Source organism: Bombus huntii, chromosome 7 (assembly GCF_024542735.1).
Source record: "Bombus huntii isolate Logan2020A chromosome 7, iyBomHunt1.1, whole genome shotgun sequence".
Lineage (NCBI taxonomy): Eukaryota > Metazoa > Arthropoda > Insecta > Hymenoptera > Apidae > Bombus > Bombus huntii.
In genome coordinates this window covers 15307732-16331234 of record NC_066244.1, presented here as the reverse complement: position 1 = coordinate 16331234, position 1023503 = coordinate 15307732, and the positions used below count along the sequence as shown (strand labels likewise).

The 1023503-nt window shown below is 36.2% G+C and overlaps 22 protein-coding genes, 8 long non-coding RNA genes and 13 other non-coding genes across 65 annotated transcripts; 22 read left to right on the top strand and 21 right to left on the bottom strand.

Moving 5' to 3' along the window:
• Window positions 1-17235: 17235 nt before the first annotated feature.
• On the bottom strand, window positions 17236-19605 carry LOC126867272 (uncharacterized). The gene is made up of 3 exons (XM_050621540.1): window positions 17724-19605; window positions 17391-17584; window positions 17236-17301 (listed from the first exon to the last, which is right to left on the bottom strand). Exons 1-3 carry the CDS (start codon window positions 18418-18420, stop codon window positions 17236-17238), a joined length of 957 nt encoding a protein of 318 aa, XP_050477497.1. The 5' UTR covers window positions 18421-19605.
• A 10028-nt stretch (window positions 19606-29633) lies between these two features.
• Trnae-cuc (transfer RNA glutamic acid (anticodon CUC)) lies at window positions 29634-29705 on the top strand. The gene has a single exon. It is a non-coding gene; the product is annotated as a tRNA-Glu (tRNA).
• Window positions 29706-37430: 7725 nt separating this feature from the next.
• Window positions 37431-39776, bottom strand: LOC126867956 (uncharacterized). The gene is made up of 3 exons (XR_007690490.1): window positions 39184-39776; window positions 37610-38383; window positions 37431-37507 (listed from the first exon to the last, which is right to left on the bottom strand). It is a non-coding gene; the product is annotated as an uncharacterized LOC126867956 (long non-coding RNA).
• LOC126867873 (uncharacterized) lies at window positions 38260-128561 on the top strand. 3 transcript variants are annotated; one of them, XM_050622908.1, is made up of 10 exons: window positions 38260-38490; window positions 92968-93060; window positions 111129-111263; window positions 114584-114748; window positions 120026-120160; window positions 121011-121280; window positions 121592-121966; window positions 122535-122957; window positions 123277-123568; window positions 123825-128561. In XM_050622908.1, the coding sequence occupies exons 1-10, from the start codon at window positions 38260-38262 to the stop codon at window positions 127592-127594; spliced, it is 5889 nt and encodes a 1962-aa protein (XP_050478865.1). In that variant the 3' UTR covers window positions 127595-128561. The 3 variants fall into 3 exon arrangements, with proteins under 3 accessions (XP_050478865.1, XP_050478863.1, XP_050478866.1); XM_050622906.1 differs by having other exon boundaries at window positions 123268-123568; XM_050622909.1 differs by lacking the exons at window positions 38260-38490; window positions 92968-93060 and adding an exon at window positions 101570-105184 and having other exon boundaries at window positions 123268-123568.
• Window positions 128562-128703: 142 nt separating this feature from the next.
• On the bottom strand, window positions 128704-136739 carry LOC126867271 (membrane metallo-endopeptidase-like 1). The gene is made up of 18 exons (XM_050621539.1): window positions 136682-136739; window positions 136028-136182; window positions 135204-135365; window positions 134982-135065; window positions 134281-134486; window positions 133772-133948; window positions 133542-133652; window positions 132688-132829; window positions 132426-132534; window positions 131873-131963; window positions 131607-131783; window positions 131417-131514; window positions 131278-131336; window positions 131120-131171; window positions 130907-130971; window positions 130676-130821; window positions 130278-130439; window positions 128704-129240 (listed from the first exon to the last, which is right to left on the bottom strand). Exons 1-18 carry the CDS (start codon window positions 136699-136701, stop codon window positions 129064-129066), a joined length of 2193 nt encoding a protein of 730 aa, XP_050477496.1. The 5' UTR covers window positions 136702-136739; the 3' UTR covers window positions 128704-129063.
• Window positions 136740-138559: 1820 nt separating this feature from the next.
• Window positions 138560-829787, top strand: LOC126867884 (mannosyl-oligosaccharide 1,2-alpha-mannosidase IA). Of its 5 annotated transcripts, XM_050622933.1 has the most exons (10): window positions 611459-613019; window positions 694016-694156; window positions 694804-695230; window positions 718100-718315; window positions 809370-809549; window positions 813408-813621; window positions 818690-818914; window positions 819016-819221; window positions 820082-820276; window positions 822550-829787. In XM_050622933.1, exons 3-10 carry the CDS (start codon window positions 694874-694876, stop codon window positions 822670-822672), a joined length of 1716 nt encoding a protein of 571 aa, XP_050478890.1. In that variant the 5' UTR covers window positions 611459-613019; window positions 694016-694156; window positions 694804-694873; the 3' UTR covers window positions 822673-829787. The 5 variants fall into 5 exon arrangements, with proteins under 5 accessions (XP_050478888.1, XP_050478890.1, XP_050478892.1 ...); XM_050622931.1 differs by lacking the exons at window positions 611459-613019; window positions 694016-694156; window positions 694804-695230 and adding exons at window positions 138560-139058; window positions 146601-146822 and having other exon boundaries at window positions 822550-823912; XM_050622935.1 differs by lacking the exon at window positions 694016-694156.
• Trnag-gcc (transfer RNA glycine (anticodon GCC)) lies at window positions 204034-204104 on the bottom strand. The gene has a single exon. It is a non-coding gene; the product is annotated as a tRNA-Gly (tRNA).
• Window positions 325764-325978, top strand: LOC126868142 (small nucleolar RNA U3). Its single transcript, XR_007690539.1, has one exon. It is a non-coding gene; the product is annotated as a small nucleolar RNA U3 (small nucleolar RNA).
• Window positions 325779-330483, top strand: LOC126867959 (uncharacterized). The gene is made up of 2 exons (XR_007690493.1): window positions 325779-326359; window positions 326445-330483. It is a non-coding gene; the product is annotated as an uncharacterized LOC126867959 (long non-coding RNA).
• Window positions 330261-330475, top strand: LOC126868141 (small nucleolar RNA U3). Its single transcript, XR_007690538.1, has one exon. It is a non-coding gene; the product is annotated as a small nucleolar RNA U3 (small nucleolar RNA).
• On the bottom strand, window positions 330814-330895 carry Trnas-aga (transfer RNA serine (anticodon AGA)). Its single transcript has one exon. It is a non-coding gene; the product is annotated as a tRNA-Ser (tRNA).
• Trnai-aau (transfer RNA isoleucine (anticodon AAU)) lies at window positions 362374-362447 on the top strand. Its single transcript has one exon. It is a non-coding gene; the product is annotated as a tRNA-Ile (tRNA).
• On the bottom strand, window positions 362899-362971 carry Trnar-acg (transfer RNA arginine (anticodon ACG)). The gene has a single exon. It is a non-coding gene; the product is annotated as a tRNA-Arg (tRNA).
• On the top strand, window positions 389001-389072 carry Trnad-guc (transfer RNA aspartic acid (anticodon GUC)). Its single transcript has one exon. It is a non-coding gene; the product is annotated as a tRNA-Asp (tRNA).
• Trnai-aau (transfer RNA isoleucine (anticodon AAU)) lies at window positions 397064-397137 on the top strand. The gene has a single exon. It is a non-coding gene; the product is annotated as a tRNA-Ile (tRNA).
• On the bottom strand, window positions 397871-397942 carry Trnae-uuc (transfer RNA glutamic acid (anticodon UUC)). The gene has a single exon. It is a non-coding gene; the product is annotated as a tRNA-Glu (tRNA).
• On the top strand, window positions 405689-410364 carry LOC126867894 (facilitated trehalose transporter Tret1-like). The gene has a single exon (XM_050622971.1). The coding sequence runs from the start codon at window positions 406030-406032 to the stop codon at window positions 407491-407493; it is 1464 nt and encodes a 487-aa protein (XP_050478928.1). The 5' UTR covers window positions 405689-406029; the 3' UTR covers window positions 407494-410364.
• LOC126867962 (uncharacterized) lies at window positions 608884-611309 on the bottom strand. The gene is made up of 3 exons (XR_007690496.1): window positions 609523-611309; window positions 609270-609410; window positions 608884-609173 (listed from the first exon to the last, which is right to left on the bottom strand). It is a non-coding gene; the product is annotated as an uncharacterized LOC126867962 (long non-coding RNA).
• On the bottom strand, window positions 705130-733733 carry LOC126867958 (uncharacterized). The gene is made up of 6 exons (XR_007690492.1): window positions 732778-733733; window positions 710159-710282; window positions 709951-710096; window positions 706391-708104; window positions 706023-706328; window positions 705130-705951 (listed from the first exon to the last, which is right to left on the bottom strand). It is a non-coding gene; the product is annotated as an uncharacterized LOC126867958 (long non-coding RNA).
• On the bottom strand, window positions 739980-741433 carry LOC126867961 (uncharacterized). The gene is made up of 3 exons (XR_007690495.1): window positions 741285-741433; window positions 741007-741207; window positions 739980-740946 (listed from the first exon to the last, which is right to left on the bottom strand). It is a non-coding gene; the product is annotated as an uncharacterized LOC126867961 (long non-coding RNA).
• On the bottom strand, window positions 741655-745361 carry LOC126867960 (uncharacterized). The gene is made up of 3 exons (XR_007690494.1): window positions 744578-745361; window positions 743399-743567; window positions 741655-743324 (listed from the first exon to the last, which is right to left on the bottom strand). It is a non-coding gene; the product is annotated as an uncharacterized LOC126867960 (long non-coding RNA).
• On the top strand, window positions 758227-762565 carry LOC126867924 (uncharacterized). Its single transcript, XM_050623017.1, has 4 exons — window positions 758227-758968; window positions 759965-760084; window positions 760208-760328; window positions 760406-762565. The coding sequence occupies exons 1-4, from the start codon at window positions 758825-758827 to the stop codon at window positions 760660-760662; spliced, it is 642 nt and encodes a 213-aa protein (XP_050478974.1). The 5' UTR covers window positions 758227-758824; the 3' UTR covers window positions 760663-762565.
• Window positions 774683-775997, top strand: LOC126867929 (putative odorant receptor 69a). Of its 2 annotated transcripts, XM_050623027.1 has the most exons (3): window positions 774683-775322; window positions 775406-775538; window positions 775612-775997. In XM_050623027.1, the coding sequence occupies exons 1-3, from the start codon at window positions 775138-775140 to the stop codon at window positions 775660-775662; spliced, it is 369 nt and encodes a 122-aa protein (XP_050478984.1). In that variant the 5' UTR covers window positions 774683-775137; the 3' UTR covers window positions 775663-775997. The 2 variants fall into 2 exon arrangements, with proteins under 2 accessions (XP_050478984.1, XP_050478983.1); XM_050623026.1 differs by having other exon boundaries at window positions 775406-775997.
• Window positions 829788-831718: 1931 nt separating the features above from the next.
• LOC126867881 (xaa-Pro aminopeptidase 1-like) lies at window positions 831719-878026 on the top strand. Of its 5 annotated transcripts, none has more exons than XM_050622926.1 (13): window positions 831720-831923; window positions 833312-833490; window positions 870576-870799; window positions 871311-871490; window positions 873236-873353; window positions 873743-874121; window positions 874449-874569; window positions 875525-875888; window positions 876112-876345; window positions 876850-877016; window positions 877084-877173; window positions 877252-877483; window positions 877560-878026. In XM_050622926.1, exons 2-13 carry the CDS (start codon window positions 833445-833447, stop codon window positions 877580-877582), a joined length of 2178 nt encoding a protein of 725 aa, XP_050478883.1. In that variant the 5' UTR covers window positions 831720-831923; window positions 833312-833444; the 3' UTR covers window positions 877583-878026. The 5 variants fall into 5 exon arrangements, with proteins under 5 accessions (XP_050478884.1, XP_050478883.1, XP_050478882.1 ...); XM_050622925.1 differs by having other exon boundaries at window positions 831720-832196; XM_050622924.1 differs by having other exon boundaries at window positions 831720-832196; window positions 833257-833490.
• On the top strand, window positions 846931-847003 carry Trnaa-agc (transfer RNA alanine (anticodon AGC)). The gene has a single exon. It is a non-coding gene; the product is annotated as a tRNA-Ala (tRNA).
• LOC126867890 (esterase FE4-like) lies at window positions 863857-871422 on the bottom strand. 2 transcript variants are annotated; one of them, XM_050622963.1, is made up of 11 exons: window positions 871282-871422; window positions 869284-869528; window positions 867157-867431; window positions 866466-866754; window positions 866163-866348; window positions 865805-866004; window positions 865340-865508; window positions 864761-864927; window positions 864547-864691; window positions 864241-864373; window positions 863857-864161 (listed from the first exon to the last, which is right to left on the bottom strand). In XM_050622963.1, exons 3-11 carry the CDS (start codon window positions 867346-867348, stop codon window positions 863999-864001), a joined length of 1644 nt encoding a protein of 547 aa, XP_050478920.1. In that variant the 5' UTR covers window positions 867349-867431; window positions 869284-869528; window positions 871282-871422; the 3' UTR covers window positions 863857-863998. The 2 variants fall into 2 exon arrangements, with proteins under 2 accessions (XP_050478920.1, XP_050478921.1); XM_050622964.1 differs by lacking the exons at window positions 869284-869528; window positions 871282-871422 and having other exon boundaries at window positions 867157-867455.
• Window positions 870253-870325, top strand: Trnaa-agc (transfer RNA alanine (anticodon AGC)). The gene has a single exon. It is a non-coding gene; the product is annotated as a tRNA-Ala (tRNA).
• LOC126868135 (small nucleolar RNA U3) lies at window positions 871760-871975 on the top strand. The gene has a single exon (XR_007690534.1). It is a non-coding gene; the product is annotated as a small nucleolar RNA U3 (small nucleolar RNA).
• Window positions 874008-875398, bottom strand: LOC126867954 (uncharacterized). The gene is made up of 3 exons (XR_007690488.1): window positions 874813-875398; window positions 874484-874567; window positions 874008-874154 (listed from the first exon to the last, which is right to left on the bottom strand). It is a non-coding gene; the product is annotated as an uncharacterized LOC126867954 (long non-coding RNA).
• Window positions 878027-878152: 126 nt separating the features above from the next.
• On the bottom strand, window positions 878153-880608 carry LOC126867928 (protein NDUFAF4 homolog). Of its 4 annotated transcripts, none has more exons than XM_050623024.1 (5): window positions 880462-880608; window positions 879489-879635; window positions 879041-879132; window positions 878749-878956; window positions 878153-878638 (listed from the first exon to the last, which is right to left on the bottom strand). In XM_050623024.1, the coding sequence occupies exons 2-5, from the start codon at window positions 879631-879633 to the stop codon at window positions 878556-878558; spliced, it is 528 nt and encodes a 175-aa protein (XP_050478981.1). In that variant the 5' UTR covers window positions 879634-879635; window positions 880462-880608; the 3' UTR covers window positions 878153-878555. The 4 variants fall into 4 exon arrangements, with proteins under 4 accessions (XP_050478981.1, XP_050478982.1, XP_050478979.1 ...); XM_050623025.1 differs by lacking the exon at window positions 880462-880608 and adding an exon at window positions 879986-880126; XM_050623022.1 differs by lacking the exon at window positions 880462-880608 and adding an exon at window positions 879756-879966.
• LOC126867878 (double-strand-break repair protein rad21 homolog) lies at window positions 880319-884958 on the top strand. 2 transcript variants are annotated; one of them, XM_050622917.1, is made up of 13 exons: window positions 880319-880462; window positions 880934-881101; window positions 881388-881617; window positions 881721-881904; window positions 881971-882130; window positions 882204-882396; window positions 882486-882709; window positions 882780-883000; window positions 883086-883265; window positions 883360-883728; window positions 883806-883937; window positions 884022-884177; window positions 884265-884958. In XM_050622917.1, the coding sequence occupies exons 2-13, from the start codon at window positions 880958-880960 to the stop codon at window positions 884388-884390; spliced, it is 2319 nt and encodes a 772-aa protein (XP_050478874.1). In that variant the 5' UTR covers window positions 880319-880462; window positions 880934-880957; the 3' UTR covers window positions 884391-884958. The 2 variants fall into 2 exon arrangements, with proteins under 2 accessions (XP_050478874.1, XP_050478873.1); XM_050622916.1 differs by lacking the exon at window positions 880319-880462 and adding an exon at window positions 880655-880803.
• A 1290-nt stretch (window positions 884959-886248) lies between these two features.
• LOC126867889 (T-complex protein 1 subunit alpha) lies at window positions 886249-889502 on the bottom strand. The gene is made up of 10 exons (XM_050622962.1): window positions 889294-889502; window positions 888924-889009; window positions 888700-888828; window positions 888513-888610; window positions 888299-888409; window positions 887784-888189; window positions 887500-887702; window positions 886955-887147; window positions 886721-886884; window positions 886249-886633 (listed from the first exon to the last, which is right to left on the bottom strand). The coding sequence occupies exons 1-10, from the start codon at window positions 889364-889366 to the stop codon at window positions 886423-886425; spliced, it is 1674 nt and encodes a 557-aa protein (XP_050478919.1). The 5' UTR covers window positions 889367-889502; the 3' UTR covers window positions 886249-886422.
• Window positions 889503-889567: 65 nt separating this feature from the next.
• On the top strand, window positions 889568-890923 carry LOC126867930 (39S ribosomal protein L27, mitochondrial). 5 transcript variants are annotated; one of them, XM_050623030.1, is made up of 4 exons: window positions 889568-889713; window positions 890208-890288; window positions 890409-890572; window positions 890655-890923. In XM_050623030.1, the coding sequence occupies exons 2-4, from the start codon at window positions 890210-890212 to the stop codon at window positions 890856-890858; spliced, it is 447 nt and encodes a 148-aa protein (XP_050478987.1). In that variant the 5' UTR covers window positions 889568-889713; window positions 890208-890209; the 3' UTR covers window positions 890859-890923. The 5 variants fall into 5 exon arrangements, with proteins under 5 accessions (XP_050478987.1, XP_050478989.1, XP_050478988.1 ...); XM_050623032.1 differs by lacking the exon at window positions 889568-889713 and adding an exon at window positions 889768-889944; XM_050623031.1 differs by lacking the exon at window positions 889568-889713 and adding an exon at window positions 889768-889948.
• LOC126867905 (tRNA-splicing endonuclease subunit Sen34) lies at window positions 890788-892704 on the bottom strand. The gene is made up of 6 exons (XM_050622984.1): window positions 892509-892704; window positions 892205-892426; window positions 891829-892100; window positions 891534-891744; window positions 891257-891418; window positions 890788-891180 (listed from the first exon to the last, which is right to left on the bottom strand). The coding sequence occupies exons 2-6, from the start codon at window positions 892254-892256 to the stop codon at window positions 890987-890989; spliced, it is 891 nt and encodes a 296-aa protein (XP_050478941.1). The 5' UTR covers window positions 892257-892426; window positions 892509-892704; the 3' UTR covers window positions 890788-890986.
• A 101-nt stretch (window positions 892705-892805) lies between these two features.
• LOC126867926 (ras-related C3 botulinum toxin substrate 1) lies at window positions 892806-898443 on the top strand. Its single transcript, XM_050623020.1, has 4 exons — window positions 892806-892973; window positions 893906-894026; window positions 894520-894856; window positions 894952-898443. Exons 2-4 carry the CDS (start codon window positions 893911-893913, stop codon window positions 895084-895086), a joined length of 588 nt encoding a protein of 195 aa, XP_050478977.1. The 5' UTR covers window positions 892806-892973; window positions 893906-893910; the 3' UTR covers window positions 895087-898443.
• LOC126867951 (uncharacterized) lies at window positions 894610-899659 on the bottom strand. The gene is made up of 3 exons (XR_007690484.1): window positions 899512-899659; window positions 894990-895080; window positions 894610-894755 (listed from the first exon to the last, which is right to left on the bottom strand). It is a non-coding gene; the product is annotated as an uncharacterized LOC126867951 (long non-coding RNA).
• Window positions 899125-900574, top strand: LOC126867925 (mitochondrial transcription rescue factor 1). Its single transcript, XM_050623018.1, has 4 exons — window positions 899125-899577; window positions 899690-899862; window positions 900071-900143; window positions 900233-900574. The coding sequence occupies exons 1-4, from the start codon at window positions 899383-899385 to the stop codon at window positions 900422-900424; spliced, it is 633 nt and encodes a 210-aa protein (XP_050478975.1). The 5' UTR covers window positions 899125-899382; the 3' UTR covers window positions 900425-900574.
• LOC126867872 (kinetochore-associated protein 1) lies at window positions 900571-909667 on the bottom strand. 2 transcript variants are annotated; one of them, XM_050622904.1, is made up of 33 exons: window positions 909515-909667; window positions 908993-909234; window positions 908799-908903; window positions 908599-908728; window positions 908352-908503; window positions 908055-908251; window positions 907508-907977; window positions 907246-907428; window positions 906758-907179; window positions 906520-906688; window positions 906362-906457; window positions 906074-906265; window positions 905857-905987; window positions 905681-905786; window positions 905351-905591; window positions 905118-905262; window positions 904891-905042; window positions 904584-904823; window positions 904457-904503; window positions 904095-904390; window positions 903874-904031; window positions 903552-903752; window positions 903369-903484; window positions 903091-903200; window positions 902903-903024; window positions 902518-902787; window positions 902340-902431; window positions 901874-902235; window positions 901611-901796; window positions 901292-901523; window positions 900916-901218; window positions 900753-900836; window positions 900571-900668 (listed from the first exon to the last, which is right to left on the bottom strand). In XM_050622904.1, the coding sequence occupies exons 1-33, from the start codon at window positions 909665-909667 to the stop codon at window positions 900630-900632; spliced, it is 6144 nt and encodes a 2047-aa protein (XP_050478861.1). In that variant the 3' UTR covers window positions 900571-900629. The 2 variants fall into 2 exon arrangements, with proteins under 2 accessions (XP_050478861.1, XP_050478862.1); XM_050622905.1 differs by lacking the exons at window positions 900571-900668; window positions 900753-900836; window positions 900916-901218; window positions 901292-901523; window positions 901611-901796 and having other exon boundaries at window positions 902093-902235; window positions 902327-902431.
• A 113-nt stretch (window positions 909668-909780) lies between these two features.
• LOC126867900 (pre-mRNA-splicing factor 18) lies at window positions 909781-911453 on the top strand. The gene is made up of 4 exons (XM_050622979.1): window positions 909781-910035; window positions 910115-910396; window positions 910483-910911; window positions 910983-911453. Exons 1-4 carry the CDS (start codon window positions 909973-909975, stop codon window positions 911217-911219), a joined length of 1011 nt encoding a protein of 336 aa, XP_050478936.1. The 5' UTR covers window positions 909781-909972; the 3' UTR covers window positions 911220-911453.
• On the bottom strand, window positions 911418-913415 carry LOC126867915 (uncharacterized). 2 transcript variants are annotated; one of them, XM_050623001.1, is made up of 7 exons: window positions 913239-913415; window positions 912673-912733; window positions 912332-912585; window positions 912172-912253; window positions 911953-912089; window positions 911666-911877; window positions 911418-911599 (listed from the first exon to the last, which is right to left on the bottom strand). In XM_050623001.1, the coding sequence occupies exons 2-7, from the start codon at window positions 912707-912709 to the stop codon at window positions 911521-911523; spliced, it is 801 nt and encodes a 266-aa protein (XP_050478958.1). In that variant the 5' UTR covers window positions 912710-912733; window positions 913239-913415; the 3' UTR covers window positions 911418-911520. The 2 variants fall into 2 exon arrangements, with proteins under 2 accessions (XP_050478958.1, XP_050478957.1); XM_050623000.1 differs by lacking the exon at window positions 913239-913415 and having other exon boundaries at window positions 912673-913210.
• Window positions 913416-913432: 17 nt separating this feature from the next.
• Window positions 913433-917468, top strand: LOC126867898 (ADP-ribosylation factor-like protein 13B). Its single transcript, XM_050622976.1, has 8 exons — window positions 913433-913660; window positions 913732-913802; window positions 913966-914099; window positions 914225-914340; window positions 914506-914682; window positions 914757-914931; window positions 915018-915051; window positions 915118-917468. The coding sequence occupies exons 1-8, from the start codon at window positions 913602-913604 to the stop codon at window positions 915417-915419; spliced, it is 1068 nt and encodes a 355-aa protein (XP_050478933.1). The 5' UTR covers window positions 913433-913601; the 3' UTR covers window positions 915420-917468.
• On the bottom strand, window positions 917379-920589 carry LOC126867904 (caspase-1-like). The gene is made up of 4 exons (XM_050622983.1): window positions 919800-920589; window positions 919202-919464; window positions 918756-919061; window positions 917379-918485 (listed from the first exon to the last, which is right to left on the bottom strand). Exons 1-4 carry the CDS (start codon window positions 919877-919879, stop codon window positions 918235-918237), a joined length of 900 nt encoding a protein of 299 aa, XP_050478940.1. The 5' UTR covers window positions 919880-920589; the 3' UTR covers window positions 917379-918234.
• Window positions 920590-924984: 4395 nt separating this feature from the next.
• LOC126867237 (zinc finger MIZ domain-containing protein 1) lies at window positions 924985-928852 on the bottom strand. The gene is made up of 10 exons (XM_050621477.1): window positions 928848-928852; window positions 928494-928776; window positions 928013-928336; window positions 927044-927683; window positions 926604-926950; window positions 926331-926516; window positions 926110-926252; window positions 925527-926019; window positions 925208-925441; window positions 924985-925122 (listed from the first exon to the last, which is right to left on the bottom strand). The coding sequence occupies exons 1-10, from the start codon at window positions 928850-928852 to the stop codon at window positions 924985-924987; spliced, it is 2793 nt and encodes a 930-aa protein (XP_050477434.1).
• Window positions 928853-1023503: the final 94651 nt, after the last annotated feature.

Below are 1023503 nucleotides of genomic sequence, written 5' to 3'. Positions count from 1 at the left end.
CGATTCAATGGAATGTCATTCATTCGCGCTTATGTATCACGTTGGAGCTAGAGCAGATTGTCACAAATAAAATATCAACAACGATGTGATTTAATGGGATGCGACTATCATTTCATCGGTATTTCCATATTTCCACTATTTAAACACAAAAATGTCAGTCATGTGATTTCTAATATTTATTAATCGTTCCCATTCTAAACATTTCTTACGTTTTCACAATGAAGTTTTTTGAAACAAAAACTTTCGTTTCGAAAAGAGGAAAGTTACAAATATTTTTCTTCTCTCTTCCATTTTTCATCAATATAAGAAATAATTTTCGTGTTGTCAATATGGTCATAAATCATTATGTCAGTCTTCATCATTATAAATCAGTCTGTAGTGATAATATTTTATTCATTTTTTATCAATTTTTTATTCATAACGGTTTTCCCCAAAATAATTCGTAACCTTTTATCTGTATTCGTCCATTAAAATTGGTTCTATTGTTGTATTATTCACTTTTCGAACATCGTACTGGTAAATACGTAAATGCAATGCATCCATTGTCTGATCATGGGTCATCCGTCCATGTACCACAATCTCGTGGTCAACTCCTTCGTTATGTCGATACCTTTTTTGTGGTTAGGTATTGATGCTCCCCAGACCTTCTTTCCTTGAATCACGAAGCGAAGATCGAGCTTGCCAATTCTCGAGGCGTGTTGAAAATGGCAATTGCTCGCTACAAGTTAAATTCATGAGCACACGTAATGAGCAGCTTATACTTTCGTTGGCATTTGGCATTAGGAATATCTATGTGTAACATGAAATTATATTACTCTTATCATCATACTATTTATATATAAGAACGCCAAGGGGATTATTACTATATGTGAAAACCTTGAAAGCAAGTGGAAGGAAAATTTTAAAACGGTTAACGCAACTGCGATTCGTGATACGAATAAAATACAAGATCACAGTCGGGTTCTGACGCAAACAAGAAATTTAATGACAGTTCAATTAGCTAAGAACAGATCACTGATCTAATTTGCATATCTAATGCAATGTATCAGAAATCGTAACTAATTATGTAGATTCGTTCCTTTCATCAATTCACGCCACTGTACAATGTAAATTTTCATCAGCCGATATGAACGTGATTTGGCTTGTAACAAATACACACGAAACTTACTTCTCGGGGACGTTTAACGATAACAGCTGATATATTTACAGCCTCCTGGTTAGGTTCGTTCGAACACGGGTAGTAAGCGCGAAATGTGAACGCACGTAGAACGATAGCATGAGCGCAGGATGTGCTTGTATTTACAAATCACGGTGTGCGGCACGCACGCACTGCCGTTCGTAAACTCGCGTATCCTGGATCGTTGGTCTTTTTGCAATTTGTTTAATGATCCTCGCATAACTCTGGCAGAAAACGACCGCTAACGAATGCAAAATTTCCTCGCTATTAGGAGAGAAAAATTATTCGTATCCTTGGAAGACGTGGCAACTAACATTTTCGTAGTTTCTCACTATCTAATGCTATTCTTTATGCAAGTCGGTAATTGTTAAATTGTTATATTTAGCGCTCTGCGCTGGACATATTGGTAGACATACTGTTACAGTTATGAGAATTGTCTGGAAGTATGCGTAAAATTTAAGTATGTACGGAGGTAGCTAGAATTCGATGATGTAAATTGACTGGAAAGATTGCAAGTAAAATTTTGTGTTGACTTAACGCTAATTTTTGCTATCAATTTGTAATTACTCAAGTTCGCGATATCTTCATTAAAAGTACGAACATTCAAAACCGTAAAAGAAGATTAAATTTTTAATTCATACAACATCCAGTCAAATATTTCGCCAATGCAGAAAACCAATGTGGAAATCCAAAATCTTACTATAGTATCGAAGGCGCGTGTACCTAAGCGTTTCCTTGTTTGCTCGTCCGGCCAAGAGAATTTGCATAATCACGCGTATAGCACCACAATGCTGCGGAAGGGAAAGGGAGGCATGCAATGACCTTGTGGAGGCTTATGTGTGCGATAGGATCCTCAGTAGAGGCGTTAAACGAAGGTAACGATAGGGAATTGGAAAACGAACGTCTGATAAAATGTTATTCGCTTGTACATACATATGTACGTTCATTTTACCTAGAATGTGACCCACCGGAAATTTGCAGTTAGTTGCATTCCTTGCAGGGTCGACTAACCTAGGGATAACTCTATTCGTTCGTTAGATCGTTAATTGCTCCCCTTTCCAAATGAAAATGTAATTTTCACTCTGCCGCCGATTGGCTTCGATTCGAAGACTAATTGGATTTTAATTATGAATGTTTTAGTCGATGTAGGAGGGCGATTAAGATAAATGTGATATTAACGATTTGTCTATTCTTATTAGATCGAAAGATTATTAGACATTTATTTGAGTATTTTCCATTTTTTTCTGTGATTTTCCAATCATAGATTTTTGATGTCACGCGAACGTTTACACATATTACATTTTTCATTACGGGGGAAGAATAGGATTAACAAATTTACGAAGTTTGTAATTATATCTCGTGTTCTCTGATGTCAGAGGAACTGACTTTCATTTTTTGGAACAAAAATATAACTTGATTGAAAGGCGGACAGGAATTTAATTATAGAATCCAGTTTTCCCCCCTGTTTGGAAAGCAGCACGTCAAAGTAGAACATCTGTATCTGGTTGAATAACACCTTGTCAATCAGATGATAAAATGTTACAATGTAAAAATTAAATTCCAAAATCTGACAAAAAGGCCAGTTCTTCTAAAAATCTTCTGTTTCCTCAACTGCGTGTAGAGCGTCATCATAATTATAGTACCACTCGTATTTGTCCAAACAATACCTCACTTACATTATGAAAGCTCGGTAAGAATTCCTTAGTACAGATACGATTTCTTATAGATTCTTTGCTATATGACTCATTCTTGGGAAATGAATGATGTTTTTATTGTATCATTGATTGCAATTATTCGTATCTTAGATCTAAATTATTCAAGTCAAGCAAGACTGCGATATGATTCTTTATTAGAACAATGAACTATTTGTATTATATCACTGGTTGCAATCGCACGTATCTTACGTTTGAATTCATCCAACGTTCATCGACTTCTGAATTGCAAAAATACCAAATTTGAGTTGAATCATTATATATATATACGAGTTTCTCAAAATCTAAATTAATTAATTCCACCTTCTAATTTAATCCCCCAAATACATGATTAACGATCGATTTTCAAAAAACCGGTTACTCCTGCGACTTTATTTGTTATAAAGAGATGATATAAACAATAGCAAGTTCTAAAATAAATTTAACGAACAATATTTCTACATTTATAAGTCGTAACATATGAAAGTTCCGATTTTTAACGATCCTATACTTCATCGAGATCTAAAAAAAAAAGAACAAATGTTTCGTGCGTAAAATTAAAAAAATTAAATTAAAAAAATCAAATCAATTTAAAAATAGATGATAAAATGATCTACAAAAATAAAGATATATATACTGAAGAAAATAAATGGTTTAGAAAATTAAAACTCACACGTAATATATCCATAAAAGATTTCTATAAATATTCGAATGTTTTTACGAGCCACTGTACAAAACGCTAAGAATCCTTGAACAATTCTACCGAACGAATTTCCATTTTTTTGAGGTTTGAATGCAAAATAGTCGCACGGTTTGTTATCAGTAGGTTTCGAGTACGGCACAACGCGTTTTGCCACACGATAACAGGCGCGCGTATACCTGAGCGCCGCGAACAGCCAATGAAAGAGTTGGTTCAGCGTCGACCATCTTGCGCGGCTCTGCTTTCGAGTTCGGAGTCGCGTGGCGGCGACGTTCGGCTTGCAGTGTACGCCGACTGCCGAGCCGTGACTGACTCTGTGCCTCGTGGCCCTCGTGACTTTCCATTGTGACCGCAGGTCCGTGTCTTTTCTCTTATCGCTGAAAAATTAACGCGACCATTCCACGGGGACCAACCAGTCGATCGTTTTTTATGTGACTCGACTTTGCGACTGTCAACAGTCGATCGTCAATTCCGTAACAACGCGTGTGTTTACCTTCTGCTTCTCTTCGTCCCTTTTTTTTCAAGAACAGACCGCGTGACTGTCATTCGTTGTCGGATGACAAGACGAACGTGTTTTTTTTACATACACACGACTTCCTTATTAGAAGAATTTAGCTGAACCGTCTTTTTCAAGGCTGAGTTTACTAAATTGTGGATAATAGTCGTGTGTCGCGTGTTAATATCTAATTCGCGTTGTGATTGTATACAGACTACGTTTGACGTTAATAAACACTGAGGTGTGTGTTGGAAGAGGAGATTTGAAAGAATTTTGCTGGATTCAAGCTGCATTGTGTGTAAAGGTATTTTGTATTGTCTAATTTGACTCATTTTAGATAATTGATATAGATAGACCATACATTAATTAATTAATTAATTACACGTTACTAAAACTGTCTTTTTACTTACTTGTAGCAGTAAATATGTATTTTTGCAGCATATTAAACATTTCGAAGGTGTCACCTATTACGATATTAAACTTTTGATTGTTTACGAAGTTTTATAGATTTCTCGTGTATTTTTAGGAGATATCTTCGAATTATACAAATTGCCCCATCTCCAGCTATCTTAGTGACATTAAAATCAATCAACCAGATTGAGCTAGCTTCTTTTTTATGTCATTCCTACGTATAGTTTATGAAACCTTTTATGATTAAAATATTCTATACATTTTCATGTGACGTATATAATAAAATAAATTAACACGTAGAATATGTAATCTAAAACATGTAAAAATATTAAAATTTCAAATCAGTGGACAATAATAATGATATTACACATTATGCAAATTTATTTCATCAAAATAAGGAAAAATGATAATCAACATCTTAACTTTTTTTTAAATAATACGACGTTTCGAATAATGATATATTTCATATAATATATCATATAATATACGATAGAATATTAAATCACCGTATAACCTGTTAAAAAGTTCCACAAGAACTTATCATCAAATTACGTACAATTTCTTGTCATTGATTGAGATCTGAATAACATTCGAGGGATTACATCACAAACAGTTTGTAAATTGCGCGAGTATTCCTCGTTGACAAACGGCCTTCGTTACGGTACGTGGCACTGACATCTTTGCAGTAAAGAAAGCGTGTCGTACAAGCGACGCGTAATTGCGTCTAGTATTTGGTGCAGCGGGACGATCTTATTCGATTTAACCTTGCACTTTCGCCAAGGTACCTTCGTGTCGTTCGTTTATTGCGCCTCTTGTTCAGCGGCAATTGACATCTCACTTTTTACGACTTTCGAAGTGATAGTAGTCTTGACATTACGCTATCAGCATCATTTGTTTGTCGGATAGGTCACTGAACCTTGCAGCACTACATCTAGTACTATCAACTTTTTTATTCGCTTTGCTTTTGCTGTTATGTAAAAATTAGCCGTTGATTTATGGATAAGATGATTATTATTTGATATTGATCGTTTTCATTGATTACGAAAGATTGTGAGAAAAGACGTTATAAAGGAGATTTGAAGAAACTTGGGTAAAATTAAACTTTAATACGCGCACACACAGTCCCCTCTTTTTTGAAACAATGGACAACATATTGTAATTGTATTGGAAGCAACGAGATGATAGTGTACACTATAATATATATACATTCAGATTTGTAAAAGAAAGGAAATACGTAATTCAGTAGAATTATATTTTTAATAGGATTATATATTTCAATAAATCTTTTAGTTTTAGTAAATGGCAGGAAAAATTATACAAGCGATAGCTTCTTTGAAAGTTATTTCGAAAGAGTTAAGAGAAGAATCTGTAAAATCTGCTTTCAAACATTAAAACGTGTTATAATTAAGGCTTGAAAATTTATGATAAAATCATTTAATTGATCACGAATTTTATAGGTATTGTCTTCTGTTATATACGTATTGTTTATTATTTAATCTTTTGAGAATAGTTGTATGTAATTATGTCATATGACTGTTTCATCGTTCTAGATTGAGATATCGTAAATTTACAACTGAATTATTCCAAAGTATGTACATATCATTTTGTCGATTCATGTGTCGATACACGCGCGTGCAATTAATCTTTGACGAAGTTAGTCAAATACAAATACATACTGGTAACGAATTTATATATCTAGTGAAGAGAATACCATTGGTCCACGCGCTGCAATTAACAGGCTGATTAACTTCGTTTGTCATTGTTCAATTTGTTCATTACCCGCATACAGTCTTTATCGATTTAATGACAATTCGATGTTCGAGCGCCCTTCTAGAGAATAATTATTAAATTACTGTTGAGCAATGTATGGAAAGCTTTGTATTTGTTAGAAACTCAACCCCAACTTCATTTTTTCTTTGGAATTCTATTGATACGATAATAAGGAATCAACTTAATACAACATAAATAATGTTAAACCTAATGTAAATAGTAATGAAATAATCCCAAGTATATTTGCAAATTTTTTTTATCGTAAACAAAGAACGTGGAAGTAAATTTATTTAAGATATTGTATCTCGAACGTATGATTAAGCCACGCTTAATAAATACTCGTGTCAATTATGCGAAGTAGAAGGAGAATGCTTCCGAAAAAGAAGGAGATTAACGTTAATCATCTCTCTGGGCGCGAGTGTTTTTCAATTTTTCCACTCCATTGTTAAACGACGAATTTCGTCAGCTACGAGATCCGAAAGACCCACACGTTATTGTCTCTTTGCGAGAACAATGAACCATTTGCCATGTTCGACACTGCATTTTTTCTGTTGCACGTGCATACAAAACGCGAAAGGGAAAAACGTCCTCTATCTGCATACGATGCATCTGTTTATACATTCCCTGATGCACACGTTTATATGTGTATGAATCATATCGATAATAATGCAGGTAACTTATCTTAAAGCAAACGAAAATCGGCAATATGCAAACTTTTAAATTACAAAAAGCGTACTCCAAGCGAGATTTTTCTATCAAATAAGAAAAATGTAAATGTCATATCGTAGATTACATTCCATTGACAGTAACGTTAAATAATATTTATTAGGTACAAAGGAATAGAAATTCGAAAGGAAGTACGTATTCGAAATTCTCGGTACTTATAGAGCGCATTCTTGAAAGAAATAAAAATGATATTTCTCTGAGATACAGATTTGCAGCCGTTTAACATATGAAGAAAGTTTTTCAATTTATGAAACGGAAATTAATCGAAATATTGTTTGTTTAATACAAAATGATAAAATACATCATGGGAAAAATTTCGGCGAAAAATATATTTCAATATTTGCGCTCGTTTCAAGCTTTACACTCGTATTTCATGTATCCACTCATTCTTTATCTGTTAGTAAAAAGCCGAATATGATCCGAAATCAAGATTAAACTTTGAAATTTCCGACAAGAAATGCTTTCAATACATTAATATAATGATATAAATACTTCGATATAAAAATTCTCGGTTTTATATATACTATAGAAGATAAAATAATTTCTTTAATCGTTATTCTATCTCAATATTCGATAAAACAATCAGAGATTACAAGAACACAGTAAGTTGCATTCTTCATTTTTTATAGCGATGCAGTTTTAAACTTCAGTACGTCACTTGGATTTTTATTTGGTTTTAGGACTACAATTAAAATTAGGAAAATTACAAGTAGCATTAATACAGAAATGATTAATATTAACGAACGTAGCTTCAAAAAGTGATAGATAATACACAATATTCATTAAAAAAATATGATAAAATTGACACTTTTCAAAGTTACATATATCAACGTTACATATATGCAACGTTACTTATGAAACGTTCCATGATATAACACAATAAATTGATCTGTCCTGTTGAATGCTCCTTAAGATACAAGACACGAAAAAACTTTCTCAACGCCCTATACCTTTAACCTATTTACAGCCATCATTTTTCATCGCAGTTCTTTTTCGTCCTCTTCGTCCTCCCACGTAGCAGTTCGGAATATCCCGTTGCTTCATTCCGTGTTGTTTCACTCGAAATTTGTCCGTGATGTATTAATCATTTTAATACTCGTTTCTCGCGTATCATTTTCACCACCATTACCCTTTATTTGCTCCTTGCTCTGGTTTCAATTCCGACGCTGCGACGACCATGTTTTCTCGTTTAGCTACCAACAGTCCTAGCTTCTTCCTTTTACTCACGATGTTCACGTTTTTTTTCTTTTTGCGTGACCCTCGTGCAAACTCTACTATCAATATTTATGCGCCCTCCGCATTGTTGCCCTTTTAATAACAGCGACCATAGTTTTGTCTTGCTCATTACCTCGTCGCATTTTTTCTTATTAGTCTGTCTCTGACCTCTGCCTCCTCTTTATCTTCGCCGTTTTGACTGTACAACCTTTGTTCGCTATTTTCACGACTTTGCTTCTTGCCCTTTTGCTCTGTACCCACGCGACCCATATTTTACATCGTGCTCATTTTTTTTGGCAACCCCCAATTTGTATGCCGTGGTCGTTCTCTATATTTACGACTATATCGCGGGAGTTGGTGGCAAAATTAACATTTGCGTTTTACAAGACCGAAGTTACGACTCAGTATCAATAAATTATTTTGCGTTATAGTAATAATAAATGGACTTCTAGTAGTAAAAATAGTAAAAGTTACAATCGGCTGATTATCCTATTTCATGTAAAATTGTACAGTAATAAAAAGGTCTATAACCTGCAGTTTATAATCTCTTAATTTACTAATTTACTAAACTTGTTATTGCGCAAGAGGGTCTGGTATAATAAGGTTACAGTTTTCTGTAATCTGCTTAGGACATATTAGTTGGCAGATTTTTTATCGAATTCATCGTTTGTTATTTAATTGCTCATCTTAATACTAAGGTTATACCTCACGATATAAAAATGGAAATAATACTTCAACTTCCGTTCAAATCAATTATAAATGAACCGAAGTAGTAAACGTACGTTACGTTTCTCCAAGTGTATGAATAACTTAAATGTTGGTTATTTCTCCTTATTAGAGATAGAGCGTACATTTTATTGCGGACATTCCTTCTTGACTAGCGTTTGATTATTAAATAGCATGGCGAACAGCTGGTTTGCAATTTCCTTGAGAACGTTTTGATTCAGATTACGATAAGTTTGTATTCTCTTCTGGGAGAAGTTGAATACTCTGTGTGATAGCACGCGTACTAAGATGTAGATTAAACGACTTGTACGTATAATTCCTTTCTTTGTAGTCCTACCAGAGTATATGTATTTATCGCAGGTATATGTATGTTATCGTGATTATCTTAAATTCAATATTATGTGAGTATTTCAATATCGTAGGTTATTTTGATTTAAAATTGTATTTCTCATTTATTTCAAGTTGGATCACGGGTAAAATGACCATTGGTGTACCAATACAGACGCGCAATCAAATTATTGCAACATTGGCGCCGTGAAATGTGAAAAAGATTACGTGGCTTGTTGGAAGTTTGCACATGGTTAGAAATAGTCATACTTAAATGCTTTGAACGCAGATTTATTTCTGCACTTTTGCATACGGTATAATTATCGCGAGATTTATCTTCCATAAAAAAGCTAGTATAGCTGGTATTATAAACCTCCAGTCTGCCAAACCTGTTCTTTTATCCATTATTATTATTGATCTTCTCAATAACGAAGATATTAATCCCTGTCAAGTATCCATTGATAACGAATACGCTCTTTGTAGGTCGAATTTCTTATCATTGACCCTCTATAACTGGATTTTTTACTCGACAAAAATAGATCACTGCTAATTATCATTTTCGATTTTGATAAGAGGAATTGGAATTAATAGTTGTAACAAACGGGTTGTACAGGCAATAATATAATAATATAAATAAAAGATATATTACTCTGATAAAATATTACGATAACAAGTACATAAAATAATTCCTTGAAAAATACACTGTTCAATTCCAGAGAAGGTCGATTGTATGCCTTATGATGCTATAATACTGTTTATTAAAATTACCAATATTAATTTTAAAATTTATTTCAGAATTTAATATTATCGATGCTACGTACATTGTAATAAACAGTCTTGTGGAAGTAAGTCAGTTCTCTGAGAATTGAACATTAATGCGAGCAATGAAATCGCGAAATTTATAGAAAGTGAGGTTGATCATTTCGGCTTCTGGGAAATTCACACAACTTTCATACCTTATATACGTGGCGCTGTAAAGCGTTAAAGTTACAATCAAGAGTTCCCGGAATTAACATTTCACTAAGGAAAGTCCAGGATATTTGAAATATGAACCACGTACTTATGGCCTTCAACCTTTAGCTTTCTATAAGCCTACGCAATAAACTCGACCAAATAAAATCCCCAACGACGTATAAATCACGAGCACAGTCGAATACACGGTGGTACGGCTTATGGGGCACACAAAGAGGGTTACGCGTAGCGTCCACGGCGCACCGTCGTGTTTAAATAGTCGAGGTAACTAGGCCCGTCCGTTCTACTTTCCAAACAGGGCTCTGACTCAACGACGAGATTGTTTTGGGCAAAGAATCCGCGCAGGGTCTCCACCGACGTTCACCCCGACTTTGTCGAGACGCCTGTGCTCCCTCGTTGCGAGACGCCCACCCACGCATCGCGGCATCGCCTCCGGCTGCCGTTGCATATAGGGTGTCGTGAAAGTGCATCGATCGTCGCACCGAGAGCTTTGTGGAAGACACGACCTCTGGAACCCTTCACGTGGGATAGGTCTGGAGTGATTTTAATACGCGATATTATTCAACCGCCTTCGAGCGACCGAGCAGAATACTCCTCGATCTCATTCACCAACCCTATTTTCTATGTACGCGCCGATGGAAGGGTGACTAGTTTTTAATTGAAGTACCGCGTAAAAGCCGGTTATTTCGTAAAAAATTAACTTGCGTGCTGGTGCTTGTCGTGAATGGATTTTTTAGTTGTTCGCCCATTGCTGGAGAAATCAGTAACTTTTAATTGTTTCGCGTTATAGAGTGATTGAATATGGATACTAATGATATTAATATCTTGTTTATTAATTTTGATATTCTTTATTGATTTTGCCAATTGACCTAGGAGTCGATTTATTACTTAAAAGTGTTCGTTGTGTTGAGTAAATTAGAAAATTTGATTATCTAGTGATCAATTTCCTTCTATTTGAGTTTATTGCTACGTTCTTACCGGAAAGAACGCATTTGCTATGAACAAGTGAACAAGTCCTTTTTTATTTCATAACATGTAGTGAGACAATTAATAAGCTACAAATTTTTTAAGCTACAAACGGAAAGCTGCTATTCTTTATAAATGTATACATAAATAAACCGGAATATAGTTCATTTTAAAGCTTCAACAATCAGCAATATGGATATTCAAGATAGAGATAGTGGCAAATGACAAACTTCATTCGGTCATATGATCAGCTTGATTCATCTGGTTTTACATAAAAGCAACCGTACACGATTAAGAAGTTGCAAGAAGACTAATTCACCTTTTTGTGCTGATTTCCACCGACGATAATCCGATTCGTCCAAACTTCTTCACGATAGAGCTTAGCATAGCGCGACCATTTCACGATTTAACTCAGAACATTCTCGTATTCCACGATCTCCTCGTCGCTTCGCGAGACAACCGCGATTTACGATCCTTCGTGCTTCGAACAGGAATTAACGTTTCAATCAGAAACATTACTTTTTTAGGAAACACGTTTCCCGGGTACTGAAACGCTCGTTTTGAGATCCGACAATCGATGTCTTCTGTTTTACATAGCGAAATATGAACCTTGAATGTGGTAAAAGAGATAATCGAACCCATAGGCGTTAACTTTTCATTTTCCGCTATGTAATTACGAATCGTAGATTGAAATTGCAGATATGAAAGGTGTTTTACATTTATGAACGAAATCTCTTCATCGTTTATATCGGCGATGAATTTATACTCATTTTTACGATAATCGAAAGTTAGATGTGTGGGAAAGAATTGGAAAACATCATTTCACGTCGAAACATATCCACGGGCTAATTATTTATTATTATTTTGCGCCGTATGATTAAATCGAATGAACCTTTTTTTTATCAAGTTTATCGATGAAAATGTTGTTACAGTTTCTTTCTTTTTTTAATGTAATCTATATAATCTATGTGAATGTACTCATTTAGAAAGTTTGTATATATGTAATGTTTATCGGTTTTTCAAGAGACGATAGGTACTTGCACTTGACAAAATATTTTCTCACGATCTGCATACATCAAGGCATGCTTGTTTAACTGCGCCAGCATGCAAACAAAGGGTGGGTTAAATTACGGCACGAAGGTGTGCACAGTGGATTTGTGTCCCTCATATTTGATACAAGCTGTAATCTTTGCTAAAAGAGTCTTCCGATATAGGTAAATCAAATTATGTTCTTAATATCAGGATATCAGAATCGAATTTTTCTTTTCAAGTCATTATATAATACACGATGTTTTCACTTTATAAAAATTGTTAACTCTGTATTCGAGTTAAAAGAAACGGATATAAGGAGAAGAAATCAGTGGCGTATATATAATAAAAGTTTCCACGTCGACGAAATGCTTTCGTCTGTCGGAAATGAAACGTGGGATGGAAAAATAAGTTTGAATTCCGATCACGGAGATTGCGGAGCGTTTGAATTTTGTATCGTGTAACTTTTCAACTTTCTCGCGGTGTAAAAAGTTCGACAAAGATGCGTGTGTTTCGATCCCCTCGAGGCTCTCTCCTTGCGATTGTAATCGACGTGGTGGCGATGCTTTTTCCGTCGAAGGCCATGAATGAAGTTTCTATCCGTATGCGTTTCACCGACTTGACCATCTCATTCACACGTTAACGCGATGCGTTTAACTCACCGCGCTGTCGTATCGATATACCATTTGTTTCATGATACCGCATCGCCGCGTCGTAAGTATGCAACGTACGCGTCATTACTTCTTTCGTATGGTGTTCCTCGAGGTCGGACGCCTATGTGATATCGCTTTGTTCCATATAGCAACTTCAGTAAAAATTCTTCAAGATAATTTCAATTTTTTTTTATAGAATAATATCGATGTTATAAAGTTATTTTTACAGCGAAATAGTTTCTTTAAAGAAGTATTCGTAAAATAGTACTGATACGATCTTATCGAGAGAAAATGAATGCGACCGTGTACCACTTTTAGCGTAATTATGATTAGCTGAAAAATAGAATTATTAGAAATATTAATAGAATTATTTTTTACGTTAGAAGTTCCTAAATTTTTTATTTCAAGATTATATATTTTTTTTTAAATGGAATCTTGCAAAAAGATTGATAATATTTTCTTAAAAATTAAATTGTACGATTATTAGCAACAGAAATTGTCACGTTAAATAAATAACACTTATTTTCTACACAATGAACATTCGATATGTCTACTTTTTCAAAATATTTTGGCAGAGCCAAATTTAAAATTTCGAACGCTGCCAGTAAATAGGAAGAGCCACAGGGGAAAGTTAAATACTGACCTATATTACAAAGTGTAACTTTCTTTAGGTCGAGTATCTCACGTTATGGAGAACTCTTTTCCTAGCCTTCTCTTATTATGCGCTTTGTAGGATCTTCACAAATATATCAACTGTGAGATCGTACAGTACTCGGTGAAATTAGCTACTAATGTAACTCCTTAAGAACGATCTTTCTCTCGTCACCGGTGTATAGATATGCATTTTTTTCCCTCTTGCATAAAAATGAAGTTTGGAACAATGGAATTTAGATAGAACTTATTATTGAGAATATAACTTATCGTTATTGAGATATAAATTTCGAAGCTTCACCACGTTGTTCTTTCGAGACACGTTTATCGTTGAACATTGAAGGGACAAACAGCTAGCTTCGTTCGTCGTTATTTTTTCATCGCACGCGGCATTCCGTCCATTGTAAACACTCGTCTGTGTTCTGTTCCTTTTCTTTGACTAGTGGAATTTTTACCAATGAAGCGAGGAGTTGGAATGACGAGCTCCATACGACTAACCTTGCAAATTAATTTCGTATGAAGGCAGAGTATCGAATATCAAAAAATAACATCGAGTACATTTTCAGATCTCTGAGTTTACGTATTCATCTTTTTTAAAGTTTTCTAAAAATACTATCAAATATTTCACGTAACTTTTATCTTTGAATATACTTAACATAGTTGTGCCACTTGAAGTAATATTAATTTCAAAAAATTTTCAAATTTGTTAAATTCTATGTTTCTTATCTCGAGTTACCGTAGTAAACATCTACGTATCCACGTTTTGTTTCTTCTCTCTGATTTAATAGGATGTTTTCCAATGAAATATTTTAAAATGATAAACCCAAAGCGATTAGTTTTACAAATTAATCTTCTTCAAAATTTCCATATTTCCATAAGATAATATTAAATATTTGCCTTGAATATTATCCGTGGACCAAAAATCATAGTACCCAATATAAAATTAATTTAAAGAACATATTTTCAAAATATTGAAATATTTTATTCCAACCTAATCTCAAAATTAGGCACATTAATTCTTTATTAAACTACATTTTCATTGCCAGTAAGAGAGACTTATAATCAACGCCAAACGATCAATATCGATCAGCAAGGGGCGTTAAGTTGACCGAAAAACCGTGCCGGAAGTGCCGTCTGGTAGGATGGTTTTCCGCTCCACTGATTTCCTGTTTCTTCGAGGTCTTCTTTTTCTTCGGTACCGACGACACGTACGCTGCATCTCCATTCGTAGGTATGTAGTTTCTTTCGCGTTCGATAATCGTGTATTTGCTACACACATAACTACACACGTACACACGTGTAACACCGACTGTGCTTGTCTCGATATAGCTGCAGAATCACTAAAGCTTGGAATAGGAAACGCGATGTGAGAGGAATTTCTAATTATCGGGGGACTGTGAGAAGGTGAATCCTGTGGCTACGAAATCGGATTTATCCTTGATTTGACAAACGATGTCCTATTTTCTCAAACACTTACCGCGTTCCGCTTAATTGAATTTAACTATAGTAAGTTGCATCTGGTTATGTTGCAAGAATGTCTGCTGTGTTCTCCACGAGTTGTTGCGTGGTATGAGCGACAAACGAGAAAAAGCTTAAGATTTTCACAAAACGTGCAGTTTTTCACCAAAGATAAAATGGTTGCTTTTGCATTTTGTGATATAGGATCATCCTTCTTGATGTAAGTTAAATTTTATTACTGTTGATTAGATTAATAAAAATTGTTCAATTTTTTCAACGATGCATTTTTATATCGTAATACTTCCTAATTAATATTTTGTATAATTTGTATAATTTGTTCCAAGTGCGGTTTTATTTTGCAATTAAAGTTCGTTTCCCGATAGTAATGTTATAGTGTATCACATACGTAATAGATAAGTTACTTGAAATTTTCATATTGGAAATTAGAAATAATTATTCGTTTAATGCCAGCATTCGGTACAATGCATATCAAACGATGTCTCGTTAAAATCTTTTTATACAATCATCTTTTTTATTCCTGTAGTATGTTAAAAGATACATGAATTATAAAAGCTCTGTTTCAAAGAGGACATTTTATTATGGGCGTAAGTCTTGTCTATATGGAAATATCTTCATGATTTCAAGGCGATCTTTGTATTTATAAATGGAACTATACATTTTGCTTTAGTTAAGCGTTTAGCTTATTTCAAGCAAATTTACTGACTTGCGATACGTATACATGTACACAGGAAAGTGGTACACTTTCATGAAACAATATCCAAAACACCTTGGTGTAAATAAAATTTCACTTGCTTGATTCTTCTTGAAATACCTTTCTTTTAATAAAAGACATACGATTTCAAGTGACTCATTTTGTACACTAAAAGTTCACAAATTTACAAGGAATGACGCAGAATGTTCGATACAGCGTACAATGTGATACACATTCAACCGTCTGCTCGTGTTCATTTAAACGAACAGAACGTGTAAGTTTGGACGTGTCGCTATCGTAACTGGCTAACAATCGAAACGTTCGAAACGATTGCGCGCGACCAACAGATTATGGTTGGTACTCGCGGGTCTTTTTCTCGACAATCTGGCAGATACAAAGCGCATGTAGTTGTTCGAGCCGAACACGTAAGTGCAACTCTCCATCGACTTATGCACTCGACGCACCCAAAGGGAAGCGAATTTGCATACAGAGAGCGCAATGAATTCACGACTTTGCGACTGCGACACAAAAGCTTCTCTTGTTCTGTCGAAGAACGTGAGCGCAAATTTCGTCTACCCTTGCTTGCTCCTTTGCGTAGTAGGTAGAAAATGTTCTTAGAATCGATGGTTGTCTTGTCAATTACTTCAACTTGTTAATCGGATCTTCCTTTAGGAATCAGGAACTTCCACATATAAATACGAAGTGAAAAATCATTAAAGACACATTAATTTCAACTATATGAGCTTTAGCCCTTGCCAATGAAGGTTACAGATGAAAAATATGCAATCGAAAAAGTTTAGGATCCTTAAATGTTGAAATAGATTTATAATTTTCTCGAATTCTATTTGAATAAATGAGATTTAATAGGAGAAAAGTAATGATTCCATAATTGTATTATTCGTTCCGTTAGGATTTCGTTTTTCATGTTTGCTGAAATCTTCAATTTCACTTGTAAGCTTGCTTGAGGGAATTAATCGTTAAAAGAATTGTTTTCTTTTATTTGTTTTGAATCATCATTATCTTCAAATTTCTTAAGTGTCACTACGAGTTTTTCTTTGCTCTCTAAGACGTTTTAAGATGCTATAAGATCCTTACTCTTTTTTAATTTGGTCATGATGCATGTTTTTGCTAGGTGTAAGTTAATATTCAAGAGTTTGGAAGTACTCTTGTTCTCACTGTGTTATGAGTATCAATCTCGTGGCGTATGTTTTAAGTCCAACTTTGTACACAAAGCACGTCTTTCATGTTTGAGAGCAGCACTTTGAGCTTTTGAGTAATTCACGCAGGAATGACGCACTGTGTGTACTATAAATAAATTTTTTGATGCTAGTGTTACTTAGCTCGGGTGAAAATATCAAACACGACGTTTCTATATTAATCTTCGCTCCGACAAATAGATCGTTACGCTCTCCTATTTACGAATCTATTATTCGAATTAAGAGAGAATATATACGTACAGTATGGTAAAAGATATAAGTTCATGTATTGAAATTTATTTAACTTTATCAAATTAAATACCATGATATAATAATAATAATGATAACCTTCCTGTTAGTTAAGCAACAACTTCATGAATAGTTTCTCTGGACGATTTGTGCCATCGACTTTTTCGGATCGCCTGCTATTAAAAATATTTAGATTGTTAAATATTCCAAATTTTTATCTAGATGTTTAATAAATTATAATTCTAAACATGTTAACGAAACAAACCTCAAAGATTTCGTGAAATTCATTCGATAATACAATGTAGATTAGTGAGAAAATAGTGGGGTACGTCTTGGCCATGAAATAGAGTCCCTCTCTCTTGTCGTCTGTGCAGCATGATGCCTTAGGCAGTAAGAAATTGATCGCTCTAGCCAGTCGATATGGCGTTCGTATCAACAGGAAAGCGACTCCGATAACCACTGAAAAGATTTGTTTTTACTTTTAAATATGTGAAAAAAATTAATTTACGATTAATTAGACACTGAAATTTCAATCTTTCGTCTCTCACAATTTTTACATTGACTTATAGAATTATAACCTGACACCCAATTTACTGACCTAACATAATATAATGCTTTAGCTTCTTCATTCTCCACCATCCCTCGATTTTTCTCAATATATACAATTCGTAAATAATTAGAGAGCCTAAAGCAATTGATACGATCAACGGCATAGTGATAAACATGAACGTGAAACACACGTAAATATCCGCCATATCCTCTTCAAAAAAGTCATATATATGGAGCCCAATAGCAAGTGAAATAATGCACGAACACCAAATCAACACAATACCTTTAATAGCATTTTTTTTCTTTAATACCACGTGTCCAAAATAGACGTGATCTTGAAAGATACTAATATACAACATGAATACCAAAACCGAAAATGTGATAATAGAAACATCAAAGCTGATCATTAGCACGTAATCCATGTTTAATTTCATGTTTATGTCGAAGAACCATTTAAGTACCTCTTCCAGTGGTTCGATTAATATCACCATGTTTGAACATGCAAAGCTTATGATGTAAAAATTCGGAGACGTTCTCGTGGACGATTTAGAAACGATCACTAGTATAATTAAAACATTCAGACTGGTTCCCAGAATTAATAATATCAGATTTATCAGTCGTGCGTCAGATAGCGGGATACTTAGAGTGATGACATTGATTTTCGTGGGGCTTCCCCTTGGTGACTTCGTGGTCATAACAGGAATTACTTCCACGTTTAGAAAATGCGACAAATTTGGTGTTTCCATTTATTCTGTCATTCGACGTTTGTACGTGAAACTTGCTTGAAACTGAAGGCTTAACTTGACTTTGTTAAAATTTGATCAACGTCATTACGTGCCTGTTAAGAAATGGCGGGATTTTTCGAGTTTCATCACTCGCGAGTTGTTCGAACACGATGTTTGGAGGATGAAATCAACGGATATGCGTCTATTCACGAGTCGAGTTAACACTGAAGAACAGGAAGAACAGTAGATAGAGGTCTCGTTTTTAATATTTTTCACGTCCACTCCCACTTGGGAATTTACTATTCAGAGACAACATGGGAGAGCTGCTGTGGATTGACCATGAGGTTGGTTGACACGCGATATTCTCATTTTATTAAGTGCTCCTTGTTTCTGAGGTGAAATTAAATGTGGTATTATTACCGTTTAGTGTCCACTGTGAATTGTGATATAGTTTATTCTATAGCTTTTGATATATTTAAATTTTCACACTGACTTCCAGAAATCTGATATATTCAGTTTTCTTATATCGACTTGTATCACGCGAAGATTCGTGGCCAGAAATTGCCATATAGTCGCAATTTATTCAGTTATCCTGGTAACATTATATATATTTCTTGAATATTCTTCGAATTACTCGTATTACATGAAGATTCGTATAACGTGGTCGAAAATTAGAGTCAGCGATGATCCTCGTATAACACAGTTCTTCAGTTGCATGGTTTTTAGAAAGCTCCTTCTTCTTCTTATTTTTCAGCTTCACTTTCAATACATAAGAGTAGGTATTATTCCTTTGCTGTTGACTTGCGTGCTGAATGGTATACAATCTGAGAGCTAGAATTTTATGCTCTTTTAAAAGCCATTAAGTTGCTAGCGTATAGTGCTCGTGTAACAGGATCTTAATAAAACGCTACGTGTTTTACTATTATTCAAAATGGAAATTTACAAAAAATCGAATTCGTCTGTTTAACTTCCACCTGATTCGTATCACGGTATATATCGTCGCGATATTGATCGAAGTGTGGTTTTTGAAAAGTCTAGCGCTCATCGCATGCTACGAATTAAAATCGAGTAATTTCTAGAAAATGAAATTAATTCGTTTAATTTTAAAATGTTCATTTCTCGGTATGTTTCGTTAAAATATCGATCGGTGTATCATCGAGTCGGCTTTGTCCATTGCGTTCTAGCGTTCATCGCGCAGAATATACCGCGGCGGAACCCTTGACCCTGACACCGCGACTGGAGGAGATTCGTTCTCCTGCCAGTAACGACTCGACAACCAGTGACGAAAATAGTTCTGCACGAGTAAATCATGTCTCGTCCGACACATTTATCCGTTGAGAGAAAGAGAATCGTACAGCCGAACAGAACGGGACAGAGAAAATATAGCCTCGCATTCGACTGCATATTGCAATAAGAGATGTCTTTAGAAGAGAAGAGAGCCGATGCTGTCTCTCATTGTTGGCAAATGGCCATGTGTGTAATATCGGTGAATATTTGGCCCTGATGGATTTGTCGTCGAATTTGTACACGAAGAACATTCGCGACGATCTTTCCTTCGAAAGTGGGACGATTTGACTGTTTCACCTATTGTATGTTAACAATGGATGCATTTTCGCGAGGAAAGGAGAGTTCGCGGGATGCTCAGGCTCTTCTTGAATCGCGACTCGTGAAAGGATACGTCGAATTCAAGGTCGGAAGATACGTGAGAGAAAGGAGTTAGGTAAATGCTAATCTTTTCTTGCGTTACGTTTATAACCAGGTGTAAATTATAGGATATCGTTAGGAATGTTTATTTTCTGATATAAAAATTATAGTAGCTACAGTGTAAGGAGAAATACCTCATTGCCTTTTTTTTTATCAAGTAAGTACCCCGCACTTTGCGAATTACTTTTTTTGTAGACGTACTTAGGGTACGTTTTATGTTATACTCTGAAGTATAATATATAGCATTTAAACCTTTCCTACTTCGATCATCGAGTGCTTATTACATCTTCTCGTGTAGTTTTGCTGTATTTTTGTCAGCCTTTTCTGTCAATAATTAAGTATGATAGAAGTAAAGAATTTTTTCCTCAAATTTCCCATAAATGCGTAAGTATCCACGATGTAGTAACAACTTCGTGACTCGTTACAACTTCGTATTTACTTCAAAGGAGATCGTTTTAACCTCACTTCGTCTTTTCGAAATCAAACACCAATCATTTCGTCGTCGATTTTTGGAAGACCCTTCTCACCTTTCCGCTTCACGCCAGAAAACGCTCGAACCTTCCCTCGATAGTCGGCGATTACAGAATCTTTCATGGTCGTTTCGTAAATTACGAATTTCGTGTTGGCGTTCTTGTGTTCACGATGCCTGGCCTCTCGCGCGTTTCGCACTTTCATCCTTGGACCAGGTGTGTGGTTCAGTTTTGTGGGTTCCTCCATGTTTTTTTTTCTCCTTGCTTTCGTCTGGTTGGATCGGGTTAGGGGCCAAATAAGTGCAGTGGCAGGGCCAGGGCCAGGGCCACAACCGGTTCGTTGGTTGGCCATCATTACGACGTAACTCAAGCGACCTCGCGGAGCCTTCGGACAGCACGATAATCAGGAGGCTGTGTATTATCATCACGAACGTCAGCATTCTTTCGTACTATCATCGTCAGGTTTATAAAAGCGTAGTACGTTACGGTCAGCGTTGAATTTAGACTGAATTTTGTTGTCTGTGTGTGTTTGTACAGTCAAAACTGGGCGTCGCCTTTGTATTAGCATTCGATGCATGTTTTTCTGTTGATTGTAGATAATAAACAACGGTGAGCATGCAAATAGGGAAAGTCCTTATTTTAAATTCACATTAACTTAGTTGCACGAAACAAAAATTTGAAAGTATATCTCTACTCAGAGTGCTTCAAAATGTAAAAAATGTAACGTGTTTCATAATAGAATTAAATGAATTTATATGTACGTGTTTCCCTATTTATAAGTACAACATTATACGTTTATCAATATCATGTAGGTTTTTAAATAAAATGTAGCGTTTCTTTTCTCGAGAAGGATGTTCTAAAGATTGGTCCAATTTGTTGGATCTTATTTTTACTTTTTATTTTTTCACTGTTTCGTGTAGGAAGGAAAGTAGTATAAGAAGACAGAAAATTGTATGGTACTGCGGAAGAATAACCTGGTATTTAGAAACTAGCTCTATTCTTTTTTTGTGAATGATCAACTGGAAGATACAGGCTAGCTTGGTCTACGTTCTCGAACAATAGAATGAAATGTATATTACCTAATAATGACACTTAGGGTAACATTAATCGAACTAAAATACGTTAATGTATTCTCCAGTTAATTAAAAGATGCAATACTTGGCTTAATTAAATATTATGTCAGAAGAACGTAGAATGAGGTTGAAAATAACTAAATAACCAAATCCACGCGAACGTATTAAAAATCAGTGTTCGTTGTTGTTTTTACAAGTTTCGTAATTTATAGAATGAGAATATAAGCTCATTTTCACTAAGTAGGTTTAATCGTAGCTTGATTGCGGTCTTTACTCAAACATCACGCATGCTCGAAGCTACTTATTCCACCTGTTTGACCTGTTTCGTGCAAAGTTAATCTACGCGATGCTGAATTATTGCGTGCACGATGACATACCGAATGCAATATCACTTAGTACTTTTCATGTCAATCATTTAGTTGTCACGCATTTGCTTGTCTTTTGGTGTATCAATATCTAATTTTAACTAATTCGCTTCCAAAACGACGAAAAGCGAATTTGGAAATTTAATATGTCAATTATGATAATATAATAACACATATGAACCTAAGAATATCAATTACCGTTAAGACACGTTAACGGAATGAATCAATCATCTGATTCGCTCTATTTTATATAAGATAAATTAAGATATTGAATTGAAAGTTCAAAACTTTTTCCACTAAAAATAAAAATTCTTAGCAAAGAAATTTAAGGATGAAAATTTGCATGTGCATCATTGTCAGTATGTACATAAACAAAGTATCCCAAAATTACATCCTAATTCGACCCAAATACAGAAAAACGTCCGAATTATCGTTATGGCCCAACGATGCTAGAGTTGAAGATTGAAATAAATAAAAAATCTCAATCTCTTTTATCAAACATATTTATCAAATGTATAATAATATTATATCAAATGTACAATACATATTTCTCTGTATATACTCTACACATTTTGCCTAAAATTTTAATTTCCCTACAACCTAGAGCGTTGAAATTTCCTAAAAACACCGCAGAATGCTAAGAACCGCCATAAGACGATCCAGTATCACAAAGTATCAACATTGTCTCGCGAATGAAATTGTTTATCCGCGCTAGAGGAATGCGAGGCGTGCGTTGGTCGTGAGCACAAAACGTTTCTATGCATTCGATATCACAAAAGAAAGATCGATCGCGAGTGGACCGCGTCACCGCAACTTCATGCTGGTGCGACCACTTTACCGCCGCTTGGTCCTCTTGTCAGAAGAGCTCGTAATATTTTACGCGTGACCGGTTCGGCGAGTTTTTCCCGAAGATCGCAATCGCGATGCGCAACTGGCCAACATTCGATACTCGGAGCACAGGTGCATCGTCAAAAAATTCGCGCGAGCGCACCCCCTTGAAAACGCGCGTAATCCCGCGAGACACGATATGTCCCACAAGAAAAGATAGAGCTTATGCCATCTCTGGCTGTGTCCTACAGACACCTCTTTGCTATTCTCTTTTAGCCCACTGTTTGTGTATTGGGATACGTATTTGCGTTAGATTTATTATCCCTTGAGAAATCGAAGGGGTTGAAGCTTAATAATAGCGATGTAGAATACTTCTTATCGTTTTACAGGTATTTTTTTGTATTAGATAATTATGTTGTGATGTAGAGATGAAGAATAACGAGGCAATTAATAGAAGAAATGATTAATTATCGTTGCTACATAATTTTAGCAACAATTGTGACAAATATGATAATTTAGTGGTTGAAGCTTTTTCGTTTGATGCAAAAGAACTTATCTTGAAGGTTATAGTAGGAAAATAAATTTATAGAGATTTATATTATTAATATTTGTATTATTTTTATGCGTAAAGTAATTTACTAGTAGGTAAACAAATGTACGTATTGATTATTTTAAAGTAAAGAGCTTTAAGTGCATAAAAGTAAAAGCGAAAGTATCTGCAAAATGAAATTTATGTGTATAGATTAGCATTATTATATAGGATTATTGTGAAGACACCTTATGTAATAGAATTATTTAGTTTAATAATCTAGCAATTCTGAAACCGCAAGAACCACAAGGAAGCGACTATAGATATTGTCTGCTATTTTTCTCGGAACGTCAATTATTACCTGAGCTGAGATTAGCAAGTTTCGTAGACAGAAAAACGTTACTTCTAATAAAAGAACATCTGTAGATAAAATTATAGTAATCGACGCTTTCGAACGTAAACTCGTACAGAAGCGTCACAAAGGCTAAAAGATTAGAGCTGGAACCTGCTAATTCATGGTCGTATAGAAAGGAAAATCTCATGATTGATGCTTCTATATAGCTTACGTTACTTAATTAAATACGTAAAAATAAAAAAGTATTTCGTCCCTCCATTTAGTTTTTCAATTGTAATGTATTTATTTTAAAATAAAAATGTAGACATTATAAGGTAATTTATCCCATATTTATTATAATAAAAATTTAGTAACGAACACCGTGTTAGCAGAAATAAGGTAAAAATCAATAACAATCATTGAGTCTATATTTGTTACGGATGATTTACGTTTCTTCGCTGGAAGATCAAACTCTTTCAGTTTTATCGGAATGAAAACATTTTTTAATCTTACCCTTTAATGGAACCATCGATACGGCCCTGGAACGTGATGAATGCTCGAAAACTTTTTAGCTTACAAACCACTCAATGTGTTATCGGCGGGGAAAGTTTCGGAGGCGTGCTCATATAAGTGGAAAATCCTTAAATCCCCGAGGCGAAAAATGGCTCCACCAAACCTGGAATTACCACGTCGATCACCTTTCCTGAACGAAGGGTTAAAATCTTACTTGATGCATTGAAATTCTTCTCGGCGAATGTACAATAATGTACACACTATAATCGAGTATCTCCGATACGAAACGAAAGCTTTCGGATAGAAATGTTGCCTTCCGTTAATGTTTCAACAAAAGACTGTTTCATTAATTGGCGTTCTGATAATCGTGGTTTTACAGCAAAAGATTGTTATCTATTATTTATTTAATTGGTATTTATCATTTTCTTTTCTTATATTTTATTAAATAAAAATATATGTATTCTGATTATTGCGATCCTTCTGTCGAACAGATACATTCATAATGATTTATTTCACTGATTTTCATTCTCTCCATTTCATCGGAGGAACGCCGCGAATTTTAAGCTCCTTACCTCCGATTTTCACACTTCGCTATCTTCTTTCTCTGCTTCTGTCATCTCCATTTTATATTCATTCGTTGCGAAGCATTCGACCGATCTCACTCCGAATTACTTACACATCTTAATCGTGTTTTCATGCCACTGGTTGACAATGTACCGAAAGCGAGGTTCGATATTAAGTTTCTCATGGTTTCTCTTTACGTAAGGAGAAAATAACATTTTCCTAAGTTTATTCTCGTTTATATTCCCTTTTATGGGCTCATATTTCGTTATCCAAATCAAGCTTTGCTTTTCTTCTCTTATTCGTTCATTACTTAATTCATTAATTGACGAAAGCTGCATGGAATTATATAGATTTGAAACTAATCAGGAAAGTCCATATTTAATATTTTAATTCATAATAATTTAATTAATTAGACTGCAGATTTAAACAGGCAATTAATAAGGAAGAAATTGGTTTCTAAAGAAAAATATTCGCGAAATGTTTAATCTACTGTATATTAAAGATGCTTTACACAAAAGATTCTCTAATATGATGGATATACGTGAATTCAGTGCAAGTTAGAATCTAATTAGTTTTACTTCCCATCATCGTTCTCAAATAATTATTAATTCTAAAATAAAATCAACTAACCATCTTATAAAATGATAAACAATAATCTTCTTCAAATATATTAAACATCTTCAATTAAGATTCAGGATAAATTTTTAATACTCGTTATTAAGGAAGGAAACGGTCTCTCACAGAACTTCTTTCGGCTACATTTTTCTTACAATTTTACCCTTTCATCTTTTCATATTCCGGTCGCTTTTTCGTCCTATTCTTTAATTCAAGGCAGAATACACCTCGAAAAAGCATAGAAAATACTCTTCTTCAAACATATTTTAACAATTTTAATTAGAACTCAAACTAAACTTTTAACGCTCAATACCAAGATAAAAAATAACCTCCCACAGAATCTCTTTCAACTACGCTTGCATAAAAATTTCATTTTTTCATCTTCTTACCTTCCAAACGTATCCAAGAAATCTCGCTTTTACCCTGATAACGAATGGAAGCTTTTTCTACCTTTTTCTCAATTCAAACCAAGCTGTATCAACCATCTTAAGAAATGATAGATAATAAATTTTCTCCAATATATTACTACAATCTCGGTATTCAATTAATGCTCGATGAATGAAAACTGGGACAACTTTCTGAGTCAATTACCCACCAACTTCTATAGAAGGCATTATACTTTTCATGAGTATTTTATATATCTTTTAATATTATGCGCATTTTTCGCAGAATTGCACTTTCAAATTTCTTACAATATAAATGTATAAAAATCCACACTAGAGTTACTGTTAGAATTGTTCTTTTATCTTCGGTCTTGAGAGTAAATAGCGTTTATCTACGGCTTTTCGTTTTATCGTAACAGAATAAAACATTCAACGCTTAACTCTCTCGTGTCTACAATTACCTGGCCTTCGCTGCAGGAACGATTAAGATTCCAAATAAATTTTTAACACTCAGCATCAAAAAAGAGAATGACCTTCCACAGAGCATGCATTCCAACTCTCTTAAAATTTCGCTTTTTCATTCTCGAACCGCGTCCAAGAATCCTCGCTCTTACGCTGACGGCCAGCAGGCGCTAAATTTTTTTTCCATTTCGTCAACGATTCTCCTCTCAGTGAGGAGCATTGCCAACTTTCTTCTTGCGTCTCCGTGTAATTGTTTACGCTCGTGTCGAGCGGCTGCGGTTTGCGATATCGCGAAAGAAGAAATACCATCTACGGCCGCGCAACTCCGCATTGCGGCGAAACGCGATGATGCTGACGCGTATAAATTCGTCAGTGCCCGTGTTTGCCATATCTTCGACCAGGAAATACTATTTTTCATTTCATTCCTCGTCGTGTTCGTGATAACGATCCGCGCGCGCGGCACGTGTTTTAATTATGCTCGAAAATTTCGTGTACGCGAACCACGCGTAAAATTGGAACTCTGCATATGGCGATGAACAAGCTTCGTGTTGATATAACCTGGTATTATTCATTGGTAGGGTCGATCGAGCAAAAGGTCTTTTAGTGCGACGTTGAATAAATGAGGTTGATGGAGGACCGTGGCTTTGGAAGTGTCGCTGTTGGTAATGGACTTGCAACGACTGATAATTGTGAAAGTGATATGATAGTCGATGAGTCATGTAGATGTGGCTGATGGCTTTGGGAGGTAGAAATTATGCAACTTTCAGTTAGGAACACTTTTACGAGTATTCATTTAAAAGTCACGCTAAATCGAAAATGATGTGGTAATTGATGATTAAATTTGCATCGGTGAATTTGAAAATATGCGATAAATTATCAAGTAGGTGTTGTGTATTGTTCATAGGAAAAAGTTCGATTTCTATATAAATGCAACAATTTGGACTTTTTTATTTTTCGTTATTAACATTATATCATTTAGGTAAAATAATTTGCAGGGCATTAACACAAAGATAAATTAATTCTGTCCTCAAGTAGAGCACTCATTATCTTTTCACTGATTGAATCGGTACCTTAAGTTATTGTAATTTGCATATTAAACGAAATATACAGGAGCATCCTTTGAAACCAAGTAGCATAAATGACTTTCGTCTAAGGATGGCTGTTTTAACAACTGTAGGTAGTAGATAGTTCGAAGAACAGTAAACGTAGCTATTAATGAACTTTATGACTACGTTGTCAGGGGTTATACCAGTAGCAAGTATGTACTATGGCCCGTTTATATAGCAAAGTAATTTTATTTTCATGGCTGTAGCAGCGTGAGATTCTAGTATCATTATACTGATAGTAGCAATTTGTAATAACTCTGCATTATTACGTAGGAACATGTAAATAACATTACTCGCCTAATGTCCATCGAAATATTGATTTACTTAAGTAGCATGGACTAACATAGATTTAACTAGAATTTAGTATGCATATACAATAAAAATTACATGGTGTATTATGGGATATACGTTTCTTAAAATTGTTAGTAATTATATTTGAGTTTAATATGATATTAAACTTGAGTAATGTAATACTTTCGCAATGTTTTGATAATACTGTAACAGATAAATTATATTACAAAAGTATTTTTTCATGTACCTGTATAGCGAAGCAAAGCACATTTCTACGAAATTTATGTTTAATATTCTCTAAACATTCACAATTTCGGCAATTCAAGATATATAAATTTTTACGTAAAAAAATTTTATGAATTCCAAATAGGTGATTTCTTAATAGTCCTTAGTTTCTATTATATCGTCGTTTTTATTGCAAAAAGCGATGAATTTTACACGCGAGATAAATCAGTTTTTCATTGACAGGACCAATGATTAGCAGAAGCTAGCAATTTCTCAGTTTTCTTTTGAACGAGTTACGGCGTCGCGACGCCTCCCGCGGTCTATTCTTCGCGGGCGTCAACTTGTGCGTTGAAACGGAAATAACCTCGCGATAGCAGTCCGCGTTTACGCCATAACGTACGATCTCCCCTTCTGTCGTTTCCGTTTTTCGCTCGGTCCCCTCTGATTTCTTCCTTTCTTTTCCTCCTTTCGGCCATCGCGACGTCGTCTTCAGGCGGATTTTGCGAGAAAATACGATAATCGTTCCCGGTACCGTATACAGACTCCGGAAGCGGCCTCGGCGCTTCTTTTTAAACTACTTGATTTTCTATGAGAATCTTAGAGTCGCCAAAAATGGAATGGTGTTAAACGCTGTTGGCAGTATAGCTTTTTTAGCTTCAGGTAATTGTAATTCTTCCGTGTTTTGGTTTAGCTTTTTCGTTGAGAAAAGTTGTGTTATTTTATTGTATCTTTTGGAATCTTGAAATTATAGAAAGAAAAGAAAATGTCAGACAATCTTCGCGGATATTGAAAATAGAATAAATCTAAAACATAGGTATGCATGAAACAATAAAATTTGAAATAATTGTCAATATGATAATTACTATACTGAATACTGCGTGTTCTGTATACGGGGAATAAAAATTTAGAAAAGACAGTTGGAAGTATTACAAAAGTTCACCACGATGAAATGTCAATTCTTGCTCGAGAAAGATAAATATTTCTCGACATTGGATGTGTATGTTTTGCGTTCAGTCTGATTGCAGAACTTACCCATTATACCGTTAGAGTCGCTGTGAGTCCCGTAGAAATCTTGAAAAAGCGGCTAACGCAAGCGAAGGAACGAAAAGAAACTCGGCTGTCGTGTAGATGGCGGTCGTCTATAAATACGGTTGCGTACATTGTCATTCAGAACGAGGAAGGCTCGTTATGTCGGTACGCATAACACGTACAAGATAGTTTTGGAAGGAAAATAATGCGCCGGAGGTGGTAGGAAGGCTTAAACTTTTCGAATTTCCGAGGTTCTCAAACAAGGAATTGAAAATTTTTGTCCAACATAAATCACAGACTGGTGTTGTAATAATAAAAAAAAGAGGTTGCTATAGTATTTAATAAAAGAGAAGTTAAAGCAGTGCAATTGTATATTAAAGCAGATCGGGTGTTCCAATAGCTAATAATACGTACAACAATCCCGATCGAACTAATTATGTTTTATTGTTTTTTGAGGGATTTTAAGATACATCTGATGTTATGGTAAACGTAATATATGATAATAACGATAATATAATATGTAATTATTAATGTATGAAAAATGTTAAAAATAATTCATCTTCGTTACACGAAAAATCATTTCATTCCACATTTAGGATTATTACCTTCATGAAAAAATGTTATTTCATAATATTAATATTAATAATAATAATATTGTTAAGTATACTTATAATAAATATTTATTTAACACATTAATTTTCTTTCTGGTATTTAAGGAAATCGAATAAGAGTAGTTCTCGTCCTCCGGTATGGTCTAGTGGCTAGGATACCTGGCTCTCACCCAGGAGGCTCGGGTTCGATTCCCGGTACCGGAATTTAATTTTTTTTGTTTAGTTTTTACGCATAGATACATCTTGCGATATAATATATCACTGAGATAACATTCATACAGGTCTAATTTTTGCGATAAAATCAGGTGTCAGTATTAAACGTTAGTTGTTCCTGTATCAAATTCAGTATCATTTCAATAAAATAAGATTCCGTATGGCTTTTGCCATTTCTGAAGAACAAACTGTTTGAAGGTTTTCCTTGAATTTGCAAAATCTGTTGCATAGTGGATGGAAATGATTTTAAGCGTATTGATATGCACGCCACGATGCCTCGCTATGATAACGCAATCTGAAATTAAATCTGAGACTCACAATGGTTAGTTTGGGAGCGGAAAATTGGTGAATGTGAATTTCAAGGCTCCGTGTCGCTCCGATACTGTTCACGCTTGATTAGTGAAAACGTGAAAAGCTTCTGAAGGAGTCTTGGTTAAGAGGTGTTGTGTAATACCATTTAATCGAATCTGAAGAAGACGGGAGTGCTCTATCTATAGTTCTCATCTGTGTATTGTAGTTCTTGGCTGCTTATGACTTGTTGTCTCAATAACGTTCCTGTTTCTTTCTACACTGCATCTGTTTACTGATCCTGTCTTAATTAAGCACGGAGTTTTTACTAATTTTGTACACAAAGTACATAAATCATATGTAATTATAACTATAGATAAATACCGTTTATATCAAAGAGATTCAAATATGTGAATTTTTATTCCTAGAGAGTTTCAATTTCATCTTTCGATATATACAAAATAAGATTTATATTTTTATGTATCAATATAATCAAACGGAAAATGATACACGCTAATAACTTCCAACTGAAATTGCATTTCCAATATACGTAGCTTAATGCTTATACTACTTGTATGAATCCATATTTTCAACCAGAAAATACATCACACTAATAGGTACTATCATATTTTTTTCTAATTTTTCCACTCAATTTCATCTCACACACAGTTTTACCTACATCTTTTCGTTCTCGTATAATTGCAAAATCTCTTCAGCTTACTCAATCAGTTTGCAACCTCAGAATTATACAAATTCATACCATAATCCCGCCAATCTCCACCCTCCACTTCGATGCAAAACGTTCAACCACTCGTTATCGCTGGAACTGGATTCTTCATCAGCAACGATAAGCACGAACAACGAATAAAAGAGCCGGTAGGCTGGTGTATGAACGCGTAATCGCTTGATTGACCTGAATCTCTCTCGTGTGAATCCAGTCCGATTTCCTGCGATTCAACTTCTTTCTCTCTCCCTCTGTTGAAGAAACGACCCTCTAAAACCTTGGCTATACTGAAACGTAACGCGTATCGAGTTGCCTACGTTAGCGTTGGTCCCCTTGACAAGCGAAAAATATCGTGGTCGCATTGTTACCGAACCCTGAAAGCGACCACGAAGACAGCGACGCCAGCTTTAGCACTCGAGCACGTACTCGCTCCAACCACTTTTCTTGGCCCCTCGAAATTAACGCCGACCACTCAGCCGGTACCATTTAGCGTGTCGGGCTATGCCAGTCCGGCCATACTCTTTCTGCGTCCTACACCTTCCTTCCTGCGCCACCGATAGGTATATCATCTTTTCTCAATACAATCGTTTTCTTCTCTCTGTAATTTTCCTTTCGACGCGTGAAAAAATGTGCCTTTCCGTTCTTGTTGCAAGTGAATGATGGAAAGTTTCCATGGAAAGGTCCAAGTTTCTTCTTATTTAACTTTGCATTACTTGTGATCCTTCATTTTTTATAAGGTCTTTGATATACCTTTTCTTCTTCTTTAATTCTCCTTTTTACACAAGGAAGAATGTTTATATACATGTGCGTATATTTAGCTTTGAATTATTCGTAGCCTTTTCTTTGTTACATCGTATTCACTATCATTGTTTTACTTTCCCTTTAATCTCTTTTTCTATATATGGCAAACGTATTTTTTGCTGCTCGTTCGTGGAATTTCGGAATAATTGTGTAATCTCTCGTTTGTATCACTTTTGAAATGTACCTAACACGATGATCGAAGGAGATGACTTGAGAGATAAAATTCTTTTTAGAGATGTTTATCTTGATGATTGCGGGTTCTAGAAGTCGTTAGTTAGATGGTTATCTCTTTTTCAAGGGTAGATTAACTTTATGATTAGCGTTTGCAGTAATGGATATTCTTATTACAAATTGGCTTAACAATATTTTTTGCGAGCAGTTGAAGTGCTTTAACTTAGTTCAGCGGGATATATCGTAATAGGATTTCATGTAAAAAGAGCAACCTTTACTTCTTACTTTTAATTTAAGACTCCTGTTCTTTGTTGCTGACATCAAGCATACGGTTGTTGAAAAAACTGGAAATTTTTTATTGAGTTAATAAGAATGTCTGCATCTGTGACGTACATATATCGTGGAAGTTTATTTGACGATGGTTTTAGTCGGAAAGATGGTAACCAACGCGTAGCCTGTTGAAGTTTATTTCCGAGTCTCCGAGAGAAAGAGAACGGCGGCAAGACGTTTTACTGGTATGGAAGAAGCCTATTTTTGATGATCGTCGAAGATGACGAGGCGTTCTACGACGTAGAGTTCGGGAAGATATTTCTGTGCTGTTTTTGGAGTTATAATGGAATCAGCGAAAAGGTCACAATGTTGGCCGACTTTTCAAGAAAATAAATATTCACGATATCATTTTCGATTCTTTGCAATTTTCGACGAATTCTTATAGCAAGAAAGAACGCGTTATTTTACAAAAGCTACAAAATCCTAATGCTACAACCTTGTTCTATCTGTTATATATCTAAATGTATTGCGCAAAATGTTCCATTTTTCCAATCTAATTCTGTCGATATAAATAAGAGAATAAAATGTTATATAAATATAAATATTTGTTACAAAATTGCAACAAAAGGAAATAGAAATTCTTCGATCTGAAATACCGCCCGGGTTCTGTGTCGTATCTCAAATTCAATTTAAATAATACAGCTTATCCTAAACCTAGATAAATGTTGAATCTGTTGATGTATGGTGTTTGGTAACTAATAATAACTATAAGCGAAATAGATATATATATTAATATATATGAAATATAAATATATTATGAAAGGAATTCGTTTGAAAAAAGAAACTGCTGGTATGATTATTATAAATAAGTCGATGTACTATATAAAATTGTCTCAACCTCAATAAAAGTCAACATTGATCTTTCCAAAAACACAGAAGTAAAAAATCTGAAATCTGTCATTTTGACAGGTCTGATAGTTGTAGTCGAGCAATCTCATTGATTTTGACTGATATAACTGTATTCATACTCATCCAATAAACTACGGTTATTTCCACTATCTCTAAATTTACGTTTCCTACATCGAATATACATCTTCCAATAACAACGTGATCGTAGCGCAATGTTAACGGTATCAAACGCCAGTATCTACGATTATAATCTACTTTTAATCGACTTCACGCTCATGCATGCAACCTAAATTACTTTGCTCATATATATATATCTTCAATTATCCACAACTTTACATTTCCATAATTATATTTTAATCTTTAAACACGGCTAAACAAATAGAACCTGAGGCAGAAATTTGTTTCATCTACTGAATCTTGTAACAACTATCCTACCTTGGATAATTTATACATTTTTATCTTATTTTGGATATTTTATCTATTTCTATTCCATTTTGCATATTTTATTTATTTTCGCGCATCGCGTACACATTGTGAATTTTCGCGTATTATAAAAATCCGTAGTAAAATCCCCTAAATACATAAAAATCCGCAATCTGCTCGCGTTTTTTCTCCCATAGAAGTAAAAGACTATTTGCGTGTATCCTTACCCTACAATGAAGCATTTTTCTTATCATATTCTACGTATCATATTCATTTTCATAGCGTGAAGTTGTTTCTGAATGCTATAATAGATACGATGTCGTGTAACTATTTCTAACAGCCAGTATACATGCTCGCAATACTTCGGCGATGAAATTTTAACGATCTGTATTGGCAACGCTTATGAAACAAAGCTACTGATATAGCGAGAGGGAAGCAAACAACGTTCCGATCGGATTGCAATCATTTTCAAGAACCCTGTTTCAATTACACACCTCGGGAAAGTACATGGTTTACATCCTGCATCCTGTTTCTTACGAAGCAAATGAGCAGAGACGGTTCTCTGTCTCTCTCTCTCTCTTCCTCTTCGTATTTCAAATTCATATAGGATAACGGTGCCGAGACAAGCGTAAGCTAATATTGTTCGTTCGTGGACAAAAAGGGGACGTGATAGAGAGTGCGAAGCAAAGAAATTACCGGAGCCGATACGTGTGTTACGTGTTTACCGTTACCATGATCCCGTGTGACTCGCGTAAATCCTCACGCAAAAGTGGTATCCCGCTTTTTCTTCGCAATTCGTACGGAATTTTTATACGTTTCGTGAAACTTTAGTTTACTTTATGATATTTCGAGGAGAAACTGTTGTCGAGTTAAATACGCAGTTGTCATTGTCGTGGTTGTTTCTAGAAATCGAGATTTGCGGTGAAACCTAGACTCTGGTGAAAGGATTCTAAGGAAATTATTCCTAACCAGTATGCGGTGATTGATTTGTTTTAGAATAGGATGTTAATATTGCCAGATAGATTAGGGATTTCTTGCTTGAACGTTCGTTAATTGCATGTAGGTAATTTATTGTGAGATAATCTGTAATCAATGTACTGATGATAGATTATCGCTTGATAACAGTAAAAATATTAAATAACTATAGATGATATAATATTGAAAAAATATTGTTACGACGCTATAATAATTTTGAAATTTTATAGAAATAGAAATCAAGAAATTATGAAATATTGACATTTTCTCTTAGATAATTTTTTCATTTTTATCGTTTAAAATTTTGAAATTTTTTACATTTAAATTTTTCAGACTTTAAATATTTGAAATTTTCAACATATCAAGTTCTAAATATTTGAAACTACTATTTCCAGAAAGTTAAACAATTTTTTACATTTGGAACTTAAAAGCTTCTAGGTTATCAAATTTTAATACCTTGAAATTTGAAAATTTTTTGAAATTTTGTAACGAAGGATCTAGAAGGATTTGTATGGTATCTAGAAGCCATCAGACAGTAAACAACCAAGTAAAGTTTTATTAAAGCTTGCTACTCCTTCAACTAATTATTTTATGAAACTCCAAGGCTTGCTTTCTTCACGAATGAAGTCATAGTATAAAAGATACCTCAAATTATGCTTACTTACTTACAATCAATTAGAAACGTATTCTTGCTATGCCGTTTACCTTGAAGATCCCGGGTAAAGGCCGTGTTTTACTCGGCATAACGTTAAGGAATGAGGAGAGTGGCTGATGAATATCGATACGATATTCATTAATTCGTTGAACACGATTTCTTGGTATTGTTACTGTCGCTTGATACGCGTCGTATTACGCTACTGTTCGCCCCACGATCACGTTCCCTCACGTGTAATACACTAAATGCATATGAAACGTATGAAACTGAAGTCGTATGAATTGTGGTGTTGACATTGATACTGTTATTACGTTTCTTTCAATGCAATGCAAGAAAACCGTTGTTCTAGTAGCAAGCAATTAACGATGACAATAACGATGATTCGAGTATAGCAGTTGTATCACAGAGACTAAACTGAAAGGTACATGAAAAGATGCATAAGGCAAGGCACAGAACAAATTTTTACGAAAAATGATTCGATTAATCGAATCGAGTGTTGCAAGTCTAGAAACTTTTTAATAAAAATTATGAATTTATTACTTTGACCATACTAAAAAATATAAATTTCTCTTTTTGCAAACATTTTTGTTAGATTTTAATTATTCATATCGAATGTTAAAAGGAAGAATACCAAAGTGTATTTAATTTCTTCTAGATAATTGTAGATCCATTTATTTATTTATTTATAATTATTGTTACAACATGAACGTTGTGATGAATTTGATGTTTATTCGTTATTGGGCTGTAAGATGAAATGGCACGTTCATTTAATGTGAGCTTACATGCTAACTGTCGAATAATATTATGCACGTTGAATTTAGTCTCGGCACTATTCGCACATTTTTCTGCAATTTGCCTTAATCCGTCTAAGAAAATTGGTCATAAAGCATGACCATTGTCGTCCTCTTTATTGTTTCCGCAAAATTTGTTCCACGATTATGTAGCGAGACTTCCGTATGATCATGGTTTTATGAGCCTCTCATTTTCTACTCTGCAATTTACCTACATTCTGCCGGGAGGTATAAAAAATATTTTCTCCACTGAAGAGACGCGTTGCCATGAAATGTACCTAGAACTTCCTGAAATTCGGAAGGGAATCTTCCATATCTTATTTCCGCCAATGTTATTCTATCCCATTTAAATTAATACGAACCGTTACACGGTTTACAAAATACGTATGATAAATCAAATTTATGAAAATAGCAGACTGTAGAATATTATAAAAATACCACGAGTTTTCGAAAAATTTTATTCAAAGAAATTAACTTATTTCTTTTAAAGAAGTTACTACTATGATTCTTTAATTGAAAATTTGAAATAGTAAATCATATAAGTGCCATAAAAGTAAGAAACAATTTTTTCAGTGCAAAAGAATGTAAATTCTATAAATACGAATTCTAAGGACAGAGTAAAACAATTATAGATGGTAGAATAGTTTACTATATTAACATGTCGGAGAAGGAAAGACAGCGGGATTTCCCGTCTGGAATGTTGGGACAAATCCCAATACACTAGTCCAGACTTTTACTATAGCCGCCCTTAAGTAATAAAAATAAGAAATAGTCTTAATGTTCCAATCTGACTTTATGACGATGGGTTTGGGCTCGAAGTGACATGGCAGGTCACCGGACGTAGCCTCGGTCACGGGAGGGACATATACCTGACAGAGGTATGAAATGATTATATGGCTCTCCTTAAAACAAAGATTAACCCGAGAAGCGGGGACAGGAGTATATAAGGGCAGACTCTTTTGGATTGACGGAGTTAGAGTGAGAGTTAGAGCTAGTCAGTTAGTTAGTGAGTCGTTGGACGAATTGCCGATTGAGTTATCGGGAAGTTACCCGAATCGAGTAGCACGTTGATACGAGTTCTCCCGTGGACCGTGGATTCGTTACCGAACCTGAATTCGTTGTCACCATCATCTCGACCATCCTATTACCATTCCTCATAGCCTCTTGTAGCGTCCGCATTCGTACCGATAAATATCGGCTACATTCGCGACGGTAAAATAAGACGGTAAAGGTTCATCGAACGCCCCAAACTGCCAACCTGCCTCCGACAAACATTTACAGAATAATTTGCTACAATTAATTAAATATTTTACTAGAATAATTTGTTTTAGCTTTTAACTGTAATTGCAAATGCTAACTATAATTCAGTTGGAAAAATTTAAAGTATAATGCACAAATAAATAAATTTAACTGATTCGATGCACGTTTCACCATTTATTCTTCCTTCAAATTTCTAAAGCTATTAAACGCTGGAATTCCATAGTGTTTAAGTGATAAGTAATATAAATGGTAAAATTAACAGAAACGTGTTGAAAACATTTTATCCTTTACATTGCTTGCCATTTCCACTTCTCAATTTTAATATATATGTCGGAGATGAAAGGACACCGGAGCCTTCCCTCTGGAACTTCGGGAAAATGCGTAAAATTGTAATTAAAGTTTACAGTCGTAATTAAACAATTTGCTGTCATCCTGCCCAATTGTACTTGTTTGCGATAATAAACTTGGGCTTAAGGCGACCATCAGTCGCCGAACGTAGCTGCGGTCAACGGGACGGGCGCTTCGCCTAACAAAGGTGTGGAATTATGGTATGACCCTCATTAAAAGAAATACCAATAGAGGTACTTGACAGTAAAACATTCCAACGGTTCCTTCGGACAATGAATACCTGATGTTGAGGCACGTACACAGCACAAGTCCAGTTAGCCCGAGGACCCGCTATAAAACCTGGGTTTTTCCGGCAATCAAGATTTTCCAAACGGACAGACAGTCTTTGTCCCAAACTGACCAATTGACAGCGACGTCAATTTCCCTTACTTTCGGAACGAAGGCTATACCCGACGGATCCGATGATCTCGTGTCCTTGGACACACCCCATCATAGTTTTCCTCTGTGGCATCATTGGGACGAAAATTCATTCTTTCTTGAGATCCCACCGACGAAGGGAGCAGCGCCTGACAATCAGTGAGTTTGAGTTAGAGCAAGTATATCTTTCATCCCGTTGACCGTGGATTCGTCATCGAACCTAAGACCAACGTCACTAACATCGCAAGTGCCCAACCACCACTGTTGATTGTCGAATCAGTGGTGTCCATACTCGTAGCATCAGGCCGTATCTTCGTTATCACACAACGATGGCCAACTCCAAGGGAGGTCCATCAAACGCCCACAACCCTGTTCCTGACTCCTTCTCCGACATATATATTAAATACGTAGCGTCGTAAATATTAAATAACGCTAAAATGTATTTGATAGGAATCGAGTAATGAAATATCAATTTCCCTTTCATGCAGATGACACTGACGTAGCTGATCGAAGATGGCTTCCATCATGGGGTTACAGCAGCCAGCTGCATCCCAAGATACCGTGGATTATACTGGGTATTTGCAATCAACGCAGTGCCATCAAGTCCATGGAAGTCAGACAAATGGACAGATCCAATCTACACAGAAATCACCGTCCAATGATCATAATACCAGTTTTACCAGCACGAAAGGATTGCTCAATGGACCTGGCCAAAACAACTGTTTTCTCAACAGCGCTGTTCAGGTAAAATGAATCTCTTTTACGGAATGGAAGAATGATTGCTTTGAATGTTTCATAGTCTCGGAATATGATTCTTTAACAATTTTTAGAGTTGTTGTGAGACACATTCTTACGATATTTCTTTTGTACTTGGCTATGTAAAACATAGGAAACCAAGTGTTAAAGCGGTGAAAATATATTTGTTTCTGAGTAATTCTTAAATGCATAGATAAAATTATACAACGAAAAATATTATACAATTTCTACGATTATATCAAAGATATTACGTATAATATAATTATGGAGTTAGTGTAAAAAGACAATCAACGAAAAGATGATGAATTTGGACAATGATTCAACCAGTATTTAATTTGAAACAGTTCTATACTTTGACAAGATAAAATTTTGCATTTACAAATTACACATTTCCGTTGCCCTCGTAAAACACGTATTCAAAAAAATAAAAAAGAAAAAAGAAAGAAAAAGATCCTCGAATAATGTAAACTACGACAAAAGATCAACATCCTGCTTCAGAAATTACCCACATCACTGTCGTCTGTCACGCATCATCGATCAAACTGAATTTTCCTAGTTTCGACGTGATCAATACAAATTGAATTTCGCGCGCCTCGATCGCGACTCGCGCGAAGGTGGTTGCAGGGTTCAAGAATGGAAATAATTCTCGGCTGCGCGATGGAAAGGAGTCTTCTCACGTACCGTTAGAATTTGTGATGTCGATCAAAACTGTTTTTCCCAGCTTTTGTACAGACCACGACTGTGTTCGATCGTGGCGGCAATCGTAATATCCGCAGGAAGCAATTACACACGGCCTGTCTCGATTAGAACAATCGATCGGAACCGCGGTTGGACTAAACGCTCGATGACCGGGACAAAGGAGGACCCGATCAAGCTTTAGCTTCTCGTTTCAACGGGATTACGTAACGTTAATCGCGCGAAACGCGTTCGATTCAGAAACCGGGCTAGCGCTCTCTAGTAATTCGAGTAGTGGCTCGATTCGACGTGTACGCGTGTCTAAAGTGCGAAAATACGATCGCATTTTGTTTGTCCTACGGTCGAAATTGTTTTCTTTTGCGTACCATTGGGAACCGTGATTTGATAGTCGAAATGTTACGAGTTTGAAAATTGATACGCTTGATACGTAAAATTGATTGAGAAGATAAATTCACTGGAGTTAAAGAATCTTATTATTACTTTCTCTTTTGGAGGAAAAGTATTAATTAAATATTTTGATATCATATAGGCAACATTAATTTTCATTTACAGTTAAGATTATTGATCTGCAATATGCTACGCAAATAAATATTCTACTCATGGATAATTAAAGAAATAATTCAAGAAATAATATCATGGATAAGTAAAGAAATGTTAAATATAAATAGGTATTATAATAATGTCTCTTTTATCTGAATAAAAATCAATGTTAATTATATCAAAAGCATCTGCACTTTTGCATGTTTGTATAGGCATTATTGGATATTTGGATTCATATTTCTATTAATTTCAATTTTTTACTGCAAATTGGCAAATATAGATTTGAAGTTCATGTAAAAGGGAACGTTAAATATTTTATATAACTTTGTAAAAGGTTATCTTACTTTTATAACAAATTTCGACCATTTAATCAAGAGTAATTTAGCAAGCGTCAGACGAAAGGAATTTTTTTCGTGGCAGAGCTTTCAACTTCGTTATCCATCGAATCCCCGATATTTCTACCAAAGTTTGTTTTTCATTTTTCCCCGAAATCTGTTTACGTTTCAATATCGCTTGTGCACTTCTCGAGCTGCATTCCTCGGCGAAGGCCGCTATGCGCCTTCCCGCATGCAACCAGATAACCGAGCGTGCATTTCAGCATTTTCGAAACATTCCCTTTTATCCGTTAGCAGTTTGATCAGAAATTTAGAAGCGATGCAGATAAGCCCAAAACAAAACATTTACCGTAAAGGAAAAAGAATAGTGCACCGAAAACTATAGATGAATACGTTTGTGATACCCAAGATCGATATGAAAAGCAAACCTTATCATCCACACAAAAGTCAGTAGATATAAATTGAGAAAGAGTTGAGCTTTTTGAAAAAAAGCTTGTAGTAAAAGTGTACTGTAGCTCATGAAAAGATTCGAGCACTTCTTGAAACCTTTCATGAACATATTACGTGCATTATAAAATATTATAAAATATCTTAGAATAGAAGCTATAAAATATTTAGTATCAGTCGACCTTAGTCAAATCATGAAACCTAATTCATTTTCTAAATAAAAATTACGAAGTTCTTTAAGATTATAATTATCAATTAAACGACAGTTAATATTGAAAAACTAGAACCAGAACTTTCATGTCACGTAATTTGCCAAATTCACTGTTTTGTCTCTGTCCTTTTTTTAGAAATCTCAATTTAAAATATGTACATGCATATATCCAAAGTAATACGTTACTGGAATCCATTTGTCAACCACGATTTAGGAAGCTCGCAAATCTCAAACGAACGCAGCAACATAGAGCAGGTATAATCCACGCCAATATCGTATCTCTATCCTTCAGTCTCTAAATCTCTTTGAAACGCGAATTCGTGAGTTTTTCTGAAACAGCTTGACAGCGAGACGCTTATGAGCTAGTACATTCATAGTTTATAGCCACGAGTAGCCACCAAATCTTGAAGACGTGCTATCTTCGAAAGCCTTCCAGTCAGACGTAAATATTCATGCCTAATAAGCGACAGGACACGTGGAGAATCTTCTCCTCAACCTCTTTCATCGCCTCGTTCGACGCTCGTTTTCTTTTTCCCTTTCGACTCCTTTCCTATCGTTTCGCGTATCTTTTTTTCGCTTTGTACCGGTTCCTATTTAATATCCAAAAATACATCCTGCTGTTTTCTCGCTCACGATTACGTTGCTGAAAGGTCAGAATCTTGTTTGCTTCTGGTTAACGCTGTAACTCTTTTTCGAAGGCTCTTGAACCGATTGTTATCTCGTGACAAAGAGAACCCTGACCGTACAACAGACACTGTGTGTGAATAAGATTCCTTGAGTGTTGAAAGTATTTTATGTGCTTTCGTCGCTTGGATGTTTGGCAATTATAGTGATTGGAGTGCACTACTTGCGTAAGAATGTTATTGGAAACTGGTTGACTTTCTAGATTTTTATGAGTTCGTTTCCTGTCACAATGACTATTGTCTGAGAATTCTAGAATTTCTTAGGTTAATTAAATGCCATTAATTGGAATGTCAATGTATGTTATAGGTTTTCGATATAAAATAATTTTTGATGTTCATAAAGAGCATTAAATGTGTAACATACATGCAACTTCGAGTTGAAGCTTTCGTGTCATAAATTGCATAAGTGCATAACATACACCAAGCAGTAAAGTCAACGATTATAACCAAGCAATACAACTCACGTTTCCAATAACTCCATTCTCCAACTAAAACTATCTCAAAAAAAAAAAAAAAAAAAAAAAGAAACGAAACCTCAAAATGCAATCGTATAACACGCGTCAATTAAACGGTGTACGAGATGATGTTCATCGTTGTCAGGAAATAGGAGACTCGAATGCAGCGATTGTGTCGCATTGCAACGACGCTACTTTGGTCTCTCCCTGGTGACGTTCGCTTTTCATTCGTGACACGAGACAAAGGAGTTACCACACCCTGGCTGCGTGCACGTTTTACGCTTAAAACACTTGTATCACGTGTCACGTAAATCGAGGTATTGGATACGCGTACCTCATGCCGAACGAACTATCGATAGCTAATAGTACGATCATTTTATTAGATTAGAACCGTCGTTTTCTTCGTAACGTATTCGTGTGTATTTCTCTAGCGTTGATTCTTATGCCTTGAAAACTAATCTGTTTCGTAGCCAGCCACGTTCGCCTGTTCCCGTTGATCGATGGGTTACTCGGTACATAATTTGAATGTGCTGGATTCACAGCACCGTGTAAATCCTATGTAAATTATCATTTAGCTGATGTAACTACTTAACTAGTTTGCTTGTATTCCATAGTTAATCTTGCTGCGGGATAAGTTGGAAAGTTCGTTCTTTTTAGCGCGTTTTTATAATTTGTAATTAGATTTATGTCAAATATATGGTAAGCTACATTGGGATGTTGCAGAGAGTATCAATGGTCTATGCTTTTTACATTTTTAGATTATATGTGTGTATAAGTTGGGAAATATTTGTTGTTTTATATAATTTATTGTAGCAGTAATTTCTGCTGCTTTTTAAAAATTAAATTGTTTGGTTTTCCTACGGAATCTTTTTACGATACAATAGACTGTACAAGTTCTTTGCTGAATTGTTTAAGTGAAAGTTACTGCGTGTCTTGTAACATAGAAACATTAGAAGAAAAAATTTGATTTTTTAAGTAATTCTTTAAGGAATGTTACTACTTGTTATTTGTTTATTCTTGATTGCATTAGGATTTAGAGTAATTTCTATGTAATATACAACATATAATAACATACGTATACATGTGTACACAAATATATATCTACATAAACAACATTTTAACTTAAACCAGCTTATTCATTACTATATCCTAATATTTAGATTCTTATTCACATTTACTCTTTCTCTCTTTTCTTTTTTTGCCCATAGTTACGCATATTTCCATTTCGCGGGTTTCCACTTTCCATTCCACCAAACCAGCCGCCCCTCATCTGGGTTCAATTTAATTTCGACCTTAATTTGGTTTCAGTTTGCTTGAATTATGGCTGTCTGCATATTCGATGGTTTTTCGCGTCATTAAATCATTACGAGACTAATGGTTTTCGTTAATTCACACAAACATAAAAAGTTGTATTTATCTGAACCTTTCTGCAATTTTTATACTGTAATATTTATACTAAAATTCTTGAGCAACGATATATAATTAACTAAAAGCAATTTAAACGTTTTAAACAGTCCATAAATTTGGTAAGCCCTTAAAAGATTCTTCTAAGAAAACGATACTCTATCTAATTGTTTCAAGTAGCATACCATTCAATCGGTTCCGGCACGTCCTTCTATTTTCAAGTTTTCATTGTAATTTTACAGCAATGACTTTTCTCGTTCGATTGTTTCTTATATTATTAATGTTTTGCAATTTCGCTCACCAGTGAACGATGAAATTAAACAATCGCGGTATTTGTAGGGGCAGCGTTCGATAAATGGTAATTTTTATCGGTGCGATTTAATCGTCCCATAAATTAGCAACGTGGATTAATGAAACTCAGGAGTGTATCGCTGGAGGGTTCGTTCGTCGAAACTGTTTCATTAGCCGGCCGGAGCTAACGAACGAATTAATGATATAAAACTCGTTTTCGGCCCGCTATAATGGCACCTTGGGACTAACGGTCCATCGACCACTTTCGTCGCCGATCCTGATAAATGGTTAAACGTTCTCGTTATCATTCTACCCTACCAGGACCGCATAAATTATATTTTAGGTAATATCTCGTCGATATATACCTTTTTATGTTCTGTTTATGTGTCTTCTTCCTGTTCTTTACCATAAAAATGGTATCGAAGGGAAACGCTCGAGATTTCAGAGAAAATGTGTTTCTGAACGAGAACCTAATGTATTATAAAATGAGCAGAATTAGTTTGTCCATGTTGAGAGAGAGAGAGAGAGAGAGGAAGAGAGAAAGAGAGAAACAGAGAGAGAGAGAGAGAGAACGAAGTGATAATGAGATTTTGAACAAAAAATATCTCTTTATTTGATAGTGAGATTTTGGAATATTTTGAAAAAAAATGTTGAGCGAAATAGAGATAGTTGTAATAATTAAAATAATGTAGTGATTTAATGGGAATTATGTTGTAATAGAAATAGCATGCATTGCAATGTTTTAAGCAAATTGTATCGGATATTACACAAAACCTTTAATATTTCCTTCACAACGGATAGTTCCTATTCTTTTAAAATTCCATTAACGAAAAAGTAGCTGCAAAATATAACAAATAATTGTCAGGTAATTACTACATTAATAATGTAAAAATATGATAATCATTTAAATCATATTGTTTCATAATCTAAAAGAATCATTATAAATTCGTTCAATAGATTCTAAATAATGCTTGCGTATTGAATACAACAATTAAATATGAAAATATCAATTAATTCAAATGAAGACTGCCGTATTAAACATTATTCAATTTATCACGTATTTATCAATTTTTAGTCTCATTAATTTTACGATTTATTTTGCTAGAACCTGCACGGTACTCGTTGTACACCGTTAATTTATTGATAAATCCAATTAAAGCAAAGTAAGTCGGATAAGGAGCTGGAATTGCGACCCAGTTTTTTGGATAATTGGAAACGATTGGGTAAAGGTAGTTAAGTGTCTCTTTTTAACTGTTTTTCCTCTCATTCCTATCCTGTTAGGTTTTTCATTAATTGGAGACACTTTTCACTGGGCGATTGGTTCGTCGCGGAGGGACTGTGTCTATACAGTTAACGAAGAATTTGAAGCGACTCAAACGAATGGAAATTAAAAGGCTGAAAATAATTAAAGCCGTTCCCATTACTTCACTGTGATTGCTAGAAAAAAATTCTGATCGATTAAATTTTGAAACAAGCTACAACCTTTCTGAATAATAAAAAATTGTCCAAATCTATATATGTTCCTTTTTAAATACCATAACGATCGATAGACGTTGTCTGGTCTCTACGACTACATGAAAGTCAATGACACTTCAAATCAGAACCATTAGATCAATCATCTTACTCATCTGTCTCGGCAACAGACGCGTCCATTTCGTTCTTTATATGAAACAGTCTTAAGATATTAATATGACAGTCTAAAATATGTTTAGTGATGGTATGCATGTATGCATGTATGTATTTAGGATAATATATTATCATAATTGAAGAGAACTTATATTTCTAGTCGCGTGGCGGGGGAGGGAGGGGTCATTAAGATCATGTCTTTGACATTCAAAACCATTTGAAGGTTAGAATTGGTCATCGAGGTTGTGTAATTAAAGGTTAAAGCCATATAGAAGCTATGTGGGGCCATTGAGGTCGTGTCATTTGAAAGAAGGTTCAAGATGCTTTAAAAGAGACGAAAGAACGAAGAATCAGGGTCATTTGAAAGGCACGGAAAATTATCGAGGGTGTATTATTGCTGATTATTCATCGAGCCATTCGATAGAATTAGACTGTCACAAGTACAAATAATTAGAATACCGTAATATAAATAAAATCAAGTTTGAACGATATTTAATTCTGAATTCTTATAGCTACAAAGTAGATGTCCATGCTTGTGAGAATGGTATGTTTAAAATTTATTTAATATAAAAAATCCTATATTCTTAAACTTGACACTAATATAATCTGTATCCCCTTTTACCTGCAAAATTAGCCCACTTCGTCGTAGATCTCATTATCTATTCTACTAATGCATCTTCATCATATCTCATCACACTATGTCAACGTTGTTAGAAACGTAACTGAACTCGAAGATAGACAAAGAACCAGGGAACAAATGTAGCAACGTTTTTAGCCCAGCGAAAATAAGGAACATATTGTATTTTGTATTGTTCCATCGCCAGTTAAAACGCTATCTGGTGACTTGTATCGGTTAATGGAGCTAGGTTTTGCGCTATCTAAAGACACACAACGGCGATGTCCGCGTATTTGCCGCTTGTGACGAGATAACGTTTCGTCGAAACGAGGCTGAGAGCAAACGTGGTGGTATCCAAGACGAAGATTAGGTAACGCGTTACTTTACCTTAATCTCCGTTCGTGTGCTTGCCGTCGTTTTTTAAAGTTACTCGAGAACTAAAAAAGAGCTGGCCAGTCGCACGAGACATGCTTTCTTAGCCGTGAGAAGCTTGTAATTTGCACCGTGTAATTTTACAGTCAACGAAAGGCAAAAGTGATTAAAGAAGGGAAACGCGGATATTCAGCATGTTTAATGGTGTCGAAAGAGTGGATTGGATTTTTTATTACTCTTGAAAATCTCCAGGGTAGTCGAAATGACCAGGCAACTCACCCATAACTGGTCTAATGTTATTCCTGAAATTTTACAAGTCACAAGTTGCAAATTATCGAATAAGTTCTCTCGCATAATAGCAAGAGGTTTTATTAGGAAATTTTGTAAACTACAAGTCAGATGATTACTCTGTTTGTAATAAAGTAGTAAAATTGTGAAAGAGAAACATGTAAACTATAGCATGTTAATTCATTAATGCCACTGGTCGATAAATTGTCGCGTAATTAGGTAGATGCTATGATTTAATTGCTGACGAAACATAAGATCTGAATGAGATTCAAAATTTAGATCTCCTAATGTTTATGATTTGTGTGAAATAATGTATTCTTGCTGCAGGCAGTTGAATATGAATAAAGGGGTTTGCGTTTTATGCGCATGGTATATCACTATGATGTTTCACTAATCAGATGGAATAAGAAAAATGCGGAAGTTAAGAGGAATGATTTATTTCACCTCTAAGCAACATTTTGCCGTATCGGCAGAATATTCTTTCTGCTATTTCTGCTACGCAATACTTCAAAACGTAATAAAAAAAGCTACTCCATTAAAGCTCTGAGAAAATATGAATGAAAAAATGACTAACAAAGTATATCATTGCAGAAGTTCTTAAGATAATTCGTTAATAGACGATAAAATTCCAAGAATCGCGCAGTGAAACATACACTGTACAAAGCGCATTATGCTTCTTAGTGTTACTAAATTCTTCATTCCCACTTTAATTTCAATTCTCATCCTCTTCTCTGTCTTCTCGTTAACATCCACTTTCATTAGCATGCACGCTTAATTCCACCCTATTCATAAACTACCTTGAAAAATAAAAATTTGACAAATACATACTTAGAAAACCGTGCACACTCGACCTTACCGTATTCGTTAATTACCTTGAAGAATAAAAATTGAACACAATAGCGCCTTCGACAGCGTACACCGTGTAAAACAAACAAAACGGTCTTTTCTTTCCATACACCGCACAAAATACCTCGCTGTTCTCGCCAAGCTAACGCCAGGTAAAAAAAAAAAAACACGAAAAAAGAAAGTGTCTCGACTGGTTAGAAGGACCGAGGTGGTGACATCGGTATATTCATGGTTCTTCAACTCGCGTCACGTCGATCCTTAGGGTTCAAGGTTCCCTCGTGTCGGCACACCACGGAGGATTCCCTTTCATTCTCATCCTGGCGTAAAAAGTCGACTGCAGTAGCGATTTTCCTATCGATATCCCCACCACCTTTCAGAAATCTAGCATAGTGTGCTGATGAGGGGGATGGGAGGGCGTTGTCGAGCTAGTTTGTGGCACAGTCTGCTCGTAATTAGCGCCACGAGATGAATCAGTTTCCTATTATAATTAGCCGCAAGCCGGAAAGAACGAAGTGGGTAGCTACAACACCCCTTTACACCTGCTCACAGGCTCGTCTTCTGGGTGTTATTGACACTGTCGCTCCCATCGTGCCGCCGTACAATGTACTTTTCCCTTTCCCCCCAGTCGACACCTCGGTAGTTCGAATTAAATGGGCATTTCTCAATTGCGCCTCGTGTTTTGTTCAACTTACGACGACACTGATTTTACTCTCGTTCTTTTTTTTTCGTGCCACGAAATGAGGATGGAGCGCAGTGGAGATCAGGCTGCGGATTTTTCTGCATCTTTATATTTTTATGAATGTCATTAAGGCAATGAAAACCTAAATAGAAATTTGTTTCATCGTGTTCGCGCCTTCGATTAACAAATAATTAGAGAATTTATTCATTTTTTCGAATTGATTCTTCCTTCATAGAATATTCGATGGAATTATTATATTCGCATAATGTATGGAACTATAATATTCATTGTCGTAAATTTTCGACGTTAGCTATCATATATTACGTGAATCGCTAATTCATATTTCGACGTATTGATTTACGGTAGCTTCCTCATATCTTTTTTTGTAAATTATGTAGAAAATCAACAAATTTATTTATTTTCAAACTAGTTCGCGAGTGCAAACGATTGTGTGCTGCTGAATACGGATTGACTATGTTGGGCAAAGTTTCAGATTAAAGTGTACGAAACAGGAAAGAATCGTTTTGCTTCCGTAAACGAGCATGCTCGCGTTTAAATGAAGCTCTTGTGTCTCGTTAGTGAAGCAATCGTCTCTATCGCACGGCTCACAATGCGCTTTTCTTCTGTCTGTCACGACTGCTTCGTCGGCTGAATCGTAGTTTTGTGTAGCTGCGCGTTTTTAAGCAGAGAAATTGACGCGATCGTCACGAGACGAAGAGCGACACTGTAGATTTCCTTTGTTGCAGCTGTTGCTTGAATGCAACGAGTTCGAGAGCGAAGAACTCTAAGTTTGATAAGACGTAGAAATTCATTACAAGTTATATATAAATTTAGACAGTTTCGGTTAAAATTAATTATATTATTTTTTCCATCTCTGTAATTTGAATTTTATGCGATAAAGAACTACATATTTTAATAATAATAACGTTAATTTACGTATAAGTCAAATAATATAAATTTTTCCGATTTATACACAAAGATTTACATAATATTGAATTCTAATTAATATTGGACTTGTAACTAGTGAAGTAACTAAATGAAGTAATGGGAACGTACCAGCAGTTTAGTTTCAATTATTTTGCAAAAAGATTGCACAAAGTAAGAAGATATTAACAATCGAATAGAAAAGTAATATCACTCTATAAATGGAACAGTTGTGAAAAAAAGTGGTCTGATATGTTCGTATTATATATTTAACGTGAAAGTTATTAAGATATGTTGTAGATCTCTTATGATTTCATGTATAACATAAAAAAGATTTCCATACAAATTGTATTAGCATGAAATTTTAGCGTTAAATCGTGAGTCACTCGTCCGAAACGGAGAACTGGTTGGCCTATTTCCGTTTGGTTACAAATCCCACGCAATCTCGTAATTTCAATTAGTCCTACGCTTCGGTTTCCTGTTCGAATTATCACGGTGGACACATTGCAACCGCGTTTGCCTCAAATCATTAACGCAATTCCTCTGTTATATCCTTACATCAAAACCCCATCAATATATTACATTACACAACAAAAGCACAAAAATTACGATCAGGGTGGCCAGCAAATACCAGAAATAATTTTGCAAGCCACACGTTCCTCGTGATCAAGAAAACGTTGTTTCTCGAAAATATTCGAAACAAAAGACGACCTGGCTATCCATCTGGTGGCACGTGGCCGATCTGCACCTGACCCAATCTTCCTTCAGGATTTAGTCGTGCGATTGGTGAAACATTGGTGTAAGCAGTAATAACGACGCGTGCCTTTTCTGAAACATCTGCCTAGTTAGATGCACATGCACATGTTCGTTCTGCAGCGAGATTCGCTCGGAGACGATCTGTTGGCATTTTGGATGGTCCCCGGTGCCATTCGTGCACTCCCACTACGCCCACCCGATCATTGTTACGCAAACGAGATCAATTTCGTATTCATTGTGAAGTCTGTTAATCATTGTCTATATGACGGGGTCCTTTGTTATTTTTTCTCATCTCTGATTTATGTTTCAAAGTACCGTGATACGATTAATCATTGTTAATTAAAGACTAGGGCAATTTTTTCTTGTTTTCTCCTTTATTTGATATGTGCTGTCTTCGTTAATCCTTATTTGTTGCTGGTTGTATTATATATCTTTATTTGGTAAGTATTAAACATTGAAAATTTTCATCTTTAGTAGTATGTCAACTTTAATATGAAAATTAATGAAATATTTCGACGTAGTCTGGGTCAGGTTTAATTCGTATATTTAATCAAAAGTTACCGATATTGAAGTTGAAATTAAATTTGTACTTCCATTATGAAAAGGCATAGGCACAGTGATCTTCCCAATGAGAATATAAATTAAAAACCACATCACAGTATTCTATTACACATGATCAAAATGGTCATAAACAATAAAATTACCTGCAATGTATTTTATCTGCAATTAAAGTACACGTTGTCAAAAATCAGCAAATATCCAGATATTTTTAAAGTATATAAGATAGCGTACAAACTATATAAAAATCACGACATCTGTAAATCGCTGTAAAATAGTCCTTCGTTTCGGATTTCGAGAAAAATCCGCCCGCAGAACCTTCTGATAGACCTTCTGATAAACACTTAAATTATTCTAAGAAGTGAGCTACGTATTTCGTAAACGATTTAGGAAAATCTGATTGCACGTGACTCGATGTACGAAACGAACCCTTTTGTGACAACGAATCAGTGAATGTCGGGGTCTGAAAGGTCCCGTTGATGTCGCAAATCGCTGGCCCATGAATCCGGGTCTCGTTTCGGGGGACAATAGGCGAAGAAGTTGCGTTTCTGTCGACCCGTGGCTGCCGACCTCGAGGAAAAAACGCGTGCATCGTTAATGGCGGATGGAACCTGCCGTACGCGATTCGGCCTCTCAGGGCAGCAGGTGTCTGGGAAGGGAATTACTTCTCTGACTCATCGCCAGGTGATGTCTACCGCGGCGCGAGGAAGGAACCGGAAGCTCCTGCACAGAAGGCGAACCGTTCCTTCTAGACGTTATGGGGACTGAAAGTAGTGCTTTCCTCGTTATCCATGCTTTAGATCTCGAGACAACCATTGGAACAGTCGTTATCTTTTTATAATCGAATTAATTTGGATACTGTATCGCATTGATTAATTAGCTTCTAGATTGTGTGGTTTCTATTTTGTATTCATCCATTTGTTACATTATGTATTTTTCTTTTGTAGATTCTGTGGTCTAATTTTAAGGCTGAAACTAAACGGTGCTCCAATTGATTAATACATAATTTTTCGTAAAAATTTTATAAATGCAAGGGTTTGGGTGACTTTTTATGTATATTTTACACATCAGCCTCCTTTTCCGAAATTTTTGTGTAATTCTATAGATTTCGGTCAGTTTTACATGTAATAAAATATATGGGTTTGGAGACTTTAATTATTACTATGAAATTTCTATACGTAGAATTCCAATCGTATATCGTACATTGTCCAAAGGAAGACAATTGCAGCTAATAAATCAAACTTAATTATTCTGTAATTTTCCTATTTTTCTTTCTTTCCTTCTTAGAATTTTGATTCGATTGTTGATTTATTTGACCGAGTCACTCGATATCAGATATTTTATAAATTGCTTTATATTTTTTCATGATCTCTAAAACTGATTTTTTTATTTCTCTGTAATTCAATTAAATCCAATGATACGTTAAACGCTCTAAAAATCAAACGGAAGTATCGAAAATTATATACGAAATTTCCCTATTATATCTGTCGTTCCGCAACAGCTCGCAAACACATGTAGATTACGTTACGTCTATCGTCAGCAGCGAAAATTATAAATTTTCTGGCAGCGTACATTTTGTACGTTCGATACGTACGAACAATAGAACTCGAGAGGCTCGATTGCACAACGGTAGCCCACTCGAGTGTTAGGAGGGGAACAAGGAGAGAAATAAGAAGAAGAAGCAGAAGAGGAGGCGGAAGAGCTGAAAGAGGAATATACAAGTGGTGGAAAGGGGGCTAAGACGGTGTGCTCTGGCAAAAGGGAGAAGAATAACCGTGACTTCGTCTACGAACCGCGTGTGGGAAAACTCCGCGATGCGAGACTGAGAAACGCGTGCGTTCGATCGTGAATTCGCACGTGCGTGAGTGCGTGTTCGTCGATGTGATCCCGTATACTATACACTGTACACCCACGCGAGTCGCATGCGTATCGTTGTTCGCCTCTCTTCGTTTTCCTATGCGACCCCGACAACCAGTCGCCGGTGAACGTGCCACTTGATTGATTTTTCTAATCAGTCGAATGAGTCGTGTTACGATTTTTAATTCAATCGAGGTTTACAGCTATGAACGTTTTGTTGGGCTTTTCTCATATGTATTGTATATTTATACGTACTATACGTGTATATATATTTATATTTTTTTTAAGGATAAGACTTTTAGAGATTAAGATTTTCGTAGTTGATTCTGAAATCTCTTAAATATGTATTTGTTAACCTTTGGGAGAAATATTTTATTGCTTTTAGTGACTTAGAAGATTGTTTAAATATATAGAAATCCTTGGTTATATTCTTTATTTTATTTTTTAATTGCAGAATTGCGAACGAACGGATCCGCAACGAATTCGTTGTTTATACGTTCTTTGTACGTTAGTGTTCGCAGTTATCAAACCTTGTGGATTTGCGTAGCAGCGAGCTCTTTGTCTTCGGGTTATTTAAATTACAAATTGCGAATGAGATAAAGAATGTTCTTTTAAACTGATAGAAAGGCTACCGCTATTAATTTCAACTATCTAAAACTGGTTGGTCACCATGTCATCATGTCATGTAAATCATAATACATATCTTTGTTAAATGATGTCATTACTGACACTAAATTGAATTCGATCATTGTTCTCCCATAACTAATAGTTTTCTGGGATAATACTGGGAATATAGATTGCAATTTCATGATTATGAAATATATACATAAATGTTATATCTTTTATTTAAAAGTTTTCGTTAGATTAGTTGGTACAATGGTAAAATGTATTGTTTACAGTACAACTTTATATTAAAAAAAACTCATGACATATTTCCTTTAACTCTTTGTAAATCTGTAAATGACATTGATTTTATAGAAGCTGTTACATATATACGTTGAATCATACATTGTAGCAATTAAACTGACCTTTAATCTCTCACTTATAAGTACAAAAGTATACTTCAATTCTTATTATCGCTTACGCTTTGTCAACGCTTCTACTGCAGTTTCCTCGACAGTAATTCCTTAACACGGATACGATTACCGTACCGACAAATTTCACTTCTTCACGGCGTATCAGCTAATCTTCTCACGGACGAGGTCCATTCACGCCAAGCCTCTATCTAACGTACTGTAAGCAACCCATAGAAAATTCCAAGTTCACGCATCATGTACCAGTATTATCTTTTCATAGTCGTCTCGCTGACAGAGACTTGGTTCAGCAACTCGATATTCCACCCTCGCTCCTTCGCTGCGTTTCTCGTAGCTCTAAATTTTCTAGGTCGCAACTCACGCAACGCTTGCCGCGTTAATTCGACTGTCTTTTCACAAAATCCCTCTTCCTATCTTCTTGCTTCAGCGAATTTTCTTGCGCGGATCAGCCAGTGAAATCTAACGCTCTCGACGCTTCGACGACTCCCAGAGAATCTTTCCTGCGAGTCTTCGCACCTTCCTCCATTTCTTAGCGGACCAGAACTGTCTCACTGATCTCAGGTTGTGAGAATGTCGTCGATGATCTTGTATATCGTGTACGTAATACGCGCGTCTAATCCTCGTATATCATTGATATCTACGGTGACCGATTTTTCGACAGCAGCTTTCGAGAACTAATAAAATATGGTTTGGACATGTTTAGCGGCATACAGTTGTTTTGAATGTTTGAAGAATACGATATAATTAGGGAAATGCATGAATAGATAGGTAAATAAATAGTATAATACAAGCTTGTAGTATTATATTTCTTTTGTTTTACGATTCTGTAGAGGTATAGAGAGTATCTTTTTAAAATTTATTTGGTTGTTTAAATGGCTAAATTGTTCATCAAACTCTCGACATCTGTAATTATATAGTATTATTGAATTCTATTCTTTATTCGATTTTATCGACAATAACGTTAATCAAAGTATCCTTCATCAAGTTCAATAATTCTAGTATTAAATTATCGATACTAAAGCTCGTTCAACTTCCATTTTCACTTTAACGTGCAACAAGACTCTTCCTCCACAACGCTCCATTATCTCCTCTATTATATTTTTTTCGCTATGATGTACGAGGTAGTTACAATTTATTATACTTAATTAATAAGTACTTCCTTATAGGTGGTTTGTGTTGCCTTTCGTACTTTTAGAACAGCATTACGTAATCTAGACGGATGACTAACGATTGATTCATTACTGTGCCTGTGCTCTTCTTCTGGTAATTAGAAAAAGTTAGAAACACAAGAAACTTGAAAGAGTTGACGATGATAGAGCTGCTTTTAATAGCAAGGGGAAAATAACCTGGCATATTCTAATTGATTTTGGGTGTCGAAAGCGTGACAGAAGAGGAATTTCTTAACTTTACTGTCCAATCTTGAAAACGAAATGTTTTAATCAGATTTATTTATTATTTTTGTTATTTATCAGAGTTCCATAAAAGAACGATTACTAACAGCGTTTTGCTTATATTTACAATAAGCAGTTAGCGTCATCCCACGTCATCCAGCAGATAGCTAAAGGCTGGTTGCGGGATTTAATTCGCTGCTTGAAATAATTGGAGGATTATTTACTTGAGTTGGCCGAGTTAACAAGCCGTGTAAACGAAGTGGCATAGTATTTTATTTGTTTGCAAAGAGTCGACTGGAAATTGGATTTAATCTATCAAATCTTTATTTATTGGTACACTAATATTAAGCGGAAATTAAAATAAATTGATACGAATGCTATTGATTTGTTTGTCGATTTCACTTTAATCGATAGTACTTGTTTGAATTTTATTAAATCGCCAATCTAAGATCCATTAGAGCAATTCTATCAGAGGAACATAATCGAAATTGTTTATCTGCCAATTAAATATTAAAAGATTATGATATTAGAGGCAAAGTACAGTACAGTATATATAAATATAGGAAACGGTCTGAGAATATATGAAATATACAAACGTAAGGAAATATGTTTCATTATAACGAAAGATTATGAGAAAGTATAATAAAGAACACTAAACCTTATTTCCTGTAAGAGCGGTTTGATACTTTTTGCTTTAAAATATTCACATGTGCGTGAATATTCCATACATTTCATTTCTGCTTCTCATTATATACACATGTTCTATCCATTCTCAACTATATTCGATCAAGTTGTATATACATGTAATTCCTCCTGACAAATGATATATTGCTTACCTATACAAAAAGGCAGTAACTGCAAGAAAGGGTGAAACGAATTTCTTTGTGCCTATAAATACTTAATTGTGAGATTTTACCTCTTGATTCAATGGACAAAGGCAGTACGGTATAATATTTTTTTTTAAGTCAATAATGTACTCTTATTGCCTGTACATGGCAGAACATAGTGTGTTGAAGGAATTGTAAAAGTTTATATTAATTCTTCACGAATTGGTTATTTAATAAATACTATCTTTCGATTAGAAATTAATTTGTTTCTTTTTTTACAAAACCGCCTATCGAAATGTATCTCTACCGTTGATAATCAATTCAAAATAATTTTCTTCGCAAGCTGGAAGAAATTCGCGCCTAAAATCAGCCAGAAAAATTATATCTGTTAGACGATATTTAATACAAAACGATGTTTCTCGCAAACTGAAATAGCTCACTCGTTAAAGCGTTAAACAGCCTATATTTCTTTCGCTATCAAATAAATTCAAACCGAGCAACTCAATCTAATCCCGTATTTACGACTACACATCTACGTACGTTCTCCTAAATGATTCATGCAAAGTACTCAACAAACATATAAATCATCACGTCGATCGTGTAGATCAGACTTCGTCATCACGTGCAATACCAAGCGAAGGGTGTAGCGGAACGAATCGAAAGGTTAATGCGCTCGAAACCCGTTTCGTTCGGCCTAGTTCCAAAAGTATGTAAGTAACAAACGTTTGTCGAGTCCATTGTGCGACGGTCTCCGATCGCTTTGGCCTAACAAGAACTCACGATGAAACGTGTCGAGGTCAGAGCGCACGTTTCTAACGAGGTTCTGCTCCGTTTCGTTTTAATCGATAATTCAGTTTGTATCTCTTGAACAAACTCATTCCCGTGGATGTTATACCTGTATATAAGTACAATGCACGCTGACTGCTACCAATGATGTCATCGTATCCGCGTAATCCCACGCCCACGCCTACCCGATTACCAGAAGCTGTTAGCGAGCCCTTGCCATTCTATGAAGAGACCTGGTTGTACGTGGTCGAATCGAGTCACGTTTTACGAGGATTGCATCTCGACCTGGCGAAACTGGATCGCCCCACTTTGTTCGGAGAGCTGAATCTTGGAAAACGTGCGCCGAGTTGCTCGTTTCGAAGTTGCAATCACCCCTAATGTTCGCGAAACGTTCTTGTTCTTAACACATTTTGTACCCGGTGATTTAACGAAACATAAAAGTGAAGAACCGCGAGCCTCTGCAATTAAGAGTAGAACTGCCGACGATTGAGGTGTAAATTATCTCGCAGCGAAATGGAAACGAAAAGATATGAAAACGATGCAAGGTATTTCCTTACTGATAATTAGACTCGGATAATCGGTTTACATAGTTATATTTCAAGTACTGTATTCCTGTTTTGTTTGATTGAGTTTTGAAGTAATTGCTCTGATAAGTCTTCCGTAAAATAAAGTTAATTAAGGTAGAAACATTTTTTTTTTTTGATAATATGTCAGCGAAGGGTAAGGAATAAATTGATATCAATCAGAAATGTTTTAGTGTCTTCTTTTTAATTTAATTCAATTCTTTGTTTTACTGAAAATTACAAAGATATCCTTCTAAATCTGCATAGAGATCAATAAATTTTAATTACCTTCATTTGACGAATTAACTATGATATTCTTTCTGTTCTCAAAAAATATAATATGCTGCCAAAACTACGTGCTAATTAAAATGTACTACTTGCTGGTTCACAAATGTCTAAAAAGAGGCTTATCTTAATCTTTTATTGCATTGAGACCAAAATAAAGAAAAGATTGTTCGGCTGAACGCAATGGAACAACTTTCAGAGATTTCGTGAATCTCATTTCAAGAAATGACGTTCTGTAATCATTCTATTTAAGACGTTTATGCCACAGGTTTTTTTCTTCTCTTCTTCTGGTCAACTTCCGCAACAAAGTAATTAGCGTGCAAGAGACGAAAAGTAGATTTCTAACAACGAGAGCTAACGTTTACGCGGTATTTTCATCCGCGTCCGTGTACACTGTGGGTGCGGTCGCGTGTTCGAGCGTAGAGTCGTAGAAAGAAGAAAAAGAAAAATGGCGCAACCAGTAGTTAGTTGCTGCTTGATAGGCGTAGCACGGTTCCCTTGCGGTTCTTCTTGTTTCACGGTTATTCGATGCATTCCTTTAGGATTCGAAAGCAATATTCTTGCTCTACACTCGCAGATGCACGCATCCTGATGTTGCTCGCCTCGTTGTTTTTCAACGAACGTTATTTCACCTATCTCATCCTCAAGCGCAAGTCTCTCTGATTTGTGAAACTCTGACTTATCGATCATCGACTTGTTTCTTCCTTCGATTCGCTCCTAGTACACTTCCGCTAATACGATTATAACTTTCGAATTCGATTAAATTGGCCGTAGCTTAGAAGAGATGGTGCGCGGAAATAGTGGAATTTCTTGTTCGTTCTAAAGGATGTGTGTTGAGAGTAGAATGTACTATACTTGTTAAATCGAGTCGGAGAATTTATTCAGTGGATCGAACTTTATTTATGAATCTTTAAATGCTCGTATATATGCATGTAGAAATAAAATGTAGAATAAAAATATGTCTTTGCTATTTTGGCTTTTAGAAATCAAACTTGATTAATACTCAGCTGGATCCTGCTGGGATTTCCATAAAATTATCTTAACTCGTAGTTTACTATACCAGCAAAGAAATATCCATTTGATAAAAAAAATTAAAGCTATAGTTTCCACAATTAAGACGCCATCGATTTAATGTTACCACTACGAATGAAGTTTGCAAAAGACCACGTACATCTCAGAAACTCACGAAATTATCCCTCGAAATTGTATACACAAAACCGACCACATTACGAAATCACTTTGGAAAGTTGCATGGAAAAGATCAATCACAAGCAGAAAGTCACTCTCTGAGATTACAGAAACAAAATGAAGTACAATCACAAAATCACAATCTCGAATATTGCACAGTCAGAATCTCATCCCTCGATCTCTCATCATCTTCTACGAGAACATCAAACGTAACATATACATGATACCTACATCGTCCTATATATAAGATCGACTTGGCAATTTCTTTCCACGAAACGAACGCGTTACCATTTCCGTGGAGCAGACTCGCGTACAAATCTTCGCAGTTGCTCTTCGAGGTAGGCCAGATTCGTAACGATGACTGTGGCAGGAAGACTCTGAAAAACGTTTCCTATACACGAAGAAAAAACGACCAGTGAGACGATGAGGCGTTCCAACTAAAGGGATCCTACGAAGAAACGGCTGGACAGTGCGCATTACCTGCGTGGTTTACGAGCATAGATGCTCTGTGAGACGGTACTAAAAAATCGGCATCCATCGACCAGAAATTACAAACGAGGGATCGCTGGCACGAGCTAAGAGCTTTAGAAGAACGCTCGAAACCGTTGTCATTAGTGGCAGCTTGTTCCCCGGCCGGGAAACATCGAAGAGACATCAGTAATTCCTCTGACACGGAGAATCCTGTTTTTCCTCGCGCGACCGTATCATTGCCGATCTTCCGCAAAGCTTTTGTGTAGTCGTCACTGACAGTTTCGCGTGTCGGTGTCTTTTACCAGGAAATGAGCAACAAAATATACATTTCGCTGTCGTAGTATTGTTACTACCGGGTGAAGCATAAAATTTGGAGCAACGAAATGAAAATGAAAGAGTACGAAAAAATATATAACAAGCGGAAGAACAAGTTTTTACTTTATAAATACACTTTACAGCAAGTCGTTCGGTCTTCTTAAGGAAGAACGCAACGTTGGAAACTTGTAAAATTTCTATGAAAAGTTATGGACCGGTCATTTTCAATTAATTTTAGTAGTTCGAGTGTTAAGTGAAAGATCGTTTGAAATTTGGTTTGATTGGATTAAAACGGAGAGTTTTGTATGAATAATAGTGGTTGGATGCTTTTAAACTACTTTACCGTGAAATTGGGATATATATTGGAATATATAGCGATTGTTTTTCGTATTGACTTCGCGTAAATTTAAATACATAAATGAAAATTATCGCGGTAAACTTTAAACTTCTGTTATATGCTACTTTTAAATTACTCTTTCACTTTGCGTTCCAACAATATCTACTCACGCTCTCGCTCAAAAGTTTTAATACACCTTTCGCTCTTAATACAACTTTGATATTTGATATGGATTATAAATCTTAAATAGCATGAATTTTCCAGCGGAGTTGTTAATGTATCTTCTTTATCATATAGAGCATCGAGCTGAACGATCTCTTCCTAAGAGATACATACATGTATATTAAGAAACGATTTTATAAGAGATTATTTCAGGATGCTTTTTCAAATACAATAACTATTTCGAGATTTTTAAGCGGAGATACGATCCCAATTAAATGCTTTTTAACCTCGAATTAACAAAATTTACCGTAATAACATAGAAAATATTCGAACGAGCCGTAATCCTAATCTCTAACAACAATTTTACCCTGACTCTCTCACGCCGGTAATAAACCCGGACGACACCAATGGACTTCCTCAGATTTTCAAAATTACTTCTCAAAACCTACAGTCAGTGTGAGAACACGCTGTGTTCTGACTCGCGCTACTTCACCACCAAGTTTCTCGAAATCATTAAAACTCTTTTTCCTCATTTTCGTTCGCATTGTAATTCCCCTCTGTCTCCGGTAACTACGGCCGCTTTGTATTGAAAGCTGAAGAGACCTTGCGTCGCGGACGTGTCTCATTATCGCGAGATAAAGAAAATAAAAGCGCGAACGGAAGGTCGAAATCTTCTCGACGCTAGCGAACGATCGCTTTTGCACGTGGGCGTGCAAACGCACAATCCACGCGTATACGAGGCGAACACACGCACAGTTTCGTGGGAATCGCCGGGGCTGAGAGAATCCTTTAGCGGCTGAATTAACGGCTCGACGAGTAATGATTGTTGTAATTTTGTTGCTCTCACGGCTCGCGCGACGTATTTCGCCGTCAGAGACGATTTGGTAAGCTAATGTGCCGCGATTTCGATCTTAGCGTCGTTAACTGCATAGTTGCATCGCGGTTTTGTCCACGACTTTGCGCAAACAGAAAGCAGGATGAAAGTTATTCTTCGGTTTGTAGGATTTTGTGCCGTCGAACGACGAGCGACGAGACGTTGGCTCAAAGCGTTGCGATTTCGTATCGACGATGCGTATCGCGTAATTGGGACAATATTTGGTCGAAGAAAGGTAACTCGATTAAATTCGAAGGTATAAGAGTTTTAGAAATAAATGATAAAAATCCAGTCTAGTTGTTGTGCTAGTTTAATTTAATTAAAATTATCTTCGTGAGAAGGATATCGTTAAATCTTGAAACTTTCTATAAAATACGGGAAATCTCTCGTACCGTGTTATTATGTTTATTACCTGCAGTTTTTATATCAATGTTCTTCTGTTTAATCACGAGTTATTAAAATCAGGAAATCAATAATCCAAATTGATAAGTCAAATTTAACCATATTTTTCTCGTATGATCTTCAAACATAAATGAATCAAGTCACGCACTCGCAAATAGAAACTCGCAACAACGTCGACACGTCAAACGATGAGTTTTATTTCTAAGCATTGCTATCGAACCTTTCTGCGAATTCGTCTGAAACTGAGCGTGAAATAATTTTAACTCGTCGATTATCGCGCTTATTCTCTTGGTTCGCTCATTGCGGCGATACTTGTTCCCAGTTACACGCTGGATTCTCGCCGTGGAATGAACGGTTTCGTTTGTCTGGATGAATCGTCTGGATGAAGATGCGTCATCGCGTGTGGTCGTCCGATAAAACGTGCTGTCATACAGAGGAGATAATCGAACTTCTCCTTTTCTTGAGTTTCGATACGATGATAGACAAGATGAGTTTTGTGGCGAGAAAATTGCACGATTTTTAAATGGTCTTCCTTTTATGCAAAGGATGTTGGTATCGATCGACACTGGACAATGTTTCTGTCGAATCGAAATTAAACAAGTACGCGCTAAGACACATTTGTAAAATAAAAGGTAAACACAGTATTAAGTAGCTTCTTTCTTTCCTTTTTTGTAAGTTAGATTTTTTAGTTAGATTAGACTCGTTACACTTTGTTCTTTTAGTTCAGAAATAAAAAGAAAGAGATTTAGATCCGTCGGTATAACCAGAATGCTCGAGTGTGTTATCAATATTTCACTTCGTCAGCTTCGTTTTAATTTTATAAATCATACACTTTTCATTAGAAATTGAATCTATATGCATCATAAAGCGAACACTAAACAATGCAATCAACACGTTTTCATTTTGCCCCTAGTTGCATTCAGTAAGAGCTAGAAATGAAATTATTGTAACACATAATCTCGTCATAAAGCAGGTCCCAAAACGACGTACAAGAAACACATAAAATGTAACTAATTTTCACGCATTACATCATTAGCCCTGTGATCGTTAGCAGCAGAATATTTTTAAAAAGTTCCAAAGAATTTCCCAATAAACTAAAATTGTATCGTAAAGCTACGTGCATCTTCAATTACGCCTTGCAAGAAATCTTATTACTCTATGGATTATAATTCAAGAGCCATTCGAGCAAACATACCTAATCGCCACACTCATCCCACATATACGCCTCCGTACAGTTTGCAACATTCAACAAACGATGTTTCCAATTAGCGAGCCAGAGGTACGCAACAAGAGGACCTGTTTAAGCCCATCAAAGTGAAATTAAATCGCAATTAAACGGCGAAACAGCATCGACATGTTCCTAATTATTATTCGATACGAATCGATTAATACAAAACATGGAAAGTTCATTTCTAGTCCTGAGTTTGACGACCGGATCTCTCTTTCTCTCTTTCTCTCTTTGTTGTTTCTCATACACTGTTATGTTCACGTGTGGAAACACGCGATTATAAATTAATCGAGCCCAGAAATAACGAGCCCTGCCACCGACATGGTAGCTGCGTCACGTGGGAGTCGGCGCGTCGTCTCGAAGAAGTCTGGCGCCTCTAGGTCGATCTTCGATCACGACTCTCGTACAACGCGTTCATTAAACTCACAACTTAATCCGCTTAATTTGTCTCGATTGTAACCTCGTTTAACCCTTTCAGTCTGATAAAATACTCTGGTATGGCGAATATCGAATGTTTTTACGTAGACTGAGTATTTTTTTCATTTTTACGCGTGTGATTACACATACGTTTGTTATGTACCAGATCATCATCCTGTTCTGATTAAGAGTTTGAGTTTTTAGTAATATAATTTTGATATTAGATGTATGTGTACGTAATGATTCTTAGTATGCAGAGAGTATATCCATAGGCGATTGTGAGCTATATATGGGTTTAGAGCTGTAAAAGGGTTATTAGGTTGAGATAGAAATCTTCCTGTCTGGTAGAATACTATGGTAAATACTGTGGTAAAGACTGAATATTTTTATATAGATGAAATAATTCAATTAAATTTTTATATGGATTAAAAAATATTTTGTAAGTTTCAATGCTTACGATTATATCTCCAACTATGTTTCCATTCTGATGTTGCGCTCAATGACGAGAAGATATTCAGTAATACAATTTTGGCATTGGTTGCGTATGTGGATTGTTAGCCTACAGGAAGTATATCTATAGTTGTTTGTATGGTGTAAAAGAACTATTGAATTGACATGGAAACATATGTAACTTTCAACTGGTATCGTTCCTACTGAGTGAGATGATTAACGATAGCCTGATCTAGGTTGATCAATTTTGGAATAATCGACTTTTATCCGCTAAAGTATTGGTAATATTTGAAATTTTACTTTCAGTAAGTTTCTTCATTTTTGTACCTGGTTACGTGATTGATATTCAGTTTTTCACAAAAGCAATGAACTTAGTTCCATATGCATATATGTTACGTACACAGAATTACATAGAATTCATATTATCGCAACATGCATTCTAATTATAAACTGACGAGATAATAAAGTTTTGTTGGCGAAAACCTTAATAATATAGATTTTTATTTTCTTAAATACTTGATTAGCACATATAAATATAAAGGTCGACATTCGTTGAAATGATAAATTCTATTTTCTCGTTAAAATAACATAATTGGTTATACATACTTACTGTTGGAATCATATTACGGTAATGTAAATTGCAGTTTTCTCGTAAGTGGAGCATCTAGACAATTAAATGGTAAGTAAGCAAAGGGAAAAAGAAAGGTTAACCAAAGTATAGTTCTTCAGATTATGTTAATTAGTTGCATCGTGTATACGAAGCGCCAGATCCCACGTTGTTCAACAACCCTGTTCGTAGTAAATAAGCGTGCTAGAACTCTTTACACGCTAGACGAAGAACCAATGTTATCTGCTTTAATGATAACATAATGGATGAAAAAATAAACCTTATTTTTAGCTTTGCACGCGAATAGATTCATTTTTAGATAAGTGAAAATGAAAGTCTTGATATACGGTTTAACAAGGCTCGAATAAAAGAAGGTACATCAATTAGGAAATTTACGTTAATTTAGTAGAATAGAATGTTCGTGTGTGTAAAAAAATCTCTTTCATTTCATTTATGGCTCTACATTAAACGCGTATTTATAATACTTTACCTGTACAGATTTATTTTTATACATCTGTAATATGGTATATTTGTGAAAGAACAGAATCAGTACTGTAGACAATAATCTCCACTAGGTGTTTCGTTACTTCTATTTTTATAAAATGCCCAGAAAACAGAACGTTAAGTAAGTTTCACAAATTATCAAACAGTCCGTGCAATAATTGCATTTTCGAATATTACGATACTACCTGAAATTACAACAATTTTTACAAATACAGATACAGATGTCGCTCAAAAGTTAAAATGATAAATTAACAATAAACCAGAAATATTGTAATTCATCTACTAAATATTAATAAAATGTTCAAGAGGTGGAACAAAATGAAGCAAAGGTTATTATTCGTCGGATTAAGGCGAATAAGCGAAAGGAGAATCGAGCGGGAACTTGGGAGGAGGTTGAGGGGAGGGGGCAACGATATCACGAAGACACACGTGAACTTACTGGTCCCACGTGGTTCAACGAGCGTGACCACGTGGCGAGCAATAGTATAGTAAAGTGGCCGCAAGATAGAAACGATGTCGGCTGAATGGGACCGCGAAGTCACAGGACGGAAGGCGAAGGAGGGTATAGGTTAAACCGGAAGCCGTCACCGGAACAACTTCTATGTACTACGTAGATTCACATGGTCGACGTTCACCGGGCTGGAGGTCACGGCAATTTCCTCGTGTCAGTGCAGGTGCTCGCATCAGATAAAAAAACGTTTTCGCACCGACATTGTAATGTTCTTGGTGTTTCTGAACTTTGAACTTTTTGCTTGGATATCGGTCATGTGGAAATTTAGAATAATATTGAGAAAATGGAAGAATATAATCAACAATTCCTCCTTGAATTTTGTCATTCAGTTTGTACTGTGATGATTGGACTGTGGATATTTGTACATTTATGGGAAAATCAGGGAAATACAAAAATGTATATTTATTAATATTAATAAATAGTAATATTTTGGTCGCATTATATTGTGGAATATTCAGATTAAATCGAAGTACAAATGTCATGTTAAAGGACAACAGTTAAGTGGCGCAATTTCTAAAGTATGTAATCGTTATTTTTGCGGATGACATATTTCAAAAGATCTCCTATGAAGGAACTAAGTTTAAGAAACGTCGGTCTCGTTTTATATTTACTTATTAAGAAATATTTTTCTTTGTCATGCGCTTCGTGCATCCTTCGCTTTCAATGGACAGGCCGACACTTAAGTGACATTAAAGCGTTTAAAAAGACCTTGAACGCGTTCTTCGAAGACGAGTAGTATGCGACCAATTGAACGTTATGCTTTAAGAGTGATAGTTTTTATTTCCTTCGGCTTTATCTAAGGTAGACATAAAGGATTTCCGATCCTACCTATATAGTGTTGTCGATTTTTACGCCTTCGTCCTTTCCGGTGATCGAGCGTGCACCACCCCGTGAGAACACACCCCTTTAGGAATCGAAGATTTCGCAAGTAATGGCCCATGAAAAGTATACTACGCGTATATCTATCGGAAACGCCATGAATTAATTCAGGTGTGTTTCGTCGAGCGTTGAAAGGTTACGGAGATGTAAAGGTCTTCCCTTTGAAGCGTGACACTCTTTGAACTATAATTTGCTAAAGGTTTCTAAATGCTTGTAATACGATAGTTTATTTTCTTTTCGTGTCGAAAGATTCTCGACGAGATTCTGAATTATAGGTTTGGGAAATATTATTCTGATTTCAATTAAAAATTTAATTTATATTTAATTTCAATCATAAAAATTTTGGGGGGATTTAAATAAATTTTTAAAAAGTTTGTTTTGCTTGTTATCCTAGATAAAACTGTAAGAAATATATTACTTTCAATTAATATTGTAACAAATTTTATGCACAATAATTATGCAAAACATATTTGTATTAAAATTTTACTCGAAATACTGCCAATGGTGTTATCAAGCAAAGTCTACTTGTACGAATTATTATTTCACATAAAATTATTCTATAAAATGTTCGAGAATGGTATGAATGAATAAAATAGGTTAAGTGAAATCATTTAAAAGAATCTTGCGGAAGAATGTGAGTTAAACATTCGATAGAGTTGCGACAGGTGTTCAACGAGTAGTTTTGTAATAGTTGCTAGAGGGTACATTCGATTCAATCGCGTGGAGAGATTTCACTCATTCATATACTTTTAAATCCAGTGAACGATTTTAAATGAAATAAATTAAGCTACTTCTTACTTCTAGATCGCTGGGTGAAAAACAAAGGAAACATAAATTAGAGTGTGTCGATCGGTATCGATCTCTGCCACTACGCTATTAGCCAAACCTCGTTAGAATTCTAATTGTAAAATGTCTAGAACTAAAACAATTTCAAGATAATTATCTTTAGGGTAATTAAATGCTACGACAGAAATTTGTAATTTTACTTTGATAATTTCAAACAATTCGTTTGATTCAAAACAAATAATTAATAAATTTATTGTGTGATTTGGGTCTAAGAGGGATACATTTTGATGATATCGATACGTCATACGATACCGATTCGAACGGTAACAGGAAACCTCGGACTAAAATTCTCAAAGTTACACACTGAAAATTAAAAATCATGGAATTGAAAAGAAACGCTATAATTATAACTTAATTATTTCTATAGTAACTATACATGTATAGGACATATGAGATTTACCATATATAACTAAATTTTGTATGAAAACTATTTATTAGCATACAACATACATAGATATAACAAATAATACAGGTACATTAATATGTAGATACGTAGGACAATAAATAATAAAAATCCAGGTCAATAATACTCGTATTCAGAACGTAAAATATCGCAAACTACAAATTTTTTATTTCAAACCATGTAACTTATTGTTGAAACGAATTGAACAAATCGCGAAACGTCTTAGCATCTTAATCAACGAGAAAGCGCTAATATTTGTATCTAAATTCACGATTGCATCGATCGTAAAGGCGCCTGTAGCAATGCAAACCGCATACGCTTGCGGGCCGCGGTAAATTTTTCAGGCGTCTTTCCTTTCACCGCCGTTGAATAAACGATAACACTATTCCGTAGTACTATTACATTCATAAAGAGAAATGTCAGTAGCAGACTCTCTCGATAAAAGCTCCTCTTAAATTTGCTCGAACAACATACGAACGTTCAACTCATGTCGAACAAAGTCAGAGACACTAAATGCCCGTTAGAGAACAGAAGTAACATAGCTTCTGTTGGAATAAATAATGCATGAGCTTCATAATTCGTACTTTTCTCACTATCAGTCACGTTACGTTACGAACCGCCTTGCAATTACTGTTTCCTTCCATTATTGTTCAGTGGAAGGAAAGAATCGAATCTCCGATCGAAAAGCTGTGATGACAGTCGAGAGATCCATCGGTGAAGATATTCTTCTATTGTAGCTTTCAAGATGTTCGACGCGATCTAGCCGCGATAGAATAATAAACAGAGAATGCCGATGCTGATTTACGCCTACGCACGCACGTATCCACACCCCGCACGCGTAAACAATACCTGACGATCATAAATCATCCTGATAAATGAGCGATTGTATTTTTCAGTGGCCACTTAATATTCCTTTGTTTATGTACCCACACTCTGTAGTAACCCTAAGTAAGTTCAATTACAACGAACCTTTGGTCTATTCATGGATAAAATGAAATTTAAAAGGGTTTAGTTCAGTTTGTTATTGAGAGTTCATTATTGGAATAGTCGGGTTAATAAATTAGGGAAAAATTATTACGGTGGATAACATGGGTCACAGCTATAATTCAGAGGTAGAAATGATTATACAGTAAACGAAAGATAGCATCGATGAAAGATCATTATAACGTATTATACGTTTCTGTACCAAGATCATAGTTGACGTAACTACCAAAATTCTGAAAAATGTGTGTATAATGTCATCGAGAATTTGGACGAAAAATATGATTAAATATGAACTACTTTAATTCGCTGTATCTTTTAATAAAACTTCGGATGTCGCGGAGAGAGAAGATGAATCCGAAACATAAAATCTGAACTTCATCCTTTCCTATGTTTAAAATATACAGATCCTCGTATTAACGATAATAACATCATCTAATTTACAAAGAACTAAGTACCGTAAAACAACTACAGCTTCTAATACCAAATACAATGAAGAATATCTTACATCACTGTACCACGTGAAAGCAATAATAGGATCACAGTCTTTACCATCTTCCATAAACGACGAGGAGTCAAGTTACGAATAAATCAAGATATATCCAGTCAAGGTTTCAGACCAGTCACTTAACTCGAACATGATAGGAACAGTTTAGTCTTTCGAAAGCGATCGCGAGTTTGCCGGGGCTACCGGGAACACGTACGTGTCAGCTGTGAGTAGTACTACGATCACGTAAACCGTGATCCAAGATGGCACCGGCGGTCGGGTCAATATCCTGGCTAGTTGGAGAACGGCGCCGTCGATCCTGCGCCAAGTCTCGGGGAAACACCGCGGGAAGGCGCCACTGAAAGCCTTTTTAATGGGAACTGGTTTCAGCCACGACCATGGACCGCACGCGTGCGTTTCGCTTGACCTCGGCTTCAACCGTCGTCGAAAGAACAAAGGGCCACGCTGCTACTGGTTTCCACGGTTCACGGGAACTACTTGGTTTTGTTTAACATTTGAGACCCTTTAGAAACAGCTACGAGTTGATAAAATAGGTGTTTTCCGACAGACATAAAAAGCTGACGAATAGAATGGGAAGTGGGGGTGATTGAGTCAGCTGATTGAACAGACATAAGACACGTACTACTGTCTATAAGTATCTAGTTATTTGGATCGAGGGAAAAGTTATAGGATTGGTCGATGGAATGGAAGCAGTAGGAACGAAGTCAAAGTCTTTTGCTTAGCGAGATTGTAACAGTAAACGGAAAATGTATCTGTGGAGTGATTTGGAGAATGTTAAATATCCTTGGCGAAGTGTACAATTTTGCAACGACAAAATAATAAGTCGAAATCGAGGGAAAATCCTTGTAACGGTTCTTACAGTGAGTTTTAACAGATATTTATTTAAGATGAAACTCAAGGAACACGCAGATCTGTTTGCAAGGAACTTAGAAAATCCCTTTAACTTTAATTTTGCATACTGAATTAAAATTGCCTAAAAGATACTAAATAGTCAAGGAACACGCGAACAAACACGGTCGGCGAACTTTATAGCTCGTATGATTTTCACGATTGGTTGCTTCTGAGGAAACCTATCTTTCTGAAGAAACCACGCTTCCGTACCGCGTAGCTTGCGTGTATTTACGGTTGGTTTTACTATATAGCATAACAATTCAGTGTTTCTTGCTACGCCTTAGGGATCGTTGGCATTCGAGAATATAGGTTCCGGGAAGAGGGATGTTTGCAAGGAGATTTGATTCTCGTGGCGAGGTTTCAATATGGCCGGTACCTCGTCGCTTCCCGCCATAATCCGCGGCATTGAAATCTCCGGACTTACCTTTCGAGAAATCGCGGCATCTACGAGCCAATGGAAACATTTCCCGCGTTGACTGTGTTCGCCCTTGAACGCTGCATTTAAATTCCTTTTTACTCTTATCTTGTGCAAGAACGTCCAACGGCGAGCAAATACCAATCGAGTTGTCGCGTAGGTGTGTGATCATTCTGACTTATCTTAGTTACTGACGTTATAGAACGCTTTGTCAAGCGATAGAGGCTTTATTATTTTTATTATTATATATTTACTATGTAATTTTTCTCAAATCCATTTACTATTTTTCGGATACTGTGAAAGAATAAGAGTATAGTAACCGAGGATATTATGGCGCAAGTCGAAGAAAGAAGGTCTTTGAAAAATAGTAGTTGCGGTACGATAAGATTTCTGTCGCGGAGGTTAGTGGCGCGTTGAGTCTAAGTGGTATTCTTAGCGGAGACAAAGGTTTCTTGATATGGATGACAAAGAGTCGCTTTTGTTGTCTGTAGAAACATCTCTCGACGTAATCCTGTTTCGAGGAATTACTCGCTCCGTTTCAAAGGATGCGAAGGAGGATAACCTCCCACATGTAGCTTCCGACCTACGCAAATTGCGAGTATCGATAGCCTGGATGCTCTGTACCGTGTAGAAATTGCTTTTCGCGTATCATAACTTGTGAATATAAATTCAAACATACGCGAATAACTTTCTCGAGGATTTTCATTTATAGAGTTCCAATTAGCAAACAAACTTGACTTTATTTAATATTTTATTATACGACGACGTACGATGCAAATAGAACAGTAAATTTATAATAAAATAGTTAGGAACTAAAAGCAGTGAAAAGCTTTCAATTTATATCTCCTATCTTAATAGTTACGGTCTGCAGTGTACATAGCGTATCTACTTTCTACCAAAAGTAGTATCCTTCTCTGAGTTACGCTCTACGTTTCTATGTGGCACATCTATCAATCGCTGGCTCCGCTCATATCAACATCGGCCGCGTCATAAACATGGAAGCACGCGGTCCGATTCGGCTCGTATGCAGCACACTTTTACTCCAGTTTGTATCGTGGAACCGGTTTTCTCTCTCGTAACAGGCCACGCTAGCCTCCTTTAGCAGCAGATACACACCGTTCCTCTTCTGGTAAGCAGCGTGGTGGTCACCGTGCTCCTTGGAGAACCGGTTTCAAGTCTCGGTCTTCCTTCAACGAATTCCCTCTCTTCGTCACCGTCTCCCCGATTTTTCTCAAGTTCCATGGCCTCCTGCGAGCTACGAAAACAACGCGCCAACGGGTTTCCCTGGCTCCAATCACGGACAAACTCCTTTTGACTGTCTTCCAAACGCGTCATACTTACGTTTACTCTCTTCGCGAAGGATTCCCCTAGTCCTCTATTTTCTTTTCCATGGTACACGACGGGTAGATGCAATTAAGCCCTGTCGGAAGATTGATCGAGGGAGTTAGGGTTATGATCGTTGGCAGTTGATGGTGGAAGATGATGGTGAAGATGGTGCTATTGGTTTATGAACGTTGATGACTCTGAAAGTTTGCAGTTAGGTAGACTGTGCATTTTGGAAGCGCTTTGATGTTTATATTGGATCTTTAATTTATTAGGTCGTTTATTTTTTGAGAATGTAGTTGTTTTTTTTCTGTAGGAATAGAGGGAATTCAAGGGATTAGTAACATATATTTTCTTGTTTCGTAGCAATTTAATAATATACGTATGTATAATTTTCCTTTATTTTTAATAATAATTAAGTGCGAACGTATATAAATTGTAGAACTTATATTTTCCAATTAATTAACCTTATACATAAGTGCAGCTATGAAATGCTGACATGTTTCCCTGACATCCTTTCTTTCTTTCCTTCCGGAAGCTCACTGCTTAAGAAATGCGTCCTTAGAGATTGATAATTAATAAAATATACGAATGTGGTGTTTGTATAAACCTGTTTCTTGATCAACGTTCTGATTTATTATATCTAGATGGAATCTAGCAACGATGGAATCTAGTCTAACGTATACTGAATATATCTCTTTAATCAGCATATATTTATCATTCCAGTGCTTTGCAGAGCTGCTCAGGAGTAAACAATTGATCTCGTTTCTCGTTTGAGGTATTCATAGAAAGTTGCGCAATGTAACACGAAGGATAAACTGTTCTTAAAAATAAAATTCTGGTACCTTGCTTATATAAGTTATCTCGTGTCTAAATAACAGCAATATATTTCTAATATTTTATTACATACGAGCAACATAATTTTTCTTCAAAAAAAAAAAAATATATATATATATATATTCACGCATATATTTCTTCTCCAAATCTACGATCAAATCTCGAACATTCGAAACAAGCTGTTCATCTAAAAATCAAATCTATTCATAAGCTTTCTCGTTGTCTTTAGTTCCGCTTTCCAGAATAATATATGCACTCTCCATTATTTCACTTTTTTACGCTTTGAAGACTCCTGCGACTTCTTGAATCCCAGTTCTATCATCGAACCATCGCTTCTTCGAGTTTCTTGCACTTCGATGGCTCTCGAGAGCAACCATTTCCTTCAGTGCTCATAGATCATCGGCTCCATCGTGCATGACGTTACCCGCGATACTCTGAATCCCATCTCTTCTGATCTGGACACACGTTCACCGGGCATTCATTGCAAGCTGTCGGCAGGATTGCAAAATAGCTTTTCATTTGCGCAAGTTCCGCTGCTCTGCACGACTATGCTCGCTCGGTCGGAACCGTTTCTTGCGTTTATGAATCGATTGTTGCATGCTGGACGAGTGTACGAACACGCTGCTCCTGATGGGTTGTTGCATACTTTGTTACGTAGCATTTGTTTCTTGTCGTTTCTTCTTTCCACTAAAACTTTAACCGTACGAAGTTTCTTCATAACATCGTGTGGTTAGTTAAAGTATTTTCCACATGATTCAATGCACTTTTTCAACAAGTAACTAGATTCTAGAGTGCCAAGAATGATCTTTTTTACAGTTTTTCGACTTAAGGTTTCTTTTAACCTCCAATTAGAGACCACCCACGTGTACGACGAGTCTGAATTTTTGTTTTATCGTTGCAATCCAGTAGAAAATGTTTGTACCGATTTCAATTGTAGGAAGATTTTACCAAATAATTATATTAGGTTAATATTTATATAACGCAGAAATTTGTAATAAATAAAATTATCAAATAGATAATCTGTGGTAGATACGAAAATACCGTTTATAATTTAACCCAGAAACAATTTATCTCAGAATGTATTGCAAATACCGTTTAAAGGGTTCTTAGATTTTTTTATGAATCATCCAATGATGACTCTTCAGAAAACAGTTATTCTTCTTCAGGTTTTAAATATCTGGGACAGCGATGAATATATGTACGTCATCATGGACGCCCATTTTTATACGTTTATGGTCTTTTTAATTCGTTACATACTTTCATAGTTTTCTAAACGTAAGCTTGCACTAGTGTGTTTAATAAATGACAATATAATATTGAAAAAGTAAAGGTTAAAAGATACTCTTCTGGAAATATATAATTAAAGTAAATATAAAGATTTTTAAGGAATAAAATTGGTTACCAACAAATTTAATCGAAAGAACACAATTATTTTAATAAACTCTATTATGATCAACCTTAACAATCAATTTCCATAATTAACTTTGACAAGTATAGAATCGATTATAATACAATTTATGCACATTGTCTCTATAAATGTATTTTACACATGAAAATTAAATTTGGAATTTAAATGAAGCTTCATCAACAGCACAACTCATGTTTGTCACAGCCGAGCCATAATTTACGTCATTAATGTGACTGTATATTATAGCGCAAAGGGGGTAACTAACGCTTATTTACTCGATGGTAGAGAACGGGGGCTCGTTCCATGATATTTCAACATCTACCATAGTAATCTTGGCGCGTACGTGCGCGAGTTGACGCTTTTCGTGAACCAGCAGCCGCAACATCGTTCGGGGGAAACCTGTTTCTGCTTCTGCCTCCTTCTCTTTTCTCCATCATCGTTTTTCTTCCTTTTGCTGGAACGAGCGGCGCACGTGCGACCAGCACCTCGATCAACCGAGAGTTAGAAGCCTCCGATAGAGGGACAAGAAAGCGAAAGACGAGGCGCGGGATGCTGTGACTGATTTCTGTTCGAGATCGAAAGCATTCGAGTCCTCTGTTCGAACCTGTTTTGACGCTTAGGGTAAGGAAGAGATGTTAGAATGTGGAAATTTGAAAGGTTTTCTGGGAAGATTCCACTCTTGAAAGATTGGCTTGAATTATGTTAATGAAAATGAACATAACGGTTTTGGTGAACTTTTCACAGAAATTTCGTTTGATTAGGTAAATTGATAGATGCCGATGTAACCTAAAGTTGAAGCGTATCTTCCAGAAATTTCAATGGACGAGAAATAACTCAAAATCAATAAAAATCGACTCATCTTCCGAAGTATGTTACAAATTCATAGTCAACTGTTACTTGTAGTAATAGACTTATTATTGTAAGAGTATTTTAAAGAATTATTTCATTGATAATACAAATACTAATGCTATTGACGACGCTAATTCTATGAAATCACTTTGTCATCCATTGAAGGTCGTTCAATAGCCAGGAGGAATGCCGCGATATTTTCAATCGCGTTCGCAGTACCAGACGAATGCATCCGCGAAATAATTAATGAACGTTCTCCGTCGGAAGAAGAACGTCGTGGTCTCGTGATATGGTAGCCAGTTTCAAATAAAACGATGCTTCGGTTTGCTCTATTTATAACGAATCTTATCCCCTCGAAAGGCGATCATTTATCTCCACGCGCTGTTTCTGCGTCGTATTTCGCCTGGTTCCTTTTGCTTTTTGCGATCGGTGAGAGGCGCACGTGCGAATCGCGCCAGAATAAACGACGAATCGCGTTAGGATGAACGAAGAATCGTGAAAACATCGCGAAAAGAGCAGAGATCGCTGTTTGTGCTGTGTGTTCGGTGAAAGGTCTGCTCATGATTGCGCAACCGTAACGGTAATCATATAAATTAACGAGCAACGAGAAACGTTGGATTTTGAGAAAAATAAGAAGAATTTTACGTGGTTTTCCTCCTTCTCTTTTAAGAAATGTTTCAGAAGATTCAGAAGTCCTTTGAATGTCTACAGTGATTTATTGTATTTGTTACCATCAAAATATAGCTACTGCAGTTCAGCTACTGTGTGTCTTTTCCATCGCAGACTTCTTTGATTTAATCGATTAAATTGACAAACATTTTGCTTGTTTTCTAAATCTCCGAGTTAAAACGGATATGAACAAAAATACGATAATTGCGCTAATGTTTATCGTTTAGAGTCAAACAACTGAGTTTTAGGTAATTAAGAAAACGCATAAAATTTCTTTTCCTTTATTTAAGAAATTTTCAGAAGATTTTGTGGAAAGATTTATTTAATGTTTAGAGTACCTTAGAAACGATACTGTAAGTTCTATCTTAGATTAACGAATATTAAATATTTAATGATAGCTGCTTCAAAAGAAAATATGAAACAAAATCCATCTTCTCCTAGTTAGGAGATATCTAGGAAGTTTAAAAAATCGGCTTAATACGTAGATAAATTTAGATACGAAACTGAAGGTTGTATGTTAGACTAATGAACGTCAAAGTTGATGGTAGATAATTCAGAGAACAATATGGAGAAAAGCTTATCGTTGATGGTTTTCCTCTTTCTGCTTGGCAAATGTTTCCAGAAATCTCAGACGTTGGTTTAATGGGTAGAGAGGTTTGCAGATGATTATATGTTACATTGCTGAATGCTACGTCTGACAGGTATGGTGCCATAGTATTTACGTTTATAAAGCTAGCATAGTGGATTGTAACGCCGGAGAGCTTTCTTCGAGGAAGATGAATGTTGTTAAAAAATGTTTGATTAAGTTATACGTACAATATGAATGCCAGTTATTCTAATAATTTATGAATATTTATGTACATTGTATTTTGTTGTTGGCATTTCTAACTTATATTTTCAAGAGCAGTTAATTATCGTAAAATAAATTTAAGAAACATGTACCGTTAATAAAAATAGAGCAGAAATATTGCTAAAATAGATCGAGAGAAACGAAAAAACAATTAGGTGCCGTAAAATTATAACACACTAAACGTCTCATGAAAATCAGCATTTTCTATTTTCAACGTCGTCTCTAACACTTAATTAACATTTTAATTTAACATTTTAATCAACAGAATCCACGGTTACTAACATCATAATTCAAGAATCATATGCATCACTAATACTGATAAATCATGTCTGCCGTCGCGTCGTATTCAACGCAACGTGCACGCAGATCGTGAACATCTCTATATACATATGTATATTCAACGATAGAATACTTCGAAAGGTCAGTCGAGTCGTTTATATCGCTATTAGAAGTCAATGAATTAATCTACTATAGTACTGTCCACGATAATGTTCAAACGTTCGATTTAAAGTTATCTGTATTTCTGGAGGACACTATGGCTGCTCAGAGTTGGTAAAATTTTATTGAAAGCAATTCAGGTGCAGGTGCACGCAGATCCAGCGATTGCACTTCTCTCTCCACGGTGGCCAGGCTGATATCAATGCACTCGGTTTACCGCTTCTTCCTGTTCGCCAGCGAACAGCACGTGCGCACGTCCAAGAAGTCGAAATGTCAGTGGCCTGCGTCGCCGCACCTCTAATCTATCGAATCGTCGATTAAATCTTTTGATCAAACGATTGGTTCATCTTAACGCTTTGGCCTTATACATTCAATTTTTTCTTTGCTCGAAGGACACATAAAATGATATAAAAAGAATTTCGATCGAGAGAAGGAGAATTCGCACAGCGAGGTTTTATATTTCTTGATTCGAATTTTAACGATGCGAGTGAAGAAGCTATTAGATTACAAATGAAAACTAGAAACTGAATATAACTTAACAATTGAACTATCTATGCAGATATGAATTTATAGTTAGTCTAAAAAGTATTTGTACAGCATCTAATTTCAACAAAAACGTTCTAGAACTTCCTTTATTATACAAAGTTTTGACAAATAACGAATTTATAGATATTCTTGGAAGTCTGTAGAGTAATTTTTATTAGAACAAAGTCAGTGAAGAAATCTAAATTTATTACGATTAGAAAATTAAATAGACCAATGAGGTTAACTATATTATTATCAGTTCTTATCATTTATCTGAACACGTCGACTGGGCTAACCCCTCTGAATTGATTATCATAATTCAACAAACCTGAGCTAACAGGTACATACTTCGAACACGCGACCAGGCTCATTGATGCGGCAACTTTGATTAACGCAGCGGTGTAGTTTGTCTTCGTTACGATGCCAGCAGATACGCGATTCGTTGCCGGACTCGAGGTCAATCAGCCGCGTTGCAGGTGTTCTCGGGTCATCGAGTCGGGAATAAATGTCAACGTAGGAGCAGAAGCGCTACGCATTCCCGGTGTTCGTCGTCGAATCACGGTGAAAGGAATGAGTTTCGCATGCAACGTGTCCAACCAAATACGCTATCCCTTCGTCTTGTACGTCTTTGTAACCTCTTAGGTATCGTTACGTGATTGTAGAGATTAGATCGAACAAGAAGTTAGGTTCCTGTGTATGCTGAGTCGATAAGAAAGTTCATGGCGAAATTTAAGAAGGAGGAAAGAAAATATATTTTTATAAAATTGGAAATATAATAATTATTAAAGTAGCGAAGTATTTTCTAGAAGAATTCTTCATACTACTTAGCAGTAAATTCGTTTTTGAAAAATATACAGTTTTCATGATCGAGAGAATGTTATAAAAGGTAGAATTGATGATAGTGTAACTGAGTTATATCCAAATCAAACTGAAAGAGCTCATCAGTCAAGAATTGAAAAAAGAACAAATTTTTTTACAACTTAAAAACGTCTTATACTTCACGAAAGTTTAGTTTCATAATATCAGCAGCTCTTTGAAAGATTCCTGAATAAAAGTCGCTTTTAGAGATGCTATACGAGGATCCAGAGAACGATGCTTTTCATAGAACTCGAACATTAACCAGACAACCGAGAGGTCTAGCTTCCAGTACATCTCCAGTTCTCATCGAACGTCTGAAAGCAACTGGATCTCCACTCTGCTACATGGATATCGTTTCAAATGTAAATGTTGGTCGCATAAGATGAAATCGAGATGACCACTACCGTGTCACGTAAAATTAAGGCTTAGGTTTTAAAGACAAGAAGGTTGAGCCGTAGCACAACTTTATATTTCTTTTCTATCAAACTTTATTAAATAACACAACTTTATAAGCACAGTTTAGACGACTGATCTGAGAGATGTTGACTGATGAGAGTTTGTAATTTCAGTCCCGAGGTGTTCTCGTATTATTACGGAGGAAAGCTCGGTGTGGGTGTGCCCTTTGAACTAACAACGCGGATTCGTTATTCACACTTTTCGTTAGGAAAAGTGAGCTCGTTGGTGACATTGTTCATGACGAAAACCAACTTTCCCCTTAGGTAAATACCCGCTTTTCCCCCGTAATTTGTAGGGACGTATAATATATCTAAGGACTGTTCCAAGGACCATCCATAAACCAATTACACTTACAGGATTAATGAACTAAAAGTTAAAATTTTTTTTTTAATTTTTTTAAATTTTGGGTTCTTGAGGTTCTTAAGAGTACGCGGTGAGGACCTCCACATATCTGGCCCCAGATGTGGATTAACGTCACAACCGAGAAGTCACAGATCGTAGATACGAACGGAAGATAGTCTCGGCCGAGATACCTGAACGTTAGAATGATTCGTCTGGGACGTGCTTTGAAACGCTCTAGGTAGATTATACGACCCTTGCACCTATGCACCGGCTTGAAAAACTTTTACCGGTCTCCCTTTGTACCTCAACGGTGAACCTGTGCTCCCCTTATTCAATGCATTGGCACTGCTGAACCTGACGAAGCTTCTATGGCACCTGCGTTTCGTCGATCTCACAGGTTGTAGAAAATTTCGTTTCTCCAATTTTTATATAAAATAAAATATTCCTGATCGATTTTTATAAAGAGTCTGCCTTTCGTGACAATCTGTTAGCTACATCTTTAATTTTTATCGTAAATTTATTTAAAATAAAATTGAAATTGGAATTATTATAATTTTTAGAAAATTCTAGTTTACATTTTTCAAAGGTAGAATCTACTTCCTAGATCAGAACATATTTTTTTTTGTTATTATTTAATTTGTACTTTACCATTTGTCCAGGTGGACATTCGGTAAATTTTTCTAGCTTCAGTTTCAGTTATACACCTAATTATTGAAATGAAATTGAAATACAAATCACTGTAGGAATATTCTTAAAGATATTCATTCGTTTGACAGAACGAGAGGTATACTTTTTATTTTAATTTAATTATTGAAACGAAGTTGAAATAGAAATATTCGCTTCCAAGTGTTGTCTGATTGGTAGATCAGTCAGGAAATTTCTGAGAGCTAGAATTGCAATTCGTAACGAATTCTTCGTTATAGCTTATGCTATATTATATAGAATGCCTCTCGAAAGTATCAGCAAACAAGTTTGCAACTGCTGCAGAGTGTGTAGTGATTGAATAGGCCAGTTTGTTTAGAAGACTGATGTTATTCTTGTGAAAGTTTACTTGCGTTGAGTTTAGTTTGTTATTCTAAGAGTGTGCTAGAGTAATTCAGCGACATGAGTAACCTTTGGATTCTCTAAAAGTAAAATCCATCTCTTGTAACACTATCTAACCTGTATCTGTGATTCTTTATTGCAAATTTAATCATTGAAACGAGGTTGAAACGAGAATCACTAGAAGGGATGATCTAGTGTACAATTTAATAATACGAGCAGCTCTTCCATTTTTAAAAAATAGATTCTACGTTCCATAGGACATATATTAAATTTAAAAGTAGCTTTCTAGTGAATTAGGGCATATTTCGTTTTTCATACCACCCATCTTTTTTATGTTACAAGAACACACGAATGTTTCGTAAAAAATTCATGAAATTGCTATCACAGACAATATAGTATCAATTCGCGTGCTATCGTTACGTGGAAAATGAAATGCGAAAGTTGCGAAAGGGACGAAACTTCAATCGAAGGACACGCATTTACCACCTGCATTGTATCGAAGGGTGTTGCATGGCGACAGATGCGCAAGTGAAACCCTGCAAGGGGTGCACATATCGAGAGCCAGTTGAATTGCCGCCTGGAACGTGCGTGCCACGCATTTAGCTATAATATCGATGAAAAAGAAAAAAAAAAAAGAAAAAAGAGCGAGCGGCTGCGTTTCGTACAAAACAGACACCAACTGGCGAGGAACTCGGTGACAAGGTATTTGGTTGCTTGAATGGTATTTTTCAGAGTGAAGAATTTTGAACAGATTTCGATCTCTTTTAGAGGTCTTCAATGACTTCTTCTACCATATTTGATTAAATATATTTTTTCCCCGGTTATTGTTATTGGCAAAACGTGCTGTTGTGTCATCTATTCAAGAACAATCTAATGAGAGAAAATGAAAAAATTGAATGAAAATTAATAAACTATTTTAAAAAGAAATTTTATAAATTTCTGTATTATTTTATATATAAATTTCAAAGTGGCTTCTGAATATCATTAAATATTTATGAAAAAACATTTTGATAATTATTCGATAATTATTTATCAAATCTATAGTTTACACAAAGCTTAAATATCAGTTTACACAAAGTTAAAATATACAATAGAGTGAGAGTGTAGCGTAAAATGCAACATTTTATATCACACATTATTCTGATGTACGTACACTAAGACATACATTGTCAATGAGCGAATTAAATATAAAAATGTAATATCATCAAAAGTTCATTTACAATTCAATGTCGTGACACTTGGAATACTAATCGTGTCAGCTGATACATATGACATGACATTTCCTTCATCAAATTTCGAAGCTTGTTAGTTTCATCAACACACCCCTGCACGTCGATTCTTTCACGCATCGGATATCGTAATATCGTTCGCGTTAGAAAGTACTGTTATACCTTCTTACTATTGCGTATCGCGTTTTAATATTACCATTGTGTACCAAGAGCTAATGAATAAACGATCGTCGTACGCGCTGTTAGCAATGCGATACAACCGCAATATGCGTTTCAAATCGTACTGATTCGAAATTGAATAGTACACCATGGATAGCCGAGGTCAATTGATATCGGACTTGTTCCTTTGTGATTAACTCCTGACATTTTATAAAATCGTATCGTGTATCTGTATTTGTTAGAACGAGAGAACAAATTCAAGGGATTTGATTTATTGCTAAATTTATTGACGACCAGTCAAGGATTGGAATTAATAAGTAGAAAATTATTTTCAGCAGACTGACAACTAATTCTCGTATATATCTCAAGATCTTTGAAAAATATCTATACTACAGTTATAATTTTGTTAATTGAAGAAACTCTATGCTATTCTCAACTTCAAAGAATAAAAATTCTTTCATTGTTCGAATTTTGTATTTACCAAATGTCCAGCTGAACAAATTGTAAAGTACAAATTAAATAATAAAAGAAAAAAAAACTGTTCAATTTTAAAGCGATGAAATAGTTTGTATTATTGAGTTCTGAAGAACTATCTTTCCATATATTGCTCTTTTTTATCTGATTGTATAATACATTTCTGCAATTCAATTTAAATTCTGAAATTATAATTTTATAGCTTTATACCTCATAAAGCACACATTGCATCGTACTCTACTCAAATTTATTCTTTACAGATTAGGGTGCGTTAAGGTTCTATAATTACACAACAAATCACATAACACACCAAAGTATGCGGTAACACAGAAGAATGTATACAATAGTTGCAAACACAATTAAGATTAACATTAAGTGGCATAGGTGTGTAAATACTTTGGGATGTATTTGCAAAGAATCTGGGGGAGTGTCGATAAGTAGGATAGTGGGTTGCGCGTAAAGTTCGTAAGCACGCGGTTCTCGATGACATTCTCAAACAGACATTACAATCGGTCCATCATCCATGCTTCGAACTATTCGCGCGTCTCGAACAAAGACTATTGCTGTTGCACATACCGCCCACGTTGCTTTCCCGTGGAAAATATTACACGCTCGATGAAGCCACGTGTTCGTATTATAATGCGATAAACTGTGATTTCAGGCAACCTAAAATCTTGAATTTTATTATAATCTTTTAGATTTGGACATTTGGTAAAATTGACGTAGATCTAAATAAGATCTTTGTTTATCTAAATTTATATAATACACTTCAAATCATAAAACTTTTTTTGAAGATAAATGATTTTTTGCTATCCAATTTCAATCGATAAAAGCTTTTCTGTATTATTCAAACTTGATAAAATAAAATACCTTGTATTATTGAATTTTTTTTATCATTATTTAATTTGTGCTTTACAATTTGTTCAGCTGGACATTTGGTAAATTTTATTGAATCTTGACAAAATCTAAAGGTTTCCTACTATTTAATTTACAAGTATGAAAAGTTTAATTCTTAAAATAAAAATTAAATGAATGAAAATACAAATTTTGTCAAAGGACTCCAGTTTGTATCTGACAGAGGTATGGAATAATTATATAGCTCTCCTTAAAAACTAAGATTGACCCGAGAGGTGGGAAGAAGAATATGTAAGGGCAGTTCCACTTGGACTGCAAGTTAGTTCATTCAGATAAGTTTTACTTGTACGTTGAGTCATGCGTGTATCACATCGCATTTGTCATCCCTTGACCGTGGATTCGTTATCGAACCTGAATTCGTCGTCATCAACATCTCGACCATCCGATCGCCGCTATTACTTGTAGCCTCTTGTAATAACCACATTTGTATCAATAAATATCAGCTATAACTGCAATGGTAAATTCGAGTGAAGGTTCATCAAACGCCCAAAATTCCAACCTTAACCCGACATATATATTCTTTTATATATTCTCTTTGGAGAAACTTCTTTTGTACATCGCCCGTAAAACTCGGAACTTTAGTGACGAAAAGCAGAACACACGTTATCCTATGGAAATAAAAAAAACATCCAGAAGTTCGTCCAATACTTAAGACAATTGTCCGTTGGATATCGTTATGATGCTGGAAGACCAGCGTTGGAGGTCTGTAAAATATCCGAGTAAGGAGAGGAGAGGCTGACACGACCGTGAGACCGGCAGTCTCTTTGTTATCGTTCTTCCTTTTACTCTCCCGAAAAGAAAGTCTTTCATTGTTGTTGGATCCGACAAGTGGTGTCTGGAAATTCTCAAACCCAGCGCCAGATCTGTGAAAAGCCGGCGTCCTACGTACTTAGGAATATCGTCTTCTAATTGAAAAGACCACCCTCCGGTTAGATCACTGGAAATATACTGCCGCAGTTGTGGTTGCATTTTGGTGCGTTTTAAATGTGCACTTTCGAATTTAAAAATAGAATTGTTGAAGAAGTTTAGGAAAGTTGGAATTACAACATTGAAATTACGTTTCTACTTTGTTATCTCGAGAAATTTTATCCCATTATATATGTATTATAATATTAGACAAAAATTTGAATGGGAAGTAGAATTTTTAAAGAGATTTGAGAACTGTTAGAAAAATTTACCAAATGTGCAGCTAGATAAATTGTAAAGTATAAATTAAATAATAATAAAAAAAGAAAGAAATTGGAGAACTTTCATGCGAAGGTATTAGAACTCCATTTTTATTCTAGTACCCTATAAATATTGTATTAATATTTTAATATTAATTGTGGTGGGAGGAATTTGGATTTGAAATCAAATTTCTAAAGAGGAATTTTATACAGAAGTATTTGAATTTTATTTCTATTCCACTATCACGTGAGTATTATCTACAATAATATTTATTCGAAAGGGGAAAACTTCTAAAGAACGGGATTTAGGCATGAAAGTATTAGAATTTCATTTATACTCGATTGTTTATCTTTATACTCTATTTTTATCTAGATAGTACGTGTTTTACTACTTTCCTGTTCACGTAAAGATATTTAGAAACGAGGTTTCCCGTAAAGGATCCGTTCACTTCGCCAAGTACGAAACGGTGCCTCTACCAATTATCTCCAATTTCATACGTTACTTCGTACACTAGTTTATAACATTGTGGACCATTAAATTAAATTAGAGCAATTACTGGAAATTTTTCAGGGCATTTATTCGATATTATTCTTGTAGTTTTCACGTGGTTATTGTTGTTAAAACCTTTATCAAACGTTTTGCAATAACTACTTAATGCAATGCATTTTTTATAGATATCAATATACATTACGTGTGATTTATCATATAATAAAGGTAACATGCTAATTCATTAAATCGAAGATACATATAATTTGCATTAAAAAAACAAAATTTGCCAATCTGTTTAGAATAAAAAATTCCTTTAAACTTTTTACATATGGTATCATAAATTCCTATATGATTCCCAAATTTGTACAGAATATCACAGAATTTCGTAAATTATTCTTGACAAATATTTTTCCATTTCACTTCAACTTTCTATTCTGATTGTCGTAATTCTTAGATTCCATATTTAAATAATTATAATGCTTCGTAATAAATTACGAAACAAAATTGCTGTCCGTCTTTTTCGATCCATATAAATTCTTCGCAGACTCTAAACTTAGCTTTATTTTGTTGGAGACTAAATACGCGCAGAAACGATCCTGAATCTGAAGCTCGGCGCCATGCAAATCTAAAGACCGGTTGCGAGGGCGTCAGCTAAATCTGTTTTGTATTTCCAGTTTGAAACGAAAGGACGCTTGAAAGCAACTCAACTCCATTCTCTATTCTCTGAACCACTAACCACCTTATTCGAATTAAGATCTTAAATTTTTCCAAACACTTTATGGATCGTGAATCACGCGAATGACAACAACGTCTTCAGTCCTCTACTTTTAAAAATATCAATTTTTTCTTCTATTGAACACGTGCCAGCGTTTCACGCGCCGAAGGGTTTACGATTATGGACAAATGGAATGAGCTCTGTTGCAAGAATCAGTAACGCAATGATTCTTAGCCTTCCTTACGTTCTATGAGTATTCAGAAAAATTTGCTGCCGTTTATCGATTCGCCACATGAATTTACATACGGCCTGTAGAGAGAATAATGCGAGTCCTTTGGATAGTCATGTGTTACGAACAAATGGAACAAATTTGTGTCTTTTGGACATTATGAACGGTGTTTTGGAAATGATACCTTTTTATGGATACTGTGGTAATGGGTTAAAATTACAGTGTTTTACTGTGGTAAGGAAAGCGCTCTCTATAAAACAGATGTTAATTTGCCTCGTTCTTGACATGGAAACTTTTTATAGAAAACTTACATAAAAACAATATAATTCGAATTGATCAAATTCGTTGAAAAATAATAAAAATTAATTTCTAAATAAATGGGGATGAAAATATTCAAGTTACATAATCGTACACTTGTAATAAAAAAGGACAAAAGAAAATTCTTTTGAAGCTCCTCTTCAAGGGAAATTGTTTAAAATTCGAGTTACGTACGCCTACACTTAAACATAATAACAGAGTTAAACTACTGAAATCATCGTGAAAACAAAACTTCAATTTCTGACTAATATCATCTATAGAAAACCATGTACCAAATCCCAAGAAATTTAATTTCATTGATGGTTAAAACATTTCGCCGAAGAACACACTTTCTGATTAATATTAATGTAGTAACATGTACGCAAATAGTACGCCCATTCACCGACGTAACGAACACAGAAAAATCTCGTATACACGATTAATAAAGTTGGTTCACGATTCACACGCCCACAAAGGAACAAGTCCCTGGTGCAAATTGCCGCGGGACGCTAAACGTAGAAATTGAAGGTAGATACGAATCGACATAGCCCTCGAGGGAAAAAAAAGGAAGGGAACGAACGAAGGAGAAAGAGTTCCCAAAATTACTCATTCTTTCCCGAATCAAGTTGCGTAACAATCTCGTAGCATCGTAGCGTAACGTAAAACGTTGTCAGTGTCGTGATGGGCTCACTCTTCTTCCCTTCCCCTTTACCCCTTTATCACCCCTTCCTTCATCTTTTGTGTCACTATACGACTATACGTTCATCGGCGTCTCCCTGTTCCCCACCACATTGTGAGTCTTTTCTGTGGCCCTGTTCGCCACTTCCCCTTTCCGTCCGTTCGAAAACCCGATTCTCCCTACCCAACCGCCCTTTTCTCCCTCTCTTTTTCACGTTACAACTGACCCCGGCCCTCTCACCCACGCTGCAGTCCTCGTAGTAAAAATGATGGCTGTGTGTAGACTGTAGTAAACAACAGGGGCGCACCCTCCTATATTTTTGCTAAGATTCTTCCTAGGGCCTTTATTTAGGTTGATGTTTTATTTTTTATGGTTTTTTAGGTTGAAAGAATTAGTCTGTCTAAAGTATTAGAATATCTACAGTTTAAATGAAATTTAATATTTTGTAGAAATTATTAACTTTCAATTGCACCCATATTTTTATTATACGTATTAATAGCGTGTGATGTTTTTGGCATATAAAAAACGAGCAAGGATCATCAATGGCGGGCTTTAAGTATATCATACAGCTAGAAGTAATTTATCGTTCTCTAATTGCCAGTTCTCAAACTTATCCATACGCTGGAAACCTAATTCTTTACGTTTAAAAGCAAGCACAGGGATATCAAAGGACATTGCATATCCGACTTTTATGCGAAGACAAATATCAATAAATGTTACATTGTAAAAGACACAATATTTGTCTCCACCAAAATTATCAATTAAAATCACCAACGACACGCCTTTATTTTGATAATTCCCTGAACAAACGTCCAAACCTATTCAAACGTTCCAAGATCAATCTCCCACCCTCAAGAATGAAACGATTCCATAACACGCTAAAAACATCCAATACACGTTTATCTTTATCTCAGTAATTCCCTAAACAAATCTCCAAACCCATTCAAACATTCTCAAACCAATCTTCCGCCCTAAAAAAGAAACGATTATACAACGTGCTAAATAATGCTAAAACATACCGTAAAATGCTCAATGTACACCCAATATGTAAACTGGGACTCTCAAACAGAACTCAAGGAGCCTGCGTCCCTGGAGTCTCCAACTCCATCCAGAAACTTCTTATACTATAGCGTACTACGATCTTACTATACCTCGTACGACAGTGACTGTAGCTTCGTAGCACGAACGCAGGTCCGTAGTGGTGATCACCAGGTTTGGCGCGTTTCCCAACCTGTCCGCAGGAGTCCCATGGGCGCTGCTGTCGGCGCGGTGCGGTCCCAGCCCTATCCGGGCATTGTTGCACCGACGCCCGGCTAAGAGAGTACTTGTTGCTTCACGCGCGACCCTTGTGTATCGTCCTGTGCTCTCGTGTTGTTCATCAAAGAAGCAAAAAACAAAAAGAACGGCTAAATCATGTACAGTGCTAGCGTCCTTAATCCATTGAAAATCGATCGTGGATGATCTCGAGGAGTTGTTATCGGTGGATAGTGAAAGAGACGTCTCGCAACGCCCAGAGAAGGATCATTCGTATTGGCACCGTGCCGAGAAAGGACGAGGATGAAGCAAGAGCAGAGACCAAGGAGGCAAGCCCTTTTCCAGATCGCTAAGGTTTGATCCTTTTTCACGTTACTTCATAAAATATCGCATTAGATCGTTTGTTCGCTAACTTGCTTGCCTTGATTCCCGAAAAATGTTACTAGACTGCGCATGTTTATGCAGATTGGTACCTTTATAAAAACAGCTAGGGAAATATAACGCTCGTAGACGTTTGGTTCACCCGCTATATACCATAACAAATACTATACTTGCTCTCTTTTAATCGAGAAGATGCGTATTTTTGGTAATATAGTAAATATATCAATCGTAAATATTCACGGTCTAAATATTACAAAATCCAGAAGTCGTACCAAGTAATGCGATAACTGTGACGAAGAGAATAAAGCACAGAGAAAAACTGAGTTCGAGGACGCTGCCTAAAGTATATTTATTATACAGTACGTTTGCGTCTTTCTGTGAATTATCAAAATCAAGATATGTAGAACCTGCGGCACACCTAGACAACGTATTCGTTACTAATGGCGATTTATAGCTATCTATGTAACTACGTTATCGTTAATTTTGCAATCATAGACCGTAGATCGTGTAGACATATCTGAGTGGTTAAGATCAACTTTTCTCGGATGCAGTTCGATACGCTGGAATAACGCATATACCGTTACATGTATCTCGATCCCGAGGCTGTGTACCTGTTGATTCGATGTCTGGTCGCGCTCGTTTAAATCACGCCGTGTATACGGGGCTTGCTTGTATTCCGTCCCGGAGGATTTGTTGTCTAGATGCGTTTTGTAGTGTAGCGGCTTTAAGGTTTCAGGAATTTCACGTGAGGGATGGAACTAGAGGGTCAGGTTGTGGTTGTGGTCAGCGGTCTGACCGTGATGGATTTTTAGAGGAGTGGAAATGTAAGATGAAACGGCAGGTAAAATTCGGGGTATAATATATTCAAACTTTCAAGTATCGCCGAGATGTTTGTTGTATTTTGGGATTTATTTTTGTCCGTAAAATGTTCGAGTATTGACATTATTTTACCATCGATATATTCAATGTTTAAGCTGGAAGTATCTAAAGTTACAAAATCAACAATAAAATTTCATATTTGATAATAAATCGTTGAATCGCCGTTAATACACATAAAAATGATATTGTCTTTTAGAAATTTCTATTTATGGATGCGTGAAACTTTCTTTACAAAGTTTCTCTTACGCTTAATTCCTATGGCCGAACTTTTCATGACAAAAATTATGTAGGTTCTAATTTGTAATCTACTAATAAACAAACGATCTATACACGTGTTATCGAAGTATTCAACATGGGTCTTAATTGGCTATCAAAATATCCCAATTTTGCAATAGCAGCTTATTCAAATCAGCCGAATACCTTAAACAATGCAAGAATTCCGAATAGTTTCACCGTGTCCCAACTTCTCGCGATCCAAACGAGGCGTTGTCACGTGTGAACAACTCTCGAAATGGAGAAAACTCGAGTTGACACACATTTAATGGAGCCCGGTAGCGGCGGTTGTTTCGAAATGAGCGATTAAAACTTCGAAGTGGCCAATATTCGTGCGGTTTGTCGATAATAGCATAAGCGGTGGGCAACAGCAGCGGTTCATGGAATCGCAAGAAACTTGAAACTATGCGGCGACTCGCGATCGATTTTCCTCTCGTTTTCCTGTCACTCCTCTCGTCGTCTGTGAATGAACGCGTTTCTGGAGCAATGCGATCAAACGCGTTTCCGCGCCGCTACAGCTTTTCTATTTAGATACTTTAGCGATTAGTCCATCGCGTGTATGGGGTCGATCGCGTATGGAAATCGCGTGAAATTGTCGGTTACGCATGCAAATCAGATACGCCGGTGGGAAACGAGGCACTTTCGTGATGAAATCAATGACTTATATACAATACGCTCACCGCCGCTATGTGAAGTTAAAGACTTTTTTGTAGGATTCTGAAGAAGTGAAGGGAATCGGGTGAGAAGAGTAATATTATGACGATTAATTAAATGTAAACAGCGACTCGAAAATGAAGCAATTTTACAAACATTGTGGGTCGCTTATGATTCGCATGGCATCACGTGGATTGACTTATGACCAATAATAATTGATACAAAGATGAAATCGCTGTTGCATTGTTATATCGCATCAATGTATTGTTAGAAAAATTTTCCGCTAGTAGATCACGCTTTAATATTAATTCAGAAGTATTTATCATCTTTTTTCAAAAGAACGATTGCAAGATAATTTTGTTTCGTTTAATACGATTCTTTTATCTAGACGTTAAGAACAATAAGCAGTAATTAAAAGCTTGATTAAAACATTTAATTCATCTAAGAAAAGAAAACAAACAATTTTGTATTTATTTTGCGATTTTTAACAGTGTTGCTGATATTTAATATTATGTTGTTACTAATAATCCATTATATTGGCTAATACGATTATGAAGAGTTAGTAAAGAAAATGATTGATAACGATAGAAAGGTAGACAAGCTTTCTTATAAAGAGATAAAATCAAAGATTGAATTTGCACAAGAGTGTCTTTTTAATTTATGAGGAATGCAAGTTTCCAGTTACTTGTATCTTTATTTTAGATTAATCTGTATGCAATGAAATTCTATTTTACGGTATATATTGAATTATAGCATAACTTGAAAAAAGAAAATTTAACAAGTTTGCAAGTCTGTAGAGGAATACATGTTTCTCTCCTCAAGACCGGTGCGTTTCATGAAGCAGTCCTGAACGAATGCTTCGGAGTCATGCAACAATAATTAGGTATTTAGCACAGTTTGCAATTGTAAAGAGTTAATGTAATTTCTATGAGACTTCCTTTTGCCGGAACGAGTTAATAAAAAGAAACGCGTGATTCAATTAAGAACAACTTGAAAAAATTTGGGAAAGTATAAAGATATAAATAGAAGTTTCATTGATCAGTTGAAAGGCATAAATGGAAAATTTGGAAAATTGTAAAAGTGGACAATTTTGAGATAAAGGTTTTATGACGCTTTTACGCTACGTTAAAAGATACCGCATCAGATTTCATTAAGTAAGAGGATATTGATTGATGACTTTCGCAATGAATTATCCATTTTCTTGTAACAGAACGACCAGTCATCTCTACAAACAGAATGAGTAACTGTTACCGTAACGTTTCCTCACTAATTGCTTCACACATTGATTAGTTGTCAATTAATATGTATCGAGGTGAGACCAGTAAATATTACCGTTGTTTTATAAACAACGGACCTATAGTTATTTCATTTTTCAACGATTTATCTCTACAAATTCTAAATAATTTTCTTTTTGTATTCTTGGGTAAAAAAGAAAATTAAACATAAGAGGACGTATATGTATAATCTTATAAAACTGATATAATGGCAATGTCACAAAAGTTTCACAGAACTATTCTATTTGCTTAAATAGCTTTTGCTATATAATTTTTATCTAAATATTAATTTTACGGATAAATTGCTATTCGTATTTTACATCGTCGAAATACTCGTCTTCCTTTGACAGGGGAAAAAATGAAGAGACGCATTGAAGAGGGAAACGATTTATAACAACCAAATCGTGCACTTGTCTCTCGAGCACTGTATTTTGACTTGACCTGGAAGTCATGTTAATACGCTCCTACCCGAGGAAGGACCCTGATTCACCTGTTGGGTCTCACGAGTCTTTCAAAACACGTCCATTCAATGAAAACACTTTCCCGCATATACGTGCACACCACTTCTGGATCTTCCTTTTATGATAACGCTGGAGAAAAAAGAGAACGCCATGGATCTCGTAATACGGAACATGAATGAGGCGGGTTCAATGGATTTCTTAGGTTATACAGATCCTTTGAGAATATAATATCAGCCATTACTCTTATATATTGTATTCATTATTTATCCATATTATATTTAATCTGTGACTTTATAAAATATTTATTTGAAATATATTTGTTAGAATTATTTATTTATGAATACATTGCGGATATTAATGTATTTCTGACAAATTTAAAGGTATATAATATCCAGATATAATGAAATATTCCAAATAGAATGTTATATCAATATAGAATAGAATATTCAAAGTAGAATCGCTATAATATTTAAAATGAGTAATGAAATAAACATTGTTATATTATCTAGCTTAAATATTATTAATTTAGAATATTTTCCAAAAATATCGTACGTTGAAACGCAAGATACACGGAATAAACCAATATTTGATGTTCTCAATTTGCCACATTATCTCTGACACACTCATAAAAATTTCTGCAGTAAAACGAACAAGATCAGATTAAAGAGTTTAAAATCTCAGAATCTGAATTAACTTTTTCTCTTCATTTCAAGGAATCAAGGATGTTACTAAAACTTGTTCTTAAGTAAATATTTTTAAAGAATTATGCAAGCACACTTTCAATCATTTCTACATTTTGCTTAACATTTGTCCTCGACTCAACCAGAGCATCGAGACGTTTGAGGAAAAAATTAATTGGAATTTACAACGCGCCGATTCTCCGTGTTTAATTGAATTAGCACAGTTTCGTAAATGAACTTCGAATCGAATTAACTTCCAATAAATTCGGAGGGAACGCGACTCACAAAAGTAGGTAGCTAGCCGCGTTCCAGTCCCATGTTTCTTCCTCCACGCAAAAATACATTACAGCTAATTAAATCGGATCCATGATATCGCGATAAACGCGCTTTATTGCGATCTCGAATTCTGCAATTAACTTAATTGCATGAAAGGCAATTTCTTTCGTCGTGTTTTTCGCTCGTCCAACAAATTATCATTTGAAGCTATTAGCCGAAAATATCGCGTTATTAGGCCATCACAATGTTTCCTCGTTTTTGTTATATTTCACTTTAACGTTGCACAAAATCCCGCTTAATAATTTTGAAACATCTTTTATTTTTATCATATAAATAGTATAAATAGAAATGTATTTTATTTAATTAATTAATGTTGAAAGAATATTATAACTAAAGTGAACTAGATTTTTTTGTACATTTACGATTTTACACAGAGAATTATTACTAGAAGTTCGATTTTGATTTTAATAATTTTAATTTTAACAGTTACACGATACAGTCAAGTGATATATTAATTTCGTCATTTTATTGCTTGATAATTTACCAAACGTAAGGTGTATGATTTTGAGGAGCATACCGGATATTTTAGCCTCCCAGACCGGAAAGGCGAAAATAATGTTCCGCTATGCTGCAGGACATGGCCGCGGAAATTGTGATTTACTTTCCCTCAGAATAATAATGTGCTCACGATACTGTGGACTACTATCGTGCGTGGTCAGAGTCGCATATCACACAGCATGCTGTTGTATTTACATATTACTTCCTCATATTGCATGGACATCCACACCATTGTATTTTTCATTTGTTCGATATGTCCGGATCCCAGAAATTTATTATTAGTTACTAAATCGCGATAAAAAGGAGTTGCAAAGATGTACAAAAACTGCGTATGAGATATGATATGAACACAATTCTGTACAAAAATGTATAATATTATAATCGTAGGAAAAATTTCTATTATACACGACCTTCGTTTTTTCAACACTGATTAAAGATTATTAGATCTGAACTGTTTTAATTTGATGTATATGAAACATAAAGAATACCTCTTTTGTTTGAAATTAGCAGATACAAAATGTTAATTATCATCAAATCGGTGATGACTTGCAATTTGAATTTTTTAAACAGAGGTACTAAATGACTAAAATTAAATTAAGTACGCATATAATACAACTAATAAATAAATATAGAAAGTATGACAGAAAATAAAATAATTCAATTCCAATATGGTTGCAATAAAACAGAAATACTATAAATTGAATCATAGAACGGTATTCCTATTGAACTATAAAAAGGTTATTGCAGAACGTACGGAACTATAAAACTTCCGTTGTTTACAATGCTCCAGGAGAAAATCCACGAAAATATACTTTACAGCTATAAAATATCTAGTTTTCAGAGCGAAAACCTCGCTATGGTATTTTCTCAGAGCTTTACGATATTTTGTCAGCGTGTACGAGTTATCGCCGTGGCGCGGGCTCAATTTTATACGCCTTTAAAAATTCATTTTCTCTTGTTTCAGGTGTTATGGCACCTCGATATCTTCCGGCGCAGTTTCAGGGAGCTTTCCGGGCACGCCTGCATGCGGGAATCCTGCATCTTTTGCGCCCTCAAGGTAAGCCAGATGGATCTTTTCCCAACATTAAAACGAGAAAAAGAGCGGGAATCTCATTAAGAACCGAGATCGTAGGACATGGCTAAATGCGTTCCTTGTGAAAGAACCTGGATAGTAGGCTGTCTCTCGTCACCGGATATTATTTACTAAAGCCCGTGATGAAACGAACAAATTGTCCGTGAAAAAAAGTATTTTTCTGAACGTTCCTTATTTACCTTGCATCTATTCCAATGGAACAAAATTACGTTGGCCTATTTGTAGAATTGGTAGCAAGAATGCGTCGAATTGAATTTATATTGTTAGTGCCTTAAGTTGTTATCTTGCATCGATAACTATATTTTGTATATTAATGTGAAAGTTAATTGCAAGTCGTAGAAATTCTTGCGTTTAATGTTTTGTGTTAATGAATGCTTTCTTCGAAGATAGATTTATGAGATTGATAATTATGTTTTGAGTCGTAGATTGGAACGATCGTGATTATATCTTGTAATAGGCGATCGAGTAGTTTTGAATGTCATACAAGATTTTATGTCTCTGGTGCTCGTTTATAATTTTGTAATAATTTTTTGTCTGAAGTAGGAGCTAAAATATTTCTATATATCGCAAGGAGAAATTACTAATTATTATTGCTAATCTTAAGTAGAGATATAGAAAATGGGGAGTAGGAAGGGCTCGATAAAGAAGCAAGTATTATACTTGCATAAGTGCTACATTCAAAAACGTTTTCAAAAACGAATGTACACATGGTATCTTGTGATAATAATGATATCTAGGTTTTTAATGTTTGAAAGCATACATAGGTCTCTTTTATAAGTTTCACATTTGCTTTAATCTTTCCTAAAGATTAATTATCTTTAGCTTATCTCTCTAATTATCTCAAATTGAAGATTTTATTTACGTATATCCTTTGAACCGAATTAAAACATGAATGGTCTAAACATAGACACAAATATTAATCTTCCTTATAAAGCTACATTCTCAGGAGCAAGATTTCAATTTTGACTCATCCAAACTAAACTCTTCTATTCAATTAAATATTAATTGATCTTTTCAAAATCCTCAAAATGACACACAATCCACAGATCAATCTAACAAAGACGATGATAATCCTAGGCAGATCTCGGTTTCATTAAAAACTGCCTTGACATCTTTACGTATCGATGAGCTTCGATGGTTCGCCAACAAAAGCGGACAGCCTTGAGTGGTTTTCGCGTGCAACGGCGTGTCAGAGACTGTGTCGCATCGAGTGATGTCGCTCGTGCGATTCCCTGGCTCCCACGACGATAATGAAAGCGCCGAGAGGGAGGAAACGGGACGCTCGAGATAAAAGTGCATACTGCATAGCCTCCGAAGCTCTCTCGAGAGCTTCAGACGAATAAGGATTGCCTTACGGTTGCCGTGTACCGTGTCCACTTCATGTTACAGCACCTATCTCCCGTAGGTAATCTAATCTTAAAGAAAAGGAGTACCTCTCTCGGTTTTATTGCCGCAGAATGAAGGTTGATGTTTACGTCGTACACATTGTGGCATTTGTCATAAAACACGAAACATCTTGGAAATAATTGTAGCATTTCTTAGAAAAGCTTTTAGAGACGTTTTAAGGAAAATTTTGAGATTGTTCGTTGTACCAAAAAAATTCGTTAAAAGAGATTAAAAAGATTGCAAACAAGATCTTAATCTTTAGTGAATGGAGAGGAGGACGACTAATAACGTTGTTGCATTTTTTAATAATTGATTATCGATTTCGTCGAGATTTTTTTTTTAGGACCGTAGTGTCGCTTGTTATTCTAGTTTTGTCAGAGAGAATTCAATGATATTGGCCGATGACACGATGCAAATTGAAAAAAAATATGATAGCTGATTCGAGATTGATTTTCAAAGGTTTCTACAGCGAAAACTTGCAGAAATGGGAAAGGTATTACTAACGATACGTAGGCATTGAATTTTGACGACGATCATCACAATGTGGGAAAATATAATACTTTATAAGTAAAGTGCTGTGACATTAGCCTTTCTTGATCGTACTCTCTATTTTTGGATAACAATAATCTCTTACTATACGTACGTATATTCACTGTTTCAACACGAATGAGTTGCGGTTCTCTAGGTTTTGTAGTCTCTCATTGGGCTCACCGATGAAACCTGTTTGTTCATTAGTACGAAGGTGAAACTGGTAGACTGAAACTGGTTCTTTTAAAGAGTAATTGTTAGTTCTACTAGGAAATTGTAAGAAAGATTTAAAGTTGTTGAGCAGTTCCTGCATCATTGTGACGACAATGAATAAAACTTTATTCTTCTCGCATGCCAAAAGAACATACTGCCCTGAAAGGATTAAACTTCCAACAAACTGTATCAAACCGCCTCTATAAATCGCAAATAAATCGTCAAAATCTTCACGTGATCGAAAGATATTTGCACATGTCCCGTGCAATTGAACTTCGACAGAGGCAGCGATCGTAACGGGCTCTCAGACCTTTCTCCTGCGAGAAACACGTTCTCAGGTGTTCCGTGATTGGTCGAAAGAGCGGAAAGTGCCCCTCCACGTCATTACAGGTTCATTGTAGTAAACGTACAGCGAGTAACACTTCTTGGAAACCCTCGTCCTATGCATGAAACGAAACGTCGCGTCCGATGTTAGGACGTGAAAACCAAAGCGTTGGATCCTCCCAAGTGTTCTCACGGGGTTAATTAGCAATCTCGTGAGTTAATTGCCGGCAGCCAGAGGGTACCGTGTTTCGAAGCAAGTTCGCGAGAACATGTAGGCTATCCTCGGCTTGGCAGCGCTGTATAGTTTCGTGTGTCTCTTTGTTGCCATATTCTTTTTCTTTTGTTCCGTGTGATTTTGAATCCAGTAACATGTTGAAGCTAGGTTTGATATATTATATCGTTTCTTGGTCCTTTTTTGGGAGTCTTTAAACGATGGGTTAGAAGATTAGAAAGCGATCGTTAGGCAACAGAAATAGCGAATTGGACAGTTAATGATTGGGTTCTGAAGATAGGACTAATATTAGAGAGAGTTTAAGGTGAAGGTTAGGACTAATGGAACTTTCGTGCAAAAATTTTCGTTTTTACCATTTACTCTGCTTATATCCCGTTGGTGTTGTTTATAATTTGATAACTGTTTCTCTTATTGATTCTACTGATAAAAAGTGGAAAGGGATAGAGGGCTACTGTAAATACTATAAATAAATTTATAAATATTTGTAATGTTTTGTATATGCGTTACTCGCATATGATTTATATAGAGGAAGACACCTACTGCATGCTCTAAAAGTTAGGGTGAAATCAGCAACAAGATGCTTCTTTTAAATCATAAGTCTCCAAGGTGTATCGAAGGTTTTAATTTAGAGTATTGATAGTGTGGCACACGAGCTACCCACAATTTCTAGGTTAAAAAATTAAAAAGGAAGTCATGCAGTCCTGTCACGTTATGGTACACAAGCATCAAATATAAAAGTTTCTTCTGAGAAGAGGAAGTATCCCTGCATACCAGAGAAGGGGTACGTGTACCATCCAAGAATTCGACCTGACATAGCTTACGATGATTCACCAGAAACGTATTCGAAGGGTCGAAACTTCTTCAGGGTTAATACGAACCGAGACGACCCTTTACTCAGCATTTGCGTTACTTCTTTGACTTTACGACTCCGAGACCTCACATACTTACATCTCACCCCTCCAAGGCATAAACATTATTACTGTAACAAACGATTATTTAACGATATTAGACCACAGCTTGCCTTCAAGCTATGAGGTACTTATTCAAAACAATCTCATATTCTAACGAAATTGAGTGCACGTGTAAAATATTATTTCATTTTATTTGTTTCTCTATTCCTAAACTTTAATCTCAGACTAACACAAATTTCCTAATTCACGAAGAATAAAATATGACTAAAAAATAGGAAAAAATAATAATTTAGAAGATTTCAGTATAATTATCATTTTCATTTGCAATTTAATCTCAAAAAAATATCGTACCCTTTAAATAAAAAGTTCAACCTAACGTCGGTGTTATATCACTGTCTAAAATTTTTCCAACTATCCACACAGATATTTCCATTAAACGTCAATTTTCTTCTGAAACTTATCACGGTACATAATGCTTAAGCGCATACCATTTTTATCAAACAAGTGGAATCACATTCGATATCAACCTAAATACATAGATCGCATTATGCTAATGAATTTATTTATTATGCCAGCACGAGCGATCCGTTATCGATGCTATCTGGGAGAAAAACGATTAAGGGCTATGGCAGTTACTGTCATCAAGGACAAGGATAATGGCCAGTCATTTCAGCCATTGGGAACTATTATCAAAGACGGTCATTCTTAGAGTCGATTAGATGAACAGTTATATTCTGCTAGACCCTTGTACGTAACACTAGAGTCCATGGAATTTGCTCTCATTTTGTCCAGCCTGGGGAGTACGATTTGTGGCCGTGCGGCGTTGCGGCCGCACTGGTTACTAACACCGTGTAACTTTATTTCCGGACGTCTCGAATGATTGAACTTGTACCTTCTGACTCTGCAGAAAATCCTCCCCACTTGGTTCTTCAGCTTCGGGTGCCGTTGCACAATCGAAGTAATTTTATTTGAAAAATTCTATGAGTTACGAGTTATCAGTATCAATAGATTCTTTTGCACGGAAAATGAATTTCTAACTTCTGCGAAGTCACTAATATTAGTAAATATTAACTTATCGTAGAGAACCTTAGATCATTAAGAGCCTTAGTCGTTGCAGTACATTACTTTTGTTTTTATCGCTGGTCAGATGATATTACAGTGGCACAGTTTTCATGGTACATGATCAAGTATTACTGAGATTTTTGTCGCTATTAACGGACGCTTTTGAACAGGTGTTTTCTATCTCAAGGAAGCACATAAATTCTTCCTGTTTTCGGTGGCTAATGGTTTTTTGATGTTCTGCGAGTAAAAGGTGGGTCAGTTTTTAGAAAGTTCATGGTCGAAGATCGTGGTCTAGCATCACACAATTGTCAAAATCGTGGCTTCCATGTGTAAATCTTGTCCTTTTGCAGGCATATACCGGTATTCGTCCTATTAGCTTTGTAATTTCGTCATGGTTCGAATAATACATTAATAATGATTAAATAAGCTTGATTTTGAGTACGTGAATATAATTATACATCACGATATTAATAGTATCATGTTAGTAATTATACGTAATAAATTTCGCAAATTTAAAACAACATACCAATTTCCTGACTGTATATTACTGATAATAACCATGATAATATATCTGCGAATAACACGGAGGAGAAAATTTCATAACTTGCTCCATTTCATAATAAACTGGTAAATCTATTTATCAAGAAGCAAGTATTAGTCACTCATAAAGTTAGGGAACCACTTATGATTCAAAGAAAAATCAAACGGTATAAATGAATTTCCTTTTTTGGTATTTTCTTTTTTGCGCTAACCTGATAATTAATTTCCGCTATTAAGGCGCACGTTGTACTCGTAGGTGTCGTATCATTTTCCGCAAACAAGTTCGCTCGTTCCAATATTTTAAACTCGTATCTTACAATGAAAGTCTCCTTATCCAGCTCCATTCACTTCTCGTTATTATTTAATAACCACGAAACGTGGGCAGCCACGCTCGTACGCGTAACTCAAGTAGTCGCTTGAGACGCGTAGGTTTCGTAGTATGTATTTCCTTCTTCCTAAACAAAATAGCATATTAAACGAAGTCTCCGCACGAAACGCTTGTTGTATGAATATTTAAACAGAAACGATGCTTCCTACGCTTCGAATCTCGACGATCGTCGCCGGAAACCACGCTCGCTTTTATCGGCTTCTCGAGAATTTCTTCACGATGATTTCGTGGATTGTTGTTATTTATTGTTTTCGTGGATTATTATTATTATTATATGTACGAAATTCGTTGTTCCAGACGTTAATAACAACGTTAGGTCTTTAATCTTGCCCTGATCTTCGAGTTTTCACGTTCCAATTTTGTTCTTGCCTCAGCGAATAAAAAAGGCTTTCAATATTTTGAAAAATGCTCAATGCAAGCGGTTTGAACGTCTGAATATTTAAAAATTTGAATACTCGGATATTTTTTAATCGAAGTACACGAAAATTAAAATATTTGGAGATTCGGAAGTTTGTACAAGTTTGATAACTTGTAATTTGGATACTTGGAAATTTGAATATTCAGAAATCCGAGTATTTGAAGACAGTGGAAATTTAAATATTGGGAAAGTTGAAACTTTGTAGATATCGATATTTGAAAATTCAACATGTTAAGAATTTCAAAGTTTGAAAATTGAAGAATTCAGAGATCTGAAGATTTCAAAATTCGAAGATTTATAAATCATTGAATGAACGATCAATGACAGAATAATGCTACCACCACGAGAGGACGCGATTCGGTCAGGTATATTCAAGCGTAGCTGCGACCACCTTTTCCGTCCGCTATACTTTTTCGTGTCGAGGCTCTCGTAGGCCCCGTTCCTTTGTGTGTTGGTGACACAGGGCCCAATCGTATCTTGTACATCGGGGCCTGGATACGTAGAACTGGCTTTTGTTCCAGTACTCGTAGTACGGGTCTCTCGTATTCTCGTACGATTCACGTACACCTTCAAGACCACACGGAACCGTTCCTCGTGACTGGAGTAGTTCTACGAGAGGAGCGGTGGACCGCAGGCAGGGGCGTACGGAGTAATTTCAACGCGTGGTCGTGTAGAAGCTGGAGCACAGAGCTTGCTCTCTCATGCAAATAAACTGCCTGACCCAACGGGGCGAGTCGTCTCCTTTTTTGCACGTCTGTGTCGTTATCTAGAACTAAATGTCATATTACATTTGCATAAATGTTGCAAGCAAACTGTTCAGATTTTCTTAAACATATAGTAATTTTAGATTATGAACGTATGAACATTTGATAGGTCGATATTCTGCCCTGTTCAGAGAGTTACAAAGTTTTTGCGTTAATAATATTAGAGTTTGTTATTTGGACATAGAAATGGGGGAATAGGAATAAAACTTAAAGGAACGTAACGATGATAATTCTCAACGTGATGGCCTCTTTTTCTTTGGTTAGGATTACGGGCTATTAAGTCTTTTTTTTTTGTACTTCCAGTATGTCGAAGTGGATAATGGTAATGTAGTTTAAAAATTCTTGGAAGAACAGGTACTCTTTGATAGTATAGTTCATGTTGGTCAGAATAGTTGTTTTAGAGATTTATAAAGGGGATTACTTAATTGTCCAAGAGCTGGATTTATTTGTTCTTTGCACGTGTAGGTTACGTGTGGTAGATAAGGAATTGTGTCAGCGTGTTTTATGTGCTTTGATAACAACGCCTCGGTGATTAGAACTTTCTCCGATGATGTAATTCTTCAGGTTTAGCTTAAGTTACCTAAATCGTACGCGTTTGCCAAGAATCACTTCGCTGCTACATTTCCTTGGTGAATAATTAGATTGCTTTTCATTTTTGTAAAATTTATACTCAGTATATTTTCTATTTAGTATACCAGTTAGACAAAGCGTATTTGCTTGAATTTTTGATAATTAGCTTGATTCTGTCTGTGTTTTAGAGCTCATCCTTTAATCTAACCTTCGCGGCAACACCTGTTCCCAACCCCCTTTTTAAACATATGTCCTGGCCCTAGAATATTCTTCGATAAGAATCATCGTTGTACAGACACAGGTTACTACAAAATTTTATTACGAATTCACTCTCCCTTTATCAACTTTTTTCTTTGACAAAACAATTTTGCTATCTGCTTTTCGCATTTTGAAAACTTCGATTAAGTGAAATGCCAATAAAACACAGTGAGAGATAATAATTCTTTGCTTATTCAACGCAAATTTAAACAAACCCAAACTTAAATAATCCCCGAATTCAACACCAACTTATCTATTCAAAATTCTATCAAACTCTCTAAAATCCTTCTTTCATCCAATTAAAAATCTTCCGATCTTTAAACCAATTCAGAAACTAAATAATTCAAAACGGATACGTGAAAACTATTGTCAATAGTTCCTCGATCCGGAAGTCTGCCAAAATCTTTAAAATATTTCACATAGCAAACAAAAAAGAGCAAAAGTGCTTTTAATAAAAATTATCCAGTCATCGAACCACCTTTTACAGAATTTTTTAATAATCAAACTATCACTCGAACAATTCCACCAAATTTTCCAAAATCTCTTGCCGAAATAATAATTACGAAAGGAATCGTTCAAACAAGAATTGTCGAATCATCGAACCATCTCTCGAAAGGAGCACAAATCTGAAGAAATGAGGCCACTGAAGAGCCTCAGGAATACAGTCCTGGTTGGGCCGGCGGTCGGCCAGGTTGGTGAACGTAGGACAGCTAACCAGGTGACGTCATTGGCTTCTCGGATCTATGTAGGGCCCGTGTCGTCGGTAGGGGAAAGAAGAGGGGCCAGCGTGGCGAGAAACAAGAGGAAGAAAGACGAAACGAAGGGTGGGAGTTGTTCTCCGGCACAGTGTGAGCCGTTGCTTTCAGGTACGAGCGCACGGCGCCGCGTGCAGGTAGTCTCGTGTTCGTCCTCCACGTTTCTCGACGCGATCGAACCTTTCCGCCCGATTCAACACGATTTCTCGGTCTTTAACGTCAACCCTCGCGATATCCAAATGTATATTCCATATTCCATATATATTCCATATACTCCATATACTGAAAACATTGAATAGAAGAGTGTTGAAGCGTCAAACGGTGGTATTGTGCTTTCTTCGTATCGCGGGCTGTTTCGGCTACTTTCTTCAATGAAGTATAAAGACGAAGTTTCAACGCGTGAAAGACTGGCGAATCTAAGAATCTAAAAATCCATTGCATGGAAGAGCGTTGTTGCGTGGAATGTTGATACCGTGCGTTCATCCTATCGCGAGGTTGCTTCGGATACTCCTCGATGAAGGATAAAAACGAAGTTTCAACGTGCAAAAGACTATTGAATTTAAAGAAACGTCTTCGGAGAAGTTGATGTTATTGTATGGATCTTTGTAATGGCAGAGTGGATGTTTTGTGGAAGTTGGCGAAGGAACAAGTTACCGTTGATCGTGGTTTCATAGTGTTTACGTGAGCTGAGTCGGCTGCATTTTAACGGAGGCAGCGATTTTTCTGTGGTTTGACGAAGGAAACGCTGGAGATCTCTTGAATAAGTAGCTTGATCGCTGCCAAGTGCGTCTTAGATTGTTTAGAGCGAGGCTGATGCGTCGCAGCTAAGAGACAGTAGGATTGAAACGTTAACCGTGTAAACTGGCTTTTTAAAATCTCTCCTGGACTTTGTACGTCAATTTATGAATCTTTTATAAAGATTGTAAAGCGAAATTGACGTGGACGAGGCGTTCAATGAATAATCTACCACTTCTCTAATTTCTATTAAAGAGAATTTGTATCTGAAAAAAAGATGTAGATTGCCCTTTGTGTTTAAAGAAGATCGACAGACAAATATCTAATACGTTAATAATTATTCTCAAGAATTTGTGAATCTGAGATTATTAATCGATTTATAGACGTTTACTATCGTTCCTAAGTTTCATCAAGGGGCATTTACATTTGAAGGGAACATAAACAGTTGGATACTTAATACAGGTTTTTCTTATGAATCTATGAATTCTCGAGTGTCGATCGAGACGTGCCAGCGAGAATTTTAAAGAAACCATGTCGGGGAAGGAACGGAGCACGTGGCACGCTGAAGTGGAACGAACGAATCGGGGGAGAGACGCAACGAGTCGTTAACGCCCGGAAGAGAGGTTTCCTACCGAGTCAGGTAGAATATTCTAAAACGCTTCCTCGTTATTACGAATACAATACTCGATGATTTTCTGTATTCAATTAGAAAAAAATGCAAAATTATTAAACATCGTATTATCGTGAGCGGAGAAACAGTTTTATCAAAGAGAATCTACCACGCTCCCTCGAAGAATATTTATCTTGGAAGAAAAGTTCCCAAGCTAAAGGGGAAAGAAGCTATGCGGGATTTATTCAGAGTGTGAAAGACCACTAAGCTTCGTAGATCGAAGCGGTGACTTCACTTGCCAAACGAGTTTATGTTTTTAATCGAGTCTACGACTCGTCTGGCAACGGGTTCTCCCTCGGTACATCCGGCATGCAATTGCTGGATACGAATCCTCCTTGGGTATTCGCGGAGGATCATCTACCGGGCTCCCTTTCACGACGTGGCCACCTATTTCCCGTCTGTAAACGCGTTTCTTTCTTGCCTTTCCTTCCGTAAAAAAGCACCAGCCTCGTGCCATTCAGCGACTACGGATGTTCTCGTCAATATCGTATCCGATAATTTAAATATCGCTTGATACATTGGCCCACACATAGCAGAAGGTTAAATCGTTCCAAATTTTGCAGCAAGAACATTGATTTATAGGATGATACTAAATTGAGAGCTACTAGCGAGGAGTAGCGTCGAGAATAGCCGAGAAGTGGAAGTTTTGATTAAGTTTTCCCGAAATTATTCTTAATTTATGGAACGATGCTAAAGTAAGAAATATCAGGGAAAGTAAAATAGTACTCGAAATATCTGAAAAAGGTAGAGAATTAATAATTGAATTACTCGAAACGTCGCAGTAAGTCATTTTTAATTGAGAGACGCTGAAGAAGCTAAAATAGTATTAAAAGTATCTGAAGAATAAAAAATATAATTAAGTTGTATCAAATCGATTTTAATTTAAATATATCAATTTATAAAATAGGAAATACTAAAAAGATTAAGATAGTGTCCACCATAAGTGGAAATCTTGATGAAATTGAGCGAAAAATTGCAGTAAGTCGATACTAAACTAAAGATTACTAAAGAAGATTACTAAAGTGATATCAAGAATATTTAAAAAGTGTGAGTTTTAATGAAACTTGGATTTTATTTTCAACATGAAACTTTTATATATATCTTGTGTTGCTGTAAACTATAATAACATTAGAAGAGAGGTAGAAAGTCAATAGGAAGAATTACAAGGTGTTATTGGAATCGAGAGGAAAAAAGGGATCGACGAGGGACACAAAAGGAAGAGAAGGTCCTGCGTGGCAAGTGCAACGAGCGGATTAAGCGGACTAACGAATCGCGTGTGTAGACACTGCAAACAGAACTATCTCTCCGCGAGAGGATCAGAGAGAGGAACTCGGCAGAGTGAGAATTTGTATTTGCTCGTGACCAGTCGTAGAGGCATGACACTCGGCCCGAACGTCGCTCTTATCTCGATTTTCAAACGCAATTTCGCGCTGGGTGTGTTTCCACCGTTACGTGATTCCGTGTGCTTTGCGAACTCTAGAAGAATTTCGTTGACTGTGCGTTGAGTTTCAGCAAAAATTTTTACCAGAGACAATCGTATAGGTTTTGTTGGCAGAAAAACAACTTTTTTAATTTCGATATACCTTGAAGATTCATTATTTACACGACACATACGATAATTAGAGAGAATTATTTTCTGAATTTTATTCTTAGAAATGATTTTTGTCAGAATTACTGTGAGAAATGTAGTTGCTTATTCTGAACGTTGTACAAGAAGATAATAATTGAAAAGCAATTTAAAAAACTGTATGAATGGAATAAAAATGAGAAGTGACTAAATGAGAAAAACAAATTACTATTAAATGTTTGAACGAATAGCAATTTAAAGAACGTATAATATATTCGACTAAAGAATGCGTGAACATTCTAAAGAAGTGACTAAAGAAAATAGACTTAGTAAATTTTTAAAAAGGTGATTTTAAAATGAAACGACGAAGATCACGTTTCGTTTTGCGGATTGATCATCACAGAAGAAAGTATAATTAATCTCAAAGGATTTCTGGAAGAATATCGAAACGAGGATGCTCTTTGAGCATCGTTTAGTAAAAGATGAGACGAGTAGACTCGAAACGATTTTGAGAGGTGACGTTTTAAGATGAAACGGAGACACTTGTAGTCAGTTTCTGCGGTCGAGAGATATTGCGGAAGAAAATGTTGAAGTGGATAAAAGTTCGCCAGGACGCGTCGGCGACGCCGACGTCGCTCGATCACGAAAAGAAAGACGAGGTAGTGGCAAAGGTCGAAGTTGAAGAAGCGGCGAAAGAAGAGGAGGAAGACAGTGGAATGGAAAGGGAGGATACGCCATCCAACATCGAGTTGAACGATCTACGAAAAGTATGCTAAATCGTATAATTAACGCAACATTTCCTTGAAAGATCCCGTACATTATTTTGTCACCACTTCTTGGAAAAAACTAAAATTGGCTTCAACTTTTATCCTGTTGATAGCTGCAGATCAAAATATGCAAATTTATAAACTTCTTTGTTAAGATAAAGCATACAAATTTTTGATTTTCTCACAATTCTCTTGCGTTTCCTTATGATCGTTATTTTCTTAATGCATCGTCGATTTGTCAGAAGGATGACACAACTAGGAGATGTAAATTTCTGAAGAATTCGATTTGAAATAGAAAGTTGGAAATAGAAAAAGATTAATAACTCAGTCATCTAGTCATGAAAAAATTCTCTTTGTTTTAAATTATCACTCTTTCATCGCACCAACGACACAGATACATATTCTGGAAATGTTGTCACGTAACTTAGGTCTGGATCTGTCAATATTTTTTGTACCTTCTTAAAGAAAGTTAATGGACACGTCTTTTTTTCTTTAAAATGCATTAAGACTGGCAAGATAAGAATTAGTGGTTCTGTGCACGGAAGCATTCGAAGCAATACACATGGCTCCTCTTTAAAATGTCGTTAGCGTTCGATTTCTTGTGCTCCTAGCACTTGAACAGATTTCCCATACCATTCACAATTCTGTCTTCTTTCGTCAAGATTCGATGTAGAGATTGGGCAATGTCTAACTGAAATATTTAAAATGGGATAATCAGTAAACCTCAACTCGTAAGAATTTTTAACTCAAAAGGGAGCATTTATTTATTTTTACTTTTAATACAATAATTCTCTAAACGCAGTATTAAATACGAATGCCATCTTTTCATAAAATTAAACGAGCAACTTCTTCATCGATAATTTCTTTCAAATCGGACTCAAAATAACTTTCAACATTCTTCCACTCGTATTCTTATGAACTTCAATTGAAACAACTTTCAAGTGTCAAAAAGCACATCAAATGAAACTAGTGTGCCATTTTCCTGTAAATCAAGCTCGCATTGGATCTCTATTAATTATACTCATCAATAGTTGCTTTGAAATTGCATCAGAAAGAATTTTCAATATTCTTTCATTCCCATAGCTATAAATCACAATTAAACCAACTTTCAAGTGTCAAAAAGCACTCCGAACGAAATTAGTCCATTGATTTCCTATAAGTCAATCTCTAACAACTCGTTTTCACCAGACTATGCGATCAATCACAATTAAAACAATTTTCAGATATCGAGAAATACAGGGAATGAAATTAGTCCATCTATTTGCTATAAATCAAATTTACGTGATAAATCTTAGAACAGTGTCGCTTTCATTGATCGATTTCACTGACGCGGCAAAGTAGTTTCAGCGAGCGGGCTAGTTTTTTTTCGACGTACCAGACTAACAGGTAACCTGCTTCCAACAGGTACGATACCTTTGTCGATGCACGTGGTGGACGTCCAGACAGACTATCGTCGTCTTTATGTCGACCAAAGTAAGCAGAGTCGTACCGTATCTGTCACTTCCATTACCGCCGTCTTCCTCTCGCGGCACTCGATACTCATTGAACGACTTTCATTGAAAAATTTCACCAGGCATTTGCGGTTCTTTGGGTTTGACGATAGCGCGTGCATCGAGTTTCCTTGGGGCGAGTAGGAGTGACAGTTAAAGGACAAGGTTTGCTTTCTCCTGATTAATAACTAGTTTTGTGCCGGATCTTGGATAGTTAATATCTTGAACCGCAATAGTAGATTTCATTGGAACTCGATTTTCTATAAGATTTCTATGATGATGATTGGGTTTCTATCATGTATTGAAAGTATGTTAAAGATTCCTTATTTCTACATTTGTAACCATTTTTGGTTGATGTAGTTGTAATAATTCATACTAATGGATGTTAGTCGTTGTAACAATTATTCGACCTTTAGTAGATAGTGGGAAGAACAGGGGAGGAAATTCTGGGAAATAAAATGTTGATTACGTTCTTGTTTCTATTATCAACTAGGTGCAATAGAATTGGAATGAAATAACTACATAAATATAAGTAACAGAATCATTGGTTTGCTGGTATGTAGTGGACCGATTCAAAGATTTGGAAAATTAAAGTAAAATTTATTAGATAAAAAGCCTAATGTATATATCAAATTGTTTCTTTTGAAATAAAAGAAAGATATAAAGATTGAATTCTGCTATTTTTATGAATCAAGCTTACAAAATATTTTTACAAAATCTATAGTTGCATTTTCTTAATTTTCATTTCAATTAATACAACACATCAAGATCGTAACACTTTTTATCCAATTTATAAATATATTTATCTTCGTACTTCGTAATGAGAAGTCTTTACGATTCATGCTATTACATATCAGATATCGTTTTCCATCCGAAACCAAATGATCGATCGGCCGATCGATCACAAACATCCCTCACAAAGAATCTTACGCTACGCAGCTATTACACGGTTGCGTAGCGCTGTTTGCTTTTTTGTTTTTTGCCTTTCGTTAACATTTTTCTCGTCGTTGCGTCTGGAAGTGCTGCACGCGTTGAGCAAGCAGCCCGAAGCGGTGCGTACTGCCAACTTTCTACGTATGACCACCAATCGGTCGAGGATTAGTTACGAAACTAACTCGTTTGCCATAGTCTCGCGCGAAATCGCCATTTATTCGCGGTATTTTTGCACAATCTTTCAGAGAACACATCTTTGGATACGCAACACATACACGACAAAAAAGGCGATTAACATATTCAGCGCTAAAACATTTTTCGTAACGTACTTACTGACGCGTCTAGAGAAAAAGCTTCGTTTACTAATATGAGAATCTGTTTACCGCGTATTTATAAAATTTATATCACATGTGGCATAGAAATGACTTGTGTATCGGAATCTGGAAATTTCTGTTGCTACGTTTTAAGATAATGAAAAAAGTGGCAAGATATGGTGTACTATGCCATAATGTTACGTTAAATAAGAAACTACCCGAATTTACTAAAATTCGAATATTCAACGTTTCGAAATTTTTGTTTCCACGATATTTCTCGAAACACGAGCTAACGCACAATGCAACATTGCACTCACAATTTAACACGATCATTTACAATTTACAACATTTTTAAGAAATGTCATTTCTTTATCAAGATTAATAAATAAGCGGTATTAAGTCTGAAAGTCATGAAGAAACGATAACAAGTAAATACATAATAAATTTCTAGCGAATTTAAATGTTCAGAAATTTATAGAATGCATGTAACATGCAAAAGTAGATGAGATATCCAAAGTAAAATATCTAGAAATCTAAACGAGTCTTCATTTAGTTCGTATAAGTTTCTTTAGCTGCATTCATGAAAATACGAATTTGCATAAACGTTCTTAGTCCATAAACAACTATGTACTCCTACTTATACTCTATTTGGCTTGCACGCGTTCAATCGTATATACCCAAGCATAGTGTGGAAAAGAGTTCGCCAAAATTGGCAATTGATGACTCTCTATGACCGAAGACGTTCGCAGCGAACGTTTCGAAATTCGGTTCTAGCTCGTTCCTTCATTCATGTCGAGGTGATATGCTGATTAGGGTAAAGAAACGGATCGCTCGTACGATCGTTTAAAAGTACGAGGATTTCGTTCAGGTTGCCGATCTGATTTACATACACGGGATTTGCATACGTTTACGTAACGGGAAATTGAGAGTGCGTGGGCGTTATGAGTTTCCTTTTACATTCGCCATTCGGGACTTGATGCACAGTGGAACAACTTGGTGCTGTACTTTCGTCAATTCTGCGTTTGCTCATGATACTTGTGACGTATTTTGCTGGTGAAACAGTAACGTTGCGTTGAACGTAATATAGTATTTGACAGTACAAAGTGGTGGCGTGAATTAATATTTGTACAATGTATTTGTATTGTGTTTTCTGCGTGGCAATAGAATTATTCTCGTGAGGTAAAGTATTTGTATAATATGTCATATATTCTCTGTGATAATAGAATTATTTTTTTTAAGGCAGAGTGTAAAATTGATTAGAATTTGCCTATAGAACTGTATAGAACTGTATAGACTTTGTTATTTTTCTCGCAGCATTTTTAAACTTCCTGTCCTGTTGCAAGGGCATATTTCAATATTATTCAAGATATTTAAGAAAGTAAATTAAGATTTGTATTGAAGCATCTTTCTAATTAGGATTCACAACCGTATATATTTTGATATACGGACATTTGAAAAACAACATTGATCGATTGCGTGTCATTAGAATATTTTAGAACATGTTGTTTGGGTAATTAATCGACATAGTCTGTTTGAATAATTGAATACAGTCAATTGACGCATACGAATGTTCCGTGAAGTTGTATGAAAATTAAGGTACAGGGAAGAAAGAAAGGCGAGGAGAACCTGTCGCCAAAACGAAGCTACTTTAGTATGGAAATTTGTGGTCCGAATTCATGAATAATAATAAATGACTTGAAAAAAATGAGTCTTTTATATGGCTACCAAAAAGCGGAAAATTTATTTCTTTGACGGGGCCTACTTTACCCACGAACAGTTTATCTCTTTCCTTAAAAAATTATTTTGAACTCGAACGATTAAGTATTATTTTTAACTCTCGTTTGTAAAAGATAAATCGCATTGGATAACAAACGGATGTTAAAATGTTAATTTTATGCACATAATAATTTTATACAGATTTCAATTTTTTATCATAATCAGTCTAGCAATTCAGACCCTAAAGTATCAATTTGCATAAAATTTATGTACTGTTCGCACAGTCGCGATATCAATTTTATAAATAACGTTGCACAACGTTGCCTATACTTTTATGACATTTGTGCCGTAATTGTTATCCGATGCTGCAGGGCAAAAGTTTCATACGATATTGCACAATATTTCTTCATGCCTTCTGGCCAGTGCATCTTCTGCATCGGTAACGCGATACGTGTGTCCTACAAACAGAGATATTTACACAGTCTTCGCGACACATGCCAGGCTCTTTGCTACTGTTCATGTCCTATTCTGTCCACGAAGCGACTGGTCTCTTGTCTCGAACGTTCTTATTCATCAGAATGTTCCATCGTTTAACGCCATGTCACCAGAGAATTGAATACTCGAGTTAATGGTAGTGAAACTCTTCGTCATATAATATGTGAAATACTTACAGTCTAAAGGAGAACGTCTCTTGGTTTAATTTAAAGAAATTATGTAGTGTAACACTTTAGTCAAGCGATCACGTTACTCATCATCTAGGCTCTCTTTGGTAATTTTTTATTTCACTTGTAGGTCTTTTCCAATACCCATATGCAACAATTTATTAGTAACATACAAGTAATTACATCATAGACTTGCTCGGATGTGCACATTCGTCTCAATTAAGCTTTTCAATTATCGTATCATCACATCAACAAGCATTCGCCAAGCGAACAAAATTTAATTACATTTAACAATAACATCACAATGAACAATAAAATACACAAACAGATGCATTATATAAACGATGATACAAATGGCACATTTATTAGCCATACAAAAACTCCTAAATCATCAAACTCTTCATTGAACATCAAAATCATCTTAGCTCCGATCCTCTAATGGCTCCGACCCATTCACTAACGTTTCCTCCACGCATCGCGCTAATCCTCCAAAGCAGTGAAACGTCTGTTACCTTGAGCCACTTCGACAATCAACCACAAAAACTCTATGGGAGTACGACTAGCCATAAAACAATTCTTTTCAACGACACAATAGCAACGTATGTATACTAATATCTCGTTAGTTCGTGCCGCGTAATATCCTAGCGAAAGGCTAAGGCGATATGATCCAAACAGACATTGGAGAGACGCCATTAATCACTGAACGCGTTAAACAATTTCTCGAGCGTGTTTCTCGAAGACAAAAGCGGCCGCCCTCACCCTCTCCTTCTCGAACCCCTATTTTCCGATCGGTTGGCATTAAATTCGTTCGTCATCTTGTCTGTTACAGGACCTTTTCTCGCAGCTGCAGTTTTCGCAAGAGAGCGCGCTGCCGCCCGACACGCTGCGCCGCGCTCTGGCCGAGAGCTTTCTCGACCAGCAAAGGTTCCAGCTCGGATTCATGGACGACGCTGCGGAATGTTTCGTAAGTGGCGATTACCTAGTTCCCTTTGGCCTGTTACGCGCGCGATCAGCCAAGCTATGAGCCGAGTTGAGAGTTTGAATCTAAGCGAAACGAGTTTGCAATTTACTTGTACACGGGCGCTTTGCGATCTTAATCCTTTGGAGATGAGAATCCTTTCGGTACGAAGATCAAAAGGGAAGAGCATAAGCATATATTTCGTAGTTTTGATACGGAAGCAACTTTCAAATTCAGTATCTTGTTAAATAATAATAAAAATGTTACTAAAATTGTCATTGTTATTCGTAGCTTTTTGAGGTGAATTTCATGTAGTAGAGGGATGAGGGTAGTTGAAATCTGTGAGGTAAATCATGGAAAGAATTAGAAAACGAAAAAAGGTGGGTGGATTTGGAGGGATTTTATTTCAGGGTGGATGTAGAAGGAAAGTTAAGGGATGAAGGGATGAAACGAAAGATAAAAGTAGCTGTGATTACGTTGCACTTTCGAAGTTTTAAAATCTGGAATCGTTGGAAAGGCGTTTTTAAATCTTCTGCGTCTTAATTTTTGTAATACGATTATGGAGATTTTGGAAGATTATGAATTTCGAATAGGGTTATTGGCGATAAACAGACAGCGGATATTTACATACCTGTAGGACATTTAAAAATGTAGAAACATATAGAATGTGCACATACTATTTAAAGAATCAAATCCTTCTTTAGATTCTACTTCTTTAACAAAAAATTTGAAAGAAAATGCAAGAAAGTCTAAGTTCGCATAAACATGCGCAGCCCAGTTATAAACGTTCCAGTACCAATGATCATAACCAAAGTCTCGATACTTCTTACAAATCTTACAGCAACCTTTCACGTTGTTTTTGTCCATTCATAAGAACGATTAGCCATTACTAGCGACTATAACGATGGCAGTCGCATTAATCTTTCCGTTTCGACATTCATGCCGGTGTGTCGCGGTTTCCTTCGATTTTCCAAGTGGTTTACGATCCTGAATATTCCATCCTGCAAACCAGTTTTCCCTCTCTGTTTCTCCTCCGTCTGCGTAGTCTGCGTACTATACGCAGTGACCAACTATCGCGGATTGCCGTAACGTGTTCGTAGGTGAGCCTAAGCAAATACACACTCGGTAGTGTTCACTTTCTCGTTTACACCGGAGTCACGTTTAGCCGGCTGCCGTTTGTACGCGTGCGTATGTCGACACGCAGTTGGAGCTGGATAAAATGAATGTAACGTCGCGAATGCAGTCCTCGGGTATAATAGATGTAAAGACTCGGCGAGCATGCTACTTAGCTATCTGGAGCGTTCTAGACTTCCAAGTACCCATGCTGATTGGATTATATTTCGCGGTCAGCGGTAATTAAGCGATTCGATCGTGACATTGACGATTTAGAGTCCCTGGCCTTCGAATATTCGCACGATAAATTTTGAATATTTCAATACTTCCGTTTCTTCAAATTTCACTAAATTATCGGGTCTTTCGTGATAAAGAACAGAATCCCTTAAGCTGAATTAATTGAAAAAGGACTAGTAGACATATCGATAGGTGTGCTAGAATTTTTTACATCTTTTTGAAAGACTAGAAAAATAAATAAAATTATACTTGCATAGAAATGAACCAATTTACTTATGCAGAGTTTAAAGGATGCTATAGAAGAGTTTGCGGAGAACGAGTTTAGGTACACTTAGGTAGTTCTATCTATCTAGCAAAGTTATTTTGTTGCAGTCATTTGAACACGAACAGTTGATCTACTATTAAAAGAATAAATAACTAAAACGATGGTTATCTGCCTATTGCGAGAACGAAACCAAAGCCGTTAACATATGCATGAGGGAATTAATGTCAATAGAAAAGTACCACAAGTACACTTTTTCCTACAAACGTGACGAATATAAAAAAGAGATATATAACATCCATATTCATTTAGAGGATCTTGTTGGTACTGTTAGTACTGATAACATGCAAGTTCTTTCATTATATCAATCGATAAAGTATATGTTTCGAAGTGGAAATACACAAAAATGATAAAAATTGCACATTTTTATATGACATTTTTTTAACTTTTCACACTAAACTAAATAAAATACAAAGATCGATCTTAGTCGATGTATATCATTATATGAAAGGGATGTGCATTCCTAACCTACTTGTAGATCTGCAAATGGTAATTATGCTAAACAACTATCGACTAAAAGCTACAAGCTTTTTAAATAAATTGTGTCATATGACGAATGAAAAGGTGTAAATTTTAGTTACGTCAAAATGTATGCACTTGTTGCTTGTTCGCAATTCACAACATTAATACTCACTAGCTAATTTTCTTCTACCAAAGGATTAAGATTGCCTTTTTGTGTAATAGAAAGCGAGTTGTAAATTCTGGTGTTAAAAAAAATTATTATTTACAGTCTCGATACGAGCGGTGTATAAGAAATGTTGCAAAATGGAGTCTGAGGGCTGATTTAGAACCGCATGAATTTTAACCATACTGATCATCCCATTACTTATATCTCTGGCTATGTCTTTAAATTTCCAATACGGAGCGCTTACGTTTCAAGACCTGCTGCCGTTTGACATTTGCCTAAATTTACGACTGGCTTTATACCTCTTCCAGCAACAGTACCTCGAAGAATGACGTAGAGAAGAATATGATAATATACGACGTTCTGGGCTTGCGCGGTTGCTTTTTATGATTTCGACTCACTGCTTTTTAGGTTTCATTTGGTTGGAGTTTTGATATATTGATTTTCCTCTCGAATAATATATTTAGCTTTCATTTGTTAATAGTCACGCATACAATATCATTAATTCGGGTGTTATTTTACGCTATTTATCTGCGATAAACAGAACCGAAATATAAATCATTTATCTGTCGAAAATTTGATCTCTATTTCTACAAATAAATTTATTTATTTTTAAAAAGATATTCACAAAGTTTTGTTCTGTTTTTTTTTTCTTTTTTTTTTGGGAAATATGAACGCTAACTATTTATTCAACCAATCAAGTTGGAACATTCACAGAAAATAGAGTGGGTGTTTATTCTAAGAGATTCACTTTATTCATTGTTCTAAGAGATTCGCAAGAAGCTACTGACAACAAATTGATTTTACATAAAAACCCAGTTTTTTATACAGAAAAAATTACAATTTTTTACAGAACGATTAAAAATGCGCGATAAATCAAGCAAGTATAGAAATGCACATCCTGCTAGTTACGCTTTGAAATTACAATAATCGATGGCTGATTACCAAGGACTCTTCTATTTCTAGCGGTGTATCATCGAGGATACGCTAATAACGGGAGACATATTTACGGGGAACGTGTTGTTTCAGGAAAACATTCTTCTGCGTATACATCTTCACATAGCCAGCGGAGAGGCGGAAGACATGTGCAGCGCGAGACACTGCGTGCCACATCAGAAGTTCGCCATGACGTTGGTCGAGCAAAGCGTTTGCGGAGCTTGCGGCGCAACCTCGGAGCCTCTGCCTTTTACACAGGTCAGTTTAATCGCTGACACTTTCCTCAAAGGGAATCGATGTTTCCAGTGAACCGCCCACTGAACAAATAACGACCGAAGCTTTAGTTGCAATTAATCAACTTTCAAGGGACTTTTAGTTAAACTGAGATTTACATAATTGGATAGAGTTGGAGGTAGAAGAAAACTTCAACAGAGAAGCGATTTTGGTAGATGAATTTAGAGTTAAATGCTTTTTCAACGTTAAAATGTTTTAATTTCTAATATGTATCTGGATATTAATTATATAAAGTATATATACAGAATTAAAATCATATACTGAAAATAAATTGATTGTGATCATGCTTGTGTGAGAACAAAAGTCAACATTTTTAGTAATTGCATAAGAAAGAAAAAATTTGTTATTCGTTGTTATCTTGAGGAGCTTGATAGTTCTAATCTTAAGTAATTATAAACTAGAATTACGAATATATATGGAAAGGTATAAGATAGAAATAACATTGACAGTTTTTATGTTTAATGAGCAAGATATTTAAAATCAAGTATCCTCAATAGTTAAGATCTATTTTTCTACAGGCCAGGTAATGAAGATCGCTTTTCTACAATTGTAATCTTATCTTCACGTTTTACAAAAACAGGAGAGAAACCTACAAAAAAAGGTTGAATTGTCGTAAACATACGTAACACAAACAACAATAGTACTACAACAGTAGTGTCTTCACAACATCCTAATTATATTTCCAAGTCATTCTTATCATAATTCGCAAGATCACCGACAACAATTTTCTCCATCATCACTTCCCTTCGATCATTAGATCATTATCATCGACCACTCGTCTCTAAAATTCTCTCTCCGCATTTAAAACCACGACATTCATGACAAGCACTCATATACATACGTAACGCAGAATCTGTCGATAGCGTGTAGTTCGCGGAAAACGTGTTTCTTGCGAAACGTTCCATTACGTTTCAAGGATAATCCAGAGAACAGTTTCCTCTTTCGCTTCAACCGTCCGATCCATCTGACCGTACGATATTTTCTTACCATTCAACGTTACTTTTCTCACGTAGCCCACGCAGGTGGACCCATAGAAAGGACCTAGAGAAAAAATATACTCAGGTAGAATTTTTCAAATTGAGGGCTTGGGACAGGTTAGGGTTGGTTCGTAAATAGAGGAAGGAAAATTTAAAGGTAAATAGATGGAGATGAGAAGTTTTTTGAGGATCAGGTTGAGAATTTGGAATTTTAGACGTGGAGTGGGATTTTTAATTATTCAGGTTCTAGTTTCTTAATTTTTGTAGTAAGAATTGGAATTACTATGATTACTAGACTACGGATATTTCTAGAATTTTGTAATATTCAGTAATTTTAATCATTATTTTTTTTAATAGTAATTTTATAATGTTTTAATAATTCTATTATATTTCTATTGTATTACAAACTCAAGTAAAATAACGGAACGTAAATAGAAGTTTGTTTCACCTTGTAGATATTATAATTAACCTTCTATTTTGGATATATTTTATATTTTTCCATGTTATACGCATTCTGTAGAGTTTTAAACTTTTCAATTTTCCAAAAAATACGTAAATGCCCTCAGCGATGGTTTAGAATTCGAATAAGTTTATTGGTGATATTGGCTTATTGATAATAGAATTCCATACAGTCCGTACTTATTGTGTTTCTGTGAAAACGAGGCAATCGATGAGTTTGAGGGTGGTTCAGGTATTTTAGGCTGATAAACGGGGGAAGCAAGCGGAAGTTGGCCTCTTTGGCTAGGTTTAAGAGATTTAAGCGACTTAGCTAAGAAACCTTAGCGCATCGAGAAACTGAACGAACGATCGAGTCGCGCCGTGTAAACGGATTAGCCGATCGGAATTTGGCGGCTCATTGGTCACGAACGATGAACAGGAACGGAAAGGGATGGATTTTAGAGGTGGATTAGAGTATAATGTTTCGCCCAGTAAACTTGCAATATGATTGGAAGGGTATAAGAACACTTGGAGTTGGTAATGTTCTGTTCAATAAGTCGAAGGGATTGTAATTGATGTGAAATGAGGATTTGTCGTAGATTGGAATTAATTACTAATTGTTGGAACTACTACTTTATATGAGAAAGGGTTAATAAGGGAATTAATGCTTAATTTCATATAAATAATTATATTTATAATCTGCGGTACCAAAAATTAGGGAACGAAGAAAAAAGGTTTTTATAGAGAGTTTCGTAATAATTTTTTCTCCTATTTGAAGAATTTTATAAATAAAGAGTTAAATCTTCATAATATTTTACAAGAGAAACAAGGATTATTTAAAATTCACAAACTTGAATAAAAACCATTGAAAACTGTAATAATTCCTTCCATTTTATTCAAATTTCCTACTATTTATGATCTTTGATATTATATGTTTATTCAAAGTCAGTTGTCTGTTGCACGAGCACAGCTGCTACGCTATCGAAACAAATTTAACCAACGTAACATTACGCGAACAGCTTGATCAGCATGCGCAAAACGATAATTTTTATTACAAGAGAAGAACCGCAAGATTACAAGGAACCTATTAGCAGATACCGCTGTATGATTTCTTGTTTCAATCTTATTATAACCTTTTTTTTTTAAATATTAAGAATTTTTTTGTTTGGTTAAACTAGAGGAAAACTGTGGCATAAAAGTTCGAAGACAGTGTTAATTAATGAGAAAAATGAATTGCGGAGAAGAATGTCGAACAACAAAGAGAAGGGGAAAAATTTTTGCCCTAAGTTTCACGGTTTTGCCAGATTTAATCACCGTGAACGTATGCCCGTGCAACTGTTATTGCGTTTCTCATAAACTGCCCCCTTGTTCGACGAGGTTGATTATTTCCGCCTCGACGAGGAAAGTGAAACTCTCGATTATTCCTCTCTCCGTTCTTGTCACTCGCATTCTACGCTGGGCTATTTGCAACCTTTGCTTCACTCGAAAACGTGTTCGAGTTAAACGCTTCCGCTTATTTATGGAATAAGAAATATAGTTGGTAAATTGTTTCCATTATGCGACAGGTGTATAGGACAGGTTAGATAAGGAAATAATCTCCATAGATTGATTGAAATAAGATTTTCTGTTGCATAATGCATGCAGCATATTTTTTCTTTCAATATATTTCTCTTAAAGGCCTAAAAGCTGATCTTAATTAATACGGGGAAGACTTTCTTCTTAAAATTTATTGTTCTGTATACAAAATGTACAATAATACAATTGGTAAATTACGAATAACTTTACTTCGAATATTCTATATGTTTTTAAACGTTATATGCATTTCGTACCGTTAAATTTCCCATAAACATATAAAAATTCCCGATATAATGATAATTCATAAGAAATTATTATTTTATTAATTTCTAGTTTAAACGACTTCATTGATTATGAATGTATTAAATGAATTAACACAGAACAGTAGAAGAAGCGGACACAAAAAGTTCTTTATCGTGGGAGTGAATATATATCTCACGGTGTATGGAAGAGTTAATTAAATTTCTAGTTAGCAACATGGAATTAGTTGTGGCAAAGTTTCGATAAGAAGGGAAGACCGAGAGCGCGGTCCTGAACAAATGCAATAACGAAAGTCGTATTTCGTTCACGGTACTTCGTAATTACTCCGTTTCTATGATAAAATTATATAATTTTCTGGGAACTTCACACTTCGTTGTGCTTTCATCGTACGCCGCCTGTTTTCCCTTTCATTAAACCAACCCGGGTGATTAAATTCTTTAATCTGTTTCCTTTCACGAGCTATAGAGCTTTTCGCTTTATGAAAATCATGTTCTTAACTCACTAAATACACTTCCTGCAATAACACTCATACTCTTATTTCGCACTTGATTACGAAATTTTCAAGACTTTAGTTTACGATTTCATACACGATATATTCCATATATTTACATTCATCAAAGTGTTGCAAATGTGACAAATTTGAAACGTAGTAAAATTAATCTCAAAAGCATTTTTTCAATAATTTTTTTAATAAAAACAACAATAAGAAATTGTTGAATGACTGCCCCAATTTATTTCCTACTAAATATATATTAATAAATATTTGTGTACGTTAACTAAATTCTACTTACTGTTAGCCAAATACCATTAACCGCGTACGTTATTTATGATAGAATTTTCCTCTGGCATTGCAAACGAAAATCATATCCAAACCATACTAAATCGAGCTACAGGAGATAAAATCCGAAACTCATTGAAAGATTGAAATTTGCGTAATATATCAGGACAAATCGAATTAACGTGTTTCTTAATCTTGTGTTCAGAATAACATGAAAAGTGGACGTTTCTTAATGCAGGGTAGGAACAAAAGCATGATCAGAGCGCATTGTGAGCATAATCGAGCACAAGCCACGAACAGTTCACGTGGGTGGAGTTGGTTCTCCCTTCGTATCGGCTGTTGTCGGCTGTAATTGTAAAAACGCAAAACTCATTGCAATCTGGTATCGGTCATGGCCGATCGCTTTTACCAGCTGGCTACTATTCAGACTCGATGGAACGTTGTATAACATAGGAGAGAGCATGTATACGAAACTTTTACTTTGTTAGAGAATAATGGATACAAGAGTGGCATAGATCAGAAATTGCTATTAGATATTCTGTACAATATTCGACAAAATAATGAAAAATTTCATTTGTTGTATAATCATCAGAATAGAGAATTTATGAAGAATTTTAATGTACAGAAATAGGCAAAATGTACGTGATACGTGATACATCTAAAGTATCTATCTAAACCAAAGTAATTTCTATATGATGAAAGAAATCTCTGGTTAGGTCTTTTTTTGGTTGTGTTCATAAAAATACAAGTTTGCATAAATGCATATTAATGCAGATTAATAATCATACGTCAATCAAGTTTAATTCAAATTTTGGTTTCTATAATCAATATTATCCATCAAAGGTTATCATGGCATGAATCAAAAACAAAATTGATATTCGTGTATTTATGCCATCACGAAAATTGTTACAGAAGTGTATCTATTTAAATAAAGGTTTATTCGTAAAACACATTGATTAATAAATCATCAATTCAATAGTCATTAGAACTAACTGTAGGATTTAATATTTGATCCATTAGCGCAAACTTTCACATTGATCATGTTGAATATTCTTATTTCAATATTAACAAAATGCAACATCTAATTTCAGTTACTAATACTCGACATTTAAATCCGATAATACTAATGTTTACTTTTTTCCCTTTCATTTAATTCCAACAAATCATTCGTCTTCCTAATACACACAATCATGAATCGAAATTTGTTTCCAGATGGTTCATTACGTGTCAGCGTCGGCACTGACGTCGCAAGCTCGACAGACACCTCCGAATTCGCGAAACAGTCCGGATCTCTTCGGTCAGCTCTTGCGAAAAGCCGGAGGCATGGGCGACATCAGGGACTGTCCGGTGAGTAATTTCGATTTTCACTTAAAAGTCGACTTTCTTCCTATATCCGCGTTTTTACAATTTTATGAATCATTTTCTCTCGAACGATTCACAAGTTTGCACCTTAAAACAGTTCCGGTGACTCGCGTTTGATTCATCCGTCTGACGAGATCAGGTACACTCTCCTTTGGCCTTTCTTGGAAATAATATGCCGCGGACTTTCTCTTTGAAGTGGAACGATAACTATCGTTCGAGCGCCGTGGGCTATTTGGTCGGTCGTATGGAGAAGCTGCGGATTCAGATGGAATCCGATGCTACCGAGAAACTCTGTCATTTACAGGGATTTTTACGACAAAGCAATTAACAAATACTATGGGTCATGGTTAATAATTATAGGACGAACGATTTAAAAATTAGATCAATTAATTGTTCACTTTTATAATTGCTGTTGAGTAATAGTTACTGCAGTTCTTCTGCTTTGTGGTGGATTAAGATATCGTTAAATAATATTATAATTAATATTATGACACACTGCCTGTTTTGATATTTATGTATTTATTAATCAAATCAACTACCGCGTTGGAGCACTCATAAATTAATTATCAAGTTATTTATTAGCGAATTTTGTATTTATTAACTAACCGTATCGATCTAGAATTTGATAGTTATTCCTTTTAAAACTTTAATATTGACCAAACAAAATGTAGAATTTCAATCAAAAAGAGTTTCATTTTGAAAACTATAAAAGCGCGTAAATTACTTTCAACCAGGATATTGTAATAATATGTCATTTTAATTTTTTACCATCCAATGACAAATGAGGATTGTAATTACAAACAGAATTATGAAACATTTTATTTTCTATTTGTAGAGCTCCTGCGGTGCGAAAATCCAAATCTGTCGGACCCTGATGAACCGACCGGAAATCGTTTCCGTCGGAGTTGTATGGGATAGCGAACGGCCGTCGTTGGAGCATATCATGGACGTTTTCGCAACCGTGGGAACGTCCCTCAGATTGAGCGATGTTTTCCACAGTGTAGTGGACTCTCGATGGGGTGCCTCGACCGTGCACAATCTCGTTGGAGTCGTCACATATTACGGGAAACACTACTCCACCTTCTTTTTTCACACTAAACTGAAGGTTAATAATAGTATAGATTGCACGATACACTCTCTTCATTATGCAAATGGATCAACTTAATTCTCGTTTACGGAGGAACTAATTTTTGATGCCGTACATATAAAGTGATTTTGCAATTTAAATAGAGCATAATTATCAGAATTAACGTGTGCTTTTTAACGAAACATGAAACGATTAGTATTAGTAGCGTTGATATTGATACATATGAAATGTGTATATAATGTTAATTTTCGAACGAAGGTACAGATAAGTAATGTCATTTCTTAGCGATTTCTTCGATCAATAACAAAAACTTGGTCATTTTGCCTCAGGTATGGATTTACTTTGACGACGCAACCGTCAAAGAAATTGGACCACGGTGGGAACAGGTGGTAGAAAAGTGCAGAAGAGGCAGATATCAGCCGTTGCTTTTGCTGTACGCAACTCCTGGAGGAACTCCGGTGAATACAGAGAATGCCCCGAAAACCGTGACGCCTTTTCCGAACGGAAATGGACTGAAGACACCCCCGAAGAATAATGTTCGACGATCGATCACGCCCAGCCCGGAAAAACCATCGATCAACAGTACCGCCAGACGTGCCATCACACCAAATCCTGATAGTCCTCCTCACCCTTACACGCAACGCAGGATTTATAGTGATTATCAGAATCTGACAGACATTCAGAACAACATCTTTGGAAATCAGGTAACTTTTCTACTTTGATATACGATATCGATCGCTATATTATTAATTATCCTTAATTAGAGATGGATAGTCTATTTATTAAATTACAGTGTTGTAGAAAAATGGTGTAATATATTTATCTTATTCAATAATTTTGACCAACGGAAAGATTTTGATAAAGCCTCCTTTTTTTTAGAATTGGAAGTATATAGATATTTAAATGTTGGAATATTTGGAATATTTTTATTGCATTATGATACTCGAATGACGGTCTAAAGTCGAATGATCTACAGTCAAAGACTAAATGTTGGATCGAGATTATTTAATGAATCATTTGCATGTTAAATGATTGGGATGAAGGAGTTGAGAAGAATCCTTAATTTGAGAACACTACAAATACAAATAAATTTTATAATAGAATCTGTATGCTTCCAGATATTAAAAGGAACGATTGTATGAACTCGTACAAATAAGATATTCTTACTTTTGCAATAAAATTTTGACTCTATTCCAAAATATATTAAAACGTAAAAGATATTAATTGTATTTTCGCGATATAAAAAGAATATATTTCTATTTTCTGTTGAAGGGTGTTGATACCGTCGATGGAGAGGCGGAATCCAAGTATATCAGTCGACGTGCCGTGGAAAACGTGATGCAACAGCAGAAGAAACAGCAAATGCAGCTGACACGTAGTCTAAGCGCAGGATCGACACCACAGGATGCTATCAGTATTCCTGACCACTTGAACGTACCACGGAGGCGAGATTCTGGAAACTGGTCTGGTGACCGGAACAGCGCTTCCTCGAGTTCCTCCACCACGATGGATAATCCGTATTTGTACATCGTCAATAAAATGCAGAGGAACTCGGGTGTGCCAAAAAGCCCGACCAGCAAATCTGGAGAACTCTCAAGTAGTAGCAGTGGCCATTACGATGCTGGATACGACTCGTATTCTTTGTCGTCCACGGATAGCCTTCCGCTCCAACAAGGGCTGAAGCATAACCTGCAGGTGCGTGTTACTCTCAACAATATTGAAATAATATTAGTAGCAAATGCTATCTTCACTTTTGATTTAGTTTTTCATAAGAAATCTGTTCTTTCACATTGTATAATACTCTTTCTAAGATTACTCTGTACACTGTGGTAAAAGATTGCTAGGATATTTTTATTTAATAACTCGACTCGTAGAATTTTTTCACGTTTTCCTTTGTTTTCGAATTCCTATCTTTTTATTCTATCAAATTTATCTGATATTTTTCCAATACCGTAATATTATTAACGAAAGGGAACGTAGAGTTAAATCGATTTACTTAACATAGCTTGCCCAGATTCCGGAAGGCTACCAAGCTTCTTCAGGCGACGACTGCGAGCGCCTCTGCAAAGAAACTGATGCACTCTTGGACAAATCTCGAGCTGCTGAGGACGCGGGCGACCTCAGCACCGCGGTCGCTTTGTGCAGTGCAGCCAGCAGCAAAGCTAGAGCCGCCATGGATGCACCGTACAACAATCCTCACACTATCAGAACAGCAAGGATGAAGCACAATACTTGCGTGATGAGGACCAGGAGTCTCCACAGAAGAATGTTGCAGGAGCAAGCAACAGCGAATGGAGAAAAGGAAGGTGAGTCGTTTTATTTTGTGCATTTAGTTTTATTTCTGTTAAATATTTATAAGAACTAAACGGCAGACTGAATGAAAACTGATTTATCATCATTAACTTTTAAGAGAAAAATTCAAAGAAAAGTTTCTCGGCAGTGTAAGAAAGACCATTGATCCTAGGCTAGGATTAAAAAAATGATAGGATATTATATTTTATACAAAATCATCTAGAGAATTTATAAATCAATTTATAACATGGATAAATATATATGTTTCAGAAGGAGCACCAGAAGGCAGACATTCACGAGAGAACAGCAAATCTGGCCAACACTCTCGACAGAGTTCCAGGGACAAAGGAAATCATTCTCGACAAAACAGCCGAGAACTCCTAGTAAATCCTCCCTCTACAACTACCGACAAACCTGCCACAAAGAGCATCGAGATCTACGCCACGTTACCAAAAAAGAAGACCTTACGCAGCAAGGCAACAGCCGTGAATGTGATCGAGGATGAGGAGTACATGTTGTACGATCGACCAATGCAAAGGACAGGATTATTCAGTCGTACCAAACGTTGTGACGATGATAAGAAAGACAAGAAGCGAGCTCGAAGTGAAGAAAGAAACAAGAACGTCTCTAAAGACTTCTCCATTGCTCCCTCCCGTTCTTCTCCCTCGCCGAAAGGAGCTAAAGTGGAAAAATCTAAAGAAAATGACACGATTGCCAATAATGTACGAAATTCTCAACCGAATAACGCCAATGGTGAACAAAAACAAGGCAAAAAGCAACACAAAATTAGAAGAAAATTATTGATGGGTGGGTTGATCAAGAGGAAGAATAGGAGCATGCCAGATTTACGAGAAGGCCAGGATGGACAAGCAAATGCCAGCGTGGAGGGTACCTCCAACACTTTACCGAAGCAGTCAGTGGACGATTCAAGCGTTGGTTTAAAGGGCAACGAGGTGTGCCAATCTCTAAGCGGCTATTTATCAGAAGGACACCTAGAGTTTACTGGAAATAGTAATGGTAGCCCAGGCAGTACTAGTAATCCAAATTTGGAGAGAAGTCGTCTAATGAGGAAGAGCTTCCACGGCAGCGCCGGCAAAGTGTTACACGTAGCGAAGGTTCCTCCGCCTCCTCCGCTCAGGACCACTTCTCAACTTAGCAAGTCTAAGTGTTCGGGCGAAGTGCACAACGAGCAGCAATCTGAAAAATCGGTCTATCCAACATCAGAAAGTCAATGTACTTCTAATCCACCTCAAGATCAGAATGGAACATATTGGAATCATGTAAACGCGACAAATTCAGCTGGTGGAGCTAATAGAACGTCTAATTACGCCGATTACTCGTCCGAGTCTCATTCTCTTCCATTCTTACCCTCTTATAGTATAGAACAAAATAGCGCGAATGTACCAACGTCCTGTCCGTCGAATTATAACAGCAAACCTAGAATTCAGGATGACGTGGTACAGTATGCTAATGGAATCTTGTATGAACCCACGTTTGTGGTTACCAGAGCGGATGTGCACAATGAACAGAGTCCTGTAAAACAGCAAAATCAAGTGGATTCTCTGCCTCCATATCCTGAAAGTGGAAATGTTTCTCATTCGAGACAACCCAGCGAAGACTTTCCCCCTCCGCCATATCCTTCTATTCATTCTGTATCTCATTCGAGACAAGCTAGCGAGGACTTTCCACCACCGCCACCTCCTATTGATGAAAGCTCTAACCATGTTCATGATCAACAACAGTATCAGGAACAGTATCAACATCAGTATCAGCAACAACAATATCAGCAGTATCAACAACACCAGCACCAGCAACAGATCGTACATATGCAGCAGCGTCAACAGCAGCTGGATAATCAGCATATTAGTAGCTTATTGTCCCAGTTGCAGATGAAAAGGGATCAAATTTTAGCCTGTGAAGCTTCAAGAGAGGAAAAGAGATCCGAAGAACAGGAGGAAGAAGAGAAATCGTCTGGAGAGACTTGGTTACGTGAATTGCAGGCAAAACAGGCAGAGAGGAGGATGAAGAAGCAGGGTCCTCTTGAACAAGATATTCCAAAAGTTAGATCGTCTGCTCCAACAATTTCAGGACCAACGATCGCCAGGAGAACGAGCGATTTGATGATGAATAGTCTTGGCCAAAGTTACGATCAGTCCAGTCGGGATGTGCCCGATTGTCCAAGGGTCGTTTCTTCTGTTAAAGACATGGCTGCTAGATTCGAGCAAATTAAGTTGCAACCAGTGCCTAAAACAGAACCAGACCAGAAAATTCTAATGAAGCAAAATGTGAACTGTGTTTCTCCTTCTCCACTATTAGATGCTCCTCAGGATGTACAAGTGGAAGAATCGAGGCCAATGAAGCTATCTACAGAAAATCTGGCGAACTTTACTAAAACTGACAATTCCTCGAGTCAGTCGATCATGAATTCGAGCTTCGAATCTAGTTCCAGTCAGAACAGTTTTATTTCCACTACAGCCCCGAATAATCCCATGCAAATACAGCAGAGCGGATTAAATCAAGCAATCATGTCGATGTCTCTTACGCTGCCACACGAAAACGGCTTGCCTATTGATTATCCAGAGGATGATATCAGCGAAGTTGCTATGCAGAATACCATACAGAATACGACGATTCTACCAAGTGAGGACGATATCGCGCCGAGGAAAGTGAAACGACGAATAGGAAAAAAGAAGAGCGTATCGTTCTGTGACCAAGTCGTTCTCGTTGCAACTGCAGAGGACGACGAGAAAGATTCTTATATACCTAATCCGATTCTGGAAAGGGTTCTTCGATCAGCGATGAACAAGCCAGAAACTGCTCAAGTCCTTCGAGAGATTAGAAGTCTTCAGGAAGCGGAGATGAATAGAGAGAATTGCACTGCCACCAAATTCCAACAGCAGACGCTGCCATTGAAAAGCGAAGCGGACAGTGTTCCTGCAACTCCGTATCAAGATCAGTTGAGAAGCGTGAACCCTATACCTATACCAGACACGATTAAACCTACTTTTGGAAGGCAAAATTCAAACGAGTCGGTGGGATCATTGTCAGACAAGAAATTATGTAGTTCTTATGGTAATGAAGGGCAGGATGTTGTCAGGGATACCTACTCAGGACTTCCCAATGTATCCAAACCACCTACATCGTATTCTCCGCAACTCCAGCAACAGATAAGATACTCTCAGAATGGATACATGCCATATTTGCAGTCTCAGTCAACGTATCCCCAAGCACAGACGTCTCATCCAAGAAACCAAGGCATTCCTCTGTCTCAAACCCAGAAACCAGCCAGTCCTTACCCCACTCAAATTCAGTATGTACAGAACAACGTGCAGCAACAAAAAGGAATGTCCCAAAAGAGCAGCTATCAGACTTATTACCAGTTAGAACAACAACATAATCAGATGAACAAGCAGATGTCTCAGCAACAGCAACCTAACATAAACCAGAGGATTACGAATCACAATGCAAGTCCCATAACTGTTCAGCATTCGCAGCAGCAATTTGTATATCCACCAACTCAATCTCCAAGCCCTTATCAGAACCAATACAGCCACAGTTCCTATCAAGGCTATCCCTACCAATCTGTTCCTCAGCAGAATAGAATAAACCAACCTCTTCCACAGTATCAACCACCACCCAATCCTCCAACTTCCTATCAACAACAACAGAGCATGCAGAATTATCAACAAAGACACGATAATTATCAGAGAGCACCGCAGAAGGCCGATCAACAAAATATTTTGGCACCAAATCAAACGTATCCTAATGCATTGCAAAATGGCCAGATTCAGTCGAATATGAAGTATCCCACGTACCAGCATCCCCCTGTGTCTAAACAGAGCAAACAAATGCATTTTGTACCTACGTCAAAGGGTAACCCAACAGTGACACAATCTACGTCTCCGTTACAAAAGCCTACGGTTGGTGGCACTGCAAGAACCGCACCGTGTCATCTCTGCCGGAAGAAACAGGTGTCTGAACCTGCTATTTACTGTTCAGACTGCGACTTTTACATGTCTCGTTTCCGGCCAAAAAATTGAGGTCTCTATCATACATGTTAATAGACAACATATTAATGAATCGACGAGTCGATTTGGTAGCATGTTCTTTCTAGGAGATGTATAGACGAACTACAATTAACGCGTAGGATAGTACTGTCTAAGCTAAACTTCTTTTTTGGTATGTTAATGATATAATAGGGGTGAAACGCGCCCTTCCATTTTTGTACAAAGTTAAGTTAGTCGTAGACTTGATGTAATGGAAGACCTTCATCGTGCAGCTACTAACTAGATGTATTCATGTACCACTGACCGTGTACTTAGCGACGTTTGTAATTTATAGTGAATCATATATGTAGAAGGAGACATGGTCTCATATATGTATCAGTCGTGTTCTTATGTAACATCATTTCGTGGTTTGTACGTTAGGCTAACGTAGCAGATATGTTTCTCAAATCTTGTATCATTTGTATTCCTCGTGATTCTGTTGTACATAGATTATTTCTATGTAGTCTTTAAGTTTCTTGTAAAAAATGTCGATGTAACTCTCTTAGGGTTAGCTTTACGAGGAAGCGTTTCTGTTTTTCACGCATACGCATGTATGAAAACGCTGCGATTGTATTTTCGTTCGGGAGACAGTTTGTCAGAATTGTGATACTAGCCATGCTACATAGAGTCTTATCGTTAAACATTTAGGAACCGTATCACGACGAAACGATACGGATAGTCGCACAAAATCGTGAGAAATAGAGGAAGCGTGGAGGGAACATGATCTCTGATGAAAGCGTGAAGTTTATATTTTATGTTGATAGGTGTTGATGTTATATATAATTATTGTGTACTTAACGGTTACGTTGTATTGTAACGGTTGTCTATGTGTACTAGATCGATGTACAAATCCACACACCCCCTTCCCTCGATTTTATACGTTTTGTATAAGTATTTTGTTTTAAAAATACTTGATTTCCTCCCGAATGACATTGAATAAAGCGCTGTCGAAATATTTCAACACGTGTTTCACAATCGGATTCATTTGACACCTGAATAGCCAGTATTACTAGAAAAATGTGACGATGGAACAGAAAAGGATATTTTAAATATTTATTTATGAAAATGGGAAAAATTTTAAAAGGAAAAATCTGCAAAGTTGAAAAAATAAACGAAGATGAGCAATTTTTTGCATTTGATATATTTTCATGTCAACTTTCAGCAATCATTTTTCACTAATATTATCAGCAACGATAACCATTTAGATCTAGTGAAGACTTTCTGGATATTCTAGATTTTTAAAAATATCTACAAAATTTTTGTTATTCTTCAAAGTCTCTAGAAAATTCCACTGATAGGAGAAGATTTTTAAAATCTTTTTGCGTTAAAACAACATTCACTTTATTGCTTATAAATAGTAAAATAATGAAAAGGATACCTTTACTTTGTATTGCAAACCAACGTTAAAAAATAACATGTCATTTGAATCCATACTTTGTACAAATTCTACAAGTGCTTCACAATTAGTCCCACAAGTTGCACTTGTGTTGTCGATTCATGGAACTGTTTTGTGGGCAATTGAAGACTTCGGAGAACGCGGCCATATTCGACAGGGCTCCTACGACGCGATATTTGGCAGGACTGTGTTTGTCGAATTCTATATGTTCGTCATATCCTGACTTCGTCGTGGAACACCAGTACTGTAAAGTGAAATTGTGTTAATTAGTCGCCAAACATTTATGTGGTATTTCTTGAGAGACAAAATTAAAATTCAACAATAGAGAGACGACAAAACATTGTTTTATGATATTTGGCTAAAACTTTGTTTTTAACCGACTGTTGACACTTAAAATATTCTTATGAAACAGTAAAAATTTTCATACTCGATACTTCAACGAATCTGATTCCTGATTCTATTCTCTAACTCTCATCTCTCTTTTCCATCTTCCCACTCACTATCCTATCTTTCTCTTTTTGTCTCTCTCTCCTTCCTCCATCTCTCTCTCTCTTCATCTCTCTCCTTTTCCCATCTTTTCCTCTCTTCCTCCCTCTCCTTATTCCACCTTTCCCTGTCCTCTTCTTGTTCCTTTTCCCATCTTTCTCTCTCCTCTTCCCTATCCCCCCTCAACTCCTCTACTAGCTTTACTATCACCTCCAACCGTCTCTTTATTTTCTCCGTCCTCTCGGCCCATGCTTCTTTGCCTCTCTCTATCTCTACTGCATCCTTCTCTGTCACGCTGTACCTTTCCAACGTGTTTCTGCGTTCCTCCTCCTCTCCCGTCTTGTCCGTTATCCTCGGCCTGCTTCTTGTCGCCATTTGTCTTCTTCTTATCCAATTACCTTTTATACTTTCGTCCACCTAACCTCTTCTTTCCTAACTTTCTGTTCCACACTTTCTCCTGTCTTCTTTGTCACTTTTTTATACTTTTTATACCCTCTCTTCGTGCTTTCACACTTTTCTTTCCTTTCTTCTTTCCCCTTTATCTTCCTTTTCCTTTTTTCCCCTCCAATTTTCACTTTTTCACCGGAATCCAAACCGGAAGTCCGAATCTGACTTAATTACTGTAGTAAATTTTCCATATTGGAAATTAGGTAATTTTTTATTCCAACAGACCAAAGCCTGTTTCTTTCGCCAACAATTTCCAATATGTATATTTTTAATAATTAAAAATCCTACAGGTGTCAATATTCGACGAATTTAATGGACGTATTATGTATAATATATACAGTAACTCACATTTGCCAAAGATAAGAAGAAAAGTTTGTCGTTGGAAATATTTTCAAAGCCTGGTAATTTGCTCTGAATTTTCTCCTTCTCTACTTTCTTATACGCCGAGTACGCAATTCGCACACCAATTGAATCCGCTATGTCTTCATTGTTGGTGTTAGTTCCATTTAACTAAATCCAATTATACTTTATTAGTATATAGTTTCTTTTACTCAAACGAGAATAAAAAGCAATCAGAATATTGCATGTATTTTACAGACTGTCATAGGAACAATAAAAATCTTCAAAGTAATTGCGTAATTTGCGTAGTTACGCAGTGTATGAGGTAAGTAATTTTCCACCAAACAATTCAGATTATTTTAGTTAATCAAAAGCTTTCAAAACTATGTGTTGACGAAAGAATTTACCTTAATGTCCTCCTTAGTATCATTTGAGATATGCAGGATATAGTTAGAATATTGATCGACAAAGCACTTCGCTCTTTTGTCGTATTCTTTTGACGCGTTATGAGATTTCCATGGAATTTTCTCGCCGTCTTTATCAAACTCTATTCCTAATTAAAATAATATGTAGTAGATATAGTTGTGAATATAATAATGCAATTAATTTAGATAATTTTAGATAATTTTAATTTCTACCTGTTCTATCGAAACTATGGCCTAATTCATGTCCAAATATAAATCCGCGACCATAATTGACAGCGCTGATAATTCATACATTTATTAATAAATTAATTTAAACAGAATTTAACTTAGTTATATAAATCGATATATAATTAATATGATTTAAATGTAATTAAATTTAAATACATTACCGCGATAAATTTAAATTACAAATAATGTGGAGCTTACTCTGGTAAATGTGGAGTGAAATAAGGATCTTGCAGTTGAGTCGCTAATAGAACTAAAAAATTAATATTCAACAAGAAAATTCTAATTTCTCTTCGGTAAAGCTTAGTTCGTTAGTAAAAGGATATGAAAAATAGATATTTTATTTTTATAACACTCACAAATTGTATTGGTTTCTGGATTATAATATGCATTATATGACGTAGGATAATCCACCCAACTGAAAAATGATACAATCAAGAGTAAATACAAAATTATAAGCATTTTCCAAATAATTAAAACTCTATGGAAAAAACTCACTGGCTTTTCTTAACAACCTGCCTTAGTATTCCCACATTTTGTGATTTCTTTTTTAATACGTTTAAGATATTTTGAAAGTAATCCGAACCAATGGAAAGCTGAGAACAATTTATAGAATAATTACATGTGTGTTATGTGTGCGCAAATAGTTTGCGTTTTCCTACAACTTTAAATATTTTCAAAGAGATACCCCATCGTAATATCGAGTAACTGCATCATCGTTCTTGTACCACTCTGGATATCCAATTTCTATCCCATAATCATTTGTCTTTTGCAACATGTCCAATTTTATAGAACTTGGGAGCCAATGTGTTTGTTCTAGGTGGTTTCTTAATTCTTCCTTCATGTTTTTAACCATTTTCGTTACCTTCGAAAAATATAGTAAAATAACAATAATTTCTAGGTCTGTGGTATTCGTTATTTTTGTGTTACTCAGAGATGTAAATCAGATTTTACCTCATGAATAACGTCGTCTGGCATATATCTTTTAACGAACATGTAGGAAATTGCGGTCTTCATTTCCAAATCGTTCAAACAAGTTTTCCATCTGAAAATTGACGAAATACAATATCTTTCAATCGCTAGAATCTATTCAAGTTTTTACATAAACATTTCATATATTTGCACAGCAGAATTATTAGAATATCGATTAATAAAAAGTTTGGGGCTGCTACTTTGTAAGGAAGATTAAAAAACAAAATTAGAAACTGAAAAAGATGATTAATATCATTAAATGAAGTTTTTATCTTTAATATATAATTATTTTATTTTCATTGAAGTTCCTGTTCAAATAATATTTCTCAAATAATAATTTATTTACGAAATGATACAAAATAAATAATTTGGAAACGATACATGATAAGTGAAAAATCCGATTATTATCAATTCGGATAATTATACCATCGTTAAATTCAAATTATCAGAATTCTAAAAAGTTCGAAAACACTTCAATATTCGTTTATCCACATGATATAACATCATAGAAAAGTAAAACGACTAAAGAATATACCGAGGGGTAGTGTCGGTAAAGTTGTCTGATGTGGCAAGCCTTATGTTCCTCATCTCTTGCGTGGTATATAACATGAATTTTTTCACCATATTCCATTGAACGTAGTTTACTATAAACAAAGGAAATGATAAACGTAAAAAGTGACATTTCGAGAGATCACGTGTCCAAAGGAAATCTTAAGTTATCAAGTAATTGCAGTGTGATTATAAAAACGAACAACATTTTAAATTACCACGTATTGGTATAAAGTTTCTGTAGTTACCTATCGTACGTTGAGATGTGTTTCCAAGTAAGGTGGCCAGTTGGTGCAGGAATTTGGGATTGTACACTAAAATGGGTTCAGATGAGTTTACGTGAATGTTCGCTTCATTGCATATATGTTGTATTATTTCCAAAAAGTCTATCTGCAAATATTTTATACCAGATTGTTATCCGATATCATTTATTGCGGATTTTAATTGCGATTATCAATTATCAATGTTTGTAGCTGAATACAATTACAACTGAAGAATGGTTATTGATATGCGGGAAACGAGTAGTATAGTTGAAATTAACCCTTAACGCTCCGACTTTTAATTGTGAATATCAACCGGTAACTCTAACTTATTCTCATCATACTTCGACTTGCAAGTTTTTAAGTATCAGATTTTAAAGAGTAAAGCGCCGCACATCGGTGGTGCTTGAGAGGCACACTTGGAATAGAGCGCCGCACATCGGTGATGCTTGGGAGGTACACTTGGAGTAAAGCGCCGCACATCGGTGGTGTTTGAGAGGTACACTTGGAGCGTTAAGGGTTAAAACAAAATAATAGTTACGTTATCTAAAGAAGTATGTCAGTGCAACATTGATGATTTAGAAAATGACACTTGACTTTAACACTAAATAGAGCAGAAAGGATTAGGAGGTGACGGCTTTAGAAACCTATTGTTTTTACTTACATAGGATAATAACTTATATAAAAATTACTTAATACAAAAGACTTAAAAAGAATTTCGTATTATTGTTGAAATGTTTTCGGAAATTCTCATTTTGTAATTCGAAAGCCTGTTTAATTTCAATTACTTTTCGTTATAAATTTAACTTAAATGATATCACAAAAAAAAATAACAATTTTACCTTCGTCGAAGATGCAGTAATATTAAAATTATTATAATACTTTTGCAATTCTTCGATCGTCATTCTTTTGTTATTATTGAAATACTCGCTGTCTAGCTGTTTAACTGTAATCTATAAAAACAGAATAGGTATATTCTTTGTTATTATTATTATTATACCTTATTCTTCTTGTACTTATTTCAAACTATAAAATTATTTATATAGCTCCTCCAAGTGAAAAAGATAATTACTTCTGTAAGTAGAAGTTCAAAGTGAACCATTTCTACTACATCGGAAGTTAATTGATTTTCATCTAGAGTGTAACCACTTTGTCTTGCAGAAGTGTTAGCTATGTATGTTATATCAGCCATGTATGCTTCGATAGGATCCCTCCTTTTGGAGGGAGGATTATCGATAACTGGATCTATCTGCAATACAAAGTTTCTTGGTAAATATTAATTCCAAGTATTCTTATGAATTTTGATTTGGAAAGTTTTATAAATAATTTTCGTTTATAATAGTTCTTTAATTATGATGATTTCTTCAGACATTAATTAAATCTTATCTAAAAAAGAAAAAGATATTTAATATTTAAAAGAAAACTTTAATATACGATTGAAACGCAAAATATCACATATCAACGAGTCTTTCGTATTTTCTTCAAGCTTAAGAGACTTTCTACAACTGGAAAAATGCTATTGCTTCGAAAATGATCTAAAGAATGTGCTATAAAATGCAAGTAATTATATTCATATCTTGCCCTCAATATGTAGCGTTTTCTATTATTCGGATCAATGTCATATCCAACAGAATAGAAAGCTTCGCATTCCATTGATGATATATATTCCTTATCAATTTTTTGCCACGGCATTTCATCCCATTCGTTTATTGGCATCGCCATTGGCCATCCTCCAGTACGATTCAGGATCCCTTGAATTGGCTCAAAGCCTCTTTTCTCAACTGCATCTACCAGGATATTTTCAGAAAAACTTTCCTTATATTTTGAAGGCGGAAGCTACTATTTTCACTTATTTACTTTTACTTTGCTATTATATGCAATACGATACCATAATGTTCATAATTATTCAAATTTGTAGTTCAATGAATTAGTTATTCCTTGTGTTAAAGCAATTATATTTCCCGGAGGGAATGCTAAAAAATCCTTCAGAATTCTGCTATCGTAAAAAATCCAAGCATTAGAAAAACGATTATTTATTCGAAGTTTATTTATTGATTGTTAATTAGAATTTTTTTACGCATCTTTGTTTCTTTGCAATTTTTATACCTTGAAGATATTCGAATTTTCCGAATATTTTAACTATTTCGTCGAATTTATTTATGACGAAGCAAATTTTGAAATCAACAAGGATACTATTTGTATAAATACGTTATGAATTCTTTCGAATAATTATGCACATGCTAAGGAAAATTTTCAAACGAACAGCACTGCAATTTTCCTACCTACGTTCATGCAGGAACGATATAATTCTTTAACCATTCTAACAGGCGGGATATCGGTAGAACTGATGTGTTCCTCAAGGAGTTCTTCAAAGAGAAAATTTAAAAATATATGAATATGCGCATTATGAAACAAAGCAGTAGATTGAAACAATAGCGAAGCAATCATATTTTCTCCATCTGCTTTTTCTAACATTAAAATAAGTCGAGAAAATATTTTCTTGCCTTTGATTCGTTTTTTGGATTTGTCGAAGACAATGTTATTGTCAGACCACGTGTCCCTGCCCTCTGGTACAGGATTGTTCTTGCCCCATGAGCCGCAAGCGTACTGGTAGAAGTTTTCGCAAGGATTCACGGTAGTATCTATGTTTTGCTGAATTCGCTTCGCTGTGTAATAAAAACGTAGGAAAAATAGAAACACGAACCGGAATATCGTTATCTTAAGTAGCAATCAATAAGCAAAATATAAATAAAATTTCACTATTCTCCATTATTATTCGTGTTCGAGTTTTTATTAATTACTTAATGACATTTGATTCCCAAACGTTGCAACTGTAAATTTATCACAGAATTTTATGAAATCAATAAGACGATTTTAATTAGGAGAACTTTCATTAAATTGAAAACAAAGAAAAAATGTATTTTAAATATTAGTTTTATGGAAGTGCAATAATTTAAAAGAAGAAATCGAACGAATTAACCAAAGGAATTACTCGGTCAAATTAAAGAAACAGTCAAGAAAGAAATGACCGTCAAAACACATTAACTTCCTTTAGCTATACGCCAACATACAGATGTCGTAAATAACAGAGAATTACAAGAAACCTTTGGAAAACGTGATATAAGATGATTTTTCACTCTTATAACGCCTTGCGCGTTCCTCGAGAGTATCTGCAGATTTAAAGATTTCTCGTTTTCTCTTTTCCTTGCGTTATCGTTCGATAACGTATCGACAGTAGAGAACACAGCTTGTTCACTTACATAATGTAACTCATTTATAAGAAAATTACAATTTATATAAATGTTATGTCTCGAAAGCACGAACGTACCGATCTCGTGGCAGTGCGCGGTCTCACAAATTTGTGGCTTTTGACTTTCATCCGGATCTGCTTTCGTGTCATTCATCGTATTCGCCGTTCTTCGGGTCCGAATGAACGACGACGAAGGAAGCAGTGGTATCGCAGTAACGACTGCCAAGTGACATCTGCAACAGATAAACAAGATAAACAATTTATAAACAATTCAGTATTAAATGATTGAAAAAGGATGCCGTGACAGAGTCTAGAAAAATATGTTTTGATGCGATTGATGATTACTGTCTGTTGCATGATCCGCTGATATTACTTTGCGATGCACTCCTATAATATTACAGTTCATTGTAGTAAAATATATAAATTATAGTATCAACAATTACAATTATCATAATTATAATATTATAGCTTCAAATTAGGTAGTTCCGACTGATGTTTCATTTCGATGAAACATAGTGATGGTACCTACGACTGATACTTGCTTTTTAAATGCAGACATTTCCGAACTATATTTCTATCGTTTGACCGACAAATAAACGAAGATGATTTATTTAGCTCGTACATAGCCACATAATTTTTTTTTTTGTAATTGTTGTTTAAAACGCGATTTGATTTGTAATTTCGTTAGGATGATAAATGAATTGTTCGTTTATTGCGCGCTTGCTTACTTACATTAGCCACAGGAGCTGCATGGTTTTCAAGAGTCCAAAACTCGCTAAAGCACTTTCTAAACTCCTAAACTCCTCTAAAGCTAAACTCCTTTTGAATTCGCAGACACCAATCACTATGCTAATTTATGAATTACGTTTCAGGAAATAAGACAGACAGCTATCGTTAGATATGTGAGAAATAACTTATTTCATGATTGTCACGGATTGATAATCGGATAATAAATAGGAATGATTCAACCGAATCAAATAGTTGTACATAAAATTTTAATTTATTGGATTATCATCGCCTCGTGCGATGAATCGTTCTGTTTCATATATGTTTAAGTACCTATTAATTATGACAGAGGGCTCCTTTATCATTTGTCACAATTTAGGATTTTTTTCTAAGATGAATCCTTATAACTCTAGAGTCACCTTATTTAAAACAGGGATTCTTTCCATTTCGTTTCAAAAATAGAGTAACTAGCTCATATAGTGCAAAGGCATAATTGAGTTAAAAATTGTTTGCATTTATTGGATTTCCACATTATTGTAAAATTCGCATAATTAAAGGTATGTAAAGATATTAAATGGAAAATTAGAAATCCCGAACTAAATATATTTTATTAAAAGTAAGCTTAATATTCCAGAATTATAACGTAATTAAAAGATATGTATATATTTCATGACACGAGTAAGCGTTAAAGTATTTGTTTATAATTGCAGTTACAAAAATTTATTGTACTTCTTTATGATTTGTTACTGGTCATACGTTATTCAGTAACAATTCAAAATAAAAGGTTACATTTAGTGTATGCTGGATCGGCTAAAAACTTTTTGCCAACCTATTCTACTTTCAAGTTTTAGTAGAATAAGGATATACTGCGGAAGCTGGCCTTTTCTTTCTATTTTACATAGAATAGAAAAACTTACATGTTTACGTTGTTGAAACAGACTGTCCCTGACATTATATCAATGACTTGTTTCTTATTCGCGATTTGCATATAATACAGAAGAAATGATATGTGCACTAGATTTTTCTTCTTAAACTTTTCCTCTGCTCAAATTTCAATTAATTGCCATACTATTTACATATTATTACCATATTTGATACACCAATGTATGTGCTACATTATTTTCAAGCATATAATTTGGAAAATGGGCTATTTTAAAAACGATTATTAGTATGAAATATTGATTAAAACATCTACTTATATACACGTGATCACTATCTTTTTATAATACGTAATTGAAATATTTTTAACTTTTAAAGACACGTAAATGCCAAAGGCACGAAGTGGAATTGAGCCATAGGATCATATATTTTATTTACAATAATTTCTCATCAACAATGCTGGCATTGTTGGCGGTAGTTAAATATGTAGGATGCACTACGCATGTAAAATCATATGCTCATATTGTTATATCTTTTTCCATATCAAAGTATGAGAAATTATAAGAAAATATCATTGAAGAATAGTGTCAATCATCAATCTTCGCATAATTTTTATTACTTTATTATCTGACTATTATTAATCTAAATTGGTGTTGAGATATATAATAATTGCATATAAAAAGTAGTCAAACGAAAGTTAAATATTATATAAAAGATGCAAAGTAAATTACGAAAAATATTAAACAATTAATTAATTATTATCTTTATTACAAGCCTCTTATCGTCATTTGTTATACTCAAAATTATCATCGAAAGGAAACACGCATTTTATCGACCGTGGAAGCGTGCGCGAAACCGTGTCGGTATTGTGCCGACCAATTGGGGCATCGATTTCACGTGGCTCGCGGCACGTAGTTGGCACATGTGTCGCGCCAGCTGATTGGCGCTTGGTCCTTGACGAAGTGTCAAGTTTGGCGAGCAGGTGGTGCTCGCGTGCCACCGCATTCGTAATGGCGTGCGACGGCTAGGAAAAGGGCAACAACGCGCACGAGTGTTCGAGTTTTCGTCTGTTGTAAAAACGGGAAGTGCGTTGGTGCGTGCGTGACGTGACAGTATCGTGAAAATGACAACGGCGTCGAGCATCCTGCCGTCGTATCAGCGGTTCGTGAATGGTGTGCCGGTGCCCTTGTTCTCGAGACGGTCGTTCCGCCCGCGTGAAAAGTATGTGATCTTGTTGGTGTTTTTGACGTTCGGTGTCGTGTGTTTCGGTACGTTCTTCTTTCTGCCGGATTTCCGTGCGGGCACCGGCGGCGTCGCAGTGAACAGTGTTTACCGTGTGTACCAACACATGCAAAAAGCGGGACCGGAGCTGCTAATACCGGCGCCACCTCGTCTGCAAGGGGGCCTCAAGGGGTCTATGGGTCATCCGAATGCTGTGCCACCTGGACACGAGGGCATCGATCATCAGGATGTACATCTTCTCGAGGACAAGCAAAAGCTGCAGGTCCGCGCGTGTGTCCATGCCTCGACGTTTCTTTCGCTTCTTTCGATTCTCGATTCCATTCGACTTTCGATTACCTAGCCTATTTGAAACCTAGCCGCGCTCTCTGTCTCTCGTCTGTCATCGTGTTCGCCTTGGTTATAATCGAGTGATACCTTCCTTGACATTAACTCGACGACTTTTATTGCTACGCTGTTCTTGTTTCTTAATTTTATTCCATGTGCTCCGTTCTTTCAGCTGTTACACGCTTTCCCGATTCGTTTGTTTACATGCTGCTATGACGTATCGCGGGTACACGTGAGCACGCGTAACAGAGCAAAAGTTCGCACGGTGCATGATTTCCGATATTTTCCATCGATTCACAGCTTCGTCTTTCTCCGTTATTTATTCGACCTGGTTCCCGTAATAACGGTAACTGTTAACGTGTTTTCGATCTCGAGGTATATACTCATTAACCATCATGATGCTAGGCATCGTCCATTTTACTCGATGATCGATACGTCGATACTTCGAGAATCGCAATTATTATGGAGTTTGGAGCTCCGTTTCGTTAAAGTTCCGCGTGTCGCGTTTGTGATTTCCTTTTTTGGTTCCTTTTGCGCTGTAATCTGTATCGTAACATGTGAAACGCGTGAAACGTCTTGCGTGGCCGGATATTTATATACAGTGGAATATTGAAGTCCGAATCGATGGACTCGATCGTATTCTATCGCCCGGGATTTCTTAACCCTGCAGCGGTCTTTGAATTTTTATATCTCAGCCTTGTTCTTTGCATTACCAAACAAACAAGATTTGTAATGTTATAAAAAGACGTTTAACATAAAATCAAATCGAGAAGTCATGAATGTTAATAAGATTTTTTCATACTATGTTCAAACTGAAGATATTTTCTAATGTTAGAAAAGTAATAAATTTATTCAAAATGGCCGCAAGAACGAAACAGGGCTAAGCCGAGAAACGTATGTCGCTGTTTTATGTACACTATGGTTCATAAATCATGGAACGCTTATTACGAGGTAGGCATTGTAGGCATGTTACAATTGCAAAATACAGTTGATATCTATTATCTAAAATTAAATAGAATATTACAAGGGAAATTAAATTATATTATTACAGTATAGTTTGAGTGTATGTGTGCATCGTGTGTACTAAACGGCGAGCAAATTACGCGCATTGTGAAACACGGCTGTGTGAAACGCATTGGCCGGGATTGAATTATCTAATTTTTCGTCGAGCTGCGGGTCGGTACCGCGGTCGCGAGAACGAGTTTTATCAACGTTAATAGACTCTCGCCCTAAAATTTCTGAGCACAATTTCCGACGCATCGGCGCGACCCTCGTTGAGACACTTCGCTTCTATCGCCGCGTACATATGTAACATGACGCGTAACAAAATGGTAATGTTTGTGTCGTTTATTTTTAATCCTGTTACGATCCTCCATTTCTTTGTTTCTTAATCTCATCTTCGTTTTTATTGATTAAAGGGTCTGTATCGAGTTAACAAAGCGTAAAGTTAAAACGAGATATCACGTTTATGGATAACGATTCTTTCTTATTTTCCTCAAGCTTAAGAAATTTTCTAACAGAAGCGAAAAAGAGAAAAAAGAAGGGAATACGGTTAACCTCATTTAAAACATACATGAAGATATAAGCTGTTTATTGATTATCGTACTTAAGGGCCGAATGTTGCTTCTAGTTTATTACTTTAAAACATCGCGATATACGTGTATAAAGTAACTTTAAAGTATGATGACATTAAAGCGATAGAGTAGCGTGTAAGTCAATTAATTTTAAATGTAGGAGGATAAATTGTTTTCTATTAAGAGAGTGATAATTGAATTATAATTATTAGTCTTGATACAAGAAACTACAGAATATCTATTTATTTATATCGAATGACGTAAAATGACTTCTGTTTCACATTTCTTTCGCAACTCGTTTAAGATAGGAGAAACAGGTCTCTTATTAATATTAAACTGATATTAAAGTTATAGTTATTGATTTTAATATGTAGCGAAATAAAATTACAGATCATAGAAAATTAGAGAGAAGTTGAATTATATGATATACAGGATAATACAGGAACAAAGTAACATTGTCGATTCAATTGATTGAAATTATAGAAAATCGAAAGTAGAGTAACGATACAAACAACAAAAATATTCTTTAATTTACTTCTTTTTTCTTTTTTCTGCCTTCAACTAATATTTAACACGGTGCATTTTTTAAGAAAAATTGTAACATAAATAGACATGATACATTTTTTAAGCAAAATTATAGTTTAAATAGATACGATATATTATTTCAGCATAGTTGTAGCTTAAACACGGTATAATAACTTGATATTGATATAAACTATGCTTACAACAAACTTTTGTCACAGTTTACGATACCCATGTGTACCTTTAACATTTCAAGAGCGTCCCACGGTGTTTATTTACTCGTTGGGAGTGTTACAAATCTACATGGCATATGTAGAATGTTGAAGAACGCGGTGAAAGCGATATTAAAAAAAGAAAAAACATCAAAATCGGTGCGAGAGAAACCGAAAGACATATCTCGTTTTATCGGCTAATTAAAGTTGACGAGCGTTAGATTGCAGCTTGATTTACGAGCCGATCGCGAATCGGTGCCCGTTTTTGCATTTGCCTGAAACGCCAACGCCCCTTGTTACCGTGAAATAATAGAATTTATCGGGGATTCGCGTTCAATCGCGTCGCGGACATACGTTCGACGAATGTTTAACGTTGCGAAACGCGTTGCTCCGTGTAAACTTTGTTTGCACCGTTCTCGATAACCGTTGCCAGATTTTCATTGTAAATTTTCCCTCGCGAACGAAATTTTACAGACGTGACCGTTCGTGAACGTCAAGTTTTCAAACGTAATAATTTTTTGTGAAAATTTATTCTATAAAATATATCTTTATCGTTTTCAGGTTATTATATTGCTAGAATTATTATAAAATTATAGCCGTATTATTGCTCTTGTGTGATTACCTTTTACTACAACTAGATCGTGGACTTTTATGCATTTATGGGAAATTTATGTGAGAAAAAATACACATAAATACATGCAATACGCGAAAATATATAAATGTCTAGAATAGTGGATTTGTTAGAATTTCTACTAGCTGAGAAAAATTGATTCAGATGTTATTTCCTTAATTGCATCGATAAGAGTATGAATTTTGCATAAATATCCATCTATTTATAAAATGTGCAATTGCGTAGAGAAGTAAAATAAAAAGCCAAAGTTCAGTATCTTAAGGATAAATAACATCTGCTAAACAGGAAGGAGGAAAAATGTTCTTATAGAAATGAAGTAAGAAATTAGTATTTTTAGAGCTATAACACAATTCAGTATATAATAAATATCAATGTATGTTTAATTTTTATATGATGAACCATAAATTAAAAATAATAATTTCTTATGCGATATATGATATTAATAATATGGTTAAATTTTTTTCTTAAAATTTCTCTTAGTCGTTGAAAATTTCATGTTATGTTAAATAGTTATACAGGATGTAATATCAACACGAGTCGCAGGATATTTGACCAACGGTCGTTCATGAGTTGGACTTATTGAAATTGAAGCGCGATTCTGATGATAATTTCATCGTAGAACTAGAGTAATTCGACTGTAATTCAGCAGTCGCTCGCCAGTTTAACAGGTTTAATAGTCACACGTGCTCAATATATTATATTCAAATTCAACCTCTTGCCTTATAGCGTTCTTTAACATTGGACCGATGATCGAGCAATAGGTAGCGTTAAAATTGATTCGTCAGAAATGTATGTGTTTATTCTGGAAAGTTTGTTTGTCGCTTTCAATTCGATCGATCTGATGATTGCAAAAATACGGGATTTTAAACCGAACACCTGTGTGTTATGTTATCGACGTGTACTTTTCAATCAGACAATTCCCTGCTACTGTTACAGATGTAAGGTTCACATCGATTCGCTATCTACATGCGATCTTTCCAATTAATACGCGTCGTTTATGAAGTCTAATTTGCATAATGAAGCCTTGCTGTGTGTTTTTACCTGTGCAATAATTGGCTACGATATAGTAAGGTTACGGTTACGATACAGCGTAGTAACTGAATTCAATGTAGGTCAGTTGGTAAGAACGAAAAGACCTATAACTGGTCTTTAAGATTTGTTTAGTAAAGATGTAATCTGATTAGGTAGTCAGATATAAAATTCAAAACTTTTCTAACATTATATTAGATATTATTATCAAATGACAAACGTTTTATTGCAATGTTAAGTTACCACTATTAGATGAAGAACGTTCTTTAATTACCACGGATTGTGGAGCATTAAGAAAGTATCCTTTCAACTATTTAGAAAATTAGGATGTCTATCATTTTTTAAATGTAATATTGAAATAGATATTTTTTATTTTATAAATACGACAATAGAGCTAGGCGGTTGTATTTAATTACAGTGTATATATTGAAAATATATTGAAAATTATAGTGTTCGCCATTTCTTGAAAGTAATTGCTTACATAAAGATGAAATATGATTAAGATTTGCGAAATTCAATAAAATTAATAAATAGAATCTATATGGGTAAAGCCAGGTACAAAATTGGACAAATTCGATGAACTTAAATAATTTGATAAGAAATAAGAAATGTTTTTTTATCGCTTCGGAAAATAACTTTCTTCTAGTTTCATAAAATGAAATTATTTAGGGTTTTTTTGTATTTTCCATATTTGTCAGATAAGTTACACTGCGTTTCAAGGATTTGTTGATTTGCATGCCAACTTTTTACGTAACTTTCCAGATAACGAACAAGTTTAACGCAGTGAATATACTTGACGTTTCGATATGTTCATGTAAGAATCTCGTATCTCGAAACATTGTGCAAATTTAATTTAATGGAGGAAAATTATCGCCGTAGTGTAATTTTTCTCTAAATGATGATAGTAGATAAAGAGTGTTTGTTCGCTAGTCGATAAAATCCGTTGTATTGATTCGATATTATCGAGCGAGTAACCGAGGCCTGATAAAATAACTGTCACATAACTATGATATATAACAGAAGAAATTCGGTAAAATAATACTTAAATAAGGAAGTAGTAGAAATTGGCGAGTAAGGTAGAAATGATAAATAAGCTAGATATTTATTGTTATTTAAAATACAGAGTAGAAATATTGACTTCGCCTGACGTAAAGTTACAATGCTTGTACATAACGTAAATTATTTCGCAGATACGCGAGAATTTAAAAGGAACAGTAACTATTAATCAAAGTAATGAATGTGGTTAAGCTATACGTATAATTAATGGAAATATGGAATTACGATAGGGAATTTTACTTAACGTAAGTTACAAGCATGCACGTGTGTTAGTTCTGTTTGTGATATTTTTGTTAATAGACTGTTACGAGTACCTACATAGTGCATAGTAGAGGAAAAGTTGTGTTTTTGGCATTTGATAAAAACACACTTTTCTGGATTTGTAAACAGTATGGTATCTTAGATAAGGTAAATCTTCATTCGTAATCGTTTCACGTGCTCGTACGAATAACGTTCCAGGTATAACTATATTTACAGGCAGAATTCATATTTAATATACTAGAATTTTACAGATTTTACGCTACGTAAAAGAATTTCACGGTGTAATATAGAATGTATTCGATGTTATTTTTATGGTGGATAGGATCGTAATCTTTGATAAAGAAAGTGATGGAACGAATGCAAGAGGGTCAAATTAACATCAATTAATCAGAAGATGAGCAATCTATAAATCATTCGAAGTTGTAACAATTCTTTAAAATTACATCTACTTTTCAAACAGAAACTAAGATAATTTTTCATCAGTTTAAACACCACGACAAATTGAATTAAAACCATTTTTCACGTCAAACGGTGCAATACAGTTAGCGTTGGAAGCGTTTAATCGGAACGCAACGGAAACGAAACAAAGTGACGCGTTATACATTGCAACGTTTCACCTTTCGTTTTGTTATAACGACGACTAGACGTTCGAGACTGTCGAGAGCAACGTTATCCGAGAGAAGCGAAGCGAAAGAAGCGTGTTCGAGCCGAGATTGCGTTCGGATGGCGGTATTCGAATAAATGCGCGGTCCAAGATCTCTCGAGCTGTCTGGGGAAATTTGATTTTCATTCGTGCGGTCTGGAAAAATTTGATTTTCATTCGAGCGGTTTGGGAAAATTTGATTTTCATTGGAGCGGCGCGTATCACGGCTCTTCGCGTCCTTAAGATGAAAATTTTGTATAAACCACAAGTGAACGTCGCTCGAAACCGGGAAAATGAGTAATCTGACCGAGCGCACGTTGATAAACTGTATTGTAAACGACTGGGAAAATAAATGGAATCGTTTGTTGAATAAATGGGAACGTTTCATGATTCAAAGAGACTGTGTCGCATGTTACTGACCTCTTCTCCAACTCAAGCATCCCGTACCTTGAATAATTGACATCGATGTTCCATTTCGTGAAAATTTTCTAATATTTCTTCCAGTCATTGTATCGTTGTTTCGAAAATTTGCCTTACTTTTTTACTCTTGATCAGATATCCACTCTTTTCTTCTTACGAGTTAATGCTGAATATATTTAATTATTTATGAAAATTGAACGAATTTCTCGGAACTTTGCTTTTTCATCTCTTTACACGCTTGATCAGATACCTATTTCTTTTACGTTTCGAGTTAATGTTCAATATGTTTACACTACGCTTGTGTTTGATACCTTTGGAGTTTAGAGAATCAGCCGTTCAAATAGCTTTGTAACTGAACAATTCGTTATTTAAGATATGCATGGTATCTTATTATAATTTTGTCATACAATTATTTCCCTAAATACAAGTACTCCCAAAAAATATAAGGATGAGATTTCTCTGAATATATAAAACGAATATCTTTTTCGGAACAGAATAAATTTCACTGAAAATATTTTTTCGAATATTCGGAAAATAGACATCTGGATACATTATGATAGAACGCTCTCTACATAAAAGAAGATTCACGTTAATAGAGAAACTCAGGCTAATACCAATTTTACAATTTGTTTCATTAGTTTTTGTAGCTTGAAATAAAAGAATGGAATGTCTGCTTGAACAGTATTTTTGATTAATATTCTTTCAAGAACAATCAATTGTACGCGAGATCCATTAAGATAAACATCATTTACTTGCATAAATAAGAAATGCAATCTCAAATTATTCCAAACATTGAACCGAAGTACATCTTTTTCACTCAATTTTCTCCTCTATCGCTCTATTCATCATTCCCTGTTTTGTATTCGTTCCGCCCTGTTGGTCGTTTCAAATTCATAAATTAGAAAATCAGACATTCAGTTTCTTCCTTAAATACGCTCGAAAACAATCGAATCTCATATCGAGAAGACAAGCTCCTTCGATCGGTGAATTCTATAAAGAGACTAGCTCAACGAGAGATCATCGGTTTTCTATCGATTCTCGATTTTTGTCCTCGAAATTCACGCATTCGATCAATTAAAAAACCGTCGTTCGAAAAATCTCGAGTCGCAATTCGATCTGGCCGGATTTTTAGGCGAAAATCGACGAGGAGTATCAGCAACAGAAGACGCTGGAGAAACCGGAAGTGAATGGTGATTCGCGTGTGCGTGCGAGTAGTTCATCGTCTTTAGTGCTTCACCGGAAGGATGACGTTCTGGAAACCGTGCCGCCTGCGTCTGCGAGTAAACTTCCTTTGACGGTCGGTGGAGAAGACAAAGACCCCATCGCCAGGGAACGAAGGAACAAGGTGAAAGAGGTGAGTATTTTTTTTCATTTAATAACAAGGCATTGGCTCGTTCCATAATAGGCTGCGGACATTTATGCTATACTTTTACAAACATAATTAAAAATGTAATGTAGGCTCAGAAATTTGTGCCACCTGTTAAATATTGTAACGAGTACTATATTTTTAGTGTTTTATATATCTTCACATATTGTGTGTATTTTGTGCATTTCTGCATCTTCAAATTTTCTATAAGTGCATAAAAATGCGCAATTCTTCGATGAATAATCTGTTAAATTTTTCTGGTATATGAGGTAATAATATTAATACTTCTGGTATTAAATATATATATGTCAACGCGACCGATTTAAATATATTTCGTATTATTTGTTTTTTTTTTTTTTAGTAATTTCGTATTATTTAGTTATCTACATATTTCTGCAAAATGTGCAGTAATTTCGATATTGATAAAAAGTGAAACCAATCTGAAAATGTGTGTAGAAATTGCAAGATATCTATTGGAAACATATGTACATATAACATGTGTGTAATATGAATAGCCATCTTAAACGTATAATGAGCGCTAAATATGGTTCAACTGATTATTAAGACTTATTAATATAATGTATATCTAATTGTTTAATTATTTTATGATCTTTACAAAATACGTACTTGCACTAAATATCTTGTAGCTCTTAGGTATATTTTCAGATATGTTCTGAATATTATCAATGTAATCATGATAGTTGCGTCTCATAACAGTGCTAATTAAATGTCAAAATGTTCCGTGTAACACACATAATGTACTCATGAAAGATGATTGCAAGTGTTCGAGTATATTTGTCACTGGCGTTGGAAAATCGGTAAATAAAATTAGCACACCGCATCGTGTGCCAGGCGTTAAGCGGTACGCGAATATGTTGGAAAATAGACTTCGACGTGTTTTCAATGCGACATAAATTTTCAAGGAAACAGAAAAACAGAAACGGACAATGTAACTCGTTTCGCGTTGTAATTTGCATGAATTCGTCGGTTGTTTTTGTTTTCGTGGGAAATTGTATGGTGGAATCGAGATTGATCCATCAGCCATGCAATTCGCATAATTCTCCGGTGTACACCGAAACGAGCGTTTAACGGGCCGAAGTTATTTTTTTCTCTGACTGAATTCAGAGTATTGCAAGCGAATTCAATTGTTCTTTTTTATTAGGTCGTCCTGGAAAACGTAGTGCGTTTTCAAAGTCTACTTTTCGAACCGAAGCAAATAATGAAACGTACAAACAATCGGAAGATACATCATGCTATTGAATGTGGAAACATATTGTATTTTGAATGATGTATTAATTACAGAATTTTAAGTATTTTATCTTAACTGGAAGTTACCAGTGGCTGTTTTAATACGAGTTTCTTTTAATTTTACACGTGTTAACATTTGAGGGATTATTTATCACTATGAGCATTTTTCATTACTTTCGTAGTATCGTAAAATGTTATCCATAAAACCAAAAGACTAACGTAGTTAGCGTGTCCTATTCAAAATTTCATATTCTAATTCTTGATATACAACTTATTTAAACATAGGAGTATGTAATAATATACTATTACTTTCTCTAGAATAGTGTAATAATCATTCTATAAATTGTTATCCGCGATATTAAAAGGATTTTCGTTGCTTTCAATACAACGATCGTTCGTGTGTATTTTCAATCGACGAAAAACGAACGTTTCGATTGGTTTGTTTTTGGTCCACGTAACGGGTTTTAAATTGCTGCTCCATCGAACGAATCCTCTTTATAATAAACGACATTTCGTCGATTCAAACCCCGATCCGCTTTAAGCGGTAAATTTTTCACGACGATTTTCGTCTCTGCAAAGCATCAGGTCTGTTCATCGATCGCGTATTCATCGAATTTCCGGTAGGACGCTCATTTTCATGCTTTATGAATGGCTTGCTGCGCTATTATCTATTTATCGCTCTATTAAACGCTTCGTGCCATTCCAGTGTAAATAAACGCTTTGGGTTTCATCGTCGATTTTTAACGTCATCGTATCGCAGAAATATCATGGATCATTGATTTCGCAGATTTGTGCATCGCCACCGGCTCGTTAACCTGTTTTTTTTCACGAATATTTTTCTTTCTTTTATTCCCTTTTTCCCCCTCTCTTTTTGATTGTACGAGCTACACATTTCTACTCACTTTCTAAAATTGATGACGCGTTCCCAATTGATCCGATTCAATAGGAGGCTCTCATTCGATACCTCAAGCGAGATCGTACTTTGTGCTTTAAAACTATGGGATGAATCTATTTCCTTTGAAAGTTGACTTTTATGTGTAACGCGAGCCATTTGGAAAATTTGTATTTTCTGTGTAAAGCGATATTTGAGATGTTTGTAACGTATGAAGATTTAAAGACAATTCGAGGAACTATTTATATATGATTCTATGTTTATTAGATATTAAAGCGAGATGTTTAAGTACATAACTAGGTATATCTTCATCGATTCTCAATTTAAACCGAAATTGGCGTGCTACGAATCTGATTATATGATTTATATACATATCATATCTTTGAAGATGTTTCAGTAATAAAGTAATGGCAAATTATCATTATTTTATAATTCGTTATGAACACAAACTGTAATTATTTTTTCATTACCATACAAAATCTTTCTTATCTCATTTATCGCTTGAAAATCAATCAGTGATGATTGAAGTGATGAATCATGAAGATAAAGCTAAGAGCTTCGCGATAAAATAATTCCATAAGTAGTTGTAACTTCTTATCTTGCATATTTTTTTTGAGATAGCAATCTTACCGTGTTGTAGTACATATTTGATTTATTCTACTTACTCTAGATATATACTTGTAGGCAAGTTAAAGATAAATTTTAGTTATTTAATTATATGTACTTAACTCTCTTTGGTAATTTCATATTCATCATATCGCCATACACTCTGGTATAATTTATTAAATTGCTACGCTTTATTAAATTTGGTGCTCTACAATTTTTTTCAATTACTAATATTCGTTATTCTTTCCTTTAATTATATTCCCCATATTTCATTTCACTTACATTTTATACGTAATATTATATTTAACCGACTAACTTATGAATTTATGTATACGTATAGAAATACGATGAATTTAAAGCTCATACAGATCATTCTAAGACTTTACTTTCTCTCGAATAATTCGTTATACCGTAGAAAGGGATATTTTTTGTTAGTTAGTCGCGCACAGGCTCGTTTCAATGATTTCATGCACACAATGCCGGCGTTTTCTCGCCTGGTAATTAAATTCAATCGGTTCTACACATATTCGCTAATGCAAGGCCGCAGTTGCATCTAGCTTTGTTCCTTTTATCTTTCATTACGGCTGCTTGTTCATCGCTCAATGAACTGTCGTACACGTGGAAATATGCGAACGTTGTCGCATCAATGGATCTGCAATCGTCTTGGAATTCTCTAGCCATACCCATAATTGTTGACAGAATATTTTGCCAGCAGAGAATTCGAACTGAATTCTTAATTTTGCGATGGATTAATTTTTTAATTTTTTAAATACAAATTCGTAACATTTTAAAATGTAAACTTAAATTAAAATAAAGTAAATTAACCTCCCATAATTTGTCGCATATAATATAATATAAGTATTATATCTAATTAAAGACAATTAAAGACAAATTTAAATCTAATAAATTAATTAAATTGGAATTCAATACCTTGACAAAAAATCACACATTACAAAAATTGTTCTTTTCATTAATTTAGATTATGGGTTCTTTTCAAAAAATATATAAAGTACAATCTTTTAACTGGACAAATAACATTCAAATAAAAAAATTAAAAAATCGGACTTGGATCTTCCTTCTGTGATCCTCAATTATTACTATGTATTTATTAATTATTCCGGAAACTGTTTTATGGTAGGAACTTTGATAGAAAGCTTCTTAGGATTTTAAAGAAAGCAATAAGCTGTATAAAAAGTTCTGTTAATTCGATTTCTTTTTCCTTAATAATATAAGAAAATCGTTTTTCGCGAGTTACTTTCGCTGATTTTCCGAGTGGATTACATTTTTATAGTTACAGCCAGCTTTTCTAAGAAACGTGGAAGTTGCAGTTTCGAGTTCGTGCTCTTGCGGAAGGATTAAAATTTTGAACCGGAGGCCACGGTCTACGGTTTATTTAGTCGAGAAACTTTCAGTGGATTTCTTCTAACGTTTTCTCATTCAGGAAACTTTTACGTGAGCAGCATGCAATATTTCGGAAGCAAGAAATCCAGGTGACGCGCGAAAGATAAATTACACGTTTAACGATAGAAAGTCGAAAGTTTTTTGTCCCTTTAAAAATGAGTAAAATATCTCATACTCTTGGACTCTGAACGTTGAACGAGTAAAATGAAGAAATATCATATGGCATTTCACTTTCACTGAATTGAAGTCGGAAATAACGATTGAAAGCGGAACGAAAAATTTGAGAGCAGAAAATAGAATAATTTGTATCGTCGTCTTCTTGTATGGATTCTTTTCATAAAGAAATTAACCTTCGTATTACAATTTTTTATATTAATGTTTGTAGTTTTTCAAATAAAACATTATTTCAAGTAGTACTTTGAAAGTATCCTGAAAAGAATGAAATTTCTATATTTCTTTCTTACTAATTTCAAGTTCAAGAATAGTTACAGTTTCTTCTATCCTATGACGATCTCCTCAGATTAATGCGCGATATTGTTGCATTTGAGATCGATTATACCAGCATAGTTGCGTCTGATAAATAACGTCCAATGTCCCACCATTTCTCTATTACGATTCATTAAATTTGATCGAATGATAAACTCACCACAGTGGTGATTTTCCAAAGGTATTATTCATCGTCCAGTAAGTACCTACACTCTCTATTCCAGAGTTCAATCTCGCGCGAAGTTTGACTTACTCATCTAGTAACTAAGAGCTGAGGTCAACCCGCGCCCTCGTTAAATGCTCTATTATGTAGATATATAACCAAAACCTACGTTCTTGGTACTTAGTTAGTGTCAGTGGCAGTTACTTCATGTCACAAATTCGTCTAGTCGATTAAGCGCCTATTCGAACTCTGTTGTACTTCCTGTAACAGTAAGAAACTATCTTTGGAATATGCATGTAGAATATATAGAAGATCTTACAGGAAGATGAAGTTCGGTGGTCTAACTGAATGAATGCTTAATGAACATTTACTTTTACATAGGACAGAGTAATCAAACTGCTGAAATACGTTTCGAATTCTTTTCTTCTCCTTTTTATTTGGATAACATCGTTTTTATCATGATACTTATGAAAACGGCTGCTGTTACAGTCCAACTGAAAATTGATCATCTGCAAAAATATCGTTAATGTGCTTGTCTGTAAGAGTGAATGATAACAGACTTTTATCTCTCGATAAGGCTTTTCAAAAATATATTTTTCTAAATCTAACATTTGTTAAATTCTCTACTTTATGTAATTGGAAGAAGAAGAGAGAAACTTTAACCGTTTGACGACAGTTCACTTGTTGCAAACACCTGACGATTAACTTCTGTCACTTGCCAACCCTTCTAAACTCATCTTACCATGTGTTAGGTCGGAGTGTCAAAATTCATTTTAAAAGGATGCTATCGTATCACGTTTTTGTCGATAGACGAACTGAAAAGATTTTAACAGTAGTAGGTTAAAAATGTATGGAGACCTGTAAAGTTGAAAATGTGGAAAAACGAGCGGTTGTGTAAAGCTGCAACAGTCCACCAGGAGGGAATTCCAGTTTCAATTCCGGCTGCAACGACAGCGGAATTCTCTCTTCGTAGAGACATATCCGGTTTTCGAAGCAGATGAGTCGGCGCTCGGTGTAGTTTAATCGGTTACACGTAAACCGCGGCATCGAATCTATCGGCGCGTCAATTCCGATTCCCATTCCGGTGAACCGTTTCCGCTTGTTGGAATTAAACGCGGCCCTGTGAAAAGTTTATGACGCTAATCATGTTCGTGTCCTAATCGGCCCGGTGGTGGCGATTGAAACGCGCGTTTCGTTGCGTTTTACGCGTTGAATCGCTGTCCGATCGATAGAGACCGGTTTGCTAGCTGTTAGCGAATTATTGTCAGGAGTAATTGGAAATAAGAGATCGACCAATCTCATCCTCTTGAAAAAGAAGGATACCAAAGCCTTCGATGTACTAGGAAATCGTTCTTTTCTTAAAGGATAATGACTGATGCTTCCCTCTCCATCTTTGGTATTAAATTTACTGCTGAAGATTGAAGTCTGTTAAAAAATATTAGAAATATTAAATTATGAGTTAGTCTTCGAGTAGCGTCGTTACATCGCGTGACTTTAACAACCAAAGTCGAATTAAAAGTAAAAGGTTATAATAAATGTTATAATAAATTACATAGAATTATAAGTTACGATATAAATTACGAATAATAGCAGTTGCTAATTAACATTACGAAAGAAATATCGATCCTTTAATTATTTTTATTCTTAAATTCCTTTTTGTTCCGATCCTTCATTATAACGATATCTTTAATTTGGAGTCTTTCGTAATTATCCATCCATGATCAATTAAAACACGAAGACTAAAGAACTTTATCAACTGAGAAACCTAAAATAGCATCTGTTAAGCTCCATATATGATAAATTATTCCCTCTTCACGTAAGAATCTATTTATGCTTCAGATTTAAGTTCCGTTGAATACGTGGAACATTTCCAATGCCATATACCGCAAAACATCGTTCCAGACATTCCGCGATTCAATCGCATTTACATTCTGTTTGTTGTCTTGAATATTCAATATACTTATTTCAGTGTGACAATAGGAAGTGGAAATTCTGATGATTTAATCAGGTTTCGCTCGATTCCCTTTAAAGAATGAACGATTTATCCGCGGAGAATCCAATAAGGATGTTCGATTTTCGAGCGAAAAGCTTAAAAAATACGCTCAGTAAACAGGACGTTCACGTATTTGCGATCCATTTGGCCGTGCAGCTTGTTAAATTCGCACGTATTTTCCGCTGCTGGATCGTTAATTCGCCGTTAATGTTTTTATTGGGAGGAAGGTGTATCGACAACGCGTACGCCACTCGCTTGAATATACATATATTCGTAACGTACCATCGAACGAATCAATTTGCCTTTTCACCTTGCCCCGAGGAGATGTGTATTTTCAGTTGGAAACAAAACCGTAAAAAAAAAACACCACCGAATCGTTTCGACGCTGATCTTTTTAAATTGGTTTGTGTATTTTTCGAACGCAACCTCGATTTATATGCTCGTTGAACGCGTCTCTCGTTTCTATGTGCTCGGTTTCTGATACTCTTTAATGGAGGCTCATTAATGATATCCGTATGTATTTTCAAATAAATACTTTCCGATGTTCATTTTTTACCATAGGTTATTTGATATGTATCCTGAACAAAGTAATGTTTTCAGAGAAAGGAAGAATAGATCTTTAAATATTCGCAGCAATTATGCAAGTATGTAACATTAATATCTGATTGCACAAAGATTTCAGCTGATAATGATCTTATGGTAACGCCACTTTGAAATGTTAATACAATGCAATGTACGAGAGATTAAGATCAATCACAAACGAAAGTTCAAGCACGATGTTCTATAAAGAACACCGTTAGGTGTGGCGCCATGCAACGTGAAACGTCGGACAAGTTTCTAACTCGGGAAAACCGATTCACTATCCTTTCGGAATTAGATCCCGACACGTAGTTCTCTCTTTCGATGCAATGTAGATAAAAATTGGCAACTTCGATCGATCATATGTTATTCAACAATACCTCTGTTAACAACGTTTCGTAGGAACGTCGAGTTGCAGGCAGTTGGGTTGGGTTTCGATTTTTAGAATGTCAAATGAAGTAATGTATATATATTTTTTTTCATTAATTTTTGCCTGTCGGCTACAAAATGAGATTGATTTACATAGCTTTCTCATTCTCACTCTCATTCAACCTCAGGTCGAATGAAATAATACTGTATTTAATAACTGATACAAAAATACATTCTTATTCTCTTTCTCTAAAAGAGAACTCTGTCGATCAATCTGAACTCTGAACTTTAACTGTCTAATCTGAGCCACAATTGTCGCAACTTATCCTTTATAGATCTCGACTGTAATAGTTACAACTTCACATAATGTACGAAGTTGTCGGAATATTCCCCTTGGCTACAGTTAAGCGTTGCAAATGTAAACACGGAATATTCTCTATCGGCTGCGTATAAAGTGTTAATAATTTCCATGTTTCATCGAATCTCGATTATCTCCGCCGGTGATTGAATCGTGCGCAGTTGGAAGAGTCGCGTGCTCGTACGGGTTGAAACGGAGACTGAATAACTCGAAACAAACGGCTAGAGGGTACTCGTGATGCGTGACACGTAAATTCGATTCGACATCGGAGCGAGCTCGCGGCACGTATGCCTGACCTAGCCGTGGAACACGGCGGAACCGTTAACCGCACGGTGCCGTGAACTTTTGCCGCGAGTAACGTGAGCGCAATCTAATTCCGAGCGAGGAGAGCCCCGTTCACCGGTTGCACGCGGTTTCGTGCACGCACCGGCAAGCGGTGCACGACCTACAACCTATTTTGGAATATTTCGCCCGTTGAATATACCGCAATTTCCCTCTGCGTATGGTGTGTATTGATATCCTTTCGTTGTAACGACACACAATACCGCCGCGTAGCCAAATGCGACAATCACGTTATCATCCACGTTGCGTCTCGTTCTAAACGAGCCAGTATGCTCTCCTGATCGTTGTTCGCATATTTCGCCACTCTTACTTTTTTTTTTGTAGTGTTTTAATTGCGCGTTTCTTGAAATTCGAAGCGCAACTTAGATCGTCTTAGATGAAGAGGGAGAATTTTCTGGGATTTCGGAAGGCGTAGAGAAAATGGGAACGTTGAAATGGGAATTTGGAAATTAAACGCACGAAAATCGGGCAGAAGATTTTCCTTGAAACTGTCGGAACGATTAGGATCTTCGGAAGATGACTATAAACATGTTTAAAGAAATATTTGTAAGAAACGTTTATGAGATTTTGTTGCGAGTTAGATCGTCACGGTGTCCATAACCGTGTTGTATATCTGTCACGATTTTAGATTAAATACAAGCTGCCGGGTTATGTGATTAATTACCAGTCGCTAACTTTGAATTGAATTAGTATCCGAGTTGTCAAAATGAATTTTCTTTACGGTTGCCTGAACGAGAGTTTTGGTGGAAGTTTTCGTAATTGCGAATGGTTGAGCGAAATGGTTGAGCATGTCTGCTCCAATTAGAGTATAATAGATGGAAATGGTAGGGATGATGTAATTGGGCAACTGTTATTGCTGAAGCTTCGCTGTAAACTTGGGTGAATTGTTTGATTGCCGTGCAGGGAAGGTGATGGAGATGATGACTCAAGTAATGGTTTGGAAGACCGATTGTATTTCTGATTAGCCGGTTGTTTTGTCGATTGTAACGTATTATTTCAATATAAATTCAATAACATCAAAATTAATTCATTTAAAAACAGCATAGACATTATGTTAGTCATAAAGTTAAATTGCAAACTCGATTTAATTAAGCTTTCATTTCAGTTATGTGTTCCGAAGGTAACTTCACATATTATCGTGCTACGTGTTCACATACATTTCTATTCATCGCGTGCCGAACTTGGTCTTAAGTGTGCGTGACAAAATGCAGAATCGTTTCTAGGTTACGTGCTATTTCGTACAAGGTAACATACAACTACTAAAAAGAATCTATTTAATTCGTTCTTTAATTTAATTTGATTAGTCTTATGAATCTTGCGTAAGCCTACTCAAACTATTATACAGAATTTCTTAAATACCTGATTTAAGTTAATTATTAACAGATATATAGAATAATGTATTCTGAATTAGTTTGCAAAGGACTATAAATAAAAGAACAATTTCGAATCTATTTTATTTTTATTTTGATTATAAGTAATAGATTATTTTCAGTAGAATATTATCTCGGTCGCTCTTAAAAAAAAAATCCATTTCGATATGATCAGGGAGTTAACCATTCAAAGAAATCGCCAATACCATTCCTCTGTCTTTCTTCTGTGTCGTTTATCCATCATTTCTGCCTATTCAATCCCTGCTACTTAGAAAGGCGTGAATTGTGATGGTCGGCAATTGATTTCCATCTCACCGCGCTCGCTCGTTCTTCACGGTCTGCCTTCGGGATTTCACGGATCTGTTAACGACACGCGTCAATACACGAACGCGTAATCGTTCCACGTCACGCGACCAATCGCCTAAGCGGCAACCGTCGTGAAATCTCTGCAAACCTCGTTTGACGATGCGTTTTAGTCAAAGTGAGAGTGAAAAAGAAGGTCCGATGTAATCTGTAAAACTACTTGTGAACTGTAAAACTTTCCTGTGATTATACAATGCTGAATCGCGATTTCGGTTTGATTATTACCTCGTAATCAAGCCCTTTTGCCACTTCATTCGCGTGCAACAGTGTCTTATAATGCAGCACAGTCACGACACATCGGGGCGTCATAGATCAACCACTCGTTTCCACTTTCACTTTGGAAACTCGTAACGGGGTAGTTTGATTTTTGTACGGCCCTGAACGCGTCTTGATCACGCTAACCTGTTTGGCGAAATAACCACTGCTCTGATACTGTCAGTATGCGTTTACTTTATTGTTAGTCGTTAGTTTACTTTAGAGCAATGATGGTATTTGTCTCTCGTGGTTTTTGGCGTATGGTAAATAGATATAATTTTTGATATGCTTAAGATGGAAGCTTCACGATGTTGTAATGGATAAATAATGTTTGGTAATTTCGAAAATTTAATCAGATTTTTATCTACGATAGTTAGTGGGTGAAACGATTAAAGCTGTATGTATTCTCTTTCATAGGTGTTAGGACATTTCCTGGTTTCACATGGAGCGTGACAATTAATTTAAAGTACTAACGAAACGATTCATCGATTACAATTTGATATAATATTCGTGGAGGGTTGCAATGCAATATACGGTGGCAGATAAAAGAAAGTTTAACATTGAGGCTATGAATTTTAGTAGATTTTTATTACGTTGATGACAGTCATCTATGTTGTGGTACTTATTATAGCTATTCATTGTTCTTATTAGATATAAATCCATTTTGTAAACTTATGGTGTCTTTTTATATTTCTCGTATTATAAATTTTAGCTAATATTTGTTCAGACAATGCAACTAGTAAGAATTATAATAATACCGTAAGTTATAATAATTATATGTTGTGATATGTTCTTTAAAAATCTGCAACATAGCAAATATCTTTGCTAATTGACAAGCATGTAAGTAATGTCTTATGTGTAATTAGAAAAATTCCGTTCGACGGGTTACAAGATAGCTATCAAGTGGTATTTGAGATTCAAGTACGAAACGATGGCTGTGTTGTAACAATCATACAAGTATTTATGTAATTCTTCATGTTCGTACGCGTTTACAACGTAAAGACACTATAACGTACACGTGTGTTCCCGATGCTACGATGCTTGAAGTATAAACCGGTTAAGATTTATTTGGCAGTGTGACAGAAAAACGAGCATCCATTGCCAGCGGAACTCGTCGACCGCGTTTCGAGAAAGCTAAAACCCTATACTTTATCGACTCTTAAGTGATTACATGCGGTCAGATTTATACTTTTAAAAATTTTTCATATTTTGTAATGTGCCTTTCGGGGTAGGTAAAAACCTGATTGAAATTTTATACACCCTACTTATGATCCATTAACACTTCGTACAAAATATCAATCTTTTACATTAACGTTACATAACATTACAATTTTACGTGACCGAATTATTGTGAGATATAAAATACATTTTCCATTGAATTTTCTAGTATTAACGAATTTATAAAATTCAACTGTTATTAATAGAACGAACCTTTTCGCTTTTTTAGTCATAATTATATTAATCCTCTCACGAATGATTGCACCTTCACTTTTCTTTACGAAATAATCCAATAAATTGTTTTTAGTATTACTAATTGCTAAAAAGACAATTTATCAATCAAAATCAATGCCTAAAAACCTCAATCAATGCCTAACAATCCTTAATAACATCCTTATAGAAACAATCAAACAATCAAATCAATTTCCCTATTCCAATAGAGAAATATAAATCAGTTGAAAATCAATCATAAATTTTTTTCAAATCACACTCATACGCCACAGCCACAACTCAGCCCACAAACGGGTTAGGCGTTATAAATTTTCCAGCAACGTCGCTATAAAACCCAGGTCAATTTTTATTAGATCCTGCGCGAGACGAATCTCGAGCGGATTCGCAAGAATTTATCGCGGATGATATCGCGTCGATGGAAGGGCATAAAAGCGATTTTAATGCTTGCTACGATGGTTTCTTCTTCCGCGCGTGCACCGATATACACGTGGTCGTGACTACAATATAACAGCAGTGAAGCCCACGTAGACATACGCGTTCTCCGATATCGACTCGCTCGACGAGCATCGCGTATCATCTGTACGTGTACGGAACACGAGATGGAGACGTTTTATTGGACGTTATCCTGGGTCGTTTGTAATCATTTCGCAGGATCTGCCGTGCGCCGCGTGGACTTGAAAAATGGAAGTCCAAGTAGCATGGTATCGAGGAAAAGAGAAAGCATGGAAAGGTCTGTGAGGTGTGAGAGACCAGCAAGCGAGATATATTCAGATTTTTCTGCTCCCAGTGAATTCTTTCGTGTTGTCTGTTCTGTTGTCTATTTTTTGTGTGCTTTCCGCCCTATTCGATCGTTCGCCTTTTCATGGTGGAACAGACAGCTGTGATTAGGAAGGAATAACAATTTGTGATTTGGTGATTGTATTAGTTGTACTTTATGCCGTATCGATTAAATTAAAAGTAAATATCATTTTTTGTAGAAATTTGAAGTATGTTTTGATGGGATATAGGGAATTAATTATTATACATATTGATATTAATATAGGGAATAAAGGAAGGAGTCAAAGAATCCGGACTTTATTATGAATAATATCTGCTCACATATTATGTGTTTATATCAGCAGTGTGCTCTAAGCATTTTCAATCGCGTCATGAATTTACATTGTATAGATTCGTTTTACAAATTTGTATTAGTAAATATACTGACTGCGTAAACGTGTGCTATTCGATATCTAATCACGAGAGTCTCTAATCACTAGTTCCTCAAAGCAACTCTAGTGCAAACACACGACCCATCAAGTTATCACGAAGAACGTAATTTAACCTAAGTAGCAATTCCTAAATAAGCTAAATCTTCAGTCTCAATCAGAAATATAAGAACTCCTATTTAATTACAACAAATGTCTATAAATATCTTGTGAAAATCGCCAATGAATTCTATTAGATTTTACATATTCTTCAAACATATATTCAACGAACAATTTATTAAATATCTTCCTAGGATATGAAATAACAATTATCCTTCATAATAAATTATTAATTAAATTCTTAATTGATCTTGCTAGATATTATATGAATATTATCATAATTCTCAAATCTCAGTATATGACACAAAGTGTCTCAGTAATCTTCAATTACGTCAAACCTTATAATCATGACTTATTCAACTAATTACAACTTATAAAATTGAATTAAAATTCGTATTATATTTCTATTTCACTGTAACAATTAAGAGTTGGATTTAATAATCGCCCCCATGCTCCCGAAAAGAGGTGCAAGAATGATGGATTGGAAAAAAGGAGTTTATTCTCTGGTATTGCTCGTTCATATTGTCTCCAGCAGTAAAGTAACGTAGCGTGAATAAATCCGTAAACAAAAGTGGATTATGACTGTTTCGCACGAGCATTGCGCGCTCTTTTCATCGCGGCCGGCATGCATAACTTCTTCGATTAAGCTCGGTTGCTCGAAGTACATCGAACGAATTTGAATATCGAGCGTTTCGAGTTATTACGTCCACCAGAGGCTAGTTCGTTTCTTTTTTTAGCGCCATCATTGACAGATAGATATTTCGCGTTCCTGCACGTTTTCGGGTACGTACAGTTGCTTACGAAAGTATCCGAACATTTGCAGACATCCTTTACGAATATATCGCGTGTACTACACGAAACATTTTGAAATTTCATTAACTCTATTATGAAATCCGACCATCGTGATTATATTAGTAAAGTTTGAAATCAATTCGAACATATGTACGCGAAAGTTACAAAATATCCAATGCGAGGATTGTACTGATAAAGTTTGAAACAAACCTGAAAATGTATGGTAGAAGCTTACCGGATATATAATGCAAATGTATATTTCACAGACATCATAAAAGTATTTGAAGTCAAATATTCATTATATATTACATATTATCGATGGAGTTCAATATTTAATGTTATCTTTAATACTTGTTGCGTCACTTCTCTTGTACGTAGTTGCCTATTCATACCGTATTCTAATTTTTTATTGAACATACACCTTGCAATAAATATCTTGTAACTTTCGCATACACTTCCAGATTGGTTTCAGATTTTACCAATATAATATTACCTATCGTGATAGTTGTGTTTCGTTATAATACTAATGAAATTTCATAACGTTTGATGATAAAAGTTTGCTATGAGAAATATTCATATACTTTCGCGCGCCACTGTACACAGTGCACTCTTTCCACCATCCCTTAACCCGTTGATTTTTACGCTTTTTAATATTCCGCTTTCGTTCAATCGTTGCCGTTTCGTCGATGCTGTCGGCGACGTACAAACAATCGAAGGAAAGTAAACAGGTGACATGGGACGGATAGAGCGAAAAATTTCGCGTCGCATCGCCGGAATTTCGTATTAACGAGGCGTGGCCGCGTTTTAATAACTCACGCGATTATTTGCATCGAAGCGTCTGCGATTCGAACGAAATTTCCCTTCAATGTTACAACGAAACTCGTTCGCTTTCGACCGCGTTAATTATCGACTGATTGCCAGACGTTTTCTCCGTCGGCATCGGTTCTTGTCGACCTCGCTTAAAATTCCGTAAACGTCGGTGTTTTCTTGTTTTACTCGGTTCGTTGGCGATGTTTGACAACGTTCGCAGGCTTTTTAATATTTATTGTATCGTTGTTTCTTTCGTCGTGTATTTTCATGGTATAATATGGTAAAATATGGTGTACTTAAAATTTTAAATGATCGGAGAGCCGTGGTAGAGATTGTAAATTATGTAAAGGAAAGTATGTGAGTTTTGGTAGAATATGCTTGTGAGGGTGAATAAATGCGTTACAATCAGTTTACAGAATTTTATCGGATTTTATAAAGCGTTTTCTTATTTTAGTAAAAACTACAGACCTTGTGTTGCCTCAGTAAATATTAAAAGTCTCTTTTCCATGTAGAAATTATCTTTTGTCTGATATATTTTGTCAAAAAACATATTTTATCCAAAGCAAACTGATGATCTTTTAAATGATTTTTGCATTAAAGTTCATTTAATGATCCTTTCATGAATGCATCACTGTTAAAATATTCCTGAAATGTTTCTACTTTTTATCCAAATTAAATTTTTTTCACGAGAGATTAATTTGGACTTTGTTGAGATATTGTTGAACTAAATATTTCTATAGAATTTCCGATCGAAAGAATCGATCGATCGAACATTTTCATTCGTACTTGTTTCTTTTTTAAATAAAGAGAAACATTTCTCAAACACACTTATTACCTAATAGCGACCAGGATACGTGTTCTCATTTTTTGGCCTAAATTTGCGGTAACAAGCTTTATGATTACCATACGAACACATTGTGAATTTTAAAACGAACCTTATCTTGCGTATTGATAATTGCACAATAACGAACAACAGACGTAACGTCGCTAATGAACGTGGAATTGTACGTGGAAAAAATTCACTAACAACGGCGGAATAATCAAGCGACGTTATGGACAGGCTACAAGTTTCCGATAAAAGAATGGATATCGCTGACTATAATTCTCACGTTGAATACGTCACGATTCTCGATTCATTCCCATGGTTGTCACGTTCGTACGAAATGTCAGTAATGATCGATATTAAATAACGTGGAGAGTTAGGGTGAACAAAGGAAAGGCGAGGCAGGTCAGAGGCACGTGCCTGTTAAATGCAAATATTCTCCGGACAGCTTTCGATGCGTTACGTCCCTTGTTATTATCCTCTGAGTTTTCGTAGGTGCTTGTTTAGTTGCAATATGCCTGAATTAATTTAAAAAGAAACTGTAATAAACGTAATTATGGTAGTTGCTTGTAGTATTCTATTGGATTTTAGTTCCATTATAATTGTATAAGTGGATAGTAAGTGTCGTGATGTAGAATTATTTAACGAATAATGTGGCTTATATCGTCTTATCAATCATCCGTTATACGCTAAAATAACGTGCATAATATTCTGATTCATGCTAGTTTGAATTAGTTTGCACATTGGCTATACAATCGTGTATGCAAAACATAGTCACTTATAGGTATTAAAATTATGACAAAAATGAAATGACAGGGAAAAGAAGATTATTTATATCTAAAATAACCAACCTAACTAACCATGTGTGTAATATATTAGAAGATATCATTTAGCATTTCAACTCTTTGACTCGAGAAAGCTAGAGAAACAAGCGATCGAGCGCAAACAAGTCGCAAACATCGTCGTTCGTAAGTGGCAATCTTTCAGTCTTCCTCCTGACTATCAGTTAATAGGCAGCCTTTCAGTTCGTCTTTTTCTTACTCGCTACGGCTCGTCGTCTGGCCGAGGAATTTCGCATTTTTCGGCTTCCCTGAAGTAGCCAGTTTAGAATCTTCTTTCACCGCGCTAGGTAGGTATTCCGCAGCTAGAATATTGTTGTACGGAGAAAGCCCTCATTTTTCACGGAAGCCCGACTCGACGGTATGATGTTTATCTCTGGGCAGATTTGCGGTTAAGAACATTACATCGAAGATTACCTTTGCACCGAGATCGCTATGCTGCGAACGTTGTCGAGCGAAAGCATCAGAAATTGTTTGCCGTGGAATTAGAATGGCCTCTTCCTTTTTCTGTTGATGGAGATACTTTGATGTCTAGCAGAGTAATAGAAATGAGATGAAGGGGAAGCATATTCCTTTTCAAAAGTATGAGGACACTTATCATTTCACGTGAGAAAAACGTGATAGCGAAAGAAAGGAAGTAGGTTTTGGTATAAAGTTAGAATTAAAGCAACAATTTGTTATATAAGACCACGAAATTTTATACGAAAACTAATGGTGTAGTAGCTAATTTTGTAACAATTAATGTTTCTGAAGTATTTAGAAAGGTGGCCAAGACATTTACATATTTAATTTCTAAAAAACAATGGATGTTCTTCTGTCAAATTTTTAATAAACATAAAAATAAAAGAAATTAATAAGTTTGAGAGACTTCAAATTGCTTACTTCTATGTTTATTTTATTTTACTTGACAAGGATCGTATCCAGTGTGAATACGTGCGTTCATAGATTGCCCACTGGAATTGGTATGATTTGCAGCTGTTCAGCTCTGCACACGCTCAAGTCACTTTACAACGATTACTCGGATCGCTAGAATTATGCACAGATTAACTGTCGTTAAATCATATTACGAGGCGCAATTAGACCGGACCACAACACGATCTGAATCCATTTCGTGTGGCCACCGTGAAAATAACTGGCCGAATCCGCAGAGTCCATTCAGCTCGTGTATTATTATCCTGCTGTCGGCTATGAATATGTTGGCAACCGAAATCTCAACCGCACAATTATGCCTATGTCATTCATTTATTTCCTTCGGCTAGCGGATCGACCCGCGAACTAAAATGGAATGCTATGGTATTTGCACTTGCGTACATTTTCAAAGCTTTAATCGAATATTTCTTCCATTAATCATGATTGTCAGCAACGCATTTTATATTTGAACGCGATAATAAACGTCTAACATGTTTACGGTTTTTTTGTTGGCCTCTGGAACTAAGAAAAGAGATATACATGTAAAAGTCTAGGAATGATTCAGCAAAACCTATTGAAATTGAAACGAATGGAACGAAATGTAAGGACTGAAAATGAAATCTGAATCTTCCGAATTTAAAATAAATATTTAGAACTAGATATATACGAAACATATTTTGAATACCTCGATTTGAAGCATTCAAACGTACATCCTGTTATCTTACAACCTGATAGTTTGATTAATTCTATAATTACTTAATAATAGTTTTGAAAAGATTGAAATGTTAATTAACCATATGCATGTATTATGTAGCACGTTCGATTAGAACTTCTACTTAATCCAAACAAGAAATATCTAAAAGAAAGCTTCATATACACCAGTAGATTGTAGACAGATAATTCAAAGACCCAAAAGACCTTCAGTCAAGAGCCTCTATTCAGCCTATTCAGAAACCCAAAATAGTGTCACGAATTATCTTCGTATTTACCCTTAATTAGCAGCGTAATCACCTCTCGGCCGTGTCACGTCCTCTTAATTTTCTCTTACTTGACACCAGCACGTTTAAAGAGAGCAGAGCCAGCATCAAATGCAACGAAAATTAGATTCAAGTGCCAATACAAAAGCAGCAAATGCAGATGTCGAAACATTTCCATTAGACTCGCATAGACTGGTCGAAGAAAATCATAAACGAAACGGAGCTATATATTGGCTTGATTATTTATGTCTTATTTGAAGAACACAAAATACGCCTGTCTGAATGTTTTGATAGAAGATATGTATTTATAGAGAAAGGAAATAACTTACTGCTCCATTAGATAGATTTTATCACATTTATTTAACAAAACGTGAACGAACCGATGATTCAACTCATGACTCATCCTATATGGAAGGATTTTTTTCTATCAGAGATTTTCTTGCAACCGAATCGACGCTTCGTTCCTCTTTTTTTTTCTTTTTTTTCTTTTTTCGTTCAACCGCTAAGCACGACAACATTTTGCGTGTGACCTAATTCTGGTCGAGGAGCCGGAAGTTTCATGCAACACTTTCGCTTTCGGAGGCGAACATTCCGTTAGGTTGGCTCGGATTACCGCCTCCGCAACGTGGAATGATCGATCCACGAAGATGGCGCTCGTTGTCGATACCACGTACCGTACATTCGTACTTTCGCTCTCGCACCGTTGATTCCATACCTAGAATATCGTATCGTAAGAGCCTTCAGGATGCGACCTTTCTCGCCTCCAGTTCTTACCGACTGTTGGTGGCGAACCGCGAAGGACGCGTCTTCCATTGCTGATGGTATTTACTTATTTCCTGTGTGACGCTGCATCTTCGAAAGATGGCATGTCTGGCGAACGAATTCGTTATCTTGCCTAGGAATATTTAGTTGATGGGATAACGAGTTTATCAGTTGCAATTCATCATTGAATTTTAAGAAATTACCAGGAAAGTCTAAGAGGTTAGTAGGATACGCTAATGTCTGTAGCGAATGAGATACGTGATATATCTCGGATAGAAATAAATGAATTACAATAAATGAATTATTACAAAATTCAGTCGTATTCGAGTAAGTCATATTCGAAATAAATTTCATATGTTAGGGGGCGTACTTAGCACATTTAAGATAGACGTAAATGAATGTTATAGTTACAAAACGAAACATGTGATATTAGAATTAAAGTATGTTTTTTGAAGATTTTAGTATAAATCTATATTTTAATGTAGTTTACATTTGAAATTAGTAAATCTGTCGTGATTTATAGATGGAAGTGTAAATCTTTCTTCAGCCATTCCAACGATGATCTGTTCAAATTAACGAAGACAGGTAAATTCTGGCGAATGAATTTAAAGCTCCCTTCGGTGAGAATAATTAAAAAGGATGAAGTACGTTTGTTATTTATTAGGAAATTTTACAAGGCTATTCAATAGGTTGTTTCAACAACGATGAGCGAACCAACCACTTCCGGGTCACGTTATGTTAAACGTAACTTAGTAATGGCAGCAGTGGTGTGTGTGGAGTGGGTTAAACACGATGGAAGTCTGCACTTTGGGGTATAACTGATGTCTAAGGGAGTTTGTAGCGTGTAAATTTGTGTCTAGGAGAGCTGAGTGGATAAGGTTGATGAATAATGAGGTTTTACATGATTAACGGATTATTTCCTGAATATGTTTAGAGATGTACTTACCTGGCAAATGAAACCTTCCTTATGGAAGATACTCATAAATGTGAATTATTATTCTAATTGTTCTGGTATGAATATGGAAAGGTAGTAGGACATATAGAATATTAATTGGGTACTAAAGTCAGTTTGCTGTAAGATATTATTATATTACGAACTATGACACAATTAAATGATAAGATTGATCGATAAATCAAAATAATCATGTTCCGACTGTCGAAATAAAGAAATTAATTGAAATACGGACGTCTGTAATCTCAGCCAGGGTCGTATGGAAAAAATGTTTAATTTAGGAGCAACAGTATATTAAAGTGAAAATTTATATTTATATTACAGTTTCTCTTTGTCGTTTTTCAGTTTATTGAAATAGCAATTAATATTCGTAGTTTTTTCTGCTTTTAAATGAAATATCGCTAGTTATAAATCACCAGCTTTGTTTATTGTGCGAAATTCTAGAATGAAAATGAAGAATATAATAACTACGAATTTATGATTCATAATTCGTACCATGTTTTTTGAAATATTGTGAAGTTGTGATGATAGGAGAGAAAGAGACCGAAAAGGAAAGACATTATTTCGATCAGATATTCTGATTTAACCTCTACAATGTTAATTGCGCCAGAACCAGAACCATAAATCTTCCAAGTCTTGAGGGCAACTATTCATAAGAAATACATAGATCGTTGCAGAAAAACTAGCCATTAAAACTATCAATTTCAGATTTGGTTAAATATCCTAATTAAATAAACCAGTGCCATAAACTTACTCGACTCTCGAAAGTTACATAAGAAATACGCACCATCGTTATACAAAAAGTGAAATAGTGCAAGCTCTTAAATCTTACGACGACTCAGCCACAGCCACGCGGGAAAGCCCATTTCCATCGAGTAGTTCGAAAACAGATTCCGTGCAATTTATGCGTCCAACATTTTGAATCTTACGAGAGTTTCGATCTCTGGACACAGCGTCCGCCGTGCATCCGTTATTCTACGGTTGTCCATTCCATGGGGACGCCGGATATTCCAAAGATGGCACCGGGACACCGAGACTACGGACTCTATAGCGACTTGATGGCACGCGAGCTTCCCTCTTTGACTGGAATATTAATATCCTGCCGCTGTAAGCGGTCTAAGGGGACACATAAAGCGAGAGCCGTGGGACAACTCGGGAAAACTGAAGCCATGCTGTTCTCTCTCCATGTCCGCTAGTATTGCCATGGCTTGTTAGAAATTCGTCGAGACATTTTATGAGGCTGCTTGTAATTTAACGGCAATTAATTCTGTATTAACCGCAACAGAGGAAATTCGAGACGGTGTACAGGACGGTTGAAATGATATTTTTTGGTTCCTTGATGGCTTGACTGGATGACAAATTCTATACCACGGGAGTTATCAATGATTTACGATAGCGAACGTAATATAACTCTTATAGAAGTAGATGAAAAATGAAAGTTTCATCGAAGAGATGTACGTTTAAAGATCACGAATTAAAAGATGGAAAGATGAAAGAGGCATTCTTTTATTTTATTTGTTAAATGTCGCAGAGTCTGATATTATAGAGTTCTAGCTTAGATATCCTTTGCATTTATTAACAAAACTTTTTCTATTACGTAATTTATCTGGTACTTAATTTTCGTCTATTTATTTCTGCAAAAAATAAGGAAAAAGAGCAATTAATAAAAGAAATCCAGAGAAGTAAGAAAATAAGAAGCAAGAAGCACAGAGATACTCGTGCAATATTATAGTCTGTGAATCAAACGACTTGACAGATTTATGAACATTCGAACACTCTGAATCTGATTCAGATTCATATGATACAGTGATGTAACTGAAAGACCACAGTGACTTTTGAAAAATACGAATTCAATATCTTCAGTTCATAGAACCGAACAATAGAAAAGATAACAATATTGAAGAATAAAGTAACAATTTCGTCTATAGAGATAACGATCTCTATAGTGTGATCAAATCGCTTGATCGTGGATTTAAATGTCAGACAGCTGCTTCGTTTCGTATTTACCAGAGCCTTGAAGAGTATCTCGCGTTAACAGGTCAGTAGTTTTTTTCACGAACACGTTGAAAAACAACGAAGTTATTTTTAATGAACAGCAACAGGATAAAATCGATGGCTGGATGCGAGGTGAAAATGTTTGAACGAGAAAAACGAAGGTGTTAATAATGAGGCTTGTAATTTATCATGCTGTCAGCATGAAATTCTTCTTTTCGTTCTCCCACCTTCCTTTTTTGTTTTTTTTCGGGTTGCTTCGTCGTTACGTTATTTTTTAAACGAAGCTGTCTGATAAATACAGATTGTTCAAATTAATGTTTCAAACAATTTCCACATCGGTCACGAAAGTCTCGGCCATGGAGCCAAGGCCTTCATTACATTCAGCTTCTCACAGACTTAAGGTCGATAGAATTGTGGAAACATGTTTTAATTTGCATTTTATACTGATGTCGAAACAGCCGAACAACCTAGGACGAGTTAAGAGCTGCGGCGGACTGATTTCCTGTGATTACGTCTCTCCGCCCACGATTAATTCGTAGGATTAACATTTCCATTATCCTCCTTTCCGATGTAATGTTTTAAGCGATTTAACAGATGATAATATATTAAGCTTTTAGCGAACTTTTTTATCTTGTTGCAAAATGCTTTCGTAGTACGTGAAATGTTTTAATAAGTGTAACTTATTTTAAAATGACAATTTTTATCTCGGTGTAAGCATATTATTTTATTTCTCTATGAAATTAATATAAAAAAAGGTGAAGCTATCGCTTTAATTAAACTTGATCGATAGCCAGACAAGATTTAATTGATTCTTGAAAGGCGCGAGAAAAGGGAACTCGTTACCACGAACAAGTGATTCGTCATGTTCTGAATTAGATTCCCGCTGCTCGCGATATCAGCGTGCGTAATACCTAAATCATTCGAAATAGGTGTTAATTACGTAAGCGGATAAATTTATACCGAGATTGGAATCTGATCACCGAAAACAGTGTTCTCGTTCGACACGGATATCGCAGATTAATTATTGCATTAATAATTTCTAATGGTAATAACCAGTCATGGTGTTTCTGCATCCTCGAAATTCTCATAATCCACTATGGTATGAAAACGGATGACTAGATAATATACCTTAGATATCCAAGTATACGTTAATTAACTTTAAACTTTTCAAATCTTCCTCATATTGTTGAATTTCCTGGTAAATCTAAATTATTGCTTTTGTGTCATCAATTTACTTGTAGGAATAAATACGCTACAAACGAGTATTCTTATCGGGTAAAGAAAAGGAAGAAAAAATAGTTCTCTTACGTATCGACAGCGGAGACAGTTTGCCATTGTAAATTATGAAGAGAGAAACACCATTAAACGGACCTAATCACGGGCTATCGAGTTTGGAACTGCAAGGGGCAAATCTAATGGGCAGTACAGAAGCAGGGCAACTGGTCCAGACCAAGTGGCGGATTTGCTGCAGTACTTCGGAGCTCGATAACCCGTGATTAAGTGGCTATTCGTAATGATACTTTATGAGCTATCGCCTCGAACCGATTCCATTTTCCACGCGAGTTAACGAACTACCGATCCAACCAATTTTAGCTTGCACGCGCGACACTCGATCTCGCGTTTCTCGCGTTCGTTCCTCTAACTTTAATCGGATCCGGGACGCTAGTCGACTGCACGTTAAAAATAGGAAATTGTACCGTTCACTTCGTGTTCTGCTCTTCGTGTTTTCTTCCACTCTTATACAGGTTTATTTCGACTATTAGGTATGTTTCGTTGTATGTTATTATTTCCTATTTTTATATTTCTATATTTTTAGACATTAACGTCTTTTAGTTGATATTCCTAAATATGAAAATATTGAGGATTTTGTCGATGAGATACTTCTACGTTCTTAGAAACCCGGCTGCAGAATATAATTCAGTAAAAAATTTGAAGAATTGTTATATTCTCTACATAAATTAATGCAAGAGTTGGACTAACGTAATGAATGAGTTGGTATAGAAAAACAATTTCAGAATATGATCTAATAAAAAGTTTCGAAAACTGTCTCTATAATATCTCTTACAATTGTACTTCAAGGATGATTCCTAATTTCTATATTCAATACTTCAGAATTGGATTAAAGAGATAAGAAATGGTACTTGTTACTAAAAATCTGGCCCACGTCTAATGAATCCATTTCGTGTTGACAACACACCCTTTTGACTCTTTGACAACATCGATATAGTCCATTTCGATTCTCCCATGCCAGAACCTTCCACGTTCATGAGAAATTCACGAAATCCTATGAAAATTGCAAACCTACGAAATCTGGTCTGGATCAACGTATCTCAAGAGGCAGCGCTTATGAATAAACGTCTCGTGGTACGACTGGCCACGATATACTTGATTTACTCGCTCTAGATGTGGAGACGGTATGGCGAAAGGTGGTAGAGAAGGGCAGAAGATATGCACGAGAAGTGACCAACGTTAGCCTGACGTCGAGGTTAGGTTCCTGACCGAGTTTATAGAGCAATGTCCATAACCGAGCTATACAAATATAGCGTCTAGCTTGAAGCATTCAGGAAAGCGATCGGTCGATGCTAGAAGCGCGACGAAGAACGACCAGTGCAAGCATTATAACTATTCAATGGGCAACCAACAGTGCTATGACCACGGCGATCGAGATCGAGTGGGCGGCTTAGCATTTTCTATATGGAAACTGCTCCTCGCAGCTAGATTTTTTATCCTTCCTTTGGAGTACAATGAGATTTTGTAAGCAAAGTTGACGTATAAAGTATAAAGTGGATGTCTTGAGTGAAGGGTAGTTTCGCAATTTTCGATGTAAATAGGAAATGAGTCGTAGAAAGTTACGAGATATTTCATGGTAGGAGTATATAAAGTTATTGGATTTAGAATCTTCGTCCTTCGGGATGTTCGATTCAAGTTGCGAAGTATTTTCTGGAAAATTGCTGTGATTATTTGCTGTGTTGTCGTATTAAATAAAAATAAATAGTTATTTGATTATTTTAAAAGGATAAGTCAGGGATAATCAAAAAGGGTTGGGAAATATCGTTGTAGATTAATAAAGAGACATTTTTCGAGAGAACTAACTCCGCACAGATTCAGAATTATTAGGAACCTAGCAACTTCCTCTATAACTTTCATTTCTTATTTCTATTCCAAGATCCACGTTACCGTACCAGAAGCAAATACCATGTTTCTTCTTCCAATGCACTGATTTAGAACTATTGAAATAATTAACAAGAAATTCCCAACAATTTAAATTTTATACTTTTATTTCAACATCTCCACTATCGCAACAGAAACGAGCGATACGTGTATGTACATCTACGATTGTGTACGATACACTGATTCAGAATTATAAAGGAACATACTGAACGCAACAACACACTGGTTCTTACAAAAATTTCTATTCCACGCTTCTATCTCAAAATCCCCACTACCGTAACACGTTTCAAAGATCCTAAGAACAGCTCGAAATCCGCAGATCCGGAAAATCTTTACACGAGCGAGCGACGAGAGCCTCGAAAATCCACGTCGAAATCACAGAGTGTCCGTGTTCTGTAATTCGAATTCTTCCTTTTCTTCGATTTCGAAGAAGCGGTACGATGCAATTCAGAGGAAACCGGGACTAGAACGAACTAAAGAAAAGCGTGGCTAGCGTGATGGGTAGAAAGAGAAGGAAGAGGAGGAACTGGAATGGGAGCAAAAATCAAAGCACTGGTTCGAATGGGAAAAAGCGGAGGATTCGGAGGAGAAAGGGCGGAATTTGAGGTCTCTCGAATCAGCAGAGGTCTGGCTTGATGCTGCGTAAGGGTAGAGGGGCGGCCATTATTGGATTACGGCGGCTCTGGCACGTTTCGCCGCGTAATCCTGCAGTAGCGTAAGGGTTACCGTGTTATAGGGCTACACTGACTGCCCTTTGGCTTTTCATTCACCCTACGGACACGTCGCTTCGTAGTTGGATACCTTCGTACCCTCATATACACCAGACATCTGTAGCTTAGAACGCGTTTACGAATTTTGGTTGGTTATCCCTTCCGGCGGAATATCGTGCCTGTCGACGCCCTTTGAACTCCTATTCACGCCGAATATTTAGGGACAGTCTCGACGTGCCGACCATAAGCGCGTTTAAATGGCTCTGGTCAACCGTGGGAAATTAACTTAACGAGTATTCTGGCCTCGTGAAATAATTGGGAATAAATGAAGCAACAAATGAAGCAAATGGGAGAATTTTGGAGACGAGGGATTTTGGAAGATGAATTTTGTGGTGTTCTGATAAATGTAACGTTTTATAGAAATTCGTTTAAGAGGTTATTAAATTTTAAGAATATAGATATGTCAGACTGAAACTTCTTTCATTGTTGGTTTTACATTATGGAACTTGAGTTACTTTATTCTACAGGTATTTATGAAACCGTATCTTTTTAGTAGAGAAACGGGGAAAGTGTATCAAATAGTATCTTTTTGATAGAGTAACAAAGAGTTGATTAATTCATGAATTTTTAAGTTATCGTGCTTCCTCTAACATTTTAATTATCTAGAAATGTTTTAACAATTAAATGATTATCAAGAACAAAAAGACTCGCTGCGGCCTGCGATCGAAAGTTCTTTAGGAATTTCGATCGGGAACGGTAAATTATCGAAACATTAATTAACCCAAAATTTCGATCACCCTTGCAAGAAAGATTTAAAACTTGAAATGGTTATGAAAAAGATTTTTGCATTTTTATTTTTTTCCATTTGGTAATACTCGCAAAACTTTGCAAAATTCCCTTCATGCAAAAGCGAAGATATTCGATTGCCTAAATATCGTATGCCGTTATTAAACAAGATAATCAAGGTTCCACTACACCACCGTTCAATTCCACTCTGCATGCAGAATATCATAGCATATATTTTTTACTCTGAATCTTTACTAACCTTTTTTATCTTTCGTCATCATCCAAACGCATTGCGAATCTGTCCATACGCTCGGCTAGAACCGTATATCATGTAGCATCGCGTAAAGTTTATCCATGCTTGCAAAATAATCGAACGCTAGAAACAGATGTCCGTCTACCCTGTCAGGATCCGGGGAAGCCGCGTTCGGCTGACGGTTTTTCGAAGCGCGGCCGTGTTCGTACATCAGAACCTGCTCGAAACGTCGTGTATTCGGTGAGGCAGAAGAACACCGGGGGGAACCATGTCCAAGCCGTTCTTCAATGTCCGATTGGTACGTCGTACGGGGTGGCGAAACGGGCTGCGATCGAAGGCTGTTCGGGAATACAAGAAATTACAAGATGCCTATCCGATGGTGGAAGGCTAATGGTACCGACTGAAAGGCCAATAAGAGTGGACTAAGTGCTGCCCTGAATCACGGGCCGAGTGATGTACAGACAGTCGGTGCCTGTGACGAGGTAACCCGAGCATTCCTGCACGTACTTCGCTTGTCTCTTTCACCGAAATCACCGGTCCACTCGATCGAACCCCTTTCGAATAAATGTCCGCGGGACCGCTCGACCGGATCCAGGGCTAAGAATCTCCCGGACATCTGCTGACTGGGCCCACTATTTTTCTTGATTGCTCAATCTTCAATGCTATGCATCATCGAGCTGTTAAGAGGTTCAGTCATATTTGTGGACAGCTTTATTGTCGTGTTTGATATTGATAGGTTGTGGAAATTGGGAAATAAGTTTTGACTTTGGAGCGTTACGTGGACGTGTAGTCGATGTTAAGCTGTTATTTAGGCGATCAGACGTTTTAATAACGTTTATGGGAAATTTTATGGTACTATTTGATATTAAACGGAGTATTAGAGTCCTGTAAATAATTTTGGGTTCAAAGTGTTTTTTGATTTATATTCTGCTGTATACAATTGGACTGTTGAGAGATTTTCATGATATTTATTCTCACAGATTAAATTCTCCAGTTTTATTGTTGTATCTGATTTCTACAGATTGTAAAATTCTATGAGTAGGATGTAGAAAATTGTGAATAATTTTTGTCACGTGTACATTTACTTCATTCATGTATAGTTATTATTTTCCCCCAATTTCTTAAGATAATCGTTTCATTCTTTCCACTATTTCTACTCTCTCAATTTCCTTGGGCAAATAAAACAGAAAAGATTTATCCCACGGTATGCGCAATAATGCTTCTTCCCACTTTTCACGAAGAAGCATCTTCGATTCCCCATCTTTCCATCAATTCAAGTACAGGGTGTGACGATCGTCTATTTATCAGATAGAAAAGGATCGACGATTTTTACCGCGATCAATGCTGATACCGGTCGCGGTTTCTGTCGAAGGATTTCACACGGAAGTCCCCGGAGCCTGACGAATGCGTTTTACATCTCCTCGCGCGATTACCTCGCGCACACTGCGATCCGAAGTCGGTGGACGCGCGAGGGGCGCGCTTGCAAACGTCAACGTGACAAATGGCGGCCAAAAGCGGACGAGCAAGACTGCGACGTGACCCCTGGTAACCTCGCCATCAAGCATCCGAGAGACTCCTCGAGGAATGTCGTGACGCCTTCTGCGTCGCTTGTTTCTCCTTCCTCGACGTTTCTCGCCTATCGCAAAAAATTATTTCGCTGCTGGGGAAAATCCGGCCACCGACGATCCCGTGTCTAGCAAACGTATCGTGCATTTCTGTTTGTGGCGTAAGTGTGCGAGAATGTGGGTGGAATGTAGAGGGAGAAAGTTAACTAAAGAAAGTTAAGTGGGAGTTGGAGCACACGTAGATGTATCTTTTTCTTTCTGAAATAGGTTGACACATATCGTGTTTTGAACACGCGAATGAATATTCACGTTTCTGTGAATATTTTTTGTACGAATTTGAGATATGTGTCATGAATATATACGAAATGTCTGAAGCAAAGTACTCGTGCAATTATAATATTTAGTAGGTGAAAAAAATTCTCATGTAGATTCTCATGTAGATTTTTTTACTAATGTTCGTAAAAATATGAATTTGTATATAACATTCCTCTGTTGTTCAACTTCTCACTCTTCTATCGTTCATTATTCACATCACTGAAAAATCTCAGATACCAGCCATGGAAAAGTCGTATAAATTGTCCGTTATCAAATTTTCTCATTTTGCCATTAATTATCCAAATTATTCGGAAGGATACCTTGAGAAACATAGTAACAGTGGTACATCTTCGAAGGAAGATTTCCAAGCGATTAGCATGGCAAGAGATTCGTCGAACAATTGTCTTAATTTACCTAAACTCGTCGGCTGAATCGGGCGTTTTCTTCACGCCGATTACCGGACGAAATCTCCGACGATAACGCGAGGCATCCGTCGATTCCGTGGAAATGCAATTACGCGACTGGCTGAAGCTCGTCTTCCGTCGAAAGAAATCTGACACGGCCGAATTTCTCCGGAGACGGCCGGAGAAATTACTTCACTTGGTAGGATTGCATGCTCGTGATATAAGCGAGCGGAAGCACTTTTGCACTGTACGAACCGCGGGTTTCCTTCTTCGTGGAACTTTCTTAAAATCTCGTTCCGCCACCTCCGCTATCGCGCCACGAATTTTCCGCAACATTTTTCAAACTTACGTCATCTGAGGTAGCTGGGATTTTCTGTTAGTTGTTTTAATTAATCAGGTTGATAGGTGAAAGAAGTTCGCCGAGTTCATTCAGAGGTTATGGGGGATTTCAGGTATTAGAGGACTAAATGGGATTGGGTTTTATTGCTGCGATATAGGCAGTCATTATGATCAGTTCCTTACATTGAAAAATAAAGAGTAACAATGATGTTATATGATGTCATATATTATTTCTAAGAAATGTTTCTTTATATTTACGATTATGTATTTATGTCATCTTAACGTAAAATAACTCCGTATGTTAAGACTGACTCATTCTGCGTGGCTATTTTTACAATTTCTTTTCATGTTATTTTGTTTTCTGCTCTTCTTATCTTTATATGTAACCTACAAAATGCTTTAATGTTAAGCTCTTGTTAATGTGTACCCTCTTCTTGGGTAAAACTTTTTAATTGTCGCATTAATTCAAAAAGAAAATCCATGAGAAAATTCGTGAAAATATTTCGGGCAGATAAAATACAACATTAGAATTAATAATTATCTCTTCATGCTTGGTGTTTACATTTCATCATTTAAACCAAAGATTTAGATAGAATCACGAATTTTCCCATTATTTCTGCAAAGATTTTTCAAGCAATGCTCTAATAGCAGGTTAGGTATCGCGTAATGGATTGGCCGAGGTTCGCTGCAGCTTGTTTTTGGTCCTGTTTGCTTAGACTAAATTTTAACCCATCAACTAGTCGGCTATCATATCTACGAAATACGAGAACTCGCTTTACTTACCTGAGGCGGTCTCGGAGGCAAACATCATGTGCTTCTGTATTATCGCATGCAATTCTGCTCGGGCTTTAATTAAACTAGACAGTAGTTTAAATGACGATTCGCCGAATCGTTTGCAAAGAGGTTAATCCACACACGTAATTAGAGAGTGGAAAAAGAAGATATTCCGTGATATTATTACATTTCCTGTTAAAGGAGCAAAAAGAATGTTTACCGTTTCGTGGAAAGAACGAATGCTCTTGGTTTATTTCATAATTATCTATTTGCGTCAAATGGTTAAATTTTACGGGTAAAACGTGTTGCACGTGAACAGAGATAACGCAAGTCACGAACATGAAGTTACACTAGAGCTTTCTTCGAAATAGAGCGTGCTATAGAAAGAGAGATAAATAATTTTATAGTTATTATGCTGTTATATTGCTGCACTGTTGTATTGTTTGTTTGATAGTTTACACTTTAAACTTCATTTTAACAATGTGCTTCGCTTCTAGGACGACTACAATGCTTTTATAGCGCTCTATAGAAGTTAGTACATATTCCTATTCATTTTATATTCGTCTCTAGATAAAACAGAGTGAAGTAATCCACGTTCTACAGTTTAAATAGATACACAAAGTTCTTTTATTTGTAGGTACATTAGCTCCTAATTCAATCTAGATTAGTTTATTAATTCAATTTATTAATACTATAGATATTTCAGCATAGTTTGAATCACATTTCCAATGTTGTTAAGACATTCGATTTGACTATTATAATAGGTTACTATTGTTAAGGCATTAATTAGTGTTCAACAAATCTGATAGCTATTTTATAACACGTTTAAGAATTATTTACTTTCTTTTTCAATTTATACATATATACTAAGAATTATTATATCTATCATATAATATGTTTTTCTTATCATTGGCTATACTTTCAGAATTATAAGAATTCAGAATTTAAATATATCATTCTTATACCTCAACGATATAGAAAGAACAATATACACTACATAAATATCGTATCCACTACCCCCCAAAATTGCTACTACACTAAAATTATATATATACATAATCTCCACAAAGAAACGAAAAAGAGATCCAAACCACAAACGTACTCATAGCACTCTTACCGATATTGACAAGTACCATAAAAGACAATCCATACTTGAGGCTCAACCCCTTCAGTGTGCATCGAGCTCAAATGGTTTGTTTAATCCTTGCGAGAGGAAAAAAGGGTCGAGGGACAAGTATCGTTTAAAAATGTCCTTTGGCGCTAAGGGGAACCGCGCGGTTCATCGCGGGGCGACGTCGAAAAAGACGGACGCTTCGAGCTCGTGACGCGGACCAGCGAAGATAAACTACGGGGAGGCATTGTTTGCATCGTAGCCGAGCAAAAGTTTTTTCTTTTGCCGCGGTGAACCCTCTTTCCTTTCCCTTTTGGCCCCAGAGGTTCGTCCGCGCGAGAGATATTTCCCGGCTGGTCGTCGCTTCTGTCGCAGCTCGCTTGCAAGAATTATTATGCTGTCCCGATGTTATTACCGGTTACTTGTATTCCTTCTTGCCCCAACCGGATAAAAAAAGGAAACGCGACGCTCAGCGTTCTGGTTTTTCCCAGCCGTGCGCAGCGAACTGCGAGTTTTTCCTCTGATTTACGGTTTCTTCAGGACCCGAGAGCGGTATTACGGGAAACGGTATTGTTCCCATCCTGTGTTGTTTGCAAATCCTATTTACTATTCGTAGAAGCACAACTAATTTGCTTGAGAAATTATGACTGCTTGGTGTATTGGTTAAATAATTAGAATTTTCCAAAAGGAAAAATATTTCTTCAGTCTCTACTTATGATTTTTTCTGTCACAAAGATCTATGTATTTGCATAGGTATTCTCAAATTATGCTTGTCCTTCTAATATTTGATCTTTAACATATTTCTTATTTTAATAAAAGAATGGTACAGACGACGTTGTCGTCTTAATGCAATTCATGGGAAAAGACACGTATACGTGTTCGAACAAATGTTCTAGAATGCATCGTTTACTTCCACAATATTTTCTGCAACTATCTTGTATTGTAAGTTATTTCGTGTTATGTTATAATTGCGCGTGTCAATTGGCTGAACTACAAGTTCTACCACTTGGCGAATAATTCAAATGAAACCGCCTCAATTCCAATGCAGATCGATCAGCCTACAACTCCCTTCGAATTCCGATTACTCTAACTACTATGTGAGCGAAAAGTGGAGGGTCAAAGGTCACGGGTCGTCCAATATTCGGGACCGACAGGATAGGAGAATGCAAGGGACGAGCACATGTCGGGAGCACAGGCCGTCAGAGACATGGAACTAGGTGAGAGGACTTCTGGGATTAAGCCATTTTTCCGGTACGTGACTCCGTGGCCGGATCGGGAAAGAAGTTTCGAGGAGAAGGTAGTTTCCGCGGGACGTTCAACGTATTTCCCCGACGATGTCCTCGCCTCCTTACACGATTACAATAAATTTCCTCGACGACGTTATTTCCGCCTTAATAACGCGACTCTCCTCGGCCGAGTTCTACATAAATTTTAATGAGAACTCGCCCGGATTCGCCGTGTAGCTAGCGCAACGCGATTTACCGTTAAATTCTTAACCGTGTCTCGCGAACGATAAGAGGATCAGAATAATTTTACAAACTATACTCTTGGTGTAAAACCGTGGGTGTAATAGAATATTGGTGTCTTCGAGAATTTAAAGGGTGTCTGCCCAAACTGCTAGATTTTTCACAATCGTGTCTTGTAAAGGAAGAAAAAAATAATTTTTCAGAGCAAGGTATTTTTGGTGCAAACGCAACGCAATATGATCTGCAATTAGAATATTGATAATTTTCTATATTTGAAAAGTATTTTCAAACTGTCGGATAAAATGATATAGAGTTGGTGCTTACTTCAAAACAGTACCTCGCGAATGGTGATGGGATTGGAACAATCGTAGAAAATAAAATCACTGTAAAAATTACTGTAATATAGTGTGTAATATTGGTAATTTTAAACAACGTTTTCGAATAATTAAATGGAATGCGTTGTCTTCAACAAACACGAGCCAACTAAATTTTGGTGCAGATTCCAATCACGTTTTCCCTTAACACTCAATAAAAAGAATTTTCTCGAGAGTCCATAATCGCTGCTCCAGATAGTTATGATCTTCCCGGCGGATTAATTGTACTATTCTATCGTACGTGCTTGAAAAATCTTCCCCTCCTTTTTGAGCGATAAAAGACTAGTGCTGCTCTTAACACAAAAATTCTATAAAAGGAGAGATAAAATCATTCCTTTTCCTTACTTTAAGTGTAAAAATGCTAGTATTGTTTTTATATCAAACGACGATTATAAAAAATATTCCTAAAAACATAGAGCAAGTACGGGAGAAGTGACACACAGTTAAAGAAATGAATATAGTATCGAAATTTTATCAATTTTTCCAGGGGTTGGTATTTTTAATAAAATATCGGTTTGTAGTAACGTTATGCGTATTTTACTTTCTTTATGGTAATTATATTTAACGAAATGGTGATTGTATTTACCTAGAGTAACGATAATTTGAAAAATCTGAAGGAAATCAAAACCGTAAGCAGAATTATAAAACCTTTGTCCACAAGATGCATAGGAGCAATTGCGCATTCACTAGATTGATGACTTTTCTGATTACATTCAACGTAAGGCTCAACCAGTCACAATATCTGCCACTTGAAAGGCGACGAATCTTCCTGTATCGCACATATCACGGGAGCAGCAATCGAAATACCAAATTCTGATTTATTACCAAGTGAACCTTCGACCATAATAACAGAAAATAGGTATATTCAATGAGACCGAACTAATCAGCCCTTATTCGCCTCCGGTATACATAATACTAGACTACTTGCACGCATTCAAACTGCATATCTCTAGCACACAAAGAACTTGGTAATAAAAAATCGTCAAACACAAAGGAAATCAGTTTTCAAACATGTCTAACTAAATTACGTTACGAAGTTCCATTCGGTGGGTCTCAAAGAAATCGTGCATTCATCCCGCAGCGCAGTCAGGTAGCAAAAGTTGAAAATAAAAATAAAAATATGCCGCATTACGTGGAATTACAAAGTACAGGCACGAAGTTCCATAGGAGCACAGTATACACGAAGGAGCCACCCGTTTCTGTACCCGAGTCGTAACCTGGTCCGGAATCGCGTCCACCACTTTATTAGGGAGCATGAAAGACGTTTTCCCATGCACATGGCACGAAATCAGCAGTCAAAGGCCGCGCAGCACGTCATTACGTTTGTGTACCAGGTAAACGAAAGAAGAGTTCAAGAGGTCGGAATAGTCCGGTGGAACTCGTTAATCCGGCCGGTGCAAGGCACCCAGAAGTGCTCGGAAGTGCGACGAAGTGGCACTGCACGCGTCTCGACGCATTCAACTTAGAATCGTCGCCATTCTAAAAGGACGTCCATTAGTAACTAACGATATACATACATGCACGCGTGAGTTCATTCTCCTCATCTGTACAGACAGCTCCGTCGTTTCTTTTTCAACTGGCAGGTCGAAAAGGAATCGTGGAAAGGACGAGAGACGGTCTCTTCGACGTGTATCCACTTTTTGTTTTTATCCCAGCGGCTTTTTTCTGCGTGGAAACAACACCTGTTCGACGCTGGCTCGCCGCGCGAGAGAAACCTGTCCGATCGGTGCATTCAAGGGAAGTGTAGAGATTCTGACGACGATGCGGTAGGTAACGCGGTTTCCGGAGATAATGGAGGAATTCCCTGTTCGGTTAGTCGCGTATTTATCGTTCGATGCAGGTAGTTTCAAGTCCTTTTTTCGTGAAATAAATGGATTTTGGGCACGTAATTGCGTTATGTATAGCAAGCTGTGGTGACTGGACGGCGGACATTTATGCATTTCTCTGAAAATGTATACTTTGTAAGGAAAATTTGATTATCTCGTGACTGAGTTCAAAATATATTGAGACTTAACGACAAAGACTGTATCTTCTTCTAGAACTATTCGATTCTCTAGAATTCTAAATAACGAAGAGATATTTATTTCCTAATTCTTCTTCTACTAATTAAACGATTAAACCTATTCTACTTTGGCGTGTATCTCCGAAATTTGATTGCTTCTGGCGAGAAAATTTGATCATCTTATAACGATCGAATACAAATCTAGAACGTAGATAATCGTCATTTCTCTCAGAATTGTCAAATTCTTCAGAATTTTATACGATTATGAATTATCTATTTTCTAATTGTTTTTGTTAAAACAATTATATTCCATCCTGGTATGTGTCTCTGAAACTCTACAAACTTTGCAAGAAATTATATCGATCATCTCGTGATTGATTCAAAATATATCGACAAATGTCTCTTCTTTTTAGGACTGTTCGATTCTTCAAAATTCTAATTGATTAAGAAATACTCCTTTTTTGATTCTGCTTCTCGAAGGATTATACCTATCCTGTCGTAAGTATACCAATCTCTGGCTTGACGTTTATTTCACGCCGCAGCGTAGCACCGGTTGCCGCATCGCAAGGAGGTAATGACGAGGTGCGGAGAAGTAGGCTATTGTCTAGATCGCGCGGGACATATATCAACGTCGCGAAACAAGGGCCCGAGTACTCGTTAACAATGGCGGAATGTCGCATTAATATTCGGGACGCCGCGCTCTTCTGTCTTTAACGCGTTGGATATGTCGACTGAGAATCGCTCGCGATAACTCTTTTTCATCGTGCCGCTGTGTTTCGTTAACCATTAATTCCCTGTGTTATCTGTTGCGCAGGCTGGACAGATGTTTGATAGGTGTACGTTGTTCAACAAGTAAATTCTCATTAGAATTGTTAATATCCCCTCTGCGCTTATGAAAGATCGTTTCTCTCTTGTATCTCCTGTACGAATACATCCTCTAATTTCTATCTTCGGTTTTCACCGAATAAAGTAGGGTATTCTCTCTGTGAACAGGAAGAAGGATACTGTAGGTGGATACGACATAGCATGGTCGCACGCTTCCGAATGTCAAATCATGTACATAATGTAATAAATGAGCCTACCAAAAGCAAAATTGATCAACTCCACTTTGTACCAATTTCTCTATTTTATTATATTGGTACGCGATTAATATGCAATTCTCGAAAAATAAATCACTTATTTTCATACACTGATTTATTACGAGAAGATTACATAAGTGGTATGTAAATTAACACTAATGTACGAATAATTTTGCAATCCAAGATTCAAATTACTTCTACAAGATACATACTGTGTGACGCGTCAATGAGGATGACGTCGTCACGGATGTCGTCAATAACTGATGACATATGTTCCATTGATAATATTATATTTAGCTTTGTCATTTCTTTTCATCGAGAGGAACGATTTGGAAATTATGCTTAGAAGATTAAAGCCAATTTACGACCGCGCTATATCGTTTCCATTTAGCATTCCTAATTCCATGCCTCACCAAACCATCCCTTTAAAAACCGAACGGTATCACTGTTAATATAGGTCAACCGTTTTGAATGATCTTCCTGTCGATGACAATGGTTCACAGTCATAATTCGATGGCAATTGAAACATACCCAGATCTCTATCTTCCCTCTTCAAGCACCTCGATTGCAATCCCACTTTCGTTTCTGAAGAATTGAAACCGTTAATAAGCAGTCTGGTGTACAGGTTCGATAAAGAAAGAAAGAAGCAAACAAAAATACGCGAGATCGTTATTGGTGGCTTCGAAAGTGTGACGAGGGAGGATGGAAGCGGGTCAGTGGCAGGATGATCGCTAGAAAAGGATATAGAGACCGGCTAAAAAGAGAACTCGAGGACAATGAGGGACGCCACATTAATATTCGTGGCATGCGGCGCCAGGCCTCTCTCGTTCTCACTTTCCTCTTCTCTCTGGCTGCTTCTCCGCGGCTTGTCTTCTGCCTGAGGCGATTCGTGCGCTAGATTGCAATCGCAACAGCTTCGTTAATTACTAGATCCTTCTTCCTTCCCCATTGGTAAGGGGGAATCGCCCGCCATAGCCCATCCAACCACCGAGAGCAGTTTACACACGCGGATCGTTTTCCTGGGATTCACTCGTGACAACCAGAGACTTCCTGCGGATCTTGTCTGTGACCACGATGACCGCGCGGTGTCGTCGTGGTCCGCTCGTTCTCTCACCCTTGACACGGTGCCTCCCTTTCACGGGATTCCAACAAAGCCGGAGAACAGATCCTTCGGTCGGCCTTTGTGTACCGCGATCCCTTGGTTGGATACGAGGACGCTTACTCGTGCCTAGTCCGTTTTTCTCTTTGCACATGGATAATGTTCTTCGCTGGGTGTATTAACATTTCGACGCCGCCTTTGGATTACCGGCGACACGAACAGAATAGGTTCAACGATTTGATCTATTTTACGAGGAAATATCGATTTGTTATTTTAGCGGTATTGGATTTGCTGATATTTTCTGTGCAAATTGCTATTTTTGTTAATTCATTTGTGGTTGATGCGAGGCTTGCTAGGATTTCGTGAGGAATTTTATGTATATTAAATGTAATTAATATATGAATAAGTGAAGAGTGTGTGGAATTTTAAACAAAATCTTCTTTATTCAAGACGTAACAATTTAATTTTTCAGAAAGCTTCACGATACAGGAACACTGAAATTACTGATCAGTTGTATAGAAGGAACTTCGTAGTAGAAAGGATTGCGATATAATTCAATAATACTTTATAATACAATCCATTTCAAACCAAAGCCAGGATAAAATAAAATTAATTTATACCATGTATGATCCTGCTTACAATCATTCCATGTATCTACCAAGAATCAATCGTAAAAAGGAGCTAATAATAATTCACTCAGAAACAACGAAAGATCACGACCGATGACGGTAGATCATTGATCATAGCTATCCCTACGAGCATCGCTGTCAGACTATCCGCCTCTGTATCATACCAACAATGACTCGAAGTCAAAGTACAAGCACGAAGAATTTCAATTATCTGTTTCACATTAAAGCCCTATCTTTGCTAAAAGATTTTTAAGGAAAAAATATTTTGTGGAGACAGCTGAGAAAGTTTTTGAATAAAAAGCCCATTGGACAAAATATTTTTTCGGAAAACTTTGCAATTTATATTTAACTATTCAACTCGTAATAGCGCGGCGATTTCCCCCGAATGGAACATTGCTCTCATTTTTTCTGCACTATTTTTCCTACTATTGCTAGGCGTCAAGTATGAAGTGTCTCTTATCGTCTCTCTCCTCCTCTGATCTTCTCGGGACCGACATCGCAAACGATGGAAACGTTTCTTTCGTTTTTTCGCGATTTCTGTTTATCGCTGCCGCTGAAACGACGCGACGGTACCGAATAGTGTTTCCGGTGAATTTAATTCAGAAGATAGCAAGGTCTGATGCAGACGCAAATAGAGAAAGAGAAAAGGAAGTGGATATAAGCGGCAAATACATTGTTCCTTCGTCCTAAAACATTCTTTGATCCAATGGTTTGAATGTGCTGGCTAAGCACGCAATATATTCTGCTTATGCGTGTGTTGGAAATCACCTTACCAGTGACTGACGAGTAATTTCGAAAGAATCTTTCTGTGAAGGTAGGAAAATACGTTATTTTCTTTAATATTAAGAAATAATGTTTGATTAGGTTTCAACTATACTGAGTGTAAACAGGATCGTACCAGCAGTTATGACAATCGTTTCGTTACCACTTTGATACTGCAAGGTGAAAGTTTCATGCAGATCAAGGTTTTACGAAAGGAATTATTCAAGAAGGAAATAAAAATCCTTCAGTAAATTCCTGTATTTGGATTTTATATTATCACATCATCGAATAAATTACATAAGATGTTTCTGTTATTGTAGAAAATAATCTGTTTTCATTTTTCAGTTCAATTTGCATTCGACAAAATTAAAAGTAGATAATTATGGTATAAGATAAGCATCAATCGCACAAGTGCTTTTGCATTGAATTGGCAAAAGTTGAGAAACTGAAGTTAACCACTTTGGTTTGTGAATGGTTCTTATTGAATAACATTTCCATCTTGCACAAGAAACGATCCATTTAAAAAATTACTCTGCTTTTTCCTCAAGTCGAACAGATATATGCAACCCTTCGAAAAATAGCAGTTGGCCAAAGAAGATCGACATTCGCGCAAAGCCCCATTATAGCGAAACATTTTCATTTTTATCTATTGGACCGCTCAGCGAACGTATCCGATTATGTTTTCCAGTGAGACGTCGAATCTATTTTCGAGAATCGGTCCGTAATTCGTCCGATTGTATTGTCGGCTAGGAAATTTATGCTTATCCATCGAGCTCTCACGGTGACGGTAATATCGTCTCTCGAATGGGCTATTGCTCTTACTTTTATTCTCTCCGTGAGCGTATCAGGATGCAGCAAGTAAGATCGTCTGCCGCGTGCTATATCGTACAAGCTATAAAAAAGAGAAGGAAGACGAGTACTGTTCCTTATCGTGGTTGGGGGTATCACCGCGATTCTTGCAATTCGCGAGCACGGAGAAACGAGTTTCGTCGAGTTTCCACGTTTCGTTTCGCGGCGATCCCTGTTTATCGGTCTTGGCAAGATTGAACGACGCGAGCATTCAGCCATTCGGCAACTTCGATAGATTCGATTCGACAGATAGGAGGGTCTAACCTGCCACCAGGGGAATGAAAATTGCCCCCGGAAACCATTTCCATATGGTGATTTCCAACGAGTAGGTTTATGGGAGAAGAATGCTTCTGTTTTGCGTGGGAGAATGGATAATGCGAGTTTAATGCCCGAGTAATTGCTTCCAATTGCCAGGTCGTAGGTTTTCAATGATTGATTGGTTGTTTGATTCGTTATGTCATTGTTTCGTATATCAGTGGGAGACTTTTAGAATTTTCAGATTTCCCATTTAGATTTCGATCGAAGTTATTTAAAAGATAACTGAAAACTGAAAGAGTTTTACGGTCTTACAACGTGCACCAAAGATATTAAGAAGAACCAACGGTTTCCTTTAGAAAGTAATTCTGTTCTACGTACGAAAATAAAGCTGCAAAATCGAAACCTTATATCTAAAGAATCTCCCCCTATTATAACTTTCACAATTAAAAACTATTGGTATTCAAAGATGCAAATAAACGTACTAAACAATTTCATCACTTCCCTAAATTTTTGCAAATCCACGATCGACAAAGTATACGTAAAGATCTAAACAAATCTATTAAAGAATTTCACCACAAATTTCCCAGTCTCCCAGATCCACCCTGTTCACCCCCTGTGAACCCCCTTCCATCCATAACCACCTTAACCACACACAAAAACCTTAGTAGCCCATGGTTCAGCGTTCGGTTGACGCTGTTAAAATTCCACTAACAAAGTCCGCTTGTGCTTGGCCGCTTGTCCCCCGATCTCTATCCCGTCTTTCGACCCGCGTCTTCTTATACGTGCTTATTTCTCTTACCCCCTTTGTTCCGGTCGCGCGCGTTTTTCCAGCGGTCGCATGCCGGCCTAGCTGTCCAAAACGCATATCATCGCGATCCTTTCGGGATGATCCTTTTTAAGATTCCTATTGGACCGTCTGCCGGAGAGCCAGGATAATAAATGTCTTTCTCTGTCTTGTCTGACCCGAACCGTGTACCGCCAAGCTCTGCCAGTTTCCAAGCATCTACGACCACGTGGACAGATAATTGAACATACATCAAGGGGAAAAGAGGCTCGACGACACGGCGAAAAAGGATAACCTCGAAAACCGAGCGAAGAAGGACAGACAAAACACGAAGACTGTGACTGGAAAGAGAGGGAAGAATAATCCGACCGGGGGGTAATTTGAGACCTAAGCGGTGGCACGACGATATAAATTCAGTAAACACCGTCATTAGGACCAATCCGAAATACCGGGCGTCTATTAAACCTGGAACTTCAGATAATTACCTGTACTGGACTCTCGATGTCTGTCCACCTTCCTGTCGCTTTTACGAACGCTTCTCTGCTGCATTGTTGCGCTTCTTGCTATCCTTTTGGCCCCCTCTCGCAACGATTCTGGATCCCTGGCTATTCCAGGTTCGACGGTCGTTCGACTCTTTGTAGCTCGAAATTGTTTCTGTCTTAACGTTCCGTTCTTCTTGGTTCGCGCCGTGTCGAGGGACTTGTTCGATCGTCTTTTTGATGTTCGGCTGCTGCGTTGGCGGGATAAGATCAGTCAGCAGGATTCTTTGCGATAGTTTACACGGCTGGGATAGGAGACACGGTGTAAGGTGAGGGTAATGGGGTGTGGTGCGCGCATGTAAGGCGCGTTGTTCGACCACCTTTTAAAAGTACGGTTTGATGGTGGTCGAGATGTGATAGATTACACGAGTAACGAAGAGTGGAATTAATCTTCGGTGTTAGTGGTGTTAATCGTGATAAGATCGAGATAAGTAAGACGTAGATACTGTTTTTGGAGTATTAGAATATTTTTTCTTATAATCGTTGATCCTTTAATCTTTAATCGTGTTTTTTTATCGTAACTTTCATTCTAGATCCTTGAAAAATATTTAAATAAAATATGGTCAAATATAACTATATCTTTTATAATTATTCAGTGAAATGGTCAATGAAAATGATCCTAGAAAACACGAGATTCAAATTGTTTATATTATTTTCCTGTTTCTACTACTTATCTCGATTGTATAGAATGTATAAAACGATCGTTATTTAAACAGTGATTGTCTCCAAAAATGCAACAACATGAATCAACTTGAAACCAAAGATAAATTACTAGCACGTAAAACTTTCTTTTTGCGATGGCTATCCCTCGAACACACACTACAACCAAGTTCCAAGTAGATGAGTTTCTATTATTTCTCGGCCAGTACATAATCCTTTCGAAACAACTTGATTCAAGGATTACCCATTTACCATGCGTTCTATAATTTGTACCAAAATTCACCTCATAATTCTCTGTGATTAATCCCTTTATTCATCCCGAAACTAGATCCAACTAACGCCACCCTGCGGTAATCGCGAAACGCTACGCATCCACTCAATTGGCTCTCTGCTTACAACGAATTAAAATATTCTCAGTCAATCTAATTAAAGAAATTGAAACACTGGTCAACCGCAATTGCTCAAATTCGTTCCAATAAATTCACCTGCTTTCTTTGAATGGGCTAATGGTCATCTCATCACAGAAATAAATGAAACTGTTCAGAAACTTACAAATTCTGAGTTATGGTGGTGCATATTATGGTTCATACACACTGTTAGTTACGAAGTTATAATTCTTTTCGTAATACTTGGTATATAAAACAATTTTTCTGTCGAAATTTTACTTGTTTAATTACATTTTCAGACATATGAGATTGCACAAAAATTTGTAATACAATAAATGCTATAAAAATTATTTTCATATACCTCGCCTTATCAATCGTCAGTTAAAAAAAGTGTAAGCAATTAAACAGAGTATTTGATAGAAATACCTGTGTATACGAGTTTGTGTAACATGTCGTACCTGGATGCGATTAGCAGATGGTGCAGAGTTCGCGAAAACGACTCCGGTGGAATTTGCTCGCAACTGTATACGAACACCAGGGATCAGAAGATCAGAGGAAGAGAAAGAGGAACGGGGGTGAATAAGAAACGCCAAACTATGTTTTTAGCCGGGCGTTACATTTGTCGGATACCAAAGACTGGGGATTCGTAGCCGTGCTGCCTCGACGAGAGAATGTTTGAGGAATGTCGCGAACTTCTATAATGTGGCGTTGGACTCTCGGTTGTTTCGAACTGTCCTTATGTTGCACCGCTTCATGGTGTATACGCCTCGGTCCATACCATTGAGACACTTGGGTATGAAAAAATAAAAGAAAATAAACGTAGAAATGTTTAAGCATGTCGTAGGACCATTTTAGCTTTGGAAAGGTTTTGTCACATTGTGACACGTTGCTGGAGATATAAATTAAACAAGAGTATTTTATTATTAAAAGAAAATTTATTGATAGAAATTATGATTTGTATATTCAACCGAACGTTAGACTTTATCATAGTTCAGTATGAAAAAATGAAAGAAAATGAACATAGACATTTTTAAGCGAGTCGTTGGACTATTCTGGCTGTGGAAAGGTTTTGCCACATTGTGACACGTTGCTTGAGACATAAATTAAACAAGAGTATTTTATTATTAAAAGAAAATTTATTGATAGAAATTGTGATTTCTAAATTCAACCGGACGTTAGATTTTATCATTATATTATGACTTTTTTTTCTAAACATAGTCTTTTTTGTTACCTTTAATACGCAATATGTGAATTAACAGAATTTTCTGAATTCAACCGTAATTACAAATATCGTAATTACAAACACAGAATTTAATAAAATATTGAGATGTAAAACGGTTATCTAAATTGTATCTTAAAGCAATAAGGAATGATAGATGTCATTTATGTACTAGCTTTTGTCGCATTAGCATGTTATGATTGGGAGTCGACGACAATAAAGTGGAAATAATTACGCGCACGATACTCGATTTCCAAGTAATAAATGGTTACGAAGTTCGAGGAAACGCAGGATCATTCCCCTGCGGCGAAACTGTCGTAAGAAAAATCCTGGACTCGCGTTTACCGATTCGGGACGCTTATGTCGTATGCGTGCGGAAATTGTCGGAATATACTAATCAACGACAAATACTGATCCAAGTGCTTGATAGTACGTTTCGACGTTATTTCGAGGAATAACCTATGATATTAAGTCTTTCAAGCAAAAAATACCAGAAAATTCTTATATTAGAAACGTAAATGAAAGGTACGTTGATGCGTTTTTTAATAAAATTCCAATTTATTTATGGATATACATAATATAAATTTAGTTATAAAAATCATTTCTATTCTTAAATTCTGGTAAAACTGTATAGAATTTCTTTCGTGTAAATCTATTCCGAGGAAAATTTCATGCATCGAATTTATAAATGTAATAGAACGTGTCCCATGAAAAGATGCAAATATACAATTTAATTTCCGATTCAATGGATAAAATTACTTAAATAACCTCAGCCGAGACAGGTGTACGAAGTTTGATTTGAGATAGCAGGTGTAAATTGAAGCGAGTTTATGTATAATTTCGAAGAACCTATGTATTATTACTTCGTTTCTACAACTTCATTTCGTTGAATGTCAATATTTAAAATCACTGGAAACACCACGAATATTCATTACTAGAATTAAATACGAGCAAGCTATTGTATGCACATTTAAACATAACTCTTTCATATTCTCTTCAAAATATTCTCTCCAGAAACACGAAGTACATATTATGGTATTATAATCCAAAATTTAATTTTCATTTTATTTAATTATAATTTGATCTTTAAAAAGTAGCTGTTTGATAAAAATCACAATCACAGTAACTAAAATTGATTACAAATTATACTCTTCTGAATCAAAAAGTACTACTCTAATATTTATATTAGCGTTCTATTTAATTTTTAAATTCAATTGTTTAATCGAAACCATTCAGTCGCGATGTACTTGTGTTTCCATTTATATTAATCAAACTATCAGTCAATCAATCAAGCCAAACCTGTGCTTATATATCTTTCACTGAAAATAGATTATTGGGTGTATCAACGATGCTATAATACGTGAATAATATCTGACTTTCCAAAGCTTGTGGTAACAACATTCTCATAAACAATGAATTATCATTTGATCAAAGGCGTTTCGATGAAATTATTAATAGCAATCGAAGCGAATGGAATTAGCCGCAAGCTTCCCAGACAGACAATCGAATTACATAAGTATATCTTGATTCTCGTATAATTTGTCGCGCTATATGCACGTGTATAATGTGTAATCTGACGAAAATCGGTCTCTCTAATTGGAGAAAATTCAACGTGACTCGAGATTCGATCATTAAAAGCTTTTACGCTTGTAATTGCAAGAAGCACAAGCGTGGAGAAAGTTCTTGAGGCCACCGAAATTCATTTCCTTATCTTATCTCGGAGAAAATTGCACGCAAATGGACGGACTGATACGAGAGCCTTAATTAAAGCGATGCACTGACCTCGAGTTCGCCACGTTCATTTCGCGAAATAGGAAATACCGATCCGAAATCTAAATTCACGAGGATCGACCGCAAGAATTATATTCATAGAGAATTATTAGGAAATAAACATTGGAAGATCGAAGATACCGAAATCGAAATTTGAGCGCTCGAATTGAAAAATTGTAAACATTGAGCATTTGAAATTTTAGAGATTCGGAAAATAAGAAATTCGAATCTATGTAAGTTTAAAACTTCAACAAGTCGAAATCGTAAAAATTGATTGAAAAATATTTAGAGAATCTTAGAGAGTTATTAAAGTACGATTAAAGAATGTTATTTGAGAAATTATTTAAAAATATTGAAATCGAAGTTTTCATGTAGCTGTTAAATATATACTATTTGTGTCTTGTAAATAAAAGTTGTACCATGTGGAAAATTCCAGCCCAAAAGAAAGATTAAGTTGATACAGATTAAAGAACTTTGAAAGGATTAAAAAGGCGTGAGGAAGATTGAATGGGATTTATAAGACGAGTTATAAAAATTAAACCTGCTTGAAATTAAAGATGGAGGCTTCTAGGGCTTAAAAAATGGTGAAAAGTATTATAGGTAGATAAAGAAGATTAAAAGGCGCTGAGAAATATTGTTGGAGCAGTTTGAAGGTGATTCGAGAGGAACGGTAAAGATCAAAGAAGATGGATAGTCAAAAAATAGTGAGAAATATTGAAGAAAAACGTGCAGGATTGGAAAATATTGAAGCAGATAGAAGAAAGATTGTGAGAAAGATTTTGAAACGTTAAAAGGAACTGATGGGAGGTAAAAGAGAAATTAAAAGATGCTGGGGAAGATTGAGATATACTTTGAAAGAAGTTCAAAAGAGCTGAAAGAATCTAAAGAATTAGAAGAGCGTTAAAGAAAATCAAAGGTTTAAAAGAATTTCAAGAGGATTAAAGTGCATCCAAATCTATTGAATAGTAATCGAAACGGATAAAAAGATCAAAAAGAAATTAATAATATGTCTTATAAACTATTAATTAATGTTTCGCATCTTGCAGAATAAGAAACATAATCCTTCCTTATGGTTTTTAAATTTCAAGATTTTGAAGATTTACAAACTTAGAACTTTAAAAATGTTCAAACTTGAAGGTTTCGGAATTTTGCAAATATTTGAAACTTTTAATTCGAGATTATAATTTCTGAAAGCTTTGGGACCGAAAAAATGTCGTAAAATCTTTTACGACTTGAAATACGAATTAGAAGATCTCCGCCAATTTGATTTAAACTTTATTTTTGAAGCGTCTTTAAACATATCGGGTCTTGTTGAGTCCGTGTGACACAATTAGATGATTCTTGGAGCAGAGACAGTACTGTCACGAACACTCACAATCGATTTAATTAACCTCCTGACTCACGTATGGAAATTCTGAACCGCTTATCCTCGATTTGCTTCAATTAAAGCCAGCCAATACACGCGTTCACGGCAACTTATGATCAGCTGTTGCTGTAGTGAATAAAGAAATTCGCGGTAAGTAGCAAGCCTATCACGAGTCAGTGTCACGTGGGAAATCTTAGGATCGGTATCAGTCGATGTCTCCAGCGAGCAGTCTAATTTTACGCATCGCTGGCCGACTTGACCGCGAATGGAAAGGCCAAAACGAATTACAGACGGCGCATACGAGATATCTTAGCCCATGTTCGATGCTTTCGTTGCAATGTCACGGCCAGTTCACTTTTCTTTTTCCTTCGCTCACGCCTCGCTGATTTCTTCGGCATTTGCATAGGAAGAAGGAGCAGACGCAAGCTGGCTCTCGCAGAGGATCGAAAAATGAAGTTTCGACACCTTATCGTTGCAGATTTTACCAACTTTCTTCTGCTCTGCGCGATTGTATACATCTTCTTACGTCTTCTTTGCGTGTGAAAGATTCGTAGAAATACACCGCAGTACTGTGCTAAGGTCCGGCCGTTCTAAACTAATCCATGAACATCTAATAACAAAACAACCACCTCCTTATTGCCAATCTTATGGATCACCTATTATCGTACAGCATATTTTACTGAATTGTTACAAATTTTCATGTGAAAAAAATGTCGACATGAAGTCTGAATGATTCAGCATTCGTAATACATTGGAGTTTTTTAAACGGACAAATCTAGTCGGTTCCATGTAAGTAACTAAGTATTATTCAGGTTGGTAAACATGTAATCAAAAATTGATATTTTTGGTCGCTAATGATTTTATTGTTAATGGGACTATCTTAAAATAAATTCATAAATAAGTAAATTAACTCCGAAAAATTCTTAAGCTACTTGTTAAACAAAGATGTTTTAGGAACAAGAAGAATTATTGGTAATTTGTCGAAAAGGTGCTAATTAATTTAACCTGTTTTAATATTTTGCACAACTTTCTTCTTCTACTCTCGACAACAAAAGTTCGTAGTATAATCATAATAGGTTTAGAAATTACAATAATAAATTTGATTATTTATAGCAATGTTTTACAAAACTTTTACTCTCGTGTGGTAATTTTATAACGAATATTTGAGTATTTACATCATATGCATGTGACAAGCGGGACGTGAGTTATAACGTGCACGACACACGTATGACAGTGAATGCTGTTTACATTTAAACATTTTAAGCTACGTGTTTTAATGTTATTTAATATCAAATTTGACAAACTGAAAATGAAATTTTCATATATATAAAATTACGCTAAATTGTAGCGTTTTTCTAAATCTTTTTCTTTTTAATATAAATATTTTTATTTCTGTAGATCGTTTAAAAATTGAGAGCTTTCTTCCTATTGGAAATCGAAAATTCACATGTTAAACCATAATATCTATATTAAAGCCATGTTAGAATAATTTTAATGCGTAAAATCGAAACATCAAGTATCTACGGTTAACGCATTCGGGATTATAATTTTTCTATAAGGAAATATGCGGTAATTGAAGCAGTTTGTTCTTGCCTGTGCAACGTTATTACGTAAGCGGATTTAAAGTTCGAAGTTTATTACTCGCCTCCATTGGATGCGTAGACGAATAATGATACTGGCTGGAATATCGTTGCATAATCTGCATGCAATTCGTGAGCGGAAACTTAGTATTATCCCCCGAGCACGGCGTTTCATTGCTGTGATGGTGGGCAAATTTCTTCGTAGATGGTAAATATCAGATATTGAATCAACCATTTTACACGCTTCTTTTTGTACTCGCGAATATATTTATTAAACAAATATATTTAATAAATATTTAATATTTAACGAATCGAACAGATTTATCAAACAATCGATTCCATTTCGGTTCCGTTAAATTTATTAAAATTTATTGTAATTTAAATATTTGATCTATTTATTTATTTTAATGTTTGAACTTCTCCGTTTAATTTTTTGAAAAGATGAATTTCATAAGAAAAATGAATTTATTTTCTTGCGACATATGAGAAATTAACGACTGTAGTTTATGTAACAAAAATCTTGCTTGCTTTTTTGCATTTTATATTTAATCACGAGCAGCCGCATTTTCCTTGTTGCCGTATTTGTCGAATTCCAATCGGTCGATCCTTGTTCAAATAAGGTGAACAGGTTTGTCGGATCAATCGGTCAGAGCAGTTTCCTCGCTTTCACGACGAATTCTCTTGATCTAATTAAGTTTTCTTTTTTAAGTTAGTGTTAATTAACGAGATAATTACGCTCTACTCGTTGGTCTGTGTAGGTTTCATTCTCATTTCTTAAGGAGACTTCCGCGATTACTCGCTGGAAACTTCTCGATCGGAATAGCTTTTGATCTCGTGTCATCTTTCTTCTCTTACCTATTTTCTCGTTTGTAATTAGTAGTCCTCAATAATTTGAATTTCGCTTTAATTTAAAATATCTCTATTATGCTTCGCAATCCTATTATTAATTTCTCTACGATTTTCAATAACAATTTCCTAAATTCCCATTTTTCTGCCTTGCCTGTCCAAACATAATGCATCGACGAAACCTGCAGCAACCACTTCCTCATTCTCCAACAATTTTTCCATGAAAATTGAAATGTTTCTAAAAGCATAGCATAGACAGAATTTTTGGTTACTGATGACGTTTAAAACCGAAGAAGCTAGTCTTAAATTTGAGACAGTCTCGCGACAATTCCTTCATTTATCGCTTCCTCGTTCTCCGACAATGTTGCCATAAAGTCTGAAAAGTACGTAAAAGCATGGACAAATTTCTATATGCCGACGATGACTGAAACGAATGTGTAGGCTTGAGTTTGGTACAGTTTCGTGGGACAGGTCCCTGAGGAACATTTCCGGTAAACGACGAAACGGGAAAGTGTGTCTTTCGCTTACTGGATGAAAACAAATAAAGGAAAACTCATCATCCGGCTCGACTGAACGACGCCGATAAAACGAATCGACCGAGATAAAGGACGCCTCGCGTCTTCCTTTTTTCCAAGGATTTCTTCAGTGAATGTAGCGCACGATCACTCGAAACGTCGTCGTTCGATCCTCTTCCCCTCGACTGCTCGTTTTTGCGGTCTCCTCCTGGATTTCGTCCTCAGGAAATTATAGTGCTTGCACATCCAGCCGTTTCTCCGAATTTCACCAATTTCTTTGCCTTCTTTTCTTTTTACCTTCTTTTCCTCTCTTTCTGTTTCTCTGTGCTCGTGATACTTGGCCTTTCGTTGCAATTAGCGACGCAGTTTTACTTGGAATTCGTTATTGCAAAATGATGATTGCTTTTGAAACTTGTGACACGCACACATTTAGTTGGCTCGAAACGTAGTATACGTACATATTTATACGTGTGTAGCTATGTGCTTCAAGCCTCAGACTAAAGGAAATTTTCAAACCACGTCCACGCAAAGATATTAAAAGATAAATGCATCCTGGGATATATTATACGGAGAAGTGTTGGAAGGCGATGGGAAACGTATGAAATTTTATTGTAAATTTACTGGGTTTCACGTGTAATTTAATATAATAATATAATTCGCAGGGAAGAGTTATTAGCAAGATAAGTAATAGAAATAGAAATTGTGCAGATTCGCAGGATAATTACATTGTACGAAGTAGGAACTCTGCAATTTTACACGCGTGTAATTTTAATTATTTAAAATTGAACTGCATTTGAAAATCGGTAAGTTAAAAGTTCCGAAAATATTTGGAAATTGTAAAATTTGTGAGTTCGTGAAGTGTTGAAAGTTTGAACGCTTGAGAGTTTGCGAGTTTGAAAGCTTAAAAATGTTTAATATTTAAAATCGACAGATATGAAGATTCGAAAAGGTAATTCTAAATATTTCAAAGTGAAAAAAATCTGAAAATTTGGAAGATTGGACATTTAAAAGTGTTGAAATATAAAAATGTGAACGTTTGAAAATTTGCACAGAGTAAATAAATTTTGTGCATTTGAAAATTAGTTTGCAGTTTTTTTAAATTCTCCATCTTAAAATCCAGACATAAAACTCTGGAACATCTAACGTGACGAAAGTTTCACCGTACTATTATAAACTTAGAAATACGTAACACGATACCAAAAAATTTTCCATTTTCTCATGTGAACACTTACTTTCTGTACGTTCTCATGTGTCGCGAGTTCTTTCTCGCGCAGAGCTTTGCCCTTTCTTCCGACATTTTCATCGTGACTGAAGGTTTTCAGGGGCCTTAAAAGCGACTGTAGAACGCAAGGGGGTGGCACTCGGGTCATGGGTTGTCTCGAGTGGTGCTTCGTACAACGTAAAGTACGTTCCTTGTGCATGAAAATACCGGGCCAAGTACTGTTGCTTGTTTCCCTCCAGAATTGGCTAATAGAAAAAGAAGAAGACCCTCGAGAAAGTACTTATAAAAATATCTTCCAACCTTTATCACCCATCCTCTCATTCCCGATAAAGAAGAACGTACACGCTCCCGTTCACAAGTATTAAGACATCTACTTGTATCGTAAGGAAACACGATTATTAATCGAAATTGTCAGAGAAATAATTGATCAGTCCGAATTTTGTATCCATGTAAAATTAAAATTTGGAATGTTCCACAAAGACATGCGAAAGCTAAACTAATGAAAAATTATGTGTTCACTCTTACAATTTACAGTCTAAACATTGTGGAAAAACTTTACCAATGTAATTGTGATAATAAATCTCGTCATAGTGTTAATGAAATTTCGAAATATTTCACACGCGTAATATATTCATAAAAGGTTTCTATAAATGATCGAATATTTTCGTAAGCAACTGTGCATAAAATGATATAATTTTATCGTACATAATCGATGAGAGTTCCCTTATAATATTAAATATATGGCATTTCCAGAGAAAGTAATAATTCTTTTAGGTGTATTTTATTTTTCCATAAGTGTCGTGATACTTTTGAACCGGCGCGTAGGGAACAGAAAAGTGATGTGAAACGAATGAAAAATATCGTTGAAAACGAACGCGACATAGTCTCGTATTTCTCTGTCAACAAGTCATGAAACATCGACATCAACTAGAAATGCGGCCGCTGTTTGCAAATGATACGATGATAAAGATGCAAATGCGTATGCGAGCCGGTATACAGGCTTTATGCAAAGTAACGCGCTCTGTTGCATCTCTTGTGGCTGCATCCCGTGACCGGCTCATAAACTAACACATTTCGGTTTCCTTTGATCTGCGTGCACAGGTCACTCGTTGTTCCCTGGCTTTTGTAAACGCCGATATACCGACGGGATCGCCCTAGGATAATTGAATTTTGTAATTACAGATGAATTTAATTACCATCAAAATTAATTACTTAATATAATCCTTTACGCCTAGAGAAATCAAAGACGCGGTCTGTCTTTTGTATTTTCGTTGCTTTGCGGTTTCGCCGTGATTATGACTTGTAAAATAGATCCCATAGTGTAAGCATATGTGTTAAGCAAGTCGAATTTGATCAATATGCATTTCGTTTATATTTTGTTCAGGCAGTATCGGGATCACATCGGTATTTTTTAGATTTTATATTATGTCTGGATAAATTGCCTTATGCCAGAGTATCTAATATTAGACGAAGACAGATCTTGAAATTTTACTAGTTATTAATTTTTTTTTGTTTTCTACTTTCTCTTGGTATCTTCGATAAGATCTTATCTAATTATACGGATCATTAAATAAGAATCTTATACGTTATATGTATAAACCTCAGTATCTTACTAAGATAATTTGCATCTAGAGCGATACAAAAAATTAGCGATCAGAAAATTTTGTTACACAAACGATCTTTTCTTGCCATTGTACGAGCGCGATTATCACGCGGAAGTAATGATTCGAAGAAAGAAAGATTGGTGGATCTCGCCGTCTATTGTTCGCCGCGAACGTTGTCATCAGCACGAACGTTGTGACAATAAAGATGCAAATGTGCATATGACACAGGCTGACGCCGCTGTAAAATATAATCCTGCGATTAGCGCCAGCTGAAACTGAAGTGGTTTCCTCGCCATAGACGATTCGTCCTCTCGAAACTCGTTTACGGTTTGTTTGCTCTGACCTCGTCTTTGTCAATGCATTTCGAACACAGACGTAAAAGATAGTGACATAGTTACGAGGGGTCGAGATACAACATGGAAATGACAAAACTTCGCTTTCAGTTATCTTGATACGCTGGTAACATCGATACATTCGAAAATAGTAACCTCTTTTCTTTCGATAAATTTTTGACGAAGAAATTCTAAACTCGCTTTTCCTTAAACGAATTACTACAAGTTCCGTTGAGCATTGACAAGTTATCCTCCAAAGTATTACAAAACCTAATTGATCTACGTATTTCTCAATCTCCAATACTGCTACATTGGTCTTTGGCAACACTCGGCTCAAGGAACAGTTTATACGTTCGACCACAATGATTTACGTGGCTCTCTGGATGCTGTTGGAAAGTAGGCCGATGATATCCAAGCCTGAAGAGTCGCAACTCACCAAGTGGATTACGGAATTACCGGTTTCGTGAGTGGTTGCTTCGAGTGGACGTTACGATTCTTCCATACCCGGTACACGTTGCATTGTTACCTTTTCTGAAATAGACGCGTCCTCAAGATATCGTGCTCTCATAAGATTTCCTGCGTCAAGGAAGTTTTCTTCTGATTTTTCATAAAAATTGGCTTATCTGAAGCTTTCTTTCTCGATAACGAGCAAATTGTATTTTTCACGTCGTTACGATTGTTTTTGCGATGAATTGTGTATTTAATGTTGAATGAAATTAGTGGAAACAGGAAGACGACTATTCTATTTACTAAATTCGCTTTTAATCTCAATCATCATGCTATTAAAATCTGGATCTATAAATTTATATGCCTAGATTTATAAATTTATATTTGAATTATTAGAAACAGAGTTTGGAGACTTTTACTTTGAAAACAAGTAAAGAACTATGCTCTGCAAATTGTGAACTGCGAACAAAGTAAAACTAAAGTGGAACTACTTTCGTATTCAAGTGAAAACTAAAGATACACGTATTTCTAATTTACGAAATATTGTATATTTCAACGTAAAGCTAAAAATGCTGACAGATAAATGATCGTGTATCATTATATGCTCATTGAAACAAGGTCTGGATTGCTCATAATTAGACTGATAGCAAAAACAAAGGAAACGAAACCAGATTTTCTTGTTTCGTTTCGATTCAGTGAGCATTGCCGAAGGATCTGCTAATTGAATTGGCCTTTAAAACAGTTAGTGGTTATCTATATATATATCTGTTTTATACTCAATTCTCACGCTGCAAATATTTACCATATTTCAATATTGAATATACGACTTCAAATTAAAGTTAGAAATATTTCCATTTCTCAATAACCGTACCAATGGAAACTATACTTTACTGATAATATAGTTAGTCGGTTGAACTACGTAGAAGTCAAATTTCATCAATGTTCATCGTTTTGTTTCTTTGAGAAATTAAAAACCGATCATATGTTCTTGTACTAAAATTAAAAAATTTTTTAAAATCGTGATAATTAACTTTGTCCTCGAATTAATTAATTCTTCATGAATATTTTTGTTACGGACAAAAAGGTCTTCTCATATTTCACACAAAACTATGTTAATGGAACTTCGATTTCCGAGAGTATCAAATATTACGAAAATTATGGATTTACCAATAATCTACTTTCGACAAAACTGTTTCGCTCTTTAACCGCACCTGCATGTTTCATAATCAATTTCGTTCAAGTATTTATTATACTCCGATAAGCAGTACTCGAGCAGCTGAAGTATCCGTTTTAAGAGAATTACGAGATGTAGGGCATCGACCATCCAGGCCAGTAAAAAGATCGATTTAATCACGGAAGACTGTTTTTGCCTGCACAGAATGAATCTTATCGAGCGTTTCGCATTCTCATTATCGCGTAATCGTCGAGTTAACCGTTCCGTCTCCGCGAATTTAACATCAGAAAGGAACTTCATGCGACTTTTTCGCAACGAACAATCACTTATTCATAAGGCAAACCTTGTTACACGGTGATCCGCGACTTACAAAGCCAGTCGTACGCTTACTATTCATCTTAGAATGTTATTAAACGGGTGAGAACTTACGCAATATCCTTCCAAGTCTCTTTTGGCAATTGATCGAACATGTAAAAAGATCTACGTTGCTATGGATGTACGAAAATCGTAATCTGAAATGTCGAATATAAAACGGTATATCAAGTGGTACAGATTAAAAGAGATTAAAATAGTTGGCAAAAATTATGTCTCTTTTGAGAATGGGTTAGTTAGGAGATAGTGGATGTTTGTGCAATGTATGATTTCGTATGCGTATCGTATCGAAAATATGTTTTAAATAAGATAAATGATATGAAGGAAGCAAATTACATGACGAATACGTACCAATGTAATTACTCGAAGCTATCTAAACATTATACTCGTTCTAATGTCTAAAATTACAGTAATACTAATATCTCGGATATTCCTTATCTTAAATTTCTTATAAACTCACTCGTTTTCTTATAAACGACACTCTGTATCCTGTTTATTGCGTTTATCTGTATACAGATTATCCTACTTAGCATCACTATATTATATAGAAGTTAGTAGGAAAGAAATTATTGTCAGATATGGTGTCAACTGTAATGAAAAAAAAACATAGCAAACTTCCGTATTCCAAAAGAAACTCTTTAAACCTAGAATTGTCGATCATTAATCTGATAATTAAAAATTTGTCCTAAGAGTCTGAAATTCCCAAATCTCCATATTTTTAATACATCACAAATACACATAATTTCTCACTTTACAATCGTCAGCGACAAAAGTAACCTGACGTCTGACGACACGTGTCGCGAGATTAAAAGGCGCGGCTAGAGGGTGAAAGCTTGAAAAAACACTTGCGAGTAAAGCATTGGATCGGGGTTCGTCGCGTTGTTCGCGTGCGTTCGACCGGTTCCACGGTTGATTACGCCGTGGCAAATCGTGTCACGCTAAAACGCCGCCTTATGGCCGATCTGGCCGTTTCCTCTTCGCGGTATGCGTACAATAAAGCGCGAACCACGCTGATCCTCGTCACGCGCAAATGTGCAAATATTTGTCGCGGTCTCGTTCGTGCAATTGCGTTTCCATTGACGATCGCTTGGCGAACGTTTCACAGAGTTGGAAAGTGCCGTAATGTTTTGGCCCGTTGAACAAATAGGTCGAAGTTTAGGTCTCTGAATACATGGTTGAACATTGGTGACTACTATTTGACAAAGTTTAGGCATGTTGGTTTAAGGATTGGTGGATAGTGGCTTGTGATATTTAGTGCAACCGATATCATGGATGTGGTGTAGTTGTGGAAACTTGTTTGTAATTTAGGATTCTGATGCATATTCGTTAATTTTTGGTGTGACGAAGATTATTTGTAGTTTCGTAATTTTTAAGCTGGAAGATCGTTTGAGGGACTCGGTAGAAAAATAGTACATGTGTGCTTTTTCCAGAAACGAGTTAATTGCAGGAAACGTAACAAGATTCGTATCTAGATATAGAACTCTCTTGTAAATTCCGAGATTTTTATAAATACATTTTTATAAATATATTTTGATTAATAAATATATGAAACTGTTAGGATTTATATGCGTTATTATAATGAATTGAATTAGTTATACAGTAGAAAAGCTCCTTCATTTATGAGATATTAAAGAAACGAATTTACAAATAAACAATGAATATAAACAGAAATTAAAAAATTTTCATACCTTAAGTGTGTTATATTAATTTTGATGTAATATTCTGGCTGTACAAAAATGAATGCGATCGAACGTGAATTTTCTTTGATTTTGTGGAAGACGTCTGTGATAAGAAATTTCGAGTTTCTCGGGTTGCAACAATTTTTTTGTCCGGACGTTTTTGGTGAAATTTTTAAAGTCACATAGAATCGAGCATGCAATGTATAAAACATATTCGAATCCGTAGCATATGTTCTGCGGTATTACCGTAGGAGCGTATCGAACGTGGGATTTTCCTCTGGTTTTCGCCAGATGTGGCTACCTTACTGTCGGGCATTCATAAATTTATCATTCTCTTTCTATCTTTTCCCCCGGAGATTTTTGTTTTATTATAATGCCGGCTACTTACTATTCCATACCATTTCGTTGAAATGTACAATCTGTCCATATTCATTTTTCATTGATCAATCATCTGTTAAGCCACCAATTTCATAGAATAATTTGTGTAATACAAAAATTGTGTTGAACTATGAAAATGTGGGTAAAATATTATAGCAATTACCATTGATTTATATATTTAAGGAATGAAAGAAGGTATTGGAAACAGTAAAAAGTAATGCTTTTGCTACAATTCTATTATATTTCACTCGGAAAATCGTTTTCATTAGATACGAAAAATTAGTTGAAATAGGTTAAGTATTAGGGTTGTTTTAATGAGAAAAATGCAAAAATAATTCCATATTGCATCGGCCGGGAATCGAACCCGGGCCGCCCGCGTGGCAGGCGAGCATTCTACCACTAAACCACCGATGCTTGTGAAGGGTTCTTTTTAATAAAACTTTATTACGGAAGTTTGTATAGACTATGAGATATAACCTATATTTTGTACAATTAAAATGTACAGATATAAAAGAGTATTCAAAATAACAAGAACAAATTTGAACACTGTTAACAATAACTGATTCTGGTCAAATCAGTAGATGTATTTCTCATTACACCCCTATCTTCTTGTCACCAGTTACAAAAGTGACATGTACATAAAAACGATACAAAATATGACAAATTAATCCAAAAATCTTTTTCTCGAGTAACCTTAAGATACATTTATTCTAGCGCGTAATTTTATAATTAATTAATCAAACAATCAATATTCATTCATACAAACACTATTCTTCACACAATGCTCAACAAATATGTCGAAGAAAAAAAAAACACCAAACTTATTCGTTGTAAAACTTCATCGACGACAAGTGTTTTACAATTTTAATTGCAAGTTATTTTCAAAATTACATTTTCGCCTTCCAGGGTTAAAGACTGTTTTCACCCTCCGTTTAGAACTACTGAACAGAAGGAATATCAGATAATAATAGATATTAGGTTGTCCGCAAAGTTTCTTTCGTTTTATAAGAAATAATAGACGCACAATATATTTTGTTTTATATTAGTTTATCGAATTATGCACGAACATAATAATAGAAATAAAACGAAATGGATCATACCTAATTCAATAAAATAATATAAAACAGAAATTGTTGTTCATCTATTATCACCTTATGAAACGAAAGGAACTTTTCGGACAACCTAATACATATTTGACAAATATCTCTTCAAAAATTACTTTCCGTACAAATCACATGAAAATGGACGTGTTCAGGTTCGGAAGGTTTCCTTGTTATTCACAGTATCGCTAGAGAGCTTCTCTCATCCCCTACTTATTACAAGAATCGTGTGACACAAAGCATGCGGTTGAAACGAGAGTGGTAGCTGTCGCATAATTGCTTCTGGTTGCAAGCCGCGAGTCGGAGGCGGCTCGATGGAAGAAGAGCTTTAAGGGAGGATGAGAAGGTGAACAGAGGCTGGTACGAGAGCTACTCGCTTTGCTCTGGTCTAGAGCCTAGTCGAACTTGAAATCCTCTCTGCCGTAAACGCTGGTTATCTCTAATCTCGCATCAGCTAGCCGAGATTCTCGCGATACGAATCGCGGAAGTTATCGGGTCACATGGCGGGGCTGTTATATCCAGCATGATAATCGTGACAGTTCTCGATTGTTCTATGTCCAATCTGGCATTTGACATTAAATAGAAGCCGTTAATTAAAACGTCCTTTTCTGGTGAACAAGCTTTTTCGAAACTTGATTGTCAATTTGATCGTGGACAATTTTGCTTGTTGATTTTGGGTCAACTGATCGCAGACAACTGTCGCCTGGAAATTAATTGTAAGGTTAAAGGGTTAGAGTTTTATAATTGCGATAATTAACACGCGAAAGATGGTATCGTATGATGGGCGATAGGACTAGGGTTGCTTATACCTTAGGGTTCAAATTAATTTGACTTTGAATTGTAAATGATGTATAATGGTTGGTAATTAGTAGATATATAGGTATTAATGAGGTAATTATGAGAGGTAATTGTATAAATATGATAAACGAGGTGTGCTTAACCTCGTTCTATAATGACAAGCAACAGATGTGGTCTATAATTCGGAGATTATACAGCAAAATGTAGGGTGAATCGTTTCTTCAGTCTTGTTCCTTTAAATTAAGAACTATTAAATATAAGTTATATATTTCAGGATTTCAATATTCTTTCATCTGACACGATGTTACGATAATAAACACCTAATGCTCACTGATGTACTTTTAAAGAAGAAACCATAACGCAAATTATTGTAACATAGAAAACGTAAAGATTCAAAATAAAAAATTTTGACGGCTAACGCTTAAGAAGCTTATCGCATTGAATATTTCTATCTCTCCATCTTCTTTAAGTAGCTACACAGAATGTCTATTAGTTAATACATTAATCTGTAGACTTTTATTAAGCAAATTAGGCTTACTATCAGCGGCACCTAGCTTTTAAAGGCATCCTACTAAAATCAAAGATAAATCATCACACCTAAACCTAGAAAGCGAGTTCCGATCGATGACACAAATCCACTCTCATTTAAAATTCCAACAGAATCACCGAACCTTACCGACTGAGAACCTTCACCCAACAAGGAAAGACCTTACACGTCACAAACATGGACGGCCTAAAATCTCTACCCGTATAATTCTTACTTCTTCAAATCCAACCTTCGAGTCGACTTCTAATTCCCCGTTTAAGATCTCTAATTCCACGAGAGATGACGATCGATCGGATTTACCGGTCTCGATTCTTTCGGAACGAGACTGGCAGATGGAGGGATCGCTTTCTAAATCTTCGAATAGAGAAGGCTTACACGGTCAACATCACGATACAGTGTTCGGAGCTCGACGCGATTCCGTGTCCGCGTCGAATGCTGGCGAGACGACGGTGGAAGAGGAGATCTGGACAAAAGAAAAAATCACTCGGCCTTAATACGCGGGAGAATGGCCGTATAAACCGTCGATCCAGCAGTTCTGCTAACTTCCCCGTCAATCAGCGTAAGCCTCTTTTCGGAGCTTAAGACGATGACGATGGCGGATCCAGCCGAGGGAAAAGAAACAGCAGGTAGAAGCCCGTAAATGTTTTCGAGGATAATTTGGGCGGCGCGCGAGGAACGCCTCTCGAACGTGCTCGTGGTTCCGGGTGGTCCATTGCTCGAATGAAAGGGATTTTTTGTCACTGCTGTTAGTTGATCAAATTTTTCGAATTTAGTCTAATCATAATTTGGTACGAAAAGATGGGAAGGTTTACGTTTTCAGGTAATAGTAAATTGGTTATATTACAATGGTATTACAAAGTGCCGTTTTTATGAAGTTCGAATTTCGCGGGTTAATACAGTTTATTAAATTTGTCCAATTATCAAGTGCAATGAGAAGAATGAAGTTTGTTATAAATTATACGTATCAGGCGTAAAGAAGATTTGTCTCGTTATTGACTACATATGAATAGTCGCGTGCTTTTCTTATGTGAATGTAATTATTAAATCCTTCGGAAGACCGAATCTTTTCACTCGCGAGAAAAATTGTATCTTATCATCGATAAATAAGACACTACGTACGGATAGAAAATTGACAGATTTATCAGAACGATCAACGTTATCTACGTTCTTATACAATTTTACAATTTCTTATAAATTCTTTAAGTTACCAATTTATCTTCTAAAGTGGCTAACAGCGAGGAAGCCCGGCAGATTAGGTCCCGATTCGATACCTCGATCGAGCCATTACGCCTTTCGTTCGACAAAAATCCATCTCGACAAAAAACTTCCCAATCAGCCACCCGTCGCGATGAAAGCTCGTCAAGCTGACGTCTGAAAGAGAAGTGCGCACTTTTTGAGCGTAAAAACACGCGTCACTTTGTCTTGCTCCACTTTCCTCGATTATCTCCTTTGAGTAATTAGTCCGCGATATCTTGACGAGGGGTCGACGAACACCGCTATTAATTTCTCTTCAACGTTTCTATTCTCTCTGTAATAATTATCTACAAGATATTACGCGCAACAAAGTGCTCTTCTTGAAGCTTTTGTTCAGGTTCGACATTTGGAACAATCTCGATAGATTTTCACCTGTGAATCGACAATCTTCACGTTGCAATATGCCGTTTATAGAAAGCTTCGTTCTGCTATAATTTGTCACAGGTGGCTTGCCCCAGCGTTCAGCTTCCGGAAAATCTCGAGTCTGCCGTGGAGATCCGTTCCAGCCACTGGCTTCTTCGTTTTATTCTCCTCCTTCCTCTCTCCTTCTCTTTCTCTCTCTTTGTCTACTACCATCTTGATGACTGTCTCTGTTCCCGTTTGGAAGACAAATGCGAGCGAACGGACGACGTCTAACGCTCGTCCTGAAATTTCATTTCGGTTTTTAACGATTATCCTTATCCCTCCACCGGGAGTTTCAGTATCCGTAATCTTGCCCTCGGCCTCTGTAATTAAATCCTTCCGCTTTATTCCACCGGATTGCGACGGGATGTGTGTTTAAATATTTTTTGCTGCGTTCACGAGTTAGTTACTTGTTGAATGGTGATTTAATTACTGAGGAGAATATAAAGTTTATGGTCGATTTAAAGTGATAAGCATTGTTGTATGGAGGTTTATATGCGGACGAGAATTTTTCTGCTTATATTTTTACATATTTTTGTGTTTAGATATATTAACACATTTTGTGCCAAATATGTTATTTTTCTACCTGCTCCTTTATTTTGGCTTAACTTCAGGTCGAATCTTTGTAGCTGACAAACCTTTTATTTGTAACATATAATATGTTTCATTAATTATTATTATATTATAATACGAAGGCGACGGACTTTTATGAAAATTCGTGCTTTTATGAACAGAAATGAAAGAATTTAACCCAAATAGAGATTCGTTTCAGTTAGCTACTAAAAATTATAATGAAAACTTTGTATTGCAGGTTTTATGATGTATTTTATTTGCACTTTTAAACTTTGCACGAATACATAGAAATCCGCAGACTAATTATACGTTGATACGTTGAAAAATAAAATGTGCGATATTATACGGTAAAAGTGAAAGTCCGTAGAAAGTCATAAATTTGCTGCACGCGCAAACGCACAAACGTTTGTTCCAGAAAAATGTAAATAAAGTTGAAAAAGATTGTTTAAAACTAAAATAGCAGTCGATATCAAGATAAAGAAGACATATCTTTAGATTGATAACACAAAATTTGTTAACATTTTTATATTTTTATTTTATATATGGAAAAAAATGCGGTTCGTTAACTGTTTTAAGCTTGCCTTTTTCATCGACATCGATCATTTTAACTTATGTGTTTTATTATACAACGCAATAATATTTGGAATAAGCATATTTGAAATATTCATGTATTACACTGTTTTATACATTCGTAGCTCCAAATTTTAATACGCAACAGGTAGATTGCGAATTACGAATAAAAAATTGACGATAACGAAGATGAACACGGGTGTGTCGATTAATAAATGTTGAATCACATTAAACAGAATTTGCAATAAATTATTTGCGAATATAAAGTTGTCCGTAACTAAACGACATTCGGCTAAATGATATGAACATCTGCTGCTTTATTTAATATATATATTTGAATTTCGCACCGGCATATATTTTTCCATCTTTCACACATACAACGTAGTAAAAATTAATGAACTGAATCCAATTACTGACAGATGCGCAGATTTCATAGTTCTCACGAATTTCCTCGCTTTTCATGCAACTTTCGTAAATTTCATAATCTCTATTTTATAACGAAACGAAATTTACAGAAATCTAAAATTTCCAGTGTTTTAAACAACTTTCACAAACTATATAGACATCGTAAATGAATCCTGGAAATTGAATACTATAGCCATTCATATGAAATTCTGAAAAATCCTTTTTTTAATTATTCTCTTTTTGTTCGAATTTAACAGTATTATTCTATACTATACCATTTCCATAAAATATTTTTTGAATTGCAAAAAAGATATTTTTTCAATTATTAATGATAAAAACAGTTTTTTTATCGTAAAGAAGATAGAATGTACCATAATTCGAACAAGTTTTACCGAAAATAAATACATTTATCGTTTAGTTGGTTAATTATTTGTTAAATGTACGACATTATAGGTGTATACCTATGAAATATCAATTCCGAAAATCTAACCATAATAGATTCTTTAGAAACTCCCCTCCAAAGATGTTTGAATCATGTTTAAAAATGTTGTTTATCATTCGATATTGCGTACGAACTGAGATAAATTATACGCTGAAATCGAATAAGAAAATTGCATAAATGAACAAAGATGCGAGGGTGCTGAGTGTTTCGAACTTAGAACAAATTTTCTCGTAACATGTCGCGTAATAGAAAAAAGAAAAAGAAGAATTGGCAAGATATTACGCAAAGGTTAAAAGAAACATACAAAAGATGAAAATCAAGAAACCCCCCTAATTATAACAATTCGACTCTAGACAGGCCCATTAACATTGGAGCCAATTTCGAACGCGTAATATCGATTCTCTGAATTCAGGGTGGCCAAGTTAAGTTCAGGTGGTCGCGAATTAACGGCCGACGAGAATAATAACAGCTTGGATCGAAGATCGCCGCTAATTGCAAGGAAAACGACGGCTCACAGAGTTTACGTTTCATCTGTCCGCCGAAAGTGTTTGTCTTCCGTCGCGGAGCATCTTCGTAAGAGCAGGAAGACGAGCGAACTTCTACCGAGCTCGCCTAGGAAAGTTGCTAATTAGGAAAACGATTTTCCTCCGATCTCGCACAAAATGAGTTGGATCGTGCCTTCGTATGTTAGAGAACAGACTGGCTGTTTGATAAAATTATTACTTTTTGGGAGGAATCGGTGAGTGGAAGTATGATATAATTACATGATGTTGGAAATTTTCCTTAAAATTGTTTAAGATGTTAGAGGCGGCAGCAAAGAAAGCCACGACCAGAAGAAATCGGGCACGTAATGTTACAATAAATACGATATGTTACGTCGCGTGATATAAACCGTGCGACGTCTTTCGTTATTTGGCCGCTAAGAGTCCGCTGGCCGTTATTCAGACCCTCGATAAACCTAAGAACCCACCATGAACTTAGACTTTTTAACTTAAGTAGTTTTAGGTGCGCCTATTCATCTTTAATTTGCAAATCCTTAATTCCGTAAATGTTTTCGGTTTATGTATGGTCCATAGAAAAGTCCTTAGGTTTATTGTGTGCCCTTTGAAATTACGGAAAAAGCTGATAGTTATATAACGGGAAAAGATGGACATTTACCTTGTTTCGACCATTCGCGGAGAGACGCGATCGCGAGAAAGCACATCAACGGGAGTCGTAAATTCCCGTTACGATTAGATAATCGACGCCACGAACTGATCGATCCCTTGATTTAATTACACTGATGCGTATGTACAAGTTAAGTAAGTGATTGGTTTAAGTATAGAAACCCGGTGATGACATGTTGACTATTCTAACGATGAAGAATAAGTGAAATACTGTGACGATGCTGTGTCGGAGGAAAGTTAATCGTGGGTGGATCTAATCTACAAGAAAGAGTTGATTTGTCAAGGGCAAGGTTTCATTGGGAGAGTGAGGGAAAGACCTCGCTGTCAATTGGTTAATTTTCTAGGTTGGTTGGTGAGGAAGAGTGCTAACCGTCCCCGAGAGAGAGAGTTGCTAGTGGGAAGCATCATACGTGAGAAAACTAACTTTCCCGTAGTAACAATAAGCTTTAGAAACGATTCAGATGTTTGTTCGATCTGAAGGACCTTAGCTTGCAAATTCTTGAGATTTATGATGGATCCTTGAGACTGTTGAGGGTACACAGTAAGGATGAGCGTACATCTGGTTCCCATCTTGCCCGCGGTGTGTTGCCTGGTCTAGGTAGAGTGTTGCCCGACGTAACATACCTAATGGAAAGTACGCTTTTCACAATGTAAACTGATCCTCTGCGCAAAAAACCTCGGGTCAAAAAATGTTCTTATCTTTAATCAGTCTCGCTTGAACTTCGCCGATATGTGGCCGTATTAGCCAAACATTGAAAATTCGCTCGCATTAATCGCTTGCAATTAAAATTGATCAACAAATAGCTTATTAATATGAAACCTCTCCAAAATGTCCAAAACCTCTCACACGCTTCTACACAAAGGCCATCTTGTACACAACTACACTTCACAATGTCAAGATCAGAAAAACCAGAAGCACACACACTATCAGATTTATCCAACAGATAGATATATCTTCGTAACAACAGTGGTACAGAAGAAACACGTTAAGCGGTCCAACAGTGGTCATAGATTTTTATTAACGCTGGTATCTGTTGCCCGTGCCAAGCAAGAAGACGGGAAATGATTCTTGAACGGGATAATCTATTTTGTGGCAGACATATCGTGGATTTTCGCGATCCCTGTCGCGGCCGATAAAGCCGCTTCCCAAACCACCACCACTGGCTGACCGATAACACGACATCGGATCGACGTTTAAGCGCGAGGTCACGAGGACGAAGCAAGATAAGGTGGAATGGCTGAACACGTAAATGGCGCTAGTGCTGGTCGAAATGGATAAAAGGGTTCGATCAGGCCAGCATTTCAACTCGTATGCCGGATTATCCTCGAGGTTTCGCCGGATTACGGACGAGTCTCTCTCTTCGAGGGATCATCCGGTGGTCAGGCGGCTCTCTTCTACGTGAATCCATCCGTAGAGTGCTACCGACTTATCCACATATCGTCAATGGCTCGTTATTTTCTAGATTCTTGGGGAGGTAGGGTTTTTTCTTTCTCTCGATAGACTTCTTTGGAGAGAATGGCAGTTTTTTGGGCAAAAAGAGTGCTTTGAAGTGTTTTCTTGTTTCTTCTTGCCTTTCTTCTTTGTGTTGCAGGTGAGATGAGTATCGATTGGATGCAGTAAGATATTACCAATTTTATAGTATTTTATTTTAGAATTTTCTTATGAACTGTTCGAAAATCACGTCGGGCAACTTCATTTCTTAGAAAGCAAAAATAGGCGATGTTGATAAATACGATGATAGAAACACTGTTGTATCCCTTTACTTCAGAATGTACTGAAAAATTGTGTGTGACACTTACGATAAATAAACTTACTGCGTCATTGGCCTTTTTAGTGTACAAAATGAATCGGTTTCTTGAAAAACAAATGACTTCCTTGCTTATGGAATTGATAAGTATAAACCCAGAATGGTGTATGTTATTTTAGCCAAGTTTTTAATTAATCAGTTTTAAATTTCAGCCGAATGATATAATTTAACTGAAAACAATCGTAGTATTATTTTAAATTGAATTGTAAAAAAGGTTGAAAGAATACGAATGTTTTCGTGATTCGCTACATTTTCTTGTTTATGTTCTATTGTAACGTGTAAAAGAATTTGGGAGTAATTCTCGGTAAATAAAAGCAATTTCGACAATATATGGTGTTCATTAAGTATGTAATTTCTTCTAGAACATTTTTTAATAGTAGAAGAGCACCATTATCATTTTTAGGATCATTATCCAAACTTAAAATTATTGCGTTTGCATTCGAACCGTACTAAAATAAAGATTATGTTGTTAGCTAAGTACATCGGAAAATAGATTCTATAATACCATTAATTCGTCAAATAATTCGCAATCAATCAGTGAATTGCAAAAATAATTAATTTCAAGTGATCTTCAATTAGTTGTGTAGCGGCACATGAATGAACGGAAGATTCGAATCGGAAGAGACTCATATTGTCGTGCCTTGGAGTCCCAACATTGGTTTGGTTTGCTAGATTCAAAGGTAAATAAACTCCGGGCAAAATATTATCGCCGATATTTGTAATCGTCAACCCGAGTTACATTTGAACTTTCTGTAATAACACTGATTGATATATGTAAATAGATGAACGTGCTCTCTAGGATAGTCGAATAGCGAGCGTATAGTTGAACAGTAGCATTGAGCGTACGACGATTACAACCGGAATGCACTATCTTTGTACTTGTACTTAAGATGATTTTAATATAATCGACTATTATAATTTTATCACTCGTTTCTTTAATAAACCAATCAACACGTTTAATATACGCCTTAGTCGCTTAATACTAAAACGTATCTAAACTTTCAACAAATTAGCAAGCAATTTGGTTCAATTTACACGGTTTGAAGAAGCACATAACAGTTAGATACTATTACGTTATTTGTTAAACTCTTTAAGATTCCTTAAGTGGTTCGAACGAAGCTGTCTTCCAACATTCGATTGTGAAATTGGCCAATGCTAATCGATCGATATTATCGTAACTACATAACTTCTATGCTACTACACCGTACTACATCTTCTTTATTCAATTGTAACGCATTACCTACTTGTATTTCACACTTAGACTTTTCTGTGCCTAAGTTGTTAGAACTGAGATTTGGAAATGGAATAACAATCTCGATAACTCTAGATTATTCTCTCTTCCAAAATGATATTGAAAATGATATGATAATGACAGACAAATTTAAAAATATTTCTACTCGCTATTTTGAGATAAAGCTATGCAGTGGATATAGTGAATAAAAGTTTTGCCTGACTGTAGAAGATTAAGCCTTACATTTTTCGAAATTTTGTTGGCATACAGTTGAACGATATTTATAGAAGATAGAAATCTTAAATGAACAAAGAAAGTTAGAATTTTGAGGTGTAAGTGTTGTCGGTGATAATTGTAGCTTCTGGCTGTAGACCAGCGGCGAGAATTGTACTGCTGCTTTTTCTTCTGATTTAGATGCGTGGAAGAAAAATCGGTCGCCAGGATTTGAGAACCGGGGTCCCGAACGTTTGTAAGCTAAGGCGCTAACCACTGCGCTGCCGTTGTTCTGTATTAGTTAGTGTCGAGTGGTGGTACTTGTGCTGTCGAGTACCGCCACAATTTGAATTTTTCCAAATTTAATCAACTCACAGTCACCTGGAATTTACTGATTATTAATTATAAATACGTTTATCGTAAAAAAATATTGATCGTTAGCTCGTACGATGATCTACATCGCAATAATAGTGACAAATTCATAAAAGTTCTTTCTATACCTAACATGATTCTATACTTTTCTAATTTCCTCGGCTTTCTTCTTGAAGGCACGTGAAAACATTAGAGCCATCGATCTTCGAAGAATCCGGGTTTCTTTAATGTATTTCATACACGTCGAATGTGTATCCAAAGTTCTAGACTTTGGTGGTTTGGCGAAGAGTGAACGATGGTTTCGCTCCATTTTCAACACGTCTAGCCTCGGTATCGTATCCCCAGTCTCACTGGAAAGTAAAACCGAGCGGCGGACGTCGACACTGTCAATGGCCTTTCAGTTTTTACTGCAACTCCTTCCTCCGCCAGGTTACATCGGGAAATTTTTCATAGATCGTAGATATCACTTTCATCCATTTTAATGAGGCAGACAGTAAGGGACTGTAATGAATATAAATCGATGTCTAATCCGCGTGCAACAAGGTAAACGTGAACTTACTTTACTTTGAGAACGTTTTATACATTCCTGTGCATTGTGAGAATATTCCAGAGGATCGAATAAATCTGTACGTGTAATTATTTTTTGTCGTGATTAGTTAACTTTTGTAATCCTCCTTTCATAATCATTTATGCTACAGGTGCCGAGAATCTTCTACGTTTTCCATTCTTGTCTCTTGAGGTTAACTGAAGTGCCGATATATTGACTTTGATTAAAATTATTGCCACTCTTACGGTGCATCATTGTCTTTTAAATATAGTTTTTTATCTAATGCAGAAATGTAGGTAAAAATATGTAGAAATTCAAAAGAAGTATTGCATAATTTTATTTTGAAGCAGCTATCATCCAAATTGCAAATTTCTTGATTATATATCAGTACCGATATCCTACTAATTTTGTTATTAAATTGAAATTAATGTTACAATACAAGCCACATTATTATCGATAATAATTTTCTTTATTTCATTAGATCTTTTACTGTGAAGTGCTGTAAAATGAAGAAATCCTAAGTTTATTTATTTTCAAGTTACTAAGTTCCATGTAAAACCTACCAATAGGTGTCAAATTCCTAACATGTAGCGTACCAAAATAGAAAATTTCTTACTACCGTACAAACTTCAAATTATTTCTTTACCTTTCATCTTAACAGTATCCGTTGAGATCTCAAAAATTATCCAATTACTTCAAAATATTTCTACATCGTTACTCTTGCTGAGAATCCTACAAATACCCATTACTTGCACAGATATCTCTAAAAACAGCTATACACAGTCGTCAATCTTCAAAACAAAGCAGCACATCACCACGTAACAACGGAACACGAGAGAAAATCATAGAAGTAACTGAGAAACAGCAGAGAAAGCAAAGTTTTTCAGTGCTCGTTCTTCGGTCTCACGATCTCCCATCTCGTTACACGAGAAACGAGCAACACGGAATCGTGATTGCGAAAAGTCAGCTCGTTTCGAGCGTCGAGTGGACATCTCGAAGAGATTTGCAAGCAAACGGGAAGAGAACCAGTCCCGTCAGACAGCTCCGGAATTTAATATAGCCTCGTTAGATCGAAGCGTGGCACTCGCGATGAAAGAAATCGGATCAGGCCGACCGAGTCAAAGTGACAACGTCTCTGTGTACGCGCTCTCGCTGGGATTAATCTTCTCGAATCGAGCAATCCCTCCAAGTGGTTCCCGCGGGAACGTCTGCAACGATTCGCGAGACTATAACACCGTAATGCGTTTAAGCACTTTTTCTCGTCGCTGGTTGTTGTCGTACTATGAATGCGGCGAGGCAGAGGAAAAGTGACGGTGAAGTTACTTGGTTCGATAAGTTTGAACGTCGATGAATCGGTTTCAACGAAATCGCTTAAAAGGATGCTATGTGCACGATGATATGTGCACGAGAGCTTTCTGTGAGAAAATCGAGAAACTTCGTTAGTATATTTGGATTGTTATTCCAAATAGAAAATATTGTACACGTACACTATTGGTTGGTTCGCTTTTGATTTTGAGTTATAAAAATGTATTGACATAAGGTACAAACAATCAGACTCGTTCAAGCTACTTTTGCTGAATTTTGTTCTACGTATTGTTCTAAATGACTACAACGTTTCATTAACTGCATTCGCCAAATATCGATGAATTATTCCTAATGCTAACAGTAGTTTCATTGATATTTATCGTCGACTATTCGCTCAACCAGACTCCCCATTTACGTATCTTTAATTTATATATAAAGAAAAAATTATATATAAAGAAATAGACAGACTTAATTAATTCGCTAGATGTCTGTGTATTTTGGCCCATACTTTAACAACTCAGTTAAATTGATCTGATGTTTACATAACATTGGGTAAATATAAAAGATCATTTATATTAATATATTCAGTTATATGTTTCACGTGTTATTTTAAGCACATAGATATTTATGTATATGTATACATTAAGCTACGTACATAACCAAATTCAGTGATACAACCAGTTCTGACATCGGAAAAGAATTTCAAATCTTCAAGATACTTTCTCGGTGCGACAGCGAGTGGAGTTATCGGCGGATTCGCGACAGTTCACTGTCGAATTTGCTGTGAAAATAAGAGTCGTTCGATGTACAATGTTTCTTAAAACACTAGTAACGTGTCTCTCACAATGCTGAAGGGATCGACCCCGTGAGAAATACGAAAAGTCTCAGAACATGTGGAAATTGGACGATATTGATTTCCCTCGAGGTACGTGTGTAAAAAGTGGACAAAGAGTGGAACGAAGCGACAGGAATATTTTATGATATCAGTCAACTTCCCTCCTGAATGAATATCAAGAAAGGAGAGAGGAAGGAGAAAGAAAGAAGTAAGAAAGGCCACGCAGTTTATGGAACAGAAAAGCATTTTCTCGAATATTAAATGCGTTTAAAACTCGTCACGATAGAACTACTGCCGCATTTCACACCAATTTCACAACGTTTTAATAGATTTAACACATTCGAACGTGCAAGTGAAATTTCAATATGTTTTATATAGCACGAACAATATATGCATTGCAATTATTGAATTCAAATAATTAATATTTTTTAACAATGTACGCTCCGCAATATTTTCTCAATAGGAGTAGCGCTCTATAGTATAATAATCAAGGTTTTGATTGATACATGGTTTATTGAAAAATAGCAATTCGATGAAGCACAACTAACGTCGAGTTCAATAACTGTAAGAGTACGAATATTTCCGTGATTCGTACATAAAAGTATAATATATAATAACTAATACAAATGTTGTTAAGCCTTATACCGTTCCAATTAATCTATTAGATACATCTTTCTATAAACGTTTTTAAAGAACAACTTACTAACAAAAAGATGTAAATGTTGTCATAACGTAAATCGATTTCTAAAAAAAAAAAAAAAAAACTAAGCTGCGGTTATTCTGACTCTCAAAGTACAAAATTATTCACCAACAGATCTGCATTTAACTAATAAAACCTGCAGATAGATTTTATGATTCAAAAATTACTAGGAAAAGCACGAATCTCGTAAAGCAACCGTGTATCCGAAGTGGAGAAAACATTGGAGGAATGCAAATACCGAGGAAGTCAGCCATGAATAAAGATGTTCGGCGCACGGAAGTTCTCGGAATCGCGTGGAAGATCTGGCAACCGGTGATTTCGGCGTCGCGACGTCCGCCGACGTGCAGCGTCCGTGTCGGGGCCACGTCGATCCCGCGGCCGTGACTCACGTTAATGCACGGTTTCACGGGGTTTTTCCTTTTAATAGTCGCACCATGGCTCGCCGCGGGCGGTCTCGCACGCGATTTGCATCGAGGATGTCCGTTTCACGTGCCACGTGGCTGTTTCACCACGCGACTAACGCTGTTACCACCGTGGGACCTACTGCGGAGCAGAAATGACGGCTGTTTCGCTAGGGCAACTATGTGCCTGGTAAAATATTCGTCGATGTAATTGGAAATGAAGCTGTGGACAAGTGACGGATCGTTTTCGAGGGATTTTGTAATTTCGAATCGAGAGCTGTTGTCACGTTTCGTGCAGAGATCGATGCTTTACTTTGCGATATTTTTGCTGCAGGAACTTTTACTATAATTTCTCTGAAAGATTAAAAGGAGGAAGGTATCAAGATTTTTCAAAAATGTGATTTCAAGACATAGATTTTTTTAAATACAAGAAAGTACATAAAAATATATGTATGTTGTATCATATCGAAGAAGGTAAATGGAATCGGTTAGGGTTAGATGATGTACATACACATATCGGAGATTTATTTTACGTTTAAGTTAGATTCTTTTATGTAGAATCTAAATTTTCTTGGCTTATGAGAAGGTTAAGCAGATTATGATTTAGTTCGAGAAGGAGGAACAGGAATTAATAATTGCTATGAAAATAATATTGTTTGATCTATGTGCGACGGTGGAATGGCAAACGAACGGCAAGATAATATTTATATACATTGGGATGTAAATTTGAAGTTACGCAGAGTTATGTGTGTAGACAGTGTATGGAGTTTTATCTAATAAAATCCCTGAACAAGGGAACATAGAGATAAGAGAAACAAGCTGCGCGATGGAAAGATGAAAACAATAGCACATTTCGTATCATACACATAATAATTTCCATTCGTGTAACTGCAATAACGTTCACTAACCAAAAATCGTAAAGACGCAACGAATTTTCAGATTGCCTGTAGCAAGCAACTAAATAAAGTACGATATTAATAACGAATTTTAACATCTCATCAAACATCTCACAAAAATATTTATTTTCAATAATTTTTGTCAATAAAGAAAACTTCGGAAGAAGCTTTATGGACTTATCATCGGTTGTAAAAGGCTTGTATCTGAGAACCGAATAAATTGTCCTCTTTCAAATTACATTATATTAAACTGCATCATTTAACCGCTAAATGACATAAAAACAAAGAAAAAAATTAATAAAGTTATACTTATCGTATTTCTCCCCTATAATATTCATATAATCATAGACTTATTCATCGAAGGTCAAAGCGACTCTTGAAAGTCGAAGCTAGTGGAGTTTGACGCTCGCACGGAACGAAGCTCTCCACGCAGTGTTAATTTCCGCTTCTGCTGGCTCGACTAAAACCGTGAGCTCGTTTAACAGTTCATTAGCCACGCCGTTCCTCGAACGGCAAATTATGCAAAAGGCAAAGCAACTCGGCTCCTCTTTCCCTTATCCTTGAACGACGATGGTCACGTTCCAAGCCGCCTAGACTCCCGGTATCTTCTTCATGATCTTCGACGATCGCGTCGCGGAGTCCCAAAGGCGGAAGTCGGAGCGCTACTGCACTGTTGAAAATCTCTTCACGTGTCTCGAATAGTTCGACACTTTTCCAAAACGCTGTAATTTCGTCGTACACTCTTGGGAACGATCATCGTCCATAATTTGTATTGTACTTTGATTTCGTCGAATTTAAACGCATTAGGCTTGAGTTTGACGTTTTTCGATTTGAGAATTATACGTATGTACGTCAATTCGTTTTCTAAAAGGAGTTTGGAGAATTTGAAAGTAACAAAGAACGATGGTTTTAGAAAAAGATAGTTTTATCGATAAAGGTATGAATTCAGAACTCCTTTTTCAAAATTGAAATGATAAAATTGAAATATCGAAACATATAATGGCAGAAGAGCTACTCCACTTGATAAAGTTAACCTCTTCTTCTGTATGAAATACAAAACGTTCTACAATGTTGTATTAAGTATTTATAATTATTAAAAACAGGACTTCTTGCAAAACTAGGATTTAGAACTACCTATGAATTTACACTTTAATATCCTTTCCGTCAGTTCTTGAGTAGACTGCTTCCTTTCTGCATGATATAATCCAAATTTAAGATATGATCATACATAAACATTGAAACACATTATAATTATAAAAGAGCTAGTTCGTTTCTTGTGAATTTGTTACGAGTTATCCTCTCCTTCTACATTGAATACAAAATGTTTCGCAACGTTGCCATAAGATATTCCAAATTATCGGAAACGAAACTTCTTACAAACTGCAATTCGGAACTATTTGTAATTCGTTTCTGACAAAGAACAACTAATTGACTAATCAAAATCACAGATGCAAAATGCGCGAAAATTAATATAACCTAAATCATCGGCACGGAATTCAAGAACAGCAATGAACTCGCGACAAAATTTCTAAAATAGATCAATCGTTGGCTGAAAACGTTCGTAGAATGACAAATAACCGAAACTGAGCGTCGTTCCTTTTGAGATTCGCCGTGCGAAATTGCGTTTATGCGGAAGGTGGCGTAGGATGTGGACGACTCGCGGTGCATGATGCATCGTTCTTCGTGATTTAAGTTGTTCCGCCGTATGCACTTGCACCGTGCCGTATTTATTATTGTCTCTCCAGAGGCGGACATGTTTATTATGATTGCCCGCCCGACATACGGCCCGCGCTCCTTTGAGCTTTTAATTTAAGCACTGCCGGTAGTAACGCTGACTCGTTAATGGGATACGATTCTTGCCCATGAGATTTAAACGTCTTCGATAAGTGCACAGTAACTGTACCCTTGGTAATGGACGTCGTACATATATCCTTGTGACCAAATGGAAAATCCACCGGAAGATACAGTGGAATTGATTTTCAGTACGCCTGCAGACTTCAAGATTTTGAAATTAGAAGAGACGAAGGAATTGTTGGAGAGTAAGAAGTTTTGCGATGCTAAAATGGAATAAGATTAATCTTAACCTTCTCGCTATAAGACTTCCAGTGTTGAAGGTATTTTTGAATATGCAAATCGAATTTTCTTTAAGAAGAAATAATTCACTACGAGTTTCTCTTTCGAAAGCAAAGCGTGTTAAGAACAAATTTTATCGTACATTTTCGTCTTATTATCATACGTAGAGCAATCTATTGATTATTATATGTATATAGAATAACTTGTGTTCAGTCCGGAATTATCCATGTTCAAATAATACAAGCACATTTAAGAAATTTTCAAACTTCATTTTCTCGGAAACGAAGCCCCGGACAAACAAATTTTATTCTACATTTTTAACCCAATTTTTTCCACGTAGAATAACTCCCTAACCGGTTCATTACGTTATGTGGTATAGTTATAGTTTTTATTTAAAACTGCAAATTACAATATTTGGGTTTAGAAACAGAACATAAACGATAATATGAGTTTGTTTTTCGCAAACTGTAGTATATTACATCTGTCATACAAAGCATATTGAAGAACGAAGTAAGACTATCAGAGAAAAAAAACACTATCCATTCGTAGGAGAAACTTTTCATGTTGTTATGATCAAGGTCCCCAATACATTATACTTAGTACCCTAATGTCTTGTTATTTCTAGAGAATCTAAAAGATTCTTTAATTAATTAATTATAGGTGAAAAAGATTCGAAGTGCTTGATACGGGAAAGGTTGATATATAAGTAAGTTTCAAGTAAACTCGTTTGGTTACTTGGAACAGTTAGGGGTGTTAGGGTACTGACAGTAATAGGTGCAATATTTTCTCGTAACGAAAACAGAAAAACGATGGAATTAGTGCTTAACTGCCTTCAAATTGACGTCTGCAATTCTTGTTGGTTTTACGAGCTGGTTCTGAACGTAGAATTAGCACTGGAACGTGACTGTCGATCGTAATTTGCGAAGTATGATTTCGAACGGACTATTGTATTTAGCGAACAATTTAATTAAGTCGGTCTTCCACTGCTGAAGTAAATTAACGTGAAATTTGAAGTCACAGATTGATAACAGAAATTATAGAGACACGAAGAATGAACGTTTGAACGTGAGCATTGATCGTAATTTGCGAAGAACGATTTCAAATATATTATCGTAATGAGGAATTTTACTACATCGATTTTTGTGTATTTCTGGAGTAAATTAGCGTGAAATTTGAAATCATAATTTAATAGCGGAAGTCGTAAAAATGGAGGATTAATGTTTGAACGTGGGTGGTGATCGTAATTTATGAAGAAAGATTTTTATCACATCATTGTGTTTAGTAAATTAGCATGAAATATGAAGTCATAGATAAATGACTGAAATTATACGAATACTAATGGCTGACAGATAATTTAGTGCATTTTCTTGTATTTTCCAAACATATTTTACAAGAGTGTAGGTACTCGTGGATGATTTAACAATGTGCGAACCAAATATCATTTGGTTCAACCATTATCTGCAATTGTAATATATAACATAGACATAATTTTCTAACAACCTTTTAATCATTGCGTGAAAGTCCAAATCAAAATTTGTTATTAAGGTATCTGAAAACATCACCAAAATGTTAATATTTTACCGTAACAGGTAGCAATTGATCCGCTTCAAACGAAAGTAAAATTAGGCAATCGAGTCAGCTTGCTACAAAAGACGTATGAAATTAACCATACTTCCAAATGATGTAATATAAAATTAAGAAATCCAAACAGGACCATATTTCAAGAAACCTTTTAAAAGGTGCAATCACAACGAAGAAAAACCAATCAATGACTACATTTCCCGATAAAATTAAATATCAACTATAAAAGAAACGTAAAACTTACCAACTTTGCTACATAAATTCCACCACTTAATATCGTCCAACAAAGTGAAACGGTACACCATGTTAATGACACTAACAAGACAAACGACGAGCAATCTCTGACGTTCCATTGGCCAAAAGTAAGTAACGTTCCTTCATGCAACCCCGACCTACGAAAGTTGGCTAATTTTCGTCGCTCTGACGTAACAAGATCTAGCGCAATTTCCTCGCTAACCACCTGCGGAAAATTTGATACGCGATACCATAATGAACCCGGTATTCTGCTCGCGGAAATTAATGTTTACGCCGCGACTTAGCGGCTGCAGCCCTCTGTACGGTGTTGGTCTGGCGTGAAGGAAGGTGCAGAAACTACGCAAGTAAAGCCTCGTGCTTTATACGCGAACTGCCTCGAAAATTCCGCGCACGATTTGTTGCGAGGCTAAGAAGCCTCGATCCCATCCCTTACACGTCCTTGTCCCAGCTGCAACCCGCTACCAAGTTACGTTGATATGCAGAGTACGAACGCCAATAAACTTACGTCAACCGTAAGTTGTCACCGTTGCTCACTGTGGACACGTTACGTGGATAACGAGCGATGAACACAGTTGGACGTAGTTGTTTGATCGTGTTTAGGATCATTGATAGGTTACCAGGCCTGATGGTGAATGCAAGCGGATGTTACTAAATGGTGAAATTGATTTAGGAATTGCGATTTCCTAGTAGAAATTGGGATTCATGTGATAGTTGATTAACAATGGATTGTTTAATTTGTAAATTACAGTTTGTGATTCTTTGCTCATCAGCCGTAAAACTACAACAGAATGTTTTTCTTATTAAGAATAAACGGAAAAGTATATCTGGAAAAGTATTACCATCTTAACTAAAACCTAATCTCAACAACTCGGTCATTCAACACCATAACAGTTTTTGTAACAACCTTAGAAAGGAACTCTCACTTAAAGGCAAGAAGAACTCGCAATCATTGTATCAATTATCCACAAAGCATTTCTCGAACGTTCTAAACAACGGGAGGTCACATTCCATCCGTTCTCCAATCGAATAGAAATGCCGGCAAGACATCTCAGTCATCAATTGTCGGTGTCATTGAAAATACGCAAGAGATCAGCCGCGAGCATCAAACGACTTTCTAATTCGTTTTGGATTCACCTCGGCGAGAATAGCCGGAAGCTAAACGTTTTAGTAATGGGCTAATTAATTAGCATAACGCTGCATTAGGAAGAAGCAAGTGACCGGTACGCGATTCTCGTGTCGCACGTCACGAGGCTCGTCATCCCGTCACGGAATGCCATTCGTTAAGGCAACCACGCTGGTCACGTTCGACTTGGATGGTGCATCGATCATGAAACGTGAAAATAGCCGGCTGTCATGAACGGGACGCTGTCATTATCGGTGACCCCTCGTTGATCCCGCGACTGTCAACGATGTTTTCCGTCCGCGTTCCGTTGCAAGCTGAACGAAAGCCGCTTTTGATCCTTCTTGCTGAGTCTTTACACATTCTTTACGATTCATTTATAACGCAACGCCACGCTGTTTTTCTTAGCTTTATTTTTGGTTTTTATATCCATTTTGTGCGTGAATGCGTTGATGAGTTGGTTGTTTGATCGGATGGTTTTGATGATGGATAGCCGTTTCGGTGACATAAAACATAGTAGGGGTTTTAGTGGTGTCAGAAGCAGAGAATGTCCATACACATTAACATTCTTTAAATTTGAAATAACCAGAGATTTATGTCGATAAGTCACTAAGTATTACAATAAGTATTTTATAATAAATATTCAAGAAGAACATTCGAAGTTAGAATTTTGAACGAAACATCTGAAACTTGGTAAACGGATGAAAATTATATATAGGGATGAGGTAGGAAATTGAGCGTCGTAGTTGTAAATGAAATACGTACTGTTGGTATTTTCGTAGTCTTGTCGTTACCGTTGTTCGTGCCAGTTCAAGTGCTATCAGTGTTGTCCTTATCATGATTCAAGTTTGTTACTAAGTTCGTGGTTTATTGACTTGTCCTTGTGTTATGAAAATGCACATTCGTACTCCGCTCCTCTCGTGTATTTCGGTAGTAGAATTTGCTAAGTAAACACGTATATCTCTTGTGTTCATTCTTATATTTTGATTTCATTGAATGACAACAATATCGAAACATAAGTGTAATACAATAGTTTGCCAACAAACTAAACCACTATTTGTCGCAATTCAGTTCCAATTTCTTTCTTTCTCCTTTCTTTCGTGCATTCAGTTTCTTTTTTCTATTTTTCTTTTTTTCTTTTTTTTGAAAATGAAGGACAACGCCAAACTCCTTAAATTTTTCCTCCACTTTCAATCGCGTCGAAAAATTGTTGGGACGCTGGGATACGAGAGCAAAGACGGGAATTTTAATTTCGCCATGGTAGCTGGGGAAATTCGAGGGAACCGTTGATTCAGGCAATGTCCTCGTAACGGAGGTGAGAGCCGCGAAAATTAAGGCTCTCGGCCGAGTATATCTTGTCGAGCGTGCTGCTCGCTACCACTGCACGAACGCAGAGCGAACTGTAACTTGTTTACTTAATGCAAGTGCCCATTCACTTTCCAAGTGTCCTCCAGCACGCTGCACTTTCGCGAACGCATACGGAACGGTAGTTTGGCGTCCTGGTGCAGTCGGAAGCTCCTTTCCGTTTGTTGGAAAGTATCTGCAGCTCCCTCCGCAGTGACTCGTTACAGACGATCGTCTACTCTAGTGATCGCGTGAAAATTATCCAGCGTTCCCATGCTTATCCGTTTCTTTCTAACGAGTACTTTTTAGGTTTGCTTAATCATTCTTCTTCCTTTTTTCTTCTCTTTCTTTTTCTGTTTTACATTGCACCAACATCGTGATAATTAGCGACATTTAATCGTTCATTCTAAATATTTCATATTCAGACTAGAGATTGCGATATTTGTAGCCGAAGACTATAGCAGAAGAACATGATAAATAGCTTGTGAATTGTGAAAATTGTTGGATGCAAAAATACACAGAATGCACGTAAAAATGCGAAAGTATATAAAATAGAATACTCGGCGTAATATTTATTTTGACCTTCATTTTAGAACAGATTAAATGGATACAGTAGATAATGTTAAAGTATAATTGAGTCACGTAATAAATTTCCGTTATTATTACTGGCGATTGCAATTTAATAGGACAAGTGCCAGTTGATCACTAAATAGAATCTATTGTCTCACTTGAAATAATAATTATAATTCGACGTTGCTACACGTGTCATAATATTGATAATTCTCATTTTAGTACAGAATCGTTATTTTAATATCTTAATAGCAACTGTTTCTCAGTGATAGAAGAGAACATGTTTTTTTCGAATACTTGAAGTTCTTCATCTAGAGATTTGAAAAATGATTGAATATTGGATACGGATAAGATTCATTCGCGAGAAGAGAATCCTGCGGCGATCATGTGGTGAAAATCTGCTTAAATTTTATTATGGTCGTAGTTCGTATGATTCTGTCGTTTCTCGAAGCAAGCAGTTACGTAGAGGTTATCGCAGATTGCACGCACTTGCGACGAGATTTTATTGCGTCCAATCTCCATTCGGCGTTATTATTCTCAAAATATAGTCCATCGATACGAGCAAGCTTCCACGCTTCTAGTTTCCACGTATTTCGCGTTCATTGGTTTCCCAAGATATGAAAATCGAGAAACGAACCATGGAAAAAATAAAATATTTAATTGTTCCACGGTTTCTTTCTACTGTTTGCATTAATTTTCCTTAATGATTAACTGGTACACCTTATTTCGTCTTGTATCTCCGAACACGTGAGATTAATATTTTCCGCAATTTGTGAAATTAATTTCTTTAAATTATTTCTTTAAATTATTACGGGTAAGAGGATAATTAATAAATTCATTTGTCTTTTCAATTTTTAAGTTTCATCTAGCGGTGAAAGATAGTTCTATATATTCTACAGATTTACAAATTCTACGATTTCTACGTATGACAGTTTAGATTTGAGATTGTCGAAACACTTTACTCTATATAAATACATTATAAAGTGTAAAACTAAACTGCACATTTATTCATAGTTCTCGTTATTCATATCTGGGGTAAAACACTTCTTTATTTAAATTATAATAGGGATTATAAAATAAAAATAAGAATATTCCTTGAAATATTCTTTAATGATTTGTATATTCTGAATTGTATTATTCTTAGTTCTGATTCTCTTTATTCCACGTAGATACTTCAAGACTACTCACATATACTCATAAAAGCTAAAATATTTTTTACAACTATTAAATAATAAACTTATGCGATCATAAATAGAATTCCAAAGAAGTACTACAAAGCACAGTTTACTGATAAATTTCTTGTAACCCTAACTCTCCCGGAATTACTTGTACAAAGCTCAACTCAGTCGACTTAAATGGATTATTAACTTGCCAGCGAGCAACTATCTCGTGTTCATGAATTTATCACCAGTCGAATTTAACCCCGATGTCGAGGCATTGACGTGTAACGTTATGTATTAATACAGTTAGCTTGGATTTTAGAAAGCTCGGACGCTAATTACGTATAAGCGGGGTCGTTGTTTTCGTATAATTAAAACTTGTGCCCTGACGAAGAATACTAATCCGTTGGTTATAACCATACGCACACTGTCTGCCGTCGCTTTTGTTGCTCGTAACGCGTAATTAGCAGGTTAAATCATAGCCAGCGGATTATTGGACTTCATTCCGCAATTTCCATGAGAAATTTTCATCGGTCCGATGTTGAAAAGCGAATCAATTAAGGAAAACGCGAATATCTTTCTGTCGTGAATGTCGAATCCGGAGTAATTAGTTGATGAGAGAAAACATACATATGTGTATTATATATATATAAACACATTTTTCAATACGAAAATATCGCAGACATCGAGCCAAAATTTAAAAATCTTGTTGTTTATGTATATATTGAAAAAATAGTATTAATTTTTGTAGCGTGTAAATACCGAAGAGGAGGAACAACTTTTATCTGGCAAATATTGGAAGAAAAACGAAGTCAAAAACGTATTTTATTTCATTGCTTGTTTAGTTTGTACATATTGTATCTTGGTTTATTTATACGGAAAACGCATCATTTTGCCGTTGGGTTGTGGAAAGATAAATATCAATATTGATATTTGGTATTGATTTCTATTATATTTTTAAATAATCGAATCGCTATACAGCCAAATTGATCAATTCTACTTTCTACTCACTTGTTTAAGTGCATTGCTAATATTCAATTTCTTAAGGAACGATTGACATCTCTACGAATTTACTTGTTGCAAGAACACACTATAAAACTAAACTTACATATTTCTACCATTCTATAAATCAAAAAGGATTTTTCAATTCCGTCTTGTTTGGAATATCCACATCATTAATCGACGAACAGTTTGACGCTAATTACACACAACTCATGTTGCGACATAATAGCACAAATACATAAAGATTCTTACGAAAAGGAAACGCGTATCTTTTACGATTCCCGCGGTAATACGACGCTGAGAATGATAAATCATGGCATGGTCAAACCGGTTCACAACACTAACAAATTTCGTTCTACTCGGTGTGCTGTTTGTAACTGAGAACGTTGCTTTCCAACTATTTGTATCGTTTATCCATCAACTGTTTTATTGAAACTTTATTAATCGAGTGGTACACATGTTGAAAGATAAGTGAATAGTGAACGCGGAAATTGAAGATAATTCGTGTATGGTTTTGTCAAAACAGAATTTTTTCCTGATCCGTTATGCAAGCTACGATGAGTTGGCAAACTTGCTTATTAATGGATGTCATACTCTACAACAGCATTGCTTCCGGTTTGTCTTGTAGATACGAGTTCGATCGTGATTGAAACGATTTTAACGTTATTTCTCGATAATATATCTATTGCAGGAAGTTGTTAGGTAATTCGAAGGGCATTTTTATTTAGTTTATAGTTTGTCCATCAGAGAAAGTAGAAAGTGATTTATTAGTAATTTTCTATTGAAAAATGTAATCAAATAATACAATTTAAAATTTACATCAAACGTTAGAATTCTATTACATAGGATATATAAGTTACGATTATAAGTTAGGAACTTTAAGTATATATTTTGCTTACCACAATAAATCTGCGATTACAATTTGTCTTATTTGTGTTTGCATTATATATTATTTAATAGATACAGTACAATTTTCTAATTTTAGCAATTGTTGACAAATATGTAACTAGCTCAAGCTCCGTCTTCATTTTAGGTTCATTTATATCTTAGCAAATTAAAAACTATTGAAGAAATTACTTCAAGAAAAACTCTACATCTTTACTTTTGTATATCCGTGACCTGGAGACCGTTGTTACGCAGAGAATAGAATTTAGTGAAAAAAAAATTCGAAATAAGGAGAGGTCCATATAATTGTGCCCTTGAATATAAATTATGTTTTGGGTTACAAGATCTAAAAACAAAAGAGCTATAAGTACATTTCTATCGCTGTTTCTTGCAGCCTTTAGCTACAGCTACAAGGTTAGCTTTTTGGTAATGTTCTTCGCTATAAATATATGAACCTGCTCCCTATCATAGCTTCTTCTATTCTATTGTAACTTATACTTATACATTTATTTATTTCAATATATTTTTCTATTACAAATTCATCCACTCGTTCTTCTATCAGTCAACCTCAAGAAAAATCAACAGACTATCTACAATATTCCAAAAATTGTTATCAATTACAAAATTTCAACAATCTGTCGCTAATTACGACATACATGATTAGCATTCAAATACCTGTTTCTCGATTATGAAACTCTAAAAACACACAACAACTAATTGTACGTATGACTATAAAAAGATGAAAAATGGCAACATATGAGATTATAACTATCGTAAAACGATTTCACGAAATAGTCAATAGGCGTCGAAGCAATCGTCGTTTCTCCAGGGGCGCGTATCGTTTTCAAGATAATTGAAACGTGTCTCCGCGGTATTATTTATTGGCCGTTATAAATCGAATTTACCTACCACTGTGTGCACGTTCTATCGAGATCCGATTTATTGCACTCGTAAAAACCCTTCCATCCGTTACCACTTTGTGCCCCGATTTCTCGCAGGATATCTCGTCGCGTGAAACGTTCTCTGAACACTGATTCCCTGGCAGTCTTCCCTCGTTTCCTTCCGATGTGGTTTCACGCCATGCTTCACGATTGTTCGTCCGTGAATACGTTTTTGCTCACCGAAAAAGAGAAAGGAATTTGCGGACTGGATGCTTTAACTCCGAATTCCGAATGAGCTTGCTTTCGAAGGTTCCTGCGCATGGAGAAAAACATAGCGAGTTTAGGAATGTGTGGGTTTCTTTATGGGATTTATTGCTACAGGAGGACTCGAATTTTTTGAACTTCTTTCAGGTAAAAGTAAAAATGTTTAAACTGTAATGTTTGGTTAACAGTGTAATAATAACGAAAAATTAATGATTGAAGATTTCAGCGGGACGTTGTTTTTAATTGTAACGTAATGTTTCAGTTTTGGCGTTCAGAAAGCGGAAAAATTCCTCATATTTTATACAGGTTTTTGCTTTCATATCTGTATAAATTTAAGAAACTCGTTTAACGAAAGGAAAGTGTAATTGTCAAAAATAGTAAGATATCTGTTATTTCTTAATTTTTCAGAATTGTTGTAAAAATGCTTGTCTCTGATATATCTTTCACTTTTTTGATCTCTGCAACGACCCTCAAGAACATAAACGACTAATTTCGTTCTACTAAAAGTTTGCTGCAAAATTCCCTAAGAATTTATCATCAGACACTCACGTACATACGGTACTTTCGCCTTAGGAAACATAAATTAACCAATAACACGCTACTGCCAGTAAAAACATAACACATCGTAATCGTAACTCACAAAACCATAGGTACAATGTATCAAATCGCAGCTACATACATATTCCAGAATAGCACTCCAGAGAATATGCCAGAATAGCAATTTCACAAATATATATAAACCTTATCGATTAAATTCGAAAATCTCTGCTTAAAAATTGACAGAAATGATGATGAATGAGAAAAAGGAATCAGAAGTACTCGCCCATAATTTTCCGATAAAACCCTTTCGTTCATACGGTAATGACAATTTTCGTGATCTTGTTTCGCTCATCCCATCGATAAATCGAGAAGTTCTACAAACGACTTGCCTGTTACAGCAGTTTTTGACTGGCTGGTGAAACACGATGAAGCAACAAAGCGTTTGGCGCGTGATGCTTGCAGTGCTCAACTTTCGCGGAATAAATAATCCGCGAACTGAAGCGTTATCTTCGAGCGGAAGCCGAAAGTTTCTCAACAAGTTGGTTGAGATTAGTCTTGAAACGAGATTGTTACGCGGCTTGGCATTTGACATCGTACCGTTGGACAATGCGGTGTTTGAACGAGGATTCGGAACAAAAATCAAAATTCACTGACCACGTTCACTGGTCACTTTCGCACGTTCGCGAACCACGTTCGATACGTTCGCACGCTTACAGGCCATGTTCTCACCGTTCGTATCGTCTCGTGGAAACATGCACTTCCATTTGATATAACCACTGTTTGCTGTCGTTTCCATTGCTTACGTGGACAAGCAACGAAATAATATACTAGATAATATTTAATAAGAAGCGATGGCGTAATTAAGTATTCAGGTGGTGTAAGAATCTACGCTCAATATTATAAATACATTCGCTCGACGATGTTTCGCTACCGATTGTTCATACATGCAAAGTACAATTTATTTTAAACGATCGTTAGCCTACGTTAAAATTACGCAATTCGTTCTCCACGTATTCGAAATAGCTGGATACTTAGAATTTAATAGAATTCAAAAATTAGGGTAAATCCGTTATAATCTTTTCATTTATAATAAAATATAATTTCTAAAAGAATTTTATTCGGTGTGGTGGGAGCGAGTGTTTGGCAGGCTGGAATAATCGTTTCAGTATTTTTTAAAATAATTCGTACATTTGAAAATTATACAGTCAGACTACGTGGTATCTTTAATCTTTCTCGAATACATTCGTGTTTCAAGCAACAAAACAAATTGCAAATTATATCTAGGAAAAAAAGATAAAGAAGATCATTCGAGCGTGAAAATGCTAGCTCCTAACTTCATCTCGAATAAAATTCTTTTGTACACCCTCACCAAATTTCCAATTTCGTGTATTCCCATTGTCATTACCTATTCCTTGTCATAACCATCGAGGTCCAATTATCATAACGCGAAATCGCATTCACATTTCTGGCAGACGACGCATGCATTCGCGTTCTCGCGGCACAATAGCCGCGTGTATCGGCCCCCAGAAAGCATTTTCACGCGGAATTGAGCGGCAACGAGCGCGACATCTCTTCGGTACTTTTCTTCTTTTCCGACTCGACCTTCTCTCACCCCCTTTTCCTGCATTTTTCCGCACGATTCTCGTCTTCGCGCCCGGCCGCTGCTCGTTTCTCTTGGATACATAGAGGCACGTCTGAATTGTCGTAGATTTTCTATGGGCGCCGTGTGGACCAACCGGGAAAATTCGCCCGGGAAAACCTGTTTATATTCACGGCCATGTGGGAACTGCAAAGGGAGGAAAAATCGTGAAAGTTTATCTCGTTTGTAGCCACTGCAATGACTACCCTGTCGCGGTTGTTCCCCTTGAACCACTTTCTTCGTTTTTTTCTATCTTCCTTCACACATTACCCTTTTTTTTCTTATCGAGCACATTTTCATATTCCCTGTTTTCGTAACACTTCTAATTTTTCCCTTTTTCTCTTTTAAGGATATACGCGCATAGGTAGTATTAGGAATTAATTCGATTTTGTCTCAATTTATGTCGTTTTTGGTTTTCTAATTTTATGGGCTGTCTTGGTGGTATTAAATTGATATATACGAAATGAAGTGTGAATTCAATAGACTAATATCACCTATTAAATCTTGTCTCATTGTCGATTATATCAACTGGGCGTTTATGTGAATTTAACTTTGGGAAAAATGGCATGAAAGTGAAAAACATAAATGTAGCAAATGTAGCAAGTCGAAAACATTCTCTATGTTTCTCTACATGAATTATTTTATGAGAAACTATAACAATTCTATTGTAAGACCTTTTAAATTCCAAGACAAATATTTCCTATAAATCCGAAACAACGAAGCTAATTAGTCACTGAAAAACTACATTTAAATCGTTTGAAGAATACTTCTACTAAATATATGATATCTCGAAGACACTACACGTGGTATTTTGATAAAACTATTATGTGCGAATTATTCTTACAATCGTTCGTAATATCTAATATCCGTCTAATATTTGTTCTTAAAATTTCGTTCATCTATTGTTAGTTCCTCTTTCGACAAAATAAAATACGTGTTTTTCGTTCTTTTTAATCGTTCTGATTTTCCAGCCGTCCACTTTTAATCGTTTTTTGACTATTCTTTTATAACGGGTCGTTTTTTGCTGCTAGTCGATATATGTATACGTATGTTTTATTCCCTGGCTTTATTTTCGCGCCCCTAATTCACCGGCCAACAGTCTTCCCGTAGTTTTCTTTTTCCTTCGAACACAATGAACCGACCTGCAGCACGCTTAAATTGCACGATTCTAACCACGCGGATTCCCCATCCGGAAATTCGCTCACGTTTGGTCGACTCGCTGCATACTATGGCGAGTTTCCGGTCTTCCTCCTCTGGTCTAAGTTTTCCCGTGGATTGGCGTGTAGTGTCTGTTCTGCGACACTCTAATTCTCCGCGAACTGTTCTCTTCTTGCTGAGCTCTTGGAAATTTCGTACTCGACTCACTAGTTTGCAGCAATCTTGCGGGGAAAACTGATCATCGAATTTTATTGCGGAAAATTGTGTATCAAATACAGATCGACATCGAGAATTGAAAATAAACGTATGTCAAAGGCGAAACTTTCTTTGCACTAAAGATCTAAAATTTCCAAAATTGCAATGCTACAAAAATAGTAAAATTCTTTAAAGTAAAGTAAAAATCCTCTGATATGTCTAGTGAAATTGTCACATGAAAATGTATAAAATTTCGTACTTGGTTATGCAATATTTGCAATAGATGTGCCAATAATTTAGTAGTCAGTATGAATTTCAATTGCAATATATGATTGGAAGAACTGCAAAATGTTCATTGAAATTATGTGATATTAATGTGCAATTTATAATATTTATAATAACAGAAAAATTAATGATATAACGTATATAAAATTTAATTAATTCGATTTTGTTATTTTTGTTCCAGGTAAGTGTTAAAGGAGTTTCAATTCGAATTACACGTGATACGAAGTATTTCATGTTCGTGATAACAAGATTAAACAATTATGGTGAGTAGTAATATATGAATTAAAAGACTTGTTCAATGAGCATCGGTTGCTTATAGTAACTTGCCGTACATTTTAATTAATTTTAATCGTCCTCTATAAAAGTCAAAAACGATCTACAAAGAATAGATTTCCATAACAATTTAGAGAAATTGTTTATTTATTACATTTTTAAAATTGTTTAAAGTATTACATTTTTTAATATAGCTTTAAATTCGCATAATAAAACACAGCAAATATAATATTTTTCAAACCTGTAATACAACAACGAATTCAAATTGCTTCATCTCTCCGTCCTAACAAAAAGATTAGGTTTAACATTAAAACGTTATAACCAGATTAAAACTTGCACGAGAAGCTGTTCGATTTGATAACCAATTTTCGGTCGGTTAAATTGAATCAATCTCGTCCTTTTAATTAATCAAACGCTCGGTCTTTTTGCTTGTCTGGTCGCTTTCAGCGTGTTCGGTTCGTATTAGCGTTTTCGTCGAATCGATGGCTTAATTAAGAATTTCGTTGGATGAATACCGTAATTAAAAAACGTGACAATCTATCGAGTCATCGTCGACTATTTTTCAAAAGGGCGTTTCGATAGCCATCGACCGGTGGTAAAGGCGCATAACGGGCCGCGAATGATTCTTTAAAAATAGGTATAACGCTTTGATAATCATGATCGTCATATCATCAAACGTATCGATGTGACTGTAATGAACCGCTGCTTAATGAAGCCATCGTTCAACCATTCTGTATGTCGATGGAACGTCTCTTAACGCGTTTGCAGTCGAAGATCATTAATTTGTATGATTTGATCATGATTTATAAGGCTAGGCGATACCTCTTCTATCGTTGGTAACTCGAATCACTTGATTTTCATCTTTTTACAACTGACAACTGAAAAAGTTTCTCTGATTAGGAAAAAATTCAATTAGAGAAAAATTGTACGAGTTACGTAGATTCGTAATTGATAAACTTTCTGAGATTCTAAGAATATTTGAAATACTTCATAATGGCGTTGTTGAGACGTAGAATAAGTTTTTAGTATTTATTCCTCTAAATTATTTTAATATTCGTTATTGATATTCATAGACTTATTGTCAGTTTATTTTCTGGTGGCACACGGTTTAATGGTGTTGAAAACTTCTTAACACTTTGATGTCTCTTTCAATATTATCAATGTGTTATAAGATAAGATCAGAATAATAAACGATTGAAAATAAATTGAAATAAGATGAAAGTAACTTATCGAATATAAAATTTAGAATAATATTCTTCATCTTATCGTGAAATGCAATTGCAACCGGGATAAAGTAAAGAAAGCAGAGGTGGAATATTCTATATAAATCTGCGATTCCTTCAGTCGTAATGTCTGCAAATAATTTACATTTACCCGTTTTGCTTAAAAGCAACGCCATGTTGTGAAGCTTAAAATTATTAGATCTGAAAATTTAATGCTACGAGAGCAGAAGAAAGAATTTCTCTGTTATATTACAATAACTGTATAAATTTAGTACTATGATAAGTTTTATCTATTTGTTATAGTATTCAATAATTTCTGATTTTTTTTAACATTATTCCACAAATATATTGTTCAATTAGTATTTATTAAATTAACTCTTTAGTATGAGAAATATCTTTTGAAAAATATTATACATTACAGTAAAAATATACTAAAATAGTATAATATTAGGGAAGGATATACAGAAGATAAATTTTTAAATTATCCGTCGTTAAAACAGTAAATTCATAGATTAATTAAAATATAACCACCTGATGATAACGCGTAACTTTTTAACAGCTGTGATTCAATTTTGTTTTACGAGCGGCAAGAAAAATATTTCCTGTCATATTATACGGGTTAACGAGTAATAAAATTATCACATTGTATACATAATGTATAATAACATTATCGCACGTGTGAAATTTATTTTAATGAATTGTAATCTACTAATTTGCATCTTCAAATTTCTCATAAATGCATAAATGACCATAGTCCAATTATTATTAGATTATAACCATCCAGAAACGTAAGAATGAAGGTACACATTTCTGAAGTAAGTTTACAGAGTAAAATACTAAATGATAGTAGAAGACACTTTATAATACTTTGTCAAAGAATCCGTTACTTCATCGCCATTGGCCGTCTAATGGAGTGGAGAGTTCGTTAATTGAGGATCGTCTCGGCCAATATAAATGTCTCGTTGGGCATTTAATGAGCGAGTCTCGTACGTGTTGGAAAATAGGGAAACATAAATACACGGATGAGAGCGGTGAATTAATCTTGGTCATCCCTCGTCGCCGCAATTTTAAATGCCTGCGTTAATTAAGAGCCGTGCGTGCTAACACGTGACTCCTTCAGCATTTAACGCGTCGTTTTGCCACGCGAGTAACACGCAGACCGTTTCATTTTATCCTCCTCGAAGTGTTCGTGTATCTCGTATTTTTTCACAGCACTGTACATTTGACAGGATAATGAATGCACATCTGCAACACTGTTGCATACTTTTGCATTAAAGTAAAAGGTAAAGAAGAACTTGATTTGGTAATTGAGAATTCACGATCTTGAATTACGAAGTCCTATCTCTTTTAATCACACAGATATCTAACTCGTGTTTTCTAAGGAAAAAATTTTTATTCGCCGTACCGCAGTAGCTATGGATATAGCAAACAGTTTTGCGAAATATCGATTAAACATTTCTCCTGAAGGGAAGTAGAGGTCGTTGAGAACGTAGAAACTGAACGTCCTAAAATCTGAATATTCGGTGGGACCATATTTGGTATATGCTAATTTATTTGCTAGCTATTCATACTGTACGCTAAGTTTTTATTCCATATACTGTTTCACCACACTGCTGATAAAATTTCAAAATGTTTTATGCAACACATACCTTCATTCATCGCTCCTTTCATTCACTCAGTAATTTTTTCTCGCATAATAACGCGTTATAGGGGATAACACGCTCATTATACACATAATTCTCAATTTATCCGCAACTTTTCGTACAGCTGACCCAAACTCATCCTCGCTCTCCTAACGCGTTAAATCCAAACTATTTCCATAGTAACTTTCGACACTTACTGCTAGAATAGCATAGCAATTACGGGCGAGTCCAATTAATTAAAGCTGAATGCAACAACGGGCTACGGGTACGCGTGCTCCGACGACGCCTCGATCGCATAGTTTCGCAATTATTTCCATGAGCAAAAACGCTTGGCACGCTGGTGTGATCAGCGTCGAGTTAATTAACGGGTAGTAGACGAGCAGAGGGTGAAAACGAAAGTTAAACAGTGTCCGAAATCGAATCTGCTGGAACGGTTGGTATAATCGAGGCAAACGGGCCGAATAATTCGAAGGGTGGAAGGGTAGCGGCAATTAATTCGTTATGGCACGCTCGTTAACGGGATTCTTGGGTCCCCTTTTGTCTCACTTTTCCGTCTCTCGAGGCAAAGCCGGTTTTCGCGGGACGCGTTATTAATCACAGGCCGTAGGATTAGGCGGTAGGAATTAATCCGAATATTAATCAAACATCCTTTTCGGGTCTCTACCCCTTCGTCTTCGTGATAAATTGCGGATTCGTCGTGTTACTCGCGCCTTGTTTAACCACGCAACCTGACGGTTGGCCTGTCACGATTCGTTAGCATTATTTAGATAAATGAGATCCCTTTTGACGGATTTGTTTTGCATGGAACTGCACATTCGGGAATTGAACTGCCAAATTTGGCACGTAATTCGCGTATTTAAATTTAGTACGCATCTAACTTTTACGTTGATCTTGGCTTCTGAGAGTGCGCTGTTGTTTTTTGGAAATCGAGCTTGCAATTGACGAGCGGCATGTATTAAGTTGGCAACTAAGTGATTGCTGATTTTGTCAATACCACCTAGTAACAAAATCCGCATTCACTTATTTGCCAACCCTATAATAGCCGCGTTAGACCGAGGGTTCTGCAGATTTTAGAATCACAGAGTTGAGAGTATTTCTGTTGTGATGAATTTCTATATATATATATATATATATATATATATATATATATATATATATATACATATATATATATATATATATATATATATATATATATATATATATATATATATATACATATATATATATATATATATATATATATATATATATATATATATATATATATATGTCGGAGATGAAAGGACACCAGAGCCTCCCCTTTGGAACTTTAGAAAAAAACCTTAAAATTATAATCTAGATTCTTTAGTCAATCCGATTGCATTTGTTCAATATTTGTAATAGTGAGCTTGGGCTCGAGGCGACAACCAGTCGCCGAACGTAGCCGCGGTCACGGGATAAACGCTTTGTCTAACAAAGGTATGGAGTAATTCTATAGCTCTCCTTAAAAGAAATATTTGTAGCGGCACGCGACAGTAAACATTCCAAGACGGGGTTTCTGTCCCGTGGCTCGCCACACGCAGATCCTATTCTTCGGGTATGATGGTTACTAGATGCCGACGCGTCTTCACAGTACATGATCAGCTAGCCCAAGGGTCGTTATAAATATTAAAATTTAGTTATCTAAAGTCTCTCAAACAGACAAACAGTCTTTGTCCCAACTACGGGAAGATAGGGGAGATCTATTTTTCAACGAACGACGCTTCCCGCTAGCAACCTTCCCTCAAGGACGGCTAGTATCCTTTTCTAGCCACCAACATGGAAATTGACCAATTAACAGCAACGTCAATTTCCCTCATTTTCCGAACGAAGGCATCTCTCCACGAATCCGTTGATCTCGTGTCCTTAAACACACCCCATCATAGTTTTCCTGTACAGCATCATACGGAAAGTCATTATCTCGTGAGGTCTCATTAGCGAGTTACATAGCGTCTTTACGATCGATGAATATCTTACGTTTTAACAAAGAGCTAGTTAGTAATACTTGTATCGTAGACAAGTAAATCGAGTCCAACTTAGACTTTGGAAGAAAGTACATTTGTTATCCCGTTGACCGCGGATTCGTTTTCGACCCTAAGACCATTGTCATTAGTGTCTAATCACCGCGGTTACTTGTCAATTCTAGAATATCCACACTTGTACTAATAATCATATTTGCACTAGTCAATGTCTTCTCTATTGCATAACAACAATGTGTAATCCAAATGAAGATTCGTTTCACGCCCCTAACCCCAATCATAATGTGAACCCGACATATATATATTGCTTGTTATCATTGTGGATTACAGCATACGCACAGTTTGCTTTATCACACATAGGATTATCTATATTTTGTTTAATAATCTATCTAATTTATCTATAGATATCTATTCTATCGTATCTATAGATTATCTATAAATATCTATCTATTTTAATAAAATTATATATCTTCCACGTACCCGCGTATTTCTACAAAAATTAGCAGCACAGATTTTAAATTGTTAAATCTCTCGAAATATATTCCACGATCTTGTAGGAAACTTTCAAAATCGCAACCTCCACAAGATCGATTATAGAGTTTAGGCAATAAACAACGTGTGTGCATTAAAAAAAACGCACATTCTGTACGCTTGCGCATCTTTACATTACCTATAAATATTCGTTTTTATATAACAATTATATCGTTATTACAATAATTTATAACGATTCATAAAGAGCCGCAAACTAATCCTAGTATCAAGGTTTACTATTTAAACAAATATTTTTCATTTCCTTATTAATTTAAGTACGCGGAAGTTTTCTATTTCTATGCAACAACCTCGTGCTACAATAGAACATCAATCAGATTCGTTTAATTTCCCCGCATTTCTTGTTACAATCGTATAGCAAGCACATAACCCGGTGATATTAATAATTAATAAGTCTCGGGCAATTTCAACGACGCATAATGTTTGCATAATGCCGCACCGCGATCAGTGATATCGCTGCAGCAGCGTCGCGGGTACGAAGATAGATAGTGGATGGCAGCCGCGATTGGAAGTGACGTCGTTTAGGACGATTCCGGACCCGGGTCACGCACTCCGGGCTCGCTGCTAGTACCAGCAATATCGTACATCTCGGCCAACGGTCAGCAAGAGTGATATTTATGTGGAGCCAGTCGCGGTAAATATGAAAAGGATGAAACAGGCCACCGCTAAATTTACAACTACCGCGTCACCTCGGAAGTCTCGTTTAATTTTGTCCCATTTACGGAAATTCTTTCGCGCAGCCGTTTAAAGAAAAATGCCACTCATTTCAGTAATTCATTTCTTCAGCTGAAAAGATTATTTTAGACCAAGTATAATGGTCGTTTCATGTCTTTTATTTCCAAGAATTTTTAATAGAAATTTTTATCAAATAAATTTGACGATTGATACAGTATTGGTGCTAAGGATAGACGAAGAGATTATTTTAGAAATTAAACTGAAAGTGTATAATGAAAATATTTTACTGGATATACTGGATATTCATAAAAAATGGAATTCGGTGGATCAGTTTGATTTCTGAGAGGATCGAATGTCAGACATAGTATTGGAAGACAATTTATCCTTCGGATATAAAAACAAATATCGGATTTTTCTGGTTTAAAAATTTTATAGAAATTCTTCCATTTGATCAAGTCACCGATAATTTTCGAATTAAACGGTTCTTGAGAAGCAGCGACAGATTTGAAGTAACATCGATCGTCGCTATATTCATTCAGAAGGACAAAAGCTTTTCATTTGATAAATGAGATATCTAAGACTTTTGTTATAATGATCAAGATCTGAGAATAGATTGATGAGAACTGTACGAAACTCTTAGCAACAAACAATGAAGACAGGATTGCAGTTTAATGGAATATAAGGACCCGCTGTTAGATACGCGGGTCAAGAGTAAGATGAATAATGTCAAGCATCGTTGTCGCTATTATCTCATTTGTCATCCACGTCGCTCGTGACAGTAGGTACACGGAAATATCACGATGGCAGGTGCCGTTATCTGATGCCAGCCCGGATCGATAAAGCGATCTTAAGTAGGTTACGTTTATCAAGGGTGGCTCCGTGTGCGAACAAAAATATCGCTTAGAAAAGAAAACGTACCAAACGTATTCCGAACGAAACAGTTAAACCATTGAATGAGGACGAGAGTCGACACTTTCGTCTGTCTACCATACGAAAAGAAAGATTAAAAGTACCAATATTTCCAACAGGTAGATTAATAAATTCCTACTTTACAACGTCCATGTACGTTTCATTCTTTTACACCATAATAACAAACTCACACATTCAACTTCGGCAAACTATCTGAAAAAATTACCCTCAGAAACCCGTACCATTGCAATCAGAAATTTGAATCATAAAATCAGCACCTCGCCACGAAACAACATAGCAATTGAACGATCGAGAAACGACTTCGTCCTGGTGATTTAAATCGATCTCCATCGCACCCACGCGATCCAACTATCTAGAGGAAAGATAATGCGTGGGATGATGTATAATCCTCTGGATCCTTCTTCATACGGAAATGCATCTTTTAATTCGCTTTCCGGGCGAACAATGCCGCGAGTCAGCATGCAAATAACGAAATGGGACTAAGGGAGGATGAAGTCGTTTAGTGGAAGGGGTGGAATCTGTATGGTTGAGCCACGGTGCAGTGCTCTCCGGCGAGATGCTGCAGGATACAGTACAGTGCGACGAAGGGATAACGGGAATCCGCGATAGGATACGCTTCAATTATCCTCGTTCCTTTCTTCCCTGCCCAGGCTAGAGGCGAAATAACAATGCGTCGTAAGATAAACACGCGATAAGCGAGTAGCGTCGCGAACGAAATGAAACTACACCGGCACTGTATAAAGACTGACTACTTCTTCTTCCGCCAGTTCTGCCACTCTCATATACCGTTTCTACGATCTCTGGTCCGCGAAAATCGAACTAGTCGAGCCAAGCGTGTCGAGAAATTTGATAGAAGCTCCGGCTTACTTTGAAGAATAAAGGTGATCTCAAAACCAACCTAATTTCGAGAATTCGTCGATTTTGAGATATCTATAAGAATTCAATTTAAAACGAGCCATGAAATTAACGAAAAGATTTAAATTAACCCGAAACATATAAAGCAATATGACATTTTTAACCCTTTTGAGGCGAGTGTTTCTTTTTTGGAATGTTATAAACACGGATTATGATGCATTCAGAAAATACAGATTCTTTTACCGTGTAAATATTTCGAAGAATCCTCTATTTGTACAATATTATATAATAATTATATAATAAAATATATCCAATCCAAAATATAGCCAATCTCCAGACGCTAACAATAAAAGCAACTTCCTATCGTAAACAAATTTACGACACAATCTGTAAACCTACTTTCCACCCTCTATATCTTTCATTTTTTAGCCGTTCTTTCGTCGTCACTCAAATTTCCCTCTCATTGTTATATCGTGCATTTTTTTCTTTCCTCTATCTTCTTCCATGGCCCCGTTTCTTCCATCGATAGTGTGTTTTTCCCAGTTTGCACTGGTTCTCGCTCTGTCTTGCAGCCATGCGTTCTATTTTTCGTCTTCTTCATCTATCTTCGTTAATGTTTGTCCGCTTTATTTCTCCCCGGTCGTTCCTCGTGACGCGGCCCCTCGTTTTTCTTCCTTCTCGCCCAATCCTCCTTCCCTGCACTTCCTTTGCCAGTTACTTTTTCGTAATTTCCTATTGCTGATACAGAGTTTCCTGACACAGGAATTTCATCTGCGCGCCTTGTCTCCTCTCGATAAACTATGTTTATTCGTTGGTATTCTCTTTTTGACTGGCAATGATCTTTCTCTCTCCCCCTGTCTTTTCTTTAACTATATTCCTCAATTCATATTTAATTTATCTATATACAAAATAACTATATCTCTCTACATTATCGTCATTTTTATGTCGAATTTGAACGAGAATCGTACTGTATCTCTTAAATCTAAGATTAATTATTAAACCGTGAAAACGATTCTTCCAATTCCACCGATACTTACATCAATTAATAAACAAAAATATAGAGATTAATCTCTATTTAGATTCCACTTCTTTGATTATAGAATAAAAACATAATAGCATAAAAAATTGCAAAAATGTACCACGTCTTTGTATTAAACTGTTAAGTATAACACAAAACAGTACTTGACCGTTGCAATCCATTTAACCCGTTGCAATCCTCGTTCATATCGTTCGTTGCTCCGGCAATGTTCGTTTAATATCCATCGAATCGGCCGGCAGGTCGATTCCTCGAGGCGTTTGCGGTTCGATAGGTCGTGCAAACTGGACGTGTGCCAGATTCCTAACTGCAAGACAGGCAACGTATCTCTTACATGGTTGAGGCTGTGAGATATTTAAACAACGATAGAAAATTTGGACGAACGATCGACAGAAACGATCCCGTCGAGACAATTGGCAAATGGGCATCGTCCGACGCGAACTCACGAATCCCGAAGCGGGAGACGTTGGTGAGAAAAATGGGCCAATTAGTCTCCGCCGGTCTCGAGGAGCAACTGGATGTTGACGAATCGGACGTTGTGGCAACTTGCATTGTGCACCAAGTGACCGATAGCCTTCCGTTCGATACGTGCGTCTGTAGGGGATTTTCTGAGGCTAAAATGCATACCAAATTGATGTACCTTGGTAAAGAGGTACAGTTGGTCTATTGATTTGGCTGGAGCAATAAATTGTGAATAGAAATAGGAGAAATGATTCGATAAATATATGGGTGATAGCAACGTAAAATATGAAGTTTAGGTAAAAGGAATTCTTTGAGTTGAAGGTTTCGAGTTGGTATAATTTTACAGCAGTCAAAATAAATATCAAATATGATTTTATGAGCTCGAAGTGTATATTAGGTTGATATATGTAGGTATATCACGTACGGTGATTGACTTGCTGCAAACACAGAATGGGCTAACAATACACTTAACGTAGGTATCTAGCTTACGATTAATTAAGGCTGAAACCCACGCATCGCACGATGTCCAACGGTGTCCAATGATGTCCAACTGTGTACAACCGTGTCCCACGGCGTCCCAAGGTGTCCCACGGTGCAGTCCAGTCTAGATCATCCAAAATTCTCTTAGAGGCTTTTGGTGATCCAAACTGGACTGTTGCGTAGTTCTTGGCTTGGTATCGTTTTCCAAAGATTAATCAGTTGATTAATCAGTTGATTAATCTTTGGAAAACGATACCAATTACCAGGTCTCACCACGAGGAGGTGACTACGCGCGAGACCCGCCCATGAGTTATTTAACATTATGCATTGGTCTCGACATTCAACCTATTGGCAAGAATGTCGAGTTCTGACTCTACTTGATCATGGGCCTGCGTAAAGAGATAGTTATTTCGTAGCCTAACCGCGAAACACCTGTCTCCTACGCAGCAGTTACACGAATCTTTACAAACGTAGAGCAAAGCGTACGTAACGCAACATCCATCTCCCACACAACGATTACATCGATCAGTACAACTATCATACAATAATTCGCATCCCTACTGGCATCATTCGGTATCAAACACATATTTATCTAACTTGGAATTAAAAAAAGGAAATGTAGCTACTGACACTGTATATACCATTTCGTGTCTTGCAGAAGGGACATACGAGTCGCTGTACTAAACTGCTTAATGTTCTACTTTTACGACACTATGAGATATTGAAGATACTGAAAAGTTATAAACTCTAACGTGATCTCAATAAGTTTCCCTTAAAAATGGGAAAACAAGAAGATGCCCGATGAATCAGATGATAAAGGAAAAAATCGCGACGCGCCCGAAACGAACGAGATCGCGATCTCTCGAAAGAACTAACAAACCTACGCGACGTACTCCCGTACACGAGATAACCCCGAGGTTCAGCGGAAAGCCCAAGAATTGACCGTAACTCGATTCCTGTTTCGCCGTTCGAAACTTACACGAGTCGCGGTCGATGCCGCCGACCGATGATGCCAGTGATCCACGGGTAATTCAGCCGTGGATCCAGCACATAGGCCAGCAACTTAACACACTCCAACTGAACAAGTGAAACCCGGGGATGGACCGCTGAACAGGATTACAAAGGCAAGAGGCCTCAACTGAACAGTGGGGTCCACTCACGGGGAGGGACCGCTGAACAGGATTACGAAGGCATTGACCTCAACTGAACAGTGGGATCCACTCCCGCGGGCCCGAACAGAATTACGGAGGACGTGAAATTGCAGGTCCCTGACCGAGTACCGAAGTACCAATCGGACAGGACTGCAGATCCACGACTGAATTCCCAACAGATTCGCAAGCATCACCGGCGCGACGACAACTCCCGCGATCCGATGCGAACGTCGAGCAGTCGTCGAGCAGTCACCAAGACAGAGGTGTCCTTGGGGCGACTTACGAATCTCAAAAGTTGTCTAGTGCACGTTGACCCGCACGCATCCCAAATACGCGCGAGCGAGTACGCCACGCGACAGTTTGAAAGAACTGAGTGATCGCGAGCCGATAAATCGCGAGTACAATAAGTACTGTGTGGTAAGCGAGTGGAGGGAGACGAGATTTTTCTTTTTTTCGTTCTAAGGTGGATAAATGTCGTTGTACAGAATGAGCTCACAATGCACTTAACATAGGTATCTACCTTACGATTAATTAAGACTAAAACGAACGCATCCCGCGATGTCCCGCGATGTCCCACGATGGCCAACGGTGTCCAACGGTGTTCAAAGATGTCCCACGTTGTCCAACGGTGTCCCACGGTGTCCAACGGTGTCCCACGTTGTCCAACGGCGTCCAACGGCGTCCAACGGCGTCCAACGGCGTCCAACGGCGTCCAACGGCGTCCAACGGCGTCCAACGGCGTCCAACGGCGTCCAACGGCGTCCAACGGTGTCCAACGGCGTCCAACGGTGTCCCACGGTGTCCAACGGTGTCCAACGATGTCCAACGATGTCCAACGTTGTCCCACGGCGTCCAACGTTGCAGTCCAGTGTAGGACATCCAAAATTCTTTTCGCGGCATTTGATGACCCACACTTGACCGACGATGTCCCACGTTGCAGTCCAGCATAGATCATCCAAAATTCTCTTAGAGGCTTTTGGTGATCCATACTGGACCATCGACGTCCCACGGTGTCCAACGATGTACAACGATGTCCCACGTTGTCCAACGGTGTCCCGCGGTGTCCAACGGTGTCCAACGGCGTCCAACGGTGTCCAACGATGTCCCACGTTGTCCAACGGTGTCCCACGTTGTCCAACGGTGTCCCATGTTGTCCAACGGCGTCCAACGGTGTCCAACGGTGTCCCACGGTGTCCAACGATGTCCCACGTTGTCCAACGATGTCCCACGTTGTCCAACGACGTCCCACGGTGTCCAACGGCGTCCCACGTTGCAGACCAGTTTAGATTATCCAAAATTCTCTTCGTGGCTTTTCGTAATCCAAACTGGACTATTAGCGTAGTTCTTAGCTTGGTATCGAATTATTGTGCAATGTTTGTACTTATCGATGTTGTGGTTTTCCAAAAGTTAATCTGCGAAAACGATTACATCGATCAGTACAGACATTGTACAATAATTCGCATCCGTACTGGCAACATTCGGTATCAAAGATACATTTGTCTAACTTGGAACGAAAGAATGGAAATGAAACTATTGACACTGCATATACAATTTAGAGTCTTGCGAAAGAGACATACGACTCGTTGTACTAAACTTATGAAAATATCGAAAAGTTATATACTCCAACGTTACCGCAATATGTTTCTTTTAAAAATGGGGAAACGGAAAGAAGCCTGAACAATCAGACAATGGAAGAGAAATCATTTGGGTATCTAGCATACATATTTAATATGGTATGAAATGTTCATATATGTAATTGAAATGTACTTTCTGCAAATTGATAAATTTGAAACAAACTCATTTACTTGATGTGGTATATGAAAGAAACAGGTATCTTTAAAACGAGAACATTTTATACATGAAAAATAAACTACTAATAATGGTTAATTATAGATCAAATTACTATTGATTAAATTTTAGCAAATATAGAGATTCATTTGTATCTTTTTAATCGAAACTAGGGTTACGTTGAAAACAAGAATTTTAAGTAATTGAATTCAATCTGAATTAAAGATTCAATATGAAATTCGAATATTTATAAAAGTCTACATTACTGTTAAAAGATTGAAAATATCGCGGTCGAAAAAATGTTAAAAGTTATGGTTCTAAGAACGAACAATCACCAGCACTAATTCCAATTGCAATGAATTAAATTTTAAAAAATATTTTATGCCTTCATAGCAACGTTAAGATATTTCATTATAATACTTTGTTGCGCATGAAATCGCTCATAGTTCCATATATGTAAATATATATATAATATACATTCGTAATAATGTTCTGTATTTTAGCAGTTATGGTAACGTTAACGCTGACAAAGAAATATGTCTTATAGCAGTATTTTCAGTAATAAACGTGGTAATAAGGGGCGCTGAAAAGGAAACAAAGCAGTAGCCAGAAGGGCTACTAAAATTCAGTCCACTCTATATAAACCCGATCAACACGCCGAGAGTGGAACTGAATATTCTTGTTTCGCAACACTAATTTACTACAAATATTTATGAAGCAGAAAATTTTCAAAATCAAACGCGATGAGTGCTTCGTTATATCTGCAATATCAATTAATCTACCATTAAAAAAAAAAAATAAAGCCTGAAAATTCCCGGTATTTGATACGCAACACTAATAAGTATAAATCTACGCACTCGTATTTAAGCAATACGCAACACTAATAGCGAGAGATCGAAGTGCAACCATTTAAGAGGTTGCCGATGAACGATCACACTTGTACAGCTCTTGCAGCTGTACGTGTGATCCAGGAACAGTGTCCGACAATCGCAGTCGGAGGGTTGGGGCAGTTTGTGGACGCAACTCTACTTAACAAAACGCGATCATTTATTATCGCAACGCTAAAGGGAAAAATAAGCAGAACTCGCGATGGAACATTATCGCAACGCTAACTCTTATAGTGAATTTAATAAAAATTACTATTTACTATATAAAAAAGCTACTTTAAATATTCTGGTATTGCTACTTGCAATACTATAAAATTAATTGAAAACTAACACTTTTATAATCCAATTTTAAACAATAGAAAACAGGAAAAATTCTAAAAATTGCAAAAGACAATCGCGATATCGTAATTCGCAACTCTAAAGCAAACGCGATTATCATTTTATCGCAACTCTAATTCAAACCGTAATCATTTTCTCGCCACACTAATGGAAAGCCGCGATGTTATTTCGCAACTCTAATACAACCCGTAATTAATTTGTCGCAACACTAATAAGAAAAATCGCAAGTGGAGGGCTGACATATCGCAGTGCAACCATGTAGGAGGTTGCCGATGAATGATCACACTTGTACAGCTTTTGCAGCTGTACCTGTGATCCAGGAACAGTGTCCGACAATTGCAGTCGGAGGGTTTGGGCAGTTTGTGAACGCAACTCTACTTAACAAGACGCGATCATTTATTATCGCAACGCTAACAGGAAAAATTAGCAAAACTCGCGATGGAACATTATCGCAACGCTAACTCTTATAGTGAATTTAATAAAAATTACTATTTACTATATAAAAAAGCTACTTTAAATATTCTGGTATTGCTACTTGCAATACTATAAAATTAATTGAAAACTAACACTTTTATAATCTAATTTTAAACAATAGAAAACAGGAAAAATTCTAAGAATTGCAAAATACAATCGCGATATCGTAATTCGCAGCTCTAAAACAAACGCGATTATCATTTTATCGCAACTCTAATTCAAACCGTAATCATTTTCTCGCCACACTAATGGAAAGCCGCGATGTTATTTCGCAACTCTAATACAACCCGTAATTCATTTGTCGCAACACTGATAAGAAAAATCGCGATTTGCCCAATGGGACGATGGACCGATATATACATCGGCCAAAAAAGCAAACTGCTACTACTACTACTACTACTACGAATACTAAAATCGAGCATAGTGACAAAGTAGTAACAATAATGACTTCCCATGCTCTAGATGACCCAGAGGATGGGGAGCCATTAGTAGTTGCCCTCTTGAGTGGCAGTTTGCCGGGCCTCTTCGGCTTATAGCCCCTTCTTTCTTCGGGCGCAATGCCCGCTGAAACTTAAATCTAAGCTCGAGACTTCTAAATCGCAAACAAAAAAAAAACTTATAAAGGTAAAATAAAAATATAAACCGCGGAAGCTGATTGAAGTGCACATGGACTGACCAACGATCACAGCAGTGATCGTTGCCCACTCGCATGTGCGTGCTCGAGCAATATACGTTCGTTTCGAGCCCACTCGCGACCGCAACCGCGAAATTCGAAAAATCGAAAAGCAAAACCAGAGACGAGAGCATGCTCTACTCGTGCCAGTTTCACCTTCGATTTTTCAAATAATTTTCCAGAAACAGGTTGGTCCCGACCAGAGACTGTGCCAACCTGCCCGGCCCTACCTACTTATAATTAACAGACATACCAAGTATACTATCTATCCTACCTAGCGCTATATTTAAAAATGGCAAAACAGGCACACCAACACATTCGCTCCACGGTTCTCACACAAACGCTCGGGCGCAAAGGTCCTACACTAGAGAGGACGTCCCGGGACGCCTCCGACACCCGAGCTTAACACACATCATGCACACTCTAAGGTACGTACCGTTTTCCTGAAATCGACTGACGAAGGCTAGTGACCATTGCGTAAAACGTGATAAAACACGTCTGAGGAAATGATATCGTTAAAATAAATGTAAGTAAACTTGGAATTATAATTGTAATTTACGGCAATATTAAAAGCGTGGTTACACTTAATCGCGTGGACGGTATTACCACAAATTGTGATTCTATCGAGATGTAAATTGAATCGATATATGTCCCGACATTTTTAATATTTGAAGTTTTAACGAATGAGAAAAAGCGACGCAGTTCCACGGCCTAACAACACACACACATAACGTGGAAAATACGTCGTGCACGGTACACTAACACATCGTCAGTCGCTGACAAATTATTACATTACTTAATTCTAGATCATCGTGCCCAGTGTCTTTCTCCCATTCAAGTAGCACCTGGGCACGTGAATGAGATCCTGACAATGGGCACGGAAAGGGTTAAACCTGAAAATCCTGATCTAAAAGAAATGATTAGTTCGTGTAATTTTTATTTAACGGACTAACGTTCTTTGATTTTATATTTTACTACTTCGTATTTGATTAAATCTACTTTATTAATTTAATAGTAACTAAGTAACTGTACTTTATTAATTTAATAAATCAGAACAAAACTTTAATATTGCAAAAAAGGTAGCGTTAATTGAAAAAGACTGAGACTCGATCAAATGGAATAATTGACTCTAAATATATTACTAAGAAAGAAATATTCTCAGGCGATCTCTTTATCAAAGCACATACTCGAAAGTGCAGAAGAAGTGTTCAAAATTATTGCTTTGATTCAAAAATCTGCCTGTCACGAAGTGTCTTCTTGCACGTAAAATTTCACACATTCTTGTACGGGAAAAAATGAATTTTGACTCATATTTTAAATTCTAACCGAAATGAAATAAACGAACGTGACTTGATATTGTCACGATTAATTCATTGCTTAAAATCAAGTATGTTTATGTTAAACAGGTATATTCGTGTACATATTTGCCATTTGCAAATATTTATACGGAATGTTAACATGCATATTTATAAATAACACGAATATATTCTCAAGTGTATATATTTAAACTAATTATTATAATCGCGCTGTGCAAGAAGACCTATCCTAAACTAATAAATTTAAAAAAAGAATGTTACTACTCACGGGTATAAAAATACCCGCGGTCACTATGCTCACAACAAAATTCTACGTAATACAACCGGTCACCCGTGCCGATTCGGACCTTTCATCCTACGACATGATTGAGTGACCGGAGGAACAAAAATGCATGCGACTCACCGTTCGATGCGGAGAAACAGAAGACGTTACCCTGGATGCTGCGGTATCCCAGCGAATATCATCAGGAAGACTAAGATCAGGCAGGAACCGTGTAAGGTCCAGTGGTGGAAATGGAGTTTGCGAAAAATCTATTACAAAACAAAACACGATGAGTGATAGCTGACTATTAGAAAAGTTGGAGATAGTGAAAAATGAAAGTTTATTAACTTTAGTAACTTTAGTAATGATAAAGATTGAAATTCTACAAAACTTTGATAAGAGTAAAAACTTAAACTCTAATATGATAGTTTAAAATCTAAAAATTAAGAATCTAATGATTTCTAAAATATGTTAGTCATTTGTTTCATAATTCGGTATTAAGACTTTAATACATATTCCATTTCAATGAAAGAATAACCTCAGAAAATGCTAACCTCGTAAATTTTCAATCGAATTGCGTTTCTTAATTTGATAGTGATCAAAGAAAAATATACAGAATAGACATAATTGAAGTACGATATGCAAAGTTACTTACATTTTTGGTTTTTGAGCCACCATTGGAGCATTCCCAAAGAAGACAAAGAAGTTGAAGCTGTGATACGTCTATAACAAGACATAAAATATCATTGATATCGTTAATACATTATAACAAACATGGAACTTTAGCAATAATAAAGACTAAACTCTAATAAGTATGTAAATTGAAACTCTAATATAAAAGTTTGAGAATAAAACATTCAGTGATCTTTGATACGTATCAGACAGTTTTATTGTACTTTAATGTTAAGACTTTAAGACTTTATTTCAATTAAAAAGGATATTTACAACTTTCTAAATTATCAATCATTTTTATTTTATAATTAACAATATTTCAAACAAAATGTAATAAATAGAACAAATTGAAATACAATATATAAAGTTACTTACAATCTTGACCTCCTGGAGAGGCTTTATCCTCTTGAGGGAGGCACTGACTCTAATACCGAAAACGAATATTCAAAAAAATAAATATATAAAAAAAAATTAAAAGACTACGTTACCGCGACCGCTTAAATTATGATCGGCGAACAAGAACTCTAATATCGCGTACAAATTTAATTGATAAAATTTTATTACTTTCGCGTGTAATTATTCGATCGAAATGAATAAAAAATATCGTGATTTTAAAATATTGAAAAGAAATTATTGCGTGGCAAACACTGACTCTACAACCGCATTGCGCGCGGTCACAAATATTCACTGAAAATGAAGTTGTTTAAGGGCGGGAGGGGGGGGGGGTGGAAAAGAAAGGAAACGTCCTTTCGACAATTTTCTTTTTTTTTCCTATCGAACGTTTATTTAGAAAATACTGCTATTTTTTACGCTTAAAAATTATTATTAAGAAATTGGAACAAGTTTGAAAAATATTATTTAGTTGAAAATTGTGAGATATTTCTCGATAGCAAACAAGTGCTCATGAATACCGTGAATGCAATGCAATCGTTTGCAAGAATTATATTGTTCGCAATTAGAATATATATTGTGAATTTTCGTTATTAGAATACGAAATATACATTCCAATAATACACTACAGTCGCGTGTTTTAAATAATAGAAAATATTTGTAAGAATTCAAAAGTTCGCCACTAAATATATTTAAAGAATACTGTGCAAACGCGCGCGAAACATTGTTTCGAGGTACTTGAATCTACCTGTTACTAATTTGCAAGTTTATGACGTTATAACTCAATTTGAAACAATAAAATAATTCGTTAAAAATTGGTTTGAAATAAGAGAATGATTTCATACATCGGGATCTTTCAGAAGAATCAATGGACTCACGCGACGCACTCCTGTGCACAAAATAACCGCAAGATTCAGTGGAAAAAAAGAATAGATTTTTATATCTCGTTCCAAGTCAGATAAGTATCATTGTACAGAATGGGCTCAGAATCTATTTGACATAGCCAAGACATATCCCACGGTGTCCGACGGTGTCCCACGGTGTCCCACGGGGTCCAACGGTGTCACACGATGTCTAACGGCGTCCAACGGTGTCCAACGGCGTCCAGCGGTGTCCAACGGTGTCCAACGATGTCCCACGTTGTCCAACGGTGTCCCACATTGTCCAACGGCGTCCAACGGCGTCCAACGGCGTCCAACGTTGTCCAACGATGTCCCACGTTGTCCAACGGTGTCCCACGGTGTCCAACGGTGTCCAACGGTGTCCCACGATGTTCCACGGTGTCCCACGGTGTCCCACGGTGTCCCACGGTGTCCCACGGTGTCCAACGGTGTCCAACGGTGTCCAACGGTGTCCAACGGTGTCCAACGGTGTCCAACGGTGTCCAACGGTGTCCAACGGTGTCCAACGGTGTCCAACGGTGTCCAACGGTGTCCAACGGTGTCCAACGGTGTCCAACGGTGTCCCACGGTGCAGTCCAGTCTAGATCAACCAAAATTCTTTTCACGGCTTTTGGTGACCTAAACTGGACTGGTGCGTAGTTCTTAGCTTGGCATCGTTTTCCAAAGATTAATCAACTGATTAATTTTTGGAAAAGGACGCCAATTACCAGGTCTCACCACGAGGAGGTGACTACGCACGAGACCCGCCCATGGGTTATGTAACACTACACATCGATCTCGACATTCAACCTGTTGGCAGAATGTCGAGTTTTGTCTCTACTTAACCATGGGCCTGCGTATGGAAATAGTTGTTTCGTAGCCTAACTGCGAAACACATATCTCCAACGCAGCGCTTACATGAATCTTTACAAACGTAGAACAAAGCCTACGTAACGCAACATCCATCTCCCACACAACGATTACATCGATCAGTACAAATATCGTACAATAATTCGCATCCCTACTGGCATCATTCGGTATCAAACACACATTTATCTAACTTGGAATGAAAGGAAGAAAATGTAGCTACTGACACTGTATATACCATTTCGTGTCTCGCAGAAGGGACATACGAGTCGCTGTACTAAACTAGTTATCGTTCTATTTTTGCGACACTGTAAGATATTGAAGATACTGAAAATTTATAAACTCTAACGTGATCTCAATAAGTATCCCTTAAAAATGGGTAAACAAGAAAATGCCCGATGAATCAGATGATAAAGGAAAAAATCGCGGCGCGCCCGAAACGAACGAGATCGCGATCTCTCGAAAGAACTAACAAACCTACACGACGTACCCCCGTACACGAGATAACCCCGAGGTTCAGCGGAAAGCCCAAGAATTGACCGTAACTCGATTCCTGTTTCGCCGTTCGAAACTTACACGAGTCGCGGTCGATGGCGCCGACCGATGATGCTAGTGATCCACGGGTAATTCAGCCGTGGATCCAGCACATAGGCCAGCAACTTAACACACTCCAACTGAACATGTGGAACCCGGGGATGGACCGCTGAACAGGATTACGAAGGCAAGAGGCCTCAACTGAACAGTGGGGTCCACTCACGGGGAGGGACCGCTGAACAGGATTACGAAGGCATTGACCTCAACTGAACAGTGGGGTCCACTCCCGCGGGCCCGAACAGAATTACGGAGGACGTGAAATTGCAGGTCCCTGACCGAGTACCAAAGTACCAATCGGACAGGACTGCACATCCACGACTGAATCCCCAACAGATTCGCCAGCATCGCCGGCGCGACGACAACTCCCGCGATACGATGCGAACGTCGAGCAGTCGTCGAGCAGTCACCAGGACAGAGGTGTCCTTGGGGCGACTTACGAATCCAAAGAGTTGTCCAGTGCACGTTGACCCGCACGTACGCGGAATACGCGCGAGCGAGTACGTCACGCTACGGTTTGAAAGAACTGAGTGATCGCGAACCGATAAATCGCGAGTACAATAAGTACTGTGTGGTAAGCGAGTGAAGGGAGACGAGATTTTTCTTTTTTTCGTTCTAAGGTGGATAAATGTCGTTGTACAGAATGAGCTCACAATGCACTTAACATAGGTATCTACCTTACGATTAATTAAGACTAAAACGTACGCATCCCACGATGTCCAACGGTGTCCCACGGTGTCCCACGATGTCCCACGGCGTCCCACGTTGTCCAACGGTGTCCAACGTTGTCCAACGTTGTCCAACGTTGTCCAACGGCGTCCAACGGTGTCCAACGGTGTCCAACGGCGTCCAACGGTGTCCAACGTTGTCCAACGGTGTCCAACGTTGTCCAACGACGTCCAACGACGTCCAACGACGTCCAACGACGTCCAACGATGTCCAACGATGTCCAACGATGTCCAACGACGTCCAACGGTGTCCAACGCTGCCCAACGATGTCCCACGTTGCAGTCCAGTCTAGATCATCCAAAATTCTGTTGTAGGCTTTTGGAGACCCAAACTGGACCGACGGTATCCCACGGTGTCCCACGGTGCAGTCCAGTCTAGATCATCCAAAATTCTGTTGGAGGCTTTTGGGGACCCAAACTGGACCGACGGTATCCCACGGTGTCCCACGTTGCAGTCCAGTCTAGATCATCCAAAATTCTGTTGGAGGCTTTTGGAGACCCAAACTGGACCGACGGTTTCCCACGGTGTCCCACGTTGCAGTCCAGTCTAGATCATCCAAAATTCTGTTGGAGGCTTTTGGAGACCCAAACTGGACCAACGGTATCCCACGGTGTCCCACGGTGCAGTCCAGTCTAGATCATCCAAAATTCTGTTGGAGGCTTTTGGAGACCCAAACTGGACCGATGGTATCCCACGGTGTCCCACGTTGCAGTCCAGTCTAGATCATCCAAAATTCTGTTGGAGGCTTTTGGAGATCCAAACTGGACCGACGGTTTCCCACGGTGTCCCACGTTGCAGTCCAGTCTAGATCATCCAAAATTCTGTTGGAGGCTTTTGGAGACCCAAACTGGACCGACGGTTTCCCACGGTGTCCCACGTTGCAGTCCAGTCTAGATCATCCAAAATTCTGTTGGAGGCTTTTGGAGACCCAAACTGGACCGATGGTATCCCACGGTGTCCCACGTTGCAGTCCAGTCTAGATCATCCAAAATTCTGTTGGAGGCTTTTGGAGACCCAAACTGGACCGACGGTTTCCCACGGTGTCCCACGTTGCAGTCCAGTCTAGATCATCCAAAATTCTGTTGGAGGCTTTTGGAGACCCAAACTGGACCGATGGTATCCCACGGCTTCCAACGGTGTCCAACGGCGTCCCACTGTGTCCAACGGCGTCCCACGGTGTCCAACGGCGTCCCACGTTGCAGACCAGTTTAGATTATCCAAAATTCTCTTCGTGGCTTTTCGTAATCCAAACTGGACTATTAGCGTAGTTCTTAGCTTGGTATCGAATTATTGTGCAATGTTTGTACTTATCGATGTTGTGGTTTTCCAAAAGTTAATCTGCGAAAACGATTACATCGATCAGTACAGACATTGTACAATAATTCGCATCCGTACTGGCAACATTCGGTATCAAAGATACATTTGTCTAACTTGGAACGAAAGAATGGAAATGAAACTATTGACACTGCATATACAATTTAGAGTTTTGCAGAAGAGACATACGACTCATTGTACTAAACTTATGAAAATATCGAAAAGTTATATACTCCAACGTTACCGCAATATGCTTCTTTTCAAAATGGGGAAACGGGAAGAAGCCTGAACAATCAGACAGTGGATGAAAAATCATTTGGGTATCTAGCATACATATTTAATATGGTATGAAATGTTCATATATGTAATTGAAATCTACTTTCTGCTAATTGATAAATTTGAAGCAAACTCGTTTACTTCGTGTGGTATATGAAAGAAACAGGTATTTTTAAAACGAGAACATTTTATACATGAAAAATAAACTACTAATAATGGTTAATTATAGATCAAATTACTATTGATTAAATTTTAGCAAATATAGAGAATCATTTGTATCTTTTTAATCGAAACTAGGGTTACGTTGAAAACAAGAATTTTAAGTAATTGAATTCAATCTGAATTAAAAATTCACTATGAAATTCGAATATTTATAAAATTCTACATTACTGTTAAAAGATTGAAGATATCGCGGTCGATTGCAATGAATTAAATTTTAAAAAATATTTGAAGCCTTCATAGCAACTTTAAGATATTTCATTATAATACTTTGTTACGCATGAAATCGCTCACAGTTTCAAATATGTAAATCTATATATAATATACATTCGTAATAATGTTCTGTATTTTAGCAGTTATGGTAACGTTAACGCTGACAAAGAAATATGTCTTATAGCAGTATTTTCAGTAATAAACGTGGTAATAAGGGGCGCTGAAAAGGAAACAAAGCAGTAGCCAGAAGGGCTACTAAAATTCAGTCCACTCTATATAAACCCGATCAACACGCCGAGAGTGGAACTGAATATTCTTGTTTCGCAACACTAATTTACTACAAATATTTATGAAGCAGAAAATTTTCAAAATCAAACGCGATGAGTGCTTCGTTATATCTGCAATATCAATTAATCTACCATTAAAAAAAAAAAATAAAGCCTGAAAATTCCCGGTATTTGATACGCAACACTAATAAGTATAAATCTACGCACTCGTATTTAAGCAATACGCAACACTAATAGCGAGAGATCGAAGTGCAACCATTTAAGAGGTTGCCGATGAACGATCACACTTGTACAGCTCTTGCAGCTGTACGTGTGATCCAGGAACAGTGTCCGACAATCGCAGTCGGAGGGTTGGGGCAGTTTGTGGACGCAACTCTACTTAACAAAACGCGATCATTTATTATCGCAACGCTAAAGGGAAAAATAAGCAGAACTCGCGATGGAACATTATCGCAACGCTAACTCTTATAGTGAATTTAATAAAAATTACTATTTACTATATAAAAAAGCTACTTTAAATATTCTGGTATTGCTACTTGCAATACTATAAAATTAATTGAAAACTAACACTTTTATAATCCAATTTTAAACAATAGAAAACAAGATAAATTCTGATACGTATAGTTCTATAAGAAATTATAAAAATTCATAATAAAATTTGCAAAAGAAAATCGCGATGTCGTAATTCGCAACTCTAAAGCAAACGCGGTTATCATTTTATCGCAACTCCAATTCAAACCGTAATCATTTTCTCGTCACATTAATAAAAAGCCGCGATGTCATCTCGCAACTCTAATACAACCCGTAATTAATTTATCGCAACACTAATAAGAAAAATCGCGAGCGGGGGGCTGACATATCGCAGTGCAACCATTTAGGAGGTTGCCGATGAACGATCACACTTGTACAACTCTTGCAGCTGTATCGTGTGATCCAGGAACAGTGTCCGACCAATGCAGTCGGGGGGTTTGGGCATTTTGTAAACGCAACTCTACTTAACAAAACGCGATCATTCATTATCGCAACGCTAATTCTTATAGTGAATTCAAATACAAATTGCTATTTACTATATGAAAAAGCTACTTTAAATATTCTGATATTGCTACTTGTAATACTATAAAATTAATTGAAAACTAAAATTTTTATAATCTAATTTTTAACAATAGAAAACAGAATAAATTCTGATACGTATAATTCTATAAGAAATTCTAAAAATTTATAATAAAAATTGCAAAAGACAATCAGGATATCGTAATTCGCAACTCGGAAGCAAACGCGATTATCATTTTATCGCAACTCTAATTCAAACCGTAATCATTTTCTCGCCACACTAATGAAAAGCCGCGATGTTATTTCGCAACTCTAATACAACCCGTAATTAATTTGTCGCAACACTAATAAGAAAAATCGCGATTTGCCCAATGGGACGGTGGACCGATATATACATCGGCCAAAAAGCAAACTACTACTACTACTACTACTACTACTACAAATACTAAAATCGAGCATAGTGACAAAGTAGTAACAATAATGACTTCCCATGCTCTGGATGACCCAGAGGATGGGCAGCCATTAGTAGTTGCCCTCTTGAGTGGCAGTTTGCCGGGCCTCTTCGGCTTATAGCCTCTTCTTTCTTCGGGCGCAATGCCCGCTGAAACTTAAATCTAAGCTCGAGACTTCTAAATCGCAAACAAAAAAAAAAACTTACCAAGGTAAAATAAAAATATAAACCGCGGAAGCTGATTGGAGTGCATATGGACTGACCAACGATCACAGCAGTAATCGTTGCTCACTCGCATGTGCGTGCTCGAGCAATAAACGTTCGTTTCGACCCATTCGCGACCGCGACCGCGAAATTCGAAAAATCGAAAGGCAAAACCAGAGACGAGTGCATGCTCTACTCGTGCCAGTTTCACCGTCGATTTTTCAAATTAGATTTCCAGAAACAGGTTGGTCACACGAAAGCGCGCCTACCCGACCAAAGACTGTGCCAACCTGTCCGGCCCTACCTACTTATAATTAACAGACATACCAGAAAGTATACTACCTATCCTACCTAGCGCTATATTTAAAAATGGCAAAACAGACACACCAACACACTCGCTCCACTGTTCTCACACAAACGCTCGGGCGCAAAGGTCCTACACTAGAGAGGACGTCCCGGGACGCCTCCGACACCCGAGCTTAACACACACCATGCACACTCTAAGGTACGTACCGTTTTCCTGAAATCGACTGACGAAGGCTAGTGACCATTGCGTAAAACGTGATAAAACACGTCTGAGAAAATGATATCGTTAAAATAAATGTAAGTAAACTTGGAATTATAATTGTAATTTACGTCAATATTTAAAGCGTGGTTACACTTAATCGCGTGGGCGATATTATCACAAATTGTGATTGTATCGAGACGTAAATTGAATCGATATATGTTTCGACATTTTTAATATTTGATGTTTTAACGAATGAAAAAAAGCGACGCAGTTCCACGGCCTAACAACACACACACATAACGTGGAAAATACGTCGTGCACGGTACACTAACACATCGTCAGTCGCTGACAAATTATTACATTACTTAATTCTAGATCATCGTGCCCAGTGTCTTTCTCCCATTCAAGTAGCACCTGGGCACGTGAATGAGATCCTGACAATGGGCACGGAAAGGGTTAAACCTGAAAATCCTGATCTAAAAGAAATGATTAGTTCGTGTAATTTTTATTTAACGGACTAACGTTCTTTGATTTTATATTTTACTACTTCGTATTTGATTAAATCTACTTTATTAATTTAATAGTAACTAAGTAACTGTACTTTATTAATTTAATAAATCAGAACAAAACTTTAATATTGCAAAAAAGGTAGCGTTAATTGAAAAAGACTGAGACTCGATCAAATGGAATAATTGACTCTAAATATATTACTAAGAAAGAAATATTCTCAGGCGATCTCTTTATCAAAGCACATACTCGAAAGTGCAGAAGAAGTGTTCAAAATTATTGCTTTGATTCAAAAATCTGCCTGTCACGAAGTGTCTTCTTGCACGTAAAATTTCACACATTCTTGTACGGGAAAAAATGAATTTTGACTCATATTTTAAATTCTAACCGAAATGAAATAAACGAACGTGACTTGATATTGTCACGATTAATTCATTGCTTAAAATCAAGTATGTTTATGTTAAACAGATATATTCGTGTACATATTTGCCATTTGCAAATATTTATACGGAATGTTAACATGCATATTTATAAATAACACGAATATATTCTCAAGTGTATGTATTTAAACTAATTATTATAATCGCGCTGTACAAGAAGACCTATCCTAAACTAATAAATTTAAAAAAAGAATGTTACTACTCACGGGTATAAAAATACCCGCGGTCACTATGCTCGCAACAAAATTCTACGTAATACAACCAGTCACCCGTGCCGATTCGGACCTTTCATCCTACGACATGATTGAGTGACCGGAGGAACAAAAATGCATGCGACTCACCGTTCGATGCGGAGAAACAGAGGACGTTACCCTGGATGCTGCGGTATCCCAGCGAATATCATCAGGAAGACTAACATCAGGCAGGAACCGTGTAAAGTCCAGTGGTGGAAATGGTGGTTGTTTAAGGGTGGGGGGGGGGCGGGGGGGGGGGGAAGAAGCGAAACTTCGTTTCGACAATTTTCTTCTTTTTCCTATCGAACGTTTATTTAGAAAATACTGCTATTTTTTTACGCTTAAAAATTATTATTAAGAAATTGGAACAAGTTTGAAAAATATTATTTAGTTGAAAATTGTGAGATATTTTTCAATGAGCAAATGCTCATGAATAACGTGAATGCGATGCAATCGTTTGCAAGAATAATATTGTTCGCAATTAGAATATATACTGTGAATTTTCGTTATTAGAATACGAAATATACATTCCAATAATACACCACAGTCGCGTGTTTTAAATAATAGAAAATATTTGTAAGAATTCAAAAGTTCGCCACTAAATATATTTAAAGAATACTGTGCAAACGCGCGCGAAACCTTGTATTTGAATCTACCTGTTACTAATTTGCAAGTTTATGACGTTATAACTCAATTTGAAACAATAAGATAATTCGTTAAAAATTGGTTTGAAATAAGAGAATGATTTCATACATCGGGATCTTTCAGAAGAATCAATGGACTCACGCGACGCACTCCTGTGCACAAAATAACCGCAAGATTCAGTGGAAAAAAAGGATAGATTTTTATATTTCGTTCCAAGTCAGATAAGTATCATTGTACAGAATGGGCTCAGAATGGATTCGACATAGCCAAGACATATCCCACGGTGCCCCACGGTGTCCCACGGTGTCCCACGGTGTCCCACGGTGTCCCACGGTGTCCCACGGTGTCCCACGGTGTCCCACGATGTCCCACGATGTCCCACGGCGTCCAACGTTGCAGTCCAGTGTAAATCATCCAAAATTCTTTTCGCGGAATTTGGTGACCCACACTGGACCGACGATGTCCCACGTTGCAGTCCAGTGTAGATCATCCAAAATTCTTTTCGCGGCATTTGGTGACCCACACTGGACCGACGATGTCCCACGTTGCAGTCCAGTGTAGATCATCCAAAATTCTTTTCGCGGCATTTGGTGACCCACACTGGACCGACGATGTCCCACGTTGCAGTCCAGTATAGATCATCCAAAATTCTTTTCGCGGCATTTGGTGACCCACACTGGACCGACGACGTCCCACGGTGTCCAACGATGTCCCACGGTGCAGTCCAGTCTAGATCATCCAAAATTCTCTTAGAGGCTTTTGGTGATCCAAACTGGACTGTTGCGTAGTTCTTAGCTTGGCATCGTTTTCCAAAGACTAATCAACTGATTAATTTTTGGAAAAGGATGCCAATTACCAGGTCTCACCACGAGGAGGTGACTACGCACGAGACCCGCCCATGGGTTATGTAACACTACACATCGATCTCGACATTCAACCTGTTGGCAGAATGTTGAGTTTTGACTCTACTTGCCATGGGCCTGCGTAAAGAAATAGTTGTTTCGTAGCCTAACTGCGAAACACATATCTCCAACGCAGCGCTTACATGAATCTTTACAAACGTAAAACAAAGCTTACACAACGCAATATCTATCTCCCAGGCAACACAACATTCATCTCCCATACAACGATTACATCGATCAGTACAATAATTCGCAACCCTACTGGCCGCATTCGGTATCAAAGACACATTTGTCTAACTTGGAACGAAAGAAACAATATGAGGCTACTACGGAAAAGGAGCCCCAACAATCAGACGGTGAAAGAAAAACCGCGGCGCGCCCGAAACGAACGAAATCACGATCTCTCGAAAGAACTAACAAACCTACATGACGTACCCCCGTGCACCGGATAACCCTAAGGTTCAGCGGAAAGCCCAAGCATTGACCTTCGCTCGATTCCTGTCACGTCGTCTGGATCTTATCACGGTCGATGGCACCAACCGATGATACTAGCGATCCAGCAAATAGGCCTGCGATTTAACACACTCCAACTGAACAAATGAAGGCCCGGGGAGGGACCGCTGAACAGGATTACGAAGGCAAGAGGCCTCAACTGAACAGTGGGGTCCACTCACGGGGAGGGACCGCTGAACAGGATTACGAAGGCATTGACCTCAACTGAACAGTGGGGTCCACTCCCGCGGGCCCGAACAGAATTACGGAGGACGTGAAATGCAGGTCTCTGCCCGAGTACCGAAGTACCAATCGGACAGTATTGAGAATCGCAGGTATCACCAGTGCGATGACAACTCCCGTGATTCGAGGCAAACGACGAGCAGTCGTCGAGTAGTCATCAAGACAGAGGTGTGCTTGGGGCGACTTACGAATCCAAAGAGTTGCCCAGTGCACGTTGACCCGCACGCACCCGGAATACGCGCGAGCGAGTACGTCACGCTACGGTTTGAAAGAACTGAGCGACCGTGAACCGATAAATCGTGGGAACAATTTTTCCAATGTGGTAAGCGAGGGTATCACGAGAGACGAGATTTTTATTTTTCGTTCCAAGATAGATAGGTATCTTTGTACAGAATGTGCTTACAATGCACATAACATAGGTATCTATCTTAAGATTAATTAAGGCTAAAACGCTCGCATCCCACGGTGTCCCGCGATGTCCCACGGTGTCCCGCGATGTCCCACGATGTCCCACGGCGCCCCCGCGGGGGGGTCTTAGTCCGGTCTAGATCACCAAAACTATTTTGGATGATCAAGACCAGACTATATTGAAGTAGTTTTTAGCTTGATATCGTTTCTCAAATAATAATACTAATATTCAAAATAGTACTTGGTGTATTATTATTTGGGAAACGATACCAATTACCGGGACCCACCACGAGGAGGTAACTACGCTCGGGTCCCATTTACATAAACAGTTTTTAAGCATTGGAAGCAGAGATGTAAAAGTATTTTATAATAAAGCGACATTGTAGCGGCGATATTGTTTTGCCCGGAGTGTATTTGTTCTTACATTACTTGTAATCTAACGGTCTTGATACTCCGAGGCAAAACAACAACATGATTTGAAATGTCCTTTGACTCATGTGCAGCTACAGATAAGATGTGGTTGTCTTTGGTTAAATTGCACTTGCTTCCTTGATTCCATAAATATGGGGTTGTTTCCTTGGTTTTGAGCAGACATGTAAAATTACATTTTAAAATTACACTCTGTGTTAGCACTGCTTTTATACGAAACAATGAAATGAGAAATTAAATACTGTATTGAAAATTAAAAAATAATGCTATATAGAAATAAAATAGCACTTAAGGGACTTGAAAGGTTTCGTTAATAAAAGAAAACAAAGTAAATCATTAATTCACTCACTACGAATTGATGGTATTGATTTAAATCAATGAATGTAGAGTTGCTTCCGATTAACGATACAACTGTTATAAATTAAGAGCATAATTACTTTGAATTAATGGGATGTATTAATGTATAAAATAACAGTTTAAAAGTTACAAATTAATGGCTTAAATGTTATAAATTAATAGTTTAAATGTTAGAAATTAATGGCTTAAATGTTAGAAATTAATAGTTTAAATGTTAGAAATTAATGGCCTAAATGTATAAAATAACAGTTTAAAAGTTACAAATTAATGGTTTAAATGCTATAAATTAATAGTTTAAATGTTAGAAATTAATGGCTTAAATGTTAGAAATTAATAGTTTAAATGTTAGAAATTAATGGCCTAAATGTATAAAATAACAGATTAAAAGTTACAAATTAATGGCTTAAATGCTATAAATTAATAGTTTAAATGTTAGAAATTAATGGCTTATATGTTGTAAATTAATAGTTTAAATGTTAGAAATTAATAGCATAAATGTATAAAATAACAGTTTAAATGTTGTAAATTAATGGCTTAGATGTTGTAAATTAATAGCTTAAATGTTATAAATTAATAGCATAAATGTTATAAATTAATAGTTTAGACGTTATAAATTAATTCCTCCAATGTTATAAATTAATTGCTTAAATGTTATAAATTTATAGCTTAAGTGTTATAAATTAATGGTTTAGACGTTACTAAATTACTAGTTGCAATGTTGTTATTTAATTTTTTTTTATTTACCTTATATTCAAATTCTTCTTCGATGTTCACTCTCCGGAATTTCGGGCACAAAAGAGCTCGCGCGCGACTTCCGTGTTCCTTATATACCTTGACAAGGTGGCGAGATGTTAATCAAACGGTAACGATCTTTTGACATAGTAAAGGACGGTTTTTCCATTACGACAAAATCAAATTGAACAATTTCTTAATTTTATCGTAAATTGGCAACTTCAACGATTTAATACGATGTCCATTTTTATCATTTTAATAGTTTCTGCAAACTAAGACTAAATTCACACTTCTTTAATACTAGTTTTCGACTATCGATTAGTTTGAACAAAAAGTAGGAAAAAGCCTAACAGCAGTCGTTAACGTTACTGTGAAATTAGTTAAGGTATTAAATAATCAGACAGATAACATTCATATCAATTATTATATTATATTATCGATATTCGTTCATTTATTCGTGCTAATTAAAAAATAAAATGTTCTTTTTTCTTGAATATCACCTACATTACTGTTTGCGATATTTAAAATTCTTATTTAATGCTTATTTAAAAGAAGAATTAGATTAGATTGAATTAATGAATTAATGAATTAGTGATAATGATGTAACACGTTAGCAGACGTAAGCTTGTATGATAATTTATGTACATAACTGTATGCAATAAATGCAGAATTTCTCCTATAAATTTAGAGATTTTCTTAAAATCGTAAATTGTGTGTCGATGTAATTAAATATAAAAGCGTGTGTAGCTGTTTAATCGGTATTATAAAATTTTATTTTTTCTAGAAAGTACATAGATATATAACGTGTACTTTTAACGACGCTTTGTGACAGTTGCACGCGAAAAGAGGTTCGCGTATAATGGGATGGGTGTATGATCTGTTTTTTCCGAAAGGGATACGTACGAATCGGCGTTATAAAAATGTTGGAACGATTGACGTCCCGTAGATTTCGCTTAATATAAATGCAAAACATCCGAGGGCTGAAAGAGTTGCGTGATCACGAATTCTGATCGGTTTTTATCTCGGCACTCGAAGCGAAATCGATGAACGAAATCGCACGTATCCGAATAAAAAAATGGTTTCGATAATAGTTTACGAGTGAAAGGTATAAAAATCGATACAGATTAAAAGCATTAAAACGAGAAATTTCGTTTTAATTATGGAGAGAGAATTCTCTGACAGCGGTGGGCCGTGAAATTTTTGTATACATATAAATAATCGTAGATTCTGTTTCTGAAAAATAAATCAAACTGTTTCATTATCAATTTAAATTCTTCTTCCTATTTATTGACATATAATGTAATTTTTATCGATCTTTCTATTTTAACGCAAACTCTTCGTACAAAATGCGAGAGAATTTCTAACGTTAATTGATCATTCGTTTCAAACACATATTTCTTCTTATATAAAACACGTATTAAAGTGTACTCGATTTGTTGCATTCTCAAAACAAATGTTATATCTGAGCAGCTTGAAAAACATTTACACATTCATTTTCTAAACTAAAAGCAAAATACTAGTCCGATATAAAATAAATATTTCTTTCACATGATTTTCAACTAATACTATATTACATCTATGTTTAATTCTCAAACTTGTATTTTCCTGACGAAACGAGGATATCTCTCGTCTACCAAAAATTACCATGTTCAGCTATCGCAATATCCACGATCGAGCTGGAAACCATTGCGGAACGATCGATTCTCGAACGAACGAGAGAACGAGAGAGAACGAACAAAATTTTATCACAACGTAACTCAAACATCATTCGATCACAATGTGGATTTAACACGAGCGTATGAGGAAAAGGAAGACTAAACTCGTGATTAAGATTCTCCGTGCAATTTGTATAGACGCACCTCGACGCTTCTATCTGATCTTTATGGGCGCGATAGCGCGATAACAAGTGCGTATAGCACGTTAATCTCGCGACTGAATGGACGACGCGACCGAATACAGATGTTATCCTCGTGTGTACGAAGCTTACGGACTAGAGAGAATGACGACCAGAACCGATCAGCCAGGGATCCTTGCTCCGAACAATAATCCATTCGGCTTTAAGCTTCACCATCTTGTTATAAATGAGTTTCTTTGAACCGAAAAGTGAGTAAAATTTGAGGTGATTTATGGTCTGAGATTTATTACGTTAGAAATACGAAATTGTATTTGTAAAAGTTTTAGAGAAGACTTTTCAAAAAGAATTTTTCAGAAGATTTAAATTTTGAACTTAGGATATCGACGTGCTTTATTTCGTTTCAATTATTTTATCATTAATGAGATATTAGTTACATGAAATACAGAGACATAGAAGAGTAGAGTTTGCAAAATTAGATCTTTTAAGAGAAGTTTTCAAATGTTATTTAAAAATTACTGCTTAAAGTTATTTGAAAGATAATTTATTTGAAATTAAATGATTTGATTATTTGTTATTCGTTGGTATGTTTATTCGATATTTGATTTTGACAGAATAATGGAGATTTACCAGTATGCAGATGCAAATGTTCCTTGCTAATATCGTTGAACAGTCATTACGATTGTTACTACGTCTTTTTTTCTCAGTTTTAGAAAGAAAATTACATCAATTAAAATACATTATCGTAGCTTGCAGAAAATAGCTTGTTTGCTAAAAATTACTAAGATCAATCTACCAAACGCAATGATATACCACTTCAGAGATTCCTGGGACTTTAATCAATAATGCCGTAGCTGAGAAACTGGCAATTACCAAAATCCTCGAGAAAGTATTAAATTATCGTTAGCAATAATACACCTTAACTCCACAATAGCCCCCTTCGACATTCGTCTTCGCTCAAACACCCTTTCGACGAACCACCGACAAACTTCCCCTTTTTCGAATCGCAAGAACCGTCATGAATGTTTCAACGACTTCATCTTACTCGAAAAAACATCTTCTCTGAATTGAGAGCGGTGTAAATCAAGGATCAACGATCGTCGAAAGAAAAGATCGGTGACGAAAAAACGAAGAAAAAATCGGTAGGAAGCAGCCGATATGGAGACAGGTCGGTACGAAGACAGTTCGAAGATGGAATAATGCGAAGGAACGAGTCGGTGCACGATTCAAATTAGCCGGAACTAACGAGCAGATGGAATGCGCACCCGCGGAGCGAAAGAACAAAGAGGAAGGAAGAGAAGGAAGACGTGGGAAAGAGACGAGAAGTTGTATCATTTTGGTCTGGTCGTATTTGAAGGACGATCGAGAGGCTGGTTCGGCGACTACCGTCGTTATTCTTTAATTAGGCCGGGCTACATGCCGCCGAATCGAAGGTTTAACGATCAGATCCATCGATCAGCGGATCCGTTTTAACGTCATTAGTGTCACGACGGAGTGACGCGACCACGAAAACGAACAACACGTCTAGACGAAGAGAAGATAATCGATTTAACGGCTATCACAACATCGGCCTAAGGATGGACCTACGTTGCGCTGCTCTGATTAAGAAGTTGCTGGAAGAAGCGGTTGCCGGTTGAATCTCAATTTCGAAGCGGTTCATTGTTTTTCGACACTGTGCAGGTCTGAATCATTTCGAACGTGATTCGATACTTAACGTTCTTGAAGAAGTCTTCGTGGATCTTGAATCCTTCGTGTTGATACACGAAGGTCTGGATGGGATTGATTCTATACGCGTTTCACTTTCACGGCGTCAAATTAAGTAATATTTGAAATTTAATATACTTGAACTTAAATAATTGCTATAATAACAAGAACGGCGGTGTGCCAATACTTTCTATAGCCACTCTACGTTGAACACTAAACGCAAATATTTAAACAGTATCTATGTTTCAACGATATCCACTGAATTATGATTTACATATGGAATTAAACAGTCCCAGAAACAAGGGTTAAACAGAACAATTAAACAACTGAACCTCGCGTAACCACAAAAATGCTTTATAAAACTCCAACTTCCAAATGAAATACACACCTTAGCGTTCCTGGAAGCATACGCTACGAAAGCCCATGGCTCGGTAGGAAGCGAAGACTTTTCCAGCGTCTAGTCTAGTCCGATGGTTAGCCGTCGGCGAGAGACGGGGCCCCGGCGTTCGACAGGAATTCGACGCAAAGGAATTCAGTCGGATCGAATCGAGCGTCTAGGCCCTTTCCGAATGGAGACACTCTCGGCTCGGCTCGGCGTCGGCGGATGGGCTCAGACAAGCATCCATTCGAAGGCATCCCATACCATCAGCGTCCCGGCCAAGCCATTTCCCATTCCTCGAGAACCGTGCTGTACATTTCCCAGACGTGCCCCTAGCCGGCAGTCAAATGCCAATACGGCACTTATCCTTGAACCAAGCCCACCCTTACCTTCCGTTTCACCCATCCCTCACACGACGTAGGTACACTCCTTGGCTTGCCATCATCCCTATCGTTTCTCTCTCTTTCCCTCTACCCTTCTTTCTCTTTCTTTCTCTTTGTCTCTCTTCATACGCCATCGACAGCTTTTAAACCATTACCGGAGGAATGACGCATCGTGGATCGCCCCGTAGAATTCTCCCGCGTGTGTTCGTCGTGTGTCTTCGGGAGTACTTCGACAGTATTTATGGAGATGAATGCGCCGCGATGGGAGCGGAATCGTGCAGCTTCCGGTCGCTGTCGAGGCGGTATCCGAAGCCGATCGATGGCGATTTATACGGCCTGCAGGAATTAACCTGTTAACAGGGACGGGCTTCAATAAGAAATTTGTGTAATCAGAGGGTCAGAGGGTGATGAAGATAAATTAAGTTTCGAGGGGTTGATTTCTGGGTGTTGTACATATTTTGGTGAAAGTATCGATAGATTAGAGGTGTTGGTGGAATTCTCTGTGTGTATTCCGGCGGAAATTTGTTTCTTTATTCAATTTTTAATTAAATTCCATCATACGGTTGATTTGTTTTTATTCAATTTCTAATCGAATCTCTTTTCAGAATTTTTTGCTTCGTTCAATTTTTTTATAAAATTCGTGTCACATATCTTTTTATACCATCGCAGTACAATTCGTTTCCAACTGAACTGAAATGACAGGAAAATTATTAACCTTCGAGAAATTGACAATTTCGAGCGAGAAGTTAATTTACTTTCTTCGAATAACAGGATAAGGATGGTTAACGATTGTTCTTGGGGAGAGAGACGTGTAGTTAGGTTAAATGGTCGATAAAGCGTTGAAACAGTTTTCCCTGCAGTGTTTTGTGGTATTTAGTCGGTGGTTGAGGCGAGTTTCTTGAGGTCTGCTTCCGAGTATCGCTGGTGGTTGATGCGGTTCTTAGGGCGCGAGCCTTTATCTACGGTGTGTGATGTTAAAATCGATATAAGAATTCTAGAATTAGATACTTTGCGAGCATCAATTACAATGTAACTACAATGGATAGAAACGTTATTCCTTTTACGGTTGGTAATATATTTCCTGATTTAAAACTGGGACACGCGTTTCTTGGTTGGAGACTTTTAACAAACGAATATATGCGAAAATATGTGGAATATTATTAAAATTGCCCAGCGGTGAATCTGAAAACTATCAGGAATATACAGTGAAATGTAAATGGCGTATTACGATAAGAGGAGGAGAGGCAGTTCCGTTCGCGAGTGGATAGAATGAAATATTTTTAAAACGAATAGATTCAACTTTGTGAAAGATTCATTGATTCTTGCATAAAAACGAAATCGTAAAACTACGGAATTCCGCGTGCCGATCGAACGATATGCACGCGAATATTTCAATCTGGACGTTGTGAGAAACAATCCTGCGCAATACGTTAAGACGTAACAGGATAATTTTCTCGGATTGTTTTCGTAGTTCCTCCTTCGCGATTTCCTCAAGCCGTTCTTTTAAAATGATAATTCCTTGTAGCTGTTGGAACTTTTGCAGATTGAAACTTTCTCTTTGGTTTCAAAGGAATAATACTAATTTTAGGTACGTTATAGTTTTCTAATTACAGTAATTTCACGAACAAGCATATGTCATGTGCGCTACATTACGGATATTAATACATGGCAAATAAACATTTTCACAATGATCGTATACTCATTGTTAAATAATAAATTAGAAACCCCGGCAAAGTACTCTAATATTAATTTTACTAATGACTCATAAAAGATTCAATTCCTACGTGAACATACATTAGTCACTAAGTATATCGACCATGAAGTTACATACTATAATTTCATACAATAATTAATTAGGGTAAATTAGGTTGTTATATTTGGAAGAATATTATAACATTTTGTTCAGGTTTGCGATATTTGAAATCCAAAATATCTGCTATACATTTGCTATTTAATATTGGAATACTTTATCAACTGTTTCGGTATTTAACAACTTTTTTCCAAATAATGAATTTTTGGGAAATTTGACTATGCAAAAATGCACATAATATTCAGTTATGAATAAAATATCCAAAATATTGTACAGTGTAGAGTTTCCGATTGGTAAAACAGTTTTATATACATTAACAACTTTCATTTTTTTAATTACATTAATAGAAACTATGAGAAAAGTTCTCTTTCATCACATTATCGTAATTCATGTAAATACATCGAAATTTTATACTAAAAGGACGAAAGTTTCGAAGCGATGGCGCACCTAAATAACTTACTTAATCCATTTGTAAAGGACAGTAGTAGAAAGTAATATATCGCATATGTTTCCTATCAATGGAAGAAAATTCACCAATATTGATCAAAATGGACATATTGGAGCCGTACATGTTCGACGTGTGCTCAATGACTAACGAAACTAAAGCAAAGAGAAGGAAAAGAATACGAGCGGTTGACGCGATTAATTAGCATAAAAGCGGGCTGGAAGATCGCAGAACTCGTCACTTGGTGGTCAAATGGAATGGGGGACGTGAGCTGACCAGCGGTCAGCCAAGCATTGGTTAATGTTTTCAACGTGTGTTAAGGGTGATTGAAAAGAGGGTGTTCCCGTAACATTGTTCCACCGCAACCTAACATTTCTAGGGTGCGGTCAAAGGCAACAAAGCAACGCCCATGCTGGAACCGGTTTCACTTGGTCTGAAGGATATTAATTTCCTCGTCGATAAATCAATCGACCGGTGTGTCGTTCTCGTTAGGTTGTAAATTGTACGTATACGTAGCAGAGTACGCGCAAAAATAATGGCATGGTAATTGGAACTGCGCACTGGTCATTTTAATTTCGACCGTTCGTTAGCCGAAACCCATTCGTTGCGCCTCTCATTACGTTTCTCTACATTTTTCTCTTTCTAACGCGTACTCTTTTTTTTCTTTCATCGTAGGTATTACCGGGTTTAAAGTGATTATTTTTTATTGAGAATTCGAACAGTGCTTTTCAGTGAATAGTCTTAGTCGATCCTTGATATTACTGTTTTTACGGAAGGAAATTAAGCGTTACAAACGTATAATTTATTGCAATTGTATGCAAATAAGACTTCAAAATTTCTTGTTCAAAGAACAGAATTCGATCGTAACAAAAATAGATTCAAATAATTACTCGTCTAATAATCTATTCGCGTACCCACTTACTAAAAAATTACATATCTAACACGCTGTAAGTGTAAAACACCTATCGCGCAGGAATATGAACATTTGCTCCTTCGATCCACGGAGATTTCCATTCGATTTTATACGATTCCTCGGAAACACCAGTAATTTTGCGATAAATTACTCGCGTCCAATTAAGAGGAATAAAACTGCTATTCGGATAAAAAAGGAGCGAACACACACACACACACATATAACGGTGGACGATCCGCTAAAGACGAAGGGTCTTTAAAACTTTCGTCGAAGTTGCCGGATACCGCGTAAATGTTTCACTGCTTTAGACGTTTCCGAGCAGGAAGTAGGTGTTGAAGATTTAGTTTCCAGCGGCGTGGACGAGAGGAAAAGGATTTTTAAGTACTCCGCCCATCGACGGAAACCCGCAGGAAAGTGGAAATCGACCGTGGGGGATCAGACAATTTCCTTTCCCGTCGAAGTAACCCCCACTCTTGGTTTCTTCATCCCTCTCTTTTTAACCGACGAAACTTGCGAGTTTACTTTAAGAACCGGCCCCGGCTTTCGTACTTAAGCACGATACCGACTCAAGAAGTTGACAGAGAACTGTTTTCCTCTTATTTTGTATCGGGAACGAGCGATCCGATGAATCTGCAATTTTATAAGCTTCTCGGTGTCTTCCTGTTGTTGCTGCACGACCTGGCAATTATTGCGGCATGGTGTCTAACGTGTAGGTTTTTAGATAAAATTGTTGAGTATTTTCGTGAAGTGTGATTGTAATTTAGAATTGCTGAGTATATTCGGAGGGGAACCGTATGATACGTTATATGTACTTTCGCTAATAATAGAGTTGATCTCGATCAAATTGTAATGTGGAATATAATGTGTAGTTTTAACTTAAGATTCTTGGTTATTTTTACGGTTATCTGGGAGAAATTTCATAGTGTCGAGGAAATTAAAATGAAATATTTTACGTTATAGTTTTTACATTCAATTATGGTGTGAAGTATGTAGATTTGAGTGTCTAGCAGGAAATCTTAGATAATACGGAACAAATGAATCATGTTATTCGATGATTATCTATATAAATATTCTTTTCTTAATGTAATGGGATAACAAAAACTTCATATAAATTCTTCGAAAGAAAAATGAAGATAAATTTCTTCATTTCACAGAATCCATTAATTAGTAAATTCTTGTTTCTTCTGTAGAAGTCATCGCTACACCTGGATAGGAAAGAATTTTTCAGTATTAAAAATAACGTAGCTGCTGCTGCATTTGTGCGCCATATATGCATTTAACAGAATATGGTTGGGCAAATATACCATTGCATTCTGCTTCTGATTACACCAAGGACAGAAGCAAGGATAATATGCAAGGAAAGAGGTTTTTAATAAAGCCGGATCTTATACGAGTATTCTTTGCAAGATAAGCTCCTTTTACTATAAACAAAAATATGGTATTATACTAGTAATTTGTTTACCTTTGTTGCCTTTGAAGTTACTGCTTCAATCAGATTCAAAGAACACTGAAATAATTTTAAATTTATACACTTCGCTATACATTTTAATTTTGTAATGCAAGTGTCACTAATTATTTATCTTTTGCGCTCATTTATCTTTTATCTCGTTCAAAGATAAAAAACTTAAGAATTAAGATATATAGACATATTTCTAGGAAGAATCAAGAAAAAGTTGATCAACCGATCGATTCGTTCATTCTGTCTCTTGCAGAAGGAACTTTATCGACGTGCTTGTTATTTTCCGATTCGATGGAGAACGCTGTTTAGTCGAACAATTTTATTGCCGCTGAATTAAATTCCTTCTCAGTTAGATCTGAGAATTCCAGGCGAGAATACAACGTCTGCCGCAAAGGAATTTCCGTATTACTCATCATCCTCGTGCATGTCGAACGTTCTTTTTAGAGACGGGCCTTGTCACATTTTTCGACGCGTATGTAAAATTCAATTAAATCCTATTTGATAACATCTCTGTTCTAAAATATAACTCTTGTTATAATATCTGGCGCGGGTGAAACAAATTTCTGCTTACAATTAGTTTCACTTCTTTTAAATTTAATATAAATTTGCATAAAAATGTACATTGTAATCACGAATAAATTAATCTTTTAGATAAAAATCTAGTAATCTGAAATTAATCCAATTTAAAAACCGATCGTAAAGAATATTGATCGACAGATACAAAAAAGATTCCAAAAGATTCGGCGAAAGTTTCAAAGCTTAAAAGCGTAAATGTAAAGTATAAAATATCGTTTCGTCGCATTTTGAACATTAGACTTCACTGAAGCTCTTCTGTCAGTAACACCAAGAACAGAAATAATAACTGTATAATTCGCGGCAATTAATCATCGAGTGAAAAAGAAACGATCCACGATAATAATGGACGATTAACCCGAAGCATCGTAACAATCAGCGATACTTGCTAACAGAACCGGTAAAACTAACAATTCCGTGAAGAATAATCCTGCGTGGTTCGTGGTTTACAATTATCTCCAGGATCCCGATGCAGGATAATAACCGGCGATAAATTCGCGACACGTTCGACGTGAGTGAAACATAATCGTGGCACTTGCGAAGAAAACGAGTCCGTGTGTCGTCCATCCTGCTAATCACGATCGCGCTTTTTCATCGTTGCAAGGGTATCAATTTCCAACGCGCAGCTATTATTTCCTAGAAATCAGTCGCAGCTTCCGTCCTTGGACTCTCTTAATTGCCGCGCCATTGTCCTTTTTGCTTTAGCTTTTGTTATTGCCATTTTTCCTGCAATTGCTCGGACGGACAATGGCCTCGGTGAAAACGGTCGAATGCCAGGCTTCGGTCGTTTCGATGAGATCTCGATCCAGTGATCCAGCGATTGCACGTTTCTCTCCGGCTGCTCGACTTTCCCGTCTCTCCTTTCTCTATCTGCCTTTCTCTTTCGCTCTTTCATTTGGTCATAGGAAATCCTGCACACGTATCATTCGCGTATCCAGCCGGAATAATCGAACAAACGATTTCGTTCGGGCGCGATCAGCAGAAGGTCCGCGATGCGAAACATGATTTCCAGATCGGGCAACAGTTTGTCGTTCTTCTCGGTTTGGATCGAGCGCTAGTCTCTGGTCAGTGGACAGTTGGAATCTGGACCGTGGATTTTACGGAGATTTTGTTTTAATCTTGATTCGCAAGGAATTGGGCAGAGTACATGGGATTATTGAAAAATTGATATAGGGATGATGGTAGGGATTTTTGATGGTATTTATGATTATTGTTAGGCAGAGACTGCGTTGGCAATTTAGTGATTTTATTTGAGAGACGATAAGGATGGATTATTTAGGTCAGGTTTGCATTAAGTTAAGCAACTTGCCTTCCAATCCGGAGAAATTTGATTGCAAGCGACTTTTGGTATATGGTGATATAGTATTAGGTTGTCCGAAAAGTTTCTTTCGTTTCGTAAGGTGATAATAGATGGACAACAAATACTATTTTCGTGCATAATTCAATAAACTAATATAAAACAAAAAACATTGTGCATCTATTATTTTTTTATACAACGAAAGAAACTTTTCGGACAACCTAATATGATGGGGTAATATCCGAGTTAAAATTAAATAATATAAAGGAAATATAAAATATATAAAGGGTAAAAGAGAAAAGATTTCAGGTGGTATTATTGGTACTAATTAGATGTGTATCTATACGTCATTTTGGAAATATTTCACGATTACGTGTGAGAAATCTGAATAATTGTACTAACTGCTTTTTTCTCTCTCCATACTGGCCGTTAAACTCATCAATTCTTAAGAATATAGTAATAGTAATTTTACGTATAATATTAATTGACAAATGATCGCACGAACGAAGCTGAAAACCAGTAACAAACCGGGAAATTTTGTTTGCAAAGGCGTGTCAAAGTCCTGGCTATAGTAGCATGATTCATAAACATCTATAAAACAGCGTGTGATAAATCAGCCGCGGTCGCTGCTATACCTTATCAGTCACACCGTATTCAAAGTGGCTCATTCTGAGCCGGTGCTTTCAACCAGCCAGTTGCATGGTTTCACAGCGGTATTCACTAGAGCAAACAACAGGCATTGGCCACTTGGCTACGAATAAAAACGACAATACGAGATATTTGCTGTTGAAAATCCATGAATCGTTTTTCTTAGGCGATTCAAGTAAATATTATTCAGTTTGATAAATTTTTTCTGAATAACAAAAAATTGATACGATCTTCCATTTTGAAAAATCTAGAATGCCTCATTTTTCTCCGTGAAAATTTCCTTGGAAAATAGATTGCACGTTAGAAAATTAGCCACCTTGTAGCGTTCAATTAGAGTAAAACCGGAGCCAATATCCTCGTTAATATCTGAGGAAACAACTTTTGATATTTTATTTAGGCCACCCAGTATAAAATATATATGTATATATGTATGTAGTTTTAGTGTTAAGTATGACCTAGTTAAGATAGAATGTCGAATATTGATTGAACCGTACAGATTTAACAGTTACGTAGTAATACACGGTAGGCCATTGATGTTGATTAATGACGTGGAAAGTGAATTAATGGAATTAATAAGAGGGATGATGGAACGCAGTAGGATTAATGAGAAGATTGATCGATAAAGTTGCGCTAGTTCTTTCCGTTTCAATGTACCATATGTACGAAGTTGTTGCTAGAATATATCATACGAAAAATAACTTAAATAACGTTTTTATTTACCACCTAATGATAAAATATAACAATACGAAACCATATTACGAAGACTTGCATATGATGACGTACAAGAACTGAAGACTGACAAATGTGTCCCATATTTACGATTGATTTGTAAGAATTTGTTAGAAAAAACGTATGCGAGTCAGGTAATTAATTTAATCTTCATACGTTTGCATAGTAGAACTGAAAATGGAGGTCTCCCAATTCCCTGTGTACATAAATTTAGTTAATTGTAATGAATTGTATCGATTATTACAATGTTTCTGTGTATTCGTATCGTGCTAGTATGTACACAGTGGAATTAACTTGATGAAGGTAATGAAAATATCGACCGAATTAACTCGTCGAGCTCAAATAAAGCGATCTCCAGAATGTATGCCTCCGTTCGTTTCCACAAATCAGGTTAATTCTAATCCGATTGATCGCTTCATCAGTTTTGAAAAATATAATACAGTTTGTCAAAAAGTTAAAAAAAGAGCGAGAAGAGTGTTATATACATCTATATAGTCTGTTCAGTGAGTAGAATAAGTTAATTTAGTATTTTTGTATTGTTTCGATCATTTGGCCCTACCTGTACCTACCGTACGATCTAATGCGACCAACAACAGAAAAACAAGCTTAAAATCTTCGAAACGGCTAAAACGCTTTGATTTATTCTATTGATTCGAAATGATACTCGAAGTGCACCATGGTAATTAAAGGTATCTGATGGAAACCATCCTGTGTCATAAGAAATGATATAAAGTTTTTCAAAGGGCAATGTAACATTGGCACGAATCAGATGAGACGATAAGCTCATAATTCACACAAAATGATCAGTAACTGCGTAAATCTCTTCGCTTCCATAAAATCTCCACCGAAAAGACAATAATCATTTCTTTGTCCTTATCTTCGAAGAAAGAAAAAGAGGAAGGAAAGGAAAAATAAAAAAGGGAGAAAAAAAAGAACAATTTAACCGTCGCGATTATTTCGAACTTCTCGGTCTCCGTTGAAAATCTCGAATTCGCTGGATACGCGGTCGGTTCTCGGCGATACGTGGCGGGTCAATTTTTCACAGAGCACGTCGCGCTTAGTCGCGTATGAGTTTCCGCGCGGCTTGGCCATCGGTCATCCTGGTCCCGCGAGATGCATTTAAGTGTACACGCAAACGCACGTGCGTCCATGGCTAGGTTCGCGGCGCATTGTCTTACCTCCATGGGCTGACCCTTGCGAGGTCATAGATCACGAGCTTCCTGGTGTAGTCTCCGATATAAATCATCGAGCACCGCTCGGCCTTAGCGAATTTATCGTTCACGTCCGAGCCACTTAATTTATCAGCCAAGAAGATACCGTACGCAACGGAACGAGAACTCCTCTCTGGGATACTTTCGGTTTTCGTTACGATCACTCTGCAAACGGTTGTTAAAGTAATCGTTAATTGTAAACCGAATTTATGACGCGGATGTGACCTCCCTGATATTTTTAGTTCTAAATTTTTATATGCATTTTTACCGTATCTCGTGCTGGTTAATTTAAGATTAACGGAGAATGTAGAATTTCCTACTGTACGTCAATGGCAATTGAACGATTGGTACTTTCAATTCTGCCTAATTTGTTAAATATTTCAATATGACAACAGTCGTGCGTTACAGGCTGAAAGATTTAAATTATTGCGTTTATCTTTATTATGTTATTATTATTACATATTAGTTACGTCGTAATGTGTGCCAATGGTATGGCAGCAGAGTGTATAGGATTCGTTATTTTTAAGTAAGACGAAATCTCGCAAGATACGCCACCCACGGACAGCATCGATGTACAAGTGCTTGCAGCTACGTTTCTCTCAGGTAACCGACCTCCGAGAAAGAAGCTTTCGTTTCGTGCTTCCTATTTTTCGTCCGCGGTACTATATTGACTATACATGTTCGTGTATCGACGTTTTTTGATATATGGACACGGTTCTGCGAGGTTGGGTGAAGTAGTTTAGAGGAGTCTTTGAGTGATGTATGCTCGGTGGAACATACAAGCTGTTATGAGCTGATTTCTCGGGTTCCATTGTGGAACATGGGAAAATTCCTTCGTATTCGCTTGTTATTTTCCAACTCTTTTTCTACAATTCTTTTTCTTAACTAGATAGATTTATATAGATTGATTTAATTATTAGAATACTTAGGGATAACGGTGATTATTTCGTCATTAAAATATCGCATAATGTATATGCAACATATATATAGGGTGTATTATTTTAGAGAAAACGAAGCCTCTTTTGAAACAGATTCCAAACTTAAATATTTAGAAAATGTTGAAGATTATACTTGTCAGTTCCTGTTCTAGAATACGTAATTGTTACAGCATAATATACAGTTCAATTATAAATCTCTAATTTATAATTCATTATATAGTTTGAGATTCGCTTAATCACAATTGCTATAACAAAACAACATGACACATTACACATTCGACAGTATTTGCTTAATCCATCCTTCCTATCAATTACTAAGTGTTTTTAATACAAGACTCAAACCTCAATTTAAGATATAAAAGTCATATCTTTTTTCTATCCCCACAAATACAATTCCACTTTGACAACCTACTACAAACGACCTAGCATCAAAAACGCGAAAGAACTCGATCAATCCGTCGTTTTCTCGGCTCTTCTCGCATCGTATTCTAATAGCAGGCTACGAAAAAGAGAATCGAGGGAGGAAAAACAGGAGGCGAAGAGGCTCTACGTCTGTCCCGGAGGTAGCCAGGAAAATTACGAATATCCATCTTCTTCCGGACGTTTCTACGAAACGAGAACTCGTGCGCCACGGCCTTGGCTCGGATGGTGAAAGATGGCATTAGGTGAAAACGCGGCTGACCATCAATCTCGAGTTGTAAAATATCTATGAGCTGGATTCGACGGACGTCCCTTCGAACCTTGTACACGGCGAATTTCATTCAGTTGTGCGTCGAATGATCCCGAATCGCCAGCCAAAGGGAGGGGAACGCGAGATTTAACGTTCTAAACCTACGGTTGAATCCTTCGAGAACTGGGAAGAATGGCTGGCGAATGATATATGGTAACGCGGACGGTGAATAATTTTGTGTGGCATCAGTTTATTTGAAAAATGGACACACCGAGTAATCTCTGTAACTTTTGCCACGTTCTATGGTGTTTAGCGAAAGACGGTGTCTATCAGTTTTTTTTTGCTTACCACGGATTTTGAACTTTCCTTATTTTCGGATCGGAGCAGAAATTTTTGTTACTTGTGATATACGCACTAGTTTTCACAGTTGGGTTTGTTGGTATGAAAGCGAGTCAAATTTCATTCGATCAATTAATGTCCACTGTTATTACATGAAATTTCATTCGAACGTTTTGCAAACTTTTCGCGAAATTCTTCCGAGGCGTCGCAAACAAATTACGAAATATGTAACAGTGGTTATCCTTCATAGGAAAGAAAAAATGTGCCATCAACGCTCCCGATGATCCTCGTATCTCATTTCTTATCGATTCGATCATCGGATCCATCGACAAGAGTAATCGCCTAATTGCTCCTGAGCAACGTAATCAGGGGATTCCTTCGAAAGAAGAGGAGGCTTCGTTTTACTTCATAGGCAGCGTTTGCTCGTCGTGTGAGATTTGATATCCCATCAATTTTGCAAATTGTTAGAGTCCCTGGTTAATCACATCGTCAATAGTGACAAAGAGAAAGATATACCTAAGAGGAACAGAGATAGAGAATATTCGTGACGACGGTCGCTCTTCTTGTTCAACGAATCGTGACTCGCGTTCCGTTTAATTACAAATTACGCCCGTAATGAGCAATTAAGTAGCAGCTGCCAGTGGGCTAATTAACTAAGCGTTACACATAATTGAATGACCGATATGACTCGCCCTCCGCTTTGACATTTGCATACCAAATTATTCTACGATCATACCGCGGATACACGTTAGCAAATCACTCGCGAAAATGACCCAACAATAAGTACATGCCAATTCATAAATATTAAAACACTGAGAGATAAACAAAGAAAGATTTGACAAATTATTAAGAAATCATTGAACTTCATTTGGTAACGTAAATTGTAAGTATATAACTCATACGTTCGGCATTGTATTGCAACAAAAACCAATTACACGAAGATTACAGGGGAAGGACATGATAAATCACATCTTCGTATGAGAGCAATTTTAAAATCCAATCCGCCTTGTCAGCCAATCATATATTACCAAACCTGTCTGTTTTTATTAAATTTGGTTCTGGCGTTTTCTTTGGTATCCAACTAAAGACGATATTTGTTCGAACATTTTATTATTTGACAAAAATTCACGATGAAGGCGCTATGAACTTTTCGAATAATCCGGTTTACATAAATCACATCACCTAAATATCTGTCTTATCTATCGTTGTATGAAAAAACTTTTCAGGACAAAGTTACACTGTTTCAAGGGGCGCGACGGCGAAAAGAATTCTTTCTGAAGTTTAACTTTTTCTTTTTTTTTTTTTTTTTAAGAGATTTCAAGTTATGGTGCTTTCAAGAAATGGCTTTCACAACGTTTCATCTGTTTTGAATAACTATCTACTATCTTGAATAAATATTTACGAATTAAAAAATCAAAAATTTGCAGAAATATATAATTGCAGCCGATTAATCGTTTCTCTAGCAATCTAGATCAACTATCACGTTCTGCACGAGACTAAGTTAACAAGTAGCCGAATATTATTTTACCAACCGAATGTGTATCTGATCGAGCTCTTTTTTCTTCTTCTCAACGTTTCCAACGCTGATGGAACGTCTTTCAGCCGCCAGATATATAAATGAAACTCGTTCTTGCACCGATCTTGTCGGATTGCTCGCGGAGATACTCTCCGGTTCCTCTCTTTCGTCGTCGTCCATTTGCAAATGAATTTCTTGCTGGGTGAACGTCGACGACAGACGGATACGCGCCGGCAATGGAAGTTGTTGATCTGATTTAAGAAGTGGCAAAAGTATCCTCGAGCGAGGATGAAATTTTTACGAGCTGTTGAATCGGTGTGCTTTAAATATTATACCTATCTGTTGGCTGTCGGAATTATTAAGTCGATTACATCTCAATTCATTTTTCAAGACGAACGTAGTAATTATATTTTTGTGCCGCTGTTTATTGTAAATCGTTTATTCTAATCTTCTAGAGGACGAAGATAGGGTTAAATAGGACCAAAGCTGTGCAGAATCTCGGAATATTATTTTCACAAGTATTACTGTACAATCATCTTCCTGGAAAGAAATTGACATTTGAAAGGAGCAATTCTTTTATGAAGAAACACCATGTTAAATTACAAAATACTAAATAGAAATTCAGCAAAGTTGAATCCGATGATAAATATCTTTCAATTAAAAATGATCAAGCATTAAAAGCACAGTTGTAGGAGTAAAATTTTAACAAGGGCTCTATTGAATAGAATTAAAAAACATTGATACTACAACACCGATCATCAGATGATTTCGGTGTTGAATAAAATTAGAAAATGTTAGTACATAGCATGATGGCACTGTGATATAATTTTTATTTCATACCAAAGTATCCCATTCGCCACATAACTATAACAATCTCGCAGTAAAATAATCAAATCTGTGCCAACCATGCGGAGTTAACGAAAATAACAATATAACACAGAGAGATCGCCCATACCGTGCAAATACTATCCTGTCTGAAACAGAAACACGTTCGTAAAAGCAGGTATCGAGATTACAGTCGCTTCCTCAGTTGTGAAACCACAGGCGTCCTTACACTTTACCGAAGCATATCGCGTCTCCGCCAGGTTTCAGATTTCCGGAAATTCCCTTTATCCTCAGATGCCAAGGATGGAGTTCCTTCTGTTCTTGACCAACGATATCACGAGAATCTGGTCGCGTCAATTAGTTAATGGCGTGAGGACGCTTAAGCGAGCCGAGCAAAAATTAGAAAACGCGATGCGAGCATCGCATCGTGTCGATCCATTAAGCATATTGCGTCCTTTCCGTGTTGCGAGAGTCCTGAAAAAAAGTAGAGCACAAAGAGTACAGAAGTCGTTGGACGAAAGAAACACCTTGGTAGGATATTGAATCGCGGCAAGAAATACTTCAATTGAAAATGCTTTGTCCGACCACTTCATCGATAGCTTTATATATATGTTTTCTACGTTCTATTTTGCAAGCTTCATTTTAGATGATATTTTGGATAGAAAATTATATAGCATTGTATTATTAATAAAGTTGTGGATAGTAATTATTAGACTGCGAATTTTTCTGCAATTTCATGTTTTGATAAAGAAAAGTAAAGAAATGGAACTCGTCGAAGATAGAGAGAAATCAATTTATCAATTTGAATAAAGAAGCCACGAAATTATCCAAATGGTAGAAGTCCACGATTATTTCAAGAAGCAGCACTGGCTGACTTACGTTCGCTCTTGGAGCTATTTTGATTCTCCACGGCGCGGCCAACCGCTCGAAAGCCACTCTTCGCTCGATTGCGAGCGCTCACGGTTCGAGAGGATTTTAATTAAATGCCCGGGCTGCCTCCTCAAAGATCCCATTAGGCTGAATTCGTCGTCATTCACGCGCGTCGAGCGTTGCTCGCGAATTCTACCATCGAAACATTTGTTTCGTCAGAAGAAACAGAGTTGATATATATTTAATCGAATTTCTTCGTGAATGCTCAATTAAGCCTTATTAATTTCGCCAAAAGTATTATTTAGAGAGCAGTTTTAATTATAAATAAAACATGCTTTCTTTAATCTTCATTTTCTTATAGTTCTTACGTCACTAGACAGTGAAGGAAAAATAAATTTTAATGACGCAGGCACTCAGGAAAGTTTTTGTACGTCGTATGAAAAAAAGCTTTATTTTTTTGTTATTCCAAACTATGGATTATATCAATATTTTGTGAGCATCTTATCTTGATTTTAAAGCAGCTCTGCACTCATCTTGTTTGCTTAGAATACACTAATGTTATTTTATTTTATCTAATTAAATTTTTAAAATAAAATAAAAATTGTAAACAAAAGTTTATGTAAATAAAAGTAGCTTTATTATGAGATGTACGAATAAAAATACGTTTGGCGGACGACTGTATTTCTCTCACGTGGATTAAATTCCAATTTTATGGGAAACAGGTGAACGTAGGATGATTCAATATCACAGCGTACAAATTAATCAAGACATCTCGAAATTAATTAATTCTTGGTCTAACGTTGATTTTCGAGCGTTCGTAACCTATTTATTTCATTGAATTACTCGTTTCTCTTTTCCTCTCGTTTTCCTTATAACCTGATTTACAAGTTTCGGTTCGATTTACCCGAATAAATGGCATTTTACATTAACGAATTTTCGGCTCGAATTTTCCTTCTGTGTTCTACCGTGGATGCTTAAATTTTTAACTCTCGAGAGAAGTTTTAATTCCCCCTCTCCTTCCTCCTCCAGTCTGAATCGAGCGTGAACGACTCAAATATGGTCGAAATAATTAGAATTTGAAATTTGAAGGAAAGAATAGAAATTAAAAATGAGAATTAAATAGAAATAAATTGTATTTTTGTCCCAGTTGACTGTGTATTGTTTAAAAATTCGAGGAAGTTGTACCGACCTGTTCCAAATTTTTATCATATGCGACAAAAGCGGACTGGCTTATTCGTTTGTTGGTATAATTTTATTTCATTGAAATAATCAAAAAGGTTCATAACATTCCCTCACAAAAAATATCCAAAGTATATACTAAGTTTAAAATATACATTTGTATTTTGATAAAATTTTATCGAATAGATGTACTATATTTTCATGGAAACATTCGGAATCTGTGAATGGGATTGTCCTTCAACGAGAAATTTCTTTGTATCTCGACTTACCAACATTACCTTCTTTCAATTCTTTATTAAACTATTTCAAAGAGGTCGAAACAAATTTCATTCCTATTCAGCTTTCATTTCTTAACAAAACTCTATATAAAATATAGAAGTGTATAATTATCAGACTGCGTACGTTTCTATGCTTCCACATTTCTACGAACGTGACTAAAGAAACGAAACCTAAATGGACCTACATTTGCTTTATTTGCTAAATATTGTACAACAGAATATTTTACTTGCGATATTTCACGCACTTTTATGTGCGCATGTCGTACAGTTTCACACTTTTAAATTTCTCATAAATGGATAAACATCCATAATCTGTTGATTATCATTAATTCCAAACACAAAAGCGCACATAAATTATTTTCTGACTGTTTTTTTTTTTTTTTTGTCACTTTTAACACATTATTAAAAAGTTAATAACCGCCTACGGTCTCGATAAAAAGCTTTTCAAACAAATCTTTTACACAAATCTGCATCATGTATAATAAAATCATCATTAATATGTAAACCAAGCGCAACATCACCGATAAGTTACAATGATGTACGTACTATGCAGCAACGTTTAACGAGGAAATTATAAAGTTAGGGGTGATTTATACTTTCTTAGCAACAGATTATCGGGCGACGAGCTAGGCTCATTAATCGCCTCGCGTTACATCCTAAATAATCCTTCTCGTATGTTGTTACATGACGCTTGAACGCCGCAGCCAGTGCTAATTTGCATCGCGTCAGAATTACACTCGACGGTACTTGAGTTGCAACATAATGCGTGCAATGCATCGCGATGAACGCTGGGAGCGCGCGATTTTCATCTTGCCGAAGGTGAACTCTCAACGTCGCGTCGTCGCGTCGCTACGCGCACTTTGACCTGGTCGCGTTTATGCTAACTAGAACGATGCCAGCTCGAAGCAAGCGTGAATAAGGTGCGAGTAAATTGGATTCTGAGTTTGAAGTGGAAATATTGGAAAATAAGTAAGTTGACGGGAAGCCTGAGCAGTGTGATTATTTATATTGTAGTGATCGTCTGTATTGATTGTTTATTCAAATTTTCATTGATTACTTATATTATTTATTTTAACATTATATGATCGTTTATTGCTGTTTGCTTAAAAATAAAAATACATATTGGGGGCTAGAAACTCAAGATAGTACTACAAAGTAGTTGACTATTTATGTTAATTGTATATTAATATTTATTGCATTATATTAATTACACTGAATAATAATTGGACTGAGAAATATGTAAATTAATTACTGATAACTTCTTTTTTAATTGTCAAGTACCCTTTGTTCAATCCTTCATTTGTTTAATAATGGGGGTATAGCTCGTAAAATAGTTAATTGATAGAAGAGATGTATTTGGTACAGAAAACTGACAGATTGTTAGTTGGATAATTAATTACATACAGGTATAAATTGTATGATTTTTTTCAAAAAAATTAGAGATAACTAGAGTTTTGTAAAGAATGTACTTCATCGACTATAACAATAAAATCTTTCTAAACAGCTTTCTGAAATCACAATTTCCTTGACTTTTTTCTAGAATAAAAATAGTTACCCTAAAAGAAAAGTAAATAATTTTCTCGTGGAAAGACTAACTATATAACTGATTATAAAATATTGCACTTTTATTGCAGGCTAATATATAATATGATATATATAATATGACAACTTTTCTTCATTAGTTGAGGACACGGCGAAATGACACGAAACGCGACGTATCGCTTGGTTTCAAGCCAAAAATACTTAACTGGTGAAGCCGCATACAAAATTCATGTCCTATTCCGTGTCAGGTACTTTTGATATATTATTAGCTTACTCGTTAAGGTATCAGCCGATACATTCGATGAATAACAAATATGCTGCTATTAACAAGTGTGCGATATTGAACATGCGAAACTGGGCCATCGGAAGGATGCATCCCCTCCGAAGGGTCGAATATTCTAAAAAATACATGCAACCTTATTGCTATAAAAGCTGCTTAATGGCTTAAAGGATATCAGCAAATGACTATACATACATCGAAAGTATTCACACAGAAAATAAGATAACAAGAAAAAAACGTGAAATAAATAATTAACTGTATTAGGGGTTTCAAATTTAAAATATTTATAAATTTATCAAATGTGTAATTATATTAAGGATTCTTTCACTTAAGATTTCCTATAAACATAATAGTGTGTAAACATAGATTTGTTAAATCGCGATAGTCAAATAAATGTAACTCGGCAAAATCTAAAATTCTGTGATGTAACTTTAAAACGATCTTCTATTACCTGTTTTTCTTTCTTTTAATTCCATTACAAATATGAAGAAATATATACAATACAAAATACAAAATAATGTATAGTATTAATATCGAAACGCTAATTATATATATAAAAAATTTGTATATATATATATATATATATATATATATATATATATATATATATATATATATATATATATTTATATAAATCATACATCAAAAATCATTAAATCAAATAGTCGTTATATAGAGATCGTAAACATCCGAATAACTTCCGTTTTATTTAGGATTGGCCTCAGCAGTTGCAACGATGTTAAACGGACGAGCAAAACGTGCAAGTGAAATACGAGCGTCTGACCAATTATCGAGCTATACTACTGGCGTTTAGTCGAGCATATCGAATGCTGCGGAACAACTTTAATGTGTGAATCAAGGCGTACCGTGGGTCTATAAAATTACTAAATTAACAAATAACATTTCGCTCTACGTTGTAGAATTCGGTTGTTCATTATAATTTTCGCGTGTGATACCGCAGTGTAATATATTTTATATGTGATTCCCATGGGAAGCTAACCGTGCATTGTACCTTTACAGAGAATATTAACGGCGGTCATTAAGTTGTTCGTATGTGATAATAATTTTACAACGATATGTACCACGAAGCTGCAAAATCTCCGCGTTATATAATGGATTTTTTGCATATTTAATTACAAGGTCTCAGCAGTATCGTTGATTATAACTTGACTCTTACAATCGACCGAGATAACAGCGGTACGCTTTTATATTGAAACCTTTTGAGACCCAGAATTTTATTACGAAAAACAACTACTCGTAGATTTATTTATATAGTACCTTCTCTTTATCTTTTGTCCCTTTGTCGGAAATAACACAAGAAATATTTTTCACATAAGTTTAGATAATATTCCAGAGATACAGCTTTTTTACAATAAAAATAGTAAAAATAACAGTTTTATAATACAATTAGTTAAATTAATTGTCTTATATTCAAACAAAATTAAAAAATGTATCCTTCTTTTATAGCAAAAGTAACAATTTTACAGTACAGTTAATCCTCCGCTACAACTCTAAAATTAACTATCTTATATTTTAAAGAAATGTTACGTAATAATTTTATAAAAATGAAGATCTCACGTTTCGAACGAGCTTCTGACTACTATAGTACTTGCGACATTCTCCTCGCCCTCGATTACACCGACTTCCTTAAACACACGGAAGAACACCGGAATTCCCAGTTGTAGATACGAGTGTCCGAGTGCGAAATCTTCGGAGCACCGGCTCGGAACTCTAGTAACAGCCGGCGACGCCGTTTAACGTCGTATTTATGGGCACGACCGTGCCGTACCTCTGCGCTTATTCACGCTCCGTAAAATCACACGGTTCGTTGTATGGTTGCTTCTTCGTTTGCACGCTTCTTGGTCCCAGGGATAACTATTGTACTGGAAGCAGTGGAGAGAGATCGATCGAAGAAATTAACGATCGTACTAACGATTCTCGAATATTTTCTAGCATCGTTGTTCCACGAGGACTAAAGTAGCCTGGAAGTGAAACCGGAGGCTGCATGATCGGGCAAATTATTGATCAGGCATTTCAGGAAGTCGATTCTCAGTCTTCCGGAATCGCGTTCTACTGAAGTGGTAATCGAATTTCTTCGAAATCCGTCGAGTTCATCCTTTCATCTTTCAGAGGATTGCATTGTTATGAAAGTGGCTGATGGTTTGCAGGCTTCAAACTAACTTAAGTTGGTTGTTGAGGATTTCCTATGGAGTTTCGTGGATTAATTTAACAATTCTTCTTTTTTTTTTTTCATTCATTCAAAGTTGCATTCACCTGTGAGGATTATTGGCGACTACTATATTATACAGTTGCGTTACATGAGCTGGTGAATTTGCATAAAATAATTGTTCGTTGTTTATAGCAATATACTGCATCTATTCTACGTTGATCTTGGTTTGTTCTTGTTGGTTCAAACGATGATTGGTTCAAACAACTAAAATATCGTATAATTAAATTAAAGAACATTACAGCTTTAACTTGTAATATATTTTACAATCTGTTCCAATCATACTGTAACGCGTGATAGGTCGATATTAGAATTCTGAAATGAATTTCTAGTAAAGAGTAACATAGCAGATTTCGAGTAGGAGAGTAATATATGATCTTTCAAATGCATGGAAATTAAGTTTCTCTCATTTATCCTCTGCTTTTAATCGACCGCGTGATTTATTGCATATTTTTTAGCGCAAAATTTATTTGAAAAATAAGTTACACAGATAAAGCCACAGATGCTCTTGTAGTTTATGGCGGGGGATTTAAAATTGTTCGATGTAAAAATTCCTCTTCGTTACTAAAGAAAGCTCTTTTATGATCCCTGATGCTTCTTTATCCCCGTGAATATTTAAACTTGTAATATTTCTCCTCAAAGCTGTTTCACGTGCTCTGCTCGCGTCCTAAAATTTCTCCTTACGTGTAGAAAATGTTCACCTGCGTTTTAACGGGTAACACCAAACTCCTTCCGTCGATCCAGCAATAAAGAATTTAATACCTTTTACAACAACTCCAATTAGCCAATCTATTTATTTAGAACTTTGTCAAAGTTTTAAGCTGTTGACAGCGTTATTACGGAAAGTTGATACTTCGCCAAGAGCATCGAACAAACTTTCTGTAATCAGAATACCTAATCAACGATCCACCAGAACTGCTTTATCACTTTCAATTATCATTCCATGGAAATTCTCATTTATTCATTTCTATCTTAAAGAGGGAAAACATCGTAACTCTGTGTAAAGTAGAAATATCTTTAAGAATTTTTGTCAAACAAGCAACGTATTTGCGCGTATTAAGAAAATTTATTGTTTATTATTAGACAGTGGATCTTTACGCGAACACATATTCTTATAGATACAGATACAGATAAGAATTTCACGTTGAACGTGGAAGGATGTTTTATTCGTCTAAACGTAACAATTCCGATACTTGTGTAATTTTACGTTTCTGTATATTGTACGTTTTTGCATATTCGCCTAAATACATAGATATCCGCGATTTATTTGTTATAATTAATACGTACAGTGAATATAACTAGGAAAAATCTTTATATCATATTCAAGTTGATTTAACTTTTAATTATTATTATTCGAAATGAAAACGACTAAACTATTCCATGTTTATATATTACTGCACATATCGTACCTAAGAGTGCAGGAAAATAATTTAAGTCAAATTTATCCATTCATTTCTGATACAAACTCGATATTCTCTCGTTGGCGGTGATTACGCCATACATTCAATATGAAGCAAGAAGATATTTAGATAAAAGACACCTGCGTTTAAAATAGCAAAATTCCAACTTTTGCGAAAGAATTAGATCATTTCGCTGGCGAAGAAAATAGGAAGAAATCTTTAACAACAGAATCTCCACGTAGTAGCGAAGAGACTAATTTTCTCACGGTAATTGAACCACGTAATTTCTTCAGCACCAACGACAGGATACTTTTAAACGAGAGAATTGACGTGCACGGACGTTAAAACGCAAAGCTACCCTTCGTTTCTTATCTTAACGAGGGAACTGTGAAAGTTGAAGAAAAAAGAAGGGGGGAACGAGAAGCGTTCGGTTTAACGAGCAAAGAGACGCGTTAGAGATTATCGTGAGAAGAAACGTTCGATCCATTATCGGGTTGGGATCCGTTCGGGAATTTCCTCGACGAGATCTTCCTTCTGGGGCACTTTTAATTAACGTCAGACCCGTTTGGCACTCGATTCGACACTTATTTTTCTAGATACACCAAGCGTTCCCTTCTCCCTCCCGCGCTTTCCCTCTCTTTTTTTTTTCTCTCTCTCTCTCCTTTTCGTTATTCGATTCGCGCTGCAATCGTCGTAGATTGAATTTTACCGGCGCGAAACGTCAGTAATTACGCTCTTTAACTTCGTTCACTCGTTTAATATCCACCTGGCGGATTCCCACGTGCTCTCGGAATTTTATCTCGTTGAAATTGTTCCTTTTGCTTGTCGTTGGATGGAGAACATTTTTCTCAGTTTTGTTTACTACGTTGAACAAAATTGCACCGAGTGACCTGCAATAAGAGACGAAACATGTTCTAATTGAAATTTCATAGAAATTATATTTTACGTAGAATCTCTTTACTTTGCATGATCAGAGGGCTATGTCGTGTATAATTCATTGTCTGTCCCGTAATCATTAGAAAAGACTTTTAATTAATTCGGTTTCTAATTAAATCTTATCATCTTAAACACGTAAATGATAATCGATTCGGAAGAAAACCGTAATCTTCTGAAGATCGTCTAATTTTATTCACAGTGAAGTAATGTATATAGAGATTGAATATCGAATAACAAGATGAAAATGAAATTAGAAAAATTGTCATTAGAAAAAGCTAATACAGGTAGAAAATTACGTTAGACCATTGAAAATATCGTAGGTGGATTTAAATCCTAACGATCTATGGAATATTTCACGCAAATATAGAATATTCCAGATTTAACGAACCAATGAAAATGCATTTTTATTTCGAATAGAAGGAGTCGTCGATGTTTGGTCAGCGAGAAACAACGTAACTACAGTGGACGGTAGATCGATTTTTTCGAATTTCCAAACGTCAACACACCCTCAAATGCAAAACAGTTTCATCGTTATTCCCTTTGCTTTGTGCCGATAATCGATGGATGGAAATTCTCGTATTAGAAGAAAATAAAAGAGCGGAAGTAAAATGGAATGAATTAAAGTGCAATATCATGGCGTTTTTTGAAGGAATTACATCGTTATAGCGTTCGCACCAATTATTAATTTCAAAACCGTCCTACTTCTACCTCGTCCACTATTGTTTAAAACGTTTCTCGTCTATGCTCGCGAAATAGTACTTGCAACCCAGTTTTCTGTGACCCGATTCTCAGTTAATAGGACCGGTGCACGAGTGCGAAATAATTCTCTTTTGAAACGGTACTCTATTAACGAGCTTCCAATCAGTTTTTCAATTTCTTCAAATCGGACGTTCAACGTTTCCATGCGAAAAGGGAAAAAGAAAAAGCGAAAACTGAAAGCACGGTTATAGTCGGCCGAAGAAAGAAGTCGTTCGATTCTGAATTTGTTTTTAATTCTCGAATGGAGAACGTTGCTTTGTCATTGCGTTTTATGGAAATTTTTTATTCTGATATTGGTAGCTTTATTCGTTTAGGGAAATAAATATGTATTTCTAACATATTCGTGTAACGTATCGATCATTTTAATCAAGAACGTTAAACTTTTATCGAAAATATTCACAATATTAATAATATTCGAAATATTGAAACTTCCATTGAAAATAATCTTATAGGTCATTAAATGTTCTTAAAACAATGAGCATATAAATATAGAAATTTATTGGATATTAAAGATGTAAATATTAGATACTTTCAAGTATGAGAAAAAGATCAAATGAATTTCATAAATAGCGAATAAAATAATATAAGTTTCTCATTAAAAATATACCATAAGTCATTCATTACTAACCATACAATATCGTAATATACCTCACAAAAAAATCTACCGCTGTATTAATATTCGATACCAATAATTTTACGTAAACAAGCCAATATCAAGCAATACAATATTAATAAAAAAAGCTTATAAAATACAATTATTATACGAAGAACTAAATATACATTTTTACTTTCAACTCTCATTTTTTTAAAGTTTCCGAAATAATTATTAATAAATCCAAGCAAACTTTCTCGAATTATCCTGATACCACTAGCTTCTTAACGCGAGAATCGGAAATTCAACTAAGCTACGCGGTTCATTTCACGTTAAACGAATGCAACGCTTTCTGAAAACGTTGAGCGGTCTGTGCAAACCCGGGAGAGGTTATAAGAAAGCCGCGTAACTCGGTTACAAAAGCTTTCTGGCGAACAATCCCCGGTGTCCGGGATCGACCCTTCGACCATTCGCCCAGAGCCCTTTTCTTTGCCGCGATAATACGAAAACTCGATTTCCCGATAAATTGTTATCCTCCTTTCTAATTTTATTCTCGGGGCTTAATTAATTTCCTGACGATCCTTTTTTTCCGGCGGGAAACGCGTTATCTGGCGCATAATCGATAGCTTAATCGCCAGTAATAGTTCTCGGTATTAACCAGCCGCGGGGGTAACCACCCCCGAGGCTCGAATAAAGTCGTTTATCCTGAACGATCGAGTCCGTTCGCCGGTTGATGCATTCTCATTCGACACTTTCCCCATTCAATTTTTCTCCTCTTCTACCTTTTTGTCTGAAAAGTTACAATCTCCACGGATTTTTTCACCTGTTGGTTCCTGCAAACGATTACTTTCTTTCTTTCTTTCGATATTGTTTGCATAATATTAGTGGCTTGCTTTCGATGCTGTAGTTAGTTTACCTGAAATTCTAATTTTTTGTATACAAAGAGAAATTTTGCGGTAATAGAAATTTTGTTTCCGTTCTATGGTATGGAATATTGGATCTTTTAAAAATGCTTTCGTATGAACGATTGGTAAAATTTCGATATCAGTTACTCTGTAAATGTAAGATTTATGGGCTCCTTATTGTCAGACGTGAAATCAATCGATTCCACTCTTAGTAAATTTCTCAAAAACAAATGACTCGCTCTCGTCAATTCATTTCTCGCAAGATGATGCATAAATAAATGTAGTATCGTGGAAAAGGGCCTAAGAAACATCAAGTTAACCATGAACAATGTCGCGAGAGGCGAGGCGCCGTCGGGTCCATCAATGTGTCTTCGGTCTTTCAATTGTATAGTTTTGTAGAAAAGGCCTACGTGACCCTGGCAACGAGCGTCTGCGGGACACGTGCGTGGTGGACCTAGGAAAAAACAAAGGGATGCTAGAACGGTCAGAATGCGAGTTGAGAAGCGACAGTGTCGGTGGAGAAGTCGGAGAGTATGAATCGGGAAGTTGAGAGCCGAGTATGATAATAAGACGTACAACGATATTGTAATCAGTTTTTTGTATTGAGTATTGCTTGTTAAACTAAAAACTTAACTCCGAATAAGACATCATTACTTGTCCTTACTCTAAGACCCATTTAAGTTACCACATATATTTTTGAGGGCTTGTCAGTGCTAATTTCACTCGCTGAATTTCTCTAGCGAGTCCTCTAGGTCTTTGAGCGTTAACACTGTGCGCTTAAGGCTCGTTTTGCCTTGGTCGTCTTATCACTGGAATTACCCGTACTCCGCCATCTTGATTATTGAGATCGCGATTTCCTGAACCGTTGACGTCTAAGAACGGTTCTTCTCCTCCATCACGCCCGATCTCTCTCATCGTTATCGTCGTCTTCTCGCGCACCGTGTTCCCGCTCTAGATCCCGGCTGAGCCCCCATTTGCAGTATCGGAATACTTAGGCTGTAGATGTCGCTGCTGGGTACGGCCGCTTTACTTCTCATTTTTGTATCGTGGAAGAAAAATCGGAGTCCCGTCGCCGGGATTCGAAACCCGGGTTCCGAACGTTCGTAACCTAAGGCACTAACCACTGCGCTGCCGTCGTCCGACACTAATTAGTGTCGAGTGGTGGTATTTGCTATCGAGTGCCGCCACAGGCCTTTTTTCCACGATACTACATAAATAATTGTAAATATCGAAGAAAATTTGTAAATGTTCATGGTATATGTACTACCTCGTCAATTGTTTCTGATCTGCTTTAAATTTTATATGATCAATCAGTGTGACATCTAAAAACGAAGAAGCCAAAAATTTTTGCTTTCTTCAAAAATTTGGCGACTAACAATGGATATAGAAAGATGAAATATCATGCTAATAAAATATAATACAGCGATGAGAAACAGATATACAATTATAAAAATATAGACGTATACATATACGCGTAACTTCCAGGTCTCATGACTTTATTTAGAAAGGATTAAATATTTGAAGAAATATTAATACTGCTACTCTAAAGCAAATAAATTAATATCATTGTTCAAAACTTTGTTCGAAAATTAGATACTTGAAGATAATAAATCTCCGATAATTCTATGAGTATATTCTCTGTGGAAAAAGCATTTCCAAAGTACAGATGTGATTCAACATTTCTTTGTTACACTGACCACAAGGACGACCATCTTTTTCACGTCGGATCCCATAGGGGGAAAGGTGCAAAAATTAGGATCAACATGGACCGCCGTGGGATCTCTTTTATCATTGTCGGAGTTACCGAAGAAAAATAGTTTCCGTAAAAGTGTCTTGTTCGAAAAAGGGACGATCCCAGATAACGAGCAATGCTATATGTAATTTTCATTTAGTTGAACTCGTGTCTAAAAGGTCTGAAAACGAATATTCTTCTTTTAAAAGAAAAATATATATTTCTTCAGTTTGAAATTTATAGAAAAAATTCTTCCTGCGGATACGATGCCGAAGACGCGCAAACGGGAAAGTTTCATATCCAGAATTCGATAGAAGAATTTGGAATTTTCGTTTCCTCCAAAAATAAAATTTTCAGAGAGAAATGTTCGAGGGTTCTGTCTTAGAAAAACTGAATTGAAATTCGACATATCTATTTTCGTTGATACTATTGCGATTGTCGTAAATCGAATAAGGAAAAAAACTGTTATTTAGAGAGCATTCTCTTTCTAGAGAATTATTCGTGTCAAGAAAAAATTTGATTCTTATATTAACACTGACATTTTGATAAAACTAGTTCGGAATTTAACGTATTATCTTCCAGGAAATCATCGGAAAAATTGTGTTTCTATGACAAATAAGCGATAAAAAGACAATTTCTTCCAAGAATAAATTCAATCCTGAAAGTATTAATAATTGCTATCCAATATTTCACAAGTTTTGAAACTCCTCAATTCCCAATAAGAGAACCAAAAATTAAGAAGCCTTTTTTAACCACATTAAAGTTCTAACCAAATCAATCACAACCGCCACATTTTCAATTCCCCAAAATTCACCTTCTCCCATATTTCCAGCCCTCCCCTAGATCTCCCCAAGTTTCATCCCTTTCGTGGCTTCGATAAAAATAAAGCGCCATAACCCGTGACATAACCGGAATTCCGTCAAAACGTTAACCTCGACCAGTTCCTCGAGATCGTGATTTGTATTCCATCAGCGTGGTTGCAGCGGAAGTTTTCGTGGCCGTGAGAAGCGACCATAGAGCCTGGTGGGAGGAAATCGGGGAAAAATCGAGCTATCCTCGTGTGAAATCGAACGAATGGGACACGAAAGTGGAAAAATCGAGGATTTCAGAAGAAGCAGACGGAGAAGAAGAAAAAGAAGACGGAGAAAGGGTGTTAGGGATGGCGTGAAATTTATTGAAACGCATTAAAGTTTGTTGCTTTTATGGTCCGGCGTGGGCCACGTACACGGCTGCAGGTCAAAGAAGCTCGTTGATTTATGCGAGTTGGAAAACTTTATTAACTTTCTGTCAAGAAACGTGTTGCCCGGACAAAGTATAGCGTCGGAGGAGACGAAGAGAGAGACGAGAGGAGTTGAAGGAAACGACTGGAACTAGAAACGTTGCGCTCAAACGACGAGGAGGATCGAAGGGGATGAAAGGAAGGGTAGTTTGCGGTGAGACTGCCGTGGTACGAGCTTTCAAGGGTTAGACTCGTAATTACTTATGGGCCTTCCTTTTTTATCATGTGCTCTCGGATATTAACTGCACGAGTTTGGATAGGTTTGGATAGGTTTTGCGTGGACTTCTTATTCCACTGGGTTTCGATGTATTTTAGGGGTGGAGAGTGCGGTGTTTTTAAGTTCGTGACAAATGGAGTAACCGGAGCCATTTAATTCGTTTTCGGAATCGGACTTTATTTTGGAAACTTGCTGTTTAGATTTGATTCCAAATTCATTTCAGTATATTTCCTATCGTGGTTGTTTGGCTGTTTTGTAGATCTTGGACGGATGGAGTGCGTAGTTGTTGAGTAGTATTGGTGGATCGCATTTCATTTTCGGTATTTGGTGCTTAAATTTGATTTGAAATTCATTTCAGTATATTTTCTGGAATCTGGACAAATGGGGTAGCTGTTGAATTGGGATTGACGAAGACACTTCGTTTGATTTTAAAGTTATTTCATTTCGGATATTTAATGTACAAACATTTGAAATGGTACATATACAGGATGTTCCATTCTTGGGGGCTAAAAATTATCTGTAAACTTTATGGCCATAAATAAGAAGTAAAAATGTATAGTAACTAAGACTACAAGGTTTTTTTTGATTTTTGAGTTCCTCCTCAATAGTGAATCATCGATCCTTCGTATTGATTCGTTTTTTATATACTTTTTCTCCATGCTTTCTCACAAATTCGTATTTTCGTTGTGACATACGGATTTATATAATGCAATATTTTTATTTATATTCGTAAAATGTTATATTGACAAACTTTGGTCGAAAAAATTGGAATACGCTATATATTAATCAAATTGTTATTGACAAATTGATAATGGAAACGAACGTTGGATGAAATATGGTTACTAAAATCCCATTTATTTACTTCGAGAACGTTTTAGTTTAATATTTGACGTAATAGAGAGACGGAAGCTTTCACTGAAATATGTATTAACGTAATAAACAGTTCACATGGAAACTTCATTTCCAGTTCACTTATCGAGTTAATGATTTTACGGTCTGGACTTTAAAAATCCGTCACATGTTCCGCGTTGTCCAAATACATACACAGTCACACATAATTTAAATTGAAATTTTGACTTTAATCTACCGTTTAAATTTAGAATTTTTATCTAATCTGTAACTTTTAATTTTGTCAACGAGCAGTCACAAGCGCTTTGTATTATCGCAAAAACCTTCTTCGATGCAAACAACAATTCTTTTATAGTCGTAAAATGTAATAGGAAGTTGCGAAAATTAAATCAACTTCACTATGATTTCTATTGGAATTATCTTTCAAAATTATGCCTCTCAGTTACAAACTCGATAAATTCGATTTCTCGTTGATTTTCAAACTTTCTAAATTAATAAAATTTTATTCGCATTTTCATTTATCTCAAACAAACTGCGATAATCATTCCTTTTGGTTCGCCATTACGCCTGAGCCTTGACAATCCTAAAAAACTGGACAACTTTTTTCGCACACCGCTCAAACGGATCTGTGGAAGGAAATCCGATGTAAAAGAGAAAGAATGTTCGAAATAAACGATGCTTCGTGACTAAACTTCACTTCTCGATTCTCTATTTTAAAAATTAGTATAAAATTACTCCTGCTTTTTGATTCTGTTAATTAAAAAATTATTGTAATATACGATAAGTATTACTGGAAAATTGTATTTATCGCGATGATAGAAACATATGGTATCGGGCAAGGAATTAAAAGTAAATATAAAATATTACTTATAATTGCATAAAAAACCTAGTATATGAAAATAGGGATTATAAAAATTATCTACAAGTTATATTCTATTCTGCCTATTATTTTTTAAATGGCTGATTTAACAATCTTTTATCATCATCCCACTGCTTTAGAATTTTTCAGTAGCTGTTTAAATGAGCATTAACTATAATAACCCGTAACGCCGTGTCGGATGCAAAATGTTGTTTTTACCATTTACATTTACATCTAACCATTTACATTTAATAATCTTCAGTCGGAAGATTTGGAACTAGAAATTCAGATTGAACTTTGTAATGTAAATTTCAAAGTTGTGAAATAAGTAAACAAACACATTTGTTTTTTAAGTAACGCTAGAATTTAATATTCATTTTTGAATTGACAATCTTGAAACTTGAAACTACACATAATAGTGCTCGATAGACTGCGGCGTTGAACTTGCGGTTCGTAAGTGCAGCGAAAAAGAATACCACAGCGAAGGTTAATTCAAACCGCATGAAAATGATGACTATGCCGCGGCAAATGCGATCTCGAAGAAAGGCAACCGAAATTTTCGTTTTGTGGTAACCCGAATGAAATTAACGCTGTTGGCCAACCAGAAAGTTGGTCGATTACTTCGAGCGAAATCCGTCATCTAAAAAATCATTTAAAAACGATTCTAACTTACTCTGTTTATGTAATTATTATTCTTTTATATCCAGTATATATCATTCCTAAGAGACATCATTTTCATTTTTTAAATTTTATCTCCGAAATTAAAATTGCAATTAAAATTAAATTAGCATTGTTTCGTCTTAAAATTTAACCTATTTTGATTGAACCGTATTTATTATCAAGCACTTTTCTTAAAATATGAAAAGGTTGAACTTGCAAAATCGTTTTTTTCTCTATTGCATCAACGGAAAAGAAAAATTAACCCGCAGTATGAAACACGAATAATGATCATTAAAAATTTTAACAAGCAGCTTTGCAAAGGTCGAAGATAATTAATTTACATAAGGTTTTTTCCTCAACATTTATCGTTGATTTAACGTAATTTAAAACAGTTTTACGCTCCTTTTACGTTTGTCTTCCCGTATGCGAGTTCACAGGATTCGTTAATCAAACTAATTGCGTCGTTTTTATTCTTTCAGGTGAGTCTGTCAGTGAAGTTCAAAGTTATCCGCGCACTGCGATGGCCCGGCTATAAATCGTTTAAAAATTGCAATGGACAATCGACGTAATCAATTAGAGACAAAAACTGTGCGTGCGAGAGATATCGCTACATAAACGAAACGTAAAAGTAAGTCGTTATTAACAGATTTCATATTTTTGCGTTTTTACACATCTCGAAGCTATCTATTTTTCTTAATTAAGAGAAGGAAATGAACTTTTTATCCAAATAACGTGTATGTGAGGTAAAATGTGTATTCAGATAACGGGAAAGTTAATTTAGTTTTATTTAAGTTAAAGTAAAAATGAGGAGAGCCAAGAAATTTACTGTATGTACATAATTGTAAACAATTCTTTGAATGGAATTTAATTCCAATTAATTTAAAATAAGTAGACAAAATGTAAAACGACGAATGTTCTTCTTTTATGAAATTAATTGAGAATTAACTGAGAAAGAAAACAGATAGAGAAATATACAGAATACACATAATTACAGAAAATTTCTTAAACTTAATTTTAAACGTAAATTTCTAAAATAAGAAAAGAGACAAACTTTGATATCAAGTTCCTCAATGTAAAATTACATTTATCATCGACCGTCCTAGCACTAAAACTGCTCAAGCACGCAAAATATCTATATCTCTTTCTCACATTTCTCAATTAGTATCATAAATTAATCAAACATTCGATAAAAATTACACGCGTAATTAAACTCGTTCAAAAGCTTCGAATAGAACGAAACGTTTCAAACACGTTTCCGAATGACATCCGCCGTTGCCTCGCTTTATTTTCCACGTCGCTGTTTTTCTGCTAAAAAAAAAATAATAATAAATAAATAAAAGCAACCACTCGAGCCATCCAAATGAGACGAATAAATAAGAAATGATGGGAGAAAAGTGGGCGAACTAGGAGCGTTAGAAATTTTCGCAAATTCTCGCAACATCATCGCGGCGAAAAAGCCGCTCATCAGGATACGTTTGTGCATGGACCTTCCGCGTCTTCTGATTTCTATTTGCCGAGCTGAAGTGTACTGCGCGCTCGAACTTCGACTAGAGAAAACAAGAAACAGGGATGACGAGGGATGAAACGGGAGACAGAGAGGAGAACAAGGATAAGAAAAATCGTGCTTGCCGGCGCGTTCAACGTGTTTCCCTCAATTGCTATTTCGATTTACTGGGCGTGAATGCTTCAGATACGATATTGCCGCTGCAGAGCCGGCACGTAACCCCTCTGTACGTTTCACCGTGGAAACGTCTGTGCTCGGCAAACATAATATTTAACTTAAGGACATTTGCTGCAGACGCCTGTGTACATAGAGAGCCCTTGATCCGGGGGTAAATAAGAAGTCGGCGTAGCGCGATGCAGAACCGTGACTCGAAGAAAAATTTACTGTGACAGCGGCTCACTTCATTTACCGGTTTATGAAGTATTTGTAACCGGGGCTGCGGAATCCTGATGTAGATATTGGATACTCCGGTGTTCCTGGGATTGCGGGGATCGTGTGCTTGATGATGGGGTGGAAGAGATTTAGGTATTTTGCGAGGGTGTATCGTATTATTTGCTACAAATTCTGGCTGTTGATAATTTGTGGTTTATGTGCGTTTCATTTCATTTAATATACGGGCAATAATCTATTTGTACAAAGGATAGATACGTGCAATTATATGTACACGGAGTCGTAAAGTATGAAGCGAAAGAAAAGAATGTATTTTATTTGTAATGGTGTAACGGAAGGGGTGAGAAAGAAGGAAAGTGGTGAATAAATGAAAGAAATGGAAGAGAAAGTGGTTTTGTGGAAGCTTTTTCTTCCAGTTTTTTCTGTGGTGAGAATATTACAGTTGCATGACTTTTGTAATTTTCATGTTCTAGAATCTTGGTTTTATTCAAGAAGTAAGATAGATATGTATATCGCCTAGGGTATAGCTATTTTATTCAATAATAAAGCTAAATATAAAATTCATATAGGTAGAAAAATCAAGCAATGAAATGCTATTGATTTTAGCGTGTACTTGATCCATATCGATGTACTCCTTACGGTTATGCGTCGCGATGTCTGCGAAAACTGATAATCTTCTCTCACTAACTAAATCTGAATACGACAGATTATAGATCGAACCGATTGTGCGTAATTATGTCGACGATAATTAACGACCGCTATATTTAATTATAATTCCCATCGTTCCAACAGTGCTGATATCTTATTTTATTCCGAGCCTATAGTGCCGCACGTGACACCAAGAGATACAAGAAAATTAATGCGTAAGCGAGCTGAAAATGCGATGCAGGAATAGAAAAAAAGACGCTACATGGAGGGTCCTTGTGTCCCTATCTAATAACCCTTGCATATTTCTACAGTAAATCCAAAGTGTAACTCGTATCAACAAGCGGCGTCATTATGCATGCCTGATTAGACAAAGACAGAAGGGGTCTTTATACAGCGTTTCTTTTTTTTCTTTTTTTTTTTTTATTTTCATATCGCATCCACTTAGGCGGTAACGTATGACTCGTGTAATCTATCTTTGTATTTGTACGTAACAGAGAGGTGTGCGTAGCTGCCAGACCGTGGGATACAAAACATTACACGTTAGATTTATCTTATACGTCGTCTGTGCTTCTACCAATATTCGTTTCTTAACAGGCTCTTCCCTATGCAAAACGCTACAAATAAAAAAAAATTTTCCTGCTTCAGAATTGTGTCAAGAGCAAAGATAAGTACACATTGTTTCTGGCTGTCATTCTCTTCAAAAAAAAAAAAAAAGAAAAAAGAAAGAAAGCGCGAGAAAAAACAAGAAACGAAGCGAAGGGAAGAAAAAGAACGAGGCACCGGCAACCAGCCAACGAATGAAAGAAAGAAAAAAAGAAAAAGAAAGGTTCGAGACGCGCTTGTTTCGCGAACGTATGTATTATACGGTGTTAATGACGATGAGTGAAGCCGTCTTCGAACTCGAAATCCGGCGTTGTTTGCTCAATCCTCGTACTCGTCGTGCCTCGACTTCCAACCGCTTCTATAAACACGGCCGGTTCTTTCGCGTTGCGAACATCATCGACTTCTTCGTCGACATCCCGAGGAGAGTCGACTTAATGCTGACTTTCTGCGCACAGCTCCAGCGGAACTGTTTCGAGAGAGCTCACGACCATTGTTAAAGCATTGGCGATGCATTTTCAAGAGTCGAACATGCTTGGAATAATACCACGCGTGGAGATTTGTGATTGTCAGGATTGTTCGATTCTTCCGTAAACGCTGCCAATTATTTTCGGGATTATGTCAATGAATCCTTAACCCTGAAAAACTGATGCAGGCAAACGAATCTCGGTTATGACAATTTTAGTGGAAATACGAGATTCTGGACTTTGCTATTCTCTTCATTTCTAGTCTTTTGGATATCTCCAAATTTTGATGGAGAAGATTATGGGAAAAGATAAGAAGAAAATTTTATTAGAAGTCTTTGCCAAAGATAGTTGAATTAATATAATTTAGAGATTGTATTCCGCGTTTTCTTATTTTTACCTCTTTAACCCGAAGTTTTCCCGATACTCGCGGAAACCGCACCGTTTTAAAAGTCAAAAGCGATGTTTTAATATTTGATGTATGTATTTGGTTTGAAGTCATGAGATGGAAAAGTAAATCAAAGCGAGTTCCTTTGAGAAACTGATGTACATATGTGGTTTATAGATGATGTCGTTTCGTGGTACGTAAAGTTGGAGCTCCTTGCCCGGCAATATGAAACACTTCCCTTTCGAGAAGAAAATGAATTCTGCGAAATTGCTATTTCTCCTTTTACGCTTATACAAGATAGAAATTTAAGCAGGAACATGAATCAAAAATGAAATGTGCCGAAGGAAGCTCCTTTAATACACACGTATAAAAATCGTTAATCTATCACAATAATTTCAATCTCACTGGAAGATCTTTGAATAATTTTATATGAAAATAAAGATTTTAGCTTGACTATATTAAGCTGATTGACTATATCGTTATATTAAGTTTCTATAATAATTTGTTGCGTCATTTAAGATTCAAGAGGAATGAAACTTTTCGACTCTATAATATAAAGTGTTCCAGATATAAATAATTCTCGTATTCTGGAGAAAGAAAAACGCATCAGACAACGGCTGAACGATCTGATGGCTCGATACGTGGATATCTACAAAAAAAATTCCAATTCCCGCTTATCGATAAATGAACAAAACCACAAGCGTGCAGTCGAGTCTCGATCTCGATTTAAATCACCTTTGGTACGCGTAAAATGTAGATTTTATATATTATATAGTAAAATGTAGATTAACCGTATCGATTGCAAGGAGCGTATCCAGTGATAAATCACAAGAAATAAAGTTCTTTAGATTTTTAGTATTCCCTTCGTTATTTACGGTTTGTAAAGGGTAAAGTAAAAGATAAATTCGATTGAAATGAATAAAAGAATTCAGTGTATGAATAAGTTAAAATGAAGAATTGCGACGAGATTATTGCGTAATGATCTAAATAAAATAAACGGTGTTGTTTAGAGCGTACGTAGTTTGCAATTAAATTATATAAGATACACAATTAATGAAGCTCTTGTGCACGTATTTAGAAAGTAGTTTCTTCTGCACTCTGAAATATAACGTTATAATATCTATAACATCATATCTAGTGTCTAGAATCAACAAATTCCCATTTATACATTAGAATTAAAAATTTAAAACACAACGACTTTCAATTTTAGAGCCAGTTTTATTCGTGAAACATACTTGCCAATATCTTCGCATTTTTCTTAAATGTGTCATCTTCATTTGACACTCAGAAACGTGTTCAAACTACAAACGCAAATGTTATCTTCTCGAACATTCCATTGATGTTGATACGTAGCCTACAAAACAATTCACATCAAAAGAATCTCAAAAAACGACTCATCAATTCTCTAAATCAAAGCACGTCATACCCTTGCAAAAAAGAGCTTGCAATCGTTGTTACAGCAGAATAAAGTATCGTGAAAGAACCCATCAAACTTCCATCAACCTGCCAACGAAAACCAACAATCGTCAACTCAGAAAACAAGTTGGAAACCTGCCTCGTAAAACCAACACGCTCTATCTTCGCAACAACGTTTCCCTTTCCGAACGTTTCGTTTCTATGTTCAGAAAAACGCGGCGAGAAAACATAGTCGCTGTGTAAAAAGCGACTCAATCTTCCGCTTCGCGATAAGCAAACGAACACTCGCTGAGAAACACCGCGTCAAAGTCGCGGGTCGCGTTTAAAAACAGGCTTCCGCTCGGTTTCGCGTGGTTCGCCATGGATAAACATCGATCAGAGCCGCGAGACTCGCGGAGTTGCGCGCATATCTACCGCGAAGGATCCACAAAAGGACGAACAGAGCTTCTGAACGCGTAAACGGGTGAGTCGGCAAGTTCGTCGAGGATCGACGCGTGTTTATCTTGCCAGTGGTCGTCAGAGCTGTTTGCATTCGCTCCGCACCTTCTGCCTCGCTGAAATAATTTCGTCGAAGTGAATCTTGAGTGTGTTCTCGGTTCTCACAAACGAGTAATGTTTCTCGGCGCTCTGTGCTGACTTTCGATTTCATATGGCTTGGTTGTAGGTGTGGCTGTCTTTTATTTGTTGATGATTCATAGGGATTGGTACTTACAATGAGAATGATCGTTGCTGAATGATTTTATTATGCAGATTATAGAAAGATTTTCTATTGGTGGTATGTCGAGATTCCTGGATGTCCTGTGTACAATAAGAGACAATTCGCACAACTGTTTCGAAAGTTTTTCAGGAAAAGAAGAAAATTATTTGGAAGCTTACAAAAAAATTATTTGCTACATACATAATGTTGGCAGGGGAAGCTGAATCTGGGCTAGTGGAATCCAAATATAATTATGCAGACAAATTTTGTAGCATTTCAGAAAATGAAAGTCAGATCTACAGCGAACGCGTTAACTCAAATATTCACAAGCTTCAGATTGCACTCCTAAGAGTCCCAAATTATCGATCATCTAATCAAATATCAACAGAACGATTCCAAGGAAGATTGTCAGCGATTTTCTACTAAATGATGGATGAATGTAATCAAAGTGTAAAGTAACGAGCGAGACATAACGATATTGAGTTGAAAATCGTGGCTCGATGAAAGGAACGGTGAAAACGGTTTGCAAAGTAGCAGAGCATAAAGGGCTGCTAAAGGAGCATAATTGTTTCCATTGTGTAGAAGAAATGAGAAGGCAGGAAAGGACCATGAACGTGTCCTGGCATCCGGTTTGAACCGCTAGTGCGTACCGACTCGTTTATTTCTCAATGGTGTTAACTCGTGCTATCGTTGACACCAGTCGAGCCCTTTGTCTGTGCACGTTTGATATTGCTTGTGAAACACGAGTCTCGCTTTCTTCCAGCAGAACGATGGGTTGTACCATAATGGTGCGTTTCGATGTATTATTTCCTTGTTGCTAAATCACAAACGATGCCTCGTTTGTTCTACAGCTTCCTAAGCTATGGAAACGTTCTTGGAATTCTATTCTTCTTACGAATTGAATTGTACCCTACGCCTGTTTATTGCTGTTAGAGATTCGCGGAATCACTGCTTCATCCAGAAAAGCAGAATTTCTATGCTATTTGTATTATATCGTGGAACATAGTAAAATTATTTTAGATATCTTTTCTCCAGATATTGTCTTTAGAAATGTTGTATCGTTTAATTTATCTCTAAAAAGAAATTTATTTTTTGTATGTAATATATTTTTCGCTAGTTATTTTATTTATCATATCTTATTCAATTTATTTCAAATTAGTCCTATCACTTTAAATAATCTTCTCGTTCGTTCAATACCTGTTTCATAATCAGTAGACATAAATTTCAAATACGCGCAGCACGAACATATAAATGCACAAAGTATGTTTCACATATATTTGACGCGTGACAGGACACATGAATGCGAAAGATTATTCTACGCGTGAAAGTAACTCGAAGACCTAGGATTACATCTTTTTTAAATTGAAACCTCGTTTCTCGAAAGATCGAGTTAACGAATAGTATGTTGACACATTAGATTGAATGCGATTATCTAAATATTTTCAGGTTAAATTTGTGTTTTAAATGCAGATTTTGGTTAACATTTTCAACATTCCTGGTACAATTTCTCATTCATTTATCATTATATCCTGTGTTTGCTTGTGAAACTACAGAGAATGATTGAGATATATTATGCTGCATAGATAGATATAAATTACACCTACCGTACGAAACAAAATGATCGAAAGTTAGTTTCAATAATTTATTTTCTTTATAATCTGTATTCGTCTAAACATTGCGATGCATCATTTCATTTTTAATGACATTTTAACGAAAGAAAAAAGCGAAGTAAAAATATTAATATTTCTATTAATAAATCGCTCTAAATGAACATTTTGGAAGAAGGTGTTACTAAATATATTAGTATCACATGACAGCTTATAATCTTCAAAAAAATTTGAGCGAACAATCGAGGTGTGAAGAAAATATCCGTGACCACAAGTTGCAGTAATTTCATCCGTTACCGCAAGAGATCATTCCATGCGATCTAACTCTTCCTTTATTCCACCGCAAATTATACTAATCTTGCCTAGAGTTGTAAGAGATACAACGGTGATCGTTGCTGCATCACGTAGTCAACCGTGTCTATTCATCCTGTCATTAGGAATTACTAACTTCAGGGCAGTATTAAACTAAAAAGAATACGAGCAACGTGATCGAATCAAGTTTGTTTCCCAGAAATCGAGTAATATTCCTACAGATATAAAATGACAAAAAACATAAAGCGATATCGTATAATTCATATACATCATAAGTGCGACAAAATCTAGAAACGCAAAAGTATGAAAGTAGAATGTCAAAAATAAAAAAAACTAGTGCAAAGGACTTTAAGAGAATAATCTCACTAAATTAAGAGATATGAGAGGTAGGTAGGTCGTGGATAGTGCTACTGCTGGTGTATGAGATTTTGCCTGATGGGTTGCCTTCTTCTCAGTTAGGAATTGTGAAAAACAGGATCTATGAGTGCCGGGTTTCGAACCTGAGTCTTGAACGTTCGTAACCAATTACGCTAACCACTGCGCTTTCTTTTTATTTGTTTATTTAGCCCAAGATACAGTTTTAGATACATATTCACAATAAACGGTGAATTTTTGTAATGATATGTTAGGCAAAGGTACCGATACGCGGCGGTACGACGTAGCCATGCTGTATTATGTGTGGGCGCTTTACAGTTTTCGTGTATAATACAATTTTTGGGTTTAAGCCGCTGGAGAGCGGAGCTTTTTTATGAATTTTTTTTATTTTTTTCTGTCCTGAAAACTTGGTCGCAAAACAGGACGCTTCGGTAGTCTGCTTTTTGGGTGCTGTATAACTTTGGGGAGGGGCAGGATGAGGGAGAGGGGGCCGGGGGAGGTGGTCGGGAGAGGGGGTCGGGGGAGGGGGTCGGGGAAGGTGGTCGGGAGAGGGGGTCGGGGGAGGGGGTTGGGGAGGGGTCGGGGAGGGGTCGGGGAGGGGGAGGGGGTGGGGGGATGTCAAATAGGTTTATTTACAAATATTTACAATATTTACAGTTTACATCTGTGTTATGCGGTGTCAGTATTGTCGGTTTAATGTTCTCTCTTGTTTTATTATGGATTCTGTATCCACTAATTCTAACCACTGCTCTGCCGTCGTTCGGCTGAGCACAGGATCTTTGTGTAGCAAGCCACGGGACAGAAACTGTTGGAAAGTTTTTGATGTCGAGTGCCGCTACAGATATTATTACAAATTAACGTAGAAAAGAATTCCAACGATAATAGGGAACATCATAAGAAAAAAATCATCCCAAAAGGAAAAATACCTCGAAATACAAGAAGAGGCTTTCCCGAAGTAAAAATTAACCAAAATGTAAAGAGGAGTTTTTCAAAAGGTAAAAACATCCTTAAATGCAAAAAAAAAAGCTTTCAAAAAGTAAAGAAACGCAGCTTCGGATTAACTTTGAAAAGCTCCTATCTGCTCAATTTTTTGTTACTCGATTCATTCAACTATCTATAATACATACATAAACTTTCGTCTGCTGATCGATTTAACAACCTCGCCATATCACGAAGTCAACTACAGAATGCTATATCTCAATCCAATCCACCTTTCACCAGACGCCTACGAAAATTCCGGAACTATCTTTGAATAACATCGTCAAACCAGATCGCAACACTCATAAAATATATTTATCCAGGTATTTGATTAAATCGGTAGCGACATGAATAACCAGTCATAACCATGTCATATCGTAGATCCTCGTAGATAATCCGTATTAACGACAAAGAAAAACGGTGGCCCGTAAGTCATAGGAAAAGTGGACACTTTACAGGTAATTGAAAGCTATTAGGGATACGTTTATACCCCGTATTATCACCCATGGCACGCCAGTGTTATGGTATACGAACGTAACACGGGGAGAACCGGTTCTCGGAATATATTATGGCAGCGCCGTTTACCGTATTGATTGTAAATCTCATCGAGACACCCTGAACTAGCGTTGGGACTGATACAGCATCGATACGTATCGATGCCAACTTATGGATTCCGATTCTATGTCGTATTAAGGACGTAGATATTAGATCAGGTTTTCTGAAGTTTGAATTTGATGGGTCAATATCATCCGTCATCGTCGATCGTCGATCGTATTGGTCGTATTGAATGTTAAGAAGAGAATGGTTTTATAATAAGAACATTGAAATTTTGTTATTGACCATGACTGAAATACTCCTGCAATTTTTTTATACAAACTTACACTTTTGAAAGGAATCACACGGAAGTTATAGGAAGTATGAACTTAAGATAACATTTGGAGCTAATTAATGACATTTTCTAGTTCGTCTGGTCAATTTTTTAATGCCCCAATTACCTTAAAGGAAACTGTAAATAGAGAAACAGTAACAGCTCTGTTACTGTCAAGAATTTTTTGAATTCTAGGATTCGTAAGAGCTACAAAGTCTACAAACACGTTATACGAATTGGACCATTCTTTTATTTAGAATATGCAAAATGAAGCCTTCATGATGTGAGGCATTAAAGTCCACAGAAAAAAACATTGAATTCAGTTTTTTTCATACATTACACGATTTCATAAATATTCTCAGTAAAATAATACGGAAACTGAAAGGTGATCTCCATATCTATGAAACGCGTATTTGACAGAGTAGAAAACAATTTCGTTAGTAGCATCACTCGAACTATTTCTATAAAGCTGCAATATTTTCTTAACCTCTCAGTTACTGAACATTGTTAGCTTTGTTATCAAATTGTTTGAGTAGTTTCAATAGATATGGTATCAGTCCCATCGCTACCCAAGGCTCTCTCTGGCTGTATTGTCCACTCTACATCTGATGAGTTAATTCCGCTCTGGTAACGGTATTAAACGGTCCCAAGGTACGACAGGTTGCGCACAGAGGGTTTGTTAAAATTCATAGAACGTCTCTGATCTCAGCGACCGATTAGCTCGTAAAGTACACCAGGTGTTGATGACCGTGGCCCTCGTGGCCCGACGTGATTAAGATGAAATATCCAAGGATAGTTGGCGAAACTGCGCCAGGTGAAACGACGAACCGCTAATTGCTCTTTGACCAGCATGGATCGGACGAAGCCGTGGAGACTGTTGTTACTGGTAGTTTATCCGGCTGGGTTGGGTAAGGTTAGCTTCTGGAATCGAGGCCGGATTATTAGGAGAGGCTCGTGGATTAACGTCGAACGGTCGAGATCGCTTGATCCTGCAACTTGCCAGAGATTAGACTAAATGGGTATCGTTTCGGTACAGATTAAGTTTGTTGGCTTGTGGTTAACTTGATGTAAGGCAGTGATTGAGCGGGTGAGAGTGAATCGTTAGGGTGATCGATGGATTGTTGTAAGTTTAGAAGTTTCGAATCGCTGATTGTTGAAGAGATTCCTCTTGTGTATTCCTCTTGAGACTAGATATGTTCGATATATTTGACCGATATTGGATAGTTCGGATAAAAGAGATGTTACAGAGATATAAAATGAATGAATTATATCATCGAAGACTTAATTTAGATTCTTGTAATCCTTCAGATATTAAATTGACAAATTTATATGTGACAATTGTATTAACTTATCAATTAGACCGGCTCTTAAACCAAAACCTTCCTAAACGACGACATTAACGTTGATAGATGCCAATTAATTTCGATGGATTTTAATCTGGATTTTAATAGAAATATTAACCTCTAGCAAGAGCTATGCAATTTTCAAAATCGTTCATAATTATTTTTTCTCATAAATTAGTTGAATATAATTGCACATAAATCTACAGCCAGTCAATTGTACACGTAACTTTCTTTTTTAATCTTCTAACCATTTTTATCTCTTTCCTTTCTTTCATAATGTGACTATCGGTAGTTCCAATTAAATAATTATTTGTCGTAATAATAATTATAATATCTTTTTAACATCGTATAATATCTTTTTGTCGTAACTATCTTCTTATTGTAACAAGGCATTAAAAGACAAAGGATCCCAAATATCGTGAAAAAGGATGATTAATTAACTCACTTTTCTTATTTAACGAGTTAGCAAATACATATGAAATGAAAGAAAACTTCTGTGTACTTTTCATCCACTTCATGGAGTTTCATCTCCAATTAACTATTCGAAGTACACCCCGGTGGCATCCATAATTAGCAGAAGTTTCTTCTGCAGCTGGAAAATCCTCGTAGTTACGGAGGATCGTCGCACAAGTAAATAGAGATCGACGAAGCCTGGACGGCACAGCTGAATCCGGGATTCGCGATCTGGGTGGCGGAGACGACGTATTCCCGAGTATCCCGATGTTTAGACTGCTTAAGTCACTTGGACTCTGACATATTTATTCATGTGGGTGCTGTGTGGATACTGGTATGTAAATACGAGTTACACGAAGCCACGACGCCAGCCACCTGAGCCGGTCACGCGTCAGACCATTAGCGTTCTTCCCCGGTGAAATCAGAAAGCGGTATGGTGCCACCGCAATTGCACCCCTCGCTGTCTAACTCTGTCGTTTTTCCTAAAGCATCCGTGTCGTTGCGTTATTACGATGTGTCTTATCTAATTTTCGTAAGATCGAAATTTTCGCTGTGAAAGTGAAACGACGCTTAAAATCGTTACTATTGTCGACTGAAATATTTCAAAGAAATATTTCAAAAAAATCGATACTTAATTTAAAATATACAATCATACACTATTTATTTTTCAAATAAAAGAGTCAAATAAAAGCTCTATGGAAAATAACTCAATACTTTAGCATAAAACTTTCATCCACCCCTAATGAATTATTCTATTATTAATAAAGTATACCGCAAATAAAAAGCCATCTCGAGTTTATTCAGAATACCCCGATATATGGCCATGAAACTTCCATCTACCTCTAATCGATTATTCTATTATTGATAAAGCGTATAACCATCCATGAGAAATACTCCGATATTTTACTGGAAAACATCTCATCCAGCTCAATCTGCCTTTACTACGTTAATTCCCTCTCAAAGACAAAAGAAATAGAACAAATCACGCTTCTAATGTTTCTTCTAAATTTCGAAACAGTGCCCGAAAATCATGTACCATGACGGTTAATCTACCCATCTACCATTTCAAGAGAATAAAACGTAATACTGAACGCGTTTAACTGGCGTGGAAAGAATGGAAAATTTTGGTCGTTTTGCAACATCGTTGGATTTCGAGCGGCAGCGTCTGGAGCGTGACGTGCGAGCGCATTAATTTATGGAGTGTCGTTAAAGCGTGAAAACGTTGGTTCATTAACGATGGAATAATGTGTCGGGATAACGTATGGCCAGGCATATCTCTCGGGCCGGGGCGGAGGCTCTTCTTAAAATATGAATTGGTAATGCAGCTGATGAATTAAAAAATCCGGCCGAATGCAGCTTTAATGGTGAAATATATATCACGGGGCGATTATTGCGAGAGCTGCGGTACCGCGGAGGAAGATTAATTCCTTCCGGCGTACGTGCAGATTGATTTTTCGAAGAGAGAGAAAAGGAAAAAGGAGAAAAAAGAAAAAGAAGCGTTCATCATCGCGCGTGCACATCGACTGCTACCTTTAACGAGAATGATAAACGATGTAATTAATGCTGGCGGTCGATGAGTTGCACCGTACGGTGCTAATGTCCCGGCAAAGAAATGTTTCCCCGCCGTTTCAACCAGTATTTTACGTCTCAATATTTTATTGCAGCCTCCAGCGGCTTGATCGCAACAGAATTATGGAGCCAAATTAAAATTGGACGAATGTACTGCTCTGGGTTCGGTTAAATGCCTCGTAAAATGTGAAACAGGGGAAAATGTTATGTTACGGGATGTCAATGGGGATGGATTATGTTGTTTGATCTTTACGATGATCTTAAAATCACGGTTCTTAAAGTCACGGTCATGGCCATGAAAGATCATGGTAATGGTTTTTGTACCTTTATCTTGTCCTTGTTTCAACAAACGAAGAGACTTTTAACGTTTTGAGAAAATCTCATGACATAAAATATAAACAAGAAACTATGTATATCAGTTATAATCCTTTCATATCTCACATTTAAGAAATTCCATAAGGATAGAAAAATACAATTGGGCTAGGAATAACTCAAAAGACACGGTAAGGCTAAATAAGACACTCGTGTCACGTGTAATTACATCTATTTGTTGTTTCTCATGCCATCGAGTAATTCCTATAATCTAGTGCCCATTTCGTTACCTCGCTAAGTCCTAGCACATATGAGCAAGAGCGTGGCTTCAATACGTAAGAAAAACTGCAGTTCGTTACTCGAGTAATTCCATTTACCCAGAGAAACATCAGACGCGTCCTTATAATCATCATCGCCGTGTATGCAATGAATTACCTTCTTCCTTTCGCGAGGAACGAAAAACAGAAAGAATCCTCGGAGTGAAATTCGCGTGTAACTCACGAGGGAATACTCGGCTCAATCAGAACCGCGCAGTCTCTGTAAATTTGTATTTCTAAATTGAACTGGCTCTGGGTAAATAATACCGAAAACTTTTCTCGATGAACAAAGTAGCTCCGTGGAAAGCTGGGTCGAAACAGAGAGAGAGGGGGGTGGAGAGAAAGACAGGAAGAAGCCAGAAGTATGAAACGAAGAAGGAAAGGAAAAGAAGCAGGGGGGGGGGGCGGAAAGTAGCCAAGAAGCTCCTTTGAAGTTCGTACATAACGTTGAAATTTCTGTTAAAGAACTTCCCCTTGACGCAGCCCCGAGTTTTTTTCAACTTGAACTTGTCCGATCGTATTTTCCGCTGTATATTTCCGGTGGCGTTGCCCCGGGCCGTTTGATATAACCGGCTCTCGATTTATTGGAAATGAGACTTAACTCGTTCCCGTGGCCGGATACCCGAGCTACTACCGGAGCTAAAATATTAATCTTTCTGCCCTCACTCCAAGCGCGAAAAGGAAACGAGCTCTGAAAGCGTCTCTCGCGAAACGTCGAGAAATGTGAATGGAAACCGACCAGATGGGAAACCTGTTTCTCTAATTCATTCGGCTTCTGTTCCCACCGATGATAAATTGGATCTTAGATGACGGCGAAACGAAATTAAAGTTAACGACAGATGGCTGCTGGGCTCTGTTTCGACCTGGTTCTTCTGTAATTTCATTAAATGTCCACAGACTGTAACGAGTCCCGCTGTAGAATTCGATTGAATAATTATCAACTATGCCTGGGAATTTTTGGCCTCCCCAATTGATTTTCCCTGCATTTTAAATGAATTAGTCTTAACTAAGCTGATATCTGGTTAACATAGAAGAAAAGATTGGTTGGTTTTATTTTCCAACTTCGAATGTTGGTGGTTTTCGAGATATTTGTTTAAGTCATGTGCGTAAATTGCATTTTTAACGAGGAGTTGGCTTAAACTATCTTCTTTTTTTTTTGTTATTTATCATATATACGACGAATCGTATGGACCATAAAGCAATGCGAAACGTATAACACGATGCGTTTTTATTAATTACATCTTCAGTATTATGATCCTGGCAATAATCTATTCCTTTTGAAAGAAAAACCACAACCTCCGGAAATTTCACTGCAAAATCATGTTAGAATCGTTATTCAATCCTATCGTAAAAATTCCCACAGTACAATCTGAAACGTTGCCTAACCTAAACACCACTCTATCTGCAACTGCAAAAAAGTAATAGACATAGAAAAAATGAAACAACTTCCTAGTGCCATTCTGAACATGTACTGATCGCAAAGATCCTGGACAACTTATAAGCGTAACGATGGAAGTATTAAAACAGCCGCGTGGGCTCCGACGAAACTTATCAACGACGTTGAAAAATACGTCGATTACGGACCTAATTACGCGAATCCAGCGGGTACACGTCGAGTAGACGCGATAACGACTCGAGCCTGGCATTGCGGCTTGCGAGTTCCGCTTTGTTGACAACGATGAATCCCTGCTAGGAAATAATATTATCGCCGTGTTGCCGAGCGATCGCGAAGCCTTCAGGTGACAAAGAGCAACGAGCGCTATCTAACGATGACCCTTTCACTTGGCCGGAGTTAAGATCGTTCTTAAAAGGACCCGTCGTTGTCGTCGTTTTACCTTTCTTCTTCCTCTTCTTCTTCTTACCTCTTTTCTCCTGAAGGCAACGCGCGATATCGTACATAGCCGCGCGAGATAACCGAGTGGAGAACGTGGATGCCTTAAGGGGTTGTGCACGCCTTAAAAGTGTTCCTGGAAAAAGTTACAGGATTATCGTCGTCACGGGAATGAAAATAGACCTAGGTGAACTACTCCGCGGAAGCTTACCAACCTCTCTGTATACATGTAGTTGGAGTTGCTGTAGCCTGCGGGGATATTCGTTCTGAGGGGGTAATTTCGGTGATTCGATTTGGGAATTTGGAAGAGATGCTTCGGTGGTGATTTTAGAGGGTTAAGGAAACTTGGATAGGACTTGCGATGACGTGTATTGGTTTGGATACTTCAGCGTCTTTCGACGAAGAGTATTATCTTCTAAGTTTTTAAGGGTTTGAATCTAGGATGATTATATTGGAACTTTAATAAGATCAACCTGTAATATTGCATATTATTATGTGAGTGGAAATATTAAACTAATAATTGAATAGCAAAGGAATGGTTTCGAAATTAATTTATTGGATAAAATTTATAATTGACCAAGTTCTTTTGAGAAAATTCCTTTTACGAGTGAAATCAACAAAAACGTACTTTATTTATCGTGTCTCTTTTTTTCTATGTTCGCCGTCTGTAAATAGCGTTAAAAAATTCTAGTGTACCTTGCTGCTGCAATTAATTCCTCGGAGAGAAAATTAATACCACCTAATTTTAATATCTCGAACACTTAGATGTAGAGTTTTTCGATTTTCTCGCAAAGACCCTTTAGCACACGCTCTCATTGCGTCCATTTTAATCTGTTCAAGTCCAATTTCAATTAGCCCTTTGAACAGTCGGGTCTCTGTAACACAAGAGGAATTGGCTTTGTGCTTCCCTGGGTACTTTTGATGTTTTGCAAAGAAAACATCATGACTCCACTCTCTCTGTAGCACCTACTTTTGATTCTTCCAAGAAAGAAGGCTTCTCTTTCTCTTTGTACGCGTCGCTACTTGTCTTCCTACATCGCAGAATGGCTTACGAATCTGTAACGTGCACGAGTAAAGTTATTGCAAACAAACGAAATTTTTTTCTAAGAATTTTCCTTGGGAACAAAGCCTGAAATTGAGGGTTTCAAGCAATAAGAAGACGAAATCGAAACAGGTAACTTTTTTAGTTTGATTTTTATGTTGCTTTCTTTACGAACCTGAATTTTTACTTCTACCGCATTCCTCTCGTTTTTAATACCAGTTTCGTTGTTTATTTAACACTCATCCGGCTTTTTAAACTTTAATTTTCTGAATTTGCAAACGAGTTTCTTACTTGTACCGTGCATGTTATATCTCAGAGGAAAAGTTCTAGTTGTCTTTGGATGCTACCTGCTCAATTTGTGTCATAACATCGCTGTCATTGTAACCGTATCCTTGTCAAAATGGAACTGGCGTTTCTCCTCTGAATGCCCCTAGCTCGTCGTAAAACATTCAGTATGTTAAAGAAGTCCTCTGCAAGGTCGAATAGATATAAAACATGGCATAGTATACTTTTTATATTTTTAAACTGTAAAATATATTTATGATTTTTCGGTATTTACTTCGTTTCAGAAAAAAGTCGCGAATTAATTAATTTACCATATGACGTAATATGTGTCATTCGTAATATACAAATCCTACAACGATCCCCCTAACAATTCTATATGAGAATATTTTGAAAGTTCCCAAATATTCGTAGTTGCTCTCGCATAAGAAATAAAAATTGTAGTGTGTGATGTCCTTCCCCTGTGAGCTTCAACTAATTTCAAATCAATAAGAACCTCTAAATCCACCTCCTTCTTTCGAAACCACCTATATATACCCATTCTTGTCCAGCTACAAGTTTGCAACCGCGCGGAGACATCAGTGGAACTCGAAACAAATGCAAATCAAGCAAAAGGAAATCCAGCAGCAACAGCAGCGGCAGCAGCAGCCAGCTCGTAGACTGGAGAACGGACAGCCACGTTTAGTTCTCGAAAGTATCGACGAAGTCGAGTCCACGTGAAAGGAAGTAGCTTGAACAGCGTCGTGTGTGCACGTCCCCCTAGCGTAGCCTTACCATAATGGAGCCACGTTTTCTCTGTGGCGCTGGGAATTATTTACTCACGCTGGGAATGCGGAGGAGGGCGACGTTGTAAGAACAGCTCGAGGTCTCACCTACCGACGTAGTTGTAATCTGCATCGAGATTCACCGCAAAAGAAAGGGAAAGAGAGACAGAAACACTCCTGCAGCGGCCAACATCTTCTCCTCACCCTCTTTTTCTTTCTCTTTTCTTCCCTTGAGATATCGTTACGCAGATAAAACCGCATTGCTGAAAGGCTGGCAAGCTAATCGACCGCTCGCGCCGCTTCCTCGAAATCTTTGGGGCGCACGCGGAATACCGATTCTGCTGATCGAACAGCGCGCTCTCTATAAACCAAACGACGAGCTTCCCTAACGGGTGTCAAGATATTGATAGCAGGCAAATATAGGCGAATTATTCTCTTTCCTTCTTTTTTTACCTCGTCCGTATGATTGCAATATCGCCTTGCGGGGATTTTCTTAAAATAACCGATGGATTGCATTGGATGCAATGTTAAACGATAAAGAGAATCGTATGAAATGAACTTTGTAGACAAAAACGCGTCGCAAGTTCGTCAGTAAAAAATTTATTCGAGGAGCGTTCCATCGTTTGACGAGGGTAGGCGAAGTCTGGTTTCGACATCGAGCCTGAAGGTTCTCCGCGAGAGTGGCGTTCAAGAAATCTTCCTTAGAGTCCGCTGCAAAATGACACGCACAACGCTGGAGTCATCGGGTCTGCGCACATGGTCTATTGTAGTACCAACTACAAACGATAAATAGGTCTGAGTCTGCCAAAGTTGGATCTGTCCAAGATTCTCTAAGCATCTAGCTTGTCACGCTTTCAATTTTTTAGGAGATAATCGTGCGATGAGTTGCACTTTTACGCCAACGTTTCGTGAATGTTCCAGCTCGCTTCACTTGGATGAAAGTTTCAGGTATACAAACGTGCATTAATCATCGTGAAAGCTGAAAATCTAAAAATGGTCTAACTCGTTGGTTGCGAAGCTTCCGGTATAACGCAGTAATGTTTCATATTTTGCTAGCCACTGTACTGTAACTGCATTCCCACCCTCGATATCTTCGAATCAACATAAAAAACACCCTCGCCAGAAGTTTTCTCACTTGGCGCTCCCCCACGAGACACGCATTCTCCTTACAAAACCGAAACCGGCACGGTCCACATGCAGAGAGAGGGATCCAGGTTTCACATAATGCTATCAGAAGCCGGCCATCCGGCTCTGCGTGTGCAAGAAGACAACCGAGAGGCAGAGGCGCGCCAGAAGGCCGGTCTGCTTGATGAACGTGGCCGTTTATATCTACCGGCTTGGAACCACCGAACGAGCAGCCGGCCGACGCCGAATTCCGCCGCTTTCCAATAATTTTATTTTTGCTTTTAATGCGCCGTCCGCGATGGGATCGTACAACGGCTGCCTGCCGGCCAAGTCGATGGCGCTTCTTGATACTAGATAAAACCATGGAACGACCGGTCGCCCGCTTTCGGGCCCTTCTCTTCACCCGACCGTTTCACTCTTCTTCCTTCTCCCGACGTTTGCCCTTTCGCTCTCTTCAACAGATGTGTACAACAGCTTCTCGTTCTCCGTCTCTCTTCTTTTGTCGAGCTGGTCGAACGCGCGTAACCGCGAGTCCGTGCGCGCAAAAGATGGCATCGGCAAGCGAAGAACTCCAACGAGATTGCCTTTTCGACGGCGCTGCCACGAAGCCTACCGAAAGCATCCAAAGCCGATCTGCGGATATTTATTGCTGCGCCCCTCAGCCATCGCGCCGCCGTTTTCCTTTTTCGAGTTGCCTACCTCCCCCGGTTCGCCGCTCAAGTGATTGATCTGAATTCTTCGCCGGATGTTTCGAGATCGCGTCTTTTAAGTAGAGTTGCTGTTTTTTTTTCCTTTTTCTATTTGAGGTTGATCAAAGTTTTCGACGATTACGTTGCAAGTAGAAATTAGAATAATTGTGGATATCAAGTACTTCGTTATCAGTCTTTGGACAGCGGATCTGGATTATCAATTATCAATTAATAATTACATATTTCAGATTTGCTTCTTACTATCCTAACCTCGCTATTTTATTGGTAAAAAGCACACACGAAAGGTACAAAAGCTCAATCGAATGGTAAAACGAAATAGTTGAAAACTGTACATTTTAATAATAATATCTAACGAGATATAAAGGATTAATATAAATGATGATCGTGTACCTTTAAAAAAGAATATATGTTAGAATATGTGAGAATTGTGCGTATGATACGTATCTGAGGCAGCTTCCATTTGCCATTCATTGAGTCGTGTTCCATTACATTCTATTGCATTCGCATTACGCTTTTACAGTTTTAACGTACCTAATTCTAAACGCTGTTTCATTTCCCTGTCGAAATTTCCTACCTTTCCGTCGTTTCAAAAATACCACAATGAAAATTCGTACACTCTGCAAACCAATGCAACGTATCCCTTCCAGTAACCAATTTCCCATTCATAAGCAGTACTTATATCAAAATCCATACATAGATCTGTACGAAACTGGTTGTGTTCGGAAGCTGGACAGAAATCTGTAGAACGGGTGTTAAGGGATTGGTACGAACGGTTCCTCATGAATAACAAATGTGCTCGTTGGTTATTTCTCACGGCGGTAGGAGCGTTTCCACGAACGCGCGAGATCGTTGGAAAGCAGAAATGAGGCGAGGGAGACGGGGGCGTAAAGAGAGAGTATCGAGAGGGCGGTAAATAATATCCACGCGTGTATACAGGCGTCAAGCGATAAATCACCGGCCGGCGTGACAGGAAATTGAACTTTCGCGAATACTTATGCCCTCGTGATTATTCATGTCGATAGCGTTCTACTAAGTGAAAACGAGCTAGAGGGAGTTTGAGAGGCAGTGAGGGGATCCGTGTCATATTTTAGTTCTCGGTAATAAATAACGAGCCGATGTTTTCCCCATATTCGGCCAGGCGAACATCGACGGAGAGACGACCCATGAAAGATGCTTTCGTATCGTGTCCCGATTCTTTTGTGTCTGTTCGTCTCAAGGGCGAGCAATGAGAACGAGTTTGTCATAGAGTCGTAGTGCTTCAAGTATTACTTGGTAATATTTGCATATTATTTATCGAATCAGTGTCTTGTAAAAATTGAAATAATATAATCATTTTATCAAATAATGTTACGTATTTGTCAAATGGTCTTTTCGAGTCTTTTCGTGCGAAGAGGGAGGGAGGAAAATGAATTTGTCTTCTAGTCAAATTGGTATAGTCTCTCAAAGATTTACTTGATAATGTTATGAATCTGTCTGATAAGAATTGACGTAATTTGATCATTTGGTCGATGTACATGAAACAATTATTATATGATGCTATAGATATTTATAAAATGTTTATAGATCTTTCGAGACGACTGTATCTACCTATTTCATCAGATATACAAAGTTCACGCAAATCGTACAAAATCTTGGTCCGCTTTATTTAAATAAAGATGTTCAATTTTATAAAGCGTACATAAACTTTCGCGCATAACTGTGTATACCTTCTTACGTTATACTCTACTTCGTCAGATATAACGTTTACGTAAACCATAAAAGACCTCGAGCAACTTCTTTTATGTAACTAAAACGTTCATTTTCCTCGGAAAGTTGTTCCCATCTTCTAGAACATAAACGAGGAAGATCTTCATGATTTCAAGAATATAATCGAAAAACAAGAAGAAGGAAAGAAAAATGGAAAAATAAAGATCTGACGATGAAGATCTTTAGGAATTCTTTGCCCGAAGTTGCCGTCTGATGACCGCCGGTTTCTCAAAAATAATGAAACCCTGGAGAAGGCGCCCCCATTACTCTGGCCAGGCTACTTCGTAACGCGATCAGCTTTGGTCGCGGGCCAAGTCACGATGACGACGACGACTCGCATCTGCGGCTCTAGACCAGCTGAATTTATGTGCGGACTGCTTCCAACCCTTCTGATACGCGGAGGCAGAGCACGTGGACAACGATAGTTGTAAACCACCTCCTCAGAAACTTACCAAGGGGAACGCAGACTTTGTTGACTTAATTACACCGTGTGGAAACTTTGCGTGCACAGTGATATTCCTCCGTGACGAGCTTTTCTTTCTGGATGTGCTATACTTGTTACATATTTTGTTTTCTTGTGACTGCGGATTTTTATATATTTATGGGGGAAAAGTGAAAAAATACAGAATGCACGTAACACGCAAAAATATATAAAATACATAAGTGAATAAATGAAATAAACAAAAAAAAAATAAAAATAAATAAGGAAATATATATCATTACGATGTTATCAGCATCAGTTAAAATATGTAATAGGTAAAACAAATTTCTGCTTGCATTCTATTCCTTCATTTGTCTTTATAAAATTATGAATTTGTATAAATATTCTGTATACTTATGACGCTTCGATGTTCTAATTCTACTAGTCCTTTTAAGATTTTGTTGTATGATTTTCAGTTTCACTGTTTTCTTCACGTTTCTGTGAATAGTACTACTTACAAAATATTTTACTTTCCTATAGTTATCGTATTTTTAAGGGTTAGATATACATATTTCGTGAATTTTTATGCAAATTTCTGTTGCGTAGTTTTATTTCGTTGTTTTGGGGTAAATTTATCCTTTTTACGTGTTATGGATATTGAAACTGAGGCGAGGTGTTTCGATTTGATTGTGATATAAAATTTTATAGACGTTGATTATGAAATAAGGAAAATAGGATGGATCGAAAAATAAGAAACCTGAGAGGGAAGTTGTGTGGAATTTATCAATTCTTTCTTACTATCACAAATGTACTGTGTATCGAAAACCGCGGATTATTATATTACAATGATAACAGGAACAATAGTCAGTAAAGATTACAACAATAAATAAACAATTACAATCAAATATTAATTTTTATAAATTATATCGAAATTTAATGGAGTATGAATATTAGTCTACAAAATATATGTAGATTAATGAATTACAAGCAATATCAAACAATTCGCAAGCCGTCTAATTTTTTGAGACCACGCAAAATATAGTTATAGAAGAAATCGAAATAGATTTTAAGTCTCGCATTTTATATTTATCGCAGAAGCTAAGAACGCTCAGAATACGAATGGCAATCTCTGCAATTCTAGTAAGTCTCGCAAATCTAGCAAGAAAGTGCTAAAAATCCTAAGTCAGATAAAAACAACACTAAATTATACGATCAGTAAATCTGTACATAATTATATTCAAGGAAATGACTAACGATAAGTACCAGCAAGACTTTCAAAACAAGACTTTTGACATGTAAGTCAATTTTAACGAACTGTTATAACATCGTGCAAGTCTGAGAAAGTGGCATTCGTCAATCGTTGAGCGTCGTGAAGACGTTTCAATTAAGTCTAGAACGCGTCAAGCATTGTTTGAAGATGTTGCAGGTTGTGCGTGCGTATCGCGAGAGGCGAAGGATTAAATCCAAATCTAGCGAGCTGCTATCCAGAGCGGAATGACTGTAAAACCGTGTTGTCAAGTACGATCCGTGCGGGAACTCTGCTTGTTATCGCAGTCTTATTACATCTTAAGCTGGTTGTCACTCCAGAACGATACGGCTGCTGGCTTCCAGTTTCCACCGTGGAGCTATTGTATAGCTTGTTACAAGCGACGTGTAACGCGCCTTGTATTCTTACCAAGTTTCCTAATGCACCTTGGATTTATTACCCTGCAGATCCGGAGACCTTAGAATCGTAAAGGAAGCTTAAGATCCGTGAGAGTTTTGCAGCATTTAGACCAACGTTATCTGTAACATACGCGTAATCTTTCAAATGTGTTTCTCCGTATGGCGATTTACTTGCAATTCTGTTTTGTTGTTCAACAAAAAATAGATAATGTACCTTTAAAATAATAGATAATACTCTTTTAAATTTAATTTGTTAAGTGATTTTTAGTAGAAATTTAAATGATTGCGAAATTAATAATTGATCGATAAATAAAGAAATTGATAAGAAAGATGCAAGAAGATCTCCTAAGAGATTAGAAATACGGTAGATACGTAGGTTCATTTAGATTACACTTTTTGTAGCTAGTTGTTACATTTATTCTTGAAGTACTGTCCAATAACACTTCTTGTTTAAAATAATCTTTCTAATATCTCAGAAAACCGATTTTTATGTTTGACTTCCTTTTCTCCCCTAACCCCTAAACGATCCTATACCGTGGTGATTTGTAACACATGTCACCTACACACAACGTGTGCCATTGACATATACGTCAGTATATACATATATCTTATACATGTATTCCATATTGCGTTTGAAATAATATATTCTATACGAATCTTCAAAATAATTGCGAACTAGGAAATCCTATAAGCATATGTCACCATGAAGAAAATATCTACAAATTTTTTTCAATATGACAGTCATATAAAAATAATTCTTAGAAATATTAATGCACATGATCATGTCGCTCACTGAATCCAACGTGACTGTGCACATTTCTCTCTTCTGACTTAAAAGTCTCAATTGCAAAAACAGAAAACTCCATAATCCAGAAATTACATATTCCCCAACCCAATTATATACTCAAAAATTACCAAACCACATCGATGCGCACAGTGAACAAGGACATCGATCTTCCATTACCTCCAATAAAGTGTTCAAGTCTCCAATTTCAGAGAATTTGTTTCAATCCAATTCACAAACCTGCACGTGTCACGTTGCAATTGCTCGACGTTAAATTTCGCCGTATTTGGATATGAACACCCAAATATCTCTTTTTTCTTTATTTGTATTTTCACAAAAATAAATAAAAATAAATGAATTCTTGGGACCGAGTTACACTGTTTCTCAACGTTTCAAATATTGCGTCTTGTACGGCGTTAGTCTTAGGATTGAAAGGGTGAAAAACGCGAGGACGCGCGAGGGCTAAGATGAAGAAAACAGGGTTGGAGGAGAAGAAGGCAGGCGTGGTGCATAATTTGGTGGAAGGAGAAAAAAATGGGGGCCCCTGGACGGTTTTTCGAGGGCGTATTAACCCTATCGATATGATGATGCTGCGGTTGCCTCGGTAGGTACTGTAATTACGGTAATGTTATGCGCGCTAATTGGAGGATTTTGCGAGAGAGCCCGATAAAAACGAGATTACCGTGCAAGCTGCGCGCATGCGTACGCGCATCACTCGCGCTCTTCGTTCTTGTATCGTTCGAGTATATCGGCGGAAGAAATTGGCTATCGGTTCACTTCTCGGCCCCGGGCCCATTATCTTTGCGCAAAAAGTTAGTAAATCATGCGCGATACAATCTTGCGGGATCGTGGCTCCGGCGAAGCCGCGCGTCGTTTCAGCCCTGGTAATGAAACAACGTCAATAGGATAATGCTTCGTGCCGTGGTTTTTTAATTAATCCGAATGAACGAAAATCGGCTCGCCAAGGGTCGGTTACCAGGGGCGAAGCCGTTTGCGTGCCCCGCGCTCGTTAGCGATACGAGTAATTGCGCCCCAGACAAAATCTTCGTGTCCCGCCATGGTGCTCAGGCCAATTTTGTTGTTCGAATCAATTAAATGTTCCGAACTGTTTGTTAGAAGCAACGTATAGTCTTTGTTTATTCTGGATTCTTCTGTTTCTTCGTGGTTTTTCTATTTTTGTTTCCATTTTGACGATTTGAAAACAAGGCGAATCCTTTTCTTTCTTTTTAAAAATTCCCTCAATCCAGTAAGTATCGCTAGTAACTTTATTAAACTAACTGACATTAATCTATATATACGTCAAATTAAATGAAACATTTTAAAAGATCTCAGGAATTTAAAGACGTTTGAATATGATTTTATACTTTTCTTCATCTTTTAATTGTACTTACAGTAGCTACAGAAATAGAAATATGGTACGCAATTGTATTTATTATACTATACACGTACACACTAATTAATTTGATCTAAGTACATATATTACATTTAACATCATCTACTAGTGCTTTAATAGGACTATCGTTCGACACTAGTTCAAGATCCTCCTCATAGGTGGCCAAGCAGTTAAACGAGTTCCCGCAGTAGAAAAAGTACACAGGCCATTAGAAATAGGCATCGTCGTTGCTGTGAAGTTCAGAATCATACTTTTCAGGATCATTTTTGTAGTAAATGATCAATGAACATCAGCTAATTGATGAATCGATTCAGCCATGATGACGAGTCATGGCACCCTTTCCTGAGCGTGAGGAAGACTCGAGAAGTTGACTTTGTCTCACTTTCTCAGTCATCGATGATCGTTCACCCCATGCACTTAGTACATGGGGGATGGAAAGGGTGCTTTCTGAGTGGTTTTGTTATCAAAATATTAAACTTAAATTACTTTATAAAAGGGAGTAGGAAGTTCAAGTAAAATAGATTGAAAATAAATTAATTATAAATTTTAAAAGACTTGAAAAGTTATCTTTGATCCGGATTGAAAATTCACAACTTATCAGTTCGACAGGAAAACATATGGTAATTTAGCCTTCTTCTCTATTGAAATTATAAACAACAAAGGGATAATCTATGATATTATTTATAACAAATAATAGGTTTTGAAACGTTAATATTGGGAAGTGAGAACGAATGAATTAGTAAAATTGGCTGGCACAAGTGAAAAGTTGTATAATTTAAAAATAAGATTCTACGGGAGCTATCGTGGAAACGATGATTGGTTAATTTTAAAATGATCGTAAGTAATTATTCGAGCGAAATAAATGAAGAGAGTGCAGGGTACCGTTGAAAATTTTAAAAATAAAACACCAGTTCTCTGGTAGGCAGAAAGTTCTTTAATTAATGCTGGGACACTTCTCGCCGTGGAAGCAGCGAACTTCCGCTAGCCAAACTTTCCAGCATCCTTCCAATTAGTTGCAAAGTAGAGAAAACATGTAAACCGTTCGGATGAGGATATCACTTGCATCAAAGAAGAAGGAAAAATAATGATCTTCAAATATTTTCCTCGGAAAAATCTATTATAAATTTATGAATATACAATAAATAATAATAATGAATATTAATTTTACAATATAATAATAAAATAATTATACAATTTTATTTCCTATTCAAATTTTATAAGGTAGAAATCATGCAATTTTCATTTTTGTTATTTTATCGAATAAACTTTGTTTCAATAGTTGATTGCAATCCAGTCTTATAGACGTTAAGCTGAAAAGCTAACAATAAAAATACGAAAAGAAGGGATGGATAAAGGATTGAAGAGAAAAATAAAATGGTAGAAAAGAATCGAAAGAAGGCAAATAGAAACAAGACTGTTCGAATATAGTAACGTTGAACTGGAAAGAAGCACAAAAATCAGAAACCTGTAATAAGATGGAGAAACAAACGCAAGTAAAGATTCGACAAACATTGCCGTTAGCAACGCTTGATAAAACAACGCCGAAAAACAAATGAGTAAAACGGATGTAAAATAAATAAAGAAGAAACTGTGACAGTTTCAGTGAATAAATCTCAAAGAAAAGTAAAAGGTCTGAACAAAAAGGAATAGAACAGAAGATATGTTTTATATTAAGGACAAGTAATTAATCGTTATTTTTAGATTTATGATAGGAAAAAAGATCAGAACCGGAGGAACAATTTTTCCACCTTTCAATTAATTGCTTATTTTATTCAATCTTTTTTTTCTAATTACACGCTGAATTTTTGTACTTCTTGAATTTGATTTGCTAGAATATCTTTTTCCGATTTGAAAACAATTTTATAACAAATTGCAATTGACGTCAATTTATAAGTTATTTCTATTAAAAAATATATTTTCTAAGACATCTAGCTTGTAAAATTTTGCGCTAAAAAATGCACAGTAATTTATTTTAACAAGTCTTCTGATTTTCGTTTCTGTGACTGATCTAGCTTTTCAAATAATAATCAGGACAACAAATATAACCAAAATGACAATTAATTATTATGTCATATCACAAATTGGATCGATTTAACTGGTCCGGAATAAAGGACATAACGTCTATGAATATAATTGGCTGCGACCACCAATTGATTAACGACACGTCTATTTGTTTAATAGATATTGCGGTTATCTCTGCGAATATTATTGAACTCGAATGTAACGAGACAACAACGATGAAACTTGAATGATTAATTAACACGTGATCAACTTTTTGACACGTTTCAATATTGGATGCCATTTAGTGAAATGTATTTTACTGTAAAGTAATTAAAATATACGTTTCATGTCTGGATATCAATGAAATATTTCAATTTATTAAGATCTGAAATTGTACACATACCTACAGTATGTACATGTGTATGGCTCCACTTTTTATTTAGAAAATATTTAAAATCAAATTACAAACATACTTAAAATTTAATGTCAAATACATCACAAATATGGTTTAATTATAAATGTACTTCAAATTAAATTACAAATTACTACACTATAGTTATTACATCAATTTTCAAAATCAAATAGCTGCACTTTTAACATTTTGCCAATTTCTCAATTACCACTCCAATTATTGCTATATAAAAATCTACTCTCCAATCAAATAGGTTCCAAGAAAATCCGCATCAGTCTTCCAAACAGAAACACTACCCTGCATTTTCATCCCCTTTTATAAAATCTCAGAAAAGTCCCCAAATTGCTGAACCACCTACGAAATAATGAAAATCCAGCCTCACCAAACAAACAGCCGAAACACTGCAAAACAAACGACAAATAGAAGGTGCGAAACGAGTTGCAGAGTAACAAAAAGCAGTCGAAAAAGAGGGCAAAAAGATAGAAAGCCGAAAGGCAATGGGAACAAGGGGTGCGTACACAATGGTGGAAAGTGGATGCTTGTAAGTGTAATGTATGTTCGCATTGTTTACCGGCGTCTTGGCACGTCGCTGTGGGCCATTGCACGCGGCCAAACAAGCGGCACACGTGTCCACCCACTGGTGCGTGCGGGTTACTCAGCGACGCCCACGCGTCCACCCGCGTCCACTCGCGTTTCGACGCCGAACAGCGAAAACACCAGCGACGAAACCGTTCGCTGAACCACTGGCACTGTCGTTCGACTAATTCGCCGTTGTGTCATGCAAATGCCACTGACGAAAGAACCGGGCCACCGTGACCGGATCGCTCGAGCATTGTTATCATTGCCGTCATGGATAGACGAGTAAATTGAACGTTGGTGCTCCGTGTATCGAGCAAATTCGGCAGGGTTATTCGAAAAAGATAATACGAATAGTATTAATAGCAGAACACGAGAAATCTCTATAATCTTAATACAGTAATGTATAAGTAACTAGAATTTGAATTATATCGTGACAATAAGATACCTACGGGTATACGTAATATGCAATTGTGTGGTAATATTAATTGAAAGTGACACTAACGTTGACAAAAGTGTTGACGTGTTTTTGATAATTGCAAGGAAAAAAGAACTGATAAGTGAAAATTGAATTAGGTGTTATCTGTGGGTAGGAGCTGCCTTAGACTGGAAATATGGTCGAAAAAATGAGAAAAAAGAGAAATTAGTATCAGAACTATAGAATCTGGAATAATTAATTGATTCATATTTTATTATATACTAATGTCGTAGTAGTAAATAATTGTGGTATATTCAAGAATTACTATACGCGTGTATATTCATAACTATTTAAAAAAGATGATGTAGGGCAGAGAAGTAATTATCAAATAATAGAACGGCTTCTATAGAATAGTTCTTGAGCCAACAAGAAAAAGAATATCTTCAAAGAAATTTCTTTGGCGGATTTCTTTTCTTTTTTACTCTAAAGTACAACACTCTAAAAGTTGCGTTTCCAGGACGCAATAAAATCTAAATCCGAACGAGAATTCGTTATACGCAGTTCAATGAAATTCTCCGTCCGAAGTTTCAACAAATTCCATCGTGTCAGAGTATCTGATGAATTGTTTATTCCAATTTCGTTCGACGCGTGGAATACAACGGAAAGTAGCCGGGTACGATCGTTGAACTTTCGTTGTTTTGAGAGCACGTTACGCGGATGATGGAAACAGGAACTTTCTGTAGAAATTTTTTTTTCCGTCTAGGCAACTGTCAGCGACAAGAGCTGCAACTGTTAATTAATTGTTGAATCGTAGCTAGTGGCCGGTCCTAGTAGCTAGTGGCAGATTCAATCCTTTAATTAAAATGCAATCACGTCGACTCCTGCAACTTTGCCACGATGTTTTCATCCCTATGTCTGCAGTTACGGGTTAAGAGTTACCATGCGTTTTGAGATCAACGTATACTGAAAGAAAAAAAGCTAACAACGGGAGCGATATAATCTTCTATATCATCTTCTATGATTTCTGAAAGTAGGAAAGATAGCTATTCATTTTTCAGCCCAATGACCTTAGTACTTTTTTTGTAGAGAACTAAAAAATGTACTGAATGGTGTGGAAAAAATGTATGGTTCCATTTAAGAAACGCTATTCAATTACCTTGTATATTATCTGTGATTTTACTACAATATCTTTCTATAGTTACATAACGCATAAAATCATTCGACACTAGTTCAAGATCCTCCTCATAGGTGGCCAAGCAGTTAAACGAGTTCCCGCAGTAGAAAAAGTACACAGGCCATTAGAAATAGGCATCGTCGTCGCTGTGAAGTTTAGAATCATACTTTTCAGGATCATTTTTGTAGTAAATGATCAATGAACATCAGCTAATTGATGAATCGATTCAGCCATGATGACGAGTCATGGCACCCTTTCCTGAGCGTGAGGAAGACTCGAGAAGTTGACTTTGTCTCACTTTCTCAGTCATCGATGATCGTTCACCCCATGCACTTAGTACATGGGGGATGGAAAGGGTGCTTTCTGAGTGGTTGTTTATATGTAATCATCAAATTATAAATGTTCCTGTAAATAAGAAATATTTAATGTCAAAAATTGGGTTTAGAAACAATGTAGTTAGTTTGTATGTAAACAAATTAAAAGTTTTGCATCTATTTTATAACCGTATGCAATTTGTGAGACCAGAATTATAACACTATTGCATTTTATGTAAGTCCTATGTAGATATCTATCAAATCGTATATGCACGGCATAAGCCAAGGAATGTGTACGTACAGTAATGTTGACACATAATGAATGAAGAGTTATATATTGATACAAAAAATTTTTAAACATGAGAAGAATGATAAAAAATAAATTTCAACATTTTTCGCAGTCGGTAGGACTCGAACCTACGCTCCCAGAGGGAATCTGATTTCTAGTCAGACGCCTTAACCACTCGGCCACGACTGCTGCTTGGGTTACTTTTTCTTGTGAATGAACGTGGATTGCAATATTGTATTTGTAAAAAATAATCAAATGTTAATACAATTTTTAAAAAATAATTTAATTTTTTATAAATTAATCTCTCACGTGTCGTCAATCAACATTGCGTTAGTAAAAAAATGTAGTTTATCCACGCAATTAAAATCTACTTGCAGTGTGTCGTTCTCTTGAAAAAGAACTAAAAACGTGAACTTGTCGCTATTAATATAATAGCACAATTAGAAATTGTACAAAAATCAACCTCACGGTTACAACAATCGACTAACTAAAAACTTGCTCATAATTATTGAAATCGACTCACCGTCAATTACACACAAATTAAAAAGCTTAATTACAACAAACAACAGAATCACGCGCCGAGTTCCCGGTTTAACAACAGATCTAATCTGTGTTACAAAGCTGGGCAATTCCAATCAATTTCCGGGTGCACGCGATCCTGGGAGCGGTAATACCCTGAAATACAAGCAATAAAGAAGTCAAAGCAACTGATTAACAAGCTCATGGGGTCACACAGGGGGACTGGTGTTTTATCAACGTGAAATCGGTCAAACACAGCAGCCGTGACAATGCTATCGTTTCGATCGAACTTACACGCGAATAAAATACAAAGCCGGACAAAATTGGACGAATCAGTCTGGACATCGATGGTTAAAAACAGCGTAGTGAATCATCGCGTAATCACCAGCAGGGGATGATTGGCTGATTAACGAAAGTAGCGTCGATGATGCAGTGTGTTTCAACGCCGCGATCGTATAAATTTACCTCTTAACTTGCTAATACAATCGGGCACAAAAATAAGTCCACTGGTAGTGGAAAATAGGAAAATCAATGAAGTTTCATTAAATACGCCTTACTCACACAAAAATGTAAGTATTAATTTCAATTATTTATTACATAATTTTTACGTACTACAAGGATATATCTTTTACTGGATGGAGACAAAAACATACATAAGTGAGAATTATTAGTTTTGCAGAGAAGCACTTATAGTATTTAAAGCGCAACTATATCGTATTGTATCATATTTTGACATACAGTGGTGTGCAAGAATTTCCCGCCACGACTAGCGTTTAATCTTACATCCGAAAAGCGATATTTAAAAAATGTTGAGTAATATTAGATATGAGATATACTTAAAATTCTTTGAAATATTCCATTACAAACATAAAGTGAAACATCTAACTAGCCGCAAAATTTTGCACGCCAATGTATACTATTAGAATCTCAGTTAAAAAGACGGGAAAGAATTGAAGTTGACTTGTACTATTAGAACTGTTGGCAAACGACAGGAATATATTAGCATACACTTATCCACTTATGCAGTTTCATTTAAAATTTGACTTGTACTCTTTTGCCCTCTAACTAAAGATTACAATAAATAAAACTGAAGTATATAACGTTAGTACTAATTCGATCAAACTTCGTGGATACCTACATACTTCCACTGCTTGTCCACTTATTTTTGCCCTCGACTGTATCCTCTTCTGCTCGCGCGATTAATGGCAGCGGTATTTGCACGGTAACCGCGCGTCGTTAGTTTCGTCCAGACGAGGCTAAAGGCTTTATTTAATAGCAAACAGGAAACGCGTACTGAGCACGTTGTAAACCCGCGGGCTCACGTGTCATCAGGGGGGAAGGGATGGTATAAATGTTCGACAATCTCGTATCGTAGATGAAATCGGTCCATGTTGTGGATTATATTTGAAACAGAGGATTTTTGAATGCTGAATCGTTGCACTGGAATTTGGAAACGGAGGTGATGGATCGCTGGAAACATGGGGTAGTTTCGTGTTTGTGCGCGATTTTATTAGTGAAATAATCCCAGAGGAATGTAAATCACGTGTTTTAATCGTATGGAGGTTGCGATTGAGCTGATATGTATTTGAGGAATCTTCTACAAAATATTCCTGAATAAACACGTTGTAAAACTTACAAATAAAAAGTAATCGAAAGCTTTATAACAAAAAGGGCTACGAGTCTAAGGTAAATATGTATGATAGTATGTATGGCATTTTATGTCAGGTATATCTTTTAGTTAGAAATTTTTATTTTGCAAATATAGAAACAACGAAATTTCCAGAAAAAGCCATCGTAGTTATCGATACAAACGTATTTATAGTAGGTATTAAGAAATTAGAATTAAAATTTTCCACGTGATTTATACAATTCACCATTTTATCTTGTAAGCCCTTTGTCTAACGTTGTGTTGCCTTAAACAATAGGAAAATCGTTCTTATAAAATTAGCTTAATAATATCAGTAAACTGGCAAGTTACAAGTTTCATCTTTTCCCAAATTCCTTTCACTATACGTATAATATAATTTTGAGTTATTCTTACACCTGGAATCGCACCATAATTATATCACCAATTATACGGCACCCTGTATACTTATTCCGTCGAAACAATTCGCACCTTCGATTAAAATAAGAAACTTTCCCGTTCTCCTTAGAAGATTTCTTATCGTTTTTCATACCTCGTTACATTCACTTTTGTCTTTTTCCTTTTATCATCTAGCGGAAATAGGACCTCGAAACCGTCTTAAATATTCTCGAAGCTGCTTCACCTTTTTCCATTCTTGCTCAATGTCGTAACTCTCTTTCCTGTCGAGGTTGGGATATTCAATCGCCGCGACACAGATAGAGCTTCGGCTCGGTTGAAAATACGATGTCATCGGATTAGCTTCTTCTCGAAGACACGTATACGAATCGACGACGAATCGAGAAACGATTCAGACTCATCGAGGCGTTAAGCTGATAGCTTGAAGCTTGGTCGCAGCAGCACGCAAATGAGAGACATTCTACGGAAGACATTCGCGAGGCTGAACCAGAGATTTGCTCGTGATGATGTGGGATAATACGAGCGCGTTACGGTACGATGTCGTTTGCGTTATTCATCCGTTAACACGGAGGTGAGAGATATTTTGGGATATTTTTCATATTTTGCGTAGAATCGTGGAATATTTATTTCGATTATAAATTGAATATATCGATTAAATTTTTTATTGTCGTTAATTGATTCTCCAAACGATGACCGTTTTTTTAACAAGATTGTCATACCATGTTCCATCATATCAGATACATACGTGCATTGTTTGAAATTAAATTTCAAAATTCATTACATATCATTCGAAACACTTATGGCTCATATTTATTCATATTGCAATGCGATCAGTTTATGCAGAATGCTAATCGGTACATCTGTTTGAAGTGTTGATACAATTCGCATACTATTCGTCGAAATTTGCATTAGCTATCGGAGAACTTCAAAATATTCTCCTTAGCTGTTTTTATTTACCAGCCGTGTATTTTGCTTGCCGCAATTCCCTCGCAAAATTCACCCCTTCATTTCCTCTCCTCTTACTGTATCTCTTTATTGCCTACCACCTTATTCGTTGCCCTGTCTGTTACATTTTCCCTATTTTATTTCCTCCAGTACCTTCACCTTCACACACACAGACTTCCTCCTTATTATACAAGGTGTCACAAAATATGTGGATGATATTTTCAGAGTACATCCTGAACATTCGACGCCGCTTATTTTTCAAATTATAAACCATTTTAATATACACCAAAGAATATACTAATATGAGTAAGTATCAGTCAGCGAACTCTTCTTTCTATTTCGTTCGCAGCTCACAGAAAACTTGTACGTACACATTATATGTGTTATGTAAAACGTTTTGAAATTTCATTTACTACGATGAGTAGAATGCGAATTTTTATGCATTTGGAAAATTGATGGTTCCAAAATACATGGATTACACATAATACGAACAAATACGTAAAATATCGAAACTATAGTAATACTCGTCATAATTCTTAGCGAGTAAAACAATCCTTTTAAACAAATTGCATTTTTTAAATTATATTGATGTAAAAGATTCCTACAAACGATCGAATACTTTCGCGAGTCCATGTATTTTGCATCGCCCTGTAGAGAAGCACACGTACATACACAAACCCCGTCCCTCTTTCTCTTTCTTATTCTCACACACACTGTTTCTTTATTTCATCTTCAACGGACTCCCCGTTCCTTATCTCGTGAGAGACTGCTTCCACTTCTCTATTTCGTTCCGGAACCAGTTTCAACCCTATTTCTCCATCTTTCTCTCTCTGAAAGTAGCTTCGTTCTCACCTACGGCCCCGTTGTCTCTATTTTGTGGCTGTTCCTCGCGCGTAACTGCGACCCTGACGGTTATAAACGATTCCGGCGTTCCGTGGGGTTGCAATGGATTTAAGTCACGTTCGTCCCAGCTTAATCCGGGCACATTCTTTCTACCGGTCCTTCCACGAATTCCTGGATTCGCAGCCGACGACACGAACGTAATTAAGACGTAACGCGTGGCTTTAAGACCCGGTACACTCATCCGTTTCTCAGACGTGTTGAGACTGTACGGAATTTGCTATATCAGCTGCAACGAAGAATATAGAAATCTGAAGCCAAATTTATTCGACGAATAAAGAAATTCGCCCGATTGAAGGTCCCTCATTCTAAGTGCAATAGCAAATATTTCAGTATCTAATCTAAAATTCGACAATATGAATTAACTGATTAACAACGCAAACGACATACTAAATCATTAACGCGTTGACTACCATGCGAATTTGATATTTTCTCCCCTACTGTCGCAATAGATGGTAAAATATAACACGTCATAACATTTAACTTCTTCAAAATATTGTATCGTACATTTTCTACTAATATCGACGACAAATTTTTGGTGCATGAAATTCGACTTATTTTTATCGTTCTAAGAAACGTAGTAACGTGGGTCACCGATGACCATCTCAACGTGTTAAGCAACACATTCCATAACTGCCAACAAGTGACATATCCATTTCAAATGTGCACCATCCTACCAAATTCTTAACACAGGTACAAACTCCACAAAGCACTCAAAATTTCAAAGTCAAATGCATCCAGCAAAGATAGACGCTCGTACTCTTGAAAATGCATTTTGTTTCAAATCGATAACTCGGTCGGTTTCGGAGGCAGAGGGATGCAAAGTGTTTGGCGCTGAACGCAGAGAATTCTGAATGGCGGCTGAAATTCCGGGAATGGAATGACCTACTTCTTTTGCTGGAAATGCGTACGCGTGGCTAGTAGCAATAGTGGAAAAAAAAGCGTCCAGTCAAACGCGCTACTGACCAGCGCACGCGAGTCTCGCCTGGGGTAGGTCAGTGGCTAGTGCGAGAGAGAGGACCGATACTGTGCGAGAAAGAAAGAGAGAGTAGAGTAAAGAGAATTACGATCCGGATTGAACGATATTTCCGCAACGGGAAGTCGTGTCGGAATAAGAAAGCAAACACCATATTAAAGAGAACAATCTCCCTCGTTTAATAGGGTACGTGGAATTGCTTTTAATATTCTACGTTTACGGTATATGAAGGTTTAATTATTAGATTTTTTCTTTTCATCCTTTATTTGTTGTGGGAGATATAACGATTGAATTTTGTTATTAGAATGAGTGTGAAAGGGTATGCTGTGTATCGTAATTTATAATACAATAATTTAATGTGACCTAACACTATAATTTGTACATGATATTTGAATGAGTTGAAGCGTAGTTCGTTGTAATTAATGACAATGATTTAGAGAGAAGATTGTAATTGGGCTACTGGAATAGCAGAATGTAGGAGTTCGATATTATTATATGAATTGATTTGTAGAAATGAAATATTTTTTTTATTATCTAATTTGTACTTTACAATTTGTCCAGCTGGATATTTGGTAAATTTTTCTAACTTAAGTGAAATATTTAAGCACTTATCAAACGAATTTGTTATACGATTATAATTAAAGGGTTTGCACCAATAAGGAGACCACTTAAATATCTATATTATATGACATTTATTATAACTGAAAGAAAAATATAAATTTCATATTCAAATGTGTTACCATTTATAACTAGGAACGTTAGATTTAACTCGAGACGAAGTTTTCAGTCGATTGTTCTAGACTTACTCAAATTACTGAAAACCGGAGCTGCCTGCTTCTATTGCAACAATTTCCTTCATTTTCTGAAACATTCTTCCAAGAATGAAAAAATAAAAACCAGCCTAAAGAAATCTACATTTACGTACCTTCCTAACTGTACACACAAAAATCCGTTGTCTCTAATTAAATCCAGCCTCTACAAAAACCGCCGAAAGAAGAATAGAAAATGGTGGATAAAATTGAAATTCTCTTGTGAGAACCGGTCGGATTTGTCCGCGAACGTCGAGCGTTTTCGCCGGACACGGACGTGAACAGAAAATTCGTTCCGGCCGGTAACAATTTCGGATAAGGGTGGGCCATAGTCCGGAATTACGTACAAATGGATAGCGTTATCCACTCGCGGCACACCAATAAATCGTTTTATCCAGGACCGCGTTGTGCCGGCGTTTATTTAAGTTCAGCCGGCGGGGCCATTTTTCTGAAACTATTCCGAGCGGGGCCATTACAGAGCCGGAGGAGAGAACCGTTTCACAACCGTTTCGGCTATCGTCATTGCGATACGATGCAACTTTTGTCCCATGGGAAACCCTCCCTACTCTCTTAAATACAACCTAGTTAACCTGTTTCCTGTGGATCCTTGCCTCGTTTGTTTCACACCCTTCTCGTTCTATTCACCCATTTCTGCAATTTTCATTAGTTGCGAAATGGTGCAGGCTACACACTTCAGTTTTTCGGTAGGTTTATGTTTACGAGGATAAATTTGGGAATCTTCGTCTTTCTTGGCAAGATTTAAGCTTCAATATTTATTTTAAAATTCAAAATATATTTGTGATAGGAAATAGAATGTGCTTTTGATATAAAGATGGTAATATTGTTTTGTAATAGATACGGAATCGAGTTTTTTGCATTAAACATTGCATTAAAAAATAAGTTTGCGTTCTATTTGTTTTTTAACCGTTCATTTACAAAGAAAATAAATAGGTTGAATTACGTTCATCTTGAAACCAGTCGATTTCTATCCAGAACATTTCTCACTACGACTATTATCGACGTGTGTGTGTGCACTGATCTCGAATATTTAAATTTTATTTTTCCTTTGCTTCGTGTTTCTCTTTCTCGGAATTCTAGACTTCTGATTAGTCGAAAAAATATTGAAAATATTTTAATCGTCCTTTTTTTTACACCAACCGAACACTATTTTATACCAATCCACTAAAAGCACGTTCTAGAAATTCAACCAAACTCACGTCGCGTCGATAATATTTGCATTCATCAATTCTAAAAAAAAAAAAGCAAAGAGAAGCTAAAAAACGAAAATTGCGAAAATATAAATTGTTCTACATTTAATAAAAACCATCTGACAAAAATAAAAAAACCGCTATCTCTCTTTTTTTTCCTTCCTCTTTTTCAATATTGGACAAAGAGCTTTCCTATCCTAAATTTCTATTTCGCCGAATGAATTTTCGTGAGGTGGGAAAAGTGTTACGTTAAAAGGTAATTGCTTCTCGATCAAATCGCATTACACCATGGTGTTGCCTTCTTGTAATGCAATTATGGAAATTTCAATTAAATAATGTAACGCTGCCGGATACATATTAATTGGCAAAGCCAAGGGAACGGATGTACAACGGATATTTCTAGAAACAAAGGTACTTCTTTCTTTTTTATCGTGTTTAAATATTCTATTAAAGTAGCAAGAATCGTTTCAATTCAGCGGGAAAACCAGCCGGTACCTTTCTACCTTTTTCTTCTTTATTTTGTTCCTCGGTGAAACTGGTTAATCCACGAACCGAATAAAATCGTTCTTTCGTTCCTCTTTCCGGTCACCTGATTTTGTATTTATATTTGCCGTAAGGAGCGTATCGTCGAATAACCCTCTATGATTTAATGTGACCATGCCATGGGCGAACAAAATAACGGCGGGTCTGAATACGAAAATAGTCAGCGTAAAATCGAGCATTATCTTTGGCGAGGGGAACGAGACCAGCAGTTCTGAATAATTTGTATAAACGTTTACGGGTATTTATAGAATTCCTTTTGAAAGGGACTTTCTTTAGAATCTTGTAGAAATGGACGTGTAATTTCATTCGTTGTTGCTGTATTTTGTTCGTTGTTATATTTGTTCCTTTTGTGAACTTGCGCGTGCGTGTATCGAGCTTTCTCTACCGTCTTAATTTCAATCTAGAATTTTTAATTATTTCCTGTTTCTGAAAACGTACATATTTGAAAAATACAGATTCAAATATTAAGAGGATAGAAATTCTGTTTATATCGTTTGAAATATATTTTATCCGTTATTATCGATCTTCGTTAGAATATAAAGATACATATTTTTATTTAAATAACAAAACCTAGTTTATTAACAAATTATGATTTCCACTAGTAATTAATACTTGCTTAATCAAGTAAGATATAAATTCTTAGCTTTTCGAATTATTTTAGTCTTTATTGCTTTTTATTAAATATCTTAATACACGACATTTCTAATCTTAGATCTAGTTCAAGTTTAGAAATATAAATTATATTGTATCATGCAAAAACTACCTACAGATATAATCGTAAATTAATTATAGAAACCTAATTGGGGAAGTACGAGAGCGTTCTGCAAAGTTCGAATTGCCACAAAAAAGTTATTGTTATCATTGAACGTAACTTTCACCTCAAACGCGCAAGTTCTCCAATCGATCGCAATAATCAGGAGCAACAAGTGCCGGCATCAATCGACTTTCCAAAGCACAATTACAAATACCATTAATGGCTCTCTCGCTCGAAAGTCCTTTATCCTGCAAGAAGAAACATAAACTCGAACAATTTATACCTTCCCGCGATGGAACGGGAATTTCCTTTATCGATTTCATTCAGTCAATTAGCTCAATGAAATCCTTTCAGGAAATAACAGTGTCGAACGTTATTAGAATTGGCCGATTGCTTCCTCCTTCTCGTTTCTGAAACAACTTCATAATATAATCTCGAACTTCTGCTTGAATTCTCTATTGGGTATTTGGTAGTCATTAAAATATTAATATGATACCGTTCTTTTTTTACAGCATTAGTATGATTTCTTTTTAATTAAATTGTGATAAAATCATGAATAATTTAATTTGAAAAGATCGTAATTAATTTCATTTCGTTTCAACTCCATAAATATCAAAATTACTCAAAATATTATTAATTACGGATCTGTAATAATAGCAACTGAAAAATATTTTTCTAGTAGTTCTAATTATAAATATTTAAGTCGATAATTTATTATATAGCGCTGTTTGAGGAAAAAATTCTAATTATACGAACTATATTTATGCTTGTTTATTAATGTTTAACAGAAACATCGAATACAAAAAGTAATACGAAGAAAAATTCCAATAATAATTAAATCAGAATATCAACATTTTTGCAAATTCTATTTTTACTTTATACGTATAATAAATTAAGAAAGTGCAAGCGTGGATAATTTTTTTTTCCAGTACCGAAGTTTTTCATTTTCCAAAAACCAAGATTTGTCGTAAATCCTGGAAAATTCTGTTAGCCGTTATTCATATCAATAACAATACTTGACGTTAAATATTCCAATAAATATATCAGAATAAAAAAATTGATCAAGCACCTATTTCGAATTTTCCATTCGCTGCTATGGAACAGAAATAAAATACGGCCTATAAAAATATGATTAATATTCTTCTGAACGTCACACACACCGATCGCTTATTTAACAAATTTTTCACTCTTCGGCCTCGCCTCTTCGTACTACTATCGCCATTAGAATATACAGGGTGGTTGGTAACTGGTGGTACAAGCGGAAAGGGGGATTCTACGCGAAAAAAGAAGTCGAAAATATAGAATAAAAATTTTTCGTTCGAGGCTTTGTTTTCGAGAAAATCGACTTTGAATTTTTGCTCAGTACGCGTGCACTTTATCACGTCTCGTTATAATGGATCTCACTATAGATCGTTGTCTCGATGGAAAAATTTAAAAAAAAAATTTAAAAAAAAATTTGTATTCTATATTTTCGACTTCTTTTTTCGCGTAGAATCGCCCCCTTTCCGCTTGTACCACCAGTTACCAGCCACCCTGTATAAAAGATTTTATACACTCCTTCGCACTGTGCTTTGCATATATACATATTTACCTATCTAAATTTTCAATGAATACCTAAACATGCCTAATTTACCTATAAAGATTTTCCAACTAATACGTCTATCCAAAACACGATGACTCGTGAAGATCAAAAAAGATCTACCGACTATCCACATCGATCTTTATACCCTAAAACGGAAGCTTCCGCGAGAGAAACGCATCTAGTTCGTAAAAATGATTCCCGCAAACACACGTAGTAACTTGTCCGATTCCGTGGTTGCTAGGAGGCCGTAAACTCGAGCGTAAACACCTGTACGAAGTAGCTTAGCCATTTCTCAAAGCGCAAAAGGCGTCGTCTTCGAAGGACGAAGAGGAACGTCTCCGGTGTAGGTTCGTCGAGGATGTCGCACGAGCGCGTACAGTGCAACCCTCTGGTCTCCGATGACACCAATGTAACGATCGTTATTGCTACTTTATTGGTCGTAAATCGTTGTCGCGGCCTGCACATCCTGACCATAGAAGGATACGAGCGTATGTTTTAACGGGCGTCGCAATGGGCCAATGTCTTTGTCTCTCTCTTTCTTTCTTTATGTTTCGAAACGAAAGGAAACGAAACGAGTTTCACTCCTTCGACCACCAAACGAGACGAAAGAATTCTAACCGCTTCTTCTTTTTCTTGAAGTTGAAGTACGAAACTCTTGACGCTTACTGTTACCTTCTAATTGGTCCTCGGTAGGAATGCAAGTGCGACGTGCGTGCGTAAGTTCGCAGAACCGAGCTCTTGTCTGTTTGACAGCGGAGGATCGGGTTGAATGGAAATAGCTTGGACTAATGCGAGAAGGTTGCTCGTGAGAGGGTATTGTTGGCGGAGATGCTTTTTGGTTGGGTTAGGTTTGCACCGGAGCTTTGCATTTTTACATTTTTATTTTTAGAAGTTTACGTCGCTTGATTTTTATCACTTTCCTATCGTCTCGTGAGTTCATTTCATATAATAAGCATTTCCTTTTCGGTCCTTGCAACACGAGTAAACAGTAACTTCGTCGTCATTAGAATTTGAAAAATATTCGTTTGTACCATTTTTACAAATGTCTGTTTCAACGTTAAATTTCTTATTATCCTCTCGAGCATTTAAAGCATGAATAAAAAAACAACCTTATAAATAAGGATATTTTTAGGATATGAAACATTCGATAATGTTACTTAATAAATTAATTGTTATTTTCCCTTTACGTTACAGGTGAGTGAAGCACTTTGATTGGAATATAAAATTCATTACCGAAATCATCGATTCGTAAGTTATATTACATTATGAAATTTTACTCTAACAGCAAATTATCGTACAATATCTTATTTAGTTACCAAAAGATTCGCATAGCGAACATTGCACACTGAGAACTCTCGAATGACGCGGTAATTAGCCGCGCTATTCAAAACTCTGTTATACGAGACTTCGGATTCGTACATATGCGATTATTGTGTTTCGCGTTATTGTTTACAGAATCTGAAACGGTGTAATTGAAGAACCATGTTATACTGTACTGTCTATAATAGAAGTACATATCGTGTTATTCGAGAGCAATCAGGTTATTTACCAATTCATGTTTAACGATAAAGTACACAAACGCCAGTATATTCACATGTCTTGTCCTTTTGGTTCAGATCATCGGTTTGTTACAAAAATGATACAACTAAGAGAATTGCATTCTTCAAGGAATCATCGCAGTTTCCTCTTGCAAATAATTTATCTATTAAAAGATTATTTAAATGGAACGAATGATGTCTAATCTTCTTTAATAGTAACTGATGTTTAGATATGATCGATATTCGTATAATCTTCTTTATTTGATTATTTATATAGATATTTTATAGTATATTTTTATAGATATCTGAGAAGTAACGATTTCTTAGATATATCGTTGTTCTAACAAAGTACCAATATTATTCTTTTTTAATTTTTTATTATTATATTTATTTTACTGTGTTTGGAACAAAACTGAGATATTGACGTAATCATAAGAAAATATAAAAGTACGAATCGCCGACGAATAGTCCAAAGTTTCGTCAACTTCCCGATTTCCTGGCCGGGTTGCCAATCCAAGTAGCCTGGTTGTATCCCTCGCTCGAACTTCGAATAAATATCCAACCTGGGGAAAAGTCTCGCGGCGAAAACTTGCGGCGATCTCGTGCTCGTTTTTCCCCCAGACCGCGAGAGCCTCGTCCCGGAGAAGTCGAACTCGGAGCTCCCCTCGTTCGCTTTTATTAAAATCAAACCAGAGACCCACCGCTGAGCCAGCGAAACTTTTATACTTCCCGTGAAATTGTCACCGTAATCAAAACACCGACTTCTCGTTTCCTCCTGTTTTCCAACGTTGATTTCTTTTTTCCTGTGTTTTACTCTTTAACATCCGGTCGAGACGGTGAAATTGTTTTTCCTTGAAATGCTTTTGTCGTGTAAGAATTGATTTTTCTGGTTTCTCGATTGATTTTAGTTTTCGAACGATTGGAAAGGTTTTCAAATCTCCTTCCTTACGTTTGCAATTGCATTCGTGGTATTCGCAATAGACGTAAGAGAGAATTGAACGGAGAATCACAAGAACTCGGCGATTCTTCTATTTTTTGCCAAATCTAAGAAAATTCATTAAATCAAGCTTGCATCGGCGTCTTCTCCAATCTCTTTATCAGAATGAAAGTTTCCTGACATCTTAATCAATACGATTTCCAAAAATTAGTTCTTAGATTCTAGAAAAAATGCATGAAATGTTCCATGAAAATTCGAAAGATACCTTTGATCCAATAACTCTTCCACATCCGTAAAAGAAATATCTCGCAACGCATAAAAAGGAGATTTAAAAATATTAATACAACAGAATCATAAGATATTTTATATGTTACAACATAATAAACAACATAATAAACATATATCTCAGTATTTTATCTCGATACATAATTAAATACAAATTTCAACGCAACATCGTATCTCCAAAAACACATGCATTTCCAACAAACTGCAGTTCCATCAACACCTCTTAATTCATACCAGATGGAAGCTCGAAAACAATTTGTCATATACGCAGCTTACTTTGTAATATCCTCGAAGGTTTTCCAGTTGTAGTTACATGAACGCTCGAATATCATTTCTGCTTTTGATTGTTTGTCGTGGGAATTTATTAATACAATCCGTCCTATTCGTTCCCATTAAATAATTACGTTGTAACGTTGAACAGATACGTCCGGCTTTGTGTGCATAGTCGGTGAAAGAAATACAACGAGGACCTAAAATCGATCAGGAACTAAAGCTGATACATTTCGTGGATTGGAAAAAGCAGGAAACATTTTAATTATATTTTGAATTAAAAGCTTCATTCAAGACTATACAATATATATATTTTCTTTTCTTCTACATTGTATGAAATAATTGTTGCTAAATTTCAACGATCGATACATGGCATCTTATTTTGTATAATTCAATGGTACGCGTCATGTTTCGTAATCATTGTCACATGTCGCAGCCACTTCAATGATACTCAGAGGACACATATCCAACCTGACTTTCTTTCTAGGTTACAGTCACTTCTGTACTCCAATAATGTGCAGCTGTTTACCTATACAAGAAGTGCTTGGAACAGCTATATTCAGTCTAAATGCAAACCTATCATAGTCTTCTTCGTGTTATGGAATTTTATAATATTTCAAATATCCTATATATCTGTTTAACATTATATGCGATCGATTTACTATATACAATCGATTATATATACAGCCATACCTGGATAAAAGCAATACCTGGTCCTATTTTTATTAGTATTATTCTTCTTGCTAACAAATCTGATTAACGCAATAACACGCTTATACATTGAAAAATAATTGCTTGCGTTTCTTAAAAATCTAATATTTTTTCGAGTAGCGTGACTTTCGTAGTAAAAGTGTCACAGCTTATCTCCACCATCCCTTTCTGCACCCTTTCCATATTATTCACCACCGACACCATCTTCATTCAACCGTAATCGTACAATCAGCAGAAGATTCGTCGTGGCCGGTGGCGCTTTAACGCGCATAAAAATCGCGGCATGGAAAGCGGAGGTTAATTTGATGTTATCTAACGGTCGGTGAGGAAACGAAGAAACGAAACAAGGCGAATGGACTGGGACGAGCCCGGCCAGCCATATAAATTACGTTCAGGACGTCGCCCGATGTAAATGCAATACAAATTGGACCGGGCCACTTATTATTATTCATTGGAGACATTTGTTAGCTTATCTGACGGTTCTTCGGCTCTCTCCTTCGTTTCTCGTTCCGCTCGACTTTTTCCATGTGCTCCAGTCTCTTTCTCTTTTCCTCTTCTCCTTCTTTTATCTCTGCTCTTCGCGAGCACTCGATCGCTCGCGCTCTTTCTTCAGATTCGATCGTCGTGCCTTGAAACGCGAGTTTGTTGTTGATTATTACCTGTTAAATGCCACCGCCGAAACGGTCCGGGACGCATTTAAATCGCGTTCATTTACAATCCGTGGCGACGCATGCAGAGAAGCGACTTTGTAAGCCGGCTGTCGCGCTCGATCAGAGTTATCTTTATTGTTCCTGGAAGGGATCGGCGAACGAGAGGAATATAAATTTATTCCAGACTCTGGTCCTGATTCGCTGCTGCCCAGTCGAGTTTTGCCCATTTTCTGCGCAGTTTTCACGCTTTCGGTCGATAATTAGAGGAATTGGTCTATTCGTTCTATTTTTGTGTGTGGACCATCTAGGAGAACTTTTACTTGCTCACAGAATTTACAATTTTTTATACGCTGTAAATTGGATAAAAATTCTATCTCGTCCAATCCTGCGATTTTTATCGTCGAATATTATATTTTGATTTATCGTGGATAAAATACGATAAGTATGATTATTTATGCTGCGAGGTGTAATATAAATTCAATGGAAACAGGATGTCTTTGTAATTTCTTTCTTTTCAGTATTTTTCTTTAAATTTAGAATTAATCCCTATTTAACAAGTGTGTCCCGTGTTAATGGAAAAAGGCTAGTTACTTTTTTGGATAATCGTTTCCAATGAAGGTTAATTGTAATTACACCTTCAATTTTACTTCGTCAGGACAAAATTCATGTTAGTATATTATATAAAATATTTTAACGTGAACCAAATCGACAAATTTCCAATCTAATTTATGCAGCCAATGTGAATTCAAATTCACGAAGAACTCCTAAAGCCAACTTTCAGGTACTAAATAATGCCTAAATAAAAGGCCAGAAAATATAGAGTAATTTCAGTCGCTAAATGAACGCTACCGGTTGGAGGTTCGCGAAATCAGAATAAACGTTGCGACGTCTGTTACAGAAAGAATGGAAACGGGTCACGGTTACCGGTATTTAAGTTTCGAAAGCGTGGCTGGGAAATAATGGTTATTCAAACTGGCCGCGACAAAAGACAGTATTATAGTTACTCGCATTTGAAATTCAAAGACGCAGGACTTTAAGGGGTGGTACGAAACACAAAGCCGCGATTCTTCTTCGGCGATTCTTCTTTTAACGAGATAAGTGTCGCGTCACGACCGACCAGGACGAAGAAAAATAGAACGAAATGAGAGATGAATCTTGGTAAATTTTAAACGTCAGAAAATTCTCTCATTAACCGATGAAGATGCCGCTCTATTACCACAGTTATACAAAGTGATTCACGGATGCGTATCAACAGATCGCAGAGTAATTCTACGTTGCCGCTTTAAAATTGAAACGTCATACGAACAGATCTGCTACGTAGTTTAGTTTTCGATGTATGGGTGATTAAAATGAATGTTTAAAATCTTTGTTCGGTAACGATACCAACTGATATGAGTCAGGCAGAACTTTAGCCGGTAAGTGTCAGCGAGTATCTTCTTCTCGCGAGTTTGTAAATGTTCCAGAAGAAGAAAATTTCTACCGTAAATTTACTGTAAGAAAATACTGTAAATTTCATAAAAGATGTAATCTGGAAGTCGTTCAAAGCCGAAAGGCACGGACTAAGATTAATAAAAAAAAAAAAAAATACTGTAAATTTCGGATAAGGTGAAAATACGGAGTATCGAGATACGTTATGAATCGTCCTGTATAGCGTTTGAAGGCTGCTTTAATCTGAGAAACTAGGCAGGGACATTGTGGTTGCATTGCGACCGACGAACCGTCGCTTTGTGCGGCGCGAATCGACTCGAATAGCGTGGCGCGCGGTCGAGGTCATTAAATGAAGTTAATTACGTCTGTATAATCCGCGAACAACTCTGGATTCTCTGTTCCGCGCAGTGAAAGCGCCACGCGACAATACCGATTACAGAACAAATTGCTTCGCTATGCGAGGCAACGTCTTAATTGTGACTCTGCGTAAGTACCTAGGTCGTTTGTGAATGAAACTGCAGGGATCGGTGAATTAACCGGTCCAATCAGTGACATTATTTGCAAGATGAATTCATTCTTAAGTGCTAGAAACTCGACTAACGACGCTTCAAGTTGGTTTGAACGGAGTGGATCTTGTGCAAGATTGAGAAATGTTTGTCTGCAAATCAGTTTACAATTTCTGATAATCCATTATTTCTATCAATCCTTTCAGAATGAAGTTTCTTAATAGACATCGTCAATTTCATGGAATGTTTCACTTCAGATTGGTACATATTTAACGTCGTTTCTTAGAAATTTCAGTTTGACGAATTAACGTTGTACATTCATTTAAATAAATGCTTGTCAAAGATTTTTATTTTCACGCAATGAAACTGTAGATATTACTTTTTCTCCATACATCCTGCATATGCAAAACGATATCATGAATACTATAAATATTTCTATATTAAAAATGTGTCATATGTCAGGTGTGCGCTGAGAGTAATGCATTGCTAGCAATATAAAATACCTGAACAACGATAAAATAAAGAGACGTATTACTATTTATAAAATATCAAAGTCTTCTTCTTCGTTTCGCGATCATCTTCATAAATGACGAACTTTTGCTCAAGGTTTGCCGGTGATGTAACCGGATTTAAAATTTCTTTTCTGCAATTTGCAGAGTTCTGATTATTTCTCTTCGAAAGATATTCGGTATCCTTCCTTCGTTCGAGTGCAAAAATTTCATCGACTTATTACTACGACAAACTAGTTGCATAATGGAAACATTCAGCTCAACGCAATTACGTTGTAAAAATTAAATTTAATTAAATTACAAACAGTTTGTTGATTCGCGAATCTTTGTGGAGCATCGGCTTGTTCGACGAGTCTCGTATTATCCACTTACTCGTGCACAGCGACGTACAACGTTGCCTCTAACATTTTCGAGATGATATCGCGGAACAAGTTCGTCGAGAGTCGAAGAAAATAATTTCACTGAAAGAAGGAGGTAAAGGCGAGGCAAGATCTGCACGCTCCTTTGATGCTGGCGAGCAGGAAGCGGGTGGAAAGCAGCTTTGCTAAGTCGAGAAGGATAATTAAAGGCGCAATTTACCAGCATAATTACAGAGTTAAATCTAAATTATAGAGGTAACGGGCATCGACTGGAATCGTTTAATTGGTAACAATCCGGTTTTCCTTGAGACATGATTCGAGCGTTCCTTCGACTATATTGTCCACGCTCCGGCAATTTTCTTGGACAACGTCTTCGTGGAACCATTGCTACTTATTCTTACTTTGCTAACATTTTACAGCGACAATCCTAATTATACGAGTAGCCAATTATACGCCATATTCTCTGTCGCGTGTATTCTTTATTTTTATCATAGTAATTTATGGTATATAGGAAATTGAGTTAGTCGTTGTATCTACCTGTTTAGAATTTATTACCCTGTTTATGCAATCAATTTAGAAAGTTGTTTTCTCTCTTTAAAGAGAACTAAATCTTCGTGTTTCGTAATCATCCGTTTCATGTGAAAATCATTGGAGAAAGATACAATTTTGTTCACATTTTTCCGGTTTTACAGAGAAACAATCATAAAATTCAATATGTCGTCGATCAATTTTATACTATCAAATTCTCTTCTTATTTGATTTTGTCGATCTAATTATTTCGATTTATCGATGCGTTGTCAATGCCTTTGTTACACGCTGGCCATTGTTGTAATTAATTAATTGCAGGCGAAAGCAAAACGTGGTTCCTTCGTCCACATCTGTTTCATACGAAGCTACACACACGTAAACCCGAGAAAACCGCGGAACAGTTCGTGGAAGGAAGTAGCAGCAGTATGCGTTTTGCGTACGGATGCTCTCGGCCAGAAGCAATTCCCATGCATGGTCGAACTGAATAATTTCCGGTGGTCCATTGGCCCGAATCTTTGCTCGTGCATGCAAACGAGAGAACAAGCAATATTATATCTCTTCTAACGTTATATCGTTGTGTGAAATTCTGAACTATATTTATTCATCAAATGTGAGTTTTGGTATTTTGATAATTGCATAATACCCTTTTAAGATGAAATAAATTTAAGGTATAGGCCAAGAATATCACTCTAGAATAAGTGACAGGTGTTTGAATGTAATGATATTCACACTGATATTACGGTTGAATGTACTGAGATATGACACTTTTTGCACTAGGGTCAGAGAATTCGAGAAAAAATGTGAAATAAAAATTCAAGGTTATAGGGGAAGATATGTGTTACATTTCCTGACTTTTACGATGTTTTAATTTAAATAAATTTAGACTTAGAACTTCAAGAATGAAAAACTTCCCGATCCTTGGCAATCTTTTAATATTAAAACCTATAGGACTGATGATAATACTGAAGATTTTTTTTAAGGGCAAGTCTAAGTGCATATTTATTAATTTTATACTGAAATGTTGCACAGATTAAACTAGATTGCAATGAATCTTTAACAAAGATCTTTAATACAGAATTTTGATAGATCTTTGATATAGCGAAGTTATGAATTTTGAACGATCTGTCTTACTTATATTTTATAATATCATGTTAAGTAAAACACAGAGACATATCGGTTAGATTAATTTTAATGCAGTGATGGAATTATTTTATTGCCACTAGTATTATCGTTAGCACCGATGTGTAGAGTAATAAAATTTCATGATAAGTTAGATCACTTTATGACCTGTATTATTTGGATTCCTGTTTAGGAAAGCTGTAAGATCCATTTCGTATACTCTGGCTAAATATATCTAGGAATTGTCTTTAATCAGGAAAAATGCTTTGGTTGAAATGATGTTACGTAAACTCGCATGAAATGTTGCAGAATATTGTATTAACCGTGTAAAATATTAAACGTCGTTCCAGTTTTAAAAATTAAAAATTCGGACTCTTAATGAAGAAAAATAGAAAAATAGAAAGGCAACGAGCAAAACTGAAACACAAAATGAATACAAAATGAAACAGGAAATGAAAATAACAAGGAATATTCTCAGATCTCTGATATGGAAATTTCGAACAACCCAACTTAGTGTTAAAGAGTTTTTGAGTGATGAAATCTATTAGCGTCTACAAAATTTTTGTGAAATCGGAAAATCGAAGGTCTTGTGCTTTCCACGAGAGCAATGCTTATAGGCAGAATGGCATAGTTACTATAGTTGAGCTGACATTTATAAAAATTTCATAAATTCGCGATTGCTATTCTTAAATCAGTCAACGTTGGTATTGAGTCGATTACGTTGATTCACTTAGTAGTAGAAATAAGTCACAAAACTATGTTTTTAAATTAATTATACAAACCATTTTTCTCGTGACTTATTTTTCCAAAATTTTATCTGAAATCTCAAAAATTTACAAATGTAGAAAGCACGATAAATACTTGTCTTCAAATTGTTAAATAACTCCAAAACTATTATTTATTAGATACAATTTGTTACAGAAACATCTAGTAAATTATTGGCGATATGAATTTTGCACTTTGGACATTGTTAGATGATTATGAATAAATAATTATTTCAGAAGGAATTAGAACAACTCCACTACTTTGTAGAATTGTTAAATTCTAGAATTCTATTCTTATAAATTTGGGAATGAAATTGATCAGTTACTAAAAGAGTGTGTTAAATCGTGTGAAAGGACATTGAACCAAATAATAAAGTCATCTAATATATACTAAATTCAAATAGTTGGCTAATTTGGCTCTATTTAAAAGAAAATTATTTACGAATAAAAAAGTAAAAATCTGTTTCCTACAAGAGACCATCTTCGAATCTTCTAATAATCAATCCTTCGATAATCAATCCTTCTTTTAATACTAATATTCCAATAATGAAGATCTCACTAATCACCGACCATAAATTTTTCTCAAGAATTTTACAAACATCCGGACGCAGCAACGAATTTGTTACTTGAGTTGTGATAAAGAAACAAAGAGATATACAAGCGAAAAAATTTCATATCCATTTTTACTTCAGAACTGGGAAAATTAGGCTCTTCCTTACTTTATATTTTGCCAGTTCCATTCCCATTTTCCAGTTTCCACGGAAAAGTGTCGACCTATCGAACGATCGAAAGAGATCGTAGTGGTCGTGAGAGTGCATACCTTAATCGCATTATCCCGTCTAATGGTAGGCTCGTTCTAAAGAGAGAAAATCCACCACCCCTTTTCCACCCCTTGATGTTATCTAAAGAGAAGCGTTCGCTAATTAAAGTAACCCGAATGTGCAGCGCTTGCGCCTTGCTTGCATAATACGCGGCTCGTGTACAAATTCCAGCCATTCGAAGAAATATCGCAGTCGGATAATTGGGATATTTAATGAGTCTCGTCCTGAGTCGAGTCTCGGCTATTAGATAATTGATAAAGTATCGTGGATTACGATTGGTTGCAGTATCGTAGACGATACAGGTTTTAACGATGAGTGGTTTATTAACCATTCATCTCACGTTGTGGTTTCCTTTGGTAATTGGATGCTTAGAAATATAATTGGAAACTAATTTTAATGGTAGTTTAATAGCTCTAATGATTATATTTAGTAATTTTAATAATACAAGAGTGTTTAGGTACTAATGAGAAACTTCGAGATTAAAAGACAATTTTAGCGATTGTTAAGTAGTTTTAATAGATAATTGTTTTTCGTAATTTTAATAGTGCTTAATAATTACTAGGGTAATTAGAGATTTATGAGAAGATTAAAGATTGGAAAATAATTTTTGGTATTTATTTGGTAGTTTGAATAATAATATTTAGAAACTTTAATAGTCCGATATGTCTATGGGTTTATGGAAAATAAATCTCTATTTGACTCCTATTTCTCTAATTCATGTTCATAAAAATATGATTTTACATAGAGATTCGTAGCCTAGTTGATACACGTGTGACAAAATTTTAGTTTTATATAGAATTCATAATCTTCTGAATTGAAATTATTCATAGAAGCTTTCAGGATTCATTGGAAGGAATTTATTTAACGTTGTCTTCTCTCTCTCTTTTAATTAATTATCAGCTTAACCCGAATTTCTTACTGAAATGATGTGATATTTATATCTCGTGAAAGATATGTAAGAGTTGTACGAGAATTTCTATTAATATAATTTCTTCAAAATTCAAATAGATTCAGAAAATTTACAAATGATTTTGAAATTTACAATTTCACAAAACGATTTTCAGAAAAATTATTCTCTAACTATTTCTTAAATTACATTCGTGGAAACACATATTTACGTAAATATCCGCCGTCTACCGATAACTTCATCAATGAAATTACATCGTTCTATTCAAAGACGGTTGTTTACATCTTTCGAAGAACTGATATCTCCGAACTAAACGTATAACATGCAATCACATAGTATTACGTGCTATCACAGAGTCTAATCAAATTACACGATCGTATATTACATTACGGCATCCAGGTTACGCGTCCAATTCCCATATCAAACGCAACATCGTAATCAACCGATATTCCGGTAAAAGAGGTAACGCGCAGGATCGAGCGTATCGCTATACCGACAGTTAAGCATCGCGTCGGTGCATTAAAAGAATTCTAAATTGAAAGCAACCGGTCGTTAAGGGGCCGTAAGACCCCTAAGTGCGTCGTTTGAAATCCAGATTTCCAACTCTGCAACTATACGCTCGAGATAGATTGCTAATCCTCCTATCCTCATCTTTTTTTCTCCCTCTCTCTCTGTACGGTTCTTTGGAGAAAAGAAGAGTCCATTGAAGAACAAGAAACACCGATCGACTGAAAGGCCTCTCTTTCCTGTTCTCGCCGACCCTGTCGGGCATTCTTTGCTCCTTAAGGGCGCGCGGAACGTAGAAATGGCAGAGTGGAAACGGGAAATTGTCGGCACTCGATCCCCCTCGGACGTAAACGAAGACGTAGTGAGGCGTGCAATGATCAAGTATATCTGGGAAAAGATTAACGACTGGTCGGGGCCACGTAAATCGAGAGAAGAGAGGATCGACGGCACAAGAGAGCAAGGAGGGCCAATTACGGCCGTCTCCTCGATCCGTCTCGCCTCGATTTCGACTCGATTCCCCGATTTAATCGAAGTTCGACGGGCCACGGACGCCAACTTGGCCGCAACTCGCGCGCAGAAAATGTCTAGAAAGTTGCTCCGCCCCGGCCCACCACGTCGAGAGCGCATCCCTCTGCGAATTTGAATGCGAGAAGGGATGAAGGCTATGATGTTTGCTCGAAGAAGTTCGCGTATCGGTGATTTGCAATTAAAAGTTTCGATCTCTTACTATTTTCTTTGACTTTGTATGTACAACGTGTCTCAAAAATTCTGCTAGGACTTGGTTTATGTTAACTTGTCAGGGGGCAAATAGTTTGTGTTATTAATCTACCGATTATCGGTACCACCTAATATCGGTAATTTTTCATTCGAGGCATAAGAGTTCGTGATTAGATAAATGAAATATAGACGTTTAATCGGGTATTAAGCAACATTTCTTCCAACGAGTAAACGAGAACGAAATGAAGAGTATGTAACAAACATAATTGCGTTGGAGAAAATTCTGTTTGAAAATATGCTGCGATATACGTGAACCTAAACTATAAATTAGCGACATGGTATCCTACACACAAAAATAAGAAAGTACGTAGTGTCAAAAGTGTAGAATCAATTGGCTTCCGAGGAAATAGAGTTTTTAACGCAATTTTTCTTCTTGCTTTAATTGATCATTTACTGTCGCATCAACCACTCTTGTAAGCTATCAGTGACTCTGTTGAAATTGTAAGTTAAGTTCTTATTTTTGATTTTTGATAAATTATTTTGAGTCACAAAATCTGCCTCGATTTATTTGTGGCACCATTTTTAGGACACGCTCTATATATGATTTAGCTCAGGTTTGGTAGCCAATGTGTTTGAGTTTTAGGAAGGATCGAGATAGATTGAGATTGATGTCCTTGTAGAGATCGATGGTTGGATCTTGAAGAAAGAGTACACGAGTTTCGAGAACTTGACGATGGACTCTATTTGTCATTGTTAGTCTGTCTTGCCACAGTTTGGATATAGAAAATGGATGTACTAGATTAGACTACGATATCGAGGATTTTTATAAGATTTGGTCCCTAGAAAGTTTTAGTAAAAAAATATAAAACCATCGTACAAGTGCAAAATAATACAAGTTTCATAGTAGCTTTACTGAAGTTATGGGATTATTTATTCCATCAAACTTCATCCAAGACGAAGCCAGGTCAATTTAAGTTCGGTAACTAACGATTCCCTGATAAATTTAATTTCAACCATTTGTCACGAATATCGTCAGAATATCAATCTAATCGACAAGTAAAAATGTACAGAGTTCACAGAATACTTGAACTCTATTAATTTTCTTTGTCTCTCAGATAATGCTACCATATTCTTTGAATATTGATCAGAAGAAAGTGGATCATCAATGGTTTATCAAAAATTTATAATAGATATATAAGATAAACATAAATATAAAATAACACATTGGTTTCTCCGTTGATCTTTCCATTCATTTACATACGATCACTCTATTCCAAAATGTTGCGCATTTCTATAAATATCTATAGCATTGGCATCTACGAAAATTTCAATTTATTACGTTAGAAATTTCTGTATTTATTTCCTTTCAATTTAGTTAATGTACTAATTCTCGTTCAATTTCTTTCTCCTCCCAATGTTCGTACAAGTAAAAATTCAGTTCTGTTATACATATAAAGGAGACAAAATCCATTTTCCTCGATGCTTCTTTAATCATTATATCAAAAAATCTAAAACGTCTTACACTTATATGTATCAATCTTCCCATTCTCATAAAAGTAAAGAAATATTTTTTATCTTCCATCTCCATAAATTTTTCTACCCAAGAGAAAAAGCTCCTTCATTCCACTCCCTTCGTTGTTTCCTTTTTTCCTCTCATTTTCCGTTTCTATTAAATAGAACGTCTTTATCGAAAATCCACTTAACCCTGATCCTGCGCTCCGTACAGCATCTAACCGGATTTCGCATTCGCGAAGAGTACATATACGGCGCGAAACGAAGGGAGGAAGGTCTTCGACGTTAACGAGATTGTAATATAACGAATTTGCTTATCGAGTTGCATCGGGCAACCAAGTCTGGTAGTTGCATAAGGATGTCGTTCTCCGGTTGTTTGGACGCGTGTTCCGATATTGTTCCAAAACGGTCTGAAGGAGTTTCAACTGTTCCATTATCGCAAACACGTAATCCCGTAAAGGTAGGAGCCATTCTCGTCCACGGAACGATGTCGACTGCAGTAAGGAACTTTGGATTCAGGGCTGGCTGCTATCAGCCCATGAAAACGAAGTAGTTTCTAAACGATTCTGAAGGCACGGTCGCGCTTTCCTCTTTAGTTATACTAATTTTACGATATACCAAGTGCTTGACCTGCCGCGTTCCCTGTTTATCCTGCGCAGTTTTATACTGGCAGCCGACGTTTCCAGAGAATTTACAAAGTTACCGGTTGGGCAGAGTCGGTACAAAATGCTAGAAAATTCAGTTTGCTAGTGGCATAAAGGTTTCTTTTCTTTTAGAGGACAATTGGATGGATTTTTGATGGTTTAGAATGATTTGAAATTAGAGTGTAATTGAAGTAACAAAATTTCAATGCTATACATAGTTTAAATTAGAATCTCTAAAAATCGTGATGGTTTCGCTTGTATAATATGTAATATATAATACATAACAGATGAGGAAGATAAGTACGTATTGAAACACCAGTGAAAAGTCAAAAGGCCAAAGATCACATCGCAGGTTCACTCATAATTTGACGACTTCCAACGCGTAAAAGACAGCCATCTTCCTACCATCCTTAATTAACCAGCAACTTCCTCAACTTAGCCTCTAACACATTTCCTACATCTATATTCCAACATTAAGTCTCTTAATAGCGTATAAAGCATCTTCCATAAAAATCATCCACCAATAAAACCACCACATTAAATTAAACGCACTTACCAACGAGCTTTCTTAATTTTATCAAAGAAGAGATATTCATTACGAAGAACTCCTCGCCATTACGTTCTCTGTTGATTCCCTAAAGAACTTCAATTCTCTCTCTCTCTCTTTCTTTCTCTCTGATTCGCTTCTTCCTTCTTGGACCACGAAAAATTCTTCGTCACGAAGGAACTCGATAGAACTCGAAGGAGAAGAGGGAATCGAAGGAGTGGAGAAAGGAACGATCTCGTGGAAGCAGGCTCGTCGCGAAAGGCACTTAGTGGCTTCGCCTGATATTAGCATATAAACTAGAAAATGTTTTATCGCGCCTCCGCGAGACAGAGCCTCTCGGGGACGAACGCGGCGTTTCGCCGCGCAGCGAAATATTTATTGGCCCTTAACGGTCATTAGGGAAGTCCGAAAACAAATGGACACACTCGACTCTGCCGCGAATGCCGCGATCCCCTTTGATACCAGCCAAACGTCCCGTTCTTTCTCCTCGTTACAACGCCATGGATACGTTCTACAGGTGCGCTCGAAGCTTTCGTGTTACTCTTCTCTGATTCTTTTTCTTCATTCGCTCCCTTGCTTTCGTTTTTTGTTCTTTTCTTACCTCTTCTTCTCTTTTCCCTTGTCATCGAAACAGTCGTTACGGTGAAATGTGTTGGGATTTTTATGGAGTATCGTCTTGTGGGTTTTTAGCGATGAGAAGGTGGGAAGAGGTGATAAAAGAAATTGGAATGGTACTTAGGGAGCTTCTTGAGTTATCGTATACCCCTTTTGCAGTTGATTAATCATATAATACGATGTTTGTGGTTTACGTATCTTTATGCCGGGATTGGTTATAATGTGACGATTCTGTATCTCTTTGATTTATATATCTTGTTTTTAGGGAAAAATGTTTTATCTAAAATTTATAATAATCGTAATGTAATCACGTAACCATAGGTTACTGAATATCTGTTTACTATGATTTTCTGCATATGAAAATATCTATCGTTGTTTTACGTTCTTTTTAGTGGAAGATTTTTAAAAGTAGAGTGATTAATTTAAAAGTACATGTATCTTTTTACTATGAAAAAATTTTGGAAAATGGCAAGTCCTTGCTTTATACTTTTTATAAGAACAAAAGATTCCTTTTCATCGATTTATAATTTGTTACAATTATACGTCACATGTGATCATTCTTTTCGCGAGACGCCAATTACTTTTAAAGCAACCTTTAAAGAAATCGATTAAATAAAATACGTTTAATTTAATGGAATAATATAAAATGTTGTATAAATCTAAAATATGCATCTACCTGTATCTTATCAAACTGATTAATTATTCCTTCTCTGATCTTTCCTTTTTTCTTTGCAGTGCTGCTGTCAAACGCAGATCGCTTTTTATATTCTCCACATCTTTCTCACACTCATCGACAGAACGAATCATACAGAGAAGCGAAACGAATATTCGAACGAACATAATTGTACTTTGAGCTTGTAGGAAAAAAATATAAGGGACAGGAAGGGAGAAGGAAACGTATCGTTTGATTTTTATTTTTTCTCATTCGTAACGTTCTTTATGATTCTTTACGAACGCGTATGTAGCAGGGACAAGCTGTCGCTCGAGCTCGATGAAGATTGAAAACGATACGGCCATGTAATTGGATTTTCTTTTTTGCCTTCTCAGATTGGTTAATGTTCGTCTTTTTCATCGAGCTCAGCGTCGCTTCGAATCGAAGCGAGAAATATGATCGATCGATGTCGAATATTTCAGACTGTTTCGCGTGGAACGTCGAAGGAATCGCGATTGAAGTTTTTGCTATTGCTGTAGAATCCATGTACACGTGTTCTGAGTGATTGAATGAAAATAGCCAATGCATCAAACTTTTATTTTCATGGACGTACGAATTATTTCGTTCTCTTTCCAATTTGAATGTTTTATTGTTATTATTGGCTAGCTATTGGATACTAGCTGCCGGATATTTCGTTATTAATATTGAGTAAACACTGAATATTTTATCATTAGTACTAGACAGATCTTACATATTTTATTATTAATACAGAATATATATCGAATATTTTAATATTGAATTTTTTTTATAAATAGTTTTGCGATATATTCAAAATATATGTATGTATTATCACGTACTAATTAGATAGCTCGTGAGAAACCACGTTTTTGGATTATAATTTTCATATTAACTCTTTCAAAATTTCTTCCTTTGTAGCTCATGAGAAGAATAGATTTTCATTTATCGCGAATAAGAAAAACATGTTTCCTCCAATGGTTTTATAAAAAAGACATAACGCACTAAAATGAGACACCGGTTTTATCTAAAACAAATATATTTATCCTTTAGTTATTTCGTAACTTATTAAACTGCAATGTTATGTTCCTGTTACATGATTCGACTGATAAACGGTTTATTTAATCAAACGCTAATTAAAATTTCGTTGCAGCAAGTGAAATTCCATTGCATACATCGCAGTCAACTAAACTGCTGTACACGACGTAAAATTATAGAACAAAACAAGACTGTTGGGATCGTAATTCACGAAGAAGCACCGCGTCGTGCAAAGAAGCAACGTAAAAAAAATTGGTTCTTTTGTGAGAAACGCGTATATATCTGTTCGCATAAATCTGTCGCTTAAGTGGTGTCTCTTATTTCAGTGTACGTCGCGTTGGCACCGGCAACGTGCTCGTGTCACGGATACGCAAATAAACTTTAAACACAGCCAAGAGGAGAAATTATTTCGCGGATGCCTTTCCCATACGATGTTTAATCCGCATATCGTCATTGACGATAATTAAAGATTTGTATCTCCGTCCAGTTCCTTCCTCCTTCTCTCTGTTTTTCTGGATTAAAACGCAAATTCGGTACATTGTCACATGGGCAAAAGCTAATCTTCTTTCGAGTAATTAAATTACGCGGAATTAAATTTCATAGGAGTACGCTTGAAGATTGTAACATTTCTCTGCCAGGAATGAGACGTCGCTATTGAAGGTGAAATATGGAGGTATAATAATTTTATTTTATTCGTACATTCGAGATCTGTAGTTACGTTTCGAGTTTTCAAGTATTCAAATATCCATAAAGTGTCTAAAGACAAAAAAATGTTTAAAATTAAGAAACTATACGTACAAATTTTAGCGACTTCCGTATTAAAGTTTTAACATATTATTAACAGTTATCTTTTATACTTCTTGTATTACTAACTTCCTCTTGCCCGCCAGTGAAAATGTGTTGTAAAGAAAGGATTCAGTGATTAGCACGTATCTCACGCCATAATTTCAATTTAAAAAATGGTAGAAATTGCAATTAATACAATAACAAATGATCAGGAATAATTTCTTTTGAAATACTTCGTGAGGAGATAATTACCAGAAAAGATTGCTCGATTATTTTACGATTGTGTTTGTCTTTATGGCAATGAAATTGCAAAATACAGAGTATATACGGGAGACACAATTAGATAATGCTTATGCAGAGTCCACACGTGCACTTCTGCCTCTCAAGAGATTAATAACTTCGTTCTAATATTTATCAGCACCGTCGTGCATTCATATCAACGAAATATAATTAATTACTCTGAGTAATTGTTATTCACCGGTTGTTGTTGCGCCGACGAATCGGTGCACGTGTCGTCATTAATTTGCCGACGATATTTTTCACGATGAAATGTTTTCGTTACGTGCCGATAAATTATGTTTAATGACGAACATCGTAGACAATGGATCGCGAAGTAATGCTAATTAAATTATAAAAATAATATTAGTTACATTTAAGAAGTAATCGTCAAGAATAATATTACAAATCAAGTCTATTCGTTTAATGAACGGAGCATGTAATATACGCGTTCGATGAGAGATAGAAAAATAGAAGCATATTATCGTCAAGTTCTCGAACTTATCAATATTTGTTCGTAATGTAGAATATTAATCTTAGAAACCAGATTAAAACACAGATAATCTGACCTTAAAAATAAAATTTAATATTGGTTTTTCTGTATCATTTTTAAATTGAAGTTATAAATTTAAATTGAAGTTATAATAATTTATTCATTGAAATTGTTCGTTCTTCTACGATGCCCACCGATATCCATACAAAATTTCAACCTGAAGAAAATTTTATTTAACGAATTTCGTCAAGATTGAAAGTTAATGTGGTCGATAAATGATACCCATATCGTATAATACAAAAAAAATTTTATTAAAAGAGTTTTACTCACCGATATATTACAGTACTATGTATACTTGACATCTTGTCTGACTTTCTCGTCCAAGCTACACTATAAAGAAGGGTTAAATCTCGTCTCTGTATGATTGAATGATTCTAGAAAAGTTTGTTTCGAGCGTGACCTGCGGAGCCGCGTGCGTTCTGTTTCAGTCCGGTCGCTGGCGTGTCGCCAGGCATCTCGCAGCGTATTTTCAGGATCGTAACATAAAGCTGAAGATTTATAGCGGCGATGCGACCCGCTCAGCCGAATGTATGTTTTTCGACGTCCGCAAGAACGCCTTCGGAACCTTGCGAGCCACCGAGTCAGAGATCAGCCGTAAAACTTTGATCTACAGTTTGCACCTACCTTGACCTTGTCACGTTCATGTCATTTGTTTCGCCAAAAAAGACTCGCGCGTGAATGAACTTTGTCTTAAAAATCGATACCAAAGGTTGTGATGACCCTCCCACGCTCGACGTCACTTCAACTGTAGAGCAGTAACTCGGTTGAACTTTGATAATCAGAACGCTAATTAACGTATTGATCGATTATCGAAACGTTTATTAATGGAAAATTTAAAAATAATCTCTTGTAGAAAGAGAAGAGAAACAAGAATAGAAATTGAAAGAAATCCTTGTTTGCATTTTCATTAACAATGTTAGCGGGTTTCTTTCGCTGAAAACAAAGTTATTCGATTACCTGAACAAAAATGTTCGTATCATAAATATAAGATCATCCTGTGTTATGATTCATTTAGCTAATCAATATCTACAAGATTTACAAATTTTTTAACGGAGGAATTTACATTTTTATTTGTATTTAATATCTAAAGATATTCTTCGTATTCCAGTTCCAAACCTGAGAATTTTCAATCCTGACGATTCTTAATGAAAATTAAGAGAACGGAAAACATATAAAAATTGTTCTGACGAGGAAGCACTGAAAATTTCGTCTGCATAAAAAATACTGATCAGTTCGTCTAATTATGTGCCTCTGTCAGATATCTTTTTCGATTTTACCAATGTACGTCGACCATTTGAAAAATAGTATACGATTCTTGTGTTCTGCAAAACAGCGCTTTCAATTTTGAGATTATATAACCTTATCTGTAATTATAGATCGAAATAGATGATATGGTTCAAGCTGTAATTGAAAATTTGAATTGAAATTATACGAGAAATTGAGTTAGATAGCGATATCTAATCTCAAATCTTACTCTGACGATGCTCCATTTCGAGTGTCTATTCGCGTTCAACTTTGATAGGGACCATTTATTTTTAGACGATCAAATATTGTAGCAATGTTATACTGTTAAACTGAAAGATATACGAAACTTAATTACAAAATGCTGTTAATCGAAGTATAGATATTGGAATTTTAATTGCTCGTTATTGTAACCCATAGGAAGTTGGTCAACGTATATACTATTTACTATATACGTATATATGTATGTTGGAAATTTCTCCAGGTAACTTTTTCACGTTCAAAATTTTAGGGTAAGTGTTGTACCCTTCCTCACTGTCCACTTGCCAAAAAAACTCGCTTCATAGTAAACTCTAGCTAACTGAGCAGTCATAATCGATGCCTCATAACTAGGCGATTTCTAGTCACAGGTTATCGACTTTTCAGACATTCACTTGTGTAACCTACCGAAATATTTATTGAGTCCTCCATTCCACCATAAATTATGGTAAGGCTAAATAACGGCGGGCTACCTGCTATTATATCGTCTTGAAAATGCATCGCCGCTGACACATATACTATGTAGAACCGATGCGTGTTATTTTTAATGATATAAACTTAGATATGGGTCATATGGAAATACAAACATTCATAAATATTTGTCAAAATATTGCTTCATCATAACCTCTTTTTGTATTAAATATAGATATTGATGTTATGTGCTATTTAAAACTGAATTGAACCCACAATTTCAACGGCCCATTAGCTCAGTTGGTTAGAGCGTCGTGCTAATAACGCGAAGGTCGTGGGTTCGATCCCCCCATGGGCCAATTTTTTTTTTCAATATCTGGCAATTTTTATACATTTAGAAAAGAAATTTCATTACTTTTCTTAAAAAAACCATTCATTTGTTGCTATTTTTGCCGTAAAAATTCAATAGAAAATTTTATGGTAGCAGTTCCGAGTATTCTTGCCCACAGAAACTACAAATAGACACTAACCTGATTTCTTCTTAGTTAAAACAGAAATCTTACCTCGTTCACTCAAATTCACGAAAATTGACACATATATCTAAAATCATTATACTTGTTCAAAATTGATACACTAAATTTATCGAAAATTGATACGATCTTCGCACGTGACAAATTCAATTTCAACGTTCAATTTACTTTCAACAAAGTTAGACGTTGAAATTTCGCAAAACTAACGTCGGAATGTTATAAAAAATTTAAAGCAACTATTCTTGGTCAAAAGAAACATTAAAAAAACTAAAAAAGAAGTCGATCCTGCCAGGATTCGAACCTGGAATCTTCTGATCCGTAGTCAGACGCGTTATCCGTTGCGCCACAGGACCGCGCGGTTTTCGAATTTACAATTTCTAGTTCGCTGATTCCTGGCGAATGCTTTAGGCTAAGTACTTACGAAACGTTCCTTTCTAACATTTAACCTCGCTGGCATCAGGAAATATACGACCCGATAAATTATCAGCGTAATAAGAGAAACTATTTCCGCTTTGAAGATTTAATAGCAATTGTTAAGAGCTTTATGATCAAAGAACACGACATTTTCTATGGATGTTTCGTAAATTGCGTTTTAAATATATACTGTTATAGCGTCTCTTTTACCACGTAATAATTAACTTCTAGCGACATCATCATCACACAGTTGAAGTTAAACCATAGAATGGTGTACATGTACGAACGAAACTCTGCTTCACTCTTATAATTTCGTTGTTTGCTAATGTTTTCTTTCAACAAAAAAATATCATATTACTTGAATTTATTCTTACATAAACAATGTATATAAACAATCTTATATAAACAATGAAACTCGAACTTACTGTTGGCTTTAATCGCACCTAGGAATATGCTCCGCTGTATGACATTCACCTATGAATATATATATTGAATTGGCAACTAAGTGATTGCGGATTTTATCATTAGGTGGTATTGACAAAATCCGCAATCACTTAGTTGTCAACCCAATATTTACTTCTACATTCATCTTCGCTTTCACACCCAACTGCGCCAAATTCGTAAATTCTATAATAATGACGTTCGTCCGTGCTGATGATTGCACAAGGAATGCAAAGATATTTTAGGCGTCGTAGTCGCGAACCATTGAGGTCACTAGTCCATGAAGGTAGAGGAGTTAATTTATGGCACCCCCAAGTGTCTCCGCTTTCTCTTCCTAGAACTCAAAGTAACAAATATAATCATGATAGTCTCATAAAAGTGCTAATGAAATTGCAAATTTAGCATGACAATATAACAGTATAACACGCACGATACGTATATTTATAAAGGTGTTCGAATACTTTCGTGAGCCTGTGTATATTATCCCGAATCACGTGTATATTTCTATTGTCACAATATTTATCGGAACTACATGCATCATAACAGTATAAAAACCATGGCAACTTTTTCGAAGGATACTCGTTATCGATAAACTCCCTGCGGGTTCTCCACTTGGTTTCCCGTCTCGTTTTGCTTCCTTCTCGTGCGGCTCGAACGAGAATGTCGTGCATTTATCGTAGGCGTGGATTAATGATTATTAGTGTCGTTAACGGGACACGGTGCTTTGATACAGCGTGCACGCAGGAATAAAGTGGGTGAATGAGATATATATGTAGGTGGCTTTAGACAGAGATTGAGTGTACAGAGAGAGGTGGTAGAGATTTGTAGATCGTGGAATAGAATTCGATCCTTGGGATAACATCGCAGGAATTGTAACGATAGTTGTCATTAATTGCTGCGTGTTATTTAATTGTTGATTTATTGGAGTGTTTAATTATCGATTATTGGAAGCGATTGAGTTTGATTTGCGTGCGCGATGCAGAGAATAGCCGTGACGTGTTGATGGGATTGCGGGGATGATTGAATCACGCGAGGTAGAAAAGCCAACGCAGCTGAGCAAATTTATTTTGTAATAATTCGTAGCGATGTTTAAGCTTCTATTCTTACGAAATGTTTTCTTCTCTTTGTACATATTTTCCGAATATATAGATAATGCAAAGAGGTCGAAAGTGGTAGCTTTGGAATCGATACTAATAAGCTATCGACGTTTGAAATATGCTTCAAAGTTGTATTTAAAAAATCAGAATACAGATGTGTAAAATATTACATATTGCAAGGAGAAAGGCAAGCTTTTATATATTTCTATATTTTCAAAAAATTCATTCAAACTTCCAAGAATACACTGTCGTAAATCGGAAATATTTCTGTGAAAAATCAGGGACTCGTCATTCTGACCGATTCTGACCAACGACAAACGTATATTTTCCAGCAAAATTACTTATTAATCCCCTTCAGAAACCACCAGAAAAGATATGTTTCTATAATTAACGATTATGAAAATTATACGAATCCTTAATTATTATAAAGCTTAAAAATTTGAAAAGAAAATTGGATAATACAGTATATTTCCCCTCGTGGCAACATAGTTCAAGGGAGACTTCATAAAGCTCGTAACCTCTCGAAACGAGTAATTGGGTATTTACGAGTCTCGCAATTCCCAGAGCTCCTCCCCCGGCGCGAATATTACTCTTACGCCGTACCTGTATAAAAGCTGTTGTCGTTGAAACGAACTCTCGCACCAACCACGTTCCAAACATTTCCGCTTTTCGGGCCAGCTTTCCAGGTCTTTCCTTGCCAATGGATGATCGTGATCGGGCAGCGTGGAATATTTTAAGGTTCATTAAAGACGCAATAATGAAGAAGTCTCGAGCCGGTTCTCAAATAACTTCCGGCTGGCTCTGCCATAAGAGAGAACATTTGAACGAAACTTCGACCCCCGTTTTCCGCCCCCCTTATTTCTTCCTCTCTCCTCTTTTGCTTCCTTCCTTCTTTACTTCCTTCCTTGCTTGCTTGCTTCCTTCCTTCCTTCCTTCCTTCCTTCCTTCCTTCCTTCCTTCCTTTCTTCCTTCCTTCCTTTCTTCCTTCCTTCCGGCCTCGTTGTACTTTCCACCCGTTTTTCGCCTACTCGAAACTTCGTCCGACGAAGGCTTTGGGGCTGAAATTAAACCCGAACTTCGAGGAAAAAATTCACCAGCCTGTTCGCCAAGTGGCCGTTCTCCTTTTAGGGAGATGAAAACGATGGAGGGTTCCTTCTTTCGAATCAAATAACTTTCTGGATCTTTGCTGGAGAGGAAAGAAGTTGCGGGCAGTCGTTTTTGAATTTTGAATATGATATCTTTTGGTTTTGGTAGCCTGTCGACTTTATGTTCTGTCGTGAAAGTGAATTTGCGAAAATTGGTGTTAAAGGTAACGGTTAGACGAATGTTTATTTAAATTCATGTTTTTGGGGGTGTTTTATATCGTAATGAGTATTTTATTTTTTGTATATTTTCTATATATATTATAATATTGTATATACTATGTATCTACGTAGAGATTTTTGCACATCAAATTTTCACCAAATTTACTGGAATAATATATTCATTTCGTAAGACTTTGAATTCTAAAGTGGAATATTTATTTCGAAAGCTAGCAAATTCCAAAGTAGGACAGCTCTATTTTAAGAGTAGAATAGTGTAGTGTTTCGCGAAATACGAGTCAGTAATCTACGAACGCGTAATACTTGCACAAACACCATACAATTGTTATGCAGTTACTTCAAGTCATGGAACCTTTGGGAGCGAGTTGTGAATTGTTGATGAAAATAGAGAAAGCTTAGTTATCTTACTTCTTAAATATTACATATTTGAGCTAACTCTGACGATGCTGACCGAGTGTAATACCGGAGGAAATGTCGGTTTATTCCGACACAATGCATTTCGTATTTAGTAATCTCAGAGAGCATGAAACTTTTTCGGTACCTTGCGTTTTGACTTGATTTTTGGAACTGTTTTATAATAGTTTTAGTTCCCGTAAGATATTATAACGAAAATTCACTATAAAATGAAGAATCTCCGTATAAGTATGCATAATGCACATGCAAATTATTCATTTTGCTCTGCGAGCCTCGACAGATCAAAATGTACTATACCGTAACGTTTGACTCTTGTGAAAGTACTATATCGCATTTGCGCCCTTTTTCTCTGACAATGCTATCTAAATCATTCTCATCGTTGAAAATTTTTTATTCCATCAAATGTATCTCATTATAATCGTTGTAAAAGGTTCAGAAAAACGTGGATAACTGATTGTCACCATGACAATTAACGCGTTAAAAACATCCTTATTTAGCGAAGCTATCCTCCATCCTAATACCCTAAATCTATCAATTCGAGTACATCCACGCTTCTAAAACTAAATTAGTCCAAAAATAGAAAATCAGCTCGGTTCGACTACCTCAGGTGGATCCAATTAGGGAGCGGAAAAAGGTAGTATGGCGCGACAGGTTCACAGTAGAAATCAAGCGTAGTGGAGGGTGGCGTATCGATTTCGATGCACGCGCGTTCCTTCAGCCCGTAACGCCATTAAACTTTTACGATTTAAGTTTCCGCGGACGTCGAAGCTCAGAGAAGCCTTTCTGCCAGCATCCAGATACAGACGCACACGTATACGTATAGAAAGGTTGGAGACGACGATACGTTGATACCAGGTCGAGTAAAAACAAGCCTCGTCGTGTCCCTTCGTGGCTGAGGAGACGCGGTGAACGATGAAGCCCACGGCTGGTCACGTGTTGGACGTTATTCGTGTCGTGGATCTTAAAACTGGCGACTGTTGCGGAGAGGCTCGCGAAAGAACGGGAAACTCGTGACGGCGGAGGGCACATCGAGATTCCAGATCGATGAACCGACCCTTGTTAACCTCTACACGACCAACAGCTTCCTACCTCGGTTTCAGAATGTTTTCATTTGTTTTCACGTGTATTCCTTACTTCGCGAATGGGTTACAGGTTTATGATGCTGATGGTTGCATCTTGGGACGATCAGGCCAGTGACTATGAAATTATGAAAGTTTTGCAGTTGTAAGATAGCACAGTAAATTTTTGCTAAATGGTAAAACAAGAATATTGTAAGTAGAAATATTAATAAGTAGGCACAGTGAGATTCTCTGTATTTAAGCGCAATTTTAATTGCGCACGATCAAGTGAGTTTTCATCCACTTTTAAATCCATTTATTTAAACGTGAATTCCCATTACCGTGTTTCCACGCGTATTCCTCGCTTTACGAGTGGATTGGAGGCTTTTCATGTTGACGATGGAATTTTTGGACGATTAGACAGATGCGTAGGAAATTCTAGAAATCTTATTTATGATGGGGCTGTAAAACAGTAGAATAAAATATTAATAAACTTTATAGAGAAATAGTAACATTGTAAGTTAGTAAAAATATTAATAAATACAGTAGAATTGAATTTATGCACATGAATTCCTGTTACATGGGTGAAAATTCATAAGAAGTTGGAAATATAATACTGACGTGTTGCTTGCGTATGTATGTCCCTATATATATTTTTAGTAAAAAGCGATTACGTGTAGAGATTATGTAGCTATAGTTCATGAAATAGAGATGTGTAATGATTATTTATTTGTATGATTGATGTAGCATAAAGGTCATTGACTATTTCATTTTTTAACTACTACTTTTTTTATTTCTTCGATAATATTCCAAAGAATGGGTGTATTACAAAAAAATAAAACGAATAAAGGTAAATGAATCATATTCGACGAATGAGATGAGTATTGCAGCATTCAGACGAGAATCGTCGAAGTTTGGATCGTGCGCTCGACTTGACCATTGTTTGCGGTGATTCTTGGCGCCTCTCGGGTCTCTTTCATAATTTACCATAGCAGAAGGAGACACAAAATCGTAGTTGCGCTTGTACCTGGCTTGTACGGTTCACAGTTTACGGTGGCAGCCGGTCGTGAAACGTTTGTACGCTCGGGGACACCCATGAGCAGGATCCTTAGACGATTTCATGTTCATCTCCATGTAAATTATCTTTTTTTTTTTTTTCAAAATTCGAAAACTAATCGAAACGATGTATGAATCATAGTACAATATAATGGAAATACAGACGAAGCAAATTTTATATATAGAATAAAGGAAACGATAGATACGTTTATTGAAAATTCAAAGATGCAAAAATATACAGAATGCACATAATATGCAAAAATATGTAAAATATTCGAAGTAATATTCTTTATAATATTTTTGTTTTCTTATTTGAGAAACTTCAACGAATGTTTATACATACACGTGCGAGTAGATAAGTATGCAGAAAATAAGTATAACAATTTCTCATCCAAGTTCCAGTTCTTCAATTACATTCGTAGAAATGTGAATTGTCGTAAATATCCGCGGTTTATTCGTTCCAATGCTAGTGAAATTTGAACAGTGAGCACGATATTGTGTTCATAAAAAGTGTCTATAGCAAATGTTTGAAATGATTTCGCGAGTCACTGTACATATATACTCTCTTTGAACTTCAAGTATGCATCATCGTCATAAACGTTCCAAGCTCTGTGCCTGGTTTAAACAAATAAATTCCTTACTCCATCTTGCCGCATCTTCGCTTCTCAATTTCCCCTGCGGCTTCTCTCGTAACGCGCCGCAACGAGATTTTCTTTTCCAAGACCCGCTATTATTGCTCGGTTTAACGTCAATATTTACCAGCTTTCAGGATCCCTATTTCCCTATGTCCCACGCCGGCCGAGTTTTCCTCCTGATCCTCTATAGTTCGCGATGAAAGAGCTATTCCGCTCCGTTCCGCGTGATTCGCTGTTTTCCGCGTTGAACGCGCGTTACAACCGTACTTACGCCTCATGTAAATGATACTCTCGCATCCGTTAAACGCTGGCGGCACTTTTGCCGCAGGAATTTGTTCCAACCTCCGCTTCAACGTTTCGAATGGCCCGTGGAATATCGATTAGAGGTCACGTATCGATCTCTCGATCTCCTGATACTGTCATTCGTGGAGTCGAGATTACCGTGCATTTCCGAATCTTTCAGGCGCTTATTGTAGATGTGGATGGATAGAATTGTCATAGTCACTGATTTATAAATTACCGTGAAAGTTTCAGCTATAGGTGTTTCCTTAGTTTCATTTTTAACGATTTATAGAATTTTCATACATTTTTAAACGTATCTGACTATTTCAAAAAAACGAGAATACTTAATTACGATTACTTTCCTATAGATGAGTACGAAGGTCTTCGGTGTAGTTTTTATCAATTTTTTATCTTCGTTGACTCGTAGGATTTTTATATATCTTTAAACGCTATATTTGAGTATTTTACTAAATACGTGGACGATTACAATTATTATAATTAACTTCTTGCAAATGAGAGCGAAGGCTTTGAGCATTTTTCTCTGCATTGCGACACTTTTAGAGTGTCCGGGAATTTTAAATTTTATGCTCCTTTATAAAAATTGTAGAAAACGTGTTTCGTCGTTCTTTGAATGTTTAACATTTAACGAATGTTCGAATTTAACAAACGTAATATCTTGTTAGGAAGTTGAGGAATCCCATCGAGAAGCGAAAAATCGATTCCATGGCTGATCATTGGAAACCATAAAGATATTCTCGGTTGAACTTTCGTTTGGAGGGCTTCCGGCAAACACACATTAAGTTACACCTCAGGGCTTTCAGGTGGTCTTCGAAAAGTGCAGCTGGAGCATCGTTTTTGTTTGCGCGACAGCTTCGCGTTCATTCTTTAGGATTTCTTCAGTGCTTCGTTCTAGGTTTAACTTGACAAATTTTGTATTTAAATCTCAAATTATGCATTAATACGTTTTAGGATTGTAATATGAATTTTATTATTCTAATTCTATGGTAAATTTTACGGCCTGAAACTAACAATGACAGAAGAATAAAAATTAATAGAAAATGGATTAAAAAGTTGTAGAGATTCGTGGAATTTGCGAATAGGCATAGAATATTCTTATAACCAAGCTATGGTAATATTTATTCCTGTAAATATGCTTTCATTGCTTCATCCATTTATTTAGTTACTCTGTCCAGCTGCAGAATTAAAAATTATTCATAATAATAAAATGAAATACGATCCAATGCTATGAACACACAGCTATATTTAGCAAATTTCTTTCTATCTACTAATCATTACACCATTGTATTTTATAATAAATACATCGTCTTCTCAACATAAACCAATCTCCTTGTAACGATAATAAGGAAAAAAAATAATAACACAGAGTATAAAATATAGAATACTAATGTAAATAAATGATAATAAATAATAATATAGAACAGAACATACAGAATATAAGCAACATCACGTATCAAATAAAATCCTGTTACATAAAACATAAGATCCTTGTGAGCAGTACAACAATCAACTGCAAACTTCTTGTTAGCGCTTTCGTTTTTAGTTTTAAGGAAACGTGGAAATTATAGGCTGCGAAATTGTTAATCTCTCGATCTCAAACTACCTCTGCCATATCCTGGCTATCCAGTCCTCATCCGAAGACCAAAGCTCGAATACTCGAGATATCAAAGACACGTCGAAATATCCGCTGTCCATCGCGAAGGTCGATCGTCCGATTTTACAGCTCGTAAAAGGGCAGCGTGTCCGTCGCGACGAAGCATCCCACCTCCGTGAAAGACGTTTGAAAGCTCGGTTTGTTCGTCGTTGGAAAAATTCTAGCGACCACGAAGATCCTGCAGCGAGGTTCGAATAAATCCACGAAGGAGGTCCGTTCGCTGGTTTACCGCGGCCGAGAATTTATGAAGTCGATCCTTTAGGCGTGTGCCTCCCGTCTGGGAATTTGTCAGAGACGATCGAACTAGAGGGAGCTGAGACGAAATAAAAAAAAATGAAAATAAAAAGCAAGGGAAAAAGGAAGTGAAGAGAAGGAACGAAACGGAGAAGGGAGAAGACATTGTACAGTACCGCTCAAAAATATATGGCCACTCACTTATTTTTGGCAGAATATAAATTTGTCTTAAATTACAACTAAAATAAAATAGGATGAATGAGAAATAAAAAGTCTGCTTGGTTATAGTTGTTGTAAAATATCACGACACGATAAAATTTCTTTTTACAAGCTAATATGCAATAGAAAGGTTGACATTTATAACGGTCAAGCATTATGCAGCAGATCTTTTCTTATTCAAAGAGTTCGTTATAGCTCGTCTGGTTGTTGGACTATAGGCAAGATAGAGAAAGGTTTTCCAAACTATAACATTCAATACCTCGATGGATGCTGTATCACGGTTCCACTGCAATAATCGCGTGACAATTATTGAAATATTCGTCGTTGGCTATCGTACTTGGCAGCGATAACAACATGAGTGTAAAAATACAATGCAAACAATATTTTTTATCCCAACATCATAAAACGTTTCTTTCGTGATTTAATTACAAGTTTTACAAGTCATCATTGTTGTACCCGAACAACTACGTACGATACATCTTCTAATTCCACAAGAAGATACTAACGGAAGTATTGCTTTTAATCGTTGGTCTTCCATCGATTCCATATATCCTTAGTAACAATCAGCTGTCGCTAATAAAAATCTACTAAAATGTCCGCATACTTATGAGCGATGGTGTATGCAAAAGGAAAAGAAAAAATAGGGAAAGGGGCAAAGGAGAGTGAGAAAGATGGGTTATCGAGGATGGAAGGATTCAGCGTGCGTTTATAAATATCGCCATTGTACGGGCGCCAAGTGCTGTATTTTTCATTCCTTATTTGTTGTCGCAAGTCTGTGGCTTCGGTCCCGGTTATACGCACTGGCCACGATCGTACATTTTCGAGCGTGCAATTTGCGACCGGTTGGCTTCCACCGAGAAAGCCGATGGCACCCACCGATGGAACCGGCCCGCTTGACCTCTGAAACGATCCCACGACACGAGGAACATCTCGTTTCGAGGCCGTGGATGCACGCGTTCGGTGTCGCGTGAAACGAATCGACGAGGCGAGAGCTACCCGAATGGTAGTAACCAGAATCCCTTGTATGAATTAGATACCTCAAATCGGTATTGTTTTCGCATTAAATTTTCCCTCGTCGTATTATTATTAAGTGTATTATGAATTTTAGTTAGTTTAGTTTTCCTTGTCTTGGCTAATATTAGTTGTCTCTGAATTTTAATCTGCACGCGATATCATCGATTGTAGGTGATTAACGATAGGTAATGGATAACTTTTTTATACAAATTTAGTAAAATCTATTCACGATACTTTACGTTACTTCGTTTTATCGTTGTATTTATATCTTGGTTCGTATTTTATATTTTATGTGATGAAGAAGAAATAAACCGTACACGTTGTTTTGTTATTTATGAACAATAAAAACGTGTTAAAAGTACGCTGTATTTTGAATACCCTAGGGGAAGCTTTGGCACAAAATTGAAAGAAAAAGTCACATATATCGACAACAATTCTAAAAGACATTTAAACTACTGATTTCGATTGGACTGATAAAAATAAAAAATTGTGTGGAACGTAGATATAAGGTTGTCCGAAAAGTTTCTTTCGTTTTATAAGGAAATAATAGACGCACAATGTTTTACATTAGTTTATTGAATTATGTACGAATATAATAGTAGAAATATAACGAAATGGATTATACCTAATTCAATAAAATAATATAAAACAGAAATTGTTGTTCATCTATTATCACCTTATGAAACGAAAGAAACTTTTCGGACAACCTACTACTTACGAGTAGAAGTATGCATCGAGTTATTGGATCTTCTTGTTATATCGTGTTCAACATTCAACAATTATTTTAATTAATTTAATTACTATCGTTTACATATTTACTACTATATGAAACTCTCTGAAAACGATACTTCTTCGTCATATTAAAAATAGCTAAAAAGTAAACAAAATTCGTACTAGTAAATTGCGGAGATTGTCATATATCTATCGATCAATTTGACCGAAAGCAACGATCGATACACATCCAGGAGGCAGTGCAGTATCGTTTCGTAAAATCGACAACGTCTGCAGTGTTCATCATGTCGCTAACATCGCGTCCGCCGCATTAAAACAAATTTGGCGGAACTCACGCGTTCTCCGCGCCGTCAATAATAATGGGCACACGCGACCAATAAATATCGAAGGGACCGCGGTGACCGCCGATAAATCACTTTATTTCAAAACCAGGGAAAATGAAGCGGTCGCGAACAAATGTTCCGCCGGGAGTGTTATCTCCGCGACGAAATAGCGTGTAAACGGGAACGAATTAATTCACCTAGTGAATTTCAGCAAAATGTTCGACAAGTCGTATCGACGCTTCGGCGCTGTAGTTTTTCACGATAATTCGCGATCAAGGCGAAAAGCGATTTTTAAGTCGCGATTTTCTGCCAATTTGTTTAAACTGATGCAAGTGATTGGATTGATTAAGATTTGATTGGTACACTTCGTTGATTGAAACATCAACGAAAAGATAGTTTTTTTTATTTTTGTTCGTTTCATCTCTCTATCACGTGGTGCAGCAGATTTTTTAAAGTAGAAGAATTTTTACTGAACGACACATAGATTATTGATGAACTGTATCATTTACACGATGCTGGATACATGCAACGAACTCAAAATATTAGAAATAACGAATAATCACTTGGATCCGGAGATTGAGAAGCAATAATCGTCATAGATAAATCGCTTGGCAATGATGCAATGATGGTAAAAAAAATGAAATACGATAGTATGGTGAAAAAGAAAATTTGTTTAATATGTATGAGCGTATGTGTAATTTCCAAGTCGTATTACAATATAAAGAATTGACTAGAATTGTGTGTCTTTCTAATTCCTCCGTAATAAAGCGTTTGAAATATACAATATAAACATACAATAATATGTTGTTTAATGGTCATCCTTAGCCATTGAAGATCAGCAATGGAAAATCAAGCAAGAATTCAGTTCCTTTCTAGTTCTGACTTACAATTAATCATTTAGTCGTACCATTTCCAATTACTTACACGTATACTGTTGGTTCCTAACATGTCTCTGGTTAAAATCAAATCTCACACACAATTGAGCCATTGAATTTCCATCAAATTCGATTTGGTTCCTATCTTACCGAAGCAGTTTAAAGGAATACCGGTACGTGGTCTGCCTTTGGGTCTTCGATTTGCATTGGTATACGCGCTCAGCGGCGATCGTGTCGCGCTAATGTAAACTGGATTCAATGGTCCTGGCAGATCAGCTGCACAGGTAAAAACGATTGTGCACTCTGCACGCGGCCATTTTAATTCTGTCGCGCGACACAGAGAACCGACATTAGCCACGGCGTCGCGCAGCTTGTGTCCCGCGGATTCGCCCGAACGCTATAAATAATAACGCAGACCTTTATTGGCGACAATATTTCACTTGTGATCGGCCACGGTGGCTGGAAAGCACGGATCGGTCATTAGACGTTCTCTCGGCCGGACATCATGGGGAAACATAGAATTACTTCAAAGAACTTGGATAAATATTGGCGAATACCGTTGTACATCCTTCTTAAATTATGGTTTCTGTTAAAAATGTAGGTGCGTGTTCTTTGATAGCGATTGAATATAAAAAAAGTATATGGGAGAGACGTGATACGTCTTGTCTTTCGTCTTTTACCGAAAAAAATAATTTCGAAGTTTAAAATATTGTCGATCAATACCATTTAATCGCTCTCTGTTCGATCTCGGGATTAAATTGGGAGTAATTAATATTTCAGATATGTCGATTGTCATAAGAACAGTCTTGATTGTTTGTGGATTTATTGCGTATTTTTGAAAGATTCGTAGCTTTAAATTTAGAAATTTTCAACTGTTTCTATTTTTCACATCGAAGTATTCCCTTGCAGCTACGAATTAGTATCAAAAATTGGAAATCTATGGGCGATAACTTATCATCTTGTTTCCTTGTGGTTTTATATAATACCAAGAGAGGTGAACATCTACAAATAATTTAGCATTTTACAAACATTCATCAGGATGTTAATTATTATCTTCTGAGTAACAGACATCGGATTAAAAAATTCTTGAATTTTTCGTAGTATATGTTCTAAATGTACAAGATGAAATATAAAATTAAAAATTTTATTTCCTTTGAATATTCTTTGGGATTCTCTAGCTTTGAACATCAGCTCCGTCGTTCGCGTTCTCACTTTTCGACTCTACAAAAAGCTCTCGTGCTCATATTTCGCGGTCAGCGAGGGTCGCGATGAACACGGAGCCATCCCGATGATTCACGGTCATGACTCACTTTGCCGCCACAGGACTGGTAGGAGTTCGCATAAACGGGAAGGTGCTCGGAACCAAAAGTAGCAAAAGAAAATAAAAGAGAACGTAAAAAACTCTATCGCACAGATTTCATTTGAAAGAAAAATCTGACGTGAATTTTTGACGCATTATCCGACAATCCCGAGATGAAAAATTTCGAATTGCAATAAAGAAAAACCGAAAGAAAAATGTAGTCAGAGAGTGAAAGTGTGCAATGAAGTTCAAAGATTAAAGTCAGAAGTATTTCACTTTTTTACACGTTCATTTGAAGAATAATTCTTTCATAATTTCATTCGAACAACTATAACGCATAGAAAAAATAACAAGTATAGCAAGTTAATGACTGAACTTCAGCGTAACGTTTAATTAACATGACAGAAATCGTAAAATGAAATATCGTGCTGCCACTTCGTATTGTTGCGAACAGAATTTTAACTACTACAACTAGAAGTCTGACTTTAATTACGTATTCTATATATTAAAATATAATCGTTAAAGAGGAAGGAAGAGAAAGAACAAACGATAAAATACTCGAAGAAATAAAGGAAGGAGACGCGTCCGAGGTATTTATCGATTCATGAAACGTGCAGGAATGAAATTTAAATTTCTATTCGAAATGAATCGTGACTGGTGTTTGTCAACCGTTTAATTACTGCAGAATCCATGAATAAAGCTCCATTGATTCCAACGTGAATTTCATAGCTGCACGGTCTCGCACATAATTATTGTTTCCATAATTATTCGGTACGATTTGCAAATTATTCGGATAATCATATGGTTTGTCGTTAATTCACGTATTTTTTTCTTCGTACCCGAAACGTTAGCTGGCTATTTTACGAACACGTATTTCGAGATAATAATTCAAAGGATTCACTGTGCTCCGCGAAAATCTTCTGCAAAGCTCCTTGATTAATTTCGAGAGTAATTTCGTTAAAATGTAATGAACACCAATCGCGTGAAATGTTAAGCGAATAAATTCTTTAATCGGTAGATATTTATCGTCGTGAAAGCAATTTGCACTGGAAACGAGCGTCAAACCGAAAATAATTTATCAATCGATGAAATTGTCGTTGTTTAATTCGTGCGGTCTTAATACTTCCATGATGCTCTCTAATCTTCCATTTTGGAAATCTATTTAAAGTTTAGGAAGAATTCATGAAATTTAAAATGGATTGGTGGTTTTCTACAGATTATCCTTTTTTTAGAAACGATATTAATGGCCAGAAGTTTCTCTCACAATAATTCATTAACTGATAACGTTAGCGAATTCACAAGATGTAAGTTGTGCGTTATTTAAATTTCACTTTCGCAATCTGATAATTGTGCAACTTTATGTTAAATGGAATAATCGAACGACTTGAAATTTGTATAACATGGTTGTAAATCTTCATTTGCTTTATAAATACTAAACTAAACCTTACTTTTAGACAGGTATTTGTTAATACCAATAACTTACGATTTGTAACTTGTAAAATTTCATTAATAATACCAATTCAATCGTGCAAGGGATCCTTAATTATCATAAGTAGATTATGCATTTGTATGTATTAATAAATACGCATTTAATATGCACATAATACCCTAAAATATATGAAATATCCAAAGTGTAGTATTTGTTACATTATTCAATAGGTAAAACAAAAATTTCCGCCTAGGTCTCATCTTTTACATTATATTCATAAATATATGAATTTGAATAGGAATAAGAACATCGCCACTTTAATCCTAACACTCCACTGTAAAGACAGAAGATTTTAAAGGTGACTTAATAACAGACATACGATATCAAGTCGAATACAATTTCTAAATTCATCATCTTAAATTACAACCACGTCAAAATTTCCTTCAATATCGGTATACATGAGTTTCTGTGCCACAAGGATCCATAAGATGATAGGTCTATTCTGTGCCTCGTGGTTAAAACATCGACGAGGAGATAAATTTACATATATTTCTACGCGGTCGGTATGCGAGGAACCGAAATGGCGGACGAGCCAGGACGAAGATGCGAGAACGCGGTACGTGGAGGCACGCGAGGCGAAATTCACGCGTGTCGTAAATCATCGTCGGTCGATTCCGCTGCGTACGCAGTGTCGTCGACGTAACATCCGTTTCTCGACGTTCGTTTCCACCGATAAAACGTACGCCCACGCCAATGCGGTTCGTTTATGCTGGCATAAAATTCGCCCGGGAACGACAGCTGTCTCGTCGTCTGACTGCGTGATGAAACGAGATTTGTCTTGGAGACCCAGGCGAAACTGGCTGGGAGTGGATGCGTGAGCCAACCATTCGAACAACCACAGATGTATAACATTCTCTGTGTCCACTTTGTAGATCATTATTATTTTCTTTCTTTTTCCCTATGTTTTTTTAGCTTCGATTAAATTGGATCGAAGGCTAGTTGCATGGAAACGTTGAAGCAGATGAAGAATTATCGGAACCTTGGAGGAAAATGAATTTCGCGATTATTTTATGTAGCGAGACAGGTTTGCTTCTTGGTACGTGTGTAGTCTTTTTGCAGTTCGATAATGTATCTTGAGACGAGTAGTTTCGAAACTGTACAAGAAAACGTTTCGAGGTTTTAGCAAACGAGATTTTAATTATAATTAGATATGTTGTTACGTGGAAGAATGTGTACTGTAAGGGAATGAGATAAGGGAAAAATGTATTTTCTAGAGAAATATGTAACAAATTTTTATTTCTGTAGGGGATATCAGCCGGTCGTGACATATCTTATAAATGTTGGAACTTCAGGACCAGTTATGAAAATTTGTTGTATAGTAAGCCTTAGTTACTATCCCTTCTCTAAGTCTTATTCTCATTATTTTTTAAATATTTCACCCAAAATTGTAATTCTATTTTAACTGGTCGATGTGTCTTTCTTGTGTCTGTAAATAACAATTACATTTTCTTCATTAATTAATTCTACTCGTTACGATATTAAATAAGTATCATAAATTAAAAAATACCTTCCTGAGATTATGTTAACTTATCGATGACTTTGAGAAATGTTCAATATCCATAGCCCTGAAACAGAGCAGCCAAGAGTTGAATAGTCATCGCCAGGTTCTTCATTCGACGATCAGAATCATAAATCCTGTCAAGCACTAGATGTTCGCTTCTCAAACAAACACTCTAATCCTCTCTAACCTGATCCTATAAATTTCTCTTTTAAACTGCCAATTTATTTCTTCGATGACACATGAACGCGTTCCACTATTTTAAACAAAATTTAGACAAATCCAAACAAATCAATTTCTGAAACCGATCTCGAGTAAACACGATCGTAACCGCGCGTTTCTTTCCAAATCTCCTGTTAAAATCGCATAAAGTCACAGCGGCGGAATTTATGATCGTGCATCGAGTAACTCGCTGGTAAACCAATTCAGCGATATCTCGGCGTAAACCTGCGGTAATACCATAGCTTCCCCATCTTTTGCGGCGCGGAAGATAGTCGGAATTAACGATTTCCAAGCAAGGGAAGAGGTAAATATCGGGCAGAAGGGAAAGAATTCCGCGGTCCCGGGATAAATTACTGTCTCAGCAATAACGTTGGCATCGGTTTAGCGATGGGTAATGGTGAGTTACGCGTCGTTTATGTCCCGTAAAGCTTCGTAGAAACGCACGGCGGCATTTGTCGCGTCGCGATGCCGGCATGTGGCGGCCCGTTTCATTTGCCGCCGATAAAACTACCCTTAGCCTCGCTAGAGTATTATCGTGATCATCGTTTCCAGTAATTTACGGCGGTTTTACACCGCGTCTATGCTCGAGCAAAAAGAGAAAGTTTTTGCCGACACGGGAACGTTTTCGCGGTGCGATTCGACCAATTCAGGTGGAACGCTCGATTAATTTGTTCGTTCTCCTTCGTTGATTTCGGGATCGAAGTGAATCACAATACTCTGGTTTTGCGTGATGTTTGTGGATCGTTGTGTAAATTTAGAAAAATTTGTTCGATTTTTTTGTTATTTTTATTCTGTAATGTTGTGAGAAGAAAATTTTCTTAAATCTTTTTATTTTCAGTTAATAGATATTTAATTTGGTTATTAAGTTTGACTAATTTGGATTTTGAAATCGAAGTAAACGAGAATGAATTTTTGGACGATGTTTGGAGATCGCTGATTCTTTTTATTTTACATTAATGGACACGTACAGAGCATCTACTGGTCTCATACACATCGGTTAATTGACCTAGGTTATTGTCAAGGAAACCATTAGTTGATAAGAATCTTGTACTTTAGAAACATGGGAAAATTTGTTGAAACTATTAGCAAGAATTTTGGTACCATCATATAAATTAAAATTAATTATAAAATATAATGTAATAAATTGGTCCTTGGAATTTCCCAAGCTATGTAAATCCTCTTAAATCAATTCGAGGTAACTTAAATAGGAAAATGCAAACAGGCGACCCAAAGTCTGATATGAACATCAAAATTGATTAAAATATAGACAAGAAGAAGGATTCATTTTACTATCTCAAAGTAATAAGATTATTATTATAATATTGAATTAATATACCTTTAGAATCAAGGAGAAAAATTTCAAATGAAATAATTTTCAAAAGTTTCGATAATTTTCTAATGACTTCTGAAATTTTCAAGTTTGCCTCATCTGTCTATAATGTAGGACCACTATGGTGGGAATGTAGGTGAAACGCGAAGTCATAAATGTTCCTATATACAGATGTTGAATTTCGTACTGTGGAATTGCTACTACAGTTAGTGTAACTTCCTGGTCCCAAATCGAGACAGGTCTGCATAAATTGGGATACATGAAGTTGTCATCCTCTCGAACAGAATATTACACGCCGTAAAACTGTACCAAGATGTACTTCGTTTTTGGAATTAAATTTTAAAACGTTGATTATTCTCGAAGCGCTTCAAACTGTAAGAAGAAAATGAATCGTAAGACAGAAGTTTAGTAATGTAGTTTAGTATGAATTTATAAAAAAAGAGCTTAAGGATGAAGCGATATACAGAATGTACAAATTACAGTGTTTAATAAGTTAAAGAAATCTGCATTTAACTTTTATTTCTTTCCAAGAATATGAATTTGCATAAACATCCGCGATCTATTCGCAACAATGCAGTCACTGCAATGTTTTTCGTTCAAATAAAAAACAAAAGATTCAAGATACGTTTCATTAGGCGCTCGGTGAATCTTTTTTACCATATATGCTTTAATAAATTAGCATCAACGTCGAGATTATTAATTATCGTAAGGTTACATAGCTACAATTAGTCGGGATCGAAGTCAAGATCTAAGGAAGCCGAAGTCAACATAAAGCTTATCAAAATTTACGCCTCTGTCAACCAATTACCATCCAAGAATCATGCGACAGTCAGCCGAACAAGTCGCCCCTTGTTACTGTCAGCCCATAAATTGCACCGAACGAATTGCACTGGTCGCTGTAGCTGCGAACCATTGCGAGTTAATTTCCCATTCGAGCTAGCAGAACGCGATCTCAAGCGAAACGAAGTCTCTTCTCTTCGAGGCGAATGTGCGATCGATCGATGTTAATGTAGAATATAAGCATTTCTAATTTTTACAACCGATCGTTATCAATTATTAATCAGATACCACGTTGAGCTATTAAAACATCGAAGATAAAATATCTACAATGCTTTACTAATTTGAAAAAGGTCGTAAGTTTTACGAACATTCCATTAATCCTATCATATTATGAAATCGAACGAAAATTTACAATATAGATAATGATTTTCCTAGTTATTCATCTCGACCCATCAGTTTTAGCCATCGGTAAACTATAAACCATTGGTCTACAAAATGTATCTATCAAGACCAAAGATATCGCTAACGATGTTTCACAACTACTATTATCTGTAGCTGGAAAACAGAAATGATCGATATCCTGCCATATCTGATAACATCTCTAACCAAGGCTTTAAATTCCAATTTCTCTTTCAACCTACCTAATCTACCGATACTTATCGCAATTTATCATGAATGTCGGGTAATAAAAATTTCATCACGGTCTGGTTCATCGAGAACACAACGTTGCATTAATGCGACATCTTGTTTGTAATTTCTTATAGTGAATTCACATTATTAGTTCTTAGTCGTTCTAGCTGTTTTCTCTTCAATTTATAGAATTTCTTTCTCTGCCTCTGATTTATGATCAGCTTCTGTAATATACGTATGTATCTATTATTCTGATAGATGTTACAACAATTTGTCAACTGCCGTCTCAGACAAATTGCAGAGAAGTAAAATAGAAAATGAGAAAAAGAGAAAAGAAAACCTTGATAAAACAACTTACTTCATTTATGGTTGTTCAATAATGTCGCGTTTACGCAATTTTTACACATTGCGTATTACAGTGTTTGGTCCCTTAGTGATTTAATCGATTGCTTCGTTGACAAAGGATTTGATATTAAGCATTTTCTATTTTCCACTACAAGTATCTTAAAATCAAACAGTTGGATGAGGAATTTTACGTCGATCGAATCCAGCAATGTTATCAAAGCCACGTGAAACCTCATCTTCGCATTTCGGGTTTCATTCGACGAAATGATCGCATTGCTGAATCTGATACCATGACATCCACACGTAATCATCCGCCGATAGTTTCAGTCTGGCAAACTTATCAGCTGTCAGTGGGCTTGACTTTGTAACGCGACTGGATTTATTGCGTATGCTCATGTAGCTTTTAAACGCCTCCATCGCGATAAGCTGGAAACTATCTTTTCATCATATCTAGACGAATATACATATTTCTATGACTTTTATATTCTTTTTTTGTCATGGATTTCCGTTTTGATAAGGTTAAAATTTCGTCTTGCTGATTTCTACTGAAATTTCTAAAACAACTATTAATTGTCATATGACATTATTTCAAATTCATATTCATATTTCTAAAATATAATTATAATTAAATACTATTAAATATACTTACGACTAGCATATACATAGGTAGTCTTAAAATGAGGAAGATAAAAATGCTACGTTAATTTTAGTACACAATAAAGGTACGACAGTTGAGAAAGTATTAAAAAGTATTAATTTTTATCGTACGTTTGGAATCAAAGCAATTGAGTCGTAAACTTTTCAATTGACAAGACCGTGGATGAAGTTTTATAGCATCAGCGCCATTGTACCGTATATCGTCCCGTATTTACCTTAACGAACTAATAAACATGTCGTTGGCAATTTTTAACGACCGCTGTATTAAGTTAGGCCGGGCCTGATGAAGAACAGAAGCGCGGAATTGGCTTTCTATGCCGGCAGTATCAAAACTGGCGACAGCTGTTAATGATTCCGCCACCAATGACCCGTTTGCTTCGTCTTTCGCATTCGAGAAACTGCCGGCATTATAACGCCGGTTTATATTCGCCCTGGATTTAACGAACAGCTCCGGTGTTCACTTAGTAGACTATTACTGCCGTAAAATAACGCGGGATATGAACGTAACGCGTGAAATACGCTGTGAATCACGGTTTATAAACATCGTTGCGCGCACGTGGTTTCAATGAAATTACATCGCCGTGTCGAAAACTGTATATATCCGAATGATGCTGAGAAGTAAGTACTTACTACTAGAAGTATGTACTTACATTCTGCGAGACGCGAATACGCTTAATTTAGAATGTGGCGGAATTAATTAATTTTTATACTTGGTAGTATTTCCTCTAACATAACGGTGCACCAATGTTTGAATATGTCTGTCAATAGAAATATTGATTTCAGATTCATTATTCAGAGTCATGTGAGAAATAAAACAAATATCAAACGGCTCCCTGAATAGAATACGAAACAGAGATACATATTTGAAATACGTTTGAATGATGTAGCGCTCTGACACTATCTACATAACACTTGGTGAAGCGCGCGATAAATTATGTCTCCCTTTTCGAAGCTGGATGAAAACATATCCGTTTAATCTTGTATTTCAGCTCTTTTTGTCGATGGTGTAAAAAATGTAACAATAAAATTGAACAGAAAAAAATTTCGAAGATAATTTCCATGTAAAAATGTCGACGATACGATGAAAGAAGTATAGATGAAAAAGAAGAATCTTTTCAATGTGTTATATACGTTCCTTGTTGTAGTGGTGGAAGCCTTAACCTACGTTTACCCGGGACTCGTTTTCCAGTTTTTCTGCAGAGAAACAAATGGCTGTATAGAAAGAGGAAGCTCTGCTCATAGTAGACAAAAAATAGACATCTGCGAACCAAGCGAAGAAGATAGAATAGAAACTTCATTGACAAAACTATGCGGAAGCTATTTTGCTTTTTCTTCTATGCAAGACGTTAAGTAGTCCCTGGGAATTTGTTAGTAAAGTTGCTTCTTGTTTGCTAAAAATGATTAAATTAAGAGCTCTCTTGTATTATTAGTTACAAATATAAATAGTAACAAAGATGAATTAATTTCAACTTCAATTTTGCCTTGGTTCTGTTCACATCTTCGCATTCGTATCTTCCTTCTTTATGATATTATTAAAAATAGCTTGAAATATACAAAAGACGCTAAAACTACATTGAATACTACATCCGAATATTCAAAAGGTATCTACATTTTGACAATACCTATTCACATGTAAAACCATATGAAACATAAAGGACCAAAATACTTCCAGATAAGCAAAATCAACAAATGTAAAACATCAGACAAAACCGAGAAGAGAATTCTTTTACACCAATTAGCAGGTTAATGCAATGCCCTCGAAACAGAAAGTCGTCGTTTTCGCCCTCGACGGCCAGTGGAACGCAACGGTTCCTTCGAACGGCGGAGAAACGGCGCGTCGTATAAATTCGCAGCGGCGAAACCGAGGAAGAAGGATGGGTCACGGTCCTCCGTTGGCGGAATGGCCGTCCAAACGGATATTTATCTCCGGCGTAATTTATACGCGTCATTTTCGGATTCGTCGTCCCGAATTCGATGCGTCCGCTTTGAGATTTAAGCGTGCCGCGCGCGCGGGCCCGCGCAGCCCCCGTATACAACTCAAAAGCTGAATTTATTGACTGGCGGGGCCGATAAATTGTTTCGTGGGTCCGTGGCGGGGCGCTGTGGCAGACGTTATTGAGCCATTAAATCGTGATTACCCGCGTGTTATTGAGTGCGGTGACACGAGGACGAGACGTTCTTTCTTTCTTCCACTGACCGTTCCCCCTCTTCGTCGCTTCGGCTTCTGCCGGTTGCATCCCCACTTTTTTTTCTTCGCTCCTCTCCTGTCTTCCTTTTTTTCCCCTGATCTTTTTCGTTTCGTTTTTTCACTCGCTTCAGGAACCCGTTTCACATACCGAGACTTTGTTTCTTTTCGTTTATTGCCTCTGTCCCGATGATAGATTTGCGAGTCGCCGTTCGATGCGATCGGGGGGGGGGGGGGGGTGAATGCTCGATCCCCCAGAGATAAGATCTCCGTTTAATTGAAACGAAGTTTAACGAAGGAAGTGTTTCGAGGATTCTCCAGGGGTTGTTGTGGACGGATAATTGGAAAAGTTTCTCTTGCTTGCAAATTTTCGATAGTCAATATAGCTACTTTTACATCTTGGATCTCTTGAAAAATTCTAAATTTTAGAAAAATGTGTTACAACGATGAAGTATCGCTCTCGTGGTTTCGTTAATTTGTTGTATAAATGTTTGTGAAATCTTTTAAATCTATCTTTCTCTGGTGACGCTATCAACCTTCTCAGTTACGTGATACGTATTAAAGCTGTGGAATTTTGAAATTCATTAATAGAAACTTGAATCTCTTGATTAGGTTGATATTACGTATAATTTTATAATATTATAGTATAAGAATATAATAGCATAAGAATACGAAGGTTTGACCTTTTCAGAGGCAAATGCATCAAAACCTGGAACTTTCAGTAGTATTTTCTTAAAATATACAAAAATTTGCGGAAATGAAAGTTAGGTTAGTACACGACAAGCATAATGCTGTAATACGATAGTGAAAGAAACGTAGAGAATTAAAGAAAAAAATTTGATGAAAGATTATATAGAAAGATACGAATTTCAAAACCTCTCAAAGATACGTGAAATTGTACTGGATCTGGATTATAATTCAGCTATTCCAGCCATTATTTTTCTATTTCTTAGAATTTTTTTTTTTCAATAAGAAGTATGTAAGTAGGGAAAATGTGAGTTAATACATGACAAATATTATTAATATTACATTTTTCATACTTTGAATTCGAGATTTGATAAAAATAAATATTTAATAGATTTCAATATTCCTCGGAGATATGTTAAACAACATTACGTACCTAAATTATACGTATTTCAGCGATTGCGTGCTTCCTTTAATTTCAGCTTTTATTAATTTGTCGATTAAACGAATGTACTAATAAAAGGGTCATTACAGAAATGTGATCTGCAGCTCGAACAAAAGCAGTTTGACCGAACGATTTACGCGATATGACGTTGAATCTGTTACTGCAATTTTATGACCTGTAACGAGCGAAACGCATCAATCTGAAAGGCTGATTCCAGCAACGAGGGTAATTACCGCTTGAATATTGTAGCAATTTCGGTGCCCCGGGAATAACAGTAAAGCATTGCACGTAATAATTAAACATAATTTAATAGCACGAAAGGACATTAACTTTTGTCAAACTTCCTCGTTAAGTATACGCTCGTTTACGTTAAAAAAATATTCTGTTTAAAGAAAGATTATGACTGGATCAGATAAACTTCAAAGATGATTATGAATTTAATGTTATATCATTGGAATTATCCTTGTTATCGCAACATTGAAATAGGGTTAGGAATATAATATTATTCTTCCGCTTCGTATCAGTCTAAATAATGTGACAAAGCGTAAAATTGATTGCCAGTCGTTCGTAACTACTTTAACTCGTATTAATCACCGGTTTAATGTCCTATTTTAATGCAAATCGTCTGCATTATCAATCAATCACGGTCCGAACAGCTATCATTTATTTTCTTATTGTCTCTAATTCTTCGAATATTATGTACCATGTTTGTTTCTGTATTGTTTGTACCGTGTAGTTACTAATGTATATATTTTGCACTTAAATATACTTTATACTTTAACAATATAAATCACTGTCACGTAATTTATAGCGAATAACAAACGTAGTGCTATTAATAACGTAATTGAATCCTTGTTCATTTCGTATCGTATCAGTCATTATCAACCGCATTGATTCCAACTGATCAATTCCTTAATATGCAGTGAGATTATGAAACGATGAATTGACGACGTGACTGCTTTCGACGTTCAAACGTCTAAACAAATTAAATGATCAAAGCCTCGAACTTTTATTTTACTTGGATGAATAAATTTATACAGTTTCTACGCGTTATTTCGCTGCTTTCTCTCTCTCTCTCTCTCTCTTTCTCTCTCTCTCTCTCAACAAACGGAATCGTGCTAAAAGAAACTCTTTCATACACGTACTTATAAATTACATTGCAGAGCTGAATTAAAGAGTACATGGTGGTTCTAAGTGCACTACAAGACGTTGATAATCAAAGAGGAAAGAAGAAAAAAGTAAAAAAGGGAAACAAAGGAACAATGGTAGGGCTCAATGAAGAATTTGCAGCGGCGTGCGTGCCGACAATAGCTGAGGGCTATAATTGCAGTCTAAATATGCATGCTGGATGCGGCTATCGGGGTTGACTGTTCCATATTCAGCGATTAAGTGTGATGTACGAGTTTTGAGTGTCGCGGCATATCAAACAGGCGTAATCGTACATGTAGTAATCCCTCGCCAGCTGTCTCCCTTCCATTCGACGATTCTACCCCTCCGCATGATAAATTCCCGCGCAATTAACTAAACTGTGCACGACGCCGATGGAACGCACGTATCGTGAATGCTAAATGAATGACGACGCGACTTTTGTCGACCTCGATCAGAGTGCCGTTTTATATCACGCATTGGCTCGTCTGTCTCACAGAAACGATCGATGCGTTTCGATTCGTGGAAATTAAGCTTCTTCCATAATAGAGCACAATCCACCGTTTTACAGTGAAATCTCTACGATACTAGAAATAGCAGTTCAAAAATGTGTAGTTAATTGTAGGTTACAATTAGAAACATGTCTATTCGCATGCTATTGATAGATACGTGTTACAGGAATCTGTTAAATAAGAATAAAAAAAAAAGAATAATAGAATAAAAATAAAAAAATAACGTAATAATTGTGTTTCTTTGAAGAAAATACAGAAATGAGAAAAATATAATAAACGCAAAGCTTCGAGCTTTTGGAACGGTCATTCAATTTTGTTATGGGACTATACAATGGGACTCGGGAAGAGAAAGATACCTGAGGGTGCCATAAATTAGTCAGTAATGCGTCGTAAGTCAAGCAGATTGACTATTCTGCAACCTTAACGCAGAAATAACGTATTCTTTCGTAGAGCCGTCGACGCGGATGATCGTTTAAAAATATTTTCTTTTTATTATTTAATTTGTATTTTACAACTTATCTAGCTGGACATTTGGTAAATTTGTCTAACTTAATTGCTAAATAACATGTGGATGGCTACTTCCAGCGGGATACCATCTTCGAGTTTGATTAATTTAAAAATATATAGATGTATTTCATATACGAACATTTAGTAGTATTTTAAGTACGTATAAAAATCTCTGGTTCTATTATATCTAAGTGGTTTATCTGTATCTAGATAGTTTTGTTTATACTTATACAAGTTTGCAGATGCAGTCGATCTGTCCAGTGATGGATCAGGTAGACGGTTTGGTCATCGCGTGACAGGCTTTGAACATCTGGTTTCTGCATCTTCTCACTCGGCAATTTCATTAGACGTTTTCGCTTGTATGGCAGTCCTTCCTTTTACCTTCCCTTACGTTCTCCTTTTGAGAACCATAGGTCGATGCGAGGAAAAAAATTGAGTAAAATCTTCCTGACAATGGTAGCAATGACGTAACTTGTTACTAATATTTGTTGCATATTTTTAATGTATTTGCATTATTAATATTAGAGGAACTGTTTCTGAAATTGTTTATATTATAATAGAAATGTTTAGTTGTTAGAGCGATTGAATTTAAGAAGAGTTTTTAATATACAATAAAATAGTAAATAGATATAACAAATGAAAATCATCCATTTTGATACGATTGTAAAGCGAATGAATTGTTTATTACAAAAATGGTGAAAAATATTGGAATTACGAACTCAAATAGCTCTAAATAGCGTGTCGTGAAATAAAAATGTTACAACATCGGATACTCACCAATATAGAATTAGTACACAATCGGATAATTACATATGTGTATAGATAAATTGATAACCGGTAAAGTAGGCGAGTTTGTCATTGAAATCCTCGTTAGTACAGTGGTCAGTATCCCCGCCTGTCACGCGGGAGACCGGGGTTCGATTCCCCGACGGGGAGAGAGAGAAATATTTTTATTTTTAACAATGATGATGTAATTATATCTTATGCATAATACAAATATGTAAATATTCATAAAATAGTAAATTTTTGATAACAGAAGAAAAAAAAGTAAAACTTCTGAAAAAAAAAGATTCTTCAGAATCATCAAAAGTTCTTCCGTTATATTCACCTTGAATTTCACCCGACTGACCGACGTCGTTTAATCAGCTGAAGACAAATGGACGAAACACACAGCGTAATAACAAACTATGCATATAATAATCTCTGTAAAACTTCCTCAATAACAAAATTAAGATCAATGTTCCTCGGCATTGCCTCGTTGCAAACCACGTTCTTCATCACATCGCGTCATCCACCAAACAAAATACGCATAAAACACAATCATCCGCCCAGTTTTATACTTCGTAGTATAAAATTCCAAACGAAATCGCGAGAAGTCACCATGAAACGACAGCTCCTCACGAAACCTTCGTTAATTCTCTCGTAATATCCACGTGTAGTATAACTCAGTAAATTACTATAATCATCGATATTATGTATCTGCTTACGCGAGAGAAAGAGACTATTATGTGCCTCGTAGATAATAACGAGCGTCTCGTTGTCTCGGATCGATGCGTGGTATCGGTAAAACCCTTGTATCAATGTGAATGAGAAAGCCACGGTTTTCAAGAGGAAGAACGTAATTAGCTGGATGTAATTGCACCCATAAGGATCCCTCCTGGAGTTTCGAAGTCGCAGCGAGACATCATTTCTCCTTTAAGTTCCCCCCCCCCCCCCCGCCTCTCTCGCTCTTCCTTCCTTTCCACCCCAGTGAAACCGACTTCGGGGTCTTGATCGTGTTTACCCGTAATAAGCCTTAATCGGGGCTAGATTTAGTGGCGCGCGGCCTTTTTTGAATTACACCCTCGTTGCACGCAACGATCGAGGGCCGCGTATGTATACGCCCCTTTGGAGTGGAGCCGCGAGACCGAGGGACACCTCGTGAATCCGCCTTAATTTCGGCCGCCTCCGGCGATCATTTCGCTCAATAAATCTCGTTTACGGAGAGAGTCTTGTTGGCCACGTTGGACGAACAACGCGGTCGCAATTTGCGGTATTGTCGGCTAACTGGCCGGACAGAATTGGCTTTTTCGAGAGGCTCGACGCGGACCCGGAACAGACCGCCGATCGTTGATCGCGTAGGATCGTGAGGGTAAGAGGTTTAGTTTGTTTTCGGTTGGATTATGCGATAGCGTTTTCCGCGATTGAGGATCTCTGCGTGATTTTGCACGTGTAACAATTTACTGAATCATATGTGCGTGATATTCTTAGACAAACGTATTTTCTCACGTTATATGAATAAACTTACAGAGTTACGTTTATATATCTCAGCCTAATCTTCATACCGTTCTACATTTCCAAGAATTCGAGAAAGATTCCGATAGATTTATCAACGTCTCTAGTACAAGTATAATATTAGATTATTCGTTTGTTTCATCTTTTGGAACGATGCAGCAAAAATAAAAACTCTTCTTAGGCAAACTTTCGAATAAAATTCCACGTCTGTTATCAAATATAAAATATGAGCAATCGATTCGTGATAAACGTTATAAGTCAAAATAGGTATATTTGACTTGCAAATAACGAAACACTTATTACTGTAACGTTTTCATTACTCGCGACAAACTTTAACCAATGCAATTGTAAGCACTAATCTTACAAATTAGAAGTCTTATCGTAACCATTTCAAAGAATGCAATTTAACAAACAATCCGTATCGTCCTGTTCCACATACCATTCCACTGGCTTAATAGTTAGTTTCAGAAATAGTATTGCGAACAAAGTTGGAGTTGTTCCGCTTCATGGAACGTGGTCACTTAATAGTTAGTGGCCGTTTTGTTGAAAGGTTATCATAGTGACCCAGTTGGCTTATCAACGAACGAACGAACCATATTTAAAGATAAGAATCCGTATTTAAAACTCGATGCCCGTAAATAGAAAAAACTATGATACGTGAAATTAATGCAATGCACACTGTGCATTGTGATCGTTGTTCGATCTTGATCTTATTAGTCGATGTTATGTATCATCAGATTGTACATAAGCAATAGAAATGTAAACTATAATTAGCCCAAAAGATCGATAGAGGAGATTGTAAAAATCGTTTGTAGATCAGAACCTAATCACTTGAAAATTAACTCGCTCATTCCTTATACGATTCTACTAGTATGTCTGCTGCTACGCTAGACGCTAGAATTTGGGCGAAGGTACGTATAATTTTAATTTCCAATTAAAATATCTCTTTCTTTCTTTAAAGGGCAATTTAAAAAAAGCGGTTCAGGCTATCTTGTAATTTTGATTGTTCTGTGTCAAGAAGATATTGTATTACATTGCTATATAGTTCTTTCCTCCTACAAACTGCTGTATTCGATGTCCTTTACTTTTTTAATGAAATCCATTCGTAATGGCAGAGTAAGGAAACTACTAACAAAGATTTCATAAACAGACTTTTATTCACGTCGGATCACCTAATATCAAGTTTCAGGAAAACTGCACGTTATATGCATTTTTTCATCTTTATCTCAAATTTTCATTCGAATGCCGCATTGCGTGTCGCGACCAAAATCACGTTAAGTTTCTCCTTCGTAGTAATTAGTTGTAATTAAAACTTATTGATAAGAATTTTAAAACTTAATTAAATCTTCTTCCAACTAACACACCTATTCGACCAATATTATCATAATGGAATGGTTAAAAACGTCGAAAACACGCCCATCTCCTCTATCATCCTATCATGTTATTTCTTCCCTAAACTGACAATTTTATCGCTTCGATACCGATTACTTGCGATCGCAAGCAAGTAATTAACCGGTGCGCGGATCGTTGAAAAATTGGTGGCGCGTAATACCCTATCGCGCAAAAACGAAATAAAACGTGACGTGCCGCGTAAATATTCCCTGTTATAACAATCCACGAACGACAACGCCCGAAAAATCTCTTTTCCCTTCCCTGTTAATATTTACCTTATAGGCGGAGCCTGTAATCTTCGAGCGAAGATACATTTTGTGATCAATCTTGCGGGAAGGGTGAATTGATTTCGACGAAGAACAAAACTTGGTTCGTTACACCTGTTGTACAGGGTGACGCTTTCGCTAGTTAAACACAGATCACCGTTGTCAATTTCGTACAAATTTATTGTGATCGATGATTCCTTGTATCTTTTGTGAAATTTTAAACGCCCCAAAAACGAAACACATGTTCGTCGTATTATGCGTAATGAAGAAACAAAAACACGTCTCAAGATTGTGGACAATGTGTAATGAGCAATAAATGTAAGAGTTGGTCAAACTCATGTTAAAATCAAATACACAAATGTATCATATTTTTCTCTGGTAATCTTTATATAGAAGATAGGAGGAGAAACGAGGACTATTCATTTTCTTTTGATTTTGTAATATATTTTGTCTCTGAGAATTGCAATAGCAAAACTACCAAATCACAGTGATTCTAATGTTCAAAATGTCTCTGTAAAAAACAGGAAATCTACTCTGCACTGCAACAGAACACGGATGAAGATAATTAACATTCTATCAATCGTTTTATTTTAAGGTGTATAATTAAGATATAATTTGTGAATAATATAAAGTTAAATTCTTTAAGTGTTGTTCCTTTTTTAATGAATCAAAGTATTGAAATTTAATTTTCTCGATAAAGCTATCTTGTGGCGTTTCGTTGCTTTTCTCCCTTTACTCTTCATATAACGACGCGATATTATCGCCTTGCATCGCTGACGTTGCCTACATGTTAACTAATATACAGGATCACCCTGTATATAGCAGAGTGAATGAAGACTCGGTTGAGTGACGCGCGTCCAGCTTAATGACAGTGGCAACTTTGTCCACGACGATGGAATCTGTCCATTCGAGCACAAGACCTTCGCGCCGCGTCGCCATTATTTCTTGCAGCTTCTTCCGCCCCTTTTACTCCCTTATCGTGGTCGTTTCGCCACTCCTATTACGGCGAACCAGTGTTATTGCCTTCTTATTAAGGGAATAATTGCGATGTTTTACGATCGCGTTCCCGATCAATTATCCAAAGAAACGGAGCAAAACGAACGGGACCGCGGATGGTGAGAGTTGTTAACGAGCCTGGCTGATCGTCGCGCGAAACAAGGGTCAGAGAATGTCCCAGGTAATTTCCTCCTCGTGGTAGCGCAATTTTTGATTACCACTTTTTGGTTACCGAACAGGATTAACAGGATGTTTGTATTGAGATTGATAGGCTCCTTGCATGCTTTCTTCCGGCGTTTATGATACTCGCGATTGGTAGTTGGTAGGATTTAGGATTTCTTTAGGTTTGTTTTTCGATAGTCAGTTGTGGAATCGATCGACAAGAGAAGAGGTATGAGACGCATCAAAGATGTAATTTGGATGGATACGCGATGTTCTTCAGTTGTTTGGGATAGATATAAAATTTTATGTATCGGTACGTGGGAATTAAACGTTAGCTTTTTTTTTTATTGAATTAGGGAACTGCACACATGTGCTGGACAGTAACTTTTTAAGGGGCATTTTCTTGTTGCAAATATCGATCCTTAATGGATTGAATGAAATATTTGGTATTTCGGTTAACACACATATATTTTATGATTTTTAAGTGTTTATATTAAATGTTCATTAGCTTGCAGATTCTGTAATACAGTAGACATAGATACGTGGATTTAAAAATTAAGTTGTTAATGGGAAAGAATAAATTAATTTGAGAAAGCAGCTTACATTTTATATGTTACGTATACTATAATATTCTGAACGAACTTTTGGTATATTAAAACTCCATATGGTAATTAAAAATTAATAGCATTAATAAATTCTGTTGCGTTATACGTAATAAAAAATGTGAAAAAACCCTCTCTAGTTTCCCCATCTCTTTGCAACCTGCAATTTGTCAATTCGCTAATATTTATTTTTATCTATTATTTATTATACTTATACCCTATAATACTATACTATCCTCGCCTATCGGCTTAGGTTGGACTTCCAGTTTTACATTTTTCTCTTATTATCCATTCACCAATATTATCAGCTAGCAAATTATTGTGCAAGACAGTCCATTTGCCTTATCCTGTATAATACATTTTTACAGGTCGGACACTCTCCCATTTCCAACGATCCATGCATTCCACGAAGCGCTGTCGGAACAGCTATCAGAAACATTCTTTAATTATTTGACGTATTCGGAAAGAATCGCTTCTTTGACAAAAAAGAAACGGGGATAAGAACCATTAGCGAAAGTTGTGTTCGCGAGCGAAAAATTTGTCTCACGGTCGCGGTGATAATTCTCGGTCGTGCACGCGTCTAGAGTTAAGTGGACGAGAGGGGCGCGGCCAGGGAAAAGGTGAAGTGTTGCCACCCAAGTAGAAACTTCCTTCGTTGATTGTTCCGCGGCTCTCTACTGTAGTAGAGGTATACCGTAGCGGAGGTTGCACGACGTTGCTCCCATGGCTCTTCTCTTGACCGTTCCCCGTTTGGCCAGGCCATATGCGAATCGGAATGGCCCGTGAAAGAAAGAGAGGAACGGTCGTTAATTATCCCATTCCTGGTTGCGAGTTCGCCAAGTCTGTTGTTCGTTTCCTGTGACAATGGCCAAAGAACCTTGAACGAACAGCCACTGGGGATGTACAACAAACAGAATCGACGGGATCAGGAATACGTCTAGAAGCTTACGTTTCGTGGAATGCATGTGTGATGATGTTTATTATAGAAGTGAATCAGGCAGACAGTTTCATGTTCGGTGGATCGATGTTGAATTCAATCTTCGATATTGGTTTTTCTCAGAGTTTTCCGAGGGACCCAATATAGATGCTATTATTTCAATAGATATATGCGATAAACACTATGGTTATTATAGAAGTTTCGGTATCGTAGAATTATAAAAGTATTGCCTTTGTATATTAAATATCGATCGACAATCGTTATTATGATTAATATATTTGTTTCTTTGTTCCAGGTGAGCGAAATGCAATTATGGTTTCATTTCTCGTAGCTCCTGCTATCGTAAGTAAGTTACAAGAAATCTATTACCGTAGAAGAGTGCACATATGCGTATTTTTAATTTTCTAAAGTTACTTAAAAGTCATAGATAACTACTTAGAGTAATATTTGAAATATATCTGATAAAACGACCTATAAACTCCGATATTACACGAAAAAAAAAAAAAAAGAAAACTAAGCTCTCCAAGGTTCTCCACAAACGTCGTCTACACCTCTCGCGTAAACTACCTTTCATCCTCGATTAATTACGTACCACATAGTCGTCGAGAGACAAAAAAGAAATGATTAGACCCGAGACCTTCCTGTTCGATAAAACGCAGTTAGTAATTGGCCGAACGATCTTCTTCCGTTCTTGAACGCGCGTTTCCTCCTCGTTGAACGACAGCGACCTTTAAACCCCATACGTATCGCCTGGCGGTGGTCTCACGTAAGAGTTCTTCAAGGGATTGGCCAGCAGATTGCCTGCCGGTCTCCAACCACGCCGGAAAGAAAAGTTCGCTGACGTCGTATAAGGTCGTGCAAGGCACCTGCAACAGCTTAATAGTTTATGGCAGACCCGTGGACTCACTCGTCGACGATATTTTCCACGGGGGGTAGCGGTGAAACGACAGTTGGCCGTGGGGTAAGGCGCGATAAAGGGGAGTTTCCAACGTTCGAGTTCGTTAAAAGTACGAAATAAAAAGGAAGTCGTCGCGATAGCAAGAAAACAGGGCAATTATTCGAGGTGAAGTCTAGGACATTTTTATTAAAGTTTCTTATCAGACGTCGCGTGATGTAGGTATAATGCCACGCTCGAAGCGCTTCTCTCTGAGAGTTCCAAAGCCATTTTCTCGCGTTTCCGGCGTGCGCGCGTGGAAGCTACCTTGCGTTCGGATCGTTTCAGATGTTTGTCATGCTTTATAAGGATACTTGGAGATTTAAGAGCGTTTCCAAAGTTTTTTACACCTCTCCGTTGTGTTTTCGGACGAGGCTTGGCCGTTATTGCACTTGAGAAGCTTGAGCGTTCGAGGTAATTTTTATGATGTTGAAGGTTATGGAGCTTCATGTAGCATTCTTATATTCGTTTAAACGTTGTTTGTTAGTTTATTTCTTTAGAGTTATTAAGCTTGTTAAATATTTTTACGCGTATCACTGTAAGAATAAAGTACAATACTTTCGAGAGTCATAAGTGACTCTGTCCGTATCAGACCGCATGTTTTCGAAGACGTCTGGAAAGGCTGCGTCATGCTGAAGTATTCTCTGTACTATATACAAAAGCATAGGATAAGAGGCAAAGAAGGTCGGAGGACCTGCCACGAGACACTTGCATTTTCGTAGCAGACTTATTCTTTTCTGTGACGGCGAGCAGGCCATATCGTATTGTAGTCAGACATTAAATGACCGTCTTGAAATAGCATTACAAAGCGTACTTTTGACTGTATATAAGGAAACGTGGATTTTTACAAACTGTAGATTTTTTTACACTACCGTTCTCATTTTCTTGTTATTTCATATTTTTCTGTTTCGACGCAATTTTTCGTTGAAAAATTTATAAGTGAAATTAATGCGATATATGTTGTATAATGGTATCCCGCTGAAAGTAGCCATCCACATGTTATTTAGCAATAAAGCTAGACAAATTTACCGAATGTCCAGCTGGACAAATTGTAGAGTACAAATTAAATAATAAAAAAAATATCTATATATGTTGTATACTTCTATTATTTATCACAATTCTTTGAATATTGATTAATTAGAGAAAATTGAAGATAGGAATTATATTTCGAGAGATATTGTATTCTATGATTTACTATACTTGAATTTTTGATACACTATTGGATGTCTATGTTCTATATATTAAAGAAATAAAATATGTTTATTATAAATCTTTAATTATTCATATTAAATCAATAATAAGTAAAAACTATAAATATAGATATCTGCGTTGAATTTTCATTTTAAAGTAGTACCAGACGTGAAGGCCCATTAGCTCAGTTGGTTAGAGCGTCGTGCTAATAACGCGAAGGTCGCGGGTTCGATCCCCCCATGGGCCAAAATTTTTTATTTTTTTTTTTTCATTTTCATTTAATAGAAAAGAAAAATTACTCGTTATAATTTCACTCCCGAACATCGATACTATTTTTATCCTTTTATTTTTCGATTTATTTCGTGCGCAGAGACGAGAAGTTTCCCGGTGGTAACGTTATACGAAAACTTGGCGGTGAATACGTGCTCGTTCACAAGGAGGTGCGAAGTAAGAAAGGAATTTGAGTTTTAGTCGAGTGCAAAGAAACTTCGGGAACGACGTTCGTGTGTCTAATTGAGTAACTTTTCCCCGATCGACATGGCTTGTTTCGAGAGAACTGAAATAGAAGTATTTTCTTGCAATCCTGTAAAGAGGAAGACATCGTTTTCGTAATAGGGAAAAGTTTTTTCGTCTAGCCAGACTTAACGTCCCGCTTATTTACTCGATGAATTTAGGTGTCTGAAGTTCCACTATTACTTGGTCTACCTGAAACTCATTTTGATACAGCTTTAATTAAAAATAAATTTAATTAAAAGTAAGTATAATATGTTGCCTGAACAATATTAATTTTGAGTTTGTAATAATTAGATATTTTAAAGAAAAAGGGAAATAGAACGAGAGAACGAAATGGAATTCTGGAATTTTCATTATATTTTTTATCAAATAATTTTATTTGAGTAAAAAATAAGTGTAAAATGAGGAGTAATATCAATTATAAAGTTTTCATATATGAAAAGAAAAGAAAAAAAATCAAAAGAAATTTCCGGTACCGGGAATCGAACCCGAGCCTCCTGGGTGAAAGCCAGGTATCCTAGCCACTAGACCATACCGGATCAGATGTGAAGTGTGTTTCATGTTATGGTTTTCTACTGATAGTAAGCATACAAACTTCGCTCTTTTATTAACCTTTCAATATAATTTTACTACTCCAAATTATAAAATCCTATTAAATTTACTGAAACTATAAATATCTAACTAAAAATACTATCAAAACGGTCGACTCTCTGTGGTCGGCATATTTTTCTGCTGACACTAGCAACTAACTAGTAGGAACATTATTAATAAATATTCATCACTGCCATAGAGAAGTCACTGCCAATGGAAGACAAACTTGAAATATCGGCGCTGTTGCTACATCCAACTTTGAAGAAAAATTTTAAATGTCATCACAATGGCGACATTCCATCTCACAGGGTTAATTTAAAAAAGAAAAATCGTAGAGAAACAGTTTCATCCACTTTGTTTCCACGGCTATTATACACCTAGAATTTTTGTAACGCGCGTTTTTGTATCTGCCCGTAGCATGCCATAAATCCGGGACAGCGATTTAAACGTGGCTGCCGCTGTCGTCGGATTTAAAAACAGTTTACGTCCCCGTAGCGTCGTATCGGTTGGCGACAGCCCGCTATTGGTCGATTGTTTCTGGCAACAAATAATTGATTTATTTTGTTTTTTTATTCCATTCGTAGTCCTCTGCCCCCCTTTTTTTGTTTTGTTACCATCGGAAACATCGATGGCGCGGCGTATCGACATCGCGAGGAAAGGTCCATCGTTCGAGCGGAAAGGACGCCGGACGTACGTCGGAACGAGCGATACGCGGTGGAACAATTATCGGATATCCACGGTTGACAAATTACACGGTCAACCGGCTACTAGTTTTAATGAAGCTCTATCGAGCAGCCTGCTCGCGTGTCTATCGGGAAATGAAAAACGAAGTGTTCCACGTGCGAAAGGATACCTGTTCTTTCGATCGATAGCCTATTCTGTTTTTACTATTAACCTTTCAAAATTGATATTAACATTGTACGACGATATTTATTCTCTGATCGTAGTCCGCGATAAAATAATTGTTGCAGACCCTGCAAATATTTACGTTGTAAATTATACAAATTTAATTTTCGATACATACATACGTTTTGTACATTAATTTCTGCCACGTAGATACGATGATGTTAATATGAAATTTGTTTTGCATATAAAAACAGAAATATCATGAAAAAGCAACGCGTCAAATTAATAGCACACTATTTTAAATAATGAAAATTTGTTGATATTCGTCGAGAGGAATTGATAGTTAATAATTCGTAGAGCCGCCAGAATTTCGTATAATTGAAACGGTTCGCTTTGGAATTGATTTAAGAAGGCTTTCAATTTTCTTTTTTGTTTTTCGTTTCCAATGTAATAAAATGTATTCTTTCAATTGATTTCTGCTATTGAACTGTCTGTGTTTAGCATAAACAGCTTTAGCAAGATTCCTCAACAATTTTCCATTATATTTATATGAGGGGAACGTGCTGGCCATTTCAAAAGTGTAATATTACTCTTAAAATATGTTTCCATTACTTTTGCAGCATGGACCGCCGCGTTATCCCGTTGAAATATAAATTGTTCCCCAGAGATTCGTGTTGCATATGTTTCAATTTGTTCTTAAATAATTCCGGATATTTTTGATATGCAGTTTACGCCTATAAATATATTATGATAAATAATATTGATATTTATCAAATTATGAGAAATATATTTTCGATAAATTTTATATTAGCTCAAGCTTTTTGTGTCCTTTCGCAAATCCTGATAATAACAGTACTGCCTATCAGGGCTGTCCAAATTAAATTTTTTTCCTCGATAAACGATACTTTTCTCTATTTCTTTTTCCAATGAGTATGCTCCTCAGCAAACTGCAATCTTGTGTTTTTATGTGCCTTTGTTAGAGGAGGTTTTCTTTCCAGTTTCTTCCACTGCAGATGCTTACACTGTTTCAGGACACGTCGGACATTTCTGATATTCGTTTTTATCCCAGCTGCTTCAGCAATCTGTCTTGCAGCCATCGATGAGTTCGATGCTGCTCTTAGGATAGTACTTTTCGCGAGCACTTAAAACTTTGGATCTTCCACCATGTAATTTCGAAGTAAATTAGCAATAACTCGTGGATTAGCTATATTTAAAACAGAATAGTTTTCTTTTTGTAATGTTGATATTATTTGTATTTCCCCGTCTGTTAGCTGTTTTCCACAGTGGCTGCTTACGCGCAATATAAATAGTCTTTTGCCTTCTCCATTTTATCCTGATCTTTCATGAAGAAAGATCAACGTTTCAGCTACGTACATTTCGTTCATATTCAATAACTTCACATTCCTCAACCAAAGCGCATCTTCCATAACCTTCTATCTTAAATCACCGTCTCGTTCGTCGCATAGATCATTCGAAAGTGGTTCACGTGAACAGATCAGATCTATTCCTCGGCGAATTTATCGCCTTGGCCGATGTATTTCCCGGGTATTACGTCATTAAAGACGCATATTCGTATTCTCGTAGCGGTGAGCGTCTGGCAGCGTCGTTTCATCGCGTACGCCTGTGAGAAAATGTTTTTCTCATAGCCAGCAGCCGATTTTATGGAAGCTGCTGGTGTGCACGACACTTCGCCCTGTCTTTCGTAGAACGATCATTTTTCCATCGACTCGTACGGGCCGTGTGTTCGCAATAGTTTCACGATATTATTGTGAAAGGAATTCGTGTTATGAATTCAGGGGAAAGCTAATGTATTCTCAACCCCTCTTGTACGATTCAATTATTTAATGTTATTAGTTAATTTAAAAACTACAAGTTATTAGTATTAACCTTACGAGTGTTTACTAAAAATAATGAAATACATATGTATTCAAAGAGTTCACATACTGCGAACTTGTGAAAAAGAACTTTATGATCTAACTTTTATCCTGTCAAATCATTAATGTTAATTGGTTAATTATTGTGTAAGAAAGACTTTATTTCGTTTTTTCTTCAATTTTATTATCCTTTCCTATGTTTTCAGACTTCAGTTTTTATGTCTGGAAAGTCGAAGATTACGCTGTGCGCTCATTTAATTTATGTGATCACGTTACTTGTACGCGTTATATCCACACGACGTGCACACACGTTTCTTCGAGTCGTTATTTAACTATTCATCCATATGTCACGGTATTGTGTAATATGCATGTAATGAGTCGTAAAAAATAATTCGTGTTTTCGATCTAGTAAGCTCAAGTATAAATTAACGATGCTAGTAACTAGCATGAATTGTGTTTACATACCCGTGCTCCGTGTGCTGCGATAATGTGTACAGCTTTTTTACTTGCTAATTAAATAAAATCATATCTTTTCTTTTAACAGTATATATACAAGGTGCGATGTTAAGCGGTGCAATTGCAAACCCAAAACTTCAGAAATTTTAATGTATCATACCAGTACTCCAAGTCAAATAATCATTTAATCTATTTGAATACCAGAAAAGATTTAGTTGAAGTAGTACAGCTAGCTTACTTTTATATTTAAATATCATGCCAAAATTCGAATAAAGATACATTGTTTTATGATATCTTCTTTGCTTAATCGAAGATAAATTGGACGGAAATTTCCTTAACATTGTGGAAGCTTGCAAATTTCTATCAGAAATGCATATTTCTCAACGCATCCTCGCTCCCTTCGTACGTGCAAGCTTCATGCAGTTTATTCCGAAGACCTCTATCGATCATCATGTCCCATACGTCAATTTTACACGCTCCTGTCTTCCACCTACGCTTTCTCATGCTACCTTCCTCTGTCTCCACGAGGATAGAACCTTACTATGGCAAAAAGCACCCGTCACAATCTTCGGGGAGCACGGGTTTCCAAAGTGGAAAGCTTTTTGTTACGCTAGGTGTACGGGCTGATTATATTGAACAATTAGTCTTCGAAACTGCCATTTATTCAGGAAAAAGATTTTACGTCGTAGTAAATAAAAAGATGGAATTCTGATCATCTGTTTTGCTCAACACGATCGGTGTACTACATTGGATTTTATTATCTCTATTATAGTTGATATTTTTATATCTATATCCTTATGCTATATTCTACATTATTTTATATTTTACTTTAGTCAAGTACGAATCGTCCTTGCAAGATCTTCTTGTGAATAAAACGTGGTTGTTATAATGGATAAAAAATTCTTCTTCTAAATGTTCTATTAATCTCAATCTAAAAGAAGCTTGTAAATTCTAATTCAAACAGTAGAATTTCTCAATTTTTTGGAAATTCACTCTTTAAGAATCTACTAGATGTTTCACTAAAGGAAAAATGACTTTCAAACTAACTTCCATTTTCTCGAATAATTCTCCACGATCAACTTCATATCACTTGCACCTCTTCCATGTGGGAACTTCATCAAATTCATCAAACTGTATTATACCTCTCTCCTCATCAAGCACGCACATACACACGCTCTATTACAACTTCATTTAATTGATTCCTCTTCTCTTATTCAACATGAAAATCCCACCTAACTAAACGTTTCGCCATTCACCAACACCTTCACACGTCAAACTGCCTCAAAATAATTCGCTTCAAAATCGGCCTCTACAATATGCATTCACTTCGCTACTTTGCTCGTAATTTGCTCATCGTGAAACTTTCCCCATCGTGTTTCAAAATCGTCTCCTTTATCTTGGTAGCTGGAAGCCCGAGAGCAAACGCATCCCACGCGAGTTGTTTTTTCTCGGTCTCGGCCGCATCAATCTTCCTCTTACCGCCGTGAGATTTCCGCCAGCGAAAGCTCGTTCTCGCCTCGCTTTCATAAAATTTAATAAATTCGTACGTTTGACCTCTGATTCGTCGAGCGATCGCTAAACGGCGAAATTTTATTACTTTCATTTCGAGATTTTACTGTAGCGAAGGAACAGCGAGTGTTCGTTCGCTTGGTCTAAACGAATCATTACGATTTCTACGAGAATCTCGGAAAGCCCCTCGCTCGCTCGCTCGCTCGCGATTAAATCTCTCTCCATATTGCACTCATCTCGCAACGAGTAGAGCTAATAAAGCGGCGTATCGCTTTAGATCACGCTCGCGAGTTACGGGATACCGTTATTAGCGGTCTAACGAGACTTAGGCCATATCGACGCTTCCACCTCGAGAATACCAGCACAGTGGTTGATTAAATTACTCGAAGCTCGCAAGCTGTGTTTACGCCAAGTATTGTTTCATTTGGAAAATTCAGAGGATCGAAAGAGGTGATGTTGCCGGTAGTGCTGCAGGCTTCAGATTTACGAAGAGTTTAAGAGTGGATGCTGGATCGTGGGATTTTCATTGACTATGCAGTGTTTCGCTCATTCACAGTCGCTTTTAAATCACTTTTAATAGTATAAATATACAGACTCATGAAACAACGTAGAAAATTATTATGTATATGTTATGTATACCGTGTTTGTAAAAAAAACTATTTGACCGCACCTTGGTTTTCCAATGAAGCATTTTTTTTTTTGTCAGATTCTACGTTTCATTTTCATATAGCTATATACGTTTCTACACAAATACGTTTTATAGCCTGCGTATATTGCGGGTGTTCTATAAAATTTTATGTATTCGTTTCATTTATCTCAAAGATATTTAAATATCGGTGTCACGTCTTTCTTTGTTTTTATCTCTGTAATAAAGATCTTTGTAAAAATAATGACTCGGTCAACACCTGAAACATCACTTAAATACCCATATCCAAAAAATTTAATAACACCCATACGTGAAAGCGATGAAGCTTTCCGCGGGCGTACGAGCCACGACAAAGACGCGAGGCGGTGATCTTCACAGAAGCACAGAAGAAAAATATCACGCAGCTGGGAGTAATTAAAGGAGACGTTCTCTCTTGAACAAGCGAGATGCCTGCACGTTGTCGTCGAGCGAGACGCGAGCTCCGGCGACAAAGTTTATTATTCCGCATCAGTCGAATGCGTGGCGTGTCGCAGGAACGTCGCCGTGGAACGAGGGAAAGAAACTAGTTTCCCGGTCGTGCTTACTTTATCCGGCCAGCTCTTTTCGAGCACCACGAAATGCTCCTCTCGTACGCGAGAGAAACGGAGAGAACGACACTCTCCTCGTAATATTCCGTACTCGTGCGCTCTTATAAAGGCACACACTGTTAAAAAGACCCTCTCTTTGCCGCTGGGGCGAGGAGGGCCTCACATGGTAACGAGACTTTCGAGGGTCTTCCGCATTAAAAGGCGCGTTTCTTCGTGGCAGACGAAGAAAACACAGAATAGAGAGAGATGCAGAGGAGAGAAAAAAAGGAGCACGCAGTTGCACGGCATATTTGCCGTGCATCAAAGACCTGGAATGCCCCGTAATGGAATTGAGAGGAGTCGGGGTTGGGCTTCTTCCTGTTTACCAAGCTGATTTCTTGATTTTTATTGGCCCCACGATTGCAGGCGAGGGAATTTTAAACAGCCTCGGAACCTCGAGAACGACGTCCAGCGTATAAGATTCAAATTGATGAAGAGCTGTCGGCTTTCCTTTTCTTAGCCCTTTCGAATCTTAATTACTGTTTAATTGATTAAACGAAGGACTTAATTACGCAGAGTTTTATTAAATTTGTCTGTTTGACTTCAGTCTTTTCTTTTTTTTTTGTCTTTTTTCTTCTTGACAATTTTAGCTTGTTGCTAGAAGAAGAAATTAACCGGTGCAGCCGGAGAAATCTTTTTTAACGTACCTTTTATCATTTTATTAAGAGGGCGTGAAATTGTACGTTTTTATTTTTGTATTACGTCTATATTTATGATAATAACGACATACTTTATTGAATAATTGAACTTCATTTTTCCACGTTCCAATAATAATTATCTTTAATCGTTGGACTTTATAGTTTTTAAAGTTTAAAGAATCACATAACCATGACTAATCGCCAAAGGCCTGAAGGTATCTAAGGTCTTGCGATCGAGTCCAATATTCTGGACTCGATCTAATTCCACTGTAGGCTTGACGAGTACTTCGAACTCATTAATTTCCGTGCTTGTAATAGTGCATTATAAAAAAAGGAATCAGTAATATAGTGTCGTTTGAATCATTGTAATATCTTTTGTAATAATTTCTGTTTGAATCTGAATTTGGCATTTGAAGTCTTTTAATATTTCTATGTAGATACTTGAAATTTCCCGTAGCCATGATATTTTATTACTTTTGATTGTTTGAAGTTTTGAAAAGTTTTGAAAATTCTGAAAAGTCTTGGAAGTACATATAACTTTATCTGGCAACCCAATAATTTTATATTAATAATTATATTCTTTTATCTATACATATTCATTATCTTGAATAGCTCTAGTTTAATCAACAACTTGGTCCTTCAATTTTTTTTTTATTATTTAATTTGTATTTTACAATTTGTCCAGCTGAACAATTGGTAAATTACTTTAAATTGAAAGGAATCAAAACGACAATGTCATTATGCAATATTTAGGGACATTGAGCAATCGTGGTAAATATCCTTCTTACTGTCTTTCCTATAATTCGATTCAATAATTCGTAATTCTGTATGTGAATTTTACCTTTTTTTTCGGCGGTAGAGTTCAATCGCACGATGAAATATAAATTTTCTTTTGGTACGCATTTCTACAGTCTTGTCTTTGCTCGTGGCCGACAAATAACGCAGTGAATCACAACATAGAAGCAGAGAATGAATTGCATAATTCTGGTGCAAATGACTGTTCGTCAACGCTCGGATTATTTCCATATTCAACTACGTATGATTGGTCATGTACACTGCTCTACGTGGTAGGAGGGATAGAATAAATCTAGAAAGAGAATTTTGAAAGAGAATTGTCGCGTTCTTTCCATCAGTCATATCTCTTCTACACACGGTACATGTGCAACAGTTTTAATTTATATTCTCCGGCATTTAAAAAATTTAGTAAAGAATCTAGTGAAAGTGAAAACGTGAATTTTATATGCTGCATGATCAAATAAAAATACCGAAACCATTCTTTAAAACATTAAAAACACAAAAGCTGTTTGTTAAAATATTGCAAAAAACAAAAACACTTATCCATTTTCGTTCAAAATTCGGATTACTTAAGATGTCGGCTATTCTGATTGACAATCAAAACTGAATTTCAAAGTGTATGTCAACATCGCCTAATTCCAATAAATGAGAGCACATCGATCAATAAAGATGGAAACAATCAGAAAATCGGACGAATCTCAATGGATATTTAGCACTAGGCAGCTCTTAGCGACGCTAAGCCCGCTACTAGCAGCGTTCCTGATCGGTTTAACAAATGGTTTCCACACCATTCTTTTGACACAGCTTATTCCTACATCCACAACAGACACGAACAACCACGAGATCTGGATAACCAGCAACGATGATTGGTATCAATCGCCGTTTTCTGGCGCCATGTTTGCTATCATAGGCTGTTACTTGTCAATAATCGCCATGGAAAAGCTAGGCAGGAAGAAATCCATGATGGTAATTTTTCAAATATCTTTAATCGGATGGATCGTCATTGGGTTTGCAAGGAATATTCTGTACATCAAGATTGGAACAGCAATTTGCAGCTTAGGTGTTGGTCTCTTTAGTCCCCTAATACCGGTTTACATCGGTGAAATAACAGATCCTTCGTTAAGAAGCTTGTTCTTAAGTATGATAAACACGATGATGACATCTGGTGTTCTAATGGCCGTGACTTTTGGCTCTTTTCTTCACTGGAGAATCGTCAACTACATCTGTGAGGCATATTTATTGATATGTTGGTCGGCCTGTGTTATATCTCAAGAAAGTCCAATCTGGTTGATGAACAGAGATCGAAAGAAAGAGGCGCTGTATCATTGGGTCCATCTTCGAGGATGGAAATCAGAAGGAGAATATCGTGCCATGGAAACAGCTGTAAGAAGAAATGTCGAGCAAAGTAAATTCGTCGGATCTACGATCATTTCCAGATTGAAGTACGATCTGTGTTCAAAAGACTTCCTATGGCCTCTGTCCGTGTCGTGTATGTTGTTCTTCGTGTATTACTTCTCCGGATACAAATTAGTGAAATACCATATGCTTGATATTATCTCAACGACTGTTCAGTCTCGCAGCCTCGTTGCTGAAATAATTATAACGTCGATGATCTTTGTTACGGATATCGTTGCTTGTTTTTTTGTATGGAAGTGCAACAGGAGAACGTTGGCCATAATTTCTGCAATGGGCACAATCTCTTCTCTATTTGTATTGATTCTTTACGTGTACCTTAATCTTGAAGTATCCTGGCTGATTATTACTTGTTGCTTGTGCTACTATGTATTTTTTGGAATCGGTCTGATACATTTGCCATGGATATACTGCGGAGAATTGTTCCCCAGTAAATTAAGGAGCTCCGGCAGCAGTATCGTGTTTGGATTTTCGTATATTTGCACCGTAGTGGACACGATACTAGCGCCAGAATCGATCATACCGCTGGAAATGCAGGAGCTTTGTATAATTTATTTTACCTTGATGGTGGCCGGGAGTAGCTTCTTGATCTGGAAACTACCGGAAACAAAGGATAAGACTTTGTTGGAGATTGAAAGGATGTTTGACAACGAATCGGGCGACAACAATGTGAATGTGAATGTTATGATGATCTGAACAAACAAACATCCTTTGTTCTTGTGATCGTGTATGTTTGCGTTTTGTATTTATATTTTGCGAAATTGAATCGCTTGGTAAACTATAATGATCGTTGTAGGGCAAGAGTTAGCCTCTTCGAGCGAAATGCAAAATGAAACATTCGATAATTGCACAAAAATCGGCACGCGAGTTTTGCAATGATGCCGATGTAGCTTTAACTGAGAAATCAAAATTTGTTATTTTTCATTTATAATCAATGAAACCTTTGCCAATATGTTTCTTACATTTTTCTGAGTAAAATCACACGAAACGCGATATAATCCGCAGCATATTTGCTTACGCAATGAACGATAATAAAATACTTATCAATAAGTAAATATAATTCAAATTATATCGCGTTTGATCTCATTTTAATCAGAAAGACCTCAAAAATACGTCAGTAAAAGTTTAATTTAGAAAAAGTCAGAAGTAAAAAAGTTTCACTTTCGAATTGGTTCCTAAATACATTGTCTCAGCGATATCTGACGTTGGATCATGTTACATTACTCGGCGGTCTCTGCGGACCATCGAGCTTCGTGGTGCATCAGAAGAACCTCTCCTATGTGGTGCTTTTTTTTTATTATAGACTGTTTTCTATATTGATTTTTATATGGTCAAGCGATAAGATTTTGCGAGAGTTATTCAGGTTGACAAATAAACTCTGAATGTTTATACAATTACGGTAAGCGTAAAGATATGAGAATGTGTAAAGATAAGCATAAATGCTTAATAATCGAGTGAAGTGTGACAGAACATAAATATGGCACGTGTTTATTATATACATGTTGATATTTTCCTTATAATCGACGCTATCTGACGCATTTGATCACTTGAGTATACACATTTACATGTATATGTGTATTCGAATGATTGCATCAGCGGTAATACTAAAACAGTGTCGGGTAAACATTATTTTTTGCTGTCAATATCTTGAATAAGATGTTAATTATGAAAGAATATTAATTGGAATAATTGAATTTGTTGAACTTGTTGAATTTGTGTAATAGATACGACTAAAGTAACGTCATTGATAAAATTACATCACATCATAACTATATACATCGCTAGACTCTAATGCTAAGTCTTTTAGTATTTAATTCCTAATTGATGTAGAATCATCAAGAATTATAATACAAATCGCAAGGATAAAATATTTAAGAGGAAAAATAATCCTCTACCCATACACTTTGAAAAATGAAACGTTAATAGTTGCAATTCTATTTTCAATTAACTGAATTACATTTTGGGAAGTTTTTTGAGAAAGGAATTAAACTCAACTTTAATATTGTTATAAAATTTTCTATAATCGATTTTTCTTACAAATTAACTCTACTGCAGTCGACTAATTTTTCTATAATAAAATCACTGTTGTTCAGAAAATTATGCACATTAACGTGATGTTGCTTTCTTTATTCGTAATGTAATGAATTTTTTTAACGACAAAGGAATATGGCAAAAAATATAACAACGTCAACCTTGATTTCTTTTATTTAGAAGATTTTATCGAGAAGATATCCTTTATTTAGTATTCTTTTTCGCTACAAAAATTGTTAATAATTTCTCTAAATGTAGTTAAGAACTCGTAATATATTTAGAGGCCGTCCGAGAGTAATAAAGGTCAGATTAAAAATTTCGTCGATTTTCTCATTTGTAGTTTTATTAGAACGCAACGTTCTATTCTTTACTCTGTTTCCCTTGGTTTTCAGCAACCTCAAATACACGCGCTATTAGAGGCACGCGAACTGGTCATTATCATCGAAACTTTATTTGCTTCTCGACAAGGAATCCTCACTAGATTTTTATCTTTTTTTCTTAATGAAGCTTCTCTTTGTTCCGTCCTTGTTCTTGACAAAGCTTCTTTAAAAATAGATTGCTTCTTTTTATACAGAATATTTATAATCGTGTTATTTCACTTAATGTTTTTTGCATGAAAGGATTATCTCATTTTATTATGTAAAAGAAGTTTCAACGAGGTCAAGATTTTAATAATTAGATAAAATGTAATAGTGACAAACAGCAAAATAAATATCAATATTATGAATCAATGTAATAATTAATAATTAAAGTAAGATAATTTGTACGCGAAATGGATCGCAAAATGTCTAAGCCTAACTTTCTTACCATTCTTAACTTACAAATAATTTGAAAGAATTTTATTATCCTTATTAATATTTAATAATCCTATTATATTACACAATCATTTGTTAGATCCAATAAAATTGGAAATTTTCTTTAATGAAAATAAAAATTTGAAGCAAAAGGAGAAATTTTACTTGATTCGTCGATAAGTTTGCCTAGTTTGCCTACGAAGGATTAATTATTTATATATTTTGTAATTAATGCTGGACTCACATTTAACAAGAAAATTACGAATTTAATTAGTAATAGAGGATATCAAAAATTGTTCGCTGAAAATTTTAATTGTATCCTATTACGGTGGCAAAAAATTTATCGCTATCAGTTATGTAACTTATAACGATAAAGACAATTAGAGTTTAATTTCCTCACACGGAACGTGTCCGAAATGAGCATAATCTTCATGAATGCATAATATCTCGATATACACCATTCCTCGATATACTCATTCCTATAATGAGATTCTTTTTGTTTCTGTCTGTTCTGTCTTTGTATTACGGTGAAAAAAATATTCTTTAAAATTCGTAGACTCCTGATTTTCAGATGAAACATAGATATTGTAATAGCCTAAGTTTGTATGGGAGAAAAATACATTGTTTTTTAACGTTCGTAAAAATATTTTACGTAAAGGGTGCGTTGTTGAATGTGTACTGTATATCTGTTTTATGTATAATATTACTTTTTACACAAAAAAAAATAAATAAATAAATAAATGGAGAACTTAAAGGAAGGTAGCACACCATCAAAGACCAAGCTTTATTTATTATTTGTTTCATTGTATCTTAACACTGTAAGGAGCTTTTTTACCCACTGCTTTTTAAACTTCCAACGTTGCATTATTCACGAAGTCTGCAAAAAAAAGTACGATTAAAGTAGAAATACATTTAACCTCAGATCGTATATGTTATGTAATTATGTTATATAATTTAAACGTTATGTACTTAATGTGTAATCTAGGAACAAGCTTTTGCACTCCCAGAGGTTTCGGCTTTCCATATCAACTATCTAACTAATCAGTTGCTAATCTGTATTATCAGTGGAAGAGAAACTGTTGATTCTTAACTCTATCAGTTTAATTAGTGTTCTGGTTACAAGAAAAAAAAGAAAAGAAAAAAATGAAGAAGTAGAAGTTAAGCGAACAAGAATTCAATATTTACCTGTTGAACGCATTTATTCCTTAAAAATGCATCATTTCTAGAATTATGCGGTTTTCCATTAAAGATAAATAATCTTTCCATAATAATGTTTATTCTAACACTTTTTTGTTTTCTCAGTTGTGCAGCGGCATAAAAACTCAACTGCTGCGTCAACGCCATCATCTACAGTTAGATAATTAAAATGCAATGTATGCGTCAGCACCAGTGAATATTTTAAGTGAAAAATAAATTTTATATTACCAATGATCGTATTACTTGCACAAGTTTATTTCTTAACAGGTTTGTGAGGGGAATAATAAAAACATTTTCGGATTTCAAAATGGCTAAACCAGGATCTATTTGTACCAAAAATTGTAAAACTCTATCGTTGATTTCAATCGACGATAATTATTACACGTTATAATTGTTGGTGCGACTGAAGTTTTAAATATCTTTTCTCAGAATTTGATATAATTATTAAGAACGCTGAATATATTTCTAGAATAGGAAAAAATCAATTTGATGCTCAAGAGCTTATTGTTACGTGAACAAGGCCAACTATATAGTACGGTCGAAAGTGATATTCTGTAACCATGAAGTATTTCCGTCAAAAATAATTTTCGACTGATCATCCTTCTTTCCCTTGTTTCGATGATAATAAAGAGGGATTTAGGAGCTCGCTGAGGGATCCATCCCTGCGTGGTGCTGGCAGCCACGATTTAGAGGCAAATTTGTCGGCGAAATGAAAATGTAACCTCATAACTCTGCCTCCTGTGTGCATCGCGTTATGCATAATCCAACCGCATCCACCGGTTTTTATATACTTCATAAACATTCCCCCGGATTTTCCTGTCGTCTCTCGATGTCATCATCCCACCGCCTCTTTTAAACAGGGAACGACGACGTCTTGCTGGATGCTATCTGTCCATGGTAAAATCGCGTCTGTTTGCATTACGCGTATGTTGGAAATGTCCAATTTTAAGTAGAAGTAACATTCAATGTAAACGTTCATATTGTTGTGTTACTGTGTAGTATAATTTCGATATTCTTTATACTTTTTGATATAATTTTTCTGATTGTCTACGATCCGTTGCCACAATTTTCTTCATTATTGCTCTATATCTTTTCTGTGAATATTATCTGTATGTTGTAAGAATTTTATTTATCGTTGGCGATGATTTATTGTATACGATGATATTGGATGCCACGTTATGCCTTAAACAAGTAGTAACAATCAAACTATAATGCTTTTGTAATATTAAATTTGCCAGATTGCCCATTCTCTCATTTATCTTTGAGAAAGAAAAGAGACGAAAAACGAAATCTCTGAGGAAAAATTCCAATTGGATAATTTACATGCAGAACGTACATAGCAATTTCGAAATGTGCGTTAGATCGCGGGATAAATCGCGTAGCTACCGTTTGCCGTATATTCCGTATGCGTTTAACATGTTTAAATTTTCAAAGTAGCAACGGAATATTCAAACGCACGTTCCGAAAGAAATTTTAATCTCCGCTGGACACCGAGGCTCGCCCCGAACGTAGTCTGCCCAATTTTATCACGTTACATTCGGCCGTTGTACGCGGAGAGCGACGCGAGCAACGCAAACATTTTCCAAAATTCATTTCATCGCGTGGAATTATCGTCGCGAAACCGGACTCCGCACCGCGAGAACAGCAAGTAAATTTGCTCGTTGTAAAATCGAGCCACCAGCTCCTCTCTTTCTCTAACCCTTTTCGTCACGGTAAATGTTTCATAAAGCGCGGAATTTGAAATCGACTAGTTTTATACGTGGTATGAAACAAATCATTGGCAAAGGAAAAGATGGAAAGAAGAATACAGAAATAAAATGTTGAATGAAAGTATCGATATATATGTATTTACATTAATCTATAATAAATGGCAGTTTCTTGCTTAAATGAAACATTTCAATGTTCAATAACTTTCATCGAGTTTTTCTATCATATGCGAGATATGGAAGATATAGAATTTCTTTTTTTTCTATAATATAAACATTTTCTTTCGCTTCGTTTTTAATTTCTATCTTTAGGTGTACATCCTACGAAGCGCCGCTCTTTTTTCTCATATTCTTCCTCTTTTCTTTTTTGGTCCCTTCTTCTTCACTGTCGTAAGTTAATCTTTGGCACGCGTAAAAGATATTTTAACTAAACATTCTTTAAGCTAGGTAATTTTCGATTCGAGTATTTTCATATCTTTCTATAGAGAGTAAAACAAGAATCCTATCTTATCTTTATCTTATCTCGAAGGAATCTTACGTTCAATATATACGTTGAACGTATACGAAGCGTAATTCCGCTTAAGGAAACGTGATCTTAAAATCTTCAAAACGCCATTGCTTCTGAAGCGAACACGTTCACACGTCGTCCGGAAGCATTTGAATTCCGTCTAATGAATTTTTTCGAAGCTTCGCTACTCGGTTGAGTTACATGGGTCGCCTTATATTTCAATATTCTGATCGTTACCATACACACTCTAGAACATGTATTATTCATCGAAAAGAAAAAAAGGAGAGGATTATGCGCGTTCGGCGTGGCTGCGTTGTCCATTAGGAAATTTATACGAACCAGAGGGTGGAAACGTTGATTAAATCTGGCTTTCCCCGGCCCGGGGAAGACCAAAGTCTCTCTGACGGAATTGAAGAAACGATCCTTCGTTTCATTGCGGACGATCGCGACGAAATCAAGAGGAGAGAAAAAAAAAAAGAAAAAAAAAGAAAAGAAGAGATAGGGACTCGAAGTAAAAAAAAGAAGGGGATTTTATCTGGATTCACACAGGTCTTGCCAATGGAAAAAGATGTAATAGAATGGTAACAGTTCACACCCGAAAGGAAGGAATAAAGCCAAGGACCAGACTTACCTTCGAAACACAGGCAACGTTATCCCGCATCGAGATAAGACCTTCCTCCGCTGGATTGAATTAAATCTTCCTTCGTGCCAGCTCCTTAATTTAATCTCCCCCTCCCCCATGGTTTTATATAATTGACGCTATTCGTGGCCGGTGAAATTTTTAGATTGCTTCATCGAGCTCTTTCGCACGGTTAGTCCCTTCTTGCCTGTCTCGCTTTTTGTATCTCTGCCTTCGGCTATGCTCGAATATTGACACAATTAGATCTATACTCCGTATCTGAGCGGGGATTTTTTTACTCGTTTTACCACGGATTGCGTTTGTCCGTGGTTTCGCCGTTTGAGTACCTCGTTCTGCTACGGTTACGGGTGTGAACGAATTTTTCGAAGCGTACGTTTTCGGAAAAAGGGAACAAAGCGAGAGGCGAAAGTTTTGTACGATTGGAATGTGCAAACGAAAAGGACAATGTTTTCCACGTTGTTGGATATATTTAAGTATATGTAACTGTATGTGCGTTATGGGAAACTTATTCAAAACACGTACGTTTGAAGTTGTAGGTCTACAGCATTGAAATTATAATTGGTATTTATCAAATGCTCTCGTGGTGAACGTAAAATAGGAAAAATTGAATTTTTGGTAATTATACGGATGCGCGATTTTTTCCCAATTTTGTCTACTTGACTGTAGTCTTTCTTCGCAGAACGAGGGAACAATCTTTTAATTAAATAGGTAAAGTTACACAAACATATACAAACACAACACGAGTATCATACCTTTGTTCATTTTTCCGAGATAAGTCGAAATTTAAAGATTTGACATTCTTTTACTAACACAAGATGAACGTTAATTTTCGATCGATTCGGTGATAAAATAAATCTTAAAAGGAAAAGACTGGTGTTAAATAGTAGAAGTTGTAAAAACCTCTCACTAAACGGCGTAATTAGGAAATTTGCTAGAAAATTGCTACATCATCAACTGGTAGCAGACTACTTAACCGGAAAGTAAACTGAATGGTGGGAACTTCGAACGCCTCGAAGTGTTTTAAATTGTATAGGATGGTGGCAGCGTGGGGTTAGGCTAGTCTCGCGGAAAAACGTAGTTTAAGTTTACGAAAACCAGCGGAACGTTATTTCGAAACTCGATGCGAGTGTCGGGACGATGGCCCGGAGGAGCGCAGAAATTGCAAATTATTGCGGCTTCTAACGCCTCCAGGGTGCTGCTACGCGGTGAAAAATCGAAGAGAAGTGGGGTAAGGGGGAGGGGGGAAGAAGGCTACGGTGGCTGGTATGAGGGGAAGACACAAAGCCCAGGAAATCCGACTGATTTTATCACCTTTCCGGGAGCTTAAACGGAGTTGATGCAGGAAACGACATTTTCGTTAGCGCGCAAAATAGAATTGATCTCGTCACCGAACAGAAACCTAGAAACCCGGCTACATTTCTCTGTTACGTGTTTGCCATTCTTTTATTCTCTTCATAAGTTTGCCGCGTAGAAAACTACGTCTCGCGAAACGAAATTTTCTTCTTTTCAACTACCGGTAAATGGAACAAGACGTTTAACCGTACGAGATATTTAGAAGTTAGCAGATTTTATTTATGGAAAAATCAATATTTACCGGAAAAACGAGTAATCAATCGTAACAAATGCTATTATAAGCAAGAAATATGAACTGTTTATTTTCGTTGAATTTCTGACTTTGATGTCACTCGAACGACCAAACTAAATTCAATTAAATGTAGCAATGAAACTTTAATCGTGAGTATTTCAAAGAGTGTCGTATCTGGCTTTATAATGGAGCGTTTTTTAAAACCGTGATTAGTGTCCTTTTTATTTATATTTTATATTGAGTTTAATTATGTAATTGACTTGTACTAGTGATTATTAATCAGCATTTGTTAATCTCATTATCAATAGCGTTAATAATTGTTTCGATAAATATTTAATTTGATACATAACATAATGTAATTTTCAGAAATAAGTTTACCGTATCTTTGAATCGTTATTACGTACAGATACGATATACCGACCTATTAATCGTTCCCTAGATATAATCCGGGTCAATTATCACCTTTTGTACGAGACCAGCAGGTGTTCTAATACTCACATACGAACGATGTACGTGTATACGTGCCGACATTATGGTTTAACGAAGCACCGTAGCGTGCGTAAAATTAGACGGAACAATTCCAGCGAGCCGACCGGTCGTCACGCGCTTAACGAAACTTTAAATCCCCGGCGCGAAAAGGAAACCTAGAAAATGCGAGCTTTATTGGCTGAAATCACGCGAGCAGAAGAACAACGACCAAAACGTGAACTGGGCCCTTCGAAGATCGATCGTAAAATCACTGCGGTGAATTTCGCAGAACTGGAAACGACGTTCGCCGACCGATTGCCGGAAATATCGTAAAAGCCATTCCTCGCAAAAAGGAATATCAGCCAGAAACCTGCCGACCGTCATTTCGCCTTTCATTTTCACCGTGAAATACGAACAAACGTGTACACACCTTTTCATAAATATTACGTCACTTGCAAATTATTTATTACATATAGAATTATTTACGTCAAAATAGTTTTTTTATATTCTTGAACAATCTTAAGTTAAGAATATTAGAGTTATCGATGGCTCTACATTCGAGTAAATTAGTTGAAGTGTTCGTAGAATTGCGTAAATATTAAGAAACGAATAAGTCTTGACATTATTCACCTTAAGCGGATGTAACTCAATTTTATTAAAAATCAACTTCGACTAGGACGTCTACTAAATGTTTGCGTAAATTTCTTAATCAATCGCAAATATCAAATGTAAAACTATACACTATACCGAACATTCTTACTATTCTAAAACTTCCATACTCTCTATCTTTAATTTTCCACATTTTTCCATTCTTTCAAATCGCATCTGATATCTCCCTCCCCCCTCCCCATCCCCCGCCATAAAACGAATCACGGGAAAACCTTTTAAACTCAACCCTTAAAACCATCCGTATTTCTTAAATGCCAACCTCCTAAAACCTACAACCGACTCATCCAACCACGAACCTACAACTTCATCAACAACTGTCCACGAAATCCACCTCTAAACAATACCATTTTGAACGCTTGGTGCACGAGGTCGAAAACGTTTCCGTGAAAAGGTAGTAAAATGTACGTGGCGTTATCACGTTCGATAAATCAAAGGGTTCGCGAATCGGTTGGAAAGCACGGAAATTTATCACCGATATATCCGAGACTTGCGAGAGAAATGCGTAAACCGGTTGATCGGCGAGGCTTTTCGTCTCCAACCCTCGCCAACCCTCTGCCGGAATCCCAAGTATAAACCTTGCAACGTGTTACGTACGTTTGCACGCCTTAAGACGTTTTCTCGCGATGTTTTACGAGCGGTCGTGTGTCATTGCTACTGTCGCCCGAGCCTTTTCCACATCGTGCCGATCCCAACGTGCACGCCCAACTATGTCTGGGCTTTGCGACCGTCTCTCTCTCTCTCTCTCTCTCTCTCTCTTTGTGTCTACGGCTCGATTCACGGCTTACCGAAAGGGTTATGGATCAGTACTATGGATCAGTGCTATGGATCAGATACTTATACGTGGCTCCGTCGTGATATCGATCGCTTTAATCCGGCGCTTTGCTCAGAAATTTACACGCCAACTTTTCTGGTCTCATTCGGTAAGGGGATGACGAGATATGTCGCTACATAGATAGGGCGATATCACTTGGTTCTCGGTATTTCTCGAAATTAAAGGTTGAAGTTGGAATGTTTGATGTTGGTTCTCTTATGGTTTTTTTTTATTTGTTTTTGGAGAGTGTGGAGCTTGTTTCGGAGATGGAAGAAGAAGATTAATTGGTAAAATATGACAAATTAAGGATTTTTTCTGGGAAAAGACCCATAGGACAAGAATCGAATAGATTACGTTGGAAGTTCTAGTCACAGCTTTTTCTTATATTAGTTGTATTTGAATTGATAATTGTAATGGTTCTTAAAGAGTAGAATGTGGATTTTACTTTAATTGTATGTGAAGTAGAGGGAGAGAGGAGATTAATTAGTTAAATATGGTAAATTAATAAGTGAGAACCTTTTCTAAAAAATTAGAGAAAATGATGGAGTATATTGTAGCATCGAAGAAGTTCTTTGCTTTCCAATTTTGTAATATCAGCTACGTTTGAATTGATAATTTTTATGACTCTTAATGTGGAGAGTGTGGTTTTTATTGTGTGTATTATGCTCTAGAGCTTCTTGATACGTTCAAATTTGGTGGCAAAAATGAAACGGCAGAAACGATGGAAGTTTCGACGAGTTCAAAGGGAGGGCTTTCTCCTGGCTCGTTTCTCAATTAGAGAAAATAAAATGGCAGAGACTGAAAGCGTTTTCCTGTCACGTGTACTCGACTGCGAAATTCGCCAAGTGAGCAGTCTCAGTTTGCCGTTCAGCTTGTTTGTTTTTATCTTGACGAACCTGATTGCGAAGAAACTACCACGGATATGGCGTTTCTTCGTTCTGTTTCATCCCTCGTTTTTTCGACACTGTAATTGTTACCACGTTCGATAGAGTTTCATTATTATTTCGTCGCCGGAATTTTTTTCGCTGTCAAAATTAATTCGTTTTATAGTTGAGTAATACACGATGCAGAACCATTATTTTTTAATATATAATTTTATTACGTGATTGTGCAATTAAATTCAACACGTCGTCAAATAAGCACGATCATTTAATATTTTAATCAATTTTAATAAATTCTGTAATTACGGTGGAACACTATCCGGTAGAGAATAATTGCAAGTTAATGTCTCTCGATAAAAAGCTAAATATGTAGAGAACATGACTCGTTTAAAGCATCGACCAGCGAAACAAAATTACTTTAACGCGCTCTGCGTTCATTGGAAATAAACATTATACTCGACCTAAGCTTCTTGTTGGTTAAAGCGAAGCGTTTTATTGGCCGGTATCAATGAAAGTTTTTTAAAAGTTTCTCCGTGGAAAAGAGAAACTTTCCGGCCCTGCTGTAACGTCGACGGTTCGTTGCGCGAATCTTTTAACGGGAAATTGATTACAGGCAAAGCATTTTTAATTCAACAGGATGAAAAGATGCGCAGAACTTCTCCACAGGGAAACGAGACTTTGCTGAGAAATATTTTAGCATCGGGAGCGAAAAGGTTTTCAGTTTACAAACTGATGTATTTGATATTTTCGCAATTCATATTTAATACTAAAGTTTTTATTTATACATTGATATTTCGAAACACCAACGAATAACAAAAAATACAGATATTTCAATTTGCTAAAATCTTTGAAAGAACGTTGCTCCAAGCAAATAAAAATTACTTCCTTAAGCACGCGTAGCAATAACTCTCGAAACTTAGTAGCTAATTCGGAGACAAGGTATAACAATAGCCGCTTCAAGGATCGAGAGAGCAGAGCGTTGTTGACGTTTTGCTTAAAAACTGGCATGGCACGCGCAGATAGCGTGGCTACGTGTAAGGACACAGTTTTATCAACGATAAAAATGTATTACAGAATCTTATATGCAGGACCAAACTCTTGTCGAGAGAGATAAAGCCGAGCACGATGCCTCGTGGTACGTGCCTGATCTGTATGCCAAGAAGAATAACAACCGTCTCTTCTCCTTTTCTTTGTACCAGCCCCTTCTTCCCACCATTTTCTACCGCGTTTCGTGGTAGCTTCCAATTTGGATAAAGCAGCGGTAATTTTCACGTGGAACGGTCTAAGTGTTTCCTTTCGTTGCTTCGTCGTCGAATCTTCTTCAGGCTATGCTGAAGTCTTCGGATTAATCGAGTTACTCCGATTTAAGTGACTCGAGAGAACAAGTCTTTTTAAACGCATTGATTAGTGGACTATAAACGTTTACACAAATTTGTATTTTTGTAAATTTCATTGCGGATATTTATTTCATCCACTAAATATCGTATCAAATATTATACTGCGCATATTTTGCTTAATTGTTTATTTTAATTGCTTTATTTTAAGCTAATTTGCTTAAGTATTGCATGCAGCAGTGAGAGAATATTTTGAGTCAAGTAAATGACATACGGTAAATTGACTAATTTGAAAGGCCCCGTACGGTGGATAAACAAATTCTTATGCAGTGTTAGGGTAATTTTTAAAGATTAAAAATATGAACCAAGGTTTTGTTTAATAATAATTGTTACGATAAAACGATAGCTTCTTTCGGAAGATCACGAGTTAAATTATCGCGAATTTTGACTCGAAAGGGTGGCACAGGGTTGTGGTTGGATGACGGGAGTAAGAAATGTAAATTTAACCAAACCGATGATCGAAGTTCACGCGAAGTTGCGCTTCGAAACGCGGTGAAATTGTAAATTGACGTGGCGAAGTTTGGAATGGTTCATTTGGGAAAGGGGAATACGAGGTGAAGGGATGAGAGAAGGCAATGAAGCGGTGTCGGATCGATTGATTGGGCCGAAGCTCTTGTGTCTTGGCATGCAAATGCGATCCTTCAGCGTTTTGTCCGATATTAATTCCTTCATTTTGAAATTATTTAACAGCTACAAACATCTGTCATCAAGTTTTCCTCGCCATTATAGGGCAAATTTATAGAAATATTCTGACATTTAGAAACGTTTACAAATTGAACGAATCTCGTCTGCAATTCTTATAATCAACCTCTAATGAGAATGTATTTTATAATTCCAAGTACGTAGTCGTTTAACTACAATGGGAACGAGTCGAAATGTCGAAATTAAAATAGCAATTAACTCGTCTCTCACAAGCGAAATTCTTGCAGAAAAAAGATTTGATTATTCCACTTTTGCATTATAAAGCTCCATGAACATTTTCATAATACCAATAGAAATAAACCTTACTTTTATGAACCTTACAACATAACATAAATACAGTACGATACAAATATATTTTTTATCGAAAAGAAAAAAAAATCGTATTAAATACCAGAAACGATGCACAAGCTCCATATTTATCTCACCTAGAAAATCTCTTTTTATTCCTATCTTTATAAGACTACAATAACAATACGATTTAATCTTCGCAAATGGAAAGCAAATGGAAATGGAAGAAAAAGATTTTTCTATCGAGGAATTACTGCCCAGAATTGTTTTAAATTTTAATAAATTTCCTTGTATGGACTACTTTCCCCCTCCGTGCAACAAAAAACAAGAATGTATAACAACTGTCCTATCAAAATCGTATTTCATGCTTGCCGTTCTCATTTCGACCACGATCAATCACCGAAAATCATTGGCCACGGTGTGAAACAGGTGTATTCGTAAATGGGAAATGCGCGCTGAAGGTAGAAAAGATACCTCGATCCCTCGAAGATATCCCCAGGTGCAATTCGAAGGTCGATTACCCAAGGATTACTGCAATTGCCAGGGAACCGCACTCCTATACTTCCGGGGGGCATTGATATTCAACTAGGAGCACGCCACGGTAATTTCCCGTGGTCTGAGAGTATCATATCCCCTCCAGTGATGTTTCGCCAGCCCTTCTTAAACGCGGTTCGGTTCGACCAGCCGCCAAACTTACGACTCAGCAGTCGATTACTTTGAAGCAACGTGTTGCCATGCGGCTCCCCCAAGTTCTTCCTGCTACGGCTTCGAACCAGCGAGAAGAACTGCGTGAACGTGTGTACAAAATCGTTGAGTAATTGAAGGGGCCAAAGATAGTTCATCGAAGCGATCATTTGCAATTTCGGACACTTTCTTATCATCTTTCGTGTCTTTTTATCTTTTTGGATATTTTGTAGAACTGAATCCTTGGCCGGATTAACGTTACACGCTATGCATTTACATATATTATACTTATTTTATTATTCAAATATGTTATAGTTATTTAGAATCGAAGCACCATGACGAAAATGAATAAGTACATGTGTATATGTAATCGTATGTAATCGCGCGTTTGATCGAATAAACGTAAACGTTAACATTAGCAGAGGTGACGGGGGCCAAAGGAAGTTCATCTCATTTGAAATTCCGAACACTTGCAGACGATCCTTCTTGATGAACAAGTAGATAGACAATAGACAAAGTGACTAACGGCATTCTAAATTCGTGAGAAATAGAATTTTATGCGAGAGAATCACTCGGAAATTAAGAGAATAGAATATCCTATTGGAAAATATCATCGATTATGTTTCATGTTCGTGACGAACATTAATAATCTCCTGAACCGTCTGTTAACGTTGTAAGGTTGTAGAATCCACATTTCGGATCAAGTTACTTACTTTCGTAACTTTCGTATTTTGTATGCTAAAGTTTCACGTGCTACCAGTTGTAAAGTCCATCGATTATAATTAATATCTATCGTACAAAAGGTGGAATTCAAATTCAAATAAAATATCCTAAAAGTAAATCTATCTATCACAAATTTACCACAAACTGATTCTCATCGTCTATGACTCAACGTTATCAACTCGTGTTCAAACATCCAGCACCCCCAACCTTACACCCCAAATTTAATCCACTCCAATACATTCACACACTCTCCACCAATATCATTCGTTCCATCATCAATCAACCACCATAGGGAATCCACTCGAACCCTCCATTACTTCCGCTTTCGATTAACTCGAATCGTCGTTCCAAGGAAGACTCAGTTCGTGATTAAAGCATTCCCCGATTCATCGAATTCCTCGATACTTTCGTGGAATACGAACGCGCCGCGTGGAAAAACGGGCTGAAAATCCGCGAACGAGGCGAGCTCGAGTTGCGTTCGAGGTAGACAGTGATTTCGAGGCACGGGACGCTCGTTAATTCGGAATTCGACGCGGGTTCGCGACGGATCTCGAATCTCGGAGACGGCGCGAGCCGAGAATTAAACCAAGCGCTCGATTCGAATCTCTCCTCTACCTTCGAGATCGTAGCTCGATAACTCTCATGCCTGGTCCGAGCTGGCGGAAGAAGCACGTGGCTGGCTTCGCGTTATAAGGAGGCCTCCTTCTTCGCGTATACATGGAAAGTTGCGCTTGCACGCGGGACGCATTCGTACGAGGAATTGCAGGACGAATCCTCATTTGGTAGTCGGTCGGCGTGCAAGACCGCCGGAGCCTGGTGCAACGGTATCTACGTGAGTCCGACGCGAGCAACTCGTTCCGCTTAATTCTCATCGCGAACGCCCACAACATCGTCGTCCTGATGAACTTTCCGCGGACTAATCAGTCGCGATTTCGAACAGACTTTTTCGCTGGGAATAAGAACAGGATAAATGGTAGAGCATGGGAGAATTGTTGCCTGAAGAACATGGAATTAATTGGCTGGTAAATCGAGGAAAGTAGGTAGCGATAGGGAGTGTAAACGCGATGAACTTTTCTTCGGCGAATCAGTCTCGAGTTCGAAGATTTTTTTGAAGTAAGAATGGTAAGAACAGGATAAATGCGAGCACATGAGAGAATTGTTGCTTGGGGGATCTGGGATTAATTGGCTGGAAAATTGTGGAACGTAGCTGGTAGTCACATGTGTTTCAGGTGTACAATATTTATTGATGCGTGTTTTACATCAGGTTGTTGTAAACTTGACGAACCTTTCGCGAACAAGCCGGTCGCAATTTCAATTAGAAATTTCTTGGCCGAGAATGGTGGAAACAGAGTAAAACAGGAAAAGCGTGAGGGGATCGGACCACCTCGGATTAATTGGCCGAGGAATTGTGTAAGGCCGCTAGTGGTTAGATATGTATTTAGTTAATAGCGTGGGTTTTGTTAGGGCGAAATTTGTGTAATTTACATAGGTTGTTAGAATTTGTTAAGCGGTAGTCAATCTTAATTGGATTTTGGAGTTGGTATGAGAGTTTTTAGTATGAAGTATACGTGTATTATAAATGATCTATAAAATGATAAAAATACTTGTTGAAAAACAAATTTTACATTTGATAGTTATATTTACAAGGACGAAGGTCAATCCAATCGAAATTGCCCAGTCGTCGTAAATAATGTGCCCTACAGTAACCAAAAATTAATTTCAACATATTGCTTAAACCATTCCACTTACAAACGCGAAGTCGATGTCTCGTCTAAAACGAATCGACAAAAACGATCCGGCTGGATGGAACAATAAAATTAGCAATTGTAATGGAGCATGTAATTCAGCAGGGAAGAGAACATCTCCTATCGCGTAATTAGCAATTCGTGTAGATCGATTGGAAGCTTGTATCGAGCGTGGGTACAAGGCTCGATCGAGAAAGAAAAGAATCGAACCTGATGCAACTCGTCTCGCTTCTGTTTTCAATGACGCCAGCTCACTGATAAAAGATGCGGCTCGTGAACCCGGCAGTCCATTTCCGGCGAGAGCTTCGTTTCCACGCGTGTAAGTACAAGAAACAGAGACCAATTAATGCGTCATAGGCAGCTGCATTCGGACTGCGGACTTCTCTCCATGTCGATTCGATTCTTTAAGATTGCCCCGAAAGAAGAAAGGAATTCAGGTGTCTCCCCAGGAATTCAAATTCCTGCGCTGAGAAGTTCACCAGAAATCGTGAAAGGAATTTTCTGCTCGTGGAAACACGCACCGGAATGGAGAACGAAGACGATCTTTACTCTGTTTCGTTTTTTCTTGCAGAAGATATTCATGATATTTAGAAATTTTAACACGTGCGCTATTTATGGTACCGCACATGTTCACTGTGGCTTTCACAGCTCCGGGCATCGAAGTGCAATTTCCAAATGTTAAGAAAAAAGAGGAATTCCCAAGTTCTTGCTATATTTACTTAAATTCTTTCAATACTAAAATTCTTTCTACGTGCTAAATTTTGCCAACATTTTTCGTCTTGAAATAAAATTATACGATTCGAAAGATTAGAATTACTTTCTATTTTCTAGAATATAAAAATTCGAATAGACGTCAGCTAGAGTTCCTTTTAGTGGAAAACTTATTGAGTTAAGTGTTGATATCTGAAACATTCATTCTGAATTAATAACCAAAGCAGTGCAAAATTCAATAGCAGTAAACTTATAAAAATATACATTAAAAAAAAGTTTACGATTCCAACTCTAACTAATCCTCAAAACCTCAACAACAAAACAAATCATCATTTCATCCACCAACTAAAATTTCAGCATCATCCCTCGAACTCGTAAACCTTTGCCTCTCAATTCTTTCAAGTTTCATCCTAAATGACAAAGTCACGCAAGAGAATACGATTAAAAGAAGATTCCCTCGTGTGCAATACAACGCGGAGATAAAACGGAAGGATTCGAAGCGTTCGTTGAAAGGTCGTGTTGATTCGAAGAAACGAAAACTGTAGAGTACGATGGGCACGCGCGTCTGTCGCGACGCTGGCTCATCCGTTTGTATGTGAAAGCGAATTTACAAGGCGGCTTTGTCGCACGGCAGATAATCCAGCTATTGTCGACCGACTGATGTCCGCTATTCGACCAGTCGGTCGAATTGACTTCATTGTCGTTGCCCCCCCCCCCTCTTTGTAGTCGTGGGATGATTTTAAACGGGTTATAGCGTTGGTGACGCGAACAGAATGCACAGGATCAGCGAAATGCCTCTCGATTCCACCTTCTGTTTGTCTCTTCGATGCCTTCGAATGAAGTATTAGTTTCAACGAATTTATCCACATTCATGATACTTTTCCTCCGATACGTTGTCGTTTTGGAGTTTGAGTATAATGGAAGAATTAATTGAACGATGGACTAAGTAGTGTTTGGTGAATTAAGGAGAATAGCGTTGACCATGAGATTAAGAGACCATGAGAGATTGAGAATAAGTAAAATTGAGGAATTTGCTTAGTTTGTTTTTAGTTAATTGATAAGAAGATGACAATGATGTTAATGAAGGTGTTAGTAAATTAAATTTAACGTGTTCAAAAGATATATTGATGATCGCGAATGGAGATGTAGAATACGTAATGATAGCGCAGACGTTACTTTCTAAGATTTACTTTCGAGACGATTATTTGTATCATCTTCGCGCGATAAAGAAGTTTATGGAAAATATAAAATATGTAGGTATTTATTGAACACTAATAATGAAATCGAGAAATTTGCAAGAAATAAAGTTGATCGGTTTAACTTCTAAGTTCGATACAGATGTGAGAGTATTTACATAGTAAATATGGTCTTATCACTACGCTGTCACACATTTAGTTTGACACGGAAACTTGAAAATGAGATTTCTAAAAGTAATTTCCTGTACATATCAGAAATTGAGCTGCGATGTTATATCCTCTATATATCATATTTGTGAACTCAATTTGATCATAAAATACCTATTTTCGTGTGATAAAGTATTAGCCAAATATGAATAATCTACACATACATTTGCTTATAATGAAAATTATACATTTTCTTTATACATTTCTATATATATATATGTCGGGTTTACATTAGAATTAGGGTTAGGGGCGTGAAACGAATCTTCGTTTGGATTACACGTTGTCGTTATGCAATAGAGAAAACATTGACTAGTGCAAATACGATTATCATAGAACCGGACAAGTAACCGTGGTAATTAGATACTCGAGAAACTAATGACAATGATCCTAGGTTCAATAACGAATCCGCGGTCGACGGGATGATAGATGAACGTGCTCACAAAATCTAAGTCGGACGCGTAATATTCACTGGTCGCAAAGGGTTACTCTTTTCGTCGATGAGATCGCGAGAGAGAATGAATTTCCCGTCCCGATGATGCCACAGAGGAAAACTATAATGGGGTGTGTCTAAGGACACGAGATCATCGGATTCGTCGAGAAAAGCCTTCGTTTAGAAAGTAAGGGAAATTGGCGTTGCTGCTAATTGGTCAATCTCCATATCGGTGGTTAGAAAAAGATGTTAGCCGCCCTCGAGGGAAAATTGCTAGTGGGAGACGCCGCTCGTTGAAAAATAGGTCTCCCCTATTTTCCCGTAGTTGGGACAAAGACTGTTTGTCTGTTTGAACGACTTTAGTTAGCTAAATCTTAAGATTTATAACAGGCCCGCGGGCTAGCTGAACATGTACTGCGGAGACGCATCGACATCTGGCAATCATCTTACTCGAAGAATAGGGTCTGCGTGTGGCGAGCCACGGGACAGAAACCGTTGGAATGTTTACTGTCGCGTGTCGCCACGAATATTTCTTTTAAGGAGAGCTATAGAATTACTCCATACCTTTGTTAGGCAAAGCGTTCATCCCGTGACCGCGGCTACGTTCGGCGACTAGCTGTCGCCTCGAGCCCAAGCTCACTATCACAACTCTTGAACAATTACAATCGGATTGAATAACTACAATTGTTTAATTACAGCTATAGTAAACTCTAGGTTACAATGTTGCGGGATTATCCAAAATTCCAAAGGTTCCGGTGTTCTTTCATCTCCGACATATATATATATATCATTTTATAATAGCACATTCAAAAGAAATTATTGGAACGTTATATGCAATTTGTATTCTACTTTAGAATTAGAACCAACATTTTTACACAATTATAGTTTGCTTTCCTTTCTTGTAGTCGTTGATCCATAGTCACTGTGTGTCCACGTTATAAATCAAGATATTAAGTTATCCAAAGTAAAGATCAACGTTACTTTGGATCAACGTTACAAATCGAATCAGTTTCTATGTTTAAATCTTTCATTAAACGATTATATGACGAACGAACTAGAACCAGAAGATTAAATGAAAATCCAAGCCGACAAGTTGCAAATCCTGAAATCGTATCAAAAAAGATTTACGTGAAAATATTTGATACCCGAACCGTCTCAGATATCAAGTATCGATGATTCAACGTTGAATCGCCCGGAGCACGTGCGAATAGTTTATCAAATTGATTGACGATCTAGTAATGTCAGTAATCCGCGACACGCCGTTACGGAGATCGGTGATCGCTAGCATCGAAATCACCCGATTGTTTATGGTACTGCTGTATCCAGCAGACTTACGAGCCATTGAAAGAAGGAGCAATTTATAATTTTACACCTACGTGTCAGCGTTGCAACATTTAATCGGATGTTCAACTTCCTACACTTAAACGGTCCTCCGGTATTATATCACTCGACAAAGGATACATTCTTGATGATAGGTTTCGCCGTTAAAGGAATTTAACACGTTCGTGAGCCACGTGGGTATCGTATTATCCGCAATGAATTTTTCAGTCGAATCATTGATTATTTCTAGCGTATGTAAAATGAATGCACCACGGGTGATTTAAATCGAAGAGTCTATGCAACAATGTTAGGTAATTTACGCAAGAATGTTAGGCGTAATTGGCGAATAAAAATATATATCGAAGATATTTGGCGATATTAAAGTATACAACTAAGATTCGATAAGATTAGAATAGAAGATGTTTGAGAATATTTGCACATAGAAGTTTAGAAAGGAAAATTGTGCAATCATATGGTGGAAGGAATCTGTGTCTTTATTTATTGTTAAATGAAAATTGACTGATTGCAAAAAAATAATCTTGAATGTTTAATGTAATATTATTTCATTGCTTTTAAACTCATTACTCTTTTAGATATATTAGAAATATTTCAACCAAAAGACAACCATAATCACGAGACTGATAACTATAATTTAATTATTTAATTATTATTATTATTATTATTATTATTATTATTATTATTATTATTATTATTATTATTATTATTATTATTATTATTATTATTATTATTATTATTATTTAATTTAATACACTTTCTCTGTGATACGATTATAAATAGTACTCATTAGCAACTATGTAATTTGATAAATATATTCTGTTGAAGGAAAATGAAAGGTGATAGTGTATTTTTCTTCTTTACCGGAGAAAGGCAAAAATTGACAATGATCGTTCTTATTACGAACTTTTTCATTCTTCGCATGTCAATCATCAATTATAAATAAATAATTTTATCAAAGTGTTGCAAGTTTCACAATATAATATTCGCGACAGTATCCACGGTAATTTGCACATAATAAATTTGCCGGTACCAGAGCAATATGCGAGCAGAGAAAAGACGAGAGAATAGCTATAAAGTGTCATAAATTGTTACTTCACGCACGTTATTATTTCCACGGGTACATACTTTTACACTGTAAAAATGGCTTATCGCGGAAGTTTAAAAGAACGTTACGAATGTCGTAAATCACATTGCAAATAGCCGCGCTATATTTATACGGTCGTTCATATTTTCTGGTTTATTTCGCAAAAATATCTACTGATCTGAAAATTATCGGTGCACGGTATCTCATTTTCGAAGATGCACATTGCAGATACCGGATGTTTATGAAACTTCTCGTCTGATTTTTCTAGATAAGCTTAATCCGAGACTTCCACGATGGGGATGATGGGTTTTTGCCTTTAGTTTACTACGGATAATAAATATTTTACAGCCATTAAACGCTTCCTTTGGGTTAACCAAGCGGAAAAAATGTCCAATTTTATTCACGATGATACAACCTTGAATCTTCTCTGCCGTTAAAAATTTATGTTTGCTTAAGCATAAACGCGATGAAGTAGAGTAACAATTATTTAGGTCAGAAAGATATTTTAGTCACGAAAAGTCTTTTGTCTTGTAATTCGCCGAATTATCGACAATTTTTAAGCAATATGCATTCGAAAATAGGTTGCTTAACTCGTGGTGAATGATGTGATAAATAGCGAAGTATATTATTTACTTATTAACGGCTTCATAGCCATAGTCTTTCTACTAGTTTCCGCTCGTCAAAAACAAAATTTCTTCAACCAACATTAGTAGGCTCAGTTGTAATTATCGTAATTCAGTAGCGTTTGTGTATTACTTTATTTCCGCAATGTTATTTTATTATCTGTTTTATGAGTTGCTATATGAAACCTTCCGGCTGACACAAATAAGGTTACCATAAGTTAGCGGTTAGTCAAATAATTTTCTCGTTTTTGATATACTTTCTTGCCGGACCTGAAGTACTCCACGTTTTCTTATACTTTCATTGCTATATTAAAGACTAATAGTATTTCGTAATACGATAACAAGTTTGATTAATCCGTGCAAAGTTCAGGACTGAGTTTTAAGACGTTGAAACTTAGATGACTCCAGAAATATATCACTATAATTTATTATCGTAATAAGAAACGATGTTTTAATGTAATGGAATATTTCATTAGAAAGGTAACGAGCAAGAAGGATATTCGATATTTTTTTTTCTTTTTTAATAAATAGTGCGAAACAGTTACGTTCGCCATGTTATTCGCGAACATATTGATTCACTATGGCCATGAATTTACGGAGACATTCGGTTATTCCTTCGTATATTTGGACGCAGTCCAGATCGTTAATTTTCCATTAGTGCCTTTTCACTGATAAGTGTACCACCATTGTGCGAGTTAATGTAAATGTACTAACAGTGTATAATGATGCATGGCTTTTCTGGAACGAACGTCCTCGTTGTTACAGTATTTACGAGCGATATAAATGCTCTGGCCAGGGCAATTTTATGCTCGTTTGATTACTTAATGATATTTAATAGAGACTGGAGAGGATGTACTATTTATCTTGAGTCTTTTTGTTTTAGCAGACCTTAATTAACCCTTTGCTTTATTAATACTTCTCCGGTAATTACTTAACTGTATTATATTCTTTAAATAATTTTTAATCCAATTGTATTTTTCTCTTTGTTAAAGAAGCCTTTCAAGTTTGAAATTATTATTTACGTGTTATTGTTCTATGAAACTGTATAAACAATTTTATACCTCAAGAGAATTCTATGCTCACATGGGAGCAAAAATTATATTCATAAGGTTTTCGCTTTATCGCTATGAAGTAAGATAATATCAAATATCAGTCAAGGCTTCATAAAAATAAAAAGAAAGGACTATTACGTGCAGGCTGTGCCCAATGCGATTCAAAAGCAAAAGTATATCATCCCTTACGTATAAGCTTCTCTCTATCGTACACAGTACTAGAAAATTTCGATACATTCAAAGTCTATCGTCGTCGTTTGAACGTTGTACGTGAAACTCATACTCCAGCTAAATACCATCGTAATAATCATCTCAGTTACCTCAGAATACTACAGCCGACAATTTTCAGACATACGAGATTCCAAAAAAAAAAAAAGAAAGAAAGGAAAGATAGAAAACTATCACGGCAGTGCAGGCTGCACCGATCCAATTCAAAGGCAAAAGGATTTCAACCCTTGCGTATAAGCCTCTCAATATCGTTGCGTATCGAAATTTTTCCGCGTAATCGGATTGACCAGCCACGAAAAGAGGGTGGGATATACAGGCCTTTTCGTCTGTGGCCCTCTCGCTGCTCTAGTGGGATCCCATTCAATCGCCCCCCCCCCCCCCCCCCCCGTGGAATTCAAGCCCCGTGCAATCTGAAATGCGATCGAACGTCGGAAGCTTAATATCTGAAACCCATCCCCTTGGCTCGTTTTGCTTCGCCATGTGCGTATAAAAGAGCATCCCCCGCGAAAAATGGATACGATGCTCGAGAGTAGGAAGAAGGGTAGGATGAAGAATGAAGGCGGACAGGGGTGAAAGGTAGGGGTGAAAAGGTTTTCGCACAGACGGGGGACCGAGTGATGGCTACTCGATTCTCTTTGTGCCTTGAACTTCAGAAGTAATTCAATGTAAAGACCTTCGAGTCACTTCAATCGCTGTAGCAAATGAAAAATGGCAGAAATTTGATGGAGTTTGCCAGGGATTTTGCGAAAAGCAATAACTATTAAAGGTTATCGATACTTATCGATCGTGCTTACGCACGAACACACACACACTAACGATAGAGTTCATTCGTTATGGAAACTTTACTTTGATTTGAACATTCAGCGCTTGAAACAATTGTTCTTCCAGAAAATAGATAAATGCGAATACATCGATCTATGTATATGGACTTCAGATGTTGACACTGTTTTTCTAATTGCTTATTATTAAAGATAAGAGTTTGAACTCTGTTGATTCGAATCTTCCATTTAAAGATTACTATTTATTTAATTTAATGGGATAATTAATAAGACTATTTTAGTAATTATTTTCTGCTTTCATATTTTAGTAGCAAGTTGAACAGCTTGTTTTTAAACGTAGATTGCTCGAAAATTCTATCCGAGCGAATTTCCTGAAGTCTTTTAATTTCCTTTTATCAGAATTTGAATTTCGCGCCCTGATTAGAATTCCCCTGGCACGTGCACGAATCTTCGCGCTATTACAGCGAGTTTGCGGTATGGGGTGCATTGTCGTGGCGCTATTTGCTCGGGGAAAAGTTTGAGACACAAAGGGCTTGCGGCTAACTGAGGTGTTTTGCGCGAATTCGAAAGTAGGGCAACGCGGTTAGCTAGGTGACCACTGACGGAAATTGGACCGGCTGTTCCACGTTTCCGGGATTGTTTTCGTCAAAGGGGATTGCGTTCTGGTAGTAAGTGTTGTGTTTTAAACGTTGATGGAAATCTCAACTTTAGTCGTGACCGTAATACCAACAAAATGTTAGATATATATTTTTAATGTTTATACAAAAATAAGCTTTAATATGAATTTGAATTGAAAGAAAAAAAAAGTGAAATATAATATTTTGCATATTTTCAAGAATAAACTTTATAATCTCAGCGTAATTTAAACATGGAATATTAGTAGATTTTTCATATTTTATTGTATTTTCACGCTTTTCGATTTTTTTTTAAATGCATAAAACATCCGCATTTTATAAACTGTACTCAGAATGATCACAAACCAAAGAGAACAGATGATATCATGCGATTATTGAGTTACCATGTTTGTATCTCGTGCCAGTGAGCAAAAATAAGCTGAAAGATTATTACGGATATTATATAGCTCTATATACATATTCGTCGGAAATTGAATATCGCCGGTGTGTCTTCCGGCTGCTTTTGCCTCGAAAATCCCTCCGAAAAATGATAGGATACGAATAAATACGAAGGAGGGGAATAACGTGGGCGGAGAAAAGAGAAAAGAGAGTTTGCGAGCACGTGAGCAATTTCTGAAATTGCTCGGCCTCTCGGGACTGAATATTTCTGTTTCGACAGTTTCTTCCGTATGCCGGGAAAAGTTGCTCGACTTGCAACCCACGAAGAAACGTTGATCCCTTCAAGAAGAAGAAAAAAGAAAAAAAAAAGAATATATGATACCGTAAATTGCGGATTTACCTAGGCAAACGCGGTGTGAACGAAACATACCGCGGGATTACCGAGATTTCGAACATCGTTGCACAGCTTACATCTTTTAATTCTACACAGTTAACGAGAATTTAACAACGAAAAATTGATGATTCTTTAAAATTGATTTTTTTGTAGTCGTACTAAAACTATGACAGATTACTAGGGATTGGATAGAAATCGTAGATAGAATTTTACAACTTCTGAGAAAGGTTGGTTTGGATTACCGTTTGATTAAAATTCTTAAAATTATTTTTTTTAGAGGCGAAATTCTATCAAAGTATGATTTATTTAACAGATAGGTAAATTTCTTTTATTCTCTGTTTAATTTTGAAATTTAATTTTGTTCTAAAGCTTTGAGTTTCTCAAGAACAAGAATACTTTTGACATTTCCATCGAAGCAATGAAGCAATGAACGTAGTAAATGAAAGTACATCATCATCATAGCGACCAGTTTTATTAAAATTCCCAAACCTTCTTGGAATTTCAGTACGTATTACTGAATACTTTTACGCTGCTTTCAATCTTTCAATTATTCTAATATCGTAGCAAAAAATATTTCCAACTAGCTATTCGTTGAAAGTCTAGATCAATTCCACTTCATAAAATCTAATAAAATCTAGTAAAATCTAAATTCCTTTCACTCACTTCACGAATCTGACGCGTAGCGAAATCAAGAAATTGAAAGAAATAAAAATATCCAAGTTGCATTCCTAGAAAATGAGTCATTTCGCGACAATATTACATCTTGTAATACTCAAATAACGGTAGATGTTCGACTAATAGAGGAATAATAGTCGCGAAGACAGCCCGGATGGACAACATTTTCTCGATTGCGCGTTGCGTAACGAAACCCTTGCGTCCCAGCAGGGATTATTGTAGAAGTGGACTTCTCTTTGAAGGACAACGGGATGCGGTAGTTTCAGCGCCACTTTGCCGGAACAGGAATTTCAATCTACCATGAAGTTTCTGTACCAGTTAGAATTTTCACTGCGTCAAAGGACACATCGTGTACTTTCTCTGGACCTGGCGACAGCCTTTCACACAAATTTCCCTTGCTCTGCTCGTGCATTTGGTTGTACGTTTCGCAGAAACCTGGTGCAGATTTATTCGCGAATCGTGAACGTGACATTCCCTTTTTAGGGAAAGAAAAAGGCGATAGCCATTCTGACTCTAATTGCGATTTCGGTTGTGAGCTTCACTGGAATACTGCCGCGACCAGCTTTCGCTTATTTTAATCCGTAGGTTTTCTACTATTTCTACTATTTATTGATCTATATGTCGCAGGTAAAATTTATTCGAAAAGAAAGAAATAATCTTAATTCATCACGGTACACTTGTTCCTAATCGCTAACGTTAACATCGATGATGATTATACAATTCAGTTTGTATATTTTCAATCGAATGCGATTGAGTTTTGCATGAACGAATCAATTTGAACGAACGAACGCAATCAAGAAATGTTAATTTATGCAGAAATTTGCTTCATCCATCAAATTTAATGTTACCTATTGGTAACAAATACTATTTGCATTCCATGCACTCCTGCACCTTTCAACTTTCCACGAATGCATGAAAGTTTGCGATCTACAAATAATCACCCATAACAATAATTAATAATAAAGTTATAATATTAAAAACATAGTTGCAATAAATGCAACACCACCTACACAGAACAAAAGAAAAAATCCTATCCAGTACATCGCGTGCTATTACTTTCGTCGTTCCACTTTCCTTCTTTGCTCGACTTCGCCACTTTCTTTTCAGACTAACTTTCAGAAAACCCCTCTATTTCCCCTCTCGTGTCTAAAAATCGCGTTTCGTAGAAAGTAGAATCAACGGTTGTCCGGCGCCCAGTAACGTAACACGCGAGGAAGACCGCAGCAGAACGGAACGTTCGCTAACGAATTCGTTGGAAACAGCCACCTTGGCCAACAGATAAGACAGCGGCCTGTAGCGGTTGTTCGAGCAAAGTCTGTTGAACAGCGAACGCCGCCTCCCTTTTCCTCGACGAAGAGAACGATCCCTGCCCGAAGCGGTCAGCAGGTGCAATTAGATGCTGCAATGAGATAACGATTAATAGCCGCCGCGATGTCATGTAATTATAGTGATCGCGTGGAGCGGCAGTCATAATCACGCGCGGTTCGACGAAAGCCCCTGGAACTTTGGAAGTATGGCCGGGCCACGCGAAAACGCGTATACTTTTGCTAATGTCAGTCATTAGCGGGCTTTTTGCCCGGATTTACTTTGCCATATTTGCGTAGCCAGATTGATCGCGACGGTATCACGTTGCACGTGAAATTGTTTTAGATGCACGAGTTCCCGGTTCATCGATGCCATTTCGCGAGTATTCTCTTTCATACTTTCGCGTGCACCACGGCGATCTCGAAAGTTTATGTTTTCGAGCCTCGAGGAAGTTCGTCGGGGATTGGTCGCGCTGGGAAATATTTAAAGATTGTTTGATGTAGATACTGGTTATCGTTGAGGGATTCGGTTTTATGGCAATCATAAGGGATTGGATTTTATGGAGATCATAAGGGATTCGTTCTTTTTGTTTTCGGGATAAATCGCGGTGATGATGATGGGAATTTTGTACCGGTTGGCTTGATCGTTGATCTTTGTTGTGGATTTTCTGATTCATTATTGCTATTACAGTCACATTTGTTATTTGAGTCGACATATTTCACTCTGTATTTATCCGTTCATTCGATACTATCATCATGCGTGTAAAGTTTGTAACGATATTTTAAGAGTAATTGTTAATTAAGCAATTACGTCGTTCAGCCAAGAACTTCGTTATCACGCTCCTCTTGCACAATTATTTACTCATTGTAATAAATGTCTTGTAACTTCTGCGTATATTTCAATTAATATACACTATAAATAATACTTAGTAGTCTTAAACATACGGTTATCGTAGCTTATTAATATAATATAGAATAATTGACTGTTCGAACGCTTTGATGGTCTTTGTGAAATGTATATGCCTGCAATAAGCGTCCTGTAACTTATCGTATACATTTGCAGGTCCGTTTGAAATTTTACCAATATAATCGCAGTAATCGCGTCTCGTTACAGCGCTAATGAAATTTTAAATACTTTGTATAATATTAGATTGTCCGAAATGTTTCTTTCGTTTTATAAGGAAATAATAGAAGCACAATGTTTTTTGTTTTATATTAGTTTATTGAATTATGCATGGACATAATAATAGAAATAGAACGAAATGGATCATACCTAATTCAATAATATAATTTAATATAAAACAAAAATTGTTCTTCATCTATTATCACCTTATGAAACGAAAGAAACTTTTCGGACAACCTAATATATACAAAAATATATACACAAAAAGCTTCCATGAATGTGCGAATACTTTTGTCGGCCATTCTATTTGGATCTAATTAATTAACGCAAATATGATAATAAGTACGACATAGTGCGCAAATGCTATCTATAGCTATTGTACTTGTATTATTCGAAAGTAATTCCACTGCAAGTAATAACAAGCGTTACAATCGGTATTCCGAACGTACGACATTAGAGAGTAGGAGAAACGCCATTGAATAAGCAGCTAGCCGGTTATTCGGGCCACGTGAAGTACGAAATTGAAATTTCATTTAATTAATGTAATGCGTTTAAAGCACGAACACACACGCGGACGTGAGTGGTCTCGAAGTGAAGCGAACCACGCACGGTGTGTTTATTTGATTTGTGTTACCAGTGGATTTCAATCAATCGACTTTGCATACTCCACGATCGAAACGCTCGTTGCCTGATAGTTTCTTTATCGTTAAAGGACAGTTGCCGATACGTTACGAAAGGCTCTGTTCGCAAGTTTAATTAATTTCCTATAATTTCCAATAAAATATCTTTTGTTTCGTTTCATGCGTGATTTTTGCGAATTCTTAGATAATAATATTAAATCAGAGAAATTTACAATACATTTTAAAGCGAAATATATCAATTTCTACTTTGATTTTAGTAAGACAACTCGATCATTTCATCATTCGTGATGCTTTGAAAATATCTGCGTAATGATATTAAACGAAGGAAACTTACTATCTTTGGAATGAAATATCGATCATTTTGCATATAATTTTGGATACTCTAAAGGATAATGGTGATATTAAAGAATTTTTTTTCTTTTTTGTTTTCCTGCGAAATGTTAAATTATACGTTATAACGTTGCCATTTGGAAATTGTACAAAGTAATTGTTATTATTATATTCGCCGGTAATAATTTACATTCGTCGATAAAATTCCCTAGATTCATTACTAATTGGATGCTTTAATTCAGATTTATTATAATTAATGTAATATATCGAATATCTCGACTTTATTAAATGAATAAGAAATACTTCTCCACCTGTTCTATCGGGCGGAGGGACAACGATTATAAAACAAAATGACAATCGCATTTCCACATTCCATTACATTCATTTATTCTGACGATTAATATGTCTATTTAAAATAGGGAATTTTTATAAATAGAATTCCAAGAAATTTGAAGAAAAAGAAGCACTTAATGCGCACAAAGCGGATTGGAGAATCGAAACGTCGATTTCGTTGGTGCAGTTCTTCCCATCTCAGAAAACGAACGCTTACCTTCTTCATTTCTCTTTCCGCCATTTATATTTCAATTCTTCCAGGCATTTCACCGTGGCGTCCTTTTATTTATTGTTCGTACGAAATTCGTTTGAAGGCTGTGGAGCTCTCTGACGGCTGGCGCGCTTTCCATTTCGCCTTTGCCTCCGTCCGCGTTATTGAATTCGGCGCAACGCGTTTCAGGAAAATTTCGTCCGCCATGGAAGCACCATAAGAGCGTGTCGTTCATTCCCGTTCGGTTTTGTTCTTCGTTATTAAACATTCCTGAACTGTTCACGTTCCGCAGATCGCGTCTAACGCGTATTCCTAAACCGACGTCACTAATTTACGGGAAATTAATTAGCAATAATTCAGTTATTATCTGGAATTCATCGAATCCAGAGCGTTGACTTGCAGGCGAATTTTCTGTCTTGTCTATAATGTCGTTGCGCTTTAGTTTATTAAATAGCTCGATTCACTGTTATGAGTGCATAATAATACTACAAAATTTTATTGAGATTATTTGATTAATAAGAAAACGCTTCTTTTAGTAGAAATTTTTTTTTAAGTTTAAAACCATAAATGGACGTTGGAACCTTAATGTATCTTAACGTTTGTACAACTATGTGGCGGAAAGATTGGATTTTGTTTATTAATTTATGTTTGTTTAAAATATTTAGACGATCTGTTACTTGGCGTTTATTGTTAATTTCCTACTTTATGTAGCAAAAGGTTACGAATAGTATGTGATAATTAATTATCTAGTCAGATGAAATATTATAATGCTTGTGATGTTTATTAGAATCTGCTCATTAAAAACGATTTAAGAAAGTAATTCTCTATAAATAGAAAATTTACAAAATTGTTCCGGGTATTTGCGTTAATGTCATATTGGCAATATTCTTCCAGATTCTTTTTTAATATTTTCACATGTATATCTCACAATGTTTCGAAATTGAAGTTACTTTCTACTGTTCAAACTTGCAAACTCGAAGCGAGTGTTTCACAGTTTTTATCCCGTTGCACCGTGAGCGTAAACGTTTGTGCGATTACCGGCTAACTCGTCGCGGAAATTTTCATGAAAGATTCTGGTTTCATAACATTTTTTGCACCGACCTATCGTGAAAATAGAAAGCTTCCAAACAATGTTTTCGTTTGTTCATGTGTTATGCACCGGGTAAAATTGCAACGATTCAAAGTTTTGTATAATAAAATCAAGAGAATTTTAGTAGAAGAAATAGAGAACAGTAACGTAAATCTTTGACGAATTGTTGAAATTCCTTCTCACAGCCACAATGTTCAAAAATAGAATTGGATACCGTAAATTGATTGAAAACGTTTGCAAATGAAATATTACATTAATGAATTGTATGGAAACCTCGAATAAAGGCCTGAAATACGTTAAATGCTCTTTTCATCCCAATTTGAGGTTCCCATTCGATTAATCAAATTACCACGTCGTATTAACACTAAAACCATCGACTACTAAAATATAAAATTTATATCGAAGAAATTAAAGTGCAAGGCATAGAACAAAGTTTCTAATGCGACAAGAAACATAAACTGTTCATATATTTACGTTCGTATATTTTACGAGAACTCATTAAAATCTTTAAAAATGCACATCTGTAAAATTTCTATAAAAAATGATCCAAAATTTATCGTTTCGATCACTCTGATAGTTCAAATGCTAGTTAGAATAACCAAACTATCCGGCGATCCAACGCTAAGATCGGCAAGTTCCATATTTCCCTCTTCTAACGCAGAATTATTGCACACGTGGAACGGTGTTGGAAGACGCGAGAAGACGAAGAAGAAACTTTTAAATTGAAACAAATAACCGTGTCCAGGGGTTTCCTGACCGAGGTACCGGATACGGCTCGAGTTTGCCTATGAATTATGACGTGAGCACGCCGACGACGTCGACAGCGGCAGTGTGAGCGTGACGACTGTATCCTGGCCGCGTTTTCTGCGCCGCTTCGAGAACAATGAGCTGGGAAAAGAGTAATGAAACACCCTCGTCCAGCCCTTCCGGGGTTAAAGCAGTATTATCTTTTTCGTGAAAGTGCAGGAAGCAGTCTTCGCGGTTGGCTATTCTTTCCGGTGACGACCTAGAATCTTTTATTTTTCTTTCTTTCTTCTCTTTTTATTCCATCTCTCTGTCGCCTTCTTTTTTCTCCCGCCACTTTCCTGGATTTATCATGAGAAAGGAAGGAGTCGAAGAATTATGGAATCTTCGGCTCGAAGAGAAAACCAACTCCCTGGCGCATCGGTGACTTTCGTACGAGTTAAAGGATTACAAGAATGGATATCCTGAATCGAGGTTATGACGCATTCTCAAGGAATAACTGCTTTTGTGTTTTAGTGGCTGGGAATTTCGTTCATGCACCTGCTGTGGTGAACTAATAATTAGCTGAAGTGGACTTTGGAAACTGACTTGTAGAGGGATTTTGATTACGTATATAGCATGTAACGTATGACACGTTCGAGCGATAAATGTCCGCATTATGAAAGAGAAAATGGGGATGGATGCATAAAAGAAAGATTTGCGGATAAACACTGAGAGAAACTGTTACATCCTATGTAATAATTTATATTTGTAGAATATGTGGTGGTATGGTGATAGGTGCGTAAGGAACTACTCTTGGTGTTCTTAACGAACAATAGTTTATTTAGAACTAATCAACAATCAGAGTTAACAATTAACAATTAACAATTACACTTAACAGACAACGGGTAACAACTAACAAATAACGATAGTCACCGAGAGATCATTCGACGCGTTGCTATACAAAAAGTACCGAGGAGTTACACATTTAATGGCGTAAGACAGACTGCTTGCCCTTTTGTTTCGGATCGCGCAGATTCTTCCCTTCGTAGCCCATCGATATCCCCCACTAGCGTGCATTCATTAGATGTGCCGCCAGTGCTGGCACGTGTATGCTCTTCCGAGAATTCGGCGAAAAGAGTGTGAAGATATCGATGGTACATTGGGCACGTCGGTGTTGCGCTTTGGCGGCGTCGCGCTTTGCATCCGGAGCCGTTGAAAAGTTCCGTGGCCCGTGCCGCCACAAATATATTTCTCAAAATTGATCTCGCATATGATGACAGAGTTATTGGATTATTATTTCATTATCTTGCTTCCTATGGGAACTCTGAATTATTTGTCACTCCTAAAGGATAATTCTTAATCCTTTACATTCGCACGCAACGGAACGAATCGATGAGAAAGTTTAGAAGTTAGCACGCGGCGAATCTCGCGCGAAGTCCGGTCGAAACCGGCGTAGTGCGAAAATAGTCGTGATCTCGCAGAAGGTAACGGATCGGTGAGACTTAGTAGGTCGCGGAGAGTTGCATCGATGCGAAAGACGATCCGAAACTCGCATTTAACGGCGAGATTTAGCTGCTTTGTGCCCCGGAGCTTGCTTACAGCTGACCCAGAAATCTCGAACAATGCAATTTCAGAGGTGTAAGGAAACGCGGATTAATAAAACAACTGGGTTAAACCGGCGGCAGTGTTGGCGGACTCGGAATCGAGAAGCTTCACGAGACCAGCATAATTTTCCTTCCTCTCTGTAACGCTTTTCCTCTCATTAAACTGCCTTCTTACTGTCAAACTTGTCATATTGTTTTCTTAAGTGATTTGAGAGAGCCGGAAGGAACAGTGAATTTAAGTTTGGCTATTTAACTTCTGAAGTATTCTTTACATTCTAACTACGTCCCGAAGCATACAATATTTGAATTAGTATTAGCATTATTCTGATTTACGTTTAATTAAAATACGAGCGCCTTGCTGGAGGATTTTTTTTTTTTAGTAGCCAATTAAAATGATTATAAGCTACTGTGTAACTTGAAAATTACGTATCCATCTGTCTGTATATGTCTAAAACGTTGTTTGCTACTTCAATTTATACATTAATTTATCATTTTTATTATTTTATCATCAAGCGATTCATTCATAAAAAACATAACTTTCTCTACTCTTATATTAAAGTGGAACACTGTAATCGAATACTAATATTTTCTTTTTCACGTACGCAAATGGAAGTTCAGTTAGTATTATGCAATTTATTAAACTCGAGACTCGCCTTTTACTTCTTCTATTAAAATGAAAACGTGTAATTTCGTACGCGGAGAAAAATCTAATTATAAAATGTTAAAGATCATATGACCGATTAAACTCAAATTTAGATTCGTCACTTTTATCTTTTAGCATTGATCAATTATAAAAAAAAACTGTGTTGCTGCACAGAATATATTTTTTGGAATGAGTTCGAGTTTCTTGCCCAGCAAACGTTATCTCCAGCAGTTTCTCACATTTTCCAACGAATGCAAAGTACGATTTAAATATGAATTGCAACATGCGCACCGGTTTTGTTTCGTCATCTATGGCACGCTGGTGTATGCATGACCCCACGAGGCGTGTTACAGAGAAAAGCGGGGACAAATGATGTGAAACGTATTCGGAAAAATTGCATCCTAAGTCGATCAATATTCATTCGCATCGGGGTCTCTCCCATTTCTCGTAACAGCCTGGGGAGCAAGATTTTCATTCAAGGAACGCGTTCCACTCTAACCCATCTTGCTGTGTGCATCTTTTCGAATAAATCGCATGCAGATGAGAAGTCGACAATAACCGTGACGTACAAAGAAACTCGTGTATTCACGATGTCATTGTGCAGCATCGAAACGTGTCGTTGAAAATGCGAAAAAATTCGTCGGACATTGTTTCCTTTTTGTACTTCTTTTTTCAAGTTACGATATATAGCTCGATTCTATGTCAACTTGACTTAATTTTACATATTTAGAGAATTTTTGTGAGAATAGATATTGGATGTAAGTCAAGGGTCATCGAGTTCGAACGATTGTTCGCTAGCGTCTATTACGTTATTTAATTTTGCGTGCGGATGAAATGAATTTTTACAGAGATGTGCTTCATTTATTTCGTAAAACTTACTTCGTAATTCTAACTCGGCGCAATCAAAATAGAATAAATCTTTATAGTTACTTTTTGATTCATGAAATAAATTGTGTAATCAGAGTTATCTTTATTTCTAGTATAGTCTGCATATATTAGGTTGTCTGAAAAGTGTCCTTTTACAGACACGTCTTTTACAACGATGCATCTTTATACACACATGAAACCTAATCCGTCGAACGTTGTGATCTTTATCTTAATAGAACAAAATGGATCATACGTTATTCGACAAAATAATATAAAACGAAAAATGTTGTGTATCCATTATTTTCTTATAAAACGAAAGAAACTTTTCGGATGACCTAATATTATTGAATTCTGTAACAAAACAATAATCTATATGAAAATATTTCTTTACTTTGGATTTTACATCACGTATGCTGTATGTTTATAAAATGAACAACATAACAATGATCGTTAATATTATATAGTTGATAATATATATATTTAGAATAGGATGTCTAAATTTCTTGTCTTTCATAAATGTTTACAGCAGCAGCAATTCTATGAATATTTACATGAACGTCAAATAATTTCCATTACGTTTGACAAGTTGCTTTCCTCTAAGGGTAAATATCCAATGTCCAGTATGCACGGAGAAAATTGCCGTTATTTAACATTCATTGTTCATCCGATTTTCATTACCCATATGTTATATTACCAACAAATCTCTATACAAAATCTATTCCTACTACAATGCTACATTCTATATTATCAAACTTTCTATATGCTCTCTACGTGGTTTATTAAAAAATATGTTTCTCAAAATTTCATTGCCTTTAGTTTATGTCTCGTAACCGACTCAATATTGGACAAATGCCTTGAAAAGGAAAAACAATATTTGAGTTCAAGCAGTTTATTTCCTATCTAACCCACCTTCTTTTTCAACAAATCATCAAACTAAATTATCATACTTCCCTTAAAAACAGCTCTAATCTATATCTCAACCGCCCCATTACCCATAGTCACCCCATCACACATCCTAACTTCCCTTCCACCTTCAAGACACTCAAAATTTCGACCCCTACACCATCCTACGACCCTCGACGGAAACAACGAGTCGAATAACCAAGCTCCGCTGCTCCACCCCATCGGAAAAGTAGCGTCTTGAACGTAGTTACGCCAAATTCAAAGAAAAGTAGACATCAAATCGATCTATCGGCAATAACCTACGGCACCTTATCTCGCGTGTTCTACGCTAAAACGTTTCCCCTTGTTCGAGGTTTGAAAAAGAGATCGCAATATCTCTCTGGTTTCGGTCTCTCGGAATTCTTCGAGGCTCGGGGAATAAGGAAGAAACGTCTGTCTGTCTGTCGGACGGAAGATTTGCCTCTTCAGAATAGGACGCGGTGGAATTCGACGATTCGAGAAACGCGAAGCAGAGGAGGAGAAACGGTCGAATGTAAATCTCGCGGAACAACGCAGGATTCTCTGCTTTATCCCGATCGGGAGTACGGAGGATATCCGGTTTTCGTGGGTCGGCCGATGCTAGGGAACGGCGTAATAAAGTTTGATCGTTGTCTCGTTGCTTTATTGGAATTCGTTTCCACGGCTGGCCACTGTGTCGCCGCCACCGACGTCCGTATGAGCCGCCGCGTCGCGACGCACTTCCGGGGAATTTTTAATTTCGCCGTGGAATGGAATCCATCGACCAGGGCCTCCGCTTTTCCCTTAGGGCAACCTTCGACCAGACGACCTCGGATGGTTCGTCCAATGAACGTGGTTTTCAAGGCTTTCGATTTCTTCGTGTCTTTTCTAGCCAGAAAAGGCGGTCCAGTTCGGTTTGGCAGAATGGAGTGGATAAAAATACTGTGTCGGAATTTCTGGTAATTTGAAATGAAATTAAGAATGGTCATGAATGATTCAGTTGAAGGTTATATATTACGATAATTATTATTTAGAAATATGATGTTTGGTGATCATTATGATTATCAGTTACGTGGATAAAATAAAAGAAAGAAATAGAATTTATTATTTATTTCTTTTTCTGCATATGTATGCATTAACTATATCGCAAGTATATTTATAAGTAGGCACATTTATCACGTGTACAAATCGAAAATTAGCAACGAGACAAAATGAAAAAGGGATTTCTGTGATTTTTCTTTTAGACAAAAATCGCCGGAGAATTTACTCCTAAAGGAGGGCTGTATTAAGGCAAATTTCCTTCAGAATATGCAATAGGGAGTGGACAGTGCGGAAGCAATCGAGAATTCTATGAATAATAATGCTCCTAGTTGTTTAGTGAAGAACGAAGTAAGTCTCCATTTTATGCGATGACGATTAAGAAAAAAAAAAGAAAAAATAGAAAGGAAGAAAGACAAAAATTAAAAGGCAGAAAAGACCGAAGTTTCCATGAACGATATCCATTTCTTGTCTGAAGTATGCATACTGCTTGCAAACGGTATCCAATTAAGCTTCGTGTTTCTTTTTCTGGCAACGTAATTGTTGCAAGTGCTCGAGAAAAATTAACAACTCCCAACGATCCTTACTTTTACAGTAGATGTAACGATTATACCGGGTGTATGGCGTAAAATAAGATTTTACTTGAAGAAAGTATCAGTTTCAAAGATATCGATCGTCTTATATTTTATAAGAATTTATTGTAAGATATTCTTAAAATTCTTATAAAACTTTCCGCTTTTATTTAAGAAATGAATTATATATACTGAAAAAACTTAACGACACTAAACATTTTATTTACTTATGCACGAATTCGAAATACATTATTCTTTTTTAACTACGATAGTTCATTTTATCATAATTATTTCAATGTGGTGGGATGTCGTGATAGGTGCGGAAGGAATACTCAGATGTATTCAGCAATAAATATTTATTAACAGTCATATTCGATGAGTACAATTGGCGCAAGACTCGCGGTTATTAAATTCGGTTCGCGGTTACAAGTTCAAGCTTGGGTAGATATGAGCTACGAGCGCGGACGATGATTGCGCGAGATGTCGAAGGCTTAGATTGATAATTGACTCGGACCATGCAATTGTAACGACCGTTGCGTGTCGACTCTGTGTAATAGACTGACTTTCCGTCACGATGATGCTGCGAAGGAAAACTGTGATGGGGTGTGTCTAAGGATGCGAGATCATCGGATTCGTTGAGAAAAGCTTTGGTTCGGAAAGTGAGGGAAATGTACGACAATGTTTATTGGCTAATTCGTGTTGGTCGTTGGAAAAGGATGCTAGCTGCCCTTGAGAGGAAGTTGCTAGCGGGAAGCGTCGTACGTGAGAGAAAGCAGATTTCTCGTGTGTTCCCGTAGTAGGTGGTAGACTTAGAGACTGATAAACAAAGACTGTTTGTCTCTTTGGAAGACCTTAAGCTAAAATAAATCCTAAGATTTATAGCGGGTCCTTAGGCTAGCTGAAAATATTCGGTACGAATGTATCGATATCTGGCAATCATCTCGTCCGCAGGAATAGGGTCTTTGTGTCGTGCGTCACAGGTCAGAAACTGTTGGAAAGTTTACTGTCCAGTGCCGTCACAGTACCCCCTTACCAATGATAACGTTTTTTTGTATATTTTTGTCATCGATAGATCTTACGTGCTACTTATTTAAGACCTGCCTGAAAATAATCAGGAAAACAAACTCTCCTGCTTCGCGTTGCTGTGCCCGCTCGGCGTTTTGCGTAGTTGAGGTTTTAAACGGTATAAACATGTCGTGGGTTCCTGCGCTAGTTTCTAATTGTTGTTGTTCAATGTCGTCGGATACAGTAAAAGCGGGTTTCAACCGATCTACGGAGACTATTACATTTTTATTATTTATTTTAATGGTAATGTCCGTATAACCTGGTAAGGTCCGTCGTAGGGTGGTTGTAAAGGGCCTCCGCTTGCGTCATGACGTATAAATACGTATGGTGATGTTTCGAGTTCGCGGAACACGAAGGTTTTCTTCTCGCCGTGTCGCGTAATCGGGTGAGGACTGATTTTCTCTATTCGCTCCTTTAAACGGTTCGCGAATTCCGAGTTGGCCTGTTGCTTCGTTGGTACGAAGAATTCTGTCGGCAATCGTATGCCAGTACCGTAAACCATTTCGACTACCGTTGCGTTCAGGTCCTCCTTGATAGCGGTTCTTATGCCTAATAAAACAATTGGTAGGACTTCTACCCAGTTGCTCGTATTGTGACATTTTATTGCTGCTTTTAATTGTCGATGTAGGCGCTCTACCATTCCGTTGGACGCGGGGTGATAGGCTGTTGTGCGTAAATGCTTAATGCCGAGCAACCGGCATAGTTCATTGAATAGGTTTGATTCGGACTGGCGTCCTTGATCAGTCGTTATTTTTGAAGGTACGCCGAAACGAGCTATCCATGTAGAGAGGAGGGCCGAGGCAACGGTTGTCGCTATATTGTGAAGTTTCTGCCTTCTAAGGCGTGTCGAAAATGTTTGACTGCGGTGCATATTGCGAGTAGTTGGCGATCGTACGCGCTATATTTTTGCTGAGCGGGGGTCAAAGATTTCGTTGCGAACCCTAGCGGTTGTAATTGGTTATTCGCGCGTTGTTGTAATACTGCCCCTATTGCGTAGTCGGACGCGTCTACCGTGAGGTTGATCGGCGCACCTGGTATCGGATGCGCCAGCATCGTGGCGTCCACGAGAGCACGTTGCGATTCGCGAAAGCTGTTTTCCGACTGTTCCGACCATTCGATGGGCGCGTTGCCCTTTTTCGCGCCTTTTAACAGGTCGCTGAGTGGCTTAAGTGTTTTTGCGGCTCCCGGTATGAAACGTCGGTAGAAGTTTATCATACCGAGGTACCTACGTAGTTGCTTGGCGTTCGCGGGCTTCGACAATTTTACAATCGCTTCGACATGTTCGGGCGGCGGCTTAATTCCGTCGGGGTTTACCGAGTATCCGAGGAATGTGATTTCGTGCACGCCGAATTCGCATTTCGTGGGGTTTATCACAACGCCGTAATTATTGAGACGGTTGAGCAAGATTTTCAGATTTTCGCGATGTTGGTTTTCGTCGTCCGAGGCTATGAGAAAATCATCGATGTACGCGTAGACGATATCGAGCCCACGTATGATTTCGTCGACGAACCGCTGACATGTTTGCGTGGCGTTCCGAAGTCCAAACATCATATTTGTTGCTTCGAGAAGTCCGGTAGGCGTTGTTATCGCGGTTTTTTCAATGTCCTCGGACGCAATCGGAATTTGGTGGTAAGCGCGGACTAGATCGATTTTTGAAAAGATTCGCTTACCATGCAGATGTTGCGCGAAGTCTTCCATATGTGGCGGTGAGTACCTGTCGGGTACGGTGCGGGCGTTCAACGCACGGTAGTCGCCACATGGTCGCAGGTTTCCGTCCTTTTTCGGCACTACGTGCAGGGGTGATGCCCACGGGCTTTTGGATGGTCGCATCACGCCTTGCTCGATCATGTGTTCAAATTCCGCCTTTACCTGTTTAAGTCGATCAGGTGCGAGACGGCGTGGTTTGTTGTAGACTGATGGACCGGGTGTGGTTTTGATGTGGTGTACCACACCGTGTCGAATCCTCTCTCTTCCGAAAATCGGTGGGCGGGTGAGGTCCGGGAATTCTGCCAAGAGTTGGTGGTATGGTTATTCGCCGATGATGGTCTTAACGGACACTTCGTCTATCGTGGCGGTGTATCCTCTTGATGACATTTGGGTTGTCGTGTCGATGAGCCTTTTGTTTCGCGGGTCCACGAGCAACCCGTAGTGACTTAAACAATCCATGCCGATGATGGGCGTTTTGACGTCGGCTACTGTAAAGTCCCACTTGAATGCTCTGCGTAGGGACAGGTTTAGGTTGATCGCGCTGGTGCCGTATGTTGTGATTCCGGTGCCGTTGGCCGCGAACAGCTCGTACTCGCTTCTGTTCACGGGTCCGTGTAACTTGTTGCGCGGGTATACCCAAATATCGGCGCCGGTGTCGATAAGATAGGAGATTCGCGAGTTCTTGTCCGTTACGAATATGCGGCGGGATACTAAACCGTCGTCGTTTGCCGCTTTTACGGACGGCTGGTGCCCTTTCCCGAATTCCAAGAGCAAGGGAATGCGCACTTCCTCGCGCGTTCTCGGTACTGTGTGTGGTAGTAACATAGTCCGTCTTGCCGCGGCGGATCACGGGAGGGCGAACGGCGGCGGAATTGTGCACGCGAACGCGATTGTGATCGTGGTCGACGATGTTCATCCATTCTTAGCTCGGCTATTAGCGCTTGAATCTGGTTTAGTCGGGACTGTATTCGCGTTAACCACTCGTTCAACGCGTCGAGGGCGGCCGCAACGACCTGCTCTTGTTCCAGGGTATCTTCGAAGATGATATCGGCGATTTGGATGCGGATTTCCGGGTCTATGCCCTGTAGGGAGTCTAGGACACTCTGCACGCGCGACGGAAGTCGACCTTCCCAGACGGTGAGGATGACATCGTCTGCTAACGAGTTGGTGGCTAGGTTTCTTAGGTGCCGATAGAATTGGGATGGCGTTCTATCGCCCATTTGTTCCTTCTCGATTACTTGTTGGAGTCTCTTGGCGTCCAACTCTCCCAATCTTTTGATGAGCTCCTTTTTGACGAACTCGTAACGCCCGGTCGCCGGTGGGGCTTTCAATACGTCTCGGATTAATCTCACGTGCGATTTGTCGAGATGTGCAACAGCGGCGAGGTATTTTTCCTTATCGCCCGTGATCCGGGCAGCTTCAAACTGCACTTCCAGCACCGCGAACCACAAGTCAACATCGTCAGGCCAGAACGGTGGCACGCGGAGGAATGCATTTATCAAGTTTACGTTGTTCCCGCCGATCGTCGTACATTCGGAATTGGCGGTATTAGTCATTTCGGACTGTCTCAAATTCGCGGTGTTTAACGTCTCACGAGCACTATCACGGTCACCTCTTTCACTGAAAATCACCTCAGGGCCACCAATTTGAGGTGGGATGTCGTGATAGGTGCGGAAGGAATACTCAGATGTATTCAGCAATAAATATTTCTTAACAGTAATATTCGATGAGTACACTTGGCGCAAGACTCGCGGTTATTAAATTCGGTTCGCGGTTACAAGTTCAAGCTCGAGTAGATATTCGATATGCGCTACGAGTGCGGATGATAATTGCGCGAGATGTCGAAGGCTTAGATTGATACTTGACTCGGACCATGCAATTGTAACGACCGTTGCGTGTCGACTCTGTGTAATAGACTGACTTTCCGTCACGATGATGCTGCGAAGGAAAACTGTGATGGGGTGTGTCTAAGGATGCGAGATCATCGGATTCGTTGAGAAAAGCTTTGGTTCGGAAAGTGAGGGAAATGTACGTCAATGTTTATTGGCTAATTCGTGTTGGTCGTTGGAAAAGGATGCTAGCTGCCCTTGAGACGAAGTTGCTAGCGGGAAGCGTCGTACGTGAGAGAAAGCAGATTTCTCGTGTGTTCCCGTAGTAGGTGGTAGACTTAGAGACTGATAAACAAAGACTGTTTGTCTCTTTGGAGGACCTTAGCTAAAATAAATCCTAAGATTTATAGCGGGTTCTTAGGCTAGCTGAAAATATTCCGTAGGAATGTATCGACATCTGGCAATCATCTTGTCCGCCGGAATAGGGTCTTTGTGTCGTGCGCCACGGGACAAAAACTGTTGGAAAGTTTACTGTCGAGTGCCGCCACACCAACGATTTCAAAAGTTGATGAACATTGTTTCGATAGTTTAAATGTTTCTAATCAATTATACATATATTAAAACAGTATCCCTTATTCCAATAAAAAATCGTATTTATTTAACATTATCGGGGAATTCTTACTTAGCTCTCATAACGTGAATCAAATATACTATAAAAAATGTATGTGTCGGAGATGAAAGAACATCGGGATTTCTCGTCTGGAATGTTGGGAAAAACCCCAATACCCTAGTCCAGACTTTTACTATAGCTAAGTAAACTTAAGTAACTATCTATAATCTATAGTTAACTTAAGTAATAAAAATAAGAAATAGTTTTAATGTTCCAATCTGGCTTTATGACGATGGGTTCGGGCTCGAAGTGACATAGAGGGTCACTGGACGTGGCCACGGTCACGGGAGGAACGTGTACCTGACACAGGTATGGAGTGATTATATGGCTCTCCTTAAAAACAAAGATTGACCCGAGAAGTAGGGACAGGAATATATAAGGGCAGTTTCATTTGGATTACGAGTTAGTTAGTTAGTTAGTTAGTCGTTGGGTGAATTGCTGATTGAGCTATCGAGAAAGTTATCCGAATCGTGTACTACGTTGGCACTCGTCATCTCGTGGACCGTGGATTCGTTATCGAACCTGAATTCGTTGTCACCATCATCTCGACCATCTTATCGCCGCTATTACTCATAGCCTCTTGTAGTGTCCAATAAACATTAGCTACATCCGCGATGGTAAAGCAAGTAAAGGTTCATCGCACGCCCCCCCCCCCCCAAAAAATTCAAACCTGACTCCGACATATGGAATATTTGCGAGTGATAATTTCTCCAATAACCTTTATCCTTCAAATCAAAAAATTAAGACACCTTTCGAGTGTCTCTCGCAATCGTTATGATTCAAACTAACTCTTATCATTCCCCTGAAAAAGAAAGAAAAATAAAGAAAAAATCCCGATAATTCGGGCGATGCAAAAACGAGACTATTGGCGTTATCAGAAAGTAAAAAGAAAGAGACCATAGGAATCGAAATGAGAGCTACAGAAGGGGATGATATAAGTAGTCCGAACGAAACGAAGTTGAAGAATATTCAAACACCACGACGTCGAGAGAAACGATATAACTCGAAACTAGAAGACGGACTTCCTGCTAGACGTGATCGTTCTCTCGACGAAGTCGTATTTTTCACCCTCTACTGCGAACACTTACCCGCGTATGATCGTGCAACGCGAGAAACGACGATTTCGAACGAAGCATCTTGCGAAGGAAATTTCGTTCGCGAAAATTTCGTTAGAAATATATTTTCCATCGAAGACGAACTAGCAGCGCCGTCTTATACAGTTTGAAAAAGTCTTTCGTTCTTTCTTTTTTCTTTCTTTCTGCAACACGACGAGGAAGATTAATAAAAGCTGCAATTTAATGACTTCGAAACAGCGATGAGCAAATAGGATACAGAGTTTAATTAATTAAAATATTATATTCGAAGGATATATTTCAGAGAATATTTATGAAGTAAAGTTTTTAAATTTAAATGTATATTCTTATGAAGATTAAAAATATAATTCAAGACCGATATTCGTATAAGAAGGAAAGCACAGAAATTATAAATAACTCGCTTTAGAAGAAAAGAAGCTTTTTATTAAAGATTAATAGAAACACGTAATATTTTATTCAAGACATATCTTCTTGAAGCTTCCCTTTTCTGAGAAAAACCAGTCTTCAGGAATTCTATTATTTTTACTACCCAAACTCCGCCGAATGGAAAATTATAATTCGTTTCATTAAAAAAAGAACTTTCTTTGAAACATCGTAGCTACTAATAAATCCTACGAAATTTTAACGAATAAAATTTTCTGTTATCGCTCTGCATATAAAATATCATTTCCGAAATAAAATTCTCATCGTACGTAATTTTTTTAACTACGTCATATATTTAAATTTTCAACCTGATTCTATGCACTGTTCTCAACAATTGATCAATTAATTTTCCAAATCATTTTAGAAAATTCATGAAATATATAAAATTTCAAATTTGTAAAAGTTACCGATCAATTCTACCATAAAAATAATAGTAAAATAGTATGAGGGATACAAGTCCTTTTTCGAGTGGCTTCAACGCTGGACTATCGTACTTCTGGAAGAGAAGGATTTGCTGGTACAAAAGGGACTCTGGAAACCGCGTGAAGCGGATATAACCCGAGTAAATATTTGTGGATAGCGAAGGCAGCACGCTGTTTATCCCTCAGCTCGAGGTTTGGCGCGAATACCGACTTGTTTGAGAATTAGGGCGACGACATGGAACACATCTAGCAATTGTGACGTGGAAACTATTCTAACGTGTACAGACAATTATAAGGCATATTGTGATTGGCATAAAGAATATGGAAATCAATTGAGTCACTCTATAGAATATTTTAACGTAAAATATAACGTATGATGCAGAACGCGATAAATTAATAATTATCAGAACAATAGTAGTTTTATATATATTTCTGTAGTTAATAAAAATATCGATATAGAAACTAGAGTAATTTATAGAAAAATAAATGAACTTTTACATCGATCTAACACATAGTGGCTATAGAAAAACATTTGCACATAGTCTGATTTTCTATTGAAACATCTTTTTATCATTAATTGGTATATAGGTGCTATAATAAATACAACGTACAAATATTTGTACCTGATTTTTCCAAATTTTATCACGAATGACACATTCGTTCATTCCCAATAAATATTCCCATCACAGACGTATGCTTTTACTTCTTGTTACGTATAGTCTCTGTATGCAATGTATTATAAAAATAGAAACAAATGTCATAGCTGCGAATAGCATTTCAACTTAGTGGGATAGAAAGAGAAGACCCTCAACTTTTGTTGAAACTCTACCTAAATAACGATTTAAATTCAAGTTTTTACGTTCACGCGAGAAACATCGGCGAATAGCAAAAGTAGATTGAGACATCGTGGTGGCAGTTTTGTCCGACGTGGAATCGATTAAGTCGATCGCATTGGCACGCTCCTCTTTTAGGCCTGATTCCACTGGCGCTGTTTTTGTCGATCGCGGAGGTCAGCGTTCGCCATAAAGGACGACATCGTTCGCTCGCTTCCCATTGTCCTGCGGCAGCATTTACATCGCGCTCGGAAATCGATTCGTGTCCAAAGTCACGATGTCGATTCTACAGGGCTGTCCACCTACAGAATTCCAGATTTGAAAGTAAAAACTGTTAGATCGTTTCCTGGGTTACGAGTACATGTCTAGTAAATATTCGTGCGTAGACTTTACGAAATACGATTGGGACGGAAAATGTGCTTCGTTCAAGGCGAATTGCAATTATTTAATCGAAGGAATTTTTTGAGACATTAACGTTACATCGTCATTGCGATTATTTGGTTAGAGAAACGCTTTAACGTAGAAATTATTTCAGTACTTTCAATTACATACGAGTCGAGCTTCCAAGTCACTGATTATCCTCATAAATTAGAAGAAACAGAAAAATGACTATAGCTTTATGTTCGTATGTGTCTTTTGATATATATGACTACGTAAACAACGTAAATAACTCAGAGTATGGCTCAGTTTCGAAAAAGGAAAGAGAGGCATTTGATTTACCATTGTCTCAAATTCACCAATTTATATGTAGCTTAGATTACTGCGACTATCAACTTCTAATTTGTAATCCTTAAATTACGAGCTTACGTCAATTTCAAACTTATACAACTAACAATCTGATTATCTTCAAACTTTACCTACAAGTCAATCCATAATTTACATCTCCTAAACGAGCACGGAAACGTGAATATAAAAAGACGAAAAAAAAAAAAGAAAAAAATAGAAGAAGAAGAATTTACTCTTTTTTGCAACACACCGTTTCGCTAAGCGCCTCGTAACAACCCCGAAGCGCGCTAACTTCCACGAACTTTAGCGTCTTTCTTTTCGACTCAATTAAAGCCGCAAACCCTGGCTCTCGTCAGTAACAATATTTTTAAAGCACAGCAGTGCAGGTGACTGGGGAAAAAGACAAGCAGGGGAAAAACGAAGAGGAGACCGCTCGTTATCAGAATTTTTATTGTCTGAACGTTGAAACGCGAGGTGCTCGAGCCTGGACCAGCCTGTACTCGAAGCTGCCACGACCGGCACCTTTTTCTTGCTTCCTCCATCGAGAACGTCCTCGAGGCTATGGGGTGCCAGGTAGAAGATTCGGCCTCGAGCAAAGGGAAAGGGAGTCCAAGAGATTCTTTTCCCGCGATATCGTCCGGGCTACGACCCTGCCGCCTATTTGTTATTGTAATCTGCATCACTATGGATGAGACACGGATAATGGGATCCCAGGATTTACCAGGCAGCCGGAACTTCTGGAAGAGAAGAAGAAGAAGAAGAAGAAGAGGAAAGAGCGAGAGGCGAAGAGAGAAATAGGAGAGTGTGCGAGAGAGGCAGATAAGAAGAAAAGAACGCGAGGTCGGCTCTCGCTCTTTCTCTCCGCGTTTCGTAATCGACACGTGAGAAGATCTCCCGTAAATCAGACTCCGAGGTGGAAACGTTAAAGAGCATGAAAATCGTCCTACGTGTAATTCCTCGCACTCGTAAGTGATAACTTATTGGTCATTCGCTCGGGAACGAATCTCTCCCCTCGGGTTTATACGTTATAAATTGGGCTCCATTTTTCTCTTTTTTCGGGACTACTTTGTGTATTCTGGTCGGGGATTAAGAGTTACATTGATATAAAAGGATCCGAGTTTTTTTTTTTTTTTTTTTTTTGAATGTTTGTTTTGGAAGCTTTTGTGATGTCGGAAGGAAAGATTAATTTCAATTCTTTGGATTTTATCGGTGGCGTTATCGAATCGCTAATAACATTGTTTCTTATACTGTTTTCGCCGATAGCTATATAACATCTTTCTCTCTGAAACAAAATTCTTGATTTTAAGAAGTTTTACTATCAAAATGTGTTGGAGTTGCTGGTTGGTCGTGTCGTAGAACTTCGTGATACGCTAATGGAACGTTTCCGCTACCCACGTTGCATAATTAATTTCTCCAACTATTCTTGAGAAGTTCCGATTTTGAGAGTAAAAAGAAATTCTTTGATAATCTTCTCCAACTAAAAAATCTCTGATATAAGAACGTACACTCACAACTCACACCTACTTCAATCACTCCGGACTAAAGGGTATCTGATATAAAAAAACGTACACCCACAACTCACATTCACTCCAGTCACTCCGAAAATCTCCTAAGACATAATGCAAACATTTTTCATGCAAATACAAATAAATCTCCTGTACTTAGGTATATCCTATTAATATTCCTGTGTCACGATGTTAAACCATTCACCCGTGTCTCCAAGACGAGTCACGTAAAACAACGTAACCCATAAAAATCCACTCGATCGTTTCGTAGAGGCATCTGTTTCCATAATCTCAGGAGCCAGTTCAGTTTCCTCCTATCCATCGAAGGAACTATATCGTCGGCGTCGTTAAAGAGACGTTTATTCGCATATTCGATCAATGGTTAAATTACAGTTTGAACTTGGGATCGCGGATTTCTCGGAAGCCGCCCTAATGGTGGCCGGGATGGAGGAGCATAAACTAGTTTGCTAAGAGGCCACCTCCATGCACAGCGGTCGAGCATCTTCTAGCAAACGGCGAAACTGCGCCTCTATTTCATTTCAATGGAGCCTCTGTTATCATAAATCGTGATTTACCGACGTCAGCTATAGATTGGCCTCGGCGCACACGTGCCAGTGAATCGCCCCCTAGAAGCCTCTCCTTCGTCCTCTCTGCTCACCGAAACGTTCTGTCGAGCTTGCGGATTTCAATTGAGAACGATCTTCTCCGAGTTATATTACGGCTTTTTATTTTTGAACACATATGCGTCCCTCGCAATTTATTTTCAACTTCTCCTTTCCTGTTTCTCATTCTAGTTTGATGTTTTTTTTTTATATAAACCCATAAGTAGGATATTTGGTTGGTATTTTTTGTTGTAATTAAATTCTAGAAAAAGTTATTTTAGTTGTTTGCTATTTTATTGTTTTCTATTTTCAGTCGTTAACGCGATCCAATCTGGCGGAAGTTCGCTTTGTGAAATTTGAATGTTCAAATAAATATTGGGAAGGTTAGGGAATTTTTCAATTTACACATTTGAGAGGTTTCAATGACGAAATAAATGTTGGAAATTAAAGGGGATTTTTTTAGTTCACAGGAATTCACGTTCGAGGAATTTAGGTTTGTTGAATCGCAGGGTATTATTTCATTGGAATCTTTATTAGAGAAGATTTTATGTAAAAAAATCGAATAAATTAGTTCTATTCAATTTTTATTGCTACATTGTCTGGCGGATTTATCGAACCTTGCTGAATTCAAGGTTTTTGGTTCGTCGTCTGTTTGGGATTTTAAAGTCGAAACGAAGGGAAACCACGGGGTGTAGTAGTTCCCCAAATTCTTCTGGTTTCGTACGGTTGTGAGCGTCATCGATGCGAGGAAATAAAATAATAAAATTAGTCACATAATTTATCCGTGGGACGTTAATACTTCCTGCACTCTTGATACCGATAAAAAGTCGCACACAACGCTAACATAAATGTCGTCTCGTAAAATGTCCAGTATCCCGCGTTCTTTGCCTCATAAAGCGAAGGACGCGACGGTTTGGTGTACTGATCAGAGGCACAAGGTCGAAGAGATAACATTTTTATGCATCAGAATTTTAGGAGTTGAGCACGGAACGCGATGAAAATTCGTGTAAAGGAATGGTTTCGATATTTCCAAGATCTTTATCCATGTAATGATAGTTTTCTAATCAGGACTTTAGGGCGTTTCCTTAAATAATCTAGGATTTGATTAATCTAGAATGTTGAGAAATCTCTCTTTCCATACGAAACTTTGATTCTCATGTATTTCTAAACAAGATTACCTAATGGTGTTGCTTTATTAAAATCGAGGATTATAATGGCGAAGTGCTAGCAGCACCAAAGGATTGTTTCGAAACAATTTTGAAATATTAACATTTATGTAATCAATCTTTCTAACGCGATATATCATTTAGAAAGTTAATGATCGAGTAAGGAAATATCGTAATTTAATCGTTTTAATTTTCTTCGTCTAATTTAATGCGATTTTAATGCGATCTTCCTGTCATATTTTTCCACTTACTCGCGTTTTGTATTCTCTTCTCCTCAAGTTTCTTAACTATGAAAAACGAATGAAAAAGTCGTGATGGCGAATGTTTCTACCTTGTTTTCTTAAAGTTGAACAGTTACTTTGTACAACCATATAAAGACGATACGAAGCTCATCTATTGAACATTTTGAACAAAAGAATTTTGAACATTTTAAACTCGCATGGGGATATTTATGTCGAAGATAAAAAGAGGAACTTAAAAATTCGCGAATCGTCTGTTATTAAAAGAAAAGAATAATAAGAAAGCGAATGCGGCTTATTCGAACGATACCTAAATCTAAATGGTGTTTCCAGTTCAGAGCTATTCGATATTCGATATTTATGGGTTGGTGTTTCGAGGCTCGATTCGAGTTGAGGCGAAGAATCTCAGACGATAGCGGATCTCTACGAATGTTGCTTCGACGGACGTTTCTAAGGAAATCGATTCGAACGCCGAACGCTTTCTGCTTAAGCTGACGTAAATCTTTCTTTGATATATTATTCGGTATATGAAACATCAGCAAATTGAAGTACATATTTTTTTTTCTCTAGTTGTCAATTGTAACATTATTCGCAAGATTATCAATGCATAAATGAAAAATCTCTTAGAAAACTTCCCACGGACGAAGGCAAATGAAACGATGTTGGCGATTTACTATTGAAATTACTATTACAGTAACGATTTACTATGTACTTTTGCAATTCTTTTTTCGTGCCTTTCTGTATAATACTATTCATACGCACATTTGAAACTTCGTAGTCCCTTCGTACGTCGTAGGTACTTTCGTATACGAGCAATATTTTTTGCCCCAATTTATTATGTCCAATGTCATATATAATTCTTACTTATTTCATTAGTATTTTACTTCTGTCATAACGAAGCAAGACGAATTTAAACGAACGTCTGGGAATTACACTCGTGTAATTTCATAGAGGCGGAAGAGAACGACGTGCACGTTGAAATTCGCATAAATTAGCATCGCGACAGGTCACGTGCCATCAGTATCCGTTATCCGTGGCGTACAGGTGGTGCCGAAATACGTCATAATTTAACCTCTAATCGGATAGCTGAGTGCGCCATAAGTAGTCCTGAGTGGTTTCCAAATGGCTTTCGATCTCTCTCGACATACTTTATCTGGAATCAACGTGAAGTGCCTCGCCTCGATTAGCCTAGAATCTTTCCAATCGTTCGTTCCGATTCAACCATACTTTCAAAAGCATATTTTTCACATCTGACATTGCAGAAGTATATTTATCAATTAGTAACACTTCGAATTTTTATTTTTTATTTTTTTTTTTTTAGTAAAACTTTGATAAAGTTTATTAATTACTAAGGTGTTAAATACGAATATAATGTATAATGTTCTCTTGGCTGATCTTAAATGTAGTTTGTGCGAAATGTTTCTTATACACTGTGTGTTGGATAGGTACTTAATAATTTTGCCAAATGTTTCAAATTGTTCTCTTCGAATCGAGTAATTATCGTCTACGTATCGAATAATAATTTGTGTGACCATAAATTTGTCACTTGAGCTGTTTGTAAATTAAAAAAAAAAAAAAACAGGAAAGAAAGACAATAATGTAAAATAATATTATCTTTATCTTACGTCGTATTCCTGTAATAAATGAACTGGTAGAAATAAGTATCTCGTTTTCGTTTTCATTTCGATAATGGAAAAGTTAATAATAAATGGAGTTATTCAGTTTGAATTTGAAAAGTAGAAAGATCAGTCGAGGGTCATTTACGATTATTCATGAGGATCGCAATTACAAGATTTACATTTCTGCATGTGTTCACTCGCTCGACCGCCAGTTTCTGTAAAACTGTTATTTTTATTTGTTCTCCTCTTGTACATTTTATTCAAATTTTCCTTCGAGAAATTCAGATCCTTCCAGCGTTAAGCAGATTTATAACGACCATTACGTTTTCGCAAATAATCGGACCGACGGAAGAAAAAAGGTATTATAAAGGCAAAATGCAATGGTACTCCATTAACGGCGAGAACGACTGCTTAGCCACCAGTCAAAGAAGTTTAATCTTTCGAGCAACAACATAAGTGATCTACGAGGAAGGCGTTCAAGCGTTAATGATTCTGCATTCTCGACAGGGCGGGGTGCTAAATGACGCACGAAAGAACACAGAAACCTTCCATTTAACCACCCTCGTCGTAATTTCGTTTCGAATAGTTTGAACAACAGCGAGAGCGAAACGCGCTGCTAATTTGTTTATGCCAACGCTGCAATCATCAGTATTCTTTGATTGCGATTCGTATAATTTATAAATGGATAACAGCTCTGAAGTAACTGGAAGAGTCTTAAATAATTGTTCAGGCTTAAGATATAATCTTGTATAGTACCCATAATGTATTCTAATTATAGCACAGCGTTTTAAGTAAAGGGTGATAATGCAAGTATATGAATTTTATGCGAGACAAATAATCTGATTTATTGTACTTCCTTTATAATTTATTATTATTCTTTTGTTAATTTTACATCGTTCCAAATTATTCATTTTGTTCTATTCAACGTCATATTTTCGCTCATAATAGTACAGCACAGATGGTTACAAGAAAGATAAACTGATTTATTATTCTAATTTATTTATTATTCTTCTTTTATTATTTCTTGCGTTTCTCCATTTTAAACACATTTTTCTTTATTCGAAATCTTCTCAAGCTCATGATTTTACTCCATCATCCATCTTCCTATTCAAAGACTTGTACACTACCCAATTTCATAGATGACCCATACGCTAGTTGACGAATTTGTGAACATATTTAACGTCTATGTTATTCGTTTTATACGAAACATTTTGAAATTTCATTAGCACCGTAATGATACTTAACTATCCTGATTGGATCGGTCGAAATAATTGTGAAAATATCTATAGGAAATACGGGAGAATTTATTAAATATATATTATATTAAACGACGATCGATCATCGACTATATTAATAAACCTCAGTAGGAATATACGTTTGTAATAAATATCCTGTAATTTCTATGTATTATACATTTTCAATTGGTTTCAAATTTAATCAGTATCATCATGTTTCACAGATTTCATTGCAGTGCTAATGAAATTTCAGAATGTATGATATAGCATACTCGATATATATATACCAAACTTTTCTATGATACGTATTTAAACACTTCTGTGTGTCACTGTGGATGGACATCAGGTGGAGAACCAAGAGGTAAGTACGTTTCAGCATGGCTAACAGAATTACGAGGTTAGTCCCGCGGGACACGCGAATTCGATTCCCGTGGCGCAGTCCTTCGTGTTTATCGGCTGACCAGATTCCTGACGTGACAGCGGTACTTTAACATCGTTTCTCCTAGTGTACCGTACGTGGAATCGCATACGTTTTGACACGAGCACGCACAGGACTCGATAATCCGGCGTGGACGTCACGCGCGATTCCTCGCGAATAGGATCGAGTCCGCGACCACTTGAGAAACCCGTATACGACTCTCTCTCTCTCTCTCTCTCTCTTACTCGCTTGACCACCATGAAAAATCCGCTAATGGAATCGTTAAGCTTCAAAGAGAGTTCCTTGTCGCGTACTTGACCACGAATGATAGGATTAAGTTCAATCTTATAAGTCCGAATTAAATTAGTTATGGAACACTTGTAGAAACCTTTTATGGATGTATTAGCTTTTACAGAAAATTTGTAAGGTTTCGGACAATCAATATTTAATTCTATATTTGGTTTAGATGGAAGTTTATTATATTATGTTATATTATATTTATTATAGGTCTTCGCCAAACAATAAATAATTCGGACAAATATTACACCTCCTAGTTTTAGTTGGATTTTAAATACAGTAATGAAGGAGAAATATTCAAAATTGTAGATAAAAGCATTTCATAGTTGAAAGAAACGATGTTAGTATCGGACAACTGTTGGAACATTCTATTTCATTGCATTAATAGTACAACATAGTAGAATAGTGTTATTCGTCTATCATTTATCTTGCACAAAACGTTTTTAATATCACAGAATTAAATATCTTGCAAGCCTGCGAATAAAATTTGGAAATATTTACTAGTAAATGCAACAGAATCTTTCTAGAAAGTAATCACGAAATTGCAATTTATGACTAATAAATTGTACACGATAAAAATTTACTAAGCTTATCGTGAAATGTTTTATAAAATTGTAAGGTTGATCAAATTTATCGATGCACAGTATAAAATGAAATTGATCTCATTGAAACGTGTTAACTACGGACTTTTATAAAAATTTTACACAGAACTTGAGTCCATTGCGCGATCGCTTTGGAGTTGTTCGCGACGTTCGACGTTGATAAAAAACACTGGAAATTCATCTCAACGTTTGATTCCCCTTCACTGGATTTCATTTTTCAAGGAGTTTTATTATAACTATGCACTTTGTATTAGAAAAGAGTTATTTCTGCTTTGAGCTTATCGTTCGTGCGAAAAAGGCTTTCGTTTGAAAGAACTTGGTCGTGGGTGTATAAAGGATATTAAATGGGCTTGGTAATTAAAATTTCAATTAACTGAGAAGAAAGATTCCTGTTTAGTCGCAAGAAAATCGGTTCCGAGGATTTCATGAACAGGCTCTTTAATGGCCGCGTAGTAAGTTGATTAATTAAAGTTTTCGAGTGAAACGGAAATTTTCGGTTGTTGAATACTATGTATAGAAATATATATCAGTATAATTGTTCTTAAAGTTGTAAGTTATTATAAAAACGTTATTTGAATTGATATCAATTTATGTTTAATTAATAACTTAGCATGTTCGAAATGTTCCATTAAAACATTAAAGTTTCATAGTATTCCGTACTTATCTTCGATGAAGATATATAAATAAATTCCGAAATGGATCGATGAGATGGACAAATAATTAAATAAATAAATGTTTCGTTTCTTTTGCCATCGGTGTAGTCTTTCTTGTTGATGTGAAATTATCTTGGAAAAGGGAAAGTCGGGCTGCTCTTATTATCGAAGGAATCCCGGTCCAATGGCGCCGGTCTCACGTGTACATAAAAATCCTCAAACTTAATTTCGCACGTACACAGCCCGAACTGGTTAATCCCATGGCATAGCGCCCATGGGAAATTAAAGTGGATGATTGATACAGACAAAAAGAGGAATTAAGACGCGACCACGCGCGGCTTTGCGTTGGTAACTATCCTGCCTCGAGAAGTTACTCTTTTCTTTCTCTTTAATCTTTCTCATATCGACTGACTGCCGTTCTCTTTAACCGAAATCAAAGGACAAAGATTTCTTCTCCGTTTGTCGAGTAATTCCTCTTTAAATTCTTTGTGAAGGACGTTTTCAAAAAGGATGGATTTAATTTGATGGTCTTTTAGAACGTGTAATTTAACAAGTTTGAAATCAAGAAAATTGCTTTTGACAAATCTTTTTCACGTTGTATTTGTTCTATCATTTGCTGAAAATATTTTCCGGAGAATATCCTGAAAGATTTTTAGATACAGCGATGTTAAGAACCGTAATCATTTTCTTCTCAGAAAATCCCGAAACATCTTACCGTCTCTTGGCAACAATAATTCCAGCAGATATTGACAAATATATTTCTGCTTCTTTCTATATCCACATTTTAAAAGAAGAATCTGTAGCATCCGAACCTTCGAACAAATTTCACATACGTATGTACATACATGTACATACTTAATACCACGAAGGCCTGGGATTTTTACGAATGCATCGCATTCAGACGAGAAAAGTAAAACGCTGTAATTAAGGGAAGATTTTCACGCAACAAAAACGATCAGTTGCTAATAACTCGTCGCTATAAATAGTCCCGGAATTTCTATGAGTCTGGCTGTCCCACCCACTTTTGTTAGCTGGCTTTTCACACGGACGACCCTCCATCCTCTTTCGTGTCTCTTTCTCAACCTTTCTTAAACTCTTCCTTCTTTTGCTTCTTTCTTTTTCTACTCTCCTCCTTGGTCGTCTATTCTTCTGGTGATAGAAGGGCGACTGGGTTACGGAAAGAGGATCCGGACGTAGCTAAGTACGAGACTCTTCGCGTATAATGCGAAGGACACTTATGCGACGGGGAAGAATTCTCCCTTCGTTTCACGTTTGTATCTGCATGATCGGATGCATCGTTCATAGATCGATGGACCAAAAATAATAAATCTTGTTATCATTTGAGACTTTTGTGCAACACCGTCGATATACTTGGGAACATTATCAAGTATTAGGTTGTTCGAAAGGTTTCTTTCGTTTTATGAGGAAATAATAGACGTACAACGTTTTTTGTTTTATACTATTTTGTCGAATTACGTACGATCCATTTTGTTCTGTTGAGATAAACATCGCGACATTTCACAGACTTGGTTTCACGTTTGTATGAAGGTGCACTGTTGTAAAAAACACACTTGCGAAAGAAAGATACTTTTCGGACAACCTAATATATCATCGAATATAGCTGGACATAATGTTGTTGAATGTATCATTGAACATAGCTGGATTTAATATCGTTAAACATATAACTGAAACAACAGCGACCAATTTAAAAATTTACTGATAATAAAGGTGCTTCTTCGTCGAATAACGAGATGAGAATGGAAATTCTGGAACGGGACGTCCGTGACGTGGAAAAGTACGATATAATCGCGAGCTGGTTCCCGGAAAACAACGTAGCTAGTAATTCAGCGCGTGTTTTACCGTGTTTATACTGTGTTCCACTGGAAAATTGTTCCCGGCGGGTGCATCGCGAACGACGCCACGCCGAGAGAAAAGAATACGGCGTGGGAAATCATGCGAATATTTTATGGCACATAAAAGCGTTGAACAGTTACAGCCTACTTGTCCTACACCTCGGTGTCGTAAAGCAGCTATTAAAAGAATCATGGCCTATGAACGGCTGCGTCTCAACGGGGATATATTTTTTCGTGGAAGCGAACCTTTAAGAAACCTTATCATCTCGCCTCGCGTATTTTGCTTTCTTACTTTTGTTCTCTCGCTTGTAAAATTAATCATACCGAGAAATTTTAAACCGTTGAAGCGGATGACAAGTGTTAAATTATCGGAACCATTGCGTGTCTCATTATTGTCGAAATCACTGTGTGTCTCTTATTGGCAGTTTATGAATTTCTCTTTCCTCGGCGAAGTAATTAAAGAATGTATATTAACGTTAGAATTATCAAATCGGTGAAAACGACTGGTAGTAGAGTTTTTGTTTCGGCAATCGTTACAGTTATGTAAGTATTTTTAGTAGAGTTAATATTCACTTTTATTACGACAACGAAAAATAGAAGAATCCTCGATTCCAAGAAAACAATGTATCATTTTAAATTAGAAACAATATGATGTCTATGATAGTAAAGTGAAATTACACATGTGTATCTGACAGCAGCCATCAGAGTGTTAAATATTAAAAGTAAAAATTGTTCTCATTCTATCCAGCTAATATTACATTTTATTATGAGGAATAAATATTAAAAAATGTAGCTTTGAATATTATAAAAATATCCTTCATTATCGTTGCTTGAAAACATTAAAAATATAAATAAGTACATGAAAATCCGCGGTCTAATTATCAGAAATAGATTTCCGTCCGATCCTCTATAGATTTAGTAGCGCATTAAGCTTCGTGTTATTAGCAAATTAACCAATGAGAAATAAAAGAAGCAAAAGATAAATAAATAACGCAAGGCTTTTACTCCAATTATCCCCCGTTCCTTGGCCCCTTGGTATCGTTTAAACGATCGAATTTCATGAATTTCTGTTTTAGCATCCTCGTAAATTCCACCACATAAATAATTTCCCAACGCTGGCTGTTTTCATAATTAATGACTCACCCTGTACAGCTTGATCAATAGTTCGAGGATTCATAATTTCGGGCTTATTAACGCGCGACCCTTTATTATCGAGGTGAAATGTATGCATGGCGCGCGCCTGTTTCCCCAAAGCGACGAAAAAAGAAAAGCACTGTTGAAAACCAGCCCACTTCCAACTCCGACACACCTCCAATTGGCCGATAATAGAGAATTGTGGATCACGATACATTATCGAGCACCAAATGTTACCAGTTAATTTGTTCTGAGCACGTGGCATAATTTACACCGTAATATCTTGCATCATTTTTTACCAAAATTCCGACAAATTGTTCGTTTTGTTGCCGTGTGCGCGTTTCATACGATATCAGAAATTTTTTTACATTACGGCGAATCTGAAATATACAAAATATGATTGATATTGATAATATTTATTTACGAGATATTTTTACAAAATTTTGTACTAATATTCTTCTTGAGAAGATAATTGCAAGGTAATTTTATAATACACCGCTTCAAACAATTAGAAGGTCGTCCTTTATGTTAGTCCAATTTTCATACCCATTTCTTGGTCTGTTAATTTTTTTAATAATTTTCTTCAAATTAATTTTTAATCACTATTTGATAGGAATAACATGTCAATCTGTCAAACCTATAGAACCTTTTGACCTTTGTTTCTTCGGTTAATGCGATAGTACATTTGCAGAAACGATTGTTTAATCGTTTTCAACGACATAGTTTGCAATTTTTCCAAAACTTTTTACATTACCCAATATTTTTGAAATAGATAGTTTTTGAAATAGATAGCCATTTTTCAAAACGTATGTATCTAGCAGCAATACAAAAGTTTAATTGAAACATTCAATTTAGAGGAATTCGGGTGTATGTGGGTTAATTGGAGTGGAAGTTTCTACATATTGGATTTTCCACTAACTATAGACACGACTGATAATAAACGATAAATGAACTAAAATTGTAACTATGTACACGTTGATCGATTTTATAGTAACAGTACGTAAACTGTGCCAAAGTTCACAAGTTGATGACATATTAACGAGTAGAAATAAGTCTTTACTACCTTGTTACGGAATCTTCAGACTATGCATTTAAACTATCCATCGGAAGCCTTAGCAGCGACGTTTCACAGGTATACTCATTTTTAGATATCGCGACTCAAATAGACTGTCATTTTCCTATAAATTAAAAAAAAAAGCTTTCCTTATTCTCTGCATAAATTTTCGTCAAATTAATCTTCTTCCAACAACGAGCACAAAGAATCGTTTGAAAAGATAGTAGCCATATCTAATCGTCAATCAATCTAATTTTGTCGATACAAATTTTGACAAGGGCATCTTAAACAAAGACCATCGTCCTTTTTCTTCTAATATAACTAGTATCGTTACAGATTTTTTATCCATAAGAAAATAAACAAGAATTTTATCTGAATATTTTTTAACGATAATATATCTCTAAAGAGTATAATCTCGCGAAATAGCAAAAAGCCATTCGCTGGATTAATCGCCTGCCGATAAAACAACCCTTGATGTTCATCCCTTACGTGACCGACCCTCGTTCGGTCCTGCATCACGGGACAAGCAATCTCATTTTACAAAAAGCACATTGGACACGAGTTAAATTTGCATCGCCACTGTGAAAGCCACGTGAAACGGAATCGAGGCCAGAAACGCGGCTTTTTTTTCTAACGAGGGAACGGGATGGTGAAGATTCTCGAGACGTCGATTAAATTCCGTAGAAGGAACGTTCTTTCCATGGTACGGAGGGTACATATATACCGGAATCATTTTATCATTTTATACGGGCTGGTAGAAGTGCCTGGTTGAAGGGTGGAGGAACTCGGCGGCGGCTGCGGGGGATGAAAGGACCAAGGAAGAGGGTCGATGAAAAAGGAGAGTGCCGCGTAAAATGTTCGAGGATATAAAACTCTTTCGGTGTTGGAAGTTATACCCATTAAAGATTAATAAACCATCAAGGTGGAAAAGAGCCAAGATGGTGGCCGTTTCCGGCAGTCAGGCGAGAAAGAAGTAGTTCGTAGGAATTAAGAAAGAGGACTTTCGAGCCTTTACTTCGAATGCCTCTTACGCTGGTTACTCCTTTCTTACATTTTCTTTTACAAGTTTCTATTTTTGTGATTCGAAATAAGGTGAGAAATATGTCTGCTGTAGTGTTTCGTTATATGTATAATATAATGAAAATTAATATAATAAATTTATAAAGATTAAATTAATACTTAAGTGAATTCTACACATGAAAATAATAAAAAAAGGTTCACATAAACGTATGCTCTATTTGAGCATGTTTTTCAGGTATAGCGAGTTCCTTCTTTAAAACATTGTATCCGTATACGTTCGCATTTCAATGATCTGACACTTACAATCAGTGCTCTAATGACATACGTGAAATACTAAGACAAAGCGTTTACGGAATTAGAGTAGATACAGAAGATAACGTTGGATAATGAGTTTTGCTTAGAAATAGGTAGATGAAATTAGTTTAACTACTTCCATCTTTCGATAGAATTATTCCAACATAAAACTCGCTATAACTGGAAAACAAATAAAGCGTATATTTCTATAAAGCTTTCTGGTTATTTTCGTGCGAATAATCCACCGCGAATAATCCAAGGTGGTTCTTCGATGCCATGGGATATCATCCTGTATTTAAAATATTAGATCTGAGATTTTTTAAAGAAGTATTAAAATGTATTGAAAAATACGAAGGATGGGAGAAAATATTTTAGCTAAAAATTGAAGGATATTAAGGAATCGTTTGACGTTTATTTGGCGATCGTATTTAAAGTTACTTATGACGGCATAATTTACTTCACTTTACTTTTCATACGCACCGTATATTATATACATAAATGAATATGTAGCAAGGTTACCGAGGTATGATTAATTTTCGTCATATGTAAAATGGAATCGTTTATAGATCGCATTTGTATATTAAGTTGTTTCACGCCATTAAACGGCACAATAATTCATCGTGCCGTATTGAAATTACACTCGTTATGAAAATTTTCTACCATTCAACAACCCCAATGGATTAATTCTCGATTAAATTTTCAATTCTATCTCGAAATCCTGTTCCCTAAAGCGGAAAATATTAATTGGCTAACGAAAACACAGCAATTAACTTGTTAATTCTTTAATCGCGCTAAATACAACGTAAATTCGATTGTTGCGTGTTTGCACGTCAGTTCGAATCGGACCGTGTTAAAAAGATAGGATTTGTCTGTTAATGGCTACTAATATATCAATTTATATCTTGAATGGGAGAGACTGAATTATGGGAAATTGAGGGAGAATATACACGGTGAATAAAGAGAACAGATAAAGAGAGGAAAGTGTAAGTTGGCTCGCCGCCAGATATCCTGAATTACTTACTCTTCTCACTTCTTTCTCCTCTTGCTTTCGGAGCCTTTGTGTCGACGACTTCGATCAGAATAATGAACAGCTTCAAATTCCCTTTTGAAAGATGTAAAAGATTATAAAATATCTATCATAGAGTTTCTTACTACGTAATGACTGACTTTTTTCTCAAGTACTTCGTTCATTTATGTGTATAATCTTTTTATACACCGTATTCTTTTATCCACGAGATTATTTTATCTTATTTTATTGATTACATTGTGCTTCAAATAATTCAAGGGAATGGGGTCAGTCGAATTTCTACGTCCCCTCTTCGACGTCCACTATAAATCTGTTGATACGTTTCTTTTTTAACGATTATTATTAAAGTGAATCTCTATTGTCGTATCATAGAAATAAAATGCCAATCTATCAAGTCTGTGATATTTCCTCGCTTCTGTTCACGTGGTTAATGCAATAGGACCGTTCATATTACTATAATACTATATATACTATTATTACTAGAATACTATAATTCTTCCAGCAGTGCGCTTGTGTATTACATTCTGTGTAAAATATTTATCTTTTTGTATTTCAGTCATAATTTCTCATTTCTCATTTTTGCGTTACATAGATCTGTTTCACCTATACAACATTTATTTAACGATACAACAGATTTATATAGAAATTTAGCGTAAATTTCATGACAGGATATTATATTTTCTTGTTTGATATCATGCAGTTGTTCTAAACTAGAACCACGCAGAACTATGTAATCATCAGAAAACACGTAATGTGTAAAGATATTACGTTTACTATGTAAAAAATCTATATTTTACAAGCTACCTGGCATTTATTATCTTCGCTGTTAATTATATTTATTTCCCTATATCTCGTTACATTTTTCTCGTTATTAATAAAACATCTCGCACTTCGATATAAAAATTCGTTATTGAAAATACGAAGCCCTGCATAAAAAAGGAAGCCACAGAATCCGGCCGGTAACGACAACTTCGATTGTTTTATAGCAACAGCCTTCTGCGTGGACAATGAGTTCACGCTTGCTTCGAGGATTTATTGATAATCGCGTGAATGAAACGAGAAACGAGGATCGCGAATAACAATTTCTCGATGCCTGGCACGCGCGACGGGATATGGGCGTTGAAATTATGATGGGAAAAAGGCCGTGATGGGATTTATTTCGTATCCACTTTTATCAGGCAAATTGGATTCGGAAAACGCGCCGCGCATACGTCACGCGATTCGCGATAACGCGATTTTCGATTTGTTTGCGCACACCTGCGACGATGCACACCTCTCCGCCACGGTTCGAACGGTGTTAATGACTTTATTCGACGATACAATGGCCGTGGAATGCCGCAATTTTCAATCGTTCCCACCTAATGAACCTCCGCGACCAACAATCTCGATAAAATTTATCGCACGAAATCTGTTACGTACTATGGAGGCTGAAACTTTAGTGCGAGGGGAACCTTCCCGATGAAAATTGACGAGGATAGTAACGAGAAAATGAGAAACGGAATTATCAGTTGGTTTGCGATGTTCGTCGTGAAATTTTGCAGGAAAATTTACCGTTTAATTTAATAGTAATATCTGTACGCACTCTTGTTTCTGATTTCTTTTCAATTGTTGTCGGCTGCTTTCATGAACTTGGCTTTTGAAAAACTTTTACTCATTTAATTATAACATAATTTCTCTCCATAACGATATTCATTCTTTCGATTCCGTATTTCATGAACATCTTCAAATATTCACGAAAACTAATAATACTCATTCATTGACAAAATACTCCGACCATATAAATTCCTGCTTAATTAAACCATCCACTATGTAGATTCCATGCAAAACACACTGCTCAAGTGTTTATGTAATTACCTATTAAAATCCAGAATGTTATATACATACATATGTCGAAGATGAAAGGAAAACCGGAGCCTTCCCTTTGCAATTTTGAGGAAGCCTTCTAATGCTTTAGCCTAGATTTTATCATAACTGTAATTAAGCAATTGTTATTTGTAATTGTTTGATATTTGTGAAAGCGAAAGTGGGTTCGAGGTGACAACTGGTCGCCGAACGTAGCCACGGTCATGGGATAAACGTTTTGCCTGACGAAGGTGTGGATCGGCTGTATTGTTCTCCCTAGAAATCACATAGAATTGTACTTTAGAGATGTCGATATAATGGGACACACGTTGTATTAGGAATCAATCTCCAGACAGAAACTGCCTAGTAAAGGCGTTTGGATCTTTCTCGATGTTTCCAAAGAGTATACAACAAACTTTTGACAAAAATTGCCTAGCAACAACGATTGGAACCTTCTCGATGTCTTCAGCGAGCATATAACAAACAAATGCAGTCGTATAGCGAAAAAGATTTTCATCAGATATTCATTCGTGTGATCGCCTTGGAAAGTGATACATCGAGCAATTTACCGAGTGTCTCAACAATCGTATTTTTGTGTTTAAAATTATTCTACGCATAGTAAAGAGTTATCCCGTTGACCGTGGATTCGTTTGAACCCCGGAACATTGTTAATAGCGTAAATTAAATTCATTAATCGTAAAACCTATCAATCGTTAATCTCATTATTCGTTAAATTCATTATTCGTGAGACATATTATTTGTTCCCCTTATTATTCGTTAAACTTATTATTAAACTTATCGTTTGTTAATCTTATCATTTATTAAACTCATTATTCATAATATTTTGTAAAATCTTGTTTATTCGCGTAAATATATTCTCTGTTTCGTAAAACAATGGCTAATTCAAACGAAGAATCACTACGCGCCTTAAATCCTAATGATAACCCGACACATATAAATCCATTAACAGTAACCATTGATTTCTTGAAGTTTTATGTTCCGCATACTACGTGATATTTATATTCACAGGAGCTTGTACGAGCCGCTGTACGTAATGAAACAAGTAAATTAAGAGGACAGTGGCCGGCTTTCGAGCCGAATTAGAGGATTAACGGGGCAGCGCGGCGAGCTTCATTTAGAATTTCGATTTCGAATCACCGCGTCTGGAAACCGGTGAGCCAGTGTCATTAGCAATCGTAAAGTACGTGACTGGAACGAGAAAAATTGCCCGTGAAATTCGAGCTTCGCGTGACGACGTTAAGATCTTCGTTCCCAGATCCGTGAAGAGAGGGAACGACTATCAGACGATGAATAAAGGAATGCGCGAGTTCCAAGGTGATGTTGTTTTAAATCGTCTTCTCGTGCCCAGGTAACGATCGACAAATACGGGAATCTCGAAGAAACACGCGTTTCCAAAATGGTAAAAAGTTCGTAGAATCGTAGCCACATGCTTCTTTGTCATTTTTGTAGTTCTAAGAAATATCGTGACGAGTGCGATGTGTACTAACGTATAAAATAAATGGAAATTGGTGGCGAGATTCGGTCAAGATATGACGTCTAACGCGCGATAAAGTACCCTTAATGGACAGCAATCTTAAAAAGAAAAGTATGAAGTAAATATAACGTAGCTGCATAAAACGATATGATAGAAAATAACGTAAGAATCGAGGAACTTTATTCGGGGGTAAATTTGATCAAAAAATGAAATCGAATATGGAAGAACGTGTCTTCAATCGTAATACCTCCTAACCTTTTAATTAATTTCGTAGACTGATACATTATAAAATAAATAGGACGTATATGTATAAAAAGTAATACCGTTTTTTAATTTGGACCTAATCAAAAGTATAAAATGTAATATGTCGGAAAGTACTGTCGATCACCACATTGGGAACTAAGATATATAAAATAGAAAATAGTTTTTATCCAAATACAAATTTGGTAAAATACTAGACACCTGAATGTTTTAAACTAACTTGTCGTTGGTATAAAATGAATATACGAAATAGATGTAATTTGTAATAACAGAATCTGAGAGAAATATTCATTGGAATAGAAATTTATTTGAATCATCAGAATTATTTGCATCGAACAGTGATTAATATTTCAATTGCATAACGATCGCTGATACGTTAACCGAAAATTAAATCTATCCCGTTTTAGCGGTCGTATTTTATTAAAAATAATATAACTGAAAAATTCTAAGCACGTATTCTTGTAATTCTTCCTCTTCCCCTTCGTTGTCGCAAACAGCTACGAAGGTCGAGAAGAAAGCGGACGACCGCGGCTCCACAGGGGCCAACAAATAACTTTGTCAGGGAATCGCAGTCTCCGACGAGAAATATTTCGCGGATTACCGTGGCGTTCGGCCGAAAGCGGAATTTATACAGGAACTTTGGGCAAAAGTGTCGTTCCATGAGGTAACTTTAAGTGGCCTCCTTTGCCCTTTCTCTTAACCTGCGTGTATCACGAAACGTCACAAGACGGAGGTCGAGGAAAACTTCTAAAAGAGAAGAGAAGAGCTTCACGAGAAGAAGGTTTGAAATGGAGAAAATATTCGATGCAGACTCGGAATCGGTAAAGGCAGTAGGAAAGGTTTTGAGGCTACGATGAAACATTTTATCTATTTATCACTTTAGGCACTATAGTATTTTACTATTTTTTTTTCGCCATAATCTAGCACGAACCAATCTGGTTATAACGATAAACTTATTATTCCCCTAAAAAATCGTAATCGATTTGGATATTTAGAATTTCTATTTATTATTCAATAACTTTTTTATTTTATTAATTCTAAGAATGGTTGTCGTAACAAAAATGAAATTAGTGATTCTCCGATCTTATAGATTGCCATAGTTCTTACGGTCTACTGATCTGACAACGTCAAGACAGCTATGCCCTGATAAAAGCGGAAATCCAGGAAAGAAAGGAAGCTTCTCGTCGGAGAGTTCGAAAAACCGTACGGAAGCTGGACTGTAATTAAAACAGAAATGAAATTATACTCGGTGCCGCGTCTCGGCGTTAATTAATTCGAAGGGGAGACGAGGAAGACGGCAGTTGGCGAACCCGAGAGATAAAAGAGCGGCAATAATATCAGCCAAGAACTGTTGGCCCGGTTAAGTGTGTCGTATTTCACGTTTCACGGCCTGCCATGGATACCCGCGGTTTCGAAATTTTACCACCGACACGCTGGATCTGACTCGAAACGATCGAGTTCGAGAACGTATTTACTTTTGTGAGACCATTGCGTGACGATAAATCGAATGTGGGTCAGAAAGAGTTCTATAAGAATGAAGAACCGAGAAATTTAAGTATTACGTTGGTGCATATGAAATAAAAATTTAATCGCACGTAGTTTCCTTCAAACATCGTATAATTAATTAAAGCAATTCCTTTAAAACATCGTATATTTAGTCAAAGTAATTTCCGTTTGATTTAATACGATCTCAACATCCAATCTACATAATTTATAAAAAATTTCTTCGTTTCTGAAACAATTGACGATTAATAAGCAAGCTTCTCAGAAATAACGTTTTATATTCACAAACTTAATGATATTCTGAAAATTATTTCGCCAAAAGAACGTCAATAATCAAAATATCCTGCGTCCTATAAAATGTCAAATATATAATCCCCAATAATAAAATAGAACCTCTAATTATCTTCACTTAACTTTCCACCCGTGCTTATTGTCAATCTTCATTAAACGATAAAATTTCCTCCGACAAATCATCCCAATAATAAAATCCTACATCGACGCAGAGCAAATATAAACTACGAGTTGTCTTCCGATCTAGAAGAGAAATCAGCGTTGAACGTCGAATAAACAAGATTCTCGTCGTTTCTTGGTAACGTTGAAAAGCATCGTCGACGAGAGAGAAAGTGCATATCTGCTCAGGGCGAACAACTAACACAGAGGTGATCGTTCAAAGGCAACATTTTAAAGCGAATCAGCGTCGAAAGATGTTCGACACTCGACGAGCAACGTTTTCGCTCGGTCGGTCGTTCGTTATCATTATCAGACCGATTCGCTAATTGATTTATATGGTTTAACCACGGAAAGGGATGAAACGACCGCAGGATTCACAGTTGAGCGACTTTATCGTTTATTTATCGTGGTGCATCCGACCAGATCGGAAATATCCGTCGATATTGGAATTCAAAACGGAACGAAGACAAGCTTTGGTATTCATTATAACGAAGGAAATCGAGAGAGCAGGGTGCTGATTAACTTCGCGACCGATAATTGTTGATTGGATTCTGTGTTCACGATGCATCAATCAGTCAGTTCGTTTTCGCCCAACTGCAGTTTCCGGCGTTAACGTTACGTATGTTTCCTATCGTAGGATTGATAACACCGTTTTCTTTCCATTTTTCCCGTTTTGTCGACAGTTGTTGTCGAGAGCTTGTGTCAGGTTCTTTTTCTATTAAGTTGAAACGAAGAAACCTCATGAATGGATTATATGACTTTACATTGGCTTTTGCGTATAAAGTTTCTGCATCGATACTATTTGTAGAGGTATGTGAGGTTTTACACGCCAATGGTAAGAAGTTTAAATTTGTAAATTTCGTCTTTTAATAAAATCAGTTCGTAAAGTAAAGATCTCGTGTTCAGTGATGGGTACACTTTGTGTTCCTATGTCTGTGCATTTTGTTACTGTTGCGAGGAATTATTCTGATGTTTGTTGTTGATATTATATATTAACGTGTGTATAATCGAAAATTGTGTAAGTAGAATGAAGCGTATAATAGATTGTTTAATACTCGATTGATATTGCTGATCCATAGATGACCGTAACGTTTGAATTGAATTTAAATTAGATTATTTAAGTTTAGGGTATTTCATTCCGACTTTTATTATATACTTAAGAAGAAGATGCGAAATACAATCTACGATCTTGCAAAGATGTAGCCGTTGATGATTAAAGCGTGAAATATAAAAGCGAACGTTATTATAGTTCTTAAGGGAATATTTTTTAACACAGGGTTGGTATCGCATGTGAAGTGGCCGACGTCGACTTTAATGATCGTCGATCCCTTGAAGTACCCCTCACAGAAAGGATTTTCGCTGGTCGTTTCAGGTTAACCCGTGCAGAATCGTTCTGGCCGGTTACGTCGATTCCAACGGTTCCGTTAATGGCTCGGTTGCTTTGGCTCCGTTTTCATTGCCGCGATAATGAACCTTCGACGATTTCGCTGAACGCTACTCCCATTGCCAACATTTTATTTCAATTACGGAAACTTTTGTTCCGAGCGTGAGCCGGAAACTCGAACAAGGAGTTAATGAGGCGAAAACAACGTGGACTGTGAAGATTAATTAATTGTTTTGTCACTTATCCGAGAATTGTTAATTAATTATTAATTTATCATACGTAAAACGTTGACATACCCATATTTATATATATACGTAACACGTAGTACGTTTGTATTTGTGAACGTCTGTCTTAATTTTTACGGTTTTCCGTTTTACTTGAAGCTAATTAATTTGGTTGTGTTGAATTTTTATTAGAAATATACGAATTGTATTATATATATTTGTATTGTATATATGTTTATTTTATTTCACTATATATATATACACGTAAAATTTACATTGCAAGATACATAGATCTCTTTTTTACGTACGGATTCACTTATATCTTTGAAATTGATGATTAAATAAATAAAGAAAAATACAGCCAGGCTTGACTATGCTTTTTGCGTCATCAGGTTGAAAATCGCGTTTTTCGTGGTCACTGCCTCCCACGGAGACGACGTTTTCGATCAGGGCTCGGAGTAGATCTATCGATAACGATGCTGAAAAATGATCGTACGTGCGGTCGCGAATGCCACGCGTGTCTCCGGAGGATTTCACGATGAGCGATGACGAGCGATGCTCGTCGATAAACGTCCAGCTAGCGTTCGATAAAACTGACATAGTAGAGATGTTTATGGTGCAGGACAATCAATTGTATCTTTGAACGATCGCGGTTTCTACCGCTTTGAACACGTCACTGAATGTCGGGACCAGACTCCGAGTAAATCATGTTTTTCCTCTCTGTGTATCTTTTCTAATGGAAGCGGACAGAATGAGTTCGTCTGTATTTTATGAGTCTTTGATCAACTTAAGTAATCCACTAAGGGCAAACGTTACATTATCGCAAAATTTCATTTACAATTTTTTTTTTTTTACAATCTATTACGTTATCGAATTTTGTTTTCTAACACTGCGACTACGAAAGAAGATTCCTAACGTTCGTTTAATATTTTTTCTTCGCTATTTTCTCCATCTAGATTTTACAATTTTATGAAATTTAAAGAAATTTATGTGTTTTTAATTTTATGACAAACCTTTTCATTACTTCCTCTGCGATGAGTTAATCTTGGACATTTTTATTTGGTGTTAAAATTGTGAAACGTACATTCTTTATGGATTTATTTTAGCTACATTATAATTAAAACATATTTCACACACATACATATGAAATCATAAAGTAGCACCGAGGTGAAAGAAATTTTACCAAAGAACCGAGCTTCGAACAGAAAGACTCTTGTAACAATTAAACTGAAACGACAAAAAAAAAAAAAAAAAAGAAAAGAAAGAGAAATTTCCTTCATAAAATGGTTAAATTCAAATCCCTTGCAATTGTATCTTTTTTATCTTACTTCATTTAGTATTTGGCCGAGGAAAAAATTTCCAACGTGACCTCTTTCTCCTAAATATTTTGTTCTGGCTCTGGACCAACATTACCTGCTTCTTCCAGTTCATCGAATTTTATTTTCGTCCCGCTCCGCGGATTTATGCAGCGCGAGTTTCGCCACTATGGACGACCTGATAAAGGCGATCGTTTAGGTCAGTAGAATCTTTTAGGTAGTCCTTTTCGCTGAGAGAATATTCGACAGGATATCCAAGTGGAGGCAAAGCCGCGTTTACTACTGATCGAAGCCTCCATAAAGAATACTTTCTGCCCCGGTAAATCTTATTTCGCGCTCTTATTCAATGAAACTCCGCGGAGAACTGCGATCGTCTATTTTCCTGATAAACATCTTCCCGTTTCGCCGCCAAGTTCCGTTCACATTTCACAGCGACCTACTATGCTTCCCCTGGCCTGTTCGATTCAATTCGATTTCAGCCCCTTTAAACGGGGAACCTGTTCCCCTAACCCATAGAAAAGGCGTAGCGATTGTGGTTTCCGTGAACCACACTGGTGGAATGGTTAATGGAGACTATATTGTAGCTGTTTGTCTTTCAATACGGTTAGATCGTGAGAATATGTTAAATTTTCAAATTACAGAGTGTTACATTTATAAAGATGATTTAGAAAGCTTGTTTCAGTGTAAATTTATTGGAAGGTTGTAAATAGTAACGTTGAAAAGCAAGAAGATTCGATTTGAAACGAAATTGTTTGACCTAAATTTTATATTTAATCATACGTTGCATTTATTAATTAATTGAACTGGCTAATTTTTTATAACCGAGTTACAGTTTCCCTTCTCTTTTTACACTGTAGAAAGAATCGAGTGAATCTCCTCCTATCCAAAGTACGAATAAGATACTATCTGATATTCGTAATAAAAGAGCGATAAAGCGAAAAAGTAATAAAAAGTTGCTACTTTCAGTCAGGTTCAGAAAATAAATGCGAAAATTCATTTTATCTACTTTAACTTTAGTTTCGATTTACAAGTACATTTTTGTACTTGTATTTCACACATCGTTCACTGTTTCGCATCTTCTCACAACACTAGAAAAATCATCATTACTCAGGAAATCAGAATTCAACGATTTAATACAATTTCATTGTTCAAAACTTAGAATGAAAGAAAATTTTCGTTTAAAAAATAATTCGAGGGATTAAAGAACTGACCGGAGATTTTTCAAAAGCGTTCAATAAACCGTCTAACGATAAATAACACGGGAGAAGTAAAATGACAAGCTGGAGGATCGAGAAGAGTACACGTATGATCCAGCGATTCCCGCAGCCAGGACGAAATCGCCAGACGAATGGGCCAGTAGTCGGTTTTGGTATGTAACGTGGACGCGATCAAATTTCCCCTCGTCCCTGCTGGAAAGAGGAAGTGCACGGAGGTGGCCGGCATCATTTCCGGTGCGCCAGCGTTTAGTTTCCGCCGCATCCGGCGGCTATCTGTATCACTGTATCATCGTGCTGCACAACTGAGCTTTCGATGCGCCGCTGCGTCCACCGCTGTGATGTTTCATCGATGATTCGAATCAACGCGTATTGCTGGCCCTTGTACATGCTACGCGTTTAAAGGGTGGAATAATGGCAAACGTGTTTTTTTACCTGCAATGTGATTTTTACAAAAATACGAAGATTTATTTTTATAGAAATACTGGTCCACGAAAATATTGAAATACCTGTAAACTTTTATGAATATATTATGGGTTATGTATTGGGGTTAGGTTGGGGGAAACATTCTGAAATTTCATTAATATTGTTACGAGATTCGACTATCACGATTATATTTAACGAACGATTTATATCACGAAATTACAAGATATTCAATGCAAATATATATCACGCAGAAATAACAAAAATATTTAAACAATTCATCGTGTTAATAAGCCTCGATATTCGATGAGGCCTTTCCCAAAATTTACATAGGTACATGTAAATGATCAAAATGATCAACAAAAATGAACAAAAATGATCGTAAAATGTCTTTTCCGCTGGTCAAGTTTCATCATGCCGATAAAAATGTGGCTGCGTAATCGGGAGTTCGCTTCATCTTCACCACCACCTTAAGAGATTCTTAACAATCCTAACGTAACCCTCAAAGAGCAGTTTCCACCTCCTATTTCCTCATCGCAAACCTTTAGCCGAGGTTATTGAGATATAGGGAAATAACGGAGTATGGCTCATCGGAACTAATTATGAGAAGCTGCGCCAGAGTTACTTTTCGCGTTCTTTTAGGCAAGTCTGTAGCCAAGTACGCCTCAGCAGTATCTACCGGCTGAAATTAGCCGACTAAGCGAAAAAAGACAAGCAATTTCTTGAACGGTGGGTGCCCGCGAAGAGGTCGAGTACGCTTCTTCTATTTTTCCTCTTCCTCTTCCTCTTTCTTCCTTCCTACTTTGGCCGGTTACTTTTTTTCGGAAGGGGAGGGGCTCGGGGTCTCGGAGAGCCGCGTTGCCCCTGGAAAATAAACTGGCCACTTTTATCGATCGACGGTCCCGGCGTCGTTTCGTGCTGGCTATTAAACGCCCCGTCTGCGCTGAACTTCTCTCTCCCCCTCCCCTCGGTTCCATCCCTCCGCTCCATTAAGCTCGAATAATCAGCCCTCTCTTCGCAGGCGAGCTCATCACGACGAGTGGAGGCACGTCCTCCTCGGCCTCATATCCGCGAAACAGGATTTCGAGAGCTCATTATCCGTGATTCAGCGCGTGAGGAGGATACGCGCGATCACACTGGCCCGTGGAATTGCGAGTTTCGCGGCTGAGTGTCGCTTCCAATTGTCCATGTTTGTTCTTTTCTTTCCTATTTTTTGCTGTGAGACTCGAACGTGGAAAGTGGCGAGCGATTTGCTTATCGACGTTCGAACATGGGGAGGATTCGAATGGAAATATGGGACTTCATGGAAAGCAGGTGTAGGATTAATCCTGCAATGACAATGGAAATGATAGTAATGAATAGAGTGCGATTTTTAGAAAATTTGACGCAGGAATATATATGTCGGAGATATTTAGAAATATATGTGACTTGTAAATGTCGGAATTTTATTATATTAAATCGTTCATTATTAGTATTCATCAATTGCACAGCTTCATCTTCAATCACAAGAGGAAAGCCAAATAACAGTAAATTCTAAAGCAAATTAAACAAAATAACCTTTGAAAAATCACTTTAATTTACTCAAAATTAATTAATTAATTAACTCAAAATTAATGAAAAAAAAATCCACACATGTAAACCTCACGCTCCGAAAACAAACCTGCCCCCAGGTCACCATCAACAATACAACGATTCTTAGCAAGGACACAGTCAGATACCTGGGCATGACCCTGGACAGGAGACTAACCTGGAAAAACCACATCACAGACAAAACGAAGCAACTAAAGAACAAACTCGAAAAATTCTATTGGCTCACTGGCCGACGATCCAAACTAAACATACAGAATAAAATTACCCTCTACAAGACCGTAATGAAACCTGTCTGGACCTACGGAATCCAACTATGGGGAACAGCAAGTAATTCCAACATTGAAATACTTCAACGCTTCCAATCGAAAGATCCATTATAAATGCACCTTGGTATGTTACCCACGAAACAATACACCGTGACCTCAAGATACCCACAGTCAAAGAGGAAATAGCAAAATATAGCGACAGATATAGCAAAAGAGTCAACAAACACCGAAACCCCCTAATCACTGGACTGCTTGATACGTTGGACCAGATCCGCAGGCTGAAGAGACACTACCCGCTAAACCTAAACGCTAGATTCAATTAATTATCTAAATTAAGTAATTTGTACTTATTTATAATACTTACTTATAAATTATACTTATCTATAATAAGTATTAACTTATTATAAATAATTAGCCATGTCAATGCGCCACGCCAGAAAAAATTATTGAAAATTCTCAATGCGAGAATTGATTGTAAATTTTAATAAATAAATTAAAAAAAAAACTTTAATTTCCAATTCATAGAGTTGATCGGTCTATTTCTTAAATAATCGTATACCAAATTCGATATAGATAAATTCCATATTTTTAGAACCGAACAAACCACCATGAGAAATTAGAGCAAGACCAGCCACCATCTCCCATCCTACATCATGTTCCAAACGATGTTCCATCGCATTTGTCCTAATTGATTTCCCTCGGCAAGAAACACAATGGTCTCTGGAGGAAAGTGTTTCCTCAGAAAATACGTTTCGACACGATTCAAACGACGTATACGTTCGATGACGTAAGTGGAGTGAGCACGAGAGATACAAAGGCTGAAAGGCTACGAAGGAGAGACGAAAGCCTCTACAAAGGACACAGGGAATGGTCCTTAGGGACCTCGTGTCCTTTCTCGCGATGCTTTCCAATGGATCAAGAAGGAAGAAGAGAAGAGATAGAGAGCCTTCTCGTAGCAAAATTAAGAAAAAGCTGGCCTTCTCGGCTTGTTGGCCGGCTACGTATCCGGGTCGTGCGCCCGGAAAGATCGCAGATGTCGCATAATGAAGCCGTTACACGAAGGACAGACCGAGGTCTGCACACGGGCCAGGCCAACTCCGTCCCCGGTGGTGCATAGAAATGAGTATCCTCGTTTCCCTCCGATAAAAGGTGAGGAAAAAGGGAAATAAGAACGACGACGGGACTCTTGGTTCCCTCCTTCCCTGATTCTTCTTTGCCAGCTCCGCGCGTATCGGGATCCATGAAAGTCAAAGTCCGGAAGCTATCTCGAGTTGGGATACCCTGGCTCGGTGATCCTCACAGAGAAATTATGCGGCCAGGATCGATACCTCTCGTTTCTCTAAGATCTTTCGAGGTTTTCGATATTGGTTAACGGTTTCTATCGTCTTCCTGAATTGACATGTTAGGTTTAGTCCTTCTTCGTTTTATTCCTTGAAAATTATTCGATTTAAGAAATTGAAACTATACAGCTAGATGAGATGCGTTTGTCTAAGTGTTTGAGATTTCCGATCTGAGATAATCAGGATATTGAACCCCAATCTATTTACGCACGAGTTTCTTTATTCATTATTTTGCTTTATCGATAAAAAATATTTGCATTATTTCTGTTATCAAATATATGTAGATAGCTTATGAAACTGGATCTTGTTTACGATATACGATAATATCTGACGAAAGTAATGAACAGAAACAATAATATATCTTAGAATGAACGACTGCTACCAACATTAATTTAATTAGTTTTAAATAAATGTTTAATGTATACTAATCTTCCATACTATACAAAATTTGTTTATACCTGCAGCTTCTATCGTACAACTCTGTGTATTGGTTAATGAGAAGTATGAATCGAATTTTATAATTGATAAAGTAAATGATTGATGTATATATATCTCTGTTTCTTTCGTTACAGGTAAGAGTTATGCCAATTATCGTCCAGGGTTATGAGAAGTATCATATTACGAGTGAGTAAAAACTTTGTTAAATATTTTACATTTTTAGATTTATTTAACAAAATTATAGACACGTTGGTATACGAGAAAAATTAAAAGAAAAAAATTAAAAGAATATTGAAATGACACAATTTGTATTCCTCGTACGAATAGTAAAACGATGTAAATTTAAGGGCTTGCCTGTTTGCACTGGTACTTAACGAGTTCGTGTCAATGAATTTTCTCGCGCAGGTCTCTTCTTGGTATCGGATAGGAATCGTCGGCGATCCTTTGAGTCACCCGCATTAGAATGCTGACAATTAATTAGCGTTCGACGCGATAATGCAGTGTGATTGTACCTCTAACTGAATTAAGACGGAATTCCAAGATTTCTCGACAAACGAAGCCATTAATTCAATCTTCTGGATAATTTTACGATCTCTTTACCGTTTCTTTGATTTCTTAGCTGTCGTATATCGTCTTAGATGGTAAATGTGACGTTTGCATTAAAATCTACACACAGGAATATCGCAAGTTTCTATCTACAAACATGCCTAAAGTATTTTATTGATAAAAGTAATTAGATCGCGGATCTTAATGTTGATATGTTACGAAACATGTTAATGCATTCATTGGAACTTCCTTCCAGGATTAAATATTTTCCGGATTATTAAAAAATTCTTTTTTTTATTAGCTATTGATAATTGAGGCATATTGTTTCTGATTATTTTATAAAAAAGACATTATACACTGCCAATTTTACCGAGAACAAATACATTTATCGTTTAGTTAATTAATAATTGAAGAACTTGTCATAATATTTAAAAGATAAAATACATCTCTAGTTTGATTCCATATTTTTAACGATGACAAATGTACACAGAATATCCAGAGTAGAGATATCATTATTATATTTATAGAATAAAACACTTCTGTATCTAAAATTTAATTTTTTAAATATTTGCAATCTAGAAATGAACGAGAGATATAGGCGAATAATAGTTTTATTAAAGAGTATCGATAAAAATAGTAACTTATAAAATATGTACGAGATAATTAGATTTGCTTTCAATGCAATACGACGCAACAATTGATAAATTCTCGTTTCCTTTTGATTTATCGAATTGGCCATTAATTACACAATATACTAAGTAAGAAAATTGGTTTATTGAATAAATTCAATAATAATGTTGACATTATTCATAATACACACCTCATTATCGCACTGTTAAATTTATTCGACAAATGAAGTATTAATCCGATAAACCTAAACTGCATTAACATATAATATAATACAATTTAGTTTATCTAATTTATCTATATGTTATGTTAACTATACGTTATAGCAAATCCATTATTATTTTTTCTTCCAATTTTACTAGGATTTTGTTAAATTTTTCATAATTTTTTAATAAACGCATGGAGTACAGATGAAATTTATATGAAATATTGCTAAAATTTATACGAAGACCTGTGGGACACTAAATGGATTTATACGAATAGGAAATACATTAACTTGTGCAGCAATAATCGTATAATTATAATTTCATATATTTTATCGAATTCCGATGGTCCCGCAATTACCATTTTAATAATCCTGTGTAAATTAAATCGTAATTACTCCGTGAATATCGCTAATTATCAAGGGATTAAAATTCTATTTATATTCTGTGTTCGATATACAAAAGTATTTTTGCACCAGGAAATTGAAATGCATCATTAGGTTTCCTATCACCTTTATGGCTTTGGTCATACAGTTACCTTCAAATATTCGATACTTGGAATCCTAATAAATATAAATTATGTTATTATGTATCGCAGTAAATTATAATTATACCGATTGACCGGAAATATGAATTTCCCGATGGTATATTTACTACTATCTAGACGTTTGAAACCAAACTTTTTTTTATACTTCATATCGATTGATTATTGTATAAATGAAATTCAAAATCTTGATCATTACCCTAATTGACATATATTAAGAAGATTCCGACACTACATCTTCCTAACGACCAAAAATCAATAATTTCAAGATTGAAAAGTGTATAGTATAATACGCGGATAGTATAATACACAAGAACGCGTAATATAGTAGTTGAAGATTAATTTTTCCTCCGGCAACAAAATTATCTCAAAAACAGAAGGAGAAAGAAAATGGAAAACCAAGAAGCAATACCAAAATCAATCTGAATATTTAAACGGATCACAGATGGCGATGATTGCAGAAATTAAGCAATAATATTGACTGCTACTGCTATTAAACCTGTCTAAAGTCTCAAAATGAAAAAATCAAGGATCCTTAAAAACCAAGAACCAATATCAAAATCAATTTGAAGGCTTAAACAGTTCACGGATCGCGACGATTGCCCGAATAAGGTTCGCTGAGAGGACGTAACTTTGGGAGGTCTGGTTGCGCGAGAACCGGCCTCGTCCTTGGCCAAATCGTCGTCGAGGTCATCCGTACTCTCTGATCCTCTCCTCCTTCCTCGTTTTCTGCCGACTCTCTCTCCTGGTATCCATCGGCGTTTCGGACAAACCGGGCTTCTTTTCGTGGACCCAGCAGGCGACTCGGCTCGAACGAGAGGCGAACGAGCATCGACGATACATCACGCGACGGCCACAAATCCCATCCGGCCCACTAAACGGACCGAACCACGAGAGCAGCGGGATAACAACCGATCTTTGACCAACGACGCAGATACGATGGAGAGAGAGAGAGAGAGAGAGAGAGAGAGAAGATGACACAGTGAGTTCTCTACTCCTGGTATCGGCTTTTGAACACCCAGAGAGACCGCGAGCCACTGTATCAAAAGGACCGTGAAAACGTCACCGCAGGACTAACTGATATTTATGAGTCACTCTTACGCGACAAGCTCTCTTGGACCATCGTCAATCGGTTTTAGCCTCAAATTTGACTTTTACGTTGGTTTCGATGTGTAGGCTTTCGAAGGATCTTTGATTGATTAGGAGTTGGAATGGGAGTATGGAATTTGTAAGTGAATGTTTTGAGATATGGTAGGGTACGAGGGCATAGAAGATAGTTTGGAATACTAGTTGGGACCATCCTTGTAACTGTAACTATGATAAATTCCCCTGCTGCTAGTCTTATTAGGTAGTAGAGACTCTTCATTACAGACTTTTCTAAGGACAGCAAACTCTAAGCTGATATTTTTCTTCAGTTTGATGGCACGCATAGCGAAGTATTTTATTTGGATTAAAGTTTTCTAATTCTAGGATATTTAAACTATACTTTAGCTTAGAATCTGATGGAAACAGTACGCGTTTTCAGGCAAATATTTTGAAATCCAGCGTAGTTCACCCACCTTTCCGGCGGATCCCTGGCTTAACTTGCCACTCATCCTCACCGACCACGATCCACTTCGAAATGGGTCCGTTTAAGAGCCATGCTCTACACAGTCAGCCGCATACTACGATCAGTTGGAACGTTCACGATCGTCGACCCGAGTCTTCCACGAAGGTTCGAAGCGAGTGGCCGAAAGAAAAACCGAGACGGGGATAAAAGAGAACGGGCCAACGGGGGTTCCCTCTTAGGACGCGTCGGTCGCAAATCAGAAATACGGCGCACGTCCGTGCCGGGGCCCGTTTGGTAGATATCGGGCCGGCATCTGCTCTCGAGTCCTCGTTCGGGACGTTGCTCGTGATCCTCGTGGCCGCGGTAAAAATGCCCCGGTTCTGCTGTCCCGCGCCGTGACTCCTTTCTTCCAACGATGACAGAGAGAAAGATAGAGAAAGAGAGAGAGAGAGGGAGTGAGAAAAAAGAAAGAGACATCTAAAGAAGACGAAGATGACACCATCTTTATGAGAACGAAATCAAGGAGGATGGAAGGCAAGATGGGAACCACGTTGCGAACTAAAGCCAACGTTGTGTATATGTGGTCGCTTTTGTAACGTTTAGACCCTCGCTGCTGCAGAGAAAGACGAAGAGCGTCCCGTTCTTCCTCCAGGGACTACAAATAGCTTGTCAGTTGGATCATAATAGAGACCAGGGATCGCGAGATAATCTCACGCTGTGGAGTATCTAGCCTCGTGTTGTGTTCCTGCCATGTCGGGGACCCGCTTTGCCGTTGGAAACGGAATATCGAAGGATTTGCGTGAGACGCCTTTGCTCTTGGTGCTTCGAACCAGGTAATGATGAGATGTACATAGTTAACGCTGTTCGATGCTGGGAACTGTTTCGAAACTGATTATGGCTGGGTTTACCTTTCAAAATCACGAAACGCGGCTCTTCAATCTGGTTAATAAAAATGCTATGAAAAGTGTCGTCTTTAAGGAGTCGTCACACCTAGATTAAAGAATAGCGTCAAAATTATCAAAAGCTCGCTAGAAGTATCGTATGAAATCGATAAACGATCAAAGAAAAAAATTCATAGATGTACGATCGCTTGATCGAAATCTCGAGCCACGACCTCGCTAGGGAGTTTCTGTGGCGAATGTCGAACTTCGTCGGGACTACTGTTCGCTGGGGAAAGATCGAATCACGGCAACAAAGCCGAAACCCTATTAAACGGCCACCACAGTTTAAATCACATTACGATCGAGAAGTACGAGCGGAGCTCGCGACCGATCTACTGACGGCTGTTGTTACGTACATGTACACGAACGTGGAGTCGTGACTCGACCATAAGTCGAGTTGCACGCCATTTTCCGAATGGCGAAACGACAAATTCTTGCTAGACACGTTGCGAGTTGCCACAGTACTAAAGAAGCGAATTTTCAACGAAATAAATGTTGCTTGAAGATGCTATAAAATGAAATTGAATTGTATAAACGTGGACCTGAATGAAATCGTCGATTGAACATTAAACTATCAAAGCGATAGACATCAAATTTTCTTTTCTACAATTCCTGAGAACGTGCACATGCAATGGATTGTGTCTATATGATATTATGCATAAATAAACCTAAATTTCTGAATCGTAGAAAACAACATAGAAATATAAGGAAGAGAATTTTACGGTGAAAGAACTGTGAAAGCAACAAAGGTGTACGAACTTTCACACTAGTTATATTACAAAGGTTATTTTATTATTGCCGCTAAAAACTTGATTTCAATTAAAAATCATCGATATTTCTCCTTCTATAATTTATCAACTTCCATGATTTCTTCATCAAACCAATTAAGCACTAAAAACCCAATATCCAAAACTCACGTTAATCGTTAACTCTCACATGGTTATTAAATAACCAGGAATTACCTGTCGAAAAACGAATCACGTTATTAATTAATATTCCACTAATGATGGCCGAAATACATCATTACATCGGAATATTGGTTAGTAACGTGTATGAAATCCAGAGATGGTTCTCTCGGGGCTGGAGAACGGAAGGCATACCGTACAAAGTGCAGCGACCAAGCTAATGACGACCGAGTCCCGACGATCGTACGAGATAATCTTTCGTGGGATAATCTTACAGTGGGTCTTACCAGAGTCCGGTCGATCGTTGCCGCAGCGAGGCAAAACGAAGCAGAGGTTATGAGGCCTCTGACGCTGCAGGAAGTCTAGACCTGATTGCCGTCGTGACCGATCGGCAGGGCCCACCAACTTCCTGCTTCGGCGGCTCGAATTCTTTACGAGCCTTCTCTTCTTCAGCATTGTGTCATCCTTTTTCTATTCTCACAGTTGAATTTAAGAGTTTGTCGCTCGGAATTCAAGAAAACAGTTGTTACAAAGTTATAGTAGGCACGCGATTGCATTTATCATAGGATTTACATACTAATTAATTAGATCCAAGTATATCAAGTCTGTATGACTGCAAGGATTTGATACTTTATTTGTACTTGATCCAATTGAAACATGAAGATAAAATGTAGGATCCTATGAAGATATGCTTTATTGGAAAATAAAACTATGTAAGTGGTCAAATCATAGTTGAATTGTTCGGCAATTTTCAGAATCTGTTTTCATAACAAATTTGTGGAGGTGCATAATTTCTTATTCTCACATGGTTTCGGAAGCTTTACTTCGATTCATTACGCTGTTTCTAGGATCCAAGAATCTGGAATTGTCGTGAAATCGAAATAAATTTTTTTTTTTATTTAGTTGTTTACATTCACAATTTGTCCGATTTGGACATTTGGTAGAATTAAAATAAATTTGAACTTGAACCGAGGTAATTTGATTAATTTGAAGAATGCTGTAAAGAGAGAAAATGAAGCAAATAGAGCAAACTAAATATATTAAGCTGCCCTATTCTATTTTGAATCATTTTGCTTCATATTAATTAAATATAATTAATTACGGTCATTGCTAATTCGATAATTAGCATAGTGAGGTTAAAACGTGACAGTTTCTCCATAGTTCTTCCTATTTAATATATGGATGCACTATTTCAAAATTCCGATCTTTCAATTTAACTTCGATATCGCAGACAGTCAGATCTAATCGAGCTTCAGCGATACGAAGTACGGTCCCCGAAACAATTCCATCTCCTCGAGGCTAAACGTCGCCGACGGAAATAAAATACGTTTTTAGAGAATCAGTTTAGTCCTTTTGCTCCTGATTGACCCGTAGTGACCCGTTGTCTACGATTTATTGAAAGGAACGTCTCCCAAGCATTGGAAAGGAGATTGCAATAACTTTCGCATTATCACACAGGTCTGGCAACGATCCCATTGCAAGAAAAGTAAGCTAAGTCGTTCGAAATAAAATCGAATACCTTCGAGTTTCCAATCTTTTTAGAATCTCCTTCCCACCCCAGCTCTTCCTTCTCGAGGATACTTTGATTTCGATCGTTAGACAATTAAAATAAAATTCGAGGAAATTTCTGTGATGATCGTATACGAGTTATTGGAACTCTTTAACGAAGGGGATGATTAGGGGATGATTGCGGAGGCTTAAGGAACAGTCTGATTTAACCGACGAGGAAAATAAGTGTAATTGGTAGTCGGCTCGAAAGAGATTGCAGTTTTTGCACCTCTTGATTCTTCAACTCGTTACGAGCCATTTATTCGTCGTTAGTATGATTGGCTACGAATGAAAACTTACCGGATTTAGTACACCCGACTATGTCCAATTTTCCCACGTATCTCGGACAAGCTTTACGCGTCTAAGAGATCTTTTTGCAGTCCAGCAGAATTAAATTTATGGAGGATCATTGCAAAGAATTAATTCCCTTTATGAGCTTCAAGATCTTCTCGATTGAATTATAAAATATTTTCCAATTTATAGAAGATAAACTTTCAATTTAATATTGGAATGAGGGATCATACGTATTAAATAACAATCTTTCTAACCTATTTCAATTAAAAATCATTGTTTCAATTTTAAAAGGTTTAAAAATTAACCCAGGCGTGTATTATGCTATGTCATCTTTTCAGAGAAATAACTGTAAAATAATTTCCGTATTTATTTTACAATTTTTATATTGTTCACATTTAACGTTGAAACAATAAATTACTAATGAACAGTAGCACAATAACTTATTTAATATATTCAATATAAATTCTAACTAAAAAAACAAGATTATTTAAAAAGGGCATCAGGCAAAATTCAAAATTATTCAGCTTAAATATCGATGCATAATCAAATTCATTTTCCCTTTTGTCATATTGTATCGTATCTAACGTGTCTCTAAACTCGGAAACCTAAGCCTCGATTTCAAAGTGGGACGTTTCTCTCGTTACGATAAATCGCAATTTATCGCCAGTGGCGGTCGTTCTCGAAAGAATACTTCCTCTTCTTTCGCGGTCCCAAAAGACACGCCGATACTCGTCGCTAATATCTTTCCTGGGTAATGACGTCACAAAGCGGCGAATCCGAAATTCGATTATCATATCTGGCTCGTGCATCGACTCGCGGCCTTCGTAGGGGTGTGCTCCTCCGCGGCGACGTATCGCCCGGGAATCTAAATCGAAAGTGGCCTCGTGGCACGCCCCCGCGACAAATGTCTGACGAAGATCGGGAGTGTGAGCCGCCTAATTTATGGCCAGGAATTTTTCTTCCTCAGTAGGCGGGGCTGTCGTTCAAATTGCTCGCCATTTGTCTTTCCAACCGTCAAAATTTCTATGTTCAACCTTCGTTCGAATCATCCGGTAATCGATTTCGTGTCAGAATATACATCTCGATATATGTCTCGATATACATCTTCGTTTAAGTATTTTGAAATTTGTTATCATCTGGTTGTTTATATGGGAGAGATCGATCGTTGCGAAATTCGATACTTTTCGTTTTAATTTCGATATTTCTTAGGATTTTTATTCAATGTCATTTTCCAATGTTACATTTGTTTTGGAAATTTGAAATTTTAGAAAAATATAGGTCAAGTGGATCCATTCGATATAGCTATTTTTTTAACGATGCTGCTAGTTTGGACAATTGTAGAAAATATACAAAATATAGAATGTGACAGAAACGTAACGAACTGGAAAATTCGTAAGAAGAATTGATTTCTTATAAGCGTCTTCGTTAATTCTTAGCATTTCTAGGAAAATAAATTTGCAGGTTTAATAGCAATAACGTCTTCAGAAATATCTTCGTGTCTCTTTAGAAATATATCTAATCGTTTTTTGTATATCGAAGTATGTATCAAGAATCATCTTGTTACATTTCATCATATTTCAAAGAATTGAGCTTCAAATATTTTATGTGGAGTCGTAACGCTTATGCCAAGATTGTAGACTAATAGCAATTATATTTTAACAAATTTTTTTAAATCGTCTTAATAACACATTTATCAAAATTCTTGCATCAGATTCTGCATTACAACCGCAGCTCTTCTGATCTGAACATAGAGATCTTCGCTCTAAATTTCACAACATCTATAAGAAATAAACTTCCAAATATTTCCTACGCATTAATAATAGTCGTGGTATCAAGATCATATCATGACGTGATCTAAGGATTTTGATAAAAATGTTAATAAAGCGGACCGTAAAGATTTGTCTACGTGTAGCTGGTGACAGGCGATCGTAAAGGTTCGTTTACACTATCTAGCAGTGTATGGAATATTCATTCCATTCGTACTGAGACAAAATGAAACGTATCGCTGGCGCATGCTTCAAGTTCTCGGACTTCGACTCTGTCGTCGGATAATCGTGATCTATTCGTTCGCGTTTCCCAGCCGACCCACAAACGTTATATTCCTATATACGCGTGTCGGTATTTACATAAATCATGGCGGCGTGGCGCTGCAGTTTTCCAGCGAGCGGCTGGAAATACGCGTTGATCCCTTTTACGGTAAGTGCGGCTATATTTCCTCGGCGAAACGTCACTGGGGTTAAACATATAGAAGGAATATTTCCAACCTATCACGAAAATGCTTAACCCAGAACTTTTCCCTTCCTCTTCTTTCTACACATATGTCAATATTTTTCAAATATTTGCAAGTTTCCAAGTCGATTATTCGCTTTTTTTTATTAGCGAGATGGATTGGTGTCTACACTGCTAAATATCGAGTTAAATTGAGACTTATCAACAATTTTTTGTAAATATTGGTAGAAAAAAGTTTTTTATTTTGTACATGTTTTATTAGATTCCAAATTTTGTGTTTTGCGTCTTGAAAAAGCTTTCGTCGTGTTCATGGTCAAGGATTAAGAAAATGGGAATATCAACACAAAGGGTGAATATTATGAAATTGTTTGCGACTTCATAATTTTAATTATGATTATATCATCAGCAACAAGATTCTTTTTGTATTAATTGTACTTTCTATGCTAAAAATTCTTATAAAATAAATTATTATTCGTTTCTCTATTATATGATTCATTTTATATCCATATAAATAACATCGCCAAGATATTTGGGTATTTCTGACAATCTTTTACGTATATATAATACATCCGTAAAGATTTCCTACAGTAAGTGACAACATATGCACTTTTGTGATTTGTTATGTTCGAAAGAACCAAATCAATCGAAGACGACCTCCTCCATTATCCATAAAAACCGTTTTCCGAATCTAAACAAGCACTAGAAGGTGAGTTTTCAACGGAAGGCAACCTGTTTAATTTGAAAAATTCGCTATTGGACAAAGCTGGGCAAAGAAATTCGCGTCTTTCATCGATTTCGCCAAGTTGAATGATTCGCCTGGTTTCATCTGGACAGGACAATCGGGTTTCCCATTCCCCCCCCCCTTTTCTGCTCTCTTTCTCTACGTTGATCACGCTGTCTCCACGCGCGCAGCTTAATTACGAGCGGACAGAAAAATCCGAGTCTCAACTGAAACGCGTGTTTTGTATCGTTTTTTTTTTCCCTCGATCGTTCGATCGAACGTTATCGTGTAAGAGAGGGCTCCGCCTCGAATTGGTCGGAGCGTGGCAAAAAAGCGGACGAAACGAGGACGCATTTGTCCGGATAAAATCTGGCTCATTAATTCACCCTTCGCCTTCTTTTTTCTGTTCCATTTGGATCGGCAAAAATTCGTTGACACAATTTCGTCGAAGAACGAGTCTCACGGCGCGTGCTCCCTTTCAATTGCTCGTTCAAGGTTTATCAGCCGAGTCCGGCGGTTCGGTTGAAACGATTAAAGCGCGAGACGAAGCTTTGATACTCACAGTGATCCAGGATACTGAGCGAAGGGGTGAGTTTCAATCGTACCAGATTTTTAATTAACAAGAGGGATCTTTGTACGCCGCTTCTGCCCAGATCTTTTTCACTCAAACAGAACTAATCCCTCGGTAGAACGCGGAAAAGTTCCTTTTCACCGCCTGCGCTTTTTGAAGAAATAAATTTCTTGCGATTGAAGGCTTGGCTCGTAGAAATTGAACGCTGGGAATCGAGAAAACAAGGTAATCGAATTATTCGCCGTTTAACCAGGGAATCTTTCGCGGTGACTAAGTGCGCGTTTGACGATTTCAGTGTCTGGTGTTTTGTAGTACCTGTCAGTTAACTGTTTAACCTCCTATGTTAAATCCTTGTTAATTATCCTAATTAATCCTGTGTTAATCGTCGAGTATTTATTATATCATTCCAAGTGCAAAAAATACCGAACAATCGTCTTCCTCAATCGTACGAAAAAGAACTACCACATTTTCCTCCCTTTCATATCACACCTCTTGAATAAAGTAACCTACCTTTCAGCCATTTCACACCAGCATGTAACATCTGTAATACCTGGTCTGTGCCTGAGTAACCCCGTGTCGGTTCACAGAGTCGAGTGCAATCGGCGGTTGAATTCAACCAGAATTTCCGTCGCCGATAAAAGAAGAAAAAGAAGAAGAAGAGCATCCCTCCATTCGAAGGAAGAAGAAGAGTCGAAGTTCGCGAGTACCCACGTCGTCGAGCAAAAGTCTGACGCTCCTGCTGAGTGACTGACAACGTGTTCCCCCTCGTGTTCTTTCTTTCGTTGTTTCTTCCTTCTCTTCTTTCGCGACAGCCAGCTCCCTTCCATCTGGTTGAATCGTACGAGGTAAAAGGGCCCCTGGCTGCCTCGGTTCTCCCCTCTCACGAATCACGGAATCGCGACTCCGCCGTTTTTACCGTGTTGCTGGCTGTCTTCATCCGTTCGTCCTGCTCAATATGCTGGTGGACTCGCTTATTTAGGGTCGGCCATAAAGGAACAATGATGTCGTACTTTGTCAACGACCGTAGGGTTTGCTTAATTGAGTCGAATCTCGGAAGGCGTGCGAGCTTTTTTGTCAGACCTGGCGCTTCATTCTCCATCCCCTTTCCACCCTCTTGCTCCAACGTTTGCTCGGGATCGAGAGGATGGGTTAGGTTCGTGTGCCCTTTGGAGTACGGTCTTCTGCGAACGAGACACGGTTAGGACTTCTTCTTCTGTTTTTTTTTCTCTTCTCTCTGTTTTTGGTAGAGGATGCGATCAGGAAGGTGTTGGATGGAGAGTTGTCTTTTTATTTTTTTTTTTTTTTTTTTTAAGTGGCGATTGGAGAGGTTTTGTGGGTAGTACTCGGAACCCTGTTACACGTGTATCGATCCGTTTGAGGTTCAAGTTGTTGCACCATCTGACGGAGCTCTTCTAACTGTTGTGAGTAATTTGTGATAAATATGAGCTTGTATATATAGGTATATATATACATAAGTAATTATTTGCGTGGGCTGGTGATTTTGTAATGTTGAATGGAAATGAAGGTAGGAGTTTCTTTACGGAGGAAGTTGGAAATGTTTATGGATTTAGTGTGTCAAGTTGCAAAGTAATATGTTTAAAAGTTTTGTAAATATTGGCTATATTTTATCGATGATTCATTCAAAATTTAATACTTTCTCCAAATTAAAACTGCATATATTTGCTTCTACAAGCGCATAAAAATGCATTGGCAATTTTCTAAGTATCACTGTCATTTATCAATTTCAATATGTCGCGAATTCAAATTTCAGGAACCGTGAATTTAAGGATCAGAAGTAAATTTCTACCGACAAATTGAACCGAGCAAAGAACTCTTATAGGAGAAAAGCGAAAAGCGTTCGTTCCGCCTACCCTTTCATTGCCTGATGTTTTCTGCCGTAAAAACCTTTTAAACCGAACTCGAGATAATTGACGTAACCCAACTTGAAGTACGTTCGATCGACTAACGAATCAATCAATTTCCTCTTCGCTGTCGGCGATCCCAGGAAAATGTTTTCCCTTGCTCGGGAATCGATCACGAATCAAACGAATACGCACTCTTCGTTGTTTCCAGTTTGCTTTCTCGAGTTCTCACGATTTATTTCCGGTCGTATCGTGTCGAAACTTATTCCTTCGTGTAACATGATCGGACAATTACGTTCAGAGAATTTTTACAGCGATGCGGCGCGTATAACGCGATAGTTCGAGTAGTTCGGAAACGAAATTGAATTTGTTACTTGGCTGCTTCGATTTCGAAGTCAAGAGCTACTCCTTCCAGCACAGAAAGAAAAAATAAGTTCACAAAACTTTCGATTCTTGCTTTTGCACTTGTTCGCGATAACGACACTTAGTTAGTTATTAAATACATTATATTTTTCTGTGTAGCGACTGTAAAAAATTCATTCGTTCTTTCTTACAATTTAGATGCAGTTGCCAAATTAGATGATCTACATGAATACATTTATTAAGGGATATTTTTCGATGTTATTTTATTTTTTCTTAGTTTATAGATTAAACGTCTGTAAACTCGAGAACACTTCTATTGTAAATGAACAGACGAAGAATGAAATGTCCGAACTGATTTTACCTTCTAAATTGAGAATTATAAAAGAAGTTTCGACGTTAGTAATACATTAATTTCACATCCGTAGGGAGAGCAGATTTAATCGAGCAGGATGTTCCTCAACATCTTGAATTTTGAATGAACAGGATACGCTGAAATATTTATTGTGCATTATTTAAGGAGTTTCATCTAGAATCTTGAGGAAATTGAAAATTTCAGAACGTAAGTAAATAAGAAACATTTGATGCCCAAGCTGAGTCTTTATTTCATTGCAGTAGAATTGAAAATTTTAAATTTACCCTTCGAAAATTGAAGTACAAAATTATACATTAATATCAAGTTATTGATACTAATTGTTAATAATTAGAATTTTCAAGGATTCCAAAACTTTTGGATTTCTTCTAAGAAGCTTCAAAATTATCATTATATTATAATATTCCAAAATATTTCCTCTTCAGAATTGAGAAACTTGGACAAGCATATAAAAATTCATAATTTTATGAGTAAAATTAAACAAATGGAAGATTTAGACAGAGATTTCCTTCGCCCATTGCAAGTTACAACGATTATTATACTTTGATTATTTTATGTACTTTTGCCTTCTTGCTGCTTCAAATTTCCCGTAATTGCATAAAAATCCATTTACTAATTAACAACACAGGCACCCTGCCCCATTCGATTCAATTAACGTCTTCGATAATCCTGAACCAAAACCTAACTTCGTTTCTAACGCACAACTCGGAGAAATCTATCAGTTTTCCTGACTGCTCGTTCGAAAACAACGAACGGACAGTGATCAAAGGATACTCAAGAAAGCCAGGAACAGCATAGGAGCTACGAGAAAATTGCGAAAGTGGTTCGGACGTCGAACAATTACGAATCAATCGGTTCGCCGGCGAAATCCAACTCCGCACGAATTCCCGACAGGATGAACAATCAAATCGGAACGAGTGTGCACCATATTCCTCGAATCGAATGGAGAAACGTGAATCAACAGCGTGTTCCATTTACCAACCCCTTTCCAACCCTCTTCAACCGTCCCCCGGTCGATCGATCTGCTCCTTTTTTTTCCAAGAGTGCAAGAGCGCGCACGTCCGTTTCTCGCTACGAATCGGATCCGAAGAGGGCAACGCGACGTGAAGGTGTCGATGTTACACGTTCCTTAGGATCCAATTCGATCCTGACCAATTTATGGCGACTCGTACATTTCGTCGTCGTAATTGTTTCGATCCTGAACAGAAATATTGAAAGTTTCCTCTAGACGAAATATTGAAAGGCTAAAAGATCTTGTGGATCAATGTGGAGACATTCTTGTGATTATAGATACAGCGAATAGGAGTCAAGACATAACATCGTAAATTAACAATAATCGTAAATTAAGTCGTTAAGAAGTATCTAATTTGTTGACAGACTCGTTAATAGAGAAATGGAACCTACATAATGATTTGCTTCGTCTACATCACATTTTTAGGTTTCCAAATTTCCAAGCTTTCGAGTCTTCAGACTTCCGAATCTTTGAAATTTTTAAAATTGTAAATGTTAATATTGTTAATATTTCTTACATATTTTAGCCTTTAACGATTTGAAATATTGCACATACTGCATTCTGTTTTCAAGCTACATAAGAACAAGAGAATATTTAAATACTGAGGATGAAATAACTTGAAAATGTCTTACTTTATCGTTATACACAGTTGTAAGTAAAAATGACAATTTTGTGTAGCTCGTTAATAAAAAAGAAAAAGAAATTCTCCAATTTTTGGAATACAGCGCGTAAAGTTGCAAGTTAAAGAAGGAATAAATAAAATTGGCGGCGGTGAAAAGAAAGAGAGGAAAATCTAACACGGCAGAAGAAGGAACAATCCGGGAGGTCGACTCCAGGGAAACGTCGATCGATCGTAGAATCGTCCATTTGAACGTAAATCGGTACACACGGTGACGCAGCATACCGTGGACGAATTGAACGAGACAAAAGGTCATCGTCAACTGGGATTTCCTGACAAACAGTGACGGGTAACGAGCAACGACGACACCAGCGTGAAGACCGATATTTAATTACCACGAATGCACATTGACCACGTCCAATTCCGAAACGTCTATTTCCTACGATTCGAGCAAGATTCCACTCGCGGTCCCAAGAATTCCTTAATTATTGCGTCGTTTGAAAAATTCCTAGCGTTTCTGACGATTGATTTTGAATCGTATGATTTTCTTTTAGTTTGATGAGATCGAAAAGAGGATGTGAATTTTTATTAAATAACGAAATGCCGAATTTGGTCAAATAACGCTCCTACTTAATAGACAATTTCCTCTTTCATATATGATTTTCAATATAGCGACAGATATAGCAAAAGAGTCAACAAACACCGAAACCCCCTAATCACTGGACTACTTGATACGTCGGACCAGATCCGCAGGCTGAAGAGACACTACCCGCTAGACCTAAACGATAGATTCAATTAGTTATTTAAATTAAGTAATATTTACTTATTTATAATACTTACTTACAAATTATACTTATCTATAATAAGTATTAACTTATTATAGATAATTAGTCATGTTACTGCTGAAAATTCTCAACACGAGAATTGATTGTAATTTTAATAAATATTAAAAAAAAAATATATGATTTTCATTTTTTATTTGTTATGCGTGTAGACATGCCTGCTTTATTTTTAGCACAGCTCGAACAACGTTCATTGGGTTAGCCCTCCTTCCATAATTACGGAACGAGAAATTACCAAAAACCAATCAGTTTCAGTTAGGTTGACTTTAGCTTTGGCAAGCATAAATGCGAAACAGTTTGTTTTTCCCACAGAAATGGAATGCAATGGACAGAAAATAACGAATCCTTAAATAAAGAGATTACGTCCAAGAAATTGTTAATTCGAATGGCAAATTAATATATCTTCGCCGGTTAACAGGTTAAAAATCTGACGTTATCAAATTTAGTGACCGATATGTAACAATTTGTATACTCTTTCTTTTTAGCGATTTTCAGGGGCTAAGAGTATAAAAATTATAAAAATGATATTTGACCTTTGTTTAATATGTTTAATAAATCATCACCTTTTTGCAAGCTTCCAAATAGATCGTCGCTTTTTCTGGAAAACCTGGAACGAATATGCTATAGATTGCAACCTAGACAAATTCTAATTCTCTAAAAATATGTATCCTAAATTACGTATCCTTGAATTTTCCTTAAATGTGACTAGCAATTTTTTAGACAATCCAATACTAGTCTACCAGAGGTATTTTATTCCACGTGACAAGCCATTCTCCTAGAACTACGTCGCAGAACATTAAACTGCTATGTAGATACACGTGAAAACTAGTAATGTACGTAAACACTACTCGATCGTTGAAACGTTTTAACGATACCGTGAAAGTGTGGAAGGCTCGTGTAAAGCCATCGACGTGAATGCGATACGCGATCTTTAGAAGCGGCAGCATCGGTAATACCGATCAATATTCAATTATCGGAGCTCGCCGTGTAAGCCAGAGATCGTTTGTTATACGCGGCTATGTTATTTCACGCGACTGTGTTATTTCTGCAGCACACGTAGAGAGCACATGCCGCGGTAACGTCGGTAATTTCGCCCGATCGGAATGGAGTTAGTTAGTTAGTTACTCCACATCAGTCAAGTATATCGCATTTTGCTCGTCCCAGATTAAATAATGACACACGCTAACCTCTTGCTTCTTCTCTTTTTCCATACACTTTGTTTTACATTTACGACAAATATTGTTAACAATACTTATCGTATAAAACATAGAATATATATTGTAGTATCGTGGATGAGGGGGGTGTCCGTGCGAATTATAAACAAGCGGTTACGGAACATGTGCGTGGTGGGGTTAAGACAAAAGACATGAGGCCAAGACAAAAGACAAGGGATTGCTAAGGGACAAAAACGAATTAACAGCCAATGTGAGTTGAGAAGCCAGAGAGTGCGAATTGCGTTGTCGAGAGAGCGTTGGATCCGTGGTGACGAGAGTTGCAAATTAACTATCCAATTATCTTAATTATAATACGTTATTGTGTTCGTATATATCGTACGTTATAATACGTTGTGTAGTTCACGTTAAATAATCATCGTTCATCGTTTCCTGTTTAATCAACATCTGTTTAATTCATTTATTGTAAATAAACTAATTGTAGTAAAGATCCTATAATATTATACATATGACGTATAACATATATATAGAAAGTAATATTAGGTTGTCCGAAAAGTGTCTTTCTTTTACAGACACGTCTTTTACAACGATGCATCTTTATACAAACACGAAACCTAATCTGTCGAACGTTGTGATCTTTATTTTGATAGAACAAAATAGATCGTACGTAATTCGATAAAAACGTTGTGTATCCATTATTTCCTTATAAAACAAAAGAAACTTTTCGAACGACCTAATATTACATACAATATACAATATTAAAAATTAAGGATCCCAAAATTGCATCCTACAGTTACCTATAAGACAAATTTCTCCGGTAATCCACAAGAATACCAGCTAAGAGTTGAAAAACCATTACAATATCCAGATTTCGCGATCTTCTGTTACGAAACAGCATAGAATCAACGTCTATTCTATTGAAACAAAAATTACCTGGTACAACGTAATCGTGGTGCGAAGTCACGCGCGCCCACGCTGAGCGTAAATTATTATTTTTGGCACGAAAGCAACGTGGCGGGGATGAAAACAAGCTCTATCGTTGGAAATCGAGATCGACGAGTGTCGGCCGTCAAATCGAATGGAAACGTGGCGTACGTGTGAAAACGAAGATTTACGACTTTATTTTTACACAGTAGAAAAGACGTAGGACCAGAGCGTACGATCGAGCGCCAACGTCGCTGGAAAAAGAATCATCGCGCGAGTTTTCAGCTAACCGAAAGCGGAAGCTCCTCCACCTCCGTGCCATGCTCCCCGTCGTAAACCTCTTTTCTGGTTCCCTTACGTTTTCTTCGTGATTTCGTCAACAAAGTATAACTCTTAGAATTTAATCTCGGAATTAAGATTAATAATCTGTGGAAGACACAATGTTTGTGTTGAAATAATATTACGTGATATTTATTAAACAATTATTACAGGTAATATAAGTGTGTTGTAGAATGTAGACAGTTGGCTAGTTATTTTCAGACTGACTGGCTTAGTGACCCATTTTTTTTCTTTTTTTTAATATTTATTAAAATTACAATCAATTCTCGCGTTGAGAATTTTTAGTAATTTTTCTGGCGTGGCGCAATGACATGGCTATCTATGGCTACGGCTACAGATGTCTGTGTGGCGTCATATGCGTCACAGAACCTTCTAGTAGCTTCTCGACGTGCCCAATGTTCCATCCATATCCTTACGCTTCTTCCGCCGAATTCTCGAAAGAGCATACACGCGCTAGCCGCCGCGGTACATCTCACGAACGCACGCTAGTGGGGATATCGCTGGGCAACGAAGGAAAGAATCCGTTCGATCAATCATCTCATCTGTATGCGATTAATATCGTTGTATTCCAACAATAACGATGACTGTGAACAGACTCGTCTTCTCACTTGGAATTTCTCACACGATTTTACTGTAATTTTGATTTCGTTTCTACCCTTCATGCGCTTAATCGTAACGTTATTTTGTTAAATTTAGGCTAAAGACACATTTCAAGAACTTGAATTTCAACTATTTTTGATGGTATAATCGAAATTGATGTTCTATATGGTTGTTGATTTTTTATTTGATTTTTTACGACCCAAACATTTTGTCAATCATTTTCGAGAACAAACGATTTTATCAATTAATTTTTTTACATGTATTTATTTGTGTTGTATAATGAGAAAGATAAGTGGATGATTGGATGATTGATTGTGGATCACATTTTGAAGACGCGAAGTTCTAACAAAGTTAGAACGAAATATCTGAAAATTCGCCGAAATTAATCACTAGTTAATTTAAAAACGACGAAACAAATAAATATGATGGTACGAAGTAAGATATTGGAAAATTCCATACATATAGAAACAGATTATTTTAGAGAAGTTATAGATGGAGACATTAGGAATTCCAGAGTAACGGATATCGAGAAATGTCTAAAGTAAAACTAGTATTCACAGCTTTATAAAGCATACCCTTCATTGGCTAATGATTACTATCAATAATCCTTTACATGCAAACCCTTTTAAATCATTCCGCCTATTTATATTGCCTGAGAAAAATAATATCTCTTTTATCAAATATATCGTTCTTTTCATTTATAATATTACATTTAGATATTCAACTAAGTAGATCCTTTCTTCGTAAATACAAATCAAATGTCAGCATTTTATTGGCGCCGAAGTTATTTATTTTATCGAAGTTGTTTTGACCATAACATTTCATATCCGTTTCAATCAACGAGACATTTCAAAAATGATTCATCCATAAAGAAAGAGCACACTCTCGTTACCGACAGATTCAGAGCTATTTCAAGGGTCGTTGTTTAAACAGTCGTTAGCTAAATAGATTTTCGTTTAACCACTGGCAATGAAACGCATCATCACGGACAGCTTATTCAAATCGTATAAACGATTTTCCAATCGAAGCGAAGGCGCATAGAAAGTTGCCCCCCAAAATTACCCTTAATTCGCCGTTAACGAGCATCAGCGCGCAATTCGGGTCACTGAAAATTCTCGCCGGCTCATCTCGCCTCGGGAAATACGAAATTTCCCCAGTTTTTCGCTTGTTTTTTCTTCCTTTTGTCCTCCGGGGCAGGCATCTGTTGCAAAAAGAGCAATTGGCCAAAACGAGGTGAAAACGAAGGTTCTCCGCAACTCGCGACAGTTTCGTGTGTTTTCAGAGGGTGTCTGAAGCAAGCCAACGTCATTTTAATTGGCGCCAGACTAAAATTAGACAGTTGGACGGATTTAGAGTAGTTAAGGTGAAGTTGTGTCTAGTTAGCTTTGGATGTTTTAATGGCTAAGTGAAACGGTGAAAGTGGTACTTGTATGGTGGGCATTATAATTGATGTTGAATATTGTTTTAACTGCTGCTACAATGAGATGCTTCTATACTAAATTCTTCCCGGTTATTACATTTACAGTATTCGTTGTTGTATTCGCTTTTTGGTCTACAACTTGAACTCTTTGCAGCTGTCAAATACTAACTCAGAGTTGCTACAATTATACTCATGACCATGAAGTGTGACTAATATCTACGATTATTCTATCTACGATTATTTTGTCACTGTAATAAAATATAAATAGTAAAACGTACATTGTTTAATGAAACACTAATCGAAAATTAAATAAACGTATTATGCGATGCGTTTAAATTTTGTCTAAATTTCGTTACAGACTTTCCGAGCAACGTAACACTTTGCAAACGAAACATAGTTACCAAAGAAATACCCATCAACCAGAAATTAGCAACATCGCTCTTACCGAAAACAATTTCTCCGTCTGAAATCACAACAGAATAGAATTTTTCCATTTGAACATCGAAAATGAGAAACCCAGAAACGAAAAACAATGAAAAAGGACGGGAAGAGGTAGCTCCGAACAAAAGAGTAGCAAACGACCGCGCGAAAGCGGTCAGTCGGAGGACAGAAAAGAAAAGGAAAGAAGCTTTCGATGATAGTCGCGTGTTAGGTGAACGACCGGGCTGCACTCGTGCCGAAGAAGCCGCGATTCGAATCGTTGTTGCACACTTTGCTTTGCCTCTTACGTGTACGCGAAGAGACGACCGCAGACACACAACGTGTTCTGTCTGACCACTCGTGAATCCCTCCCGGGGAATCCACTTTAACTTTTTAACGAGGATTTGAAGAAGGACGTAGGCGGTGGCTTCGGGGCGAAAATGGCGAACTGAAGACAACGACAGTTACAGAGCGCGCGAACTCATGGTGGTTTCCCCTCTGTTCCTTTCGTTTCTCGGGTATTCTTCTGAATGGTACCGGTGGCCCATTGCTACAAATATCACGAGAAAGAACGGTAAACCGGCAAATGCAAAGTCGCAATTCGTGCGTACGAAAGAAACTTGTATAAGATCGTCTATCGTATTTATCTCCGTAACTAATTCAGAAAAACCGACAGCCATTTTGAAGTGTTAGTCGATATCTGAATTTCCGAATTTTATTTTTGTTATTTTATGCTCGCTATGGAAGCATTTAATAAATAATAATAAATTTTGATTGCATAATTTTTTTGATAAATTCGAAGACTATAGACCCAGGCCTTGGAACAGAACTTAGAGTACCTTAAATATTCTTAGAGCTTTAAGTATACGGTTTTGTACGAGTTTCTCATATACGTATATGGATTTAATATATATCATGTATGGATCTACATTTTTCAAACATATGGATCTATACCTTTCAAACGTATGACTCTCGGAGCTGAGATTTTGTATTTCAGGTCCACCATGGCTCCCCATGATACCTAACAAATTTCATTTGGAAAATACAGCCTCTTTCTCTTTCCATCACCGCAACGATTCGGTTGTTCACCAATTTATGAATTTCTATTTTGATGTTGGCTTCGTCGATGTTTTCGAAACGGCGGCGGTCGATCGCGACGACAGAATCAAACAAGACTGAATGGAGAAACCGCGACGAATGGAGGTTTTAACGAATGGGTTTGTTGCACCGTGACACTTCCGTCGAACGTTCCGTTCTTTTTTCTGTTTCTTCTTTTTTCGTCGTTCTATTCCCTGGCTTTTTACTTCTTTTCTGTCTTCTATGCACGCTTTTCTTTTCTTCTTGCATTTTGTTACGTTTGACAGATTATTTTCATTCGTAACAGTCTATCTTTGCGAAATTCTTGTTTTTCGTGGAGCAGCAGTTTGAACGAATAAGTCCAGTTATAAAAGAGAAGTCTATAATCTACAATTTGTAAGTTAATTGACCAATATTATTAGTTGGTAAATTATCCTGCAGGAGGATCTCGAAGCCCTTTTGTATCGCAAATACTTCCACGAACGAGACTTTCTTCCGTTTCTCTCACAATGGCAGGGAGTCATTACCATCAAAGATACGGCTAGGGCCGGAAGAATTTCGCCTGACGAACACGAACAGACCGAGGACAACTTGGTAAACCGAAGTTCCAGCCAGGAATACGTAGAGTCAACAGTCGTCCAATATATATTCGACCTGGTGAACTCGTACGGTTTGGCGTTAGGACTCGGTAAATAAACTCTGGTAAATAAAGCTACCTCTAGTTCGCATCCTCGCGAGCCGGTGAAGTGCTCCTTCTCGCTGCACGAGTGCCCACCACCGCACAGTCTACTGCACCCTCTTCTTAGGCTACCCCCGCCACTCAACCAGAATTTTATGGGGATTCCGTTAATGGGGCCGGCGGGCAGAGGTGAGAACCTTCTTCCTGCCGCAGGTACCTCTTCAACTTTGCCTACTTCCACCATACTCTACGACCTGGCGAACTTTGTCTCGATTTGATCACCTTGTTTGTGGCGGAATTTTATGCAAATTGCGGTCGTTCGTTAATTATCTATCGATTGAAGTTCGTCGAAGGATTTAAGGTAAGCTGAATTTATATTTTTATGATTAAGCAGTAATTTGTTATTTCGAGGATTGAACTTCGTTTTAGGACACATAGAAATTTTTACAACCTTCTCTATCATATAAATTAGTATACCTGAATCGTACTTGTTATAGAAAATCGATTATAAATTCCCTTTTAAGGGTAAATAACTAATAACAAATTTAAATCCTATGGAGACCAACACAAAGAAGCTTCATGATCGACAGAATTTGCTTGATCTATAGAAGCTTCGTTATCTGTAGGTTCATTCACCCACAGGGGTTTCTAATTCCCGAGTCTTTATCGTGCAACTTCAATTAATCTAAATCGAGTTCTCAAATGTAGAGTGTTAATATAGACACTTTTGTAAGCGATACCTTTATATTCTCTGATTTGCATTTAAAATTTTATATAAATATATAAAATTCCTCATTAATTAGTAACGATTCTATTTGCAATGGAAACTAAATTAAGGAAACTTACTATCGATTATTCACTATACGATTCTTAATTTTTAATCTAGAGAATTATTAGTATTAATTTAATAGTATTTAATAGTATTAATTTTTTATTTTGTCCTATTTTCTAACTTCATTTTCTTTCCTATTTCCTAGACTCATATATAACTAAACGTTATTAATTACTAACAAATTCAATTGTAAACTTCTTCCAATTGAAGCTGCTGCAATTGCAAGCTGAATTTTCTAAAATTTCGCCAGTTCCAAGCAAGTACTTACGCACAGAGTTCGATATCGCTGGTTCCGCGGTTTTTCCTCGAGAAATCGTCCAAGAAACCTCGTTCGATTTTACGAGCGTCCGTTCGTGACGTTTTCGCCGAAAGCTGCGAGGTTGGTGCCGCTGATTGAAATTCGCGGAAAATCGAGCATTCCTCGAAGCTCTGTGTCCTCTGCGACGCTGAAATTGCCGGACATTTGTTGCAGCCCTGCAATTGCCTTCTCTTTTTCTGACGTTCCGTGGAATACCAAGCCGTGAAACGTCCACTTGAATGGGATACCGTCGTGGTCCGTGGAATCTGCGACGAATCGTCCGATTCTCCAGACGGAAGAATCGATTCATGGGATACGGACAGGAAAAATTGGCCGAGGAAACGGATGGGTAATTTTCTAGGAGCATTGTTTCGCCTGATCGTTTGCTCGATCAGATTTAGGATCTTTTCTATCGCTTCCTATAATGTATGTGCAAATTTTTCTCTGACACGTAAGAAATTTAATCGGTAGACCGCGGATTTTTCTGTATTTATGATAAATTTAAAAGTGCAAAATTACACAAAGTGCACATAATGGAGAAAAATATATAAACCATGCAAAGTGTACTTTACATAGTAACAAAAGTAACTATGTAAGTTCCAATTCTTTAATTCTCTTTATAAGACTGCGTAATCAGAAAAATATAAAAATATGAATAAACGATGAATAGAATAATGATCAAAATCTCCCAATTTTTATAGAATTAGTTTTCGATCTTACAATATTCTTATTTGATCTTACGATTCTTTGATATTACAATATCATTGCAAAACGTTGTTAATGTAGAACGACGATCGAAATGAAGAAGGAAAGAGTGAAAAGAAATATAATCTTCCTTTAATGGATGTCTCATTATGAAGGAAATAGGAAGATACCGAGAAAGAAGGCAAAGAGTATTTTGTTTTGAATCCCTTTATAGCAGATTTTACGAGGATTCCCTTAATGTCGTTGACTAGGCAGCATCGTTTTCTTGGAAGAAACTCTTAAAACTGGATATTCCTTCGTATAACGTCTAGCCAGTGTACTTGACCGAGGAAGTTCCAACACGTTCTCAGCTTGGATTTATGACGGATAGCGAGACTAACAGTCGTGGAAAATATTTATAACACGTCTTTTATGCATGTCCCCAGTTATTTTTCTTACATTTTAATGCTTCTGTCTTTCGTTTCTCCATATTAAAAACATTTTGTGCCACGTGCACGAGGAACGACGTTCTTGACATTCTTCGCCATGGCAATATTTCACGTATGTATAAGTTTTAAATTCGCGAAAATTCTTGTAATATATCTCTTTTTATCATATAGATAAATTACACAGTTTTTTTAGAAGCTTAGAATTGTTTCTAAATCGTCTGAATTTGATTATCCTATATTTCTAATAGTTTTCTCTTCGATACTAGTAAAATCTCAGAAACTAAAGTCGTATTACGTGTTGCTATCGTAGTACAATTTTGGTATTTCTGCATAATAGATTTATTTCGTTCATTTCGATCACTCATTGATTGAAACTTACGAAAGTGAACTGAAAGACTTCCAGATTCTCCTGTTAATCACGTCTCGTTAGATTAGCCGTCGAACAAAGGTTCGACGGAAATAATTCCGTGCCGATCAAACTAAATGGAAGATGCACAGACGACGAATGATACCTGCGCGAAGGAATCAAATTCGACAACACGAGTTACCACGCTGAAAATAGAAAGTCGACCAAGCCTCGCACTGTCATGTAGATTTTTAGCCTGATTTGATGGCAATGTAAAAATAGATGTTCCAGCTTTTCGTCTGCTTTTCTTGTTCTCGTGAGAATATCTACGTCCGTGAAACATAATCGAAAAGCTCAAGGAACATTGTCACGGCTTGTAATCTTCGTGAATTTATCGAACAAAATATTTTTTCAAGTAGACTCCTTTTTTCTTTTGCCGTCGATAGAATATTGAGTTTGTGAAATTCGAGGAACGTAGCGTTCTTCTTACTGATTATTTGTCACTTAGCTTAAAGTTTCAATCTTTAATTTTATTCTTCAATTTTATCAATTACTTCTATGTAGTATACCTTAGGTTTTCTTATTACAAGGCAAACGTAGTCAAAACGTATCGGATTCATTCTCATTTTCTAAAACCTGGACATTTAACAGAAGCCATTGCTCGATAAACTATCGCTTTCAATCGTTCTACCAACGATTGCATTTTCGTGTACCTTTCACCCCCAAAAATATTATCAGCAGAAAAAATAACAAAACACAAGTTCTTTCTAATTACACAAATTTATCACCAGCGAGTTTTTACACTCTCCATCACTGTCCAAAACAAGCCGATAACCACGACATCTCTGACAAGTTCTCAAGATTCATCAGCAACAAGAAAACGAAAACGCGTTGCGTATCTATACACGTGGGTGCTCACGCTTCTCGGCGCCATAACTCGATAATACTCGGTGACACGTTCGCGATAAAAGGTTGGCTGTATAAAAAGGCGAACACCGTACGCGCAGTACGATAAGACTGGTTTTTTAGCTGCGGTAAGTACGAGCAGAAAACGATTTACGAAGCTCAATTGGTTGGTGAATGGAACAGTGTCGATAAATACTCTTTCTTTACATACTGTTCTCATGAAATGAAAATCTTGATTTTTCACACTAGAAATATCATATTATCACACAGATCTTTTGTTTCCGTATAATATTACCAAAAACGTTTTTGGCGTAATTAATTAATAAAAGTATGCCGATGTTATGACAAAAAGTTGACTTTTATTAACATCCAATCATAATTATGTACGTCTACCTACTTATCTTCATCGCGTCACTTTCTAATCACAAGATGTTTCTATCATTCTTCCTTTTTTTCATCGTAATCAGTCAAATGACTGAATCTTCAAAGTTAAATTTTATTATCTGTTATTACTTATTATCTACTTATATTCTTGAAACAATACCAATATAGAAAATCTCAAAATTATTTCTTACAGTCTTCACAACACATTCTTCGTTTACCAAACTATTTACAAATAGTTTCAAACTTGCTCCAAAAAGCAACAGGAAACTTAATATCTCCGATTCTAGGCTAAAATAACGGTAGAAGATTGAAAAATCCGATTGAAAATTTCGAGCAATAACAATCGTAACACGATGAAACATCAAAATCTTGATCGGCGACCTTTCGACCAAGCAAATGATGTTTGTAACCCTCGCTGTCAGTCGCCAAAGGAAGAGCTTCATCTTTCATTCGAACGGTCCTTCTTGTCACTGCGACTCAAGGGTCTCGAAGGAAAGGTCCCTCTGTACGCTACCATTAATGACAACAACGAGGGTTAATTGGATTCGAGGTCACAATGGCCAATCAGAGACGAAGCGCCGAATTAATCGCGGCTTGTCGAGCTCGTCACAGAGTCACAGAGTCCTGAATCCACGCAGAAAACGGGATTATTCCCAGTGATCCCCTTTGACAAGCCGCCACACGAGCGATCGAAGAATTTGCTTGGCGACCCGCCAGTCATGGAGCATTCGATCCAATCACTTTCAGATTAGTTTTCTATCAACGATTATTTAGCGGATGATCTTGGATCTCTGGTGGAGAGTTACTTTTCGTTTCTCCAATGTTCGTCGAATATTTGCCTTCGTTCGCAGAATTAAAGAATGTTTGGAAGATAAAAAGGGATAAAGAAAGTTTCCGAAGGAGTTGCTGAAGGAAGATTTCCTTTTACAAGGATTGATGCTGTTCGTCTTTCTTTTATCGAAGCTTTCTTCTTGGAAGAATGCGAATCTTCTTCGATGGAAGACGAACAATGAAAAGCTAAATCATTATTCTAAAAGAGGCTGTGCAGCGATAGCGTGAAGTTAATCTTAAAGAACAGTTCTTAAAGTATTATTTTGTAGAATTAACATACTCTTTGTGTTACTCTAATATTCAGATCAATATTTTACATCTCGCACTCCGTTGTACAAATCGTAACGTCAACTTGATTCGAAAATCCTGAAAAGATGAAGCTAAGGAAGTTTGCTCGAAGCTTTACTCTAAATATAATTATAGCAGATAAATTAGTTTCACGCCATGACTCTATTCGATCAGACGAGTCTTTGTCCAATTAAAAATTCTCTTTGACGCTACAGCACAAGAACGAATTTCAACAAAGATCTGAAATATCAATCGAAAATACTTGCAAAGAAGACTGTTACCAACGTTACTTTCACAACATATTTCTTTTCGATTCCTGCTATCTAATCAAAGCAACCCTAAATTTACTCTAGCCCAAATTCCTCTTTCCAAACGTCCAACTTGCAAAAACAATGTCATTTATTTCAAAGCTGGCCGGCCCATCCCTTACTAATCTAAAACCTACCTATCGCAATGCCATCCTTACGAACCTGTTCTCGAGTAACATTCCATCCCCTATCATCCCGGTATCGATCAACTGGAAAAACACTCTGCTCGACCTTCGATTTCCATTAATCCCCGTGGAGTATCGAGTGCTGGAACTACACAGTGGGAGAGACAGAGGGAAGTCGGAAGCGCCACTCGGGCGTCCTAAAGCAATACGGGCGCACACAGGGCACACAATGTGGCATTGTTGGTCAATGGAGCTAATCTCTCGGATCTGGCTAGTCGGAATGGAATTCCACTCCGGTGCGGAGAAACAGGCGCAGAGAGAGCGGAGCAGCAAGAACGAGTCTAATGACGAGATGAGAGAGAGGATTGACTGGGGCAGAACAGAACAAGGGGGTTGGCCTTTGGCCGGCATTATGCCAGCTAGTGTAATTCTGTGGTGAACGATCGGTTGACAGTTCTCTTCTGGCCCCATAAACCCTCTTTCCAAGGGGCTTCGATGAGGCTTACGCGCAACATCAGCCATTTACTGCACTCTGTTGAATACTATATCGACCTGGCCGCACTGGTTTGTTCGATCCTTGGTTTTGGTTTAACGCGAAGGGAGAGAAAAGAGAAAGAGACGGAGGAATTGGAAGGATTGGTAGATAAAGGTAAGGAAAAATACGCTAGGTTATCTTCTGAATGTCGGTGGCTGATGCTCTCTTCGAGTGGTATACGCTTTTGAGTTGCGAGAAGGATGTTGCCAGGACGAAGATAAAGATGAGCGAAACGGTCCATCGTTAATAATTGTCTTCGGGGAGGGAAAGAGCTGCGATTCTCGGTGTGCAGATTTGTAACACGAGCATTCGAAGCTTTTAGAGTCGAGGTCTTTTTCAATTTCGAGAGAAGTAAAGGGCAAGGAATAGGAGATCGTGCAGATGGAAATTTGTCGAAAACTCTTGTATTTTTGGCTTCTTTTTACCGCGTAGTTTAATGTTTATATTCATGTAGCAAATATCGTACAGGTTGAACTTCTAAGGAATTGTAGCAAAAAAGCAGTGAAGTAGAGGAATTTGTATGAAAATCTTCGACCATCGACCAGCCAATTTTAGATTTTTCAAATCTAAAATTTTTCAAACTGAAGCTTCCATTCTACGATAGTTAGAATGATGAACTCCGCTCGCGAATTTCAACGTATCTCGCATGCTTTATCGACATGCGCGTAACTTGTGCCAGTTCTTCGAACGATCGACCACGTTCAGTTACATCGGTCTACGCGAAAAGTGGTTGCGAGTATCGACAGGAAGTAGCTGGCAGTCGTTCCTGAACGATCACGTTTGAAACACTGTACATGGAACTGGACTACGTCACACAAATATTCAGAGAGTTCAGAATCTGGTCGATTGTTATCTGTGACCCGAATTCGCACTTTCGTTCGCTGGATCGTTTGAAATAAAGATGGCACGGACCAAACTAGTCACTATCCTACGACACGAAGGATTACATATATAGAATATTGACAAAGTGTCACGCTCATATGATAGACAAGGAAGGTATAGATTCAAAAATATTGCTTTGCGTTTTTCCTTGTCTTTCGCTCGCTGAATTTTCTACAATTATAGTAAAAATATCTTCGATACTAAACATTTTTAGACACAAATGCCTGAATTGAAATTGAATCGAGGTAAAAACAACATCCATCGATGCATATAAAGTAGGTAATTCGATTCGAAGAAATAAAGGAAACCTTGAAACGTGTTAAATCTTTTTAAATCTCTAGGACAGATATTCTCTTCCATCTTCCATTGCTTTAGAACTATGATTCGTGGTTCAGTTGCGTGGGACGCTCTGTGTATTTTTTTTATAACGATCAACATTGTCCATTCTTCTAGGCTCTCCACGAATCTTCTACATTCCATGTACTACAGATTTGCTTCTTCCAAAAGATTCGTCACAAATTCTGATTGCACACAGATACAGAAACTACCAGAGAAGTATTGGCACACCATTGCATATTATTACACCATTACGTACGGATTTATCAAGTCGAAGTATATTAAATTTCGTATCATTTAGTAATACTCTCGTATAACTCCAAAACTTTGAAACCATGAAAATGAAACATAGACCCTGATGAAAGAACGCTTCATTGGGAAATGAGGATGTATGCCAAGTCTTTTCGTAACCAACTGTAAATGATCACAATCCCAGAAGCAACGTAGATGTTAATTCGACTAGGATCGATCAAACGGGTCGGCTACCAGGTCATCTTGATACGGAAGGCAGATTAATGACCATGGCCGGTTGCTTGCTTGTACGAGTTGTGTTTTCACCGTTGGAGAGATATCGATCAATTACGAGTATGTTTCAACCGGTATCACTTCGCTAATTATCTTGTACGTTCGTTAACTAATTACACTTTGGCGTTGCCTGGGAGTATCGACGATGATTTCGCCAAGACTGATTCTTGATGCTGCTTCGAGTTATTGTACCACTTTTGCCCGGCGCTCGTCTAATTATGGGGTTTACGTGGTACTCGTGAATTAGCCAGCGCTATTCCGCTGAAACGTTTGAGGCGTGAAAAGGATAGAGATTTTTCTTAGAGCCGATGTTTCTTGGAACCTTAGTGTTCCGAGTTAGAGTTATTTTGATTAGACTGACTGTGGGAAATATTAAAAGAAACGTGATCGATGACTCGTTGAGAGTTAAATTAATTTTCTCTTCTGTACGGTGCGGTGTGCGGTAATCATACTTCTTCCATCACGTTGAATCCGAATCTTTACAGAAGAAATTACTTTTGCAAATAAACCAAGCAAAAGTGTGTAACAAAGTCCAACATTGTAAGTAGAAACATTTTATTTTCGCAGTTTTCCAAATTAATATTATTATTCTATAAAATGAAATACTTGCAACATATTCATACGCTATGTTCAAAGAATTCATAGCATTTTAAGCAAAAATGTATCTATAATATGCAGTGGGAAAATTATTTCAATAAAATCGTCAAAACGCCGCAATGTATCTATTTATATACGCGTTATTATAAATTTTCAGCACATAAAAACCAAATATCTAGACCGATCAATGAAAAATCACTCTTTTGAGGTAAAGATCGAACTCTTTCTTCAAAACATCTCAGAAATATCTGCACGGTAACCCAAGTTCAATCGCATTATCTTGGCCGAGACGTTGGAGGTCAGAGGCAGCGTGCGGCGGGCATTTAATTTTCTTGCTGGCTAACGTAAGACCGGATGAAAGAAAGTTGTACACGGACACAAGGACGTTCGCCAGAGAAAATTCCAGACCGTGGTCGGGATATATATGGGTTTCTCAAAGAACTCGCCTCGCCCACGCTGCTGCGCTCGTTGCCGCAGGACGCGACGGTTTCCTCCCAGCTTGTTTTTCGTTCGCCGCGTCTCCGATTGTCTCACCGGGGCACACGGCTTTGCGATCGCACCGCGTTATCTCTGGGAGCGAGCTTTCTCATACGACAAGTAGATCGTGGGCGGTACATTAGTAGTTATCATCGACTTTAACAACTATCGAACCGAGTTACTACTTACGTACTTGCAGTCAACTGCTTCCTGATCGATCGGTTCACGGCGGTTCTAAGAAATGCCAGTGGCGTGACTCTTTGCGAAGAATTTTAATTCGTTCATATTTACGTGCTATATACTACTATATTGGAATTGAAGATACTTTTATATCCTAGTAGTATGTATTAGTAGCCGAAGCAGTTTTTTCTAATAGGAAAGAATATTTGTGTGAATTATTTAAACACTTGTTATTGTTATTTGGGATACGATTTTTGCTATGAGATTTAGATGTCTTCAATGAGGTGATCGTAATTGTACTTTTGTCAGTGATCGTAATTTTTGTGACAGTCGAGTAAACGATAATATGCCTAATGAAGCTTAAATTCATCGTATCACAGGCTCTTTCGATATTTATAGATTTTTCTAAACCAATTAAGAGATTTTGTTTTCTGGATCTTTTATTTCGTTATATTGTTCTCAACTTCTAAGAGATTAAAAAGCTTGCTCTTAAGTCAGGTAGTTAAGTCTGTTTCATACCTAAAAGTTTGTTAAACGTATTCAGTTCACTCTTCCTTTTTTTCTTTTTTTTTTTTTACAAAGATTAAAGTCTCTTCTTAATGAAAAAGCAGTTTTTTTTATCGATCTGTCTTAAATCAATTTTTCAAGATGTTTTAAGTTACTCTTATACATCCAATTTCTTATGAGGTTTAAATTCGGTTTCAGATTTCTAAGTCAATACCAGATTCTTCTTAATAATTACTATGTAAACTATATAAAAAATTACCTAAATAAAAAGAAGGAAATTTTTCTCGTTTCTAGGTTTATCTCTGTAGCGGCACTCGACAGTAAACTTTCCAACGGTTTCTATCCCGTGGCCCGCTACACAAAGACCCTATCCTTCGGACAAGATGATTGCCAGATGTCGGCACATCCTCACGGAATATTTTCAGCTAGCCCAAAGACTCGCTATAAATCTTACGATTTGCTTAGCTAAGATTCTTCAAAGGAACAAATAGTCTTTGTCCTTCACATACCACGGAAAATACGGGAAGTCTGTTTTCCGCACGTACGATTCTTCTCGCTAGCAACTTTCTCTCAAGGGCGGTCAGCACCCTTCTCCAACCACCAAACAGAAATTAACCAATTAACAGCAACACCCACTTCCCTCGCTTTCCGAACTAAGGCACTCCTCGACGAATCCGATGATCTGGTATCCTGGGACACACCCCCGGAGAGTTTTCCTCTGCAGCATCATCGTGACGGAGAGTCAGAGTTAATAATCGGCTAGGGTCCCGCTAAGCATCGTGAGCAATCATCATCCGAACCGACACCGCACACCGATCAGAGTCGAACTATTAGCCGCGAATCACGAACCGATAATTGTAACCACGCGTCGTGCGCCAAGTGTACGCGTCGAATATAAGTGTGAATAAATATCTTGGTTCTTAAACATATTCGAGTGTTCCTTCAGTACCTATCACGACCTACCACACCTCATCTCTATTGCTTAAAACGGCAAGAACTTCCCTGGCTACCCGATAGACCTCAGTAAATATATCTCTTTTCTATTCAAAACTTCCCGACCTCGCTTTGCTATTTTTTTTCAAACACAATTTCCCATTCTGATTTTAAATACCAAATTCTCCGTTATTTCTCACAAATTATACAAAACAAAGAACCACAAACAAAATATTACGTAAAATAAGAAATTTAAACTGACATCTTGTTTCGCTAAAAGCAATTCTCCAGAACTATTACTTATTGTACAAACAATTCTACGGTTATTTTCAGAAATAGTTTTAAAGCAACTCTCTATCCTTTGTCGGGCAACTTGTCTCAATCCCAGAGTATTTTGCGGTTTAAAACGCGTTCCGCGGTAGACAAAGCGAGGCGTGTCCATTCAGCAGCGAGGTCAGAAAGCCAGGATAGAGTGGACACGATTGCGACCACGAGGCCGAAGCAAAACGTAACGAATGACGAGACCAAAAGTCGTAACTCTGTGCCAATGGCCACTCCCACGTATCATCCTGTGTTCCTTGGAGAACCGATCGTCTCCCCTGCGTGTTCGCGTGTTCACGCGAAATACTCGCTCGGTAATCTCTGCCTACCGACCTCTCTATACGCGTTATCAAACAATGGCGTAGTCAGAGGCGTTTCGTTGAAACGACTTTACCTTTGCAATTAGAATTTAACCGCTTGCAATTATTTACGTAAATTATATTTTCAATGGAAACCACTAAATCGAGAATTTTATACATTCGCTGTGAAATATCGAAATATTTGATAAATTTGAAAATTTATTTTCTTATTAGTCCCTGTTTTATTTTATTTTTCTTTCGTTTCAATGTCAATTCGATTCTCTCTATCTCGTAGGTAATTTTGTATCTTTTATAAATGATTCTTGTAGCAGGAAAAATAAATTGTTCGTTGTATTCTTTGCTGCGTGAATGTTACTTTATGTGAATTTTATTGATCACGCACGGTCAATGTGGATTTGATTCGCTTAAATTACTCTAACGTTTCAAGTGCTTCAAATTACATACCGACGCCACTGATCCTACGACGGCGCAAGGATATTTCTATTACTTCTTACTATTTCGTAGCTTCCCGGACCGCGCCAGAGTCTCAGCTGGTATCGACGATCTGCAGCACAGACAATAGAGAATGAATTAGTGTCTAGATGCAACAATGATGGGGGCGAACGTTTGTTTAAAGCCTAGGCGGTAATATTTTCTTTGCTTTAACGTTGTGATATTAGATAATCTTCAAATAAACGCATAAAAACAGTATTAATTGCAAATTGATTCTCAAATTCATATCAAAAGTCTGAAAAATAATACAGTGTCACATTTAAATTAATTCACTTCGCGACAAATTTTATCAGACAAATCCAAAATCTAATGGAATAAAATTATTCCAATACTTAATAAACCAAGACTAGCGCATTATTGTAAGACACTTTCCATTTGTAACAAGAATTGGAAGAATGAAAACGTATGGATTTTCTATTGGCAACAATCAATGATAATTAGTACTTTGTTATTTTGGTGTTACTAGTTTGAGTATATTTTATTTCATAATTCATTCTTCTAACAATATCATTTTATTAATTACAACATTTTCGTATCGTAAGTACGATATTAAATAATTCATATATCGGGTCATCAGATATCAATTTCATATTCAAAAAATTAAAAGCAATTTCATCGAAAATACCTGTACAATTACAAGAACTTTGTACTGCAAACTACAACACAGACATGTTCGTCTCGCTCGTCGCAACATTGTAAAGCATTCTCGAAAAAACAAGCTACTGGAGCTTAAACAATTACCACAGTCCTGTTAGGTGGGAGGGGGGTGCATAAAAAAAAAGCGAGAGGCAATTTGTAATTTCCCGCGGCAAATGTCTTGGCACGGTCGTACCTACGACTATCCAGTGAACCCTAGTCGCGTGTAAGCGCGAATTCCCAGCTTCGAAGCACTTTGCAATTTTCATTATTTCCAAGTATACACTCAGCGAATGCAACCAAGCTTCGTTCTTACGTGGAAATTACCTCTTCTCCTCGACTGTTTGTTCTTCCCCGGTAGCGTTCAATTTCGTGACAGAAATGTTGCCGCCTCTGTTCGCGGACAATTCACAGGAAGATGGTGCACACGAAATTCTATTGGTCGCTCTCGTGAATTTTCACTCTGTGTTTTAAACGCTCATTTGATACGTTTCGTGGCCGATGTATGTAGATTTTGGTTATTCGGTTATTTGGTTACTTGAAGATTCTAAAGTAGATTCAGCATCACGAGTCAGACAGGAAAGAATGTGGCATTGTATGGTTGTTTGCGTTTCCTAGCTCGATATTCTTATTTGATTTATTATTTTTTAAGGATTTTCAAGCTTGCAAGTTTGTACACTAATTAGCAGTGTTTTTGTCAAGCGTTGAAATTTATACGTAGCTTTCTATTGAAAATTTATCGTTTCAAATAATCAGCGAACCATTTGTTGCTTCATTTCTATGGTAAAAGTGTCTGTAAAATTTACAACGCCGAGTAAGGGAAATAAAAGATTGATGTATCTCCTGCTAGGAATATTTACTCGTCAACAACAAACAGTATAATTTAATCTCAAAAACAAATAAAAATTGTATGCGATGTATGGTATGTTTGAAGAAAAAAGTAAGAAAAGAAAACGCAATGAACGGAATGTCGGACATACTGAGTTCCTATTAAAAACTAAATAAACGATACAAACACGAATTTAAAAAATTTGAAAAACATGGGTTTTCGTATTATTTTAGTATATATCTCAGCTTTCGTATGATCAAGATTCAGACGTATAATAGCATCTACGAAGAGTAGACTAACGAAACGAAACAAAATGGGAACGAAAATAGGTGGAAATCTATCAAAGACGTTCCCGATTCAGAAAAATGTTTTCAACGGCCGCTGTTGCTGATGTGTTTCAATTAAGCTGCCGTAAAACTTCTGCTATACCAAATCGTTGGAGCATGTAATAAAGATTCGATAAACGTTGCCCGGCGATAATCAGTTTCTCGATAATCGATCCGATCGACCTTTTTGCCCTCGCGAAATTCCTTTGGACCTGATTCTGTCAAACTCCGTGAATCGTGAAAAATTGTCGAATCAACTGACAAATCGCGAACTATTTCTTCTGATGTGAGCATCTAGCCGATTTCAAAACGTATTTTTATTGTAACATGTCACGATAGAGGAAAAATATACGTATATGTGATTACGAAATAAAAGTATTTAATCCTAAAAATCCACTTGACTTTTCCATTTTGTTAAAAATGAATACAATTTTTGACGCGTTCTACGTTATTTTGAGGTCGTGAAATATTTCGTGACAACATCGTTGGTCTGCATTATTTCAGAAAATTATTTTGTGTACAAATTGAATTTTTCATTGAGATCTATTCGAATATTCCTCCATTTATTTCTGTTATAATAAATGATGGATATTTACAATGTTTTTATTTGTAGGATTTTTATATTATTCACGAAAAACCATGCTGCCTGGCCAGAAATCAAATTCTGTGTCTGGCGAAGATATAGCCGTACACGGTGTTCTATCGAGACTCCTGCTGAGTTCTCTTACTTTTTCTTAATATCTGTCCCCCGCGTGGATTTATGACATTCCAGGAAGCTTTCCCTGATACCGTGTATTTTGTATTTTTCGTAGCAAAAGAGCATTTTGATTTCGTCCGTCGCTGCTTGAAGAAAAATCTTGTTTCCTTTCTTGGTTCTTAAATCTGTCTTATCATTCCCTTTGAAACGAATTTCCATAAATTTCTACACGCATGCGTATGTTTTTTCTTTTTAACGTATGCACACAATTTACCCTGTTTTTAACACGGGACTTTGTATCTTTTATCACATGAATAAGTAAAATAATAATAAAATCCTTGTATATTACAATTACGAGAAGAACATCTCAAATAAAATAAGTTACCAGCCAAACAAGAAGCTGATGGAATTTTTTAATTTTATAACCATTTATCAAAATGATCTAATTGCGAAGAATAATTCAAATATTCGAGAAGAGTTTCGAGGGAAATTTTATAATACTTGACAATTTTTATGCTGTTTATTTTATTTATATCCTCTAATATCCTCTATTTAACAGATAAGTATTTTGAAAGCTACCAGCAATACAGAAATTTTGCTGGTAACTATTAATAAAATTTATGTCCTTAAAAGTACAGTGAAAAATTTAATAAATAATCAAAGTACATATTATCCAATTATAAGAATTTAAGCTCTAAATAAAGGGAAGGTAGCATTATTTTTAAAAAATATTACAGAAGAGTTCCTAAGTATCTAGATCAAGCATCCTTTACGCAACACTAATTTTATGCAATCAGTAAAAATTGATATTTTTACAGGTACGTGGAAGTAATGGTTAAAAATAAGTTAGACCGCTGAATTTATCGTGCAAACGATCGATCTTTCAAGCGATTATCTTCGATAATCCGACAACCAAGTGATTGTTGAAGCTTTTTGGCGGAACATAGGTGGACAGAGGCCAAAATTAGGCTTGACGTAATATTTTTAAGTGTACCGCGAGTTGTTCTCCGCCCCCCATCGACCGATCGTTCGTCAGCCGCTGGACAGGTTTTCGGGGCTGTTGCAATTTGTATCAATTCAACTACAGTTAAGCCTCGACTAACGAGCGACTGTCCGACATGAAAAATTATCGGCGATCAATAAAAACCCGTGGAAATAAAGGCATTGTATATTTTGCAAAAATATATCTTGTAACGCTGTTTCGGTGATGGCGGAGATAAATTACTCGCGCAGCGGGTAATTGTTACAGCTGGTGATAATATTAATTTCCCTACGCGAAAAACCTGGCCCTCCTTTCGATGGATTTTTACCAAATGTTTCCTTTCAGGTTATAGTAAACTGTTAATTATTTACTCTGCCATAGACACATTTTTCATATTGTTTTCTGTACCAACTTTTTATAGTTAACGCATTTCATAATTAAAGATTGGACAAAATTTCCATTGGAAAAAGTCTATAATTAGATTTTAATTATAAATTAATATTAGAAGATTATTGTGAAATATAACGGTAGGTCCAGTCTTAACGCAGCTTCGAATCTTACGTTTACACAAATTAGTCCACAGGATTAAGATTTCATCTGTCATTCAAATTTAGGTGTACGTTGCTGTTACATTTTATTTATTTGGTTTAATATTGCCCACAATCACATGTTGCAATGCTGTCTAATCTCGTCAGAGCTCTTTGAAAATTTCTAGCAATTAGAACACTGAAAATTTTAATTCAATAAGTTATTTGCTATCTACCAATTTAATAATTGCGACAAATATTAATTAATCCTACCTAGATCATAGTTAATCTCTCAGATATCTGTGAAAATTTTTGTACAAACTCTTTGAAACTTACTGAGAAAGATTATTTGTTACATGATAAATTAAATCTATTTATCCTAGTTTACATAGAATCCAACACGAAAGGATATACATATATTTTCTATATTTCCGTGAATGCGAGAAATTTCTATATTTCGAAGATAATCTTATTCAAACATATCGATAACATATTAAAACATAGTATCACTTTTTATATAAAATAATTACTGGCCAGTGGTGACAGGAAAATTCAGCTATAATCAGTAAATGCTCCTCGTTCGAACGTACGGTTCGCTTTAATTATGATACCAGCCGATTGCAATATTCATTCGCCCTGGTAATTGTCCGCCAATCAATTTTCAAGGGTGGCTAGTTATGTAATTGAATATTTGAAGCGAAAGGTCAGAGAATATACTGTGTTTCCATGCTCGTGGTGAGTGGCATTTCAGCTGGCAATTATAGTCGGCTTCGTTACATTGGTTCGTGAAATCCAACGATTTCAATTAGCTTCTACTTTATCCACGATCGATTTAACGTAATCGTTGACTTTGCTAAGAAACAAGGAACCGTGTTACAAAGCCGCATATGCATTTCTTTCGGAATCAAATTAATCGTCGATGGTATACTAACTGCCCGATTACTCGATAACTGGATTTTGTAATTTTCTTGTTAGATATTCGTGAGTTTTCTCATTCCATTGAGGTTTTCTTTCGCTGATGCGTGCAATGTTCGGCCCGTGAATATAAATTATTCACTGTTCTGCCAGCTGGATTTTCGTTATTGCTACTTCTACGCAGAACTTCCAATCAGTTTTATTTCGAGTCGATTTTACGAACCGATGCTGCGTTTTTGCACGATAATCTCTGTACTCCTTTCAGCAAAAACTTTCGCCGATGAATTACATACTGCGGCCGCCGTGAAACTTTGCCATTTAACTTCGATTTTACGTATTACGCAAAACGTGTTTGCAAATTGTAATTACTTTTTCGACAATGCGTGATGAATTAAGGCTAATTAAACCGCACGAACTTCCCAATCGGGAAAAGTTTTATATTGAAACCCGGGCTCGGCCTTCTCGCGATACCGAGGCGCTTTATTGGACCAGAAAATTATTTTTTTTTTTCACCCTTTGTATCGAAAAATGTTTCTCTAAAGGTCCGTACTAAAAGAGGCTCGTTTGATAATGGTGGTATCTATTTTCTTTTTTTACAAATTTTACCAAAGCACCATCAATCCTTCTCTTGCACAGTACCGTCGTCCAATTTAAGATTACTCAAACCATCTACGCAGTGAATCACAAAATATTTTTCTTATTTTAGTTATTGATTTCAAGACAGTCCTTAAAATGTCTAATATTATTCGTAATATTTTAAAAACGTTGCAGCAACCGATCCTTTCGGAATATTTTTAAAATCTTGTTTATCGTTACATGTGCCTCTTAAAACAGTGCCACTTCGTCTTGCTGAGTTTCTGTAGTATACTAATACTCTATAATACAATGCTAATTTTAAACGAAACAATAAACACAGCTGATTTATCTTGAGACGATTGCGCAAATATCATCCAACAAACTTAATTTACTAAATTCATAGCACAAATCAATAGCAAAATACCTATACCCGCAACATCGACATCTTCATTGACAACCTGCGTATTTCAAGTTGATTAAAATCTCCTATATTTGCCCCGATGCTAGCTAATTACTAAACCGAGTTCTACCGTATCAGCTTGTCAAACGTTTAAAAAATAAAGTTACGAAATTATATCTAAGAGGAGAAGATCTACGCTCTCCATAACGTGTAACCCCACTTTAAGACACACCCACTTATCTTCCTCAGAATCTTAATCTCCACCTTAATTCGCGCGATAGAATGTCGAGACTCGTCGGATCTGCAGGAAAGAGGGTCTGCAGAAAACTTTCGTCTGCGGTCGAGAAATAATGGAAAGGTGAGGATGTTTAATTGGCCGCGTTTCATACAAATGTATTTCATTTCACGGGCAGACGATCGGCACCGATGCTTTTTCGTGAGCGAAGATTTATCGAGGTGGTCCGCCTTTTCCTCCCGCGCTAGGGACATCATCCAACGCGATGGCGGCGCTTCTCCTTCACAATGGATTCCTTTGTCCGACCTAATAACACGAGATATCGGAGCTGCCCTCCCGTATCCGTCGATCGGGTCACGAACAACCGCGTCGCGATACAATAATACGTCCGATCGTTTTCGATAATACCACCGAGGAGAGAAACCTTCCGATGATTTAGCACGTATCGCCGCTTCGGGAACGCACGGTCCATTGAAAAATTCTCTGCTGGACCCTGCCATCTCCCCCCCCCCCCCCCTCCTCCCTCTATCTCTGTCTCTTTATTGTTGCAGAAACTCCGAGCGGCCGGCTTTCGTTTCTCTTTTGCTTTCGGGTTCTGTTCAATTTCGAACCTCTTTATATCGGTCAACTGTGAGGCTCGTGCAAAGCGTTGCGAGTTATTCGAGTTGATACGGATTGTAACGGGTGGTGCGATGGTGGAACGTGAAGATATTCAAAAGCTATTGCGGGATAAGGTCGTGTTCGGATAGTTCGATGTCCTTTGTGATGTAGAGGACGGTCTGTAAATTATGGTACAAGTGGAGCAAGAAAATTCTGTGACTCAAAATAGGAAGAGAATGAAGAATAAAAAGAAGGATGGAATCGTGTTGGAGACTTGAGTTTTGAGAAAATTGAAAATTTCCGAAGAATACGTGAATTTGCTTAATTCTCAGTTAGATAGTAGTAGATAATCCATGGCAAGTTATTTTATATATACGGAAATGTAGATGAAAACTTTGATGTCCTGTATGTATAGCGAAATAATTGTGATGTATCGAGTGAAAAAGTAATGCCGATTTTCTATTGTTATGAAATAAACGAGGAAAGCAGAGATATCGCGTAGGTTTGCTCTTTTGTACAAAAATGAGATAGACACAGGAAAACATTGGATTCATATCCAACTAGATGAGTTTTTAATTCTTTATGTGTTTCACTTGTCAGATTTGATTTTTATTTGCAACTATTGTTCAAACGGAAACGAATATAGGCGCGTGTGTTTCAAGCTCGAAAAACAGATCAAATATTTTTGCCATTTAGAATTGGTGGCTTTCTATGAAAATTACTTCGCCTTTTATCCTATGTGTTCAGATTGAAAGCCACCCTTAACAGAATGACTGAATCGGATCATTGATAAGGGCTGTGTTTTAACACATTGTTGACCGGCAATTTTATTGAGAATTTATCTCATGTCACCGGGTATTATTTCGTAATTAGGTATGGAGGTAAAACAATATAAATAAACTTTAATAAATTTTATTTATTATTCAACTTTTAATATTTCTTTTTCGTATGATAAACGGTGTAACAATTACCTACGTGTAATGGTACACAACAGCTTTTACAAACACATTTAGTACAGTACATTTTATATGCATTGAACAAGGTGTAAAAAATGTTAATTTTTTGGGCCACTTTAAAGTTAAACGACGCTGATGCGAAAAAACGCATCACGGGTTTACTCGTGGCCACTCGTCGGCAACGTTTGGCCATGAAAACAAGAGTTCATGAATGACAGAGAATAACCTGTTTCGTTTTAATATACCCACCAAAACTTTTTTCTCAACAATTACCATTACCATTATTGTAAGAATTCAATTACCATCTTTGGAGTACTTAAGATTCTCCGTGAGAAAATAGCTACTGTCAAGAAAACGCTTCTTCGACAGCGTGTAGAGAACGGGATATCGCGGGAAGCTGGTGGTACAAGAATTTTCAACAGTTACCATGTTACGCTCGAGCGGAGAGACGCGATACGATATTGTTGAGTAAAGACGGAGAAAAACGAAATGGAAATCAGACCGCGTCGTTAAACCACGCGAGTAGGAAACTACCCCCCGGCTTTACTTACAACTTTCTTACCGTCAACTTTATATCTTGTCCCCTTTCGCTTTTCCCCGTCTGTTCGTTTCGTTTCTCCCTGTGACCCGTCAGAATTCGCGAACAAAAGCGTTGCCACCCGTTCGTGGAACTCGTATTTTCCAATGCCTTTTCACCCTTCTTCACTCTCCACCCTCGACGCATTATCGCGGCTTTCGCGTGCAAACGAAAATACCTCGTAACTTCCGCGACCTTCACGACTAGACTGCGGCTGGAATTTATTTTACGACAGCATCGAAGAGAGGCAGAGGAAGTATTTTTCTATTTTCTACAGGGATGAAAGTGTGTTATACGAGTGGAGGTTCTTCAGAGAGACAAATAGGGATGAGAACTAAAAATAAGATCAACGCGTTAATAGTTGAATAATTCTAATCTACGTAGGATTGAAAGGTAATTCAAATTTCAAGCAACTGCCGCGATTGATATTGGAATTTATTTCATGGTATGTTCACAGAAATGCAAGAATTATTTATTTTGATTTGACAGAGGTGGAGAATGCTCTCGTGAAAATGGTGGTGGTTTCGGCTCTTATAAAGAATAAATTAGAACAACGACTGGATTACTGGGGATGAAAAATAGAATTCAGAATAGAACATTGAATTTAGTTGATTCGCTTGTTCGGTAATAACGTTCGATCGTTTTAATGGAACCCTCATTTGTCACGGTTTCAAATATTTATTGGATCGAATTGGCTTAGAAATAGTACGGGGTTAATTTGATGGTCGCATGAAAACTTAACTGTACGTGATAAAAATATATGTTGTACGTACGTGGTCTTTACAAATGGAGGATAAGTGAGGATCAAGAGAGTCGTGAACACATCCAATTATTGTGGTTAATCTATTATCAGATATAGTTCTTTATTATTTTATGTTGAGGTTGATTGATAGAAGAACGAGTGGATGAATTTGTAATAGAAAAATATATTGAAATAAGTAAAGGTATAAGTATAAGTACAGGTATAGTGTATGCTGGTCCAGATCCTCACTCTTACAGTGTTACAATACAATAGGAATAAGCTATGATAAGGAGCACGTTCATATATTTATAGCAAAGGACATGACCAAAAAGTTAACCTTGTAGCTCTAGCTGAAGGCTACAAGAAACAGCAATAGAAATCTACTTATAGTTCTTTTGTTTTTAGACCTTGTAATCCAAAACATAATTTATATTCAAGAGCACAATAATATGGACCTCTCCTTATTTCGAATTTTTTGTTTCACTAAATTCTATTCTCTTCGTAACAGCGGTCTCCAGGTCACGGATATACAAAAGAAATGGTGTAGAGTTCTTTTTGAAGTAATTACTTCAACATTTTATCTTCCACTTTACGAGCAAAAATCTGTCCGTAACTCGATATTCATTCACAATTGTACTACAAATACAATATATGGACCGATAGACGTACATATGTATGAAAATTCTATTTCGTACCAATGAAATGAGAAAATTCCAAGCGAAATGAATTCGATGGTAACAGTTTAACCAACGATCGTCCGCTAAACAGCGTTTAAACGAGGATTCTTAAAGACAGGAACGTAATAATATCGAGATATATGTTTTATGCCAGTCGAAAGCAGATGCAAGAGCAATACGAAACCAGCTCCTTAGGGACGTCCAACGCATTTACCCCCGGCGTCCACTTTACAGAAGACGAACGGAGCCACTCTCCGCCCATTACTTACTCAAGTAGACTGCACTACACCGTGAAATCCCCTTTCTTTTCGCCCCGACGTCGCTGAACTGCTATTTACGCGCGACCAAGGACCGGGAATCTTTTTCTCGGTGAATTTAACAGCCCTCTTCTTCCTCGATCGTTTACGAATTTTCGAACGATTTCCACGGCTACTTTGTGCACGAACCGCTTAACGACTTCAACGGAATGTCATCAGACTTGAAACGACGAAAATCAGACAAAACTCTCGGTTCTTACGGTTTCGAAGAAGATTGAACTCGTAGAGAAAATAGACTTTGCTAAATTCGTTAATAAAGTATCATATTGATCTTTATTATTGAATCCTATCGATGGGATTTGTGAGAAGCGTTTTATAAGAAGTTTTAAAATAAATCTAATTCTTTCAGTAATGAAATGCATCCCATGTTCTTGTAAATTATAAACGAATACAAATAATCTATAACGATCTTCGATATAATTAAAATTACTGCATACCAACGTAATTCTACCAATCGCAAACAACATAGCCAAAAAGTTGTTTCAATTAATCGTCTGTTACACGATAAATCCACTGTATCGTACAGATGCATCGAGCTTCAAATTCTCCCTGTATTAACATATTCCATAATACGAAGCTTTGTTATCTCAAAATTCTCATAGAGGAGTGCACACATAGCTCCTATTGCTTTCGATAATGAAGCCTCCATCGTGTCAAGAATTTCTACTGCGCGGAGTACTTATAGTCAAATTAACGTCGTTACGATACATCTCGCGTATATTCCCAGGAATGAACCCTCCGCTATACCTTCCCGTTATTAGCGTCCCGAACACCTGCTGATCTAGCCGATGTAAAATACCGCGTATCGCGCGTTTACTCAACCCTTGGCCGCTCGTCTTTTTGCCATGGCCGCAACATTGAAGCAACTCCGACACGTTGGATCGTAACTAACCGGCCAAGTAGCTCGAAGGAGCTCGTCGAAGCTCGCCAAGAATAAACGTATTTCAAACTGATTTACACAGCTAATTCGAGAGGTATGCGCCAGGATGGTAATCGAAGCGATTTCAGATTACACCCGGAGTTCACTATTCACCGAAGGAGGAAGCCGCGTTGACGGCAACTTGTGTCGTTCAACCGCGTCCAGTTACTTAACAGTTAGAACTATCGAAGTCGTCGATATCACCAATTTGTGGTTTTTTGTGTGAATTTTATAGATTTATGATCGTGCATTTTGGAAATTTGTTTCCGATGATTGTCTTTACTTTGGACGTTTCTAGATATTTTTGGACTATCGGAGAGAAAGCGAAACGACTAATCCGTGATTTTCCAGACAAATTTTGTAGATTTACAACGATGCCTTTTCGAGATTTTTGTCTCCGTGGTTTTATTGATTTTCAAGACTTTTATTGTTAAAACCGTCGGTGGGGAATTGAAATAATTCGCAGTATTTTAAAAAAGTTTTACAGATTTACAATGTAAGATGCATTTTTCCCTATTGATTTTCTATAGTTTGAGTATTTTTATTATTAGAATTATCGGTTGGATAAAATGAATCCTTTATCTTACGACATGAAATTATATTCGCGCGAAATTGGACGCAATTCTGATTACATAAGAATACGTTGTAACGACATTCAAATCAATTCCTAATAATAAATTTCATTTTCCATATTGGCAATTATTAAGCAAATTTTCCAACGGTATAGTAAGAAATAACTTTACTTAATTTACAAATAATTAAATTACTGATTGCTGGTGTTACCAGCAATTAGCTCAGAGTAATAGGTATGCGAGAAATTACAAATATTGAACACCTTACAAACGTAATTTATTTTATCTAAATACTTCAATTAATTCTAATATTGCAAATCCATGTCGATTTGTGTGTTAACGTGAAACGTATTATAACTGCGCTTCTCAAAAATTCTTTTCGTAGAGATAGAAAAGATATCGAGAGCGTCTCCGCCTTTCCCGTGTTAGAGTACTCCTTGTTGGTTTTCATAATTGCGATACAAGTTGGTTTTCAAGGGGTTCGTAGATAAATGAAGATTGATGATAATTATAAGTAGAAGTTTGCTGTAATATCAGAAATGGCAACATGGCAGATGACCTCAGTGTTTTATACATGTACGTGACGCATAATAAATGAACCAAGTGCACAAAAATAAAGAAAAGAAAGAAACGATTTGGCTTGATATCTGTGATGTACATACGTATAATTATGAATGAGCCAAGCACTCACAAATAAAGAAAAAAGTTAGGCTTCGTATCTGTGATTTACATCGTTATAAATGAATCGAGCACTCGAAAATAAAGAGAAAGAAACGATTCATCTTCGTATCTGTTGCACGTATAATTATAAATGATCGAAGCCACTCAGAAACAAAAAAAAAAAGATTCGGCTTCGTATCTATGATGCACAAAGTTATAAATCAATCAAATGCTTTAAAACGAATTTAAACAAATATGATTCGAGTCCGTGTCTGTAGTACACGTAATTATAAATGAATCAGCAACTTGAAAACAGAAAAGGAACGACTCGACCATCGAACAATTATTCCATTCTCTCTTCCTTGATTCTATACCAAACTAGTTAAAATTTTAACGAAACGATCAGCTACGATATCACTATGAAACAGTTATGCGACAGATTTATTCCTATAATCTTGTGCTAAATTTACTACAATCTTAACGAAACGTTCACGAAGAGCGTCAATAACTCTCTACTAAAATTATAAGGAAACATTTCCGGAGGACAAGTGATGCTACAACCATCGAACAATTATTAGCAAGATCTCTCACGAAGAACGACAATGCGATCATCGTCAACCGATTATCTGATAAAAATCTGTAAATCGTATATCCTATACTATAATTCTAACGAAACGTACTTGCACGAAAAAAAGTAACCGCTATCGAGCGATTATCCAAAAAATCTATTTCCTCTTGAAGTTTGTACCGGTATGCGAGAATTTCGCAATAACAACTGTTATCAAGAAACTATTCAAAAAATCCGTTTCCTCGATCTCGCGTTAAACGCGTGTTCCAAGGAAACGTTGTTGAAGATTAGTAACACTAAAAGGCAAGGAAAGATGAAGAAGAGAAATGTCCATAACGGATCACCGTGCGTAAATATTGCCGTAAGGACTGGTCACGGTTGAAAAAGGAAAAAAGCGAAAGGCAATTTCTCCGCGCAATTATAAATATACATTTTAATTACGCGATGCGTTTAAGCTCGCCGCACCTGTGTGGCGCTGTAATCCTGTCATACAAATAGATTAGATGCATCCTGACAAGAACGAAGGTACTGAAAGCTACTTGTAACTCTAATCTCTCTGTTGCGTATGAACGCATCAAGGTACCAGACAGTGCCTGCTCGAAACACTGACAGACTGCTATATAACTTCTCTTGTTTTGGCGCGAGGAATTATCGAGCGTATAAATTACAACCGTATAAAGTTGTCGGAAGTTGTACGGTACTTATGGAACTTGTTGAACAGCGAGGGATAAGGCTGAACGGTCGGCTTGAATTTTTAGCGGAACTTCAGCCAGTTTCCCGCGGGAATTTTCGTTGGAACTCTCGCAGCGTATAAATAAACTAGCCGGTTTCATCCGCGTCTGCAATTACTAATCGCTACTTCTGAAAGCTACCGGCTTGGACGTTTATGGAACTTCTTTTATTTCCATTCGTTTTTACTTTGAAAGAACAAATTGCATCCTATAAAGTTTAATCTATCCGTTTTATTTCGCTTTGAGTAATACGAAACTCGTAATAGCCGGTTTAAGTAGTTTAATCTTGGTGTTTGATTTTAATCTTAGTTTAATGTAAGAGTACTCGATCTTTACCAAATCGCATCGAATCGCTCGCATAAAATTAACTGCATGTTATTCGCCACCGGATCGTCTGAACGTAATTGTAAGTTCAGAATGCAATTGTTTTTTATCGTACGAAGAAGATAAAGATTTCACGATAGAAAATCAAGATTAAATCAACCAGCAAACGGAAAGGCAGTTTAAAGTCATCGATGTCCGTGTGTCGAGGGATTGGCTGGAAGACGTGGGCGTTTAAACGCAAGCACCCTTTCCAAGTCAACATGCTCGCGTATATACACGTGCTCGCAATCGAGAGTGACACGCGTACACCCCCGTTCAAGTATTAGGACACTTAGAGAAAGCGAGACTACCCTCAACAATGATTAGAATGACGTAAGAATTATCAGCTAGTTTGAAATTTACGTAAAGATAGATACGCATAACTTTATAATAAAAATCATTTTTATAATAACATTTCTCCCCATCTATGTCAACCATGTCGTTCGACGATCGTGTTATTCGCCTTTCTACTTCAATTGTTCCGAATTAATTCCAAATTTCGACTTTATTTACAGCGCGAAGCAACACATATGATTTTTAACACACAATTATTTTAAAACATAATAATTAGACATAATTCTAACAAATCCGTGCGTCGTTATCTCCCGTGAACGCAAAATCGTGGTTAATTAATTCAAACAAAAATTCCGTCGCTTTTAATAATGCTTATCGATAACCAAGCAATTTCCATCATCGATAACGATTACCTATAACCAAAACGCTGCAATTATTACCGTAGCTATGTGTTACCAAAATTACTCAAACTACGATACTAATTATTATGCTGTAACCTTTTAAATTTTTATTCTAACTGTTATTCTCCTTGATCGTTCAAGCCAATTGTCGCATTTTGTACGAAACCAGAAATAGATGTTCTAATATACTTCTGAACGTGAGTGTACGTATGGCACGCACAGGCACTCGAGAAGCAGACTGGTGGCTGTCGACGAGCTGGCAGCCGGCACTTCCCGCGATATATCGAACGATACGCTCGGACTACGGGCCCTCTATCTCACCTGGAGGCTTGCTCGACGTCTCTGCGTATCTATATGCGCCGCTTCGGCGAGGAGTTACGAGTGGCTACCAGTTTCTAGCGGCTGAAAGGCGTGCGTGGAAGTTTATGCGGGATGCAGCGCATTGTTTCGGCCCCCGATGCGGAGGATGTCGGTGGAAGTCGAAGGAGGCGGGAGAAGATTGATCGGGCCTCTGTTACGCCGGCCTCGATAACGCTCCAACAGGCTTTTTGCCCTCCACGGTTGCCCGCCGATTCGTAAAATTCACTCGATAGACGCCGATATAGGAGTGGAATCGGTTTTTCGCTCGACGTGTCGCGCACCCGGAAGCGGTTGATCGACCATGGAACTCGTGGCAGTGGGTTTGTCATCGTTGAAGGTACTGATTTTTGCGACGTCCTGTATACTGACAGTGGGCGTTTGTCGTGAAAAATAGATTTGGCAGAAGGAACAGATTTGAAAAAGTGGAAGTAAAATTCAACCTTTGATACTGTTGCTGAATGGTAATTACGAAAGTGGTCTAAATGAAAATTTAATCTTTTGCTTATGTTGTATTATATCGTTTGATTGAGCTATATTCCGGAAGAGTTTTTGTCGCACATGATCGTGAATTAAATCGACAACGAAGGTGGTCATTATCGGTCGATGGACTGAAATAGTAGTTCAATGAACAGCCCCATTTGTTTTGCAGAAAAGCCTTCGGAGTACAGGACACCATAAAACGGAGCGACAGGGAGGATCACGCGGGAAAATATTAGCTTTCTTAATGGGAGTTTCGGGAGAGAAGCGAGCTATTTATTCTATGGATACGGATAGCCGTTTACGCGAAAGATAAGGACTCGTTTCTACCTGCAGGTGTATCTCCAGGCCATCGATAAAAAGTTCTTCGCAAGATATTACCCTCCTTTCTAAGTTTCGAAATATTCGAGACTGCATTACAATATATAAAGCGAAGAATTATTCTATTTTTTAGTACATCAAGCAGCACGTCAGATCAGAGAGGGAGAATACAGTAGAATGCATCTACAGGTAAAAAGTGCATGGTAATAAATAAATTATTACGACTCTAAAGAATTAAAGTTACTACGATAATACAGAGCACAATGGTATTATAATAAATCCAGAGTTACCTGTATGCGAAAAAGGAATTTGTACTTGTGAATAGGAACGTATTTTCCATAATAATTTACAACAATATTATTCGGTTCTCGTATGATTTTCAACTCGTCACGTAATTATCCCTTCTAACAAACTTACGACCTAAAAACTAGTGTTGCGAAAATTGCACAGTCATCTGTAGAAAGCAAAAAAAGAAAAACAGAAGAGGAAAAAGCATATATAGCTGCGCCCATTGCACAAATTTCCCCAAAGAAAAGCCAGAACGCGACGATCCGCCTTTTCTTCTCTTCCGACGCATTTGTTCTCTATAGAAACGGGAGAATTTACAGGAAGAACGTAGTACGGGGATCTATATTTCTCTTCAGGATCACGTGCACCATCAGTCATGCAAGGTATTCTGGTGTCGGCGACGCAACGCCCGAGATAAACTCGCCTATCACTCGTCGCGAGCTACTCGTTCACCAGTTACGAAGGGAACCCGAGGAATTCGCACTTTTGCAAGCGGAAAATAAATCAGTGCGAAACGCGCGCCGTTGCAAACTTCTGTTGCATCGGAGAACCGGTGGAATTTCGCGAAAATTCGTTTCAAGTACTCCGGCCTTCGTTACAAAAGGGAGAAGAATGCTTTTGTAACGCGCGTTTTATTTATCGCGAGGGCTGGATCGTTTCTACGAGAAAAAGGTACCGATACCGATTTAACGGGAGTAATTGTTTCTGCTTGTTCTCTTCTGATTGTGAGTTTCTATCAAGCGGAAAGTTTTCATGTAACTCGATTTGGTTTGATGATCGATTATTTCATTTATCGGATAAGGATGTCTATTATTCTTCGAACTATCTGCTATTCGTGACGATGTGTATTATGGAGGATTTAAAGGAATTGCACTATGACGAACACTTTTTAAGATTTCCCATAGGCTGCAATTCTTCAATAGTTCAGATAAAATAAAATAATATGATTCTGACTACCTTCGTACTTTTGGTGATATACTCGCGAATATATAGTTTTAATCTACTTGAAATAGTCCAACATTTTAATAGATAAGTGCAAAATTGAGGCTCCCAGAAAGCAAACTGGTCAATCTCACGTAACGATATGAAATAAAACAGAAACGTCACCAAACGTCAACAAATCTTCGCAGTCTTCCATCTCTCCCCTAACTCGAATCAAAGTAGCAGTACATACATCACCGATACCCGAGAGTGCCGTCAAACCAGCTACTCAAACCTTCTCCTAATCTCTGCACCACATCACAAAGCAAACCAAAAAAAGAACAGAAAATTCCAATACAAAAGCCAGCAAACCGGGTCACACGAAGTGAAACCGAGCGAAACCTCGACGACTGTCGACAACCGACTTCGTGGCATTGAATGTCCTCGCGTTACCTACGCGACTAGGCATGACGGAAGTGCGGCACGGAATCCAGGGCGACAGTACACACACAGGGTTCGTACGAAAGGGTCTGGGCCGTGGTGATCAATCACCGGTGCCGCCCGTTGAAGCTCGACCGTGTGAAAGCTCGTGACGAAAAATGACGCGGCGGGTACGCTTGCAGGGCTTATTCACGCGGCGTGTGCACGTCCACTCCTCCGATTACAATGTCGGCGGCGGACAGAGGGGGCTCCTGTTTCCCGCAGACGGATTTACGGCAACAACGACAACGGAGAAACCGGCTGAATATTTCTAGCGAATAGCGGATCAGCGCGAAGCATCGGTCACGCGGCGAGGCGTCAACCAGCGATAACATCGACCATTATCTCGTGTATCATTCATTACCACGGAATATCGTTAGGCTTCTTCGCCAACGTCGACGAGGGTAAAGAGTTTACGCGCGCCGATCGCTCGTAAACCGTACGCAACGCGTACACTGAATCACGAATGTACTCGGATACTTACACCTCGGATACTTGTTAGTATGAGAAAGTTTTCTGGACTTATCATCGTGCCTTTCACAAAATGTACTGCAATTGTATCGACATCGTGACGAAACGCGATTGTATCGGTCGATTTTGAAAATGCATTTTACAGGATATTTTTTGTAATTAGTAATTAGCGTTAATTATGATCTCGCTGATATAACGAATAATCGGCTCTTTAACACTAGAACTACCGATAATTGACACGAAGCTATTTCTACTAAAACAAAATCAGACAAAATGACTGGTCTTTAAAAAAATACGTAATAATAGAATATTTTTATATTTATTGATTTATTACTTTCTTACAGAAGGAATTCCATGTTATGTAGTAGATTTTTGGTATTATTCAATCCATCTGGGATCCCTAAATGAGGGTTGACACATTTATAAAATTGTAGAGCCAGCCATTTTGACTGGTGTGGTATTTCTAGTGTTAGCATCTAGCGATCTAGCGATCGATCCGGAATTTTCCTGATAACTGATATCATCATATTGAATGATACACAGTAAAAATTTTAAAAACGTGTGGGAAGTTGTACAAAACGAGGAAACTGGTTAATTGGGATTTGATAAACAGATTACGGGATCCTTTTACACTTTGACAAATTTGACTGGTATTGGTATATGTAGCTTTAATATAAAATTATTTTGAGTTTGAATACATAAAAAACAAAATAAAATTCATTATATTATCTTTTTAGTTATCGTTGTAAAAGTCATTACATCATTGCAGAAAAAAAATATAACATGCAGTAGGAATTTTAAAATAAAATTGTAAAACCAGCCAATTTGACTGGTGTGGTAGTTCTAGTGTTAAATACTAAAATGCTGTGTGAAGCATATGCATGTACTATGTATCTTGTAACTTGTATGTACATTTTCAAATTTGTTTCGAACTCTGCCAATATACTCGCGATAGTCAAGTTTCATAACTGTGCTAATGAAGTTTCGAGATGTTTCAAAATGTGCGAGACACGTGATATAGTCGAAAAATGTGTCTACAAGCGTTCGAGTAATTTAGCGAGCCTGTGTATTTACGCGGAATAAAGGAGGCAAGTGCGAGAAGCGAAACGGTGGTGTTCATCGAGTTTGAAGGAGGCAACAGGAGGGTGCAGAGGAAGCAATACGGAGTTGCTAGACGCGTCAAAGACACCCATACTTTTGCCGGCTGGTTAATAAATGGTCGGGGTCGTCTCGGTGAATGTAACGCTTTGAAGCGCGTGCTCGCGAGCATCGCAGAACGTCGAGACGTTTTGGTCTTCGGCCGAATGAAACGGAGTGGTATGTGAAAGAGCGATGACGAGATATGGAGTTGCGACGACATTGTTGTGGGGTGTTCGAAGGAATCCGGTGACGAGGATAGTGTTGGAAGAAAATTGTTGGTTCATTTAGAAGAGTTAAATTTGGAATTTGTCGAATGCGAAAATCACATGGAAAAGATATAATATAATGTAATAAACATGTTCGTGCTCTAAATTTGATTCTTCGTCTTAGCAATCATCTGGTTATTTTACATGCAATTATGGATTTATATAATTTATTTAATTGTACATTCACGATATCGTACGAACCTATGTCTGCGTGTACGAATAAAATTACAAAAATTTATAATAATTACTCGAGACATTTTTCGTCATGATACGATATATGTGTTTTCTTATATTTAATATACACACATCTGTCTTTATTCTTGTATTTCATCGCGTATTCAATAAGATCGATGTTACTCGATTAATCAATTGTACTATAAAATGATCGGTTGAAAAGTGAAAATCCGATATTCCACTCTCAGTTTCAGAAAGCCAAGTGCTACATCAACATAAATCAATCTACATATACATACAGGAGCGAGCAAACATCAAGGTTTACTTCGTCAGCTCGAACGAAGGTATCTTCGACAAACATGCAAACGTCCTATAACGAGTGACAACGCGTCAACTGATCGTGTCTAATCTGTGTCGCATCTGGTGGACGATCTAAACGGCCGAAATGATTAGCGATCAAACGATCTAATCCAGGAATAGAGGTCGATCGGTCCACCTTGCTGTCCGATCGTGATCTCGTGCCTCGATGCAATCAGCACTTCCTATTTACCTGTCGATAGAACCTGATGAATCGAAGGGAATCTCATGACAGAGATTGCTAGGATAAACGGAAGACGAACGTCCAAGAGAATACGTTGATCCTTGGAATGCTTCACGAGGCTAATGCTGAAAGAGTGATGGGACAATTCGTCCAATTATATTCTAAGTAGAAATTCTGAAGATTTCGAATACAATTGGATCGATTGTTTCATTCGTATTCGTTAATTAAAAGGTAAATAAAACATTCAACGTCGAGTATAATTAAAAAAAAGAAGCAATTTTATTCTTCGCGTCGTAACATCCAAATACAATTAAAACAAAAAAAAAATTCTAAGAAATATTTCACTACAGACTCGTTTCCTACCCCCTAAATTAACAACGATAGAAAGAAAATCGATCAATGTACTCGGAAGTAATCTCCAAATTTTAACACCTCGTTCAACCTTAATTAAACTCCAGTACAACACCTTGAAATCAAGTCAACCAGCAACTTCCATAAATACTACATCACCCAACACTCCCTCTGTGCAAATTAAACGAAGCGAAAAAACGTACAAGAGGACGTACAAGAAAAAAAGAAAGAGGAAAAGAAGAGGTCGAAATACTCGAGCAGTGTTCAGGTTCAAAGACACAAGGGAATACGGGGCGAGAAGGTGAAGATGGAGGAAAAGAAGGAGGCGGATCGTTAGCCGTTAACCATCGCCCAGGGCGAAACGTTGTCGTAACGGGGTTCATCGTGCCCGTCCATTACTTACGTCGCGTAATATTATAGCTTCCTCATTAGAGAATGTAAGGGTGAGCGTAAACGAAACTTGTCCTGGGGGCGCCGGTTTGCGGAGGTCACCACGCCACGACGTAACGACAAAGGGTCGCCTGAAACAATCGCTTATTTTTCTCCCTCCTTCGTCGGCTCTCATTGTCCATCTTTCTAGCCCAGTGATTCTTAATCTTTTCCAAACCACGGAATATTATTGAGATTACAAGGAAACCTTGCGTGTTACGGTCTAATTTCGTGCGGCTCAATAATCGGCGCACGATGCCGCCAAAATCACTAAGGCAACAAGACCGCTAAAGAGAAGAATAATATACAAATTACAAATATAAAATATGAAATATAAAATATTATACAAATGTATTATTCAGATTTATAGATAGTATAGCGATAAAAGAGTAAAAATGCGAGAGAATACGCGAATAAGGTAGCTTTAATTATCGTGAACCAAGTTCAATATTTAGCTGTAAGATTGAGTGTAGCAATAAGGAAGAAAATTTTAGTTAGAAAAGGATATCGTAGTAAAAATTGTAACTTAAATACTTTGTTCATAAAATTGGAATAACAGTGTTCCGAGGGACGCCGCTTAAGAACCACTGTTCCGGCCGAACGACCAACGATAGAACATCTTCGACCAATACGCGTATTTCTTATTCGCTTCGCTTAATTCGTTCCGCTTGTTTCTCTCGTTTTATTAACTGTTTGCACGACTCCTCCGCGACTGCTCCACGTGTCTTGTTTGCCTCGCTTCGTGCCAAAGCAATTGCTTTTGTCTCTGTCTTCGATGTTAGAGACGGTTGAGTTGGGTTAGGCTTGTTCAAGTACATTTGCTAAGGGATTAGAATGTTTGGTCAGGTATGTTTCTTGTTTGAAGGTTTTGAGTATGCATATGATAATCATGATTTGGAGAATTTAGGGGAATGACATTCTCGAATGGACGGAGTTTTAGATTATACTTCTTGTTAGATGGGTCGGTAAATTTATAAAGTTGATTTAATAGGTGCATGGTATGGAAACACCGTCGATGAGTTAGGGAGAAATTCAATCAAACGGGAGATGGTGTATAATATCCCGTCTAAATTTATTATTAAATTAAGAATAAAATTTCGAGTACCTAAGTATATCTTCAATTCTCAATTAACGTTTTATCACATACGAGCATCAGACACAAACGTGTTAATTGATATAACGCTTTTCGACTTATCTATTTCTAGCTCCAATTCGAATATTTTTCCATCTTATAGACAAGATAATTATCTTCTTCTTTTTGAATAAAGTCGTCTTCGATAAAACTGATCATAAGATTCAAACAAACGAATCGAAACTCATTAACCACGAAATGAACATCCATGAGAAGTACTAGCTGTTCGTGGGTAAAAATTAATCTTCCTACCCGTCGTGATTCCAAAAAATAAAAAAAAAAAAGAAAAAAAGGAGGAAATACATAAACTCGATTTGCATCGTCGTATGACGAGGTAAAATCGATTTCGGATCGATGCTCGCCCGCTCCAAACGCAGAGGTAATTTATCCGAACGAAAACCGGAAGTCCCAACGGCCAGCGAGCGGAGGCAGCCGAAATTGCTATGCAAAACGAGATAAATCACGCTTACGTCCGCCGCAGCTGCAGCTGCGAAGCACGAATTCGTTCATCACTCGAATCCGCCCGTTTTCTCCACCGGCTTTTGGTTTTGTATCGCTATCTGAATGCGAAAAATGCGGCCAAGGGAGAACATCGTTACGGATAAACTGGCCGTGGATTAAGGATTTCGCGATTACGAAAATTCACTCGTGAGAAATCCTAGAAATTGTTGCTTCATTAAAATTATCGAGATTTACGAAGCACGCTCTATGAATAATTTGTGTTTTGTGGCCTGGTTTTGTTATTCTTTGAAGGGATATTCGATTTGTGGCGACACTACCGGAAATAGTCTGTATTAATAATTAGTTATGAGATACTCATTTCGATCCATGAAAAATAGGCTAATTTTATTAGCTTATACGTCGGTCAAATCGGTAAAATTTTATTTCATCGTAATTTGAGGAATATTTCGGAAATAATTTAATTATCTGTTTAATATTCCAATTTTACTAATGATTATATGATAAGTAACGTGTACAATATGTACAATATGAAATAGATTCTCCATTTCCCGATAAAGTTATAATAACATCCCTTCATCATGGAGCGAGTGCGAATTTTTTGTATCTATCGTAATTAATAATATGCAACAAGTATACACAGCATACGATATCTCAAACCAAACCATTCAAATTCTTATCTTTGCTTTAATTGCTCTGTAATTAATTATCTCAATAAATCTAGTAACATGCAAAGAAATCAATAAATCAACAAACACAAACAAAAGATTGATTCAGAATCTACGAAACTTTCGAAATATCGACCTTACAATTCGAATCACTACTTTCTCAAAATTATGAAAAGCAACCTGCGAACAGAGAAAAATAGAAAGGGTGGAAAATAATCTTTGAAGCAACGTCGAACGGAGTGGGAACGTAAACGACGAATACAATTTTCAACGTCGACCCGGTTCAGTTTCGTTTTAGCGGCGCTCACACGTTTTCTCTGTCACGGGTTGGGACGTGCGAGTGCATTTCCGTGAAACAACTGTCATCGGCCACGCGAGCAGAGTGCATTCCGGAAAGCGGTGCAATTTCAGCGAGAATATCTCAACCCCCTTGGAACGAATAAGACGCAGAAAGAATCGTCGATAGAGAATTGTCGCGTAGCTGTCAAAGCGCCCAACACTGTTGCGCTCCAACACTGTGGAGAAGAACGTTCGTTCTACTCCAGAAATCGAACGCGGCAGACGCGACGCGTCCCTCCGGAATCGAAGCTGCGAATTATTTTCACGTTTTCGATCAAATTGTTTTATGTCAACATAGTTTCTCAAAGTTTCATTTACTTATTCGTTAACAAGGTTAACTTAATTACATTACGCTCTGAATAAAGAGTTGAAGCGTTAAACGACGTGAATCTCGAATAATTAGATTTTTTTTTTTTAGATTCTTTTAGTGGCAAAGAATATAAATTTCACGCAGAAAAAAGATACATATAGTTGGCTGCAAAAGTATAATTTTTTAAATTTTTATTTCTCGTCGTACAATTCTGCTTTATTCTCACTGGACCATCACTGTGATATAGAATAATAAAATTTTGTGGAAAAAATTTCTTTTAAAGGACCTCTTTTTTTATCGTTTTGTAATCCCCCATAGAAAATCTAAAAACTATAGCGTGGAATAACACTAAAAAATATCATAGGTGGATACTTTTATGACTAATTTTAAGCCTCAGAGTAGAATACATTCACGTCAAACATAGATTTTTACGAGAACCAGTGAAAAGTTCATTCCTCCAGGTACTGAATATTTTTACGAAATTTTATCTATCTGTCAGGTGCTTCTCGGAAATTTCAACAATGTCTTAAGCCCTGCTTAATTCTAATGAGTTAAGCACGAATTTCGAAACGTCTCAGAGCAAATCTAGATCTCAGCTAGTACGAGAAATTTATCGTAACGTGTAATACGGGGATAGTTTTCGTTAATTAAAGATATGTGCTTAAAGATATATCACGCGCGATATATCGTCGCGCTGTATCATTATGTTGTAACACAAGAGAAATTAAGGGATTTGTGTGATGGAATCAGAGGCATACTGAAAATTCTTCAGACCACCATACTGTAAAAATGGCGCGTTTTCTCATCGTTCTCCGTTAAAGGAATAATTTTCGCATAAAAACGACAGTATAGATACACGTTTGTCGTAAAACATCAATCTGCTAGATAAGCCGACGAATTTTATGCGACAATTTTCTCGCTCGTAAAAACCGCATTAAAAGACCAGTTTATTGGAACCTTATCACAGGTAAACGCCTTGTATCCATACGTTATGTCTTTATCGTTAAAATTTCCCCTGGTCTCCATCGTTTGCTTGTTTCCCATCCATGGCTGTTGAAATTACAAAAATGATTTATGTTTATTTGTAGCTCGAGTAGAATTTGTTTGAAGTAACGGAAGTGGATATAAGAAATACGTATACGTACTACGAAGTTAAAAATTTCCTATATTTTTTGACATTATTAAATTAATTCCTTCTTCCTCTGCTTTTTTTTTATTGCATACATGTCGAAAGATAAGAGTCGAAGAGCTTATTCTATTCTCTATTCATATTTAATTACAATACAATATGAATTAATATAATTATAAGTTTCACGAGATTTGCTTAAAATCCAAATTACCTCGAACGATTATCGTTATTACTTTTTCTCGTCGTTTTATTATCTCGTAATTTTTGATGAATTTATTGAACTATTGGTATTTATTAATTAAATCTGTGCTCCTTCAATTAATTGCCGAGAAAATATCGGAAAAAGAATGCGAAAAGGAAAGAAACAACGGAGGTGAATTACCCTGAAAGCGTAAAAATCTCAAAGATTCAATGTAAAATCCAATTAATTTCTTAAAAACACGCTACCAAGATAACAAGTAGTTTCTTTTAACAAATTTATACGACAGGAAGCTTCGCTTTTGCTCTTCTAATTAAGAATAGAATTTCCCTCTTTTGAGACGTATTTTCTGCTCGATGTATCGTTCGCTGTGGTTTGTCACGCGATTCTCACGAGAAGATAGAATCATTGTGATTCTTTGTAACGAGAGAATCGAAAGTCGTCACGATGACGATTCGTGGAAGTCGAAGCGTTCACGACAGAATCGTCCAGCGGGGAAAACCGGTCGAGCTGGAACTTCTTACAGAGGAGAGCATTCCATTTCAAGCAAGCATTCCATTTCGGAAAGCAAGCAACAAACTCGACGAACACTGAACGTTGACCTTACCCGGAAGAGTGACAGCGACAAAGAAGTCTTTCGGTGAGGTTAATCGATTGTTTTAATCCGAACGCCAGTCACCGTGGCTCTTTGTTGATCGAACCGTAACGCGTCCAGTCATTTTTTGCTGAACCATCGTTCCAATGTTCGAATCGTCTTTCGTTAATTTTGTAGGAATGTTTATTATAAATTAACAGAAAAGACAGTATGATAAACACAATATTGTAACACTCTCACAAAATTGAATATAATATCGCACTTCACGAATTCGCTTAACACTATTCCTACATCACAGCAACACGACGAACTTCGCTCGACCACGATTAATTCAACTCTGACAGCATTACCACGCTCATTTGTCCTTTAACAAACCTTGGTAACGCTCACAACACTCCTTGACAACATTAACATATCTTAACAACGTTTATAAACAATCAGCCACGTCTTTCACTAACGTCACACCATCCCACCCACAATTTTATGATTAATCTCAAGAATATCGTAATTTTTTTACGACAGGAAAACAACATTTTATGCGTACGTATGTAAAGGAAATTGAGTATGAAAAAATTCGCAGAATCGAGTTCGATTTCATCCCATCTTTTTTCAGTTTTATTCTAATAACTTTGAAATATATTTTCTTATATTGTAGATTAATTTAATGGAAGCGTATCAGTACAGATATATTTTTGATGGACTGTCGTACCTGTAGCGGCACGCGAGTCGGACAATTCAAATCCTGTTGTTGTTTTGCCTCGGAGTATCAAGACTGTTAGGTTACAAGTATTGTAAGGATCAATGAACTCCGGTCAAAACAATGTTGTCACTACATACAACCGTCAAACGCAGTCGAGTTCAAATTTTCCGGCTGTTCCCCGACCAGTATAAATAAACAGACGCAATCACGAGCGAAAGAGTTCATCGAACTGAGTCGAAGAGTATTAACGTATAAACAAGCATCGCAGTGATCTACAAAGTTTCCCCGAGTATTTATCGTGTATTTATTTCGTGACTTATACTTGTACCAGCGGACTCACAATTTGTCTGTAATTTATTTATTTGAAAATATATTTAACGGATTGCGACTGCAATAATTCGCTTTCGTTATTTTCGTTCAACCAAATAAAGACTAATCTTCCACATACCTATTAAAATTTGCATGAGAAGGATGACTGAGTTTCTTGAAACTCCTTCAATTGCCATTTGATTCCATTTTTAATTGATACAAAATAACGTTTTAGGCGATTATTTTACGATTATTTCTATTACATTATTAGCTGCTTTCTCGTTATCTATCTCTCGAAGATGATTTATTATTGCAGTATTGAATAAATATACGAGGAATTTTAATCATTTCTTGCATCCGGCTGTAATAAAAGAGCCCCTTTTTAAACTTCGCGATACACTCGACCGCTCTCGTAACTAAATTATATATTTAAAGAGATTCTTCATTATCACGTAAGAATAAACTCGGAAATATCGTGAATTATATATTCATTCGCTCTCGTCGAGACGCAAACATTTAAAATTTTAACGGGAAAGCATTATATTATACGTAGTTAGTGAACCAAAGTCTCAAATTTTGACATGAAAGTTATAATTGACACATCAAAATTTCCGATAGTTTAATTCTGCAACGTGTGTTGCACAATTTCAAATATTTTATTCAAAACTTCGAAAGGCCCGCTAGAATTACGGTATTTTTATTAAGACATTCTCACAAATATTTGATACTCTCACAACTATAATGGAATGGTTTCTACAATCAAAGTTTTTATATATCCCATATCCAACGAAATAAGAACTCATATACTCTGCATTCGTAGAAATCGTTCAAACTGGTTCGGACGAACTAAAATATTTATGGACTTACAAAGTAGCCATCGACACAGTAAATTTAGGATGGTTAGTTATTCAAGATAGGAAATATCTTTAGCTCACGCGACCAAAAATATCAATAATTCGTTTCGTGTCTATTTGTCAGGTCTATATGTATCATCTCAACCTTCTCTTGGAAAGCAAAGTTCGCTGAACCTCTTCGCCATCTTGCCAATTTTATTGAAAATCTGTTCTTTCATACGCATCCTGATGTAGGATATTAAATAACAGAAAATTCCTTAAAGAATCTTCCAATAAATGTAGCAAGTTGATGCCTCAATAATTGAACTCTACATCGTAAATGATTGATGATCATTGTCCGTAAGATAACAAAAATATATAACTTCCAACAATCCAATTTCCTTAGTGCCTAATCAAAGATACTCTCCATTATCCTAATTAATCACAAAGTATCCGCGATCTGATGATCTTAATCTCCAAGATCTTCCAAGAATCAGCGAAATCGTAAAAAAAAACTCTTGTCTTCGTAAGCAAAGGTTCGCCCATCCCTCTCGGCACCCCGATAATCTTCGTCAGAGAGACCTCCCTACTCGAACACGCTGGCGGTCGGCAATGGCGTGCGAACCACGCGAAGATGGGATAATTTCGCGCTCGTGCCGGCTCGTCACGCGATCCACCGGACGCTCCTTCGCTTTCAGGGGCCGCCAAAGACATTTGCATACTCCATGTGGTGCACCGGTTGCCGCTAGAACGCGCGACACCGTCCCACCGCGGAGCTGCATACGTGCCGCTCGTGTCGGCGCCGGATTTTGCGGCGATCGTGATAGCGAGACCCGCGTATCCTTGCTCGTTTATCGGCCAGATCTTTTCGTCGGCACAGACTCGATAGCCGGTGTGTTTTAGCGACCGTGCGAGCCTTTCCGCGTTGTTTCACCGTGTTCTTCGAGTGTTCGGCTCTGTTCGCTTCTCAGTGGAGTACAAGATGGAGGAAAAGATAGGAAATAAGGTGCTTTAGAAGTGGATGTTAGGTTTTAGGATGGTTCGCGTTCGAAGGAGATCTTTCACGCGTAAGTTTGGTCTTGCGTGAAGAAGACAGATGGTAGAATAAGGGTAACGAGTTTTGGAAACTAAGGGGTGATTTTTGGGGCAGATTATTTTTTATTAAGATAGTAATTGCGTATTTGTATGCAGATTTCTGGCGATTTTCTTAGGAAATTGGAGACTCGAAGGTGTTGGGGGTTATATTAGGTTGTCCGAAAAGTTTCTTTCGTTTTATGAGGAAATAATAGACGCACAACGTTTTTTGTTTTATATTATTTTGTCGAATTACGTACGATCTATTTTGTTCTGTTGAGATAAACACCGCGATATTTCACAGACTTGGTTTCACGTTTGTATGAAGGTACACTGTTGTAAAAAGCACGTTTGTGAAAGAAAGACACTTTTCGGACAACCTAATATAATTCGAGCGGAGCTTCGAGTGTTGGAAGGATAACATTGAATTTTAGTTATGCAGATGATTTTGAAAAAAACGGTTATACGAATATTGGTATTCTTCTAACTTTATCTTCGTTGCACTTGGAAGACCTATTGATATCTTTTCTGCTTTCTTCCTTTCCTTAGCAACGCAGTTTAACTCCTTGGAGTATCGCATGCAGCTGAATTGGAGTAACATGCTTTGTTCTACCGAAGAAGTATCACGATATATGTTCGTCAGCCTGCTCCTAAATTCATCCGGCGGGCAAGAATTGAAACTTTGTAGAACATCCGAAAGCCTGATCTGGTTAACTTTCTCTTAGCACGCGATGCCCCGATCGATCTTGCAGCTGTTTTTACGATCGTTTATCGAACCCACCGGGCAAAATATTTTCGTAGCAGGACCAGTCGCGTCTTCGAAGATAAATAGAAAGGAAACACGTGCCTCGCAGGAGTTCCTGTTTCGAACTTAATTCTCTGCCGCAGCACACCACACCAAACAGGAAAAAATACAAACTTCGATAAATAGATATCAATTGCCATAAGATCTCTCATTTCAAATGCAAACGGCATTCTTCATTCTTACCTCCTAATTTCGCATTTTTAACTAATTCCATACGACAATTAAAAATTATCTAATCGTATCACTTAACTCTTCGATACAAATGGCGTGGCACGACGTCAAAGGGGAAAACATAGACTTCGCGAAATATAAATGAATTTCCTAAATCGCAAACTTCCAGTCCAAGAGCTATCAATTTTCGATTCTCCTTTGGAAGACATCCAACACCGATCACCTTTCGACCCTCGCCAATCAGAGGTAGTTCTCGGCTAAATGGAGCTGGTTCGTCGCGGCAACGAGACTCGACACCAGCCAAGCTCTCGACCTCGAGGGGACGTTCTTTGGTCCCAGTTTCACAAGCAGACCACCCAGTCGCGACGTGTACACCGGAGGTATCCTCGCCGACTCTACAAGAAGCGAACGTCGCTGACTTAGATTTAGGCTCGGTACGATATACAAGTTGCGCGTACGCGAAAAACATCGTGGTGCGGGTTTCTCGTGTGGACAACCGGGAGCACAGCGTTATTCCCTCGTGACCGGCTCGCCCCCTCGACTCGGAGTGACGTGACGCGAAACGTTTTTTGCAAATCGCCAACGTCCATCCACCATATGCTGTCCAGAATTCACAACCGACTCTTGGTAGCTGCCACTGTACCGAACATCGCTTCGAAGTAATGTTCCAGACAAATCTTTCGTGGATAGGCGAGCCGGTGGATGATGGATCGAAAGATGGATCGAGAGGATCTTTTTCGCGAAGAATTGCTTCCATTGATAGATTTGATGTTGGCAGTGGGCGTTAAAGGAGCTTGGGAAAGTTCGATTAGCTTCAACGATTTGTATTTTGTTGTTTTCATTAGTTGATATATGTATTTGTAGTAATAAATGGATCGAGGATACTGAAGTATTTATGGGAAGTGTAAAGATACATTAATTTTCCGAATATCCAGCTGAACAAATTGTATAGTATAAATTAAATAAAAAAAAAGAAGTTACAAAGGTGTATGGAATGTATATAAAGTTACAAATACCCAAAATAAAATACTTGTTATGGTATTTGTTGAAAGACACATTTAGATTAGGTTAAGAATGTGGGAGTTTGTATAGACATTCGCAGTCTCGTAATAAATTGGCGTAGAGATGGAATTACTAGCGCTTCGCGATCCTCTGGCGAGATTCTGAAATATTTCGATTAAAAATTTAAACCTGAGCTTAGAAGTTATAATTACAAGGTTTGACTCGTAGCACTCTGTCAGTATCTCAGTCGCAGGATTTATAAAGATTTTGTTTAAAATGAATCATATTAAATTTCTAAAAATTTCAGTTCTGTTTAATTAAGGTCTAATAATAATTAATTATTCCCCGTTACATATGCGTATTACTATTCCAATGTCACAAAGATACATTCACTCGAGGCAATAAAACCGAAACTCATTCAAAACGATCCATAAACCAACGATCGCGATGAAAACCCAAGCTTCAATTTCGCAATGAAATGTTCTGATTTTACTTTCATAAGTCCTAGTATCCGCGAATCCAATTACAATTTCCTATCTTCCAAAATGTCGCCCTGGCACCAGCTGTTTCCTGAAGCATCGGTCTCATGAGCCGAACAACGTTATCGTGGACACGAAAGACAAAGCAAGAAGGTCGAAGCAAGAAAGTTGGTCGCCAGAGTAAAGACGTAGTATGCGGTCAGATCGCATCGATTTTGGATAAAAGTAAATAACCGTTGACAGACCGGGAGCGACGTCATTTCTTAAGATCGACCTTGTTGATATTCGGAAGCTAAGAAAGTGCAAGGAAGTCCCACGGTACCCATATCGAACCTCTCCGACTCTATGGCCTATTTGTGAAATGGCTACAGGTCTCCGACGTAAAAGAATTTATTTCTTTCCATACCTTTTCCGTGTCTAACCCTATCCCACCTTCTTTCACCCTGGTGTCACTGGTGCACGTCACATCCCCCTTTCATCCCAATTGCGTTTTACCCTTCTTATTTTTTTCTCTTCCTTTTTTCTTCTTCGTTTTCTTATATTTTTCTACTCTTCTTGCTAGTCTTTATGTTTATTTCTCTCTGTACATTTATGCTTTCCCTTGATTTCGTTAAATTTTCCCATTTTTTCCAGTCTTTAACTTCATTTGCTCATCCAATCTCTTGTTCCCTTTTTCCATCTCCTTCCATTCATTTGTTTTCTGCTTCCATCTTGTTTTATCCTTTGGTTTCGCATCTGTATCTTCTATCCTTTCATTTCCTTTCTTTATCCTTTCTAATTTATCCGTCCACTACATTAGAAGAAAATAATAAGAAAAAGACGAGAGAAAGGAAATAGATCGCGCATCCTGTTTGGATCGATCGAAACGCGAGTCGAAATAAACTATGTAATAACTATTGTAATGCTATGTATAATCTTTAATATTTAAGAAAATAGCAATATTCTTATTAAATTTTCATTTCTTTAGAACAACTCCTCTAACATTCTATTAAGTAAACTCGCTAATGACAAAATGTTTTAGCCAACTATTATGAGAACAGATACGAAGACGTAATCGATACCAGCGAGAAAACGTTCAGCAATCTGTTTGGATACATCGAAAGTATGAAAAACATCGAGGGAAAGTATTCTATCTTATTTTTCCAGGCCGCAAAGCTCCGATGTGGCTTGTTACATCTACGTGGAATTTCGATAGGGAATAAAAGGAGCATCGGAGATTTTCTTTCGTTATTTTCAGCCATGTTTCAGCCAGGTTCTTATTCTGTATAGAGAGACAGCCAATAAATGGTATTCCAGTTTCCCCTCGTTGTACGCTCCTTCGTAGCATAGGAAATTAAATATTGAAGTACGACGGTGATTAACTTTACGAGAGTAATTGAGATCGCGTTCTACAATCGAACGTCAGTACCTTTTCGTTCTACTGTAATTTAAACTTCACCTCGTTTTATCGTCCTTTTGTTCCTTTTCGTTCAAGTTTCTTGACGATACCACCGGTCAGAGAAGCACGAGTCTCGGAATATTTTTCACAGAGAAATTCCATCGCCTTGATCGAACGCTTGAACGACTTATCTTGTTCCTTGTTTATTGGCCAGCAGACCAGCTTATTTATAGGTCTGAGTTAATTTCATGTACTTCCTGATGAATTTCTTGATTGCTTTTACGATTTGATTGCCTTAAGGATAGAGTTGATCTATAATGTGCAGAGAAATGGTTTAGAAGACTCGTTTATTTGAACAAGTTTTGTAATCGAGGAAAGGCGATGTGAAAGGATTTTTCCAAAAATCAGATAAATACAGGGAACGTTGCTAAACGTTCGTAGTTATTAACTCGTATGCGACTTGTATACGGACAAATATTTTTCCGAATTTTCTATCTAACAGTTTTGTTATGTTCTGTATATATTTGATTGAAATTTCATGTATTATCTGCTGTTACCCGTATTACTATGTGGTCGATTATATTATTTTAAAATGAAATGCTTGTTGCCAAATTTTTTGTACTCTCAACAGAAAAAGAAAGTTCTAATTTTGCATTACGGATAGAGATCCTTCGTTGAAAAATAATTTCCTTATTACTTAGCATCGTTCTTTTCCTTTTATCGTGCAGACGACGCACAATGAGGAAAAAAGCAAAAAATAAAGAAAGGATTAATTAAAATTTCAGAAACCTATTATCATTATCTTCTCACTTTTTCAGCATAACAAAAGCTTGCAGCAAGGTACGGTAGGAGTATAAAAAACTTCGTCGGAGAAAAAATACATTATTGTGAAGACTTATCCAAGAAGACTCTTTTGTGTTGCGTCGTTGTCCAGAAAGAACAATACAAAACCACTTAAAGAAGTGTCAAAGGGAAGAACAGTGGGAGAAGAATATATGTATATTTATGCAGATTATCTATGCCTGTGCTCAGCGTGTAGCCAAAAATATTTCTACAAACAAAGAATTTATCGGACTTTTAATCTTAAGATCCTTCCAAAAGATTTATTATGATTCGTCTCACGTTCTTCAATTTTCATAGTTCTGGTATTAACCAACGATGTTGGTTCGTCAAGTGAAAACTTGAAAGAAACCTAACATTCCCATTTATTTCTAAAATTTCAACGTGTCTATTCTTGCAAAAAGCCCAAACTCCTTTTTTTATATACTCCGTCAAATCAGACTATGATGCTCTCATCAGCAGTATCACTCGAATTTTTTATCCAGCAAACCATCCTTCTCAACAACGAGAGATTTCGTATTTCGTATACAAAGAAGGAGCGGAAGAAGCAGACCGGGCATCGTATCCGGCTCCACTTATTACCAACTTCCTTCGCAGTTTTATCAGTATCATGCTGCAGAAACGTTTTTGCCAGGCTCTTTAACGTCACAGAATGTTAAGCCCTTTTCTTTCCTTCGCTGATCCATAGCCAGCGACTTATCGTCGAGTCCCTCGAGACTTCTTCGACCCGAGGAAAGAAAGTGACGCGAGATTACGAGAGACTCGCTTATTACTGTTATTATCGTAACGTTTTCGCTGCCAGCCGGACCGGAACCTTTTTCCAGGGACCAATTAAAAAATTGTTATCTCGACGTAGCTTTAATTTCGGCCCGCTCGTCACACGGGGCCCAATCGCGATTTAATCCGAGTTTCACCTCATCCTTTGAATCATCGAGCCGCATTCTTCTTTCCTGTTTTGTTGCTTTTTCGATAATGGCCGGTCTGTATCGTAAAAGTAAAAGATCGTCGCGAGCATAGTAGCGCGGAGAACTTTTGGTCAGCCACGATATAGCAAGAAATTTACAAAAGATCGTAAATTTAACGTTCGACGTGTGTAACGGTGTGCTTATGTTTGTCGTTTAACGGTGGATGCCTTCGGATAAAGAGAGTTTGAAATTTATATCGAGTTACGTTAAAGAAATTAATTGGAAGGGAGAGATAGGTTTCGTTAAAAATGAAGTTACTACTTGGATATTTCATTTTTTCTCGAGATTGAAGAATACAATGGAAGTTCAGGGATCTTGTTACTTTCATACTTGTATCGAATGTTCTATTGTGAATGATTATTTCTATAGAAAGAACCTTATATCACTATAATTATAACTGTAATTACAATTACAATTATAATTGATAATTGCCGTATCGAGAGCAAGACGGAACTAACGCAAATACTCGGCTCAAACCAATGACCAATTTACTGTGCAAATATAACGAACGTAAGTACAAAATATTCGGTATAGCAACCAATTTCGTTAGGTTACCGACGTAATTTACCAATTCCCCATTTTGTTTTATAGCGCCTTTCCCAGAAACCGTCCCAATTACGAATTTCGAAGAAACAAAAAGACAACACCATTATTTAATCTCATCGCCTTAATAACAACCGTTGTTCCGACCGTAAAGCGAAACAATTTCCAAGAATTTCAACTGTGTTGCCGCGTAAACGAAATTTCCCACGCGTCGGAAATCTGAATTGTGATTCCCGGAGGGAGAGGGCTGGAAGGGTTGGAAATCGCGGCCACTGACATTAATCACGATCGTAGTGGAGAATCCGCCACGTCGGCGGCAATATCGTCCGCAAATGTTATTTTACCGTGGCTAGGTCGGTAATTGTACAGTAATGTTACCTTTATTAATATCGACGACGGTAATGACATCAGACCGGGGCAACGGCGTTACGATAATGACGGTAATGACTGTCTGTCGCGGGACGGGCCGATAAAGCGATTTTCAACAATGACCAACACGCCACAACCTACGTTTTTGCTTGTCGAAAATCAATATTTGCGATTTCTGTAACGCGGACATTCGGGGTTCAGCCGGTGCGGTTCGATTAATTAAATTATTTGAAAGCGTTTCCGCCGACACACCGCGCCACTTCAAATACGCGTCCCGTTCCCATTAAGAATTCTCTTTTCGATCAGATCGTGAGTAACCGCTGGGAAAATGACGGCGCGGATTAACGCGATACATCGACGTTTTAATGGAACATTTAACTAATCACGATTGCGTTGCTCAATTCCGTTTCGTGTAAAGCGTAAGATTGATTGGTGTGAAAGTTATTTTGAAATTGGATGGAACCGCTGAATCTCTTTGACCGATCTCGCGTAGTGGAAGTTTAAAATGATTGTGCAGATATTGGATTTTTATTTCCGCAATTATTTTCATTTTTGTGTAGTTTCTCCCTTTGCTATATAAGAATGGCTGTGTTGCGACCTATCGACTAGGCAGCGATCAGTCAGGTGCAACTGTTCGATTGAGGTCGCGAACCTTGAACGATATTAACGCTCAAGGTGGAGATAGAGTAAAGATGCAGAGTAATCTTGTGTTTAGTTGGTTTGTTTGAACTGTGTAGTATACGTGGAAGAGTGTGAATTGTAAGTGACAGAGTTTAGCTTAGGTGACTGCCTGATGACTAGTGCGTGATGAGTCTTTGCTGGTGCTTTACATTCTAACTGTCTGTCTAGGGGATGTGTTTTAGTTAATCTTTGCTGTGAGGTGTAATTATTATTTAATTTGTACTTTACAATTTGCTCAGCCGGACATTTGATAAATTTTTCTAACTTAATCGCAAAATAACATGTGGATAGCTACCTCCAGCTGGATACCATCTACGAATCTGTTTCTGTCCAATGCTGCAACCGTCCAACTGTCGTGGGCGTCTTGCGCGCACCTGGTCGAGGGTGAGTAGCGTAACGTCCAGTTGACGTTATCGTCCTTGATCTAGTGTCGCGTTCTCATCGGGTGTTGAGGTTTAGGACACGTGGTTCACTTTAGAGCGGACCTATCGAGCACTTAGCGTGCTACTTAGCCTCACGTCGTCAACCGCATTATAAATCTTACAACCTACAATGTGGAAATTTTCAACTTAAAAAAGAACAGATGCGCTGTCCATTTTGTAAACTAAAGAGCACTCAAATCCTGAATAGGCTGTGCGAATTTTCACATTTTTCTGGATACAGTTATAGGGTTTAAAGTCTGAATGGCTGAAAAGATAATACGATTTTGCGAAGCTCCAACGAATTTTTAATAAAATAATCTGTTAAAACTTTTGACATCCGCGTATCCAATTTTTTATCTAATATCTCATCGTATGATACAGAGATGGGAAAATCTAGAAAATAATGCTCTATTAAAAAAAAATCTTGATATATGCATTCAATTATTTAACGAATAAAACTGTTGCGGTTGGAGATAACGGCAAAGGATGCTAAAGCGATTAATATTGATACGTCGTCCCGCGGTGCGTATATTTCCCAATAAAAATTCGACCGATCTATCAAAACGCAGCCGGTCTATAAAAACGCGTAACAAATATTTTAAACGAAGTTCGGTGAAACCTGCGATACGAGATATTTTATAACTCTCGCGGGATCCGAAGAAACACGTTCGTTATTCTGAACTGATCGGCGAAAAAATGAACGCGGTCATAATCGCACTGACGGAGAAACTTTGTGTCCTATTCTTCGTGAGTCGTAATCAAGTTCAGGTTAATCGGTTTCTCCTGAAGCAACTTCGCCATCCTCGCTGACGGCAGAAACTATTCCGAAACTTCCGGCTGAGACGTGTTCAAGATGAAGAGAACAACCAGTCTTTGAACTATATTTCGGAGGTTATGATAGCCCCAAGTGCTTTCACTTGGCGAGTGAAAGTCGGCGAATAGGTCAGCCCTGGAATTTTGATCCATATATCTACGTTCGAAAGGGCGAAGATCATAGTTCTATGTCAAATTCAATATTTTTCAACTTTTAGATTTATCCTTGAGTTTAATTTTGCCTATCTTAGGTTGATTCTTGAATTTCATTTTCTTAATTTGCAGGTTGATTTTGGTCCAGTTTCGTTTGACATTAAATTGCGTTTTTTTCTTTTAATGATAATACAGCGGATAAAAAACAATAACTGAGGATCGTGTGGAAAAATGGCGGTCCAGATGAATCGTACGCGTTTTCTTCTAGAGGCAAAACGTAAAAGAATATTAGTTAATTTAAAATGTAAAACATACGTGTATACAAATAGATTACGTATATTTATGCAAATTTTTATGCATATATGTAAATAAAAAACTGGAACCTAGATAGACAATAGTTTTCTTGATTAAATATTTTAATAAGTACACGCAATTTACCTATTTTATGTAAGATACTTGCATATCATATGCATGTTGTTTCATGCATCATGCGCGTGCAACTTTTGCATCTTCAAATCTCCCATAAATGCATAAAAATCCACAATCTAAGTTGCTTCTCGCTCATCAAAAACCATCAACCATTAATCTAACGAGGATATTTCAAACATGCAATTTCCTTTCAAAATTATCCAGCAGAACGGAGTAAAAACCCCCCGTATAAATCAGTTCGAAAACTCATTTCATTCCCAAGGTTGAAACAGATATGCAATATGCATGGAGAGCTAAACGCTCGCTAATTACAGGAAGTCTGACTTGCCGTATGAAGCATCGACGATCGTTTGTCCAGTGGATTCGTTCCGTTTCCAGTATAAAACCTGATTTACGATCAGAGTCTGGGTCGTGAAAAATTCGAGGAAAATGGGACGCAGCTCGCCGCCCGATTTGACCGTCGATCAATTGTTTCGAGCTCTCTCACGCGAAGCTCGCCTAATCCTCTTCGAACCCGTCGATTCCCGTAAATCTACTTTTCTCCTCTTAGAGGGAAAGATGGCGTCGAAACTATCCGGGAAACTTCAGCCGCCGGATGTATCCATGATGAAGGCGACAAGGATGCGGCATTGAATCACTCTCCGGAAGGGCTTAAAGTTGTCCCACGTCCGGACCAGAGAACGTCAAGAGAGACTATCGACGTGCTGGAAATTAACGGGAATTTCGCGACAAAGGAATCTGTGTGAAACGTTTCGTGCGAAAGTAAGACACCTTGAATCTCGGTGAGAAAAATTATTAAAGTAACCGTTGTTGGTTTGATACTTGAAATCAGGATGAAAAAAGAACTGTATTAGGATATTTGATCTTTTCGTTACCGTAAGATCATATTATAGTACGTAATCTTTTTGAAATTGAAAGTATTTCACTTTCTTCTGTGCGTAGACTGAGAAGGAAACTGTAAATGCAAGAAGAATATAAAATAAAAATGAAGGGATGGGAAAACTTTTTACTATATCTAAGAGAAATAGTAGAAAATTGTATTAGCGAGACATAAGAGTAATTCTTGAATTGAACATTATTTTTAACGTGGAAAGAGACCGTTGCGAAGTACGTGGTCAACGATATTCCACGACAGTGCTAAAAGTCTTGAACTCATAAAACTTTTTATATCAGTACTATAAACTAGAATGGTAACGTTATCTAACCACATAACGTTTCTTAGATGTACAACGAGCTAACAGGTTTGCAAAACAGTTTTAAGGACCCTTCAAGATTTATCAGACCTCTATTTAAATGTAAAGAAAGAGGGAATTGTAGCTTACGATATAGTTATACAAAATAAAACTTAAAACATTAAAAGATTACGGATCTATCTAGGTCAAAAGAAATCCCCCATCTCTCAAGAAACATTCAGGCAACTACGCAGTATGTTTAATATTTAATTACATATCATTGGTTCGTTGAAGGCGCAACACATTTTAGGGATCATCGATTTTTAGATATCTGTAAAAATGAATTCTACAGATGAATTCATTGAACATTCTTCGAAGATTTCTTTTTTCCTACTTATTTCTCTATTCTTCTTTCTCTTTTCTAGCAAACCGACGATACACACGTGTACTTGTATAATACGTAATCAGGCAAACAGGAAGCTGAGCGTAACTACGGAAACTGTATGAGAGCCTCTACACGAAGGCAAATGTGCTTCGCGCAAGTTATAAATCCTGCTTATTACGCATAGTAAATGTGTTCAACCGTTAGTAGATATCGAGGAAATTTTACGAGACGGCGGAGCTTTAGTTGGAAACTGGAGCACGTACGCCTTAAACGAGCTTATTAAAATTCTGCTAATTACAACAGTATTACGACGGAATAGAATTACCTCTCGTATATTAATAAAAATTTAGCCAAGAATCGTTTAACGTGAAATAAATTCTTCGTTGAAGCAAAATTGCACAATGATTATATTTTCGAAACGATTGAAATAAGATAAATTTCATGGCCCGACAAAATCCCAACGATATAAATGACTTAGATATCAGTGTCAGAAAAAATTGCGCGAATACAATACGATATTTTTCAAAAAATTAAATGATACTGTGTAGTATATTTCAATCTATTACACGCTGCCAGCTGTTATACTTCCACAAAATACATAAAATTTATGTGGCAGTCAACGTGTTAAACCCATCCAGCTCCCTCAAATATCGATTAATTTTCATTTTGTTTTCCGGCTACTCCAGAGACATTATTATATTTGAGAGCTCGTAAACGGGGTGAAAAGTCCAGCCGAATGACGCAATTTTATTGAGATACTCGAGTTCAGTCTCGGTTTATGCTTGTCCCGATCCGAGAATAGAAAAGATCTCCTACCGATCTCATAGCTCGAGCGCGGATCGTTTTTTATCCGACTGTTAGCCGACTCTGTCGAGCTGTTTTACGATTTCAAGTTTATGAACTAGAATTCACCTGGGTTGGAATCAATCCCACCATAAACTTTTGCTCTTCCTGGAAGCGGTCCACAGCCTGTGGATCCCTTGTCAGAGCAATGTCGACGAAGAAAGACGCCGATCCTACGAATCCATGCACCAGGAATCATATTCTTCCTTGGAACTTAATCTCGCGACCGGCGAGGGGAGTCGAAATAAACCATGAGCCGACGAATCAATGAAAGACGGCAGAGGGTTTCTTGGGATTTACGGGATATCCCAGATAAATTTGCGCGTCGTTCAGATTTATGGTTCTACGTTGATCTGCGAAGTAATATAGAGTTCTAGATTGGACTTTTTTCGAATTCGTTCCGTTGTTGTAAGTCAGGTAATTTTGCTAGGTCATACGAGACGCTCGTACAAAACAAGATCGTACTAATTTCAGCTCTGTTGCACGATTAAACTGTAATAATATTATTAATGAAATTGTACAAGTCATAAATTATGAAAATTTATAGATCGTACAAAAGAACCATTCGAATCCTCGGAAATCTACCGTTGTAAATCTATAAAATATGACACGAAATATTACGAACTGATTACTTTGACATTACTCTGGTGATTCTAGCGTTAATACAGTTATTCGTCGATTAAAACTGTCCAACCATATCTATACGAGCAAAGTGACGAACAAAGTGGACAATTTGAGAACTCAGGGAGCAAAGTAATCGACTAATTGTCCTCCAGTGCGAGTTGCTCTACGACTACAGGCCCGCGTACCGTATAATCCTGTTGAAAGGATCGATTTCCGCTAAACCGGCCCGGCGACCGGAAACTAGGCTGGAAACTTCTCTAGGACGTGTCTTCGCCGCGGAGGACAAGGATATCGCATTAAACCACATTACGTAAACCCTTATAGTTTAAGCTTAAACCCGACGTGGCACAGATGCACCGGCCCCCGAGGATTTCACGGGCTCCTGAAACTTTCATCAAGTCGTTCGTTAAGCCAGCTCGTGGTTTATAGACATATCCCGCGTGCTAAGGGAAAATCGTCCTCGATCAGGGCTTCCCGCTACCCAACCCTCGTTTCTTCACCCTTCCGCTACCCCTATTTTCGCCTAACCCCGCTGTAACGCATGGCCAACCAGAGGAAGATGTATCGGAGACTTAACGCGTAGTTCTCGGCCAGGTCGTCCGCAGAAAGGGCTTAACGCATGAAATTTCCGACGAACAGACAAGAGGATTATTACGGATTACTGTTTGGTAGCAGGAATACTGATCAAATACGATCGTCCCAGCGGTAAATTTACTTGAAGCGTGGAAAACCCGTACTGTTGCGAATTATCAACTAGGTGGCGATCAGTCAGGTTGCAACTAGGCGGTTGAGGTCGCGAACCTTGAACGCTATTAACGCTGAAGGTGGAGGTAGATTAAAGATGTCTATTAAGCTAGTGTTTAGTAGTTTATTTCAACTGTTTAGTATACACGGAAGAGTATGTGCTGTATGTAACGGAGTTAAACTGTAGTAGCCTGTAGGAGGCTAGTGCGCGATGAGTCTATGTGATGGTGACTGTTCGTCTAGAGGGTGTGTTTTTGTCAATGTTTTCTGTGAAGTGGCAATCTATTCTATCTATTTCTGTAACTGTGTAATGCTCGAGGCTGCGTAGCGTAACGTCCTGGTCTAATGTCGCGTTCTCATCGAGTGTTGAGGTTCACTTTAGAGGGACCCGTCGAGCACTTACGGTGCCACTTAGCTTCTTGACAGGGTCCGCATTGTAAATCTTACAACTTGCGAGGCGAGACTTTCCAACTTCTCAAAAACAGCAGAAGTGCTGTCCGTGTCGTAGACTGAGGATCACCCCAAAATCCCGAACACGTACAAATTTACCAAATGTCCAGCTGGAGAAATTGTAAAGTACAAATTAAATAATAATAAAAAAAAAACGTACAAAGCTGTAGTATACTCAAGGTTCCAGATATGTAACTTTTAAATTTATGAAACAAATTATATGATCAAAACTGTATTTACTAAATGCTCTTATAATGTATATAAAGCAAGAAAAATAGAATTTAAAAGTTGAAGCGTCGTACACAAATTAATAATAATATACTTTGAGGGTGTTTATTAAACGTATGTATGTATATTAGAAATCGCAGAGTCTTTGCAAATACGGTTATCGAAGAACTTCACTTAGGGTTATTTTATCGAAAGTATTCCTATATCATAAGATATCTTCCTAAGAGAATTCAAGATCCATTTCGTTTTTGGAAACGTTCCAAAGGAGCACGCCGCTAAAACCTCCCATAAATCGATTGCTTCCAATAGCTTGCTTCCTTGAAATTTCACAAAGTCGTCCATTAAAACTTCTCTCGCATTCCTTTTTAATCAAATCGTTTCGTTTGTTGTCGAACTTCGCCTCATCGCATATTGTACATAGGAGTAATATCGAAATTTTTTACGAGAAATTTGGCAAGAAAAACACGATATATATATTCTAAACGTGTCTGACCACCGATCTTTCCATTCCACTGATTCCTCAAATTCTGATATTAATTCTTCCAGAATAAATTCTTCTTTCATATAGTTTTAGAAAAAGAAAGAGAAGAGAAGTCTGCTGTTTTAAAATAAAGCATATATTTTAAATTATATTATATTAAGGAACATAAGAAACACGACAAGTTACAACTTGTATTCGGCATTTTGAGTGGTCCTCAGTTTGCAAGACGGCGCATCTGCTATTTTTTGGGAAGTTGGAAATTTAGGCACTCGCCTAAGTTTAAACTCCATTACGTACATTTCATACTCTTCTGTTTATACTAAAGAGTGCAAATAAACTATGAGCCGCTTAGTTGATAGTCGCAACAACTTGTTACTTGTTAATTTACTAATATTATCTACTGATTGGTAAATTATTATCCAATAATTTGACTCACGGTAAGAAAACATTAATATAGTATTGATTTTGATTATTATATAAATTTTATAGTTTTATAGACCAAAGATTTAAAGATTCGTTATGTACGTTTCCGAATTTAGTTATCACGTTGAATTGTATTACTGCGTAGCGACAAAAAGAAGCGACTATGTTTTAAAGGAGAAACAGCACATGTAAGAAGTTACTTGAATTTATACAGTTGTTTGTGACATGTTTAAGTTTGCTGGAAGTTTAGAACAGAACCGACTGCTCGATTCAGCAGCGAAATACAACTACATAACTTGATCAAGAGTTAAAATACAATTGAATAACTTCGCGGTTAGAGTAGCAAGCGTCTGTAGAAATACGACTGACTCGAAGATGAATATATATGTGAAAACGTCTTTCTCTCTTTTACGAATTATTCTGCGAATTGCAAACTCGTAAGCCACGTGGACGAGACAGGCGTACACGTTGAAATTACCGCGCATTTATCACACGGAGCATTAAGCGTATGGTTTCATTTTCTAAACCTGTATTTCGAATAATTTCGAGCAATTTCTGATAAAATCGATAAAAATTTATACTCTTTACTAATTTTATATTTTCTATTCCATAGCAATAAAGAATTTATATTCCTTGTTAATTCTACATATTTCTTAAATTAATAAGCAAAATTAATTCTTAAGTAAATTACTAGTCGATCGATATCGCTTTTAAATCGCTCGTACAGATTAAATAATCTATTTTCAAAAATCTATTTAGTGCATTACAAGAGAAATTACTTATCCACGATTCGAGTAACTCTATTTTAATATAAATCTTCAAAGATGTGTTAAAGTCTCTGAACTGCATCATCAAAGACCCGTGCAGTCGCAAAATACAATATACAGAGCTGCTTTTGTCTCGTCCAATATTCGTGTAACAAGTCGCAACGTGTTCATAATAGAGTCAATTATCCAAATCCGTGTCGTCTATTTTCGAAGACCAAAGGCCACGTTGCGCGTATTACAGAAAACCAAGGCTCTCTCATCGGAGAGATGTTGCAGCATCCTTCAGAGTGAAGTGTGCGGGTACTTTGCAGTCTTTCTGGTCGCGCCGCGTCGTCTGTCGTCTGACTGGTTGGAGCAAAGGGTCGGAGACCTGGATGATGCTAGAAAAGCAGACAATCAGACATGCTACGAATGCCAGGCAAGCCGAGGGATGCCTCTGGCTACGAAGTCAGGTTTTATCTTATTTCAACGTCCGGTTCCTCTTTCCCATCGTTTCATCTCTCTCTTTTTCTCTCTCTCTCTTTTTGTGTCTTTGTCCGTCCGATTCGATATTTGCGTGCCAGCTCGCTAAAAACAGATTAGATGCTCTTGCGGCAATGAAACGCTGATTTCTATCTGCATCCGTGGAGAAATGGAAAGTAGAGGGAAGTTTTCGGATTGCATTCTTGTGACTAGCGATGGCTTGCCTTATGACAGTAAATTACCTTGAATTCGTCGATGAAATATGTCATACTGACGTTAATAATTTTCTTACAGCGAAATTTTTCTGAAACGAACTTTTCAAATAGCAACTCATTTCCACCGAACGTCTTTTTACTCGAACGATATTCCCATCTTCCGGTCCGAGTTTTCACGATATACAGAAACTATCATTCACAAATTACTGCAAACTTCTGGTAATTCGCATCAACTTAGAATTAGAATTCCGTTGCCTTAAAACCTCCGTAGTCAAACATCTACCGAGATAAGGGAGATTACTATGAAGTAATTTTAAATTAACAACGTAGACTACCTCAGATTCGATACAAACGCGGTTGAAAAAAAAACAGTTCCAAATGTGTAATTCACAAATTCTTCTCTTCTAACGTTAAATCAAAAAACTGTCCAGCAATTCCATCCGAAAGCGTTCCGAAAAACCTATAGCCTACGAATCGAAAGAAGCTCTTCGTTACTAAAACTCTTCAAACCAAAGGGACACCGTAAGTACCCCAAGTGTATGGCTGTCGGCCACAAACGGAACCGGTGGCAGACTGGTTACCCCGTAGAAATTCAATCACGGACATACAGGGTCGTACAGTAAAAGGGCCCTCCGCGCGCCTCATTGTATGTCATTGTTTCTCAGAACGCTTGATTAAGGTCCGTAAATATGGTCTGGCTGTCGGGAGAGCAGCGTTGTCTCGAATTAATGACGGGGATACTCTTCGTGTGTGGAGGGTTGGAAGGGGTCCGAAGGGTCGTGCGATATCGCGACGAAGATCAGCGGGCCATTGTACCAGCTGTAAATAAATCCCTAATGATCCTCGCCAGGCCAGCCCTGGTCCTTCTCGACTAATTATACGAACCGAAGGAACATTGCCGGTGTCTTATAACCGGCGCACGCTGTTCCAAGGCCAATTAGTAATTAATAATGGCTACCGAGGAGGATGTCGCGGATACTTGTCGCCTCGATCGAATTAAGCCTGGTATTAATCGGCCCTAAACGCCTTGCAAGTGGTCGACGCTATTTAGCTCGATTGGCCTACACTTTGTTTATACTCGGCCACGTCGTGAGAAACCAGCCGTGTGAAAATAAGAAGGTGGCGAAATATTGGCTGGGTTCGTGTCGTCTTCTATTTATCTAACGAGCGGGGTTTTTCGTTTTAATTCGTGCCTCCTTTAGACTTCGCGATAGTATGCACTCGATATTTTATTCCGTTCGATTCATTGTAGTTTCAATGTGTAAGATATACGTCTTCGTTGTATTTGAATTTAATGAGAATAATTTAAACGTACGCCTTTTATTCGTATTTACAAGTATCGAGATCGCTTACAGAAAATAAGACCTCAAAGATCTTTAAGAACGTAAACTTACAAATTGGAATTGTTACTTTAATTCTGTTTTATTTCTGTTACAGGTAAGCAGATTAAAAATTTGGAACAACCACGCTGCCACCAGACGACGATGCAACCAGATTGTAAGTACATGTGGAGCAAGGAAAACACAGTTTCACTTTTATGCAACGCTTTATCCAACCACGCTCGGTATCGTGTTCTTTAACTACGAGAAAATGCCCTTAAATATTAACGTCGATGAATATACATCAGAGGAATAAATAGTTAAAGAATCAGGCACGCCTCGGCGCAGGTAAGTGTTTCTAACATCAGCACGAAATCACTTTCAACCATTTGAAAGCATGGAAACGTCGAGTTTCTCTAAGAATCCCGCAGAATTACGCGGTAAGTACGTCAAAGCGGTTCGAGTCCCGCAAAGGAGGCTGCGATTCTACCGCGCAACGTTTCTCCCGTCGACGACAGACCTCTCGAAAGCTCGTGCTTCCACGATGCGACGCAATTTCACCGCTGCTGAATATTATTGCCCCGAAATTGCACGTTAACCGAACGAAACGGGGTCGTTTTATCGATGGAACCCGAAACCAGAAGGAAACGGCGACGACCTACTTCGAGATTATGCGACGCATCAGAGACAGAGCGTGCAAGTGCCATGTCATCGAGGCCGCATCCTAACTGAGAGACGAGCTCGATGAAGTCGCGCTGAAATGACGAGCTTACACGCTTCAACTCGAAACACAGGGCAATAGAGTAATCGTGCAAGAGGGGCGGCAGGATGGAGGGTTGGCAAAGTTCGTACATTATGAGTTTTTCGGCGGTGAGCGGCGAAAGGAGCTATGCTACGAACCAAGTACAACATGCTACGCCGGAAATTTAGAGCGTGTACCTTTCTGCTGTAGTATGGTTAGGGGAAGAAGACGGAGGGAGTGCACGTGACTATATGCGCAGAGAAATGGGTTTATGCGAGCATGTAACAGACCGCGAAGATATAGAACCGAGCGTACAGTTAAGTAAACGATACTGCACGGGAGGTTGAGATGCGCAGGAATTTTTAAGGCGCGGTTATGAATTTGGGGGAGGTGATGTGTAAGGGAAGTTGTTAAGAAATCGCTATTTTTTCAAACTGATCAATTTCAATGTTAATTTGAAAGGCAGAAAGGGTCGAGAACGTTTTTAATACTTTTGAACGTCCGTTTTCTAGTTAGATCATATTTGCAATTTACAATTTTCCTCTTTTATTAACATGAAATTAACACCTAACTATACCTGAAATATCAAAGAAAGTCGTTTTAAGATTTCTGTATTTTTGGACTAGTGAATAATAAGAGAAATTAGTTCGCGTTAGTATTTTTTAAATTGCACGTATAATTTGTTCCAGCTAATTTCAACCACTATACTACACAAGGTCACTAAGCCAAACCGTGTAATATCAAAGTATGGAACAGAATGTGAACAGGAAGAAAAGAATCAACGTTTGAGTAGTTTAATTCAACAATTAAATCCGAACAATTAAATCCGCACGTAATTAATATTCGAACAATAAAAAACAACTTGATATTCATCTCGAAAGAACAAAAATGATAATTCAAGAAATTTCCTATGGTCATACCATTTATACCTCGCGTTCGAGTGATTCGTAAGGGTAACGATAGAGAGATCTCGATCAAGCAACATCCTACTAACACGCGGAACACGATGGGATGGCAACCTATAGAACAGGGCGAATAAATTGGCATGAGTTCGCGTTATCTATCTCATACGCCCGTTTTCCACCCCTTACAGTCTGACCGATGCCCGGTTTTGCGCATAAACTATTTGCCCGAACCTCTGAAAATTACCAAGTAAGCATTATACCAGCCACGAGAGATCCGTTTCGAACTTTAAACTAAAGCCTGCGCCTCTGCAGATTGCAAATAACTGGCATTCGTGGCGAACAATGAACTGACCGTGCGCAGATAAGCCTTATTCGGTCCCTGTTTCAACCACGATTCTGCTGACTTTAACGTAGAATTGCCTTAATAGAGAGCCTACTCTTACGTTCCATTCCGAGTTTTGTCTCTACTACTCCGCAAATTATATCTAATTAGCACTGAATGGTTCTACGTAAAAGTAAATTAATGAGACTGTGCCTGTTGCTTTCTTTTCTGGTCACGAGAATGTAAATTTCATTAGGCCCAGATGTCATATATAGCAACAATTGAATAATAGCGATGAGATGAGGAAACAATAGGAACTTGTACCTTTTTGCCTGCAAAAATGCATCTTCCTGATTACTCCAATGGGAATAAACGTATCTCGCCTGCCTGCGTTTCTAATTAAATTACCAAAATGAAAACAAAGAAAACGAAGGGAAGAGATTGGTGGCAATCTCGCTATAATTAGAATACCATAAAATCACTCGATCGGAGGTAAAAGTTCATTGAACGTGTCAATTGAGCCAGGTCCGGACTGGCCGTAAACGCGATTCCCTCGATCGTTACGAACGCTTGTGTTCGTCGGTAAATCGACAACCATATCTCTGCTAATATCCAATCTTCTCGAAATTAAGCGAAAAAATGTCGGCATTCTTCGCGGCGCGGCGTATACGAGGGCCCATACGCGGGCTCGATTCGTGCCGAAAGGCTTAATATTCCGTGACAACGATGCACAAAGCTATCATTGCTTCCCGGTGATTAGTCTCGCACGATTCAAGGTAACGCGGCGTCGCCTGTATTCCTCGAGGGTCCCGCGATATGTACACCGTTTGTGTCGTATATACGCATTAATGTGTGTAGATGCGTGCGTGTGTGGAACGTTGCCACGAAAACGAAGAGTGTTCGAGCGTGCCGGGACAATGCCGTGGGAGCGCTTTGAAACCCGCGTCTTGTCGATCCAGCGGGAACGGCGAATGAAAAATCTCCGAGCTACCCATCTTGAGACGCTACTCGACAAAATGTAACCCGCTCACGGCATCTTTCCACCACCGAGTACCGTTTTTATCTGTCGCTGAAGCTTTGTCGAATCTCTCGCAACTTCCAAGCTTCTGGATCCTCGAGCCAGTGTTTTATGGGGAAATTTGTGGATTGTACGGATTTTTATTTTGCCTCTGTTTCTCGGTGACTTTTATCGAATGTAAATACTTCGCCGAACTTTCCGCAGCTGAAGGCTCGAGTATTCCCGGGTCGTTTTTTGTGAAAATTTATGGTTTGTAGAAATTTTTGGTTCGTAAATATTTCGAAGCAAGTCTCTTCGGAGGGATGAGTTTTGTCGAATGTAAATGTTTTGTCGAGCTTTGTCGAAGTTCGGTGATTTGGGAATTCCCGTGTCGTTCTTCGTGAAAATTTATGGTGTTCGGAAATTTTTATCTGACTTTAGTTCACGAAAATTTTCTGAGTGTCTCTTTGATGCCACGAGTTTCATCCAATTAAATGCTTCCAACCCTTTTGGTATTCGGATATTCTCGGGCGTAATTCTTTGCAAAAATTCATGGTTTTGTAAGAATTCTTGTTTAGTTTTAACCGTTGAAGGAAAAATTTTCTTGGCGCAACGATTTTTATCGAATGTAAACGCTCCGTCGAACTTTTTCGAGCCTCAGGGATTTGGAAATTCTCAATTGTTCTTTGTGGAAATTTCTGACTTGCAGAAATGTTTATCTGATTTTAATTTATGGAAATTTTGAAGACGTTCCTTTGTAGCGATGAGTTTTATCAAATGTAAGTGTTGCGTCGGATTTTTTCGAAGTTTAGGGATTCAGGAATGGCGTGGCGTTAATTTACGGCTTGCAGGAATCTTTTCCCGGGCTTGATCGATGAACATTCCAAGTAAATTCTCTGTCGAGTATTTTTAGACCTTTAAAGATTTCGAATTTTCAAACCTGTTATTTTCCGTTCAATGTTTCGATACAGGTTTTTGAAGCAAAGAATTTTGTCGTACGTAAATGCTTCATCGAACCTTTTTGAAGTTTTACAACTTCCAAATTCTCTCTTGTCATTTTTCATGAAAATTTCATGTTGCAGGAATTTCGTCTGGTTCTGGCGTCGATGGACGTTTCAGTACAATCCTTTGAAGCAAGAAATTCTATTGCTCGCATGTAAATACTAGAATATACAGACTTTTAAAATTCATAGATTCCTCCTTTTATACTATTTTAAACCCGATTTGACAGAAAATAACCAATCAGATTGAAACCACATAAACAGCTTCAATTTGACTACAAATAATTCCAGAAATAATTCCGCAAACCTATCTACATAAATTACTACAAATTTCAAAGAATCTAAACATTAACATAAGCACGCTACGCGTGATTCATCTTTCAACGCCTTAACAATCGTCCAATTAAATAAAACCATAAATACAATAAAGAAAATATTTTTAGCGAACAAAAATATTCCATACTCCCACGTTATTCTCCTCTCAACATACGCACACACACACACACTCACATATATATCTCCTTCCACATCTCATTAAAAGCAAAACCGGGTACTACTTCGCGTTATATAGAAACCAATTTGACGCACTCTGAACCGTACGTATCCGCCGCTTGAAAAAATCCAAATCTCGTAAATATTCGTTCCAAAGGAGGCTTTTCTTCTCTCTCTCTGCCGCTTCCTTACAGCATCGGTGCTCGTGCGCAACGTATCGACGGAAGGATTTACAAGTCACCCGTAAACGAAAACTTCGAAGCGGCGCGCGGCGTCCGCGAACGCTTGAATACCGAATGAGCACGGAGGATCATAATTTCGTCGGGTTTAACAAGATTCCTACTGGCTGAATTATGTTTTCGCAGCGGTATCTACCCACTGTGTGCACACGGTGATTAATCATCCGGCTCGAATCTCACGCGTGCACACCCCCCGGCGTTTTTAGTTGCGCTCGCCGGTTTACATTGTTCCTCTTTTCCATCGTCGCTGTTGCCACCAGCGACGTCCCTTTGTCGCTGCCACCTCTATTAGAAAATCCTCCGGCCCTTTTCGTATTTTCATTCGCCTTTATCTACGATCGTAATTTTTCTGTCCGATGCTCCCCCTGCCCCTCTTTCTATCGAGGATTTAAAGGGAAATTTCAGATTCATGTCGATCAGGATTTAAATATCCCAGAGAGCAATAATTTTATTTCGCTTGGTTTTAAGCTAGATCCGGGTTTTTGATTATGGTGAGATAAGAAATTTTAGATTGTTTACGTGTTACGATCTGTGATAAATAGTCTGTGGGTGTTTAATATGTTCATGAAGAATTCAAAGACTGTGTGGCAACACACGCGATGTATTTTCCTATGGAATATACAAAATACCCAAGGAATGTACATATAGCGTTTCGGGAATAAAACAAATATTTGTCCACGTTCTATTTCTTTTTTTTTTATGTGCAAAAAAATATAGAAAATGTTCGAGGTAAAATACTCGTTGCAATAACGTTGAAGGATAAAGCGAAGTTCTATTTATTAATATTATTGAAGCAATTTAATAAAATAATGCTGAACGATTGTGGTATTTTATAATATAAAATTTTGTCGTTTGGAATTTCGTGTTCGAAATTTGTATGAATCGTAGTCACGTGTTTGTACGATATCGTTATTAACATGCTATTGCATTGGATTCTAGGAAATAGATTCAAAGTTTCGATATTCAAACATGAAACTTTTAATCTCCTGTATATTTCCCCGAAATTGCAATATCTTTTCGTTTCATCGATGTTTGGTTTGAACGTGCTTAAAGAGGGATATTTTAGCTAGCTGATGAGCAAATTTTTTGCTATACGATTGCTACTTAAAGAGACCAAAGCGTATAGGAATGACTAATTACGTTTTCATCACATTATAAAACCCTACATTAGCTCCACAGACATGGAATAAATTACCACATTTAGCAACGCGCCTGTTGCTTGTTAGGGGCACGTCTACTCACCATATTTCTTACTTTAAACATTCCATGAAACAGCGTAAATTACGTCGGATTACTCACGGAACAATATAACAAGCAGTTTCAAGCCCTCTTTCTCTCTTTCCTATTAAGGTATTTGTTAAAAAGTTACCTCACGTGCACGTTACGGTTAATTTCTCATTCGGCGGAAAATGTACAATGCCTGTCTCGTATTCCACAGACTACGTATTGTTTGTATAATGCACAGTCGAATATAAGGCTAAATCCTCTTGTGAAACAAATATTTTTTACCTTTGTTTAAAAAGAAAGAACATTATTCAAAAATACAATCTCGTTAATTTTCATATTTATAATACGCTATCAAGTATCAAAGTTTTATAACGTTCTAGAGAATTTTACAGTAAAATCGAACGAATTACTTTACGAATAATATCCTCGATATCCTTCTTCGACTCATTTGCTTTAAAAATCCTTTAGAACAAATTAATAAATTTCCTAGGAATTCAGAAAGAATCGCGTGTCAAAATCAATCCAACCCTCGAACAAAATATTCTCCAAACAATATTCCAAAATTCTCTGCAACTCGTTTACTCTGAAAGTCCCTTACAACATACCATTAAACGTAGAGACTTTTAAAAAGTCCTAAAACATTCCACGTTAAAGTCGAATCGACACTTGCAGAAAATATTCCGCAAATAATCGTCAAACCCTCCCCAATCTGCTCGCGTATCAAAATTCCCCTCAAATAGAATTAAACTCTTAACACAATTTTCAATTAGCACGAACGTTACACGATTCACATCGACGCAACAGAATCATCGATCCTGCGAACACGTCGCGATTCATCGGTTTCCAAGGCATGACGCGTTGACTCCTGGTGGAAAATCAGTGGGCCTCGCGTAATCCATCGCCTGATAGTGATAGCGATACGTGATAAAGAGGATGACGTTCGTAATTTTTCATTGATCCGAGAGGAAGCGGCGCGTGTTCCATTAGTGCACGCGATCAATCCTCACCCGTTGACTAGGAAATTGCGAAAAACGCAGCGGTTCCGGGCGCGCCCCAGCCGCCCCCGTAATTGGACATCCTCGCCGCCATAAAAATAGCCGTTTCATTTTATGGGCAATTAATTTCAACGGAGGACGCGTTCTCGCGAGGCGTGCTCGCGGCGAACTCGGGCCCCAGCTCTCGTTCTCTCTCCTTCCTTTTTCGTCATTCCATGAAAACGGCGTAATATCGGGTCGAACGAACGACTATTAAAAAAAAAAAAGGAGCGTGGCTGTAAATTTGCGTCACGTCGGCCGTGGACGATTGTGCACTCCGACTTCTCTCTCTCTCTCTCTCCCCCCTCCCTCCCTCTCTACCCTCTTCAACGCATAATCGCGTTACGCGAGAAATTAATTCCGGCAAAGAATGCATTATAATTTCTCCGGATGTTCTGACTTTTTCTTTCTCTTCCTTTTCTACCTGATTTTCTGTGATGGTTCGAATGGCAAAGACAAGGTTTTCATAGAGATGCTCGAATTTTTGAATAGCTTAGTATTGATAAAGCTTTTCAGGAAATAGTATTGATCTAATAGTAGAAGCTGCGGAGTAGTCGAAATTTTTCAATCGGATCAAATTCGTAGCTTTTTTAGATTCGTCGAGCAATTCGTAATTTTGTATGAAAAATATATTAATTTATTACGATGTATATTTACATATTTGAATGATTTTGTCTTTTCCCTTTACATTATGTATTTTTACTTTCTTTGGAACAATTTTTATATGTGTTTCAGCCATTGCTAGTTCTAGCACATAATATAATTACATGTAATTATATAGATATAATAGAATGTATTTAACAAAATATAGTAATATATAAATAATGTATAATACATTATGATTATACTACAGCATATTATTCAATATACTTGATATTATTATTGAATTGATTTGCTCTATAATATTATACATATATCATATATTCAATATAATGATTATTTCCACTCTGCAACGACAGGTAGTATCTTTCTTTTCAATGAGTGCAAGATGCATGATGAATCTGCTACCTACGTGTTTAACAATGTACCTGTAGATTTTTATTCTTTGAAGGGATAGAAAATGTAAATTTATTCATCTTGAATTAATAAGCTGGTAATACCCTTACAAAGGGCGTGTACTTTGCATGAATTTAAATTAAACCATTATTAGACTTCATACGTATTTTAATATCATAATGACATTAAGGTTTTCTTTCTATTGTAGTACGTCGAATAATTCATATACTTCTCGCTAATTTGCGATATGATACGCTCGTTTTAGCGTAAATTCTATTGTACAGGTCGAATGTAACAAGTCCGTATTTCCAATCTCTTTTCAATTTTTTTTCTGTGAACAGCCACTTCATGTACCGGCAATGTTTTATTCCAAATGAAGGAGAATTTGCATAAAGCTGCAATACTAATTTACATTAACTCTATTCTCCATAGCATGTGCATCGTGGATGTTCACGTTATTTTTATTGGTTTTTCTCCGATTCTCCATTCGTGTCTGTGTAGATTATTTTAACGTTCGTTAAAAAAGACATTTTTGTTATACATAAATTTACTATTTCAGTACTGATAAAATTATACAGATAGCGTCAAAGGTTCGGTATATCGTGGATAAAGAACATAATTCTATTTTCGAAGATAATTGCATCAAATTTTACTTTAAATCCAGCTGATTACATAAGCTCGTTTCTTTTTAGTACCAGGTATATACACACACAAAAGTATCCAGACGCTTACTTTATATTGGACAGGATGTGTTTCAATTACCAACTTAAGAACAAACGAAATTGCTACGATTTCACCCTTTGTAATCGCTGTAACTACGTACAATGGAATATCACAATGAGAATTAAATTTACTCTTCAAAATGTTCAAGATTAAAAAGTAATATTCATAATTTGTCAAACCATGTAGAGTTATTTTGTTATTCGACAAACTCTTTATCTTCAGACTTTGTAATTTTTTAATCACAAGCCAAATTAAGATTTACAACTATCTACGTATTTTTCGAGTCGAATTACGTATCAAGGTCAAAGTTTCTCGCGAAACGTTAAAACGCGAGCAATCTTTTCACTAGGCTGACTTTTCGAATATCATCGAGATATCGTTGATCGTCGAAATTTTATCGCAGCAAATCGTGCTACTTATTCGCCCGCTATTAGTCGTAATTCGCGCTGCTAGCTCGACAAACACGAAAATGCGCGATCATTAACTCGATTCCCTTAACGAAAGTGCAACTTCGTACGCTTTTAAACCCGCTTAATGACGTCCTGTGCCTTTTCCGCTCTCACGAGTTCGAGTGTGTTTTTAATGAGAGTTTTCAACCGCGAAACACGTCTTTTAGTCTTCTGGCTGTGCACGAGCCTCGCAAGAACACACCCAGAACGCTATTATAATCGAAAATGTTTACAATCACCGGCTCGAATGTTCTGGTAATAGCATAAATGACGGAAACATAAGGAAATGTAAGCACCCATCTAATATAATAATTTCCCCCGATCGTCCATTAAATTATAATATTCTCTTCAGTGCGATCACGACGACTGTATATTTCGATTTGAATTACTTCTTTCCTACTTCATTTAATTTCCATAATACTTGCATCTTCAAAAATTTAACAATATCTTGACTATTCGTGTGTCATAAAAATATTTCATTATCGATAAATTCTAAGCTTCTTGAGTAATTTTAATGTTCGTCACTGCCATTATTAATATTAGCATCATAAAATTATTAATTAATATCTCTTTTTGGCATTCGAACCAGATGAAAGAGTTTGTTTTTCTGTCGGTATTTGAAATATTAGACAGGGTAATATTTTTTAAACATATTGGATGAAATATTGTTATAAAATACTTAAAATTTACTATGATAGTACGTCAAAGTTATTTCTTGATATTCGTATAAGAATTCCAGGGAACTACACGACGCTGAAAAGGGAAAAAAAGGAAAAAAAAGAAACAATGTTCGAAGTCAATTTCCCGCCGAAAAGTTAGAAAGCCAATTTACAATAATCGTAAAGAACACGCCACTTACGAGCCAAGCGTTATCAGAATGCATACCTTCAAGATCGTAACAATTTCGTTGCTTTGGATTCGAAACTTTGGTTGCCGGTTCCTTTCGCTCGTAAAATCTAACCGCGGTGTTTCACATCGAAACATTTCTCCCAGATCAATTTCTTGATTCACGAGGTTCGCTCCATGAGAACAATTCTATTTCGAACCTGTGATCTCATTTGTAAATTGCGCTATAGACGAACAATCGCGAGAGTGACTTTCACTCGTTAAGAACTTGTAATCTGTTAATTACGATTCGACCTGTGGCCTTATGAAGCCGTTCCACGCGATCGCATGAACGATTAACTTAAAACAACGGTTGAAGCTAATTTTATGACAACTATGAATGGGAACGATAGTTGGTTTTCTAACTGCTTGTTACTGAAAGCAAAGTGTTGTTACGATCGAAGAAAGTTTCTAGGTCTTTTTAAGTTTCACGAATCTGTAGAATTTTACCATTTCATAAATACTGTTTATATTTGAAATTGTTTATTGTCTACTATATTTTTCATATCTTAATTTCCTATTGTTCGACTGTTCGAAGATCAAAGAAATTTCATTCCAAAGGGTATCAGGATGGAGGAAACTTTTGGAATTTATCGAGTCTTGTAAATATTTCAAATCTTTCTGCCGAGATGTTTCTTACGCTTGTAACAAGTATAGTAATCATTCCAAATGTTATTGGTATATACGATATTTATCATGTTTTTATATCATACAAAAACGGGATGCTCTAGTATCAAACGATTGAACATAATTAATTCTCCTAACTAAATCGATTTAAGTCAGTAATAACTAACAATTCATAGTAGATAATTCCTTCCATATGAAACAAACGTCGATATAAAAATTCACGTGTTTTTTCGAGAATATTCAAATAGGAACAGAGCAAGCTTACAGAAACGTCAAATATTTGAATGAATGGGATCCATCTCCGTCAAACGTGGCCTGTCTGTTTTTCCTATCGTGGTTTAATCGCACCTGATCGTTTAATCGAATTCTTTGGAAGCTGAAACGACTGCTGTTCTATTTTTCTGTCAATAGATTCGACCGACGAATGAACAAATTTTGGCCCAATAAATTCTATACTTTTATTGTCTCGTTAAAATACGTTGCCATATTGAAGTGTATTCCCGGAACGATTTGAGTCTCCATTTTGAACATCCCAGTCGCTTGCGAGAAATGTTCATTGTGAGAAATTGAACTAATCCTCGCCCATTCGAGTTCAACTATCGCGTTTGGTACTAATATACGCAATAAGAACACCAATAATCAATAAACAGTTAGACATACAACCGCAATCATCCTCCTATATCACGCAACTAAAATAACAGAAATCGTAACGAACACTAAAACTCCCCCATCTCTCGCAATTAGTAGAAATTGCATACCAAACCAGTTACTAAAAACAAGTCGCTAAAACTTAATTGTCCACGCGAGAAGAAGCAATGCATCCCGATCGGCACTATAATTTTCATATCTTTTCTTTCTTGGCGCTGAGAATTCCGAGCGCTCCAGTTGCATCCGCGAGAACGAGAAATCGTTGGTCCTAGCGAATCGATTTCGCGCATAAACTTCATAGCGCTGCCGCACGATTCGACTCGTCTGACCAAGGACATAATCGAGCGGGCAATATTCGCGCGTACCCAAGCCTCTGCGTCCTCTCTCTCTCTCTCTCTCTCTCTCTCGATGCAGGTACGACGAGACGATAAAATCCGGCGAGAGCCAACGCAAAATCGGCTGAATCGACTCGCGTGTGGAACAGCCGCCGGAACCACGGACCCATGCAAATTGCATTAATATGTCGTGTAAACGGCCGGCAAATTGCTTCACCATCGATTTCGGTGCGCCAGCAATATCGTTAGACGCGAAAGCCGCCACTCTCCTCGTCGACGCGTGGCGTTGCTTCCATTTCGTACCGGTGACCGCTAACATTTTCCCCGGCTGTGTTTCCTTTTTTTGTCACCTTGTCTTCCTCCTTTACTGTCTGTTTTATATATGTAAGCGGTATATATGTCGTGTAATTCGCGTAATTCGCGTAATTCGCAGCAATTTTCACTGTTTTTAAGTACTGTCTCGAGGTTTTAGTCGGCTTGTTTTAAGAACGGCGATTGCTGGCTGGTAACAAATTTTGCCAGCGCGAGATTAACGTCGTTACGTTCCTTAGGCAATTTTCGATCCAACTGCGGTTTTCTATCGTGAACACTTTTTCTAAACAGGAGAAAGAAGTGTAGAATGTAGTACCGTTCCAATTTCACGCAGAATTTTTTCCTTGAAAACACGTTAATAGCGATAGGCGAGTTTTGATTTATCGTTCGAATTATGCATTTTTTTTTTAATAATTATTTCTTTATTCGAAGGTCCCCTGTCTTATATATGTTGTACGATATTTATATTTTCAGGCAAAACTGATGTACTCATCAATTTTTATGCTCCGTTTAACAAACTAGAAGTCTCTTTGTGCGTTGAATTAACAGCGGAATTTCGTAGCAAAAATAATAGAATATTGGAAATTTCTTTTAAATTAAGATGCTGCAAATGCTAGAAGTTGGAGTATTTTAGTCACGCGTGAAGAGAAAAGATTCAAATAAAAATTTTAGGATACTACAATGAATATTAATATCAAGAGAGAAATTGTACTCGTAATATATTAAATGAACAGCATAAATGAATTTAATTAAAAGCATATCCTTTTTTCCCCTACGTATACTATTTTACTTTACGTGTATTTTTATAATGTAAACATTTAATCATCAACGAATTAACCTTTCTACGGACAAAAATATCTTGTGTAAAATTCCTAATATAAAACGAAGAGTAAGTTGCAAAAGGAAAATGATCGAAACGAGGATAACTAAAAACAGAGCAATTGGATTTTACTTTTTAAACGGAATTGGTTTGAAAAACCGATCGAAAAGAGGGAAAATAATTTTCTGGAGGGCGAAAGAGCAACATAACCGCGCTGCCATAATATAATTCAAAGAATATCGCGTGTTTATTCATCAGGCGAATCTTCGATTCGCCAGAACCAAGTACCTACCCCGTCGATTTCCAATATCCAATTCTCTAGAGGAATATCTGCTCGAGTACTCAATGAGCGGCAGAAATACCATTCATCAAGGATCATTAAGCAACGACTGATGCTGGTCGTAATCGTGCGCAGAACGTCGTAGATTGATAATTCTCCACGTTCCCCCTCGATTTCTCACGGAAGTACGGGGACGCTATCGAAGGGGTGAGTTCCACTGCGAATCCAACGTTCAAGCAACAGGTTAACATAGTTTTTTCCTCTTCCCGAAGGGGATTCGTGTGTTCTGTTTATTTAGTATTTATTAAACGATTATTTATTATTATACGCGTGCACGTGTTTAAGAGATACATCCTCGGTAAATTTCATAAATTCTATTAACCTAAAATTATTGTCTTAAAGCTTCTTAAGGCTTAATTGAACCTTTTTTATTTTTAACAATCCTCCTTGAACCTTTTTAACAATCGTCCTTGTTTCGTTAATCTTCATTCTGAAATTTGTTGGTCAGCTCATATTAGCAGCTTATTTTTATATAAAATATCTTTATCTAAGGAAAAATTAATTCATTGGCGATTACAAAAAATATTGGTTGCTGCTTCAATAACTTAAGCCTAAAACACGTGCAATTTTTGACTAATAACACAATCAAAATAGTGTTCATTGTTCTGATAATGATTTATATCTGCTAACAATGGCAAGGAATTCCTACATAGCTTTTATGTATAGTATGTAGTACAGAGATGAAGTATAATAGAAGAGGTGCATTCGTTTGAAATGTATAAAACTTTAGTCATATTGTTTAATCTACTTCTGGACATTGATACTATGTAATAAAGTGATTATAGTAAATAGTAATAAAAAACTGGAATTATAGAATTTTTAGTTGAAAGAAACAAATTCTCCCTCTCATTCCCTGTCTCTCTTTCTTTCTCTACTCTACATGTTACTATATCCTAAAAAATACTGGTCTATCCATAAAACATTTCGAACGTCATAAAAGCCAAACCAAAATAAACTATGAACATCGAAACCAGAGCGACCCAGTGGTACAATAAAAATATCCACGTTCCATCCTCGGAAACAAAACAATCGAAGCGAGGGAAAAGCCGAGACGAACAAAAACCATCCTCCTAAGCCAAATATAAAAAAAGAATCGACGAAAAGAACAATAAAAGATAAAAAAGACTGATAAAAGGTAAAGAAAATACCGACTCCTCCTCAACAAAGAAATCGAAATAAAAGAAAGAGTAAAAAAAAGGGGTAGGGGGTAGGGGGAAGAAGAAATGAAAGACGGAAGCGAAGCAGAACAGCCGGAAAAGACAAAGAGGGGGATGAAAGAGAGAAAGAAGGGTTAGACGTCGTGTGGACGGCTCGAAGGACAGCAACAAGTGGCAGAGCGACGACTCTTCTCTCGGTGGAACGACAGAACAGAGTCGACGAAATCGGGTAGAGAGTAGACGCGCGACCTTTGAACCGGCCTCCGCGAGGGCCGGAAGCGAAAATTCATCGTGGAATCCGCGCGGAGCTCGTAACGGCGGAAGGAGAGTACGGAGGGCGGTAAAAAACGTGTTCGAAAGTCCCGAGTTTTACGTCACAGCCGGCTTTATTTTCCACGTCGCATGCTCTGACTTTCAATGAAGAGAACAACCTACACTGACAAATGCTATCCCTAATGAATCTCGTGAATTCCTTACGAACCATTCCTCCGATAATAAAAATTGATTCAAAGCTATTTTCTTTAATTATCGCTTCATCTTTGTTCCTTTTATCTTCAGAATTCTTAGTATGCAATTTTCTTTTATTTCTGCGTCGTTGGATATTAGTAGACCGCGGACTGACATTTTTATGGGCACGATTAAAGAAATATAATTTAAATCGAAATTCGTTTTATTTATCAAAGATTATAACGAATATTATTTTTGATATTTGATATAATTTTCTATGCTGTATACGTTCTGACCACGTTTGCAACTTTAAATTTCACATACATAATTGCATAAAAATTCACAGTCTGGTGATTAGTAAATTGCGATTTCATTTATGAAAATAAATTGGAAGTTTTAGATGAAGATATAATTAGAGGTTTGTGTGCCAGGTAATTTGAAAGTACATTTCCGTAGAGAAAAATATCTTGCTACGCGATAGCAACGCGTTTATTGAATGTGACATTTCTTGGTTTATTACGTATTTATTTTTGAATGGTGCTTTACAAGCTTTTAATTAACTATTTGCGTTTCATATCGGAATGAACAGATTGGCATATTAAACAGCAAAACAACTCATGCAATTTTGTTGCAATTTTCTGTTTTCGAGCGTAAAAAGTTATTTATCAAGATAATGAGGAACGAAACGTAACAATCGCAAATTAAAATCTTTAAAATTCATGTTTGAGACAGATTTATGGTCTCTATGATGATGAATTATTTATCAAAATTGGCCATTAACCTTTGCAAATGTTGTATATTGCTTATAAATATAAATAGAAGCGGACATATATATATATATATATATATATATATATATATCATTATAATGCGCTAACATGAAGCAAATATCTCATTAAAAATCTATGAATCCCTTCTTTCGTTTCTTTTATTTGAAATTAAATTTTATTTCGTATCTGCTATTAGTTTGTTCGTAACAAAGCTGCTAATCCTTTTCTTCTAGTGACTTTCTTCTACATTGAAGACTTTCGATAGGGATGAAGATTTTGTAATAGAAATTAATGTCCTTTAGATAAATTAGATAAATTAATTTTTTACTGGAGCCTTATATATATAATATTCACTTTTTGATTTCCATCATATCGTACCCTATTTTCCTTTTCTTTCTCTCTAATAACTTTCCATATCCTTAGATTAAAAACGAAAACTAACTATAGATAAATATCTATAACCAGTAATATATTTCAATTGCTATAACAGTAAAATAATAATAAAATTCGTACATTTATCTAAAAAAAGAACAAATCAATTTAAATCAAGAATGACTATACCAAGTGGAAGCAACGTTCGCGATGTACATACTAAGACAAAGCTGTAACGAGAATAATGGTTGCCCCACGAATTTAATGAAAAATTTAATGGAGAATTTAATGAAGAATTTAATGAAAACTCGGGTCGTATCTTCTGGTCCGGAGGACGATTAATCTTCTGACAAGGGCCTCGTTGAGGGCCGATCCGATCGTCTCGGTTCGTTCTGTACGTAGCCATGCGCGTCGGATTCCTTCCGCCGGACGAAACTCATTCCCGATGACTCGGCGGTATGTTTTCGAGCAGCATGGGAACCACAATTAGGGCTCACGGGCCAGAAATGGCGGAATAATCCCACTGCTTTGTTCGCCATTTGGTATTCGATCGTGATTGCTTCTCCGGATAAGAAAATCGACGACGACTTCTTCGTTTATCGATCGCATCTCCTCCGTGGCAAGAAGCTCCTTAAAATCCACGGACATTTGTATACAAGCTTGACGACACGTTTCCAAGCGTGTCGATTTTTTTACGACAGATTTCTTCAAACGGGACTTTATTTATTACTTTCTCATTGGATGAAAGTAATACTAAAATACTGTCTTTCCTAAAATAGTATCGCGTTTGTAAAGTGTCTAACGACAAGAGCTTTTATATAGTACTATTTAAACAAAAATCTTCATCTTAGATCTTCATTTATTTATTACGATTTTCTCAGCACGTTTTCATCGCTGTAAATCCAGAAATTGCCTTCGAGCAAATATTTCTCCTTTAATATTTATACAAATTAATAAGAGCTGTTAACCGTCCAATAATTTCAGCATTCACAATGTAACCGATTTATAAAGAGGTTCTTGAAAATTAATTAATATTCTCCACTTGCAGCGTTTCCTAATTAAAAGATCCAACTCTCTTATGCTATAACTAGGTTGGAGATGGAATTTGTCTGCTAAATACGTTATTCGAACCGGTGTCGTCAGAAGAGAGAAATACCGCGACAAGTATCGAGTTTCCACGTTTATTTTGAAAATTTTGTCATCGTACGGAAAACGAGGTCTGACCTGGAATTTTACTTCGCAATCAGCTGATTCCTGAATTCGTGTGTACATCTAATTATCGACACCGAGTTTGCGCAAAGTCAACTTTTCATGTCCCCGTTTCGAATTTTAAACAGCCATTCGTACGAAACGTAAAGCGAGTTTCGAACACGCGGCTACGTTCACCCTGTCAATATATTCTTCAAGTTCTAATCGAATTAACGATTCTCGATCAAAGGTTCTTTCGTTGCGATACAAAAAATTTCTATGAAAAAGAAAAGAAAATTTACTTGTATTACTTCTTCACCGAGGCCCATCGTTAATCTTTATCAATGAAAAGCAAAAAGATTATTTAAAAGTAAAGATATCTAATCTCGGATGATTTTTTCTAATTTTTAATTGGAAAGAAAGACAAGCTTCGTCTTCCTAAAAACGAACTCTATCCCTGTCTCGGCTAAATCTATTGAATTTCGAAGGATCTCGTCACCGGTCAACTCTTAATAGCCCAAGCGCCCCGTTAAGCCCATCGTCGCAACCCTAATTGCACGAAAAAGAATCCCCTTGGCTGCTTATTACAAGATCGCTCTGTCCCCTCTAATTTTCCTCCTCGTTATCGTCGATTTCGAAACTTTCAGCGAACACTTAATTGGCATGTTGTTATATCGATGGAATAAACGAATTGGGTTAGATACAGACCGAGGAAAGCGGACGATAGAACAAAACCGAGAGAAATTAAATCGTTACAAAAACAAACGACGCAAAAGGAAGGAAAATTGAATAGACGAGAAAAGGAGGAAAAGAAAGATAGAGAGAACAAATTCGTAAAGAATTGAAGGTGAAGGTAAATCTTGGAACGAGGATGAAATACCGACGGTGGAACAGGGGATGGCAAGGATGGGAGAAGTGGAAGAAGTAAGGAAACGCTGGAGAACAAGAATAAGTTTCTGTAATTTTACTGAGCAAACAGTAGTAATGGGCTTGGGGAATTCTCCAGGACTTCTAAGTGGCGGACTATCGGGGGACTGGCTTGCGACTTCAGCAATTCCGTAATGACACTTCTCGGATGTAGCTTGGCACGTGTTACGAAGCTTCCAATTAGCGTTGCTCTCGTTTACATTAGAAATCGCCGCTCGCCGAGCGTAAAACTAGTCGCTGTTCGCCGCCTAAAGACAGCACCTGGCGCATCAAGATCGTTAATTACTTAATTACCCGGGTACCGTGCGTCCTAGGGCGCAATTTTCGCTGGCTAATGGTAGCTGCGAGAACGCCGCTTCTACGCGTCTCCCAACCTACGAAAATCTTGACGAAACCAACTCTTTGCGGGGACACTTGTTTAACGCAAATCCACTAAGCGACGAAAAAATTACGGTTCTGAGAAAAGATCGAAGTTTCAGTTGGAATATTTTGTCGTTTTTCATCGACATACGACGAGAAAGATGGTTTCGTAATTTCTGTTTGATTGATTAACAAATTTAACGATGTTGGTTTGGTAATATGCGAATCATTTAGAAGTTAAACCGATCGATTCCATCCGAATCATGATGTCAAACCGATTTCTTGAAAAATTGACGCTTTCTAGTTATGTTCTGCGCGATGCTTCTTACTACGTTGCTTCTATCATTTATTTCTGTATTTATTAATTTAGTTTTTAAGCTGTCGGCTTAACCATAACGATTATATATCATATTATTTGGTTGTAGGATTAAACGTTAATCGTTAAACGCACTTTAAATAGCGGATTAAATGTATATTTTGTTACTCGTATTATTTTGACCAAACTTTTTCCTTTTTTGAAACTGAAAAAAATTTGTTTACACGCGTACCTACACGGGCGGAGGTAGCAAAAATTTTCAATTACCTCACAGCATCTGCATGTTTTAATAAAACTAGCAATATGTGTGCTAATAAATTAAGCCCCACCGATTCGCACGCTAATGGTATATTTCAAAATTAAACTTCGTTCGCGCGCCCTTTATGAAAAATTCATATTTACGCCAAAACTTTTTTCAAAGAGGTATATAAATTAAACGATTCTCTCATAAAAGCACAATATTAAACTCGATCTATAAAAGAAACTTCTGCACGTATTAACACTCGTGCAACCATATCTCTCTCTCTCTCTCTCTCTCTCTCTCTCTCTCTCTCAATCAAACCTGTTTAGTATTATTCAAATATGTCACTGCGAAATTTCGATATTCCCTTATAAAACATTCTTAATATCAATAGAAATCCATTAAGAATAATTAAAAATCCATAAATTCCACAAAACAAAGTCACTACAAAAGTCGTCACAATCTTTTCACAAGAATTAATTATTTCTTTAAAATTCTTTCATTAAAATAAAGTCAAAGTTACAATCACTAAAACACTACAATGTATATAAAAATCTGTCGATTCAACAAATCATCGTTAATATACAGGACATCGTACTTTTTTTACAAAAATTAATGTTACATTAGATGGATAACGAGTTCATTCGTCTTTTACTAGTGTATATGTTATAAAGAACGTACTAATGCAAGAATATTTCTTACGAAAGACATATATTTATAAAAAGAATGGGATAAATATGTTATTCCCTGATTATATGCGTAACTCGATTTTACACAAAAATAACAACGCTTTATGTGCTCGTTTGAGGAAACGCGAACGGACTTATTTTAATCGACTTAATATTTTATCAAACTTATCATTAGAATAGAATCAGTATCTTCAGTATCAGTATCTTTAAAATACAAGCTCAAAATATACCAAATCTATAAAATGAAATTGATTTAGCGATTTCAACAAAGATCATAGCTCCGTAAAATTACTAACGCTTCTGTTTCACGTATCGATCGCTGAAAAAACGTACAGAAAGTACAAGGAAGACGTATCGCGACGCGAGACGTGGCGTGGAAAGAAAACTCACGATCCTGGCCAGAAAGCAGCAGATTTATGCGAATGTTTAATGAGAGTCTCGGTAAACGAGACTCGGGCAAACGAGATTCTGTCGGAGAGATTCCAATATCATGTATGAAGCGGAGCAAAGTACACTTGAGGGGTAGCTACTTCCTGCCGGCGCTGCACGGCGGCAGCTGCTTTTGTATATTCAATTTAGGGTAATAACCAGCGCCGCGGGTAATTTGCTGGCGTACGCAGACTTTATGATCATGTTACTGATCGTGTAAAAGAATGAAAAATTTATTTATCATTAATGGATATTTATAGCATCGACATCCCACGAATGTGTTTATACCAGATTTTCGATAATATTTCTAATATATGGATATTCAGACATTTACCTTGAATTGTAAGTAATAGAAGCTTGGAGCTATAAAATACGATTTATTATATTTATTGTATAATACTAAACTCGTATAGTGAAAACTCCTTGATCTTGAGATATTTGAAAAAATTGTCATTAAAGGTGTAACCATTTACCAAATTAAGAATATAATTATGCAATAAAATCTATTATATACAGCTATGATGATCACGAAAAGAAACAAAGTAATTGAAATTCGATTTGTTCACAATTTTAAAATATAGAACATATGTTCTATAAAAAATAAGCAAATATCTAGATATTTTTGTACGGTAGTGTATTATATCGCTGATCGATCAAAATTTCTTAATGTACAAATTCACTGGGCTTTGATCAAAAAACAATCGTAAATGTAATGGGAATATCGCAAAAGGGTAGAAGCGTTCACATTTAATCGACGATGTGCCGTACAGCAGTAGTATCCGGTTTCCAAGGTACGTAAAAAGATCGACGGATAAAGGGAGTCCAATAATAAAATAATGGCACTGGCACGCGATCCATGGGGATATCAGTGGTCGCGTGCACGATGCGAGTCTGTGCCCCGTAGGAAATTATTTCTTCGTTTCACGTGCGAACTGACTCTTTATCGAGGGATGATCTATTGCGATCAAGGTGAAATTACATCGACTACCCCACAGGTGCTATTCACCTGAGGATGATAGATTCCTCGGTGAATAAAGAAGCAAGCCTTCCATTTCTTCCTTCCCTTTTCAACGCCATGCTACCTGTTTTATCTATTTTTGTCATCTGATTTTCATATCGGATTATCAATCTATGGTGATGTGAAGATCTAACAATAGCTTCTAATCTTGTGGAAATCACAGTGGATTTTGTAAATCGAAAGCCTGCGATCATTTTCCAAGCTGTACCAATACTGAATTCGAAATTAGTGACATAGATGTCAATTGATTTTTGATTAAGTGACAGAGTTTTCTGTAACAGAATTTTTGGTTAAGATATTTTCTTTTTAATTTTTTGGTGATTCGAATAATGATGTTAATCTTTCGACTGGTAGAGTTTTACGAAAATTTGTCGGTATTAAGATTACAAAAATGAATGTCTGTAGTACTATAGTAAATGATAAGATATATAATCTCTATGACTCCTAACAGACAATGTAAATATGTAATCTGTCAATTATGTGAAAAGGTAGCACGTGCTGCATTTAATTATTAATTCATCGTTCAGTTATAGTCTATAAACATTGAGCGGATTTAAATATTGTTAGGATATTTATGAACAATATCAATATTTGATGAACAATATACGATGTAAAATTTCAGTCCTCAAGTGAATATTATTTAAAGTTATTGAAACCACATAATGTTTCTTATTAAAAAGAAATTAAAATATTAAAAGACTGTAATATAAAGAATTAACATGAACAAGGATACCTTTATTCATTTTTTAATATAAAAGAACGACGTGATTACATTATATTTAAACATTGTTCTTTCTACCTTAATTGTGCTTCATTTATTAAAATTTGTTCATTCCTTCCTCTACCGCGTTGTTTAATATTTATTAATTTCAAATGAATGGAAATTATGCAGCAATTATTACAAACGCTTTCATACGATGCAATGATCTCATCTTGAATTGAATATTTATAACGGGATACGGCGCTTTATTTCCAGAAACATGGTAAATTGCTTTCGCCGCTGATAGTGTCTTCGTCGAACATGTCTATTAATTACGTTAATTATCCCGTTCTGATGAATACAGGACAAAGTATGTTTCATGCCTTATTACCATAATTTACAGTACAAATAAAGTGGAACGAAATACAAAGAAATTGTCGGATTCATGATAAGAAATTTAAACTCTGGCAATCAGTTTGCTGCATAAATATACTGTCTATTAACACAAATTTATGAAAAAAACCCTGAAAAAAGTCTACAAGTAATCCATACGGAATTCGAGAACAGAACATCAAGCTGTAGAAAATTTTTATGAATATGCGTTGCATAAAACTCTTTGAAATGTTATTAGCGTTCTACTAAGACACCGTCATTATATATATTTTTCTTCGCTAAATTCTTCGTCAATTTCTTAAATTATCCAACAATTATCATACTCCACACATAAAATATTTACCGAGGAAAGAACATCCCAGAGTTTGAGAACAACATATGACTGTTAAACATACGCACAAATCCCACTCGACGGCCGCGTTTGATCCTTTCTTTCGCTAAGAATCTCATCGGTCCAACGAGTGACCAAACATCAAACAAGCTCTACAAACCGCGCGTATACCTCTAAAAAATCTGAGAAAACATTCGTCCGCCAAACAGACGAACGATGTTTAACAACCCTCTTCGGATTGTCTCGCCTGGCAGAGGAAAAGAGGCCGGTCGAGAAGCGACGAAAGGTCGATTCGAGGGGTGGTTTGCTCGGAAACGGGATACACTCGAGTATTTTTTCAACGGAGAGCCGCGAAATAAGGACCTCCAACCTCGTGAAGAACGAGATTCCCTCGAAAGGAATGGAACCGGTTCTGGAGGCACGTGGCAAAAGCCGAACCTCGAACGTAAGTCCCATCGAAGCAACGCAAACGAAAGTAGCTCGTACGCTGACTCGAGTTCCCTCTGTTTGAGCTTATCACACGCGTACGTCCCCATTGTTTGCATGGTTAGCAAAAAAAAAAAAAGAAAAAAAAAAGAAAGGGAGGCCGCGAACAGGCAAATCGAGGGATGTTTTTTCTGACGACAGGTAGAGAGAGGGGAAGAGAGAAAAAGAGAAAGAGAGAGACAGAGAGTGAGAGAGTGAACTCTCTCGCGGTACGTTGCTTTCGGCGTCCTCGAAACACTGATCGAGATTGTTTCTTTCTTTGCGTCTTCAACTCGAGATATTTCGCCGAACGCCAGGACAAACAGTTTCGCGAGTCAGCGAGACGCTTTCCAAACGGAATAAAGGACCAACTCCCAGTAAACACTTGTCACTTGTCCTTTGTGGTCTTTCTTTTCCTTTTTACGTGGATTGTTTTTCCTCTGTTTCTTTGATATGAAGAGGTTTCGGTAAAACCGTGCCCGATGAAGTGTTTCTGGAGTTGTGCAAATTGTTTGTAGCAAATGTGGGAACAATGTTAAAATATATATGTAGTTTGTACGTAATAATTGATTACATAAGTGGTAATTATTTTTGGATTGTTTATATTTTTTCTGCTATATGTAATTTTTATTTGGACGAATGGTGATCCGTTTTGAATTTTCGTGAGTTATTTTTCCTCTGTTTCGTCCATATGGAAGAGTTTCGATAAAATCGTGCTCGGTAGAATGTTTTTGGCAAGAGTGCAAATTGTTTTTAGCAAATTGTATAAGAGTGGGTGATGTTTATTGAATTTGATGGATTCTGAATTTTTACAATGTATTTTTACTTGTTGGCAGAACATAAAAAATAAATAAATGGTTATTATTTTCTGTGGCTTATATCATTCTACTTTATATACTCGATAGGAGATACGCGTTAAGATACACAATTTAATTTCCATTTTTTCCGTTGATCAGTGGTCGAAAAACAAAAAACACATGCTTTTCCATCAGTTGCTGTCAGTACGTTAAAAGAATAGGTCCCTTTGATTCATAGCGATCTGACAGGTGCATCTATCCGGAACTTTATTAAAAACACTGGGTCATCATCGCTATCATCGATTCGCGTACATCAGTCCTCGCGGGTCGATCGAACGCATCTAGTGGACCTTTCGAAACGAATTCGTCCTGGGACGACCTAAATGCGGCCAACAAAAGGATAGAAAAGATAGACTGAAATAAACTACATATAAATAAAAAAAAAGGAATTGGAAATTGAAAAAAAAGATGAAAAAGTGTTAAACAAATAGGTGATTCTTGCGAATTCAGAACCGGTCGAATAGAGAAGAAAGGTAAAAAACAAAAAGCAGTGACCAACGATGTTTCGATTACCGTCCATCCTCTCCAGCACGAAAACGAACCATTCGGTGCAATAACGTCCGTGTAATGGTTGTTTCAGCTTTTGTCTCTCTTCTTTTGCGAAATAACTGCACGTTGTGAAATCGGTACACAGTCGATTTATCCCCGTGCATGTAGCACCCCATGACTCCTGCCATTTTTTCTTTTCTTCAAAGTTGAAACTTCATTATTCCTTTTTCTTCTACCGCTTCCTTTCTCCATTACCCTCCCAGACGTTCCTTCTTTTTTGACGATCCCTTTTTATTCCACTCGCGATCGTCCTTTTACCCGGTTTTTCTGCTTCTCTGTTGTTCATTCGTTTCTTCTTCAGCTTCTTCTGTCTGCCCCTTTTATCTCTTTGTCTTTTCTTTTCTCTATCTCCATCCGCCACTTTGACCCACTTGCTGCTTTTCTGCATTAAACTTTTCTTCTCCTACTCTTTGAACTTTCTCACAATCGACCTCAGTGTTTGTCTTTCCGTTCGATCGATATTTCATCGATCGCGTTCTCTGATTGTCACTCAGCTTCTTTTTTTAGCTTATTTTTATATTCTATACACTCGAGAGATTATAGGCATTTTTCCTTTAATTGATAATCGAAAAGTTGCGACGATAAACGACGAAGTGTCAAAGAAACAGAGAACGATCTTTTTAGAGGGATAAATTTCACTAATCCGATGTATTTTTCACCATTTATTCATTCCTTTGAATTTGTAAATGTATGCTGAAAATTCATAGCGTGTGAGTGATATACGATGCAGATGCTCGAATCAATAGAAGTATAAGTTTTTGTTTCTAGTGTATATTCTCAATTTTGCTACTTGAATGTTTCAAACAGATGGAGGAAAATTTTAGGAAATATTTGAAATGGTAGAAACTTATTACATTCTCCAAAATAAAATATCGCGCTTCGTTTTACAACCAATTAAAGCGTCGGTTATAAATTCGAATTAATGGTTTGCCGTCGCTTAAGCCTGGATTATTAAACCGTCGAGCAAAGAGTTCTTGTTATCAGGATAATTATCACAACGGCAATTTACTTTCAAAAATACCTCCACGAAAATTTCGTGAAATTCTTTGAGAGCGACACTTTTGCAGAAATTTAGCAAAGCGCCACAGGCTGGTACATCTTTCTTCTTATTTCGTGTCTGGTTACCAACTTTTTCCTGTTTCAACGAGCAGACAGAAGAGTAACGCATTTCGCGTGATGAGAGTGCACTCGTGATAATTTATCCTATTGTAGGTGGAAAATTTAGAAGGGACTTAAGAGTCCGGGTCATTTGAGGCATTTTAGATAATGAGACGGTCTCTGCTAACTAGTTTCCCGGAAATGAAACGTTTCTAACTCTTTCTAAATGTGATGTGAAATTGTACCGATCTACTTAAACGATATTCTTCAGGACTGAACTTTTTCATAACGATATTTTGTTTTCTAAAAAAGTTTCTACAGAATTTTTCGAGCGTATACGTGAGGCTGTGTTAGGCTAGCGATGTTCCTAAAATTTTTCTATTGATCAGACCATCTTTCACAAACTTCTGCAAACATAATACCGATATGTAACAGTCAAACTATCGACTAAAGCATAAAATTCGAACCGAGGAGATTAAAATGAAAAATATCTAATGCAAGTGAACCTAATTCAAAACCTTAGTCGTCTATTTTTCAAAAAAAAAAAAAAAAAAAAAAAAAAGAAACTTTAAGTCCCAAGAAATGTATCGTTAAAAATCCATAAAATTTCTGTGAAAAATTATGAATTGATCATTTTGACCGTTCTGTTACATGTAGCGTTAAAAAAGACACATTTTTCGTGTTATTCTTCGCAGTTTATCAAAAAATTCAGAGATCTTCTGCAGGCTACGTTTCTCGACGAGCGATTTCATGTCTAAGGACACTCAAGACCTTGTGGCTACCACCACGTTTCATCGGGGCACTGACTCCATACGTCCATAACGACCCCATCGGATTTGGCCCCGTCGACGTCCACCTTAGCAATTCGTTTTCTCGAGTTCTTCTCCTCCTTCGTTCCTTCCTTCGCTCGGTTCTCGCTTTTTGGTCTGGAGCAGCGAACTTCGATGGCTTAACGACGACTCGACGGTGTGTTCAAGCGGAAAGTTCACAGAGACCTCTTAAGGGAATTTATGGATTCTTTTTTCTCGTCTGGTCGAAAGTTAATCCCGTTGAAATTGATCGCAATTGATCGTCTATGTGCTCCCGTGAATCCCGCGGCTCGTCGTCCGGGTACCATCCTAAATGATTCGATGAAATTTGGAAGAAATGAAGGTTTCTCCGTTTGAAATATATAATTTTCAAATGTATAGGAATTTGAAGAAAATTTTACTGTTTCTGTAACTGGAACCTTATTTCCTTTCCCCAGATACAGTATAGTTTTTCTATAAATAAATAATACAAATAAGTATCTTTGCATTTAGCTTCACTTTATCGATCATTACTTGAAAAAACTGTAAAAATGTTACTCGGTCACCACTCGATACCATATACGTACTTATCATGACGATACAATATTCTTCGCTAAATGTGAAGAGGATAACGAATATTCAATGAAATAGTAAGTCGTCCAAATGCAATGTGTCCATTAATAACAACGTACATGTTAAAGAATTAAAGCAAGGGTATTTTTAATATTATGCGCTGAGTATTATTAATGTTAGATTAGATATTACTAAGTTGTGTTAACCATTACATTTTTATATGACACACGAGTATGTGTCTGCAAAGATCGTCTTTCATCCGTTGAAACAGTCATTTCTAAAAAATACTACGCGACATTTCAAAACACTACGATACAAATGCTTTAGGTATCGTCTCCGGAAATAATTTTCACCAGCAACCTAACTTACCAAAGATTACGCATTTCCCCGTTCTCGTTACGTGAAATACGTTCAAAGCGTTCATGGCTAGTCTCATAGTCAAGCGTTTTTCCTACAGGAGGCACAACACGGACGAAGGTTTAAGCAGATCGTATCGAATAAAGCGTCGAGATCGCGATCGCGATTCCGGAAGCATCGTCAGATATAAAGCAGTTCTCTCGGATACTCAGGACTAGCCGGTCCCGCGAAAAGATAAATGGGTTCGTTCCCTCAAAAGTAACACGTCGACCCCGTTTTATCAGGAATTCGTTCGTTCACGTGGCAGGTTGCATTAAACCCAGCCGTGGCGCGATAACGAACAGCCGGCACTGTTATTATTCTGTAATCCTACGGCTGTGACGTTTCGAACGGATTGATTCGCGGCCGTGTATAATTACGCGAGCCTTTATCGCGCGCGAGCAAACGAAGAAACGGAGAAACAACGAAGGGATCGGTAAAGTGGGGAGGGTTAATGGAAGCGGAAAGGAAAGGGTGTGTCTCGCAGGGAAAAAGAAGGACGCGGTAACGAAGAGCCAGGCAACCCGGCAATTCTGATCTCTTTTAAAACTTTGTTAACTCACCAAGACACGCTGTACATGCCGAGACATTTTTGTTATTCCCCTGATGGAAGTTTTTAAGGCGAACAAGCTTTCTGGGAAGGTAACTTGTACATATATTGCAGATCGTTTTGACATCTTGAAAGCTATGATGAAGATAAAGGGGTACGTTGTAACTTGTACCACTTAAAGTGGATTCATTGGTTAAAGGTAGTTTAAAACGATTTTTCTCGGAAAGAAGTTTTTGTAGAATATGAAAGAATCCATCGATGAGTGCGTGCAAAAGTATAGTGTATAATTTAAACAGGACGTGTAGTTGCATTTTTCATTGCCACTGTAATGGGATACGGCCGTCATGATGATGTTGACAAGATTCCAAGCCAAACTGAAAATATATGTAGAAGTTACAAGACATTCGTGACAAACGTATATATTTAGTAGAAAATTAGTAAACAGCGCGAATGATCATCTTAAAGATACAATAAATGTTAAGAATGATTCTATTGAAACTTGTCGATGTAATAAGTACTTGACTGTTTAAATACTTTCGTGATCTTTGCAAAATATATACTTGCATTATATACATTTTTATGTTTGTTCTAAGTCTCATCAACATAGAGTTAACAAAATTTCAAAATGCTTAGTATAACACACATAATATATTCGTAAAAGGTTTCTACGAGTGTTCGAATACTTTCACGAGCCGCCGTATATAACGAACAATACTTATCCATCTTCTTCGGTACCGAACAACAAAACAAGACACAGATAGAACAGAAGAGAATATGAGGAATGCAGAGGAACGGAACGAAGGGGCACGCAACCCCGAAACATTAATCTCCTTAAAACTAAGCCAAGTATTACGCGATTAGTTGCTGCTTTAAATTCGTTCGGACGGAAGCGGCGGAAGCAGTGGATTTACGGACGGCAACCAGTTGTATCGCGGGTATTACGAAGTTATCGAATAAAATATGCATTCCGGAATCCATACTCTCTCTCGTACGAAAGTTACCTCCGAAAATTATTCGCGCGCTTGCGTTTCTGACCGTGGTTTGAACACCGCGGGCATAAATAAAGGAGAATTTGCCGAACGGCATATATCCTTGGAACGTTAATCTTCTTAAAACCACGCGGCAAGTATTATGTGATTAGTTGCCGCCTTAAATTCGTCCCAGCGTAATCTTTTTATAAGAGGATTTCCGGTTTGCTCTCGTGGTGCCGCGTATTAATCAGTTATCGAACGAAACAGATTTGTCCCGCTCGATTGTGATATCTTTACCACATCTGCTTTTTTATCGAACGATTATATGGCTGACGAGTTTCTTGAAATTAAATATGAAGTTAATTCCTTCGAGGAGAGTGGTATAATTTCGGTATTTCTACTTAATGATTATTGTAAGATGATACAAAACATTATCATCACATTACATCACAAACATTAACATCTTTTTCACAAGATTATCTATATTTACAATACTTACAATGGCAGTAAGATCTATTGTTAAAAATGTGAAATTATGAAATGTGAAAAATTGTTTTTTGTATTATTGTGCAATAACGTTGAGACGTTCGTTGATTTTTGTACTCAAAAGAATTCATAAATGAAATAATATTTTGAACAGCATGAAGAATTCAGAAGGTCCCTTACCACATCAATTTTCTAAAATTCCAATCTTCCTGGAGCAGTTTTAACAATTTGGAATTCAGATCTCTTATCATATATTGGAATTTACAAGTTTTAAGGAAGCTAAACATTTATTGCGCGATGATTTTCTAAATACTACAATATCGATTAATTGTTATATCTTATTTACTCAAATTATAATATTTGATAATATTGGTCACTTTTATCCTCTTTATTTTAAGTTATACGAGCTCTTAAGTTTTTTTTAGAAATTCTATAGTATAAGACGAATCAAATTTCTGAACTTTTGTTACATTTCCTTAATGAAACAAGTTACTATCGAAATTAGGAACTATGTACACATTCCACTATACCTCGATATGTCAGTAAATGTGACGCGTGTGTAAGTTTATTAATGTTTACCAAGGCGCAATTTCCTATTGGCCCAGGGCGTTTCATTAGCGTTAGATGTCTCAAGATAGTCACGATGTCACATGAATTACCAAACTGTCTCTTGTACTGAGATGGGAATGATCACTTTTTGCTATTATCCTAATCGCTTCGCTAATATATCTTGTATTATTAAGATGAAATAGAGAATTGTTGTAGGTACTCGATCATTAAATACACGTAGCATTTTCGACGCGAGTATTGGAATTCATATTCGGTACTCGGTACGCGGAACCTACAGCCATTATCAATAATTTTCGTAATTTCAGAATTTACTTTTTAACTGAAAACAATATTTACATTTTAAATAATATTCCAGGAATATCATAATATCTTCATAATTACTTAGAAATCTCGCTAATCCTAAGTACCAATTATCAACCTCTAATACCCACCTCTTAGTAATTACAATATAAACAGGCAACTCGACGACTGTCTCCAATAATAATCAAAACAATTATATCGTTGTCGCTACCGCCGCTTTTAGAAGAACAAAAGCGCCGACAACGCGGTTCCCTCGTTTAAGCTTCGTTCATCCTGGTCTATGGCCCCACGGAGGAAGGAACAATTTAGGGGCGGAAATCATCGATTACTACGCAAGGATTAGTGGTTTGGTCCTCGGGCCAAATCTCCCCTACACGCCATCGGTATATCTTGCATGTCTCCCAATATGACCCTAAATTAGATAGATTCTGCAGGCTTAACGTTGCGAGAGAACTCGACTGATTTGTCTGCAAATACCTTTATCCCTCCCTGTTTCCCACTCTTCCTACGTTGAGTCTCTCTTCCTCTCTCTCTCTCTCTCTCTCTCTTTCTGTCTTTGTCTTCCGTTTACGAGCAAAAGTTATATTACCCAGGCGTTTCCCAACGTCACCACGCCGACGAATCCGCGCTAATTTCGAGTGAGTGCCTGGGGATCCTTCGAGAAGCGCATTTCCGGAATTCGTGAACCCTTTGATGTCGAGTAAAGGTGAGCAAGGAGAAGGTTCGAAGAAGAGATTCTCCTGTCGAGATAGGTTTTTGTTCGTCTACTACTTGATGCGTCGGGTACTTTAATGGATGATTCATTCGTTCGCTCGTGGAATCGTTGTTTTATCGAGGGTGCTAATTTCATTTCGTCGAACTGAAAATTTATAACCACGTTAATGTATTATGTAAAAGCTTCGTAGCAAATTGTAATAAATGAATTGAATTACTGTGCTTAGGAACATTTCATCTAATGAGATCGAATCTGTGTATACGAATGAAAAAGCATTTCACAGTTGATTTTAATTAACTAATTCTCCGTTCATTATCGTTCATTAATTCGTTCATTATCATCGTCTTCGATTATATTAACTTAAAAATCTAACTCCATTAAATTACACAACGGATTCCCTAGACCACAAAACAACCGCAAACACTGCAACAACTTTAACAAACTTTGTTCGCCCTAACTATAAAGTTGAACTTGATTAATTAATGTTCTTCGTTTATTAACTCCTTCGTCATTCATCTCCTTATCCTTATTACCTTAAAAATTCAATTTCTGTAAATTATACAAACTCCCATCCCAAACTACAACCGCGACAATTTCAAAAAACATACAAGTTTCACCCTAACCATAAAGCGCAAACTTCCATGGAGTTGATCTTGCTTCGCGCAAAAACGCGCATCGTTAATTAACGTTCTTGCGTGTCGAAAGAACGAAGGCATCGGGTAATGAGTCTCAGCCGACAGAGTTCCGGCAATCCGTAATATTTACCATAGGGGTGGTTCGCTGAACTCCACGATCGCATTGCTTTCCTGGCTTGGAAACGCCGACCACCGCTATCCAGGAGCGAAATCTGTTTGAAGGGGCTGTTTTGCAAATACTCCGTGGGAGGATAATACGTAGGGACATCAGTGGAATGATGAATGCGCGTAACAGCTGCTACAAGCTCATGTGGAACGAGGACGCGTGACATCCTGCTAAAAAGCTTCGACGTGTCGTCGAAAAAGCCACCCTCTTTTTCATACCATTCGAGGGTTAAACGAAGGCGACAAACGACCAAGTGATTAAGCCAGTTCTCCTCTGTTTTTTCTCTTTTCTCTCTCTCTTTTTTTTTTTAAGTCCACGCTAGAGGGGCTTTGATTTGACGATGCTTCGATGGGTAGACACGCGAGACGGGCGTGTCTCTCAGGGAAATGTGAAAAATCGATGGCCCCTTTTTAGGTTCGTGATTAAAAGAAGCAACCACTGCGTGACTGTCGAACGCGTTATCCGGTCCTCTTTGGCACGCGACACGCGACTATGTGAGATAGTAGTAGTGAGAGTAAGTGAAAGGGATGGTTGTTGCGGTAAGGTGAATCGGTAATTCTGATCGAAGATAGGGGAAAGATTCGATATTAAGTTTCCTGATGCACGGAAACTCGAAACTTGATTGCGTTTGAATGGAATTAGGATCGTTAGAAGTAGTAGTTTTGGTAGAGAAATCTGTATTTTGATGATTCGATGTGGTTAAGTGAAAATGGAGGAAGAGTTTATCGTAGTTAAAATGTTTTAATCTTTTGGTAATGTAACACGAGAAGGAACACGAGAGACTCCAGTAAATGGTTATATTACTATAAATGTCATTGAAATATCTTCTTAAATATTGTTATGTGTAACACAGTAATTGTAACACAATATTAATAATTATTATTAATTATTATTACACATCTATAAACATCTTTGTGTGTGTCTGATGCAAATAATGCAATAAAGTTTGAAAATGGAAAAATAATTATTATCTACATTTTTCAGTCTGAATTCTTTCCCCTTTTATTATATTGTATTATATTTATTAGAGGGCTAAACGATCAAAATTTTAATAATCTTCAATTTAGATCAGATTTATATTACAAATCCTAATACTTGTGTAACAATTACGATGATATACTTCTACTTTCGTAACATACTTGCGGTTACTGACAGGTTATATTTAACAGTAATACACTTGACATATAGTTTGCTACTGCGCACTAACCTATATTTTACTTTATAATAACAAAACGATAAAACGATTAATTCACGCGAAAATCGAGGCACAATTGAAACCGTCAATAGAATTCACAAGTTTCACTTCGAAATAAAATCAATAATATTTACATTCTGCGAAACACTGTTTTCGTTCTCGAAGATTGTATAATACGTATAATTGATGCATGTAATCGAAATTCATATATAATACGACATACGAGTAAGATACATGAACAACACTTACATAAAGAACGCTGTCGTGGATACAGGATCTCGATTGATTGCACAGTCTTGATCTTTACACTTTATTCGCACTAAATTACAAACGAATTGCGCATAAAAGAATTAATACGATACGGAACGTCCACTCAAAGCGTTGTACGTTGCGAACTCTGCCGGTAGGAGCCGGTTTTCACATACACGAATGATTTCGTATATCTTCGGCCATGTTCGACATTTTCCGAAGAAAACATCGGAAGTGCGTGAATTTCGTACGTTGACACAGAATGAAATATTCAGTTTTGGCAAGTGTGACTACGTAATGTGTAGTTTTATTAATTCATTATTTGTTTCGGAAGACGTTTATTTACATGTAAGTAATTCATTTCTTATCATATATAAACTGTACTATGTAATATTCTATGTTTATAAATCGTTAGCTATATTATGCATAACGTTTGCTTATACAGCTCGATATATTAATTTATGTAATTATATATGGGAATGTATAAAGAAGTTTCAAGCGTAGCTTTAATGAAAATGTCCGCGTAAACATTTTAGAGTATCTTTTATTTTTAATAAGACTTTGGTATTTGATGTCGGTTATGAATTTTAAATTGCATACATTCCTTAATAAGAGTATCAGTATGTCATAAAAGTATCGTTGTGGTATATATTCTATTTAAATTACATTAATTATTCAACTCAATTAATTTCCCAACTCTTAAAAGTATTATTTTTAAAATTTCATTAACGCTGTAATAGGACGCGACTCTTATACTTATATTGATAACATTTGAAACCAATCTGGAAATATATATAAAAATTTCTTGATATTTGTTACAAACATTAGCTAACCTAACCTAACCTGACATTCTCCGCCTGCGTTCCTCTTGCAATATTCTTTCTTTTCGTCAAAATCGTGACGTCAATCACCAAAATCTAGACATACCAAAGAATCTAAAAACGTAAGTACTTACTTTTGTCATAAAATTACTTATTCAGATTCTTACATATGAATACAATTATTATTAATGTATTTCTAAAAGGAATTGCATAATTTTTAATATTTAACTCTCAGAAATCTGGGCATAAAATTATATCATAGATTGCAGATTCTTTAATTTTCTCAACGTCAAGGAAATAACAAGGCAATATTGATATTTATGCAAGAAGAGAGGACTAGAAAATATAAACATAATATTAAACCTACTATTTTTATCACGTGAATATAACAGATAAGTGAATAAATTGCGTTACATTTTAACAATATCTGCCGTAATGTATTAAATTTGTATAACTGACGATTTTACTGGAACATTTTATATTTCAGAGGTGCGTGTAAACTGACTATGGTTTCGCGTGTAACATTTTATGACTGACTGTAGTTTCGCGTGTAACTTATCCAAAGAGAGCTAGAACAACGCGACAGCGAGCAACGGTTAGGATATCAAAGCCCGGTTGCTGAGCTGGTCCACCTGGGAGCTCGGTAGTCCTGATACTCATGACTCAGCACACATCGCGGTCCTCTCGACTGTCGTATTTCTGTCCCAAGTTTACACACCGCGATCAAACACCGTGATTCTCCGATGGGGCCTCCTCCGATGCTCGCTGGATCCATTTCCAAGAATTGTTCGGCCACTGGCGAACGCGTAATCCGTCTCGCGACAGTTCTCTCAGCGAAGTTTCAGAAACTTGCTTGTTATCTCGAATTTCTCACCAGCTTTGACTCTATTGAAAAATTGTATCGAGCTCTTTGCTCGATTGAATTTTTACCGTGACTGATGGTCGCTTTTTACTCTGATCTCGCGATGATTTATTGCATTTGTATATACACAGTCTGGATGAAATAAACGATTGTAGCAGGCAAGTGGTATGAAATAGGTTTGTTGCATTTTTGCATTTGATTTTATGTGAATTTATTGAGTACACTTGATAAACTTGTTGATTTTTATGAGAATTGTTTTAGAAAAGAAGAAAGAGATTCGTCCATAAGAAACTTTCGTGCATGATAGTGCACAAGTGTAAAATTTAGTAACTATATCTATTGAGCAATAGACATGTATATAAAAGGGATATGTATTAGACAAACTTCCTTAACTTCTCGTCGATTTCATCGTCTTCTTGAGGAAATAAGTGAGTTATAACGATATTTCATTTATATACCAGTTTGTACATTATGTTTTATGGAAAGCACATAAATTAAGACAACCTATAGAAAAGAACGCTTGTATATAACACAATGCCTCCTTAGGTAAATCCACGCGTTTCCTCAACAAATCTTATCAACATTTACGAGGTTCTTCGGAACAGAAAATACTTTGGCATTTCGCATTTGGCGCACTTTCGTGCGCCTGTACCTTCGTGGCCCATTGTGCCTTCAGTTTCCTTTGTGAATGGAGTACCTTACAAAGAAGTTTTCCCTCTTTCGCATTGTTGCCCGATGCGCGTGGAAAATGAAAGTTTAATGCTAGCCAGCGTTGTCCATGGGTCCGTTTGCACAAGCTGCACTCGTAATGGAACTTTTCGTTTGAAAATTCGCCATCGTACAATGCTATACTATCTGCAAGGTATTCATTCTAGCTACATAATAGAAAATCATCGTTATCATCTTCGATTCTTTCGATGCTCAAATCTATTATCTTCTACCACGAAGAATAATGAACTATTGTAATTTCTGTGTTTCATTTTCTTTGTACTCTTAACATCTTTCAACAATGCTGTTCTCGTTGAGTCTGTATGGCACAGAATGAAAATTATATTTCATCGCATATTATTAAAATATGGATAGTTTGTAAATATTTGGTTTTAGTGCTCAGTATATCAAATGTTGCTATTTTTTGTGTATTCTACACTATTCATAGAGAAAGTATTTTAAAATTTGAAAGAAAGGTATTTTAAAAAATACAGATGTAAAAGAGAAGTGAGAAGAATAGCAGGGTTAAGATTAGGTAAATACATTTCTAAGGATAACGAAGCGTAGGAAAGTCTTGTAGCTTACGCTAGTGAGTTGTTATGTCATCGTAATATCACGTTTAAAACTAGGAACAGATGCTAATATTGACTAAGAGTGATTATCAGAAGAACAAATTGACTGAAAGTCAACTAAGATGACAGAGTAAGTAAGTCCTTATTTGCTACGTAAATTCTTCTCTAAAATTTTAATAGTTCAGAATATTTCCAAGGAGTAGAGAATCAGAGTCTTTTATAACTAAAACGTAGGATATAAATTTTATTATTGGCCTGTGATCCTGTTCAATTTTTATACTCTACGTGTGAAGTCAATTTTATTGCCAGAAATAAAATCTGCTACGTCTCTCCATAGCGCGCAGTAAACTCTGTTCTTCTATACCTGATAGCCATATTAAACTTGCTACGAAATTTGTGATGTGTACTATAAACATATAAAATTCGTGTAATGTTCCGTTATTAGCGTGTACCATAAATCTAGTCAACATTCGTAAACTTCTACCGTATTTCTTAACTGGTTATAATAAATTGTTCCCTGGTAGAATTTGTGGTACTCTAGTAAAAAATTTTAATCTTGATTTATAACCGATAGTTATAAAACTCGATCTAGTTGAAGATTACTGAGCCATTTAAATCTCATTCGGATTATTGAGATTACTTAAATTAAAACAATTTTAATTCTCCTTACCAATATGCATCCTAATAGTAATTAATAATTTATTTCCAAAGCGAGTAATAAATTATTAAATCAGATTCGTCCGAATCAAACGAAATTAATAAATTGGTACAAAGATTACCAAAGATTATATAATCTGCACAAGATTTCAGCCTACTGTATTACTTGAAAATGAAATTATGAGAATACTTCTCATGTCTGAGTTAAGGATTAAGAAACATGTGGAAATATATCGCTTACGTTAAGAGACGACCTGTTAGAAGTTCAACGATTCTCTTAATAAACCTAAAGCTTAACGAGGCCTGGCGTCATGGACCCCATTATCGCACTTGTCGTCTCAATTGTACATCTTGCAAGACCTTCCAACTATATGGTAAGAACGTGGCTAATAGCTCGCAAAGACATGGCGCAACTTTCGCTGCTGATGTTAATTTAACCCGTGACACTAGCCATAAAAATACTCGCATCATTAGCACGATCTAATGAATTCTGATAAAGTTTTCCTGTTTGAAGGAAGAAATGGTGACGAAATCATTGGAATTTCTTTACAAGAATTACGATGTTGAAAGACAAAATTTAATAATGTGAATGAACTAAAAAAGATTGTAAATGAAATGTTTTACTGATGCAAGGCCAGTGCTTAATGAATTAAAATACTTCTTTCGACTTAATTGCAATAAAAATGCAAGAATTCAACTCCTTTAAGCCAACCATCCATATTTTCGCGTTTGTAACAAAGAAACAATATGCGTTATCATTGACAGAGATCTGACATTCTTACTATCCAACATAAGGTTCACTGACTTTTAATAGTTCACGCATGGGTGAAAACAAAAGCAAGCTCTTGTCGCTTCGTTAACAGTCTCGCCATGAGCCACAGAGCATGGCTGTATCTATTAGACCAAGTAAGAACGAAAGTAAAACCGAAGTTCTGTATAATTACGTGGAATTATGTTACGATTACGAGAAACCAGCAATTACAGTGCAATTATACAATAGACAGATAATTAACCGGACAAATGAGGGAAATTGATTGCGGTCGGTCCGATAAATTGCTATCTATATATCTGTTTCCATTGTTCGGGTAAACTGTTACCATACTTTGAGCACAAGAACTTTTGATTACATGTCTAGATGATGAAGAATTAGAGCAACAGTGTTCACGCAATTGGAATTGCAGATACTTTGTAAGTTAGTATCGTGTGTGGTCGCTTACTATCGATTAGCATCATACAGAACATTTTTTATTCATTTATTATTAGCGTGTGGTCCTGATACTTCTATAAGCAAATGTTTCAAACAAAAAGCTTGTTGGTATCAAACGAATAATTTATTGATGTGAAAGAAATTTTCAAAAGTATCACTTTGTCAGAAGACAAAAATCGTTTCGTATTTTTTTTAATTTATTAAATGAAGAAACGATACTTGTGAAGTTTCTTTTACGTATTACGGAACTAAATGGAAATCAATGCTCGAAATGCTCTTATTCATGGTACTATTTATCAATTAACATTCTCTCATATTTTCACGAATACGAAGAAATCGTGCACACTGAATAAGAAACGATAAATCTGTTACATGGAGCTCCTCTGTTCAAAAATCAAAAAGGTGGAATGCAAATAATGAACGGCGCGTATTTTGTTTTATTTTAAATGAAAATATAATATTTTATCAGGACGTGATACCAGTTTGTTTTTCATTTTATTTCCGCTTTACAATCGAAGCTAAATGTTTTTTTTCGGGATGAAAAACAAATAGAGATCGTTGTAAAAGAATGAAATTAAACAAAATGCAAACTTCCTGTGCCGTATGTGTTTCTGATATAGGTTAATTATTAGAATAATTATTTCCCGTATTTTCATTTACACGAAGAAACTTCGAATATCGTGAAATAACAATTCGAATAGCAAACGAAACAACAAATACGGTAGAAAATTTAATCTGCGCGAAAATAATCCCTCCTCCTATGTTCTCGTGTGAACATTTATTTCCCGACCAAATGGAAAACCATCTACGTTGGAAACTGTTGTCAAAAGTATCGAAAGTACGAAATGGAACAATGTGTGCACAGTGCAGCTTTTAAGCTACACAATTTTCGTTTATATACAATATTTTCGTAATGGAACCAACGAAAGAAACGTGCAATTTCCATGCATATCGGAAGAAATGAAATTTCTGTTTTTTTAAAGATACGAAGAAATTCGGGCAGTTATTAAAAATATTGTTGAAGATATTCGTGTTTAAATAGAACACACTTCCGGCAAATGGAACTATTTCGTTCCTATACAATATAGTTAATAAATATCTTTAAATAAAATTCTGAGAAATGAGGCGCTATCAGGATACTATTCTTATACGTAAATTGTCTATAATCTTGGACCACTAAACAAGCATTAAACATTCTATAGAATATAACGAAAAAATCATGAAAGAGTCAACGTTCTATAATTTTCCAGTATTAAAACATAATATAAAAACATAATATAACGTAACAAAAATGTAACAAACTCGATAGAGACTCATCTTTCAATCCAAATAGCTGCAATTCACAATTTTTCCATCAAACGATCTTCATAATTCTCGACATGAGATGAATTTCACTGTTCAAAAATGTTCGTGCTAAATGATGCAGGATAATGAACGCGTCGGTATTTCCCTGTTTGCGTTCATTTCCGCATTCAATGGTTGCTTACCTTTGTAGAGAGCCATATCGTATGTGGGTCAGCCGATTAGCCTTTGATTTACGGAATCAGCATACAAACATCATAGGAAAGGTATTTGAGATTAAATGCCATAAGCATCGAAGCTTTAGTCTAGCCGATGATAGGATTGCTCGGTACGGATAAATTCGACGAACTGGAATTCCGCAGGATTCCGGTTTGACGCACGCTGCTCACAAAATACTGTCGGCTAGTTCACTTTAAAACATTCATAAAAACTTTTATTCTATATGAATCAGATTTATCGGGAAAACTTCGAAATTTCTATCGAAACAGATATCGAAACGAATAGAGAATAATAGGAATAACGTGTACGGTCTGTTTTGTATCCTATTTATTTTTCCGACAGTTCATTTCTTGTCGTTGACCTGTATCTGCATATTATCGTCGGTTACATTTACATATTATTTGTCGTAAATATTTTGCCAAATTTGTATGCTTATTGCTATTATTAGCATATTTAAATATCGCCCTATATAAATATTTATTCAAATTTCGATATTTATTCCGGCTTATTCGGCGTTGACATTTTATGCAGGAATGTCATCGCTGATAATCGAAATTAGAATAGTGATCATTGCAATTTCGTGTAAAAACAAAGCAACCAATTTACATATTTTAAACTAAATGTATTATATTATAAAACAGAAACAAGCAAGTTACCTCGAAAACGAAATATGCATAGATACAATATAAATATACTGAAACATTTTTGCGAGCCACTATATATAAAAGATACTTTCTATATTTTAATGGAAGAAAATTTTTAACATGGATGAAATCTTTTTATACAGATTACTTCTGTAACAAGTCTCAGGAGAAATATCTTCATGAAGTGTCCTTCGATGGTCTTTGGTCCAAAAATGCGAGTATCTCGCGGGTCGTGTGAATATAAAAATTTCGATAACGCAAAAATTCGACTCGATCAGACTGTTTCTCAGACTCGAGAGATATGGAATCATCAGAAGCTTTTATCGTTGGCATTTCCACGACATTTTGGCACTCGTAAAAAGGACACGCGCGTCTCGTCGCGTCAGGAGTTTTTTTTATTGTCTCGAGCTGTTCTAGCGAGCTGCGAATTGCGATTGCGTTGCAAAACCGTAAGTACCATTTTACGTTTGATGTTTTATTTGCTGGGTCAGTGTGTGGTTTTAAGGCAGCACATCATTATTTCCCAACTTTGCGACTTTTCTACTGACACTACTAACTGGTTGTTAGCTATTCGCTGTAATAACACCGTGTTTGATGTAAAATATTAAAACATCATATACTCAAAATAACTCGTAGATTATTTTACATATTGCTTTAACTTTTACAATCACTCTCTGTATTTCTCTACATTTCTTTTTAATAATTAAAAACATGTACGAAATCGTAAAAAATTAGAGGGCCGCTTTCTGTATTAATTTAATTTTTATAATCATATTTTCCACTGGACAAGAACACAAAATGTTCACAACTATCTAAAGATACAAAGAAACTCGTTCTATACTTTTTCAACTCCTTTCCTTTTGTTTTCTTGGTTAATGTAATATAAGCATTTATATCAACGTCTCTCTAATTGTTCTGAATAATATACATTCATAAATCATATTTCGCGATCTCCAATTATTGATTGAGATCAAGATTAGAATCGGAAATAAACTATTACAAACTCAACCAATATTTGTCAAATCGCGACCGTAATCTGCATATTATAAGATAGGAGTTAAAACTTAAAACGCTAATAGCCGAATAATACCACACACGTTTTGACGTACGATCGCATCCGACTTCTCCATACGATATCACCTAGCATTGCAAAAAAACTTAAGCATAACACGGCACTTTCATCGAACGGAAAGATCCAATTCCTGATCCGGTGAGATTCCATCAGCGGAGTTTCCCCTGGCCGGCGGCCGTTTAATCGAAAATTGTAAAAGCTAAATTAAAATCGAACGTAGGATCGGACGAGTTCCTCGCCGGTGGAAAATAGAATTCCCGAAAAAAATCGTGGAAAGTGGTGTGCGAAGTATCCGTTCGCGACCGCGTTCCCGGACGAAAAATTTCAATCAGGGCCGCTGGCGCGAATAAAGAGATAAAAAGTAGGAGGATATAGAAAATAAAAAAAAAGTACAAGAACAGGAAAGGAGGGGAAAAAAAGGAAAGCGGCGAAACGAATCGACCAAAGTCCCCGTCGCACGTGTTAGCTGCGCGAATTTACATTTCCATTAAGATTCTCTCTCGACCATGCGAAACGACCGACGCTAAAACGGAAGGGCCAAAAACTCGAAAGAGAGAGCCGGTCGCGCGCCACCGAAGTCACCACGGCTTCGGTGTAATAAAGTGCCATGGAAATCCTTTGTGTTCCGCGGGACGCATTCGTTTAACTTTGATCCTGCTAGAACAGACTCGATATTTTCCTCCTCTTCGTCGCCGTGGTTCAACACCCTTTTCCGTTCTCGTCCCTTCTTTTTCTTTTTTTCATTCTCTCTCTCTCTCTCTTTCTCTTTCTCTTCTAGCTCGATAGAATCCAACCAAAACGAAGGGTAGTGACTCTCATAAAAAATACAATATTTTTCTTTCATTCGGCCGTTTTCTCTTCCTTTCTCCATTTGCCCGGATCTGTAAGTTTAATTCGACACGGGAGTCCAGAAGGGCCGAAGCCACGAGTCGCCTGATTGCTTTGCTCTTTGAGATTTTAATATGAATTACAAACTGCCGGTTGTCCTTCTTTTTTATTCCTTTTCGTTCATTTATTGCTGGCTCGGCGCCTTCTTCTTTTATTTCCTTCTCTTGGGTCTTCAGATGTTTTTCCTCGTTACCATCGATGACTTAGACAACTTGATATCTTGATACAAGGTGAATCTAGTCTGTCCAATATTAAGACGTGAATCGTTGTCATCTCATTTGCGGCTGTCAAATAATTTTTTTATTACAATCTAATGGAGAATGATCTGTAGAAAATTCAAGTTGAAGTCAGATTATTTAAAACATATGATTCTAGTAGCGTAATTATTAGATTACAGGTATTTATACAAAATTTACAAATGTATAGAAACGTACGAAACGCGCATGAGATACAAGATATACAAAGTATCTACAAAAGTATGAATTTGAACAAGCATCAGTAGTTAAACAACTATACTTTGCATTATTCAGAGAAATCGTATATGTTGACGAGCTCGGTTGTTACTATATCGTAGAAATTACATCGAATAGAAACAGAAAAATATCAAACTGAAAGTACCTCAGAGAACTATCATCTACCTGAAACTATTTTAAAACGCAACCAGTTTAAGCCATTCTGAAAGTCCATTCAATACCCGCAATTACCCTTCGAAATATCGGTAGGTCAGCATTCTCCACTGGATTACACGAGCAACGTAAAATACCACTTTCAATTGTTCCTGCAAACCAGCTAATTCCTCGTCATCAACAAAGGAAGAATTATGCGTTGGTATTATTGCGGTTGCAGTGGAACGTCGGTTCTTTACGATAAGTGACACTAGATAGCTCGAAAACAAAAGAGAACATAGCCAACCGACGGAAGAAGAACCAGACGAAATCGCGAACGAGCTGAATGTACAGTCGGCGATAAAAATAAATGGACACGCTGGACAAATGGAAACAAACGAAAGTACTCTCGATGAAGTTTCGTTAAATGCGGCTTGTTCACACAAAAATATAAATATTAATTTCAGTTATTGTCTAAGCAGTCTATAAACTATGAAGGTATGTAATAGCTAAAATTTAAGTATATAACACAAGTATTAGTTCGATGAAACTTTATCGATATCCACTTCCACTACCCACCCACATATTTTTGTCTCCGACTGTATATCATTTAGCTGGAAGCTTTCATTCGTCTCTAGTTTTTTAATCGTGAATTTGTACAGCCTATTGCCATTCCGGAGCGAAGCATTCCCCGTTGTATTCCACTACTTTCCCCTCGTGACTGTCGTTTACTCATTCACCAACACGCACGTGTCGTCCTCTTTGTTGGTGAGCGACGCCACGACGCCAGTTAACCCTTTTGACTCTGCACGCCTCTTTGTACCAGACTGCCGCTTCTTTCTGACACGTTTGCTGGATTAATCGCGCCATTACGAGGACAGGAAATGGCTTACCGGTTAATTGAGCGGGTGGTGGGACGTTTGCTAGAGCTTCCGCAGCATGACTCAAGGCGACTCGCGTGTCTCATGCTCGTTTGTTTCGATCTGATCGAGTACGTTTCGAGTGATAGTTATTAGGACCGTGGATTTGAATTGAGAGTAGAATTTGAGTAAAATTTAAGAATCTAGGTTGTTATGGTAGTTGAAAACGTTTGGGAGGTAAATTTTGTAGGGATAACTTAGGGAGTTGTAGATAAGATATATAGAGATATATAAATATTAGGCTGTCTGAAAAGTTTCTTTCGTTTTATGAGGAAATAATAGACGCAGAACGTTTTTTGTTTTATATTATTTTGTCGAATTACGTACGATCCATTTTGTTCTGTTGAGATAAACACCGCGACATTTCACAGACTTGGTTCCACGCTTGTACGAAGGTACACCGTTGTAAAAAACACGTTTTCGAAAGAAAGATACTTTTCGGACAACGTAATATAAAGCATATAAAATGTAATTCGTCCTACTTAGCCAACGTTCCAAAGAATTGAGTTAATTAGTTGGTAGAATAATCACTAAGTAGAAGATTTATTAATTATATTGAAATAAATTAACATTCATTCGAAAAATTCCTTTCGCGAGTATAATATTCGATAAAGTCGAAGGCTTTTTTTCATACGATGCATCAATATTTAGTATGCTCGCGTAAGACGATCGATTTAATTTCGTTTTTCCTGAAAGGATGGTAAACTCACGATCCTGGTAGAGACTGTCGATAAAACTTAATATTCAATTTCCTTCCTTTCGGCAAACGTGCTTGAAACGCTTCCTCACTTTTGCAACGCAATATCGGCAACTTGTCGCCGCACAGAAATCACTCGATGCAGTTTTCTGTATGTTTCATTCGGTACGAGAAATTTATCTCGATCCCATAGGAGCACCTGTTTCTTTTCTCCAGTTCCTTCGAGTGGCTTCCATCGCATTGCGGTATCGGGCTAGAATATACGCGGTGATGTCGTTTGCCTTTCGATCTGCTACCAGCACTCGTTTTTTCGACCGTTTCTTCAACTTTCAACAGAAAGTTTCCGATATCAGTGACGCTGATTCCCCTTGTTCAAAACACGTATGTACACGATTCTCCTCATATATCAAATTACGTCACATGGAATAAGGTAATCTCCGCAATATAAAAACGATACAAGAAAAAAGAAAAATTTCTATAAAAGAAAATGTAGCACAAGAATGACGAATAGACAACTACAGCAAGAGGAAGATAAAACAAGAATACGAAACAAAGAATTTCAGCAACAGGGCATGTAACATAAAGACGTAGAAGGAATTGTAGCAACAAAAAGGACGATGAATTCCACAAGAAAAGTCAAGAAACTCGAACAGTAGGAAAGCAATGTCAAGGTATCAAAATGAAAATGTCAGTAATAGAAAACAATTGAGACTATCAAAGAAGGAATTCCAGCGGTAGATAAAAACATCACGCGAATGATTCAATTACAATGATTAATAAAAAGGAATAACTCATCGAGTTCTAACTAAAAATGAATTCCAATATACAACAGAGGAATAGAAAGATAGTAATACCACACTATTTACGTGTCCGATTTTCACTTTCTTCGCTTCATGAATATTCCGTAGAATAATCGTTTAACATTTGGACAGAACGCGATGAAGATATAATCTCTACACGGTTAGATGGCCTCGCGTGTTCCCAGTTATTAGATCGAAGTTCGGCAAGCCGCGTCCGGCTAATCGTAAGTAGATTCCGATAAACCTGTACGCGCTAGACCCCATCTAAATTTCCTTGCTTGGTTTTCGCGAGGACGCGCCGGCGTGAAAACGATTTCCATCACGCACGCGTTCCACTCTTAATTTAAGCGTGAAACCACCGCCGCACCGCCTGCTAACTTACGATCCTATTGCACGACACGATCGCGACGGGACGTTTTCATTTCGGGATTAGCCTCGGCTGTTTTGCAACCACACGTTGGAATTAGTTTCCATTGCTATTTCTTGCGGACATGGCGGGTTCCGGTTCCTAGATAGCAATTCGATATTGCTACGGATAAAATTATTTAGAGCCCTGGATATGTGATTACATTGGTAAATATTTATGTACTGAATAGTTTTCGTCTCGATAAAATTAACTGAATTACAAGAGATGTAGTCATTGAGTCAGAGATGGAATTGATTTTTTAAAATTCAATTTTAGGGATAAACGGCCACCTAAATAGCGTATTACGAAATATGTAGTTTTAGGTTTGCAGATGGGTAGCATATTAGCTGTACTGATTTATTACACCGACTATATAATAAATTTACGACGCATATTTAATATCGCGCTTCAAATCTCGATATTGTACTAGATATTACTATTTCTCATTGCGATAAAATTTGTTTATTTTTATTATTCGTTCAATAAAATAACACTCTGGCATTTTAAAGACATGAATCTTCCAAAGATAGTAGGTATGTTCTCACTATACAATACTTTCGTATTCTGAAACATCCTTTAAAAATGAATTTTCTCCAAAGTCGATGATCCGGGAAATATTTAGACGCTAATAACCATTGGATCAGTGAGCTGTGTCCATTTATTGCTATTCACGATCCCGTCAACACTATGGTCCGTCCATAAACGACAAGCCGATGTAATGGCTTATTTATCTGGGAAAACCGCATTGCAGCGACGTGGCAGGATTTTCAATGGACTCGGGATCGCAAGTTTCGCCATCGTGAGTATCGAGCCACTTTCATTCGCGTTAATGCAAAATCAAGATCAACCCCGAGCGACAAAAAGATGCGACTCGTGAAAAGCGTCTCCGATATGAATGAAATTCGACGGCCGGTCGTCTATTCAACGTTCCGAGAACTCTCAGCCCTTTGTCAGCCAGATATAATTCAAAGAATTTTCTTGCACCAGTTTACCCATATACCCGGCACAACGTCAGCTTTTATCACGGCTTGTTACAATGGATTCCTCGTAATTGAAATCTAATGCACTGAATTCGGATCAGCCAGCCGAGCAATGTTGATATTTTTTTACTTTAATTTCAAAGTGAATAGGTGTTTTTCTCGCATGTTTTTTTCCTTTTAATATTATTTCGTGTCCGTAGAATATTTGACAAATTTCGTTACGCTCAATTTTCAATCATTTTTCAAACGAATTTCGTTACGACCTGACGCATTATTTCGTAGTTGAAAAGTCAATTATTTCGATCTCCAACAATTCCATTCTGGAACTTGTAAATCTTGTAACAAATGGAATTATTTTGTTTAAAGTAAAATTGAGACGATTGACTTATTAATTATAAATGTGATGTCAGTTACTAAAGATAATCGCAAATTGATTGTAACAAGGTTTGGGTAGAAAAATTAGTTGATCGAAAAGTGAACATAGAATTTCAAAAGTCTTAAAAATTTGTTTCTTAAATTTTTGTCCTTGCTTGAAGTGTTGGGTTAAGCATTTAAATACGAAACCCGTTACAATATTTAGTGTTCCCCTTAATATTCTCAGTACGCAGTGTAAGCCAGAATCAATAATCAATGGTGATCCGTATTCGAAAACAGTTTCGTAACTTAAAATGGAACGTACACTTTGATTCGCTTGAAGAAGTTGGTGGAAGTTTGAAGTGGCGAACGGAGCCAAGTTGTCCAACTAATTGTATAATCGAATTCGATGATCGATCGGTTTTTCGTAATTTATACTTGGACAATTGACCCACTTCATGAAACGTTTCTCTCCGCTTTATTAACCACCTTCATCATCGTATTATGTCATTATATGCTGCGGAAAACGGAAACTTCCATCTCGTCGCATACTTGAAATACTTTCTCATAATTTGCTTAGTAATTTATTCACACATTTAATACAATCCGAAAAAGTGAATTAATAACTTTTAAATATGGTAATAAAACTTTTAACTTTATAAAATGAAAACCTTAACTTTTTGAGAAATTGAACAAAAATTGAGAAAACTCTAGAATGTCAATCTGAAACATATTTTCTACATTTTTCTCTACCCACTACCACACTCAATTACAAAATTGTGGACATTTTTAAAATATCTAGAAACACTATTGCAGAAGAAACTTGTCACGTAATTATACTGACATTCGTCATATTCGTCATATGATATGTATCATGATTATATTGTATGATTTTTATCAAATTCATATTTTCAGGAGCATAATTGACACATAACTAAAAATAAAAGAAATCATATCTAAATAGTAATTTCTTTCATTTACTAAATAGTGGAATTATATTTTGCTTTAAATATTTCTTCGTATAACTTACATTTTGTAAAATTCTTATAATCGATGTACATCTCAAACATGAGAGTAACCAGCGGCTAAAAAGCTGCGTATATACTGCCTCCTCATTCACCTCTACAGAGAAGGAAGTGTAAACTCCGAATAACCAGCTTGACCGCAGCTCCTACGAGCAGAGACAAATTATGTGACAGTTTCGAGCCAGTTAGCATATCGATAACCTCGCCAGGGTGTTCGATAACCGGGAACGTTCTCCTCACGAAAACACGTCGCCTTACTATCAGCATGCTCCGTACATTCCGCGCCGAATGCCGCATTCCAATTTACTTGAATGTAAATCCAAAGTTCGAGCGTCGGCTGCTTTCGCAACTGAACGTAAATTGAGCCCAGATCTGGCAAACCGTGTCGAAGTTCCATGACCGATCTTCGCAGTTCTTGCGCACCTGAACACCATCGAAAACCTCATCCATTGACCTGTCGAACGATCTCAAACTATGTTCGATCTGTATCTGTTAAGTTCAACAAGAGGAAATAACATTATAATAAGAAAATAGATCGTGTCTTCGAATAATAATACGTCTTTTTTATTGTTAATTATTATTATATCATATTGTTATAAAAAGGAGCATAACATCGGACGCGTAAAAAAACATGACGTAGGTGAAAATTCAGATTATCGTTCTTCACTCTTATTAGTTTTAATTGAAAATTAAATCAGAAGGAAAAGATATTACAAGTTTTTTAAGTAACATCTTGGGCAGGATTCATTTTTATTTCATTAAAAGTTCCTTTTAGTTATGGATATTTATGACGTTTTGAAACTGAGTTTCAATGTTATTTTGAGGAATTACATAGTATTATGGAGAATGTTTAACAGTATGTTAAATAGAAGTATGTTAAATCAATAGATAAATTTGATTGTAACATGGAGTTGTATTAGAATTGAGGAAGTACATTGGGTTGTTGATAGAATCGTGGTTTTGTAATGAAGTGATTCTGAGATTTGGGCTAACTATTGAGAAGACTATTTGGTAGAAGAAACCAAAGAGACTTTTAATAGGTGAAATTAGAATTTCAATGTATTTGTTAGCAATTAATACGTTTGCTGTGTTCTCAAATGCTTCGATCTTGAAACTTTGTAATTCAACAGATTGTTTCCATTCTTTATAGAAGCTTCAATCACGCCTAACAATGTCAAGTTTAAAAATTCTTGCTTAAGATACAATTTATCAACACATTCATCCACCACCCAAGAGGACACTTTTAACAAATTTTTCAGACTCTTAAATCCTCAAATTTATCTCCCTCAAAGATTTCACAACGCGCTTAAAAATAAAAATTTCAATGTGAATATTGAAGTCTCGAACTCTAGAAATACAAAATTGTCAGAGTCTTTCGTCATTGACATTTTCACGAAGACAGCCGATCTTCTATGATCTTCATGATACGTTCAAAGATATAAAGTTGAATGTTGCAGAACCTCGTTTCTCGGACTCGCAAGATACAAAATTATCAGAAGCTTTTATCATTCACGTTTTCACGACGTTACATCTTCCTCGAAGATTTCACGTTACGTTCGAAAATAAAAATTTCGACGTTAGAAAGTTTCAATTGTTAAATTCAGAAGATACAAAATCATCAGAAGCTTTCGTTATTCACATTTCCACGATATAAATCTTTCTTCCTCGATCTCCTTCAAAGATTTCATCGACGAATTAAAGTATAATACTTATTAACCCTTTGCGGTCGTATGTTCAGCCACCACATCACTTTTACCATTTCGATCGTACATCTGCTCTCGGTCACTACAGCACTTTTACCATTTCGATTGTATATCTGCTCTCTGACAGCCACTGCTTGCGCATTTCTTCGTCAACGCGCTTCTTAAAATTTCATATAATTCTTAAAAAAAACTTTTTAAGCTACTTGTTACATACGAGATTATATTATATCAACGTTCGTGGGATGCAAATGAATTCTGACCAGCACGGCAACCATCTCCGAGCCGAGTACGAGCGCAAAGGGTTGAAAAGCTCGACGATCGGACACGTTCCATCACGGCGAGCAGTCGGAGCCGTAGTGCGCGCGAGTCGCGGCCAGCGGCAGCGCAAAGAAACGGTTCGTAGGGATTCGGATCCGCTCGGCTCGACGAGTCGTGGCGCCGAGTAGCGAAGTCGTTCGACTCGAGTCGTGTATGCGGCTGCAGTCACTCGTGGAATCCTGAGTCGTGTCAGTGCTCCGGCGGACGCGATCGCGCGCGAGTGTGTCGTTCAGTAACGTTGTTTCAACGCTGGAAGAACGAAGTGAACGGAGAAAAGGGAGTAGAAATACTTAGAAGGATCTACCCACAGGTGCGTGTTTCCGGTGTAGTGAACGAGCAACGAAGAACAACAGGGACACGAGTCACAGCGATAATCAGCACTATATTTCTAACGTTAAAAACGAGTCACGCGCAAAAGTAAAATTCTGCTTCGCGTTTGTTGTGATCTTTTAATACGTTTTCAAGAATCCGACCTTCGTTCCCAGAGGTCACGGAGCTGTAAGAATGTACTAGGAAAACCATAGAATTGGAAACTAAAGTATAATAGTCGGACGAAGAGTATGTTCTTGGATGTCGACTTCTTCGTTGAAAATTCTTCTGTGTGCTAATAATAATAATAATCTTCCGAACGATTCCTTCTTTTTAATGAATCGTTAAGAAGAGTACGTACAATTAGTAGTTGAAATTGATAGCTTTATACGTATTGTCCATTTTCCGTCCTTGGCGGCTGTTACTACTGAATTTCGTACCGATACGCGATCTACGACACGCTTATCGATCGTATCGCGTTCCCATTGTGTTCCTCGATGCATAAAAGTCTCGTTGATGAATCGTCGACGTTAAACGTGTAGGAAATATTTCGCGAGATCGAAAGTCTGACGACTACGTTATTTACTCGAGGTAGTCGCTAATAATTCAGTCATTGTTCTTATTTGTTTGATATTAATATTCAATCATATCGTTGCTCTGTCGTATATGATTGCGGCGTTTCGTTTGACTCGCCTGTAACTCACGTTCGAGACACACGTGTCTGTGATTTCACGCGACGGAAACGTATCACTGGCAACGCCTTCGATACTACGTCGGGCCTTCCGGCGCGTCAACGGAGGAATTTACTTGCTCGTGGGACCAACATCGCCAGCTAGACGTTTTTCGAAGAGAAATCTCGGCGGTGTCTGTGCATCCGGTAAACAGGTTATGCGTGGTCGTGTCTCGACAAAAACTCTGCCAGGCTTAGTCGAAACGTTCGAATAAGCTCATTGTGTTTATGACTCGTTCGGTGTCGTGAATTACGCGTGACGATGTGCGATTGAGAAATCTTCGCTGAAATTTGAAAAATATAAACAAGCATCGTGCCCTTCGCTCGAGAGAGTGCATCGTTATACGTATGTATGTGTAATACGGAGTGCAGAAGTCGCAACGGTTAGGTCGTTCGATAATCCAGTGTGTTCGGCAAAGTGAAAACGTGAATGATAATTGGCGATAGACGAAACAGCGACTCGATATTCACGTTTGGTGCGTTTAATTAAAGGCTTGTTCTTTCATCGGAAGAAGTACAAAAGTGAAAGAAGCTACGAAAAGAAAGAGGAGATATTCGTGGAAAGCTGCGGACCGTGATAAGAAACAGAATTTTTGAAGAAGTATTTGTGACACGTTCGTTGATATCCAGAAGAATACAACGATTTATTCGGCTGGCTTGCTTCAATTCTCGTCCATTCGCGTCTCCAGAAACAGGTAAATTCATGCAACGATTACATCTTTTATGTGACGCGTAAATGTCTCTTTGTTCAATGCTCGTCGTTCATGAGTTCGACTCGCGATTATCGGTTATTCTTGTTTCACGACTCGATGTCATTGCGTCGATTCTATAGTTGGAAATTGAAAAGTGACGACAGATCAGTGCATTCGATCGAAAATCGATCGTTCTCTTCCAATGCTGCTGTGTTTTCTTCCACATGTACGGTTTCCACGTGTCCCGTGCGGATAGCGTAATTCACCAGGGAAATTGATTACAGGCTCGAGGTAACGCGGATAACTCGTCTTCGTGACTTTTTCCGTTCGTTGCGGCTGCTGGCTTTGTTGTAACGCATCGTGGTTACGGGATTAAACGAATATATACGGTTAGCCAACGGAAAGTGAATTTTCGTGAAACTTTTTCGTTTTCCATTGTTTCGGTTTCTCCTAGCGATTGGTTTGTAGTCGAAAGCGAGTTGTTTTAATCTGTCTCGCGTTACTGATCAAATTTATTGCAGATTAGTCAGCGATGTCTTTGTGCGAGCTTCTTTGTGTCGACAAGGGGAAATTCGTGTTGGAATTCCCTTGGCCAGGAAGTCTCGTTCGTGACCAGTTTACTCGTATTTAGTGTTCGGGAAGTGTATTGAGAAACGGAGCTCTCGATATCTTATTGGCTGTATCTTTCGATCTCGGAATTTCTCGACGCGTATCGATGCATCGATCAACGGAAGGAAAGAGGATAATGAACGTGGCTTATCTCGCCGATTTATTCAATGCTTCGCGAATCGATTTATTTCCCGATTTCGTATCGGACGATTTATGTCGGGGACAAGAAATCGTGGCTGTAAAACCAGCGATCGCGATATCTCCTGGTTAATTAACATTAATTTCGGCCGTTTCTTCGCTATACTCGTTTTCTTGATATATTAAGTATTCATTTCGTACATTGTTTGATAATTCCAAACGACTGTATCTGGTTTTAAATGAAGTTTACTCCTGTTATTTATTTCAGTAGCGTAATACCGTTAAATCAATATGTATGTAACATAGTGTTTATAAATGAGAATCACGGTTCAAGTAACAGCAGGATATCAGAATTTTGCTAGCCTGTAAAACCAAGTACAAATTACCTCGCATCGTTATACTGTCTCGTCTAACTTGAAAACAGGTTAAACTACTTACCATTACCACTCTGTGAAACACATCAAATATCAGTCTCGGTTGAAACGAAACCGTAAATAATTTCAACTAAAAGTGGTGCAATTTCAACTCTGTTCGATTATAAGCATCGTTCAAAAGATCAAATAATCTCTCTAGTACTTTATAACTTCGTGCTTATAATTTCAAGAAAATTTAATTGTATTATTCTATTCGATAGAATAAATAGAAAACGAACTATCGCGAGTCTCTTAGCTCTCAACGCAAAATACTCCGAAACGATTACTTTTCTCCCGACATCAAACGGAACAAAGAAAAAAGAGTCCAGACATCGTGTGCCCTGAGTATGATCTCAAAAGTTCGGAATCCCTGGCCGACAGAAGCTTCTTTGGTGGAAGTGTCGGCCGAGAGAGGATACCGGTTACCAATGTCGACGAACTCGAAGAAGGTTGACCAAGGCCGTTTGGGTCTATTTATAGCGAGCCAGTAACGAAGTAGACATTTGCCGGGAATCGTATTTTCATAGATCCTCGAAGAATGTTCTCGCAAGGGAGAAGTTGGACTCGATCTCGCCTCGGGAGTCCTGAATTATTTTAGCGACGCCTCCCGTGAGAGACGCGCTAGAGATTGCTCTTCCTCGCTAGGGGAGACTGACTCGAACGAACGAAAGATCGCTTTATCAGCGCCCACGGTATCTTATCTAGGAACGCGGGGAGCACGGCCATTCATGAAGATACGTTGAGTCGAGTTTTCAACAAGAAGTCAGGTTTCATCAAAGTTTCATTATCGCCATTTTTCTCCTATCGCAAAAATATTATTGTGCTCCGATACGTTTCTCCATAGATATCGCCCGTTATCATATCACGCAGTGATTTTTAATTCCTTGAATTACATACATAATTTCTTAGAATTTGTTTTCTTAGAATAACGAAATATCTAACAGTAAATTATTTTGCCTTGTTGTCTGACGTCATTTACATAATATACATATATTATGTATGTTTGTGGTCTACGGAACTGGAACAAATGATATCTGGTTTTTTGATTGCAACGAGACAGACATGCGCGAGGGAGATGATTAGTGGTTTAAAGAGGAAGTTCAACTGTCGTATTTATGTGCTATCGAATAAATATTGTGTCTCGAAGCGTTTTTTTTTAAATTTTTAATATCCGTTAGGATGACGAAATATGTAGCAATAGATTATTTTTGTTGGTTAAAAAATATCTTGTATATATGTCGGTGATTTACTGATCATTTATTTTCTTATACTAATTGGATTGGCACGAGTAATTATGTATAGTGCATTGTGTAGTTGCAAAATTCCTTAAGATAGGAACGCGTGCCTTCCTTAGATCATATCAGTTTATCATTACGGTAAAAGAAATATTAGAAGAAATTAAAGAATTACAAATTTGACGTTCCATTCTAATTGATTCATACTCAATGAGTTATGTTCAAAAGCTTCATAAGTTAACGTACATTCATAATTCGAGTAAATTTTCACATTTTCGTAACCATCGACTCTTTCGTTTCAATATATTTTTATTAAAGTAATCTTTAGTACGAAACAATGTATTTTGTATCCTAAGAACTAAAAGATGGAACGAATTCGAATATCAAGCTCAGTTTGATATGAACTGCAGGGATTAAAGAAGGTCCATAAATAATCATTAATTAAAGTCCAACTATTTGGAAATACTATTTCCATGGCTTAATCGGGTTAATAAAATGTAAGATATATTCACGCCCATATAATTCTATAGCAGATGCGAAAGGACGGATAACAGCACATTGCACAATAATAACCAGAGATCATTTGACCCAGTTGCATGTCATCCTATATAAATATTCTCTTTGAGATTGAATTTTTACAATTTAAATAGAACTCTTCGCCGTTAAATTAAAAAAAAATGTATTTATAAAACGTAAAATATACAAAATGCGTGGGAGCATGTTAAAATTCAACATCCGTCCTTAACTATCGATACTACCGACAGTTGGTGATTTGATTTCATAATTAAAGTAAATTCGATTTCAGGATATTAATCGCAATAAACAAATTCCTCAATAAATCATCGAAACAAGTGATTCACACAGTACCTATATATATACTACCTATATATAGCCGATAGATATCTGGATAGTTTATTTTAATAATATAGGGCATATTATTTATATAGGGAATTTAATATAGGGATTTTAACCTAGATAGAAGCAATAATTTTTGTTTCGACGATGTAGTCTCATGCGTTTATAGCTCGGTGAATATTGCGCTTGTCGACCGATTAAAACAGTTTTATTGAGCTTTGAATTGATTACACCTCGCGCACGCATTATCGCTGATTAACGCGAGTTCTGTGCAAATGTTTCTTCTTGCACGACCACACGTAGAGTTTAGAGTGAAATGTATTAATCGAACGACCACTCGTGCACAACAGTTTATAAGGAATAAGTGTTAGTATTCTTTACGTTGTGTTAACATCTACGTTACAATGAATGCAATTACATAATTTGTTTCTGCGATAAGTTTCAGTAATCAGAATTTTTATATTTCCATTTTTATGGTGTTCTTTTATTTTTCTCTCTTCATTCTAATTTAATACTTTTTGTTAATCCTACCGTGATTTTCGAAACTTTTTATGATTTTCGCAGAAGATTTCTAACTTCCTAATACAATAGAATAAATTAGAATTTATGGAATCCAAGCAGGAAATACCGCGAATTATTCTAATCTGACAGATTATGTGGCAAACGATAATTCATGAGTATTTATTTCTATTTGTAGTTACGTGTCTCAGCAAAGTAAAGTATAATTTTCATTACCGACTACTACGTTGCCGCTAGTACTATATCACAAATTATTGTACACTTTCGTTGCGGCTGAAAACCATCGTTTCGTCCGTCAAAGTCAGGTGCAATTAAAGCGTGTTCACCGTGGAAACCAGCGGTGACAAAAAGACCGCTTTGATGTTTTCGCGTCGCTTTTTCGTTCTCGCGTATTTTGTATTTCCGGCACTTGTAACAAGACAATTCCTGCTCGCCCGCGGAAGGACGAACATTATCGCGTCGGTGTTCGCGCGAAACCGGAAGTATGGATGTCGGGTTCCAGCCAGACGTTCGTTTCCACGTTTTCTGACGCTTTATAGTTCTATAATCGCCGTATCGCGTGATATTTCCTATAACTTCACGAACGCGATTGTCCTCTGCTTAATAATCGGTAATTCTAGTCTGGGTTCATGGTAAATAAAAATCAAGGTTAGTAAATAGTGCTCGTTAATTAACGCTGATCAGACTAGCAGACAATGAAAGAAACAATGGGAATAGATAATTACACGATATCTCGGTAGAATAAATTTATATGAGATTATATAATGTGAATGATGTAATTAATAATAAAATCAAAAGGAAGCAATGCTTCCAGTGAAAGATTAGGTTTTTAATTGTGTTTGCTTTACTTTAATAACAAAAAACTTCATTTTCAATTTATTTGAAACTAAAATAAAAAATATACTTCGTTTTAATGACAAACCTCGCTCTACTTTAGTAACAAAAAACCTTATATTTTCGATTTATCTCAAATTCAGGCGAAAAGTATACATTGCAAAGTATCAGTTTCTTTACATTTGCCTAAAAATGAGGAAATTTTTAACTTCGTAGGATATACACGATCAAGTTAAAGATCGCCAACGAGTAGTAAATAGATATTTGAAATATTGAAAGTAAGTACTTAGTTTGCGAATGATATTCATAGACTTGAAGGTAGAAATTACGTATGTAGATGGTAGATTCACATGCTACAGTTAACAATTTCGAGTTGAACCTGCAATTAGTTCATGTGTAGACGCCTCTAATGACGTTTATGTTTGTCTTCCCGTACCGTGCAAACTCACGCTGAGACACCATGACATCGCGTGTATTCAGATAAATAAACGAGATATTTTTCACCGTCTTTATCACTTTTCCAACGAAACAGCGAATCGTAATTTTATTCTCAACTTTATTCGTCGGGCACAACATATTTTTCCTATATTTGTTAATCGTATTACATAATTATTTCAACTTTTCAATCGACCGAGCGCCGTTGGCTCGGCGTTGTAACGAACATAAAATGCTTTTGTTGCCATAGATACAATGCTATGTTCGGTATTCGACACACAGTGGACATGCCTATGAAAATACATTATTTTTTTTAATCGAGCTGGGACGAATTTCACGAGCACGAGCGACGAAATTTTATTCGGCTTGTTTACAACGGCCAGATGCGAAGTAACGGAAGCTCGTTCGTCAATTTCGCGACAAAAATGTGCAGGCGATCAATGTTAAACGTTTACCAGCCATTCAAATCAGCTTTTCGTCACAGCCGATGAACAATAGTGAAATCCCGGCTCGTATCGTTCGTTGCCATTTAACATTTGGATTGCAGGATTATTTTGCGATGCGTGAACGAATACGATACATATTTTGTTTTTCACGAAAAGAACACAAAAATGATGGAAGAATCGGTGTTTTATTCAAATATCTGGATAAACGCGGTGATTTTCGCTGTGATATTATCACGAAAATAAAGTGAAATGGCTCGTATGACTTTTATCTTTCGATGATTTAGATCATTTTTTTGCCATAAAATAATGCCACCAGTAAATGTTAATCGTAGATAAAGTTGATATACACTTTATTATTGCAGTATTATGTACATTCTCTTTAAATATCACTGCAGAGGTATATAATATCCGAGGAAAGTGATTGTACAGTTGACGTGAATATAGCGAACGTCGAACACAAAAAGTAATATCGATTCAGTTTTTGATTAAAATTTGAATAAACTCTTCGATTGTAATATTAAAAATGGTACATCGAGTATTAAAATATAAGTTTAGTGTATACGTAGTTCTATTCATAACGAAATTATGAGACACAATAAATCTGAATAGCGATGAGAAAATAACAAGTCAACAATCTTTATAAAAGTTCTTCTGAAACTGGGATACTTAAACCAATATCTAATCACTAAACGTTATCTAATCACAATCATAACACATAATCTAACTGATATGTTAACTTAACATCCTAATCTTTATAACAGAATGCTATTTTTCTTCTGATTTTTTCCCAACTAATAGCAAACCCCATAAGCTCGTTATTATTACAGAACAGACACGTAGACATACGTTTAGCGTTGAAACAGATCATATAAAAGCGAACTAAAAACAGTAAGATCGTAAGAAACGCATCTTCACAGAAAAACAGCGTGGCTGATCCAAACCGTCTCGGCTCTCTTTTTGCCTAATGAAATACCATTCATTGGCGCAATTTTCGCACAAGATTCTAGATACTGTCCCCTATGGGTTCCGGCTTTGCTGAATATCGTCTTCCTCTCCGATATTTGACACTTTGAACAAACCTTGGGATTCCTCGCGCGGTGCAACATCGTGGCGGCGCGGCGGGTAATTCGAGAACCAAACCGGTTCGTTCTTATGAAATTTCTCGATGCTGTAAGCCGTAAGCTCTCGGCATTCCTGAGTGAAGCGTGTAACGTGGCTTTTCATTGAATTTCGACGCGGGCAATGCTTGCCCAGGAGTAACGTAAAAAGATAGAAAGAAAGAGAGAGAGAGAGCAACCTGTACTTGAGTGGAATCACGTTAGCTTCACGTGGAAATAATTAAACGAGGCAAAGAGGAAAAGTAGTGGATTTCCGTCTCTAGTATTAAAAATTGAAGAAACTCGTCTCGTTGGATATCGAGCTATTTTACGAGAGACCAACGTTGCGAATTGGAGTAATTGTCGGTTCATTAAAATACCATGAATGGAAGATCGTTCCGCGTTTATTTTTCATTTCTGTAATTTTTGCAGGAATGCGTTCATGAATGTAATTTATATGTATTACTGGCCGTGAGTATTGGAACATTTAATCGTCATACTTATGGGAAAACTAATAAATTCCACTTTATTTAATGTGCTATCTTATTAAAACGAGTGAAATAACAGACTTGCGGTAGTATAAGAGGTAGAAGATGTATGAAAGCAGTGAAAAACATTCAATGCATACTAAATATCATCAAGTGTTTACTAATACTTATCACTGGCAGTGTATATATTATGACAATTTATGTACAATAACAATAGAATTATGACAATGTATATCATGAATGAAATATAGATGTTATGGAAGCGGCTTTAAAATTTCGGACTGTAGGAACCATTTGTATTTCGTATACCAAGGCCAGTAGTCTATTATCTGGCTACGGTAGAAGGTCCTGCGAACAATTAACAAGATAATCTTCGTACCCACGGTAATAACTTTGTCATTGCTTGAACTATAATTTGCATTACGTGGAAGAATAACACGATTGTAAAAAAACTTATACTTTACGATCTCTTTTTATTAGCAATTGGGTAAGATCGAATATCTTTTGTTAAGGTCGAGCAATATTTTTCTTTATTCGGATAAAAATTTCTGATATAAATCATACAATATGCAATAACATATGCAGGCTATGGAATTGATTTTACCATTTTAAAAGAGCGTCCACTATATTACTAACACAAATTTGTATAAACGTAATTAACGAAACGAGATCTGAGTTAATATTTATTTCACCCACCAAATAATATAACAAACATTTTATCTATCTCTTCCATACTATATGCATTCTGTGCATTTGTATATCACTAAATTTTCCATAAATGTAATCCCCAGTCTACCAATTAATTCAGGACCAATTAGCACGATACTAACGCGACGAACGACAAATACCGTTAATTGAGGAATGGAAAAAATGGCACTACAACCCTCGCGAGAGGCTCGCGAAACGATTCTGTTTTCACTGGGACGAGAGAGGACCCGTTACCAGCCGCTCCATAAATTCATCCTCCAGTCGTATCCCCATGGTGGAGCTCTGAGGGACACAAGTGCTCACGCGTGCCGAATATGAAAGTCAAATACGTTCGCCTACCAGCAGGATTCGTCGAATGATTTCACGAACGGACCAAAGGGGAAACCGGCTTCACACGGAAGAACCAAAAGAAAAAACGAAAGAAGAGAAAAAAAAAAGAAAAAGAAATATCTGGAGGAATTGGGCGGACCGTAAATTCTCCAGCGCCCACCCTTAAAACGTGCTACGATGGCAGGGGAAAAGAAATGGAAAAACATGGCGTTAAATAGTAACCCCTGGGAAACTCGAGACCGTCACTACGTACGCATATTCTATGTGCGCGTACAAATTCGTGAACAAGATAGCGTTGAAGGGGGAGGTTGGATGATACGAGGGTGTTCTACATTATACAACGGCTCCTTTTAAAAGTATATATACACATTGAAAAAGTTGGAAACCCCGGCGAGCTGGTCCGAAAATTTAAATTGCACCGCGCAATTTTATACTGCCCGCTCTGTTTTCCCGTTTCTTGCGACTGCTCGCCTTTCACCGATTATTCTTTTTGTCGTCGTGCTTGCACTTCCCCTACCCTTGTTTCTCCTCTTACGTTCTCTTTGTGTCTGCCTGGCTCGCACAGCCACTTTTCATGTACATGTAACTTTTTCCTGCTTCTCGTCTTTCCTTTTTGGGGGGTTCTTCTAGCTGGTTTTTCGTAGTTTTGGCTTTAACGTATTATAACCGTTGATCTCGAGACCTTTTTTTATCAGAAGGCTTGTTCTGTAATTTTAGAGCGACTTTGGTATTAAAGAATTTAAATGTAGATTAAATCTTAGACACTTGGGAGTAAATATTTGTTATATGGGCTTATATAGAAGTCTTTTACAGAAAATTACTATGTGTATAGTTCTTCAATGGCAACTTAATTAATTTCACTAGACATATCAAGGACAAACGATTTGTACGCTTAATAGTACTTAATCAACTTTCCTTATTATTTATTATTTTTCGTTCACATAAAAAAAAAAAGAACGAAACATCGTTAATGGGACAAATAATCAGATTTAGTTAGTAGGAGTTCGTTTAATTAGACAGTAATTTTTAGATCTGATAAATTGAATTCTTTTTGACAATGTAGAAAAGTATACTGACTATAAAATTTATATAATTAGAAAATTTAAACACAAAATAAAAATCCAAGAATTTAATGCAAAATCATCAATAGATCTTTCGTCAAAATTTTAACTAAACATTTTAACTATGGTTTCAGAGATTTTACTAAATTTCATATTACAAATCAAATAGACAAATTAATTGAATTTATGGATATTTATGAATATTCGTTAATACTCATAAATACAGAATGAATTTTTTTCAATGCAATTCGTCTTGAAATTTCTCTTCTACTGAACACAAATTAGTCTTTGTGATTGAATTCTCTAGGAATGAAAGAAATCCCAAGCTCATATAAATCGATGGAATTTCAGCTAGATAAGATCAAATTTATTAGTCTATGCGCAGTATGCGCTTATTAGCAATGAAGTAGGTTCAGCGCAATGGAATTACGCTAGCAACAGATTAATACGATTCGTTTGGTTGCTCAATGTAGTGGCATTCCTCGAGTTATTGGCGTGAATCGATAGCTTTGAACTTTCTTTCACTGACATTTTATGCTAATTGAGACGACGCGGCGCTCGTACGGTACCAAAAGTGAAAGGTGGCTCCGATCGCGAGCCTCGATTTGGAATCTGAAACGTGAAAGGTCTCGGTTCGTCTCTATTTCTGAAATAACACGTCTCTCTGATATTTCCTGGCTGTATGATCCACGTCTCTTTTTAGAATTATTATCATTATTCGTTCCTATTTATAACCACCATTCATATTATTCTTTAAAAATACGCCTTTTTGTATCTTGCAAATTTGTTTCAATTAAGTCGATTAGAATGGCTAGATTGAATCCAATAGTCGAAAACTTCAAATAATTAGAGCTCTTTCGTGTTTAACGAGCTTTGCGTTTTATCGATCAATAGCACATTAACACAGTTTCTACTGGCGTGACTAATAGGTAAAGATATACGCATAGTTATAAATGTTACGAATGGAATCAGTAAATTTGTATAATAAAATTAACGTATTAACATATTTAATTATTTTCCTTATCGTAGCCTCTTAATGCACACGTTATCGTAAAATATCAATTAAAAATGGAAATGAACGTAGACATATCTTTTATAAACTATAAAAATTGCTAAATGACTGGCGTATCAACATTGTCCGTATGCTATGTAGTAAATGTTTTAAAAAATAAATAGCCACCTAAATTGTCTATAATATATTATAAAAGTCTTGTTTATTAAGCTGTATATAACATAGTAATATTTAACAACAAATAAGGACCACACAGAAGATAATTTAATTACAATGTTTTATTTGCTACGATCTTTATAATTATTTCTTATTATACGATAAATATATATACGATATAAAAAAATAAGTGTTTATATCTTCTACAAGCCAAAAGTTCATCTCGTAGATATCTCCGTTTTTGAACCACGTGAGGAAGATCCTGTCACAAAAATTCATCTTACCAACAAGTGTTTTTTCAAAAATGTCAAACATTTTTTTGCACATCGCTAAACGACTTCACCAGCTCTCAAATTACAGTCCATTGCATCATTTCGGAGAAATATTCGTGTGGAGCTCCGAGAACTCTTAAACGGAGTCGTTAAATACTTCTTCGAATGGGGGCTTCGATCACGAGTCGAATCGAACGACTCGTTATTCTGTAGTTCCATTGGAGCACCGATCGACTCGTCGCGTTCAATCGCATAGCGTTAAACAACCGATCCACGTCCGTATCAGTCACTCACAGACGGTGCACGTGCACCACGTGTCGTGCAAACGCCAACTATTTGTGTCGCGTAGCCGTGAGTCGCGTAGCTGATAAACCCTGTCTCATCTACAGTGATAAGCCGTGGAAAATAGTTCAGTTTCGTTGTTGGACGTCCGAACGGAAAATTTGCCACCATACGGATACGAAATATTCGCGGACCAATTGCCGAGGTCAGAGAATGTAGAAGATGAGTTTTTGATAGATTCTAAGTTAATCTGGCGTTGATTGGTTTGTGGACGAATGTTAATGGTTCGTTGGTTATATGTTTTTAAGAGTAGAATAGGTTGCATGCGGATTTTTCTTTGTAGCTAAGTATGTGAGATAGTATGGAATATGAAAAATATTAAATGTGAAAATATCTACATACTTTGACAAAGTTAATTACAGTTGTCTTTTATTGGAATAGGGACATAATTATACTTATATATATTTTTTTTTTCATTTTGGGTATTACTTCGACTGTAATCGTTTATATATAGTTTGCAAGAAATAGTAATCCGTGTGAATTTAATTTGTGAAAGTTTATCGGTTTATCGCAACATCAATGTTCTCAATGCGTGACACACTGACATATGTATAACGCAGAGATTAACGTATTAAGCACGTGGAATTGGGTTAAGGGGTAGATATCGCGTGTGCAACACGGAATACTCAAGTTGTATCCGGTATTAGCAGGAAGATGTGTCAGTGACGACATTACATACGGCGATACGTATGGTCGTAGCTTGTAAGAAACTATCTGTCCCTACACTCCTAAATGCTCATTTGCATGATAATAACCTTTGTCTCTAAAGTGCGTTATCTACATTTCGTCGTTGTTACAACGTTGCTCGTGCAATTTGCCGAAAGTTTACCTCTGATTTCTAAACAGATTTAACGATAAACTATTCTTTGACATTGCGAGTTTTAATACGCATTTTTGTCGAAGAATATTACGAGATGGAAAAATAAAGAAGAAAGATGAAGTAGAATTTCATAATAAATGAATGACGTTTCACTTCCCGTTGATTAAGACGTTTGTTGTCTATCAAAAGTAACAAAAAGGACATCTTGTGTGTATATAAACGCATAATTCTGACTTATCAATTTATAATCCGAAGTATTGAAATTGTAACGTGACGTATATAAAGTATTATTTTACCATTTATAAACTCAAATATTTACACAGATTGATAATGTTAGTTCGTAATTTATCTCTCTATCCACGAATGCTGGGTTTATAGGAAAGTGCAACTTTCCACTTCAATCTTTTTCGTCTTGTTTGTTGCAAGAATACCGGTTCTTTCACTTTCTCTTAATGAAAGTAATTAATCTCCAATCCCCACAGAAGCATCTCGATTTCTAAGTATTCGTGTTTCAAAAATACCGCAAAGGTCGATATACGAGCTGTGGATCATTGAAGATGATATATGAGCGTATAGGCGCCGAGTTCAAAGTCATTCGTATATAATTATTAAACAGTTTGTAGAGACTCGAGTGAAATATATCCTCAGAATGAAAGAATATATTTCAAACGTTACAATTAGAATATTGTTAGGATGTTGTAATTAAATGTTTTAATTAGGATGTTTTTTTGAATTCCAAAAAGATGCTGATTAAGTAATTATCTTGTGAAATTTTTAACTCTAAAAAATTGGATTTGAACTATCTACCGCCTTCGTCACATCATCGTTAACGATCGAAACCAAAATAAAAATACATGTCAATTCTAGTTTGTAGTTTCTTTGCTAATCGTATGCGTGTTATCGACGCATGTGCACGTTCGAAAATAACCAATGACCAATTCCAGCAACTTTTCCAATCATACCTCGAGCAAACTTGAGAGGCAAGAAAAGACGGGAAAGAATCGTAATGAAAGTTAGGAAGGGGAACTTTCGTCGAGCAACTTTCGCCCCGGTTAGTCCAAATCCCTGGTTCGTTTGCACGTCTTCATAGCGGAAGTCTAACCGTTGACCCGGGAACAATATCCGGAACTGCTTGATTTATTTTCGTCGCTTGATTAACGCGCCGCAAAAATACATTTCGCTGTCGCGAGCAGCCGTGGCGAAATTTTCCGCGAATATCGCGCAAAGAATTATCAAGTGGACGTTGGGTAATTGATCACGTGTATTAATTATAGCTTTCGTGATTCGAGTTTCAGTTAATGAGCTGCATAAAGATTCGAGATACGTTTTTGTATATGTTGTAAGAATCGTAGAAAATGGTTTTCATAATGACTATGTCTGATCTTGTTGAATGTAGAATTTTTCTTTCAGAGAGTAGATTTTATGAATTCAGAAATATTTACAGTGGTCGTAATTGTTGTAATTTACAACGATTTCCGGTCAAAGTAGACCATAGTTCTATTCCAACGTAGCTAATTTATAAGTATCTACATTGGTAAAATCCAAGGTAGTATTTCATACGATACTGTGCAGACAAACTCTTTATTCCAACGATATAGAAAATTTATGTATACATTGACCGCAGACTTTCTCACAATCGTTGTAATAAACATTTTAAAACAGGCTTAGTTGCTGACATTTTATTCTCGATATTTGTGTACAGAAAATTTTTGAGAGACAACGGATTTACGTACGTACATCGTAGATATGCTACGGAAAATCTGCGATAATAATATCAAGTAATATCAATAGTCGTATCACAGAAAGTAGAGATATGAAATAACATTTGTTTACTTATCACGAAAATCTCTTATCGGTTTGTAGCAATTTAGTAAAAAACACCATACCTTTTATCACTCTAGTGAACACAACACGATAAAAAAATGACGACTTTACGTTTCAAAGTCGCAGCGAAGATGTTTCTATTGTAATTTTTGTAGATTTTCATTTACGATCGCAATTTTTTGACCGTCATACGTTTACTACTTGCAAAAAGACAAGATTCGAGACTCCAGTCATCTCGTCGCGTTATGGTAGTTTCAGCGTATAAAGGAACTCGGAAATTTTCCTCCGACAATAAGCCAATTCGTAGCTGAACGTGATTAAACGAAGCAGGAAGAATAGTTGTGGTGTCGTGGAACAGTGTTATTTTTCATCATCATCGCGCGAAAGGAAAGGAGGAACAAACGGTCGCGTCGGTGCATTCGCGAGGGTGTACCGCTAAACTGCTTTCTCGAGTAACCTGGAAACGATTCGCGGCCAGACGAGATGGATGGAGCCGCCACGCTCCCCTGCCAATACGTCGATAAATCATTCTGACGAAGCGAGCGAGAAGTTTTTAGTGAACGAGCCGCCACGGTGCAGCGGTGGTCCGAAGGCAACGAAAACGACGACTTTACCGGGGGACCCTTTGTTGGATCGTATCCTTCTGTCCTTCCTTTTTTTCTTCTTCATTTTTCGTTCCTTCTATTTTCTTGTTTTCTTTTTTTTTTTTGCTTCTATTTTTTTCATTTGGTACTTCGACCTCTGGAACTCGCTTGGTTCATCGCGAGGAAAATTAACGGTTACGTTAACCCGCCGGAACAGGCGTTACCATCCCCTTCCTCACTGCTAAGATTTATTGACGCTCCGAATCAGTATATCCGCAATAAACGTAAAATAAATGGAGGAAAACTGGTAATTTTAACGATGCCTCGGTAAGAGGTTCCGAGAGGGAAATTGTGCAACGAACAGATCGAGTATTTGGCGATAAAATGCTTGTTTGGGGAATTTTCTGTGGAATTTTGGAGATTTTGCGTGGACAACTGTATTTCTATTAAATTCTGATGCGTATGGTATCGTATCTCGTAATTTCATACGCGTACGTAAAATTACTGTGACGATGAAAAGATTAAAATGAGATTGACAAAAGGTTATATTATATTCGGCAACAAACGAATTTGAAGGATTTTCTATGGGATTTTGGAGATTTTAGAAGGATAATCGCGCTTCTATTAATTTCTGATGGGTATCGTACGTGAAAATTACTGTGGCAGTGAAAAGATTAAGACGAGATTGACAAAAGGTTATATTACAGGATTATAAGAATTAAAACTTCATGGTGTAACAGGTATTCCTTTAAAACAAATTTCTCGTCGTTTCGTAAGCATTGGAGAATTAAGTAATTCCGCTTGGTTAAATGTCACATCGATGCCGATCTTGCGATGACGAAACGTCGAGATATTTTTCAAAGTCTTAATTTTAATAATTACATAACTCCAGCCTGGTAAATAGCCCCTGCCGTAAAAGCCTTAAATTTCTGTTTGACGAAAAATTAGGTTGACGCTACTACGAATAAATAAGAAGATCAATTATATGAAAATAAATGTACGGCATAAAAATGTCATATAAAACACGAAGGAAGGAAGTATGTGTAAGAAGATTTATGAACAAGAGGTAGGCAATGGTTTATTTATTTATCTAAAAAAAAATACAAGCGTGTAAGACTAATGTAGCTTCCTCTTGACATTGACTTAATACTACACCTCGATATTACCTTGTATGTTGACGCAAAGTAAATAATTCAATCAGAATACGTGTCTCTGTGGTATAAATAATGTAAGCTCGAAAGCTGACAGGCTTTCAGGAATCGAATTTTTCAAGTAGGTCACTGTTCTACCGTGGTAGAACGCTATAGGACGTAATTTTGGATTATGAAACTTCTACCTCGCCAAATAATTTTTCTAAAAGCTGCATAAGTAATAGACTATAAGAAATTCTACTTTAATATGGTTGACAACTGGATGAAATTTAAATCTACAAAGGAAACTTGAAATTTACGAATTGTGAGATGAAGTTTGAAAACGTGCAAACTTTCTTATAAGATGTGTTAACGATAAAGAAAAGAACAAATTAAACAGAAAATTCACCAAAAATAACAAGCTATAAAATATAGTTTGAAGAAATGAAAATTTTCCTGTAAAGTATACCAAAGAAAATTGTTCCTCTCTTTGGAAGTGAATTTTCATTTCATCGAACTACGATATATCGTATAACTTGTGAATTGTAATCTTTCCTATCGATCTAAATTGAAATTAAATTATAGGATGTTTGAAGCTTTTACCGTGACAGGTCTGTCAGCTGTTTTAGATTTTCCTCGATTTGAAACTTCAGTTTCTACAAATATTTGATATTTTTACGCGACGCTTTTCATTGTTCAAACAAATGCCAATATTGCCGTAGCTTCGATTGCATTTTCGCGGGGATGGCGTGGGAACGAAGTAGATCAAAATCGAGTAAAGTGTTTCACTGTGTTCCGAGTTGAAGAAGTAGGCCACCGGGTCCTCCCAGGGCTTGACCTTACACACCTTTGTGAGGAACGTATCTACGATCGCGAGTGTATTTCCTTTCTACGCTATCTGTTTCTGGAATACTTGAGAGTCTCCTCAGAGAATCGAATTACGGTGGTATTTCAATTTTACAGAATGTTATTCTATGTCACATGCTTCGCTGATTAATCATTCACATTTGGTGAATTATATAGATTAACCTTTCTGAATTGAAATTTACGAACGTGGAAAGTTCGGAAATTCGAAAATTTGAGAACACCTCGAAGTTTACACTAACCCTGCAACAGCAGTCACATTACTGCAAGAACATATCACAAAAATAGAAAAATGGCTTCAAGTTAAACAAATTAAAGCAAACCCCGATAAATGCAATCACATTACATTCATATTGCGAAAACAGATACCACCAAACATTATACTGAACGGCACGCACATAATACAAACAAGGCAAGTCAAATACCTAGGACTCCACTTAGATACACGATTCACATGGGAACAGCATATTAAATCAATAATAGACAAAATACAGATAGGAAGGAGACAAATGTATTGGTTAACAAGTCGAAAATTCAAACTAAGCATAGAAAACAAACTAAAAATATACAAAACGATCATAAAACCACTTTGGGGAACAGCAGCAATGCGCCATATAAGCAAAATAGAGACAATCCAAGCTAAAATTCTTAGAACAATAGTAAACGCCCCATGGTACGTTAGAAACGAGGACATACGGAAAGACCTTGGAATACCAACGGTCAAGGAAGAGATTAGCAGATTCGCAAGAAGGTACAGAGAAAGAATAGCAACGCACCCGAACCGGCTGGCAGCGGAAACGATCAACACAAGTATAGGAAGAAGACTAAAAAGGAAACACCCAGCAGATCTCATAAAGGATATATCATAACAAACACCCCATTGGGGGTAACCACCCACATGATAATCAAACAGCTAAAAAATTCTACCAAATGTCCAAATTGGACAAATTGTGAATGTGAAATATTAAATAAAAAAAAAAACCTCGAAGTTTGAAAGTAATCTAAAGTTTCAAGATTTGCAAATCTCTGCGTTAAGAAATTTGGAAATTTAAGGCTTTGAAGATTCGAATATTTGGAAACTGTAAAATGTTTGGCAAATTAGAAAATTGAGAAATTGAAAATTTAACGATTGAGGAGATAACGTTATGGCGGAGTATTATAAAATTACAAACAATGGTACTCACAATGTCGACGTGATTCTAGTATTATGCATCGGTTTACTATCAACAGTTCACCGTTGATGACTGAAGACATAACAATTAATAACAGGTTGGAAATGAAAAAGCTTATTGTAAAGGTATAAAAATGTAAGCTTGATTTATTGGCTGTCGTAAATGATGTAGTTTTAACGAGGGAACCCAGTATACCATTAAAACGCAAACTCAATTTTCTTATTTATTATATTGTTGATTTCATAACATATTTAAAAGCGATTTCTTACTGTCGACCATTTGCTCGTACAGATATCATCTACTTTCCTTTTTCGTCTTGTAGCTCATCACGCTTGATCCTTTTTTATTTTACGCTTCTCGTTATCTTGAAGTGCGTTGGCAATGAAACGAAGAAACGTGAGATCTTTATTAAGCCGAAGAGTTATTTTCAATTACATCCTTCTGGACGTTTCATTTATTTATTATTATCTTTATTATCTTAGATTATTCGTTGCTATATTCCGATAATACGAGATAAGTTTTATAAAATTTTGCTTAATATATCTTTTAGATTAATCCTTTCCAGAAACAAAAACGTTGAAACAGTTTCGATAACTTCACAAATTCTATGATAATATCGTTCAGCTGGAAAATCATAAATTACGATATTCCTTTTTCTGAACTAACGATCTTCGTCTTCGCACCATTTTCTGTATCAATAAAAGTATTTAATCAAGATAAAAATCCAAGATAAAGGAAACTCTCTCTATATCAGACCAAGTATATAAACGAAAAGAAATCCTGGTGAAAAGATTGCGAAGGATTTCACATCTGGAAAAGACGAAAGGACTCTCGTCTCCATTGTAAGTCGAATCTCTGTCTTTAACACCATTGAGACTTTTCCGTGTCAACGGAGATCAAGGGAATGGGAGCAGTGCTCCGTATCGGTCGGAAGCATTATCAGCCTCTGGTGTTCCGGCCAGGCCAACGAAGTTTAAGCCTCGTTGTCAATTGAAGAGACGCGAATCTCTGTGTTCTCATTGTTTACGCGGTCCAGACCGGCCTATCGCCGCGGCCAAGCTTTCAAAGTGGACCGCGTGCGACCTCTGCTATCGAGAAAAGTCTCTAATCGCGACTGTGTCTACGTCAATCGATAATTCGACCAGAATGTTGTAAAATTCCAGTCGACGACCCAAGGTCGTCATATCTCGTGCGAACGTTAGATAATTTTGCATTACGTAAACGTAGCGAAAAATCGAAGAAATTGTTTTTTGAAAATGTCTTTCACAATTTAGAGGGTCTTATAAAGGGTGAGTGTAATTTGGACGAATGTTTGAAGGGATAAAATTGACAAATGCGTAATATCAGAGCAAAGAACGCGGAATGTTAACAATTCTATTGATATTTGATATTCTATGTTAGTTTTCATTTGCAGTCAAGTCGTCTAACTAGGTTGATTAAATTATTTCTTCGTTAGAAACGATTATATTATTAAAATATTTCTAATGAAGAACTGAAAAGATATAAAGAGATTTATTTGAGTTACAATATTATTTTATTCAGATACAATAAATAATTTTAATTGTTAAATAGGTTGATACGACCGATCGAATTTCACAGATTATTGGAATCGATTTCAACTTATGTTTTTCCCATTGTAATTGAAGCAACACGATGAGCCGAGTCGGCCGCCGTTAGACCGGTTTCAAAGCGGATAGCATGCAAAAAAATGATGTGTCGTTTAAAAGAGCGCGACTAATAACTGTGAGTAGCCTGCCGTGCAAGTCTGTTATAGTTTACTTTGATAAGGATGCCCTCACGAGGCAATATAGGAAGATAGGACGATCCCGAGCACTTCTTTACGCTACGTTGATACGATTCATGAATTGCCTGCGTTACAGCTTAACAGGTTGCTAGTCACTTTACTCACCTCTGTATCATAATTTTTCTTTCATTTAAATTTTATAGCCTAATTTGGAATTCTTTGATTTCTATATACTTTTCTTTTTTTTCTATTCTTTGCCATTTTCCGTGTAATTTTCTTTTTACAATCTTCTAAAAAATACTTATAGAATTCAGAGATTGATTTAAAAATTATCTCTATCTTAAAAATCATCTAATTTGGAATCCTTTTTATTTCTGTATAATATTTTTCTCTCTTTTGTTCCTTTGCACGTAATTTATCTCTATGCAATCTTCTCTTTTCTTCTTATGTAATCTTTCATTCTTACAACTTTTTACAAATATTTTTGGACTAGAGAGACTTATTTGAAAACATGTTTTTTAATGTCCAAGGATCTTCGCACATTTAAAACAGCTGTTATCTAAAGGAATAATTGTAATTAATCCGAAAGGAACTTTGATCGACGTAATTTCCCGCCAAATGTAGAACGTCACGGGACATCGGGATGTTTCCTCGGTACTTCCTCGTCCGCCTGTAATAACAGGCAATTAACGGAAGTTCTTTAGTAATCGCGCACACGGACCTCATCCAACGAGAAAGATATCTTATGAACCGCTTGACTCGCGTATTGTTTTATACAAAATTATTGTGCATGACATTCTCGTAATTTGAGCCTCACGTTTGTTATCCAAGTTACCGACGCTGTCCGATGCAATTATTTTTCCGATTATATTTCCAACGATTACGGTTCGTTCTCTCGAGATGTTATCTATTTTTAATCGCACGTCTGTCAAATTTGTGCGAAAATACTATCTATTTCAGAGAAGAAATTTATTGTTATTGTCATCGTCAATTTCGACGGGCTTTTGTATTAAGGAACATAAATATATAAGAGGAAGAAAGGAAAAGAAATTGAATAATAATTATATCACGAATATTTACGCGAATTTATATTTTCGATGAAACCTAAGCCAGAAGTATTCCTTTAACTTTTCTAACCGTTCCAACGAATGCTCTATGCTGAATATTTTGTATATTTTTGCATATTATGTATGTATATTTTGTGCACTTTTGGGTATTTAAATTTCTCATAAATGCAGTTTCTCATCGGGGAAATAATTAAAAAATATTATAACGAGGAAAACAAATGTATCTTAATTCTGATTGTTACTTATAAGATAACGTACAATGTACTACTTACTGCAAGATAAATTGTTTTAATAAAAAAACATATACAAAACATCTATGAAATGTATATGCGCAAATGTGTATAAAGTTAGTTTTTCGCTGAACATCAGAATCGGGTTTCTTCTTCGTTGAAATGTTCGATGCAATTGTAATATGGACTTGGTATTATTCGTAGAAGAGGCAGAAATAATTTCTGCTTTGATTGATTCGGAACTTTGGGCGGGAAACAAAACTGAAAGCTTGAGAGGAATTTAATTAAGCAACACTTATCTTGAAAAATTGCTTGCTCGTTTGGCTTCTCGTAATTGACGGGAAGTTTGTTAATTTCTAACTGTTTCGTTGAAATTCGAAGCGAAGAAGCTTCGCTTCGCAACTTTCAGAACATTCCTCCGTGCCAATTATTCGTAAACGCAGAACTAACTAAACGAATGAATTTTCCTTACTGAGAGCTTATTGCGTAAAGAATAATACAATATAAAGAGATGAATAATTTATCTAAAATTTATAATCATATACTGTAGTCAAATTTAGAATAGACAGAACATACCTTGTTTTCAAAACAAACATAGTGCCTTTTTTTTAAATAAAGATCAGAACAGCAGAAAGAGACTCCATTTCATGCTCATTACAATTTTGTATGAAATGGTGCAACAAAAATTTGTTTAGCAATAGAACGTCGTAAAGGAAAAATATTCTAACGATGAGAAGTTGTAGCAAACTCAAACAGCATGGTTAAAAATTTACCTTTTTATACCAGTTTCTTAAAAATTCCTCTAGGGACGCTATGTATATCGAATAATACGAACAGGTTCGTGAATTCGCAACAAAGAGTCGTCTAAAATCAATGGAGTACTCTAACAATAAATTCAAGAATAAATAAAATATTGTATTCAGTGATCGATGATGTATCGCTTAAAAATCAATGAAATGTGAAAATTTCAAAAGTAAAATTACTATTTCGCTTTTTTATCCACCTCGCAGAACTTCGCTAGAAAAACGTTAAATTGAGAATACGAACGGATTCAAGCGTACACAGTTCAGGTATCCAGGAGGTGCCTTTTGAAATTTCTTTAAGGCGACGATTCTCACGGGCTCGATGCATTTTTTCATCCGACCAGATGACGACGCCATTACGTGGCATATAAACGATGATACTTCCCAGCCAGTTCCTTTAACGAGATAGAATTCCAAGGCTTTCAACATCGCGAGATCTCGCCAAGCGGAGCTGATTTGCATTTAGCGAAAAACAAAACCGTTCCTGGCTATAATCGTTCGTTGGTCGGGTTCGTTTCCTCGAATTCGAAGTCGCGCGTTTCGTTTGCTCGCCTCTTCCACGGCACGTTACGACGAACAGTTTACCTGAGTTGGCGAATTAAGACGATCCTCGCTGATTAGCTAGATATTTGTGCTTGTACGTCTGATAAGAACGCGAGGGACGGTTTGATTGGTCGTTTCGCGAGTCCCTTTGACGCCGTGTTTGCGAGCTCCAGCTTCTTTGCAACCCTTTGAAAACGTCTCTTTGCCTTTTACTCGGAGACTCGGGGCTTTACCTGAGTTTTAGTCGAGGGTTTACTTGGAGTCGGTAATCGCGACGAAAGAGATTTTCAGAGGCCCCGGTAAACGTAAGAAATTTCAAACGATGGTTTGCTCGTTTGTTTATTTATGACAGCAAGCTCGATGGGCTTGAAATTATATAAAAAATGGAAATTGCATTGTTACGTAGATAGGATGAAAAGTGTGAACGAGTGAAGTGAAAGTTTTAATGATAGAAGTGCTTGATTTAATTTTTTTTAGCTACGTATAGAGACAAAAGAAAGTTCGTAAGATAAGATAAGTTCGTAGGAAAAACACAATATATTTATATAACTTTACATCACAGAATGTTGTTGCAGTTGATGCAGTGTCTGATTTTGCGATCGCGATATTTTCAATACGAACAGGTTATTTTTGAAAAATAATCGTATGTATTCGAATATATAATCTCTGAATCGTCACATATCATGTTCAGTTGCACATAATACCTATATTTGCACACACTTGCATTGTAATAATACATGCTAGATTTATTCGAATATTTGCTAGCATCGGACAATTTAATCAACGACCCTTAAAATTAATATCTTCCTCGCTACTTCAAGAACAAAAAGAAAAAAAAATGGAACACGTGACAGACGTCATCTTCCAAGTTCACGAAAATAATTGCGCCTTCCAAGTTAAAGTAAGGAGGAGATGTAACTTAAAAGACAAAACGGAAAAGGGCAAAAACGAGGAGAACACGAGGGGTTCTTAATTGCTTTCCATAAGTTCGCGTCGTGAAGGTTGCAAGAACTTGCACGTAATCTCGTAGAAGTCGCTAAATAAAATGCATAGCTGTCCCTTTTTTCCGTCGAGTTCTCATTTTACGCGCCCGACTTGAGAGGGTTTAGCACTTGATGCACACTGTATCAGCATCGTGTGCGCGGTTTTTTTGCCTTACCTTGCGAAAGAAAAATACGCATTAAATCGCGTAAAACGAAAACGCTCGATTTATCGTGCAAGCTGCTTCCGGCATCCCCGGTTACTTTCACCACCGTTTTTCTCCTTTTGCGATATCCTCTCTTCTCCTCCGTTTCCTGTGAAACGTTAAAGCAGCGCCTTCTGCAACATACGAATTTATTACAGGCGAAATCGTGTGATGCGACTTACAAACTGCGTTAAATGCAACGTATCAAGATTTCTTCGAAGTGTTGTACTCTGGCTAACGAATATTCTTAGCCATGTTACTGGATCGGTATACTTTGAGGCTATAATTTTTATCGAATCGAAATTTATTTGATTTCATTGAGATCGAAGACTACGCGAGAAGATACATCTTTTACAGAAGAGCAATTTTAAAATTCGATACGTTGTTGTATATAGGTATTATTCGAATTGTGTTTTTATTTGATTTTAAAGCTGAACGCTTCCACCCTCTTTATAATTGAGAGAACGTTGCTCGTCTTGGAAACTATAGCTTTAGCTTTTGTAAAATATCATTGGCTTAAGATCTATTTTTAAAAAGCTTAAAATCTTTAGCTCGTTATCACTATCAACTATGTCGTATTTAAGTATCGTGCTTCGCGTCGTTTAGTTTAACACGGGAAATAAAATTGCGTAAAAATCATGATGTCAGACGAGAAGGTTTATTCTTACAAATTAAGTAAGTTTTATTTGAATAATTCTTAGATGAGATTAGATCTTCCCTCATGGGCGGATCTCTCGAACGTAAATGCTGCATATTCAGTACTCTTTGATGAGTTATGTAGGTTGCAATAACCTACGTATGAACTTAATTTTGCGTGATTATATAATGAGATGTAACGTATAGGCAATAGAATCTTGAAATTAGCTGATGACGTTAGGGTGTTGAAATAGCCCCAATTGCTACTTGACTTTTGTTACAGATGGTGCTTTAAAGATCGTAACACAATGCATATCTACATACATATAATATGTATATATAGCATCTAACTTAAATTATTAATTTATAAAAAGGTACAGATTATTTTTCGAAGACGAAGAATTATCGTTACGGTATAAATTCATTAATAAAAATTTCTTCCGAATGGAAATTCAATTTTCAAAGTAAAAACATCTGTACATCTAGACGCCGAGAACCAAATAAAATTACACCGATATACTCAGAGAAACTCGGGTTTCCAGAGCTGGCAATAAAACAGAGAAGTTGTTTTCACCATTTCCATCGATTGTAGATTTCTTTAAAATAGCAAAAACTGAAATTACTCGTCAACCACCTAAATTATTCGATTCGTCCTTCGAAAGAAACTACCTCTACCCTCTGTGCAACCAACTTTCCGCTCTTACCATCTCTCACTTCGTCCTTGTCGATCCTGACCTCTGACCCAGCAAATCTCCGACCCATGAAAAACCCGGCATTTTACCAATTTAAAGTTTGGCCAATTTCGGTCGTAACGACACGCCGCATGCACCCGTCGTCGACAAAAAGGCCGACAAGGACTCGTGTCGAGAACTGGGTCGACGCAGATTCGCACGAGAAGGTCGCCGGCTACGTTTAGAAGAAGAAAAGGGGCGCGAAACGAGCCGCAGACGGAGTCCACAAGCTTTAGAAGGGGAAATTTCACAGGCGACAGGGTATAAAAGATCGGAAGAATGGGAATCGGGTAACCTTGTCACGCGATGAATGACAGCCAAGAGTGAGAGAGAGCAAAGAAAGAAATTTATTCCCCGAAGCAGACGTCCTTCGAGGGCAGCGAGAGCTCTTTTTAGCGGTGGTCTTTTCTCTCATCGCGAAAACGCCGCCTAGTAAAATGCTAATTACCTAGCGGTGGTTGTTTCCTGCACGTAAAGATGCATAAAACGGGACGAGGGTAGCGACCCCTTTCCTACCATGTATATTCATACGCTTTTCATGTTCCCTGCTTCTACGGGATGCACTTTGACCCTGTGCCACATCTCTCGGTATGCCGGTTCTTCGTTTCATTCCCGTCACTTGTATTTTTCATGGCGTACCTTAAATAAGATTTTCTCTCGTTTTCTTTCGTTTCGGCCGACAGTTGCTTCGAGAGGAGGTGGGTTTTCTGGACTAGTTACGATGGAATTTTCGATTCATAAAGTCAGACGATGTCCGTGCTTTAAAAACCGCTGTTTACGATACGAGGAAGGTTTGTTAACTCGGGAATTTGTAGGGGTTTACGTGTGATTTTATTGCTTTGGTAAATGTATCACCATTCGTGGTTGTTCAGTGTTAGTTCGGTGCATATTTTTTACTGTTACCAGAGTGGTTCTTAAAGAAGAGAAATAGTCTTTGAAGTTGTTGGTTTCAGTGATAGATACTCCTCCACTCGTAATGTTTTTATATGAAACAAACTACATACAATTTTATTTCACTTTTTTATAAATCATATTAAAGATCGTATAAATAATCATTTATGTAAAATTACAAGTTAGTACCAAGAATACTTAACTTAATCTCTTTTCTCGCAGTCTTTAAAAAATTGCACCATGTATTTTTTAAGTCTTCTAATAGTGCAGTGATGTAAATCTACATAGCCTCTTGTGACACTCGAACGAAGGAAAAGGAAAGTAAAACGCGTTTGATCCGGGACTTGTCAGAGGATTTGTCAGTAGGACTTTTTAATAGACTCGTGCTCCAGATGTCAGGAGTTCAGATTATAAAACGTATTTATACGAAGAGGATAGTTAGACTTTTAAGAGAACTTTCAAGAACTCTATGTTCGTGTGGAAACTTCTGTTGGCGAATATTAGGGGGCCGTCACACGAAGGAATCGCGTTTCAATCTGCAAGCTGTTCATTTTGTTTTTGCGTTGAAACGTTTCGCTGCGTACGTCGCGTCGTCTGATTGAGCGGCGCCGAAATGGCATCGAAATGAAACGTCAAATGCACGATCTTACTGTATATGCAAATAACGTAAAACATTTTCACTAGGAATTTATATATCTGATTAGACTTGAATGCTTTTGCGACAGCGATATGACTATTAATTAATGGTAGTGAAAATATACAGAATAGCGAGTAGTAGTTAACTTTTGTAATCGACGGAAGGAAATCTAGCGTTGAAGACAAAGAAATTGCATCCTTTTTTGATTATGTATCTTTGATGTGTTCTCGTTCGATAAATTTAACGAACATTGAGATACCGCACGAACATTTTACTTCCATTACAAACTTGATCTCAACAAAATTCAACGAAGATTCTATCACAATCAAACGAAAATGTAAATTCTACCAGCGGGGCGACTTTTCGTGTAAAGATATTCATCAATTTAAAATAAAAATTCGCTGAAAATTCCAATTATTTCTATTAACCTTTTCTATGCATTTAATTAATTCTTCGGACACTTGTGATCATTCGGAACATTCTGTTCACCACGATCGATAAGTCGTCAAACGAACCAGGTGAATTAATTAAATTCCCAAGCAACAAGAATGCCATCGGAACACTTGGCTGGTCGAACAACGTTTTACATGCGGGCTCCCATAAATTCTCCGTGTTCGATAGATTCCAAGATTCCACGATCAGAATGCAATGACGTCTTTAGAGGAAGCGAACGACCGCGCGAACGAAACTCCTCGAGAACCGATCTGGTCGATGTTTGTCTCTCTTGAGAACTAGCTATCCTGTCTCAAGCGTTCCTGGAATGCATGGCATTCGTCTGAAGGCCGTTGTTTCCCGTCTTCTGTCTCCCCAGTTTTCGTTTCCTTAGGGACAGCCGCTCAGGATCAAAATTCGTTCCTTTTCAGTATGCTGGTTAACCGCTAACGGTTACGTCACCGATTCTTCCCGTTATTCGATTTATAATCCGTGATGATGAGATTTGCAAACTAAAGCTTTCTCATAAGCTATTTAATATCGTATAGATCGTATAGATATTTTATTATTAGATTTTGTATTAGTGCAAAGATTATAACGTTCGACAGATTAGGTTTCATGTTTGTATAAAGATGCATCGTTGTAAAAGACGTGTCTGTAAAAGAAAGACACTTTTCGGACAATCTAATAGATCGATATCTATAACGTTGTACTATTATTTGATAAGTATATATACATATATATATATATATTATTAAATTATTCGGTTGTTTTTCGGTACCGTAAGGAAAGGAAATGCGGTATAGCGAGCCTGATGAAGATTGATTCGCTTTATGAAGCACAAAGTGATTTATAGGTGGTTACTAGGTCTTCATTACGTTTAATTAAGTTTGATGGCTGCATTGTGTGGCCTGTGAAACGCGCAGAATCTTGCGTTGAATTTGAGATGTAAGCGAGGCATTCTGTGTAGAATTGGTATCTATTCGAGTTACATATTCTTTATAGTAACTTCTATATACTTCGCTTCCTTAATAGTTTCAATTTAGTGACTTAAACTTTGAAATTGAATTTAAATACAAATTTTCAATCTGCTCACACGCAGCTTCGGTATTATTCCAAACCTTGTATCTTAGATCTGTCAGACATAAATGGAATAAAATTCCCCTGCAAAATATCGAGAATTGAATTACGATTTTTTAAATCGCATTCTTTAACTTACGAACGACGATCCTATTACACGATAATAAATGTGAGCGAATTAAAGTATGAACAGTTTGCAATAGTTTACAGATCTTCCAAGTGTACCGAAATCAGTGACGTGAAATAATGGTGACACTGATGTACAATAACACCGACATAAGGTTAATTAGAGAGGAAACCGGCTAACCAATGTTCCAACCATATTTCCCGTCCTGCCACTCGTCCCATGCTTCTTCATTAATTAGTATGTCAGCTTCTCGTTCCGCTTATTTCGCATGCTCGAAAGACAATATCACCGATAACCAACAAGGTAGTACAGCATTTGTCTTATTACACTGTCCGAAAAAATCTAACGAATTACCTTGCTTACTAATTAATTAATGGATGCAGTACGTATTATGTATTCGTTTGGAATTTGTCGAGACCTCGTGATAAATTCGTTTTCAAGTTCGATGATATATTCGAAGAAAGAACTATATGGTAAAATATAGGCACTTCTAATTCTTAGTGTTAGAATTTAATCTTGGAATTAAGATTAGTATTCTGTGGAAGACACAATGTTTGTGTTGAAATAATATAATGTGATATTTATTAAACAATTGTTACAAGAATTATAAATGTGCGTTCTGGAATGCAGACAGTTGGCTAGTTATTCACAGACTAACTGGCTTAGTGACCCATGGCCCTTGAAAAGGTTTAGGGCCTATGCAGTAATGAGTGTGACCTGTGTGGGTGCTGTGTGGCGTCACATGTGACACAGAACCTTCTAGTAGCTTCTCGACGTGCCCATCTAGAATGTTCCATCCATATCCTCACGCTTCTTCCGGCGAATTTTCGAAAGAGCATGCACGTGATAGCCACCGTGGTGCATCTCACGAACGCACGCTAGTGGGGATGGCGCTGGGCAACGAAGGGAAGAATCCGTACGATCAATTACCTTATCTGCATGCGATTGATATCGTTGTATTCCAACACTTAGTTATCTTTTACTCCCGAATTTTCACACGTCCACTTTACCTCTCTTCGTTTTACACTCGTACGTATGATAAATACAGATACAATTAAAAATTACGAAATATACATTTAAAAGTTATGCAAGACAAAAGAAACTTCGTCTATTCCTCATACTTTTTTTCGTTTCACAACTGAACTCCATGTAACGTGCAACTTTTTTCCTTCGTTACTTGTGTAACACAACCGTTCCAACTTAATTACCTCGAACGAGCCGGAAATCGGCAAAAACGAAACTTCATCCCGTGGCAATTTCCATTGAGCCAAAAATAAAATTCAATCGGCGATCCTAAAAGGATTGAATCCTTCGGATTAGTCGCCTGTTATCAGTGTTCGCATCGTCGACTATTATTATTCATGGAAGCGATTACAAGCTACCGGTAGGATTGCACCGATTCTCACATAATTTCCGCCCTTTTTAGAGTGTCTGAGAAAAAAAAGGAAAGGGAGAAAAAGAAGATTTAAAAGGGAAAGAAATAGAGGAAACGGAAGCGGAGTTGCGAACTACCCCGGATGAAGTTCGTCGACGAATCACGTATCCGACTCTTTCGTTGCATGACTTATCAGCCAAGCTGTCTTTGCCTTCCTCCAATTTTATTTTCTTCCCCATCGAACGAAATTGACGGGCTCATTACCGTTTTATGTTCGGTGAATATCGTGACGGGTTTGCGCGCGCGAACCGGAAGCACGTGTCTCTCGCCGGACGAGAGACATTGCTATTCACCAACCATGGCCTAGAATACTCGTTTTCTACTCCCCGTCACGGTCTCGCGATCGTGCACGTCATAGATTCGTTCTTTCAGGTTTTCCAGACTATTCCCATGGATCGACAGCTCCCGTCAATTTGTCACTTGGAAAAATGCCTCGATCGTGTCTTATCGAACGGACGCGCCTCCGATGGCTGACCTGGCAGCGCGGAAAGTCATCCCGATGAAAAGCCACTTCGACACTGGGGTAACTCGAAAGGGTGGTTCGATAGCTGGGAAATGCTTCTTTTAAACCGTTGAATTGTCTTTCGCGAAGCTGTCGTTTCGATTGTTTGCGATGTTTTAACGTTACAGTAGTATGGTTCGAGATCGCAGTAATAAGACTCGAAGTGGAGTTGGAATTTGTTGTTGAATTTGAGCTCGAATTTTTTAATAAAAGTTAATATCGATGCTGAGACAAAGAAGAAATAGTGGTTCTTTTGAAACGAACAATTTTTAATTAATTTAAACTTTAATAGGTTCGAAGATTAAAAGTAATAGAAATAAGAATTGTAATAATAAAATAATGTCGAATAGAAGTTAGGTATTGAGATGAGAGTAAGGGATAGAGATTTCTTTCGAAACTAAGAAATGTTTGATCGTTTCAAGGATCGAAAGTGTTGCAATAGGAATAAGAAGTACCAGCGAGATTCGACGATTACCCAACAGATTTCTTAGTCGTAAATCAGGAATTTAAAAACAAATAAAGATAAATGTCAAGCGTAGTTTGTGTGGTTAAGTAGATTTCAGTCTTTGTGAATGTAACAAGGGTATAATTCCTCGAGATATCACCGTCATCTTTGTCTTCCTGTAGTTAGAGACGACACAGCGTGAACACGTGACGAAGCATGACTCGTGATTTTTATAATACGATTCATAGAACTTAATACATAGATGCATATCTGGCAAGACACTCAGTGCAACCAGAGATGCAAAGCTGAAAGTCTAAAATAAAATTTTGTTCCTTTGAAGCCTAGTTTTCCAGGAAATCGAACTAGAAAATTCCTTAAAGATGCGTCTACCGGACTAACTTTGAAACTAAACGTTGTATAAATTGGATCTTCTCGAAAACGAGACTTCAAACAAAAATACTACTGTACATTTTTCACTTACTCGCACATGCACAGTCCACCACCTGTCAATTTTTCATTCGTATCCATTTAATAGTCAATCAGACTCGCTTATACTTAACGACCATGCAAATTCGATTCTCTCGAAAACGAAACCTCGAATAAAAAAAAATTATTGCGCATTTTCGACTTAGTCTTACAAGCAAGGTAACCTTAATTAATTAATTAATTAATTAAGTATAATAAATGTTATTTCTGTATTTAGAGGTAGGATCACTGTCACGTCCCGTGACCCGCGCGTCCCGTGGCGCGAAAGCGGAATCGATGGATTCCTTCAGATCGAGACGGTTGAAACGTCAATTTGAAAGTATTTGAGCAGTATTTGAGGTGAAAGGCAGTTAAAATCACTAAAAGCTATATCTTGCGAAAACCCATGTTTTTATATGTCGGAGATGAAAGAACACCGGAGCCTTTGGAATTTTGGATAATCCCGCAACATTGTAACCTAGAGTCTACTATAGCTGTAATTGAACAATTGTAGTTATTCAACCCGATTGTAATTGTTCGAGAGTTGTGATAATGAGCTTGGGCTCGAGGCGACAGTCAGTCGCCGAACGTAGCCGCGGTCACGGGATGAACGCTTTGCCTAACAAAGGTATGGAGTAATTCTATAGCTCTCCTTAAAAGAAATATTCGTGGCGACACGCGACAGTAAACATTCCAACGGTTTCTGTCCCGTGGCTCGCCACACGCAGACCCTATTCTTCGAGTAAGATGATTGCCAGATGTCGATGCGTCTCCGCAGTACATGTTCGGCTAGCCCGAGGGCCCGTTATAAATCTTAAGGTTTAGTTAACTAAAGTCGTTCAAACAGACAAACAGTCTTTGTCCCAACTACGGGAAGATAGGGGAGACATATTTTTCAACGAGCGGCGTCTCCCACTAGCAACTTTCCCTCGAGGACGGCTAGCATCTTTTTCTAACCACCGATATGGAGATTGACCAATTAGCAGCAACGTCAATTTCCCTTACTTTCTGAACGAAGGCTTTTCTCGACGAATCCGATGATCTCGTGTCCTTAGACACACCCTATTATAGTTTTCCTCTGTGGCATCATCGGGACGGGAAATTCATTCTCTCTCGCGATCTCATCGACGAAAAGAGTAACCCTTTGCGACCAGTGAATATTACGCGTCCGACTTAGATTTTGTGAGCACGTTCATCTATCATCCCATCGACCGCGGATTCGTTATTGAACCTAGGATCATTGTCATTAGTTTCTCGAGTACCTAACTACCGCGGTTACTTGTCCGGTTCTATAATAATCGTATTTGCACTAGTCAATGTCTTCTCTATTGCATAACGACAACGTGTAACCCAAACGAAGATTCGTTTCACGCCCCTAACCCTAATTCTAATGTAAACCCGACATATATTTGTCTAATTATGTTTCGATAGCGATGTTGGGACAATTTAAATTGTAAACAAAATCGGCAGTTGAACTAACGTTGGGGATCTTCCCAAACATTTTCAAAAGAAAGATTCCGATGTTTTTTTATCTTCGACAGATATAAATAAGTGTAGCGACTCAGAGAAGGGAGAAATAATAATTACCGTTCGTCTATCGAGTAATAATAGTTATCGTTAGTCTGTCGAATTACTTTGTTTATCGGAGAGTTAATCATCATCTTGTCAACCGAAGAATCGTTATTTGTCAGCCAATTATCAATATTGAAATCGAGTAAGATCTGAATAAACCACTACATATTTTAAACTTGTTTACGAGCAACTTTAATCCTCTCCCGTGCCAGTATTCCTGCACATAGCAGATTAGCCGAAAGTGGAGCTTATCACCAGTTGAATTTAACGTCAGTTAACGCTATCTTCTCGTTCGGCAACCGAATAGAACAATCACAATAGCTATTATTTTATTCTTTGGATAAAAAATCTATCACACCGTTCTAGGCCGAAAAACTTTTATTACACTTTCTTACATGGACTAGGGATAAAAACAAAAGAATATCTTAAACCTATCGATTATATCTAGAACTATGTTCTAGTTACTATTTATTATAAATAGCGCATCTGCATATGGATGGCGAGCGCGAACTCACGTTATCATTTTCAACAATAAATGTATTAACGATATAATATATATAACTCAGGGATGAAGTAAATTCGTCAACATCTAAAGTAAAATATCCGTCAATATCTAATATGAAACGTTTCAATGCAAAATTAAATTCTCATTCGAACCGGCTTGTCGGATTAAACTTATAATTAACGCGTCGCGTTAATTACGACTCTACGACTGGAACATCGGACACTAATCGCTGTTTGCATATAGCGTTATAGCCGCCAAAGTCCGAAGGGTGTCGAAGGTATGCACTCCTCTCTGTTAGGCTGATCATTCAACGGAGAACGTACAGTTGCTGTACAGTTGAAATGAGTTTCGATTTCCAGGAAACGCGGCATCCTATCGCGGAATTGGTTCGAGTAACGGGACGATAGGCATCGAGCCAGTTGCGATTAAATTACTCGCTCGATGCTTGTAATCTCGTTAACGGGACCTCGCGAGTGGAAAAATTGTTTCGATTATGAAAGTCGCCGCCAAACCAATCGCTTTCAACCAATCAGAATATCGCTAATGACTAGATAGCATGTCTATTTTGCTATAAATAAAATTGTGTCGCATTTTTGCTACCAGTATCTTCCGATCACATATATTGCAATTAAATATGTACTTGTGAGGATTGGTCTCGTTACACGTTACATAGTGTGCAATCGTTAGCTATCGAGTATCGAGTAGCTAAGAGTAGCTAAGAGTATCGAGATTTATAACTAAACATCTAAACAGCTAAACATCTTTCGTGAAACGTATTTCATTTAAGAACCTCGTAACAAACGATATCTTATACCGTAATGAATGATTCATTGCTCACATTCCACGAATCCATTCTGGCGATATTATGCAAATGAAAAATCTTCATTTAGTTCCACGCCAAAGGAAAGAGAAGCTTTCCATTGTTCGCGAAATAGCATTCTATGTTTTCAAAACCAACGTTTCATTGACGTAACTGGAAAATAGTTATCTTTCAGGAAATGAAGAGAACCAGTTTCATTTACTGATGCAGTGACTAACCCGTATTAAAAATGAAAGATGCTTTGTATTACTTTCCAAGAAACATAAAAAGATCATTACAGGAAACGTAGGTGTGTTTTGAAAAAATAAATCAACCCAGTAGTGTCGAAAAATGTAAATTTAAGCTGAGAAATATGCAAACAACGAGGATCTGAAGCAATTTTGCGATAATTCTAGAGAAATGCAAGAAATTATTAAAGAAAAGAAAATTGTTACTATTGCACAGGGTTAGCTCGAAATTGCAAATTTCGCTATTGTCACGTTCTTTTTCGGAATTAACGATATCAAAACTGGATTCGCGTAACACGTTCTGGAAAAAAACCAGTAAACCAGAAAATTCAACTCTTTGCCACTGGAGATACGCGAGATCGATTAAAATTCGCAGGTCTCCCTGTCGATCGTTAATCACGGCGACTATGGCGTCCTGATAACAGCGATGGTACATCAAGAACGGTATATCCTGATACGAAACTCTCCCCAGGCGGCGAATGTATCATTCGTACACGCACACGGCAACTTCGTAATGATGTCTAATTTAATGTCCGCACGCGACACTGAACGATCGTGGTCATCAGTTACGCGTTGCAAAGTTTCACTGGTTTCACCGTGTCTGGCGACGCGAAACACGGCAACCGAGCGCCGGAAGTCCGCGTAGAAAAATTCAATTTTCATACCGATCGATCGAACGATAGGTGAGGCGAGGTGGAATCGCGCGGATTATTTCGAAACGTTGAATAAACGATTTATCGAACGAGCCAGCATTTTTTCTCGAGCGTCGAATACTCTCTTGTCTCTTTGATGTTTGAATTTTTATATTATTTTATTTTATTTTACTTTTCTTTCAGAGTGTTTGCAAGCGTATCTTTACATCTGTACGTCAGAAAATGAGGTTTTCTCGCAATACATATCGTAATTGCAATATTCATTTCCGGCTATAAACGTGTTTTCCAGATAATGCAATACGGATATCGAACAAAAATGATGTTCTTTTCACGATGTTGGAATTTTTATTCTTTCGTCGTGGTATCTAGGGAAATATTTCACAGTATGTACAGAATGGATAGTGGATGTGTTGAGAGGTTCTGCACGAAATTTAATATTTTAATGGTCGTGGTAGGGGTTGGGATGGAAATTAGGAAATTAAGTTATTTGCATGAAGTCTCCCAAAATTCTGCGTTGAAATTAAATCTGACGAGGGAAATGTTCGTTTAGACTAATCGTATTTTCGATAAAATGATGTTTCTCTTTCGTCTTTCGATCTACTGATTTTATAAGAAATACAAGGAAATTACAGTATGTATACTGTATATTATTGTATTTCAATTTCACATTGAAGGTTCATTTATTTTCATCAAAATCAAAAGTTACTTTTCGCTTTTCGACACTTACATCATGTACAAAGATGTACGCGCGATTCATTGTGCCAAACTAAATTCATGAATTCCATTTTCTCTGGACAACTGAAAATCTTTCTATTTTAGTACTAAAATAAAAAATGATTAATGTTTAATCTGTTCGAAACGCAAAAGATTTCACTATCTTTCTGATTATTGTACGTGAATCTACTTCCTCTTCCATGCTGCAATTGAATGGAACACGCTTTCCATTCCTCTCCCTTTCATCCTTCATTTTCTCGCTCTGTTTCCCACCCTCCATTATTATTCTATGCACATTTTATTTTCTTAAACAACAGAAAAACAAAATGTGTTCTCGCACAGAAAGTTATGCAAAAATGAATAAAACCGTTGCCTATACGTTTCTTGAATTTCATATGCATATGTGAAGCGTTTTTCGTTTCGAAAGCGTGGCAGACTCTCAGAATTCTTAAGATCGCGGTCGTCTCGTGTAAATAATTAACACGTTAACTAAGGGCATTAACGCGTAATTGCTAGTGACTAACAAAGCTAGGCGGCCACGTCGGTCTAGCGCCTTCGCTTCTTCGCTGCGCATTATGCGGACAAACCTACCCAGCCACTTTATGAATTCCGACCCTGTTTACCTTCTTCGGATCCTCCCTCGGCTTTGCTGGAAACTCTTTCCGTGAATTAGTCGAGTCTCGGTATTTCAGATGCTCGCCAGTGGCGTGGTAAAAGGTTTAACGAAATTTTTGACAACTGTGTTGGACGTGGTTTCGCTGTAATATTTTATTTCATACGACGAGACGTTTAATCTACGTACACGATAGCGTGAACAATGTAAAAAAGAAGAAAGTATAGAAATTGATGGAAACGAATAGGAATGATATTTTAGAGATCTTTAGCCTTTTCTTTATATTTTTGGTAATAGATGTCTGTAGACAGTTCTTCACGATTCAAAAAATCTTTTGTTCTGTTAGTGATTAGCTCCTTTACATTTAGATTTTCTAGAATGAACTTCCAGCGCAATAAGATTTTCTCTTTCCGTTTATGATAATCGATGCTTATGGATAATTAATTTTACAAGTTTTATAGAATTGATGCATAATTTAAGAAGTTGTAAAATTGATCGAATACCACTTATTGAGTTTGTTTCTTTATTCGAAATATCCGAATGATCTGTGTGATTTTGCAAAAATTTTCTTTAACCTCATCGATGCAGTAGTTCTACTAATTATACATGCGCGGCTTCAATCACTAATTAATTATACGTGTGTCAAACCATGGATGGTTTGTAGTTCAATTTGCGCGAAGTTAAGTCCGCGTGGTGTTTTAATTAAAGAAAGTCAACTTTCTTAGCAGGCGTCGCGTGGTTTCTCCAAAAAAATTCGTCGATTTATTAACGCGGCCGCCAAGGGGAGAGAAAAAAATTTGCAAAATAATTACGCGGTTTCTTTCATTCAGAAAAGCCAAACTCGGTCGCTCACCGCGTGCAGGTAAAAGGAAAAGAAGACGAGAAGAGAAAGAGAAAAAAAAGAAACAAGTGGCACGAAATTAATTAAAACGATACAGCCTTAGAAATTGAAATAAATTAAGCACGTCTCGGCGGCGCTCGCTGGAAACAAAATTTCCGCGAAAAAATGACGGCGCGCAGTTTCTTTTAATTAAAGAACCTCGGCAGCCTCGAGTTTCGCCTTAGCTACTCGCTGCAGGCCTCTATTTTATTCGCTGATAAGTAGTGGAAAAGAAAAAGGAAACACAGCTGAACATTTTCGTAGGCATACGAACTTCGAACAGTTGCACCAAACAATTCGCATGATAGAATGGTAGATGAAGATGTTGTCACACTCTTTTATCTTTTAAAAACCATATTCTTCTTCGATATTCATCGAACAAAACAGCCTACTACTTTTCATAGTCGATTTGTTCTCATTTCTGTTGAAGGTAAAATAGATTTACGAAAAATACTAAAAATAACGTACGTATTTTTTCTCGTATCATATCACAGGATTGTCAAATAATAATACAGTCAATTGAATAATTGTAATTGAAATGTATTGTTAATGAAAAATTGATTACAATTTATACGGTATTTACGTAGAATACTTTTTTGACCATAAATATCTATCATAATTTATAGAATACATAACTCTCTAGTATGCTTCGTGCAAGCTCAGTATGAACAAACACTATACTTCCCCTATAAAGCCACAAGAAAACAAATTCACCCCTCTCAACCCCCTGTTATCACATTTCATACATAATAATATAACATAATAATCCTTCCATTCCTATGTATATATATGCACACGTATGCCACTATATTAGTTTGCTGATAAAATATTGGAATAGCTCGATCGACAGTGACTGGCGAAATCAACGCAGACCAACTGAAAGGGTTAACAGTCTTAATAGTCATTTACGTTTCTCGTAATCTCGAAAACGAATAGAACGAGCCGAACGCGCGACGTAACTCCTTGCACCCTGTTCTAGCTCGTTCACACGTTCAAAATCCAATCAGTAACGTTTAACGCTTTCAACGCGTGGATCTCGTTCCGAACGACAACAGACGAGAGCAGAGGAGAAATGGAACGATCACATCAGACTGGGTCTAAACCACGCAGATCGAGGGTGCTCCTCGATTCACGGGGGTGGCACGAAGAAGGGGTGGATGGCTCGAGTATCCATCGCGAGCGCGATGAAATCGTGTTCCGCGCTTCCCCGTCCAAGTGCACTCGAGCCGGCCGTGGCACAAAGGCCGTTGCTTCCCCTCTGAACTTCCAACTCTCTCCAAGTTGCGCGCTCGAACCCTGCCGTTATTTGCTCTTCCGATTCATTTCCAATGTCTACCCAATTTCCACGGCGTATTGGACCCGGCTGCTGCATCGCTACCAGCAGCCGAGAAACAGCTCGGAGAAAGAAGAGAGAGAAATAGGTAGCTAGCCGGCTTTGTTCGCGCGAGTGAAAAGGCGAATGGAAATAACGAAGGGCAGAGGCTTGACCGGACACAGAGACCCCGAGGTAGGTAGCTACAGAGAAAAAGCTACGGACACCGATAGTCAGCCCTATTCACAGGGATCCCAATAAATACTCGTTTGTCCCGAGATATTTGATTTTCACCGAACAGCCATGGGAAAGTTGCAGTGGTAGAAGTTGGCGCGCGCTTTTACAGCGGTATAAGATCACTGGTTCGGCTCTGGCCATTTTCGTGATCCATTTCGCGATCGGCGATAATGAATGCAACGTTCGTCCATTCATCGTCACGCTGGGAGTTTCGTTGCCCCTCGTCGTGTGCTCTTGCTACCTGGCCTTTCTTCGTTTTTTCTTGCCTGAACAGCAACGAATACGATGGGTCGAAAAGCGAAAAGAGATTGCCACTTGGCTCGATTAATAGCGAGTACTTGGCGATAGGATGGAACGAAAAATCAAAATTTTTTTTAATTTTCTAACAGTACATTTATTTTTCAACTAACATTAATTATTGGGAAGTTAAATTAATTATTCAGAAATGTATCGGTATTCCAGAATGAATATGTCAAATAACGTTCGTAATGTAACGAGGAATTCTTGTGAAATAATAGCTTCTGTTAATCTACATGCAAATCCTTATTCGCAAATACTGTTACATATCGAATTCACGAAAACGATAAGAATAACTTTCCACTGACTTGCCACACCTCGACAAATTTATTAGTCAAATTCAGATTTTAACAGCTTAAATATCACCATAGAAGATAATTTTGTTCCCTATTAGAAATCACGAACAGCGTAACAAAATTTTACCCTTATATTCTCGTGTATCCTAGCCTGCGTAAGCTTTCATTTAATTCCCTTTTCATGGCCGTCGAACACGCTCGGTGCGTAAATTGGGAAGACTCGAAGTGCTCGATGGTTTCGCTGTGTGTTTGCTTTCGTACTCTCTGGTAATTCTGGTCCGGATTCATGGGGTTATGTTTGCGAGTTAGAACAGCGTTCCGATAACTCGTGATTTAGGACAGGAGGCTCGAAGATTTGGCGAATGGTTACGTTTCTTGAATGAGCGTTGATTGATGATTGTTGGACAGTGTGGATTCGATTGAACGCGAATTGTTCTATGGGTGAATGCCGTGCCCGGCTTTTCGGTAACAGCGGGATTTGTTTCCCCAAAAGGGTGTAAAAAGTAGTTTCAGTTCGACGAACTATTCAATTACTTGATAATATTAGGTTAGCGGATTTTTTTTTCAATGAAACTTTGAACGTAGAGTTTTTTAAACCTTGTGCACTTTATCTATTATTTAATTGTATTAATTGCATATTATTTGTATTTTCGACCAATCGCGGGGAGACGTAATCACGAGGAGAGACGTCAACTGGAGTCGTAAATTCCCGTTACGATTCCCGTGCTTAGACTTAGACGTTAGACTTCGACGTTGTAAGTTGACCCTTCTAGCGGTGTAGAAAAAGTAGTTGACTTTTCTAGCGGTGTAGAAGGAGTAAGTTGGGTGACGATGCTGTGTCGGAGGAAAGCTAGTGATGGGTGTGTCTAGCGCACAGGACCATCGGATTTGTTCATGACATTTTTGGTCAGGAAAGTGAGGGCAGTATACATTGCTTCTGATTAGATAAACGAAGGTTGGTGGACTAGGAAGGGTCTTAGCCTCCCTCGATAGAAAGCTGCTAGTGGGAAGCATCGTACGTAAGAAAAACTAACTTTCCCTTGTCAAGCCGTAGTAGACAATAGTCTTCAGAAATGATTCAGAAAAAAGATATTTGTTGGGTCTGAAGGACCTTGGCTAGCAAATTACTGGGATCTATGATGGGTCCTTAAGACTATTGAGGGTACGCAGCAAGGATGAGCGCACATCTGGTTTCCGTCTGGCCCGCGGTGTATGGCCTGGTCTAGGTAGAGGGTCGCCCGAAGTAACATTATTAATTGCATAAATTGAAAAGTACCAAAAAGCCATGAAATCACACGGCTTATTAAATTTACCTTAGAATTTACCTGAGAATTGAACATCGATCTCGTCCTTACGTAATGAAATTAAGAAATCAAGTTGTAGTTGATCGGAGGCTCGTTTGTAGAAATCATCGGTCGTAAAATTAGAAAATTCGTTGGATATCGTTTTTGCAGCTTGTTTTAGTCTAAACGGAGTTTCCTTTATTCCAAAATATCGCTGAGAAATTCGCTGAGAAATTGTTCAGGCGGTTGGAAGTAATATAATAAACAATTCATAAGTGGAGAATTGGATCGCATGCAATGGACGATTCTAAAATTGTTATTTGTCAAAATATTTTCAGATCTTATTAGAAGCAAAATGTTTCTCCAACGAAAGTAAATTGAAACATCTCTTATATTGACAATTTTCATTGGGAAACAACCAGTTTTTTCCACCTGCGCGACTCGTTTAATCAACAAGCTTTTTATTAACCAGGCAAACTCTCGTCTGGTCTCCAAACAATTTGTAATTCTCATTAGTCATTTTTGGAAAAAGAAAAGCCCCTGTTCATCAGGAACGAGTGTTGTTGTTCTGCTGGTGATTCGATTATGGTCAGGGATAACAAACGGAGCAGCGAAGAAGGTTGGTAACCGTGGAAGTTGATTGGTAGTCTCCGGATAAACTAAGTTACTTCAAAGTTCCCTGGAAGCTCTCATATTTCGTGACATTCTTTTCGCTAACGTTACAGTTGTAGAATACTTTTGCTTGCGTGAGCTTATCTCTGTGAAAGCGTACACTTAGTGTGAATGTGTGTTCGTGAAAATTGTGACCGTGTTTTAAAGCAATTGTTTGCGTACGGTTTACGAGTTCTCCTGTCCCGTGTCTGTGTCTTTCTTGTTCGTCCAGGAATTGAAAGAATTTAGACTAAATGAATTATTACAATTATAAATAGATTCCTATGGGAATCTAATAAATTAATACTTTATAATCATAGAGTCACTTAAAAGTGAAGTCGATGAACTATATCAATGAATTGTGAAGAATTGAATATAAAAAATGAAACAAAAAAATGCTAAATATTAGTTCAGCCTCTGAACAAACAGATACCAATCACGTATCGTAATACTAAGGAAAATTTCTTTTGAAGTAAAATTGTTTAGTTTAGGTTATGCGTAGTTCAATTATTAAGTAGGTTACTAGCGTTGGCGTTATTACACTTTGTGCAAGAACGGGTAGGTAGATATTTCAGATATTTCAAGGAGAACGAGAGATAAAAGTTGAAGTGGACGGAATCAGAAAAGTTGCAACCGTGTAACGAATGTCTGGTATAAATTATGCACAAGATACGTATTCCTTGTAACAAATAATTTACAGATATTTAGAAAATGAATGGGACAAATATCACTTGTAAGTTACAATCTCTTATTTGTATATCTATCACATGGAACGTTTCGTAATAAAAGTTCTTCTCGATTAAAAATTCTTGGAATTTAACAGTATCGATTATTTATACCATAACCAACGAATAATTACCAAGATTCAAGCCTGAAACCATTAAACGTAAAAAGAATATTTCCTCATTACTCGACCAGAACAAATTGTCAAGTATATCGGCGTAATCAACTTCTCGAATCAAAAGCTCATCATCCCAACTGTCCTAATCGTTTTGATGCATCTCTCGCTCCTCCTTCTCCTCTGGGGTCGTTTCGTAGCCAGGCAGGCCAAGGCAAAAATTATTTAGAATTACCCGAATCTGGCAAAACTGCGGGCCAGATTCGCCGTAGCATAATGCGATCCGAAGAGATCGACCAGCGAATCGGACGTTCACCTTTGATATCGGCGTTTCGATCTCTTCGGGTAGAATCTCGTGGGTCCCTCGGGGCGCTTTAATCCGGCCCTGGCCCGAAATCTCACTCTTATTACCGGCCCACGAAAAGCTGGATTATCACTGTCTTTATCTCGGTCTGGACATGCCGAAATTATATCGTCTCTTATCGATGCTCAACGAAATGTCAACCCATCGATGCCGGTAATCGTCGATCCGTGCCGGTTGCGGCTCCTGCTGCTCCTACGTCTTGAAACGGATATGATGGATCGATAATTTTTACCAATACGATAAAGAATGTGAAATAAATTTTTCAGTCGGATATCTGTTGTTTGAAGATTTTTAGAAGGAAAATGGTATTATCAGGAGAAGTCAATTTTTCAGCAAATTACCTCATCGTGTATACAAATTTTAAAAAGAATATTTATAAGATTTGATCACTTATGAGTGAAATTATTTGGTTTTTTACAATGTATACTAGGTGTACAAGATGTTTGTACTAGAATCGAATCTCGTGAAACTTCTTGCCTACTATGACAATGAAGATATATCAAAAAATGTTATTCGATCTTCCTACGTATAAAAAAATTCGTCATGTTATCTAGAACATGCATTCTATCTTTATTTCCTTGAACTTCATTCATAAACAATAAAACAAACGAATATTTTTCAAACTCGTAATTGCAATCCATCGTAAGCGTTGGTCTGAGACTCCGGCAGATTCACGGACCATCAAGTCCCTTAATGGCGGACGTTCTTCCAGGAACATTAGTCCCAAGAAATATCCTTTTTCGTGGACCTCCAATTTGGCAGTGCCCACAACGCTCTTCCTACGCTTCTTTCGTCATTTTTTCTTCTGCAACTCACTCTCTCATTATCGCCACAGTTGGTCGAGTTGCAACACGTGGAACAGGGATTGGCGCAAAAGCACAGAACTTAGGCGGTGAATCACTATCGGCTCACGGAGGGTAAACGTTTCGAGCATGTCGAACGTGTTTCGGGCTTTCGTCTCATCGATTTCACGGTTCGTTCGCGATCGGCTGAGGATTTCGAAGCGTGGACCCCGGCAATAGCTCGCGGCACAGATTCTTCATGGTGTTTTGCAACGTTACCCTCGATTCCACCGCGTTTCTTCGCCGGCGAGCATCTCCTGTAACGCGGATTCGAGTTTCTTCAACCTGCGTGGACCAGTTCTTAAATGTTTCCAGCGATTTACCGCGAAAATTACGTTCAAACGTATTTTCATCTGCACTTGTAGAAAGATATTCGTCGTCCTTTTCTGGTATTTTACGGCAGAAAGATTAGCTACGTGCGTATCGTGATTTGAAGGGGAATTATTAGCCTTGTTTGCACGATTCCAAAAATTGGTGGAATGACGTTTGATTTTGGTGGAAATGAAAAGAATCGGTAGAAAAATGGTTCCGCACATCAAAGAAGATTATTTACTTGTATTTCTTATTCGATTACAAATAATCTATCGGACGATCGATAGGATACAGATTCAAAAATGTGTGTATAAGTATGTGTAGAACATAATATAAGTATGTGTAATATAACATAAGCTTGCTGAAGAAATTAACCGTGTATATTGTTCAATAGAATCTACGATACTCTTCAACGAATTTCTCGAGTAAAATTCGCTAATTATTATTGTAGATATAATACCTCTAATTTAATCGAATAATCAAGAGTTTAATCGTAATTTTCCATCCCTTGCAGAATATCCTGCGGAATATACCAAGTTTGAAGCGATAACTATCAGTTCAATTGATACGATGTTTAATGTCCTACAAGAAGTGCAGATAGTTTTGCAAGGAATATTTTTGATATGACGAAAATGTTTAGAAACACAGATTCATAAATATGTATTGCGTTAAGCATTCATAACAGACGTATGAAATGTGAGGGACGTGCATTTAACGGGATATAGTAATGCATTTCGTATTAATACAAATTAGGTTAGTAAATTAAGATTTCATTTGTTAAATAAACGTTATAATATCGACTGAATAATGTACTATATATATCTATCTGTTTTCATTTTGTATCTATAAAGTGGTATAATGAATTTATTGGACAAATAAAACATTAATTCGATAAATCTGGGTTATATTAACATAGAACGCAAACATCGTTTATCTGTTCTCGCTTTCCACTGTATTAAGCCTAAAACCATTATCATTCTCTTCACGTTCCATTTAATATTTTTTAATTATAACGCTATGGCTATCCCATATTCTATAACGTTACGACATTATGCTCTCGGGTAATAACGTAGAAAAATGCAAATTTCAAAAAGTGGATCACCTGGCGAGTCTGAAAAGCTTATATATCTCGAATTTTAATAACCAGGTATTCTCATTTTCTCTATACTCTTTCTCTAAAAAGCACTAGCAATTATTGCGTTAATTCACCCAATTTTCTCCTATATTCCTCACCGTGCTCGTATTGCTTTTATCAATTTGGTCCGCACCCCTGAGACTTGAAGTTTCCCTCATGTTTCTCAGCGTTCCATTCTCTCCACAATTTTCGAAGGACTCCAATTTTTTACCAGCCACTTTAAAATCTCGGTTTCGCTCAACATTCACGTAAGGTCTCAATTTCACTCTGCTTTCGCAGAATACGGATCTCCATTGCTCTTCTCTCTCTCTTAGACCACTGTTTTTTCTCACCCTGCTTTTCTGTAAAACCTCAATTTTCGTTCACCTCTGTAAAACCACCGACCCCAACGTTTTAGCTTTTTCTCAAACCGTGATTTTTTTTTATCCCGCTGTCCCACTTCAGTCTCGCTGGCTCCCCTAAATATCTACTCTTCGACCCTCGTCCGGATCGACGGTCCACGATAATTGTGTGGGATCAACCACCTGCGAATTTCGTGCGAAACTCGCGTTTTAGTGTGCTCGTAACTCTCTACAGAGATTGATTTAACAGATTAGGATTATTTTACTTGAATTTAAATCGTATTATTGTGGTAGAATTTTGTTCCTAAGGAAGGGGATTGTGTTAAGAAAGCGTATAAAATGTGTTTGTAGAGCAGATGCAAGATCAACGTATTAATGTACCAATACATAAAATTTACCATTTGAACACGATAAGAGACGTTAATTGGATTTCATACGAATATCGATTTCACAATCGTTTCATTATTTTCGTTTCTGGTTATTTCACAAATCTTAGAACTCCGTAATTTATGTTCTTATAATTGACATTTATAATTTCCTAATATCCTCGTATCGTTACATCTCGATGGAATAACATACTTGTAAATATTCAACTGTCGCATCCCTTATAAAATATCTCACTTTAACACGCCATAAATTCACCACTAGCATATGTATCCTTCTCAACAGATTTCACAAGGGTTTTCAACGCTCGTCCACAGTCGTTTCGTACAAATATGTTTCCCTTCCCGACTAACCTACCATCCTCCTTATCAGGATGATTCTCGCCAGTCACGATCGACCGTGAAAGTTGGATCGAGTGTCGCGGAAGGCGCCGCGATTTTTCGACCTTGGTACTATTACACGCGGTAGCCGCGGATCGATCACAGAGAACGAACGATCGATCATTCTTGGCCCATGGGTCGCGACACTGTTAGGGGGATTTTGGTGCATATAAGTGTCAAATTTTGATGATCGATGGCCAGCAATAATTTGCTAGCGAACACGACGTCACACGGGAGAGATACATCAGTGGTTGGATACGCAGGCCAACTACCAAGAATCGATCTGAGCAAGTTTTTTCGACGAAGTTTGGCGAAAACATCTACCAAATGGTCAGCACAAGTTTGAGACGCGTTATCTCAAACGATTCCATACGTTGACGATTTTTATTTTTATTTTTATAATAAATATTATCCCATAAATGAAAGTTGTGGCAGGACCCTCTGACCCTATTCATTTATAAAGCAGTATTCTTACCTATCGCGCATGTGTTCCGCGCAATTCAAACAATCATAAAAAATGTATCTTATCGTACACCAGCCATGAGACGCGCAATACATAAAATGGTAATAAATTAACTATTCGTTAACTATTAAATGACATAATTCACGGCACGTTAGATCAAATTGCTTGATTTCAGGATACTTCCTTTCTAATTAAATCGTCGTATACGACACACCGTATGTACAACATGAATTAGAGCCATAAAAGTTGTGAAACTAAATTAAATCTGTTTCAATTTGCACCCACAGCATAATACTCGTCTATGATTAGTAGAAAACCATTTGTCAATCAACAAACGATACATAGAATTTAATCATCCAAGTCAGCATTGTACAATCAAAGAACTGTCCAATTTCTATAACATTGTTTCTATTAAGATATGTATAATTTTGTGTGCTAAAGTAGATTGACCGCGTAGTAGTGACACACGTATGTGAATATGAGTGTGTGGATGTATGTGCGTACGCGGCGACTCGAAAATCAGATGAATGTAACTGTTCCGTTAGCAGTGTGGTATAGAAGATGGTGAGACAAAGAGAGTGCTGAGACGCGTGCAAATGTATATCGACAAATATCCTGGAAATCGTTTATTAAATAAATCTAAAACTATTTTATTATGAATTCTAAGTGTAACCTTAGTGTTCCTTTACTTTTATTTCGGTGATTAAGATCCACAATTCTCAACAGTTTTATCAAGCGAATTTTCCCAATTTGGTTCTTCCGTATATTTGATTGTCAACGTTTCTCCTCAAGTGGCTATTCTCCACTTATTTTTCACGTGTTTCGAACGTGTCGATTCTCGAAGAAACTCCGCGTGACATTCAATTCCAACGTAGAATTTCGTTTCTTCTCTCAAATTTCCACGATTTGCACGAGGCGTGACACCAGGTTAGTTACGCACGCGTTTAGAATATATGTCAAAGACCTGCAGCTGCTGGGATTCAAGATTATTGAATATTCACAATCCGAATATATAGCGAACGATCGATGCTTTGCTCGGGGTTAGGTTCGCTACTCGCGACTATAACTCATCGTGAACTATGGACTTCGTGCGAATAACTAGCAGCCAGTGTGTTGACAATTGTGGGTTGGCTTTCAGCGGATACTTCAAACTAAACAGGACACCGAGTGTTATCTATTCGTATCTATTAACTATATAGCTTTTCGTGCTTTAAGTTCTCTGCTTTACACGTGTACACAGCTATGTACCGTATGCTGAAAGCCGCATTTTCTATTCTTTTTATCGTTCGATGATTTAAGATTTTGTTCGATATTTAAATTACGTAATACTGTAGTTTACGGAATTATTCGAACATTTTCAGAAACCTGTGACAAATACGAATAGGTTCGTGAAAGCATTCAATCATGGTAATTTCAATCATAACGATTAATTGTTGTACCGTTGCGTTTAATCGTGTTTATCTATTTATATCATATATACTCGTATTGTTAATACTTATCGATTGATTATTCAATAATATTACTTGTTTGCTATGTAATCGGCGTTAGAAGTGAGAGAGTTAATGTTTGCAATTAGTAGTAGCATTGATCTGGGATTTAAAGCTATATGAAATTGTATAATACATAATCATCTTGCTATTTCACCAAATATTCTGTCCAAGATGCTACAAATTTATGCAGACATACAAATTTTTGAATAAGAACGTAACAGTTTTTTTTTTGCATTTGATTCGGCAACTCCACGTTCTGTTAATTTCTTTATGACTTACTTTCGTAAGTTCGTTCGTCACGGGAAGATAACATAATTAGTAAACTTTCAGCTGAGTTTAAAGAACAGTATTTGCATTCTCACCACTTTTCCGTACTTTGGAATTTATGGAGTTGATCAACGTTGCTCCTGAACGTCTCAATTGATGTCCCAATAATCAGTCATTCGGATAATCTAAATTCTACTGCTTTATCACTATCGCCGTATAAAACTCTCAATTACTCACTTTCGCCGTAACATTTTCCGCTTCTCAACTTCCAAACTATTTCGACTCTTTTCTCACTATTACCACGAACTTTCATCATTACGAAACACGAAGAAGAAGCAAACCTGGGCAAAAAATTACTCGCAAATTACGCGCGTCACCGATAAACTATTTTGCACGATACACAAGCGTACGTGGACGAAAACAATGGAATATCTGTGAGCTTAACGAGCGTGCTTGCCATTTCGAGTGGAGCACAATGTTGCAATTCGTAACGCTGTAACGAGATGCGCGCGCGCGTACGCTTCCACACTCTTGTCGCTTTGTGTGTCACGCGAACTAAATTAATTTCACGATAAGCGACGTAGCTACTTGCCGCGAATCTAACGGGTGAATGCAGCACTACGCACACCTACAATCTCGTTTAATTACGCTCGTACGATTTCCAATTGCGCCCCGGTTAAGTATAATTATGGGAAACCGTGAAACTGTTCGACACGCGTGGCAGCCATGCATCGTAGCAGAGATTTCGAACGTGACTTCGTACAGGTTCACAGGATTTTGCACGGCTACGCGCGAGAAAAATGCAATTGTTGGCTGAACTTCGTTTCCACCTACATCCAATTTCTGACTCTTTCTTAAACTTATATTATGCGCTCGTTTTCACGGAGTTAAAAAATACTGATCTTTTGAGAGAGATTTAAAGTTTATTGAGTCCAAGAATACAGTTTTAGGTACATATTCACAATAAACGGTGAATTTTTGTAATGGTATGTTAGGCAAAGGTATCAATACTCGGCGGTACGACGTAGCCATGCTGTATTATGTATCGGCGCTTTACATTTTTCGTTGTATGATACAATTTTTGGGTTTAAGCCGCTGGGGGAAAAATACTGATTTCTTTAGGGTGCGGTGATCGTTATTTTAGAAGTTAGAAGTGTAAAGTATGGATGACTTAGTCATACATGTAGAAATGTTATATTATAAATTAACAGAAAAAACAGTATGATAAACACAATATCGTTGCACTCTCACAAAATCGAATATAATATCGCGTTTCGCAAATTCGTTTCTCACTAATTCTACGTCACAACAACACGACGAACTTCTCTCGACCACGATAAATTCAACTCTGACAGCATTTACCACGCTCATTTTTCCCTTAACAAACCTTGGTAACGCTCACAACACTCCTTGACAACATTAACATATCTTGACAACGTTTATAAATAATCAGCCACGTCCTTCCCTGACGTCACACCATCCCACATACATTAAGTCGTGAAAGTATATCAACACTTATCGTAGAAGACTTTTATGTTCACGTTGAATACGTTATACGAAAGATTTTGGAATTTCATTAGCGCTGAATTTGAAACAAATCTGGAAATGCATATAGAAATTACAAGATTTGTTGCGCAAATCTACTATAGTAATATATGTAATTTCTTTCATTTCTTAAAATTTGTAACCTTATAGTATAAGAAAGTAAAATTTATTTTAATCACAATTGTAGTTTGCTCAACGGTGTGCTGCAAGATAATCTCTATATAGAAATTTTGAATGCCTCCATAAAACTTAAATGACAAAAAAAGAAAGAAAAAAAAAATGGGTCACAAATCCTGGGACGAAGATGAATCCAATCGTTCATTTATTTCAGAATTTGATGTGGAAAGATTGTAAGGGTTTGTAAGCTGCTTTGGGACAGTACAGGTTTATGGCAGGAGGATTGCTGGAACGTAACAATAGAGTCGTGAAGCGAGAGGTATTGGCGCAAATGGTTTCGTTGGTATGTAGAATGGAGGAATGGAGATTAGGTGGGAAATTGAAGTTCCAAGTGAATATTTTACGAATTCATTCGGTTGGCGATCGTGGTATCTGTTATCGAATGTACCAGGTTTATTTGCAAGATTCTGCTAAAGTAATTGTGCACAGGGTGTCTCGCCTAATCCGAGTACTTTAATTCTTTCGATGAATTTTTTTCAACGACGGATGCAATTCTATAATTATATAATAATATAATAATACGTGAAGCGAAGCATAATTTTCAAAATGGGCTATACAATTAATTAATTATACAATATAATTGTCTTATAAAAATTATCAATTATCAACTAAATAAAAAGATAGCCGACTTTATGAAATTCTAGAAAGAAATCAGTATTTCCGAGTTCTAATAAAACTTATTGAAAACTGGATTAAAATTAAGTCTTATTCAAAATTTGAAAGTTTTAAAATCGAAACAACCAAACCGAAAAATATATGAAAAGCACAGAAAAAAGAGAAGATAATTGCCATTTCGCAAATCTATAAGTCACGAATCTCAAGTTTTCAGCTTATCGCGCGAATTAACTTACGAAATGAGGGAAACAAAGAAAAAAAATACTGTCGAAAGAAATATTCTCTCCACGTACGAGGAATCAAATTCACGCCAGTGGAAAAATTAAAATTCCAGCTGTTACGAAATGACCCGTGACCCTGCGTTGGGAATTTTGGGATCTCATGTGGAGGAACTTTACTCGCGTCACGTAAGCCAAGTATCGCGTTCCTGTTCCGTGTCAGGCTCGTCTATTCGAGCCACGTGTCGACACGAGCCACGAGATGACGTTCTATCATGCTGGTGCAAATTGCCGCGGTGCACTCAGGAACCACGAATTTTGAGTATCAGCCATCTGGTGCGATCACATTGAAATTTCCACCACGAAAAAGTCGTCTGTCCGCCGGTGGATGAAATTGTCAGATGTAGTCGGATTTGTGCACACGAACATCCTAATTGTACCAAGCAGAATGGGCAAAATCTGCTTCTTCAAAACACTAGCGACATGAGGTGTAAAAAACCATACGGATCAGCGTAGTGGAAAATGTTTCTCGATCCGAATATTCCCGTTGCATGAAAGTGAATCACTGATGTGTGTTTTTACAGCAGGTGAATTGTAAATTTTTTACGACACTCTCTGTGATATTTTTAATTATGTTGGGATATAATCGAGATTCTGTTTGTGGGACTTGATTTCAAAGAAGTTTTCATGAAATTTTAAAGAAGCACTCTCTATAACATAGAATGTGGAAATAAGCGAAGAGTAATGGTGGGGAGGAAGTTGAAGAAAGAAGTTTCAGAAATAAAATAAAAGCGCAGAAGCACGACAAAAGGAGTTCCCGCAGGAAATTTTAAGAAATCCTTTTATACAACATATCACAAACAACAAAAGAACAATATCTTTTTAATGATCGATATTTTTACCACGGTAAAAATAAAATATACGACACAGATCATCAAAACTCTGCATTTCACAAAGTAATACAAACCTCGTTGAAACGATCGTTTTAATCAAAATTTCACTCATCAGCGACGAAGCTAAATCGAAGCTAATTCTAATAAATTCTCCATTCCAAGTCGTTAAAACTTCGCATTCCACGATATAAGACGAATGTGAGAAAAATTTCATACAAATTATTCCAATCTCGATCTCGTTTAGAAACCAAGTATCGATCGATCAATCCGCGATAGAAGTTATTTTGACCGAGCCAATTCTACCCATAGAATTTCTTCAATAATTCTCGATGACTAAGTCGAAAGGGTTAGATCGACGAGCTCGTGCGACGAACTGAATCCTCCGGCAGAAACGAACGGAGTAAGCGAATCGAGAAGGAAAAGATACGGGGTGAATTGAAACGGACAAGCCGCTTATACGCCAGACAGCAGGGGCAGGCGGATTGCAGCGGTGAGGCGCGGCGACGCGTTGCTACGTCGACAGAGATGCACACGTCACGGTGAAGCATTTATTAGTGAATGCCTGGCGAGGCGGTGTATTAGAATGGGAATGAACTTCGTTCTCGTGCATCACGAGAAGGAGCCTTTTGATTAATGGCGTCGTTTTGTTCGGGCACTTATTACACAGCGGCTCATGTGACGTGTCGTTCGCTAGAATCACGCGTGTCAACTGATGTTTGCGCGCGTTAGCCTGATTAACGCGATTTAAGGCGATCTCGCTACGCCTGTGTATGTGAACAGCATGGTGAAACGCGTTTCATTACCGTTAATCGGTGGTAACGGACTGTAGTAATTGTGTGAAAAAATTGCAAGGAATTAGAAAGCGTAATTAGAGTTAGAAAGTAATAATAATCTGACGAGATATGTAACTAAATTTCATTTCGAGAGTATATGGATTATTGGAGATATTACGAAGTTTCCCGACAATCTGATAGACTGCAGAAAACAAAATTACCATTAGAGAAATAAAATCAAAAGTTTCTTCTTTATATATTGTATGTTATTGGGTTGTAAGTAAGTTTACTTAAACTCGATATTTTTCTTTATTTGATCCAACTTATTTACGTTACTATCCAATATTTGAATAGAAGGTAATATTAGTCAACTGAATACTAGTTGAAATAACTAAGAATCCTGCCACGTGAATCATTACACGCTAACCTACGACAGTTGCGATAAACTTTCATCAAGAGAACAAAGATATTCTGTGATTCACGTTTCAAATAAAGTGGGAGTAAAAGGCAATAAAAATTCAAGACAATAGCTCCTTCTCTGCGATGAAATAGACAAAACGTTCTTCCCTGTTCGATTTCCATGTTTATGTACAGCTACAAAAGATACTTGCACGCTATCATTGCATTTATTACAACATGTATGTACTAATTAAATAGGTCCAAGCATGTTAAATTGACGATAATCATCTATCCCGTGATATATATTTATTCGCTACTCTTATTAAATATAAATCCATTTTGTAAAATTATGATGCCATTTCATACATACGATCCTTTTCTTCCGTGCAATTTCTTTCACTGTATTTTTTGTAATCGCTGTGCTTCCGTAGTAATGCCTACCTCTAAAAGAGTCTGATGTTACCTCACACTACCGCACGGAACTCACCGAGAAGCCAATCGAAAAACGAAAATATCGCGTTATTAACAAACTCCTCTTCCTAACAAGCCGGTAATCGATCGTTTTAAAATCAATAAATTTAATTGCAGCGCGTAAAACTCGGCCTCGGTTAATACGAGGGGTGATTCCCTTAGTCGATTCAAAAACATTCTCGCGTGCAACTTCGGGCACGCCTGGCCCGGATTTAATCTCTCCACGGGGAAGATACACACTCCTTAATTCCCGAACCGGTTCTTTTAGACAATTATTATCGACCAATTAGCATCCGGCGGCGCGCCGCGTGACTCATCTCGGTTCGATGGGCGAGCTCTCTTACATAACGACGTATAAATACACGCGGCGCGCGGCGACGCTCGTTCATTAGTCACGCGAACTTATACGACCGCCGGTCGTACCATTCGGAATATCGTCGGCGTGTTCAACCTTCAATTAAATAATGACCGCGTAACAAAGATGTCAGCTTTATGCGTTCGTTGCGAGCTGCCTGATTAAGGGGCACGTGAAATATTCGACAAGTATTTGCACGTTACCCTTTATATTGTTCGATACGAGATTCCTCGCGGCTAATTCGAGAACGCTGTTGAGTATTTCTTCGTGAAATATTTGATAGCTTTCACCGTACGATTAAACACGATCTTGTCGTGCAGAAGTTTGCGGAGGGTGAGTTTTATTCGTTGGTACTTTGATACACGAGATTGGTTTTTGAGGTTGGAGAAAATTGTGCACCATTTACGAAGCATTTGCTTAATTAATTCGAGACCGGTGTGAAGAAACTAGGGTTTGGATATCTTCGTTGTTTCTTCGAATTGATCGTGTTGAAAAACCGTTCGCTATTGTTGTACAGAGTTTGGTGCTCGAACGTTATTAAAATGTACGCGTTTATTCGACGTCCGATGGGTTTGTTATATGAATTTAGCTTACACTGGGAAAATTCAATTTCAACAATAAAATTGTATGATACCGTGTCGTTACAGCCTCGGATCACTGAGCAATACCGAAGTTTTGATATTTATATTGTAAATCTCTTCTGTTTTAATATTCAGTTGTGATATAAATTCGTTCTGTTTTTCATATTTAATTATCTAGAGTGATCGCTGAGAGATATACAGGGTGGTTGGTAACTGGTGGTACAAGCGGAAAGGGGGTGATTTTACGCGAAAAAAGAAGTCGAAAATATAGAATAAACATTGTTTTTAATTTTTTTTTTAATTTTTCCATCGAGCAACGATCTACAGTGAGATCCGTTATAACGTACCGCACGCGTACCGAGCGAAAATTTAAAGTCGATTTTCTCGAAAACAAAGCTTCAAACGAAAAATTTTTATTCTATATTTTCGACTTCTTTTTTCGCGTAGAATCACCCCCTTTCCGCTTGTACCACCAGTTACCAACCACCCTGTATAACTCTTAAAATATAATTTGAAGTATACATGTTACATTTGCGAAAGCGAAATTCGTAATCGGTCAAAAATATGAAGAAAATCAAATATTTATATATTACAACGTCCGATCTGTCCAATACCAAATTGACGATAAAACGAAATTTAACGAATCCTCTTTTCCCATCAAATATGAACTCCGAGAAAAAAGCAGGATTTGTTATATTTCAGTCGAGTAGAAGAACGAGCAATTTGTAAAAAGGAACGAATTGTCAAGAAGAATAACCGCTAGATACACGATACAACATCTGATCCATATAGAATTGTCGTTCACACATTAGCAATTCACGAAAAACGAGCACGGTTCGGATGAATCGGCTGAAATGGAACACGTTAAAACGGGATACGTTTATTGGACCGGCGAAAACGGTTCTGAACGGTTCGAAGAGCAAATCTGGTCAAATAATTCTCTTCATAAATCCAATGGGAACGTGGGAACGCGTGTCCATCTCTGAAACGTACTCTGGTCTCGTATCGTTCCTGACCCAGGTTTCCCGCCCGAGGTTACGATCGAATATTTCACTCTCTCGTTTTCTCTGGCTCGTCTCCGGTTATCCTTCTTTTTCTTTTTTCTTTTTTTTTTTTTCTCGTTTTATTTTAATCGACCACGAAACGAAGCCGCGACGCGGCGTTTCCACGCGATTTACGTCGTTGTCGCGCGCGCCGCCGGCCTTTTTCGATAAATTCGCGGCTCGATTCGCTGCTCTATTAGCGCGATAAAAGGACGGATAGTCGAACCACGTGACGACTAATCGCCCAGGAAAATAATTTTCGCGCTTATTGTCTGTTTAACGCGTCACGACGCTCAACCTTTTTCATGCTCGATATTGCATGCGCTCAATATTGTATTTTGGTAAGTTGCTAATAGATCGCAGTTTCGGCAAATCCGAAAATTGAAGATTACAGGAAATACGTATAGTATATAGGGATATATAAAATATTAAAAATATAGTACGCGTTATGCTCATTTATATTTGCCATGATTACAATGTATTTTGATATCTTATTAACAGACTTCGAATTTTCATGTTCTTAGGATAAAATTTGGAAATAAAAACAGAAATGCGTAGAATACACGCGATACGCAAAATATAGAAAACATTAAAATTTACGGTATTCGACTATAGTCTAGAGATCTTAAAAGCATAATTATTTTCTAGATCGTTAATTTTGATTTCCGTGTTCCTTTATCACACTGACAAAAGTGTTGTTATTGTGAAGTCAATATTGACGATCTACGAGTGAAAAATTTATCGCAGTATGATGTTGAACGATCTCTTCGTCTGTCACGGTATTCTTCGAAACGAAACTTATGAGTTAAAAAATTATAGCGGGTGCGAACTATCCTTGGAGAAGTTCGGTTTCCAAAGAAACTGAGTTTAGTAGAAGATTGAGAGCCACTGACATACGATGGTCTGCGAGAAGATCCAAATATAATTGGCACGCCAGTCATCCGCAACTTTGAAGCTGGTATCGAAATCGCGAATGCTGTAATAATACATTCGAAGGCTATGAACAGTTCCGGTCGGTTCATCGACCGTTCCCGGTCGAAACCTTCGCCCGTTTCTTCCTGCCGGCTTTCATTCTCCTTTTACACGAGGGAGGCTTCGAGATAAACAACTTCGATTAGCGATTACGAGCGGACAGGGGTCGACATGGTCATAGAGCACAATCGATGCAAGACGAATGGACGTTCGGCTCGCGGCTGGTCGCAAGACCTGTTTTCACGATCGAGAAAACGCATTGGGAGTTGAAAAATGGATACGTGACGAATGGCGTTTCCTTTTCCTCTTCTTTTCTTTTCCTTCCTCGATTTTTTACGGTGAGTTTTATTGCTGATTGTGGATCTTTTGCCGATGGAGGAGGAAGATTGGAATTTTAATTTGATATTTAGCGAATAATAATTGGGATGAATTCGTTGTTTGATATTGGTTGATATATAATATTGCACTGACGAAATACAGCATTGTAGTATTAATAAACAAATTAAACGGGATTTTTAAATAAATGTATACGAGTTTGGAGGTATGTAACTTTCGTGTTACCATTTTACCATTTGCAGGAAAATTTCCATAACGTTACGCGTACGCATTACGAATAATCATAAAACATACTACAACCAATAACAGCTTTTCAATCATTCGATGGGAAATTTTTAAGCTTTTGCACCATACCGATAATAACATTCGGATTTTATTAATGAAATAATTTCGATTAGTCCGCCTCGTTTGATTTCTCTTTGTTTATGACATAACAGAAAAATGAAACTTGATTGCGACACACGAACGCGTTACAGGTAAATTACTTTAGGGAGACAATTAATTTAATTAGTTCAATTAAACGTATTGCTACTTTTAATAACTTGTTCGCGATACGTTATGCGATACCTGTCATTCTGATATCTGATAACAGATATCACTTAATTAACCTAATCACATTTAACTCTGGTCTCACCGTCACTGGTAATTCGGTTGTTATTAATTTAATGAAAACGTTTGCGATAACTGCAAACAACCCGTGTCACGTTGTTATTTCTCTTTTTACGAGTTCTACCAGGGTGAGTATTATATTTGTAACTGTGTAACAGTAAAATTTTTAATACTGCACCGGCTCGTTCGTATGTTTTAATACACATTTTTTAAAGTTATCACGTTGTAATATTTAGATTTTCAACATTGATCTGAACGTTGCGAGGAAGATGTATCATTTCAGTATAAAATAATTTATAAATCTGACAATGAGAGTTTTGTTACAAACATATTTCCTATTTCTTTATTCGTTTCTTAAATTTTATTCTACGCAAATAACAATCGTTCATTGAACATTTAGATATATTCTATAATTTGTTCAATTTATAATTCCAATTTTTGTCGTCTCATTTCATTTCAGTATTCTCATGCGTACAATGTGAATGCTATCTCTGTTATTTTAATTTATGCAATGTGAATATTGTGCGTGTATGCCTGCGGCTCACAACATTTAACCCAACGATAAAACGATACATTGATAGAGAAAAAGAACATTAAAGAAGGACGCTTGATAATAAACTGCACGCAGAGCATGGAAAGTTTAACGTTTTACCACGAGGCACGCGTGGCACATATAAAGTTCGTAGTTTCAGAAACTGGCGCAAAGTTGTTACAATGTAAAGTTATGAACCGTTGATTTATCGTTTGCCATCGTTCTTCGTAAAAATTGTACGCGGAGCCCATTTATCGTTCCGATTGATTACGGCTGTCGTCCAATTTCACTCAAACGAGGACGCGAGGAAATCGACGAGTATCTGCTGCTGCTGCACCTTCTCATTATTCAATTTGTTAATTCTTCGATAAAATAGACTTTTTCCGCGATAGAATTTACGAATTTATATGTTTCTCATATTCCACAGCTATTCTAAACAGTTAGAATATCAAGGCCATTTTACTACAATTAATTCTTATTATTTATTAGATTATAATGACGGGTCTATTGTAATGGGAATTTTTACTAAGCTAAAATTTTTATTTCCATAATACCGTGTTTAAATATTGGAAGTATTCAATGACGCAGTTCCGTTTAGTTCTCCTAAGTACATAGAACAATTATCTGTATTTAAAACAATAATGAATTATTCTTAATACGATCAAACTATTTACAAAATATTCACGTTTCTTTGAAATCGAAAGATTGTCAGTGATCGTATGTATGAGAACGATATTTGCCCGTTTCTTCTAAGTATTATTTATACCTGATTTGTTTTATTCTGGTTTTAAAGTACGTATTTCAAAAGTTCAATAAATTCTACATTTCGTATCTGCGTTTCATGCAATCAGATAATTTGAAAATATCGTAAATTTTCTAGCTATCTTCAGGAAGTGCGGTACACGAAGAAAAAGAAGTTCATTATATAACTAAATACTAGGAACCTCCATAAATTTCTCCTGGAAATATCTGCTTACTTTCCCCTTTCACAACGTGTCTACCCTTTTCACGATTTCACGGTTAGCAGGTGCATCGTGGTTTTTCAAAGGATCGCTCGTAAAATCGAGAATGGATTCTGGGGCGACATTAACAACAAAATGTCAAGAGTTGCAGGTCGTCCGAACGCTAAGCTGAATACCGGTTATTCTCGCGCAGCTGTCGAATAATGTCACACATGAAATACGAGTACACTTTCGGGCGTCAGGACGGCGAAGAGAAGATGTCGAACGAATCTTGGGGGAAATGTCAGAGAATCACCACGGTGCGTGACACGAGCAGAGAAAATATTTACGTAAATATTTACGAGCGCCTGTTGTAGGGAATTTATTCTTGCCAGGGCGTTTTCAGGGTGCATGAACTCTGGCCCGTTTATCGTCGTCTGTTCGCTACATTTGCCAATCTTTAGTCGAAACATGCACTTCCTCTCTCTCTCTCTCTCTCTCTCTCATTCTGTTGACTTCTCGTCATCGACCAAGAAAGATTATAGGAGGTAGAAGGTATTTTGGCAAAGAATTTTTCCTAATATTCGCCTAAATATCGTTGTTTAGCGATATTTTGGAAGATAAAAAAAAGTTAGAAATTTTGGAATTTAGATCGTCGCTTAAATTGCTGATAGAAATATTTAAATAATTCATAAATGGAAAATTTGAGAGAAATTAAAAGTTTGTTATTATTATTATTAATGTGGTGGAGGGATATTTTGTTAAAAAGGAGAGTACATACTTACGATAATAATAATAATTTGATAGAAAGTTTTCTTTCGCCTAATTCTTTAACTTTCTAATATACAGATCAAGCCACATGAAAATTCTACACTTCTCACCAATGGCCATGCCAAAACATAATTTCTCTACTTGGCACGAGATCAAACGAAACAATTTACAAGCACCGGCAAGTAGCCCTTTTTGGTTCACACGACCAACGCACGAAACCAACGATCTCCCAGCCCGTTCGTAATTACACGCGATCGATAACGACGCTGTTCGCTGTCTAAATTAAGAATGTTTTCGCTCGCTATCGGGCCCGTTGCGTTCCGGTAATTTTATTTCCGTGTTTCGAGCTGGGTCGAGAAAAGTTACAACACGCGTCGTGAGTAAAAAAGATAGGGTGATGAAGATAGGGGGAGGGAGCGGGTACTCTTCTTATCTGAGAGACGTGGTGGCATCGTTCGCAGCATTCGAGTCGACGTGATTAAGTGCGTGCGTGCGTCTGCGAGCGCAAGCGTGTAGGCGTGAGCATGCTCGCGACCGTGCGTTTACACGCGAACCGAAGAAGTCGAGGAAGATAGTCGCTTCTAGAAGGAAAGAGAGACGATGTTTTGGAATTTAGAGAGGAATTCGCGCGTGTATCGTCCGTTTGTATATTTATTATTCGTATTTACTCAACACAGTTCTTCCTATGTTCCCTTCTATTGCGTTTTAGCCGCTTAGCTAAAATGCTATAAAATGTTGAAATCTCCTAAATGGATGCGTTTATTCTCTCTTCGTATGTTGATACGAACGATAATTTTCGATTGAAGAAACTTTGAAGATACGTATATATTGAGTTTGAAATTGTGTGTTGTATCAGGCAAAGATTCTAAAATTAGCATAAAATAACAAACATGTGCAACTCAAGGATTTAAGGAAACCGGATTTATCGTGATTCTCTTAGTCGATGATCCAGCAAAGCGGAGGAAAGTCTTGATTACTGTGACATCAATTTTTATTTAATACAAATGTTATTTCAAAGTTGTCGTGAACAAAAAATCTACCAACGTAGAAGAGATCGCTATGCGGTATCAATTTCGAATTGCTAATAAAAATGGTAGGACATTTTGCATGCTACAACTAAGAATGCGAGTTAAAATCTTTATCTAAATTTAATACACATGGATTCAATAATATATACAACACACGCGCTCGCATATGCTTGAAGATTTAATTGATGTGATTTAAAAAAAGATATACATAATCCATCACCATGATATCGTTCGTCTTCTCGTTTGTTTTTCTTCTTCAAAACGTGAACGTGACGCGAGCGTTATTACGTGTTGATTACGTAAGGGATGAAATATTCCATGATGCAAATTTTCATCCCGTAATAATGACTTTTTAAGCTCTACATACTTACGATACATGTTTTGGGACACATTTTAGAATACATATTTTATGACAGATATTTTAGCAGCCTCTATAGACGAGTTTTTGAATTTTTCATCTTACGATATTCGATTCATGAATTATTTTTTTTTCCACGTAAATTGAGAACGGAAATGATTAAATATTTAATTGCAAGAGTATCGAGAGTACTATCGTTTCACGACATTTCAAACAGTGCTTGTTGTTAGTCGAAGAGAAATTCATCCATACCTGATTTTAATTCAATGCCAGTACCATAAAATCTAGAAATCTCCTTACATACGATAATCTCCTTACAGACGGTATCTTAATTTTCTTCAGACTAAGAAAATTAACCATCATGTTATTTAATGTTTTCTCAAAAAAAAAAGTTAACATTAGTCGCGCGTAATTTCTTTAAAGTATTTATACTCTTTTTAATTCCGCTCTCTTTTAATTCCTTCTCTTTTCAGTTTGCTTAATTAGTTTCGGTACCGTTCGATATATAAAAATTACGAATTCTACGACTCAAAGATTCTTGAAATTGAACTGTCACAATTCCTTCGTTCGCAGTTTCTTTCAAGTTAATTTACGCATTGAGAAGTTATTTACAGCTGGTACAGAGAACATTAAACATGAAATTTATGTTTTCAACGATTTTCTGTAAGCGCAAGCTCTTATAAGAAAATCAGGCCTAATACATTTTTTACTAAACATTTCTTTACTCCTAAGAATATTCTGCAATGATTTTCTCGTCATGCAACATTTTATCCACTCCTATGCGAAACTGTAGGAATATAAAACGCACATTTGAATTTTTCTTGCAGGCCTTTTCTAATAGAGATATAAAGAAGTAAATAATTACAGCAAATGAAGAACATGGCCGAGCGCGTGAGTAGTAGGAAGGTTCGATACGTTTCAGGTGATAAAGTTAAGTGGCTGGTGTAACTTAATAACCTTTGAATATGCATTCGAAAAGAGGAAAGTATTTTAGGAGAAATTTGACTAACAAATTTCATCGAACTTCTGCATCTTGCGACGGCTTCTTGAATAAGCAAATTAAGACGACACGTCTAACTACGTAGCTTTCTTTCTTATAGGTTTTCTTAGCTTGTACACGTGTTTCATATTGCTTATAATTCATGGTTCCTTTATTAATCTTGTCTCGTTTGGACAAATTCCATGATCTCAACATTAAATTAATCACAACGTTTAAACACGATCGCTGTTAGCAGAATACGAAATAAATATTTAACGAGTAAATTAAAGTAAAATCTCGAGTGACAAAATTTATAATTTCGAATTATTGTTCAGCGGCCAGTATGCGAGCTGTTTATTCGATTAAATAGAATTAAATGTACTGTGGTCTGGTTTTATGGCTGGTCACAAATAGACCCCTCAGAGGTATAGTTTTCCGAAAGCGTGAAGTTTTCTGGCTTGGCGATCTTCCAATTGTTATTTCGACCTGGTTCTCTTGTGTTTTGATTCTTAGGATATTAGACAGGTGTTGGTTGATAAATAATTACAAACTATATAGATGGTCTATTTTCTGATAACTTTTTCGTTCCTAAGAATTGGCGAACTATCTCTCAAAAATTGTATATATTTAAATAAGAACAACTATCGAAAATCTTTCGTTATGTGCGTCCTTTGAACATGAAAGGAAAGTTAACTAGAAGAAAAGGCTTTACAACCATTGATACACTTCTAGTATATTTTAAAAGAAGATATTCCGAGGAAAAATATGTATGTAGAAAATATTGCTTCTTACTTTGCAAAATATCTTATACTCGGAAGTTACGCTCTTTATTTTATGAAACTTTCTCTTTCCCAATGGAATACTTATATTATTGCGTCATTAACATTTTCTCCATGAATTTTAATATCTAAATAAGGGACGTATAAAGAGTTACTCCCCCTTTCTCTCTTTTCAATAAAGTTTCAGCGTAGTTGAATATTTAATCGTCTTTTCATTCAAGACAGAATTGACTTTGGTGATCGATAATCTACGTATAGTGGCATTGTTTTATAAAATTACTTGTCTTTGTGCTACACGTATGAAAGATGCATTTGATATGGAATTGAATTTTTAAATTGCTTTCCTACGAACTATAGGGCACGTGATTTACCATCCCTTTCCACTTGTAATCATCCCAGCTAATCGTCTTAACCGAGTCATTCGGAAAATCTAGCTTAGGTTTCCGGTATCGAACATCATAGAAGCAACATTGGTGACAAAATTATTAAACCCACGATAGTATTATAGAGAGAATTTAAAAGGCCAGCTATTTCTCTATATAAATTGTTAACCAAGTGACTCGTAAAATTGAACCGAAGTTGGCGATATCGAACATGATACAAGCAACGTCGATAACGGAATTAATAAACCCTGAATGAAATCGTGTTTCGAGAGCAGTCTCATCGATGGGAACATGGTAGCCGCGGTTTAGACGGCATCGAGAATGAAGGAAATAATGAACTCGGTCAGAAACAGTCCGGCTGTGTCGTTCAGGCCGTGTGACAGGTTAATTTCGCTGGACGGGAAGGAATTGGAGACCAGCCGTTTTCGCTATTCCCGGAGAAACTTTGATCGAGAATTTTGCCACATGCGGTTTGCGGCCAACAGGTTGGTCAGTCACCTCGAGTCATGTAACACGGCGAATTGGAGCACGATTCGTGCCAAATTTAAATCTCGACCAAACTCCGACCGATACGTGCACACACGCTTCCTTTCAGCTCGTTCAGACCGCGAGCTTGTTCATTATTCCTTTTGGACAACAGTCCGCCGACAGAATAGTTGGCAAAATGGAAAACTCGAAACAATCGCGTGGCTCATCGAAATGCACATTCGCGAAATACAAACGCGTTTTCTATTCCTTTTTTCATTGAATTTAATGCACTTTCGTGTTCAATTTGTACGAAAACGCGATGCAATGGGATTTTATGGTTTAACGCATGCTTTACGCTTGGTCAATGTTTGCGTGTCTTTTTGTTTTGTATTTGATGTTGATCCCGACTATAATTGGACGCAACTTTACAAAATAACCGCGGTTTTAATAAATAACTTTTATTCCAATTTTACTCTCATGTTATTAAACGAAAGAATTTTTCATATAGAATTACAGCGAAGGATATTACGCGTACCAATATTAATTCTTTGATATTTTGCTCAGATTTAAGCAACCTTTGAGTGATAACAAATTTCAATATATGGAAAAGGCGTAATAGTGTTTAAGAATAAATTACTCTAACTACATCAGGAATCATATAGCTTTACGCGAATAGAGCCTAATAGTTAATTAAAATTCTATTAGATGTAGATTTTGAAATATTGAAAAGCTCGTCTAGTCGGACATTTTATCGCGCTGTTCTGTTTTATGCTATAAATAAATTGAAACAAAAAAATAAAAAAAAAGATGAATTGAAAAAGTTCCGTCGCATTTCCAGTGACTAGTTTAGTATCCGTTTCAAACTATTGCAACGGATAAGTTTTCATTACGCTATAAATGATGCCCCAGATAATATCCAAGCCAACAAAGGAGAACCCATAGAATACATACCCATACAATAAAATAGAAACAAATTTCCATATCGCTTTACAATCTACTTATATTACTTGGAGGATTGACGAAGTCTCTTTTCGTGTAAATTAGCAACTTCGCTCTTCGCCACTTTTAATGACTGTTATTTCCACCGGAAAACACATTAAAGACTCATCGTGACGAGAAACGAGACCCGGTGGAAACTCGGTTTTGCGACAGATGTCGAGCGGAACCAAACGAAAGCCCTCACCTGCTTCATCGTGCGTTCTTCACGGGTCTTCGAGGGCGTCTCGCACGATTTCCGCCGGATGTGAATTCGTTAGACAGTCAAGAGACCGCGACGCTTTGTCAGACGATAGCCTGACCTCTTCGAACGAGAAGAGAATCGATGGATAGAACGATTAAATCGAGGGTCTCTTACTGCGCGTCTCACGCTTCGCTGAGTCCAGTATTCGAGATCACGAGACCGTGTGATTTTAACAGGGAATAGGGTGAATCTTTGAATGCTGAGAAATGGAAATTCCAGTGGATAAAAAAGGTATTTACCGGGAGAACCTTTTAGACTGTTGAGACGTATTAGGTCGTTAGTTGTCGAAAGATAAATGCAATAGATATGTTTTATGAGCAAGCAGAAAGGAGAAACGTTTGAAAACAGTCGAGAAAATGAATTTTTAAAAAACGAGATTTAGCAAAATTAACGATATTCCTCGTAAACGAAGTACGATAAATAAACATTATTATATAGTTATGTAATATTGGTAAAAAGTTTTTTAGACATCGCCATAAACTTCTACACACAGCTGTAAACAAAAACGAAAGGTGATACTTTTAGATGTTTAACGAGCTGCAGAGTTAAGGACAGCGAAGAAAGTTTTTAGACGCGAGGAGAATACAGTTTCTATGGAACGGCTGGTGTTCGTTACGTGTTCGAGAATTCGGACGTCTTGTCGTTCTAATTTGTTCAGGGCAGAAATTGAATACACTAGACATCGTCTGACCGTAAATGGGAAAAAGAGAAGCTTTCGATGGAAGAGGTTGTTCCTTCTGCGTAATTTAATTTGCCGTCGTTCCCCCGACGATGCAAATAAAAGGAATTGTTGCTTGTACCGGAATAATCCCAATTGGTGAGACTTGTACGCGCGAAATTAAGATCGATGGGAAGGGAATTGGCGAGGTCTTCCTGTTCTATTTATTAATCATTAATGAATCGTGCTTCCCGGTAATGCAACGTTACTGCTTATACATTGGTAGATTTATGTAATATGATTTGACAAACAGGTTGCCCTAAGTGGAAAACTTAATAATAAGAAAATTTTATAATAAAAATTGAATGTGTTTCAGCATTTTCCATAAGATGATTTTAACTTTCGATTAATATAATTGAGCTGTAGATGATCTGCAAGAGTTCAAATTAAATTGCTATATTTTAGAGTATTGCAATTTGTGTTGTGTGCTTCACATGATACAATATGCATTACGATGATACACAGTACAGGGTAAAATAGAACGCCTTAAAATTAAATATCCTGATCTAATACCCAAACTATTACAACTTTATAATCCAACGATACCAATTGGTAATTATATATCGTACGAAGAAGTTTATAGAGCATCCTATACAACGAAGAGAATATCATAAAATAAAATATTTCGAAAATTTCGAAGAAATCTCAGTCGTATGAGTATACGTGTCATGATCTTATACGCGTCTGACCAAATACAGTCTCGCTCTACTGCCTCACCATGTAACCACAGGTATCGATTCGCACTCCTCGCTCGACGACGAGTCGCTGTTTCTACTACTATCGGACCAAAGGGAGAAGTCCTTGACTTAATCGTACGACGTAAGTTAGCGATCCTGGGTGTTGGTGACGTCGTTGTTTCGTGGTTCTCGCCTGAAAGAGCCAACCACGACACCGAGATACTCGGACTAGACATGATAAACACGCGGTATCCTGGGATTAACACGTAACCCGCATTGTCTTCGAGCAAGTCCTTCATCGTGCTTGAAAGCACGAACGAACGTACAGTTGTGGACAAAAGTTTAGAATTACTGCTACCGAAATAAACATATTTATGGAATATGGGAATTTTCATGAAAAAGATTAACAATTTCGAGATCGTCGGTTAGAATAATCGAGTGATGCTTTATATTCGGTGTAGATTGGCGTAAAAGTATTACAGAGTCTTACAATCTGTATTAATCTTATTAATTCTTATCTTATCATTAATGCAATTTTCGATTTTTTCAGTCTGACTCTCGTTTTAACAAACAAAAAGACCTTGCAATGCTTGCAAGAATACGAATCATGCGTATCACTGAGAATTTTTTCATGTTTTGTTTAACTCGTAAAAATACAATTGGATCGAAAATAACTGAAAAAACGTAGATTTTAATTAGTAAGTCAAATTCTAATAATAAAGAATTTTCAACTTAGATCTGCGGAAATAACTTTACAATACATTATTCATATAAGTAGTATAAATACAATAATATAATAGATACATTTTAATTCGTATAAATAGCGAATTAAAATAAGTTTCTATAGTTGTAGATTTTTCTAGGCAGAGCAAGAAACAGAAGAGCTGATTCGACACAACAGGTTTACCAGTAAACTAAACGCTGCAATTTGTTCGAGACCGATCCCCTTATTAGAGAATCGGCAAAGAAAATTGGATTCAATAAAATGTGGTCCACCATCTGTTCGACCAAGTGTATTTTTACCTCGATAATACAGTTATCAAATTTACCTTATCGTTCAACAAAATCTCGGGCTCCAATTTTACGAAATAAGTTTTCAAATTCTCCCCAAGCTTTCTCCTAGTAAATTTCGATCACATTTTGTAACATTCTAAATCCTATACTGTCTGTTAGTAGGTAAAGGAGAAAGATCAAAATTTCACTTTCGAAATTCTCTCCTCCCAAATTTTATTTTTATTGATTTTTTAATAACGTGTTAGAAATATCGACAGGTGTGTCAGAACTTTTTCAGATTTTAAAAGCCTAAAACCGATTTATATTGGAAGCTAAGATTTTTTACTGTTTCAAGCTTTTAAAAATTTCAATAAATTCTGACGCGTTTCGCGATATTTCTAATCAATGATATGCTCATTCGTTAATAAGTCAAATATTTGAACTTTGTTCGAATAAAGATAAACATTCAGAGGAATGAGATCCAAAGATGATTTTGAAACAATTCAGAATAACGAAACCTTGCTATTTACTTTGCCTATAAAATATAAAATAATCGATTGGCTTACGTAAAGTTAATCCTCTAAGTTTTATTAGGAAATTAATAAAGTAAATTTACGTAATTTCAATAATGATCCTTAAGAAATCGGTCCGTTTAATGTTAATATTTGATTTGCCATTTTGCCTGAAGAGAAACGAAATTTCATCTGAACAGGTTGACGAGGCTCGAACGGATTCGAAAATTTCATTGCACCAGACGCGAAACTTGCCCTGACAAATTGTGTAATGACTTGTTAAACCAGTTGGACGTGGCTTCGCGTGCCTCATTCGTATCCAACTGTACGCCGACAAACCGTGAAGTTTGGCTACAACTTGCTGTATCTTCGCCGACGACACGACACGCCACAATACGCTAGACAACCAAACGATGTACCTGGTTGTTTCCATTTCCGTCACCCGACATCGGTCCACGCTCTTGCGCAAACTTCTCCGATGAACTCTGACAACCTTCCTCTTCACATTGTTCTTAGAAAGATTGTTTTGATTATTATCCAACGTGCTGGTCATCGTTAGAAGGTACTTTCTGAAAAGATGTCTTGTCACGTTCAAAATTAAATTGTATCATAACAACAATATAAAGTGACACAACTTATCAACACATTTCATCTTCATAGTATCAAATCTTCGTAGTTACACGAGATTACTACCGACTGATATAAAATTTAATATACTTAGACCTAATTAATTACTACATAAATATTGTAACAAATACAAAGCTGTTTCAATTACTTTTTATATTCCACAGTCACTGTACATCATTAACATTTTCAGCCAGACAAATTAACGCTCAGCAACCCAATTCAGAACACTACTTCTATGTATTTAACAAATGAAAAAGAAAAACTGGTTTTCCACCTGCTCGACGTCACACGACACGTAAAACGCTGGCGATTCCACCGAGAGACGTTGCACAAGGCTCGATCTCTATCGAGGCAATATATCTCGAAGGTGGAATCGTTGATAATCGAGATTCAAAGAGCGTTATAGTTGGCTTTAATGCCTGGTATTTAGATCGAGGCACGTTGTGTCCATCCTCTCTCTCGATCTCTCTTCCTCCCCTTTACTCCTCTCCTTATCCATCTCTCGAGCGCTCTGTTCACATCATGCACACGTATTACGCGAACACAGCCGCGTTCCAGGTGGATGATAACCGTCGAAGACGCCTCAGGCTTCACCTTGACGTGTTCATGCTCCGGTCTTCTCGTAAACTTTCTGGTCCTCTCACACCCCCTCATCCTCCCCTTTCTTCTTCATCCTCTTCGTTACCGGCCTTAGCCGCCTTTCAAACATCCAAATTCGATGGATCGCTCATTTTCCATCGATAATTACCAATTTCTTCATCTGCTTCGAAATTATCCGGTTATCTATGACGCGTCTTCGCGCTTCTTCTTGATTATTTGTTCGCCATATGGATGCTTTTGTAAGTTTAGATGAAATTGTTCCTCTTTCTCCCTGCATATTGCTTATTCTCGTTTAGTCGCTTCTTTCATTGTGACGTTTTATGGTTTTGTGGAATAGCATAAAGTAAAGGAATAGCGATAAGTTTTGGTGGTATTTTGTTATGTAATATATTTGTTGTAACATGTTCCGTTGTTTTATTATGATACAGCAGACTGAGGATTTTTATGGATTTGCGGAAAATTTCAGGGGGCAAAAATGCACAGCATTTATTCAAAGTACTCGTACGTTATAATATATGGTAGGAAAAACGAATGTCTACCTAGCTTTCATTCTTTGAATTGTGTTGATAAAAATGCACATTATGGACGTAAATATTGAAGAAATCAAATAAAGAAACTAAATAAATAAAAAAGATGAAAAGATATAAACAAGCTAAAGAAACGTAAGATGACATCTACAAAAATGAAAGCATAGTTATTGAAGAAAGAAAAGATTTACAATAAAACGGAATATTCCGCATTGCATAATTTTTATATTTTCGTCTTTTATCCCTATTTTCCTCCTCTCTCGATCTTCACTCTGTTCTTGAACATCTTGTAAGACGTATACGAGTCTCGCTAAAAGTCTACAAACTTATATCTGTCAATGTTCTCTCAATTTATGATACACTTTTTTTCTGCTTCAATGTTGAATAGATCTGTTTTAGAAGAGATAGTGCTTGCTGGTTTTTTACCTCGTCCTTTATCATGCCTTTCTTTATGAATGTTTTATAGAAGATACTACTCGTTTAAGCCGTCACTTATTTTCGTAGAAGAGCTACGTTTCATTTGACCGTTATTATCTCTTCGTTGCTTTTCCGACGATTTTACGACGTCTTTTACTCCTTTTCTGTTTCTTTGTGACGTTGGGATTCTCTTTAGCAGTTTGTTTTCAGCTACGAAAGTACTTTTATTTCGTTGCACGAAGTTTCTACACGCCTCTATGTCTTTATTCGATATATTTTATCGACGTTAAAGCATAAAGAAAAGAAGACTAAACAATTAGCGTATTATTCTACCGTCGAAGAAACATTCGTAGAACTTATTGCAACATACAATTCATTCTCTACATAGTCAGATTCTCACCTCATTTCTGACCTCAGCGGTTTTGAACATCCTTTTAGAACGTTCTTCTGCACTTTCGTTTTTAATCCAAATTTGAAACAAGAATCGTAGACAAGTCTCGTTTTAGTAGTCCGTAGTATTTAAATGTTTAACACGATCTCAATAGCTATTGTTTGCCCTTTGTTACACAAAGACCTCATTAAACAGCTCGTACTTGCAGAATATTTCAACGAAATGTAGTAAAATTGCATTTCATCCCTCAACTTTCATAATTCTAAAAGTACGATACTATAAAAGGACGTCACGTTTTAACGCCATCGTACTTTGAAAATATTTCAACACCAAAATTCCATTCTGTCCTCCATAATTTAAAAGGCACCGTAGACATTTTAGGCACTACATTTTAACAGCTCATACGTAAAATATTCCAACGAATTGCAACATGTCGCTCATCTTCGATAATTCCACAACAGCAAACCTTTTCCTACTTGATCTCCGTCTTGCCAAATCCTGCGCGTTTAATTACCACTACTAAGTTCCTAACTCGTTTCCTATTCATCTTCGTCTCTCTTTTCCAACCCAGCGCCATTTCTTCGCCATCTTTACAACTCGCCATTTTCCGCTCGAACAACCCGCAATTCTTTCCATTTCCACTTCTTCCCGATAATAAAATACATTTAAACACTTTTGCTCCTCTCAGACACTTTTCTTTAATACTGCCACCCTCGTCGACGCCTTAACCCTTTGTTATTTTCTCATTGATTCTTATCCCCTTTCTTCTTATGGCCCTTTCTTCATTTTCCTTATTTCTTTTCCCTTCTTTTCTTCTTTTTCCGTTGACTCGTAATTTGCCGCGGAGAAGCTGCAAGCGCCGCATCCAGCTCGATGCGCCGGCAGATACGACCTTTTGCGAGATCGGCCCGCTCCTTCTTCGGGAGTAATAAGATCAAAAAGCCCGTCACTGTTACACCGGTGGAAAGTTCCCGTCTCCGCGAGGCATGTCTCGCCCCCTCTCGCCTCGACCGGGTGGCTTCATGCAGAAAAAAATGTGTTGCTAATGGTACATCATGTTTTCGTGCATCTCTTCTCCATTTGGTTCTTTCGTTGAATCAGATATAGGTACGTTAAAATGCACACTATTGACCGTGAGTATTTATTAAGATGTCTACTGGTTACATTTGTCGAAAAATTCTATCAAATTTTAGTACAGTTACTATTTTCCATTGTACAATACGCGTATGATGGAAATGGTAGAGTAGATTCACGATGTATAATAAATATTTCATTTGTATTAATATACTTAATTTGTATTAAATATAGAAATGATCGATGATAGTACTTGTGATCAGCGATGTAGATTCGAGTTTTTTTTAAAAATACTATTTGTTGTCGTTTATGGGGAATATTTATAAGTTGGAATATAGGAAGCGCGTAAAGGAAGGAAATGATTATTTTGAGTAATTAAATAAATGTTTTATATTTAAATATTTCAAATTTTTATAAACGAAAGTCAAGGAGCAGTTCTCGAAAAAGCCACGTGAAACGCGCTATAGAACAGATTTAGCGAGTTACTTAATATTTTTAGTGAAAAACTGGGTCGATCTTCTTAGTCCATCATTAGTATTCTTGCATACCTTCCCTGAACAAGAGTTTCGCCAACTTTTTCGCTGCTTCGTGATTAGACGTTCGTTGAATTGGTTTAAAAGCGGAATTTATGAACGAAGAAAAAACTTCTTTCTATAATTTATTTTACCTCGAGACTATAAAATTACGTAGCTTAGTTGGCAATAAAAAATTGCAAAATTGTGTAATGTTGCAATCGTGTAAAATGTAACATTAAGAGCGTTAAAGCGATCTTTCGCAAAACATGGAATTTAAAAGTTCATCTGAAGAGTAACGTGGAACATATTCTAGCTATTATTAAGCCCTGTATATGTTCGTTACGTAGCTCAGGATAGCAACTCGCTAGTTCGCAACTTCGCGACGACAGTTTTGGTGAAAAGTTGCAACTTCATCGAGCAACATCAAAGCGAAAGCCGATTAACAACAAGGCTACGGTATATCAAAGGATCTTTAACGTCACGAAGTGCGTGAACGTGCTTCGCCATTCCAATACTTCTTTCATTTCACAATACACTGTCTGCGAAACCCCTGTACGTACGCTTTGAAATTTCAACGAAATCTCTTCTGTTGTAATCGCCAACTTTCGTTTCTATAACGAATCGATACTTTTCGAAATTTTGAAAGCATTATGTACTGATACATTCTTTTCATTATTTACTCGTACGTAGATATTTATTTCAAATTGTTTATTATCGTATCTAATTCAAATTAATGTAAATTACAACGAAGTACCTGCATTTGGTAGAAATATAACTTTTATAAATTTATTTGGCTTTTTTGTTTCCTTTTAAGCATCTACATTTCGTCGCAGTATTATCACATATTTTTACATTTAAAATGAAACACATAAATGTCACGTACGTTATAACGAGTACAGAGTTTAAAGAGATTTTACGTTAACTGTGTGACCGCTACCAAACGATACTGCCATTCTCTCCGTTACAATTAATCCTCATTTATATACTCATAGAATCATTCTCAGCCTTCCAAATCCTAAACATCGACTCCCAGCAAAACGCGACATTCCTCAGCCTCCACTTAACCAAACCGTGTAACTCTGGCGGATAACATCGCGAGTACAAGTTGAGCAAGCGTGTACAGGGCTTTAATCAGGAACAAACGCGTGCACGTCGCAACGAGTTCGGTAAAAATTCTGCTACAATTCCCCGGAACGAGATTACGGTAATTACCTGCCACGAAGAGCAACAGTTTCATTACGGATAAGGCAGCGTGTGTATCCGGTGTCCATCGTCTCTCTCTCTTTCATTCGCGCGTCTCCTTCTTCTTCGCCTCTTTCCCTTTCTCTTTCTTCGGCAAGCTCCTCTATGCTTTCTTCAATGACGGAACTGTCCTTGCAGAGGCTTCGTTCGCGTGTTGCATTCCGCTGCCCTCCGGAGAAACCGCATTATCATGCGTCAGCCAGTGAACGAACGAACGCGGACCTTCGAACATTGCGCTGCTACAGATGCCGCGATGGAATTTTAATGAGATCTTATCCGACGTTCTCGGTGAATCTAATTAAGGGTCGCCGAGGCGGTGACGGGACGTTGGACGGATGGTTGCGAGAGCGTGAGAGTTTCTAGGAACACGCGAATCGAACGAGTTCGTTGGAGGGCGGTTCGAAACGCTACCAAAGTGGATTATGGTCTGTTGCCAAGGTTTGCAAGGGTTTGGAGCTGGTTGCTCCGAATTCCGATTTCGCTTTGATGATTAGGAGAGTTCGAACGTTCGGTGTCTGCGCGTGGGAACGGGTTGAGAGTTAAAATAGGAATTGAGGTGGAAGAAAGAAGGTTAGTGGAATTCTTTGTTTTCGTTTTTGGAAAGGTAGCTATATAAGATTGTAAGACAGTTTCATATGTATCTATATCGATAATAAAGGTGTAGATAAATGTATCAAAATAGCATTCAAATAATAAAGTTTATATAACGTTTGTAACACAGTTTGATAAAACGATTCTGTAAATTGGAACTTTGACTTTTTGTCGATAACTAAATTTGTTGACTTTTCCGAATTTATAAGTAACAGGTACATAAATTTACACTTGTCAATTGGGAATATTAATCGATTATTAATTACACCTCTGAAATGACTTAGAGAAGAGTTTAAAAGCTTATTCTCGTAATAGTGAGAATTGTATTTCGTTACATTCAATAACACGGTAAAGTTAGTAGCAACTTTGAAAGTAAAGATGGATTACTCTATAGGAAGGAGGAGGATATAAATAATTGATAACGTCTTCGAGCTTGCATTGCTACTGCAGTACGGTTAGAGTGTTCGTTGCGTGATTAATTGCTTTCTAATCGCAGCGCACTTCAAAAATAACTCGAGAAAGTTTATTCTCGTTCTCGCGAGGCAATTACCTGAAAGTAATTATCCTCCGTGTAAGAAGGCAGCTGATTGTTTCTCATCGGCCGTGGAAATCTCCGTTTCAACGAAAGTATAAATTCTAGCATAATACTATCTGATAAACGTGTTGTCTGTCCTCTTGTCAAATTAATATTCTTATTGGTAGCATTATATATTCAACAATTAAGAAATTATTTTTAGCATGTAATTGTATGCCTTGACCCTTTTTCATCTGATATTTCGATGCTAATTCTCTGCTATTAACACTTCATTTCACACGACGTTCCTTTGATTTTATCTGAATAATGATCACGAAGCGTAAAAAGGAGAGAAGATGGGAACGAAAGGGACGAAAAAGGTGTTCCTTATTACGCGCAGTTTCTTATTCTACGTAAAAGCGTTTAAACTCCTGCAATTTGCGATTTTAAACGACTTATTCTTATTACTTTTCGTTCTTCGATACCGATCGAAGAGAACACGGTTCTTTCCTCCTCTGATCGTGTTGATGCAAGCTCGTTAAGTTAACTGCATTTCCCAGGAAGAAGCGTAGAAAAGGGCATTGACTCGTTCTCGCAATTCGTTCTCGGTAATCCCGTGGGTGAAACATTCAATCCCGTTACTCGCCATGAATTTTCACTCATTTAGCGTGTCCAGCAAGCCGAGTTTGATAATATTTTTATGTCATATTGACCGAAATTACATTTCCCTTTTGCAAGATTTACGCACGATTTACGATTTACAAATTGGTAGTTATAGATTCTGTTTCAGATTTGTGTTCGAATATCGCATTACCACGGGGTAGAGAATATATTAATTAAAATTTTAATGCAACGTAAATATAGCTAAATCGAAGTATATTTTTTGGAACAGAATAGAAGTACGGCGATATAATATAATTAATATGCAATTTTTACTGCAACTCTACAGAATTTCTACAAAGTAGAAGTACCCCAAATAGCGCGATTATAAACCAAAATCGCTCTTCGTAGATCCAATCATCGCCGTAACAATATTTTAGATTAGATCACAGATTGCAGTAATAAACAAGATTCGAATCTAGACTATTTCGATTAATATATTTTCCTATTTTCGATCATCTCGAACTTGCAATAAAAATTCTTACTTGCTCGTGATGTTGTCTAAAATAAAAAGAAAAGAAAAGAACAAAAAGATGGAAAAGCAAGAATAAACGAGAAGTAATTACAAGTAACAAGAATCGGTGCACGAACGCTAGTGATGGAGGATTTAAAAATGAAGAGGAACACCAGGGAAATGGCATTTCCCTGGAAATTTTTTCGGGATTGTTGGGTGGTCGAGCACGTCCACGTACGTGTCCATTCGCGACGCGAATTTGCCTGGCTTTAAAGTACTTCCACCGGTCCAATTTTCCGCAAGAATGTGACACGTAGCAATCTTGGTAACCTCGGGGCCCCGGTGCACGATTTATTGGCTACCGAGTGTACCTTCAACGATTTATCTTCTTTCCCTCTCCCGTCTCCTCTTCTTTCGCACTTATTTCCTTCATACAACATTCTCTTTTTGTTTTTTCTTCTTTTTTCTTTTTTCACCGACTCTCTTCATTCTTACCTTTTTTCTTTCCATTTCCTATCTTTTTATCCGACTCTTCTGTCCCTCTGTTACTCTCTTCCTTTTCTTTTTCTTCCTTCTTTTCTCCCTTTTTCTTTTTCGTTAATACCTCGTCCTTTGTCTTTCGTCGTTCTTCGCTCGCATACTTTTTTTTCCAGGTACTCTCCGGGTTTCATTTGTTTCCCCTGGTCTATCCCTTTTGTTGCTTCGCACGAGCTTCCGTTTTCTTCCGCAATTTCTTCCGACTTCTTTCCGAGCTTTCCCCAGTTTCGTTTCTTCTTTTATCTTTACTCGTGCACTCGTTTCGAATCCTTGGCAGCCCTGTTTACACGCGTTTCATAATTTTCTACCGTTGTTACCGCGTTTGCTTTGCAGCTTCCGCTACTTTCTCCGATTCTTCGCTTTCTTCGCCAACAGTAACGTCCTTTCTCCTCTCTTTTGTCTTCACATAATTTTGCTTCTAATGCGACTTAATTGGAAAATTCTCGATCGATTGATTTATTGTCTTCATTGTTGAAGCGTAATATATATGAACTGCAGATTCAGTACATTGACTTCGGATTTGCCAGATTTTACAAGAAGTTAACCTTTCAGCGCTTAATTAAGAATTTCTATAATCATGATATTTTAGACTAATAAAGACAAGTTCATTCTAAACAGGTGGATTTGAATTCTTGAACAGATAAGCGTGATATATTTTATTTCCAATAGAAATGCGATAGAGATCCATGAATGAAGAAATGATATTTAACAGATTTCAAATTTACCAATTGATAAATAAAAAGTTAGACGATTTAACAAAAATGTCTCGTTCTATAAAAAATTCTAAATTGATATATTTTGCAATTTGTAATTTTATATTTTCGTATTTGATATTTCTTCATAATTCTCCACTTCCACTTTACGAGGGTTATTTCGAACAAAATTTTTTCAACGTAGAGTAACGCTAGAAATAAAATTTGACTACGTTTGATTTCAATGTTTATGACAAGTACAGTATAAAACATAAATAATTACTACAAAGAAGAATTAAGCATATAGATTAAACGATCGACATTAAAATTAATGAATTACAAATACAATAGAATAGAACAGAATAGAATGCGAAACGATGGAACTATTTAACTAAAACACTGATCCTTACTTACAACAACTTAAATATCCATCTCGACCCCCTCGAAAACCTTCCACAACCTGACGCATGCTATGAAAGCGTATTAACCTACTCCAATCCGATTCCAGCAACCCATCGTGGTAACCATCACTTCGAATTCAATTCACCGACCTGGTGTTCCAGAATTCAATACCCGTGGACTCGCAGCTACGATATTTCGTGCTATCGACAGTAGTCGACTTATCGAGGCTAATTAGGTCTCTGAATAATTAAACGTAGAGATTTCCGAGAGGATGGCACGTGCAAACTGATACGTTCTAAGCGTTTGCGCTGTCTATGGGAATACGTCTTCGATTAGAATTCCATAAACGTAGAACGTTTAATTGACAAGTTTTAATAGTGTATGCGTTATGGAAAGGAAGATATTCTAGAAATTTAGAAATTTAAATTGTTGTCAGATGTTGTTGCTTGGATTTCAAACAGCGAAGGTTTAAACAAAATAGAAATCGCTTTCTGCGCTTCAGATTGATATGTAAATATTTTATTACCATCGAATAATTATTTACCAGTAAGAAACTATGTGCGAGTTTCGTTATTAAAAGAATCCTCGTTTTTGGATTTAGTTTTACCTAATAATAAAAGTAATCTTTTAACAAATCATGCGAGATTTCCATGCACGGTTATGATCGCGTTCATTCTTATAAATCATTCAACAATTGTAAAATATTTACATATCGAAAATGTGAAGCACAGAGAGAAAATGATTTTCATATTATTTAAACTATTAGTCTTTCGAATCTACACATTGAAATCGTGAAATAACTAATAAGCTTTTGAAACACTTACCGGATATTACAGCAAAGATTCCGATATGTTCCAATTATTCCGATCCCAATAATAATTGGTCCAAAGTGTCGAAAACATTTTAAGGAGTATAAATCCGCGAATGCAAATCTAAGAATTAACGAAGGCGGCGACTAGATTCTATGCATAGTTGAGTGGCACGAAATCCGCTGCTAGAAACGAAATACTAGGCGATTAACCCCAGGCGGCAATTACTAATTATTACGGGTTCCGCTGGCGTAGCCTCGCGATAAGATATCAAAGGGCAGATGCAATTTACGTTTCCCGCGATTTTGCTTCTGTTTTCGTTCGTTCGCCGTGCATTTCATACCGCCTGCAGGGAAACGAAGGGGAACGAAGATTCCCAGCTGCTGTCTGTTGCTTTAATCGAGGTATCACCGCGATTAACGTGTAATTGTGGATCTGGATAAAACGAGGAACGTCGTTGATCCATCTTGAAAGGAATTCTCTAACGTTTAATCATTTTTGTTACATAAATTGCTTCGCGAACGTTTCAAAATTTGATCCTTTTGATAGGTGAAAATTTTTTACGATAGCAAACTGGTTCCATTCTAATGTTCTAGAATGTATTTATATTTTATTAACTAAGTCCAGTGTCGGATTTACTACGCGTTCATCTATTCGCGAATTCCTTATGGTAAGCGACTGAACGAACGATTTGCTTCAGCGCAAGTTATTCATAAATAATTCCATAATCCTTAAAGACTCTGGTGTCTGGACGAGCCGCGCGTTGCCGGTTTACCTGCAGACCCATAAAACCTTAATCCACTGGAATGATTAAATAATTAATTCTAATATATTGCAAGGATGATAATGCCCGTATCTCGATAAATAATAAATCGGTAAATCTCCGAAACAATAAGGTTGGAAGTATTCAAAGAACCAAAGAAAATGATAATACAAATATTAAAGTTTTTTTAAATCACACTATCGCATATTGTACACAACCGCGTCCTAATTATCTACTCTAATTATCTACTTTCCTAATATTTTAACGAATGATAAATCAACAAATCTGCGGAAGACCAGATACAAGTAATCGTAGCTTTTTAAATCACGTCGTCATGTATTCAACGTATGGATAGCATCGCGTCCCTGCGAGACAAATCCTCAAAATTGAGCTACTTTTCCCGCGTTATAACAAATTATACGACAACGAATGTTCAACAAATCACAAGAAACAAAATAAAAATGATACAAATATCACGGCTTTTTAAATCATCCTGTCACATATTCGTCGTGTATCATCGACTTCATAAAAGGCAAATTTCCAAAATTTAGCATTCTGTAGAAGGGGAGAATCGCCAGCGGAGCCGGGTACTGGACACACGGAGTATCGAAGAGCGTCGTGGTTCGTCCCGGGCCGCAAAAAGGAAAGAAAACCGGGGATCTGCAGGTGTAACGCCCGCAGCGACCGGGTGATAAAATGCGCGCGGACTCTCGATGCGAGGAGGGCCGGTGAAACCTCTCGCGATGCCCCGGGCTCGATAAAAAATGCACTGATCACGTTTCGGCAGAGACTTTGGAATCTCCAATCTGCCTGTGTGCCTCTCTGATTCGCACATTGCGTCCACCTCTATCTTTTTCTTCGTTCTATTCTCCGATCGATCGAAAGGCAATCGTTTCTTCAATGGTTTCTCGATGCACGACACAATTGCAGTGCTAAAGAAAGAATTGGACAAGCAGATGCTTCTGTTTTTGTTTTTGTTAAATGGATATCCGAACCACTTGCAGCAGTTTTCTACAGTGATTGGAAAAAGTATTTGCCCAGATCAATATTTTTCAGTGTAGCATTTTTTTTTCTTTATCAGGATCTACCTTTTGGTTTCGTAATATCGAACTTTTGTAGTCGTGTGAAAGTTCCACTAAATGATACAGTTTAACGTAGCTGGCTGTAATTGATTACTATGCAAATACTGTGACTGTTAAACTGGATGTCCAAGTGTAAAGAATTGTTAAAAGTTTATTTGTGGATATATATTTTGATCTTCTATTACTTGTTTAATAAAGAATTCTTTTAATATCAACAATTACCAACTAAATGATCTTTCATTTTTATCTATTCGATGCTTCATACGCTTCTTCGTTATTTGCTATTTTACTGCATTTACAATTTTAGAACCTCTGACTGTTAATTTGCCGCCTGGTAATTGCCGCGACGCTTTATGTGAACCAGATGCGATCCTCGGGCAGGACGACCGTCAAGGATCTACGCTACCCTAGCGCGGACCCATCATAAACAGTGGGCCTATTGTACACAGTCAGGGTACTTTAGGACCCCACGGAAAAGACTCATAAATCACGAAACTTCTTCATTTTATGCTACATCTCAGGAAGACCGGACACGCGGGTTTCCCCAAGCGTAAGGTCACCCGCTCTCGAACCTTCATGAAGGCAGCCAGCCCATCCTCAAACATACGTCTTTACCCAATGATTAGTTAGGAACAAACTTGAAACACACCCACCACGAATCTTCCTCTACACAGCAACATCCCCAAGAAACACTCTTGCACCAGTATTCTAAGAGTCAACATATAACAGTATTCAGTCAGTGACCATTATATTTAACAGGACAGCCAGTGAACTAAAGATAGTTGTATTCAGAGTAGTGAGTGGAACCCAGTGAACTAAATGACAGTAGTATTCAGAGTATTGACTGGAATAAATAAGATGAACTAAGTTTCGTTCTTTACATTTATTATAATCCTCCACCTCGGACGCTAATAACGTTCAAGGGTCGCGATACCAACCGATCAGTTGTGCCTGACTGGTCGTTAGTTAGTTGAGTGTCGCAACACTACTAGGAACGTAATACTTGTCGATTCTTCTAAAATTCCTAGCAACTCTCTTTTTCAATTCGACACGTGTTCCGAATTTACATATCGTTTGAATATTTAACAATTTCAAACTTATAAGCTTAATAAAGACATATTAGTTCGTCTCTCAAATTATCAATCCATTAGCAATAAATTACATCATATTATCTACATTTGCAAGGAAACCAATGTATAATTAAAATTGATTAATATTTGGTAATATCTAATTCCATAATTATAAAAGTTTTTGATTAATTTAAATATATAATAATTTCATAAAAAATCTCCAGTTGCTTTCAGCCGTATTTCCAATTAAAGTCTGATCGCGTATGACGACGAAACAGCATATGGATATGACAGCGAAAAGGCAAACGTGCCGAGAGAAAGCAAGGATATGTAGGCGCTATTGTTCTTAATTAAAAGTTTAATTGATAACGAGGGCTGATTTGTTAATTTGAAAATGCGATTATCGGCCGTTGCTAATCGAGATCACGGTGTCATTGAAACTGCACGTAACGCGAAGTACGTTCAATGCATATTGAAACGAAAATGCGTTTCATTGATGGTTGAGCAATTACGCTCTCGCGTCACTTAACAATTGCCATTGTCTTTAAATATCTCAGTATTTCTCCCTATTTAAATTCCTGTTCGGGCACACTCCATTTCGTTTCGCGTTTGATTTTTGTCGAAATAAATTAAAATTCCTAACGAGGCTTACTTTATTTCTCCCAAAAAAGAACATCGCTTTGGAGCAGATTTTATGTATTTTGATCTGTACTGAAGTTAGGAATTTTTTTATTGAACGTTCCTTTTTTTATTAAGCATTTGAAACCTCCATGGAGACTTATTTATGTTGACGTTAGAATAATTTCGTAATTACAAATGTTTCTTCATATCGGTGTTTTTATAGAAGTTGTTTGCTGAATTTAGGATAAATAACAATTAATATTGCATTTTCCTCGAATTAAAGAATTTCTATTAACGAATACTGGTCACGAATTTATGGCATTATTAATTTGGTAACAAAATTGATATAAATGGAAAACACAATGACAGAGCAAGAGATGAAAGACAAACATCAAACACTATACAAAAAGCTGTTATCAATCTACCGAAGAAAGGAAACAGTGAACCATTATACATTGTTTCTTATTTCACCTGCTTTCGTCAATTACAAATGTTCCAGGAAATTATAATCCAAAGCTTTTGGGTTACAATATGCTTGTCAATAATCTAAAAATTCTGAAAAGCATACACACTAAGCTATATCATCTTTAAAACTAAAATAAATAGAATTCCACTATAATAAACAAAATTCTATTACGATAAATAAAAATGTAAATAACAGAAAAGACAAAAAATAAAACATAAACCTTGCGGCAAAGATCGATGTTTTACGATTTATGTTTAAATCTTTCATTTAACGCGACGATATACTACGAATTACGATAAAACCGAGTCGAACTCAAGGAAACGACGAGCAATCGATAGAAAAAAATGAGCCATTTCTCTGATAGTCCATGTTTCTTCGTTGAACACAGTAAATTTCTCTTCGCAGCTGTCGAGAATTTCGAGTCAATGAGATCGAAGCAGCGGGACGCGAGCTGAAAACGCGCGGCTGCCGTCGTTGAAGGCTACTTAAAACGACCATTGAGCATTCGTCAGGGTGCTCGAATTACCCACAACAGGTGGCTCGCAAGTAAGTGCCTCCGGTGTGTTCGCACTCTCGCCTGATTTCACGTCATTCACCCCTGTTTTCGATTTGAAAACCAATCGTCGATTATATCGACGAAAGCGTCGCGTTTTCTACGTTAAAGTTTCGGCTGATCGCAGAAATTGGACGATCGCAACGTTACAATTTAATTCGCTTCTGTTTCGTACACGGACAATTTTCATTCGATACTATGACATTTTTAAGATGTTTGTTTCTCCTCGAAGTAGATTTTTCGTTCAATGGTCGATTTGAGAAGTGAAAATTCAACGTTTATAAGCGTCCGCTTAAGGTTTTTGTACTTGATAATTCGTCAATTTTATATTTTTAACTGTTGTCACCTACTTTCCAAACTTCGATACGTATAAAAGAGTCGTACGAATATTCTGATTATTCGTCACGATCACTGACAAGATCTTCTAACGTTCGCGCTATAAATCTTGTCGATATATATTTGATAGGGGGATCTTGCCAGAATTACAACCAGCTGTAGTTTAAAAACATTCTAACCAATAATTTTATAACGTTTGAAAGTCGCTTTAAAAATATCCCCCTCAAAAAAAAAAAGAAAAAAGAAAAATTGAAATAAGGGAGGAAAGATCACTTTTTAGCGAGATATAATATTGTACACGCAGCTCCGCCAATACGAGCGCAACATCTGCAACTCCGGGCGGCTTGTGGGAGTGCAGCAAGTGCCTGGACGAGATGCGGCTGATGCAGAGGCTGGCGATCAGCGGACTCCTGTCCGTGATACTGATCGTCCTTCTGACCGGCACGTTCGTCACGCGTCGCGACTTGGCGAACGTCATCGAACGTGGTGTGGCGCCTGAAGAACGAAACGAACAACAAGTAAATCCAGCCTGGGTACACAGCAACGTGGTCCCGGGCCAGGATGAGCCGAAACCCGAAGATAAGGATCGACGACCGGATTTCAAGCATAGACAGGTCGAGCCATCCGCGGTTGGACCCCCGCCGATTTCTGTACCCGGACCCTACGTCATTAGACCGCCTAATCCACCTCTGGATGACGTGACTAATCAGCGCCGCGAGAAGATCAAAGAGGTAAGCGGTTTAACTGTGTTTCTCTCTGTTTCTCTCCCCCTCTCTGTCTCTCCTTTTGACATACTCTGTTTCCGCATCGTATAACAGATAGTAATCTGCAGCTTCGCGATGATAATTACTGCTATGCCTTCGAATTGTCTACGTGCTTTGATGCGATGGAGGTTTTATAGATGTCTTTTGGAATTTTTATTTTCGAGAGAAATCGAGAGGTCTGTCGGGAGTAATTTTTATTTCGAGAGTTGCTTACGAATGAGGAGCGCGGCTTTTTTAGGCGTTCAATGAATCCTTGGGTTTAACTAACGACGTAATGCGATCAGGTAAGAAGTATAATATATATTTTTTTTTAAGAAAAATCGAGAGACTTGTATCGAAGTTCGTTGCTTCTGAACGATGCGTGAGATTCTCGAAGGTTTCAGCGTGAGTTTGAGTTCGATCAACGATAGAGCGCTATGGGGTGAAAGGTTTTGTAGCGATCTTTTGCGAAAAGAAATTCAGTGACCTGCCAGGAGTAATTTGATTCCGGGAGTTAGAATGACTAATGGTCTTTTTGTGAATGGGTTTCAGTGTGAGTTTGAGCTTAATTAACCTTTCAAACGAGATCAGTCTTAAACATTTTGATAATTTTCCGAGGATTGTTCGAGTTTACCTAAGCTCTCTTAAGTGTGCTAATATTTATGAACAGTGTATACGCGATCTCAAACTCACCGAAGAGTCACCCACATTAGGCATCAGCTTTTCCAAGTTAGCGAGGTAAGAGATTACAGAATTAAGGTTTCATTGAAATTGCCATCTCCAAGTCGCATTACCATCAGACACATCGCAAGTAGGTAGCGTGGTAAAGCGCCCTACATACCACCAAGCATCGTTAACGAGTGTAAAAGAGGGAGGAGGTAAGTCAGAAGGAGGCGGCAACTTTCTCCTCGTTGAATCTCTGTGTACGAGTAATTGGATAAAGGTGAGTAATCTCGGTCTACGTCTTCTGCTCGTAATACACGTAATTTTTGGAACGATACCAGGACCCGGTATAACTGAAATTATCCGTCATTTCGTGATGCAGTAATTGAAGCCCTGCCTCGGCCTCAAAACGTTCATTTCGGATACTGGCAGTGATTTAACGATTACTTAATTTCCCTGTGGCCCGGGTTTTTACATCGAGCGATGCTTCCGCCTCCATTTAAGGGGAGAAACCAGCAATTCGTCGTTCAAACAGAAAACGTCGTTCTTTACTGTTCGATACAGTATAATTCCGAACACGTGGTTTCGCGATCGGAGTTCCGGTGGAAATAGACGAGATATCGGCCTCTCGAACGTGCTCGTTTAAAACAATTTACTTCCACCGAATGAGCGTTTGCGTTACGATTAAAGAGAATTTTTATCAGCAACGTGCAATTTCTTGATGCGAGTGTTCATTCTCGTTACGTTTCACGGTTCGGTATGCGGTTAACCAAAATCGAAATAATCGTCGTTCTACTTTGTTTTTATTGTTCGACGATATCGTGAATCTGTACGCAGGTACATAATAAAAGTACAAAATAAAATTCATAAATGTAAACCATATTTCCCCTCAAAATCGATGGTGGATTCGTAAAAGTCGTTTGAACATCAGAATCTAATCGCTTTAAAGTTAGTCCACTCGTTCGTTATATATTCTTGTTCGTTGATTCTTGTTAAATAGTGTTCGTTATACCTTGAATATGAAACATTTGACCAAAGATACGCACGATTTTAATTTCCAATTTAAAAATTTTCTTCTTTTCTCAAGCAGCGACGTAAAATTAACGGTTCAAACCGTCTTGTACTTTTGATCGTTCCGCGTCAAGAAGATATTTTACTATGTCGTTATATCATCTTTTTCTGCTATAAACAGTTACCACTGAATATTCTTTATTTTTTGTGCAATTCATTCGTAATCGCGGACCAGAGAAAATACCAACAAAAATTTGATAAGGAAACTTTTACTCACTTCGGACCCTTTCGTATCGAGTTGCAAGATTTTCAAGATTTTGAAGATCGAGTTTTAATCTTTGCCCCGAATCCTCATGAATCGGAGCAGATGAAATTTTAATAAAATTTGATAAATTTGAAATGGTAAAATTTGGCGATGCAAATATTTGCACAATACACCTAATAGTAATTGGACTGCGTAAAGATTTATGGATGCATATGATACGAGAAAATATGAAGAATTTTCAGAATTCCCATGAATATCACTAGTAATCCTTACAGTTAATGCTACGTTAAACACCGAATATTCTCTCCTTTTGCATCCTAAACTCGAGTATTCGGTCCCTTCTCACGTTTCTAACACTGGAAACTCAGTCACTAGCTATGAATATTCATATGAAATTATTGATTCATACCTGTTCTCACAGTACGGAATAAACATCGGAATTTAAACATCGTGCACGTTGTAAAGTTATTCCAAAGTTAAATTTATTCAAATAAAATTTTGTTTTTTACTTCGAATTGAATTTGTTTCGTATGCGTCATCGTGAAACTTGTAGTATCTTGATATTTCTATAAACTTATATTTATTTATTTCTTTTTACAAAAATCTACATATATGACACATTATATTTATATTATATTACATTCTTATCTTATCTTACGTTCAGGGCAATACTATAACGACGAGCGTAAATATGTCAAATTCAGCTCAAATTAATTTATTCTTATCGCTCGAAATAAAAATTCAGGCATTTCTATATTTATGTTTTAAAATACGAGAAATATATTTTTGAATCCTATATTATAGAAAAAGAAATAGAAATTATAAAATTCAAGATATCGAAAATTCTCGTCTTTAATTGTTATACATTTATGGAAAGTTTAAAGATGCAGAAACTTATGCACATAACACTAATACAAAAACATGAAACATGCAAATATGTGAATAATTGAATAGGTGAAACGAATTTCTACTAAGGTCCGATTTCTTCAATTATGTTCATCAAGACATAAATTTCCATGAATATTTGAATGTCTAAAATTCGAAAGCTCTAAGATGGAAATTCTCGCGACAAAATCAGAAGGAAGGCGCGAACTCTCCGTCTTCAGATCGTTCTTTGCAAACTGGAAATGCATAATCGGTGACTTCTGTGGATCGAAATAGTGCGTAAAATTGGAACGGTCGTGAAATTACGTTTGACTAATTCACTATCTCGGTCGATCTTTCGTGTTATTTTCTCAGCTGTCTCGTTTCGCCCTCGTGTTCTCATTTTCTACGCGGCTAGACTACTCGTATTGGCTAGACACTGCGGGACAAAGGATTCATCGATTTCCCTTTGCGATTCTCTTTAATTTCCGCCCTTTTTGCCGCGTCGTCGCGGGACTTCAAGCGAAACCGCAGCAGCCGACGTAGAAGTCACCGAATTTTTCCATCATGCTCGTTCAACGTCTGCACGAAATCATCGAAATCTTTTGCCGGATTGAGCTTGGTTCTCTCCTTGATTGAATTTAAAACAAACGCAGAAACGAAAGGATACTTTTACGTAGTTTCTTGGACTGATAGTTCGGCTCGGTAAGAAGAAATTCATCTTGAGATAAAAAGTGAAATAATCAGAAATCATATTGGTCGTCTCTATAAATTGAGAGGCAGAAAAATGTAAAAATATCGTTTTTCAAGATTTGTTTTGCGATTTTTTTATATAAATTTGTCGCAATAATCGAGCTTAGTAAATCAAGGAAGCAAGTGACTTTGAAAAAAATTCAACGCTATAGTTGCGTATTTATTATAAATAATACAAATCACATATGTGTTAGATTTAATGGAATTCGTTAGTGATTTTATAACTTGTAGCAATCAAGCAAGTACGTCATACTTTTAAATAGAATTTTTTTAACAAATTTACAGCTGTACGAATTTTTTCGTCCAAGGATAGCCAGCTAATTTTAACACGTTTATTGGTACAAAAACATCGTGAAGTGAAAGATCAAATTTGGAAACGCAGATTTAGTTAACGAAGATTGGCATCGTAAAGTAGGAGATATTTAATAAATGGACGTACAGAATTTTGTAGAATATCTTCGAAAAATGAGGTACTTGTTCATACGTATTCATTTTTGTCGCATTCGATTTTTTAGATCGATTTCTCAATGTATTTATAATAGTTAATTCAATCGTATTATAAATTACGACTCATAACGTGCTGTCATTTGTAGCTATGAACATTACAAAGAATAAAATTCAATTTATCCATAATTCTCAAATCAAAATACGCCTTATCGAAAGTAATTCAACTATTCAAACAATTTAAAACTATACCAAGAAGAAATGTAAAAATATTGTAGTATCTTGGACGAGGGATCTGGGGGTGTCGTACGAATTGTAAACAAGCGGTTGCTGAGCTGTGAATTATAAACAAGCGGTTGCTGAGCATGTGCGTAGTGAGGCTAAGACAAAAGACAAGGGCACAATAAACGAATTAACAACAGTATGAGTTGAGAAGTCAGAGAGTGCAGATTGCGTTGTGGAGATAGTGTTGTTAGCGTTGTTAAGAGAGAGTTGAATTTACGTTGACGAGGATTGTTAATTAATTATCTAGTTGTTTTAATTATTATACGTTTGTTGCAATTAGTTCATGTAAAATAACCATTGTTTTCTGTTTAATTAACAACTGTTTAATCCATTTATCGTTGATAAACTAATTATAATAGTTTACAATACTAGAATATTGAATAAGAAAAAAATTGGCAAAACTACGTAACGAGTTTCAAGGTGAAGCTGCAACAGAATACGAGAGAGGATGTCAAAATTGATCGGATTAGAGAAGTCGGATGTATAACGACTTGCCGTGTATAATTAATTTAGCAAAGAGCAGTAAACTGGATATCCGCGATAATTCCGTTCGTGGAGCAAGATCCGTGCGATAATGAGTCAATCACATCAAGGCCGTTTGGAACATTGCCGGAGCGATTATCCCTTTGAAAGCTCGTCCGTCTTTCTACTTCCCACCCCTTGCCCTCTTTTACCCCATAGTTGTCCCTATCTGTCTTGTTCCCTTGTCTGTATGTGCAGCTCGGTTCCCGTGTCTCTGTGCATAGGTTCTGTTCCTATAAATCTATTTCGACCGGCTGATTATCATTGTTCGCATTAATCCCTTCTGGACGATAGATTTGTCTGAAATTCTGCTCTCTAATTGAAAGCCATGCATAGGAACCGCTAGATACCGGCAGTCTCCATGCTTAATACGCTTCAATCGATGGAATGTGGCTAAATTATACATGCGACCGCTTCAAATGATTGTCGATGATTTTGAGGGAAAGCTGGGAAATTGGGAGTCTTCTTTCGCGGTTTTTACGTGGCAAATAAGATCGGCGGCCTGCCATCTGCACTTTCGATCGGTAATTTAAAGGAATTTTTCGTCTTTTTTGTATTTAAACCTTGCTTTGCTTAAAAAAAAAAAGAGATGGCACGTAACAATAGAAAAGTATTGGATGATATTGTAGAAACTTCAAGAAGAATATTCAAGGATTTCGGGAGATTTTTCTAAGACGCACAAATGTAAAGAGGGAAAATTGACGGGCTTGAACGATACAGTATGCAGACGACGAGACGATAGTAAAAATAAGATTTCCAACAGAGGATTGGGTTGCGGTTAATCCTTTGGAATACGACCGGTGGCACGCACATAGAAAATGTCGTGGTCTCTGTGGTTTTTGATGATTTTGGGAAAAAGGAGATAAAGCAGGAGTCTGTCGAAAGATACCATAATATATGGAAAGCAAGATTAATTAGAGCGTTATCGTTTAATTACGACTAATGTCAATAGACACGGAGTTTTACGAAGAAAGAAAACGGAAATCTCGTGAAACGTGAAAATAGCTGCTTTCAGTGACTGATATCAAGATTTTAATCGAGTTTGAAATGCAGGAATTACATATTGATATCGACTCTATTTGAGCTTTTAAACACAGCGAAATGAGTGAAATATCGTTTTGTATTACCTGTTTTATGATTGCTTTATGTACCATGCGAATAATTACAGTTTTGCGTTTGTTCTGTACTTTTTTTTTCTATAAAATAGATATTTGAATTTGTGCGTGAACGCGTGTATTTATATGTGAAAGTTCAGAGAAACTTACATTTCAATAACAAATTCATCAACAATTTCGTCCTTGATGGGTATTCTATTTATATAATTCGACGCTATTTTTAAATCGATCTAAGAGGAAAATTCGAAAAGGAATCCACCCGTAAAGACGAAGACAGAATCGCAATTATCGAAGAATCGTCGTAATTAAGTAAATAAATGAGTTCGTAACATTACGCTAAATGAAGTAAACCGAAGTAGAAATATCTGCTTAATGGGCGTACAAAGTGAGGAGGGGGATATCAAAAGAAAGTTCCATTAAAAAGTACGCGAAAGTAATTTACACGAATGGAAAGGTTGAAGGGTGACGTGACAAAAATAGAGTTGAACGAACGAATATCGTTGAAAGTGTCAATTGAGTGTACTGATGCGTTTTCCCTATGATGTATCGGAATACCAATCGACAAATCTTGCTTTCTTGATTTAGAATTTAATCGACTTCCATCCGATCCTCTATATCCAGTCGATTCTGGGTTTATCAAAAAACGATCAACCCGCGCTATTATCCAGTTTATCGGGCCGATTTATTGAACTTGGTTACCTCTCTTGTCCGTAGGATATTTTTTAAAGGATACTTTATTTTTCTTCAAACGGTACATTGAATTTCAACTGCTTCGAACAAAAGCTTATAACCACTTATCGATTCACAAATACTAATCAGAGTCGATATATACAAATACTCTAAACATTATTAACAAATTTTTGATTACATATTTTTATATACAGAGTAGCGGACAGAAGAAGGTTTATAAAATATGAGATATAAACATATAAAAAGGCATGATTTTACGAAAGTTAGTTTAGAGTTATATCTAATAAAAGCAACGAATAAATAAAACATATACCACAGAATATATGACTTTTATCAATGTATGAATAATTTTTAGTATAAAGTTACTAAAATTCCTAGCGTATCAATTTAAAACTTTCTTTTACCCGTCACTGTATACAACAAAAACTTGTTACATAATAATCTACGACGTACAACTTGCCACTTATCAATTCATTGACATTGTTAGCTACCATGTAAATTATTGTGCCAAAAAAACTCGTAATTATCCTTTTCTGCGCCCAATAAATACTTCCCTAAATTGGTTGAAATTCCATTCACGAAACTCCCATTCGTCCTAAAATCGCGAATAGATCCTATCTGTTTCTTTTTCCTTTTCCATTTCAACCGAAGCTCAATCCCGTTTCGCAGTCTAATAGCGTGTTATTTTTACGATCGTAGGATATAATTAGTTCTGTAATTGGATCCCAGGAAACACATAGTCGCGAATTCTCCGCGGTAAGCTTTGCGAAACGTTTTGGAGCTTCACGCCGTTATATACGAGAGCTTATAGATCTCCCGGTTGGTCGAGGTACACATCGTTCATTCCGAACGAAGCAATTTGCTTTGCGAGTGGACTCGCGTAATTCACGAAATGGGTAAACCACGTTCAGGATAGATCTCGATTTACTGTTCACGCTGCATCTTGAATGGATCCCGTTTACGGGGGCCGATCGTCGCGCGAATAAAAATCCACCCTCATTTAACTTGCTTCCGGTGATTCGACGTTTTCGATTATTTTGAATATAGATTGCTTGTTTAAGGGTGTTCCACGAAATTAAGCCAAGTGTTTGCTAACCGAAACGAATTTTAAATGTTTTTTTTAACGTTATAAACATTCGTGTAGGTTTTGTTAAATTTACGGCGCAATGTTGCCTTTTCTCGTTAATTAGAATTTTATTGAAACGTAAAATTATATTATATAAAATTGTGATTTTCGAACAGTGGAGGCGTTAAATGCAAATTATTTTTGTACTTTCCAATGTTCCTTTTCGAACCTTATTTTTATTTGACGTGACGTATCTTAAATTAAATATAAATTTAATTTCTGACACAATCTTGTTTTTTTTCGTTCTTTCGAATTTTGTTTCGATATAAAAATTCAATTATTTTTTAAGTGACTTTGAAGAGATCGAAAATAGAAGCTTGTAAATAGAAGCTCTATAACGATGTACATCCATCAAGCTTCTTTATTCAATCGGCATAAACGTCGATAATAATCTGTCTTTTATCAAGTTCGTGGCGAAAGCTTCTTTCGTACGGGTCAAAGAAATCTTAACCAATGTCCGACCCAGATTTCTGTAATAACAGAAACTCGCGTAACATTGTTCGAATGACGTCACAATCGATTCCATACGACGCAACATCGATCTGATTACATTAGCCAAGCAGCGTCTCTACTCAAACGATCGCTAATCCTGACGTATTAGGGATCGTGCTTTAAACGTTGTCTCTAATTATCGGCAAGCATGTAAATCGAGTAGACCAACGTACCTATCTGTACGAGAATATACTGTTTCAATTCTATGGAAAACGCTTATGTCTCTAGACAATACTTGTATAGTAACTATGCTTTCGGAACATCCTACTGATACGTTCCTTTGTTAGAATTAACAACACGTTTATCAGCAACGTTATTGGTTTTACGAAAAGTACTTATTGAGAAGAATCGTATATTTTCAAGAATAAAAGTTATTCTTAGCAGGATCTTTTAAAGGGTTTTATTTTTTTATGGAGTTAAAAAGTTAGGAGTAACTTTGCGATGTAACTGTGACGGGTTGTACAAATAAATTTCATAAGAGAATTATACTTTTTCAGGATGGATTATTTTTATTGTTGGCGACTAAAGAGAATGATCTTGAATTTCTCAGAATTTGGCTATTTGTCACTGAACAACCTGGTATCTATCAGAAAAGTGAATTATCAGAAGGCTTTCCGCATAGAAATCTTTGGGAGGAAGTTACTTTGGTTTAATTTTTTAATTTAATTTTTAGCTTCGGTTTTAGCTCGAATTTCATTAAATTTAACGTAAATATAAAATATTATCATTATTATTACGTTAATGAAAAGTAAAATAAAATTCTGAAAACTAATGAAGCAAAAGAATAGAATTGTCAGAATAGAAAAAAGATAGGTCAAGCGTAAGAGATGTAAAAAATAATAGAAACAAAAATTTCGGAAGTAAAAGAAGATCACAAGAGTGGGAAAAAACATTTTCAAGCATATGAAAAGAATAATATCTACGAGAAAACGTAAATTCTAATAAATAATAAGAAATAATAAAAAGAAAAAAACAAATACGAAGAATAATGTAATACGAGAACAACTGAAGCAACATAATCCTTGAAGCTTGTTCAATTTTACGGTCTCGCAGTGTCGTGGAAACTATTCTGCCGTCAAGAGAAGCATCTTCTTCGAGTCTGATTACCATTTCCGGTGTGGGGAAGGCGCTTGGTACGCGCGATGATATTCGAACGAATGGACCTTCCGACAAAGTCGCATTGTCTGCCGAACGAGCGGGTCTGGTACAATAGAAGCGGTTCCTTTTAATGAGACGTTGGCTAAGGGAGAAACGATAGACGTCGGAAGGGGCGAAGGGTGCCGGATAGGTATAGGGTGTTGCATAAATCGCGAACATTGGTATCGGTTAATGAGAAATTCGATGAAGCACAAAGCTTACGTGAAATGTATGGTCGATATTCTATACGCTACCATGCATCCATAATAAACTGAAGGTATTCGATATCTACATTGAAGTTTATTCAGCCTGTGAAATTTGAAGTAAAGCTCGTTTAGTCGAAGTTTAAGCAAATAGAAATATGTGGAATTGTAAGACACGCACAGAAACGTTTAATAGAATTGCATTTAGTTACAGAATTAATGTATTAGTTTAAATGATTATTCAAAGCGATATGAATCATATCGCTGATATCATTGCTGATTTGAACCGACAAATATTATTAACGATATTTAATGTAGTGTACGAGATGCGTTTAAACTGTATTTCGATGATCTGTAAAACGTATTTCGATGATCAAAGTGTGGGATGTTCTTATTTGTGTCGCGTACAAGACACACGCAGGAATTTTGTAGATTCTCTGATATAGTCGAATGTGCAAAATTTTGAGACGAGTTGAAAAACACATATCTAGTGTAATATCGGAAAATAAAGATAGAATTTTTTTCCCGATTGCTTACAGTTTATTAATATTAAATTGAATATACAAATATAAATTGGACAGAAAACGATATTTATTTAACGGAAACTAAATGCAATACTCGTATCTATATCAAATAACTTTACAGTTATTTGGCCACTCTCGTCACAACGAATCTAACACACACTCTCTCTCTCTCTCCAACAACTCTACCAATTCTCTCGACTCTACTCTTCGGTGTCTAACGACTCTACTCTTCGACGACTCGATTAGCTCTGATTCTCGCAACACGCACACTTTTCGACTCGCACATTCTGATCTTTCGGTCGTCCGGCCTTGGATAGCGAAACCGTCCTTCTTCTAACGTTGTCTATTGTTTTCCTCATACCTATCTAAGAACTACCAACTACGTGCCTTTAGTCATGTAGGTACTCTTAAATGTAAACGAACCACAGAAAGACGACGTACGCGGCTTTTCTATTTTCAACCGATTTCTAATTCAAACTACCTTACGATATTACACTAGCTTCGGAGGAAAATAAAAAGAATTCTTCAATTAATTTAATTCCACCAGGTTAAATCTTTAATATTCCTACTTACATTAAAACACTTGCTTCTGTCGCAAGAATTTAGAGCTTCGCTCTGCAAAAGAATAAATTACAAATAACCTGTCCACCAAGCAACGAAAGAAACATCCACCCAAGGCAACGTACCATGACAAGCAAAAAATCTCTCCATGAAACCCAAACCACCTTCCGTGTGGACTGCCTGGAATTCCAAACACTACCATTTCTACCTTTTCACCCAAGAGCAACCCTCGAATCGTATCCCAGGCACGCAAGAACACCTTGTACATTTCCATCGTGGTACAAAGACAGAAACGCCGGAGGACAGAGAGAAATCGTGTTGTAAGCGGTCCGTTGCAGGGAGCTTTCATTCACAGATCAAAGAATAAGATCACGGGTGAAATGGCGAGAAGGGTGTCGGTCGCCTGGGCGAAGAATAATTCACGCTATTAGCTGAAAGCACAATACCCGCGATTCAACCCACGACAATAAACAAAGACATAATTATAGTATACCTCCGGAGGGTCGTCGTCGGCGTAGAATTCCGGTCCTTGCATCTTTTGCCTTTTCTGTCTCTGTTCGTCTTTGTCTATTTACTACGTTAGTCGATCCATGCAAGAAACTGGTATGGTCGAGTGTAGTGTTGCTGAAAGAGAAATGGCAAGATTGTAGATCAAAGCTTTATATTATATAGAATATAAATTATATTTTATATTTTATATAGAAAACACCCTACAAGAATTAAGATAATATTCTATATTAAGTATTTTGTTAAAATCAGAATAATATTCTACGTTAAATTGCATACGTATATTCTACATTGCATACTCTGTAGAAATTAAAATGATATTCTGCGATAAATTTTGCATATTTTACACGAAGTACTTTGCGAAACTAGTTCTGATAGAGCTCAAGCGTCCTGTTTCTCATTATTAGGTTGTCCGAAAGATGTCTTTCTTTCGCAAACGTGTTTTTCACAACAATGCAAGTCTGTGAAATGTCGCAATGTTTATCTCAACAGAACAAAATGGATCGTACGTAATTCGACAACATAATATAAAACAAAATACGTTGTGCGCCTATTATTTTCTCATAAAACGAAAGAAACTTTTCGGACAACCTAATATATTTTATTTTTCAAATTTTACATCTTTATTATAGATCTCTACCATATCTTTTACACCAACAATACTTAAGTTCTCGAGGTGCCGTTTGTAAACAGTGCTAGGCGTGCAAGATGCGCGGAATCTCGCGTTCTCATAACATGCCAGCTCTCACGATGGTTGCGTAGTCGAGCGGAATCACGGGTTCAACGTGTTTCATCGGAACTCACCGGTGCTCTAGATTGATTAAACCGTGATCTATGATAGATATCTTGGCAAATTTCACGAAGACGAAACTGCCGGCTGATACCTGCCCAGCTACCTCGAAGTAGTGTCTTTCCGTTGACTTGCTCTATTTGGAAACTCGTAGTTAAGGAACTGCCAGATACTTGACGATCGGTACGACGATTTCGCCGATTGGAGTTTAACTTCTCGGATAAAGCTGGTCGTTGCCGCAGCTTACAGATTTGCTTTCTTAATTACATTTTATACATTCATAAATAATATTCTAAATTTTATACACTCTTTATTTAAAATAAGATGTAAAAGTACTAGTTAAAAATATCTCCATGCATTAGCGATACAAGAATACTATTAAAAAGTGTAGATTGTATATTAAATTCGTCCATCGGTGATTCTGTCAGATTCAACAACTTGTTCGTGGCTTTTTCTCATTTTACACATTTTCTATTTTTTTTCTTTTTTGCTTTTTCAAATTTTACCATTTCACCGTTTTAAAATATCCTGTTAACACGCTTTCACCTCTCCGATTTTCTTCTTCTCACCAAAGAAAAATCTTCTTTTGTCAAATCATCGTTGCATCTGTTCACGATGATTATCCTGGATGATTTCCAGTTTTTACATTATCCTACATTTTTGCTTGTACCCTTGACAATGGAAGGAACGACGTTGCAATCGTTGTATCTTCCGTTGAAAGATGTCGTTCCGCGTCTCTCCGTGGTTAATGACATCCGATAACGAGTCGACGCTATAATTGGGCTCGCCCTGCCGTGAAGATTGGTTCTCGCTTCGATGCTTCCTGGCGATCCTTCAGGACGTCGAAGGAGGCCTCCGCGTGCATACGTATCTCGCAAATCTCGCTGCATTCCTCAGGAACCCCTGCAAACTGAACGTAATTTTACGGCGAACTGCTGAGGGAAAGTAGGGGAAAACAGGGAAAGATAGACAACAATTCAACTCTCCCAAAAATATCTCATCTGATAAGTAGAACGCTCGTTTGATAGTGATGCGCTTTGAGAAAATGGGAATTAGATGGCTGTGAGATTATTTAAACGTTTCGTTTTACCATTTCTTTCTTCCTGAACGTTTCATTTCCTAAAATGAAGTGAAATAAATATTTACAATATTTAGAAGTTCTCTTTTGAAGATCAAAGATATTGATTTAATCAGAAATTTTGTGTAAAATTTCGCAAAGTTTTAATGGGAATAAAGATCGTGCTGGGAAGCTAATAAAATTATGTCTCTTTGGTATAAAAATATTAAAATTTCAAATCGGCAGATTTCCAAATTTATTAGTCGAAAAGCAAATTATTCAGTGTCGCATATATAGCTACAACTTTTTATTTATATATTTCAGAGATAATTTTCCTAAGACGTAATATATTCTCTAAATTCTATTGCAGCTTTGAGATGTTTAAAATTACTTAAAATTATTACTTCGGACTAGCACAATTCCCTCTTACCTATTTGGTTTACCTATTTGATCCTAAACAAGCTATATCAATTTATCAGTAACCTCTTGAAGCACTCTGTACAGAGTGTCGCTCTGGTTAGCATTAATCAAAGGTTTATCGTCAAGAAACTTAGCATTGCGTGTTATACAAGTTCTGGTTTGTAGCCAATGGCGCCAAAGGATGTTGAACTTTTGGATCCATACAATATAATGTAATATACAGAGTTCAGTGTGCTACAAATAAGATATGAGTGTACGAATATATAGTTGTATTGAACTTGTGCCATCTGTATGCGTCTAACTAGTCTGAGGTTTCGACTAAATTTACACCGTACCGGCGTCAACGACCAGTAACCAATTATTTAACAAGAAACACAATAAATTTTCTCTCTTTTACTTTATGCACTGAAACCTTGTTAACGATCATTTTCACTCTACACGATTTTCTTGACTTTATGTACAATATATCTTCGACAAGTATTAAGGTGTATTCTTTTTTATTAGCTTCATTAATTAACAGCATTTTAGGAAAGTGTTGAATATACTATAAAAATTAAAAAGTCGAATAGTCAATGATTTTATAAATGTATAATTTTTAAAGACTGAAATAATTTCAGTATTTCGTTTAAAATCTTTAAACAACGTTAAATTGTAAGCAGAATAACAATTATACATGTTGGACAATTGATGAATGAAATATCCATTTCTACGAATGTACACTTCAAATTGGGATCTAAGTATGATCGATAGTTTATAGATATGTGCGATAGTTTCTTAAGAAACACAAATAAAAGTACAACATTTTATATTATTTCATCTGAAACAAAAAGAAATTCTACGTTAAGATCCTAAAACTAATAATATCAAAATAATGAGAAACCAAAGAACAAGTTCAAAATGACTGCATCGGAGATCCTAACTTTGAGACAGTCGTTTATGAATTAGTTACCTAATGTTTCTTTAATATTTATCCAGATTTCTTCGTTTCTTGATAACCTCGAATTAATCGGCCAAATTTTCTGTTTCTGTTAGATCCTTGCCTAATAACGTCTGACAAGTAATCCAAATATAATTACACGTTACTTTCATGAACCTCCACCTAATAAAATAAGACTCAACGGTGATTAAAACCAGATCGAAATTTTTAGGAAATATTCATGACTAATAACGAGGAAAAAATTCCAATAGATATTTATTATATTTATTATGAGGGAAAAGACCAGACTGGATAAAAAGTAACGAAGCCAAAAGGGTATGAATTCTTTAAAATTCCGAATACCTATAATATCTCGGGGAATTTCCCTTTCCTGTTGGACGTTTCCCCTGTTCTTCGTTGCACGTTGTTTGTTCTGTCATCGGTCCGGATCGTAAAATATTTGCGGTGTGATGCTCGGTATTTCCATGTTATCCGGCAATCTTCCGAAGCTACAACGAAGATATTTTTAACGAATATCGCGGCCGACGTCAGGTGAACGGAACACACTTACAGCGATCCTCTTGAACCAGAAAGACGAAGAGAAAAAGGTTTCAACGAGGCGAACAACTTCCGTTTCCATTCCAATCCGTGTGCACGTACAAATTGAAATTGTAAACTGTGCGCCAGCTTGTATCCTGTCAACAGAAATGAAATTCGAGGAAATCCCTTTATTAAAGAAGTTCGCTATCCCGATAATTTTTTAACGCGTACGAACAAATGATGCTTTGTTGTATTTTGGTATAGCTATTTACCGTTTCAGTTAAAATACTTCTGTAAAACACAGGATATGGTAACTGTACATGCTGAATATCCTATATACAGTGAGAATCAAAAGCGAGTGTAGATAAAAAAAAAAAGAAGAAATCCACATAATATTGTTAATGAAAACAGTTCTTTGTCAATATTTTTCTCTTTCTTCCTTTTCCTCTTTTATCCAACTTTACTTTCTTCACTACGAATTCTTCCCTCTATTGCAGAATTCCCTGTATCCGTGATATTTTTCGGTGGCGTGGCCAACTCTGTACGAAGATCGAGATAGCCGAGGCATTTAAAGAGTTGGCGTATCCTCGTAAAGGGCATGGACGATTTTTATGATTCGCTCCACACTGAGATATTACGCGGTTTCGCTGGCTCCATTAAATTTTGCAGTCACGCAGAAGAATGCCGACTTGGTCTCCATGTTGCGGTTATTCTCTATCTCTTTCTCTCGTTTTATGTGTTTCCGATAAGGTTAAATGATAGAGTTAGTTCCAACAATGTAGGCACTTTTAGATAAGATATCATTTTTTGAATAATACAAATGTTTTTAGATTCTTTTTAATTTAGCTTTTGCCGCGATAGTAACCGCTTTTTATTCTTTTCGAAATCTGTAATAAAAAGAGAAGATTGTAGAAGGAAAAGCAAAAGTGGATGAAAATAGGGAAAAACAGGGAAAAACTATGATACAGGCAAAGAGATGAGGAAACAAAGGGAGTAAATAAAAACAGGGAGATATACACGAAAGAGAGAGGAAAGGAAAAATGGGGATAAATACGCAATAAAGGAAGAATATAGATAGAAGAAAAAAATGTAGACAGGCACGTTGCGAGAGATAAATTCGAACCGTGGAACGAAAAGGGTTGGAGGAGTGGAGATTTATGTATGCAAACGAGACGAATCGCAACAGCGAAGAAGAAAGATACGAGAAGAGGAAAAAAATTGATGAAAATAGAGAGAGACGTGCTTTCCTTCCTCTGGCTAGATTTAGAAATGGTATGAGAGAAGTAACAGTATCACGAAATGGAAAAGAAAATCGGAAAACTAAATATCGTTATATAGAATGTTAAGAAATAATTAAAATAAAGAATTGAATTAATTAAAACGTTAAGGAAGTTGAATCCATTTCTTCTATTATCATTTAAATATGTTTATGCAAATTCAGATTTGCATGAGTATAACCGAAGAAATAGAACCTAAAGAAACATTTATGTCATCCTCGAAATGCTATAGCAAGCACTGAATCTTTGGTATTTTGTACATTTTTTTATACCATGCGATGTGAAATTATTAATAGTATGTTATACGAAATTTCTCCTAAATGCATAAAAAATCCGTAATCTAATGATAAAATCAGCATTTTCTCCGATATAAATACAGTAAAAAAGTAACTTTTGACTTTTTTTACAGTCGGTGTGTATAATTTGTCTTGCAAAACAGTATCGTAACAGAAGCCTGAATTGCTTCAATAACAAAAAAAAAGGAAGAAAAAAGTAAAGAAAGAAATCGAACAAACGAGAAGAAGGCAGTAGAGAAATTCGAAAAAAGTAAAACACGCGAGTGAAAAAATGGAAACGCAAATGGAGAACAAGAGAAATAGAAACATAGGGATAAAAGGAAGGGATGGAAGCGAGTGAAAGAGTCGATGCCAGATTTCGTGAAATCACTGTGGGACGCCGACATGGTGGTACTTACGCTAGCCAGGGCAATAAATAACGCAAATTGAAAACCGCGGGAAATAAAGGGAGGGAATAAAACCGCGGCCAGATTAAGCACAGTTACACGTGTATATCCGTGGGTCCAGTTTCCTTGTTGTTTCGCATGCGCGCGTTCGTTCGTGCGTTTATGTGACCAGCCAATATACCAGCTCGAATATCTGCACCCTACTGCACCGCGACGCTTTTACGATTTTACGTTCTTTGAGCGCGAACACATTTCGATCTGACCAATTGGAACGCTCGTGCACGCGATATTACCCGTCGTTTTGGGTTTTGAGACGAATTTTATTTTTCGATGACAATTTTGTTTTCTTTTTCTTTTTACATATAAATGCTGCATCAGCTGCGAAGTTATTAACAGATACGTTTAAAGTATCATGTCGAATATTATAAATTAAGTATTGGTCTTTGACGAAGATGGAAATTTTTATCGGTTGCTTTTGTCAAAAATTCTCTTCTCATGTTTATTTCATATTTATTATCTAGGAATTTTTATTTTCTTAGTCTTGGAAGGGTAAGGAATCAGAGTTATAAGACAATTTCATTAATGAAATTATGTCTAACAAGAAATATTATACGATAATTGTAAAATGTTAAACCTTCTAAATAGATGTTATCCTGTAAACATGTATTTTTTCTATTATAGTTTAGATTGAATATTGTAAAATTTTTATTATCAATCGCCAACTAATTTTAATTAACTAATTTTAAGGAACCTGTTTATTCGACTCGTATGCTAAACAAGTTGACAATGGATCGTCGAAATGCCGCTGCTAACAGATTATCTCGCCAAATAGCGACTGTTTGACGTATCAACTAACAGGTATTTACAGAGCTCGCGTTCCCTACAAATAATTGCGTGTTGGCCCTAGCTCGAACAGGACACTGCTGTTTAAACTCATTGCGCCAAAATTAATCACCGTCAATGCCATTAACCGCTCCTTCTCTATACCCCAATGATAAAAAATATAAACAACTGTTACCACAGTAGCTGAGGTTTCGTGTGATTGCTCATTGCTAATCACCGAGTTTCGAGTGACAGAATTTAGTGTTTGAAATAAAGAAGCGAAAAACGAACGATAACAACATCTTTTTTATCAGCAGTCGTTTCCTTCTGGATTACACGAACATCGTAAGGATACACTATATAATTGTATAAAATTATAAAAACGTTTGATCTTAATATTTTTATATTATAGTCATTCTATTTACAATCGTATCTAAATTGCATATATATATATATATATATATATATATTATTATATATTATTATATTATATATATAATAATGAGATAGTATAATAAATAATGGATTAAGTGAATGTTGAGTGGATTAGTGCTAATAAAAAGTCGGATATTTTTATTCAGTTGCAGATACAGTAAATCACTAACTACACTCGCTGTTTAATTAATATTCTAGTTGCTGACGAGGACACTTTCCAAAGAGATGATTTCTCTTCGAACATAAAACACATAATAATCGAAGTTCTAATATGTAACGTACGATAATCTCAAACATTACCTACTCCAAAAATAAAATCACGTTTAAAGGTCTAGAAGTTCCCGAGGTTATTCCAACGAATGTAATTCATAAATAATATATTCGTATTTCTCCATAGAGAGACCAGTTCTACGGTAGATGGACTTTTATCAATCGAATTCCAGTCACGATCGAATCACACGGTGACTGATCTGCGATCTCCGATATACAGAGCTGTTTGCATCGCGCACCCTGTACTTAATCCCGCGAGCACGCATCGAAGTGGCTTCGTCGACTTTTTCTCTTCTCTTCCTTCCTTTTTTTCTTCTTCTAAATTTTTTTTCGTCTTATTTATCCAGTCAGAGCGATGCACGCTCGATCGACCAGCAAGGTTTCTTTCCTCCGTGCTTGCATCCTTTCGAAACCAGCACAGCCCTCTCTGCACGTCCGTGCACCGTTTGTATATTAATGGAAACGCGCTGCAGCATTGCTTTGAAAAGAAATTTTTTCTCCTGGCAAGTTCCAGGAAAAGAAGATGGGTCCCTCGAGTGACCTTTTGTTATTCAGTGGGATACCAACCACCAGGGATTTACAAGGGTTTTACGCAGGGTGCCTCGCTCGAAGCGATACGACCTGTTATCTCGCAAACTATTACAGATAACAAGCTTTTTTCTTTGATTTATAAGCAGTATAAGCAAGGAATAAAAATTGCGTATGAATGAATCAAATTTCCTTTAAGATTCCAACGGACTCGATATTAAATTCTAACTCAATTGACCTTTTCTCTATTCAACTTACAGAAAAGTATAAATAATAGACTTAGTGAATGCATAAGAACGTACAGCTATATCATAAGTCTATAATTTTAAAACCTGTCGTACAAGGAGTATACATAAATTGATTGAGAGATACGTAACTGTCCACGTAAGACAACTTGTTTCAAGTGTTGCTGTATTTTTCTTTTAATGATAAACAGAAGGGTTAACAAAAGTATCCATAATTTTCTTTAGTTAATTAATAATTTCGTAATTTCCCTTCACCGACTTATTCATTACATGAACTTATGTGTTTCATCTACATATTAAAAATAATACGACATAGAGTATCTATCTATTTTCCTTTACTGGCCGATATGGTTCCGACAGGCTAACGTTCGAATAAGAATAATAATCTACCGTTCGGATAAAAAGCGTTCAGTAAATCGAGATCCTACTGTACCTTAATCCTTCAACGCTAATGTGAGATACGAATACAGCCAACCAATCATCTTTTGTACCAATAGATACAATCATACTTTCGTATTTATAAAAGTACTTGCTTCGTTCCATTTCCTGCCTTGTGTTTTGCATTTCATCGTGTTAAAAACCTATGATTGGAGCTAGAATCGCAGGAAGGATACGTGTATTATTATATAAGCAAGAAACAATTTCGCTAGAAAACAAGAATGTGCATTTTTGACCGATTAAATCGAAGAAAATTAAGCGGATTAAAGGTGGAACATCAAAGTTCACGAGAATCCCTTCACAGAGGGGAAATAATCGGACAGGACCGCGTACGTCGGCCACGAGGCTCGGCTTTGCCGGTTGTTCTTCCTTCCGTATCCCTTCCCGTCGGGCTAATGGTTTAATCCTAACACGGATGTTAACCAGATTACGATCGAAAGGAGGGTAGAGCGTGGAAACCTCTCGTCCTGTACACGTTGCCTGCGTTCGCCGCAGAACAAATTAGCCGCGATTACGTGGATAAGGACAAAAAGGGTCGAACGTCGCGATTCGCACCACCACCGGCCACGATGGCTGCCTTCTGCAATTTTCTGCAACGTCGCTCCCTTCCACGAATGCCAACCTTGATCGGGATTGTTCCTTCCTTGCCTTCGTCCTCCTCTACTCGCAACCAGATTATGGTTTGGATTTCATGCCGCTGGTTGGATGGAAAAATGCGGTATATTTGCTTCTCTCTAATTTTTGTCGAGAAGAAACTTTGAAACGATAGAATTTGATAGTTTCTCGGTTTTGAATTGACTGAATCGTTTGCGTGATGATCGTGAATAGGATTTCTTGTTGAATCGATGAAAATCTTGTAGTTAACGGTGATGTTATTCGATAATTTTAATGTTTAATATTTGGTTTATTAAGGCTTTAATGAAAGGCCTTTAACGTTCAATAAGCTGTCAGTTTAACGTGTATAAATAATAACGAAATCAGTCTATGAGACTTTTGGATGAAAATCACGTATGATATTTGGACAATGAATCTGTGAAATTATTATATTTACTGCAAAGATTCACAAAAATTCATACGATCACTCATATAATTTTATCACTCATATAATTATTCGCAAATTCGATTTAAATAATTACGAGCGCATCGTGTGCGCGCAGGCTCGCATTAAAACTCGATCAAAACGTGATTACATCGAATCACCTGGTACGAAGATTATCCCATCCACGAAACAATGTAGCCAGGTTGTAATAAGAACATTCGCGAAAGTTCATCGACGAGATCAACTGCTCTCGCTCCTCAATCTCTCCCTCCATCTTCATTCGTCATGAATACCGCCGCGTCAAAAAAATTCCACACATCCCACCCCTTTCATCGTTCCCTCGTGAATTTATTGTTCTTTTTTCGTTCTCTTCCTCTCCCTTTCTTTTTTCTTTTTGCTTTTTCTTTTTTTAATTCACGATGACCGCAGAGAAAAGTTGGAGAGAAGGACTCACTTCTGTTGATGCCACTGGCCAGGGCCCACAGATATTATACTGCCCCCTGAATTATACCGCCATAAAAACGTGATGAAGCGGCTGCGGACTGGCAGAGGCCGGCAAATGGCTCGAAAAATCAAAGAGAACGGGAATAATGGTCAACGAACGGCCGGACAGGCTAATATATTCGTTTTTCTCGGTACGATTCGCGTTGCTGTCCACCCCATCCCTTACGTACCAAGGATCCGTCTATTATTTTCACCAGCAATGACACGTGTGAATTCGCATCGAATTATTCTGCCAAATTTCGTTCGCAAATTTTTTCCCTCCTTGTACGTATTTTCGGGATTCTTTTGTCTTTCTTTTTCATTTTTATCTCTCTTTAGTAGGGATGTATCTGCGGCAATCGTTTGAATTACGTTGAAAGCAGAATGAATTATTGAATGTTCAAACATCCAAATTCTATTAAATATCCAAGTCATTAAAGGAATTTTCACGGACACTCTGACTCTGATTATACTTGCAATACGAATCGAATGTAAAGACGTGAATATGTGACCTTATACGCGCATCAATTATGACAATTAGACATGTGACTTTACTAAAGTTTACTTACGTCTACTGGAAATGAAATAAACATTATCTCGGGATATTCCCCGACGTATTTTTAGTTTGTTAAATAATGCGAAATTATAAATTCGACATACTTAATCCTACAGATTTTCTTAAGCTTTAAACAATCCTCTGTGAATACTTATGATATACATAGTATAAAATTAAATTCAATTTAGTATATCGTAAATATATAGATTTCCTCATAGAGTACAGAACCTTTCAATTAAAAGAAAGGAATTTCTACGTATCTGAGACTGGTCTATTTTCCGAAACCTTAACCTCGAAGCTCGCACCGAAATTTGTTTCAGAAATAAAATATAAAAAAAAAGAGAAACTTTCGTTTCCTGGTACGCGATTCGAAGACATCAGAACGAGTACCTATGTTTCCTGGAAAATCTCAGAACATCGTATACTTCTACGATGGAAGGGTAAACTCGAAGACGGAAGTGCGTTCTTACTGCCAAGAATCCGTGAAGAAGAGTTGGGAGGGGAGGAAGAGAGCAGAAATGCCTGTCAGAGTAGCTGAAGCGAATCTCTTCGAGTACTTGATGATGTCTTTGTCTCGCCATGCATTAGTTTTTCTTGCTCTCCACAAGGAAACTTATCTTGCAACGTAATTACCCATCTGAACACGTGCACCAAGCGATTTACTTGACTGTTATTACATCCACTCTCGACGTTGCCTTGGAATATCAACAATTGAATTATTGTTTCTTATTTAAGAATTTCGTAATGAAATTTACGAAAAATTTCTTTATCCGTTGTCCATCCTACGTCGAAATGAGTTCTTCCAAATCCTAAAAATGTCCAATTTCTCACGATTAAAAGAATTTGATAAAAATTAGAATAAACGATAGCGCAACTATGTTACATCCAATGAACGAAAGTGCACTCGTTATAACGCTATATTCGTAACATGCTATATTTTATTGATAAAGAGTTTGTATAAAAATTCACAATGTAACAATAATTTGTATATATTTAATTTTCCAGGAACCAAATGATTAAGATCGATGAAATTGGGCAATTTATGCTTTGTGTCTGTCGTTTATTGAATAAAAATTCGAGTTATAAATTCATTCGTAACCCTGTAATTTATACCGTTGCTATATATTTATGATTGATTTACATATATTGATTTTGTTTGAACTGTTTGATCTGATCGCACACTTTTTATGTATGCAGATGATGAAACATGGCTGGGACAACTACGTGAGGTACGCCTGGGGAAAGAACGAGCTAAGACCAATCTCGAAAAGGGGCCACAGCGCTAGTATCTTTGGTGCTTCAAATATGGGTGCGACCATCGTCGACGGCCTCGACACCCTGTACATCATGGGTCTACACGATGAATTCAAGCAAGGCCGTGACTGGATCGCTGAGAATCTCGACTTCGATATCGTGAGTACATAGTTTCTTCTTTTATTTTTGTTTTTGTCTCTCGGAAAATTGTAGCGTTCGAGAAGAAACGTGTAAACGTTGTGCACGTTCCAATGTTACAAATGGAACGCGTTATTGAATGACGGATTGAATTACGTTTTTAATTTGTGAGATAGACATAATTGAAAGGGACGGTGGTACAAGTACTGCGACAGAATCAAAGGAAACCACCATTTTCGAAGCTGTTCGCTTAATATTTCAGAAACTGCAATTGCTGTTGTGTCATAACTGTTACATTAATTAATTTACAATATCGTAAAAATGAAGTTTAATCGAAAATCAAAATTACTACTTGCATGGGACGTAACGGTTAAGAAATATTTCAATTACATTGAGCGCGATATTTAAACAATTTAAAGATTTTTTTTATAAGAAAGAGAAATTCCATTGGAGATCACTAGAAATCCAAATACAATTCGATAATTTCCAAAAAGTTCATATTCTCCATTTTATATTACGAAATCTCAATTCATTAATAATTATTCCGTCCAACCGTTGAAGTGAGATTTTGCTCGCGCAAAACTCGATCGTTTCTTTTCCGTTGAATATATCGACGCGGTACAGATCTCGATAAACGCACGTATACATATATCTGTAAGAACGTTTGACTCACGCATCGAAAGCAATTTCATCGAGTCTCACTCTCGATCGACGCTGGAAATCCCAACGAAACGCAGGCTCTTGTCGCGTGTGTGCAGTAGTGTGCACACGTCCCTTCGAAATCAACATTTTTCCTTGCCAAACTTCGTGAAAATGTGTTTACTCTAGCCGATGGTCGTAAGACGTGACAATTCTCCCTCGTCGATTCCACCGTCAAAGGTGAATGCGACTCGAGACATCTCGACGATCCTTGAAATAGTCGGATGACAATTTTTACCAAAGAGTTCTTGAAAGCAAGTAGAATATCGCAGACAGCGAATGATATTTTCAAACTGTCAAATAGGAATTCTTAATACAATTCCATGACAATTGTGAAAATTCTTCGATATTGAATCACACGTCATGTTTGTATAACTGATTATAAAAGAGAAAATACTAAAAACATATGTTTAATATTATCTACTGAATAAAATTTACAGGAAATCAATTAGTAGGCGCATAGAAATAACAATTCTACAAGTTATATTATTAGTAAAAATATATTAGTAAAAAATATGTGAAATCTTTGAAAATATCTTAAATTATGAACAATACTTTGTCTTCGTTATTACTTTCCTATGTCCGGAAATTTTTTTATTTCTTTGTTTCGCCATTGGGAGAGATTTCTTTATTTAACCATTTACAGGAATTTTATCGATTTCTTTTTATATTCTAATAACGTATAGAAATCAAAGATTCAGTGGGAAAGTGGGAAAAAGAAAGAAAAGACTGCAAATATTAAAACACTAATATTATACGTATTAATAAAATTAATAAATAAATGAAAATTAAAATTCACAAGAATATTCTACAGATTTCTAGATACAGATTTTATGTATCATTTTCTCAATGCTTAAACTTGCTTGCACCAGTTGTTTCAGCCTTTCAAATATAACAATATATCAACTTGCATAGCCTTTTCACGCTTCCATTTAAAAGACTTCTAGAATTTAATTAAATTATTAATGAGAAAATGCGAGTATGGTGAATATCTGATTTAGAACGGTGAAGTTATATTACGAGTTATTCATAAAAAGTATATTTCTAAAGACTAATTCATAAAAAGAAGTAGGAAGAACAAGAGCATTCCTAGCTCTGGAAGAATTCCCACGGTGATTCAAGGTAATCCTTTGAAAATCGTGACTGTTCAAAGGAAGCGAGATCGAACAAATATTCCATGACCTTGACGGACAATGAAAATCTTATCTGCAGAGAGCAGCAGCCACGTTGAAACGCTTTAAATCCTAATCCAAGCTCAGGTACATCCTTCAACCTTCTATATTTTACGCGGCTGTCGGATTAATTCTAGCGTTATCCTGTAAGTCGTCTCAAACTTTCATTTTTCCTTGTTCGTATCTATATATATATATATTTATATATATATTTATATATATATATTATATATATTTATATATATAAATATAAATATATATATATATTATATATATTTATATATATAAATATAAATATATAAATATATATATAAATATATATATATATATATAGATTCATTCTTATTATCGAAATATCAAAATAAATGTTAAATGAAAATAATTTAACTGATGTTGTTAATGACAAATGAAAGCTTCGTCATTTCTACAAATATTCTAAATATTATTAATAATATTTATACAATATATGAATTATTATATAAATATTTATGCAACTCGTAAAACCTTCTACTCTACAGTTAACGTAGCATCGATTTTTATCTTGAAACTCATCCGGAAAAATTGTAAAACTTCGGACGAAAATCTTCGAAAAAGATGAAGGAACATAAAAATATCCTTTTTTCGAAATTGATATCTGAATTAGTTCCCAAGATATCGAATTATAGAAATCATGAAAATCATAAAAATCGTAAAAGATATCCAGAAAAATCATAAAATTTTAATTTCTAACAAAGGACATTTAAGAAGATAGGGGAAATCACGCCATAAAAACGCCCTTTTTTCGAGGTCGATATCTCAATTAGTTTCCAAGATACACGGACTTAAAGTTTGGTATTGAAAACACGCTGGAATAGTGAATGGCGGGCGAAATTCACGTGACCCACATTGTTTCTTGGAAACGTGTACTTTGCGTAGTAGTAATAGTAGTAGTAGTAGTAGTAATAGTAGTAGTAAAAAATCGTCTGACTCAGCGTCTGCTGGTGGCCACCGCAAGGACTTTGCTCTTGAAATAGGTCAGTGAAGGTGTGCTAGTGAGAGATCCGAGTGTGCGAGCGAGAAAGGAAAGTAAACAAGCGAAAAATTATTTTCTTTACAAGATCGTATCTCAAGAGCGGATGTTTCTGAATCTGTCCTATTCACCTGGAACAAAATAAAATGCAGTTTAAAGGGAAAGATCTTACGCTTCTAACTGTGCCAATTGGAATATCCCATTGGATATAATTTTTTAAAATACTAAGCTTCCTTTTTTATAATTAAAAATTATTTGGAAAGATTCTTATATCAAAATTTGATGATATAGGGATAGTGAAAGAACTTAAAGTTAAATAAACCTCATTGAAAATATTTATTTGTTTCTGTTTTATTTTAGATGAAGATTGCTTTTCATATTGATTGTTTTCAGAATAATTGAGAAAGTTTGTAGAATAAAATGATGAATAAAATATACACACTGGAAACTCTAGTTTCTTAAATATACAGATAACATGTAGTATGGATTCTTTTCACACAAATCAGAGTTATTATAATTGGGTATTGTGTAAATTGAATGAAATAATTAAATTGTCGAATATTCATACAGACGAACAAAGCAGGAAAGGGTATTAAGCAATGCTACAGGGTGAAATATCAAATCAATGGCAGACAACGAATCATGGTGGTTGCAAAAGAAATTTAATTCCTCTGTTGTAAATTCATACTTCTCGCTATAGTAAGAACAGTATTGTTTCCCGCATACCCCTGGTTTCTATTAATATCAACATTCCTTTGTCGATGTTGTTCTTTCATTCGATTGATAAATGTTAATTCCTCGCTATAATGCATTGACTGACTGTCTGTTATTTTATCGTTTTACAGAACAGAATCATTGTTTTATGGAACTCCGACTCGAAAGCCCCGAAGGGCACAAAATCTTATCTATTTTGCTAAACTTGCGCGAATGCACGCGAAACAGTACTCGTAGCATAGCGTAGTACTCGTGTCGCTAATAATTCTCCGCGTTTCACGTTCAACGCCACAGGGACGCGAGTTCGACACGATTCGTCGTTTCGCGGTTGAAATTAACAATCCAACTGCGGCGGCTGGTGCTGCTCGTTAATTAACTTAATCGTTATGTAAATCAGTGTCTCGACCGTTCCTTAGGGGGGTGGCAGAAGCAAAGAGGGGGGAAGCTGGAGGAATAAACTTTGTCCAAGCGTTTTCGTCGCTAGACAACCGGTCCCGTAAGTACCAGCCGGAGAACTTGGCTCGGTTTATCCAAACTTGGTAACAATCTCCGTTACTTCTGCACCGACGAAACTCCTGGTTATCCAGCCACCCCGACGATTCTCACCCACCCATCGTGCCGGTTGTTACACGAACACCAACCTTCGTCTGGTATTAGAGCGTATTCCTAAGTGGATAAGTTGCCGTATTAACCAGTAACCACCCTGACGTTGAATTTCGTGCCTATCGGGTCGCAGCTGCGCGTCGCGGAAAACGCTTGCTCTTCCACTGTAATTGTGGCTGATAGCAGATAAAGAAACGTTAGTTTGCGTTTTTTTGTGTTTGGTCTAAGACTGTTTGAGAGATTGTTTGCATGGAAATGAGAGATGGGATGATAAGGATGGATCGATTAATATTGTTGGGAAAGTGATCATAGTTTGTGAATTTTGTATCGAATTTCATATACATTGCAAATTTGTTGATCTAATTTGATTGACATATTGGAAGAACGTCTTTTTAATTGTGTGATACGGAGTACTAAATTTCAGGGGATTTTAATCTTTTCACTTTTAGTAGTACAATTATCAACACTTAATATGTATTTAAATATTTCATATATACTTAACTTGAATTAAACCAACTTCCAAAAGAAATTTCTGTTTAAAGATCAAAAGAATAATGTGAATAATAAGAGTGAATTTTTGTGAAACATTTTTATCAAAGGTTCTTTTATTTGGTAAATTCGATAAATTGTTGTAAGAGTTGAATAATGGCAAGTAGTTGAAGGAAGACATAGATATAGATATATTTATATCTATGTTTAAAAACACATTTTCATGGCATTTGAAGACGCGAAGTCACGATGCCATTTAAATATTTGGTTTCTCGAAGAAATATTCCCGAAGGATTTCGCTTCCTGGTGTGGATAATAGAACGTCAAACATTTTCCTGATCTGTGCCAACCTCAACTATTTATGGTGGATTCCTAAACGGATAACTTGGAGTATTAGTCACTTCACTGCGCTGCAAACTCGTGCACAGAAACTGCTCTATTGCTCTTGCCAGAATTTCTAGATAATATTTCACACCTGTGCTATTCGCTTCCTATTCTTCGCGCTACATTCTCCAACTTTCGCCAAGATAAAATATCTTTTCCCCTTTTTCCAACAATTTCTATCGAACAACCTATTTCTCATAAAAAAAAAGATGAAAAACGTAAATGTGTTTGGTTGAACGAAAGATTTTTATATTTTTACGAGGTACCGCTATAACAACCTACTAATTACAATTAGTGGGACAAGTTACTCGTATGATAGCGTAATAAAAATTTACTTTGAAATAATCCTTCGAAAGAAATATAAAAAAGAGTGTGCAGACACAAGTGATACATATAAAAATAAAAATAAGGAAAAGACGATTCTCTGATTATTTCGCAGTGTATTTTGTTTTCATAATCTCATTTAAAATTACGTGCTGTGATTAAAATATCTCTTGAAATAATCGGCCAATATCGTATGGACACTTTAATAAGAAGACGCTAGGAAACAACTGTAATAAAACTTATTTAACGTAGAAATTAAGAGATTATTCGTGGCAATCTTTTTCTCGCCAATTAGACGTTAAAATGTGCAGTTCATTCGACAGACACAGGAGATAAAATACATTTTTTAATTAGTTACATTAATTGTCTTAAAAATATCAGACATCACACGGAGAATACGGGACAACTTCAAAAGTATAAAATTACACCAGTTTCGCTAATAATTTCAATTATAATCAAGACTGAAACGACCAGGTAAAGTACGTTGTTTTACAATTTCGCTTTTCGTCCTGTTGGCTGAAAATGATATCAATTTTTTTTACAAATGGTACGACCCGTAACTGGAACGGGACTGTATCAGACTTAATTTAAAGCAGCGATTCTATTACACAGCCACAGTCCGTTCAAATATTGCAGGCGGTGTCCAAGCTATGGTCACGTTCTAAGATATCGGGTAACCCAATGTGGTACCGTGTCCTACCATTTTCGACACGATTTTCGTGGTTTCGTTTTCCATGCTGACATTTTGCGGCAGGTGTTTCTACGAAGATTACGAGACGCGAACGCGGTTAAATTGGTTTTATCTCACAAATTCGTAAAAGTTTTTCAATTTAAAATGATGTAACTAATAATTAAACAACGGATTTTTATGCATTTCTTTCATGGAGGGGAAACCTGTTCTATATAATTTCTAAATACGTTCAGCTACGTTCAAGCTATCGTGTACTGAATAATTTTTTATAATATCTTGAAATCATCGGAAATGATTTGATATATATGCATACATATATTTAGGTTTCTAATATTAATAACATTACGTATGATGACATTCACAGTAATTATATTATTCTATAATAACAACTTATCATATTGAAATTGTAATTACAATATGGGTATTTACCAAAAGAATATTAATTAACAGTTTTTTCATAAATCGATAAAGAATTTGTTTTAAGCCAATCTTGATCAATTTCTTTAATTTTCCATTATTTCCAATAATTACAATATAATGTCGAAACTATAATTGGGATATACCCAATCATCCAAGGGAACTAAGCTTAATGGAATCTTCGGATTCACATTTTTTTAATGCGACAACTGTCGATCTTTTATCCTAACCCCCTTTAATTTTCATAATTCCGTGATCAAGCGAACCCCCTTCAATTTTCGTGATCTCCGATTGATCACAGCTTTCGAGTCATTCGAATGTTACGAAAACCATTGACGTTCTTTTCTCGTCGAAATATCGCTTTTTACGAAACAATCGCTATTACAATTGATATATCATTTGTTATCACGAATTTTAGATGTTTTCAGCAGTTTGCGATGCAACGAAATTCAATTTTTTCCTCTTTTTGTCGAGTGAGAGAGAGAGAGAGAGAGGGACGAACTCGTTACCCGCGTTTACAAAGCGGTCTGCCGGAGAAAAAATCGTTTCGCTGGAAATAGCTGACTGCGTTTGAATCTCAATAGCAATAACGGGTTAGTTACACCGCTTTAATGGAACAAACTTGTTTGACGCTTTGCTTTTTTCCCCCTTCGTTTACCGTTCGCGAAATGAAAATCTATTACCAGGCCTAAATATTCATCCTGATCGAAAATTATACCTGCGCTCTTTCATTTCTCTGTCAAATATACTTATAAGCGAAACGAGTGGCTCATTATCGTCAGGCTTGTGAGTATCAGATTGAAACAAAATCACATTATCTTCTATTAAAGTATTCTTAACATATTATAAGTCATTTTGCTGGTTGGAACAATGATAAGATTGAAATATAAAAATTCGATGAGCACAGCAGGATTAACGATAATTCTATATCTTGTTTTAAAAAATTCATATATATAGTCGAGGACAAAACTAAGTGGAATAATGATGTTTACTCAAACTAACTGTAGCGTTACATTCTTAAATTTTATTTATTGGCTTTTAACACAATTACTTATTACCTTTTACCTATTACCCTTATAACACGTAGATTATGTGGTAAATATTGAACAGAAAGTTCGTCTTGTTGTTACGAGCAAACTAAAGAATTTACTTTCTCCTTGAAATCGTGTATCGTTTTCAGTCAATTTATCCACTATTCCTTTCGATAAGTTTTCGCCATCATTATGGCAATTTCGTTATTTCATCGAGGTAAAATCGCTTAATCTTTTGAAAAAAAGAAACGTTCCAATTCGATTTTGCAGTCTTCCAAAGAACACAAGTACTTTTTCTTCCAGCTCTTTGTAACAAGCAGGATAAGTGGTAGTTTAAGCGCGTAAGATAGATCTAGAGAATACGATAGGTGGAACAGAACACATGCCATCCAAGTTGCACCAGTTTCTGTCGATCAATTAGCGCGTGTGGTTTTACATAATCGCGGTGAATATTTGAACTTGTACCAGCCAATGCCAGGAACATTTTGTTTACAGTTGACTGCTAATTAATCAACAATATTAAGCTAGATTAATTAAATTGAGGGTAATAGTCGTTATTCGAACTCAGACCCATCTCGCTACGAAAAACGGCGCCCAACTTTCTGTTCATCTCAATAATTGGAGTTAATATTTACATTTCTGTATAAACGCTTCGTCATATGGAAACTTCGTCGATATTTATCTCCACCAACTGTTCACTCATTTCTATTCTCAACTGTATACAACCATGTATTTAAAAACATATAAGGCTGAATCGTTGATTGACTCTCAACCACTGCATCAACGATCGACGCTCTCCAAAAAATTCCCTCGGAATTCTAGGAGAATTCTCTACTTCCAAAAGTCCCTCCCTTTTTTCAAAAATCACAAATGCGAAGATTCCAGATGCAAGAGGGGATGCGGATGACGCGCTGGAGGCGTGCTTTTCCACGCGTTGGTCAAATCAACCGTTGGAATAACGAAAGAGACAGAGAGACAGAGAGAAAGATAGAGAAAGAGAGACCGGATTAAAAAACAGCGAGTGAAAGGGGGCGCTGCGGGTATTAATCTTCCGGTGGCCGTCCAAGCGCACCCCGTCGGCCTGGTCGAAATCAATTTCAATGCGGCGCGTATGCAAAAAGGATACGGCTGCATAAAACGCGGCCGCGAGTGAATACACCCGGCTACGCCGATATATATTACCCTGTGCAAGATTTATAAAAGAATGAAAACAGTACGCGCGTCCAGCCTGTGCACGCATCGTTGACGAAAAAATGGGGTTGGTGGGAGGAAAAAAAAGAGAGAGAGTATATATATATGGTTCGTCTCTCTGCCTCTCTCTCGAGGTGGAAACCGATCGTGAACGGGTTATATGGACTGGCCCACGATTCGGACGGCCGATAAATTCGACGAGGAAGCTGACTCCCTAACCGCCACGCGAGTTAAAACGAAACACCACGTCGTATTATGCGAAATCCTGAGCCCACGTGGACGGAACGAAAGCTCAATCAACGCCAAGTCCGCTATCTGATGCCTGTTCAAGTTCACAGTTAAGAGGAATACTAGGAGACGATAAAAACGTGAAGTCGATCGAAGTCGAACTTTTGAAGATCTTATTAATCTGCCTTCGGTACTATGTTCTCTTCTCTTGGGTTCTCTCTATGTTTCTCGTACATTCGAGGTAACAAGTAGCTTACATTTGTATTGTATCAGTTAGCAGAATTTGTAAAAGGTAGCTATAACGAAATTTACTAGTTACGTATACGTATATGGTATACAATGAGAAATTAAGTGTAATTAAGAAAATGAAATATAAGGTCAAGCATATACACTGACTTATGAAAGTATACGAATATTTATCATAGAAACGTTTATGTCCGTATTGTATGTGTAATACGACGTATTTTGATTTTGCATTGGCATTGTGTCGAGGCATGATTTTCATGATTGTATCGATGAAATAAGTCGATCTGAAAATGTATATAGAAGTGACAAGATATTTATTGCAAACGTTGCTTGTAAAAATTTAATTCGCTATAGATAGGCGTCCCGAGCATATGAGTATGAAATATCGACGTACTGAATATCATTAACAGTGACATTAAATATTTTCTAGTCTTCGCTAGACTAGTGATAGTCGAATTTCATTGTAGTGCTAATAAAATTTGAAAATGTTTTGTATAAGACGCATAAATATTCATAAACGATTTCTAAAACTGATGAAAATGCTCTTACGGGCAATTGTATCGACGGTACGTTTCGCCATAACATTCCTAAAATACAACGGTCCTCCTTACAATGTTACGCCAGTGGACCCAATGTATTCGTTGGATCCTCTTGACGCCAGTCCGCATATTTCGTGCACGCATTGTTCCCGGAGACAGTGCGTGCACCGAAGTTGCCGGTGCATTTTTAATGAAGTCTCCCTTTCGGAGAGGAGCGGTTTTCGGTGCCTTTGTGACGAACCGTGGTACGGGCACGCCTTTAAACAGGCTAACTTGTTTTATTTGTCGTTCTCTGGAGACACCTACTGCCATTGAACGCCGACCTTGCCGCCTCCAACTATACGAAACGCGACCGTTTCTTCGGACACGAATAAAATCACGACCAAACGTCTAAAAATATCTGTCGCCTTTTCTCTGTTATTCCATCTCTTATTCTTCGATTTTCACCCTTTCGTTACGATTTTGTTCCACATATTCTTCGATTTCTCTCCATATTCTTCGCGAATTTTATTCGTCCCGTTGGAAAAAGAGAAAGTTTCGTAGCGATTGAAAGTTTTGTCAAATATTTTCCTTTGTAAACAGACAATTACTAACCGTGCGTTTATAGAGAATTTAAAGGTGCAAAAACATGGCACAAGGAACATGGTAAAATTACGATTTTCGTCGATTTCGAAATGGTAAATGGAACATTTCGACTGAAGAAGAACAACGATACGTATAATACGTAAATGAAACAAGCTCGAAAATCTACATACATCCGCAAGTATGCGATTTGTAGCCAGGCGTTTCTCACAAGCGTTTAAACCGATGGGTAGCCGCCCCCGAAACTCGCACCGGTCTAGCACGCAGCTGAAAGTTATTTATCTGCCGGTTTGGAAAGGTTAATCAGGATCACGTCAAATCCAGGTTGCGGATAGGGTTATGAGCTCACGGATGGGTAGGCTAACCGTGCAAATTATGGGACGTGGTAACGTCTCTCCAATTCTCTCCAACCAGAGTTCTTATCCAACGAAACACTGTAATTAGCGCAAAGTCATCGTGCCTTTATGAGTTTCGTGTGGCCGTGGTGAACAGAGGAGAGACGTTGGCCTTGAGTCATCGGCTAACTAATCCTTGCTCTGTTTCTCTCGTGGAATACTTTAATCAAGACGACTCTTAAAACCCGTCATCAGAACCGATTCGATGGCGGACGATGAAATTGCGCGTCAGTTTCGTTTATGTTCTCAAATTAGTCGGATGTTAATCCAACGAATGGCCATGTGTCTTCAGTAGCACCCCGCACCACAGCGATAATGAACAGTTCCTCGTGTGTGTATGCCTCTCGTCTGGTTGGTTAATCTCGTTCCGATACGATTCCGAGAGAAACGAAATGATCTTGCCGCGGAGTCGACTCGAAACGATAAGAGGAAATCACTATCGCTTTCGTACTTAAGTGAAACTGCAAGATAATCGCCGAACTCTTATGAGTATAAGTGTTAAGTCGATTGGGTTTACGACAGCAACGTTTAGCATATGGTACTTTTTAGATATCTCGTTTCGGAGCAGAGTCGTAAAATCGAAAAATTATAATGCTGTGTGGACGCAGGAACTTCGTTATATGCTACTTTTCTGATTTAAAATTTTCTATGTAGCATTCTTTCGTTCTTTTTTTTTTTTTTTTTAATTATGTGGAACCGTTTGAAGTTCTTCGTGTTCTTTTACCTTTTAAGTAAAGTTAAATGTATTATCGAGACTGTTGCAAAATGGCTATATACAATGAATCGTGGAAGTATTTAAACATTTACCACCAAAAAAAAGATATGCACTTAATTTTTGTTAAATGAAAGTGTAGCTACATCTTTATCCATACATCTAATCCACTTGTCATCCCATACGTTCGAAGATGACTTTCATGCAGATAAATAGTAAATAGAATGCAGTATGGTTTCTTCTAATGAATTATGAAATAATCATTAAGTAAATTAGCACAAATGCGCTATTCACCATTTGCAGAGGAAGGACGAATTAGAAATGCATTTCATTTCAAAGGACGCTTCTTTGGTCCATTCGCCACAATGCTTCTGCAAAAAATTAGATTCTGTAAGTTCGTCATTTGCATTATAATATCAACGTCAATTACAAGCGTTATTTTCCCTCCGATTCCTACATCTACATACATGTACAACTATTTTATAGCAACGAGAGTCATAAATCGTGCTGCTTGAATGCAGCGTGGAAACACATAAAAATCGATAATTCGAGCTGGCAGCTCTGTCGTATTCCAAAGAATGTCGTACGTAAATCAGGATCTCTGTGAAATATCTGAAACTTTAATTCTTAAAGTGTCGCGAGCGTAAAAACGGAGACATCGTAACAGAATGACCGTCGCGTCACTGGAGATAACAATCGATCGATCGTTCAAATGAAAAATGACATGCACGAGCCTTGTAAATACAAAGAATCAGCCTTTCCATTGATCCTCTCGAGAACATCTCAAAGGAGTGTCGCGGTGTTGTGATACGATACCGATATCGGTACGCCTACTCGCGTCCATTTATTGGACTTTAAAGCTCGATGATTCCTAGAATCGGTAAAGTAGAGTAAGGTGAGATTATTTGAGTTAACCAAGTTTCAACATCTTATGAGTCAATGCTCAGTCAAAAATTCAACTTTGTGCAATATAATTAGCAGACTGTGTTTGGATCATGTATTTATGCAAAAAGGTGAAAAATCCACAGAAGATATACAATATACGGAAATATATTATTACGAATCATCCAAAATATATAACTTATTAATTTTAAATCGTTTCTCGTGTTTTTCCTCTTTGGTCTTCAAATGACCTCTTAGTGTAGTCAATGGATCTGGTTATAATATGGCTTTGCAATAGTCGCAGTTTTAAAAACGGTAAAGATGACAGAGAACAGATTCGACGTGGGACAATGTTTGAGCGACTTCTGATTGAAATATATTGAACGGTTACATTCGTTATACACTACCATTGTTTTATGCCGATTTATGGGAAGTAGAAAAAGCAGTAAATTCCTTCACGAAATTCCACCAATGAAATATACATGAGTGAAAATCGAGAAGAAAAGGGAAAAAGGGCTATGCGAAAAAAGATGATTTCTTTAGATGGAGTAACGCGAGTTCTTTTCGCGTAGACAATTTAATTCGATAGAATAATTGTACGAATAACTTGTTGACTAAATTATACGATATTTTATCCGCTATTCGTGAAACTAACTTTCAATTCTGGAAAGAGAGATTCTTATTTTGTCAGTCAAACCAAATAATTAAGTATACGGAATTACAATTCTGTAAACGAAAGGTTGAAATAAAGATCATATAACAATTTAATCATATTCCTTGTAACAGATAAGATATTTTTTAAGGTTTTAAATTTCATTCAGAAAGAATTCGATGAAAGGAATTTTTTCCGAGAAATTAAAAGAAAAGAAAGGATGATATTAAAAATATAACAGGAAAAGAAAAGGAAAATGAAAGTAGCCTTCTACTGTGGTTGTCATCAATTACACGAGCTACAAATCAATGTCTGGCGATCGCACGGTTACACTATCAGCGTCATTGTCTACGCAATCATCGAATGGGCACGTAGGTAGATAAATAGACTGGTAGGAAGGAAGGAAGGACATCGAGAAGGATACCGTAACGCTTCGAGCAATCAGTTATGCTGGTCGGGGGCCCCACGACTGGCAATTTTGCTACGGCTCACAGCGAAACACCGCATAAATCACCGACTTTGGCTCCGTTCCGCTACTTCGTCGCGAGGCAACCGCGCAGAACGTAGATGCACTTTCGATTAAAACAGTTGTTTCATCTGATCATCACAGGAGAAAAACATGGTCAGTAAATAGATTTTTGTTGGTTTTCTGATTTAAGTATTGCTTTATGTTTCAACGTAATTGAATTATTATGACATATTTGAAAGTGAAGATAATCTGTTAGATCCAAAAATGTAAATCTTTTGAAGACAGCTGATAAATTGGCGAAGTTTTATGGAAAACAAAAGTATAATTATTAAAACAAGCAATATCTTAATATATTACTGATACTGGAATATTATGTTTTTGAAATTTTGGACTGGATAAAAGAACACACGCATTTTTCCAAAACCGAATATAGACACAGTTTTGATAATCTTGCAATTCCATTTTTTAAAATGTAGAAAATGTGACTAATGATGCTCTTTTTCTGTGATCTAAAACCACGAATCGAACTTATGATTGATTTTTTTGTGCGATCATCTATCGGGAGTAAACGAATATTCCTTTCCCTTTTCGGAATCGTCAAAAAGGTTTATGAGTTTAGAATCATTAATCTTTATGTAATTCTATACATTTCAACATGATAATTTCAATTATTGAAATTATTAAAATGTAGCATATTTCATATTTTTTTTGAAAAGTGAAATAACTCCTCGTGCATGGATAAAATTCGTCTGACGTTTTATAATTTAGGTACATGGAAGTCGTAGTATGATAATAAACAGCACATTTTTCATGATATATCATTACGCCACACTATATATATTGCGAGATCATCGTTGCAATTTTTTAGAACTAATAATAAATTCTTAGTTTAACATAAAAATCTGTAGAAAATCCGCAGTTGAACGATATGTGGTGCTTATAAAATAAGTGTACTATTTTTAGCTTGAAACTTCAAAAAAATTTGGATATTTTCAAAATCCTTCTTCTCAAATATTGTGATATCTAAATTAACAATTGACAATAATGAGAATACCTGCGAGTCATTTCTTCCTTGACAGATGAGTTGTTGTATATCTCTTGTCCGTTTCTCGCTTATTTCATATTTTTCCGAATCACTCGTTTGTCGTCGTAAATTTATGTCCATAACCTATCACTACTGAATTTAATTACTGGTTCATCCCCTATTCTTTCACCAAATCTGCAATATAGAAAGCTTGTCATTTTCAGTCAATTCTACGATATTCATTGTCAATCGAGTGTATTATATAAGGCTTTATCTCTAATATCGCATTAATATCCTACATTGCGTTTCTTCGTAGAGAATCAAACGCCAAACGATCCAGCGCAAAAATAAATTAAGAATAACAGTATTATTTGCTGAGACGTTAACAATACCATTGGACGAAGAACAGATTGCAATGTTAATTCTTGTGACTATAAGGACATTCTGAATAAAAGAGCCACTTCAGACAATAACTGTCATGAGGAATAGGTATATTTTGTTGCAAGAAGCTGATGTTTCACATATTATGACTACCTGATACAAATCGAATTTGTAAACTGTTGATACTCCTCGACGGCTGTTCGACTTTCTCAAATCCATTGAACAAAATGACTAAGGGAGCACACCAAGGAAGTATTGCTGTCAAGCTCACGATGTCTGCGGAAATACTGTCGTCGCGACAAATTCTCCCTCTTCTAGCACCTAAAAAAAAAAGACCAAACTGAAAAGAAGGGAAAATATGCAGAGGAAAAAAATTGTACGTAGGCTGCAATTTTCTCAAAGTGAGCATCTATTATGTATCAATTTCTTGGGGAGGCGTTAATGACCTCGGTCGATGCCGCGGAATGACTGTAATTTCCATGCATTATAAATTACTTCTATAGACTGACTGCGCGAACAAATTCAAGAGGAAACAGTAACAGTGGAAATAATAAATCGTGGCGAGGTGTAGTCGGATGATTCCTCGAGTTTTCCGCACAGACGTTCTTCAGTGAGCGAAGCGAGATGGACGTGTTCTACAGGCAGTACAACACTTATCGTATTCTACTGAGTGTCTTAGGACTCTGGCCATATCACAAGTCGATTTACTCAACGATTCACAGAATATTGATTTCTGTTATTATGCTCACCTACATAGTTCTCCAGGTAACCAGAATTCATTATTTTTAAGCTCTCAACCCATGTAGAGCCCGACGTTTTATGGCGAATCTACTCGTTACAAATCATAGTACGAACAATTCGTGGAAAGATAAATATGTTATTGTATTAACACTCTATAAGGATGTGACCTCTTTCTTGACATAAGGAATTAACAAAATATGTTTCTAGGTACTATCGCTTTTTAAACCTGGTATTACTTTTCGTGGTTGCATCGTAACGTTATCCGCAACATGCCCAGTTATGGTCTTTTTCATGCGATATGTCTCTTTCGTAGCAATGTTCCCAGTGGTACGTGATGCTCTAAAGTGAACTGTGTGAAGTTCAGATAAGGAGATTCATATATATTTTTCTATGTGGGTACAGAATGTATATATTTTTGACAATCTACGCAAGACAGACACCACGCTGAAAGATGAACTTGAAGTTCAGATACTGATGAAATACGTCGACAGTTCGACTTACATAATCTCCATTTTCCTATGTAAGAAAACATTTCTTATGTTCGTAGAATTTGTCAATGTAGTCGCGATTACCTTAATGTCTGAATGCTTCCTTCCGAATATTATACAAACGTAAAATGTTAAACCTTCATTTATGTGATTGACTGTATTAGAGAAAAAGGTTGAATGGTGAATCCTTTGCACATGACGAAGTTTGGTGTCAGAAATTCTGTTCCTTTAAAACGTTTATATGATAAATATGTGTTATTCAAAAGAGAAAAGTGAGAAACTACTTCCATTGTCGCGGTTACGAGACTAACATCATTTGCTGGTACAAAAACATTCGGACGCAAAGATATCGTGGTATCACTAAACCACCTTCTTCTCATTTTAGGCTTATGTTGCTCGTGGATCTTATTCGCTACGATGTATGTTTTCGCTCCGATAACGTTGGACCTGCTGCTGCCTTTGAACGAATCTCGGAGACGTTATTTTTCATACTTATCAATGTTTTCACACGGTCAGATAGAGTATGTCGATATCGTATACGTGAATATCCTATTTGCTTATACAATTGGATTGTTGTGTCTGGCGGGTACGGAACTGATGGTGGTTGTGTTTGCTCACTGGATGTGCGGAATGTTCGACATAACTAGGTATGAATGAAAATGCCGACTTTGCTCCTTTTCATATGGTCATTGCGTGCAACTGACACCTTACAACACTTACAACGTTACAACTGTCATGATGGTCAGGTAAAAACATTCAAACAATGCCATTTAAACGAAGAACGTGTTTCACAGCGGACCGTTAATATTGCTGTCATAGAACTTCAGTAAATTTATTTAATTACGATTTACCTAACTCTCATTCTCAGACTTTTCTATTTTGCTCGTATGTGCTGTATGTTTCAGATGAAGTTGTTTGTATGTATTCATGTGGTGACAATCTATTTTAGTCAATTGCAGCTTTCAATTCAATCGACTGAATAGAAATGGTTATCTGTGTGATCATTTAATTCGTATAAATATAACTCAATACAGTCATTAGTGCGATAATTCGCAGGCTGTTAGCTAATTAGGGTTAATTCAGAGGATAGAAAGTGAAATTCTTTGTTAAGTCACATTTGATTAAAAATTTGTGTACATTTTTAGCTATCGATTGCGAAAAACAATTGCGGATTTGTCTTCGTCGAGGCAGGTCGAGCCGAATTTTAGGGACTTCCGGCACGTTGTGGACTGTCATAGGAATACGATACAGTTGGTACCTTCGTCTATAATGAGTATTCGATGGTACATATCTAAGCTGATCCCATTGTATTTTCCATGCACCTCCTACCAACGTTTGTTGTGGAATTCATTCGCTGGATAAAGGATCATCGATTACGCATTATCGAATTACATGCTACATTATATTCCACCATGTTCTGTGAGTGTAGTTTTTTTCTCTGTGTCTTTGCATCGAGTAAGTATCCTTTCATTCCTGTACGTTCTTGAGAAAAGGTAAAATCCTCAATGAATATAATGTGTGAAACCATTCTCGAAGCTTCTAGATTTTCGCAATTCTTTTTCTGATAAGTGGTACACCGTAAAGTGAAATCTGAAAAGAAGTACTATCTGCCATTGGTTATAAATATATATAGATTGTTTGTACAAATAACAATTTGTTTTCTATAGAACTCAAATATTTCAAACGAGAGTCAACTGAAAAGTGTCCATTAACAGTACTTTTGTTAGAACGAAAGAATTTGCGAAAGAAGATAAATAAGGCCGAACGATTGAACAGAAGTGAAAAATTGACCCTAATTTATCCTATCGTTTTCCAGCTTTCAAATGCTATAACAAGTGCGAATGATGAATCAGAAATCTTCATCTGTAGTATATTCCTTATCAGTCATATGGTGATTTTGTACCTATGTCACTATTCTGGACAAATTATAATAGATCGTAGTCTGAACGTGTTCAAGGAATCGTAAGCTCAAATTTGACTGAATGCGGTTGTTCTGTCGTTGTCTATTAAATAATTTTCTATTTGTCTAAATGTTTCTATTTACAAAGTAAATTATACTATTGTATTACTAGAGTATTTTAAGAGATGCAACAATATGCAGGTACAATTCTACATGGTATTACATGCCTGTAGAAGCGCAGAAATTGTTACTCTTTATCATGTTGAGGAGTTCAACGGAAAGTGTGATAAACCTCTCCAGATTTTTCGTTGCTTCTCATGTCGGTTTTTCAAAGGTAATTTTTTCAGTCTGTTACTGTATAATCGTTGTCTGATATCTGCTGATCAAATGTTATTGCGTTTCAGATGCTGAATACATCCTTCTCATACTTTACTATGATATACTCTCTTCAGTAGAATTTCTCCTGCATAATTGACTGTGCGATAGTTGTTGATAGCAGTGATTTGAGTTAATATTTAATAATGAATAATTTAGTAATAAATAATTTATATTAGTCATTGGTTTACATTTCATTCTTCTGGAAATTGTGAAGTGGAATATAATTTCGATTCTCAATTAATTTTACGTTACCCATTTTTCACTCTTTTCATGTTAAATACATTCAATAAAAAAGATTTTATAGCATTATATTTTCAATCGCGTGTGTTTCGAATGATAGACACAATATTTGCTTTTGCTGAAAATATCATATTAATGTTGTACATTGCGTTATTAGTACACAGAAAATATAATTGCGAACGAATAATTGGTATAATTATTAAGACAAGCAATGTTTTAATATCTCTGTGATACTGGAATATTGTGACGAGTACTGTTTTTCAATGTTTGAACGGGATGAAAGTACACGCATAATTCCGCAGTCGAATACAAACAGAATTTTGTAAAACGTAGAAAATGTGACTTATGATGCTCTTTCTCTGTGATTTTCATCTACGACCAAAAATCGAAGTTATGTTTGATTTTTTTGTGCGATCATCTATCGGGAGTAAACGAATATTCCTTTCCCTTTTCGTAATCGTCGAAAAGGTTTATGAGTTTAGAATCGTTAATCTTTATGTAATTCTATACATTTCAACATGATAATTTCAATTATTGAAATTATTAAAATGTAGCATATTTCATATTTTTTTTGAAAAGTGAAATAACTCCTCGTGCATGGATAAAATTCGTCTGACGTTTTATAATTTAGGTACATGGAAGTCATAGTATGATAATAAACAGCACTTTTTTCATGATATATCATTACGCCACACTATATATATTGCGAGATCATTCGTTGCAATTTTTTAGAACTAATAATAAATTCTTAGTTTAACATAAAAATCTGTAGAAAATCTGCAGTTTAACGATATGTGGTGCTTATAAAATAAGTGTACTATTTTTAGCTTGAAACTTCAAAAAAATTTGGATATTTTCAAAATCCTTCTTCTCAAATATTGTGATATCTAAATTAACAATTGACAATAATGAGAATACCTGAGAGTCATTTCTTCCTTGACAGATGAGTTGTTGCATATCTCTTGTCCGTTTCTCGCTTATTTCATATTTTTCCGAATCACTCGTTTGTCGTCGCAAATTTATGTCCATAACCTATCACTACTGAATTTAATTACTGGTTCATCCCCTATTCTTTCACCAAATCTGCAATATAGAAAGCTTGTCATTTTCAGTCAATTCTACGATATTCATTGTCAATCGAGTGTATTATATAAGGCTTTATCTCTAATATCGCATTAATATCCTACATTGCGTTTCTTCATAGAGAATCAAACGCTAAACGATCTAGCGCAAAAATAAATTAAGAAGAACAATATTACTTACTCAGAGGTTAACAATAGCATTGGACGAAGAACAGGTTGTCATGTTAATTATTGTCATTATAAGGACATTCTGAATAAAAGAACCACTTCAGACAATAACTGTCATGAGGAATAGGTATATTTTGTTGCAAGAAGCTGATGTTTCACATATTATGACTACCTGATACAAATCGAATTTGTAAACTGTTGATACTCCTCGACGGCTGTTCGACTTTCTCAAATCCATTGAACAAAATGACTAAGGGAGCACACCAAGGAAGTATTGCTGTCAAGCTCACGATGTCTGCGGAAATACTGTCGTCGCGACAAATTCTCCCTCTTCTAGCACCTAAAAAAAAAAGACCAAACTGAAAAGAAGGGAAAATATGCAGAGGAAAAGGAATTGTACGTAGGCTGCAATTTTCTCAAAGTGAGCATCTATTATGTATCAATTTCTTGGGGAGGCGTTAATGACCTCGGTCGATGCCGCGGTATGACTGTAATTTCCATGCATTATAAATTACTTTTATAGACTGACGGCGCGAACAAATTCAAGAGGAAACAATAACAGTGGAAATAATAAATCGTGGCGAGGTGTAGTCGGATGATTCCTCGAGTTTTCCGCACAGACGTTCTTCAGTGAGCGAAGCGAGATGGACGTGTTCTACAGGCAGTACAACACTTATCGTATACTGCTGAGTATCTTAGGACTCTGGCCATATCACAAGTCGATTTACTCAACGATTCACAGAATATCGGTCTCTGGCATTATGCTCGCCTATATAGTTTTCGAGGTAACTAGAATTCATTATTGTTATGCCTGCAATTTATATGCATCGCGACGTTTTATTGCAAATCCACTCGTTACAAATTCGTAAAAAGATAAATTTGTTATTGTATTGTCACAATACATCGGTGTGGCGTCCTTCTTGACATAAAGAATTAAGAGAATGTGCTTTTAGGTATTATCGCTTTTTAAATCTGGTATTACATTTCGAGGTTGCATCATAACGTTATCTTCAACCTGCCCAGTTGTGATCTATTTCATGCGATATGTCACTTTCGTAGCAGTGTTCCCAGTGGTACGTGATGTTCTAATTTGAACTCTTGCTCAACTTTAGTGAATTAAAGTTCAATGAAAAAGATTGATATATATTTTTTTATGTGGGTATAGACTAAATATATTTTTGACACTCTACGCACGACAGACACCACGCTGAAAGATCAACTTGAAGATCAGATACTGATGAAATACGTCGATTATTCGTCTTATATATTGTCCATTTCCCTATGTAAGGAAACATTTTCCATGTTCATAGAATTTATCGCTGTAATCGCGATTATCTTAATGTCTAAATATTTCGTTCCGAACATTATGTAACCGTAAAATTGTGAAACATCCTTTATGTAATTGGCTTTATTAAAGAAAGCGATGTATGCCGTATCCTTATATGGTAAATATGTGTTATTCAAAAGCAAAAAGTTACAAACTACTTCCGTCGTCGCGGTTACGAGACTAACATCATTTGCTAGTACAAAAACATTCAGATGCAAAGATATCATGGTATCATTAAACCTTCTTCTCATTTTAGGCTTATGTTGCTGGTGGATGTTATCCGTAGCTTCGTATGCTTTCACTCCGATAACGTTGGATCTGCTATTGCCCTTGAACGAATCTCGGAGACGTTATTTTTCCTACGTAACAATGTTTTCTCACGAACGCATAGAGTATGTCGATATAGTTTGCGGGAATATTCTAGTTGTTCATGCAATTGGAATGTTGTCTCTGGCGGGTACGGAACTGATGTTGGTTGTGTTTGCTCACTGGATGTGCGGAATGTTCGACATAACTAGGTATGAATGAAAATGCCGACTTTTCTCCTTTTCATATGGTCATTGCGTGCAACAGATACCTTACAGCACTTACGACGTTACAGTGGTCATGATGGTCAGGTAAATATACGATATGCAAAACATTCAAACAATGCAATTTAAACAGGGAACGTGTTTCTTACCTGATCCTTAACATTACTGTTGTAGAATTACAGTGAATTTATTTTAATTACGATTTACCTAACTCTCATTCTCCGAGTGGGTCCTTCTCAAACTTTCCTATTTTGCTCGTGTGTGCTGTATGTTTCAGATGAAATTGTTTGTGTGTATTCATACGGCTACAATTTATTTTAGTCAAACGCAGCTTTCAATTCAATCGACCAAACAGAAATGGTTACCTGTGTGATCATTTAATTCTTACAAATATATCTCAATAGAGTCATTAGTGCGATAATTCGCCGGCTGTTGGCTGATTGGGGTTAATTCAAACAATACAAAGTGAAATTCCTTGTTAGGTCGTATTTGTCTAAAAATTTCTGCTCGTTTTTAGCTATCGATTACGAAAATCAATTGCGGGTCTGTCCTCGTCGAGGCAGATCGACCCGAATTTCAGGGACTTTCGCCACGTTGTGGACAGTCATACGAATACACTACAGTTGGTACATTCGACTATAATAAGTATTCGATGGTAAATATCTAAACTGATCTCACTTTATTTTCCATGCACTTCCTACCATCGTTTGTTGTGGAATTCATTCGCTGGATAAAGGATCATCGATTACGCATTATCGAATTACATGGTATATTATATTCTGCCATGTCCTGTGTTTCTAGTTTCTTTCTCTGTGTATTTGCATCGAGTAAGTATACTTTCATTTCTGCACGGTGTTGGGAAAAGCTAAAATCCTCAATGAATGTATTGTGTGAGATCACATTCTCGAGGTTTTAGACTTTCTAACGTCTTTCTCTTATAAATGGTACAGCGTGAAAGAGAAATCTGAAAAAGTATACTATCTTCCATTGGTTATGAATATATATAGATAGTTTATACACATACCGTTGGCGTTGGCCGAATATTTCAGATCAATCAGTTCCGTATAGAATTCAAATATTTGGAACAAAAGTAAGTTGAAATGGCTTCTTTTTCGTTACTTTTGTTCGGCCCTTTTTACGAGAAAAGACACTCACATAATTGAACGATTGAACAGAATGGAAAAATTGATTCTTATTTATCCTAATGTTTTGCAGCTTTCAAATGCTATAACAAATGCGAATGATCAACCAGAATTCCTCATCTCTGCTATATGCGTTATCAATCATATAGTGTTTTTATACCTATGTCACTATTCTGGGCAAATTATGGTAGATCGTAGTCTGGACGTGTTCAAGGAAACGTAAGCTCAAATTTGGCTAAATGTGGTTGTTCTGGCGTTGACTATTAAATAATTTTCTATTTGTCTAAACGTTTCTGTTTACTAAGTAACGAACACGATTTTATTACTAGTGTATGTTAAGAGATACAACAATATGCAGGTACAATTCTACGTGGTATTGCATGCCTGTAGAAGCGCAGGAGTTGTTACTCTTTATCATGTTGAGGAGTTCAACGGAAAGTGTGGTAAATATTTTCGGATTTTTCGTTCTTTCTCATGTCGGTTTTTCGAAGGTAATTTTCTCAGTCTATTACTGTTTAATCTGTGTCTGATATCTGTTATTCAAATGTTATTGCATTTCAGATGCTGAGTACGTCCGTCTCATACTTTACTATGATATACTCTCTTCAGTAGAATTTCTCCAGCATCATTGACTTTACGATAGTTGTTGATAGTAGTGATACAAAGTATTATTTAATAATAAATAAGTTACATTCGTCACTGGTGGTATGTTTCATTCTTCTGGAAATTCTGAAGTGGAATGGAATTTGCTTTATATTTTCAATCTCGTGTGTTTTTATGATAGACATAATATTTGGTTTTACTTAAAACATCATATTAATGTTGTACATTGCGTTATTAGTACACAGAAGATAATTGGTTTAATTATTAAGGCAAGCAATGTTTTAATATCTCTGTGATACTGGAATATTGTGACGAGCACTGTTTTTCAATGTTTGAACTGGATAAAAGTACACGCATAATTCCGCAGTCGAATACAGACACAATTTTGGTAATGTTAGAATTCGTTTCCTGTAAAGCGTAGGAAATGTGACTTATGATTTTCTTTCTCTGTAATTTTGATCTACAACCAAAAATCGTAGTTATGTTTGATTTTTCCGTGCGATCATCCATCGAGAGTAATCGAATATTTCTTTGCCTTTTCGGAATAGTCGAAAAGGTTTATGAATTTAGAATCATCAATCTTTATGTAATACCATACACACATTTCAACATAATTCCATTTATTGAAATTATTAAAATGTAGCATATTTCATATTTTTTTTAAATTGAAATAACACCACATGCATGGCTACAATTCACTTGACGTTTTATAACTTAGATAGATGGAAGTTATACTATCATAATATGCAGCATTTTTTCTATGATATATTGTCTCGCCCCTGTATATTGTTACGACACTCAACTAACTAGCGAACAGTCAGGCACAACTAATCGGTTGGTATCGCGAGCTTTGTACGTTATTCGCGTCCAAGATGGAGGATTATAATAAATGTACAGAGCGTGGATTACTTCACCTTATTTATTCCATTCAATACTCTGAATACAACTGTCTTTAGTTCACTGGCTGTCCTGTTAAATATAATGGTCACTGACAGAATACTGTTATATCTTGACTCTTAGAATACTGCTGCAGGAGTGTCTCTTGGGGATGTTGCTGTCGTAGAGGAAAGTTCGTGGTGGGTGTGTCTCAAGTCTGTTCCTGACTGATCATTGGGTAAAGACATATGTTTGAGGATGGGCTGGTTTTCTTCATGAAGATTCGCGCGCAGGTGACCTTACGCTTGGGGAAAACCGCGTGTCCGGTCTTTCTGAGATGTACCATAAAATAAAGAAGTTTCGTGCCTTATGAGTTTTTTCCGTGGGGTCCTAAAGTACCTTGACTGTACAATAGGCCCACTGTTTATGATGGATCCGCACTAGGGTAGCGCAGACCCTTGACGGTCGTTCTGCCCGAGGATCGCATCTGGTTCACATAAAGCGTCCCGGTAATTACCAGGTGGCCACTTCAAATCTTGAACATATATAATTCAAGATCATTCGTTTCTGTTTCTTTCAGTACTAATTAGATATACTTAATTTAACGATAGCACATTCTTTCATATTGTTCATTATATTAGTCACAGAATTCCTATAAAAAATCTATTGTTGAACGATATCTTGTGCTCATCAAATTTCCAGCTTGAAATTTCCCAAAAATCTGGATACATAATGAAAATTGCTCTCCTCAAATATGGAGACATTTAAATTGACAAGCGATTATAATGAGAATACCTGAGTCATCTTTTCCTTGATAGGACCAGTCGTTGTTGTACATCCTTTATCCATTTTCGCCTACGTCTAATTTTTGCGAATTACTCGTTAGTTATCGTAAATTCATGTTCATAACCTATCACAACTGAAATTAAATGCTGGTTCATTTTCTTTCTTTCCTTCGCCAAATCTGCAACAGAGAAAGCTTATCATTTTCAGTCAATTCTATGATATTCATTTTCAATCTTTTAAATTGTTAACTTCCGACAGTATTTCAACTAATATTCAACATTCGCTAATATTGTGTTTTCAATTATATGTATTATATCAGATTTTATCTATAATATAGCAATAATATCCTACATTGCGTTTCTTCATAGAGAATCAAACGCCAGAACGATCTAGTGCAAAAATAAATTAAGAAGAACAATATTACTTACTCAGAGGTTAACAATAGCATTGGACGAAGAACAGATTGCAAAGTTAATTATTGTGAAAATAAGGACACTCTGCATAGAAGAACCACTTCAGACAATATTTTTCATAACGAGTACGTATGTTTTGTTGCCAAAAGCTGATGTTCCACATATTACGACTACCTGATACAAATCAAATTCGTAAAATGTTGATACTCCTCGACTGCTGTTTGTCTTTGTCAAATCCATTGAACAAAATGACGAAGGGAGCACACCAAGGAAGTGTTGCTGTGAAGTTCGCGGCGTCTGCGGAAATACTGTCGTCGCGACAAATTCTCCCTCTTCTAGCACCTAAAAAAAAAAAAAAAGACCAAACTGAAAAGAAGGGAAAATATGCAGAGGAAAAAAATTGTACGTAGGCTGCAATTTTCTCAAAGTGAGCATCTATTATGTATCAATTTCTTGGGGAGGCGTTAATGACCTCGGTCGATGCCGCGGTATGACTGTAATTTCCATGCATTATAAATTACTTCTATAGACTGACGGCACGAACAAATTCAAGAGGAAACAATAACATTGGAAATAATAAATCGTGGCGAGGTGTAGTCGGATGATTCCTCGAGTTTTCCGCACAGACGTTCTTCAGTGAGCGAAGCGAGATGGACGTGTTCTACAGGCAGTACAACACTTATCGTATTCTACTGAGTGTCTTAGGACTCTGGCCATATCACAAGTCGATTTACTCAACGATTCACAGAATATTGATTTCTGTTATTATGCTCACCTACATAGTTCTCCAGGTAACCAGAATTCATTATTTTTAACCTCTCAACCCATGTACAGCCCGACATTTTATGGGGAATCTACTCGTTACAAATCATAGTACGAACAATTCGTGCAAAGATAAATATGTTATTGTATTAACACTCTATAAGGATGTGACCTCTTTCTTGACATAAGGAATTAACACAATATGTTTCTAGGTACTATCGCTTTTTAAAGCTGGTATTACATTTCGTGGTTGCATCGTAACGTTATCCGCATCATGCCCAGTTATGGTCTTTTTCATGCGATATGTCTCTTCCGTAACAATGTTCCCAGTGGTACGTGATGCTCTAAAGTGAACTGTGTGAAGTTCAGATAAGGAGATTCATATATATTTTTCTATGTGGGTACAGAATGTATATATTTTTGACAATCTACGCAAGACAGACACCACGCTGAAAGATGAACTTGAAGTTCAGATACTGATGAAATACGTCGACAGTTCGACTTACATAATCTCCATTTTCCTATGTAAGAAAACATTTCTTATGTTCGTAGAATTTGTCAATGTAGTCGCGATTACCTTAATGTCTGAATGCTTCCTTCCGAATATTATACAAACGTAAAATGTTAAACCTTCATTTATGTGATTGACTGTATTAGAGAAAAAGGTTGAATGGTGAATCCTTTGCACATGACGAAGTTTGGTGTCAGAAATTCTGTTCCTTTAAAACGATTATATGATAAATATGTGTTATTCAAAAGAGAAAAGTGAGAAACTACTTCCATTGTCGCGGTTACGAGACTAACATCATTTGCTGGTACAAAAACATTCGGACGCAAAGATATCATAGTATCACTAAACCACCTTCTTCTCATTTTAGGCTTATGTTGCTCGTGGATCTTATTCGCTACGATGTATGTTTTCGCTCCGATAACGTTGGACCTGCTGCTGCCTTTGAACGAATCTCGGAGACGTTATTTTTCATACTTATCAATGTTTTCACACGATCAGATAGAGTATGTCGATATCGTATACGTGAATATCCTATTTGTTTATACAATTGGATTGTTGTGTCTGGCGGGTACGGAACTGATGTTGGTTGTGTTTGCTCACTGGATGTGCGGAATGTTCGACATAACTAGGTATGAATGAAAATGCCGACTTTTCTCCTTTTCATATGGTCATTGCGTGCAACAGACACCTTACAACACTTACAACGTTACAGTGGTCATGATTTTCAGGTAAACATACGGTATGCAAAACATTCAAACAATGCCATTTAAACGGAGTACGTGTTTCACAGCGGACCGTTAATATTGCTGTCATAGAACTTCAGTAAATTTATTTAATTACGATTTACCTAACTCTCATTCTCAGACTTTTCTATTTTGCTCGTATGTGCTGTATGTTTCAGATGAAGTTGTTTGTATGTATTCATGTGGTGACAATCTATTTTAGTCAATTGCAGCTTTCAATTCAATCGACTGAACAGAAATGGTTATCTGTGTGATCATTTAATTCTTATAAATATAACTCAATACAGTCATTAGTGCGATAATTCGCAGGCTGTTAGCTAATTAGGGTTAATTCAGAGGATAGAAAGTGAAATTCTTTGTTAAGTCATATTTGACTAAAAATTTGTGTACATTTTTAGCTATCGATTACGAAAAACAATTGCGGATTTGTCTTCGTCGAGACAGGTCGACCCGAATTTCAGGGACTTTCGCCACGTTGTGGACTGTCATAGGAATACAATACAGTTGGTACCTTCGTCTATAATGACTATTCGATGGTACATATCTAAGCTGATCCCACTGTATTTTCCATGCACCTCCTACCAACGTTTGTTGTGGAATTCATTCGCTGGATAAAGGATCATCGATTACGCATTATCGAATTACATGCTACATTATATTCCGCCATGTTTTGTGATTGTAGTTTCTTTCTCTGTGTCTTTGCATCGAGTAAGTATCCTTTCATTCCTGCACGTTCTTGGGAAAAAGTAAAATCCTCAATGAATGTAATGTGTGAAACCATTCTCGAAGCTTCTAGATTTTCGCAATTCTTTTTCTGATAAGTGGTACACCGTAAAGTGAAATCTGAAAAGAAATACTATCTGCCATTGGTTATAAATATATATAGATTGTTTGTACAAATAACAATTTGTTTTCTATAGAACTCAAATATTTCAAACGAGAGTCAACTGAAATGTGTCCATTAACAGTACTTTTGTTAGAACGAAAGAATTTGCGAAAGAAGATAAATAAGGCCGAACGATTGAACAGAAGTGGAAAATTGACCCTAATTTATCCTATCGTTTTCCAGCTTTCAAATGCTATAACAAGTGCGAATGATGAATCAGAAATCTTCATCTCTGGTATATTCCTTATCAGTCATATGGTGATTTTGTACCTATGTCACTATTCTGGACAAATTATAATAGATCGTAGTCTGAACGTGTTCAAGGAATCGTAAGCTCAAATTTGACTGAATGCGGTTGTTCTGTTGTTGTCTATTAAATAATTTTCTATTTGTCTAAATGTTTCTATTTACAAAGTAAATTATACTATTGTATTACTAGAGTATTTTAAGAGATGCAACAATATGCAGGTACAATTCTACATGGTATTGCATGCCTGTAGAAGCGCAGAAATTGTTACTCTTTATCATGTTGAGGAGCTCATCGGAGAGTGTGATAGACCTCTCCGGATTTTTCGTTGCTTCTCATGTCGGTTTTTCAAAGGTAATTTTTTTAGTCTGTTACTGTATAATCGTTGTCTGATATCTGCTGATCAAATGTTATTGCGTTTCAGATGCTGAATACATCTTTCTCATACTTTACTATGATATACTCTTTTCAGTAGAATTTCTCCTGCATAATTGACTGTGCGATAGTTATTGATAGCAGTGATTTGAGTTAATATTTAATAATGAATAATTTAGTAATAAATAATTTATATTAGTCATTGGTTTACATTTCATTCTTCTGGAAATTGTGAAGTGGAATATAATTTCGATTCTCAATTAATTTTACGTTACCCATTTTTCACTCTTTTCGTGTTAAATACATTCAATAACAAAGATTTTATAGCATTATATTTTCAATCGCGTGTGTTTCGAATGATAGACATAATATTTGCTTTTGCTGAAAATATCATATTAATGTTGTACATTGCGTTATTAGTACACAGAAAATGTAATTGCAAACGAATAATTGGTATAATTATTAAGACAAGCAATGTTTTAATATCTCTGTGATACTGGAATATCGTGACGAGCACTGTTTTTCAATGTTTGAACGGGATAAAAGTACACGCATAATTCCACAGTCGAATACAAACAGAATTTTGTAAAACGTAGAAAATGTGACTTATGATGCTCTTTCTTTGTGATTTTCATCTACGCCCAAAAATCGATGTTATGTTTGATTTTTTCGTGCGATCATCCATTGCGAGTAAACAAATTTTCCTTTTCCTTTTCGGAATCGTCGAAAAGGTTTATGAGTTTAGAATCGTTAATCTTTATGTAATTCTATATATTTCAACATGATAATTCCAATTATTGAAATTATTGAAATGTAGCATATTTTATATTTTTTTTTTTTAACTGAAATAATACCACATGCATGGCTACAATTCACTTGACGTTTTATAACTTAGATAGATAGAAGTTATACTATCATAATATGCAACACATTTTCCATGATATATTACGCCACACTATTTATATTATGAAATCATTCGTTGCTATTTTTTTCATCATTAATAATAGCTTCTTAATTTGACGATAACAGATTCTTTTATATTGCCTCGTATATTTGTTACAGAATTCCTATAGAAAATCTGCTGTTAAACGATATCTGGTGTAAAATAAGTGTACTATTTTTAGCTTGAAATTTCACAAAAATTTGGATATTTTCAAAATTCTTCTTCTCAAATATTGTGACATCTAAATTAACAATTGACAGTAATGAGAATATCTGAGATTCATTTCTTTCTTGATAGGATCAGTCGTTGTTGTATACCTTTTGTCCATTCCTCACTTATCTCTTATTTTTTCGAACTACCCGTTAGTCATCGTAAATTCATGTCCATAACCTATCACGACGGAAATTATTTGCTGGTTCATCTTCTTTCTTTCTTTCGTCAAATTTGCAACAGAGAGAACTTATCATTTTCAGTCAATTCTATGATATTCATTTTCAATCTTTTAAGTTTTTAACTTCCGACAGTATTTCAACTAATATTCAACATTCGCTAATATTGTGTTTTCAATTATATGTATTATATTAGATTTTATCTATAATATAGCAATAATATCCTACATTGCGTTTCTTCATAGAGAATCAAACGCCAAACGATCTAGCGCAAAAGTAAATTAAGAAGAACAATATTACTTACTCAGAGGTTAACAATAGCATTGGACGAAGAACAGATTGCAAAGTTAATTATTGTGAAAATAAGGACACTCTGCATAGAAGAACCACTTCAGACAATATTTTTCATAACGAATACGTATGTTTTGTTGCCAAAAGCTGATGTTCCACATATTACGACTACCTGATACAAATCAAATTCGTAAAATGTTGATACTCCTCGACGGCTGTTCGTCTTTGTCAAATCCATTGAACAAAATGACGAAGGGAGCACACCAAGGAAGTGTTGCTGTGAAGTTCGCGGCGTCTGCGGAAATACTGTCGTCGCGACAAATTTTCCCTCTTCTAACACTTAATAAAAAATAACTATAAAAATAAGGGAAAATATGCAGAGGAAAAAAATTGTACGTAGGCTGCAATTTTCTCAAAGTGAGCATCTATTATGTATCAATTTCTTGGGGAGGCGTTAATGACCTCGGTCGATGCCGCGGTATGACTGTAATTTTCATGCATTATAAATTACTTCTATAGACTGACGGCACGAACAAATTCAAAAGGAAACAATAACAGTGGAAATAATAAATCGTGGCGAGGTGTAGTCGGATGATTCCTCGAGTTTTCCGCACAGACGTTCTTCAGTGATGAAAGCAAGATGGACGTGTTCTACAGGCAGTACAACACTTATCGTATACTACTGAGTATCTCAGGACTCTGGCCATATCATAAGTCGATTTACTCAACGATTCACAGAATATCGATTTCTGTCATTATGCTCGCCTATATAGTTTTCGAGGTAACCAGAATACATTATTGTTATGCCTCCAATTTATGTGCATCCCAACGTTGTATTGCGGATCTACTCGTTAGAAATTTGCGAGAAGATGAATATGTTATTGTATTAACACTATAGAAAGATGTTGCGTCCGTCTTGACATTAAGAATTAACAGAATATGTTTTTAGGTTTTATCGCTTTTTAATTCTGGTATTACATTTCGGAATTGCATCCTAACATTATCTACAACCTGTCCAATTATGGTCTTTTTCATGCGATATGTCACTTCCGTAGCAATGTCCCCAGTGGTACGTGACGCTCTAAAGTGAAGTTTATGAAGTTCACCTAAAGAGATTCATATATATTTTTCTATGTGGGTACAGAATGTATATATTTTGGACAATCTACGCAAGACAGACACCACGCTGAAAGATGAACTTGAAGTTCAGATACTCATGAAATACGTCGACTATTCGACTTACATAATCTCCATTTTCCTATGTAAGAAAACATTTTCCATGTTCATAGAATTTGTCGCTGTAATCGCGATTATCTTAATGTCTAAATATTTCGTTCCGAATATTATGTAACCGTAAAATTGTGAAACTTCCTTTATGTAATTGGCTTTATTAAAGAAAACGATGTATGCCGTATCCTTATATGGTAAATATGTGTTATTCAAAAGCAAAAAATTACAAACTACTTCCGTCGTCGCGGTTACGAGACTAACATCATTTGCTAGTACAAAAACATTCAGATGCAATGATATCATGGTATCATTAAACCTTCTTCTCATTTTAGGCTTATGTTGCTCGTGGACTATATTGGGAGCGCTGTATGTCTTCACTCCGATAACGTTGGATCTGCTATTGCCCTTGAATGAATCTCGAGGACGTTATTTTTCCTATTTGACAATGTTTTCTCACGACCGCATAGAGTATGTCGATATGGTATCCGTGAATATCCTAGTTGTTTATACAATTGGATCGTTCTGTCTGGCGGGTACGGAACTGATGTTGGCTGTGTTTGCCCACTGGATGTGCGGAATGTTTGACATAACTAGGTATGAATGAAAATGCTGACTTTTCTCTTTTTGACATGGTCATTGCGTGCAACAGATACCTTACAGCACTTACAACGTTACAATGGTCATGATGGTCAGGTAAATATACGATATGCAAAACATTCAAACAATACCATTTAAACGGGGAGCGTGTCTCGTTGCGGTTCGCTAATATTGCTGTCATAGAATTTCAGTAACTTTAATTGCGATTTACCCGGCTCTCACTCTCGCGTAGAATCCTTCTCAGACTTTCCTATTTTACTCGTGTGTGCTGTATCCTTCAGATGAAGTTGTTTGTACGTATTCATATGGCGTCAATCTATTTTAGTCAATCGCAGCTTTCAATTCAATCGACTAAACAGAAATGGTTATCTGTGTGATCATTTAATTCTTATAAATATATCTCAATACAGTCATTAGTGCGATAATTCGCAGGCTGTTAGCTAATTAGGGTTAATTCAGAGGATAGAAAGTGAAATTCTTTGTTAAGTGATATTTGACTAAAAATTTGTGTACATTTTTAGCTATCGATTGCGAAAAACAATTGCGGATTTGTCTTCGTCGAGGCAGATCGACCCGAATTTTAGGGACTTTCGGCACGTCGTGGACTGTCATAGGAATACGCTACAGTTGGTACATTTGATTATAATGAGTGGTAGATATTATATGATGGTAGATACCTAAGCTGAACCTACTTTGTTTTCCATGCATTTCATGCCGACGTTTCTTGTGGAATTTATTCGCTGGATAAAGTTTCATCAATTATGTATTATCGAATTATCCGATACATTATGTTCTACCATCTGGTATAGCCGTGATTTCTGTCTCAGTGATTTTGCATCGAGTAAGTATCCTCTCAGTCCTGCACTTTGTTGCGAAAAACCAAAATCCTCAATGAATGTAATGTGTGAGAGCACATTCTCAAGGTTTTTAGACCTTCTCTGTTCTTTCTCTTATAAATGGTTCACCATAAAGGTGAATTTTGAAAATGGATACTATCTTCCATTGGTTATGAATATACATAGATTGTTTATACAAATATCGTTAACGTCGGTCGAATATTTCAGTTCAATTTGTTGCGCATAGAATTCAAATATTTCTAACGAGAGTAAATTGAAATGTGTTCTTTACCATTACTTTTGATAGAGGGATTGAATTTGCGGAAAAGACACTCTGATAATTCCGAACAATTGAACAGAACGGGAAAATTGATTCTAATTTATCCTAATGTTTTACAGGTTTCTAAAACGATAACAGACGCGAAAGATGAAAAAGAAATCTTCATTTGTATCTTTTTCCTCATTGGTCATTTAGCGTTCTTGTACATATGTTGCTATTCCGGACAACTTATAATAGATCGCAGTCTGAACGTGTTTAAGGACTCGTAAGCTCAAATTTGACTAAATGTGGTTGTTCTGTTGTTGTCCATTTAATAATTTTCTATTTGTCTAAATGTTACCATTTATTAAATAAGTAACGCGATTATAATACTAGTGTTTGTTAAGAGATGCAACAATATGCAGGTACAATTCAACGTGGTATTGCATGCCTCTAGAAGCGCAGCGGTTGTTACTCTTTATTATGTTGAGGAGTTCAACGGAAAGTGTGATAAATATTTTCGGATTTTTCGTTGCTTCTCACGCCGGTTACTCGAAGGTAATATTTTTAGTCCATTACTGTATAATCGTTATCGTATATCTGTTTGTTAAATGTTATTGCATTTCAGTTGCTGAGTACGTCTTTCTCGTACTTTACTATGATATACTCAAGTCAATAGAATGTTTCAAGCATTATAGATCCTATGTTGTTGACAGTAGCGAAATTGTGACTTGAAGTCAAATTTCTGATAGTCAACATGTGTATTCCCCGCTTTAATGAATAAACCTAACGTTTCTTCATTATGCTGTGTAAAATGCATACACTAAAAGTAACTATTATACCATAGTGTTAACTTTAATAATTAGTATGATATTGTTGCATATTAATATATTGTAATATAGACTATATATTACTATATATGGGAAAGATGAGAGTGACTACTCTCTTCTTTCTTTCAATTTTATATTGAACGACATGTCATATTTAAATTAGAAACTTAATAGCATCTGTTCCACGATTTTTTGATATATTTGCGTAGTAAACATTTCGTGGTCGTTGGTCGTTGGTCGACTACGTTATGCAAAGTCTAACACTCACCACTGCTTACTTTTGTAACCGAATATAAATTTCAATAACTTGGTTTGTATGCAATGGAGCAAACATTATCCAGCGCAACAAACAGTACCATAATGACAGGTGGCACGTCTTTGAGTGCGAAGTTTGAAGTGGATAGCTCATAAACTTCTATTACGAATATTATGATCTTTTACGAATCGTTGTTATGAATGTATGTATTATGTGTGTCGTACGAAACATTTCAACATATATTATCAACGTAATGGAACTTAACTATCGTAATTACATTGATAAAGTTTTACATAAACCCGAGAATATACATAGAATCTACAAGATATGCTATCTTTACAATTTCTTTATGTGCAATTTACAATAATAATAAGCCTCGGTATTCAGTAAAACTTATATGTGTGAAGGTGGCCATTAGTTCCTTCCTTTCTCCTCATTATCCCAGTTCCCTAATAAATATATGTACACAGTAAATACCTTGTAACATCTCCATACATCCACAGACTAGTTTCAAATTTTACCAATCGTAATAGTCCTATTTAATTACGGCACTTCTGAAAGATCACAATTTTGTATACATCACAATACCACTATTGTATTTATTACAGCTACACTATTGTATTTATTACAGCATCTATTCATATACTACTTAAAGTGCAAGTAAATTAAGTTTCGTATCACTCAATAACACTTTTATGTAACTATAAGAATTTGATGACACCGAGAAACGCTTCACTTGAGAATAAGGATGCGCGCAACTACTTTCGTGTATAGAAGTTTCCTATACTTGTGTCGTTAAAACGGTGTTAAACAATTACAAACGATCAAACGATCTTTCCGTAGATGCTTTCTATTCCGTTCTGCACATTCGATACACTTTACCCCACGATGCAACACACACTGACCAGGACTGGCAAAAGGGATGAGGCGGAACACGCGTGCGCGTTTTCAGGAAGAGCGGGGAAAAGCTGAAAATGGTGCGAAAGACCATCTGTGCACTCTATAATTTACTTAATTCACCGATGTCTCCAAACACGTCCACTACACTGTTATTATCGCACCCTTCCGAGTCGCCCGCGGAAAACTTTCTCCTTATTTATAAAGACTTCCGGCGGATGGTTGAATTGAATATTTCTGCAACACCACAAGCATCAAAAATATCTATTAGTTTCTGAGAAGCATGGACTTTCTTGGGAGCAAATATTATAACATCAATCAGCAACTTCTACTGTTGACTGGCTTGTGGCCGTACGAAAAGTCCAAATTAACGATCATTCTTAACTTCTATATGCTGGCGGTCTTCATAGTTGGTTTGATCATTCAGGTATACTCAATCCTCTTTTAAGACGGTTTGCTGAAAACACAACTTCGATATAACACGGTGGAAAAATTGCGATAACCCTCCTATAACACGATATCCTTGTAACATGGTTTCGATTACGACACGAATTAAGCATGTTATAGAAGGATGGCCTGTATTTCCTTTAATCTTGCAATTCTTTGTGCTTGTTACTGTGGGTTTTCCTGCGGTTCAATCTATCATGAAATATTTTCGCGAGCCAGTGTAGGTGTTATTCAACTATAAACAGGTAACAAACAATTGCAGCTAACGAATATTTTCACCTCGGTGTACAATATTGACGACTTCATTTCCTATTCTGCCTACGTGATAATAACAACAATGTACATACTAAAATACTGCACGTTTTGCTGTCAGAGCAAAAAAGTGAGTTCTATATACTAACGTGTGATCGTTTGTAGACAATGTAGTGAAATAAGGATTTTTGTTTTCAAATGCAGATGAAGACATTGTTTGAACTCGTCAAACATGATTGGAACGATATTCAACACAACGGGAACGAATTGGATATGTTACAGAGTCGTACGTCTACTGGGAAGCTCATTACGATAGTTGCCACAAGTAAATTAATTTTACGAATGGAGAACTGTCAAAATTTAAAACACTCGAAAATCAGTAATTTATTCGCTTCCATTGTTATTTATCCACGATCTTCTGTTATATGATTTCTGCACTTTTTTAACGTATTAATGAACAATTTTTAACCCAGCTAAGCCTATCACCCCTCAAAAAGGATGGCCGTACAATAATTTTCATATTTATTTGGCAATTCTTAGCAGCGTTGTTTCTATTTAACGTTATTCTTCTATTTGAATAGTTCTTCATCATCAGCAGAAAGTATCATTTAAAACCACTTAGAATATCTGTGTTAATTTCGAAATAATATGATGTGTTCTATATATAAATATTTCTCCACTTTCTGCATGCTTATTTTTAAATTACAATATATTACTCTTAAGCTGAAGTCAGCCGATGACTAGTTATTTTAATGATTCTGAACAATTTGGTATTTATGTTATGGTCATCTTCATAATTTCAGTAATAATTGTCATGACTTCGATTCTGTTTGCCGTATCTCAATTGCTGCCAGTCATTATCGATATCATGATACCTGTAAACGAATCTCGATCAACCCACTTGGCCAATATGACATTTATTATCATACGATATAACAACTCGTCTTATTTTGCATTATTTTCTTTGATTATTGTTAATATTTTGGGAGCAATAGTGATGACAACCACTGAAACGACTTACATGATACTCTGTCAACACCTTGTTGGGATGTTTACAATTGCAGGGTAAGAAATATTAGCTATGATTTCTTTATTCTGCCTATATTAATTATAACATTAGTACTAATGACTTTTAATAGTAATTGAATATTTTACATTTTGTAATTATAACATTTAGCAAATTTTTAAAAGTATTTTTTACTATTTCTTACTCGAATTTGATTTTCAAAAAAAAATATATATATATTATCATTCTTTTAAATTGTAATATTCATTAAGATATTTTTCATATTTCAGTAATAAAATTGAGCATGCGTTAGATTGTGACAAATATCAAATGTCTCCCATACGTAAAAACATCGTGATTTTCTTAAGAATTGTAAACGCTGTGAACACACACAAGCGATGTCTCACGTTAGTATCTATAATTTTTAATCGTTGAATGATATTTATACGTATTAGCAGGTTTAAAACTGCATTGATAAATAGGCGATATATTCAGTATGAAGAAGAACGATTGTTTATTTCATAGTTACCGTTACGAGATAATTATGGCAATTGCATAAAATTATTATAACTATAAACATTTCACGAAATAAATATTTCTATTCTAAAATTTCTAATCACCATTAAGCAAAAGATGCGCCGTTACAATATAACTACACATTCCTATAGAACTGTAGATTACCAACTGAAGAACCCATTTATTTTCTTGCATTTAGTAAAATATCATGTCCCTTGATTTGATTCCTTTAAAATACTTCTACAGTAGTATTAAATATTTTCTTCTAACTATACGAGGAGTAAAGAAAATATTTCAAACGTGTTTGCATTAAAAGAATAAAGTAGAAGAAAATATAAATACATTCTGTATGTTGCTTCAAAATATATGGAGTATATATGATTTTTTATGTTGTTAAAGGTTTTTTAAAGGCTTAACGAACACTTTCTTGATGACTTACACAATTATGCTTTTTCTCGGCATGGTTTCTCTTATTGTTCATCTCATTTACGTGAGTAACTGTTGGTCTTCATAAAAAATAAAGATGAGTATTAGAAAACACTTGGAGGGAAGGAATGGATAGAGTCAATTAAGTAGTAAATCTCCAAAACAATTGAATTAGTTTGTTTCAATAACAGGTGTACGAACTGATATTTCTCGCGTTTAATATAAAGAAAGCTCTGTTAATCTCATTAGTAATTATCCTTCATTTCGGCATATTGTACTTTTGTAACCTCACCTCACAAAATATTCGAGATCACCATGCTGCTATTTTCTTTTATGCGTGAGTACTTCACTTTTCTGGTTTTTACTTACAATACAAATTATTTGTATTTTCACGTGTTGTGATTTGCATGTTTACAAGATTTTCTTTAAGTTATTTAACAAAGAGAAAGGTGATGATATAATAAGAAAAAAATCTAAAAATAAAATACATGACAGAAATATTTTGATTTAATTACAAGTAAAGAAATTTAAATAAGTAATTTTTTAGTTTCCTAAGAGTGTCAGAATTGTCATAACTGTAAAGTGATAGTTCTAATAACGAATTAGAATAAACATTAAGTGACGTCTTACGCGAATTCTTACGAAAGATTTTACTAACTTTATATGGAATTACAGATTGTGTTTCGCATATTTACAGATACAGCGCGAAATGGTATGAAGCTCCCGTGTGGATACAAAAACTATATCTTTTCTTGATGATAGAAACTACAATCGACTTAAAAATAATTCTTGGTTTCTATACCCCATCGATAGAAGGTTTCTTCAGGGTATCTATAATTTGTTAAATTTTATATCTATTTTTACTGTCATTAACTTTGGGTAATTTTACATTCCTCATTAAGATCGACAACTCTTTTTGTAGCTTGTAAATTTAAGCGTCAATTATCTTATGGTGTTTCATTCCATACAAATAACGAAATAAGAAATTTCTATATTAGTCGACGAATTCACAAATATAATTGAATAAACAATGTTTCAATTATTAAACTGCAACTTATATTCTTCCTTTTTCTAATGCGTAACACGAAAAAGAATTCTTTAATTTCAATTTCATAGTAATATTTTATGCGAGTATAAAAACAGCATCTCTTCCCTTTTGTTTGAGTAAGGTCAAGACCCTCGTTTATGAAACGTTTATTTTTTCACGAGAGTCCTTGTATCGATTTTCCTTTGCATACCGTACTTTCCCCTTAACACACATTCGCACCCCTTCACGACAAATCGATATCTTCTGACACACAAAAGGAACTTTTTTCTAAGGAATACTCATCCTCCTATCCTTCCTCTTCTTTTATCGAATTTATAACAAAATCACTGAATAATATTATTTAACATATTTTGATATATTTCTTTTCCTATAATACAACGAGTACTATGATACAAGAAGATAATTCTGTAGAATAATTCTTTCGTACGAACTCCACGATTATAAAGATCAGTGGCAGATTTAACACTAACAATTACTTTTTATTCAACTATGTTTGATTATGCATATTTATATTTTTTGGGATATATCTAAAGATAATGGAATCTAGGCAGAGAATTATTTTATCTACTAAATTTTATAAATGAAATACATAAAAATATAAAAGAATTTTATAGACACTTCAAACGTGGTACTTTCACCTTCAACTAATCGTATAAAATCTGCATCTGATTCTTCTCCTTAGAAACACGATTTACAATTCTGCACCAGCTTTTGCTCAATACTATCGCTCAAATTTCACTATGATCCTATCAAAAACCAACTGTCTCATCTCACAATCGATTTCTCAAAATCAGAAAACATTTGACATACCGTAGGAAAAGGTTCTAATGCACTGAACACACAAAAGTTTTCTATGATAAATGTCGAAATATTTTCGCGAATCACTGTGCACAGGTAAGTGTACAACAAACAACGAGCAAAGGTAGTTGAAAAATATAAAGAATTTGCATTTGTGTGAATTTCAGAAAATAGGAAGTGATGTCGAGACACTTGGCGCGACAGTAATTATAATTTCACCCCCAGATATATTTCTTTTACCTTCGGTTGAATTTCTTTTTTCACCCTCGCTACACAAGAAACCGATGCAACTATCGATCCTTGCAAATTACCCCTGCTGTCAATCATTTTTGTCACTTCTCTCGATATTTTCCCCTCTTCTCTCTTGATATTTTACCATCTCCTTCTCCGTATCTTGTCATAAGTTCAGAAAGGGGGGATTGTATACCTGGCAACCGATGAATCGAAACACACTCGTGCTTCAGACTTCGTAGGAGAATGACGTACGTCAGGAGATCCGACTACTCGTTCATGAAGAAGCTTCTGCTGGTTTTAGGACTCTGGCCAACTCCAAATTCGAAGTTTCGTCTATTTCGAATCACTTTCTTTTATACGGTTTACATCGGTTATCTACTCCTCGAGGTAATCTTAATAATAACTCTTTTACATCTTTTACACTACTGGTTTACACGTTCACACGACGCAGATTTTACGTTTTACACTTTACAACTTTATTGCGTATACTGTTCATTCAAGTGATTCGATGTAACAAGCTATAATGTTATTATAATTTTATTATGATTCTATTACCACACGATTTTATGTCGTTGTTATCTGGTTATTTACGTTGGACGAAATTTGTCGATTCTCTTATTTTATTAATAGTGACGGTAATCAGCAGTGATCATCGCAGTGAAAGCGTTTGAATGAACTTTCGCGAAAATTATGTTGTTCTATTTCATTAGGTAGTAAAACATCGCATATATATTGCAAAAGTGTCACGACTCAAAATAACTTTGTCCTGTGTTGGAAGGGCGTCAGAACAAGGGAGATTCGACGAAAATGAGACCAATTTGTGTTGCGAGTCAATGTATCGTTCGGCGAATTTCATTGAACTATGCGAAAGCATTTGATGTGAAAGTGTTCGAAGAATATGTGAATATATAAAAGATCGAATTTGTAACGGCGGTAAATTTATCATGAACGAGAAACACTATTGGAGCTTTCAGTGGAAATTTTTCAAGTCGGTGTGAATGGACGCGTGAAACACTGAAATTGTTATAATATCGTGAATCCATTTCCGCATATATAATTACGTTTCCATAAACGTCGAAATTAATTTTGCGAAAAGTGTCTGCATATTTCTGGCAGTTGAAAATAGATTGAAATCTGAAATCACTTGGTAATCTGTTAGGATTAATAGTTTTAAAGCTACAGCGAGGGGGCCGAATTGATATTTAGTTAAATTCGTCAGTTGTGTCTTTAATTGTGAAATTGTAATTCTACGTTACACCGATGTAATCCAGGAGAGTGCTATATCGCGTATTGATCTGAAATATTCACTTAAACGGAACAGTGTACTTCTTCAAGTATCGCATACGAAAATTATAATTTTCTCAAGCACGCGTATATTTTTAGACAACATGGTTTTATACGTTTGAGTGCGACATCCATTGCGCGGCGAATGTTCTGTCCATTTTCGTACAGAATCTGATGATAGTTTCCAAATACTTCTTTCATCATAGACATATGGCTGCCGTAAGTTTTCGTTTGCAACTTTAAATTTGTTATTTAGAAAATTTACAATTTTTATTATTATTTTGCTTTTAACAATTACCATTCAACATTAATAAAAATTAACATTCACTATCGTATTGTTAGGTACATACTTTGTACACAGCGATCGAATTCGACTGGAAATGCTTGAAACACGATAAACCGAGCATCGAAATTCTTCAGAAATATGCAGAGTTGGTGCATACTATATTGATATCGCTGATGAGTATGAAATTCATACCAAAACAAGGATTTTCATTTCTTGTATCAATTTTGCGGTGTATAAATATGTATGAATTTCAGTTGTCATATGTTCCACTAGCATTGTCGCGATTTTCATGTATCAGACACTGCCTGTTCTTCAAATACCGGAAGAAAATTATACTAGATTCTGGCAACGACCGTTTGCTTTGAAAGCATTAGGAAAAGCTATAAGTTCTCCTACTCTCTATCTGATCTCCTTGAATGTATTGCTGAATGTTATAATCTTGACAGCTTTGGAAATAAGTTTTATGGTTTTGTCAGAACACATATGTGGATTGTTCAAAATTACAAGGTAAAAATAAAATTAATCGGTAGATGTAGTAAATCTGTTTTATACTATTACCTCACTATACTATAATGTTCACGTTACGAGTAATTGTTTACATTTTATATATTACATTATATATATGTACATTTTATTTCATATCTATATTTTATTATGTGAAGGATTTTCAGTGGGATTATGTATGTATGTTGGACATAAAATAATTAAGTCGATTGAATGTTTTTCTGCATTTTCTATGAATAATATCAAAAATTAAAACACTATATGTACACTGTACATACCGAGTACTATTTACGATACGGTTTAATTTGTAAACTGGATATATTTTATATTAACGATAATGATCATTAATAGAATAAGACAATTGGAATTATAAAGGCTGCTATTAACCTTCTAACCATGCACGAAGGAATCATTAACAGCTTGGTGGGAATTTTAAATCCAATTGTATAATTTTAATTCTTCCCAACGGAACTGAATATTTTAAAGAATTTCACATAATTTTTTTTTTTTTAATTAATTTAGGATATTTTTTCATTCTTTAGAATTTATTTAAAATTTGAAGTAATATTTCCAACAAGTGGTAATCCTGGGAAAAAATAATTTTCGCCGTAGGCATGTAATTATAAAATTAATTAATTGTAAAATTATAAAAAAACTGTTAACAATTTTTGTGTCACTTTGATGTTTTTAATGTAGCACTATGTTATAAGTATACAGTTATAGCATTACTAAGGAACTTGATAAAGGAAAATCACTGAGTGTTATCAATGTTTATGAATACTCCACTTCTTTAGCTATCACTTGAGGTACGCTGCTAACGAATATATTAAGGAAATTTCTGGATACGAGAAAAATAGTGACATTTACACGAAGATAATATTGGCCGTGCGTGTTCACATAAAAGCGATAAAGTTAGTAGATACCTACGATAATTTCTTATTATATCTACCACGAATTGGATCTAGCCTATTTTAAATCTTTTAAGATATATGCGGGTCGTATGGGACATATTTGAGATACATTACGTCATTATAGTGTGTTTTGGTATCATTGGAGCAACCATGGTGTTTGTGAGCGTGAGTAACATTGAATGTTTATGTCAACGACATGAATATTAATTTTTTCATTGCGTGTTAATAATTATTTGGTTTATATACAAATATATAAGTTGAGTCTTTCTCTCTCTTTCTCTCTCGTTCTCTCTCTCTCTCTCTCTCTCTCTCTCCCTCTCAATATATCAATCGAATTTATGCAAATGAATTTCATTTTGCAACTGAGAATGCCATTGCTACATACACAACGTACGATGTCAAAAAACAAATTTTTGAAAATTGATTTTCAGAACTTGAATATTTCACAAAGTAAGTAGTATATTTAAGAGGATAATAATTATCGTATGCCTATAATCTTTACATTATTTCTAATATTATCCTCCTTTAAAAGAGAAAAATGCTTTCTTATTTTTCATTAATCATAAATAAGATGGAAGATACTGTAAGTAATTTGGAAGTTCAAATAATGAAATTTACAAAATTATTGAATTAGTTCTATCAATCGGTGCAAACGAACGACGAGGGACGAATATTAGTGATAATGCTCATCCTTTTGTTATCTTTTATTTGTTACGGTACATTAACAATGTACTTTGGCCAAAGACTAATCGATCACAGTTTAGGTGTCTTTTACGACGCGTAAGTATTCCAATTATCGGATCAGAATATTATTAACCTTATTTCAATAATAGTAATAACGATAATTATATTGTGCATATTTAGACAAATTCATACTTTTTTGGAGATGACTAAGGCAAAAGAAATTAGAAAAAGAAAAAATTGTCTAGCGTTTCTTATTTACTTATTTACTTATTTAAGAAAGTATTTCTCTTTTATGAAAAAAAAGGATATATATAGAAAAACGACATGAATTCTCGTATAAATTGTAGATACAATTCTCATTGGTACAAAATCCCTGTGAAAGCTCAAAAATTGTATTTAATGGTACTCACTCGAAGTGTAAGGGGCTGCTCGTATTCCAAGGGCAAACTCTTCGTTTCGTCGTTACAGGGTCTAACCGCGGTAACGCGATTTGCTTATGTCACAGTATAGTCCAATCAATGGAGCTATTGGAATGAATTTGATCTAATCTACCGGAAATTTCTGCATAAATCGCTGTCAAATATTATGGAAAATCAGTAGTTGCGCCTCCTGGAAATTTTCTGCTAAGTTCGATGGAAGTTCGGTGTAGCAAACATGACCACCTTCTCGATACGTTTCTTATAATATGTCTTCTAGATACGCGTTTTTGTCGTCTCTATTTGTTCTTTTTTTTTAATATGTACGTTGCAAAATAGTAAAAAACACGGCATGTGTATTATCACGCGCGCAAAATTCATCCTTTGATGAACAAATCAACCTTCATTCATGATAATCTGGATTTGGGATCATCAGTCTAAGTATAATATGTGTGCAAAATCAGATCAGCCTATTGCGTCTCACACAATCAGCTTGTTAATTACGACAGGTTATAACAGTTTTCTATCCTGTGACTGCTAAATGAAGGTTTTGCCACTGGACCCAAATTTGTTACGTATACTTTGCCATGCCAGCTATTACGAGCAATCAAAAAAATATCAACATCTTAATTTTTGCAACTTCCACAATTTTCTAAAATTTCCGCGATATAATTAAATTCAAAATTTTCGTAGTTTTCAACATTCAACAGAAATTTTGCGTGGATGGTGGGAAGCCCGGTGAATTAGTGCTATGAAACATTGAACGTTGAAATCCGATGAAAAAGTACCGAGTTAATGAGCTCCAAACTCGAAAGCTGGTTACTGTAAAAAATATACTGTACATCGTGTAGAAAATTGAAAGATATCTTCTGACAAGGAGCCCCTAGTATTTCTTCCACTCTAAATTTAGACTGAGAATCCAAATTCAGATTATCACAAACAAAGGTTGATATGTCCTATGACTTTCGGGCACGCACAAATACACATGCTCTTTCTTCGTTTTTTTACTATTTTGCAACGTACCAATTATTTTTACGAAATGAACAGAAAATATATCTGACTTTTTGTATAGAAATGCGTTCTTAGGGGAAATATTTAAAGAAACGTGTCAAGAAGATAGTCGTATTTGCTATATCGAATTTCCACGAACTTTGCACAAACTTCTCAGGAAGCACAACCCCAAGTATTCATTTAATTATGACATTTGACAGTGATTTATGTAAAAGCTCTCGTTATATCAAATCAAATCCATTCTAATAGCTCTATTAATTGAACTAGTGTCAATATAAATGCAGAAAGTAGATCTTTGTAAAATTTTTTTCTCACATTACAGGTCACAAACACAACGTTTTCGTATGTTAGGTTCTTCTATTCCCTAAAGAACTAACGTTCTTAAAAAAGCTGATAAAAGATGGAACGGGACATAAATGATGTTTGCCCTAATAACGTTGACATTTAACAGCCTGTTACATATTATTGATGTTGTTTGCACAATATGTGAAATTATTCTCGACATATTATTGTTTATAACTGTATTTTTGGAAATTAAAAAAGTTGTTGTAAATTTTCTTTTATATTTTTTCCCTTTTTTATGGATTTTAAAATATCTCTATGGTATTAGGTTGTATTTATTAATTATAGGGATAATAGATATTTACTTACGCTCGTGAATATCCTTGAACATTCCATTTAGACTCATCCAATTGTGGGCAAACAAACAGGTGATTTCTTCGAAATAATTGGAAGTTTTTCTACAAACGGTGGAAAATATGGATTTTTGAAGGACATCCAAACAAATCTGCGAATAAACATCATATTAATCATTTGAAAAATTATTTTGCCAGAAACGGAGGTAACACAATATTCTATTAAATACTTTGTAAATCGTTAGAAATACTGTATTTATATGTACATATACAAATATCATGTAATAATTATCTATTAATTTAATGCACAAATTTTATGTTATGCACAAAATCGATTTCATCCAATTTAATTAATGAAGATACATATGGAACTATTTATACTCCGTGATAGTGGTCGAAATTCTTATCCACTATGTTAGGAAGGCATATTGATTTTTCATTCCCCTGTCATAGTTCTCCCATAAGACACATTTTTACTCTTTCGTATTAAATCGACATGCACTTGTCACGCTAATGCTTCTCGTTTTTGAAGACACATTCTTTGTTTCCCCTCTTGCTTTTATAGAAATTATACATTATGTTCATGCTCCACTTTTCAATAGATTATATTAATTTAATTATTGATCATTGATCATTAACCATTTTTGTTACGACTCATTTTAATATTTGAGTCTCCTTCTGTTATGTAAATGGAATTTAAGATTACATACACGAAGTGTGTCAATATGGTTAAAATTTAATTTCCATCAGAACGTAATCAAATATTAGAGATTGTAGTAATTAATATTTTTAATTTGCGAATTTTTAAGAATTCATTAACCCTCTCCCCCTTTTCCCCTTTCTAGCCGCGGGCAACGTCGAGATCATGTTCTACATATTCCATTGCATAAATTTGCAATTCAATAAACAAAAACATTTGCATTTTTCCCACTTATTTTGATGAGCTAACTTACCGGCTGAAAAATAAACTATGACCCAAATCTAATCCAATTCTGAATTCTCCGATACTGTGGGATACCATGTACAAGAAAGAATTTACGTGTACAAAAGGAACGAGTTTCAGTATTTAGTGTAACATAGCTTAATTATCATAAACAAAACTACTTTCCTTCTAGTTGTATAGTTCCATAACTAAAAAAAGCACTAAATAAAAAATATAAAATAACACTAAAAAAAAAACACAATCTCGTACTATGGCAGGCTACGCGCAAAGTTTCCGCCCTGGAAAGACATTTTCCAACAGCAATAAACGCCAAGCAACAGCGTGGACAGTATATGGCACGTTCTTTTGAAACTCTTTAAAACAGATCAGTAGAAACAAACAACGCTTCGCGTTTCTACATTATATGACACTGTCCAATGTCAAACAATCACACCATAGTTCGTAAATCTTAATTTTCCATTAATCTGAGAAAATTGGACTTGTACGAAATCCTTCGTAAAATCCACTTTTTCTAACTACGTTAATTGCATTGATACTTTTAAGATGAACTTCTCTTTCAATATATTCACCGCTGTCAATGCATGCTGTACATCGCGTCGGTACAATTATTTAAGCAATACTATGGACAGAACTATTTTATTTTCATTTTTGTGCTTTTCCAGCATTGGCAGACAGATATCAACGTGCCTTCTAAAAATGTCAAGCGATGCGGGCAGTTATTAATGATTTTGTCAATTATTGTAACCAAAAGTACACTTGCCTTTTATTGCAACCTGTTGCATTCGCGTCGAAATTTCTAAAACATTAACGTGGCTTAACGTTCTATTAGTTTGATTATCAGCCATGGATTCTCAGCTATGTCCTCTTCGAGAACAGACTCGTACACACAAGCTCTATGCATCACTGGTGAGGATAGGGAACAACTTGTTGCACAGTGAATCAGGAATGGGCAAGTATAGCGCAGTGGGGATGATCATGCGTGAAACAGACCCACACGGAAGGGAAATTGACGTCATTAAATCTCCTTCGTTTTGTTTACTAGTTGCATTAAGTTACATTAAGGTTCGTTAACTTTTCAAACGCATCGAGCAAAAAAAATGTTGCCGAGTTAATACACGAGATAGAGAGGGGATAGGAGAAACTTGTTGCAAGTCCACTGTCATAGACGAGTTTGAGCCTTCCTGTAACGATGGACGATCCGCAAAATCCCCGCTACAGACTCAGTAAGATTTTCTTATCGGTGGTCGGACTCTGGCCGTACGATAATTCGTGACTAACGAAAATGAAAAGAGTTTTTGGCGCGGTGATGATGGTCTCATCTATAACGTGTCCAGTATGTGTCTTTATTTTATTAATTTAGATACTTTTACATTTCCTTTTTTAAGATTCAAGGTTCCTTTTAATTCAATAACTTCGAATTTATAGATAAAGGGCATCGCAGAAATCCTTCGAGACAACTGGCGATCTTTAACAGTAGCGAGAATGGACGACAAATAGTTTTTAAATACGCGGAGAAGGAAAAACTCCTGTGTATAATATTGACATGTAAGAAATTCTGTTTCGAGTTTTCAACGAAACACTTCTTTATCTCTTTTATATTTTTGTCCTTCTTTCTTGGTACCTTTTTAATAATAGAATTATTTATACGAGCCACGTATTGCTGTGATATTGTTTCTTTCCTTGCTTTTCCTTTCATTATTTTGCAAAATAACGTTGAGTTATTGGTTGTTGAATAGTCTTGAGTATATTGACTAAATTTGTGTATTACTGTCCATTAATAATCTATTATTCCATCTATCCTAAATATCGTGTAAAATGTATTGTGAAAAATCGCAGAGTGACTACAAATATTGTCTCGTTCAAAAATCATCCTTTTGAAATAATAATATGTACATATACTTGCCTATAAATAGAAATTTTCATTTAATTCATTGAAGTCAGCAATTTCATATCGTTGCAGTTATGGTTTACTTATCGGAATGCCGCTGGCTATTTCCTGCGTATAATAAAACCTCCAGGTATGGATATTTGCAAATCGTCTGCAAATTTCTATATAACTACAAAGTATATTACCGCCAATAAAATATACTCTGACATTACATCGTTCGAGGCAATTCTCTTTTTTTAGGAACAACGACCACATTATGATCACGTGGTCGCGCTGTTTGAGGTGGTTCGGTAAAAAATAATAGTAGTAATTCATTTTATTATCTTAATTTCATTGCAGTATGCACAAAAGACAGAGACGCAACATTCTCTTTTTTTATGTTAACTTACGTTATGCATTAAACGAGCGTCATGTAAAAATGTGATTATTTTATTTGTTTCAGGTAAGTAACGTTGATCGTCTTAGAAGAGAGAATAAATTACCCGTTGAACGAAACCTAAAGCAACTTAAAGGTATCGTGAACATGTATTATTTCCTCTGCTAACGAATGTTATAAAATATCTAAGATATTGGGTTAGCAACTAATTTTGTCAATACCACCTAATGACAAAATCCGCAACCACTTAGTTGCCAACCCAATAATACATAGAGAAAAATACGATAAAATTAAGAAAAAATTAGTAACATTAATAATTGACGCAGTGTGTAATACATATATCGTCGACTATGGGCTAAAATATTTATTTGATATATTTATTGAAAAATTCTACTTATTTAGTAGAAAACCGAATGAAGATGAAATGAAATATGGTTTCAAAATGATAACATAGAACATATTTTTGGGTATAACTCGAAAATTAAAGCTCACCATCCTATATATGTATAGGAGAATGTTGTCCAAAATGATGATCTTGACAATATAATGCAAGCGCATCAAAATCGATGAAAAGGTAACTATTTGGCATCTTGAACGAAAAGCAAATATACCTTCGTATATATATTTCATAGTAACGATATATTAAGTATTGCAAAAATACTCACGTTCGTGGTGCATTAGCACGAAATAGTTATAGTAATCACATGATTTCCACAGTTGTATGGGAGCGACAGTTTTATTTTGACACTATTGCACCGATCGTATACGCGTCACTTCTTACATGTTGGCTGAAAATTACTGGCTAACCGCGAAATATTAATTTGACAATTTTTTTTCACTTTTGGTCTTTTCTTATCCTATTTGCGTGAAATTCATTGGCTAAATTTAATCCCACTCCATATTACATATTTAGTTAACTTATTATCTTACAAAGTAAATGAAAATTAATTGCACATGGTAACAAATTTGTTTCTATTACAACTTGCATCTCTACTAAAGTGCTAGAACGTTATACTCTCGCTGAAAATCTATGTGTACCCTCCCAGTTCTTCTCGTCGAATGAAGAAGAAACATCCCCTTCCTTGTCAGCGGCACCAGCATTTCTTCCCTGCAAAAGAAAAATAAAAAATAAAGACCATGAATATCGAGATATACGTGAAAAATTTAGTGGGGAAACGCTGTAGGACGTATTAAAGCATAATTTATTCATACTAAGACGCGAAGAACTGAGACAATTCTCCTCTGATATTACTTACCCTTTGTTTATCGATCGTACTTAAATTACGGTCTCCGTCAATCATTCCCACCCCTTTGTGAGGGAGAATTATCGAAGAAATTATAGCGAGAGAATACTGACAATTTTCAACTTAAAAATAAACAGAGGGGAGAGAACGCGTAGGATGGTAACTTCAGAGTTAAATGTACTTGAATCGTCGCAGACGGACGATATCAAGAAAGGTTATTATATATATAGTACGATTCATTTACTTATAACTGGACTGTGGCCGTACAAACATACAAAATTCACCAGAGTGCATAGAATCATTTGCGCCAGTGGTTTTTTCAATAATTGTATTTTGCAGGTATGGACTATATAATTTTCGCTATATAAATCTCGCTGCGGTTACCTCGTAATCGCATTAAACCTTGAAAATAGGATACACTTTCTAATTTGCATTTGTTTCCAGCTGCTAATCTATATTAATACCAGTTTTACATCGTCATTGTTTTCGCATGATCTGCTTGACGTAGTCATATCGTTGAGTTTTTGTTTCTTATATAGCACGTTATGGCACAAGCAAGATATCGTAAGTTTCTAAATCTTAATTAAACTCTTCTGCATATGATAGCGTATATAAATATATATATAGTTGTAACTTGTAACCTTTCGAGTGATACTTGAATATTAGATGTGTATAAAAGAAACATCATTTTTCTCAAGTATTTCGAAATATTTTCCGATATTAGTTATCTTCTATAAACATATGTCGAATAAATAGGATTGAAAAATAATTTTGTAATTCTGTCTTTAATAAATTAATCCTCGAACAGATTAACTATTTTTTAATTCTGTCTTTAATAAATTAATCCTCGAAGAGATTAACTATGAATATCATACTAGCTTTGGTGTCATCCAACTGTAATTATCTAGAAGTTTATCGTACACGCAGATTAAGAAGATTATGGACATCGTGCAACAGGATTGGAGGACTGTACGAAATTTAGAAGAATTTAATATATTAACAAAACATGCAAAAGAAGGGATTCGCCATTCGGGATATTTTTGTCGTAAGAAACGATTATCATAATTCCGTGGATTTCACTAATTTACTATAGTATTATACTGAAGTAATATTTTCCAGTTTTTATGTACTCAACGATGATGATTGGAACGGTTTTTTATGCTATTAATTTTACCGAATTATTAATCGTACCAGATTTGCATTCGTTACCAATTTGGATGCAAGCCATCGTCAATCAAGAATGTTTACGCTATATTTCCTACTGCATTTTCTGCACTGTAATGTTTCTAACAAATGCAACATCTATAGCAGCGGAAAGTGTTAGCACTATGACATTTCAACACCTGCGTAGTCTTTTTGAAATTGCTAGGTAATCTAATGGTGGGATTCTTTGAGTTAGAAGAAGATACATAATATTTATTATAGGAATCAAAAAAATTAAAAATTATCAAGAATTTGATAGATTATCACGATGAAAGATATCAGAGCATTTGATTGATAAATATTCAAACATCAATTTTGTACAACAATTAATTACACACCGTGAAGATTAATTTCACGTAGTAAAAAAGTAATTTTTCTAAAAATTACGCAATGCTTCAATTTAGGCTAATTTTATAATTTACAGTAATCGTATAAAAGAAGCATTTATCTACAACTCTTTGCACGATTCTACCTCCAGCAAAACTTTCAAGATGACAGAGAGTTTAAAAAGTTCGATACACTTACATGTGAAGTGTATAAAGTAGGTATCGAAGCAGTTGCACTATTGTACTGTTATATCGATTTTTTATTCCATAATATTTGCATTTATATAATCTTCTTTGTTTAACGTTGTTTATCGTAATCGTTGAAGAGTTCTCACGTACTTGAAACAAACCTACATGGTGTTAAGTTTTCTTCTATGCGGCTTCGGAGTGTTAATTCTAGGGATTTCGCTGTTTCTAGTAAGTAAGAATTCGAAGGAATAATTTAAAAACAATGTTCGAAATATAATTACTGATTAAACGTACGTATTTTCAGTGTTTTCAATCGTATCTGCTTCACAGGATTAGCTATGTACTTCTATACGTAATAATTTCCATGATCGAAATCGTTTGCTTATTTCGCGTGAATTATACGACTCAAACGATGCTGGATGCTTACAACAATGTTTTCGTAGAGCTGTACGTATATATTTTTTATTATATCATATTTTACATTTTATAACCGTACAATGACAAGATGTTACAACCTTTACACACCCCAACATAGTCCACTTTCCGCTAAAATTCTATTCTTTTTTTACTGAGCAATGTTTTAATCTATAGGATTTATAATCTATATATATACCTAAAAGTAATTGTAAAAATTAATTACACACCGTGAATATTAATTTCACGTAGTAAAAAAGTAATTTTTCTAAAAATTACGCAATACTTCAATTTAGGCTAATTTTACGTGAAGAAAGAAGAAAAATCTTTCATGTAACATTTTTTTATCTGAGGCTTTATTTTTGAGAAAATCGACTTTGGAAATTTGACAAATACACTCGAATATTTTACGTTCGGCTAATTCCGGATTGAACAAGAGTAAATAATCGACAGGTTTAAATTAATTAAATTAAAAAAACAATTACATTTAAATATAACGCAAAGATGTGGAATAAAATTTTGTCATAAGATATTTCGTGCTTGTTCGAGAAAAATAAATTTGAAGATATATTATGCTCACACGCATGCACACAAGACCATTCGTTTTCAATTAATCCTCGTTTAAGTTCTATCTTCTTGAAAATGTATCCTTCAATGGAAAATTTTCACTTCACGTTTTTTTACTTATTTCCGTATGTATAATAACCTTCTGTTGATTGTGTTTGCTCATACATAGTCAGTCACTAGCCAAGTTAAAATATACTTGATAAATTTTCAAACTCGATTTTCCCAGAAACGAAGCGTGATATGAGAAAATTGTATCCTACTTATTTTCGACTTATTTTTTCACGTAGAATCTGCGCCTGCACGATTCTACTACGACTAACGCGCCACCCTGTATATTACTGACGTATTAATAAATTACATTTCTAGATATAATGTAGAATGGTACGAGGCACCGTTGCACGTGCAAAAAATAATCCTGTTTATGATGTTAAAATATTCATTTCCTCTTTCTTTCAATATGTTTGGTGTTTTCTCTGCATGCATGGAAGGATTTTCCTCGGTAAGAAATTCATCAGCATCGTAAAATTTTGTCCGCGGTAAACAAGATTTTAGATTTTTATATGTGTTTTAGTTGGCAAGAATGACCGTGTCTTATTTCATGGTAATCTATTCAACAATGCGTTAATCTAAACGCTAGAAGAGATGTGTATTCTGTATTATACAGTGTTGAATAAAATGCAGGATTATGTCTTGGTTCGCTTGTAGAAGAAATTATTCCACTTACCTATTTTCAGTATATTAATGTTTGAGAAAGTAGCAATGATAAAGGTTACATATTTATTTACTTCAATCTTGCAATTATCGTTGACAGATATTCTTTACGTTATAAGCGGCAGATGTTTCTTTAAAATTTCCAAATCCATTTAAATTCCCGGTTTCAATGCTAGAAAACGCAAAAAAACAGATTATATCAGAAAATACATGCACGCGCGTTCTCCGTACGCATCAGATGCAAATGATCTATGTTGAAATGCAAATATTTTGATGTGCTTTCACTTCGAGCGAAGAAAATAGACTGACGATGGTAAAGAAATATTTTTATCTCAGATCGAAGGAAGTAAAAAAATATGAGAAGAAGAAAATTGTCACGAAGGATACTACTCATTTCCCCCTTTCCCTGACCTATAATTATCTTATATGATAACTTATTAAATATTTAAGACCTATATGTAGTCGAGTGACGGAAGAAAATCGATCGTTTGAGATATGAATAAATAATTCTGAAATTATAGTTCGTGGGGTTCATTTCGCTGAGAGTCAAGAAATTTTTGCAATATTTTGCTGGAAAATCTTTAAGAGAGGTGGAAATAAATAAAATCGAAGATGTAAATGATCAGTAGTTCTTGAACCATTGTACACGATGGTCGAAACACTGGCGTACTATAGTCTCAGCAAAACTCTCTTAAGAGGACTAGGTCTTTGGCCGTATCACAACAAAAGATTTAAAGTTTTACAAAACAGTTTCATCAGCTTCAATTTATTTCTTTTTATAATAGCCCAGGTGCTGTAATTATTCTCTTATGTAATTTAACTTTCGTTTAACTTTCATATTTCCTTGAGTTAGATACAATGGCGAGAATATACAGGGTGGTTGGTAACCGGTGGTACAAGCGGAAAGGGGGTGATTCTATGCGAAAAAAGAAGTCGAAAATATAGAATAAAAATTTTTTATTTTTTTTTTTTTAATTTTTCCATCGAGACAACGATCTACAGTGAGACCCGTTATAACATACCGCACGCGTACCGAGCGAAATGCAAAGTCGATTTTCTCGAAAACAAAGCCTCAAACGAAAAATTTTTATTGTATATTTTCGACTTCTTTTTTCACGTAGAATCACCCCCTCTCCGCTTGTACCACCAGTTACCAACCACCCTGTATACTAACTAATTACATTATAAATAAGTTTATTTCTATTTTTTTCCTTTAATATAGAATATAAAAATACATTACTTGTATTTTGAAACTCTATAAATCTCCATCGAGATTTCAAATGCTCAATAAAAAAAATATATACACGACGACAATCAAATTTTCTTTTCGATCAATAATTACGAATTAGATAGAGTTGAATTTGATGCAAGAACTCCGCTATTTATCGTATATGTACACTTGTTGTTGAATCTTCTATTGTACAAAATTTCCATTCTTGTTACATAGAGCTGCACTATTTTCAGTGTTTTGTTTTCAAGACTAGGGAATTCATGTTGAAGAATGTGTCGACGCTAATTATGAACTTTAGCTACTTCGTAAGGTACAATATAAATTGGTACCAACTTCCTAGAGTGAGTTTTCAAAAATACAATTAAATTATAATTTAAAGAACATTTTGCAAAAACGAACGTAAATATAGGCCAAGAAAATTATGGATAAAATAAAAGAGGACCTGGAAACGGAAAACGGCGAAGTACTTCAAATTATGAAGGATCATGCTTTTATAGGAAGACGTTACGGGATACAACTTTCGCGTAAGAAACATATTTTGATAAATTGTTGACCATAACGAATTAACGTATTTAAAAACGTTGAAGAATTGAACGTATGAAATAATATATCGCAAACTTTATAATTTTATGTATATGTTACAGTAATTGTATATTTATCATTAATCTTCGTAATACTGTACCCCCTGTTAATCTGTATTCAAGATGGAAGTATGTCATTGAACCAAATTTGTTTCACAAAATTTTGCATAGCAACGGAATATCTAATGCTCGAAGAGAAATGCTTTTTGCTCACAGTTTTACATTCGTACTTATCGACAGTGATTTCTATAACTGTTTTTCTGGCAACAGAGTCCTTAATAATTATGTGGCTACAACATGCTGTTAGCTTGTGCAAAATTACGAGGTATAACGAACAATAATTAACTGTCCAGTGTACTGTTTACCTGTTTGAGGTTGCTCGACACATCAGTAGCAATCAGTGTTTTATTTGGAAGCAACAGAACACATATATTAATATGAAAGAAAATATTTTTTAACTGATTTACAATAAGATTTTTAAAATATTATCACCGCTTTACTAATTTTCTATTTTACACTAATTTACGATGTAATCTGCTTTTTTTTAGTTATATTAATATGAATATTTCAACAGGTGAAAATTCCGTCTTGCACTAGTTAATTAATTTTTTTGTACAAATACTTAATCTGTTCTATAAGTTATATATACAAGAATATGCACATTATACATTATTTACATTTCTTACGTGTTTTAAATGCTGTTTATATTATTTAAATTTCCAGTTATTACGTAAGAAAAGCCACTCTCGAGAACGCAAAAGATCATTTCGATCGTAGAACTAAAGAGGACATAGCAAAAGTCGTATTCGCTCAGAGTAGAGCAATACAGTCAGTATGGCTTTATACTCATTTGTACCATTGTTGTAAGACCAGCTTATTAATTAGTTCCGTTCTCATAGATTTTTTCAAGAATTGCAGAATAATAACGTATTAACATATGGCGTAATCCTTCTGTGTAGTATCATTTCCCTAGGAATTAATTTATTTTGTGTAAGTAGTGCATAAGCTTCTATCTTTTACACAACAATCTTTCGTTAATTTTCTATGGTCTCTGAAGCTGCACAACTTCGTAAATTTCTAGTAGAAATTCTATATTTTTTACTATTAATCCAGTTTCAATAATAAGAATATTCTTGTACCATAAAATATGGAATGCCAGGATCCGATATCGTTTTACTTATTTCCCAGTTATCGCAGTCCTTGCTTCCTTTATCCGAAATCGAGGAGGGATCAATTACCTATTGTTTATTTATTATTTGCCAATTAACGTTTATGTTCCACATAAGTAATATGTGTCAACAATTATTGGATTATTCCAACAATCTTCATACAGCAATGTAAGCATTTCATTTTTTGCTAACGAATTTAATAACTAAATTTAGAAAAAACTTTAAATGCTACTATTTTTTAATGTTTCTAGATTTCACACCAACTGGTATGAAACTTCTTTAACAACTCAAAAATTGATTTTGAATATCATGTTGAGAAGCAGCAAACCATTCTTATTCAGTATCTCTGGTTTCTATGATGGAACACTGAATAGTTTTCTATCGGTATGCTATTTTTTAAATAATGCTCTCTTGTTGTTTGAATGCAACGTGGTTTATGGTTTACTTACACTTTTAGTTCTTAAAAGCATCGATATCGTATTTTATGATGATATCATCGATACAGTAGTGGGACTTTATCAACGACGAAGTAGCGTGTAGCCGAAAATTGTGTTGAAATAATTGTATTAAAATGAATGTTAAATTAAATAATTCATCGTAAATAACTTTTAATTGAACAATTAAATTTGTTGTGGAAAATTGCACATGTTCCTGAATTCATAATTAGATCCTTCCTTATCCTTATATTATCTGTTTACGTATATTTTCGAAACAAAGGATTTACTTAACTTCGCACTGTGACAAGCAAATTTAATCCAAAGTATTCTATCACTTCAATGACATATTTCTGTGAAAATACTCACTGACGCACAAAGCAAGTTCTGCTACGTTGTAACACATAAAATGTCTGATACTTAACATATCATATTTCTGAATCCTTAAAAAAATGCAGTTTCTGCATGTAAAAGTAAAAAAAAAAAGAAATTGAAGTGTTATATGGAAAAGGAAGACCTTCAAATTTAAAATGATGTATAAAATATGGTATAATGATATGTAGCTACAAAAGGATAGAAATATTTCTTGAAAGAAATGTTTTGAACGCTTAAAACACAACAAAGAAAACAGACTGAACGTGCTCGAGAAATATTTTCATCTCAGACTAAATTACGATATAAAGAACAAAATTTTTCAGAAGGAAGCTACACATATTTCTTTTTTTACGACGTATAATTTAGTTAGTAGCGGTACTCACATTTGGTGCACATTCTCATTTTTCAATCGAATAGAACGGAATAATAAAACATCAATAAAAGGCAATAAACAAAAATAGATGCAGCAAATATTAACACCAAAAGCCAGTCGAAAGAAACTAAGAACAGCAAACGATAATGCCAAAAGGCAGGAAGAAAATTATTATAAAATATATGATATCTCAATGAAAAATGAGAATAAACGAATAAACGAAAAGTATCGTACTATTTGTTTGTGTCAACGAATATAATTCCTTTCTGATCCTTCCTAATTGAAGCGTATCCAATAACAAACACCATAGAAAAGTGATTCCTATTTCTTTTCTCTTCGACCAGCTAAAAGACACTGAAAACATCTCGGGTATATTTCTAACGCAGACCCCTGTGACAAAAGCTCGTGAGAAACATAAAAGAAAATTATGAAACTTCCCCTTTTCAGTAACGTATAATTTCCTTAATAATGCACTTTACATAGTCGCAGAGGGGTATCGAATCGATCGATAGCACAGCGTTTAAGTATGAATAATTAATCTTTAAATTGTAGATTATGCCACTCATTTGACTGCAAGAGGACAAAGTTTCATAATATTTGCGAAAATTTGTAGGAGGAAGATTGAAATGGGGTGCAAATATAGTCAATAGTGTTTCAATCCTTGCACACGATGGTTGAACCGGCAGCCCTTTATAAACATAGCATTTTACTGCTATCGTGGGTAGGACTGTGGCCGTACAACAATACGAAGTTTAGATGGCTTCATAATAATATCATCTGCTTTATTTTTCTCTCTGTTGTAATTCCCCAGGTATAATTCCTGTTACGTCGTTTCTACTTTTCTGTGTAACAGTGATTTAAAATTTAAGGTATCTGAGTATCAGCTAATTAATGTATGATTAAAGTTTAAAGATTTAATTCCTATTTTTTAATTTATATAATGCATTGAATACTGGCTGTATTTTTTATAAATCTTGTCATGGAATAATGGGACAAATTCTTAAGCTAAACCGATGAAAGTAACTTGTGACTCGTTGTTATCTTGTTTAAATGGAAGAGATTCTGTGATATCTTTTAACTGGACTACAGCGTGTTAGAAAGTTTCTATAAATTATTAAGAAATAGATTCTATAAATTTCTAAATTTTATAAATTTTATATTTTATTTATTATTATATATATATTTTTTTTAATTAATAAACACTATTTTCCGTAAATTTATTGAACAACATAAACGTTTAAATAATAATTATATTTTATTTCATGAAATTTTTATTTAAAAGAGAAACTGCAATGTTTATGTGTAACTTTCGTTATTTTCAGCTGTTTGTTCTCAAAACCGCAGAATTTACTCTATATGTCCTATCGAACAGACTGTTCCCTATCATAACGTGCTTGTACGTGGTACTTAGATACAACATGTTCTGGTATCAAATCAACGTAGTGAGTCTCAAGAATTGTAATTCACAAAGTATTATTTTTAATTTCTCGTATTTTCGTACAATAGATTTAGTTAATAATACGATATATTCTTCTTGTAATATGCCAACAATTTTCAGGAAGATTAGCGTCAAATATTTGTATAATGTATCCAATGTAACTCTGCTTGATTTTTAGAATTCTTTTAGAATACACGATTAATTTAAGGCGACTCTATAAATAAAAATGAAGCAGAGTCGGGTCAAACATATACTTACGGAAGTAAATTGTTTGCTTTTGAAGAATTCAACATTAATCGCGTACCTTACTAATGAAATTGAGAAATCTAGAAAAAATACAGCTGATCAGTGCGATTTAAAAAAAAAAGAAACCTGTAGAGTTGGTAGTGTTGATAACGAACCTGTTAAATTAATGTTGGTAACGAATCTGTTAAACTAGTGTTGTACAAACATGAACTAACGATCGGTAAATATAATGCGAGCACAATTATAAAATCCAGGTTATGGAATTAATGGAACAAGTGAAATACGACTGGAAGATGAACCATGGCGAGCCTCTTAAGATTCTAAAGAAATACGCTGCATTGGGAAAACGTTATTCAGTGATATTAATTGGTAAGAAATTAATACGAAACGATAAAACACAAAATAATGTGTAACTCTACTCGATTGCAAATTTGTTACAGCATTAATATATCTAGGAACATTTATCTCAATAATATGCCACATGTTTAGCTATATTCTGTGTATAATTGTATCCACGAACATAACTTGCCAGTATAAATTTCCAATGATGATGGAATACTTCGTCGATGAGAAGAAATATTCCTTTTTCATTACGTTGCATCAGTATTTCTTGTTAATCCTGGATGCTACTATACTAGCCGGAATAGAGACTTTAATGGTAACGTGGTTCCAACACGCTAGCAGTTTATTTGCGGTCGTGAGGTAAAATTAAGAAATTAATTATCAAAGAGAAAAAATATAAATTACAGTTTGCTTTTTAGTAAATCCGATTAAAAAGAAAATTATGTTCAATCATTACCGGTATTCGTATTACTAGGCTACAGATGTTTAAGCAAATTGAAATTATTATGAAAAACTGAAAATGAAAAACTGAGATTTGCATTATTCTCTAAGTTCTACAATGTGCATTATATTTTTGATATTTATGTTGTATTTCTTTTATTTTTTATAAGCTCGATCATCTGCTTCAAGATAAGTTATTGTTCATAATTTGCAGTTATCATATTAAGAAAGCAGTTTTTGAAGATTGTGTTCAATCATACGGCTCACGAAAATATTTGAACAGAAATAGCAAAAGAAACGTAGAGAACGTGATAAATGCACACAGGAGAGCAATGGAGTTAGTATTTTCCCACCTTTATATGTCTAGTCACGATTCTTATACTTGCAGTTTTCTGTCTAATCGTTTTTATCTGTTACTAAAGGTACGCATACAATTTACGAGACAAATACATGTTTTCTTATGGTACTTACCTTATATTCGTTATCATATGTCTGAGCATTAATTTGTTTCTCGTGAGTAACATACTGTTCTTACTACTCATTAATAGAAGATAAGATATTTCAAAATTGAATGAAATTTTTGAAAAGTGTCTATAAAAAAAGTGTATTTAAAACATTTATTATCACTGTTTTCTTATTCGATTATATTATATATACGAAACCACTTTTTTCCTACAAAAGAAACACGTTTTTCAGTTAACTCAATCAGCATTTCTATACAGAAATATCGAAGAAACGATTATCCACCTAGTTTCTCTCAGCTGCATACTAATATGCATGGTCCTCTTCAATTATATGGTGCAGCTTACTTCAGATGCCGCTGATAGCATTGTTACAATCATGTGAGCTTCAAAAATATTAAAAAAATTCAATTAACAACAACGAAACAATATAACAAATTTTTTAAATTACTACCTTACATTACTATTACAAATTCACAGATACCACACCAATTGGTACGAAGCATCCGTACCTTTACAGAAACTGTTATTGATAATCATGATAAGGAGCATCAACAGTTTCACTTGCAATTTCTTCGGTTTCTACACTGCCTCGATGGAAGGAGTTTCAATGGTACAACGTTTGCCAAATTTCATAAATCGTCCTCTCGTGTCGAGGCAATACCGTCATTATCGCTGTCCTTGAAATCTATTTTTCAGATCTTGAGAAAGTCAGTTTCATATTTCATGGTGATAATCTCCATGAAGTGACAGTCCCTTCTCGTCCATAGATGTAATATCTAACTAATAGAAATTAGTAGCATTGATTTAGACGCGTAAAAAATGTATTCAGAAACGCAAATGCTAAACATCAAATGTCACACTATCGTCAAATAATAATGAAATCACATTTAACAGAATTCTTTGATATAAACTCTTTATAAAAAACAATATTCTTTATTCTTTCGGGATGAAGTTCACGAAGTGAATGAAACCCGACGCATTGCCTTGATTCAACCCTAAGTTCACAGACAAACAACAACACATACTAAGTATCTTATTAATAACAAAAGACTTACGAAGAAACGAAAAAAGAATTATGAAAAAGAGTGTCTTACTGTTTTCATGAAATTGAATTGTTTTCGTAAAACAACCCTTTCGCTTCGGCAGTTCAGTTCGCCGAAATACTGTCACTGAACGGAAACGCGCGCTAGAAATACGCACAGTGTGCGTGGTTGCTGTATATATGTTTTTCTAAGTCTTAAATAACAATAATTGTTGTAAGAACCGTATATGAAATATCGTTTCACTGTCAATGGATTTAATAGATTTTGTAACACGAAACAGTATATGATCGTTTGGATGTTTGAAATATATTGCGTAAAACGTTTTGATGTTGTTTCAACAATGAGTAACTTTGAGAAATGATTAATCCAATATGTCAATAAAATCAACAGCAAATGTTCTGCTGATAACGAAAAAATATATTATTGACTACAGATAGCACTTATATATGCATCATTTGGATGCCGGATATATGGGGTGTCGGACTCGGGAGTCGTCGCGTGGTCACTGCCTATATGCGGCGCTCGTACCCACAGGTCATCTCGTGGATGCCGCCTATAAGCGGCGCTCGAAGCGAAAGGGTTAAATACGTTCTATAGACCATGTTTCAGTCCTTGCAAGGAGCGTGGTATGAAAATGTCATAATTGACCTGGCACTGGGTGCCTTGCGCGCTGGTTGGGCGTATCCCAATCCCTATGGCCCTAGGGGTGCCCAGGTTCTGTATGGCGATAAGTTGGAGCCGAGGAAAGCACCCGTAAACAAAGACTGACAATACTTGTTATTAAGTTATATCCCGCAGGGTGGACTTGCTTATGTGAGTCTATGAGGGCTGGCAAACCCACGTTGCCGCAGTCAGGGGGGACCGTCGGGACAAGCGTCCCGCTTGCGTGAGTCCTCTATGTACACTGCAGGGAAGGTCGCCGGGAGTGTAAGGCGCTTAAGTACGGTTACACTCTCTCTACGTGGCCTTGGGTAGTAACGCACCCACAATCCTGATGCTAAGGATGGGACCGTCGGAATAAGTTTCCGGGTACTTTGTACCTTGAGGCCCCCGCTTACGTGAGTCCCATCTGGAACTGCCGAGCACGGTTAGCAGGTCGCCGGCCGGCAGTGACGTGGCCGTACATCCACACGATAGTTCCACCAATGACTAAGGATGGTACCACGGGGGTCGAGTAAAAGCCCGAAGGAAGTAGCGACCCCCCAGCTCGACCAATTATGGGTTTGGACTCGTGGTGGCAGTGGTTGATGGCCAAGATGCTGGCAAGAGGGCCGATTTAGGGGGTATTGGCTCCCCCGAATGGCCTTCGGCGGGTGAGTAGCGTTCCACCTGCTCCGGAACCGTTCTGGAGAGACGGAAGGGCTTAGAAAGCGCCTCGTTCGACCTGAGACGAGCGGCAGCCCCTGCCAGGCTTAGCTAATTCAGGTAGCAAGGTACTGGCTGCCTTGTGCGCTGGTTGGGCGTAACCCCAACCCCTATGGCTCTAGAGGTGCCCGGGTACTGTATAACGATAAATTTGCTCTCAAGAAAGCACCCGTTACCAAAGACGAGAATACTTGTTATTAAGTTATAGTCATTGACTGTTGCTTGACACTCCGGAACGTCGAGGATTTTATCTTTTTATTTTCATAGCTGGTGGAGATAGACTGAAGAAATAGAAAAATTGCGAGAATATTTTATTAGAAAAAAAAGAACGAACAGATGATAGAATGTTTTGTCTGCCGGAAATCGTAGAAGTGTTCAAGCTTTTCTAAGGAATGGACTACACAGATAGTCATCACTATATAATATCTATCGAATTACTATGCTCGCCTTGGATATTTGACCGCTTCATCGTACGATATGCGCGGAATTATGGAACGCTTTCGTCATTTTAATTTTATTGACTGGCACAATCGTCCAGGTATTTCATTTAATCGTTACAATTCTTTTGATTGTTTGTCCGCAACCTATTCAGTATACTATACATTGTTTCTTTGTGTTAAATGAAATGTAGTCGTAAAGCAAAAAAGATAGAATCGTTGTCTTTCAGCTTCATATCAAATTGTTAAAGGGAGAGTTCATATTCTAAAGATCAAGATTCTATTTGAATGTCAGTTAGCAGCGTTCGTCACGACGAAAATGAACATGATGAAAAATGATTTGAACATTTTGGCACGGTTAATTGTTATTTTCAATTTCTTAATTCATATTATTTGACTTTCATACATTTCTAAGAAGTTTCTCGTTGTATTAGAGTCAATTATATATCAATATAGATAATATAGACTGCACTGAACGGGGGGCAACATCGATTGCATGGGGCTATGGGGGTAACGTCACAAATCGATAGCCATTTATGGATTGTACCTACAAACACAATAATGTTAGTGTTGATTCTCCGTAGGCAGTATCGATTGTACGTGCTAAAGAAATTGTATTTCTACGATGACATATGATTCAATCGAGTGCTTGTAGCGCGTATGTAGTTAACTGTAACAAACGCTCTAAACGTTTTAAAAAATACATGCCCCTTCTTTGTTCCTCGCCTGACCAACAAGGCGAACATGCATCTACGTTCTAGTCGTTGCGCAGCCGTTACTTGCAACTTTACGATACGTGCGTACTGTGGAACAATCTCTTTTTTTTTTGTTTTTCTTCGCCACTTGCAGAGGAACAGCAAAATTGGTCAGCTTCGATTTTCGCAGATTTTTTGCAAGTTGATAATATAAAAGTTTCGATGAAACTGCAAAAAGGTTAACTACCACCTGATTTCAATGACTTTTGAATATCTTCCACAGGTTCACAGATACATAAAATATATTTTAACAGAACTTATGTCGATGAAATAACGAACACTTGAAATAAAAAGAGTATAAATTGTGAGCAGTCGCAAAAGCTGTAGAATGAAGACACCAGTTGGTAACGCACAAGATTAATAAAACTTTCATTAACGCAGCCTTTTCATCGTGCCGCTGTTATGCACACTGTTTACGAATGTTCATTAAAGAAAGCATCTATTTTTCGAAATAGGAAACTATAATCAACTTTTTCACTTATAGCTTCCGTTACTGAATCCACTGGAGCGTATTGTTATTACCTGTTGCTTCGTAACTGCCTTGCATGTTAACGAAGCAGCGGATGATGCGTCGATAAAATACTATGATAATACAGTCACGTAGAATTAACATACTCTATATACAGTTTCATAGGTTATTTTAAAAATTGTGTTTACGCTGCTGTAAAGTGGAATAATTTAGTTTACTTTCCATTGAAACATTGGAGTAGGTATAGTATTACATATATACGCAGGTACTACGTAAAGTGGCCGATATATATTAAATAGATTAAATGATTCTTAGCTTTTGTACAAGCGGTATATATACATATAATTAAGTATAGTTCTAATTATAAAAGAGATATATAGAAAAGGAGGGAAAAGAATATTTAGAGATAACCAAATATCTCTCGACAGAGAAATATAATTACAATTACGGATCAAGCAAAAAATGTTACCTCTTTCCATGAACGTCATTTAAAATACAATTGCTATCTGTTACTTCGTGCCATGCCTCTTGTGAATATAATATTGCGGAAGAAGTTCCTCCGCTGTAAGACTTGAAGCTGAAAGATTTCAAAAAATGAGCACAAAATGGAAGTAAAAGATTACTTGAAGAATAACATTCGCAAGAATAGGCTCAAGATAATATATCCTCTTATTCCAGGTACAACACGTTGACGTATAAATTAATGTTGCATGCATTGATATTTAACGATTCACAAGTTCCACTTACCAAATATCACTGTTATCATTACATGTTACAATCACTTTCCGAGACAAAAATAAAAATATTTATCGAGAAGGGAATTATAGAAGATTAGCTTGAAAATCGGTAATTTCACACGTTACAAGATTACATTGTACGTCTTTTTTTTATTTTCTGTATATATATTAAAAAATCTTTACAGAAATGTAAATAAAGAACACCGACGCGTCAGAATATCCTCGCAGCAGATAGTGAAACTACATTTAGAATTTTCTAGCATAAGAGTGTATTAACATCCTCGGAACGTCCTTTCTCTATGAACTTCACGAACCTTATGAAGTTTGTTGTGCTACGTATAATCAACCCCAAGTTCAGAACAACCTATACACCAACGCACGCTAATACGCATTAATAATAGAAAACTTGCGTGACGGTGGAAAAATATGGAAAAGAAATCCTTATTTTCCTACAGTTTAAAAATACTGTGCAAACTACCCTTACTGGCTTGCAACGTACGCATCATGAAATTACCATAATTGACCCTCACCCTCCTTATTAACTTATAGCTACTATTAAGCTATAGCTACTGTCCATTACTTGTCACTCAGAACTCCACCGTTATTATTTTTTTATATTCACCCCTGTCTAGGAAATATGAAAAATATTCGAAAAACAAAGAAATTGCAGGAATATTTGATTAGGAGAAGAGAAAAGGGAAGAACCATAATCTGTTCAGCCAGACGCGTTCAGACTTTCAAAAAATGGACAACTTCGCAGGAAGTCGCTATTACAGTCTCAATCGAATTCTCATAACTGTTATTGGTCTTTGGCCATTCAGTCGTACGATATATACGAAATTATTGAATGTTCTCGTCGTTTTTCTTTTATTATTTGCTGTGTTCGGTCAGGTATTTGTTTCAATTAGTACCATTCTTGCGATTGTTTGACTGTAATTTATTGCGTGGTTTTTCCCCGTATTTCGTGAAATATAATTTTACGATAAAGTGGAATTCTTATTCTTCAATTTTATGATAAGCTGTCAGAATGAAGTGTATAAAGAATGTATTTGTATCGCAGTTGGTGAAATTGATAACGGCAAAATTGAGTACGACACTGAGATGGAAAATAGTTTCTTGTATCGCGTATTCCTGCATTTTTGTCGTCAAGTACATCGGATACCTCTATTACATTAATGACGTAAGTTTAGTAAAATAGAAATAACCAATATCGCTTATCCACTTTTATATTCGAATGAAGTAGATTTTTGACCGAAAGTACATTTTAAACAAACTATTGATTTAAAACGGCATCTTATGATACAAAACTGTGTACTTCTCAAATACAGCTAAAATGGATATTTCAAAAAATTGCATACGATTGGAATTCGTTAAAAAATGAAGCAGAGCTGCAAATCATTCACGAATACAGTAAAACCATGAAAACACTGTCAATCGGTTTTGGACGTAAGTCGAAACTCTCCATTCTACAATACTAGCTGAACTACTTTCAGTTTCGGGCAAGAATTTTTCAATTTTGACAGAAAATTCTTACTTATTATCAGTTATTTATTATTTTATTATTAACTATTTCTAAATTTCTTTTATAAAAGAAATCTTCAGTTTCATCCAGTTTTGATAATTAAGAATAATATCGTCTGTACTAACCGAAAGGTAATATTGATTTTCTTTATGGGCATGTAGCAACTAAATCTACAAATCCATATCGATCTGTACGCGCATATGTAAATTCGGTTTATACAATGACAACGATCGAACGCCTGGACATGTTAGCTATAACAAGCATTTTTTCTTTAAAAAAAAATTGTTTCTACACTGCCCTTTAAATCATTAAATGCTATTCATCTTCGTCTGAAAATTTCAACACTGATCACTTTATTGGATAATTGATGAATAGAATAATATTATATATAATATATAAATAATATAATATTATATAATATTATATAAGTAATAGAATAAATAAATAAATAAGAAAGATTTTTAGCAACGTTTACGATAGTTGTTTGCACTTTGTTCTTGAATGTTAATGCAAATATTTTAATCAAAAACATTGTTACAGTGATTCTTGGTCCAACGATTCTAACATTCTTGTTGAAAACATTCAGTAATGAAATCTTGGATTTGTTAATTCCTATGAATTACACGCGTCCACGAGTGCTCCCGGTAATGATGGAATATTTTATTGATCAGGAAAAATTTTTCTACTATTTAGCTATTTACATCAATATTACTATTAGTTTTGGAGCACTAAGTGTTTTCGTCACTGAAGTAAATTCCATGTCAATAATATATCACATTTGTGGACTGTTAAAAATTGTTTGGTAAGGAAATTTAATAATGTAATTAACACACTTAAAAATGAACCATTCTTTCTTTGTTATCCATATTGCACATATTTGTTTCCATATTAAACGAATAATAGCTGGAATAACTAGAATACAATATATATATATCCTTATCTGGGATCAATATTTTTCTACAATTGTCATTTATCAATACTGTATATATCCTGGACTGTATCCAATAATTGTAACGAAAACTATCTTTTATCAGGTGTTGATGTTATCGTGATGATAACATGAGATCACTTCATCCTAGTTCGTCTTACGAATTACCTTTTACGTTAAAGTATTGCGGAAATCAAATAACCGTGTTATTGCCGACGTATTATACTTATTGATTTTAATATTGAAGATAATACGCTTACTTGGAATAAATATCAAAATTAATAATATACATTACATTTGTGCAGTCATTATCACATCGTTTAGTATCATATAACTAATTACTTTCTTACATGAATGAAAATTGCGCGAATTATTTTTAATTAAGCTATTAATTGATTATACTCATAATTTCTTTTAGTTTTTTATTCACTGTACATTGTTCCGCAGCTACCGCATAAATCACATATATGTTTCAAAGATACCAGGAGTCTCTCCTGCGCAAAGGAGTATGATAATTCACAAACAAATAATCTCAATTGTGAAATTACACACAACAACCAAGCAGTTAGTATTCCAATATTATTTCAAACAAAATTGTGAAGGCAAAATAATTTGTCAAGAGTTGGTGTTTTTTCGTTTTCAATTTTTCTAATATTAGTTTATCTTATTCGCACAATTAACTTACACAAGTTATTATTTTAGTCGTTCTTAATTCCAGAATAATCTAAAAGTAACAAATATTTCCTTTTTTAAAGTTATATCGATTTTATACAACTAAGGGTAATGCCATTGTACAACGTTTTTTGCGTTTTCGGTCTGATTACGTTCATTCTTGCTCTCTTTCAAGTGAGTATCACACGCTTGGACGAAATTCGATTGGTTAACAATTATCGTTGATTGACAAATCCTTCTTTGTCTCAGTTTGCGAAAGCAATGTCAACCAGAAACGACATGGAGGAGTTGTTGGCATCATTATGTACTGTAATTACTTCTATATTTTACGCTTTTACCGTCATTCATTTTGCCCAAAAATTGACAGATCATAGCTCCGATATTTTTCAGCATTTGTAAGTAGCTTGTATCTACCTAATTCACACTGACACATTAAAAATACACCACTTCCAAATATTATACTACTTTCGTTGTTTGTATGATATGTATAATTGCAAATATAAATATGTTACAACGTTTAATGATATATCATTATTGTAATAAAATACTTGTAGATACAATATCGAATGGTACGATCTGCCAGTGATGGAACAAAAAGTAGTACTCTTTCTCATGCAAAATAGTCTAAAGGATCTTACTTTTATTATTGGTGGTGTTATAGTTGTGTCTCATGATATGTTTACAATGGTAACTATACTATGAATATACTTGATTTCTTCATATATACTGAAACTGACTTTTTTTAGTATGTTCGAACAGCCTTTTCGTATTTTATGGTTGTTTATTCCTTTGATTAAAATGCTTATCAATTTCTCATCATCTGTCTGCGGAAAACTGGTCGCATATAAATATTTTCGACTGAAAAGTTTATTCTATAAAAGAATAAAACAAGCTCTTTTCACAGGATATGTTTGTATTATTTTAATTTTTATCTCACTGATATCTTTATTGCAAGACATATGTGTGTAATGTGATAATATTGTAATGATAATTCAATTAAATATACATTGCTAAAGTAGAACAAAATTTCAATAAATATACGAAGTACGAGCATGAATGGAAGGTTTAAAATAGAAACACCTGTTAATTACACATTCCCTTCCTGTCACCTTTGTATCGCTATTTTACACCATATTCCTGAATGTTCATAAGAAAACCATCTGTTTCCCTCATTAGAGTACTATAATCTACGTTGTTCAATTATTGTTTCCACCTACATCCATTCGCCACAGTGTATTGCTATTGCCTTCTGATATAGAAATATTAATACTGTGCATGTCAACGAAAAGATGGAGCATTTTACAATATATAATACAATTTGGATCGAGAATCGTTCAATTCTAGCGGTAAAGAGTCCTCTACGTGTAGTTGCATGAACATGAACTATACCAGGAACGAGTATATAATACTTGAAATTTGTTAAAACTGGTCGATTATAAAGTTACACATTATAAAGTCACGAAGGCTTTTCTTTATCGTAATACAATTAAATAGCAACATTTTCCAGGTAAAATTAAATATTAGATAGACTTTTATAATTTCTTCAAAATATCCGTTTTTATTGACGAATGTTAATGGATACCGAAAAGAACTAGTAATTTAATTTTCCTCTGATTCAGTAAACTAATTAACGTTTTAATAATGTAATAATTATTCAACTTAATAATTATAGTATTAATGCACTTCAATTCTATTTCACAACCAATTTTATTTTTCACAATTTTATTATTTCACAACCAAAGTTATTTTTATTCCAGAATGAGAATATGTAAGCATAAGAATAAACAGGATTGGAAGATGTCTAAGAACGTAATGAAAGTAATAAGAAAATTGTTCAGAAATCTTGAAATCAACGATATTCGCAAGCAAAGGACATACGAAATCCTGATAAAGAAGATATCTAATTCGAAGATGTAAATTACGCCATTCTATAATCGTGAAATGTGGTAAGAATCCGAAGACGTAAGAATTGAGACTTATGAAATGCAAATTCACATCGCTGTTTATTACAGGTAAAATATATTAGTTGATAAATGAACGTAGTTATCGTATCACGTAGATATTACACTTTGAACAGCTCGTAATCTCCCTTTACCAGATATAAATTTCGCTATTATTATCGTAAATGATCACAAGTATTCATAAACAGAGAACGAAACTTATATCCACGAACATAACTCACGATCAGCAAACTCTGTTACACGAATAAAATAGACAAAAGGCAAGTGTTCTCGATAATTCCGAATATAATGAATAATTTTAGCCTTTTTACTATTTTGTCAAATATTTACCATGAAAAATTCAGGGATGTTACGTTCAGTATGATATCGATCCTGTTTAAATTCTCCTTTTTGTTTTCTAAGTGGCCTTTTGGTTACCGTTCGGAAACAATTTCAAGCATTGACCAAACTGAAGGATTCGAAGGTGCGGGGACTATCCAGCTCATTGACAGGGAAACGATCGCCGGTATTCTCAGATTCAAAGCGCAAAAGTGCCTCGGCTCGTGAATAGAAATGAACTGAACCTGGAAGTCGTTACCGCGAGGCTGATGGTATTCCTTTGCCTTCGATCAGTCCTACCCGAGATTACTCCTTTCACCAGTGAATATTCCAATTCTTTTTTCCTGTCCTTTCTTGGATACTCCCCTAGCTAGAGCGAAGTTTGAACATCCAGTAATATTTTCCTGTTCGAAACGTTCCTTTTTTCATTCTCCTTCAACTTTTGTGGCATGGGCGAAATATTTTTCTGCAGAAGTAACGATAAAAAATAGTAAGATGATGATCTGCAAGATCGTAAAATGACAGAAACTAAATTTAGTAGAAGTTAAGTGGACTCATTAAATAAGAAACTGTTTCGTTGTTTATTGTTTGAAACGAATTATCGAATTTTCTATGTGTTGCATGGAATTCGTGTGCTGATTCGTTTCATTAAAAATTCCAAATCTTAATCGTATCGTACTGTTCGTTGTTTAAAAGTTTACATTACTTTGACAAACTTGTTGAACTTTCCGTACCCAACCAAGTACCGTGTGAACTGTATGTAACCAACGAAGAATCCAATTAAACCAAACTCGTCACGCTATCTGTAACACAAATTTCAATTTAACCATCTTCGGCAAATTCCCAATCTCGATTTCACCCTCGAAACTCTAAACTACGAATTGTTACGATCGAATTGGCTATACCGCAATACAACGAGACTCGTAGCATCACGCGGGCTCATTAAAATGAGAAAAAGAGGCTCGCAACGACCTAAAGCGAGAAACGAACCTACCCGAGCGGACTTGGTCTCGATAAGAGATCAGAAGTTTTCGAGGCCTCTCATTGCTGCGAAGGAGGCGCGGCAAAAAATGAAATCGCGTCGGAATCTGGCCGAACGCGAAAGAAACCACGCAGCGGCGTGAAATTACAAGCGTCTGGTCCGTCAACCTTGTACGATCTTCGACGAAATAGGGAAGCAATTGGCGAGAAACGAAGCGTGAAGCGTCTGCTCGGTAATCAGCGGACCAGCCCATGACCGTAGATCGGCTTGGTCGATCGCGAGAGATCACGCGGTCAATTTGTGCGAGTAACTAGACTTTCTTCAACGAAGAAAAAGAAAGGAACGGCTACGTGGATGGAACGATAGATGGATGGCGAAAGGGTATGTTACCTTGGACCCGCTACCGAATTGACCCTCTTATCTAAAACGCGAATATAACGTCTCTAGTCACTACCACCCTCTCGTTTGGCCGACTGTTCCCTATTATCGCTCAGGGTGCGAACTTACCATGATCGTAGCTCCAGGCACGTGAAAGGGAATTATTCCAAGGAGCGTCGCACTTTTAGGTTGGTCTTCGTCGAAAGAAATCACTGGCCCATTCTTGCGGTCGTTTGCTGATACGTAGTTTGGATTCGGAGCTTGATGAACGCTTTATTGTTCCGGTTTCTCGATTCTTTTACACGGAGGATAGAGGAAGACTTTCAGGGATTTCAGACTTTATAATGTAATTGTCTTTCTTTCTTCTTTTTTTTTTTTTTCTTACACTTTCGAGGTGGATTTTTATTTTAACAATGAACGTAGTGTTATCATAGGAACTATAATATACTGAAATTTGAGAATTAGGTTAATTGTAGCTTTTTAAATGGGATATGTAATTTCATTTGTAGCAAGGACTTATCTTGCAACATATCTATCAAGTTTTAGGTATCCCTACAACAGGTGCTATGTCATAAAGGAAAAATATTTATATTTCGAGAAAGAAAAGATTCGTATGTTTGTACGATCTTTTCCATTCTTAGAGTGTGTAGAATATGACATCGAAATTTCACTACCTTAAATGTTCTGTTGCATTTATATCTACCGTATTATGCAACGTCCCCTCTTTCAAAAACTGATCCAATTTTGGTACCGCCGGCATCCCTCCAAAGGAGTCGTAAAGGGATGAAGTGGAAAGAGAAAAAGAGAGGAAAAATCGGGGAAAAGCTGAAAAAAGCCAGGACGCACCTGTCCCGCAAAGTTGTTCGCATTAATTCGAACTAATCTCGTAAGATCGTAAGGAACAATGTTACTCAGGAGCTTCTCATAGCGGTGCTCTCTTCTTCGACGTAAAAAGAGTGCCTAGATAGGATGCGAAGCTCGTTTCACCGCAATTCCACTTCCATCTCTAATCTTTACTATTTTTTCAAAGGTAAATGCATATGTTCAATAAATAGTATAACTAATTAGAAAAATAGTGAGCTTGGTTATTTTATACCTCAAATCGTAAACTTGATAACAGATAACGAGGAAGGTTTACGATCAATTGGAATATGTTACAGAACTAACGAATAATCGACAAGATAATTTAAATATCAGGTTTTATGCTGTTAGTCTTTTATTAAAATAAAGATAAATTACTATAATCTACTGTTCTGATTATGCAGCATACGATCGAAAATTATATACAATCGGGCACGAGGTGATTTCTTATGAAAAAAGATAAGAACAAAATATACAGTAAGATTTTTTCCTTCAAACTTTAGCTTTCGAGAAATTCTAGATACGAAAATAAGTAAAAGCTTCCACTTACTTCCACGCGTGGAATAACCTCCTGCCGATTGTTTAGTCCTGTCCAGTCCGGAATTCGCCGTGTTCAAGTATACTTGATAAATTTCAACACGAAACATTGTTCTTTTATGAAATTCTACAAAATTGTACAAAAAATTGTACTCTGCATCTTTTCCTATTTTCTCATATCGAATCACCTCGTGCCCGCTATATACGTTTTAATCGATTTAATTAATGTAATCGTTAATTCGTCGCTTATTTTTATCCAAATATTGTTACTACAAATACCAAAACACCCCTCGCGTACTTGCGAGAGGTATCGTACATGGAATAATGATAACAGGTTCGAAGACAAGGGGTGGAAAAGTAGAGCATGCGAAATCCGCGTCGAAACTTGTTACTCACGAAAGTGCTTCCGTGACTATCTGCAAGCCTCGTATCAGGGTCTTACAAGTGGCTGGGAAACACGCGAGTGCTTTTCGCTGTGCGAATCGCCGTTTCGTGAACGACCATCCTCTGCTAATCATATCCACGTGATCCGTCTACGAACTGGCCGTTACATCCTTTGGAAACTCTGTTGAAGAATATTGTTTTCTGCTTTCTCGCGTTCTGCTTTCTCTATCTTTTTGCTCGCGTGAAGGTTTCTCTCTCAGGAAGTGATGTTAAATAGGAAAAATTGGATGGTTGTTGATAAAGATAGAAATGGGAAAGAGGATTGTTGGAAAACGACGTTAAATTAATTTCGTTTTGTTACACTCGTTCTTTCGCGTTTCATGCTTAGTGTACACTCTATATATAACATTGTATATATATTAGGTTGTTGGAGAAGTTTCTTTCGTTTTATGAGGAAATAATAGACGCACAACGTTTTTTGTTTTATATTATTTTGTCGAACGACGTGCGATCCATTTTGTTATGTTGAGATAAACACAGCGACATTCCACAGACTTGGTTTCACGTTTATATGAAAGTGCATTTTTCTAAAAAACACGTTTACTAAAGAAAGACTCTTTTCAGACAACCTAATATATATCGTTGATTATTTAAACGATAGATCTGTTTGTTTTCGACAAAACTGGCCTTTGAATCTAATGTAATATGTTTTCGCAGTATTTTTTTTTTTTTTTTACAAAGCCATCTGAAAAGATGTGTTTTTACTGTAAATTATTAATCGGTGAATTCATCGCACAGATTTCTAATCTCATAAATATAATAATAGTTTCTTCAATTATAGATCTATTTTTTATCGTGTCGTTCATTTTAAAAATCATTTACATTGTATATAATAATAATAACGATCGTAATAATCGTTGTAGTGATAGTACATTTTTCGTTGAATGTTCTGTTCTTTAAAAAGTAAAAGAGGGTGGAAAGGAAGTAGAGTAGAAAGAGATAACTTGAGAGCCAAGTCTTAGGTTAAAGGAGGAAGTATAAAAACGCAAAAGAACTTGGAAAAATAAAAGGTAATATAGTGAGCCTGGTCGACGAACGAAAGCTTGACCATTAGAAACAGGATATAGGAAAATAAACTGAAAATATGTGGAGAAAATATAAAGGTGCAACCGTAGAGACTTAGCCAAGTTGTCAAATATGTATGAACACTAGGCTCATGCAAAATCGTGAGAAATGTAGATGAAAAATGCAGGGGGAAATTCGGAGAAGCATGTGTGAGAATATAAACGAGAAGAACGTGACCGTAGAAAAAATGTAATAATAGGATAATAGGGTATAATAAAAGAAATAAAGAATTTCATATTTTCCAGCTTTGAAGTACTAATTTTTAAAGCTACTTCAATTCCTTCAACATAAATTTTGTTACGCTAAAAAATATTCACGTAATAATGTATAATAAATACCATCGAATATTTTTTTGGAAACTAACTCGTTCATAGATTGCACAGAAATGTATTATTTACAATTCTCGATTACTTTCCTCTTACTGAATACTTTTGTTCTTTTTTTTTTTTTTTTGAATACTTTTTTTCGAAATCACTTCATTTATCCATTTCTCAGATATCTACAATATCATAATCGAGAACTACTTTTCTTTAGAGTGGAAATAGGTTTACAAATATTACAGTAAGAAACGATAAAGCGATTAATATTTTAGTGCGGTAATAAAGTTTGTGAAAAGAGATAACTAAGAATAAGATGTTATAGAAACAATTATAAAATGTTCAACATTTCGGTAGAATAATAAAATTCCACTGAAAAGAAATTACTAAGGATAAGATGACACAATGGGCACTCTTAGGGCAGCCGCTTTTCGAGATGTCGCCGGTTCTCCATCTTTGCAGAGACAAGAGCAGACCGTCTTTTCGTGTCGAGTGGCCGAGCTTGAAACTTTATTAAGAAGGTCGAATTTCTTCGAAAAAGAGCAAATGCTCGGTTATTACACCTAAATATATCTCTGCGAGCCGTGCTTCCGAGGATGCTTGCCCATTTTTTCCCGCTTTTTTTTTTTTTTGTTTTAATACACTATTATTGCCTCGTCGTTATTGCCACACGATGCAATATCAAGCCGCTCATATAACGCTATGCTACTTGCAGCCACTTTCACGATACAAAATTAATTCCATGTCAAATTTAAACTTTGGCCTTGTTCGTGTTTTATTCCGTCGACGTGCACACGACTCAGTTTCTCTTTCTCATACTTATGTATCCTATAAAATTCCAATACTTCGCTCGTAAGAATTAAATTCGAAAGAACGATACATATAAAATATTCAAACTGAATTTTGTAAAGCTTTTTTAATTAATCATATTTCTGTATAGAAGAAAGATTGAACGGTTCCTTGGAATAACATTTCGTAGCCATAATATTAAAAACAGGATACCAAAGTATAAATCGATTGAAAAAGAAATTACAAATAAAACGTTCACGAGATATGAGAGAAATAGAAATCTTCTAATCATCCTTCTTTCAGACAAACTTTTTAGTACTAGGAAAGCACGATTCGAAGATGTTAAAGATCTATCAAAAAAAAAAAAAAACAAACTTAACAAAGTCCTCGTATAGAAACCTGCAAGAGCATTTCATTTTAAACTTACGCGTGATCATTTCCAAATTTTTCCATCGCCGGTCGCTCTCATTCCTATCTCAAAATCCGAAGCGTTCATAGTTATGATCTCACGTCATCCAAATTGATTTTCACGGACTGTCGCGACATTTTTTCGCGCCGTGGATGTTCGTGAATCGTTAAGGGGCTGCTCACGTATCTCATAGTTAAGGTACCATTGGAGAGCGCGTTCCGTGGGTGCAATATTGGCCAGGGACCAATTTCGACTCGACTCACCACCTGATCCACCTCTCTAGTCGTAGTTCTTTTAAAGCAGCGCCTCGTCCATGGCCATCGACTTGATTTCTTCCACTATGCGTCCTTCGTTTCTTCCGTCCTCGAGTAGACGACGCGTCCTCGAGACAACGACGGTGCAATAATCATCGCCGTTCCATTTTACTATCCGTGAACCGAGACACGGTGTGGTCGTTCAACGAACGACCCTGAATAAACGGAGTAAGGAACTGCTGGAAAAATCTCGTGCAATGATACTCTTCCTACAACGAGATTTCTTCTTTCGGGAAATTAGGTGGACATGTTTGGGGACTGCAACTGAGAGCGTCGTTAACTTTGGGAACTACCGAAACTATCAAAATGAATTCTTTTGTTTCTTTTTTTGTTTTTGTTTTTAAGATTAATATTATAAGATCGTGTAGAAAAGGTGAAATTAATCTTGACTTTTATTGAGGTCAGAACTCGATTATGCCGAACTACTAGCGTTGAAAATACGAAAAGTAGATCTTTTTGCATGGAAGAATACTTTTGAGAAAAGCTTCGTCGTTTTACGGAAATTCGTTTCCTCCATTGCAAGAATTAACTTTAAACTCTCTTGTGACCGAATGGAAGAGAATTTTGAGAGAAAGAGGAAATCACATTGAGACATGATTAACTTCAAGCTAATTTGATATCGAATGCAGCATTGAAATTAAAACATCGTTTAAAATACAGACAATAAATCCTCGTACTTATAGCGATATATTATTTACCTAAAATTTCACTGTTTTACTAAATATCGTTTCCTCTATTACAAAACGATCTTCAGCTTTCTCTCGTGATGCTTCATAATCTTTGTGAATTGAAAAAGAAATAAAATAGCATGAAACGTGAGATTGTTCTTAGAATCAGATATGCTTCGGTGTCACGCGCGAATGAAAAATATCGTAGTTGGAGCAAGTTCGCGATGATGCACTTAGAAATGGCAGGAACAATGCGATAGCCCGGTTTGTGTGGTTTTAACGTCGTGCAGATCGCGTTGTAAGTCTTGCCGTAAGGAACAACCTCAAGCACATTGTTGTAAACTAAAACCGTTCCCGATCCCTTACATTCTCGTGAATACGAAGATTAAAAAATAGAGGACGCGATGATAACAGGATTACCTTTCCCTTTCTCTTCCTCCAGTCATTCTCATGCAAACCCGTTTATGGTCGCCTGTAGGCTACGGTTTTAGCTGAATATTCTCCGTTTTTCCCAAAGTAGTACGTGTCACGATACTTGACGTGTCTAAAATCTTGACAGCGATAGATTAAGAGGAACGATCGTCGAAATCTTTAATTTACGAAAGACGGAAGAATCTGAAGAAATAAAATCTTCTCGGCGAAAGAATGTCATTTCCCTGGACAATTATTTGAGAGTTTCAGTTTTGGTCGTAATTGCCATAGATAGGATAGAAAGAAGAATTTAGATCGCAAGTATTTTAGGGGAAAGCTTTATTGCAGAAAGCTTTGGTCGAAGAAAAATGTGGAATTCAAACATTAGATTAGCAAGCTTTATTCCTGAAAGCTTTAGAAGACGGATATGGTTCGAATTTGAATATTCAATTAAAAAGCTTTATTTGAATATCCAGTTAAAAAATTGTACTCTTGCAAACTTCGGTCAAAGAGAATGATTTTTATTTAATTATTCAATTTGAAACTTCACTCTTTAAAGCGCTGATGAAAGGGAAACATCTGTATTCGAATATTTCGTTTAAATGCTCTAACTATGGGCGGAAATCGGGGACAAAAATTTGTATTAAGACGTTCAATTAAAGAATCTTCATCTTTGGTAACTCTAATCAAGAAAAGTTGCGCATTCGAATATTCGCGAGATTAATATTTATATCGCAATAGTTTAGTTAATAAAATACCAATTAATTTAAAAAATATAAAAAATAAGAAACCATATCGAAAATGTGAATTCCTATAGATAAAAATTAATAGAATATTTCTCTTCGAACTCTTCAAGGCAGAAGAAACTTGAAATTCGTATAACATAATCATCGATATTAATTAAACGATTCGTCCTTTGGTCAAACTAAGAGCAAGTCGTGGAGAAAAGAACAAATGGAAAGAAAATAACACGAAACAGTTTGATTGGTATACGATATCAGGTTTCCAATCGACATAACACGTTTGGAATGTATTAATTGGAATGGAAGGAAGAGATTTAAAAGAGCTCTGCAGCACGAATTTATGAGAGAAGTTATTTTTTAATTTAATTCACGCCGCTCGCTCGCTCCCTGGTCGAAGGTTTCGAACGAATGGTAATCAAAATAATTGAAAAGTTACCCGTCGATCTATATTATTGCATTTTAATTGCCAAATGGAATACCATGAAAGGATACAAAGCTTTGTGCACGTACATTAGCCTCTATGGCGACTTTACGATGGCAATATTTCGAACCAGAGTTTCATTAAATTTATTATTTAATTATATCCTACATTGTGGTAATTAAAATTAAAAGCTATAGTTAGATTCATAATTGTATTACGTATAATGTAACTGAAGAACTTCGCTACCTACTATAATAGAGATGATCTCCTTCAAATATTTGTAAATTTAAATATACAGGCAATCCTTGGATAACACGATACTTGTACGATGTAATAAACTGACGATATCATTATTGTATCGACACATAAGTGGTTTACGAAAGTATTTCGATATTTACTATAGAAATCTTTTATGTATTAGGTTGTCCGAAAAGTTTCTTTCGTTTCGTAAGGTGATAATAGATGAGCAACAATTTCTATTTTATATCATTTTATTGAATTAGGTATGATCCATTTCGTTTATTTCTATTATTATGTTCGTGCATACTTCAATAAACTAATATAAAACAAAAAACATTGTGCGTCTATTATTTTCTTATAAAACGAAAGAAACTTTTCGGACAACCTAATACATATTGTATAAGAAAAACATTTTTCCAATACGATCACGATAGTGGAGTCTCGCTATAGTGTTAATAAAATTTGAAGATATTTAATACAGCATACATTATAGAAGATTTCTGTAGACATTCTCAAGTGAGTCACTGTGCTTATCAGTGTCATTAAGTTTTGAAATATATATAAAGGCTTAAATATTAGAAAAATATGAATTAAATTGAAATCTCGATTTAAAATATTCTTCAAGATATTACTAATGTTACTAATTTGACATAAAATGCTTACTAACTTCAGACAAACTTCGACTACAAGATGATTACTAAGACTAACCATAGTTTTGTTATAATATTTAGAAAAAGATGCATATGTAGATCTTCGCGTGTTACTCCGTGTTAGGCTCAATTATTAATTATTAGTTATTACTTGCGTTTGACTTATCTAAAGGAAATCGGACGTTGGATTTGATCGATACGTTATATCGTCGATTAATGCGCTTGATTTCCTGTTATTCCGTTTCTTTCTTCGTCGATAGATATGGCCGGTTTGCAGGAAACATTTCACGCTCCGTCGAAGAGAACTTTTAATTAAAATGTCAGATTCCGCGATGACTCGATGACAATCGGGATCTTTATTCGACCGGTCAGGTGAAAACGATATCTCGATAATCTGTCTCGATGCCTGTCCGTAAACTTTCCGTGTTACAAAAGCGATTTCATTCCGTTGGAAAATATCGAGAAACTTTCAGCTTTATAATATCTCTCCCTTACGTTTATATTCCTTTCCTTTGTTTGTTTCTCTTAAATATACGGGAAATTCTAGAATCATATACTGTTAATTAGTTCGACGTTATATACGGCATAGTAGAAACCATACAAATGTGATGATAACGTTCCATCTATTATCCTATAACGTTGCCAGTAGCTGAGGTTCGTGTATACGTAGACTCATCTGTAAATGTTTATTTTAAAAGAGAGAAATAGCGTAATGTTTGAAAAAGACATAATTTTACCTCGTTCATTTCCTTAATGCGATTGAGCATTTTACTTTTGTTCGTTAAAATAATTCGATATACTGAGAAACATCGTAATTTGTAGAAAAATGTTACGAAAAAAGCGAAGTATCGAAGAACCATGAAAATTGGAGGATTACGAAATTGATTTCTTGGTTGAATGTTAATTGAAGCAAAAAGAAAAGGGAAAAGGAGAAGGCTGAAAAGAATTCAGAAACTTGTACAACACAGGCAATACCAAGAAATCATTCTCACCGACACAGAAGTAATCTATAAAGGATCATTCTACAATCAATCAAGAAGACAGCAAAGAAATTCATTTCTCCGTACCATTAATTATTAACCTCCTCCCCCTTAACGAACGTCGTAAATCAAATGCAATGCGCTCGATCAGACAAAAGAGGAACGGCTGATATCATAAAATCTCCTTCGATAAAACAAGACTTTCTTGTACGTACGTGACACGAAGAAATCAAAGGAAAAGGAACAGAAAGCGAGAAAAGTGAAAAATCTCTAGCGAGAAATAAAAATTTGGTGACTATGCAGTTTAGCAACTTCTCCCAATTTCGACTATCTTATCGCTGTCCTTTTTCGATGAGCAAAATTTCTTTAATTTCACGTATTCTCGGATCGATTCGCTTTATTCAAAATTGATCGAGAAGGTGATAAGTCAGGTGATAATTTTTTAAACGATGCGAGTAATTTTTGAACGATAAAAATTTCCTTTATTCAATCGCAATCCTTCAGAAATCCTAAAATATTACAATGAATCGATCTGAAACAATATCGTATATTTACTTATTTTCACAAACGCCCCATCAGTGACAAAATAACAATTTTAAAAGAAGATTCCAGTCAAATAGTCAAAATTGAGAAAAGTCGATAAAATAGAACCACCTAAAATTTGAAAATGAGAAAGTAACATGGAAAAAAAATAGCAGATTCGAAGGAGAATTTCTGAAGGATAAAAATCGGGTTAAAGGCCACAATCTATGCTGTATACACATATACGTATGAAGAAGAGATGTGCTTTCTTTTAACAGAGTATAAGCTTAATAAGAACGTTGCACTATTAGATCCTGAGTAAACGGGTTAATCCGACACACCTGTCGAACCGGAAAACATAGCAACGTGCAGCAACATCCGATAGACAGGCTACGTCGAATCCTTTTAACTTAACGACCTCATAAACCAGCCGTCCGCTTGTTACCGTATCGAGCCTCCACTTTTTTTCTCTCTTCATCCTCTTCTTCGTTCCTTCTCTTTTTACCATCATTTTTCTCCTTCTATTTTTATATCTTCGTAGAGCGTGTAACGGTTGATTACCGAAGGCTCCTGAATCAGAGTTACTTAACGCTAACAACGTTATAGTAATATAATTATTAAAGATACGCTAATATGATTAATTCCTGTAATTATTACTAAATCTCCGGAGCCTGGGTTAATACGCGTCAAAGGTGTAGAATGATTCTTTGGTTTAACATTAGTTAGCCACGGTAGTCATCGTTGATGCATGTTTCCAAAATTTTTAGAGCGATTAAAATAAGATACGTTTCATGGACTTAAACGATTGTTAACAGCGCGAGTGACACGGTTAACATTGTCGGAGCAAAAATTGCGATAAAAAATACGATATATTTCCCAAAGATTAAATGTTATGGTGTTAGTATAATTTCAATCTATTACGGGACAAAATATGTGAAATTCACCGGTGGCAGTTAAACCGTGTTAAAAAGTAATTGTATTTTCGTTAATGCGAGAAAATAGGAGAAAGAAGAACATTATTAAACATCTTTTTTCCTTATTTGTATTTAATAAGCACGTTTTGTATTAAAAATAATGTCACCTAAAGTCAAAGGATTAAATAGTTGCAACCAACGATGGAACTGAGCTGACATTTATTAAAAGTTCATGTAAGTACACATCAATCTAAGAGAACAGAAGAAAGGGAAAGATTACAAAATATTTTACATTCTTGTTATTCGTTATTCATATTTGACGAACACGTTTTACGTTAAAAATAAGGTTAGTCACGCAGGATTAAATAATTATGAACGACAACATCGTTCGTTGGTAACGAACATGCAAGCGTCCTGTCGACGTAAAATAATTGTTATATTATGATGGACATGAATTGTATAGTATGTGGCTCCGCTTTCAATAGCTAACATACGAGTTCTCGATTATTGAGATCCAATTTCTGACGTTAGAGACATTACAGAATGAAATTGAATTCTCCCAGTTGCCTGGCAGTTGAGTAACGCGAATTTTAGCACAGTACATTCGCCAAACGATGGCTCGTTATCAAGCATTATGCCTGTAAAATCTATTTCCGCGGAGGCTGAACTATTTACTTCACATATATCGTTATAAACTAAAACATTTAATAATAATAATATATGTAATAATAACGAATTCAATGATAAATAATATTAAAAATCAATATTCAATTAATACGTTAATTCAGAATGTGCAAGAATTATATCGTTTATTCAACTATGCAAATTGAAGCAGATTAATGAACAACATAATTTTACATGAAATGAAACGCGAATTACAGTAGATGCGGCATAATTTTACATGAAATACTGTGTACATCTATCATTCTTCCACTTCGACGCAAATTCATCGGAAAATATAACCAACTTCAGTTATATACGTTATGAAAGAATGTTAAAATTAATAATAGCAAACTTCAACAAGTTACGATCCTGCCTCGAATAGTTGCAAAATGAATGTTACGCAACGTGAAACGAAAGGGATGTTAAAGTTGATAACTACGAAATTTAACGACTCTCAAATTATCGAAAGAAAATATTTTACACAGGACTTTCAATTTTTCTGCTTTCCCACATCTTTGAATCTTTCCATAGTTTCATAACGTCTCTTTCATTTCATATCAATTGTGACAAAAATACACCAATCCCGAAAAGGTAGTACAATCTCGTACAAAACATAAAATAGAAGAAACGTTAGAATTAATAATAACGAAATAAAATAAGAGGGATGTCAGAATTAATAATAATAAAATGTAGTAACTCGTGAATTATTAAGATCAACAATTTTACTTAATTACCTAATTATCTAATTACACGCCCCGTTTCTTCAATTCTTCCCATTTATCGATCCAAATTTCTCACTGTCACGATTTTGAACCTTTGACACGATGAATAACGAATCGTTATTTCTATCGTACTATTCTCTCTACTAGAAAAGTTCTTTAAAAAAAAAAAACCTTCCAAAGAAGATTATTACCGATAATAACGAGAGCGATAAGGAGAAGATCGTTTGTAGGCGCGTCGATTTGTTGGAAAACGCGTATATCACGGAATTGAATGTTCCGATTACTGGAATCATCGTCGAGACTTATATGTAACCTGTTACGAAAGCGATTACGTCTTTCTCCTTGATACCACACCTCTGTCTACAACATCTCGCGTATTAGGATAAACTGCTGCGATTACGACAGGTGGAGCCGGTCGTATTTTGCAATTTTCCTGTCGGGTGCAAGACCGCGCCGAGATGCAGCAAATTACAGCCAACGCTATTTATGACCATCGTACGCACATTTTGTTGCATCACGCCACTTCAGACACCTCGGACTGAACCGATACGCGAAGAAACACCAGTGACTCTCATATCTATCGATACTTTTCGTTTGTCTTAAATAATTTATACGTCAAAAATATTTTACGTCATTTGTTCATACGTTGTTAGTACGAAGAAATAGAATAAATGCTGGGAGAAGAGTGAAGGAGGGGAATGCGAGCTCCGTGGCGACAAAAACACGCGGAAATTTAGGGTACGTGACAAAGAGAGTATAGAGAATGAGAAAAGGAGAAAGATAGTCGAAGAAAGAGGAAAAGATTGGGCCGTAGACTGGGCGAGGAAATTGGAAGAGAAGAAAGAGGAAAGAGCGAAGAGAGAACGGGTCTCTAGTTAAGTGGGTAAATTAGGCAATTAGGTAAAGATTTATGCATTAGATAACAGATAACAGGCGTACGTAATAGTTAATGACTAATTAGATAGACGACAGATAGTAGATAGGTAATGGTAAAACAAGGGTAAAATAAGGTTGTACGTGCGAATGGATGGACGAGCGTGTAAATGATTAAATGAGAATACAAGACAATAGGGGCAATAATTGTAAATCGAGTTCTTTTATGCCTGGGAGACTGGAAGTAAACCATGCTACTACTACTACTGCATTAAAAATATTTTATATAATATATTTACACGTAAAAGATGTCTTATATAATTTATTCGTTTCATCTGTTTCTTCTTTTTTAATTTTTAGTATTTCAGATGCAACTTCGACTTGGAAGATTGTTATTATTTGTTTGTACAGTTAAACAAGTGTTTGAAGATTCGTTAGTCTAGTTTGTGAATGGGTGATTAAAATATGTTTCCAGTGAAATTCTGTTGTGGAATATCTATGAATAATCGGTCAGTTTGTTCGTATATTTGGATAAATCAACAGGTTTTTCGCTTTGAGAATATTTTATATTTGATTTTCATTAAAAGCCAAATTATTGGATCAGTTCTATCGAGAATAATCCTGTTCGATCAATTTCTGAAGTTTTAAACGCTAATTACGTATTCTAATATTAAAATTAAAAGATCTAGAAAACATGGGATCGATGAGTTTATCCGATACACGTCAACTTTACCAAAGATAATTATTTGGATATTCTCTATGAAAGATTAAATTTCAATCATCGATTCTAATATTAAAATTGAAAAGTTTTCAAAAAGTGGAATTGATGAGTTCGACCTATATATGGTAGATCGATTCCATCAAGAGTAATCGCTCGATTAATCTTTGAAAAATACTAGTCATATACATATACTGTAGAAAATAGAAATACATCAGTAGAAAAATTACAAAATTTGAATAAAGTTAATAATGTCAATAATATTAATAATAATATAATAAAGTTAATAATGTCGATAAATTTCACTTATAATAAATATCTGATTTCTGAAAATTGAAATGCTAATTATATATTCTTCAAGATCCTGAAATTAAGAAATTTTCAGAAAGCGAAGTTGATGCGTCAGTTCTATACGTTACTGATAAGTTCCCCTAATTCACTTCCAGCTACACGTGAACAGTGATGGAAATCAGTGTTAAATATGTGGTTGAACTATCGTAAAGAAAAACAGCTTCCAGAGCTTTTATCGCGACGTCAAGTCATAAACGTCAATTAACCGTGATTCTTTCTGTTGAAGAAGAGAAGGTAGCAACAGTCTACATAAGCGCGAAGCATTATTATCCCCTCATCTGTTTCCGATGCTATCTTCATGTTCTTGTTAATTAACACCTATGCGGCCGCTGATTGTAGCCTCTGGCAGCTCCAAGAACGTATTCATGCGAAGATCTATCGAGAACGCCAACAAAAACCTGAAGAACCGTTTATACGTTTATGCATACTCGCATTTTTTGTCATGTTACTCAATTTTACAAAGCATTCTTCTTCTTTGATAATAAACTATGAAAACTACTAAATATATTAAAAATAATAGTATAATATTTAATATCTTTTGATAAAATGATTGTTTCATATTAATGTAAATATACATTTTATACGTTTTCATAAATTTATCATAATCTATACAATTTATATAAGTTACGGTAAGTTTATAAAAATATTGGAGGATGAACAATTTATATAATACACGAACAAGTTTACTAATTCATAGTAGTAAGTAGATTCAGTCGATAGGATTTTAACTAGTCAGACACTGGTCAAGAATTTTATTTGCATTCTGTCCCTAAGTTTCCTTTCGTTCTGTCGGAAAGTTCTAAAAATAACGTGGAACCTACCATTTGAAAAAAGAAATAATAGTACGATCCTCGTTCCCCAAGCTACAGTTTCACCCTTCTCGTGTTGTTCTTAACAGTAATTTTCAAATTCCTAAGTTTTAAAAATTAGTTCAACTTTCGAAAATTCTATGCTCTAAAATACATGCTATTGTTTCTGTACAATTATTACCTTAAGAGAATATATAATTACAAAAGACTGTACTTTAAAATACTTGAACAAATATAGCCGGAAATAAGCGAAATAAAGGAAGAGAGGCTACAATTTTCCAAGGCGTTGAGCAACGAGATCAATCTGGAAAACGGAAAGAGAGTTCCAAAGGAGAACGTAGAGCAAAACGGCTGCAGACAGTTGGTAGCTGTGAATAACTTCATAACTCTCTCTAAACTAATAATAATCTTAGCTCATTAAACACAAGCTGGAAACTTAATCGCCGAATTTCCGCCGCCCCGCAAATGTCTGTCCTCGCAATGCACAAAGCCGGATGCGCAAGTTTGCTGGAAACTTTAAATCTCACGTGTTTATCGTATCCTCGGTGTATTCGCCAACCCATCGGAATTAAGTTTTCTATGGTAAAATAATGTATCGAGCAAACACGCGTTATAAACTTACTAACTTGATTGTACTACGTTGCGTTCGAAGTTGTCTATGACTTGTACGAAATTAATTAATTAATTAATTAATTTGTTTTACGAAAACACAGTCTCATTTATAATTTCGAAATGTTATTGAAAAAAGTGTACAACGCAACGTGTATATACATTGCTAGATCGAGTTAATATTTAATAATATTTATCGATTTCGGTCACATTATCGTCGAAGAAAATTTTTACTTCGAAGGTCTTCTAAGGTTGAAAATTAAAAATGATAAAGACGATAATATCTTTAAAGACGATAATTATTTTTTTAATATACTTTATATGCAGTTATGTTGCTTTAATATATTTATTATCGACGAAAGTTTCGCGTTCGAAAATAGTTTTCGACACTTTTTAAAATGTTTCTGAATTGCGTCACGTACGAAGCAAGATTGACAGTATTTCTGAAGAAATTGAATGTAAAAGTTTCAACGAGACAAAATAGAAATTAGCTTCCTAAGATCGTAAGCGACGGTGATTCCGTCATTCGAAAGGCGTAAATTCGTTGTAAATTCGACACGAAGGTGTTAATTTGTATTAATTAGAAGTTAGTTGTAAAGAAAAACAATTCGGTGTAGTCCAAATTGAGATGCTTCATGTAGCCTCGGTCTTCTGCAGCCTGCGTCGCAGACGTGTTTCGCATAATGATCGAACGAGTCGCGTGCATTCTAACTAATTCGCAATTCCTTCGGTCCATTCTAGTTTCTTTGTGAATTCCCAAATATTTCTGTTAAAAAACTAATCAAATATGTTATATTTCATATTCATTTGCTCGATATATAAATTATTCTAAGAGATCTTTTTTCTAATTTTATAATGTTCAATTTGTATATCGTATATATTAATGTACACTTACTTCCAGTAGATATAACCAGAATACCGGAATTGCCTATTCTTTGCGTCAAAGAAAGAAAGAATAACGCTAAATCAAATCTTACGTCTGTCTTCAATCCATTATAAAACCGTACATTACTTTCCACAGTTTTATAATGCATTTACGATTTTATAATGGTTTTATAATTGTCGATCTATTGCAAAACTATGATAACTTTCACTCGATAGTTGCTTCTTATGCCAAATGAAATATTATATTTTCTTTTGTAAAATAGGACATAAATATAACTAGAAATATGTAAGAAATGTGGCTGCCTTTTTATCGCTGCAATCTCCTGGATTGTCGAAAGAATTTATATTAATTTAAAAATTTCTTTCTTTCGTTCGCCACTGTATCTACTGGCTACATTAATACAAGGTGTATCCTATACGTGTAACGATAAATCATTGTCTCGAGATATTCGATCAGCTATAGAAACTCGTCTCTTTGACGAGACCATTTCCACGCATAATGATTATTTACATCGAAGAGACGGTGGACGAGGAGAAGAAAAGCGAAAAGAAAAAGGAAAATGAGAATGGTACTTAACTAAAGAGCGTCTGGAAAAGTAATTGCAAGGCTCGCAATTGCCAGGGTGAGTGGCGGACAGAGCGAAGACAAATTATCGAGTATTCGCTGTAATTAAACTTAATACTTCAGCGTTAAGTATGCTATTAACGACGTTGCGTTGCCGCAAAGGCGCAGTAGCATAATCCCTGCGAGCTTCTCGTACGTTCCACGCACGTAATACAGTCCGCATGGTTTCTCATCAACCTCGCGATAAGCTTCATAAATTTTTTCCCAGCTGAAAACACCGGCCCAGTCTTCTGCAGCAACGTCTGTTTTAACTGACAACAAATTACGCTAGAACAATTCCGCTGAATGCTAAAACGTTCTCGTAGTCTTGCAAATCTTTTTTCAGCTTTTGCAAACGGTAATTAAAATTTTTATGCAGTTGTTCCCCTAACTGGAGCATGTGTGTGTTATCGTTTATGAGAGGCTGAATATGTTACATCATTTTTAAGCAAAGAATAGGATAGTTGTTCTGTTGTCGCGCGAAAGCAATAGATCGTACGTTTAAATTGTTTACAAAGAAACTTACCAATGTTGTATTATCATAGTCACGATGCGATATGTGTTAAATTTAATACGTTATTAGATATTCTATTATGATTAAAATGTAAATTAAGTAATATAATTAAATACATGCTAATACGTAGGTTTCAATTATTACTGTTGGAATTTAATACGTTAGTAAATATTCTGTTTTAATTAAAATGAAAGTTAAGTAGTATAATTAAATACACTGCGATATATAGGTTTTAGATATTACGGTAGTTTATCTATCAGTTAAAAAAGTGTTTTAAGAACTTACAAGTTCTTGGAAATTCAAGGATTTTCCAAGATGAAGATGATAAAATCCAATATATATTTTTATTCTATATATCATATTTTATTTATATAATATATTGTGTGTCATGTATTAATCTCCCTTGAAATGGATCTCTATCAAGATCTAAATTATTTTTATCCGTGATTTTATTTAGCGAATATTAGTGTGATAAAGAAAATTATGTTTTTTAGTATCTTTTTATAATTTCATTCGATGGAATAAATCATTCGTATTTTTAGCAATGAAATCGTGAGAAGCTAAGCAGATTTACGTTTCGTTATTTAAAGACCCAAGCGAGAAAGCCACGCGTATGGTGTTGTGTACAACCCCATTAGTAAGGAAATGGCTAAATACGACGTGAAATGTAAGCAACATGAGTTAATGGAAACAAGCAAAGGGAAAATATACAAAGCAGAAGGAAACAGTCTGATTTCACAAATCCATGTTGTATGAAACCATAGCTGAACACCAGGACTCAGGTGTGCAAACCAACTCGGATTTTCCCCTCCTTTTCTAATACTTCCAGTACTATTTCAATTTTGTTTGAAACCAAGAAATATAGAACTATTACTATAAAACTTCAATCTCCTTCTGTATTTAGCCACCGACGTGAAATAACACACTTGTATTTACAAACTGTAATTTATTGTCTCGTGCAAACATATAAAAGTGCAATACTTATAACAATATCTTGACATTACTTTGATAATCGATCTTCGAAATTGTAACACGATTGCACAGAATCATATTGTAACAAGTGAGAATTCTTGGATCACACCTTCAGTCACTCGCATGGCTAACAATTTTCTCGAATTTTCTCTGAACTCTTCTTCTTCAAACTGATCTCTAAAATCGCAATTTCGATCAGCGTTACGTTGTTTTAAACCTAGAAACAGTGACTTTAAAATTGTGGAATTTACTCCTTACGCGAACTCTTACAACAGCCTACGGGCAATAAAATCTTAAAATCGTAAACTCGAGTTAATCGCAAATTAATCTAAATTAGTCTTGAAGCGAGCGAAATCGGAGAAAACCACAAACGCTGAAATCGAAGCTGCAAAAACGAACAAAATCAAACCTGCCCGCTCGCCGCTACACTTTCATATCTGGCAGCCGGCCAGTCGAATTAGCCTCTTTTCCCTTTGCAGCAACGTTAGACTTGCATTAATGAAACCGTATTCTTGTTCTTTTTTTTCCAGAACTCGGAAATATCCCTCTTCGAGACGAACATTCGTTTCATGGGAAGTCTGCTGGCGTGTTACGCTCTCACCGGGGACGTGATGTTCCGGGATAAGGCGGCTCAGCTCGGCGAACGGATGTTGCCCGCTTTCCAAACGGAAACCGGAATTCCTCATTCCCTCATCAATCTCCATACCGGGGTAAGTTCGGGGATTTCGCGGTTACGACGTCGGCCACGGTGCTGACAACGGCATGTTTTAATGTTAATTATTTCTGACGTGACCGTAGTGGCGAAATTTACGCCTCCCCTGAAATATTCACCGGGGCCAGAAACGAAGGATTAACGACGCCGATTGCCGGTGAAACGTATCGCGGGAAATTTCGCGGGACGGAAACCTGCTGCCGTCAGAACTCTTCAGAGCTCGGAACGTACAGGGAGACGCCTTTTACAGTGATTCCCTTTTGGCGCTTTCGCGTTGCTTGAACTTTGTGTGATTAATGTTGGTGGGATTAGGAGTTTCGCGGGAATTGCGAACTAGGGAAACGCCGAGGTAAATGTTAGGTTCGGTTCGCCAAGTGCTGGTGGTCGAAGTTGAAAGGAGCGTGTGGAGAATGGGAGAGGGGCAAGTTGGCAAGTCGCGAACCAGAGAATTTGGATGGTGGCAAGTGAGAAAGCAGAAATGGAAAATTGGATGTTTGGAATTGGAAATTGACAATTCGAAGCGCGGATACGAATCTTTTGCTGTTAGAAAAGTGAAAAGCGACAATTGAAAGTTGAAGATTCGAGGTTGAGCATTGTTATTCGAATGGTGGAAGTTAAAAATTGAAAGTCGAAAGTTAATCGGTCATTGGATATTTAAAAGCGAGAAAGTAGCAGTAGAAAAGTGGAAATTGGTCATTGGAAGATCGTGTGGAAGAAACTGACGATCGAAAATAGATTCAATTTTGAATTTGAGCTGAAATCTAAAGGGTCAACTTTAAATACTGTGTTAACTTTATCAACTATGAGTTGAAAGTTAAGACTAAAATATTGAAATTTCAAAATCAAAAAGTCACAGTTAAAATTTAAAAATTTGTAAAAAATTAACGAGTGAGATACTGAGAGCCACCAATTAAATATTCCAATTAATAAGTCAGTAGTAATTGTCAATGAACCATTAATAGTCAAACATGAATAACCTTTGCTTAATTAATAATTAGAAATGCAAACTCTTACGCTCAAAATTTAACCAAACTTGCCTACATCTGTTAAACTCTCTTTCCTCTCAAAAAATTTCGCCGAAGAAGAACGCAAATCTCACACTGTACAATCAGATAATAAGAAGAAAGGAAAGATGTGGCACTTACATTTCAATAAATTCGTTTTTCTTTGTTTCATGAATAATCATATATGTCCGCGACAACGAAAAAGAGTCGGAAATATCTTTAGCAAAGGCGGTAACTTCTTGATAGTTTTTTCACGCGCATTAGAAACGAGAAAAAAGTACATTCGTTGGTTTAAATGAAACGATTTCAGCAAGTCACGTTCGCCAAAGTGACGAGCCAGAATTAATATGCAAATTCTTAATTGGACGAATAATGGAGCCGCATTATTCCGGTGTTCCATCACTTTGTTCATTTCATTATATTCTTCCAACTTTTTTCCTTACTTTGGTCGTCTTTCTACTTTGGACTTCCTCTTATCATTCTTATATTAGGTTGATCTATATGAATCATCGTTTCCTTAAAATTTAAATTTGGCGCGCTAGCACTGTACATTAAATTTTATCTTATCATGAATTATTATCGAACGCGTCAGAGGAGAAAAAATATGCTGTAAATTATGTATCATATTGGTAATATATTATACATATATTGTACATTATAAAAATGGATGTAATATTAAACATTGTGAAGATTTTATAAAAATGTTAAAACTCCATACGAATTTTTGATTTCATATGAGTTTAAACTTCATATAAGAAAATCACAGGATTATCCTAATTCTCTGGATCTCTTAGGCATTGAATATGCATGATTTATAGAAATTTTCGTCATCTTTAATGTTGGTTTATAATTGATTGCGTATTTAAATTTAGAAAATATATCACGAAAATTCCTGAAAACGTACGCTCAGCATTTGGAGAAGATGAAAGTCAGTGTCTGTTCAGTCCAGATAATTTTTTAATTTATAAATTATTTTATAAACGTATGTAAAATACAAAAAAGCTTAGGAAAATTCACAATATCGTCACTTTACGAACATCGTCGTAAATTATTTCTGTAATATTATTTTTTCCCCGAATCTTCAATTTCATATTTCACTATTTCTCCTTGTTTTTTCCAAAACTAGGATTTTCGTCCCACGTTCGGCGTGGCAGTTCAAAGTTTTGACTTTGAAAATCTATTTGTTTTATCTTTAACCTGTAATATTCTAGCTTCACCGGAGTCTTTCCCTCTACGCCCATTTTCGTTGCCCTTCGATCCAATTTTTCCGCACCGAGCGACACGAATACCGGTCCCGACGGCTTTTTCCCATTTTCCCTATGGAGTGCTGTAACACCGTGAAAACCATGGCTCGCGAATTCGGCTGGGAAACTTCGTCACCCTGAATGAAAATCCGGCTGAAACTGTTTTGTTTCACACGACACGAAAAGTGCACTAAATAAATGTCGAAATTAAATTCGATCTCTTCTATACCAAGCTACCGAAAAATTTCAATCAAGAAAACTATTTCTTTTTTGTTTTTTTTTTTTTTTTGTGAAAATCTAATTTAAGGATGTATCGAGTATGCGTTAAATATACGAGTTTATTTCATTGTTAGCTCTTTTTATCTTAAAAAAATGAATCATTTTGATTGGTTCTTTTTATTCCAAAAAAAAAGAATGATTTTCTATAGTACACCAAAGAAAAATTTACGTAATTACAATAGTATTACAAATTATCTCTCTGTAACACCATGAGTTGGAATTTGTATATCCATAACTGTCGATGTTCTTAACATTTTGTTTTACTCGCTTCATCACTATGCCGTTACATCTTATTAGCATACCATTATTCTCGCACAAAACAATCTTCAACACTTATTTTCTATAACACCTGTCAATAACAATTACTAGTTTCTATTCTACAAATATCCACAATTTCTATAGCACATATTTCTAACAAACATCAATCTCTAGATCTCAAACTAAAATATCAGACTATGATTAATCACAACTCTTTTCACTCATACAATCAAATTCAAATTCGAATCACTGATAATTCTGCTGTCTCGTAATCGAGCAAAACGCACTTAACAATCGTCAATTTCTACATTCCAAATTAAAGTTACAAGACTGAACCAATTGCAAATCAGTTGCCTTATAATCGAACAAAATTCTGAACGGTTAAGTCTAACAAAAGAGTGTAAAACCAACGATACCTTAAAATCACAATAATTCTATCCTATCAGACAACACCGAGATAGAAAGCAGAGTTTCACCGTTAGATTTCCCGGTTGATTTTTCGCGAGGCAATCAGCGATCGTTTCTTTCCATATTCCGACGACCTGCCACTGAAAATTCGATTAAATTTCGCACCGGTAACCGAACGTTTTCATTATTACGGTGGCTGGTGGTAATTTCCGTGGCGTAGGTTAATATTTATCTTCGCTGGCGAATAGAACGAAGCGTGTTCGTTTCGCGAAGCTTTGCAACCATCTCTATAAACACGGCCGGTGGCCGTCTTTGTTATTTCGTTTAATTGGATCCGTTTGATTCGATCGCGGCCGACTTTCGTCGCTGATTCCGCCTATCTTGCAGAAATATTACCTTCCTTCTCTCATTTCTAACTTCGTCTCGGCATTTATCATCACGATGCATAATTAATTTCTCCGATTATCTTTGGGTAATTTTCATTTTTTTAATCATTATCGAATAATTTTAATCATTAAAAGATAGAAAGAATAAAACTCTAAACCTTACCGCCACCATCGAACATAGATTAAAATAGAATTTTCTGGTGAACGCTAGTGCTAGGGTTAAGGATAAATAATAGCGAGGACTAACGGAGACGATGTCTCATTGGGAAATTTTCAGGCGAGCAAGAATTATGGCTGGGCGAGCAGCGGGTGCAGCATCCTCTCCGAAATTGGCACGATGCATCTCGAATTCACCTACCTCAGTGACATCACGGGCAATCCGGTTTTCAAGAGCAAGGTCGAGAACGTGAGAAAAGTGCTGAAGAACCTGGAGAAACCGAAAGGACTCTACCCCAACTATATTCACCCGAAGACTGGGAAATGGGGCCAGCGTGAGTTTTTTTTTTTTTTGTTTCATTATTATTTATTCGTCCAGAAAAATTTTTCGTTTACCGTAATATTTGTTCCTTCGAACCAAAAAATTCGATCCTTTCACATTTTTGCGTATCATTAAAAGTAACGGATATATCACCTTGTAACAGAATTATTTGGGCACCCTGTATATGTACTGAATTCCAATTTCTGTTTCTTTCGTCGTACGTGTCTCTATCTGCGTGTTATTCCTCAAGCAACCCACGCAAGAAACCCAACCACTTAATAACAATAATAAATCTTGGTCATACTTGGTACCCAGCATCCCCCGAGTAATCCCATTGCCGCGTTACTTAAATCATTATCCGCATCAATTCCAGCGGCAACGATCGGTTTGCTGGCAAAAACACCAGGTTAATTATTCTTCTCATGCTACATCGCACCTTCATAAATTTCACACGTACCTAATAAGAGAACTATCTTTCAGAGAACCACCGGTAATTCTCACGGTGGGACGTGAACAAAACGACCAGGCATGCGCGAACACAGTTTCACGATAAAATCATTCACCCCGCGAGCGATCATCAAAACGTATCCTCGATCAATATGAAAGACGGAAAAGGAAAAAATAATCACGGAAACACGAACCACGTGAAAATTATCTGGATCCTTCTCGATGTATATAGTTCAGATGAAAGCTACAAAAATTCAAGAAAGCTATAATTTTCACCATTTCTTTTTATTCTGTTTCGTTCTTTGTGCCATTTCTTTCTTCGTTGAATCAAAAATATCCAGTCGCTATTTAATACGTTTTACATAATTTAATAAAAGGAGGAGATAAAAGATACGAGGAAGCTCAGATATTTTGACATATTTTGAAAAATATGAAAATGCTTGGTAGAGTGTTTCAATCACGAAGAATAATAACGTTACTACTAGTTTCTATCTTGAAAAATGTACATCTTCGTAATTACCTGCGTCAGATTATTAAAATTCTAACGATACTCCCTTTCGTCCGCCAAATTCCGTGGAAATGAACAAAACCGTATTTCCCGAGCTACCAGTCGATCTTCAAACGCACTTCGCCGCACAATACCAAAGAAACAACTCGAACAACAAAGCTAAAAGGTGATATTTTGATCAGACAAAAAGAATCACAGAGAAAAAGGAGATCAAGTTTAAACGCGTAAAAAGAAGGGAAAAATTCGAGACGTGGAATAACGATGGATGTCGGATGTAAATGTAGCCGATGCTTTATTACTGTAATTTCATTTAATAAATCTTCACGCGTCCGGAGAATTTCGGGCAAAATAGATTTTTAATCTGACGGCTATCAATTATATCGGTGGAATAGTTTCGATGGCGACAGTGGCCGAGCAGAGATGAGAAGAGGGGGGCAACGAGAAGCGAGAAGGTGTCGACCCTGTTCCACAAGCAGCCACCGGTGTCCTCAGTTTCCTTTTGTGCTTCCGTCGCCTTCCGAGGAGAAGGTTACCTCTCATGGCCGGCACTCTTTGCACCGTCTCCCCCGAATATCGCATTTATCATACCGTGCATCCCCTCGGGTGCTAAATCCTCCTCTTCTCCCGTTGTTCCGCCGACTTCGTGCTCCTCCTGTATTTTCCTGTCGCGCGTATGACGATCCCTGACGAATATTTATCATCGTCGTGGAACCGACCATCGCCATCCTTCGCGTTTCTTCTCAAATCCTACGGTTCTATCTTTCCTCTTCGTTTTCTTCCTTTTTTCCCCTCTTCCTCCTTCTTTGTCTTTCCCTTAGTTTTCCTCTTAGTTTTCACTCTGCTTGCTTTTTCGTTTGTATTCTTATCATTGCACGTCTTGCACGTTGCGATTCTTCGTTCGTCCAAGTTCCGGATTCATCCAAGCAACCATTAAATTTACGATTTTATCGATTGGTGAGAAGCGAGAATCACTTTATCGCAAGAACAAGGTTTTGGTCAAATATAAGATGTTTGATATATACGATGTTTCGTCATACATCGTATATCGGATTGGCTTTTTCTTTTTTTGTATACTCGTCTCTATTCGTCTTTCTCATTGGGTCTTCTCGTTCATCCAAGCAGCCATCAAGCTTCGAGTCTCCTTAAATTTATGGTCCTATTGAATGTCGAGCGTCGCGAGGCTACTTCCAAGAGGAAACTTGGGCCAACTAATTACCCGCTCAGCTTGTATTCTACCCTTCTGATATCTGAATGGCCAACGAGCAGCTGCGAATAAGACCCTTCCTTCGAGTATGCTTTTGTATTACGTTCTTTGAACACATTTTCCGATATTGATGGTTTGCGATGCTGCGATCAACGATGGAGGAATGTAGATTAGGTGGACGTAGCACGAAGTTCACATGTTTCGAATATTTGCGATGAGAAATATTTTCAGTGATTCTGTGAGTGAATCATCGAGTAGTTGTCGTTTTTAACCCTAACGCGGTTCTCCAATTTTTTAATTTCTATCTTGTTCCCATTTCGGCGTACAAATTAGGTTTGCTGTATTTGAAGTAAACGTCTATAACGTAGAATTATACGCAACAATGTTTTCATATTTTACTCAAGCTTGAGATATTTTTTAATGCTAGAAGAACACAGTTGGATCGGAAATGACTGAAAGAACACAGAACACGGAATGAAATATGTATCTTTCGTTTCATTTCTATGTCGCTATCACGATTAGCGTAGATCTGTTCATTCATTCGTACGATTTAATAAATCTACAAATTTACATTTCCTATACATGGTTCGTGCAATTTTACTCCAGGATTTGTAAAGTTCAAGTACTACAATTGAGTTTCTCTCAATGACTGGACTTCCTTCGCTGAGACTCCGTTAAAAGCTAAAGAGAATTATTCTGATGTTTCTGCAGTTCTGTTGTAAAGAACGTCTAAAACAGAAAGGAGGACTAAATAAGAGAACAGGAAAGAATAATACGTTTCATCCAGAAGTCTGTTAGTGGTTTGAAAAAGGCTATTTATTTAATAATTTCATGCTTCAAACGTAGAGACAATGTAGCTCAAGTTGAAAGAAGTATTCGTAGAAATTGGATGATTAGAGAATATTCTAGGATACACGTGAATGACACACGGTTGGATAAGCAGTAATTTTCTATTTGGTACAGTATCCACTTTAAATATCGATTTCCCATTTAAGTATTTAATATCTAGTTCGAGAACCTAATTGAGATTTTCCCTCCTAACAAAAGTATTCAATATCTACCTCGAGTATCAAATCGAAATTTCATTTCCTATTATATTATCCGATGTATCTATTGCAAATATCTGATTGAAATCTTATTTCCGAAGAAATTTACTTTTCTGGAACATTAACGAAATGGAAGCTTCTAGATATTATAGTGAATAAAATTACAATGAACAGCATCGAAGATGAATAAAAATAAAGCAGGATATGCATCCAAAACACTTAACCTTCCTCTGTTAAAGTTATCCATCGGATAAAACAATTCAAACTTCATACATCCCACGAATACGTAGAAACCTGCACCGATCTGCCAATATCGTGCCTCGAATAAAATGTTCGAGGGGAAATAAAAGCAATAAAAAATCCTGCTCATCGAAACCTCATTGAAAAGCGCTTAAACTTTCTCTAATAAAATTAACCATCGAATAAAATATTCGAAACATCGTATTTCCAATAAATGCATAAAAACCCACGGTCTATCGATATCAACCGTCAAATAAAATATTCGTAATGGAATAAAATCAATCAGAATTTCAACACGTTGAAATCTCGTCTAAAAACACTTAGCTTCCCTCTATTTCGATTGCAATCGTCTCCCTCGCGTTTCTCTTGCAGCATGAAGAACAAAAAGGGGTTGCAGGAAAACGAAAAGGCTCGACGCTCGCAGCAGCCACGAACTGCAGAAGAAGAGTCACGAGAGTAAAACCGCCCGAGCTTTTTCTTTGTCCCGTGCCCTCTCTCAGACGAGTTGTCGGAGTAGCCCTCTTCTTCGTGCAAAAACCTCGCGGATATTCGCGTGCAAATGCCAGCCTCCACTATCTTCCGTACCTTCGAGGGCCTGTAGAGCTTGAGTGCTCGACCATTTCGCCGTTCGCTGTCGTAATAAAGCACCACTCTTCGAATCGTCGATTTCAACGAACGATTTCCAGCGTAGGTCGTCCCTCGGCGTTATTAATCGCTATCTCCTTTGAAAATCCGATTGCTTTGAACAACGATTATACTGGAGAGTCGCGAAGTCGTTGAATGGCGTTCTGTAACCGTCGAAGGGTATCGGTGTTCGTAAATACGATGAGAAAGCTGCTTCAAAGTAATTGTCTCGTTGACTGAAAGTGGCTGGAAACGCTTTCTTCGCAGGTTTGTCCGCTTCGTTTTCCAGTCGAATGGAAAGCCGCCTCGGTGGAAAGCTGAGAATTATGAAACTGGCTATACAGTCGCGTGGCACGGAGATGTCTTCTTGACTGTTATTAAAATGGAAACCCTGTCGACAGGAATCCAGCGGATTTTCGACGTAGCTTCTTTATCTCGCCGCTTTTGAAACGTGTAATGAGCTTAAGAGGACTCGCGAGATGGATTTTCGAAGTTGTCTTAACGAACTTGCTCTCTGGACTTGACGAATTTATCTGATTATGCCAGACATAGGATATAATTGAATCTCCGCCTTATGGAATTAAATTGCGTATTTCTATTATCTTATTTCTAGCATTCGCTTTAATTGCTTTTTCGAGCATAATCTTTAGAATGTACTGGCTATGATTATTTTAGTACGACAAGTTTTGTAAAGGCAGTAATGCGTTTGATCAGTTTCGCCAAAAACGGATGCATTTGTCGCCTGGTTAATTAACAATTCACCGAATCTTAATAAAGAAGAGGCACGAGAGGAATAAATAAGTTTACCATCTTTTTATTTCCGAAATAAAACACAACAATTTTCATTATAAAAATTTGCCAAAATTACTATATATAAAAATATTAAAAGTGCCAGAAGGGTGGATAACGACAGAAAAAAGATCTGTAAATGATACGACGATGATAGAACGTAAGGAAATTGGGAATATTCCAAGTCGGATTGACGGACGTTTGTTTTCTTGTCGAATCACAGATCACATGTCGTTGGGAGGTCTCGGTGACAGTTTCTACGAGTATCTGTTGAAAGCGTGGATTCAGTCCGGCAAAGAAGACGTCGAAGCCCGACAAATGTACGACGAAGCTATCGCAGCTATAGATCAACACATGATCAAGACATCACAGGGCAAGCTGCTCTACGTGTCGGATTTAAAATATGACAGGCTCGAGCATAAAATGGGCCATTTGGCGTGTTTCGCTGGTAAGTTTTGAAACAAACTTCTTTTATTCCTCCGTTATTAAGCTAATACCTCTTTCTAAAAAAAAAAAGTATTTTTACAAAATTGGTCTGTCTGTCTCCAGGTGGTATGTTTGCATTGGGGGCGAAAACCCAGGAAAACGAATTGTCTGAGAGATACATGACGATAGCTGCTGGTTTGACCAACACGTGCCACGAATCCTACGACAGAAGTTACACGAAACTCGGACCAGAAGCCTTCCACTTTATCGAGGGTAACGAAGCGAAGAGTTTAAAGAACGGCGAAAAATACTACATTCTTCGGCCAGAGGTAAGTTCTATTCATACAGATTTGAATCAACGTACTTGTTTGTCGATCAGAAGCTACATAAGTAAATAATGGAAACATCGAGGTGCGGAACATATCGATATGAATTTTCTATTGACTCGTTGAATGCTCGTTAAAATGTAATAATTAAACGGTGGAAGATGTTCGTGTTCTTTGTGGATTTAATTTGAATATACTCTTCTCATCGTTTTCGTAATTTTTTAAATCTGTTCAGATTTTTCAACCATTGATTCTTATATGATACAATTTAGATTAAGATCCTGTTTCTCTCGTAATTTGTTTTCCAATTATACACTTGGCTCAACAAGCTGTGCATTGGCTCTAAGGATTTCTTGTTGCTTGATTTACTGTTAATGGCAACATTTTTAAAAAGTAACTCTTCATTAAATGCGTTACTTTCTGCATACGCAATATGTTTCTCGCAGTACTAGAAAATGAAAAAGTTGAACGATACATCCACGAATTTAAGAAACGAAATTTCTATCCTATTCTTGTCTGAAATCTGATAAATGCCAGCTTCAAACACAGCTTCAAGGAATTAAAAAAAACGATTTCCATTTTGATTAAAAATACAAAATCTACTTTCAAAAACGAGCATCTGTTCGATCCATTTTGTCCGCGAGTCTATCATTAAACGAAAAAAAATCCGTGGACGAGTATGATTCGATGACAAACGAAAAAACAATCAAACGGAGCAGATAGAAACATTTTAGCATTTGTTTCCGGGTGTTTCCACCACCGGTAATGCAAACTGAAATATTCAATCCGTTCTTTTTCGCGTGACTTGCCAGGACAAACACAGGCTGTTCGCCAAATTCCGAGGTAAAATATTTTTCTTTCAGACCTTCGAATCGTACTTCGTGATGTGGCGGCTGACAAAGGATCCGAAATACCGTGAATGGGGCTGGGAAGCTGTTCAAGCGCTCGAGAAATACTGTCGCGTTCCAGGAGGCTTCACTGGACTTCATAATGTTTACTTGGTCGATCCTCCGCAGGACGACGTGCAACAGAGCTACTTCTTCGCCGAGACGCTCAAGGTACCATGATTTCTATCGTTATTCCTTTGATTTCTAGCCAAACTTCTAGCATGCGTTGCAGAATTTGAGAAATATTCTTTACTCACTGTAGCGTTTCATAATATAATTATTCTATAATTAGCCATATTTTAGTCACGAAAAACACTGAGCGAACGTTAATGCATTAGAACGATAACCTTTGTTTTAAAGATAAATGCGATAGATATTGAATCTACAATTTGTAGATCGCGCTAGGTGAAGATGAACCGAAATGAAAAAAAAATTGTATAACATGAAATTACATTCTATAGGATTTTATACGAAGAAGAGTATTGTACGATTAATTTATAACATTGCACGATCTGTGTATACAATGGTGTTAATCAGAAGTGGGAAAAGGAAAATTGTACAGAAGTATCTTGTTACGCGATTATTTCGAAGACATTTGTTTCTCCTATTACATAATTATATGTAATTATTGCAATAGGAAATTGTACAATTTAATAGCAATACAGATTGCTAATTAATTGAAAGTAGCAGTTTAAATTGTTGGTAGTAAAGGACCGGTACTAAATATGTACGACATTATTATCGAGGAATAATATGTAATAAGAAATATAAAGAAAAATAATAATAACAATCGTCGTTTCTGCGACTCAATATAACACATTTATTTTCCACTTCGCAGTTTAAACCTGCTAAGAATCCCAACTAAACGTCGTTAACGTTACTATCGCCACGATATCTCACAATCTGTTCCCATTTTCCTAAACGTTAACGAACGTTTTCTTGGTCGTTACGCCGTTTACGTCGCGTTCACAAATTTTCATTTAATCTTCTGCCGAGAACCGCATGGCCGATGAAACATTTTTCGAGCGTTCGCAACGCGTTTAAAATTGCATTATCCGGGGCGTAGCGTGGCCGCGTCGTTAACTTCCGGTTAAAGGGAGTGAAACGCGAGAATTTTCACACGAGCATTGCAACCGTTGCACAAAAATTAAACGATCAGAGGCAAGAGCAAAGGACCTGCGTCTGGCAATTATCGGTTAGAACGACGACTACGCTAAGAAGTTAATCGACTTGTTAACAGTTTGCTTGATTGCTACTTCGAATTTCTCGAGACTCGTTGGCTCTCGGAAAAATCTCATTAGCTGGTTGTTATTTCAAAGCGACGCGTTTTAAATACTTTATAATTGTAAATTATAACCATAGAGCGTAGATGAATAGAAATCTGAGATTATCATTAACATTTATACTAACTGACACTGGTGTGTAAAGATTATTTCTGGAAAACGAGTAAAATCGTTATTAGTTTAGTATACAGTTTTCTAAAACTATGAATTGTAAATTACATTAACGAAGTCAATGATAAATTATTCTAGACGCGTACTAGTTTTATTTTCTACGTGGAGGGAATGTTAGAAGCTAGACAGAGAAATAGGATTAATATGTGCAATAAACGATACTCCTCGATTGAGTCTCGAGAAAGAGCATCCGAGTGCTATTAAAGCCTCAATGGTTACGATCCATATATCTCTTAATCGTTCGTTAGTGTTTTACATGTACTATTAAATTATATGAAATTACGTATAATACAAGCCTAAAAAATAATAAGAGAAAAAATGTACCAGCATTTATAAACATATAATAGCTGATTAATTATCAAATATTAAAATTAATAACTTGATTCTTTTAACGATCGTATCAAAGAGAATGGTCAAATTAAAAATCTAAAAGCAAATTAACGCGTTCGCTGCTGCTAAAATATGGCTATTCCCTCGCTTTTATCGAAGATATATTTAACCAACACTATTTATCTTACTTTGCTTGCCTTTCTAAGCCTTCTTATTTAAACACGCGAGAACAAAAACTCAACAGTTGCATCTAGTCATTACTGAAAATCTAACGGTTAACTTTTAGACAATTAGCGCGCCGCGTTACGTACAAAACGAAATAATTAGATTACGGATTTTTATACAAATTTACGTTTCCATGAACACAAGTAAATGGAAGTTAAACAGAGATTCATTTCACCCACTAAATGTTATAACGTGTACTTCACTTTGGATACTTGGTATACTTTTCCACGTTATATGCATTCTGTACTTTTTTACATTTTTCATACATACAGATTTTTCGCGAATATACCTAACATGCAAACTTTCTAAACTCGCAATTATGCATAAATATTAAATATAAAAATCTGTAGTCCAATACTTGGTAATAGCTAATAATAAATACATGCACAAGCCAGCAGGATATAATCGTTAAGTGTACGTTCTTGTCTATTTCAGTACCTCTACCTGCTGTTCAGCGACGATGATCTCATAAATCTGAACGACTGGGTGTTCAACTCCGAGGCTCACGTGCTTCCCATCAGGGGCAACCCCCTGTACCGGGCGTCTCCCTCTTTATAATTCAAAGGAAACTCTCACACCTGGAAGAAAACGACACACCGACGACACAGCAAGACCGTTCTAACAGCTCGAAACAATCAGAAGTCGTTCGCTGTGCACCAGGAAGGGAGAGAGCGACAACGTGAGAGATGAACAAGAAGAGGGAATAACTCGGAACTACAAGAAACAAGAAAGAGAAGAAAAAGCAACGCAAAAATTCAACAGTGTACGCGATAAGAAAATACGAGGAAAAATAGAACAGTGAACAAGTTTCTGGATTTAGAAGGTAAAAAAAGAAAGAAAAAAAAAAGAAAAGGAAAAGAGAAAAGAAAGGGAAAAAGGAACAAATCAAGGAACGCGTTATTACCTGTGAAAAATTATAGACAGATCGATGAACAGTGAAAATAATAGGAAAATGGAGAGAGACTGGAGAGGCGAGACGACGACGTGGATATTCAGCTCGCAAAAGCCACGTGTCGCCGCGGTGAATACAATTAAAAATAATTATTTTAGGTAAAACGAGATATAATAGGGGACAGGGAGAACGTGGAGAAGATGATAACGAACGTTATTTAAGCGACAAACTATACAGATGAAGAATTACACGGAGACACACACACACACATACACACAGAGTACATTTGTAAATAGCGAAAAAAGAAGGAATGTGTGAACAAAACTATATAATAGATGGTGCGAGAAAGAGAGAGTGAAAGAAGCGAGAGACGAGAGAATAAGGGAGACGTATGCTTGAGCGAAAGAGACAATTTGAAATAGAGAAAGAATGCGTGTATGCGTGTGAGAGAGGCAGAAACTAGAATGAAAATTTAATCGTTTGCCTGAATGCTTGACCCATTTTCTTTTTTCGCCTGCGACATAAAAATGGTCTAGGCAGCCGAACCTATTTCAAGGAAGATCCGAATACCGAACGTTCCAGTCGGATCTCTTGGTGATTATGGCGAAACTGTTCAATCGGTGTTTCTCTTTTCCTTCTTCCTTCTGTTCGAGCTTTTTCAAAAACGTGGCGCTCTAACGTCCGAGAGGTAAAAATTAAAAAAAAAGAAAAAAAAAGCGAAAAATTATAAAATTCTCTGACAAATAACGAAAATGATTATTTGCTAAATAATTAGTCGATGTAATTGGTTTGGGAATTCGTATTTTATGGGAAAGCATTTAGATCGAAATAGGTAATTATTTAACAAGAAAATTTCGTATGCCTATGTTAAGAACGTTTGAAAAAAAGAAAAAAGAAAGAAAAAGACACCAGTCCTCCAAGAAGATCGATCAGTGGATCTATAAGTTATTCTTATTTTAATTAACAATTATATCGATCGCTGATCGATCTCGCCACTTTTCAGACTTCACCAATACGAGACCTTCTTCGCGGCTTTTTCTATCTTTTTCTACTTTTTGAATAAACGACACACTGCGCCTCGATCGTCTCGGTGGCAGAAAGCACCGATGGAAATTCGTTCGATCCGGTCGCGCTACGTATTTGATGCGACGATTTCGTTTTAATTTTTAACCGGCTACGCAAGTGTTTTATAGAAATCAAAGTGCACGGAATTATTAATAAATCGCTATTTGTCTTTGTTTAGAAATTTTAATATATTGAATTACGAACGAAGGGTAACTCTCGTTTCTCTTTAAACAAACTGTTGTCATAATTCATACAAACATGAAATAAAATCAAAAGACGACATTAGTATTTTTACATTTTATACCGTGTGAATCCATTTATGCTTGAAAAGAATATTTTATTGGAATACCGGAGTTTCATTGCTTGAAATAACGCAGTTATTGAAATTTGGAAATCTCCTTAGAAATACGAGTGCAGAGTTTACAGAAGCTGGAGCATAAATGGGTTACGTTTAAAAGTTCCTTACATATCCTTTTGTTTCTGCGTCGCGTTCGGCTGAATTTTAAGGCGAATCGCCAAGTGCTTCCATGTAACTGGTTGGAGAAAATTTCGAAGAAGTTTCAGCCGAAACTTTTCTATGGAATTCGTAGTTTGAATCTTTATGGGCGTAATATGGAAAAGGAATAAGCGTACGAGGAAACGTAAGGAAAGATTTTACGATTTTCGAGCGTGTTTAACGGCGATGTGAAGCACAAGAGCAAAAGCGTCGGCTACTTGTGCGAATTACAATGGTATTGATGGAAGAACAGGCTTGGTTTATTTCACGTATTTTACATATTTATACGTTTGATATCTTCCTATTATTTTTACCATCGCTAAGATTCCTTACGAAAAATTTCTTAAGTGCTGCAAATTATTTCCGTAAAATACGAAAAATTCAATGAATTAGTAGATTTATCATAAAACACATCTAGAATATTGATGAAGCACTAATAGATTATTTTAATAAGTATCTAAATATTTTAACGCTATTGATTTTAAAATTTATCTTAAGATTCTACTTCTATCTTAGTAAGGAAATATATATTCGATGTGAATTCTTTCATCAATCCAACGAACGATTCTCAAAAAAGTCAATTATCCATCAAGGAAATTAAAAAAAGAGCAATCTTCAAAATACGAAATTTAAACCATCCATCCATTTAACGAAACAATCAGTTTTCGTTTCTTCGACAAGTTATATTGCCTGAAAAAATCAAAAACCATCCCCCAGTACAATCTTCATCACGATGAACATCAACTAGAGGGTTGCCCTTCGGACAACGAAATATAATTATTATTAATATTATGCAAAGATGAGAAATTGGCTGGCAAAAGATTCGATTTTTCTTTCTTCTTGATAAACCAGCAGGAATTTTCTACCGTTTTCAACAAAATCTTCAATGTAAAATTCAAACATGAAAGACGCGCATTAGCAACGATTCTTTCATATTTGTCCAAACTTGAGAGATTTTTTAACGATAGAGAATCCTAATCGAATCGTCAATTATCACGATATAGAACACGATCACCATCTTTCGTTCTTGCGTCCTTTGCATAGACAACTTCTCAACTTTGTACAATAGAAAAATTCAAAACCACTGGACTGGAGATGTTTACACAGATTCGTATTTTTATGAACGCAAAGAAACGAAAGACAATATTTGATTCACCCACTTAATATTATCTTTAATCGAAAATCGAAAGCTTCTGCGTTGTTACTGTACATTAAACGCGATTGAGAAACGAATGTGGTACACGTTCTTCGAATTGCGGGATTAAAATAAAAATTCGAGTTATGTCTCGGATATTTTTTATATTTTTCCGCGTTGCGTGCATTTTTGCACCATTGAATTTCCCCGAAGCACGTAAACATCCGCAGTCTAGCGATCACCGTTGCATCGATTCTCGCGTTCGACAGCATCATCCATCGAATGTTCGTCTCGTGGAAGGCTTTCGGCCATCGAGCTGCCGGAATCAACGTGCAGCCCCTGATCAGTAGTTTCCGGTGCAAACGTAACCTCACGAGACTCATATTTTTTCCTTGTGTGTGTTAAATAAATCAAAAATCGCGAGCCAAATTCCTACGTCGTATCCATCATTGACCCTATGCAGAGAAGACTGGATCATTGTCGACGCGATTGTCGAATATTTTATTCTATTGAAACTTCGATAAATGTAGCTTCTCCACTCGTCTATGACAATCGAATTTACTTAAAAAGTAAAACCGTCAAACCTTCAAAAACTTAGAATAATACTGTCGCTTTCAGTCAAAATATCCCACGTAGCACTTTTTCATTTTTCAAGATACGCTAAAGTATTTGAAACTTTTACCCGTGTTTCTTACCTTGCGTGTAAAGTTACGTTATACAGGCTGTAGCGATACGATGACTAAATATTTCAAATTGATCGAAGAGAATGATATAGTTCGAGCTTTTCTAGGTTTTAAATAGCAGATGGGAGATTTTGATCAAGGAGGACAGAATAATCATCGAGTCCACATCGATCGTCTCTATAAATTGTAAATTAGAAAAAATTGATATCACAAACGCTGTTTTTTTTTTTTATTTTTATCTTCCAATTCGCTATCAACCATGTCACTTCATTGCGATAAATAAACTTACCGGAGTTTCCTAAAAATCGAACTGCTACCCTTACGCTTCTGCGTTGTACAATAAAAAAGAAATTCGGAAAAACTAGAGTTGGTCAAGCTAACTTAACTGGCAGCTTCGCGTAATCGTAATTTAGAAAGAGACAAACGTGAAACACGTACGTGAGACGGAATTGATTCAGCCTTCGTTGTCAGAGGGTTAAACGATCGACAGAAGGATGAGTCGCGCGCGATTTTCAACGAAAGGGGAAAAGCGTAAAAGCGACGCGCGAAATCAGTCGCGCGTGGTAGTTTAGTAAACGATGTAGCAACCGATAAACTAGCGTGTATATAGATGAAAAGATTTCAAAAGAGAAAAGTAAAAAAAGAAAGTCATATTCTATAGGAGGTACGAGGCGTAGAAACAGAGTTATATAGAGGTTACTGGATGTGTAATTGTATAGGCTTTGCAACGAACGTGTGCAAGAAAAGAGAGAGAGAAAGGATATGTGTGCGTGAGAGTGGAGGTACGCGAGAGATATTGTAAATTCGAGTTGTCAAGACGCGTTTCGAGTTCGAGTCGGATGCGTTCCCATATTGCGAAGCTGCGTTCCATTACGAATAACGAGCAGCGTTCTTGGAAAGATAAAGATAACTTTACGAAATGTAAAAATTAGTTTTGTTCCTTTTCGTCATTTTTGTAGATTTATAAGTTTCAGAGATTTTAATCGGCGACAATAAGAATTAAAGTATGTTGGTTATTTAAAGGTATAAGAAATAGATTACCGTGATATCTTTTTAGAAAAATCCCTTGGTTTTCGTAATTTTTGTAGGTTTCTAAATTAACCAAATACTTCGAAAGTACAAAAACCTAGACCGTCGTAGTATTTCATAATGATTAATAGGTGGACCTTTTACAGGGAGCTTTTTTAGAATGATCAAATTTTGGACAATTATTTCTCAACGATTAATTGATAACGCATGACGAAACTTCGGATTTCGAGAATTTGAGACAGATATGAATTAAGGAAACGATATTTGAAATTGCAAAACCAAAAATGGAAATCATCGATTCCTGACGAAGAAGATTTATACCATCGCTTATGAATATTTGAAGCTCTTCTGCAACTCGATGTACGAAGATCTTCGAAGTTTAAAACACTGCCTGACTCAAACCACCGACATTATGTGAGCGATTTTCGTCCTCTTCTTTCAGGAATCACGCGAATATTCTTATACGGTTTAACAAAACGATTGTCGAAAGGGAAACTATAGAACGTATTTTTATAACAAGAAAAGAAAGAACGCAACAAAAGAGTGGGATATCGAACGATCGAATCAACAAATCTTTTTTCCCAAGTATCGACTGTCGTTTTTCGCAATTAAACGCAGCAGAAGGGACAGGAAATATCGAAGAAATACGTGTCCTTGATGGAGGACCGATCTCGAGGAATTTCCCACATCCGCTTTCCAAACAATCAGCGAGTCGATGACTAAGACGGCCAGAAAGTTACTTAATATATTATAACATAATGATACTTTACGCCTCTTGCCTTTTTCGTTCCTCGGGCTTGGATGGCCGCTCGGAAATTCACTGTTTCGAGCGTTCATCCTTGGAACAGAAGCAAGACACCATATAGAATGTATACACTCAACTATACGGAAGCACATGCGTATGTTTCTCGTACAAGGTGGAAGCGAAATGCTTAAATACGAGAACTGACAAAGAAACAAATGAAACGAGCAGGTGTTTCGATTGTAATTTCTCGTACGTTGTGTGTTTCTAAGAGATTCATTGATCCTTGACACAGTTACGATTATCATTCGTTCATGGACGTTCATTGTTACTGACGTGTTTTGAAGCGATCTGTTCAAAATAATTCATTCGTCGATTCTTCGTTTCGTTTTGAAATGGAAGCTTTCGTCGAGAAGCTTCGTTCAATCCGAATACGAAGAAAGAGATATTTTTAGAAGATGTTTGCGATTTTCATTCGAAATAGACACTTGTAATTATTTATTACGAATTTAAATGTATATAATTATTAAATAATCGTGTTACTTTGAACATATTTGTCGTTATTATTTATGACAATGTAGGAAGGAACAACGAATACCATCGAAATTTCATTTGTCAAGGAAAAATCGTTTCGACGACGTGGTAACAACGGACAGACCGAGAAAACTTCAGTGTCTTCTAACGCGTGGAACCAGCTCATTCGGAATTGGACGAGCAAGCGATCTTCGTTTTCCTCCCTTTCCGTAGGAACAAATCGATCGAATAAAACAATTCTATTTTGCTGCTGATATTATATACTTACACGAGCAAAGAAATAAAACGACAGAGGGAAACCGTTAGGTCGTTGTCCTGTGTAAAGAAAAAAAAACAAATTGTTATTTATAATAGTAACGAAAAGATTGTCGCTGATCTAACATAGCGACGACGATGAACGAGGATAGATTCGACGGTGGTGAAGATAGTAATAAACGATAATTAGCCTATACATATATTTGTGAATAGATATTTAATAATTTATTGTTAACTAGAGTATTTTATTTGAAGGATTTTCATTACACGGGGTTTCGGGTACCAATAATATCGTTTCTTACGCCAGAGAAAAAAGGGGTTCAAAAAAAAGAGAGACAGAGCGAGAGAGAGAGAGAGAGAGAGAGAGATTGTGTGAAAGCGATTATGCGAGTGAAGAAAAAAAATAATGAGATTAAAATGGGCGACAATTTCTACGTGCGCTTTTGTCAAAGAATCGAGAGAGAGAGAGAGATAGCGAAGAAAAGATAGAAAACAGTTTCTTAGCTTTACTTACCTAATTTTTGTAAGCAGAGCGACAACGGACAGACGCCGGTAAGGGAAAAAATAAAATGGTGTAAAAGAAAACAAATTATATATATTATATATTTATCGTTGGTCGAAGAACGGAGAGAGGAGAATGGGTGAACGAGAGGAAAAAGAACAATAGAATAAAATGTAAAACGATGAGCGCGTCGCGCGCCAGCATTCGACGCGAACTATAATTATACTTGTAAATACAATACACGATTTAGTGATAATACGGGGGTTTTACTTTTAACAGCTTTATGTGATTATTACTTTGTCATGATCAATGAAATAAATAAATGATGATAATACTTTAATCTATATTTCGTTAATAATCGTTCCCTTACCTTTCGACATCTTTTTAAACTTCTCGCTTCAATTTCGATTCAAATGCGAATTTACTTTCATTCTCGAGATCTCTACGTTCAGATTTTTTAACAAAGATGGCAAAGTTAGATTCTTATACGTATCTATCGAAATTCTGACCCTCTTTATTTTATCTGTAAATCCTCGTGTGTCTTTTTCTTTTTAATTCACGTATAAAATATGTCACACTCTTCGATCTTCTTTAAAATATCAATCAATAAGACAACGTGCATTCTTTTGTACGAAATTCCTAACTAACGTCGCGAAACAGGTGCAAACGAGAAAAATCGATTATCTAACAAAATTTATACAGGCGAAAGAATCGAACGTGAGACAAGGTCGGATGATTACATATTGTACATAAGCTGCATATATCAGGGAATAGCTATTGGGAATTTCGATGGTAAGTAGAATTATTGTTCAATAATGCAAATCAGGCGCAGCTGCTTCATGTGCTAATTAGGTCCATGGGGGATGGAGAATGTCCATCGACATCGAAGTAACAAATCCCTTTGATGGCCGGCTGAATCCTCCTAATGGTCATGCCGCCGGCTACTGTTAATAACCAATCAGAAATGACCCGTGTACGAAACACGTTGCTCGGTTAATTGTTAGTCGATTCGAAATTCGTATACGACATTAGGTTGCCATGAATTGGACACATTGCTAGAAGCCACGTTATATTTTCAAATATTTCGTACGCTATAAGCGGAACGATGAACATACTTGTGTATTTTATATAAATTTCATTTCTATGCTTACTAAAAATACATCAAGAGCCTTATTTTATTTTAGCATAATTATCGAAGTAATAATGAGAACGATACGTACACTAACATAGCAAATTCAATTCGATAGCGCTTAAGCGAAATACGTCCATTAGCTGGAATGCAAATTAATCTATTAAAGACCGACATAATACGTAATGAAGTAATACATAGGATTTATATAAATGCAACGTTATCGTGGAAGGCATATAGAATATAATTTACATATGAAAAAGTTTAAGAAAATTGTTTAACACGATGCTATAAGTAGCTCAATTTTTTCGCAACTTCGCAAGATGACTACGAGGAAAGAAGAAATGGCTAAACGAATCTTTACAACTCTCTTCCACAACCTCTATGTTAAAAAGTAGGATGGATAAAATATTTAACATGTCTATACACTGTAAGTTTCATTTTACTTACTATTGATTGTATCGACTACCTCACTGATATCTCACTGATTAAATTGATTTTATATTCCTTGTTAATTTAAAAGAAATCGAAATGCGTACGAAATGTATGAGATGTTACCATAATATGCAAAAGTACAAAAAATATCGAAAATTATACTATCTAGACGTTGAAAAAGATTTCTACTCGAATAGTAATCTTAAAAATATGAGTTTGCGTAAAAATTCGCAACGTATCTATAACAATAATCAATTGCAAAATTTCACCCTAAAGTAGAACACTCCAGCAAATTACAATCTCTTAACTGTCAATAAAACAGGCAAAACCTGCTCGCAGAGCCATAAACCCGGCTCATATATCGTGTTGCAAATTCAACCATAGTTGCAATCTTCCATCTCGCACCTGAACCAGCCTAACCTGAAGCAGTCTTGAAAGAAGACAAGCGTAAAAAAAGTTCAAAGGTCGTCATCGATGCAGCGTAACAGACTCGGCATTTACCCTAAAGGGTAACAAGGGGGTTCGACTTGTTCGTATTTCAGCCACTTCACCACGCACAAGGTTTCCGTTCCCGCCTCCGCGTACAACCTCCGGTTGATCGCCTCTCCGACGAAGATACAAAAATATCGTGAATCCTCGACGACACGCGAAGACGACGAGCGGTCGCGTAGAAGGGGAAGAGTTCGTCGACGACGACACCGACGTCGGTGTCAGTGGAGTAGGCGGCAGAGGAGGAAGAGGCGGAGGCGGACGGAGGAGACGACCGGGACAGAGGATTAGAGAGTGAACCAGTCGCCCTCCTGCCTTTCGTTTCTCCATCGTTCAAACAGCGCTCCAGACATTAACTCCAACGTGTGCATAGACATGTCTCGCCCGTAGAAACGTTGAAACCTCGTGGATCTTCCTCCTCGAGCAAGTGCACCGTGTCTACTCTACGCGTCCTGGGATAACGAAGTGTCTCACAGCAAAGTTTCCCCGTGACAAGGGGGATTGGCTGTTCGAGGTTCGCGGGCAAACAACAACTCGACAGTTCCAAGTGCGTGGCGACGTTCGTTTGGGTTGGACCGTTTTTAACACACAGGACGAATTCCGTCTTCTTTAGTTAAAATCTACCGCAGTGATTCGTGAAAGTTTTCGGATATTTAGCATAAAAGATTTTCATGAATATATAGCGTGTCATATACTGTACGTATATTTTAAAAGTGTCTCAGTTCAGTTAAAGTAGTTCACTTTTGCGTTGGAATTGATAAACGCAAATAAAAATCAAAGGGGAATTTCGAGGAAGGGAGAAATACGTCGAATCGGTCATTTAAATAATTTTGTGAAGTTCCCGATAAATCGTACTTCCGAGCCGCTAAATCGAAGTGTCGCGCCTTTCAACTAAGAGGGGCAGAATTGTTCTCCGGTATCGGAGGGTTGGTTCGATTCTGTCAGGGTTTTAATCGCATTTGCTCGGTCGCTGGTGAACGAACGCGCCACGTGTAGCGTTTCTTTGCATTCTGTGTGTCTTCTTTCAAAATTAAGTACGTACATCGCGTTGTTGTCAACGGACCACGGATGTCCATGCAAATTCTGACTTTTACGAAAAATAACAAATACTCCGTCTGGTAATTTTTCTGACAAATACCGAATACTTTGTACATTTCCTATACTTTTTCATTTGTCTGGCTGAAAATCATTCTGGTGTGTAAGTCAAGGTTTTGAAAATTTGAATTTAGCCAGGCATCCTTACAAGTATCATCGTCTGCCTTTAGTTTCGTAGTCAATTAAAATAACTTTATTCCCCGTCCATACTACGTTTTAATTTACGTTGCTTTTTATAAATTTTCATTACGCGGGTGAAAACATAAAACTTCTTATAATATCAAACATGAAACGCTATCTCGTGAAAAGTAGCAACTGACTTGCATCACAATTACGCGCGTTCTCTACACGTTTACCTCGTCAAATTTTCCACGTGAGCGCATTAAGATCCGTAGTTTGTTAATCAGCGCAATCGAGATAAGAATCGAAACTTCGAACTAGCGTTCTCGATCGAATAAGATCGTCGCATAGTTTCAAGAAACGCGTCGTTCGAACAAGACAGATTCGAAAGGTGTCGAATGCTTTCGAAGGAATTTCTGTGAATGGTTCGGTACCGGAAGAGGAAGGGAAACCGTGCTGATTGGCCGGCAGACTGTCAGCGATTTGAATCCCGCAACCGGAACGTCGCGTTCCTCAGCTCGCGTTTTTCTTTTTTCTCCAGTTTCCCCCTTCCTCAACGTGGTCGGTGCTATTATTGCTGTGCTGCCTAAATATAGGTGAGAGCGTACGCTTGACGCAAATCGAAAACAGAACTTGTAAACGTACGTTCGTCTTTTTATTTCGCCTCGGACGCGAGTCGCCGCCAGGCTTTTATCCTCCTGCCCCAGTGTTTCGAAAACGATCGACGCGATGAAGGCGCCGATACATTGGGTACTGGTCCTGTTCTGCGCTCTCGGTGAGTAACACGCTCCCCTTTTCTATCGATTATCGCGACAAATAAAAATACGATACTTGAACATATCGTCCGAGCTTCTTTGTTCCATGACACTAGCTGAGCTAGATTTTTTCATTGATATAATTATACGAAGGTATTGATGAATCGATAAACTACGTTTCTTGTAAATTTCTCTATCTAATCGTTAGTCAGATTAGGTGGAAAATTTTATCTGGCTTCCTTCAATATAAAATGGTACAAAGGTGGTAATTTATTTAGAAAGGAAGTTTATTAATTGCGCGATGATTCGTCAATTAATAACGTTAGTGAATTGACAAGCATTAGATTAGGTTAGGTAAGTTATGGATTGTTATAAACTTCTTGTTTAACGTTTTCTTCACTTTTCATTTGATGAAGTTGATTAACGGCTTCTAAATGGTTCGTTCAGAAATTGGTGGCGAGGCAAAGTTCAACGAGACATAGTTCTAATTCGCCGATTTAAAATGAAACTGTAATAAAAGAACGTCGTGTAGAGCTGCTTTAACGAAGGCAGCGTCTAGAAAAACAGTCGATATTTATTGTTAGCTGCAATTGTACGCCTGCGTTGATAGTTTATTATCGAAGCGAAGGCTACAAGTGCTTAGAATACTCTTAGTATAGATGACTTCATATGATTAATCGAAGCGATACGGTGGAATGTTTAAACAAATGTAATGGGGCCTCGATGAAAATGCAAGTTATTTAATAACAATTTGATCACAATTACGCATTCTGGTTATTTTTATTGCTTCCTCGCTGCATGTGATAGTATCAATAAAGCGTTTCAGGAAAATACTTTAACGTGCTACTGAAACGAAACATCATTTATAATAATAACAATGTTTTCATATTTTGCGTGAATTTAAAATGTCTTTCAAGAATAGGAAGATACAATTAACTCAAAAATTACTAAAAGAACGAAGCAGGATTAACGACAAAAATATATCGAAAATTAAAAGTGTAGAATAAAAATTGAACTATATTAAATAAATTATTATTATTATTTAATTATTGATTGAAATATATTATTTGATAAAATAAAATATAACAAAAGAAAAAGACGTAGGAAGCAATTTCTTATTTTAGTCTCGTTTCCGAACAATGTAAAAAAAAAACAAAGGTCAATTACGTAAAAATCTTTGCCATTCCGCGACAGTAACATCACGTTCTCCATTACAACTTTAATAGAACCAAGGAAATGTATGAAATACCTCGCATAAATAAGCGACAATCTACTTAACACACAAACTTAGGAAAACGATAAATTTCAATTTCTCCCGGAAAGCTAGTTTCTCGAGACCAATAATAATAAAATAGCAGCACCATGAACATGACAGGAACTATACAATGGAACATTTAATTAGAAATACGATGGAAACACTTCCAAGGACGAACGAATCGTAGAATATTTTATATCCTTTCTATGGAGCAGAAGGAGCCACGAAGAAAGAAGAGAAGAAAAAGAAAAAGATTGAAAAGTGCTTTCAGCCGTCTAAATGTAACGAATGCTAAAGAAAATTTCTCACGATATTTGCGTATTAGCAGAGTCCACAAATGTTAACCGTGTTGACAAACTTTCGGTTGAAAGGGTCTGCATTCGTCGATAAACCGCAACCACGAGCTTTCTGATTAATTAAAGACACGTGGTTCGTACGTAAAATCAGGTTAAGACGCGTTCACATCATATTCCTCAGAGCTTTTAGCTATTTCGTGAAAGGAATTAAGAAAACGAGTCTTTTTTAAGAATGTTGTATCTCTTAAGAATTTCTTAATGAACGCGTGTAATCTTCTGATTGCGCAGCAAGAAAATCATGCTGTCGACTATTCGCTAATAAGACGAATTAACAAGATTCCATTGTAACAGCTGATAACGATGTTGGTAGAGAAATATCTGAATAGTTGCAAGTAAAGTCTTATGCTATTTTCTATCGAATTCTTAAGAATTTTATTATTTTGTTAGTACGTTTTATATTAGTATATTAGTTATAATACGTAGATGAATATACATATATGTAAAAATGAAATCAGAAAGCTTGAATTAAAGATTAAAAGCTTTTCACTTGGAAGATGCATCTTTCAATTACAATTTTTTAAGGGTAACTCATTTGGACGAGAACAGCGTGTAAATTATAAATGTTGACTTTTTGCATCGACGAGAGAAATTTCTATCGAATGATCTACCTAAATAACAACGATAATTTACTTTACGAGTTACAGAGAAAAATACATACAAATTCGTAGAAACAACGATAATATCGTACTACGTTGTTTCAATATTCTACGTTAATCTATTTCGTACAAATACCATGGATGTAGAAGATTTAATTAAACGCTACATCAATATCTTACTTTTAATAGGATAGCAACTGAATTATCTGTGTTTCTAATGTAAATTTCGTCGACTAGTGGAAAGAGCAAACAAAACGAAAGCTGACACGCGCTGGTCAAACCACGTGCACGTTATCGTACTATATCGTCGTCTATGATAAACGTCAGCAAACTGTAGCCTAAGATCCATCGATTGGACAAATGTAATTCTCTTTGTCAAATATTGACGTTGAATCGGATAGGATGTAACGTAAGACCCGAGTAGAGCAAGCGATATTGCGATTTCTGGACGCCAGACGACGGAAAACGGATGTTACACGTGTGAAAATAAACGCGTTTTGCAACCTTGATGGATTATACACGTGTTTGATTATGGTATACGCGATTTTTCTTACTTTCAGAAGCTTCTGGGTCAAGTTAAAGATAGATAGATCGTGGAAGGGGATAAATCAGGGAAAATTAGTACGTCTGAGTAAAATTGTTTCGGCTCGTTGTTTCTTACGCATTAGAGTACATTTTAAACGAAACAATTTGATACGTGATATACCAAAAAATTGTAAATCAGCAGTCATCAGAATTTATATTTTTGTATGAAGTTTCATTTTTAAGTAATTTTTCGTTTTTCACATATTTCTGCTTGAGTCTCGCTTCGCTCAAAAGCATTAACGTAACATATGGAAATAAAACCTATTGGATGGTATTCTAGAATTATTTTGCAAAAGTATTGCAAGGATATTGAAGAATTTTGGCGGATTTTTTAAAACGCGAAAAGCTGAGGAAAAAAGGTACTGTGTGGACTTGAACGATCAAGCGTGCAGACGACGTCGGTAAAAATAAGGTTGCAGACGAGTGGCTGAAAAAAATGATTTTAATAGTGCGAAACAGATTAGAGAGAGGAAGAAAATAGGACGATTTTTTCAACCTGATGGTAAAAGAATGGCGCGTACCCATATATCTACATAAATACTCTCGAAAAAATGTAGTAACACCGTTTAAACGATTCGCGGCTGCGATTGCCACAAGTGGCGTGAAGTTCAACCAAAAAAAAAAAAAAGAAAAAACAGAAAATAAAAAAGAGAAAGGAGGTGCATACGAAACAAAAAGATGAGAGAAAAAAATATAAGCGGAATTGGTCGCCGCGTTCCACGTGCATAAAAAAGATAAAAATCCGATCCCGGAAGGACTCTCGATGCAGTTTTGCTACTCGTTCGCCGCGAGACTATCGATGAATTTACGTCGACGAGTTTTTTCGTGGCTTGTTAAATCACAGCTTTACGATCGACGGAAACGATAGTACCGATCCTCTCGGTTGCTGGCCAGGCATAAAAGCAAAAACATAGAGGGGAAAAAGAATAAAAATACCGGAAAAGGATAAAGGGAGGTGGTGGATAAACCGATCACCGGATGGACGGTTTGTTCGCGCGAAAATCGAGTTTTATGAGAGCCCGGCCAACGCTAATCCGCCTGTTCGCTATTTTCCCGACGAAAAAAACGGGCTTTCGTCGCGACTTCTGTTAACGCTGCTACTATTAACGAGGATTTATTAAACTGACTAAACAAGAGAGTTGTTCCGGCTTCTCGACGCTCGAGAATCTCTTTGCACGCGTATTTGTGTGCTCGCATAAAAGCGAATGATACCCGCGTATGTGTGGGATTGTGTAAATAAATTGATAAGAATCATTGTGTTTTTAGAACTGGAATTTTTAAAGCTTCCTTTAAATCACTTACTGGAAGATTCTATTACAAGTAAGAAACGACGGAAATCTCTGTAGTTTATTAGATACTCGCGATTAAAGTAAACGATTTATAATAAAACCATTTCGTGGATGGTAATCGCTTTGCCTCGCCCAAGAGTCGCTCTTAACTGACAGACAAATCAATCAACAGATTAGAACTACAACTATCGACTAGTGAATATATACTGTGCATGTATAATTATGATAAAAGTGTTGCTAATTTTTCCACAATTATTCGTATACTTTAATCATTTGAAAAGAAAAAAATTTGTGGCGTGTCGTTTTGATGAGTTTGATATATCTAGCGTTAAAATAACACGCAGCGTGTAATAATTATTCTCTGGTGCACAACGTCGCGGAAAAATCCGGGTATATTCCGGGTTCTATCGGACCCACCAGATCGGATCATCTTTCATTGCGAAATTGCACCGTTTGTCGCTTCTGCAAATGTCCCGTGCAAATCGTTACGAAGCTGGTCCCTCGTCATCTGTCATACTTAGCGTACCCACACGCGCGTCGTTTTTTATTAACGAGAAAAACGCGACAAGTGTTTAACTACAGACGTGACACACGTGAGCGAGGTGTTAAATGGTTTTCATCCATCGTTTCAACTTTGTTGCACGTGCAGATACCAACGAACGTATAGCACGGTTACGTGTGGATTGCTGCAAACATTATTAAGCTTACTTTAACGCTTATAAATTTTATTTCGAACACTGGACACTCGTGCGAATAAAAGATTCGATGTACTAATAGAAATGTCTCTCGCATAATTCACCGTCATACAACGTTGCAACTCTGATGCATCAAAAGATCAAAAGTTTGTCTATAGATTGGATATAGCCGGAGGTTATTAGCCAGTTAAGTTCAATGTTACATCCTGTCTGAGTGCGATAGAAGGTCCCAGTACTCCCCAGTTGACTTATGATAATCTGCTCAGATAATCTGTTATGATCGCGTCATTTAATTCCGTCGATATTGTTGTTTTATCGCTTCCGGGTTTGTCGAACAAGCGATCAGACTGATGCAACACAGATGTCCATTGTCTTTTCACCTGTCTAATTTTAACGATTCATCGACGTCATTTCCGATTAAAAAATGTCAAGTATGCACATCTGTAGCGACTTGATTTTACGAGTTAAGTAAATGTACGGATTCTCTGCAAGCTCTTCGCTATCTTTAATTAATTGTAACACGTAAGTTAATTAAATCGTAGCTTGTTAGTTAGAAGGAAAACAAAGGAAAAACAGAGAACAAAGTTGCAGCTGGCAATAAGATATTTAAGTTGCTTCGTAAAATTTCGATATTTATTCCGCTCCTAACAGACTTTTAGTTACTCGATCAAATACCAGTTTTCGTGAGGAAGAGTTGACCGTGTGTAAACGCGAAGTTTGAGATTAAGTTGCCACTTTGTGTCCGAGTTCGGAGATGAACGTGTCAAGGAATTGAGAATTGTTATTTAAACGAAGTTCGCGTTCCATTTAACGATCGACCTGCAGCATGAAGCACGTGTCTTTTGTTCGGTCCAACATTTATTCTGTTTTATTACAGTAACCATCGATCACTGCAACCATAACGGTTCGTTCTGGCAAAGTATTTTTACCACAAATAATCTTGTAATCTAAGATGAATCATTAAACGATGGAATTACGAAATGTACAAAAAGCGGAACGAATCGGTTCGACCTCTGAGAGGTTCGCATGACGATGAAAAAATTCTTGGACTCTTCCACGGGTTAATAATTTATAGGAGATTCGACAATCTGCGGAGTTACGTCGCATCTAATTTAAGAACCAAGTCAGCCGTGAGAAAGAATCTCGCGAGGGTTGATTTTGCAAAAATCTGGGGAACGCCATTAAGCTGTTGATTTATATTTGCACGCATCGTCACGCGTGTTTTCGAGAATCCTTAAAAACCAGTTGCTCGGATATATCACCGAACAGATGCACTGGGGATGATTCACGAAATGTACGACTGAACTCGACAACCCCTTTTTACTATTCACTTTGCATCTTCGTGTATTAACATAATTCTTTGGAGATTCTTTGGTGGTTGAAGGGAGAAAATAGCGTTTTATTCGAATTTAAGCCACTCTTCGTCGTGTATCGAAGAGCGACATGAAAGATGACCCATAATGGAAATTTCGAACTTACAAACTTCAAAAAGGGACTATCACCCAATTCGACGACTCAACTTTTTCGATCGACGGTATTCAGAGGAAATTTGGCCAATTTTCTTTCTACTTCGTGACGAATAGATTGCTGGAAAATATTTGACGTTCTATTATTCTTCAAGAAACGGAGAATCGAGATTCTTTGAAATTCAATCTCGCAACTTATTCATTGAACAGTACGCTCATCTTAAAATTCGATATTCGTGTTGGAATATTTCCAATCGACGCAAAATATAGAAGAACAGTCACATTGTTGAAGAAACGCTACGAAATACTAAATGTTCGTTGAATGAAATTATCATTTGTAGAAAGATATATCTACGTAAATAAATGATCTTACTATTAGTTTACGTAGTTGAGTTGCACGATGAATATCGTTTTCGATGTGGAAAGTATCGATAGGTGTAGGTATTTTAAACTGGAAGTTTCTCAACAAAATAGACACCGATACGTTGCTTTCGCCATCGTATAAGTTTGTTGATTCCAATTTCGTAAAAGCAGTTCGAGGCAGTTTGATCAAGTCTATGTCCGTAAAAGAAAATCGTCGAAAACTCCCGTCTCTGCATATTGCGCTCCGAAAGAGATAAAACGTAGATACTTGCAGAATATCTACCAAACCAGACAAGATAACAACGATCTCGACTCTTCTGAACAACCTAATACAAAAACCAAAGCAACCGTCCGATGTTTTATCATTTTAACCTCAAACTTATAATATTTTAGAACTTTAATTCTATCAAACTACAAGAAATTGTATCGTAAAAAAAAGATATAACAAAGTAGATTTGACTTGTTTATAAACGACCAATTATATGACATAAAACGATTAGAAAAATTTAGAAAATTAATTTAGATGTTTAATTATTAGGCGGAATTCGAATTTTTTCAATAAATCGCCGATACGTAATAAATAATTATGTGTATATATAAATAAAAGTGTACGTACTTAATAAATAATAAGAAAGCAGGGACACTTTGTTTCCTACTAGAGCTGCAAAGAGTTAAATGTGAAGAAACGACATTTATTAAGCTAGTAAGCAATAATCAACGAAAGTACCAGTTTCTTCAAAGGAAGGATTTCAATTCGGAATCTACTGTGCACATTAATAAATTGGAAACGTACGAGCCTACGAACTGGAGATTCATTTATCAGATTCACGTCCATTTCACCTCGCGCGGCCACCGATAAGATAAGCTCCCAAAATGAGATGGAATAATTCACCTGGTTTCGTGTACGAGCCTCTTAATACCCGGCGCTATGCGTCATGCGAGCAGAGAATTTGTGCCCCATTACCTGTTAAGTCCATTTTATAAAGCTGCCGGCTAAATCTTTCATCGTCTGATTTATCATCGCGTCGCTGTGCAACCGGCCTAAAATTTATATCTCACGATGTGCGAAAACGTTCACACGATTCGCTTATAAACGTGTAAGTTACTGCGAGTAGACTTAGGTAAGCCCGGGATTTAAATGACTAAGCAAATTTCTAAATATACAACGGCGGAATTCTTTCGCGCGTGAAACACCAAAAATGTCGCGTAGACTCATCTTCGCGATAGAATGAAACGACCTACGAGATACCCACGTACCTGCTTAAACTGCACGAGATGGAAAAGAGACGCAACATTATGTTAGGTTGGATCAGGCTTTCGTGGAACAAAGATTTCAGAAGATAAATTTGAAAGGAATATTCGGAAACGGAGTTTGCAGATGTATGAAATCATAGCGATAGTATTTTTTTGTAAGATGAAAGAATAATTGAATGTTTTATGTGTAGAACGGAGGTAAAAGTTTCTATTGTTCATGAGGTTGCTACCTTAAAATACTTAGTATGAAAAAATAATGTAATTACATGTAGAATGAGATTATTGTCTTAAAGTTTTAATTATACTTGTTGCATTCGATCATTCATAGGAATTTTCCAGTTTATCAATCCGATTAAAATTCTATTTGCCCGTGCCTAACAAGATAATAAATCTACAAAATACCAAATCGCATCGATTATCAACACTTACTTTAAATTGTAACAGCGAGTTTTTCATATTTGATACGCTTGCCACGAAATTAAAAAGTCTGAGAAAATTCGCGTAACATCCTCTAACGTTCTAAACTAAAATTATCGTAAAATTTCGATCGAATAATTTGTTTAAACACGTTGTAAAATAAATTGAAAAAAATAAAACACACCAAGCGTAATGTTACGCTATATGAAGTTCAACTATACAATTTCGATTATGATTATAACTCGTGATCATCCGTATGAACTTTCACCTAAGAACACGAACGATGAACCAGAGTATAATTCGATTATTAATTCTTTCAAAATTCTCTAATTCGTCTGCGTCCAATAAAAAATGACGAGTTTGTCCAGAAATACGTACATCAAACTACACGTGGATCCAAATATTCGCGAAAATCTTCTCATTCGAGGTATCATTCGCGAACCTTGAATAACACGATGTATAACCCAATAAATCTGTTGGAAATTGCCCCGTGAAATTCGGAACGCGTGAGATAATGCGGCCAAACGGCGGAAAACGAAGCGTAGATGCAAATACGAGTAATGTAGAGATACGGTGGATGAACGGCACATAACATTCATTATACCGAAACCGAAACGTTGAATTCAGATTCGATTGGCCGGTGAACGTACCCAAGATATGTAGTTGGTCAGGTTGTACTATAAATAACGGAAGTTTGCGAGCACGCTTCAAAGTTATTCCTATGGCGCCTTGGGTCAGACATGCACTTGACTCGACGTTCCTTTTCGTGACATAACACCAGCCATGTGTTCTACAAATGTAACCTCTGACCATAACGTTCACCGATCCGCCACTATTTTTACGAAGATTTCGTCTCATCGTTTTCGAAGGAAACTTAGTAAGCAATCCGTTTAAGAGAAAGAACGAGATAAACTTCTGCGAAGTGGATGAATAAATTTGGAACTCGAATAAGAGATCCAAAGCCACGTGTCTCCTAGTGTTTTCTATTAAAACTGAAATTCGTCGGATTTATTCTTAGAGAAATCATTTCTTCGTACCGTAATATCTAATTCTTTGAGGAACGTGCAAAGAAGTTAAAAATACACATCGAATTCGGGTAGTTGGACTTATGAAGTCGGAAATTTAGAAATTTCAAATTTTCAAGCGCTCCAACTTTAAATTTCAAATTTCAAATTTATTTGGAAACTTCGTTTATTTATAGAATTAAAAGTTTCATAGTATGAAATCTGCGATTGAAAGTTCGAAATTTCTGTTATGCGAACGCCACCGCGGATAACGTTAAATAAAGTTAGCGGACCGCTTCGTAGTTCTACGATTATTCTAAAATATACGAAGATCGTTGAATTCTAAATTATATACGAATTTACCGCAGATCTCGTTCCACAACATTGTAGATCTAGTTCACGCGGGATATTCAGTAGCCATACAGCTGTGTCATAATCATTGGCATCGATCACCGTGCTATAACAGAAACCGTTTGGAACGAACGAACTGGTGGAACAAGCACAGTGACTGTGCGCATTTTCTCGTCTGTCGCGCTTTCTCATAGCGGAAATGCAACCGATAAACGTCCAAGAACTGACAAAGGTCAGCCTATGAGTAATATCACGCGCGTTTCATCCTCCACACGAAACGCATAAAAGGAGTTTTATGCATAGCGCATCATGCGTGACCATGACCATAACTCAGGACTGAGTTAATACTCTGAAATATCTTCGATGTCTGAACAAACCATAAAATAGTATAATTGTTTCGAATACTTAACGAGCAATTTAAATCGTCGGGACGACTTTATGCAAAATTGCTTACGTAATCGCAGAATTGCTACCGTGTACTTAAATAATACACGATTAAAAGATTACATTGCCTTAGAAGATACTCATCAAGAGCAATTTAAGTCTAAACGATTGCTCTAACGATATAATAGTCCCATTAATCGAAGCTCGAACGTTTCCTGTAAATTCGATTTTCAAATCTGTTGCAACTTCTCGTACGTAAACCGATTTAAAATCTACAAATATGATACATCGTATCGGCCACTCGATACACGCTCCTGGCTATGAAATAACAAATTTGTTAGTTCTACAGCTGTTTACATGCAAATAGTTCAGTGAACGGCTCAGTCTTTGAATAGTTGAACAGTGTTAGCCTAACTACAAAAGCTACTAGAAAGCTGGCCAACTATCTATAATAAACATACCAGAAATTCCTTTGAAAATGCGAATCTCTTCAACTCAGAAGTATACGCGTGTTACGTATCTAAATGCATTATAAATTTCGGATAAGATCGTTCAAAATTAAAATTTTTGTTCATCCGTATAGAAGAAACGTATTAGTAGAAAATTAGTAAAATTAATGATCGACCATCGATTGATTTCTAATTTACTCTTCTCCCTTGTAATGTTCAATGAGACGATCAAAACGAAGAAAGTGAAATTCTACCAACGTCCATCGATATCTCTTTATTTATTTTTCTTTGTTTGTCGTTGAAATTGAAGGCGAATCTTTGCGCAAGATTTAAAACGATACGATTTAGATCACCAGACAGGCTGTCGAAAGACAATTATCCGGCAGAAATAGCGCCACGTATTTTTACGTCCGAATATCCGAAAGTAGACGACGTTACGTCAAAACGGAATTTCTACTGCGAGGGAATATTTCGAGCGTTTAAAAGACACTGCTTCAATTCGAGGTAATTTGCCACTGTTTCACATGACTGTCATCTAATGTATCTTCATTTGCCGCGTAATTTGCTACAGTGGCGATAAACATACAATACGAAATATTAAACCCGCTCGATTTCGTCGTAAATATTGAACATTGTGGAAATCGTAGATGCATCGGTACCAAGAAACTTTCGATCCATTTTTTCTCAACGAGATTTAAAACGTTAAAGATTCTCGAATCGATCTTAAAATTCTATCGCTCTCATTAATAATATCATTGACCAACGCTATAGAAGCTTGATACACTGTCGCTATGCTTGTCGATAGACCTTGCGCACTTTTGTGCAAATTTATATTCTTGAAAATATAATTAAAGAAACAGATCTTCGATAGAAAATTGTTTTATCTACTGATAAGCATTACAAAAACCACTTTAATACTTCGTACTTTCGATATTCGATGTATTTCTCTATATCATACGTACTTTCTACGATTATACGCTTTCGGATCTCCTTACTTATACTTATCGATAACATCGGTAAATCGCTACGAAATGCGAAAAAACAAAATGACGGGACAGGAAGGAAACCGACACAGACGTAGAGCGATAAAGAATGGATAAAAAGAGAGGGTGGATTGTGGTATCGGAAAATAAGAGCAAACGGTGAGCAGGGCCGCAGCCATCGAAAGGAGGCAGAACGTAGACGTTTTAAAGCCGTAAAATCCAAAACGTCATCCCCTCCAACTGCGTGTGCGTTACTTTTACGTTAATGAGGGGCAAATTATCGGAAAAGAGGCCTGCTGACGTAACAGGCTGTCATAGAGTCACAGAGGTTCGCAGGACCTCTTTCTCTCGGTCACACTTTCATCGTCAATATCGGCTTTCTCTTTCCGATACGCCGCCACCTCGAAATCCAATAAACGTTGGCTGACTCTGTTTATGGTTATCGCGGAACGATACTGTTGCGTTCCGTCTACGTCGATGTTCCGATAGAATCGCCTGCAAATCGAATATCAAAGCGATGGAATATCGAGTGCGCGGCCCTGATCGATTACCCACCCCATCCTTATAGCTTCATCCCTTGCCATGTACCCGATGAGCTCTCTTCGACCAGCTGTAATCCCGTGTTAAGCCATCCGAGTCGTGATTTTTTAACGACCTGTGCGCCGCTCGTGCGTGAAGAATGGATAGGAAAAAGGATGAGAAATATTTCGAGAGCAGAGTTTGAGGGAAAGTCGAAAGACAAGTTTTGAAGGCAGATTGGAAATTCGAGAGTTGGAAAAATTATCGGTCTTGGCGTTACAAGTTGGGGACGAGGTGGAGAGATTTCCAAAGTTTAGAAAGTAACACATACGTAGAATGTGAAGTGAATTAAAGATTGGAGGATGTTTTAGTAAATGAGGGTATCGTGTATCGTGAAAATTGATTTTCTTTATTATTTTTGGGATAAAATATTTTTGAAGAAAGTAGGTTGGAAGATAGTAGAAACGAAAGGAGTATTTGGTGTAAGTAGGAGTATTACACCATGTACGCTATGCTATGGTAAAAATACCAAATAGTCGTGTAAATTAGGAATAAGAGGCGTCATCGTTGCAAGGTCAACAAATTGGAAAATTAATTCAAAAGTTAAATGGCTAGTTAAAAGTTACAAAAGTCAAAACTTAAATGGAATTGCTCCTCTAATTTCTCACTTACTGGAATTAATCAGTAACTTAGAGAAAGTATAATATACGTGTAATTTATTTTTCTGACGATCGATATTTATTTTATTTTATTTTATCCTATCGTATTAAATAAAACTCGTTTATTCTTTCTCCTTTCCCGGCAATATACATATCTCTTATTTTACTGAAATCGGGATATTATGCACAACATTCCATAAAAACCTGCAAGCTTATCACTGAAATTTTTTAAAGTTGACTTAAAATATTCAAGAAACATAGTAGCTCGCATACAAGAAAGTTAACAGATAATCTGACAACGTGTAGTACTTGTGCTATAACGTGTATATACTGAGTTCATCCTCTTTCACGATTCTGCAATCCTGCGAACGAAGTGGCGCCATGTGGTCAAATGAGAAAGCAAACGAAACAAGTGGGGGATGAAACGAGCGACACATCTTGATGGGCAACTAATTTGATTCTAAAGCATTCTTATAACTCTTATAAAACTGTACCATAACGTAAAATTACTGCTTGCTTCAACAGAATTTTATATACGGATTTAAAGCAGCGTTGCTTTTTTGCTTTTCTTAATACGTTTTTAACTTTATAAAAAACGTAAGAAACAAGTCTTTGTTTTTAAAAATAGTTCGTAGGTGACATAAAGGTTATACTATTAGGAAAGGACATTACAAGGGAGTGGATAAAAGGTTGATTACGATGAAAAATTATTTCAACGTTAAAAAGTAACTTCGTCTATCAGAATGTTTTAGTTTATTGCGAAAAATAATGAAATTTATAGTTGTTAATTTAAATCGCGGCATCGAGACGCGGGAAAGATAAGATTTTGATAACAGGGGGCGTAGCTCAGATGGTAGAGCGCTCGCTTAGCATGCGAGAGGTACCGGGATCGATACCCGGCGCCTCCAAAGTTTATTTTCTTTTTTATTTCATATTTTTTTCTCCTAAATTATTCTTATTTTGCAATCTTACCTTCCTAAAGAAAGAAAAAGATTGAAATACATTTATTTGCGTTCTACCTCCCATTATCACCACACAAAAAAATGTTTAACAAGGCAATATTCGATATTATTATCCCTATATTACCAAAAACAATTTCCTTCATACAAACAGATATTACCTTATTCGCGACGCGTGATTAAAATATTTTTGTTATTGCAAAGTATATCGCGCCATCGATTTTAAAATCCTCGTAAAACTATTTTCAATTAAAACTATTTTATTACCACATATGTTCATATAAATTCATATATTTTTCGTTTTATCAATATCGAGAAATATGTTATTCATTCATGAGTCCCGTAGAATTCGGTGCAACAAATAGAAAGTTATGAATGGGATGATTGACGCTCGAAGAGTAAGAACAGACCAACTACGAAGTACATAGTGATTTTGTAGTAACGCGATATGGCATGTGTGTACAGTGTACACACATAGCCGGGTATGTATAGCGTTTAGACGTTCCTCGGAGCGCTGTCCTAAGCTCGTTTAGCTCCTCTAGCTACCTCTTCGGACAATCTGCTTTCCGGTTGATTCTAAATCATGATTTACCAACAATTGGCAGAGAAACTAAATAGTACTAGTTCGTTTGTTCACGTATCCATCCTAATCGCTTTTCTAATCGGCACACTAAACCTCGTGACCACGCACTTTCAAACTTGTTATTGCAAACCTGATGTACTGGTATACCTGTTGATCTGATCTATGTTAGATCACGAGTGAACGTAGTCTAAAGTAACACATACACTGTACTTATGTATTAATAGATGGAATTTTTATTCATTGATTATTAATGGACGATCGATATATTTATTATGTATTCATTATTTATTAAAATATAAATTTGTTAGTTTGTTCGGTGGAATTTATTTTTCACGAAGTATGTCTTATTAACGATGAGATTTATCATTGTCTATTAATTACTAACAGGTAATGGATATATTTATCATCTACCACTCGTTATTTATTTATTAATAATATATCAGTTTGTTACTTTCTGTCACGATACGTGCAATACGTACAATTCTGTTCTAATGATAAATTAATAACGTGAAAGGTAAAAATTGGGAAAGATATTTTTACAATCATATTACATAAATAGCGTTACATACAAAGAAAGTACTTGAATAATCGTGAGTTTTACGTGTATCATATTACATTACGATAGAGTACCTGATCTAATATATAAAGTAATAGAATATCTAATATATAAAAAATATACAAAGTAAATTGAAATTTAAAAATTCTTTAAAGTAAACTTTGGTAATTGACAAATATTCTATTAAACAATCCGCTCCTCTTCCTTCCATTACTTCCTTGAGTGTCGACACTCAAAGAATTTAAACCAATGTGTAATATAATTTCTATTTTATTTATAATACATTCTCTATCGCAGAAACTAAATAGAAAGATAGTGGTTTCGTACATCGGAGCGTCATCCACCCTCGCAGACTTCTGTGATCCTGGTTCCCAGCCCGATCTATGTTCTCAGAGCCATTGTTCGGATGCGGTCAAGCGTCCTTTACAAAGCACTCTGCGTGACCTAGTGACCACTATGCCATACTTTATACTTACACAATAAAACACCATGAAACACATCGTTTCTTCCTTTATTCCAATCTTCCTCGTTCGACCTCTACCCTCAATTAACCTTACATCCCACAAAAGCGTAGCCCAAAATTCATCATCGAACGAATCCAATCCGCCCAGCTTATAACTTTCTGCCATCAAAATAATTACGAAAAATTAATACCTTGAAAATTTACCTTCAAAATTTACCTTCAAAATATACATTTAACACGTTGAAACATTACATCCGACAAAATATACAATTTTATAACATATATTCCAGTCATGTTAAAGTTACTTCCTTTCGTCCGCTATCAGTTCGAAAGCAAAATTCAAATTGTCGAACTGGTAATTTTCTTTACAGGGATAATTAAGTATTGATACTTTCAAAGGTTTTCTAACATCTTACACGTTAAAGCTTCAAATCTAAATTTAAGTCTAAAACATATAATTTCACTGTATCTATCTGTATAAGAATAAATTCTGTTCACTTTAATGTTACTTGCTTTTGTCCGTCACTTTGGTCCGATATCTCGCGTTCCACGGTACAAAAGAAATACTCGTAAACCCCCGTTTGACCCGGTTAGGGCTGAAGAAAGCTACAATAAAAAGATCGCCGTTCCAGATGCTTCGTGCAACCCTCTTTTGCCTCGTGTTCTCCTAGTGCTGCGCATGTTTTTTCTTTGTTCAACGTTTCAAAATTTACCACCCTTTATCCGTACGTGTATACGCGTGTCGCGCATCCACAAACGAACGTCCCCCTTGGCAAGAAACACGCACACCACACGAAGCTACGTATGCTGTCACACAAAGGAACAGCGAACACGTTCTGCAACCCTAATAATGCGTGTGTAGATAAGATGACGTAATGTGCGTGCCACGTGTACCTGTCGTGAATGGAAATGCGTTTCCGGGGACACGCGCCTCCGATCGATATGCGCACGCGTTTGCGATTTATTTCATGTCGTCGTAGTTGTGATATATATCGGTTACAAAACTTGTGGATCTGCGAGTTTTTCTCTGAGAAAGATTTGTGTAACATCGTGAAATATTTTGGACGCGATAATGTCTTAAAGTAATGGTAAATTCAACGAGTACTGAGACCTAAATAAAAAATGCTAATGTACATCGAGTAACGATATAACTCGGTTTATCAATTCACTTGGAATCGCTATTTTTAATGAAATGGCGAGTACGTTCGCAGAAAAAGGAATTTAATATCGAAACAATTACGTGAGAATATGTACAGTGTTAATATCGAACGACATTAAGGGCGGATATACTCTGTGAAATAAAATATAGTTTAGAATGTTAGAAAAGGCTACGGGGATATATAAAGTTGAAGAAATATCCATTTAGGGATTAATAATTTCAGAAATATTAACTGATACCAGATGGTCGGCGTAACTCTATGAAATTACGAAATCTACAAAATTATTATTTTAATCTGTTTGAAATTAACTGCTCGCTAAGAGAGTGTCTAACATGTTGGAAGACTTAGACTCGATCGTTTCTTCTCTTAAAAGTCCACTATTTTTCTAATTTATTAACAAGTCCGTATTAAAACTCTATTATATAATTATCCATAACTCGAGAAATGGAATTTAACGCAACAAAAATCAATTTATTTCTCTGCTATTCATTTTTAGAACCGTTTGACTTGAAAAGTTTCTGACTTAAGGAACAATCTGTTCATCGTGCTTTGTTCGTATATAATTTATTGCATACAATTCACTCGTTTTAAAATGTTCGTACGCGTAAAAGTACAAAAACGACAAGCGCAAATATGTTAAAACCGCAAAACAAATAAATTCAATTGGATAGGTACGATAACGACTGAACTTGGAGGAAAGGGTGTTCGGCGTGCACGCGAGGAAATATTTCGAGGAAACGGATGTCGTGTGTGACGTATCTCGAGGATGCTCGTTGTTTATGCGTCCCTTGCACAGTTGGACGGTAGTCAGGCTTTGGCTTCACCACCAAAAAGGAGTAAAGGAGAAGCCACAGGAGCAAGGCGGAGATCATGCTTCCCCGATAACTCACGTTCGTGCAGCAGTGCGTGAGCCTAACCCAGTCTGCAAAGCGCGGTGAAGTTATGGTGGTGCCACGTACGAGCGTACAGTGCCGACTAAAACCTTTACACGCGAATTAACCAAGAGATTAATCGATCTGTCGCGATTGCTTTGCCGTAAAAGTTCGATAATCCATGACACCTTCGCGATCTACAGATACCGAAATCACGATGATATTTGAGAATCAATAATTCGAAATTATTTGTAAATTATTATCCAAGATTTATCATCCGGGGTTACTCTATCCTGGAGTGGAATTTGGAAATAGCAATTGATTAAAATTGATCGATATTTAGTGTCGTATGAAGTATCGATGAAAGTGTTTAATGTTGGATGTCGAATGGAAGTATTATCGTTATTTTTATGGAAGATAATTCTGTAGTCAGGATGTTAGAATTAGGAAATTCGAAATAATTTTTATTCTACGATTAAATGGAATACGTAAGATGCATTATATCTTTTTGAAATATTTAAAATATTTGATGTCACAAAATATGCGCGGAGAAGAGTCTAATGTTTAGACGTTGAAATTGAAATATCGCGTTTAAGCGTAATTTTATATACAAAATACTGAAATTAAAAAGTCATTGGAGCAGCTTTTTAACATTTAAGTTTAAAATATTTGCCATGGTTAACTGCGAGCAACTGCTACAAACTCTTAATCGACACTGTACGTAATAAAGTGTGCGTACGCGCGTCTTGCGGCCGTGTGTATTTATATATGGAACACATAAGAAGTAGTCGGGCCCTTTGAACACTCTCTATGGGGGCTGATTCCTTGGTAAGGCCACGCATTACCCCTCAGGCCCTTCGATCATTCCTGTCCTTAGAATACTTTAATACACTTTTCACGTTCTATCAGCTCCAACACGCAACGTATAATCGCGTTGATTTTATTTTTTATTATTGATCGAATGAAATTATAAACCGAGAAAAGAAAGCTGTATTTCAATCGTGTTATGTTTTTCAGGTAAAAGAATCAAGATACATATATAACATCAGCTATAATTATATCGATACGCTAATAGGTTTCACGTTTAAATCTAAATAGTATTACGTTTATCGTTAATTTTATTTGAAATTTATAACAGCGTTCGTTTAACTTTATTAATAAATTATGGTTATAATTGCGCGTAATACGTAAAATATTTCATTTACGCGCATTACAAAATTCACCATAATTGAACAATACTCTATGTAATTTGTACGTTTATATGGTGCCGATCAAATGAAATTTAAAACGGAAGAATACTGTGTATAACAAAAATTTACCGTCATTACTCTCTTCGTTGTATCATAAATTACAATAAATATCTACAATTAATAAAGATAGTAAAATTAAAAAAAATATATATTTCTATTCTTCGATACGATCCACTATGTGTTGAGAATGTAGCGCAATTTCCAATACTTCAGTTGCACGAAACACAGTTATACCAGAGATTTAATTAACGTAACATAAAAACATGTGCATACCGAAGAAAACGATTTGCAATAAAAATGGAGTAAAAAAAAAAGCGAATGATACAGCCCATTCACTCATCGGAGTCACGAGCATTCGATTTTGCCCGCGTCGTCGTGCAATGCTACTCCCACGCCTCGATCTCCTTTACCTGATACTTTCCTGGTAAAAATTCTCGTTCTCTATTGTTCCACCCTAATTAATGTTCGCAACAACAACGCCCCTCGTCACGAGATGCGAGCTTCTTTGAGTCACATGCGTCCCTGTTAACTCGCGCTGTCACTTATCCAATATCCGTAAGCAAAAAATGGTCATTGACAATGGCCGGAGTAAGATGAATGGGTTCCTTCGTAGTACGCACATGTGTATATCGTGTACGTGTACAACGATGAAAGGAATTGTTACAAAGCGTATATATGCGTAGGAAACTTTGAAACATTCTTCTAAACGCGTTAGATAGTTTTATATGGATTTTTAAGTAGCGCATATTTTTGATGAACAAATTAAATTTTTATGTTGATGCCCTTGGGTTTCAGAGGCGAAGAATTATGCTACCTAATTATACATACACATTTACATGTGTTATATAAGTGTCGTGATGGTAATTTTCTATTATATTAGTTATATTTTCTTTAAATATAAGTAGAATGTATTTGCAACGATTAAATTAAACTTTTTTATATTGATATTTTTGAGTTTCGATGGTATGAAGTTAAATGTTATTAAACGTTATTCGATTGTAAATAGTACGATATGTTGTAAAATATTAATGTATGTTAACATCATGTTAAAAGCATTCTAATCTCTTACAGCATAAAGTCGAATATATTTTTAACGCATTAATAAAATTACGTTTTTAGCTAATACGAATTCGGATTCCATCGATGTGAAATTATCAAATGTCGTTTATACATTGATATGTATATTCGATTACGATTTACGAAATATAGTTAATATACAGTAACTTTTTGTTTCCTTTGAATTTAAAGTTAACTTGAAAATTGAACGTAATAAATATTCATACGAAATACAGAAATTCGCGATCGATGGAAAATCGACTTAACGTTACACATATTTTTAATGTTTATTTTTCATCACTATCATTATTCTTTATATATTATTGTTGATAATATTCCTATCTATTTATTACGATATTTTAATATGAAAATTACGATTCCAATTGTCGATTTTAACGTGGAAAATGCGTGTGATGTGTATTTAGCAAATATTAAACCAGAGGTTATCATCATTAATGCAGGAGGGTTCCTCCCTCGTAAACGAGTTCCAATAAATTATATCATCGAGTGGGAGGTTAATGAGAGCGCGTCGAACAATCACGTGACTCGATAATCGAGCTTTTTTTTTTAAATACAAAATGTCGCATCGCGTATCAGGTTAGCAGGCGTCGAGTAGGTGAACTTTACAAATGTAACGCGTCCAGCTTATCGGTAATACATCGCTGTACCTTCTGTTTTCCTGTGTAATTGCAAACTTTACTTTGTTTACAACGATTTGTTGCAATTCTCGTTGCCAAGAGTACAAAACCGCAATTGGTGCAACGGCCAAGCTTCAGCGCCGATAGGCCCATTTTGGTCCTACAATTTTACAAAACATCTTCCCCGTACCAACTCTTGTCATTTTTATAAAATTTGTAAAATTTACAAACGTTTCCGATTAAATAAAGAATCAAATGATATTAAAATCCAAAGATTTGATAAAAAAAATCATCGCTAATATTAACACAGCTAAAACATAGAACGAATTATAAAGAACCACGTTATCGTTGTTATCGTTAACTGCATAACATTTTCAAACATTTATTAGTCGATATAGAAAAAAGGAAAGATTACATTAAAGTTCAAACACCCGACGAGAGATATTCGTTAACAGATTTAATAGATACGGTGGATCACAAGGAATCAGCTAATCGCCGATTTTTTCTAAATGATATAAAATATCAACTATTGCAATACAGATTAAACGTTTAACGGTACGATCAAAATCACGATCAGGCACGTTGTTCAAAGTTTCTAGGTTCCTAATAGTTGCGTGTCTCTTCTGTTCTAACCCATTTCTTTCCATGAATGGCGCTGTTCCCGATTCTTCCTGCCACCTGCTTCCCGCTATGTGCTTTTATTTGGAGGTGGCTCACCCCTTCGTTCTCCACGTTCGCCACGTCATGATCGAACATTAATTCATTGAAGCGAACGAGAATGAACTCCCGCAATGTTGATACTCCTCTAATATCACGGCAACGTGCACAAGCCACCTCCTTACCGTCATTTAATCTGTTTGGCAAGGCTCGTTCGTTCGCTTTTTAAGATCGAACAAACATTTGGTTGGCATCAGTTTAGAGATTGTCGGAGGCGCGACCGTTTCCACGCCGCTTTTCTTCCAGCCACGTCGGCTGGTGGATATCAGAGAACCTCGACGATGGACAGTTCGGTGCTTGCGGTCAGATTATTTTTATCGAAAAAATAAATTTGGATAAATCAAGAGGCGTTAGTTCTTCTTTTGGACAATGTAAGCTTGAGGATCAAATTTGTATAAACTTTTCGGACGAAGTTTTAGAGCTGTTCGTAAATATTTGTTGAGATTACAAAATTAGATGAGGACCTAGCGTTTCTTTCTCTTTAGGGGTTTGCAGTGGAATTCAGATAACGTAGTCTGTAAAATGAGATTCAATGGAGAAATTGATAACAACGTTTCGAATCTCGAGCGCTCTCCTTTAGAAATATCAAGACGTTCGTTATTACTATCCAAAAATTAACTATTCTATTTCCCGTAAATGCATGAACTTCGTGAAGAATAGTATGCGCTGTAAGCTACAAGTATCCGTTTCTTCAAATAAAGCTTCAGAATTCAGTAGAAGGAAATACGTATTTCATTCTCAATAATCCGCAAACACCCATACAACTTGTAGAAGTGACAACACAGTGATACATACACGAACATAGTCAGCATAGCCGCGACCAAACTACCCACTAAACCCATAAGGTTTCACCGTACGGCACCGCCATAGAAACAGACCACCTGTAGCCATAGAAGTTCAGAAGCCAGCTGCGCGAAACCCCAACGTAGGGAAACACGTCGTACTAGCGGCAACCAGTCAATGACTGTTTCGTGACTCGTTGAATGAATATAACGGGAGCAGCCACCCTCCCAGGAGGGTTGAAAATTACCCCCTGCAACCTCGTGTTATCCTGCTACCAAACCGCCCTTGTTTTCCAATAAATACAAAGTGTGCGACTCGTGCGAACCGCGCGGCGAGACATATTCGTCCGATTTACCACCCTCGAGGCGAGGGTGAATCTAGTTCCTGACGTGCCTGCGAGCCATAGAAAACCGATGGACGAGAACGATTATCGAAAATATTGGCCAGACCTTCTGGAAACGATGACAGCCTGCTCCATTTCCGATCGAGTTTCCATCGAATATGCGAGAGCGCTCACGTTCGATTTATCGATTCTCTTCCCGTGGTAGACACCACGGGAAACGGAACCTCTAGGTCTCGTATGCATCCCCGTTCCACGAACCAATCGGGAATTCCTATTCCCGATCGTCGAGCACCCTGTATTTATTGGTTATCGAACTCGTCGATACGCACCCCCGTGCGTTTGATGAACTCTCGATACTTCAAGTTCTCTCAAGATATTTGCCCCGACGTCATTTATCTTACGACGATCGCGTCTTCGACTGGTCGAGGCTGAAACGCGCAGAGAATGCAGCCAGATAGGATGAGTGATTGTATTTTTTTCTTTATTTTTTTTTTTTTTCTCTTTTTCTAGCAACTTTCCTAGTGAAGCACGAGGAAGACAGAGACGGCGGAACAGGTTACGGACTTGGCTATACGGACTTTACGGCGTGTGTGGTGTTCGAGGTGGTTCCGTACCACTTTCCTTAAATTTTACGTTGTTTCGTGTGTGGCTAATGATATTTCATATATGATTCAGTGACAGGATTGGGAATATATCAGGAGTTTTCGTTGAACGAAATTGAAGCTTTTCTGTTAATTTGTGTTTCATGTCTTGGTAAATTTGTCGTGTCATACCTGGCGTCGTTTTGTGCGTGTGTTTTTAACGCGATAAGGATATCATATCGAGGATTATACAGAGCAATTGAATGATCTTTAGATTGTTGGAGACATCAAATATTTGTTTGTTGGGTTCTAATTGTTTTAATATTGAGATATCCTTATTGGAGGATCATTACTCCTATTAATGGTCCTGTAACCCTGTTCGAAAGGTAATGCCATCGGCAAACCTCCTTGTCGTATTAGTTTCCGATAATCCTCGTTTTCTTCTCGACCATCTGTCAATGGATTCCTAGATGTTTGATAATTGGGTGAATTTCTTAATCATTTCGAATAAAATAAAGTATAAGCTTTCCCAAATGCTCTGTGCAATGTTAAACACGCTGTTAAACGACTTAAAAATGTACCAAAAATTAATAAATGTAATAAATAATCGTTAAAAGTTTCGTTGCGACGGAACATTTTCGTAATTCCGAAAACTACCACGATCTTTCTCAAGTGCCAATGCAAAAGCCGAAAATTTACACGTATACGTTCTTTCGAAAACTTGAAAAGCTTTAGAAATTCATCTGGAGCCACGTGTATCCTACCACAGTTACTTTATCACCGAACACCGATAAACAAACGTCGAATAGGTACTCTCTTGCAATACGCGCACTCCCAGAACTCCGATCAAACACCGACTCGTCAAAAAATTATACTGAAAGATCTTAAACCCGTTGTGATCTCAAATTTTTACATCGCGATCTTGTTTCCACCAATAAGAAGATTTTTAACGTTTTAAGAAAATATTTCGCGCGACACTGAAACAGAAAAATGACAAGTATCGATAAAAAGACGCTTGTTCCGTATTTTGCCCAAACTCGACGTACCTTCTTCGATAATTAAAAAAAATGACAAAGGGTCGAAATTTAGCGAAAGAACAGGGTCAAAAATCTTGCAAAATCCACCTATCGGAGGGAATAAACAAAATCAACAACAAAATCATGCACGATCCATCGTCCATGTTTACGCAAACCACAAGCATGGCGCTGCCGCATCGACGAGCAGAAGCTCTCCCCGACTACAGGGTGGTTTTATCCCCCTTCGACGTGGCGCATGGCATCCGAGGTCCCCTTCCAGTAGCTCTAGAGGTGGAGATGACCTCCATCGACGGATGTTCGCCTGGCAGGGTGGCGGGCAACGGCGACGCTTCGTCCCTCGAAAGGAGCCGATAAAAACCTCCGGAACATCTTTTTCTCCGACCGACTTTCGACGGACGAACGCCTGGAGACAGGCGAGGGACCTTGAACAGAAGGATTGGCCACTTAAGCAACCGGCCATCTCACTACGGCCAGGATCGTATGGTGAACGAGAGGATTCGCGTAGTGGGGTGTCACGGATCGGCCGCCCCGATTTATGAAGTCTTTTTACGCGCGTCTCCTTCTTCGTTTTTCCTTCGACCTTTTTTTTCGTGTTCCCTTCGACGCCGCGAACGTGTGCACGCACACCAATCCCGGGTTATCGATCTCTGCCGATGATGGCTGACAGCGCCACCGCCAGCCACCCCCGTCGCGCGCATATTTCCACGTGCTTCATATCCGCCACCAACTCACCGCAACGCAGTGTTTATCACGACTGACGCGTTCACGGCTCTTTCACATATTGTAATTATTTCTGTCCACCTGTTTCACGCTCTTTAATTTAATCGGATAATTATGAGTTTGGCAATGAGAGTGGTTAGATGTACATGATAGCGAGCTAAAGGATGATTGAGCAAGGGAATGAGCGTTTGATCGGTTGTTTCTGGCTTTAGTTTCAGACTATGTACATATCGTAATCGGTAATGTTGGACGATGGACGATACAGAGCAACATTTCCCTTGGCCCTGAACCGTTTCGCTTATTATCTTTTCAGCTGTGCGTTGTATAGCACGTAGCGCGCGCATGAGGCTACGGGTACAGCGGATGTACGTTCTGACGAACTGCTGCGATGAATAAAACATCTGAAAACTGAGAATATGCGAAAGATGTTGAGTATATTTATAGACTCGATTATATCTACATCGAAGTAGCGGGACAAGCAAATGATGTACGAAAGAATCGGAAAAGGATGTTATTTTTTAAGTTATAAAGAATTTTATTTCACAGGAGGATACCGATATCAATGAATCGGCTGATGGAGCTTTCTCCGTGTCTAACTCATAGTTCATGTTTCTAACTCTGAAAATTGAGCAGACGAAGAAATTGACACAAGATACGAATGGGGTATGGATTACATCTTTTACTTGAGAGTGGTGAATATGAACAGTTGCAAGTACTATCTTCGAAATTTACGTTAGAACGTGCTATTTTAAGTATGCCATCTTCTTGCAACAAACTCGTACGAGGTTTCAAATGCTTCGTAAAGGAATAAATAGTCCGGAACAGATGTCCAAGTTAATTAAACGGTTACAGAATCTGACTTTTTCTTTTCCATGGTCGTTAAAGCTTTCAGTCTTCCTATAACGATACGTAATTTTACTTACTCGTTTCTTAAAAGGTTTAATGCAACAGCGTAAGGAAATAACGTGTACCAAATGCAATTGTTATTCCGTAGATTCCGATTATCTGAATAAAAAAGAGGAATTTATGAAAATCGGTCGTTCGTTTCTTAAGAATTTAACGTTGAAAAGTAGAACCGATCGATTCAGTTCTCGGAAGGTTCGTACGAAGAAGAATTCTTCCGAGAAATAGACCGAGAATCGAGGGAGTAGTTTGAGGACCGAAGAAATAAAAGATTAGAGGATCCGAGTAGAAAAACAACCCTCGTGAGAGTGAGCCTCATTCTACTCCTGTTCTCCTGTTGTAAAAAGCCTCGAGCCATCCCAAATTGGTGCCTGTTTGACCGTGAAGTCGATATACATACGTCCCTGCTATGGTCGAACAAAGAGGAATACTGGGAATTTTTTATGTCGACACTTTCTCGAACGCATAGATCGCTGATCCAACATTCCTCCTTTCGTCTGTCAACGAGCTTGTGAATCTGATAAGACAACACGACAAACAACAACGATAGAGGTAAAGATGTCGTTTCCTCGAAGAAAAACGATCAAACAAAACTCGATGACAGCTTCTCCGTTTGTCTCGAGCGAAGGAGAAACGAACACGAAGAGGCCGCTGAGCGAATGATTCGATAGAGGTAGCATACACGAAACTCGGAACAAGAAGTCAGAGGATACAAGAAAAGTGGTCCGTGTTAAATCACGAAATGTTGAGCTTTTGTATTACGAATACGTAGGAGCTGAAGATCATCTCGACGGCCTTCCAGATGTAATGAAAGAAATCGCGCATGTTAAATGGCGTCTCGAGTTGCTAGATTATCAAGATAATTTACTTTAAGTGAATGAAAGTTAACGATTGTTTCTGTTAGTTATATTTTTTTTGTTAATTGCATCGTTATTGCTTCCGGAGAATTAATTTCTAACAAAGTTGAAATTAATTAACAGGAAATTTGATACTAAATATTTGCGTGATTTAATAATGTAGAGATCTACTGAATATTTTGGCTCTTAGAAAAGTGTGAAGAAAATGGGAAACACGTTTAATCGCTTGGTTGAGATTCTTTGTTAATTTCACAGCTATTAAGTATCTCGTAAGGGTTAATTTTTTGTAAGTTCTGGGATAAGATCTGTTAATATGGATCTGTCTATTTTAGTATTTTGGATGCAGATCGACGTAAAGAAATTTTACAAGAAGTATTTTACAAGAAGTAGTTAGCTTTTCTTGAAGCTGCGTCACGAAATACTTAAGTTTTCAACGGACAGAATCACAGAAATCGTCGATCGCTTCTGTCATACGTTCTGCAAAGAAATGGGAAATTGGATACCAAATATTTTTGTGAATAAAAATTTGTTAACACGGATGTTTATTCGTGTCGATACTTACAATACTCCATATTGACACAGAGAATTTTATTTCTTCGTTTTACGTAATTTCCTTTTCTGCACTCTAGAAAATGTGATGATAAACTGCATAGTTTGTCTCGTATATAAACTTTACTAACAATGCGCGAATTATAAAATACAATTATTCCGGAATATAATATTAAATTGATACGAAGTAACGTGATCCGTATAAAAATTGGTAGAAACTCGATCGCGACTTGAGTATTTACAAACTTAAAATGAACGGTGGAAGTACAACGATAAGAATAAGTCGCCTGTATGTAGGCGTAGATATAGATAGATATGAAGCTTGAATTACTATAACTGTCGGCGTACCTCTTTAACTAAAATGCTACCCTATTACGATGGAAACACGAAAGTGAGTGACGAACAAATACGAAACATCGACCTAAACAGTCTCTACTGACACGGAAAGGAAAACGCATTTTTTGTTGTATTTCCCGTTTTCTAATGTTCAGTTTATTTATACCAGTAATTGCATCAGTTAGTACAGTTAGCATTAATAAGTTTGCGTACAGTTATTCCTTCAATAAGAAAATGGCTTCCATTGATGATACTTGCGACTACGAGACTTATTAAACAACACTCGTTAATTCTCCGTATAAATTGATCGTATAGTATGAAATATCAAATCGATAGTTCAATATTAAAATATCTTTTTTTTTTTTAAAGATAGAATATTTAATCTTCCATTCGTACAATTTTATACAATATATGGCGGTATAAGTAGCCGTAAAATATTTCTATTAAAAGCTAAGTTAGTACTTCGCAATGACGTACATAAGGGTAAGGAGAAATGTGTGCTTATTTGCAATTAAAAAGTAAGTTGGTCGGATCTACCCTCTGTACCATATACTACCCGAATATATCACACAGTTTGCCAACATTCATCCACCATTGTAAACGTTCATTTTCTATATTCTTACTATGAACACACACATATATAACACGTTGCATCCTCGTTTATAGAATATCTAGAACATCATCAGCTTAAGGTACTTGTCAATAAATATCTACGTAGTAGACAACTTAAAAGCACAAAATAATTAGGCTTAACCGAACAACATAAATAACTTCTAAATAATAACTTCTATTAAATAAAACTTATTTAAAGACAGATTTCTTGAAGAGATATACTCGATAAAAGTCATACGAGTCATTAGAAAGACAAAAATTCCACCGTGAAGAAGATAAAACTTCGTTGTCCATTTAATAGTAATTCGATATACCTAAAAAAATTTGTAAAATTATTTGATTATACTTCTTTAAGGAGACGTACTTGATAAAATTTGTGTTGTTAATTAAAAAAGAATCGAGGTTGGTTCATTGAACAGTTAAAAATTCGTCTATTTCATTGTAATTGACCGTTTTCACTGTGTGAAAACATTAATACATGATTACTCGGGAGGAAATTGGAGGGAGAAAGAAGAAGAAGAAGTGGCATAGCTCGAGCAATCAAATTGGTCCAGAGATTGTGTAAGATGAAATAAATACCTGCTGTCTCTGCATGACAGCCGGATTAAGAGATGTTGAAGATCATCTCGGGAAACGATTCACTGTAGTAGCATCTCGATCATCTGTTCTCGCAGACTCGAGGTCATTCGATTGCTCCACGTCCCTCGATAAAATCGAATGACTCTTGCAATGAGAATCGGCGCGCAAATTTAAGTCTCTAAACTACGTTCCTTCTCGTTCGTCTCTCTACATTCCTAGGAAACTACAGGAGCCTTGTAAAATAAAATGTAATATACATTGACAAATGGTAATATATTAATTATTATTCGAAAGAAGCGAAACTTGCCTAATTTTTCAAATAATTATATTTTCAGTGATAAAATGTCGATGTCTTAGAAACTGTAGATCTTAACGAGGTTTCCATATTATATATTTTAATCTAATTGGTAATATTACTTTTAACCGAATAATTCGATGAATAAATAAACGAAAATCTTTTTAGATCTCTGTGTAATCATTGATCATTTCTTTAATATCACACACAACGTTAACACTTCTACGTTAACTATTGATAAATGTCTACGAAATAAGTAACTTACAGATGTAAAATAATTAAATGTATAATAAACGTACATAACTGAACAAACCTATAAGTCTAAGACAATTAGATTATCTATAACCTTAAAAAATTACCATGTAAATATCAAGATACACCAAACTTTCTAATTTCTCGTTCCTAATCAAATAATACAAAATTGCTGTGCAATAAAATCTATTATCTCTCATACTTACGCGTATATACATATATATAATGTAGTATATGTATACACAAATAGTTAAATAACTCTCGTAAAATAATATGTCGAAGATATTCTTCGTAAGAATCGTAACCGATTCTCGCTTCACGCGTTCTTCGTCAATCAATGACTCGTGACGCGCGATTGTGAATGAGATAGTAAATCGTGTACTTTACGCCTTACGCTACGCTACGAACGCGTGTACGCGTCTATGTGGCGTATGGTGTAACTTGAACATTCTAATTCCTCGCTTTTCTGTGCTCCTGATACAAGCGAAGCACAAAAGCGAGTAGTGGTATTCGCTTAAATCGGATATCTCGAGTACCCGGCTACTCTCGAGATAGTTCTCGAGATAATATAATTATAGGGTATTGCCTACAATTCTATCATAACCACTACCTTATAAATAGACCGAGTAAAAACAAAAATGGGTATTACCCGAGACACGTCGAGTAACAATGAACGTTTATCTATTAATTACAATGCATGTTACTTTCTCTAATGGACATTTGTCTCTACTCTACTAATTTTCCGAATAACAAAATTTCTTATGTCCTACTCGACAGAGAAAATTCGATGCATCGCAAGAAACGCAATTTCTCTGTCCACGGTTCCCTGTCCACTTTTTAAAATCGAAATCATTATTCGCAGATAAAATGTGTTAGCATCAAAGATAATTTTACCGTAGAATTTAATATCTTTAACAGTGTCACCTGTTTTGAACGTTTAAATTTCTGACATCTCGAGGAATATTTAAACACCTATCCCTCTAGAACTCTCGTGTTTCGTGATCAATTTTTGTATATACTACGTAAGATTTGGGCCTGATACAAACGAGCGATTTGCGACAAATCGCGACAGCGGCAACGGATTGGAAGGACGAGGAAATACATGCGTATGCATGCTTCGTTCGTGAAACAGATGAACTTTATTTCTCTGTTCTTCCAACGTGTCGTACGCGTAAAATATCGCTCGTCCGCACCGAGCCTTAGCCAAACGCTTGGTTCGCAGACGAACGGACGCACGTTTCTGCTAAAACATGGGAGCCTGATAACTACAGAACAGGAATACGAGTGGTGAACCAATAGCCAAGAACGAGGCGAGACGAGAAGAACGCAGAATGGTGCTCAGTGAATGGAAAGTAGGAAAGTGTAGTTTGATAACGTGGTCTGGGGACGTTTAAACGTGTTGGTGAGACTTCGCTGGATTTAATAACGAGTTTAAAGCTGTGTTGAAGCGGCACGATTCGAAGCACGAAAGCGGGGATCGTTCAATGGAAAGATTCATCTGAATTTTTGTTTATCTTCTGTTTGATCTCTTAGCTATCTTTTACCGCTATTTGTCATTCTTCTCGCGTTAAGCAATATATGCACCTAATGAATACACAAATAGAAAATAATTTAACGAAACCTAAAATGATAAACAAGGAAACAGAAATGTTAATGAATGTAAATTGTTACAATAAAATATTGTATTTTATGGTGTCTTAATCAAATTACACTTGTTATTATCGTATCTGTGGCTTTCGTTATATCGAATATATCGAGCGAATAATACTTATCTGTGTATATATACACATACGTCAAAGCATTCATAGCACGACATTTTTATACATCTTCTTCCAATAGTCGTGGCTATCTTTCATTAGATCTTTCTCCATTTTTAATTCTTGATTAATGTTAAGATAATTATCGTCGCTTCCCATTGGTTCCCAGTTCACCGTGACATCTCCATCTAATACTGACGTTGGATTTCTGAAGATTAACGTATAACACATATGATCGATAATTGGTAAAACATAATTGAATTAAAAATATGAATGTAGTTACGAACCTATCTTTTGCAAAATTCGTCCATAATTTGGTCATAATATTTGTCATTTTCTCTGCTGACGAACCTGGTTCTGGTAAATTCTTAAAAAAATTGGAATAGAACAGATAGCCTAAATCATCGCCATGTGCAACACCTGCATTTAATAATAATAAATTATTAATAAATGAATAGTAATGAAATTATAAATAAATAATTATTAAGTTAATTAATTAGTAAATAGATCGTTAATCGTAAATATTTTGAAAGAAGATAGAGATATCTGAGTTTTTTAATTTTTCTATGATTTCAATAGGAAAGATAATTTACCGTCGCTAACACCGAAGATGCTTTTCATCAAACCAGTTGGTGCTTCGTAGGAAAATAAGTATTCATAGATGGGAGCCGAAATTCGATTTTTCATGATATCGAGGGATAACAATATTCCAGCGTCAAAGTAAATGTCACTCATCATCTGCAAAATATACGCCATTTTGGAAAATAATAACTAAAAAACGATTTCGTTTGAGAAATCTGTAATTACTTTGGTGTATTCGTTCAAGTTCTCCTTTGACACTTTCTTGTCGCCAAAGTAAAATTGCTTTATGCAGTCTCCAGCTTTTTCCTTTTCATTCGTATCGGTGATATTCAAATCTTCGGGTAGAAATTTCTCTGCTTCGGTGTTCAATACCTCGATACCATCTATCATTACTAAAAATTCATTCATTCAAATAATATTTGTGACTGAACTGTGAATTTTTAGATTACTTGCTTTAATGACGAAGAAATGCACCGCATTTGAATGCGCTTGTACAGAATTAGAAAATGCAACAGTGTAGAAAATTTTCTGCATTCATGGGAAATTTAAAGATGCAAAAATGCATAGAATTTTTATTCACTTATGTGGCAATTTAATTTTAGATATAAAATATCTAAAGTTATTATAATGCCTAATCGCATTGATAATTATGTATTTATATAAAAATATGAATTTTTGTAATAAATACCTGCACTCTGTTTACGAGTTTGAAATGTTGGAAAGACGCAAATGTATTTCTTAAATAACTTTTATCAAGATGTGTAATTTATACTGGATATGAATTGAGAAATGAATATCACATACATTGGGCCATAAATGCACATTCATCGGCGACAATTCCGGATATTACAGGCACGTTCGCTATCCTTCCGTATTTTAATAGGGACCAAGGATCAGTTGGAAGGAACACGTCCTGTCCCAGGTCAACTTCGACAGATGGGATGAAGGCTTGCGAGTGTCCAGATAAGGTGTTCTATAATTCCATAAAAATCAAATACTTTTTACTTCTATCTGAGTCTCTTTCCTCTCGATATCAAGAAAAAAAATCGTGATAATAATTCAAAATCAAATTAATCCATTTAATTCAAAGATTGATGGACAATTCAATATTAATTTATACAATCTAATCCAAAGTCTAATTTCTATTTCTCTCTCTTTTTTTTACTTTTAAATGCAGGAAATATGATCGTTCGAGGAATTATTCAATTATAAAAAAATAGAAGGATAGAAAGTAAAATAAAGATCACAATATTTTTATTAATCGGATACCTGATCTTTCATTATTTCGCTGCTGGCTGCGATGATATCTTTAACGTGAAAGTCGCTTAATTTGCTAACTAGTTCTGCAGAATCTGTCGTATGTATACCAAGGGCATCTCCCAACATGAAGGCCTGTTCTCTTGGATTATAAGTTATCGCCCATGGATTGAGAATTGATCCACTCTGTTGTATAACCCCACTGAATAAACCTACGATGTTACAAAATATTTAAAATTACTAAATGACGCCTAACTTGCGCCTCTAAAAAGTTACCTGCTCAGAAAAGAAACCTTCAAAAATGTTTCAATTGTATGTTGTAAATATATCGTATATGTTTCTAAGTATACGAAATAGGAATTTTCACTACCTTCAGACATGGGAGATAGCATGTGATACTGAACAGAAGCTGCACCAGAGCTATCGCCGAAAATAGTAACTCTATTCGGACAACCACCAAAGAAATGTATGTTATCCTTCACCCATTTCAACGCCATAACTTGATCCTTCAACCCGGCATTTCCAGGAGCGTTTTTATCTGCCGTGTTCAAAAATCCTACAATAAATGGCAATTACATATTAAATATCTTCTTCAATTAAAATACAACAGATTTATCGTAAGCAAAAATTTTTAAAAGCTACCGTTCGTTTTAATAAAGTTCATTACACTTACCAAGCGCTCCGTGTCTAAAATTAATGGTAACAAGCACAACATCGTTCTCGACCAGAAAATCTGGTCCAAACAAAGCATCGTCTCCCATGCCACCGTTCCAGCCACCGGGATGAATCCATACCATAACAGCTTTGCGAGCTTCCTTGTCCAAAACTGGGGTATAAACGTTGAGAAAAAGACAATCCTCCTCACCGATTAGACCCTTTTTAACTATACAATAAAATGGACACGTGGAACGATGCCTGGTTGCGTCGTACACTCCTTCCCATGGATCGGCTGCTTCTGGTAACTAAAATTTGTAAAAATATTTAACAAACAATCGAGTTTTAGGCACAGATATCTTATAAATTGTAAAAGCCTCGTTATGCAAATATTTTAAAAATTCTATAGTTATATAAATACTGTTACAACCATACATGGAACATTTAGCTACTTATTCTTATAAATCCTATTAAATTTTGTACAGTAACGTCAAAGTGGATATCAAGAAATGAAATTTTATTTCACAGATTAGAAACGATTTTATAAAATTTCAAATATTCAAGACAAATTGGATATTGGATAAACTGGATATTAATATTTATTGGATATTGGATATTAGATAATCGGATAAACTGGATATCCTCAGGTGTAGTAAAATCTATCGCAAGACAAGAAATTGAATATGTTCCTACGTATTATCTCTACTTACCCGAAACTTTTGCGCTCCAACATTCGGTTTCGCATAGGGAATACCCTTAAAACTATAATACGGCTTGTTGTGCAGAATAGTTTCGGTTTTCAATCCCTTCAAGATCCCTTGAGGAATTTCCAGTTGCACATCCTGGTCGGCACAAACCCAAACAACCACGAATCCACAAAACACGAACTTGGACAGCCACATTTCTAACTTCTGGCTAGGCTCGGACTTAGAATGTCGCTTATATACCTAGAGTGGATAATTGTGCGGAGAATACCAGGTATCCTCTAAAAGGACAGAAAACACGGAAAAATGAATTACATAAACAACGTGGAAACGTGATCGTGATCGAGGATGAACGAGTTTTCGCGATTCTACACAGGACAGATTTTTCCCTTGTTTATCGATCATAATAATAGCAACGACGATGATTTTTCGGATAGCTAAGTATCGGATATCCTGAATTTATCCTAATCGCTGACAAGTCATCGTCCATTGTATCCGAGCGAAAAAACTTCCGGAATTATCGTGGAAAACGAACGAGTCTGTATATCGGCTAAATGTATGTTTTCAACTGAATTGTCATTATATTATGCAGAATTTCGCAATTAGACACGCTCGTGTAGCCAGGCTTTAGAAGGTATCGTGAGGAGGGATACTAGCGAAAATTATATAATATTTCAGATCTTCTCTGACAACCTAACAAATCATTTTCTCATTATAATTGCTTAATTTCTTAATGTTTGGTAATTTACTTTTAAATGGTCTTCTAATTGATTGTAAGTATACAATTGTGTCAAGCATTATATATAGTCGATTATTAGCAACTCTCAGTCAGTTAAAATCATAAATTGAGTTTTGTGATTTATAGAGAAGATTCGGTATGTTATTAAAATGTTAATGTTTGATTAAAAGTTGCTAAACTACCTTTCATGAAGCAAAAATCATTTTAATCATTTCTTCATTTTTAATAATATTTGAGGACCACAGAAGTAAAACGCTATAAATTACATTTTTGTTTTTCACATGAGAACGATTTTAAAATCCAATATTCTGTCAGCATATCACATATATTACCATAACTGTCTTAAATTACTTAACTTAGAAACTTAAATAAAAATAATAAACTTAAATTTCATTACGAGATTCTCTTGATAAGTATTTACATCAAAAATATTGACTTCGACAATCTCAAAAGATATTTATTTCAAAAGTATTGGTTATCATATCTTAGGTATATTAGATATATGTTTTTCCAAAACAGTTAACGGATTAGTCATCTATTGCTAAGATACATATATTTTATATATTTTTTAACCATATTATATCAAAATACACTCTTCAAACAACCAAATAACATCAAAATTAAAAAGTCAACAAAATTCTATTTATTATATTTTCCTCTGTTATCACTATTTATAAGTATACGTTTGGAAAAAACGAATCTCAATTACATAAAATGTGCTATTAACCAAGTACAATTTATGATTCATAATTTCTTAAAAGGCAAGTAGCCCTTAATGTTCTGAATTAGAATCTAACAACTATTTTCGTTACTTACATAAACCCTCATACGATTACGATTCCATCAAGATCATACACGTACGTGGAAGATACCTTATAATTTTATCTGAGACTATCATTAAGACAGAGGGACGAACAGCAAGAACGTTCTCCGTTTTGTAAACGGAAATAGGGAAAAAGTTTGATAGCATGTGACGTTTACCGTTGGTGCACAAGATGGAAAACTCGCGGGGGTGAAAATTGTAAAGTTACAATGGGGTAAAACCTACCTGCGACGCGTTCCTACTTCCCTAGTAACATATTTAATATTACTTGATATTTACGTTAAATTATTAAATTAAACAATTTGGTAACCCAGTTACCCCTTGCACGAGATGCAATCTCGACGAAGGGTTTCTCTTCCTCCTTTAATCTTTTGCATCGTATCGATTTTCTCCGAATTAAATATCAGACAGTTCTATTTAGTATTCGAATAAATATATGATTTAATTCGACTGAAACAATTGGATCCTTTGATCAAATAATTAAAGACAAATTTTTTATGAATATGATTGATGTGGAGAAATGGGGTGAAAATGCAATATTATTAATGTAAAATAGTAAAGAGCTACCTACGTAGAAATCGATCGAAACGTGGATTTCGGGATGATTGACCTCTTCGGAACAAATGCTTGCCTGTTATGCAAGCACCACTTAGTACCCTCTGGATTCCCACAGGATATGCGTGTGTCGTCCCACAGGCGTTCTTGTTCTTTTATTGACAACGTGCATGTCAGTGATCGATCAATATTTGATATTTAGGATGCGATGAAAATTCATGGACGATGGATTGTTGCAAAAATGTAGATCATATAATATCGCTGTAAAATAATTGTATGAAAGTAAAAAAAGAAAAAATTGCAAAATAAAAATGTCTACAGGTTATATCAGCTATATATATAGCTGTAATAAACCTTGCAAGAATAACAAAAATATATAGAAAATTCAATCTTTCTCATTAAAAATTCTAGATGTTTGAGATTAATTTTAAATAAAAATAAGTAAATAAGTAAAGAAAGAAATATGCATTGGCCTATTAAATATGATTGTGTGGTAAAATTACTGGATAAAACTGAATATGTAAGTTTGAAATTGGGTACGTTATAATGGAGACTCAGAACTAATCAATTCTTGAAATAATAATCTTTCGTTTGATAAACTAGAATAACTATAGTTATCGATAATCTTTTACGAATTGTGCAATTTATACGTATACACTTTGAAAAATCATTATATTTTTAACTAATCATATGTATGAATATTACTTTACTGTAGAATTATTAAAAATATTTCTCATTATGTTTCTACGGACTATTTTTATTTAATAAGGCATATACTATATTATTATTTATAATCTAACTTGTTGCATACAATGTATAGCATTAATAATCGTATCTTTAATAAATTTTAGTGTTACTAATATCTGTTTGTATTCGGAAAAATATATTATTGATGGATGTGACTAAATGTTTTAGAAATAAAATTGTTTTTAAACTTGTATGCCTAACTATACATTAGACATTTATAGAATCCAACTTACAAATAGGGGGCGTAGCTCAGATGGTAGAGCGCTCGCTTAGCATGCGAGAGGTACCGGGATCGATACCCGGCGCCTCCAATTTCTAATTTTTTTATTTGTTTCAAAATAAAAAAATCATCAAATACATATTCAATAATAAATATTTAGCTAGAATTTGATATTCTTGACACAAATTAGATATATATGTATAACTTATAGTATGTCATAAATAAGCATGTAAAATGTGCTTGCCTCCTAATAGAGAAAAGCAACATTAAAAGTTATCGTCCAAAATCATTAACTGATTCAAATAAAAATTTATTTTAACAATAATCGTAATTTCACGCAGGCTTGGCAGAGGCATATTATTTTCAAAATGAAGTCATCGTACCATTTCTCAATTACAATGGAGCAAAGAGATCCCACTGTTCGACTACGGCGCACAAACAACCAATCAATAGACAAGATACTTCATTAAGATTGAAACAATTAAGATCAGAAATGACTAGAGTTGCTTCTATCCAAGGACCACCTCTTAATGGATACATCGTCACCTCCGATGACGCGCATCAGGTAATTATAATCATATAGTAATATGAATCATTCGTAACAGAATTACCACTAGTCGGTAAAAAATCTTTCAAAAAGTTAAAAAATGAAATTAAAAAATTTATTTTTATTATTATATCCACGGATTATCATAGAATTACGATTATTCTTTTCCCATATCCTTAAATTTTCAGACAATGAACTTGGTTTATCGTGGCCGCGACGGCCCTTTGGAGGTACATGTAACAATCGTGTGAGATTTCGAGTTTGCAGAGTCTCGAAGCTTTTCGTAATCTCAATGCTTTAATTTAACAAAAAAGAACATATTCCAATAAAAATCTGCCAAGTTTATTCCTTTTGAAACATTTCATTATCAGATATTGAAGCTTTCTTTAATTTCGTTGCAGTGATTTATCTAATAACGAGTGCTGCTCTTCTTTTATTAAGTAAATAATATTATTATTAGTGAAACGAATTTCTTATATAAGGTAATCAAAAATACATACGATTATATCATGATCTCTATCTTGATTAGAGCGATTCCCTGGATCCTCGTGATATGAGGAGAGAATTCATTACTGGGTTCTACGGCAGCGCGGGAGAGGCTGTCATCACTTCGGACAAAGCCGTGTTTTGGACGGATGGAAGGTATTATATTCAAGCAGACCATCAACTTGATTGCAATTGGATTCTCATGAAACGCGGTAGAGCAGAAGTAAGTTCAAGATGAATTCTTTAATTAAGAATTTAAAATAGAATTTTGTTTGTTTATGAAAAAAAGAGAAGATTATTGCATATTTATTGCAATCATTTACTTTCTATAATACTAAATTATTTCTGAAAAATACATATGTACGTAATAAATCGAAGCATTCTTGGCTAGTTTAATATTTTGCCGCTAGATGGCCAGCAAACTAAGTGACTTCTCGCAAGTTAAATGGTGAGGAAGGTAGAATATAAAGGCTGCATCGATGGTGAAAAGTTAGGACTATACTTCTTAGGATCAGTTCTGTAGTGAACTTTCGATTGAACATCAGCCTAAGGATGTATCGATGCAACCACGATGACGAGGTGTAGCATCTTTCCCTGAGCGTGAGGAAGACTCGAGAAATCGACTTTGTTTCGAATTCTCAGTCATCGATGATCGTTCACTTCTTGTACTCAGTATGAGAAGGATGGGATAGATGCTTTCTGAGTGGCTACATTTTTTTTTTTTAAATAAATACAAAAACAATATTGTATTTTTACATAACTTTAGCAGGAAAGTTGTTGATCCTTAATAATAAAAAATAAGGAAAAAAGGAGCATGTAAATTAAATTATTTCACCACTTCGTTGCGATGTGGATAAATTGAATGATAACTGAAAATCATAAATATAATAAATAAATAATATAATATTTCAACGCGTTGACTGCCACGACACCTGTATTTGGGTGTTAGCAAAGTTTCTGGTTGAGCCGCGTAACCCATATTCGGATGTCGCTTATTTGACTACTTGCGAAGGATCTCATCATAGGTATTTGAAAAGATATTCTATAATAATAAAACTGTTGAATTGTTATAAAAGTAATACGAAAATGGTTTATTAAAAAAATTATTTAGAATGTAAACCTTTAAAAAATGTTATACATAGCTGAGGTTGGTCGGAACAATTTGGACAATAAGTTGTTTTCTTCAAATTCTTTCGTGCCTTTGTTCGGTCCATTCGACGTCTTTTATTTGCATAACATAGTTTGCATGCGCGTCTAATGCTTCTTCCGGAATCATTTTTCCGAACAGCGATATTAAGCTGACTCCGTCGAAGACAAGGATTTTTTGTATTTTCAGATAATTCTAATAATTTTGCAACTAATAATTGTCTAAATATTCTAATATTTATATTCTTCCTTGTTGCAATTTTGTAAACCATCAAAGCGTTTACAACAGAAATTGCCAGAAGGAGTTGAATGCCAAGTTTTCTGTACCATTTGATTCCTTTTCTAATTGTGGTGGCATAAGAAACCATTTGGTCGGAATAATCTATACCACACTTTCCTTCATTATATTCAACAACAGCTAGCGTTTTTAATGTTGCGTACCAAAAAAACGAGAGAGCATTCTTGAGACCACCGCTTGAACGACTCGCATTACTAAAATATCGACGGGAGTACCTAGCAGAGAACGCTTGGTACTGCTGCACGCATGGCCTGACGGAGATTTCTTTGAAAACACGCATGGCAGTCAACGTGTTAAGTAGTTTGAACATAGGTATTAAGTTTTTTATGTATGGTTTCTTTAACCAAAATATAGAAAATTTTGTTTCTTAGTCTTAAAAAAAGATTGTTATATGTATGCTATACAGATACTACTATTATTTACAGTCTTTCTTGGAAGTTATTTTATTACGTAATTGCTACATTTTTATATTCATTTATTTTTGTGCCACAGCCCAATAATAAATTCTTTCGATCATATGGTAGGTCCCATCTATAACAGAATGGTTAATGCACGAGTTTCGCAGTCAAAGTTCCGTGCGTATTGGCGCCGACCCAACGCTTGTATCTGCCATCGATTGGGAAACCTGGGAAGATGAATTAGGTAATTAAACACATCCAAACACATTTAACCTATCAACAACGAGTATCTACTTTAAATTTATACGTCCAGCTATATCGTCTGTCATTTACTGTATCGTAGTGGTTCTAAAACGTCAAACATATCAATCCAAATAAACGTTAAATTCGTCGTGTATTTGACTTTATCGTCGAAAGAAGCAAGAAACAACTAATAATTGATTCATACCCTACTTCAGTGAGCGTTGACTACTTCGCTATATTTCTTCTTCTATGCATCGAACTTCTTCGCACATACAGCTTTCCATTCGTTTTAGCTGACTGTGATAAACTAAAAAATTCCATGACATTGATTATTTTTGCCCCATTTCTTGCATTCGAAGTTTCTGAATTAACAATAGCGTTCGTGTCCAGCGAATTCGTCCATAAGATTGGTTCCTGTCCGTAACAACCTGGTGGACTTGATCTGGCAGGTCGATCGACCGAATTACAATCCGCATCCAGCGTATCCGTTGCCGGACAAATATTCAGGAAAAGCATGGCAAGACAAGGTCCAGTTGATTCGTATCGACATGGCGTTATATAAGGCCGACGCGTTAGTTCTTACAGCTCTCGACGAAATAGCCTGGCTGTTTAATATTCGCGGATACGATTTGCCAAACACACCTGTCCTCAGGGCGTATGCGGTTGTTACTCATGGATCGATACATTTGTACACACCGCGACACAAGATTTTAAGATCAGTGGACGAACATTTGAAGATGGACCTTTGTTCCCATGCAAATTGCGTGAGGTAAGTGAGATAACATTAATATCTGCTCCATTTCTGTACAATAGAAACTGATAGTAGTACTAATATCATAACATAGATGCTAATCAAGCATTAAGTATAATTGCTGAAATTTTTGGGACAAGTCAATCTTTCCGAGCAATTTGAAAATACGACTTATAGTTCCAATTCAATCACTATATATAAAACTACATAGCGATTGATATGACTTTAAACGATGAATCAGAAAATACACGTGTATGAATGGACGTAAAAAATAACTCTGTACTTTTATGGAAGAAATGTATCTTCGTTAATAATCCTTTCACGTTTTGATATCGCACGTTACAGATGGCATAATTACACTTCTATTTGGTACGACTTACGAACAATGTCCCAAGCTTGGAATTTAGTATGGTTGCCGATACGATGTGCTTACAGTCCAGGTGCCTCCATGGAAATATTTAACTCTGTACGTAATAAATTTAGCTACTTATTTGTTCCGAAGATTTATCAAATTATGGTGAAAATTTTAAACAATGAAATATCCCAATTGATTCCTACGACCATGCAAAAAACTGTAATGAAATTTATTCCTCTTTCATCAATCTCTGCGCATTGAAAACAAACCTCCGTAATTTAACCGTTCTACGCACAGCTAAACATATGAAAAACGGCGGTTGAAAAAGTACAGTAGGAATTCGAATACGGTTACCTCCTCGTTCGCGCCATTTTACCAAACACGCTGGGATTCAACTATAGGGGCATTAGAGCGGATAATCCTAGGCAAAAGTACACCTTCTCCGACATGTTCTCCTATCCTCGTAGAGCTTGTTGAGCTTAGCTTGATCCCCACATGACGGGCTGACACACCTCCATAGACGTAGACTAAACATGAACGTTCGTCGGCCGTCCAATGCACGATGTTCTTTCTTATTATTGCATATCGTCAAGGTACAAACCGTATCATTGGTAAATAGATAGAATAAAATAGTCTGTATCATGTTCTCTACGATACTCATGATGGTGAAACGGCTTCACCTTCTTCTCGACATGATAGCCGGTGCTTCGGGACGCCTGGACGCCCGCGGCACCAGAAATCAGGGAGCAGTTTCCTTTCTGTTTCAAGTTCTGTACGAATGATCGTGCAACAGCGTTTAATAGGTTAGATCAGGGCTCCTCAAACCGGACCAAGAATCACTTTCGTAAGCGATCGCTTTTCGCGGTCTAATCGAACATCTGATTTTTATGCGTTTATAGGAAATTTCAAAGTTATACGAATAATAGTTACATAGAATACACGTACGTAATATAGAAAGATTCTATACATTTTGTACATTCTATACATTCTATACATTCTACTAATGTACTTGATAAGTGAAAGAATTTTTTTACCGATATAGCACTTCTTTAATTATATTTTATAGATCCCGCCGGAGAAACGATTGCCAAAACCGTCACCGGTGTTAAGTTTACGAGCGCAAAAGAACGAGGTCGAGGCGGAGGGGATGAGGAGGTCCCACCTAAGGGACGCAGTGGCGATGTGCGATTTCCTAGCATACATGGAGGAACAATATACACTGAATTCGAATGGGTGGGACGAGATGCAAGTAGCTAGACTGGCGAACGAGTTTCGTTACGAACAGGACAAGAATAAAGGTATCTCGTTCCCTACGATCGCTGGATACGGACCTCATGCTGCTATTCCCCATTACGAACCTAACAATCTAACGAATATCAAGATTGGACAAGCGTCGACCCTGGTTGTGGACTCGGGAGGACAATATTTAGGTAACGGAATTTTGATTCTGTGATTAAATCTCATCCTTGTATTATCCTAGACTTTCAAGAAGTCTGAACAAATTTTTAAGCAAATATTACAAATTTTCTTCGAGCAAACGTGTAAATATCCAAAGAAAATAAAGGAAGAAATTTTCCTTCGGTTAATTAAGAACTGGCAAAAATCATGGAACCTTTCTACTCTTTTTTAACATTTACCTTGTTTCGTAAACAGATGGCACTACAGATGTCACAAGAACGCTGCATTTTGGTACGCCAACAGAAGAACAGAAAAAAGCATACACAAGAGTGTTAATCGGAGCAATACAACTGTCTTCTTTGATCTTTCCAAGCAGTTTGAAATCCAACCAGCTGGACATCGTTGCAAGAGCACCATTATGGAACGTTGGTTACGACTACTTGCACGGGACTGGCCATGGAATCGGTCACTTTTTGTCTGTCCACGAATGTTTGTCTCATTACTTTGAAAAAATTAAAGACTCGCTTACGTAGACGATTGATCGAATGATCTACGTTTCTTTGATCTGAATTCAACGTTAATCACGATCTTTACTCGATCTTTACGATCATATGGAAAATGTTGTTAGTTTCGATTAAATTGCGGATATTTATACGTTTATGGTGAGAAATTTAGAGGTGCAAAAATGCACAGTATACACATATGCATAATATGCAAAAATATATGATATATCCAAAATACAGTACTCGTTGCAATATTTAAGCGATATTATACGACATTAATAAAACAATTCTATACCTAGGTTCGATTTCTTCATTATATTCGTAAAAGTATGAATTTGCATAAATATCCGCAGTTTATTTATGATAAAACATTATTGATCAAGATTTAATTGAATTTAGAACTTCGAATAACTGGAAAGTCCTTTGTAGCACGTTTCGAATTGTTATTCATTAATGATTAATATTAATCGTAATGTTAATATATTTCCAGCACCTATTGGTGTATCATACGGACAGCCTGTATCATCGGATAAAGTTTGTGGACCTGTTGAATTAAGACCAGGATTCTTTTTATCAAACGAACCTGGTTACTACAAAGAAGGCGACTTCGGCGTTCGTTTGGAGAACATCCTTGAAACGATGGAAGCAGGCAAATCAGTAGGTACTTTAATTCAAATTATTTAAAAATTAGAGAAATTCTCGGTAAAAATGTATCTCTTTTTAGAAAACAGAAATTTTTTTGAAATTCAGGGACGTCACGTTAGTTCCATATGAACCAAAGTTGATTGACTACGATATGTTAAATCCATCACACGTAAGTACTAATTAACAATTAATTAATGAGCTTTCTTTATCTATATAGATTTCAAAAAATATTTCAATAACTCTACAGATACGATGGTTAAATAATTACAATCGCCGAATTAGGGATGAAGTAGGTCCAGAGTTAAAGAAAAGACTAAAAATGGATGCTTTCAATTGGATGTTGAAGAAAACTGCAACCATTCCAGAAGTAAGACCAGTCGACGAAGGATTGCTTTTTGGCCGTTCTCATTCGACACCTTCTACATTCAAACAATTCAATGTACTAGTTTGCTTTACTTTCCTGTATCACATTCTATTCAGTAAGTATATAAAGAAAACAACATTTAGAATAAAAAAACGATTTGCCTTCTTGAAATTTATATTTGTATGTTTTAGATTTTTCAGATGTATGGAGTTAATTAAGGTATATCCAAAAGGAGAATGAGCAAATATAGTATGATTGAAAATTAATTTATGCCATGAGCAAGCAGTTTCGAAAACTATGCTTAAATTGGCGTTATTTTAATATACGTATATTAAAATTACTATTTTTATACGTTACTGCCAATTCTAAATATACAGGTGTTGCAATTATAATATGATAGTATTATTATAATATGATGGTATTGCTAAAAGATAAAAACCATTAGGAATATTAGAAAAAATTTTTGCACATAGAAAATCTACTATATGAATATATAAAAATATTTATAGACTTATATTTTGTAAATATATGTAATTTATTGTATGTATAAGGAACAGGGATGTTATCATAAATTGTATTTTACTTACTGATAAACAAGCAATTTTTTAGAAATAAGCTCCAGTTACTTTAGAGAATAAAGAAAGTAAAGAAAAAACAAGTTTAATATTGTATATTCATTTCTTCACTAGTGTTTCTTACGCTTCTGTTTCTATATTAAATTCCTAAAATTTCTAATAATTGAAATACTCAGTATTAAAGTAGGATTAAAATAAGATAACTAATATAATTTTTAATAAATTGTTATTTATTTTTATTCTACATGATACTTTAGATTCTTTTAACTTTTGGGTTTGAGCCGCAAGCAATGCGATCGTGCTGTTTAGATTTTGTATCGAAAAATCCCAGTACATTTGAACGCTACAAACGCCTGACGGTATTTTGTATTTCATTGTTATCTTCCCAATAATTTTTATTGAACAAAACTTGAAATATTTATAAACTAATAGTACGCATATATAATAATATAGATGTATTTCATAAAAATAACAAATATGATGAGCGCTATTACGCCGTTTGTTCCTCTTCGTAAACGATTAGGACAAGCGCTATCGCACTGTTAGGGATTTTTCGACCCTGTTTTTTCAAAGACTACTGGGATTCAAATGGTTAATTATAATACAAGAATCTTACTTTTTCTTACCCTCCTCTATCTTCATCTGTTTCACATCTGTCATCACGTGAAAGAGTTTATAACTTGTTAAAATATTTTCTGAAACAGTTATTAATATTATATTTTAAGTATTTAAATAGGATTTAGGGAATACAAATTTACTTTAGTAATACTGTATTATCATTTTCTATCTAAAAACATATTCTTACCTACTATTTGTTTATCTATTTGATACTCTTGGGATATTCTTTCTATAGAGTATTCTACTGCATTTTCTTGATGTTTAGTCAAAAATGTTACTACTTCTTTTATGGTACATTTACCTCTCTGAGGAACAAGCGATTCATAAAATTCATTTAAAGAATATTGACTTCTATCCTGTGGTAATGGCCTAGATGAGGCTTGTGTTGGTTCAATCTAGTAATAAAAAAATATCAATTTATTTCATAATAGTTACAAATAAATAAATACATCCACAAAAGATTTCTAAATGAAATATACCTCTGGATCTTTGGACTGAACGAAGACACTCTTTAAACGATCATTTAATTCATGGTCCTTTTTGTACTGAGTGTCTTTCAAATTAGGTTTTACTAAAATAGAAATAACTTTTAAAAATGTAAAAAGCTATTATTACATGATATAGAAAATGACTAATTCTTAAAACTGGTACTCTTGTTTAAAAAAAAAACAAAATTTTATAACATACAACTTTATCTCACATTTTGCCATGCAAAAGCTATAATTAAATAATCTATATCACTTAAGTTTAAGCTACGTGTAAAAAAATAAAAATAATTGTTTTATTTCTTTTACTTCTGTAAATTCTATTATTTCTATTCTATCTGTATCTATATCTATTTCCAAAAATTCTTTTATTTTCAATTCTAACAAAAATGTTAATCTAAAAAATATAAAACTTGAAATAGAATTTGAGAAAGAAATTTACATTTATCTACAACTTCTCTTTGTCTCTGTACTGATGGATATTCAGGAGCAGGAATTGGCTTCTCCTTATCAAGAATACGTGCTGTACGATTTTCAATGTTAAATGAACGAATTGGTCGCGTAATATAAGAGTACACCTTTCCCATTTCTATAACAAAAAAAGAATATTTAATATATATCGCTAAAAGTATAACTTAAATTGTATTTTATATACATATATATTTAAAAAAAACGGAACAATTTTAAAGAAGTTATTGTGTTTTCATACCAACTTTTTGGTTAATATTCTTGTTTATACCAGATTCAATACTTTGATTTCTATGCAATAATATTATTTTATTTGATGAAAGTAAATCTAAATATTAAATTACAAAACGAATATTTTTATTTCAAGTTGTAAAGATATTATTAGAAGTTCCTATTGCGCTACTCAGAACATTTATTACTTTGTGACCACATGGTTATAGTTAAGACAAAAGTAATTTTTTTGTTACTGACTTTGTTCTATACTGTTTGGACATTATTTGGTAACAAAGTTCCAACACATTTCTCAAATAAATGAAATTATACATTTTGATATTATACATATTTTGCAATAAAAAAATATTTCTACAAAAATGCATAAAACATTGAATACTATTGGTGAAAACTAGAAATCAGAAACGTTGTTGATAGGTTATTAACAATATAATACATATAATTTAATTTTCTATTAAGCCATTCATTACTTAACATTCCATTATTTGAATATTAACTATGAAACAAAAAAGGCAAAAATCAAGTATATAATAAGTTTATAGTCATATAAATGTTTGATATAGATATTTAATTTACGCAGGTTAGAAAAGTTAGGAAAATAAAATTTTATGTGTTTACGAACACACCTATCCGCCATTAACGGGACGAGTTTCGGAACGTTCAGTAAAATTAGTTGCATGCAGGTTCTCGTGAAGACGCGCTGAAAAGAAACATACCGTATGTGTCAACGATTTTCTAATATACCAGTTAAATGTGATAATTTATGTAAAATATAAAATTAATAGTTCAAGATTTATCGATAACGAGTCACCGTAATATGATTTGCACAGAAATAGATTAGAACGTAACTACGTGTTCAACAGCTTACGCGTAACCGCCAAAATTACGGACAGAAACGCCATCTTGTGCAAAGATGTTGACATTTTACTAAATTAAGAAAAATTACATGATCGCTATTTTGTTCGAGTCCTACGACTCGATTTTCACTATTTAGAAATATAAAAAAATGCTAACTTCATGTATTAATTGACCCATCGACCGGTTTTGTCAATAATAAGGTGATAATGATGTTGCTAGCGGAAAATCGCGTTAAAGAATTAGCCTCTTGTGTATACCTTTGTGTTTACAAACACAGAACAGACAACTCCTTTAGCCGATTTTACTGATATAACACAATTTTGTTTGCAGAAAAGGACATAACACAGGTTAAAAATGTTTTACGCTCATTTCGTGTTGGCCAAAAAAGGGCCGTTAGCACGTATTTGGTTAGCCGCTCACTGGGATAAAAAATTGACGAAAGCCCATGTATTCGAGACGAATATTGAAAAATCTGTAGATGGTATATTACAGCCAAAGGTATTTATAAAATACGCCTTTTTTAATTTTTATGTATATGAACTTATAAATTTCTAATATTCTTGTTATGATTCTAGATTTATGACAATATGAATTTTATGTTTTTTTAGACATTACGTAAGATCTTTTATAGTAGAGTGTTACTTAAATATATATTATCTAAATCTCATAGATTTTTGTTCATTTTATTCTATTTTCTAGAATACAATATTTTTTTATGAAAAGAATTCTTAATATTTCTATAAAATATATGGTTTTTATTTTTTGTGTCACTATTTTATTATAGGTAAAAATGGCTTTAAGAACATCTGGTCATTTATTGTTGGGTGTGGTACGTATATATTCAAGGAAAGCTAAATATCTCTTAGCCGATTGTAACGAGGCCTTTGTCAAAATAAAAATGGCCTTTAGGCCTGGTATGGTAGATTTACCAGAAGAACATAGAGAAGCTGCTGTAACAGCTATAACATTACCTGAAGTGTTTCATGATTTTGATACAGCAATGCCAGAATTAAAGTAAATATATAAGAATTAAATAGAAACTTTAATGAAGATAATTACATAAAAATAAAAGCTTATTTTATAAATATTGTTATTTAATACTAATGCTATATTTCAGAGATGTTGACATTGAAGCACAATTTAGTTTAAACCAGTCACGAGCGGAAGAAATCACTATGAGGGAAGATTATGGCAGTTTAGCTTTAGTTACGCATGATCAAGGATTTGGTGACATGAGTTTTGATGCTGAACCTCCAGAATTGTTAAGACATGCTGGTGCTGTAGAACCATCATTAGATCAGGTATGTTTTGTCACTTTAACATGTTGACATTTTATATGAAGAATAAAATCTATATTCATTTTTCAGACTCATATGTTGTTCACTGATGGACCAGGGATCGAAGCAACTTTAGAGCAAAAGGAAAAAGAACCAGTACCAGGTCCATCGGTAACAGCGCAAGCTATGGATATAGATATGCCAATTAGAGATGATGGTTTTGGTGGTCATCTTGGTCAAGATATTATATGTAAGCAACTTACATTAATATATGCAATTGAAATGATAATTATATTTATAACAAGCTGTATTTCTTTATTTAGCTGGTGGGTTGTTTGAGGGTGGTTTATTTGATGAAGCACCAATGGGTGAAGTACCTGTACCTGAGGTAAGTGCAGTAGCAGAAACACAAGAACCTGGTGTAGTTTCTGGAGGTCCACCTTCTGTGCATGATGAATCAGAAGAAGAAATGGGAGATCGTTTTGGAGGTCCACCATCTCCCATGGATGGAATGAGGTAATTAATAAATTGTATTTTACACATTCAAAATTTATATTAAATAAATGTATGTATATATCATATTAAATTTAACATTTTCTGTATAGTACTGACGAATCCAGACCCGTTTCTCCAGCTGCACCTGGTGAAGAAATTGAAGGAAGAATAAGTGTTGCCAGTCGCCGTTTCACTCCTGCTCCACCCAATGTCCCTGAAGAACGTCCAATGGAACCTATGGAAGAAGCTCCACCTCTACAGGATCAAACTACGTTATTACATGATGAAGAAGAGAGTTTCGCTCTCGCACCTGTTGATACATCTGCCTTAAAAGGTTTGTGATATTATATTTTATTTCAGTTGTGATATTAATTGTTATAATCTAATTTTAATAAAATTAATAGGATTTACAAAAGCAAAACGCAAGCGTAAACTCATTGTGGATGAGGTAAAAAATATCTCTGGTGAAGAAATGAAAGCACAATTATCAGATATTAGTGACATTATTACTACATTAGATTTGGCACCACCTACGAAAAGATTAATGCATTGGAAAGAAACTGGTGGAGTCGAAAAATTGTTTGCTTTACCAGGAAGACCAATACCAGCACGTGTATTATTTAAGGTAATGTATTTCATATTTAATAATCATCAAGTATGTATGTATCTGCCATTTAAAAAAAATATAATTTTATTTTCTAACAATATAGAATTATCAACGACATTTAACTAGCAAGTCTTACGATCATGAGGACTTTGGACGTTTAGTAGGTGAAGAAGAAGGCATGCCTTTAGAACAAATGAGAGAACCTGCAGAACCTGATTCGTATGAACAAACTATTCTCAGTAAACGCATGGCTCGCAAACGAAAAGCACCAGCGGATGAAGAGGTACATCATATTGTTTATTTTTAAATCTTTCTTCTATTATAAAACCTCTTTTTTAAAACTGTATGAGTTTATTAATGTATTTTATTATTTTTAGATAAGGCCACCACCTCCAGCGCCAGCACCTCCTCCAATAGATGTTGCCCCTGAAGCAATGGATGTTCCTAGTATAGTCCCCCAACCAAGTCTTCCCTCTGCAGAATCACCAGTACCTCAACCTGAGATGTCTTTACCAACTGAATCATCAGTATCTGAAATTAGTGGTATTGTGCCTCCTATTGAAGAAGCGGATATGGTTCCTGTAGTTCCCGAGACATCTTTAATTCCTTCAGAAATTCCTGAAATTCCTCCTAATGAAGCTATTACTGCATCTGAAGAACCAGTTGTTCCACCTACACTAATAGAACCAGAAGTCGTTCCTACACCTGTTGAAATGCCACAAATGGAAAATATGGGCTATGATCAGGTTAATTTTATTCCTTAGATATATATAAATATATGATATTATATTACGTAGATATTAACGAATTTGAATATACATAGGCGCAATCTCAAGTACCCTATATGGGATATGATGAACATCATCAACCACCCCACACACCAGCTGTATCAGAAAGAGGACCAGCAACGCCATGGAATCATGAAGATTATGAATTTCCACCATCTGTAGGTCCTGTACGTATAATGTTTATTTACTTATATTAAATTATAATACATTCGAAGCAACTAAATGTATAATATAATCTTTTACTTTTCTAGCAAGAAGAACAACAAATAGATGAAACTTATGAACAGTTTGAAGAACGAGTTCTTAATAAGAGAGCATCACACATGTATCATGTTATCAAAAGTAAACTAGACACCAAAGATAGATTGACACTATCAGAAATGGCATATAAAAACAATCGCAAGCAGGTTTGTATTCTAGCAGAACTTATAATTGTATAATTGTAATATAATTGTAGAAATTTAATTCATGTTATTATTGATTCATTCTTTTAGGTTGCACAAAAATTCTACACATTATTAGTTCTAAAAAAATTCCAAGTATTAGAGCTCAATCAAGACCATCCATATACTGAGATTGTAGTCAGTAAAGGACCAAAATTTGAGAATCCTGCATTATAAAATTGCTATAGGTATTTCTTACCATACATTTATTGTTAAAAAATGATGGAGACAGAGAGGATTGTAGCTATTTTTAATCATACATAAAATAAGCGATTTATCTAAATTCTTTTGAAAGATAAATTGTAAAATAATATATAAAGCTATTATAACTCTTTGGGAATATCTGCATAAGACAAAAGAATTTTATAAATCATGTTTTAAAGTCCTGATTCAGGAATGTATACGTTTTGTATAAATCAAAGTAGAATTATTTTGGACCTTCTGTATCTTTATTGTGATAAAAAAATTCAATCAAAGATACGCAAATATATTACCATTGATAAATGTTTTACATTGGCAAAAAATCAATTGTCTTCATTAAATTTATTATCAATCCGAACAGGGTTTGTATATAATATTAATATGTAGTAAAAATATATTTTATATCTTAATATTTACAAACAACTTTGAGTCTATACTGCAGGATGGTCCAAAATTACTAATAATTGTGTAAGATAATTTATGAAATTATGATAAAAAGCATTTTGTTAAAAATTTCATAAAATGAAATTATTTGTGATTTAAATCGATGTATTATTTTCAAATTTCTCAAACTTAAAAATATCAAATGCTTCAATAATTTTTTTTTATTAGCATACTTACACATTAATGCTATTATAAACAATTATTAATGGAAGAATCAAGGGAATGTTTTACGGATAATGCTTTTATGTATTGCAGTCATACTTTAGAATCAATAGTGTGATTAAGTTATTTTTCAGAGATCTATATAAATATTATTTACTATTATATTTTGTTTAAACTCGATATAATCTGTATAGTTACTTTTCCGTATAAATTACTGCAAATTTATGATGTTCTATAGTTTATATTTACACTGTGAACGACATTCCAAAGAGCATTGATTTAATAGTCTCGCTTTTTTGTGTGTTTCAATCTTTTTATTGTACAATTTTTTCATTATATTTTGAAGAAAACGTATTAATTATATAAAAAAGAAATAAAAATTGTTTGACCCTACTATTTTTTCAAAGAAAATAGCGTTATGGTTAGTGCTTTACTCCGACCATAAAAAAATGTTCAATAATTTATTGTTATATATGTATACCAGTTCCATGGAATACATGTGTTAAATCATATTTAAAAAAAGTACTATATTTTATCAAATTAACGTCTGAAATTTCTCGAAAACGATCATATAACATTGTAAATATACATGCACAGCAAATAACATAACTATCATTACGCACGTAATGGCGTTTAAGGCGTATCATGAAAAAAATCGACTGCTATACCATATACTTAAAATGCCTGATTGTAAATAGTCTCATGATTCACTAATTAATATACATCTGTTTATAAAATAAAAAAAAGATTTCTGAAATATTTTCTTTAAAATTTGAACCCTAAAGTACATATCATATAATACTTAAAAATATTAATTATTTTCCATTAATAAACTGTTACATGTGTAAAAATTTATTAAATTTGAAGATTAAAATTAATTTTAAGATCTTTTTGCTTTAATACACGCCGTGTACGATATACACATGACGTGTTTATGCATTAAATGCTTTTTTATAACAGGTGTATTCATTGTATTGAATATATCTAAAATTGTTATTTTAAATTAACAAATTCCCTTTCCGATATGACTATACTTAGTTTTCGAAAATTGCACTTTGAATGATGAACAGCATATTATATATACCTTCAAAATCCCGCCATTTTTTAAATATTAAACATATTTCACACTGATATGATAAATTTTACATGAACTATAAAATTTGTTATGTTTCCAATACTTTAGTATGTTCTCCTATTATTATTTAAAGCGTGAAATATATACACAATATTTTTATATGTGAAAGCTTTATTTTATTTATTACCAGCAAATTCATTCATGAGCGTTAATATTAAATTGTAATCCTTATTACTTAAATTATGAAATAGTATTTGAAGTGAAGAATAATTTAATCTTTCTGGTATAACAAATCATGGGAAAAAGATGTGTAAACCCATTTTAATTCTACTCTTCCAATTCACCAGATTCCATTGCTTCGCGGTATGATTTATCCTTCGTACGTTCTGGATCTAGTTTAATCATATCATCGATTCTAAGGATAGTTATCGCTGCTTCCGTGGCAAATTTCAAAGATTTTATTTTCGAAATTGCTGGTTCTAATACCCCAGCTTTTTTGTTATCTTTAATGGTACCTTCAAGCAAATCTAGACCAACCCTATAAAAGAAAATTAATATTGCTTTACATTATCATTAAAGTATGTAAAATAAATGTTATCATGTAATATTTATTTTAAAATATTACCACTTTAGATCAGCAAGATCTGCTTTTGTTTGACTGGAATTGTGATAAGCACGTAATTTTGCAACAAGATCTGTAGCATCCTGTGCCGCATTAACTGCTAATGTTTTCGGTATAATCAGCAATGATCTTGCGAATTCAGCAATAGCTAATTGTTCTCGAGAACTCTATAAAATATAAATGTTCCAGCCCAAGAATGATTTAATAATCCGTAATATTACAAGAAACTAAACTTACGAGTGATGTAGCAAAATTTTCCAAATAAATTGAAAGTGCTGCTTCAACACAGCCTCCTCCCGCAACCACACTTTTACTTTCTAAAACTCTTTTTACTGCGCATAATGCATCATGCACAGATCGTTCCATTTCATCACAGTAGTAATCATTTGGTCCTCGTAATATCAAAGAACTTGCTGTTCTTGCTTTTGGCCTATTATAAATAATATAAAAATAATTTAGCTTTAAAGTCATTCTTTTTTTTAATCCCCCGCCATACTTTTATGAATATGAGTCGTGATGAGAATTTTGAGCCAAACCTAAATATCACGAGTCAGGCTCGTGGTCTTAATCTCGAGCCAAGTATGAATGTCTCGAATGATGTCTTTTTTCTAAACACCGGGGCGGCTATGTCGCACTCAGTCGCACGATATCATGTTTCAAGTTCCGACACTGTCTCCGCCGCTTCGACTCCTTTCCCGACCATTCGGGCACAACGTTCGAGCCCGGATTTTTCCAAGTTAAATGGTATGGCAAGGGGTTAAATAACGAACTTAAAAACAAACCCTTTAATAAGAATAAGCTCATCGTCGCAAACCATTTCTTGTACTACTTCAGCAGCTTCTCCAAGGAAATTAGAGTCAAAACTTTCTTCTCCTTCCATATTAGTTAAAGAAGTAAGAAACTGGGCGCCTGTAGCTTTTGCAATCCTTTTCAAATCTGCTTTTTTGCATCTACGAACTGCCATTGCTTTAGCTTCTATAAAATACTAAACAAATACAAAAAATTATATGAATTGGCCATCTTTCAAATAAAAACATACGGTAATCTGTATATAATTTAAATATACTTTTAAACAAAGGTCATCAATTCCTCCAGATACAAGAATGACATTTGTACCCGCTGCAAGAATCTTTTGAATACGCTCTTTTGTAATATCTGCTTCACGTTGCCGCACTGCTTCTAACTTTTCAGGATCTGTGATCAGTACCTCAACTCCTAATTTCATTTTCGTCTTTTGCAAAGAGAAATCTAAACATGCAATTTTTGCATTAACTATTCTTTTAGTCATTGCTTGAGAAGCTACAGTGCAATTCAGTGCATAACCCTGCACTATTACAGACTCTCTAACACTTTTCCCATGAGCCTTTAAAACATTAACTGCTTTCACAGGGTATATAAATCCTCCTTTTCCATCACTAACTTTTACTGCATTTGAAGCATCAACAACCATGTTTCCAAAGAAATCAGCATCACTATTAATTTATTAAGGAAATAATCATGGTATTACAACATTCAGTTCCTATAAATATAATAATATGATAATTATGAAATTTAATTTATATAATGAAATAAAAAGGATACGCTCCAATGATTTTACTGGACATAGAAGTTTTTGCTACATTAACTAAACAATCTCTTCCAAGCTCATCTACACTAACAGTTAAATGTTCTTGAATATATTTACAGGCTTCCCTAAAATATAAATGATTAGAACACACATATAAATTATCTTTACTGTCTTAATTAATAAGTTAATAATAATTGTATAAATCTTTTTCAATAATGTGAGACTTACTTGCAAGCAAGCCTATAGCCACTAATTACAGATGTTGGATGAATCTTTTGTTTTACAAGCTCATCAGCATTTTTTAATAGTTCAGCTGCAACTATTACCTGTTTAAATAGAAAGATAAATTATTTCTTATGTGAAAATAATTTATTTACATTATTTTAAAAACAAAAAGTTAAATAAATAAGCTTACTACTGATGTGGTTCCATCGCCAACTTCTTCATCTTGTAGTTGAGCTAATTCTACCAAAACTCTTGCAGCTGGGTGTTCAACTTCTAACAAACGTAAAATAGTTGCTCCGTCATTAGTAACTGTAACATCCTATAATAATTCAAGTATGTAAAGTACAAATTCAAAAAATAATATAATCTTTATACAAGCATACAAGAATGTATTTTGTAAAAACATTTACATACTCCAATGTCATCTACAAGCATTTTATCCAAGCCAACAGGACCCAAAGAACTCTTCACTATATTAGCGATTGCACATGCTGCCATGACTATAAAATAAAAAACAAAAAGGAATAAAATAATTATACTTAATATACCAATTTTATGTATATTCAACAAAATGTACACCTTTTATTTTTGAAATTTTTTATTTAAAACACTATTTTATCATTACATACACATATAATATATATATAATATAATATATATTATTCTATTTATTAATATATAAAAATCTTTCTAAGAATAATTGACAGAAATATCCACATTTGAACAAATATCGAATAAATTGAAGTATAACCAAATTCTGAAATAAAATGCGTTAGCGACATACCATTTTGAGTTCTTACTGGAGCCCCAGACTGTCGAATACCGCCAACAACTAGAGGACTGGCTACTGTCGACATTTTATAATATTTTTATCACTTTTCTTTGATATTATAGGTAAACGATAATCTCGAAATTTCAATTGCCGACTAAACTATTACCACAATGCGATCCGCGTGTGCCGTTGCTGATGATTGATGATGATGATCAGCGACGCCTATCCCAGTTACTTCCTTTTACGGACAAACTTAACGTTATATTCTATTGGTTAAATTCCCCTAAAACAATATTTCATTGGTTCAAATTGGACAAAACATGTCTTCTATTGTTTTCCAGAAGCACTTACCAACATATTCTTAATATACATATGTATGTTATAATTATATAGTTATATATTTACTTGATATAGTTTGTAAATACTTGCAAAGTAAGTATTTACTTATCTTACACTTAATTAATATGGAATCTTTCATCAAATATTGAAATTATAAATTGAAATGTATATGTGTATTTAAGCTATTAGATATTAATTATAAGTTACAATTTATAATTAATGATAAGAGATACATATATAATAAAAATGTCATTGTTAAACATTGTTTTTATTGATCGTGTTGCGAAATTTTGAATTTTGTTTCTACAGGAATAACTTGCAAAAGTTGGTAATAATTTTCAATTAATACAAGTTAGTGAAGTCAGAGGAAATAAAGTTTAGTATACATAAAAGATTTGTGAAATATTTAAAGTAAAAATAATTTATCTTTTATTTTGAGTAATATTTATATATTTCATTTTAAATGTTAACAATATTATGTAATACTCATTGACAATCTCGTTAAAACTGAAAAGTTTATACTTAAATAACCTATTTAAATAAAGGAGCTACTAGTGTGTTATTTAATGTTAAATAATTACTTTCAGCTATGACACTCTTAACACAATTGTATGCTTACACTTTAAAAAACTCCAAATCTCTCATAAATGCTGCTTCTACCAATATAGGTTTGTAGAAAATAAACATATTATATTTTCAATCTTTAATATTATATTTCTTCATAAATTTATTTATATAAAATGGGTGCTATTTCTATGTGGTACTGTTTTTAATTTTTATATTAATAGTATGTGTAAGGCATGCATCAAAAAAATTTAGTGGTAGTACACGTATCAGTCCTGGTCATCCAAGGCCTAAACATAGAGGATGGCGAGTACAAGATGGACATTATGTAGAAAAATCTACAATATTAGCTACACAACGTAAACCTCGATTTCATCCAGGACTATATGTAAATATAAAAAAGAATTGTACTCATATGCCAAATATATGTTATTTGCTAAATAAAGATGTATTAATTATTTGTTTTACAGGTTGGTTTTGGTAGAGATGGTACATTATATGCTTTAGAAAAGGGAAAAGTATTTGTCACCTGTGAGAAGATTAATCCAAATCTGGACCGTGCTTGGGCTAGAGCACACTATACTAACAGAGAAAACACTGTGATATATAAAAAACATTTTAATGTTATTCCTGATCCACAAGATAATAGATTTGTATTAATTGATGCTCTTTAAATACAATTGTTTTATTGTACTTATATTCTGATTATAAATCAAAAATATAAATGAAAAAAAACCAAGATTGTTTTTTAATGTTTCATAAGTTTAATCATATAATATTATTCAAGTATTGTTAAACATTTTCAAGCACCTGCCCTTTCTGCCCATTGGAATGATTGATATTTTATGATTTGGTTTTCAGAAAAGAAAGCATATACTTGTGTTTTTCGAACATGGCAAGCAATCCGGCACTGTGCTGAAAGTTCAGTTATTGGAATTTCCTCTTTTCTATCTTTACATAAAATTATGAATTGGGAGTGAAACATAATGGGATCTCCTATAACAAAAATATAAATAATTTAAATATTTGTCTATCTCTATTAACAATATATAAACAATATATCTTAGATTACCAGGATAAGCCAAAAAATCTCCTCCAAATTTTTCTCCATTTGTTACATAATATCCTCTTTCCCATAAATCTTTATATGTCTTATATCGAAGTTGTTGTTTCTCATTTGAAGGATACTTCCATTCTATTACTTCTATATCATTTTCATCTGTCCATGGGTATGCTGAAAACATATTTCCATAAAATACCTAAGAAATAGAAATAAATATTTTAGATATAAGTGTAGTATCGTTTAATTTCATGCTTTTTCTTCTGGTCAATATCATTTTTCTCCTTACCTGTATGGGTTTGAATCAAAGCTTCAGTTTTGTCTAATTTGGGTAATTTTGCCATTTCTTCCTTTAATAAATCTTGTCTATTTATTTCAATATTATTAAATGCTGCTTGTACTTTTGGATCTAATGATTTCATTACTTTTTTCTTCCTTGTATCTATCCCAAGCATTTTTCGCTTTTTCCCTTCTATAATTTTGTCCATCATACCAATTATCTATAAGAATATATATTATTTCTACCAAATTATAACTTTTTAGTAGGATATCAATATATTTGTAAAAAGTGTTCCCTTAGTAACCTGTTTTTGTCTTTCTTTCTTTAAACATTTTTCTTGTTCTACATATAATGTATTTCTATATTCTTCAAAAGCTTGTTTTAGAGAATTGGACGGTGGTTTTTGAAGACATGAATATCGTACGAGACGTGCAATATTCTTTTCAAGCAAAAGAGATACTTCTTCTGGTTGTAAGAGTAATGGAAGACCCAAAAATATATCTTGCCTAGGTTTCTTTGGAAGACAACCTATAAGTTCTCCAATTATTCGATAGTCCTTTCTAAGCTTCAACCAGTCTAGAAACCAGATAAAAGTTAAAATTGATATATTGTACTAAAAAATAAAATTATCATTTATATTTACATCTTTAATTTTAAAAGTAATAGCAGGATTGTATTACCTTCTGCACTCCATATAAAGACATTGTTTCTTGATAAAATTAAGTCTATCATTTTTCTAAGATAATCAACTTTTCAAATCTTTACAATTGTATTAAATATATTTATTTTATATGTAATGTTAAACATTACAATTTATTACAATTTTTCCATGCTGTTTTCAGTAACCAATCAAATTAGATGTTAAATGCTGATCCACATATGACAATTTTTTAGTAACTTTCCTGATCAATAAACACAAAAATTTCGTTTAATTGCCTCACAATCTTGTAAAGTATTATACAACATTTATAAAAAGGATTGTACATTATATCTAAATACGATATTTATCACGATATTATTTTCAAAATTCAAATCTAAATTATCGTAATTCTTCCTGTGACTTGTTCGACAATAATAACGTTTATGTGTCCATTACTTTCTTTGCAATTGCTAAATTTCATCGCTTACTTCGTTAATACCGAAAATATTACTGTACTATGCATCGATTCTATCACATCATATTACAATGTTAAAACATGGCAAAAATATTTGAATTCAACAGATGTCGCTATTCATCATTTCTGAATAATTATTTTGGGTAGAAGGGGAAGGAAGAGGATTGTCGAACATCTGTCACCAAGCGAAGGCTACGTCCGTTTTAGTCCCAAAAACCGCAATACCGTCATGGTACCCGGTTTTATAATTTTTTGAAGAACATCCAATATATTTGTAATCGGAACCGCGTTAATACAGTGGTTTTATTTCTATTCTAACGTTTGTTCATATTTGGTGAGTGATTAAACGATATACCGATTATTCTTGTTTACCAATTGCGTAATGAACAAATAAACCGAAATTGAAGGGCAAGCCCTTCAATTGAAGAGCTGCTTACCTTTGTGACTAACCTTCAAGTTCGAAACGTGCATACATACTTCTTATTTCTCTGAATTAGACTTACAGTGATTATAAAAAGTATTTGTATATATCCTTATTTTCCAATGATACATTTATTTATCAGGTTCTACGTTTCATCTTCATAGTATTAAATTAAATATTATTAAATTTTTACAGTTATATGAAAGTACTATTAAATGATAAGAAGTTTAACACGTTGACTGTCACGCGCATTTTACACATTTTGTCTTGTATGTCGCGTAAATTGGAATATGGTTCTATATCATAACATTGAATTTTTGCAAAATATGATCCAAATTGTTTACAGTGTTGACAATTTTTGTAAGAATCTAAAAAAGTTCTAAAAAATTCTAAAAAATTTAGTAAAACGTGAGTCACTAATGACCACTGTGGCAATCAACATGTTAATATACTTAGACCTAATTGATTAGTAAATGCTATAAGAAAAAGAATAATGTGCAGATACGTTTTGTAGCCACTGAACGTGTTTTAATAATACTAATTTGTTATAATATTTCTTTTTGTTTCAATATGTTTTATAAATTTTTACCAATTATAAGAACATAATGAATATAGTGTTAAGTAAAGATAATTACTTTTCCCATGCAATGGTCTATTTGAATAGTTTAATATACTGCTGTTAAATAAAACATTTAAAGTTATTTCCGTTATTAATTTTTATTATTAAAAACAATTTTTATATATGCTTTCTATTGTAAAATATATAAATATAGAAGTATAATAATTTATATAGTTTCTAACTTAAAGTATGAAAATAATAATATTTATTTATTACTACAATACAGGAAAGATGAGTTCAGGCAGACCAATCAAATGTGTGGTAGTAGGGGATGGAACAGTAGGAAAAACATGTATGTTAATATCATATACAACTGATAGTTTTCCAGGAGAATATGTTCCTACAGTGTAAGTATAATCTTTGTACATACTAAAACATTTTTTGATTATAATATAATATGAGTAACATATATAAACTGTGTGCGATTAATACTTTGATGACCACGTTGGTCATATATGACCAGACCATGGTCTCCTGTGACACCATGGTGGTCATTAGTACATCTAACGGTGCACTGTGTTAAAACAATGTGGCATTCCTGAGCCAAACATATGATTCTGGTATGGCCATCAAAGTGTTAAAAGATATTTAGAAAATATATTTGTGCTTTTAAATTTAATATTCATATGAATTTTTGTCATCCACTCTTTTCATGAAGCTGTGAAATGAGATAGTTAATATTAATAACTTGGATTATTATTATTATTTGGATTATTATTTGGACAAATTTGAATTGCATTATAATTTTTTAAATTCTAAAATCTTTTCAGAACTTGTAAAATATTTCATTTAATATTTAATTTAAAATTTTTTAAACATAAGTTTTATCATTTTTTATAGGTTTGACAATTATTCAGCACCTATGGTTGTGGATGGAATACCTGTTAGTCTAGGGCTTTGGGATACAGCAGGTCAAGAAGATTATGACAGGCTCCGTCCACTTTCATATCCACAGACTGATGTTTTTCTAATTTGTTTCTCAGTAACAAGCCCTTCATCTTTTGAAAATGTTACCAGCAAATGGTATCCAGAGATAAAACATCACTGCCCAGATGCCCCAATGATACTTGTTGGAACTAAAATAGATTTACGAGATGATCGTGAGACACTTACTGCCTTAGCTGAACAAGGTCTTAGCGCTATAAAACGTGAACAAGGACAAAAATTGGCAAATAAGGTATAAACATTTATAACTGTATAACAAAGTCAGATACAAGAAAATAAATTACAATAATTTCCTAACTGGTAAATAATTTCGAACATAATCTATAGATTCGTGCAGTGAAATATATGGAATGTTCTGCACTCACACAACGTGGTCTAAAACAAGTGTTTGATGAAGCAGTACGTGCTGTTTTAAGACCTGAACCCCAAAAACGCAGACAGAGAAGATGCATTATGCTATAAACAATAAATAATCAAGATTCAATATAGGTAAAATCACGTATAAACTGACAGACTGAAATTAATTTTCTCAGAAAAAAACGGACAAAATATGAATGTTTTGAAAAAAGGAAGGTAGCAAACCATGCATTTTAATAAATTCCTCTGGCAGCTATAGTTTAATGCATCATAAATTGAGTACAATTTGCAGCTTGCGTTTTTTAAAAACAAGCTGTAAAACTAACATAAGACTAGAAACTAAATAAAAAAGTATGACATTACTATAATTTTTAACCAGTACTTAATGTTTAAATACATAAAAATAATTCCAAATTTGCATGTATCCCAGGTAGTGGTTTCAGACATTAATAATTTCATACATCAATGCACTAGTCATGTACTAACGTACTATATCTTATTGTTTGCCATTATTTTTTTCATAAAACAACAATTTTCTATTTTATAACATAATGATTTAATTCACGTTGAAACGAGACTAATATGTATTGCAATAACAATTTAGAATGTTGGATCGTAAAATTTTGGTCATAAAGCTGCCAGATTTCTAAATTTTTATACCTATGATAGTAAAAACATTCATTTAGTATACACATATGATAGATATAACAATCAATATACTAACAATTTTTATAAAATGTAAAATAGCATTATAGAATTATTTAAACAGACAGTGCCATAGCAACGAAGAAAAAATCAAATCAATGACACAAACATTTTTCATGTCAGTTCTAGACAATATATGTATGTATTTTTTAAATCTCATATTAGAAAACATTAAAAAAGGTGTAAAGGAATTGAAGAATCTCATAATAAGAAATATTTTGTATTTATCTTAAAATTTTTGATAAATATTATGGTTGTAATATTTCTTTGTACTCTAACAGAAAAATAACACATTATGCATAAAATACTGCCAACAAATATTCATGTATGTCTTTTTGCAAATCTGATAGCTTTATATGGCACACTTTATTGTCTAGAATTTGAACATTCTTCTCGTAACTACATAATACAAAACACGTCGTAATGTATTATGTGCATATCGATATTTATTTTATTTTGACTATATACTGAGTAATCATACTCTAAAGAGAATTTATTACAAAAACACTTTAAAAACTTTTACGTCTGAAATTGTATTTCTGTTGTTGCATGTGGCAGATACAATTTTACAGATTGTTGCAGTGGTGCAATCTGATTAATGAAAGGCTCTAAATTATTTTTCATAAAAACTGCGGAGTGTATTGTGAAAAGAATAATCAAAATATATATTGAATTACATAAGAAAATGTAATACCAGTAACAAACATATGGTGCAAAGTATGCCTATAATACAGAGAACATAGCACAATTTATTTTAAACAGTAACCATGACATTTTTAACCTTCCATTATTATTTTTATAAAATTCATTTAGATCAATCTTTGCATTTAAAAGGTTAGTAACAGATTTTACAATAATGAATACATCATAGAACAACTATTGTTTTTCTGCTTTTATGTATAAAATTAAAACACATCCATACTTATATTTAATTTATTATTGTGGACTTTTTTCTGTATTGTAACATAGTTCATTTATACTTTATAATAGTAAAACATATTTTGATAATATTACATGCTCTCTATAAAAGGACTCAATAAAAAAATAGTGTGATGATAATTAACAAATATTCCATCACTTATGAACTTGCTATTTTTTTATATTTGGAAGAAAGCTTAGGATATAGAAAGATAGGACATGCGTGCCATATGCTTTCAAATTTATAAAAGAAATATTGAATATCATACTTAGTTGTACTTTTATTCAATGTGCATTTCGAATGAATTAAAAATATGTCAACATATTTAAAAAGAAAAATATTCCTAGTGTAAGTGGGGGTGAATTAAGAATGAGGCATATTAATGCTTGCTAAGTGTACATACTGTAGCATAGTGGTAACATGCTCTAAATTTCAATCAAATTTTAAAAATACTATAGCTATGTTTGTTTTTTCTGACACATTTCAGTATGTACACAATCTATTATCAAATAAATTAATCATGTGATTGAAGTATAGAGTGTGTCGTAAAATGTTTGCAGTAAGCTTTTTATACTTTGTTATATGTGCTATGATCTTGAATAACACAGTTATTTTTGGTATCTTTTGCTGCAATATTTTATAAATTTATGTTTTAGTTAAGAACATACAACATATTTGTAGTTCCTGTGTAAAACGATTGTTTTTTGAATGTTTGAAAAAGCACAATTGAAGATGACATTATTATTATTACTGTTCTACAACAGATTTAAGCCATTTATTATACGAAGTAATCAGATATCAGCAGCGTGTTATATAATAATTGTATGTAAAGTTTGCATTTATTGTAAGTAGTGCATTTATTTTACAGTTATTATTGAAGATAAAGTTTATTACACAAAAATTAATTGAAAATAAGGATAAAACAAAGCACAATTTTTTAAATAGTATTTAAATGATATTTAATTTTTAAGATTAATATGAGGAACTATTTGCAGTATTACAATGTAAATAAAAATTTTAATCTTTACTCCAAAATTTACTACTTACACCTGAAATTTTTCTTATTTACTACGTTTAAATTAATATATATTTGCAATTTACTATAATAAGAATAATTAATCATAGCTTTATCTTAAGTGAGAAAAAAGTTAAATTCAGGCAGCTAATATAAAATGTGCAAGTAAAATGTTTTTTAATATGTATATATGATATTTTTTTTTAGCAAATAGGATCAAAGTTGATAAATATTTGTGTTAATAGCATAACTATGAATCTATACAGGTTGGTAAGATGAATTACACTACTTACAACTTGTGCATTTAATAAAACGTCGATATTGATTTCTCCCTTTTTTAAAAACAAGAAAGTAACAGTAATGGATGCTACAAACCAAAGTTGAATGTTACTTCTAATGTAACACTTATAATCTTTATTACGTATTATTGCATATAAGTATAGAAAAAAATGAATGTATGAACTGTAAAAATATTCTAGTCACCATGAATTTGATTTTATTTATAAATGAGAAGTGTTTTATTAAAATTTGTATTCAATTTATATCTAATTAATAAACATTTTTTATTGAAAAAAGGAAATAATCAAACTGAAATGATAAAGTGGAGGACATGAAAGTATTGATCTAATTTAAGATATTGTCAATTTAAGTAAAGCAGAATAAACCAAACAAGGAGGATAAGAAATCATTAGAATACAAATGTATGTACATGTATTAAGTAAATTTAATCGTCAGTAACTTAGAAACAACATTTATCTATTTTCTTAAAATTTCTGTAAAATTGCTAATTTCTGTACTAATAAAACAGCACAAGAGAACATTATATGAATACAAATAATATTTTATTTATATTCCACTCATAATTAATAATACTAAAAAATTTTTACATAAGTTATGTTATTATATTACATAACAGTTAAATTTTTATTAATAAAATAGTGATAGTCATTGTATTTTCATAAATGAACTCTTTTGCTGTTAGTACAAAAGTGACTACAAAGATAAAAATTGAAAAATTAATTTTACCTATCCTATTTTCTTATGAAAAATTCAAATTACAGTTGAATATTGAATAATAATCAAAGTGTAATTATATAAATGCATGTTCTACATACCACAGGGAAGCATTTATTTTTATTTATATGTATTTCAAAAAGAACTTCTTAAAATAAAGTACACACACAATGAGAAATACTTAATTTTTAGTCAAGATCCTCATTTTATAGTTTAACTTTTTAAAATATCATATGATTGTATTAAAACATTTGAAGCAAAAATTATCATAGAAGTTAAAGAATCTTTTACAAATGTAATACAATGAATAGACTAATTATATGAATAAATTGAATTATATGTATATGTATGTCTAACTCATATTTTTATTTTTATTATTTCAGTAGAATTTAAAATGTGAAAAGTAGCTAGCTTTTTACACAAATTAGCTAGAAATCTTGAATGGGTTTCAAATATTTAAATTGATTTTTAAATTGATTTCAAATATATTAAATAAGGAATAAGCTAAAGCAAAAATTAAATAATTAAATGGTCGGACATTTTTGGTAGGAAGTGTCGTTCTATTTTATCATGGAAATTAATGGATTATTTTTTTAACAAGTTTTTAAAGATAATATATACATAAAAAACAAATATATATAAATAACTACGACTTCTCAAACATGTTCAATTAATCTTTTAACATCTATTACATATATCGCTGCAAACATAACCTTTAGTTTTTAAAGTGTATATGTAATTTTAAACAATGTTACATAGGACAATCTGTAATATTATGCGAAGGACAGCATGTACAAATATACAAATATCGTATGCATTAAAAAGTGTATTGAACTTAAATACTAAACAATGTAATTTATTTCTGAATTGTTCATACCCACAACAAAATTTGAATTCCATGTTATTTGTAAGATTCAAGAGTAAAGGAAACATTTCAAGAAAAGTAAGATAATTTTAGCACCCTTATATTTGCTAAGTATTTAATAATTTTAATGATTGAAGATATAAAGCACTTTAGTGACCAAATTTTAAAGTATAAATTTATATATACATAGAGTAAGAGTAAAGATGAAGAATCTGATGAAGATGAAGAATCTGATGAAGATGAAGAGTTTGATATTGATGTTGATGACTATTTAAATACAGATAAATCAAAGGTAATTGTAATTACAGTACCTTCTCTTCGATTGGATGCTATTGCTAAAGCTGGGTTTGGAATATCACGCAAGTAAGTTAATATCATTGTTGTTAAAATATTATTTAAATAAATGATGTATTATAAAGAAATGTTGAACATTACAGATTGTACATATATATAAAATTTTGATATGCACAGTTTTGATATAAAACTACTTGTTATTATGAATAATCTTAATCGAAATAAAAAATTTATTTATTTGATCTATTTCTCTAAAAATATTTCTTTTTCTTTTTAGTAAACTGGATAAAGATTTTTACAACAGTAACTTACGTGTAAATGGAAAAAAATGCTTTAAGAAAGGAATGATGGTATGATCTTAAATAATAAAATACATTTAAAATATCTAAAAATATTATTATATTAAAATAGAAATACATTTTACATCTTAACTATATAGATGCATGTTGGAGATGAAATAGATGTCATTCAGAGACAAAGTCCTACAAATCCAAACTTTTTGATAATAAATCGATGTACATTACAAGGAGTTAATGCAAATCCCAAAACAGATAGTATTAAAGTAAAATTAATTCAAAATAAATCTTTATTAGTTGAAAATTATAAAGATAAGTGGGACAATAAAGAATAATTGTATGAATAGTAAAAGTACATATATATATATATAAAATTAATTTATATATAATTAATATGTACATAATTGATAGGTATGTAATAGGTTTATGTGTAATAGATTTTATGTATACAGAACAAATAAATTTTTAATAATACAAGAACTAAATTCACAAAGAAATTATTTATTAAAATAGTTCTATATAAAATACAGTTCTTGTATCTTACTGAATGTTCATTTTTGCTTCTATAATTTTATTACACTGAAAAAGGAATGTATTCTTTGAAATTATATTTTAAAGTATATAAATTTTGTATCAAATTAAAGCAAAATACTATACACTTACGTAAGCTACACAAAGTACTCCATTTGAATATAAGTTATTTAATTCTTTTAATACCTTAGTAATACTAGATGCATATTTAATTTTCTAGAAAATAATAGTAATACATAAATTAATAATATAAACAGCATTGAATTCTCAATAAAATGAAATATAAGATATTTACTTCCAAAACAAATATTGTATCATCATCATTTAAAAATGGTAAAAGTGCAACTGCTAAATGATCTTGTTGGCACTGAAAACAATACTTTATGATGTTAGTGAATTTTAAGCCATGTACGACTGGACATGAATATAAAAGTTGTAAAGCTTCAATGCATTTTTCAATTTGTTCAGAGGTCGGATTTATATCCATTTTTCTGAAAGGTTCTGAAATTGTTACTTCCCATGCCAATAAATATCCATTAGAATTTACAATAATACTTATATTTCGTATTTGTAGTAAAATTTTTTTTAATTCATTAATCTGCAAACATAACAGGAATATATAAAATATTATTTTTACGTATTCTAAAAATAGTTTAATGCGTGTTATTTACCATTAATAATTTAGCTAATTTAGTTAAATTTTTATCCCAGAGAGAATATTCATATATTTCAAAATCTATGCAAAGCTGTGCAATAATAACAAGTGCTTGCGATGAATAACTTTGTGTTTTCCATAAAATTTGTACAAGTTCATATTTAGGACATGTTTCAAATGTATTTATACTGTAACCTATTCCTAATAATTCTAATTTACTTATATATTTCAAAGATCTCATATAATTTCTGAAATATAAATATTTAAAAATATTACTTGAGATAAAACATAAAATTTTTTAAATTAAAAATATAAAAAAATTAGAAAACAATTACCTGATTGTTTGGTAATCGCGTTTAGTTAAATCTTCCAATTTAACAGTATCGACTATAGTTTGTAATACACGAAGAGCTCTATAGCGTGTTTCAGGACTATAGTTTTCATCTTTTTCGCCAAAACTTATATTTATAAGAAAATTGATTGACAATTCGAGGTCTCCATGTTCTAAAATGTAGCATGCTCTGGAAATGTATTATTGATATCTAAATATTTTACATATTACATGTAAAAAGAGAATGTTTTAAATATAGTGATATACCTCAATAAATTATCATCACAATTTAGAGTTGATTCGGAATTTGTTGTTACTGAAAATGTTTCTGTTATACTTTGATTGAATTTTATATATTTAGTATCTGGTTGTAACCACTCCTGTAATAATTCTATCCGTAGTTTAACCACATTGATAGAGAATAACTGACTGAGAGAATTAACAGCAGTATTTATATCAGGTCTATGATTAGTAACACATTGATATCTTTGAGGTATACTTTCATCTGCATATAATTCACGAACTAATTTATTCGGGTTTCCGATTAATGACAAATAATTTTTGTTGTCTAAGCCATGTACACGTAAAACATGTTCCGATGTAAAACGTAAATATTTGAATTTTATTTTCTGAAATAGAGGCAACCACGATTTGATCATTAAAGTAATATATTAATAAAATTATAGAAAGCAAAATAAAAAATATATTTGTATAAAGTACATAAGAAATATACTTCTAGCATTCCTTCTTCAAATGTCGTAGATTTCTGTGCTGACAGCTGAGCATATTTATAACACTCTTCAACTGCTGCTACTTGATCAGCTCCTAATAATACGATTATTTTATTTTGATTTATCAAGACATTTTTTCAGTAAGATATGATTTTTGGCATAATGTAATATATAAAATACCTGGTGGTGTATGATTGACAACATAATATAATGCTGCTGTACCATAATACAATGCATCTGGACCAGTCATTCTTTCTATACATCTTTTTATATCATCTAGCAAACTACTATTTTTTGAACAAAGAGACCATTTATCTATTTTGTGTTTATTCTTCCAAGCACAAGTTACTTCTCCTTTTATGGCTAAAGTACATACAATATGAGGTTGTAATTTAAGAACAGGAGCAATATCTAACCATTTCTCATAAGTCTTTAAATTTAATTCAGGAGCTAAAAATAAATTAATAATAAAATATTAAAATAATTGTGTATAATGTTTTAGCATTTTATACAATTTAACTATTTATTAAAACATAGTAAATAATATGCAATGAAAGAATTTTACTTATAAGTTTCCATAATTCAACTTTAGGCAGAAAAGGTAATCGCCATTCTGCAATAGGGGGTAAAGAAGTATATCCTGGGTTGAGATGCATCCACTCTTCACATTCTATTTGTGTAGCTAAACTATAAAAAACACATACATACATATATAGTATACCTAGTAGTACTACAGTCTACCCATATTCTTACCCAGTGCGAGTATAATTTTGTAAGAAACAAAAATAATTTCTGTGTTCTATATTTTTATCCTCTATAAGATCCATGAGAATTATAAATACTTCATAATAATAAAAATTTATCTGAAACAGTAAATTTACAGTCTTGAATATCAGATTATATTATTATATTATATTTATTTATAATATATTATATATATACTAGAATTATAACATTGGTGCATATGTACAATTAGTATACAGTACAATGTATACAGTACAATTAGATTTGTAACATTAGTACTTTCATACTTGCGATAAAACACTTGTAACACTGTTCTTTAAGGCAACTTTATCCGTGATATAAGTAGCAATTGTATTGCATTTTTTTCTTAATTCGTTTACTTCATTCTCATTAATATGCAATTCTAAAACCACGATCATAAAGATATTAAAAGTAAGTGTATTAAAGTTTAATTTCTTATAGCCTTTTACCTTTTTTTCCATTGTAATTATTTATGTTTAATTTTGGGTTCCATGTTTTTACTACTGTTTGTAAATAAAGTAATAAACAATCTTGAATATCAAACCCAAAATCAAAGCAGAACTCTTGAAACAAAGGAACCATGTCATCATTATAGTTCATAATACGTTGTAATATTTCTCTCTTAATTGTAGCATCACTTGTTAAAAGTTCTGCAAATATTTTTTATAAGTATATTTTTTAAGCTCATACACATGTGTATACATATGCTCATGTAAAAGAAGAGAATCAAATACAGTAAAAAATGAATTAAAGTAATGAACTGATTTAGACCTTTATATGAGATTAAATATTTAGACAACTTTTGCGTCCAATAATGCAATATTTTATTATTTTTAAATGTCTGCAGACATATTTGATTTCCTGTCAAATGAAAATATTCATATCCAAGTATTGTTATTCTTGAATGGCGAGTGTAATCTGGTTGAAATCTGAAAAAAAGATACTTTTATATTATTATTGTATCTCTTATACATTTATATTAAAGTACTTACGATTTACAAGCAGAAGATATCCATTTACATGCTTCTGAATCAGACAACATAAACAAGCAAGATAAACTAAGCTGAAGATCAAATGACCGACTACATATTATTTTTTTTAATAATATCATTGAAAGATGAAAATATACTGATTTAATTTCTATTAATAAAGTATCACTTATATTTTGTATAATGCAAAAGTCGAAATATAATGTTTTAATAATCTGCAATAAGCAATAATCGTTATGTTCCACTCTTAATTTCTTTATTTTATTGAGCAAGTTCTTCAAAGCTTCTTCTGCATTTGGCTAAAAAATTATATTATTTATTTTATACATTAATATTTCTCCAGAAAATATATTAACATTAATTACCTGATCATAATATTCATCAGTTGCATCACTTGATATGTGTTCTATATCTATATTGTAAATAAAGTACAAAGTTTCCATTATATATATTCGTACATAAAATTAGGATCATTAATGAATTTTATTTTACCATGTTTTAATTTAGCCATATAATTTCTCTGTATAGAGATTGCATTTTTAAATAGTGGTAGTAAAAATTCATCTGTTGCGATAGCTAAATCTTTATATATCGTATACAACTTCCATTGTGATCTTGATAATTCTTCATGCTTTATGTCCACTGAATTTGAACCATATCTAAGATTTTTATTAGAGCACATTTGATATAAATTTGCCCATGTATACAATAGTAACATAGATTGTAATTCATCTAAAAATATACATCAAAGTTATTAAAATATACATTAAAATAATTAATATTTAAATAATACACATACCATCTGAACATACACATAATGCAGCAGAACTTAAGCTTTGGACTGTAACTGCAATGTCTGCATCTCTTGTAATATCTTGCATAATAAATAAACATATTTTATGTATATATTGACATTCATGTGTCATTATATTTAATTGTCCTTCTTTGTATCTAAATAGGAATAATTACTTCAACAAGACTTAATATTATATGTTTGTATTTTTCATATAAATAAAATTTATTTACCTAATAAAATAATTTAATATGTTTATACTTTTTGTCTGCTCTAATAACGTAGATATTGCATCAATTCTTTGTAATTTAAGTAAGTCAGCAACCTTCATAACTTTTTTATAAGAGATAAATAAGTTTTCATCTTTCTCTATGTCCACTGAAATATTATTAAAAAATTGTAATTATAAATACTTAATTGCTGTAATTGTAAAAAGTATAAAATATAGAGAAAGATTATTTCATACTATCGCACAATCCTCTAACATAGTTTTGTAATATTTGCTTTTTTTTATCTTGATACTCTTCAAGTGTAACATTAATTTGAAAATCTTTCTTTAAAAAATACATTGATTTTATTTCATTTATACTATCAATAACGTTATTGCAATGATGTGATTGGATTTTACACGTTTCTGAAAGCTTTTTTAACTGTAATTTTACCCAACCCAACATCTCAATGTGATGTATAAGAGACTCAGGCATGACCTATATAATAAATATAAAGTTAAATAGTATGCCTGCATTTAAGAAATATAAAGTATCTTTTTAATAAAAATTATAGTATTTCAATGTACCTTTAGCGTTAAACCAGCTCTAACGTAATTAACAATTTGTACACAACAATATACTAAAACGTCATTTTCTAAGGAATTTAATGTCTTGGTTACATTTTCAAAATTCCTGTAAGTTCATTTTTGTTACTAGTTGATTTTGAAGAATTATTTTATGTTCTATGTTTGAAATATCTTACCCCCTAACTAGGTAGTAATTTACACAGGATGAAAATGCTTTTTTCCTTGATAATAAATCATTTTTAGTTATTTGTTCAATATCTGATATCATGCTTTCATGATTTTCTTTTATTATACAGTGTATTAATTTCTGAAAAATGTTAAAATAACCATTTAACCATTTAAACCATTTAAATTAAAAATTTTTTTTGTAAATAATTAGTGGAGCTTACTGACATTATTTATGCCAATGCGTTCATATCCATATTTCTTTAAGATAAGTTTAATTGGAACACAATTATGTTCCATTTTGATTTGGGATATTAAAATATGATCAGAATTATAGCTTGTTTCTGTTAAAGTTACAATAGTTGAAGACCATGGAACTGTAGCTTTTTTCAGTACCTCTAATGTTTGTTGTAATTTAGTCTGTAATTATACATAAGTATGTGCAAAACTATATTATATTTCCACTTAACATATAAATATCTCTAATTTTATATATATATATGTATATATGCATACCTCTATATCTTGAATTAAATCAATAATAAGAATAACTTTTTTCTCCCATGGAGCTTCTTCACCTGACCACCAACTTTTAGAATTCCTTAAAGTTTTCTATACAGGTATAATTTTCATCAATATTTAATATAATCTGATCAATTTTAATCTAAACATACCTGTATATACGAAGAAAGTACATAATCATTTTGCAGAGAATTATTCAACATGTATTGTTTTAGAAATGTATTTATAAATTCTTGAATTATATTTATATGTATCTTATCCAGTAATATATATGAGACTTCCATAGGATCTCCAATATACGAATTGAGAGATATTGCTAATCTACAATTTCTATATTTTGATAAACTTATCTTTTTTAAATTATTTAAGCTTACAAAATTATAACATTACCTATAATCAATTTTCAATTTTTGAATATCAGACATAGCTTGTATTAAAAAAACCAATTGTTTTAAATTGGAATCTTTGTTCAAACACTCTTGCTGAAAATATAATGAATGATGACTTTCTTCAAATTTTAATAATTTTATAAACTTTTCTGTAAAATCAATTCCAATCTGGGGCCATTCTGAATGATGAAACTGTTCAAATGATTTAACTTTTTTAATACCCCAGAGCATAATTTCACACATTGCATTAGGAACAAATGACAATAAACTGGGAATAAAGTGTGATAACCATGTCCAAAGGGCAACTAAGGATATCTTCTCAGGAACAATTGCAAATATATCTTTTACAAATTCTATGGATACATGTTTTATTATATCTGGAAGATGTCTTGTCCAAATCAAAGTAGCTGCTTCCATTTCTCCCTATAATAAAAAAAATTTAACCAGTTTATTTGTGCTAGTTTATTTTAATTATTTACCATACTTTACCAAACTCAAATGTGTTTTGTATTCTTCCATCAAATTTGCCCGTGAAAATTTAATCCATTCATTCATAATATCTTCATCATAACATTCTACATTTTTTTTATAGCCCCAAATCATATGAAAAGTTTCTAACTTATGTAGTATATCATTAATCGAAGAAAGAAGATTTAAATATTTATTATCTTCCTAAAATCAATAATATAAATATACTTAACATGAAACACAGAAAAATTAATGCAACTATTATCACTTAAAAGATGCTTACAGCAGTACTTTCTATTATTCTTGAACGTGCATACAAATTAATTTTCCTCATTTGTTTATATTCAGGTATAAGTGCTTTGCTACAACATTCTACCACATATTGCACATCTTCTATTTTATCAAATATATTAAAAAGCATGTCTAATTGAAAAGGACTAGAAGTGTTTTTTGCCCAAGGTCCAAGTTGTGATAGGAGCAATGCAGCTTTTGCACAATAAATGGGATCTGTAGATAAATTAAATTTATATGCAAAAGCTTCAGCTGCATCAAATTGTTTTTTTCTCACTAAACGTTGTAACTGATATTCAGGAAGACTTTCTGATACAGCTTTTACTCTAACTGTATCTATATATTCATTATTGGTAAAATTATTAATTCCTTCCAAATATAAAATTATTTCATCATAAGGATCCATAATTTCAATAAGATATGTTATAGGTGGTACATTTATTTTAATCTTTTCTTGGAAATCTGAATAGAACAAAGAATTTAATTACAAACAAAAAGTTATACATACAAATTATACACATAAAATTAATTTTTTATACCTGGATAAGAAAGCACATGTAACATATACGTAGTACAATCATTATCAGATGTTAACACAAGTATTTGGCATATACCATTATCATTATTTTCAATAATTGCAAAATCTGATATAGGCTTAGAATATACTTGTATACCAAGTAGAGTTTGAGGACATATTATACTTAAAGTATAATCTGTACGTAAACATAACATTGCACTAAAATGATCAAAATCAGTATATTTTGTTAGGAACTGTTATAAATACATAAATAAAGTAATGAAATGATCCATTTTATTAAAATTTTGTAAATACTTACATGTAGTTTTTTAAAAATTTGACTTTAATATAATTATAATGAAATGTATTAAAATTAATATGCTGTTCACTGGGCCACATAAATAACATATTTGAACATAACATAGCTATTGATACTTCTCTAGTTGTCATATTTGCAGTAGCATATACTACCTACATAATTCATAACATTCATAAATCATAAAAAATACAGACCAAGTTAAATATATTTTTACACATTTAGGCATTGAAGTAGAAACATAACTTACCTCATCAGAGGAAAATCCATTAAATAACTGTTCACATTTAATTTCTTTTGTTATCTCTTTTAGTGGATCATTAATACTAATCTCATTTATAAGAGTCAACTGAATAAGTTTAGGATTAAATTGTAATACTCTGAAATATGAATCTAAATTATAATATAAATTTCATAATAATAAAATTTCATAATTAGTTATATATTTACCTATAAATAGCTCCATTTTTTGTGGTAAGATATATATCAATATATTCATCAGATTTGTTTTGTAAAAATATTGCTATTATTTTATCTTCAGTTTTTGTTATATTTCTATATGTGGAAAATGAATAATTTTATAAACAACGTAATTTCAAAATGTAGCTATATAATATTATATATATGTATATATTTAGACTTACTTTGTAAAGATTACTTGTCCTTTATTTAATAAATGAAGACAATATAATGTTCCATTTGATAAAGCAATAAATAAAAATATACCATTATGAGAAATACAATAACATGTTATTAATAATTCAAAACTGACACTTAATAGTATTTTTTCACACGTTTCATTCTCGAATATGGTAATTGACTTATCAATTGCTATACAAACTCTTGAATATTGCACAGATGCTAAGATATTTGGTTCTCTTGATAACTTATAAACATAAAGAAAAGCATTTTATTTAATTTATCTACCTAACTCAAATACTATTCAAATTTATGCTTTTTATCACAAATAATAAATTAGAAACATATTAAAAAATTCTTTATGTCATATTAACTAACAAATTAAGATTGTTAAATTAATAAATAATAAATAAAGAATAACAAAAAAACATTTACAATTATTTGAAAACGTTTATAAAAGTAGTTGCAACCGTTAAATTTAAATTTATTGCAATTTTTACAATTAAAATAAAGTTGATATTAAATACCTTTCCAGTCGATTGTATTGTTGCAAGAGTAGAAGTTTCATATAATGAACCATTATTTTCTGCTACTGTTCTTACCCCAAAATTTACAGTTTCTTCTTCTCTATCAAATCCTGAAACCACTTTATTCCACAGCGCCATTTTACCCGCGAACATTTATGAAATGCGTTACAACTGCGCAGGATCACTACATATGTATACCACATGATCACACATACATATATTGTATTGTGCGCAGAATTTATGTCGGATGACATCTGTAGGTGAATGAAGAAATTTATTGGAACCTAGTATATAATCTCAAAAAATTCTTTGTGAAAGAATAAAAACTGTCAAACACGTAAACTTTAGAATCATACAAATTATAATAATAACAAATTAATTTCTAAATATTACGCAATTTGTGTATAGGTAAATAACTTCGAGAATAAATCATTGTTCTGTCTTTAAATTGCTCAAAAATGGATATTTTAAAAGCAGAAATAATGAAGAAAAGAAAACAGTTGGAGGAGAGCAATGTCTTGGTAAATTTTTACAAACAATATACAGCTTTTTTGGAAACTTTTATTTTATTTCGTTTACCAAACTAGGTTAATATTGCAGCAAAATAACCGGAAATATTTTAGAAGAGGCGAACTAATAGCAAAGGATCAAGAAGTGAAGGAAGTACAAGAAAATAATGATGAAGATGTTAAAATTAATACGACTCAACAACAAGAAGACTCTGTAACTGATGGTAGCTCTGAGCATTTAACATTACCTAGACATGAAGTGATTAGAAGGTTACGTGAAAGAAGTGAACCTATACTACTATTTGGAGAATCAGAAATAGAAGCATTTAAACGATTAAGAAAATGTGAAATTCTTGAGCCTGAAGTGAATAAGGTAAGTATCAAAAATACTTGAAATCAATAAAATATTTCAATAAAATTTACATATTTCTTATATGTATAATTTATTTTGTATTGAAGGGTTTTAGAAATGATTTTCAAGAAGCTATGGAACAAGTAGATCAAGCATATCTAAATGAAATACTGGCTTCTTCTAAACCTCAAGATCGTGATGGAAAAGGAGATGTACATGTACCAGATGAAGGAGTTACCTATGAAGATTTACAAAAGATGTCTATAAAATTAAACAAGGGTGACAGGGATTTTGACTTAAATGTCATTACACAATTTATACAATTCTTAGTACAAATGTGGGGTAATCAATTAAATAGTAGAAGTGCCGCTGAAAAAATGAGTACTAGAGGAAAGATGGCTAGTGCTACTTATGCCCAAACAAGAGAATACTTGAAACCTCTTCTTAGAAAATTAAAAAATAAATCTCTGCCAGAGGATATTACGGATAGTTTAACCGATATTGTAAAACATTTACTTGAACGTAATTACATACTGGTAATTATGTCAGTTATTAATAAATTAAATAATTTTAGTAGAATACATTTATTACAAATAATTTATTATAGGCAAGTGATGCATACCTACAAATGGCAATTGGAAATTCTCCATGGCCTATTGGAGTAACTATGGTCGGTATTCATGCACGTACCGGAAGAGAAAAGATTTTCTCAAAGAACGTTGCACATGTAATGAACGATGAAACTCAAAGAAAATATATTCAAGCATTAAAAAGGCTAATGACCAAGTGTCAGGAGTATTATCCCACAGATCCGTCTCGTTGTGTAGAATATTCAAAAACCTAATATTTTTATACATAATATATATAAATAATTATGCGTTGTAAAATACTATAATACTTATACACTATACTGTAGCTAAAGGAACTAAAGTTGTATTTAGTAACAAATCGATTCATCTATATCTGAATATTTCCTTGCATTATTTTTAATTTTTTTTTTCTTTGCACCTTCAAATAATAAATATCTTAGAAATATTTGAAATTCGTAAAAATAAAAATATTATATTTTTAAAAAGTATTAATGGAATAATGTAATTTTATCATCACATGTCTTTGATATTTTATACATTTCTTTATGTTGAACTTTATTGTGTTATGGACGTTAAGGACGTTAGTTCATTTGCCCTCTTTACTGCAGCTTCAATTGCATTCATCATAGAAGCTCTATAAATATAATTGGTAATATTATACATTATATTAATATACATAATAATTTCATGCATAGTTTACCTGACTTGCCCACATTCCATAGCATGAATGCCTGCAATAGTTGTACCTCCTGGAGAACATACCTCATCCTTTAACTGACCAGGATGTTTGCCTGTTTCTAACACCATTTTACCAGCTCCAACCAATACTTGAGCTGCAAATTTAGTTGCCATAGGTCTTGGAACGCCCATTTTTACAGCACCATCTGCTAATGCTTCTATAACAAGATATGCCTGGAAATTTTGTTTAAGCTTAATGTTTGGCTTTAAAAAATTGGTAAATACATATACAATAGCGGACATATTTACATAAGCAGGACTAGATCCCGAAAGAGCACCTATAGCATTCATAAGAGACTGAGGAACATGTTCAGTTACACCAATATATGACAATAATTCTTCTACCATCATTTCATCTTGATCCGTTGCATTCACAGAACAATATACTATATATATCATTGAAATATGAAAATATAAGAAGATTACACTCTTATTAATTATATACATGATGCCAATGTTTTCTTTTACCTGTTATTCCTTCTCCAACCATCATTGGAGTGTTAGGCATACATCTAATTATTCTAGGATGACTAACAATAGATTTGAGTTTCTGGAAATATGAAATCAACTTTATAATTTGTTTCTATGAACATAGATTCTTTGTAGTGTTGATAATAATGATTTTTACATTAGATAAAGTCTCTAATGTAACTCCTACAAGAACTGAAACAAAAAGTTTATAGTGATGATGTACTGTCATTGTTTCTTTGGTACATTTAAGTGCATCATCAAGCATTTGAGGCTTCATAGCTAAAAATATGATTTCACAATTATCCACTACTTCTCCATTTTTTAAAGTAGCATGGGCACCTAAGTCGTTCCAAAAGCTTAGAGTTTTAGAAGTACGAGCAGAAACCCATACGTTGTTTGGATCTAAAATACCTATAACAAAAAATTAATGATGTTATTCCAAATTAATTATAATTAACTATTAAGATTGTGATCATTATTATTATAACATTCAATTACCTTTACGAATTAAACCAGCACCAATAGCACTGGCCATATTTCCACCACCAATGAAACCCACCTTAGTTGACAAAAAATGGTCATTCATGGTTATTAATACTTAATAATTAATTTAAATACAAATAATGTACGTATTACTTATAATTAAATATGTGACGTGTATTTTAATTTATGTGACAAGGTATAATATATTTGTACTGTTTTCAAAGTATTCTGGCTGGGACTTCTGACATTTAACGGATGTTATGAGAGATAAATTATAGATTAAATGACACGAGTTTTCTGCCTATTATTTATTAAATACGTTTTATTGGATGTTTGATATTGAACTGCTTTCTTATATATTTTCAAACAAATTTTTTTTTATATTTTTAAGCGCGTAATTAGAGTGAAAATTTGGAAAGAAAATATGAAATGTCACGAAGTATGAAAGGAACATAGAAAGAGACTGAAAAGAAGTAAACTGATAAAATGTCATTAAGTAACTATTGCGTCACATAAAAATATAATTTTGAAAATGTTGATAGAATTTTAAAAATTTGTTTTATCTTTAATACAATTCATACTTGAATTTATGTTCAACTTTGTAGCAATTGATGTAACTTTTTTATATAATAGATTTTTTATATAATATTGCATTGAATGATATTTTATAGTTTCTTTGTATCATATATGTAAATTAAGAGATAAATGAATTATGAATGTTTTATAACAGCTCTCTTTATGTAACATTAGATTATATGAAGCTACATTTTATTACATTGACGAAACTATAGTTAATTGGTGCGTTTGACGTGCAATTGGTGCAATGATTGTTAAATGGTCTTTCTTTTCCTATTATATTTAAGCGTATTTCTTAAATATAGAAATGTATGATACAACATGACACAAATTGATTTCCAAATACAACATTAAATAAATTTACTATAATGGGTAATTGTATGCGAAGCGTATTGCAAAAGTTACAAAAGAAGAAATGTGCTGAAAAGTAATGAATTAATATATCAAAACACTCATACTGATGAGAAAATATGTATTTAATAATGATATAATTTTTAGGAGTATTATCTTGCTTATTGTGGGTCTTGATAATGCGGGAAAAACTTCGATTTTGAACTGCATCAGTGGAGGTATCATACATATGTGTATTTTGCTAAAAAAATTGTTTATCTTACTTTTGCTGACAATTATAACTGACTTTCCAAATATCTTTTTAATTTGCGATTTTAATTTCCTTAATTTATTATTTTTCCAAAAAGTTAAATAGTACATCATTTATATATTTTTTATTAGATTCAGATAAAACCACTTTACCTACGATAGGGTTCCATGTAGTATCTTTAAAATATAAATCATACACTGTAAAAATTTATGATGTTGGTGGAAGCTCTCAAATCAGATCTTTATGGCCAAAATACTATAATGGTGTAAGTAATTAATAAATGTATAACACTTTCGTTAGCTACAATTGCAGTTAGGATATAGATAATCCTTTTATTTCTATCCTTAATAATATTGTTTGAAACCTGTCTTTCCGTTTTCCATCTTTTAGATACATGGTCTTATATATGTGGTGGATGCTAGTGATATTTCCCGTCTTACAGAAAATAAAGTTGTATTTGGTGAATTAATTTCACATGAATATATTTCAGGAAAGCCATTGTTGTTGTAAGAAAATTAAATGTATTGCTTATACTTGCATTGTTGTTCATGCACGGAGTACCATTTGTAGATATAATATGCACCACTTAACTACACTAAAAATACATATATGTAATATACATTTAACTTAGTAAGATTTTCGTGTATATTCTTCATTATATTTCATAATAGGCTTGCAAACAAACAGGATATAAACGGAGCTATTGATGAATTAGATCTCGTTGAAAACTTAGACATAGAACATGCTGCTAATACTATGAAATGTCCCACAAGAGTAGAAATATGTTCATGTATTTGGAAAGGAGATCAGTCAAAAGATAATACTATAGGTATTAAAAATGGATACAAGTACGTAGTTAGCTTTTTATTCTATGTTGATTATATAAAATTTAATTTTTACTAAATATAAATAAATTATATAGATGGCTGCTGGATATAATAGTGAAGAACTATACAAGTTTAAATACTAGACTTAAAAATCAAAATGCTCAAAGTGAAAGAAATATTGAAGTACAAAGCGTAGTATTAGATTCACCATCAAGACTATCAGTCCATTCCAATCCCTTTAAGCCAATCAAAGAACTAGTTTTAAAAAGGGTAATATTATTAAAAATTATTCTGTTTGTTTGTTTGTTTGTTTGTTAGACTATGCTTCTATTTTACTTGTTATATTATAATTTTAGGAAGATGCTCAAGCACCAAGTGTTTCTCAAAATGGTATGTACTATTTAAATATAAAATAATGTAAATACTATAGTACATTTATAAACCACATTTATACAGGTATAGTAGCAAATGGAAAAAAGCTAAAGAAAATGTTTACATATAGAAATAAGACTGCACCACTGACTACTGAGGAATCTGTCACTGAAATTAAGGATATGTCAGAAACTGTTAAATTTACTCAAAACACTCTAGAATCTCAACAGAATGTTCAGACACTTCCACCGATATTAAATCCAGTAACACTAGATACATATTCACGTGCAGTTAGATCAAAAAATAATCGTCCATATACAGCTCCAGAGCATTCACATTTTATAAATAAGATAACAGTAATTAATATTCCTAGGCAAGTAACATAAAAGCAATATTTTTAATTGTACAGGTAATAATATGGGACCATTATTAAAAAATATGATACAATGTATTTAAAATTATATCCAGGCAAAATATTTTAACAACGAATTTTTTATATTTATCTAATATAACATGAAAAAAATATTAGCAATGTTTTTTATTATGTGAGCGATTGTTTATGTATATAATGTTTGTATACATTCATTTGTTCTAGTCATGAAATACATATATATAAATATTTTTTTCATTGTCTTTAATATAATACGCATTTCATTCATATTTATATTATAAGACATATTTACATTATATTTTATAATGTAAATATTTATAATGTATTTTTAATATATATATATATATAGTATATTATTTTAATTATTTTATGATATTAAACACCATCTGTTTTTTATCTAAACTTTATTATATCTTGTACATTTGCATACAGATTCATGTACATAAAAGTTCGGCAAATATACGAATTACAGTATATATGAAAGACTTATAAAAGCTATAGCATAAAGACATTAAAAAACTTTCGATTATAGAATAGCAGTAAAAGTGCGCAAAAATTGTATCGCATAAGCATACTTATCACAATTTATAGTATAATAAATATCGTAAGTAGTTCCATAACATTGTCTTATCTGTAACATTATCTTGTTGAGCAACTACTTTGTTAAATATAATATATCGAAAAATTATACTAAAAATTGTAACAGTAAGGAACAATGTATCTCATATAACATAAAGAATATTCCTTTAAGGAAAATATTTTATACTAATTACATTACATGTATATAGACATACCAATGAAAACATAGTGGTCAAACTATTAAAAGCGATGTTAAATATTGTAAATTGCATTAATCAGTATTTTAAAATTACATACTTTTATTATGAAAGACTGTTATATCACGTTTCTAGACGTTTTTATAGATCATAATAATGCCATTTCAATTACAAATATAGTAATTTTTGCCATAATATTAGTATTTTTTGTTAAATTCTTATCTACTTTATTTAATAATGCCTTTTTTCAAACTATGAAGCAACATAACACTTTATGTGCATCAGCAATTCCAAAAGTATATGCAAATTGCCTTGCTTATTTCATATTTATCCTCTTAACAATAGGTAATATTCGTTGTAATTGCACCTTATATAATCACAACTACTCTAATCAGGCAAGTTATATTTATCTATTACTAACTTGAAAATATTTCATTCTTTTTTAGATAAGATTAGACTATTGCTTGTTATGAAAAGACACAGATTTTGTCCTTCTGACTTTTGTACAATATATTTAGTAGGCATTAAATATATATTTCTTAAGTTGTTTTGCATTACAATGGTTAAAAAATAGCTTTTTTCAAAATATAATGTCGAAATTGTATAGGTCATATATAAATTACTTATAAAATTTTGTTTATAAAGCAGCAATCACAAAGGCAATCAATTTTAGCTATAGTTTTAGCACTGTTGTCTTAATTTTACTTTTCATTTGTACTTATTATATATCTTACTTATAATGGTTTTGAATATACTGTATTAAATTTTTGCATGACCACTATTACATCCATTCTATGCAGTTTTTTTAATAATTTAAAAACTGTTAAAAATTATAGCTTGAGATCTTATTGTTGTAAATTTCTATTATAAATATCAATCTTACAAAGACATAAAATTTGTAAGATTCCTTAATCTAGACAAGTACAAAAATTTATATGTAGCATAAAATCTACTTTATATTGCTATAATGTTTTGTTTTGTAGTGCAAATATTGCATAATATATAATGGCAGTTTTTATAAGATAAATGCTATCATTTAAATGCATTACATTGAAGTCACATCAAGTAGAAATTTGCACAGGTAAAATATTATCTTTGAACTTCTAGTAACAATATGATCAATGCTATAAAGGTACATAATGTACATATAATATATCAAATTGAAGTTGCTAAGCAACAAAAAAAAAAAAAAAAAAAAAAAAAAAAAAAAAAAAAAAAAAAAAAAAAAAAAAAAAAAAAAATAGAATCAAACATGGAAGAAATGAAAATGCCTTGCCATTCCTTGCCATTTTGCCTTTGACGAGTCTGAATCGCGATGAAAATTTTGAATTAAACCTGAATATCACGAGTCAGGCTCGTGGTCTTAATCTCCGGTCAAGTATGAATGTCTCGAATGGTGTGTTTTTTCTAAACACGGGCGCGACTATCTAATGCATTCAGTTGCACGATATCATGTTGCAAGTTCCGACACTCTGTCTCCGTCGCTTCGACTCCTTTCCCTACCATACGGGCGCAACGTTTGGGCCCGAATTCTTCCGAGTTAAATGGTATGGCAAGGGATTAATCTTTCAAAAAGGAGGAGGAAAGAAAAAAATGAGTACAATGAAACTGAGAGTAGCAGGAAATAGAAGAAGTAAAGAGTACAGAATGTGGAGTCGACCTTGACCGGCTATTGTCAACATTAGACACTGCTCGTCGACGAAGTTCGGGGAAAATCTTGAAGACCCACTGTAATATGAGCAAAATTGCTATCAATTTTCCCTGAACTTTGTCAAATAGCGGTATATAATGCTGACATTGACCAGGCAAAGTTAACTTTTTATACCTTGTGGACTGTAGAGCCCATAATAGATACACATTCCAAACTAACAACAGAGAACAATGTTAAAAGAATGAGATGTAAAATGTAAAATATGTAAATATGCGATACCCACTTACTTGGAAAGGTATCATTATTTGTAATTAAAAAAATACATATATATATATGTACTTTATAGCATATCATATATCATAAATCTTTCGTGCATAAAACGACTATACAATGTTATTTTTAGGAGGTGTAAACATTACTAGACGAGTTAACATCGACGTAATGCACGGAATTTGTTTTTGTTGATGCATTGTGATATTATCTGGAGTATTGGATTCAAAATCAACAGCAATTCGCAGAGAAACAAATGTGAGCAAATGTAACAAGTCATGGCGAGTACCATTTTTTCGTAGTTCTAGGCACAACGCTTGCATGAACCACGAGCCGCGAGTAGTATTTCTCCAAGAATAATAACCTATATATACAAATAATATTTTTTAAACTATATTAATTGAAAAAAATTTTCACTTGTGGATATATAAAAATGTAAAAATAATTTCTCCTAAAAAAAAGGTAAAACTATTTCTGAGTTTTTCAGCATGTATCGTTAAATTATTTAATCATGAAAGTGAAACCATTTAATATTATTCTGAATGTCTGTATTTATAACAGACAAATAAATTATATATTTAATAATATAATAAAATATAATTCAAAATCAACTTTATCTTGAAGTTATATTTACCTGGTATTGTGGAGTATGCAATTAAAAAATCTGCGTGACATGGTATACGGAATGTTGTAACTGATTCACCATCAGTTTCTGTACGTTCTTTTAATGTTGTACCAGCATCTAATTTATCCCCTTGACAAGCTTGTATAAAAAATAGTTTTGGTTTGCCAGCAAGCGTAGGGCATCTATCAGATGTAAAGAGAGACCAAATGGAGTCAGGCTTATAAGAAGTATCATGAGCATAAAGTATTCCTAAATCTCCATGGCTTAATATAGCTACAACTAGGCAATCATGTTCAGAATGGTCCATGTCAGCAACTGTAAAAAGAAAGTTATAACTTGAAAAGGTTTATTCAATGCATCTTCATTTATATGTCTTCATGCAAAACCCAAAACATATTTTTCTTGTGATTAAAAACAAAATTCAAAATTATGAAAAGGAAACATCAACCAAGTACCTCTTTCTAAATTTTTCATTATATCTCTATGTGTGTAATTATGAAAATCATTTACTTCAAAACCAAGATCTTTAAATGTATTGACAAGATTTTCACAATCAACATTTGTTCCACATCTTGGTTTGAGATGTGTAATAGTGAAAAATTCATGGTTAAAAATAATAGCTAATCCACGTTTTGCATGATTCATGTTGTAATATAGGGCATAGCGGTCTGTGGGTGCCGTTTGTAATAAAGGGCCCTTGAGAGGACTGACGCTGTTTCTGGAAAATAAAAAAAATGGCATGCAAAATTGTAACTGATTACACACAAAATTAAATTATCCGGGATTTGTAATTAATTTTCATTGTTTTATGGACACTTTATTATTTTTCTATTAACATATTGTAATGTAAATAATAAAAATTAAATTCATAACAAAATAAAATTGTTTATAATTAACTCTAGGAATAAATATATTTTCTTACAATTCAGAATTTCATGCAAATAAATAACATTTATCAATATACAATATAAAAAACAACGAAAATATATCAGAGTGATTGTATTATTGGGACACGTACGATTAATTATGTGTACATGATGCATTAAATCTTACCCCGAAAATACCAACGCATCTGCGACATCATCACTGTATTTGTTACTATTGTTTATACTATCACTTTCTGTTGAGTACATCGTTTTTTACTTTGAAAATAGTTCCCACAGCGAATAATGCAGTTTATAGAAGAATAGAGAGTATAATGGCGCGCTATAGCGCGCGTCGTGACTCATATACTGTTAGTTACTACACACTACTACAAACAAACATAGAAACTACAGATACAGATCTGAAAATTCTTATACCGAAACCACACTGATGAAACCGTCCGTTTCCTGAGTTGAAGAAAATCAAGATGGAGGACAAGAAAAGGTCTTGTTCTGCGCATGCGTAAAATATACATGTATATATATTTATATATACATATAGGTACTATATTACCTCAGGCAGAGACAGCGACACTCCACTCATCTGTGTTGCTTTGCAAAAGGAGAGCTATTTTTCCTCGCCATCTTAACATTTTTCGACTCAACAGACAGATGGCTTTCCCTAGCGAATGTCCGGACCACGGTCAGACCTGTTTATATGACAGTGATAAAAACATTTTGAAGCAAAAGCAAGTGTCATCATGGTAAGAGATTTGAAGGTTAAATATAACGTCTAAAAATCATTATGTTTAATGTATTTTTTCATATACACTACATAGAAAAATACTATACTCTATAAAAAGAAACGTTGTAATAAATATAGTAAAAATAGAACAATATTTACTCGATTCAATTTTGAAAATTGATATCTGTTGATGCTGATATTATATTTATAATAATACTCATGGAAAGAATTTATAAGTTATTATGATAAATTTATTATTATGTTATTATAAAATTATTATAATAAAATTATTTGGTGTCAAATTAATGCTAACTATTTTATTGAATATGTTGTATGAATACAACAATTATTTTCGTTTGTTCAACAATTTATATTTTACCGCGACAATATTATCTTCAAAATATATTTCTTTTGATAGATTGAGCTGTAGGAAAATTGATTTAAGAATGGTACAAGTGTTCAATATTTTATGACTTTTTTATTGAATGTTTCTAACTGTTATCGAGAAACAATGCGGTGTCTGTCATACATATTATAAACTGGTCTTTGTGTATTAAAATTTTTTACATGAATGTAACCAATGATATCAGTGTTTTTTTCGTAACGTACACTTTTTGCATTACTTTTTATTTTTACACAAATCTGTACCAATCACTTATGGCGACTGTGATAAATACGTATATTTTGTGTATCGATTAATGTAACATCATTATGACTTATCTAGGAAATTTTTGAATGATTTATGAAAAATTTCGGGTAGTAATCGCAAGTAGATTTATAAAAATCTTATTGATATAAAAACATTGTTACTGGTAGAATAAAAATCGAGCCACATAATTTACTGATTTAAAGAGGAACTTGACATTTTTCCACCTCTAAATCGCTATTTTAATCAATTAAATTATTTAACTTATGCTTGTATTTATTGTATTATAACATTAACTTTTACTACAATGGAGCGGAATACCTATCCAAAGACGAGAAATCGTTAATTCTAATTGCAGACTAGTAAACTTGTGACCGTTTCTTATTCTACCAAAAGTATAATCTTGTATGTAAACTAAGTTCGTTGGGTTATTCTATAGTTTCAATTTTTATTCTCTTTGGCAATGCTTAAAACACATTTATCTTATTGTTAAATATGTGAAATTATGTTAAAGCAATCTGCACAGCTTTTAATGTTTTTAGATACTCAAAATATACGAACACTTGTTATTTCCGAAATTTATCGATTTCTATAAATCCCGCGTATAATCAAAATTTGGTCCATGTCCAGTTTTCGTGGATAATAAAAAGTTATGAATATCTATAAATGTTATATAGTATTTAAAACTGATCATCTGAACTACATTAAATTTTTAATAAATTTAAAATAATACGCATTGTAACTTAACAACAAAATGAAATTATTAATTATTCTTAAATGCTTATCAACAAGCTCTAAAGCTTTGTTGGATCCACTGAATATGTTCAATGTGCCATAAGTAGGTACAGCTGTGTCATATTACATGAAAATATTTTATTTTTTTAGTGAAGCTTTTCGGGTCTTGGACAAGACAACACACATGACATTTGATCATTTAAGTTTTCAGTGGCGCACTGTAGGATCAAATCATAGGCCTCCTAACAATAGATAAATAGGTATATAATCATTAAGTTGTAGAGACTTATAATAATCTGAACTGACTTTAAACAATATTGCAAATAAGTAATTTAATGTTCCATATTCAAGATTTAAAATGTGATCTCTATTATTTACTAGTAATATTTTTTTCTAGAAGTTAGATCTTTTCAGTATAAAATTATTCATTTTTAGATGAGCAAAATTTATCAGGAAGTATATTGCTCAATTGTTAAAAATTAATCAATAATAATACAGTAAGCTTTGATTCTCCTTTAACATTTTACTCCTTCTAATATTTTCACAAGAACTTATAATTAATAATAAACTTATAATTAATAAGCTTTGATTTTCCTTTAACATTTTACTCTTTCTAATATTTTCACAAAAACTTATAATTTTGTGCAGATATTTATAAAGCTCTACAACTTGTAAACCAAGACCGTGTATCATGTATTTTAGGATATTATTAAGTAGGTATAGGTAGACATTGCCTATATACAATTGCAACAACGTTGCATGTGCCTACTTTCTGGCAATCCTAAGTAAAGCTTACAATTTGAATAAACTTTTTTTGATAATTATGTCTTTAATAAGTAAGTAATAATTCTATTAGAAATAACAGTGCAGTATTTGAACTGTTATTATCCTGTATCCATTTACATGTTATATTTTCTAGTTTTAAAGTATTCTCATACAACGCTTGTATGTTTGGTTCTGAGAAATACGATAATTATTTTACTATTATAACTGGCCAATAAGTATTTGCCACTTTTCTTATATTATTAATCTATTTATCATATATACAAGTAACATACAATAATCTCGCTTAATGTAAGTATTATTATTATCCTATTTTCAATAATATTATAATAGTTATATGAATAGAAACTTGACCGCATCTAATCCGTCAGTGTGCGCTATTGTTGCACACTGGAATATAAATACATTTTTATATAAAATTTGTATAACCTACATGAATCATTGTAAGTATATCTTCTTTTTAAATCACAAAAGATATAAATGTCATAACTACTACACAAGCTGGGGGCCATGGGCGGTTTCACTCTGGCAGTAGTGTTATATACATATAACTCTAAATCTGAAGTTTCATTGAACGAAAAATCAGTTCCTTTGAGAATTTGTGCTAATTCTGTTATATAGAATTTATTTTCTAATACTGATTCTGTGTAAAAGTTGATTTCATCTAAACATTTGGTGTAATATAATTTATTATCTGTCTCTCCTTTTTTATAAACTTAGGTCAATGTTAATCTAATTGTTTTAATATTACAAAGTTTCTCCTGCTTTTAATAAAAATAATAACTAAAATGATACATTTGTTTTTATTAACATAATTATTAATATAATTCTTCTACATTAAAATGTGAAAATAAATCCTATATATATATAAACATATGTATATGTAGGTATATAGGTTTTGATGTATCTTTCGAGATTTTGTATGTTATAAAAATATCTTGTTATTTTCATCGATTATGTATTTCATTATTACATCTTGATAAATTTCTTTAAAAAAATTTCTATGACTTAAAAGAAAAAGTAGGAAATTTTCCTATATATTTTCTCTTTTTTTTTGTTAAATCTATATACATAATATTTATCGAAGTAGCAGTGTAAATAACATTTCATCAATAAATTCAATATCAATGTATAGATTTTTAAATAAAAAATTATTTGCTTAGAAAGCGAAGTAATATATTTCATCCGGCATAACTTAAATATTTCTGAATTACGTATTTCTTTCAAAAGCACAAGAGATACACCATACCAAATATAATTCCCAGTGTGAAGCCCTATATGCCCTCGATTCTGTTTCATCTGTTGTCACTAATCATCTAATCTAAAGGAAAGGAACACTATATGCGCTATATCCATCAATAAGCAGGGTAATTCACAACAGATGAATGTCTTACCTATTTTTTTTCGATTAAAACTTATTTACAAATGTTACTGTACAATCGTAGTTCTGTTGTGATGTAGGTCCATCATAGCCTTGAATGCGAGTAGACCGATTCTGAGGTAAAGATTGTATTGCAGGGAAAGCTTCAAAGTGAAGTCTTTGAAATAGCACAGCACATTTTGTCAAGCAAATATTCCAAAATCATAAATTTATTAATATTAGTTTAATTTTCAATGACATATTAATATAAGGTTTTTAAAATCATATTCCAATGTTATGTACACATTAACCTCAGAAGTCCACGTTTTCAATATAAAATTGTATAAATGTGCTATACGATTTTTTAAAATCTATTAATAAAAGGTTATCAATTTATTGTACCAAACATAATATTAATTAATTCTACATCCTGTGGTAGATTTCTTAAATATTGTCTCTATAAAAACTTATTTTGGAATGAAAAAATAGATAAATGGTAATATGTATAAAATGTACATATGTAAATATGTTGATCGTATTGCACATTTATTGTATCAGATGAACATTTTTCCATAATATTAATCTATATGTAAAACCCTTTGTGCAAAACATTATTCTATATTCGATATTAAAAAATTGGATTACCATTGTTTTTTGAACACAATTAATATAATTGTGGTATATTTGCGATGATTAGTTCTGGAACATATGCCCGGCACAATGTTATAGAACGTGTTACTATTGGAAATATATATTTCCAATATCAAAGGACTAAACATAATCCATGCAATAATATCTTTACAAACAAGCACTACAACGTGGTGCTTTGTTTCGCCTATTAATTAAAAGTCATCGTCTTTAAATCTAATAATATGCCCTAACTTTGTTGATAGGAATATTATAATTAGAGCTAAGATTTTTTGTACCATTGAATTAGGTGAGAGCACCTAACAGTGACCCCAATACGTTTTTGAAATTGCTCACTACAAATATTTTCATTCGATTAGAAATATATTTGTAGTAGGATGCAAACCTGTGGATATAGTTTTCTTTTGTAACGTCAGGGTCGCAATTTGATTATTTCTCTTACGAGATGCCCGTTATCTTTATTCAAAAAGTGCTAATATATCATCACTTGATGAGGGGTTACCACTGCTAGCGCCGCTGCTGGGAGGGGTATTCAGATCTGGTGGATCTAGATATGAAAGTAATTCCATCGGATCCACAACATTATCTGGTAAGAGCTACAACATAATATAATAAGGAATAAATATCACACGAACATATAAAAATACTTTAAATATTAAGAAAATGTAGATTATTACTTACATTCAATGCTTCTTGACCTGTACCCTCGCCATCTATCACCGCAGCTGGGTCAAAATTTAAATCTGATGGTATATCTGCAGTATCGTTGGTTATGTTTGTATTCGTATTACCAGATGTGTTGAGGTTTCCAGTGGACTCTTGGGATGCAGGAGGAACACTTGGTGGACCACTGTTTCCACCACCTGGTGTGTGTGGTGTGTGAGGAGTATGAGGTGTATGAGGTGTGTGGGGCATCTGTAAAAATAAGGACAAAATATTTAACAAATGATCTATGAAAGGTTGTATATAGTTATAGAATAATTCTGAGCTTAGAACATACTTGATCGTTAAGTGATTTTTCCATAGCATTCAGAGGATCTAAAGAGTTCACCGATTCGTTTAAGTGCGAAAGAGGCCCAGTTCCATTAGTATAATCATTATTGGTATTCGTATTCGCTCCGGAATTAATATCGAAAGATCCTCCCGATGAATTCCGATGATTGATGTTATTATTTCCGTACGTGGTTGGTGTATTATTCATCATAGAGCCGCTTACGATGCTACTCATATCAGGTGGTATGTATGGACTCATTGCTTGATTCATATCCCAATTATTCATAGTAGGCATGTTCATACTTCCAGGTGACATTGCCTTTGTCATTCTCTTACAATCATTTTCTTCTTCAGATTTAATACCAGCAGTTAAATTCTTTGCTGGTTTCCAATTCGCCATCGAATCTATCGTAACTTCTTCCACTTCTGCAGTGTTTAGAGTGTTCAAAATGCCCCACATATATTGATCAACTTCTAAACCTTCTAATTGTGCAGGTTTTCTATATATAATAGAAACAAAATTATGTGAAACTTGAACGAAATGCGTTTAGTTTTATAATCGAAGAGAAAATTGTTAAAAAATTACTTACGAGCATACAGGACATCGCCAAGCTCCTCGTTCACAATTTAGCTGTAGGTATGACTCCAAATCAAAGCACTGAATATGTTTACAGTCATGTCCTCTAGCTGGCAGTGTAATACGTTTAAAAGTAATAGGACATTTTAAGGATACCTATAATAAAATAATTTGCATGATAAATATAATAAAAAACATAAATGTATTATGTTAAATATGGTGTTAAATATCTACCTTAAGTGCTGTTTGTTCTACGACATCTTTCTCCGACTGTATACCGTTATTTGAAATAGTATTATTGAAATTCCGTTTAATTTTAGTAATACAATGCTCCGCCGTTAGTAGCCTTTTACGTAACAAGCCATGAAGTACGCTTCTCACACTTGGTCGATGAACTAATTGAAGCACGAACAAATGAGACTGCAAATAAAAAGAAAGAAATTCATATTACCGCATGTAAAAATTAAATTTTAAGACTGTGAGCATATGAAGATAAAACAAACTTACACAACAACATGCCGATACAGTAATTTGTATCGTGTTTCTTCCAGGTTGACAAACATCTTTCAGGTATAAAGGCTTATGAGATGTTTTATTCTCACCACGATCAATAACTAACGGCGTAGCGTTTACAGAAACTTGCACGCTCGCTGGCCAATTCGTGTTCATTTGCCTATCCTCATGGTGGAAACACTTGAGTTGCAGTTCCAGATCAGATCGCCACATCAACGTTTGATGTACCGTGGATTTCAGTTGGAAAACATGATTGCTTACAGCCAGATTATGTTCTAAGCGGAAGGGTGAAAGAATAATGCCATCCCTCACGGGGAATGTTAATCTTAACTCATCATCCTCTGTACAAAACGGGAAAATATTAGTTAATGATGCTCCATTCTATTTTAATATATTAATTTTAAATATATGATCAAAGCATGAATTCAACTTACTCTGAATATTAACCGGTGATTTCATTTCGTTGAAATTAGGCTTAATATCCGGATTCGGACTGATGTAAGGAGGCATACTGGTGGCTGGTGTCAACGGCGGAGTCGGATTACCGGGAATAGGACTGTGTTGGTAATTTAAATTCCCCGCGCCTGTCGTTCTCATTGATGCAACATCTTGTTGATATTGACTGGTTGCAGCACCAGTTGCACCATACGAAGACGCGCTACCGGCGTATCCTGAGTTTGGTTGATGACCAACGAACTGATTCCCAACCGTCGTAGGTCCCATACTAACCGGTATACCGTTACTACCGTAATATTGGTTACTAGTAGCCTGATTAGCGGTGTTGTATGAAGGCGCAGTTTGCCTCATGTTATTACTCCGTATCATAGAGTTAGGCCCAAAGCCAGCAGCCGACGGATTCATACTCTGCATAGGTTGGTATTGAGGTTGAAAATTCGGCCTCGCTGCACTAGGGTAATTGGTCGGATACTGTGACGACGACATGCCGCTGAAGGCTGGCTGCATTGCAGCCGGGTTAGGACCCGCGTACGGGCCTTGTTGCCTCTTTTGCGCCATATGCATCGCGGGGTTTGGATAAGGCGCTAGTCTCCTTGGATAGCCTTGGTGAGGTTGAGCCTGAAAATATATGGTAATATAAGTCATAAGTCAAGAACATTAAAAAATACATACTCTACTATTTGCTGAATAATAGCATTCTACCATAAATCTGAGATAATAAAAGGAGAGTTAAGACATTGAGAGCAAAAGTGGACTAACTCAAACACTTAACAAACTCAGTAATTTTCTGTCTACAATAGATGTGCACACGTAATAGAAATAAAATGAATTCTTCCCCTCTTATATAATTAATACAGCTTACAAATTTATATCCAAAAGAGTGTGTAGGTAAGTCCATTTTCGCTTTAAGTGTTTGAATTATAAAATGAATTCGATACTTCACGTACTTGCATGCTCATTTTGTTCATTTGCATGTTGTTAGGTCCCATCATATTGTTCATGCCCATATTACCCATGTTACTCATAGAGCTCATGGGGGTCATTCCGTTTATACCATTCATACCATTCATACCACCCATCGACATAGGATTCATCGAGTTCATGCCATTCATACTGTTCATCGAATTCATGGAATTCATAGAGTGCATTGGGCTCATCGTGCCCATGCTATTAAAGTTGCTCATCCCGACTGGCCCCATTCCGGCCATTGGTCCTCTCTGGGCGTACCCTGCGTTGTAAGTTTGATGCGGTATTCCATGTTGGCCCTGCATCTGTAATCAACATATAATACGTTACTTAAACAATTTCTCTTTTAAAATAAACTAATTTTTATGTGAAGATGAAAAAAAAGACTAAAGAAGATAACTGAAGATAAGAGTCGGTCGCGTAGTTTCCGAAGAGCAAATATAAAAGGGGGAAAAATGGTACCTGGTTAAATTGTGCGGGGATGTCTTGGCGGTCCTGCATGGCCACCACGCTAGCAGTGGCGGTGGCCGTAGCGGTGGCAGCTGCCACCATCGCCGCGGCACTAAATGTCGAACCACCACCCCCGTTCTGGGGTGGCACCGTGTTATGATAGCCGGATGATAACACGGGCTGCACCCCAACGCCGATCGCCGCCGTTGTTGATGGTTTTCTTGAAGCTAGTTCCAACGAAAATGACAAACTTGTGTCGCGTGATATAGGCGTTTCGACGAAAACTGGGATGGTACTGCAAAAGATAAGAAAAAATGTTACTTCTAATGGAAATTAGAAATTATTCGGTGAGTTCCATATATGTACAGCATTGCTTGAATTCCAAATAGAAGATCAAATAAATCGTAATTCTCGCGGAACTGGTAGCGACCCGTTGACAAGGAAAAGGGAAAAGATAAAGACAATATTTCTTGTTTACTCTTGTTATATCTGTTTATTGTTCTTGCCATTAATTTTAGATTACGTTGAGCTCGAGGCACTGATCTTATGAGGCTAATTTGAAATTAGGCAAAATCCCTATTAATATTTAAACGAGTATTATCGTAGTTTTCTTCGTTAAAATACATACATGCATTAAATAAATGTATTGAAAAATATAGTGGTTACTTAAAATTTGTCATATTTGTCCTTAAAAGACCAAGGATTCATAAGGTGAGATATTAACTACAGATGTGTGATACTAGTTAAATAAATTTGGTTGAAGAGTAAATGGTCGATACGGGTGCAATACAGATATCTCTTTGTAGGTCAGATTCATGTTCCAACTATTCTGTACGAGCAATCGATTGTATTGTAACGTTCTCTATTTTCCGCGATGCAGCAATAATATATGTGAGTTATTCATGATCGTTGAATTATTTAAGAAGGTCGACAACTTAAATCGCGCATCGCGTGGTTACTATTCGGGCCACGCGCCGTTATCGATAATTTTTACTGTACTTTATAGATCAATGATCATCGCAATCGTTAATCTTAAAATGTTTAATCTTAAGATTTAGAAAATTCCAAAAGCCTCTAAAGCGTTTTCAACAATCGCAAAATGGAAATATGAAAAAATGCATTCGTTATTGGGTGCATTACAATCTTCCAGATAGAGCTATCTCGGCTTGCTTAAACTAGCACGTAAAACTCTTATCACAACTGTAAAAAGGAGGAAAAGGAAACAAAAGAAATGGAAAAAAACAAAGAACGAATAACCAAGCACACTAGTTCCATAACATTGCTTTAAACAATTTCTTTAAAATGTTCAATCTGTTATTATCTTCTACTTAAAAAACAAAAGACGAAAAGCAAACTCATGAAGAGAGAAAGAATGTTAAGAACGAAGCTGAAGTCCTCTTGAATTTTTCTAATGTCTTCTACTTCTCTCCTAAAAATCGATTTACCTGCTAGCAGCGCTCCCGTGCCTTTTCTCATCTTACAGAATTACATATAAGATATAGGAAAGGAAGTTGGACGCTTTGTCGTGTCCCTTCTATCGATACAAGCCCCGAACATTGTTCGTTCTTTCGAGTAGCCTTCCTTCTCGTTTCTGTCCTCGTTTTGAGACGTGCATACCCCAAAAGATCGAAAGACCGAACCCTGTGCGCACCGTTCATATTCCCAGCTGGCCAAGGCCCCTATTGGTTTTCTGTGGGAAATGCACGTGCTCACTATTCACACACTGCTGCTCTCTGCGCTTATAATACCGTTCTGCTACAAACACCGCTTGCCGGTGCAATCGTGTCCCGGGAACCAACGCGCTTTGCACGATCATTTTCGACTTTTGCGACACCCAGATGGAAAAAATCTCGGTGGTAGGTACCGCGAATTTTCTCTGTAAACGGAAATATCGCTCAGGATCAACAAATCTATTCAATTCATTTCCATGAAATATTGTTTATCACGATCATATTTATCATTGCTACTGTTTGATAACATATCATATTACTAATGCAGATATATTTGATGAATTGTTCGTGTTCAATCATAGAACTCGTACTCATGCTGAATATTTTTAATCGTTATTCTTTGTATTTTTGCTTTTTAATGTATTATTTCTCCATGAGAACTGAAGTAAGTATTCATTTCTAAAGAACTACGGTACTATTGTCTACGAGTAATCGATGTTTATTAGAAGGATAGTAGAGATTCTAAATAAAACGCCTATGTGGCGTTCAAGTTGCGCTATACAGGCGAGGAAATACGGCTCTTTAGTAGATCGTGCTAGTGTAAAGAAATTTAACTTGAAACTGCGACGATACACGAGGGAAAACTACTTAGAGATGTAAAAGAACTCATGAACAAGGGTATATGATGACCATTGTTCTGCATGATGTTCGAAACTCGTGGAGCCACATGAAAGAGTGCACCATGTGTATCGTAGCGTATCTTTTGCGATATCGCATTACCACGTGCACGTCCAGATTCTTGCGCATGCTCGTGGAAATTCTATAAAACGACTGGTAATTTCTGCGCAAAAGCACAGACACCCGTGCCCTTTAATTTTATCGCTTAAAGAGTTCGAACATTTTCGATCGAATACGAATTTAAACGGATAGATTACTTTCGCGCGTTCATCGATCTAGGTGGCGCCATCTGCGCAGCTCTTTTTCATGAAATAAGGTACGCTTCGAGCATTCGCAATTCAATATAGAATAAAGTATAAAAAATGAAGAATACGCATTGAGGTACGCTTCGAATACTCGCAATTCATAATAAATAAATAAATAATAATACTGAAAATTGTATACATCAATTTCTAACTATTATTAAAGTAGCTTTTATGTATGATTATGTATGATTTGTAATAATTATTAATAAATGTTTAAAACGTGTAATATTTTATTGTTATTACTATTACTATGAAAAGAATGCAATATTTAAAATCAGTATTTTGGTAGCGCAAATTACGTTTATACATTGCTAACCTTGAATTTAACTTTGATAGAGTCACTTATAGAGTGAGCAATCGGTCGATTTGATAAGATACCAATTTATAGACATTTGCTTCTACTCTGAGTTATAAGATAACGATTTTACATTTTAGCATATAGAACGATGATAAATTACTAATTGAAAATTATAGAAATAATATCTGCCATTTTCTTATCTTTAAAGTGACACAATAATATAATTTTACCTTTCTATAACAATGTTTATTGAAAGTCTGTTGAAGATTATTTAAAACTCATAGATATGCTAAAAATATTTTACTGTTCGAAATCTTTATATTTTCAGATATATAAATTTAAAGGCATTTAAACTTAAGAAGGTTACATCATTGTTTAACACGACAGAGTATTATTACGAATGTTGCACCGAATAAAAACATTATAATCGGTAAACGAAAGGAACGTCCTCCACTGTTAAAAGAACTAGAATAAAAAAAGGCGTTATAAATATCTCGTTAATCATTTGCTAAATAATTTTTTTCGCGCTCACTTAACCCCAGTGGTTTTCAAAGTCAACGGAAGAGGGGCGCCTCCTCTCGCCAACTAAAACGAAAAAGAGTGTTCTCCCCGTGTACGGTGTCCTCCAGACACGATTATGGCACATCGAACAAAAACAAATTTCGAATAATAGCCTCTCGGTCGAATTCAATACGTCGCCAGTAGAGGAACCTATAGTATCGTTTATGTGTATACATGCATTATACATATGTGTTAGTATATTGGGGTGTTCACTGTTCATAAAAAAAAGAAAAAAGAAAGAAGAAAGAACTTATTGAAGGACATTGTCAAAACAAAAAGATTGTTATTACATGAAACAGTTGTATCGAGTCGTCAGAATATTAATATCGTTCTAACGTTTTTTTTATGATAAGTGTTCTACTCTGCTAAAAACATTACTAAAAACTGAACTTCCTTTCTAACTTTTTTACGTCTTCACGTATCGTAGAAAACAATTGTCAAAACTGTCAGATTTTTTGTTTTATCGCGTAATGCATTAATAACAAATAACATGCGTAAATTAAGAATGTCATGACTATAACGTATGTTTCATTTCTAAGCTAAACATTCCCATATTATTCTAGGAGTAACGGTCCAAATCTTTCCACAAGTTGCAAAATTCTGTTGAACGTAGTTCAATATACCAGTGTAAATACATAACGCGCGTGTAGTCGATTATAATTAACACTGTCGCAGAATCTACATCAGTACAACAGCCAAGAGTGAATTCCTTAAGGAACACATCTTCGTGCGTAATGATAAACAGGCAATACCATTAACGCATTACGATCGTGAGTACTACTACTCCTTGAATTTTTTTCTTTGTTCACCGTGCGTTATTGTGTTGTATTAGATTTCCAAGACACCCTGTATGTACATGTACCCGTAACGTACTTACGTCCAGATATAGCACGTACAGGGAGCATTTTGAAGGTTGACGTCATCCAAGTCCCACCCCCTTTAAATTTGTGCTGAATGCAACTCGGAGAAAAAAATGAGGGAGAAAGAATGAGAGGGAGAGACGGTAAAAGGGTGCGCAAGAAAAAGACAGAGGGCGAAAGAGAGGGAAACCCATCGAACGGATGCCTTTTCCCTTCGACGCTCTCTGTTCTCCCTTATCCTGACCGTATATTCCTTTGCCCCTTCTGTCTTCCCAGTTGAACGGCAATCGGGGCGGGGTGGGCCCCTCTGTAAAGCCTGCAACGGGTTTCTATTCTCGGATGTCAATATTTCGTCAACTAGAGCCCACTCGGCATGCAACAAAAGCCCCTATATACAGCTTGCGCGGCTGGCGTGAGAGAAAGAAAGGAAGAAAGAACCGACAGAGCGTCCGTGATTCGTTAGATGGCGTGTTTAAAAGAGGATGTAACATGGCGAAAACGAGAAGTCCAGACGGGTGCGAGTGCAACGCCTAGCGGGAAATCGAATACGAAGCGTATTAAATCACCGTTTATTAATGCACGTTTATTATTAACGTATTATTAACGTATTATTAACGTATAACATTTATTATTAATTAATTCAAAATTTTGGCCAGGAAAATATTTTATTTAGATACCTTTATCCATATCTTTTGAACAGAAAGAGGGAGAGAGAGAATGTCTTTTCGAATTGTTTTATTAAATATGTTTGTACTACAATTTATGGTATTTTACTGTATTTTGCTGGTAACTGTGTTCTTCTAAGGTCGTTGGAAATATAAAAATTTAGCAATAAGAGGTGTACCAGAGTTCTTAATACAATGTAATTTAAAAAAAATGTTGTAAGTGGGTCAATGCCGCTTTTAGAAATACAGAAGCAGTCTCTAAAAAAATATCTATATAATACGAAAAGGGTAAAGGGGATTAAAAAGTAATACTATTATTCTTGGAACTAAGGACGAAATAGTGTTTCATTCTACAAAAATTTAATTATCTTTCAATTTAGACCAAGACAAATCAATATTTTTGAATATCAAATCCAAAGTATCCTTCTTAAAACTTTCCATAATATTATAATTTTAAATATGATATTAATTATGTATAAATTCTTACTCAAGATACCAATTTAATATCTTATAGAAATCATCTTATCTTTTTAAATAATTTTTTATACTATATCGTTCTAGTGTAAAATAACTAACCATTATTTCGAAATCGTTCGCATATTCATGGGGACTGGCCTAAAGGCTGTTTCCCCATTTACAGAAACCGAGGAGGCGACTAATACTGGCGATGCGTATCGAGGTGGAGGCGAATAATATCGAGCGAGGAATCCTTGTACGAGATAAAATGGGCCTCTCACGGTCGTCGCGCGTCGACATATAATAGCCACGTTCTCCTCACTTGGTACACCCGTGAACTCGTATATGAATCTCGCCTTAATAAATCCAGTTTCGATCATCGTTATCGTTTACGACGATCTTTATTTATAATTATACGTTGATGTGTCTAAAATAACTGGTAAATGGACGAATTTAAAACTTAATGGTTCCCCAAGAAATTTATAAGAAAATGAAAAAAGAACTTAGATAGATGCATGACTTAAAAGGACAACGTCAAAAAAACTACATCTTCTTCGAACTTGTTGATCTATGCCATCATAAGCTGAAAGCAAGAAATCGCATTTTTGCTACATTAATTCCTCATTAATTAAAAAAAAAAAACTATTTTTTTAATTTCACTAAGTGACTTTAGAATAACATAACTTTAGAATACATAACTTCAATATGACGTAATTTGAATGAAAATAAGAAATTTAATTTTCATGATATCAATCACTTCAACAAAATTTTGCGATGGACGATACAAATTTTTATTCTACATTCTCATATTTAATACCTAAGATCTGCTGTACAATATAGATCATTAAAAATTCCCTTTAGAATGCAATTCCAATGACGTTCTTCCAAACTCTTAAAGCATCAAAATCCCTATATCGAATGAAATGTTAAACGAGCAATCGCGATTAATCGTCATGGATATCACCAGCATGTATCGAATGAAAGTTTCATGTACAAAAAGAAAGTTTCGCCCGACAAGAGCGCATAGAACTAGCCTATCAGATCACGTATCGCGCCCGTTGAACCAGTCTAAACGCACCTTTAAGGCGAATGACAAAGAGACCAGCGAACGCGCGTGCGCGGGAGTAAGGAGGACAAAAAACGAATACGCCGGATGCCGATCGCAACACTTCACTAAAATCAGGACACAAGTAGAGAGAAGGAGGATGGGAACAAGGATTCGAGAGTCTCGAGAGCGTTCAGACCGCCGTGCCAAGCCTGCGACACGTAAACAAGAGCGTGTGTCCGAGGTCGACTCGCTCGGAGAATCGTGGGAGGAATTCCTTCTTTTTTTCTCCCTCTTTCTCCTATGTGGAGAGAAGTCTCGTATGGTGACAGTGGGTCGAGATGAGGGAGGACAGAAAGGAGGGACGCACAGAGGGCTTTGATCTCGTCCGTTGCATCGCGTATCGTTATTTTCGGTGTGAATCGCGGAGACAAAAGCATTTTCGCGGAAAACCTCGCGTCTTTTGTTCGCCGGATAGAGACAGAAATTATTCTGATTACGCTCGTAAAAGTCATTCTGATATTTACGAGTCTTTGTTGTTGAAGGTTATACCATAGTACAGGTTATAAGAATTGTAGGAAATGGAATTATAATAATTGAATTGATTTATGAATAATTTTAGTAAGAATCATGCAGAGTAGAATAGAAAGCATCGCAGATGGTAAATTATAGAAAAATCGAGGTTGCGAGAAGGAAACTAAATTTCATATCAGATTTGACACGTATCCGTCACCTAATGAAAACTCGCGTTACTATCGTAAATGTTGTTATCTTCTGTCGTACAACAATATCGACTGAAATTAGTCACGACGTGCAAGAAGCTCATAGTGGGAAAAAGTGAAACATTAGTGACATGCAAATGATGCATTATATGTTTGAATGTAATTAGAGGAAAAATGAAAGTTGTATGCTTCTTTATATTTAGAATTATTCAATACACAAAATGAATTACGAATATAGAGACCAGTTTTCTACAGCGAATCATACTTCGTTCACTTAGCTCCTTCACTTAGCATACTTCGTAAAATACCTGCACTCTAAACGTCTTTGTCCTCCATTCCGGTATATTTATCGTGCAAATACTAATTATGCAATTCGAATCGTATCTACAGGAGAAATAATAACACCTCCGCGTCGCGGCGTCTCTTTTTTCGAAACTTTTGCGTATTCTTTTTATTCTTACTGGCTATCATGATATTTCGATCTCATTATCATATTGATTTTTATTTTCTTTTTTTTTTTCTTTTTTTAGTTTGTAGTAACTAAAGAGAAAACAAGAAAAGATGGAAACGAACACATTACATCACTAATTATGCAATGGGGAAGAAAACTTAAAAAAATTCTTAGGATTGCGTGACGACTTATCGATGCAATGCTGAAACCTCAGACGCACAAAAAAGAAGATGAAATATGAAAAAGGTTACGTCTTTCGTGTATTTCTGAGAATTTCGGACAAATTACAAGAGTTTAATGAGAATCGCATATGCAGCAGCAACGATAGCTAAAATGATTTGTGAAATAACAATATCAGCTTGCAGTAAACGTGCCTACGGCACGTAGTTGTTCACCGGGCTCATCGACCGACCGAGAGAGGATTTCTCATCTGCTAGGCTGTCTATGAGAAGATTCTGTCATTCGCAACAAATGCTCGTGGCATTTCGATGGAATAGATTTTTCACAGTGCCTCGAGAAAAGGTCGAACGACAGAAAACGTTTTAAACGTCTTAGAGAGAGCTTGACGAGGTTTCTCTTCATCGGCAAAGTTTTGCGTCGATTTGCAACTTGAGGCGAGCACGTGCGCACAGTTTACTGCGCGTGCTATTCATTTGAGGACAGCCGCTGTGCACCTCACCACCCTGTGATTAATTTATCGTCTCCATCACGTATCCTGCTGGTGCGTCGTCGTTCTGATCTTTAATCGCCGCGTTTCTTTCGATAGATGTGAACAGAAATATTAGTTCGAGCGAAGAAATGACATAATCGATCGATTAGTATGCGTGAAATCTTCGGATCGATGCCCATCGCGTTTACGATCGAAGTTTCTAGTGATATCAAGGGTTATCATTTTTCACTCATAATCTATTTTTGTACCATTCATTTTCCTACATTATCATAATTAAGTATACAAATTGAAACCTAAGTGAACTATATTAGTTAACGAAATACAAAAAACGTAGGAGTTAAATATTCATACACTATTTAAGAAACTACCATAGACAAATTTAAATTTTTTTTCTAACAAAATATCAATGTTACTATATGTACGGTTCTTGTAATAATTATTAATTATTCCCTGTTTTATATCAAATATTTAACATTTTATAATTTTCTCTAACCTTTCCTACGTCATGCATTATCAGTCGTAATGTAAAATCCAGCATTAACAATGTTTTTTTTATGGAAATACGATTAAATTATAAGATACGTTTGACAGCTATGATACAAAATATTGACTATAACTCTGGTCGTAAAGGGATAACCAGCAGGGTTGCCATAATATATTTACCGCTCGATCCCGATCGAAAAGTTGATAATAACGCTCCATATAGCTCAAACTGGCTCGTAATTCATTCGAAGAGGGTCAAGGATTCTTTTTCTCTTCCGCCATTTTTCCTTGATTGCTTCCGACACGTTCGACATCATTGGAAACATGTGCGCAATGCAAGGAACCTGTATATGCGTGTATAAACGGAAAATAAACGGAAATAACATCTGCCGTCAGTTACAAAGAAGCCGAAAACTGTAAGATTCAACCGCAGAGGATTTCCGTTTGATGCGAACACGGGAAAGTCGTGCACACACAAAGACACAAAGAACTGTTCGCCAACGCGTTTACAATGGCGGCCGATAATAAGAGCAAACGCAAGCAGAAGAGAAATCTTGCTTTTACTCTGCGAAATTATTGAGCGTGCATTCCACGAATGCACCATTAGCTCTCGCCCAAGTAAAAAATCAGGCTGGTTAAATATATGTACTATACTCGTTGACTAAATACGCATATTTGTCTTTCATTTTCATTTGTTGAGAATTTTACTTACAAATTATCCTTCAATCTCTTGAAAAATAATTCCCAATATATATTTTTATAGATAATAAGTAGTATAGATATTTATGTAAGAAAATTAAATAGGCGTTCCACTACAATACGCTCTTTAAAGCATTAAAGCATTAAAAAACACATTGTAAGACATACAATTTTATTTCAATTTCTTTTTCTTAGAAAAATAATGTTTTATGAGGATCCTTTACTTTTTTGTTAATGTGAGATGTTTGCGAAATTTTCAAGGTCTTCGTATTTCTGCAAAACGCCCGTAGCAAAACAGTTCCTAGTTAAAATATTCACGGCGGGTATAACGTAAGAACAAAACAGATTATGCAACTGGATGATATGTCTCGTATTGTCATTATGTAAGGATCACAGTTCAATTCTGGAACAATACTACGACGATTTAATAATTACGATCTATAATATACGTGACGGTGCATAAATGGGAAGCGTCGCAAAAGAGTTTTGTAACAAACCTCAGCTATTGGTGTCACGTTACAGTTCCATGAGGGATACCATGTTACGTTTAAACTTCACCGCAGAACGTTAGCGCAACATTTTTGAGTCCTAATCCTTTTTTTAAATATTTTTCCTTCCTTATACTGTTTTTACTTTTACATTTTTAAAGAGAATGTACTTTTTTTTATTTTTTCTATCGTAGGTTCTTAATATGAAAGTTAATATTTTTTAGAATAAAAAATTAGTAAGATTTTGAACATATGTTGAGTATATTTTAAGATAGGTGACCGTATCGATTAAAACGTGACAGTACTTGTAAAAGAAACCAACGAATTCTTTATCAGACTGTTATTGGAAGGGTGGGGAAGATTCCTGGATATTGCAATTCGTTGAATGATTACGAAAGCTTTGACACGTTAACAATTTTCGAACGTGTCCGTAGCGTCGAGAAAACGCGTTTCCATGCTTTATTTTTGTGTCAACTGAAACGCGGAAGGAATATTTTACAATATTAATATACATATACTAAATCGAATTTATTAAATTTTTACTCGTTTCAGATATCGATTTTTCAAAATATAACGAGATAAAAAAGTTTATTACTAAAGATATTCCTATTCGTTATAATGAGCGAAATTTTTTTAAAAATAAAAATCTGAGAAAGGATAGATAAGTTTTCGTCGAAAACGTATTATCTCCGCTTTAATAAAAGCTATTCATTAAATTTCAAACTTACGAGGGCAACTACATCTCTATAAGTTACATCACGCGTGCTTCCGAATATCTCGAAATATGACGGAAGTAATTTATCAGTGATTCAGTGGTGGCGTAATATCCGCAGCTTCAAATATTCATCTTTTGTTCTCCTGAGTATATGTACATCGATTCCAACTGAAACGAAACATTCTTTTGAATTGTGTAAATAAAATATATGTATATACTCGTATCAACATAAAGTGCGACTTAAGCCCCTGAGATAAAAAGCGGCGACACTCTGGAGCGCATCTCGACTAATTGAATCCATCAAAAATCGTCTCCCCTTCGACTATACATCAAATTACTCAATTAAAATGGTTTTCAGATTGATTGTATTAACCCTTCGTGGCCGAAGGTCAGACTGTTCCGTTCATCCCATTCGTTGTTAACCGGAACTTATACGTATTGAACCGCTGCTCCGCCAAATCAATTTATGTATTTTCTCGCAAATCAATCTAATTATCTATTAATTAAAATTTACAGTAATTTAAATTTCTACAATTATATTTTCTATTAATCTTTCTATCTACTATCTGTCTCGATGCAAACGTGACGCGAAAGTTAAGAATTTGATGAAAAGAAAAGTGGATCGTCCCGCGTACGATATTTCAAATGGAACTCCCTAAAAGTGCTGCCAACCTTTACATACCGAGCGCGACTCTCCATTTACGGTATTACGCGCGCGCGATTCCTTCGCGTGATGCTTTCTATGTTGAAATCGGCCTTTGTATCGGCGAATTGTTACACGCCTTACGTCAGGCCGCTTTTTGACGTGCGATAAATCCTCTCCTGGAGGATGCATTTCTGCAAATAGAGGCGCGAGCACAGGCGCGCGTGGCCACGCGCAGGAAGGCCCATGAACTGTCAGGATTCGGAGAAAGTTGTTTCGGGGCGTTGATTGGCGGATGACGAAATCACGGAAGCCGCCGGCCAATCGTTGCTTTGGAAACTTTCCCAGAACACTTAACCCCTTTGACCGTTACATAAATATCACTCGATCCGGTGCAGCGTGTTACAGCAATGTATCCTGTACGATGAGATAAAGGGAACGCCGGACGACAACAATTCGCTGTTAGCTCTCTCTCCCACGTACGAGAACAACGGGGCTTTCGTACCATACTTTTAAGAGCAACGAAAGGATAGTAGTTTCGTGTGAAAACAGACTTAAGATTGCATTAATTGGTTCGATCATCGAATGGCGTTAACGTATCTCGAATTGTAGTGTAACGATTATGTTCTTTTCCTTTTCTTTTTTAGATGCAAAGAACTGTAAGTTTCACATGTCTCAATTAGATCACGGGTAATAAAGTTTTGTTCAAAAGTAGATTTCTAGTAGAAATCTTTAATATAATCGAAGGTAGGTCGAAGAATTGAAAGTAAGAAAACTGAAAACCACAAATTAGATCATAGTTTGTTGCACAAACGTTACGTAAATTTATTATATAAATTATAGAAATATTTTTTATAATAGACAGTGGAGAATAATCGAAGGGCAAGAAAGCGGTTCATCTGTGCTGTTGAAACGAACGAACGAACAAACGAACGACTGCAAGGGCTCGAACGAGGAAGAAATTTACTAGAAATTAGAAAGGCACGTTGGAAATCACCTTATTACCGGAGAAATCGAGACAATTGTTTCGAACTGTAATGTATGTACGAAGTTGAAAGACATACTTTCTTTAGAGCCCGTTTATAGTTTGACACGCATATAGATATATGTATATGCATGTATATATAGGGGCTTGGAAATAAGGAAGTGGAGAGAATATAACACGTGCCTATAAGTTAACTCCAAGCACCAAAATAACATCGGTCGCTTAACGTCGACTGAGGCAAAACGAATGAACGCAATTCTCGTGGAAAACTTTAATATAGTTTATACCGGTGCCTAGTATCTTGATGTATGTCAGGGTTAAACTGGAATGCATTGATGACGAAGATCGTCTAGGAAATATTTTTCACGGGAACACGCTCAAGGAACATCTCAGTCATGCCTCGTAAAGCCATACGAGTCGTGATACTTAATTCCCTTTGTAGGAGCTCTAAATCAAGATACATTTCTATTAATACATTAGCAAGAAACAAGATCCCTATTCCGAGTGAATTAAGTTAGCAGTGAAATTCTTCTGCAGTTGAATGTTGTCCGAGTATTGCTTCTTTTTTTAAAAGCTCTTTATTGCCAAACAAAGACATCAAAGTTAAAACTAATGTATTTAAAGCAACGATGGCATCATTTGATACGATCTTACGTGCACGACACGTACTCCATTTACAGTGAGACGCTCGTTAATTTCAAATAATCACGCGTGTGTTCGCACGTGCGCGGAAACGGACGCTTAAATATATATCACGAAAGATACTACATTCCCACCTGCTCTTTGCATTAATTATTCGGGATTACAAAGTCTTCTACTTTCTTAAACTTTTCTTCCAGATAAAACCTTCGAAACATACACCGCGACGTACAAGGAAAATGATTAATACGACGCGTTAAATAAAGATACCAGCCCCATCAGCAAGTTAACCAACAAAGAATTCTGAAACTCAATGAATATTTCCAATCTAATCATCCTATTTCCTTTTTTGGTATTTAAATTTGTTGAAATCTTACGCAATAGTAGGATATATATAAACATTTTTTATTTTCTAACCTCTTTTCACATTTTAAAATTATATATAAAAAATAATTAAGTAAAAAAGTTATTTATTTTTAAGTTAAGATTAATTAACCACTCACATATTTTATTTGTATACTATTTTTCTAAATGTAATGATATATTTTTGTTATTATGTGATACGTATTTAATTATTCATATACATATTTCAAACTGCGAGTCACGCGTCGATTGACGCGCGAGTCACCTATGATAAGTAATAACTAGAAAAAAATAAACAACTGAAGTTATGACAACTGATATCAGTGTGTCTTCCTGGATAAGGTGAGTCGCGGCCTTGCCACGTGCAATCGTTTCCGGCCAATCAACGCACCCCGTTTGCAATTGCAGTTATTTTATTAACCGATCTTTCTGTCCGATATGGACTTTTCGTCACTGCGCTGACATAATTACTTTCCCCCTCTTTAACGCGCTTAACACGCTTTTAAACATTGTAATAAATCACGAAACGCGTTATTGTCACGATGGTGATAATTAATCTTTTCAGAGGAAATTCGATAATGTTTTTATGGTTATCACCGGACCATGAAGGAACAGGTTGTGAATTATATTTCTCGCGGCGAGTGTCTTTCAATTGCGATCTTTTATATCTGGACTCACAGGAACAAAGAATTAACGTGTACAACTTGAATTACAACTGATAGTTTACTGCTTACGTGGATAAGATATGATGCGATCTTGCTAACCTGCTGCATGCCATTAATTCTAAATAAATTAACATATCTCTTTTGTGCCATTGAACTGCTTATATCTTGTTGCTTTTTTATTAATATTTATCGAAATCTTTTAATTTTCATCCTATAAAATAATTTTCCTATTTATATCACCTTAATTAAAAGAAGCTTAATAGCATATAATTAAAATATCTATGAGCGATACTATAAATTTTTAATCATACAAAATATCTTAATAAGAATTAATAATAAGAAGAATTAACATAGAAAACTTTCTATCAAGCAATTACACCTCCTATCAATTCTCCAATACATAATATTGATTATGTATAAGTATGACGTTTCTATAAATTGCTTGGAATTCATCTTTAATGTTCAATATCGACTAAGCAACGGTATAATCGCCAAACGATAATTTCCTTTCGTTGACGTGACCAAAGCGCGCGCGTTAGAGCTTTGTCTATACAGAGTTGAGAATATCGACGTTCTTGCTTGCCGTTTGACATAAGTATACGGAACAAAATTAGGCGACTGGCGCTTTCAACGTATTGTGCGCGCATGCGCACTCAATCGCGCTTCTGCACGCAATGTAAGTACAACCGATAGCTAAAGAAACGAAGCATATACTATTATCGAGTTGATTTGTTATAATTAGTCGCCAATTTTTATCATTTTAGTCATTATTTTCTAAATAACCCTCCCCATGAAATGAACAAAAACCTCTGATTATGTGTCATATAATATACCGTATATAATATGTCACTCAAATGTATATACTACTATAAAATCAAACAGTTCTTAAGAAATAAGATAATAACTTCTTTAAAAATAACGAACCCAAACTTCAAATGGATCGCCCGAAAGAAAAGAAACATCGAACGAAATATTATTCTTCGGTTGTTTGAAACGTAATATCGACTCTCATAGCAACGCGTAATCGTTTGGATAAAAGCGGGTCTGCGACAGCGATAACGGATTCCGGGAAGATTTTATGTCGACCGTGATCGGTACGTGGCGTAGCGCGGTCGATTTGAATTCGTTTGCCGCATCGAGGCTTTTTGATTCGCGCGTCATGCGCGTCAAAAGCCACCACACGTCCCGAGAGCTCATTATGCAACGAACAATTATGAAAATTTAATTACGCTTCACCTTGAGCGCGCGTGCGGGGACATAATGTTCGAAGGCTGCTCCATTGTCGTCGGACCGAGAGCAAGCGTCACGAACGGCCGCTTCGCGCCGGCAAAACAAACGTTTCATAATCCAACCGAACGGATTCCGTCGCGTGTAAACCAATCGTTTGCGCAAGCGGTACGTACGCGACCGTCTTCGAAGGATAGGATGATCGCTTACGTTCCTTTTCTTTTTTCGACGAAAGTTTTTCTTGCCTGCCGTTGGTAATTTCGACTTTCCGAGTAATTCCGACTGTTCGCGAGGCGAGTCGAGAGAACCTGACCGTTTCAATTTCGAAATTTATATCGAAATAAATTATGTCATGTAGCAACGATATTCGAATTTTACTCTTTTTCTTTTCTTTTTTTCTTTTTTTTTTTTACGGTTTACGGATACTCGTTGAGAAAATGGAATATTAAAGAGCGACGCGGCGGTTCTCATGAAACAGGCTACCGAAGGAATGAAAATTACGATATGTCCACAATTTTCTACGTGCCAACGCGTCAAGGTGAATTTATAATGTGCTGCTCCTCTGACATAATTCCTCGTCAGTTCCGAGGCGTCTGTCAGTCGTCCTTGACAAATAAGTACCCTCGCTCCACAAGAAGAGTGCGCAATCAAAGATGACGATATATTCCTGAGTCGCTGATATTTGCCAATTTGGTAAATAGCAGCGACCCCCTTTGTCGAAACGGCTGTAATATACCATAAGTTCAATACGACAGCAACGACTTCGTCATGAGAAATTTGCTATGAAATTTTAACAGCCGTGCACATATATCTATGAACTACGGCAACTCTTTGTCTAAAACATTTTTCTATGTTATCCAAACGTGATTATTACATAGAAAAATTCAATGATAATGGAAAAGAAAGACAAAGATAATGAGATACGTGAGGAGAGGAAAAAAGGAAATGGCACTCTCCGGTCGAAGAATCCGTAGACTCACGCGCGAGGTATGAATCGGCGAGTCGACCTCATTTATTTGTGGATAAGGGCAAAGTGTGTGCAGCACAGAGCATGGCTCTCCCTACTGCATCCCCACCAGTGATCCGCCGGGTGATTCCCCCCGCGGTAATACGTCCCTGGGAAGCACGGTATGCGCCATCGAGTGTACGCTTATTTTAACAAACCTATTTCTGATATTGTGCCACCGCAACGGGGCCTGTATCGAGATTAGAAGGCTTTTAACGAAACCGACTTCTTGTGTTCACGCTGCGGAGACGTTGTAATGTAAGAGAAAGAATGATAGAGAAAGAGAATAGCAAACAACCGCGCCTCTGCATATGGACAAAGATCGCGTGTGTTCGATGCACGTACGCGTACTCGTGCACGGAGCACATTCGATAAGTACCCCCCTCTCTTGGTTGTGTGCGCTCGTAACAGTGGTTCTGTCACTATGGCGTTAGGTGAAAGCTCAACGTTCGTAGAAGTAGCGCTGGACACTGGATGAAAGGTGTACGCGAAGCAATGCGAAGTATCGATGTAATGCGTTCAACGATGTATATACACGTAGTAGTTTGTAAAGTTGAAAAAAAGATAGTAGATTTTTAGTAAATAAGATAGAATACTGTGGCTACAAGAAATATTGGTACACTCGCATCCTTATTTTTTAATAAAGTGCTTTTTTATAAGATCCTACATTTAATTTTTAATAATACAAATAATTGTAGTCATATGAAACTACTATTAAATAATATGAAATTTAATCTGGTTCGATCTCTTTAATTACTATATATGAGTACGATATATATTAGACACAATGGTATGCTTCTGTCGCCATAACGGTCAGGGGACGATAGTACTTTCATATAGTAATGTGACCAATAATACGTCGATCTAAATTGCCACTCTGACTCATTAGCATAAAATGTTAATTTAGAACTAGCAGATAGAAGAAAAAAGAAAAATTGAAGTTATTTGAAAAAAACGTCGAAAAATGAACTAATAAAGCTGGCAGTAAAGCGGGGCGCCACAAGGCTGCAGCCACGAAGCACATAAATGTCAAGGGATCCTGACATAGTTTTTAGATCCGTTGAAGTGACTGGTTATCGGGCGGAGAACTGTTGTATGCCTTTGTCGATTATATTTGCTGGCGAGCGGCGTTCTCTGCGCGATATACATGAAAGTACAGTTTCGGCAAACTATCGTTGATAGTACAGTGACTTGGCGTATGACTGTTGACGATAAATGATTAGATAGCCCGGGCATAGCGGAGCCTATTGCGCGTTTAATATTGCCAAGATTATCTCGGCGCACGCCAAAGACCGCATCTATTACACACGGTACTATACGAAGTACGAAACGAGGCATATCGTTCCATTCAATTATAGAAATCTAATTTAATTATAAAAATTCGATTAAATTTTAACCATCTCTCTTTCTATACAATTCTCTATCTCTCCGTTTTTATTGATATTTTTATATTTTACTTCGTTTTCCTTTACGTTGATTGATAACAACGTCAGTGACAATGTCATACCACCGATTATCGTCATCGCAAGCGAGATAGTGTACAATCGAAACCGAGCCGTGTCCGTTTACTCGACTTTAAATCGTTCATTTTTTCGCGAATCACGCGATCAACTGATAATATATATTTTTATTTTTCGTTGACATTGTCTCGTTCATGATAATACATTTCACGATTTGAGCAGAAACGAGAACATTCGCGGATGTACATCAATATCAGAAACGTAACGGTGAAACAGATTTGAACTTTTCTCGGTAATGAATTATTAAGATCGTATTCTGGATTATACACACTGCTGCTGCTGCTGCTGCCGTGGTCGTAGATTCTCTCAATAACTCGTTACCTATCGATAAAAACGCACGAACCAATTGAGAATACATAATTCAATAATAGGTATATGTACACATACTAAACGAAAGAAATTCAGTTAGAGTTATTTTCTTGAAACATTCTGAAACATTTTTTATTTCCTTCTAGAAAACGTAACGTATAACGGATTCTATTCTCATAAGAATATGTAATCACATTCGTTGTAAAATATTCAAGTGTGTTCACTAACGGTTTATAAGCCGATTCGGTAGCACATCATTTCACGGCGTGTATAGTTTTGCTACACATAAAGGTGTTAATACGTCGAGTATAATACGTTACAACCCTCTAGGCAATCAAAGATTATAGTGGACGTGACTTTCTGCCTCTTTTCGTGTCTCCCGTCTATGCCAGACCTTTCTATCTCTCGCTCCCTCTCTCGACATTTTCTTACTCTTTCCCCCGCGGTTAACCGGGATCGACTCGAGAAACGAGTAAGACAGAATGACACATCTTTAGAACAATCACCCGTTGTGAAAGCGCCTTGCCAGTTAGAATATCTACTACTGCAATGTAATAACGAGCAAGTGGCGAGTTAAGAGATCGCGAACCATTGTCGATTTTTTATTTAAGATTCAGTTTTATGAACTGTCTTATACAATGAACATCAACCTTCATTAATGAAGAAAACATTAAACGAAGAATAATAAACAACTTGAGGGACTTTTCATTAACACGATCAACATTGTATGGTCGTTACACGAACGGTTGCACAATCTTCGTTGAACAAGGGATAAAATTTAATTTTTCACAGAATAATTATATTGAAATATTTCATTCATAATTTCAAAAGGATCGTGTCACTGCAATTTTGAAGTTATCCTGAGAATTCAACGACCACTTGCGAGAATGCCGTGTGCCCGTGTATTAATGAAACAATGCACTTCCACTTACCTAAAGGATGACACAGAGGCGCATTATCCTCGGTCGATACACCTTGTTCACGGTATAATCCAATTCTTTCTTGTGGCAAATGGAATATTACAAGGAATAAAACACTAGATCACACCAATGAGCACACTTCTCTGCGTCCACGAAAACTGTCTACGTTTATCGTCATCGTCCGTCACGACGACGAGCACGGTCACCACGCTGCTCGGCACTGCAACGCTTTCGTCTATTCATCACCTCGTCATAACAACGACAAAACAAGCGAGAACGCGGTCCGCGCGACTCAGGCTGGACGTGCGGAACCCACCAGAGAGTGTTGCACGCGCGTGCGACTCGGATGTGTCGTGAGAGAGGGTAAAACTCCACTGCTCGTGGCCGACACCGGTGTTGTGTCCTTGCGACTCCAGCGGCAACAACTTTGTCTCTTTGAGTCGTTTTCAATCACGTTTATGTTTAATAATGTAATCGTATCGTAATTGTCGAAAACGAATATCAAACTATCTGCGGCATACAAAAACTATGTACTTTCATTCTTCTTCCTTATTCTTCTTTTCTTCTTTCGTTGTTATAAAGTTTCTTTTATTTCTTTCGTTCACGTCTTCTCCTTTTTTTTCTCTCACACACTTTCGTAAACTTTAGATATATATCCACCGGTTGTGCGTATTACACGCGTGCGGCTCACAGTCTGTCACAGATGCACTGACGATGGTATAACACGACAACGAACTGTTAATAGAATTGACGAGGACATTGATCACGACGGCGGTGACAGAAGCAGCAGCAGCAGAAGCTTCGAGGACAATGATGATGATGATAAAACATTTGAGAAATCGTCGCGTGGATGATCGTCGACGACGACACTCGTGAACGAAGAGAGAGCGTCCTCTCGGTATTCGCGGACGGCTGACTCTGACTGCTCGGCTGACTGACTACTCCGCGCCGGGTAGCATTGGCCCCGCTAAACGGTTGAAAGTAATACTGTCTAGTGAGAGGCTGTTGGGGCCAATATCTGTCTTGCTTGCTCTCTTTGGTCCGTCCTTTTCGCTCTAACGGTACAGTCTGTCCCTGCTCCTCTTCATGCGCGCTCTCTATTGGATCCGTGCTGTGTGTATACACTCTCTGTATATCCACGGTGTGTGTCCCTGTCCGTCGATTCGCGTACGATCTTGTATCACACAACGCGAACGTATCTTTGTGTGCGTTGGTAACTGATGTTGATGGTAGAGAGTAGCAAAAGCAGCAGACATAGGATAATGTGAGAGTGGTGGTGCTGTTGGTTGGTTGTTGGTGTTAGAATGACTACGATGAGGATACTAACGGTAGTGGTAGAGCGTGGATGACGTGGTGGGAGTAGTTACACGCGCGCACGTACACAGGCGCAGGCGCACACGAACGCCATCTAGCAGCAGGGCGACACTCGCACCCAACGCACAGACGCACGAATACTGCAGCACACGCGTGTGTCACTCCATAAAGACGCAGACAGTCGAATGGATAGAAAGTGGGGATACGGCAGACTACGAACGACAAGCGTAGAGAAGCAAGAGGAAAGGGGAGATGATGCGGTTCAATCGAGTGGGGGAAGAGAAGGAAGGAAAGAGGCAGATGGATAGGGATAAAGAAGGATGCATAGGGGTTGGGTGGGGTGAGAAACGACGGAGAGTGAACAGTGGCGAGGGGTCGCTCCACCAACCGAGGGTTGTCGTGCCGGTGGGGAGGTTTGACCTGAGCTAGTTCCCCTCCATTCAATCCACGGCCACAATATCGGTTATAGCGAGCCACTGTTGCCAGATTGTGCGCCTCGACGGCGGCGGTGGCGGCGTGTGGGTGGAGCCACGCGGTAGAGGGAAAGGTCCCCCTGTAACATCACCACCGTCCTCTTCTCTCGTCCTCGTACATACTGCTCGATCCGAGAAACGAAGTACGTCTGTCCGTTTCTCTTTCTCCGTTCCTCCAGTCTCTTTCTCTTTCTTTCTTTCTATAGAGCGCACGCCCTCTCTTTCTACACTACCGTCCTCTGTCTTCCGTTCTCGGTTGCTCCCGCGCTGTTGTTGTCGCTACCGGGACGCACGCAGACCCCTTCGAAACCGAGGTGCATGTGGCATTTCTACGTACGCCGTCCGGAACTTATGTACCAACGGGTATGCGTGCCTCTGTCGATAGTGGTATATCGTGTGTACATACTACTCTACGCTGTATAACCGATCGCCTCGAATGGGATGTTTAACGCGATCTTGTTACAAACAGGATCGATTAGTCGGGCAAATTGAAATTACTTAGACAATTTGTGGAGAATCTTGTAAATTGTCTTAAACCTGTTCTGATAAAAATCCAAGCCGTAGAAAATACCTTCATTGATAACATCGATCAATTTTATCATTATTTTATGCATCGTATCAACTGCTAGCGTAGTATATTTTTTGTATGACAATTCTTGAAAAATTTCGAGGTTAATTTGTATATTATGGAACCTGTTATTTTTCCTTGAAATAATTCTTTGACGGGTTTATAGTTTTCACATTTTTGAAAGCACGTGCATTCCGTTAAGACGTTTGGACGTATTCTTCGACAAATTCAAACGTAGATCGGGAATGTTGAAACGGGATTTCACGTTAAGTTGTACGAGCGCCTGTGCGCGTCCAATACATCGGCATGTAAATATATACGTGTACGTATACAGAATGATGGGTCGGTTCACGCGTTATTTCTGTATTTGTGTGCCGATGAATACGAGGTTGCTCTTCGAGTCCTCGTTACGTGTCACGGATGTTTAGATTGATACGTGTGTGTATGTTTCAGACAATCACGGTCATCTCGAACGTCTTTCCAGCGGCAGCCTCGAAAGATCGGTCGCAGCGTTGCCTTGTCGCAGGCTACAACTATATCGATGTATATATGTATGTATAGATGAAATAGAATAAAACACAACGAATCGAATATAACTGTACTCACTTATAATTCTATTAGCGTTGTCACTCGTTTTAACCTTCACAACCTATGAATAGTAATAATAATTTATATAAAGATAAACATTATTTGATATTTATTTTCTGGATAATTCTTCCAATTATCTTATTCAATGATTTTTGTTAAGATTATGCATACTCTTTTGACAATATTAATTAAATTATTGGTATAAATATTTACAACTGTTATGACAGAAACTGATTTTGAATATAGCTTTAAATAGCTTCTTCTTTGCTTTATGGTGTGGCTCTGCGACCGAACCATCGTGCCCATAGTTTAAACTGACATTGTATTTGAGATTCTAGAAGTTTTGGACGGTTGCTTGGATATCAATCGGGTAGCTCCATTATGCATCACGAAGCTTACCCCAGCCGGCTCAAGAATAAACGTCGAGGAGGGTGTTAGTCTGAGTTCACCACATAGGGGAAAGTTTAAGTATTTCAAGGCAACGAACGTATTATATCGGAACTTTGACTTTGACTACGAAGACCTTTTCTTGCGTTTTTAATTTCAAGATGTCGCTTTTTCTAGAAACTTTATGAAATTGACGTAGAAAGAAAGAATTACCGAAATACCTACAAATGCATTACAAAATATTTTGCATGTTATTAACATCTAAAATGCATGTGACGAACGAACAAAATTTTTAATTAAGAAGCAAATTTTAAATGTAACGTGTCGGTGTTTAAATTGTTAAACAGGATTCGAAATGACACGTAAGGGTAATATATTATAATCGTGCGTAAAAATTGCTAGTACGTTGTGCAGCGTGGTGGCAAACAGGGAACTACAGTACTTTGGCGTGCATCGAGAGCGAAAGGGCCCTCATCCTTATACTACCTCACCATCCCACGCCTAAATCCGTGCCTGTGAGTCGTAACCTTCTCTCTCTTAACTGCTCGTAGGATCGTCCTCTTCTCCCTTCTGTTAATCGCTTTTTCTTTCTTCTTCCCCCGATGGTCTCTTTGTTGCACTTGGAAACGCACGCGCGGGCTCTCACGACCGCATCGAGTTATCCAGTGGCGTCACCACAACGTATTAAACAATAGCGTTTACGCGAGCCGTTTAATTAAAATAATGCACGAGCGCTCGTCAATGAAACCCGAGAGAGGCAGACCATGGTAACTTACGAAATACGTTCGACGATAGAAATTAGAGGTTTGGAAACCACTTCCGCCTTCTTCGGTTCAAGAATTCTTGAAATTCCCTTAGCCATTTGAACGATCTCTGGAAACGCGACGTAAAATGATTCATTTTTTACTTACATTAAAACACAGATATTTCCAAATTTCTTTCATGATACTTAAAACATTGCCATTGCCTTCTTTATTTATTCTGCTATCCACCACTTCGAAACATTCGACAAAATCGAAGTTCCATCATCTTTTCTATATCGTTCTTGTTTTTCTACTGTTTAATTTAAAATCAGACGTTATTTCGTAACAGCCTGTATGACGTAACTTTACTTGAAAGGTAAAAAACACGGGGAATTTAAAGTACTTGAATATAAAATATAATAAAGTTACATCCAATCATCATTTCGGAACGATGACAGGCATATATAGGCTAATTATTCAATATTCAAGAGATATGGAAGTTTATAATATTATATTACAAAAATGTTAGCATAGTAAAAAATATTCTACATTATGAATCAGTCTAATAGAAGATTCATAACGTAGAATATATCGATGTTGAACGACTGTTGACGCAGTGGTCACTGAACGGAATACCGTTTGTTTGAAAATTTCCTCGCCGAAAGGCAATAAGGGACTTTTATACAAAGGAAACCTAGGCTCTTACAGGGTATAACGGTATGCTTCTTTTTTCTACCTGTCAGAACCCTTAAGTGAGAGCGGCGTACCGAGTCAAGCGAATTTGCCTTTATTTACTGTTGAAAATACTGGGGTTTCCAAACAGTTGTCCTTTCGGCTGCAATGTTGTGTACATCACATTAAAGGAAAATGTCGGCAAGTTACTGGTGTTAAAATGAAAACACTGAAGCGCCAAATTCAAACCGAGTTATTCGAAGTAACGTTTAATATCGAGCAAAGAATCGATGATAATTCAACGATTAAAGGCGTCAAAGGTCTGTGAAGATCTAGTTATACGTTTACGATCCATCGTGTTGGTGAGAAATGAACGCGGCACAGGCTTCGATAATGATTCTTTCTCTTTCTCTTTCTCATCCTCCTCTTCTTTTGCTTCTCGTCGAAGGATGATGATGATCAGCGGTACGTATCGTGTCTACGATTACGTGATCGGAGACATGGGTGAACGAGGATTCGCCGGTCGCGCATTGTGCGCCGCAGATTATCGTAATTTAACTTTATTGCGAACGGTGACGTTCACCGCTTGGCTCAAAGGATTTGCACGATCTTAAATCCGCCACCGCGTAGCCAACTGCTCGCGCGCACGTTCGCGCGCCAAATCGAACTGCCAACAAGCTGATTATTCGCGGCGTTTACCTTGCAATCGGTGGAACGAGTCTTTGGTGGCGATCGCTGGCTTTGTCGGTTTTGAAACAATCTGCAGACGAGTTTCAGGGATTATATTTTGTTACACAGTAGGTTTTTAAAGAGATTTAACTATTTATGTATGTATAGATTAAGAATTCTTTAGAATATGGTATTTTGAAAAATATAGTTTTGCCGTTTAAGATTTTATAATTCTATATTAAAACTTCTCGTTTACTCGATACAGTTTTAGAGTGATTTTTAGAAATTGTATTTTATTCTAATGCAAACTTTTTGTGATATAATTTTGTTTTGTAATTTTGTTTAGCGAAGAATCATTGGAAAGGCTAAGTTGTTCGCTGTGTTGTTCTGAAATATTCTTCTGAAACAAAGTAGGCGTTATGAACGTATATTGCATAAGAAAGATATTCTTTTTAACAGAGTGTGTAATTTAAGCATGAATTATGTACTATTCGATACAACCACGCTATCACGTTTTAATAAGCTGTCTGTCTATTTGATAAAATAACGTTTTTATCGGGTCGATTTAATTGCCCGATCAAGTCGCACAAGTAGGCGATCCTCCAATTATATTCTGTCTTGTTTCTTAACTATACTTACCACGATTACGTGTCGGTAAACGTTTTTCTTTACGTATTTTTCTATTCCTTTAAACTAATTTCTTTTTATCGAGTACTTACGCGAGGTTAATTTCTATAACAATATAATCATTTAATAAATAAAATTATCAAGTAATGTATCCGAGAAATTTGCATAACTATAATAATAGCAAAAATATAGATGCCTATCGTTCAGAGCTAAATATTTTCTAATCTATACTGCGACGAATACAATTTTTTCAAACGAGTGTAAGATACGCGCAGTTTCTTCAATTATGCATACGCGATCTGCGCCGACCTCTGATAGCCGTCGTATAACGAAAACTGACGCTGTAACTTTGTCGATTACGCGACGACAAGAGAATTCGTAGCTGGTATAGCAAGTAATTCATCAAGCGAAGGAAACTAAAAAAAATGTGACGTAGAAATATACGCGAGCGATCGGTGAGAAAACTCCTTTTGCTCTGTGGGTCACTGTTGACTGGTAGTTTGGCCGATCAAGTTAAACCTTCTAATACGTTAATCGTTTCAGTCTACCGCGATTGCAGATAGAGTTTCATCACCGAGAGGTATTGCTTATGGCACGAGGCCTTAAATGGTCCTTCGCTACGAGCGATTTGATACTCGAGGCTATTTAGTCGCGCCGGTGTACGTTTTCTTCAGTTTTCCTGCATCCTTGCTGCGCGATCCTTAGTTTCTCCCATAGTCCATTTTTAGTTCGTTCCCGTGGCGCTTTTATAGCGATACCACTTTCAACTTCAACGCGTAATGTCGTCAAGACTTTGTCCGAAAAATTGTCGATGCTTGGTCTCACGACAAATCACCTTCAGACAGGACACCCGTAATCAGTCTAATTTCCTCTACTTTCCGTTCCGATCGTTGAACCGACTTTCCAGGTTTTTTCACAGTTAGAAATTGTAGAAGTTCCTACTCGACGTGTTTAACGCCGATCAAATTGCTTTTAATTTTATATCGTAATAAATCATTGATATTCATTGATATTGTTAGTAATCAACGTGTTAACTGGCAAATCTATTTCCTAAAATGTTTAATAATTCCATAGATTTTAATCAATCTTCGATACATGGTCAATTAAAATATGTCTATATGTGTATGTTATTTCTATAAAAAAAAAATCGTTATATCGCGATCAACGATACAAAATTTATGTAAGTTCTATTTTGTGATTTCCACTGTGGACTATATGTAGGATACGTTAAAAGATAATCTTTTACGTAGAATATTACTTATGTAATAATAATAATAATAATTAATGTTATACCGTTATATTTGGAAAATTAAAATGCAATATATATATTCGTCTTATTTATAAATTTGAAAATAACTTATAAATTGCATATGTTGCGTAATATTGTCGAGATTATACATATCGTTTACACGAATTATGTGTTACGAAAGTTTTTAATTAGCTTCCCGCATCCAAGTCGATATCATAAACGTATGTGTCGACTTGGATTTGCGACGTAAGTATGTAAGGAACGTTTGTTCGCTTCCAAGAAAAAAGGTTGAAATTGATTATAGTTTTTTACTGTGATCTGAAAACTGAAAAGCCATAATTGTTAGAAATAGATTGCTTGGTAACAGTATAATGACGTAGAGATAAAATACAAGGGTACAACAGATAAGGAAATAAAACAAAAATTGAAGAACATAGGCATATGTGAATGTAACTTCCATTATAAAGGATTAATCTGATAAAAAGAACGAATCGAATTGTTTTAAAAGTTCGCTCGGTAATTCAGAACGCGAGTTCGTTAATTAATACGATTTAAACCAGCGAAGATAAATTTTGATTACAGTTGAACATTTATAGAAATATAAATAAAGTAATCTATAGAAAAATTGTGGCAGAAATTTAATATCAGGACTCGTATAATTATCCTGAATTTCTCTATCAAACAAAATCAGTATGTTATCAAATTTCTAAATTATCATTTTTCAAGAGGATCGAATTCCCCGGAAGGATCAACGTTCTCCCAAATCTTCGAATAGTTTTTCCAGGAGAGTTGATTGTCGACACGCTGCATAAAAATCGCTGAATAAACGCGAACGTACCGAGTTCCGCGTTAATTATGCATTCAGAAATCCCCCTTTGTCATATCTAACCGAGAGAAAAGAAACGATCGGTTGCGTAAGTAGCGTCACATGTTCGACGCGTTATCGTCCTCATGCAACAATCGCGTATTCGCGAGGTAACGTCGCGACAATTACGCCGTTTCGCTCGATCAAGAATTCGTACGATTTACATTCGTTCTTTGCTCCATTGTCTTTAACTCGTTCTATTTAATCAACGAATTTTCTTGTAGAATAGATTTCTTCGCGACGATAAAGCTTCTATTTTACACAAAAATCGGGAAGATTTCATTTCTATATCTAATAATGTTATTTTCATTAGTCGCATACACGAAGAAATTGTTCTATATTACAATTCTCCTATAACAAAATGAAAGTTGCGAGCCGTATTCAAGATATTTCACGGTTGTCGATTAACAGTGAAATAAATAATACGTAATTATTATAGCGAGCGATCTTTGTTCGAGTTCGTAGGAGATATTCAATTATCTTCGCGGTTCAATCGACTGTGTCAACTGGGTATTAGTTGCTATTTTCTACGACGGTAAACAACGTCATTGGCAATCAATGGCAACGAGATCGAAGAACAGACGTTTGATGTTGGATACGTTGCGATGGCTATGACCTTTTCTTGGCAACAAATCCTGAACAAAATTTAGATTTCGATAAACACAGTGAAAGGTAATAGGATAAGACTAATTGTTTTCGATTCTTGGTCGTTATACCAGGGATTCCCAAACTTATATAAGGTGGAGCTCAGTTTCGAAAATGATAATTTTTCGGAACCCACTCGAAGATTACACGAAGTGTAACTGCTGTGGAGAGTTGATTGATAAGCGATTAAAAATTAATCTAATATAAATCAGCGAGCTGAGAGAAATTAGATGGAAATAGTAAGTCTCATGTTATATTTAGCCGAGTCGGCTTTGAATTGTTTATCTGATGATTCTTGATGAGTAAAACTCTCCTAATGAATATGTGGAGTATTCTCACGTTTGAATATTTAATGTGATCCATGCGAAATCAGCTCGACGCGCATTTTGAACATTCATGCGTTATATTATTAAAATGTATGGAATATGTGGATATTTAGAAACATGTATAGGAAAACTTTAATGAAAAGCGAGGGGCATTATTTAACATTCAATAATTTTCACATATTGTATATTTGATTTAATGTTAAGCAGGATTTATCCTGGTCACGTTGGAAATGCTTAACTTGGATTGACGGTTCACTAGTTTCAATGATTTCGTTGTTAATTCGAGTGTATCTGAACAACGTTCGCAAAGATAATGTTAAATAAGCTTGCGGTGTGTTGGGAATATCGGTCAAGGTAACGAGGATATGACGCGCAATGAGGTTACTCCACGAAATCGCTAACTTTTCAATAAGAAACTTCAAGGGTTTCCGATAACTACATGAACCGAGCGAAATGTACATTATATATAAATCCAAACCATGTATATAAAGTTGCTTCTTTATTATTTTAACGATATACATACATAAATAGATCTAATTTAACGTACATAATTATCGAAAGAAAATGTAATATTAATTTCCATTTGATCGATTCCAAATAACGTATTTATAAAATATGCAATACATTCTTATGGATAAAAATCCAATAAGAATTTTAACAACGATGATATTAACCACTTAACGCGGAGATAGATTGTTTTTAGTTGATTACTTTAGTTACTATAGCCTAAACTATATATACAAGGTCAATCATAAATGCATACCCATACCTCAGGGAGCGAATCTATACACTAAAATAAGTAAAAAACGTCATATGTCCTAAGTATCTTAGTTTTCGAGTCACGAACGATCAAAGAAAATACATTTCCGGATTCGTTTCAAAATAAATATTAGTCACGATACTCCTATCTCATTATAGTACTAAGGAAATTTCACAATATTTTGTATAATACACATAATATATTATACAAATTATGTCGTACATTTTCTATAGGTGCTACAGAATATTTTTATAGATGCTTCTACAAGAATCCAAATACTTTCGTGAACCGCTGCGAGTAATTTCATATTGCTACGATACATTATCCATTTAAGAAGATACAACGATATATCCCTTAATTATCATGAAATATTCGTAATCGAAAATTCATTTGGAATATTGCTGGTGAAATTTCAGGCAATACTCGTTCCACGAACTTTAATCCCTTTTATCGTTCGAGTCCTATATCGTCCTATATAGAATGCAATTTCCCGTCGCCACACACGTTGACGTCCAGGAATCCCGGCTAATTATCAATCCGGTAACAATATTTTGACATGCAGAGCGGCGGTGCTTGCGTGGATGCGCGCGCTCGCGCGGATAACGCACCGTGCGACAGAATGATTTACCGCGGCTGCGCACCAGAAGGCTTTCAACCTTCGAAGGACACCGCAGCGCACGCGCACAACGCACCGATTCACCGTGCCGCTGGTACCTTAGCCGCAAACCACGTTTTCCCGCTCGCGATCACGGCACAGAGGTGGGGGGAGGGATATCATGTGCGTGTTGCTGCGCGACGTTCTTACGACGACGTGTCAAAGGTCAGTGTCGGGCTCGTAAAAGCGAAGATTTCGCGGTGATCGTCGAACCTAGCTATCCGATCTTGTGGCCGGGATTCTAGATAGAATTGAAGTTTTGCGAGTCGAGTAAGGTTAGGGTTCCACTGGATGCATCGTTCGACGAACTACGATCGAGTACATATATAGATTCTTTTGAAAGTAGTTACGTCAATCTTCAGGTGCTTTGAGACTGTGGTTAGTATTTGGACAAACTGGTTTTCCGACGAACGAAACATTTGAAGACAGTAATGAAGGCGCTTACGTTGTAAGAATCTACATACAATATATTTGATTTCTTTGTAACGTAATGAGTTTGCCAGAATGCTAGGTTGTAAGAATTCACTATAACCAGAGCCTAATTCATCGGAACGACTGTTTGTCAGAACACGTATTCGGTGTAACCATAGCCTAAGAAAAGCGATTGTGGTTGTCGCTGAAAGGCAAGATTTCAGCAATCGGACGTCGCGATTAGCTAACGCTTAATTAGCGTTCACTGAGCGGAGAAAGGGACGATGGGGGCAGGATCGCGAGAAAGCCGCGCCGTAGTGGATTTGATTATCGCGCATGCGCGTACGGAAAATCACTAGATCAAGCGTGCAGGAGTTATGAGTTTGATCTCTTTCTTGTCATTGTTATCACAGGTTTTTTATGTTTAGGTTAGATTTGGATTAGGGGTATTTTTCAATAAATTGCATATACTAACACTATCGATACAATTACCGATTTTCAATATGCAGTTAGATATGTTACATGTAATAGTAAATACACGAGTATGTGCAGTTATGTTTCTGTCTTGATAGAACAAAACATTAATGTCACTGAGAATACATGTACGTTTTTACTAATGGTAAAGGTAAAAAATTCCATACCATTATCTCGATTGGTATGGCAGTTCTAGCGTTAGGTGCGAAAAGATGTAACAAAAATTTCTTAAAATTTCTCAAGTCAAAGAAGTTTAATTCCATGATTGTTTCCTACTGGTCGTCTGGAAAGAATAATTTTGTCCAGAGATAATCCTGTTGCGCACTTCGATTTGAGATAATACATATTTGAATGAGATAAAGGTGACAATGCATGATTTAAAACAATGCAGATAAAGCATCGTACAGTTTAACAATCTTCATTCCTCCATTTACTTAGCATATATCTAGATGGTTCTTACCCAGTCACAATTTGAAATGGAAATTTAATTCGAATTGAAAAAAAATGGAACCTTTGCAAAGACTTATATTATCTGCTAAATACCATGACTATAATCTAAATATTTTATATATTTTTGCGTATTATGTGCATTCTATGCGTCTTAGCATCTTTAAGTTTCCCATGAAGGCGTAAACATCGGCATTCTATGAGTTTATGAGTTTATGACTTATGAGTTTTGCCTAGGAACTAAAAATGCTAGGGATCCTTAGGAACGTTACGAGACGATCAACAACATTGCAGCGATAATAACCAAATATCCTAACCTTGCTTTATCAAGAATTAACAACGAATTCCAAGCGATCAGCTAAATATTTGCTTCGATTAATCTGAAAAATACAAAGTTAAATTGAAAAACTTTGCCTAAGGAGCGAGTGGTTACTGGGTTGCAGCACTTAACCTTTGGCACGAGCGACGAAGCTGCATCGAACTGCAGCGGACGCGTACGCCCTCTTCCTAGCCGAATCGATATTCCCCAGTAATGCAGGTAATTTATTGCTTAACACTCTGATTACCATGCGAATAACGGGTGGTACGCGGATAACGCCCGTGTGTTGGCGTGCTTGCGCGTCGCTGACCGCCGCGCATAAATTCATTGTGCGTGCACGCGCGCACACACATCGCAAAACAACGGGAGGCGAGGAGCGTGATTTTCGAAATGACGAAATTCCACGTTGCCTTTGCGTCATGCTCTCCCTTTTTTCCGTTATCGTTAGACACAAATTGATCGACGGTCACGATCACGACGCCAGATTTCTATCAGGTAACGGTGTTTTGAAACCGTCAGATAAACCGTATCATCCGAAATTTTATCGCGTTCTGAATCATTCCGCTCCGGGAAACGCCCGATTCTTTGTTCGAAACCGGCATCTGCACATTGCATGTGTTTGAATGAGAATTCGGTACAAAAATCAAAATTCTCTGGCAACGTTCGCAGACCACGTTTGCACGTTCGCAGATCGCGTTCGCAGATCATGTACGCAGGTCTGTAGGTAACATTCGCATGTTCGCAGAACAGATTCACACGTTCGTGAGCCACGTTCGTAGGCAACGGTTGCACGGTTGCAGGCTACGTTTGTACACTTACAGATACGTTTGCACGTTCCCATGTTGCAGAGTGCGGCATTTAAATGAAGATACGGAACAAGTGCATATTTCAAAAAGTGCATATAACGTGCAGTTTTCCCGAAACATGATATCGGGGAATTCGACGTGAATAAAGGTCTGTTTATCGAATCTTTGTTAGTATATTATCTACCCTTGGTACAGTTTAGATATTCTGAATGCTTATTTATTTATTTCTTTGTCTAATCACGTGCGGCGATGTTGAAGTAAATACTGCCGATGCCGGAAACGATTTCAATTTTTGTAAGTGTTATGCAGAAAGCATTTATTCTTCATTTCGTATTGTCAGATATTGTGCCAAGGACCTGGTGTAACTTTTAAAACTTTCATGGAATAACCGTGATCTGAAATCTACTCTTCGATCGAGTCGCGGTTAATACACTAAAAATGGATTTCACTAAAAAGTAAAGAACTTGCAGTGTAACAGTTTGTAGCAAAAACGAATTTATATAGCGATGTAATACAATAGCTCCTCGATATGGAACAATCAAAATTGTAGCATGGTTTGAACTGTATGGTTTTTTTTTTAAATTGCTCTTTAAAGAAAGAAATCAATTTTTTAAATTGAAAGTTCAAATTATACATATGTTTCCTTAAATTTTCCATATTTAAGGTGTGACAAATACACTAGATAATAAGAATCAACAAATAAGAATTTGTAATGAATGAGTAAGCCAATTTCCAAGCGATTACGTATACATGTACAAACGATTTTTATTAATCTTCTACAGATTTAGGGGGTTTATTTACAGACAGATGATATCGAATAGTACGATCGAAATCGAACAATGATTATCTCAATTTTTATCCATTGCATGAAATTGCACGAAATTGCCACACCTTTTCGAATCTTTGCTTCGACCAGTTACTGGGTTTTGGAGAACGCATAAAAATGGTCGATCTGCTATTGGACCTTTGGTATTTCTCCGTTATAATAATTAATAACTGGAGATCTTTAATTGTTTAATTCAGTTTTTCCACTCTAATAGATCTTACTTTTTTCATTAAATTTTGAAGAATCTAGTTGTTGCATTCTAATGATTATTAATTTCTATCCTTATCGTGTTTCCTTGGAGAGCATGAAATAGTAATTTTTCACTTTTATATCTTTATATCAGATGATGTTTTAATTTTTATATTTCAATGATTTAGTAATTTCTTTTAATGATACACAATATTTTTGTATATTAAATATCTTTCCCTAGTTGCGCATTTTCGTAACAAGAATAGGTCATAAGAGAGGAGAGTCTATTTCAACAGCCTGTGCTGGAAAAAAGCTCTCCTATTTTTATTACTCATGTCCCCCTTACTTATTTATTTACTAAACAGAATGTACTCTTTACGGCACAAGAATAGCACGAAAAGGCTGATGGCTCAGAACTTAGGGAAATACCACGTATCAGGTATACCTCTATAAATTTCAAGATTAGACAAAATGAATTTAACCTGGTCTAATTAGTGATAAATTAGGCCATAAATAACACAAAATAAATTAACGCTAGAACTACCAAGCGTTCAAATGATTTTAGATTTTTCGTTTTTGTAATTACTCGAAACATGTAGCAATTTTTGACAAAATTATTACTGAATTCTATTAAAACGGAAACACGGTTATATCTGCTTATTTGTAATCTTCTTAGTTCAGTATATATAAGTACAGATAAGACTTTGTTCATTCTAGCGCATATTTGTAACCGATTATGTACTCGTCGCAATTCCCTCTAATAATCTTCAAAATCGATAATCGTATTTCGTTAGAAGCAAGATTCGACAAACCAACGAAGCATCGACTGCAGTTCTGGAAAAACGAAATTCACAGGCGGAAATTTTATCGACTGTTTGCCCGGTCAACATTTTCGATACGTACACTGCAGTTCGATTCAAAATGTACGAGAGCCCATTCGACGTCGTTAATTTCAATATTTTACTTTAACAGTGAACTTTATCCGCCTTGGTGTCGGTATCAGGACGAGGGACGATCGTTCGAGTACGTTCGCACGCAAAAAGAAGATTGTTTTACAGCCACAAATAATAAGCTCGACTGCGCTCATTTGCAAATTGTCGTCGCCGTTGCATCAGGCGTTCCGTCAGTCGGCGGCAGCCTGCAAGGTTGTCGTGGGCAAGTCGTCGAGGGTGACAGACTTATACGGTAGGAAGTTATTCTTGACCTGTAATTTTAATAATGCCGACGCCAGGCTTCGTGAACCGGGCCGTTCATCCTTCCCGCACGACCAACGACTGTCTATTAAAAAATTGTATACGCGTTGAGTTTCACTCTTAACCTGCCGTATCATAAATTTCCCTCAATATGCCTACTTTGGTTTCCTGGTCGAAGAATCATGAGAATTAGGAACAAAGTGGTAGGAAAGTATTTTACGGAAAATTTGAATCCTAGTAAAAAATTTTATGGAGGAAACAACGTAGTATATTTTAAACGTCAGTAGTAGCGTTGTTTAGAAAATGTGAGATTTTGCTTTGACGAAGACATGAAATTTTGTTATTGGCACAAGTTTAGCTATTTGGTTATTATTTTTTTCCACGTTTGTTTTATTTATTATTTACTATTTTTTATAAGTTATTGTATATGTACGTGTAGACGTGTAACGAATTTATGATAAGAATGAATTTGTTGGAAACAAGTGAAGTTACGAGACGAAATTAACACGTATCGATCGTTTTTGTTATAGGAAAAATATGTTACATTATTCTTTAGGTATCCGATGGAATATTTACTTCAATAGACGCTTCTATCGTAAGTAACAATTGCCTATTTATGGACGTGATGTATAGAATGAGTCACAAAATCCGTACCCTCTTACTACAAGCTTTATTCCCCTTTGCCATCACCAAGGGATGCTAGTTCGGTGAAATACATACTTTCAATTACATCGAATCGATATTTTCTACTAAATTTGTACCTTATTATATGCATTGGCAATATTAATCATATGGACAGTCTGCAGACTGTTAATATTTACGTAATCTTAATTTTAGTTATATCATTCCCATCATCGTCAATTATTAACACTAACGCTACTAATTTTTTATATTTTTATTATTTATTATTGTTTAGTCTGTGCCTTTCGGCTTTCAACGAACTTTCGGTTTTACATCTCTTACATCTAATTCTCTTCTTATATGTCTACCTCCCCTCTTTTCCACTCTATTCTATTGCACTACCTTGCTTATTCTACCTCTAAAAATTAAACATTAGGAACTATAAATTATCAACTAATGACTAAAAGACTATTGCAACTTTGGTCTTTAGCCTCCTTGCTGTGCCTCCTTCTTGTCGTTTGCCCTTCTCTTCTCTATTATTGCTTTCAGTTCTGCTAAACCTTTTCCAGTCTCGTTTAGCGTTTTTCCTATGTCCTTTGGTCCTCCCGTTATTTCACATTCTTCTATTACATGTTTTAGGTCTTCTTCTTTCCTTCTGCATAGTCTGCACCTTTCTTCCCCCTCTTCTTTCCGGTATTCCCTTGTTTTTGTCTCGTTTCCGCATCTGAATTTTGCCAATATTCTTTTGTCCTTCCACTTTATCCTTCCTTCTAAGTACTTTGATAATTTCTCTTGGGTTATGTTTCTGTAGTTATGTTTCCTTTTCCCCCTCTCTTCTGTTTCTCTCTTTCTTCTATAATTTGGCCTGCTGTCCTTTCTCCTGTTTCTATCTGCGTCCCTCCTTTTCTCATAGGTCTGCATATGTCAATGACCATACCTTTCTTTCTCCTACCACTATGCCCTCGGCTCGTGCCTTTCCTTAATTCTTCTAGTCCTGCCATGTAGATGTTAAATAACGTCGGGCTCAATGGGTATCCTTGTCTGACTTCCCTCACAGTCTACAAAATTCTCTTGTGTTGTGGACTTCTTGACTTTCTAATTTTTTATATGTACTCAAATATACATACTTATCTAATCATATTAAGTATAATTAAAACAGCATGATAGGAAAACAAATAGGCATGTATGATCATGCATTTGTCTCGATAAAAATCAATATTTAATTTCCCAAAATTATTCATGCGTTCATAATAATTCGTAACGACAAAGATGATAAATAATAAAAAATAAAAATAAAATAGATAACGAGGAACACGTAACGAAATTAGGAGAACAAATACGTTTGCTCATAGGTTTCCCAAAAATACCGTCTTATTCTAATACCATTTAACCAAATTCTTAAGAAGATGCCACTAAACCTAAAACCTACAAAATATGAAAACTTTCAAAAACTAATCTGTTTCACGAGTCTAGGAAATTTCTACAAAAAGCTGGAAATTTCGATGTTCCCGATGTTAAAGAAGAATCTAATCAAACTTTCCTAAACGTCGATCCACGATACCGTACATTTCTCACCTACCCTGTTAACCTTCTCGATAAGAGCGAAACGCGAGTGTATAATAGAATCAAGGGTGGAAAATTAATCGCAGAAATCGCGGAGAAAAATTGCGGAGATGGGTACAGGGTACAAATGAAAAAGTTTTCCACCACCGTAACGAGATAATACAGGCAAATGATTTTGTGGATATTGCGCGGCTCTACCTAAGTACACCCTGCAGATAAACATGAGTTCACCCCGTGTAAAAGCCCCCGTTCTCGCTGCTGAAATAGGGGGATGTTTAGCAGCAGCGGCAAGGGATGATTCAAGCACCCGGCCACCGACTGGCTCCCACTCCCTAAGCTGTGAGCTGTCCATTCAACCGGTGCTGTTAGGGCCGTCTTTCAAAGTAGGCTTTGTTCCAGTTATTGGTATATATATTGCGCAGTAACCGACCAGAAGAGAAAAGAGTTTCGTCTTTATAAAATTTTCCGGAGACGAAGAAGGCTACACCACCTCTGCTCACCCCCTTCCCTTTTAAGGAGAGTCGCAGGTGGCAAATTCCATTTCTTCTTTCACCCTATGCCTACGCGAGGGTTTAATTAATCGGAGAGAATCTCTGGTGTGTCGTCAGCGTTCGCGTTACCCGTAAATAACGCAGCGTTTAGAAAGAACTGGATGTTTCGATGGATTCAAATGGAATAAGATTGTAGCGAAACTGAACGATGTTCGTGAATGTTTTTTAAAGCGATGCTACTACGTCTAACGTTGATCTTTTCCCTCTTGTATTAGGTCATCCCATAAGTTCGTGCCGACTTTTGTGTATACATTTCATGTGTCGATTTATAAACATACGGCGATAAGGGACCAATGCACTCGAGCTTAGCTGATCGAGAACAGGCTAGAGCAGATTTTCGTGGGCATAAGATCGTAATATAGCGAACACGGTGACTTCTAACAGTAAACAATCACGAGTGAAATGCGTATCCATTTTCGACATCTCGTGTTATATGAATTTCGGAAAGGAAGTTCTGTAACAATTGCCACGAAAAACATATGTGCTGTTTACGGAGAAAATGCGCTTTCATCTCGCACCTGTAGGAAGTGGTTCCAACGTTTTAGAGCTGGGAATTTCTGTTTAGAAGACGAGGAACGCTCCAGGCGTCCTCCTCAGACAGACGAAGATTAAATTTGGGATCTTGTTGAAAAATCAGGAAGTTTGACAGTTCGAGAGATGTCAAATGTTCTGAAAATACCTAAGACAACGATTCATAGGTGTTTAAAAAAAATAACATATATAACCACCGCTCGAAAAACGGCACGAACTTATGGGATGACCTAATAGTTTCCTTAGTTACTTTCTCGTCGTGCGTAACAATTTTCTACGCAGTTTCAATCAATTGTTTCTTGCTTTTGTCTCGAGCGCAATAAACGCGCGTTCAGAAGCCGCCGGCGTAGGTGCTTGGAGCTAGCGTTCGAGATGTCGGTGTTCAAAGAGAAAGCGAAACGAAGATAGATAATAGGAGAACAATCGAAGAAAATACGCAATTCTCTGTTCACGAGATTGTATCGAAGCTCGAGGTAGTTTGGCGATACATCTCTATAAAGAAGGATTTGCGTAAAAGTACAATGCGTGACTGGACACCGTTTCTACTTGTGTTACTCTTCCTGCTTTACGAACGCCAGTAGACCTATTGTGCCATACAAAATCTATAAAACGAATAAACCTATTGACTCCCTTGTATACTTTGAATTCTAAAAAAAGCGCCTCGACCTTTGAAATTTTGTTTTAGCTGTCAACTATTACCGTTACCTTTACTTACTCCTCGCATGTGTGGCGGGTGAAAAGAGAGTTGGACGTTTCGTCCCGGGACTACCGGTGGACTCGTCAGTAAGGCTATGCCCGGTAGTCCCTGCCTTAGACGTAGAGGGAGTCTCGCTAGGTGCGGTATTTGTATCAATCGCTCGTATATTCGACCGCTAGCGAGTTAGACAGACTCGTTGTCGTCGTAGCCCTCTAGTGTTGGCGGTTGGTACCAGCGGATCGCCGGGAGGTGTTGCGCCGCGTTGATGCCTCGACCTGTCAGCGTCCTGTTGATACCGATCCGCCACACATGTAACATCTATTTTGGCTACACGAACGTAATATAACGAAAATGAAACGATGTACCTAACTCTGCTGCAGCCCTGCAATTTCTATGTCCCAGTATGGGCCTTGTTTCAACAAAACAAGAAAGAAGACCTTTTCATATTTCGAGGAACATTTTAGCGCAACACCGAAACGACATATCGTACATCTGAACGGGTATTACACAGTTCATTTACGTTCTCCTCGAACGTGAGAAATATTTTAACAGCGAAAAAAGAAACACACAATTACCGAAACGGTCACCAAACAACATCAGTAAATATTTCAACGAGAAACCACAGGTAGTTGATCCATCCAATTTATTCAGCCTTCGTGATCAAATCCACTCGGAACAACGACAAAAATCTGACAATTGTCGAAATAACCCAACATCCTCTTACGAAGGCCCAGTCTACATCCATTAATCTAGCGAAACCACCCTCCTTTCTTACGATTCCTTCACGCAAAACCTCCGAGCAGAGTGTACGTATAGCTCTTCCAACTCTTCGAAGGCGATTAGAAACGTTTTCTTGGATGCAGCCACCTAACCAGGACCATTCATCGTCCTCGTAAGCGAGCTTTTCTCCTGTTCGTTGCATCCTAATAACCGAACCCCCTCCTAAACGTGCAACAACGTCCTCGCGGTCTTTTCATCTCTATTCGAAATCCACCCCTTTCCTCGTTCTTTTCTTCGTTGAGTTCACGCCTAATTTACTGACTGGCCCAAGCATTATGACGCAGACCAACCGACGCAAATAATCACATGGCGCATTGTCGTCGTCGTTGCACACCTTCCTCTCTCTCTCTTTCTCTCACTTTCTCTCTCTCTCTCTCTCTCTCTTGATTTCGAGCGAATCGTAGGCGTCGAAGTAATTGGATCGCGACACCACACCGACAGAAACGTCGAGGAATATGCATGCCACCGGACTAATTGGGGGAGGCTCCTGTTTCTGCTATTTTTTTTAATAAGCGGCCGTCTCCGATTCTCGCCGCGGCGATTTTTAGATCAGTGACAGAGAGCACAGCGTACGTGACTGTTACGTGAAAACCCGTTTCTGACGACTAATTGCCAACGTTGGCCAGCAGACTCGAAATTTTTCGTTCGCGGCCGACGAATCGCTTGACTTGACCAGTCTGATTGGTTTCATCGCCCCACCCCCCTCGATCGATACGCAAGTTCTTCCGGCTCCGAGGGCAACTTTGCTGCAGGATCACGCTGGTACACTGTGTGTACTGGCGACGCTGCTGTTTTTCCGAAGGCTATCGTTCGGATAATGGTCTTTTGGAGTTTTCGATATTGGATAAGTTTAGAAAAACCAAAGTAGATCAATTTGAGAAGCACGCGTCTTAGAATACGCCGACTATCAGAAACCATACGAACCTTCCAAACGACTCTATAGTACTTGCTATCTTGTTTTAACATCGGTGGACAAGAACGTCACAATTTTATAAGACAGAATCGTGTCTGACATAATCAGCGACCGGATGTAACGCCTATATACCGCAGGGTAAGTGACTGTCGACAGAAACGATGAAACATATCTATTGGGTTGACAACGGTTTTGTCATTACCACCTAATGACAAAATCCGCTATCACTTAGTTGTCAAGCCAATAACACGAAAGTTACTAACGTGTGTGTACGTATACAAATAAGTTACGTAGCGATCGTAAATTGTCTTCCACTTGCTGCCGTAACTTCACGATGTCGAGATTCGATTAAAAGCGCGAAAAGCAATCGCGAAAATTCGAAAATCTCGTCTGTCTGCAGCGTGGAACGGAGAACGAGTATGGACAGAGGAGATTCGAAAGCAGTGAAAAATATCGAACGGTCCCCGAAACAGGAAAATGATAGCAATTGTGCGAGAACGGAAATTGTATTCTGGAGCGAGATCGAAGGGGCCCTTCCCCCGTCCAGCCAGCGAAATAATCCGATGAAATTCCATGAAACGGCTCCTTGTTTGTCGTTACAAAGGCTTCTTTGCCGAACCACGGTTTTTCGAGTGACGTTCACCAACCCGTGTTGTCGATGACGTAAAAGCCGAGAGACTCGAACGACGCAGGTTGCTGGGAAAAGTTGGACTTCTCGGAAGGAAAACGAGTCTAACGTGGGAAACATCGTTGAGAATGCTCTTTGGAAGAGGGAAACACATGCGGGCTTTGTTTGGTAATTTAGTGGAGCATCGTTATTGGTAAATGGAAAGGTATCGATTGAATCCACTGGGACCGCCAGTCTGATGAAAGACAATTGTGAAATAAGAAATGGGGGAAAATATTTTGGAGGGAAGAGAGGAACCTCAGGGAACGGAAAAGCTTTCAAAAAAATTAGAAGATACGAGTTAGAAAGAAACTTGGCTACGTTAATATTGGCAGCTGCAAAAATCTTCATTATTGGCTGCTTCAAACCTTTAATTATTTAAAATTTCTACTTGTTCTTACCATTAAATTTCCTCACAGATTTAAATATTAGGTTTGGGTTAAATTGTAGTTTAGTTTTAAAATCTCTACCTTTATATATGTGTGTGTGTGTGTGTATTAAATAATAAAATATATTATCATTATGTTTTTTAACAGACAGTCTAGCATTGTAATCTGGCGATTTCATAAGAAATTGCTTCTAATTAATAATTCATCGTTAGTTTGTATACTCTGGTAAAATGCACATACTGTCGCTACAAAATGTATCGTACAGTTAAATTTTCTCATCGATTTAGGTATAAAGTTTTAATTAATTCTGCAAAATTCATACGTTTGAATTGTCTCACGGATTTAAAGGCAAAATTTTATAGTTGATAGTGCAATTAAGAACTTAGAAACAGGAAAGAGCAGGCGAGGCAACGTATTACTTTTGTTCTGTTTGAAATGGGGTATTGTCTATTCGAATTTAACCGTATCCTTTGGTAATCGATATTTTGCTATCTCTCGTATATTCTAAGAAGCTAATCTATTTATCGCAACTATGAAATTTTGATACAATATATATATATATACTTAGAAAAAGAAGCGAAGGAAATTTCACCGCTTATTTGGTATTCTAATTCCAAAGTGATTTCCTGGTCTAGCGAAAAGCAACGCTTTCGACATTTATTCAACGCTTTTACGAAATTTATTATCAGAATCGATTCGCCGCTATTCCAACCACCGTGAAGTCACGGAAATAATGCTTTTCCATCAGAAAATGCGTTTCCGTGTCGCACGAGAAAAATATCACGGTAAAGATTCATGGAATTATGAAATAAGACGAACCTTTAGGGAAACTGTAGTTAATAGTCGAATTTAGTTTATATCAACATATGGCAATCCAGACATTTTGTTATTTTAAATTAGTTACGATTTATTGGTAGTTGAAGATCATTGTCATAGATATTTTAAAACTGTTCTTTTTTCATGTATTTATCCCTTACAATAGAAGTTTCCCAAGTTCAATCGAATATCTTTTGCCGATTTCAACATCGTCTGGAAAATTGTACATTTCGTTTGTAATTACTTCTCATTTCTTACGAAGATATCGTAATCATGATTATAATTATTTCTTTCTAACTATTTTACATTTTTCCTCCATTCTTTCGTCATTATCCGTGTTAAACGACTTACGATATTTTGATCCATGTAACGAGTCGCTAAAAAGCTTTTAACTATTGTCCCTTGTTGCAAGTTAATAATAATTCTACACTAACAAATAGAAAGCGAAATAATAATATCCAGGAACGGAACACGAAAGTCTCGACGTCTCCTTATCTACACCGTACCGACAAACAACTTAGAACAAAGAGAAGGAAAGGGATCGAAAAGCGGCCAAGAACGTTCTCCAACAGTCCCAGCCTTCTCCCGTTTTCTTACCGAGAATTCCAGTTTTTCCCCGTAACCTGTATCTCCTATGAGTCCTTCGCCTCTCTTCAGAGGAACTCAGTTTCGTTTGCGTCATCGACAAATCGGTTCTCGAGTGGAAAACATGGATCCATTCCCTGGAACAGGGAGACTCATGGCTTCCTTCGAACCATCGTCTGTCTACACAATATCAAGAATAACTTCGTTTACCAATCCGAACAACGATAATCACCAACGTGGAGACAACAACGTGGATACGAAACTCCATCGAGAGAATAAGGATCGAACGTCGCTAATAACTCGGTGTTCGCGATGTTGAAGATTGAACGTGAAGGGGGTGGCTGAGGACAGATAGAGGAAGAAGAGGAAGGATAAAAGAACAAAGCAAACATGCGTCCAAGATGCTCGAGGAGGGAGGAAAAAGATTGGCCCGCTGTCTTCCTTTTTTCTTCTTCTTTCTTTGTATACGTACTTACCTAGGTATATATACACGAATCTCGCGTATACAGAGAGAGATAGAGAGAGAGAGAGAGAGGGCGGGGGGGGGGGGGGGGGAGGGAGGAATAAAGGAAAAGAAAAGTGGAAGAGGGTGGGAGGGTGGAGGAGGGGGCGAGTGGATTCCGTCGCAGCGTGGAAAAGTATGGCGAAGAAGGAACGGCAGGCAGAAAGCACGGAACTTTTCCAAGAAATGGGAGAACAGGGCGCGTCGAGGCGTCTTAAGAAGGAAAGGGACGAAGTAGGGAAAACGTTGCGTGCAACGAAGACAGAACGAAGCGCGGGCGAGAGGGAGAGATGCTTATGCGGGTCGACGCCGCGATGGAAAAGGAAAGCATAGAAAATGGCTTACAGAGACGAGAGGAATGCGATTTGGGTGAAGTAGAAGGGAAAAGAGAGACTCTCTCTCTCTCTCTCTGCTGGAAAAGGAGCAGAAGCTTCTCCGGTTGCATAGGTGGAAGGAAGAGGGACGACGACATCGACGACGTCGACGACGACCACGACGACGCGACGGTTACGACGACGAGGAGAGAAAATGCTGGAGGTCGCAGCGAAGGGAGGGGAAAGAGGGAAACCTTTCACGAGTCGAGTGTAACGGGGGTGCAGGTTTTGGTTAGGGGTTAGGATCGTTCGGCGAGAAGGGCCTGCTATGGTTGAGTCAGAGAGAGAAAGAGAGAGAGAGAGAGAGGGAGAGAGGGAGAGAGAGATATGAACGAGACTGAGCTAAGGTTAGAGAGAAAGGAAATGGGGTCTATGGAAGCACATCGGCCGAGAAAGTGAGACAAAGGGATGAAGGAGAGGTACACAGGGTGTTTGAAAAGTAACTTCCTGGTTCTACTTCCATGTAGCCAAAGGAAGGCGGTAGGAAAAGAATTCGAATCGAGTCGTGGCTGGTTTCGAATTTTTGCGCTATTCTTGCATTTTTCTCTTTTTCTTCTCTTGCATCGCGAGATATTTTATTCGTAAGATGAGATGTTTGTTCGTCGTGTTTCTATGGAGACTTTACTTATATAACTTTTGCTCATCGTTTCAGTAGGGAATTACTCTTTTTTTTTTTTTTTTTAAAGACAGAGGAATAGTATAACACGTACTGTGGCTATAAAAAGTGTTTGCGTATCGCAGTACTTATTATAGCATCTAAACGTTAATTAAGCAAAGTTGAAGAATATCGTATGACTGTGAAACTTTGAAAATGAAATGCCTGATGATAAAAACATTTTGTGTTTAACATGCGGGGGAGCTTGCAGTAGATTAACATACTTTGTAAAGTTATACAGTTACTCTTATGCAGTTGGTTTTCGATACTTGATCACAAATAGGCTGAAGTACACTTGTTGGTTCCACTTCTATATATACAACCCCAGTTGAACAGTAAGAAGAGATAAGGCATTAATCTGATCGTGTCGATATACATCTACAAGCTTGCCAATCTCCCGTAATTAAATTATGGCTATATAATTTTTCGATATTATGATTCTCTAAATCGTCGCCTATAACGAATTTGATAAAAATGTGAAAGACGATTCAAATACGCGTGCTAAATAGGTGCAAGCGAACGTTAAAGAAAATAGAAGGCTTAAGCAATCGAGTTATCCACATGCAAGTGGTGGGCAGATCGTTTTTCGGCGACCACGTTAAAGGTATTGAACTATTAATTTCATTGTCCGACGTTATGTAAACTATATCCGTTACGCAAACGCATAATACATTTTTATCCCTCGAGGGAAAATGAAAAGACTGGATGGCCATAAAAAGAGGGTAGGCCGCGCAACCCGGTGAAAGGGATGTTATGGAAGAAAGAAAGCAACTTGATTTCGTCGTATTTCGAATCGATTACGATACTCACGTGTCGTTAAATATTTCAACGATTAGTCTCCTTAGAGCAGTGCAAATATAAAGCGACGCAAGCGCTAGAACGTCGATACTAGAGAAGCTCTAACCATTCCCTTTTGACCATCCGTCGCTTTTTCGCAGTTCTCAAGCTTTTATTTTTAAATTATGTTTCAGTAAACGAATTTTAATAATATTCACACGACGTTCAAAGGATCGGACAAGCAAAAAGATTCGATGCTTTTAATATTCCAAGGAAATATTCGATAAGAAGAGATCGTGCGTCTCAACGTAATCGAAGATGGCGGGAATGAACAGGACGAGCACGTTATTGTCGATTTTTTTTAGCTTAATGTCGGCGAAGAAGAATATTCTAATATTCTACGGAGTTTCAGGCAACTACGGAGTTTCATAGAATATAAAAGTACAAGTATTGTGACAGATAATATAGGATAGTATATACGAGCGATATATTTGAGGTTATGAAACATTCGTAAGGTGGAAAAATATGCGTTTAGCCTGAAAATCGGATAAACATTTTATCAACATGGAATTAATTAACATTTATCGAATATTAAAAACGTTCTTCTGTAATAAATGTGAACTAGTTTATCGTCCTCTTCTCTTACATACTTCGATTCTTTCGTAGTTTGCTAAAACATGAAATATTTTTCGCACTTAGGCAAATACGATCGATTTAAAAGCGACCGAAAAAGCATAGCAGCGAGTTTAAAACGAAAACGAGACGTTCACGGTAGGACGCGAAACCGATAATGAAAAATCCGTATCTTGTTAGAATAAGCCAAGAAGACACGAAATTCGTTTATCGACTTCGTTTCGTCATTTCTGCGCGCGTGTGCGTAAACCGTAGCGATACGTTTCGTTAACGCGGATAACAATTTTATCGCGAAATAATGCAATCGAACGAGATAAATCTGGCCAAAAATATTTCGCATTTATTGGTAAATATTTTACAAGCACGGCGTTGCTTCAAAAGGGATTCGTATGATCGAATGTTTTTTTTTAGAAAACAAAGATTTTATCGCTGGATATGACTCTGATTGTTACATCGTCCGAAAAATTTAATTCTCATATTGTACAGAGTGTTTCAGAGAATTTGTTGTTAACAACGAAAAAAATATATTCTACCAACCACCTTTCTTCTTTAAAGGTTTCTGTTGCATTTTTATGCTGATAGGTTCAAGAATAGCATGAGATAGCTTTACGAGCGTGCAATAGTTTAAAGTAAATGGTTCAATATCTACGAACATCGGTTCAATGTATTTTCGATTCGAAGAAATACGGAATTCATCCTGGAAATTTTATTTTAGTACTTTATAAATAGGGAGAAATATAAATAGTAGTTTAAAATGTAACTTGGCTACACTGATTGTTATCTGTTTGTCGTAGACTATTTAAATTTAATAGACATAAATTTTGTAATTTTCTCTCAAGTGTTACGTCCATAATAAATTACCACGAATGCCTTTTCTATTCGTGGAAAAGAATAATTAAATACTTATATATTGTTATTAAATAAATGGCAATGTATTAGTAAATAAATAAATAGTAGTTTATTAATTTTGTTAAAGTTGCAAACTTTAACGTGGAAAGCATAGATAGATAAAGTATATTCTCCTGTAAAAAGATTGGAAAAAGTCGTAAATTATAATTTTTATCGTTTCTTTCCAAATTTCACAAACGAAAATAAAATGAAAAATTCATTTTTTCCCTTTCTAATCCATAGATATTTCATTAATTCATAAACTATAGCTCTCAAATATTTAATTAATACTGACTGACTACTTTCTGTTACTACTTTCTGAATACAGTTTGCTTATCAGTTTCCTGCATTTTCACACATTTATCGATTTAATTGAATTTTGTTGGCTTGACAACTATAAAAAGATCTCGCATATACAATCGGAGTGAAACATCCTGTACATCGATTTCGCTAACGCACACAGTTGTTCGTTATCCGTGTCCACCGATAGCCATTAATTTCGTAAAAGAGTGCGTGATACAAATTCAATAAATTTACCCCTGCCGATATTTCATTACAAATGTGATAATCTGCCGTAACACCTGCAGCTGAATCAAAGAATCCCTTGCGCGTGTTATTATTATTGTAGGCTACATTCAATTCCAAAATGAAATTAATCCCGAAAAAAAAAAAAAAAACATTCACCGTTCTCCTACAAACATTTTCGATAATTAAAAATCACTCAACCCGGACAGTTCAAACCAAACTCGAAAATTCAGATTCTAGATCTTTAAACCTTACTATTAGTAAATATTACCATTAGTATATTCCATCACGAATCTCTTTTTCTTTCTCCAAATACAACGATGATTATTGCAACGTTATTGCTCGCTATGAGGCTATTTTTCGGATATTTTCGAACTGTACGAGAGTTAGATTTGAAACAGACGAGAGACGCAACATTCGCGAGATTTCGATTAGACGATCAAGCAGATTTATAGTATGCGATCGGTCGTAAAAGTATGTCCAGTGATGTTATTTAAAATATAATTTTAAAATTACACGCAATCGAATTCTAATTAAAATGATACTTGTCGATGTATAATCTTTGTTTTCCTTTTTGCCTCACCATCGTCGTACAATGAAACAACACATATCCACGGAAAATAAATTTTTACATGAAATATTCATTAATTGAATATTTAATACTTTCGTCTTGTAATCAGCTGTATCTTTAATAGTACAATGTACCAGACTCGCTATTGCGATCTAATCGTCGAAACGAATCAAATGGCGGCGGGAAGACGCTAGAAGCAACGAATGAGCGATGTTGGAAAGATCGAGCGGATGACGCACGTGAAGATATTAGACGTAACGATGCATGTAAAGATATTGGACATAAAGGTGCAGGAGCGGCGTGTTTTCACTTCATAACATGATGTTGTGCCGTTCAGCGAATTTATATTTCTAACGAAACAGCGCACAATGACGCGAGATCTCGTCATTGGAATGCAAATATCTTTTTTCCGCGTTACTTTGACTTGATTTTCACATTAAATTCGTGTCTGTGACGTTCTCTTAAACGCTCGGAAGATACCGATAACGCGTCGTAAATTGATATAACAATCGAACTTTCTTCTTACAAATTCTTACATTTCACACAAAATATTGAGCTGGCAACTAAATGATTGCGGATTTTGTCAATACCACCTAATGACAAAATCAGCAACCACTTAGTTGCCAACCCAATACTATCATCTAATTTCAAAGGAGTTATATCTTCGAACCTATTTAAATTATTGTTCCCTTCTGCAACTGCTTTACATATAAAATAATTAGAAATCCGTTCAGCCATAAGACGATATAAAAGTCAGGAAATCGACAAAGGCGGACCGACGTGTCACATTTCTCTCGCGTAGCTTTCGATCCTTTTAAGCGGTATATATAATTAGCTAATTGAACAGCGTCACCATTGTGGTATCGCAACAATGTTGCATCGCTCATTTGCATGGAGCATAAAAGGAACGCTTGTTGAGAGTAGGTCATCCGTTTGCACGCGATACAGTTGGTACAAAAACACGATGTGTTTTTAGAAACGGAGCCATGAGACACGCATCTTCCAATTGATTCGCATGGAATCTTCTCACTTGCGGCATACTAATCACCGCGACGATGATCTCGCGCCCCGGGGGTTACGTGCTAATTTGTTCCACGCTCGACGATCTTCTCCGCGCTCGTTAACGCCAATGTTCCGTCTTATGTTCCCTTACAGGGTATACACCCCTGTCCATAAATAGTAGGATTCTTCATAGGAAGAACGAAGCAGATCATTAGAAAATTATGACAAATCGTTCGTAGCATTGAGAATTACTGTTTGAAATTTTAGAGTATAAATACGCTATATCGTATTTCATATAATCCCATTAATATTATTTGTATTATATTATATACAGGGTGGTTGGTAACTGGTGGTACAAACGGAAAGGGGGTGATTCTACGCGAAAAAAGAAGTCGAAAATATAGAATAAAAATTTTTTTTTTTTAATTTTTCCATCGAGACAACGATCTACAGTGAGATCCGTTATAACGAGACGCGATAAAGTGCACGCGTACCGAGCGAAAATTCAAAGTTGATTTTCTCGAAAACGAAGCCTCGAACGAAAAATTTTTATTTTATATTTTCGACTTCTTTTTTCGCGTAGAATCACCCCCTTTCCGCTTGTACCACCAGTTACCAACCACCCTGTATATTTATATTATAAATCCCATTGATTATGTATACTAAATCATATTTTTTATTTTGTTTTCTACAGAGAAGCAATTTCAAAATTCGACACTTTACCCAAATTGTTTCTTTTGTTTTTAAATTTAGTTTTGAGATAAAAAATGTGTTTTTGTCACTGTGTTGGATATTCAAAAAATATTGGTTTATTGTCAAAGTATTGCTCACGGCGTGGAACTAACGCGGTGTTTCCTTTCTCGACCAATTACACTGAAACATTTCCTTTTTTAATCACCGAGTAAACCAACGTTAAAATTGGAAAATCAACAACAATGGACTAGCATGTCTTCTCGTGTACTTCTCCGTATTAATAGTAAGATTAAGCTTTATTCTTGCCTAATTTATTATAAATCTTCTCGTTGGCGTCTCTATGAATCGCCTAACTACGGAGTTAACGCGTCATTCTTAATTCGTTATTTTCTCATAATTATATAGGAAACGACTTTTACAAACTTTATCCACGTGCTTTAGAATACACGATAATTCAGGTTAATTAACACGATTCGTAAGAGGATCAACCGGTATCTGCAAATTCTCTATCGATTATAAACGATTATTACCGATCTATCTGTTAACTATCTATGCAAATTCAAATTTCCATGCGTACAATTGCGAAAGAAAGGAAAAATACTTAACATCGCGTTTTGTCTCATCCTCTAAACGTTCTAACTAAATTCCTTGCTCGAAATATTTCGTATATTCTCGAATATTACTCGCGTTCGTGCAACTTTTCGCATCTTGAAATTTCCCATAAATGTACGAATAACAATAACCATAATAATCTCTCCGTAATCCTTATCCTTGGTGTTTCAAATTCCACTAGTCGTGCGAAATTATGTACGTTAAAATTTGTGCATAACGTCGAGGGTCTGCTAGTAAGCGTTTGTTCACGCTTCTTCAACCAACTTTCCATCTGGAAGGCTTCCGTTCCACGGTGAACCGGATAACCGCGAAACGCATCGCCGACGAGGAGGTTCCGATTGCGTGCTGCCATACGGAATCGGTTCGATGGGATCAGCGCTAAGGTTTCGTGCGTGCAGAACCTCGAGTAGGATCGTTCGTTCGTCGGATTAACTTCTAATTTCTGTTACCTTTGACAACTGACTGGTGTAATTGGCGTTAAAGCTGAATATTAAATTACGTCCATGAAAGATTTTATCATCGCGTTATTATTCATTTTTCTGGTTTTTCTCTTCGATCGTTGTATATTTATATCCGTGTGAAAGTTTACAGAAATGGATAAGGTTTGAAACGTTACGAGGTTACAAGGTTTAAGGAACGATTTAGAAATGGATGGAAAAATTAACGCAACGAACGCGGATCGTGGTCGAAAGATTATGGAAAAACGAGGAGTATAATACGTTGATATTTGATACTTGCGAATAGATCGATTTATTTTATACTTCCTTGGAAGAGACAAGTTCGCACGTGTCAGTTGGTACTATTGTTCAAAATTTGCATTAATTAGAATTAATACGTATTGTATTTAAATTTTGACGGAAACCTCTAACTTCGTTCGCAATTTTAATCTGATTGATCTAATTAAATGATACTGATCAATCATTTCGATCACTCCGTTTCCCCAGTCACTAAAAAGATTCTTCCGCAAACTCAATCGCCCAAAACCGATACAAAATTAGTTCAGTAAAATTCCTATGGCAAACGCGTCTGTATCTCCATGTGTATGCAGCCTATGCAAAAATGATTGAAATCCTCAAAAATCCTCTCTACCGAATTACAACGAAATTTCTACAGCTTGCGAATTAACCATTACGATCTTTGCTGCGTCTACTGTTAAACCGTTGCTCGGCTTTCTCGTGTCATTCGGTTTCACTGTTTCTATCGAGCAAAAAGATTTTCAATGTTGGACGAAAAACGTGGGCACAAGCCGAAGCCCATGAATCACGCGTATCGACAACGATTCTTTCATACTTCTCTCGAACTGAAGACGCTTGTGAACGATAGAGTGACACGGATTCGATGTAAACCGAATGTAAATTCGACCAGTGCCGTAGATTTAAAAGGCATCCCCTAGCGATTATTTTGTCTTTTTAGCGACAAATGCTCGATTACCCGAAACCGTGCGATTACCCGTCACGAGATCGATTCTATCCATCCCGAGTACACACGATCTAACGAAGGAATATTGAGTGGCTCGCGTAACGGATAAAATGTTGAAGTTTTAGCGTGGAACGATCGTTCGGCTCAGAATTCGCGGTTCGGCCAGCTTACACGATCGCAAGTGACCGTGAAGAGGCACGACACTGTAAAATAAGGACGCGCATCCACCTTTCTACTCGTGGTACCGCAAAGAAAACGGTGACCCGCGGCGCGGTGCATTCCAGCTTGTTAGTTTGGCTGCCGGTTGCCGCCGCTGGCTCGCGCTTGTGCTCGTGCTCGCTCCGCTTTTCTTTTCCCTTGGCGAAGTTACGCGCGCGCGGCGATTCACTTCGCTTGAAAATAATACACCGGGGATAGAGAAAGAGAGAGAAAGAGAGAGAGAGAGAGAGAAACCAAGCTTCTCGAGAGCAGGCTCGGTGTTGCTTGCGCGCCGCTCGAAACGTTCGCGGGCATTCTTCCATGACCGCTCGATTAACGTACGCAGTCAATTATGCTAACTCCTACGGTATGCGTTCGTTCGTCAGGTTCCAACAACAGAGAAGAGAGAGAGAGAGAGAGAGAGAAATGGTTAAACGAGACGCAAGAGGGAAAAGAGGGAAAAGAGAGAAGAAGAGAAAGAGAGAGAGAGAGAGAGAGAGAAGGCATTCTCTGCTTTATAAATTGTTAGATGTCTGAACGCCACTTCTTCAACTTCTCGGCTCGACTCGGCTGCTTCCACGTCGCTCTCACCCTTTCACGGGAATCCCTTTGATCCCCGTTCTCTTCGCCGTCGTTCTACGCGCCGGATTGTTCTTGCCTTTCCGGTTGTCGATTGTTCGGTTTCGCGGTTTGGATATTTAGGCGCGAGCGTACGTACGTACGTCGGTCGGTTGGCAATGATGGATTTGGAAAAATATTTCGAGCACGCGGGTTTGTTTGGGACTCTGTCTGGGTGTCTGGGTCTATTTGGAGATACGAAAGATGCGATAAGACGCGTTTCTCGTGTTTCGTCAAGGGAGGAATGTTATCGGCCATTTAGTTACGTCGTCTACTATACTAATTCTATGCGGTTTTACGTTTGTCATTTTCCCTTGTTCCGAACATTTTTGGTAAAAAAAAGGTTGTTACGAATTCAACGTCGAGGATTTAGAGGAACGAGTCTCAAACTTAGAGAAACGATAGACACGAATTTGTTATCTTTCTTCTTGAAATCTTCGTTTATAGCGCGTGTACCGCATCGTATTCAAATGCTTGTTTCTCAGGGAGAATGTTGCCAGAGGAAAGAAAGGAGAAGAATCTACTTAAAAAAAAGTGATATATTCGCATAAAAAGGAAGTTAAAATCGCCATGCTAAATATTAATAGAAGACACAAAGCCTTTTCTCCGCGTCGAATCCCTAAACCCAAGTATCACCCTTCCAATGTGTCGCAACCCCTCTATATTCCGAACCGCACCTTAGCCTCGTCCGATCCACCCTCTTGAAACGTAATTTCAAAAGAAAGGGGAACCTCCTAACCCGAACCAGTCTCTATATTCCTGTCTAACCTAACGTTCGCTTATAACAGCTTCATCCGAGCAATAAATCCACAAACGTAACCTCCGTCCACCGAACAACATCCAACAAGATTTTAATCACCGATAATACGCAAGATGGTCCAACTGCGATTCCAACTGCTAAACCATAAGTTTAAACTCACAGGCTATGTTCATCGGCTATATTTTCCATCGATACGATTCGTTGGTTCGCGAAATACCAACAAGGAATTTAGCGCACACGACGGCGCTAATGTAACTTTGAATTAGCTTCCTGCCGGCCATAAATATCAACATCGAATACCTACTTACGTTATTATCGAAATAACCCAGCCGTAACAGATTTCAGTTTATTCGGTATTTTACGTTATAACACGCAGAGTATTATGCGAACGAAACGACAGATCTACAACGAAACAGCTGGAAGATTGAAACAGCGAAACGCATTCGAGTTGTACCAAACGTGCTGACACTTTTGGTCGACGGTGTATACGCTCTATCGATGCAATTCGTTGCTTCGACCAAGATACCAACGAGAAACTTTCGACACGCACGGCGATTCAACCTCTAAACTATAAGTTTAACACCACGACTGCTCGTTAACTACGCTCTATCGATGCAATTGTTGGGTCCTCGAGATGGCAACGAGGAATCTATCGTGCGTCGAGGCAGATTCGGGATGTAAGTAGATTATTCTGGTCCTAAGACACATATAGGCGGAGTTCAGAACGTCGTATAGAAATACTCATTCTAATCATAGGAAATTCCTTTAACAGAGTGACTGGGAGCGGCGTGAGGGGGCGGGAGGGAGGGAGAAAAGATAGGAGAGAGGGTGCACCCCACCTCTGAAAATTTCACCAGGGAGTCAAGACTGTCGACGACGACGACGACAACGGCGACGACGCTGACGATGACGACGACGCCGACGACGACGACGACGACAACGACAACGACAACGACAACGACAACGACGGCGGCGACGACGACGACGACGACAACGACGACGACGTCGACGGGGCTGGCTATAAATACCAACCCCTCTGGCCTCTCTCCCTCTGCAGCCTCTCTTCGCTCTGTTCTCTCTGCTTTTCCCTCCCGAGAGAGTTGTGTTCTCATCCCTTCCCCTCTACTCTCTTTCCTCTATACGCCTCTCTTTCTCTTTCGTATTATCATATCTCGTCTAACCAAGGCAAAGTCGTTTTCCTCTTTCTCGATTCTACGTCCGCTTCTCTTCTCAGTTTCTTCCTCTTTCTCGCCGTTATATTGGCCGTCTTGTTCCTTCCTTGTCGATCCCCCTTCGTCCGTTCTGTTTCGCTCTCCTCCCTATTCCTTTCTCGTTTTATCTCGGTTCAGTCCGTTTCTCCTTACTCGATCCCCGAGCTACGTCTCTCTTCCGCTGTCCTAACCACCGTATGGTTCATGCTCGTACGCCTCTACTCCACAATATGTATTTAAAATAGCTGCATGCTGCAAAATAACTGAAATAGCCGTGAAGGGTCGATGATCCCCGTGGCTCCTACTTCCTGGAACAGCCGCGTCTTCATGGATTTTCGTCGGCGACCGACAACGGGCTGTCGTCGCCACCGGCGCTAGCCACCGTGTCCTTTTGCCTGCCTCCTTTTCCTTCACCACCGTCGTCGCATCGTTCAACTATCTGCTCTCTGTTCCTATGATCTGTGTGCACAATCTCGTGGTCGAGTGGTTGCTGGGCGAAAACAATGGGCAGCCGATGATCGCCGCTTCTTCGCTCGTCGAGAGTCCGCTGCGACGATAATTCTCAAGACCACTTGCCTTTTTCTCATTTACTCTGTAGTCGAAGAAGACTCGAAATTTCCTTCTTTATTTCCATCTATCTGCTCTTTTCATACGAATATCGACCACCTTTCCGGTGTGCTCGTGCGTTAAGGATCGAGCAGAAAAATAACGGCTGAATGGAAAACGATTGAAAAATGTAAGGTAATTTATATATCGCTTTTTCATGGTACGAAAAGTATGTTGGAACAACAGATACCTCGTAGAAGATCGTTACACGGGTCAGAAAGTCGAAAGAAGTTTTCGAGATTTTTTTACAAAATTTATCCAAAAGCTATAAACGATCCAATTTCTTCGAACGCTATAACATCCAGCAACTTTTTCTTGTCGTTTCTGTTTATCGAAAAAGTGGTCGCTCGTTGCCGAATGGTACGTCAACGTGGACAAAATTTGTTCGTAAGTTGCTGTTTGTCGGAAATGTTTTCGAACATGCAGCGACAGGAAGCGACAGAAGATTGCTCGATGTTGGTTCAACGGAGACGAAGCTCAACGAAACCTGTGAATATCTTTTTGATAATTGTAAAATAGAATTGAACGATACAACCGAGAAAAGATTGCAAACGAAACGTTGCATCGGTGCAACGTCGGCTCCTATTGGGTCTTATGGGTCCATTCTCAGAAAGTGCTTCCATCGTACAGCAAAGAAAGTTTGTTTCCAGGCGATTTTTACGTTGGTAGCCACTGCCGTATGAAAAGTATAGCGAAGTATCGAACGTGACGCTTTGCTAAAGAACGCGACGATCTTTCCACGCTTTCTGCCCTGTTTGACACCGAAATTGAGCTTCTGAATGCTCGTGTGTTTCCATAAATCGTGGCTGTTCTTCTTGCGTTGTGCTTGGACGGCGTCGCGTTTTCGTTGCGGTGCTTTGTAGTTGCGATTTCGTAAAAAATAGATTGACCAGAATTTTCTAAAAACGTTCCTATCGATCGACGATCCGCGCGAACCGAATGAGGCTGATTATTAAAATCGATACTAGCTTTTTGTAATATTATACAGGTTTTTTTTTCATACTTCATATTCGTTGTTATTCCATTGATATGTAAATCTGAATCGTCACGAATTTTACGATTACAAATATCGACTTCCGCCGTTTCGGTAGAATAAAGAATTAGCATAAATGGCGAATAACATTGTATGAAACAGGAATTCTCAAGTAACACGCAAAAAGCTACGCACATAGGTCATTCTGATGAATATTTAATATTGGTCTGACTTTCTTGACACGTCACAAGAAAAGATCCAATCGGCGATGTGCACAAGTCGATCCGTATCGAGATTCGAATAAAAATATTCTGCCAGTTTTATCAACCGATGACAATGAAAATGACTTATCACGTTTCTCGTGCATACGCGTCGTTTGATACGGGATCGCACGATTCGTCGTTATTTTTTGACGAGTAATTTTTGTTCTTATTTACGTTTATTCACCGAACATTTCAGCAAACTTGCTGAATATTCTCGTTTATAATTAATTTTTGTTATGCCTTTCTTTCACTTCGTTCTTCCGCCCATTCGATATTTCCATTGTAAAACGGCGTTTTATTTAACACAGTGTCGTTTTGGTAGATGTTTGGTGAATCTTCTCATTTATAATTCATTTCTTTCATTTCTTTTTTACTTCATTGTCCTGCAGATTTATTTGTCAATTTCGGAATCATGTTTTATGCATCGATAGCGTTAATAATATTAATGAGTGCGACGTGTGTGATATTTTAGGACCTTGGAAAAAAGCGCAGAACGCTTGTAAATAATGTAGTATTTCGCGGAGTAGCGGAAGCGCCTGCTCAAGGACACGGGGAACTGCACTTGCCGTAGCATGACTTCGAATCGGTGCGACAAACTTCCAAGAATCGGATTTTTCCTTAACATATGGCAAACCGAAACCGTACAAGCCAATAGTGTCTTTCATTCGACAAGAATAATCTCGTTATATTGTTACTTCGAATTTAACGCGGAATTAAGAAGCATTATTATAAGAAGATATTTATTTGTTTCTTAATCTTGGCCATTTCTGTGAATTACGAAATTGAAATTACCACGCCTGTGAAGTATCATTTGTGAAATTTTACAGCGAGAGCGAAGCATCGTAAATTTTTCTAAAGAGCCGTTAGATATTTTAAATAATCGATCAACAATTACTAATTGTACGATTAACAATTAAGAACGAACCGATCGTTGAACCATTTCATTGAAAACAAATGTATAAAGAGGCAACTAAAAGATATAGAAATTTAATAAAAAAGCTCGGATAAAGAAATTTTCGATATTGCAGAATAAAAAAAATGTCTTTCTCTTTACCTTGTATTAATTAAGTGAATATATCGAATAAAAGATCGACTTAGTTACTGATAAATAATAGAACGAAATAGAATTTTAAAACGTTTGAAAATTTCATCTTTGCCCGATTCTTCGTTGTATTTCTCTAGTTATCGATAGCTTCTTCGTGTTTATTTTTAAAATATCGTATGTGTAATACAAGCGATATAATTTTTGAGCTGTAATATCTCGGAACGAATTACCTGCGATTGGAAAATATTATCTCGCGAAATTTCAAATTGAAACGTCATCCCAAGGCCCAATAAGAATCGCAAACATTCGAAGCTGACGAAAATTACGAGTCTACCAAACCGGCGGACCCGCAATTGCACGATGCCAAAGTTCGATCGCCCTAATCACGAAGCGCCGAACGTACGATACCTGTAATCTCGAGTCAATAAATTTAGCGAGCTCGTCACTCGTTCACAAACCCTCGACGAGAAATAATCAGATAGAAGATCGAACCGAAGACGCAAATCTCATCGATAAAATGCGCAATTCAATGTCGCTGTACTTACTGTAAAACTGCAGCCTGTGGTTCGTCATATTTCTTCCTTTCTCTACGATTCGCAAGGATGATTAGTTTTATTTATTCTATTCAAATTATTTAAAAAATATATTAAACGTAATCTAGTAATTTACTTTCTTTAACAGTTGAAAGATGCGAATGTATCGATCTGTCGTTTATATCTCAACTTGATAGGAAAAGATCGAGTACTTACGAAGGGAAATTTGAATCTTTGTATTTTCATTAAAAATGTTTCATCTTGTTAGAGTTTCGTGTATCGAGAAGACGCTTATGGCATCTACGATATTAGGTGATCTAGTTCACGTTGTAAAATATGCCACGTAAGATTCGTCTTACGAAACACGTTATTAGTTCCATACTTAAAGCAACGCGCACGCTAACTTCTCCCTACTTTCCTCATCTTTAACACGCTACCGAAGAATTAACAAAACTTACAGGATAGTAATTTGAGAAATAAGAATAGAGATGTCTATCTAGAAAGACTCTGATATTTTCAAGAATGCAAAGTAAAATGAAGATCAAGAAGTTAAAGAATAAAACAAGTTTACAAAGTATTAATTATGCAATTGAAAAATTACCATATTAAGGAATAAAATAATAATCTTGAGTTTAGTCGCAATCAAAATTGGCTCGATTTCGGCTAAAGAATTTAAAGAATTGAACGCGAAGAAAGTAAATTGCGGTACGTTTTGCTATTTAAATATCATTTAATTGTCTCTTCTCGCTTGCTTTAAACACCGTTTCTTTAAATATCATTTTCGCTCGTACAAATTTCAAACTTCTCACAACAGCTGATAGAACGATTTTGGTTGTCAACTGGCGCACGACGCTACATGGGATGGCGGCGCAAACGACGGAAATTCGTACGATACCAACGAATCTTTGTTCGATGTTCGCTCAACGTTGGCATGGAATTATGCTCGCGCGAGGATTTGCTGCAGCGTTCGCGAACGTGGCTACCGCTGCTGGCGCAGCCTTGACATTGGTCACGTTGCATTTGCATCGCGGAAGGTTGAAGAGATTCATGCATGTGAGACCTGTTCGCGCTAATGTTTATCGAGACCGATCTCCGCTAACGTTGCAACGCGATACATCGACGATTTCGTTGCTTGACTGTCTGAATAACCGAGTAGAAGAGAGTAACGTGGCTCTTCTTGCAGGAATGTTAACCTTTAATTGGATTCGTTGGATGATAGGTACATAACTCATAAGAAGATTAGATTACGTTACTTAATTTTAGAATTATGCATTTTAATTTGTATTCCGTGTTTTACATGATCGAAACTATGAATGGCATTTATCGTGATCATGCGTGAAAGATACTTCGTTTGAATTATAATTTTTTATTTTATTGTTAAAAATCGTGGATCCATAAAGCTATTTTCGAGATCTTGAAATTAGGGTGAAGATCGAACCTCTTTAAAACACTTCGATTTTGCTTCTTCATATTTTCTTACGTTGTTTGAGCATTTTTCAAGATATTCAGATATTCTAAAGTTTATTCAGTGAATAATTTGCTCGTCCATCAAGTACACTACACGGTATCATTTCCTAATTTCTCGCTGTACAATTAACTTAGGCAACGAAATTTTTGAACAGCTCGTGCCATTTCGCGCCAACTTATTTTATTAATTCCAGGAGTGAAACACGATTTTTTAATCGTCACATTTTTCTTGTTAGCATATAACAACCACGGAATGTATTTGTACATCATCGCATCTATCGTAGCGTTTACATACTAATTAATTAGCCGCAAGTCTATTAAATTTCGTACGAGCACGTGGATTTAACATCTACGAAAATGGAATATAAAAGCCGATGAAAAAGCGTTTCATTGGAAAATAGGGGTATGCGTGAACACGTTATGCACAGCCACTGTACATATAATCGTAAATCCTTGCATCGAAAGAAAATCAAAATCAATCTTAACGACATCTGATTTAGAGCGAACGAAAACGTACAATAACATTCGATTACAGTGAAACGTTTAAAGGTGAAAACGTTACAAACCGAATTATAATCCATTGAACCGAAGTATCAGCGTTAAAGAAAGATTTATACACGAGCTACGAACTAAGCACCATTTATACAGAATTTCCAGCGATGCGAGAACAACACGTTCAAAGGTCGCGCGTTCTAGCCCATTGTCGAATTTTATCTATGCTATATACGTACGATATATTTTTCCTTTGTCATTCGTAGGAATGACATTTGTGTATGACTAACTTGATTGAATTATCTGAAAATACATCCCGTCAGGTCGAGGTAAATACAAGTAAATACGCGTCCTTTCACGTCGCTGACGTCAACCAAGCCAGGGTAAAAGTACATTTTCGTGATCGTGTGGGTGGCTCGGTTGCATTCTACGAATCTACGTCATAGTTCATTCACAGCCACCCGCTATTAAAGCACGAGGTATGGCCACCTCTAATTTTACCCGTGGGCTGTATCGAGATTCTCTGGATACATCCAGCCATCTTGTTCGCACACGTCGAATTCGTTTCGTCGTCGACTTTCGATTCGACGAAACGAACTATAGTTCGTATAGTAGAACTCTATTTGACTGAACTTTGTCGGCCAATAAATAGTTGATGTACGTAACCGAGGTTCACGTGGTAAGAGCTCGCCAATTTCCATCATTGCCCGTTACTTTTCGTTCTCATAATCGGAGGTGGCGTTCGAATAAGCGAATTCAATCAGCAAAAGTTCAGTTAATCGGCAGTTAATTGATTTCGTTGCGTCGAATGAAATTCTTCTGGTATGGAAAAGCTGGTGAAATTTTCGATCTAATTATGAGAGAACGAAGCATCGATGCGAGACACGAAGGACGAAATTTTCGGAATGTACTGTAAGAAAAGAGCTTTCTCTATTTTCAGGGATCGAGAACGTCCTTGTAATAGCTGTATAGAAAGAGCGAAGTAGATGTTGAAGTTCGATGGGGGTAATAGGTTCGTCAAACACACGAGTTGTATCTACTTCGTTGGATGTTTCTATAGAACTTCTTTTGAGACATTTGTAAGCAGTCGTATTGTAGGTGTGTAAATTGGAAAGATAAAATCTGAGAATGGAAATTTCTAGTTTGCTCTTTGGTTTAGGTTTAACAAAGACGCGGCTCTTGAAAAAATATCTCTAACAGAATTTCAGTTATCATTATTACCTGTATGTTACTACGATGTTAATATAACTTTTCTTCGGGTATAATATCCATTCACATGTATCTGATCGTCGTTAACAAATTTATTAATATGAGCCACAAATAGGCCAGATTAATTATTATTACCATTATATATATTTATTTATTTATTTATTCTAGTGATAAAATTAAGAAATTAAAAAAAAAAGTCAATCAATTAGATTTCTAAGTTATTCATATATCGACCGGTCAGTATGCAAATTGATTTTTCCACTGCCTTTTACTACGATATAATAATTCTTATCTAAGAAGCCGGTTCTAACGTTCTTTCTATATTTGAAACGAAGATACTAGGCTGCTATATCAAAGAATTTCCATCTATTTTAAACGCAAAGTTAGCTCCCATTGCAATTAGCATCCGACTTCCTCCCGCGAAAGTGCGAACAGGTTACCGTGACGCATCGATCAACGACGCCTCAAACAATCCAGTATGGTATTCAGCATAGTCAACCTGAAATTATCGATCGTCTCGCGAAACCGGTTTCGTTTTAATTTCCACGTTGATTTTCCAGCCGCTATCGAAGAACGCGACACCAATGGCGCGATCGACGCTGCCAGTTTCGCCATATAATTATCCATCAACTTCTCTTCTCATCCATGTACGTCGCGACAGAGAATTTGACCTCTAATTCTCCACCTCCCCTAAACTACGATTATCGTAAAATTTGTGGACAAAAATAATTGTTTAGTTATTATCAAATATCAAGCACCGCATGGTAAATACAAAACACATAGATTTTAACGTAGCGTTCGAACTATCGTGACTACTAAAAGTATCTACATAGCTTTATTTAGTAGCCTAGCAGCTTAAAGTACACAGCTTTATTTTTTAACAGAGTGCCTTTTCTTTACGAGATTCGATACATGTACTCGGATCCATTTAATTGCTATACGAATACTATAGTAAATACAGTGGTGTACGAATACTTTTTGCAGCCACTGTAATTGAAACAAAGACCCACATTCACTAGAAACTACTGCAAGCTACGCTGAAGTTTTCTAATACGAGCTACGATGTTCGCCTTTAAATACCAACTGCTGCTATACAAAATATCGCGTAATGCATTTTCCATGCTTATCTGTCGCGAATTATCTGATTTTTAAATACTCGCATATTTTCCAAATTGGAATATCTTTACCACGAAAACTCCGATACCGATCGAAGCTCCTTCGAACGACTCAAGAATCGCTGAAATAATAATATCTATTCTCCGATCGATAACCGTGAAACGTTAGTCTGGCTAACAATTTAGTGATACGAACGTCCATCTACGAAGATAGACTTATCGCGCTGTTATTGGGAAATCGAACGCTACCAGTTTCGTGATGCATCCGCGTAACCACCCAGCGGATTCTCGGCCGGCGTCGCGACGCGGAACTCGACCTCTAATCCCGCTCACCTCCACCGTGGAAATAAACCGGAGGCTTCGGGGGATCGCGCAGCTTCTTTCAATCTCACCGGAACGAGGCTTAAAGGCCGGAGCCAAACGAACGAGCGAAGAAGAGATGGAAAGAGTGCATCCACTCCCTAACGATCATTCATCCTTTCTCACCCTCGATCCCGGAATGAAAGAATACAGACAGCGAGAGAAAGGGGGCATCCTCGCCGAACGAAAAGAAGGGAACACGCTTGGCGGAGAGGAGCAAGGGATGGTTGGAAAAAGAGAAAAAGGGGAAGAACGGGGAAGAAGAGGAAGAAGCCGAAGGAAGAGGATAAAAAGAAGAAGCGGCGAGGAGGAGGCGAAGAAGCAACACGGGGGCGAGGCAGAGAGGAGGCGAGTAGGAACTCTCGTAAAATCGATTCGACCCGTGAGAGAGAGACCACCAAAGAGATAGCCGCTTCTCGGGCGCCCGAGCTGGCATCGTGGACGACTGCTGCTGTGGACCGACCGCGAACAAAGTCTCGTATTGTGTTGGCTGCGAGCGCAGCCGGGGCTGCTGGGAATGGTTAAGTGATAATAATAACAGTACGAATTTTTGGAATAGTTTATACCGGCCTGGCTGCGGGTTGGGGACTCTTGCTGGAGCGGTGGTGGACTGCGTTGTGGTGCATTGGACGAAGAGGAAGAACGAGAGAGGTTGCGGAGGATGAAGAGGCAGAAGAAGTCGACGAAGAGGAAACAGCGTGCGAAAGAAGAGGACGATGGGGAAGAAGAAGAAGAAGGAAGCAAAGGAGAGGAGAGTAGCAACACATTGGCAGAGGTACCAGCCAGCACGGAGAGTGCAACGAGACGCTGTGTGTATGGAGACTTGGTATGGAGGAGCGTCAAGGGGGAAAACGAAAGAATGAAAGAAAGAAAGAAGGGAAAGAACGAGCAGCCGGGCGAAAGAAAGAAGAAAAGTAACGCGCGGTAGGGAGGGGGCGGCAGTCGGTGGAGACGATACCGAAGAGCCACTCTCTGTGCTCTTATACACGAACGGTCGATGAGAATGTTCGGTGGGGGTGGTCGTGGAGGAACCAACGGGGAGGAGAGGGTGCGTGAGGGTGGCGCGCGGGGTGGAGAGAAGTAGCAAAGCAGTGAGCGAGACGGTGCATGGTGGATGATGGAGGGAAGAAAAGGAGGAGTAGCGCGAGGAGAACGAGGATGGTGGTGGTTGAGGAGAAGAAAAGAGGATGAGGGGGAAGAGAAGGAGAAGGTGGCGGTACCCGATGAAGAAGAAGAAGACGCTCCGAGGATCGAGCGTGTGGATGGAAGGAAGAGGAAGGAACGCACGGTATATACGGAGGTTCCCGGCAGAGAGAGGCGCAGCAGGCGAGCAAGGGGAAGGAAGGCCTCAGGAGGAACGTCGAAGAGAGCGACGGAGAAGGAATAACGTTGGCTGAGGGAAACGAACGCGAGAGAGCGAACGGGGGCCTGTGCGAGAGAAAGAAGGACGAAGAGGGAGCCAAGTGAAGCCAAGTGAAGTGAAGTGGGGCCGCGGGACGGACGCGGTGGCATTGACCCCGTATAGTAAGTAAGGTAATGTGAACAGCTAGCACGCCTCCTCTCTCCTCTGCTCTGTCCCTTTTCTTCGTCTTCTTCTTCTTCTTCTTCTTCATCTTCTACCTCTTCTTCTTCTTCTTCTTCTCCTTCTCTTTCTACTACTGTCGCTGCTGGTTCCTTCTCTCTGTTCACCTTTACGTCTTCGTTCGTCTTCCTTCCCGGTTTATCTTCCCGTTCGTCTCCTTTTCAATTCGTTTCTCCGTCTTTCGAACGCGAGAGCGTTCTCCGTTTTCTCCTGGCCTCTTCTCGCTCGCGGCCAAAGGGTTCCCATCGGATATTGTTCGGTCGGTACAGCAGGGTGACCTCAGGGTGGACAGCGACCTCGAAAGCACCTTCTATCGGCTCGCTTCCAGAGTCATCATCAACGCCCGGAACGCTAATCACGATGCGAACGCGCGCACCATCCACTCGCTCTGGCTAACCGATTTTCGATCGCGATGAGCGAAATCCTATGTATCCACTTTCTCGATCGATGGGTTGTTTCGTTTCGTGGCAGTTTCGTGGACTTTGATATACGCACGATACATCTCCAAATTTTGAATCTTTGTCATTGGCTATGTATGTGCAGTTGGATCAAGTTTAATTCGTTAAGGGTATAATTCAGCGTTAATTCAACGTTTCATTCACAACCCCGTTTTGCAACGAGTTAACGCTAATAAGTTTTGTCTTTCGATATCGTGGTTATGGAAGAATCTGTATCATTTTTTTTTTAAATAATCTTCGCCTTAATCTCCTTTTTATTCATCGTTTCTATTACCATTTTTTTCTTTTTCTGGGATTCCGTAATTTTATAAATTTTCGCGATATCATAGTAAACTACTTTTTTTTCCAAATGAGAGAAATTTTTGAATTCGTGTTACGAGTTTCTAGAACAACAGCGAATAAACTACTTTATTTACATAATTTCTCGATAATATTCCGTTTATATAACTTTTACAAATTATTCCACTACTTCGGTCTTTACTAGGTTAATTCGTTTTAACGACGATTAAATTAATCCATTAATTAATTTCTTCTTCCGTTTCCTGCCGAGTTACTCCAATTTTATTACCTAATATAAATAACGATTAATTATTTCGTTCCAAACTTCCCTGCTCGCTTATTGTTCATTAGAGATAAGGATTCGTTTCACGTGATCACCGTCATCGTGACACGTGATCCATTTTCATTTTTTCATGTACAATGTCCTTCGCACGTAACACCGATAATTTCTGAATATCAAAGTTGAAGGAGTAAACAAGAATAAATAGCTTTTTGGAATCTTTTCGAACGAACAAAATATTCTTCGATCTATGGTACCTATGTGAAAACTTTCGACACACCTCGTGCCTTCAAGGAAGAATTTTAGGGCTTTCTATTAAGCATCGTAAACTGAAATCCCAGCATTAAACGTTATTTTCAATTCAGGATAAAGCTACGTGATTTTTCTTTTCAATTTTTTATCCAAAGAAAATTGAAGAAAATTTGAAATTTGTAGATTCTTGTCGAAACTTCGCCCTGAAAAGGACAAAACTCTTAACGAAAACTTTGCGCATTCAAGAAATAACGCTAGAGCTGAAAGTTATTTTCAGTCGAGGACGAAGCTACAAAATCTGTTTGACAAATTTTTGTCCAAGCGAGATAATTCCAATTTCTTAGATCTTTCGATTTTTGTCGAAACATACGACGTACTTTACGTGTTCGACTTGCCACGAACTTCCCTTCAACAGTTCCGGTATTAACGTTATTTTCAATTCGCGATAAAGCTACACGATCTTCAAATTACTTGTATCAAGTCTGAGCCGCGCCATCCTCTACCTACTCGATACACCCACTCTTCTGGCAAGGAAAGAGAATATAGTCTGGTCGGTTAAAAAGAAAAGGGCTAAGAAAGAACCTGGAGGGAAAGTAAATAGCAAACGATATCCAACGGACGCGATTCGACCAACAGCTCGCTCCGCTGCGAACCAAGCCAACGGAGAGGAAAGATACGATAAACCCTGGTGAAGTCCGGAGGCGCGAAGATCGCGTGAAGTCATCGATAAAGCAGACTTCAACGCTTCGATTCGACCTTCCACGTTTCCCCATCAAGACCTATCCAATCGATACAGAAGGAAAGAGAAACCACGTCCTTTCGAGGTATTCAATTATCCTTCGCGAACAACTTGGAACATTCAAATATTATTGGGTCGTTCGAAAGGTTCGTTTTTCGCTATGGGCTTCCCCAATGATCCAATATATATTATTTCTGCAATATCGTTAAAACGATACTAATTTCATGGAGTAACTGTTACAAGTAATACACAATGTAACAATTCGTTTCTACAGATATCTTAAAAATAATCATTTCTCCTCGTTAACAGGTCGACTGTCACGGTGGCCATGAACGACTCACGTTACTAAATTTTTTAGAATGGTTCGAATAAGATAAATTTCCTGGATCAATGAATTTTCCACGATGCGAGTGACTTGCGCTGTTTCTTATTTATCGTTTACCGTATTATTTCCTGGTATCAGTGACTACAACATTACGTGTATCTTATAAATGCACGGATAGCTAAATGTCGTTTACATGCTTAATTCGCTACACTTGCCATAATTAGCGCTGTTAATCGGTAAATGATCAGTAGTTGGCTATCAGTTAGCAAATTATCACGGTTTGCATACTTCTATAGACGATGCAAAAGATCGGTTTATTTAGACGTTATCGGCAGGGAAAAAGTTTGTAAATGGAATGGCATACTTTGGAAAAACGAAATATCGTGATATCGTGTATTTCAAGCTATCGTAGTTGGCAGGATGAGACGTGGCGGTGAACGCGTTAAAAAATAATCGATACAGAAACCGTATCATTTCGAAGTATTCAATTATCCTTTGTTGGATGGAACAAGCTGGAGTATTCTCGCGAACAGAATGAGCAGGACAAATGATCGTTTCGATGTTCCGGGAAAACAGGCTTCCGAGGCTCTCGATCTGATGGAAAAGTGTGTGCCATGCGCAGCACAGAGAAACAGGGTATGGAGCGGCCTCAATCAGGAAAAGGATTCCCACGGGATATTGTTCACTCCGGTGGATATAGGCGGTCGACCTTTAAGCTATTCAGTGACCTCGCCGGCTTCTGACGTTCGATCCTGAACGTCGTCTCCCTCCTGTTCCCTCTTGCTGCGCGAACGATAGACGAAACGAGAAACCTGAATTTCTCAATTATTTGTTAGGCTCGACGTTATACGATGATACTCGATTCCATATTCATCCGATCAACTCTCGCTTTCGTTGTTCGGAACAAGGTTAATAAATGTATAGGGGAATGTGCTTTGTTATTTTTTGATTTTTAATTCTTTTCTAGCTTTTTATCTCTTTTTCTTCGTACTTGGTTTCGCCATTTAACTTTTCTTTCGTTTGTCTAGTTACAATATGGTACTACCATATCTTCGAGATTTTACGCCCGTTCAGACGATACGTTCAGTTGCATTTTGCTTCGATTAATCTTTTTCTTGTCTGTTTAGAACGAGGGTTAATGATAGGGGGGAATACAGCGACTTTCTCCTTGAAATTTGGCTTTTGATTCGTTATTATATCTTTTGGACGTAGTTTGGATCTTTTTATTTCCTTTCTCTTCCTATTTCTCCTCGGTTTGCACAGTAACGTATATGTTAGCATGATTAATTCGATATTCTTATGTTAGGTTGCTCCAGTTTCTACTTTAAAACAACTCTGTCAAAGTGTTCCACGCTCTTCATTATGAAGATTCCTGCATTATATCGCAGGATATAACTCTACACAGTTTTCGTGGATCAGGTATTTCGCGACGTTACCGGCGTATCTGGGTTGCAGCTCGGCTAATGTCATTACGTTATGATACTGGATCTCGTCGAGGTTCTCAATTACGTTCGTTGAAACTATCGCGTTATAGGCATCAGAACAGAATATTACAAAGTACGCAACATTCTCTAAAAGTTCTCTGCCATTTAGAATACTTGGATAACGATCGATGACTTCGAATTCATGGAAACTTCCAATATTCACTTGCGATAGTCGTATTGAACGCCATTGTGTTTAATATAGCATGCGCGTGCTAATTAATTCAATCCATTAATTAGTAGAACCTTCGCGCGATTACAAAAATTTCATACAAAGTAAACGAAACGCAGAACCTTGTAAAAAAAGAAAAAAAGAAACGCTTCGTTGAAAGATAAGAACATACGCACGTGCCTTCCGTAGCCACTCTATTTATGGCTTATAGAATATCCACAAAAAGTGCAGTAACATTACCAATATAACCGCGCAATTTTCAATGACAATCTACTTACGTATTACGATTTCGATACGCTCTGATTTTGCACGGTTTGAAATGTTTTTCAATTTCAATTAAAAATCCAATTATCATTTAAGTGCTAAATACGACGAACGCGCCGAAGTGAACAAAAATGCGCACGTCTGCAAATGTGCAAAAAAAAAGTGAATAAAAATTTCTACTTCGATCGAAAGTCGTCGCTTCCGACACTCAACGTCGTTCGCCCTTTCCGCTTCTCGATCCCAACTGTTGCGATAATCTGTCAAATATCTCCTCGTAAAAACTGCAGCAAAGTACATAGAACAAATTTTAAAGGAAAAGAACAATCGCCAATATCTAATCGTACGAAAATTTCCGCAAATTCCTCGTCAACCTAACCGAACCTTATCACTGCTATGCCCTTCCATGTAGCCAGTATGCAACTCGTTTAAGTCCTGGCGAAATCGCTCTATTACACGCTTGTACACGCTCGTGACGTGGCATTTTAATTCGAACGGGACGCTCGTCGATTCCGGAGGAAACCTCCTTCGTTGCGGCTTATCTGGTTCGGTGCTCGTTATCGGTGCTGATAGCGCGCGTCGAGGAAGCCGAGTCGCTCGGAGGAGTAGGAAGAACGGTCGTCGAGGACGAAGAGTACACGTATGCGTCGCGGTTCGCGCGCGTGCATGCACGTACACGGTGCGCGCAAGCGGGCAACGCACACGGCCGCGCGCAGATGTCTTTACGAGCGAATGATGCATGCGTTCACGTGAGCACCGACGCGAGCGCATACCAGGAAGAATCTCGATGCGTAGTGCCGTGGAGAGCGGGGTTCGAGCTACTTGAGCGCACACCGCGAGCCAGCCAGAGCGAAGCTTGCGTGGGTGGAGACCGTGAGACGCGTGCTATGGCCACCAGAAAGCGTTCTCGGCGCCCTATTTTAATATGTCACTGCAATTGGAACGAATGTGCTGTCTTATGGACCATATGGAGAATTTTTTTCTTCGCTTCTACATTTTTTTTTTATTATTAACAATCGCCGCAACTTTGGCTAGCAATGTTCGAAGATATTTTTAGTTGATGTATCATGATCATTGGTATGTACGAAGCCTGTTCGAAGATTATTTGATCAATTTGACGTAATAGGAATGTAATGTCAGGTATTTAATATAATGGCAATTGGAAGGATTACAGCGTTTCATGGGACAGCACGAGGAACGTTTGACGTTTTTTTTTTTTTCTAAGTCTTCTTTGTTGCTTGTCGCGAATAGAAAATCGTCGAAGATATTTTAGTCGATGACTACGATGAACCGAGAGCTATTTAATTTAATGTAACAAGCATCCGAACGATCGCTTACGTCGTATAGGGCGATGCTAAGGATTTCTTTCTCGATCTTGTATTTTTCTTTTCTTGCTTGTTGCGAACGTCGCATCAGCAAGGAATTTCACGAATTAAACGGATACGTTTTTCAAGGTTTTCCGAATGGATCCCTGCAGCGAATGTCTTATTTCGTAGAAATTGAAGCATACACCTTTTTCCCTGTATCATCTATGTAACTGTAACTATCGAAAGGCACAGCAATTAATTATTAATCCAACTATGATCTATTTCATCGCCGAATATGCAATCATCTTTTAGTTTCTCGTTAAATATCAAGGTTGGAAAAATCTTGCGTGTACGGTTACATTATCGCAAACTTACTGATTATCAAGACGATAGTCTACTTTGGCGGCTGATTACGTATCTTCGAAAAAAGGTAACTGTTTGAAATGCAATTAGCTAATGATTGGAACGATTTCTTGTACGAAGAAAATCAACGAAGTCGTTTTTCTCTATAACAAGGCTTTGCGAGCAAAAGCTTCATCCTCCATTTCCAATTTACTTTTTCATAAGGAATCATTCCTTCCTGGTTGTACAAGAAATGCCAAGACACTATACTCTATACGATTAAATTACAATTAAGTAATTGAAGCGATAAATAACGCGAATGTCAAAGGAACAAGGAACAATTTTTTTCTTTTCAGTAGAATCTTACCAATCTGAATCGTACCAATTAATTTTCGAAATTCAGAAGATATATTTGACAATTCGAAGGATATCGAAGAACATGCAGCAACCTCTCACTTCTGTTTCACTTGTATTATACTTTTCTTCTTGCTCTTGCTTCAGCAAACACAAAGATCGTTAATATTCCTAAGAAAACATTTCAGACAAGCATTTATGATACTTCGAACTTTAGAAATTTCGATAATAACACAATAATATATATTAAATAGATATTAATTCAATATTCGATAATAACACAAAAAAACACAATTGGATGGAAAAATGATCCATAGACGGCAACGTTCAACAGACATTTTCTATCGAATAATCACAAGACGAGGAGCGAAAAACTCGTATATCGATTTGAACCAATTATCCGAAACAAAAAAAGAAAAGAACCTCGATAAACATTCAGGACCAATTTAAGCATCCGTCAACGTTCTCGCTTCCGTTGCACCGTGCGTTTTTCCCGTGTTTCCCGATTGATATCACGTTTCCCAGGGCGACATCGATTCTCACAGGGAACAGACGCGTCAAGCACGGCCCTGACGCGCCGCTCCGCTCGAAGCCTTCGATGGTATTCCGGCGCGCGTACGCGAGCAGATCGCGATGCGTTCGGGCCTTTTTCACGCGTCACCGTGTCGGCGACTTTCACTTTGTTTCCTGCTGCTATAGGCGCGCCTAATATTCGATTGTTTCGCGCATTTCTCGACGACCTCGATGTTACCTGCTCGCCATTGACATCCTCGTGGTCGTCGTCGTCGTCGTCGTCGTCATCGTCGTTATCGTTGAAGGTTTTCCGATGTCGAAGAGGCTGAAACGCGCGGGTTAATCGAGCGTCTAACGTTCGAACGTAACGCGCATTATGTAAGGGTTGCTTGTGCGTTGCGCAACGCGCGCGCGTGTGCACGCGTCACGCGTGCCGAGATAACGATTTGGAGATCGTCGCGTTGCTTTCACGCTGAATCCAAGCGGAATCGTGTTTTTTCGCTTGGCTTTTCTTTTATTACAAGTATATTCTTCGTAGATTCTTAGCTTCAATGTTTATCTTGTACTTTGTATAACAAAGACCGCCGATTACTTTTATCGTGTAAGATGCAATAGAATCTTGAAAAATTATTTGATAATGATCGAATGATATTGTTCGAAGATTAAAGATAGAAAAATGGATAGAAGGTATCGAAATTACAAAAATATACAAGATACTTAAAGTATAGTACGATATTTGGCAAGCGAAACAGATTTCCTTCGATCAGATTTCGTTTCTTCAATCGTCTTCGGAAAAATATTTAAATTGAGCGATATTTGAAAATATACTTCGATCGGATATATTTTGATGCCAGTAGAATACGAAACGATATAAACCAAGTAACCAAGGTTTTATATTTAAACGATCATTAAATAACACATACGTATACTAAAGAACATTTCGCTTTGAAGTTTCTGATTATCCTAAAATAATAATGTTCTTCGTACGGACAATTTCCTATAGCAATTTCGCAATCGTTTATCAATTACACGATATCAAAACGGTAATCTCTTATTAACAAAGCTGAACCAAAAGATTCTGCTTTAACGAAAGAAATGTTATATCAACGTCGAATATTTCTTCTATGTAATCATCGTACATATGTACATTTTTAAATATGGTGGTAAATATCATCATATTCTATAAAAATTAGTCACATTCATTTCGTGCCATTGAAACTTTAAATTCATGGCAGACCTGTTTGCAAATGTTTGTTTACTGAAACCTTGTGGAAAAACAACGAGCACGATAAGTGGACGATTCGCGGGTAAGAGACGAGCGACAGTGAGAATGTTCACAGCATTTGCAATAATCCTGAACACCTTTTAAACCTGAATAATATACGACCATCTCGAACCAACAAATGGTGCAACAAAAGGAAAAAAAAACACAATATTCTTTGTAACAATGCGAGAGAACACCTGCCTTTCTCGATCAAATTGTTTATTTTCTGAAACGACCCTGTAGATTTCTTGATTGTAAAAATTACTTTAACCTATACACGGTTGAATGTATCCATCGATATTCGCGGAAAAATGATTTTTACATAGTATATCGAGTTACTTTACGATATTGTATAACCGGCATTGCACTTTTCACGTAAATATCGCTTTTTAAACAAATATTTTTCCCGTATTCGAGTGAAGCCTGATCGAGGCACGGTTTGCATCGGGACAAATGGAGTAACAAAGAGTCGTTCCTTTCTTGTTTTTCTTTTAATGCATTGACAATGTCTTTTATAAAGGAACACCTGTCTTTTGCATTTAAATTGATATTTGAAAAATCTCCTACCACCTGTTGAATCACTCTCATTCAATCTCTTAGAGAAACATTCATCGATTTGGTATAGAATTGTTACTATAGATTCGATTATTCTATGGTGTTACATTCGCGTCGATTTTGTAGCAAGTGTTACCAGAACAAAAAATGCTTTTCAGCCTGTTTAGATTTGGTTTTCCAATCTCGTGTATCGATTCTGTGAAAAAAAAAAAAAAATAAAGAACAGAAATAATATTATTGGAGGGATAAATTGAAGGGTTGAAGGCTAAGATTGGTATATTGGATTCTTAATTAATCCTCTGTTGGCAAGTCAAGGGGAATTTTACGCTTGAGCTTCTTTGCAAAGAATTTGTATTTTTATCGAAAACCCTTTTAATGAAAATTGAAGTTTTATTTATGGAACGTGTAATATAAATTTAATTGAATCGAAAGGGTCCTCGTTATCTAATTAAGCGTGAAATTACGTAAATGCGGGTGACATTTTTAAAAACTTCCAGGAGCCAGGAAAATGTTTGAATATAAAACAGAAACAAATAATTTTAAACATAGCAACTTAATTTGTACATCCAATAAATGTCCTAGACTTTTTCAAAGATTTCATACAGATATAGATAAATATAGATAGATAAACATAGAACAGCAACAAGATCAAGTTTAAATATAAGTAGTCGAAAGTTTTATCTGTAAAATTCCCCAATGTTGTGAAACAAACGCGAAATAAATTTTTCTAACGGAATAAATGGAAAAGTAGAATTCTAAGATTGGTTTATTCGATTCTTAATTAATTTCAAGGTGACACGATACGCGGTAAGGGGTACGATATAGTGACGTTAAGTTGATTAATACATAGCCAACAATCAATATCCATTCAATTCGTAGAACAAACAAATTACATGGTCGTACGTCATACTCTTATACAATGTGGTCTATTAGAAACACTTCAGCCAATTACATTTAATACCACGAAAAACAGTAAACCGCAAAGGTAAAAACAATTACGGGGAATTGTGTATCGTTAGTAGACAGATTACCAACCAATAATGTATTGAATTTTCAACACAACACATAGAAATGCGCTAAACTATAATCATAAAGAAAAATGATTAACAACGCTGGACATACTGTTCAAAACTACTGTTGACGTAACTCAAATGAGACGTTTACGTTACGTTTACTCGACGTTACAACTTAACGTCGATTAAACTTCGACAAGAGGAAGACGATAGTGAAAATTGAACTACTATGACATTCTCGTTTATTTCGAACTCTGGAAGCATTTACGAAATTTACCATTTTGTTTTGTGGATCCTGTTGCCAAAAATCTGCTCGATTTCTGCATACGAAATCTAAATACGAGAATTCTTCAAGGCTCGTTATGATTATCGATGCTAACGTATCCAATGCCAGGGAACCAGAAGTAAAACATTCGTTTAACATATTCCCAAAAATTGCAATTCGTTTTGTCCTTTCAGGAATCTCCACAATCTTATCTAAATGTTTAAATAAGAAAATTGCTTAAAAAGAGAGCCGTTATAACAATCAACACGAACGTAGCCGTGTAACGGTAAATAAAAAAAGGCTAGAAGCGAAATCCCAAGGCAACGCAGACATCAATTTCGTCATCGCGTTTCAGGCTGCATTTACCCCGAGATTCTGCCGAATCAAATCGCAGCTACGTCTGACAAACGATAGCGCGAACAACGAGAACGTGAAAAGAGGATCGGGCATCGCGTTTCCAGGCGAACGGCCAACGAAAGGCAGGCGTTCGAACGGCGCGCGTCTCTCGGACATTGTTTTTTTTTCTCGGTGCCAGCATCGACTGTCGCAACGCAGCGCGATTGCCATTTCTGGCTTGTTGCGATACGCGGACGTATTAGTCATAGGCGCTGCATACCGCACGGAAAATTGAGACATCCGACAAGGACGGCCACAGGCTTCTACCCGAGTTAGAAATTTTAAAGAACGCAAAGTGCCGCGGAGTCTATGCAAATGCGTAACACACTGTCGAACGTTCGAGCGAACGTAAGCGCAGTGCGAGCTGATACGCGCGCGCGTACTGTAAAAGCTAGAGGCGACCGCTTGTGCAACCTTGACGATCGAGAATGTGTTTGACCTCCTCGTCGCGGATAATCCTGCTCCTCGCCACCTCGTTAATGCCTCGCGTGTCCTTAAAACCATCGCCTCTTTACCCATTGCTCTCGCGCTTCTTTTCTCTGGTTTATTTATTTATTTGTTTATTTATTTATTTATTTATTTATTTATTAAGTTTCGCTTCTTTTTTCATCTGGACTTGTTACTTTTGTGTCAACGAAAAGGGGAATTGGTTGAAAGTATGTAGGTTGTCTGTTTGGGCTTATCTTAGGAACTGTTATGGATCTCTGGTTGCTTTTTGGAGGTTATGGCTGATTTCCTTTGATCTCTCGCGTTTTCTTGTTTTTCTCTGGCTTTCGTTTCAACCGTAACAAAAAATAGATTAGTTGATAGTATGTAGGTTGCTTGTTTGGGTTTATTTCAGAAGTCGTTACGATTCTTTGGTTGCTTTTTGTAGGTTATGATTGCTTTCCGTTGAACACTAGCGTTCTCTTGCTTTCCTCTGGATTTTCCTTTAAATCGTAAAAAAGGAATTGGTTGATAGTACGTAGCTTGTTTGTTTTGGTTTACTTTAGGAGTTGGGTTTATGGATTTGGGTTGCTTTTTGGAGGTTATGTCTGCTTTCTTTTGATCTCTCCCGTTTTCTTGCTTTGCTTTGGATTTTGTATTAATCGTGAAAAGCAATTGCTTGATCGTTGTTTGTTTTTGATTATGTTAGAAACTATAGTTGTATAACAGTTGCTTAAAAGTTGATAAAACTACTATGGTTACATGGAAAGAGATGTATGGAGAGTCCACGTTGTTTTTTTAACAGCGAAGTAATCGATGCTCGATTACTTGTTCGTTGTAAATTCAATTATTATTTTCTTCCGTCGTAATTTTTATTTAACATGATTTTCGGTTTTTTTCCTGCTTTATAGTTTGTTACTCATTTATGATCATACTGAAAATCATCTTGAGTATTTGGTTGGCTTTAAAGTTACACTCGTGCGTTTTAATTCGATTCTTCTGTATTTTGATATTACTAAAATAAAACTTGTTCCGCTACAGATAAACTTCCAAAACGAAGTTTCATTTATTAAGGATGACCTTACATCGACCAGAAGAATAGGGAAAAATATAAAAAAACGATCTTAATTGGATTCGTTTAAAAAAAGATTGCATTAATGCAAAAGAGGAAGAAGAAAAATAAATTACGTTGAAAACATAATAGGCAAGAAAGAGAGAGAGAGAGAGAGAGAGAGAGAGAGAAGAGAGAATACGACCTGCCAAGAATCACACTTCTGTTCGCAACCAATTTGTTCTCCGCCTATTACTTTTACTACCATAGAATCATCATAAAACGGCTCTCCCTCGGAGTCAATTAAAATTCACTTCACCGATCTAACGACACCAAACACCAAACACGCTGTTCAACATTCCGATTCTTATCCAGTTCCAACGCCCGGAAGCACAATTTCGATATTCTTATCGAACATTGGCTCTGCTAAGGACGAAGCGGACGATTTGCAAAGGAATATTTTTATACGAATAACGTATATTCTCTGATAATAAACGCGTTTAAAATATAACGAAAAATACATGTTCTTCGATTGCCATTTAAATGTAGAAAACATCGTGTCTTAAATTTCGTATTTCACATAGGTATAAGACGTGCAAAATGAAATTTTGCATTATATTAAACTATTTCGTAAATAGCGTAGCATTTCGACGCGTATATTAAATGAAACTGAACATTTATCCACTCGAAATAAAATGCTGTAAAAATCTTAGCTGTAAAACGTGTAAGACGAAATTTTATATCTACATACATACTTATTCGATCATCTCACACTTAATGTGGTTCTTCCATATATCAGGTTATCCGAAAAGTGTCTTTCTTTCGCAAACGTGTCTTGTACAACAGTGCAGCTTCGTACAAACGTGAAACCAAGTCTGCGAAATGTCTGCGATGTTTATCTCAACAGAACAAAATGGACCGTACGTAATTCGACGAAATAATATAAAACAAAAAACATCGTGCGTCTATTATTTCCTCATAAAACGACAGAAACTTTTCGGACAACCTAATACTAAATAAGAACGAATATTTATCTATCCACAATCGAATCGATCAAAATCCAATTGACAATTATAGAAAGAAAATTTTGATTTTCATCATCGAGTAACACATCATACATACGAATTGTATATTTAAAGAAAAATTTGATTTTTGATCTCAGAGGATGTTGGACCGTTGTTCACGGTCCGGACAGAAAAGAATCGAAGCTCGATGGTATCACGTGGCATCGGGGTCCTCCCCTTTTATCCCGTGGCGGAGGCCGCGTGTGTCCCGGCTTCTTGAGGTCGAGGAATTTAATAACGGACGAGGTCGAAGTCGCTCGCGCACACTCTCGAAAATGAGAGCCCGGACTCCGGACACACGCCGCTGGTCACCAGAGAGACGAAGAGAAGGTTGCGCTCATTCATAGGAATTTTACAGGTTGTCAGGCAGGTTTGACCGGCCTTTGTCATGGAAGTAACTCCGTGGAGACTGAGCGCGGGGCCACGTATGTATGTTTGTTCGTTTAGGACGGCGACGAATCACGGATGAATTTAGACGAGAGCACACGCCGCGCTTATACCTGCGCGACCACGCCGAGACGCGACCCTGTCACCTCGGTTAGGTTATTCTCAGATCGATATAGTCGTTACGGTGAGGGAAAGATCGGTAAAAAAAGAAAGAAACAAAAAAATGGAAGAAAAGGGATCGGAGATACGAGGAAGATTGAAATTACAATGGAATTTCATTTAGTCGAAGCTATCGAGAGATAAATAGCTCGTACGGTAATTACAGGAAGTATGGACACATCGGTGTATTTGTTGTAGCATTTTCGAGTTAATTAATTGGGTATTAAATTTCGTATGATTTAGTGGTGCTTTTACGTTATTAGAAAAATTTGACATTGCAAAAATGATACGTAGAACCTGATAGAAAGATACCTGGCAGTTAAAAGATAATGGCAGTTGGTGAATTTACGTTTGACGAAATTAACGAACGTCGTTTGCATTGTACAAACCTTAATACCGGTTTTAACACTTGAGCGAAGGGTGAATCCTCTTCACGAAATAAGATCTTCGATGAAACGAGATTAATCCTTTCGTTATGGTATCTTCGTAACTAAAGATATTTTTCATATACGAATTGACGTAGTTTCTACCGATATCGAATATTTATGCGCTGTACAAATTCCGTTTAATCAGAAAGTTGCCGCGACGAAGAATTCGGAATTCTCAAGATTTCCTGCATTTCTGATATAACTATATTTCACAAAATTTGTCCAAATCTCCTTTCCTCTACCTTTTTGTCAATTGAGTGTATAATTACATAAAAGAGTAACAAAATATGGAGCTACAGGTCAGTCTGCTTGCGTTTACCATAAAAAAAATATGTTCACCGTGTTCCTTTGACTCGTGGAAACGTGTCACAATGTCAGAAGATAAAAGTATAACTTAACTATACAGCTAAAAGGATCTTTCAAGAGTTCAAACGCGTGATTAGATCGAAATTCGTAAAATCTTGACTCACGTCGCTATGATCTTCGTTCTGCTGCTTAATAACGAATTCGATACAAAAGGAACACGTATAAAGAACAGGTATAGAAACAATTTTGAAGAAATATTAGAAACGTTTCTCAAACAACGAATTATCCGCATCTCATCAGCTAAAACACGAAACTTTGCCATTTAGCTGAAAAAAGTTCTGTCGAACGTAATGATCGTGACGGAACACGGTGACAACGTTAATAGAGTCATCGGTCAGAAAAGCCTGGTATTGTCGCGTGCACGTTCCCCGTTGGCTTGGAAATCGAGTCTCAAACATGTTCGACAGATTTTTGCTGTGAAAGTGGCACGCGGCGGCGGAATCACTAAACAGGTATTTAGCGCGCAGCAGCGAGCAATCAGGATGAATTCGGTCGTGAATGTGTTTCAACTTTCAAAATGCACCCGCCGTTGTAGCGCCACTTGGCTGAGAAAATAGCAACCGAATACGCGTGATCGTGAACGATCGCGTGCTGAACGAGCTAGACATAGCGCACTTTCTTACGCACCGCGTTCTCCAACTACGATCGACGATGTCTCGCCGAATCGGTGAGAACCGAGACGAACTAGCTGAATTACGACGACGCCTTTCGTCTTCCTGTGAGTTGTAACGCGAAAGGGCGAAGAAGACTTTGCAAAGAGGATGAGATCGCTGGTGAATTTTTGTACAGCGCGTTGAAGTAATGGGCTATCGGTAGAACGAAGAGAAAGGGTTAAGAAGCTGTATAGTTTAATATATTATAATTAGAGCGGGGAATTTTTATGCATTTACAGGTTTAAAATTGCGAAAATGCAGGGAATTGACGTCAAATGTCGAGTGTAGGTCGTATGCAAACTATCGCAAGTGTAGTACGTACTTATTATAATATTCAGTGAACGAAATAAATTTCTACTTAGATTCCACGTGTTCAATTAGGTGTATAAAAATAGGAAGTCCCATAAAGAATCGTCGTCGAGTTATGATCTTAATTATTTCTTCGAATTGTACGATTCGAGATAATACGAATATTATATCCTCTTTTAAACACGTTTAACTAATGGACACTGACTTAACTGTTGAATCATACGAATAAAACTGCGTTTTGAAATATGGTACGATTTCAGCTTTCAGCCATAGTATTATTGGACAATTAAAATATCCCATCTTGAAATGCGTTCATTTTCTCGTTTTATATAAAAGATCTATTTCGCAAACGAACACACAGCACCGAAAATGATCTGTTTTACAAAAGAAACGTTGTTTAATTTGTCTGGTTGGGTCGATCTTTTTGGCCGAGTATTAAGAAATATAGTTTGGGTTTGCTCGAAGCAGAGAGATGGTTAAAATGTTCTTGAAATTTGAAATATGGATTTTTAAGTCCCCTAAAGTTAAACCTAAATGGAAGCGCGTTCGGGCCAGGTAGTCGAACAGTCATAATAGATTCTATTAAGTCCTGACTATAAAAGTCGTAGGGAAACGTTGGAAGAAAGAAAGTGTCTTTAGAGTGTGTTTGCAACGCTCAGCATGTTTCAGCATGTGAAATGAAATGTGACAAAAAATGCAACGTAATATCAGTTATCCTTTTTGTTGTTATACTAATGTTAGACTAATTTGTTAGAGAGAATGATAGCTTCTCGAAGAGTTGTTAGAAATTATTAGGATCGAGGGAAAAATTTAAAGGAAGAGAAAGTGTGTGTTCGACCAGTTGGAATATTAGTATACTTCTAGTGTCTAATATAAAACACAAAAGAACGCTACTAAATACATATTACTACCGTTTTTTCTTAAACAGAGAATAACGTTTTACTTTTTCTCGTTCGTCAATTTCACAAACAATTCCAATTCTAATTAAACTTTCTTATGCACTAATTGTCTGTTTAGTTAAAGAAAAACTTTTTCCATTTTCTATAAAATATCGTATCGATGACAAAGAAACTGTAAGATTCTCCGATTGAATAATTAGATCTAAGTTGACGTGTCAAATCAAGTGTCTCGGAAAAATCATATATACCGATCCATTGATATTTACACAGATCTAGGACGAATTCAAGTTAGACCTACGTAAAACCTACGTAAAACCTAATGTCACGAAACAAATTATTTTTACAATTTCTTTTCCAAACGCTTAATCGCGTGATACATAAAATACACAAAAACTGATTAAGCAGTATCCATCAAATTGTCATTGGGCGGTATTGACAAAATCCGCAATCACTTAGTTGCCAAACCAATAATTCATAAAATAATTACCTAAACGTAATGGCAATCGTTAACCGTAAGAATCAAAGTTGATCGGTGATTTCATTTGAAAGAGATCGCGAGCGTAGTCATGAAACGTCCGCAAACAGCTCGCGACCATTGTTCGCGAACGCTGTTCGCGAACGTGTTCGCCGATGAATGCCGTGCACCTTTGACGAGCCAAAGCGATTGTAACCGGAGGTTCGTTGGTTGGCCGATCTCGAGATCGAAGCTGGGTGGTCGAATCCTAATCGACTGACCAACGATTGCTCACACGAGTTTCGTTGGTGAACACAGCGAGACGTAGGTGTGTAAATGGATAGATTATACATCGTCGATGTATCCCGTGCATGGCTCTCAGACGACTCGTGAACCGCCTCTTTTATCCGGGGCGCAATTGAGTCAACGGCCTTTCGAAAGAAGTAACGGTATACGATTATTACTCCTACCGAGTCTATACTCACGAAACTGAAACATTCGCGCGCGAGCGCCAGCCAACTCAGCCAAGCTCGAACGTTCGCGCACGCGTTTCGCAGCCTGGTTTATGGCTATAGACTGTGGCTAACGTTTTACGGCCACGGTGACGGATATCGCCGCCTTTTAAACGACTCGCTAAGGCAAACCGGGACGAACGCGTTCCGGATCATCCAGCTTCGTATCATCGGTGGAACTCCATTTTTTCTGAACTCGTCGGGGCACCGACTGCTTATACAATTGGCGTTCACGTAATAGGTTCGTATAATGCTATTCGTTAATTTTTATATAACAGGAGCTCTCGGCTGGATAGCGAATTCCAGCAGCAGACGTTCGGTCAAATGAGACATCGACGAGAATTTCATCCCAATAAATGAAATTCTATTGACAAAAGCGTGCAAAGTAGAGTTCGTCGTCTCGGTGCTAACCACCCTGTCTAGGTAATTGTTTTTATAAAATGATGGTGAGATTTTAAATGAGATAATCGTTTTCTTCGATAGAGAGAGACAGGGTTTCTCTCGTTTCTCTGTTTCTCGGTGAAGTTTGGTTCGAATGTTTTGGTTCGATCGAGACTTCGAGTTGCATTCTATTCGGTTAGAGCGAAGAAATAGGTTTTGTCTAATTTTTCGAAGTACAGTATTGTTTGTTATTTGTTCAGTCTTTTAATTAAGTCTTTCTGATATGCAAATAATTCAGTTTAATGTTTGATATATTTGCTAATTTACATAATCGAACAATAATGTTCGTAATTGGCAAATATCATTTTAATCAGCTCCCATTCTTGTGTATAAATTATAAACACAAGTAAGATTATTTCTGTCGCGTTAATTAATAATTTGAATGCATATAGCAATAAATTATCCTGTCTAGATTAATGATTTTCGAACGAGCATCGAGTAAAAGACACGTTTATTCTTCAAGGAAAAGATATTTAAATTCGTTTTCGTCAAGAACGAAATTAATCGGATATATCTTTAGAGACAAAAAAAAAAAAAGAACAAAAAATTGAAAATTGGAGGAAAAGCGGCGACTGGTTAGTTCAACGTTAAACGAATGTAAAATTAATGAAAGGCTAATGTCCGTACTTTTCTTCGTGGTATTTAATCACGACGCTTGTTTTGATTAGAGAAATCGGTAATTGGCCAGGATCGCGTGAAAATAACCTACAGCGCGATTCAGAAATTGAGAAATCACAGACTACTGGAAACAACATTCACTTTAAATATCTTCTTTCTAACTGTAATTTTCCGTTTAATCTGCGTAATAAAAGATGAGGAATAAATACCGGCATGCTACATCATTATCTCACATCCAATACACCTTCTTTACCATAATTACCATAATTAAATTAAAGGTAGAATAATTCGTAAAATAAAGTAATCCTACATCTGCCATGCTATAACTTTATTCCAATCAGTAGTAACATCAGTAGATTGATAAATGGTAACTCGCAGATTACAAATCTCACAATCAAAGTTGGTAAACTCTGTTACGTCGAATCGGATAAATCTCAGATAGCTTATCATTTAAAAATTCACACACAAAGCGTTGCTTGCCCTATCGTTCGTCCTCTTATTGTTATACTATATACAAAATTTATTAACACCAGTAACGTCCGACTAATAAAATTTCACCAACGACGTCGTTTCGATCGTGCGTAAGTCTATTTTCCGCGATAGTCGCGGGTCACGAAAGACCCTTTTTCCTTGTGGAGTCGCGCTCGAAGGGCAGTGCACGCACGGTGCCAGGCAGATACCGCGAAATTACGGTCTGCCGCGCAACGCGGAAACTGGTATTCACTTATTTCAGTCCTTATACGCCGGCGGTCAACGCGTTTAACCGATTCGCGAAGTGAAACGCAACGCCAGCCAGGCCGCTAATATTCCATCTTGACGAGGAGTAAATGACTTGGCCGTTGGAATGCGCACTATGTAGGACATAACGCTGCGCCGATATTCGCCGCGGTTCAGCGCGGACTATCGCGAAAAACCATTCGGTATTTCGCGATCCTCGCAACGGGCCTCTCCCTTCGCGTTCCTACGCCATAACAGATACAAGAGTGACGTATGGCCTCTGTCGAGGAGTTTCGCGTCGTCACGAAATTGATAAACGAATCCACCACGGACGAGGTACACACGATACGTTCGAGGAAAAATCACGCTCAACCTGGATAGTTTCCACGCACAGAGTCAACATATTGCGGATGGATGGCGAGGTAATTCGCGTTCCTACGTACTTTATTGCCGGAAATCGTCGATGCTGTATTTTCAATTTCCTATCGTTCGAAAGAAACTGAGACTTTAAGAGAGAATGCCGTAGGTCGACGTTTCTTAATCTTTCGTTTACCGCGGACTATTTTTATATCATCTTTTGTCGTCGCGGTGCCTCGACACTCGACTTAAATTGAAATCCATAACGTGCCATGTACGTTCGAAGCGCTCGTCAACCGGTCGTCAACGATCTTTAAATTTTGCAGACGAAATATTCGCTATAGATAAATAAATACACGTACTAAATGTTTTTCATTCGAATAATGCATTAATAACTCGCGTGTGGGAGGACTTGGAGGACCCCCTGGGGGCCGGCAAACTGCAGGTTAAGAACCGCTGGTGCAGGTGATGAAGCTTTGATTCGAAGAAAGTGTAGCTAGAAGTATGTACGTTTTAACAGAGAGATTTCCATGCTTCTAAATGTTTTAGAACATATCGCTGCAAGTAGTCGAATTACCGAAGAAATTTTATTGGAAATAGAGACAGAAAATAATATAATAATACATATTACATATTATCTGTTTATTGGTCATCTGGTCGAAAAACCGAGTATCTGAGATTTATTAAAAATACGCACGAAATAACGGGACGTTCTAGAACGAAGTTTCTAAAAGTCCAGTGTTAACGAAGAGATTAATTTGAAGCGATCGTGGGAGTGGTTTGAAATTCACGCCACGTACGAGAGTCTTCGAGTTTCTTTTCTGGATTCTTTGACCGCGAAAGGCCCCGGTAAACTCGTTTCTCTTGTGTCTCTTGGCAGCCGTGCGAATGCATGCTCTCTAATTTTACAATTATCGGGAGAACCGTATACACGCCGCTGTGTATGATATTAACGCGTTGCGAAAGGGTCGCGGCGAGGTTTCTCGTCTCTTTCACGGATCACGCGAGAGCTTACGAGACGTTCTCGTTTTCACGCGTTTTCGTTATGATTCGATCGTTTGTTATATACTGGCTCATGAAAGTATTTGAACACTCGGCGTAGAAAATATTCGTGCGTTATATAAAACGTTTTGAAATTGAAATTTCATTAACGCTATGATTCGTTAACGCTGAAACCGAATCGAAAGTCCGTATAGAAATGGCAAAATATTTGTCGCGAACGTGCACAGGCTTTGTTTTACTCTTAACTCGAGCATTGTGTTTGAAATGTTGAATTTTACGTTCGCTCGATAAGTACAATTTTGATCATACAATTTGCTTTAGAAATGAAGGAAATTACGAACCTGGAGGCTTAGATTTCTCGCGTTTGTTGATTTCGTATATTGGGTTGTTCTTTGAAATGGAAAGTTCATTTTATGATAATAAACGTCGGGACCCGATCGAGTTGATGCAAGAGATCGTAAATTACCGAAGATTCATCAAGAAGTAGTTTTAAAACACTGTGAATGGCATTAAATTAATGTCACTTGTCGAGAGTGTTATAAGCTGCTTGAACTTTGAAGACGAACAGGTTGTTATAGCTGCCAGAAGTTAATAATATTTGTATTTCATTCGATACAATAGATGGTTTTGAAATTCCGTATCTCCGAATTTCCATGTTTGGAAATTTCTAAATTTCTATATTTCCAAACCTGGTAGATTTTAATTTTTATCTTTTTTCTCTATTTAAAGACTCCGCAGCAAGAAAATCGCGCAGATTTCAACGCCTATAGTCGTTGGAAGGTTGTTCGTCGGGCACTGAACGTTTTAGCTACGACACCGTGGTATTGTTATCCTCGTCGAGCGTTCATAGACATCGCCGCGATACTCGATGACCACGGACAAGCATAGAGCGAAAGGGGAAATGCTCTCTAACTGTGCGGAAAAAAAAGAGAAATCGACGCCCAGATGGGAGATCGATGTCCTATAAAGAGAAATATCCGCACCTCGATGAGCCTCGTGAACTGACACTTTCCATCGTCAGTCAGTGATACGATTAATTTTTCAGAATGTCTGAGAAACTCCGTTCTACCTTCCGAGCCTCTCGTACCAACGGAAATCAAACGTTTCTCTTCGTTCTTTTGTTCATTAATTTCTTTCTGTTCCTGTTCTTACGCGTCTAATTTACTGTTACATTAAGATTTCGAGTAATTAATGTTCGAAGGTTTCGAAGTAAATCTCTTGCTACTGATCTAACTATTATTCCTTTGTATTTTATGTTGTACAGGATGTCTCAGAGATAACAGTTTAACAGTTCTTGGAAACATTCTATAGAGATAATGATGCAACACGCGTTATATAAATACCGGTCATTTCAAGCATTGTAAAAAGTTCTGAGAGATGGATATATCGAGCGAGTATTTATTGGATCGATTCGTCGGCATGAAACACGATCAAGATGATCTCCGTAGGAGAATAAATTCATTTTTTGATTACTTTTTTTTTATGATCACGTTCGAATTGAGAGGAACGCTGAACATTTTGGAACGGAGTATAGCAGCTAATGATCGTGTTAATTTGAAACCTACTCTTATAGCATAGTAACCGCAAATATAGTACTTTCATATTTCGTATTTTTGTTGTACATATGACTTTTTAGTCGAGGTTTAAGCGATTTATGTTTATATAACGTCTTGATTATAGCCATAAAACGGAACTACAAAATTCGGCTATCGAGCTCCGCATCATTCTGTATATGCTCGTTTTCACGTGTTTTGTTACAGGCTATTTGTAACTTAATTTTGAAGAATCTCTCGATCCTTCGCCGTTGAAAAACAGAAGCGAAGTCAGATTTGTGAAAGGACTTGAGAATGTAAAAAAATACAGGTGGAAGAATGTTGCACCTTTACCCGTGTTCCTTTCGAGAGCAATCAGCTTCAATTTTACAAGTAAAAGTACCATTCCACCTTCAACGATAAAAATCTTATTCGAAATTACGATTTGACGGTCGTTAAGGCTCGAAAAATTGCTCCTTAACTTAAATTCACCCTTCGATCATCGAAATCTTCTTTCCATCGGCCCCTTATCCAATCGTGTGTCCCAATTTGCAGCATTTTAACGATCTGCCAGCCGAAACTAAACTCTCCTTCGTTTTCACGCTTTCCAATTGTCCGATTGTTGAAATGTGGATCAGAAAAGTTAGGTATATCTGTGTTATATATAACGTTCTGAAATTTCATTATCGCTGCAAATAGACACGGCTGTCGTTATAACGCAAAATTTGAGATCAATCTGAAAATGGATAATGGAATTACAAGATATTTATCGCAAATGTAGGTAGATCTAGTATAAAATTATACAACATGAATAGTCGCTTTAAACATGTAACGAGTGTTAAACACGGTCTCGTTGAATATCCAGACTCATTAATATAATGGATAATCGACTATTTAAATACTTTTGCGATCACTGCGAGATATATATATGTACTTGTGCTAAATATCTTGCAGCTTCTAAGTACACTTTCAGACGTGTTTCCAACTTTATCAATGTAATTATGACAGTGTTGATAAAAGTTTTAAATGTTTCGTATAATGCACGCAATATATTCGTAAAATGTTTCTATAAACGTTCGACTACTTTCTTGAGTCGATACGAACGTATTGTTGATGAGATACGTTAATGAAATTTAAAGATATTCGTATAATACGCATAATATATTCATAAAAGGTCCCTACAAGTATTTGAATGCTTTCGCGAGCCAATAGAATCATAATAGCCGTGTCTCGGTAACTGCTAATTAAATTTCAACAAGTTTCGCGTGCTATACACGATACATTCGTAAAAATTGTCTACCGTACATGTTCGAATATTTTCACAAGTCGAGTACCTGTTGCCAGAGTACATTCGATGTTTCAGCTAGTGTACAAGATCATCTAGCACGATACCAATTTCTCAATAAACCAGATTTTCCGGGGTCGTCTGCCATCAGACATCGTCGTTTTGAGTGGTGAATGAACGAAGGAACGAACGCTTCGATGATCCTGCGAGTCCCTTTAGCCGTGAGCCGAGCTCGCCACGACGAGACGAGCAACGCATTCCACGAGGTCGTCCGCCGACGATCTGCATTCGCAGAAAAGGACGAAGAAGCCGAGGAAGCGAGCAAAACGAATTAGCATCCCGATCGTCCGGAGGAGTTTTCTCTCTTTCGCTCCATCCTCCTTCACTCTCCTCCTCCATTCCCCTCGATCTCTGTTTCTCCTGTACGATGCACTGGTCCCCAACGTTCCCTTTCCACGTCACTTCGTAGTCGGAAGACTACGCGAGAGCGTACGCACTTTCTTACGCGCGTGCACAAACAACGGGCAAAAGGCAAGGCGTAGTCTGCACACGGGTTAACCACATAAATCACCGACCTTTCGATGGCTCGCGAACGACTCCTATAGATGGTAATAATACGGCTGGGCCTCGATCTATCGGCGCGGATTTAAATGGCGCGCGCCAGGCCGTGACTCTTTCGTTGCTTTCGAGCCATGGGATTTCGCGACCGTGGGACGACTTATAATTTATAGTATGTTTTAGACTTTGATATTTATCTTTGGATAGCAGGTTTCTGGCGTGGATGCGGTCATCGACGCGTTGTTGAAATAAATACGACAACTAACGAGCTTTTTAAATGACTGTTCTTGAGATACGGACACACGGTGGTATCGGTTGATCGGTATTTGACTCGAAGATTGGCAATTTTGATTCTTGACTAGGTTACGTTATCGTTTGATAACGAATTAATGGTAAAGCGGATTTTAATATTTCTTTTGGAAAATTATATTTATAAATTTATAAATTTGAAATACGATAAGTGTAATTTGTAATTTGTGGCATATTTTCTCAGCATACATTTACGTGTAATATATATATATATATATATAGTTTAATACTTGTCTTAGATAAGATACGAAACTTTTATAATAACGTCCAATCTTCGTTTATTTCGAAGGATCGTATTGAAGTTTCTCTGGACATAATACGGAACTGTATATACACAACAGTTTTCGAAGTATCCCGACTTCCAACATTTATTGCCGTACGTTCGTTTCAATAATATATTAGATTTGTCTTATAGTCACTTTAATCTTTCCTAGACTACACACATCGTTAAATCTAGTTTAAACTACTCTGACATGTGTCGTCGATTTAACGTCGATGTTTTGACATCCTATGGACTCGTATTTGAACATGCGATTAACAATCATAAATATGCGAGTAGAACTATACCTAAACGCTAATTGCAGAACAATTTCCTAGTTTTCTGACTGACGAGTGGAACTGTTTTTCGTCGTTTGGAGACCATAGGTCAAAAACGATACAAGCGATGACGCCTTTAGTTTAAAGGACCCGTAACCGAAGTTCAAAAGGAACAGAAAAACCTGCACATTTCATGCTCCAAACATTATAACACGTTACTATAAATACTTTCTATAATTGAACGACAGTACAAATCTTCCGTATCATTTGTCGTAACTTCATTTATCAATTTGTAAAAAAGGAAATCCCTGTGCTGGGTATTCGTTGAGTTTCTGAATTATTCTTCGATGATCGAGAACGAAAATATTCCGAGAAGAGTAACTTCGTGAGACGAGGACAAGTCGGACAAGCCTCCGCCAGCCGGCGTATCTTTAGCGAGACATTCTTTATGCGCGCGTAACGTCTCTTCCTTCTAGATAGAATTCTATTTTTAAATTGAACGCAATAAAGTTTAACGGGCGCTCGCAACGTTATCGGTACGCGCTCGCGCGCTCCTCCGCGTATGTAAATGCACGATTACCTCCCCTCCTTGGTTTTCTCCTGCCTCCATGGCTGTCATCGATTCCGTCCTTTGCGCTCCTACGCGGAAACCTTCGCGCCTGTGGGAAAACGACAAATCGACGGGACGCACGCCGCCTCTGCCCACACACGCAACCAACCTTTTCCTATCGCGAGCAATTCGCGAGAACCAGATATCGAACAAGCGCAGAATTTAGTTTTCTAGCATAGAACAAAAATTAATTTTAATTTCTATCGAGATAAAGAAGTAAAGACGAGAAGGGTAAAAACACGATAAATTGGATCTTAAATCTAGTAATTTCTATCTACAATCGGACAATGTATCAAAGTCTTTTTCTATCTTCTCCAAAAATTCACCAAAATCAGCATACAATGTCAACCGACGATGAGTCTCTAGAAAATAACCTACCGCAATGTTCGATGCGTTTGTAAGCAATCAGTTTGCAAATAGGAGAGGATATCTAAATTGCAAAATCGATACTGTGAAACAGTTTCGTGAAATTACATTTATTTATTTCAACAAACTGATAAATGTATTTCGAGCGTACCTGGACGCACGCGCCAAAAGCACAAGAGTGCAAGGATACACGATACACTAGAAACAAGCACGCCTCTATGGTTCTAGCTACAGCAATTTTCCCATACAATACACACAGCCATTCTATGCACACTGCACGGTGCACAAGCGTGCTTAAATCTCTCGTATACGGTAAACGTAGCGGCTAGAAGCCGCAAGCATAAAACACACTAAAGCGAGAGTGAGAAGGATAGAGAAATCTTCGGAATAATACGTGCGGGCACCAACACGTACATACACGTTTCTAATGCGTAGTAGACGAATGCCTCCTCCGGACAGGTCACATACATATAAATGTCAAGATTCACCTATACCTTTTTTCTCTCTTCTGTAACCCTTCTTATTTCTCCTAGCCACTCACACATTCAATTTACGGAGGATAGGATAGACGTCTCGAGTAAAGAACACGTACTCACGGATACGTGTAGCTTCCACGTATTGTATATCGTTCCTCTCCCGAGCGTATTCCGCTCTTCGTGTTTATGTAGCTGTCTCTCTTTCTCGCCTATTTTCCTTCTCCTCGGTACTTCGCGTATCCTCCAGCACTGTACATCGCGCTGAAACGATTCGCAAGCGGGACGAACAAAAGTGGGAGAACCTGGTTACCCCCACTTCGCCCCCACCTTGACGCCTGGTCACGTGCTGCGCGACACGAATGCGCAGGTAGGCCGATTGGAATTTCGTTTAGCGGCAAACGCGAATTGTCCTGTCGTGTGTTTAGATATTTTCGCGAAGCTTGTAAACAGGTGTCGCCGTTTTTAAATTATTTGAAAGTGTACGCATTCGATCGTGTTTTACGTTTATGAATTTCTATACAATTTACGAATATTACAATCGTAGTGTAATAATAATTTATCTGAACTTGTCGACAGATAAACATTACTAGCCACGTTTATTCATTCGAGTATATGTTGCTTATGTTATAAAATACGGGTGATAGCTGCAGGTTGCAGATAACTTGTCTTTTTCCCATAGTTGGACAAATTAGTACATAATCTTCGAGCAATTACGCGAATGCCTGTTGCGTCGTATTTGTTACAAACGAAACTTTCTATCGTTAGAAAATTTTTCTTCGTTCGAAAAAGATATGAAAGAATCCTTACTATCTTTATTGAAAGCAATTTTATTTAATTAAAGCAAAATTGAAACATAATTCATAAAAAGATTCAGGAACCATGACGGGGTTAGTACAAGCGCCAACTACAAATCATTTTGTGGCAGCAAAAAGGCGCATTAAAATTTCGACCTTCGAGTTCTACGCGTTGCACATTGAGCAAAGGGGGAGGGGGAACGACTCTTTTGGCCCTGTCTATGCACTCGAATCGTTTGAGCTTAATGCGAGTATATAAGTACGTGTGCGTAGTGTTTCCTTGGCGTAGTGGTACGTGGACAAAAACGGACTGCTCGATCCGTTAGGTAGTGGTTTCTCTGCGGTTCTTCCAGGGAACACAGTCCACGTGTATACGTATATGAACGTAAAGTCGGTTCTGGGTGTGAGAACCGTGTAGGTGGCTCTCATAGGAGGAGAACGAAGAGGAAGCGGGCGAGCTGACGTTCCAGCCTGACGCCGCGCCGGGACGACCTGCGACCAAACGCAGCAAACTGAGAGGGTGAGGGCGGAGCATCTCGGCGTCGACCACGTATTTCTGCGTCACCGTTTGCATTCGTAAGACGCGACCGATTGGAATCGGCCTCCGAGCTACAAGGATTTCGAAAAGGTTCTACGTCGTAATTGAGTTATGAAACTATGAAACTGTGAATCTGGCTTTCTAAACGAGTTCGTTCAACCCCCATCGCATTATCATTTCTTTAGCGGATAATTAACGTCTTCGGGTTTATGGTTGTAACGTTATGTTTGTCGTGCAATAATTTAATATTCCAACCGTGTAACATTAGGTGGATGGGTTTTATATCATTAATTTACTCTAAATACGAAGGTAGAAGCTTTTTAGAAAGCCTTATACTAAGAGAAAGGGCTGATTTAATGAATAGAAAACTCGTTTTATATGGAAGATTTGGTAATTTTGTAAATACCAGTACATTTCGGTAGGCTGATAGGTCGATTAAGGTTTGAAGATTTGTTGGAATGGAAACGGAATCTGTGATTTTCATGGGATTTCATTCGCGAAGTTTTTAAAACAATTCTTAGGCTACAGCGTACTTTCCATTTTACAAATTCTTTATTCAAATGCAAGACATGGTATTTCTAGATTTTTCTAAAGGAACTTCAATCATATATGTGCTTGTATAAAAACTCGGTAGTAAATTTATTCTCCCACATACGTGAACATACTTATCGAACAAAATATATTCTACTACAAGTTAAAAGTGGTACTCGTAAAACTTGCATACTTGCACTCAGAGTATGTTTTAAGACATATTGAACGAATAAGGAATGCTTCCGCCATAATTATATACTATTATTATATAAAACCGTGTGAGTAAAATGATAGTGAAAGCCCTAACTGCTTCATTGTTCGCCGATCCAACGTGTCGATAAACGGACAATAAAAGAAAGTTATTACGTAAAAAAATATATTACGGGCTACCCTATAATATTTTGAAGAGTATCTCGAAGAATAGAATATCCAGATAAGTATAATACCATTCATACTTTCCAAAAGCCGTAAATCACAAAAAGATACACACGTTACATTAAAAAAAAAAAAAATTGGGAAAGATATAATATTCCTATTTCTTAACACATTCGTTGTTCAATTTTATTAAAAACAAAAACTAACACAGAAGAAAATGTCCTTACATGTTTATCCGATCGAATATCTAAACGGATGCAATTTATATATACCTTCCAAAACCGAGGAAATCTCCAATATTTAAAAATACGCTCACGGATTACATTAAAAGAAAAAAAGAACTTATCCCTAAAGAAAAACACACGCGAAAAAAGAACGAAGGAGATATCGTTCTATATTTCCAGCCTTTCTCGCTGCATCATATTTTGCGCGAAGGGGTTAACCAACTCATCGCCCTTTGCTATTTCCCTGAACGCTCGAACCAACATGTTCCACGAGTATTTCACAGACTTACCTCGGTGTGACCGAAGGGAAAACGCGTTTTAATAATTCCTCGCCTTTGAATGAAAAAATCGCACCACGAGCTATTCGGTGAATCGTAAAAGGATGCCTCCTTCGAGCAAAGTTGTTCGTTGTCTCCAGTAACGCGATATCCCTTCCGTCGGTGACCTCTTCGCCGCTTGGCTTTCCGTTTCGTCCTGCAAGGCTTGTCAGGAATCCTTCGTCTCACGCCGAGGAATATTATATTGTAATATTTATCGCCGCGAACGGCGAGCGTATATTACCGGCGTCGAATGGGTGACGTGCCAAGCTGACGGCGGGACGACCTGCGAACACAACCACCATAGGGTTCTTAACATTCCATAGGTCGGCAAAGGCGCGACTTCGGCGCTTATTAGGCTGGAGGAAGCGGAGGACGCTGTTAAAGTCGCCTTTACGGAGGATGCTACGAAGATATTGTCCGACGTTCATGGGGGAACGTCGCTGGCGCGTGTTTGAGGGCGCAGGATTGTCCTAAGCGAGGCGGAAACGATGGTCTCAAGGCTATGGTGGAGTCGAGCTCGATATTAAAGCGTTGAATTTGGTTCGCTTGGAATTTGAAGGAAATTCGATGGATAAAGACGGGTTTCCACGTGGTAGTCGATAGGAGAGTATTTTTCGAAGAAGTTTTCGAAAATTTTTAGGGTTTTTAGTTCTGAATAACGCGAGGACGGTGCTTTTGAGGCTACGGTGGAGTTGAGCTTGGATCAAAGCGTTGGATCCGATTCGTTTGCAGTTTGAAGAACGTTCTATGAATGAAAATGGATTTCCATAAGATCTTTGATAAAAAATTTTTAGAATTTATAGGATTTTTAGTGCTGAATGAGACGAAGATGGTGTTTTTCGAGACTATGGTGAAGTCGAGCTTGAAATCAAAGCGTTCGGTTTGCTTTGTCCCAGGTTTGAACTGGGAATTGATAGAAATTGATTTGCAAAAGTGTTCGATGAGAATTTTCTAGACTTCGAAATTGAAAAATTGGATAGCTTTCGGTGAAATATGTTCGATAATGAATATTGCTTCGATATGACAGCAAGTTGAATTCCATTCGTTTTTGTCTTTTGATCTTTATTGAAAACTTTTATTCTAAATTCCCAACGATATTCATAAGACGACGAATGTTGTTCTTTTTCAAATTATTTCAACAATTTTTAACACAGTTGCGAAACTTCGAAAAATGATAATTCTTCAAAGAATTACAAATTCTTTCAGACCACAATTCGAAATTCTAAACCCATTTTTAGCTCGGCTCAATAAACATCTATCAAGGTCTATATCGACGAACGAATTTCTGGTGGGCAGTAACGAGTTCTTATTTTTAGTGCGAAACGCATGTGCGATACCGATGGTTAGATGTGGTCGTGTGTATATATATACGCACATATAACAGGCAGTTCATCCAAGAGCGGATTTATCTGCTGTGCTCCCTCCGCGCACCCACGTCGCATGGTAATGCAATAATTGACCTTTTCGCCGGGTCGATGGAGAGGAACGCAAAAACGGGTTGACGCCGGAGACAACTATTTCGAGCGCGCGTGTCAGAAGCATGAAAATTCGTGCGCGGGCGTGTGAGAAAGCTTCTGTGAAAATTGGAAAAGGCATCTGGCTGAGAGGATCTCTTCTATCCGCGAAAAAGCTCGTTGAAAAACTATGGACGACATTCGACCGAAATACCGAAGACGTTCTCGTTCGAATTTTCATATTTCTGTTTAGTTTGTTAGTGTTTTTTTGTTATTTATTTAACTATAATGAAATAATCTTGTTTTTAGTATACTTATGTAACGTTTTAACTCTTTCAATAAGATATCAGCTTTTTATATTTAGGTCAAAGTTGATTTGATTGATAAATAATACAGCGTGTTTAAGTATGACTAATTTGTATATACAATGGTTTTTCTGTTCAACATCTTTTAACACATTAATAAAAATTATATACCGAGATACCGAGTTTTCATCGGTTATAATTATACGACTTTTCGCGTTGATTACTTCTTGAACGTTTTCTCCTCGCCATTATAAATTGCGGAGGTATAGTAAAGGGAACATTTTTACATTTTATACTGTATTTCTTCATAAGTCAGTTTTTTCTAGGTATTTTATGAAAAATTTGTAGAAACATTAATAGTTAAATCATAAGACACTGTAATTAAAAATAATTTTTTTCTTTCCAATAAAATATCCTTCGACACTGTCTCTCTAAACTTCCTGCTTCCGTAAAGGATCAATTCAATGTATCTGCTTCCTTCTCTATTCTATATTTTATCCCTTCCTTTCCATTTCTCAGAGCCAAATAAGACAGAAAGAAAAGAACGTAAAGGCTGTCAACCATCGCGACAAAATTCACATCCAAGCATCGTTCCTCCGGACTTTCAACTTTCACTCGGCGACATCCGCCGGTGCAATTAAAGACGGGGCCCTCTCTCCCGGGTCACCATTGACCTCTGTCGCAAGGACGTCGCGGTTCCGTTCGCCTTATCAAGAAAAATCGCCACGACGCAAGGGCACAGCAATATCTGGACCGTTCGACCGTGAGACGAACCCTGAATAATAGTCTTGCGAATCGTCTGGCTAGCGCGTATAGTGATTCAGCGACGAATCACCTCGCGTGGCCTCGCCTCGAAACTTCAACCTGAAAATTCGTTTGCAGTTGCCCCTCGTTTAAGGACAAGAACAGAGGAGACGAGACGATTTTTCACCACTACGTATGCTGATCGAAGCTTCGTGTAGCAGTTCATTTTATAGATTTACGTAGACAAAATAAAAAATAAAAAATATGTATCGATTATCGATATTCTATAAATGACTCGAGAGACTTGTGCTATTAATGAGACTTATGACATAATTATAACATCATTGACTCGCGTAACGCGTATGCTCGTGCAATATCATAATTTTTGCCAAGATAATTAAAAATGTGGAAGCTAGTTAGAAAATTGGTTTTTCCATTAAACATTACAACGAGTATATCGTAGCTTTGGTATGTTACGTACATTCGCTTACTACGTGCATTCTGTGCGTATTTCTACGTA

Excerpts from the sequence above, each read along its gene's own strand:
- LOC126867884 (XM_050622931.1), top strand. The coding sequence starts at position 138,678 with ATGACAACGGCGTCGAGCATCCTGCCGTCGTATCAGCGGTTCGTGAAT. Across the intron at positions 809,550-813,407 it reads TCATCAATCTCCATACCGGG|GCGAGCAAGAATTATGGCTG; the intron begins GTAAGTTCGGGG and ends GGAAATTTTCAG. Across the intron at positions 820,277-822,549 it reads TCTTCGCCGAGACGCTCAAG|TACCTCTACCTGCTGTTCAG; the intron begins GTACCATGATTT and ends TGTCTATTTCAG.
- LOC126867930 (XM_050623030.1), top strand. The coding sequence starts at position 890,210 with ATGACACTCTTAACACAATTGTATGCTTACACTTTAAAAAACTCCAAA. Across the intron at positions 890,289-890,408 it reads TGCTGCTTCTACCAATATAG|TATGTGTAAGGCATGCATCA; the intron begins GTTTGTAGAAAA and ends TTATATTAATAG. Across the intron at positions 890,573-890,654 it reads GATTTCATCCAGGACTATAT|GTTGGTTTTGGTAGAGATGG; the intron begins GTAAATATAAAA and ends TTTGTTTTACAG.
- LOC126867889 (XM_050622962.1), bottom strand. The coding sequence starts at position 889,366 with ATGTCGACAGTAGCCAGTCCTCTAGTTGTTGGCGGTATTCGACAGTCT. Across the intron at positions 887,703-887,783 it reads TTGATGACCTTTGTTTAAAA|TATTTTATAGAAGCTAAAGC; the intron begins GTATATTTAAAT and ends GTATTTGTTTAG. Across the intron at positions 886,885-886,954 it reads AAAATTTTGCTACATCACTC|AGTTCTCGAGAACAATTAGC; the intron begins GTAAGTTTAGTT and ends TATATTTTATAG.
- LOC126867925 (XM_050623018.1), top strand. The coding sequence starts at position 899,383 with ATGTTACATAGGACAATCTGTAATATTATGCGAAGGACAGCATGTACA. Across the intron at positions 899,578-899,689 it reads AAGGAAACATTTCAAGAAAA|AGTAAGAGTAAAGATGAAGA; the intron begins GTAAGATAATTT and ends ATATATACATAG. Across the intron at positions 900,144-900,232 it reads GCTTTAAGAAAGGAATGATG|ATGCATGTTGGAGATGAAAT; the intron begins GTATGATCTTAA and ends TTAACTATATAG.
- LOC126867894 (XM_050622971.1), top strand. The coding sequence starts at position 406,030 with ATGAGAGCACATCGATCAATAAAGATGGAAACAATCAGAAAATCGGAC.
- LOC126867271 (XM_050621539.1), bottom strand. The coding sequence starts at position 136,701 with ATGCAGCTCCTGTGGCTAAT. Across the intron at positions 133,949-134,280 it reads GAAAACGCTACATATTGAGG|ATAGATCCAGTTATCGATAA; the intron begins GCAAGATATGAA and ends TTTGTATTGCAG. Across the intron at positions 133,653-133,771 it reads TTGAACTTCTACTTACAGAA|ATTACAGTTAAACAGCTAGA; the intron begins GTAATTATCTTT and ends CTGTTTTTATAG.
- LOC126867928 (XM_050623024.1), bottom strand. The coding sequence starts at position 879,633 with ATGGGAAAGGTGTACTCTTATATTACGCGACCAATTCGTTCATTTAAC. Across the intron at positions 878,957-879,040 it reads TTCAGTCCAAAGATCCAGAG|ATTGAACCAACACAAGCCTC; the intron begins GTATATTTCATT and ends TTTTATTACTAG. Across the intron at positions 878,639-878,748 it reads AATAGATAAACAAATAGTAG|AAAATATTTTAACAAGTTAT; the intron begins GTAAGAATATGT and ends TAACTGTTTCAG.
- LOC126867272 (XM_050621540.1), bottom strand. The coding sequence starts at position 18,420 with ATGGAAACACCAAATTTGTCGCATTTTCTAAACGTGGAAGTAATTCCT. Across the intron at positions 17,585-17,723 it reads AAAGCATTATATTATGTTAG|TGGTTATCGGAGTCGCTTTC; the intron begins GTCAGTAAATTG and ends AAATCTTTTCAG. Across the intron at positions 17,302-17,390 it reads AATTTCACGAAATCTTTGAG|CAGGCGATCCGAAAAAGTCG; the intron begins GTTTGTTTCGTT and ends TATTTTTAATAG.
- LOC126867890 (XM_050622963.1), bottom strand. The coding sequence starts at position 867,348 with ATGTGGCTGTCCAAGTTCGTGTTTTGTGGATTCGTGGTTGTTTGGGTT. Across the intron at positions 866,755-867,156 it reads TTGGAGCGCAAAAGTTTCGG|TTACCAGAAGCAGCCGATCC; the intron begins GTAAGTAGAGAT and ends TACAAATTTTAG. Across the intron at positions 865,509-865,804 it reads GCGAAATAATGAAAGATCAG|AACACCTTATCTGGACACTC; the intron begins GTATCCGATTAA and ends ATGGAATTATAG.
- LOC126867900 (XM_050622979.1), top strand. The coding sequence starts at position 909,973 with ATGGATATTTTAAAAGCAGAAATAATGAAGAAAAGAAAACAGTTGGAG. Across the intron at positions 910,036-910,114 it reads TGGAGGAGAGCAATGTCTTG|CAAAATAACCGGAAATATTT; the intron begins GTAAATTTTTAC and ends TTAATATTGCAG. Across the intron at positions 910,397-910,482 it reads TTGAGCCTGAAGTGAATAAG|GGTTTTAGAAATGATTTTCA; the intron begins GTAAGTATCAAA and ends TTTGTATTGAAG.
- LOC126867878 (XM_050622917.1), top strand. The coding sequence starts at position 880,958 with ATGTTTTACGCTCATTTCGTGTTGGCCAAAAAAGGGCCGTTAGCACGT. Across the intron at positions 882,397-882,485 it reads TCTCCCATGGATGGAATGAG|TACTGACGAATCCAGACCCG; the intron begins GTAATTAATAAA and ends TTTTCTGTATAG. Across the intron at positions 883,729-883,805 it reads AAAATATGGGCTATGATCAG|GCGCAATCTCAAGTACCCTA; the intron begins GTTAATTTTATT and ends GAATATACATAG.
- LOC126867898 (XM_050622976.1), top strand. The coding sequence starts at position 913,602 with ATGGGTAATTGTATGCGAAGCGTATTGCAAAAGTTACAAAAGAAGAAA. Across the intron at positions 913,661-913,731 it reads AAGAAGAAATGTGCTGAAAA|GAGTATTATCTTGCTTATTG; the intron begins GTAATGAATTAA and ends TATAATTTTTAG. Across the intron at positions 914,932-915,017 it reads AAGAACTAGTTTTAAAAAGG|GAAGATGCTCAAGCACCAAG; the intron begins GTAATATTATTA and ends TTATAATTTTAG.
- LOC126867926 (XM_050623020.1), top strand. The coding sequence starts at position 893,911 with ATGAGTTCAGGCAGACCAATCAAATGTGTGGTAGTAGGGGATGGAACA. Across the intron at positions 894,027-894,519 it reads GGAGAATATGTTCCTACAGT|GTTTGACAATTATTCAGCAC; the intron begins GTAAGTATAATC and ends CATTTTTTATAG. Across the intron at positions 894,857-894,951 it reads GACAAAAATTGGCAAATAAG|ATTCGTGCAGTGAAATATAT; the intron begins GTATAAACATTT and ends CATAATCTATAG.
- LOC126867237 (XM_050621477.1), bottom strand. Across the intron at positions 927,684-928,012 it reads TGAACAAAATGAGCATGCAA|GCTCAACCTCACCAAGGCTA; the intron begins GTACGTGAAGTA and ends ATATATTTTCAG. Across the intron at positions 925,442-925,526 it reads AAAAATCACTTAACGATCAA|ATGCCCCACACACCTCATAC; the intron begins GTATGTTCTAAG and ends TTATTTTTACAG.
- LOC126867905 (XM_050622984.1), bottom strand. The coding sequence starts at position 892,256 with ATGATAGACTTAATTTTATCAAGAAACAATGTCTTTATATGGAGTGCA. Across the intron at positions 892,101-892,204 it reads CTTTATATGGAGTGCAGAAG|ACTGGTTGAAGCTTAGAAAG; the intron begins GTAATACAATCC and ends TCTGGTTTCTAG. Across the intron at positions 891,745-891,828 it reads AGAAAGAAAGACAAAAACAG|ATAATTGGTATGATGGACAA; the intron begins GTTACTAAGGGA and ends ATATTCTTATAG.
- LOC126867873 (XM_050622906.1), top strand. The coding sequence starts at position 38,260 with ATGGCTTCCATCATGGGGTTACAGCAGCCAGCTGCATCCCAAGATACC. Across the intron at positions 121,967-122,534 it reads ACAACATCTTTGGAAATCAG|GGTGTTGATACCGTCGATGG; the intron begins GTAACTTTTCTA and ends TTTCTGTTGAAG. Across the intron at positions 123,569-123,824 it reads AGCGAATGGAGAAAAGGAAG|AAGGAGCACCAGAAGGCAGA; the intron begins GTGAGTCGTTTT and ends TATATGTTTCAG.
- LOC126867881 (XM_050622926.1), top strand. The coding sequence starts at position 833,445 with ATGAAGGCGCCGATACATTGGGTACTGGTCCTGTTCTGCGCTCTCG. Across the intron at positions 873,354-873,742 it reads AACCTGGGAAGATGAATTAG|CGAATTCGTCCATAAGATTG; the intron begins GTAATTAAACAC and ends GTTCGTGTCCAG. Across the intron at positions 874,122-874,448 it reads TCCCATGCAAATTGCGTGAG|ATGGCATAATTACACTTCTA; the intron begins GTAAGTGAGATA and ends CGCACGTTACAG.
- LOC126867872 (XM_050622904.1), bottom strand. The coding sequence starts at position 909,667 with ATGTTCGCGGGTAAAATGGCGCTGTGGAATAAAGTGGTTTCAGGATTT. Across the intron at positions 908,729-908,798 it reads AAAAATGGAGCTATTTATAG|AGTATTACAATTTAATCCTA; the intron begins GTAAATATATAA and ends TTCATATTTCAG. Across the intron at positions 905,263-905,350 it reads TGTTAGAGGATTGTGCGATA|TGGACATAGAGAAAGATGAA; the intron begins GTATGAAATAAT and ends ATAATATTTCAG.
- LOC126867915 (XM_050623000.1), bottom strand. The coding sequence starts at position 912,760 with ATGAATGACCATTTTTTGTCAACTAAGGTGGGTTTCATTGGTGGTGGA. Across the intron at positions 912,586-912,672 it reads TGCTGGTTTAATTCGTAAAG|GTATTTTAGATCCAAACAAC; the intron begins GTAATTGAATGT and ends TTTTTGTTATAG. Across the intron at positions 912,254-912,331 it reads CATTAGAGACTTTATCTAAT|AAACTCAAATCTATTGTTAG; the intron begins GTAAAAATCATT and ends TCATATTTCCAG.
- LOC126867924 (XM_050623017.1), top strand. The coding sequence starts at position 758,825 with ATGACGTACGTCAGGAGATCCGACTACTCGTTCATGAAGAAGCTTCTG. Across the intron at positions 758,969-759,964 it reads TCGGTTATCTACTCCTCGAG|ACAACATGGTTTTATACGTT; the intron begins GTAATCTTAATA and ends GTATATTTTTAG. Across the intron at positions 760,329-760,405 it reads TATATTGATATCGCTGATGA|TTGTCATATGTTCCACTAGC; the intron begins GTATGAAATTCA and ends TATGAATTTCAG.
- LOC126867929 (XM_050623026.1), top strand. The coding sequence starts at position 775,138 with ATGCCAGGATCCGATATCGTTTTACTTATTTCCCAGTTATCGCAGTCC. Across the intron at positions 775,323-775,405 it reads AACAATCTTCATACAGCAAT|ATTTCACACCAACTGGTATG; the intron begins GTAAGCATTTCA and ends TAATGTTTCTAG.
- LOC126867904 (XM_050622983.1), bottom strand. The coding sequence starts at position 919,879 with ATGTACTCAACAGAAAGTGATAGTATAAACAATAGTAACAAATACAGT. Across the intron at positions 919,465-919,799 it reads GATGCGTTGGTATTTTCGGG|AAACAGCGTCAGTCCTCTCA; the intron begins GTAAGATTTAAT and ends TTTATTTTCCAG. Across the intron at positions 918,486-918,755 it reads TGCATACTCCACAATACCAG|GTTATTATTCTTGGAGAAAT; the intron begins GTAAATATAACT and ends TTGTATATATAG.